Here is a 1,048,100-nt window from a genome sequence, read left to right as displayed (position 1 = left end):
CAGGAGACAGGATTAGGAGAAATCCCTATAATGAGAGGATGCACAAAGGGTGGGAGTATCAAACATAAAGTGAGGTAGTGTCCCAGCTGGCTGGGAGGGCAGCCTCTGCTGTGTGCCGGGATCTGGAGCAAGATGGGAATGCATGCAGGTCACCCAGGGCAGAGGCACCACGGCAAGGTCTCGGCCAGGGGAGACAGGACTTCCCCAGGGAGCTCGGAACTAGGAATTGTTCGAAACGGAAACAACAAAAATATCCTCAGTGGTCTCCCTGACTTGCAGCTTCCAGACAGCTGTGCACGGGGGCCAGCTTGGAGGGCCTGGGATGTCCCTGCTCCCCAGCCCTGTCACCGCTCCTATCCACGACTATCTGAGTCCCTCATTAGCGCAACACGTTGAGGAGAGAGCGGCACCTCGCTGGCACAAAGGCCTCTCTGAGCTCTTGCAACTAAGCTGTAGAGCGGTGGAGGATGGGCGCCTCGGGCTTGTGCTGCTGCCAGGCCCGCTGCCCTCCCGGGCTCTCTCCGTGCCACTGCCCCCACCCGAGCCCAGGGACCAGTGGCTGTCCCTCACATCCGTCCCGAGGCGGGCCGAGGGTGGCAGCGCTTGGTCAGGGCTGGAAGGGATTCGTCATCCCTTGGCTCGCTTCCTCCTCCGCTTGCCGGCTACTCCCTGTTTCCCTCCCTATTGTTTCCCGGTAGTTTTAGCGCCGGTAAAACCTCATTCAGATTTTCACAAGACAGAACAAAGAAAGGTTTTGAAGTGCCGAGAGGCACTAGGCAACACCCCCATTTGCTTTCCTCCCTCCACTCCCGAAATCTCAGCATCTCCCCCAGTTTTTTCTTCCTACGAACACCCTCTTCCCATAACCCTGGCTCAACAGTTCAACTAAGCACAACCAGCTGTTCCCTTACAAAGCACGGCTTTAAAATGGTTCCGTGGTCGTCCCCGGAAAGCAGGAGGGAAAGTTTCGGGAGTTCCAGAGCCTGCTTTTGCCGCTGGTACGTACCTTGCTGCTGTCGGTGCTGTGCGGGAGCGGGGGGGCAGAGCTGGCGCCTTCCTGCTGCCGTTACCACGCAACCTCTGCTGTCGTACACATGGTGCCTGCTAGAGGGAGGGAAACACTTTGGGGCTCTGACGGCTTTTTTCCTCCCGTGGCAGCTCTTCAGGGCCTTGCAGAGCAAGCACTGTGTACACGATTGTGTCTGGCTTGTGACGAAGCAAATGTTGTAAAAAACCCCTGATGATGACAAAGGCAGCTTTAACTTCTCCGAATTATGTGTGTGGCCACTTGGCATGGTTTTGCCCAGAGCAAGGGAGTGGTGGCCACTGAAGGATCCCTCCGAAAATTAGGCCACCACGGTGTTAAAGTGTGGATAGAGATGATGGAGTTTGCATAGTTTCTCCATTCTCCAGGTAAGGCTGTCCTGCCAGGCCTAGGAGCGATGCTGAGCACATTACTGCCTACCTGTCACCTCACCTGGGGGTTCTGCATCCCATCTCCCAGCAGGGGCTAAGGCACAGGCAGCCCCCTGCTTCTGCACAAGCTGAATGCTCACACTGCCTGGAAGGGTCCATTGGGAACACCCCTGGTCGTGTCTCCCTAAAGCTGCTCCTCAGCAGCAAGCATGGACCTCAGTTCTACACCTCCCCCCAGATTCCTACTGGCTCTTCTCCTCAAGGAAAACCCTGCCATCACTAGAGCTGCATTGCACAATAGTTGTGGGTTGAAGTAACCTGCTTTCTTACTCTTCTCAATGGTGTGAAGATGAATTAATGTTTCAATAGTTTGCAAATGATCCAGGAGCAGAAGGACAGATCTGTTTTCCCTCCTGTGCCTGCAGATGCTGACAGATGAGGGTGGACTGATGGCCTGGGAGCCTTTGTTGAGCCACAGAAGAAACACTAGAGGCTTTCCCTCCACCTGCTTTTCTTATCCTTCTCCTGGAGGAGATGGGAACCAGTCTTCGGGAGAGCTCAGTGAGCTAAAATCCACCTTGCTCAGTGCCCAGACAAGAGTTGAAAGCCAGAGAATTCACCTCTTCCTCATTCCCTCTCAGGAAAACAGGGTCATCCGCACAAAGAGTTTGCTGGAACAGTCCTTGTGCTTCTGGGTCTGATCTGAAACCTGCTGAAGCACAGGCAAGAGCTTGGGGATGGCCCAAGCTCCCAGCTTTAGTGCTTGTTAGGATGTTCCCTGGTGGGCAAATGGAGGGGATGCTGTGGCTGGTGAAGGATGTCTCTGCCCCTCTTGCTTGGCATGATACTTTCAGGAAGACCACTAATGTTAGGAATAAAGTTTATGCTGGCAGGAGATCCAGCAGTCAACCAGGCAATTTGAAGTGAGATGCCTGTCATTCAGCCCAACAGCAAAAGTGTCTTTTCCTATCCAGCCACTGCTGGCATCTCTCCACTCTTAGCTCCCATTACACTGCACTTATCAGGACTCTCTAAAGGACAAAGTCTAGTGTTTGTTAGAAGTTTCAGAGAGGTTTATGTCATGTGGATCTTCTGTAGACCTCCTGCCCTGGGCAAAGCACCCAATACCCTCTGATCTGTGTTGGTGAAATATTAGGTTTACAGGCCAAATAACTATGCCAAAAGGTTATGTGCTTCTGTCTCCCTGACAACTCTTTGGCTGCCCTCACTGTGGGGACAACAAAAGGCTTCTCTGAAAAAATCTATTGCCCTTTCCCCAGCAAGCAGGACCAGGCCACCCTGCTCATTGAGATACACGCAAGTCCAGAGGAAATGACACAAAATGGGACTGAGAAAGCCAACAGCAAACACCAGTGAGAAATACCTGTGCATGTCTTGCCACAGAAACAGTGAAAGACTCCTGACATGGAAGGCATGTCCATTTGGTTATTTGTACAGACTCAGGCTGATTCCTTGACTCCTCAAGATTCCTTAAGGAGTCTGGCAGTGACATCTACCCTGTGTTCCCTTCTTTATCACAGTTTCCCATTACCCTTTCTGAGTTCATTCAAATTTATCTCCTCTTTTTTTAGATCCTCTCCCTCTTTTGGTCTTTGTAGCAGGGAAGGAGGGCATGGTGATGCCCATCTTGCCCCTGCTGCTTTTGGGCACAGCTGGCATGAACATATGAAGTGCAGGTCTTGTGTCTTGGGATCTGAGGAAGTTGAGATGTGTCTCTGCATTTAAGATGACGTTTTAAATTTATGCACGTAATCCTAGAGCAAACTTACAAAAGAATACTTAAATTAAGGTCATTAGTAAACGGAAAAATCTGCTTTTACCCCTTCTAGCATTTTCCTGTTCTGTCCTCTCTGCTCTCATGATGCCTCTGTGCATATACTTAATGGTAATTAAAGACAATAAACTTCTAAGAGTAGCGACAGATCTTTTTCTAACTTGACTATGTGAGCCCGACCAGAAAATTCATTCCATAAATTCAGCTGTGGAGATCAAAACAGCGAGTTGTAAGCATGTGCCCAGCTCCATTTGTTGTAGTGAGTGATTTGTTTATATCCTATTTGATCCATTGCTGGAAGCCATTTGTTCCTTGAGTTTGTGTGCAAACTTGAAGTAAGGCTTTGTAGGGTGAGGAAATGCAAAACTTGGATCATTCCTGAAGAGTTAGTGGGCTGATTAAGCACTGGGGAGCAAAGGATCTGAGGAGAAAAAAACCTGTGGAGCTAGAGTGGAGAACCTGACACTGTGGCTTAACTGATGCCTCAGGAGCTAAAACAATAAATAAAAGGAGGTCAATAAACAGGTGCTGGTAGCAAGCTATTAGCGAGGTGGCTGAGCGAGGTTTGGGTTTTTCAGCAAATACAGGCAATTGCTCACCCTGACTTGCATGTGTGCTCACATACACATATGGATGTTCCATACTGTGGCAGCCCATTATAGATTCCCACAAGAAAACCATTAGGGAGGAAATTCTTGCTGTTCTGATGTGGTCGCCTTGTTCTTGTAAAAGAAAAGCTGTTGTTTCTATTTTGCACTGGTTTTGTTCTTGGGGGGAGTGGAGAGCATTATCATGAAATAGTGCTGTGAGTGTATGTGTAATATTTTATCCCTGTGGATACAGTCTTTCACAGTGGGTCCAGTGAAAGTAGAGCCCCAGGAAAATGGAGATTTCCAGATATGTTCGTCAACCAACACACCTGCAAAAAAAGTACAGACAGGAATTTTTCTCACATCCTTGCTTTTCTTCATCTTCTGCTTCAGCCTGTGGCAGTGTTTGCCTGCCCGTCTGCAGAGGGCGATGCAGCATCAGTTTGACCAGACTTAAGGTCCTCTGGTTTTCCCGAAGTTGCCCTTGGTCACGAAGACATTGCAGGGGTTGAGGGTTGAGATGGGGCCACAGCTGGAGGGGAAAATGAGAAGCCCAGACCAGAAACAGAGTTGTATTTCACAACACAGTCTCTTCATGTTATGTGTAGCACCTGATGAAATAGGAGACTGCAATGGGTTTCACTTTTGTTAAATCCTGCTGCACAGGAAGGTTTGAATAATTTGCTGAATCTCTGAAGGCCACTGTAGGGACAGCTGGTTATTTCATGAGTTTGTACAGGACTCAGAAGTGTGAGTTTAAATCAGCTTTAAAAGTCAAGAATGAAATCTTGAAGCTAAAAGAACTCCAACAACCATACACTCATCTGTTTTTCGGATTTCAGTTTGCATGTTACCATTGCCTTTTTTGCAGAAAGGGATAGTAGATGTCTTCTGCCAGTAGAGGCATCTCTCTCTAGTCTCCATGAGAGTACCCATGAGAATTCATGGGTATTTGTGCCCAAAAAAATCACTTTGTATCCTGGAGTCACAAACGTTGGAAAAGATCTCAAAATCATCATGTCCATCTGTTTACCCAGCATCACTGTGTTCATCACTAAACCACAGCCTAGAGTGCCACATCCACATGCCTTCTGAGCGCTTCCAGGGATGGTGATTCCAACACTTATCCAGGCAGCCTGTTCCAATGCCTGATCATCCTTTCAGAGAATAATTTTTTTCCTAATATCCTATCTAAACCTCCCATGACACAACTTGGGGCCATTTCCGCTCATGCTGTAACTCATCACCTGTGAGAAGAGACCCCCTCACCTCACTAAAACTCCTTTCATATAGCTGTAGACAGTGATGGGGTCTCTCCTGAGCTTCCTTTTCTCCAGGCTAAACAACTCCAGTTCCCTCAGCTGCTCCCCATAAGTCTTGTGCCACAAAAATCCCAATGCATCCTCTCTTTAATCCAGTTCTTCCTTAAACTATCAGAATAAATTTGCTGCAAAGGTATGGGGATGGGATATTTTGCAGTCTTTAGGTATAGTCTGGGGCCTGTGAGCAGCTTGAAAGCTGAATTTCATTCTTTGTCATTGAAATTTGCCAGAAAGCTAATTTCCTCGTCCATGTAACTGAGGAACTGAGGAACGTGCTCAGAATTGTTTTCCTCCATCGATTCCCAGTTTAGTTTGTGGCAGGGATAGAAATGCCAGCTGAGTGTAATCCTGTGGGGTTGGTTTTTTTCCATGATACATTATCAGTTTTCTCTTTTTTTTTAAAGCTTTTGGTTATTCCTTGTGGCTTGTTGAAGTAGAATAGGAGCAGAGAGTGAAACACTTGCTTGAACTTTGTGCCTGGATAAATTCAGGGAGCAAAGTCCTGACTTTTTTTTTTTAATAAATGGCACCTACATCAATGACTCCTTGAGGTGTTTTGATTCCTTCTCAACTTTACACGAGGTGAACAGGTATTTTGGCTCTATTAGAGGCCTCCAGGTGAAGGGATCTCTAAAAACTTTCCTGCTTTTGGGTGGGGTGAGAAAGGGAGGGCTGGGGCTAGAGCTATGTGGGAAGAACTGGATGCAGTGGGTGCTGCTCACCGTTGTGTTGTCCAGTGTTCAATAAGGAAACAAAAGACCCTCTTGCAGTGCCAGGAATACACAGACAGTGCTCTGCCTGCCTTAAGCATGGGACAGGCAAAAGTATCTGTGCAGCCCTACTGGGAGCAGCTGAGGTCACTCACTCTGCTGAGCCTGGAGAAGAGACTGAGGAGAGACCTCATTGCAGCTACAGCTTCCTCGTGAGGGGAAGAGGAGGGGCAGGCAGGGATCGCCTCCTTCTGGCCAGCGGTGACAGGACCCGACGGAATGGCCTGAAGCTGTGTCAGAGGTGGTTTAGGTTGGATATTAGAAGAAAGGTCTTCACCCGGAGGGTGGATGACTACTGGAACAGGCTCCCCAGTGAAGCGGTCACAGCACCAAGCCTGACAGCGTTAAAGCGTTTGGACAATGTTCTCAGGAACGTGCTGTGACTTGTGGTGTCCTGTGCAGGGCCGAGAGTTGGACTCGGTGATCCTTGTCGGTCCCTTCCAACTCGGGATATTCTGTGGTCTTGAAGAATGTGGAGGAAGCAAACAGATTATAAGGAATTTAAAAGGGCAAAACCAGTAATGCTCTGGTTTGCAATGGAAGCCGGCGGCAGGCTGGCAACAGAGGGCAAGAAAAGTAGCTGGAGAATGCGGGCATCGATCCCGCTACCTCTCGCATGCTAAGCGAGCGCTCTACCATTTGAGCTAATTCCCCGCCTCGTCAGAAGCGCGAACCAGTGCATAGATATCCACTTCTCGCGAGACGCCGAGCGCCGCCGGCCGTTACACGTCCCGCTCGGGGCTCCCAGTGCGCCTGCGCGGGAGCGCGACGGCCGGGGCTCGGCGGCGGGCCGGGCAGGGCGCGCGCCGGGAGAGGAGGATGCGCCCCGCGGTGAGACCGGGAGCAGGACCGGGGCGGGAATGGGAACTGGAACGGGAACGGGGCGGGAATGGGAAGGAGATGGCAGTGGGAACGGGAATGGTGGGTGGCTGCGGAGGGCTGTGTGTTTGGGGGGCAGGATGCGTACGGCTGTGTGTGTGTGTGTGGGGCGGCGGTGCGTGTGGAGGTCAGAGCAGGGGGCTGCAGCTCCCGGCACAGGCTCTGCCAGGGGCCTGGGCTGGTCCTCTGAGACGCGGTGGGGCTGCTTGGAGGTCAAAATAGAACGAAACAACCAAACAAAAAAGCCCCCCACAAAATACCGAGCCCCCCCCGAGCTGGTGAAGGGCGCAGGAGCCGCCCGGGTGACCCCGGTACTGTTCGGGGAGGCTTCGCCGAGCCGGCAGCCCCTGACGGCCCTCGGGGCACAGAGCCCGCAGCACCCCTGCGCCCCGCGGGGGCTCGGGGTGACGCTCGGCCTGGCTGGGCAGCCCGGGGAGCCCCCAGGACTTGCTGCCATCCATGTGGGACATCCGGGCTGGGTCCCTGCGTGTGGCTGGGGCAGCTGGCATGCCCAAGTGCCTGGATGAGCAAACCTGCTGCGGGTAGTTGGTTCTCCCCGCCTTGCCTTTCTCCTTTGAAAACAACACCCACAGAAGTGAAATCTGGCATCGTGGTGAATCGTGAGGTCTTTTCCTTCCACAAATGGTTCCGTTTGCTCTTGTGCTTCAGCTGGAGTAAAGGCAACAATTTCCCTGCTGGACAAGGAAGGAGATGCTGGCTCTGGAGCAGGGAACTTCAGGTGCCTGTCGAAGTGGCAGATGGGGGCATGTGCTGGAGTCTTCTGGGGAGCTGCATTGACCAGATGGGATTTTGGTGCCCGTTTTGGGTACAGGAAAAGGGGATGCCCTCAATCAAGGTGTGCATAGCAAAGCTGATGAGAGCATTGGGTCATTTGTCTGAGAGCACTATGCTGAGGAAGACAAAGCTACTGGTGGCATTTAATTAAAGCTGTGTTCAGCAGTAGCAATATCCAGAACTCAGTTAAAAGCCTGTCATTCTGGTAAATCTGCCTTGTGCTCAGTCACTTTTCTTCCTCTCTGATATTCTAGAGTCAGAAAAGGCAAACCCCAAAAAACGTTGATGGCCAGTGCAAGATACTTGCAGAGCCAAGATTACAAAATAACCTTGTTGTATAACCTCGGTGGTGGCTGCTTAACACCTAGGTATGTGGAGGGCAGCAGAGTCCTGGGCTGAGCTGGCCAGGCTGCAGGCAGTGATCCTGGTCACCAAGTCACTGCAATTCCATGAGCCAGCAGGGAATTTGGAGAGAGTGATGGGACTTGCTGTGGCTTTTGCTCCATTGTGTTCCTGGGTGCTTTACACTTTGCTTTCCTGCAGTGCTTTTCTACTTCTACCTCGGCTGTGTTCAAGCCATTGTTCTGTTGGATTCAAAACCATTCTGTGTTCAATTTTACACCCTTCCTGAGGGATTTGCCTTACTTCTGCCTCCAATATACAAGTTACTTTTTTTGGACGCATTTGCTGAGCTATCCTCCTCCAGACTATGAATTTATGATTAAATACTCCTATATATCAACAGCTTTGCAAATGAAATAGGTGCAAAACATTATTTATTTATTTATTTAACTTGACAGGTTTCAGGCTCTGTGAATTTGGTCTGCTTTTTGCAGAGTTTGCTTAATAGGTTCTCTGAATGATATTTTATTGAAATACTTGAAATTTTAAATTTACGTTTCTTTTGTTCTTTTTGATGTGTTGCATCTTACTTTGAAGGGCCTGTGAAGCATGACCTCAGAGCTCTTCAGAAACTCCCGTCTTTCATTTATCATTTTCATGGTTGTGAGCTTCCTTCTGTGTGTGTTTTTTGGTGGTTTTTTTTTTTTTGCCAGAGAGAAGATTGGCCAACAAACATGTTCTGAAAGACATGTTTATCTTTAAGAAAAAACCCAACAGCGACCAAACAAGCAGGCAGCCGCACCCATCCAGCAGCATGATTTCTTATCTCGGAGCTTGACTCATAATTTTGATGGCTCCTTACCCTTATTGTTTTTTTGGAAAATAAAGTAATTTTGTAGCTCTTCCCCTGGGTGCGACACTGAAAAGCATTGCACTTGTGTCATTTTTTTTTTTCTCATGTCCTCCTGTCTCTTTTACATCACCCTGAGCTGCAGAACCCCACAATCTTACCCCAGGCTTCTCTTTTTATTTATTTTTTTCTGATACGGAGAAAGCAAGGGGATGCTTGAGAGTCTCTCTTGCTGAGGAGTCTCACCTTCAGTGCACAGGACAGCGTTTCACCAGCTTGGCTTTGCTAAGTATCAAGCTGACTCTGTGGAGCTGGAAAATATGTTTCAGTCTGTGTTTTGCATAGATGCTCTCAGATGTGAGGTTTCACCACCTGGGTGTTACATGTGTTTTTCCTGTCACGGGGCAGTCTGCCTCTGAATCGTGTTTCTGGGAGCTCCTGGCAGAGCAAATGCAGGGGCAGGGGGAAGAGAGTCCTGTCTTCAGCTTTGCTTGGTCAACCCCAGCCACAGCCCTCCCTCTTTTGTGCCTTGTTTGGTTTAATAACAGAGTTGTACAGCAGCTTTTCCCACAGCAAAACCTCTTTTTTCCTTTTCTTGAGAATTAAAATCTCAAAAGAATTTGTGTTACGGTGGACTTTGAAACTCAAAGCTTGTCAGTCCTTCACAGTCATGGTGGAGTAATTCCTGTGCTTTCCTCTCCTTCATTTTAATTATAGGGGAGGGTAGTTCAGCTCCCACACCTCAAGCTGTTGGAAGGACATGTCTATGCTCTGCAAATAAACTTTGTGCTTGCTTTCTCCTTTCTGTCTTCCACTTGCTCTGTCAGAGCTGTGCTCCTGGACAATGCTGGGCAAGTATTGTTCAGGTTTTGGTGCATTTCTGTTTTCTCCTTGTGCTTTTTCCATGCTGGGATTATAGAAGCTGCCTTGAAGGTGACTGGGAATATACCACCTAAAGAAGCCTACAGCTGCTCTGTGTAAAGAGCAGCCCCCACAGATGCTGAAGTTGCAGAGCTGTCAGCGCAGCTTTATGGAAGGGCTGCTTGCTGCATCCCCTTCGGCTTTCTGCAGCCTGGGACATCCCAGTTGTCCATTTTACTGGGTAGTGCAGGGGCTCTTTAAGGGGCTGGCTCGTGCCATGCTGCAGATTGCTCAGCATGGCTCTGCAAGAGCTGCTGTGTGGTGGAAGGCAGATTTCTAGAATGTGAAAGATACTCTCATGTGCTGAGGGTAGCAGTCTCGGCTGGTTTGCTACCATGCACCTCCCCGTTTGAAGTAGCAGTGGGTATTTCTGAAGCAAGTACTCAGACTGGAGTGCTTGCACTGATTTTCAAGGTGGGTGGGTGGGTGCTCTCCGTAGCTGTGGGTTTGCTTTGATGCCCTCAGTTGAAGGTATTTGCAGAGGGACGGGTGTAGATTGTCCCCACTCAGTGTCTGCTCCGCGTCCCGCCGGGTTGCTCCTGCGCGTGCCATCCCCCTCTGCACTGCAGAAGAGCTAAATCGGGGTTGGAAGAGAGCTGGCAAGAAGCCTGGATGTTCCTAGAAAGATATTGATTGCCCTGGACAGTTCGGGGTTGTTTCTTTTGTTTCCCTGGTTCTCGTCACGGGGTCGGGCTCGTTCGGGTGGCAGTTTGCTGGAGGATGGAGAAACAGTGCCGCCTTTGCGGGCTGGGGCTGGAGCACAGCCATCCCAGCCCGCCTCTTTCAAGTGTTAAGTCTGAAGCAGCCTGCCTGGTAATTCCATTAATGAGAGCCTAGTGCCAGAGAGATAAATGTAATTCCACGGTAAAGCTGACGCTCGGGCTCAAACAGAGAGGATTTGCTGGTTCTCCTGGGTGCACTGCTGTGAGTAATGTACTCCAGTATTACCTACAAACGATGTTTGAAGTCTACAAGTCACTGCAAAGACTGGGCAGTGATAAAAAAATCTGCTGCTAAATCTTCATGTGAGGAAATCCTTAGCTCCAGAGCTTAGCCGTCTCTGCAATGGGTTTTACAGGGAATAAAAGTTTCCTGCTTAACTCCTGACGTGCAGGATGACACCATGCTGAGCAGCCAGCTGATCCAGGAGACAGCTTGCATGGGCTACAGCCAGAATGAGCTCTCTGTGTATAATCAATGCAGAACAGAAATTATATACCCTGTGTGTGTCACACCAGAAAGCTTGCAAGCACCCCAGAGCCAGCCACCACAATTGGAAGTAGCACAAGCTTCTCTACATTTTTGGCGATGAGATCCATGCTTGAATTCAGAGCTAACGGTCCTGGCTAGCTGTTTTTTTTAGTTTGATCTCTTTTTGAAATAATTTTTTTCTGATTTCTCACTTCCCTTAATTTGATTTGCAGATCACATCTTCCTTGTTTGCAGTTGTGTAATGCCGTTGCAGCACCATCATTAAGTCTTATGTTGAAAATGAATGGTTAATTGGAATATTTTTAGCTCTCCTTGTGGCTTGGATCCTGGAAATCAAATGCAGGAGCCAGCACCATTCAGCTTTCTGCAGAGGAGCTTCCCATGCAGGCAGCAGCTGAGCAGTTGTCTGGCAGGGTGGGAGCTCACAGTGCCTGTGAGCCCCAGTGCTGTGGTAGCCTGGAGTTCAAGCAAACAAATAATTTGCCTCATCTTTTGGAGCTCAGTGAAGGATTTTCCTCATCATCAGTCCAAGGGGCGGAAAAGTTCAATGTAGAAGAAGCAGGTGCTGGGGATGCTTAGCCCCTTGTGCGTCCCCAGCACTCCAGCTTTGCCTGAGTGCCCATCAGTACACATCTGATCTCCTTAGTTAGGACCTGGGTCCCTGCTGGTGTCCTGACAGCAGAAATAAAGCCAGCTTGCTCAAAATGCTTGTTGATGTATTCAGCAGCTTGCTGGTGCCTCCTGCTGTAAGAGGTGTTGGGGGGACAGTGGCTCATTGAGCAAAGTGAGGTGCATGCTTTGCTGGTGACCTAGCAGCAGCTGGGACAGCCAGCCTGTCTGCAGCCTGCTCCTGCATCTCTTACTTCTCTTCGCAGCAGCTGTGCAGACATGCTTGCCTTCTTTGTGCACATGTTGTGGGCCAATTCACTCACCAGAAATCAGGGTCAAAAGCAGATTGTCTTGAGTTTTAAAATCTCCTGCCTCCTCTTGCCTTCAGTTTTGTACATTAATCAGGGAAGGTCATGCGTGTGCAAGCCACATCTGCCACTCACTGCTTCAGTGGCAGGATGTTGGGGGAATACAGTATCAGCCAGAGCTACTGCAGTTGCTTTTCAAAAAAAAAAAATTCTCCTGTTAGCATCATAGCTGACTACAGAAGTTTTAGCTTGTTAGTGTGGTTTTCTCACCCTAAGTTAAAATTTTTGTGTGTCTGATTTGGGCTTGAGTGGAGCAAGGTTGCACTGATACTGAGTAGTAGATGAAGGACCAGGTAAGAGAATGACCTGTATATTTAGAAATTCAGTTTCTTGAAAACTGTGGTGCCTTGTTCTTACATGATCTCTCTTCCCTCCCCCTTCAGTTCCATGAGTCAAAAGTGATCATGAAAGTGTTGGTATATCACTGGGGGGGATTTATAAGGAAGGTTGTAATGTGTTGGTTCCTGTGATGGTAACAAAGTGGGTCAAAAGTGTTACCTGTGCTGTTGCTGCTGCTTAAGATGCTAACCAGATAAAGTTATTGAAATTAGTTAAAAGTCTCACTATTTGCTTTGTTCCTTGACTTGCTGTATAAGTTTCACTGGGAAACCTGTATCTGACCTGCAAGGCATTGATTTGTTTGATGACTTTTGTGGCCTAGGTGCACAGTTGAGCCATCTTGGTGCTGCCACATCTAGGTGGTCTGACACTGGATTTTTTCTTTACCAACGTATTTTTGAAGCACTGCTGCATTCCCATCAGGTTCCCTGCACAGCAGACCAGGCTGATGGTAGTTGTGGTGGGCAGACACCCACCACTTGGCTCCCTTGGATAAAGGGCTGGTAGGATCATCACTTGACCTCCCAGAGATGCTCTAAATGTCTGGAGGCTGAGCAGAGCCTGACACATTGTCCTTCTGCCTGCCTTGAATTCATGGTGTAACTCCCACAGCAGGCTTAGCAAGGGTGACCTGATGGCTGTGCTTTGATACCTCTGTGTGGTGAAGGCTGGAGTTTGCTCAGGGTCTCCCATGCTGTGAGAGAAAGATGCCATGAGATTCAGCAGGTGCAACTTGGAGTGAGAAGGGGGCATATGTAACATACAGCTGAGAAAACCAATAAGATTCACAAGATCTTAACCACTGAAGGGGCTGAACTTGTTTCCAGTTGATCTGTTTAAAATGTGATTAGTCACCTCCTAAAAGCAGGGTGCTGTAATCCAGTTTCTGTGGAAAAAATTGCACCACACGTGTCAATACAAGGGGCGGACTCAGCTCAGCACGCGTGTGTGTGTGCGTGCGCACGCGCTTTCAGGCTTGGTCTATAAATCCCTTCAGCTATTGTGGCACTCTGCAGACTTGTGAGAACTCAGGAAGTTTTCTTTCCTGCAGCATTGCCCTTGCCATGCTTTTAACATCTGAAGGTCTGGATGGAAATCACTGTCGTCTTGCCCTCTTGTATGCCAGTCTGATGGCAGGCAGAGCTTTTCCCTTCAGCAGACTGGAGGAAATAGGAGGGAGAAGGAGCAGGGGCTATCTCTGCCCCTCTTTGGTAGTAGGCTGTTGTCAGTCTCCTGTATGTCCAAGGAAACAGTTTTTCAAGATTTTTGTCTGGATTTTACAAGGATCTCTTCCCTTACTGCTTTCCTGCCTTAGGCATGTATGCCAGCTGGATCTCCCTGTGGCATATCCAAGCAGATCACTGCTTGGGAGACCGCACATCATCTACAGCAGGGTGTTGGATCTGGCATGGGGACAGCTGGAATGCACAGAGAGGTCCATTCCTAGAGAGGCTGGGCAGCAGAGCTGTTTGACCCTGGGAAATGCATCCCTGGTCTTTAGTTTGTGACTCAAAGAGTGTTTCTACTCCATATTCTCTGACTGCTGGAAGTGGCAGACTGAAAAGATTGGGTTAGTGAGTATCGTGCCAGAGCTCAGAGAGAATGAATTTAGCTGTTCTTGTTTGAGTTCAAGAAATTGCATTAAAATGAGCAAAGAGGCTGTGCACCGGAGGCTGCTTCCGCTGCAGGCATCTGCTTGCAAAACTGTTGCAGAGAGATTCCTGCTGCTGCTGCAAAGCTGGTGGGGAGAGCAGAGCTGTGGCACAGGCCAGGAGACCTGTGTGGAGCTGCAGCTGAAGGGCTTGGCTCGCTTGATTGCTTTGGCAGCTCATCTGTACTTGGAAACAGGTGTGGGCATTGCTTCCATCTGTTAGCAGTGGTCACTGGTGTCTTGGTGTGCAGTGAGCTGCGTTTCCTTGCAAGCTGAGGAGCCGTGCTCTGCCCCAAGTCCCTGCTGCTGGGAGGTGGCACACAGGCAACTGTAAGGTCCCTAGCATGAATGTTGGATGTGTAACTTGATGGCTCTTGCGTCCTGCCTCACATGAGCTCTGTGGTTACACCAAGCTGCAGCTGACTTCTGAAGCTCTTCTCAGTAAAAATTGACCTGAATTGATCTTTTGTGGTTTGTTTATTTATTTATTTTTTTAAACTAAGATGCATTTCTGCAGAGGTGAAAGCTTGAGCTTTATTATAAAGTCCATTATTTGCTTAAGGATGCTTTGGGATATTTTGGGGCTGTGCATGTGGTCTGCATGGTAGAAATTATCAGAAAAACTGGGAACAGGTCAGTTGGAGATGAGTAGCTGGTTAATTGATTTTAATGTCATGGAAACTCAATTTGAGTAACTTGGTGCTTTTTCTGGTGGGGGGGGAAACCAGCTGCATTAAGTGGAGGGGCAACTTTGGGTATTTCTGTGAAAGGTGTGTAAAGGAGGCTTGAATGTGAGTTTTTGAACTGTGCTTGTCTGTTCGTGTCGAGAGCTGGTGGTTTCAGTGGGAGCATACAGCAACCATCGAAGGCAAGGCTTGCCTGGGGGCCCTGGGGCAGAATCCTGTGTGACTAATGTTGTGTAACTCAGAAAAACAAGGCAGGATTAGCTCTACCTCCTTCCCCTCTGTAAGGAGCTGGTGGTGGGGAGCTCTGTCAGACTGCTGCTGGGATGCTTGGATGGGACCTCTGGGCAAGCTGATGTATTGGCTCCCTCCACTCGGGACAGCTTTGTGGTGTGTACGTTTTAGGTGTGAACTGTGCCTCTTGCCAGTTTCAGAGGTGAGGTGACTGGCTGGTGTGTGAAGGCTTGTGCTGGCAGCCCCTTCGATGGGTACCCTGAGCTGCAGCTGTGTCTGCCGCAAGTCCTGCATCCAACACCTGTGCCAGAGAAGCGGGGTGGGGGTGGAGGGGCCTCGAGTTTCCTGGGGCTGGGGACAAGCCAGCCTGTGGGGACCATGTGGGGCTGTGTTGTGCTCCTCCCTCCGTGTTCCTGGTGCTGCTGAAGTTGGTCATGTGTTGGCTTAGAGTTTGAGCCTGTGCTCCTACTTTTCCATAATTATTTTCCAGGGTTACTCTGCAAGGAATTGGAAAATCCCTTCTATGGGCTGCCGTGACAGCCATAGAAATATGCAGATGGATTTGAACTTGGTGCTGCAAAGGGCTTTGCGTATTTATTTTCAGCTTCCTGCTGTCTGCTTTGCTTAAGAGCTTTTGCTAGATCCTTTGCATGTGCTTGTCCTTGCTCCTCTGCTCCTGGAAACCATTTGAGAACACACTTCAGCTATGACAAAACACACTCCCCCCTCCAAAAAAAAAAATAAAAAATCCCCAAACCTCTTGGAAGAATTTTGTTTTACTGCTATGCCTTGATAAGCTGCAAGGCTTGCATAGCTGTGGTGTGTTGCTGTTTGGGTGCATCAGCCTAGTTTGGAGACCTCAGAGAGTAAATCACCAGGCTGTTTTGGATGGGTCTTTAGAAAAGTGAGTGACTGAGCCGGCTCAGTAGTGAATGGAGCTGTTAAAACTGATTTTACTTGACTTAGCCCTGTGCAAAGACAAATATATGACGGATTGAAGCCTCATCTAGGTTTCCATATGTACCACTGTGCCATCTTTCTGAGGTCATGCTTCTCATCAGCTTTAGCTGATCTCATGTTGTTCTCCTGCCAGAAATTCTTCCCCTTTATTTTCTTATTTTTGGGACAGCTTCCAATTGGATCAAGCAGATAATGGTTGCTACCTCTACTGCAGAGATGACTGGGATGTGTAGAAGTGGGGGGAGGGAAAAGGCAGGACTGTCTGTTGTTACAGTTGAGGGTAGTTTCAGATCAGGTGAACTGATGTGCATATTGGAGTGGGCTGAAGAGCAGCTGTGTAGCCCCTGGTAGAGCATGTCCTGCTTCTACTCCAGTTTCCTTCCATGTAAAAGGGTGGTATGGATTGCCAAGTACATTAACATTTCTGGGAGGCTACAGTGTTGGAAGAGTCCTTTGTGGGGCACTGCTGACTGATGGTTTCGTGTATATGCTGCAAGACTTTGGCTTCCCAGCTGACCCAGCAGAGGTTTCCCTCTGGGAGGGCTTTGAGCACAGCTTTTAAATAAAGCTTCCTGCTCAGTGTATCAAGCAGAATATTAGATGGAATGTAAGGGAGAAGTTTTCTATGATGAGGGTGGTGAGGCACTGGAACAGGTTGCCCCCAGAAGTTGTGGATGTCCCATCTTTATTGTCACTCAATATCATTCAGTCCTCTGCTGCCTTGCTTCATAAGCTTTTTGTAAACTCTGGTGAATCTTTGTTTGCTGCATTAGATGAAACAAAAGGTTATCATGTTTCTGCACTATTATTTCAGTCTGCAACAAGCAAGGAGTTGTCTTGGCCAAGGATAGAGAGGGTCTCCTGGGGTGGTGACACTGAGAAATACATGTTTTGATGGACAGGTTGGAGCTGCAGGAAGGCAGAAGAGGAGCTTAGCTGTCGCGGGTGTGCCATCCATGCTCTGCATTGCCTGGAGCCTGGTTGTGTCTTGGCGAGGAGCAGTCTTGGGACAAGTGACAAGGCACTGAGAGAAGGAAGTTTGGGAACCAAGGGGGAGGCTGAGCAGTCTGATTCCCTGGCACTCCACTGTGTTTCCAGTATATTTGTCTGCTGTGGGACAAAGCTTTGTCTGAGAGCTTCAGTTGCTTTGGGAAGGCAAGCCAAGCCACCTTCATATGGCTCTGATTAAATCCAGCAGCACTTAAGAAAGCTTCAGGCATCTCTTTGCCTTGCTTGGCAGTACTGGAAAGTGAGGACTTAGAACTTTGCCAGTGATGTTTCTGCACTGTTGTCTTAGAGTAGGGGTCACATTGAGAAAGTTGTTAAATTGAAAAGGAACTGGAGGGGAGAGGGAGAAAAGGTTGTGTCTGTATGGGAGTCATGTTGATACTACCCTTGTGCTGAGCCCTGGTGCAGGTATGGGTCAATACCCATGTGTGGTACCCAGTGCAGATGAAGTCCTACAAAGCTAAAGCAGCCCCTCTTCAGATTTAAGCCATGTGAAGTTAAGGTATGTATTTCCTTGCTTTCCATACCTTTATATATAAGCTAACACTGAAGGTTATTGGCCGGGTTGGATTTGTCCTGTTACTTCTGTCCTTGTAGAGCTGCTAAGCAGTGTTCATTTACTGGCTTCACAAGAACAACAGAAGACCCTCCTGGAGGTACATAATAGGAGTAGATAACTCTTGTGTTTTGGTTAATGTAGAGCGACAGGGTGATGGAAAAATTTGTGATTGAGGCTGGAGTCCAAAGTCTGTGCTGTGGTCTTGTGGCTTTCAGCATTGTTTTGATCCTTAGAAATGCCTTCAGCCCTTCCATAATGGGAAAGGGGAAAATGAGTGAGGGGGAGCCACAAATGAATTATATTTTTTCTCAGTTCTTTCAATACCAGCTGGCAGCAACAGGTCTCTGAATCACCTGCAGAGACTGGGGAAAGCAGGCAAGTCTCTCTCAGTCCAAGGTAAACTGATGTGCTGCATGACTAAGTTTTCTCACAGTACATAATAAGGTCCAGTTGGCAGGAAGTACATGAGACATTGTCAGGCTGATTCTGTACCTTCCTCTTGCTGGTTTGGTGTTTTGACTAGAGATGTTGTCTCACTGTTTCCTTACATCCCTCAGCTTCCAGATCCTCTGCATTACAGAGATCCTCTCTCACCCACCATGTTCCTTGCTATCCCCAAACAATTTATTGCATTGCCCAGCAATTGCATGAACAGCATAGGAAAAGTAAAATTACATTAGATGTGGTGACCTTTGCTTCAGTTGAATCATTAGAAAAACTTCTCTTTGTGGCTGCTTAGAATTGTTTCCAGTAAAACATTTTTGCTATCTTTTCTGTGGTATGCAGCAGGCACTTCAAATGCCTGAAGTGAGGTGTTTTTGCAGCCCTCAGAGGTGACTTCTGTCATAGCTCTTGCTCAGTGCTGGTTAAATGTTTTCTCTGTGACTAAGGTACAAAAGCTTTATACAGCCATCAGTGGAAAATATAAAGCCTTTTTTATTATGAAACTATAATGATGAATCAATAATGATAATGAAAAAATGGAAGTGGCCTGGCTCTGATTCATGTGGGATTTGCTTCCTCTGCAAACTAGAAGAAATTCTACAGGTGCTGTGGAGCAGATCTTCAGCAGCATCTTGGGGAGCACGGTAGGGGCATTGTAGGTGATCCCTTCCATCCCATTTGCCAGCCTCTTTTCTGCCCCTGCACATAGAAGTTATCATCAGTGCACTGGGTTGTTGAGGAGGCTTTACTGGGTGAACAGCATTGGTTTGGGACTCGTCATCTCGCCTTTTACTTTGGCTTCCTTCTGTGATTTTGGAGAAATCCCCTGACAGCCTGATGCTGCATACCTCTGCTATGATGCCAGGGCTAGACAGGAGTGTTCAGGACAGGGATCTAACACCTTCCCAATTCTCGCGAGATTGCTTTGGCATCCTTCCTTTTCACCAGCCAGCTCTTATTAGTGTCACTAATTACTGTTCTCTCTAATGCTTACAGGATTTGCCAGTTCCTGTATGCTGATGGGAATTGTGTTCTGGCTCCTTGTCAGTGCTATAGGAGAAGGTGATGCTCTGAACAGGTATGTTTGTCATGTTCCTGTGGAAGGGAAGCGGGGCTGCATGTGGCCAGGGATGAAATGTGTGCAGGGTTTGGCTGATGGGTGTGGAATGGATCCTGTGGTGCAGACTGCTCTACAGTGAATAGTTTTTTTTCCTGTCCAGAGGTTTTGTGAAAACACCCAGGCAGAAGATAAGGTTTGCATTTAGCCTTGCTGACAGCCCTCTGAGGGCAGGGCTGGAAAACAACATTGCTGCAGAGCAGCTCCTGGGAGGCCATGCTCCTTCCTAACACTGGCACTGCCTTTTCCTTCCCGGAGCACCAGCTGGGGAATCCCGGCCGAGCTCGCGGCTGCGCAGGCGGCTGCTGCGCCCTCCTGCTCAGCTGGCCTTTGGCAGCTGCCCCGTGGCGTGCATCCGCCTGCGTCCTGAGCGGGGTGGGAGGGAGCTGTGTTGGTATCCAACCATGAACAAATCTGCTGTTGTTTCCTTAATGTATGGCAAGAACAGCCTGTAGCAGCTTATTCCTCCCTGGATAATTACTGCTCTGCTCTGCCCCTGATTGCTCTCAGGAGCAGTGGAGTAGTGCCTCCCCTGTGTTGCCATGTGCATCCTTTTGCCTGAGTTATTTGGTTTGTTATTGCTTTAAGGCATCAGTGCTCAAATGAAAAATCTAATCAGTGCTCTTGGCAACTGTTTGACATTCTAAGTGCATTGCCTAAGTCGGTTGAAGTCCGCAAGATGCCAAATATGCTTTCAGTGATGCCCCTTGCTATGCTACCAGCAGGTCTGCTTGCATCTTGATTTCAATTTCTGAATTACTTTTAGGACAGGAAAATATAGGGCTGGGTTGCAGTCTACTATTGTATTATCTGGAATTGTGTTCCCAGCTGATCAGAGGTGTGTGTGCAACTGGAATTGGAGTGGAATATTTTTCCATCTGTGGTTGCTTAGGGGAGGTCTGAAAAGCAGGTGGATGATCCTGCTGTGGGAGTGTTAATGGACAAGGAGGATTGGCCTGGCACGCTGAGCTTGAACCTTCAGCTTGCCCTCGGAGCAAAAGAAGCTTCTGCAAACATCCATCCCTCATGAATCTCATCAAAATGGCATTGCCTTGCATTTAGCTTGCCTGATGGCCCATTTGATTCTATAAGGATATAACTATAACTTGCTGCATAAAGTTTTCTTGATCCTTAAAAAGTGAAATGGATTAATTATGGAAAGAGATCTTTCTTGAAAACCTGGTTCATCCAGGACTGTTTGGGCGGAGCTGCAGACGTACTGGAGGAGTAGGAGTCAGGGTGGAGCTGTTTCCACCTAGTTCTCCTGTATTTCCCGGGGTTTATCACAGCATGCAGGCAAATGTGCCCTCCACTTTGGAGCTGAAAGCAGAACTGGTTAGTTGAGCACTGCCTGTGCTTCCCATGCTAGCCTTCTTCTTATGCTTTCCTTTTCTTCAATTACCTTTCTGCTGTTAAAGGCCTCTTCTTAAAGGGAAAACCACAATAGGAAGTGGAACAGCAAAGGTAGGAGTGCCTCCATTTGCTAGCAAGCTGTTGCAGGTGAGTTGAGGGAGCCAGCACTGAGTCAGTGTCCCAGACTCCTGGTGACTCAGGTGGCAAAATCCCAGGTCATTCCCTTCTTGTTCCTGAATTGCAGCAAATTTCCTGTAACAAACTCTCACCTTCTGTTAGTGACCATGCAGGGAATGCTATCCTCTCCCTCCTGTGTATGTTATGACCAGCTTGGTTCACTGGGGATGCAGGCAAGTGGTGGTAGTGGCACTTCCTGCCACCACAGGTTGAAATTTGATTTATCTCAGCACCCTCAACCTTACCTCTCTCCTTTTTTTCCCCTCCTTTTTTTTTTGTTAAGATGGGATAAGTCACAGGAGTTGCAGCTGTCTGTTGAGCTTGAGGAGATTCTTATGCAAATCTGGAGGCTGTGTTCTCCTGGCAGATCTGCTTGCATGCATTATCCACTACTTCATTGTACTGGAAGGAGATCTATTTTCTGAAACATGGTTTATTTTTAGTCAAGACTTTCCCAGTCTAACTGGCAAAAGTTCAGCATTTGCAGCGGGATTTGCAGAAGTAATTTTGCCAAATCCTTGGACTGGGGGAAGGGAGAGGAAATGTTATATTAGCTAGCAAAAAAGCTATATGCTGACTTGAAAAACAGCTTAGGACACTGTTGTGAGAGTGTAAGGGTTGGATAGTGCTGGTTGAGAACAGGGTTGTGTTGCTGCAGTGGATAACTCAGTCTGGGTTGCTCTTGCTTTTCCTTTTTACAGCTGCCACAGAGGTTAACCAGCAGTGGGTGGGAATTACGCTCAGGGGCAGGTGGTCAATGAGCCAACCTTTTGGCCTGACCCTGAGCAGTGAATTAGCAAAGTCACCATAACCTCAGTGTCCATGGGAAAAGTTCTGTCCCTGCAGTGCATTGCGCTGTCCTGTTGCATCCATGTTTGGGGCCACTGGAGGCTCACCGAGGGTTGAGCTTTTTGGTGATGTGGAATGTATCATGCCCATATTTAGTAACCTTGTCAGATACCCTGAAATGAATAGGGTGGCACATGGGATGTCCTGGGGCAGTGCTGCAGCTGTCTTCTCTCTTCCCCAGCTGCTGCTCCAGGGACAAACTGTGTTCACATGCCTCACTGCTTTCACCAACTGCTTCTAGCTGCTCTGGGTCTTGTACTGATTCTTACATGAGCAGCAACCTTTCAGGGGTGCAGGGGTATTTTCTTCTTGGTCTTGCATCTTCTCAGACATTTCCATCACTCCTTTTACAGAGTCATCTTTTTTACCTTTAGCTAGTAGTGCTGCAAGCACCAGACATCTGAGAATGACACCAGAGAGTGGATGACTGTGTTCAAAGTCTTTGGTACTTACTCATCTGAAAAAATGAGAGTTGATTCCACATGTGGGCATGTAAATGATTTGTTTCCTGCTGTGGGTTAACTCCAGCAGTTTGCTTTATCTTTCTTTTTCTCCCTGCCCCAGCCCTCCAAGAGACAATTGCACAGCAACTTTGTCATGGTTCCATTAAGAAAACAAGGAGAAATCCTTCGCTTCCAATTTTTTTCTGAATGTTTGGAAACCAGGAAAAAAGAGAGGAATTTAGGTGTATTCTGCATTTGGTCAAAGTGCCAAATATGTTGCCTGCAGGTAACAGACCTGCATCTTTGTGAAAGGATTGGGGATGAAACAAAATTTTGTTTCTTCAGTCATTGGGGTAGAAGCGCCATGAGAATCAAGGTAGGAGCACTCTCAACTGCCTAGAGCAGTAATCTTCCTGAAGGAATTAATCTAATTTAACCTGATAAAAGAATTTATGCCATGGGGGAAGTCTCTACCATTTCCTGTCAAGCTTCCTGAGAAGACGAGGAAAAAATAAGTGCTGAAATGACACTTTTCTCTCTGTGGGGGAGGGGGCCTATGTTTTCCTACAGCCTGTTACTATCTTTCTGTTTAAACTCATCTATATTAGCAGGAAAATCAGGATTGTTTTAACCGATCAATTTTCCCTAGTTCCCTGGAGACTTTCTAGTTGCAAACGTATTTGCAAATCCCCTGTCCATGTGGGACACAGATGATCTTGTGCACCCCGGTGTTGATGCAGCAGTTGGCCCCATGCTTGTCATACACCCAATGGCCTGTGAATGTAGAGACTTCAGAAGTTTGAAGCTCTTTCTTAGGGAAGTTTGTGGGTGGTTGGGTTTTGTGGTTTTTCCTTACATTGCTAATTATTTCAGGGAAATTCCTGTCTTATTAGCATTTTCTCCCCTAAAGCAATTCTCTTCCTCTCTGTCTCTTGCCCTCAGAGGCTGGAAGAGCACTGATATGTTAGGAAAGCCAGTCTCTGCTTTAAATGGCCTTAAGCATGTCAATATTCATCTCAATTTCTTCTTAGAGTGCCTTGCTACAAAATGAGCAGGAATCTCAGGGCATCTCTGGGTCAGCTTTTTTTCTGATGCTTAGAAGGGTTTTGTTCCACATAGGTGAGTTTATGAAGGAGGAGACATTCACTTTGAGTTTTGAGTACTCTGATAGGAAAATATTTTTTCTATCAGTGAATGCTCATTGATTGCTTAAAGTATGTGGATATATGTTGTAATCTGCTGGGAAAGGCACTGAAAATCACTGTCCTGGGTTGGCCCAAAGGTGCATGTAAACTGCTAATGTCTGAATCAATACCCTGTCTCCAGTGATGTAACAGGAACTGCTCTGGAAGGAGTTGGATGGAGGCTGAGCAGCCTAATTCAGCCTTCCATCTGCTCTAACTTGACCCTGTGCCTTGCAAATGTGCTGGGTTTTAAGCAGACTGAGAGCTGAACTTGGTTGGCAGCCTCCAGTCCCAGGTGCTGGGGCAGGTGAGGAGCTGCTGTGTCTGTGGCTGAATGCTAGAACCCACATCTGCATGGGAGGGTGCAGCAGTGGGAATTCTGGCAGACTGTGGGTTACTTCAGATTACCATTTTTAAAACCTTGGTTTAGTGCAGGTGAGCAGTTCTGTGGGCATTCATAGTTTGTGCTTACCCAGCCCTCCCAGCACTACTGTGCCAGTGTCCCTCAGCTTGGTTTCACAAGCAGAGACCTCATGCAGCCCTCATGGAGGGTCAGCATTTGGAGACTGCCTGAATTGCTGCTTATCCCTAAAGGTGCTTCTGCTCTGCTTTGCTCTGTAATTACTTGCCACGCGTCGTGTCCTCCCCAGCAGCTTTCTCTACAGTTTTTAAAAGAGAAGGAACAGTGGACAGATGGACATCTGGGAGGACTGCTGGTAGTGGGCAGGGGGAGTGGTTTTAGCCCTGGTACTTGCATGCAGCATACTTTCCAGGCAGATCCCACTGTGATTCTTGATGAAGTTTCCCTTTTCTTGGCTGGCTCATTGGAAAACCCTTTTCACTCCAAGTTTTGTTTGGAAAGAGAGACGCCCACACAGATGGCTGCTCTTCAGTTGTCATTCATGTTGGGATTTTTTATGTTCCTTTTTGTATTACCCTCAGGTGAAATCCAGGCTTGCAAAAAAAACATATCCCAGATTTAGAAAGAAACTAAACAGTAAGAATATTCTGCTGCTTCTCTTTGAGCTGGGAATGCAGTGGGCTATCTCACATTTTATCAGTTCACAAGGGATTGTATTACTTTTTCTTTTTGGCTGGGTTTCCATGCAGTTCACTTGTTTGTTTTCCTCAGAGAAAAGGTACAGCTTTCATTAAGGGTGGTTTTGGCTGTTTTACTCCTTCCTTGAGACTGTCTGAGTGGTTCCACTTTTTCCAGGCAAGTGCCAATGGTCTGCTTTGGAGTCCTGCTGGTCTCATTTGATAAGATTTGGGATGTTTTTTCCTCCTAAGTACTCTCAGAATTGCTGGATTGATAAATAATAAGTGTTTTTAGGTCTCTGAGGTATTGTGGCAGAGAGGAAGGGGAGGAGAACAATAGCATTGCTGGAAAACATGGGTTTGGTATGCTGGGGATTTATGAAACTGAAGTTACAGCCTCTTGCTTGGATTCGTTGCTGGGTTCCAGGATGCTGTGGATGGCACAGTCCATAAAACCTGAGTGGTCTTGCATCACTCCTGGCCTTTTAGCTGCAGGGAAGAAGCAGAGTTAAGTCGCAGCTGGCCATTGTGCAGCTGTGGTTGCACTTCACTCTCTAAGTGCCCTGGAGAGTATACTGGAGGGTCCCACACCAGGGTGCCAGCCTCAGAAAGATGAGGCTGAGAAAAAAGGTGAAAATGGTAACATGAAATGGCAAAGGTTTCTGGTAGGTTTCTAGAATTGTGGGTTGCTGTCTATTTCCTTCTTTATTTATCTAACCCTGCAAAATTTCTGTGGCAGGGCTGGTGGTAGGCTTTGGGAGGCTGGAAAGATGCCAGTTCAAGGAGGTGGCTGGTGCTTTCTTCCAAGTGTATTAACTCATTCCTGAAGTATGCATTTCTTCTAAAAAAAAAAATTAGTTTCTAGGGTAGATGTTTTTGGGGCCTCAGTGGTCATGCTTTGAGTGGAAATGAGACGGTCAAAGGGTTCTTCAGGAGGGCAGGGCCAGGCACATACATAGCCTTTGATGGTGCTGACAGTGCTGCCATCAGCCCCACATTTCCAGACCTCCATGTTGCATGGTAAGGAGCACACCAAGGAAAAGTGTAGTCCCCCAGGGTTTTAGCAGGTTGCATCTATGTCAAAGAGGATTTTTTTAAGGGATTGACAATCCATCTTCCACTCCTTGTTTTTTGGCCTGGCACAGTGCCGGCAGCCCAGGTGTGGTGGCTGGGCTTGTCCCACATCCAGGTAGATGCTGTGGGAGAATTGGAGTGGGGAGGATCAGGAGTGGAACTCTGCATGGTGTGAGTGCCAGCAGCTGGCAAAACTCCTGTGCCAGTTTTCTACTAAATGCAGTCCTGGATTAAATGGAGTAAAAACCAGGCTTATGGGAGACAGGATAAATGGGTTGACCATGGTGATTTTCTTTCTGGTCTTTATTTCCTAGCATGCAATTGCTGTAATTCTTCTGTGTAGCTTTTATCATTCTTGATTTCTGAAAGTATATTTTCCTTTTTTTATTCTTTTCCTGAGGGTTTTTGGGCAGTGTTTTCCAAAGCAATTGTGGTGGGTATTTCCCCTTCTCTCTCAGAAGCAGCTTTCATTTTGAAATGAATAGCTTATCATTGTTCACATTGTATTCCACTTTTATGGGCTTTTTTTCCCCTTTTGACTTTGACAAAAGGAGAAAGCAGTCTCCTAAATGCTTTGGGAGTCTTTTGGGTCACTTTATAGAAAATATTTCGTTCCTGTTACAGAAGTATTCAAAGTTCCAGGCAGGAAAGCTGTTTGCAGCGCTCACATTAGAATTTCTGAAAGTGTGACTCTTGAGTAGCTTTTGCTTTGTTTTGGCCAGTTTCAGTTAAGATTGTGCTGAATTCACCTTTAAGCAGGACTTCATAACCATGTCAGTTATCTTTCATTGAAACATTTCTAGTGACATAACCTGCTACTACTGGTTTCTACAGAGCATCCCTTGTGTTAAACCTGTTCCACTCTTCCAGACCAATGCCTATTTTCAAACTTCCCCAATTCCCTGCAGAAATACCAGGTTATTAATAGGATCTTTATGCATGTGTGTTTACCAGACTTGACACAGCTTTGCACCAAAGTGTCTCTCTACCTACACTGAACTCAGAAGCTGAACTCTGTGGTCAGCGTGATGTATATTTGCAAACCTCCCTTGGTTTGTTCAGAGCGTGATGATCTGGCTGTACAAACACTTCATTTTGCTTCCCTAACTTAAAATGAGTTGCAATAAAGAATTTATCCACTCAGATTGTTATAGAACTAAATATTGTTTATTTGAGATAAGGGTTGATTTGCATTTTTGGGTTTTCCCCCCTTCTACTGCAACAGTGGTGCAGAGCTTTGGGTTACATCAGCCCAGGTATATGGTACTATAGCAGTGATGTTTCCTAGAATGTGTCTAACTTCTTCCCCTCTCTTCTAATGATTACTGGTCTTGTTGAGTGGGCACAAGGTCTCCTGGTCTGTTGGGTCCTGGGAGTCTGCTGATCCAGCAGTGAGGAGGCTGTGGTGAGCCAGCTGCTCAGGGACAGGATGTGAGGCACCAACCACAGCAAGTCACTCTGATCTTCTCAGCTGCCACTCGTTACCATGACCTTGCAGCGTTTGCAGTGTGTAATCTGATGCTCAGGAGAGAGGTTTCCTGAGTGGTAGCTGTCTGAACGTGCAATCCCTTGTTGCAGCTGACCAGCCAAGTTGGATACCCTCTGACAAACAATGTGCTCCTTTGGCTGTAGTTCCCCTTAAGATGGAGGGGAGGGAAGAGGGTGGAGGGAGAGAATGGGGCACATGTAGACATTAATAACCTCTTCTCAAGTCCTTGTTCTCTTTCATCCTCTGAATTAGCTTTTCTCCCCCTAGTGTGACAACAGAATTTTGTAATAAAATGCACATGGGAGAAGCCAGTGGTGTGCTTTCTAGTCACAGCAGTCTTCATGTCATCTGTTTATTCAAATGGCCATAGAGAAGTGTTTGGATTAAAAGACTAGAGGCTGAATGCATGTTGAATGAATTAGTTTCTCCCCTTTAATGATGTAATGATGATGCTGTTAGAGAAACCACAAAAGAAGAATGTTTCTCAGAGCATCTCTTCTGAGTTCGTGTGTATAAACAGCGAACTCAAGTCCTTTTAGGCTCAGTTAAAACCATTGGGTTTTTTTGGGAGATGTTTTTTCTTGGTTGAGTTTTGTGGTGGGTCAGTAACATGTGCTTGTTGCTGACAATGGGTTGGTCTTAGAGCAGAGAAGCTTATCCTTTGTCAGCCCTTGTTCTCCTTTCAAGTCATGCCATACTGTATCAACCCCTCTGAGGAGACTGGTGATAGGTGTGAAGGCCTAATAATTATGTCTCTTCAAAACAATGTTGCAGTATGAAGTTCAAAGAAGACCATTTCTTCACAACTGTTTGCTTATATTGACCTGGAGTAATACTCCAAGCATGGTGATGACTTTTATTTCCATAGGAAAAGATGCACTTTCTTTCCTTCCTTAATTCAGTTTCCCCTTAAAGTTGCTTGAAGCAGCTGTTCCTTTTGCTGTTTACAGATACCAGCCAAAAATACTGGTGTTCAGCCTTCAGAAGGCTTTATGTGTAGGTTAAATGAAGGGGTAATTTACTAAAGGACCTAGCCCTGGCACTGCAGCATCCCTTAGGTAGGTGTAGTCATAATTACCTAAAAATCCCTAAGGTATAATAAGAGCTTGATGGTGCCCCTCCTTGAGAAATCTGGTTAGAATTAGAGGTCAATTAAAAAAATGTAATTTTTAGAAGGACTCATATTTGATTTTTTGAATATTATTTCTGAGTGAAAATGCTATTTCCTTCTCTTTCTGCCACCAAAAGGGAGATCCGCTTCAGGCATCCAAGGCAAGAGGACCAGTAGACATCTCCATGCTGCAGGAGTTTCTCTCTTTGACTCTTCTTGCCTGGTGGATTAAAATCCCTTCAGATAGGCTAGGTTGTGTTTAAATTAGCTTATTCTCTATCTTATCTACAAAGTTCTCCTGAATATTTTTTATTGTTAGTGTTGAGAGAGAACATTTCTGTAAGTAACCTGATACCAAGGCTATCACTAAGTTAATTGTGGGTTAAAAAAAAAAAAAAAAGAAAAAGTTAAAAAAGTCTATGGACTATATGCTTGAACTTTCTAGCCTTGGAGGTTTGGCAGGCATGTTGTGAAAGAGACTCCTGCTTTCCTGATGGAAACCCTTTGAATTAAACTTTCTTTGAGTCAAGGGACTTTGTATGTCTGTCTACATATGGAAAAGCCTGCAAGTGTACTCATCTTTCGGTGTCTGTGGAAAAACCAGCTGCTGTGTCTGCTTGTGAGTGTTTGTCCTGGGGATCTGCCTGAAAAGCTGTTTTTTCCATTGCTTGAGCAGAATATCAGGTTTGGTACTATAGCATGCAAAGTGATACAGATAGGGTTGGCAGCTGGCACACCTTTTAAAGAGCCTGTTATTATAATCGTGCCATAGCTCATTAATTATGCTGCTGAGGTAATGATAGTGGTATACTAGTCTAGCTAAAACAACTCCTATACAAACCAAGGTTCATTTTGGTTCTGTTCTTCCAGTTTGGCATGCTGCAAAGGTACAAGGCAGCATGTGCTGTATTCTGTACTGTACAGCATTCTGTACTTCCTCCCTCATGTATGTATTGGTATTTGGATAAAATAATCCCCTGCTGTTCCTAACCAGGTTGCAAAAGCTGCAAGGATGATGTATGGGAAAACAAACTTGGTGTTAATAATTTAGCAGCTAGATCATAGATCAGAGTGGTTTGGGTTGCAAGAGACCTTAAAGATCATCTCATTCAACTCCCCTGTCATAAGCAGGAACACCTTCCACTAGACCACATATAAGACGCCTAATGCTTTTTTAATACTTGCAGATGTACATGTGAGCATGTGATTCATGTGATTGATATACAGTGTGAATTTTTACCTATGTAAAGCCTCAGTTGTAGATGTAACTGTTCATATTTATACCTAACTATGAATATATCTAATGAAGGATTAGATATTGGACTGCACTTGAAAAGTCACAGTGGTTGTGCTTACTGAGAGCTCTGTAAAGCTGCATTGATCTGTAAATTGGGTAATCACCTCCTTTTTTGTTGAAATGTGACCCCAACAAAGAGAAGTTTTTAGATTAATTTCAGTTACATATTGTTTTCCTTACAAATCTAGAATTCCAATTTATGAAAGTAGCAAGGGAACAGAGGCTTATTGGATGTTCTTTAGGGGATTTTTGGGATACCCTTTGCAGCAAAGAGGCAAGGAGCTGTCAGCTTTCCCCATTTGCTGAGCTTGTCCCCTGGTGTGCTCTTGTCTACAGAGCAGATGCTGGAGGGCACCAGCTCAGTTCAAGTTCTGCACCAAAGTGCTCTGCTGGTCTGAGTAAGTGTAATTGCTGTGTCTCTTTCCTGGGGGCTGAGCTATTCACATTCCCTGGAAATGAAGAGGAAAAAAATCAGCTTTATTAGCAGATCAAAAAAGAGCAATCTGCCACCCTTCCTAATGCACAGGTCACGCCATGCCTGGAGCTGGGCTTTTTGTTAAGAGCAGCTCAAATAAGAAAAGCAAGCAAACCTCCAAACAAAACAGAAACCAAAACTAACAAAGGAAGCATCTGCTATTTGGATGAACTGATATAGGTGAGGGAGGAAAAAACAAGTCATCAGAGACTTCCAAAGGCTTACTGCTTTGGCCAGAATTCTGCAGCTTGGAGATGGCAGGCACTTCATAGTGTGATGGTGATGCAGATGGTTCTGTGGTGCTATCCTAGGCAAAAGCAGGCTGGGTGATGGGAAGTGGCTGATGATTATGAGCTAGGATGCAGGAAGGCCAAGACTCTGGTCTTGCTCTGTTTAGAAGAGTTGAGATGTGCCTCTCCAGGGCAGCTCTGGTTCTGTTCACTGTGTTTTTGATGCAGCGAGAGGAATTGTGAGAAGGAAGGAAGGAAACTTTGTCCCAGTATTTGCCTCTATTTTAATTTTGCATTGTAAAGCAGAGTGTGGCACCGGTTTGTAGCAGTGCTGAGGGACTTGTTTGGCCCCTCTGAATGTGCATCTCTCCACACCAGCAGGAGAGGAGCCCTGGTCTGCAGGGCACTTCAGGCTGAGGTGGGCTGGTTCATTTGAAAGTCTGGCACAAGGCAGTGATGCTTATGTTACTGTTTTTATTACCATAGCATTTGTAATGCTGGGTTAAAGATGCATCCCTGCAAGCATGCGAGCAGGAGGACTGTTTGTTCTGGTCACTCTCCTAGTTGCCAGAAGCCCAAATGGCTTGAGATGAGAGAAGAAAGAAGAGAAAGGGTTGGTTTAGCAGGATGCCAAACACAAAGAGGAGGTATAATGTGCCCACAGGCTGCATTGTCGGCACATAAACCTAGTGAACAGAAGAGAGAACAGACTGCTTGTATGGGCACTGCTGTCAGCTTTCATTTTCTCACAGCTGGGGGACCATGAATGCACAGACCCCATTGATGGGATGTCCTGGTTTTAACCTTCTCAGTTGAGGGATTTGTTGACCCCAAAGCATAACATGTGTCTGTGTGCACCTTTCCAGTAGCAAAGACTTTCACCCCCTTTGCTGAGTGGTCCCTACCAGCCCCAGAGCTGGTTAGTGCCATATTGCTTACCTGCTCCTCTCTGTGGAGTGAGAGATGACTGGCCCACAGTTTCTAAGTGTGATCATCACTCTCATTATTACTGTCTGCAGTGTCCATAGAGCTCAGTTTCTTATTTAACCAGTAACCGGTGAGAGAATCCTCATGAAATTCTGGTAATTTATCATTTTAGTTCCTTAAAATTCTTGGCTTCTTCTAGTCAGAAATGAGTAATCTGGTGTGACAGTACCTCAGTGCTCTTAGTGTGCATGAACACTTGAAGCAGCTGCCTAGAATGGGGGAAGCACAAGAGGAGCACACAGAATCAGAAGCATTTTGTCAGCCTGGTTGGGAAGTAGCTACAGCAGTAAGCAAATGCTTCCCTTTATGTGCACATGCAGTGTCTGACATCCAGGCAGAATGCTGACAAGCTGCTGTGGCTTGGAGGACAAGTTGAATGATCTGCATAAAGTCCTTATGATTTCCTCTTCCAAAGCAGAAGTGGCGAAAACCTTCAGAAGAAGAGGCCTGTCTGATTTTGTTGTTGTTAATTTGCTCTGGAGGGTTGGTTGCCACAAGGAGAAGGGTGTCTGCTCCACATTACTGGTTTTGGATCTGTTCCTGGTTCAAGGAGATAGAGGTGTCTGCTGTGTAAGCCATTAACCTGTTTCCTGGACCTTGCGTTCATGCATCTTCTGACAGACAGAGCAGCCTTTGAGTCGAGTGGATCAGCTTCCTCCCTGCTGTGAATGTTTCCGCTGTTAATGAAAGATATTTTTGTTTTGGAGGCAAAACACTCCCAAAGACACCCTGGGTTTTTTTGTGCCAGGTTTTGACTCAGATACTTGGTGAAACAGAAGAACAGCTTGAGAATAGTGCCCTGGTCCTTCAGCTGCCTGAGAAGTGCAGGAGTAAAGTGACTTAAAGCTCCTTCAGTTCAGCAGTGTTCACAGCACTGCCTTCCTGTTCCTTGTGAGTGCTCTGATTTTCACAGCCTTCCAGCATCAGCTGCCAATTAATGGCTTTGGGAGGGTTTGACGTATGTGGGAAAGTTGTGGTGTAGAGGTGATCTTGCTGTGTCTTCCTGGAAGTTTGTTGTGTCTGGTGCAAGAGGTTTGTAAGTATGATCTGCTTGCTGCAGCATCCAAGATTGCAGTGGTCTGTGTGGCAGGGATGCCCAAGCAATAGAGATGCCTCTTGCCCTCAGATCTCTACAAAGTTTGTGGCCTTTTAATCATGAGGATGTATGTCTTTTCTAAAGGACTGATTGTTGGAGATGCTGGATAAATTTTGTGCTACACATTGGGGATGTCTGTCCTGGAGTTTGAGCTGCCTTTTGGTAGATGAAGGGTTGCACTTGTTATTGTCTCTGAACACTTGCAGCTTCAGTTTCAGAGTGTCTCACTGTGGGGAAGACAGGACATGCTGTGTCTCACTGCCTGGGGCTCTGCAACAGAGAAAACATTTCCTCTCTGAATCCTCTGTCCAGGAAAGATGTTCTCTGCAAGAACAGTTGGAAGTTATCTGTGATCCCCTCTTGCTCTGCTTATATTTCAGAGCCCTGTCAGAGACAGTCTCTTAAGATGCCAGGTCAAAGGGTTTAAATGCTGGACCCCAAAGTTCTCCCAGCTTTGCTGTAATGCCCATGTCTGCTGTCTCATGGTCTCTCACTGTGAGGAGTTGTTCTTTGCTCCTAACATGGTTTGCATGACACCAGTGGGTCCTGCAGGTTGTTGTCTTTCTTGCCTCAGTACATAGGTGCCTTTTTTTTTGTGGTGCCTGCAGCTTTATATTTCATGATGATCCACTGTCTGCTTTGACTGTGCTGCTCTGGAGTCTGAATTCAGGCAAATGCTTTGTGGATGCTTTGGAAGGGATTAGAACTGACCTCTAATTAAAGGGGAAAAAGGAGTAATGGCAGGTTTAGTTGCAAAAGCATTCTGTGCTTCTAGCTGGAAGAGCTGTTGAACATACCAAAGAGAAGGAATTTAGAAACATGTCCACATGACCCCCATATCTATTACTCAGCAGTCATTTTTTTTTGCACATCTTGCATTTATTTTCTTGCTAAACCTTTAGGCAATTTATCAGTGTTGCCATTCTGTAACTGGACACCCCTTTGCACTGTCTGCCTCTCAAGCCAAAAACAAAGTGAGAGTGATGTTAGCTAACGGCATGATCTCAGCAATTCATCTAGATGAAGACAGAAGTTGGCTGCTCTCTCCATTTATTCACTTAGTTTTAAGTACTGAAAGCCACAAATTAACTAGTTTCAGTTTTCCAAATGCTGTGATAAGAAAATAACCAGCCCCATTTCCTAAAATTTTCCAGAGCTGATGTCCATGCACACAGAAGAATCCAACATATCCAAAGGCCAGCTTACAGGTTCCTATACAAAAGCTTGAGATGATTCAATGGAAATAATGGTGCATCCAACAAATTGATCATCATGTTCCACAACAGATAGGCTGCTGTGAAGTGTACTAACTTCCTGTGTGGTCTGTAGGTTTTTCTTCTCCCCCCTAAGAAAATATTTTATATTTGAATGTCTGTGGATTTCTGTGTTATTGCATATTGCCTGGTGTGGACTTCAGGGGCAAGCTTTGCCACCTCTTGCTCTGGCTGAGGTGAGGAAAGGAGCAGGCCAGAGGTGAAGCCTATAGATTTCTACTTCTCTGCTAAGCCTTGCATTTTCTCTGTGCTGGTCCATGTTGGAGGACTGGAGATCCATGAACAACAATAGAGTAAAAACTGTGTGGTAACTCATTCTGGTGAAACTTTCCTGTGTGTCTTGGTTTCTATTTCCAATGGAATTTCCTTGAAACTCTCTCCCCATCTTCTGGTGACTGTTCCTATGTCAGATTGAGAAGGGCCTTTGTCCATGGTAAGGGCTCCCAAGCACTAAGATTACTAATTGATGAGTCTGAGCAGAGGAAATAGCTTCCTGCCTGATTAGATGCTGATGGTGGGACGTTTCCTCTCCTCCTGCTTTTTGGGTGGTCCCACAGTACCTGTTGTAGTTTCCTGTGAGACTTGTATTCATTGTGCATGCAGGATTTGTTCTTCACCTGAGACCAGAATGTGACTGGTGTTTCTTGAGGAATAGCAGCAGCAGCAGAGCCAGGTAGCTGTCATCTGCTCTCCAGAAAGCATTTGGTTGCTATTTACTCTTATGCTACAACAAAGCACAGCAGACTTCTGTCTTTTCTTCCAAATGCAAGTAGCTTTCTTTGGTCTTTTGTGTTCCTGAAGAACCTTGTGGCAACACTACACCAAAATTCTGCTGTTCAAGTTGAGTTGTGCCATGGATATATCCTTCCCTTGAAGGGAGGAGCAGAGCCTGGAACAAAGGTGACAGATGTTATGCATTAAACAAGGTGGCTTGCCACAGTGCAGCTGTCATCAGTGGTCCTGGGAGCTAAACTTCTGTGGGGTTTGGTGTGTCCATGTGTCCTTTCCACCATGAGGTGAAACTTGGCACAGTCTGGCTTTGCAAAGCACTGTAAAATGCTGTTGGAGAACTTACTCTTGACCTGCAGCAGAGCCTGCAGAGTGCCTGCCTTTGTCAGTGTGAAGTCAAGGGGCTGCTGTCCCCACAAGGTGCAGGGGATGGAGAAGCCTTGCGGCAGGTTGGGAGCAGGGAGCGTCTGTGGCTGTGTGAGTGTTCTGTGCCCACGTGGCAGAGAGTGTCTGTCAAGAGACAGGTTTACAAACAGAGAAGCTCATTAGATGGAGCAGCCGGATGGTGTGGCAGAAGGCCCGGGTTTGGGTAAGCTTTTGGGCAGCTACTCGAAGGAGGAGGCAATTGCTGAAACATTCATAAACTTGACTGTGAGCAGACTTCCTAGTTGCTTCATCCTCAGTGGAGACAAGGGAGTGCAGCCAGGAGCTGCTGTACTCATCCCAGGAGAGATGGCAGGGAGCAGCAGGCTCCAGAGCTAATTCTCTTCATTAATTTCTACCTTCAAAAGCCTAAATGAGCAGAGGCCTGCCAGAGCAATACCCTGAGAGGTAGCTTTTCCTATTTTTTTTTTTTTTTCTCATCCTGTAAGTTTCAAATGGAGGAGGATGTTCTTGGAGTCTCAAGAAAAATAGCAACAAAACAATGCTAAACATTGGTTATAAAAAATGTACTTATTTGTTGCACACGTTGAAATGTGACAATTGGGGCATCTTGTGCAAGCCCCTTGTTATTTTAGCTTTTATTCTTTGCCTCGTATGTAAGTTGTAATACTTTTTTTAATATTGTTCCCTTATATTTGGAAATAAGGGTACAGTGGTTTAGCTTCCAAACACCTTCATTCTCTGCATATTTCTCAAGGCAGCCAGGTGTGCTGAACATGGTTTTATGGCTCTAAGCTAGGCTGACCTATCTGGTTGAGAGTATTTTCCCACACTGTTGTCTTGTTTTTCTTTTTAAGTTTTCTCCTGTTTTCCTCCTGAAAAGTTAGAGTGCATGATGTGAGGAGCAGAATCAGGAATTCAAGGATAACTGCTGCACTTATCCTCAGTTCACCCCCTCACATCTCTCACCACAACAGTCTGTGTTAGCAAAGATGACAGTGGGTTAGCCAGAAGAAGTAAATATTTTGCTGTTTGAGGAATTGCTAATTATTACATGTCTCAGTTTCCCCATTTAAGAATGTGTTCTTTAAAACTGTCTGTTTTCTCCCAAGTTTGTACCTCTTTCAAACAGGCATGAATTTTTTCATAAGGTCCTCTGCAGCAAGGCTGTCATGAATCCAACGCTGCTTCCTCCAGAGAGGCTCAAAGTGCTTCTGTGCATCAGTTAGGGAATGGCCTCCATAACAGGATAGAACTTGAAAGGGGTTCTTTCTAAGTTTTTTTAAGGTACTTTTACAGATTTTGTGGTTAAAGGCTTCTATTTTTAAAACCCTAAATCTTGGAATGTGGCTCCATAACAGTACATAGTGGGATTTGGAAAAAGTCTGCTAAAATTGTATATTAGGAATAGTGAAGCAGTTAGGTCATGTTAAAGTTAGACTTCCCGGTGCTAGTGCATGTCTTTTGGGACTTTTTTTTTTTAAAATGAATGCTTTTCTTTTTAAAAATACAAATAATGAACCTTCCATTTTAGACAAATGTTCCTTTTTTACGATGGTTTTTTTTTCCTAGTAAATGGCTTTTTTAGTGGGAACTGCCTTGCTCTTTCCATCTGATCTCTGTGCCCACTTCTCTGAATGTTTCCATTTCAGAAAGGATGAGGATTCTGGTGCCAGCAGGCAAACTTCAGAAGCTGCCATGCAGGAAAATTCACAGTTCAGAGGCATTTGGAATGAGGAAGAAATAAAAAAACACCAAAAATCCCTTAAACTTTTACTGCAATGCAAAAATAACAGGAAAACTTGTTTCTTGGTTCCTGTAGTCTTTGTCATGCTAAAATACTGAAACTGAATATTCGTGTCATCCCCTAAAAATAACCTGAGATATTTAGGAGCACCCAGTAGCTGTTAAAGAAAAGATGATGTTTTAGCTGTTGAATGCTGCAGTTGTGGTGTCACACTTGATAACTTCACATGAGACTTTGGGGTGCTGTTTTGATGCAGGACACAGTTAATGGCTCTCTTTCTCCTCATGCAGTGCTATTACTGCTGTTTGTCACACCACAGACCCAAGTGGTTCCTGGTAGTCATGCTCACCCTTATTCTCAGCACCCAACTCCAGCCATCCTTGTGGAGCTGAGTTTGGATTAGGCATTTTTTTTTTTTTTCTGTCCAAGCCTCCTAAGAGCCTATTGAGAGGGAAGAGGAATAGCTTTTCTTTCCAAGAGCAGCTGAATGTGGTGCCCTAGTTACCATGGTTTTTTAAATGGAGTACTTCAGAGGATGTATAAAAGCATCTTTAGTACTTGCAGTACAAGGAGAATGAAAGGGCCTAGATTATGTCAGCAGTGTAGCAGAGGCTTAAGTGAGTATCATTCATTTATTGTTAGATGATGACCCAATTTGGATTGTATTTATGGAGTTGGAGGGGAGAATGGACCTGTTTCAGATTACTTTTGAGCTTTAAATGTACTTACAGCCTTTGTGTAGGAATTGCATTGGCTCCTGCTGGGTAAACAGAGCCTTTCAGAGGGTGTTCCCCATGTAGTGGAGCAGTGATGCATCTTTGCTTGTCTTGTGCTGCCAAATGGGTTGATTCATACCACTTCTCTCCACGTGGCCATGTACTGGACGGGGAAAAAAAATGAGTTGTCAGACAGAGCTTGCCCAGCTGATTTTTATTTATTTTATTGCATTTTCCTGCAAGGATTTTAAAGCCTCCAGTTAGTGTATAATTTGCAAATGGTTCCAGCTAAGCAGATTCTTAGCTGAAAGCTGTGGCCCTGCAAAGGACTGGTAAAGGTGATAGGTCGTGATGTCTGTACACAGCGGGATGCTTCTTTTGGTTGCATTTCACACCTGCCCTCCACTCCTTCCTGTAAAACAGTGGGTGGTCTGTTCTAAATGCCATCCGTGTCATGATCCATTGCCTCTTTTTTACCTGGTTGTGATGGCAATATCTGCATCTTCTGGGAGTCTCCTACTGTCCTTTAAACAATTTTGGTACTGCTGAGAGGAACATGCCATTTGCAGATCCTGTGAAGGATGTAATTTCTTGAATTATTTTTTTTTCTCCTGCAAGGGTTCCTGTAGTCATTAAGCTCAACCCTGGTGATGCAAACTGCTTTGAGAAGAGTCCAGAGCAGAAGCTGCTGTTCTTAAACCCATCTGCAAATTTGAGAGGGGAAAGTGAGAAGATGAGCATGGAAAACTCATAAGGAAATGAAGCTTGGTAAAGCTCAGCTTTTTCAGCAAACACTACATGTTAGCTCAGATGGGCCTCGTGTGAAAAGCAGTGGAAATCTGAGTTGCATTGTAAATGCATTAGCAGCATTGACATTCATTTCAGTGGAGCCAGGGTTGCAATCTCCCGCTAACCAACGCTTTATAAGTCTGTGCTTCTTCCCCTGGAGAGACACATCTGCCTCACATCCTCTGCAGCTTGCTTTTAAAGGGAGCCCTTTCCCCATGAAGAGGGGGAGAAGTGCATCCATGCCTTCCTACCACTGTCCCAGCAAGCCACAGTCTGGTCTGCTCCAAAGGGGGGCTGCATTCCAGCTCTGGAGGTGTGTGGCAGGATGTTCACTGGGACAAAACTGGAGGAGGAGAGGGCTGCGTGCACTTAGAGACTGTCTGGACTTGTTCCTTTGAAGATATCATCAGCTGCAAAGTCTGGATGCATCCAAGCACCAGTGCATCTATGTCCAGGCTGTGCTGGCACCACTTGGCTTCTACATTACGAGAAGTTGTTGCTCTGTAAGAACATTCCAATGCTTTTCGGTTTACAGAGAACCTGCTGGCTGGGAAAGCTTTTTTGTTTGTTGGCCAGAGTACCAGAAGTATGTTAAATGCAGGTGTACTGCACAGCTGGAGGTGGGGGTGGGCAGGTGGTCTCACAGGGGAGGGTCCCTGGGGTCTGCCAGCACATGAAGGTCAGAACAGCACCAGGTTGCCTGCAGCAACTGCAGAATCGAGCATGTAGGGGCAAACTGGCAGTTCCATCTTCTCATGGCTTTCTCAGGAGTGCAGATGGCAGGTTTTGATAACTAAAGGCTTAGTACAGAGAGGTCTGTCTGGTGTGGGATATGTAAACAAACCTCAGTTCAGGCTTGGATATGTTCCTTTTCTGTCTGTAGGAGGTTTAGGCTGATTTTTCTGTTCTGTTCCTTTTTTCCTTCCTGGTGGGTTTTTTTGTTGTTATTGTTTGGTTTGTGTTGTTGTTTTGGTTTTGGTTTTTTTCACTCCAATTTCATTCATAGTGTTGGTCCAAGTAATGGATAATGAAAATTAAGTAGCTTGGTTTGCCTCTTACACAGCTACTGCTGCATGTAGTTTGCAGTTTAATGAGAAATGAGGCAAGGCAGAGCTCATTTTGCTCTCATATAGCCAAACTGGCTATGCGGGACTTAGGAGTAAGGTGGGATAGTAATCGAGTATGATGTTGTGATATTTAGAGCAAGATCACAGGAAAAGCATTGTATTCCTTCGAACAGGATGGAGCCTTTCACGTGATTTTTCTTTTTTTAAACTTTAATTCTGTAATCTTGATCTGTTATCTAAGAGCAGGAAGACGTCCTATATTTGGAAATGTATTTCATATGCTCAAGGAGCAAAAGATTCCATCTTGGTCTGTCTAGGGAGGCCTGGTGTCTCCCTGGTGAGAGGCATCTTCTTTGGCAAATGCTGGGGGGTGCTGTGCCCAGGGCAACACACTGAGTGACCTTTAAACTTGCTTTAGGGCTGGAGGGTTTTTTGTCTGTTGTTGGCTCGACTCCAAGGTATGTTGTGGGCTGTGCACTGCTTGCCCACTGCTGTCCCCCAGACTTCCCCTTCACTGTGTCTCTCATACCTGAGAAGTCACTCCAGAGCAGCTCTTCACTGGTGCTTCCCACTTGGTGAAATCTGTCTGTATGGGCAGTCTGTTGATGATCTGACCCGATTTGTAGGCTGACTCCTTCCAGAGCTCACCGGAGTTTCAGAAGGAATAAAAAAATAGCTTTAATGTCAGTGGCCTTGTGTTGAGAGGTTTGATTACTGCTTTTTTGTTCATCCTGCTAGCTTTTCTCCTAGACTTCTTAGGCATGTGCAGTTTATGATTTAATTTCCTCTTGACTTAAATAACTTTGAAAGGAGTAAAATCAGTAGCTGTACAGAGTTGTGATTGGGGATGCAGAAACTTTCATGCCTTTCTCTTCTACAGCAGATGATGCTTCAGGTGCAAGGGGGAATGGGGGGCTGTCCTGTAAAGCAATCCACTGCATATCTGCAGCCAGAGTCCCATTTCAAGCCCTATGGGGTAATGTTGGGATACTCTTTTAATCTCATGTGTGACCCTCAGCTTTTAAAGAGCACAGCTGAGCCTGCTTTTTTTACTTCGTCAAGTTTGAGTCCCACGCACTGTGGTCCTCAAGGCCAGAGTAGCTTTTCTGCAGCTGCACTTCCCCTTAAGCTTTTAGCCTGGTTTCAGTGTAACATCCCTGCCTGCTTTCTCTTGCCCCATTTCACCTATATTTGTATGGAGTGGAAACACTACAGAGTTTTTTTTACTACTTTCTGGAGAGATGTAGTCTTAAGTTAATTGAGAGAAGACAGATGGGACCAGCCAGCTTTTCATATGCCAGCAGCCCGTCAAGGGTAGAAATGAAATGTCTGATGGCTTGCCAAGATGAGCTTGTTAGTGTATTGCCACGGGGTGGTTAGGACTCGGGGAGGCACAGGGAATGACTCCTTACAAAGTTGGGATGCAGTAGTTAAAGTGTTCACGGAACAAGTGACACACATGCCCCACTCTTTGGAGATTGCTGCATGGTGCAGCCGCCCAAGGACCCCCTGCCTGGAAGGGAGAGTCTGCGGATTGGTCGTGGTGTGACATCCTTGAGCATCCCTACCGTAGCTGGGTGTGGAAGTTCCAGGGCTGGCTTGCTCATCACCTGCCTGGCCTCCACTGTTGAGCCCTTGAATCCCCGAGGGGAATTGTGAGCTCTTTTCTTGAAAGACAAAAGGCAAAGTGCTACAAACCACAACAACTTCCACGCTAAAAATACCATAAAAGGCTGTGTCCTTAGGAGCTGGGCATGGGAGCAGTTCCCACCCACATTACTGCAGCATGAGTCACCAGCCTATTGCAACTGCTCTCCATGTGGATGCCCGGCTGAAGATGCACGGAGGAACAGAGGGAGGAAGGGGAACTGCTCCGTGGTGCTGTGGAAGTGATGAAGTTATGAATAAGAGGATGACATGTGGGCATACGTGAACACTTTGCTTTCCCTTTGCTAGATTTTTTTGTTTGTTTTTGTTTTTTGTTTTGTTTTTAACTTCCAGCAAATGGTATTTGCTGATGATTTGAGCTTAAGGCTTTTGCAGCCAAGAGACTCCTGAATATGCAGAACCCTCCCAGTTTGGTTTTACAGCACAGTAATTGCCACATGATTAATATGAAGCTGAAAAACCCCTCTGACATGGAAGTACGTTTTATTTACTCTCTTTAAGCAAAGTTTTTTTTTCTTTCACTGTTCTCTCTCCTCACCTTCATCCTTTTCCCCCTACCCTGATGCCTGTGTATCCTTGTGACAGATGGTGTAACATCTCCCTTACACTGTGCCCTGCTCTTCCCTGTGCTTTTTATTCAACAAGCAGGTATTAGTGAGTAAATTTGTTTAGGTTGTTTGGGTTTCTTTCCTGAGACACCACCCACCTAGGCTACCCGTATTGTTTTCCCTTTTCCTTCCCTTCTGCTTGACGTCTTGGCTATCGGGGTTTACCGGAATAAGTTTGTCAGGGAGAAATTATTTAAAAAGCTTCCTTTATTTAGACACCAACGTACTAATGACATCATGTGGGCAAATCTTCCAAGTTCCTCCAGGCTGAGTGACAGAGGGAGGTGGTGGCTGTGAATCTGAGCCCTGCCCCTTTCCCAGTACACTTCTGTGGTTCTGTTCAGTGGTTGTCCTTCAAAATAACTCCAATCTTCCTCCTCCTCCTCTTTTGGGGAGAGAACAGGGAGCCCCCCCAGCACACTGATCTATCTTTAGCAAATGTTTTAGCAGTAGAGTATAGCTGTGGTGGTCTTCCTACTCATCACTTCCAGGTTAGTACTTTGCAGTGCTCTTTGGTGGATATTCACCTTGACTTTTCAGGGAAGCAGGAGGCTTGCATGCTCAGCCTCTTTGATGCTACCAAATTTTGCATCAGTCCAGTTTCCAGTAACTTTAACAGGGAAGTAGACAAAGAAAGTTAAAAATGCCTGCATGGACAGGCAGAAAGCAGCGGGAATGGACATATATGAGATGTACTGCTTGTTTTATGGTGGAGGGAAGGATGCAGGGGGCAGCAGAGCAGGAATTGGCCACCAAAGTAATGCACTGTCAAACTTAATTTGTGAGTGATTTCTTAAAAAAGTATTATTGAGTGTTTCTGAGTGGGGGAAAGGTGTATATTTGTTAAGGATTAAAAAGTGGTGAGTGTGAGCTGGACAAGGTTTTGTGGACCTTCTGGAGAAGTTATTCCTGAGTTTCATTTCATTTGTCTTTGGAGAAGAAAGCATGCTATGGTGTGCTAAGCTTCTCCTTGTATGTGCTCAGCTTGTTAAAATGTTATCACAGGTGTTTCCTTACCTGCCTGCAGTAACTCCTGGGTGGTTTTTTATGTGATCAATAAACCAGAGATTATTTAATCAATGGAAAGATATAAAACTCTGTTGAGGGAATTTAATTGACTTCCTTGATTCTGCTCATATGACTGTTGAAGTAAACCCTAAGGTTGACGTACATCATGGTTATTGCTCTTTAGATCTGGGAGACTTTGAGCAGCAGACTTACTAATTCAATGTGTCCATAATGCAAATTTTTCTAGTTGTGTCTAGAATGTGGGTCAGATGAGCAGCAGTTTCCAGCCCTGTGCTGATACCTGCTCTGCGCTGCTGCTGCAGTTGTTGTCCTTCCCATATTGACTTTCTTGATACGCTGAATTAATAAAAACCAAAAATAAATCCATATTGCACAATTACCCTGCAACATTGTATGGGTGGCCACAATACTTTGTTCTCTTTAGAAAATTATTTTGCAAAGTTAGGTGGTGTTAGAAGAAAATACAAATTTGCAGGTGCCAGTTTCCGAGAGTCTTTCAATCAGGTAGCACAGAAAAGTGGGATCTTTGGGGGAACAAACAATGTCTTTTCCTAGGGTCTCTTGTGGTCCCTGACAAAAAAAAAAAAGAGAAAAAAAATCCAGTGCCCAAAATGCAACCTTAATGAACCTTAATTAAAACATAAATATGTTTTTACTACTGGGAAGTGACACCTGATAATGTTTTCTCTAAAGATGGGGTGTGGAGATTGGGTATTTTTAGCTGCAGCTATTCTCAAGTTGTTGTTTTGTGACCTTCTAATAATACATTTCTTTAATACTTCCTTTAGAGTTTATGTAGTTCTATAAGCTTTTTCAGGCAAAGATGGGGAAAAGAAAAGGGAGCAGCAGCCTATTGGGAGAACTACTGAAATCTGTGTTCTGATGGATATTGGTGCCTAAGGGGGTGCAGTGTTAGAGCTGGGTGTACCTTGTGAAGGATTTCTCCCAGGTCAGAGAGATGGCTTGTGCTTCAGCTTTTCCTCTGGCTGTAGCAACTGTCTGATCAACACTGCCTGTGTCTTAAAAGCAGTTGAAAACAGGATCAAGGTTTAAATAGCTGAAAGAGGAAATCTTGGACTGAGGAATGATGTGCAGATAGAGATGCTGTAGTGCAGGAATCCCAGGGAAGGGCAGGTGTAAGAAATGTCAGTTTAAATTTCAGGTCTTTATGGTTTGGGGTGTGGCTGACTCTCTGGAGTCTCTTGGGATTTACCTGCAAATGTTGTCTCTGAGATAAGAGATCCAATAAATTACCATGTGAAACCTGACGTTCTTCATCATCCAAGGGCTGCTGGGCTTCTCATCACCTCTTGCTGACGGACTGAAAAGCAAGCACAGATCTTGAGGGACCAGTGAGAGCTGATCCTGGGCTTTTGTGAACATCAAAGATGCCATAAAAAGGTTTCTCAAAGAGAAGTTGTATACAAGATAGGAGAGAAGAAGCATTTTCAGGTTGAGATGCTGATGTTATCTGTGTCTCAGTAGCTACCCATGGAAATGGTCTGGCTCTCCAAAGGGAACAGCTGTTACGTGTTTCCCCATGTTTGCTTCTGGTGGTATTGTGGGAGGAAAGCAATTAAACTGATGGTAAATAATAAACATACATGAAAACAGCCAAGCTGAAGGAACAACAGGCAAGAGTGGTCTGACTGTGCTGCATCTGTGGTGTGCTGCTCCATCTCAGAGAGCATTAGGAAAGTTCTCCAGGAAGAACCTGGTGGTGGGGCTGGAGAGCTGTTTGGCTGAAGGGATGACGAAAGTGTTTATGGAGTTGTTTACTTGTTTATGTATTTTTTTTTTCAGAATCCAGATCAGTGGTTTCTACTAATTGCTAAATTAAATGAGCTGAGGCCATTTTACTTCCCAGCAAATCCTTTTATGCTGTGGTGCCTTTTCAATGACCAGAGGCACAGTCAGAAAAGACAGCCCAATCTACTGGATGTGTTAAGACCACACGTCCAGCCTTGAGTCAGGAAAAGAAAAAGGTTGCTACTCCCCAAAATATGGAGCCCACTTCCTGTGACCACTGGTTGGGAGAGTGGGCTGTGTGGAGTGGAGTGCTTGCAAATCCCACACTGCTCCAGGGCTGGGCAGGGCTTGCCACAGTAGAGAGGATCTTGCTTTAAAGAGGTTATGGATCATTCAACATCAGAAACTTGCAAAAGTGGTCCTTTCTGCACTGCCCTCCCTTCCTCCATATTCTTGGACTAAGAAATTACTTCGAAGCTCATATTTTTGAAATCTGTCTTTGGCAGAGCCTTATGCCAAGATGAAGGCCAGAGTTAAGGCCTCTGGGAGCTTTCATCAAGAGATGGTGCAAGGCTGCTGCTGAGCTGCTGCAGGTGCTGGTTTTGCATTTTCCCTTCCATCAAATTTGGGACACAAAGTCATTATCTGGGTAATCCTTTCATTGCAAGGAACCCCACTTGTGGATGAAAGCTATTTGGGCTTGGTATTGGCAGTCATGGGCAGGTTTCAGTCATGAGTCTGCAGTGGGTGGGTCAGCTTGGGTGGCCATAGCTGAGCATTTCATATCCTGAATAATACTTGGACTTTTGGTGCCCTTCTTAGGTTTAGGACCTGACATTTGATACTGTGGTTGCCTAAAAAAAGATTAAATTAAAAATAAAGAGTGACTGAGTAGTGCTTTTTTGGAAACTCTAACCTTGGTTCTCTTGTCATGCCTGGGTTTAATTCTTTATTATAACTCATTAGCAAAAGTGCCACAGGCTTAGTGCCTGATGTAGAATGTTTCTTTTGGTTACCGAATAAAAGTGTAGCACCAGCAAGAGTGGAAGCTTCATCTGTGTCGTTTGGGGATGATGGTGATAAGGGGTCTGGCAGGAAGGAAGTGCAGTGTGTGGTGAGAAGAGCAGGTTCTTAAAGGAGCATATTTAGAGTACAGCAAATAGGATGGGCACAGTATCTTCTGGGGATGGTTTGCAGCTGGAAAACATGGGCAGCTGCTTGAAGCCAGTTCAGTGGTGCAGAAGTGGCTCTGTCTCTTCAAGTCATGCTGCTGGAACATTGTCTTCTCTGTGGGACCTGTAATGGGATGGAGAAGGTGGGGGAGACTGCACGGCTGGGGAGGGCAGGACTGGGCTGTGCCCAGTCTGGGCTGGATGTACTGGGTGGGCTCAAATCACCCCCTGCTGCTTATTGTTGGGAGTGAACTGTTACTCTACTAAAAACCCTTCTGAAACAAGGGAGACAGAAACAATTTGGGAAAGCAAATATTTCCTGATAACAGTGAGCAACAAGCTTTTGTTTGGTGTCAATGGAAGGAAGTGGGAGAAATATGTAGTAGCTGTAACGCCTCAAGGCTTTACTGCTGGAAAAGAGATTTAGTGGACATAGTCCTCTAGCAGGGGACATATCCATGACAAAGGGCTGCTTAAAAGTGGGTGGGAAAGGCGAAGCTTTTGTTTTGCTGCAGCAGTGTATCTGTGTGAAGCAGATGCTAAAAAAGGGTCTGTGACCAAGGTGGAAATCCAGGTCCACACTTACTTCCTACATGGGAAGTGGGAAACAGGGAGATGAAGTCCTTGGTTTGTATTCAGCCAGGACAAGTTTGAAGCAACTGTGCTTTAAGTTAAAGGGAAGCTCCTCTCTACTTAACTGTGATAAAGTGTGAACCAGCTCTGATCTCTGTTCTCTGGAAAGAACCTTCCTGCTGAAGAACTTTATACTTCGGTAAAAAAAAAAAAAAAAAAAAAAAGTTCCCATGCAATATTAGATTTGAAGTCTTATCTGGCAGCCTGCAGGCATGTTCTAAGTCATGTAGGGATCTTATTCTTTGTGCTGGACCCATTCTTTACATTAGGGGAAAAAAAAGTTTTTCTTATCAAAAGGCGCTCCCCTGCCCTTAGATGCTTATTTATTCGCAACTTCCCTTTTCCAAGCTTTCTTGCACAGTGCAGATTCCAACTGCCCTTCAGTAGGATTCATTGTGGTTTCCCAGGTTTTGATCTTGGAACAGGAAGATTAATTTCTCAAGCTACTGAGGAAATCATCATCCTGCTTGCAAATGCCTTTTATAACAGTTAACTGAAATTTTGTGTTTATAAGCAAACTGTTTAAAGTGAACTGTCTAGTTGTTGCTTTGTTGGGTAAATGTTAAAGAATTTATATATTAAATATTAAAGAACTTATATATTAAAGAATAAAGAAAAGTAAATTCACCTTTCAAGTTCAAAGTACCTTTTTTTTTTCAGTTGAGCATGTTTTCAGCCAAGTAAAACTGCATCTTGAAATGCAGGTGATACTTGAGTTTGTTTCCTGGACAGAACAGCATCTGCTGCTGCTTTTCTGGACAGCCTTGCATGGGCCTCCATCCTACCAAGTGCTTGTCTTTATATCATGGCCACAAGTTCTCATGTACTTAAACTTCTCCCTCTCCTTTTTAAAACTTCCTCCTCTTTTATCTCATCTAAGAAAAGGTGTTGTGAGTTTCTTAGTTCTTCCATTCATGCTGTCACTTCCTTCATGCAAGCTCCAGCTTTCACTGGAAAAACCTTTCTCAAGTATTTCTATCAATAGACTTGAGCCTGCTCTGGTCCCCTTTGACTTGCTTTTATCCCACTCCCATTGCTGTCCATTATTCACATCACAAGTGCTGAGGACATGCAAAACAGTAAATTTTGGCATTAGATCCTCTGTGGTTCTGAGCTTGGGCTTTTCTGAAATTCTTTGTGTTGCTTTCTCAAGCATGTTTGATCAAAGGTTCTGAATGCCTCTGAAAACCTAGAAATGGAAAGGTGGCATCTGGTTTGATGTCTTTCCATGTCACCTGGCTCCCTCAGTTGTATGGGCTCCAGGATCCAGCACCAACCCACCTGCCTGTTCTTCCACCACTCCCCTGAGCATCATTTCATTGTACTTATAACTTAAATACAGAAACTGCTAGTGAAATAATATGGCTTGCTCCAAAATGTCAGTACCATTTGATTTTCCCTGTCTGGAAAGTTGTGTGTCTCTTTCGGCCCCTGTGGCAGTTTTATAGTTTATAAAACTATAAAAAGTTTATATCATCCACAGTAAAATGCTAACAGCCAAATACACAGTAAATTGTGAGATGTGTTTCAAAGCTCTGACCAAATGGCACAGATTTTGTTTTCAACACTGTTCAAAAACCACAAGAATACTTGAGTTATTTTCATATTAACTCCTAATCTGGAAAGCTGCTTTTAACAGGGTGTCCTACATGACCATTGCTGTTTCATAAGCTGAAGTATTACCTCTGCCTTAAGTCTTTACCTATGGTCGGGTTTTATAAACATGTTTTCCACTAAGAGAATAGGGGAGGACTTCTTGTGTGGACAATTCCCTCAAAGGGAAGACAGCCACTATGAGGAGGGAAAAGTGGTAATAACAGATCTGGATCAGGCTTAGGTACTTAGCAATTTTTTGACTTCATTCTTCATTGGCAGTATGACTTTCCACATCTCTCAGGTGGGAACTGGGGGAGTTAAGTCCCTCCCAATGTAAGTGAAGTGCCACATTCAAGACTATCTGGTGCAATTGGATAAGCACAAGTCTATGGGGCCTGATGAGATGCATTCCAGGATTCTAAGGGAACTGGGTGATATTGTTGGCAAGTCATTTTCTGGAATTTTTGAAAAGTCACAATGATCAGGCAAAGTCCCTGGTGATTGGAACCAAGGGAAGCATCATATCTGTTTTTAAGAAGGGTAGAAAGGGGGACCTTGGTAATGCTACAGATCAATGAACCTCACCTCTGTGGCTGGGAAGATCATGGAACAGGTCCTCACGGAGGCAATGCTAAGGCACGTCCAAAAGATGAGGAGGTGATCTGACACAGCCAGCACAACTTCACTGTGGGCACATTGTGCCTGACCAACCCTGGTGGCATTATCTGGTGGAGTGACTGCAGCACTCAACAAGGGAAGGTCAGTCGGTCTCATCTACATGACTTGTGTAAGGCCTTTCACTTGATCTCACATGACACCCTTTTCTTTAAAGTGAAGAGATACAGATTTGAAGGGTGGGCTGCTGGATAGAAAAGAAATTGGCTGGTTGGATGTAGTCAGAGAGTTGTGGTCAGTGGCTCTATGTCCAGGTGGAGGCCAGTGATAAGTGATGTCTCTCAGGGGTTCTGTCTTGGAGCCATCTCTTCATGAGCCAGCAGTGTATGCTCATAGACCAGAAAGCCAATGCATCATGGGCTGCAGTCAAAGCAGGATGAGGGAGGGGATTCTCCTGCTCTACTCTGCCCTTATGAGACCCCACCTGGAGTGCCGTGTCCAGCTCTGGAGTCATCTCATCAGCATAAAAAAGTCACTGAATTGTTAGAGTAGGTCCGGGGACAGGCCACAAAGATGATCAGGGGGCTGGAGCGCCTTTCCTATGAGAACAGGCAGAGAGAACTGGGAATGTTCAGCCCAGAAAAGAGAAGGCTTCAGGGAGACATTAGAGGACCTTCCAATACTGAAAGAGGGCACAGAAAGAGAAGAGGGAGAGTGACTTTACACAGGCATGTATGGATAGGACAAGGGTGTATTATTCCAAACTAAAAGAAGATACATGAAATGTTAGGAAGAATTTCTTAGGGGATAGTGAGGCACTGGAGCCGGCTGCCCAGGGAAGTTGTGGATGCCCTATCCCTGGAAGTGTTCAAGGCCAGGCCAGGTGGGGCCCTGAGAAACCTGGTCTAGTGAATGGCATCCCTGTTCTTAGAATGGGGGTTGGAATGAAATTATCTCCAAGACCCCTTCCAAACTACACCATTTTATCATTCTGTGATTTTAATAAAATGTTGTCTTTGCACACACACGCAAAATAAAAAAAAAACAAAATTAAAAAATAAATCCTTCATTTCTTAAGTTGGGGTGATTTTAGGAGTTAACAACAAGCAAAAAGGAGAAGTTATGTTGTAATTAAAAAGATTCCTTTCATACAACTTAGAAAAATTACGTATTCTAATGCTGTCCTGCATATAGTTCCAAGCTTTGGAACTATATGCTTTGTTTTAACCTTGTTAAAAAAGCTTTGGGAGACGTTTTCTCAGTACTTTCCGGTGTTGGATCAAATACTTCTTGTTGCCCTCAAGTTTTCTATTACTGGATATGCTTGCATGGGGCTTTGATAGAAGAAAACAAGTTAACAAAAGCTCATGTATTAGCATCTGGAGATGCTGTTTGAAGGTAATGCAAGTCCAGGATACTGCCAGTAAAATGGTCAGGGAGTGTCCTCAGCAGAGACTGCCAAAGACAAATAATTTCCTGCAAGGGTTCTGTATTTGGAGGCAGTGTGTGCTGATTAAACTCATTAAAGTGCTTGAAGGAATGAGGGTGGTTCCTAGCGGCTGAGCATTAGTTGGGGTCAGGCTAATGGCTGAAGATCCCTCCCTCCTAAAAGAGGTGAAGCCAGAGGCTCTGGAAAGCAGTGTAAGACGCAGAGTCAGAATAAGTCTCACTTCAACTCAAATATCTGCAGCATACAAGTCATTCCCCTCAATAATTATTTTGGACAAGTTTTTCTCAGACAAGCTGCATTTTGTTAGTGGATTTTTAACTTCCTGCTCTTTTATTTCATTTGCTGTACCAGCAACTTTATATAATGATACATTTTTTTATTTCCTTGCATGTGTTTTGAAAAAGATGCTGCCTGTCTGTGCCAAAGGGAGCACAGGGTGGTGGCAGCATGATCAGTTATGTTTGCATCCTTGTTCCTTTGGTTCTGGCTAGGGAGCATCACTAGCTCTGCAGTGCCCAGGGTGAGATCTTGGGTATCAGCCAGGACATGTGTCCTCACTCTGCTGCTTCGGGTACATGTTGGGGGTGGGTGGCCTCCAGCTGACAGTGCCAAAACCGGGGAAAGTTTTAAATAGCAAAAGGAGCCTTTAGCTTACCCAAAATTGCCAAGTATAGCTGGAGCAAAGAATGACAGGGGAAGAGTGATGTGTCCTGTAGTGTTGGTACATATACCAAAAAGAATAAAATACAGTGTTTCAGGAGGAATGTCTGTCCAAGTGGAGAATGACCATCATTGTAGCTTCCTTTAGTTTATGGTTAAAGAAATGCAAACTGCTTTTCTAGTCTTAAGCAAATAGAAGAAGCCAGTTACTAAGCTCTGTGCTGATATAGTTCCCTTCCAAGTCAGTGCATCACCCCAAAAAAAGAGGAGTTTTTTTTGTTCTTCCCTCTGGATTTTTTTTTTTTGTGTCCCCTTTTAATAGACACTGGAATAGAAAAAGAAGGGAATGCAAAGAGAAAATGAATCTTCAATTCCCAAAAGAAGCACGCGGACCTTTGAATTCTTCAGTTTACTTATTTTTTCAAATGAAAAATCATTTATATAATGATGTTTTAAAAAAATAACTCATGCATCTTTGATTTTTGTGCAGTCCTTTGTCTGGATTTTTTTTTGGCTATTGTTGTCTCTAGAAGATCAGCTCACATTAAAAAGAGTTTCAGAAATGTTTGGATGCTCTTTTATTCCCCATGAGGTCTAAAAATAGAAGCTGACAAAGAATTGCTTATAGATTCACTCCTCTGTTAAGAGGGTTTAGCTTATGTCTAAAGCTGAATTTTCTGGCTTTGCAACAGAGTTGAGCTGGGCTTACTGAGCATAAGCAGAGAGGAGACCAAATCTCTTTATCAGCCCTCCTGTTTATCTCCTCCCATCTCCATCCTTGGGGAGAAGAGTGCCAGGGCACCAAAAATGTGTGCGAGAATGAGAGCCTGGGAGTACTGGGAGCAAAGGAAGAGGGGTAGTAGGGAGAGGGTTGAGAGAGGTTTTATTTATTGGTAGTGCTGCTCATGTTGAGGAGGATGGATAGCATAGAGTTGCAGTCTTACGTATCTTTTTAGTTATTTCTATAACTAGGAGACTTGGCCAATGTATTTGGGTTTCTAGATGTTGCTGTAGTCCAGCAGCAAAGTGTTGTCATCGTTGTCACCACAGCTTGCAATTGTACTGTAAAAACTTGGTGCAAATTGGGAGAATAGAGGCAAATGTGTATAATCTGCATTTAATGTGTGTAAGATGCATTATAACTTGCTAGGTGATAACATATGTAAAATATAATCTTTGTAATGGGTTGCTTGATTATGATAGTGGCTACCTCTGAAAGGGTGTGAGACCTGCTGAGTTACCAGTGCAATGTACTTGCTGGTATAAAGCTGTGCTGGGCTTTCAGACCTGCATGGGAAATCCTAGGACCTAACCAGGGTAGAAAATGGCAAGAAAAACCCTACACCAGGTTGTTTTTTTGCAATGGAAAAGGAGCATAGTTTACTTTCTACCATTGTATGCCCTGCCATAACAGAGTATTCCTTCCCCATCAGCTCCAAAGGGACCTGCCTTTTGTCTGTGTTCAAAGACTCCTGCGCTGGTAAAGGATGGTGCCTTTGCTGTGCCAGAACTGGAAAACTGACCAACTTCTTATTTCCCTTGCAGTGAGCCCAGGGGACGAGAGAGTGTGGATTGCCTCCTGCCTTGCCTCTTCTCCCAGCCACCTGCGGTGAGCTCTCACGTGCCAGAGGACGAGAGTGGAGGAGAGCAGCCACGTGAAGCTGGGGTGGTGGGGGTGAGCCAGAGGGTATTCCACTGGTGGGCTGTCACAACTGAGGGTCCCCACCACCCTGCAGCAGAGACAACTGGCTCCTGCCAGGTAAATGCCTTCAGGGGAGTGGACAACTCCAGCTGAACTGATGAATCTTGGCACCTGATACAAGGCTCAGGTAAGGGCACATTGCTTGGAGCTGGGGTTGTGTTATTATCCTGTCTTCTCCAAACTCACACACTGGCTCTGGAGCAAATGAGAATCACACTTGAGGGCTGTCATATACAGTGGTTACACATGCTAGTAAATCAGCAGGATCTCATCTACAATGATGCTGGATGCTCTGGCTTGTTGGGCTATTGCTGGTGGCATCAAAGTGAGTTGCAGTTGATGTTCCCGCTACTTCTGCTGAGGGAGGTGACTGTGGTTTTATCTAGCTCAGCATCCAGTCCAGTTTCAGATGCAATGCAAGTTTACTAGGACAGGATACTATTTGAATTTTCTGTAGCACATCTGTGATTCATCTAAAGTGATCTATGGGCAGTCATTTTCAAAGACCCCAAGACAGTTAAAACAAACCTTCCTGCAATTCAGCTGGCTTAGTGCTCCTTATGCTCTTAAAACAAACAAACAAAAAAGCTTGCTTGTGTTCTCCTGGGTTGTAGTCAAGGAAATAAATATGCAAACAGGATCTCCTGTATCTTGGTTCATCCTGCTTGATAGTAATTCCATTCCTGAAGCCGTAGTTCACTTTGTAAGTGCTGGTTTTGATTTTCTTTCTGGTAGCAGAGATGTAATCGTGTGCTGGATTTGAGCTAAGGTTGGGGATGCACAGTGCAGTGCTGCATTTTGAGGTGGTGCTGGCCAGGATTCTGTGTTTGTTAATGAGTGAGAATCTGGAGATCTGGGGGTCAGCACAAGTCCTCGATGCAAGTGCACTGAGTGTGTTGTCCATTCTGGAGTAGAAATTTGGGGGTCTAGTAAAAAATCGCTGTTGCAGCAGCTGCAATACCAGAGATGAGGGTGCTGGCCAGTCTTGTACCCGGCCTCAGGAGCAGGCTGACTTCCGCATGGGGCTGGTTCTCAGGAAGCAAAAGCTCTGCCTGCAGTCAGCAGCGTGGCCATCACTTCCTCCTCGGCTCATCACCTCACAGGCACACAGCCAGGCATTCCTGTTCCCACCTGTAATAGCCCACAGCCCCTCCTGAGTGCCTTGGGGGGCTTTGAGGTTTCCTCAGGCTGTGGCGATGCAGTCAGAACAGTCCCAAAGCTGAGCTCGCTTTGGCTGTGCATGGTAGGTATGTGCAGTGGTGTAATGCTGTGGCTTTGCTTCTGAAAGGCTTTGAGCATGTGGGAAAAGAGCTTCTGATGACAGCTCCTCTTGGCTTGCAGCTGCTGACTGTCCCCCCAGATTCTACCACACAGCCAGGATGAGCAGGTTGCTCCAAGCCCTTAGCCTGTGTGGTTTGAATCATTTCAAGGTGCCTGTTTCATGCACTTAAAAAGCCCTGATGGGGCTTACTCAACTTCTCTCAGCTTGCTTTAGTTGCTTTCACTGCTCTGCATGGGCAGGTTTATTCCAGGGTGTGCAAGTCCATGAGTCACTGTTACAGCCAGTAGTAGCTTTACAAGTGAGTAGTAGCTTTAAAAGTGCTTGCAGACTGCATATGTATGTTGTGAGAGGCTTTTGCTTCTTAGCAGATGTGTAAGATTTTCACTTACATAGGTGTATATACTTTTCCTTTAAAACTGTTTCCATGAATCAAAAATTGCAGGCTGATACCATAGATGGCTAAAGACATAAAATGCTGTGCTTAAATGTGCTTTTAAAATAGAATGTGAAACAGGAACGGTGACTTGTGTTTCGACAGTGGTGGGTGTGACTGTAGTGAGTACATACCTTTTTTACTTTATTCCACAGCAGTAGCTTGACTCTGATAGAGGCCAGAGTTGTAGTGAAGTACGGTGTGTCAAAATTTGCCTTTTTTTTTTTTTGTCCTAGCAGCAGTCTCTGTTTAAAGTTAAGTGGATACATTCAGAATGAGAATACACATTCACCTAAACCCATTTCTGCTTTTTCAGTGACCTTCTGACTAATAGAAACCAACTACAAACATGTAGTCTTAATCTCAAATGACTTGAGTAGTTCCTGTTCTGCAGTACAAAAGATTTAAAAACTGTGTTCCAGAATATCCTCAAATCCATCCTGAGACTGAGAGCATGTTGCTATGCTGTGTTTCCTAAGAAGAGATTTTATTGATATTTTCATTTTCAAAAGCCCATCTGCCAAGCACGATGATTGCTGATGAATTGATAAGCATGAGACATTGTGTCGTGGCTGGGGGGTGACAGGGGACATGTGTGTGTCCTGGGCTGTGTCACAAGGAGCACTGCTGCTGGGCCATGGGAAATGCTCAGTTCTCCTGGGCAGCAAGCAGAGCTACAGAACTGGGCTGGTGACTGGTGGGCAGAGGTTCCCATCTCCCAACCAGCCTGGTCCTGGTGGGTGCTATCGTATATGGGACAGTGGGAGCTTGGCAGATCTGACTGGAAAAATACAGGGCTTGTGGGAAGAGTGTAACAGTAAATCTGATTTATGGAGAACAAGTCTTGGATTTTTGATGCAGATACTTTCTTCTCACTGCCAATATTTGAGATCCCAGCTGGTGAATTAATTTAAGGAAAGTTGCTTTCATTCAAAAATTGGATATTTTATGTCAGGTTTGCTGATGGTTAGATAATGTTCAATGTGCGTAGGCAGTAACACGTGCATTTTCATTAAACATCTTTAGGCTTATTGTCATTGGTATTAATTTTTACTTCCTTAAATTGTAAACTGGAAGCTACAAGTGTTAGTGTGAGATGACAGACTGTGGGTGTTTTCATTCTTTCTAAAAGGAGCTAATTCATAACTTTATTTTAGGGTTGAATTGAAATGTGCATGGTTCAGGGCTTTCTGTTGCTTATATCCTAGTAAATTACCTAATACCATTGTTGCATAGTTCACATTTTCTTACTATTTCTGTTCACAGCAGCTTCATCTTGTGTGTTTGTCATGGGAAAAAAAAACCTCTTTGCTAGGAAAATACAGTGCTCTCAGGAGAAAATTGGGGGGCAGGCTTGAGAAAGTAATTTGAGTTTTTTGTGTATTTAGAAAAAAAAAAGTATGCAGCCATACATAGGTATATGGAGAGGCATGGCAGGTACAACCTGTTCCTATTTATAGGAAGCCTGTTTGCATCAAGTAAAAAATTGTGTTTCATCAAATCTTTCAGAAAATAAATCTCAGTAGTTTCAATGCACACGAGATGTCATTTCCCTCAAGTAAAGGCTAAATAACATCATGATGTCAAAACTACTCTGGAGTTTAAGCATGTGCAGAATTAAATAATAAAAACACCCTTATTCAGTATATGTTGTTACAGAACTAAGCTGTGTTCTGTTCCCTCTCCAGAGTACTTTGACAACCACCTCCTTGAGCGCAGCACCGTGTGGTCACACCCCAAGGCTGGTTAAGCCACTTGCCATCTCCATCCTTCCCACTGGCATCACCCATTTTCTCTGCTTTCAAGATTTTCCTAAATTTGGACTTTTGCACTGTTTCAGAAAGAGAAAACAAATGTGCATATTCCAGACATGAGATGAAAAACTGGCTCCTTTGCACAAGTCTGGTGTTTCTGGCTGCAGAGAGGCTTTTGCAGAGGTGAATGCCAAAATATATGTGTTCTTGCTGTGCAAATTCTCCCATGGTACCAAGTTGCTCTTCCTTTGTTATTCTCTTAGAGTGTGGCCAGAGATGTTCAGAATAGCTTTCACTTTGTAAGTGTCTTGAAAAATTGCCCATTTAATCTGATGTACAGTTTATTTTTCCCCTGTCGCCTGCAGAATATTTATATTTTTAGCAGCATGTAAAAGACATCATTGGAATTTTTTGGCCCCATAACAGCAGCAACAACAAAGTCAGAACTGGGGGAGTGAAATTGCCTATATGTTTCACAGGAGATGTGAGCAGGCGGAGATGCAGAAGCATTAGGTGATATGGTGAGACAATTACTCAGACCTTGCTACATTTGAAAATTAAACTGTGATTAACATGTACTGATCAAAGTTGAAATTAGGAGCTGCAGCCTGGAAAAATAAAAGAACAAATTACAATTTAATATTTCTGTCCTTGCTCAGTTTTGATTGTGGAGTCAATAACAGAGGAAGATACACCCATTCCTGGTGTGAATTTGAAGAATTTGCATTTTTTCAGTATCTGAAGGGATGAGTGTAAAGTGGTGCCATACCTGTGCTGCTGCCTGATAAGGGGTCATGGAAGAGCCCTGATTATGTTGCATGTGATACAATGTTTCTATCACACAGCTGACAGCTAGGAGAAATAGCTGCTTTCAAAATGAAGAATTAGGGAAAGCTGGATCTCTTGGCCATCTCCATCTAGGCCTGAAAGACATGGTGGTAGTGAGCAGGTTGCATTAAGGAGTTAAGATGAGACAATCAATCTCTTCCAGGTGTCTGAAGGCACGGACAAGTGGGGTGAGCCTTGGAGAGTGCTGATGCTTTTGCTCATCATTTCTCCCTGATATCTCCTCCTTAATTTATCCCACTCATCAGATGATCCTAAGTGATGCCTTTGGCTGCTCTCTTTCAGTGTTCAGCACCACTGCTGAGATGTGTCTTCAGTCAGATGCTGGGATAGCATGTCCTATGGGAAGAACCCTTCAAGGGAGGTCTGGATGGCTCCTTGTTGTGGTTTAAGCTATCCATTAGAGAGCTACAATGGTCAAAAGGTTTGGGTATTGTGGCCTGTGGTGGCCTGGCTTTTGGTGGTGCCATAGCTGTTATGTGGTCTGAGCTGGACTGTCATGGCTCCATAGAGTTTCAGAGGAGGAGGACTTGATGGACCTTCCCTCAGCCCTCTTCCTGGCAGCCACCCCTGGGAACTGCAGTTCCCTGGGAGTTTTGTTTGCCTACTTTTTCTCCTTGGTGTGTTAGATCCACCTTTGGTGAATGAGGAACTAGTTATGGCTTGACAGGGAGGGTGCTTCTTTGGGCTTGTACAGGACAACACTCAAGGTGTGTTTGATGTGAGAAGTTACCTTGCTCATACATATGTGTATGGGATGAAGCAGAGCAGTGGGCACAGACCTCAGGTACTTAGACTGGGTCTTGCTTAGACCAAGACTGGTCCTTCTCAGCCCTGGTGGGGGCATCTTGCTGCTATGTTGTTTTCTTTTGGAGTTGTGTATAGAAGGTAATAGCCTAGAGGCCAATTCACTTGTCTTACGCACACTTCAGTAGGAAAAAACTTCTTTCAGTTTCTTCTTTGATGTTAAATCCACCTCTGGATGCCCCTGCAGAGCATCTCCTGGCTTCCCATCCATTGGTGGGGCAGGAGCACAGTGGTTTGCTGTCATCCACATGGATGCTGTGTGCCCAACTGGCACCTGTCCCGTGCTGGGCCAGTGCTCTTGGCTGGTTTGTGTCTCTGGATTTAAAAGCCATGTCTTTCATACTGTCATGTGTATGCCTGAGAACAAAGACAAGTCTCCCCTTGCTCAGGCTGGGCTGTGTCCCAGAGCAGGGAGCAGGGAGCTGGAGGTCCTGCTGTGTGCAGGCAAGCTCTACAAACGCTCTGTACGGCGGCTGTGCAACCTCAGCCTAATTTTAGCTGTGGGATATGGCTGGAAGCTAAAATAGTCAGCAAACGTTTTTTGTATTAGCACTTCCCTAAAATATTTCACATGCTGTGTACATTTACTTATCTCCTTTCCCTCTTGCTTTTTTTTCCCCTTACAGCTTCTGATATGAAGAAGGATATAGAGTCTTTAATAGCCCAGGAAAAAGCAGAAATCGTCGCCAAGTATGAGAAGGTACCAGCCTTGTGCCTCTCCCCAGCATGCTGGCTGGGGCTGAAGCTGTTTAATCAATTAGGAAAGCATCAGATAAGAACTTTTGCCTCGCTGCAGGCATCACCCCACTAACCCTCATGCCATTAGGCTTCATGCCAGCTCTCCCTTCCTATATATCCCCTCTCACTACGTCCCTGGAGTTTATTGAGGGTCCCATGTCTGCTCAGCATAGATGCTGAAAGGTGTTGAGCTTCTGGTGCTTCAGTGCTCCCTTAACACCAGCATGGCATATACCAAACAGCACTGTTTTTTCTGATGTACAGTTTTTCCTAGCCTCTAGCAAAAGCATATCCAGAATGCTGGATAGGCTGAACTTGGCATTTTTCTCTTGCCTGCCTTGTATTTGGCTCTTTACTCCAGGTTTTGCTCTCTTGGTTCTGTGCCTTTTATCATTTGGGAGAGAGGGATGTGGGCTTTGGGTGCGGGGTACAGGCACTAGGGCATTCCTGATGCTGGGACAAGCTCACAGGTGTCCTTTCTGCTTTCAGGGCAGACAGGAAGGCGCTCAGATTGACCAGTGGGAAGATGCTGATTTCACGCTCTACAAAGTTACAGACCGGTTTGGATTCCTGCAGTAAGTCCTCCTGCCCTCTCCTTTCCTCTCTGACCTCTGTGTGTGTGTGGACCATCCTTCTGCACTGAGCATGACTGGCCCAGCATGTCCCCCATAAGCTGCTCTGTGGCTTGGCTTGATCAATCCCAAATGCAAGAGGAAAGACTAAATGGGCCTCCTTCCTCAACTGTGCATGTCCAGACACTGATGCTTTAAATCTGCTGCAAGGCAGGGCTCAGAAATGGTTTCCTACCACAAGCCTGGCATTAGAACGTGCAGGCTGGTATTCCTGTGCCTCTGTGGTGTGTCAGAGGGAGAGGCCCTTGTGTTTGCACCTGATGATTCAGGGAGGCACAGGAAGAGACCAGACAAGATACCTGATCGTCTTTGGTTCCCTTAGGAAATCTCCATCCTAACCAAGGTGCACATGAATTAGATACATACCCTGTGCCTGGGAAGAATGCTTAAAAACTATTTTTATTTTGATACTGAACAAAAGTTATAATAGTAGGTGTTCTGTGTACAGGAGGGGGATGGTTTAAAAAATTGCTGTCCAAAAATTCTGCTTCCCTACCCTTTAAATTGCTGATCATGTGTGTATTGAAGAAGAGATACATGCCCAGGATTTCCAGTTATGTCCAGTGCTTGATTACTCCCCAGAGCTCCAGTTGGGTGGTGGAATTTTGGATGGTGCTTCCCCTGCCTCTTTCATACTGGGGACAGCTGTAGGAAGGGCACAAAATCCCCAGGACATACCCCCTCAGGTGTCTGAGGTTGTCCATGAGCTGCAGCACCCTGTGCTCCTCCACACCCTTTCTTGCCTGTGGAGTAACCAGTGACCCCTTGCTTTTCCAGCGAGCAGGAGCTGCCAACCCGCACCGCCTTGGAGGAGAAGGTGAGAGCTGCCAGCTCTGTCATCATGGATGTGGCATCCTTTTCACACCAGCTGGGGAGGGAATGCTTTTTGGGGAAATGAGTGAGCAAGTAAGAGTAAAGCAGGCAGCCAGCACTGACTGGTCACTGCTGCTCACCCACAGGTGGGGACTCTGCACAATGCCCAGCTTTTGGAGTTTTTATTTTGCTGTGTCAGACAACTTTACTCTCCACACGACACTGAAAAAGCACCTCTTAAAGCAATATTGAGCTTTTCCCTCTGCTTTGGCACAGTGCTCAGCAGCTGTGGCTCATCAAGGGGACTGCATGTGCAAGGGAATATGGTGGAAGTTGTAGGTAACCATCATCTCCATCCTCATCTCCCCTGAGATTGAGAGCATGTTCTCTGTTAGGACCCTGCTAATGAATCATGTTTCTGCTGATCTGATACAGTGATAGGATTTGAGTCTAGCTCGACCTGCAAGGATTTTTATTGTCAATGAATAGTCTTGGGAATGCTTTCTCTGTGTTAAGCCTCTGTGTCTCATCATTTTCACCAATGCTGCTTTTAATTACCAAGTGCTGAAATTACCAGTTTCTGTACACACTTGTGGTTTGTTTCCAATCCTGATGCGAGGTCTTTGCATAGAAGTTTAAACCTAAGAGAATGAAGTTTTGTGTTTTAAGGAGGCATCTCCTGGGGCTTTTTTTCTTAAATTTCTCTTGTCTTTTCTTCTCTCTTGCACCAGCAAAAACAGCAGGAAATAGAACGTGTGGACAAGTGGCTTAAGATGCTGAAGAAATGGGGCAAATACAGAAACAGTGACAAGGTAAGGAGGAAAAGAAAAAATATATGTATGGAAGGATAGGTGTGATGGATCCTTAGGATAAGACAGGCTTTCAAAAAGTCAATAGAAAAACCAGAGATCTCTGGAACATTGCCTGATTCTACTCATTAGTCTTTAATATTTTAAAGCTTTCCTAGAAATTTCTGGGTTATCAGTCGAGGTAGAAGTCCTGTTCTGACTTACATAGCTTTAAAAAAAGGTTTCCTAAATGCTGCTGCCATGTTTGCACTTCTGGTTCCCTGTGCAAGCAGGAGCACAGCAGGGATGTTCGTGTGCCCAGCTGGCTCCCTGCCCTGTGAGAGCAGAGGGCAGTGCACACCACAGGTCTCTTCTGTACCTCCACCTCCTAGAAATGATGTGATGTAGGAGATGCGACTGATACAGCCCAGCTGATGTTCCTTGTAAATCTCCCTGGGGGGAGAATTATTTGTCTAGAATGATACTTAGATCTTGTATTTTGCTCCTAGCTGTGCCCCTGAGAAGCCACCTAGGTATTACATTGTATACACCTGTCTGTGAAAATCAGGAATGGAAACACTAACATTATGTCTTGGCTTTGGTGTTAAAATGAACCCTGCACCAAACACCACTGCGAAACGGAATTGTTTTTAATAAATAGTATAGAATATAGAATATAGTATGTTCCTCTTACAAACCTTATGGATCAAAAACCCCTTTGAACCTAATGACAAGACCCTTACTTGTAAGGAGAGGAGTGTTGTGACTGACCTGCTCTGCTTTCAGCACCCTGCACAGGAGAGGGCTGAAACCTGTCATTACCTTGTTGCCGTGGCCTCTGCAGCCTTCATGTTTAGCAGAAGGAGTGGGGTGTTTGGCTGGACTGCTTCTAGCTCCTGCTGGAAGTCTTTGGGAGAAAATTGAGCTTGGTTAAAAGGGCTGTATAGAGAGGAATGTCTGAAGAACATTTGCATAGCTGTAGGGACAGTATCAGGCAGAGCATCCTCCTTACCCAGCTATCAGAAGTCATATCCAGTTCAACCAGCCAATGACCAGCTGTAGTCTCTTTTTTAAAAAACTGAAACAGAAACAAAATCATCTTAATGACAGCATGGATGGGGTGGAGGTGGGCTTGGGGTTTTATAATCCTTCTGTTCACTTCAGGGTGGTTCTAATTACGTTGTTAATCAGTGTGCTCCACAGGCAAAATTGGAGGTTCTCCTGTGACTTAGTTCTTTCTAATTAGAAGTTAGCACTAATTGGTTAGTGACCTTGTGGGTAAACCACCAAATTCCAGTGGGGTACAGGGAATTCCTTCAGGTCCTGGAGGGTGATTGGGGTGGGTAATGATGAGTGGTTTTAGCACACCTTGGCTTTCCTGGGTCAGATGATGGGGGCAAACAGGATCCAGCATGACTGCTGTGGAGTGGTGGCGATCTCTGATCCCTGTTTTATATTTCCCTTAATAGTTAGTGGGACTGTTAAGCATGTGGTAGCTGATGTCACTCAGATCTGCTGGATGGCGAAGGGTCAGACTGGCGAGTGGGTTTTGAGGGTCTTTGGGTCAGAAAATCAGAAAGCTCTTGTAGTAGAATGAAAGATGTTATAAATAACAGCATGTAAATGGTCAATGGCTCTTGAGCACAGAGATGGCATTGTTCCATGCTGGGAGACCAGCAATGGCTATCCCCTCTCCCAGCAAACAGAGCAGTGCTTGGCCCCAGGCAGGGAAGGAGCAGTCTAGTGACCCTGGGGACTAGAAAGGAGCTTTGGTTTCAGTCCTATTCAGCCTAACATCCATTGCCTTGCACCAAGGCAAGTGCAGGCTTGTAAGGTCTGTAGCAGCCACACATGCAAAGATGCTGAAAGGCACAAAAGAAGTGTGCCTTCTTTTAATAAAAAAATAAAAAAAATGAAAAAAAAGTAAAATTAGGTTGTATCCTACACCTTGATGTGAAACCCCATGGTCTTGTGTCAGGAGCATGGAAGCTACTCAGATATTCCTGCTGCCAGAGCTGGATACAGTTCAGCTGTGGCATTTGAAGGACCTTATGCTGGGATCACAGGCATGTCACAGGGCTATGTGTTTTGTTCTAGCTAAAGTAAATGTGACAAGCCCTTGATCTGATTTCTTAAAGCAGAGTGGGTTGGTTTTGTTCCTTCTCTGAGCACTCAGGCTGCCACATCTGCATTGCATGTTTCCTTCAGGTTTGTTTTCACCACTTGGCTGACATGATAGAAACTCAGATGTCACAAGACAGCCTCTCTGTGTTAACAATAACTAAGGTGTCATCTTTGAAAAAACCCTCTTACTGAAAACAAGAACCTTCCCTTTGATGTTAATTTTGATATGCTGTGGGGATATGCTATTAGAGGGGGAAAAATAATCTTGTTGCAGGAACCGCAAGCAGTTTCACAGGGAAGTTGCCCTGACTTTGACTCTGCTTGAATGATGTAGAAACCCATCTTATTTTCCAGACTTGGACTTCCTGGACTTCAGGGCCAACCTTTTCAGTGTCTGTTCTGGAGCTGGTAGACGTGATCGTAACTAGTGCTTGATGAAAAGGGACTCAGCAAGCAAGTCTTTGTGTTTTGCAGCATCTTAGTATCTGATTGAGGCTTAGGTTGTTGTCTCATCTTCTGTGTTGTGAAATGTCAGCAGGAGGAGCAGGGTTGTGTACCCATCCAGGGCACTGACCCCAAAGCAGCCACCTGTCAGTGGGCAGGAAAGCAGCTTTTTCAGACCCTTGGCATGAGCTATCGCCAGAGAGCAGTAGGTTCAGCTTTTTGTTCCCCACCTGCAGCCTGTGTGCATCCTTGCATGCTGCTGATTGCAGTCTGGGTCTTGTGACTGTCACAGATTATAGGAAATAAGGCTGAAAAAAAAGAGGGAGACCTTTTACAGTTCCTTGCTTAGACTGGCCTGGCTAGGAACTGAAATAATTTCTGGCATAACCTGTTTTAGGATGAGCAACAAATAGGATTATCTTAATTAAAGTAATGCCCTGGGGCTCCCTGTGCTCATCATTGCCTTAGATCTGTCTCCATCTCTCATCTAGACACATTTTGTAACAATCTGATTTAATTTCAGTAGCAAGATCAGCAAAAAGTGACACCCAGCACAATCCTTCATATGGGTGGGGTTAGAATGACGCAAGGGCACCTTTTTCTGGCTGAACTTCCACAAGGGAAAGGGTACAAAAATAAAGGATGATATTGTTTCGCAGAGTTAAGGTATGTCAAACCTGCAAAGAAGTGCTAAACTGTGTTATTCAGGTTTCAGTACAGGGAGGCTCAGATGGTCTGTCTCTTCTTCACTGCTGATTTGAACCCAAGTTTAAACACCAGCCTGACTCTGCTTGGGAAGGTTAGGAAATGGCTGGTGCCATGTAAAAATCCACACAGTTCAGGCAGCACAGTTTTGCAGATAAAAAAGGCTGTTCTGTGTGCACTGCAACAGCAGGATAATTTATTCATTGTAGCCCTGAAATGGATTTCAGCCAGAAGCATCAGTCATAGGAGGAGGATATGACCTCTGCATCATTTGCAAGCTGCATCTTACTGCTGGCTATGTGGGATGGGACCTTTAGAGAGGGATGTCTTTGCTCGTAGATGTCTGGTTTTCAGGCAAAGCCTGCCTTTGTGAAGGGGGGAAGCCTTGTCTCTGCTAAGGTCACGGGAGTGCAGGGCGCTTAATCCAGTGCATGCCAGCAAAGCGGTTTAGGATGAATTGGGGATCTGTATGGACTGACACAGACCCCCAAGAGCAAACAGTCTGCTAATGCCAGGGAGAGCCAGCAGACATTTGTCATGCCAGGGCTGGCTGAAGCCAGATGTCCTTCCTCAAATGCCATGAGAAGGAAAAGGGGTTGTGTCTGAGAGCTGCAGGGTGGCTTCGCCTGCTTCCCTCCCCATCTCCATTTTGGAAAGGCAGGTAGCATTTTCCTTTCCTCCAAAGGTAGCCTGGGGAATAACTGTAAATGCCTGCCCATGGCTCACCAGCTTTAGGATTTAAATTTGCCCTTGCTTTGCTGGCACCCCACCAGGAATAGCTGCATAGGCTCCAGCTGCAGGTACAACAGCTGAGTTGGGAGCAATCATAACTGTATAGAAAGAAAGCCATACGTGCTGATGTCTGCTCTGCCAAAGGTCCTGCACAGCCACATTGTCTGTCAGCAGACCTCGTGGTACTAAAAGGAAATCCTCCACTCCAGGTGAGGATTTGCACAGCTCAGTTCCCCTGGTGCTCCACTGGTAGAGGATGTGAAAAAGTCCTTTGTCTTCAGAAAGATCACTCTTTGAGCCCTAGAGGAATTGAGGAAGGACGGCTGCCCCCACTTTAGTGTGTTGGAGATATATGCTGGACATACGGAAAAGCTTGAAAGGGATATCGCCATGCACACCCAAAATTTGGGTGTTGCTCCTGCAGTCTCTTCCTGGTGATCCATGCACATGGCTGAAAAGTTAACAGTGACAGACTCCAAAGTGTGAAGGTGAACTGCAATGTGTATATTCTGCTTCAAAAACCAATCCACCAATCCCAAATCCTTTTTAACTTCACTGTCTTTACTACTGCAAAAAGATGTTCTGTCTTTAAAGGCAGTGACTCCATCCCTCTTATTCAAGACCTGGAACAATTGGCTGGGTACTTCTCAGAGAAGTTTGCTGGTGCAGGAAGATGGAGCTCAAGTCTGTGCTTCCATAGTCTCCCCCATCCAATCTACTGCAAAGAAAATTTGTGGGCAGGGGAGAGATAGCAATGGGGTCATGATGGCCTCTGTGGCATGAGCTTTGTATGTTAAAGCCTGGAGAGGGAAGATGATCCCATGGCAAAACCTGGAGCAAGTTTTAGACTGTGTGGTTTCAGTCCTTGGCTGAAACAACCTTTCTAGTGTCTTGAATTATTGCTTTGACCACCAGCATCTCCCTTTGTGAAGCAGAATGGTGTCTGTTCTTCTTGCCTGTGCAAGTCTGGTAGCCTGCATGGGACATGATCTAGGTGCTCTCTTCCCATCTGTAAGGGTTGAACGGTCCAAAAGAGACCAAAGAGAGTGACCTTGAGGGTTCTTTTTGTATGTCATGTGGTACAAGAATTATCATCACATGCTGCCTTACCTCTGTCTTTTCATCCCAGCATAAATACCGCTTGTATGGTAACTTCCCTGTTTTCCTTCAAGTTTCACAATGAGGAAAAGTTGCTCATTTTTCTCTGGGTGACTCACAGCTCTTGAGGTTTTATCACTTTCATGTCTGGAGGTGGTGGGAGGAGGAAAGCCGTTGGATAAATAACAGGAAGGCATTTCATTTCAGTTTGTTTTGTACCTCCCCTGTTGCTTTAGCACTTGTGCAAAGAAAATCATTAGAGACATTTACTATATGCCACTAAGGGTTGCATTCATTAAAGTATAACAATACCAGCTCTGGAAATTCAAAACAAAATTATTTCCTTCCCACAGACCTGAGTGTCATCGTATGCCTTGGCAGCTGCCAGTCAGTCTCTCGTAATCCATTAGAAATAAGAAATCTTTTCTGAATTAGTGTTTTTGTCAGAATTGGCACATATTCTAGTTTCTTGATTCCACCTCAGCTTTTGCTTCATAAAAGCATGAGTGCTTGCAGTAGCCAGGCTTTTGTGGGCAGCTACTGCTTTGGGGATGTGGTTCATCTAATCCTGCTGCTTTGTGTCTCTTGATGCATTGCACTTCTTTCATCCTGATTTAATGAATCTTGGGAAATGGGTCTTTCATCTGTGGGGATGAATCTGTCCCACATGCTGTGAAGGTTTGCTGTCCTTAAAAGCACCTCCTTATGTAAGCCTTTGGGTGTGCAGATGGTGAATTAGTGATGTCCCACTCGAAATGCAGGATGTTTTTGAACAGGATGGTGGCTTTCCATGGGCATGTCTTGCTGGTGAGGTTGCTTTTAGGGGACAGCTTTTATTTGGTGCATACAGAGGGAAGGCAGAATCTGGTTTAGGATTTCTGCAGGATTTGGTCCTAACTAGGCACTGGACCTTCACAGCTGGTGTTAAGCAATGCTTGGGACACAGCAAACATTTGGGAAGTTCTGAGGATGGCATTTTAAATGTTGTATGTCCATTAAACTTCCAGGACCAAGATATATTACAGACACTTTCTCTGTCAGCAGAAATACTGAAATATTTATTGTAATGGAGTGGAAAAGCATTCTCACAAACATCTGGTTCTCCTGGTCCTACAGAGTGATCTTGGCATTTACTACAGAATTATTTTATATACATTTTTTTGACCAGGATAGTGGTGTTAGTTCTTTGCTGTCCTCTAGCCTGTCTGCTTGAAACCCACCTCCTGTCTTACTTCCTGGTCTTGTAACTCTTTGGGACAAGGGCCACCATTTCTGGGTTTTACCCTCAGTAGACATAATGCTGCCATGAAGACAGCAAGGAAATGAGGAGTGTCGGTTTGTGCTCATGGAGGCAGTGAGCCAGCACAGTGCCATGGTTAAGGTCTTTATGTCCTTGTGAGAGGCTGACCTTAAAAAGTCAGGTTGGAAATAAAAGAGCTGGTGGTGCAAGGTGGGTCTGAAAGGAAAGGTAAGAGAAGCAGGTGTTCAGCTGGATGTTGCAATGGCAATGTGGCAGGCCCACATCCAGAAAACCTTCTACTAGGATCATGTGCTTCCCTGGGGATTGCAGTCCTTCTCTTATACTAGCCTGAATTGCATGAAGCAGAACACCCTATGGAAAAAGAAGAGGGATTTTGAAGGTGATTGGATGCAGTTGTACCAGGCAGTGACAGTAGCTCCAGCTGATTGCCTGATCAGGCACCGCCCTTCTCAGCTCCAAGCTCATTTCCATGACTGGAAATCTGGAATCTCTGTCCCCTCCCAAGAAATTGCCTGGTTCTGAGGGAGCACCATGAGGCAACATAAATGCCCTCCATGGCTGGAGTTAGGGCATGTGTCACAGGTCCTTCAGCTCCAAGGGTACTCAGGAATCTGAGTGCTGCAGTGGGCTTTGTAGTACAGCTGCAAGGCATTTCACAGGTGGGATGAATGAAAGGAAGGAAGGTATTCAGAAAACAATATTTTTCTTTCTTATGAAGCTTTTTCTTTTAATGGAAGCAGTCAGCAGTGGAAAAAAAGCTTTCCCCCACCCCGTTTTCCATTGAAATTTAATGGGGGCTTTGTGACAAGAAAAAGGGAAGAAGCATGTGTGAGATGAAGTGAATGAAGACCTGTCTCCTATGAAGACAGGTTGAGTTGTTCAGCCTGAAGAAGAGAAAGCTTTGAGGAGACCTCAGTGGTCTTCCAGTACTTAAAGAGGGCTTATAAAAACAAGGGAGAATGACTTTTTACACAGGCAGATAGTGATAGGACCAGAGACTACAGTTTTAAACTAAAAGAGGGCAGGTTTAGATTACATGTAAGGAAGAAATTCTTTACTGTGAGGGTGCTGAGGCCCTGGCACGGGTTGTCCAGAGAAACTGTGGATGCCCCATCCCTGGAAATGTTCAAGGTCAAGTTGGATGGGATTATGAGTAGTCTAATGTAGTGAAAGGTGTCCCTGCACATGGCAAGGATGTTGGCACTAGATGATCTCTAAGGTCCCTTTCAACCAAACTGTTCTATGATTCTGGGGTTCTATGATTTTGACTGAGTAGCTGTCTCTGATGGATGCAGGTACTCAGCTCATCCATCAGAGTGGAAATGCCCTCTCTTCGCCACCACAAGGAGAGGAAGTGATTGCCTGGGGTGTCTTCTTAGATGGCTGATTATCTGCAGCAGCAAACCATGGAGAAAATGTGTTTGCCACCAGCAGGACCCAGCTAACCTTGCATGTGTTTTCCTCCCTGCAGATGTGCCGGCGTGTGTATAAAGGGATCCCGCTTCAGGTGCGAGGCCAGGTCTGGTCACTTCTGCTGGATGTCGAGAAGATGAAGAAAGAGAATGAAGGAAAGTATGAGGTACGGGCTCTAGCTGGCAAAGACAGCAGGAGCAAGGTGATAGGGAGGTTAGATTGGTTGATGAAGCTGGTTCGGTGAGGACTGAAAACGCAAAGGGTATCAACTATTTGTCCTTGGGTTTATATTAAGCTGGGGTCTTTTAGCATGTTAGCTGGCTGCTTTCTATAATATGCTGCATCCATTTATTCTGCTGGAAGTTGGGAGCAAAGCTGCTGTCAATGTTACTGCATCTTTAGAGAAAGATGCAGGGAAGAGTGAGGGGAAGCTTTCCATAGGCAGCATGTGGAAGCTCTTGGTGGATAATTAACTTATTTTCCAAGCCTGTGTTATGATTTATCTTGCATCATGAACCAGGGTGAGGATCAGGGTGTTGTGGAAACAATTATTTTTCAGAGGCAGGAGGTTGAGTGCTGCTTCCAACAGGTGTTTCTAAAAATCCCTGCCTATTAAGCGGGATGATGCTAACACTCATTATAGTCAGTCAAGCGTGGATGTTACTGGTGAGGTGCTGCAGGGATGGAGGCACACGCAGGGGCTGGGGGAAGGCGGGCTCACCGCAGTAAGCACAGATAGGGAAGCTCTCCCAGCACGCAGATTAAAATTGTGCTTCCTCCCTCAAAGCTGTGCTTCGCAGGCAGGGAAGCATTCCAAACAAATGAAAGTCACAAGGAGTTTATCTGTGCTCCAAAGGGGTCTGTGATAAACAGGAGCTTCAGGGCTAATAGGCTTTGCTGGATGCAAACCCTCTACAAGATCATCTTAATCTACCTCTTCTTTGGTGCTGCCTGCTGCCAGTAATTAGCTCTCCCCTAACTTCCTCCAGGAGAGGCTCAGTGCAGATCCTGGATGAGGAGTTTTGCTTTCAAGAAGGGACTAAGCCTCAGCCTCAGACTTGAGTCCTGGAGGGACTGGTTCCAAGGCCACCCTGTTTCCCCCTGGGGCATAACCTATGGCACAAAATCCTGAAGGCTACCATGGGACATACCACGCTTGTTTGTGATGTAGGTGTGATGCTCTGCTTCCCTGGGGATTGTCAGCTGCAGCCAGAGGGCTTGAGGGGAGCTTGAGAAGGCAGCAGGAGAAACATTGGCCATGGGGCAGAGCAGAGGCATCCTGGCATTTGCCCACTGCTTTGTACAAGGTCTTTGAGATGGGACTTCAAGCTTTCCAGCCTCTGCTTTGCCATCAGCTTGCAGGACTCACAGTGCTCATGAGTTCAACAGAGCATCTGTGGAGCTCCCAGGTTATTTACACTAGGGAAAAAGGGAGAATAACCCATCCCGTGTTTCCTTTTTAATATCTCCACAATTAGTAAAGCCTCCTAGGTGCATGGAGGTGTGGCCTACCTGCTATTCATGTGCAATGATGAAAAAATACCCACAGTAGGGTATTTACAGACTTTGGGGGAGATTTCTGTGTTGTTCTGGCAGGGAAAACAAGAGGGCCTTTAGCAGGAAAATTTGAACTGAAGTGACCCAGTGCGCATGAATAGTCATGAATATTCTCTCAGGTAGTCTGCCTGCTTTATAGAGGGCAAGGAGCCACAGGATACAGAGACCTCAGTATTTACAGCAGGGAAATGATGTTGTTCATCAGATCTTAATTCCATCATCACTTTTATCCTCACTTGTCCTGTGCAGGCAATAATTCAGAATAGCCCCTGTACTGTATGCTCCTCCATACAGCTGCTTTCAAGTTATATTCCAATATATATATTGGAGTTAATATTCCCAAGATGCTGTGATCGTCCTAGGTGTTGGCTGTGCTGGACACATGTGGGTGCTGATGACCTTCTGATGTTCCCCAGAGCTGATATGGTCACCTTGGGAGGTCAGCAGCAGCCTGGAGGTGCCTGGTGTCAGGCTGACAAGCATTCATAGGATGGCAGCTGCTGGAGCAGATGATAAGTATCTGTGCATATGTTCTATTTTCTGTCTCCTCTGTGAGCCAGGAGGGGTCCTGACCCTGGACTCAAGGCAAGTTGGGCTTGCTGCTCATCTCTGCTGCCTCCAACCTGCTGGTGAATCTCAGTGTGCCTCAAGACAGTCACAAAATGTATTTTCTTCATGCAATTTACCCTGGAGACATTAAAGGAGGAGGGCATGATGACTGGTGGTATCTAAAGGCTGTGAGATGAGATGCTTAGCTATAGCATACTGGTCCCTGTCTGCAGTACAGAGCTGAACTGTGGAACTGCAGTGCAAATGGGACTGCAGTGAGATTTGTCCATGGAGTATCTTCATCTTGGGGCTCTGAGGGCACAATTGTTTGAGGTGGTCTTAAACTTCCATTTGAATTTCCTTTTTTTTTGCAGGGGACTTCAGTCCTTTTTCTATATGATGCTGCCTTAAATGATTAGCCAGCCTGGAGGGAACATGGGGATTCTTGGCTTTGAGTTTAGCTTCTGTTCTGGACTCTGCCAGTTTCTTAAAATTTGTACCAGTCCAAGGGAATATTTCAGGACTGCTTTTCTGGTGGAAACTCCTTAAATCAAAGATGATTCTCTTTTGCAGGGAAAGTAGTAGTTGGAGATCACAGAATCTGTCATGACAGTTTGGACTTTATTATGATTGAGCCTCTGAACAGCTGAGAGTGCTGTGTACATCTGTGTATTAGTTCCTTAAGGATCAACAGAGCTTTCAATGCCTTATGACAGCCAGCCAGGCCAAGAAATCAAAATAGATCAGAGTGGAATTGAATTGTAAAGGTTTTAGATTCTGAAAACTCAGTATCTGCATTGGAAGATGGGTGAAGGCTGGGTTAGCAGCTGCTGCTGTCTTAGTGTGTGGCGTCATCCTCTTCTCCCTGGGCCAGTGGCACAGACAAGGGGTCAGGGGCTCACCTCCAGGCTGCAGTTCATTGCTCACTGTAGGACATCAAAGTCCCCTGCTCTGCATAGCTCTGTGCAGCTCTCAAGCTGCCCCTCCTGCTGCAGGAATCCTGCCTTCTCACTGTGTGGAGAGAGGTATAGGCTGAGATGGTCTCTGATTCCTGCCTCTTGTCTGCCCCTGTCCCTTCCAGCAAATGAAAGAACAAGCAAAGAGTTTTTCATCGGAAATCAAGCAGATAGATTTGGATGTTAACCGCACCTTCCGAAACCACATAATGTTTCGGGATCGCTACGGTGTGAAGTGAGTATGGAAGGCTTCTGTGGCTTATATGGGCAGTAGTGCCAGTGCATATGTGAGGGATGAGCTGGATGGGGTAGCCAGCAGTCCCTTGGCTGGTCTTCTTTGACTTCTTCTCAAACCATCACCTCACAGTGTGACCCACAGGTGCTGGGCTGCCGCTTCTCTCTTCAGAGAGGTCCACACTGGAGCAGGCTCAGCCCCAGTTCTTGAGCCAAGCAACAGTCTGTTGCAGTGCCTTATCCCCCAAGGGTCACAGTTGCAGAAGACTTGGTTTGGGTTGGCTGGGATGATGGGGTGGGCCCATCAGGATCTGGGAGGGATGGGGTTGGAAGGGTCTGACAAAGTGACTGTCACTGGGATAAGTCACACCTGGCTGCCCTACAGTTTCCAAGGAATGAGCTTTCCGGTTCTGTCAGTCCTGCTCCTTGCAAAAGCCTTAAGTACCAGCTGGCTGGGTGTTTTCATAATCTTTGCTCTCTGTGTTTATGCACTGATGTGCTCATGAAGCTGGAGACCTCATGCTCAGGTGTTTTAATATCCTGCTTTCTCCCCAGGCAACAGGCACTCTTCCACGTCCTGTCAGCATATTCGGTTTATAACACTGTAAGTAGTAAGTTCGGTTAACATGAAGAGCATTGTGCTTTATATATATATTTTATATATATATATACATAAAGATTTAAAGAAAAGCTTTATATATGTGTGTATTTGTGTAGACATATATTTTCATGTATGTATATTTATGTAATAAACTTATTTAGCCAGTGGTAATTCCAATTTTAAGTCCTAATAGTGGGCTGTACAGAGAGCTGCAAGGCTCTGGGGCAGCACAATAATCTTTCCACAGTTGTTTCATTCCCTTGTTCATTTTGTCACCTGGTAAATGACATCTGGCAGATTTAGTTTGGGCAAGTGTCAGCAAAGAACAAGGGATTGCCCTTCTGCTTTTCAGCAACACTAGGCTTCTGGCAGTCTGTCATGTTTCTGACTTCTTGCCTCACACCAAATGGCATCCTTGTTGAAAACAATTATTTACTACAGCAAACCAGTCATTTTTAGCTGAAGGACACAGGCAGAATAAGCAGAAATTAGCAGCTGAACCTACTGTCTCCACCTCCAGAAGGGAACAGTTATCCCAGGAGATGTTCAGGGGGTTAGTTAAGGAGCCTCCCTCATGCCAGATAAATGTTTACCAGATTTATTTACTGTTCATTAATTACTTCTGTGCTCATATGGCTGAAGGAATCCGAAACAGCATTGGAGCCACATGCTGTTTGTCATTCCAAAGATAGATTGGACATAAGGAAGACATTTTTTACAGTGAGTGTGGTGAGGCATGGAAATAATTGCTCAGAGAAGTTGTGGATGCCTTATCCTGGAAGTGTTCCAAGTCTGTTTGGATGGGGCTTTGAGCAACCTGGTCTGGTGGAAGGTGTCCCTGCCTATGGCAGGAGGATTGGATGAAATGATCTTCAAAGGTCCTTTTCCAACCCAAACTACTCCATGAGTCATTGACATGGTAGATTCTGTAGACATATGGGAGCTGTGAATTTGGACATAAACGGTAAACACTTTGAAATGGGACGGATCTTGGAAGAGGAGAGGGAAATACAGGCAGCTTTGGCACTGTGGTAGGCTCTGCCAACGTGGCAGCATGTTTGCCCCTTTTGACTATTGCAGGAAGTGAGCTACTGCCAAGGGATGAGCCAGATTGCAGCCATCCTCCTGATGTACTTGAACGAAGAGGATGCGTTCTGGGCACTGGCACAGCTGCTTACCAACCAGCGCCACGCCATGCATGGTAAGGCTGGGCTGGGGGTGGTGTTTGGCAAAGGAAGGGAAGATTGTTCAGGTTGGTCAGTAGAGCCTTGCTTCTTCTCACATATTTGTTTAATTAAAGTGGGTCAGGCTTAACTACTTGTGCAGTCTGACTAGGGAGCTGAACTTCACTCTTGGAGGCAGACAAGATCTTATTAAAAAAATGAGTTTTATCCACCTGAGCTTTAGCACTCAGTAATTAACACTTTCACAGAAGTGCTGTCCTCCCTCCAGGGTACCTTGCCCTTGGCAATCAATTAGCTCAAGGTTATCCAGCTTATAAGAAGTCTCACAGAAGTACATCCAAGAATATCCACAATAAATGTGGATGTAATTCCACTAAATGTGTGATGTATTGTTTTACTTCGAACACATTAAAGATCCTTTCATCCTACTTGTGGTTAGCAGTAATCTATGCACAGAGGGTTATTTCATGGGCAGAGAGCTAAACCTTATGGCTTGATAACTTTGGACAGTCTTAAATGTGTGTTCCACTAGATTACAGGGCACAAACTTGTGGTGTTCAAACATCTTCAGCATTTCTCTGAGCCTTGGTAAGCACTCTGAGGTGTGTTTGGAGAGCTCTTGGCCAAGCCAAGTTGAAGGCAGGCAGGCAGTGGGAGCTGTGTGGGCCTGCTCCATGGGGCTGGGTGAGAGGGACCAGCTGGGCTTCTTCTGAGGGTCCTGTTGCTCAGATGGGATGAGGAGTGACCTCTGGAAAGAAAGGGAAAAGGAGGTAGCTGGGCACCCTGTGGTTCAGCCAACTTCAACAGGTGATGCAAGAGATGAGTTTATAGAAAATTAGGCTATCCGTGTCACTGCTGCAGAACTTTCCTGATTTTTTTTATTTCTCTTGTCTTCTCTTGTTAAGGTTTTTTCATTCCTGGGTTCCCGAAGCTGCAGAGGTTTCAAGCCCATCATGAGCAAATTTTAAACAAACTGTTCCCCAAACTGAAGAAGCACATGGTATCTCTTTACTATCAGTCTTCCTATAATAATGCCACATTTTAATGGTTAAGCAGTTCATACAGTGTTCTGCCACACAGATGCACAGCCGAATGTATTTCTAACCTTATAGGACTGCTTCAGCTGCAGAGGCAGGCATTTGTTAAACGGGCTGCCCAAATCTTGCTGAGGTGAATGGTAATCATTTGCTTGCTGGTCATCATTAGTAGAGGGACTGCTAAAATTTAAAGGCTTCCCTAGGAGAGCCAGGCAGGAAGGCTTACAGAGCCTAAAACAGGAGGAGCAGCAGTGAGGCTGGGTTGTGTTCTTAAACCAGCTGCAAGGCCCAAAGGCTGATGCTGGTCTCTCTGGAGTCTTATTTCAGTAATTATTAGCTCCAAGTGCTTTGCTGTTTTATGTCAGGAGACACATAAGATTTGCTGGGTGTTTTGTTGCTTGGGCATATCCAGTTGCTTTTCTGTCTAACAAATGGTACAGGCCCACTTGGTGGCTGCAGGAGCATCTGCAGGGCACACTGACTCCAGTCTAATGTCCAGGCCACTGTTTTGCAGCACCTGCTCTCTCACTTTTTTTTCCCCCTCATCCCTCTTTGCATTTGGTGTAGACAGTTGGTGTTCAGTGGCTAGACTCCTAAAGTTTTCTTATACTCCCAAGAGGTTTGGTGGCCCCCATCTCCAGCAAAAGGTGTTTGTATTACCATCATGTGCAACAGCTCTTGCTTTATGCTGCAAATGTCTGTAAAAGTGAAACAGAGCCATATTAGGTTTTCATTTATAGTCATGGGCAGGGGAGGGGATGGGAATAACTCAGAAAGCTGCTCATTCCTCCTTCTCCAGGCTTGCAGGTACAGAGCACCAGCTAAGAGCAAAGGCTGGAGCTGGCTGTTGATCTCATGGGCTTCTTACTTTTCCCATCCCCATTGCTTTGCTGGCTTTGCAGCAGAGGTCATGTCAGCTCTGCACACATCCCAGCACTGGGCACCAGATGGAGAAGTGTTAGACCAAGGTGGTGATGGGGAGGTTTTAGCCTGTCAGGCTGTCCTGCTCCTGCAGCAGCCATGCCATGTAAACAAGGTGGTACTTCCAAAGTTAGCTTGACTGTGCACTGAGAGGCTTGCATGGGAATTGCTCTGGATACAAAAATGGTAGTCTGCAAGGAGTGAGTGGTTTGGGTTCTTGGGAGTTTTTTATAAATCCCTGGAGTAGGTATTAGGCCAGAAAAGCCTCTCCCAGAAATTCCTCTCCAATGCTGTGGCTGAAGTCTGGCTACACTGAGAATCAGGTTCAATGGATGCCTTGGGCAAAGGACCAGAGCAAGGCTTCAACACTGGTGCTTAGAGCAGGGGCTTTGTTGGGAGATGGAAGATGAACCACAGCCATATCCTGCATCCAGACCCCAGAATAAGTAAACCAACCAACCTCCCACAAAGCCAGTTACTAGCCTGGTGAAATGCCTGTCTCTATTTGCTGTCTTCCCCCAGGACAAGGAGCAGATGACTACTGGGATTTACACAACCAAGTGGTTCCTGCAGTGTTTCATTGACCGGGTGAGGATGCTCTGGGGGTTTTTTGCTGCTCTGCTGTTTGCATGCATGGTTAATCTGCCTGTGATTTTTTGTAAATATCATACTTTGAAGAAGATGTTAATATTTTATAAGGTGGGATATTATGCACACTCTCATAAGGCAAAAAAAAATTAATAAGGGAGAGGCTAAAAATAACTGCATGTCAATGATGACAAGCCAAATCCTGCTGCTTCATCACAAGCAGTCGTGGGGAGATGGCTCAGCATGAGCAGTATAAACTTCAGAGTTGGGAAAGATCTTTCTCTTGCCCATTGGCACTGCTGCAAAGGCAATTAACCTCACTTTGGCTCTGGAAACAACATAGAAAGAAGAAGAGCTGGGGGCATAAACCTCAACAAATAGCAGTGCAGCAGCTGCAGGCAAAGGAGCAGATTGGGACTAGAAACATGTGAAAGCGTGAGAAAATTACCCTGATTTGTCCAGAGCTAATTTGCTAGTCCAGAGCTAAGACTACTTTGTTTTTAGGGTCAGCATTGTGCTTACTGGACTTGAATGCAATGTCCGGACTTGCTAATATTTAAGACATCTGTGTGCTCCAGTTTCAATTTTCTGCTGTCTTGTCTTCTATAAAACAGTGGACAGCCCCTTCCCCTCAAGAGGGAGCTCACTGCTTTTGCCACTAAAAGATGTATAAAATGCAAAATCTCTTTAACTGCTGTAGCATCTCTTAAGAGCTGCAATGGTCCAGTTGTGCCAAACTGTGGAGAGTCACTGCAGTATCCTAAATTTGAACCTAAACATCTCAGTAGGATTAGTATTAATTTCTGTGTTGGTGATGTGCCTTAGATCTTTGCTGGGAGATATGGGGTGCTCCATCACTTTGGGTATCAGTTCAATCCTGTTTGTCAGATTGCATCTGGATGCAAATGAAAACCTCTTGCAGAGGTGTTTTCAGCAGGCAGAAATAAGCCTGTATGTAAGAAAGACCTCTTCTTTGGACACCAGATGAATGATTTTGTGAATGCTTACTGATGCATCATTGGGCTCACAGACCTATCCCATAAATAGCCCTTCTGGGAAATCTGGATGGATACAGGAGTTGTTTTTTGTGCTCACAAGGCTGAAAGATAATGGTATTCCCTCTAGGGTAGAGGAATCCACATGCTAGCATGCTTGTGAGGGAAGTTTATCTTTTTTCTGTGTTCATGGATGGGTTTTAAGTATTTCCCCAGCCACCCAAGTTCATTAGCTTTAAGGCAAAATCATAGATGGCAAAAGATGTTTCTGTGTCTTAAATGAATTCCTGACTTGCAAAGCCTAGCCCTGTTGTGTGTTTTGGTGCAAGGTGATGCAGTGATGCAGCCTCTGTTTCATCATCCCATTTGTGATTTGTTTGTGTGTTTAAAACAGACTCCATTCACTCTGACCTTGCGGCTGTGGGATATCTACATCCTGGAAGGGGAGCGGGTGCTGACGGCCATGGCTTACACCATCCTCAAACTGCACAAAAGTAAGATCCCACCTGACTGCATCCCCTATGGCTGTGGTGGCACTGTGCTGGGCCACCCTTGTGCTGCTGACCTGAAAAGCCTTGCTGGCCACTTGGTGCCCTGCACTGGCTGCAAAAGGCACAGTCCAGGAGAGGAAATGACATGCCACAAAGGTTAACTTGCTGTGCTCAGCACACAGAAACCACACTTGAAGTGCTCCCAGCTGTGTCTTCCTAAGTACTATGCCTCACAAATTGCTTTTAGGGGTAATACAGACAGCAGCCCATCTGTCAGCAGAACTTTGTGGTGGCTCAACTGAAAAGTCTGTAGAGAGACAAGTAAATCCATTAATATAATTCTAAGATTATCAAAACCTGGTTTTCTTGCATAACACTAAGGCAGTGATGTTTCTACCTTGAGTTCTTTGTAACTTTGAACCCCTTCACTCCTTTAAGTTGATAGCCTTGCTGTGTCACACTTTTGGCCTTCATCTGGGGCAGGAGTGCATGATGAGAACATTCGGACCAGCAGAATTTAGGGGGCTGCCTCTGAAAACAGCCACCCTGTTTTTCCTTCAGTTAAATGAAGAACAGACTATCCAAAAATAATCTTGAAGTATCCTATTCGTCTGCAAAAAGTGAGAAACTGGCAGGCAGATGTTTCAGTTTGGCTGTGAAAACTCACTTCCCTGAGGAAGGTGTAGTGTGGGTTGGCATGTCTTCCTACAACCCATTCCTGCCTGTATCCACCCCTGTCTGCAATCTTTTAAGGGCCAGCACCGTTTCCTGCATCCCTGCCTGCTGGCTGGTGCAAGTTGGCATCCCTGGCTGGTGGTGGCAGCTGTCGGCAATGGCTGTTCAGCCCGACGCTCAGGGCCTGTCACATGGAGCTTTTCCTCCTCCTAGAGGCATTGGTGAGAACTTCCAGAAGTGGCCCAAAACCTGCATCCTCCTCAGCACAGCTCCCAGCCCTGCCATTGTCCTGCCATTGAGAAGCTACTGCTCAGGTGGCATGGATATATATACATGTATTGATGACCCTGAGCAATAGTGGGAAGGTGGGAGAGAGGCAAAAGCGTTCAGGCTGTCTCACTTGTTGGAAACAGCAACAGAATCCCAGATACATCCCAGTATGGTGTAACCCCTGCTTGTGCTACCCCGAAGTTTGTCTGTGCCACTGCCATTATTCCTTTATCCCATCCCCCAGAGCGTTTGCTGAAGATGACACTGGAAGATTTACGTGAATTTCTGCAGGAGAAAATTGCTGCTTCCCTGCAGTACGAGGATGATGCTGTCATTGAGCAGCTGCAGGTGTCAATGACTGAACTGCGCAAGATGAAATTTGACCTGCCCCCACCAGGTGGGTAGAGGGTAAGGTGGGCAGCCCAGCAGGGACCAGAGCATCCTGCTGGTACAGCTGGGAGCCCGGGCAGCCTAGAGGAGCTGGCACCTGTTGTGTGGAAGCATCTGTCTTCCTCACATTCAGGGCATGCAAAAACAAGCTGATGCACAGTTTGGGTTTTACTTTGTTTTCTCTGCTTCCAATGCAGCAAAGCCTGAGGAGTTTCCAAGGAAACCCCTGGGCCTGGAGCTCTCCCTCAACCCAGTAGCCATAAAGGAAAACGCAGCAGCCAATGGCCAGAATGGCCAGGTGGGTGAGCACACTCCAGACAGGGAGCCCCATCCCCACAGAGTTCCTGGCACACCAGGAGGAGTGACAGTGGTGGAAGCGAGGATTCCAGCCTGCCAGGGTAGTGAAGCAGCTGAAGCAACGAACGTGCCTGTTTCGGGTGGGCGGCCACTGGATGAGGAGGGTCAGGTGGAGCGCGTCGTGGATGGGCAGCCATCATCTCTTCTGAAGGCAGGCGAGATGCAGGCCCAGCAACACCTCCTGCCCACGGTCCTGCCTCCAGAGCAGCCTCTTCTTGCTCCTGGCTGTGTCGTGGTGGACCATGGAGTCTCCCTCCATGCCCCAGATGAGTACAGCTCCTTAGATTCCTCTCTCCAAAACAGGCCGGCTCCTCCTGCCTCCAGCACCACTGAGCTTTCCGCTATGGACCAGGCAGTGTGGGAGGCAAATCCCACTGTCCTGCCAGCAGGAGAACAGGCATCTTCCCTGGGCAGAGACGCAGTGCTCCAAGCAGCCCCCCATCCTCTGCCAGCCGGCTTCCGGCGGCTCTCCTGCACATCACAGAGCGATGACTCCCCTGAGAGCCAGCGCGGGGACGAGGCTGCGGATGACAGGCACTGCAGGGCGGTGCTGCCGGACAAAACGGGCCTGAAGTGCTCGGCATCCAAAGCTGCATCCACAGGAGAGCTCCTCAGCCTGCAGCACAACGGGCTGGGCAGTGCCACCGGCACCACGCGCTGGCCCGAGGCCGTGCTGTCTGCGCAGAGGCGGGCAGGGGGCAGTGTGCCCACCTTGTCCAGCAGAGAGCCGGAGGCAGCAGGCCCGGCCGAGGGCTGCCCCGCCCAGCGGGCACCGTCCCCTGTGGTAGAAGGGAACAGCCCCTACGTCGTTATCAAAACCACCACTCCCCTCCACCTGGCTCATGCGACAGAGCAGGACTTCTTGAACAGAAAGCAGGTGGCATTGCCTCTGACAGAGACTGGACATCCCCTGCCTACCACCTCCATGCTGCCACCTCTTATGCCAGACCCAGAGGAGGCAGAGGTCCAGAAAAGCCTTCAGAAACCATTAAATGCACTGAAAGCCCCAAGACCCCCATTGAGCCCCAAACCAAAATTACTGCCACAGGTTGCCAAATCCCACTCAGAGAACAGTTTCCTTTCAGGCTCTTCATCCCTGGCAAAGCTGCCCAAATCAGTGACATTCTAGTCGGGATGGGGAAGGGGAAGTTAAGGGAGAAGAAGTGGCTTCTGGAAAAGCACCCTTGCCCCATCTACAGGATCCCCTTCTGTCAGCAGGGCTGTTGGGGTGACAGCACAGCACCATCGCACATCAAGCTGTGCTTTGGTACGAGCACCCAGTGAGGAGACAAAGTGGTGGCCACCAGTGCTAGGAGACACCAGCAGATTGGATTTGCATGTTTCCTATTGACAAATTGGAAAATGCTTTAATTTTTTGTTCCTCAAAGCTCCCCAAGACTCATCACTTGGGGGAAGAGGCAGGGCTGGTGAGTTTGTTGCTTGTTTTCTCCTGCTCCTGTCTGCTGTGGAAACCCATGACCAAGCAAGCAGGCACAAGGTGTTGGAGTCCGAAATGCTTTCTTTCAAATGCCCTATCGGCGCAGCCACAGCATTGCTTTCAAAGGCCTTTGTAGCAATAGATCTTTATTTCATTTCCCAGACCTGCAGTTGTAGGCAGCAGAATTTCCAGGCAGTGCTATGGCATCCTGGCAGGACACAGGCAGCCCGCTGCCCCCTCTATGCAATTCCACAAAACAGTGCCCAGCTGTATCTGGCTCCTGCTGCTCTGGTGGATGCTGTTCAGGAGGACAGATTTAACAGCTGCCGAGTCCCTGGGACATCTCCTTGGTGTCACCCTGGGGGCTGCCAGCAGTGGTTCTTTCCCAAGTTCTCAAGGTGACAAGGACAAGTGATGAAGGTGGGTCCTGGTCTCAGGCTGAGTGCCCTTTCTGCTGGCCTTTCCTTCGCAGGGCCAGTGCGGCGAGCGGGCTCGCTGCTTTTCTGTTCCCCAAACAGGAAAAGAGGCTGCTGGCTTGGGAAACCTGCCTGCACTACCAATCTGCTGGAGGTGTGAGGGCGTCTAATCATAGTGCCCCAGATAAGTCCACTTTTGCTTTGAGTAAGTTAAGTGTCAGAGTGGAAGGGGCCTAGGAATTGAGGAAGGGGGAGCACATTGCCCAGAACCTGATCTTAGCCCTTCTGATTGAGCCCACACAGGGGCTTCCTTGAGTAAGGAAACTTGGGCATGATGGGTGCCCACATGCCCCCTTGCCCTTCATGCACCAAGTCCTAGAGGTCCATCTCCTCCCCACCCTAGGGTGCTGCTGCTGCACAGCCCAGGCCATTGGCTGGAGGTGTGCAGGGGTCTGGGGAGACACCTCATAGAAAGAGCTGGTCCAAAATTCTGGTTCCAGCATGTACTTCATCCCTAGAGGTTAAGGGACTTCATCAGGAAGGCAGATCATTGAAAAAGCAGGAGGTAGTCCAGATATGCTGGATTTGACTTTGCTGCCCAGAAGGGGTATCTGCAAGTGCTGCCTTAGGTGGGACTGCAAGTGTGATTTCCATTCCTTCAACAGAGATCCTGGGCAAAAGCTCCTTTAAGTTCTAAGGAGACTTTGAATACTATTTTTTTATCTCACAGGCTGCTTCAATTGCATAACGTGATCTAAAGCCTACCTGAAAGCCCAGCAGAAAACTTACATTAAATTACTTTGTGGGTTCCAGGAGCTGGACTTTATGATCCTGGTGGATCCCTTCTAACTCAGCATATTCTATGGTTCTATGATTTATCAGGGTTTATTTTGCCTTGTGTATGTGTGGTGGTTTATGTTTGCAGCAGGGAGTGTCAAAGGGAGCACTGGATCTTTGTTTGGATGTAGCCAGCCAGACCACAGCACCCTCAGCTTTCATTGGAACCCCAGCTCTGTCCCAGGCCCCATCTTCCACTGAGCCTCCAACCTTGCCCATCCTCTCCCTCTGCAGAGCAGGGATACCCCTATTAGCTACCTCACAGGGTGTTGTGAGGAGTCAAGCATTGCTGTTTGAGGAAAGGTGCTCTTTGAATGTTCAGTATTTGTGTTTTGAGACACCACAGGTCCTTTCTAGGACAATGGTGCTTGAATTGTTTTTCATTTAGAGAATGTTTTCAGTAACTGTGCATAGTTAAACGTATTTGTGTGCTAAAATGCCTGAGCAGTATTTCAGGACAGATATCCATTGCCTTTTGCTAGCAGCCCACTGGCCACAGGAGCTCACTGGGAAGCAACAAGAAGCATCTGAGAGCTGTTGGTCACATCTTGGCTTGGCTTCTGTAGCTTGGGCGCTCTGTCCTCTCCTTGAAGCCCACATAAGATTCCTTCTAATGCATCTTGAGCATCACGCATGCAAGAGCTGAGACCTCTTTCCCCTTGTTTTAACCCATTTTTCCTCATTTTAGGCACAAAGCCTTTGCACATCACGTTGCTTGTGCACCTGGACTCCTCACACGGTGTGTGTCTGGGATGTTTTGCAGTATTAACATTTAGAAAGGTGGTTTGTTTTAATTTTGGAGAGCTGTCAAATGCACTGTATTCATTGCATGACATTGGGTTCATGATGTTCAACCTGAATTCTGACAGGACAAAGGGTGGGGGTTGTCCTTCCCTCCAAGCCCTAATGGGAATGAGCAGCAAGGTCCTCAGTCATCTTCAGGCCTGTGGAATCACCAGCCATGTGAATTGCTGTCCTTGGTGTGATGCTCTCACTTGAACACATCAATACATGATCCCTAAGGAGATGCCCACTCCTGTCTCCTCCTCTGCCTCTTGCTGCAGATAAAGCTGCAGCCATGGTGGGTCTGTGGCAGCAAGACCTGGCTCAGCCTCAGCTCTTTTGCTGAATTTTGGGAATAGGAAGGGAAAGAGAAGAATGAGGGTGGCAGCTCAGCAGGACAGATTACCTAATGCAAGCCACCTGCAGCCCTGCCCAGCCCCCTGCAACAGCCTCAACCCCTCAGCAAAAACTGCTCTTACTATGAGCAAAGGTGGGAAAGGAGCTCCCCCCATCCTTGCTCTTGCAGCCCTGAGACAACGCTGGCCTTGCTGCCTTCCATGTAAAGGTAAAGACCAATGCTGTGGGTTTGGGTCTTTTAGGTTTAGTTTTTCTTTGTGTTGTTTGTTTGTGATAGAGCACTTTGAGTGGCTGCAGCACTGGCAGGCAGCAGGAGCCACAGGACCCAGCTCCAGCAGGGGCCAGAGGTTTCTTGGCCATGCACTTTGAGAGCCTGGCTACCATCTGCTTTCCTTTTTATTTGCTATTCTTGTTTACAGCATGGAACGCTTCTTCCATGACTCTTTCTAATGTATTGTAATTATTACTTTTAAGAAAAAAACATTTTTATGTCTGCTTTTTTGTTTGTTCAGTTTGTTTTTTTAAAAGGAAGGGGTCTTTTGGGGAAAAAAAGCAAGTCATTCCTTTTTACACTGATCCAAACTGTCCAGAGAGTTTGATGCTGTGTTTTACATGGTTGTAATAATAATGGTTAAAGAAGTTTAGCAGAAATTCAGACTCTGTGAGGTTTCTTACAGGAACAGAAGCTGCACCAAGACTGGTTGCCTTCTCCTGATGACTTTTAGCTTGGTCTACTGGGTATGCTTCATCTACAACAGGTACATCCTGCTCCATCTTTGCTTTCCTCCCTAATTTTCTACAGTAATTAAATCCAGGCATCCCCAGCAGCAGTGGAAAGAAAAATGTTCCTTTCTACTTACCACCATCCTCTCCTAGCTGAGCAAAGGACAGCATCCCTTCTGACACATGGCTGCTGAACAGCAGCACTGCTGAAGCTTGTTTTTTGGCCAAGATTTTGCGTTTGGAGTTTGTTTTCCTGCCTGTAGGCAGTGTAGGGAGGGTTGGATGGGACAGGGAGCGGGTGGACACAGCTCCTTGCACAGCAGGTGGGTGGGTGGGTGCGACTCACACTCATGAGTCAGGGCTGAATCATGTTTACAGCAGTCACTGGGAGCCTAAGGTGGTGCTGCTGACAGCTGAAGATGTATTTTAAAAAGCTGTGAGTGAGCAGTACCTCTGACACACCCCAGATTTCATGGCCAGGGCTTCCTGGGCTTAGATGACCATGGTGCTGTTTCCTTTGAGGTGTTCAATATGAGCAGTGTTCTGGCTCCCATGAGAGAAAGCTGCCACTTGGTTTTAAGCAGCATGTTTATGGTTAACACAGGGCATCGGTCTTTGCCAGGGTAGCACAGAGGGCCCAAAGGCTGACAGCAGACAGAGGGGCCAGAATTAGTTAAATGCCACCCTAAGATTTAAGAGCAGTGCCTGAAATTGGAATCCCCATGTGTCTGTGACACACTGAGCTGGTCTTCCTGCTTCTGTCACTGCTCTCTGTCTCACCTAAGAGGTCAAACAGGAACAAAAATTGCTCTCCGGTGCCCTTAAATTAGTTCATTAACTGGTTAAAACCTGGTCTGAAACACCACAGAAAAACAAAAAAGAAAGCTCCAGCACCACTGAACACTGCAGTGTTTACTGGGACAGAAGCACCCTGAGGATGCAGCTCTTGGCACATCCCCTGTGCCATTTCACACTGGATGCCAGCACAGCGATGCAGCACTCTTAGCAAGGGTGAGATCCCCAGGCTGGAATGAAGCAAACCTCATCACTCTTGTGTTCCAGGTGCTCACAAGCAGCCTCACTGCAAAGCTGTTTTGTGTCACTTCCTAGCCACCAGCTCCCATGAACCTGTTGTCTCTCAGGCAGTGCCAGGTGGGACCAGGTTTGAACATCTGCCATGGTTACTTACCTTGACAGGCAGTGCAGGGTTTAGATAGGGCATTTATCCAACTGCTAAAACAGCATCCCTACCAAGAAGAGAGCAGAAGTGTCCAGAAGGGCAGCTTCCCCAAGGGAAGGTGAGTTGTGCTAGGTTTAAGGGTTGTGTTCTTCCATTAAACAGCCTTGGTTCATTTGGTTGTTGGAAAAAAATGGAGTGTGATACTGCTTATTGGTATCCTTGATTCCCAGACTCCATGTACGTGACTGGTTATGGCCTTGTGGCTGTGGTACTCTCACCCTGTCCCTGCAGGGACCAGGGACAGGCATGGCTCTACCACCTCCTCTGACAGCATCCATCCAGCTGATGCGGGATCCACAGAGGTACCCAGCCTTGAACAGGTGATTGATGGGGCTCTCAGGTATGGTTTTGGGGTGCCAAACACCCACCACAGAGAGTCCTTCCCAGGGGGAAGGGAAGGGCCCACAGGTAATCCTAAGCCCTTCCCTGCCTTACCAGAGCTGTGTAAGACCTCAGGGGAAACATAAGCCATGCCTGGTGTCCAGCCTGGCCTCCAGCTGCTGCCAGGAGCACCAGGTCGTGGCATGCTCCCTGCAGCAGGGAGGCAGGCATCAGCACAGAAGGTGCTTGTGTCCCTGAAGGGATGGGAGGGTAAACAGCCCCTGTGTCATTCCAGCAGTACCCCTTGTACCCTCCTGTGCCCCCCAGGGCCTGAGGGCTGCTTGCAGGAGACAAAGAGCAGGATAATCCCAAAGCCCATGATTATGGCTACCCACTTGCTGGACAGCTCTGGGACCAGCAGCAAATGAATGCCATAGATGGTGTTGAAGCTGCTGCTTAAATTCTAGTGGTCCTATCAGCCAGGGACTGGTCCTCTCACTGCCTCTTCCTCTGCACTTGGTATTTGCCAGTATTATCTATCCCCCTTTTCCTGGCAGAGCCACTGCTGTTGTCACAGCAGCTCTACAGCTCCCAGGGCTGGTCCCCAAGCAGAACTGCAAACTCCCCAAGCTGTGCTCAGCTCTGGTGTCCTGGCAGCCCCCTGTGGCTCCTGTCCTTCCTGGCTCAGGAACAGCCAAACTAGCAGCACCAGGAGGTGGGACAGACAGCAGACCACATCTGTCCTCACTGGCTCTGCCAAGCCCCGGCTGTGCTCGTCACCATCCCAGCCCACCTCCCACAACACGGAAAGCTCATCAACCCCTGCGTGCCACCGCAAGGCTTCAGCCAGTCGGCACTGAATAATTGATGCTAAGTGGAGACTGGAGCAGAGCCAAACTGAGGGAGGGAGGGAGCAAGGCTTTGTGCTGGTTTAGGCTCTGCTCCCAGGATATAGCAGGGGGAGAGAGATGGGTGTGCTGTGTCTGGCAGCTTTGTGCCCCAGCCAGTTTGGCAGAGGCAGGCAGAGTTTGGCTGGGCCTGGGGGTGTTCCTCCTCTTGGGCTCGCTGTGCTGCTCACCTGCTGCTGTGTCCTACTGCCATGGTGGTGCTGCTCTCATGCTCCTTGTGTGCTGCAGAGGGGCCCTGGCAGTGGTGGAGGGGAGCTGGGAGCAGAGCAAGGGCACCCCCAATCCCAGCAGCCCTTGCTAGGGCTGGTACCTTGGCTCTCCTATGCTACAGACCCTGTACTGAACCCATAGCAAAAGCAAAGGAGTTGCACATGGGGCCAGTCCCATGTGCCTCTTCCCCTTTCCACCAGTTGCTGGTGGCCAGGATGGTGGCTGTCGCACCAACCTCTGAGCAATATCACCTCCTTCCTACAGCACATCCCCAAATATAAAGCAGCATATGGAGAAAATGACAGCCTGGCAATTTAAAGAGGCAGGTCTGAACCACTTCCCAAACCATCCCCCAAATCCTACCACCTCAGCAGCTGAGGAGGCCCACAGGGCACACACCAGCATCCTCTTCACCTAGAAGGATGTGGGTACCAGGACAGTGCAGGAGACAACCAAACCACAGCTGAAACATCTCACTAAGAGATGCAGCAGGTGAGCCCATCCCATAAGCATCCTTACTCACTGGCAGCAGCTACAAAAGAGCCCAAGATGTGGATGGAGAAGGCTTAAAAGACACACACAAAGACATGAGTCCAAGGGATTTGAGTCACTAACGCCTGGCTATTATTCTTCCATACAGTAAAATGGGTTCCTCCTAAGACACAGAGAAACGTAAACTAAGAAACCCACTTTTGTCCAAAACTGGTATGAGCTCCCTTAAAGGTACCTGTGGCTAAATGGAATGCAGTATCACAAGCCCTTCTTCCAACCATCCCATTAAGAGCCTGGGCCACTCTGGTGCCCTGGAGGCCACTAAGCCTGGCCTCACATCAGAGCCCTGCTCCTGGAACATCTAAGCCTACAGACTTAGATAACCTCAGGCTTGGTGAAGCTGAGTGGCTTTGCTTACCTTTATGGTGAAGGCAAGAAGTGATACAGAAGTAACTGCTTAGGTTGGAAAGGTTTGCAACAGTGGCTGTAGTCCAGAATCTGGTCTGCTCCTCTACCCAACCACACTACATGCGAGGAGTATGAGGCCAGCATTTAGCCAAGCTTGCTCTGTAAAACTCAGCCTTTCATCCAGCTCCCCCCATCACCACCCCTCACATCTCGGTTCTCACTCCACTACTGAGTCATTGCTGCCAGCTCCTGCACAACCCAGGTCTTTGCCAAAGCCCTCAGCAAGCACCATGCTCTCACCTGCTTTGGAGTCGCCCTCTCTGCTGGCTTAGGAGAATGCTCCTGTGGAAGCCCTCACAGACTAAAAGGCATGAGATCTGTTCCAGCACTTGATCAGCATCTTTAAGGATTTGTAAGCAATTCTGGCAGTTGATTTAGCTGTCATGTCTCTAGAGCCCCATCCCCTCTGTAACAAGGTGTGGGGCACTTGAATGGTGCAAGAGAACATGTATTGGATGTCTGTCCTGAGACATCTGGACCTGACCAGACTAGAACAGACCTCATCAGCTATTCTGTCATTTAAGTATGGGTTCAAAGGTGGCACTCCTCCATCACAGGATACGCAGTCCCAACATAATCAGCAGGATGCTGACTGAAGCCTTCTCAGAGCTGTTTTTCACACTGGCTGGAGAACCACAACACAGCACAAGTTTAGTTCAGCTTTGCCATGGCCAGCTGAAAAGATCACAACAGCCAGAGATGAGCTGATGTACTAAAATACAGCAAAAAGCTTACCTCTGTGGACCCTTTTCCAGCTTCAGCTATGCAATAGGAATAATCAAAATAACTGTACATTCTGCTCACCTGAGCTCGTGGCTCTGAAGCACAACTGAGGTACACAGAAAACTCCTTATCATAAGGGAAACAACTGCAGTGTCTGAAAACTCCATCTTCCAGTCCAGGTACTTAACAAATGTGCCTTGAATAACCATGGGGAAAATCAACTCCAAACCCCTCAATTTCTTCTCCAAATCTACATTCACTCCAGTGAGACTGTAATCCTGGTATTACTTTCAGACTCAAGAAGTTCAGCTAGCAGAGAACACATCGTGAGCTCATGTACTGACCTCCTGCCTGTCAGAGGCCAGAAACATGATGTACTGTCCACAAATCATAAGTACCAAGAAAAAGCCAAGTCAAGAGTAACAACTCCACCTGAGAGTGATACAATCTGGTTTTTGCCACCAGCAAGATAGACCAGATCACAGCTGATGTATGAGCTGTCGTGATTTTCCTCCTGGAACAAAGATGCATTAATACACAATTAATACATTTTCTTGAAGAAGAGCTGTGGGGTCAAGCTTTTAGCACCTCCTTTTGCTCCTAACCTACCTCCAATTTTTAGCATGGACTTGAACAATGACCCAAGTCTGGATTTCTTGTGACCTAATTACAACAAAAAGCTACCCAGAGCCTGTGGTGGTCTGTCACTTACCAGGACTGTTTGACAAGCTTGAAAACCTTACCCTGAATGCAGAAACCTCTCTGAAAAGAAGAGGTGCTCCTACTTCAGCTTTCTGCTCCTTAACAAACTCTTGGAAGTAGTTTGGCCAGTGCTGTTCTAGCACACCCCCAACCAAGATGTGCCAGTTTCTTGGAACTGCAGCTATTGCTGACCCTGTGAAGACAACTTGGCCCTGACGCTCCCTGGAGCTCCTCCACTTCCTTGACCTCAGCTCCCAGTACTTGACAATGGCATTTGGCTCCCAGCCAGAAATGAGAGGAGTCTCTCAGTGGTTAGAGCCATCTGGTCTTTGAGAGAGCACCAGAGTGTTACTTCTCTGAAGGCCTCCATTTAGATCTATCCCATCCTTCTCCAAGGGCCTGGGGAAGAATGGGATAAGTTCTATTGCAGATGAAGAGCACCAGGTTCCTAGTGCAGTGGTAACACTACCAAGCAAGGGTCCCCATGTCATCTTTTAGAAGGACAAAGTACCCCTGTCCTGTGGCCAGTTGTGCACAAGATGCCAACTTTAGGAACAAACCCCAGACTTCGCATTAGAAACAACTCAAGAGTGGGAGGTTTTCTGTGAGTCTCTGGTCCAGTCCCACCATGTAACACCAGGTTCAGCATTTTCAGCAATCCTCCAGCACAGGGACAGATGCTGGTGCAAACAGCACACCCAGCTAAAGGCAGGGCACTCTCCCCTTGGGCAACTTCTCCCACTCCAGCTGGTATCAGCCCTTCTTCTGTGCGAACATGATGCCAGGCAGCTGCAGCCAGGGTGAGGACTGTGCCCTACAGTAGTTCAGAGCAAGCATTTACAGAAAGCAAGCCATTAACACAAGTCCTCTCTTGCCCAGGCCAAAAGCAAAGGCAGCATCCCCAGGAAGCATGGAGTTGAATTCTGTTGCTTTAATTCTGCTGCTGCCTGGCATGACAGAGGGTGGGGAGTGGGATGGGAAGTTGCTCACATGGATGCTGGGAAGCCCTGGGTGGGCTGTGGTTTTGTGCTGGGGGTGACCAGGGTTTCTGTACTGGTTTTGCCGTGTGAGGCATGTGACTCACACGCCGCCCTCGCCACTCCCAACCCAGACCAACCTTGGCTGCCAAACCCAGCACCTCTTCAGGCCTGGGCTAGCCCATGCAGAACAGCTCCCTGCCGCACTCAGCTAGATCACCTTCCCCCTTTGATGCTTCTAATTCTGGATGCCAGTTAAATTAGCCAGTGAAATAGCTTGGAAGAGGGAAAGACAGTGAGTGCCAAGCCACCCGCTGCACTGAGTGCAATGCCTTGTCTTGAGGCTGCAAGTGAAAGGCACATAGGTCAGACCTCAGGCAAAAACCCCAAAGGAACAGAGCTGAGCAAAGACAGGGTTCCCAACAGATTATCCCTTACCCAAAATATTCTTACCCACTCTAAACCTAGAGGCTGGAAGCCTGAATCCTTTAGTCTTAGTTGCTGAGCAGCCAGACAGCTTCTGCAGTGCAGGAGAGCTGTTCACAACATGCAGTAAGGAAGCCATGCACAGGGCAGACAAGGATTTGCTTACCTGTACATACTGGAGCAGCCCAAGGTGTACATGCTATACTGGTGTTAGCATAGACAGGAGCACAGAGGCTGGAGGGGACCAGAAAGTCTTAATTCTACCTCTAGAACACAAGAGATGATGGAGGTCTTGTGCCAGAAAGAGCTGACAGGAAAGGAATCAGGGAAGCAACAAACTGGTACCAGCTGAGGTGAACCCAACTCTCAAATCTCTTCCCTGATGCTTCTTCCCTTCCTGGCATTGCATCTGAGGCTATAAATCCCACAAGGACTAGGCTGAAAGCAAAGCACTCAAGGGGTGCCAAGGATGGGCTTGCACTGGTTGCACTCTTCCACCCTCCCAAAACTTGGGGCCAGCAGAGTTTCAGGTGGGCTGGGGAGGACATGACAAAGACTTGCTGGAGACAGAGACAAGCTGTCCTGCCCTGAGAGCTTGTCTCTCCCACCCCAATCACCTCCATAATCTACAGCATGAACTTGGTCTGTGGAGAGCAAATCTCAGCACCCTTTCCTCCCCGCCATCCCACCAGCAATCCTTCCGGAGCAGCAGCAGGAGCAGCAGCCTCTGGAAGGAGGACACAGCCATCAAGGTGATTTGTTGAGACGATCAAATAATAATTTACTGTGATTCAATCTGTGGCTTTGTACAGTTGCCGGGGTGGGAGGAGCCAAAGGATGAGGGGATGGGGATAAAAAAAAAAGAAGTTGTTTGCCGCAGGCTTGGGTGAAGTGCGAGATAGTCCTTGGAGTCATGCTCCCCCTGTCCTCTTCCTCCTCCTCCTCCTCTCCCCCCCATACTCCTCTGCATCCATTTGCTTCTTCCTTTGCTTCACCTTTTTCCTTGAGCACTGCACGGTGGGAACCTCGCCAAGACACGGTCCAGACAGCTGAAACAGAAGAGGACACTCATGAGTACCCACTTCCCATCAGAACAAGCAGGGCTGTTCCCTGCTCACCCCTCACATTTTGGGATGACCCTGCTAGTGCCCACAGAGCAAAAGCAAAAAGGCTACACAGGTCTTAATGTGGGCCTGGCTCAGCAAAGCATCTGCACATCTGCTGAAAGGAACAAGTCTTCGAGTCATTGGAGTGATGGGGGAGCTTTGGACACTTCACCAGACCTTCTGCCTATTTCTGAACCTCCTTGTGGGAAGGGGCACTGTTTGGCAAGATCTTTCCACTTCCTCCAGGGATGATGGAAATTATAAAATGAGTCCAAGGCAAATGCAGCCAAATTTTGTTGGCCACACACCCACCCTTCTTCTCCCCAAATCCTAGCATGTCTTTGCCTCACTTCTCCTTTTTTGCTTTGATGTTCCTCCCTCTCTGCTCTTGCATTGCAGCTAGATTAAGCTGGGATGTCTGGCTTCCAGTTTCTGCCTGAGCAGAGAAAGACATAGGCAACTCACAGGGCATGTTCTCTTAACAGAGAGGAATGTTTCCAAGTGACCCTTTCCCAGCCCTTCTTGCCCAAGCTGGTGCTGCCCCTGGACTGTGACAAGGATTGGGCTCCTGGCAGTTGATGTAAGGGAGCAGCAGTGCATGCCAAGCCCATGCCGTCAGCTGTGAGCCAGAGCAGGAAACAAGCCTTTAGCTCATATCCCCATCCGGAGGAAATGCTCCTGAACATCTGGAGGACACAAACATCTGGAAAATCTCCCTTAGCAGTGATAAGTGTGCTGGGCACAGCATTCAGCTCGGCCCCCAGCCGACCTCACACGCCTTAGCTAGGAGCGGAGGGGTGGGGTTCTGGGGTGGGTGTTTGCTCATAGGAAGCAAATGTTGCCAGCACTGTTTTGTTGGGTTTTTTTCTTGGGAGTGGGGGGCAGGAGGAAGAGCTCTGTTGTGCTCATGGCCTCTAGCTCAAAAGGCATCAGAGAAAACCTGCTGTCCATCTCCACCTTCACAAGACCCTCTTAACACCATCTCTTGATACAGTGCACTTCTCTTTAGGACTCCAGCAGTTATTTAAAGGGGTGAAGGACTAGTCCAGGTGCTTGGGAGACTCCCCAAAACACATTAAAGGCAATGTTCATGCATGCTTTTGTCCCAATCCCAGATGTCCTTAGATACAGATCTCCTTGGTGGACTCATTCCCAGTTACCCCTCTCTAAATTTCTGCCATGGAAGGAGTTGGTTACACAGATATTCCCAGGCCATTCACTTAATGCCAGCCAGCACATGCAGGGACAATAATAGGAACTCTCCCTGATTCCTATCCAGCAGTGTTTTAAATAAACTCATAATTAAAAAAAAAATTGAGGAAAGAAAAGAAGAAAAACAGTCAAGTGAACATAAATAATCTGAAAAACACTGTTTCTGGCTCCAGCACGCACAATTTATAAAAGCAAACAGCCCCCTTATGGCTAATTCTCAACACTGCATCAGTTCCAAATATCCCAGGGGATTTATCTAATGGGGAAAACTCTTCTGAGGAACACAGGACTTTTCACAGCAAGACAGGTTTACTCTAAAGCTTTAGGATGAGGCAATTTATATAAGTGCATTACAAGGCAATGCACCCAGCCAGCTCTTCATCTGAACCCTTCTAGAGCCAGTCTGGTGAGCATGCAGTGATCTGTACACCTTCAACACCAGCTTAATTCCTCTTTCAAAGCAGCAGCATGGGAAGAAGCTTTCCTGGGGAAGGCACGACAAAACTTGCTTTTTAAAAAAATTCAATTGCATAGAATTTTGTTGCACAAAATGAGGGGGAAAAATAAACTTTCCTGCCACACACTTCCTCAGGAAAGTGGGAATTTTGGCTTACCTATGTTTTGACAGAAAAATGCTATTTCAGTCTGAAAGGTGTTTCATTAAAAAATACCTGCTGCTGAAATTGATCCTGCTGCATTTGTTTCCAGGCTAGTGCATCTGCAGTCACCTCCTGCCCTGCTTCCAATGCTCCCCCACTGCACCCCAGGTCCTGCTTCCACCACTTACCATAGTCACGATACCACACATTTACAGTTCATGCAGCCAGGGCCGCTCTCATCTGGGGGATTCAGCTTGCGCAGCTTATGCTGCCGGATCTCCCGCACCAAGGTGTAGAAGGCATCCTCAACGCCCTGGGGAGAAAGCACGGCTTGAAGCAGTTGCCCACTCTGACAAGGGACAGTGGAGAGAGGAGAGGGCTCTGCTCCCCAGCAAGGTGTCCCTAGCACTGTCCAGCAGTGTCGATTGCAGAGTTAAAGGTACAGAACCAAGCTGGGAGGACTAACAAGGACCTGAGTGTGGCTGTCAAACGGAGAGCAAGATTGAATGAGCAAACATGAGGATAAAGAAGCTCTGAAGTCTCTGAGATTCAGCAGCTCTCAGCAGTCTGAATGAGGTCTACCACCCAAGAGAAAAGCCACCACTAGACCACTGAAGGTATCAGTTCCATTTCCACCTCTGTGCTCTGGAAGCTTGACATGGTCCTTTCATCAGCAGTGGTATATTCTGCCTGTAGGTCTGCCCAAATAGACCATGGATGAGGTTAGCCTAGTGACCTGAGCTTAGCTGACCTGCAGCGACTATGGAGGTTATTCCAGAGCCTTGGAGAATGCCCTGAGAAGGCATCTTGTCTTCACTGCTGCCACAGCATGATGATGCACTTCTCGTGATGGGAGGCTCAAGCCTGGACTGGGAAGGGAACATCCTGAGAGAGCATTTAGCCCTGAGGAAGCAACTAAGCCCATCCCTAACACCAATCTGTCTGCAAGGCGGTGCCTGCCCGTTCCTGCCCCTCCAGGGCAGCAATGGAGGAAAGAAAAGAAAAAGCATTTTGTTTAAAAGTCTCCTCCTACCTGTCTGGTTTTGGCAGACGTTTCTATGTAGGGGATCCCGTAACTCCGGGCCAGGTCCTGTGCTTGCCGGGTCTCCACTGTCCGTGCAGGGAGGTCACATTTATTCCCCACCAGCACCATGGGAACATCATCTGAGTCTTTCACCCTCTTGATCTGCTCCCTGCAAGAGGAGGTGTGAAGAAGTGAAGAGGCAGCTCTGGAACACTCCCCACTGGTTTCTTTGTTGAGATTTAACAACTACCCATCGCTCCTGTTGAGTGCCTTGTGTTGAGCTTTCAGAAAAATGTAAATGACTATGGCACACAAGTGAGTAAACAGCAAAACAGGGAACTTCTGGAAATGAAAACTAAACATACTTCTGCTTTCAATGCAGCTATTTACAAAACAACTTGAATTATGACAATCTGTATTAAGACATGAGCTTAAGATAGTTTAAGTTAAATAAAGATGAATTCTCAAGCAGTTACCTGTGCTATTTCCAACATTTTAGATTAAGTAATTGCACCAAGTGAGGAGAAAAGAATAAAAAATCACCTGCAACCAGAATTTGCTGAGCTGATAAAGCAGCTTTTGGCAGCGGTAGCCTTTTCTGCAGATGCACAGGCAGTATTTGCTCCCTTTCAGTTTAGTTCAGGTCACTCAAAGTTGAGAAACCAACTGGGAACTAAAAAAGCTGTAATGCTCACTTCTTCATTCCAACATTGGATCTAAAACTAGGTGGGCGAGGATGAGATCTACCACTTCTAAAAATCTTGAAGGCCATTATGACCACAAACAATTCATTCAATTCCCTTCTGATAGATAATAACTTCCTTTGCTTAATAAATCATTTGCAAAACAACTTTTTTTTTGCTCGTAAGTCCAGAACATTTAACATGATTTTAATTTAACAAATGAGATTTCAAATGCCAATTTCTGCATTTTAATTGAATGCAAATCTCCATCCAAAGGCAGCTGGACATTTATCATACAAAAGAATCAATCATCTTTTTCTAATGTAGTAGAACATAGAAATGAAGTCTGACTATATGCATGATATGCCATAAAGCCATTTAAATGTTCTGTGTAACATCCTGACCAGCAAATGCAAGTACTAAATTTAGTGCATAGGCTACACTTAGCTGAAAAGAGATACCTCCAAATGGTTACTAACCAGGGAGAGCCAGCATTTCTCTGGGGAATATTCTTTTAAAAGTGCAAACACAAAGAGCACAGGCTAAAGGAGATGAAAGCCAGTGATTTACATCATGATGGCTTGAAATCGAGCCATCCTACCAGCAATGCACAGGCACCAGCCCCAGCACAAGGATGAACACTGCTCAATCCCTCAGGTGCTTTAGGAAAATCCCGTCCTTTGGTTCAGCTAAAAGAAGCCAAATTAGTGCACCTGTGCAGCTGTTACACTGAGCAGCCTTTTGGATGAAACTAAAACATCTCAGCAGCTCCAAGCAGCACCTCTGATGGTAGAGCAAGGAAGGGATGTGCCTGTCCTCAGAACAACAGGATTACTGGGGCTCTGGTTTATGATGAGGGACTGGGATACATAGTCCCTTGTGGGACAGAGCAGGGACAGGCAGAGCCGTTTCCTGCATCCTCTGCAAGTACTTCCCATCGCAGCCAAGCCATAGGAAAAAGCACAAGCAGAACGATCCCTCCCTAAGGTAGCACCAGGGTAAACAAGGAAGATTCCTGCTGTATTTACATCATCCTCTTGACTCTTCAGCTCTTCAGGGGTGACATCAACAGAGAGGAGAATTGGGATGGGTACTGGGGCAGGGTCCCTGCTTTGTCACCACTTCCCCAGACATCTTCTTGGGCAAAACACCTCATTGGAGCCCTGACTCCCATTCTGCTCCATCTTTGCCCTGGTTGAAACCAAGCTCCAGTGGGGCAAGACTGTCTCTCCACACGTGTGTGCAGCTGGCAGACCACAGCCTGGTCATGACAGTGGACACCAGGGCAAGCAGCTTTCCCTGTCCTTCCCAGCCTCCTCTCCCAGCTCTAGGGCCAGCAGAAGTCACTGAGATCGATTGCGCTAACAAAGCAATTCCACTAATTAGGGAGGGAAGGGAGGGGGGTCATACAGGATCAGCTCTCTCTTTAGTCACCATAAACACTTAAACATTACATTACCAGGTCCCCAAAGGCCACAAGCAATCCCTTCGGAAGGGTTTTATTGGAGTCACTGACATTAGCCGTCTGCTCTGTCTTTTCCCTGGGGAATGGCCACTTGAGCTAATTGTCTTTGCTGGCAGTCTGTGCTTCCAGCATGGGGCCTGATCTAAAAGGGTGGGTAGGAGAGTGCAGCAGCAAGGCCTCTCTGCACAGGGCAAGAGGAAAGGGCCCTTCCCAGGATACTGACCTGTACTGGTGAATATCTTCAAAGGACTTGGTGTTGTTGATGGCAAAGACACACAGGAATCCTTCCCCCGTTCTCATGTACTGGTCTCTCATGGCACTGTACTCCTCCTGCCCTGCAGTGTCCAAGATGTCTAACAAACAGGTCTCTCCATCGATGACTACTTGCTTTCTGTAGGAATCCTGCAGGACAGGAGAGGGAAAGGAAGGAGGATGCATTTAGGGAGGGCTTGGATCTGGCTAAACAAAAGGATGCAGCGAGTGCATCCCTGGGAAGATGCCAGGTCATGCTCTGCATGTGTTCAGCTTCCATTAAAGAGACGACTCAATCTGTTTCAAACATGGGAGGGAAAGGAAAAATAATAAAAAAAAAAACAAAGGAAAAAGGGAGCAGCTAAGCAGGTTTCTCCTTGTCTGTCAGAACCACAGAGAAGACAGCTCCCAGCTTGCCCTCTCCATTTCCAGCCCTGCCTCTGGCAGACCAGGTGCAGCTTCATCTCTACCACGTTGCATAGTCTTGAACAAGTATTTCCTAAGCGTTGTTTAGTCTCAGCTCTAATTCCTTCTGCTGGAAGAGTAAGGACACTCAGGAGCTCTGACCAGCCAGGGCTTCCAGTCACTATCTGTGATCTGCGGGGCTGGAAGGCGCTTAAGATGACCTGGAAATCCAGTGCCTCCAATGCATCTCAAATCAGGCACCAGAGGCAATGTTGCCATCAGTAAGGTTTCAGACTGGGTTTGATGGTAAACCTCTTCTTTAAACATGAGGGAAAAGAAAAAATCAAATCACACTGTGAACAGGGTGTTTCCCACAAGCAGTCTGTGCCCAGAGGGCTACAGGAGAGGTAAGAACTATCCAGGCAGGTCCTTTGAAGTTGGGGGTTTTCCCTGCAGCAAAGGCAATCACAACTTATCATAGATGTGAGAAGGTCTGGAAACCACCCAGAGCATCCCTCAAAAGGTTTCATTTTCACAGCAGGCTCCTCAAAGCACTGCCCCTCCCCACTATGCTTCTCCCTGTGCTCAGTCTCATCAGCAGAGATGCTTTGGGGCAGCCCTGCACAGAGGACATCCCTCATCCCTCTCCAACACCCATCTCCTGTGGACAATGCAGCATCCTCAACTCTCAGCAAGAGAAGGAAGACGAAATGAAACGTATGGAAAAGATACAAGTCAGCAGTACAACCACACAGTGCTTTGCAGCCACTCACAGAGGCTACAGCTGCAGTTTAACATTTATTCAAATGTCGGCTGCTCTTCCAACGACCACAACAATGTTATCAGATGAGCTTTGCAGGTCTGCAGACAAACAGCCGACACAGCAAAGGTCACCAACAGGACTGGCAGCAGCACAGAAAGGGAATGGGGCCAACACGGCCTCTATCCTTTGGTTCATTACAACAACATCATTTGCTGGGGCTAATTAAAGTCTTTCCTCACCTTGCAGAGAGGAGTGTGAAATCAGAGATAAAATCTGCTCTGCCACGACCTTCTCAGCTGTGCCTTCCCAAAAAGTGGACTGCTGACCCATCGAGAATAAGCATGGAGTGAAAGGCTGGCTTCCAGCCAACTGCTCTGAAGGCAACTGGCAGGCTGCCCTGCAGGAATGTGCTCCCATTTCTAATCAATAATGTATCTGGAACCTCCTTTGTGCAAGGGGACTCGAGTGCCTCCTCTGCCCCACAAAGCATCCTCCCACCTCTGCACCTTGGCTTGGGACAGAGGACCAGCCTCTCAGCACACATGTTCACAATTAATTGCCAACTCCACAGTTCCAGGATGTTTCACCAGCACCCAGCATGCTGACAGAGAAGAGATCCCACACTTCGGCTCAGGGCATCAACAGGCTACCCGTAAGGCCGGCCAGCTGGCTCACAAGGCAGAGACGTCAAACAATCTTGCAGAGGATGCTTTGCAAAGGAATGGGACAAGCTCTCCCCATCAACACTTTGTGTACAGCTTCATTTGACCTCCCGCTCCCCAGGAAGCTCAGGATGTCAGCTCAGCTGTCCCTGCCACATACCCAGGTGACATGGCTGCCACTGCAGGGCTAGCTGCCACCAGCCCACAGCAGCAGCCTGCAGCCTCAGCGCTCCTCTGCAGTCCTGCATGTCCCACCCCACCATGAGCAGAGGGGAATGCAGCCAGACCCAGCTGCGAAGTGCCAGGCAGCAGAAACATGTTTGGGGTTCAGACTCAAGATCCCAGGCAGATGTTGGGAGCATCCCAGCTGTGCTGGGGGACCAGGCCAAGAGGCCCATTTGCTAAGCACTAGTCAGAATATGACCAGAGGTTTGGGAAGCCATTAGTAGCTAGCTGCTAAGAACTGGAAGATGAACCAAAGAATTTCTCAACACAGTGAAACTCTTTATTCCATCCCTGCTTATTCACCATGGGACAATGCCAGTGGCATGCCTTTCCTTGCTGCCTTGGCCCTCCTGTTCCCAAAAAAAAAGTCCTAAGATCCTTGGCAGCGCAAGAGCTGGCCTGTGAGGGTGTGCTGTAGTGGGGTGGACAGTGTTGAGTTACACAGCCAAACATTTGCACACGTGAATCAGGAGGGTACAGGGTGTCAGGGTGACACCCAGTCTGGGTCTCTGCTCCAGACAGGGGACAAACCTCCAAACCTCCTGCTCTGGGAGCATCTTCTCAGTGCACCCCAATCTGCTTGCACCCCCCTTTGTCTGTGCTCAATCCATGTGGGTGATGGGCAATGCCTTTGCTCCATGCACGTATCCTCTTTTTCCCCCACTTTTATCCTGCTCATTTCAGCATTGTTGTGCTGCTTGTTAGCTGGCTGAACAGTCATAGTCAGCTCCTGGGCACAATCCAAAGCAGCTTAGTCACAGGAAGGTGGTTTGTTGGTCACATTTGGATGGCTAGCAGGTAGCTCTCTGTCTCTTAAATCCCCATAAAACGAAGCATAATTAAAAGGAATCACCCTGAAATGAATCAGTAGTTGGCCAGGGGACCAGGAGAAGCAGGGTACAACCAAGGGAACTGCAAAGGCATCAGGGCTGGTGGTACCTGCAGGTGGAAAAGTACCAACGGTGAGAGGGCTGAAGAGCAGCTTGTGGCAGCTTTTGGAAGAGGAGAAGAACAGAATGGGGCTGGAGTGAACAGTGGAGGAGAGAGCAAGCGTCTCCCAGAGCAGTGCAGAAGTGGGTAGGGTGAGGAGGGTGTGCTGGGAAATGCCATGCAAGGTTTACATTCCCTGCTGCCTGTTTACATGGAGAAAATTCCCTGCAGGGTACGTACAGGGAGCAGGCATCTGGAGATAAAAAACACAGGATGCCAAAACCCAACACATCACTGGATAAGAGCTGCATCTGCCCACCTAAGGTCCAAGAGAGACTATGCAGATGTCTCCCCAGGGAGGTTACTCTCCATGAGAGGATCTTTTGCCAAAATCAACCCTGAATGGGTTTCTGCAAAAAGTATACAATAATACTGAGGACAGCCACATAAGGGGAGAGGAGCTGGGGACAAAGGCAATTGCATCCATAAGCAAGGAGACTCAGGAGCCCTGAATTAAATTCCAGTCTCTGCCATGGACTTTCTAGGTGACCTTGGCCAAATGATGTAATAGCACGTGCTTTTTAAGTGCTCTCTCTCCTTCCCATCTGAAGGATTGTAAGACTATTTCTGCCTTTCTACCAAGCCTTGTCTTGCTTGTTTATGTAAGTTGTAAGCTCCTCAGGGTGGGGACTACAAAGACAACACCTACCAGAATAGATTTCTCATCCCAGCTGGGGCCTTTAGCCATTATGATAATAATAACTGCAGCAACCACAGCTGCATTTATACGCATCTGGTAAAGAATCCTTTAGGACTGCAGACAGGGAGGTTATTGTCCAAGAGGCATTACAGAGCTGCAATTTGCCTTCTTAGGGTGGACTTTACTCCTTGTGCAGAGCAGTGGCTCCTGCCTACATCTCACTCAACAAAGGTGTCAGTCATGCAGAGGCTAATTAGCATGTGGCTAATTATGGTGAAAGCAGACAGAGAATGGAATATATTTTTGAAAAATTAAAGAAAATAATAATAGCACAACAGATATTGAAGACTGGATCCCAATCTGCCCCCACACAGCCTGTGAGAACCACAGGGTCCCTGCCTGCTTCTTCAGGCAGGGTGCTGAGCTAGACAGGTCAGTGCTGCCATCCACACCGACTGAGACACACACATCACACTTTTAACTCGTGAAGAAGCAGAGGCAGCACTCTGGGAGCCACAGTAGTTCAACTGCTCAGCACGTCTCGCTCAAACTGCAAGACATACATAATACAACCAAGCTCTGATAAAACCCATTTCATCAGTAAAGCTCAAAACATCCTGCAGAAAAAGTCAATACATTTACTCTGATTTCACGGGAGAAGAAATGGAAGCACAGGCACAAAATGGCTCTTCAATTCTAAACCTTTAATCCCTCCCTATTTTGTCATCTCATCAGAAAGGAAGACTTTTGTACTGCCTCTCAGCCCCTGCCCTGCTCTGCCAGTCTCTGTTGCCTCCCATGTCACCTCTCTTCAGCAGACACCACTATCCTTCTGCAGGAGATGTTAAGTCGGTCACTGCGACCTCTGAACACACACACAGTGACTCAGAATAGCTCTGCAAAGCAGAGGAACATCCCTGCTCAAGTTCAGACTTGAGACCAAACTGAGCATGCTCTGGGTTGGAGCTGAGGTGGAGAAAAGGAAGACAAAAATGTGCAGACAGACTGACCCCATGCCCAGAGCCACTTACCTCTATTGTGGGGTCATACTCATCAACAAAATGGTTCTGAATGAGCTGTATCGTCAAAGCACTCTTCCCAACACCACCTGCTCCCACCACCACCAGCTTGTACTCAGTCATCTTCCAGCTGACCCCAGCTCAGGACTTCCAGGAGCACCACCACCTGCAAGGACAAACATGGACACTATGCTAAGAGAGGTTACTTTAAAATGGGAAAAATAATCCATCAAACCAAATACAAAAGATCTGCTTATCCTGTGGTCTGTTGCAATCCTTCGGCCTGACTGGATGCAAACTTCACAGGTTACTTAAGCAAACTTCAGGAAGTAGGAGAGCATTACTGATGAGCAAACAAGAGGTACAGGCTGTGTACATCAACCCCTAAAGTAACCAGTTTAAGAAGTCTGGTTTTGCAGAAGTGCTCAGCACTGTCCCTGATTTACCTTATCTCAAGCTGACGATCTGAAATCTTTAGATAAATTTGAAACCCTTGGACAACAAGGTTGGAATGTCAATTCCCATAAGAGTAGGGAAAAAGGTCCAGCCCTGCCCAAATATGCTCCATGTCTTCACCCTCAAAGCTGCATTAAACCTCAAACCACACAGCAGAGTTGAAACAGTGGCACATCCCCACCCTCTGCCTGTCCTCCAACTAATGGTGGTGCTATCATAAGAACTGAAGAAGGGGCATCCCTGCTCCCTGAGCCGAATTTGGCACACCCAACAGGGAAAAAGAGATGCTGTCACAAAAGGTGCTGACTGACAACGATGATTAGGGTCAGGATGAGCAAACCACACTTCTGCAGTACCTCCCATGGCCCTTCAGCAGCAGAAGATTCACGTCTCCCCAGCTCCTCCCTTAAATTTCTGCTCCAAGTCTGCTGAGAAAGAGGAACTAACTCAGGAAGACTACAAAACCCCAAAGGTTTAAATAGAAATCCACCCTCATCGGACTGCAAGCCCTGCCCACTGAAAGTCACTCCAGGGTCAGATACTCGTTCTCAGCCACCATCTGCAAGCTCTGGGGAAGCCACCCAAAATGCAGCAGGTAGCAGGAAGACAAACTCACAGTTCCCCTTGTCAGAAACACTTCAGTGTTCACAGGGATTAAAACCCCCTCCTCCACCCTCCCACCCCAGACAGTTAAATCACTCCACCCTCCTCCTCCCCAGGCTTGCCAGCCCTGCTCCTGAACTCTGGAAGTTGCTACAAACTGTGCCAGCAAAAGCTGCTCTAGACCCAGACCACAGCTGATGCATTTGCTAATATAGCAAAGATCTAATGGCAAGGAGGCCAGAACTTTCTGCCTTCAATCCCCACCTGACTAACCCTAAACCCCCCGGACAGTTCCATCTCCATCTCGAGGAGGGAGCAATCAGACAACCACCTCTTGCCGAAGCCCTTTCCTGAGCTGCTATCTGATAGCAGAAAGGCAAGCAAAGCTCACGCCCTTCTCAGCATCCAGAATCCTAAAGAAGGGAAAAGGAGCAAAAGAGCAACCAGGTAATAAATATGATGCCAAGCAGGACCTCTGGTTTGCTATGCTGGAGAAGCAGTTAAACACAATGGAAAAGTGGTCAATGGCAGGGGTATAGTAGGTGCAAATAATGCCATACCCTAGGTGCCTACTTGAAAGTGACACTGCTTCCCCTCAAAGTCCAATGTGCCTCTGTTCTGGCAGCCAGGAAGGAGCTGCAGATTGAAAGCAAGGCTTCAGGAGAGAATCCAAGTGATCTCACTAATTGACTCTGCACACACGTTACTCTGCATGCCCTCACGTCTATGATGTTCTCACATGCACTACTTCTCAGGGACAAGAGAGATCCTCACCCCAGGCTTCTGATTTCTCTGGGAAGAGACACAATGAAAAGGGGACTGAGGAGCAAATGTTGACTGACCATCTCCACCAGCACAGCTGTCTGGGGGGGATCGCTCCTTCAGCAAACAGCTTCACAGCTGAACACAGAGGGGTCCTGGGGGGTCTGAAGAAGAGCTGTGACCAGCTCCCGCCTTTTATTACAGAGCAGGGAGATCTGCAATCCCCAGCAAAACACAAGGACTTTGCTCTGCATCTGACACTGATGATGAAGCAATTGCCACAAAGATGCTCAAGGAAAACAGCACAACTGCCCAGGCCTGTAGGACTTGCTAAGGCAATGACAGCTTTGACTAAATACAGGGAGAAGAAGACATAAGTTCTCTAGGAGAGGGTTCTCCCTCAAGACCACCCAGTGGAAAGCACTGCCTACTCCTTTGGAAGACCCCCCCAGCCCACACAGCCATAGCAGCTTTATGGTACACACTGCAGCAGGAGGTAGGGGACAAGGTGGTCACCCACATCAGCTTAAATGTCTTCCTGCTCCAGACCCCAGCTGAGTTCCATTGCACAGCAGAGGGGCAGCCACACAACAGCAAGCCCTGCCTATCACCACCTTAGCACAGAGTTCTAAGATCTGGGTCCTCCACAGAAACACAAATCCACATCTTCTTGCCCCTCACACACCCGAGAGGCAGGGAAAATGAGGAGGGCAAAGGAGCTATTGCTACTCCCTGCTTGTGGCCCACACATGGACAATTTACATACAAGACCTCTGAAATGTTGGTATTTATTCACTGACACCATCCTTCCAAGGTGCTGTCACGTCACCTAACTCTCCACTACTCTGCCATCCTCACCCCTGCAGTGGCAGGACAGATTGTGCAGCTTGCAAAGGAGGGCAGGTCCAACCTACCCGCTCCATACCATTGCTGCAAAATGTCCTAATGCAGAGCAAGAGCGTGGGGAATGATGGGCAGCTCTGAGCATGAGAGCTACCTGAATCAATGTGGGCTAAAATCAATGCTCAGGGGAGCTTGTTTCCTTTCCCCAGTCCAAGCTCCTCACACGGGTAGCATGCAGACCCAGCTGCACACCAAAGCATGGGCATGTCCCACAGAAGAAGCAGCCTGGCCAAAGGCTGCAGGGGAAGCAGAGATTCCCATATGGCCAAACTTTGCCACAGAGTTGTGCAACTGGTCCTGTCCTTAGGCTTACCAACACCATCTCGTAATTCCCCCATCACACTTTTTGCTCCTGAGCATGGGAAGAGCAAGGCTGCCCTGTGTAGTTTCAACACAGGGGTGGCTGTTCCTCAGCGCCACAGGAACATCACCACCACCATAGGGGCTGGTTCAAGGAACAACCATCCCAAAAGCAGTGTTTCTGGCTTTCTATAAAATAGACACAGGGAAGAAAGAGTGGGGCTCTCATCAGAGAGATGGTAACAAACACCCCAGTTTTCATGCTGGTGACACACCGGATGGAGTTTTACAGCCTGTTGGTGGTTGTGAAAGCTTCTCCTGATGCGAGGATTTCCAGTTTCTATTGCTCAGCAGCCAACATGGAACCCACACACAGCTGACCACAAAATAACAGAGGGAAACACAAAAGCACAGCCTCCCAGTCCCACACAGAGCAGGAGCAATGCTTCTTCCATCTTCTTCAAGCTCTTTGAGATCTGAAAGTCTGATCCAGGTCACCATCTAGTGTTTCTCTATCCAAATTTACCACCTCTGCAGCACTCTACTACTACACCCTCCAAAAGCCACACACAGGGCTGTCAAGCAACAGTTGAGAGAGACAGCAAGGAGGAGAGCAGTTCCAGGAGCACCGTCTGGAAAGAGGAGGGCTGAGATCCGCGTGCCAAGCCAACAGCCCCAGCGTGGAGCCGGAGCTGCTGCTGCATTTCCTGACCTCGTGGATTTTCTCCTGTAGCGAGAGGGCTCCTGGCTCCCGTTCAAAGCTGTCTAGGAAAGCCTCACCGAGTGCTTCCGCCTGGCAGCAGCAGCTGCTCCCAGCCCAGTAGCCAGAGCTACACAGCTCCAGCAAACAGGAGCCATCTGCCAGCCTTGTGCAGGAAGCAGGGAGAGCAAGCACCCAGCCCCGATGGAGACCAACATCCTACCTTTGTCTCGCAGAGAGGGGGTGGAGGCGTGGGTGAGGGTAGAGGGCACACCACCTCCCCTGCCTGCACATGCTGGGTGGCAGCATGGAGGCCCTGCCTGCAGAAACAAGGACCAAGATGCTTGGCAGAAGCTGTCATGGGGCTAGGACCTAAAGTAGGTCTGAGCATCAAGGCTACAGGTGTTACCCAGAGATCCAGCTACAACAAACAACCCGATCTTCTTCACAGTCCCTATTCTCTAGCCTAGAGAAATAGTTTGGGAGACCTGACTGTGAAGCCTCCAGAAACTCACTCAGCAGAGGAACTCAAGGGGCTTGGTCCCATCAGTACATCCCATGTCAGCACTTCAGTTTCAACAAGAGCTCAGGCATCAAGCAGAAGGGATACATGGTGGGTTTCCAACACATTCACCACAAGGGAGCCTCTGACACCCTTCCAACAGAACAACAAGGAGCTTTGTCTGTGTCCCCTGTTTCCTCCCATCACTTTGTTTCTCTCCCAGGACAGACACCAAGCCAACTAAACAAGTCAAGAGACAGATTTTTGCACAACACTGCTGTAGTAAGGCCAGCCATGCCAGAAGTTTTACAGCTGCTCATTACTGAGCATTCACCATCACTGCACCTGCCCACTGGGATTTTCTGCATTTAAAGGCATCAGAAGTCAGTTCAAACTCTGCAAGTATCTTTGGGCTCATCTCAGACCAGGCATCCTTTCCTCCAAAGCCCTGTGACCTGAAGCCATATGACCACAAATGCTACTGTGTTTGATTTTATTTCCCTTCAACAGAGATGCCCTGCACACTGAAATGGTCTGTAGTCCTCTAGGAGAACTACACTTATCCCAGTCTTCTACCAGCAGTCATCCACACCCACACATCAGGAATCCTACTCAGTGATTTTTGAGCACTGATAAAGCAAACCTTTGTTGGCTTGCCCCAGTGACTGTCTGGTCACCTCCATTTTCTCACGCACCAGACTGTCAGCAACATCACAAAGCACAGCCTGTGGAGGGACTGAAGGAGCCTCTCCAGCAGTGTGAAATGCCACCTTTTGTTTTCACTCAAGGACCAAAATTCTGATGTTCTCAAAGAGATTAGGGAACTGAGGTGGGACAGCTGATGCTCTGTTATGAATCCTATCCAATGCTTCATTTTAATTTACTTTTTGCTTTTTAAGGCAACAAGTGAGCTACAAATCTAACGAATTGTGCCTGTTGTTGGCTTGCTGGCTGTATACCTGCAAACCTCACAGACGAAAACAGAGAGAGGGATGCCAAAGTGAGAATAAAAGTTGCAAATATTAGCCCTACTTTGGGGAGATAACTTGGAGATAATAAATGTCTTCTATTAGGGTGAAAAAAAGAAAAAACGCCAAAAAGGAGCAGAATGGCTTCTTCCATCCTCTGCTAGCTCTTCAAGATCTGAAGGAAAAGGCAGCCTGTCCCAAGGGACTGAGCACAAAAATATTGCTGCAGAGGAAAGGAAGAAAAGGGGTAAGGAATGACATAATGTAGGAGGCTGAAAATACAGATGTGCATTCAAGGAGAAGCCTTTGAGGAAGAACAGCAGAAAGCTGCAGCAGGTCCGAGGGATAGGAAGGTCTGGAAGAGAGGGACTGCCTCTCCACAGCAGCCATAAACATGTCCCAGCAGCAATGTGCAAGCCTCAGCTTTGTACAGAGTCTTGAACAGGCATGGACTGGTCACTGCACCAGGCCCAGCCCTCACAGTTTCCAAAGCACCTCTGGCAACACAACCCCTCTGCCAGAGACTACCCAACCACAAAGGGCTTGGGAAAATAGGGAAGGACAAAGGAAAACAAGACAGTATTATTCTCTCCAAAACTGCTTCCTTGGTTCCTGCTTCAGCTGTCAGATATTTAAGTAAAATACAAAGCTTTGCAATCACCTGCTGTTGGCAGTAGGAGTGTGACTACACTGGTCTTGCTTTCCCTCTAAAAAAAATAAATATTCTTAATAAAGTTCTTCATTGGCAGCTTAATCCAAGAAAAACAATTGGCAGGTAGCTATAACTACCCAAAATAGCAAACAACTAAGTGAGCTGTAACACTACTAAATAAGTCGGTAACACAATAAACCCAGAAAACAAACCAGCTACCCATGAGCTTCCCTCTGGATGAAGGAATTGCCCCCCACTCTCCACACCCAATAGAGGCCAGCAAAATTGCTATTTTCCAAAGAAATATGAGCATGCCCATTATTTCAGAAACTTGTAAGTCAGGACTGCTCATGCCCATGTCTCCAGCATTACGAATGTGGCATGAGGAGCAGCACACAGTCAGGAAACTCTGGAAAGTGCTGGGATATGCTTGAGAATCATAGTGGGACCTTCACCTCCGACCACCACCACCACTCTGTTTGTCTCCCTGATACCAAGTCACTCATCCCAGTACAGTCTCTGCAGAAGAACCAATCTTCCAAGCTACCTTCCACAGAGGGAAAGCACACTGCTCTGTGGGTTAATTGCTGCCAGCCCACAGAAAGAGTGAAAGAAACAGGCAAACAAATTATGTATCTCACACCACTGCTAAACACAAGACCATTTTAAAAAAAATCACATGCACTTGTGATAGCACCCAAGAAACAGTTCTCTGCATCTGGCAGGGCTGGTGATGTGAAAAAACTGAAGACAGTTTTAAAATTACACTTGTGATTTATGATCCAACACTTCAGCGCTCTTTGAGATCTACATGAGCAAGAGGAACCTGCATAAGGAAAGAGGAGACTGGAGCTGTGTCTGAAAGTTGGTGAAGATGGATAACAAAGGCATGAAGAGGCCATAGTGCAGGTCAGGACAATGTGAGACACTTAAATAAAAGCTGAACTCCTATCTTGCAGTCAGGACTTAGGACTTAGGGTTGAACATACCAACATGTGTGGGAAAGCAGTGTGAAGGAGGAAAAGCTCTCACAGTCAAGATGCAGAAGGCTGCAAACTGCCAGGACTCCTCCACTTTCATCTCCTCTCCAGCCTCCCAGGGCTGAGTAGGTGGTTCAGAGGCAGACATTTCCCTGCCTGGGCTGGCAACCCTCCACCTCGCCCTGGAAAAGAGACTTCTCTCAGGCCTCCCACCCTTTTTCAGAAAAACAAATGGTACTCTGTACAATAGAGCTCAAGAGAAGAGGCAACTTTTAACTCTGCTTTACATTAAAATCCCACCTATAAGCATTAATGGGATGCATGAAAGGCAGTCTGATGTATTTTGAGTATATAAAAAGATGGACAGGTACCCAGGAAACTTTAAAACAAGACCCACATTATAGATGTCAGTAAATGCTTAGTGCTGAAACACATGGTACACATCCATGAACCCAGGCTCTGAACACTCTCTTGGCTTGCCAGTCTCAGTACCAAATCGTATTGATTTTCCCACAAGATATAAGGTGCAATGAAGTAGAAACTTGGAGCAGATGAGTATGTAGCACCAGTGTAAGTGGATCTCTGCAATTACAGCTATTAGAGAATATCAGGCTTTGGGGAAAACACTGCCCAATAATGGTGTGGAATTACAAGAGATGCTGTCTCCAGGCTGGTTTCCTAAGGTACCTGGTATGTTCTGCCTGGTCCTCTTGCTGATGAAAGGAGCAGCTGCCAACAAGCTGCCGGGGAAAGGTCCAGCCTCTCCCGTGCCCAGCGGTCCTGTCATCATGCTAGGGCAGGTTGCAGCCATCTGGCTCTGCTGCAACAGCACAAGAAGGGACAAATTCAGGTCTCACTACTAAGCTGCAAGCGATGGAGCACCTAGTGCTAGAGATGGAGGCGGTGGCCATGCATGAACAGAAACACCATCCTACTCACTGCAGAGACAGGCAAAGGGATGCAAACAAGCCAAGGGACTGGCCCAAAGCCATCAATGGTGGTAAAGCTGGGAACTAAATTCAGGCAATGTGATTTCCCATCTGGGGTTTTCACCTGAGACAAAAAGCTCCCAGCAGAAGTTCTGGATGGGAAAGCTGTTGATCTCCTGCTGAGTCTTTGTGTTGGGCTGTCAGAGCTGGCAGTTCATCCCCAGCCCAGCTTCCCAAGGCAGAAACAATTGGGGAGGCAGGGTACATCAAGTGGGAAAGCACAGAGTGCTGCAAGAGAGGCCCTGCTCTCCAATTATCCTGATGAGATCACAATTGGGTCATGGGCACAGACAGCCAGCAGAGAAGCAGATGCTCTGATCCACAGAGAAGCAACCCAGAGATGCAGGTAGGGCTGGAAGCAGAGGGGCAGGCTCTGCTGTTCTCCTCACTTGAAGCCCATCTACAAGAAAGGGGGAAGTCACTGCTGTAAGGTGGGCTACAAAAGGGCCAATCCCAACCTGAGCACCACTGATGCACAGCAAAAAAAGGATGCCAGAGTCATGAAACACATTCTCCCTACAAGCTTTCTGTTCTCCTTCCCTATCCTTCCTTATTCCTCCCAAATGACTGTTGACAAAGAAAAATTAGGAAACTGGTTTCAGGAAATGCATACGAGCCCTTTTCACTGAGAAGGATTTGTAATGGAAATAGGTACGGTTGTTCAAATTCCTCCTTGCTTTAAATCCTAAGACATGTATTTTACCAGCAAATTCATGGATAAAAAAAACAAGGTAGTTGCATCTGGGAAGTTTCAAGAATTGTTTTGATAATGCTTTTAGGTGTTTGTTTTGATTTTTGTTGGTTTTTTTAGCATTTGATGGTTAAGAGATATTTTTAAAGGTCAGGTTTTAGAGCAAAATAGGATTTATAAGAGTATGGGTGAACTCTAGTCCCCAGGAACAGAATGGTTCACACAGGACATTCCTATTGGACTACAGCTCCTGCAGCAGAAAGTTCCAGACAGCCAGTGGCATTGGCTTTGGGTGATAAAAGGTGGAAGCTGTTGGCCAGCAGCATAAAAGCAGACAAATGAGTATCCTGGGACAGCAGGAGCCCACCCAGTCTGCTCCTGCCCACACAGCACTCACCCTCTAGAAGGCTAACGAGCTCCCACAGAGAAATAGGGTCCTCTCGTCTGGGAATGGTTCAAATCCCCCTGGAAGAAGGAATACAGAGCAGGAATGAGAGGGATCCCTCCCTTCAGGGAGAGATAGTCCTGGTTCTGTTGGACTCAGGCAGATCTCAGGATACATTTTGGTTTGTACACAAGTTGGCTTCCCCAGCTTCCCTGGACAGCCCTTTGGATCTTGTACTGAAAGAAGAAAAGCAGAGTCAACCCCCATCCATCATCTCTCACATATGTATTTTCACAGGCTGCTAATCATATCTTACAAAATTTTATTTATTTCAGGGAAAGGTGGTACAGCACTTTTCTTCCTCCTTGTTTTTCAAGGCAGAGGGTAAAGCAGCACAGGTGCAACAGCATCTTGTCCACACATGAGTTGTGGGTGAGGGACAGTCCATTTTGATATGAGGGACAAAAACTGAGTTTCCTTCTTGCTCTTCCTTTCCCAATGGGACACCAATAAAAGCTCATTCAAAAACAGAGCTCAAAGGAACAGCCAAGACCAGATACTTCCACAGTGTATTTTTATTAGTCATCCTTTTAATTTACATGCTCAAACATAATGTTCATTTAGTCCTTGCAGGGCCTTTGCAGGCACACACCCTGATTTATTAGCAGAGCAGGGATGGAGGGGAAGGAGGTGCCACAGCAAAAAGCAAACCTGCAGGGCTCGCTTTAGCACATCTGGGAGAAGCAGCTGGGGAAAATACATTAAAAACCAAGAGAAGGGATATCTTAGGGAGACAAAGACAAGGTGGCAGCAGAAAGAAGAGATAAAATGAAGCAAGGAGGCAGGGCTACTGGGACCCTGTTCTCCTTCTCCCAAGATACATTATTAGCAGGGTGACACAATGTTGTAGCAGACATGAATATGCATCAGTCATTATGCAGCAGATATTCACGAGCCTGCTGCTGATTTATGGACCTGGCAGCTGTAGCACCAGCCAGCTGCAGCCTAGAGGGATGAGGACAGTGAGCATTGCTGGCAGAGGTCCACAGAAGACCTCCAAACCCAGCTCTTCAACAGCCATGGTGAATGAATTAATCACAACCAGGTCTGTAGCCATGCAGAACCAACCAATGCGTTGTGTGTGCAATGCTGGGAAACCATCACACACAACCAGACAAATGTCCAAAGGTTACAGTGTGAGGTTTAAGTTTGGATCAGCAAAATTTTGTCTAAAGTTAGGGTCCTGAATTACCCAAACCTCACTTTGCTGCCCATAGTAAATCTCAGCCACATCAGTCTTGTTAATGTGATGCTCACATCCCCTCCCTCTGCAGAAGTCTGGATTTAAAATAAATCCAAGCAATGTTGTTGTAGGTGAATTAAGTGCATCACTGTCACATCACAGACCTGCTACAAAAAAGACTGAAGATGTGAGGATTTCAGCTCTCCACACTGAAAAGGAAGGCATTTTCCTTTTGGCTCTGGAGCAACAAAGGGACACTCTCCAAGGACTCATCCTGCCTTGCAAGTATCACAGAACTGGACACAGGAGACATGTTCTTTCAGTTCTGAGTGGACTTCACACAGATTCATATATCCCACCCCTCAGAAACACATGACTGGCACAGCAGATCAAGGAACAAGGAACTCCACCCTGCAAGGAAGAATGCACAACAATTCAGTGACTTCCTGACGGTCACACAGGAAACTTATGGTAAAGCTGGCAATTTCTGTTCCCCCACATTCGAGTTTTCATCATGAAACATGTGCTCATCAGTGGCTGTGGTTGAGTGTGCAGGGGACAGGAGCACAAAGCCTTCTCCATCACCTCCATCACAGCCTCCAGCATCTGCTGGATGACCTGCACAATCAGCAAAAGCCAGGGCAGTTTCCTTCCAGAGCTTCCTTGGGAGTCCACAGCAATGACGACAAGCAGGGTTTGGGTGGGCTCACAGCCAGCATCTGCAGGCCAAGTAAGGCTGAAAAGAAACCATAGAAATGCAAGACACCAAGCCTGTGTCAGATGTGGTTCCTCAACACTGGAACCCAACAAGCTGATTCACAAATAAGCAATGCGCTGAGAGCAGAAGAGTGGTTCAAGTCCCTCTGATAATGCCTAAAGGTTAGGGTGTACCTACATCTTTGTAGAAACCCTCAACTCCAGTCCCTCGGACAACCCTGGTAGATCCAGATCTGCCTTTGGCACTGCACATGGCCATAAAGCTCCAAAGACCCTGCCCAACTTAGGTGTTCCTCTACACACATCAACAGTTGATGGAGGAAAGAGCAACACTGGGCTCTGGTCCTCACTTGCACCAGGCACAACAGTGGGTAAACGCTCACTTCAGTCACATCAACCAGATTTGCTTGATTGAAAGGGTACAGATAGGAAGCTTCAGGGATGACATCTTCCTGTGGAGAGTGTCAGAAATACCATGAAGCAAATAGACAAAGAGATGCAAGGGAGTCTGGACACAATCCCCTAATTGTAAATAGAAAGAAGAAAACCTTTAAGTCTTTAGATCAAGAATGTCCTCAGTAGGAGATGTCAGCCAGAGACCAACACCTGCTTGCAGTTGGTACTCCCCTGGCAAGCACAGGTGGCCAGACACAGCTGACACTTAAAACACCTTGGCCTCAGCAACTGATTTATCCTGACAGCACAGAAAGAGACCATGCAAAGTACAGCCCAAAACATATGCAACATGAGCTGGAGGAGTCACAGCTTGGGAAAAGTAAAATGGGGCAACATGATTCTGCAGGTGCCCTTCTAAGCTGAAGCATCCTTCTGGTCAGGCATGACAACACAACCTCCATCACAGATCAACCTCTGTATGGCAAAGACCCCAGACAAATCCCATGCAGTAGCAGGAAAAGCTCCTGCACATCTGAAAATAAACAAACCAAAACTAAAACAAACAAAAAAAAACCCAGAAAACCCAAAGAAAATAAAAAATGGGCTTCTGAACTTTGAACTGTAATGCATTGTAATTACTGTGATGTAACTTCATTAGGGCAGTGTAAGCAATGGCTGGGCATCAATTACGTTGTTGGGGATTCTCCACTGCCCAAAACTTTCTTCTACTCTTTTCAGTGGAAACCCCCTTTGGTCCCAGAGCAGGGTACCATCCTGCCAGATTATCTGAAAAGCCTCTGGAGGCAAAGGAGGCCTCTGGCACCAGCCTTCTCTTTGAAATATGTCTAGCTCTGGTTGTTCCTGCTGTCCATACAACACTCAAATCTTTATCTTCTAAACCCACTGACTATCCTAACACCTTGCAGCAATGAGATGCCAAAACTATAAACATCACTTCTTTTTATATGCATATACATGGCTTCCCATCTTCTTTCCTGGTGTCCAGCCATCTCCCCCCCAGCCTTCAGATTTTCTGGTCTTGCTGCTCAAGCACAGCTTTGCAGCACTGAGGAAGTACACATTGCAGAGATATTTAGAAACACAGCACCATTCATTGGATTTATTCTTGGACTTTATAAGGCTCATGCAAACAGTTCTGTATTTGACCTGAAAAAAATAACCACAGAAGGCAAACCCAGAACTTCAAAGATGACTTCTCCTGACAGCCTTAAGCCATTATCTACATGTAGTATGGACAAAGTACAAGTCTCTATAGCTTCCCAAAGGAAGGGAGAGGACAGACCAAGCCAAGGAGTAAGAACCAGACAACCAAGTGCCACAACTGAAAACTCACCTTGAAGGTTCACCCTAAGGAAAGGGCAAAAAGTAGTCCTTGCATTGATGCCACAAAAGCCAAGACAATCAACACTGGTTGAGGATCTCACTTGCTCTATTTTAATTTTCAACCTTAGCCCATTTGGAGCACTTATCCCTGCACTCTGCATCTTGAGACAGCAGCATCAAGGCAGACTGACATTACCTTTGAAAGCGCAAATATGCCTTTGTTCAGTCAGGGAGACACATAGAGTGCCGGCAGAGCAACTATAAAACTCAGCCATCATAAAGGAGAAGAAGGAAAGAGGTGGCAGAATTGTTTCCTGCTCCCTAGAGATCTGGCTGCCATGAGGAATTGCATATGGTGCTGGCACAGAGAACTTGCTCCTAGGATCAGCAGCTGAGTGTTTTCCCAGGACACTCTGCTAAGAGGATTTCCCATACCACTGGCTCCTAAGCATACACAGAGCCTCCTTAAGGAGTTTCTGCAACAGGGTGACAAAAATAAGTCTGCATTCTTTGGGTTCATCCAGCCTTGTGTGGGTACAGGCATCTGTTAGACAATGCCTGGGGACCATGGTACAGGAACTGCAGCAGAGAGGATCAAGCTGACTCATAGTTCTTTGGCTTTGCTTTAACATATAATTAATAAATAAATAAATAAACCAAAATCTGATCCTCCCTTCAGCCCACTGGGAAAAATCCAAGCATCTGCCTTCAATTCCCTAGCACATAATCATAACTTTATTATTACAAGTTAAATTATTTTATTTTCTATATGCAGTGTGTGTGAAGATCTATTACATGACCTACATCACCTGCAAATCACTGACTGCTGGAAGTATTTAATGCTATCACCCTTTGCCATCAGCCCCCAGTGAATGAATCCTGACCTTTTATTCAACTGGTCATCCCTGCCCTCACAAGCACCAGCAAAGACACAAGAACAGAAGCTCTTATAACTTAAGCCATGATCTCTGGAAAGGGGGTTAAAAACTGGACCTCAGGGCACCTAAAAACTCATACAACTACCTCCTGGCCTACAGCAAATACCACTAAAAGCACCTCCAGGCAGGGCTGGGAGGACATAGAGATGGGATGTGCACCAAAAGACCTAAGTTTGCTTATACTGGTGGCTGCATCATCCCTTTCCACACCTTCAGGCTTTTTTTGGTCTGCTACTATAAATACAGACTAACAGCTAAGAAGGCACTGTTCAAGAAGTGAGAGCCTGGTGCTATGGATGATCTGAGGATCCTCTCCAATTCTACTCACCCACACCCACAAAATTTGCCTTTTGCTGACCGTTCAAGACTGCAAGAGTGTATGAGTAATGCTAAATATCACAAGGCTGCTAGGGCTTTATTTCTTTCCCCAGTGGTTTGGAAAAAGCAAGAAATGGACAGGTGATTTGAACTGGCACTGTTAAAGATGATCCAGTCTAATAAGATCATGCAAACTTCCTGGCTCTTGTCATGACCCCATCTGTCTTGTGGGCTTTGAGCTGGATTAAAGAATCCCACACAAGCTATGAAAATGATCCCCCTGAGGAAACAGCCATTTGGAACAACTACAGAAAACCTTCACTTTTGGACAAGAACCTCCTTCAGAGTTCTGGTGGTTTGGGGTTTTGCTTTTTTTTCTTAAGGGAGCAGGGAACCACACCGGTATCTGTAGTCAGAGGTTCTGCTCTGTGGATCCGTATCTCCTCAGATCCTTGGTACAACAAAATTCTCTTTCCTTAGAAGAATAACTTCAGAGCTTAAACTTGAACTCTGAATTTTTACAGTCTTGCCAATATTATGAGATCTCAAACATGGTCATGTACCTTCACAGGAGCCTGGCAGAGATAAGCCACCAGTTAGATTTTGAACAGTGGTGATGTGTGGATAAAGCTTCCTCTTCACTTAAGGGTAGTGGAGCTCACAATGTGTTGTTTTTCCAGGCTCCTAAAGAACATCCAGCAGTCTCTCACTCCTGTACATCATTCACATCTAGCCACAAATAAACTGCTGCTTGGTTTCTCCCTTAAAATACTCTTGTTTTCAGAAAGCAACACCCTGAGGACCATGTGTATCCCTACAATGATCCTACAAGGCCACAGCATGGTGTAGTGGGTATAGTTCCTACACAGCTCTCATTGTTCCTACACAGGAACTTCAACTGAAGAAATAAAATTAAATTAAAGAAATTAATCAAGTGTTTGCGAAAAGCTTTTTCTAAAAATGGAAAAATCCCTCAGAAAGCCACCATCTCACAAACCAGACAACTTTAACCTGAAGCACCACTCAAGTAAAAAGACAAACTGCAGTGCTTCGTAATGTGAGTATATTAACACGAGATAAAAATTCCTATCCCAACAGCAAGGGAAAAATAGAGCTCAGAAGACTGAAAGTTTGTCAACTTAGCCTCACAATCCATCCTTAAAAACTTACAGTACAGCTTGTCTCGCTCCTTATCAATCCCCTCCATCAAAGGCTGATTAGGCTCTAGGATCTACCATTATTGCCTTTTACCTGTAGACTTGAGATTAGGACAGAGAGGGTGAAGACCTGCGTTGAAGGAAGACACATTTGAGGTCAGTATTTCTTGCCCAAATGGAGAGCTTCCATAAAGAAGCTGTTCCAAGTGGTGGCTGCCATTCCATGGGCTTCATCTTTCCTTGCTTCCTGAGTTTTGATCAAACTCAGGACTATACCATGTCAACTCCAACAGGAAATCTGAATTAATCTAACAGTCAAAACCCTGCTTAGATACAAATGTTCATGTAGTTGGCCTTCTTTTCCTCCCTTTCAAGTGGCTGCACGGTCATAAGACAACACCAGTGTGATTGGCCAAGGTCATTGTGAAACACACAGCCGACAGCCCAGGCTGAATTTTATAGCGTGACAACTCTTCCACACCACTTTAGGCAAGTGTTTTATTCTTTATTCTACAAGTATACACTTTAACTCAGTGTTTTATCCTTTACTCTACAGCCCCAAAGGGGCTCATGTTTTGCAGAGCACAAAACAAAAATGCAAATTCAGAGAGTATTCCGAAAAACACAGTGAACACAGGCTTCATGAAGTTCACTCAAAGGTTTTCCACTGCGCCTAAACATGAAGTGTGCTCTCTAGGCCTAAACTAGATACCTTTTCTTAAACCTGTGGAGGCAATTTACCCTCTAAAGTAGCCACTTTTCATCCAGTAGCTCAGAAGAGAACACACAAGGTATCTCCGAGAGCTGTGTGGGTGCCTGACAGAGCTGTGACAAGCACACTTCATACAGCCCTCTTAAGATAAGGCTGCCACTGCTAAACGAGGCAAAGAAAAGGTATTTGCTTGAAACAGGTTCTCATTCCTTGGACAACATCCCATGGTGTGAACTTTGCTGCTCTTGCACGGTCTGGAGCAAGGCAAGGACTCTCATCTCCCAGGCACCACCAAGTGAGTGTGGGAATGCAGTGGGAAAGAAGGATCCTGCTGCTCGGCTGGGCTAGCATTCCCTCCAGCCAGACCAGGCTCACAGGCTGGGTACCCGCAGCACCACGTGTTGTCTGTGCCTTGCCCGCAGCAGCTGCAGCGCCAGCGGACAAAAGCTCCCACAACCTCTCCGAAGCTGAATTTGTAGCAACACGTTGCTCCTCAAGGAAAAAACCACAACATGCTCATTTCAAAGTAGCCAGCTGGTGAAGAACAACAACATGGAGAGAGGAAAAAAAACACAAACCACTTAGCACCACTTCCCTTTCTTTCTCTCACACAGAGTTGAGAAGCTTATATCAATTGCAAAGCATGAGAATCTGAATGAACACTCTCCTTGGGCAACCAGGGCCAACCCCAGGAAAAAATTTGCATCTATGGGATGTCCAAGTTGTGCAACCAGCAAAATATCAAGACAGATAAGGCAGGGACCTTTCATTAGGATCTACAGAAACTCCCAACTCTGTAGTGCTGACTCAGGCTAAGATAAGCCACTTTAGTTTTCTCTACTTTGCTCTAACCTTCACAGGGGAACTAATACCAGCCAAATTCATATCCAGTCTGAAGCCGTTAGATGGTATTTGCAGAGCTGAATCAGAAACCAAAGCAGCCTTTGGTGGACTACCCTTTGGTGGGTTTCATGCAATGGGAATTCTCTTCACACCCTAAAGGTAAAATCTTAAGGAAGTTCTTGGTGCAATGAGGTTGGGTCTACCATGGACACAAAAGGCAACTGGATGGTATTACACAATTTCCATGCCCAAGGCTTGATACAGCCTTGTCTGCCTAGATTTAATTACATACATATGTTATTAGGGAGTCAGGAAAATTAGTTAGAAGGTCATATAGTTAAAAACACCTTTGTGAAAGGTATAGATGGATCAATCCTCGTTTCTCCCACCAGCTTTCAAAGACCTGTATGTGCTCGTGTTCAAGCAGGAGAGCAAACAGCTGAGTGACACTGCTGCAAATCTTCCAAAGACCTATAAACCATCTCCTGTTGACAAGGTAACCAGCATGCTGTCAGTGCCAAAAATTAACAAATAAAAAGTACTGTTTTGTCACAGTGAACCCAGCCAGCAGCAGGCTTGTGGCAGCAAAAGGCCAGCCCTAAGCGTGTACCTAGGAATGCAAGTGAGCTGCAAGGACCCAATGCTGTGCCAGGTGCCTGTTGGGATGCTCTTCAAACACTGTGAGCTGTTTACTGTACCAAAGGTCAGAGGGAAAGGACAACAGGGAAAGTATCAGAGAAAAAAACGTATGGTAACTGCAAGCCCTGATACACCTTCCTTATTGAATTAAAACCTCCTGAGGGTTTTCATACTTGCTCTCTCTGTTCCCTAGAAGCATGAGATGAAAAGTACAAAAGTTTGTGGTGGGGACATGCAGCCAGGAAAGACAGCAGGGAGAGATCAGATGCATTATGAAGTGAGGAAAATATACCGTATAATGAAATATAAGGTATTTTTTTTCCTTTTTATGTAGCACAGTATGTGTGTTTCCCACCCAGGATCAGCCAGAAATTTCACCTCTAACAGACTTCCCGGTATTGTAAAGTTAGAAGTGACTGCAGTGCGCACACACACTAGACAGACTCTCCAGAGCACCATTTAATGGGTGTCTGAAGTGATGGGAATTACAGCATGAGTATCAACAACAACCAAAATCAGGGTGTAAAACTGACTTTTTTTTTTCTTCAGGGCTTAGCATTGAATCATGCTGACAACACAGGCATGAGATGGAGGGTAAAGACTGTGGCATGGCACCATCCCCTACTGAGCAGGCTTGCAACCAGCTGTCAGCACAGGGACTCAGAGGCTGAGTACAAGCTCTGTGGGCTCCTGCTGCAGACAGGTTTCTCACTCCTGAAACGCCCAGTATATTGCATTTCTGCCACCGGGCTAATTCTTCCCCAGCAAAAGGCATGATGGAACAAGTGCTCCAAATCAAAGGGGAAACTCAGCCAGTCAAGAAAATCCTCCCCAGGGTGTCAGGCTTTATTCCTTTCTGTTGGCTTAACTTCATTTTTTTAGTTCCTTCAAGAACAGCTCTAGGCCTCCTCCAAGCTGCTCCCTGTAGACCACGTCGGGGTCTTCAGAGAAACCATGAAGGTTCAGGTCAAATGGGATACAACATACAGAAATTCACTCCATCATCCTCAATAAGCCACAATATAGCATTTAGCAGTGCTTCAGTGTTAGGAAAAAGCCTTTTTCCCCTAACAGAAAGAGTTCTACCCACCAAGCCTGGAACACCCAGACGTGCAGCCCTTTTGACACTCTGGAGGGCTCCTGCTGCTATCACCTGCTGGTTTGCAATCTGAAGTGCCCATACCATTGTTTCAGCTCTAGATTTAGAGGTCTCAAGTCTTCCCCCACTCCAATACGATACCTGTTTGGATACATGCAGGAGGTCAGGAGCTCCTGAGAAGTACCCAAGTAATCCTTGACCTATGTTAGCAGCTACTTGCTTCAGTATGAAAGGATGAACCAAGGACAAATCTGTTCCATTCATACCTACAGTTTCTGCCTTCACTTGGCTAAAATATCTCTTGGTCCACAGCTGGGACAGGATTGGAGCTCAGTCCTAGGAGCACCTCTGAGAAATGTTTAATTCGGTCTTCCAGTTGCTGTCTGGATGACACCACTCTCCTCCACTCTTGGCCAGCAAGGAATCAAAGTGAAGGGTGGGTTCTTGAGCAAAGGAAGATGAACATGCTTACCAGATCAGACAGCCAAGGACAGACCACATTCAACAGTCTTGCCTCCTTTTTGTGCTACCCCAACATGCTCAGTGCAGCTAGTCAAGGTGGGGCTCATCTCACCTACAGCAAAGATATGTCCACAAGTGCTCATCATCCAGAGCCTCTCTATCATCAATGAACAGAGACAGGCACAGTCTGTCTGATCTGTTACAGGAATCCACCTGCATTACAATGAGGTGGAAGTACTCATTTCCTCTGCTCCATCTATAGGGGGACTGAGATGTTAGATGCCAACATCTGGACAGGGGAATTGCACCCTGATGTTCCCTATCTTGCACTTAACTGGTAAGCTTTTCAGAGAGAGACTATCTCACCCTGCAGCTAACATGAAAACACTTCAGTCTCTAGGGCCCGAGGGTAACACTACACTTCAAGTGGGAGATGAGAGGCCCCAGCCCTTAAGTGTTTACCATCAAGAAAACTTCACAACACCTTCCCTGTAATGATGTTCTAGGTGAATCCAAATTATTTTGGGGGATGGCTGAAGAGAAGGCACCTCTTCAGGTCTCAGCCTGCCTCTGTGTTAGCAGGTGAATAAAGGAGAACATCCCAGGGACCAAACACTTCGTGCCGTGAGAACCCAGAGAGCCTGCAAGGCTCACTTGGTGCTCATCAAGAGATGCACCATGACAGGCAGGGAAGAATGAACACATGCAACAGGGCTGGGTCAAGGACATGGGAGAGAACTGCAATTTCTTCTAGTAAACAGACTTGGGATTTACAGGCCAGCCTTGAGGACTCTTCTCCTTTTCATTACTTCTGATATACAATACTTTTGGGCAGGCAACACAGGAGCTTGATACAGACGCCTGCAAAATAATGAGTCTAGGGACAGGAAGCCAAAGGAGACAGTGCATGTTAAATGAAGCTGTCATGCTGCTGGGCTGGCCAGGGGAGAGATGGAGGAGGTATTATGAGATTTGTGAAGCCATCAGTCCTCATGCTATGGAGAACAACAAAATTAAGCTCAGATGGGGATTGCAGGCAGAATAACTTCCCTGATACCAGGGTGCATAGGGGATAAGTTGCTACAAAGGGCCCTCAAATCAAACAGGGGGAAAAAAGCATGGAAGAGACTGCACAACGTTCACCCATGGTGGGACTGAACTGAAGAGTTCAGAAGGAAATGAGAAGTTTAATTCAGCTCCCTGAAAGGGTGACTTACTGTTGGCAGAGTTTTTTCTTCCACCCCAGCATTCAGTTGTCACTAAGTTCACCAGCTCCTACCTCAGATTTTAAACATTATCTCTTTGCACTCTAATCCCGACAGTACTTGCTCCCAATGCCCCAGCAGAGCAAGCCATGCTAAGAAAGTGTGACTGCTGGTTGTCCACCTCCACGCAGCAGCTGCCAGTCACATCTCAGTTCCACAACACAACCCGTTTGATTATTTTGATCTGTTCAGGTGGTAGTGTTCTTTTTTTCCTCCTCTGGGATTTCTTCTGAAATTGCTCTAAGCTGCAAATTGAATAAACTAATTCCATGTGCAGAAATTTTGAAACAAAGGACATGAAAACCTGAACTGACCTGAGAGATGCACTGCCCACCATCCAAGCCACTGCAGTCAATAGAGTTCAACCAGCTTCAGTTGAATCTGAACAAGACCTCACAATCCCGCTGCAATGCAATTGCAAGGCTTGCAAAAAAAAAAAAAAAAAAAAAGCCACATACTTAGTAGCATGCTCTGAGAAAGCCCAGCCCTCTTCTAGGCACTCAGCTTCCCACCTCTTCACAAGGAGCACACTTTAGATAAGCAACTCTATACTTTTTTTTTAAAAAAAAACTGTACATCTTCCATTAAAACTCAGGAGGGCTTTCCTTAGCCTTCTCAAGAGCATCCTTGTTCTCCCTTTCCAAGGCAATTCCCTTGTTTTTCCTTTAAAACAGCAGAAATTTCAAGCCAGCTTTTACAGCTCAGTTTGCATCCTTGGATTGGTGACTACAAAATCCAACTAGCTGCCCTGGGCCTTTACAGATCCCCAAAACCTGTACCTTATGGGCTGTAATCCTCCCCCCATTTAATCTCTAAAGCTGGCTAGCATCAGAGGCTCTTCCCTACCGCCTCCCTCAGAGAATCACCACCAAAACCTCCCTTGTTGCCACAGCAAGGGCTCAGCAACAACTGCCCTGTTTAGAACAGACTACAGCCCCATTAGAATCAAAGGAAGACAAACCTAAATCCTGGGAATTACGCCTCTGCATGGGCGGTTTCATCTCTGCAGCCTCCCTTTGCTCACCTCCCATCCTGAACAGGTTCATCATCCTCTCCACAGTTGCTCTGAATTACCCCAGAGGTGAGCATATTTCAGCAACAAATTAAACTGTCACGATACATTCCTTTCTACACTGTTTTTTAAAACATGTGAGCCAAGGCTGCCAGAGATTTGTTTTGGAAAGATTAGATTAGGTGCCTCGGAAACTGCTTTGGAAAAAAAAGTAAAGGGTTTTCACTTCTTGAAGAAACCCACCTTTTTTTTTCCCCCCCTGGGAAGTTTGTTTTATTTTTTAAGCTCAAAAATTTGATCAATTAACTTCATCTTGTTTTTTAGATCTTTCCACAACAAGTGCCTCAGTGCCAATGACCAATATAGATTGCTCATTTTGCAGTCATCTGCCACCAACACAAATTAAGATCCGAAAGCCCTCTGATTTTTAAAACAACCCCCATCCAGAGGCCTCCAACACTTCTATTAAATTGACCAAATCTTCTTATTGTTTTTCCAGCTCATAACAAGACACTCAGTTTTACCAGGGGATGTCTATCCGTTCATTCAGACACAAACCCCACTTACAGCCTGGAAGACTGGAAGCAAAGGACTGCCAACCCAGCCCTCCACTCACATCACTTCTCAGACCAGACACCTAAAATATTCTAATAACAGTCAAGACAGCCTTGCTTGAAATGATAAAAGGAAACCAACCCCCACCTTCTCAGGATTCATTGTGATAAGAAAGCATTTCTCTCATCAGAAAATCAGATTAGCAACACGTCAACAGCTGGGTGCTGAATCTTTTGACGCTCATCAGTCACCAAAGGAAATGGGAAGCTGACCTTGCAGTCAAAGTGCCAGACTAGGACAACAATTTCTGTTCTCAGCCCTGCTCTAGGCTCCTGTTAATGTGAATTTTCATTCCCCGATTCCCAGCTGTAAAACAAAGGGTGGTAATAATGCCTCTCCTCTCCTGCCTGGTGTTTAGGCACTGGTAGATACGTGGCAATTTTTCACTTTCTAGTAGATATGAGGGGCAGCCAAGCCTGGACATTTCATAGACTGGAAAAGGCTGGCTGTTTGAGATACACACCACAGAGGAGGGGCAGAGGTATAAACTGATGTCTACTGAACACAGATTAATGTGCTCATCATAGAAGGAATGTGAAGCAGGATATCTTGTCAGGCCCCTGATAATGAGGTGCAGTAATTGTGAGGATCAGATGACTATAATTTGCTCATGAATCAGAGATTTCCACCTTCATCTACCTCCCTGCTCTGCTAGACCTGGTGGAGACCCTGCACATGGTCCCTGTGACACCAGTACATAACCTTGTTTCTGTGGAAAAGCAAGGGCTGGAGCACTTTTCCACATCTAGATCTGACTCTCTCACACCTCTGTTTCCTACCTCATCCACAGTCATGGTAGTAATTTCTTTACAGTGCATATGTTTTGGGAATCAATACCTTGATATTTGGAAAATATAGGGGCCACCAGAATAGCTACAAAGCCATCAGCTGCAACTGAGTACAGCAGAATGGAGGACATGCAGCTGTACTCTTAGGAGGACAGAGAGCAGATCTGACCCTCCAAGGCTTCAGTACAGCCACCACACACCCCAGGAGAATGATGAGGCAGAAAGTGAAGCAGGGATCTGTGTGCAGCTCCTCATCCATCAGCAGCTACGCTGACTGCCAGATGGGAGGTGACACCACCAACCAGCACAGTGATGTCCTCCCCCTGCCCAGCCCCCAGCACTTACCCTCACCCTGCCTCCCCCAGCAGTGGAGCAAGAAGCCGGCACATGTTTGTCGAAGCAGGTCAGGGAGCAGACCACTCGCCCAAGGCTGTCTGTGTGGAAAGTGGGACAAGCCCTCCAGAAAAAGCCGACTGGCCTCTTACAATATCGTGCAAATCAGGAAAAGGCCGGGAGAAACAAGACTGGGAGAAACCTTGCATGACCAAGGTTATATTGTACGGTTATGTATTCATCCTCTGCGCACAAGAGGAGAAAGCAAGGGGTGTGTGCATGCACACACCAGGCAGGAGGTATCTCCTGCTTTCACCAGCATTTGCTAGGTTTGCATTCTACAAAGCAGGGTTGTGCTGTTCACAGCAGGAATCTCACAGAGTGGGACCCAAAAGGAGCCATTGCATCTACAGACAGAGATCCAAAGGGAGACAGTGAAAAAAATTTATCACAGAATTAGCATACACGCAAGCCAGGATCAGTCCCATACAAGCAACAGTGATGTTTTATTTACTTAACATATCAACTACTGGTTTATCTATTTATCATACCAACCAAAGCCTGATTTCTCAAGCTCAGCCTTTTCCTGGAGAATGAATTACAGTCCCTCACATAACATCAAGCCCCTGACATCCAATGCAAAGCCATCAGCAGGGAAACAGCACGACTGTTATGTTCACTACAGAAACAGAGGACCTAGTGCCACACCGGGAATACTGCTCTGGCTGCTGCAGTGGCTATCTGGGGTGGGATGGAATCCATCATTTGCAGGCTCCAAATTTATTCATTCAAGCTTATTCTATACACGTGGTTTGAAGCAGGCTGAATAGAGCTGGATGTAAGCCACAGAATTGCTGAAGATAGCATGGAGTGTCAGAGCACTCAACGTGATTCTGGAGCAGGCTGACACGATGGCTGCCCGTTACCCCAAAAAACTGCTGATGAACAGAGGTCACTTCTCAGCAAGCCTCTAAACAAGATCCCAGCTTGCCTCAGGCACGAGCACTTGCTGGCCAGACTTTCTGGAGATTTTTCTTGCCTTTCTCAGGGAATATGGCCCCATGCACTTCCACTGCCAGTCAGCCATGCCTCGGTTCAGCCCTGACCAGCAGGAGAACCAACACACCACTCTGCAAAACAGAAGCTTCCCCAATGCCTTTTTCCACTGATCTCCTCTTCACTTCTCTCTCTGCAGAGCCTTAGCCAGGGAGAACAGGGCAGCCTGGAGCAGCCCCCGCTGTGCACACCTGCATCCCTCATTTCACTCCTACTCCCTGGCTTTTTAGATCTTGCTCCTCTTCTTCTCCCAGTAAGAGCACGACATCCTCGTCATTTCACAGGCCACAGCTTCTCTCTCACGTCTGCTGTTCTCTCAAGGATGCTAAACAAGCAGAAGACGTACAGGCATCTTCCCAGAGACATTGCAGCAATGTCTCTTTTCTGTATTCGTGAAGTTATTGCTCCCACACACACACATTTAAACTCGGCTCCACCAGCTATTGAATTTAACTTGCATACGAGCAGTCTGATCTATAATGGATTTAGCTAGAGGAAAAATCCTCCTAAAGTTTGGCCCACAGCACAGCGGTATACAAGTACCTGGGCTGCCACTGCCTCTATGTTATCAGAGTGCCTCACCCAGGGCATCCTACCCCTTTAGCAGATAGGCTGGATATTTGCTGGGTATGTGCTAGGTCAGTATCCCTCCTAAAGAAAAGTCCAGTGAGATAAGCAACCAGCTTAGCCAAGGCCAGATGGGGGGGTCAGGACTCCCCTGTTCACAATCCTGTGGCTTCAACCACAGTCATCTTTCAGCACAGATCAGCTATTCCAAGAAGCCACATCGCTGTCAGATAGGCACCACAGGCTTGCATTGAAACAGCAAGCATGGAAAGACTTCCCTCTGTAAGCATTCAGGTCAGTTAGCACCACACACAGGAAGCTATAGAATCATATCCCACTGGTGAGAAGTTGGTAATGGGGTTTTGGTTTTACTGAGCCAGTCATTAAACAGTGCTGGTCCCACATTACAGAGAAACAGGTAGCAACACATAGAATAAACCAGATCATCCTGAAGTATTTACCTCTGGATATCTGTAATTATAAACCAAACATCATCAGCTTCTCTCTCTCCCTGCAGTAAATAATTAACTGCAAAAGAATATTCCTCTTGGCTCCATCCTCCCCAATCAATTCTGCTTTGCAACAATGTGCCGCCTGGATTGCTCACTGTATCTGCGCACCCCAGTGTTACCCAAACCCCCTTGGAAGACAGAGGAGAGCTGGTAATGTGCTTCAGTACAGCACAGACCTTTCCTTCAGGGTACAAGGGGGCATAACCCCCAGCACTTCCAGCAGACAGCTATGACATACTCAGCTTAGCTCATGCTCTGCTGCAACATCACTGCAACCATCAGCAGAGGCGAATCACGCACTCTGAGCGCTCCCATCACACCCCTCTGGACTGCCTGAGCTTTATTGCCAAGGCAGAGCAAATTTCCTCCCTGAAAGACAAGGTTTTCTATTCCTTTCATTGTTTTTGAATTATCCTCCCCACACGTAGATTTCATCCATGGGTTAAAAAAAAAAAATTAAAAAATCAAACCAAGTCTTCTTTATAACAAACTTCATTTTTCTGGGAGACTTTAATTTTTGAATACTGGATCAAAGTCGAATATTGTGACTGCTCGGTCATGCACTGTAACCTGCACAATGACCTGTTCACTTCTTGCCACCTACCCTCATCAACCTGAATTTCATACAGACTCTACAAGTAGTAGGTAAACCAGAAAACGTCCAGAGCACTCATTCTTTTTGCCCTACTGAAAGACACCTCCTGGCTATAAACCCAGTGGGGAGGAAGGATAATGCCAGGAGGAAAGAAAAACTGGCTGGCAGGAAGGCTGGGTTTGGTCAGACAGCAGATGGAAGCAGGCTGCATACAGATACACAACCAGGGAACAACACAAGGGCTGCCATTTGATCCTGGTTGCCTTCTTAAGATACAAAGTCAAATTCACTTTTCACAAGAGGCATAAGGAGAACACAAGCAAAAATGAGAGCTGGGGAAAACCTCCAGAACTGCAGGAACACCCTTCCTGCAACAGCCAGAAAACACAGGGAGAGGCAGAGGAGCATTACCACCAAACATCTTCATACTCACATACAATCTGGGTTCAGTTTCACATTTTTTATGTGTTTAAACACATACCAGATTTAGCTGAGCTGACTATGAAGTGTTCAATAAAAAACTCCACCAGGAAGGTAGAGTAAAAGAGAAAAAAAAGGCTAATTTAGACTGAAAAAGCATGGAAAGAGAGGTTCAAGAAAGAGGTAGAAAAAAGAATGGAAGGAAAACCACAACACAAAAGAGATAAATGAAACAGATACCAGGGACAGTTAAGGAAAAGATAAACCATGCAAAAATGGAATGAAAACTGGAAGGGAAAGATAAGAGAATGGGGAACATGCCATGGCAGATCAGTTGAATAGCAGTTGGCAAATGGATAATTTATTTAATCTCATCCGTATTTGTGAAATAATTTGTTTGATTAACACTCTTTTGTGGTCTTCAGCCAGGTATAGAACTGATCAAATATCATGTCATAAATATATTATTAGATTAATACAAGTAAAATTCAAATACATTCAACATTTTTATCTCCTGCTTAATAAGCTCTGGTTCTAAGTTTACAGTTCAAAAATGTTAAAACAGAAAGCTGGGAATAAATTACAATTAAAGATTACTTGAAGTACAACCATTTTGCTTTTCTTAGACTGACAAAAATACATTTTACTGTATAACTCATCTTGAGAGACAGAAGAGAATCACCATCCTCCCACAAGGAATCCCTCTCTATAGGCAGTACTTTTTGTCTTGATTTTATTTTGTTGAATGTTTCCCCAATATTAAACTTTTTTACTCCATAAAGGTTTTTTTGCCCCAAGAAAACCTGCTGACTCCAAGAGCAGCCTAATAGAAAGGTAAATTTGGGGTGCACTGGTAGCAGGAGGGAAGGCAGTGGGAGCATATCCAGCTTGGAAGCAAGTGTTTATGTTTGAGCTAAGCTTTGCTCCTCTTAAAGGAAGGGAAGTCAGGTGAAAGATGGACAAGGATGCCTCAGGATCTCTACTCTCACAGGGAGAAGTTTCCCACACTACCAGCAACCTTCTCCTGAAAAACCAAGAGAAAAAAAAAGTCAATTGGCAATTTTTCAGCCTGTTTTTATCCCCCCTCCCCCAAGACAATAGAAAGGTCCCCTTGAGAGTCTTCAGACCATGGAGTGAAAGCCATCAAAGGCAGACCATCCCCACACACGTGGTGGCAGGGCTGCCAGGGAGCCCTGGGAAGCAGAACCAGGCTCAATAAGGAAACTGGCCATGGCTTTCTAGGCCGACATCAAAAGAACACGAGGCTACTCCCACTGCTGTTCTACCTTTACCACTGGCAGCAGCCAAGAATCAAATTCACCACAGGAGAGAACCACAACAAGGGTAACTCCCTGGGGCCGGAAAAAGTGTCCCTCAGGTCATAAGTCCTGTTTAAATATCTCAGCAATATCCCAAACTGAGATAATTATTGCTAATTACAAGATCATTTTTATGTAAACATGAAGGGTAATACCACGCATACTTCATCTCTTTTTAATTAAAAGAAGTAAGAGGTTCACTGAGATAAAAAAAAAGACATGCTGACAGCTCCCACCCAAAAGCAGACTTTTCTGCAGTGATAACACCCATCAGCCTCCAGACCCACTGAGAAGACTGAACAGGGAAATCAATCAGCATCAGCCTCCCCAGTGCTGAAATGAAGCAGTTGGCACATTATTAATCACATAGGAAAAACGTTTTACGAAGAGAAGGAAAGGACCAGACACACAGAAGGGGGATACACATGGATTCAGTCATGGCTGTCTTAAAAACACTTGGGAAAATCACACAAATCACCAGCTGTAGAATTAAAATACTTCAGAGCTGTGAGGGATAAGCACATCAGCAATTCTGACTACAGCAACTCTTTAGCTGAGCCCACACCAAACCTCATGTGCTTTCCTCCATTCAAAGCCAGTTCCTGCTCCAAGGTGCACATCCGACCCATGCCAACAAGACTGAAGTACATTGTGACACAGCCTCACCACGAGTTCGTGCACCCTTTCTGCATCTCAAAGACCCATCCAGGAGCAACCCGCACATCACAAGAGAGATATGACCACCCAGCTTAGGACACTGAAATAGTAAATGGCTTGACTTGTCATGCAATGGCTTAACAAGCCATTCCTGCTGCACAGTCCTGTTTCCAGCTGTCCTAAGCATTTCTCCAGCAGCTCCAGAGTTCGCCAGTCCACTCTGACTTCTCATCGCCTCTTGTGTCTCCAGGCAATTTAAAACACATCCCCAGTTAGGACCGGTGTGGGCCAAGCAAGCCATCGGATGCACCTTGACTCGGGGTGAAGACGCTGCAGCTCCGGCCGCCGCACCACCCTTTGCAGGGCAGCAGGGCGCAGGCAGCCTCGGCACGCCGCAGAGCCCCGGCGGCGAGCGTCCCTACGAGCGAGGGAGGTGTCACCAGCTCCGCAGAGCCGCATGCTCGCAGAACGGGGAACCTCGCTCACTTGCTCACAGATACAAATACCTGCGCCTCCGCCACCTGCCTGCCCCCTCCGCGCCTCGCTCCGGGCCTGGCGACGCCTGGCACCGACACGGAGCCGGTCTCTCCCGGGGGTGTCCGAGCCCAGCAGGTATCTGCTTTGGCAAAGACTGGGGAGTCTGCGGCTCCCCGTTTGAAGCATCACAGGAGCGGCGTGAGGGATGCAAGGGGATGAGGAAAGACGGGAGCAGTGGGCTGCAAACTGGGGGTGCTGAGAAGAGGAGGTGAACACGGCTGCAGCTAAGGGATATGGAGGGGAGCGGGACGGCAAGGGGGGGAAGGAAAAAGGGCTGCAGCTTGGCGGGGGACACAGGAGGAGTGCACAGTGGGTGCAGGGCAGGGGATGGAGGGCAAAGGGGGTACAGAGGCTGTGGCTCGGTGGTAGCCCACCACCCTCCCCCGGCGGCCTGCCGGGGCTCGGGTCGGCAGGCAGCGCACAGGCAGCAGAGTCATGGCGCGGCCAGGCGAGCAGGTGGGTGGCCGCCACCGCCCCCAACACCCCGGGCCCCGCCGCCGCCCACCGGGCCGAGGGTCAGTCCCTTTTCACCGCCGCCCCGGGCACGGCGGGGCAACCCCAGCAGAGCAGGGGTAGGAAGTTGGCGGCGGGGGGAGCAGCCCCGCTAACAGGTGGCGGCGGCGCTGCCCACCCGTGCCCGCCGAGCCGGTGGGCGCTGCCCCTGCGCGACGGCGCGTCCCACCCACCCCGACCCAGCGCCAGCCCGCTCCCGGCGGTCACTCACCGGCTCGTCCACCCCGCCGGGCGGGATGCGCGTCCCGGAGAGCGGAGCGCGGAAGTTTAAACCCGGGCAAGAGTATTATTCGCTTTTGCCCTTCCAACGTAGGAAAAACCAAACTAGACGAGGCGCCCCCCCAGGCGGGCGAAACCCCGCTCCGCTCCTCCCCGCCGGGGGCTTCAGCCGCGCGTCGGCCCGGCGGCGAGGGGAAGTTTCCACCGCGGTGGTGGAGGCGCCCCCGGCGTGCCGCGCCCGCCCCGCATTGGCACGGGGCGCCGGGGCGCTGTGCCGCCGCCGCCGCGCCCGGACAATGTGCGTGCGGGGAGAGCGGGAGCGGAGCGGGAGCGCGCCCCGCCGGCGGCCGCGGCACACGCCCAGCCCGCGCCCCGCCCCCCCGCCGCCCGGGCCCGCCCGCCGCCCCGGATTGGCGGCCCCCGCCGCCTCCGCCCTCCGGGTGGGCCGCGCCGCCTGTCAATCAGCGCCGCTCGGCGCCCGCCCGCCGCGGCCCGGCCGCGGGGCGGTCCCTGGGGCGGCGGCGGCGGCGGCTGCGGGGGGGGGCCGGGCGCCGCCTCGCCCCGGCGGGTGACCCCCGCTGCCTCGGCTGCCCGGGAGCCGCCGCCATCGCGTCCTTTCCCCTCGGAGAGCCCTCTGCGCTTCCCGGCCCGCGGCGGCCCCCCCGCAGGAGCGGCCCGCACCCGAGGGGAGGGGAAGGCCTGGCGGGCGCCGCTCCCGCAGCCCGCCCTTCCCCGCGGGACTGCCCGGAGCTGCGCTGCCTTTGTCGGCGCCCCACGGAGGCGTTCTGGGGAGGAGAGCCAGAGAGCCCTGAAATGTAGTGTCGATTGCCAGTCAGGGTCCTGTCTGATAGCGCGATGCGCTAAACTCGGCTCGCAGTGTTCCTTTATCAAGCCCCTCTAAATGCCTAGAAAAATAGATGACTCCAAATTATTGAAGTGCAATTAAGGCCACAAAATAAAAGACACCTGAATTGACTCTGTATAAGGCAGACGGGGTTCAGTTCGGCTTAGCAGCAGAGAAATGCGCGGTCTGAGCAGAATTACTGCAATTTCAGATGAAGGTCCAAGCGTGTCGAAAGGCTCTTGTCTGATCCTATTTGGGTCCCACAAGGAGCACCGCTGAAGCAGAGCTAGTAAATATTGATGGATTCGAGCTTCATGTCCTGAAATCAGGTCTGTCAATGCAGTGCTTCCCGTTCTGTCACAGCACACCAGACATTTTCTACTCTTGGGCACCGTGATTCCCATATTACTATTTGGAAACTGGGTAGTGGATTGCATAGTCACTCTTTTATCCAGTAACTTGCAGAAGTAATCAAGCTTTGATGCAGAATATGATGTCAAATAAAGTACACGTTCCTGGTACTGGAAAAACACTGTTCTCTCTGACATATGTTTCAAGCACGCTTTCACAATTTATTGTTTCCATTAGAAAAGTATCTAGTAATCTGAAAATCGATCTGAAAACCATTGTTCTAGATACTACACCTGACACATAATAAAAAGAAAGCTCATGCCCTGCAGAGCTTGTAGCAAGAGCAGATTAAACATGTTCTAAGGATACCCGTTGAGAGAGTTGTGCAGGTTTTCTCAGGTCTCACAAACGTATTGCACCAGCACAAACAAACCTGCCAGAGCACTTTTCCAAACACCAGCACGCAAACAGACAGGTCCAAAGAAAAAGGCTGAAGCTTTAACCTACCTCGGAACTCTTCCCTTGCTTCTAACAAGCCCTCCTGACTCTGAATGACCTCTCGGTTCTCCACAGAAGCGAGGGCCGCAGCTCAGGGGAAGCCAGCATCTCTCCCGAGCGAGCGAGGGCAGAGCAGCAGCACGCACAAAGGTGATGGGTTTCTCCACAGGCAGACACACGCACGCACCGTGCACCGCCTCTCCGGGCTACCTGTCTCATCTTGTCTTAGCCATTTCTAACGAGCAGGCAGGGTAATGGAGCATGCAGAAATCTTGCTTTTTGAAGCACCCTGGAAACAGGCTTGTGTTTTTTGGTACCTAGGTGGCCCGGAAGATCTTGTCGGGAAGCAAGCACCAAATAGGTAGGAAAATAGGCACAGTTATGGGGGAACCTCAGTTTCATGCTTCTTGGGCTTCTCAGTGACCTACAAGAACCAAGAAGCACCAGAAGAGGAGACTGAAACTGCCTCTCTCTTGCTCATTCTTCAGTGCCAGATCACATCAGGCTGTAAGATACCTGAGGACTGTTTGTTTGCAGACTGCTGGAAGACAGAGACGGAATCACCTATTGGTGAGTCATAACCACACAATCGCAGAGGAGTGATGGCACAGACTCGCAAAGACACAGAGAGTGATAACAGCTTAAAACTGTCTTCTTTCCCCTTCTACTTTTTGATAAAAAAAACAAAATACTGGGACTAGATTCTCAGCCGGGGCAAAGGAAAGTAACTCCATTGCTTTTGTCACAGCACACATTTACACTTTCTGAGGTTGTAGCCCGTTCTGTTTGTCAAAAATTGTTCTTCCTGAGTAGATTATTCCTTCCTTTCTATAAACTTGAGTTTAATTCTTGGAAAATGGCTGGCTTGCTATGTTCTTTATTGTTGTAAGCTTGCTTGACAGGGGAAAGGAAGGCTAATCAAACACTGGGCCACTGGCATGCAGAGCAATAAAAAGGAAAATGGGAGTATCTTAGGTCCTTACTGCCACAGTAAAACTCCAAAAATAAAATGTTTTGTTGCAAAATGCAGTGGAGTTGAAAAGCTCTTCCATTATTCCCATCCTTCATTTTTTAACGATTGTTTTCAACAAATTGTATGTAGCTTGCAGTTGGAAGGCCATAACTCATAGACGTGCTTATCCTGTCATGGCTTTTTGTACCACCATTGTAAATTCAGTCTGTAAAGGTACATTACTGATTTTTGTGGGTGATGTGACCCAAAATTAACTCCTTGGTATTTTCACCCCCTCTTTAACTTCTGTAAGAGGGGCATTGTAGACAAGACCTAAACTTAACTGTCCACTGTGTGACATACAGACATGCCAAGAGCTTAGTGTGCAACTGAACTTCCTCATCAGCTACAGATCAAGGCTACATTTTAAAAATTAGAGTAATTATTTTTTCTCCCTAATTAAAAAAACTCAAAAGAACATGAAAAGGTCTTCTTGTGACCATCAAAATCATCAGCAAAGTAACAGTAAATTTTTAGCTTCACAAGGTTACATGCTTAAATACATCCAGATATGCACCATATATTTTTGATATACTGGAGGGTTTAGCAGTTCTCAGCAGATGTGGAGAGTAGATTAGTGGTGTCAGTTTCTATTGTTGTTCTGGATCTCCTCTTGTCACCATATCTACTAGTTCACCTGACTTTTCATGCATATTGTTTTCTGGTTGTTTCCATGACTTTTTGAGCTCTCCTTAGTCCATTTTCCTGGATGCACACCTTTTCTGTGTAACAAAAACTTTCTTGGAAAGTGTTTGTAAGGAAGGCTCTGTCACTGTGCTCCCTTTAACAATGTCTCTGAGAGCATACTGAGAAAAGCAAAGATCTCTGTGAGTTTTGCTTCCCCATTGCACCATATTCTTCATGATTTTTTAATTTAGTCCTCCTGCAGATACACTAGACTCAGGAAACCTGCAAGTCCTTTTCTCATACTGGGATGTTTTCTTGCCCATCTTTCCCTAAGCTTAGAGGATGAGTAGTGTCATGGCAGAAAGCAAACTGATAAGTAATAGACTTTTAAAAATTTCTGTCTTTCTAGGGAATGCAAATTGTTTCCTTGTAGTATCAGACAGAGTAACACAAGTAACTTGCCATGGCAACCAGCTTATGGAACAGAAAAAGATATATCATTATAAGGTGCTTTGTTACTGTAACACGGAAAGAAGCTGAGACCTTATCAGTTTTGTTCACTTGTGTGTCATGCATCATCTAGGTAGCAGAACCTGTCAGTAGAAGTTTGTATTCGATTCAGTGCAAGTCATCTGCCTTGTGGGCCTATCTGATACTTGGATCAAAGCTGAAGTGCAGTCAGAAGGAAAGAAGGAAGTGTTCAGAAGAATTGAAACAAGGCTGTATTCTCAGAGGCACAAAGACAAAGCCATTTCCTCAGCAAGCTGATGCAACTCTGAAGATGCCAGTAAGGGATGAACCAATTCTGAAATTAATTTGGCTTGCATTCTCTGACAGTCTCCATTATTTTACTGTCCTCCTTTATTTTTTTAAAGTGAAGTAAGTCTGCGGATCTGTAAATGTTTTGGATTTACCTGGGAGAAAGGATGGAACAGGCTTGCAAAGTCTCTCTTCAAACCCATTCTCTTCACAGGGATGCTTCAGGGAAGGACAGACTCATTGCCACTCAGCTTGCTTGGGTTAGTGAGTGAATTTAGAAATGGCAAAGGGAATCAGAGGGCAGAGAGGGGAAACCCTCTAGTTACCACTTTGAGAGGAAATAAAAACTGAGTTTTGTTAGCTCAGAGGAGGACAATTTTGAAAACTGTTGCTTGTGCAGAGAGGCCAGTGGAACTACCCTGTGCTGAGGATAGGCTCATGTGTAGATCTGGAGTGGGTCTAGGGTATGCTTTACACTGGAGCTGGAAACAATGTCTTCTGTGGGACAGATTTGAAAAGTGAAGGAAAGGCTGAAAGTTTCTTAATCCCTTGACTACTGATTTGAGCTACAAGTAACACAGCTCCACCTGTGTGATGGACTGAAGTGTATGCTCCCCCTTCTATTTTAAAAACACTCTCTCCCAGTTAACATTTGTGCTGTTCATGCACTAGTATGAATACTTGAGAAACAGTGGCCAGCTTTCTGAGCTGCCTGGGGCCTAAACGAATTCACAGCTAAAATTCTCATGACTCATGGACAATTCTCTTCTAGCTTCCTGGTGAGGTTGTAGAAAAAATACTGCTAGATTACAAACCCTGACAATAGCATGACTTGGAAAGAAGCCTTTGAAAAGAAACTCTTAATGTATCAGATAAATCTATGTGAGATGCAAAGCTAGAGCTCACTCTTGACAATGAATTCTTATACTGTGAGTGACTGACTATAAAAAGACTTGGGAAAAATCTGAGTCTCCTGGAACACAAAGAAACCATGAGATAAATGAAAGTCATCTCAAAGGAGCCATGCTAAAACCGTTCAACACTGTAATTTAACACAGTCTCCTAGACACTGGGAAAAGTCAGCGGGCTTATCCTTACTGCAGGTTGTACTGAGAGAGATTTAGCCACAAGAGACATCACAAGTGTTAAATGCCACAAGTGTGCGCTGTCATCTCAGGGGCCTGGGAATCTTGGAGATACCTAAGACTTGGAAGCAGCAGTCCAACTGCTGAAAAAAAGACCAGTCAGTCCTGGCTGCAAATGGTTTTTAAGACTGACACTGAACTGGAAAGATCTCCTGGAATAATCAATTAACAAAAGAAAACACTGAATTAATTAATCAATCCTCAATAAATCAACAAGATCTTCTTCTGTATCGTCTCCAAAGACATGACATTGCTTCAGATGACCCAAGGGACCACTTTGTTTTTAATTCCCAAAATAATGGCATTAATATTGGATTAAATTCTACTAAATAAGAGTGCTCAGGCTTCTTTCAACCAAACCATTTGAAATGTTGCAGAAGATTCTCAGTGGGCAGGGCAAAGTTGTCACTTCTGGAGGGTTATCTGATCCAGGACAAGATCTTTGTTATGACGGATTTCCTTTATGAAATAAGCAAAGCAGCATCTTGCCATGTGCCTAGCCCAAGCTCCACCAAAACTAAAGAAAAGATTCCTGTTGACTGAAATAAATTTTTCTAACAGTTGGATTGGGTCAATTTTGAACTGAGAATAGAAACTTGCAGAGACGATGCTCTGGAATCACAGAAATGAAAGGCTTTGTAATCAGAGCTTGGAAGTGGAAGGAGATTCATGTTCCATAGTTTAAAAATACAGACAGCTGCTGATTCCTTTTTTTGCTATTATAAACCCCACAACCCAAACACACACACATACACACACAAAAGACATAATTCAAAGACTGGTCATTTCCCAGTCAGCCTTTTTGTTGAGACACTGTGGGAATGAGCAACTATCACATCTCCCTAGATGTGGTATGCAATAGTTGTTAACATGAGGCCCTCCCCTGAGTTGATGATGAGATGGTTGGACTTCAGATTTTGCTGTGTGGGGTGAGCAGTGGGGAGAGATGAGACATGGGTTTGGTCTCTGGGTATTTACAAGCAGTGTGGCTTTCTACAACTGCCTGCTGGTTTCAGTCTGATCTGAAGCACACTGCCCTCTGCAGTGTCCTGTTTGCTCCTGTAGCTGTTTGCTTAAGCCCCCAAGAAATGTTCTTTTTGGGTACTCATGCTTTTTCCAGGGAGCTGTCGCTGATCATGTGGTGAATCTGGAGCATGAGTTATTTAGAAATGACACTGATTCTTTCATGAAATGCCCCCACCTCATCAAAGGTTGATAGGGTTGGTGAGGTCCTATGTCTCCTTCCACTCTCTGCTGAGCCTGCCAACGCAGATCAGCAAGGGTCAACTGCAGTAGGAGGCCTGGTAATGCAGAAATCTGCAAGTTGGGAGCCACACAGATTTTCCTGGCAGTGGCTTGCTGGCATATGTACAGGAGCTTTTGTTAGCTGTCAGCCTGAATGGAATGTCAATCATTCCCTTGGAGCCTGATCTTCAGATCACTGCCCTCTGAGAGAGGGCTTTTGCCTTCGTCCTCATACAGCAATAACTCAGGTCTTTGGAAGCTGGAAGCCTTCTTATTTTTTTGTTAAGAAGCCCTTGTGATATTTAGTCCCCATGTGATTTTCTTTTTCAAACTCTACAGAAAAGTTTGAGCCCTTTGCAACTGATATTCTACCAGGGATTTTTATGGGACAGTTTGGATCAGTTACCATGCTCTGGGTCATCTGTCACTTTTGCTGGCAGGAGCCAGATTTCCAGAGTGGAAGTGGGATGAGTTGCTAAGGGATGTCTTGCGCTCTATGTCATTTCTGCATTCACTGATGTGCAACAGATTTATCTGTGTAGTTCAACGCCTCTCTGAACCAGATGAGTTTGTACTGAAATTTCAGACCATCCCACATGTTCTCCTGGAGAAGACCCTGAGATTGTGTTCTTTTTTAAAAGTCTTCTTCTTCATCAGCTAATGCTGATTTTCTTCCCCTCAGCATCAAAGAACAATTGCTAACTACATGTCTTTCTTGCAGCAATTTCATAGCAGTGTTGCATAGCATGATTCAGGCATGCACACATGGTAGAAATAGATAGAATTAAAGATAATGTTGTTTATCCAGTTAAACTACTGGTTCCTTTTCCTTTGACTGGTTTTTAATATACTGGTCACACATTGTCTCTAAACCTGCCATGCAGCCCTCCTTCTCATCATCATGCTCAAGCTGCTGAGCCTTTTCTTTTCTTCTGTTAAGCCCCTCACTAAATTCTGTTTTTTCTTGTACTATAAGGAGATGTCCTGAGCCTTGGTTCCTATCTGCAAGAAAGTAAAGCTGATGTGAAGCAGAAATAAGATAAGATAAGATAAGATAAGATAAGATAAAATAAAATAAAATAAAATAAAATAAAATAAAATAAAATAAAATAAAATAAAATAAAATAAAATAAAATAAAATAAAATAAAATAAAATAAAATAAAATAAAATAAAATAAAATAAAATAACCCTGTAGACTGGAGAGGAGGGTAGAATCCAGCCTTCCCAGAATCTCTCTGCTTCTTAGTGCTCTTGACACTCCATTGTATGTTCTATTCCTACTCAAACTTAGTAAAGCTTGCTTATCTTGTCCCTTTCAATTACAAACAGCTGTTTTTCACTGTGGCAGCCTCTTCCTGATGCTCTTGTGCAGTGTTTCCAACTTCCCCTTCCTCCCTTTCTGTGATTACCTCAAATCCACTCTGCTGCAGTAACTAAGTCCATAGGAGACCTTAGCCTTGATGTTATTCATAGCAAAGGTGTACACTGTCCTGCAGTGCAGCTGCCCATTGTCAGAGCTAAAGATCCTGAGTTATAGAGCTCCCTGGGAGTATATGGTGGTACCAGTATTCCCACATCAAGTAAGATCCAGGTTAGCTATTGGAAGGTTTCCTTGGCAGTTAGGCTCTGCTCTTGTGTCACTATCCTAGGCTGTCCTGAGAGATAGTCCTCCCACACAGTTGCCTTCAAGAACAGCACAGGCCTAGAAATCATCCCTTCAGTCAGAGACGTGACATAGTTGACCTCTCCAGGGTATTTCTACACCTATTTCACACAGATTCTCTTCTTATTGACAGTTACCCCTTCCTTTATTACAGAACTTTCCCACACTGAAGCCATAAAGTCGACCACAGCATCTTGGAGGTTTTGTCTGCAGTTTGGTCATCCCCTTTCTTCTGCTGCTTCTCCATCAGGGAAGGTGAAAAGCAGAAGAGGACTTGCAGACACTTGAATTTTGCAGGACTGGTGAAGGTCAATTGCATGTTTCTAGGTAACTTCTCAGGCAGATGCTCATGAGCTCAGCAGTGGTGTGACTCTGTGTGTGTGTGTGTGTGTGTGTGTGTGTGTGTGTGTGTGTGCAAATCACCCAGATACTCCCTGAGGGCTTTCAGGGGACCAATGCTAAACATTTCAGAAGTCAGATCTCCTGCAAGATTCCTAAGCTGAGATGTCCAAAGCAACATACTTCAAATTTCTTCTCTGGTTTCAGACTCATGACTTTATGTTTTCCCGCTTTCAGACTTCAGCTGGGGAAATACTGAGGTTAACGTACGAGAACACTGATCACAAATGTTACATGAATCCAAGTGATTGATGGCATTTCAGCCATTGACTATCATAGCTTGTGTTAATCTACAGATGTTGTATTAACTCTGAGCCATTTCCCAGTTCTCATTAGCAATATGCTTTGATGGGGAAGAAGGTGTTAGCTGTATTTTCCCTTCAGTGAGCTGTTTAATCATTGGAGCTCACTAGCAGTGGGATTTGGGGGACTTACGTGATCACAAAGTGAATTAAGAGTAAAACAATACTCTCCCTCTGGCTTCTCTGGGACAGCGCACAGGGGAGGAAATGGGTTCAGAGCTGCTCTCTTTCCCCATTTAAGCAGCACTGGTGTGCTCCAGTGAGGACTAAGCAGGAAGCTGCTGCCTCCTTAGTTAAGATCTTGCTGGTTTTTGGGAGCACACTCAGACCAGCTCTCCTGCAGATCAGCACATGCCAGTGAACTTGTTGTAGCATGTTTAGCTGCACGTTCTTGTTGGCTTACTGAGGTCTGATCCAAAGCTTACTGCAGATACAGGGAAGATTAATGTACTTCTTCAGTGGTCTTTGGTCTTCTCTCTGGAGGCAAAAATACAACTGTGATAGATACATGGGTGAGTGAACCCTACATTACCACCACATTTCACTCTGAGGAGATGGCAAAAGGGATTCTGCAGCCCAACCTTGTGCATCCCAGAGCAGTAAAAGCAACATGAATCCTACTTAATAAGTAATTCCAAAGCACTTTCTGGTTTGTGAATCATCTTCATCCCAGATTTTCTGAGACTCTTGGGTAATGAGACAAGAACAGTGCACCTTCTGTAGTCATTTCTACCTGCTCACTGGGCTGCCAGGCTGCTCTGGCCCTAATTTTGAGCTGTTCTTCTAAACTACTTTCTGCCACTAAGCAGTTCTCATCTAGAGATCTCAGACATGAAGTAATCCTCCCAGCTTTTCTATTAAAAAAAGCTAACTACCATTAAACCTGTTTTACAGGTGGGTAGGCTGAGCTCCAGTCTGCCTGAGATCACAAAGTGTTATTTAGGACCAAACTGGCTGGGCTGACACATTCCTGCAGCAGGGATGACCGCTTTTCTTAGAGGAAAAGAGTGCCCAGGCAGAGGGAGGGCTGGCCTCTGTTTATGTGCATGCTTTGCACATGACTGTGAAGCACATAAGCCTCACTGGCTGCGTGGCTGGAATCCAGGTGTCCCTCAGATGAAGATGCAAGTGTAGGGTAAACTAAAATGCCGTGCTCGGCTCTTTGTGCTGAGCCATCCGGCAGGTGGGAATGCACAACTCTGCCTGATTGCTTATGCCTGAGTCACCTCCTTCAGCATTTGCCATTGCCTAGCATGTTAGCATGCTGCCTGCTGGATAATAAATGACTTCATCTGCTGCAGCAGTGAGGATACTATTAAAAATTAACCCTGGGAAATGGTCCTGCATATTTTTTTCAGTCAGAGCAGACAAGGGGGAAGAAGAGATGAATGCTGTTGAAATGGGATTTGCAGAAAAGGCAAGTGGTAAGTTTTTAGTAATGGGGATGGTTCAGGCTTCAGTTTAATCACTGCAGATGTTGGCAATCGATGATCAAAATTCAGAGGGCTTAAGGCACTTGATAAAGTTAAAAGCAGTGCAGGTAGAAAAGACTCAATAGGCATATTGCAGAGGAGGTTAAAGAATGGGATAAATGGAGATTACTGTGCTGACATGTAATTTATGACCTGTTTGCAAAAATAAATGAATTTATCACGTGGATGTTATTACCCCTTGTAAGGAATGATGCCTGTAGATGAAACACTCTCCAGTTTTGGTTTATGTATTGCACACTTTTCTCATAGTGTCACACTTAAACCACACCCTACCTATAGCAGCATGCAGAGTATATTTACAGAAGTGAAGGATTTGTATTAAATATCTCAGGAAACAGAGCAACTGGCAGACAGACATTTCATTTTCTTGGCTTCTCTTGCCTCCAGCACCCACACAGTATCCATCAAATTGTCTGGAGTCAAATCCTCACAGGCTGCATTTGAAGCTTGGGCAAGGAGCCAGCCCGGTTTAGAGAGCAAAGTCCTGTCTGTCCACACGCACTTAGCACTGTCTGTGTGCTGCAGTCTGGAGCAGGGGAGCTCAGCCTTAGGCTCAACAAAAAATACCCCTTTAACTCCCTTTGAATTGTTCCAGGAAAGGGATTTGGTCTGAAGCCTGCAGACGCATGTATTAATGGTTCCATTGTTGACACAAAAATTGCACCTTGTTCTGAGATGTCATTCAGCTGGCTTTGGTACAGCAGCAAGCAGCACGTCCCATGCTGAGCCCATCCTGAGGGATGGCCCAGCTCCTTGAGCTGCTCCATTCGTGGATGGTTGGTACCTATAGATGGTCTGGAGGGCAACACAGGCTGTAGTGCCAGGTGCACTGACTGTGCAAGCAGATCTGCCCTCTGTCTGGCATGCTTTCTTCCAGAAGCATATTGTGGCTGCTGATTTCACAAATGTACTGTGATATGACAGCACCTATCCAAGGGCCAAGCTGAGGTCTGCATGTTTGTCCTGAGTCACCTGCTCACCTCCACGTGGCCGAGGTATTTTAAAATGTTGGGCTTAAGCAACATTTCCTGCTGCAAAATGGAAAAATTATATAAAGTTTCTTCATAAAAAGTGTTACAAATTTGCTGGATGAAAAGTACTAGGATAATGTCCAAACTGGAGACAATTCTTACTCTAAGATCTTTCTTTACCTGTGATATTTACAGAACCATGGTTGAAATATTCCTCAGGCTAATTCCTGCATTTTATTTATTGTCTCTCCTTTCTCTCTCCATCCAGACAGAGCTTTGTCGTTAGCCCTAGTCCCTGGTACCTACATACAGCTCTTTCTGCAGCCAAGCATGCTGCTGGAACAAGGACTTTATTTTCATGATTGCTGACCAAGAGTTATCACAACAGTTGTCACCAACACAACACCAATTTATAAACATGGTCTTGGTGGAGGTTTTGGAAAGCCCAATAGCTTAGAGTTAGTTTGGCACCTCTTTACGGAGTAGATGGTGCATGTTGAAATCACTTCCTTTAACTTCAATAGATTTGACATCACACCCATGGTGGGGTTATTTATTTCCCTCCCCTTCACCCCCACACCCCTTCCCCGTCTTTATATTTCACTCTCCAGGTTGCCAAGGGCTGTGTGTGTTGCTTATGTGTTGTGAGGAGAGTATCTCAAAGAAGAAAGAAGTGACCTGTGCAAACAGCTGTAGATGTACGTCCAGCAGCCCAATTCTCTACAAAAGAAAATTGTGATCTACGCCTGGAAAATGTGCTTCCACAAGCCAGGAGCTAACCAGTAAACAGTGAATATATAGTTGCATCCTAGACACTTGTGCTTCCACGGGCTTTTAAGGAGAATGAGAAGGAAATGCCTTTTTAACACCAGCTCAACTTGCAACTTGATCTGCTACTGCAGGGAGGAATCAATGGATAGCTTAGATATTAGCCAGCTGCCAATGTTTGGTACACAAGGTTACTTGGAATGGTCTTGGAATGGGTTAGTACATCCACAGCATGGCATAGCAAGTGACCATTGTAGGACAGGATAGGGGAAGCTTTTGTGTATTCCAAGGAAGACAGGTTCTGTCAGTGGTGATGTCAGGAGTTGCTGGGGAGATACACATTTCACTTTGTCAAAAATCCATCTCCATTTCTAGCAGAGGGAAAGTCTCGGAATGAAAGGTCTTTGCTCAGACTGTGAAGGAAGTGAATGAAGATGTCACTACAGGAGCTCCACAGCTTCATGGCTCCTACAGATATCAGTATTTTGTGGATATGGGAAGATTCTCATTCTGAATTTCTGTCTTCTTCTGAAGGGATTTGCTCAGCCATATGCCCACCACCCAGCTCAGGCACTAGGAGCTTCTGTTCAACCAATATAAGTGTTAACCCAAGGTATCTTTTAAGGTGTTTCAAGAAAAGAGGATGAAGTGCTCAGCCAAAAGCACAGACATTCAGGCCACAGAGCAGTGATAACGTGCAGGTTTTCATGGTCAAGGAGTTGGCCTACAAACATGACTGGAGTCCCCTGTGGAAGACAACATGCCATGTTCACTGTCATGTACTGTCACCAGACAGTGGGGCTGCTGACAGATCCAGCCTTGAAAACTGTCGAGCAAGGCTTTTGAGGTAGGTGTGAGATTTCTGTGGACTGGGATGTGTTTTATGGTTTTCAATACTTGGAAACACTACCTGAGCATCTGTCTGGGTCTCAGCCAGCATACTGAGTTAGATAATGAAGCTGAATTTTTACTGAAACTTCTAGACAGTGCATAAAACATACAGAAGCATACCAATAATACTATTTTTTCATCACTAATCTAACTTAGCTGCTGGAATGTAAGTACACAGTCCTTTTTCTAAGCACATATTATGCAGAAGCAGAGCCAAGGCTGTAAAGAGAGTGCCTGGAAATCAGGTCTCTCCTGTCATTTTGGGGACAGGGAAACATTCTTCATTCCCTATGAAGATGGGATTCCTTCTAGTAGTCTAGAGGAAGTTATACATGGCAATGGCCCAAATATAGATTAATCCCAAGGCTTTTCAAAGAGGCTATCCATGGAAAAGGCAACCGGAGCTGCTTAAATTATAGGGAAAATCCAAGTATGGTATGGTGGTGTCTTGCAACTCAACTCCCAGCTGCCTGCAGCAGAAACAGAGGTATAAAGTCAAGAGTTCCTTTGACAGAGCAGATTGGACCATTTTTGCCTTTGCTCAGTTCTTTCACTGATGCTGAGCCAGAAGGAAGCACAAGTCACCTCGTAGAGATGAAACAACCCTGGGGATGGGCAAGTCACTTGAGGCAGAAGGAAGACTTTGGCTCTTAGAATGTTAGGACAAAAAGCCGTGTCTTCCAGGCTACAGGTGCTGGCCTTAGGATTACATGGGCGAGCACAGGGATGGATGCACTGTGCTTGTTCCAGCCTGCAGAACTGCCTGGCCCCATTTATCTACCTGCTGATCTCCTCCTTCCACATCTGCAGACTGCACTCTAGCCACCCTATTTCCTGTCCTGCAGGACAGGGATTTGTTGAGGACTTTTGCTGTTGTCTGCAGCATGGCTCACAATGGTGCTGTTGCTGTGACGGCTGAAAGCCCCGGTGCACATGAGTTGCATTCAGAGTAAGCTTGGAGCTGTGCAAAGTGCATGCAAACTGGTGCTTTGACCTGATTAAATTTTTTTAAAGCCACAATTTCAGCACTGCTTCACATCATATGTTGTCACAGTGATGGGAAGTGAAAATAACAACCCCTTTCTGATTTGCTAACATTTTATGGTGGCTTTGCATTGGCACAAAAAGTAAGTACACATTGGAAAGCTGCTGTTTTCCCTCTCTGAAGACAACTAGATGAATTTCCCAGCTAAATCCTGCTTGGAAAAACAAACCTAAAAAGCGCAGTGAGGCCACAGGTTCCTTTACACTGCAGCAAGCGATGAAAAAGAACAAATGTTGCTCCTGAAAAGCTATGGAGAAAAAGTCACTGACTGTAACTCCTTTCCAACATCAATTCATTTTCCCCTTAGTTTAATGCTGAAAACAAAGTTGTAACTCAATCATTGACCATGGAATTCATCCCAGAAGAAAAGCAAGGACCACCAACAATGTGGTCCAGGTGTGGATTATAAATATCATCAGGAAGAGACATTCTGTGTCCCAGGGGCATTAATCCTGCAGCCAGTGCTCTTCCTTTTATATTTTGATTTTAAGCCTGCCAGTTTTAAGGCTTCTCAGCAAGACTCTCTCTTGCAGAGGATTCCTACCACAACAAGCACAGTAATACACCTAAACTGAATGAAGCCTATGGTGGTACTACACTTGCAACAACACTGGGTTTTGTACCTACCAATTCTTCGGTAAAAATTACCATCTGGCAGCTGCAGAGAAGCTTTGGACTTGTCCCATACCATGGGACAGGATACCATACACTGGAAAAGCATATGTGGGCAGCCAGCATCCTTGAGCTTTCCAAAACCAGGAAATAGTTTGACCCAAAAGAAACTGGGAAAGGTAGAGGGTCTTGAAGAGAGGCACTAAACAATAATAATTTATAGATAGGCATTTCAAGTTACCATTGATTCATCTTAAGCCAGGAATTATATAAACAAGGGAGCATAAGCATACTTTTCTGGCTCTCAGTATTTTTTTTTTTTTTTTAGATAAGAAGGTTTTGTTTCTTTTTTCCTGTAAAAATGTAAAGGGAGAAAAATATTACATTTACTAATTTATTTATTTACAACTTTTCATTATAATTAAGGTAGAAATAGGAAATAATTCCTTCTGGAATTGGGCAGTCCTGGCTGAGTGGCTCAAATATTAATACAGTGCCCTATCTCACCTTTGCTACCCCATGTCTTTCATCCCAATCAATTATCTTGACTGCACAGTAATGCAACTGCTTCTGAGTAGAATCTCTTGGTCATGAGCCAGAATCTGCTTTTCTAAAGCAGTAGTACAAAGGATGGAAAGATCCCTCTGATGTGGCATTTACACTGGGTATTGCTTGAAAGTAAGTGGGATTGTGCCAGAGTTATTCCCTCATAGCAGAGCTGAGTCAGGGTTTAAGCTAAGGAGATATCCCAACACAACTGAAGCCTGTCTTAAGCTTACCTTTTCCCTAAGAGACCCTGCACCATGACAAAGTACCATTTGCTGGTTTGATTGCCTTCTAGTACCCCAAAAATTTACCAAGCCAAGAAGGGTGTTCACTTTCTTGAGCGAGCATGCAGCAGTGAGAGGAGACAGGTTCTGTCACTCAGCACTGGCTCCGGACCTCAAAAGTGTGTGGTCACCTTCAAAGGCCACACACAGTTTCTGTGTGACTTTGGTGACATCAGTAGTTTGGTTCCCTTGTTTACAGAAGCAAGGGCAACATAAAACTATGAATTCCCATCTTTCAGTGTGAGTTAAAATACTCTATAAAAACTGGTATCACAAGTTTTTCCAGGTCTAGTTCAGTTTGAAAAGATACAGCTTTGTACAAAATGCCAAATGTTTCCTGACGAAGCTTTCCTTTCTGATTGCAGTTTATGAATTCACATGAGCCTGTAAAAAGGAGCAAAAACAAATGCCCAGATTCATTGAATCGAAGATGTTTTATTAATTGGATTCTCTTATTGCCCTTTCTATTCATGCCAGGTGCAGCGACAGAAAAATATATTCAATTCACAGACTTCTGTCATTCCCCGGATCTTTGGATCAGTTGTTTTTCCCTCTCAGCCTCATTCATTGCTTCTTCTGGGATGAACTTCTAAACACCTGCTGTGGTTGAAACTGTTCTTACATCATCTCCTGTACACCGTGACTTTAATCACATGAAATCATGAGGTTAGTGCCATAGTTGAGACTTCAAAGCTGTTTCTGCAGACCTGAGCTGATTTTTTTTTTTGAAAATGCTATGGTAGCTGCTGGTTCTTAACCAACAGAAGAATTAGAAGAATTACCAAAGATGTCAGTATTCTGCTTAACATGCAATACAAGAAGATGGGAAAATTTTCTAGCAGAACTGCTGTCTGGGTGGGGGTGGCAGTACCGTAGGATGAGTTCTCCACTTAATCTCAAGTTAGTTTTGAATTTTGTCTTTTTTGTATAAAATGAAGATGAATATCCTTGTTCTGTATCACCTACTTGAACTAGATGACCTTTAAAAGGTCCATTCCAACTCAAACTATTATATGATTCTGTGATTCTATGAAATTGTTAGTTGTGCTATAAAAGGGATTCTCACAAGAAAAAAGGTGATTACAGGGCTTACTAATGAGAGTAAGAGATCAGGCTGCAAGGGGAGCTATCTTCAGAGAGACACTCTGAACAATCTTTCAGAAGGGGGGAAACACCAAGAAATATCTAAATGACTCTGATGGGTTATGTGCAATAGCAGAAAACTTTCCTCTGACCAGAAAGTCCCCTCTGGTTCTGTGTTTCTGAGTTGTAGGACAATGAATTCTTAAATTTTAATTCTGCTAGTAGCAACAGCGGTTATCTATTGATCGATAATACTAATTATAGACTGGATTGATTTGATGTTGCTTATGACTGAATAAAACCAGAAGAACAGATAAAATATCTTCTTGTAAAATAAGACTCACAAGAAGCACGTTTATCTTTGCTTGGCTTTCAGAGGAGGCTTCACCCAATTCCTGGTCATTTGGGTAGCATCAATGGAATTCATCCAGAGTAGCACATTTTGTAGAGCTCCTGTAAAGGTGAGATCAGAATCAGGTCCACTGTCTCCAGGTAGATCCAAGGTATGCTAATTGTCAATATTAAGATTCTAAAACTTTCTTGGATAAACTGTAATATAACTTTTCTTACCTATAAAGCTTCATGAATGTTCAGCATGGTTTCTGGGTAGAGATCACATCAGCTCCACAGTTATTAATTTACAGATTTCTCACTAACCGTAGCTCAGCTCTGGGAATGGTGCCAGCACAATTACGGTAACTCTAAATAAAGAGACGTAAAGTTTCTGTATCTACCCTGGAATTGTGCCAGAATTTTCTCTTCTTCAGTGATGGAAAGATGCATTTCTTCAGTTGGTTTCAAATCACTCAGACTGTGTTGGTCATATGTAGATTATTTCCAGCAAAACAAGGAAAAGAAGAAAGCTACCATGCAGATGTGTGCATACACAGTACATGTATAGTACATACACAGTCCTCAGATAATCCTTGGGAAGTGTGTCCCAAGAAGGTGTATGTTGGGAAACTGAGTCAAGGTGATTTGAGCTAGTTACCCAGAAAAAAAGTGGCAGAATTGGGCATAAAATTCCAGGGGCAGTTGCTTGATTCAGTATTGTTTTTACTGAATCACACTACCTTCCTGGAGCAAGTCAAGGCCCATTGCCTTCCTTCCTGTGAAGATGGGCAGCTGGATTGCAATGACACCAGGTGGAGCTGAATGTGCTCATCACCTTGGAAAATCAGGCCCCTGGTGATTCTCTGTGATGTTAATTGACCGTCACACCCTGCGAGAGGGGAGTCAACACATTTCCTGACCTATGGTCTAAGTGTTTTCCAAACCCTAGAGTAAACTGAATGTAGTTATAGAGGAAATGCTGATGCAATCCACCAGCAGCTGCTGCTCTCCCACATCCTCACAAAGAAGGTGTGAGGGGGTGAGTCGAATGAAATAGAAACCCCAGACTCTTCTACATGGCAGGCAGGACTCCGTGCCTTCCCTCCAGACTTCTTGCCTTCCTGCCTCTGAGAGAAACACTGCTAAGGGCTGCTCCCAAGAAAACCCTGGAGACCATTCTGAATGTAAACTTCTGGAAAAGCTTTCCATGTGGGACCACTGAGTCATATCTTCCTACGTGACTGATTTATGAAACCTAAATTTCCACATTTCGATATAGGAATCTTCTAAGTGTGAGTGAGGATGGCAAGAGCTGCACAAAAGTTGCACTCTTGCACTGAGATGTCTGATGATGTCACCAGCAATAGTTGAACCACATCTCTTGGATCCAGATTATGATAAATTTCATTCTTAGGATCCTAATCTTTTGACAACTCTGGTTTGGAAATTTAATCTTTTAATCTGTTTTGTTTTCAGTTGGTTGTTTTGGGGTTTGTTTGTTTGTTTTGTTTGGGTGTTTTTCTTTGTTTTTTTTAAAAAATGCAAAATCATTTGGTGAAACCAGCCTTGTTATCTGCCACAAGCTGCATTTTTTGATCTTTAACACACTGCAGGCGTGTGGGATCACCTTCGTGTATGATGATGTCATTAGTTTTTCATCTGCCAGCAAAGGTTTTGGATGTTGTGTGGGATAGAGATGTGCCCAGCCCCTCCTTCAGCCGGTGATCATCTGCCTCCCAAATCCCACACAGCGCCCTGCTGCCTTTCCCGTCCCGTTCCTGTCCTCAGCGCCGTGCCCTCCCCTGCTCCCGCTCTTTGCCTCGCCACTTTTCCCACTGCAAGCACGCCCCTCTGTTATTCCCAGCCGGGAACCCTTCCTGCCTGGGGGGCTCCCCGGACGCTCCTGCTCCCGGTGCGGGCAGCGGGCGGGGCGCTGCGATGGCACGGACGGACGGACGGACGGACGGACAGACGGGGGCCGGGCCCGGGCGCCGCTCCAGGTGCCGAGGCCGCGGCGTTGCCGGGCGACGGGCGGCCGCTGTCGCTCCCGGCCCGCCGCTCTCCCGTTCTCCCCGCGGCCTCGGCACGGCCCGCAGGTAGGAACCGGCCCGGGGCAGAGAGGGAGGCAGCGCTGGGAGCCCGGAGGTGTCTCTGTGTGGGGGGGGAGGGAGGGGGGCTGCGTTCCCCTCCTTTCCCAGGGCTTGTGCCCTAAGGCCCCGGGTTTAGGGGGCGTTGAGGGAAGGCCGTTGTGGGGACCCGTGTGGGACTCACGGCCTGGAGCGGGACACACGGACTGGGACAATGTGGGACACAGTGCCTGATGTGGGACACCTCCAGTGCTTCCCGGAGCTTGAAGACCCCACAGTGCATGGCTGTGGCAACCCAGCCTATGTGCAGGTGTAACACACACACCTGAGGCCTGAGACTGAAAGTCTCCGTTTATGCTCTGGTAGATGTTACAGAGTGTTTCAAACTTAGGTTTTGGTGGAGCTCTGAGGAGAACAAAGTTGATGGATAAATAATCCTGTGCAGGTGGAAGTTGTAGAAGTATCCCCAGGTATTTCACACCGAGAGAACTCCTCCACGGTGCCTCCTCAGGTTCCCTTGAAGGGCTGAAGAGAGGTGCCAAACTCATGCAGAAAGGGCTCAGATGTGTCCCTGTCTTGCTCATCAGCCCTCTGTCGATGGAAAATGGTTTCTGTCAGCAAGAAAATCACTTTACCCCCTCATAGGTTTTAGCAGTCAGTAATTAGTTAATTGGATACCTTTAGCTCTCTGTTTGTCTTGTCTGTGAGGCCTGTGCTATCCTGGCTCTTCATCTGTCTTCTATAGCTATTGATTCCTGATATAAATGTTCCTGCTCACCTATTATTTTCCATTTTGACTATTTTTACATGGCAGTGTTTTCTGACAACTGACACAGTGAAAGCATGCTAAATATTGACATTAACCTTTTACGCCGTGCTACCCCAATGGTGATGTTTTCTCTAACACAGAATCAGCTTATTCCTTACCAGAAAATCAGTGTTCTTTTTGTTCAGTAAGAAACTACTTTTTCCCCTACTATGTAAATTCGTCTCTATCAAGTCCTTCACCTTCTCATGGTCTCTTTGGGAACCCTAATTAGTTACACTTTCATTAAGCTCTTCTAGGTTCTACTGCTTCATGTCCTGTTCCACTTTTAAGCCCTATTGAACCTGGACTTGTGCTGCTCAAATGAATAAAGTACTTCTCTTTATTAATTGCTAAGTGCTCAGATTCCCTTGGGTTTATTTTGTTGTTTGTTTTTTTTTGTTCTCTTGAAGATTGTGTTCTTACTGTTGTTTTAGCAGGACATGGAACAATTAAATAACACTATGAGCACCTGTCAGACAAAATAAACGAAGATAAACAGCTGTGACTTCTAAATTAAAATCTCTGTAGGAGAGGAATGGGAAATGATGCAGAACAGCAGTGGCATTGGAAGAAAAGGTAAAATGATTTCAAATGTACAAATTACTGAAACCGTTTCACAACTTTTTTTAATTACTCTCCCATTTGATAGTATTATTTTTCTTCATGTTATTTTTGTCTGGTTTCAATTTGCCTAAAATCTTGGACTAAAGGTACAGTGTTCAGGCATGTCAGATTGGAGTGTTGTTAGCATTAACAGGTTTTGTTGTGGACGTTGTGGTGACTTTTTTTTCCTGGACTTTGTGCTCTCTCTCTTGGCTTTAACAGTGAGAATGACAGTGCTCCTGTAGGTCTGAGCTCTCAAGGGATTGGTATATGGATACATCTACCTGTGGGCAGCTCGATTTGTTAGTTGTACACTTCTGTCAGTAAAAGAACAGGCTCTGCCCATAGTCTGTTCTTACACAATTCAAGGGACCTGATCCTACATAAAGCAGGATGCAGATTCCTTGTGAGACCAGATGCAAGTTCAGCACTGGACTGGACTGATATTATTGATGATCATGCAAGTGCTTTTCTAACTGAAGTTCCTTAGGGGACACAGTTAAAGAAATCACATTTATTCTCAGTGTTTGAAGTAGTATAAAAGTGCTGCAAAATAGTAGTGTTATGTAGCATATCATGAATTTGGATTGCTATGTTTGTCACTAATGGGAATGAATTAATATTTATTTGTGAGGGATTATGAAGAGGTTATTTCTTTTAATTGGAAAATTAATGAGATTTTCACAGAAATTAATGATATTATTATTAATTGTTAATATCTGCATAATTTTAGTTTACTATTATAATGGTTTGTGTTTTTATACCTTCCATGGAGTCACATGTGGGCTTGAAAACAAATTGGAAATAAAACCTGTTTTATATCAGTAGGGTCACAAGTACTTGCTACAATACAAATCAGAAGACCAGATTTGCCATGGCAGATGCATTAAATACTAGCATGCCTGTATTAAAAGGAAAGGATTGTGGACTCTGGCTACTTCAAAGAAACATCATCTGATATTAAGAAATAGAAATTAGAAAGCACGTGTTTCTTTGACTACAGTTTCTCACATATGGAAGCAGTATTCAAAGTATAGCAAGCTGGCTGTTTATCTTGAATATTTTACATCTTTAGTTTAAAATTATTTTTTAGAATGGAGTTGTAAAACTACCTTGTTTTCTTTTTTTTTTTCTCTTTTTTTTTTTTTCAGTGTTCCTAACATATGTGGTCATAGGGCATGGCTTTGCTCTATTTTAATGGTGTATCTACCCAAGTTCAAAGTGGGGAAAAGAAACGTCTATAGACTGAAGATGCTTAAGTAAATTATTGATACTTGGGAAACAGCATTCAGCCATTGTGTTTGTTAACTGAAAACAAAATCTTGCTGCTGGTCAAACAGACAAAGTGTTAAAACTTCTGAGAAGAGGGGTTGAAAACAGTGGAGGTTCATGTACTGTCTCTATGGCCATATCTTGAATTTTGTGTGCAAATGTGATCATCCTGGAGAGTAAATGGCAGAACTGAAATTCTTTATATGAAATGCTTCAGAGAACAGAGGAGGTGAAATGAGATGATGCAAAAGAAAGCTATAATTTAATGAATGGCATGGACAGTTGGATGTATTCTCCATATTTCTAACTGCTGTTGACCTAATTTCTAATTTTAGCCTCCAAGCAATGTATGCCTGTCTTCCCCAATTTAAATAAATACAATGCAAAAATGGACTTTCTCAGTTTCTAAAACTAAACTAAAATTCTAAAATGTCCTGAGACATGACAAACAATTCCTTCCCTGTACACCTCTCCAGCTGTTGAGCACAAGTCACCTGTTGGACTGGGAAGTTACTGCCAGAAATTACAGCAGCATGCCAGGGAAAGGATCACTTTGGACTATCTCTGCTTCTGATAGTGTTTTTAAAGGATCTCTTTCTGACTACGGTGGTTGCCTTGGCCCAGCAGGACAGTTATAATGCCACCTCATCAGCAGCCCAGACTGATTTCCCAGGGTTCCTTTTCACTGTGAGTCTTCTGCCCTTGATAAAACTTTGGCAATGTGTGTTACTAAATAAGCTTCTGTGGCATCACCCGCTGTATAGTGTTTTTCTACAAGTTCATCTAGAATCTATCTCTTTTTATACAATCTGTCCCATGTGAGCAACACTCTGGAAATCAGAAACTTCCCAGTGGCTCTTAAAATGGCTTTGCAGGCCAGGAAGCAATCTCTTGCTTCAAATAGCTTAATTACCAAATGAAATGGACTGAAAATTGTTTGAGGACAACCTAGTATGTTGAAACTCAGAAATGCCATATATGATGCATTTTCATCCTGCATAGAAGTTTGTATTTAAAAAGGCTCATAAATGCAGTGCAATTGTAGCTGGGGGAAAAAAAAAGGTCAGTTTTTGTTGTCTTTTTCTTAGCTGGAATCTGGAAATTCTTCTAAATGGTAGATACTTAAAACTGCTATGAAGAGTAGAGTTTTTCTTCTCTGCATCTTTGGACTGTCACTCAGTTCTGAGTCCATGGGTTAGAATATATTTGTCCATCTTGAAAAGATACTTATTCTGCAAAACCTTGCTTTGCTTCTGTTCTTCTTTAGTATGTCTAATAACATGCCTAGCATCTGAATTTTTAAGTAATTGCTGAATTATACCTTTTAAATGCAGGGAAGGTAAATACATCTTCCAGTGGCATCTACATTTAAGGCAGGATCTGTGTGTGTGACAAGCACAGATATGTTGATTCCTGTGTACCTTTTCATTAGCTGTCCATGATAAGACCCCTACATAAGGACAAGAGCATTTTAACTAGACTAGCCTAATTTCTCCCTTAATTAACATCTGGACACTGTTGGAAAAAAGCTTGTGGCCATGAAGGGCCAAATGTGGTTTCCTGATCCCTGGCTACCTTGATAAAATGGTGAGGGATTTACTGTTATCAAGTGCACTGAAAAAAATTAAGTGCATTTGGCAAGCCTCTGAGAGTGAAGGTGTTGGTACCTTGGAGCTCTGTTTTTCCATAACCCCTGTTGTTCACCAGCTATCCCCGAATCCTGCTCTCTGCTTTGCTCTTCTAGGGCTCATTGACAGATAGAAGGGTGTCTCAAGAAATTTTCTTATGGCAGGAAGTTTACCTATATAAGAAGAAAACCCCTCAATATGTAGCATCTTGGAGTTTCATCTAAGGATTTAGATAATCCGTACTCATCCATAGCCACTGTCTGGAGACTTGCAGTACAGATAGGATCAATGAACATTTGTAGCCAGACCGAAATTACCACTGACCACCTTCCACTACAGGACTCTAAAACAAATTCATTTGACTTCAGTTTACTTTTCCTTGGACATGTAATAGAACATATAATAGAGAGTGACTTGCTTTTATATCTTGCTGTGAGGATGTTTTGTTGAAGAATACACTTAGAGCAGCTGGGTGTGCAGCTGCAGTGGGAGCTGCAGGTTGTGCCTGGGTGGGAGCCGTGACCTGGTGCTGACCCTTCAGACAGCAAAGAGCACAGGGACCTGAGGCACCGGCCAGGGATCCAGACACTCGGACACAGCAGGAGCCAAGGGCTCAGCAGAGAGACTCCAGACTATCCCAGGCATGGAGGGCACAAAACCTGGGCATTCCTTTGTCGGGAGTCCTACTGCAGAGACACCAGCTTGAGCAGCTTTTGTGCCACTGCACCACAATTTAATTACTTAGAGAATTCAGACATCTGAGACTTTAAATGTCTCAGATTTAGGGGAAACTCAGGGCTGAGCCAAACCCTGTCTGACTGTGAGTGTGGGGTGTGCAGGGACCAAGAGGGGCACCCATGGGGTCACCAGAGCCATCTGCTGATGGGACTTTGGTCTCAGCAGTGGAAGTCTGGGGTGCTGGGAATGTGACTGACAAAGTGGCTCCTGGATGGTCAGACAGGGAAGTTTCCTTAAATATTTGGCAAGCTAGCTCCAGAATTATGTAATAATGGGACATTGCCAGCTCATATGATAAAACATTTCTCATCACTCTGCTCAGCAGGATCTCAGGGGAAAAGTATTATATATGCAACTGTAATTATGAAATAGTTATTTTGTATGTCTACATCGAATCTGTAGATATATAAAGGAGAAATGGGTGACATTTAAAGGCATTGCCTTTTTATTATTATTGTTAGGGTTATAAAGAATATTAGATATCTTTTATCTCAACTGTGTCTGGGTTTGTAGCATGCATTTTCTTCTCTGGGTTCACTGCTGCTTTGAGTGACAGCACAGTTTGAACACAGCTACATGCATGGGGGTATTACAATGTCCACAAAACTACAAAGAGCTTTCCCTGAGGAATCTGTGGGACATAGATCCCAAGGCTTACCTGCCATGGTTGTGGTAATTGTAGAGCAGGATTTATATTTAATAGCAAAGAACTGTCAGAACACTCTTACAGCTTTTAAAACTGTAAATAAGGAAGGTAAACAATTATATAAATCGGTCCACTTGCTTTATATGCACATTTGGATGTTTGAACCATGGCCTCAAATTGACTGAACAGTTACACAAAAATATCATTGTAAGCATTCGAGTCATTCAGTGTCATGAAAGTCAGTGAATTTTTAATTATATTAAATGGGATATTGTTATCTTAATATTTCAGCTTTCCCTTAAAAGCTTTTTTGCTTTAGTGAGGCACAGAAGTGGAATATTTATGAATGCTCTTTATAGTGTTTGCATGATCCCTTGATATTAAAGTAGCATTACTGAAGTAGTTATTTTGTTCTGCTTAACAAAACCAGAAGATTACAATCACATTGTTTAGTCATACACACAAAAAGTCATATTAGTAACAGGACTGGTGTTTTAGTTTTCAGCTTTTTAGAAGCTGCACCTGCTAAAATAGACTGATATGTTGCAGGATGCTTAATATTACATGAATGTTGCAGGAACTGTTTTTGCCATTATGGGTGGATTATTGTAACAGTAGTTTCCTGATGACATCATAGTAAATTCCAGCTGCCCAAACAGTTATTTTCCAGAAGAGGTTATCTGCAGTGCACTTGTGCAAAATTACACTTAGAAAGGGCACTCATAGTTCCCTTGAGACTTGTAAACCAAACGTTTTGTCAAATCCGTAGTAAATACAGAAATCTTTGTTTTCATTCTCTGTCAGTGGTAACAGTATGTGCACTACTGTAATTTGTGATTCTGAATTAAACAGACAAAAATTATATTATGCGAGACAAGAGAAATTGAAGTCTGCAGTGCAAGCTTCCTGTCATGAAGGGATAGATAGCACAATGGTTCTCAAATGGGTGTTTTTTCTAGAGAATGTTTTGGCTGTTGACCAAAAAATATGGATAAGGACCCAGAGACTGCAGTACCCCCACTGAAATGGTATCCTTCATGTCCAGTGAAGGCAAGAGTAGCCACGGAGCAGGAGAGGATGCTGGTCGAGAAGCTGCCCTGAGGCAGTAGAGATTCCTTCTTGTATGGGATGTTAATATATAGAGGTATATGCCTTTCCTAGAGTGGATTTTGATTAATTACTGCTATTTGGGTTTTTTTGTTTTGTTCTGTTTTTAAATGGTAACTTAATTGCTTGGACAAGCTGTTTAGGTAATGTGAAGGCTGCATTAGAAATTAGCATGCCTAGTCACACAATTCAGAGGTTCTTTCCCAGCCTTAAGAAGCCCTAATGAATATTGAGTCAAACATTTCTGGCAGTTGCTGAATTTGAAATGTGTATTAATATATATTTAATGAAGAATACACAATCTTATCACTGACTCTTCGATAAATCTTGTAGCAGGGAAATAAAATCTTGGAGTCCTACCAGACTGTCGGACCCCAAGAACATCAAATAACTCTGCCAATTTCTTTCTAGCAAATTACAGTATTCTGAGGGGATTTTAAATAACATGTTGTTCCAAGGATCATTTAATTTTAATAATGGTTTTTATTACTGGTATTAATGTATGTTGAAAATGTCCTGCAGTTTTTAATGAACTGTCACAACATGTCTGTGAATTGAATAACTTACCATGATTACATACACTCACTTGGGTAGGGAGAGTGGCAGCAGTGGAGAAGGTTGGCAGATTAACTCTTTGTAGAATTCAAAATCTTCCATCTTATTGCTCTGGTCATTGACTTCTCTTTGCACCTCATGATTATTTGCTTCTAGTTATCCACACAAGTGAGAACCTGCCAAGTTAAGAATTTTGATGTAAATCCTGCAAAAACCAATCTATTGGTTCCCTTCAATCTTTTATTCTTAGTGTTCACATGCAGTATAAAACTCCATTATTTCCCAGCCATTTCCTCTTCCCCTGACACACTTGTGTGCTTACTGGTATTGCTGTGCTGTCCCACTGGACTGACTGCAGGTTTGTGCTGGGTGCAGTTAGCTTCCATCCTGTGTGTCCCACTAAGCACTGTGGGAATGGTTCTGGTCAGCACATGGATCCAACATACATCCAGTGCAACCACCTTCTCTAGGAAGGAAATCTTCAGGTTTACGACTTTTCAGACCTCTTTAGTGACAACAAAAGTCTTTGCAGTCCCTGTAAACTGTCTCACTGGAGCTAGTTTGGGTCAGTGTTGGCTTGTCCTGTGCTTTTGGCAGAGCTGTAGGTTTATCAGATAAACCTGATGAAAATGAGCAGTGTAACTCGTGTCTCTAGGGGGACAAATGTTATGCTAGGCCCCTTTCTTGCTCCTACATAGTGCTGGAGATTTCAGAGGTTCCTGGATTTTATGAAATATTGGCACTTCACCACTCTTAAATTTTTCTACAATCTCATTTTGATCCATGTTGAGGAGGAGATTCATTCTTCTCTGGAGAAAGCTTTGAAGTGATAGAAACATGTAAAAAAATAGTTTTTCTTGCTGACAATAATTCAACTTGATCCCAAACAATTTGTAATGAAAATACTTTTCTCCTCACTAATCCAATGTTACAAGAATTACAAGAGCAGATCAATACCAGGGAGTATAAAACAAAGTATTACTTCAGATATTAAGCCACAAATTGATCTCCTTTTCAAGCCTAAAGTAAGTGCTGTATCAACATGTCTCAAAATTTTGAGGATGTTCTGAAATGTGATGGTGATGGCCCAACAGAGGTTGAACAGTAATTTGTTTTATGTTAACTCTTTGCAGTCTGGATCTACAAAATCCTGTTGTCTCATTTTGCACTCACACGTTACATCAGTTAGTTATCATTAGTTATTAATAGGTCTCTGACTATTGCTCCACTTGGTTCTGATAACATACAAGATTATCTCTGGATAATAACAATCCTTACTTGAATTAGAAAGAACCACCAGTACTTGCACACAATCCAACACAAGTCTTGTGCAACTGGCAAAGGACTCCAGAATTTATGATAAGAATATTCTATCCCAAACCTATTATTGACCAAAATAATTCCGTCTTAGGAAAATAATGACAATGCCAGAAGGTCTTCATATCACAGAAGATTCTTTAATTTTCTTAGACAACTGATGACTTTTCCAAATCTATACTGACTAAATCATACTGAACTGTTCTAAAGAAAGTAGAGGAAAAATGTCTGAGAAATTCTAGAATTCTTTAGAAAAAGAAACAGATAATAGAAATTTATGTATTGTAATTTTTTTTCTAAAATGCAAGACACAATATTTTTGAGGTCTCTTTTCCCTCCTAATGGGCAGACATATGAAAGTTGTCCTTACACTACTACAGGCACACAGAGGTTTTAGAAGCTGCAAATATCACTACTCAATTCACTTTTTGATGGTTCTTTTGTAAGCCGGTAAGAAAGATTGAAAGGAGTTGTGTGACTACAACATTTTTGTTCCTGAACGTGATTTTTGGGCATTGAATATTTCTGTGGCTTAAGTGTAGAATATTTGAGCAGTCAGCTTCTCCTGTAGGTGCAGTGACCTGGAAAAAATAGGGTTTGCTTTTTGTGGGTTGCTTCTGCCCTAATGAGTGTGCAGAAGGAGCACTTAGGAATCTGGGGGTTTGGTTCCTCCCTTCCTAGTGTAGGAGATTGTGCAGGGAGAGGTTTGGTGTATCATCAGTTTCTTGTTGCTGTTTTTGTTTGGATAAGGGCTGCTATTTTTTCCTGACCATACAGAGTCTTCTGAATTTCTTTTTCTTGTGCAAATGAAGAATTTTGACTGGACTTGAGTATTTGGAATCAATCTTTTTGATCCAAACCTCTTTCACCTTCTAACAAGTCAGTTCTCTCAAGTAGAGATGACTGGCTGAGCAGTCAGAATTCCTATCTGCCCTAACAGAAGTTACTTCTGTGTTTAACTGTTTATTAGTGTGAGGAGGAAGGAAAGTGGTAATTCTCAGGTCTTGGCCACCACTGATGCTTTGTCAGCCAGTTGTGGTTAGCTTGATCATTTAATTACTTTTCCAGCACTAAGAATAAATATTGCTTTGCAGTGGAGAACAGAACAAAACTGCAGGTGTCCCTTCAGCAGAGAAAGACAGCTTTTCTCTAGTCTAGCCTTTTGTTGTTAGAGCAGTGTTTCCAGCTGTGATACTTCCTTGTTGCCAAGTAGTAGTAAATAGCTGTATAAATCACAGTAATGCTTGCACCATTTGGGTACAGCCGATTGCTTTTTTACTCTAACAGGTGTACATATGCTAACTCTCATATTTCAAAGTTAATTGTCAATATTTCTGTGAAAGTGATATCTTTGGGAATTGAAGAATGACCACATTTGCAGTGCTTCATCTTCAAACTTTGTATTTCATTCCTCACTTGAAACATACACAATTTTATATAAATTGTATTTTTAATTTATTGTCTCCAAGATTGTCTTCAGAACCAGAAGTCAGTAGCCATTGCCTGCCTAACCTAGAGTCAGTAACAGTGGTGGGATGTTTGATTTACGACAGCAAATACAGACAAGTTCTGTCCATGCAACCTGCAGGCAGAGCTCGAAATGCTTGGGAGACGTGGTGTTGTGACTTGGTACTGGCACTTGCAGTCTGGAGTCCAGCAGAATTTTGCTGAGTGTTGTTCATGCTTCTCAAGAGGAAATGGGTATGCAGGGAGCCTGTGTGGAGCGGAAGCTCACTGACACTGGAGAAGGATGAGTGGAGTAGTGAGAAGACTGGAAAGGACTAGTGTCCTGAGTTGTTTGTTCTCAGCTTTCTTCTTTGCACAGAGCTATAGGCATGCCCAGCTTCTTGTAGACCTGCAAACAACAGTTTGCTGTAAAAGCTTACACTCAAAGCTGAATGAGATGTGAGACTCAAGTAGCTCTTTAGGGTGAAGAAAAGGAAGAGCACGTGTTACGTAATGGATAGCTTTGGGTTCGTGCTGATTAAAGAAACCTGTATCTCTATAGGCATTTTCTGTCTTGCAGTGGGAGTCAAAATAGATTTTGCTGACAGGAAAATAATAAATACAGGTAGAAAAATCAGACTGCTTGTTATCCTTTTGTTCAAAGCATGTTGAGATGGACCTGAAGTGGAATCCTGACAGAGTTTCTCATCCAGGCTCATTTGAAGACCAGGAGACTGATTTGAATTGGCAACACAACGCAAATCCCAGTCCGCTGATTAAAGATGATGGAGAGCTGCTTATGGATGAGCATCTTTCCCCCAGGAAACTGGTGAGTAGACATCCAACTTTTTAATGAAGTGGAAGAGGCAAGCTGGCATATACAGATCTGTATTAACCTTCCAACTGCTATTGTACTGATTGTGGATTGTTGCCTCTCTGACATTTAGATTTCTGCGTAAAGTAGATTCTGTCTTATGAAAGTATATCAAATGTTTGTCCTCCTTTTACCTTGTTTCATATCAAAAGTGTTCTCAGCATGAGTGTGGCTGTGTTTATTGCCAGGGTTCTTGAAGCACCATGAAGGAAAGCACAGGTAGCATAATTATAGTCTACACAGATCTCATTAATACCATCTGGAATACCTTGAATCTCAGCATTAGAAAAAGAATTTACATTACTCTTGTTCTAGAAATTGGAAATATAACTTTAAAGCACAATTTTTTTCCAAGTTAGTGAAATCCTCTTTCCTGTAAAGAAACTGTTTAAAATATTCTGGAAATGATAGAAGTACTTTCTATACATTTCAAAGTGGGAGGAATTTCAAAGCATATTTGAAAGCCATGTTCCTTTTAGACTGGGGAAAATTATTTTCATAAACAGCCTGTTGTAAGAGAGTAACATGCTGAAATCTTCATGAAGGAATTCACTTTATGAAATATTTGTGAAAGAGTACTTGACTGCACACTGTATTGCACTTGCTCAGTCCTGGTTAAGGGTGAAATCCTGTGGGATGTGTAGGAGATGACCAAACAACGTCACTTTTCCATGCTAAAGGAAGGGAGAGTTGAGAGCAGATCTTGAGGAGAGAGGCTTTCCGTGCTGCAGACCTACAGAAGAACCTCTCCTCTGCTGGGGAGCATTTGTGAAAGACAGATGGGGCTGCCAAGGCTGTGGTTCAGGTGTCCCAACAGCCAGGGGGGTGATCGCAAGCGTCCATAATCCCCCGTGTATCCACTGCACCAGTGGAGAGACACGAGCTTCTGCAGGGATCATATTCCAGCTGCTGGTTTACACCACTCCCTAGCCACTCCCAAACTACATTCCAGGCACCATTTTGACCATGTGCTGTAGATTAGACAGACCTATTGTTTCCTAATTAGCCAAGTCTTTTAGTGTTTGTAAAATGGTTGGAGATGCAAAAACCTCCTTCTGCAGAGTGGATATTTTAAGCATTCTGGAGAAAAATTGCTGCATGGTTGTATGGTCTATGCCATTAACTTTCCTTTGGCTCATGAGAACCTCCAGCCACTTCTTGGTCTTTTTTTAAAACCTGGCATAGAATTGGACCAGTGTAATGTGTTTGTGACCTACAATAGCCTGTATAAATCTGATGGGAACCTCTCCTTTTAGTCTGTATCGTTAGGGCACGAACCAAAGCCCATTAGAGTAACCAAAACAGCTGCCCTCTGACTCAATCAATTCTGAAAGAAGCCCTTAGGAAGTTCTTTCATTGGCATGAATTTCTCTTTCTGAACCTCTGCTGCTTTTAGTTCACAGCAAAAAGTAAGCAGAAAAATATATGTAAGGCAATGTTAGCTACATCCCATGAAGTTACTGTTTATTATTTTGTAACTTTTTTTTTTAAATGCAGATAAGAAGTTAAATAATTGAGTTTTGCGGTTTTTGAGATTGTGGGATTTTAAAATTTGTAAGGAATCTCATTTGAAAGATTCTTTTAAATGAAGTACACTGTCCTGCGAATTTTTCTGGACACAGTTATTTCCTGCCCTGGAACTTGACATTTGTGTTGGCATAGCTGGGATACTTCCTGCTCAGAGGAAAAACTACATGACATTGTCAAGGAAACATTTACAGTGTTTATAGCTTGTTTTAATAACATGCCCCATCTATCTATTCTCTGACCTTTGTGTTGATCAAATGGAAAGCACTGCTGCCATAAATTTACTTCCTCTGGATTTGCAAATGTCCAGAATTTTCAAACATTTAATACAAAACAAGCCTTCACATGTATAATTCTTTGAGGACCCACATGCCATTGACAATCAAAGGGTTTGAAAGTTTGTCTTGCTTAAATCAATACAATTGCAGTATCTTTTTGATTGTCTGATTGTTGTGAATATTTTAGGAGTTATTGATTGTATCCGTTGAAGTGCTCTGAGAAGGAAACTAATAGACTTTTATAATACAAGCTCATTAAAGTAAAATTGTTTTACATTCAAATAAGGGCACGGGCCACACTTCTGTAGTGTTGTGTAGGCAAATTTTTGCACTCCTGATGGATGTTCCTGAGGAAGGTTTCTTTCCCTGAGACACGTACTCAGCTTTACTCCTTGTCCTCTCAATGGTCTTGCACCAGTTTGGTTTGAGTTTGGGGAAGCTGCACAGTCTGGTTGTGCAGACTCTGGATTGGGCACCTTGAACTGCAGCCTGCAGTCTCATTTCTGCCTGCACATTTGACTCATTTTGCCTTTTTTCCAGGGGGATGGCTGTCTATTTTGTAGTGAAACTGCTACCAGTCGGTCTCCATTAACAGTCTGCATTATTAAGAACTCTCTAAAACTTGTGACACTTCTGTTCCTTCACTTTTTTATTCACTTGCTGCATTGTTTTCCTCCAACGAGAGGAAAGTTTGGCTTAGACTGGTTTTGTTTTGTTTGTTTTTTGCCTTTTTGCCTTCTTGGACCATGTAGAACAAAAGACAATTTCTACAAAACCCCTGGACCATTTTCTTCCTCTCCATTGTGAATCCCCTCACTTAGACTTTATGCTCATTCACCACAGTTTGTAGTTTTCTGTAGCCTTGTTTCAGCATAAAGTTCACTTTAAATCCTGTATGGTTCCATATTTCCACTATGTTAACCACATCTTCTGTTTTCTTCTTGGTGCCAGCTCTTTTGCTGCACTATAATGTAACATCTTTTTATATTTGAATGTCCTTCATCCAGGGTACAGTTCAAAAGCTTTTGATACAAGGGTTGGTATCATTAGATGTCATTTTTATTCTTTTGAGTATCAATAGTATCAATATCAATTTTCTGGTGTATTTTTTAATTTTCCTCTATATGAATAGGCATTCTTGCTTTTCCATTTGTATCTGTCCTATTAATATTTTCAGCTCTGTATTTTCCTAATTATTTCCTATTAATATTTTCCTGCTGTGCCCATTCTTATGCATGGTTGTCAGATATTGTAGAATACCAGGGTGAGCAAATTCTCACTTTGTTCTGAAAACTGGCTAACAATGGGCAATTAATTTTAACTCTATTAGGGCTGTGACACAGATTTTTCATTAAATGTAGAGAAACTGAAATTAAGGGTGCCACCTGTCTTTAATCACTTTCATATATTTTTTTCTATCAACCCCCATCCTCTCCCTGCTGTTTGCAAAGGATCTTTTCCTGATTTCCACTAAAAGCATTTCACTTCTCAGAAGAAACTCATTTTACAAGGTCAAATGATCTTCCAGACATTGTCACATTATAAAACCCAATCACGTTTGTGTGTGATCTTTAGAGAAGAAAGGAAGTATTCTCTAATTTTGCTTTTTATTGATCCTGCTCCAACTAATCATGTTTTCCAAACTTAGCAACACATGTTCGGATGTGGTGTTTAGTTTTGTTGCTCAGGAGGTTAGGGTGTATTTCATATGGTATGCACTCATCCTCACGGGAAAAAGAAAATGCTGGAGGGTCCTGGAACAACAGATTGGATTCTTGCTGAAATGGCTCTGTTGTTTCCTTTTTCTTTTGCAGGAAATTTTCCTCACAGTTTTAAGATAAATGGAATTGAGGAAAAAACTGGACATCCAGGAAGTGCAGAACCTTGATAAATTAGGTAGAGTAAGGGAATGGAAGCAACTGAATTTGGATCTGCTGCGTCCTTCATTAGAAATGTATAATAATTTTTTTTTTAAGTTTGAGGGGTCCTCTGGAGTTCTGCCAGTTTGATCTTCTGTTCCAAGCATAGCTAGTTTCAAAGTTAGTTCAGATTGCTCAAGGAAGCAGATAGTAGAAGTAATACTGTGAACTGGAAAAAAAAAAATAAATTACAAAGCCTCTTTTAGTTTCAGAGCTTTCCTTCTATAAATTCCTCTCCTAACACTGCTACCTCCACAGTAGTGAAGTTGTTATATTAGTGTTCATCCTGCTACTTAGGCGTCTGATGTTCTACATTCAAATTTTTGCATCAGGAATCTTTATATTTATATGCACGCACATACATATACATGCTTTTGTATGAGAAAACTCAAATATTCATTTGCTTACAGCCACCAGTGCTTAACTCGCATAAAAGGACGTTGCAGTCTTGACTCTTCCATGTTCAGTGGCACAATCTTGAGCAATGATTGTAGCTACTGTCTGTGTACCTTATTCCTAGATAGGAAAAGAATTAATGTTGGGGTATAACTTTTTTATATCTCTGTGAGAGAAAGTAAATCCTTAAGACAAATCTAAGCAAAAACTGCTGTAAGAATATCTACTATCCTGTCCACTCCTGGCCTGCCTGTTAATTCAGCACATAGTTGAAGCTGTTTTTTATCTCCTACAGAAGTGACATGGGCTATTTCCGGGAGATCAGATCTTCCATCTTGTTTCTGGTCCCCTACATGCCTGCTGAAGTTTGCAATAGTTAGACTTGCCAGCAACTTGCCACATCAGATCCTTAACACTAGTTTAAAAAAAAGGTGTCACAACTGTGAATCCCCAGCATGAGTCAGTGAGGAGCTGAACTGTAGATAGCAAGACTAGGCAAGGGCATATCCACGTGCATCTGCTGACATGACATGGGGCTTCAGCACAAGAATAAAGGCATCTTTACTAATGCATCCCCCACTACTTAAATTTCCTATTTACTTCCCTCATCTACACTTCCCATGTAAGCCAAGAAAATCTTTTTGTAGCACCTAGCTAATCTCTTCATCTTAGCTGAGAGAATGTATTTATATGTATAGGCAGAAAGTAGTGAAATACAGCTAAATATTTTAGTTATGGGCATTTGCAGCATTTAGCCATTTTGAAAGGAAATTTGCACATGGGGCCACAGAGAAGTTCTGTTCCCTTTCATTTAATCACTTAAGGCCTATTAATTTGCTAATGTTTTTCTTCTTGGAAGAAATATTTTGTCATGCTTTTAGCAACTTTTTTTTTTCTTTTTTTTTTGGTGAAGGAGCGATTATACTTGAGTTGGGAATTTGAAAAAAAAAAAAAGCAATAAACACATGAATGGACATGAATCTAGAATTTGCATACAGGTGTAGTATTCAAAGAGAGCAAGCTCACCACTCAGGAATTCCTGTCTTAGCCAAATTAATCAGGATCAGCAAAATAAACACACAGCTGGAAATATTTCTCTGACAGCTGTATGCAACTTATTCTTCAGCAACATGCCTACTTTTCTTAGAGTATGTGAAAAATCTAGGGAAGGGAGAAGACATCAGTTGTGTATGCCAATTTTGACTGAGCAGATATTATTTGCCAATTAAGGAATTTACAGATAGCTGCAAGTGAGACTTAAACTGGATTTCCCAGCATCCCCAGGTGACTGCTCTGCCCGTTGGGAAGCTCTGCAAGCACAGAAGTATTTTGCACTTGCAGCTTTTTACAGAATACTTACTGGCTTTCTTGTCAGTCAGAGAGAAGCTTTACAAACCACTGCACAGTTCCCAGTTGGCCAGACATTTGGCCAGACATTTTGCATGGTGGGAATGGTTTGTGAAACACCATGGGCTTGCTTCTTAAAATACTGGCTAAATTATTTACCAATAGCTTCTTCATGAAAAATAATTTTACTCCTGTTTTGAAGAAGGTGAAAAAATGTAAAGTGAACTTTCTTCATCTTTGTTTTACTTACCCTGTATTCAAAGTACCTTCGCAGACTTGTGCAGTGCTTTACCATGGAAAAATGTGTTCTTTCAAATAAACATATTCACAGTGGAGGGTAAAACTGCTGCTCAGAATCAACCTTTCAGGCCACCTTCCTGAACATGATGTGCCAGAAGGATTTTGATGTTTGATCCTTCAGAAAACAGCTTTGCCTAGCTGATACCTACCTTGCAGGACTGCAGATGGGTGGCAAACAGAGTACTCTCTGAACACCAACACTCAGCTTAGAATTGTATTTTTTTTTTTGAGGTATCTTTTTGATCTAAAATAGCTGTGAATATATCCCACTCTTCACATAGAACTGATCCTTGGTCCCTTTCTGTTTGTTCTGCGTGGAGGCTGAGCAGCTGGAAGCAGCCAAAGATACACCAAGGTGCTAGAGCACCTTCATGTCTGTAAGCATTCTTGGGGCACAGGCAGAGACATTCTGTTCTTGGCTGTCAGAACAGCCCATTGAGTTAGGGGCAGGCGGTCATTACCTGAAAAAACAGTGGGACACCTCTGAATTAGGACAGGAGCCTGTCCTAGACCTGGGATGGCCCTAGGAATGAAGAGAGACAGAGCAGTGTAGCATCACTTTTATCTACATGGTGCTGGACATCTCTCTGTCCAAGCTGATGACCTCTTCAGTGAGCTGGGTCATGATTTTTTTTTTTCTCTTGCAGCAAAATTCATCCAAAATATCCCTCCTTTCAAATTTTGGTGAAGGTTTCCATGCTTTTGACATTAAACAACAGCATAAATAGAAGCTCCTGCTAAATAGGTTTCATCTTTGTTTAAATGTTTCCATGTCTGTCCCTAAATGTCCCCCATTCCTGGTGTCAGAATTTTAGCTGTGACATGAGAAGTATCACACTTGAAGGTGCACCAGCATGCCAAGAATGGTATCTGGAGAGTAGTAATGTCCTGTCTTCCACAGGAACCACTCCTCACATACCCTTCTCTTGAACTGCCACCCTGGCCTTTGCTCACTGACTCGCTTGCAATCAACACCTGGGGTCTCAGTGCTTTAGTGCCTTTAAATGAGCTCATGTCCTCCACCCAAGAGCATTTCCCAATTCCTTCATGTACTATTCTAACTTGTGCATCCCACAGCAAACTGGTTTCAAGCTGTCCTAGCATCTCCTCACCCTCAGCAGATGGAAGGACAGTTATTGTCATAGAAGCTCTTGGAAATACAGAACAGGGAGGTGGGCACCGAGAATATATGGGGTTTGTTACGTCTGGCTAGCACATGCTTCAAGGCACCTATCTATAGCTCAAAGAGCTGGTGATGACAGCCAATAACCCTTTCCAGCACTGGAGTCACAGTTGTACTGTTGCAGTACAAAAATACGGGTGCTCTAAGCAGCTCATCTCTCAGGCACTGGAAAAGGTACAAATAATGCATCCAAAGAGGAAAAGGAGGGCAAAGAATGACACTGGTAATCCCTGGTACGAGAAAAAGGAATAGGGAACCCTACACAAGGAGAGAATATATCTTCATGCAGGTTTTATAGTTGGATTTTGAAAAAAAATATCAGGGAGCAGAACTGTGAAGGGAGGCTGTCTGGAGTACAGCAGGGGAAGGACAGCATGCAGGGAACTTGCAGACAGCAATGGAGAAAAGGACAAAAAACGGAGCAAAGGCTCCTTGGGGTGTTAGGACCTTTTGTTTCTCAACTGACAAAGTATGTGACCCTAAGCTTATTACTTATTCTGAGATGTTTTCCTGCTCTGATGTCGACTCGTAAAACTCATAAAAACTATTTTTCAGAAGCTTCTTCCTTTAATGACAGTGAGCTTGCATCCAAATCCAGCAATCCAAGTGCATGGTTTTATGCCAGGACATCAGCAAGCTCTCGTTTCACACATAATCTCGTGCTATGTGACAGACAGTGTCATCTGCTGAAAAGGGTTCATTTCAAAGACATGCAAAATGTGTCTTGCCATGAGGGATCCTGTGTTCACTTGGAGGGAGAAAGCAGTCTGTAGCTGTTAAGTTTGCTGCCTTTGCAAGAGCGAAACACAATTTGTGGTGGCTGCATGTGGGATAAAGTCTTAAAAGTTTTCTGATGTTCAGCCTGCTTAAAATCACAGTTATAAAAAAAATTAAAAATAAGATAAAAAGTAATTTTAAACATAATGTTTTAAAAATAGTTCAAAAGCAGTTGAAGATATTGGATAATTCTGTTTCTTAGGAGAAAAAATCAAGACCTTATAAAAGGGGACAGTTTTTCAAGAAGGTATGCTTAGCTTTTTCTGGAAACCATGTCCTTTTGAATTGCCATCTCAGTCACACTCAGACTGGTTTTGGTCCTTTGTAAGAGGATATGGAACTTCAGAGGAAGTTGCAGCCACTTGCACACAATAAGTGTTACCTAATGAGCAGGAATGTCACAACCACCATTTTTTGCTTGCAAAATTAACTGGATATTCTGGTGGTTATTTTTCCTGCCCAAAACTCATAAACAGAGATCGTCCTACACATTCCCTTCTAATGAATAAGTTCTCCCTTATTAAAAAAAACCTAAAGAATGTTGTAGCTTTTTAACAGCAAGAAATTTTTTCTCCTGTATGTGGTGGTTACTGGGTGACTTTCTGCCTTCACCTTAACTAAATGCCCAGAAGGTTGGTGACAATACTTTCAACTCCTGCTCTTGGTTGCATCATTGAGGAGAAACCGATGCCAGGGTCAGAAGTCAGACATTTCTTTGAAATGGACGTGTTCAGCCCCTCATCCTAACTCTTTTAACACAGGAAGGTAAAAACGTAGAAGTTTCATCACTATGTATAGCATCAACAATTTCAGGCAGTCAGCATGACAAATAAACCTCTCTTCTCATTTCTCAAGGATTGTTTCAGACTCCACTATGAACCACTAACCCATGAGGAAGAAAGGATAGAGTTCTTGTGGTCTGCTTTGTTGAATTCATGCAACTTGCCTGATGCAAAGGAGGTGGTGGGATACGCACCCTGTATGAGGGAAACTGGGGAGAGAAGTTGGATCATAGCAGGAAGAAATAGCAGATGAGAGCAGTAATGAGATTGCTTCAGCTCCTTGTGGAGTTTCAGTCTGGCATCTTAGGATTTCACATCCTTGCTGGAGTTTTCGCTGCCAGTCTTAGAGCTTCCCTCTCTCTTCTGTGTACTCCTCCTGCTTACCTCCGTCACAGCAAAATGTACATGCGTGTATCAACGCAGACTTCAGGATATTCAGAAAGATTAGGGAAGAGTCTACATTCACACACACATCCTTGCTTAGTGCAATGGTTCATCCAATTAGTACAATTTTGTCAAGATAATGAAGAATTTTGAAAGCCTCTATTTGCATTGCCTAGATATTTTCAAAGAAATTCATCATTCTTGTAATTAGTGTAGTCTTCTTTCAGAAAAATGAGCTGCTTGAGCTAAAATCGCGTATATTTTTATTGTTTTGGGTTAAAAGGTAAACAGTGTGTTTTGTTTAGTTTTACTACCAGCACCTTTTGAATTACAGGTGATGTTTAAGGTTAACACTTTCTGTCTGCTAAGGATTAGTGCAAGACTTGTGCAAGTCTTAAAGCATGGACATACTGTTTAAATGGAGCTAGCTGGCATGTAGGTATGTTGTTGGTTTGCAGCTTGAATGTAACCCTGAGCCGTGACTCTTGAAGCAATGTGTAAGTTTTGGAAGACTGGAGTATTTTTGGGCTACAAGGAAGAAAGGTCTTTGAATACTACATTCATTTCCATGTGATTGCACATCTAGCCATGCAGACCTGGAATATATGTTGACAAACACTGGTTGAAAATCTTTCTACACCCTTTTGCTGCTGTGACACCTGGTTTATTGCATGAGAGTACACATATATTTCTGCTTATCTTCACAGAAAATTTTGGCAGGGGTAGATGATCTGCAGCAAGTGAAGGTCCTGGAGATGCGAGTAGACACCAGAGAGATCAGCTTGGGGAACTTTGGTAAGAAAACATTTGATTTTCTACTCATCATCTTGAATTTTCCTTTATGGTGAAGTAAATAGACTTTATGGTGAACTGAACAAACTGTTTAATTTGCGTATCAGGTTGCTCTTGCTAGAAGAGTACAGTGACTGATGATTCTCTAACCAACAGTGAAAAGTGTACTGTCCTTCTCAAGAGTTCTTGAAACAGGATCTCCTTGTACCTCACACTCTTTGATCTCTTCTTCTTGTGTGAGCCTCTGAATAGGACTGGAAACTCTGGCAGTGAGATGAGTGACATGACTTCTGTCTAAAGCAAATTAATTTGGACAAATTTTTCCTGTATGATATGCTAGGCCCTAAATGAGCATTTACTCTTGTCTCTAACGAAACAGGAACCAAAGGTCAGCTTCTCTCCACTATGAGATTTCACTGTGACTGAGGAATTGCCAGTGGTATCAGGTGGCTTATGCTTCCAGCAGCCTTTCTTTGCACCCTCTGCAGCCTCACTGAGCTGTGCTGGAAAATGAGCTGGAGGCAGATCCTGTAGATACATCATTTTAATGAGCCCCAAACAGCCCTAACACTTCTCATTCGTTTTTATGTCATCATCACTGAACCAGGGAAGTGAGAACTACCACAGGAATTCCCTCTCTAGCAGAGTTAACACTGAGAATATAAAGCCTTGCATTTTTTTTCCAGTTCTAGCAGTCATTTTCTGTCATTTGGATTCCTACCATACCCCAGTCCATCTTCTGCTACACTGAAGCTGAATAACTACTGCAGGGTAATACTTTCTGTGCTAAAAAAGAAGCCATGTCCCCAAAAACTGTGTACTGGTGCTTTCAGACAAGCAGTTAATTTTTTATATGCAAATAACTAATGCAACAGCTGACTAGCTTTAATGTGTCTTTTGATGTCTATTTGTCAAGAATGGTTGAGCAAGAACAGTGAAGGGGGCTTTTGCTTTGTATATATAGCCCCTTCGTATTGGTTATTCTGCTTATTTCCTGAATAAGTCTCTTTCTCATAGGCACTTGAAAATTTAAGGTAAATTATATCAGTTTCTTTCAGAGATCATAATCTATTCAATCATGTTCCCTCCAATTGATAAGGAAATCTCATTATGCCATTTCTATAATGCTCAAAAGTGGTGCTCCCATTCCTATGCCATTTTACATTAGCTGTGACAGGCTAGCAAAATGTTCCACCTTCATCACTCTCCCCTTTCCTTTCCATTACTGGAATAAATCTCTTCTCCTCCCCATAGTTAGGCTTTTGCAACCTTTACAGAATATGAAATACAGAGCAATATGTCTGTGATGCAAATAATTTCCATCTTGTTTATCTCCCACTGTTCACACCAAGAGTTGGCCCTTGAGGGCCATAAAAACCAGCACCTGCAGGTCCCCACTGCTTTTGAGAATAACAGAACATCAAGACTGCTCTGAATTTCCTTCTGGTTTGGTTTTTTTTAAAGTGTGTTTCTGAATTTTCTTCCTGTGAAAATCTCTTTCAGCAAATGTCAGCAGGTGGCCAGGGCAGAAGGTTTACTTCTGTTTCTTTCCATTTTTTTCACGTGGCAGATGATTTTTAGGCACATGGAGTAAGGCCTAAATGTTTAGGGGTTTTGCAGAGCAGTTTGCACCCCCACTGTGAATGCTGCAAGCAAGACTGCTGTTGAAGATGTTGGGCTCATTGCTTGCTCCCTGCTGGCTGCCTGCCCCTGGTACTGTGCTGCTGACTGGGTCTGGAGAAATAGCTCTAGGAAAAGAGTAGGGTAAGAAGCAGAACAGCTGGAATGACAGATATTCCAGAGTGACAGGACGTAAAGTTTTCCCCTTATTAGGACAGTCAAACAATAGGAGTATCCAGAGAGGTTTGGAGGCTCCAACCTATCACCATAGGTTTTCAAGTGGGTGGAGACCTGAGCACCTTGATCTCACAGACAACCTGGCTCTGAGCAAGATGCTGGGCTTGAGACCTCCAGCTGTTCCCTCCAGCCTGGACTGCTCTGAAACTCGGTATTTCTTTTGCATTTAAAACCTGGTTAATAAGCTTTCTGTATTCAAGTATTAAACCACTTCGCCTTGTTCTCGCCATATTCCTTAGTTGTGGAAGGTGGATAAGAGCATCTTTATCATCAGCAAATTCTTTAGATGATCAGTCCACACTCAGTAAACAATATTGCTTTGACTGGTTTTATGTGCAAAGACCTATTTTAGGTCATGCAAGGTCTTAAATGGCCAGGTGAAAGTGTTAAAAGCTACGAGATTGCACATAACTCCGAGTCATCTGGAACCTTGCAGCACTCAAATCCCAAATTTACACCACAGTTTTCATTTGAGAAACATTTCAAGGTTCCCAGCCTGTGTTACAGACTGTTACACAAACACTCAAGGCCTAAAGATTTCCAGAGTGATTTAAAACTTGTTTCTTGATGTTTTTCTTGAGACCATTCCACAATGGCATGTGCTAAACTTTAAAGCACCATCCTGTTAACCTTGCTCAGTTTGTCAGGTCTGCTTCTACAAAATGGCATGATGTGGTAGGGTGGAAGAGTTACCTTTCTTATGAACAAGGGTGAAAACATTAAAAGGCTGATATCGAAATATTTTCATGTGATCAGCTTTAAAATTAAGGAAAGGCTTCATGCCAGAGCTTAAATCTGAATCTTTGCAGGGCTTGGGGTAATTGCTGAATTCTCTAGCTGTTTTCAGTGCACCTTGCTGAGTGACAGATGAAACCCTGAACACCTTGGCAAGTCTTGCATGCAGCTTTGCATATCTTTGAGTGGATTTCTGTGCTCCTCAGCTGCATGTAGACCTCAGTTCATATTCAAACAGAGGGACTATTTCCTCTTCATTAGCTTATGCTTTCAGTTTTGATTGCTGACAGGTATGGAATTGCATTCATGACTGCCTCATAGAAATTCCTGTTGAAAATAATGGTGGGATAGAGTCATTTAAGACGCTACATAGTCCTCTTATTTCTAAGTAATTTTAATAGCTCCAAATCAAGTTACCCACAGTGCTGTTCGCTGGCCTTTATTGAATTGTTGCCTGCTGGTGGCCAGGCTAAGTTGATTATGTGTCTGGAGATTGCCACTTCCCTTGCAGGCGTTTTATCAAGGCAAGGCTTTGCCAAGGGTTCAGGAGTAGCCATGTGCTATTTCTCACACAGGGTCATCATCTCTCTCTCCTCTTGTCCTGTTTGTTGGTGCTCCTGGTGCAGAGCTGGGACACCTTTGCTGGCAGCCAGCATGGCAGCATCAGGTGCTTGCCTGGTCAGGGAGCAGCACAGAGGCTGAAGGAGCAAGTCTAGCACGAGTGTTCCTGCCCAGGATGGTCTTGGCTTAGCTGGTACTGACAAACTTGCTGAGCAGGGCTTGGACAAGCCCCACAGCAGAGCTTGGGCAGGGTTTCCAGGAGTCACAAATACGTACAGGAGCTGTGTGCTTATGTAAAACCCTGCACTGATGTGTTTTCTGTGAGATCCCCACCTTGGGTAGCTCGACTGCTGCTGCCTTGGGTTTGTCTGAAAGGGCTGTGGTCTCACCTCCAGTTGTATTGCCCAATTCATCCCAGAAATGTGAAAAAAAATATGTGTGGGTAGAAATAGAATCAAAGTGATGTATCTTACTTGATCAAACACAGCTCAAGTGAACTAAATAGACTGTTTAATTTGCATATCAGGTTGCTCTTGCTAGAAGAGTACAGCCTGTTTCCATATGCCTGTTTTGTGTTGTAAGATCAACAAAGTACAATGGTTGCCTGATGCCAATACAAGCGTTTGTCAGTAATTTCTTTTGTTTGTCTTTTACTAGTCTATATCCAAAAGACAAGTCAAGCCACAATGATTTTTTGTTAACAACAGCAAAACAAAGATATATGATGCTACCTAAAAAATACTTCATAATGTAAACAAGAAGTGTTTGAAGTGTTGTAACTTGTAGAAAATAATAAAACTGCCATTTTGGCTGCTTTCTCTTTAGTCCTAGTCAGTTTTCTAAATGTCACCTGCTGTACCAGGGCACCTTGGAAAGACATCTACATTGCTACCCTGCTTGTGAAGTGCAGCACTTCAGGGAGTGTTGCTGAGTGTGTATATCTATCACTTTTATTCACCTAATTTGCACTTTAATTTCTTTCTGCCCTTCATTTAGTTTTGTTCCACTGGTACAGTAGAATAGTTTATCACTATTACATTATTGGTGGTTAGTAATTTCAGAGCCATGTAACAAAACCAGTCTTTAATGGAAGGGAATCGTAGACAGATGAGATTAACGCTGCTCGTCATTCTGAATTCTCAGCCTTGTCCTGAATCATCAGCATTTTTGCAGACCATTCTTGTTTTTAAAAATCCAAATAATACAAAGGAAGGCAGTTTCAGGATAAGGGATATATTGTCTGTACTTCTAAAATTAATATTAGAAGTTAATACAGTTGCATTTTAGACTTTTTATATGTTAGTATCATGTGTCCTTGCTCTGAGGAAAGATGCCGTGAGGGTTAAAATTAGGAAAATTAGAAATACACTGTTACATTGGAATAAGTATCTTGTCACCTTCATTTTACAATTTTCTCTTCCTAATTGAAACTTCTGGCCTCTAATCTATTTATAAGGATTTGAGACTCTAAAACCCAGGAAAATCAATGGAACAATGAATTCTTAGCACCAAAGAACAATTACATATTGATATGAAACTTAAAGGAGGGAAGAACCTGCAGACTTGCAGAAATTGCTGGCAGAATTTTGCACTACCACACAATGTATACTTCTATTTCAAGCTAGTAAACCACACATTAAAGTCTAACACTTAACAAGTTCCCAAGGATACATTCTGCCAAAGTGCAAAAAAATATCTGAGATGGAGGATCAAGTGACAATAATGAACTAACCAGATGTGAAAATTATATTATCAGCCTGTCACTCAGCCTCTTTGGATCCTTTAATAGTTGCTTCTTTCCTGAACCAACCCTAAATGCATTCAGTGAAAAGCTTTTTCTCGGGCAAGTCTCTCCATTTCTCTTGACTCCTCATTCAAATCTTCTGCTTAACCCTAGTCCTTAAAACTCTTTTGCCTTGTAATACTTTGCAGCAGCCTTTGCTTGGTAACCCTTTTACCTCTCCAACAGAATCCATGGCACTATTGCTTAGTTTTGAGCTAGGACTGGGGAGGCTACTGCATTCCTCTCATTTTTCCCTTTAACACTTCATGGGATGACATTTAATCTCTCCATCCTTGTCAGAAACAGGATAGAAAATTTTTAGAGTCTAGATTTATTTTTTATTATTATTTTTTCATTTTTTGGGGGGGTGGGGGAATTCCTTAAGGCGTGATTTGTATCTGAGGAAGTCTTTGCTCAGTAGCTAGTATGACTGCTGTGAGTAATTAACAGAGATCCTAATATTTCCTCTGTCAGAACTCCAAATTATTTTGTTGCCATATATACATATAAATGTATAAAATTCGTTTGACATGAGAAAGCATACCCTGCAGGATGAAGATTGTGTGTTCTAATATGTTCTCCAATTTTTGTGGATTGTGGAAAATTATTGAAAAACAAGGCTCAAACAATTGCATAGTGTGTTTTGAATTTTTTGTATTTTCAAAAGTGCTTTGCAAAGACATGAACTTAAATACTTGCAGTACAGCATGAAGATCAATATGTGCATTATGATCACTCCAAAATAACACGAGATGTAGATAATGCTTCTGTTAAAACATGATTTATTAAAATATTTTTGCCGTAAATGCTCTTGTTCTGTTTGGGGAATGAACAACATGACCTCCTTTCTTTGCTTTTGAGATCCCACTCCCCTTTCTTTTTTTTAATCCTTTGCAAAGCACTCAACTGATGTCCTGGACATCAAACAAATCACGCTTGCCAGACAGTGATTACTTAGAGAACTCATAAAAATATTTGCCGAGAATGCATTTTAATGTTTTAGCAATGATTCGATTTGTCTAAAATTCGTATTACTTCTACATGATTGCATGTTATAGGAGGATGCTCACCAGCCTTGAGTCAATTCTACCAGTGGGAATGGGTAAACATTTGTTACTGTCCATAAGAAATAGTTTCTGAGACTTGAGCTTATGTCTGAATTATTCTGTAGTTGGGAAAGATTTGGTGTATGATTTTGGTTCACAGATACCTTTAGATTGAACCAAAAAGGCAAATGTCTCTCAGGGATATGACAAAAAAAAAAAACTTAATTAAGTAATAACAACAGAATACTGAAGGTTTTATATGTATGAAACTTGTACAATTCAATGGTAAATGATTGTATCCAGAAAATTAAGAGAAGAAAGCAATGCTTTGCAAAATGTACCTTTTGGGGGACCTGTGAACTATAAAAGATGATGTGGTGACATGGAACATTTTTGTTTGCTGTTTGACTCAAAGTTATATTTTGAAGAAGTTACTTGGCTGTGTATCCAGTAAGTCCATCATTACTTGCCATTAAATAGGTCATGGAATGCTACACTCTAAAGTGTTCCTTAGCTCTGCAGAGTATCACTCAGTTCAGTCAGTCAGGATGGAGAATCAGACCAAAGAAAACAGACACCCATCAAGCCAGTTTTCTTTTGTTTTCTGTCTGGCAAGGTGCCATATCAGAATTTCCAGAGAGAGGTTCAAAAATTGTAATTGGGTAGTCATGCAGACAATACGTATATGTTTCAAAAATGCAAAGGATGAAATATTTTTTGAGTGAAATAATCTCATTGATTTTCTTAGAAGAAATCCAGCATAGGCCTGGCAGAAACAGCTAAGAAATGCTTGTAAAAGTAGATTCTTCAACTTGTAATTGTCAAAAATTTCCTTTACTCTAATCCCAGGTCCTCAAAGTGATTCTTTATTCTCTTCCCACAGGTGTGCATCTGCCTAATCTGAGAGAACTGAAGTTGAACAATAGCTTGCTTACATCTGTGAGGTAAGAAATGAATGATTCTATGAAATAAATATAAAGCCCTGCATTTTATTTAAGTGATAAAATCTTCATTTGTGCTGCTTTCATTCCTTCCATTTCTTCCTGCTATGATAATGGATTAGGTCATGAATAAACGTTCCACTACCACAGAAGCTTAAGGACAGGAGCTGATCTGGAGTAAAACCGTGTAGCTGCAACGGTGCCAATGGATTAGCCCTAATTTGCCACCAGGGAAGTTCCTGCTATGCTGAAGTCCATGGAAATTTGTTGCACATTTGAAAGGAACTAAAAATTCCCCACTTATCTATGTCTAGGTGCTTGGATTTCAGTGTTTCAGCCTTTGGGCTTTAATGTGCACAGTAGCCTGTTCTGTACAGGTCAGACCAGTTCCTCAGCTGATGAAAATCACTTTGGCTTTACTGAAGTAAATGGAATCAGGTTTATGAGAACTGCTGTGAAGCCTGCACGTCCCTAGCTTGCTGAGCTGCATGAAAACATCACGTTTTCTCCCAGACAGCTGGGGGCAGTTGGAAAGGTAGAAGTGAAAACCATCACAATTAGGAGGCAGAGCTGTCTTCTCTCTCCTGTGCTGATATCTGTATTACCCTTGCTAATTAATGCAAAGTAGAAAAATACAGTTGATGTCAGAAAAGGGCTGTTTTAAAGGCCCTGTTTTAAACAGGTCTGCTCTCTGGCTTTGTATGGCTATCTGCTAAACTCATGGGGCAAAAAGTAGTGGGCTTGCCAGTTCTTGTTAAGAGAACATGTCATTAGAAATGGCAATCAATCCTTCTTGGTCTCTCTAAAGTATCTAATGAACTTCAGTTGCTACAGTCTGATTTTATTTTCTCTTGTTCTGGTGATGAGATGAAGTATTTTCAGTCTAAATTTTGTTTTTCTCACCTTCTAATCCATAACATGTAAAAGCGGTGATTCTACATTGCTGCAATTATTTTAATAGCAGCTGACCATTGTAGCAATGGAGGAGTAAGTAGTAGGAGAAAAAAATACTAATTTTGACAATATTAAGGGATATTTGCCAATATTAAGAGATATTATATTAAAAAGAAAATTATAAAAAGTGGTTTTTAGTTTGATGAAAACTCCATATTCTCTAAAAAAGTGTCAACAGAAAGCCTTTTGATCAGTTCTGTTGGTACTGAATATTAGAATGCAGTTCAGGAAAACTAAACTGCTTGACTCAGGGTCTTAGCAGGATTTTGCACCTCTGTATTCTGAAACTAATTTCTGTCATGTTAAGTTCTAGCAAACGATTTTCTTTGACCTGACACTCTTGTGGACCTTGATGCAGGGAATGCTTGGTCTCACGTTGAGTTTTGATTTGATCTACTCTAATGTAAATATGTTTGGGCTTATATATCAGGTTTAATATTGTGATGATTCCCAGGCACTCCAGCCCCAGGAGATGCTACCTGCTCCTCCTTCTGTGTGCCAGTTAAATGCAATTGTCAGGGAATAGGTAAAGGAAGAAGACTTTGTTAGCTCTCCCAGATATGGACTTAGTCTGTACAGTTGCAGCAGTAGCTTTCCTTTATTAATTCCTATCTTTGACAATCTGTCATTGATAAACACAGATCATTTAAGGGAAAATCCCATGCAAACACAGCCTTGTACTTGAACTTTATTTTTTGATGTCTGCATCATGTCAATTTAATGCCCATTAGAGCAACATTGCTGCCACAGCAGTAGTGATGCCTGCTATACCTAATGTAACATAGCTGCTCCCATTCTAGAGGCCGCTGCCATTTACTCCAAAATTCAGAATCTTATTTCTGAATTAATCTTTTTGATATTTGAATTCTGTCCAAAAAGTGATTATTTTGTTTTATTCAACCAAACCCTTGCAAACGAGGCTTTTGAGGATGACAGAAAAAAGTGTTCTTCCTTCTTACTGAAAGTAATTGTCACAGATTTTGCCAGCCATAAGGTCAGAATCATTGTGGTTGTAATTTGAAAATAGGCAGCAGACAGTATGAAACATCTTGTAAGGATTGACTGGAAGATTGATTTTATTTACTGAAAAGAAGGCAGGGATAGAAAAGCAGAAAAAAAGGTAGAGGGTGTTTTGTCTATGTTTGGGATGTTAAAAGCAGACATTCCTTTCATTCTATTTTATGTTATAAAAACATATTCTGGTGAATCATTATGAAGAAAAGGCTGTCAGTGTGCATGCATGAGTGGGTAATAGGATGGGAGATTTTGTGTTTTGTCACTTTATTTTTGTTTCATCTTGTCTTGCAGAGTAGGATTACCTAATTATTTTGGGGTAAAATGGAATTAAAATGTTTTTTGTTTTTGGGGTTTTTTTTCATTTTGAAAATGGAAGAAGAATTGACTTGGTAGATATCAAAGTGCAGGTTTATCATCCTGACTTTAGTTCCTGGGTTTTTTTTAAGGGATTTATTCCTGTCAAACTCACATAGGAACTTAAGTTGTGAGGATACTGAGGTGTGTGCATTGCCATGCACTGTTCAATGAAAATCAAAGGAGTCATGTTCTGGCAGTGAGGAATCAAAGTGTTCTTGGATTACGGTTTTCTATGCCTGGCTAGGTCAGTGAGTTTGGATATTGGCTTCTCCTGATAGTTCCTCAAGAAGAAGTTGTGGTTCCTTTGATGGGGAATGTGTTTGAGCTTGTGAATTCAAGGCCCTTCCTCAGTCCTCCTAAAGTTTGCATTACTTTTGAATACTTGAAACTTTTAAAGGACACCATTATCAACTATTTAAATTAATTCAAAACGAAAATATATCCAAGATTATTTGCAGTGATCAATCTTGGCAGTTGAAAGGGAATTTCTTTCTTGGCTGTTTCTGGGTTTTGGTTTTCTACTGGCCCTTTGCTAAAGGGAACACCTCTGAAAAATACAATGTATTGTGAAAAGAAAATTGTTCATATTGTTGTTAATTTTCTAAATCACAGTAATTTCATTATGTCCTTGTTTGGTGACCTTCACCCATTTACTAGCAACTGAGAAATTTTAAATCTATGAACTGATAATTGAAGATGAAAAGTCAAGCCTATTCTGAAGAGTGCCTGCTAAAATCTGCCTTTTTGTTGTTGTTATTGTTTTGTTGGGGTTCTTTTGTTTGTTTCTTCATGATGGCTATGGTCCTTATTTTTGAAATGCTTCCAGTAAAAGAACTATATTCCAAGGCTAATGAATTACTACTTCTGCTTTGGCGTGTAGCCTGTGTATTTTTTTATCAGATTGCTTTTATTCTCAATTCAGGGATGAATGAAAAGATCTGTTTAAAAATGTTTAGATAGTTATCTCTATGAAAGGGCTTTTAAATCAGAGAAGGGAATCTTGGGTCCTGGTTCCCATAAGTTTCCAGAAGAAGCTGTTTCAGCAGCTGAAGTTCATTTCCTCCCATTCACCACTACACATTGTAGCCAGCAGAAGAGTGATCTGCTCTCAGGGCCTCTCAAGCAACTCCTTCAAAAAAGAGAGGCTGTCATATTTTAAGTGAGATGAAATGCAGAGACTGCAAAGTGTGGGGACAAAAGTGAGTATGGAGGATACAGGGAAAGGAAAGCAGATTTTCTTCATCCAGATTGAGTTAATATTTCATTGCTGCAGTTCTCTAATTGGTCTTGCACTACTGCAGAAGCATCCCCCAGAACAATCCTGGTCTGTTTCAGTCAGTAAAATCATCAAGAGTTCAAATTAGCAAGGTGCAGAGTACATTCAAAATCAACAATTCTTATGCTTTTATGAGCCTTAGGTTTTTGTTTTGTTTTTTTTTAGCACCAGCCCCCAGAGACAGGACTAGCAACACAGGAGTCCCTGTATGCACATTTTGAAATGTTTTGAGCCTGCTTGGCTGTGAAAAAAACAACTGTAAATATGAGCCAAGTGATTTGAGTAAAGATTTTGCTGATCATTTTATGGCTTTAAGAAATCAGAGCCAAACTAATTCTTTCTTAATTTAGGGTAACAGCTCTAGAGTAATGTTTAAAGTATTTTTTGAGACTTGAATCAGGATCTTTAGGTATTTTAACTTAGCAATAAACCTCCTTTTTACCCAAAAAGAGTTTAAGGAAATATCTTGTGTTTTTAAAGCCACAAGAAGTTTGCCTTCAGTGGCATTGCTCACAAGCTGAAAATTAAACGTTGGTCCAGTTGCTTTGCTGCATCTGGATAAAGTTACACCATCTTGTATAAGACTAAGCTATGACACTGATTATCCCAAAATTTGATGTACTGATAGTGTGTCTAGGCACCAACTGTTTTCTGGATAGTTTTCCCTCAAAAAGGAGGAACTAGGAGCATCATTCTGCTATATTTGGTTTTTTTTTTCTTTATAATTTTTACTTATTCCCTTCCTGTCACTTTTTTCTTTTTCCCCCTCTACTTTTTTCCCCTCCTTTTTATTCTGCTTGTCATTTCCAATCTTTTGCACTTACTGGATTATCATATTTGATATATAGTAACATGTGCATAGGTGTCACATGTAAAAGCAATGGGTTTTGTACAAGGATCAGCATTGCTGTTATGTTATTTAAAATCCCAAATGTTTTCTAAAATCAATTCAGTTTGCATTACAGGTGCAAATGTTTGATATATTTACAAACATTTGTAAATATATCAAACATTTACAAACTGCTGTGTTACAGCAGTTTCTTACTGTGTTTAGCAAGGAATCAGGGTGCTCTTGCTCTAGATTGTTCTTACACGTGCACTCAGAGAACCACTGTTCTGATTTGGTTGGGGTGAATCCCCTCATGCCCTTATTTCAGCACCCAGAGCGTTACTGTTTACTTTCATATTCACATTTCAGGATGGGAAAGCATTTAATTTCAAATGCAAGCTAGTTTCTGTAGGAAGTGCTTCTGTTAATTCTTTTGTGTAGCTGGACTGAAAGTCCTTCAGCAGTTAAAACTGCTGTGAAGTCTATCTTAAGAACATGTTCTGTGAGGACTTTGAGTGCTTTCCAGGAGCCAGGAAAGCATTTAAATTGAATCTTAATCTCTATTAATAGTCTTCTCTGTATTTATGCCTGCAGATCCCTGGGAGTATTACAGACCTGGGCAAAATGGCTGTGACCTCAAGTTTTATTTAGCATTGATGGTTTTAGGGATATTCATATTATTGATAAAAAAGTAATGATTTTGGGACAGAAATACAGCTTCTTTTAGTTGAGTGGATTATTTTCAGTAAAGCATAATCAGCCTGTCTGCCTTTAGCCCTATGGAAATCTCATTGCTTTGGCCACTTACCTGTCCTGGGTAGACCTCTGATTTAATTTCATCAGGTTAGGTGCCCAAAGCAGAAAATGTAAGTGTCTTTGTGACCTTAGATCTCAGGGAATCTGACAGGCTGATTCCTCAGCAAGGGAAGCTGAACTTTTTCTATACAAATGCACAGATGGAGCTCAGGCTTCATTCTGCAACAAACACAGAGGACATCAAAACAAGTTTGTGGCCTTGCAGTGCCTTTCCATGGTTCTCACCATCAGCACCCCATTTTCTGAAGCCTTCCCCCCACTGAAACTCCCCTGCCTTCTATTTCAGACTGTCAGGTACAGGGTGTACCTGTGAGGAAAGGGGATGATAAGGCAGGGCCTGCCCCTGCAGCTCCAGGTTTGAGTCTCCTGGCCCTGGTAGGATTGGTGAGGAGGCTGCAGTGCATCTCTCTCCTCATAGAGCAGAGAGGATCTGTTCCCTTTGTCATCTGAGCAGTTCCATGGCAGCAGGTTTCTTTCCCCAGGACACCACTCTCATGTTTCTATTTTGTGGCTGCCATACAATGCAGGACAAAATCCATCAGAGGATCATCATAGACCACAGCAACACTTTTTGCATCATGAACATGGCTAGTGAAAAAGCAAAGTAAGTAATAGCTAATGTGTGCAGGAAGGGTGCCAGTAAACTCCTGCAAGGTAAGACAAGCCCATTAAATAATTGTGCTCCTACTCTGCCCACTATTTGAATAGGCACTCCACTTTGAGTTATTTGGTAAAAAGTAGCCTTTCCTTTCAGGATGTTTTCTCATGCCTTGCACCTGTCCAGCTGAACCAGGTTTTCAAAAAAATACAACTCAGCTTCTAGGTTAGCTATTTTTTCTACAGCACCCTGGGTAGGTGTATAAATATGCTGTATTTTCCATCTCAGCTGCTTATTTTGTCCTGGGCAGACACAGTCTTTTGAATGAGTTGTGTATAAGGCTTTTCCTAATGGTATCATGATCTTGCTTTTATGCTCTGGATGGATATGATAAATAAAAATGTCAGTAACAACTAGTGGATTTCTGCCAGCAAATAAGTACTTACGTGCCTGGCTATTAGGCAGTTTGCAGCTGCTCTGTTTCAGCTGTCAGTGTCAGGGTTCACTTAGGAAAATTTACACCTAAATATTCATTTTAGCCAGTGATGAGAAAAAAATGGTTATAATCATGGTGTGAGAAACACCAAAGAACAGGCTTGGGGAGCAACAGCAATTCGCCCACTGCCAGTGGAACTGTGAAGGAAGATTTCCTATCTGACCATCCAGGAGCCACTCTGGCAGAAACACACCACCCAAGATTTTTGCTGCTGGGACTAAAGTCCCTTCACAGAGAGTGGCTCCAGTGGCCCCATGGGTGTCCCTCTTGGCTCCCTGCACACCCCACACTCACACAGACAAGGTTTCCTTACTGGTTCAGCCCTGGGTTTCGCACAGCAGAGTCAGAGATGTTTGGATCCTTAGAGGAATTTAATTGTGGCACAATAACACAAAAACAGCTCAAGCTGGGTGCCTCCTTTCTGAGTGGTATCCAGCTAAGAAAAGATTGTCTTCATGGAAATAGGAAAATAATCAGCATTAGTTTAATGGGTTTGTAGGTTGTTTTGATTCTCTTCTACAAGGGAATTGCTTCTCCACAGCTTGTTTGATTTTTTTTTTTTTTTTTTTTATGGAAAATAATTATGTTCAGTGGGAAAATACATTCTTGGAATGCAAGGTAAATGCTGATTTTAAAAAAGGGAAGGAATCAGGTTGCAGGGGAAATTATGCTAATGGTTGTATTTGTCAGTTGTAACTGCCAAGTGAGAGGAATAAAAATGAATAAATAGAGTTTCAGTGTACAATCAGTTTCAATAATTTCTATAGAATATTCTCCATACAGGAGTTGATTTAGTTGTTCTTATTTTCTGCAGAAATTTGCTGTACACCAAGGGCCTGTTGCTATTTTTCCCCTAAAATACATGCATACTTCCTTTTCTCTAGCTATGTTCCTCATTTGTTGTGTGGTAAAATTTTATCCTTCCATCATGAGATCTTTAAAGGCTGCATCAGATCTCTCAGATGCATCAACAGCTAGATCAATAGCTGGAAGAAATAAATCCTGAAATACCTTTGTGTTTTAGGATGTGAAGCTGTGATTTTGTCAGCAAGTGTATGCATGCATATTCTTCACCCTTTGCCATATGCTGCACTATGTGTTCTTTTTGTGGGGGTAAGAACCTGAACACAAAGGCCTGATAATGAAACCTACCCACCTACACTTTTGGTAGCAGAAGTTTCGTGAAAGACTGTGTTTTTGAAAGACCATTTGTGGCATCTCCTGGTTTGAACTCCATCAACCTCACAATCCTACCACTCTACTTCAGACTGTTGCTTCTTACCATAGGCAAGAATTCGGAGAGATTTGGTTTACTCTGCTTACTGTTGCAACTCTAGTTGCCTCAAAAGCAAGGTCAAGATGATCTACATCTGATTAGCACACCTGCAGTAGATTTGGGATGTCTACTCATGTGCTGTGAAGGGAATGCTGAGGTTCTGCCTTGTAGTATGGAAATCTATTAGGTCCTGTGTGTCTTGGTAATCCTGTGATGGGCTTTGAGGTCCCCCAAGCTTCTCTTCTGCATCCTGTTTGCTTGTTGTAAAAGAACATCTGGAGGCCAGTACAAACAGAGAACATCACACTTGAAGCTATTGTTTAAGGAAGAAGTCTTGATTTGGGACATGTGGAGACAAGTCTGCCATGCCAGATCTGTAGTGAACATTAGAGGCTAATGTAGAGAACATTAGTGAACAGAGAGAGGAAAGAAATTTGGAGGAAATCACCTACCATTCACAGATCCAAGTTGTACCTGTATCTTTTTCTTGCAAACTTCTTTATTTTTTGCTTTCTTATTAGATGTGTACAGAGATTAAAAAAAAGAAAGGAAAAGTTACAAAGAAGAAATGGCCATCAGCCTCAGAAGGAAATCATTAGTGTCATAAAAATGTGCCTGATCTAAAGAATCTCAAGAACCTGCATTTCCACCATTGCATATTCAGATTGAATAACTTTCAATTACATTTTCTCTCTAGGTTTTCATATCAACCACTTCTGCAATATTTCAAGTATTTTTTTTTACTGTGGAAACTCTATAGCCATTAACATGATAAAAATTGAATAGCTACTCCAAGCTGATCCAATTCTGTAGTTGTGTGTGGTCAGTTAATCTAGAGTTCCAGTTTTTCTGATACACAGAAAAAGATTATTCAGGGGACTTTTTTTTTTTTCTTCTTCTTTTGGTGGTATGTGTCTTAACACCACTGAATCTGTCAGATGATTTGGATCTTTTACAGAATATTCCTTCTGCTTACCCTGAAGCATTAGAAGTTTTAAGTGTTGATTTTGAAGGGTGAGATCTATATTAAAGCAAAGTTGGAGTATATCTGTCTTACTCTGCCAAAGCTCAGACCTGGAACATACTGTGAAACAGGCACACAACATGTGGGAGACTGAAAAGTTATTTATGCAGGAAATTTCAAAGCACTGTGGGATTCAATTCTTCAATGTAAGTAACTCGTTCTGTAACCACAGTTTCGTTACCCTTTATTTTTTTTATATGTAAGCTTTCAACAGTGAGAATGAACAATTGCCAAAGCTATAGGAACTCTCAGTAGCTCTGGGGTTAAACTGAGGGGCAATGGATCTGTGGGTGTGAGAGTTTTATTCACTGTGTGCCTCAACTTTTTCCTATTTGAAAAGCTGTTTGGTCTTGTGGAAGATGTAGTGCACCCAGTGGGATGCAGCCACAGTGTGTTGGGTTTCTACAGTTTCTCTGGGGTGCAGCTTTATGCCAAGGGTGGGAGCTAGAGCAGGATGGAAAAAATGTAGCAAGGGCAAGTCTTGTTTGACAGGACCACACTTTGGCAATCTCTGCTCCTTTGAGATTGTGGGAGCTGAGTTAAAGCAACTGTTCTTTCATTGTGAGAATGCTGTAGCAGTAACTAAGCTGACAAGCAGTTTTAATGATCAAAAGGAAATTAACACAAAATTAAGTTATCCTTCCCACACATGTTATATATTTGTGTGTTGAGGAATTGCTGTTCCTGACTCCATCAGCATTGATCAAGCCCATTATTCTGGTTAAGGGTTTTTTTTTGACAACAACTAAAAATGAGAGAGCTTGAAATTAAAGCTACATTTCATGTGTATTAACTTTAACAGAAGTAAGCATCTTGGTTACCTTAGGCACAAATATGAGGAGTTACAGAAGTGAACATATCAGTACTCCCACTTACAAATATCTCTCTCCTGTTCGTCTCACAAAGCACTTTTTGTTTAAATCTGACATGGAAAATAAAGTTCTTGCAAGTAATAGAGTGCTTGATGTAATATTGCAGTTGCTATAGTGGTTTCAATGAGAAGCAACCATGACAAGTAAAACAGTTATAAATCAGGAATGGCCCAGAGATGGATCTCACTGGGTATGGGTTTTTTCGTCTGTTGTCATCTCCTGTATCCGGATGCTATCCTTGCCTGCCAGTGCTGGAGGGGGAGGCAGGGGGCGGTGGGCAGTGGTGTTAGCGCAACAAGGGGTTTTATGCAGTATCTCTGGTCAAAGCATGGCTACAGATGTGTCCATGGCAGAGCTCAAGTACTCTTATCAGGACCACCAGAGTGATCCCTGGCTTCTGTTCTAGAAAACTGCCTTGAATGGTATTTTTGGCTGCTGAAGCCAGGTAGTCTCCTGTCCTTGATTTCAGGCTTTTGCTTTAGTGAAAGTGCTGGCCAAAAGCACATGGCTCCTTGATAATTGTAATTTGCCTTAGTAGGCCCACAAAAGTTGTGCAGGTGTCTCACCCTTTGACATAACAAAGATGAAAAGACAGAGTCACAGGCTGGATGAAGTGTGATACCTTGAATGTTCTCGCTGATCTATTTACCCCTGGTGCAGCACCAGGCAGTTGCATTTTCTCCCAGACACCTATTTCGTCTATGAAGTGTACAGCAGAGATCCACAGCTAAAAAAAGCAATATACGAGATCTTTACCCCTTTCCAAACTTGGAATTTAACACAAAAGCAACCAACAAACAAAATAAAAAACAACCCCACAACCCTAGAATAAAATAGTGAAATTTGTTTGTTGGGAGAAATATTGCCAGGGGAATTAGCACTGCAGACCATTTTGAAAACAACTTCTTATTCATACTAAGGTTGCCTCAAAAATTTGGGACAACAGAGACATGCTACTGCAAAGACCTTTGGCAACAATAACTTTTTGTTCACACAGAAGTTCTTCATTTGCATGTAAAAGGGAGTTATGAAAACTGAATTTCATAGGCACAATTTTTATTTAAGGAGACATTTGGTAAATGCATGCTTTCTGTTCAGCCTAAGACAAGCTAGCCTTCCTCTGATGTATTTAAGAATTGCCTAGCAAACTCACTTTTTGCTTAGTTTTTGAAGTCTCCAACAACATGTCTCAACAGGATTAGGAACTCTTTCTCTTGAAAAGTTGCACAGTTCAGAAGGCAGAATGAGACCAGATTATTAGGTGCTACATTTCCATGGTATATCAGCTTAAAAGTGGCCTTCTGGCAGCAGCAGATGAGACACGATCTTCATTATCTTGCACTTTGGGCCATGGTTCACTCTGGCATAAGAAAGCATAAGATGCTAAAGGCAACCTGTGATGTGAGACAGAGAAGAACCAAACCAACAGTTCTCAGCATATTGCTACTTGAATTTTGAAGAGTGAGTACAAAACCTACAAGGACTGCAATGCTGCAAAGCAAGGCAGGTCATCCCATTCACATGACATTTGTTCAACTGTAAAAGGACACTGCAGGGACAATAAGGACACGGCCTCAGCACTGCTTGCAGAGTTGGGGGCTGTGTAGTGGATTTGATCAAGTACAAGGAACACATGCATACAATCAGTTTTACAATTTTGAATATAGCAATTTGAGAACACAATGAAGCTTTTATGTAAGCTTCCTATTAGAGCATATGTTACTGATTTAAATAACATTCAGGCATTAAAAGTTTTTGTTTCAGATGTCAGAATTATCTGTACAACCAAACCATTGTGTGCTGACACCAACCATATTGATGTTATCACAGTACAGCTTGATATTCACTTGATTTCTGTGGATCAGAGATGGGATTCTTTTATTTCTTTATTTTGTAAGACTGTAGTTTGGTCACTCTCTTACAATCTGAATTTCTCTATTTACCATTGCATTCATTTTCAGAGCGATCTTTAAAATAAATAAAATCTGCATCAATGACTATTTTAAATGTATTTTTTCTGAAGATTTATTCAACAGATGCAGGTGTGCTTTGAGATAATGCTTGCAAGTTCCATGGATTTAGTGCTTTATTTCTAGGTGAATGATTCAAAACCAAATTCAAGAAGAAACGATGGGGTTCAAACTGACAAATGTGTTCAGGGTTTTGCTGTTGTGTTTACTGGGTAGCTTGAGCTCAGTGGAGCTATTCAGGATTTATTGTCATGAAACCAAGAGTAGGATTTGGCTCTCTAGGTCTGATATTCATCCTGTAAAAATTTGGCTGGATCAAATCAGTCCCTGAAGAACAAGGATGTTAGATTAATGGAAGAACACATTTCTCAAACTTGTTATTAGGCGCTGTGAGCCAAACTGTTCATTGCCCTTCGCTCTCTCCCCAGCCTTGGGGAGTGATGACAAGATGGGAGCATCAGATTTCATGGGAAAAAATAGTAAATGGTTGTGCACAAGTGGGGAGGGTGTTGCCAAGACCCTCACAGAAGCACTGGGCTGTTTGATGAGTTCCCATCCCTGCTGCAGTTATTTTGAGATAATTGGAACTCAGACTTCAAAGCCATCGGTTTATTAATATTATTTTATCAAAATCAATTATAAATGCAAATTTTTGGGTTAAAAGTGAAACTAGGGAAGTCTATATTGATTTCTTAGCACTTTGGGACACTGAAAACATGCTCTGATACTCAGTGTGTGTTTTGCAGGCAAGCATGTGTGTAGGAGTCCATGTGGAGTAATTACTCAGGAGGACTCTTGTTTGGCAGCTTCAGGGGCTGTAATCCTCTTGTTTATCACAATCAAACGTTATGATATACATATCCCCACCCCATGCTCCATCTCTCTGCCTCAAACCTGTCTTGAATGAAGCATAGCAGGGGTGAGCAGGATATATAATGGCTTTGGTTATTAAGTCTTTGCCTTTCCTGTAAAGTTCCCAGCTTCCACGTCACTTGGGACAGGTCACTTTTCCACTGGATTGGCATTATTCATTGTCTTAATGAGAGCTGTGTTTCCTCTACAGTGTCTTCTCTTTCCTTCTGTAAACTCTTTGCTGTTTGCACATCACTGAGCACTCCTGTGCTGCATCATACGACCAACTGCCACCAGCCTTGAGACCAGTGTCTCATCTTTTTACTTTCAGCCATCAAACTTTTTAATCCTACTTTGTTTTTGGAATAGGTGCTGTAATTTTCTGTATGATCATGCCCAGTACAGGAGAATCCTCATCTCTTATGTGTCTCATTAATTTCAGCCTCGGTCAGTGATTATTTGGGTGGGAGTGTTCTGTTACACTGCATGTATAATTACAGTGGATTTTCTCTCTTACTAGCCTGATAAATTGCTATTAAGAATTTATTATTACATTAAAATAGTCTACCCTAGTAAATCATTATCAGAGTACAGATTCCCATTAATTCCATTTCAATAAAGGTCAGTAGATGTATCTCCTCAGTTTGGGCTGATCTCACCCTCTGCACTTAACATAAATGAAAACACGCCTGTGTGTACACTTGCACACCCGTGGTGGTCGTGTGTGCTCAAACAACTCCTCATTTTGCTCTCACCCCCTCCAAGGTGGATGTGCCAGATGCTCTAGAGCTGTTCCCAGAGGAGACACTCCCATCTCTTGCAAGCTCTTAAGTTCTCATCTCCCCAGCCAAAATATTTCAGAAGAATTTTGAGAAATGCAGGTGCGTGCAGTTGTGAGGAGCAGCTTGCTTTGAGCTATATGGCTGTTTCACCTTACAGCATCCATGCTCTCAAGGGCAATTATCTCTACAGTAATTAACAAGGGAATTTTCTCTGATGCTGCAGCATGAGTCATACAGCTTCCAAAAGATTAGTTTGTTAGTTACTGAATAAAATGTTTGCAGATGTACTTTGCTGTGATAACATCTCTGACTTGGGATGACTCATTACAGATGCAGGAGTAAAGATCTGCAGGGCCAAAATGTGACTGCATGATCCAGAATTTTAGGCTCCTCTAGCAGCTAGTATGACCCCAGTGTCAGCAAGAGGAATTTGGTTCTACAGTAGGGCCCAAAGGGGAAAAAGTCCTTTTGCCTCTTTTCCTCACTGCCTCTACCTTAGCAGGGAAGGAGAGGTGGCAGTCATTTGCTCTGCATAAGAGCTGGAGTGCCCTTCTTGGGCTGCTAAGTCTCTTCCCTGAAACAAGAGAGAAAAATTAAGCCAAGTCATGCCAAACAGTGCAACAAAGTTCATCCTTTCTTAGTATTTTGCTTCTTGAGTTAAAGATGAGCTTTGGGACAGCAACTTTAGCCCTGTAAGAAACCATTTCCATTAACTTCCATATTTTTATTTTTTTATATTCTGAAGTGTCTGTTTAAGCATTTTTTTAATAACAAGACCCTGTTATTAAACACTGTTTACATTGCAAACATGCAGTGGTTCTGCCTTCTGCAAGTACCCAAGACATGGGATGCACAACGTAATTCCTTTTTCTGGAATACAAAGCCTCATCAACTCTGATTAGCATTAATCTTGAAAGTGCTACTCCTGACTGGTGCCAGTTAGCTGTAGGAGAGTCAGAGCTGCAAGCCATAAATGAAACTGAAATGGATTTGAGACTAAATTTAGTAGCACAAATTGTGAAGAGTAAGGTAAGTAGGCTTTAGAAGTAATTTCAGTTAGGGTCCTCTTCTGATGGTGTGCACAGCAGGAGAATGCTTTAAGGACTTATGAGCTAATAATTCCTAGTGAATGTGTGCTGTGCATGAGCTAGCATATACTGTGAGTATGGACTGACCCTGTCTGTGTGCACTGGGTTTAACCACAGTCAGCTCTGGAACAGAAAACTGTGACAGACAAAGAGAAATAGGATTTAACTCTGGAAGTCTTAAGAGTATGAGCAGGAAACAGCTTCCACAAATGCATGGAGCAATCAAGGACTAGAGGGAATAGCTGTTTGTTCTTGGGGCCCTATGTAAAAATGGCTTGGGAATTAATCCTCTGCTTTGCTTCAGCATTCTTCATATTGATAGAGACATTAGGAACAAGCATATTACTGCCATCTTCTGTGGCAAAAGCCCTTCAGTTAAAAATTCAAGACAAATTTAAAATGGAAATTAAGTCCATTCACCATATCTTACTCTACCATATGTAATCAGGTTAGGATTGTCTTCAGTTTTGCTGGCCTAATAAACAGAGCTTCTATCAGAAACATTGTTTCAATGACACAAAAATGAGAGTTACTACTTCCGTTTATCTCTGTTCAGTGGTTTACAGAAGAGAAAATTCTGCACCAAAATTAACCCAAAATTTGAAAATCTCATCAGTGCTTGAGGAGGGTCATGAAATGAGCAGTGCAATCCCTTCACATTATTCCTAATGCCATATTTGTGTTTATGGGTGTGTTAGCCTTGCTTGATGGTAGGTTCTGCTTTTGTAATCTAATTTAATTTCTTTCTTATTATAGGCATGTAGCTTGCAAATCTAATAATAAATTTTCTGTAAATATTAATTTGGAGGGCATCTGTTCCTTAAGGAAGCCTTAGAACCAGTTTTTGTTTTATTTAGAAAATATACACAATGTAAATACACCCTGGAATATCTTGTGCAAGGCCAGGGATGTGGTGATATGAATTTGGCTTTCTTTGTTCTAATGTTACTAGAGGCAAGATTCCTGGGTGCACAAAATTCACTGCAGCTCTTGTGGTTCATATCAGTTGAGGGTTTTCTCCTCAAGGAAAGACTAGCCTTAGATGGAAAGAGATGTTCAATGAGACTGAGATTTTTTTTTATGTTTAGTTCTGGCCATTGAGTCAGATGCACTGTTTGTACCTCAAAAGCTATAAAGTCTTACATAAACACATTGTGTGGTGCATCTGTTGTGAGCTTATTTAAATGGGCAGCATCCAGGGAAGGGGTAATTGGAGACACCCAATGCCTGCAGCCCCTGCAGTGGTAGAGGATCAATGAAATCAGATAGGTGTGAATGATTCACATGGACATACCAATCCCGAGGAGGCAGAGGGGTGAAAACCCCCAGCTTCACCTAGAAACTTCCATTCAACCCTGTATTTGGTCCATCACAGAAGAGAGGCACCTGGGAATATTTTTCCTTGCACTCATCCTTTATTCAGGCATACACAGACTCCTTTCTCTTGACAAGGTTCTTCCCAAGTATTCAGATGGTAGAGAAACAACTAAAAATACAGACAAGAATATGTCTATCCCCACTCATAAAAGCAGTCCTTCCTGACCTTTGGGACTGGCTGGATGCCCAGTATCCCTGAAGCAGGCAGCTTGACTACAGGGGTGTGCTGCAAAGCTGTATCAAAGCTGCATGAGGCTCTCCGAAGGCAATGCAAAGCTGGTCTTGTTCCCTGTCATCCACAAAGAGAAGACATGAGTACAATAACTGCTAACTTGATATTTCAAGATTACAAGGGCCCCCATGACTTCTGTCTTCTGCAATTTCCTGTAGAAAACTTACGGTTCTCTGTATTATAAGAATAAATATTGTGAGAGATAGCTAATCCAAAATTCTGAGAACTACTTTAGCTTCTTATGTGGTCCTGAGAAACTGGCCTGGCTTAAGTATGGATGTTGGACAAGATGACCTTCCTTCCAACTCAGCCATTACTGTGTTTCTGTGAACTCCATGCTAGTCTCCTCCTCCTCTGTCTTTGAATTTAGTTACCCACTGTATAGTTCTTTATTATTCAGATACTCTGATATCATGGCTACAGTCGAGAATTCTGAGCTTTTGGTTGGTTTGGGATTTGATAAAGTGTTGTATTTTGTTTATGGTAGACTAGTGGCTTTAGCCAATTTAATGTTACCAGCGATGGCAGATGATTAAGCCCCCAGTTTGATTTGCCACCCTTTTTGTGTTATCTTTGTATTGTGCAGCACTGTAATGTCAGTGGGACATTACATAAGCGTGAACTCAAGCAGGTCAGTGTGTGATTTTCTGGGTTATGACCAGAAAGTTTAAAGTTCATATAAATGATCCCTTATGGATATTTTGCTACACTCAAAGGGTGGGATAATAGGATGGAAAGGATTATAATTTTCTGCTGATTCAAAAAATGTTATTTGGCAAAAGTGTTATTCCTTTCAACTGCAAAATCAGAACAGAGGTAACTCTGTAAGAGGGACAGAGTGAGACTGACCGTGCAGTCAGCTCAGATATGTAAATTTGGGTTATATGAGTACAGCCAATGATGCCAGCATAAGAAAACCCCACTTAATTCTTAGCAATTGCTTGTGATTTATGGCAGAATTATCATGATGTAGCTCTTGGAATAATCTTAATCAAACAGAACTGGGGTGACATGTTGTCATACCAGAACACAGATGGCAGTGGGATAAGTAAAGAGTGGTATAATTTTATTCCGCACTTTCGAGGGTGAACATTTTTGATGGAATTTCTTGTGAACAATGTGAGATTTGAAAGAAGTCTCAGTGGCCTAGTAAGCAAGCCTTGAATTTTTTCACTCATTCAAATAGAGCTTGAATTGTTTTTTATAAGGGATCTTGGAACCTCATTGTCCCATCTCTGTATCCTGTGGATGGCTCGGTGTGGGCTCTCAGATTTAGATGGGATCTCTTCCTGCAGCTCTCTAAAAGTAAGTATAGATGTGTCCTGCCAAAAGATAATCTCAGAACTGTCTTCAGTTGATTTTCTTTACTTTTAGTCTTCATTCTCCTCACCCTTTCCTTTTCTGACTGGCTTTGGTTTGATGCCTTGAATTGCATGTGTTAGTTTAAAAGATGCTACAGTATAGCTGTTTAAAATGAGGTGTAACATTCGGGTCTGATCCTGAGTATGCCTAAAGCAGTATATGGCTAAATTAGCGCTTGTTATTTAAGGCTACAACAACTCTTTATAAAATGTTCACTTCCTTGTTAGTTTCATCCATTTAGTATTTCAAATATTAGAAAACATTTTGCAAAGCTTTGTGTTACTTGTGCAAGCCCATGGTTTACATGTTTATTCTGTTTACTTCTGCTGAGGAACTCTACATTGCTTATAACAATATCTCTGAGCTGAGCCAGCTGACCTGGCTGGACCACCTTGAGGTTTTGGACCTGGAAGGGAACAATATCGAGGACATCAACCAGGTGCAGTACCTGCGACTTTGTTGCAAGTTAAGCCACCTGACAGTGGAGGGCAACCTTATTTGCCTGAAGCCAAATGCAGAATCTGCAGAGGTGAGTACTTGGTTTACACATATTGTGTTAATTTTTTGTCAGTGCTATTTAACTGTGAGTTGGAAATGATAAACGTTTCTGCATCTTCCTATTGCATCATTCTAAATGATGGCAAGGGATGCATTTCCCACCTTTCATTTCTGTTGATTTTGTGGTCTCATCAGTATGGTTTCCAAGATGACCACAGACAAACTACAAGGCTGCTAGTAAAGACTCAGGCCTGTTTCCCAGCAATATGAGGAAAAACATCTTCTCTTGGAGTGTGAGCGCTGGAACAGGTGTTCCAGAGAGGCTGTGGAGTCTCTTCCCCTGGAGATACTCAAAACCCATCTGGATGCGATTCTATGCAATCTGCTCTGGGTGAGCCTGCTTTAGCAGAGGGGCTGGACTAGGTGATCTTAAGAAGTCATTTCCAGCCCCAGCCATTTTGTGAGTCTGTGGTGAGAGTGTGAGTCTGTTTTTGAGGGGTTTCCATTTCTTTTGGAGGCTCTCCAGTCCAAAAGCAAGTTCTCCAACACCACCATGCTCAGAAGTTGAGCTCCTAAAAAAAGGAATGCTTGAGGTAACTAGGAAAAGCTATAATGTTGGAACTGCTTGTTACCCTTTCCCCCGAAAGGTTAAAATCAAATGACCAAAAAGACCTTCAGAAAAAGCTGAAGACACAAAACACAGAGATTTGCCTCTTGTGTACTAAAATGATAGAATAATTTCTGCTGAAGTATTTTGTTGAAGGCATGAAAGAGCCTCTGTGTCACAAAGATGAGAGCACAATAATACATGATCTGATTTGGGTTTCAGGGCACTCAACAAGCAAAGCAAGGGAGATCTAATTCTTCATGAACAGCCTTAGAGCTGTATTACTCTCTTTCACTTTCTCCTGCTTCATAAAAAAGCATTGTTGGGATATTAAAACACCAACATATTGCCATCCAGGTCTTTTGGAAGGTCTGTTGGCACACAGAGTTATGTAAAACACAGGTCTCACTAAGGATGGTGCAATTCCCAGTTGCAGCATAAACAGCTGATAATGCATGTCCAAAATCAGAGCTGATGGTGTTATCCCACTGCAACATATTCCATAGTTTTCCTGTGTATTTTAAAGAAGTCATGCTGCTGTTAATTTGCCTAAAAGGTTTGGTTTTGATATTCTTCCTGGGTTTGGTCTTGAAAACAGGTATTAACACTAAAACTCAGTCATGCAATAGACATAAATCTTGGCACTTCTTAAATAAATGAGTTAATAGCATTTTTCAGATGTAATTGTTGGCTTGATCTTATTGCTCAGTAAACGGGGCCATGAAAGGTAGCTCTTTAGCTATCATAATTTTCCTCTCTGGAATTCAAAAGACAATATTATATATTTGCCTTTCTAGTTTGAACTGGTAGAAATATCCTTAAAGGACCATATTGTAACTGCTTGTAACCAAAATGATTTCTCCATTTTGGAACATTTCTCCCTAATGGAAGATGCAATCATGAGAGGAAAAACATATTCCTGCAGTAAGGAAGCACTGCCTACTTGTGATGTACAAGGCATGCCTGCTTACTCTTTCTACTCCCATGGAGATAAATACAGCTACTGACGCTTCCAATCATAGCTTCCTACTATAGAAATGGTGCAGTGTATCCTAACAACACAGCAAGTCTCCTTCAACTTCCTTCTTGTTCCTGCTTAATGAAAGTGGGATTTTTGGAGGGTTTGGCATCTTCAGTCCTTAAGTGTACTTCTAATGGAGAAATCTCAGATTTCCCTTGGCTTGTTCAGGTGAGGAAATCAGTCCTTGGGATGCTCTGCATGTTGTCCCGTAATGGAAGTTCAAAGAGCAGTAGTGTGTGGTGGTGTGTCCTCCTGCTCTGCTCCATGCAGAATGGGTGTCTCTGCTCCTGTGCAAGTAGCTACTAAGATCTGATTAGTGAGAGACACCTCTGCTGAATTATGGTGCAAACTTATGCCAAAGTCAGTGATACAGATTTTATTTCACAGTAAATGTGAGGTAGAGAAATAAAAATAAATAGAAAAGAGAGGAGAAAAAGAATGTTGTCGCCCATGGATCCAGTGGCATCCCTGTTGATCCTTCTTCAGCTGGGGCTTCTTGGTGGTAGGGTCCCAAGGTCGTTCATAACTTTTCATTTTTTATACATTTTAGAAAACAGGATTTAATGCTTATTGGCTACACAGTTCTCTTATGCTATTGGTTAAGTGATTATCTCTTGCCTCTAATGCTAATTAGTCCACATGCTTAGCCTTTCTTTTCTTTTGAGCTGGTGATCGCTATCATCCCCTGTCAGAATACTTTTTACCCAGTGGGAACTGACTTTAGCAGAGCTGCTGATTTGTCTTTCCTCGTGGTGTGGCCTGTACATTTTTTTGTTTCCATTATCAGTGATACATTCTTCTTCCCAGCTTTGTTAACCTCACGTTAAGTATGAGATAACAGCCAGACAATAATACCATCTTTATCTTATCTACAGCCCGAGTTCCAGGTATCCACAGAAGAATATCTGGAGGGGCTTCAGTGGTCATTGGTGGTCCCAGATGCGAATTTGTCTGGGGAGTCAGCACAATGGTGTATTTTACACTGAGTTGTAGCAGAGGCAGACTGAGTTCCCTGTAGTCTCCCACCCAGTGTCTGTGCTGGGAAAATGATTTGCTCTCAGGTGGTTACAAAGTGGGGCCTGCCCTTGGCTGCTGAGACCTCCTCCATGACTTTGTTGTTTTCTTGATTTCAGTGGATGTTTGCATTTTTTTGGTGTATAGAAAAGAGTAGGTGTGGGCTTATTTTAGTGTGCCCCTGATGGCCAGCTCTAATTCCTCAAGCTTCTTCTTGTAGTCTGGCCCTTGCTAAAGGTCTGTAAAAGCTCTCCTATTTATTTACTTTTAATCTACAGAATGGTCCAGCTAAATTTACTGCTCTTTCTTCAGATGGCCTGTTTGCTCCCTGTAATTTGATTTTCAGATGAGCTCATCTTCCCCTGTTATCTAAACCAAGAGCAACAACTTGATGATAAATTCTGCAACTTCTGTTGCTGTAATGCAACATGAGTGTAACATGATTCTTCTCTCCAACAGGACATGGCTGGGAATTGGCTGTAGCTGAGAATGGTTGACTCATTCTCTAAATTAAGATTAAAGACTTAGTTTGAGAAATTAGTGTCCACCTCTTAACAACAACTAAGACATTTTATTTAGTGAGTTCCTTCTGCCAATGTCAGTGCTGCATTGTGCAGGGGGAGGGAGCATCCAGACATCCAGGCCCCACAGAAAGATTTCTGTTTGTGATCACTCCATATTGAATGAAGACTTGGCTTTGTGGGGATTTCTAGTATTTCATGCAATGTCCTGAAAAACGTAAGATTTGCCTGGGTGAAGCAATTGATTGGTGGGTAGCTGTCCATTTGTATTCTGCCACTATTGGTGCACTCTTGTTTTATATGTCTTTTTTATGGTGTGTCTAAAAACACAGTCCATGGACGTGCTCTTTCTTTCTCCATGAGCAGGTGTTGCAACACCCATAACATATTTTCAAATCTTTCTATCACCTGAGTATTGATGCAAACACCAGAGAATTGCAAAAGCAGGGAGACAGATTGGCTGAATGCTGAGGGTGCCCCAGCTTTCTGTGGGCATCAGTGGCCTTCTATGCTTCTGTACATTATACATAATGTAACAAAGACAAATGGCAAAGTCATCAGTGGGTAAATAACAAAGGAGCCTTTGAAGGACATGTCTTTGCAGTCCTCAGGACATTTTCATGATTCATTCAAGTAGAAATTATGTGAGAAGCATTTCAAATCATATGGCAGTCATACAAATTGAACATTACTGTGCTACTGGCATTCCACAAACTGTTAAATACACTGACCACTTTCTCAATTTCTCCAGGACCCAGACTATAATTACAGAGCAGAAGTAAAAAAACTCATTCCCCACTTGAAGTATTTGGACAGAATATCAGCAAGTCAGACTGCTCTCCTTCCTTCCAAGAAGATGCATGAGCATTCTCTAATCATCAAGAAATCCATCAAGGAAGGTGGTTTAGTCAAAGACATTTCACAGTTAGGTATGACAGGTTCCTTGTTGTGGTTCATTTTTCAAGTTATGATATGTAAAAAAAGAAAGATGAAGAGCAAGCGGATCTCTTTAAAGCCGGTCTTTACTTATAGTGAAGGGACAGACAAAGGATGTTGTCTTCTTCACCTGGTAAGTAAGAAAGCTGGAATTCAGCAGATAACAGTGCAGATTTAAATGGAAGTTGTCCTAAGCTGGGCATCAAGATCAAAAAATGCAGACAAATTCTAGAGCATCAAGCAAATAGAGCAGTAACTGGGAGTCTGTACTTAAGGCTCGTTCTGCATGATGGGAAGAAGCAAAGCTTGGAAAGGAATGTTTCAACAACAGCTGTTCCCAGCTCTTTCCATGGTAACAGTCAATCCAGTGTAGCATGGATGTAGTAGGATTTCCCATTCCAGTTTAATAATAGGGAAGGCAATCTGGTTACCACCCTTCACTGGTAGCAGCATCCAAGGAAGACTGCATGATCTTGTAAGAAATCTGTTCCACTTTCTTTGTTACTATGATTAAGTTCATTACATTCATTAGTAGAGAACAAATGGTTTGAACGTAAATCTGTTGTCCCCTTGCCTGCAGCCTTGGTAATAGTTCAGATGTCCATGCTTTTATGTGTCATGCTACATGCACTTTACCACATACTATTAAATATTGCAAAGTATTTCCTATAACTGCTCATGTTGCTTCCCATTAGTGTGGGCAATGCAATTGGCTTCCCAGCCCCCTCCCCAGGTTGTGGTTTGCCTGCCAACTGTACTCCATTAAAAATTTAGTTTGTTTTGGAATAAGTACATACATTTGTCATTTATTGAATCCCTATGGGTCCAAATCATTAGTTGTAATAGTAGTCGTGGTAGGGAAAAAATCCATTAAAATCTGATCCCTCAGTGATTGTGCTTTGGCAACATCACCTGAGATTCAGAAAACTAGTTAACAAAGTTTGCTGACAGAAGCAGTAGGGGCAGAGCACAAAATTATGAATTCCTGTCATTTCCTGGTGTAACCAGACTTACATTCTTGCTGGCAGCTCTAAACCAGTAAGTTCATCCAGTCAGGTTCAGACATCCCAGTACGTTTTTTCTTTCTAGCAGCAGTGTTGATTTTGATGCTTTTCACATGGTGTGTGTTTCATGGGTTCATATTAACAGCTGTGCCCAAGATATAGTAAAGGTCCCTAACACTCAACTCTTAAGTAAATGTCCATATTATCACAGACCTGATGCTTCATTTTGGAGCTGGTAGATTCTCAACATTTTAAAAAGCATGTTATTCATCAGGGCACTGAAATTAAATTCTCTCTCCCATGGGTTGTTGGCTGCATATTCTGCTCTTAGAGCTGTGCTGTGCTCCCAGGACAGCCAGCAATGGGGCAGGCAAGAGGACAAGGCTCTGTCTGCCTTTGCTAGTTTTTGTATAACCCTTCCTGTCCTGTAGCATTACAAAAATACTTTTCACCTTTCTTTCTGAGATAGAGAACTATCTGTCTCTGAGGCAGTACTGGAAAAATCTATCACTGCCATTCCCAGATTTCTGTAACTCCTGGTACAGTTTCCCCTGATAGCTGACTGGTAGCTCTGGTAAGGTGTGCATCACCATCTGCATTGTGCCAGGGCATTTAAGCAATGTGTTTTAAGACTGGGCTTAAACTTTTAAGACTAGGCTGTGCCTGCAGCAAGTCTGTAATGGTTCCCCTCTGGGCAGGTGGGCAGCAAATGAGAGGCATCTTACAGTTTTCTTGGGCTTGCAGGCAGGGAAAGTAGGAGAGCCCTGGATACATCCAGGCTCACCTGTGGGACAATCTGAGGTGGGTGGCAAGCAGAAAGAGTTCCTGACCCATAACCCCAGCAGTGTGTCTCTGGTGCCCAGGAGTAGAAGGGTGAGAAGGGGTATCAGTTTGATTAGGGGATCCCCAGATTCTGCCATGACTGTGCAGCACTGGAAGACCTCTGTCTCTATGCTGGACCCATTCCAGCATGTTTCTTTTAGCTGCAGTTACATACTTTTCTGTCCCCTATAGCTCCAGGTGTGCAGCAGCAGTTACCATATTGGCAAGGTACAGTGATGGTGTGGTTTGAAGCCTTGCACAACTGTGCTTCTACTAATGAAATCTCTCTTCTAGATCTGTATCTTGGGGAAGTAGCAAAGCAGTCTGGATTCAGCCCAAAACCCCCAACACCTTCCAGACCTGGAAATGCAGAGTGTTCTGCTAATGCAGGGACATGTAGTGATGCCAGCCTCTTGTCTGGTAGCTGTCCTCTTCCAGATTCCACTGTTTTTCCTGATAAGCTGTTCACAGAAGATGACTCTAGTGATTTGACACATGGTAATGTATGTTTTTTTAATCCTGTTCTTTCCCACACCTCCACCTCCTCCTGAATGTTATTACTGATGAAAGCCAGGGTGCTTTGAATACCACCCACCCATGGCACTGCTAATCAGGTTCAGCATATGTTGTCTTCCACGAGACTCACCTGCTCTAGCGTAGGCTTTCCTTTATTTCCCCCTGCAGCAGAAGGTGCGAGTCACCTGGGCTGCGCACTCCTCAGCCCCCCGCCCCCATGCACCATGTGCTGCTGTCGCTTTTCACAGCCCCACATTGCAGTGCTGGCAGTGCCTTTCAGACCTCATCACAGCTGTCCTGCTTGAGTAACATCAGGCTCATCCTGTTGAGCCACGGGAACGTGGTCCAGGGTAGTCCTCTGGAGAGGCGTGGTGATGCCCATTCACTCCCCACTGGATCATGTGCTCAGGCTGTGTGCTGCAGTCTCATATTGCAACAGCAGCATCGCTGCTGTCAGTGAGCGCTTTGGTTTGGGTTTCCAGAGGCTGGTTCCTCAGCAAGAGGAGTCAGTTCCTTGACTTCACATCCTGATCCACAGGATCAGCCCAAAACTGATCCAAAACACAGGTCTCCCACTGCTCTTCTTGCCCTAGTCACTTGGAAATACCACCCATCCTTCTGGAATGGGAATACCACCCTCCTGGAAACACCTTGACGGTGTAACTGCACCAGCCCACTGACTGCAGATTAGATAGAAAGATGGCATTTGTTTCCTGGTGTTGTGGCTGCTTTTCTCATATGCCAATCTTTCCTCAGTTCCCTGCCTATAGGTAGGTCTCAGGATGATGGATTAAATGAAGCAATGCAGAGTCAAGAGCTGAATGCACATTTGGAAATGTACATGGAAATTAAGTACAGCTTGTCAGGGAATGAGACCGTAATTTTACACACACTTTTAGGCAGCTAACACTACTCATAGAGACAGTTTCACCCAATGTTCACTGCTTCTTCTGACCTTTTGCTGCCTTATCTCTTGTTAACCTGATTTTGATCAAGATCCAGCTGAAAAATAATCCAGCAGAACAAACAAAAAAAGACCCACAAAAATAATATTTTTTTTTAATCTGAATTTGTTCCCTGATCTGACTGACCATGTATCCACACAAATATTTGCACCAGCACAACTAAGGAGGCAGGGAAGGAGCAGAAGAAGACAGATTCTGGTGAAAGCAGAGAAGCTGCCTCTTTAGCAGCAGTGTCAAGCCATGCCTGCTGATACTGCAAACCTACACCATGAAATATTACAACTTCCTGTCTATGGAAAGTTATATTGACTGACTTCAACGACAGCACCATTTGTTAAATGCAGGAGTAAAATGTTTTCTTTTTCCTGTTTTTCTTAGGACTCCGTCAAGTTATATGTGGGAACCCCGCCAAGGCCCTCCATGCAAGGAGACAAAAGCTAGGTGTATGTTTTTCTTGTATACTTCATGTTCCTGCTTGGTGACCCCCATAACTCCTGGGATAAACTGAGCTCCCACTGTGGCTTGTAGCACCTCACTCTCTCCTGTAGCCCAAGAACCCCCACCATGCAGCTGCCTTTGAGGAGGACAGAGGGTCTCCTACCATGACGTTGCATGTGCCCATGTGTTAGCAGCAGTGGACCATCAGCTGTCAGGGAATATGTGAAAATCACTTATCAGCTGCTGGGGACAGACTTCCTATCGTCCTGCAGTGGGCAAAGTACAAGGCAGGATTGCAAAATTTGATGGTATTTCTGCAATAGCTACTAAGAAAAAGTCTTTTTTCAGCAGTGTTTATTTGATGTTGATGTAAACAGTCACCTTGCTAATACTGCAAGGTCATTCCTATTGACAAAACAAACACAAAGCCGAAGTTTGTTCCTCTTGGCGGTGGGGTGGTGCCCCTGCCTTTTGGGTCAGCCTGCTCATTTTGGCAGTAATTCAGTGAGAGGACACCTGTGTGTGTAAAGGGGAGCAGCCTGGCTTGTCATGGTCAGCTTTTGTGGGCTCTGACATTCAACACAGCACAGTGTACATGAGTAGATTTAAACAGGCTGGGGTAAATCAGGGAGATGCACAAGACAGGCTTAATGCTGACAACAGATGTTAAAGAACTGCAGGGAAAAAATATGTACTGCCCTTGTCTTTCTGCTGCCACTGCCTCAGCATGGGAAGCTTTTCTGAAACAAATTTGAACATTTTAGTGAATTATTGCGTGCTAAAAACTGGGATGTGGAGTCAAACTGTGGTCATATACTGAGTGATGCAGTTTCTGTGGTACTGGTCCTAATATGCTTATTGGTATAGGTGCTATGGGCTTATATCCAGTGAAATATAAATCAACAATTTTGTAACTGCTGTCCTGGTTCTTCAGGCTATAACAGTACATGACTGGGGAAGGGGACTTAAAACTGAGGAGTTAGAAAATGATGAGGAATGATCTAAAAAATAACCGTGGGCTTTGATGCATTCTAAAATCCACATCTAGAAACGGAGCTGGTGAGAGTTCCCAGGGATATCTAGATAACTTCTGCCATTTCCACAGCTACCTCCTGCTGTAAGCCCTTTGAAACCATCCGATCTGATGACAGAAAACCTTTGTGGCTCTGGAGGAGGAAGAGATCTGCACCAGGAAAAGGTGTCCCCTGACCTGGGAACATGGGCCGAGCAGGATAAGGGGTGAGACCGCCGGGGAAATCTTGCCGTGCAATGAACTGTGCATTTATTTTCTGCTGCAAAAATAAAATCATCGCTTTGGCCACCTGGTGGCGGTTTCGAGGGACAGTCTCGGGCTCCTGCCTTCCTGTCCCCGCTTTGGGCGGCAATCCTCCCTCCCGCCTGGAGCATCCGCGGGATGGCAAGGAAGAAGAATCCTCTTCCTTCTCTCTGGAGCACAGGCAGGATGGGCTCACTTTCTTAGCAAGACAAAGGAAATTACTTTTCATAACTGGCGAGGCTTTCTTGGGCCTGACAGTGTCTACCTTCAGTCAGTAAAAGAGCTGAAAGGGGATGGATGAGCTTTTCTGCAAGCAGCACATTGGCCTAAGCAAACAAAAGGCTGAAAGACAAATATCACCTTGCTGAGATCTCATAGATCTCACAGAGAGGTAATGGTTTTTTTGGAAGTTAAAATGCTTTTATTTCTCTGAGCTTACTTCACTGGGTAGTATTCTAAATCTGCCCCACCTCACCTGATTAACTTTAAGATGCTTGAGATAATCAGACACAGGGATCTTAGATAGCTGATCCAATTAAAATGATTTTTCATATCTCCTGGAAGTTGTGAAGTAGCAGTGGGTAACTAAATCCACTGCCTGGGTGTTTGCCTGAGTGGCCATGCCAAGCTGCACTTGACCAGCTGCATAAACACACTCAAAAGCTAATTAAAGGTGTGATACTTGATGTTGTCCAGGTGCCTGCAAGCAGGTCAGCAAGGGCAAGCCAGCCAAGCAGTAAAGGTGAATGAGGGTGAAGATTGGAGCCTGACTGATAGCTCAGAAGATTACTTGAGGGAGGCCTGTGATAAGGAACTTATTGAAAGGATTCCACTTGAGCCTACTTCCCACTCCTCTACAGGTACTGGACCTAAACCCCTGGGGAAGGGTTGGCATCAGGCAGTAACACGTGGTGTTTGTAGATGTGTGCATTGGTAACCCCAGTGTTTTATGAGATCTGGTGTCTGTGCTCTAGAGCAGCAATTGGAAAATGCAACTGCAGAGCCATACCCTAAGCAATCCATTCCAGTTTTCAAGCAGGACATTGTGGCCAGCTGTGTTGACCATCAGGTGATATATTTTGGCATGAATATGTAGAATTAAGAGGAGCAAAGGTGATCTTACACTAGATTAGCATCAAGTCTAGTAGGAGGACATATCTCTGTCTTTTACCTTGTGTCATTAATTTATGACAGTGCCAGGTGAGTCGAAAATACTGTCATTCCTACTGAGCTGTATTTGAACTCAGTTGGCACTGATGTAAATAATGACTGAGCTAATGATTAAGGTTTAACTGAGCAACTGGGAATTCTGGAAAGATATGCAACCAAAAGGATGTATTCAATAAAAGGTTTAAAAATGGAACATGCTCTTCTACTCAGGAATAAAGCCAAAGGCTTCTCTGAAATTGCACTTACATGAATGAAAGCAGAATTCCCACTCTTCACTACTTGTTGAATATTGTCTTTAAGAATATTTTAAGAACATTAATAATGGGTATTCCAAACATATATCAAATAGAGGACCATACATAATTACAACTTCAATCTTTGTTTCTATTGTTAATAAAAACAACTCTTTTTTTCTCCATAAGTAAAGCCATGTAAGTTTTCATTTTACATTTCTTTCAAGGGCAAAAATGGATCTACTAAAATTTAGAAAAATATAGTCTATTTTGAAAAAAAACCCTGGAAATGTAATTAAATTATTCAAAGCCTATATGTGTATTAACATGTACTATAAACAGTATCCCCCTAACAAGAATAAAAGCTGTTTGGAAAAATCTGAAGGAATGGCCTGTTGTCCAGTGACCACAGAAATCTTAAATTATGATCTTGTGGTCTCTTTAGATTTAGTCTGAACTTTTTCAGATTTTATATGATTTCTCTACATTGAGTATGATGGTCTCATCTTCCTTGAAGATTGACAAGACAACATCACAAACATCTCACAGTGTACCTGTGTCATGCCCTGTAGCACTGTGTAAGTGAATTGTTTGGCATGGATCTGTCCATCTTGTAACTAAATCTGCTGGATGATGTTGAGAATGGAGTGGTTTGAAATTTAGAATTGTCTAAGGTGGCAGGGGGGACTGACCAGGATCCTAATCTCACACAGAAGTGTGTCCAATCCAGTGTGAGTTTCTCACAGAAGAACTTGTTGCTGGAAGCAATCCTGACCAGAAAAGGACAAGTCATCTGAGCAAAGCCACTCGCACATGAAAATGTTTGCGGCATCAGATCCGTATAAACTGCATTTTTTGGAAGGCGTTGAATGTTATTTCAGGCTCTTGAGTCAGACATACCAGTCTCTCAGAGTGGCTATACTTAAAAACAAATAATGAAGTTTAGACATTTTTAAAGCATATAGTATGATACAAACTGTTCCATGAAAAGTTTTTATCAGCTTTACCTAGGCAGTAAAATACACCCCCATCAGTTGGGAGCCACAGATACCAACTTTCTGGGCCTGAGTTTTGGTGGCACATTCTTTAGATTATGTTCCTGCCCTGGACCCTGCACATCAGGCACTTAGGTATGATTGGTTCTTTTAATAGACAAAAGCAATTGGATCCCTGCTATTTATAGAATGGTTGGTTCTTTCAATAGACAAGAGAATCAGATCCCTGCTATATTTAGAATGGTTCTAAGCATGTATGCATGCTGGTTATATTTATGCAACAATTTTTTTCTCTGTGTGTTGCACATATTACATGGAGAGAATTACATGGCTGAAACACAAACAGCCTGAAAGTAGCCCTGCATGCAGTGCAATATCTTCCCCAGCAGTCAGGCACTTATGATGAGATTCCATAATCTCTGCCTCTGATTTAAAAAGTGGATCCACTCATCCGTGATTATTCCTCTGCCTTGCACTTCAGATCACTGGAAGGAGTCCTAAGGTATTTAGAGCAAGTCAGTGCAAACACTGGTGAGGAATGATGCAGGTGTGATCCTGCTGGAGAACAGGAGGGCAGGTGAGCTGGTGTGTGCCCCATGAGCTCTGCCTGTGAGCTGCTCCATGCTTGGCACATCACCAGCAGTGCTGGCAGGGAGGCTGCCTGTGAACCCAAACCTACTGTCAGCGGAAGCAATTCAACATGGCCAGCATCGAGACGCAACTGCTCACCCTGCTCCATCACACAGCATCTCCAAAACCTTCCACTCCCTGGGTTAGTCATTTAGCAGTCAGATGAACTGGTAAATCACTGTGCTTTCCACTCTGTTTCAGGTTCATCCCAGGCTCAGGAGGGTGCAGTGCCCTCCAACTCAAAACGTTATCTAATTCCATCCCCTCCAAAAAACCCTTCACCTGCCTCTGCAGTGGATGTTGCAGCAAGACCCTGGAAAACAAGGAACCACATGGGCCTAAAGACACCCAGCCAAGAGGAAGACGGGAAGTATACACAGCAGTGCCAGTCAAAGGCTCATCAAGAGAATTCCGCCCGGCCCCTGGACAAACAACCTTCTCTCCTGGGCCTGCACAGCACACTGGCTGCCTCTGGATCCCAAAGGCAGCACCAGCCTGTGGGCTCCATCAGCCAGCAAAGGCCCATTCCAGGACCAGCAGCTGCGGGGTCATCAAGGATCAGGTATGTGCACTGGAATGTGTCTGGGGAAAATGGAAGGGACTTACTTCATGGCAGGAAAAGGCAGATTTCTCTGTCTCTCTGGAGTCTCCTGCTTCTTCTGTAAAAAGAATTCCTTTTATTTGTACTGACATTTACCTTTGACTTTCTAAAGTTAATGAAACATTTTCCCATGTTCCTTATAGCTTAAAGTATTGTAAATTTTGTATTTTCTTGAATTATAGCCCAGAATTTTGCTGTGTTCTTACTGCTCCATTCTCATGTTCCCCACCCAGAGCCAATGCTGTGTCTGTTGCAAAGATCTTGTGGCACTCATTCAAAACTCTTCTCCAGTACACTCCAGGAAGAGTTCCTGAAATCCCATTTGGCTTTTTTCCCTGCCACAAATTCATGTTAGAATGAGCTCTGGAAAATAGAGAAGTGTCACATGCACCAAAACATGTTTATTTCTGAACCTGTTTGCTGCAAATTTAGTATCATATTGCTGCTTCTTTGAAGAAATACAGCTGAGGACCTGTGACATGACAGCTTGGGTTGGAATTAATGTAGTCACTTTGGAGTCAGCCTAGGCAGAGAGCATGTGCCTTGTGTGGGAAGCCCGTGTGCCTGGGGCTTCTCCCAGGCCTGGCAGCTTTTGGTTCAGTTTTCAGAGCTGCTGAGGAGAATGCAGATACTCAAATATGGAGTGCAGTCTCACCACAGTTTTCCTCTTTTCCTCAGGCCCATCATGGATGAGAGCCCTTCTAAAGAGATCAACCACAAGCACCCAGCTGCCTGCTCATCCACAAAAGCCTCGCAGAGGTTTAGGCCAATTAATTCTGCTTGGTCCCTGACTGCCAGGTCCCTTCTGCAGTCATTGCCAAAAAAATCCACTGCCACAAAAACATCTCGGAACAGAAGTCCTCAGTTCTAGAAGATACCCAGTTGACAGCGTGTGTTGGAGCCATGTACACAGTGCAGCCATGAAGGATTGATGCTGTCCTGCAGCTTCTTCTGCAAGCTAAACACAGAGCAGTTCAAACAAACAACGTGATTTGCCTCAATTCAGGATACAGCTGGTCCAGAAATATTTTAAGAGCAACCACTGATCAACCAATGAGCTAATGAACTTCTTATTACAGAAAAATGTGGTTATTTTTGCAACCTATATGCACTAAAACAGAACAAATCCTGTCATACTTCCTCTCATCCACACCATACCCAGCTCTGTGAGTCAGGCAGGGACACCAAACAAAGAGCATGAGCAGAGCATGGAGCCTGCTGTCTGTGGAGTGGGCTGGAGGAGGTGACCTACCAGCAGAGCCAGCAATGTGTCTTTTGCAGTCCTGGATGTTTAGCATGTGAGGGCCAAAATCGAGGGCTTGAGAGGAAGTGTTGACCAGAGCAGGTTCTAAGGGAGGGGTGCATTGCCTGAGGAGGAGCCCAGGAAGGCCAGATGGTTTCAGAGTTTATGCCCCCACAGGAGCTCACCCTATACACAGGCATTGGAGTTTCTTGTAGGATGCATTGCTATGGGAGCAAATACTGGATGAGTGGCTTATCCCAATATTAACATGTTTGTTTGCTCCATAGCTACCTGGAAGGATTTGTCTCACTCTCTCTGAATAGACACTGCATTCTAGAATTTCTCTAGCAGAGCTGAATTCTGTCACCAGGTGTCACAGCACCCTCTGCGTGTGCCTTTTACCTCCATCCAATTTCTAGCATTTTCAGATCAAATAGATCTCCAATTTATTATAACTGGATATTTTTAAGTGATGATGCAGCAAAGCAGGGAAGTAAGGGAATAATCTCTTGTTTTTTCACTAGGACATTTGCTTCCTGTCCGGGTAAGATCCAAAACATCTGTTTTAGTGACTGCAGTCTGTGAGATGCTGTTCCAAATGACTGTGTCTTACAACTTTATGGATGTTGCAGTCTGAAACCAAGCATCATCACATTTTTTCCAGTTTAAAATACTATGTTAGATTACATTTTTAAAATCAGTTTATAAAATTGTAATTACACAATGATTTAATGAATTAGTTTATGCTTCCTTTATTCTGGCCATCTTAACTTAGAGAATCAGAATAATAGACAAAGCCCTAAAACTTCCTTTTTCATGGTGCTCCTTGCACCACTTTATCTTATAAAATAGTCTGGAGCTTGAAGCAAGTTTGCTCAGTTTTGGTGTGTCCTAGCAGAAATCATGTATCAAAAATCATTTAAATTTATGTGGTATGTGATTTTATGTAATACTATGGATGCAGGCAGGATTTCACACAGCAACAGTGCCTGTGTCCCTAAGTAGGCTCCTAAATTTGACTTTTTGCCAGTGTCACTGACCATACTATCACACACCAAAAAAAGCTGGCCTTGTAAAAGAAAGAAGACACTCACAGCACTGACCCTGCTCTATATCCAGGGTTGTACCAGGGGGTGATGGGTAGGACTGTGTTCTCCAGATATTCAGAGCCTCCTTCTCAATCGACATCTTTAATTTCAAAGGGCTGGAGGGAAAAAAAAAAAGGTCAGTGGGTGTGTAAACTGGGTCTGGACATGAGCATCTGCAGAGACAAAACTTGGTACAGATCTGGAAAGTCTCTCAAAACCATCTGTGGTCTCGCAGCAAACTCCACTTGGCTCTGTATGTGCACAGAACAAGAAGCTTCTCTGAACTGGCAGAGAGGATGTGGAGAACTGGTCAGAAAATAACAGCTCTGCCCTGGTGTGGGAGAAATCAGTACCTGAGGGCTTCGTCAAAACCATTTAACTCAGGGTTTCCTGTTGTATTTTCCCATCAGGCACCCAGGACACACACACACTATCAGGGCTGCAGGCTGTGTGTGACCTTCAGAACAGCCACCCCACCACTTATTAAGCAGTTCTGCCCCACTGGTGGCCTAACCAAGGCAGTCATATGCTGCATGGTGGTGTGGTGTGTTGCCAGGGGCAGGAGGAGATGTCTATTGATATGCCTATTGATCACTGCATCAATTGGTGGTCACCTCCTCAGGTGTGTATTGGGAGGGATGGATGTGTAAGACAGGCTGGGTGCCCTCTGCTCTTGTGTCTGTGGGGATTCAGTGTCCAGAACTGAGTGGCCAGCCTGTCACACATGGAACAACAGAGAGGCTTGCTAAGAAAGCAAGTTTGTGGTCACAAAGTCCATGATTTGTGATCACCCAGTCTGATGGGGAAGAAGGGCTGGTAGCCTCCTCTCTTCTCTCTGACAGTACTGGGTGCACCTCAGGGTTTCCCAGGGCTGCCATGCTGCTGTCTGTCGCAGTTTCCTGGACAAGGAAAATAAACAAGGCCATTGCTGTCTGGACAGCTATAACAGATCCACAGGGAAAATGATTGCCCTGGCTTAGCCTGTGCTGGTTCATTTTCCAACTTTTTCATCTAGAAAATGGAGAAGCCAGCCAGGTCTTTAATAGGCTAATTAGGAAATGTAAGGCATGATGGACTATTTGTGAATTCAGTTCTCTTGGCCCAAAATGAAAAAAGGGGAGTTTCATTGTGTGAGCTTTTTGTCACCGTTTTCTCTGTTAAAATCACGCATTGGTCCCTTGAACATAGACAAAGTCCTTTAATGAATGAGCTTATTCCCATCCCTGCCTCTGCAGACTCTTAATATTTGTCTCAGTAGGGTCCTTGCTTCCAGTTGGATGTGACCAGTTTCAGATGTGCATTACCAGAGTCCATCCCCTCATTCTTGTATTGGGCCAGGAGTTGCTGATGCCTTTAAGTATCTCACTGCCTTAATGGGATTTTCTGCTGGCTGCCAAATTGATATCCAGTGTGTAAGCTGGAGAGAGGGGCGAGAGCTGCTCCCCTCACCTATTAATAAATCAGCACTGCAGGGAAGAGTTTTCTGCTGGGAGCCAAGTCTCACCAGTACATGCTGCTAAGGGAGGGGGTGGTTAGCTGAGAACAGCTGCCCTGCAGGGAGCTGGGCTCAGAACAAAGGGATTTGGCCCAAAGTGAAGATGCTGCAGCATTAGCAGAAGCACGATCCATCTAAGAGGCCTCTCAGCATCACTTAGCTGGTGTCCCACGAACAGCCCTGCTGGAGTGGCTGGTGGTGCCCTGCATACTGAAAGACTCCACTCAGTCAGAACTTTAAAATAAACATGGGAGAAAGAAGTAGGGATCTGTGTGCCAGCCAGTTATTTCATTGACTAAGAATCATCCTTTCAGGGGAAAGGGAGCATGTCTGGGACAGCATCCCACCCTGACAAATAGGCCCTAACAAAGGTGGCTCCTGCTCAGACTTGGATTGGGTTCTGCACCTCCCAGCTCTGCAGAGCCCAGCCCATTGTGGACACCTTGGCATCCCACTTAGGAACAGGCCAAAGGGGATGCTCACCCTGTCCAGGGCCCCCACGGCAGCTGCGTGCACAGCCCAGGGCTCACGGCTTCACCGAGAGTAATGCCAAGGCCATTACTCTCAGTGAAGGCCTGGGATTGCTTTGCACTTGGAGTAAATTAATCTTCATTAAAGGATGAATAGAAGATATTTTCTTTGGCTGTCAAGGAGGAGAAAACACAGGAGATGTTCAGGAAGGAAAATGTCGTACGTGTCCCTTCTTCAAATACACACAAATGACAGGCCAACTGAGGATCATTTCCTACACAGTTCCTTGGCTTGTTCAGAGCCTGAGAGGCTTGGGCTCCCTGCAATGGGCAGTATCTGCACCCATAGTAGAACAGAGGTGCTGCTGGAGTATGAGTCAGATGGCTCATGCTCCAGTAGTGCCAGTCTCTCCACCGATAAAACAGGGTTTGTGATGGCTTACATGTCTGCTCGGTACCATCTGTTGCCAGGTGAGATGAATCCTGCCCTGCAATGGCTTTCTCATTACACCAGAGAATCCTGGCCATGTTTTTATTGTGTTTTGTTCCTCTAAAATTACCCCAGGAGATTCTGGAAATGTCCTGGCCAAGACTAAGGATCAGCCTTGGAGAGTGGAGACAGCTTGTGAGCACTGGGGCAGCACCTCAGTGCATATGGCTCTTTGAGCCAGTCTGGGAAGCTCTTGGACCTTCCAGAGAGGCACAGGTAGGGCAGGACAGCTGCAGGACACCAAAGAGGGCTTGTCCTGGATGGAATTCAGGGAGCCAGGGCAGACCCTCAGCTGGTGGAGAGCTGGCCTGGTGCAGGTGCACCTGGGAGGGTGGATCTGCTGCCCCATGTCCAGAAGAGGGGCATGTCTCTCCTCAAAGAGGAGGATTATGGCTGGACTTTTGGAAACCGGTTCAGCCAGCTGGGAGGTGACCCAAGTGATGGAGATGCTATCCTGGAGGTCTCTTGCTGTCACCAGAAATAACACAACCTTTCAGTGACAGCCTTGATCCAGCCTTAGGGCACTGCAGTAATTTCTGATCTCCCAAGGAGAAATTATGTGATCTGAGAAGAGGTGTAGCATGATCTAACACAGGCAACAAGTGCAGGGCCTCACTCTCACCTATTCCTCAACAAGGAGTCCTCTCCACACTTCCATCAGAAACCTCATGGCTGTGCATCCGCAGCTGGAGTTCAGGGTGACTGTGCTAAAATTAGAAATTGACATAATTTTTCAAGCTGCCAGGAGACAACGGCCTTCCAACAGGATCCTCCGGCATGGCACAGCATAAACCAGAAAAAGAAAACGTCAGATGACTGGGTGGAGAGTTGTAGTATCATTTATAGATACAAAACCTGTGCCTGAGTGCAAATGCAACCAGGCGAGTGCTGCTTTTGCTGGGTTTGAAGAGCAAGAGGAATGCCTCGGAATGGGCGCTAGAGGGAAGAAGAGAGTCTCACAAGTGCAACTTTCAAAAGCAAAAAGACTCGGAAACCAAACTCAAGCAGCTCCAGGGCGTTCAGGAGGTGTTTGGGACTCAATGGGCTCAACATCCTCTTTTTACCTATCCAGCATCCAGTGTGCTGGCCTCGTGTGGTGACCCAAATGCACTATGCTGGCAGTGGCTTGCTGCATCACACACCACTTTGATGTATTTGGAAATATTTTCTTAGGAAACCTGCAATGCCCACAAAGTGTAGTGGAGAACATCCCAGACCCACTTTGACACTGGAAAGCTGAGGTGCTTTTGAGGTGTTCTAGGGCATGTCCATATGCTAATGGCACTGTGTGCAGCCCCAGCATGTCTTAAAGATATGGTCTTTGTCACAGCCTGCAGCTGCAAGCTGCAAACAGGCTCAGAAGCACACGTGGCTTGTGTTCCAGCATCTCCTCCCTTGGTGACCAGGGACCTCTCATCTCTGGAACCCAGCAGAGCAGGAAGATCTTCCCTGGGGACTGTGCTCCCAGTGCCATTGGGCAAGTCCTTGCTGCCAGGCCTTCCAGTGTGAAACCAGCCATCTCCCAGCCTGGCTGTGTGAAAGCTCTCAGCCACTTCTCTCCCCTTTAACCCCACCCTTGTCTCTTCTGTCCTTCCCCTGCCCTGCTCGTGGTTCTCGCCAGCTCAGCCACCACCTGCAAGCCATTGCTGGTACCCCGGTGCCTCCCTGGCAGGACCTCTCTGGGGAAGTGGTGTGAGGTAGGCACGGTTTGCATTTGTTACTTCTATTCTCTATTCTAACTCCATCTGCAGGGATCTTGGCCCTCTTCCTGATGTCAGGATAGCACTGGAAGACCCTGGCAGGTCACAAGGGCTGGTCTCAAGGCCTCAACATCTGCCACCAAGCCCATGTTCTGTCCCAGCCCGTTCCCCATGTAGAAGCTGGCAAAAATCAACACCCACATTCTTACTGCTGCTTTGTGGGCAGAGTCAGACCCTTCTTCCCCAACAGAGAGCAGCAGCCCAGTGTCTTCTCCATCCCTGGGCCACTTTGCTGCTGCAGACTCCTGTCACCTGCATCATATACACCCCAGGGGACACTTAGAGCCATGATGAGGATCTGAAGGTGAGTACCACAGCACCTGCTCTCTCCTCTCCAGCCAAAACACATCAGCCCTGGCTGTGCTGCCTGTAGGGACAGTGCTGAGCATGTGCTGCCTCCTGATCGTGCCCTGGACCGACCAAGGCTGCCCAGAGCAGGACTGTGCTGGGCAAGTACTCACCGAGGGTACAGGCAAACATGGCTGTACCATCTGCCACGTAAAGGATGCACAGAGATGTCCGGTTCAGGGGAGAGAGAAGTGGTAAAACTGCTGTGGGAGGAAGTGGTGGAAACCTTTTGGAGGTCTGTCCCTGCAGGAAGGCACCTGGCAAGCAGAGGAGGGAGCATGCTCCAGCGGGCAGCACAGGGGAGATGGACACACCAGCAGCTGGGGTCAGGTTGGGAGCACCAGCAGTCCTGGCACAGGAGGAGAGGTTTGTTCTGCTGGATCAGAGGTGGAGGCAGTAACCAGGAAGGGGTGATGGATCCCCCTCCAGCCCCCTCAGGAGTGGAGGGGTTAGAGCAGATCGTGGTGTGCCCGGACCACCCAAACTACTGCTATGTCTTGGCAGGGCAAGCACCCTCCAGGGTCTGGGCATGCACCTGTGGGCCCTTACCAGAGAAATGCTGCACACCGGGAACAGCAGTCAGGATCGGGAGAGGTCGTCTTGCCCAGGAGAAGGGGATTTCCTGGGATTAGTCACCAAATCTTCCCTCTTCAGAAGCTCAGCTCCAAAAGCTGCTAGGATCCTCCAGGGAATGTTTCCTGCTACCTCCCCAGGTGGGGCTTCATAGTGATAGCAAGGAACTAAAAATATTTAGAGGTCTTGTTGAGTCAAAGTAACAAACACTTTTCTCCTCTGGATGATCAGTAAAAAAAATTAATTTTTGAATAGGGAAAAAAAAATCTTAAACCCTCTATTTTCCCCAATGTCTCACATCCCTTTTATCTAGTGTAAATTTTGGTGGTTTTGAAGAAGAAAAAGAGAGGTATTACTTTTCCCTTTCAACTGCTATTGCCCAATCCTGATTTTTTTTTTATTTTTTTTTTATTTTTATTTTTTTTTTTTATTACGAACAGTCCAGGGGAAGAAGGAATCCAAACACAAGCCTGTGGGTTAGATTAGTGGCATGTAAAAACAAATGAGAGGCCCTTGCTACTGTGGGAAAAGCAATTACCTTAAAATCAAACAACTTTGCAAGTGATATACAGAAGAAAGGAGATGGATGGGGCTGCCATGTCATGCTGGCATATGGGAAGGTGGCCAAAAATGCAAGAGGGAGACAGTGTGTGTGCACCTGTGTGTGTGTGCTACCCACCAGGTGCTAAGCCCTGGCAGGGATGGCTCTGGCATCACTGTCACCCTGCCCTGAGACGAGGGCAGAGGGCATGGGAGGTGAAATGAGATTTGCAGGGTTAGTTTGGGATGCAGGAGAGTTGCAGGCAGAATGGAAGTTTCAGACAAAGTCTGTCATGGAGACCCTCCCTTTGAGTCACAAGGGTCAGAAAGGATCCCCTTGATTTCTAAACTCCTTCTCAGAGAGGAGTCTGGATCCAATCCTTGGTCAATGGTTTATGTCTAAAGAATTATACAGGTGTAATTGAGCCTTTATACAACTTTGTGCTGCAGAATTAAGGATGGCTAACCAAATGTATTTATATGAATGAAATAATAATAATAATTGCTTTATTGCAATTGATGACAATAATGATTAGACTAAAAATCTTTAATCAGAATTGTTTACTACACAATACAGATAGTTTTAACTACTAGTATAGTGCACCATTTTTTTATAAATATTGAACCAATTATATTAAAGTTGGCAAAATAATTATTAAGTATAGATAGATGTTACCCATTTCAATGACCGTGGGCAAATCTCTTTTGCTCAGTCTTGAGGTGTGACTCAACTCAAGAGAGGAATGCCCAAACAGACCCAAGAAGTGGGGTATTAGAGGACCCTGCTATTAAAAAGTGGGACTGTGTTTTTATAGTATTTTTAGTATTTTCTTTTTTCTTAATTTTATTTTATGATTATAGTTTTTGGTAGTATGAAGTGATTATCAGCCATATGTTTGTAGGCCACCCATGTCAGCTCTGCAGCCTTTAGCTCAGCACCATTAGATAAGTCATCACTACTAGCACTTGTTGGCTTCTTTATCAGGAGCTTTGTCTGCCACCTCCTCACCAGTGCCAGTTTCTGTCAGGAAACATTGTTCTTCACATCCTCAGAATGTTTAACTTTGGGCTCGATGAGTCAGCCTCCTCTCAGCATTCTCCAGCACCAAAAGCAGCCTGACCCCTCCTACTCCATTGCCACTGGTAACTTCTGCAAATAGGGTAAAGTCTGGGCTGTTTTACCCCCACCTAGGCAGAGCATCCTGCTACAAGGAGGGCTTAGCCCCCGAGACCCTGATGGTGTCTGTAGCTCAGCCACTGCCAATCCAGGGCCAGTGTGGAGATAGCAGAGAACTGCAAACACACTCCTCCTCCTCCTCCATTGCAGCTTTTGGCAGGCTTTTTGTCTCCTCCTGGCTGCTTGAGCCAGCACAGTCTCCCAGTGAGTCTCTGGCACAAAGACCGTGAGAATGCTTTCATTCTAGATCATAGAATGGTTTGTGTTGGAAGGGACTTTACAGAACACCTAGTTCCAACCCCATGCCGTGGGCAGGGATGGCCCAAGCTGTGTCCTGCTCCAAGGCACATTCCCCATCTGCCCTGTCACAGCCCTTCCCTGCTCCAGGTCACTGCAGACAGAGGACATGAGGCCCAAGCAGCTCTGCAAATCTCAGCTTTTCTGTTTCCTTCTGTTCTGAGGTGTTAGTGCAGTGGGGAGCACCTCCAGGTTCAGCTGTGTGGTGGGGTCACCCCACACATGTAGTCAAGCAGCATTTCAGCCTCATGACAAAGGCAGCAGGAGTCCCTTTCTGCCATCCATGGAGGTGTCACCCAGGAGAGCCCTTGAGCAGCAACATGGGTGCATGGGGTGGGGTCAGCCCTTCTGGCAGGACCAGTGGTTTATAAAGCATCAGGCCAGATTTCCTTCTGGTGCAAAAGGGTGTTGGCTCCATGATTTTCATCCAGGCTAGCTTATATGTGCTAGCTGCAGAGCTGGCCCTTCAATCTCCAAGCACTGTCTTGGCAAGGATCCTGGGGCACTGGCAGGGTTTGGCTGGTTTATTTAACCGGTGCTGGGGCTGTTGTCTGCCACATGCAATTCACTCCTGTTCTGGATCACAGAGTTTGAACCATCTCCTGTTTCCAATGCCTCTGTCACAGCTTTCTTTGCAACAGCATTGCCATTCAGCACCTGCCTGTGCTGCATGTCCAAGTGGGCTACCAGAGCTTTAAGGGCATCTCCCATGAGACCAGCAGGTGCTCAGCACCCATCTGTATCTGTGTCCTGCTGACCTCTGAGAGGCACTGCTCCAATCTCTTGGCTTATGTCTGGGATAGGTGTGCTTTGGTCCCAGCACATGAGCCCAGGGTGTCCAGAGTATTCCATCTCTTGCTTGGACATATATTGGTGCTTTTCACTGGAGCCACAAGCTCTTCACAAAGGGATCAGGTTGGCTTGGGATGAGAGACCCAGGGATGAGCTAGAGTTCACCTAGGTGAGCAGGCAGGTGCCAATTCACCTGCTCCGAGTAAGTTCATGATACTGCCAGGGAGAAGGCAGTAGTAAACAAATAAATACAGCTGAAAGGCAAGAGAGAGGTGAGCATAAGAGAATATAAAAACCTCTCTGACAGAGTATGTTCTAACCCCTTAACTCTTTGTCCCTAGTCCTGCATCATTTCCAATTGTAGCCAGTAGCAGATGCCCAGAGAAAGCGACCAGAGCATAGGAACAAACAGGACAAGTAACATCATCTCAAGTAACACCTCACTTTGCCTCACCTCTGTGGCTACATGCCTGTTGCACAGGACAAGTAAACGTTAAAATGGGCCCCAAATGCTCTCTGGCTCTCAGGAAAATCTGTAGCTCAGTGGCAGTGAATTTCATCAGTGAACTTAAATCTTTACATTTAATACACAGCAGATATGGTTAGATTTTTCTTCATTAAGTCTCCCAAGCTTTTTCCAGGGGTGTGAGCAGGGGTGGCATCCCCTCAACTCCTTGTCCCCATACTGGGATGCGGCTGGTGCAACTGCCAATGGCTCCACATTTCCACTTTTCTTTGAAAGCCCAGAATAACAACTGCTACGAGGGGATACAATGTTTGTTTTGCTAGTGGAGTAGAATTTAGGAGAGACTGTCATTGCTACTCATGCACAGACTGTTACCCTAATTTCTCTACTCTCCCTCATGCTAATGCATGTCACTTCTTCCCTTCTCTGTGTATTTCCAGGAGCAGTCTCTTATGCAGGACTTGCCCCTGAAGTTTTCCCCTTTGGTTTACTGGGGCACTTTGTGCTCCAGCATTATCGCTTGCTGTGCATGGCCCTGTATCCTTCAAATTATGCAGCAAGAAGTAGGATTTTGCATGGAGAAGGGAGCACACCAGGCTCCATCCCTCTGTAACAACCCAGCACTGTCATCCTCTCCCCAGTATATCCATGCTCCTGAGCGGGCAGTGGGCACCCTGGGAGATGGGTGAGCCCTTGGTGCTGCAGGTGCAAATATTTGCATCCAAATTCCTGCCGGGGCTATGGAGAGGATGAGCTGTCCCCCGATGCCCTTGCCCACCTGGTGGGGACCCGCCGCAGTGCTGAGTGTCACTCTTCCCATGGCTGAGCCCTGCGGCAGCCCGCCTTTTCCTTATTTGTTTTTCTCCCTTTGAGAGCTATTCTTTCCCTCCCATATGCTGTAATAATTACAAGTGATAACTTAACAGCTGCTCTGCTATTCCGGGCTCAGCAGAGCCACGCGCCTCCGCCTTCCCTCCCTCCCACAGCTCTGGGTCAATGTCTTGGCTCCAGCAATCAGGGATTCCTGCAATTTTTGCCACTCAGGAGGATCTGGACTCTTCTCCCCTCCATTGCCATCTGTCTCCCACCCGCCTGCCCTAGCATCATGAAGGGGGATGGGACTGCGACATCCATCTGTTACCATGGAGAAAGCTGAGCCAGCGAAGGGACGCACCCTGCGTCCTGGGTGAAGGCCAGCAGAGAGGGGGTGAAAGGGATTTTCTTGTCTGTTTGTTTTATTATTACATGTCTGTTGTCACTCATGGGGTCTGCTGCAGGGAGCAGCTACCACCCTTGGTCACAAGGCACCTTAGGAACCCCCTAAGCCCCCTTGCTGGAGAAGAGGGTGGCCTTAGGCCTGGTGTGGCAGATGCCACCATCCCACATGGTGGACCAAGTTCACATCGCTAAAATGAACCGTTTGCCATCCTTCCTCCTGTGCAAGAGTGGTGGTGGTTCCCAAGGAGATGATAGACCCCCCAACAGCATCCCTGGGGCCCAGGACAGCACCCAGCTTTCCCATCTTGGGTGTGAAAGGTTTTTTTCTCCTTTTTTTAAGAGAATATTGCCTCCAGTTTCTCTGATTGCTGAAAGCCCAGCATAAAAAAAGTCAGGATGAGGTGTTTCCGCTTACTCCCCACAAAGGAAATGCTGCATCCTTGAACATTCCAGTCCTTCCCCGGTCAGCAAGGCTCCCAAGGCCAGAAATGCCTCTCCAGCACAGATGAAGATTCTTAGAAATGTGTGAAGACAGCCTGATCCCTGTCGATGGTAGCGAGAGACACACAAATCTGTGTCGGGCGGTGCCATCCAGCCTACAGAGGGCTGCATTTTTCTTCCCAAGCACTGGAAATCTGACACCTGCCTGCTTGCTCCTGTACAGTCCCACACTGGTCACTTCCCATGTTCCAAAGGCAGCAGTCCCAGCACCTCTGCCTGCAACAGGCTCGAAATTGTGGTAAAGCCCCACACAGCAACCTGAGGCAAGTGTCTGCAGCATGGCCAGCACCTGAATTCATTTTTGGCAAGCTGCGGTGCAGGCAGGGTGCCTGTGTTGCCTCCCTTATGTGTGCTGGCCTTTACTGACATAGTAAAATGCTGGGAATTAAAGATTTTACCTAAGGATGGGATTTGCTGGAGCCATCAGCCCACAGTGGTCTTGGCTCTTCTCACCCTGCACAAACATGGCATCTGCACACCTGATACATATCACAGCAGTGACATCTTCCCCTGCCACCTGCCAGTTGTCCTTGCAGGCAGCAGATCCCACAGCAGATCCCCCACATCCCGAGGATGCCTCGGGCACCTCTTTCTTTCTAAGGGATGGTGGTGGATAATCTTCCCTGTGGTCCTCTCAAAGTTGTAAATGGGAATAAAAATTGGGTGTGCAAGAAGGTGGGCCTTCCCAGGAATTTCATTTCTGCTGCTGGCACCACTTCAAAGCAATGGTGGGCAAGGTCAGGGTTCACAGACAGGGGTTTTGTGCATGGAGACAATTTTCACACATCAGGATGACCACAGAAATTGCAACCCTTGGCTTTTGGTCACCAGCTGCAATGCTCTGCCTTGAATTATGCCCCACTTGGAGGGCCTTTGGAAGAGGTGATGTGGTGCTTATGTGAGCTGGCTTTGATGCTTGGCAGCTGTGCAGGACCACCAAGCAAAGGCTTCAGTGCTGGCACTGGTGGCACTGGGACACGCTGGAGGAAAGCTCACCAGCGGAAGCAACACGTGCCTCGCTTGCACCTCCCACACAGGAGTAGGCAGCCCCAGGAAGAGGCGGCTTGGAAAGCCTGTGCCATCTCATACAGGAGAGCTGGCAGCTCCATCTGGCTCTGCTTCGGAGGAGCTCTCCATGGAGCTGCTGAGGGTGGCCAGAGTGGGGCCTGTGGGTGGTGTGCCAGGAGCAGGAGAGGAGGAAGAGAAAGAAGAGGAGGAGGAGTGGGTGGGTGGGATACATGTGTCCCACATTGCCAAGTTTCCCTTGCAGGGAGGTAATCCTTCATTAAAGCAAGTGCTCTGTCCCAGGAGAAGGGTGGTGCATTTAGGGGTTTGTGTGGTGTGATTCTGGTGCTCAGGTGCAGGGGAGGTGCTCCTGCACAGTGACCCCAGAGACCTGTGGACACGTAGGGCTTTGTGTGTGGGAGCTTCAGCCCACAAGTGCTCGAAGCCACCACGTGCATTTGCCATGTGGCAAAGTCTCTTTGCAGCTCTGCTCATTTTCATGGGTCTCGCACCTTGCTTTGCTCTCCAGAAAAGCAGTAATTTTTTTCTTGAAGCTAGCAATGTGCTAACAGAGTTCTCATTGAAACAGGGCAGCCAGGGTATTTGTTAGGATAAAAACACATGGGGTTAGCACTGTGTTCCTCACTTCTCTGAGCCCAGGCTATTGTGCAGCAAAATTACAGTCCTTATCTGCACCCAAGTTTTGCAGCAGTGTAACTGCAGCCATTTGGTTTTTGGTTTCTTCATTTCAATCTCTTTGATCATGTGCCACGATTAATCTGATCTCTACGAGGCGGGATGTGTAGGAGTCAGAAGAAAAATTGTAATCGTCTGTGCCTTTGGCATGCGGGAACAGAATAATTTTGTAGTCTCATCTCCACACTGGTAGCTCTAGGAAAAGTCTCCATCCCTTCATCAGCTAGCAACACCATACAAGGCTAAGGGATACTGATCTAAATGGAAATATTCAGAGCTGGATACCGTCACTGTTCCTTGTTCCCTAATGTTTCAGGCTGCAGCATCTCCATGACACAAACCACATGGTCAGTGGCTGAAACACAGCTGGCAACAATGAGCTCCAAACACAAAGATAAGTTCATGATAAGCTCCTTGCTGTTGTTTGCTCTCACCTGCCTTGTCACCATACCAGGCAGCTAATCCCCTGAGTTGTTTCCTTGCCTGAGTCAAAAGAAACATGAGGTTTTGTTGGGCTGGGAGGAAAGGAGCAAGGGCAAAAGGGCATGGGGAGGTGACATTATGATACCCAGCCCTGTCCTGGCTCTCCTGGCAGTTTTTCCATGCCACTTCCCACCAGTGTAGCACGAGCACTGGTTTTTGCTATCCTGACAGCTACATAGAGGTGTTTTCCCTCTCCTAGCCCAGAGTGTCCTTGCCCCCACTGCAGAACATTGCTTTAATTCCAACTGTACCAACCCTGGTGTCCATCACAGCCCTTTCCTGGAAACAATTATCCAAATTCCTTTACCTGCACATCTCATGGCTTTACTCCCCATCTGATTACATAGTTCTCTTTGGGCATTGCTTGATTTTATTGAAAAGCATTACCAGCACAGAGAAGAGATTACCATGTAAGGGACTTGTTTTAAACTGACCAACAAGGTGTTATTAACCCATATCACGTATTATGATCAAAATCATCTTTTCATATAAATTCTTCTTCTTGTCCAACTGACTATTCCAGCAAAACCAACTCTCTCTGTCCTTCATTTGTCCAAATGATTATCCCATGTCATGTCACTCACACTTCTGTAGAATTATGTTTTGCACTGGGTTTTTTTTCCCTCTCCACACACCCTTAGGGAGCAAGCAATTCCTTTCCTAAGCCCCATCAGAGGTCAACAGGTGCTTGGGAGGTGGGAAGTTGTTGAGACTGGAGGATAGAGAGCCCAAAAGGGCCATTTTTCTGCTTAAGTGCTCATGCATCTGTCCACAGCACCAGGTTTAAAAGAAAAGACCTGGATGGGTTATCTACACTGTCCCCAAGTCCTCTCCCAGACCCTGAGGGTTTCTTGGCTGTCCAAAGAAGAGGAAAACTCAGATGCTTCTGTTCTGTTGCAATTATGACAGGCAATTTAAAATCAGCCAAGAGCCGTATTGATGGTGTCATTTGTAATATAATGGACAAATGGTCCTTTCAATTTCATTAAGGATTTAAAAATAAATTATAAATCAACCTGAATGGAGAGTGTATACAGAAAGACTTAATGTGGTTCCACTAATTTAGATTTGCAGTCTTAAGTATTTTGGATTAATTTTCCTATAGGACACATGACATTTTTATTGGTGTAAAGACCAATAAAAATGTAGCAGTTGTTTTGGAAGGGAAAGGGTTTTGTCTTTTAAGGGGTGCAACTTTTGATAGCACATCTTTTAAGAATCTTTTCTGATCCTTGAGGAAGGTACCTCCTTCCCAGGCAAGAATAAGCTATGGCAATTTAAAGGATCATGCTTCAATTTTACAGGTGTGTGTCTGCATATATATATGGGTGTGTGTGGGTGTATGTGTGTCTGCCTGTGTCTATGTGAAAAAAACAATGACTAGGAAATTTGTTCCACTTTGATTACTTGAACAGCTTTAAATCCATGTAACATCTGAATGGTTGCAAGGTTTGAGGCAGTGGCCAGAAGGTGATGACAGAATCAACTGTGGTGGTTTATGACTTGTTTTTCATCCTGTTTCTTTTCCTCTTCCTCCTCTCCAAGCTGCTCAGTACTCTCTGGCTGCTCAGGATTAGTGTGTCCATAGCAGAGGCAGCAGGAAGCATTGGAACACCCCTTCTCATCCCCACAGAACACTTGACTGGGTTTAACTTGGACAGCCACGCTTCTGAAGTTCCCTCACTGCCCAGCTGAATCTCTTTAAGAAAAAAAAAAACCAAACAAGTCACTTCTCTTCGCAGGAGAAACTGCCCTGGAGCCCCCCATCCAGTGCAGCTGTTGGAACACTGCTCCAAAAGGTGCGTAGCAACTGAGTCATCAAGCTCTGCCTTGCAAAAAGATCCTTAAGGTACCATGTTTTGCTCTGCTGTCCTTAACACAATTGATGAGAATGGGTGGTTTTGGGAGCAGGCCAGGGCAGCCTCCGGCCCTCTGCACAGCAGGATGGGGAGAAAGAAGCCACTTGTGGTGTTTGAACTGTGGTGCCACCCAGGTGATCAAACAGGAACCACCGCTCCTTTAGGAATGTCACCATGTCAGCACACACCAGAGGATGGTCAGGGGAGGGTGAAGACTTTTGCTTTGGAGAAGAGACACCAGAGCCAAGACCTCGGTTACACTTCTGCAATACAAGGAAATCCAAGGGTGGCTGAGTCAGAATGTGAACAACACGCCTGGCATCTCCCAGGAGATCAGCTGCAGAGGCAGGAGCTGAGGCCTCCTTTTCTCCACACAGCTCAGGTGCCTGCAGACACTTGCAGGTGTGTAGGAGTGAGCTTGTCATGGGAAAGGGAGACCAGTGGACTTCAGATGAGAGAAGAGCCACGGATTGCCATTGCCCCCAAATCCTGACACTCATGGAAAAGCAGCATATAATCTGGCTTTCAAACTCAGGGCAGTTTCCTTGCAAGAAAGGGAAAGAGACAGGGAAGAAAGGAAAACTGCCTTTTTAAAAATGTTTGGTTTAGGTAACCCTCCTGCCTCGGGGTCTCAGGACTGAAAGGCAGGAAAAAAGGGCTTGTTGACCTGATGTTAACCTTCAGCTGTCAGCCATTCAGCTCCATGATCCTCACATGCCGCTGCTTAATCCAGGAGGAAAAAAAGCACAAAGCCTGCCCAGAGCCTGTGCCATCTCATTAACATTTGGCTTAGGCGAGATTTCTATCCTGCACAGAGAGTGCAGCAGCTCCAGCTCAAACAGCTCTCCTCTGCTGTGTCCAGGGACAGAGGTTTGTCACAACTTCTGCAGTGCTGTGCTATGGGATTGGGCTCCTTGAGCTGGCAAAATATCATTCAGGCAGAGACACTGGCATTTTCTGCCTTATTGAGAACTTGAAAATTCCTCTCTGTGAGGTCTTTCTCTGTTCCAGAATGAGGTGGTTCCCAACGGGCACAAGACACAGACCCAGCATGGGTCTGGTACCTCTTATTGGCATTGGGGATCCCACAGGGCCGTGAAAGCCAGAATGCAGTTTCTGGTTTGACATCACATCCCGCACCCACATCATGTGTACTCAGAGGAACGTCATAGCGATGGTTGAAGAAGAAATAATATGGGAGGGACACGAAGCACATGGGCATCTTGACCTACAGCCAGACATCTACTGCCCCCAGGCCCTTGCAGCTTTCACTTGATTAAACATGTAAGCTCTGTGGTTGCCTGAGCTGGCAAATATGGTTCAGCACACCTGAAGTTGGCAGGGCAACCTGTTGTCCTGTGGTCAGCATGGGGCTGGCAAAGGTTTCCTCTTCCCATCTGGGAGCTGTCAAGAGCTGTGTTCCCATCTGACAAGTGGGTGGGAGGAGGAAGGTGGGTGGCTTTGTGCTGACTGATGTGAACAGTGTGTTTTTGGTGGTGGAGGAACACGGCCATGGCCATGGGCTGAGTGGTATCACATGAGCTTGGAGATGGAGCTTGAACCGTGTGAGAGATAGATGATTCTTTGAAGGCATGGTGGGATTCTTCAGTGGGAGGACCTCTGTTCTAAGTATAACAAGTAACACTTCAGAAATAAGTTGGTTGAGGCTGTGGCTGAGTTTCTTTGATGTAGGCTGAGGACACACTACAGGGAGAAATCACTCAGTGTTCTGCTTTCTTGTTGATAAACTGTAGGACAGCTCCGATCCTGGGACAAGGCTGAGATCCATGGGGCTGTTTAGCCATGAGGAAATAGAAACTCCTGCACTAAGCCAGATCAAAAGTCTGAATTGCTGAGCCTCCTGAGGCTTCAGGGAGCAGTAGGTGTTCCCAAGGGCATGTTGATTAGCACTCCCTCGACTCTTATCCCTTGTCACTGCCTCCAGGAGTGAGGTCTGCATGAGCAGAGTGAGGCCCATATGGCCCCCACCATTAGTTACTAACACGGGTCAAGAGCAGAGTCCCACAGGCTTCGTAAACAGCATTTGTCTGAATTTATTAATCCAGATTATGGTTTTTCCATCTACTGGTTTAATCTTCTCTTGAACTCATGCAAATACTCACAGCTGACAGCATCCTTGAGCAAGGAGCTCCCAGGTCTGACACCCACCACAGGAGGACCTGATGCTCTGAATTAGCCCCAGTTTTTGCACTGGGAAGAGGCAGCAAGGTCAATCCCGGTCAGCCTTCTTTGGGCCATGCCTGACTTTGTAGCTCTCTACCATAACCTCTTCCAGCTATGTCTTTTCCAGTCTGAGAAGTTATGGTGTGCACAAGTCCTTGCTTGCAGGAAGGCTCCTCCAGACCTTTGATCGTCTTTCATCCCTTTCTCCGTGTTGCCCTATTACATTTTGGGTTTGATGCTTCAAAGAGGTGCCTTTTGGGGCACAGGTCAGCGCAGTGGCTTGGCAAGTATGCCTGCCCCACAGCCCCTGCTCTCTCCAGATGCTGCTGTTTCTTGGCCACAGGCTGTGCCAGCTCCTGTGATCCCGTTTGCTGAAGTAATTGGCAGTGCATACCACACACAACCAGCTCTGAGTTTGTGTTGGGGTTTTTTTTATCCAGGGCTCTTTCTCTTTTGGAAGGGTAGAGGTGTCATTTGGGTGTTTTATGAGTGGTGGGTCTCTCTCCTGACTGCAAATCCATCCTCCCAGCATGAAATCTGCTTGGTTTTCCTGCAGAGACTCCATGGTGTGTAAGGGACTGTAGGTGAGAGCCTGGCATTGTCTGAGACCTGAAGGGAATGCTTTCTGGGGCTGTTCCAGCTCCTTCCCTTTGCTTTTACCCAGGTAAAATATATTTACATGATAACATAGAAAAGCAAAATAAGCAACCAAACCTCACTGTGGTCAATTCACTCCTGGCCTATTTCATCCCAATAAGGCCACGATGGAACTTCAAAATGGAACTTCAAACTTCTTTGAAGACATTCAGCCAATTACAAAGGTGAGAACCTGCTGCACAGTTTGGGTCCCGATATGAACTTTGCTGTAGGTGAGCCTGTAATGTGAATTTGCTGTGTGAATCAGTCTTGAGGAATAATAGCTCTTGATATTTTTTAAAATTGTTTTTCTTTGCTACAGTTTTTCCTTCCTCTTGGCCCCACCACAAATCTGCTCTCACTCTAATCTTTTCTTTGGCAGCTAAAACTATTATCTTTATTGTTTCAGGGCTTGGCTTCTTCCTGTTAGATCTCCTAATTGGATTTTTACTCTCCGATCCATTTAGTCTCTCCTGTGCTTTCACTAAAACCCTTTAACCCTTTGGCATCAGCTTTGCTAACCAGTTACCCTGGAAGGTGCTCCTCTCCCTGATTTACACGGGACAGCTTCCCTAAGCCATGGGTGTCACCTCCAGAGTCACTGTCTGTACACAATGTCATCATCATCTCCTTCATTCTGCAGACTGCAAAGGCTTGTTGGGTTTTAACCAAGAATAATGAAAACAACCCACATCACCCTTTAAAAGGAGGTCTGAAGTCACCATAGAGCCAAAATCATCCAGAAATACAACATTTCAGCTGTGGCTAGGGAAAGTCTGCTGCTTTGTCCAGATTCACCTCCCACCCAGACCAGGTGCCAGTCCTGTGTTTCTGGCTGTGTCTAGAGCTGTATAAGAGCTTGTATAAGCTACAAGAGAGGTGAAACAGCACTAGGGCTGTGACCACTTCTGGCACTGGGGTCACTTAACCCTTCCACTCCCCTTCATCCCCTTTGGAAAACGCTGTTCACAAAACATGCTTTCTTCCACCTCCCATTGATTTTGTTCCTTTGGCCAGCAAGCTCTGCTGGACAGGGCCTTGCCCATGCAGAGCTGCTTATAACAGTGCCAGAGTCTTCACTGGAGGGTTTGAGTGTGCCAGGAGTTACCTGATTGCATTGTAGGTGCTTTCTGTCCAGCTGAAAGGACCTCTGTGCTCCATACTAGCAATTATCTCTGTCGTTTCCATGAGTAAATCAGTGCTTTGGTTTCTCCAGCTACCAGGTATGATCCAAGCTGTCCTATGAGCACAGCAAGGTGGTAATGGAATCTGGCATGGAGGGGGCTTGGGTACCCTGTATCCCAAGAAGGGGCTGCTGGTTTTATCACCTGAGCCATGCAGCTTTTCTTACAGGAGGAGGGTGCAGCTGAGATGATGGCATCTCACCATAGGTCTGGTCTTTCCATCAGGCCATGCAGTAATGCAGCACTATGATTTTTCAGGGAGCCAAGGTTTTCACTTGCAACATTTCTTTCAAACAACTCAGGGCACAAGGAAGGAAGCTCCCTTCCAGGTCAGTCAAACCCAGCACGGGCAGAGGTGATGGAATAGCACCTCCACATAGCAAGATGTTAAAAGGAGATGTAAGTGCAAAGGGAGAAGAGGTACCAACCCTACTAACTGTCTGCTCAACTCAGATCCAGCTGCCTGGCCCTTAACAGGCCTCAATGGACCCAGTCTCTGTCCTCTTTTTGTTCTTCTTTCCCAGCCTTTTTACAACCTCAGTGCCTTTGTGTTTATGTTACTGGAGTGCGTTGCTATGGTTAAAGCTGTTATTCTCGGCAGGGTTTGCATCTTACCTGTGAGACAGATAGATATGGAGATGGAGACGTGCATGAATATGTGTGTTTACCTTCATGTCAGTTCCCACTGGCCATGTGGGAAAACAAATCTGATGGGAAAGGAGAGCCCTTCAGGGGGAATGGGGAGAGAGGGAGCCACATTGGAGGAGTTTCTCCAAGGAATACACAGGCTAAGCCAAAAGCATGGGATAGAAAAATTGATCACCTGAGAGCAGGGGAGGGCAGAGATGGACATAGGTTTGTTGGAGGTGTTGTTGGATTGAGAAAACACACAACTTGAAGTCAAGTCTATTGTAAGGGTGCAGTGTACGTGTGGAAAAGTAGGGATCGCGGTTCCCTCCCTGCACACTGTTCCCACACTGGCAGTGCCCACACAAAATTCCTCCTTAGCCCTGTCATTTTCCTTGGCTCTGGTTGCTCCAAGTGCTAAAAGGGGTTATTTTTTAATTTTTATTATTTTTTGAATGTGCTGATCAGATACATATTTTCTAAATTTTACTTTACTCTTATTCTTCTTTCATAATATTATTTATTCAAGGTACAGGGAAGGTGGGGAGCCGATTCTTTGGCACATTCCCATAGGTATTCTTGTCCAGAGCAAAATGATAACAAAACCTTTGGCTTTTGGATTTTTAGGATTTTTGGCTTCGGTGTATCAGGCCACGATAATTTTATTGTTGTTCCTCGGGGAACGATTCAAAATAATAGATCTGCTAGGAAGGATGGAGTTCCTGAGTTTTTTGGCTAATGTTATTATGCAAGTTTGAATTGATGGAACAGTTCTGAATTGCTTCACTCAAACATGCATTGAATGAAGAACTGAATCAATAGTTGCTGGGCCCTCTTCCAGCCCCTCCAGCTCACTTACACAATCCACCAGTGCTGCCCTTGCTTGGACAAAATGCGTGGGGCTGGTTAGGGGTGGCTCCTAGCCAAGAAGAGAGGCCCAGACCCTCTGGATTATTTTGGTATCTCACATCCTTTGATTCTGCCTGGAGGCAGGACTCCTCTCCCATCTAAGATGAGGCACTTGACTATGCCTGGCTATACCTGGCTCCTGCCTAAGCGGAGGAGGAAGATGGCACCTCCAGGGGCTGAGTCAGTCGCCTGAGAGAGAAATCACTCTCAAGTGGGATTTTTCCATTGACTGAAAATCTCCCCAGGTTACTGGGCCCCAAGATTAGCCACCTGCTTTAAAGCCTGAGATAAGAGATGGTGAACTTGGGGGCTGGAAATTCACTCCTCTGTCAGGTGAGGACCAAATGGGCTGGGGATAAAGGGGACCACAGCTAAATCATGTGCAAGAACTGTAGAAGTGGCTTTTTCTCCACGGGAGAAATTCTGTTAAAAACGCCAGCTCAGTATTTCTGACAGCCTTATCCCCAAGCCCCACTGCAGGCCAGGGCTGCTGTTTGCCTTTCTCATGGGTGTTTCTACACCATGGCAGTGCCCAGACAGCCAGGTCTTATTGCCTTGTTCAGCCTTGCAACCTGCTGTTAAAAGCACTGACAGCACAGATAGGGATGTCCCTTCATACCCACCTGGCTCCACGCTGACACACACACCTCATTTTCCTGCCATTTTGTCTATTCCCTTTGGGAAGGCTGCCAGAAATGTCAATGTTTTCAACCTCCTGCTCTGTATGGCAGCAGAGCTGCAGCCCTGCCTGACAGTTGACACTCTCCCCAAGCTTTGTAATTGGGGTGATGGAGCTAATGAGGGGGTGAAATTCATCCTGTCACTTTCTGTGATTGCCATTCACCTTCTCCTCCCTTATCGAGTCAATGGAGAAGTCTGGTATCTGAGGGACATCTGGAACCGTGGTCTAACCAGCACTGCTGGAGGCTTGAGCAGAGCAACCTCAGAGCCACATGGACACCTCCCTGTGTGCTTGTCTGCTCTATAAAGTCACCACAAATTAACTGCAGGTATGTCCTGAAAATTAATGAGTTCAAGAACTTTACAGCCTCACATGAGCCATTTTCTGCAGAAATAGTGTCCTTAATTAAATCATACCTCTTTCACAAGGAGCTGTATTGAGCCCAAAGGCCAGGAAGGCAGTCAGGCTGCCTGGTGCTCTACTAGCAAGATGTGTGTCCACTAGGAAAAGGCTGCTACAGCTCATCCACATCCACCTGCAGGGCAGAGTGGGGTGAGGAGCCAGCCTGGATTCATTAATTGCTGCTGTGGGGTGGCAAGGAAACCAGCCCAAGTGCTGGCTATGGGCTCAGCAGCATAGCTAATTAATGGAGTGAAATAGGTGTTTGGGACGTGGTATAGTGGAGAGGTGAGTCAGGCATAGCACCGCATGTAGCTGATCCTATGGTTCCACCTTCCAGCATGCTCGGACCCCTCCTCAGGTCATCTTCTCTTGTGAGTTGGCGAAACTTCAGTGGTCTTCTTCTAGGGAGAATAAATGACAGGGAGCAGGGTTAGCAGAAGCCAGGTACACTTATCCCAGAAGCTCAGCACATGGTCTGGGTGTGGAGGATGTTATCCTACAACTCTCGCGAGCAAGAAGGAAATCCACATGGATGCCTGGGTTGCAGAGCCTAGGGAATTTGAGGGGAGAAGCTTTGCCAAAACACCTGGGTTGCTGTTATCTATCCCTCTACCACCACCACCAAGGTGATGTGGAGATCTCTCTTTAGAATCTTCCCAGGCACCTGTACCTACCTCACCTTGGGAAGGAGCCTGGTGGGTTGGGAAGAACTCGCTCTGGCTCTGGGGAGTCAGGATGCACCAGTTCCCACCTCAGGCACCGCAGGAAACAAGGTGATGGCTGCACCTTTTATTCAGGTGTGCACCTTGGCAGCAGCTGCACATGTTTGAGCAGAGAAGCCAGCACCAAGGTTTTCAGGAAACTTTCCTGTCTGACCTTTTGGGAGTGTGATGGCCAGAGTGCTTCCTGAATGGTCGGACAGAAAAGTTTCCCTTCACAAATGATGGACTGTTTACATTGTGCACCTGAGTCCCCTGTGCTCACGAGGGGCTCAAGGCTCCAGTTCTGGGCTCCCTAAAAAATATCTTGCAGGGGCTGGCTTGGAGAAAAAATGCCCCTGCGACTGCAGCCAAGGCAGAAGGCATCCCTGGAGCCGTGGGTCTGCGGGCCCGCACCCAGCTGCACTCGCTGGGGCAGAGCCAGGCAGGTGGAAGCGGCTGGGGCACAAAAGGAGCACACGGCTGGTGCTGGGGACGTTCCATCGCTCCCGGGCAGAGGTGACCTGGGCGCAGGCTCTCCCTGGTAAGGTGACCACCGGGATGCGGGCTGCAGGTGGAGAAAGAGGCCACGCAGACGAAGCCAGGCTTGCGAAGGCAGTTCTGGCAGCTGGGGAGAAGCGCTCTTTTCCCTTCCCCACGTCTTTTTTGTTTTCCGCAGCCCGACAGAAGAGGCTTCCAGTAAGCGGCAGGGGTGGGGGCAGAGCCCACCCGCACAAAGGCAGCTCCCCACGGGCTCTGTGACCGCTGTCACGCTTTTTCGCTCAAATCAACGCCAGCAGTGGATGACGTGGGGCTGGTGCTCCCCAGCCCCGGGGCTGATTGGTCCCAGCTCAGGTTTGAACGCCAAGGTGTCCTGGCAACGAGAAGCAGAGGAGCCAGACTTTCCCGTAGCCCCTGGGCTCCGGGAGCACGGCGGCCGGGGAGCGGCAGGCAGCGCGGGCGAGGAGCAGCGCGCAGGGCCGCTGGCCCTCCTCCAGGTACCCTGGGCGCCGTCCCGGGCAGTGCCGCAGCCCCGGCCGGGGGCTGGGATGAGCTTCAGCCGCTGCCGGGCTCCGGTGGCCGCCGGCAGTGACCCCGCACGGGGGCTCGGGCGGCACCTGTGCCCCCGCACGGACACGGCAGCGGGGCTGCTTTCGGCTGCGAGATGGGGAAATCACTGGTGTGCGGGGTCCTGAAAGTGCCCGGTCGGTGGGGCTGGGGGGAGGGATGCCTGGGGAGAAGCTGAGCAGGGAGGGGAGAGTCAAGGAGCCTTCCAACAGTTGTGTGGTCAGCTCTCTTGCCCCAAGAGGACAGAGCAAGTGATTTTGGCTCGTTTTGGGTTCGTCTGATTAATCAAACTTACAAAAGCCCTGCAGGGCACCCGGGGCTCTGAGATGTGCTAGAAGAAGATGGCTTTGCATTGAAATGAAACAGCTTTTCCTGCTGACAGAGAGCTGCTTTTGCCTCAGCGGAACCCTCTGGATGCCCGTCCCTCTGGAGCCCGGGGAGGGTGGGGAGGGGAGGGAGCCTCAGGGCTCAGCTGTGTGCTTTGGGAAAGCAAAGGGCAGTGCAGGGCCGCGCTGTAAAGAAAAGGCTTTTTCCTTGGCATGGAAGATGCGAGCAGAGCTGCGAGGAGCCGGCTGGGGGAAGATGTTTGCCGGCACGGGGAGGCAGCACTCAGCACCCAGCCCGTTTTACACCTGTTAAAAGTAGCAGAGACATACCTGGGAAAAGATGTGCCAGCCACTGATGGCACGGCACGTCCAAGCTGTCCAAGTTGAAGGACCACCTCCACAGGGTAAGAGCCATCCCGGAGGAGCTTCCTGACTCAGTGGCAGGTGCTGAGCTTGTGGAAGGGCCGGTGTCCTGCATGGATTCAGTGGCACACATCAAAAAGCAGCGCCACGACTCAGGTCTTGCTGCTGCAAGCGAGGGGTGAAGAGGGATAATGATACCAAGAGCTTTTGGACCACAGCTTGTGTTATTTATTAGAGCACAGGGCTGAGACCTGCCTGAACAATTCTTTCTCACAGACCCAAAGGCATGATGAGACTTGGAGATCCCTCCTAGTAGAAGTAGTAGAAGAGCAGTTTCTCAGCATCCCAGTGGCAGGGAAAGGCAGAGGGACATCACAAAATGAGCAGGGAGTGTTTTCCTGGCAGCATGTTATTGCTGACCTGGATTCATACTGATGACCTGGAGGGGTAAGATTAGCACAGTCAGCCTGTCCCAGGCTGTGGGGGGATTAGAGAGAGGGAAAAGGTCATGCCTGTTACATATATCATTTTTCTCTGTTTAAATGGGAATATGTAGCACAAGTTGTCAGTTAAAAAAAAAATATTTAATTATACTGCATAGTGAAATGTTGCCAAAGTTACAGTCTTGGAGTGGTGGGCTTACAACAGTAGAGGCTCTGCCTACAAAACCCAGTTACTAGCTCTGTGAGATTCAGTGGTGCTTTTTGTATCTAAATGAAAGTTAAGAAAAAATATCTCTCCCATGTTATAAGGAGAGGTTTGACCTAGGTGAACCTGAAAACAAATAAACATGAAAATTCACTAAAGGTAAATTAAACAGACTGGGTATTTTAATTATTTTTTTCAGCAATCATGTTTTAAAATTGAGCAGCCTGGGACTGGAAGATGTTCCTACTTGAACCAACAGCCCTCCCTGATCCAATTAGCTCAAATAACACTTGTTTCTCTGAAGGGTTAAGGCCAGTACATTCTTCAGGCTTTATTAAACCCATGAAAAGTAATGTCAGTCTGAAACCCAAGAGAGGGGAAAACATACCCACACCTTGCAGGCCATAAACAGGAACAAATTCAGCTCACTCTGTATCTCCCCAACAATTCAGCCAAGGCAGTTTATGAACTGGGAACATTAGCCCCAGTGAGGCAGGGCTTTCCCAGATTAAATAACATGTCAGTCATTAAATAACTCATCTTTCCTGGTATTTTATGGAATAAACAGTGCCTGTTTCTTGCTAATAGCATCTGTTTTTATTTGAGTGGGATTGTATTTTATAATGATCCTTCTGTTCTGTTTGCATGTTTGCAGTGACCCCAGCAAGCAATCACACTATGGCTGATAGTAAATTCACTCCCAGAGGTTTAATGATGGTATTTACTGTAGGAGCTACCAGTTTTAAGGCTGTAGTGATTAGGATGGGTTGATGGGACAAGGGGCAGTTGGGTAATTGCTAGTGATGAGCCAGTGAACTCCCAAATAATTGTACCTTACCTGGAGAGGTGTGCTGGCATGAGCGGTGTTTTAAAGACAAAGCTGTGAGGAGGATAAAGGACAGTCATTGTCTCCACATGACAGTGCTGAATCATGAACAGGAAATTATCCCTTCTCCTCACCAAGAAAAATAATGCTTGGTCTTTTTTCTTTCCTGTTGCTTTCTTAAAGAAAAGACAGTCATGGTAGGGACTCGTGTGCCACTTCCTTCTCTTCATACCCTTTAAACATTGTTGAGAAGCAGAGATGCTCTGCCTGAGGACACCTACAAGTGTTGTGAAAATGGGTTTTGAGGGAAGGAAAGACAGACATTCACTGACTGACCCTGGGAAATCCTGGCATAGACCAAACCTCAGTTAGACACCAGAGAGGTCTGGTAACAGAGGGACACTGGCAAAGCTCACTCACCAGAAGGCTTCAGCATAAGCTCAGATTTCCTTCACAGATGTGAGGTCCAAGCAATCCTGTTTCCTAGGACAGCAGACATCATTAATAATGTTATTAAAGGGAGACAGTAATTTTACTTTTAATGAATGTGGGATCTACATAAGTTGGTGCGGTCACTTGCTAGAGCTCCATTGGCCCTTGGGCAAGATTTCTCAAGTCCCAGCCATTTCCACGTATGTTTGGGCTCCTCAGGACATTACTCAGCCTGCATGTATGTGGATTTGGTAGTCCTCACCTGGCCCCAGTGTTTGAGGCTGTCTCCAGTGTTGCTCCAGGCTCCTCAATGCCTGCGGTCTCCAGCCTTGGCACTTTGTGTTTGTTTGCCCTGCATACCCAGCAGCGGAGAAGCCAAAATTGCTTTGCCCTCCCTGATCATGAAGCAGAGGGCTGGAAACTTAATCCTTTTAATTCCCTTTAATTTCCTACCCCAGAAAGGAATAATGCCCAAAGCAATGGTGACACTAGAGTCCTCTAATGCTTCTTGAAACTTCATCAGCAGGTTCTGGAGGGCTTTGGGAAAGATGTTGTATGCCTCACGTCTATTTTAGATCTGAGATGGTTGAGGCAAAGCAAGGGGCAGAGCCTTGACACACAATGACAGGAGTAGAGCAAATGGCAGGTTTAGGTAGGGGCAAAGGGTCTGACAGTGGTGCTCTCACCCCACTCCATGGAGGTGCTCCTTGGTGGGTCTGGGACCACAAAAGCTCTGGTTAGGTGGCTCTTTATCTGCTAGAACATTTTCATTTTTCCTCCTGATTAAAAGATGGGGAGTAGGTCTCTTCTTTCTTTGTTAATGAGTTTTCCTCTCCCTCTGTAGCAAGAGAGAAAGATTGCAGCAAAACCAACAAAACAGACTTCAGTACAAGATTGTTCCACTGATGGGGAGGAAATAAGTAGTTTGTGGACCCAGAACCTCCCAGGAGAGGGGCTGCTCTTGGTCCAGCAATGATTTAAGGGGCTTAGCAAGTCAGAAGTGCCATCAATAAAGCTGTGGCAGGGTTATCAATATGTTAAGAATTTGGGGCAATTGGACCAGGTATTTCCAGGTACAGGCTGATAGAAATGATAGTGCTGGTCCAGACTGCTGAAGCTCCATTGACATGCTGGGAGCTACTCTGCTTTTATGGCTAGCAATGGGAAAAGAAGCTTAAGGTGTTCATTCCACAGCCTGCTCCACCTTCTTCTTTGTTGGCACGTGTATTTCTCCAGCTGCCTGATGCTGTCATTGGTCTGGCAGAAAAAAATCAAACATTTTCTCCCCTGGGGATTTTCTAGAGCTGAACAGTCCTTGATCCAGTCCTACTCTCTGCACCAAGAGTAGTGCAGGCACAATGAAGAGGGGAGTGCAGGCTGTCAGTCCACCACTGCCTGCTTTAACCAGTCCAAAATACAGCTTGGATGAATGGAGGAATCCTTTCCCTTCTCTTACATGTGATGTTCTTAAGGGAAACATGTGCTGATCATGGGTTTACAAACCACTGCCAGATGTTTAAAATTATGTAGTTTAATTGGACCACTCAGTCCAGTGGGTGCCACCTAAAGGAAATCTTTTGAAACCTGCTCTCTGGTACCAAGATAAGCTCCAGGCTTCTCAATACCAGTTTTGAACCTGAAGGTAGTGAGGTACCAGCAAAGATCAGAGCATGAAATTCAGAGGCAGGAACTGCTGAGTGTTGATCCTGGATCTACTGCCAGCTCTTTTTGCTCCAGGGGAAATTATTTAGCTTTCCTTTTCCCTGATCCTCTTCCATCCCCTGTCCAAATCCTTTGGCACAAGAGAGTTGGGGGAAGAAGATTGCAAAACACCTGCTGAAGTGCTTTGAAGACAGAAAGCAGAATGCACAAATGGTAAGTTGTATGGGCAATATAAACAAACACAGCTATATATTTCCCAGGCTAAATGAGGAAGGAGGAGGGGTGAACTGGTGGGTGACACCCATGTCCTAATTACAAGGCTTGTTTCTGGATCCCTTCAGTGTGAAGCATCCTCTTGGCTGAAAAACAGCTGATATAGTCACACCAGAGCAGAGGTAGGGGAGGAAAAACTTGTCACACAAGTGAACCAGGGTGAGTGGAAATTTCCTTTGGGAGGAAGGGGAAAGTGGTGGTACCAGCAGTGGGTTGGAGATGGCCTTCTGGACCACCTCCAGACCTACAGGGTCTGCTGTGCTTCCTCTTTCTTGTCTGGTGCATTTTTCCATGTGGTTGCTATATGGTCTTGAGGGTTCTATAGGATCTAGGAAAGTCCTTCCTGTAGCTGCCATTAGACCCTGTTTATCCTCTCTGACACCCGATTCAGGGGGATAACTTCTGGCATTTTTGTAGTCTCTTTGTCCCACACCAGTTTGCCAATTCAGAAAGTAGCACAGCCCCAAGGTTTAAGATTGAATAAGTAAATTGTGAGTGCACTTTGCTTTCTGAACCTTTCCAGCATTTCAGGGCCACATCTCTAACATGTCTTTGCAACAGTGGGAGTTCAAATCTGATGGTTCATGTGCACGTGCTAAGAGAAGTGAGACATCCACACAAGCAGCTACGGCTGAGGAGACAAGAAGCACAGCAGATGCCGTGAGGGCTGATAGACCTTCCAAGCTTAGCCCCTGACAGGTGTCTTGGGCCTCTTCCACAACACCTGAGGCTCCCTCCTTACTGCTGCTTTTTGCATTTCACTTGTGCTTATGACCTTGCCCTAAATCTTGGTTATTCTTGCAGGTGTTGCACACTCTGAAGAGCACCTGGAATAGGTTTGCCGGTCTGGCCCCTTGTTTTGGCCAAGTGATTTCTTCACGACCAGGGAAGTGCAGGTTTATCAGCCTGGGACCAGGGACAGTGATTGCAATTCACACCTCTGTCTTTGATTCTTTGTAGCTTGGGAAAAAATGGGTCCAGTTGAGATCAGTTGCATGAGGACATATAAGTACCTGAAGATGCAGGTTGATACCTGCATGTTGTTTATTTTGCATTTAAGCTGTATCTGGGAGGTTTTTTTCACACTTGGGAAATAGGAAGCAGTATTTTTTGTCTCCCCTTTTATTACTATTCTCCAGCCTGAAAGCTGCTGGGGTAGGAGATGTCCCCATACGTGTGCAAGTGCAGCTGCAGGCCTTGATCTCAGCTGGAGACTAGGGCTGAACCACACTAAGCCAGCCCTGGAGCTGAGCAGCCAAGATGCTCTCTAAGCCCTGCAGAGCTGCATGTAGTAGAGGGTATTTTTTTCCCCAATGAGCATTTGATTCCCGCAGTACTATGGGAAAAGGGATATATCTGCACCACCTGGGTCTTCCTCCATCGCTTGCTGGGGCCAAGCAGCACCTGCTTACAACCAGTGCTTTGCCTTGGAAGCCCCTGAGGGCTGCTGAATGTATCTGCTGCCTGGTTTCTCCTTTTGTTAGTCTGCATGTAACAGCCAGGGAGATGATTGCCACCACCCATCCAGCTTGCCAGACAAATGTTAGAGATGGTGATGGATATATCTGCTCTCAAATTAAAAAGCAGTTTAAAACACATCCCCTGCCAGGGCCCTCTGCCCTGTTAGCTTTCAGGTGCTCTCTGGAAGAATTATTTTTTTTTTTACTCAGCCCTACCCTTTCCTGCAGTCTTCTTGTGCTCTTTTCTGCCTGGCAAAGCCCCAGCAGCAGCCCCCAGGCAACGTGGCACGTGTAGTGGAAACGACTTTGGCTGACTGGGATGCTTTTGCAGGGAGTCCAGGTGCTGTACACAGTACAGTGGGGAGGAGAAGACGCCTCCGGATGGAAGTTAGAGATCTCTTCCTCCTCCCTTTTTTCTCCTGAACCCAGCAATTCAGTGGTTGTGTCAGCATAACTCGATAGCATGGGGATAGAGAGAAGCTGGAGCCTCCACAGCAAAAAGCAAAACCCTCAGTTTGCTCTCAGCTGCCTGCTGCAGGAAGCTCTGTCTCCTGGTGACAAAGGGGGAAAAGAGCTGCATGGGGAGGACACCACAGGACAACTCCTTCATGGGGAGAGTGGATGCTTTCTTCTCTGCATTGGACATTTGTGTACCAACTTGTCCTGCCCTGGTGTCTCTGCATGGGCAATCTTGCCCTTGGCATGGGTTTTCCTGGCTTTTCCCAGGGACCTTGAGAGCTAGTCATCCCCATGCTGCCTCTCCAGAGCTTCTCATCCTGCCAGAGCCTGTAACAGCAAGGGCTGTGGTGCAGGTCTCACTCCTTTCCTCAGTTTGCCCTGCAACAGTGGCAGGATGTGCTGTTTGCTGCAGTCAGATTAAAGGCTGGTAAGCTGCCCTTTTGCCGAGTAGATTTAAAGGTCTAAAGGCAGCAATGCTCAAGAAAAAAATACTTCCTCTCTTGGTAGGAGATGTGGGTGAGAAATTCTGTCTTGGTGCTGATACTGTTGGGACAGGGATGCTGGGATGGCAGCCGTAGTGGGAGATGGCTCTGCCTGCATTAGTCATGGTGGTGGAGGGGAAAACTGCAACATAAAAATATAAATTATATGTGTTCAGTAGATAGATAAACACTACTTCTACCAGCACTGTAAATCAGGCCTATCTCCCCACCTCCTCCCAGATTTTACCAGCCTAATTTGGAATTCTCTGTGCAATATTTATTTTTCATTACTAAGTCTTGAAGGAATTGCATTTTCAAGCAGCCAGTGACTTCTTTTTTCTCAAAAACTTTGTTTTCCCCTGAAGTCAGCTCACAGCACCTGTCTCTTGGAAAACCAGGCCCCTTTAAGATGTCTCAGGCTGCTTTGAATCACTAATTGCTTCTGAATAGGCAGGCCAAATGTTTTATCACTTCAAACTCCCATAGCAATGCAAATCTATACAGCTGAGAAGCCTCTTTCCATGCATGGGGGTGATGGGCAAAGATAAGGATTAAAAATAGAAACAAATTCAGCCCGGGGGTCCTCTTTGTTCCTCCCTGCCCTCGGTGGGGTTGCCAGGGCTACATTTGTTCCCCTGCATCGTTTTTGGATGAGATCCAGTGCCCCTTGAATGCAAAGTTGAGAGGTACAGTGGCGGGAGAGGGCTGGATGAGGTCCTAGGTACATACATATTTCATTGCCCATGCCAGGCTCTGTATTGTTTTCTCTCTCTGGTTTCACAAAGGTGGTGTTTTCTAAAACTCCCACTTGTTGAGGGCGACACAGCCCAGGCTTCATCCCGTCTAAAGTTTCTGGCTTTTCAGTTGTTTCCCACTCTGAATGGCAGCCAGGCATATTTCCCATGCCTGGGGGGAAAAGGGGGATGCTTGGGAGGAGAACAGGACTGCTGGAGTGCTGCTTGGAGGGAACTACATGGGCTGTGACATGTCCCCCTGGGGGTTTCTCTGTGTTTTGGGATGTAGTGGCTCACACACGCTGCTGGAGATGGGCAGCACTTTGCAAAGCCTCACTGGTACAGGGCTCACCTGACTTCTTCAAGTAACCCACAGCCTGAAGGCAAATATTGACTATTAAGAGGTGGAAAATCTCAGTGAGCAAGGGCAGTCTAAATTCTCCTTTTTGCTTAGGTCACCTGTTATTAGAGCTGCCTGCCGTGTGCTGAGTACGGCTGTGCTCAAAAATTGCCAAGAGCTCAGCATTATGGAGGCAAAAGCCAATTTACTGACTTTCCAATAGAAAGGAAGATACATGCTGAATGTGCATCTGTTGGATGGTATTTCTGTTTCAGGCTTGCCACTAACATACAAATGGAAAAGCGACTTTGCATGATTTATGTAGTTACTAGGAAAACCTGGGTTAAGTGACACTTTGTAGAATATTGGGTACTATTTATTCTTAGCGGAGTAGGTTATAAAATCTATTTTCTATTTATCTCTCCAAACGAATTCCAATTGACATTGCCTATCCTACTCAAGTACTCTTGACATGGAGAGCGGATAAATATCCTGACAAATAACATCTTCATGAAAAATCAATAGCTAATAAGAAATCAGTTCATTGAAGATGATGGCAATTTATCTTAAAAATTAAAATAAAGACTGCAAAATTTTGTCAAAGAGGAAAACAAAGAAATCTCTGTTCTTCTTTGTTTAGGTATTGTTTGTGTTTCAAGTGCGTATAGGACCCAGTTAAGACTTGATCAACTAAGGATAACTATTGTTATCTTCATTGTCCTTTTAAAAGAGACAGCTGCTTTCCCACCAGACTGGGATTTCTAGGGAGGCACAGAGGAACTGGAATGATTTTAGGCCTTCAATCCTGTTCTCCAAAGACCTTTGACTCAGCAGGACTGAAACCTGGGCTTAAATCTTGCCGAGGTTTAAGTCTTCAGTGTTGGGTTCCAGCCCAGGGGTAATTATCTTACTGAACTCAGGTCTTCACACATAACCCTGGTTTTCCTGGCAGGGGAAAAAAAAAATTAAAAATAAAGGGTTTGAGTATAAAAAGGACAATTATAAACTAGAAAGCTTGCTTGTCCTTTACGAGCTTATGTGTAGAGGTGGCTTTGGATGTCCAAGTAAGTACCAAAAGCAATCCAGGCTTGGGACTCTCCTTTTTTCTGCCCAAAGTCCCCACTTGGGTACCAGCAAGGCACAGAGCTGGTGCAAGACTGTGCTCTGCTCTGACAGCTGGCACCGCCAGAGCAAGGTGTGGGAGAGAACCTCCAGTGCTGGTGGTGTGTGAGGGCTGTGGGGCTGAAGATGTGGGGCTCACTGTGTAGTGGGGGCGATTCTGGGAGCACAGCCTGGCAGGTGGCTTCTGAGGCATGATGTTGGAAAAAGCAATTCAGGCCCAATGGGAATGGCACAGGTAGAGAGCAGGTGTCCTAAAGGGTGGAAGCTGTGCCAGGGTCAGGTGCCCTCCCAGCTCGAAACTGGGAGCGCAGGCAGGGAAGGAGGGGGAATAGCTGGAGCAAGAACCAGAAAAACCTGCTCACACCAGCCCGGGATTCACATTACTCACACTGCTTTAAAACAGGTCGGGTTCGCTTTGGTTTCCAATCAAAGATGGCCAAACTGCCTAAGGATTGTTTTCAGCTCAGTTTAGAGCAGCTCCGAGCTCCCGTGTGCCTGCTCACTGTGTCACTGCCCCCATGCCCTCCTACCCACCCCCAGTGCAAGGCCTTTCCTGGGATTTTAGCCTTTCTAAGCAAAGGCTGGGTAAGAGCATGCACAAAGACATTTCCCAGCTCACCTGAGGGGTGGTAACTGTGAGTTGTGGGATAACATTTGGCCCCCTCACCTCCTGACCTGCCACAGGCTTTGGAGCTCACACAGCAAGTTTTGCTGCTTGAAGCTGGATGGGAGACTGCATCCGAGGATGCTCCCCATTGCAAAGGAAGAGTGGTCTGCCTCCCTCAGATGGCATCAGAGGTGAGAAGCTCATGGCGGTGGTGCAAGCTGTCCTGCTGCAGGTCTCATCCACAAGCACCAGCCTCGCATGATTTATCAGGTTATTACAGTCAACTTCAACTGGGTGAGAGTATCAAAGATGAAACCACGTTTTCGTTGGGAAGAAGGAGGGGAAGAGGAGCTAACAGAGTTAGAAATCAGATTGTCAGAGGCTAATGGCTGTGTCTGCTTATTAGGCAGCAATAACAGTAATTTACCTTTGAATCGCAATAATTCATCATAACGCTTCCCACCTACCTCATGAACCCTTGCTGCTTATCTCACCCCTCTTGTTCAGGGATCTGAAAACATTTCATAAACATTAATTAATTATTCCTCCACACCCCTGGAAGCAAAGTAAACATTATCCCAATTTTGCAGCTCGAAAAGCTGAGCTCACCTAAAGAGATAATAACTGAGCAGGGGTGCAGGAGCCCAGAGCAACAGAGCCCTATCCCAGTTCCGACCAGAAGCACCTTTCTGCAGAGTGCTCTGCAATGTGGGCACTGGGGGCATGATCCAGGGTAGCTCAGTCCTTCATCCTCGCCGTTCCTGGGCTTGCAACTATTTTCAGATGGCAGGAGAGGTGTAAAAAGGGTGAGTGTTGCTCCTGCCCATCACTATCTCACCACCTTCAAGCCTCCACCGCAGGGACCAGGCACCTGCCAGTGTGTGAAGCACCTGTCATTATTCACAGTAGGACTCTCCCTTTTTATAATGACTACGTTAATGACCCTAATCTTTCGGCGTGAATGTGGTTAATCCCACAGTTCTAGGGACGAGTAGTTCAGAGTAGTTCTCCTCTCCTGCCTGCTCTCACCTCACTTTGCATCCTAACCTAACGCTTCGGCACTGAGATGAGCTGGTGAGACCTTGCTAAAGCAGAAGGCACCGCCCCTGTCCTGGCTTGAAAATCAGGCTGGATGCAACAGTTAAAAATCAGGCCACCTCTCTCCAGCGTCTCAGCTAAGGGATGTGACATGTGAGCGACATCCTGAAACAAGATGCTTGGCGTTAAACCTGTGCTCAAGTGCCTTGATGGATTCTCGGCCCTTGAGGAAGAGGGAGCCTGTCACCCTGGATGTGGTGACAAAGATGTAAATTAAGGGGAGGATACCCCCTGCAAATAATGAGCTTTGGCAGTAAAGGGGCAGATGAGACACCAAAGGTCCATGCCAGGCCAGCCTGCTGGGAAGGGGAATTTTTTTTCTTCCCCTGAAAACAGCAGTTGACTTTTGGAAGCCAAATGGGTTCTAGCATCAGAGCAGGAGGAGGGTCGTGTTTCATAGACAAGTCATGGTGGATTAAATGTAAATGAATCTGCAGTGTGATAGACAAATGGGATCAGTGCCGGGAACCCCAGCTCCTGGTGGAGGGATGGATTAGTAATGGGTACTGGTGCATTTGCACACAGGGAGGCAGTGAATGGCAAGGCAGGGAGGTTTCCAGCATTGCCCTGCTTGTAGCACTGAACGAAAGAGACATCTCCGGGCTCAAAGAAGAGAGGTCAAGCCTAGATAAACACCAGCTTGGTCCCCCATCAGAGAATCATTGAGGCATGAAGAAAAACTTTAACAGCTGCAATGCTGCTTTTGAACCTCCTAGTAAAAGGGAGGGTCAGGAGGTCAAAACTTTCAATGCCTCTGGGAAGAAGAGGACTTTTCCCCACAAGCCTTTGAAAAACCGAACTAAATTAGCATGACCACACTGCTAAATGCTTGGGAAACCCGAACGGCTCGGGTCACAGGCTACCCGAGCAGCAGAATGGCAAAGAGCTGTTGCATTCCCATACTCAACAGCCATAATTAATGAGGCTATTTCCTAGGCAAAAAGCAGGTCTTCTGCCCAGCACCTGGACGGGAAACAAAACCTTGTGGGATGTGCCCTGGGCATCTTTTGTTCTCCTGATACTGTTGTCTTTCCCCCTTTCTGTTTCTCTCATCCATTCTGTCTCTCTCACTTCCATCCACCATTGTTTCTGCTGTTCTTTCCTCCCCTGCTCCCAATGTCACACAGCTCAGCTTGCTGTTTTAAGTGGGGAATGGCAATGAAGTTGTAATGATCTAGCCATGCTCTCCCCTGGGGCTGCTGAATGGGAATGTGGGAGCTCCAACTCAACTAAATCACTTTTTTTTTTTTCTCCTATTTTTTATTGCAAAAGGGAGAGGTAAGAGCCCTCCTCATTTTGAATTATTCACTTCCACTTTGAAGGCAGATTTTGTTTGTTCAGACCTTTTGAAAGAGCCATTCGAGCAAAGACCAGGCAATGCAGAATTCTGGAGGATGTAGAGACCTGGAATTTTTGGCTGTGACTCTATCACAAGTTTTATATTCATCTCATACCATGAGTGTGCTGGACACCACTTTTCATGAGACCCTTGTCAGGTCTCCCTTCACAGCTCCCACCACCAGAGGTGTGGAAGGCCAAGAGGCACGTGCAGACCTTGCAGAGGCTGTCAGTACTTTTGGGGAAGGGCTGTGTGCCTACACAGGGCAATCCAAGCACGCCAGACAAGTGTAGCCAAAAAGTTTACTGATTCGGACTGCAATCCTGTGGGCTGCTGGTGAGCATCCCCATTCCCTGCAGCCACAGGAGACAAATGCCCAGCAACTTTTCCAGCCTTGATACAGATGTGGAAGGAATAGTCCCTCGAATAAAGCAGGAGGACAGGAAATACATCACATTTCAGAGGCCAGAAGGCCTGCCCTTGAAGGAGAACAGCTCACCTACCCACCAGACCAAGGTCTCTCCTTCCTGCAAGTCCTAGCCCAAGCAGGGTTGTCGGTGGAAATGAGGGGGTACAGTCTGTAGTACCCTGGCAGTCAGCTGCAGGGCTCTGCAGTGCCAAGCCCTGATTTGGCTTTCCTGTGATGCTGCAGGATCTTTTCTTTCTCATGTCTCTTGTTGTCCTAGAAACAGAGGAAAAAATTCTTCCAGAGAAGCCCTTTTATTACAATTGAGGCAACATCTTCTGTCTCTCACCAAATTAGTGTATATGGTCACAAAATAAAACCCTTGCCAGAAAATACATGGTCAGTTCAAAATCTTCCAAAGAAACCTGGAAAAACTTAATACCCTCCAAACTTTCCAAAAGCTCTAAGAGTACTGAAAGGGTCAATGGGCACTTTGTAACACTGCTGCAAATGTGTGTTGGGCAACGGAAGGCAGTACTCCCATGTATATATATATATATAAATATTTTTATAGATGTAATTAAATTTATATTTATTTATACATACTGTTGAGAGAGAGAGAGAGAGAGAAATCCTCACTTCTAGCTTTGGACTAGAGCTTTTGAGGTAGAGAGTGTCTGCTGGAAGAGAACGTCAACATGCCGTATGGTACTGGCCACTTTTCTCTTCTGGTACCGGGGCTTTCCTGGAAATGCTGGGATTTTGGGGGCAATTGTCTTTATTTGAGAGGGAAGCTCATCTTCTGGGGAAAACGTGTCCTTCTGTGTGCTCAGGCAGGCAAGGGATGCACTGGGTAATTTCTCTGAGGCACATGAAATGTAGCTGTGTCAGGAAAGGATAGTGACTGACAAATTTCCTGAGGCTTGCGGGATCTGGAGGCACATTCTCAAGGAGTCCATGGCAAGAGGTGAAGGAGAGCAAAGCAGGCAGAAGGGTTTGACACCCATGATGCTCTGAAAATATGGCTTCCCACTCTTTCCTTTTAGAAATGGGCCTGAAAAATAAACTTTCCTCTACTTTTCTCTTCCAATCACAGCTCAGAAGATTTTGGGGTTGTGCCAAACCCCAAAACCCAACAGTTCTGCATATTCTGGGGCCTCAAATACCCATTTTCCCCTCATGCCACAAACTGACCATGGACTGTAGCACGGACTAACACTGCTGGGCTTGGGTGGCTGTCCCAGGGAAGATGTGCTCTGCTAAGAGAGGCTACAGCTGGTGACCCGCTGCTCACCCACAGTGCTCACCTTTGTACTCCAGAGGGGGGTTTTGTGCAAACATATTCTTTATCTAAAGAAGCCTCAGAACCAGGACACTTCTTGTGCTCCTGAGCACAGCAGTGAGAAAGCATCATCTTCTTTGGGGAAACTCAGACAGGATTACTATCTCATCTGCTGCTGAGAGACCAAAGGACCGGCTTGGTTATGATTCAGCTGCTCAGGATGCTGAGACAGCATTGCTGCCCTCCCTAAAGCAGCCTGGCTGCTCAGTGTACAGTGAGGACATGACTTCTGAAAAGTCTAAGATACACCCGTAGAAAACCCAGCAATGAACCAGTGGGCACAAACCCAGAAGTTAGCTCAGTCAGTGTTCCTGGTCAGTTCCTGAACATGGCCTCAGCATCACAGGAGCTTTAAGAATAAATCTGAAGGTGGGCTGAGACAGAGCTATGGCTGGAGAAGATGGTCCATGAGCCAGTCTGGAAAAGCTCACTAGTGTGAAACTATACATTGGACATTTTTATCCATCTTAGTTGATGGAAGGTGTGGAGAACTTTTCACTGGGTGAGGAATCAAGCGATCACGCAGGCATGCGAGTCAGAGTTAGTTTATTTCTTTTTCACAGTAGTAGTTTTATAAGTGAAAAGAGATTTCCAATCTTTTACAACCTGCTAAAGGTAGAAAGATTTAAAACTCAAAATATTTTTCTTCTAAGAAAGGCAACTATCCTTCCTAGTGGCAAATGAACATCTGCTCAGCTTGTGTCCGATTGGGATCTCAGAAGAGTATCCAATCTATTAAACAAGATATGTATCTCCTGAGAACAGCCTTTGTTGTTTTCTTTTATAGATCTTTGTTCCTCCTGTACTGTAAGGTCTCCAGGGCATGGCCTGTGTTACAGAGTGCCAGATGTACTATCTGATTTTAGGAGATCATAATTATGAGGAATATGTTAGAACAACAGAAAACTTCATTAAAAAACCCAATTAAAGCTGCCGAGTGACAGCTATGGACTCGTGTGTTGCATCACCTCCTAATTCCAGCAGCTTCCATGTGGAGAAGGGAGTAGTTAAAGGTATCATAAACCTTAGATAAGGATATCATAAGGCCCGCATGAGATGGGGATTTTTCCAACCATAAATTAAAATTAGCACACATTTTGTGGTGGAGCAGCAAACCTGAGATCTGTTTTGGAGCAGTCACCTTGGGATCCAGGATCTGATGGGTGGACTGTCCTTTCTCATGAGTAGTGGAACATTTCACAAGACATTCTGGGTAAAGACATATAAAGGTAACTGTGCATCTGGCACTGGGGTTGCGCCAGCACAGGCCTTGCTGGAGCACCTTCACCAGGAGAGACCTTGAGGATGGGATGCTGATGCCATCACAGCCATCCCCGTTGCTCGGAGGCCATATAGGAAGGACACTGGCATGCAGGGTGCAGGGAGATTTCAGGTGGGGTTTTTGAGAGTTAGGATGGGAAAAGCTGACAGAGGGAGGAGGTGAGAAGTTTCCAAAGCCTCCAGCATGGCAGCAGACACCTGCTTCTTCCAAAACCGGCTGAACCTGTCTCCCTGCCATCGTCTCTCTGCGGTTTTAGGGCGTTCTGAGCCCCCGGCTGGCCGAAGGGCACGGGGCTCGAGGGCTGCACCCTCACCGTGAGCCTGGCCAAGCTCTATGGAAAGGGGTTGTTTTCTCTGTTCTACTCAGGTCCCTGCTGTTGGACAGGCTGAGCATTTCCAGGAGGGAATGAGCCTGCCCATACAAGCTCAGAGTCAGGGCTAGGGAAGTACAAGGTGGTTCTGCTTGGTTTGCTTTCAGGAAAAGAGATTTTAAGTCTTCTTTTAAAAAACATGATAATGTTTTCAGATTTTTGTTAAGATAATTTAGTAACTTTTTAAAATGAAAGGAGAATTCAATACTTTTTGAAAGTTTTTTTAAAGGGTTTTATTTTTATTGGAGAGCTTAGGACTTTAGGGAGAAAATGTAGAATTTATGAGTTCTTAAAAAAACAATCAAAAAGGAGAATTTAATACTTTATTTTAAAATGAGAATTTTAATTTATTGGTTTTTTTAGAGAAGTTTTATGACATTTTTAAAAGAGAAGAATTTAAGATTGTCGGGGGACGTTTTAAAATAATAATTTAAGACTTTTTTTTTATGGAGAATTTTTGATTTTTTTTATTTTTAAACAGGCGAGGTGATGCGGGGGGAGCTTCGTGCGCGGGGCGGGGCTCACCTGGCGGGGCGGGCTCACCTGGCGGGGCGGGGCCGGCGGGGCGGGGCGCGGAGGGCGGGGCTGAGGTCGGCGCGGCTCCGCGCTGCGGAGGGGAGCGGAGCGGAGCGGCCGCTGCCGCCGCCCAGGAGAGGAGCCGGAGCCGGAGCCGGAGCCGTGAGCCCCGTGAGCGCCGTGAGCGCCGTGAGCGCCGTGAGCCGCAGCCGCGCTGCCGTGGCCGTGCCGGCGGCAGGTGAGTGCGCACGGGCGCGGTGCTGCCGGGCCGGGCTGCCGGGCTGTGGCTGCCGCTGCTTTGCAGCGCCGGGCGCGGCCCTGCCGTGCCGCAGCCGGGCCGGTACCGCCGGGAGCGGCCCCAAGCAGGGGGGCTGCGGCTGAGGCGGGGCCGCTGGCCCCGGGTGTCCGCGGAGAGAGCTGTTCCTGGGGCAGCCGGCGCCTCGCCCGCCGGGCAGGGCCCACCGGGGCGGGGGACAGCCCCACGGGGCTGCAAAGTGGGGCAGGGGCGGCGAGCCTTGGGGCAGGGCGCCGCAGTAACCCCGGGTCCCGTGAGGAGAGCCCGGGCTGGGGTCGCCGGGAGCGGCGTTCGGCACTGGCGAGACCCCGAGCCCCGCCGCCACCTGTGCCGCCCCGGTGGCGTCCCGGTCGGTGGAGCAGCGGGTGGCTTCGCCTCCCCCCTGCCCGAGGCACTCCCAGCAGCTGCGGGCAGCAGCGCGGGCCCTGCCGGCGGCAGCAGCAGCAGCGCGGCCCCAGCGGAGCGGCAAACGCTGTCCAGAGCCCCCGGAGGAGGAGCCCAGGCGGCGTGGGGGTCTCAGCCGCCCGTGCCGGGAGCCTCCTCCCCTCGCACCCGTGGGGCAAAACCGCCCGTCCTTTCTGCCTTCAGCGACGTCTCCGTCTCCCCGAGGAGAAGGGTTAAATTCCTCGATAAGAGCCAGGCTCCAGCCGCATACTTCTGATGCCTTCCGTGAACTCTGCCGGCAGGTTGGCAGGTTGTTTCGTAACTCCACTTGTGGCCTGCTGCGAGGAGGAGGAGCGGGGGGACGGGACACCAAACTCCTCGCCTGTTTTGGTTTTTTTTTTTCCCTGCCCTGCAACAGCACTTTGTAATTGCAGGTTAAAAACCCAAACGTGGGCTCGAGGGTATTGTGCAGAAGAAGGGGTCACGGCCGTGCACCTCTCGCTCCGAGCGGCTGCCTCAGGCACAGCCCATGGCATTCCCCTTGGGCTGGCTGATTTCAGGAGAAATTAGGCGGAAAGGAGTGAGGAGCGATGGTCGGAAGAGGCGAGACGGGCGCGTTGGCCGCTCCTCGCCGTGATCCAGGGCAGCTCCCCGGGATGCCGGTGCCCGGGCCCGTGCTCTGCCGGGACTTGCCAGGCGGGCCCCGGCAGCGTGTGGGAGCACGAACGCCAGGGCTCCGCTGTCAAATGGTGGAGCCCTGGCGCCTGCCGGAGCGGGGCAGCGGAGCTGCACACACACACCTGTCGGCTCACCTCGAGGGGCAGCTCTGTGGGGAGCTGCACTCCTCCTGAGGCAGGAATTGCAGCTCTTCTTACGGAGAAGAGAGCAAACCGTGAGCACATGCTGTATCTGCAGTGGGTAGGAGTGGGAAGCGTTTTCCGAACGCTGCTTGTTTTTCCTTATCAGGCAGTGCCGGTGGTGCCTTCTCAGGAAGGGGCTGTGGGGAAGGGGGGGATGTTCTTTACCTTCTGTTGGTGCCGTTGGAATGCCAGGAATCCTCCTACATCCCGGTTATCTGCTGGGGGAGCCTGAGCTCGGCGCCTGGACTCCCTCTCGCCATAGCTCTGCTGGCTTCCCCATGCCCTCCTGAAAGAAATGGCATGGAAATCCAGAAGCTGCCACAAGTGCACACGTCTTCCTGAAGCCTTTCTTCCACCATGCTGTACAAAGCTGGGAGGCCAGGGATTGCTGCTTGCAGCACCTGTGGATGCCCAGCACTCACAGCGCTGCAGTTCCCAGGATCCTGCACCCTTTCCTAGCCAAGGGCATGCCAGTTGCTCTAAAATATAAAACTCTTTGCAAATGAGTGTGAGAGGGATATGGAAATTAGTTTTACCCAGGTCTTAAAGAGGCAGACCCGTGCAATTATCTGGCAATGTGTGTGTTGTCCAGCTCCATAGTGGAGATGTATCCTGTGGCTGCCCTCACTGTTGCCATGAGCTGCAGGGAAATATTGCTGGAGTGCATCTGTGAGGACCACACTGGTTCATCCCTTCCATGTTTTTCAGTATCGCTCAGTCCTGTCTTGTTCATGTCATCTTCTATAGGAAAAACCTCTAGTGGTGGCTCAGAATTGACCTACGCCCATGTTCTGTTGTTTCTCCATGTGCTGGGGAGGGAATGCTTTGGGATTCCAGACAAAGAGTTAATCCTTCCTGGCTGGGAGGCAGTGATGTGTGTGCCAAGGCTTCAGAGCAGAGTATTTTCTGGTGTCATGCAAGGTTGGGTGCTGTGGTGAGCTAGGGAGAAATCCAGGTGCTGTTTGACAATGGGTTGCTCTGTGCCCAAGCTTAAATAAATGCATGAGGGACACTTTAAAGTGTCAGCTCTACGTGTATATATTATTTTCAAGAGCATCTTTTTAAAGGATGTTCTTCCATCTGTCCCAACTTGTCTACACCCTTTGTATATAAACCTGTGTATTCAAATTAAAGATTAAGTGTGGCTCCACTGAAGTTTTTTATCAAAATCCTGTTGTTGTAAAGGATTGCTAACATTTTTATGTCCTTCCATTTTTTTAGGTGCCAAGTTTAGGAGCTCCTAAAAGCAGCTGATTATCTGGCTTTTTGTGGGCTGGAGTCAGCACTTTCTTGAGGGTTTGGGGTGCTTCCAGCTGCCCCAGGCTAGTCATCTAGAATAACTTGTTGCTTGAAAAAGAAAAGGGGAGGGCACGGGGGGAAATAACCTGAAACACTTCTTAACCAAACACATAGGTGGAAACTTCAGGACAACTGAGCCATGAAGGTTTCTTCTGCTGATAATTCCTAACCCTGCTACAGCACACAGAACCTGCTGGAGCTCTTTATCTCTGGGGCCTCATGCTTAACCCTTCCTGTGTCCCCTCAGGTGCCTCCTGCATGCCATTGAAATGTCACAGTGATCTCAACAGCCCTCTGAGGTTCAGAGCTTCCTATAGGTGTCCTCCGTGGTGCTAGACATAGCATTGTGCTCCTGAGCACAGCGGGGACTTTGGAGGCACCTAGAGCATCCTGCAGGAGCTGTGTTGGCAGAGAAGCCCGGTGAGTGGCAGCCTCTCCTTTGCTCCCTGTTATTCCTGCCAGCCTGGGTAAACCATTGGCACCCAGATGGTGTTGTGAAGCTGTCTGACAGGGAGAGCGCTTGTGGGGTTCTTGCTGGTTTAATGATTCCTGCTGTGAACACTGCTTTCCCCAGGAAATGTGAGTGTGCAGCAGGGAGCTGGTCTCTGCCTCTGGACGCTTGCCTGAGGCAGCTGGTGGTGTGCAGCAGGTTGGATAAACACCATAGGCATCTCTAGATAAGAATAAAGATGGGTTGCGTTGTTTTTTTTGGAAGCTCTGTGGTTGCTGTTTTCACTTGCCGATTGTTATTTTCTTTTCCAAGTTCAGGCAATGCTTGGAGGTGTCAGCACTCCTTTCTGTGAAGAGCCAGACATACTTGGGAATGCTGGGTGGACCTCTCTGCATGTTGTGATTGGTGCTGGCTGGTTCCTACAACACACACACTCTTCTCTGAGGAACAGCTTAATTGTCAGAAAGCAGCTCATGGTCTCCCTGGGCTCTTGACCAGTATGCCCAGGTCTTTGCTTGATGGTTTGTGACTGTAGAAACTTCGCCTGTTTCCCAGGCTTGCTCTGAAGTCATCTCTCCTTCCTCTTCTCCCTGCCCTGATTCCTCTGGGACAGGACTTTCTCAGGGCAGCTTGTTGAGTTCTTGGGGTCCCATCCCAAAGGAGTGGCTCTGCAGGGCTTTCCCAGGGCTAACCCAGCCTGGGCACAAGGTTGTACCACACTGTACATGATCCAAGGTATTCCAGCTTGTCCACCATCAGTGGGGAAAAAAGCTGTGTCTGCATAGGTGTTTGTCCATAAAGGATTCCTGAAGTTTGAATGTTTTTGTTGGTCTTTTAAAGATCTTTTCTATTGCTCTTTCTAGTCCTTTAAAAATCTTACAAACTCAGCATCGTATGTTGGAAAAGGACATTTGCTCTCCTACTCTGGAAGTGTCATTGGGACCAGGACTGGAGGTGCTAGAAACATGGCTTTGAGTCTCTGAGATGATGCATGCTGAGGACCAACTGTCCCCCAAAACTCCTTCTCAAGTATTTTTTGGAGTGCCTCAATGCAGTTTGAGGATTGCCTAGGCTGAGACATTGGATTTGGTATTGTCCTCATTGAATTAATTTGGCTTTTGAATGACCTGCTGGGAGTATAAAGAGGTTGGGCTAGGAAGTTCAGAAGTACCTATTTCCCCCAAAGCAACCCTATGTGAGCATTAGCTGCATGAGGATTAAGCACCTAAATGCTTCAGAAGGAACAGTGTGTTTTTATTGAGCCTCCCACTCTCCACAGGCAGGAGTGCTGGCCAGTCCCCAGCACACGTTCTTGTCCCATTTTGGTCCTTCAGGTATCATGAAATGCTGGACCTATGTATGGGACAGGAGATGGAGCCCTTTCCTGGCATTAAAACTCCTTCAGCCAAAAGTCCAGCAAGGCCGTTTGGGGCATTAGAGTTGGTGATGCAGCCATGATTTCCATCACCTGTAGGACTGTAATTTGTACCCCAGGATGTATGTCCCAGATGCACTTGCCTCTCCAGAGATATGATGTGATTTTACTGCTTTAAAGAGCTTATTGTCTCTGAGTGGGTTCAGGCAGTGATAGCACCTCCACCTAATTAGTCATGTGCTAGGTAGTGTGAAAACAGAGACTTCTGAAATACCCAAGGGTCTTATCAAAGGTTTCAGCCAGGATTCATTCTGAGTCTCTTGTTTATTTGTCTTTGTGTCTGAGCATGTGGGAGAAAGGAGTCTATTCAGCTCTCTGCAAAGGGTCATTAAAATCCTTTTTAATCCTACAAAGTTATAAATGAATATCCATGACAGCATGCACCTGCATGTTCATCTGTGCATCCTCTTCTCTGAACACCTAGCAGTGTATCCTTGACACGTGGCTGCTTTCTGAAGCAGATTAGGAAACTGCAAGTTATTCTGGAAATTGTGAATAAAATCTGGAATGTTTTTCCCTGATTGTCCATTTGCTAATTTCTTAATTACCCTCTCCTATAGGAAGACAACTGTAATGGAAAGAGGATTGCTGATGGCTGACACCAGCACTTCTAAAGGAGGCTGGAAGGCAGGTTGGAGGGAGAATGTTTGTAGGTCATTTTGCTTCTTTATGTCCCTGGTCCTACTTGCAGGACAGCTGCAGAGCCTGAATTTTCCTGTAATCCTATGGGGATGAAATTTTTGATTAATTTGACAGGAGATAGGGAGAGTGTCTCTGATTGCATTATAGGTGGTCAAGGCTTATCCTCTGGGCTGGAGTGGGCAAACATCTCAAGGAAGCTGCTTTGAGTGTCCTTTCTGGCTCTTCTGGAGGCATTGGGAGAGAGACCTCATTGGTTGGGTTTTCCCCATTTTGGTCTCACCCTTGAAGGTGGGGGGCAATGGACGTTCTCTTCTTTGGCTGGGGAGGAGTATTTCCAAGGCTTGAGCGGGCTCTTGCCTCTCAAGATTCCACCTGTGTTCCATGTGGTGAGAAATACGAGCTGTGTTCTGACTTGGGGAACGGGCTGTGTGTAGTAACAGGGGAATGTTCCCAAATTGCATCGTGCTTTCACTGATGACTGACTGCTGTGGAAGATGAACACAGCAGAGATTCTGGACCTGCTGGCATATGAGTGCCATGGTTGTGTTTGTGTGGATGCTTTGGCAAATACCCCTCAGAGCTTGCCTTTTAGGAGCTGGATTGTGAGTCATCCCCTAAAGATGATGAACCCAATCTAGATCAGCCGAGAGCCCCAAGATACCTAGACCTAATCTTGCCCTTGTACTGGGGGCAAAGCTAGGTCCATCCTGGGCATGGCATGAGGGTGCACTCAACTGCACAAGAAAAAAAAGAGCATGGTGTGCAAAAAAGCCTTTCCTCTTTCCCCTCTAATCTACACACTGTTGATAATTTTGCCTCTCCCCCTGGGAAGAAACTACTGATTTACTTCCAGCTGCTTTCATGAAGTCACTCTTCACATGTGGGACTGGGGGTGATGGTAATGGTTACAGGAATAGCAGGTGCTGCTAATGGTTCCCTTGCAAAGCTTCGTGTTTAGGGCAGACTTTCCTAGCCAGCCCTGCCAGCTCTCCCCGCCATGGACAGTAGCCATCAGTGCTGCAAGGGAGAAACACGATGCGTGAAGGTGAGAAAGATGATCCTTCCGCTTCCAGGCTGAAACGCTGTAATCTGAGTGTGTGCAGTAGGTGGAGGGGTGTTTTTGCTGATTTTAATTTATAATGAGCTTTTGGTTGGTGGCTCATCTGTGGGGTGGACTGACTAGTAATCATCCCTAAAATGTCACTGGCTGTGATTCTTGATGTTTTCATATGACTCTCAGTGCTGACCTGCCATGGCCACAAATCTTAATCTTGTTTAAGAGTGAGAAAAGGTTCCCAGCTTCTTCACAGTGCTGTTTCTGTTTCTTCTGTTTCTGTGTGGGTCTGATGCTGTAGCAGACTCAAAAGCTTGGATTAAAAACCAGAAATCCTGGGAGGTGGAGGTGGCATGGAGTGAGTGTCTTTGACACCAGTCATGATGTGAGCCTCCCTCCCCTAAATCCCTGCCAAAGGCCATCACCCTGAGGACCGTCCCCATTCTGCGTCGCAGCCCTGGGCAGGATTTGTCCCTGACTCTTCCTGCCCTGCTCAACCTTGGCCAGCCTCCCCAGGCATGTTAGCATGGGTCTGTAATTTTTGGGAGGAAGTGGAGCAGAAAATCTCTAAGCCTCTATTTTTCTCTTAATGGGGGGTTGCTGGTGTGATGCTTATGGCTTTCCAGAAATCTGTCTCTTTGGGCAGTTCCTAAAAGACTGCAGGATCCTTGTGTGGGACATGTGCCCCCTTGGATTGCTGGAGGATATTGGTGGTGGTCTGCGATTTCTTGCTCAAGTCATGCTTTAGCTCTCGAGCATGCAAATGCCACAAGACATACTTTTCCTTTGATCTCCTTTAGTGCAAAAAGCCCTTGAAACATGGATGTAACTTTTGCTGATGCCAAGTGTGCATTATGCACTGTAGGATGCCCCCAGCAGAAGCTGCTTGCTATTGAAAGGCAGCAGACCCTTGGGGGTGTTTGGGTTTGGGTCCATCCATACATCTCTGGTAAAAGTGCACCTTTGGGTTAAATTACTGATTTTGGTAATTTGCCAGTTTTTAGGGCTTTCTGTCAGGCTCAACATGTCAGAGTAGGGAGCTGGGTGGGGGGTGATGGGTGAGCTGAGGATATGATGCTATTATGGCGTCCCCTAAATAAGCTGCTTGGGTGTGAATTAGAGCCCCATGCCTGCTGCTTCCTTGCTCCTGGGTGCTTGTGGCTGCCTTGCGCAAGAGCTGGTGGCTTCCTTTGGCCTCGGGGTTGAGAAGTACTTGAACACCCTCCCTGTGACGGTGGAAGGATGAAGAGCTGCCTCTCTGGGCTGTGACCACTCTGGTAGGACTTGTTTGTCACCCCTTGAGCTTGTTTAAGTGTCAGCTCTGTGCTGGGTTGAAGTAACCCATTTGCTGCTCGAGTTTGGAGCTCTGTGCAAGCTTCCCAGACCCTGATGGCCCCTGCTCTGAGGGACAGGACACTGCTGTATTTGGTAGGTGACCCTCTTGGCTGCCTTGCAACAGGCCAGGGGATGTGTCCCTTCAGGATCCTGGGGCCAGCATCCACAGGACAAGCTGGAGTGGTGGAACATTCATGCACCAAGTGGCTGGGGCTTTGCCTTGTGCTCCCAGCTGCGGTGGCAGTGACTGTGAGTGGTTGCCAGACTCTGCTGCACGATCAGCTTGTTCAGAGATGGGGATGGTCATCTCTGCCCAGCAAGGGAACTGCCAGTCTGGACTGTGACATGGCATCAAACCTTGCCATAGCTGATCTGTGCTCAGCATTGGACCTTGACCATGGCATTCCTTCTGTCCTGGGATGGACATGGCATGGAAAGCCCAGCAGAACTGCTCAGTCCATTTAACAGCTCAGCCAAGGGCAGGTGATGTGGCTCCAAAAGAGGGTCCCCAGGCAGGAAGACACAGTTCATGGTCTGGAGGGAAACCTGGTCCATGTCCCATCCCCTTCAAGCTGCAGGTGTTGTCAGGAGGCTTCAGTTATTTATGGATTTTGTCTGTGTTGTCACCAGAGTAACCGGGAGGCTTCTTCCCCACCAGAGGTTTCAGCAGGTGGGCAAATACCATCTCTCCCCTTTGGTGCAGGAGCTGGGCCTGGTGCTCAGAGCAAGGAGAGACTTGAGGAAGTATTAAATAGCTGGTGGAGGTGTCACGGCAGCAGTTGATCCAGGGCAGCGAGTCACAGCCAGCCTGCCAGTGCCCCAGCACGGAGGATGGCAGCACAAGGCCACCCCTCCCCTCCCCACTTGCTGCTTACTTGTCTTGGGTTGGGGTTTTTTATTGGTGTGTCTGTGCACAGCTGGGATGAGCATCCCCCTGGCTCTGGGTGAGAAGGAGCCAGAGGGTCAGGTTGAAAGTAAAAATAAAACAACTGTGAGAGTACCCCAGCATTTTCTTGGACTGCATCCAAAGGGATGCAAAGCTGCTGGTCCCTATGGACACCTTGGTGCTTCATGGATGGCAGGCTCATCACAGCCTGCTCTCAAGTACTAATGCAGTTTATTAATTGTGAGTCGTTATGACCCTACCCTCAGCCCAAACCCTGACACGAAAGGCTGGTCTTCTGGATTCCTTTCACTTTTAATTAGGCTTTCTTGGAAGCCTTCCCTGTGGTGCTGCTCTCCTGCCACCTGGCCCCGTAGCCAGCTCCCTACCAGGGGGTAGATATAGTGAGGGAGGCGAGTGAACCTGCAAAAATGGGTGAAACAGTGCTGGCAGGTTGCCCATCTCAAAACCTTTATGTTGGTCCCAGATGGTCCTTTTTAGGAGCTGTGGTAGAGATGTTTGGGGTGCTTTGGTATTTGGGTTGCAGCAGTTCTTGCTATTGGGTGAAAAATGTGTAGTTTTTTTTCTGAAACAGATCTTTATTTTTTTATTTTTCTAATTATTATTCCTGTGTGTGGCAAAAAATAATAGACTGCTGCAAAGGGCTTGCAGTCCTTGGCTGGAAGGTGCTGTCTCAGCTTCTGAGAGACCCCATAGGGGACACAGCAGGTGGTCCTACAAATCAGGAGTGGTCCTCACTTCTTTGAGGAGGGTGACTGGCCAATTTTCTATTATTTCAGGTCCAGGGGAGATCACAGCAGCCACCAGGATGGCAGTTTACAGGAGCAAGATGTGCATCCTCCTGCACATGCAGAAATACTCCTTCATCTCCAGTTCCTTTAGCCTGACACTTTCAGGGAGGCTGGGAGACAGCAGCGCCAGGAATCCTAAAGCTGCAAGATCTGAGATTTTTAATTTTAATTATTTTTTTTTTATTGTCAGCATTTGAAATTCTGACTTTCAGTTAGGAAATATGTTGAAGTCATGGTATGAATCATCCCTACCCTCAATTTTAGGACCTATCACATGGGGAACAGGAACAGAAAATTAGTCATTTTGTTAATCTGCTTCCAATAAGAATTATTTAGAAATCCATAGTGGGGTGGGGTAAGAATAAAATGAGTGGCCTTAGGGAGCAGCCATCATGTGTCCTGGCACCCACAGACACCTGCTGGCTTTCCTGGTGTTTTTTTGGGGCAGGGCCTGGCAGCTGCCTGCACTTCTGGTTCATGATCAAAGCAACCTCCTGGGGCAAGTACAAATAGAGGCAGCTGGAAGCCCGCCTTCTACTGAGAAGGCTCTTCCCCAAGAAAAGTAATTCTTGCCCAAAAAAAAGCCCATTATTTCTCCTACCTGGCGGTGTAATGAAGGCACCCACTATTAATGCAGGGGGTTGGCAGGGAAGCTCATTAAGATGGGGGTCTGTTTGCAAGTGGAGCAATGAGACACCCCCAGCTGTGGTATTGGGTGATAATAAAGCACTGGGTGGGGCACAGCAAAGGTGAATGTTTTTAGGTTTATTGCCTAATGGGGTTTTATGGTGGTTTGTTTTGTTGTTGTTTTTTTCTTAACTAGGCTGATGCTATCATGGTGGAGCATTGGGGATGAGATGCTGAGTGCAGCCTGTGGTGTCCCTCCCAAGCAGGAACCGAGGGGTTCAGGGAGCATTGCAGGTCCCCTCAGATAAGAATGAGCCTTCATCCTGTCAGCTCCCTTGTGAGGCCAGGGATTGGGGGGAAGAGGACCAGGCTGGTTTTGAGTGGGAGCTGACCTTCCACAGAAGGCAGGGGGAGGGCAGACAGAGATGGGAGCAGCCCCCAGCCCTCTCCAAGGGGACAGATAACATCCTGTATCTGGCAACAAGCTGCAGACAGCACCCAAAACTCCCAGAGGTTACAGCAAGGACCGCCTGTACTTGCAAGGATCTATAGAAGCAATAAAATCCATTGGATTTTGGGGTGGTGGAGAATGTGGTGGGAATTATGCCCTGGCTTCTTTTTGGGGGTTTCTCTTACATGAGGAGCAAAGCTGGCTGCCCCTTTCCCGGTTTTTGGCAGCAGTGCCACACGCTGGGCTGCTGGTAAATGATTGCCTGGAAGGCTGGCCGAGGCGGGGCCGGAGGCTGGTGCCGGGTTTGAACCCGGACAGGTGCCTGGGACCCGTGTGCCAGCAGCCATCCTGCTCCCACAGCACTCGGCAGACGCTGGATTTTGCCGGCAAGGTGAGACTGTTTGGTGTGACTCGACAAACTGGGTTATTTTTCTTGTTTCTTCTTCTTAAGCTCCTGGCCCCCCTTACTGGGTCATGCCACAAGAAGCTGGATTTGAGATTAGCTTGGTCCCTGGCCAGGAAAGAGGGGGGACAGAGAGTGCTCTGTGGGATGTGTTGCACTCCAGTTTTGGTGTTAGGGTGCTGCTGAGGGGAAGGCTGGGGGTGGGGAACTACAGTGGTTTCAGGGTGAGTTGGGTGGTGCCGCAGTGGCACCTGGACTTTGCTCCATGCCGGGGGACAGTTGAAGCCTTGAATACACAGGATTGGGGAGCGGTGCCAAAATGCAACTTTAAATTTAATATCTTGAAAATTTTAGTGGTTTGGGGCTTACAGGGAAGTGGGCCGAACCCAAGGTGTCCTTCGGCCCCACAGTTTTCCCCAGTGGCTGAGCCAAGGCAAACATGAGCTCAGTGCTGAGGTATTTGTGACGGCTGCTCTGTGCCCATGTTTTGGAGGTGGGCAGGGAGGTGGCACCAACAGGACCCAGCACCTGCACAGAACGTCCTCACCAAGCTGTGTCTTCCCTGGTTTCTCCTTGCCTTTCTCACACCATGATTAAAATTCCTCGTCAGTGGAGACAGGACCCTTCAAGCCCTCCCTTTGATTACTCAAGTAGGCAGCAAAATATAATGAAGAAGTGGAGTTTAACCTAAGGTCAAGCTTTCTCACAGCCTGGCTTCAAACTTGGGATGGCTGGAGCAGAGGGAGGGACTGCAACCAGCCAGGTGAGGAAAGCAGTCTGTGACCCCCCTGGATGGAGGGCCTGAAAATTCTGTGCATGTTGATCTATCCAGGGCTTTCAGACAAGATTAATACTGTCAAAACCAGTGTTTATAGCAGGAAAAATAGATACATCTTTGCACAGTGTTTGAATATTTGCGTTCTTTACAGCTTGTGCTTAATTTTATTATTTTTTTTTGTGTATGGTGGTTGCAGTTGTTGAGCTGCCTGAAGAGACAGGCTAACAAGTGCTGTTTTAAGGTAGTAGTGCCCACCGGGTGGGAGTTGAGCTGGGCCCTGGTGTTGGTCAGAGCTTGGATTTTGTCATGTGTGTTTATGCCTGGCTACCCCTCCCAAATCCTACCTTTAGGGTCATGCTTTTGTTCAGAAAGAGGCTTTATTTTAATTTCTTAATCCCTGTCTAACAAGTTGAGATGGATGTAAATATGAAAAGATTAAAACGTGCATTATCTGCACCTTCCCTCTATATCATTGCAAAAGTGGGCAGCCTGCAGTTCATCTGACTTTTCCAATGTTATTTAGAAAATCCCTCAGTGCCACTCTGTCAAATTTATAGAAAAATTGCAGTGAAAGTCCAGCAAACCCATCAAAAGTCTGTCCTCGCAGCAGAAATAACCTGGGCATCTTTTGGGTGCCACACAGGCACACAAACCCCATAATTTCCCAGTACAGGAAGATGTGGACCCCACTGTCCAGACATGAGGAAAAAAATATTTTCTTTGCAGATGAATATCAGTATTTAATAACATTGGGAAAAGTGCAATCTATGCATGGGGTGGCAGCGAACAACTTCTTTGTCTAGGATCTACCCCATGGGATGATGATTTAATGACACTGCTTTTAAAGTGCCCTGTATTCCTTGTTTTAGTGGCTTGAGATGGAAACCTGGTTTCTTTTTCCCCACAGGCAGCCTGTCCTGCAATGACCCAGAGCACCTGAGGCCCGGCAGCCGTGGGGATGGAGCTGAAGGTCTGGGTGGATGGGATCCAAAGGGTCGTGTGCGGAGTCTCGGAGCAAACCACCTGCCAAGAAGTGGTCATCGCCCTGGCACGGGCCATTGGTGAGCCATCTCCATCTGCTGCGGGGATGCCCCATCTGCAGGTTCTTCCTGGGAAGAGGAGTCCTTGGGTGGGTGGAGGTCTTGCTCTGTGGTGGTGGAGATGGCACCAGCACTGCCTGTGGGGCAGCAGCCGCAGCACAGCCCGCTGGCCTCTGCTTTCCCAATCTGATGTGCTCACCTCCTCCGGCAGGTCAGACGGGTCGCTATGTGCTGGTGCAGAAGCTGCGGGAGAAGGAGCGGCAGCTGCTGCCTCTGGAGTGTCCCTTGGAGTCACTGGCCAAGTGTGGGCAGTATGCCAACGACGTGCAGTTCATCCTGCGGCGGACAGGCCCCAGCATGGCCGAGCGGCCCTCCTCAGAGGGCGCTCCCCAAGCTCCCGAGAGGACGTTCATCCGGGCCAGCTTGCCCATCAAGCCCAGGCTCACCAGCATAGATGGACCCCGTTCCAGGGAGCCAAAAAAATCCATGACCTTCAACCTGGGTCCTACAGGCTCCAGCGACCTGTTCACCGTGGGCCGATGGAGGCACCAAATGCGGGATGGGCTAGACTTAGAGGGTGGTGGTGTTGTCCAGCCCTCCAAGGAGGAGCTTTTTAGGAGAGTGCTGCAGCAGCAGGAGCAGCTGCATTCCTTGGAGGCCCATGGAGACACCCTAGAAATGGACCTACGGCTCTGGGAGCGCAGCCGGCTTGCCGGCCAGGAGAATGAGATCCTCTATCTGGAGCAACTGGTGCGGAGGAACGAGACGGAGCTGGGTGAGGAGGAGTTTTGGCAGAGTGAGCTCCGGCTGGAAAAGGAGTGTGAGCGGGAGCGGCAGGAGCGGGTTAGGAGCCTGCGGGCCAGCCTGGAGGAGTACACCCAGAGGATCTATGAGCTGAGTGTCCGGACTGAAGCCCTGCAGGAGGAGATCCAATGGGAGATGGCCGAGAGGGCCAAGAGGGGGAAGGAGATCTCTATGCCCAGCCCCATAGAGCTGGAGGACATGGCCACCAAAATGAAAAGGGACCTGGAAGCCAAGGTCAAGCAAGGCACCCAGCTGGAGAGCAACCTGGCCAGCGTGGAGAAGGCCCTGGAGGAAGCTGAAAAGAACCTGCAGGTAGGTAGGACTGGGTTGAGTCACCCCAAGGGGTGGTAAGAACTTTAGGAGGGAGTAGAACCAGCTTTCCAAACACATTAGACCAATGGGTTGAGTGGGGTTGGTTACTCTACTTGCCCAGTAAACTTGGGGCTGGGTACACAGCTCTCAGCAGCAGTGATCACTGACAGGGGTACACCATCACTCTTGCCCCACTGGCACAGAGTCCCACACCCATTGCTCTCCGCACAAGCTATGTCTGGGCTAATGCTTCTTCTAACTGGTGCATCCGGAGTACAAGATCACCCTGCTACAGCACAGGCAGTGGTGCTGGAGCACGTGGTCTACAGGTGTGGTTGGTGGCATTGCTACAAGGGTTGATGTCTTGGATAAAGGAGTCACAAAGGGGATAGCACAGGTCCCCATGGTGCCTGTACACAAAGTCTTTTGACCATGCAGGGCTCACGGTGGGGGGCTATGGAATATGGAAATGGGAATGAGCTGTGATGTCCCCCCAGATCGCCTGTTGCAGCCTCCCAGCATCAGCGGTCAAGGGGCTGCGTAATTCCCACCTTCCACCCACCGTGTTCCCTTTGGTGGAGCAAAACAAGGAAGCTTTTATCCAGCCAGGCCTTCCCCAGGCTGTCCGTGCTTTCAGCATCTTTTCTTGAGCATCTCATTTGCGTTTGGCATCTCCCAGCACGGCGGCAGCCGCCGTTTGATGGCTGCTCGCACCCTCTTGTGGAGATGCAGCAAAGCAAGACTCTTCCCAAACCAACGCCTTCTTCGTCCCCGTTGCCTGGGCACCTCCCTTCCTGCAGGCCCTCAGAGAGGGGCGGCTGAGCCACGGTACCCCCGAGGTCCCCTCTGCTGGCACCGGCAGGGTGAGCCCCAGCCAGGGCGTAGCCCCAGGGGATGATTGCCAGCTGGCTTGGGGCACGGGGGGAACATGCGGCTCACCCTGTCCCCCCCTCGGTGTGTGTTTTGCAGGCCCAGACCCAAGAGCTGGAGGAGTTAAATAAGGAGCTGAGGCAGTGTAATTTGCAGCAGTTTATTCAGCAGACGGGGGCCACGGTGACCGTCCTGCAGGCCAGGTCCGAGGAGGACGCCCAGCCGGAGCCGAGCCCGTGCGAGCTGCCAGCCTACCGGAGAAACGGAGGTCAGCACGCTGCCGCTGGCTCGGCCGCGGGGGCTGCTCCGCGGGACCCCCGCCCGCTCCCTGCCTCCTTCTCCCAGGGGCCAGCCCCAAAGCTGACCAGCTCTCCCCTGGCCACTGAGGTTAGGCAGGTGGGGGTTTGTGTGCTGGCATGGCAGTCACTCACCACTCCAGGGGGTTTCAGAGATTCGTCAGCCCTGGGGCTCCTTCGTCCTCCCCATTGAAGCCTGGGGGCTGCTCGTAGACACGCACAGGAGTCGGATCCTGCATTGCTGCTTTTGGGGCTGAGGTGGCTGCGGGGAGCTTTCCTTCGCAGCCTTGCTCATATCACAGCTGCAGCAAAAGGCTGCAGGCTGCAGCAGGTGGCTGAAGGCCAGCATCAGTCCCCAGGGGCCATGGGCTGGTGGGGCCATGCTCTGGCCGCAAATGACCTTTCTGTGTTTGGCGAGGGAAGGGTGGTGCCCAGGGCCTCGTCTGCATCCTCACAGCCATGAGAGGCAGCAGCAGGGGGTTCTCATGGAAAGGGACCTGGTTGTTTCTCCTCCGGAGCACCCAGAGCGGGTGACGTGACTGCCCAGAGGCACTGCAGCGGCCGTGCCCAGTGAGCATGGGAGGCTCAAGCCCTGCCTGAGGCTGATGTTTTTCCCCATCCTGTAGGTTTTTCTCCCACCGCTGGTATCGACTCACCTCCCCAGGTCAGCGCCAAGCAGCTCCTCGGCCATCCCAGAACCCTGGCGGAGCCCCTGGTGTCCAGCCTGAACCCCGAGGGTGCGTATGTCCCACTGGGGCCTTGGGAGCATGAGCTGGTCTGCAGAGGATGGGTGGGGAGAGGGGAGAGGCTTTTGCTGCCCAAAATGGGCTGCAGAGAGCAAGCGTGTGCTGGTGGTGGGAAGCCAGAGCTATTTATAGATGCCATTAGGAAGCGCAAAGCTCACACTCCGGCAGTCTCTGCGCTGCTGCCAGGGGCTCTCACGCTGGCAGCTCGGATCTCTGCCCTGCCAGGAGCTGTGGAGGATGGTGCTTATCCCCTCTCCTGCCACTCTGTATCCCCCAAGGTTAAAACCTTGCTCAGTTAGGATGGGGAGAACTTGTCTCCTGTCTTTTACAGGAGCTACTTTTGCTCCATCCTAGTGACCAGTTCATCCCAAAACCCTTTCTACCTCCCACAACTCTTTTGTCACCTTGTATCTGTGTTTTGGGTGTAGCAAAAGAGAGCTGTGGTAGGGACACCTACCTGCTGTGGTGATGCTGCCTCCACCCTGGCATCCTACTCCCACCCATGCCACCTTTTCCTCAGCAAAACCCTACTGCCATCCTCCCCACAGCCCCTTACACCCACCCCCATCCTTCAGGACACTGCGGCGACCGCATTCCCATCTCCCAGTCCAGGCTTTGTGCTCACGTACATCCTGTTTTCCGCTCCCCTTCCTGCAAGTGCTCATCCACCACAGTGGGATTGCTCAGGTGTTTTTTTCTCTTGTCTTGCAGTTGTATCAACCAGGCAGAGCATCTGGAGGTAGAAGGGCCCAGGCACTGGAGGATCAATTGTATTGTATCAATTGATTGAGGATCAAAGTGTAACTGTATAAATAAACTATATATATATATATATTTTATATTTTTTTTTTACTGCTTTATATTGTGAATGGATGTGGATGGCCAGACAGAATATTTTTACAGACTGTAAAGTAAAACTAGAGACTGATAACACAAAGCAACCCTCTTCCCCTGAGGATGAAAGCAACTCCCTTCCATTTTTTTTTAAGCAGTTTCTATATTGAACAGAAAACAGCAGTGCATCCATTCTGCATAGCCTCTTCAAGAGATCAATCGTGTGTTTGGAAAAGCCCTTGTTCCTTTGACTAGGGGAGCGAAGCTGCAGTGGAGACCTGCGTGGAGGTTCACCTGGATGGAGCAAGTTAACAGATTTTACATCTACTCATCACAGCAAATGGGGCCATGACAAACAGCCTCTTTGCCAGCGGCACGAGAGGCCCAAAAGCAGCTTTAAGACAAATTTCTGGGCCCCTCTTTTTTTATGTATATTGTAAGAAACCTGTAGAAGAAACCCACTGTCCATGGTGCCACAGACCATGTGTCAAGGAAGCACACAGTGGGAGCTTGTTTTTCTTAAATTCATTTTATCTTTCAACTTCTTTTTAAAGTAAAAAATTGCAGAATGAGCCCTTCCCCGGTGGTGGTGTGAGTGGGGAACAGGGCCAAAATACTCTTGGTGACATTTCCCTGATATTTTTAATTTTTCTTTTTTTTAACTTGATGGCCAGTAGTTACCATTTTGTTCATCTGTCCCGGTGCATCACCTTGTATTTTAATTGCAAAACCAAAGCAGTTTGGGGAGGGGACGAGCTTGTCTGGGAGATCCCCGAGCTTGTTTTCAATGTGTCGTATGCGAAAAATGTGACTTGGGCACAAGGTTCACCGTAAAGCCCCGCTTCCCCTGTGTGAATGTAAATCCTGTGCGCCGCAGATCCAATTTTCAATAAATCTTTGGGAAAGGATTTGAGCAAAGCGAGCGTGAGTGTGCTGTTGTGGCCAGAGTGAGCCGTCCCTGCTGGTGCCTGCTTTGGTGCCTGATGGATACATCCGAGCGGTTTGCGCACCCCGCAGCTGCCTCTTCCATTTCCAAGCCATCTCTTTCTATTTGCCGAATTAAAGCTGTGAGTATTTTATAACCGACTGAATCTTAGGCACGCAGTGCCCTTCTCTGCTTTTTTTTCTATTTTTCTTTTTTTTTTTTTTAAATTATGAAGTGCTTTACAACCAGGGGATGCAGCTTGTCTCCAGTGAGATGTGGCCATCTCTGAGATGAAACATGGCAACATTTTAATAATGCACAGCAGCAGCTCGGAGCATTTTAGGACAGGAGGCAAAGGGAGTGGCGCTCGGCTGCAGACAGGAGCAGGTAAGGGGAAATTTCCTATTTGCCTCCAAGCCCCTTTGTCTGCACCTGGATAACAGCAGCCAGGAATGTCAGCTCCTGCTGTCCATCACCATCTCCCCTGAGCTTCTGCTGGGCTCTGGTCCCTGGGGACATCTTCCCCTCTCAAAGCTGATTCTCAAGGTGCCACCCCAGCCCAGCAGGCTGATAAGTAAAGGATTAAAGTTTGCTTTGCTGGGAGATCCACAGGTACTGCTGTGTCTTAGGTTAAGACTGGAGGGCTGCTGCAGTGGGGAGACGCATTTTTAAAGTTGCCTTTTTTGAATTGGGACATTTGGGATTTTTTGGGCGGGTTGTTTTTCAAGCTCCTCCTCACCCTCCTCCTTAAATCGTGTATCTCAAGGAAAATTAATTTTAAATATGTCTGTTCCATGCAGTTGCAGTTAGTTTCTCCCATGCTTGTTTGCTTTTTTGGGCTTTGTGTGCTTTTTTTTTTTTTTTTTGGACTCTTGCTTTTAAAGATTCTGCCTTGCTAAGGAGTGGGTGATGGACATTGTAAAGAGCATTTCTGTGCTGCCTGGAAGGAGGGAAAGCAGGTTTAGAAAACCCACTTGCCTTGGATGTTACTGGATTTCAGTGTGCTATGGGACATCCTCCTTCTACATAACCCAAAAAAATGACCTCTGCAGGTTTAAAACTGGATCTTTCATTTTTGGGGCTACATTTGTAGCCTTGCCTTCTGCAAAATAAACAGGAATAAAGAGAACAGGGTCATCACTTATGGTACTTCCAAATGGGGGCAGAAAAGTACTTTGAATGTCTGTGGGGGATTTTTTCCCCCTCTGTTACAATTGTATATTATTTATTGGTTTTGCGGGTTCAGTCATAATCATAACAGGCCAAAACAGCACTAGTCTTTCCTGGAGGGAGGTGTGGGAGGGTGTGGAAAATAAGGATTTAAAATATCATGTATGACAGCAGATTTTGGCTCTTCAGCTGATGCCCCTTGGCTGGCATGCAGGGTTTGGAACTGTTCCATGGGTGGAAAACAGAGTAATTCAACTGTGTCCCCCACTGAGGTCTGATAACCAGGCATGGGGTTAGCGAGAGCACCGTGACCAGGGGCTAACTGCTTTCAGCCCAAGACTGTGGCTCTTTGCAGATTTTCTTCATTTTGTGCACTACAACCCATCACCCAGCTGCTGCCTTGGCCAGCAGTGTTCCGTGAGGTAATAAATCACTTTGATTAACACCTCTGTCCCCGCTGTGGTGCACGTGAGGGAGAGGTGGTAATCAAACTCATGTGTTACCTCAGGAGCTCCCCAGCCTAGGGTGACCTATATTCCTGCCGGCTCGGGGGGCCTGCGCTGGCCGGGCGAGCGCGCGGGTCCCCGCCGGTTATTTAACGCAGCGAGGCTCGATACCCGCTCCCCCGCCTTCCGGCTTTTATCTGCTCTAAAGTCTGTGTCAATAATACATTTCTGCCATTGAATATTTTATTGATGGTTTGACTTTTTTGCTGCTCGCAATTCCCATTTCAAGGCTGCGTGATTGTTCCTAATTAAAATTTTATGCCCTGGGACAAGCCTTCTTGCTACAGTGGAGATGATGCTGTCCTTTTCTAGGCCACTACGGAGTGGTAGGAGGAAATTACCATTACCCATTGTTATGAGATTAAAACAAAGCAAATAAATTATTGTTTTTTCCCTTAAAAAACAAACCAAAAGCTCGGCGTACTGCGCGTACTGGAGAGGGAACAACTGGCTCACGGGCAAGGCAGGGATCCAAGTGTGCAGGGTGGCTCGAGGATGCTGTGCCTGGCTGTGCAGGGACTCATGTCCCCATGTCCCTCAGGCACTGTGGGCAGCTTCTTCCTGCCCTGGAGTGGGCAGGAATGGACTTCAGAGCTTCTCTCTCCTCAGATGTTTCTCCTGGCTAGCTCCAGTGTCACCAAAAATCACAAAGCAAAGGATATACCTGTTTTTCACTGGTGAGCAGCCCCACATTTTTGGTTGTTTTTTTTTTTTTTTAATAAATCTGCAGGTTCGGTCAACACAAGGCACCATTCAGAAGAGCATTTCAGCCACCTCCAGCCTCCCTGGCACCCTTTTCCTGGCTGCACTACCTGATTTTTTATTTTTTTTTAGGGTTTTTTTTTTTTTTAATATTGCATAAGAAAAATAACCCCCAGCTCCTTGCTCCTCTATTCTGGACTGTCAGCTCCTCACCATCCTTATCAGATGGTGGTCTGGGTGCCAGCACTGCCCTAGGCCAATGCAGTTTCTTCAGGGTAACACTGCTGCAGACACTTGAACCATCCCCAAGTTGCGGTTACGTATTCCTACAAGTTCCTGGGTGTTTGGGTTTGGATTTTTTTTCCCCCTCAATTTCAGCTAGAGTGCTAGAAGCATTTGTGCTGCCTCCCAGCCCCTGGATTTGGCAAGCAGCTTTTAAAGTACACACTTCAGCACCAGTTACATAAGGAAAGGTGTGAATGTCTGGAGGAGAAAATGCCTGTTGGTTTTGCTCCCCAAGTGGTGTACAGATGCTCTGCTGCTTGCTCCTGGCTGCACAGATTCTACTAGCATAGTTCACTGTAGATGAAGAAGAGCTGTTTGAACCGGTGTGTGTGTCCATGCAGGGAGCATTCTCTGCTCTCCTATGATGATTTTTCCTTCTCCATCTCAGAGTGCAGACTGACTGCATTCTACCTTGCCCTGGAAAAAAAACAAAGCATAAAGCACTAGAGGAGGCTGGGAAATTTTCTTGTTTATGGATGAGCAAGTTTCTCTCCCAACGGAACCTCCTGCCAGCAGAAATCTTCCTTTTTTTTTTTTTTTTTTTTTTTTAGGATGTATTATATAAGTCCCTGCTTGCATTTAACTAACTGACTTCCTCTTAAACAATTCATGTACTCCTATTCCTCATAGGGCAGCTTGCTCCTTTGGTGAGGCTCACCTGACACTGGGACATGTTATGGACAGGACACAACAGGCGCTTCTTAGCGTGGTACTTGAAGGGTAAGGCCTGTTCCCTTCCCTCCATGAAGAGCTGAAACGAGAACAAAATCTTTGAGGAGCACAAAGAGTCCCTTCAGCTCAACAGGCCTGAAATTCAGCATCTTCCCCTCCTCTAAGGCACTCCCCTGCCTCTCACCAAAAATCTCACAGTTCTGAGTGAAAGCACATGACTACTCTTCTAACCAAGCTACGTACCATCTTATAAATCTGTTTATTAGCTACTGAAAAACATGAAATCAAGGGACATTGCAGCCCTGGGGTATTTTCTCATCGCTCAGGAACACCCTGGTTCTAGGCCCAGATGGAAGGATGATGCTAAGCTTTCTGCTTGAGGGACAACCATGTCACACCCTTCTGCTCTCCTTTTCAAGCCACCTTCACTGGCCACAGAGGTGAGGAAGAGAGAGATGGAAGGAACCAGGAATACAGTGCAATCAGACACATCACTGAGAAGGCACAGCTTTCCTCTTCACCTGGTCTGTTGCCCTGGACCACAGCAATCAGCACTCAAACACTGGTTTTGCATATTTATTGAAGACTTCAGGTGACAGAGCAGCAGGTTAGTTTTGAATCATGCCACAAGAATGTTAAAAACAGGAATTGAGCTGTAGGCTCCCCCCACTTACTGGAGACACACACAAAAAAGGCAAAACCAAACAAACTTCACTTCAACCCCTTCCTTTTGCTTACTGGAGCTGAACAGGATGGTTCCATTGGTAGCAGGAAGTCAGAAGCATTCATACCATAGTGCTGCTCAGGGGAACTGGGACAGGTCTTGCCAGGCGACCTGCAGAGCTGCTTCTGCCAGCGGCATCTCCCGGGGTTAAGTCATCAGCCAGCACAGTCCCAGACGCAGGGCTGTTTATTCAAAGAGAAACAAAGCACCTTCATTTTCAGACACAGGTTTGTTACTTGCATGGTCACCAATAAAATGGGTTGGCAGGGGACTCTGGCCTTCAGTTTCAGCTCTCAGACACACTCGTACATGGGTGGATTTAGCACCAGGTTTCCCTCTCTCCATGTGGCTACACTGTGCTCCTGCCTGCTTGGGACCAGCAGTGGGAAGATGCTCTAGGTGCAGCTAGGGAAGAAAAAAGCAATCCGGGGCTGAGACAGCCATGAACTTGTCTGAGCCCTGCCCCCTCTCCCCCCCCACCAAAAAAAGGCCCATTTGGCTTCTGAACAAACATGAAAGCATCTTGGGTAAATTCAGTTGGTTTTCCCATCTTCCCAGGGTGTTTGAGCACTATGGAAAAACAGAGCACAGAGGGAGCTGAGTTTTCTTGTGAAGAGCAGATGGTCCTCTGGGACCCAGAGGCAGAAATTACAAAGAGCATGAAGGAGAGATAGGGACAGGCAAAACTTCTTAGAGAGACACTACTGACAGAGGACCTTGCTCTGCCTTCTGTGCAATTAACTACTTATTGACCAGAGCACTGCTAATTCCTTCAGATCAAGCCTTTGTTACAGCCCAGGGCTACATGAGAGCAGCCCCAAGAGTAGGGGGAATACCTGGGTGCTTTCAGGAAACCTCAGCAGCTGAGGTGAATCCTAGCTGGTTATTAGGAACTTCAGCTGACAATGAAGCTGTGCTGCTCTTCAGAAAACACACTTTTCAACTACCCAGCTTCTTCACCAGCATAAAATCGCAAGAGATAACTTTGTAGGAGAAGCCATCTGCTTCGTCACTTCCTCCGTTTTTAACGACAGCCACCCTGGGTGGCTGGAAAAGTCCCTGCCTGGCTCGCCTTCCTGTTCCTCGGGGCCATGAAGTCAGAGTCCCCTGCGTGACATCACACCACATCGGGCAAGGCAGCTCTGCAAACGCTCAGCCAGGACTGGAGTGCCAGCAGAGCCCTGGCACAAGAAGTAGTAAACAGTGAGCAAAGGTGAGGGGTGGGATGGAAAGAAAAAACCAGCAACAAAAAAGGAAAGTGAGGCTCGTTCCTGCTTTTCCTTCAGCAGACTCGAGAGTCTCTCTTTAAATGTGACTCATCCAGGGCAATACTAGGCAGAGTTTCTTCTATTAACACACCCTTGGCAATAGCAGTTCAGTTAGTCACTGACCGGGTATCAAGACGTCAGCGGCCGGGATGATGCGTCTCTAACTTGGTACGAGTCCGCTAGCACTTATTTACTTTGGAGAAGAGCAAGAGAACAGAGAGGGGAACACGCCATCTCTCCTGAACAACTTTACCACCAACTATCCGCACCCACATGCCGACACGGCCCGTTCCCTGCATCTCCGCTCCCGCCGGCCACACCGAGCGCCGCTGCAGGAGTGTTCCGTCTTTTCGCGCTCCCCGATCCCGGGGCGCTCCCGGCAGCGCAGGGGTCCGCAGAGCCGAGGATGGGGAACCGCTGGAGGCAGGACAGCGGCGACGGCCGGGGGAGCCGACTGCTCGTCACACCGGAGCCCCTCACCTGGCTGGCCGAGAGGGCAGGAGGGCGTCGAGGCTTCGAGGCGCGGGTCCGGGGAGGCGAGGCGGCCGCACCGTGATGTCCGAGGAGCAGGTTAGCCGCTGTCACACGCACAGTGGAGTCGCCGAGAGCACAATGTGCGTTAGTCAGTGGCTCACCTGCTCCTGGAGGGTGACGGGGGGGCGGCGGGGCCCGCCTGCAGCAGTGGAGACACCGGGCAGCGCAAAGGATGGGGCGCGGGAGAGGGCAGCCGCGACGTGCCCGGGCTCCGCGGCGCGCGGGGCTGTAGCTCCGCGCTCCCACCCGCGGGACGGCCCGGCCCGTGCGGCCCCGGGGCCGGCGGCGCCCCGCAGCTCCGGAACGGGGGATCCCTCCCCGGCGCGGCCGCCGCTCACCTGCGCTCCCGCCGCCGCCGCCGCCGCCAACTTCTCGCTCTGCCCCGGCCCGGCCCACGCCGCGCGCCGCGGCCCCTCGCCCCGCCCCCCGCGCCGCTCCAGCCAATAGCGGCGCCGCGCGCCCGCCCGCCGGCCCCGCCCCCGCGCCGCTCCGGCCAATGGCGGCTCCGCCACCGCCCGCAGACGGCCGCGGCGGGGCGGGGCCGGGCGGGCAGGCGGCCCCCCCGCCCCCCCGGCGGTGACAGCGGCGGGCGCGGCGCGTTCGCTTCTGCACGTCGCTGCTGCTGCGGGGAGGAACCATTTGTACCTGTTGAGCCGCCGCCCGCCTCCCGCTCACCCCGCCCCGCCGACCCCCGCCCTCCCCGCCCTCGTCGACCCGCTCGGGCCGGCGGCCGCCGGCGGCGCCCCCCTGCCCTGCCGCCGCCGCCCGCGAGGAGCCCCTTCCCCGCTGGACCCCCGTGGCCCCGCCACTCGTCTCCCTCTTTCCCCTCCGTCCCCCTTCCGCCCCCGCCGGCGCCCGGCCCATGGTACGGCCCGCCGGGGCCGTGCCATCAGGGCAGTGTCGGGGCGCACGTAGGCGGTGCGGGAGGGACGGGGCGAGGGGGCGGGGGGAGAGTCGGGGTGTCCCCGGCCGCCCCCGCCACTGCCCCCTCTCCCTGCGCTGCATCAAATGTCACCGTGTCACATTAATTTTTTGTATGTTTTCCCCCGCTCCGTTGTTCTACGCTGGGCTGGGCGTGTGGCGAAGCCGAGCGCCCGTCGCAGTGCCAGGGGCTGGAGGTGGTCCCTCGGCCCCGGGAGTCTGCTTCCAGCAACTTCCCCCTAAGAAAAAGGGACGTGGGGTTGGAGGTTTTCTGTACATCCTCAGAATAACAGCGCTCAGCTCCTCATGGGGCGAGCGAGCTCCCGCCCATCACCCTTCGAACCGCAGCCGAGCAAACGCCTGGAATGCTGAAAATTTTAGTGCACCTCGAGGAGGATTCGCCAAGCACCAGAGACAGAGCTCCATGGATGGGCGCAGCGCTGGCCTGTAGTGGGAAAAGCCTTGTTTGGAGACTCACAGAGCCAGGCGTCGAGCCTGCAGGCTGGCTCCCATCTGCCCGAAGTCACACACTCGCCTTCCTCGAACAGATCGGAAAGCAGAGCCCATCTGGGAGAGCGGGCACGTTTGGTGTGACCCCCTGGTTCACTCATACTGCTGTCGGGCAAGAAAAAACACTTCGGGTGCGGATGTGGCCGCTGACCAGACACGCCTCATCCCTGCTGAACCGATGATGCGTGCTGCCCTTCACGAGCCCTGCATCCCTTGTGAAAACTTCCTCGGCATCAGCTGTCCCGGCTCCGATGGGTGTTTTGCAATCTGGAGCAAGGTTTGGAAGCAAAACCCAGCGCGGGCTCGCTGATAGCTGGTGGCAGTTCCCCATCGAAAGGATTTCCTGACGTGTTTTGCTGGAGCGCTTCAACACTCATCCGTGGCTCTGCTCTCCCATTGCCGGTGTGGAGGGGGGATGGGGGGACAGCCCCTCTTCTGCGTGACAGCCCGCACAATGACAGGCTGTCTCTGTTGTCATTTTGTGTGCATGTTGTATGGGGGGTTTTTGTTTTCACACAGCAGCCGTAGGGGAAAAGTCACGTATTTTACATCTTCCCCAGCACAGGGGCTGGTGCCTGGATTGGAGAGAAATCGTCCGCGGAGCACACCGACCCCTCCACCCTCCGGGCATGAGCCGACACAAAAGAAGGCACAGCCATGGAAAATACTCCTTTCTTAAAAATAGGTATTTTTGTGGGAAGCAACATGGCTGGGTACTGCCCTGACACCTCCCTGCCAGCATTGCTGCTTCTGCCAACAGCTCGACAGGGTACAGGACACACGTGCTGTTGTGCTCCACCAAGGCCCTCTTCTTCCAGGCAGTACTACACATTCCAGGTTTTACTGGAAAAAAAAAAAAAAAAAAAAAAGAAAAACACGAAAAAAACCCCTTCAATCCGTCTCCTGACTGTAAGCACACAGGGAAGAAGTGTGTTTTGAAGCGGTGCTTGCACAGCTGGCTGCCGGCACAGCTGTGGATGTTTCCCGGCCCTCCCTGAGCGCTGTGTTACCATCCGGCGCGGGGCAGGCCCGGCGCGGGGCAGGCCCGGCGCGGGGCAGGCCCGGCGCGGGGCAGGCCCGGCGCGGGGCAGGCCCGGCGCGGGGCAGGCCCGGCGCGGAGCCAGCTGAGCGCACGGCGGGCAGAGGATGCGCTGCTGCGGAGGGCGAAGCGCTGTCCCGCCGCTCCGTCCGGCTCTCTAAAGGAACGGCGAGACCACCCGTTTCAAAGGATGCTTACTATTGCCCTGGCAAGGCCTTTGGGCTCAGGGCCTTCGCTACAGCGCTGGTGCGTTTGCCCTCAGCCCCCGCTCCCCCTACAGCTCCAAACAAGTTCGTGGCTCAGCCCTTAATCTCTGGGATGAAATGTCCTGCTGACACGGCCGGTGCTGTCCCGTGGCTAGCTCCCGCTTATCCCAGCCCTGCAGCTCTTCCCTTTGTTCCCAGCTGGCTTTCAGTCCCCGCGGCGGTGCCAGAGCCACGATGTGCAGTGACAGTGTGCATTGGCGGGTGGCGTCACGGGTGCCCTCCGTGCCCACCTCGGTGCTGCGCCCATGGACTCGGGGAGCAACACAAATGGGGGAACGTGCCCTCAGCCTTATCCCCGGAGGCTGGCAAACCCGGCATGAACTAACGTGAAAGTAAGAAGTTGCCTCTCTGCAGGGCAGATCTCGCCTTTTCCGACACGAGGCAGTGCGTGTTCACCGGCTGGGGCATCACCAGCGCTTTCGCCCCCATCCCTCCCTCTTCGCCCCTCTTTCAGGCCTCGAGCGGGCAGGCAACAGCAAGGCTGGCGCAGGTTTTGCTCCGCTCTGTGTTCTCTGGAAAAGGACCTTGTTTTCTCCCCGGCCCCCGTCCGATCCCTGACAATGCCCCGAGTGTCTGCGAGGACACGCGCGTTAGCTCTGGGTCACGTCCGCCTGCAAGCGGAGCCTGGGCTGCGCTCCCCTCGCCGGCGGACAGCCGAGGCCAGCCCGGGCAGAGCCCCACGGCTGATGGAACAGCGCGAAACCGGCCCATCCTCCTCTACGTGCGTGCGCTCAGCCGGCGCCGCGGGAACATTTGGGTCGGGCCCAGCCTCGAGTAGTAAGAGGGGGGAAAAACCCGCGGCGGTCTGCGCGAGCTATTTAGCCCCGATCCGTGTCCTCACGGACCGCACGGGCCGGACCGGGCTGAGAGAGGATGCTCCCAGCCCCGAGAGACGGCGCCCGACGTCCCTTGGGAACGGAGCATCCCGCGAGCGCAGCCCCGCGCTGGCCTCGCAGCACGGCGGCCTTTGAGCCCCGCTTTCCTCCCCACAAAGCTTGGAGACACCGGCGGAAGGATGCCGGTCACCCCTGCCAGCCCTGTTTCCATGGAGCAACCGGGAGCGGCCGGAGAAGGACCGGCGCTGCCCGCGGAGACCGAGCGGTGCGGCCCCGTCCTCCCGCGGCCCCGCAGTGGTACAGCCCGCGCGCCCCCTCCGCAATGGTTCATCCCCGCGGCCTTCCCCCCCTGGCACCCGAATGGTTCGCTCCGCCCCCCCCGGCTCACGCGTGGTGGTTCCGCCCGCTGCCGCCCCGTGACCCGCCAGTGTTTCCACAGCGCTTCCGGGGGAGCGGCGGCCGCGGGGTCCTGGATGTGAGCGGGCGCCGGGGCTGCTCCTGACCGGGATGTGAGCGCCGGGGCTGCTCCTCGGTGAGTGTCCGGGGCAGGCAGGCGGGCGGTGGATGGGTGGGGGCCGGGCCATGGGAGTTAGCGGAGCGGCCGCCTCCCCCAGCCCGGTGAGGAGCTGCCCCGGTCGCTCCTTTAGCGTCGTTCCTATAAACAGCAACGACGACAGCATATTTACTGGGTTGTTTTCCGGCGGGAGACGCCTCCGCGGGAGGGCAGCCCCGGCTCGGGCTGGCCCCGGCTGCTCCCGGGGTTCCCGTGGGAGCGTCCCGCGGGATGCGAGAAGGCCGAGCGGGCTCGGGAGCACCACGGCTTGGGAGCCATCCAGCTGCCTTCGCTGCGGCAAAGACCTAAATAAATGTACTAAGTACGTGTATAAATATAGTAAGGGTACTAAACAAAACCCCAAGTGTTTCCGGTGTGCTATGTCCGCGCCTCTCCCCGTTCCCTCCTCCTTTCCTCCCTCTTCCCACCCATTCCCACTGTCTGTGGTGCACACACGGGAGAAGTTATCGGCTGTTTCGGCCAGCTCGGCTGACAAGTACAAACGAGGAGCTGCGTGCAAGCTTTATTTATTTATTTCTTTTTAATCGTGTATTAGCTTGTCGCAAGGCCACGTTTAGGCTTAAAAACTTTGCCTTGAGGGACCTGTGCTTACGGGGAGGTTCTGAGTTGTGTCGCTGGAGCCTTCCCTTGGCCGCCCCACGTTTGGTGACAGTGGGGCGTTTCATTTACACATGACATTTACAAAATGTAGTTTCATTTACTGGGTTTCCTGCAGGTTGTTGCCATGCAGTGTGTTGCTGGTGTGCTTCGGGGTGTCTGTTGTGTTATTTCCTTTCCTGTAGGTGGGTCTTCCTCCGTAGGGCCGTGCACAGAATATAAAAGTGTGTGAGCTTTTTGTTTGGGTTTTCTTGTTTGTTTGGGTTTGTTGGTTTTTGTTGTGGTTTTTTCTTTTCCCACAGTCATGCCCATAAACAGCAGGGGAAGCCGTAGCTAAAAATGGGACTGGTGTGAAAGACGGATGATGAAAGGGAGCTCGCCAGTAAGGGTGACTCTTCCTAGGAAAAGAAGCCTGTTAAGAAAGAGGAGGATGTGCAGAGTTGGAGAGTAGTTAATTCACAGCTGGAAGCAGAGCCAGTGGCTGCAAGGAATTGGAGGCTGGGAATTCCATAGAGCTTGGCTGCTGCTTTGAATACAGAGGTACAAAATGCTTAGCTGCTCTTCTGGATAAGATGTTGTACTTTAAAAGTGCTTTGTGTTGCTTTGTTTGCATTACGAACTCCCCAAAGAGTGTAGTGTCAGCTCCTGGGGAAGCTTTGGTGGACAGTTTTCATCCTGGAATTCAAGGTGGCTAAATTTAGGGCAGGGCTGGGATGGGGTGGCAGATAAGCACTTCCTTACCTATCCTGGGATTTGTTTTCTGTGACTTATCTATTGAGTTCTTAGGTGCTTCCACTTAAATTATTGCATAGGCAGTTCTGATTAGTGGTATTTAAGAGTTAAATTGGTTTTGGTAATTTAAACAGGGATCTAAATTTAGATTTAGGGGACTTTTTTAAGCTCCTTGTGCATGCTAGATTGGCAGTGCATGACTCTGGGCTGTAGGAGTGTCTTGTTAATCTGCATTATTTCTCTGCCAAGTTGTCTTAATTTACCTTTGGAATGTGGTGATGGTGGATAATAGTCACACCATAACCAGATTTTTTCCAACCAGTTGCAACAATGATTTTTACAATGGTTCTTACTTTCATGTTTTTGAATGTAACATATGAAATTGGAAACAAAGCTAAATGATTTCTGATGCGTGACATTGTTTTTCCAGAGAGAACTTAATTATTTAGTTTATTGGGGAAAAAAAAAAAAAAAACCAGGAAAAAACACAACCAAACCCCTCCCCCCAAGAAATCAATAAAGCAGATGTGCGAATGAGAACTGAAAGCCTGTATGTTTGAATATTTAGTAGATTTAAATCTAGTTATAAGTTGTCTTTAGAACATCATGGCTCAGTAGTTGCCCGTGTAATTAGATCAGCATTCAAAACCACCCTGTGAGAAACTTTTCTTTGCCTGTAAAAAATCCTGAGTGTTACCCAAGCAAGTGAAAGTAAATGCCTTCTGTAAGAGCTGTTCTGTTTCTAAAAAACTGTAGAAACTACCTAAGAAGTTGGTGGAGGAGGAGGTGCTAGGAGGAGAAGTGCCCATGGCTGGGAGAAGTGCTTGCTGTTGTAGCAGCTCTATGGGCTTTGTGTCAGGTGAGATGGAGCTCTAGTGTCCTCTGCAGACTGTGCCTCCTTTTGATGGCTGGAAACCTGCGCTTGCCTTCTCCCTGGAACATACTCAAAGTACATTAAAACGCTGATTTGTGGTAGTGCATGAGGACTTCAGTTCAAAAAGCTAAATGTTTGCTGAAGTGCTTGTTTGATAAACACTCGTTCTGGAGGAAGCACTTAAATCTTCTCTGTTGTTGAAGCCAACAGAAAACCCTGTTGCTAATACAGCTTGAAGAAAGTATTTGTAATTGCACTTTGATTGTACTTTTAAAATGAATTAAGGCATCTCTGTGTAAAAATGTAATCTGTTTTAGCAGCAAAGCCTGGGCTTACAGCTTGTCCTGCAGCAGAGCCTATGCTGCCATAGGGACACAGCACTGCAAGCAAACCCAATCTGGCCTTGCTGAGGTTGTGTCTTGGGGAAGGAAACCTAAGCGGAAAAGCTCTGTTGCGAGTAAAGTGATCAAACACCTGCCATGCACTTGTTGCTTCTGTGGTGTGACGTTTGTTTAGGGTATTCTAAATGAGAATTTGAAAACGGGGATGTTAAGGAGAAGGACAGTGACTGTCTTCAAACAACCTTGTATGCAAGCTGTAATCTGGACACTGGATAGTTATGCTGTGTGAGTGGATGATGCACCTGCCCAAGGAACTGAAATGGGGCTTGCTATAAGCATCAGTGGTTTTGAGTACAAGACAAGGGATCTCTGGCTGGATCACCCTGCATCTGTATTCTATCCTAAACTCCTCTGAACAGACTTACAAAGTGGGATGCAGAAGGGAGGACTGGTGAATGTTAGAGCTGCTTGCAGCTGAAGGGCTGTATGGAGACTACTGCACACCATGGGATTTTCCAGGTGACCAAGGAGTGAGGGGTTGGGTACAACCACGAGGGCAAGTCCTTCACACCCCCGAAACTAAGCAGCTGTAGCTGCCCGAGTCAGGTTGTCTTCAGGGATAACTGGCTGGTTTTTAGCAGTCTGGTCCTTTGTGTTAGAGAAGTGCACAGTTAAGGTTTGCTCTGGAGGAATGACTGCCATCCCCTCCTTAACCAAACTTCTTGGTTTACATAATAATAAAAATGTTTTCCATCTATTTTGTATTTGGTAGTTCTGGCTCTGGGGGGTTGGAAAAATTCTGATGTGGTAAGTGCTGGAGAAAACAGGGCTTTTGTACAGGTGGATGAACTATCTGAAGTGTATCATGAATGTGTTTGTGTTTCACAGTTGCAGTTTGTTTGAAATGCCTCCCATTAAAAAAAAAAAAAAAAAACAACAGCTTGGAAATGTTGCTTATTGTTCTTAAAAAAAAATAGAAAGAGCCTCTCATATTAGTATACTCTCATATTAGTATAGTCCACCATGGCTTCCCTCTTTTTTTCTTAAGAGCAGCTTCCCAGTTTGGAAAAGGTTGCTTATATAGTATATATATAAAAAATATATATAAAAATACTTGTGATGTGCTTAGAAATCTTAAATTCACTTCATTGCTTGGTTTCTTGTAAGTTTCCAGCTATCCACAAAACAGACTTTTTTTACTGACATGATTTGAAGACTTGATTGTTTGCTGCAATACCAGATTTTCTTTAACTCGGAATTTTGCCTGTGAGCAAAGTCCAAGCTTACATTTGCAGCATAAATATGTCAGTTCAGATTGTCAAGTCACAAGTGCTGATTTGTTTGCCTCTGTGCCTAAAGGATAGCTTTCCATGGGGTAGCAAGGCAAAAATAACGTGGGTAGTGGTTTTATTCCACTACAGTGAAGAAATGCATGCTGTTTGGAAATATAACTAAGTGTATGTTGGTTAGAACTGTGGCTTGTAGGAATCACTTTTTGAAACAAAGATCTTTTCCACCCTGTGCTTATTGCTTTGCTTTAAGGGACAGTGGAGAGCAGGGAAACAAAGGTAATGGCCATAGTGGAGGCTTATCCATGACTTCAACTTGCCATGGCTTTGGTTGGCCACCCTCATCCTCAGTGGCTCAGAAGTGCCGTGGCTTGACTGGGTGTGGCAGTGACAGGTCAGCAGGAACCTGCTCTGTTCCCACAAGGTGCCCATGGAGAAGTAGCCCAGGTTCTGCATCCACTCCCAGATCTCAGCATCCAAATGCAGGGATGGAACACTTGCCTGCCACTGCCCTGCTGGGGGACTGGTGCTGCTAGTCCTTCCCTTTGTGTGGCCTGCTTGTCACGTCACCACAAATTTTGCATTGCCGTAGCTAACTGAGCTTTTGGGAGGATATTATATAATTGAGTTTCAGTCTGAATAATTCATACATACGCACTGCTGAAACTTGAAAAGTTACGGGTGTTTCTACATATTTTTTCAGTTGCATCATGGAGTGACTGGGTTTTGATGAGTTTGTGTATTTTCAGCCAACATAAATTGTTTTTAAACAGTTTTTTAAACACTTCTGTTAACAGCCACAAGTTTAACTAAAAATGTAAACCTCTCTTTAGGCAGAGGTTTTCCTCTTTCTCTTTCTTCTCTTACTGAAGTTAGGAAAAATCTTTACAATAGCTTAGTTGTGTTGAAGCTCAATCTTCTTTCTGTTTAGTTGGGTTTTTTTTCCCTGATCACTGAAGACTCCGTTTGTAGTTTGATCTAGTTTAGTAGAACCTACATTTTTAAGACTCTTTGGTGCAGAGCTGTGCTCTATGGCTTAAAGAGGGAGTGTGCAAGTAAAGGTACAGATCAAGAGCACTTGAATAAAACATAATGTTTTGTTCCAAAAAATCTCTTAATATGCAAGATATGTAATGGGGAGCAGGGAGAGTGGGAGAAGAGCACCTGATTGAAACTTCTTTACCACACTTATAAAAGAATCCTTTTTTTTTCATATTGAGATATGACACCTAGCTTTAAGTGTCTTTTAATTATATATTTTCATGACTTGCTTATAGAAGCTTGCCAGGGGTCTGTCTGCCTTAATGCTTTGTAGCATTATGTGTTAAAAGCTCTGATTTAATTGTCATTATGAATTTGGATCATGCAACATCTCCCAGTATCTGTCAGTTTTACTGCCAGTCTGTGCTAATGCACAGCAATTAATGTGATTGCATTAATATGCACTAAATCAGGTCTTATCTTTTCCATGGAATAATGGTTATGGGGTCTTCAACTTCTCTACTTCATGACAAGAGCTGTGCAAAGGCCCTTTTTTTAATATATAAAGGACCTAAACTACATGATCTTTATTCTTCTTTTCAGTCAGGCAAGGTGGAGTATTTTGGTTTAAAACACATATTGTCATCCTGTTAGGCTTCGTTCAAAGGGCCTCTGGCCCCTTCAGTTTTGCAGTGAGTTGCTGGTCCATGGGATGGTTTCAGTGTTTGTAGGTTTTCTGTTGCTATTTTCAGTGGGGAGTTCTGGTTACACCTTTTGCTGTCATCCAGGAGCCCAAGATAAAGCTGAAACTCTCACTCGCACTGATTTTCACAAGCAGCTGGTTTCATCCAGCTCAGCAGGGCTGTGAAACCTCACGGAGCAATAGCTGTAGTCACAGCTGAGACTGGGAAAAGCTGCTCCGTGGTGTAGAAGAGCAATGTCCCTTCTCCCAGCAGGTCTCTGCAGATGAATTGGACGCCCTGTTCCGGCCTGGTGCCTGCCCCGCTGCTGTAGGTGCCGCGCTGCCTCCCTGACTCTGCCGTCCTGCCGGGATTCCGATGTCCCGCCATGGATGATGACAGCCAGGATGAGCTGATCAACAAGAACGCTGCTCTGGGAAAGGGCAAAAGGCAGTGTCTCACACTCCTCAGTGAAACAGGTAAATGTGGCCTCTCTGCACATGCACCTTTCTGCTTCGAGGTTCCAGAACTTATTGATTTACCCTCAGCAGGCTGGCAAAATTGTATTTGGGACCATTTGTCACCTTTTCCCTGACAGTTTTTTTGTTTTGCTTCGCTTCATAGCTTGTGTGTATCAGACTGCTGGTATACTTCCCTGGAGTTTCTCCAGATGGGCAGCTTTGATACCACTGAGGAAATGTGGGACTTCATCCATAATGGCCTGATTAGGGGCTCTGTTCTGCCTGTCTGTCTGCATCAAATAGGTATTTCCTCTGCTCTTCTCTTTTTAAGAAAGCAATGGTGGAAATAGCTGGGATTCAGAAGACGATACTGGTAGTGAAGAGGAAGATAATGACACTGAGGAAGAGGGAGGTGAGGAGGACAAGGAAGAAAGTGGAGATGAAGAATTAGAAGGTAAGGTGTGTTCATATGCCTTAACAGGCATTTTTTAATAACTGAGGAAGAGTGAGATGAAAGCTGTTCCTCCAGAAACTAACAATGAAATAGAAATCTACAGATGCTGCTGTGTCAGGACGATGCCAAAATCCTGCAGTAATAAGCAATCAAATAATAGTTCCCAATTTCTAAGCTTTTAAAGCATTTGCATGTTTGAAGACTATCTGCTAACCAAAGTGGTGGAGTTGTAGTCAGCAGGAGTGAACTCTACCCCAGCATGAGCAGGAAAAAAAGCCAAAGTTGCAGCAATGGTTCATGCTGGTTTTTCTTATAAAAAGCATATTTGTTAGTTTGCTTTGGCATGGGGCTCTAAAGTGAATGTTGTGATGGGGAATTCTGGAAATAAATTATTATTGCTGTAATACCTAGGGAGGATGGAAGAAGACTTGACTAATTTTTCTTTGAAAAAGGAGTGTGGATGTTATTTGAATTTGTTAATTTTACTGAAAATATACTCTGGAGATACATGTCCTTTTGAAGCTGCTACACTCAAATTAATATTTGGATATACAAAAATAGAATTTTATCAGATCTAAAGCTTGTTGAGAAGGCAAGAGCACAGTTTTCCAAGTAACTAGTTAGACTGATTTGAACACAGACTAAAAAATTGATACCAGGTGCCAAAAAGCTTTATTAATGCATCATTCAGAGTATACTCTGTATGTCCAGACAGGAGAATTCAGTAGAAAAGAAAAGGGCCTCATTCTCATTAAAAAAAACCAAACAGCCCAACAACAACCACCCCCAGTCCTCCCTCAAAGTGAGTAGGGTTTTAGGTACTTTTTGTTGCTTTTTCAAAACACCAGCTTAATTCACAGGTTTTAGAGAAAGACTAACATGTCTTTGTATTTTGTACTAAAAATAAAAATACCTTTCAACATTGTGTGCTGAGTGTTTAATTTTACTCAAAATCAAGCTTCTTTTAAGTGGTCTTTAAGGCACTAAGATTCCTTGGATCACAAAATCATATTTTACTGGTGAAATCTTTCATTTGCTGTTCTGCAGTAGAGTGTGTTGCTGCTGCTTTTCCTCTGCAATGTCTCTTAAAAAAGCAAAAGTTTGGTACATGGTAACTTATAATAACTTTATTTTTAATTTCATTGTTCAGTGGTAGCCTGGCATATCTTAACTGTCTTGTTTAGATACTATTTTGATTTTCTTGTGCCTGTGCTTTTAATCTCTTGCAAGGCTACTTACATTATCAGGCTTTATTTTTCACCAGATTAATCCATTGCTTTTTAGTGAAGGGATTTAGAAAGCAAGAAAACAGCAAAATTTATTGCCTTAAACTGGGAAGTCTGTGCTTGACCCCTGCAGACTCATAAAATAAGCTTACTTGGAATTTTCTGGGAACTGGAACCCTGTCCTGCCCATCCCTTCTGGCCTCATTGCTGAAGCCCTGCAGCACACACAAGCTGTTTTTTATCTCTCACTCCTTAAGATTGTGAAGATGATGATGAAGAGGAGGAAGAGGAGGAAGAAAGTGAGGCCACTGTGGAAGGAATGACTGATGCTTTGAAATCAGAGCCACACTTGAACGGAGTGAACATCTCCTCTGATGAGGATGGTGAAAACTGCCCCATTTGCCTCAACACGTTTCGGGATCAGGCTGTTGGGACTCCTGAGAACTGCTCCCATTACTTCTGCTTGGACTGCATTGTGGAGTGGTCTAAGGTGAGCAGTTGTCCTGTGGCCTCCTGGTGTGCTCTTCTCTATCCCCTGTGATCATGCTGCTGTCCTGTAATGAGAACAAAACACTGTAGTATTGATATTTGCTTTCTTAAGCTTTTTTAAACAGACTTGGGTTACTGCTCTGTTTGGCAAGATTCATGTTCAAAGTTTGATCTGTTTTTCTTGTACCCATCCTCATTTGTTCCATTCTCTGCAAGCTGTAAGGTCACAAGCAAGTGGGTTTGTAGGCATCTACAGTTCTTTTGTTTTTTCAAGTTGAGATACTAATTTTTCTCTATGTTTGGAGATATAGATAGATAGATATAGATATATATATGTTTCTCTGTCTATCTGTCTTTATCTTTTCTTGAAAACTGTATTGTGACCATTGGATTGGGATCTGTTGCAACCCTGCACATCTAAGCATAGAAAAGATATAAATGAATGCTGACAATGAGCATCTTGCTCTGAATTCAGTTTTCAGTCAGAGTTCTTTGCCACTGTGTAGGTCCCATATCATAATCCAGGGTGAAAATTACAACAAAACTTACAGTGCATGCAGCAGTAGCAGTGGTGATTACAGTTTTTAAAACGCAAATAAATCGCTCTTTACTGAATATATTTGTAAACCATTTCTAGTTGCTCATTTGTCTAAAGGAAAGTAAATGCCTTAAAACATGAGCAGTCTTTCAAGGCAGTGCTTGGAAGAACTTTGATGTTGCTTTGGCAATTGAATAATAATTAAATTGCTTCAGTGAAATAAATGCTCCTCTAAAAATGCATGTTTTTTCTGATAGAACAGGTTGTTTGTAAACCAGATAAGTCAGTTTTAAGTACTTAAAATATCAAGATCAATAGCTGTTAAAATGACTACTACATTAATATAATGCTTATTACATTAATAATTTAAGATTTCTTATTAAAAATTGAATAAAGGGATTCACTTATTAACTGTACTGGGATTTTTATTTTTTTCCCCTAGAATGCAAACTCCTGTCCAGTGGATCGAATTCTCTTTAATTACATTAACATTCGGGCGCGTTTTGGTGGTAAAATTTTAAAAAAGGTAAGCCTTTTACTGTAGCAAACAAGCAGGCCATTTGGCACAAAATTGTTATTCAAAACTTTACCCTTCTAGGGGGTTTATGTAATACTTGCTATCTGAATGAATGATTTCTTTACTATTTTGAATTTGCCTTTTAAGGAGCTGTGACAATTTTTCTTCCTTCTTAACCTTACTTCCTGCTATATTGTGTTGTGGCATCATTTGTGTGGCAGAAAAAAGGATGTTTTTCATAACTGCCTGTTTTGTATAATGGACATTTGATTGAAAACTGTTCTGCATGGATAAGTCTCTCCAAATGCAGAAGGTGCCCTGCATTGTTCAAGTGCTGCTTGTTACAGGATGAATAGGAATAGTCTAGATTATCCATGATCTTTTCCTGGGAATGCGTTTGTAAGGGGAGAGAGGCACAGGGCAGTAGGAAAGCCCTGAAAGGCACTGGTTGAGTGTGCTGGTAGTTGCTCACAAAAGAACATTGAGGAGTTGTCATTGCTCTTGATATCAGATGTTGGTTTCCAGGAGACATTTAGGGGTTTGGTGCTTTGTTTTCATTGAACTGATGGTTTATTATTGTTTGCATTCTAGCGGAAATGAGAATTAACACTGAAGTAATACAGGGGGTAGTGAAGTTTTCTCTCTTCTTTAGTCTCGTTTTTGGGATGTTTATTTTTGTTTGACTACTTTTGATCTTATTAGTGGATTTTTCTTCTGCCTATTCTTAAAATGCAGTTCTCTATAGTCATTGGTGTCTGACAGTAGACAAGTTAAGTAGATGTTGTCAGACATTTGATTATGCCCTAGATGTGCTGAATGAGTTAAGTGAAGGTTCGGGTGTGTAATAGCCATTTTGGTTCCTTCACTTTTAGATTTTTCTGCGGGTACTACTGTGAGTGTGACAATGGATTTTAAACGGCACCACGTTCTGCATAAACTGTGCATATCTGTTTTATTTAGATTCCTGTTGAGAACACGAAAACTCAGGGTACTGATGGAGAGGATGATCCAACCTTCTGTGAAGTGTGCGGCAGAAGTGACCGCGAGGATCGCCTGCTGCTCTGTGATGGCTGTGATGCAGGGTAAGAGGCTGAAATGAATGGAACACCTGCATGATTGCACATGGTCAGAATTTGGTCCCCAGGCACTGTCTGATTCGTAGGCTGCCCCTTGCTGTTGTCTTCAGGCTCATAATGAGGCCAGCCATGTATCCATGTGTTATTGTGCAGACATCCATTCCCATGATGTGATGGATCCTTTTCTGGTCATTTAGCAATGTATGTGTGGAGAGTTCTGCACATATTAAAGCTGCAGGCCACTGACACAGATGACCATGCCTTCAAGCGATGAAGGTGATGTATGAATGGTAGAACCTTACATCCTTTATATCTCCATGAGGAGAGGATGCATTACTTGTCCAAGTGACTGGGCATTAGTGCTGTGGAGGTGAAGTGCTTAAGATTTACAGTTTTGTGAAATGTTGAGGATTTTCTTTACAGCCATGGCTCCTAAATTATTTTCTTACTACTTCTTCCTTCTCTCTCTGCCCCCCTTCTTGATTAATAAAATGAATGTTTAAGTAGAGTCATGAATATACTTGAACACAACTTTGGCCCTACAATTTTCTGCTAGAATTTGAAGTCCTTAGACTGCTTAATCAGTCCTCCAGCATTGTCAGTTTGAAGATGTCAAAAGTTAACCACTGAACAAAGAGAGATGCTAGCAATGAGTATGTAAAATAACCTTTTAAAAATTATTTATAGCAAGCTAACTAGACATCTGGTAAGTCTGGTTGTCCATACACACATAGGCACTGATTCACCTTGTGGGAAAAAGACAAAATCAGAAGCACTACAGATAAGAGTATCATCAGAACACTGAGTTTAAAATATTAAGCCAAATCAGTGTTTCATAGATCTTATCTGAAGTCTCATCTTTTAGGTCTTTCTGCATTTCCATAAGCCTGTCCCAAGTCAGGGTATTGCTTCAGATTTTACTTTGTGACCTCCCAACGATTACTATAATATTTTTAATATATTGTTATTCCTAGTTTGATACAGTTGTTTGATTTTTGTCTTTTTTTCCTCAAGTTATTTATATATGCTTGATTTCCAGAGTTAGCACCTCTGGAAGCATTTCCTGGAAAAAGAACTTGCAGTCTTTACTAGCTCTCCATAGCTGAGATTAACTCTAGAAAAGTGCAGAATAGCTTGCTTCAAATGCTCATAAGTATGACTGCTGTTAGTACTGTGTTGTTTCTCAGGAAGCTGATGTTGTTTCCTGATTGCCTGTCTCTCCAGAACCTCTGTACTTCGCTTGCCACCATCCGTTTTGGCTCTGCATATTTCTTGCAACTCAGGTTCAAATGGCAAGTAATTCACCACACAGTGAGGGGGAAAGGCTCAGTTTTCTGAGATTTTTTGAGCCTAAAGTGGTGAAAATACCATCTAGAACTAAAGACCCTTGTATAACTATCAGGTAGCATCTTTTCTCTGCAGATTGGTAGAAGCAGATGCATAAACCTTAGTTTCAGGCTTAACAGAATGAATCTGCCTTTTATAGCATTGGATAGGGGTAAAATGCTGTCTTCCCTTGGTAAGGAGCATATTGTTTGATTTTCTTTTTTTTTTTTTTCCCCTCAAGGTATCACATGGAATGCCTTAATCCTCCTCTGAGTGAAGTCCCTGTAGATGAATGGTTCTGCCCTGCCTGTGCTCCCATGGGTGCCAATGGTGCTGCAGGTAAGGATTTCATGGTTGCCAGTCAACGTAAATATTTTTCTCCCAAGTTAGATGAAGTGAATCGTGTGGTGTTTTGAAGACGTGTTTAACCTCCTGGTTTATCTGTTTCAAGTAATTGTTTCGATAAGCATTCTCTCTTGAGCCTTAAGATTAGACTTGAACTCTTGACTGATGAGAGGATTCTGTGTACGAAGATTTTCATCTGCAGTTAAAACCTGGGGAACTGCTTCTTGTAAGCATCCTTTAACCTTTTCAAGGAAATCCCAGCACCATGGTGTGACTTTACCCTGTTACATTGGAAAGAATTTATTAGTATCCTGACCTCAGACTGTGGAGGTAGCAGCAATATCTGTTACCTAGGAAAGTGTTACACTGTGTAACAGTCTGAAGCTGTGGTGTCTGTGCGCACTTCCTTTCGAGAGGGTAATGGCTGCCTGTGGAAGTGATTGGTTTGAGAAAGGGAATGCTGATTTTTTTTATCTGAAGTTCTTTAAATGATTTCACCTGTAGAAAGACAAGTAACCTCAGCTGGTTCTCGTTCAAGATGCAGATCATGTCAGTGAGGAAGAGGTGGCTGCCCTCATGGCCGACGTTGTCCCCACCACCAGTAGGCTCCGTCCTCATGTCCGAACGCGGGCCATAGCCAGGACTCGGCAGAGTGAACGCGTCCGGGCCACGGTGAACAGGAACCGCATAACAACGGCACAGCAAATTCGGGTATCCACGGGGATTTCTGAGGGAGACCCTGCAAGAACCCTGGGGAGCAGTTACTGAAATAAGTCCCCATTTCAGTAGCTCAGCTGTCTGTGTTGACTGTCCGTAGCACAGTGGTTAGTAGCTGTGGAGCTCTTTTAATCTAGATGTACAACTTGTGCGAATGGAGTACAGCACGTGACCAAAATGCTCTAATTTGAGATGCTGCAGTAACTTCCTCTCTTAACCTGCATTTTTATCACCCCTGATTGTGAGAAAAATTATATTTTTATTCTTAGTGGCTATTAATACGAAGTTTGTGCACCACTTCTGGTTTTTTAGCATGTTTATTTGGCAATTGTTTATTTTCCTTTGTCCTCCTATCTCCTTGCCCATAGCAGTAGAACATGTTGTCTGCCTTCAGCCCAACTGAAGAGAAAAATCTTGTATTTTTAAGGTTTCTGTGTTTGTGAAAATGTCTCTTGTTGGAAGAGGAAAAAAAACGGATGTTAGTGTCCTCAATAATGTGGCCACATGATTTCAAACACAGTAACAGTATTAGAGAATCTATGCAGGAAATATCTCCCAAATACACAGGGTCCCTCTCTTACTGTATTAAGTCTAGTTAGAGATAGCTGTTGTGAGTGAAGATCCAGCTCACCTTAAGTTTTTATCACATTTTCCCTCGATTTAAGTACTTCCCAGAATGCTTTAGCAGTTGTTAAATTCATTATGTCCTCCATAATGGAGATGATCTTGACTGCCAAACCCCACTGTCTCTAAACCCAGATGTTCCAATTTTAGCTTTAGAAGAATTAATAAAATAGGAAAAGTTGATGAGTTATTTGATGCATTGTTAAGCAATTACAACTGGGTAGTCAGGGCTATATGGTGAAAAAAATACAGGAAAGTGTAGTTTAAAGTGAAAGACTCTGCAGGGTAACTGTTGTTATTGTTCTTTCTTTTCCTACTTGTTGTTTTAGAAATAGTGTGGAATCATCTTCTGTGGGTGAGAGGGGGTTGTGCCTTGGGAGTTTAGTATTCCATGGTAGTGTAATCCTGGGAACCCAGCACTTCCCATTCAAGCTGTTCCTAGCTCCACTTCTCAATGTGCAGTGATGCTTATACCTAGAAAGGCACTGTTATTTATTGCCTTTGTTATTTATCTGCCTTTGTCCCTGAACAAAAGTGCATCTTATTTTGGTTCATACCTTGAGTTGACTGTAGCATAATTCCACTGGTTGAGGGAGTGTAAACTGTTGTCCTCCAAGCACAGTTAGAAGCTGAGGACATGCATAACTGCATGCGTAACTGAAGGAGGCTGAAGAACAAGGTCCTTAATATGCCAGTCCGTAGATTTAAAAAGTGACATAATTGCTTAGCTGGCAGCTTGGTGATGTGAGGGGTTTCCTCATTTGAATCTCAATTTTTTATCAAATGCTTTTGTGAGTAAATGTTGCTGAGCTCTAGGTACCTGTATCGTGCAACTTCTAATCCTCCCCACAGCACGTGCCAGGATACCTCATGTCCTCTCTTCTGGATGAAACAATTGAGGCAGTTGTAGCAGGCCTGAACACAGCCATCTACCAGCGTCCTCTGGCACCACGCGCTCCTACCAGGCAGAAGAGGAAAACTGGTAAGGACATCAGGTGCCTTAGGGGAGCCTGAATCCTACAGAATACTCTGCATCAGCTGTATGCTGCCACACCTGCATGGCTATGGAGGTATCCCACATGCATTTCTTCTTTCCCTATAGCACCTCTGCCCAGAAGTGTCATGAAGGCTGTTTCTAAATGAATCCTAATGATGTCACTTTTTCTGCTCTGCTGTTGGTGGCACGCTGTATGTCTCTTTGAGCTGCTTTGTGTGTCATGGTGGGACCAAAAGGGGAGTACAGTGTAAAATACAGTGCCAGCATTTAGCCAGATCATTGGTTTTTGTCCCATCAGGAAGGCGGAAGAAAGTAGGAGGCAAAAAAAGAACTCAGACAAAATCTGCTGCTGGGAAGAAGGGTTCAGGGGCACAGCTGAAGAGACGCAAGCGTCTGACAAAGAAGAGAAGGGGGAAAAAGACGAGAGTAAGATCACATGTGAGTGAGTTTCTGCCAGTCAGTATCTGCCATTTTCAGCCCTCTGTGAAAGCACTATAACATGGGATTCAGTTGGAAGAAGTGCCACCTTACAATCATACATCTTTCTTTCTGGTGGGAGTCTGTTCAGGATGTGTCCAGGGCAGAAAGATGCTGTACGTGGAAGTGAATTGCAGCTTCTAGACAAGCTTGCTGGCTTTGCTGACAAATCCTGTTGCCTGGACTGTAGGGATCAGGTTGTAAAGCATGTCCTGCAGGCTCTGTATCCTGCCTTGCCATTCAGCTGTAGTGTTTACTTGGTACTGATGCAAGCTCAATTAAAATTGCCAGCACCTATTCTTTTAGGCTGTGGATGTTTGTGGCTGTGTTGTTGCAAACTCAGCTTATCAGTTGTAGGAGCTCTAAAAATTCCTTTCAGTTGTGGGTAGAGTTCTCTTGTAAATTACTCTGCAGAGTACTCTGCACCCACTTGATTCTTTTTGTCAGCTACTTTGACTAGAATCTACATTTTCGAGCCAGAACTCCAGCATTTAATAAGGAACCAACAATTTTGAATTGACATTATTAAAGATTTTTAGAAGCTTAATTTATCTGTTCACTTATATCTGATACATGCAGTCTCTGTTTGAAGTGACATATAGGCCATAGTTACAAGTTTCGTAAATACTTTAAAACAAATATAAATAATAAATGCACATCACTTACGCTGCTGATGGTAGTAACCTGATGACTGTACACAGCCTAAGTGAAGAATTTAGGGCTTTAAACACAAATTTACCTTCCCTAACATACAAATAACCCAATCTCTTTGTCTGTGCAGGGTAAAAATGAGGTTACGACTCGCTCCCGTATTGCAAGGACCCTTGGTCTCAGCAAACCTGTGCGTGGGGCATCACTTCCTTCCATGTACAAACCAACAGAGCCCTCCCTTGGGCTGATGAGAGCAGATATTGGTGCAGCTTCTCTCTCTGTGTTTGGAGATCCATATGAGTTGGATCCTTATGAAAGGTGAGAGATCTCTGGGTTGCAATCAGGGACCTGGTAGTTTAACAGTTGTTGAGTTGTTTGTACATGTGGCTCCATGCAGAGTGTGCAGCTCACTCTGAAGGCAGCTTTGGGTACACAACCCATGATAACAAAAAAATGGTCTGTTCTTTCTTTCTTTCTGGGCTGAGTTGCTAAACTTTAAAGGAATCATCCTCCTCTAAAGAGTTTTTCTGAAACAATTAGCCTCATAAAAACTTTCAGTAAGATGTATGGGGCTCTTGAAAGGTTAGAATCTGAGGAAGTCTGGTCCTTTGCTTTGTATTTATTTATTTTAGGTGAAGTTAGCTGACATATTTTGTATACAGTAAACACAAAATTAAATGGACCTCTGCAATCTTTCATGTTTCTTCTTTTCTTATCTTCACTTTTCCAGACATTTCAAATTCAGGAGAAATCGTACTATGCCACAGTTCATGTCACTCAAACTTTTAATTTTGGGGGAGGAGGCATCTAAAATTATTGTTGGTGAAATTTAGTTTTCCACTGAATAGTTCTTTTGGATCCTTTCATAAAAGAAAATTGTCCATTTAACATTTTAGAAATTAAAATATACATTTGAGTCTGCTGTTTGAATCAAGCTGTTCTATTTAGCCAGAACAGCAAATAAGTATATTGCACAAATATTTTTTAACATATCGTACTAAAACATACAATGATCTCTAACCATATCTGTCATAGTGGTATCATCTTTTTGATGTGAAAAACATTGCAGGCAATTTCAGTGTTCATGTGCATGTATGTTTTATCACAGTAATGAAGAGGTTCCAGCAAATCCAGATTCACCAGTGAGTGCCAAAAGGAGAGTTCTCTCCCAGTCAGCACTGAGGTCTCACCGTCCTGTAGCTAGACCCATTTCTGTGGGACTTCCCAGGTAAAAGCCCATTGTTATTTTATTATTCTTAGTCAACTAATGACCCTAACAAAAGAGTAAACCTGGTGGTCATTCTTGTTTAACCCTTTTCTTATCCTATCTTCTAAAAAGTGCATGTGTGTGTGTACTTGCATGCCTGCACAAGTGTAGATAAATAGATAATAGTTTGTGCAAGGATTTTTTTTTTTAAATATTGAGCACATACACTCTTTCATCATACCTTTAACATTTTTGTTGAAATTTAAAATTGGTATTTCCACCCTAATCTGACTCTTTTTACATTCTGTTTTGTGACTATTTAGTAACCCCATTAGTATATTTTATTTCCCAGTCTCATTAACATTTAAAAAAGCACTTGCTTCTTTCAGAGGGCTGGGGAATCCAATTGCACATCCTGAAGAGGTGAGGGCTGTAGCCATCTCACCCAGTTTTGCTGCTGTTTGTTGGTTCTCAGAAAATTCAGGAAAAGCTTTGTTTGATCCTGCAGTTTAACAGTTGCTTTGCTGCCTGTGTGTTGCAAGCCTGCCAAGGCCAGGGAGCTCTGCTGGCCCTCCACTGGCAGCCACAGTGAATTTTCAGGACTGAGGGGTAGGACACAGGGAACTGGGGAGCATGATGAGAAGAAAAGGGATGAGGAAAAGTCACTGAGACAGGTACCAACTGAGTCAGAGAAAACTGCAAGACTGAGGGAGCTTGAAGAGAAATGAAGGGAGCTCAGCTGAAGTGGTTAAAGGTGTGAAATGTTTATATAGCTGTCCTCTAATGCATCTGACTTTATGGTGAAGGCTGGTTTCTCAGGATTAAGGTAGTCTATTTCTATGATAATTTGGATTATTTGTCTACCTTTCCCTTTTCAGTTATGAAGGGAGCCTTTCAGGAAGCTTTCCATGTCCTCAGAGTTATTTGAGTAGCTTATTGATTAGAAGATAGAACTGTTTAGCTGATACTCAGCTCTTCTAAAGGCTCCATTGGCCTGGGCTACACTTGAGTTTCCTGGTCTGGCCTTAGCAGCTGATCCCTTATGGGAAAATAGTGTTCCCATTTTATCTCTCTGGTATATGTTATTACAGGTATTTTGGTGTACATTATGTGAATAAAGTTTGCTTTGTTGTCATACAGAGATGAAATCTAGCTCCCTTAAAGAGCTGGATCCCTTTGGAAGTTTGTTTTTTAGCAAACTCAAACAAAAAAAAACCTAAATCCCATTAGCACAAAAGCAAAGAAAGAAAAACTAAAATACCCAACACAAGAAACACCTTATTAGTCCATATTTCAAGAACTGAAAACTTAAACCCATTTTTGTAAGATTGAGCAAACTATAAAGGGGAGTGTTTATGCTGTCCCATGTGTGGGAGCAGTGCAGTGGTTTTTCAGTGTAATTTCTCTATGCCATGCTCTTAGCTGCCCCTGCCAGTGGCACCTTATGGGTAAACACTGTTTCAAGCTCTGTCTTTTTTTTAGATAGAAGTATAGGTCTGAGGAATACATTTGTGTTTGTGATTTAGTGGGAGCAAGAGAGGCAGTTAGGATAGAAATATCTCTGAAATGGTAATCCGTGGTTTATCCTCCAAAAATGTATTTTAAATGCACTGGAAAGTTAATCTTGATATACTCCACAGTGAGCACCAGCATTTGCTAACCAAAAGTCTCAGATATGATTGCTTTCTTATCTTGTGTAATTCCTGTGGGAAGTCAGTAAAAGCTTCACCTTCTGTTTGTCAGAGAAAGATGGGGACTGAATGACTACTGAAGCCAAAACTACAAGTGAACTTCCCTGGCTGACCTCTCTTTATGCCCTTGACTCTGGTTTCTTTTTAATGTAATGTGTGTGTGTGTATAGAACAAGTGCTGTAAGAGTAAAGGAAATGTAACCCCTCTGAAACATGCAGAAGCAGTGTGCCTGCCTTGAGTCCTGATCACGAAGCAGAAGCTGCTCCTGTGCCTGATCTGTTGGGAAGTATCCTGTCTGGACAGAGCCTTCTCATGATGAGCAGTTCAGATGTGGTCATCAACAGAGATGGTTCACTGACAGCAAAGAAGGAAGGTAAGGACTTGGCACCTCATACTGCTATTTGCCTCTTTGTTTCAGCCACATCTGCCCTGATCCTATAGGCTGCATTGCTTTAAGCTTAGGGATACTCTTACTGAGCATTGGAATATGTAGGATAGAATCAGTAGCTGCCAATAGTAATCTGTTTTATAAGATGGACATTCTGAAATAATGTTGCTTGTCTGTGTTGAAATGCAGACCTGAGATGTTACAGGAGGGTTTTAGTTTTAATACATAGTTTCCTTCTTTCAAAAGAACTGCAAGGTGGTTTCATGCTTTGCTTTATTATAAAAAATGTAGGACTGGAGAGACCAGTTACCTTGGTACCCAGTTTTTCTGGCATGTGTCATGCATTGCTGCCACACCTGTGATCTGTACTTCAGTTCAAAGAGCAAGGTGAAGGACCTTAGCAAGAAATTTCTTTGCAGAAGTAGAGCTCTAAATATGTGCTGTCATCTCCAGCTGTGTTCTTCCTTGGCATGGTATTACTTGGAAAGAATCTGTTCAAATTGAAACTTGGAGCTTTATTCTTAAAATAAGTACCTCTAACATCCTCTGTTATAGTCATTTCTGTCAATCAGCAACTGCAGGATAATAATCACTAGTCAGGTTGATACCTACAGAACAGAATAATTTATTTCCTAAACGTTAGTGTTTGTCTCAAAGATGTGGTTGTCTGGCACTAAACTGTGAGTATCTGACCAAATAACAATTGGAGTTCCTAATTACTGTGTGGTATGTCTGCAAACCACAGTGGAACTTAAAATAATTAGCTTAGTACTTCTGTTAATGTTGGTAGAAAATATCTGGACATTTCCTGAAAAGCTGAATTGTCTGTTTGTGTGCCATAGCTTCATTTCACAGAAAATCAGCGAATGACTCAAGAGTGGAGGATGGTTCAGGGCCTAACACCCACCCAAGTACAGTGCTCTCAGGGACCACAGCAAGTAGCTCTATGGCTGGACCTTCCATTTCCTCGGTTCTGAGTACTCGCTCCAGACCCTGCTCCTCGGGCTTGTTCTCATCGCCTCCACCCTCACTGAGCAGGAGCGAGTCTGCAGCAAGCCCTGCACTGGAAAAGGCAACTGTAAAATCAGAGTATTCAATGACACCCAGGTCTGTCCAGACTCAGAATACAGCAACTTTGAGCAGGCATGGCTCAAAGTTAAATGAAATGCCCAGATTTAATGGAAAATCTAAAAACTTTGTACCCACTGATTCGTCTTCAAAGCCCCTGAGCTGTAACTTGAATTCTGGCTCAAAAGCTGTATCTGTGCGGCAGCCAGTAAAACCACCTTCCCAGAGAATTGACATCTTTGAGCTTCCCAGGATACCAAAGATTAAAAAAGAAACCAGCAGCAGGCAGGTGGAGCCAGAACCTGCAGGAAGCCAAAGCTGTAATATCCCCAGCTCCTGTATAACGCAGCTAACTGGCAAAGAGAGCACTAATCAGCCAGGAAAGGGTAGCAGGGTGGAAAGTCAGAAGTCAAATTCCAAGGAACCACAGCAGCAGACACGTCCGAGCTCCACCCATCCCAGCGGCTATAGCAGTTCATCGCTGCTGGGCACTTCGAGGGGCAAAGGCCCAGGCTCTTTTGAGAGTTTTAAAATCAATATTCCCGGGAACACTGGACATCCCAGCAGGCTGTCCAGCCCAGGATTCTGTAATACCTTCCGCCCTGTGGACGATGAGGTGCAGCAGAAGGAGAGCCCTTCACCTCTTTTCTCAGTAAAGAAAAAGCAGGTCAAAAGTGAAATCTATGATCCGTTTGAGCCAACAGGATCAGACTCAAGTTCAGCAAACAGCAGTCCTGAAAGGCTTGGCTCAGGGATCCAACTAACTAATATCACCAGGACTATTTCCATCGAAAATCCAAAAGTTCAAACATTTCAAACTGTCCGTCGTTTCACCCCTTACAGGGTAGAAAATATATTTGGGTCTGGGACTGACTCTGATGTGCCATCTGGTAACAGAGAGTCTCCTGATGATGTGGCAGTAGCAAGCAGGATTGTAGAACAGATCTCTGATACAGAGGAACGAGACAGTGTGGATGAGGCAGATGTCCTAAGCAGTCCTTGCACTTCATCTGCTGTTAAGGAAATTTCTAATACAAAGTGTTTGAAGGAGGAAAGTGGAGAAGGACCTAATGTGTTCTTTAACGCTGAGGAATTGATTAGACCTAGTATTAATGTGAAAATAGAACCAGATAGTCCCTCAAAGAGTGATGGGCAGCAGAAAGTCCAAAAGGTAGAACAAGCAGAGAGGCGATCACGTTCCAGATCCTGTTCAAACTCCAGCTCCCGAAGCAAGAAGAAGATGAAAAGGAAAAAAGCACTTGTCAAAGACCATAAGAGATCACGTTCAGGGTCAAGAGACAGAGCACATTCGAAGGACCGAAGCTCCAGATCTACCTCTTCGTCAGGTGGGGAAGAGCACAGCAAAACACACACATCAAAATCCAAGAGCAGGAGGTCTTCTACTGATCGTTCTAGCAGTCACGAACGATCTAAAAAAAAGAAAACCAAGGATAAAAGCAAGGATAAAAAGGCAAAAACTTCTTGGTCTAGGGACAGAAGGAAATCCAGGTCACGTTCGGGTAGTCCTGGAAGTACTTCTGATTTTTATGAAAATAGGAAAAAGAAAAGACGGTCTTGCTCAAGATCGAGGCGGAGAGACCGCTCCCGGTCAAACAGCAATGAGAGAACTAAAAGGCGGAAGCACAGGAGGGACAAAAGCTATGAGAGGTATGATAAAGAAAGTAGTTTGAAGTCAAGGGACAGAAAGAGATCGAGATCCAGGTCTTGGGAGAGGAGAAAGTGGAGGTCTCGGTCTCGGTCTCCATCTCGATCTTGGGAGCACAAAAGCAGTAAGTCAAAGGAAAAAAGACTGCGATCCCGATCACGTTCCAAAGAAAGGAAACACAGATCAAAAGAGACCTTGCTTCCTCCTGCACCAGAAAAGGATCAAAAGCCTCCAGCTGAAAATGTGACTGGGTGTCTGGAGCAACCCCATTGTCTGAAACAAGAGCCAAAAGAGGAGCTAGTACTAGAAGGGCTTTCCATAACCATCCAGCCAAATGTCAAGCTTGAGGAAATAAAAACTGAGACCCCAGTTCAGTTGAGGGAGGTCCAAGAAACTATAAAGGGGGAGCCCATCTGTCGAGAAGTGAGCAGCGAAACTGCATTCCCTGCACCAGGGGTCACAAACATTTGTGTCCCAGTTGGTGATGTGGATTCTTTTGCTGAAACAGACTTAATGAATAGTACTGATGCAGCAGTGCTTGGTAGCTGTAGCAATACAAACCTAGAGATTACAGTTAAAATAGAAAATACTGCATTATGTCCATCTCTGATGGAACAACCCCCAAAGAAGGAAGTTATCATGCACGTTCCGGCTGAGGCTGCACCGATTCAAAGCTCATCCAAAAGCAAAGTCACGGATTGCGTGAGGGAGGTTAAGGAGGAGTGCCTTGTCTCAAATGAAAATACAAGTAATTTCACTAAGCCTGAGCTGGAAGTGGTACCTCAGGGTCCTGCCTTGAAATCAAAAGCACCAGTGAAGAGAGTTACCTGGAATCTTCAAGAGGAGGAGAGCGGCACGTTGTCTGCTGGAAAAGCTCCAAGTAAGTCTCTTTTGGAAAACAAGCAGCAGTTGAAACAGGCTGTATAAGGCTGAGGGGTTTGGTGCTTGGTCAGACCTGGCTGTAGAGTAAGAGCTCTGTCATCTGAGCTGGGATGATGCTGTGGCTTGCAATCCTGAGAGCTGGCATTTGCACTGGTTGAAATCACGAGGTGAGTTGTGTTAATGAATTGGAGAGGACGTGCTGTCAGCACAGCTCAGCCACTGGCAGCTTGTTTGCTCGTGAAGCGCGTGCAACAAGCCCATCTCTGAACTGGCAGCCCATGTCCCACCCTTTCTGCACTTAACTAGAATGGTTGCTTTGCCTTCAGAATTTATAAATGTTTCTCAAAGCCAAGGAGAATGACAAGTCTCTGTAACTCACTCATGTGAGTGCTGCTAAATCAAAGCTGCCAGAAGCAGTTTGGTTTGGGAACCTGTGCTACTTGTGTTGACAGAGTTGCCTGTGTTGTTCTTGTTTGGTTACTCTCAAGAGTAAACCCAGTAGAAAGCAATTGCCCAAGGGGATGAGAAGCTCTCTATTATCAGAAGCTTAAAAATACGAATGACTGCTAAAAAAAATCCTTTTATAGCTAGTTTTTTTGTTAGATGTTTTTTATTTTCATTTTTAAAATAGAATTGGGTTTGAATCTTTGACAAATTATTTTGTTCTCAAGATGTTTTCTTTTCCTTCTCTTGGGATACCTAGGGATGCCATTTTACAAACTTCAGCGAGCAAAAGAAGGGGCCTGGAAAGCAGAGGACTTGAACCAAACGTTAAATCAGGTGCAGTTAAATGAGCCTCCTCCAACCAATTATATGATTCCTGAGCCTATGTTTCCTGATCTAGATTCCTCTCAGGTTGGTTCCTATTCCGGCACCCAAGTGTCGTGGAAGGCATCCCATCTCATCTGTGCCCTCGTTGTGCAACACCCTCCTCTCATGGCAGTTTGCCTTCCTCTGCGTGTGGTACATTTCATGTAGCCCATACACCTCGGCAATCCTCCAATCATTTAATCTCTCAGATGCTCCTTACAATTGAAGAAATGTATTATCTTTTAATTCTGCTCTGTACATGCAGCTTCTGCTTTCAGCAGTAGCTTGCAGAAAAATGGTGCTGCCTGAGAAGCTGTGAGCTTCTTCCTGACTGTGATCAGGCTGTAAATGTTGGCTTGGTAGCCTTGGTCTGAGCTATCAGTCTGTGCTTCCCACCAGTTAAAAGGGAATTGGGGCTGGTGGTAGGTCCTGGTGGATAAAAGCTGCTCTGGAAGTTCTGTTCTGATGTTGTATCTTGTCAGCACAAGTGTTTACGGAGCGGTGTCTGTTTCACAGGTGTACTGTCAGAACATCCCCCTGGCGCCGGCTCTGCCCTCCAGCCTGCCCCCCTATGCCCCGGTGAGCCAGCCCACGGTCCAGTTCATCATGCAGGGAAGTCTTCCAGCTCTTGGCTGCGTGGCAGGACAGAGCCTCACCCCAGAGCCAGGCAGCCTGGCTACAGCATCTGAGCCAGGAATCCAAGCTGCTTCTGTTGGAAGTGCGGAGGAAAAGATCAAAACGCCCAAACCTCCAGTGGATAAAACAAAAAATGAGGAAGTGAGTGAATGCATAAAATTAATGAGCTGTTTACTTGAACTTTTTCATTTGGGGATTTTTTTAGCTTTCTGTACTGTATTTTCCCAGCCCTGCTGGTTTTGGTGACTGACTGTGCTAACCCAGGAGCAACAGGCAATCCTCTTTGAATTCATTTGGGTTTTATTCCATATGATGATTCTGCTTTCTATTGGTTTGTCACAATAGGACAGAGAGAGATTACAACATCTGAAATACATTCTTAAAGTTCTGAAACTTTCTTGCATGAATATTTGGAAGGGACTTTCCAGAAACCACAATGTCCAAGTTTCTCTAAACACCTGGTTTTCTCATTTCCCCTCCCTCTTTGAAATTAATGTCAAGTCTCATAACTGTCCTATAGAGAGGACTGTATCATGTTGCTTATCAGCTCTAGAAATGCAGAGGTAGTAAAACACTTTGGAGATCTTTCAGTTCAAGTCCCTTGCTGCTGAATTTTGGGTTTGCTGCACAGATCATCTGCTCAAGGCACAGTGGGTGCTAACACAAGAACAAAAACTTCTTAGCCCATTATTTTGCTTTGTACCATAAAATCAAACAGTAAGATTCATTTCCCACTTAGCCTCCATTTATGAGTGAGTTTTAATGAACTTGTTTTGGTGGCACCTGTAATCATTACTTCATAGGCAACTCTGCAATTTTCAGACTATCTTTAGAGCTGTCTGAAGCTTTATATTCACAGTTGTGGTTTGCTGCTTTTAGAATCTGATGTCTTTTGTTGGATGTGTGTTTGCTTCAGAGCTGTTGGAAGGGAAGGAGGAGACCAAAATCAGGAAGTCGACATTGTAGTCACTTACTTAAAACACATTCTTTGAGACACAGAATAAATGTTATATAAAGCAAGGTCTCCTCATAGTGCAAACTGATAATTGTTTCAAGACAGTAATTGACAGGTTAGGGTGATTACTTGGGTTGTTGAAATTGTGAAATGAGAATTTTCATTGTTTGAGCATTTCTAAGAAAAAGAGATTCAGAAACCATTCCCAAGACAGAACAAGATAATGAAGTTCTCTTTCCTGTGCAGTACATGAAGAAGCTTCACATGCAAGAAAGGGCTGTGGAAGAAGTGAAACTTGCCATCAAACCTTTTTACCAGAAGAGGGAGATTACAAAGGAGGAGTACAAGAGCATCCTTCGGAAAGCAGTGCAAAAGGTGAGAGCCCAGTGAAAGGAAGTGGAGAGGAGGAGCTGGGCAGGTCCTTAATAAAGTGGCATAAATACTTTAGCTTTCACTTGCCGTTTCATCAATGACACACCATAACTGGACTAGCAGATCTTTGGACCCTGCTGCTCTGCAGTCCTGTGGTGAAGCAGTAGTTGCATTAAACAAGACTGGTTGGTGCCATTGATGGGAGCTGTCAGCCTGTTGCTTTCATGAGGTTGTGTTTTCAGTGGACAAGAACATTGCTCAGCTTCAGTTGCCTGAGCTGAAATGTTACATGGTATGTGCCCTGGGTGAGAATGGTCAAATCTCCCTCACTAGGACCTTCCTCCAGAATTCTAGTTGATTCTGATAAAGTGAGAAAATACTTTGTGCATTAAGTCCTTGAGCACCTGTGGTGTCCCTGAACCTTGGAAGAGGGCCTTGCAATTTTGCTGATACTGACTTCTGTCTTGTAATGCTGAGTAGATCTATGGCTACAGAGGACACCATCAGCAAGTAAATGTTGTCTTATGAGGGGAAGTAATGCTCTTGTGGTCAAGGCAGTTAATTGGTACCTGAGAGAACTGTGTTTTCTGCCTGCTCTGCATTCTTGCTATCACTGAGAAATTCTACCATAAATTAAAATTCCCAAGGTAATGGCTGTAATTCCACATCTTCTGTGTGACCCATATGAACCACAAGCATTTGCAAGAGAGCTGAGCAGTGCCAGTTGCTACTGAAGTCACTGTGAACTCCTCTCTGAAGAGAGATAAAGTAACTTGTGTATGGTCCATTCTTTCTCCCCTCTCTCAAGATGGGTTCTTAAAAGTGCCAAATTCTTTTAATCTGAGCCTTGCTTCCTCAAAAACATCCCAAAAATGGGATATCAACATTTCCTTGGTTATCATGTGTTGGGTAAAACTGGATGGATGGGTGGAAAAGCCTTTAGTAAAAATGAGTAATTTCGCTTTGAGATGCCTCTGCATTTAGTTGGTGCTCCATAGATAAGCTCTGGGCCATTTCTGGAATGCTTGAAGGAAAATACTGCTCTTGTCTTTGTTTTCTGCTTTATGTACCCTGCTATGAGCCTTGGAGGTCTGTGCAGGAATTGGCTTTCCTGGACAGCTTAGGGCCTCTCTGCCACTTGCCTGAGCTGCTGTCATTGACCAAGTGCCCTTTCTGATCCCCTGCAGATCTGCCACAGCAAAAGTGGAGAGATCAACCCTATGAAGGTGGCTAACCTGGTGAAGGCATATGTGGAAAAATACAAACATATGAGGAAACATAAGAAAACTGATGGTGAAGATACACGTGAAGTGGAAAACTGAGAGCAAGCCACAGCCAGCATGACTTGGACTGAACTTGTCCTAGCTGTGGAAACTATGGGAATAACAGACCTGCAGTTGCATCCCATTGTAAGCAGAGAAACAAGATGATGATAGACATTATCTATGGAACCTTCTCTTGAATTGTTTCCATATGGGAATGAATTTAGGACTTTTTTGGATTACCTACAGCTGTAGAACTAAATAACAATCAAATGCCTCAGACCAGCAGAGTAATTCAAGGAGAAACACAGAAGAGATTAATGTTTGGAACTCCCGGATTGCTGCAGTTTTCAGGGTTACTTTGATCACTTTTTTGGGCTGTGCACTTGTCTTGCTAAAGTTTGAAACTGGACACCACTTTTCATACAGTGTATTGAGAGCTGTATACTGTTTCCCTTGTGTTTATTTATCAAATTATGGATTGTCTGTAGAAATTTCTGATTTAATACTTGAAATGTCGTATTTTTAGCCCGTTGGATGGTGAGCGAAGCTTTACTCGCTCTGGCATTTGGGGATTGCAGAAATGAGCTAACCTTTATAAACTGACTTCAGAAACACTGCTCAAGCTGTGGTGTTTATTTACATTCTGTTGGAAGTACCTTGTTGGTGAAAAAACATTAATTTTGGGGGTGGGAGTTTGTGTTGCACTTGTGTAAATAATGCACTGATGGCTGGTTTTGTGTCTGCCTTTCAGGAAAAAGCAAAACAAAAAGCAAGCAATTATCAGTTTTCCGTAACAAGCCCAAAGGATAAGGTTGAACTGATGTACAAAGCAGAAATGTGACAGAGTTTATAAAGTTATTTTGAATGGTTTTTGTCCTATAGCACGTGTCATTTGTTTGTCTTGCATATTCCTCTTGGCCTGGCTGTTCCATGTCTTGGCTCTTGCATAAGGAATGCTTTGTTTGTGGAAGAGGATTGGAGTTGGATTAATAATTGTCCCTCCTCCTCTGCAGGAAAACTGGTCTTCCTATCAAGAATCAAAGGAGTCTGGCACATATTCTGACTTGATCTCGATTGCTTTAGCAAAACTCCTTGCCTACAGGTACTGCAGGTCTTTTAAGTGACTGAAATACAAGCCCTTAAATTATATTTAGCACCCTTGAACCTGACTTAAATCATTCCCCATCAAATCCTGCTAGAGAAATTGAAGAGAAAACCAGTAAGCAACTCAGAAACTGGCTTTCCCTTCATGGGAACTGGTTTGGAGAGTTTATTTATTTTTTTTTTTACTATTTAAACAAAACAAGCCTACATACCACTAGTGTTTGGACTGGCACAATCACTCACTGTTCTAGAGGAGTGGATGGATGAATCCTGAGCATTTTGGAGTTAATCTTCCTTGGTTCTGTATGCTTCCTCTATGGAAGCGCAGCCTGGGTGGATGATAAGGAAGTGATAATTTTGGAGCTGCTTTGCAGATTTTTGGAAAAGACAGTACTGACTGCAGAACAGTTGGCAGAGAAGGTATAATTTTCAAGCTAAACTTGGAGCTAGAATGCATACATGGAACATGGGTGCAGGGTTGTAAATACAAGCAGTGCTGATAGAATTCTTGACAAAGTAAAAATTCAGAACCTTTAATGGCTCTGTTGGCTCAAGAATGAGAGAATGTGATCTAGTTGTGCATACACTTAGACTGGAAATTGGACACCTCTGAATATCTCAGAGGAGCAATTCTGCCACAACCTGTCTGTATACAGAGTGAAAAGGGGTAGGTGGTGTGAAAAACAAGGCTTGAGCAAGTAATAGAAGCAACTACACTGTTTACCAGGAAGACAGCATCAGTCTGTTTCATTCCTTGGGCCGTTTCACTGCTTTAAATTCTTGTTTAATGTTACCCTTGAGCTGGCAATAAAGATAAGAGCCTGTTGCAGGGTGTACTAGGAGTGCCTTCACTGTAAGGGCTGTTAAATTTGTTAGCTTTGCACCTGCCATTGCCTGAGGACTGCTGAGACTGAAAACTACACCTTCTGCATGTGCTTTCTGCTGAAGTTATATGAACAAGAACCCTGGTTCTTTTATTCTGTCTGCCATTAAAATTAAATTATCAAATTGTAAGCTGCCTCCTGGGAGAGGCAACAAGAAACATACCTAAAAATGCCTCTTCTGGCACGTTGTAGAAAACAATTTTTCTAGTATACTGTGTATACTACTTGCTCACTTTTTTTTGCCCTTTCTGGTTGACCCTCTTAGATCAGATGCTGCTACCTGTTAAAGGGAAGAAATTATATTTATTCAATACATGCAGTAGTTTGGTAACAGTATAACCTCTTTTTAGTGTCCTTTCATTCCTGTGCAAGAGTTGTGATGCCAAAAGGTCGTTTAGCACAGGCAGGGGAGGGATGCTACAGCAGGAATTTGACTCGGGACTTACTCTGCCACCTTGTTTGTCTTGTAGGTGACCTCCAGTACTGCTTTTGGGACATAAACCTGGCACTGCTGTGCCGCCAGAGGTGCTCAGGTTCCTGAGAGCTGCTCTGAGGTTGGATGGAGAAAGAGAGGCTTGGGGTCCCTGGCAGTGGTTGGGGAGGCAGGAGCGACACATGAAGAGGAGGAAATGAAAGGGGGAGGCGAGCGCCTGGAGGATCCAGCTGGTGCCACACTGCAGGGTAATGGCCCAGCCCAGAGCCTGTGAGTAGCTGCCCTGGCTCAGTGTTCGTGGGAGAGGGTGAAGGCTTGCTTTCCTGCTGGGCTTGGAGCATGTCCCACATTTCTGTGGTGATGCTGAGAAATGATGATGAGTCAGTCCTGAGCAGGGTGCATTGCATAAGGGGATGCCACGCTTGGTGTCATGGGAGGAAGTGAAACAAGGGAGAGGAAAGTAAATCTAAGCATGTTTTGCCCTGGTATCGTGTGATTCCCATCCTGCTGGCGCTCTCTTCACCTGCAAATCTCTCTTCCCTAAACACCCTCTGTTTGGGGACATTCTCAAGCCATCACTAAGTCCCTGCCTGTGTGCCCTGTCCTTTAGGGAGCCCCACCATCCTGTGTTATTTCTGCAGTCTCCCAGGTCTGGGAGCATCCCTGCAGGGAATCAGAGCGTCATCTGGAGCAGGGGGGATGTGAAAGAGGAAGTGTCTAAACTCACTGGCCCTGGCCTCAGTGCATCCCCATAGCTGTGGTCAAGAGCTGTGAGTGGGCTGGGTGAGTTATGTGGGGAGCAGCTGTCCTGACGTTGGCTCTGCCCCTGCAGCCCGCTGCTGGGGTTAGAAAACTCCCAGTTTTGGGGTAGATGCATCTGTGGCTGGAGCTGTAGCAGGGCTCAAAGCGTGAGAGCAAATATGTTAATGTGACACTTGGGCTGCAGGTCAGCATCTGGTGGGAATTGTTCCTGTGTCTTCAGTCCCAGCCAAGATCCTTGGCTTCAGTTCCTCTCTTGAGAAGAGGAGCTGTTCAAGCAGTAATTGTGGTTGCACTGTTCAACAACTCCTCTGCTTTTCCTTGCTGGCCAAAATCATCCTAAAATCATGCAAAATAAATAAATGAAATATCTGCAATTCCAGAGAGTCAAAGTCTCTTTTAACCACTTTCCATGCCCAGGTCAGCAGCAGGAGGACAGATTGAGTGAAGTGGATCTCTACCCAGAGGCTGCATGTGCTCCCTCCCACAGTCCTGAGCAATTGCATGCTGGAGAGCCTTGACTTCAACAGGAACAAGCTCAGGAGCATCACCAGCATTTCTAAGCTTTGCAACCTCAGGAAGCTGATGCTGTCCAAGAAGAGTTTGAACTTTCCCAGTGGAAGAGTCTGGTCTGTTTGGACAGGCTTGAGCTGAATCAGAACCAAATCTGGATCATCCCAGAGCGGGTTTTCTCCCATCTCCTCAGGCTTAAACACCTGTGGCTGAACAAGAACCGTCTCTGTGCCCTCCCCAGGGACCTGGAAGCTTGTTGAGGCAGCCTCCAGTAGTTCAACATCTCCAACAACCTGTTCCAGACCTACCCACAGCAAATCCTGCAGCTGGCACACTTACAGGGATTCCATGTGCAGAATAATGCCCTTTGCCATCTCCCCAAGGAGCTCTTCCAGGGACAATCCCTGAAAATGTTTAAGGCCAGTGGGAACCCTCTCTGGGAGCTGCCCAGTGAAGTGTGTGCTGGTGGCATTCAGCAGATCTGGAATTACTTCAACCAACTTCAGCATGGTTTGGGGCAGGAGGACAAGAGGGTCCCATTTTCCTGGGAGCCTCGCTGGCAGGGAAGTCCACCATCTGCAGAAGCCTGAAGCAAGGGCAGTCCAAACTGGTGCCCAAGGAAGAGCAAACAGTTGGGATAGAGATCAGTGAGTTCCAAATCAAGGACTTCGTATTTCTCTTCTGGGACTTTACTGGCCAGCTGGAATACTACAACTCACCACGTGTTCATCACCTCACAGGCGCTCATCGTCCTCGTCATCCATCTTCACATGTAAGTACTGAGCTGGTTTGGATTCCAGGTAGAGCAGGGAAACTAAAAAGGAGCTAGGGAAACTGCACTGCACAAATTCACACCGTTTCCATTGGACCTTGAGGCCTGGTCTTCTCACTGCTGGCATAGCTGGCTCTTCCTCTCTCCTTTTTGCAGATCAACCTTTTAATCCACCGGCTGTCATCACCTCACCAAAGGCCTCTGTTTGGAGGGGTTGAATAAGCATGGACTCCTTATGTGACAACTGAACCCCACCTAAAAGGACTTGCTTTCTGAAAGGAGCAAATCCCTGTCATCTCTCCTGTATTCTGTGGTGTTCCTTGAACATGGAGGGGGCTTCAGGCTTGGGTTTGGTGCTACAGAGGGATGCTCTCATGCACAGCAGGGTTTGACTCTGCTACACCCCATAGCTTAAGGATGGGGAACTGAAGCATGAGCTTGGATATATCCCACATCAGCTTCTGAGATCTGAGCTCTTGTCCAGCAAGCTCCTGGGACAGCACAGAGTGTGTGGTCAGGCCTGTACTGGTGGAAGTTGGCTGGAGACCCAGAGGGTGAGATGTGAATTTGGGATTTTCTTTTTCTCCCTACCCAGGCACTAAACTAACGACAAAACTTTTAAGGAGCTCATTGGTTCTGGATCAACCTGTCCATGCAAGTCCCAGACTTCCTGTGGGAACCCATGTGGACTGCTGCCAGGAGCAGGAGGCAGCAGAAAAGACACATGACATCGTGGCCAGGATCACAGCCATGCTGGCAGAGAGGAAAAGCAACTCCACTCACTTCACCAACAACCTGGCGGGCAGCAAGGAGCCCAGGTTTTTCGTGGACCAGCAGGAGAGGCTGAAAGAGATGGAGAGCTGCATGTTAACTGTAGGGCTGAGATATCCTGGGTTCTGGCTGGCTGAGGTCACCCTGCTATCTCTGGCAGCCCAATTTGCTACTGGCTAAGGTGACCTGGTGCATCAGGCCACTACTGCAGCCCCTCCCCAGGCTGGGGTGGATATGGTGACCCTTGGCTGTGACCTGCAGGGACCTTGTCCCTGGTAGGTGATGGACATCTCCTCCTGTGGCTTGTGGCAAGTGCCTGAGGAGGAGTGTGAGGGGTCATTTACCATCACCAGGTGATTTTCAGGAACTGCCACAGAACAGAGGTGTGAAGGAAGTGCCCTCTGAAGCTGAGCCAGTGGAGTGTCCCACCCTGGGGGACCTCAGGGCCATTAGGTCCTTCCTTTACCTCACAGGTTAAACACTCCTCTGGATGTGCTTTTGTCAGGTATGTGCTCTCTCTTTTCCAGATCTTCAGCTCAGTTGCTGTAAAGTGCATGGATCACTGTGACAGCAGAAAGCTCGAGGCCACTATTTTGAAGCATGTGAAGAACAAGGAGCTCATCCCTGAGGTTGTCCAAGAGCTGCTGCCCATCCACAGGCAGGTGGAAGCTGCCATCGTGGCTGTTGCACAGAGCCAGGCGATGGCAGGCCATGGTGGGTGCTCTGTCACCCCTGCCTCGCCTTGCTGAGAGGAGCTTCTGTCCACACCTGGGACAGGCTCTCTCCAGTGCTCTCCTGATTTGGGGATGGGCTCTCCAGCACTTGCTGCACCTTCTGGCCCATTTGTGTGGCAGTGGGGTCACTGCCAAAGACCTTGCAGTGTTAATGCTGAGCACACCTACCTGAGTAGGCCATGTTGTCTAGTTTCTTGCTTTCAAGTGATGCTTTTCTTTCTCCCCTTTTCTTTGTATAAGCAATTAAAAACATCTTGCAGGAAGGAGCTCCATAGCTTTAATGCAACAATGTTTTCAAGTCTACATCCTGCTAACTTTATTTAATGGCCCCTTACCCTTCCCTAGGCCCTTTTTCCATGTGTCCTGTGACATAGCAGGACTAGGAGGCAGCCCCAGCCTCTTGCTTATTTACCTAAAGCAAATATGAGCACCATCAGTTCCCAGTGCCATCTCTGGCCCGTCTGGGGGAGGGATTAGTAGGATTAGTGAACAACGAGTAAATGCTTTTCTTTTGTGGAGATAAGCCAGATTTTGTTGCCTGTCTCTCTGCACTGCTGAATGACGGTCTGAGGTTTAACTGGCAATCTGAGGTTTTCTGGCTGGAAACAAACCTGCTTCCTCAAACAATAAAAAAAAACTCAACCCAGTATCAGCCTTGTTTTTCAGAAAGTCCTGGCAGGCTGTTGCCATTGCTGAGGCAAGGAAAGCTGTGTGAGCTTCAGGGCAGCACTTAGACAGCTGAGGAGAGGCAGAACATTTTTGGTCACAGTCACCAAGCATCACTCTGATGCCAGCTATTTCCCCAGGGATGGCATAGGTGATACGGAATGCTGCTGGTGTTTGTTGGCTCTCTGAAGCATCAGCCTTGGAATTCTGTGTCTGATAGATGCACGCTGAGCTCCTGCATCTCCCTCTAGGCATGATGGACCTCCAGTACCTACTCAGCAAACTCTCCCAGCACGAGCACCTGGCCAGCCTGGGCAGAGAGCTCCCCCAGGACATCAGGCTCATTGTGTGGTATGAGGAAATCAAGCACTTGGAAAGTACCGTCATTCTCCAGCCTACATTTTTAATAATGATGTTCAAGGTGAGTATGGGGACCAGGACCATCTCTGTAGAGCCCAAGTCCTGCAGCTTTGCTGGGTTCCTCTCACTGCCACCTCATCTCTCCTTCTCTTCCCATGCAGCTCCTGGTGCAGCACCACCTGTCCAGCAGCTCAGGAGCATCTCCATGGAGACCTTGATGGGAGAACATGCCACCATTAGAGACAAATCCAGCTGGTGTGGCCTTCAAGTCAACAGCAGTGCTGTGCTTTGGTGAAGCACAAGCTCTGTCCGGAAGGGATGTGGGATGTCTTTGAGGAAATCATGGGACACAGGCCTCACAGAGGGAGAGGGAAGCTATTCAGCCTCCTGGAGCACTTTGAGCTCTGCCTGGAGGTGAAGCGCTCAAGCACTCAACCCACAGTCCGGGGAGTTTGTGCCTGGGAAGCCATGGGAGACCACACGGAGCCAAGGTGAGTCCTGGTACTTGTTCCCAACCTATCTGAACCAGACAGAGGAAGTGTCTGAGGTGTGGGGAGGAGATCATCCTGAGGACCTCCACATCTGTGCCTACTTCTCACTCTAAATACCTGAGGGCTTATTCCGGAGGTAAGCATTGGTTTCCAGCCATCAGTGAGGTTGTGGGATTGAGTTTGCTTGGTGCAGTGCCAGGGTGACTCTCAGCAAACCCTTGGCTGTTGAGATTGTATCTGCTGAGGAGTCAGAATACCAGGGTGGCTTCTCAGCTGTGCCACACGCATGTGGGGCCCTGGGTGAACCCCTTGCAATGTTCACTGCCTGGATGTGAGCAAAGGCCACGCTTTCTGGTTCACCTTTCATCTGGGGGGCTGTTTGGCTAATCTGTGCCCAGACAGGCAGGCAGAGGTCTCTGAGTCTCACCCAAGAATGTTCTAGTTTCTATGGGTGTTGGAACTGTACCAGTTTTTGGAACTTCTCCTGGTTTTCTGGACTTGAGTCTAGAGTTTTATCTGATGGTGGTGTGGTTAAACCCCAACCAGCAACCAAACACTACAGAGTCACTCACTCACTCACTCTCCCCAAAGAATCTCAGCTGGATTGGGGAGAGAATCAGAAAAATGAGAAACCTCATGGGTTGAGAGAAAGAGTTTAATAGTTGAAATAAATTATAACAGTAATAGCAACAATAATATTGTAATGAAAAGGAAATCAGCAAAGAGAGAAATAAAACCCAAGAACAGGTGCTGCAAATACAATTGCTCAGCACTAACCAACTCATGCCCAGCCTGTTCCCAAGCAATGGTCCTCCAGCCAGCTCTCCCCCAGGTTTATATGCTGAGCATGATGCCACTGGGTATGGGATAACCCTGTGGTCATTTGGGGTCAGCTGTCCTGGCTGTCCTCTCCCAGCTTCTTGTGCAATCCCCTCGCTGGCAGGGCAGCCTGAGAACCTGAAAAATCCTTGACTTGATGTAAGCCCTGCTCAGCAGCAACTAAAAGATCAGTGTGTTATCCACATCATTCTCATCCTAAATCCGAAGCACAGCTACTAGGAAGAAAATTAATTCCATCCCAGACAAAACCAAGACAAGATGGCCAACTCTGGAAGGATCTCTTGGTTTAAGAGGTTGCTCTTGCTGCTTGAGCTTTCAGTATGGGAAGGTCCTCGTTTGGTGTCTGTTCTTACTGAAACTCAGTTAATATTTTCAAGTCCATCTGGTGCCATGCTTTCTCCCAGCATTAGAGATAAGCTAGGAGAAAAGTGGTGAAAGCCATGGGCAATCTCCTTGCAGGTTCCGCTCCTTCTATTGCACGCACTGGGTGGCCAAGGTGACCTGCCTGCTGGTATGCAATGGCAAACCCCTGCTGATCAAAAGAATAACCAGAGGGCCTACAGCTACCTGGAGCTCCACTGCAGAAAGCCATCAGAAAGGACAGGTAAGATCCCTGATCTGTATTTCATGACTCCCAACCCCATGTCTCTCCTTAGCTCTGCCCCTGCCACCTCCAGCCCTATGGAAGTGTCCCAAGAAGCCTCTGCAACATGTCCTAGTCTGGCCTGGGTCCACCAGCATTCCACTTAAAGGTTCCCTCTTTCTCCATGCAATTCTGTTCAGGACTCCTCTAGAGGTATCACGTGGAAGTGGAAAATGAAGTTTTCATTCTTGTCATGGAGCAAATGGGTTGTCCTTCCCCAGAAGGCCCCAGCAGAGTACAGTCTAAGTCTTGGTCTTCAAGTGATAAGCAAAAGGGCCACCCAAGCTGGGGACCTCTTTCAACATATCATTAAATTCCTTATAGAGGTTTGGTTAACTGCAGAAATGGAGCTGGTCTGACAGTTGACGCTGTGGGCTGGAAATGATGTGTGGGTCACAACAGAATCTCCTGGGCTGCTGTGGCTGGGGGCTGTAAGAAAGCAAGACATTCTTCTTTTGCCTGGAAGGTTCCAGTTGCCTGGGAGTTCCTCGTGGCAGTTGCGCTCACCATCCAGAAGCTCACTGAGGAGTGGCCGGGGCTGCACGTGTGAGGATGCCCTGCTGAACGTCCATCTGTCCTGCAGAGTTCCTCTGGCCAGACATGGATGGCACAGGTGCCAGGTAGGTACACACAGTGCCCTGCAAGCAAGGCAGGACCCACGTGGTCACTTACTGCAATGCTGGTGCAGCTGGTCAGCTTCTAAAAGCCAGGTGAAATTAGTCATGAAACTCACCAGGTGCCCTTCTCCCGACCATAGCAGCTCCCATGTGTCCCATGTGGTGTTAGCACTTCCTGGTGTGGGAAATTGGAGCATGGAGGGAAAGGTGAAGAAGCTGAGACTCTAGGGCTCAGGCACAGAATGTTCTCTCTGGACATGTGCCCATGTGTCCCTGTTTCATGAAGAGCTGAAGGTGCTCAGCCGTCCCACCAACGGCTGTACCTCAGGTCAGGGGGGGAAGAGAAAGCCCCTTCCATCGCCTTGGCATCATATTCCATGGGAAGTGCTGAGGGCAGCTCCTGCTCCTTCTTTCCTGGGCTTTTTCCTCCACAGGAGAAAGGAAGACGTCAAAACCTGTGGGACGTGTGGGCACTGTCCCAGCCCAAAGGTGAGCCCAGTGTCCCGAGTTTGTGCCACAACTGTGCTCAGGGAAAAGAGGGCTGAGGGTTTCATGGAGCTCCGGTGGCAAGGGTGTCCCATTCCCACAGCACCCAGGCCACAGGAGGAGCCCCAGCACAGCCCTCTGCTTACTATTATGTGACAAGCTACAGGACCACCACCTTTGGGCCCAGCAGCATCCAGGTCACAGGCAGGTAAGGACACTGCTCCCTCCTCTTGCCCAGGGACCACAGTGATGGTCAGGCTCCTGAAATGAGGGGGTGCAGTTGCTTGCAGCCTGGGGAGGGCACACCCCATCTTCAGGCAGCCCTCTGGTTTCCACACTCCTCCCTGAGATACCACCCTCTCTGCAGCTCTGAGCTGGCACTCTGGGTGTTTCGTTTTGTAGTTGCTGCCTTATTTTTCCAGAACATCTCCAGAAAGTGACTCTGGGCCAGTGCTCAGCGAATTACTTTTGTTTAGCCCAAGCCAAGCTGTCCTCAACACACTCTGCTGGCAAATCATGTTTGCAGCCTTAATGCATGGAAATAAATACATTGATAAATGCATCCCTTCACGCTGGGAATTCACCTCATCTACTCAAATTTACGAGGAAGAAGACGCTGATAAAGCTCTCTGATACCAGCCCACCCCTGCAAGCAGGGACTTTGCTGAGACAAGGCTGGGCATGGACCCCTGTGGTTTTGGGGGTAGAAGGGGGTGGTGAAGATTTCAGACTGATAGCAGAGGCAGATATCCAGGCAACAGCAGCAAGAGAACTACATTTCTATACATATATATTTTAACTTGGAAAAATTAAAAAAAATAAATCTGTAAATTACCACTCTCCACAAAAAACCACACTAGAAGCTGACAGAGGGGAAAAGCAATGTGTGAGCTCCAGGACTGGTCAGTGAAGCTGTCCTTGGGTTGGGGGGTGCTGGTTTGCAGAGCCTGGGATGCCCAGGGGTCCTGCTGCCTGTGCCAGGGCCATGGGGAGGGGGAGGTGGGGTCAGCCCAGCTGCATGTTGTACTGCTCAATGAGCTCCATGAGGTCAAAGGAGTTGGAGAGCTGCAGGCTGATGGTGTGGCTGTCCAAGGAGGAGGCTCCCTCCTGCAGCACCTGGTCGTAGTAATACTCGCAGAACTTGGGCACCAGCTGCAGTGGCAAAACATCGGGGTTAGGGGCAGGTTAGGGCAGCTGCCTGATATGGCTGCAACAACATGCTTGGCCCTGTCCTCCTGGAGTGCAGCAGGGAGATGTCTGGGGCACCCTTTGTCTCCCTCAACCCCTGAGGGTCCCTGTCGTTGGGCAGCTGCCTTCCACACCATCCCACCCAGACCCCGAGTGTCCTCTGGCCCACCCTCGTCGCATGTTTTCCCTGGTTCCTAAGGGTTCCCTCCCTGGTCATGCTGCCCCCATCCATGCCTCTAAGGGTCTCCCTCCCCAGTCACTCAATTCCCCCACCTCTCTCAGCCCCCAGGCTACCCCCTCCTTGGGTATCCAGATGTCCATCTGCCCCAGATCATGAGGGTTCCCAAATCCCCATCTCCACTGCACACTGAGGGACTCCTCTCTTGAGCACCCAAGCACTCACCTCCTTTGGCTCCTGAGGCCCCCCTGCCCAGTCCCTGAGGAAACTCCATCACCTCTCCACACCTAGGCATCCCCATCCCTGGGCAGCCAGAATCCCACCTGCCTCAATCCCCAAGGGTCGCTCTTCAGGCACCCAGACCCTCCTCCCACCCAACTCGACCTTGAGGATGCCCCTCCTCAGGCATCCAGGGTCCCAGCTTCCCTGGCCTCCATGAGTATCTCCCCTCCCCTGGGCAGAAGTGGGATAGTGGGTTTGGCTGCTGCACCTTGACCAGGATGAGCTTGGACTCCTTAGGCTTGGTCTTGGAGAAGGCCTGCCCAAAGCAGAGGTAGATGGTGAAGTCAGGGGATCGCCGCCTTTGGCCATTGCGGAAGTCCCTCAGCTCTGTGAGGCAAAACAGGGCTCAGTTTTGGGTTGAGCCCAGTGGAACAGAGGGGCTGGGAGGGTTTGGATGCTTGTAATATCCTGGGGCTGGCTCCCATGAGCCCCAGAGCAGGCTGGGCAGGAAACAACACATGGGGAACTACGTGACACACCTACCTACCTGTGCAAAACTCATTGAAGTCAAAGATGGGCGTTTCCTGGTCCCGGTAGAGCAGGTTGGGTGGAGGCTCCTCAACCCCCTCGAGCTGCTGGGACAAGGCCCAGAACACCTTGCACTTCTCCCGGCGGGTAGCAAAGACCTTGTAGGCGCGTTGCTCCAGCTGCAGCCCCGCGACGCCCAGCAGCTCCTCGGTGATGCGCCGCTGCTTGCCGTCGGCCACGCTGGCGGGGCTGGGGAAGTGCACCACGTGCCAGGGGCACGGGCTCTCCGGCAGACTGGGGGGCTGGTACGTCAGCAGGCAGCGGCTGCCCCCAACCACCTCCCGGTGGAACTCCTTCCCCCGGTAGTAGATGGTGACATCCAGGATGGAGACGATGCCATCTGCACCAGGAAGCAATCAGCAGCCGCATCCTCCGAACCTCCCCAGAGCACCCCCCCAAGCATATTTACTGTTAATAATTGTAATAATAATTTATTACAATTAACTAATAGCCCTCACCTGTGTTATCCAGCAGCAGCCGTGGCTGTGGCACAGGACTGGCGGCAGGCACAAACAACGTCGCCTCCGCCGCGTACTGCATGGGGACCGCGCTCTCCATCAGGTGGCATGGCGCTGGCACGGCCCCTGCAGCGGGGGATGAGCAGCATCAGCATCACCATTCCAGACAAAGCAGGTTGGGGGCTGCTTTGGTGTGGGGTGCTCAAGGCACTCCCCTGGCCTCTTCCCACCCCATCATGGCATTGCCAGGGTCAGATCCTGCCCCATGGCACCCACCTGTCTCTTCTGGTGGCATGAGGCCCGTTGCTTGGTAGGTGTCCAAGGTGGGCTGCTCCACCGTGGGCACCCATTGTGGAAATGTCGTGGGAGGGAAGCAACTGTTTCGGCTGGTGTTTGTGTAAGGCTGGAGCAGGGTGTCCTGGTGAGGCTGGAGCACAATGTCCTGGTGAGGCTGGAGCACAATGTCCTGGTGGGGAGTGTCCCCCGCAGGGAAGCCACCTGTGGGAAGGTGCTGGGATCACTCACCCAGGCAGTCACCAACTCTGCACCCTGTGAGCAGAGCTGGTCTCACCTGTGGGCACCCAGGGTGCGGTGAGCGGGCCAAGGTCACGGGGAGAGATGTCACAGTGCTGCAGCAGGTCCTCCAGAGTCTTGAGCTGTGTGGGGTCAGTGCTTTCTAAGGGAGAGCACAGCAAGTAGGATGTCTCACAGCCACAAAATCAGCCCCAGCTGAGCCTACTGGGTGTCCTCTCCCAAAGAAAGATTGTGGGACTAGTGCTTACCTGGCACAGCGATTGCTGAGGCTATGTCTTGGGGGTGGAGCTCCAGCTGGAAAGGGAAAGAAAATGGATCATATTATTGTGGTTGCCAGGCACCCAGCCTCTCCCAGCCTCTCCATTTTGGCCAGGTGCTGGGCTGCAGCTTGGGAACAATACTTGTGGAGTGGCAGCAGGGACCCACCCTGGCCTGCTGTGCCCACCCAGCTACCTGCAGCTGCTCTTGTGCTGCCTGCTGGTCCACCGCAGGGTTTGGGATGCTGGAATCTCCCTGCGTGCCGTGCTGGAGGGTGGCTGAAAGGAGAGCACCAGGAATGGGAAGTCTTGAGATTGCCCACCCCACCCAACACAGCCCCTCCATGGGGCGAGGCTCACCTGAGACAATGGAGAAGACCTTGTGGGGGTCATCACCACGCTTGGAATGGTCCTGTTCCAGCTTGAACATGTGTGTGCTGCTCAGGGCACAACGGAAGTTGGTCTTCCACTTGGCCGGGTCCTCAGAGCCTTCCTCATAGCGCCCACTGACCTTTGCCCAGGCCTGGGGGTGCAGGGAGGTGGGCATGGGGTCCCTGGCTCCATGAGCACGGAGGTTTCCAGGGATGACTGGTCTTCCCCACCTTCCCAGTTCCCACATCCCCCCCACCTTGAAGACCTCAGCTTGCTGCTGGTCACCATCCTATCCCACACACCTTGAAGACCCTGAGCCTGCTGCTGACACTCATCCCACCCACCTTGAAGACCTCCAGGTCACTGCTGGTGATGTCTTTCCTGGCGTTGTGTTTCCAGGGGACGCGGAAGATGGTGCGGGCAGAGTCGATCCAGCGCAGCCCCCGGTAGTTCCCGCTGCTGATGGCGTTCAGCAGCCACTGTCCGAACCGCAGCCTCTGCGCTTCCCTGTGGGCGCGGGACCGTCACCGGGGGACCGGGGCCACCCGGAGACGGCGACCCGGGGCGGGCCGGGGGCTCTGGCCGCCGCTTACCCCTCCTTCTCCGCCGCTGCCATGGTGCTGGGCGTGCAGAGCCTCCGAGCCGAGCCGAGCCGAGCCGAGCCGAGCCGAGCCGGGCCGAGCCGAACCGAGCCGAGCCGAGCCGAGCCGAGCCGAGCCGAGCCGAGCCGAGCCGAGCCGAGCCGAGCCGAGCCGAGCCGAGCCGCGCAGGGCGGTGACCCGGACGCGGGGGGCGGCCGCCTCCTGCCCGCTCCTTTATCCACCCCTCCCGTTTTCCTGGAAATCACGTGTCCCTGCCGAAAGTGAAAGTGCCGCCGCTCCGCGCGGGGCGGTGTCGCCGCTCCCGGGAGCGCCCGCGGGATGCTCCGGCACCCGGGCTGCGCACCGCCTCCCCGGACTATTGAATTTTAATAATTAAAATAAACAAACCGGACCTAAAGCGGAGCGTGGCACCCTCGGAGCGCAGGGGGCCGCCCGCACCAGCTCCGGCCGGGACTTCCCGGGGCTGGAAACCCCCGGGCCAGAGGTTTGTTTTAATCCTTCTTCTCCCGGCTGCCTTGGCTTGCACACTAAGGCCGTGCTGTCAGAAAAGACAAACCAATAAAGGCGGAAGTGCGGCGGGCAGCGCAGGGCACCGAGGCAAAGGCGAAGCAGCCCATGCCCCCGACAGGAGGCCGGTCAAGGGCAGCCACAAGCACAGCCCGGCTCTCCCCGAGCCCTCTGAGCTCGGCGGGGAGCAGTGAAACAACCCAGACTCCCTGAGAGGGTTTTCGAGCTCCTTACGCAAAGACCAGGAAGGGGTGGAGGAGTCAGTGGGGCCGAAGCACGGAAGTGCAGCCTTTTTCCCAATGTGCTGCTTGTTTTTGAGGAAATGTCTTCTTTCCAGGAACTCCCTACTGCCTATAGGCACTCTACATGGTTTTTCAGAACACTGTCTTTTGTTTCCCAGGAAATTTCCCACTTCCTTCCTAAAAAATCCCGTGCTACTCTCCGGGAAATTTACCGGTCACTTTGCAGACTATTTCCTCCTTGCTTCCTGGGAAATGTCTTTGATGTTTTCTAGAGTCGTCCATTCCTGTCCACAATTTTCCCCTGTGCTTAGAAGATCTCCACTGCTTTCCTAGGAAATTTCCCCATGACTGTTAGTCCCTGCTGAGAGGGAAGCTCTTGTCAGTACAGACAATTGGATGGGTGAAGGGCTGGGTGTCAATGTCTTTGCAATGGCTCCCAATGTCTCTGCTGACTTTGGGCAGCGAGGCTCCTGGCACAGACAGGGGAATGCACAGCCTGGCTCTCTGAGCTTTGGGGTAGAACAGTAGGGTCAAGGGGGGGTATGTGGTGGGCAGTTCGGGAAGGCTGTGCCTTCCTACTGCCTCAGCCAGTGGGGGAAGGAGGAGGGCAGCATGTGCCTGGAGTTTAGGGTAAAAAGAGGCTGCTCCCTCTGAAACCCTGAGAGGGAAAACCCCGCAGCTGTGTGGATTCTTTCCTCCCGTTCGGATAGAGATGCAGGACTCCTCTGCCTCCTTTTTGGGCATAAACTTCTGGCGTTTGTGGATTTTCCTGACAATTGGTGACTCCTCCAGGATCCTTCCGCTGTCGGGTCTGACACAACACAGCAGGAGGAGCTGGAGGTGCCTCACACAGTTGCGGTGACCAACTCCCTTTGGCACTGGCCAGCACCAGGAGATTGACTGGATTGGGTACCCGAGACTGTCCAGGAGACAGAGGAGAGGTGGACCAGGGGCGTCCGAGAAGGCTCCATAGGCAAGGACCACCGGACATGGATGCCCAGAAGGGGCAGTAAAGGAAAGTTGGGAAGGGTCTTGGCAAATCTCACTGGTGAGTGCAACACTGGGGAGTAAAACTTGGCAGGACACCCAGGGCGGGCAACAAAGAAAAGTTTTAAAAGGATGGTGATCTCAAAATACCTCCGAAGGGTCCTCTGGGAGAATGTTGAGATGGTTTGCACGTTCTCCCAGTAGCTAAGGACATGGATGCCCAGAGGGGACTATAAGAGGCGCCTAGAAAGGTCTCAGCAACTCACGCCCAGAGCAGGAAATATTGAAGGGGAATGTGGAGAAATAGGGCAGACAGCATGGGGAAGCTGTGTGATCAGAACACTGGGGACTGGAAGTTCTCTGCCTTATCTTCAAAATCTGCTGTCTAATACAGGGCCAGCTGCAAGTCGTTTGTATTCCCGGCTTCCAGGAGAGGGAAAAGAGGGAGGTACTGTTCCTACACCCTCACCCCTCCCCCGGCCATTATGGAGCCAGAGTGGAGGATTTGGGTTTGTCCACTTGCTACTCAAGGGAGTTTCTCTCAGGTGAGGAGTGGCGGGGCCGGGTGTGGGAGCACAGGACCAGCAGCACGGGCTGGGAACTGTGGTGGGCAGTTCGGGAAGGCTGTGCCTTCCTACTGCCTCAGCCAGTGGGGGAAGGAGGAGGGCAGCATGTGCCTGGAGTTTAGGATTAAAGGAGGCTGCTCCCTCTGAAACCCTGAGAAGGAAAGCCCCGAAGCTGTGTGCCCTGGTGGACTCTCTCCCTCTATCCCTCTCCCTGATGAAGTTGCAGGATTCCTTTGTCTCCTTTTTGAACATAAACTTTGGTATTTGTGGATTTTCCTGACACTGGGAAGCAAGAAATTATTTCCCAAGAAATATCATTCATCCTCTGCAGGCAGTTCCCCTTTTGTTAATCACCAATTCCTCCTTTGCATTCTGGGAAATTTCCACTCTCGGAAATATCACTGTCACTTTCTTAAAAAAATATCACTTCTGCTTTTCAGGTATTTCCCAAGTATTTGAGGCAATTTCCTCCTTGTTTTCATGGATTTTCCCCTCCTTTTATCTCTAGGCTATAGCCTATATCCTATAGGAAATTCCCCCTATAGCCTTGTAGGAAATTCCTCCATTGCTGTCTAGAAATTCCCTGAATATTTCCCCTTTTGCTTCCAATGACTTTCCCCTAGTCCTCACATGGAAATTCCTACATTGTGTTACAGAAAATTTCCCCTTTGTTACCCAGGATATTTAGCTTTCTAGGATGGCTTCCTTTTTTGTTCCAGGAATTCCCCTCTTGGTTGCTAGGATTTTTCCTTTTGTTTTCCAGGACTTTCCCCATGGGGCTTTAAGAAATTTCATCCAAATCCAAATTTCATTCAGGAAATTCCACAAGCCAAAACTGAGTCAAGCACCTGAACCCAGGACAGAGGCGTCCAGCAGATCCAGCAAAATGTATCTAAGGGCAGTGAACACCATGAAACCCAAAGAGGAGCCAGGAGAGCCAGGTCAGGGTGGGAGCAAGGAACAAGGCTGGCATGGACAAGGTAAGACTGGTGTGGCCCGGGGTGGGTGGAGGAACAGGTGGGAAGAACAAGGAGTGGTGCTGGCTGCTGGCTCTTGCCCCAGAGACAAGCAGTGCCCAGGGAGGGGAGCAGAGGTTTGTTTATTTACTTTCATTCCTCAAAGCTGCAATCAATGCAGAGCGGTTTCAGTTAATAGGTGATTTATTAAATTGATGGGAATTCTCCCATTTTAAACTTTTTTTTTTTTTTCCTTTTTGCAAGCAGGACTCTGCCTGGCAGGACAGGGGGATACCTGTCCTGCACAGCCCCAGCTGTTGTCCCCTGCCATCCCCCCAGGTCCTGATGGCTCAGGGACCTGTCTAGGAAGTTAAAAATCAGCCTCATTTAGGTGACCAGCTCCTGCACAGTGGAAGAAGAGATGGAGGTTTCAGGAGGAAGAGTCAGTTTTTTTAAGAAGTTTTTAAAAGCATCCCAAATGACAAGGAGAGCCTTCCCTGAACCTCAGCCCTTCATTGCACCAAATTTTCCTGCGAACTTAACCCCACCATACAAACCTGCACCCCATGCACATCCCTGCAGCCACAAATCACCCAGTTTCAGGGGACAATCCTTGCAGGAAGAAGAGCAAGCTGAAACCCCACAAGTTTTATCAGTAGGTTTTATCTTTTGGGGACCCTCCCTGTAAATCAAAAAGCAGCAAGGAATGGGGCACCTTAAAGGAAAAAATAAAATAAACCTTTCTCTTTTAATCCACCCAAGGGAAATCCAAAGCAAGAGCATCATCACAGCACTACACACAGCACAGACATCTATCATTGCCTTTGCACAGATTCCTTCCCAGATACATGGAGAAGTCATTAAGAAAAAAGAAAATTATTTACATATGCAAAGTGACAAGTAACGAATCAGCCACAGAACAACTTTTTCAAAGAGAAAAAGGATGCATCAAGGAAGAAGGCCCTCAACATACAGGTTTCACGAAAACCTAACCCAAGAATGGTGAAACAGAGGTGTTTTCTTTTAAACATTAATAACAATGGTATTTTTAAAATTAATTTAAATACACATTCAAAACACAAACACCAAGCAGGCGCCTGGAGAATAAAGCAAAATGAAGGAATGAAAAGTGAATTCAACCAGTTTAATTTCAACACCAAAGTTGGGTGGATCGCACCAAATGGAATAAATAATGGAAAAGATCACACTGGGTTGGTAGATCTCACACTTAAGATCACTTAACTAGAATTAATTACACAGCCCAAGAGAGTACTGAATGAGGAATTCCTCTGACAAGTGAATCTTAGCTGGGGCAGTGTCCCTTTGACAGAGCAGGTTGTAGGTGTGGACTTGCCCTGTGCCACCCACCACTGATCCCCACCCCAGGAGCAAACGGGATCTTCTTGTGATGCAGAGGACTCACCCCCTCAAGTGATGGACACACAAACAGCTCCCTGCTCAGAGGATGTGAACCCTCTGCCCCTTCCACGCCCGCTGGCTCCAGTCACACCCAAGGCAAACATCAGAACACAACCAGACCTTGTGTTCTCACCTGGAAGAGTGAGCCCACAGGTGCAGCATTTCTACTGGGGCTCCACGAGTTTGGGCAGTCCCAGAACTGGAGCCAGTGCCTCCTTCCACACATCTGGGGTCAGGCTGGGAAAAAATCAGATCAGCTGATCTACACCTGCAGCCACAGCTTTATCACTCTAGGGGTGGCAGGTTGAAGGAATGTAAGTGGCTTCTTTTTGTTTGGTTTTCCCTCCCAACAACCCTGAACAAAAAAAAAAAAAAAATAAAGACCCATAACCCAAACAAAAAAAAAGATCCAAAACAGAACTAAAGAAAATCCCCCAAAAACAAAACAAAACAAACACAAAAAGTAAAAACAAGAAATAACCTCTCCCCAAAAAAACCCAAATAAAACAACAATAAAAATAAACCAAAAAATCACCCCAAAACAAAAATAACTTGATCCCAAGTTCCTCTCCCTTCCATGCCTGTAGCCAAGCAGGGAAGCACCTTTGGACATTCATGTGATCCCACAGACATGTTCCCTACAGAGCAGACACCTTATCTCTGCACCTCACCCAGATGTGCCTGTGACACCTAGTTAGGAGGGACATCCCTTTGCTTTAAAACAAAAATAATTACAAAATCAATAGGAACAATCAGAATTCATTTAAGTCCAACTAGTTTTTAAAAAGGGAGAAGGGAGGACTGAAGGTTTCCAGGCCAAGGAACTTGCCAGATCCAGCATCCCCCCCACCCCTGCCTCCAGCAGCAACAAGATAAGCCCCCTTTGTGCAGCATTCACTCTTGACCCGAGGTCAGCAGACCAAGGAGGTGTTGAGGGGACACGGCTGCCCCTCCAGCTCCTCCTCAGACAGCTGGCAGCTCCAGGAAGAAAGAGAAACTGAGTGGATGAGGGTTGAAGTTAATTCTTTCCCATCTCTCCTCCTCCCCAAGACTGAGAGGAGACTTCTGCATCGGCAAGCCCACTCTGTGCTTACCAGTGTCCTTAAGAATGACAATTTAAAACCAAAAACCAGGAAATTAAAAAGAGAGAGAGATGCATAATTAAGTATTGTCCGTGGAAGGAGCGGGAGGGGGCAGGTTCCAGATGGCAGCAGAGAAGGGACTCTCTCCCTCCCCAGGTTTGCCCATCTGGGCACCAGGTCCCTTCGCGTCCCTGCGCAAACCCTTTGTGCTGTTGCTCTGACATCGATGGACACGGATGGCGAACACGGGGATGAATCCAGCGCTGCAGAGGGCGGGAGGGCACACGCAGCCACTGCGGAGCTAGGCCCGGCGCTTGGGGAGCATGTCCAGCAGGAACTCCGCGATGCCGACGAAGTAGACGACTTGTGCAATGCCGAAGAGAGGGGCAATGACCAGGGCTCGGCAGTAGGCCCCTTTGAAGAAGGCCGTGGGCCCTTCCCTCTGCCAGATCTTCCTGGGGAGAAATGGCACAGACAGGTAAGTGTCCGGCCCACCCCTCCACTGTGCCAGGAGAGCCCCTGGCCATGCCCTGCCTTTCTGTCTCCCTTCAGAGACCATATCCAGGAAAGCGCTGTTGCCTGGCACAGCCTCCACAGCACATCACCCATCACTGCCCAAGTGCTCTGCAAGTGGCTGGGCAGAAACTTGGCCCATCCCTACATGTGGCTAGAAGCAGGAGCAGCTGCCTGTGTCTGCAAGTATAGCTAAGACAACCAACCCTATGCTTGCATCAAGAGGTCCCCTGCCCAAAAGCTCCACCCTCAGCATGGGACAGAGCCCAATGGCAACAGATTCTGCCTAACACAGAAATAAAAAAGCAGAAAAAGTCCCTTTGTGTTTTGAAGCAGCCAGACCATAGTTTAGCAAAAGGTCAGAGGACAGTGCAGCTGGGGACAGCCCACTCTGGCAAGTGCTGGTGCAGACATTGTGCAGAGCAGTCCCAGGAGGGATATGAGACTCAGTACTGTAGGATTTTCCAACAGTAGGGCCTTGGGAAAGACTACCACAGCACTGCCTCCCTTTGAAGAAATAAAATCTCAGTGTTATGACTACTGGGGTTTGGACAGAAGTATTTAAGTATAAATGCTCTGTTTTTCTTACTCAGTATGGTAAGTTCTCTTTTATACAACTGTATTTACATCTGCTCATATATCTATATATATATCTCCAAATAGTCAGACAGAGATAAAAGCACAGGTTCAGAGGGAACATGAAGCACAGCTGCTGGTTGGGTCTAGAAGCTGCACTGCCTGCCTGGCAGCAGGCAGCAGCAGCTGCCAAACACCTGATGTGGTGCCTCTGTCCTGAGGAGTCTTACTTGGTGCAGTCCAGGATCCCCGAGTAGGTGTCCTCATTCACTCCTCTCTGCAAGGACTGCAGCCGCGTTTTGATCACTGGGGAGAAAAAGAGAGGGGAGACACTGGGAGTGAGGTGAGCACTGGGGGTGTAGCAGGCAAGAGCCACCCTGAGAGTCATGTATTTGAAATGGTCAAAACAAAATTACCAGAAATACAGACCATTTTCATATATTTGTCAGGGAAAACAAACCCATTCCATTACAAGTGGATAAAAGGAACAAAAAGCCACCCAAAACCCAAGCCCTCCCTCCCTCACTGTGATCAAGGCTTCAAAAAGCTGACTTAAGCTTTAAACCTTACAAATTCAGATATCTCTCTGCAAAGTGGGAACTTATTTTCAAATGCTCATCTCCTTCAGGAAGATGTACCTAAAATACACAATTCTGCTCCTACATTTCTTCACACCTTGAAGCATGTGCAGTGTTGGGGAGAGAGCAGTTACTTTCTGGTGGTTTTTACAGGAGAGAAACCAAGGTGGTATTTAAGGCAGATGCTGTGGAGCAGGAGAAAAGGTCATAGATCTGAGGCTTCCCGTGTTTGTCTCAGACCATATAGTTTTAAGTGGTCTGCATCACATAATCACTCCACATGGAAATGTGCCTTTCCTGCCAAGAATAACTGAAATTAATGACACCCTCTTCCTGACATACCTAGTAAGTGCTGCAAACCTCTGTGTAACCTGTGGCCAAAGCTGTAGCTGAGCTGAACTCACACCATCAGAGCCGGAGGCAGCAGAGCTGTCCCTCTCTGTGTGCTCATGCTGCAAAAAGGCTGGCACAGACACCCTCCTCCTCACCTGGCCCAGCCTGGGCCTCTGACTCCTGTCACTTGGCACCACCACAGGCTACCCAGGACTCACCATCACAAGGATTGACAGCCACTGCGGCCGTACTGCCGGCCACACATCCAGAGAGGAAGGACACGTAGAACGGAGCCTTGACATTGGGGTCTTTTTGACCCAGCTTGTTCAGGTTTGCAAACAGTGGGAAGTAAACAATGGAGAATGGGACATCCCTGCAGTGGGGCAGGAAAAAAAGGAAGAACAAGGATGAGTTAAGTCAGCACGGGACACCAACAAACTGAGCAAAGGAAGAGCTGCAAGGCTCACACTGGCAGCGCAGCCATGAGTGCAACGCAGATATCCTGGCTCTGTGATTGCAGTGCAGACAGGAGCTGAAACTCAGTGGGGCACAAGTGACTGCACAAAGGCAACAGGCACATGGGAGGCATGCAGCCATGTATGATCAATGGGCTCCCTCTTTTTTTCAACACTCAAACCAAAGACACCAGCACATTCAGAGATCAATCTTTCGTTAATTACAAGAGATTCCATCCTGCCCTCCATTCCCTTGTGTGCTGCTTTAGTGCTGCCTTTGTTAAAGCTAGAGTAGAGTCACACTGTGAAAGTCCAGGCAGAGTGTCAGAGCAGGCACTGGTCCTTGCATCCAACATGAGCCAGCTCCCACTGATTCTGGGGTCTCAGGCTGACTGTTTTACTTTGCCAGCTCACAAGGACTTCTGTACAGTGTGAAAATACAGGCCATGGGGCAGGCAAAAACCTTTCACAGAAAGCAGCACAATTAAATCTTCCAGGAACAAAAAGATGCCCTCCCTCACTTCTCTGACCTTCCCTTCTTTAATGTACAAAACCCGTGCATGGAAACCGAGTCCACGCCCTCTGAAGCCAACACTTCCTCTGCAGGCTCATTCCTGGGATGGGGGGTGCCTTGGGTGCAAGACGGGGAACGCCAGCGCCCCGTGCTCAAGCCCACACCATCCTACCTTAGCAGCGTGGCTCCCAGGCCCTTGTAGAGTCCAGCGATGCCTTTGCTCCGCAGCAGCTCCCTGGTTATCTGGGTGGCCGTGGTGCGCGTTTCCACCGCCGGCTCGGCCGCCGCGGCGGAGGAGAGCTGGGCCTGCGCCGCCATCAGCTTCTTCTGTGCCGCTGGGGAGCAGAGCGCCAGCACCGGGCTGCAGGGTGCCCTACCGCAGCCTGCTGCTGCCCGGTGCCGCCAGACAGGGGGACAGGCACATCCCCAGGGGCAACACAACATGCAGACAAAGGCCAGGCAGCTGCCCCCCCATTTCCCTCAGCCTGCCCCGGTCTCTGACAGCGCTGCCGCACCACAACGCTGTCGGCTGCGCTCTCCCTCCAGCCCGTCTGCCCGAGCAGGAGCGTCCTGTCACGCACCATCTGTGCAGTGCAGAGAACAGGAGCTGCTGTGAGCAGGCAGGGGACAGTCCCTACTTCCAGGTGTGTCCCTGAGCTGCTAGTGAAACAAACAAGATGTTCGTAAACAAGACAGCTTCCCACGTTCTGCTCTGTGCCTCCCTCCCCCGAAAGCAATCATTAACCCAGGGAGTTTCTCAGTCACATTTATAAACACATCCTGGTTTCTCCCACTTTTCCAACTGATGCACTTCGGCCCTTTGGCCAGAAGATGGAGAGCACTTCCATCTGTAAGTAATCCCTGGCACACCACAGGTCTCCTGCCACACAGAGAACAGGCTGTTCACAACATCCAAAACCTCTCCTGAACCCTCAAACCATGGCTTAAATCCTTCCAACATTTTAAAATAATACGCACAAAGAGGATAAGGTCTGCCGTAAAACCAGTGAAGAGAGAAAAGAAAAAGTAAATCCGTGATTATTCAGGAATGCCACATCAAATGAGAGATTAAAGGACAAATTGGCCCATTTTCCAGGAAGGGCTATAAACATGGTATCTGACAGTGTCATGTAGGGCTCCTGGGAAGTGAGGCCATAACCCAGACTGACCTCTGGAAGAGACTAAGGAAAGAGCAAGCAGCTCTTTCCCCCAGAGTCTCCAAGTCAGACTCTGGTCTCTGCTCTCACCAGAAACACTCCACAGTGTTTCAGCCAAAAGGCACACTCCCCTCCTGCCTCTGCCTGTCAGCTCATGCCCACAGTCCCAAGAGTCTGATCCCAAACCTCCTTCAAATCCAGTGCACTGGGAGAATTTTATTTACTGTTTCAACCGAGACAACTGCTGTTTTTGTCAGGGAGAAAAAAAGAGTACAAGGGGAGACAAGTCATTTGGAAATAACACATCCCTTTGGGAAGCTGTTAGGGAGGTGCTACAGGGGGGTAGAGGAGAGAAAAAACAGACATCAGAAAACATGGAAATGGAGGAAGCAGCATGGGAAAGGCACTGGATCTACCAAGTTTGAATCACAACCTGACCACCCAGTCCTTTCTCCTGCCTCTCCATCCATCAACAGCATTTGCTGTTTCACTTGCCAAGCTTTGAGCAAAAAACCCACTGCCTATTGTAACTGCAAGGGCCTCTGCAAAGCCAGCTGAGCAAAGTGTTGGGGCAAGCAAGCTGGGAAGAGGAGGGGAAACTTCTGCTACATATGTGGTATCTCTGACATGGGAGAGCAGGGGGAAGGAAAAGGGTTTTTTCCACTCATCCTCTCAGCTCCACCTTCAAAGTCCAGTCCCAGCTCTTCCCTTCTCCCTGCTCAGGGCTCAGGGAAGAAAAGTCCACGTACCAATGCGTCCTGCATCCTGCAGCTGGATTTTGAGCATCTCCATGGGAGTGGTGACAATCACCTGGCAGGTACCTGCACCACAGCCCGCCAGCATCTCCCTCAGCAATGTCAGCTTCTTCCTGCCCAAAGAAAAGAGAGAGAGAGTCCATCAGACGAGATGGCCTGGAATTACACTTGGGCAGCTGGGTACAAGGCTCAGGGCACATCTCTGACCCCAGCGGTTACAGGAAACGGGGCAGAAGAACCTGCTAGGCCTGACAGTTCAGCACAGTCCAGGCTTGGCATCTCTGCCAGCACCACCTGACATGGAGAATAGACTAATTTTGTCCCCAGAAACAGAACATTCAGAAAAGCCACAAGCCCTGTCAGAACAGCTCCAGACAGGAGGACACAGCCCCCTCCACTCACAGCCCGAGCACTGCAGCTCTCTTCCAGCCTGCTGGTGGCCCTGGTCAGGGCACAGCTTTCAGAAAAGCTATCACATCAGAGGGCAGCAGAGGACCTGAGCATTAAGGGGGATAAGCAGCTTTCTTCCTGCCAGCCTAGTCCTTTAAAAATTGTCAACAAACACAAACCACAGGACAAGGAGCAAGGAGGGAAAATATTCTACTTACTGCTTTGGAGTTCTCTGAGAAAAGCACAGTAAATAAACAGTGAATATTAATTAGGGAGGCAGTTCCTCTGTGGTTAGGAGCTGCTTCATCTTCCCAGGTTTTCCAAACCTGAACAAATAACCTTTGCACTAAAATGGTCCTCCCTGAGAGACAAGGGATGGGATGGACCTCCAGCAATGAAGATTTGTACATTCTCTGTACTACAGAGCAGAGACTATCAGCAACATGTTCTCACTCATCAAAATGCAGCATTTCATTGTTCCCTTCATTCCAAAGCTATGAAAGAGTCTAGCTTAGACTAAAAAGAGGAACTCAGGATGCAAAACCTCACAAAGTTTCAATTTTCAGAAAGTGATGTGTTTTTGCCCCATAAAAAAAACCTCACGCTTTGGCAACAGAAAACACTGACTTGATTAAAAAGTACATCTGACCTACTCTTTTCTAAAAGGGTTTTAAAAAAAAGTGCATATAAATCACACAGCCAGAGAGAAACAGCCTCCTCATTTTTCTGTTTTCAATGCAAGTACTATTTTTACCTCCCCCAGCCCTGCTCTGCAGTAATACCTCATCTTAACCTGCTCAAGGCACATCCCCACACTGTGGCAGAAGCAGTCCCACAGTGATATTCCCCATTCCCTTGCACAGCCCAGGCACACTTCCCTGCCAGGGGCTTCACAAGCACACACAAAGCACAGCTGTGGGGCAGTGGGCCAGTAAAGCAGTTTCAATGCCAACCCTACACGAATGGGAGGGCAGATGCACTGTAATCCTGCTGGCCCACCACGTAACCTGGGCTGATTTCTCCACCTCTCATCTTCTCCGGGGAGGATATGAGAACAGGGGATTAAAGGCACAGAGCCACAACAGAGATTACCAGAGACTAAATATAGAGCTATCCTATGAGGCTGAAAGAAGGAATATTTTAGTCTCCCCTTTCCAAACTCCCCCACAGATGAGGAGCTGCAAAGAACAAACCCTACCACGGAGTTACCCACACTGGTGTGGAAGTGTGCACAGTAAGCTTTCTGGAGGTATGGGGGAACTATAATGTGCAAATCCAGAGGCTCCCACTGCCACTGCCTCTTGGAGGTGGCCAACTTGTGCATTTTGGGTGGCCTGAAGCACAGCACCAGTCTCTAAGTGTTTCAATACAGTCAGCAGCAAGGCTGCACAATCCCCAGCCTGGCTGTGGGAGGAAGCAAACCACCCAAAGGAGCTGGCTGCCAGAACCCCTCTCTGGCACAGCAGAGCACCTCCCAGTTTAGCAAGAGCCCTGGAGCATCCCTGGAGTACATATCTTCTGGCTTTCATCCAGGGCAACTGCTTTGATAATTAGTTCAAAAGATCTGGAAGATTTGGCCTACATATTCATCTTGGACCATTATCCCAGCCAACTGAAGTCAGCCTTGACTTGACTGAACTCCATGGAGCTATGCCAGCATGACCAAGGAAGGATTTATGCATGTGAGTGTATTTTAGAGATGTCAAACTAGTACATCAAAAGCATCTAGAACTAGGGCTTTCAGCTTTTGGTTTTCACATCCTGGGAACTGGGGAGAGTCCAAGAAAAGAAGTAGCTTAAGATAAGCAAATCTTACAGGATTTGACAGGAGGTTTAAAAGTTGCCATACAGGGGTCAAACTGCCTTTGCAAAACCTCAGCAGTCTGTACATAAAAGGAGCTTGAAAACTGTTCTAGATAATAAAGGGGTTTCAATATTTAAGGCACCACTGGCCTTATCCTCAGTGGTTTAAAAACTGGCACATCTCAACTAACTTCAAAAGCTGCAGCAACAGCAAAGATCTGGTCCTACAAATGCAGAAACCATCTTTTATCACAGCAAGAGAGTGTTAAATATAACATACACACAATAGCCTCAAATTCTGCACTGGCAGAAATCAGTTGTTCCACATTTTTTACTGACATACTATTAATTTGTGACAAATCAAAAATGTCAAATGGGAAGGGGACAAGATTCCTGGTTGAGTTAAATTAATTTAACGAGTTTAAATTAGAGTTTCAAACTAGAGCTGAAAAATAAAACTCAAAAAGCAGGAACTAGAGATTTATGGAAGGCTTTTTGGGAGCAATCAGTTCAAAATTAGGATCTCTGACAGCATTGGTATATTGATGTCACATGGGAGCAGTGTAGGATTTTTTCAAATTTCTGAAAAATCTTGGCCACGTGGGAATTTACTGTGTTTGGGCAGGGACCAGAAACAGCCATTCTGGAATCAGGATGACAACGCTTCCAGAGAGAAAATCTCTGAGCTAAAGAAGCATCCAGACAAAGCAATCAGTTTCTATTTCCTACCCAACAGGCTACTGTCCCCAGCTTGGACATCACCTTCCTCACTCATAAAATAACCTCTCCCTCTGTCTGTCAGTCCAAGAATTGTAGAAAGCTCCCCAGGAGTTTCAAAGCAGACAGAGCCAGTTCCTCTCAAACAATTTAAATACTGGATCTTTGATACGGATTAGAAGACCAGCACACAGGAGTTGTCCTTCAAAGGAAGAGCACCCTCTCTGCCACGGACACAGGGGGATATGCACACAAACTGCCAGTCAGTCCCTTTAATCCAACCCCTGATTTTCCAAGGGGGAACAACAATCTACTGCAACTGCACTTCAGAAAAGCTGGAGCTATGATGCTGGAAATGCAGTCCCCACAACTGAGAAGCTCCCTCTCACTTCTACTGCCAGCTCAAAAATGCCTCAGACAAGCCAAATAAAGTACTGATGTTGAACATCTCAAAGTAACACTGCCAGGTTAAATGTTGAACTGGAAGTCATTACTCCAGGTATGTGTAGGAGCTCTGTTGCATGTTTGGACTAAGTCAAGAGGAGGCTGACTCTGTACCTGCATCAGGTCTGCCCTGGCAGGAAATTCCAAATGTTTTGCTCCAATGTGAACATTTGTGGAAACGAACAATGGACAGGGTAACACGACTGAGCATGCTGAACACAAACACACATTTTGTCCCAAGACATGTGCCTGGAATGATGACAAGAACAATGCTCCCATGGGTGCGTTCTCTGATTAAACAACACATATCTATCTCCCTCCAGATTAGCAGTTGAAAGTGCATTTACTTTTTGGCTGACCTTTGATGTTAACAGCTTCAACCCACTGCAACTGCCTGGCCTCTGTGTGCTAAATAAAAGAGCTCTCCCTAAGCAGCTGTTCTGAATTGGCACAGTGACATTATCAGCTCCTGTCTCCTTCTCAAGGGGAAGGGAGAGATTTCTCCACTTCCAAGTCTCAGTGAGTTGGATGAGGGCTACCTACATTAAAGAAGTGTCTGAGTATCCAGTGGAAAACTGCAGGAGAGGCTGCCTGGGCACACAAGTGCCAAAGAAAGAGCAATGTGCATGCAGGGTGATAGAGCAGCTCACCACCAGGACTAGCAGCCACACTCCTTCTTCCAAAATTGAGAGCCTCACTTTACAGCCTAAGAGTGTTCAGCAGCTCAAGGATCACCCAGGACACTTTTGATACTTAAACTCATGCCACAGAAGAGATGGTACAAGTATTTTAGAAGAGCCTGAAGGAAGAGCAGATGAAGGAAAGAGCCCTGGGGAGATGCATCAGCTGGGAAGGCAATAGACAACAAGCTCCAGTCTCCACATCTGCATAAGACTGGAAAAGTACCTTGCTTGTCCCAGGATTACCAGCTGGCTATTTCTCTTTCATGTGCAAAGATACAAGACCGGAGGAAGCAGAATGGAAGAAAATTTGCTAGTATCAGCAAAGGCTGAATTAAGTCAGTCATGCTGGTCTTCCTAGGAATCTGAGCTGCTAAGACAGCAGATTGCCAGCCTTTGCTTCAGAACAGCAAACAAAATAAAGGTCAAGATTAAAGAGGACAGGGTAAGTAAGGGAATAACACCTTGGAGAAGAGCAGCAGGAAACTCATCCAGGGACACTGGAAAGTTTTTATGAGCAACAAATTGCTTATGTAAGAAGGCATGAGACACTTTTTACTGCAGCCTAGGCAGAATATTTAACTAAGAACCTGAAAAATGAACAAAACCTGGCAAACACATGCCCAACAAAACAGCTATCTGGCACTCCACACTTTGGAGAGAAACACGAAATCTTGTAGGACACTTTAAAGGAACTGATTTTATTAGGTGTTTAATACCCAGATTCAAAGAGCATATAAAAAGCAGGCAATACTTATATCAATCAAAGAGGCCTCACACAGTGAGCAACCAATAATCAATAATGTACTTTAAATGCTGGTGTACTATCAGTCTAAATTGCCTTCTCAGCTTCATACTCAAGTGCTTCACTTAGCCCTGGTGACTCCTCACACCCTCCGTTCTGGACAATGAAGCCACTCCTACTTTAAGAGCAGCCATGAGACTGAGTCTCTCAACACAGGCATCTTCAAAAAGCCAGAGTTAAAAAAATCCCATCTGTTTCCAGCAGCCTGAAGACTGAAAGTTTCCCCTCTCTCCACATTCTGCCTTCCCCCAGCCTGAAAACTCTTCCCCACAGAATGACACAGGAACAAAGGCCTGCCTGGAGACTCTTCTGTGGGTCACCTTCTTTCCCTGGCAACTGCTGAGGCTCTTAGGTCAAAATCATCACAGGAAATCACTTGACCCTTATCACCTTTTTCAGTCATGGCCATGGGATGCCCCTCAGTATCTTGGTCTCCCTCCTCTCCTCCATGGCATAGCAAGCATGTTTTCAGCACTCACACAACTCGCTCAGGCCTCCCTCGTTCCTAAATGACCAGGACAGCTTGGGAGGACCAACTCAGTTTTGTTTCTTGAGAAAACAGAACGCTGTAGCTGTAGGCTGTCATAATGGCCTTCACATGAAAATAGAAACTGGCAAAGAAATAGAAACTGGTAAGCAGAAATTATGTCCCCCAGCCTGTAAGCACACACGCTCCCTGCACAAGGGAGGGACAAAGCATGGTACAGGCAGGAGTGCTTCCCTGGGTCTCAGGGTGGAGAGAGCTGCAGGAACACACACCTGCACACTCGGAGAGAGGTGCACCAACAAGGGCAGGAGATCCCTTGTGAGGACCTGCTGCCCCAGTGCTCTACCTCAAGCAGTGTCCAAGAGCAGAGCCAGGGAAAAAGGAGTCTAGCACAAACCTGTAGTGATAACATCCCTAAAATACTCTTCCAGCAATCTGCAGTCAGGAGCTTTCTACACCACAGGTGCTGTTTTCAGTCTAGCCTTTCAAAAATAGGCTTTATGCCACTTTTTTATCCTAGCAGTTTAAAAGCAATTTCAACACTAAGTTTTTCAAAGGATAAAAATAAATACATTAATCTAAACCAAAAGCTGTTGTTTAACTTGAGGCTACTTTGAGTCATGCTGGATTTGCCACACTCTTTCTGGTCCACACATGCCTCCTCCTCTTGCATATTGAGGTCTATTTTAATACCACATATTTTAATCAGCAAATACTGGTAAAAAATGCACATTTTATCATGCCATGCAACATACTTCAAGCAAGACAAGTGCTAGATGCTTAGCACAAAGGCATTCAATATAAACAGGTCTGGAAGACTTCTGCAACTTTGAGTCAGAACATCCTTTTGGATACTTGACCTAAGGGCACAGCATCTATGAATGCACACAGCAGACAGACTGGCTTGTGCAAAAAGGACTTTGGTGGAGCTCAATCACAATCTTACTGATCCAGCCTTACACTGATCCTAACCCCACCACTGTGTTTTGCCCAATGTAACAGCTTGACTGATGCAATTACATACCAAGAAATGAAACCACATTCATGTGCCAGGCAGCTCCAGGCTTAACCTTTCTAGCCCCAAGCTATTTTGTTGTTTATAACTAGGCTTTGGCTGGTGAAATAGGTGGCCCAGCCTTGTGATGTGCTAGCAGGTATGCACCCTGTTGGGTCCTGGGTAGGAGAGACCTTTAAATTCCAGCACGGTTAATCCTGCCCCATCTTACTAAGGCAACTGGGGAGAATGGGACAGAAGCATGCCAAGGGAGAAAACTGCCAGATCCCACATTCAAAGCCTATACCAGCCACAGCAAACCTGGAAGGCGTTTTTCTTCCCATCCTATTTTGGGGTGACATTTCTAGGTAGAAACACCTTAAATCATCTACCACAGTAGTAACAAGGCTCTGCCTCTGCCTCTCTGTCCAGCTCACACTGGCTACCCTCAAGAGCAGAGCTGACCAGATTTCACTCATTCAAGCCACCCACAGTGGATAAATGAGTGACTGACTCCACATGCTGCTTAGCGCTTGTCACCTGTGACCCAACCTCTCTTTTCTCTAGAGGAACTAAAATTTCTCTGTGTTGAGACACAAAAACCTCCCACTACCTGGGTGGTATCATGCTCCTGCTCTAGGTCACTGTAGTGCCAGACCCATCAGTATGTAAGATTTAGGGGAACAGGGTGCCTTGCTCTTGGAAAAATTCTCTAGCTCTTTTATTCTGGATTAAGTGCAGCACATCATCTATGTCATGTGTGCACCAGCCAGTGACCCAAAAGTCAAACTGGAAGAGGTCTGAGAGAAAACCTCAGCTGCTCATGGAAACAGCTGCATCCCACTTACCCAAAGATCTGTTCAAAGCTGGACTCCTCACGGAAGCAGACACACACACTTGTCCTCTGAGGAAGCCTTTACTTTTCACGGTGCAGGACACTGACTGACAGGCATGTCCCTTTTTAATGGCTTAAACATCACAGCAGTGATTGCTCTCCCAGAATGCCAAATATGTTGCAATGCTAGTCTGATTTCTTCCATGGAACCATTCCCTTAGTGGCAGTGCAAGGAGTGGCAGCTTGGCACCCTGTTGGGCCTGTACAAACTACTAAGCCCCCACTTTGTAGGTGGTGGCAAAGAGCTGTGCTGCTGTTTACTGCAGAACACCAAGGTGTCCTGGGCTGTCTGCTGCAGGGATGAGACTCCCCGCTTGGTACAGGACATCATTACCTCCCACTGTCTGAGCAGAGCACAGAAGAGAGACTATTTGAAGACTTGAGTCAGAAAATCACGAAGAGCTGTGAGCCGATGAGTCACGCAGACATATGTTAGCTGCTACTTTAAAGGACTCGAGAACAAAAGAGAAAAAAAAGACAAGGTACAGGGGAAAAATGGATTCTCAATCTGTGTCAGTCCACAATCTCCACTGAAGTTGCTGAGACACTGATCTGCAGCAGCCAAGACTGACGTGATATGCTTTGGGAAGTTAAGCCCAGTAATTGTGCTGGAGCTTTGCATTTTCACTGAGGTTCCACCTCATAACTGTTGATGGGAATTGTTGGGATCATATCCCAAGCAGGCTGTCACTGAGGACTGGAGACAATGCCCTTGTCTGCCTCTGGGGAAAGGCTTCTCTCTGATAGGAGACACAACTATTTCCCATGCAATTTGGAAAACATCTTGGTGAAAGCAGCATTAAGTATTCAGGATCCAGCTCCTCTCAACTGCTCCAGCTTATGCCTTTTACACACATTTAACTCACATGAACCAAACTTGCAAGCTGAACAGGTAATTTTATTCCTTCAGCATTTATTTGAAGGTCAGCTGCTGCCAGTGCCCTTAGTCAATTCAGATTTACTACCTCTCTAAAACAATTCTCAAGGTACAAAATAAAAAGAGGGGTGCTAAGTTTGAGGTCCACAGAACTTGACTTGATACCTCTTTGAGCCAGAAGGAGCACAAGAGGATGCAATAAGATGCTGAAAATAAGAGTCCTCCCAGCAGCTGTTTGAGCAATGATCAATGACATTGGGTTCCTCTCAAATACTTACACTACACATTCTGGATCTGCTAACCTTGGCTTAAATCTGGGACTATTTTTAGAAGCTTGAATAAAGAGCAGTCATCCAGTGGAATGCTTCACGCTTCCCATTTTAGACATTGCATCCTTAGCCTGAACGTAATCACCAGCTGAGCTGTTCGAGGTCAACTCATATTTCAGTCATTGCACTATCCCAGTCCACCTTTTCCTGATGTCTCACCAGACGTGTTCCAAGTGTCGGTGTCTTTTAAGTTGACTGCAAAAGGTCAATTCCCTACTCACCCGTCTTTGGAGAGGTGATGCCGGAAGAAGTCATTGGCTGCCAGTTTGATAGCCTTTTCTGGTGTCACCAGAGTCAAGTTCACTGCAGCCCCTGGACAAGGAAGAGAGAAAGGACATTGGATAATGAGAATAAAAGGATTGTTAACTGAGTCTTTCAGGAATGTGTTGTAACTTCAGCACAAAACCAAGCACAAATGAAGTAAAGCTCCCAGTGCACCAAAGGGATTCAGAAATACAAAACACCACTGAAAACAGTATTTCTGTCTCCCAAAACCTTGGATTTGTGAAAACATCCCCAGATGTGTTTCTGCTCCATTTGCCATATGTATTTTGTAATTTCTTCAGCTTTACTACTACCTCCCACCGTGTATACACGCATCCTCATCTCTCATCCAAGGATGCATTCCTATGAATTCAGAAAGATGCAGATCAAACCTTCAGAAAAGGAGTACAAGATGGTTTAACAACCAGTTCTAACTCCTTTGCAAATATTTTGTGATACTGAGAAACAAAAGACCCCCTGCCCTGCCTTCTCACTGGATCCCTCCCCTGCTTCCTCCCCAGAAAACACCAGAGCAGCTCGATTACCAAGCTGCTCGGAAAAGGCAGAGTCATTGAAAGACCTGGAGGCTGGCTGAAGTCACCGTGCTGATCTGCCCAGAACCAGCTCTAGACCAGCCCTTAGTGCAAAGTGGCTTCCCCTGTGTATCACCACTGGGTGTCACCCTGTAGTAGTTTAGGACACCCCCAGAACAGCCACCACTGAAGTGGCTTTTTGCCCACCACAAGCTGCAGCACACAGAAATTCCTCTCCGCGCTCCATGGCAAGGCTTGCTGGGGGACCTGGGGTGTAAACAAGCCTTGGCTCCCTGCATCCCCCTCCCGCTGGAGTGCCCTTTTGTCAGGAGCGACAAACAGCAAATCCCTGCATTGTGCCTGTCACAATGAAAGGCCTGCATGGCCTGGCTGGCTGCTGTGGGCCCTGAACACCAGTATTAGTGAAACATTAGTGCAACACAGTGGCTGGGAACAGCTTTCAATCTGCCCTGGGGTAAATGGGGTGAGGGAAGGGCCAGTCCCTTCCCAGCATCGTGGAGTTTGCACCATCAGATTTAACACTCCAGAACATTCTCCTCCATTTAAATCCTACGGCTCAAAAAGTCCATCAGTGGATAGCCTTAAGCTCTCCCTATCTGCACTGAAATGTACTGAGCTCCAAGCCCTCCAAAGGAGCTACACTTGAGACTTGTTAATGGCCTAAAACACCTCTGGTAAGAACAAACACAAATACAGGCATTCGTGCTTGCCTTTGAGATTTAAACAATTTATCCCAAAGATTCATATTCCAAAGAGAAGCAGCCAGAGAAGCCTGCACCCCCAGCTAGGCTCCAAAGACCTGGTAGGGCTAATTTTCAGGACCTTTGAACCCAAGTTGACAGGAGCTGTAAGGGCCAAACACACCCACAGAAAGTGAGTTCAATCCTCTATTTCTTGGGATGGACTCTCCTCAGATTAGGAAGCAAAGTCACAATGGGACTTCTGGGACCACTACAGTGGGGAGTGGGACACAGGAATCCTTGGCTCCACAACATCTGCTTGGAAGACATGGCTCCACCATTCAGGAAATTGCAGCAAGAAAAGACAGCCTTTTGTGCACAGGGCTGGGCACCCCAACATATCTTCCACCCTTTCAACTCCAATGTTCAGATTTTGCAAAAAACACAGAGTAATGCTGCCTCATAGCAAGCCAAGCCAGTGCATTAATTCCACACTGGCGATGACATCCAACAAATGCCATCATCTTTTACAGCAGACAAATCAACTAGCAGGGCAGACCTCTCACACTTCTGATTCTTTGCAAACTTTTAAGGGCACCAATGATTGTGCTGCTTCGGTTTGATGTTCTTCCTATACATCATGTCCCCCTGCCATGGCTCTTGCACATGAACAGAAGCCACACAGAAATGACCTTCACGCTCCACATCCATCTCTTCATGCCAATCATATCAGGATCTACAAAGCAAATCCACACAGCCTAATTCTTAAGCTGAAGTGGCCACCCATGAAGTATTTCCTCAAATGCCAAGCTGAAGATGACTTTCAGTGACACTCCCAATGGCTATGAAGTATAACACTTGTACACCAAAACACAGCATGAATAACCCTTTCCTTGGAAAAACAAGAGAAAGAAAAAAGCATAAACCTGCTACTCTTAACACCAGTGCAAAGGGTTCACTGAAAGAAAGCAAACAAACTCCAAACCATCAAGCAAGAAAGGTACACAAGAAGTTCACTTCCACATGCTGACCTTCAGGAACCAAGAGGCTTTCATAGAAGATTCTCTTCAATTGAAAATAAAGCAGAGGGTAAAAACACACAATATACAGGAAAAGAAGTTAATGAACCTGGGTTTTCTCCTACATTGTTGATATTTTCAGTAAAGCTGCTTAGCAGGGAATGGATAATCCCTGTCCTGAATAATCCATAACAGCTTCAATTTGCTGGAGGAAGAGAAATTAGATACTCCAGCTGCTGGCTGTATGCTTTCCACAGCATCTTCTTCTTTTTGTACAATCTTCTCAATTCTGCCCACACCAATGAGTACTTCCCTATCTAAAGCCAACCTTGGCCTAAAGACAATGCTACATGTACCACAAGCAAAGATGGACAAACAGAATGGAAACATAAATAACTATCATTAAAAAAACAAAGCTTTTTGAAAAGAAGTAAGGAAGCACTCTACAAACAAAATAAACCGAGGCAAAACCAGTTTTTTGCCAACTAAACTTGTAGGCACCCTCTTCTCACCAAGTCTTGGTTTTTTATTAAAACACATTTCTCACAGAAGCCCTTATACATCACCAGCAACCTACATAACAGAGGATTGAGTCATCCCCAGTGCAGCACTGGGAGATATTATTAGCAGAAGCCAGGGAAGGCTGCCACACTACTGCAGCTGAAGTGCAGCTACCCTCCAAACGTCACCAACAGCAAAGGGCACTTCCTCAGCCTGATCTGAGCCTTTGGTTCCTGCCAGCTTGGCTAAACACTTGGTCTGCAAACAGCACTGAGATTGCTCAGAACATGTGCTGGCATCTTTAGGTAGCCTCTGGCTGGACTGCAGTAGGAAGCTGAAAGAGCATCTCTGATGCCCATGGGGACCAGGAGCCCCCAGGCACTATGGATTCATTCACTTGGTGTCATGTTTTAAGGCTGCACACCATCAATTCCTTGAGCACAGACAGGGCCAGACAGCACCATCCAGCTTTGAGGCATTGCTGCTATACAGCTGTTATGGTAAAAAAACATGAGGGAACTCCTCTTCTTCCTGCCCCAAACAAATCCAAGAACCCCTGTAACTTTTGGTGTGTTCTGTCACTTTTTTTGGGAAAGAACTTCAGAGAAATGTTGGGATTGCCTTATACATCACACAATTTTCTATGGGCTACTTATACAAAGCAAAGACTTTTTGCCCACACAAACACCTTAAGAGGTGATTTGCAGAAAAGCATCCCACGAGCACAAGCCACTCTCCTGTCTGCACTGATATTTGACTCACACATGAAGGAGCCCTGAAGTCACACAGCAGGAATGGCTGTGCCCAAACAGACCCTTTTCTGTCCTCTGACAGAGGCCAAAGGATCTGCAGGGACAACTGACGTGCTTGTGACTCCTCCATGGGGAGCAGCAGCTGCTACTTTAGCACATTAACATATAATCCTCCCAATTTCAGCTTAAAGCCTGCAAATAAGAGCTTGTGAGTCATGCAGCAAATTCTGCTGGGGAACTAGGACAGCTGGAGGGAGCAGGAACCAATCCCACCACCTGATTTCCATCTTTCTCTGTCTACAAGGCTCAGACATCTCTTCACCTTCTTTACAGAAAAGTACAGAGAAGTACACAATCTTCATGGTCCTTGGATGTATTTTACCCACCAACCCTCTCCTTGAGAGGGAGGGAAAGGCTACTCATGTCAGCTCACAGAACTGAGGCACAGAGACCAGGATTGTTGCTTTTGGGAATACTCACATTTGCATCCTGGCCATGCTGAAATCTCTATAATTTTCTGGAAGGAGCTGGAGCTATTCAAAAAAGGCCTCTCCAATCCAGCTCCCTATTTATAGTCAGAAGTCATTTCAAGCAACTATCAGCACCCTGAACAGAATTAGGGACCTGGACCAAGCTGACCAGACTTGGGAAACATTGGGAAAAGAGGTATGCAAAACCCTCTGCATTCTTCTGCTTGGGGATGACAAGTGGCTTGGAGATCCACATCCTCTCTACCACTCTATGCCTTAAGGGACTTCCCAAAAGACAGCTTCCTGATTCTCACAAAAACTCTTGGTCCTACAGTCTCCCCTGTAAGTTTCCCGAAACAGCTTCTTCCTTCTGCCTCCCACCAAGCACAAAGCTTGCCATTGCACATTTACAGCCAAAGTTACACAAGCTCAAACTCCTCACTAGGAACAGAGAAGCAGCCAACTTCTGGAAAAAATCAAAGGGGAACACGTCACTGCTAGCATCGAAGACGGAGCCTGCCAGGGTTCCTTGAGGTTATTTGTCTTGTTGCCTGCTCCCAGGAAAGCTGATGCAAAGCAGCCAATCCATCCCTGCCATCCACCACACTCCCCTGAAACGCCCACCAGGAAGTTGGGCAAGTGACGCTGCCTGAATATCCAGTGCCTGTTCCCGGGGTGGCCAGCCACAATGCCTGTGTTTCCTTAGGAGCAGGGAAGAAGCAGCAAGAGAAAACTACACATTGCCAAGAGCAAGGCACCAGCATCTCCGGACTTCTGCTTGAAAAAACAAAGAGCAAGGGCTCAACTTAGTAGCGTAACTTTAATCAGGCTTTATCAGTGACCGAGTGCCACCAAGAATGCGATCTGAGCACCCCAGATAAAACTGCATATGCAGGCAAGTGACTATCAGGACACAAAATGAACCAGAGCTCAGTGTCAATGAAGCCAGCTGGACTGTGCTGCAAGCCAAGAAGGTATTCCACATTTTCTTCTGCTACAAGTAAAGTCAGGATTTGGCCTGCTGGTCTCCTCTCCTCAAAATCTTTAAAAACTTACAGGGATTTTGTGTTTAAACTAAAAAAGTTAAAAAGGTACAATGTCAGCTGAGGAACTCACTGCTGTAACAGACAGCCTGAGCCAAGGAGCCAAGAGATTTCTAGCTGGTCAGCACACAACAAACAGCTGAAGCTCCACCCTGAGCCAACCTCTGATTTTCTTACCATCCCAAGGGAGATTTTTGGAGGGCAGGTTTTTTTTTAATGTTTTTTTTTTTTTTAAACTGCAGTTTGTCTTAATGCTTGAACAAGGCACTTGGGCATGCTTGAGACAGCAGGCCTGACCATGCTGGTGGAGGGCTTTGACATAAATTCTATCATTAACCACAGAACTTCAAGATTTGGTTTGCTACTGGCCCTGTCAAAAGTTACCATTCTCAAAGTGGGAAACATAACATACAGTCCTGGAACAAAGTCCAGCAGCTTCACTTAAACTACTGGTAAAGATGAACTTCACTAAGTGGTAAGGTTTAACAGCAAAACACTCATGAGGAGGACACAAATCCTCAGTGGTAGATATCTGAACAGAACCTGCATGGAGGAGTTTATTTTCAGAAACACCTGCACTGTTCAACCTCCTAGGATATTGCCAGGTTACTGCTTTATGTGCCAGAGAACAGAGCTTCTCCTCCTACTTATGCACCAGTGCTTCCAACGCAAAAGCTGTGCTGTGCCTGAGTCAGCTGTACTTACCTCTGTACATGCCAAAGTAGCCTTCCGACCGAATTGTTTTAATGAGGCAGTCAGACCTGCAAACAGAACAGAGGCAGATTAACCACAGGACCTCAAAGGTGGGTGAGCACAGAAAAAAAAACAAAGCAAATTTCTTGGAGTGGTTTCTATTTACATTCTGTCAGCAAAACCCCCAGCTGAGATGGGAACTGCGTCAGTCTCTGAATGTGCTGTTGTTGAGGCCTGAGACCAATCTCAACCCCTAATTCACAGGGGCTTTGAAACCCCTGGCTCACCCTGCACACACTGTCTGCTTTACAGAAACACAAAAGGGAAAGTGTCACTGCAAGGGCTGTTCATCCAGGGTCCCCTGTGGCAAATGCACATGAGATGTTCTAACAAGCAGATCCTCGTGTACACATTTTTAAATCTAGCTCAGGAGAGGAAATAAGGGGGGGGGCAAAACTCCCCCCACGCTGACTTGTTTGACTTACTCCGTGAAATTTAACACAAGGCACACAAACACGAGATGACCTGAACACTCAGTCATCTGTGGCCTCCCACGCAGATTAAAGCACGCACTTTTAACACATCAAGTCCCACAGCAGGCAGCAAGCACTCAGGCTCTTACCCTGAGGAGAGCGCGGCAGGATACCGTGCTCTAAGGGGAAAACTGTCACCTTCCTCATTGCAAACACATTTACTACCAATGGGAAAACCCTGCAGAGCACTGGAATAGCTCAAAGACTTTTGAAGGCACAGACACACACACCTAGCAAATCCAAAGGCATGGTTCAGGAAGGCTGCACAGATTCCCAGGCAGAGCTCCCCTCTCTGGACCACAGCTACATGATACCTGGATGCTGGCTGAAGGTGGCTTTAGGGTCCTTGGGAAGAGAAAGGTACTTGCTGTGGCCATAGGGGAAGGGAGAGGTGCACACGCATGTATGTGTACATAATTTAAGGAGCAAAAGGCTCTTTTAAGCAGTAATAAGAGAAGTGTGGCTGATGAAAACATGAATACATTTTTAAGACATTTGGCAACACAAGGAGTAAACTTATTCTCAGCTCTGGAGTAGTGCTGAGGTGGAAGAGAAGGAAATAACAGCTCCCTTGAGGGCTTTATGGCCCTGCCTGGGTTATTTGTGAAGAGCTCATCCTGCATTGCTGCCAGTCATGGCAATGAGTTTCCCCTCTCTGCCGGGACTCCCTGAATACTTTGGCATCTCATTTTTCACACACTCCACCCCAGCCCTGCAACTTGCAACATACTCATTTCCTTCTTCCGAGCAGCCCCTCCAACACATCTGCAAGCCTCCAAAATCTCAGTGCGCCTTTCTCCTACCCCTCTTATCAAGTTCTCACACTGCAGTGCTGGAGGCAACACATTTTCCCTGAGCCAGTGATGCTGCTTTGAACAAACTGCAGCAGGGAAAGGAGTGAGAAGAGCTGCTCCCCACCGTATTCATACAGCCCTGCTGCATCAGGATACAGCTTGCATGTCACTTAAAGCCCCTCAAGCTGCAGCAGAATGAGATGCAGCCAAGGCCACATCCAGCTTTCTTCTCTCTCTGGAAAAAGGGAGCCAGCAGCCAACTAAAATTATACATAACATACCTGGGACAGCACAGTCCAAAAGCCAAGCTCTCTCCAGCCCTCAGAAGTCCTCCAGTGTCTTTGTCTTTTTCAAGTGAAAGATCTCTTGAGCCAAGCTCAAGAAGTAAGGCATGCTATCTTAAATTAACAGAGCTTAACATTTTAAAGGAACTTGTTGCCTTCCTGGGTGTTCAGCAGATACCAGGTAATTGGTGTAATCAGGAAATCTAGTATTGATGGGCATACAGCATTTCGAGAAAAATAAGTCCCTGTAACAGGGGAAACTTTCTTAGGAAAGCTCAGCCCTTCCCTTTCTCAGAAGCAGCCAGTTCAAGTACACAAGGAAAATCTTATGTATTCCTTAACAGCCCCTCATCTTACAGAAATTCCTGGCTATGGACTTGACTGCTGGAGGTCAAAAGCCTCTCTCCTACAGAGCTCTCTTCCAGACATGAAATATCCTGGCATGCAGTCCCAAGGGGTACCTACAAGTTCTTCAACCTGCCCAAACTCCTGTTGCTGTCACATGTCAGGTCAGGAGGATAAGTGATCCTCAGGGAGGTGATGCAATCTACTGCAGGAACAGGACACAACAAAAGGGGAGGCAAAGCAAAATGGGCGGTCACATCCTGCCAACAAACCAGGGCACACTGACAGTGCAAGGAGCAGAGTGCATGGGAACTGTCATGGGAAGCACCAGAGCCTGCAGCCTGAGCTCATGTCATCAGCTAGAGCAAGAAGGCACAGAGACTGAAGACATCAGAAAGAATTTCCTTCCTATTCCCCCTCTGCCTCAAATTTTTCTGGGCAGGAAAGAGGGAAAGATGGTGTGGAGGAGCAGGAATAAGGTTACACTCGTTCTAACCAAAGCAGTAGGAGGACAGGACATACCTCACCAGTCCCAGTCCCTTTTCCCCCTAAATACCATGAATTCTTTTGGAAAACTAAGGCCTGTCTCTGGTTCCTAGGATAAAGCATCTTGTGCTGAGTGTGGTACACATTCCCAAAGCAGATACACAGCCCTAAGCATCCAACACAAACTCCAGGTGAATTTGGTGGGCTGGATACACTCACACCTTCTTTTCCTACAACCTGCAGTACCTGGGGCTTTTCTGGACACAGGACTGATGGTGTAACTACAGCATATATCAACCTGTGATCCTTCAAAAGGTCCACATACGATGCTCTAGACTGGGAACGAGTGACTCCTTCCTCTTTTAAAAACTGATACAGTAAAGGAAGGATCTCCAATATCAGAAATGGAAACAGAGCAGAGGCAGAAATTCCCTCAGGCACCTGACTAGCTCAGGAGACTTGTGTTTGGGATCAGGTGATCAGGATTCCTTGTGCTTTGGTTCTGAGCCCTGGCAACAGTGAACACACTGCTCCCAAGCAAGGGATGCAAACAGATGTGGCCTCTGCAGAGAACTCCTCTGCTTGGCTCAGCAGCCTCAACAGCTGCTCTATTTATCTGCTCTAGCACAGCTTGGCTCCAGACTGTCCCGGGCTTTCCTGAGGATAGCCCAGTTCCTAGAGATGCTGAGCTCACCTGAAAGAGGTATCAAAGTGGAAGGACTCCCTGTGGAAAGCCCAGAGGGATGGTGCCCGTGTGGGCAGTACTCACAGGCTGGTGTACATCCGTTGGCCATTCTGCTGGTTCTGCAGGCGAGTTTTTGCCAGGTCAATGGGAAATACACAGGTGACCCCGATCAGCCCAGCTATCCCTCCATTGATCAGCTTGGCAGGTAAACTGTAAGGGGATGAGAGAAACAGATGTCTTAGCATTGGGTAATAAAAGAGAAGGGAAAGAAGAAAGAGCTCTTTTGCATGAGCAGAGTTAATGCATCGCTGTGAGACAAGGCTGTGCCCCCCAGCACAAAGGAAGCTCTTCTACAAAGCAAAGCTTGGTTCCTGCTGTGTATATGGGGAGACAGAGAAAGCAGCACATACCATCAGGACAAACCACTGATGAGTGGAGTGGAGCCAAACACCTAACCCACACATTACTAGGAGCAGGAAAAATTCTGTTGCCCAGGACCCGGGGATTTCTGCTGTGCCTAGAGGAGAAAAGACTGAGTGCTGGACCATGTACCACGTGGATAGACTTCAGTTAGGGCCCGATGGCATCCGAGCCAGCAGGTTTACTGACAAACGCTTTCCTGCACCACAATCAGATCTGCAGCTAATGAGAGGTTCGTGACACATCAGCTGCTACCATCATGTGGGAATGGGCCCAGCAGAAGCACCCAGCTGGCAGCCACAGAGCAGATGGCTGCAGCCACGGGAAACTGCTTCCAGACCCACCGCCCAGGGCCAGGGGAACACACACAAAGCAGCAGCCTGGCGAAACCACCGGGCCGGCAGCCCGCACGGCCGCAGATGCGGAGACATGAGCTCATACCTCTGGGGGAAATCAAAACCTGGCTCGCTGCACGTGCTTCCGCAGCACGGGGCTTCTTCCACTTTCCTTTGTGTTCCCACAGAGAATTCTTGCAAGTGGCACTGAGTGAAAGCCACATCAGCTAAACATCGGTTCCCAGCAAATTCAATTAAGAAAAATGTCCTGCACTTACATGCTCAATAAACCACTGCGCACAGAGACAAAGAAAGCCTGTTTGAGACGGCTCCCTCCAATAAAGCACAGGATATGGCTCCCTGAACACAGGATGTGTCAGATACTAAACTGGTGGCTGACAGCAGTCCTAGACAGCAGCTGGGTGAGCCTGCACGACCTATCCTCCCACCGAGGGAACCGGCACACTGCCTTTCACTGACAGTGACTTGCTGCTCTGGATGGGGGGACAGACTGCATCGGGAACCAGCAGTGCTGAGGCTGGCTGAGGCATGGTGGGGTGAAGCCCTGCAAACATCTTCCCCGCAACAGCACTTCAGAGCACTCTGCATCAAGAGGAAATTGCAGAGAGGATCAATAAGCAGCCATGCCTGAGGGAAAGGCAGGATATGGAGATTCAAAGTTTCAACTTGAAGGGCTCCTGAGGGAAGCAGACAAATGAGGGATGGAAAAAATATAAAAGACTTTGTCCACAAATGCTAAGTATGATCTTGACATCTCAGGACTGACATAGTGACACACCTTGACACACTCCTTTCAGCCTTTGCTGTCCTGCACCCAAAACTCCTTCCTTCTCAACATCTGCCTGATATAACACACAGCCCCATGACTGGCACAGCTGGAAGAAGAGGTGCCAAGGACAGACAGACAGATCTGAGCTCAGCCTACAGCTCCAAACTAGACAGTGCTGACGGAGATTAAATCAGCATGGTACTTCAGAAAGGCAGGCCTAAATCAGTGCACAAGCTCAGTGCAGAACTGGGCTTTCAGACCTCAACAGCTCCAGACTCTTGCCTCAGGGATCTTTGTGCCACAGTCTGAGAATGGAATAGATTTGCCTGCAAACTCGTACACTCAGCTTGTTCTCAGGACATGGGAAAATTTCAAACAGTAAGCTTCACATCATTGTGCTCTCCTTATTTAACCTGGTCACACTGAAGGAGGAGGTTAGAGACCAGATAAAAGTCTGCCAAGATGGAGACACCATGGAGAAGGAAGGTGTCTGAAGACAGATTCACCTTAACCTCCCCAAATTCAGCTCTGAAGTCACTGTTGGCAGGTCACAGACTGCAGCACAACCAGCGCCCCCTTCCAGCCTCAGCACTGTCCTCGCTTCTCTAAGTGTCCCTGAAACACCTGGGACAGGCAAACACTTGTCTTTCTCAACCTGTTCCAATAGTGAAATCATCACAGGGCTTATATCAGGTCGGGCTGAGACACAGACACAAAGGTCCTGACTGCTGCTACTGTTAAGTGCATGAGATTCCCCAAATTCAGCCCAGACCCCAGCAGTAAAGGGGAATGTTCTGACGTGCCTGGGCAAGCCAAAAATTTGAGGCTGCAGACAGCCTCTTCCTGTGGAAGAGAAACTCTTGCTTAATACTCCCATCCCAACCAAATTGAATCTACCCAACCAAATTTCCCCATGAACACTGCAGGGGAAAACTAGTATGGATGGACTACAGGGCAGTATCCAGCAAGACACCAATTAAGTTCTACATGCACTGCTGCAGAAAATGCAGTGCCCTTGATGTCACCTTGCAGCAAACCACTGCTGTTGATTTTAGTCTTTTGCTATCAATCTTGTTCTACTAAGGGGTGACAGAAACAAATCTCCTTGGCTTGGCTGCCTGTGACCACTGCAGACACGTGGTCCCCTCGACTGGAGAGATGACCAAAGCAGGAGAGGTGAGGGATTTGAGGCACTGAGAAGAACATGAGACAAAAACCATTCTACCTGAATCAAAAGCTTTTTCCCCTGTGACTGAGTCATCCCACTTCACACATCAGTACTCTCTGCTCTCTCAAGGGATAAGAATCTACTGTGCCTGGTCTCTCTGTCCTATTTAGCTTCTGCACAGCTACTGCCTCTCACTACCTACGTGCGCAGGGCTTAGTGAAACGGCAACAACGTAGGCCAGCGTGCAAATGAAGCCATTTGCTCAGTTTAATACAAGAAGGGATACAAAGGTATCCCAGTTCTCCTCTTCTACTACTCCTGCTCAGCCCTTTTAACTAGTCCCTGTAGCCAGCAAGCCCCTGCTCACACTGCCAAGAGCACACTGGAGGAGCCAGAGCACATCTTTTTGGACACATCTCCTCTTGTAGGACATGTTTCCTCTTCCTTCAAAATACCTAGCTTCAAACAGTCACAGACATCTGATCCTTTTGCTTTTGCTGAGGTTATCAGCAACACAGACCTGTCAGGCTCCATGGAGGTGAATCTCAGCATGCCCTTCATGAGTGTGTTGGGAGAGTTCCAAGTGCTCTCCAAATTTGGTAGCGGATGATGGCCAAATCTAGGCACACAAACACTCCACAATACTGTATTTTTATCAGCACAGCTCAGGACTGTTTACATTTGCAGACAACAGACGTACAGGAAGATATCCTAATCATGGCAAATGCTAAGAAGGGGCAGCTCTGTTGCTTCCAGCATTCAGGCACTGCCAAGTCCTGTCCCTCTGTCACCAAATTTCATTCATTCACTCACCCCACCTGTCCTGAACCGGTACCCTGGAAAAGATAATGTTAGAAAAGCAACATGAAAAACCACATAGGAATCCCACAGCATGTAGGAGTCACTTAGCTGGGGCAACTTCACAAGCAGCAAAAAGTTAAAACCACATGGAGGACTGTGCAGATCCACCTTACAGAGCTCTTAGGAAGCAAAGGGTACAACTGTGTCTTTCTAGGAAATACATCCCAGTTCATTCCCACAGAAGACTCAAATCCAGCCTTTGCCAGAACCAGTGCTATTAAGTTTCCAATGTTCATGTAAGTGTCAGTAATTATCAGTGGTGCTTCGTGTTCCTGCTATCACTCAAGCCTTGACTGTCTGTAGAGTAAGGGCACAAGGCAGCACAAGGCTACATAGACTTTGTCATTACAAGTACTGCATCCTTGGCTGGTCAAGGACCTGGCTTTGCTCTCTTGATGCCAGCAGCTGAAGTCAGCAGGTCAGGGTGACCTTTGGAAGAAGAAACAAAAAGGAGCGGACTCATGCAGGGTAGAAAGCAGAGGGTAGAAAGAAAAAGGCAATGAGAAAAAAGAACTGAAGAAAGCAGAGATGTGACAACATGGCAGAGACAGAAAATAAGAGAAGGTTCAAAAGAAGCAAAATTAAGAAAGGAGAAGAGAAATAATCAGAACTGTTTAAGACCAGAAGAGATGAGTCAAGTGATTTCCTCCAACCTCCTGGATCCCAAATGTAAATAAGTTTGAAAGATTTTAAATAAAAACCTAAAGCATAATTTAAAAAAAAAAATTAAAAGTTACCTGATCTGTTTATCAGCCATTTAATTCAAACTTGATCTTGTTAAGAAATGAATCTGTTCCTTCAAATCGTTCTTTTTCAGTCACTTATTTCTCACTTCAGTTTCTTCCTGGGAAGGGACAGAAAGACACCAAGAACACAAAGTTGAGACACACTCTTCTTAAAGCTCAGGGGCTAATTGGAAGGTAGGCTGTAAGGTTAGGACAGCTGAGGCACAAGTGACTTAAGGGAGCACCTGATCTCCTCAAAGAGGAGACTGAGCTCCAGAGGGAGCCTTATAAACGTATGTGTGTAAATATAAATATACAAGGACATATGGAGGGAAGAGTTGCCAGGGTCATCAGGTTCTAGCAGCATGTGAGGAAGGAGAGCAGCCAGGCAGGGCACAAGCTCTGCCCAGCAGCCAGGACAGCCGTGTCTGCCACTTCTCTCAAACTTCAGAGAGCATTTCACACCATACCATATGCATCCCCAACCCTCTGCATGTCCACTCAGCCAGCCCAAGATAGTCAAGAGTCATCACAAGACTCTTTTAGCACTTCCCTTCAACACATACATGCTGTGTCCAAAGGACAGCCTTCAAAAAACTGCTCTTCCAGAGGTTACTATCCTTCCCCTATTTCTGAGCTTCAACAAACAGCCCGTGTTCAGCCTTGTGCCAAAATTGTCTTTTAAGCAGTGCCTCTCCCTCCCCAAGCTACTGATGCCACTTTGCCCTTTGGACCACTCCTTTCAGCTCAGTGCCAGACTGCAGGAACCAGTTCTCTCTAAGACTCTTAATTGTTACTGTTTAATGAGAGCTGTTAAAAGTCACCACACAAAGAAATCTGGACACCAGAGAAAATTTCAGAAGTGGCCACAACTTTCAGCTTTCTGGAGATGCCTTCATCTCCTCACCTCCAGCCTGGGAATCAGATGCCCTATGCTTTCTGCAGGTGTCTCAGCAGTATTCATCCAACTTCCTCTCTCTTCCCTTTCACCTGCCGCCTGGATGTTGAGCCAGAAGCAAAGGAGGTACCTTTGCCCTTTGCCTCTGGAATGAAATTTGCTCTTCTATTGCAGATTTCCTAAGCCACAAAGAATCTCACATCCAACAGAGTGGCTTACAGGCTGACACTTCTGCTCTGGAGATACCTCTGGCTCTCAGTGCATTCCTGAGAATAAAAGGTCCCTGGAAGTGTGAACAGCTAGTGATGGTGCAAAAACAGGTATGAGAAGGAATTTAGGTCCCCTTCTTGTTATATCAAATGCCAAGGATAGGACAGCATGAAACCATTTGTACAGTCCCACTCTTGGACAACATGAGACTGAAACTGCCTTTTCTGCAGCCCCACATTCGACTGGAGCTGTGAGAGAACAGCACGCGGAGCTCCCTAAGGAAAGGCACTTCTCCTCAAAACAGTGCATGCCAACCTCACCCACTGCACTATGCTGTTATACCTTCTGTGACCTCTCTTCAGACAGTTTACCTGATCTCAACTGATCTGCAGCTGCAGACCGTAAAAAGCTCCAGATCAGCTAAGTCTGCACTTTCCAAGTGAAAATCACTTACACCCTTCATTACATGTGCTTTCATATGCATATCCACAAGAGCAGCTTGGTTTAGGTTAATCTAATTTTTTATCAAATTAACCAGAATAAGACAAAAATATAAAAATACAGGAAGACCAGCAGCTGAAAACCTGTAACTCTGTCATAAACAAGCTGTGAATAATGAGAACTCACTTGACAATGTCTATACCCTCAATAAACTTGTGTTTATTGAGACAGGCCTGACAAAATACATGCACCAAGTGGCCCTGATAGCCTACTCCAAGCTCTGGCAAAATGCCCCCCTTGTTGCCTCTGCTGTACCCTTCCATGCAGAGGAGCATTCAGGAGGACAGGCATCCACCAAGAAGGGCAAAAGCAAGAAAAGACAGCAAGGCTGCCAATATTCACCACAGTCAGGCAGTCAAAAGAGCGAGAGACTGAGACAGATGCACAAATACAGGGCTGTTTCTTACCTGCTGACACAAGTAGGGCAATGGGGTCCCTCTGCACCAAAATGGACTTGGGACAGCTGAGTTTAGTTCTCCCTGGCCTTTTTTCCTTTTGACTTTTGGCTTCAGCTCACCACCTGCCCAGTAACTACAGAGTCCTCCTGCAGCTGTCTGATCCAGCTGGAAAACTGCTGCTGCTTTCCACCAGGGAACAGATACTCCTGCTGCAGCTGCACAGCAAGACAGGGTAAAAACAACCTTCCTGGGTTTTAAACTGGGCAAAGTTACAGGTTTCCTTGGTGCTGGCTTTACAGCCAGCAAATACCAGGACTAGTATCATCTCCCCTAACAAAAGCCACTCAACTTGTGGATGGGTGACGGGAAGCGAACAATGTGATCATTTTACAGCAGACACCAGCACTTGATAACTGTTTAAACAGCACCTGGCACAGTAGAGGCCTGAATGTCTGTGGCCAGGGGATTTTAATGAATTAAGGGATTTTAATGCAATGAAGTGGAAAGTTTATTTGAGCTCTGTTTGTTTAAACAGAGCTCCAACAAATGATCATTTGCAAAACAAACCCTAAGTCACCCCAAGCTCTGACCACTTTGTTGTAATCTACAGAACTCCCTGAGTCCCTTGAAAGAGGGTGAATGATGAAGCCTCCAGTGGTCTGGCCAGAGAGTTTCTGAGCTGAGTCAGACCTCAGTTGCTCCCAGGGCAGGAAAATAACTGCTACCATTCTGCAGTCTAAGAGGGGGGAAAAATGGGCTGGGAATTTTGTAGAACACTTTAAAAACAAATCCAGAACAACATTATACATTTAACCTAGAAAATAAAGAGATTAAATAAAGACCTAAGTATATCTTCCCAGGAACACAGTGCTCTCAGGAGCCAAAAATCACACATAAAAGCAAGCAAGCATCTGCAGCCAAGCAGGGTGTAGCTCCAAGGCTTCCTGTGGGAGAAGTGTCAGGGAGCAGGGTTTGCATCTTCCTAGGAAATCTCCCATCAGGGCCTGTACTGGGGTAGCAGACAAGCCAACAGCAGCAAAAAGGTGCTGATGCCTCAGAAAGTCTTTGAGTGGTTAAACTTCAGGACAAAGGCACTGCTGGAACTGGGAACCTGCATGGTAAAAGAAGCTGAGGAACTGGGAGGAAACTGGTAGTAGGTGAAACAGAGAATCACCTGAAAGCCAAAGAGGCTGAGCAGCCTTCATGGAAGGGGATCCTAAATTGAACATCCCGTAATTAAGAGAGTGAGAACAGCATGAGAGTATTTCCTTCCTAGAGTGCTGTTAACACAGCTAGGCATGGATTAATGCCCCATTACTTGCACACCAGGACATCCCTTTTACATTTATTAAAATGATCAGGCAAATTAGTTTCAGAGCCACACGCATACCACTGCAGTGCGAATGGCCCGAAGCTCATGCTGACACATAAAAAGCCCAGGAGCCTCCTCAATCCTGCCTTTCCCATTTCTCACCTCTCAAAAGTCAGCTCCAGATAGCGACAGAACAGCCACACACCACAATGCAATCCTGGACAGCTCGAGAGGAATCTGGTCCTCACAGCCTAAGCCACCAGTGAAGTAGTGCTATTTTTTTCCCCAGCCTTGCCACACATCTCCCACACAAATCAGACAGCGAGGCTTTCTCCAGGAAGGCCAACCTTTGTATCTGCTCTCCTGATCCCATGGGGCTGAACTTTCAACCTTCAGTTTTTGCCTTATAACCTGAAGGAAATGTTTACTAGAGAATAACAACCCACTGTGAGGCATGGAGGGGAGCACACAGATTAATTAATATCTCATTAATACATCACACCAGCAAGCTTGGATTGGAGACACAGGCACCCAACGTCTCCACAAGCCATCACGGGAGAAGAAACAGGTTAAACTTACACCTCTCTGACCTTGCTCATTGCATTTAGTGCCACCACACTGCCCTATAGATGTGGGTTGCCACCTCTATCCCCAGATGCCACTGCTCTACCCCCAGTCTGAGCTGAGTACAGCACCCTCCTTCCTCCACTCTTCCCCTGCCAGGCTGCCAGGGCCATAGCTGGCATACTCCAAGCCAGCTGTGGGCTCCCAGTCCACCAGCTCCCCCACTCCTGCAGGCATGACCCCCACCCCTCCCAGATGCCAGCTCTTCACTTCTGCCCTCTGCCAGCACTCCACTTCTGCCTTCTGCCAGCACTCCCATTTCCAGATCCCCTCCCCAGCAGCTCCAGGGGCAGCTGAGCACATCCTCTCAGGCTCAGACTGCTGCACATGCTGATTTATCTGAGCACACACAGGCTGCCTATGTGTAAAGAAAACCTTTAGCAAATGTCAGCTGGTGCTGCGGCCGAAGAAAGCAATCTGTCCCTATAACCAAACGTGTTCCCATCCCTCATTTCATGGCAGCACAAATATTTGTGCTGGGCAGTCAGACAGGAATGAGACAGAACTGGAGCTCCAGCATGGGCTGGAGCTGTTGCTAAAAGCCAACTTCCAAACGACAACCTTGACTTAAGAATAAACAGCAGAAGAGGAAGTCACGACTCCCTTCCACAAATTTCTATTTGTCTTGAGAGCAGACAAACTCAAAGCCCTAGTGAGAGAAGCTGATGTCAAGAAGCAGGGCTCAGAAGGTGAGCAGAGGAAGCAAAGCTGTGCCAGCATCCACTGTGTCAAGAGGACACAGTCACACAACCATTCACAGTCAGGGATGGCAGGGGGAAGCAATCAATGACGAGTACCTGCTGAGAGACGAGAAACCCTCTGGGATCAGCACACTTTCCTTCACAGCACATATGCATCTGAAAGTGTGGACACTGCCAAATTTTGTTAAAGACTGGAGCAAAGCTATCATCACAATAAGGTTTAAGGAATGCAAAATAAACTTCAAGTATTTCCTGAGAGAAGCTGCTTTCTAGATGCACGCACACAGTGCACAAGGGAGATGGCATCAGGTAATGTCACCTGGGGAGAAGCTGTCAACTTGGCTCTTGCCTGTTCAAGAGATTTTGGGACAGAGAGGATGGAGAAAATAGGTGGCAGTTTAATCTGCTGCCTGCTTGCCTTTAGGCCCTTGAAAGCAGGGACTGCCATGAATTTCCTGCAGGACCTGGCAAGGCATTAGTCCTCAAGCAAATGAAGCAGCTCTCCAACATGCTGGTGAATGCTCCCCACAGTCACGAAGTGTCACTTCTCCAGCTGCACAAGGGACAGCACAGCCCCTACACACCATTCTGCCACCAGACAGAAGCCCCAGGGTTACACACACAAACTCACCTGCCTCGTAGTCAGCAGCCAGCTGCACCCATACCACACTGGGCTGTGAAAGCACCAAGCCAAAGGCAGTCTTCCCCCTTGCCTCAGGTGATAAAAGGGCAAAGTACCAGCGGGGAGGTGCCATGCCAGCCGCCTGCACCATTGGCTGCTCACAGCCTCTGGGTACAGTCTCAATGCCACAGCACCCACTCAGCTGGCAAGGCACAGGATGCAAAGCCTCAGCACACAGGGCACCACTCCCTAACAGCCCCTGCAAGGACTCTCAGCTCCAGCAGTCCCTTCCCATCCTCCACAATTGACCCCTGTCTCATGCAGCTTCCCTCAGGCTGTTCAGGATGGGTGCCCCCCCTCCATGCCCTCCTATCACCGTGAGAACAGTCAGGCTGGCACCCTTGCAAAACTGCAGGCAAACTTTGCCCCCATACCCAGCCTCCACTCTCCCTGTGCACTGGGGAGCCTTAACTTCATGCCAAGAGACCACATGATGACAGAATGCCTTGAAACATCTCCAGCGTGCCACAAAGGATCAGGCGAGTTCCCTGGCTGAGGGCATGTTGTAGAGGTGTTTGGCTTTGCAACTGCAGCTGGTGGCAATGATCAACAGAGGGGAAAAAGAGGAATGAAACTCTCAATTTGCAATGAGGACTCCTGAGCTTGCATTCCAGCTCCATCACTGACTTGCTCTTCACCTACAGAAGGATTTTGAACCACAGCCTGAGGCAGCCCGAGGAACACCCTGTGTCTATGACAACATTCCAGCCTAGGAAAAAAAAAAAGCCTCGAACAAAATCAGTCAAACATCTTAGCAGACATACCACATCCAACCCAGTGCAGTCACCCATAATATTGCAACAGAAGAGGATTTACAACAGGACCATGTTGGAAGTGTCACAGGGGACAATCCCGCAAACCCCTGGGACTACAGCAATATCCTATATTCTGATATTGCATACACACTGTTTTAACTATCCTCTCCACCAGGATTTACTTGAGACCACAGGAGAGTCACACAATGGTAGTCAAGATTTGCCTGCTGCCCTCAGTCACCAGGGTCACCTCCTTGCAAAGCAAAGAAGTTACCAAAGCCATCAGGCAGAGCCTTGACTGCTCCTGGCAACTGCTCCTCTGCCTGTCTGGTCTCAGCCACACTGGGAAAAGCCAGCATAGCTGCTGACTCCAAAGCAAAGATCAAAGTGAGTGGAGCAGCAGTTATCACTGGAAAGCAAAGGGACAAAACAGCAGGGAAGCAGGTGGGGAACTTCCTGCCTCCAGGCAGTAAGAGTAGGAGGAACACACCCACTTTTCCTACTCCTACCCTTTGGGCTCTTCATCCTGTTGGAAACATAGGCCGGTCCCTCACTCGCAGTACAGCATCATGCAACCCTGCCTGCTTTGCTGAGAAATCTTTTGCAGTAAGTAAAAACAAGAAGACAACAAGCACCTGCTGTCACCTTCATGAGAGCAAAGGCTTGGAGCAAGGCTTCTAAAAGGCACTGTGAGCAGCAAGAGCCTTCCTGACTTGGAGAGCTTCTCCAGGCAAAAAAAACAGCTATTTACTTAGATTAGAGCAGAAGCCATTTGCCCCATTGCTTACACAAAAGGAGTCCCAAGGAGGCCTCTTCTTGCATCAGCACAATCCCTTTAACACTGAGATGCCAAGTCATCTGCCAAGGCAGGAAGACTTGGGGAACAGGCCTGTGCTGGTCTGGAACAAACACCAGATACACCCTTTTACTTTGCATGTCTTGGGTAACTGTCCTGGATCAAGAGACAGAAAGCTAAAGCTCATCTTGAAGCTGTGCTTCAGTACTGCAGCACACCAAAAGGCCCCAAAGCCTACCTGGGACCCATCATTTTGGGGGCTGCTCTGACCTTCAGTCAAGGAAAGTCCCTGTTCTGGAGGTTTTGCAACTGAGCTGCAAGATGGGATGAGTAAGGACAGCCCTTAGGAGAAGTGACTCACCCAGGGCTCACATGGGAAGTCGTGTATCAAGGACATTGGAGATGCTAAGCTGAAGGAATCAGAGGGACGGTTTCAGCAGGACAAATGAGCTTGCAGGCATCTTATCGAGAACACACAGAGTCCTGTTCCACTGAAGGACAGCACATTAAAATACTCTCAAGGCAGCATCTTCCTTCACAGGAGAGAGACAGGTCTGAAAGTACTCACAGCACCCCTGGCAAGACTGAGGGGAGCAAAGGAAACCCATGGGAACGGCTGGCGCTCTTCCCATCTCAACTTGCCTCCTCTCAAAGTTCTCAAAAAGGCAATTGGGTCAAGTCTCAAAAGACCTGGCTCTTCTGCTCTGCACAAATGCCACATCAAGCATGCTGCCCTGCTGCCCTGTCACTCCTCTGAACAACACAAGTAACAAGTCTCTAAATTTAGGACAACTACTCATGCTCAAAGCAAAATGCCTTGGAGTAGGTGCCAGAAGGCTGAAAATCTTTTCCATGCATCTCATCATAAAATCTTCAGTGATGTCGTCATACAAGGCCAGGGCACGGCCATAGCAAAAATTCAGGTCCAGCACTTGTTTGGAAGTAGTGGTGGATTCCAGTCTTTGGTCTGTGGAAACCTGCAACTCCACCAATTCAAAAGGATCTGTAAGAAGTACCTACAGAACAGGTAATCCATACACAAATACAATGAACTATACATACGTATATATATATGGAACAACTTCTACATAAAATGGTTATTTACGTTAAGATTATAATGGGCTAGGTTATTCTGCAGCTGCAGAGCCAACAGTAAAAGCACAAGCTAACTGGCAGTAAATGGCCTGCATATGACCATGCTGGTGTACAAGCAGGTGCACCTCGGATGTTACTGGACAAACATAAATGGGTGCTTATTGCCAGTAATGCTCCTTTCCAAGTGCCACCTGAGAAATCATGCAGTCACATGTTGAACTGATGCAATTCCAAATATTCTTAAATCTATCTTCCTCTGGATCTGTTCTCTGTACCGGGTTTTATGAAATTACAGCTTCAGAGACATGCAGGATTAGCTGGAGAGAGAAGACAACTTTGCTGAGCTTTTGGGAGTCTGGCAAATGGCAGAGAGAGTAAGGAGAACAATTAAGAACTTACATATAGCACTCCTTTTCCATAATCTGTGGTGGTCAATGAAAAGGCAGAGCCAGCTGACAGTGACAGACAGACCAACCCTTTGAACTGGAAGGACATACCATGGAGAAACTACATGGTGCAAATCCTTCTTTTGAGTGCTTTTCCAAGAGGCTGAGTAGAAAAAAGTTCTCCCCCCTCCCAGTTTAAAATAATCACCATGTACAAAGTGGTAACTAAAAACAACCGACCAAGAAGCAGAAGGGAATGGATTCTATCTCAGTAGGAATGAGGTAGAGCTGAGGTCCTGGGGCCTGAAAGGGACCATTCATTCCCCACCAGCAATGAAACCAGAGCTCTTGGCTCTCAGCTTTCTTCACTGAAAGAAAGGGTGCCAGTGACCCTGCTGGGAGGAATAAGCATCTTTTCAGGCCAAATTGCATCAGTACCTCACCAGAGCAACACTCAACCAACCACAGAACTGTTCCTGCTGGATGCCTTAAAGTGTGTAGTCCTGGGATGGTGCTGGTTCACTGGGGCCAAAGAGGAGGCTGCAGAGGGGAAGGGCTGACAGCTCAGGTCACTGCTGTACCCACAGTCGACTCCTGGCAGCCCTGCCCTGGGGCTAGCATGGAGGGTGGCTTGGTGAGCTGCTCTGCCAGCTCCATCAGTGTCCTTGCCACTGACTACTTCCTCCTGGACTGCTCGGGATCTTTTCTGCCCTCCTGGATTGCAGAGCATCTTTTCTGCTCTCTCCATCCCTGTCTACCAGCTCAGGGGGCCAGTTGCCATGAGGATACTCAGTTTTACTGGTAAAGACTGAGACAAAGAAGTAATTAAGCACCTCAGTCTTTTCCTCAGCCTTTGTCGCTGTTTCCTCTGCATCCAATAAAAGGTGGGGATTCTTTTTTGCCTTCTTTTTTGCTGTGTATTTATGAGAACACTTTTTATTACTTTTCACAGCACTGGCCAGATTGAGCTCTAGCTGAGCTTTCGTCCTTTCTAATTTTCTCCCTACATGATCTAACAATGTCCTTGTACTCTTCCTGAGTCTTTTGAATTTCTTCTTTCAAATGCTGCAAACATTTTTTTGCCCCCCTTGGTTCCTGCAGAAGCTCCCTGCACTACTAGGCTGGGTAGTATGGTCTTTCCCGCTGGCTCATCTTTTGGCACATAGGGACATCCCGTATCTTTAAAATTTTCTTTGTAATGTATGTTCAGCCTTCCTGGACCACCTTTGCTAACTTCCTTCCTTATTCATCAATAGTTGAAAACTGTAATTTCATGGTCACTGTGCCCCAGACTGCCTCCAAACACCATATCTCCCACCAGCCTTTCTTTGCTTGTAAACAGCAGGTCTGGGGGGCAGGACCCCTATTAGGATCTCTGACCAGCTGTGTCAGAAGTTATCTTCCACACAGCCCAGGAATCTCCTAGACTGCCTTCTCTCTGCTGTGCTGAGATTCCAGCAGACATGCAGCAAGTCTCCCGCAAGAACAAGGGCTGGCAATCACAAAGAAGTTGCTTGTGGAATAATCCATCTGTCTCTTCATCCTGGCTGGGTGGTCTGTAATATACTCCCCTCAAGGTGTCTGCTTTGTTAGCCTTTCCCCTGATTCTCACCCACAGGCACTCAAGCTTATCATCACTACCCTTGAGCTCTCAACATTCAAAACACTCCCTAACAGACAGTCACTGCCTCTCCCACCTTGACTGTCCCTTCTGAAGAGCACATAGTCCATTGCAGCACTCCAGTCACAGCAGTCATCCTGTGCCACAGCTTCTTGTGCACCTCCTCCTTGGCAGAGCATGGGAAACTGAAAAGTCCTCAATTTAGAGTGAGCAATATGTAGCAGCAACTAAGATATCAGCGTGTTATCAACATTGTTTTCATACCAAATTCAAAACACAGCAGTGTACCAGCTACCAGGAATATTAACTCTGTCCCAGACAAAGCCACAACACTGGCTAAAAAAGTCCTGGGAAAAGCCTCCTGTCTTGGTGTGTACCAAGCATTCCACAGCTTTGAGCCAGCATGAGCCAAGCAATGTCCCTTTCTGCTCCTGAAACAAAGGAAAAAGGAAGAGAGGAGAGAATTCACCTTCTCTGGGCAGTATGTGAGGTATTCCAGCAGGTATTTATCTTCCCCCAGACTTTCTTTGGTTTTTTCCTCCCCACTGCAATACAGCTGTTAGGAACTGCACATGGGCACCCCTACAGACCCTCACCCATCACATCTTGTCACCCCATGCACCACTCACAGAGCCTTCATTAAAACACTGAGCCCTCCTTAAAATAGGCTCTAAGAAAGTAGAAATTAAATTTACCTGCTTCAATCTGCTGCAGCAAGACTTGTGCGCAACCCTGGTCACTCCATACAGATCTCAGACTTGTTTTCCTTCTGTGCCTCTCAGGAGGCCCAGGCTCTCAGCAGAGATGCAATCCAGAAGAAATCATCATCTCTGCTGGAGCTTGGGGACTTGGTCCCCTGCCAGATGCAGCAAGAGGGCACATTATTACAAGTACATACACAGTTTGGTCCTGTTTTATGGAGTTTCATTGTCCCTTTGACTGTGACAACTTCATCTTCTCAATGATCATCATGATCTCAATGATGGTGAATCCTACACAGGCTCATGATGGCCAAGAACATTCCAGCCTTGCAAGCCCAAGCTTAGTAGGCAGAAACAGCAAACAGGTAAAATAAAAAGAGGGAGTAGGGGCAGGCAGGACACCTGCATCTCACCCTGTTATTTGTACAAAACCTGACCAAAACAGCACAAGTACATCAACAGCTTTCCAGTACCATTCTTCCTGATCCTCCTCCCAGCTTATGCTCAACACAAAGAGCACAACATGTGATTACTGATGAAGGGGGAAGAAGAGAAGAAATGCAGGAAGTCTCCTGTGCATGCATGGTGGTCTTGGCTGAAAAAATGTTTAACCCCCAAATGTTTAACTCACTAGTTTTAGAATCAGTGCAGGACTTTACTATCCCACATGCAGAACTACTGGAACAGAGATACATGTCACCACCCTGGACTCACAGACTGCATCATTCCAGAGTAGTGGAGCACAAACCACAACCTGCACCTTCTGTGAAAAAAGGAAGCAAAAAAAAACCCCAAACAACAAAACCAAAACAAACATCCCAAACACCTGGTGGCAAACATGCTGCCAGCATTCCATGGGACCTAGCTAAGTGCTGTGCCTGGCAAGACCCAGAACAGTAAAAGGAATCTAGGACCACAGTGCTGCAGCAAATGAAATTACTTGCAACTATTTTTGTCCTTTTACAAGAACCTTGCTCTTTCGCAGTCTCAAATACGAGCAGCATCAGAATACACTAGCCACTTCCTCTGCCTCAAAATCACCAAGGGGAAATAGGGTAGACAGCGAAGCAAAATTACTATCAGTACCTAGCATATAACCTGATTGGAGCAGAGTTTAAGCGTGGGTTGCTAAAGTTTATTTCTGTAAATTTCCACCTCCCAGTCTGTGTCATATTTCGCTGATTCATTCTACACATCCTTTTCTACCGACAGCATAGAGCATAGGAAATACTCAGGGCTGGTTGTTTGGTAAGCCTGCACTGAAAGTTCCCTTCCATCTACTGTGCTTGCTGCTAATTCCCTTCACAGCTCTGCTCATTAATAAAAATACAACACAATAAAAGAGAACCGCACACATACACACCTCGCCCAAATTTCCTCCATACTGGCTGGTCCTGAGTCACCACCAGTGATTAACTGTTGCCATCCACGGAGGAGGACACGGTTATTAAATTAATAGGGCCTGCTTAACCTGGCTACAAATATACATAAGTTCTTTGTGCCTTAGTGAGCTAATAAGGCATGTGCTAATTACATTAATTCAAACAAGCCCAGCATGCCCTGAGGGCAAAGGGAGAGAAGGGTGAAGCAAACCCAGGCTCTTTCATAATAGCTGTGAGAGAGCGGAAAGTACTTGCTTTGACACAGCTTTTGGAGAAGCTCAGGAACGCCGTGGCTGGCACCCTACGGCTCGCTCAGCCCAGCTGCTGCCTGGTTAATGTGCAAAATCCCTGCTCGTTCACCCAGCTCTTGGTGCAATGATAGACACAGGAACCTCTCTCCGAAGGGCCAGCCAGCTTGACTCTTCCCATCTCTATGGCCCAGAGCACACCAGAAGCCTTGGGATGACACCATGCTGCTCTGGGACTGTGAGCCTGGGACCCTGCTGGCAGCCCCCTTCCCACAGCACCACATGGCACCAGCAGCCCCAAGCCCTGGAGCAGCACCAAGGGCTGCAAGTCACCCATCATCCAGCCACGCGATGCTCCTCATACAGTCCCATCTCCTCCCCATCCCCAAGGTCAGCCACTACAGCTCAGCTACACAGGCAGCATGCAGAGCCTGCAGTGGGACCTTAACCAAGTTAGGCAACAGTCCTTAAACCTATGTGACAATGGAGGAAGGCAGAAGGGACAGTTGAAACGTTGAATGTCCCATGCTGAAATGGCAACAGAGCCGTCAGAAACAGAACAGGCTGCAGCAGGGAGAAGGAACAGGACAGCAGGAAAGAGACACACAATCCCAGCAAGGCTGAGATATGCTCAGAGATGAGCCTCCCATCTCTCTAGCCCAAGGGTAAGCAGATCCCTAACTTTTGTCACCCCTGGAGAAGAAGGCTCAGCGTCAGCTGCGTTCACACTGAGGTGTCTGCTAGGAACTGTCACCACTTCCGGGCATGCAGGGGAAGGAAGGGAAGAGGAGAGGAAGTTGGTCATATTTCTTGGCACCTCCAAGGATACATGCTCACCAAATAATTTCTGTAGGACGTGCTTTTCCTGTAAGCACTAGGGGACTGTGCTGGAGCAAAGCAAAGGTGTTGGTTGGTTTTTTTTTCCCCTCTCTTCCCACTTCTTCCTATACTGCATGCACCTGGCAGTACGCAGGGCCATCACTACCAGACGTAAAAAGACACCGCCTTTCTCTGGCTGCTATGGTATGTGAATTTTAAGTGATATAAAGGCATGATGCTGTCTCTCCACATCGAAGAGAGAATCTACAACCAGGTGCCAGGTGAGAGCCAGTGCTGTGGAAGGGTAACAACTCAATTTTTTCTGCACAAAGAGGCACTGGTACAGGCTTAACGCAGTCTTGACAGTGTGTTGGCGGAGAAGGTACAAAGATTTTCATGAAGGGAACAGTACCGGGGATTTTTAGTCCCTGGAAAATGCCACATGATTTACTTTCCCAATAGAGACTGTGGTTACTCAACCACTTGTCCAGCATAACTTCAGACTACTGCTCTTCCTTTCCCCAGCAACTCAAATTTTGGACCAGGCCTATTCCCAGGTCATGTGTAGCTGTGAACACACAAATGCTTGTGTTGACATAAGCGGAGAGAGGCAAGTGTGGAAGCAGGGCTGTTCCTCTTGGCAGTGGCCTGCAGCAGCCTGCTGAGTGCACTGATAAAGTAAACCAATATACAACAATAAAACAGAACAAGAATCCCTCCAGGGAAGCCTGGGAGATAAGAGCTTCTGGGCCCTTAACAAAATTACTTAAAAGGCCTAGTAACCCAGAGCCCTGTGGGTCTGTATGTCAACTGATAGCTGTCACTCAAGAGTCCCAAAGAGGGACTGCTGAGTCTAGCTGAAACTGCAAAGCATCTCACAAACCCTGCATCCTGTCCCCATAGCAAAGCCACAGTGCACCGAGAGCATCAGTCACCAGCATGGGAACCAATGCTAAAATATCACAGGTTAATGAAACAGGACCTCAGTACATGAAAGGATGGATCCTTCCTGTGTCACCCTTTGGAGTCAAGAGCTAAGGCAAGGTGACTGAGCAGCATCGAGCAGGAGCCACCATGTAGGCATGCCCACACTGGTGTACATGCTGCAAGCTCAGCTGCCCACTAGAGCTGAGGCTGTATTTCAGGTGTCTCTTTTTTGTACAAGAGACCAGACATGGAGGATTGTCAGGATAACAAAAGGCCATTTCCCAGCCTTCCAAACGCTTTGATACAGCAGGTAGAGACCTCTCTGAAGAACAAAGTTTATCTCATTATTTCTCAGTGTCAAAGGCAGAATTTCACTAATGCTCCCAGTCCACTAGAAGAAATGCCACTTAAATGTCATGTTAGTCAATACTGCTTGCCTCTCAGCCACAGGACACTGCTGCTGCCAGTCCCTTTTTTGTGGGGGTACGTGAACACAACTGCTCCACTCCTGCATTGCCAACAGCCTTTCTTGCCTCCCACCTCAGCTGTTTTGCTTATGCCAAAACTATTCAGATCGCAGCAAAATGGTTCCTTGCTAAACCTACATCAGCAGCCCCACACAGGTCATGTTGTTTCTGAAGAGGTTAGCAGCTCCTCCAGGGAAACTCATACACACTCTATGACAAGCAGAGGAATTGTCAAGGGGACTGCAACCACCGCCTGATGGAGTCTGTGGCATAATCCATGCACCAGCTCCCTGCTCACCCAGAGTGCTGTGAATCAGCAGGCTGTAAGGCAGGCAAGGCATTCCCAGCAGGAAGACAATGTATTTTGGAGGCTACAGGCAAATGAAAACACATCCAGTCCTGCTTACCTAAACAGAGTGCAGGGAGATGAGCACAAGAAAGGAAAAAGAGAAAAAAGTGAAGTATATCAAACTTGGAAAATCATTCTCTGAACATCAGATGTCTCACCTGGCTATTCCATATGCACAGTGCAATGCTGCTACCTGACAGATGTATCCACAAGAATTCACCTGACACATTCTCAGGGAAGCAATTAATCTTGCACTGTTTAAGAATTAGACCGGTTTTCAAAAAGTTTCCAAATGAAAAACACTCCTGAAGGGCACCTCACAAGGCTGCTCTAATTACCGTTTTAAAGAGTGCGTGGCAGCAACAGCAGGCAGCAGTAGATACAAGGAATTGTCAGGGCAGTGAGCAGTGGAACAGGCACTGCCTTGGAAGACTAGCAACAGTTTGACAACGCAGGAACTAGACACACTCTTCTGCTCCAGAGGTCGTGGACAAGGACTTCTGGGCTCCAATCCATAACCCAGCTGGAGTCAGCTGTGGCAACTGGCATGGGAACCTGCCTGCCCCAGAGCAGAGCCCACTCAAGCTGTGATGCAGCACTCTGGGGGAAATGTGTTCTCCCTCCTCTGCAGGAGCAGTAATCTTGTTGGGGAGAGGAAGAGGGGAGGCTGGCCACAGCAGCCAGCTCTGCCACAGTTCATCAGGGTTCCCAACCATGACGTGTAAACCCTTTCCCACGCCCTTTCAAGCTGCCAGCGAGTTTGCCACCTCACATGTATGTAGAGGTGTGCCCAAACAGCACATGCCCTTTACCACAGCTGAGCCATTTGTTTCCAGCTTCACATTGCCTCATTTTGCACTGACACAGGTCCAGGACACTGCACCTGCACTAGGGACAAGCCAGTGTCAGCTGACCCTGCGGCCTTCCTACAATCTCAGCCGTGTGCCAAGCAGGATCTCATAAGCTGCACAGCAGCTCTGCAGCCTCTCCCACAAGCTGACTCTGTCTGCAAACTGCCCACCGCTCACCTCCACCAGAGCAGCCTGATTAGCGGGCACAGCTGAACCTCACCACAGGGAAAATGGGAGCTTGCTCCGCACAGGCAGAGCCACAGAGACTGAGTCAGCAGTGTGCAGATGCCTCCTGAGCACAGGAGGCTGTGGGAGCAGCCTGCTCAGCCTCCCCAGAGCGTGCTGGCAGGGAACACGCTGCATGGTGCACGCGGCCATGCGCCCACACACAGCTCAGCAGCGACCTGGCATTTCTTCCACCCCTTCCAAAGCCAAATTCAGACCATCTGTTGAAGTATTTCTGCAAATCATCCCTCTTTCAGGAAGGGCCGGGGGCTGAGTTTAGTTGTTTATATAGCGTCTGGCATTTCTGCAGTGCTTATCACTTCAGTATCCAAGCTATTTCCTTCAAGCTCTCCATAGAACCAGTGTGAGGCACCAGTGAATCTACATTGTAAGTTCCTGCAAAAAATTAAAAAGGCCATCAAAAAGACGACAGCTGCTCAGGTCATGCACACATTTAGCTGCTAATAAGGTAAGTGGATAGTTCAGGAGAAAGGGTTTGAGCCAACAACAATGAGTTTTATGTCCTATAAAAAAACTAGTATACTTACAAAATAGCCTTCATAAACAGCAAGTGCTCCAGCTGCCTTACAGAGAAGAGCTCAGCTTGCCCAGGGCATGGAAAAGAAGGCTAGTACTGCTATCCTTGAGAAAGACAAGACGAACTGAAAAAGGGAGATGGAACACCTAGAAGAACAGACCATTTACTACATCAGATCACACTTTCTACAATAGCTGTCGTGGTCATTGTGTAGAAGTGGTAAACCCTTGGAGTGCTGCTATTCCCACTGGATTGTAAGAGACAGAATCAGAGACAGACATCTTACTGCTTACCCCAGTTCATGCTCTAAATCTGTATCAAAGGAGAAAGCAGGACCCAAATTCACAGTAAGCTACTCACACAGCCTGACCCTAAAATACAATTTCTTCTTTTTTATAAATCCCTAACTATCACAGAGCAAAGGGAACAGCATGGAGCAGGGCACCAAACATGCTTCCAGTCTGCACATGGCCTTGAAGGTGTTTCCATCCCATCAGACCCATCAGGCAACAGGGAACTGCCCTTTTCTCTGCCAAAGTGTGCAGGCAGCACACCCATTAAGGGCAGTAAGGTGTCAGACACCACAGTGACAAGGACAGAGACTGATCAGCAGCAGCAGAAATTAAGATGGTCTGGCCTAGACTAAGGAAACCACAGGCTACAGCTTCATTCCAGACACTTATCCACACAAAAGCCAGCACTTGTCCAGCTCGGAGCTCCCACACCAAACAGCACAACCTTTTGTCAAAGCTAAAAGGCTTCACTGAAAGCTGCAGTTGAATTCAGAAACGAAGGATCATGGCTACTGGACTTATTTGTGGCTTGATCCAAAACAATTGCTCACTTGCACTGCATCTCTTTCCTACTAAAATCATTTGCTGAAAGTCCCCTACCTTTGTGCTCTAATTAAAAAAGAAAAGCACATAACTCTTTTCCCAATCACTTCCTCCAAGCCAGTTACCCACCCAGTGCAGAAGCATCACTGTCCTATATAAGAGGGGAACATTTCCTTCTTTTTCCCTCTCCCCACCCTGCCCACAAAGCTCCTCACAGCTGGGACAGCTTTTACATTGAGAGTATGAGCCCCAAACATAGAGTCAAAAACTCCAGGTGGGGCAGGCACAGTCTTTGATGTGACTTAGTCATTTTCAGCTCCTCAAATTCATACTATTTGGGGAAACTTAGCTGGGTCAAAACCAGCCTCTCTCCTGCTGGCTTCTGGATAAATACCTCAGACCCAGGAAAGAAAAAAAAAGATCCAGACAGCTCTCCTGATATGCCGTACACCAGCATCAGTGCTAAAGGAAGGAGCAGGGCACAGGAAGGTCTGACAAGACACAGTCACCCACTGACAAGTGGACTACCAAAATGGGAGCAAGTACCAGTTACAAAAAGGTTTAACAAAATAGAGTAAGTCTACATTCCTGTGAGCAGCTCACCACAGGCTGTACTAAATTATGATCAACAGAGACCCCATAAATTAAATAAACAGTAACCTATCATATTCCTTCTGATACCTCTCCCTTCTCTGAACATATAATCTCCATGTAGACAGCTGACCTAAGGCAGAAAATGTTCAAAGTTTTTGTATTTGCAGATGCGTAAGAGAAAACTGCCAGACAGAAATCCAAACCACACAGAGTGACAAGGTCTTTTCATTAGGTTTGTCTGGGATTTTGCCTTGTTTTCTAAAGCTTTTGTACCTCCTGTTACTTTGTCTTCACAATAATTCAAACTACCGGACAATCAATAGTGCAAGGTTAAAGCAACACCCAGGTTTGGCATTGGACAGCTCAATCCACCTCCTCCTTCCTGCTATCTCTGTGCTGGAAAGCAAACAAAAGAGAACAGGAAAAAATATTTATCTGCTGTTAGGATTAGATGGAGCAACACAGTGTTAGCTTCTAGCAAGCTGCCACTGTCAGCTGGATATGGCCAAGTGACAGTCTTCAAACCCAGCAGGTTTGGAGTCCAAGAGGACTCAGCCTTGCTGAAGGAAGATGGTTTCATTACATCATGGTGCCAGAGAAGTTGTAACACACTGCCCTGTTAGACCTCAGACACCTCTCTGGCAGAGAATAGGCACTTGCAGTCACATCCCTGCTGTCTCACTGTCAACTGTCTCCAGCAAGGCTGGAGTGCATGCAGTCATTTATGAGGAATGCACCATGGAACACAAACATGGTGTTAAACATGTTCAAGAGTAACAAATGAAAACAATGCACGGCCTACATGAGGGAGCATCTCTAACTCATTTGCCATTATAAGTAATTGACAATTCCATCTCTCCCAGACTGTAGTAGTGCAGATGTTTGGTCACTTCTAAGAGAGTCTGAATATGCAATCATGGGCATTAAAGCAGGCTATTGCATTTCCTGAAAACACAGTTAAGGATTTAGGAGAATGCATCATGGATGTAAAAGGAATAATTACCAGTCCTTATATACCTGCAGTAGAAGAAGACATAATGCTGTGCACAGGCAGATTCTTCTCTATTCTGCAGTGTTGTTGTAGAAGGAGCAGTACAGACATTTATCCTATACAGTATTGCAGATTTTAACAGGAGAGCAGAGGCAGCTGGGAGAAAGACATGTCCAGCTGGAAGCCTAACAGGACATTAACAAACTTGTAAGTGGCAGGCTAAACAGGCTGTGGGACCAGACTCTTCCTGTTGCTCGAGAGCTCCCACTCGATGATGAGTTTGAAGCTCAAACTCAGCTGGTGCAAACTAAATTTGCTCCACTGTCTGCCAGAACTGTATCAACTTACTCCAGTAAAGGGTAAAGATGCTCAGCTCTGGGACACCACTGACGGGCCACTGGGACACCACTGAAGGGACCATCAGCAGTGTAGAAATTTCATTCTAGGGAAAAACAAAGAAACAAAGCAAAAAACTAAACAAAAAACCAAAACAAACCCACAACAAAACAACAGGGGAAAAAGACGCTTTGAAAAGGCAAGGCCCAGAAAAAGGCAGGCTTAGGAAGAAATTAACCTCTGTTCTGAAAGGCCTAGAAAAGGGGAAACTGCAGAAACTCCCTTCACAGGGCACTAGCATCCTTTCTTAACACACATTAACTGCAGCACTCGGGATCATTTGTCCCAGCCATTCCAAATCTGGTTTGGTTACACATTATCTCCCCAGCCCAGGCTCTCTCAACAATGGAACAAACATACTGCATTTTTCTAACTCTTTTCTTTTCCCCTTGGGGCCTAGTTCAAATCTCTTTTATGTCATTCTGACAGCACAATATGATTTAAGGCAGATAAACCCAGCCCATTAAGAGATACACCCTGTGCAAGACATCTTGATGGCACTGGAAAGTTGGGAGTGCAAAAGATTTGCAGCTCCCTGACTGCAAAGCACATGCAGGGTTAAGTGACAGGGATCAAGTGACAAAAGCAAGCATCATGTGGAACAAGGCAGACCTGCTGCTAGTCAGCAGCAGGGACACGAGTCCCTCTCCAGTTATGGCCAATGCTGCTAAACTTTTCTTCCCACTGCACACCCCTTTCATCCCTCGGACTTCACGAGGTCATCCCACCTTCCAGTAGCTACCGTGAATCTGGCAATTACCCTCCAGGAGCTTTTATTTTCACAGTGGGGTGAGAGTCCAGAGGCTTGCCAACATCTCTAAAACAAGTAACTGCCAGCCCAGCAGCAAACCCAAGGCCTGACCCTTTGAAGATGGAGACCATGCATACTTTCTCCACACCCAGGTATTCCTTGCTGAGGAAGAAGGAACAACTCATCAGTCACCCATCTTACAGCCTCCTGGCTGCAGATTATTCAGATAAAACCCAGAGTGTGTTAAGGAAACTTTCCTGTCTGACCACCCAGGAGCCACTTTGTCAGTGACACTCCCCCCACTGCAAGACTTTCACTACTGCGACCAAAGTCCCTTCACAGCAGATGGCTGCAGCGAACCCTTGGGTGGCCCTTTTGGCTCCCTGCACATCCCACAGTCACAGTCAGGCAGGGTTTCCTTACTGGCTCAGCCCTGGGTTTCCCACAGCAGTCTCAGATGTCTGGATCCTCTAAGTAATTTAATCATAGTGCAGTGACACAAAAACAGCTTGACCTGATGCCTCTGACCAACCCCTAACAAAAGTATTCCTGGGCTTTTATATTCTTACAGTTTGTGCACCCAGACAGTCTGGGGTCATCCTGCTGAGTCATCAGCTCCTGCTGGATCCCTGTGCCTTTTGCTGCACAGGATGACCAAAGGGTCAGCACCAGGTCACAGCCCCTTTCCTGGGGCTCCTGACATTTCCCCCATCTCAGGGCACAGCCTGTAATTCACACTGCAGCTGCACACCCAGCTATCAACACTGGGTGTATTCCTCAAGAAGTGCCAAAGATATTTAACTATTTTCACAGCCTTGCATGGTCATTACACACCCTGCAACAATAATGTTCCCTAGATTGGGCTTTAACCTTCAAGGAAAAGCTGTTCTCCCAGGAATCTGCAGAATTAAGCCCTTGGTCAGGGATGTTGGCTTTACACACAGATTTTACCCTAGCTAAACACAGCACAACATTTACTCACCTGGAAACACAGCTGCCCTACTCTGGGAAATTTCTCCCTCCTACTATTTCACAATTCTCAGGATGACAACAGTTATGCAAGAACAGCTGTATAGGCACATGAAATGCTTGCAGCTTCTAAGCAAGACTTTCCCCAAATTTCCCGTATCAGAGCACAGCTCCAAATCCTATGGCTCCCAGGTTCCAAGGCACACCAACCAACAGTCACTGTGCCTCCATCCCTTCTCTCGATTACACCTCTGCTCTGCCAGAGACCTACAAGACAAAACATGACGCACAAGTGAGCAGGGGGCTGCTCCACATTGACATGCTGCTGTCACCTTGGCCAGACAGATAGGTATTTCCCCCATCTTGCCCGCTAATTTAAATCTTGGCAGGAAAAAGGGAGCAAATGGCCTTCACAGACTGTCAGTGATTTCAGCCTTTTAGTAACTTAATACAGCACAGTACCCCTTCCTAAAACGGCAGCAGGAAGATGCTCAACGGCTCTGGCATCCTAGTAAGACATTAACAAGATTGCTGGGCACCAAACAGGACTGCAGACTTGTCCTTCAGAGCAGAGCAGGGCTCCACTTTATGACACAGATCCCTTTTCCATCTCAGCCATCCATCAGTGCCAGAGATCGCCACCACCCTCAAAACATAACGCTGTTTACTACGCCAGGCACTCACTTGGTGAACAGATGAGCCCAAGGGCACAGCACCAGGAGAAAAACTGCACCTGTATGAACAACTACAAGTAGTAGCACGCAGTTAAAAATCATACAGGCAAGACATTCAAAGAGGTAAACCCTCATTAAATCCTGGTGTTTATTTTCTGAGGAAGAGGTTAGAGGAACTCCTCCTATTAAACCTTGCCTACTCCTTTTTTTATTACAGCCTGCAAAGAAAACAGAAGTAGAGGACAAGAAGACAACCACCACCAAAGTCCCGCACGACACATCCTTATCAGTACCACTCTAGTTCAGCTGCCTTTTTGCTTGGCACTGCCAAGAAGTGAGTTCTTGAGAAGCAAAGCCACAGTTACTTGCAGTGGCCAAAATCACTGTAGATACTATCCCAACAGCAGCAGCAGCACCACAAAGATCCTAACAGCAGTGAGACTCTCAGAAATTAACATACTATGGTAAAAACACTCACTATTTAACTGTAAACATCTAATAGCTAAAAGACATTAAGCCAAATAAATATAGCTGGGATCCTGCCCTGACACCTGGCAAGGTATATAAACTAAAAGCTGAGAAGTCTCGCAGGAAAGAGGCTGGGGCACTGGAAAATCCGATTTCCACAACTTCATCCTCACACAGCAGCTGCAGAGGGTGCAGCAAGAGGGAGGATGCTTGGGGTCCAATTCCCAGGGTGACCTTGAGGAAATCCCACAGTCTGTCTACATTTCCACTTTCCCCATCCACTGCACGAAGAGCACAATAACCTTGACCTACCTCAAAGAGGCAGGGATCTGGCTTAGGAGAGTCTGGAAGGAGCTCAGAGGGGCTTAGATGCAGGACCTGCGCTGCGACCGGCGCGGTCAGGGAGTCCTGCGAAGCCCCAGAAATCAGAAGCCCGGAGAAACTCGGAAATCGCTTTCAATATAAGAAGCTGCAGCTCCGGGGCACTAAAGGGCTCGGTGGAGCCGCACACGTGTCACCCGCAATTTGGCTGTCGCGGGCAGGGGAGAGGAAGGCGCGCCGCGGCTGCAGCCCCCGTGCCCGGCAAGGGCAAGCCCCGCACCACGGCAAGCGGGGGGGATCAGCCCCGGGCACCCCCCGCAGGCAGAGGGACCCAGCCCGGGGAGGAGGGGAGGGGCTGGGAAGACTTAAAACGCCCAGGGTGAGGAGGGGGAAGAGGCGGCGGGCAAGGGGAGCCTGCAGCTCCGGGAAGGGGGTACATGGGGAAGTCCGCAGCCCCCCGGAGCAAGGAGACGGCCCTCCAGGGCCGGAGGGCGCAGGAAGGGCGGCCGGCACACCCCTGCGATGAGGGGCCGGGGTAAGCGGCGGCGGGGCCGGTGCAGCGGGAGCCAGGCCGGGGTAAAAGAGCTGCATCCCGGCGGCAGGAGGGGTGTCGGGACCCCCGGCGGCGCCTCCGGAGGGCTTGGGAAGGGCCGTGCCCACACTTACCGGGCGGCGGCGGCGGCGGCTCCCGCCGGGGCCGGGGACGGTGCGGCGCGGGGTGCGGAGCTCCTGGCGCGGCGCGGCCCGGCCCGGCTCAGCTCTGCCCCCTCCGGCCGCGTTCGGCGCAGGAACCGCCGCCGCCGCCTGTCCCTCCCCGCCGGGGCGGCCGCGCGTCCCCATGGCAACGCGGCCCGGGGCGCCCGGGGATCGCCGCCGCCTCCCCCGGCCGGGCGCCGCTGCCGGGACTGCCCCGCCGTGCCCGAGCAGCCCCGGCCCCCGCCCACAGCCATCTTGCGAGGCGGCACACGGCAGGACACGGGCTGAGCGACAGCGGGGGAGAAATAATGCCTCTGTCATCTGTGCCCGAGGGAACGGCCTGAAGTTGTGCCAGGGCAGGTGTAGGCTGGGCATTAGAAAAAGGTGGCTGGGCACTGGAATGGGCTCCCCAAGGAAGCGGTCACAGCACCAGCCTGACAGAGCTCAAGAAGTGTTTGGAGAATGCTCTTGGGCGCAGGGTGTGCATCCAGGGGATGTTCTGTGCAAGGACGGGATTTGGACTGGATGATCCTTGTGGGTCCCTTCCAACTCAACATGTTCTGTGAGTCTGTCATTCCCTTCAGGATACCACCCAGGCCATTCGGGTCACCATGCTGTGCTTCCTGCTACCCCTCATGAAAGCCACCATGACACTGGCAGGCATTGATTTTTGGGGTTAGCAGGCTCCACTGTGGACCTGGAGTTCTCAGGAGCATTATGTGACCTAAGTCCTTGCTGGGACAAAACATCCACAGAGGTCGTTTCATCAGGCCTTGGAAATTAAGCATGAAGACGAGGAGGACAGCAGCAGCTAAACAGATCTCTGTGCCTCTTGGGATGACCAAGTTCTTTGTGGTGAGGGTGGTGAGGCACTGGAACAAGTTGCCCAGAGAAGGTGTGGATGCCCCATCCCCATCAGTATTCGAGGCCAGGCTGGATGGGGCTCTGAGTAACCTGGTCTAGTGGAAGGTGTCCACCAGAGGAGGTTAGAATCAGATTAAGGTTCCTTCTAACCCAAACCATTTTGTGATTCTGTAGCATCCACCAGGAAAAGGGGGAAAGATCTCCAGGGGGAATACATCTTTAAGAGCCTCCCTCACTGCTCACATTCACCAGGCCCTAGGTGAGTGTGGGATTACCAGCTCTGTACCAAGGGCTCGTGGAAGCTGGCAGAGCATCAAAGCACAGTTATCCTGTGCAATGAATCGGAGGCGACTAGAAAAGAGTGCCTACAAGGATGCTCCCAGGAGCATGTAGGGCTAATGAGGACATTGTGTACACGGGAGAAGTGACAATTATATGGAGTCGCAATGAACACCCCAGAAACATCACAGTTGTTCACACACCACATCTGAAGACAAGAGGAGCTTGTTACCACAGTCAGGGATCTGGAACCCGAGGTGAGAAGAAGATGTAAACCAGAGGCCAGCAAAGCATCAGAAGCTAATGCTAATGAGTTGGATATAGGTGTAAGGGGGGACCAGCTTTTCTCATGCACTTTTCAACCTGGGCTGAGCACAGCATGAGAAGATACAGCACTGGAGGTGGAAAGCTCCCTCCAGAAGAGTGATGCCTGACCAAGGAAGGAGACCAGTGCACTGTGGCCATTTTATGGGTGTATATTGGATAAGCACAAGAGAAAAATTCAAGAGCAGTGGGCAGGGAGATGCCAGAATAGTCTATCCAACCCCACAGTCTTATCTCCACCATGTCCTTGGGAAAACAGAGAGCAAGGCCTGGGTTGCAGGCAGGCTGCTGTGGTGGGCACTGCTGTGGGAATTCCCAGTTTGGGGAACAGCGAAACAGTGTGGGAGAGTTGTGGTCTTTTCACTCCCCAGCTGCAAAACTGCTTCCCACCCCTTTCCTAGGTGGTGGTGTATCCCCACTCTGTCCTGTTTTGTGAAGGCATCAGTGGGTTTCACTGTGCTGTACCCTCTCAGTCAAAAGCTGACCTGAATTCAGTGTGGTTTGAGGTGTAGATGTTACTGTTTATCACAGCGTAGATGTGCTGGCCGTACATTACCATCCCCTGGCAAAGAAGAGGTTAACTCTGTCCATCTTTGTGCTGTGTCCCAGGAGGATTGCAATCACACATTTTTATTTTCAGTAAGAACAACTGCTCTTTGTAACCTGCATGGCACAAAGGGCCTGTTTCTTCCGGCAGCATTTAAGAGAGGGGATAAAAAAGGAAGGCAAAGGAAGAAAGTTCGCATTCAGTGAGTGCCAGGTTGTCAAGGTTTCCTCTGCTTTCAGACATAAATTTTTTCTCCTGACAGACACAAAAGAGATTTAAAACTGTTTGGTACAAAATGGAGCTTCAAAAGCAGCACTGTCTGTGTCTGATACAAGGTGAAGAGCACAGCTCAGGATCTCCTTCCTGTACAAGGCTACATTGTTGTGATCATGGTGCACGCCGGGGCATTATACCAGGTCTGTGCTTGTCACAAAGCTTGTCCTGTGAGAGTCCCAAAATCCTGCACTGCTTTCAGCCCACTGCTTTCAACCCACCTGTTGGCTGGTTCAGCCCTACAAGGACATGGATCAAGTTGAGCCTGCTGCAAAAAAAGAGGCTTTCACGAGGTCTCCCTTTTCAGTTTCCTTCCCCATTTGTATTGTTTTCTGTTTTAATAAATTGTGGGCTGCTGGTAAAATCCCCAAGTGCCTGGTGAGTGTGGTTATTAAACCAACAATTAAAAAAGTAAAATTGGGCAAGCTTTGTCACTGTTCCCTTGGCCTGGTGGCCATTCTGGACATGATTCTCAGAGCACTGGTAGGCAATTTAACTGATAAATATTGAAGAGGCAGTAATGTAATTAGCACCAGTCAACATCGTTTTCTGGAAAAATCAATCCCAGCCAAGCCTGATCTTGTTCTCCACTGAGACCACAGGATGCGTTGCCAAAGGTAACAGCGCAGAGGTGTCAGGGGAGGCATCCAGGGTATAGTCAAACAGAATGAGTAAAATGAACAGATTCACAGCTGGCCATCGGCTTGGATGGCAGGAAGCACCCAGAAACCACTGACCCAGCAGGTCTGGTTTCATTTTTGGTGCAGGCACTTGACATTACAGAAGTGAGAGAGGATGTAGATCAGCTGGAGAGTGCAAGAAGGGGACAGCTTAACCCCAAACCTGGCTCTGTTGTCTCCAAAAGCTCAAGCTGCAAGACCACCAGTGAACCCAGTGTATGTGGTCTATCTGTCCTCTCTGCCCATTACTCCTTGAAGAGAGGCTGCAGACATCTTCTTAGTAGCTATTTGATTCAAATGCTGAACAATTAGTGGGAATAAAGTCCTTGATGCTCAAAGCATACAAGTGCATGTTAAAAAAAAATATAAAGTAGAATTTTCTTCTTTTTTTAAGTGACTTTTAAAGCAGCTGGGTTGACCCTGGCATTCTAATGAGTAACATGTCATGACCTGGCTTAAACAGTGGCCCAGCTCCTGCAACGTGTCCTGCAGGGCTGGCGACCTCCAGTGAGCACCAGCATCTCACAGTGCTCCGTACCTGTGAGGCTCCAGCTGACACCCAGCAGCTCTGTTCCCTGCCTGTCCACAGCATGTGCCACAGCAGCAGTGCCTCAGCTCCTTTGGCAGCCAACACAGGCTCCCACGCTCAGCACAGACAACACAAGGGAAAGCAATCTCATGCCCTCCATGCTTATCTCCTGGATAAAACAGCGAGGCACTTTTGTTTATTGAGTGCCGATGAATGGCGCTGTCTTGGCTGTGAGATCAGCCTCCAGATCCCACTCTGGGCACAGCTGCTGGCAGGGAGCCCACAGCTGCAGCCACCTATTGCCCTGGGAGCCTTTCAGCAGGGTGTTCCCCTTCAGCCCAGGGAGAACACAACCAACAGCATCCCACCATATGCATCTGTCCCCATGCAGAGGTGGCGTCAGATTTATGGGGCACTGATCACTCTTTTCCCCTCTTTCCCCCTCTTTTCCCTTGCATGTATGGCCCAAGAGTGCAGATGGGTGCCAAAAAATGCACTTTGAGTGAAGTGGCTCCATGCTGCCAGGATGGAGGATGAAGTGGATGCTGAGGACACTGTCACCCCACCACGGGTGAAACAGCTGGACCTCAGGGTGAGTAACAGCTCCCAGGCTTGCCGCCTCACCAAGAGCTGCAGCCAGCTCCTCCAGGGCCATGTTATTTTAGGACCCCAAAGAGCTGATGGATCCATTTGTGACTGTCTCTGCCTTCCAGCCATCATTCGTGCACAGCAGTTGTCACAAAATAGCCTGTTTAAGCAGCAGGATTTTCTTTACTCTGCCCAGACTGCAAAGAAATCATGTCTTGTAAGGGACTTTTGAGGGGGAGACACCATGTGTTCTTGCTCTTTTCAATGCATCAGGATGAAAGCCTCACCCAATCATCTGTTATGGGGATTTTTGAGGGGGAGACACTGAATTTTCTTTCTTCTTTCAGTGCCCCAGGATGAAAGCCTCAGCAAGACTGTCACTCAGCCTGATGCTCCTGCAACACATGAAGGCTGTGCAGACACCAGGAGACAGAAATTTGCAATGTTGAGAGAGAGCATCTACAATCAATATTACAAGCCATGTTTGTTCTCAGCTCTGGCCTTGGGAAGATGCTAAGAATCATAAGGATTTCCATTCTTCTCCAACCTGGAGGGAAAAAACCCAAAAACATTTGTCCTGAACCATTGCTGCTTCCAGAGAAAGTAAAATCTTCCAAGGATATGGCTGAAGAAGCAGTAAGGTGAAGATTCATACCTAAGTTCATATCCTCCCCTGGCTATCCTGTTACTACCTCTCCATCCAGCTTCCCTGTCCTACTTCTCACTGTAATCTAAAGCTTCTCTGCATCAGCCAACAAAGCAGAATTAGAATCCTAACCAGCCAGGCTCATCAGCCAGGTCTCTTCTTCACACGATAGGGAGAGATGGGTGACTCCACAGGGCTGCAGTCATTCCCTGCACAAGTCCCACTTACTTCTGGAAGTGCAGATATGACGTTTCTGAACCTGCTGATGCTAAACACCATCAGAAGATCAGATCTGGCCTGTGGCAGAAACCTGGCAGAGATAGTGTGGCTGGGACACATCTCGGGTTACTCAGATCACTGTGTGATCCTGTTCATACCCAAAGCTTTAAGTTCTTACTGCTGCCACAGGTGGGCCTGCCACACCCTGGTGTCTCTTTTGGTCAGGAAAAAGATTTCCTGCATTAGGATGGAAAACTCAAATAATTTCTTAAGCTATTTGAGGGGTCTTTAAGAAATTCCAAACTTTACCCTTGCTGCTTCAAGCAGAGGGCTGGCAGGGTTGTAGAAGCATGAAAACTTGGGACAACTTGGCGGCTAAGAGATAACAAATATTATCTCACTGTTTTACCAGGTTACTGAATGTCTGCAGACAGCATCCCTTAAGCTCTCATGTCTTGTTAGCTTAATCAAACCTGCCCAGATTCATGGAATCACACAGTGGTTTGGATTGGAAGGGACTTCAAATGTCCAACTCACCTGCCATGGGCAGGAACACCTTCCAACTGACCAGGCTGTTCTGGGTAGTGCCCAGCCTATCCTCCCTGGCCTCCTGTGACCCAGCAGCTGATGACCACACAGGGTCACACAGCCTCAAGATGTGGCTCTACCAGGTGACCCAGCATGTGGCACTTTGTGTACTCAGCCTGAGATGCATTGAAAACAGGGCAGAGAAGATGTTTTCAAGCTTGACATGTCCAGAGTAGAAATCCTGTCTCCCCCTTTGAGCAATGCTAGCTGGTTTGTTTTGGGTCACCACTGGAATTCTCAGTCCAGGAGTGAAGCTCAGCCACATGGCTCTGAGGAGGTTTGAGCAACAGCTGCCTCCCCTGACCCTTGCAAGTGCGGTCTCCTCTTATCCACAGGGCTCCAGCAGAAACAAAATTTGCAACCATCTTGCTTTTCTAGAGAAAGCAAGTGAAGATGTCTGATTGACTTCCTCTGCCTGCTTCGTTTCTCTACATGTTCTGTTGCTGCTGTCAGATCCAACTCTTGCCTGAGAAAGGCAGCCCCAAATTTCCTCCTCCTTCCACATAGGAACACATTCAGCTTTTCTGTTTTCGTTTGCTTTTTAGAGGATTTGTTTCCCCTCCAATTTAATCAATCACTTTCTGAATATAACATTTATGTTTTGGCGTCAAACATCCCACAGTAGAGTCAGCATTAGAACTATGCATAGGGGGGAGAAAAAAAATCACTGTTGCTGATTTGCAGGGTGATACTGGACTATTTCATTTGGTGCCACCTAGCTGAGATACAGTAGATGGCAACCATGTATTCACAGTCTTCATCCTTTCCCAGGAGATGCAATACTTTGCTATAAGAGAAGAGTTTAAAATGCTCTGTAGGACTCATCTCTGAGCATCCCTCCTGCCCCTTGCACATTTTCCTGTTGTACCATCTCCTGTCTGGAAAAGGTAAGAACTGCACTGGTGTTCAGTGAGCAAACCAAGCAGAAGGATCTCAGCTCCAGCTCCCCAACATCCTTCTGGATGGGTTCAACCTACAGATCTACTGTGAGACAGGAAGAATAAGGGCATGGTCATTTTGCCTGCCTAGTTTCTATATTTGCCAGACACCAAATTCTTTCAAGGTAGATGGAAACTGGAACAAGGGTCAAACTCTCCTCACAGATTTTAAAGACAGATTTAGAGCAAAATGGTGCTTTAAGGACACACAGTTTATTTCTGTGGAGTTCAGGAAATGAATACACAGTTGCAGAAAACACTGTTTTCTTCATTTTAACAATACCAACTGATAAGCATGGTGGGCTCACTTTGACACAGCCCTGGGCTGGGGTTTTGATGCACCAGTGACTGAAAGCCAGTCCCACTCCCTTTCAAGAGAAGCAGTGAAAGCCACTCTTGTGTTAAAGGCTGAAAATATGGGGTGATTCTCCCTTGGTAGGAAAACAGGGAATTTAAGGGCCATCAGATTTTCTTTCCCTTTTGAAAAAACAGCCATATCACACTGTCAAGTATAAACATAAGCATGTCTGAAGCTGTTGGAGCCAATGAGACCATAAATATCAATCTAAAACCACAGGAGTCTTGTCTGTAGGCCAGTGTTAAAGTTAGGGTGAGCAGTACCCTCCCAGCTTAACCCCGTGGGAAAGTGGCATGTTCTCTCTTTATAAGATTGTGGTTCTAGAAAGTTCCCCAGTTCTTTCCTCTGATTGGTTTTGGAGTGTCACGTTGTTCTGCATATTCCTAATCATTGTTTCTTATTGGACCTTTACCCTCAGATTCCACCCCAAACCTACCCCTTATATACTTTATATATAAATACATATATTTGTGCTTACCTTGGCCCTGGCCTTTGGAGTTCACCCTACACTTGCTGGTCAGATTACCTCATTTGTTGTTTTACCCTCATTTACCCTCATGTTTCAGGTTACTCCATCGTGCCCGTCCTTTTGTTTTATCATCACCATTACTCTTGACTGACATGGTCCCGAGGTGGGAGCCAACCAGACCTCGGCCAGGTTCCTACACCAAGCAGCAGGAAATCTTACAAACTGGTCTTCTAACGCTCTTTCAGTTTTGGCATCAAGCTCAGGAGGTTCATGGCTGCACCATCCAGTCCTCAGGGATCTCCTGTCCCTTATCAGTGCAATCCTATGGATGTGCTGACTTTTACAGTGTTGCTGCCTGCCCACAGTATACAGAGAAACTGAACACAGCCCCTCTGGGCTCACTCTCAATTTCGTATTTCAGTCAGGTCTTTTACTGGGAATTATACAGCATTTTACTGACAGGACTGTGTAAACAGTTTAACCCCCTGCAGAACATAATCAGGCTTTCCCTTGTATTTTTTATGGAATTAATAAACAGATTTGAGCTTTGCCTGGGCTTTCATTTCTCAGCTTTTTTGTTTTGTTTTTTTTTATTAATATCTGTAGGAGCATCTTAGCTGGATCTGTCCTGGCAGCTAGAGGGCTGTCATAGTTGGAAGAAACTTGAAGTGGTATGTGGGAAATACCCAGGTCATTTTGTTGGAGATCTGCAAGTTTATGAAGTAGAAAAGGGTTTAACTATGAGAGTTAAAGAGCTATAAATGTTACAGAAAAAAATAAAAGAGAAAAAATGTTCCTACTCCCAAGCAATTTCTTGCTTTAGTTTTAAAAAAAATTTGTAAGTAGGCTTTTCCTGGTAAAAATTTATTTAGGAGAATTTTGGATACATTGGGATCATGCACCATAAAAACCATAAAATCTGCCAGATTATGTGTGAGACACTGTAAGGTGCATATTAGGCATCAGGAAAAGCCAGATAGCTGGAAAGAGAAAGATACTACTCCAGTATGTGATGAATGCATAACAGGAGTTAGAAAAGAATGCCATATTTTGATTCAAAACATAAATGCCAGGTTAGTTATTTCTTTTGCTGTTTCAATCAATCATCTAATGCAACTGTTATCAGCCATAGCAACTATAGGCTTATGAAAGAATTATTGTGCCTCAAAGAGATTATTGATAAAGATAACACACCTCAAAATAGTGTTTTCCACTGACTCTCATCCAGCTCAAATATTTGCTGCCAAGTCAGCTGAGGAAAGAGCAGTTGAACAGTTGCTCTGATTTCCCGCCAGCACCTCGGTGTCCTCAGCTCGGTGCTTGCTTTGGTGTCACTTCAAGGAAAAAGCCAGATGCATGCAAGGAGGCCCAGCCCAGTGGCTGTGACTCAGCAGGGAAAGACTGGAGATAACAATCCTTGTCTGGGGTATAATACCTACCTTTCCTTAAGTTTCCAGCCCAAATCCTGAAGAGCTCTTCTACTGATTAAACTGTCTAGGGTTTTGTATCTGCTGTCACCTGGCCTGGCTGCAGCCCATTATGAGAGTAATCTGAACATCTGGCACTGACCTTCCTCTCTCTTGGCACCAAGCTGTTTCCTGGAAGAGCTGTAGCTCTGCTGATGCCTGGATGAGTCCTCCACAGAGTCCAGCCTACCTATCCTTTATTTCAGTATTGCCTAACTCAGCTTTGGCCTGACTATCACAGATGGAAAGCTAAGTGCAGCCAAGCTTCGTCATGCTGTGGCTGTGGACGCTACCTTGTGCTTCTCCTACACCTTCACCAGAGGACAGGCTTACCCCTCACACTGTCCCTTCTAGATTAGCCTTGTTGCTCCCTAGACCTGCTCCACCTGAGCTCAGCTCATTCCCTGAAGGTTGTTTCCTGGCATAGCCCCACTGCAGCAAAGCCACCCTCCAGGGACACCATGAACTCAGCTGCAGTCTGTCCTGTGCTCTGCAATCCGCAGTATCCAAACAGGAGCTCTCCTCCCATTTCTGCACAGCACAGCCAAGCTCACCTGTGACCTGCCAGCAGGTTTAAAGGGACCAGTCTCCATCTAACTCAAGGCATCCACTGAATTGCAGACCATGCTGTGAAACAGTTAAGTGCTGATTTTATTCCCAGTAAGAGCAATATGCTCAAATGCATCTCTCCAAAACTGGAGTAAAGAACAAATACCTTGTTGGTATCCATGAAAATTACAAACAATAACATATGACACAGAATACAAGAGAAAATGTACATTCAAAGGAGCACTGCTGACTTGAACCCAACATGAGACTTGGGCTAGGCCTAGAGTTACAACTGAAATCTGCAAACTGTTGTCCAGTGCTCTGGACTGGACAGTCAGCACTCTGTTGCCTGAGATGTTAGAACAGCCTGAAATGAGAGAAAAAGCAGAATGATTTTACATCTCTCTTTCAATAATACTGATGGTAGGTCTGAAGCAGCATCAGGGAAGCCACTGATGATTCTTCACAAGGAGAAGAAAATGCCTGGATTTATCCAACCTGCAACTGCACGTTAACTTTGGGTGGTGCAACCTGGCACATTTAAACACACTTTTGTTTTTTCACACTAAGAACAGCCATTTAAGTAATGTTTAGAGAGTAATGCTGAATTCAAACCTGTCTTGAAAGACTTGAATTTACTTAAATGACAGTAATCTTTCAAAAAGCTTGCATGTGATTTTCCACTGTCATTAGTGGGTCATTAACTGAGGGCCATTATGAGATGAGGACCAAGAAGAGAAGGGTACCTCAGTAATAAATCACTGAGCAGCTAAAAAGCAGTAAATGCTTCCAGCCTTATACAAGATATTCAGGCTGAAAAACCGAGAAGTTAGCTCAGCATGGTTCCTGCCAAACCCACAACAGTGCCTTATTTCACAGCTGGTCAGACCAGTTTTTAAAATGCAAATTTAAGTCATGCTTTTCACCAAACTTCAGGAGAGGTCCCACATTCACTACTACACAGTCACATTTCACTGGGAGGATGTGAGGACTACCCTTTGGAAACTGCAATGGAAAGCTTAATTTCCCTTAAATCAGAGTCTCTCCCAGAACAGTTCATGTATTTTTACGTTTGTTTTTTTTTTTTAATGAACTATAACTGGAACTTTGTCAAAGATCAGCAGTATGTAGGTGTTATCTAAAAATGTGCTTGCAAGTGCAGCAGGCTATTTGTTTCATGATAGCTTTTGGAGCAAAACAAAAAAAAAAAGAGCAGTTTTTCTAGAAATCAGTTTCTTCTTTCTTCCCCACAAATACTTAGGTTTTTTTTGGACTTAAGAAAACTGGAAGAGATTTTGAAAAAAATATAAAACATTTTCATGAGGAATACGGTTCACATTTTCATGTGAGCAGAACACATCATTAACAGAAATGGCTGAACAGTCCCCACCACATCACACCCAGTGCTTCCAGCAGTGTTTCCAGTTTCAGGAATAAGTTATACATGAACACATGTAACATGAGTATTAATTCATCAAACACTACTTAAGCCACTACTCAGCTGACAGACAGACATTTCAGTCTCTAAATTTCTCCACATTTCTGAAAGCTAAAGCTCAAGGTCATGAAGTAGAAGTAGAAAATCGGTTCATAACTGCACTCTAAACTTCCTGGGACTGGCAGAAGTGGTATGTGAGTACAGACCCAAGAGAATCAATGCCCAGCTCCTCAGGAAGACACTGGCTCTTGAGAAGGGAGCAGCCCCCAGGCACTGTCACTCTGGGTACACAGAGGGGTCCCATACAAACCCCATTTTTCTCTGCTAGGTGCTACATCATAGCTATTGCAGAGTCCTCAGTGCTGCTCTCCTGCTCCAGGCCTACCCGGCGGATGGACTCGCTGTATTTCTTCCGTCCCAGCTCAATGATGGCTTCAATCTCATCAGCAATGTCCTGGCGGCCACTCTCCTTCATGGCTGTAATCAGCTTGCTCACACAGTCAGGATCCTCTGAGTTCTGCTGAGCCCACGAGAAAAGCATGTCCAGGATCTGCTTATTGAGGTCCTCTCTGAAGAAAGGAGGAAGGACAGAAGTAACCAACACGCTCTCCTGAGTAGCAAACCAAAGAGACCTTACCGAAGTCCCAGCCCCAGCTAGAGCCTTAAAGAAGCCATCCAGACACACAAAGCACTCAGTGGGCCTGCCTCTTCCCCACCCAGCATAGGGGAGTTGCAGTTCCTGCATGAACATTTCTCTATAAAATGTTTTCCTAATGGAAGTATCAAATTAAGGTATTTTGCTTTTGAATATAATTTCCTCACAGGAACATTAGTTTGATCATAACAAGTCTAATTCTCTTCTACTGCTTTGGCTTTTTGGTCAGGGTGCATGTCCCATGATGTACCACAAGCTCTTTTTGAATAACGATGATATTCACAATTAAAGCCATAGATCATTTCTCTTTGTAAGAGATGGAGTCTGGCCAGGAATCCGATCATAGAACAAAAGAGGAATGCAACTCAGCTGAACTACAAAGCTCATCAGGTTTGTTATTTCCCAATTTTGTTTTTCAAACAAAAAAAGCTTTATTTTAAAATGGCAAGAGAAAAGAATCAGTTTCCCATTATAAAAGGTATTACTTTCAGAAGACCCATTAGTCAACCCATCTTTAATCCAGTGAAACAATTACAGTGGAAGAACTTCCAACCAGCCAAGCACTGATTTATGCTATTACACTGCAGATAAATGGAGAGACAGATGTAATGCACCACTGTTGGTTACTGTGTCCCATCTCACCTGTTATTGTATCCTATGCGCTCAATCTGCTGGTAGGTCAGGCCCAGGTTGAGGCCGATGCTCTGCCAGTCAGCTCCCACGCGCCTGGCAATGTTCAGCAGGTTTGCCTGCGTCAGGTACCCAGTCTCAGCACTGCCCAAGTTCAAGGGAGGGAAGGAGAAGCCACGTAGGGAACAGGGGTTCTCATCCCAGCGGGGTTTCAGTTGCTGTGTCAGAAAGAAGAGAGAGAAAGAACATTCTTTCCTCTACCATCTATTTTCATAGAGGACAGCGTCCAGCCACTCAGTCTCCACAGTGAAATCTCCTTCCTTCTGCTGGGGAGAAAGGAAGTTCTTGGGGCTGAAGGGTCAGGCTGTAGGAAGCAAGCAGGACTCACACTGGCAGTGACCAGCAATGCTCACTGCCTCAGGAAATTATTGAATTGTAGTGCTCACAGTCATAGCTTGCATGGGAAATTTCCTTTCCTGCATTTACAGTGCAGTTTAAAATAAGCCACATCCCTGAAGCGTATTTGCCTCAGCAGTAAGAGAGCACTTAGTCTAGGTTTGTAGCTGAGGTTGTATGTGTCAGAAAGGGATGTGAGATCATCACACGTGATCGGAAGGAAAGTATTCAGCCTACCAAGGTATTTATTGTTTCACGCTTCTCAAATGTCACTGAAATTCCCTAAGCAAAAACTGCATTTCTCACTGTAACATACAGCCTAGCCTTTAAAGCTCACACCAGAATACCTACATTCAATGTTCAAATCCAGCATAACTACCTCATCCTATTGTCTTCTTTTTTCCTGCTGCATGAGCTGTGTGACAAAGAAATTTATAAACAAAACAGATGCTTTCCTTAATTACAGTGAGCTTCCTTGCATACTACATTCTCATTTTTTCAAAGGATCCACCCTTGCTGACTCTCTGACCACCCATTCAACAAGCCTGTGCTTGACAGGCAAGATGAGCAGGAGAGGTGGAGATCACTCCCAGCTCTTCACATTTTGGTTTCAGAAGAGCTCGCACACAGGGAGTGTAAAATCTCCACCATGACACAGCTGGGCAGCTATTTCTTGTGCTCATTCACTGCGTGCCTTCTCATGGAGGAAAACAAAATTAGCTGAGCAGGAATGCCATGCTCTTACACCATCTAGATTAATTTTTCTGTAGGAGACAACTCACAGGCAGTTTGATGGGCAGAGTAGCAAGCCAGAGGGAGTCTGGACCTTTTCTCCTCCTGCTGGCATCTTCAGGGATGCTGTCTGGAACTGCCCCTCGGTAGAAAGAGACCTTTGTAAAGAGAAATCATACAGTGAGGCTCTGATTCAAACACAGTGGCCTAGCCTATTGGCACCATGTCTTTTCCATTTGGAAAAGAATGAATTCAGCATTCTCATCTATCCTCAGCCCAAAAATATGCTCTCTCAATTACGTGTAACTGGGAGGAGCACTGAGGTTCTGTCATAAAGGCTGGACTGCCTGCCAGCACCCCAAAAATTAATGGCAGGAATGTAAGTCAGACAGTTAAGTGATGAATGATCCTTCAAGATTACACTTCTTGATTATTCAGAGTTTAGTCAGTGAAAAGCAAAGCCAGAGAAAGAGGGTAGGAAAAGAGTCATGCCCACCACTCAGAGATCATTATGATGAGTATTGTAAAAGCCATGATGAAGGAGGAAACAAGAAGTCAGTGCAACTGGTTGCTCACCTGGCCTTTTACAGCTTGGCCTTTTCTGTCCACAGGGGAGGTCACATAGATTTCCTTCATGTTCTTCAAGTGGGAGTAAAAAATAAATGAGAGACGTCCATCCACGCAGTCAGGACGATCTGTGCAGAGAAGCAGGAAGGATTCAACTTGTGGAGAAAAGTGTGCAGAAGCAGATCAGTCATAAAAATAAACCCACCTGGCTATTGCACTCTGCAGGTTTACAAGAGCATGAGAAGAAATTAAAGTCTGCAAACAGCACTTTCATAAAGAAAAGCAAACAGAAATTTGTGTGACCAGAGAATGTGATAAATTCAATGTCCAGGGGCTGGCTGCTGTGAGCAGTGGGCAGGCTGGAGACAGAGAGGAACACCATGGAGGAGTGTCACCCACAGTAGAAACATGTCTAGGGCCAGAGCAGGACAAGAGGTAGGTAGGTAGGAGCAGAACGAGCCCAGAACTGCCATACCCATATCAATGCTGATGCCTCGCTCAAAAGCTGCAAAAAATTGCTCTCCCTCAAACATCTCCACCATGTCGGATGGCTCAGGTCCTCGATAGCGGTTCTGCAGCTTCTTCAGCACTGGGTCAACCTGACAAAGACAACAGTGTTTGGACTGAAGCACATCTTTCCCTCAACCCATGTTTCTATACCCATGATGTTCCTCTCACCTTCAACAGGGAAGACTACTTCATGTGAAAAGGATGTAAACAAATGAACAAACACCCACTAAAAAAGCATTTTCAGTGCTGTCTCTATCTTTTTAACAGGTCTTTATAACTTCAAAGGCAAGGAGGGATTTACTTACTACCATATCCCACTCACTATTTAAATACATTTTCTCTGCAAAAAGACATGCTACAATAGCACACAGCTGAGGACACCCCAAAGCTCATTTTGACTTTGTAGCATGTGATCACAGTGGCAGTGCAAGAGTCAGGTTAGATTCTTCTTTCTATTTGTAACAGTAAACCTCTCTCACTCCATGACCATTCCTAGCAGGATTACAGACACACCCAAACTGCAATCTCACTCTGAGTGTCACTGATGCTTCATCTGGAGACAGTTTTAGCCCAGAACCCAATATAAAAAATCCTTGCAGATGTTTGTGTCCACAGGTCACAGGAGCACAGGTAAGGAAAAGGAGCAACCAGAGCAGAGAATTATGCAGGGCTGGATATGCAGTTCAGTAGTGGCAGTCTGATAAAATAACCCTCGCCTCACCAAGCTGCACTGCCTGCCAAGGGACATGTTCTCCACAGCTGCACACTCATACACTAATCTGAAACAACACTGCTGAGGGCTGATACCCCTAGGAAGAGGCAGCAGAAGAGAAAGCATGAGCACTTCCCATCTCCTTCTTGACAAAATCAGCCAGATTAGCTCACACTCATAGCATGAATGTTAACATGCATAATATGATGTTGCATTGAAGCAGATTAAGGAGTGCTCGTATGTTATGTTCCAGTGTTTGAACTGAGAACAACAAGGAATATAAGTTAAAGTACCATTTCTAACTACTCCAGCTGAAAACGAGCAGTGCTGCTACCCACACCACTATCCCATGTCAGACAAGTGACACGTAAACTTTGACTTAAATTTAAGCCAACATGTTTTGCCTCATGTTTGCTGGATGGTAATAGCATATACATGGCCAGTAACTGTGTTCAGATGATGTCAGCAGCCCAGTCTTCAGGGTTTGTAGGGGAGGAAATCAGTGCATGACATTTAGCACTGCATAGAATGAGTTTTTTTCTTCCCCCAGCTCCCTGTGAGTCAGTATCACACCACCAACAGTGTGGTGACAGCATACCCCAGCCATGACTCTGGGCTGGTGAACAGGACCATTTGGTGCCCTGCTGCCCTTACATCCTACAAAGGGAAGTCTGAGAAGCTCAGGAACAAGGCAGTGCAACCCAGATCAGACCTTGTGCTTGGGGACACACTGTAGCAGGACTTGCTCAGGATCATTCTTCCTCTGCAGTGCAATGAAGTTCACCTGGTACAGACGCAGCCGCTCATAGACCTTCTTGGCAATGCCTCCAATGTAGGTCTTGGTGGTGTACCACAGCCAGTACCTAAAGACAAGGAATTTTAAAAAAAGGAGGGAATGTGCTGAGAGAAAGGTGCCAGTGTCACACCCACATGATTGGAAAGCATGACAGGTAGAAACAAAGTGCTATGCCAAGCCTGACTTGCAAAAGGAGAAGGGAACAGATAGAGTTAATGTCATGGCCTCTGGTCAGAGTGTGGGAAAAACAAGGCAGAGGAACATCCCATCTTTTCCTCAGGACTAATCCTGCACTTACCAGGAGAAGTGAGTGACTTCAAACACTGCATAAAGATGGGTGAATTCCAGCACCACATCACTGGTAATATCATTCCAGGTTTGGCCCTCCAGGTCACCATGGAGAATATGCAGTCTTGACCGATCCAAATTTAGCCCTAAATACACCAATGATCAAGAGATGCTATATGCAGCAGAAGACTTTACTCATGGCTTTACAAAGTCAACTACAGGTTTGTGTGATTTACTTTGTAAAGCCACCAAATAAGAGTTCATGGCCTTCTCTTCAGCATCCAGGACTGAACTTTGGTCAAAGGGCAGCAATAAGAGGACCAGGCTATCCCACTGCTTTTGGGATATTCTGGCAAAATATGAAGAGTTAAAATGATAGTGTGCTCATTCCCACCAACAGATTCATTCTACAATTCTCATCACTAAAATCTAGGGTTATTAATTAAGTTCCGTCTCTTTCTAATGTACATCTCACAGACTTTGCAATCCTGATGCACTTCAGGCATACAAATACCAGGTAGTGTTATAATGAAGGCCATGTATTTCTTCACAAGAAAACCAAGTGAGGTCAAAGAAAATACAAGTAAGGAGACTCGGGGTATTCAGCAAACAGAGGAATCCCAGCCATGACTGAGGCTGGTTTTAGCAGTTTTCAGAGTGAGATGTGGCTTAGCATACAATCATATATTTTTAAATGCAATGGCTCAGCACCTGATTCATATGCAAGGAAAAGAGAAGACGGAGCCCAGGAGGCAGCATGTTCATTTCCTGCTTCAAGCTATTCCAAATCAAAAGCCCTTTTACAATGCATCTCCTCAGTGGGCAGGAGTGTCTCTCCAATACACCACAGTAAAACCAGCAGTTTAAATACACATGTGTTTTGGCAGAGAAATCCTTTTGACAGAACATTCTCCCAGCTTTTCTGGTCTGTGAACCCCAGCCCTGATCTGATGGACCTGAACTACCTTCAGCTCTCACTGCTCTGCACCACCACACAGTCAGGGGACACACCTTGCTGTTCCTGCAGGAAAAGCAGCAAGCTTTATTAACAACAGGAAATGCAAACAAAATTCTCTCTTTTCCAAATATAGCATTTCCTTTCATCAATTTTAGGAATAAGCTGACCTGTGACCCCAGGTGGAAGAGGCAGCTGAATTCTCACTGGCTTGAGAAAATCCACCGTGGAGTCCTGGGAGAGGTAGAGCAGGGGACTGGCTTTGCACCCTGCATTGGCTGTGATTTCCTGTATCTCTTCTGCAGAGACTGGCAGCACCTGGATGTGGCAGACAGCACAGTGAGCAGTCAGGCACCAAATTCCCACACTGCTCACTCAGTTCCTCCAGCACCCAGCAAGCAAATGCTGCTCTTGCTGCAAGGCCCATTGTGAAATAAAGCACAGTGAACTTTCGCTAAAGTCTGGCAACCTGTTGGGCTGGGATGGACTTAAAGTATTACAAGAGCATCTAGCAGCTCTACAGAACAACTAATTTTAGTGAAGTGATTTTAGAGTTAGATCCACTTTAGATTCCCCCACCAGCCCCAGTTCTCACTGAGCTGTTTTGCAAGGGTCAGTTTTGCAAGGGAAAAAGAAGAAAAATCTTCTTGTGTTCCCTTCATAGCTGCTACCCACTGATCTGCTGGAGGTCCCTTTCCTACACAGGCCAGCATGGAGCAAGGTCCATGCTGCAAGCAGGGAAGTTAAGAGAGAAGGTGATCTGAGATGGGTCAGCCCATGAAGCAACCACGTCTAGACATGAATTACCCTAGGGCAGACATCTCTGTTCAGTGCTGTACTGAACATGAGAAAACAGCTGCACCAGAGATCACCAAAAAGCATGCATACCTGCAGCTTGACACTACGAGGCTCTTTGGTGACTCCAGGAGGAAAGATCACTTTGATGTTTGGATCCACACTGGAAAAGAGCAATGTCCCCTCAGCTGGCACTTTGCATTCATTTTGCACAAGTCGAGACACGACAAGGAACCAAGAGAAGTGAAGGACACAACAGTGAGCCACACACTTCTGTAAAAGAGGACAAAGGAGAAAACATATAGGCATATAACTTAATACAATAAAGGCAGGAAAACGAGTACCAGCCAAACAGAAGAAAGTACTAGATCAGGGATGAAGCATGGCAGGCTGTCACTTATCAACTTCAGGAGACACACCTCCATGAGAGGAAACCTGGAGCTGAAATTCAGTACATTTTATAGCAGCTGGTCAAAACACAGCTAATGAGATATTCCAAATATGTTCACTCTTGGCTGGGCACAGCCAAAGAGGGAAACGGGAACAAAGTGTGTCACTGGTAATTTCAATCTGCTCACCTTTGATTTTCTCTTCCGCTTCACTCTTGTTTTCAGATCACTCCAGCTCTGCCCACTGAAGGTCCGAACTACCACCTCATGCTGGTGAGGTGTTTGAGGTGAGATACATGGCATAGAGATCTGCACCTCCTGCCAAAAAAGCATTCCTGTGAGACACCAATTGAAAGGATAAAACCAAGCCCAGCTCTGCTCTGTGACTTCCTATGCAGACAAGAGGGAGAGCAGAGCCTGTACACAGGGAATCAAAGAACCTGCTCTGCCATGCAGTCTCTGGGGAGGTGACAGGAAATGTCAGATCTGCTATGGACTGTGATGGCAGGAAAAGTTGCTTCTCAGTAGCTTCTGAGCAGAAAGGGCAAAGCAACTTTTGCAGTGAGCTGCTGTCAGCCATGATGGAGCTGGTAGGTGGTGTGACTACTCCTCAGCTTGAACACAAACCACACAAACAGACTTTCAGAGAAGGATGCAAACCATCCTTCTTTCAGGCTAAGGCCAGACACTGGATTTATCCTCTGGTAGAGCAGGGGGGGTTGTGATTGAGAAAGGTTATAGCTCAGCTCAATCAGGAGCAGTGGGGAAGGCAAAGGTGCCAGACCAGCACAGCATTAGAGAAGCTGGCTGTGTCCTTTCTGATTCTCTGCAGCAGGACTTCTTTGAGAGGTGGTCCTGTAGCTACTTAAAAGCACCAGAGATAACTGCAGCTATCAGATAAGCAGATAGGGTAACTGTCTCAAAGGTCCAAAAAGCGCTCTCAGAAGACTCCACTGAGCTACTGCAGAGGTAGATTCATCAGGAGGTGACCTGGGTGTATCCTCACCTGCTGGAATTGGACCCCATGAGGCTGCAGCTCCAGGACTCGACTCAGCAGGACATCGTGGTGTCTAAGCTTTACCCACTGAGGATCCGGCATGAGGGATCGGAAGCAGATCCGCAGAGGATCAGAGGTGGCCCCCGGCGGAAAGTAGAAATGGATGCCACAGGCCAGGACCACTCTGCGGCCTTCAGAGGTGACAGTAAAGCTTCCAGAAGAAATGCATGCATTTATGACATTGTGTAGTGACTTCAGCCCTCCAAAAATCAACAGAAGAATCTCATACTTGTATTTGACTGGCCTACTGAGGCTATAAGCTCCTATACATTCCTGCAATACCCACCATGCACCTTGTCTGGGACCCTTTTACACCACAGTAATTCAAGTTCTTAGTAACAGAGGCTTACCTGCCCTCTTCTGATGCAAGGATGAGTTCTTTTAGCCTTCTGGTACTGGATTTATCTGCGGCAGAAGATTTGGATAGAAGGAGACAGAGGTACTTAAACAAAGGTAGACAAGAAAGGCTGAAGAGTTTTGGCTTAATCCTAATCTGACAGAAGCTAATGGAATCCTGGTCACACTGCAGTGAGCTCCAGAACACACCACAGCAAGATGATGGCATGAGGCCTCAAAGTCCCAAGACATACAGAAAATGCTGTCTCTCCCCTAGGGAAACTCAGAAGCAGAGGGAATTAGAAAATTTTTCAGTTTACCCCTGCAGCTCTCAGGGCCATGTTTGATTGCCTGGGCCACCCCCGGGAATCAGTGAACATGAGCACCATTGGGAAACCCTGATCAGATTCCTGCTCATTTAACCATGTTCCTATTGGACAAAGAGCTGCTCCTCTGCAGCCTGTGAACCTCAGGAAAGCAGGAGGTAACTGCACAGCAGAATGACTCCTTGCTGTTCCCCGAGGTTCTAGCATGAGCCACCACAGCCTTAGCAAGTCCAGGAACTGGTGCTCACCTCTGCTAAAAAGGCAGGACCCCTTTAGGGACCTCTTCTGATCTGTTTCCTGTGAGCCCCATTTTCACTTCCACTGTAAAACCCTACCAAGAAAGTCCAATTCCTAGGACCGCTGAGCCCTTCAGACTGGGATAGGCCTCATAAAAACATAACTAGTACTGTCTGTATCCTTATAACTTAATAATTATTCCAAAGAAATAAATGCTGATCTGATTCCCCCCTGCTTGCCTTCTCTAATCCAAACCCATCTACGCCATGCTGTGCTGAGTGAGGGAACAGCTGGGCAGAACACACAGCAGCAGAAGCCTTGCAATTACCAGCCTGCGGGGACGGTTCAGTTTCTCCCAAGGGATTGCCTCGGACGTGCACAAATGGCAAGGTCTGGATCTCAGCAGGGATGGCACGGAGGCAGTTGTTCTGCAGATCAAGTCTGGACAAGTTGGGCAGCCTGGCAAGCGAGGCAGGGACCGTCACCAGGAGATTGCTGTGGAGATGCAGCCGACGCAGAGACTTCAAATTGGCTGCAGGTTGGAACAAGAAGTGACCCCCCATCTGTGCTGTTAATTGCACTGCACATCAGCTTGAACCCTCCCTCTCTCCTCAGCCCATGTAAACACACACATAATGAAGGAAAAGCACAAAAGCTTAACATCCCTTTAGCTCACAAAATAAAGGAGTGCAAAGAATTAGCTGAGAAGCAACCCAACCTTCTCTGTTCTCTGCTTTTCAGCTACAGGTAAGACACTTCTTATTTCTAAGTCTGAAGACTTGTGGTCTTAAGACTTTACAACAGCATCAAAAACATCTTCAGTCACAAAGTAATACAGGACCCAGGAAGCTGGGCAGCAGAACTCAAGAGTCCAGTCCTGTGGACTGGTCCACAGAGGACAGTGTGCTTTTAAGCCCAGATTTGCATCCCATCAAACCTCAGCTCTTCTGTTACTAGTCCCAGCTGCTACCCAAAACCAGCCAGGCCAGATCCTCAGTCATTGTAAATTGTATTGAAATCTCAGCAGTATCGCTGATTCACAGAAACAGTGTGGTTCAGAGAGTTGCTAATGCTCAAAGGCACTGACTGAACCAACCATGATCCTCCTGGATACCCCTTCCATTTGGCTCCAGTATGGACATGGTTTATGCCAACAACTCTGGGGACAGACACTAAGGGTCTCAGAGGTTGTACCAAAAGCTTGGCAAGCCCATGTTCCTCTCCTCCCTAGTAAAATACATACCTAGGGAGTCTGGGATGCTCAGTAAGCGATTCCCAGAGAGATCCAGTTCTGTGCAGTTGCGCAGATTCCCAACTTCTTCAGGGAGCAATTCCAAAGCATTTTCTGAGAGATCCAGATCCTGCAGCATTGACAGCTCCCCAATGCTCTGAGGTAAGCCTTTTAGCTGATTTTTCATCGCTGAGAAGAAAGTCAGTTTGCTCAGACAGCCAAAGTCCTCAGGAAGTGTCACCAGACTGTTGTGACTCACCAGGAGCACACGGAGGCTGGGAAGGTGGAGAATGCAGCTTGGCAAGGTGGAGAGTCTATTGAAGCTGAGATCCAGGTGGGTGAGACACCTGAGATTCCCAAAGTCTGGTGGCAAGTTTGTCAGGGAGCCACGCTGATAGGAACCAAACTCATCCCTAGCATGGCCACCTGGGTGGAGGGAAGTGGAGGAAGAGGTCAGTATGTTACCAGGAGAGCTCACCAGCCTCATGTGAGACTTAGCACAGAGATCCACAAGACTGGGAGGTACTGATCAAAATAAGCAGCACTAATCACAAAGTACTCAGAGAAGTGAATTTTCTGCTCCATGCCTCAGTTTCCTGATCAGTGAAAGGGGTATAATAGTGAAGAGCTGTTATGAAATCAGGAGATGCCACAGTGAACCAGTACAGCTCTGCTAAATACATCTGGAGTCAAAGCTCAGAATGAGCCAGGCCACCCCCGTTTACCACACTTCAGCAGGGTGGCCCATATATTTCCAAGCCTCCCACTCTCCTTCCCCACTTCTTTCTCACTACCAGTGGCCAACACACAACGCTCTATGCATCAAGGAAATAGTCCTTGCCCTCAAGGCTTTTATCCATGCTGTTGAGAAGCAAGCAGCCCTGAGCACTGAAATCTGCCCTTGCAAGACTGGGGGGCACACATGAGGAAAAACAGTGAAAATGTGGGAGGAAAAAGTAGGTAATTCAGTATTTTGCAGACAGACACGAGGAAAGCAGTGAAGGTGTGGGGAGAAAATTAGGTAATTCAGTATTTTGTAGGGCAGACAGCACAGACAGGGAAGAATGAGAGTTTCGTATCCCAGCTTGTGACACTCAAATTGGAGAAGGGTCACACCCCTGGAAAATAACTTGAGCAAACAAAAGGAGACTTCCAAACATTTCCACTTGTTCATTGTTTCATACTCCTTCTCCACAGTTTTCTATTTATATCCATATACAGCAGAGGGCACCAAACATTTTTTTATGCTGCATAATGGTACAAAATGAGAGCAACCAAACTAACAGGCACCTTGCACTTTGTACATAAGATCTTAGTGAACTACTTATACGTCAGGATGCTCAGGGTATGTGTACATCTCACAAAACAAGACTGATAAAAGGTACTGCTGTTACTGCCACTTTACTAAAGAGGGAAAACACAAATCAAATTATTCATATGAGAAATTTGTGACAGATATAGAAACAAATCTCAGACTTATCAGTTTTCAGCTAGAACCCTGAATTCTGCCCCCAAACTCCCCCTTTCTTTTCTCATTTATTTTTAAAATTTTGCCTCCCAAAGAGCAAATGATTCAGTCTGATACAGAAATTATACAAACTGTATTGAGATCCTCCCACAATAAACAGATGAGACAGTCAAAGAATGATCTAATATTTATAGCTCTAACAGTTATTATGCTTTGCCAAATTACATGCACACCCTTTGTCCTACTTTAGATAAAATGTTTAACTGAATGAGCCTACTCTGGTTTGTCTTGAACTCTGCTAAATCTACAGTCACTGACAGCAAGCAAAGATTAAGCATGGATTAATACAGACAGAAACACAGCAAAGACAGCTTATTATACTCCCAAAAATTAAAGAGGGGCTGAACATTTACCAAACACCTTTCAATCCCCCTCTTGCAAAAAATTCTCTTCTTCTAGAAAATGACTATAGAAAACACTGTAGCATCAACCCAAACTCCAAAAACCCAGACTCCAAAAAACCCCGTCCCCAGGCAGGCGTAGAAACAAAGGGTGGAAATAAGAGTCTAGAAGCTATATGTTGTTGAAATCTGATTCAGCTCTGAGCAAGTCTGAGCCAAAGCTATGGTAAGGGGCACTGCATCAAAACACTTCCAAGGGCAGTTTGTCCTGTGGATGTGGAGAGGATTAACAAAAAATCTGAGCCTAGAAAAGCTGGATGGTGATGGGCCCAGGAATTTACCTTTAAGCACCAGGGATTTCAGGTGCTTCAGATGAGGAAGACTTCCCAGTGTGATGTCAAGGAGGCAATCATTGCTGCTGAGCCGGAGGAACTCAACCTGGACCACCTCTCCCTGTTGCTTCTTGAACAGCTGGAGGAAACGGTGGCAGCCGTCAGGATAAACATCCAGGTTCAGTCTGTTGTCTGCAAGGCAGGAGCCAACGAGGGCAGTCCCTGAAGTCCCCTCCCTGCACTCATCCCTGAACCTCAGCAGCTCTGCCATCTTCTGCATCTCATCCACAGGGTCCAGACATGCTCTGACTTGCCAGGCAGGCAGGCACTGGCGGCACCACAAGGCAGCTGGGACAAGGAGAGGAGGAAAGATGGCTCTGAAAAAGAATACGGGTGCACAATGAAAGCTCCTGCCCCAGTCCAGAGTGGCTGGAAAGAGTTCATAATCACAGCAAGATGGTAGGAAAGATTACATGTATGTTACTGAAAGCTTTGGAGGCAGAGAGCACAGAAATGCAGCATGACAGATGTCACAGAGGCTTCTCCTCCTAGGTAAATCTTTCCAGCCAATGTCTCAGCAGGGAATGGAGCAATTACGCACCATCAGAATAAAGACCAATATTAACTTTAAAAGATATAAATGTAAATGCCTATGCCTAATGCAGATTTCAAGGTGCCTTAGTGGGAAGCTTTACAAGTGAAGAAGAAAACTGGGGCAGGGAGAGCTGAGCCAGAAGCAGAGCCCAGAGATAGCTCACAAACTGTGACAGGCTCTCATCGAACCTGGTTGTGAAACCAAGTGTCAATGGGATAAAAGCAAGTGGACAAAGGGCAGCAGAGAAAACGTGTCAGGGCCAGGGCCAGGGACAAAAAAGGCATGTCACCTCTTGAGCTTGGCAATTAAACTAGCTTGTGGTGTGACTATAAGGAGCTCTTCGTAAACCCTGCCACGGATTGAATTGGTAAATGGTAAATAGAAGTTTGATTGATGCAGAATTAGAACAAGCTTGGCTGCTGTCCAAGGCCAGAAGAAACAAGCTAATGCCCCAGCAACACCCTGAGGAGCAGTGCTTTCACTGTTAGCCTGTGGGACATGGCAGCACTGATGTTCCCTAGGCACAGTCTGGGGGGAGGCATCACCCTCTGAAAGAGCAGGAATGCCTCACCCTGAAAGAACAGAAATGTAAGGACAAGAAGAACAGGTAGCAGAGCCCAGAGGCAGCTCGCAAACTGTGCTGGGTCCTCGTTGAACCTGGCTTGTAAAAATGAGTGCCAATGGGATAAAAGTCAAACAACTGCTTCAACAGAAAGGTGATAATTTCTTGCAATGACACTGCACACAACATGTACACAACCCTCTTACAGATATGTGTAAGAAAAGATTTCATCTGCCATAGCTTTGTGAAACTGTCAGTGGTGAAGGAACCAAAGGGCAGCTCTGGAAGCCACAGAGGCAGCCTCGGGGCCAACAGACACGGACAGACGTGGTGCCACAGACATTCCAAAACACACACCTGGACATGGACACACATAGCCCTGTGTATGAACACACACACCCCTTCACCTGGACACACACACACACACCATGCATGGACACACACACAGCCCATACATGGACACACACTCCCCTTCACCTGGACACACACCCCTTCACATGGACACAGACAGCCCGTACATGGACACACACACACACCATGCATGGACACACACACCCCTTCACATGGACACACACACTCCCCTTCACCTGGACACACACCCCTTCACATGGACACAGACAGCCCGTACACGGACACACACACAGCCCGTGCATGGACACACACAGCCTGGCCGGGCTGTCCGCACTACCCTGTGTCCCTGGCCCCGTCACCCCACGCCCACTGTCCGGCAGCTGCTGCAGCCGCGGCCCGTGCCCGGCCGAGCACGGCCCCGCTTGTCTCACCCCTCCGCACCGGCCCCGGGCACCCAGAGGCCGGGGCTGGGCTGGGCAGAGCTCTGAAGGCACTTCCTGAAAAGTTCTCGGGAGCTGCGCCGCGATCCGGGGCGGGACGGGACGGGACGGGGGAGGTGCCAGAGGCAGTGGGACGTGGGCTGGAAGCTATGGGGAGCCGTGTTCCGGCGTCCTGCTGCCACAGCAAGGACACGAAAGTAGAATTTCCCGACGCGGCCACTGCCCCGGCACCGCAGCCGGTCGCGGTGCGGCTCCCCAGGGCTCCAAGGGAGCGGGAGGCACGGGCAGCTGCGGGTGTTGTGCTCATTCCATACAAATCCGGGGAGAGAAATGGAGCTGCGGCTGCGAGCCCAGGAGGGCGCAGGACAGGGGCTGCCCTGAAAGGAGGTTGCAGCCAGGTGGGGGTCAGCCTCTGGGACAACAGGACATGCTCTCCAGCTGGTGTCCAGATTCAGGCTGAAAGAATTTCTTCACAGAAAGGGTGGTCAGGCACAGGGAAATGGTGGAGTCACCGTCTCTGGAAGTGCTTAAGGAAAGACTGGATGTGGCACTTAGTGCCATGGTCTAGTTGACAGGGTGGTGTTTGCTCATAGGTTGGACTTGATGATCTCTTTCCCAACCTAATAGATTCTGGGAGTCTTCTGGTGTAAGCTGCACATGGTCCTATGGGAAATTTCTTCAAATAAAGAAATAGTCATTCTCTAGAAGAGCGTTTTTGCAGTTGCACAAGAGGGGGATTGAAAGGTGTTTGGTAAACACCTACAGGGAGCAGACAGTAACCACTGACTACTGCTCCAAGCTCTGGCTCAGGTATAACACTGTGAGCATGGTTGTTTTCTCACCTGAGCTACCACAGAAGTCCCACCACACTGGGAATCTCTGGGGCACCGCCAGGATGGCAAGGCAGGGATAGCCACAGCCCACACACAGCCCTGCTGCTGAACCAACACTCCTCGTTTGTTTGGGTCCAATGGGTTTCAAAGTGTTAACTTTTTACTTCTATTAATTTCCCTAATGCAGGAAATCAAGTGAATAAGCACAGGTGGTGACTCCCATAATCCCATGGTGAGACTTTGCCATCGGATTACCACCTCCCAGCCTCCCAGCACAGGAGAGCAGCCCTGTCCCTCTTGCAGAGAGCCTTGCCTGAGTGTGCTGTCCCACAAGTGGGTTCTGTCACCCAGTGTGCAAGAAGCCAATCCACACATGGAGTTGAAGTATTTCACAGAACCACAAAGTCATTCAGATTGGAAAAGACCTCCAAGGTCATTCAGTCCAACCCGTGACCAAACACCACCGTATCAACTAGACTATGCCACTAAGTACCACGTCCTTTCCTTAAACACCTCTGGGGAGAGTGACTCCACCATTGCCCTGGGCAGTCCATTCCAATGTCTAATCACACCTTCTGTGAAAAAATTCTCCTGAATGTATAAGCTGCACCTTCCTTGTCCTCCTTTCAGGTGGTTGTAGAGAGCAATAAGGTCACATCTGAGCCTCCTTTTTTCCAGGCTAAACAACCCCAGCTCCTTCAGCTACTCATCACAAGACCTGTGCTCCAAACCCTTCAGCAGCTCCATTGTCCTTCTCTGGACACATTCCAGCACCTCAATATCTGTATTGAAGTGAGGGGCTCAGGACTGGACACAGGGCTTGAGGTGTGGCCTCACTTGTGCCAAGTACAGAGGGACGATCACTTCCCTAATCCTGATGGCCACTCCAAGATCACCAAGTTCCACCACTGAGCAAACACCACTGTGATAACTAGACCAAAGCTAACTGATGCGTCCAGTTCTTCCCAGAACACCTCCAGGGACAGTGATTCCACCACCTCTCTGGGGAGCTTGTTGCAATGCCTCACCACCCTTTCCATGAAGAAAAGCAGAGACAGGTGCTGGCTTTCTGGACTAATCACCCATTGCCCATCTCTGCGCTGATACAAAATAAACAAATATGGGGACTTTCATGTGTGGATCTGCCTCATGTGCACCTGGTGACAGAACCCAACTCATGGGACAAATGGAGGGGATTGTGCTGACCCTACCAGGCCAGGCCAGGCCAGGGAAGGATTCCAGAGCTGGAGGACAGTATTAAGCTTTGTCAGGGGAGGTCTAGGTTGAACATCAGGAGTAATTTCTCCACAGAAAGAGTGGTCAGGCATTGGAAAAGGTTGCCTGGGCTGGTGGTGCAGTCACCGTTCCTGGAGGTGTCTAAGGAAAGACTGAATGTGGCACTCAGTGCCATCCTCTAGTCTACAGAGCGGTATTCGGTCACAGGCTGGACTCGATCTCAGAGGTGTTTTCGGATCTCATTCACTCTGTGACTGTGATTTTGGAGAATCACGACCATCCCAACACAAACGACAATGCCACACATCACGGCCAGAACGGGCAATCCACGTTCTGCGCATGCTCCACCGACAGCGCCGCACCCGCGGTCCCCCATTGGCCTGCGCGCTGCCCGCCGCTCCTGCCCAATGGCGGCGCTCGTTGTTGAGGGGTGGCGGGAAGAAGGCGTTGCCGAGGCCCCGCCCCTTCCTTTCGCCGCCGCGCTGCTCTCACGAACGCACGTCCCAGCGCCCGCCGCCGCCGCCGCCCAAGTACGCGCGCGGTGCGCCCCCGCTCCGCGGCAGTGGTGGCGCCCGGCCCACTCGCGCCAGTCCGCCGCCGCCCGCGGGGCTCGGGCGAGATCACTCGGGGCGGGGGGGTAGAAGGGGAGAATGGTGGCCATGTGCTCTCCCGGCCTGCCCTTGGGCCGGGACTGGCGGAGGGACGGGACGGGCTGAGGCAAACGCCAGGGCGGCAATGCCGCGTTGTCGCCTTGCTTCGGGAGAGGTGTACGGTGACGGCGCGGGCCGCGGGTTCTCATTAATGAGCGGAGCCAAGGGATTGTGGCTCGGAGGGAGAAGGGATGAGCTCCCTCGGAGCATACGTAACTGGGCCCTGCTGAAACTCTCCTCTCGTGTCTTGCAGGATGCGTTACGTCGCAGCTTATCTGCTCGCGGTGCTCGGGGGCAATGAGTCCCCCACGTCCAAGGACTTGAAAAAGATCCTCGACAGCGTCGGCATCGAGACGGACGATGAACGCATGAACAAGGTGGCGTTGCCTCTTAATTCCAGTGTCCCAGCCAGCACCAAACATTGGAGCCGTTTCCTTGGCTTTTCCCTTTGCCTCCTTATTGATATGCTTTTGTTCAGCCTTTCGTTGATCCTTACCAGTGTGATTTCTAAACGCTGTTCAGCCAATCATAAGATTTTTACAACTTTTGTTAAAAGTCCGGCTTTCTTATTCAATACCTGGCCTCTCCAAAGGTATTTGTAGTTCAGTGTAATCATCCTCATTGAGATGGTGGCTGCATATAAGGTTGCATTGAAAACGTTGTGTTACGACATCCTGTATAGTCTGCAGTGAAGGTTCACTTCTTGTTTTCAGTCAGTATCAATTCAGAGCTAACACTTGAAGGCCTGATACTCACTAATACATTCTTCCTTAGTGTGCTGCAAAGGAGCATTTGTTTCCTCACCGAGAAACATAGGCAAATTCTAACAGGGAGATTAAAGGTATTTGAGGATAATACATAGGAAGATTTTGGAAATTAACACCAAAGTGATTGTGTTGAAAAACAGACTTTTAAAGAGTATCTTAATTAGAACGTTGCTCGTGATATAATAGGTCTTCAGCATTGTGGACCTAAAAATAATCTGACATGGGGAAAAAATCCAAGAACCAATAAAATATTGGTTTCACATATCCCATACTGGTATGTGAAGTGTTTCCAGAGAGATAAAGGTAAAAAGAAAATACTTTCCCAGTGTTTTACCATAGGCCAAACCAGACAGTTGGTTGGCTGAGCTGACAGTATCCTTTCAGTGGTTTGGGATTGATTTGGTTTGAACTTGTGGTGCTCCTGTAGTTCTAAGTCTTTTGTCTTTGGCTCCTTTAGGTTTAATACCTTAATGAATTAATTACTTTCTCTGATCCTCCAGTATTTGGAAAGCTGTTTCAGAATATGTTTTGGTCATAATTAATTTTTGCATTGTCTGTATCTTAAGCCTGTGTAAATGTAGTGAAGTCTTAAAAGCGCCTTTCTCCTGATGGAACAGTCATGCAGGCGCATAGTTTCACACATCCCACGCTGTGTGTATGCAGAAGGTCCCTGTTAACAAGCTCTTGGCTAAAGTCCTTTGGCTTTGGCCACTGACTCCTGATAGCTGGGACTCACCAGTAAGTTCTGGAGCATTATTTTTAAGTGCTTGCTATAGCAATTTTGGGGTTTGTGCTTTGCTTTTGTCATCCCTGGTTATTCAACAATGGTAGTAAAATTAAAGTTGGAACTCTGTGTTCCAGGGCAAGGATACAGTGGTTTGGCTTTTAACATTTGTTAGGGCTAGGAGTGGGATTTTGCGGTTTTGGGTCCAGAACCCATGCCTCAGAGCCTCCCAGGGGGCATTAAGCAAGAAATGTAAACAGTCCCTCAGTGACTTACACTGTGGTGGGGCTTCCTGATTGGTTCCACAACATCTCTGTATCCTCTTTTTTTTAAGGTCGTTGGATTAATTATGAATTCTGTACCAGATTTCATTAAAATGCTTAAAGTGTTCAAGACTTAAATAAGGTTTTCATGTCAGTGTTCCGTTTCTGGCACTGAGAAGTGGGAATTTTGGGGCTAGATAAGCAGCAGGATGGAGGCGCTGCATATGATGATTCATCAGTACTCATTTAAATGTAGTTTATCCTCATGCTGTTTGGAAGCTCAACATTCTGCATTTTACTTACAGGTTATTAGTGAGCTGAATGGAAAAAACATTGAAGATGTAATTGCCCAGGGTAAGTAGAGTTTCCAGGTGATCCAGATAATTACCTCTGTTACTTTGATAGCCTAGACCTAAGAGTATAGAATTGGCATCAAGTCACTGACTCCTTGTTCAGCATCGTGCATCACAGCTGAATTGAGTTAAATCAGGTCCATTCTAATTCCCTGCAGGTCGGTGCCAGTACCTGCTGGGTTTCGCTTGTGGACCACATTAAACTGGAGAACTCAAGCATGTGTGAGCTTACTGGTAGTGTGCTCATGATGTAGTTTTCTGGACATGTTGATAAGAGACTGAGCTGTCCTTCGGGTTCTCTAGGAGCTGTTTTGTGTTTTACCCACTTGTGAGCACCAGTGATACAAAGCATGAAGAGCAGGCAGTTGGCATTGGGGGTGCAGCTCCACCCTCTGCGGTGAGCACAAGCCTCTCCCGTGCACATCTCTTGTAGAGCTCTCAAGAGTCCAGCATTCCCTTTGCCTGAGACAGAGCTCTGAGGGCTGATTTCCATAGAAACTTGTGCTCTTACTGAAGCTGGAACTTTCCACGTGAATTGACTGGGTCATAGGGCTGAAGTAAAGCAGAGCTGAGGTAGTGCAAAGGTTTCTGATTAATTTTTTTTTTTTTGCAAGTGTATAGGCACAAGGGAATTTGCAGGCATATTTTTGCTTAAAGGTTGCCAGGACTTTGCTTGGCCTTGCTGTCAGAAGAAGGCACTAGACATTTCCATCCATGTGGTTTGAAAGACCTAAGAGAGCTATTATACATGTGGTTACAACACACTTACACTGTCTCTTTCTGTAATGCTTTAAATAAATTGTTCCTTAGAACATACATCCATATGAAACATGTTTGTTTACTTTGCTAGTTTAATTAGATCTTGAAGTAACGGAACTATTTAGAAACTGATTCCCAGAAACTGGAATACAGGCAAACAGTGTTTGTATGTGACCTTTGAATGCCAAGGGAACCTTGGTATGTCAAAGACAAGAGGCCAGAGAACTAGCTGGCTTTCCAAATACAAGCAGAAATCAGAAGTCTCAAAGGAGATGCAATAGGGTTCATAGGGTGCTGAGGAATTTGTTTAAAATACTGTACTCTTTGCCATAAATAAATCAATGTTTCCCTTTCTCTCCTGTAAGTGTGATCCAGTTATGCCCTCAGAATTCTCTTTACCGTTAGAGGGGGGGCAAAAAAATGAGTGGAGGAAGCCAGTGCTGCCAGTATATTACTTTTGAGGTACATTATCACTTTCTAGACTACTGTGCTGTATTCAGAAAACAGTGTGGGTGTGCAAAATTGGATGTGCTTGCTGCTATTTTTATGACAGCTTTTGGATAAAAGACAGGGACTTTGTGTACAGAAGAAAACTTACTAATAATATGCTGTCAGTGTTCTTGGGACAAGCCTTTGTGAATCTTGAAACTCTCCTGAGTGTTTTTCACAGAACAGTTTGTATTTATCATGGATGCAGCCTCTTGTTCCTTTTAGCAGATAGTGACAGGTTCAATCCATGAGACAGGATCTGTTTTTTCTGCACTCTTCCATTTCCTCTGACTTCTGTGCTTGGGATGAGCATGTAAATAAATACCCTTTTCTTGTGTCCCATTCAGGTAATGGAAAACTTGCCAGCATGCCAGCTGGGGGAGCGGTGGCAGTGTCTGCTGGAGGGGGCTCTGCTGCTCCTGCTGCATCTGCTGCCCCTGCAGCCGGTGAGTGTAAGCCGAGAGGAGTGGCTACAGGGCAACTCCTGCTGTCTCTGGTAACAGCTTGACAGCTGAGTCCACATTTCAGGGCTTCTCCACTTTAGGAGTTCAGTATGTGATGGAAATGTCAACTGAACAGTTACTTTTCCTTTGGATAGTCAAATATTTGCTTTTTATCTGCCTTAGGATTGGTCTTGCTTAGAAGCAAGAATCAGAGAGACTTGGTGGTGTAAAGCACATCTCTCCAACAGTAGTGTCTGTACCCATTCAGTGTATTTGGTTGCTCTGGAGTCTCTAATACAAGTAGGCAGGGCAGCTGAGAACACCAAAATTTGTATCTTGTGATACAAGATACAATAATGATATAATATGTATTTTATATATTATATATATAATGATAATATTATCTTATTACAATTATCTTACTACTTGTTACACCACTTATTTGTGGTGCAGTGTTAATACTGACCATTCACTTGGTCTTTTTTTCCTTCAGCTGAGGAGAAGAAAGAAGAGAAGAAGGAGGAATCAGAAGAATCTGATGATGACATGGGATTCGGCCTCTTTGATTAATTATTTGTTATAGAGAAGTTATTAAAAGTCTTTGTTTTAAATGTTTTTGTGTTTATTATTACCATACATGTGCTCTTGGATTCAGCTGTTCTTAAAATAGCTCTGACACAGATTTGGTTTTTATCTCTGTCTCCAATATAGGTGAGTTTTCTGACTGTAGGACTCTCAGAGTACTGAGGAAATGGCAAAGTTTTTGTGAACCTGGATGTTTGTTTTGACTCTACTGTTTCTTAAAACAGTGTGTAGAAATGGAATCTTCCTGAGTCTAGCCTTCTCCATATTATTTTGCTCTTGGCTACTCAGTGTAGTGTCTCATCTATCGAGCAATAAAAGTACTTTGTTTTCCAGGATCTGTTTATTCAATTCCAGAATGTGAAATTGAATGAACAGCAGGCCTGAATTAGTCTAGAAACATAATTTCAGAGTTAATTATACTAATTTGGTTTTAAAATACTTAAAAGCACCAATTTTAATTACTGTCAGATTTCCAAGATCTAGACACAGCACCAATAAAATGGATGGCTAGGATTTCCTGGTACATCCATATGCTTAACCAAAACAAAACAACCTAACCATATGTCCTGGGACACAGATCAATGCAGAGGTGCCCTTCATGCTGAATGGCTATTCTGGGCTATCAGGACATAAATCCTACCTTGATCTGAGCAAAGAAACATGAAAGTGGTATTTCTGGAGAACTGAAACATCTGGCATGCCAAGAAGATCATATCAGCTTGAGAGGAAAGTAAATTTTTCTTTATGTATGGAGTGTGTACTGATAGAAGATTGATTTGGCAGGCAACTTACCCTGGCTTCTTGTGGAAGTCTGCATTTGTCATTGTAGGTAGGCAGAGTACAAATTGCATGTGACGATCTTCCCATGATAAGTCTGCACAGGTAAGAGTCAAAAAGATCCCTACAGTGTGTATACTGAGGAACTTTCCTAGTGTAGTTGTTTTTGGAGAAAAGTAACAATTGCTGATACAGCTGTGGTCATATGAGTCATTGGACAAAGCATGGCAAATACTTCTGAGAGTAGAGATGGGTGAAATCCAAGTAGGAAAAACTATTCTATCTCTCTGGCATACTGAGAGAAAACGCAATACTTCACAGCCAAGCAAGAGAGCAGTTGGAAGTTAGAGCCTCAGAATGCCCATGATATAAGCAACTAACCCTTGCCCTTCTGGCCCTGCTGCAAAAAAAAATGTACAGGAGGTAACAGTGCAAATACCTTTCATCTACTTTCTCTTAGGTGCCAGCCTGGTGATCTGGTAGTAATGAAACCACTCATGTTCATGGCAGTTCTTTGTCAGACATGGGACTGGTTCAGCACTGGGATTGGAGAGGGGGCTGTGGTCCTTAGTGATTTCTCCATTTCAGGTCATTGAAAAAAAAAAAACATGGTTCTTGGATGTGGTTTTATGGAGAGGTGCCTCCCTCCCTCCCCAGTAGTGCCTTGCTTTGCTGCTTTGAGAGCACTGTCGGTGTTTACACAGGAAGGGATGGCCCTGGCACACCATTCAGGGTTTTTCCATGCGCAAGGGAATTTGTTTGAATGGCACTGAGCTATTTCATGAGTTTGCTGTGCCCAGGCTCATGGAATGAAACAAACCTGTGGTGCCAGCTGCTTGCTACTGTGATGAGGGGAGGAATACAACTAAACCTAGACTAACTTTTTTTCACTGTGTTTTTATTTATCTTCTCCATTTGGCCTTTTAACCTTGAATTATGGACCCGATCTGTGGTGAGTGTCCTCTTACAACCTTTAAATTCCTTTGTGAAAGTGCATAATTTTCATGAAAACTGTCAACCTCCTCTGAGAAGAAAGCAAGCTAATTTGGTAAAGTGTTCTGAGAAGAAACTTCTGGGACAGCTCTCAGGGAAAGCACTGAAAATAGAGCTCTCATCACAGTGCCACATGGAGCCAATGTAACATAACCACCTCATAGGTTTTTCTTGAGAAGGTCAGGGCATGGCTCGGCTCTGCTCCAAGATCTCACGCGTATTTTGCAGAATTTTCCAAAACCTTTGCATAGTGAACATTTCTTCTGAATACAAAATCAAACCTATTAAGCTTAATTCCCCCTTCCTTACCTGTTTATGAAACTGTTGCCACCTGATGGCTTTGTACATGGAAGTGTTGTGTCTGGAAGTCTGTTGTACCCTTGTTTGGTGCTCTGCATGGAGTTCACCACTCTGGCTTTCTGATTTCAATGAGCTTCAGCTGTGAAGGAGATGGGATCCCTGCTTCTGCTTTGGAGTCACTGTTCTGAATTTTCAAGTCTCAGTGATGGCCCTTCAGACTTCACAATGATTTCCAAAGGCAAGGGTACTGGTGAAGTGGGTGCCTTGAATTCCATGATTCTCTCAGAGAAGATTAGTGCCTGCTAATTCTTGGATTTGTGGCCTAGTCTGTCCCCCTTACAGAATCAATTTTAGCTAGAGAAGATTTTTCCTGAATTCCTTGTAAAAGATAGGCTCAAGGGTATTGAAGAGAAAAGGAGGGATAGTCTTGTGCCTGGAGATTACACTGGTAACTGATCATTACCAAATTGACAGCAGGGGAGAGTGATTTAGTCATAGGCTTGACATTGAAATGTGCAGGCTTTCCTCATGGTACACGAATGCCATGCCATCTTAAATCAGCTCTCACTGAAAATCATTCCTTACAAACACCATGGGCCAGGGAGAGGGATGAGACATCTCCACTACTTGGAAAGCAGGGATAATGTCCTGGACACTACTGTAAAGCAATAAGCAATGGCTCCCTGGGGTCACTCTCAACTGGTTCCACTCTTACTACCAAGGCAAGCTGCTACATGCAGGCAGGCCTGCTGAACTCAGTAGGTTTGACTTACATAGGGGCAGAGATGGCTGTCGTACCTTTCCTAGAATAAAAATTCAGTCCCAAGAGAGCAGGACCGCACTTCTGCCTTGTGAGATGCTCCTATGAAGCAGCTGCCAAGAGTCTGCCTTGGAATGACCTGACATACACAAGCATCACAGGTAAGAAAAAGACATTTAACTCTGGCTTTCCAGCGATGTTAAGAGCATGTGGCTTGAGCTTCATGACTGGTGCACCTTTCTGGCTGACTGCAGACAACAATACTAAGGTAACTTTCTGGAATAACAGGCTGCCTTTCGTTGTCCCTTGAATTCCCAATGGCCAGCAAAACCACAAGGTCTTGCCTGAAAAAGCAGAGATTGCTTGAATGTTATTATCTTGTAGGTACTAACAGCTCGCCATTCATTAGGCTAGACAATAAACACAGCAATGAGAGATTGCATATGAAGTTGTTTCTGTGGCATCTCAACTTGTAGGGGCACGAGTAGATTTGAAGAGTTTCAGTCGGAGTTTGACACCCAGTAAAAGCTGCCTTGTAAATCTTGCTGATCTGGCTTAATGCTGCATTGCGAGCAATAGCAGAAGTATAGCACTTTCTTACTGGGGTGAAAGAGGTTATTTTGGGGGTTAATGTATTTTTGAGCAAAGCAGAGTTGGTTGTTGGCTTGCTTGTGCCAGTACCCAGGCAGCACTCCACAAGATTAGTGTTCACATGGTTCTTTTCATCGACCTGTTTCAACAGGGCAGCATTAACCTCCTCAAATAAGTAACCTTGAGGGCCAAGGCAGAGTGATGTAAACAACTCAGGATGAGATTGCTGTTGGGAAATCAAGTGAAACTAACTCCAGCATTGTCGCAGCATTGTTTCTGTTTTCCAGACATGCTAGGAACATTAAGGCTTGTGAAATGCTGGAAAAAGAGGGAGCAGCGTTGGCTCCAGAATGAAGATGTTCTTGTGGTTACAAGTGTTTGGGAGGTATCTGCAAACAAGGTTCAGTGGTCGGTTTTGCCACAGACTTCTGCTAAAGTCACAGTCCAGTGACCAGTTCTTCTACAGAATAATCCCTGTTCTGGAAAAGGAGAGATACAATGATTCCTTTGGGGTCCACTACATGGAAATACCTTTCTGTGTCATCAGAAGCATGGGGTGGAAGCTCTGTGATTGCCTTGGTGTTAAGAGCCTGTAAGAGAGTCAAAGCTCAGGTGTGCCAGGGCTGGCCTCTCTAGGTGGAGGAGATGAGGGCTGACAAGGGTTACGTAACCACATCAAATGCAAGGGAAGAAGGAAATTACAAAAGGAACTAGAGTTATAAGAGGAAGGGACAGTAGGATGGATATAAAGAGAGGATTAAGGTAAGCAGGGTTAATTCTTTATGTGCCTCAGGATCAGTTAATATGTATAAAGGGTAGTTCCTGGCAGCTAGGTGAGGTGGTGGGCTTGGGGGCAGGACCTGAAAGAAAGATAAAGCTGTGCTCCTGCCTGTCTGATGAAAGCAAAGTGCAAACACTTAATGAAAAAGTGCTCTGCCTGTAGAGGCTGGAATATGATGTCTAATTTGAACTCAAATATTGGATTTATGGAACAGTTACCTGCTGAATTTAGTTGCTTCAGTCACCTGACTTTGAGGCAGTAGACCGAGGCATTAATTAGCTGTTCTTGCAACCTGGATGGCCACTGTAGACAGGGTATTATCTTCCCTTGTATCATTTGAAAGGATGTTTGGAATAGAAGGAAGAGGGGCTGCTTGGATGATGTCCACTTGCATAAATGGTGAAAGAGCTGTTAAGGACAGGTCTAACACTATCCCAAGTGAGAAACTTCTGACCAGTTATAAGAAAACTAATTCAAATTGCTTTATGCCAAAATTATTAAGTTTTTTTAACTTTGGTAGAAAGTGCTTTTTGCCTTATGTTACTTCCATTAAAAATTTATGCTTTTTGTTTTGAATCCCCCCACACCTCCCTTCTGCTGATCTTGCTTCCCATCTTTGAGTACTGCAGCTCTTTCTCTTGCTATGCTTATTTTTTTGATGTCTCTGTAAACTTTCATACTTACGTAATGATTGGGATGACTGTAGTCTGCATTGTTTATGGCAAGGCAATCTTTACAGCCTCTGTAATCTATTTTGATGGTCTACTAGTACTGGCCTCTCACCCAGTGCTGCCCTGTGACAACCTTGTGCAGAAATAGTGCTGAAAATCACAGTTGCCCTGACTAAATGTAAGCATTTTGGCGAGCTTAGAGGCATGTAGAGGAAAAAAATGTTGAGAAAAGATTAGCAAAGGTAAGCAAATACATGTATTTTGATGATTAGTATACAACAGTCTACAACTTCCTCTTGTAGGGAAGAGAAGGGGCAGACACTGATCTTTCTGGTGACCACTGACAGGACTCGAGGGAATGGCCTGAAGCTGTGTCAGGGCAGGTTTAAATTTGATTCTAGGAAAAGGTTCTTCCCGCAGAGAGCGGTTGAGGACTGGAACAGCTTCCCCAGGGAAGTGGTCACAACACAAGTCTTAACAAGAGTTCAGGAAGTGTTTGCACAGTACTCTTGGGCACACGGTGTGCTCTTGGGGACATCCTGTGCAGGTCCAGGAGCTGGGCTCAATGATTCTTGTGGGTCCCTTCCAACGATCCTGAGTTAAGAGGCAGAGAAAGCTGTTGAGGGGGAACAGGGAGATTGCCTTTTTCCCAGTTCCCCTATTGCTGTGACAAGACTTGCCTCCTTCTGACTCCTCAGCTTTTTGTGAAAGGGAAAAGCTTTTCCCGTTCTCTCACGTTTCTAGCCCGATCCCTGAAAAACAAAGGAAACCCCAAGGACTCGGAGCAGATGCCAAGAATCAGGATGATCCGTGAGGGAAGGACAGCCTGCTGCCCCGGGACAGGGCGAGGTTTGGGGTGCTGCTCGCAGCCGCAACCCTCTCATCCGAGCAGCTGGCTCGGCCCTCGCCCCTTCAGAGCCCTCGCCGCTTCAGGGCCCTCGCCGCTTCAGGGCCGGGCGAGAGGTTCACCGGAGGAAGGGTTGGCAGGAGGGGCCGGGCGATCCCGCCCGCGCCGGGGCTGCCGAGGGGCGGTGGCCATGCCGGGGCGGGCCCGAGGGCCGGGCCGCCGCATATAAAGTTGGCAGCCGGGAGAGCTCTGCCAGCGGCAAACGCTGCCGTGTTCTGCGTTCTTGTCTTCGGCAGCAGCGTTTCCCGGCTGTCCCGCCCGTCCCGAGGCGGTGCGAGGAGAGTTCCGCGGCTTCACCTCTCGGCTGCGGCCACTGCTGCTTCCCCCCAGCACCCCCCGCCTCTAGCGGGGCGCGGAGGCCATGTTCCCGCTGGACTCCACCTGGAATATCTCCTTCGCCGGCTGCGGCTTCCTGGGGGTCTATCACATCGGCGTGGCCAGCTGCCTGCAGGAACATGCCCCGTTCCTGGTCGCCAACGCCAAGAAGGTGTACGGCGCCTCGGCCGGGGCGCTCACCGCCACCGCCCTCGTCAGCGGCGCCTGCCTCGGTAAGCGGGGGCCGAGCCCGGCGCTCCTTCGCCTGTTCCCTTCGTTACTGCTAATTTGTTAATTAGAGCAACAGCGAGGGGCTGTGGGTTTATATACGTATGTGCGTGTAAATAGCGCTGCGCCCCCCTCCTCCCGAAGTGCGAGCGGCGCTTTGTTTTTAAGGCCTTTCCCCCAGCCCCGGTCCCTGACGGGTGGCTGAGGTCAGGGAGGCCCCTGATGGTAGGAAGTTAGCACAGGGGTCCTGGTTCTGACACCCACCCGCACAGACCTATCTAATGTGGACTTGTTGGGTTCGGTTTGTGGGTTTGCCTTGCTTGGCTGTGGGTCTGGTGGGGCTCTGGGTGAGGAGAGGAGCCTCGCACTGTGCGAACACCGGCCCTTGCTGGCTGTGAAGTGGCTGGAGATGGAGACATCGAGTTTGCATGTGCAGGTGGGAGCTGGGCAGCATCTCTGAGTGGCACAGCCTTCAGTCTGCATATTTATTTCTGGAGGAGGATTATTTCTTGTGGTCTTGGGCACTGAGGAATTCTCTTTCCCTCTGCAAGAGCTAGATCTCCAGTTTAGGAGATTTTATCTCTGTTTTCAAGTTACAGAATGACCTTAAAAAGTTACCTATGAAGCATACATGTGAACATAGTGTAGTGTGTCCCTGTGGCTGGGGAACAGCTGAACAAAATGGTCTGTGATGCCTCCTGGCTTTTTTGTCGTTTTGCATGTGGAAGGAAGTCAACAAACGTGTTGGGGTCTGTACTTGGAAACATTTATGTTGTGAATAACAACTGCAGAAAAGTTTCTTAAGCTTTAAAGGGGAATGTGGTGTGAGAGAATCAGGTACATCTATTTAGTCACAGAGAATTATGAGCCTCTCTGAGAGCTAAGGGCAGCCAGAGCTGTTTACTGCTTGAGGTTCTCCTTGACAGGTATTTTTCCACAGCACTCCTTTTTGAGATGTAGCTCTCATGCAGAAAAAGTTAACATTTTCTGTGTAGTTAGGTTTGAAGTTTCCCTTCCTAAGCATTTGTTTATAGAAATCCCCAGTGAGGTGCAGCCATAACTTCTGGAACTCTTAAAAGCTGTTCAGACCCCAATCTGAGATCTCAAAGGCTGTAGTGATGCCCTGGTGCCAACTTTTACTGCGGACAAAGGCTAAAAATCCCTAATCCCTTCTTGTGTAGGGATCCCTTTGTAGGTAGCTGCCAGGGATTTAGTTGTTTAACTGCTGCTGCTTCTGTTGAAGAGTGACTCCCCAATTAGTTCCCTAACTGGGTGATCCGTCTGCCACTCGAAGGTGTGGCACAGGCTGACGGTAGTGCCCAAATCCTTTGCCTTACTCAGATGCCACTCTGAGTGCTGAGCAATCCTGTTATCATGTCTGCTTTGTCCTTGCTATTTATATGTTCAGAGCATCCATGGTGTGCCAGGCACTGCTCTGGGGAGGCATCCAGCGTGGTAGAGAACTTTCTGTGAATCAGAATGGTTTTTCCCACTCCCTGTGAGGTGCAGTGGGAGGCATTATCAAGAGGACTGGGTCAGGGGCCACCTTCTGAGAAGCATTCACCTACCTCCTGAAGGAGGGCAAACCATGCTCTTTAAAGCTAACCAGGGCTTGGGTCTCGGGTGTTACAGTTCTGTCTTCTATTTGACTTCTCTGGAATTGTTTTCTTCTGACTCACCTGTGTGACTGACATGTATCTTGGGTAGAGAGCAGCTCCAAGGCAACAGAGTTGATTTCTGAAAGTAAAAGCACATGGTGTGCGTGGCAGGGCCGTGGTATCACCGTACCTTGTCCGTGTCACAAACCTCCTGACAGTGCAGCTTCCAGGCAGAGGTCCAGAGGTTAGAATGAAATCATAGGGGTAAAAGAAGACAGGGCAGAAGGTACTGCTAAGCCTGAACTAGGAGAGCAGCTCATTCTCATATAGGCTCTTGTAGGGTCCTGAGTACCTGTGTTTGCTGTGCTGCTGAGAGCAGGTGGTAGCCCATGGGCTTTGAATCCTGTGGCAACTGCTGCTCTGCCCTGTCTGTTGCCCTGTCCATGAAACTGGAATGCTAAAGTGTCTCTTGATGAATGACAAACAGGGGAATTTTGCAGAAGCCTTGCTTATTTGAGTGTGTGCAGATTGTGTAGAGTGCCCTCATGCCTGTGAACTCAAGAAGACTCTACTGTGCAGAGACAAATACTTGCAAGGGAGGAGTGGAAAAACCTCTTCCTTGGGGGTTTTCCTTTGAATCCAGTCTTTTGAGACCTTGATCAGAGAGAGCAGAAATCTTCCTTGACTTCAGAAAATAAGATCCCATTTAGTGGTTTCTTTTCCAGCTTTTTCCCTCTGGCCTTTGCATCTATTCAGCTTGCCTGTGCACTCATTCTGCCTTCTCTGTTAGTTAAGATCTCCTGTCATCATTTGTGTAGGACAGGAAGGCTTTGCTGTGGGCTGACACTGAACTGAAAGCCCTGACCAAGTGATCTGCAGCCTTTAGAGCACGCTGTGGGCTTCAAAGGCGTGTTTGAGAATAGCAAAGAAAACAACATTGGGTGAACATATTGGGCAGGGCATCTTATATTTATATAAGAGATCAGGAGGTATTTGCAGTCTGATATGACCTTGCCTAGCTCTGGTTAAGCACTTTACCATTAAGTTGGAGGGATCTTGGATTTATTGTTTAAGGTTACAACAGTGATGCTGCCCTGCATCTGAAGTGCTCACTCTCCAGCTTTGAGGTTCTTCTGTTTGCTGGCATGAAAAAGCAGTGCAATTTTTCCACTAGAATAATCTGTATGGCTATCAAGGTGCATTTGGCAGTCTCCTGTGCTTACAAGTTACCTGATTGTGCACAGTGTTATGGCATGAATAGCTTCTTGCTCTAAGGGTATTCTGGAAAATAGCCTCTGTCATACCTGTACTGTCTCTTGGGGCTTTCAGAGTCCAGCATGACAGGAAATGCACATTTATATGCCAAGCAAATGAAAAGTTTTCACCAAAAAGTTTCACCAAGTTTTCACTTCACCAAGTGCTGGCATTGCAGTCTTCTCTTTGTGCATACCTCAAATCCTGTAGCTTTTCACAAATCCTAGGTGTGGAGCTTTGAGGATGGTCACCTGTCTGTATATAAATCTGAAAGTCACTGGCCTGGATGAGAAAAACTGGCTTATGAAATATGGTGAGACCATCCTTTTTCAGTCACAAGGAATGCTAAAGTGCAGCTACTGTAGGATTCTTTTACCCCGAATACTGAGTAGGGAAATGTATTTTTGGGAAGGTCTGGAATCATCTCACTTTGGTGAGCAGTATGGGATTTGTTGTGCTGCTTTGGGAGCATAGCAGCCTGAATAAATTATGGGATGTGAAGCTGAAAAGCTGTCTTTGAGCTGATACTACGGTTCCTCTGACTCCTAGTTAACCAACAGCATCTCAACTGTCTGTGTGGCATGTGAATGTTGTCCTAGACAGCCCTGTCTGAGGGTGGGTTGGTACTCCTGAATTTCTTCTATTCTGGGGGAAGGGGGGGGTGGGTTCTGCTGTGAAATGCAAAGCTGGCTGTCAAACACCATCTGTGGAAGTTAGCTGTTCTCCTAAAGCATGGCAAGGTCGACAGAAAATGAAAAAGCAAGCTGAGAAGATGCTTTTAGTACTAAGAATACAGAAAAGAGGCTGTGTGTCTGCTAGATTGAGTAGCATTGTTTGGGATGCTCTTTGGAGAGCACTTAAAGCATATTTTTATTTAATTATTTTTAATTGCTGTCTTTATCAGGACTCTTTCTCAAGCTTGACATGAGATGAAATAAGCTATTTGACATTTGGGTTTGCTTGTCAGCTGTCACCATGTGACCACCAACAATTGGGATGCTGAACTGTAGAGACATTTTCCATTGGGTAGCAGGAGAAAAAAAAAAAAAGAAAAAAAGCCCAATGAATAAAACCTCTTGAAACTGAGATAATTAGCAATATAAGCATCTTAAATGTGTTTCTGCAATTTGATTATGTGCATACAAAGGCTTAAGAACTGGTCATGGAGATTTATTTTCTCTGTGTTTGTGTTATCTTAATACCAAATCCCAGATTGACAGAGGGAAATAAACCAGCTTAGAGTCTATAGAATCCTCAGAGCAATGCCAGTTTATGCTGGCCGAGGCATGAATCAGGATGCTTATCCTAGGGAAAGTATATATGATGAAGTTTTGTAGCACCTGTGATGTCTCAGTAGTCATGTCCCTCCTTGCACAGGAGATGGTCACTTGTACCTCCTGCAGAGGCCTTCCCTGGAGAAAGAGTTGAGGTCAATAGCCCCAGCTCAGGAGGGAGAGACACCTTTATGTACATAAATGGATATAATTCATGGGGAACCTTCTGGTGCTTCTTGGAAACGGTAAATAATTTTTTTTCTGTGGTGGAAATAGAGGTGCAGGGGATATGTTCTGTGCTGACATAGTCGGAAATGTTCACTGGCTTGGTGGAGAAGCTGCCGAGTCTGGATCAGTGCCCTCAGCAGTCACAGGGCTCTAGGATCAGGTGTCCAGAGGAGTAAGCTGGCAGCCAGAGCACCCTGCAGTACCTTTTGATGGGAGGGAAGGAGCTTGTTCCTGCTGTCTGTCTGGCTCTAATAAGAAAACTTCCGTAAGGAAAGGTGCTTTTGCAGGTGTCTTGGATGAGTGCAAGGGAAGGAAAGGAGCCACTTCTAGCAAAAAACAGTCCTAGCAAGGCATGTGTTTATTCTTTTGGCACTCCACATAGACAGCAGGTGTGCAGAGCAGCTTGGTGCCCAGCCTTGCTGTCAGCCATGGCAGCAGCTGTGCAGTGTCTCTGGCAACAGCACAAGAGGTCTTTGGTCATTCTTCTGATACGTAGGTTCAGCACATCTCTGTAACTTGCAGCATGTCTGAGCTGTTCCACTTCTCTCTGCCTCTTACCTCCCCAAACTCTTCAAGGCAACTGCAAGTCCTCCATGTAAAATAGGAGAAGCTGTTGTATGTACTTCAGGGTTCTATGCCCACTTACTGATTATGGTGGGAAGTTCAGTCCTGATAAATCAAAATACCTTCCTCAACTTTCTTGCTGTGTCATTCAGTTCCAAACTCCTGCTGCTGCAATGGTTACAGCAGCTCTGCCTGCATGTTCAGTAGCTGGTGGTGCTTGTTTCCTGTTGGGGGGCTCTGTTACCTTCCAGTGCAGAGAGCTTGGGATTGTACTCAGGTGTTGGGCCCCTGCTCACTCTGGGTTTCTCCATGTTCCTCTCTGTGACCTCCATGAAGCACAGATGAAATGCTCTCTGGCTTGGCTGGAGAGGATTTCCAGCTCTTCTGTGCATGATTTCCACTGTACTTGAAGAGGACCATGCAAAGGCTGGAAATGGTAATTAGTCAGCATTCTTTCTTTCTGGAGATGGGAATGGGCAGGCCTTCTAATTACAGGACCTTTGCAAAACTTTAGAAACCTTACTCCAAGGGGCAGTGTGAGTGGGTGACTCCTGTTTACCTTGCTCTTTGCAATACAAACTCTACTTGTGGCTGAATTCCAAAGTGGCCACCCCTTTTCCAGTGAATTTTCTGCTCTTCTACACTTTTGCTGCCCAGCTCTAATACTTATCCTCTTCCTTTCTGCTAAGTGTTCTTGGGACTTGAGGTGAAAGTCAGGATGTGTCTTCAATTAAGTGGGAGTTGGCAGAGCCTGTGTATATGTATTTGCCTTGGGCTGTGTGCCTTGTCAAGCAAGTAGAGTAAGAGCTAGTGAACAGGAGGGGTAGAGAAAATAATGATTCCATGTGGAAGGCCCTAAATAAGTCCATGTCCCTGGAAAAAGGCAAAATATGTCCTACAAGTGGTAAAGTCTGAGGCAGTAGAAAATCCCTTCCAAGGAGCACATAGGAGAGAGGTAATTAGTGAGCCTGGGAGCATAGAAAAGTTGCTGGAGATCGTTGTAGCCCAGCCATTTGTAGTACCAAAGGCCAGAGGAATTGAGGAGAGAGTTTTTGTCACTTGTGATACAACAGCTGCTTGTGGCAGGCCTGAATCCCGTCCCTGGGGTTGTGCTGATCTGCAGTGCAGTGTGTTACATCAGGTGTGGGAGCTGATAGCTTTATTAGAACCCAGGGCTTTCTGCTGCCCTCTGGCACTCTCGTAGAACAGAACTGGATGTGCTTTCTGGTACAGATAAAGGCCAAGTCCCCAGTAGTGACTTCTGCCTGACAAGACCTTTGGAATCTGCAAGCTTTGTGAAGTGTTCTTCTGCCACTGTTTCCCAGGCTTTTAGCTGTGCTGTGCCTGGAGGATTTCCTCTGAGAATGAACAATTCTTTTTTTCTTCATACACTGAAGTTTGTTTGGATGGATATTGGTTTTGGAGGCCTTTTTTAGGTTTAGGATTTAAAGGATTGAATAGCATTGTAGCGTTGGAGGTTCTGGCAGTCTCTGAGTTTGCCACTCCTGTGGATTATCTAGTTTAGCATCCTGAAGTAGAGGAGGTGACATCTGAGGGTGTAAATGAATCAGGAATCCCTAAACATATGTTAATTACAAGGGCCAGTCTTGCTGGCTGCATTGAATGCTGCTGATTCAGTGCTAGGCCTGGCCAATTAAAAAAAATAAAAAAAATTCCAGTGTATTATGGAGGCAGAGTGTGGATTCAGGATGCCATAGTTATACCATACATGGAAAAACCTAGAGTCTGTTTCAGAGCAGTCTGTGAGCATGGAGACTTACATTGATTTATCTATCCTAGTGTTCTTATATAGGGGTTGGTTAAATGATCTTTAAGGGAAGCATTTAACTAATAGCCATATTTTTGCAGACAGAAGAGTTCATGTGTCAAATGTTCATCTGAACATCTGTCTTGCTGTTGTTGTGTGCTCAGCCCTGCAGGAAGGGTTGAGCAGTGGCTTGTCCCCCTGCAGGGATCTGTACAACCCTCTGTGAGCAGCTGCAGTTCTGCTTATGCTGTTGTTTTCAGAACCCCAGTCATGTTTTGTCTGGGGGTCTACTGCTGATGTCTCTGGAAGAAAGGTAGCATCAGTTTCTAGATTTTTTGCCATGGTTCCCAAGCTATGCAGCTTAGCGTTGTGATCTGCCTCATGCTGCTCCAACAAAAGGAGAATCATTCTAGAGCAAAATACCAACAACACCCTTTGCCAGAGGATTGCTTTGGAAACTAAGCTTTTGATTCTCACTTCCTTGCTGGAGTCTGTCCTGCTTATGCCAGGGCCACTGGGGAAGAGTTTGGGGTGTAAGGTGACACTTGACCTGCCTGAGAAGGGAGGGCAAAGGGGGCTCAGCAGGCAGTGTGTTCACAGGTGCACAGGGAGGGGCTTGGCATCGATTGGAGCGGTTGGTGAGCCTTGTGAGCATGAGAGCTGGGCATGATGCAGGCTGAGAGCCAGTGGAGGGTGTCAGGGCTGTTCCTCTCATCTGTGTCAGGGTTTTAGCAGTCACACAAGTGTACAGTGGAAAGGACAAGGAGAAAGGCTGCTGAGCATCAGAACCAGCCATGTTTCTGGTATCATCTCTGAACATGAAACAACTGTCATTTGGAAGCACACAGGAAAGCCTTCTGCAGGGCTTAGGCTGACAGCAACCAAAAGCTGTGTGTGGGTTTTGTTTTGGTGTAGATGAGACAGCTGAGGGTAATGGTTGGTATGTGACAAAGCTGAAAGGCTGCTAGAATGGCACCTATTTCTTCAGACTGGAAGTAGAAATGATCACTGCTAACTCCAGTTTCTAGCTTTGTGGATCACTGGTGCCTATCAAAGGTATCTTCTCTCCTGCCCTGATTTATTCTAAAATGTTTTTCTTTTAGTAATGCCTCCCCAGTGAAGTGAAAACAGTTCTGTTTTCTCTAGTGGTGTGTGTGTGTGATGCTATCCTGGAAAATGACCTAGAAGTGAACATGAACTGTGTGTGCAACATTGTGAATGTGTGTGAAGCTTGATCTTTCCACACTAGTTCCCTCTCAGAATGACAGTGACTGGAGGCTTTGTGTTAGTAATTCTCACTCAGGTGAATAAAGTGAGATTTGGATGTGGTTCCACTTTTGCCTCTGTGCAGACCAGAGAAGGTAATTTCTCGTTGCAAGATGGGTTTTGGACTGTTTTTCCCCTCCAGTAGCTTTCTCTGGATGAGTATTTGTCTTTAAAAGAATTTCTTCAAACTTAGTATTACCTGGTCCAACGTCAGCAGCAAGGATCTGAGCTGCACCTTGTCTACTCTTTTCTATCCTCTTTTCTTGTCGTCCCGTGCTGTCTGAATTGGTAGCATTAACAGGGACTGATGCATGGATGAAGATGGAACATAGCTTTCAGTTCAACTCGCCTGGGGTCCTGAGCAGCTTTTCCTTTTCATGCACTGTTCTGTCATTTAATTTCTCTAATGCTAAGAACAGAAATTAAGCCTTTAACAGAGCACTAAGCCTTGTATTAGAGCGTTACAGTAGAGAAAGATTAGACTAGTGGGTGTTGCTGTTGTGGTTGTGACAGTGATCCTGGCCGGCTGCCTGCACTGAGCTGCCTCCTGCCCTTCCTATTGATTGTTTCACAGCAGCAGCTGCGCTGTTTTTGAATTTGTGTTGCAAAAATAAGCGCTCCCGTCCTGACCACAGAAATAAAGCAAGTCTCAGCTTGAACAGCAGTTCTAGAGAGGCTTTGGTGTGCCACCACTTCATTAAGTCCAGTGCAAAAATTTAGCTAGAGACATCATCAAGCCTGTGAGTTCTTATGCCTGCTCTCCTTGTTTACTTCTGTAAAAAGCAGAACAATGGACCTTAAGGTGGGGTATGAGTGATGCATCTGGACTTGGGCTTGCATGAGGGTCCCTGATGGATGGGCATGTGGCAGTCACTGTGGGCTGCCTTGTGAGCTGCTCTGTGCAAGAGGTAAAAACCCTGGCAACTTAAAAGCAGATCTTCCTCTTACATTCCTCGTATCTAGCATGTGGCAATAGTTCTGGTTCATCTATTAACTGGTATCTAGAGCACACTAACCATATCTTTTGGCTCAAATGGGAAAAATGTCTCCTTTTGGTTTGTGTTTATTTAAACAGGTAACATAACTGACAGCTTGCTTTTTTTTTTTTTTCCCCAGTTGAAACAGAAAAGCAAACGTCTTGGGACAAACACGTTAAAGAGGGAGGCTTCTGGTTCTGAAGCAGCTGCAAATAATCTGAATTTATGTAGCCTTTTTGCTGCCCAGTATGTCTTAGTCTAAACTGTTTGTGTCTAGCCTAAGCAATGCTGAGTGTGAAGAATCTGAACCGGAAAGTATTGTGGGCTGAACCTTTCTTTTAGCATCTGCCTCTGGCTGCAACAGCTGACCTTACTTGAAAAGCTGTCTCTTTCTCTTGGTGTTTGCACTTGCCCCACCTGTAAGATCAGAATAGGTGTTGCTGACTGTAGTCTAACAGGGATCCCTAGGAGTTGCTCCTGTGGGGTGTCAGTGTCTCTCATTCCTGAGCAAAGGGGGAGAAACACTATTACGTACAGCTGGTGGCCAGGCTTTCTAAGAACTCTCCTTTAAAAAATTGTTTGTTTGTTTATCTCTGAGGTTAAATCTCTGCACAGAGCCTCTGATCTTGCCACAGGGAACAGCTGGTCAAGCAGTGGGACTGTCTGCAAAATGAGTGGGTGTGGTTGTGAGGGGAGTTGTGTTTACTTTCTAGGTATCACCAAAAATAAAAAGAAAACTTACCTTCCTATATCTCTTATCTGGAGCCAAGTGAGCTGAACTGTTTCTTACCTGATGGCAAAATAGTTGGAGAGGAGGACTGAATGAAGACCTTAAATAAAATAAAAAAAAAATTACATTAGAACAACAAAAATTAGGGAAGTCCCAAAAGAGCAGCTTGTTCTGGTACATGGTGTTTCTCAGTTGAACTGGCTTACAGGAAGATGTGCACAGATGTGAAGAGCTGGTGCTTTTGAAGACTTCAGTGCTAGCTGCTATCCCCCAGCCTTTTTAAAAGTGGGTGTTTTTTATTTACATCAAATAGTGGCAGTTTTACAACTTGAGGCCAGTGAGGGGTTTTCTTTCCACAGCCAGTGCTTTTAGGTGTCTGTCCAGGATTTCAGATTGAAATCAAAGACCTGTCACCAGCTGTGGGATACACGTATCACCTGAACATGTCTTATAAGGACAGGTTGTAAAACATGGCTCTTTATTTCATGCTGGCATGGATTTGTCTTTGGGACCCACTTTGGCATCTCTTCAGCCTCTCTAATGGACCATCAGAGAACATCTTGGGTCAGGTTCCCATTCAGGACAAGTTGGCCTTTGTTCAACTTGGCTGAAATGTTGGCTGGTTCTTGCTCTCTTGGGACAATAAGTAGAAATCAGGTTGCTTCAGCATGAGTGTGGAAAGTGGAACAGAAGCCTACCCAAGCAGTGGGATCTTCCACAAACTGAGGTCATTGCCCACAAGAATTGGGGTTGTCCTTGGGTCACTGGCAGGTTGCTGTGCACTGCTCCTTGGGATGAGCAGACAGGCACTTTCTGATGATCTGAGCTACCCATGAGGAAACATCCAATAAAGTTCTCTGTTAATTATTTTCTAGATGTCAGTTCGAAAACTTGTTTTGGTGCCTCTTGTTTATAGCTTTGTGGGTTCCTTTTGGGGTGGTGACAGGACTGTGTTGTAATTAGGACTATATCATCTCCTGGGAGAGGCCAGGCAGGAAAGCATGTGCATTGCTTACTCTCAGTACTTAGAAAAGAGGCAAGTGAAGGAGCTGTGCATGCTGAGCTGGAGCAGCTTGAGGATTTGTGCCCTGGGAGAACACTAAACAGCTCTCCTGAAACCTCTGTTCATTGTCAGAGACTGACTTATAGCTCTTCCATGTATGTGGCACAGAACAGCTGAAATAGCAAGAGATGGGCAACCGAGATAAATTAATGTTGGGGAAAATCATGCTAATAAATTCCTTCTGACTCATCCTATTCCTAAATTCACATCCAGACTGGGATCTACCACTGAAATAATGTCAATTCCAGCAGTGTTCAGCAACCAGCTGCATTGAAAGCAAAGCAAAGATTTACTCTTAAAAGGGGACTCTTAAAAGGGACATCCGTGCTGAGTATCACACAAACCTCCCTGGAGCAGAGAGCTGAGCAGAACTTAAGGAGTTCTGGAATGAGGTCCCTGGTTATAATACACAGGGCTGGCAGGACTCCTGTCCTGAAAATCTTAGTTGAAAGAGCTTGGTCATGTGGTCCCAAGCAATCAAGGCATAAGGCTGTTAAGGGCCTGTGGGAATAGCAAAAGTGCTTCCTTCTTCAAGTTGGTTTCCTTTCAAAGCTGTTGGTGTGTTGGGCCAGTCTGGAGCCTTAACTGGGTAAGGAATGAGGAGGAAGGAATGTTGCTGATGTGTAGGAAGGAGTCCATTTGTTGGTGTTGAATGAGAAGCAGGTTTAGTGAGGATCTGCAGTTTCCTGCCTGCCCCACTAGTCCAGGCAAGTTATGGCATCTGCAGTCTGGGGCGTGACCTCCTGCCAGGAGGGACAGAGAGTGTTGTCCCTACATCCACCAGGTCTCTGTGTCTCCTCTCAGTGTTGGAAAACTTTTCCTTTTAAGTTTGTATCTTGTTTTCTGTTGCACTAGGCAGGGAGTGGGAATGTCCCTGGCACAGGTGATCTTTGTGCTGACACAGAGCTCTCCCGGAGGGGGAGAGCTGCAGTGTTGTGGGTGAGCTGCTGGGTTGAGTATTGAGAATGCCCTTCCCCCTATTCAGCTTGTTCTGTTCCTATTTTTGTCTGTGTCTTAGATGCTTTTTTCCATTTGAAATACTTCATGGGTCATCTATCATTTCACTGGCTGGCAAATAGATACCAATATGATCTAACATGTGGTTTAACAGGAGACCATCCTGGTGCCCTTGATGCCAAAGCCCTGCTGCTGCAGATGTAGGTCTGGAGGGGCCCTTCTTCCCCACTTGTCACCCCTCCTGTTGTGCTGTATTGAAGCTTTGCAGTAGTCCTCATCCTCATGGACTGCACAGGTTTGGAGTAGCCTTTGTTTTATCCCAGAGCCCTTGGCAGCAGTTAAGGCTCTTCCAACTGCTCAGCTAACATCAGTTTTAGGTGATCCATCTTCAGCTCTGCTGTTCCAGAGGCAGAGTAACAGCAAGCTGCTCTGCTGGGGTGTTTGTTTACAGTTATAAATAGCACATGCTGCTTGAATGCTTTTCAGGTTAGAGTTGAGGGGATGACAGGCAGTACAGACTTAGTTACTGGGTTACTTTGGAGTTGAGCTTGACTGATAGAGCTGAAAGTCAGTTGTTAAAGGGAACAATCAAACTCTATATCAGTAAGCTAATGTGAAGCTGGATTGATGTAGTTTAAAAATGAAATGTGAGCTAGCTGCTGCCTTCAGGCTTTTCCCATGAGTGCCACAATCTTGCCCCTTGTAGCCACTGCAGATGACAAATCAGCAGAGGGGGAGCAGCTGGCCTCCCTTTTCTGGCAAGGGACATGTTAGGGTGTTTCAGGACACAACTGTATGATGCTCCTTTGCGTCATCACAGCTGAAATTCAGATAAGGACAATAGCCCTGAAGTACTTGGGTTTATGTATAACAACACCCAGCAGGGCAATGATGGGGATAGGAGTAAAGGGGAATGTGGGTTTCCTAATGAAAATGAAAAATTCTAATATTCTAATCTATATTAATTCAATATTTTTGAGGAATATTGGCTTAGTGAATCTGTATAGGGAAAGGTGTTGAATTAATTGGTTGGTGTGAGAAGAATGAAATGTTTTCTCAGCAAACACAGCTAACTATTAGGGATTGCCTCTGCCCTGTGGTATGTACTGCAATAAGGAAATATAAATTTAATTCATATTTTTCCTATGACTCTGTGTCCTGAATCACTAGATCCATAAAAAACAATTAGAAGCTTTCCTAAGGGTTGCATTTGGCACTGGGCTAGTTCTAGTAATAATCAAGAGCTGTTGGCTGACCCCTGTAGGAGTTGTCTCTCTTGACTGCTTCTAATTCAGCTGCTCCCTCAGACTGATTGCAAACAGAATTTGAGCCGGTTTTCCTGGAATAGCACTTCTGGTAGTAACAGGATTAAAGCTCTGTTACTTCTTTTCTCTCCTCCCAAATATATTTCCAAGAGGACTTGTCATCTATCATGGATCTTGCTACATAAACCTATCTTCTTTGGCTGACCCCTCAGCTGGCCTTATCTCCAGGAAAGCTGGTGGTACTGCAGGTCACCCTGTGCTCATGCCTTCCCACAGTGCAATTCCACATCCACCTTTGGTGCAAGTGATTCAGCGAGTCCAGCAGAATCACAGATGTCTTTAAACAGAAGTGGCTCAAAGCTTCTCTGGGTATGTACGTATGCACACATATATAAAAGGAACCCAAAACAAAAAAAAACCCAGAAAGTTTTCAAAGACTGAACTTGCTAATTAGCAATAATCTCACTTTGCCCTCTTGATTATGAAACACTGATAGAGCAGGCAGCTGTAACTCGGGGCTTCCCTCAAATGCTGTTTTCTGTTTTTTCATAATCAGGACCTTGCTCTCCTGTTTTTCTTAAAAAAACCCCTTCCAGCTCACATTTTTGTTCAAACAGTCATAAGCTCCGTTTAGTTGCAGTTGTTTTCAGTATTGCTGTCATGTCTTTCTGCACACTGAGATGTCAAGCCTGAAAGCATTGTTCTCTAAGCACCACCTCTTGGATAACCCACACTCTCCCCAGCATGGCTTTTGCACACAGGGGTCTCCCTTCAGCTGCACACTCAGCACCCACCCTCCCACTGGGGGTTTCAACCAAGCCAACAATTCCCTGCAAGGCACTCAGTGCAGAGGATTTTACCTTATGGGGTTGTGTGACTGAGGTGCTGGGCTGGGATTTCTTCAGTTTCTTCCTCAATTTCAGTTCTTTTGTGTCTTTCTTCCCCTTGACAGACATGAAGGTGTCTTAGGGAGCGTTTTGAGTGCTAATGTCTCAGTGATTATAAAGTGTATTTCTGTGGGGCTGACTTCTTTCATATTGGGAAGGATGTTGAACCATGTGGCTACTAACTGGAACAGGCTTGGCTCAATGGCTTACTGCTAATTGAGTAAGTAAGATCAGAATTAGACTGCTAAACATTGCTTTAGGACAGAAGACTGGGATTACAGGGCTAAAAATTGCTTCAGAGGGGGAACTTTGGCTTTTCCGCTAAGTTGCTACCTCACAGTGCCTAAAATCCTGGCCTCAGAGTCTCTGGTCATGTTCAAGGGTCCAGTTCTCTGCGTGCTTGAGCTACTGGTGTTGGTGGGTTTCCTAAGCCCAGAATCACGTTCCCAGGCTGCATTGATGGAAAACATGTTGCTGGCACACGTGTATTGCAAAAGGTTGGGATGTGTCAACATAGCATTGAGGGTTGTTGCTCTTATCTCCATTGTATTTATTAACCTGGGTCTAACTTGAGTTCTTTCATTCTGCTGCCTTGTTTTTGTAATTCAAAAATTGAGTGAGAGAGCGAAATGAGGGGACTTCCAGTTGGCTTGAACTGGTAGTCTCTTGTCCTTTTCTAGGAAATGACCTTCGGTTTGATTGGAGACAAGTCTTCATTTGTAAAAGCATGTTTCTTTTCTCCTGGTTTCTCTAATTCTTGCCCTCACATGCTTCTCACATATGTGTTCCTGAAGCTCCTTGGAATGCAGTGATTAGCTGGTACTTAAAAGGAACTGTTGTCTCACCATGGCTGGATGGGGAGGCAGCAGTCAGTGAATGCAAAGGGCAACATGTTGGATGCTGTGGTTTTGTATTTTTGTTTCCTCCCATCCCTTTTTTCCTACTGGAGGGCTCTGATGCATTTGCCAGATGGAGCTCCCAGTGACAGATAATTGGTTTAGCAGATACCTTCCCTTTTATGCAGCTGTGATGTCTCCTCTTCTCAAAACCAGCTGGGTCATTGTGTGAAAGGGTAAAGCAAGCATTCCTTTGTAAGTCCTGCTTGCCATCAGGGCCTAGTTTAGTGCTGTGGAATTGGATATGGAGGGATGGGACACCAGAGACTCTGCAGGAGGAACTAAGTCTATGATTCCCTAATGGAGTGTTAGTCCCTCTTGTGGACTTGAGATGTGGCTGACGATGACAGAAGAGTTGGGATCATTTAGCTGGAAAGTGCCAGCTTTCCTATTTTGACACTTTTGCTTACTAGCTGATGATCAGTTTTCCTGTCTGGAAAAAGATGCTTGCTAGAAAAGTTTTAGTGGAATATGTTTTGAAGTAGATTTATCCATAAGCTCAAAGCTGTTGAAGTATCAGACTTGTTTTCTTTCTTAGTCTGTTTTCACCAGCTCTTTACGGACCAGTGCAATAGGATCTAAAAAAAGGCCTTAGTCAGATGCACAGAATCTTCTTTGAGTTCACAAAATGTAAGGGGAGTGTGACTCTTTGTTTTGGGGGTGTGTGAGGGCCAAGACAGCAAACTTCCATGACTTCTGTAACACCCCTGTAAATAACCTCTTGGTTTGAGTTATGTAGTAGCCAGTGGGGAGAAACCTCTGGGGAAAGCTGGGAATGAGACTTTTCTGTGCCTAGTTTTGTAAAGCAGAAGCGTTTGGTAGCGTTTCATGGTGCATTTGTCTTTCTCTCGTTGCAGGTGAGGCTGGTGCCAGCATTATTCGTGCGTCAAAAGAAGCCCGGAAGAGGTTCTTGGGCCCACTCCATCCCTCTTTCAACTTGGTGAAGACCATTCGGATGTGCCTGTATAAGATGGTGCCAGAGAATGGGCATGAGGTTGCAGCAGGACGTTTGGGTATTTCCCTGACACGGGTCTCTGATGGAGAAAATGTGATATTGTCAGACTTCAATTCCAGGGAGGAACTGATCCAGGTGAATGGCTTCTTACTGCAGAGGACTGGGCAGGAACTGTGTGCTGTTTTGTTTTGCCTTGGTCTCCAGATGTCCTTAGTACTGGAGTATAATTGTCAGCACATGCTAGCGTGGTGTTCTGAGAACAGTAATAGTTTCAGTAGGCTTTGATCTGATTCTTAGATTCTGGATCTCTTTCTCCCTCAGGCCTGTGTCTGCAGCGCCTTTATCCCTGTCTATTGTGGGCTGATACCTCCAACCTTGCGTGGAGTGGTAAGTAAGATTCTAAGATGTTCCTTCATTAAATTGCATACTAATGAGTAGGTTTTGATAATGTTAGTGTGTGCCAGCTGGCAGCACTTACCTGAAGAGACACAAGAAATTCCCAAGTAAACAACTTCCAGCAGTGGATAGGCCTTCTTTCCAGTGCTGCCCACAATTGACTATAAATGTCCCAAAGACCAGTGGATTTAACATATAGTAATACATAGCAGTCTGGGAAAGGGCTGGCTGGCTTAGCAGAGTGTTCTCATGGCTGCATGGTACAACACTTTCCATCACTGAGGCTCCAGCTGTCTGTGGAAAGGAGTTGGCCCAGGATAAAAGTCATGAGTGTAGTCCCTCTCCCATGTGCCTGACACTTTCTGCATGGCTTTAACTACTAGTGTTGTGGATACTGGCCCTCTTTTCCATGGAGTTCTTCCTGTCCTTTCTCTGAGAATAACGTTCTGCTGCATGCCAGAGCTTTCTTTTAATTGTGTGCAAGGCTGTCCAAGAGCAATTTATCCCTCTGTGTTTGCATGTTAGAAATGAAAACACGTGAAAGCTGTGTAGAGCTGCAGCATTTCTTGATATTGCAGTCATACTTTAAGGGCCTCTTGGTAGAGCTTGGCCTCTTTCATGCTACACAATTTAATGAACATGTTAAAAGGCAGGGGTTTTGCGAACTACACTGTCAAAAGTGATAGGGAGAACTGCTATGAAATATGTACGCTGATTTACCATAAATGATCTGACCAAAGTGTCTCAGTCTGTCAGAGCACAGCATCACATCTGCTCTGATTGCTACCTGTGTCCTAAAAGTGAGGTCAGTTTTGTTCCTGCATAATACACAGCTTGGCTGGTTTTGTCTTGTGCAAGCATGTTGGTCAGGAAAATGACCTGGAGGAGATGTCCAGTGTTATCCAGCCCTTCAGAGAAGTGACAGAATCAGTAATGGTTTGGTATTTGCTCAGCAACTGCAGGCAGGGCTTTTTCCCTTCAGCTGGTGGGACCATAGCAGTGGCTCTTGTCTTACATCTCTTTGGGGATAATTGAGGTCAGTGTGCATCAGGCAAAAATCTCACAATTCCAAAACTGTGTACAACATCAGGGTTTCTGGAATGTACAGCTGCCATGGCACACTGAGGGATGACTTCTCATGGGAAAAGGTGGGGAGGAAATACGAGATGAGGAAATTTAATTCCTACCTCTTCCCCAGAAAAGCATTGCTCTGAAGGGGGATTGCTGATGAGGTGAGAGGTTAAATTGGGTTGGGTATGCACTTGGGAAATGGTTTTGAAACAGGAATGCATGTTTCCTAGCATGCCTGTGGTGACTGTATTTACCACAGGATAAACTGACAGGCCTGGCACAAGGACTAGTTTTCAAGGCAATGTTACTGTGTGCAAGGTGCAAAATCTGTATTTTGCCTTCCTCCTAAATTTTTTCCAGTGTTTGCTTCTCTGAGATCTGGTATCCTTATGGAGTGGATGATGGAGATGGGGAGTTAAAAAAAACCCAGCAACTTAAATATTGAGAAATGGAAAAGTCAGTAACTGACCTGTCAACACACACTATAGCTATGAATTGTCTGCAGCATGTGGATGAGATGAATCTCTGGCAAGGGCCACAAAGCTGATTGTCAAATCATATGAGTGAGGGGCCCTGTGGCATGGGAGGACATGATAAGGGAATGGAAGTGGGCACCCCAGTCTATGAACCACCCCCTAAAGCTGCTGTTGCTCCTGCCTGCAGGCAGCTGGTGGCTCCAGCCTGTGGCTTTGGGCTGTTCTGGGCTTTGCAGGAGGCTGGAGAGTGGTTACAGTTGGGTTACTGGAGGTTCAGGCAAATCCAAAGAAGTGGCAGCTGAGGTTTGCTGAGGAATGTTAATCAGTATTACTGGGAATCAGTGGACCAGAGAGTGGGGTGTGCAAGTGTACTCCTGTATTTCTATGGAGTCAGAAGGCTTTGCCTGTCAGCTCTGTTGTAGCTGAGCCTTTTTTCTGATGGCATCTCTGCAGTCATGCTGCCACCCTCAGGGAAACGAGTCTTCTGCATCCTTACTGTAAAACTAATGTTGTCCAGCACTGAATCTTACCTCCTTTCTCTTTAAACAAAGTGCACGCTGCCTGCTTTGGTCTGTTCTCGTTCCACTCAGCATGTTGGAATCTCATCCTTGCAAAGGGAGTCAGGTGGACGTCTCCAGCTCTAGCTGTGCCTAGTATGGCTGTCAGTGGAGCAGCTTTGGAAAGAGGATGAAAATGGCAGCTTACTGTGGTTGCTTTAGGCTTAGGGAACACTGACGCCCGCTTTAGAAGCGGGAGAGGGTTCAGTTGACTGTTGGTAGCTCTGTTATTGGAAAACATCTTGTGAGCAAGCTGTGTTACTGTTTCTGAGAGGATGTACTTATCCTTGAGTTTAATCTATCCTATCCTTCCACTTTCTTCACTATCCAAGTTCAGGTGGTGTTGGAGTCTCTAAGTGCCTATCTTGACATGGTGTTTGGTGAGCAAGGGCTGCAATGAGGATAAAATGTCCTGTGCTCTCAGTTTGGGCTGCTGTAGCCTACAACTGTAATCACAAGCCATCTCCCATGAAGCTGGGAGGTAAGGTAGCAAAAGGTAGCCCTGAGGTTTAGCTTGCCTCCTAAGAAGGCAAACTGCTGTGCAGTCCACTGTTGAGATGAAGAACGAGGGATGGGACCACCTTTCTTTGAGATGATTTATTGCTCAAGTAGCCAGATAAGGTATCAGTCTCAAGGCGTGAGATTTAGAGGAGCAACAAATCAGCCATAGCTCAAGGAAGACACAAGTTTCTTCTTCACACAGAAGAACATTTTAGCCAAATAGGCAGTTGACACAAAGCTTGTTTTCACTTATTTAACCGATCACCTGTATTTAATTTTGCTGTACTGTGTCTCTCTCTTAGCCTATAAGCTGACAGGTCACATGCACATCTCTGTTATAGTTTTTGGATCTCTAGCCTATTCTATAAGTCACTATTACAGCTTAAACCTCAAACTATTTTATCTAATATAATTTCTTACCTACTTAAGACATATTCTTACTTGTAACTATAGGAACATAAGTTTATAATTTCTCTACCCAATGTCTGTGTACCTTCATCATTACATTAATCCAAGCTCTTTCCAAGGCTGCAGATTGAACCCTTCAGCATCTGTAGAAGTTTCTATTTCTTGGTTTCCAACAGTCTACCCTAACTCTGTTGTCTCAATGGCAGCTGGCTTGCTATAGCTGAATTTAATTGCTTTCAGCCCACGAGCCTGTGAACTGTTCCCCAGGCTCAGAGAAGCTGCTTGAGGTCTCTGTCTTGTCTGCTATCCAGAGCAAGAGAGAACAAAGTGCAAAGCATCCTCCAGACAACATCTTTGGTGTTTTCCTAGGCACTGTGCAGCAAAAGAGCAATGTTGGTGGTCAGTCTGCCTGTGAGACAACAGGAAGCAGGATGCAGAATGGAGCATTTCCTCCTTCAATCATCATTCATCAGCTTCTCACCCAGCAGAGAGCTGAAAGAGGTTTACAGTTGCTGCTTGTGGGGCTGCATAGCCCCTCTGTGATTTGTCTTTGAGTATGAAGGAAATGGATCCAGGCAGCAAACTGCAGCATCAACCCTGATAAAAAGCCAGCAGAACTTTTCTGTAACTGAGGTTCACAAGAGCTGGAATTGTTGCTTTGCAAAAACCCCCAGCTTCATTCTCTTTTGGCTTGATTGACATCCTTTTCCTTTTATCTTTTGCTCACTCTGCTAAAACCTGTGATAATGATCATCTTGCTTAGCTTCTTGTGCAATTACAGTATCTGACGAATGTTTTGAGAAGGGCTGGGGTTGCCCTTCCTGCGAGGGTAATGCAAATGTGTTTATGGTACAGAAGTACAGAACATTCTCTGATAAGAGGGTGCCTGTTAGGAGGAAAACCCAAGTCCCTTGTGCTCTGTTATCAGACCTCAGCAAGTTGATTCCCAATGTGTATGCATGTGTTGGGATTCCTGCTGGATAAGCCCGCTAGCAACAAATCAGCTGGTTTTATTCATAGGTAACAAACCTGCCAGTGGGGACTTGTATCTGAGCTTATTTGTTTAAAACGCAAGTGAAAAATGGCACAATGTCACAGTGTGACAGCTTAGATCAGTGCTAATTTGCACTGCAGGTGGTTGTTGGTGTGTGTTATTATTTAATTGGACAGCAGTCAGACCACATAGGAGATGTAAGTCAGCAGTCACACAAGTGAATGTGCCTTTCTTACTCAACTCTTGTGAGCAGCTCACTCAATGAAGAAAAAGCACACAGCAAAAGGGGTTGTTATAAACAACACAGCTCTGTGTTATCACAGCTGTGCTATCACGGGTTTTTACTCCTTCAATGCTGGTGGATGTATTCCATTCTCTTCCCAAGTTGTTGGCACAAACAGGAAGGAAAATGGACACAGAGTAAAAAAGCTACTCGATCTGTTGTGAGAATGACGATTCTGCATTTGTCTTGATTTCAGAGATATGTTGATGGAGGGATTTCTGACAATTTGCCCCAATATGAGCTGAAGAACACAATCACGGTGTCTCCTTTCTCGGGAGAGAGCGATATCTGCCCACGGGACAGTTCCACAAACATGCATGAGCTGAGAGTCACCAATACCAGCATCCAATTCAACCTTCGCAACCTCTACCGCCTCTCAAAGGCCCTGTTTCCTCCGGAGCCACAGGTGAGTTTCCTGGCCATACCAGAACTTGGGGACCACAGATCTTGGACACTGGCTATACTGTGTGCACTTTAGCAGGAGAAGATTCAGGACACTTAGTTTTGTATCTCGTGCTTTGTCTTTAATCTTAACATCATCAACCCAGTGACTCACTAAACCTTGAGCACCTGCACAAGGGTTTGTCTTCTTTTTCTACTTGAACATCTGAAATTTAGGTAGTAGCAGCTGCTTAGAAAGTATTCTCATGTTGCCCTCTCTAGAGTAGTCTTTGCCTGGAAATCAGGCTCACTGTAAATAAAGATGTATTGGCCATCAGAGCCAATGTGCACTTCAGTGTTTCAAGGCAAGGATGGAGCTTCAAGTATGAGGCCTTTCTACTGTGTCAGTGTAGCAAGTGGCACTGCAAACTTTGTGTACTTCTGAGAAGATGCAAGTGCCAGATAGCCCTGACACTTGGACGTAATAAGCATGTATTCATGCACTGAATTACTTGGGCAAGTTCTTTCGCACTCCCTCTCTAGTCTTAGCTGGCTTTATCTGCAAACACAATGGCCCTTCCTGGCATCTGCAGGGGGAAGTATTCTGGGCTGCTTGTCAAGAGTGACTGCCTGGAAGCAGCACACAGCAGCATCAGCTACAGATGGGGCAATGAGGTAGCTGCAACTCTATGCCCATGCTTAAATAGGATTCTAGGTGTCCCTTCCAATCTAAATTGTCTTGTGATTCCCATAGCAAATGTATTGATGCTATACCTCCCATTCCTGCTCAAAGCCTGAATAAGGCTGGCTGGAATGAGACTTGTTCTTGGGATAGCTCTGGATTCAGGAAAATTCCTCTGAAGCCAGCATTGTGGTAGGTGTTTGCTCAGCCAGATTCCACATGAAGCTTTCCTTCCTCTGCCCACAGGTGCTGCGGGATATGTGCAAGCAGGGCTATCGAGATGCACTGCATTTCCTGAAGAAGAATGGTAAGGCACTGGCTATTTGCAGGGTGCACTGACTTGCCTGTTCTGTGCCATGCTTGGTGCCTTGGCTTTGAGAGTAGTTGATGTAGCATATGAAAGGAGGAAGGGAAGAGCTGAACTGTGCCTAAGATACTAGGGTATGGAATTCTCATTAATAAGTCTACTTCAGCCCTTCAGGGAGGAGAGGTGGAGGGGTGACCTTTGCAGTTACCGACACAGTTGCTGGGCAGCAGTGCCGTTTGGACGTCCTGCAGACGCCCTGCAGCTCCCCATGTGCAGCTGGGTCTGTGTGGTGCTGCCCTCAGAGCCCCACTGCCGGACACTCGGGCGCTGCTCTCCTGCAGCGCTGGGTGTGCTCTTGCTGCCACCTCGTGTCCATGGACAGTGATGCGGACCGGGATAAGTGGGATTGCACTGCAGGAGGGAGTTCTTGCCTGCAAGATGGGTGACTGGCAGATCATAGCAACAAAACTCTACAAAACAGCACCCTGCAGAACGTAAAGGGAAAATGGGGAGAGCTTGTGATGAGGAAGGAGAGAATGAACTTAAGCCTGCAAGTTTTATCTGCTTGTGGTGAGCATTACAAGAGATGTAAGCTAAAGAGGCTGGGCATGACCTCAGCCTGAGGGGAGTTAGGGTGAAGCAAGGACTAAAACTCTAAAGGCCAGGCAGGGCAGCTGGTTTCTGTCATCCTTACAGTATAACTTCTCTTCTCAGGTCTCCTGAACCGTCCAAGTCCTGCCCGTCCTCTCCTTGCCATAGAAGCACCTCCAGGAGAGAAGAAAGAGGAAGAAACTGAAGCTGAGGACCAACTAGAGGACAGCACTGCCCTTGCTGTTGTTGAAGAGCACATCTTTGAACACTTGCCTCCCAGACTGAACCAAGGTATGATTCGAAGGGAGAGATCACAGATAATCTTCCCATGCTGCCTGGTCTGCCTCAGAAGATTACTGGGATGTATGGTTATTGTGTATGGCTGGGATTGAAATGAGACCTCCTGCAGGTTAGATGTATTGGGGTATCAGATAAAGTCGTAGTTCATACTGTGGGGGCTGGACTGGGAGAGCTTGATTCATTTGACAGGGCTCTGCAGGGTAAGGAGGGGAGGGGGTCTTGATGCTCACACCTTTAGAGTCTGATAAAGGTGAAAGCTGCTGGTTTTGGCTGTGCACAGGAATTACTAACCTGAGCAAGACTTCCTAAGAAGTGGGAGGTAGCTGCCTCAGGCTGAGTAACTTCTGAGGTATGATGAGAAAAAAAAGTCCCACTGGGGATATTCAACCCCAGTGAATATTTTTCTTCTGCCTTCAGCTCTCATGGAGGCCTGTGCTGAAAGAAGAAATTTCTTGACTGGCCTCAGCAATATGCTGCCTGTGCGTGTGGCCACAGCCATGATGGTCCCCTACATGCTGCCTCTGGAGTCTGCAGTTTCCTTCACTGTCAGGTAAGCCTTGGGCTGGTCCCTCAGTGCTGCTCTTCCCAGCGCAGACAAATATTTGACGTAGCTGTAGTGTTTGAATGGACAGAGAGTGGGATTCTCTCTTAATTCTGCACTGCGTGTTTTCCTGGAGAAGTTGCTCCTGACAATTACCAGACATGAATAAAAAAACCAAACAAAGCAAGCCCTACAAAACCAGAAAAACCAAGAACCCAAAACTTTTCCTATCTTCCTATGTATTTAGTTACAGCCACTGCTTCCAGCTTGAAGGAAGATTGCTGTGTGCTAGAACTTGCCCAGGAAATGGTGATAAATTTTTGAATCTTAAGAGAGACTTGAAGATGTCACTGGTGTTCTTTTCATCGTATTCCCTTGCATGGCCCAGCTAATGATTGTCTCCTGTGTCTGTACAGGTTGCTGGAATGGCTCCCAGATATCCCTGAGGATATAAGATGGATGAGGGAGCAGATGACAGAAATCTGCAACTATCTTGTGAAGAAAGCCAAGAAGAAACTGGGCAGCCATCTTTCAGCCAGGTATGGCCGCTTTTCTTCACAGCAGTGTTCTGTAGGAGCCCTTCATTTCCCCTTACACCTTTGAATTCTAGAGACTCTAGTCTCTAGAGCAGAGCAAATAAGGCACAAATTGACTGGAAGGATTTACCTCTTGCACTGAAATGCAAATTTGGTTCGTTGTTTTTTGGCTTCCTCAGCTGTTGGATAGACTCAGCACATGGTTCCCTTCCTTTGCCCTGTTATAGGGCAGACCCTGTAATGGAGCTGTCACTGTAGCAGTAGGTTAGAAGTCTGATTAAAACAGTATGCCAGCTTATTTCATGCTCCATATAGAAGACAGAGGTGTTTGTCTTTGTGGCATTTTCTGGCCCAGGACCCCCTGAAAGTGCTTTCCAAGAAGTACTTGTGTTCAAATGACCTCCTCTACCTGAATATCTCAGCCTGGTTTTTGGGGAGGGAATATGGTGGCCAGGGAACACAAGAGAGTTTCCAAATGAGATTTGAGTTGTCTGGGCCTGTGTGTGTGCCTGTGCTTCTGACTGAACTCCTGCAATAGCCCCTGGCTTGAGGCTGTGGCAAGACTGCTGTCTGGATGAGAATAGGAAACTCTCACAGTAGTAGTCAGGGGGTTGCAGCTGTGATTTGATTCTAGTACAGAGGTGTGATTCTTACCCAAAAGAGTTCATGGTCTGAATAACTGAGAGATGTGAGGGAGAAAAATGGGCACACTGAGACTTCTCACTAAAGTCATGTAGTCAATTTAGTACAAAACAAGACTGTGGTACTGCAGCTCTAGTCTGGTGACCTGCTCAAATCTTCCCACGTACTGAGTCTTTGCATGTATTTCAGGCTTTACTACCACCTCGAGCTCGGAGGGCCCCAGAAGCTGCCAATTTCTCCCCCGCCACCTTGTGGTGAAGCGCTGCCCATGTGGATGAGAAGCAACCGCTCGGTTTCTGATGTCATGATGAAGTGGGAGGAGTACCAGCGCCAGCTCATGCTGGGCTTGCTCTGCATCAACGTGGACATGCAAGCCTCCCTCTTCCCTCGGGAAGGGTTTCAGTTAAAGCTTCCACCTCTAGGCTGTGCAAAAGAGTGCCTGCCACTCTTCTGAGCCTGCCGCTGTCGGGGGATGAGGGTGGGTGGGAAGGGGAATGGACAAAGGGTGGGACCAGTCTCATCCCTCAGCAGCAGGCTGCCCTGTGCTCCTGAATATGCTGCAAAGGGGATTTCCCCGGGATGGAGACTGGTGGAATTGACTGTAGCCATTTGTTGCCCACTGGGCCAAGCAAGGGACCTTTGTGTTCACACACACAGGCTGATTCCTTGCTCTAGACTTGTGGTGAGGCGTGGCCATTGCCTGTGGCCAGGCTGATGCTGACCCAGCTGGGCTCTCCCAAGTAGTGCACTTTGAATTGCCACTGGCTTTTTACCGCCAAATAACCAGGATGTAGATGACGCTCTCAAGTTCATACAGCTTTTACCTCCTTTGGTTTTTCAGAGCATGTGTCTTGATTCCTCTCCTTAAATCATTTGTCAACCCTTAGATCTTTGTGCTACTGAAAGATGAGGTAGCCTCTTGCCAAACCAATTTTTCTCATGGGTTTCAAATCTCCTCTTGACTTTCTTCTTTGCTGAAACCATGTCCTTTCCTCTCTCCCTCAATTGTGTCCACACTGGAAGCTGGAGCTGGTCCTGCAGCAGACTACACTGGAACTGCAGAAGTGTAGAAAATTTATGTATTTCCCCTAATTCATGTTGTCTTGGTCTCTCCCTTCTTGATTGGGGTCCTCAGGGAACTGCTGTGACTTGAATTCTGAGTGTTAAGTGATTGAGCTTATTTAAAGAAATAATTTTGACAGATTTTTTTTCCAGGGAAACATGCTGAATTTGAGGTTCTATTCCTGACTGTGAATGGAATTGGTGTGGGGTTGCCCTGAAAAAAGCTCAGCCAGGCTATCTCGGGATCATCTTAGCAGCTGAAGCAATATGAAGTACATGTAGGAAGATGAGAATGGTGCAGGGAATATTATTTTTCAGAGGTTTGTGGTGGAGTGTCACAGCAAGTGCTGGGGAAGTGTCTGTCTCTGGCAGGGGTCAGTTGGGCTTTGCTCCTTAAGGGGCTGTAAAATTGAGGCAAATTCCAAGTGGGTGATACAGAATGGATCTCCTGCCAAACTGAGGCTTCTATCTCTCTTTTGGTCAGAAAGTTTGGTTGTTGAGGCTTTGGAGTGAGAAGGATTTAGGCTTGGAGCTACATAAGCATCACAGCTTGCCTGTCTCATGTTGTTGCTCACAGGTCCTGTCTGCAGCTAGGGGGAGCATGAGAAGTGAAGATTGTTGATGCACGTGCAGCCACTTGGAACTGGCTCCTTTTTGTCTTGCTCCTTAAAAGACCAGAGCTAGTGGGTCTGTAGCAGAGCAAGGAGGCACTGCCTGCTCAGCAGTGATCTGGCTGTGGCTTGTGTGAGAAGTATGAATTCCCTGTTCTTCACAGGGTGAAACATGGCTTCCTGTGGGGATTGTGTGGATTTTAGCTTAGGTCTTCACACTCTGACAAACCCAGCTCCTGGTACCTTTTTCTGCTGCTTGTCTTGCTACTTGAGGCGTCTTCTACCTCTCCTAGCACCAAGAGTGTGCAATGGCCAAAGCAAACATATGCTGTCTTTGCTGGGGAGCAGGACAGGGTATCTGAAGCTGATTATGTAGCCTATACATGGCATAGTGATTTTTAATAGACTCTGTTTTGCGCCTTAGATTTAGGGAAAATAAACCCAGAAGTTGTGCTAATAACTGGAAAAAGCAGTAAATCTTCTTGAGCAATGTGGGTGATGGGGTGGGTGCTGTTTCCTACAAGCACAGTTGTGCACTAGGCATGGGTTTGGTGTTTGTGTGGAGACTGATAAGCATCAGGACTTTCCTGCAGTGGCTGTGCCAAGCTGGGAGGCAGTGGAGTGGGTCTCTGCCCAGGAGATGCCAGTGCAAGAATGAACTTGTGACTTAGATTGTCACCCCACTGCTCTCACTGGATGTAACTTAGATCTATATAACACAAGGGCCTGTGTATCTTACAAAGCAGGCCTGCACTTATGCAGTCAGATTTAGTCTTAAGCTTTACATAATTAAGTCAGTTAGGGAACAGGGAAGTCACTACAGGAAGAGAAAAATGGGAGGATTCTGAAATCAGTATAGAACATTCAGTTACAAAACAAGTCAATCTTGTGATTGTTTAAAGCCCACAGAAAAAAAATGCTAGGTGCTAGTGGAAGTGAACCAGCAACAAGCTACTGTCACTTAGTGGGGGCAGGATGAATTGATGAAAATTGGAACTGAGAAAAGGTGTTAATTTTGTAGTTTGATATGGGATTTCTTTTCTTCCACTGTTTTGGACTACCTTTCTGGGAGACTGGTACATGCACAGCTACTTAGATTCCTAAATGCATATCTCCTGTGCACACAGAGCAATTGGCAAGAACATTTTAGATAATTAGATATTTAGATACTTAGTGGCAAGAAATAAAGGCATTTTATCCAGAAGCAAAACATCTGAGAGAGGCAAAACTGCATAAGGAAAATCTTGTGTTTAGAAGCTGCTGCCCTTTTGACTCTGCCTTTTTTTATTTTATTTTATTTTATTTTTTATTTTATTTATTATTTTTTTTTTTTAGTTAATATATGGGTGGAGAAAAATTATGCAAGTATTTTTTTATCCCTTTTTCCTGGACTGGTAAAACCACTGAGTGATTATGTAAACCACTAAACTATGAAACAAAATGCTCTTGGCAATAGAGTGTGCTAAGAAGTTGCAGCTTGGCACCCTTATCCCTTGCCTTTTGCATCAGAACTGACTGGTGTGTTGCCGACTGGACTGATGCCATTGTCTTCCAGTGGATCCACAAGGGCTGGGGATTCTGGTTCATGCATTTCAAGAGACCAACAGCTGTGCCTGGTAAAAGGCCCGAGTTTTGTTCTGTGTTTCACCTCATCTGTAGTTTAATTTCTTATATTAACTTCTCAATGAGAAACTTTTTGTACACTTCAAACTATAACCACAAATCAAAGCCTGGCTTTAAAAATAAAGGTCTAACTCTTCACAAGGAAATTCCTGGTTTTCCTATGCTAATTTGCAGGGTGTGAATAGATACTGGGAAAGCACCACTCTGTATTAACTCTGCCTGTTTTTATTCCCCAAGTTTTACAATGGCTATTGTGTGATAGCTTGTTGGCTTTATAGATTTGAGCTCTGATAAAGGAACTGCAGATCTGTCAAAAATACCTCAAAGTAGCCTCATTTTCCTTTTGAAAAGTTTAACCCATTTGCTTGAAATTCTTGCTGCTCATCACAGATTGCAAAGAATGAAGGAATTAGGGAAGATCACCTTTCCCACTGATGTAGAAAAAGGGCTGTGTCAGCTTGTGAGTGGCTTTTTGTTATGCAGTGCTGCCTTGTCTAGTTGAGGCCCCACTCTTTTTGAAATATCTGGAAACCTTGTGATTGGCTCTGGATTGGATATTGAAAGTTTTATAGTGATAGTGCTCACTGGAACTGTTCAGCCCCTTGTTCTGTGTGTACATCATGGCATGCAAAGCTACCTTCTGGACAGCCACTGCTGTCCACTGGGCCCCCACTTGCCAAGTCCGTAGGAGCAAGGTCACCTGTGGCTGTCAGTCCCTTCTTCTCCAGAATGTGTGGCTGGGCAGCCCAGCAGGGGCCTGTCTGCTCTCCAGTGTATGGTGAGTGAGACAAAAATTCCTGTTCCTGGACAAAAATTCATCTTGTATCCATGTCCAACAGTCCTTACAGCATTTGCTGGATTCCTGCACTCCAGGAGTCCCAACCCTTGCCATTTCCACTGTTTCACATAAAGGGTCTGTGCATTCAGGAATCTACTTTTTTTTCTCCTTCCTGTGTTATTATTTGCTGCTTGTAACAAGGCTAATGGTGACCTTATGCATCTAACCAGCCCCTAACCTGTACAACACTGTAGAGTTGTTTTGTGTACAACAGTCCGTGCCTATGGCACGCTCTGTAACCCACAATTAGTGTGTAGTGTAATTGGTTTGGTTTGCTGCCTGCCCTACTGCTAATTGTTGCAAGCTGATTTTCAAGGGCTAGGAGAAAATACTGACCACTATGTATAGGACCTAGGAATTGTTTTCTCATGGCTTCTTGGATGGCTGTGTACCTGCAATACTCAGATCAGAGGATAAAAGAGAATCTGCTGTCTGCTGGCACTGGGGTGTTCCTAGTACTTTTATATTCCCCAGTGGTTTAATTTATAAAAATTATCAAATAATTCACTCCTTCCTCAGAGAAAAGAGCTTTCACTTTCACCAAAGTGGTTGTGGGAGAAATAGCTGAAACTCTGTGTGTGTTTATTCCTTTAGGGGGGGTCCATTTCTACTAAACATATGCTGGTTGGGGTGGCTAGCAGGGCTGCCAAAGTCAGAGGGCCTTGCCAACAGTTTTCTCAAGCTTTGATCTTGTCTTCTCCTTAAATCGGTGAGAGAATGGACCAGCTCACCTGGCTGCCATGTCAGCCAGCTTGTTTGTGCCAAACACATGCTGTGCCTCCTGTCCTCCTGGTGTCTGCCTTTCTGAGTGCAGCAGGACTCACTCCCCTCTCCTCTCCCTCCTTCCCCTTGCCTGCTGCTGGGACATTGCTCCTTTTCCAACCTGCAGGCAGCTCCACCAGGACAGCACCTAACTGCATCCATCTCACTCTGTGGATCCACATCAGCTCTCCTTCACAGGGAGGATGAAACTCTAGTTACAAACAGAAGACTTGGAAATATATCTTTGAAATAAATACCTCTCACTTCTGGGATTTTCTCTTGTTCTTGAAAACAGCATCCAAAGCAGCTCTTTGAGCTTTGTGTGTCCTGGGACTCCACTGCTGCCACTGAGTTTTAGAAGACCCTTAAGCACACAACGTATGTGGAGGTCCTGTGGAAATTACTGGTGTCAGAGCAGCAACTAGACCAGCAATAGCATACACAAGTTATGTATTTACATAGCAATGTCACTAGGTAGTGTTCACAGTCACTTTAAAAGTTCAGTATTAAATTGTTGATGCTTTTTTTTCCCCTCCTGTTTCTATTTTCTAATGTTTTGCTGAAGAAAATGTAACTATTTATTTTGGCAGAAATATATCTTCTAATAAAAACTTTCTCAGTATATTTACCTGGCTCTGGTAGGCTGCTTCTTTTGCCGTTTAAAAGTTTATTAAATATTTTTTGGATGTGCTGTATGATGCGGGTTTGTTTTGCTAGGCCTAAGCCCATTCAAGTTCCTCTCAGGGTCAACATTTATCAGTACACAATTGAAGGGGCATTGATCTAGAGGTGGAAAACGGGTGCATTTTGGTCCAGGTCGGATTTACTCAAGCCTAAATACCCTAAGTGCTGTTAGCCTCTGTTTATTGGAGCTTTTTGGCACACCCGGGTTTCCAGGAGGAATTAAGCACCCTCTTGTGGGAATAGCAGGTGTTTGTCACTTGTGGAAGGGTTAGTAAAAAGTCATTCACAAATTTAAAACTCCTCCATTACAGGACCACCTCTTGAGGAAACTGACCCCTCTTTCTAGAGAGTCCTTGCTGGTGAAATAGACGGTACTGGCTCTTGTGTGTCTGCCTGTTAGGACAGATCCCGAGGTTACTGCCCCGGTTACTCTCCAGCCGGAGCGCACGGAAACCACCGGCCCTTGGGCTGGGGGCGTGCCGGGGCTTTTCCTTTGCCAGCCCAGGGATGTGGGCAGGGCCGCCCTGGAGCCGCGGCCGGGCCGCACGACTGGGATAGCCCGGAGCAGAGCCCGGAGCAGGGCCAGGAGCCTCTCACAGGCTGCGGCTTGGAGCTGCGCGGGTCTGGCGGGCGCCACAGGGCCCGGGCTCCTCTTTGTCCAGGCTTTTGACAGCCGGAAACTTTAGGAAGAGACTTCGTTATGTGCTGTCACGTGACGGGGACAAGTGCTGTAATTAGCATTCTAGGCTGCAGCTGGTAAAGCAAACAGCTTTCTTAACCTCTAATGACTGCAAAACAACAAAACCCCCGGCCCGGTGCCGTTAATCAGTGAAATGAATCCTTTTTCCATAAAGCCGCCCGGGCGCTGCCTGCGGCTCTGCCGGGGGTGTGGCTGTGAGCGGGGCTGGGTGCGCGCCTCTCCTGCCCCTCAGGGGTGCTAGTGCTGGGGGTAGAGCTGCTTCTCCCGAGGGGCCCGGCTCCCGCTGCCGCCCGCCCGGCGGGCCCGGCCCGGCCCGGCCCGGCCCTGCCGCCCGCGGCCCCGCTCATTTCCGGCCGGGGCCGCCCCGGCGCCAGCGGCGGCTCCGCTCCCGCCAGGGCGGCCGCAGGTGCCGCTCGCTCCCGCCCCGCCGGGCCAGGTAAGCGCCGTGAGGGGAGTCCGGGGCAGCAGCGGGGTGAGGGTGCGGTGCTCCGGGGCCGATCCCCTCCCCGGGGCAGCTGCCGGCTCCCGCCGCCGAGGTGTCGGGGAGCGGCTGCCCCAGCGAAGGGCCCCGGCGGCTCCCTCGCCCCCGCGGCTGTGGGGAGAGGCCAGCGAAGGGCTGGGGGCCCTGCGTGCTGTGGGCTCCTCGCCGGGCCGCAGCCACACACCTGGCCCGTCCCCAGCTGTCGGAGATCGTTCGCTGGTGACAGACGGATGCGGAGTATCCGCGCTCCTGTGCGGTGCCGTCTCCTCCCGCACACAGCGCTCCTGAGGCGTAGCTGCGGCCGCGCCACGGGATGGGGAGCGCTGCCCTGCGGGGGTCCGGGACAGCGAGCTGCTGCCTCTTTCGCCTTCTCTCCCCTGTCTCTATGAAGTCTGCAGGCTCCTTTGATATGCGGTCATGGAACTTTGGTCTTTCTTGTTGAACCTGAGTAGAGACCTTGTTATTTTCTCTCTTCATTTTTCTTTTGTTTAGGGAATTTTCTTTCTTGCGGTCTAGGTGCAGATGACACTGCACCATATCAAAGTGCCGCAGGTTCCTACAGCAGCTGTGTTGGTGCTGCTTCTCCTTCTCCTTCTCTAGAGGGAAAAAAATACCAGAGCTTTCCCTCTCCCAAGACTGTGGCCTCTTTCTCTTTAATATCTCTCACTCACGGGGTGCACTTCGGTGAACTTGTGTGTTGAACCTAAGTCCTTCCTGTAGGACTTCCTGAAAACAGCTGAGGGGAAAAGAGGTCAGCCTCAGACACAGGGAGATGGCTGTGCTCAGGAATATCCTGAGGAGGCAGGGTAATCCAAACACAGCTTGCTTGTTTAGTCGTGACCTGTTGAGTTCTTGCTTATTCTGATGGTTGCTCTGCATCAAAGGGGGCTCAGAAAACCTTAATTTCTAGCTTCGCCTTTATGCAGGCTCAGGGGCCATTGTATCTTATTTTTCATGTTCTAGAGTAACATTTATTTCTGAGGATCATCTAACTAGCTATATATAGATGAATATATATATATATATACACACACTTATATCTCCTGAGGGCTATGGAAATTGCTTTTCTTGATCAAGCAGATAATTGCTTCAGGTGGTCTAGAGGAGGTTCTGAAAAGCTGCAGTGAGCTGGGGTGGAAGAATCCTTTCTTTTCCAGGACACCGTGCTCCACAGAGAATGATGTGAAGCCTGAGATAAAATTTTAGAATCCTTCATAAGATGGTATAAAATGTCTTTGAAGCTACCTTGCTGGGCAAAAAATATTCTCATTCCCTGGAGCATCATTCTTCTCTTGGCTTCCTGCAGCAAGCTATAGTGGGGAGTGCGAACCATCCATTTGGAAAGCCTGCTTGGTTGTTTTGTTACCATCAGACAGGAAAATTTCTCCCCCACACCCCAGTTTGATGTATCTGATGAATCGACAGCCTCCTGTCTACTGACCTGAAGATGGTGCTGCAAAGGAGGGCTCCACGTGGGGCTGTCTTTAGCAGCACACAGACAGTGCTGGGGAACTGCTGTTCCTCGTGACTTTGCCAGGCAGCCTCAGAAAATGAACTATTGGGATGAGGACAATTGACAGCAAGAGAAATCACATGGGCTCAGCTCCATGCACAATGCTCTTCATGGTCAGAGAGCTTTAAGGAAATCGATCCCTACATGCGGCAAATGAGGTTTGGTTTCCATAATGCAGCTACTCGCTCTCTAAATCTTTTTTGATTTCATAAGGCTGCTCTGGGGACTGAATTCTCCCTGCTCTCCTCCCCTGCTTGCAGGAGCTCATCTTGGATTTAAGTACAGTGATGAGAAACTTCAGCTGCAGTAAATGTGTCATCTTCCACCGAGTGGAGCAGCATCTCCCTCCTTCCTGCCGGGTGCCTTGGCTTGCTTGTCGCTTTGCGTGAAGTCTGAGGTGGAAATACTTGGTTTACTCTGCAGGTCTGAATCTCTTGCGGTTCTGTTGTTCTCCTAGCAGAACAGCAGAATTGCAACAATGAGTAAGAGCTTCTGTCCGTTGTCACTGTGTATCCTTACAGGTACCCATAGCCCAGCGGCTTGAAAGGGAGGTACTGATTGACCCTCTTAATATTTTCCTAGCAATGTTCTCCTCATCCTGCACCCCAAGCCTTTAATTTCTTGCCTGAGGCTGAGGAGAATTTCCCTCCACATGGGCTTAATGCATATTTTGCTAAACAAACCTGACCTCTGCAGCTGTGCAAGGAGCACCAGGGTGGATCTACTTAGTATCTACTAAGTATTCCCATGGGCTTCTGCTGTGACAAGGAGCACCACGTGCTCCCCTCCAGCCATAGGATCAAAAGGTTTTCCAACCCTAAGCTTTTAAATAACCTCCAGCCACACATTAAAAAAACCCCAAACCACAAAATTACATAATTTCTTGTTTTTCTTTTAAATAATGTTCTTAATTTGCTTTTTCCTGCTGATTTCTGATTCTCTTGGAGATTTCTGCATGTCTGTATAAGCTGCCAGGAATGCTTGAATCTCAGTGTTTCACCTGACTGCAGGACCTAAGTGCCTCAAAAGGAGTAACAAGTATTGCCAGCTTTGGGAGAAAACAAACACCCAAAGTAGAGGTGTGTTGTGGTACTGTGGACTTTAAAATGAAGGCTGGAGCCATTCTGGGCTTTCCTGTGCTCAGTTCAGGATTGGAGTAACATGGCTGGGAAACCCTGTGGACTTTTTAACCAAATGTTTTTCTCTTTTAACCTTGTGTGACAGAGCACTAAAGCAGAAACAAATACAGTCTTGTGCTCTCAGAGACTATGGCTTTAATCTAATCATGGGTTTGTTTTGGAGGAAATGAGATATGGTGCAACACTTTGGAAGGCTACAGTGTTCTTCTATGCTTGGCATAACTGGAGGAAAATCTGTCAAGTAAAAAGAGTGAGAGCAAGGAGGCTTGTAACATCCCTGCTTTCTATCCAGTGAAGTGTGTAATTGCGGTTAATTTAGCAGAGACAACATCTGAAGGAGGAGCTCTTGCCTCTGCTTCTGTGCCTTCAGTCTCTGCTGGTATGAGACTTTGTATCACTGTTCTGCACCAGTTACTGCCCCGTGTATGTGGAAGGGACTGCCTGGTTCAGAAGGATGTCTGAGCTTTACACATACCTGAAAGCCCTGCAGGAAAGGCTTGTGTTGTTCTGGGGATGGCAGGAGAGCTCTGAAGATGTGCCTGGGAGCTGTGAACCTCCTGAGATTTGCTGTGGTGATCCAGCACTGTGTGGGCTTGGGGCTGGCTTGAGCTTGTGCTGTTGGTACAATCTTGGCAGATGTAAAGGTGTCCCTGCTCACCGCAGGTGATGTATTATGGGCTGAGCAACCTGTGTGTCTGGAGACATGAGACCATGAATAAGGGGAAAGCTCTGAAGACCTACCCTACAGCTTTTTGAAAGAATAAGCTTTTAGCACATGTGCTGGATGAAAGTAAAGCAGTGTAGGGAAGGCTTGAAAAAAGCCTAATTATTGTAACTGTGCAATAAAGGTAACATATCTACCTGTTTATTGCTTCCTACTTCAAGCTCTTCCAATGAATACCATGCAGGATATCTGCAGTCCTTTGGAGGAATAGCTGTGTGCTGTTAAAAATAAAATTGTGGAGTGCCTAAATATGTAATTTAGGCTATGGTAAGCAAACCTTTTGGGAAAAATTAAGCTATATTTCGGTATAGCTAGGTGAGTCAAGCCTCTGGAAAAGGAGACAGCAAACTTGGAGGTTAGCTATAAACCCTTGGCTGAGCATGGTGGGAGCTGGGCAGAGGTTCAAGTGCAGGGAGGCAGATTTAACACATCCTACAGCAACTTGGTGGCTCTCACTGTTACAGTAACTAAATTCCTCTCCGTTTTGTTCAGCATAGCATCTGTGAGAAAGAGTAATGCTTTTATCCGCCTCAGTTTCTTCTCCCCTCTAGAAAATGAAGATGAGGAAACCCAGCTCATCACCAGCTGGGAACTGAAGCTGTAGGTGACTGATAGGTTGACAGCATGACAGATGTTGAAGTTTTATCTCCAGACAAGACTTCTGCCTCCCTGTAAAGCACTGCTTTGTCTCCTGGCAAGGGCTAGTGAGGCTATATTGTGTCTGGGGGAGGCGAGCTGCGTGCCTGTGCCAGAACCTGAGCTGAAAGTGGGACGAGAAGCGTACATATTGCTGAGCCTTTTTTTTTCCCCACAGCCCTAGTTTGTGGGTCAAATGCCCATTTTTTGTGGGGTGGGACAGGCAGGCCAGCAGAGCCATCCTGCTCTGGAGTGAATTGCTGCAGCCTGAAGCTCCTGGCCCCTGCCCAGCTCCCCTCCTCGGCAGGTGCTGAGCTACTGAGCTTTGCCCAAGAAGAAAGACAAGCGTCATCATTGCTTCGATAAGATAAAGCACGACCAAAACCTTGTTACCCTTGGCAGGTGTGGCTAGATGCTGACTGGAATTTGTGCAGCTCAGAGGAATAGCCAGGCTCTTCAGCCGTGGGGAGGGTGGCAAAGCCTCTTTAAAACGCGGAGACTTGATGGTGGAGCCCAACAGGGAAGGTGAGTGCAAGGACCTGAGTAGTGTGAGTGAAGGAACAGCCACCCAGTAACCCTGTGGGTAGACACATCTGCTGTGTCCTTGTGTCCTGCGCAGGCTCTGGTGTGGATGTTGCTCCGTGGCAACTCCATCAGCTTGGTGCCCTCCGAGCAGGGCTGTGTGGCTGACCTGGTGTCCAGCACAGCTGAGAACCTCTCCAGCAGCAGTGTCTCTCTCTTCTCCTTTGGTTTCTGAAGTTCTGAGATATCTGTTATCCTGAACTGTGTCCTTCTGTCTGAGATATGGGAACTAGGAAAAAAATTCAGGTATCCTGGAAGGAGAAAGGACATGTGGGCACCCCCACAAGTGTCCATGTTTCTTCTGTTGCACACTTTGCTCCTGTGCTTGAGAGCTGCCTTCCTTCTTCCTTGTCCTCTTTGCCTCTTTAAGGAGTTTGCAAGATGCCTGATCTACCTTTTCTTTCTCCCAGAAGTGTAGCCAGAGGGGTAAACCTCTGCTCCAGTAGAGGTGCTCAAACCCCTTTGATTTAATGGATTTCCTATGGCACAAAGAGTCTTTCGCTTCCTATGCAAATCGGGTTGCTCAGTAGAAGCCGCTAAATGCAAATGGACCACTTGTAGCTGTTCCCTCTCGAAGAGTGGTGTGGGCTTTATGCAAAGCATGGAGATGAGCCCCCAGGAGCTGGGAGAGCAGAGCAATACATGGATTTGTGCCGGGGAAAGGTCAGTGTGGCTGTAGTTCACCTGTTCCCAGACCTGTGAGGTGGGATACCTGGCAGGATATTTCAAGCTGTCAGCATCAAATAAATGAGTGTTTATAGAAATGGATTAACACCTGCTGATTATGGGTGTGGGGGCTTTGTTTGTTATTGTCTCCCCTCTCTCCTTACCAAGTCCCTGCTGCATCCCAGTGCAGAATCTGTGTGACTGCGATTTGGTGACTCAAGCCACTCTGACGCCTGGATCCCTTTCTTCTATTCAGGTTGGGCAAATAATGTTCAGTCTGTAATCATGCTTGAGAGCTCTTATGCTATTGCCCTAGATATGGGGAGCTGGAGTGATGCTGAGATTGGCTTAATCCAATTCGATCTGAAAATCCACGGCTCTGAACAATAAATGTTGCATGTGGGGGGTGGTATTAAAGTGTCTTTACTAAATCAAAAACCTTTTAAGCATTGGTAGATGAAGCCTTTTCCTTTTCAGTGTGTACCACTAAATACACAGGATGTGCAGTGTGGCTGAATTAGCATTACTATGGGAACCCCAACTTTTTGTATTTCCTAACCTTTATCCGTGTAACACTAAGGAATCATTAATGTACCTCCAAAGTGTGGAGTGTTGGGACTTTTTTTGTTTGTTTTATAAGTTTTTTTGTTGTGGTCAGTATTAGGAGAACCTTTATAAAGAACTGCAGAGGGAGATTAGAGACAGGACAGGGTGCAAGGAAGCAGTTTGCTGCCTTTTTTGTGCTGTTCTAGTAGCATCCCAGCCAAGACCATGGGTCAGTGTCAAGCAAGACTTCTGCAGCAATGGTGAACAAAATGGTGAGTAAAGCCTCCTGCTTGGAGGCAGATACCTCACTTGGTATGGGTTTGTTGGCTTTATTGTTTTATTTGCCACAGCTGCACTGTTAGAGCCTGTCCCAGGGGATTTGGGGTCCTGAAGCTGAGGCAAAGCTGAGCCTGTGAGGAATGGAAAGATGATTATGCCCTCTGCCAGCACAGAGACCTCCAAGATGGCTCAGGGGAATTCTCTGGCCCTGTTAAACCTCTAGTAAAGACAGTTGTGATTGTCTGTAGTAGGCTTCATGGCAATTTTTTAGTCTGGGTTTTGAAATAACCATCTTAAAATAATAGGGAAGGACCTGCCTTTGCCTTCTGCAGATCCCATTTGCTTGTTGCTGAGAGAATGGGGCTGTTTGGAGCTCCTCTCTTTGCAGATTGAAGAGGTCTCTGCTGTTCAGACACCAGCTGGAGTCTTCTCAGTGGAAATTTGGTGGAAGAGGGGGTTTTCTCCTCTGTAGAGGGTAGCCTTGCCTGCTCGTGATTTGTATGGCAAAACTTGTTTCCTGGGAAAAAGAGGCATTTGGGGTAGGGGTGAGAAAAGGGCACAAAACCTTAAAAGGTGGTAAAGAGCCAGCCTGCCAGGGTCTCAACACTTTTTTTTCTTTCCTTTGTCACCTTTCCTGAGAAGACCTCAGGCTTAATGAGTAGGACCTGACACAGCTGAGAGCATCTTGGTGTTGCCTGGAGACTCTGGAGCTGCCACTGAGCGACAAATCCTCATCAGCATCTCCAGCTAGCAGGAGGCAGGGATGGCTTTGCCTCCTTTTGGGGATGCTGTGGGATAAGGTGGTGCTCTGGTCAGTGGCAGGATAGAGGGTGGCATTTCTGGCTGCTTTAGTGAGACAGTCCTGGGATGTGCACACACCCCTGGTGTGTGGTTTACGATGCTTTGGAAACAGGCTTCTTGCCATGTCATTTTATGCTTTGCTTCTCTCTTTTCCTGAGTCCTCTGTGCTTCTCTTTATGAAACAGGTTGCCAGCCTTGTAAAACTGGAGTTAAACTTGAGGCAGGATTCACAGAGGTAGTTTCCAGCCTTTGCCTGGTGGAAGTTGGTTGGGGGCAAGGCAGCAAGCTAAGTACAAGCACAACTCGAGTTTCTCAGGGAAGGGAAGTTCAATGTGAGGTGAGGGATCATCTGCTTTCTTACCCCTTTTTCCCCTCTTGCCTAAGGCAGCTCAGAAACAAGCCCTTCTGCCTCACAGCTGTGTGCAAGGCAGGATTACAAGGAATTTACCTTGGAAGCTCAAAGGTATTTTTTTTTTTGTGCTGCCTTCTGAGCTGAGGGCTACTAGGCTGTGTTGGGAAAGGGCTGAGATGCGTAGGGAGCAGTGCAGACCACACCTCCTGGCTTGGACCGGCTCTGATCCTCTATTTACAGTGGCGGTGTTCCTTCCCTGCTAGCTTTCTGCTGTGGAATATACTGCTGCTTCCAGGGAAGGGGAGCAACACTGTCCTGCTGCTCCAGGTATTGGGGGACACCTGCAGAGAGACAAAATGGGGTGGAGGGGAGGGAAGAATGTCTCTCATTTGGGCAAAGTATTATTTTAGCAGGAAGTCTGGACGAGTTTGTGAGTTGCTGTGTCTCAGCAGAGTTTCTCCCTAGGAATTTTCTGTTCTGACTTCCTGCTTTTGCTTTAAAGCAGCAGAGTGGAGCTCACTGAGTGCAGTGGCATTGTATATCACTGCAAAAACCAGTTGTTATTCCCATGACAGAGGAAGGAAAAATTATTGATTGGTTTTCAAGAGCTGGGGGTACTTAATTAGTTAATGCTTCAGTTTGGATCACTCAAGGTCTTTGCAAATGTTGCATTGAAGTAACTTGCTCTCAGTTCTGATGTGGTTCTGCAAGATGCTTAACTGATTCTAGTGACTTACTAATTTGGGAAACTGCTGATTTGGAGTAATAGATAAATATTACAATGTATGAGATAGTTTTTAATGAGACCAGCTCAAGACATCCATTTATTTTTTTTTTTTTAAAAAAAAAAACCACTAAGGTTTTTCTGCTGCATGCTTTCTGAAGACAGCTATACATTTTTCTTTAGAAGTATTTGGCAGGAAATTTCCCGCTGTCTCTCCTAAACATAGCTATTCCCCTATTCCCCTCCACCCTTTTTTGTAATCCCACATCATTGTTTCTGCTGTGGGCTTCTGACTCAGTGACAGCTTATGTCAAAGAGAGGAATATCCCCCCAAGCCTGCAGTGATTTTACTTTTCCTAGAGCAGCTGTACATGCTGAATCAAAGCACCTCTCAAATGGCATCTGCTTCCAACTTTGCTTCGAATTCTGTTGCTTGCTTTGATTGTTCCTTGTGCTGAGCTGGGCCTGGGATGCCAGGAACAGGTGCCCTTCATGTGTTATCCTGCTTTGTGGAGGAGAAGCTCAAGGCTTGTGTTCTCTAGTTTTTTGTCTTGTAGAAGTCTGAGGTTTTTTTTGTATTTTGTTGTGATTGTCCCTTCTGAGTGAGAAAAGGAGAGGATATTTCTGATACCTTGTACTAGATCCTGGCATCCTTGTACATTCAGACTGATCCTTTCTTTTTTTGGGATGGGGGCTGGTGGTATTTGGGTTCAAGACTCTACCTGTGCTCCCCTCAGTGGTCTGACAGCCAAGAGGTGTCTACTCAGGGCATGAACTTCACCCTTTTCCAGCACATAGGTTACACTGGTATTTCAAGAAAGGTGTTTTGCACAGCATAGCCAACAGCCCCTGAGCTCACAGGAAGGAGTGTATTTTTACCTTTATACTCACTCTTTGCAGGTAGATCAAGAGGTGAGAGGTAACCAAGTGTCACACATCTGTGCAAAGGGGAATTTTCCTCTCTGAGAGGCAGAGAATGGGTTAACCATCTTCCTGGAAATTGGCTTCACCCACCTGCCTCAGCTCGTTTGTTGTTTTAACAACATTTGCAGAAAGGTCAAACTGTCCTTGCATCCCTCCTGGGCAAAACCAATACAGCATCAGCCAGAGAGATACTTGCACAGTGAGCTGTGGTGCCCAGAAAGCCTGTCCATACTCATTCCTACTCGTTAATGTTTACAAACCTTTTTTAGTTTTTTAAGTGCATCCTGCAAGTTCAGAACAGTGAGGTAAAGTTTTTCCTGCAGATCGCATCCCTAACATGTAGCCTAGAAAATATTATGGGGGTGAGATAGTGGTGCCCAGCTCTCAAAATATTGGAGGAGAACTTCTTGGGATGAGGAAAATATGCTTGAATTTCTTGCATCTCCCCAGCAGTTGTATCCAGCCCTTTGGGTAAGGAGGTTTTAGGTGTTGCAGAGAACTTGCTGTCTTAGCTGGAGAAGAAATTGCTGGTTACCACATGTATTCAGTAAACAATGTGAATGTTTTACTAAAAAGAAGTTTTTCCTTTGAAAGGAGAAAAGGATTGGGCAATCTGATGTTGTGGTTTGATATTTTATCTGTGCCTGTGCATGCTGGGGGAGCAATCTGGGGACAACATAAGCCTTTGAATTTTTATTTGTGCGAGGCTGATTTCAAGACAAAGGATCTTGATCAACAAAGGTGAGGCTCTTGCGCACTTCTCTGAGCTCACACCTTGGTACTCCAGGTGAGATGGCATTGTCACAGGATTTTTGGTCTTTGTACTGAGAGGGCAGTGGAGTGGCTGAGGAAAACTTGCAGCTGGCCAGGAGGGACCTGTGCTCAAGTCAGTGGGTTGGCTGTTGGGAAATAAAATGAAGAAGTGGCAAAACAAGATTGGGAATCACCTGGAGGAAGCCATGAACACTTTTCTTGCTCAGCATCCTGAGGCTGGATGGCAGGAAGTTCATTCTCCATGAAGCAACACCAGATGCTTTTCCCTCTTACAGCAGGGGTGAAAAGTACTCAAAAGAAGCCTAGAGACGGTGACTGACTTAAACAGTGACTCTGCTGGGTGAGTGTGCATACATAACAGCAGCCCAGGAGGGATCCTGCTGTGGTCAGACCAGGTGTGAGGCTGTCATGGAGAGATTCAGCTTCTTATGGGAAAGGAAAATCTTTGTTCTGGTATGATATAGGCAGCTAGAATCAGAGGACTCAAAGGAAGAACCGAGTGGATTACTGTACCCATGATGGCCATGACAGTTGTGGGGAGAAGCCTGGCCTCTGGCTGTTGGAGTATGAAGTCCATTAGACTTTCTGCTGATGAAAATGTAGCAAATGCTCTGCCTTTTGGTCAAAGATTCCATGCCCTTTGAGAGGGGTTTCTGCAGATGAGAGAGCAGCCTCTATTCATGCTGAGGAACAGCCAGGCTGAACCAGCCCTGTGCCTCCTGCAGCAGCTAATGGCAGATATCCTCATCTTCCCAGCATAAAAATGGGATGATCCACTCCTAGGGCACTCTTTTTGCTATTTGTGGAAAAGAAAATTTGCACCAAAGCAGCTATTTTTTGTAATAGTCCTTTTGTAATAGACAGAGCAGAATAAAACAGCCACTTCTTCAGCTCATGAATGCCGGTGACATTCTCAGCATCTCATGTCAGTGAGATGACACACTTGAAGGATTTGTAGAGAAGTGCTTCCTCCTGTTTGATGTGCAGATGCCATCACCAGCTTAATCTGAGGCTCCTGGATCCTTTTCTTAAAGGAGGCAAATTTTTCACCATCTTTGGCATTTGGGAATTGGCTACACAGGCAACTCCACAACCCCTAAATTCTAGCATTTGAAGCTTTGTGTATCCTTTAGAATATTTTATCCATTTATTAAACAAAAGGCTGTTTCTGTATAATTTTGCCTTTGACAAGAACACTGACAAAATGTATCTGGCCCTCCACCAGCAGAGGACTGAGGTGTGCCTGCTTTCAGCCTGAATTTTTTTGTCTGCAGGACACCAAGTGTGGTTGCATTCTTGAGGGCTGGGGCATGTACCTAATCACTGCTTGCAGGGTGTAAAAGAAGTCTTCTCAGCAGCCTTTCTCCTGATGTGTCCCTGCTGAGCTGCAGCAGGTGAGGTTTTTTTTAGCTTGATGACACCTTAGATGTTCAGTAAAAGGTGGCATGAGCCCAGCAGAAGGGTGCTGAATCCTGGTTGTTGTCTCAGATACAACCTGCTCTGCATGCAAGTGCTCCCTTCTCTAAAGGGGCAGGAGGGAGTTGCTGCTCATGTTCCATTAAATGAACTGAGGATCTGCCCTGGATTTCCTGAAGAGCTTTAATTGCCACATTAAATTTGGATCTTGTTTTCCTTATGGGGCATTCCTACCTGCCTCAACAACCCCTAGAAAAGAGGAGTAGGAGAGAGCAGGGATCTCCTTAGCCTGGGCTCTCAGTGCTCAAATTTTACTTTGAATCAAAAATGACCCAGTGTATCTGATGTCAAGCACTGAGTCCTCTGTCTTCTATCTTCTTTTTCCCACATCTAGGCTGGCAAATAAAGTTTATTTGCCTCCTGCCTACCTGCCTGGTCTGTAGGTATCTCCTGCAGAGCACATATTCTCTCGTCAACATACTTGGTGTTAGGCATGATCTCTTTTCTGAACTCCAAGCAGCATCTGCCTCCACCTTCACAGCACTGTTAGTGGTGTTCAGCTAATGCTGCAGTATATAAGATGAATCCTTAAGTGATGTAATGCTCTGTTCTGTCACTTTAAAGGAAAGTTTCAGGAAACCTGTAAGCTTTTATAAAGTAAAGAAATTCACTAAAATGACCTGTTTTTAAACTAGCTGTTATTTGTCATGCCTTATTGCAGGCATGCTCTTTATTTTCTGAGAAATCAGCTGTGTGCTAGTTACACTGACAGATCCAAGACCATTAGCTGTTTATGGAAAAAATGTGGTTTGGATTTTGTTTTTAATTGCTGAGAATTAACTCTTGGCCCAAATATTATTAGAGGAAAATCTGATGCTTTCTCTCTCCAGTCCTGAAGCAAAACAACCCAACAAAGCCAAAAGCCCAATTAGTAGGAGAGGTTCCAGTGCAAACACTCTCCCTCACTGTTTGCTGTGCCAATGCTGTGCCAGCGTGAGAGAGCTGCAAAATGCCACTAGCTGGCAATGCCAAAGCTGGGGAGCAGCACGAGGGTGTGATGGAGGATTTGTGGCAATTTCTGGGGTGAAGGATGTTGTTTTGGGATGCTGTAGATACCTGTGTTGCAGACTTCTTACATTGATAGTTGTTGGCACAGTCGGTGGTTTCTGTTGTGCTGTTGAGTCGGGAAGCATGGGTGACTGCAGATTTAACAAGTTTATTTGTTCACCTCTTGAAATGGAAAAGGAAAACCATTACCACTCACATGTTGCTTGGTGATAAGAGCAGTAGAGTCTGAATCAAACAACTTTACCCATAGCAAGATTTTTTTAGCAAAGATCAAGAAGATCATGATGGTAAATTCCTCTTTAATGAGCTTTGGTGAGGGAACTAGTGAATTGCAGCAGAGCACCTTTTTAAGTTGCTCTTCAGAATGATGAAGGCTCTTGAACCCATCAGTGTTTCTGGGATGTACCTTGGTGTCCTAACTGGCATATCCCATGGTGAAGTCATCCAAGATATGGCAGCACAGGTTAGCTCTGGGCTATCAGGCTGGGCTAATCCCCTGCTGAATAAACAACACAAAGGTTCCTGGATCTGTTCCTGTTTCCTTAAACAGATACAGTCGAGTGCAGGCAATTAAAAGAGAGAGAGAGTAAAGTGTAGCTCTAGATATGAATACCTGATTCCAGGCTTTCTGCCCAGGGTGTGTATGGGTTTCTTAGGTTTTTTTTTAAAGAAAAAACTTTGGCAAAACAATTTATGTTTTCCTCATTTTTCAGTGTATTTCTTTTCCTGCCATTCCCTTTGGGAAGGGAGAGCCCAACAACCACCCAAACAAATTCCAAACAACGGAAACAAATTTCCTAGAGAAAGGAAAGAGAAAAATTAATTTTGAACAAAGTAGACTAGAGAAATAACTACTTTCTTTTTGCTTTTCTCCCAACCTCTTTAGGCTGAGCCTTGGCAGAGCCTTTTAAAATAATTTTCATCAAGTGAGTACCCAGTTCCTTTGAGCAGCTTTTGGAAATTTAGCAGCTGTGGAAGTTTGTCACAGAGGTCAGTGTCTTTCCCTGGCAAGATCTGCTCTGCCTTCACCTGGTCAGTTTTGTATGGCTGTGATTTTTGTCACTGAATAGGTGCTTTTTGCCTGCAACTAGGACAGTAATTGTAAATACCTATATTTGATCACTGAATCTCACTGTGCTATAAAATCTGGAATGTGTAGATGTGACTGTGACCTGCAATGAGCACATTTTATAGCAATTGCTAGCTTTCAAAACCTTGGGACCAACAGGTAGGTAGAACAAACAGAGCAAGTGGCATATGTTTGATATAAGATGGTATAAGGACCTGTGAAGTTTTTATTGTCCGTTTCTTGTAAAACTTAGCTGTTGTTCACCTGCTCCTGAGTGTTGCTTCCATTCCATGACCAAGCAACAAATGCTTTGTACCTACTGCATCTTGGCCTGCTTTTGTTATGCATTTGTAATGTGCTGGAGCAACAGCCTTCTGCAGCAGTGACCCCTTACCCAGCCCTTCATCTCCTCTTGGTGTAATAGCTTCTCACGTATGGGATCAAACCTGTCTCGTCCAGCGTATGCACCAGGAGTGTGACCCCTGTGTGCCTAAACACATGGTGAATTCCTTCCTTTGAAATTGTAAGACTTATTTTTCTGCATCAGGAGTAGAAAGGAAAGGGTGTGTATTCTTCTGATTTGTTTAAATAACTGGCTTAAATATTTAGCTTTAGTATGGGGGTGGTTTTGTTGTTTCTAATAATATTGTCTTAGGCAGAGATACAGGAGGATGTCTTTTGGGAAACCTCCCAGCAAGTATCTGAGCACTTCAGTCTGTGGTACCCCTAGAACGAGTCTTCTTTAATTTTCCCTTCTACCACTCTGTCACCAAAAATTTAGTGATGTAGGAAAGCTTTCCCTTATAGGTTCCCTCTACAGGACCCAAACACTGGCCTTGTTCTGTAGTCCTGGGTAAGTCACTCAGCCAGTTGTGCTTAGTTTTTCCCTCCTTCATTAACTGTTGATCCATTGTCCTGCACTGGGGAGGACTGCTAGGAATGCAGCGTATTCAGTGCATGCACAATGCCCTGCAGTGACTAGGGTCATCTAAGGACCAGCTGTGGAAATTTGGCTGCACTCCTCACTTTCCTTTCCTCCTTGTCATAGGGCTGTGGAAAAAAAAAAACCAACACCCCTAAGTTGTCATGTGCACATGGTGGTCAGGGTCACCTAGATAAGGGCTTGGCTGTTGACAGCATTTTATCCATGACTTTCCTGTACCTCTTTAGCACTGCTTTACAGCTACAAGGGGAGAAGCTTTTTGAGGCAATAAATTGGAAATTATGACCCTGTAGTGGCTACCTTGAAAGTAGTATCCCCATTTTCCAGGAAAAGCAGCTTGTGTCTGTTCTTTCTGTTTGTTGAAATTTGCAGTTTCTGTTTTCAAGTTTTTCATTCTTCAGCTTTGAGGCTTTGAAGCTATTTGGATGCTTGAGTTTCACATGTAATTATCATTCTTCAGATATTGAGTCTAACAGTGCCAGCTGTCACAAGCACCAGGAACCAGACTGGAGGAGCTGACAATCTCTAGGCATAGGCAGGTGACGTGACTTATCCATGGCCATATGGCCAGCTGAGTCAGGATTAAAATTCAAGTCTTATGATTTTCCTAAAGAATGCCAAGCCTGTGGGAGCCAGCTGACTTTCTGCCACAGCTTTGCAAAGGACAAACCACAGTTTATGCCTTAAGTAGTTAAAATAGTCATGTAAGACTGGTCTCAGTTTCCTCAGTGTAGAAATATGAGTGCTGGTGCTAACTGTCTTTATGGCAGGCAACTTCCTGTTCTGTGCTGTGTCTGAGACGACCTGTGTTTGCTTTCCAGGCTCTGGGAAAGTTGTCTTGCAGGAGCAGGTGAATTTTTGCTTGCTAAGCCCCAGCACATAGTATGGCAGGAGTTACCTGGTGTAATCCATAGCTCTGTATCAGGTTTGTCAGGTGCTGGACACTGCCCAAACCTGGACTGTACAGTATCATTAGCTGACCTTGAGCACAGGCAGCCAAACCCATGGGGGAAGACAGGGCTGAAGTCAAATATTACACACCAGGGTGATTTGTGCATGTTGTGTTGGAGCCCTCTAGATCCCTGGCACTTCCATCCTCCCATTAGATCTCCCAGGCTCTGGGAAAGGAAGTTTTGGTCTCCAGTACAGTTTGCAGAGGTGGAGGTGGCTGAGAACTCGTTTGAACGGAAGCTGGGACTCCATCTCTTGTGGAATTGATGCTGATCAAACCATGTACCCCAAAAACAGTCCCATAAAGCTTTGTCAGCACCCACTGGCTACAGCTGGAGCCCCGTTTCTGTCAGCGTGTTCATGGGAACAGTGAATGTTTTCATACAGTTTCAAAGGGAGGCTGGACAAGTGTCTTGGAAGATAAGGAAGGAATTGCGCCAGGCTGGCAGTGGCTATTAGCTGGCAGATGTCTTCAGGGAAGTCTTCTCCTTGTTTATCCTGCTGTAACTCTTCCTTCACCAGCCACTCACAGCCACTGTTGAGGGCAGAATGCTGGGCTAGACAAACTCTGCTGTGACCCATTGTGCACCTTTTTGTGATGGAAATCAACAGCTCAAGATGCAGACGTTGTCCTGACTCCAGGTTAGATGTGGAAATTGATTCTTACTGGTGTTGACCTTTTCCTGCCAGAAGGGACTGGGGAAAAAGTAATTCTGACAAGAAGTTTTGGTAACGATCACTGGCTTTGTCACTGGAGGTGGCTTGACTTCATCCCTCTGGCAGAGCCTGGCAGGTTTGTCTGACCAAAAGCATTAGCTGCCTGTACATATCTTCTCGGCCTTTGCCCCTTGCATTGGGGAAGCATGGTTCTTTCCAAGCTGATCTTTCTGCACTTAAGCCAGCTCTGCTTGCCTCGCTTTTGGGGACTGGTCCACAGTTCTGGTACTCCAAAGACCTTAGCCTCTTTCAGAGTGGTCCTTCTGTGATGTGCATCGTGCTGATGAAGCTGCTGCCCCAGTCCCTTGCAGTGATGATCTGTAACTAGGGAAGGTATGACAGCACTTGTTAGGCTGAGATCTGCTTTGTGCCCCACCTGCACCACGCAGTGCCCTTACAAACAGGGACAGAGAGGAAGAATTTCTCAATCACGGGCTTCTGGGAGAGAGGTCCATCAGAGCTGCAATGTATTTTGCTTTCTGGGGCTCTCTCTTATTTGCTGCTTTGTTCCTCTACAAGTGCTGTCTCACCATTGAAAAAGCCACATCTGGCTTGAAGCCACTTGAAGCAGCTTGGACAAGAGACTTCCTGCTCTGAACATTGAATTAATGGGCTTGGTCTTTTACACGAGTGAAATCCTTTCAGACTTTTGTCCATGTCAGGCTCCCAGCTCTACTAATTAAGAGGCTTTTAACTCAGACAGTGTTTGTGAGCCACAGTGCAGCTGGGCTTTTGAAAAAATGAGGAAATGCTAGAGGTAGGGATGTAATGGGTTGGATTTCAACTTCAAAAAATGTCTCTGAGAGAGAACAGAACATCCTCCTTGCATCACCTTTTGTTTGCTGCAGCAAAGCTGGGGAGATGTCAACTGCGTGGGCTGCTCTAGAACTGATGAAGCTGATAATAAGAAAGTAAGGTCATCTTTACTTCTGGGGTACTCAGTATGTCTTAGACAGCTAGAGGGATGTTTTAGAAAACATTGCTTACTTGTGCCTTTGCTTATTCTGGCTATTTTCTGCAATCCTGTCATAGCTCTCACTTTGAAATCCCATTTGCTTTCCACCCATGCTTCTGTCTGGTACAGGGTGATGCTTGTACTGAGGCTGTATCTTTGCAGAAGGAATGGGACTGGAAAAACCCTTCAGGAAGGTGGCATGTAGAAGCCAATAATTATCATTCATCAATATTATTCCTCACTATAATCACCTGTAAAATCTAGGAAGCATGAGATATTTGGGTCTCTTGTTTTTCTTTCAAGGCCAGCTTTGCCACTTTTACTTGAATATGAAAATTCAGCTGGTGTTCCTTCTGACTTCTTTACTACTTTCACACACAGTCTTGCTATCAGAAGCAAACTGACTGTCCAGCTAATGCATGGAATCTAACTAGAGTCTCCAAATTTTCCTGTGTTGTCTCCGTAACACAAAATATGCTTGGTAGGAGGGTTTGTTTGAGAAAGAGAAATAGAGGAAAAACATGGTCTGCCTTCTTATTTTTTATGCTTTCTTCCTTTCTTTCCTCTGCTGTGTTTCCCAAAGCTTGGGTCCAACTCTGTGTCCATTGCTTGCCAGGGATGTTTACTTGACTAGAAACATATAATAGTACCCATTTATAGGTAGCCTTCTGCAGAGTTTAGTGTCACTTGAACAGATATTTATTTGAAACAGAGGTGCTCTGGAAAAACACTGATTTAAAAGGGGGAATGAAGCGTTCTGCTTGTTCTGTGAAGCAGAACCACCCGCTGGCTCACAGACCAGCAGTAACAAACAGAGTCAAAGAGCGTGGGGCATAATTGCCTTCTCCTTTTGTGTCAGCTTCATATCGTTCTCGCATGTGACATTCTTCCTGGCCATCAAGCTCTTTATCCTCCCATTGTACCAAGAGTGCAAACAGAATTAGTTTGTTTGTTATCGTGGCATCTGTACATGGCTTTTAATTTCTTGGAGGTTAAAAAAACCCAAGCAACCCAACCCTCAAGCCCTCTTTGTCCAGCACTGTTTAAATCTGCTCTCAGCTTGCTTGCACAGCTCTTTTCTGCTCTGCAATGCAGAAAACAGGACTGCAGACAGAGAAATCTAAAGCAATCTGTGCAACAAGGTTTCAAGAATGTGGTGGCATTGCTGAAGAGGAGCTGTCTGGAGAAGGTGTCTGACTCCATGAGATCAGTAAGTCAAGAAGGTGGCTTGGTGTAGGGATGCATTGTAGGCATTTTTACAGTCACAGTGCTAAGCTTAAATGGGTGCTTCCAATCCTTTTTGCTTTAGGTACTTGTAAGTGATGGGAAATATTTTCTTTGGCCTCTGAAATGTCTCCATAGTTTTGTGGTTTCCTTCCTATAAAGGTGAGGGTTTCAGATTAAAATTCTGTTTGGCAGCTCATGAGTTCTCAAAACAGAGGCTTGAAGAAAAGTGGTCAGGAGTGCCCAGCTTATTAAATTTTTCCCACTGTAAGAATTGTCTGACCTTTCTTTGTACTGTAACAGCATAATAAAAAAAATAAAAATGGAGCTACTATTTGGAAAGTGTTAACAAGAAAATGTCAGAGGTAGAAGGCCAGACAGAGGACCTGTCTGGGAGAGGGCTGGGCGTGACATTTCTTCTTCTCTTTCTTCTATCACTTGCACAGATCATCCTCCTATCTGCTCTCATCCTGCTGTGGGATTTTGCAGTTTTAATACAGGTTTGGTGCTCAAAGGCATGGTGCAGAAAAGCAACAAGAGAAGGAAAAGTACCTATTATTGCCAGAGGAACCAAGACCAGAGAGGAGCAGCTCACAGTGTTGGAGCCCCGTTTTAGCTGATGTGGGACTATTGCTGTGCTCCCATGCAGATTTACCTGTATGCTTTAAATGTTCCCTTCCCACCCTCTTGTCTCCACTTTCCCTTGGCACCTGGCTTTCACCAGCAAAGAACTCAGACTGCACTGCGTGTCTGAGGCAGAGGAGGAGAGATGACAGCAGAGCCTCCCTGCTGTGTGGAGGGTTACAGATGTGTGGAAGGCTTAGCTACACCCATGTTGTGTTCAGGGTTTTCCTACATAAGGTGTGTGCCTCAGTGTGGTGTGTCCCTGACACAAGCTCCTTCCCCTGCTCTGCTAGGTTCATAGAACCATGGAATATTTTGGGTTGGAGGGGACTTCAAAGGTTATTTTGTCCAGATCTGGTGCTGAATGTTGTTCTTTCAACCCTCGAGGCATTTAACTATATCACGTGTGGGTTAGAAGCAGAGGGTCATATTTGACTGAGTTTTCTCTGTTTCCTGCCCCACAGCTCTTCTTTGGCCCTGCCCTGGGGAAAAAGACTTTGAGAAGATGGAGAACCAGAGTGGAGTGCTCTTGGGATACATCCGCTGGGAAGGAAAAGAGGAAGGGGGTGAGGAGAACGGGGTGGCTCATCGTGTTTCTCCTCCCAGCCAAATGAGCAGACTGGAAGATGTGCAGGTGGAGATGCTTGAGAAAGCAAGGGAGCTCTTCCAGCTGTGTGACAAGGATAAGAAGGGTTTTATCACCAAGGTGGACATGCAGGTGAGGGAAAAAAATTCTTCCTCTGTCCTGGGCGGATCTGTAAAGTTATGGGTGGGAAAATAGGAGACAGTGTGGCATGCCTTCACTCTTGGCAAGTGTGGGTGTGCATGTGGCCTCTGTCTTACACATATTTCTAAGAACCAAACTCTGACACAGCTGCTAGGAACTAAAACTTCCAGGAGTGCCTTGCACCTCCAGGGAATTCCTGAGACAAGTGGAATTGTAATTCAAAATTTTGAAGGAATGCATAAAATAAAACAAATCATGACTTTTCTTACAAATATCAAGCATGCAGTAGATAGGAAATCTGGAAGAAAAAAAAATATTTTGCTTTAATTAAAAAAACCCCAAAAAACCAAGCCCCCCCAAAACCTACATGATGAACAATACATCAATCTCTCAAAAAAACAGTTGAGACAAAAAAGTTATACAATCCTAGTTAAAGCCTAATCTAAAAGCTCATCTTAGACCTGAACTATATTTGCTGTATTTGCTCTACATTTTGCTGCTTTCTGTTAAAAAAGTACTTGTTAACAAAATCCCTGTAGTTCTTAGTGAGTTTTGTTTTAAAGGTTCATCAGGAAGGTGACATGTGGATTGTTTTTCTCCTGCCCCATCTCTCCCCACATCTATAAATAACACTTGACAGGTTCATGCCACTTTAAATATTGACTCATTTTTCTTTGGGTTGTGTGATGTCTAATTTTTGTAGTTACTTTAATAAATTTTTATTAAGTTTTTATCTAAAGCTGCATGGTTAATGGACAGCTATGAGGTTTTAGTTTACACTCTTCTTGGTTGTTTCTTTGGGTGCCCCTCCACATTAGGTGCTCTGCATGTGTGTTATGAAGGGGAATTGTTTTGCTTCTTGTCCATGTTGTGGGTATGGTCCCAGCAGGCAGAAGGTGACAGAGGAAACCTAACTTGCTGTTATGAACTGAACATTTCCTTCAGGTTCTGCAAGAGCTTGGAGCTGAATCCAGATACCCTCAAGTCTGACCTCTCTCCCTGGCCAAAGACATGGAGCTGGTATCTGGTGTGCCCAGAGCCTCTCCCGGGAGCAGCAGTGGTCACAGGAGCTGGCAGTGCCACCTCTGAGCAGGAACGGAGGGAGGCAGTGAGCTAGACACAGTGGTTTGGAAATGGGTTGAGCTTTCTCCAAAGAAAATAACCTGAAATTCCCTCTCTGAAGTCCTGGTAGAATGATCCATTAATGGAAAAAATCAATGACTCCAGGCTGGTGTTTGTATCATCACTCAGCTCTACTGGCAGACTGTTGCACCCTGGGCAGGATGCAGTGCTGAAAGGGGACATTGCTGTGGGGCAGAGCTGAGCAAGGCAGGGACAGTCACAAGGAAGGCTTGAGCTGTGCCTCAAGTTTGTTCATTCTTTTGTCTTTGCAGCGGCTGCAGAGTGAACTCCCCCTAACCCCTGAGCAGCTGGAGACTGTTTTTGATAGCTTGGAACAGAATAATAAAGGATACCTGACACCTGTGGAGTTCAGCATGGGTCTAGGTAAGGACTGCAGGAGGAGGCAGAGGAAGGAAAAAGCCCACCTGTGACAGGATATTTTTTGTTGGTAAGAAAGTGCAGTGGTTTTGCTGAAGCTGCAGCAACTGTGCAGGACAATGCCCCATGCTCACATGGACACAATTGGAGAAGGTGGGTGTGTATCCTCCCCTCAAGGCTTTGTGCTGCTTTCTCCCACAGCTGTTCCCTGTTCCCTGCCTACCTGGCAGAGCCAGCCCCGGAACATCTCCTGATGGAGAGAGTACATGGTGCAAACTCTGCCTGGCTATCTGATCAGTTGTTCATCTGCACAGAAATATGCCTCTTGGCAACTGTCCCCAGCTGGTAGCAGTGCTGTTCAAGGGCATTAGTAGGAGTCCTGTTAGTAGGCTAGAACAGTGGCAAATAAGCCTTTGTTACCTTCTTACTGTTGTCTTTTCCAAACAGTAGGAGAATGCTAATTCTTGACCAGAAAGCACAGGTGCTCATCTGTCTTGTCAGCTCTCAGAAAATCTGCACCTGTCAGCACCTTCCTTGGACATACAGAAGTGTTAAGTGGATCAGGTCAAAGCAAGTGAACACTTGTGTGGTCTAGGGTTTTCAGAAGTGATAGAAGAGGCTCCTGAATTTTACTGTCCTGATTTCTCAGATTGTGTTTGCCCCTGGCTTTCTCACAACTTGGGAGGGAGAGCCTTCTAATGCTGCAATTTGAGTGGTCAGAAACAGCCACCATAAGAGAAGTTACAAAGAATTCCTCTAAATAAACCTAGTAAACTGTCTTGGGCCAGCCTGTTGAGGGACTGTTTTATCCCACTGAGTGCATGCTGACTACACCTGTTCCTGCCCTGTGCCTCTCTTGTTGGCTGGTTCCACTGCTTTTGTCAGAAACAAGAGTCCTGTTGGGAGTGGGGGCTTTCCAGTCCAGCACCGTGTTGCAGATGAACGGGCACTATTTGGGTACCTTGGCACCCACAGTTCCCTCTGTGTTGTGACTTGATTATTCTCAAATCTCATTGTAAGAAGCATTTGCCTCAGATGTACCGCATGAGAGCATCTGACTCTCTGCCATTGCTGGCAGAGTTAGGCAAGTTTTCTTTTTGAGTCAGGTACCACCCTGTGTTGATAGCCTGGCTCCATGGCACTTGCTCCAGTCTAGGCAAAACACTTAATTTCTGCATTTCTTTATGGTTATTCTTTGTGTCTGGCATCACTGACATCCTTTTCAGACTTTGCCCCTAACTCAGGAGTTTGGCCTGGCTGTATTTCTTGACGAGTGTGCAGGGGCAAATCGAGGGAAAGTAGTTCAAGCTGCAATAAAGTCTGCTTCTTGAGAAGGCTCCTTGCTCCTTCTAGGATATCAAAACAATCTTCAAATCATTTTCTACCTCAATTTTCCCATCTCCATCTCAATTTTCCCATCTGTAAAAGAGAGATAATGAGACATAATGACTCTTTCTCAAAAGCAGACATCAAAAGTGCCTAATCTAAACCATTCTCCTTAATTAACTGTCTGATCATCAGGTTTTAACTGATGATAAGTAGGGTCTTGGTCTCCACATTGCAAGTTTTTTACAGCACATTTTAAGAGTGGGAGAGAAGCAGCTAAATTCTGGATTTATGGAGTTAAGAAGAGGTAAAGTTTGAAGTATAATAATGATAGATATTTTTCCCCTTAGAGTAGCTTCATGTTCTCATCTCATGTGAACATCCTTGACTCCTGGTCTTGTAGTTGGGATGTCATTTCTGCCTTTTGAACCAAGCAGATGTGTTTTGGAAAGGAAGAGTAACTGCTGCTGAAGGCGTGACCTCTGTATACAGATTGAGGGGCTGTGTTTTAGATAGGATTGCTTGATTTGTTTCTTTGCGAAGGATTTGTTCGCAGCCACCAGTATTTGTTACATGCCTTGCATAGCAGTAGGTTCTTGTGGCATTAGTGTCTCAGCATGAAACAGAATCCAGCTAGCTGGAAGCCATCTGAAGGTGGGACGGGGCAGGAGGAGGCGCTTAGGGAGGGAATTCAGTCTGTCCTACACAATCCTAGCAAGAGGCAGTCCTTGTTGCGCAGCGCTTGGCTCAGAGCAGAGGTAGCACATGAGGAGGGAGGGGTAATGAGCCCCTCCTCTCTATTTTTTAAGCTGAGGAACTGCAGCATGGAGCTATTCAGGGCCAGGCGCACAGTCCCGGGGAGAGCGTGTGGGACCAGCGGCGGCTGAGCCCGGAGCGCCGCTCCGTGGGAGCGCGGTGACCTCCTGGCACAGCTTTCCGTGCTGGCAGCTCGAGGCCGTGGGTGGTGGCTCATCTGCACGCAGATGTGAGCAGAGCCCTGGCAGCCTGTGGCTGGGCTGGGAGCCAGGTTCAGTCCCAGCACTGGGGAACGGACACTGACCTCACTCAGGACGTCAGAACGGAGGCTCTTCACTGACCAGGAGCTGTATCCTACAGCAGCAGCAGCATGCACGAGGCTTCCCGTGGAGCTCTGGCAGGCTGCCATGTAAATAGCAGCTTATTCAATGACATCCGATTTGACTTTGTTTATTCTTCTTCTCTTCACCTTCCACCAGGAAAGTTAATAGGGATTGAATTGTGTCAAGGGGCTGGGAGAACGGATCACTCCAGACATGAGGAGACCTTTGAGTCAGGCTGGTCAGATGACTTGGACCCTGCAGATGATGATGAAGAAGAGAAACGATTCTGCTCCATGATGGAGCAGCTTGGAGCAGCCCAGTTGTTTGAAGAGTAAGTAGGGGAGTCACATGGCGTTGCTTCTACCCTGTTTTGATCTCACAGTACCAAAACTTCAAAGTGCCAGAAAAGACCAAAGAGATGAACTGAGCTTCAGCTTGTTCTCTGAAGCACTGCTTGGGCTCTCTGTACTGCTGCCTTGGGTTTTCATATGCGTGGTAGCAAATGCTTTGCGGTCTGGGTTTTCTCGTCAGGTACCAGTTACTTTTAGCTCAGTGCTTTTCACAGTTTCCCAAATTTGAGTTTGTAATACAGCTGTAAAATGGAACAGCTGGTGCCAGACAAGTCCAGCACAGGCAGCAAATGAAAAGAAGCATGTGAGGGTTAGATGAGGTAAGGAGGACGAGTGTGCTCTCTGTTCCAAAATGGTATGTGACTGTTCACATATTTTCAGACAATCAGTTCTAAGAGTCTTTGGGAAGCATCTGTATTCAAGGAGCTGCTTGGAGCTCTGCTGATCTTGAAGAGTGTGAAAGGCTAAACTGGGCCAAGGGGTGTTTCTGTGAGCCTTGAAACTTGGTATTAATGCCCTTGCATGTAGCTCCAGTAGAGTCTGCTGGCTCCAGTGTCATCCAGCTTTATTTTAGGCTTTCCAACATGAGGCGTTATGCATAACTGGTTCTTACCTGATGCACACCTGCAGGACCTGGGGTGCCCAACTGCATCTGTGGCTGTCCTTCTTTTCAGGCTTTGTACTCCAACTGCATTGCCATTTTGCCAGGAGCAGTCCAGGTTAGGAAAGGAGGTGACAGGATTGGAGACAGAAGCTGAGAGCGGTGGAGTTTGCTGCTTTCAGAAACACATCTGTCACAAACCAGACTTTTTTCCCCTTATTTTATTGTGATGCAAAGCACCTGCATGTTTTAGTGATAAACAGCTTCTGTCTGGAAAAAATTCTGGAAAGCTGTTATGCTTCAAACAACAGGATGACACTGTGAAAGGCCATATTACTGTTCTGGGAACACAGTCTCAACTGTTTATAACTCTGCTTTGGGAAGCAGAAGTCTCAAAGTGAAATTATCTTGTGTTTTATTTTGACCACTTAGTGGCAGTTTTATGCAATGAGTTCAGTAGCTACTTCATGTCACATCTTTGTGCCAAACCAGCTGTTGTAAAGCAGTAATATCAAACAGAAGCTAATTGGGGTGAGAGCAGGAATCTGAAATATTTTCACTGCTTTCTCTAGAAAGAAATGGTTTTATTTCATAACAAGACTCAATATATTCTTTTATTTCAAATATGAAGATTTGATTAAATGCTATAACTTTTTAAACTTGAGACAGAAAAAGAAGGCTGTCATGCAATTCTGACAGAGGAAATCAAAAGCTTTTTGGTTGGTTTGTTTTGGTTGTGTGTTTCCCCACAGAATACTAAGGGGGACAAATATATAGGCAAAGAAAAATAGCTGTTTGGATACTGACTATAGGTGTAATTATTCTGTATCTTTCAAGGCAATTTTTCAAAAGTATTTAATGATAAAAAATTTTTTTAAAGCTCTTCCCTAAAAAGAAACATGAAGTCATGTCTGCAGGCTTACAATACACTTTGGGAATGAAGTTCATAAGTGCTATGTTCAAGTTGCAATGGATTAAATGTTAAAACAGTGTAATCGTTATTGCAGGTTCAGAGAATTCTTTGGTTCTCCAGGGCTTCCTTCATTGTTATCCTGATATGACGCTTGAGCAAATTTGCATCTTTTTTTTTGTGCCTTGGTTTCCAAACCTTTTAAAAAATGAGGAGTGTAGCAGCCACCAGTACATTCTGAGTGTAAGAAAACCACCAGTGATGTTTGCTAAACTCTTCATGCTATAACAGTTTGATTTTATAACACACAGCAAATTTACTGAATATTCATTTCTCCAAGTCTTGATGTAGACACCAAATGTGTTATCGATGAAAAATTGGAAAAGCAGTCATTCCATGTTTGCTTCCTGGATTGTTTTTCTTGTCTTCCTTCAGATGACTTTTTTTATTTTGTCCTCACAATAGATCCCACTCTGCATGCATGCTCTGTCACTGTCCAATTTCCCTCTCTGCTCTAATGGTGTAACAGAGATCATCACAGGAGAATGGCAGTTTGCCCTGAGTGCATGTTGGAGTTGGAATAACAGTCCACAAGATGACACAGTAACTCTTTCTTTCTTTCTCTCTTGTATGTTTGCTCCAGCCCACATGAGATTCGGGAGCTCTGGGCTCGCCTACGAAAGGAGCGTCCAGAGCTCTTATCCAATTTTGAAGAGTTTCTGTTGCGTGTTTCATCGTACATAAAGGAGGTGAATCATGAGAAAGAGTCAATGGAACAAGCATTGAAGAGGTAAGGAGAACATCATGGCCATTTGCTGCTGGGAGCCAGCTGATGCTTGGATCCTGCCTCAGATGCAAGGAGAGACTGGGTTACAGGATGCACCAGTAAAAAAGATATTTCTTGCTGTAATAAAATGACTCTATCTTGTTCTGTTCCCATGGATTTGCTTTGCAGCAGTGCTCACCCATAACATTCAGCCTGGTTAAAATCCCACTCAGTTCCACAGAGCTGTTAGTAGGAATCTGTTTCCACCCTCCTCTTTCCTTTCTGTACTCTTTTTCTCTCCTGACCTGCATGCAACTGTGTTTTGTAGGAAGGAGTCAGATCATGATCGAGAAGTCAGGTGCCTTTATGAAGAAATGGAACAACAGATCAAAGTAGAAAGGGAGAAGCTGGTCTGCCAGGTACCTTCTCTCTTTCTCTCTTGGCTTGAAGGCAACCTTCCTTTGTTCTGAAGTAGAGGTGGTGGCTTGTCTGGCCAAGGAACAACTCTTACTGTGCTGGGTGTATCTTTACCTCTGCAGGAAGCACTGAGGCATGACAGGAGTAACTTGCTCCAGAAGGAGCTGCACAACAAAGAGCAGGAGCTGGAGAAAATCCTCTACCGCCAGAAGAAGGTAACGGGATCCAAATCCTTTCTAACAAAGCACATCCCCCTCTGCATTCTGCTCAGGGGTTTTCTGATGGAAAATGGTGTTCAGCTGCTGAGAGTTTAGCACTGGATAATTTGGTTCTAGTTAGTGAAGTCCTTCCATGTCTCTGAAGGTGCTAAGATGGTTTGTCAAATAATTGGTTTGTCTTTAGCTGTAATGCTCTTCTGTGAATGTTTTGTTCATGCATTTTCTTGTCTGCTTTGTGTTCTCTTGGCACAGTCTTCCTAACAATTGTATAATGCTGGCAAAGAAGATGGGGTAAAAATTTGAAAGTTGAGTTTGAAGGTTTTTGTGGTGTGTAAGGAAGATGTCTGTGGACATAAAAGAGCCAGATTTCTCTAGTTCTTATATTCTGGGTGCTCCAAAATGACCTGGAGTGAACAGTTCTGTGATACTTAGGTACATATTGTATACTTGCATTTGGCACTTGATGACATACTGATTAATCAGTCACATAAAAGATGAAAGCACCAGCTTTCCTTTAGCCTGCCATCCTTGGCATGGACATTTGTATGGCATGGTCCATTCCTGATGTCTTTGTCCATGGTGTCTGAAGAACTGAGATGTGACCCCCACAGAAACAAGGTATGGCAGGTACCTGCAAGATGCTGGAGACTGGGGGTGTCCCAGTTGAATATCTAGCTGTGATGTGGATGAAACAGCACTTCTCTGAAATCACCAGCTCATTGTCCAGCAGCTGGAAAAGCCAGCACAACTGAGGTGCCTTCAGGAAGGATATTGAGAATAAGATAGAGGATGTGTTTTTCCTGCTGCCCACATCTTTTATATGCCTCAGTGTGTGCAGTTCTGGTCTCTTCTAATTCCACTGTGTCCTTCTCAAGCATGAAAGTACAGAGTGCTAATATTATTAAGAAAATTAAAAGTTTGCCTTAGGAAGAGAAACCAGGGAAGTCTAGACTTTTAGGTTTTGGAGAGAAGGAGGCTAAGGGAAGATACATGTGAGCTTTATGAACTCAGAAAAGTGATGGATAAGGTCCTCACCAAACTGTTATTCCCCAAGCTCTGCAACAGCAAAGGTGAGGGATGCTCAATGAGATCAGTATGAATTTGATTTAGAAGAACACACTTCTTTTTACTGCCACTTGTGCTGGACTTTTGGCCCCAAGATGCAGGCAATATCGGCAGTTCAAAAAGGAATTGGACAAACAAATGCATAATAGGCTTGTAAATAATCATTGAAAGGAAGAATAGTCAGAGATGTGGCCTCTAGCATCCCTAGTCCAGGGACCATAGATGGGAGCAGTATATGAAGGGAAAGTACCATAGTTAGGAGCTCAGGCGTACAATTCCTAGGTAGTACCTGCTCTTGCTGAGGGTCAGAGCAGAACACTTGGGCTGCATGGACACTTACTCAAATATCAGTTCTGGTGCTCTTAACTCTGAAGCTTGGAGTGAGCTGTGTGGATAATCGGGTCCCTCTTGTGGCCGAAGATCAGTACTGTGATGGTGCTATGCCACAGCATCGCTTCTAAGGACAGACCACATAAATGGGAGAGTTGTGCGTGATGGAGATTTTTTAGGGAGGAGCAAGCGTGCTTCATTTAAAGCCAGTTCCTTGCCATATTAAAAGATCCAAAAGCTGTAAGCAGGGATTGCTGGCTTCAGTCTCAACTCCACTGCTCAGCATATGTAGTCTTGCTGAAATATTCCCCAGTGTTCACAGGACTGGAGGACTCCAGGCAAAGCTGGGTGTGGCTTGCCCTTCTAGCCTCAGGGACGAGAGGTAAGGCTTGTGTTTCAAGGAACCTAGGAAAGATGAGATCTATTCATTCCTACTCTTGACAGTTGTACATGTGTGCTGGCAGAGAGGAGGGTAGCAAGAAAAAAATTAATCTTCTGCCATGGTGTCCTGCTTTGTTTTTATTTTGAGAGGGGCAGAAAGTAGGCTGAGAGAAAAGGCAAGCTGAAGGTGTATATGTGGAGGCTGACTCTGCCACCTGCTACCCTGATCAGACCTGATTCTTGGTGTTTCTCTCTGGTTATAAGCATGGATTGCATACTATTATTTTGGGCTGTAACTTCTCAGACAGATGCTGCAGTTTCTGTGGAGCAGCATCTTCAGCAGAGGACCCTGGTTAGCTGGGGTGTGGCTGGCTGGATACTGCAGTGTCGATATGATCCCTCTTGGAATTCCCTACTTGTCATCTGAGATGGGAGGTTTTGGCAGCTGCATCTGTCTGACTCTTTCCCAGACTATGCCAGCCATTTGTAAGGAATTGAGTCACTGGCTGAGTACATGGCAGTAGGCTTTGAATTTCCCAAATCAGGTTTGTGCTGGGGGCTTGTGCTGCCTGGAGTGCAGCTCTGCCTCGGTGGCATTTAAACGACATCTCTAGCCCAAGGTCCTGTCTCTAGCAGTAGTAAAGGCCACCCAGTCACTTCACTTTCCAGGTGTAGTGTGAGATGCCCCTAGCAACTCAGTATATCCTCCTTTAGGCTGCCATGGGCTCAGGAAGCCCCTAAACTAGAGGATGCATTCCAACACCTCTGCTTAATAAGTCCCAACAGACGTGACCCTGCTCCCACCCAGATTTTTCCAGTCCTCCTTTGACCCCCATTTGAACCCTGATTCCTACAATGCCTGACAGCATTGGGTTCCTCATGCTGCCTTAAGTACTTCCTCAGCTGTGCTTAATTGCATTACTTGGTTCCCCAGTGCTGGCATGATGAGAGAGAATTCCTTCCAGTTCACCTTCTCGATGCCACTGGTGGCTCTGTATACTTAGGTTGTTTTTACCCCCTTCTGCCTCATCATTTACATCTGCTTTTTCCGCTTGTTTTGACAGTTGTGACTGAAACACAAAACCTTTCCTCTGTGTTTAACCCCTCCTTTTCTCCCATTGCAGCTGGAACATCAACTGCAGTCGCTGAACTCGGAGCAGCTGGAGACCCGCGTGCAGAATGAGAGGCTCCGGCACCTGAATGAAAACCTGCTGGAAGAGCTGGAGAAAAGCAAATGGGAGCTAGAGGCAGTGAAGGGGCAGTTACAGAAGCTCCAGAAAGAGGCTCAGCTTGAGCAAGAGCAGAAGGACAGGTGAGGAAAAAACAGGAAAGGGGAGGTGTTAGGGCAAAGACATGGACAGAGAAAGAAAGGTGGGCCAGCAGTCAAAGGGTAAGTATCCCTAGTTAGGAGCCTTGGTCTCATTAGAAGATTCTGTCTCTTTTTGAGGAAAAGAAGAAACATCCCTTACATGTTTAGGCCCATATAGGCCTAAACAGAGAGTGATATAGCTACCTTTTGCCTACCTTTTGTGGGAAATATGTTCTAGAAAATCAGTACAAAAATACAGCTGTTCCTCAGCCTAAAGGAGGCTTCTCCATATATTTTTCAGTTCACCATCCCCTCTGTAATGCTCTCTTTCAAGATCCTCTTCTAATAAATTCTGTTCTCATTTCTGGGTTAAATCTAATGATACCTATATAAAACATTGAGAGGTTTCAGATCCTGATGGCAGTGAGCATCCTTCCCATTTCTAGCACCTGAGGAAGTGGGGAGGATGAGTTGCTTGCTGTCATGTTGGAGGCGAGAAGGAGAGCTCTGGTACAACCCAACCATCCCAGCTCCCAGAACAGTGCTGCTTCCTCTGAATTCTCCTAGCATAAGGCAGGCCCTTGTCTTTGAGAATACCATGAGTGCCCCTGAGAGAGGGATGTTTGTATTTTCTATCCCATTAATTTATTTCCCCTTATTTTAAAATGCCTTTTGCCCAGGGATGTGTTTAGAGTCTCCAAGAACATGCAGAAAGAGAAACAAAGCCTCCTTCGGCAGCTGGAGCTCCTCAGGTGAGAACTGGTGAAGGCTGGAGGGAAATGCTGAGCTCTTGTGCCTGTAAGGGGCTGAGGTTTCAGCACTGTGCTTATTTCTCCCATGGAAAGCTACAGGATTGTATCCAAGCAGTGTTTAAACTCTGCTTGTTTTTCTTGGTCCAGACAGAGTTGTGCAATTTAGCCAGCTCTGGCACTTTACGGGCTATGTTATTTCACGAGGTAATCCCTTCTCTGGAGGAATTTAGTCTTTCCTGCTGGCTAAGGCAACCATGTAGAGCCCATGACCTCAGCTGGAATACATGGAGATCCCAACATGTCTAGCTGTGAACAACATCTTAATCTCTGTTCCCAAGCTGTCTTTCTGTTCTCACTTTCAATTGTTGGGGTTTACTTTATTTTTTACAAGCATCTCACTGTGTCTTTCCTATGTTTTCCTTTGGAGCAGAGAAATGAACAAGAAACTTCGAGATGAGCGAGATGCTTTTGAAGCCAAGAAGCTGGTTAGTCTCAGAAAGAAAACCTTAATTCCCAACCACCCTCCTTTCATCTGCTGCTGTTGCTGTCACCACTCGGGGGCCTGTCACTTCCACGGGGGACAATGACAAGAGCACCCGAGGCCTGTGTTGTGCTTAATACAGACTTTGCAGCACCTCTGTGTCTGTGCTGGAGGCAAGCTCTGCTGGTTGCTGCTGCCAGCTGCCTGGGTTTAACCCAAGGCACGTTGGCTGGGGACTGTTACACAGCCCTGTGCAGGGCTGCATTGGGTGCTGCCTGCTGCACATGTGGGGTCTGTGTGCTGTGCCAGGCACTGGGCACATGCAAGGAGGGGAGAGAAGCTGGATGCATCCTGAAGCTGAGTGGTGAGGAAGAAGATGGATTTTCAGATGTGCTGCTGGCTGACTGGGCATGGAGTAGCATGGGAAGGTTTTGAAGTTTTTTCTGACCCCCTGAGTTTGTAGCAGATGTTTTCAGGGGTTCCTCTGGGGAGCTCCCCATTCCTGTGAACTCTGCTGGGTGCAGCAGTGAGCCCTGTGCCAGAGAATTAGGAGAAAGCGGATCTCTCTCATCTGGAACTGTCAATCTCTGGCCTTTCCCAGCCACCAAGATAAGAACAGATATGTGGTCTATTTTTAGTTTTATTATTTTTTCATTAAAAAGTTTGTGTTCCCAAATGTCTCTTGCACAGCTGCTCTGCCCTCTTGGACCCATTCCTGCCACCATGTCTTTGCCTGCTCTGCCATCATGCCCCACCTGAAGATCTGGAAGTAGGTGACTTCCTACTTCCTAGCAGGGAAGACAGTGATAGGCTATGAAAGCCTTTCTGACTGGTGTGTAAAGGACTCTGGAAGGAAACACAGGGATTGTGTCCATATATGAGACAAAATTCCCTGCTCGATCCAGAGGCTGGGGTTCTCCTGGTGGAGAGCTGTATAAAATTATCTCAGTAAAAATTTTGGCAAGTGGTGTGAGGTATGTGTGTTTCTAAAATCTGGAAGATTTTTTTTCTTAAGTCTTAATTTTTAAAGCTGCTAACTATGTGGATGTATACCAGAGCTTCCTGCTCCCTCTTGGAAAAGCCGTAAATGCAGTCACTCTGTAGCAGAGTCCAGTGCAAGCAGGCAGAGAAAATGGTTTCTTTTCCTCTTTGCATGCATTGTGCTTCATGAGCTTGTGGGTTCCTATGGGTGGGTGGGTGGCCTGTGGAGACCACAGCTCAGGTATGTACCTCTGTGTGCAAAGCTTGCCTGCTTCTCCTCTGTTCTCTTCTCCTGCTCCCCTGCTAAGACCTGCTGCTGCAGATGGACCCAAGAGAGAGCCCAGTAGGGAGAGTCACAGCACAGAGGGGCTGCTTTCTCCCTTCTCCCAGCACTGGCAGTAGGGAATGAGGCACAGGGTGAACTCCTGCCACCGTTGCTCATCTGGCAAGGCTGTGTCTTGCTGGGCAGTTGAAGGCTGTGCTGTAGTAAGTTGGGTTTTTTTCCTTTGGCTGCTCTTGTTTCAGTCCACAGGAAAGCAGGGCTCCAAGGGCTTGCAGAGATGCTGCTATCACCATATACCTGCAGAAGGTCTGCTCGCCAGCCTGTCTCACAGAAAGGGGGAGAGGAAATAGCAATACTTCCCTGCAGAAGCAAAAAGGAGAGTCCAGCCTTCTGATGGGGATCCCTAGAGTGTGACACACTCTCTGCCAGAGACTATCAGTGCTTTTACAGGCTAAAAAGAAACCCAAGGCCTTATATGCTCTCTTAGTGCTGGGAAGAGTTATTTCTGTGAAATGAAGGTGTGATGAACAGAGGTTCTCTCATAGCAAAGATTTTGAAGTGGTTGGAAGGAGGAGTTGGGCTGTATGTGGCTGATAGCAACCCAGTCACTGCTCCTTTGCTCTTCTCAGTTCCCAGCTTAATACCTTGCTCTTCATAAGAGTTTCTGGCCTTGCCAGGGTGGGCAGACCCTAGCCCCACTTCACTCTGGGGCACTATCTTGTCCCAGGCAAGACAAGGTGTGTCACAGATAGCAATATATGGTTATTTCTGTCTATGTGCAAACCACTGATGGGTATTTTTAAGACCCAGGGGTTGCAGGTTCAGTTTCACACCCATGACCCATTGGCTATGGAGTTATGTTCGCATGCTTTATGTTGACAGAGCAAATTTCATTTCTGTTCATCATGAAGAATGTTTTGGTACTTTGACTTCATTTGACATGTATTTTTATTTCACTGGTAAACCAGAATCCTTCCCATCCAAAATGCTTGTACATGTGCTGTTGTGGAATCCTTGTCATTGTGTTTTACACAGCTGTGATGTCGCATCTGTCCCATTATCATCCTGGTGAAAAGCCAAATGTTACACAAACCTGGCAGGCCAATAAAGCATGGCAGAACCAATGGCAAAACATGCCCCATTGTTCCTCCTTTCTTACCCACGTATGTGCTCTGCAGGCTGTTCCCTCTCCAGGTAAGGTGGTGGCAGAGCAGATTGTGTGGCAGTCCTTTTACTCCACAGGTGACTTGAAGGTTGTGACTCAGTTCCAGTGGCCTGTATTTCCTTCTTCCTGTGTTGCTAGAGGGTTCCCTCAGGTGAAGCTGCTGAAACACTGAAAACTTCCCTTTCTGTCCCTGCTGGAGAGCCACTGGTTGTCTGTACTGCATCCTGGCTGTGTTTACTGGAGTATTGTTATGCACTTGGGGGTCATTTGTCTTGGAAGATTTGTGCTCCACAATTGTGAGCCTCTCAGTGCTGAATTGTTTCTGTGGCTGGAGATTCTCTTGAACATCAGTTTTATATGTAAAAAATGTTTTGTTCTTTCCCCGCAAAGCTCCTAGTTGGGTCAGGCCCTCTGTGGACTCCAGAGTGTCTCCTTTTGTTAGACTGCATTGCAGTAAAAGTGTTCTGGGAGTTCTGACCAGCAGAACAGCTTCTTAATTTTTTTGCCTTTTAGAATAAGCCTACAGTAAGGATTTTTGAAGAAATAATCTTTGTAGTCTTCCTGGCTGTGGGAAGCATGAAGGAAGACCTGTCCAGAGCTGCCTGCAGGTGTTTGGTCAGTTCAAAATTGCTGTGAGAGGCAGATCTGGCAGACTGCAAACCCTTCTTCCTCTACCTTTTCCCCCAGAAATAACTTGTAAGGACATGTTAGAAATCTTCAGATTCACAGACTGAATACATCTTCCTTTCCCCCAGTGCCGATGTGATGGGCACTTTTCCATGCTGTCTCTCACTGCACATTTTGTGTGTGTGGCTAGAGCACTGACTGCTGGGAATGGCAGAGTTGCTGTATGGGGGGAGGAGAGTTGGGAGAGGTGTTGTCCTGCTTTCTCCTTCTCTGGGGAGCTGGTAAATACTGGCTGTAGGAAGTGTTTGGTCTGTGGTAAGCAGGAGGAGGAAAGCATGGAGAGGGTTGCTGGTGTAAGGCAGAGCATGTACGTTGCCCTCCTTCTTTTCCTGTGATGTGCAGCTCTAGGTGAGTGCAGGTCGAAGAAGAGTACTAGTGTCTTTTGAGAAAGGGGCAATTGGTCTGCCCCACAAAACATCAGCATAAGAAAGAGGCAAGTGGGGAAAGAGAGATTCAGCTGTGAGACCAAGTGGAGAACGAGCCACAGAAATAAAAACTCTGGCTAGCTAGAGGAAGAATTCAGTCTGGGACATCACCACTTGGATGGATTTAAAAGTGAAGGAGAAAGCAGCAACAGTGATGGCTTCTTAAAAAAATTAAATTATTTGAACTGGGCAAAGCAAACCCAGTGCTCACCTCTTTGAACCTTCCAGTGAGGCATTACCACTGCATGGTGTGGGGCTGCCAGGGCTCCAGCCCTGCCTCCCCAAAGTGCTCTACAAGAGGTGGCGAGTGGTTGAACTGGGGCTGTAATCACATTCTTCATTCCTTCTCTTTTCAACTTCCAGGTGCCTCAGAACAAAAAGCCCCTGTTGAAGAAAGGGTCAGTGCTAGGCAGTTACCTGCTGGAGGACAAGCCTGTCAAACGGTTAGATGGGTGTCTGTGTTGTGTCCATGGTGTTAGTCCATGCCCACTGCAGTACCCTGTCCGTCAAGCTGTGTCCTGTGTCTGGTTCTCCCACCTTGGTGCTGGCTAGTTTTGGGAATGTGGTGGGGTGTAGCTTTCCCTACATGGTGGCTTTAGCTGTCTCTTGGAATCAGGTGGTTTTGGCTCAGCATGAAGCTGAGGATACTGTTCACTAATTTCCACAGGGAGGTGGTGGCCGTGTTGCTGCTTCTGCCTGCAGCAATGGAGGAGCAAATCTAAGTATCACTAGAAAGTCTGTGACTGTTAATGGGGTGGGAGTCACAAAGGCTGCCTCTTTCTGAGTCAGACAACTCTGTTGAAATGACTGGAACAACTCCCAAGTGTGCCAGTTTGTCCTCAGGCACAAAGCCTGTCCACTGGTGCATCATGCAAGAGTCCATATCCCTGGGGCATAGGAGAGGGCAGTAATTGCACTAGGGTTGGGTTCTTTCTGGCAGCTGAAAGCCTCAAGGAGAGCGCCTGGCTGCACGTGGGTTTATCGTGCTCATCTCCCTCTATGGCTATGCAGATGCTCACCTGGCACACCAGGCTTCCTTTAAGCTAAGGCAGGCATCACATATGTGTGGCCAAGGCCTTTTCTTTTTTTTTCTACTCTACATGCAGAATATACAGTGACCTGTCTTGGAGCTGGATCTCACCTGAAATGCTGGCCCCAAACAAGTTTTAAAGGCAGTGTGCTCCCCTGTTTCTTACCAGGTCTCTGCAGAAAGTTCCATTGTTCCTCAGTTTCTCCTGGTTGCCAGCCAGAGACATAGGTCTAGGCTCAGTTTCTTCCAGTTTCGACTCACCCTTAATGCTTGCAATTCTGGTAGTGTTGTTTAAGGATTTAGCTGAAGGCTCCTTGGTTCATGGACTTATAGAAAACTGGGTAGACTGTGGAGGAGGGCTGATTCTTGAGCCCATGGTGGGAGGTTGCCTGGTGAGGTGTAAGGCAGAGCTCTTTCATGGTTGTGTGACTGGCATATTCTATCCATGGAATCAATTTCCAATATCAGAGAACCAATTTCTCCCATCTTCCCAATTATTTCTTGCAAATATCCTTCTAGCTGCATGGAATAAACCTCCTGGAAAGTTTTAACAGCTGGAGAAGTTTGGCAATGAAGTTGATGAGAGAACGGGAGAAGTAGTTGTTGGCCCTGTCTCTGTCCCAGTGCTGTGTCACACCACATTGTTTGAGAAACATGAAAAAAAATCCATTAGATCTGGGGTCACTGTTCAGTGTTTTGTGTTTGTTCCTTTGCTCCCACTAAAGAGGGTCTTGATACCACTCATTGTGTGATTTTGCCAGTCCTGGGAGATGGGTACCATTCCCCAGAGCCTGAGAGTATGTGTCCATTTTCAAGAGGCAGAAGTTCCAGCTGGCCTCGCTCTGGATTGGCATTTGGGGTAAATGCAGGGAGAGCAACCAGGAATATGAGCTCCCTTTCATAGAACAAAGTATAGGCATGGGCAGCAGGTAAATTTTGCAAGCCAGATGAAGTGTACTTGCTGGAGTGAGAAGGAAGAATTATCTGGATTCATGCACTAATAGAAAGAGAAAAATGTTGCAGAGCAAGGTGGAATGTCCTGCCTCTGAAGAGACTGACTGTAGTATACTCTGGTCACTCTAATTTGCTTCCAAATGCAGTCAGTCTTCTGACTAGTGAAAGCAACGGAGAGATCTGTGGTGGTTAAATATCTTCAGCTTAATTCTAGGTCTTTGCACTCCTTGTCTAGTTCTTTAACCATAGAAAACCAGTGATGTTGTCTTGCTCTCCAGCTTTGATTCCACTAGTTTAAATTGGTTATTTTAGGTGTTCTTGTGAAGGTTGTTCTCCAACTTGCCACATCAGCTCTACCCCCAGTGCATCAGCCTGCTCTTGTGTGGGCAAGGTCTGTTATTTCTTTTTGTATGGTATTTAGTGACAAAAACACAGGGGTAATTATTGGGGGGTTTTTTCCTCTTTTTTTTTTTTAAAAAAATGAGCTTTCATTTTGTATGTTTTGCCTCATTTTTTCACTCCTGGGGGAAGCAATAAGAATTCTTGAAAAACCAAAGTGGCAATTTTTATTAAAATGTATGAAATATTTGTCAGCACATACGAGTACAGCACAGCTCTGGTGAACTGTCTCTCTTTTCCTAGGGGAGCCACTGATGCTTTGGTCACAGGGAGTGTGGGGAGTGAATATATAGAATTCCTGTGAGAGCTTCATATACACTAATTGGATTGCATTGGTTTGTTGGGGAACCTCCTTCTTTCCCTATCTCCTCACTCCCTCCCACCCTATCTGTGCTGCCTGTGGACTTCAATACAGACAACTGGCCTCTGCGGACCTTCCCTTCACCTTCCCAGTGGATGTGGCAGTGGAAGAACCCAACAGGAAGAACTGTAAATACTTCCCAGGCAACGGGGTATGGATGAAGACAGGAGAAGGAGGCAGCACAAACTTTGGAGAGAACAGCCGAGATGAGGAGAGATGGCCCTTGGCAGCAGATCCTGAGTGGTTTAAGATGACTTTGAAGGGTGACTCTGACTGCAGAAAAAATGCAGATGGCTTAGATGCTGCTCTGCTGCCTCCCCGAGCCCAGCCTGTTGGCACCGAAACCAGGGTGAGTGCAGTTACCTGGGGTTATTCCTCAAACACCTGCTACCTGCTAGGGACTTGAGGGTGTCTGACTCTCTTCCTATCAAATTCCAGCTCCACAGATTCACAGTGCAGGGGTCCAATCCCTAAATCAAAGCACTGCCTGCAGCTGGGCTCTTCAGAACTTCATGCTTTTTTTCCATTGTAGCTCCAAGCACTGGAACCAGCCAGCTGTTCCCCAGATCGCATCTTTAAAGTGGTGTTTGTAGGGAATTCCGGTGTTGGGAAGAGTTCCTTCATCCACCGCTTCTGCTATGACAGGTTCTTGGCTGAGCTCAATGCAACCATTGGTAAGTAATAGGGTGCCTGGCTCGTCTGGGTAAGGAAGTTAGGAAAATGCTTCTTTGCCTGTATTATAGCCCAGCTAGAGGTAAGGATGGTCCCTTTCCCAGTATTGAATCAATATTGCAATTTCCCTGAACGAAATGGAGTTGTTCTGGCCATTTTAATGGCAAGCTGCTCTCTCCCCATCCTTCCTCATAGTCATTGTCACCTTCCTGACAGGTATCGACTACCAGGTGAAGAGCCTAATGGTGGATAACACCCAGGTTGCCTTACAGCTGTGGGATACAGCTGGACAAGAGAGGTAAGTGATGACTGCCAGGCTCAGTGGAGGAAAGGGCAAGAGAGCATGCAGCTGGTTTCTGTCCCTGGGCATACCATCAGCTTCAGAAGGACCAGACAGGTCATTACAGCTATGCCAGTGCTGAACCTGCAGCACAGGTTTCTTCCAGAGATTTCTAGAAGCTGTGACTGTGAAGCAGGGCCTGGAGAGATTGCTCTGAGGATTGACAGAAAAGTAGTTTTCCGTGTGTCTGATCTGCATGCTTGTGGCTCCAAGCAGTCAGTGCATAGATGTATGTCATGGAGTTCACAGGGTGGAAAGGACTGTGAACCTTTCCAGATCTGATTCAGCTGTCAAAGCCAGCTGAATTAACATGACCTCTGGGGTGAAGGTGATTTGAACTATCCTGCTGGACTCTGTCAGTGAGGTTATTGGCCCCTTTCACTGTCCCTTCTGCTGATAGACTTGTGGAAGTGATAATCCTTGGTAGAGGGATTGTGCAGCTTTTTGTGACAGTAAACACTGGTTCCCCATTTGCAGACCTCTAGTTTCAAAAGCATGGGATACATCTAGGTGTTACCAGCAGTGTTGGTGAGGACCAGAGAAGTAGAGGACACATTTGACCCTCATCTGCTACTAGAGATGAAGGCCCATCACTGCCTCCATGTAAATTACATTTTATTTAGGATATAATTAGAAGCTTAGGATGAAAAGCTATTTCATGGGGACCATGAATCTCAAGGGCCTGACAAAAATAAGTACTGGGCATTTTGAGCTAAATATGTTATGGGGGCAGGCCTTCAGGGGGCAGCCAAGGTCATGGGAATATTCTAATCCTCCGCTGTGCCAATGATGCTGTCTCAGTCAGTTAGACCATGCAGAGCTGGTGGGAATGTACTAAGTAGGAGTATCTATTGAAAAGTAACTCTCTCTTCCAAAGTTAGCCTTCATGCTGAAGAAATAATTATTTCCGAGGGGACTCCTGTGGTTATTTCAGTGCTGAAACTGAACAGTAAGGGGAGTTGCTATGACATAAAATGTGACATTTTATTGAGGCCAGATTGCAGCAGAGGCCAAATTCAAGATATTGTCTCTGCAGAAGGACCTTTAGCACAGGCCCGTGCAGCACTAGCAGGTCTTAGATGTGTACCCACAAGGGAGAATTTGGCTCAATGCTGATATCAAATAGGAGACCTGGGAAGAAGAAAAAGCCTTTTCTTCTTCTGGAAGAATATTATTTACTTCTAACTAGAGGGTGTCCAACTGTAAATATCTAAGGAAGAGATGGAAGAACCCCTTGGAGCATGCAAGACTGATGCATGCTACCTTTGATGATTCTTCTGGAGCATCTTGCCTGCCTGGCAGTTCCAGAGGTGCACCTTGACTGCCAAGGATACAGTCTGTGCTTTCTCAGTTGGGTAGGTGCCAGAATATCCTGTCCTTATTGTAGTGAGAAAGAACAGCTTCAGGTAACTATCTGAAGAGTACAGGAAGGTAACAGCTGTAGGTTTTCTCGGGTTGTAATAAGAGTTTATCCTATGTAGGAAATACACAGTTCTTAAGTGAGATCTCAGGACTTGTGTTACATTTATTAATTCCCAAATTACATTGTTAATTCCATCAGTAGTTTGCAATCAGTGCGGTTATATCATGGGTCTGTCACAAAGTGCTTACAGATTCTAAGGTTTGGGTTTGTTGTTCTGGTGGTTTGGTTTGATTTATTTTTTTGTTTGGTTTACTTTGGTTGTGATTTAGTCACAAAATACAAGCCTGTGGTTTTAAATGGAACAGACAGCAAAAAGTAGATGTCTGGCAGGAGTTTTTCCTGGAAATTGTGCCTAGCTTCTGATTTTTTTTATATATAATGCCATTGGTTTATAGATTCAGTAGTGGAAATGGAGTGTACTGATGCTAAGTTCTTAATTGCTATTTTGGCAGCCCTGGGGAAGACATTATGCATGCCCAGTTTGGACTGTGATACAGCTTAGTCTGCAGATTCTTCCAAACTACAGAGAAAGATCATGTTTTCTCTATCAGTTTCTCCTTTAATAGGAAATTACCTTTTCCTATCCCACCCAAACAGTTTCTTCCGCTTCTTTCTTCCTGACCTGCAAAGGTCTCCTTTCTTGCTTTCTCAGCACCATGCATTTGGCAAGATTCCTACTTACCCATGGCTGCCTGGCCTGTCTCAAAGGTGCAGGGATCTGTCACCTCTGGTAGACACCAGCCCTGAGGGACACGTCATGAACAGGGGCTGCAGACCTTGCAGAGAGCCTGCACTATCAGATAATCTCGCTCTGTTACCTGCCCTTTGCACAGCCGTGGTTCTGAGAGTGCCTTTGGTTTTGCCTGGGCTCAGGTTTCGAAGCATCACCAAGCAGTATTTCCGGAAGGCAGACGGGATCCTGGTGATGTACGACATTACGGCCGAGTGCTCCTTCCTGGCGGTGCGGAACTGGATGAGCAGCATCCAGGTGAGAGTGGGACCTGGCCTCCAGTGCTGCTGGTGCTCCCTTGCTCCCCACCAGCTCCAACAGTCTGTCAGGAAGCGACAATTTTCAGTGCCCCAGGGTGAAGTCCTGTAGACCTTGTGAAGCTGAATTATCAAAGCAGATGACTGTGGCGGTCAGTTTGGAACCAGAGGCTTTGTGTTGAAAGTAACAAAGACAGTGGTAGCCCATTAAATCATGGAGGGCTGTTTCAGTGGCAGAACATGGTGGGACCTGCCAGCACAATACTGTGTGTTTGTAAGCAGCCCATGTGCACTGGCTACATCTCCTAAATGTGGCCACATCCCATCTGTGCTCAGGCAGGGAGGTCTCCTGGTTTCTGGCCTATGCACAGGAAAGGGAGGTGGTCCTTTTTATTTCCTTTTTTATTTTAAAATTTGGTAACAATATATTAATACTGTTGGGTGTTTTATTTTCAAACACTCACTGAGAGCATTTATCTGTGGCTTATATCTTCTTGGGAATACAAAAATGCCTCTCTTTAAATTAGTTGTGTATAGATGATCAAGAGGTGAAGGGAAGTTTTCAAGGGCAGTTTTGTTTTGATTGTGCTGAGTTTCAAAAAGCCAAGATCTCAGTGGAATGAGTAAGTATAGGTTGGAGAATTCTAATATTGTTGATTTCCACAAGCCTGTTGGGAAATAAAACAAACAACCAACCACTTATGTCTTTGGACTCTGAAAGATCACAGGTTAAGATCTTAAGAACTAACCAGCCTCTGAAAATCAGGTTCCTTTCGGGAGGAAGGCTAAACTGAGCACACAGAAAATCAAACCACATGAAGTCTGTATATTTTAATCTCTCCTTTTCTTCTCCCCATCTGTGTATTTATTTTGTTTTGAAGCTGTTCAGGTTCTGTATGTCATCCAGGGCACTTGAGTGTGGAAATAACTTTGAGCCCTGTTCTTACTCTGACCATGTTCTAGTGAGCCAGTGGAGCTATAGAGAGTTTGACCAGAGGTAAGAGTCTCCAGGAATTGCCTAGGAGTAACAGTTCCTACAGAGACTGCTTACAAGGGGTGAAGGTTGCTTAACTTGCTTCAGACAGTGGATTTTCATTGAGTTTAAGACAGCACATTAGACACAGTACTGCACATATAAAAATTACTGAACTTATTAAGAAGATCTGCCAGATCACAAATTCCAAAATGCCTATGGAGAAAGCTGATTTTCTTCAGGCTTCTTATTTTCTGGAGAGGCACTTGTGTCCTGTCTCCCCTCTCTCACCATCCCAGCTCAACATACCAAACATTTGGAATGTTCCCCTCGTTCAAGCTTCCTTTCACAAATCCCTGGGACTATTGAAGGAATGGCCCTTTAATGATCTAATGGGCCTGATCCTGCTGCCACTGAAGATCTTGTTTGTTTGAGCTGGAAGGATCTACTCTGAGTCTGGGTCTCCAGGGGTCTTTATTTCTTTTGCAGGAAGGTATAGAGGATGGAGCTGTGGTCTTTCTGCTTGGAAATAAATTGGATGCTGTGCAGAGAGAGACCCGGAATGTACCCAAGGTGGAGGGTGAAAGGCTGGCGAAGGTGTGACACGGTGCTCTGCTGCTTGACCTGCTATGCAGCCACCCTCCAGCTGGGAGCAGGGGTAGTCTGGCTGGCAGAAAGCCCTTCTTGGAGCCATTTTCCAGTATGGTACCTTCCCTTTCCCTCCCACCCCGTTTCTCCAGTGTGGCCATGCACCCAGGTCCCTCTGGTACAAGAGAGGATGAGGTGGTGGCCTGTATGTGGCAGAAAATGGCACTTGAGCAGGCTCATGTGTTTCTCTTGAGGCTTGATGCCTCATTACAGTCTTTCTGAGGGGAACATGCATAGCTGATTTCCCATTTGAGGGCTTCCCTAATGCTACATCATCCTGCCTCTTTCCTCACTCCCCTGTCTGCCTGCCTAGTGGCACCTTGGCCCCTGGGTGGGGGAGACAGGGTTTCAGAGGTGTTTCTTGCCTTCTGGACTTGCAACAAAAAGGTAAGGGAATCAAAGTACCCAGGACAGATGTTTTCTCTTCCCAAACAACTCCCACAGTGCTCCCTTTTGGACACTCTGGCTTGGCCCCCAATGCTGAAAAAGCATCTCCTTCTCCTGGGTTAGTGAGCAGGGTGTGCACCCCAGCAGGGTAGCAGCCACCCTCCTGGCTCCAATGCCTCTTGGCAGGGTTCCTGGGGATGAGGGTGGGCTAGCTCCCAAGGCTGTGGGTGAATGGTGATGGTGGAGAGCTGGCAGTCACCGTGGGTGCTTGCTGTGCTCTCTGGCAGGAGTACAAGGCTGTGTTCTATGAGTGCAGCGCGATGACTGGCTACAACATCATGGAGCCCATGCTGCACATGGCCAGGTCAGTGAACAGGAGCCTGGGACACTTCCCCTGCTGGAGGTGATTGGTGTGGGCTCTCCTGGGGAATGGACAAGAAGAAGAAGAAGGGGGTGTCAGAGACGGACTTTCTGTCACATCCCAAAAGAGACCTGACTCCAGGTCTTTGTCTTTTGTGCCTGGAGAGCACCAAGTGTTGACTGGACTCTACACACAAAGCTTCACCTAGTAGAACTGGCTGTTGCAAGATTAGGAGTTTGATTCAAATATTTCATCACAAAAACCTTGCATACTGTCCCAGATTTTAAGCTGGTTTTTTCAGTTTGAAGTCTTCATTTAGCTCTAAGGGTTCTTTCTTCCCTATCTTAATAAGCACTTTAGAGATTGAGCTATTTCAGTGGCAGTAGTTTTAAGAGATAAGATACTGTTCAGCTGAAAGAAATTTGCTCTAAAAGTTTTAGTTTAAAAAAGAAACCCAAATGGTTAGTTTCTGGAAAGAAAGTATTTCAAATCTGGCATGAAAACTATCCTTTTGTGTTCTTTTATTTCTTCACCTCCTCCTGCATCATCTATTTAAAAGCCACAGCAGGACTTAACTGTTCATTAACTGGGAGGATTTACTTACCAGGTATCATATCTCCCATAGCACATGCCTTCAGCATGTTTTATTACCATGCCACTGATTAAGATGGCTCAGAGAGGTGGAGCAAGCAGCCTGGGATTCTGACATCTATGAGAATCTTGGGAATAAGGCACAGGCCACTCACATTGGTGCTCAAATTACTAAACCATGGTACCCCCTCTTGTATGTGTCCAGTTTCTCTCCCTGTTCTCTGGAAATTCATGCTCGTTCTCTGTGTGTGGTTTATCTTGCCCAGCTTCCAGAGAAGTTGGGTCTTTAGGCCTGTCACTTACAATCCTAAATGCAAATCCTAAATGGCTGGCGGAGAGCAAAGGGCAGAGGCAAGTGCCTTGGCGGGAAGATCTCAGTAACCAGGTTGTGTTCTTGATCTGTGCTGTTCTTTCCAGGTTGCTGACAGCACAAGAAGACAGGCAGAGGGAGAATGCCCTGCAGCTGGAGGATATCAGCAGGAGGAGAGGGTGCTGCACATAAAGCACACCAATGTGTCAGCAAGAGACGTGCCAATGCTGTAGCATGAAACTGGGGGTTCCTTTCAAGAAAGCTGAATTTGATGATACCAGCTCTCTAGAGACTTGGGGAAGGTGCAGCTTTTCCTAGTCTGTGAATTTTGAGGCATGAATCAGGCCAAAATGTGCATATTATCTGCATATTATATGCACATTAACATGCATATTAAGTCTGCATGCAGCCCTGGTCTCTGGAGGCCTCTGCTTCTTTGGGGGAATTTGGCTGGTCATAGCTAGTAACACAGACTGGGCCTTCTGTCTGGAGAGGTTGCTTCCCTGTAAAGGGATGCAGTCTTGTTGATGTTCTTTATGGCAAAGAAGTGGCCTAGCAGCAGAGAGCAGAGGAAAGTTGGGTCTGTATTCAATAGAATTTCCACGTAAGACAGTAAAATTATTTTAAATTTGGGCTAGCTCTAAGTAGTGATCCATCTGTCTCGGAGAGAAGCATCTCCTCTTGGTTCTGCCACAGCAGTGCTCAGCTGAGAGCCCACTCTGGTGAGTGAGAATGCTTCCACCACTTTCTGCAAGATCTGGATAGGGCCCTGGATTTACTGCAGGATTGGGTTGGACTTGTCAATATTGTAGTTAATAGATTCCATATGTGATTATAGTATGAACTGATAGGACAAGTCATCCAAATGGCTTTCATTGCTTTGTCACCCCTATGGACCTTTTCACTGTCCTAGCAGTGTCCTGTGTATGTTTACGAACACAGAGCAGTTGCCCTGGGACCCGCAGGCACTGCTGTGTGCTGCTGATTCATAGCCCATTGCGGGAGCTGTGCTGTACAAACCAGGGCAGCCATATATAGCCTGTTTTAAGGCTGAATGCTGCCTGTTTCCTCCCATTCTTATTCTTTCCTGAAGAATCTCCAGCAATTTGGAACTGCCTTTCCCACAGTCCTGAAAGGTCCCACCAGAGTGCTTTTAAATGCACCTGGGCTGGAAGCACAATGCCTCTATGAAATGTACCTTTTTCTCTTGCAGGGACCTTGAGCAACAGCCTCACTTTATTGCTGAAGGGCTGAGATAGAGCCGGACTGAATCTGTTCCCATTGGGAAGGGCCCTTCTTGTCACTAAGGGGTGGGGTGAGGAGAAGCACGGGCAGAGGTGGGAACTGTCCCCACCCCTACAGAAGTGCTCCTGGTTGGCATAGCTGCCGCTGTGCCTGGGCATGGAGCTGTGATGCTTTCTGGTTTGCCACTCAGTGGCTCTCAAAGCCTTGGGATTAAGTGAGATTTTTATTAGTGCCCTTTCCCCTTTTGTCTTTGAGGCTGTTTCTGTACGTGATTGACATTTTAGGCACAAGATGTGATACTGCAGCTGTGACGCAGCCCCCAGACCTTATGGCATAGGGAAGGGCTGTGCTTGTCCAAGGTCTTTCCTCTCTTGGGATGAGGTGGTTACTCTGAATGTCTGTTTATTGCACAAATTTCCCTGGGAATATCCCATGCAGGAAAAGTGCTCTGAGTCACCTACAGCCTATCAGTGTTACAAAGAATTTCCATCATTCCTCCCAGTACCCTTTACTTCTGATAGGAAAGAGGAAGTTTTTCTCTGGAAGAGCAGGATTTCTGAGTAAAAGGAAGAGCTAAAAGTAGTAAGATCCTTCTCAGTCCTTACTGTTGGCTGGCTGTGGCTCCCACTTTCCAACTGCACTAACGCCTTCCAGCAACTGGGAATCAGAAAGTTGTAAGAGGCCCTGAGGGAACCAGGGCAGCTGTGTGGAGCCTGGAGTTCAGACCTACAGTGCTGCCAAGGGAACTGCTCGTGTTTGCAAGAGGTGATGTTTGGGAGGGGAGATCCATGCTAAGGTGTTCTGACCATGCACCTCCCACACTCTTTACACAGCACACCCGAGACAAAAGTGTGAAATTTGCCTGACACACAAATACAGGCCAGTTCTGTGTATTACCTTTATCAGTGCTGTCATACTGCAATGGCGAGAACCATCAGGTTCTTCTAATGTACAACCTCAAGTATGTTTTCTTAGTGTGCAACCAGTACAGGCAATAAAGAAATGCTGTCTTAAAAGTGGTTGTGTTGAGAGATTTTTTTTCAGGAGCTTTAGCCTCCCATCTTCAATCACTGATCCTAGTGTGACCTTCAGTTCTCACTGCTCAGGAAGTGGCCTGTCCCCCATGGTGGCACACAGGGGTCTTTCAAACAGGGAGAGAATTAACCAGGAACTCATGTCTTGGAGGCAGCTCAGGAGAAATTAATTCCGGTCTTTTTTTACCTCCTTTAAGCAGCCAGAGGTGGAGCTGATTAGGGAAGGCAGAGCCATGGAGGAGAAAAAGGGGAGACACTTCCCCAGCAGCTGGGGGTGTAGTACTTTCAGAGGAGATGAGTTCTTACCTTGTTACCTGTATTCATAGAACTAAACCTTTATTTTATTAATGTCCCATGCATCCTTTTCACTAGAGCTGGGAATCTGTTTGCTTTTAATCCTTGTGGTCTGGCATGGTTCCAGCTGGATGTTCCTGCATTACAGAACTAATCACTCCGCAGTTTTGACCAAACAAATTATTACTCATTTCCCCTGCTATAAACTGATAGCACAAGTACTTAATTGTAATGTATATTTTTTGTAATCAGGAAAGGGTGGAATTTCTGTTTCAAGGATGACAAAGTGGCACAGAATTTGAGCAGGCTAAGCTTGGACAACGGTAAGCAGCAGGGTGGGGTGTATCACTGGAAGGTCTTTTGTTGTCTCTCAGCACAATAATTAAATGTCCTGTTGGAAGACCCAGAGACTTACAGTCTAAAGGGGCATGGTGCTAGTTTTTAAACCTGTCTGATACCAGACCTAAATGAGACCAGAACTTCCAAAAAGTTTTTACTTACATCCCCCTTTTTTGTCAGAATATCTTCTGTCTCTAAATAGAAGGTCTGGGAGCAGCCACCTTTTGTAAGTGACTGCTGGAAACTGCAGCATAAATGCAAATAATGGGTTATCCTGAGGGGGCCATGAGATGAGGAAGGCTGTGAAATAAGACTGCCTGGGGGCTTATTGGCTCCAGCCTCTTAGTGAACAAGTGACTTTTTGCACATAATCTATAAGGTATTTTGGAATCATATCACAAGAAAGTGCTCTTACATCCTGGGAAGCCTTATCCTGGCAGCTGCAACAGTGCACCTGTGTACACAATCAGGTGTAGGGGCAAAAGCAAAAAAGCCAGCTGCTCTGATAAGTAGCCATGGTCCCACAAATCTCTGCAGGCTGGCAAAGAGACCTCACTCTGCTTTGCTTTCACTTGTCTGTTTCATGTCAATATGGTAAGGGTAAGCATAAGAGGATTAGGCTGACAGCATCTCTTTGAAAAGCCAAAACAGGACTGAAAAGAGAGCATTAAGCCATGGTGTTAAGTGTAAAGCTTTTCCACAGGACAAATGCAGGAACTGCAAAGGTTTGAGCTGTTGTTTTCTACTATCTTCTTTATTCCAGCAGTCTGAACTCCAAGGGCCCGTTTCCATTTACACACAATTAATGAGTTCCTGCTATGGGGATCATGCAGTCACACGTTATTTTCTGTCACCACCTTCTGTTTTCATGATCTTTTTACTTGTTGGCTGCTTAGACTGTAAATGTATATATATATCAACCAAGTACTTCATCTCCAATTCTAAATTTATCTCCAGCCCATTATACACCTTCAAATGCTCTGTTTGGCAATCTCCCCGTTCAGTGCCGATAGACCCATGGCCCTGCAGTTCAGAGCTTTGTTAGCAGGCGCTCATGACTTACCTGGCTGTTAATGAGTCACACAGAAATTTCGTTTGGCGTGGCTACAATAACCCAGCCCCAGCCCCTCCAGCCTGCAGGGCATGTTTATATAGGTGTTTACCATGCTGCAAACACAAGTGTAGCAGCTGTGTGCTACTTCTGAAAATACTAACCCAGAGGAGACCTGACCAGGTTAAATTAGTCTCCTCAAGGTAAACAAGTATCTGCAGTTGAAAATTATCTGTTACTCGCAATAAACTGAGGACGGGGAGGTGGGGGTCCTGTGGTGTATCTCGCCCTTACCTCCCAAGCACAAGGAAGCACTTGTGGCCAGTCATGCCCATTTGCTGGCCCAAATCTGCTGGCGCAGGGGGGTTATTACGGTTTCCTGTTTGGGCATGAAGACATGGCAAGAAGGCAGTGGTCCAGTGTGGTGGCTACCCAGGGCTCCACCAAGGAGGGGCAGGACCTGGCAGGGGCCAGCATCTTTTTCCAGGTTCTGCCGCAAATTCCCTGCAACAAATCTGTCAGTGTGCAAGCAAGCTGATCTCCCAAGGCTCTATTTGCTCACTTGGTTCTCCAGCAGCTCTGAGCTAAAGTGAGCTTACTCCTTGAGAAGGATGAATTGATTTCTGAGTTGGGCACATGGAGAGGTTAAGGCAAGCACCCAGGAAGCTCTAAACTGGCCTTTCCCTTCCCAGATCTGCCCTCTTCATCCCACTCCTGGAAAACCATGTGAGGCCACTCAGCCGTGGAGAGGGCCCGTGTCTTTTCCTGGGAGCATCCCTCGCACAGGGCCGCTGCTCAGCACAGCGGTGTGGGCCGCGGCTCAAGTGAGGTAATGGGAGGATGAGGCAATGTGCCAGTCACAGCTCGATCTTGATTTACAGGGTGTTTCACGGAGAACACTTTTAACAAGCAGGTCTGACGCTTTAAAACAAAAAGAGAAAGAAGTCGCTCCAGCTGGAGTTGGGTGTAACGTGTTGCCGGCGGCAACGGGAACGGCAACTCGAGGCGCAGGAGCCGAGAGCCGGGGCTGCGGACGGCGCCGCAAGGCCGAGCGGGGCCGGCCGAGGGCGGCCGGGTGGCGGGGGAGGTGGCCCGGGCCGGGGTGGGCCGGGCCGGCCGCGCCTCCCTCCCTCCCGCCCTCCTGAGGGTGCCTCCCGTCCGTCCGTCCGTGCCTGCCTCCCTCCCGCCCTCCTGAGGGTGCCTCCCGTCCGTCCGTGCCTGCCTCCCTCCCGCGCAGCGCGGCAGGTCGGGGCGTGCGGCGGCGCCGAGCGGCGGCCGAGGGTGAGGCGGAGCGCCCGAAATGGCGGCACCGGCGGGCCGGGGGGAGGCGGGCGGCGCGGCGGCCCCGGGGAGCGGGGCCGGGGAAGGGGCCGGGGCGGCAGCACGGGAGAGCCGGGCAGAGCGCGGGCCCCGTGTGCGGCAGCGGGGCCCGGCGCTCCCTCCGTCCCTGCCGGCACCCCGCACCCGTGGGGAGCTGGCCGCGGCCACCCGAGCCCGGCTCTACCGCAGCACTGCTTCGCTTCCCCTCCAGCGCCCCGCGGCATTGCACAGCTTCGCAGGGGCTTGGCCCGTGTGTGCTTTGTTGGTGTTTTTTTTTCCATTGGAAAAGTGTTTTAACCTGTTGCGGGTGGTGTCATAAACTTTGCACTGCGCGCGGAATTAGTAAAGGTGTTCTGAAGGTTGCCATAAATCTTTTGAAACGATTATTGCCCTCCTTCACCTTCTGTTCAGTCGAATTTGCCGGTTGTACAAATAAAGAGTTGGCCTTTATGCTGGGCTTGTAGGACCCTTGGAGGCGGAGGAGGGAGAGAACGAGAGAACGAGCGCTTGTTTACCACACGGTCCAGGCGATGTTCTGTTCTGTTCCCTTCTTTTTTTGGAAGCTGCATCAAATGGGGAGCTGATGGCAATGGGTTATTGCTGCACCGTGGTGTTGATTGCCATGAGGGATCTTTACCAATAGCTTCTTCTTCCTGTCCTCTAATGAAGAACTTAAACTGCGGTAATTTTTTTTAAAGTCTGACTTTTTCTGATAGCTTTTGTAATCAACTTGTTGCAGTATCCTGTGCAATTTTAGCAATGACACGTCTTTATTTCAGGCTAGTCTATAGCATCCCTTAAATTCTGCTATGCTTTGCTTCCTTTGTCCTCCTACAGCACTTCCTGGCTTTCTCTGGGGGTTTATGTGGTGCCTCCTAGAACAAGGGTTGATTGAAATGGCACCACCCATCATAGGCAGTTTTATTCAAACAGTTTTGAAAGAAGTCCCTTTTGAGAAAATACGTTTCCTTTGCGACCTTTATGTCCATTGCCAAGGTTCCTAGGGAAGCTTTTGGTGTGATGGATGGGCTTACCAGCTGGTATTGTGGAGGCTGGAGAGCTTCTTAGTGTGCCACCAGTCAGCCAGAGATCTGTCCCAGTGCTGCTGGGTGTCTGTCACTGCTACCAAAGTCTGTGGTGGAGGGAGCAGAGTGCCTGACTTGGCTGAGTGGTCGCTGAGCTCACGGTAACTGGAAAAGTCAATGCAAAAGTTTCAGCACATTTCTATTCTCTGAAGCGGTTTGTGTGCCTAGGACAGGCAGTTCCCGGTCTGTGGATTGTTGGAAGCTGGTCAATGGGGAGCTGGATTGTTGGAAGCTGGCGTAGCATCACTTACGCTTTATGTGATGCATCTGGTGACAGGTGCCTGTCAAAGGCACAGCGCTGGTTTGTGCAGGTGGGCCTGGGCTCTGGTTTGCTACAGCCGCTCTGGTGTGCCAGCACTTGTGCATCACATGCCCTTGCTGGAAGCTTGAGCTGTGAGCTGGAGGAGGTGGCAGCTTTTTGAGCTCCTCCATGTAATTCACCTCAGATCACATCCTTGCTCTGTAGTTTGCTGGTGATGTCCTTGAGTTCCAGGCCTGTATTTACTTCTGGTCATATGCTGTATTTCTGCAAAGAGCATGTTTCATTCCACACTGTTGCTTGTGTTCATTGTTCTGTGGCTTCTGCAGTGGAGGAGAATGACTCCCCCAGTTGCCTGGTAAAAGTCCTGGCACTCCCTGCTTAATGCTCATTTCAGGGATCAGTAAGAAAACACCTTTTCTGACTGCTTGAAATAATGTCCCATGTGTGACATTTCATTTTACTCTGGAATCTGAGGTGGTTAGTCCTTCTTGTATGTTTTTTGAGAGTTTAATGAGTTATATTTCTCCTAACTCAAAGCAAGTGTGTTAAAGGGATTTTATTTGCTACTTTCAGTGCAGCCTCCTGAAGTTTCTCTCTTTGGGTGTGATACATTTTTCAGTAAGGGGGTGGAAGAAAGCTGCTTGTATTCCCTTGGCAAAGCTAAGCAAAAACGCTAGGTGGGAGTGGCTGTGAAGGGCTCTCTTTCCCCTTAGGAACTTTCCAGTAGGTCTATTATTCCCAGCAAATGGAAGCTGTATCATGACATGAACTGTTTTCATCACACATGCATAGAAGGCAACAGCTTCCCTCCTCTTAAGACAGTCCTGAAGTGGTTGATTAGAAAGTTTTGTCTCTTCTAGCCAGGTCATCCCACTGGCAAATTCACTTGTTCCTTCTACATTGTTTGGCTTCTTGGCTCAGGAATGCATTGAACTATTGGTTATGGATGGAAGGAGAATGTGTATTTATGTGTGTTTGTCTGTGTAACATCTCTATCACCATGTAAACCTGTTTGTGGCAGACCATCCTATCTGGCATGTCCAGGTAGTTTGGTCATTTATAAAGTAATCATACTGTCCCTCTGTTCTTCTTGTGTCTTAGGTTTAAGGCAGAAGCTTAGAAAGAAAAAAAATTGTCAGTCTCTGAAAAACAAAAAGGGTAGCTGTGCTTTTTTCGTGCCCCAGTTTACCATTACTATCTCCAGTGGCCTCATCAGCCTTGTTCCTTAAGCCTTCTGAGAGGATGTTCTAACCCTCAACTCTACTTTCTGCTCTTGAGCTCAACACTGGGTTATCTCCAGCTCTCCCTGAGTGTGTGCACTGACAGCTGAGGTCATGGAAAGCCTGAGGGAGGGGGCTCCTAGAAGTAACAGCTCATCTCAGCTTCTCTGGCTTTGAGGAACAGAAGTCTAAGTCTCCCTGGTTGTTTAAAAACCTTTGAGATCCTAAGGGTGTAGACCAGGTCTCCTTCTGTCTCACTTGCTCCCTGAATGTGAATTTTCTTTTGCCACAGCAAAGCTGAAATGAAATGAACAGTGTCACTGTAAAACCATCCAATTTTCCCATCCTTTTTTTGTATGTGCATTTTGGCAGAGCTTTTCCCCAGGATGGTGACCATCTTCCCAATCTGTGAGAAATGTGCTTTTCCCTGGTACTCTGTGTCTGAAGCCAGGGTGTGGAGGGAGAAATGGGGAATGGAAGGTGTGTGGAATGGAGATGAGGTGTTCTGTCAGTTCTGTGCAGAGTGCCTCATTCTGTCCCTCCCCACAGCACAGAAGCTGTTGGCTGCCAGGCCCTCTTGGCAGGGATCTGCCCTGTAGTAGCAGCACTGCTGATGGGCATTTTTCTTCTCTGCTCCTTTCTGTCCTGCCTGCCAGACTCCTGCCAGACTCCTCTGCTTGTGATCTCAGCAGCCTGGGATCCTAGGGAATGGATTCAGGGAATCCTACTAAGTCCTGTGTCCTGGCTGCTGGTAGTAATAAAACTCTTGGCAAAATGAGCAGGAGGGTGATGACTATTTTCCACTCCTGGAATTTCATGGCTGAGTAAGAGGTATGTTTTGGGCATTTGGGTGTGACCAATTTGGTCCATGTTTCTAGCCTGAGTTTCTTGTGCTGGTCGGGTGGTTATGACCCCATTCCAAGCTGGAAAACTGCTATGCAGCTCTGTAGGGCCAGATTGCAGTAAGTCAACATGGGACTGAAAGTGTGTCCAGCTCCTTAGAAGGATGCAAACATGAATTGATCCCATTATACACCGGCTGGGGTTTTCATGGAGTTACCCATATACATGTATGTGTGTGAGTGTATTTTGTGCATGCTTTTGGTGCCAGTAGTAGTGGACATTGTTGGAGGTAGGCTTGATGTAGCGGGATAAGGAAGGACATCAGGAATTCTGTTCTTCAACAGTTGAGGGTGAGTCCTTGGCAGCTGTTTAAATTCATTTGAGTGCTGATCTACAGACACTGTCTGCAGGGTGCAGCCAAGCAAATACACACTGTGCAACTCTTGATTGGCGTTGCATTGCCTGCATCCCTGCAGGCTGCCATGCAGCCGCCTCTCCTACCTACTGAGGTGACTGTATCCCAGAGAGGGGAGTGTGGAGGATGTGGGGTGTGGCACAGCCTCTTAAGAGAGGTGGAAATGAAATGTGTGGGAGGTGCAAGAGAGGATGTTGCTCAGAACCACAGGTTGTTCCTGGCGGTGGTAATGAGGCTTCATAAAGAAAAGCCGAGGCAGAATTTGGTGACATAAAATGTTTGGCACTCACCCTTGTTTCTTATCTGTGTCTGGTGCCAGATCTGAATACAAAAGGAGCAAAGTTCACTTGTTCAACCCAGGTTTTCCTTACTTTCATAAGAAAGCAGCAGTGGGGAGCTGGGGCAGGGGAAGATTTGTAAGAGTGAGTGCCTGTGCCTTGGTGAAATCTGTTCTTGTAGCTGTGATGTGGGAGATGGACACTCAAGAAACAGCGGAGTTGGGCTGCAATTTGCAGCATGTTTCCCAGATGTCTTTACCACTGTAGGAGAGGAATAGGTTCAAAGGAAGAAATACCTTTTGGAGATGCTGTGGGAGAAAGATCTGCTGTGCTGTACAAATGGATGAGGTGAAAACGTGTCTGATACCTCACCCTGGAACACTTCTGCTCCTATGGGGAAGAAATGGACAGGAGAAAGATCAAGCACATGATAACTGTTTTGCACTATTGGCATTGCATGGTCATATGCACCATGGTGTGTGTTATAGCACACACCATGGCAGGTGTGTTTTGGAGCCTGGGCTGCATTTGGATATTGCTGGGCTCTCCAGTCCCAGGACAGTGCTGTACAGCTCCATAGATGCATGTCAGACAGGAGTGCAATCAGCTCAACACAGACCGAGAGTGGTCCTTGGCAGCTCTTTCAGTACAAGCATATGACTTATCAGCATAGCTGGAGGATGAACAATGGATTCATTGGCCCCCTCACTAATGAAATTCAGTTAAAACTGGGACCAAGAGTGGTTTGAGGTAGGAATTACTGTGGGAGAGGTTTCTGTTTTGTCTGGAGTGTGTCGCTGACCTGTTATCTGCTGGAGTAGCAGCCACAATGTGGCTGTGGCTTTTCGGGAGTACTCTGATCCTCATTGTCCATCATGCTGCAACAATAATGAAAATAAGGAGGAAGGATGGTTCTGGTCAAATTTATCTGCTATCAGAGCCAACTGGCAGATGGCAGCCATGCTGACATTTCTGGCATGCCAGCCAGTGAGCAGGACTTTTGTAGTGCCTGACAAGGCCGGCGTGAGTCACGGCTTGTGAATGTCAGTATTTCTTCTTAGCTTTGGTGGAATCCAGAAGGGAGGAATTCATATCCCACATCTCACCCCTGGGAACAGGGATGGTTGGCTGTTTTTCTCCATGGTCACTGTAAGCTCCATGCAGAGCTCCCAGGGGAGCTGTGTGTGCCATCACAGGGGTGAACAGTGTGTGTAGAAGCCGGACACATGGGAGCAGGAAGGAGTCTTGTGGTTCTGTGTCGAGTGTTGTGTGGATGGGAAAGTGTTGGGCTTTGTACATGTGGTTTTGGCTGTTGAAACATAGAAAGGGTCCAGTCCTGTGTGGAAGTACCACTTGCTGAGGAATTGACGTGTGGTTGGTTGCAGGTTCCCCCTTGCTAAGTGGAACCCTCTTCCATCTTAGCTGAGAGACTTGGCTAAAGGCGAGAGGTCTCCCTCTCACAGAGGCAGAGGTGAGGAGACATTTGGTGTGGTCTCCAGTGTATCTTGTCCATTTGGAGGGTTTTTTAAAGGACATATTGTTATTGGGAGGACCTCTTCCTGTATTTGGGGAGGAAGAACTGTCAGGCTGGTTCCTGCACCTTTGAGTCCCAGTTGTCTGGGGTTTTTCCTTCTCCTGAGTAGAGAAAGAGTGCAAGTGAGCTCATGTTTGAGGAATGAGGCAGTGCTCAGCCTCAGAAATGGGCTCTGGAGAGCCAAACAAAAGCCTATTCTGTCTATTGTGCACTCCCCAGGGCTTACCTCTGGTGTATGCAGTGTGTCCCGGACAAGAAGAAAAAAGCGAACTTAAACCTCGGTGCTTAGACCGGGAGCAAAATCCTGGCTGCTGACATCATCCTGGCTGCTGACATCGCTGGGCTGTTTGCCCTCAGGTACTGTGGATCTTGACTCACAGCTGTGTTGCTAGAAGCCTGGGAGGAGGGAAAAGCAGACAGTTGCGGAGGGAGACCTCTGCTTTCACTGGTGCCATGAGCTTTATTTTGGCTGCAACTGTCTCCATGTGGAAGAGAACCCCCTTGTAGAAAAAAGGGTTTTATTGTTTGCTACTTCATTGGAAATTTTAACAAATCTTTTAAGAAAAAAAGAAGGGAAGGGGAAGACAACTGAGATGACAGCAATGAGAATATCCAAAATAAATTATTGTCATTAGATCAATATGATTCTTATCAACAACGTTCACAAGGGCTTAAGTGATAAGCTGATTTCCCTGTGTATGAGGGCATGACTGCTGTGGATCAGCAGTACCCTCATAATTTTTGATAAAATAACTGTGTGTGGCCAGCTCTGGTCCTCTCTCCCTGCATTATCCTGCCCTGGGCAGTCAGAACTAGAACACTCTTTTGGCTGAGGTGAGTAATAGGAGAAATATTTTCTGTGCTAGAATTGACCTGGTTATTTCCAGGATTATATTTTATTGGATGTATGGATTTTAGAGTATTTCTGAATTCTCAAAAGCAAGAGATAAGTCTTGTTTTCTGGATTCCTCTATCCTTGTCTATCCTAGAGGGACCTCACTTTCACAGTGGGCATTTAGTATTGAAGATAGTTACTTGTTTTTTTCAGAAACTTTTGACTGTTGTTTTTAGATTTTCTCTTGGGTGTATTTTGCTTTTAATACTTAAGGACTTATTGAGATACTTGATCTACAAGTGAGCCATGCTGTGGACTGCTTTTCCCCTCCTGCTCACTAATGGCATTGGATGAATTGAAAAATGGATAATGATTCTGCCCAGAGATGGAGACCAAAGTGCTCTGGTGCTTTCTGCTGAGCTCAAAGAAGTCTGAATGCTGGGGATGTGCCAGTGATGTTTTTAGAGGCTCCTGAGGGAACAAAGTATGGTTTCTCCCATCTCCTGGAGTGTTCTCGAGTCTTCTTGGTATTTGAGGGTTAATCCAGGGTAGAATGTGCTACTGTAGAATATAGAGTGGACTACTTTTAGCCTTTAAATGTTAACCTTTAAAATAACAGGAGATCAAATGAGATTATAATGGTTCCTCCTGACTTGAAAATTGACCTCTAAGCTGGATGGGGTGGTTGTGGGGAGGATTAAGTTTCAAAGTAATTTTACGCTTTCCTTTATTGAAGCTTCTTCATAGAGTGCTGAGTTAACAGGAGGGTGGTTTGGTGGAGAAATCTCTGCAACATTTTCCTGCTTCCTTTGAAGTCCAGCTGTTCTGTGCTGGTTAGAACACTTTCCCACTTTCTTTTCCTTGCCAGTTCTAAATGAAGTGGACAATTACACTGTCATGGTTTAACCCCAGCCAGCAATTATGTACCATGCAGCCACCCCTCCCTCATGCCCCTGCCCTGCTAGGATGGGGTGGAGAATCAGTAAAATAATATAGTTAAAACTTAATGGATCGAGATAAGAGCAATTTGTCAATTGAACCAATGTAAAATATAATGTTAGTGGTAATAATTTTAATAATAACGATAGTAGTAATGAAATGGAGAGTGAGAGAGGAATAAACCCCAAGAAACACGAGTGTGCGCGGGTCCGTAGCCCATCACCCAGCAGTGATCGGCAGCTCCAGGCCAGCTCTCCCCAGTTTATATCCTGAGCCCGACATTCTGTGGTGTGGAACATCCCTTCAGCCAGTTTGGATCAGCTGTCCTGGCCGTGCTCCTTCCCTGCTTGTGCGCCTCCTTAATGGCAGAGCGTGGGAAATGGACAAGTCCTTGATCTAGAGTAAGCACTGCTTAGCAATAACCAGAACTTGTGTGTTATCACCATCGTTCTCGAACTAAATGCGAACCGCAGCACTGCACCAGCTGCTAAGGACAGCGCTGACTCTATCCCAGCCAAAACCAGGACGAACACTGAGACAGACTTGCCAAAGCTGCTGTGCCGATCGTGGCTCTGGACCCTTCATGGAGAGCTGCCCTTTGCCTGTGCCTTTGCTTGAAGCTGCCGAGAGGAGCAGAGCGAGCCCAGCTCCCCGTGCAGCCAGCAGAGCAAGGTGTTTCGGGGAAGCGCTTGTTGCCATGGGGCTGGAGGATTTCTTCCGAGCTTAGTGGTGTCTGCTTTGGAGCCAGGGACTTCTTTGTGTCTTGTCTCCTGCTGCCAGCCTTGGTGAAGGGCCAGCAAGTAATTGCCTGGAGGCAGCCCATGCCTCCCGATTGTTTATTCACATGCTGGTGCCTCCCGGTCAAGTTTGCAGGCTGCTCCAAAACCAGCTGTGCGTCAATGGTTTTGGTGGAGTCATTAAAACGTGCTCCACGAGGGCAGGGCAGAAGGGGGACAAATGTTTTATTTTTGGCTGGGAGTTGTTTAATTTTACTGGAAGAACGATCCTTTTCCAGGCAGCCTTATGCAGCGTGGATTGAGCATTGTTTCCAGCACTGCTCCTATAGCAACAGGAGAGAGACAGCTCCTATGAACTTCGACTTACAGCTCTGGGAAATGAGCTGTCATTTAATTGCCCTTGACTGTGCTTGATATTTGATCTGACTCTAATAAAGTGATTTTAGCTCTGGAGAGGAACATAACTCCTCAAATCATTCAGTGACTGCTTCAAAATGCCTCCGGAGACAATACTACTGGGGATATATAAGGACTGATGGTCAGAAGAGATTTCTTGGCCATTCCTGACACTGTTGTTAGCGAAGTAGGTATTTCCAGGTGTGACTGTTCCCACATAAGGATATGCTGGATAGAAGGGGAGGCTCCTGAAGCTGTCACTGGCATCTGTGGCTGCAGTGATGAGGTGAGAGCTGTTGTTGCCCCGTCTGTGTCTGCATGATGTTCCTTTTTCTCTGTGCCAGAGCACTGCAAAGTGCATCACCCCATTCCTGGTACCGCAGGTACCAGCTCCTCTGCTCAGAGGTTTTCCCTGGCATGGTTGGCATCAGTCCTGAGCTAATCAGCAACAAGTCTGGAGCAGTAAGAATGTTAGCCTTGGTTTCCACTGCCAAATCCCCTGTCAACTGCTTTTAAAATATGATTTTAGTGGAGTTCACATTGAGGCAGGCTGCCTGGGAAAGATGTGTGGGATGACTCCAGAGATTTGCTTTGCTTGTTTGCACCACAGAATGTGAGAACGGGAACAATTGACTCAAAACAAGTTTTGTACAAAAGCTAAAGCTGGTGTGGGTCTTTGTGCACCTCTTGCTTTGTGCTGTTTGCAGGTGGCTTGGGCACAGGCAAGGCAGTGCTAACAAGTAACTTGAAAACTTTGTGGTTTATAGCTTTGTGTTCTGCATTGGCCTTCCAGAAGAGAGGACAGCTTGGCTGCTGGAGGATGGATGTTGAGGAGGGCAAATTCACCCCTTCTCTCTGCTGGGAAAGGCACTTAATCTCTCTGTGCTCCTATTATGACCTGCTCTCTTTTTTCTTTATTGGGGTGCTTTGAGGAGGCAGAGGATCTTTCAGCCAGTGAGATTATCGAACACTGTGTGATTGAGAGGCTAGAAATGTACCTTGTGGTGACACACCAATTGCCTGCTCTCTCTTCCAAAAACTGCCGCATATGTTTTTGACAGTGGGATTTTAAGCCCCATGATTTGTTTGTGAGTTTGGTGCAGTGAAATTGACAGTCTGCCATGGGATATGCACCTGATACTGTGAGGAGGTAGGAAATCTACTGGCTTTTAGCTGAGCACCTTTTCAATGTACAGATTTGTAGGGTATTGTAGGGTAATCTGCACTGAGACTGCAGCCAAATTTTGAGCTACTGTGTAGTAGCTACAATGCAGCACGTGTTCTTTGCTTAGTCTTTGCCCTCAGCTCAAACCACTGTGTGAAAACCCAGCTCTTTGTAGGGAGTGAAAAAATGGTTGTCACTGCTACATTATTTGGAGAGCGCTTTGAATTCGTGTAGAGTTGCCTGAATAGGCTTTGTGGAGGCTGGGAGGATGTCTATCTGCCCAGGACTTTTAGTGCTTGTTGACTTGGTTCTAGTACTGGCATGGCTACAGGGCAGGGAGGTTTTGTGAGCACTCTCTGAAAACACTGAGAACCCAGTGGCTTCGCTTCTGAGCGCTGGGCTCAAAATGAATGGGATGAATAGGTGGATAATGAATAGGAAGGGATCAGGGAGAAAGCTGATTCGGCACAAAATGTTTTGTTTAGAATTGTGGTTTAATGCTGCTGGTAAATTCTCCAGTGCAGACAAAGCCCTACTTAAAAAGAAAAAAAAAAAAGGAAAAGAAAACCCCAAACAAAAAGAACCTCACAATGCCCATGAGCAGAGTTGGGAAAATAGAAATTAAAATACCAATAGTAGGCTGCAGTGAAGAGTTTGCCTTGTCTATTGGTTGACCCTGAACTTTCTGAACTATTGCTCCTTGTGTCAAGCCCTCACTGCGATAGCTCTCTGCAAACACAGCCAGGCACTGATTTCTGCTGCTTCCAGTGAGAGAAAAGAGAGGGTTATTGTTCCTCTCCTCAGTTCAATGACTAGTGAAGTGGTTCCTGTGTATAAATAGCGTAAAGTGCTTTGGGATCCTTCAGGATAAAGGAGCCTTATGGGATACAAGAGGATGTTGTTTGACGCAGAAGGAGTTTCCCTTGGTCACACAGTGGGTGCTGGTCTCTGCCCGCCTTCTGGCTCCTGATGGGGACGAGGTGCTTGGAGGTGCTGCTTGTTTCCCTGTTTATCCTCTTCTGGGAGCAGGACACTTGGGCTTTCTGCTCTCAGGTTATGGCTGACTGAATGTTTTGTCAGAGAAGGGCTTTTTGTTTGCTTTGTAGTAAGACAGTGCTAGGGTACAGACACACAGTCCCAGGCACGCTCGATCACTCTTATCTTTCTCTCTTATGCTTTCTTTATTTAATGGTTGTAAAGTTGGTTTTATGCCAAAGTCCTTGTTATCCTCAAGGATCCTGCAGCCAGACATTGCCTCACCCAGTTTGGCTAACCCCCTCATAAAACACTTAATTTGCAGGTATGTGGGTGGTGCTGAACATGTAAATCCTTGCTGAGTTTGAAATTTATGCTTATTGTTATTTATGCTTCAGTAAGTCCCTCCCCTGAGGAGTAAACAGTCTTGCAAATATGAGTGAAAGGGCTAAATGCTCTTCTGTGGAGAGACAGCTCTTGTCTCAAAGAGCAGGTGACTGCTCAGCTGTATTAGGCATGCAGCTCCTCTCTGGATACTTGGCTTTCATCAAAATTAGCAGGAGTTTGGGAGCTACATCTCTCTTGAGGGGTCCATTCAAAACACAGCAGCTTGAGCCAGGGCAGAAGAAAGGAGGGATTTGACAAGCATCCTGAGGGGTGACAGCAGGGCTGTCACGTGTCCGTGGAGATGTTGCCTAGACACAGTGTTGATAGGAGATCCTCCCAGAATGGGAACTTACCCTCTCTCAGTTCTTTGGAAAAGTGCTCTCCCAGTCAAGAGGCAGGGTCAAGCAGGGCCTGCTGAAGATGTCAAGGAGGAGGGGTTTTGACCAAAATCTGTTCTGTGTGCCTGCCACCCCCTCCCCCCCAAATTTAAATGACAGTTCCTTAGAAGGAGCTTTTCCTCCTCCGTGGATGTCTGACTTGTGTTTTGCATTCTCCCCAGCCCTAGGCACAAGTACTTGGACTTTGCAGCACGTTCCAGCATGCTGAGATGGAAAGCAAAGCATTGAGCTTTGTGTCCTGGGTCAGCTTTCCCTTCTGAAAAGCCAGGAGTGTGAGAGCTGCATGAAGCGGATGAATAAAAGACAGGGCACTAAGGCTGGTCTTGGAGAGCTTGGGCCCAGCCTTAGGAGGATTCTTAAGAACTATTTCTTGCCTTATAGGTGACTATGCCTTTTTTCCTCTCCCTAGTTCCTCAGAAAGTTCTTTTATCTGACCTTTAATTAACAAACCCAAGAACTCTGTTTGACCTGCTTTCCAGTGGCAAAAGAAACAAAATTTTCACTTGTTTCTCTGAAGAGATGTTTTTGTGGTCTAGAGGCTGTGCAGTAATGTGAATCAACAAGTTTCTGGCTCTTATTGGCATCATTTTTCATAGGGAATGGAAGCAGGGGTGATCTAAGCTGGTTATAAATGAAGATGTGTCATCCATACTGTGCTAGGTAAAGGCCTGCAGGAACGCCCTACTTGAACATAATAGAAAGTTTAAATTGCTAGGAATTGTCAAATTTCATCTGCTAATAAAAAAGTACCGTTTTTCCTCTTCCCAGGTGGTTTTCAAATGCTCTATTATCCCACCCAGACAGGTCAGGAAGTATTACTGCTTCCATATCTCGGTATGGGCAATAGGTAGGAGCTTAAGCCTTAGGCTTACTTTGTGAAGTAAGTTGGTGTCGTGGTGTAAATCAAAGGATCATTAATTCAGTATCCAAACAGACTAAGGAGGAAGACTTGTTATTCTCTTCCCCTTCCATCCTGCTGCCTGCAGTCCCAGTGGAAACATTTCAGGGAGATTCAGACCTGCCTGCTGTAGGATGAAGGTGAGATGGGGGAAGTTGTGACAGTACAAGTGATTGCAAAAAGTTTGGGACCCTCTCTACCTTAGAAAAGCAAGGGATGCTAAAGGCCATTTCCAGTACAGCAGCTTTATGCAGCCTAGCTGCCCCCACAGGAATGACAAGCCAAGGTTAGAGGGATGGAGTGCTAGCAAGGGCCCTCAGCCTGTTGCTCTGCCATGTGCTGGGTACACTGGAGGATAGCTCTAAAGAGGTGACATGGGTGACAGCCCAGGTGAAGTGTCTCTGCACTGGTACACTCAGTGTGGGTGACAAAGGGGAGGAGCTGGAAGCCACTGTGCTGCTCGGAAGTCACAACCTACTTGCCATGACTGAATCCCGGTGGGATGAATCCTGTCACTGGACTGTGGCTATCAGTGGCTACATGGCTTCATCAGAAGGGAGAGTTGAGGAAGGAGAGAGGGTGGGCTTGCCCATGACCAGGTTGAAAACTTGTTCACTTCAAGGCATTAACACCAAGAAGGGCTTTGTACTGCACAGAAGGATCTTCCTGAGCTTTCTCATGGAGTTGCTTTCAGGCCTTTTGCTCCAGAATGAACTGTCATTTTGTGTACTCAGCCTTGACAGAATTGATAGCAGCATTTACAGGATTCAGCAGTAAATACAAACCTGTGCTGACAACTTTCTACCAGCAGATGTTCATGGATCCCACTGCTGCTGTTTAGCTCTTTCCTGTTATCCAGTGCACGCTTTGCAGTTTAATCAAATGCATTCACAAGGTGTATTCTGAAATCATGTGCTCTCTACTTAAAGGACTTGATGGCAAAGCATATAATCATATATTGATTTCAGAATAGTCTTTGGCATAGTTCATGATTCTCTGCATCTCTCTTCTTTTTTCTTTCAGCTTTTTGCTTTCCTAAATCCAGCAGCAGACTAGAGCCAGCAAGAAGAGAGGGGGTGGAAAAAAGCCTTTGAAGAGGACTGAACATTTTCACTGGTGCTGTCACCTGCTTTGGTGGTGAAAGGTCAGTGTCAAGACAGCTGATCCATGTTGGCTATCAATTTGGGGTGGATAATGGCACACAGTGTGAATTTGAGCTCTTTACTTGCAAGCTTTAGAATTCCTCTCCTGGGAAGGCTTTGCTTAAATTACTTTTAGCTGCTTTCTGGCAGGCGATAAACAGCTGGAGGCCCTTTCTGAGGATGTTCAGTGGGATAGGTAAAGTGTCAGTGGTTATGTTTTTCATCTTACAGAGAGGGAACTCAAGAGAGGTCATGCTTTCAAAGGCTAGAGTTTAGCCTTGATGAAGAATGTCAGTGAGTTTGCTGAAGATTAAACTTATTGGTCCACACCTGCACTGCACGTACCAAGGGAAGGACGTCTCCTTTGTTTACTGATGGCTGCCAGGGTTATCTGGCCCAGCTCAGATAGTCTCCAGTGGAACATTTTCCTGCAGGCAAGTAGTGTGCCCAGTCTCAGATAGTCTCCAGTGGATCATTTCCCTCCAGGCCAGCAGTGTGCCCAGCGATTACACTTTTATTACAGCATAGGTGCTGTGGGATTTCCTGCAGCAAGTCTTTCTTGTGTGCTTTGGCAAAGATGTTAGAAGTTCTCTAAGTTGTGGTGTATGAGTTATCTGTGGAATAGTTGTCACTGATATGTTGGATACCAATTTGCTTGCTATCACTCAAAAATCAATACTTTTAAATAATGATGTTTTTAATGGCCTGGGAGCTGTTCTTTTGCTTTGGCATTGTTTCTTCCCCATCTGTCAGATGCTGCTTTAGGGCAGGTTATGCAGAAAAAGCCTGCAGGCCTGGCTTTCTTTGCTGTTTAATTAAGTACTGTTTCTGTGCAAGTTGAGGCAAATATGCCATGCAGTGTCTGGGATGACTAAATGAATGTCTATCCAGCAGGACTGTGTGTGTGCATGTTGTATGCTTTCTGTGCTGGGCTGTGTGTGCATGCCTATGTGTGCCTTTGGGTCTGCAAAGAAAAATACAGTGGTGTGGAAAACACAGAGCAAGTCCTGCCATTGAAATTTTCTCAGTTGTCTGTGCAGTGCTTGTGTTCCCAGATGCTCAGCACCCAGAACTGGAGCCATACTGCTCAGCTTCTGGTGATTTCTTGTGGTCCAGTTTGTCTTAAGGGTTTAGTCACAGTAGGATGAGAGCCCAAGAAAAGCAGACCATGGAATGGTTTCATGTTTGATGTAATCCCAGTCTTGCCTGGCAGTCATGCACTGTATATTCTTACCCTCCTAGGAGGTTGTGGCTTGCAGTCACACAGGGCAGGATGAGCTCACTCTTCATCTTTTTTATCTTTTTGAGATGTTTTCATAGGTCCCTCCTTGCTTCACTGTTATTCCACTGCTATTCACTGTTACTTGTATACTTCATTATTAGTATCTCTCAATCTCTGATGTATTTGAACCAGCAAGCCTCATAAATTATTGCCAAAATTGCTTTACCAGGTATTCCTCTCATTATAAGTATGTATTTTACTAATCATAAAAGAGGTCGTTCCAGTTCACTGGCTGAAATAGTCTCTGCTGGCAAAAGCACTTTTGAGTCCGTGAAATGGTGTTGCTGTCGGGCTTTTGCCAGTTTGCCAGTCACCTGGAGCCTGTCATGCCTCTCAGCTGGCATTCCTCCATCAGCAGAGTTTCTCAGTGCAGATCCTCATAAAATCACTGGGTTTAGAGAAAGATGAGGGTCTTGCACTGAGGAGGAAGAGAGAGGCAAGGGTCAGACGGAGGGACTTGACCCACGTCTATGCACAAAGTCTGCGTCAGATTCTGGATTCAAGCTGTTCAACTCCCAGTTTCTTGAATTAATCTTCAAACTATTACCCTTCCCTTTCATCTACAGGTTCTGTCTCTTGTTTATTCCTCTTGGCTCAATGCATTTTGTTTTCCCTGGAGAATCATTTCTCTGTCATTTCTGTTGCAGTGTGTATGGCCATGGTAGGAACCTCTTGTTGATTCTTGTGACTTCCATAAAAATACTTCTTTCCATTGTGTGACTAAATTTCACAGCCTGTATTCCTTGATTACTTGCTGAAATTTAACTTGCTGATAAAGCTACTGTCTGTTGGACTGGACCAAGGAAATTTCATTATGGAAGTACTTTTAGTCTTCTAACCACTTTTTCAGTTAGCAGAGTACTTCCCATTATGAAGCTCATGTTTAATTAATATGTTTTTATGTATTTGTAAATACACCCCTTTGGCAGAGCTTGCCATTTCCTGTTCATCAGAGAGCTCATTTGTAATTATTGATAATGATTCAGAACAGGTTTTTGCTTCAGTGTTTTAAATAGAACAGAATTATGTGTGTTAATTACTGTTGCTGCTTCTTGTCCGGTTTCAAGAGTGATTCATATCAGTTCAGAGGGTTTGCTATAAGGATGGCTGAAGGCAAGAGACCTTGGTTATGTCAGTGAATTCGGGATGAGACCCCCATATTCATCCTGGTGCTGTGACACTGATCAACACCTCTGTGCTTTTTGGATCCATGGGACTCAGAGCCTGAAGTGACCCTAATCCTGGGAAGCAGATTGTGGTTTTGCCCCCTCCATTTGCCAGGGTTTCTTGGGAAAAGCATTTCACTGTAGTCTCTGGCCCTCACTTGCTTTCCCTGAAGACCAGGATATCTCCATGAAGCCTGACCCTGTCTTTGCAGGTGATGGGAGGCAGCAGATCACCCCGTGTGAGTCAAGGAGCACAAACACAATTTCCAAAAAGAGGGCCTAGAGAGCTGCCTTTCCCTGAATAGTTGGCTGGGTGAGTCATTAAGCATGCAGAGGCAGCCAGTGCCATCAGCTCTGCTCCTGGCTAGGAGGGATAGATCAAACAGGAGACAGCCCTGATTGCTTTCTGATTCATGGTCTGCCATCCCTGGTGATTCACCCTGCTTTATAAACCTGCAGCTGTTCCCTGCCAGCTTTCTGGAAACAGGCATATCCTCTCCTGCCAGCAGTGAAGCCAGGCTGCCTGAAAGGCCTGGACCCAGTGCTGGGTAGAGCAGGACCTGCAGTCTTGAGGGGAATTTCAGACTGTCTGTCACCCTGATGCAAGTGCAGTCTCAGGTGGGCATCTGCCTGGTCCTCACCCTGCACAAGATGGTGCTGTGCCTGGGATTTCTGAGCTCCTGGATAAGAAAGAGGGACAAGTTATTATTCTTTGCTAGGGCCCAGCATCTGCTCTATGGTGATATGTACAGGGAGGGAGGGAGGAAGGAAGATAGGTTGGTTGGTCAGTTGGTTCCTAAAATCCTCGGGAGCAAGAGGGAAGCTGGGCCAAGGAGCCTAAGGACAGAAAGCATGGTTATCATCCCCCGGTCAGTCTCTGCAAGTCTGCAGTGCATGTTCCTCACATACTGCCCTGATATTAGAAGGGGTGGGCAGAAGACCTATTACTGGAAGACATCTCTCAGATCTGGGCTGAAGTACCTGTTCCGAGTTGTGTGGCTGCCTTGCTGCTACCATTCTTGTTCTGTGGCTGCCTTGCTGCTACCATTCTTGTTCTGTGGCTGCCTTGCTGCTACCATTCTTGTTCTGTGGCTTAATGAAGCCTCTGGGAACTGTAAATCTGTCGCCTTCCTGAATTTTGTGTTCTTGGGGCATCTTCTCATGGAGAATTTGCAAGCCTGGTCAGTGCATACAGTACCTGCAGCATCCATTCCTTCCCAAAGCCCGGGGCCCTTTTGTGCTGCAACGTGGTAATTATCTGAGCATTGCTGGAGGTTCTGATCTCTTCTGCAGATAACTCTGAAGAGTTGTTCTTGATCTGTGCCACCATCTCAGAGCTGCTTCCTTTGCCAGTGAAGCAGCATTCTGCTGCCAACTGCAGCTGCCAGATGTTATTCTGGAGAAAAATGTTTTCTTGTGAAATGGTGACAGGGATGGGCATGGGTAGGACTGTTGGCATGTTCTCACTCTTGCTTTCCTTGTTAGTTTCATTTGTTAGCTTCTAAAGCATGGGCCTGGCTGGGGTTTATGAGTGTGCTGGCACGAAACACAAGGAAGTAGTTTCCTGCAAATAAAACACAATTATGCTGCAGAATGGGCAACTGCTGTTCCCAGCCTTGGTTCATCTGGCTCTAAAGCCAGACATTAGAAGTGTGGTGACAAAGATAATGCTGGTAGTCACCTGATGTGCAACCTGGCTGTCTGTACCTGCTTCTCTCTTTGCTGTCAGGTGTTTTGCCAAGGTAGATGAGTCTGTACTGCATGGCTGGGTGCAGCTGCAGTGGGTCCCTGGAGAGAGCTTGCATCACCTTGTGTGAAGAAATTTTGTAATTTAACTAAGCGTGAACTCCATGCCTCTGGAAATATGTAGAGGCTGTTTGCCTGCCTGCTTCCAGGGAAAGTGCTGGTTTAGGAAAACATTGCACTCTGACATTGGTGAACAATGCTTGCATCATTCCTTGCTGGCTAGTGTGGGAGGAAAGGGATGATTTTTTAATTGAGTGCAAGTGGTGAGGATATGGTTGCACTCCTGCATCCTGCCTCACACAGGTGATGCTGGCAGCGATACTTGGGGCAGTGCTTTTGTCCTGTCTGCCTGGTCAGGCAGTGAAGAGAATATTTTTTTGAGAGGTTCAGACTTTGCAGGCAGTGAAGTCATGTGGAGCTGTGCTTGCTGCAGACCCACTTCTGAGAAAAGTGCTCCAGGGTGTAGAAAATCTGTAACACTGCACTGGGACTGACTCACAACAAAACCCCATTCCTTACATATCTGCAGGGCCATTTTATGCTGTCAGATCATCTGAAGCCAAGGGTTGTGTTTCTTCCTCTTAGTAGCTGGGACAGTCTCTTAGTGCCTTGGGGGACAGCTAGCCAGTGAGAAGGGTCATGGAAAGTAAGGAGTGAAGAAGAGAATTAGTTCCTCCAATGGACTGCTGGGGTTCAAAAAGAACAGGACATCTGAATGTATAACGAGTGTGTTCCAGTTACAGTTTTAAAGATCAAAAATAGCCCAAACTTAGAGAAGGATCTATTTAAGGCACTTGTTACTAATGCCAGTGAGAAAATAGTGTTCTTTGGAGACAGATTATTCCATAAATATCAGTGACCAAGGTTTCTGTTACCGCCTTCAGAACAGCAGCTACAGGCTGTAGTCAGGAGCCAGACTGGGATTTTCTGGAGAACAGGCCAGGGATTTTGCAAGATCTTGTGTGTGTCACCAGACGGATCTGAGAACTCCTTATCTGAGCAACCACTGTCCTGTGTCCCTGAAGTCATCTGAATGGCTTCTTCACTGTCTTACTTCAGCAAAAGATTACGAGTGTTAGATCTTGGAGGAGGAGAGTAGTAATGCTGGCCTTCTGGGAGAAGTGGTGTGATGACTGACTCACTCAAACTTTTCTGGTTTTGTTTTTTTTTTTTTTTTAGGAACTTGGTGAACCTGAAAGATGCGTGAATATACAGAAAAGAAGGAAACATGTGGGACCATCTGTCTGAAGTACCTTCTCTTCATCTTCAACTTCTTTTTCTGGGTAAGAAAACTCAGTCTGTGTCAGAGGCAGTGAGATGGCACTGCAGTTTTGATGTCACGTGCAGAAATCTTAGGCATGATGATGTCTTTGGGAAGAAGTGCTGACATCAGCAGGACACAGCCTTTGTCCTCTTGGGTGAAAAGTCAACCCCTCTGGCTTGGCTGCCCAGGCTGCAGAAGTTTTGGTGTGATACTGTAGCATGTGGCTGTTTCTAGGTCATGTTAGCAAATACAGAAAATTACCAGAAGCCTGAAAATAAGCCTTGATTTTTAACCTGGTGTACTTTTTCCAGGAGCCTGAGTGTTCCACTGTCTTGCCATTCCTCTTCTCAGAATGGCAGAGGGAGTGCTGGCTGATGACACACACCTTCTTGCAGCTCATTCACTTCAGAACTTCTTAGAGTCATATTTTCCACCAGGAAAGTTACTGATGACAAAAGATTGCTCTTTGGTGCATGGGACAGAGCAATGGAGTGTCCAGGTCAGAGCTTTAAGGAAAACTGTCTGAATTTACCAGAAGCTGCCTAAAACCCTCTGGAAGCTGAAGGCTTACAAGGAAAGAGGGGGCTGGTAGGGATGTGTTTGGGTTCTCTGTGTTCACTTGCTGCAAGGGTTAGAGTTTAGCCAGCCAGGCTGGTCATACAGATTTAATGTTGCAGTAGTGTCACAGTGCAGCTGCTCTGGACTGGACAGGGTGGGTCTAGACATAATGTGGATCTGGTCTGGCCATAACACAGATCTAATTTAGCTAGCCTAATTCATGTCTGAACCACTGCACACCACTGGCCAGGATGCTGGGCAGGGAGAGAAGTATCAGCCAATGGCTGTATAGCCTGGGAAATTTGAATTGAGTATTTAAGTGAATTCTGAATAATAAATGAGGCTGTTTGTCTCAAGAGCAGCTGGAGCATGAGTTGTGGATTCTGTCTCCTCACCCACGACCGACATGTTACAATTTGACATGTTTTATTTGCCCAAAACCCAGTGTGGAAACATTAGGGAAGACTCTGGTCTGAGTATGAACTGCTGACAGACGTAGATGGTTTAGATAGCTTCCATCTCAGGCTGCCTGGGGTGCTGAGCTGGATGCCTTGAAGCTCAGGACCTGCTCCAGTCCCAGTGAGTCCATCCTTTAATATGGATCATCTTTGGCTAGCTTATGGAGCTGTGGTACATCCTGCTGTCCCTGTCCAGTTGCTCTGGGAGGTGAAGAAGTTCATGCCTCAGACACCCTTCATTTGCTTGCTTCTCTCTCTCCCCAGCTGGCTGGTGGGGCTGTGATGGCAGTGGGCATCTGGACCCTGGCTGAGAAGAGTGACTACATCAGCCTGCTCTCCTCCAGCACATACTCTGCAACTGCTTACATCCTGGTGGTGGCTGGGGTGGTGGTCATGGTCACTGGCATCCTTGGGTGCTGCGCCACCTTCAAAGAGCGGCGGAATTTGCTAAGAGTGGTGAGTTCTGTTTGTTTGTGTTGTGCAGCAGCCTCATTTGTTTGTCATAGAGCAAATATCACTAAGGTCTCTAGCTCCTGACAGCAGTGCTGTCCATGTCCCAGGGGACAGGTTTTACTGCATTTTCTTTCATCCACACAAAGAATGTGCTGCATGGCTCAAGAGTAAAAAGTGTAGATGCAATACCTATGCTTTGTGTGAGAACATCTGTTTGAAAATACTCAAAACAAAATCTTGTGGCTTTAGTCTCATCTTTCTTCCTTCCCCATTCTATATTCTGTTTGGGAAAATAAAAAGAGGGAGGAAAATATGGGAGACCTGTAACGAAACTAGCTTTTAATGACATTAGGTTCAAGCCAGATTAATACACTTTTTCACTTGGCTGTCAAAGATCAGAACATTTTCAATATTTTCTTCAGTTGCAAAACAATTGCTTCAGTCTTGCTTCCACAAAAAAGAGCCATGCTGTTTTGATAATCTCCTGCTTCTTTCACAGCTTTCTCTGTGTTACTTCTTGAGCTCCCTGCTCACCCACCTACACTGAAGTTTTTTACCAGCCATGAGGTTTCTAATTTGCTTGCTCCTTCTCAAATCTCCCTTTCAGTCTGGAGTGTGGCAGCAGTCCGTTTTAGTCTGGGCTGCAGTGCTGAGTGCAGTGACTAAAATAACAATCAGTGGCTCCTTGCTTTCACAGGTACAGAAGAAGATACTTCAGCCACCAGTTCCTCCTTTTGCAAATCCTCGTTTACCTGACCAACCCCATTTCTCCTCTTTAGTTTGGATAGAGGAGCAGAAATACGAGTTGTGAGCAAGCCTGATGCTTCACTGCTGTGCAGATCTGATAATCCCTCTGAGAGGCAGAGTAAGGCAGGGAGGGACAATAAATACAGAGGGAGACACAGTGAGTGCATTGCTGATGCTTGTTCAGTGGGCTCTTGGTCTGTAGCAGTTGGTTTTGGCCTTGCTTCACTGACTCTCCATGCCAAAGAGATCTCCCTTTGTCTTTTTCCCTCAGCCAGAAGCTACGTATAAAAATCCAGTGGGGTTTTCTTTGTTATTCTGCCATAGAAAACTAATAATTGTCTCTTGGGAATAAAAGGTCACTCTGTCTCCTTACACCACACGTCCTTTTGGAGTGGCTGGTTGTGACAGGCCTATTGTCTCTTCTTGCTTGTGCTCTGCTTTGGTTGCCCTGAGTAATCTGAGACAGGGCTGTGCTTGCCAGGGCTGGGTGAGCCTGGCTGGGGTCCTCTGCCAGCTCTGAGCTCAGACAGTAATCCTGACAGCTTCACAGTCACCCCCAGGGCTGTGCCAGCCGGTCCCACTTTCCCTCTGTACAAGAGACCCATGTAAATATGGGAGAGAGCAGAATAAGCAGCACAGAGCTCTGCTCTCCCCAGTGCTGCCTTGGTGCTTTTAAAAATCAACTACTGACAGCTTTGGATGCTGATTGTAAAATGCATATCAGGTTTTTAGTTTTTCTCTTGAAATGTTGGGAAGCTGTGAATTTTTTTTCTGCCTTGTATGTAACTATGTTTTATGATCCCACTTCAAGGCTTTTCATAGTATTTCATTGCTCATCACTTCACAGCTGTGCTACTTTTTTGTCATTTCTTACTGGCCTTCCTTAACCATGTGCTGTGCTGAGGCTTGGGCAGCAGAGGTGGAGTTTCTCTGGCTCCTTGAGCAGGCAAGGCAGTGGATCTGCAGCCTGGCTGGCTGTGATGCTGCAATCCAGCTCTTTACAAGGACACAGACCACTATTATATGATACTTCAGTCAAAATGCCGCAGGAGTCCCAGGGAAAGACATGTCAAATAGGAGACCTTGCTTATAAAGAGAGAAGGTGACTTTCTTCAGGCCTCTCCCCTCACACACTGCCTTTTCTAGTCAGCCACCTTGGACAGGGTGGAATGGAACACACATGGATTAGGATTTCTGTTCCTGCTGCATTTCGGCCTGGAACCCTCCCACTGAAGTGAGGTTGCTGATTTAGGAGTATCGTTGCTATCTATCTCTTTCAGGTAGTAGAAAGATGTCTCCAGATAATTATTTGGGTTGTAAGTGGGTTGAACCATTTTTTGTGTTATTCAGAGAAAACACACTTAACACTTGGTACCTCCCTCAAAACTGGATGGAATCAGTTTGGACTCTGTAGATCTTGAGGAGACACCAATAGCCCTCTGCCTTGGAGCCAGAGCCAGGGTAAATTTTGCATAGAGCCCACCCAGGTCCAGGTGTGTTTGCTAGAGAATTTCTGGTGATCACACATTTCTGACTTGGGAAACAAGTAGGGCATGTCCTTACAGTTCCATGCCAGAGCTGGCCTACTCCTCCCATAGCAGACCTCTAAGAAAGCCCTGCAGCTACAGCTGAGGATGAGGGAGAGCAGCCCTGAGCTCTGTGTGTGTCCGGAGTGAAAGCTGCTGCTCCCCTATATCAGCATGATACTTACAAGAGGCCCTGAGGGAACAATGAGAGTAAGATAATGGTGGAGTGTAACAGCAGAGACAGGTCGGGTTCATGGGTGGTAGATGCACTAACTTCCCTCACAAGGTTTTACTTGTGACTCAGATTTGTTAAGGTCTGCTGGATACGTGTTTGTTTCTATCCATTGTAGGCCAGCACAGTGAACAGAGATCTTGTGGTGACATAGCTTTAGCTCTACCTGAATGCATCTGACATCACACAGAGCAAGGAAAAATAAATAAGCTTTCCAGTCCATTGGTTGTTCTCAGCATCCTGCCATCCTCCTGCCCCTCCTTGGCAGAGAAATGATGTCAGGTCAGTTAAGGCATAACAAGGTCCCAGCAAAAGAGAGCCAGCTGATGTGTCAAGGCCTGCCAACCCTTTCTTGTCCCTTTTCAACCTCCTGGGAGTGCTGGGAGCAGCCTTTAGCTATCCTGCACTCCAGTGGGTGACTCATTGCCCTGGGATGAATGGGTACCTTGTACAGGCAGCAGCAGAGATGGTCGGATCGCTTGGGGGAGAGCCTGGGGCGGGGGAGTGAAAGGCCGAGATTGTGCACTCAGATTAAAGCCCGGTTTGCAGATAAAACCCAGCTGTCCTTCCCTTGCAGCTGCTGAAGCCCAGCAGGGGTGAAACAGGAAGCCTGTTTGTGTCATTTTTACTCCTGCAGAAGGCGCTGGGAAATACCTAGTGAAAAGAGCGCACGGTGGGGATTACACAGAAGGCATCCTTGCTGTGTCCAGGTCTTCACTGCCCTTTTTTGTGCAGGTTTGATGTCCAGTTACATTTGTAGGGAGCCATTTGCTTAATCTCTTGGTCACAGACCTTTCTTAAGGTTGAAGGTAAAACAGAAAATGGGAAATACTTTGTTCTGTCCTGGAGAAGCCAGCTCTTACAGGAACTTAGCTTGAGTCCTTATTTTGGCTGGAGCTGGGGTCTCTCCAGCTTTATCTAGAGAAAGATTAATTTAATAGCAGTCACAGAACAGCGTGGATCTGTAAAGAAACTGTTAATTGTTGACCATGAGCAAGGCAGGGGCTGTTTGTCAGGAGAGGGGTCCTCCCTGAAAAGCTGTCTTGGACCCTAAGCAGGAAGTGGATGCATCATCCTGGCTCTTCAGGCCTGCCTAGTCCCTTTAATACACTGCACATATTCCTCGTGGGTTTGGCTTTCTTACTTGCTTGTGAATAGAACAGGACTCCCAAACAGTTTTCTGTACTGCCCATTTGATTCTCTTTGTGGTAAGCAGGGCTTACCCTTTTCACTTCATTGTCACTAAGCCCTTTTAAGAAATAGTCATGTTCTCCTATTAGTATTCTAGGAGTTCTTCTCACTTTGGTTTTGGGATGCTGAGCTTTTCCATCTTGATCCCAGCTCAGGAGCACATAGACCCGGCGATGACTGTGAATCAGTGCTGAAGTCTACCCACTTCAACAGTGCCCCTCAGCCTATGGCTGAGCCCTGCAGAAGTCACTGGGAGCACAGATGATGCTTTATGCTTAGCTGCTGTGCTGTATATTTGGTGAAATGAGCCCTCTGTGGCTTTATTAAATCATCTTTATAACATACATTGCTCCTTAGTAACTTGGTGAAATACCCTAAACAATGTCAAAACAAGCAAAAGTTTAATTTTTTTTTTGCATTGATGTCAGAATCTGATATTTTCTGTGATACTGAGTAGTCATTAGGTTATCTAGCAACCACTTTCTTTTGTAGAGTGATATTATCTTGGTTGTCTGCACTTTTCCATTCTCTATATCCCTCTGGCTCTGTGAGTTAAACTTGTGCTTGCTGCTGCTTGTCTTCAGTTGTTCTGTGGTTTGGTGTTTTTTTTATTAATCTGTGGGATTGTTCCTTTCCTACCCTATTGGAGTCTTAATCCCAGCCCCTGCTTTTGAACACTGCTGCAGAAAAGCCTTGGTGAAGACAGGCATTTTAACAGGTGAAGAAAAGCTGCTGCCTGGCATCTCCTTATGTTCAGTTCTAATGTCTTTTTCCCTTTATTTTACAGTACTTCATATTGTTGCTGTGCATCTTTCTCCTGGAGATCATTGCAGGAATCCTGGCCTATATCTACTACCAGCAGGTGAGTGGACATTAGTCCTTGGAGACTCAAACAAGGGAGAGAGAGCAGCTTGGTATCATCCCATTTCTTCAGCCAAAATTTGTCATGGATGCTTGGGACGTAGGTCTGTGGTTCACCTGCTCACTCCCCTCCATATACAAAAGACCTTGGATTATTTATTGCTTTTGACAAAGTGGTGGTCATTACTCCAAGGGGCTGCTCAGCCCTGCTGCTCAGCTCCTTCCTGTAGTGCACTTTGTGCCCTGTTTTTCTGCAGACCCTTGTGGAAGACAGTTTTTGAGGCTGTGTAGATCTAGGAACTCTGCTAACAGCCTTCAAGGCACAGTGCAAGCAACTGAAACCACGTGAGTGCCACTGTAGCGTGTTCACGCCACAGGAACAGTTCCTGCTGCCTCCAGCAAAGGTATTGAGTGGACCAGCTGAGAGGTGCTTTCAGGTCAAGAACTTTTTGAGAGCTTTACTTAAGCAGTACAGCTGAGGGGCTGCAGAAACAGGACAGGCTCCAAACAGCTGCAGGTCTGGCTTGGCACTTCTTGCAGTTGCTGAGAGCAGAGCTCAGTTCATCACTTCTCTTTCAAAGGGAGTTTAACCACCAAGGCACAAAAAGCCTGCATGTCTGGAAATTGATTGGAAGTGGCAAATTAGGATTGTTATCAAATGGCTGTCTGAAAAGCATATGAACATCCCATCTTGTTGACTTCATTGCCAGGACTCCTTGCCATTCCATTTTCTCTTGGACCTTCTGTGCTTTGCCTTGGATGGGCACTGGTGGTTTGCAAGGAGCCAAAGAAATGTACTGGCTCCTGCCAGGAGGGATCTGGGGTATGAATGTGCATATTTAACAGGAAAAGATCAGTCCTGGCAGGCATGGCAGGGAGCCAGGATCTGTCCATCCATCTGTGCAAAGGCATGAGGTTCATATGTGACAATAGATGAAGAGGAGCTGATCCCTGGGTTGAAATAAGGGACAGCATATTCAGAACTGTACCCTTGAGTGCTTTAAATCACTTGAGTGCATCTCTGATCAACAGCTGCACATCCCTTTGTCCTCTGGCTGATAAATCCAGCTTCTCTCTTGCTTGCTCTGTTTGCCACCTTTTTATTTCAGCCCTTGCTTTGGTATCTAAGGTTTGCATGTGTGTGTTTAAACTGGTTCTTTATCTCTGTTCCATGCTGCAGTTCTTCCCCGTGAGCCTGCAGGTAACTGCTTTTCTCCCAAATAATAATTCTGCTAATGGACTCTGCTCTTTATTTGCTTCTGCCTTCTAGTTGCTGAACCTTTTCTTTTCTTTATATTATGCTAATTTGCATTTCCATAGAACTTCCCAGCCCAAGATCTCAAAACATTTTGCAAATATTAATGAAGGGCACCTCATATCATCTCTCTGAGGTAGGTGTTGTCCCCATCTGACATGTGGGATTTGAGAAAGCAGTGTTTCAAAGGGAGAATAAACTCCAGAGTGTATTTTCCACAGTTTAACATAACCAGATGTTTGACCTCTCATTTACAACTTATTATGTGGAATAAAAGGTATGTAAAGAGGTTGCTCAGTTGTTCATTCCATTGACCCCATCTAAAATGCATGTTGCCATTGTTTATTGGTATAGGAGACCTGGAATTTCAAAGGTGTTGGACTAAAAGCAGTGTTGCTGCATGAACCAGTATGAAAAAAGCAAAAAGAGATGCAACCAGGATAACAAAAAAAAGGATGTGCCTCTTTGGCACTTCTTGGCTGTCACCAAAGGGTGAGAAGAATTCGGCTAGATTAAAAGAGTCTCCATAGGAATAAGTGTTTGAATCCAATCACTTGAACATGCCAGTGGTTTACAATGATGCTTTCAGAAATTCTGCTCTTGCAAAATCAGACTTTGTCTCTCTATTAGCAAGAAAGGTCTTGCACTGATTTTTGCAATCACACAATTCCCTCCTGTGGCATCCTTTTTCAAGATGATACAAGAGCTTTTTGGTCTATATGGATTCAGTCCATCATGCCAAGTACTCTGATTTCTTCCTGCTACTGGACAGAGTATTTTTCACAAAATAGAGTTTTTAATATTTTTTTTAAAGGCTTTAGAGGAAGACTATGGTCTCACAGGCATATTCACATTTAAGCAGGCACACTTTTGTATTCCCTTTCATTGCAGGAATGTCCTGGCAATCTTAAATATTCAAGGTGAGATGCCATGTGGGGATGTGTAACACAAGTTAAAATTTGATCCCAAAGTACCTCCCTGCAGTTATTAAAACAGAGGCCAGATCTGTAATCATTTGGAAATAAGCCTGTCCAGTCCAGCCTTGGAGGATGATCTTGAAGGAAGCTGTAGCTTCCACTAGGTCCTCCTCTTGCAGCACAGGCAGTGGAATGTATGCAGGGGTTTCTGAGGAGTGAGTTTGCCTTGTAATTTTATCCCATTTGTCTCTTCCATTTAGCTGAGCCTGGAGCTGAAGCAAAATTTGAAGAACACCATGACCCAGAAGTACCGGAAAGAGGGAGAAGAAAGTGTGACCAGTGCGGTGGACAAACTGCAGCAGGAGGTGGGTGTCTCTGGAGGCAAAGAGAGTTAATGCAACTTCAGGGCTTAAAACCAAGCACACAAAAGGCATCTCTTGATGTCCAGCCTGCAGGTATTTCTTCTGTATGCTGAGTGTATGTTCGGATTCAAGACAAAGCTGGGTGAGGTGCAGGGCCTGAGCCAAGCAACTGGCAGAATTGCATGACCAATAGCACTGGGGAAATGATATCTGAACTGCTCTTAGTGAACTGGAGCTGCCAAGTCACTCTGACAGCTGCTTCTACTTTCCCAGTTCAAAGCTTTGGAGAAATTGCTGACATTTTTCATTAAGCTTTTCAGTACCCTAGGGAGCAAGATGTAATGAAAGAAGAGCTCTCCTGCCACTGTTTCTTGCTGTGCCTGGCTCAGGGGTGGTTCAGGTTAGGGCTGCCACAGTTCTGACAGGTTTTCCCACAGAAAAGGCCCTTGTGCATAGGCATTTTCAAAGCACAGGGACTACTCTTTGCATAGTGCCATAGCAGGTGCATTTGTGATGGTAACTGGTAATTAAACTTATCCTGTTGCCATCATTAACACGCAGTTATGAGCTGAGGCAGCTGCAGGTGCACTCTGGTTACAGTTTGTCCCAGCAGTAAACAAAAGTCACAGCTGCTGAAGTATGGATCAACTTGATATTTAAATGGCCATTTGGGGAACTCTTAACACAAAAATCACAAATAATTATATAAAAACCAAACCCACGAGATAGCTGGAGTGTCTGCAAAGGAGTGTAAAGCTCAGGGCTTGGTGTAGGAGGCTGGAGGGAGGAGAAGGGTGCAGTGCCCACAGGCTCAGCCTTTGCCCTCTGTATGTGCAGTTCAAGTGCTGTGGGAGCAACAACTACACGGACTGGGCCGACAGCGTGTGGATCAAATCTTCAGAGGCCAGTGGGAGGAAAGTCCCAGACAGCTGCTGTAAGACCATCACTGACTTGTGTGGCAGAAGAGACCATCCTTCCAACATCTACAAGGAGGTAAAGAGCAGAAGGGCTTCAGAGGCACCTGTCACTAAGTGTGCAAAGGAGGTGGGCAGGGAGTGATGGTGTTGGGTTATTACTGCAAACTGTCAGGAGGCTTCAAAGTCAGTAGCATTCCTGAGAATGTAGAATTCAGATCTTTGGCTGAGTGTTCAGCTCTGTAGGCTGTTATTTAATATGTAGACCTAGAGGAAAATAATTAAGTTTGTTACCACTGGGTACATTAATTATGGTGGGAAGCAAAAGAGGTTGTTGGTTCTGGCAAGAGATTTGGATGCAAATCTTATATTGGACACAACTTCCTGTGGCTGGAATCACTCCATGAGGTGCAAATGGAGCTACTGCTGGTCCTTGATGGACAGTTGTGAGGCAGAGGCAGACAGAGCTGGCTTTCCAGGTTCACACTAAAACTCACTGCTGTAATAAATAGCAGTGGGAAGAATTTACTTTTAAAAGGCTTCAGTTATGTTAGGGTTGTTGGTACTGGATGCACTTAGCAGCATTTCCTTGGCCTTTTGGTCTCACAGGAATAAACATCCCTTCCAGGCAGGAGCTAGGCAGTGAGTGAGGGAATCTTTCTCCATATACCTGAGAGAAGAACGGCACTCTGTGTACGATGTGGTCAGTTCTGCATTTCTCCTGAACTTCCAGCAGCCACCTTGGGTTTATTCAGAGGTTCTTGAGCCAGCTGGTCCTGAGCAATACCAGGCATGATGCAGTTCACATCATCTGCTTGGCTTTCCCAGAGATACTGGGGGAAGAGATTGCCCACAGACACCACTTTTTCAAGTGCTGCTTTCAAGGGTCGCAAACATTGGATTAAAGTGGACAAGAGATTAAAATGAAGCTGATTTTCCATGTTCTTCCTTTCACCCTGCAGAGTGGTTGCATTACCAAGCTGGAAAACTTCATTCAAGAGCATCTGAAAATTATCGGGGCAGTGGGCATCAGTATTGCTTGTGTGCAGGTAAAAAGGGCTGAGGGGAGTTTTGGGGTGTTGGGCAGAAATTGAAGGAACTCCTGAGCTGAGGGATGGAAAAAAGATGTTTTATTGCTCTTCCCTGCATGACAACGAGAAGTTACCAGGTACTTCGGCAATCCAAGGATTCACCAGGTCCAAAGCAAAAGCCTTTGTGCCAGTCTGGTGAATTCCCTGCGCATCCTGCAGGGCCGGGGAGGACTTGTGCTCCGGGACTTGGGAGGCCATACCTCGGCAGCCCGAGGAAGCCCTCCTGTGGCTGTGTCCCGAAACTGCCCGCCCCGCAGCCGGGACATTCCCACCCGGGATCCTAAGGATTATCTCAAGTTATCCAGAATTTTTCCTTCAGCTGTGTCAGGTTGAGGAATATCTCTGTGGGTCTAACATGATTTGTGAGAGGGTGATGAATAAAGGTGTAGCATGTGAATGTCTTGCATTCTCATTTTACAAGAGGAAGGCACAGGATATTCTTTCTGGGAGTTCCTCATCTTCCCTTTTGTTTTGGCAAGCAGCCAAATTAGACCTCAGGAAGCTACTGGTGGTTAATTACAAGGATTAGCACAGATTGTTTTTTCCTGCTGCCTATTGCAAGCTGGAGTGTGTTATCCCCAGGCAGGAGCTGGCTGACAGTCCAGTGTGGGTCTGAACTGTTAGTTTGCAAGTTGCTGACTCCACTGCATCCATTCTGTGGTTTTCATATATTTCTTTCTTCCCTTTACACTGTAGATCTTTGGGATGATTTTCACCTGCTGCTTGTACAAGAGTTTAAAGTCAGAACCATACTAATAGCTGTGAGAGCTCTGTCGCTCCCCCTCTGCCACTTCCCTTAGCACCTGCCAACCTGACCACCCTCCACCACCACCACCACCAAAGTGTCTGCAGCTTGAGGACTTGGCTCTGTAATTGAATGCCTTTAGAACCACGCACTGCCTTACCTGCCCCTCTGGGGAAAGTCACCCTCCTTCTGAGTACAAGGCAGCTGGGAGTTCAGCAGGTCCTCTTCAGTATCAAGAAACAAAAGAGCTGTGGATCTTCTGCTAGAAGCTTTAGCACAACAGTCCCTTGATATAACTACAAAGCAAGATTTATCCAAGGCCATTTCCCTTGAGGCTTTTCCCAAGCCAGCATGAAGCTATCAGGATGCTGTACAAGAGTCATGGTTTGCTCTCTTGAGAAGTGACTTCTCAGCAGTATTGGGCATTGACTGTGAGGACAGATGATGGTTCTGCAGTGAGCTGCAGCCAGAGCTGAGTTTCTCCTACATGGAAGATTTCTCTCCCTCCTCCCAAGTGTGCACCAATGTCCTAACACAGCTGTTCTTCACCAAAGAAGATGCCTGCCTGCTTACTGGGGGCAGGAGCTCTGTGCCCTGGGAGCCAACTGGGAGCACAACTCGGTGCAGCTGAAATCGAGATGTGACACTCATATTGCCAAGATGTTGTGGGTGCCTTAGGATTTCTCAGAAATTCTTGCTCCTCTTCCATGAAGTCTCCTCCAACGCAGTGCCATTAGGAGCCACAAGAGGCCTTTTGCTTCCCAGCAGTTCTGGAGCAAAGATGATGGACTGCCTTTTTTTGGGTCTAGTCTGTTTTATTGACTGGTTTCCAGCATGAGTGAGGACTCTTACTTCCACTTCCCTATCTCCTGATGAGGTTTGGTGAAGAAATGGTCATTTTGTGGATCTCCCATATCTTGCTACCCTTTGGCCTGCTCAGTTAGTTGAAATACCTTTTTCATCTGTTACATGTTGAAAGGTTCCCTTGGTTTGATTTTTCTTACTAAAACCTCTGGGTTTGCTTCCCTTGGCAGGAAATTGATATATACCAATGTTTTTCAGCCTCCAAAGAGCTTGTTAATTTTTTAACAAATTAAGCTGAAGGTTTTCTGGCTTTGTCTGGAAGCTCACCTTACTTGTTACTGCCAAGAAAGTCAGGAGAGTCAGTTTCAACCAGTTGCCCCAGTGTAGTTGGTAAATTGGTAGTGCTGGGTGAGCTGTTTGCTGCTAAGGAACGGGTTTTAATTAAATATTGTCTCTGCACTGGGGTCCTGGATACATCCAGGACACAGACATTGCCATGGACTTGGTGCCAGCAGGATCATAGCCTGGATTCACAGGATGTCTTGTTCTCTCCTTCCTGCTATGCCTGTTACACTCATGAAGCAGCAGAAAGGGGAGTGTGGTGTTTCTGAGCAGTGAAGACAAGCTCAGACCTTCATAAATAAATTTCATCCCTCTTCTGGCCTTTCAGCAGTGCTGGCTGAGCCCTGTCCCTGGCAGGAGGCAGCCAACATAAGCAGAATCAATCAGACCAGTAAAGGGTCTTGCAGCATCGTGGGGGTTTTGGTTCACAGAGCAGAAATCGTGGGCTGGAGCTAAAGGGTGACATGTTAAAACTCAGAGCAGGTCAATCTGAAACTCCTCCATTATCAGTCCTATGAAATAATCCTCAACTAATGCAGAAAGAGAGGTGGAGAAACTGAGGTGTATCCTTGGTTCTACAACAGTAAGGAGAGGAAAGACATCTAAATTATTCTGTAATGATCTAAAGGAGAAATCTCTAAATTATTTCTTGTTTTATAGTAAAGTTCCTTAACAAGTATTGACTACTAACTAAGAGGAAAATATTGAGCATGTTGCTTGAAGCAATGTTTCTGATTTCTTAAGCATATCTTCATAGCTGCCTTTACCCATTCCCTTCAAACACATTCTACAGGGTTGGGAGAGGCCAGGAAGAATGAGACATAAACAGTAAGTTGGCTTGTTGTTAAAAAAAACAGAGTTGTTTTATACTTTTTCTCTGTGTAACAATATTCATGGCTTTTGGTTTTTTTTAACCCAGTTTAAGTTGCTGGCCAATAGAAAAAATAAAGCTTAAGTCTCTGTACTGAGTGTGTGGCACAACTGATGAGCCAGGTGAGTTCTCTGCCTTGCTCAGATCCTGCTGCTGAGGAGCCAACTCCTCAAGAAGATGAATGGAGGGACCAGGTAGGGAAGGAAACTGGGGGAGAGGCTGCTTCACATCCCTGCCCCTGCCAGCCTGGTTATGGTGAGCTGCCGTGGGGTGCTGCAGGCTGCTCCCCGCTGAGAGCTCAGGGTGCAGAACCTCAGGTCACAGGGGTTACTGGAGGGCATTTGAGGCTCTGCTAATTGATGAAGGGGTCAAATGAGAACACAGGGGTTAATTATTTTGAGCTCGGGCCTAATGAGAAGGGGCAGTTTGGGGTAATGGATCAAAACCCGCCCGTGCAGTCCAGAGGAGCCTGAGGCCTCAGGGTCACCCAGTGGTGTCACCCATCATCTGCCCTCTGTCCTGTTAGGGTTGTGACAAGGGTGGTTATTAGCTTTATTTATATTTATTATTAATTAGTAGTATTCATTTATTTCATTAGTGCTTATTACAATCTCCTGTAAGCATTTGCATTTTTAGTGTTGGTATTAGCTATTAATAGAATTTTAAAAAATTCTATTGTTGGGATCTATTAAATTCTATTTACAATATTACGTTCTAGGATGCAGTGGCATAATCACCTCTTGCAACCTAAAACTGTGATTATTCATTAGAATGAATAGCAGATTTATTAATATTGGTAGTTATTAGTGTATTATTAGCCGCCACAGGGGTATAAATGTGTCCTTGTGGAAGCTCCATGGGGTTTGGCCCCGTTCGGGGCAGGTGAGGAAGCGGGGGCAGACGGGTGCCGTTTTCCATCGCGGCGCTGGGGCTGTCGGGCGGGAATGGCCGGTGCTGGCGCTGTCCCCGCCCGCGGCCGCGCGGTGGCGGTGGGGACACGGCGGTGTCGCAGCCCCGGCAATGCCGCACGGCAGGGGAGCGCCGCGCCTTCCAGCCCCAGCGATGGCCCCGGTTCTCCGGCCGCAGCACCGGGCTGCTCAGGCAGGACAGGCTGACAGCTGGGCCTGGCCTGCCCTCGGCTCTGAGCTGAGGTTCTGCGTTTGCCCGTGCAGGGCAGACAGACACGGCCGGCCCCGCTGAGGGCCTGCTCTGCATTCCCGGGATGCACGGGTAGGACAGGAATGTGACGCTGTGCGCTTATGGGACCTCCTCCCAAGCCCCCCTTTCCAGGAGAAGTGAGGTGAAGGTGGAGCAAAACGGAGAAGGAAGGGCTGTCCTGTTCCCCTGTGTCCTTAGGAGTGCGGTGTGGCCAGAGCCACCCTCTCCCACCCCCTGAGGGGAATTAACACCCTTTCTGCAATACTGTCGTGGTGTGGTGTCTGTGACGTCTGGAGCAGTGTTTCTAAGCATGAAACTATTGCTTTAAAGCAACTTCTCTTTCTCTTTGAAGGGGCTTCTGCAGTGCTCGTGATCAAGGTGTAGCTGCCATCTTACAGCATCCCCATTGCCTCAGCCCTCTTGGGTGTTTCCCCCCTCTGGAGACAGCAGCACAGGCTTGTCTCACCTCGGAGCTGGAGATTTCAGCTGTGCTAATTGCCCTTTGCAGCGCTTAGCCCAGGGTCTGCGCTCCTGGGGTGGCCAGGAGGTCAGCACAGCTTGCTCAGGAGTAAAAGGGAGAACAGCTGTAGTCGTAAGCAGTTTCTGCAAGGGTCCAGCTTTGGGCAGTCACTCTATTTTCAACAGGTTTCAAACAAGATGAATATGTCACACCCCGCTGCAAGGCTGCTTCTAACTGCAAAACCAGACAGGGCATGTTCACAGACATGCACTTTCTTCTCCTGCCATTTAACTGGGGGGAATTTTTCCCCCTAGGGAGGCCTTGGTGCCCCTTTCTTTTGCCATTTATGAAGCCTCCTTTCTGTGCTGATTGTAATGTCCTTGTTTTCCTGATGGGCTGGGACTGAGCACGGCTGCAGCAGTGGAGAGAAAATCGCGGCTCAGGCAGTGATACTCTCCTCCCTGGTGAGACAGGACAAATAACAGCCTGCTTGGGAAAGGCTAAGGGGGATGCTCTCTCCTTTCCCAGCTGGCCACGGAGGCAAGGGGAAGCAGATTCATGTGGTGCTTTCAAAGATGACAAATTCCTTGTGGGGAGGGAGCGTAGTGCTCTCAGATGAACTGTAATCACATCACATGAGCAGCAAGGATGCTGATGCCCCCCCAAATGCATTCAGTGACTCATTCCAGCATCATTCCAAGTGCACCATTCTGGGGTTCTGAAGTCCTCTTAACGCTCTGCAAAGGAGGCTGCTCCTGCCGGCGTGGGGCCGAGGCCATCAGCATCAGTAGCTTTCCCTCTTCTGATTACGCTTCTTTCTACAAAAATGAGCTGCTGAGCATAAAGCACTTCCAGGTTTCATTTCTCTGTGTAGTGAACTGTGTTGCTGACAGGAGAAGAGCAGTTTCTACCCACAGGGAGTGTAGGGAGAGCCCCGTGCCCTGGCAGGGCTGATCCTGGCACCGGCTGCTCTGTCCCTGCATTGGGACAGCAACAGCCAACCCTGCCCCCCTGCAGTCCCAGATGTGACTTTGACAGCTGTGACATGTGTCCCTGGCAGCCATGGGGGCAGCGTGAGGGTCACACTGAGCCCCTTGCACCCCTGGGGTCAGAGACAACCAAAGCAGGCACTGACACCGGGGTGCACAGGTGTGGGGTGACGCTTTATAGCCTTGACCCTATCTGTGTGTATGTACATCTGTAGATCTCCTGCCATGCTGGAGGATTTCCATTGCACACCGAAACCCTTACAGGTGAGGTTTGTATTTCTTACTTTGCTCAGAAAGGCTGGAACCCCTTTATCCCACAAGTCTGACACCAGAAAAATGTGCTTGATCCTTCCAGAGTCCTGCTTCCCCTCTCCTTCTTCCTCAGTTCCTGGAAGAGCTTCCTGTTTAATCACATTTTTACCCTCTCGAGCAGTCTTAAGTGACTAGTTGCTTTCTCATGTCGTTCTACATGCTTTGATTCCTTGCTGCCCATTTTGGGATGCAGAATTAAGCAGTGATGACCTGAAATGTGAGGCAGCAGGCTCAGGGTTTGAACTTTAGCTGCTATCTTCACTCCTAGAGGATGTCAGCTCAGTTCCCTCCAGACTGAAATAACAGCTAATGTCATTACAAAATGGCATCTGAAGGCATGTTCCTCCATACCTAGCTCTTGTGGTTCTTCTTTTGCATGTTATTCCTTTGTTATATACTGAGCATCATCAAGACCTGTTTTATATTCACCTAAATTAAATCTTGTCCCATTTAAATGTGCCCAACTGTCTAAGATATCCCAGGCTAATTCACATTTTGTCCTTGTGTTTTCCACCCGTCTTCCATCATCGTTCCACAAACATGATCAACATTATAATTTATTTCCTTTTCCTCCTTCCTCCCTCTCCAACCGCCCTTTTTCAGGTTTTTAATAGCAACCAGTTAAAGGCTGACATGCTCTTTCCTCTGCTGAATGCCTCGTGCTCTGTGGATGGGCTCATGAATGATTCAGTTGTTTAGGCTCTAGCTGGCAGTTGTGGCAGGATTATTCAAAAGAAACATTTGATGTTGTCTACAGTTCCAGATTGAAAAATCCTGAACCCCAAAACAGGGAGCAGAGCCCTGAATCATGGAACAGTGAAGAAGGTTGTATATGCATTAAATAGATTTTTCACATGTATTTTGCAGTTCACTTAGGTAATGTCGTTAGATCAGGCTATTAAAATCACAGTTCCAAAAAAATGTGGGCTCTTGGCCCCCTTAACACCAAAAAACCAACTCTGCCTTCAGGGAGTGAACTGAATTTTAACAAACGTGGGCGAGAAGAGGCAGCATTTCACAAGCAGTGCAGGAGGTTGGCGGGGATGTGGTTATGGTTCTGACTGGAATACAGGAGTTGTGTCCCCAGTCTGCCTGAAGGTTTGAGGACACCTCTTGTACCAGGGTTTTTGGCAAAGCTCATGACCCCTTTGGTGAAAGGAGCAGCTACTCAGATTTTACTGGTATTGGTGCTGGTGCTAGATGAGAGTGGAAGAGCAGAGAGCAGTGCAGGAAAAGTCCATCCTGCACCTCCTGAGTGAGAGCTGAGCTCCTTCTCACTTTGAGCCCTGCACCAGGGCCTGCTCAGCACGATAGACAAATTAATTCCTAGCAGTGTTTCCTTCTCCTTGTCCTCTTAGATTGAAAACTTCCTTTTAGTGCCTGTACAAGCTGTGCCAAGCTCCACGGAGCCCCAGTCGCAGCTGCACCTCTTCAGCTCTGCCTGTAATGTAAGTAACAATAAAAGTACTGCTCCAAAGGAGTTATGACCCCACAAAACTGCTGAACTCTGGTGTCACTCCTCTTCAAAATCCATTCTGGTTTAGAATCACTCATTTTTTCTGGTTTCACATAGCCTGGAGCTTTGAGTAAACTTGATTCTGCTCTTGCAGGCAGAGGTTTCTGGAATGTGGATGCAAATAGCTTCTGCTCTCTATGCATTGCTACTCTTTTTTCACTGCTTTAGGATTCAGAGTCTTTCTCAGAGACAGGGTCCAAGGATGCTGCTTGTCTCCCTGGGGAGGACCAGGTGCTGCCAGCCTGTGGGTTAACTGTGAGCAGGAGCTAGGCTGGAGCAGAGAGGGACTTTGGGGTTTGGGGAGAGGGAGACAGTTCCTGCTTCCCCTGCTTAGAGCCAGTTCAGGGGCACAAGTTCACCATTCTGGTCCAGTTTTTAGTACCACTTTTCCCCAGGAATGCATCTTGGAGGAGGCAGCAAGCCACAGCCCCCTCAGGTGCTCCCACCTGCCCCACACACAGACCCTGCAGGTAGTGGCAGCCTGGCTGACATCACCTTCTGGGCAGGGGTCAGGAGCAATGGGCTGTAATTAAAGCAATTATGATTTTAGTAAGGCATAACTGAGCTGATGGCTTTTTTTCCAGTCTGCATCCTGGATAACATAAAAACCAAGCTCTGAGCTTGTTTTTGGGGCTTGTAGGAGGCAAACGTTCACCCCTTGCTTCCTCCAGCTAATTAATCCTGTCCCCAGTCCTGCTGGAGGTGGCAGGAGATGCCCCTGGTTGCTCTGAATGAAGTTGGCTTGTGCCTGAAGGTTATTTGAAGGCTTGAAACTGCTCCCCAACATCGCTTTGCAGGGCTGGGTCTGCTCCTCTAGTCCAGGAGAGGGGCTCTGGCACCAGCAATGTGGTTAGGGTTAGGAGTTAGGAGTTGTGGTGGGAGATGGGGAAGCCCCATCCTTCACAGCCAACGGGGTCCTGCCCTGGGCCAGCGGGACAAGCTCTGTGCTGATAGAGGCCGGGAAGCCTGGGGGGCTTTATTTGGGGCTGCTGTTTGCAGCACTGACACAGCTGGGGCTGGGGAATCACCTGCAAGTGAAGTCAACCTTAGACCTCGTGCTCTCAGCTCTTGAGTTCTTTGTGGTGGCCCAGATCTTGGTGGGAATGCTTCTTCCTGCTGGGAAGCTGGCAGCAGCCGCCCTCTCCCGCAAGCCTCCTTGCACCAGTTGCAGTGGCAGCTTGGTAGCGACCCTCTGGAAGGGACACTTGCCAAAGGCTGGGGATGAGCAGCAGAGCCAGGACCAGGCATGTGGCACCTGGCCCAGCACCCTGTGCCCGTGCTGTCCCTGATGGTTGCTGAGGAGGACCGCAGCCACACTCTCCTGCCCTCGCAGGCAGCTCACAAAAGCATCTCAGCTCTTTCCAGACATCCAGCTCCTGTCGTCTGGTGGGATTAAATCCAGCCTATATTACATCTGCCTAAAAGTTTCCTAGGGACCTGGGGCTCAGCTGCTCCCTGGAGTAGCATCTTATGGTGTCTCTGTAACTCAGGTACCAACATGACTTTAATACAACTTTTTAAAGTATGCATTTGTATCTTGTAAGCCCTTGAGTACAGCAGAGTCCCTTTTATATTGAAATTCAGGATTCTCAATAACATTTTATTATGAGGATTGCTATTTTTGGAATTGCTGTTACTCTGTTATGAGCAGGGCACCTAACATCCTTCAATATGAAATCATTAAGGGCACAGCAGAGTTCATTACAGGGGCATTTCTCTGGATTAAGAACAAATCAATACCACACACTAATATCACAGCCTGCTACCTGACTTTGGTCGCAAATAGCACATCCAGAGGCAGATGCTCTTCTTTTGGCCTCTTGTGCTCTTCTTCCAATATCTTATTTACTGTTTTCCCCCAAGCTGTTGTGATGGATTTATGAGCAGACAAAATCCAAAGGTTGTTTTTCCTTGAGCTACCTGAATATTGTAGCTTTTAAAATAAAGAAGAAAGAAATAACCAGCTTAAGTTTGTGATATTGCAGTAACCTCATATGCAATATGACTTCCCTGCTTCTGGAACTTGGCTGAGGGAGCTGGGGTTGTTTTGCCCGGAGAAAAGGAGGCTCAGGGGTGACCTTAACACTCTCCACAACTTCCTGAAAGGAGGTTGTAGCCAGGTGAGGGTTGGTCTCTTCTCCCAGGGAACCAGCGACAGAACAAGAGGACAGTCTAAAGCGAGATTCAGGTTGGAAATAGGGAGGAATTTCTTCACTGAAGGCGATTAGACACTGGATTTGGCTGCCCAAGGAAGTGGTGGAGTCTCCCTTGGAGGTGTGTAAGGAAAGACTGGACATGGCACTTAGTGCCATGATCTTGTTGACATGGGGTGTTCATGAACTTGATCCTGTCACAGGTCTTTTCCAACCTAATTGATTCTGTGAACCCCCCTGGAAGTGGATGTACAGAAGGGTGTGAAGGCCTGAAGCTCTCTCTAGTTGTGTTTAGTTGATCACATTCAGAATTTAGAATAAGTTTCAGATGTTCTGAGTTAGGAATGCACCTGAGGGAGATGGGATGGGAGGGAGAAAGGATGATAACTTACAAGAAGTCTCCAATAGAAGGGAGAACTCTGCTGTCCAGGTATGCCCTGGAAAATTCCCTCCCTTCTTTTGTGGAGACGTGCCCTGTTTGAGACGTGGAAGCAGTAGGAGTCTGTTGAGTTGCCGGGCATGCTGCCCTGGCTGGGGGCAGGGAGTGAAGGTAAACACAACTGTTGTGGTGGGGCTGGGCCAGTTTGGCCCCAGCCACCACGAAGGAGCTTCAATCAGACAGTGCATGACCACCTTGATCCTGGGTGCAGGCTCCAGCTTTGTTCTGGACAACACAGATCCCAGTCCTGGGCCTGTCCCAAAGCAAGTTTGCCCATCTGAGATGAAGGCAGGATAAAAGGGTTTAACTGTGGGAGTGCCAGGCTGGCAGGAACCACCGGCTGCCCTGACTGTTGCTCAAACACCAGGAATATCCCAAGATGTCTCTGGCTGAAGCTGAACTGGGAGTTTCTCTGTGGTGCTGCCCCCAGCTCCTGCTGCATTACATTAATTTGGTTGAGTAGCAGCTCAGGTCACTGATACAAAAGCTGCCAAGGCCAATGGCATCTGTTTCTCTTTATTTATTAGAAGCAATTTTTCTTCAGTGGAATTTAATTATTAGTTTTTTGCTTTTAAAAATGTTGCTTAATGGAGGAAAGCAGCCCTTTGTCTAGGCTGCATTTAATGCTGAATGGATCCAAAGGGGTTTTTCTTTAAGCTGTTTTGACAATAATATTAAAAAAAAAAAAAATCAAGTTGGTGAGGTGTGGAGCTGTAGGCCATCTCTGTAATGATCTGAAGCACTCAAGCCCTTATTAACTTAATGCTTTCATTTACTAGCTCATTCCTGGAGGAAGACCTTCTAGTCAAACTGCTATTGCTTTTTTTAAAAAACTAAAGTTAGTAATTGCTTCAGCTGCACATCTCATTACAAGGAAAGGCCTACAGCCTAGAGCAGCATTCATCTGATTTTTGGTTTTAAATTTTCTGAGGGAATTTCAGTAAAACTTCTTGTTTATACCTCCAGCCCAAGTGTTAGCTATTGCATTGCTGCCTATAAATTTATAAACTCAACCAGGAAAGTCCTGAATTCCCACTCTCTTTGGAAATGGGAGGCTCACGGGCTTGGCTGTGATATACCCATTATGGTATTGGTGAGGAGCTGGGTGGAGCCCATCAGCTGGTGGGTAGGGGCTGCTCACTGTTGGGAGGAGCACATCCCATTTCATCAGGGCAGCCTTTAGCCCTGAGTAGGTGCCACTGCTCTCATTACCCTTTACCCCATTGTTCCATAAAGCTGATGTTTCTCCCTTCTCCTTCCTATCATTGCCTTGGAAGGAGCACACTTTCACACGCACTGCTGGAGGGAAGACTTCATTAAAGAGGAAAAAAAGAAAGGGGGAGGCACTTTAAGGCAGCTTTCAGTAAATAGCTGGGGATAATTGGGCTTTAGCTGTGTTCTTATAAACCTTCTGGTTTGCTGGGTACAGTGATGCTAAATTGCTGCAAAAGCTGATCTCTAAATTGCTGCAAAAGCTCAGGGCAGCAGCTTTCCATCAGCAGTTCCCACACTGGGCTCTGCTTAATGTCAAAAAGTGATTTTTTTAAATCTAGTTAAAAATATTCCACTAGGATTTGAGGACATATGATAGGGGGTTGCTGATAAGAAGGATGCAAGAAGACACCAGGGATTGGGTGAGGTTAGGCCACTCCTTGTTGCTAATCTCTGATGGTTTCTGAAGGGTGGGATGTGCCATCTCAGAAGTTCAGAAAGGGAAACTGAAGCATTGCACTGGCTGCCCAAGGCTCACATTAACTACCCTATATGTTCCTGTCAAGGCCTGTCCCTAAACACACACCATGAGCTGAAGCCTTTTCTGTCTTTGAAAGACACAAGCAACGATGTTACGTGGAGATGGGCAAAGGGAGTCTCTGCTGCTGCTGTGGACCAGCCTGGAGAATGCAAAGAGTGGAATAGGATGGACCCAAAGTACTTCAGGAAAGATTCCCATTGAGTTTCATGCACTTGGAATGTGTCTCTGGAGAGATGTTGGCAAGGAAAGTGACATTTAGGTAATCTCTGAAGAAATTCAAAGCTTGTAGATACAGCTGTGGTGAACCACTAGAAAATGTGGAAAGCAGCAGCTCAGAAAAGGTCAGTATCTAAAAGTGGGTGCTGAGCACAGCTGTCCTACTCCTGGCACTGATTTATTTAAAGTTTTTTTAGAAGTACATATTTTCTTGGAGTTCTCTAAGTAAACCTGCTTTTAAAAGAAGGAGATTTGATGTCCAAAGAGAGAGTATTCAGTATTTATTCTTCCTACCTCCAAACCCAGCCTGTGGGATGGGCAGTGTGTTAATTCAAAATCATTGGTGCCTACAGAAAGGCTTGACCACAGCCTTTTCCACTTGCCTTTTTAACTGCCAGGGTTCTTGAGCTCCCTAAAGTCTGTGGGCTTTTAGCTTTTTGTCAGCTGTTCCTTGCCTTTCTTTGCTCTTTAGTTGTTCATGTCCTAAGGAGCAGGAAATAATGAACCCGTTTTATTAAAACACTTGCATTGTATTTGGGAGGGATAAATGAAGGGCTTTTCTGCATGAATTTTCTGCTTGGCTGTTACAAGACAGTGTTGAACACAGGAGCAGATGTATCCTGAAAGTAATTGTGGGGAAACTCATGTGGTGCTTGGGAACTCGGTGGCTTCACCCCCGCTTTCTGTGCCCTACAGCACAAGAGAAGGTGGAGCTCACCACAAAGGATGACTGACAAGTCTGGAAGATGTATCTTCATGGAGAAGGAGAAATTAGATTAGGGGTGCAAACCCTAACATTTTTTGCATGACTTGGCTCTACATTCCCTATATATTTCTGGAAGGGAGTGTGACAGAGAAATCACTGAGAGTTTAAGCAGGACCTACACGTGTGTACATACTGTGCTGCTTCCAAACACCTGCCCAAAGAAAAGCCTTGCAGCTGCCCCTGAGTGGCAGGAGTCACTGCAGCTGAAGGTAACTTCTTACCTTTTATTTCCTTCTATGGCCTTATGCGCTAGAGATGCACATGGTTGAAGTCTGCAGCAAGATCTAAAGTTGAGTGCCTAAGCCTTGGGCGCCTCAAACAGCTTTTCTTAGCAGAACTTAACAAAATGAATTAATCCTGGACACCCGAATGGTGTAGGGCACCACAGGCTACCAGGTCGTTTTAAGTCACACTGAAGTTAATGAAAAGACTCCCACAGACTTCAGTGGGTGACACATCAAACCATCCATCATGGCAGAGCCAAAGGTCTGGCTACATGCTCTCTGTCCTGGGTTTTCAAACATCTTTATTGTGCTGTTGCTACTGAGCAATTAAAAACGCTTTCTCACTGGCTGGGGGAACTGAATAAAAATTGGAGCTGAAAGCAAAGCCACAATGTAAATCATGGTGCAAATGCACTGAAGGAGAAGGCAAATCTATGTTCATATTCTGGGCAGTCAGAGCCAGGTAGAAGAAGCATTATCTTGCAGATGTCTCAGTTGAGAAGTTTCAGTAATAAGAAAATCTTGCTGGCTAGTTGAGCTTAACTGGATGTACATGGGTCTGCTCTGGGAGGGGTCAAAGTAGAAATGCTATTTTCTTACTGGGATCTATACTGAAGTTAGAAACTATTTGGAATTAAACTGATTTTAGAGGCAAATAGGCTATTTGGGTGGTTTGTGGTTGTTTTGTTTTGGTTTTTTGTTTTCTTTTTTCTTTTTGTCAGAGCAAGGATTGATTTTTCTTGTAGGACCATTTGCAGGGAAAGAGGTAGCTCCTGTTCTGGATTCTCACAAATTATTATCAGTGAAATGTAGCTTTGTAGCCACAGGGCTATTTAGACATCTTGATGGAAATACACTTCTATGGGGGTTTGTGTAATGGTTTTAATCAGGATTTTGAGAGTTTTCATATTTCTTTTTATAGACAAGAAACATATACAAGAAGTCAGACTTTAGTATCTAATTCCAGACTGCATTTACGGAAAAGTCATGGGAAGAATGAAAGCCCAGCACTCATCTCTCAGTAAATCACCCTGGGGCAAGACCCTCACAAGAGGTGGTTTTTCAGAGCAAAATTAATTTTGAGATGTAAAACCTGAGGCTCATTACAGATCCACACAAAAGCATTTCACTTCTTCCCAGCAGATGGACTCAGAACTATCATAAAGAGGGGTTTTTTTTGTTTATAATTGTCATTTCAAGAAACATAAAGCTTTCCAAGCATACACAGCTTGGTGCTGATGCTCCAGGTTGAAGCTGGATGCTGAGCTCCATGAACAGGTTCCTCTGTACTTTCATGACCTCAGCTCCTACCACATGTTGCAGGCACACTTTGTTATTTTGGTATGACTGTGATGTATGAAGGGAGGCTGTGGCTTGGGTGACAGGGGGTCTTCTGTCACACTTTTGATTGTGGCTGCTTGTTTTCCCAATAGCAGGTGTGCTGGTTTGTCTGGGCCAGAGCTAATTCTCTTCACAGGGGCTGGCATGGGGCTGTTTTGGATTTGTGCTGAACAGAGGGTTGATAACACAGAGATGTTTCTGTTATTGCTGAGCAGGGCTCACCCAGAGCCAAGGCCTTTCCTGCTTCTTGTACAGCCACAGTGGTGAGGGAGCTGGGGGTGCACGGGAGGAGACACAGCCAGGACAGGTGAGCCCTGCTGACCAAAGGGATATTCCAGACCAAATTATACCAGTATGTAAAGTGAGGGGGAAGAAGGAGGAAAGGGGGAAACATCTGGAGGGATGCCATTTGTCTTCCCGAGAAACTGTGACACCTGATGGGGCCCTGCTCTCCTGGGGGTGGCCAAGCACCTGCCCACTCATGGGAAGCAGTGAATTAATTCCTTGTTTTGCTTTGCTTGTGTGCGCTGCTTTTGCTTTCCCTATTAAACTGCCTTTATCTCCACCTACGAGTTTCCAGCTTTTACCCTTCTGATTCTCTCCCCAGAGAGAACTGTTCCTGCTGCTGGGAAATGATGGAATGGCTGTGTGGGGCTTGGTTGCTGCCTGGGGTTAAACCATCACCTGGGTTAGTAGGAGCCCTGTAACAGACTTGAAAAATTGTAAAGTGAGTAAGTGACTGCAGAGGAGTGGTGGCATTTTTGTATTTTTCAAAAATCTTCCAACTGACAATTCTTCATGTAATTAAGGACTGCATATTCAGTACCATTTATCCTCTTTTTTTTTCCCCCACTGCTGTCTATCTGTTGATTTTGTTAAGGGCTTCTTTTTCTGGTTGAGGGAAAACTGAGGCTTTTTTATTTCTTCTGTGTATACACATCTTTTACATTGTCTTGAAAAAGTGTGGTTGTTGTAAGCATATTTAATGGCTCTTTCCAAAGACATCTGGCAGGTTAGAAAGCAGATCCAATACTCTTATGTTATTAACTGCTGCAGAAGGTAGCACAGGGGAAGTGACAGCAAAAAAGGGAATTACTTTCCTAGTTACCAATGAGCAGGAGTGAAAGATGGGACTTACAGAAATCCATTGAAAATTCCAGACTCTTCCTGTAACAGGATTTAAGCTCTGCTTCTGCTCCTAACCCTCCCAAGGACAAAACCCTTGAGATAACCTTTCACGTGATCACGATAAACTGTTTGCTTTGCCACATTACAGAAATGCCGTTTTTTGGTTAATGCTGCATTTGCAAACTCCTGAGGAAAAGCTGTGATGCATACAGGGTGTCAAGGGCTGCATGAGCTGATATTAATGCCAGCTGTGATTTAGTCTTGCTGCTCAGGTGTTTTTGCGGCTTCTTGGGTAACATCTGTCTGAGGGAGTGATACCAGACTGCCATTGCCTTCCACTTGCGCCCTGGTTTTGAGAATAGTAATGAGAGCAAGCAAGGTGGGTTTTTCTTTTTCCTTTGCATTCTTTGAATGAGGCCTGCTGTGTTTTTGCAAATTGCATTTTCATTATTAAGTATTTAGGAGCCATAACTTTTCATATCAGACAACTTGGCACTCGCTTTGAAAAGAAACATGTTATTCTAAAGCAGAAAATGAGATTAGAAATTTGCTTTTGCAGATAGAACCAAGTCCTGTCAGCTTGTCTAATCCAGTTCCTTGGCAGTGATGCAGGCCAGCTTTCTGCACGGCATTCCTGCACGGCTGCCTCTGCCAGACGTTCCCGTCTGGGCTGCTGCGCTCCCAGTGCGGCTCACGGAGTGAGTGCGGGGCCCGCCGATGGATCTGTGAACAGGCTGGCACCAAGGGCTGTGTCACACCCCACTCTGACAGGGAAAAGCATCCCACACAAGTTCACTTGGGAAAGGTCATCCTCTAGTTCACTCTCTTTTACCAAATAGCCTGAGAGAGAAGTGAAGGGCTTTTTTTGGTTTGTTTTCATAGCGTGTTCAGCTTTCTAATACAGCAGGCATGCAGAACATAAGCTACCCAACCAACTACGAAACAAATGCTAGAATTAACTGCTTAATTCTCTTTGCATTAGGGTAAAGCACAGGTTTTAAGATGTCTTCAGTGAAGAATTGCTGAATATGAGAAACATCTACTACTGCCTTCTAGTAAATTGAAAAGCAAGTTCAACTGTAAAGATTGGTTGGGTGATAGCCAAAGGCAAGCAGCAGTCGTGCATCTTGTTTTGTGAGACAATCTAGTTTTAAGCTTTGTGGGTATAAGTTTGACCCCGTAAGCACATTAAATAATTACTATTTCTGTAAACCCAAGGTTTGTTCAAACCAGATCCTTCGTACTACAGAAAAAAATCCTCAGAGATACTTCTTACCCTGCAGCTGATACACATGTGCCAAAAGTTTAACTGCACCAAGGAGCAACAGACTGCATCCTAAGGTATTACCACCTTTTCCAGCCCATTCTCTACTGGGCTGCTGTAATGATGGACTAATGCTGCATTTGCACAGAATCCCAAACCCACACAGGTGTAGGAATGGGCATCCTTTGCTTTCAGGTAAGATGGGTGTGTCTGCCTGTGCACACACCATGCACAACAAGCATCTTCTGCATGTCTGAGAACAGAGTGAAAATGTGATCCAACTTCCAAGCCGATTGTGCAAGAGGAAGGTGAGACCTCTGCACAGGGCTGGTGCCTGTCTGGGTGTAGGTGACCTTCCCCAGCCCTGCAGCTCCAGCTGCCCTCTCTCCATTCCAGCCCCTCTCCGCTGGGCCGGGCAGTACCGCAGCACACGCGCAGCACAACGTGAAGTCACTGAAATGACAAGCGGTGGAAAGCGTCTGTACCAGCCACAGAGGGGTGCAGGTGCTTGGCAGCAGCAGCACTTTGATCCTGTTCACACCAGCACGCCTCAGTTCTCACATCCAGTGTTCTCCGTGGAGACACTCAGACATGTTTTGCTTAAATGAAGGCACTGCACCATCTGAATCAGTTTTTGTGATACAGCAGCCCCAGTGATTGGTAAGGACTGGGGTAGAGAACACAAGTTGACTTTAATTGCGGTGGGAAGTGTTCCCTGCAAGCTCCAGCAGCTTTCTGGAGCAGTGCCTCACAAATTTACCCACTTCCATGTTGCCGGGACCACAGTTCAGTCCCGTGTTTCCAACCCTTGCTTTCCTAGTGCAGGACACTGAACTGGGTACTCAGCAGTACCTCTAACCTTAAGGTAACCAGCAAGATCCAAACATACACTTTACCTCATCCAGAAACTGTAGGAAGGCTACAAGGGAAAAACCTCCTTTATTTCAACATTTTAATGAAATATAAGTTTTTCTACATGAACAAACATTTGGTTTTACTGGCAGAAGCATCTAGAAGTTCATAACTCCAAACCCAGACTTAAGAAGCTTCCAAACCTTTAATCTCTAAATCTTGGTTAAGTGGACTTCATCATTTTGTTGTTTCCTTGAAAGAGGTTAGTGGCTTGGGGCAGTATCCTATCCAGAAGATAAACATCTCTTGATGGTTGCACTACACCTGGCTTTCATCCTTTACTGCCTGAAGTCCAGTTTCAAGTTTAAATTAGAGATACGTTCCACATGGCTTGCAGCACAGTGCTTTTTCCATCTCATTTCTCCAGGGGTGCATAATTCAAAAGCTTCTCAATCAGATCCACATGGGCGAGGAGCATTCTGCGGCAGCAGTATCTCTTCAAGCCAAGGGCATCCAGGGCATCTCTATTAACGAACAACAATTAAAAAAGATAACGGATGAAGTGAGTCAGAACCACTTGTGTTTCCTAAGCAACACACTGATTACTTTGAGCTCACTCATAGAGGAAAATTTTTTTGCAGTTCAGACAGACAGAAATTCAGCATGTGCTGCTAATGCCCTTTTCCACTTAGTGATGTTGACAGTGTGTTTGCCCACTCTCCAGCTGGCCAGAGCACAGGATTTGCTGCTGAGAAGGGTCCCCAGCTGCCACAGCTTTCAGAGGGCACTGTTTTAACCTGTTTCTGTAAACTGAGGATGATTCTCGCCTATTTCACAAGATAAATTTAAGATCTGAGCCACGCTAAAAAGGTGAGATATACAGAAACTAAAATAACTTGGAACGCAACCTCCCCCACACAGGGATGCTAATTCTGAGGACGGCTACAATCCTTCCCAATTCCCATTAGGGAGAGCACTCAGTTATACAACCTGCCCCCTGCATATGTACAAGTAAGTATGTGCAGACTGGTCAAAAATCAAGTGTTTTACAGTCTTTCCACTGAATTCCTTCAGTGCGACTGTTCCAGATTCTGATGTCTGGGTAGAGGATGTTGAGTCATCCTAGCCTAAACCACTACGTGTATCTCCCATGGCTGTGGCTACCAGACCTCTTAAAGATCCTGATACTACCAAGATCTTTAGCTCCAGCCTATGAACCATGAAGCCAGTCTGATACCCCTTCAGAATGTGACATTCATGAGACATGAGCGATCTCAAGGTCTTTAGACCGATATAATGCAGTGTAATAAAGCATTAGCTCAAAACAAACTTAATTTCATGGAGATTGTAACTCTCCTCTAGGAATAAGCCAGTGGATACTTTTCTAAATATAAATGACTGAAAGAAAGCCTCCGCCTAAGCTGGACCATGGTAAAAGGTTGTTTGGTATCAAGCAGTGCAGTCTAACTGCAGGAGCCAACTTCCAGCGGCTTCTCTGATGTCACTCAGTACTTGCAACAACTGATAGTGCAGCAGGGCTGCTCATTCTAGGACAGCACCTGCAAAACTTGTTTTAGAGAAGTTTAAGAACTGTGGGGCATTTTAAAGAATGTTTATAAATAACATCACATGATGCCTCAATTTTCTGAAATGCTCGAGAACAAAAACATCTGATGATGATCTGTTGATAGGTAAATTTTAGGAGCTATCTGGGAAATTCTGAACTCTCATATGCAGTTATCAGAAATGTAAAATACTAACATTAATCACAATTTCCAAAGTCATACTATATACTTTAAGACAGGTTTAGTTGTACTTGCCATTTCCTCCAGCTTCTGAGTGCTTGTGGAAAAAAAAGCACTTTAAAGGGACAAACAGAAAGGTGTGGGTGTCTTTTTAAATTACTGATTCTTTAGACAAGATTTTCCACTTTGTCCATCCCTTTCTTAAGCCACCATTAACAGAGATTCCTGTACTGCACTGTAAGATATTAACTGTTTGAAATCTGTAAACTCTTACTTCTTACACCATAATTGCATTATTTTGAACAAGCATCCCAGAATCAAGCCAGTGACCACAACAATTGTTTTCAAGTGAGAATTTGTCAATGGCAAAACTCCTATACAAAAGCAGAGAAATAATGAAGATGGGGAAAATATTAAAATGTAATGCCTACAATATAAGTCAGAAGCACTATTAAAAAGGTCCTAGTAAACTAGTATGAGTGAAAAATAATTGACAGCCCATGGTGTTGTAATGCTTTTAACTCCATATATGAAAGAAATAAACTTATCTGTAAAAACTATTAGGATCCCCAACCACTTGAATGCAAACCAAATAATTTTCTTTCTACTTAACATCTACTTTCTACTTCAACATCACTTAAATTTCTAACTTCTTTTTCACTCCTCTGAACTGCAAAAATCCATGGATTTTTTTTTTTGTTTCATACTTAAACTTGATGAAAATGTAAGTATTTCTTTAGTTTTCTTCTCAAAGCTTCTGAACTATTAGCAGAAACTCTGGCTGTGAAAAGGATGTACAGACTTCTTAACACAGAGTTGTCAGGACTATCAGTGGGGTATCCAAAGCAGTTACAACTTCTTTCTCCAGCAAACCAGTACTTAAAAATAAGTTTAGCAACCCCGTGTTAAAATGCTTTAAAAAACCCCAAACAAACGCTAAACACTTCTTACACTTGTCACTTTTTTTCCTTCTTTCCGTTCAAAAAACTGATCACGCTGATGTCAAAGTTGGGTATACGGAAGGTGAAGGGAAGAAACAGCAAATGGGTACAGAGTTATGTATTTGGAAACGTTTTGGGGACAAGGACACACGACTTGGCAACTTCCATACTGCTGCCCTGAAAGATTCAGTGAGGAAACAAGTACTTTGTTGCCTATTACAATTTCTAACCTTTGGTTAAACGATTCAGAATGTACCTTCGGTTTTTAGTCTCTCTACGTCTCTTTCATGACTCCACAACCTCGCTCTTGTGCCTCTGACCCTACCTTGGCAGGGAGGTTGTACGAGATGATCTCCAGAGCTCCCTTCCAACCCCAACAGGTCTGGGATCTTATGCACTGTGTATGTCACCTAAGGCATCGTGAATCGAAGAACACAGCAATAAAACCCACCCTTCCGTGTACTCCGCCTGCAGAAGGCCAAGGTAGGCTTCCCACTTGTTCCCCACTATTTTGCCGCACGTGAAGCACCTGACCGGGATGATCATTTCTGCGCTGTGGCTGCAACGACACAAACACCGCGTCAAACCCCTGCGAAGCGACCGGACACCGCGCTCAGGGCTGCGCTTCCCCGCGACGGCTGTGGGGTGCGGAAGTCGGCCCCGAGGGCTCCTTGGAGGCGAGCGGCTGATCCCAGTCCCAATCCCGATCCCGATCCCAGTCCCGATCCCAATCCCAATCCCAGTCCCAATCCCGATCCCGATCCCGATCCCGATCCCAATCCCAGTCCCGATCCCGATCCCGCCTGGCACCTCCGCGGCCCCGCGAGCGGCTCCCACCGCGCGCCTTCTCCACCGCGGATGGCCGCCGGCCGCCACCACCGCGCCCGGCCGGGGGAAACCGCGCCCCCGCCGGCCGGCCCGACGCGGCGGGCGGCCGGGTTGAGCGGCCCTACTCCCCCCTGTGGTACTGGATGGTAGCGGCCCGCGGTACGGCGTCCCCGGCGGCCCAAGAGAGGGCGCGCGCGCGCGCGCGCGCGGGGGGGACGGGCTCGCGGCGGCGCTGGGCGCGCGGCGCGGTGAGTGGCAGCCGGGGCGCCCCGAGCGCTGAGCGGCGGCACCGCGACCGCCCCCGCGCCGCCTCCTCCCGCCGCGCCCGGGCGGGCACTTGTTGCATTGCGAGAGGGCTTCGGCGGCGGGCGGACTTGTCATCCCGTCCTGGCTGAGGTACCGCAGCGGGAAGCGCAACTGGTGGCTGCGGCGCGGCAGCCGCCCGCCCGGTCCGGCGGAGGGGTGAAGGGTGGGCATCCCGGCGGGCAGGGCTGAGGGGTGAGCCGGGGTGCCCCTCGGCAGCCCCGCGCTCCGCGGGCAGGAGCGCCGGCGCGGTGTGTCCTTCGCTCCCCCGGGGCAGGGGAACGGGGGGCGGTGGGAGCCGCCGCTGTCGCCGTGTCGCGCCCCTGTCAGCGCAGCCTCGCCGCGTCGCTCGGGGCTGTTTGCCCGCGGTTCGGCGGCTCCCTCGGCGGGAGGCGGCGGCACAGCCCGGCGCGCAGCCCGCTCCCGGCGCCGCGGGGCTGTTCCGCGGCTCCGCACAGCCCGGACAGGCGATGTCTCGCTGGTGGCACTCGCCCTCCAGCCCCGGCCGAGTTGCGGGCGCTGCGGTGGCTGCGGGTTTGCCGGGAGTTTCCAAACTCCGAGGCCGGCTGGGATGCGGCGCCGTCCCGTTAACTCGCGATGCCGCTCCGCCCTGCCGTGACCTGTGCTTGGCCCGGCTCCCGGAGGTGTGCGCTGTCCCCGGGCACCGCCTGCTGTCGCGGCGGTGCCCGCACCCAGGGGAGCCTTTCGGCGGGGCCCGGGGCCGCTCCCCCGGCTCGGGGGGCAACCTGCGGCGGGCAGCGCGGCCGGTCCCGCTGGGCACCCGCGCCGGGGAGGTCTGCTGACAGAGGATAATGCATCTTGAAACTGCTTTACTCGTATTTCATTAATCTAAGGATTGGGGAAGCATTAGGCACGGGCTGTGTGTGCTTAGCAAAGGGGGAAGCGTGCTGTGATGGGCACAAACTTTGGGGACAGGCAACGCTGTTCTGGAGACTCTGGGATGAGGCATTACTCTGTCAGTCCTTATTGCTCTCTCGTTTCAGCGTTAGCGTTATGCTAATTGTCCTTGGGAGAGCAAAAATTCTCCTAAAGTGTTGTTATTTTCCTGCTAAAGTATCTGTGAGTTGGTTGATACGGTGCAGAGCGCAGAGCCATTAATGTCAGGCATATAAATAATTGTGTCTTAATGCACAGCTTATGTTAATACGTCTTTCGTGACTATTTTTTGAACGACTGGATTATTGACCCTCTGCACAGAAATGCCAGACCTAACATGAACTGCAAAAGAGCAAATAGTTTTGTTTTAATAAATAAGGGCTTGAGGTTGAAAGCATTTTTACGGTTCTATTGCTAGTGAAAAGACAGTAATTTTTGCAGTCCCAGGAATAATTATGCGCAGTTGTGAATGGAGCGAATTGACTTGGCATGGAGTGTAGACGAACCTCCTGCGATCTCTAGATTATGATCATTATTGTTATTGTAGGCCAGTGGGAGCCAAACTGTGTCTTTCCTTCTTATCCTTTGATTTCTTTCTTTTTTTGGTGGCTGGAGGGGGTGGGGAGTTGAGAATTTGAAGATTGTGCTTTGATGCATTTTCAGCACCAGGGCTCCAAAGTAATTTTCTTACTGAGCTGTGTGGTAAAAGGCATTTGTGTTTGGAGATGGAAATTTGCAATTGAGAGTGAGAAAGAGGGGCTGGAGCTGGGCTTCATAGGTAAGCCACATCATTAGATATAGGTTAGCATTTTCTAGCTGCCTTGTAGAAATGTGATTGCTTATTTCTTAAAAACAAAACTGAACTTTAACTTTTGGACCTAGTTCACATATCTGACTTTGCTTAGCATCTTTTTTTCAAAGAAAAAATGTACTTGGCTTGCTCAAACACCATTACTTTAACTTCCTCATGTCTTTTCTGGGTAACCTGCTTTGGCTGGGTGATGGACCTCATGAACTAATAGATCTTTCATGGCTGTACCTGCTTTGATCCTAGAAATTGTAAAGATTTTTATGAACTACGACCTGGAGAGACTGCTACATACCGAAAACATTCTCTGCTTAATCTGACCGTTTGCCAAACTGCAGAAGTCTGTTTAGAAGAGCTGAGGGGGAATGTGCACACATGTGACTATTTGGGAATTAATCAGTGTTTTATGGGCTGTAGCTCACACTGATTAGGAGGACTGCAGCTTGAGCATTTGTGGTGTTGCCAGCTTTCCACTCTTGTTCAGGTGAGCTGGGTACTGATGACACTCAGCTGTTAGCATTTAGTGAAATCTGATCTCTTCAACCATCCTTTTGAAGAGGCCTTAAAGAATTCAAGAATTGGGTCTCTTTAAGCATCCTTTAAAGAAGAATTGCAAGAAGTGAAATCTCAGCTCCTAGAGCTAGAAGTGCAACTCTTTCTCACAGTAAGTTCTTACCACATTTCTGGTCTCTTGCCACCTTCAATAAGCAGCAGTCCTCAAACTGCTGATTCTTTGGGCCTTCAGGCAGCCTGCTGGTCAGAAAGCCCACTGGAGCCCTCATCAGCATTAAGCAGAAGAGGCTGCCCTAGAATTAATTGAGTTGAAGAAAGCTTGAGAACTGTGGGCTGCTTTCTTGATGTGCAGCTGGAGCAGCTTCTGTCACGTGTGGATTTGTTGTGAGGCAGTGCAGATAATACACCCGCCTTCTTCCTGTGATCTGAACAGCTTCTGAAAGCTGACAGTGTTCTGACCCTCTGTCACTGTTGTGATGATGCTCCTTGGCATTTTTTGGTGGATTTAGATCTATAAAATGCAGCTAGGCATCACTGATCCATGGCATTGTAAGTGATGTGTACTGAAATCCTAGGCTGGTGATTAAGGAGTAGACCATGCTTCCTGTTCTCCCATCCACAAAACATAAGGGAAAATATTGCTGCTTGTTTAAAAAACAAACAGAAATGAAGTCAGTTAAGTGACCTGACTCATTGAACTACTCCTAAAATACTTCTGTAGCTAGAGTGGCCATATGACCTCCTGCAGCTCATTCTGGCAGATTGCGTCTTTTCTGACCTTGTCTCTGTAATTAGGGCTGGAGGAAAGACTTGTGAGATCTCTGCACTTGCACTGGTAGCTGAGAAACTGGTAGCTAAAAGGTATTTTTTATTTTGGTGGCTGCAGTAGGTCAGGTTTAGGTGTGCACCCTCACGAGCCTGTAAAATTTTGACCTCTCACCACTTGCACCTCCTGTCGTTGTTCCCCTTCTTCTGACTTTGCTTATTCTGTGTACGTGTAAATAATGACCAGAACTGAAGATGTGGATCCTTTAAGATCTGACTTGCCAGTTGTATTCAAGGGTAGTGAATTGTTATTTAAATACGGGACTTTTTAGGAGAACTTTTCGGTGAAGGATTGTTTTAGTACTATTGATCATGATGCAGACTTTTGTAAAGCTGTGGGTAGCTCTGTTGGCCCTGCTTGGAGTTAAAAGCTCTCTTCCCTGTTGCTCCCTGTGGTCATTTAGAGAAAGAATGTGAACAATTTTCTCTCCATCTCCAACTAACACTCAGAATGCTGTGCACAATGGCAAAAGTACCATATTCAATGTTTTATTCCTCAGATCCCAACGAGGCCAGAGAGGGAAGACTCATAAGAAGAAGAGATGCACATGAATTGTGCATTGAGCAGTTAAATAGGACATTAGTCAGGAACTGAAATGTGACATGGAAAGTTTAACGTATATAAATAATTTACATAGCAGCAGAGTCAGAGCAAGAGGGAAGGATACAAAGACAAACAAACATGCAGGATGAAGCTTGGCTGTTATTTTTCCAGGCACATTTTCCAGTCCAAGCTTGCTAAATCCTGAAGACATACTCTTGGGCTTTCTCTAGTCCTGGTTAACTACTCTGAAGTGTGTCATTCATACTGTTCCACAAAAGGTGAAGGAAAGTGGCTCCCTCTGGAGCTACCTAGGGTGTCTTTGGAAGTCTTCCTTTCTGCTCTATAGCATGAAGGCTTGAAGACAGAATATAGATTCGTTTTCCCCTTGAGTTTTGTTTTGTATTTTTTTAGCGAGTGACTTTTTTTCCCTCAGCCCCACAGTGCAATTGGGTGTAGTGGTGTGAAGGTAGGGAGTGGAGAAGGCCAAGGAGAAGAGGCAGGGATGATGGAAGCAGGAAAGATTTGTCTGCTGTGTAGAGCTTTGTGTTGTTAGTTGCCCCACACACTGTTTAAGAGCTGCTCAGGCCCCTGGATTTAGCAAAACAAATACTGAAGCTGCTAAGCAAGGAGAAATGAGGAGAAATCTCTCTAAGCTGGGGATGTGACTGCAGCTCTAGTGTAATACCATACAAGCCTGATGCTGCTGATTTCATTAAAAGCAGCATTCAGGGCCTCAAAGCAGGTTTTAATACTTGCTATATGTTTTTTTAAATATGCTGACCTTATCTGGTAAGCCTGTAATATTTGTTGCAATGAAGAACAGCTGCTGCATAAATACATATATCAGTTGCCAATTCTCTAAGCTGTGCTGAGACTGTGACTTGTTTGAAGCGGGGTTGCTATTAAAAGGCAGGTGGCAAGATGTTTATTTTGCACCTTGTTAATTGCTTGTTTTTCCTGCTGTAATTGGCTTCCTAATGGGGGCAGAATGCACTTGGTTTTGCACACAAAGCTTCATTATTGACAACTGATGGAAAGGATTCAGAGGGTGGGATTTAAATGAAATATATATATATATTGAGTAACAGATGTCTCTGCTAAATAGAGTATTTGAGGAAGTCCTGTAGATGCATCCAAAAATGCAAATGTTTTCCCATAAAATTATTTAAGACGTTCTTGTGTTAGGTGTAAAGATTGCTGCCTATTACTTGAGAAGGGGGTAGAGATGTTGTTATTCATGTTATTTTTGTGGGGCAGAGATTTTGTTCTGCTTCACTGGACAGGAGTCAGGATGCTGGGATGGTGCTCTCTGCTTGGGACTCCTGGCATCCAGGTGTTCATGAAGATATCTTTGAGGATCTCTGGGGCATGTTTGGAGATTGCTCCTGCCAACAGACTGGGAGAGATGGTGAGCAGTGGTGGAATTCTGTAACTTCCTAAGATTTACGAAGCCATCCCTGCCTCATGTTCAAGAGCTGTTCCTCTGGGCCCTTGGAGGCAGGACATGGCTATGGAGAAGCATAGCTGGACCATCCATGATCCTGGCTGTGCTTACAAGTGAGAGCTGAAGTGGTGTTCTGGCTAGGGGTGGATGGTCCACAAAGACAGTTTTTATTTCAATAATGACTTGTATTTTTAATGTGGTCTAGGAGAGTGGTCTGAGAGCCATCAGGATGGTCATCCTGATCAGGATGGCGACCCTGGGACATCATTGTGTCTGAAGCCATGAACATATTTTTGTGCTGTTCAGTTTAGTATGCTCTTGTACTTGTAGAGATTGCTGCAGGTGAAAGGTAAGTGTACTTGTATATGTGTGTGTATATATGCACGTGTAGATAAAATTAATAATGAAAGGGTAAGATGTGTCTTCATGGAAGTGAAGCCCTCCTGTCCCCTCCTTTTTTTTTTTTTTTTTAAAGCACTGTGATGGGATTGAAAAACAGATGTGTCTATTCCCTGCTTTTCTGCTTCCTCAGATGCAAGTTTAAAATTTAACTAGTTTAAAACTGGATTTATCTGTCATGTTTCTTCTTAGTAAGGTGACTTCAAGGCAAAACTATTGCCAGTCTTAGACTGACATATTTTATAAGAAAAAGTCTTTATTACATGAATATATCACAGCCTAATTGACTGTTTCATGTCGGAGGGGGAGAGTAATATCCTGAGGCAGCATTTTAATCAGAAAGATCACAAGACTGCCCATCAGCTCTACTCTTCCATGTAAGTGTCTTCAGATGACAAAATAATCCCTTTCTTGGGATAGTGCATTTAATTTCTGCAGAATCTTTTTTTCCCCAGAGTGAAGAATGGACTGTGTAGTTGAGGTGAGCGCAGGACTTGTCAATTATTAATCCTTGAAGGGGAAAGCCCCAAGGTGGTGTTCTTCCGTGGTGAGAGGACTGTGTATTTCCACTGAGCTCATGGATGTGCTTTTGTCTCTGCTGTGCTTTCCTGCCTTTGGCTGGGAACCCTTTTCTTTGGGTGAATACACAGGCCCCCTCCCATCAGGGTTTATCTTTAAAGTCACTGTAGGAAGCCGTCCCTCTTGTAGTATGAGTTTCTGAACTCCAATGAAAAGGAATGGGGGGGAGATGTTCTAACTTATTTTTAAGTCTTATCTCTGAAGTTCTCATAAGTGGTGATGGATGTATTTGGAGCACAGGATTAAAGAGCAGGCTCTGCTGAAGGCTATCCTTTGGGCCTTTGGGGGACATTTATGTCTGTATTTGAACTTGGTGTTCAGACTTTTTCTTCCATTTGTCTTCTGGCCAGTCTTGCATCTTTCAAGCCTTCATGGGAGTGGGAATAGAAAGTGATTGCTGTAAGTAGGAGCAAAGATCCATCTTGCTGAGTACCTTATCTCTTGACAGTGGCCAGTAGTGGCTGCTTAAGGAAGCAGATAAACTTAAAGCAAGTGTGCAGTAGTAATGAAGTGGGATGCTTGCATTTTATGTCAGTCTGTGTCCATAATCTTGTTTTAGAACTGGGCAAATAGGGAAGAAAATATATTTCTTCTGATTAAAGCAACTTCTTCAGCTTGGGCATGTCAGCCTGTTGTGTCCAGATTAAGGTGCTAGATGAAAGCTGGATGTCTTAAACCATTTTTGAAGCTGCCTCTGCTATGCGCTGTATTCTGGTGAAAGACAGCTGTTTCTAGAAAAGTCCCTGGTAGTGTGCGGAGCCTGAGACCTCCCAGTATATGGGCCTTCCAGCATGGATGTGGGGAGGAGGACAGACTTGATGCATTGGGTACGATGTTATCACTCAGCAGAGTGGGCTGCTGTGCACCTATCATAGTGCCATCCACAGGGAATCCTCCATTGCTTTGTTTATTGAGCTGCTGTTTTTAAAATTAAAAACAGCCAAATGTTTCATAAAATATTAAGAGACACTGCTTTACTGCCTCTCATCAGATTAAATATGTCACTTTCTGTGTCCTTAGGGTGATGAAGCCCATCAGCTTGGTTGTTCTCTCACCTTAAGCATACATTAAGGTGACATGCTTCATCTCACAAGGGATGCTGAAGCTATCACACTGCAGGACTGGGAACTGTAGGGGTCCTGCACTTTAGCTGTGGATTCTCAAATGAAATTTTGCAGAAGTAATACAGTTTGCTTTGTACGAGTGAATTCCTTTTTGTTAGGGAAGTGCTTTTTTGAGCAAAAATATTGAGGTAATACAGTGGTAGACACATGCACAGTGACTGCGCTGCAGGAAAGAAAGAAATTGCGGCATGTTTTATATGAAAGACCCAAGAACTGTTGTGTTTCAATGGGTAAAGGAGAGAGGCCTCTACATTCCTCAAACACTTTTTATGAATATGGATTTTGAAGTTGTTTTGCTTGCAGGTGAATTTCCTTTTTATTCAAGAGCCAGTTCTAGCATTTTCATCATAACACAGCGGTGCTGGTATAGCAGAGCATTGGGAAGCTGTGGGGTGTGGTAGCCCCAGGACTGAGGGAGGATCTCCAACTTGCTGCAGAGAAGCCCTGAGGGCTGCACAGTGGTGGAGCACAGTGTGGTGGAGCTGGGTTGGAGCCATGGGGGGCTTGCTTTCACTGAGTTTTCCATCATCTCCCACTTCTACCCAGCAGCTCAGCACTTTCTGGCTCTCGTATAGTGTTTGGGAATGCAGCACCACTACCAGATTAAATAGTCTAGAAGTTCAGATAAATTCAGCATACAAGACCAGCTTGACTTCTGAATTTCCTGGGTTTGGGTTGCGATGCCTCTTTAAACTCAGCCAGTCATGGCACACGTGGTGTGGTTACTCTGGCGTTCCCACTGTGTGCAGCAAAATCACACCCGTGTGCACATCAGGGAGCACTTACTCAGGAGCCTGCTCTGAAGGGCAGCAGCTCCTTTGTCTGATCTGATAGCACTGCTGCTGCTTTGCTTGGTCGTGGTGTGAGGGAATAATAAAGTACAGCCTTCAATCATAAGACCTGATCAGAGGGGGTTGTCTGTGGTGATTGATAAATCCTCCTGGAACAACAGGCTGCTTGAGCTGTGCCCAGGGACTGCTGGGTTTGGTTGGGGTTTTGCATTAATTTTTGGACTAAATAAAAAGAACTATGAGATTAAGGTTGCAGTTTTTTTTGCAGCTTTCCTTCAAACCTAAAAATCCAGCCTGATCTAAAAGGGTACTTTGTATGTCTCTGCTCTCCCCAAAACTATCTGTAGAGCACTTTTCCTCTTCCCTTTTAGGATATCCTGAGTATTTTGGGTCCCCCCAAATTATTTTGATTCCTTAAGTTTGCTGTCTTCAAAATAGGCATAAAAGAAGGCATCTTTGCATGTTTCACCCTTGTATCCACCTGGCCTGATGAGTGATATGCTGAGAGCATGGACATGAGTTCTTTACCCTGGGATGTCCCCCCAGCCACGGCTTTCTCCTAAAAGCCCCCTCTGTGACCTTGTCAAGGTGCTTTGCTTCTTTTCTTGATTCATCAACGTTTGCCATTCTCAGTAGGGAAAAAATTAAAAAGCTTCATATTAAGAAAGTGCCTGTATCCTGTGAAAGATAGCTTTTTCTTTTGGTACTGAGAAGCCTTGGAAGATGAACGTGTGTATAAATTCTGTTTAGCTCTGTAAAAACTGAGTTGTGCAGCACTTTATCTGCAGTGTGGGTGAATCTTAGCCATGGGCAGTGTCACACAAAGAATCCCACCTGTCTGCAATGGGGCCAGAGCCCCAACCAAACACAAGAGGTGTGTTTGCATTTCTGCAAAGGAGAGGTGTTTTTCTGCTTCTCTGTTGAGTAACATCCACAGTGTGTGGTCAGTTTAAAGCAGAAGTGATTTGCCTTCTTAAAACACTTGCTGAACAAATACATTTTTCCTTCTGTTCTGCAAAACAAAATGGTATGTGGATGAAAGAATGGCTTTTCCCCCAGCACATGTGCAGCCACTTTATGGATCGAAGAACAGCATTTGGAGCACAGAAGAGCTGTTGCTGCTGTAGAGAAGTGCCAGCATGGTGCCCTATTTCCAGCATTCTTAACTTCAGTCGTGGTGGTAGTGGGCTGGAGCTGTGCTGCAGCAGCTTTGCTTGTACTGCTACTGTTTTGTGGGCATTCTGCCTTTGTCACGGAATCAGGACATCTGGAGGAAAGGGATTCTGGGATGACTAGGACTTCTTTGTCACACACAAGAGAATTTCTTACTCGGGGAATGGATAATATAATGCCTTTATAGCAGAAAGCAAGAATTTCCCAGTACATCCTGGTCCCCTGCTAGAGGTGAGGACACAGAGTTACGCTCAGAAGTAGAAGAGAAGCTTTCTTCATCTAGATGCGGTGTTAGGCTTTCTAAAATTTGTCTGTGATCTCTTACTGTTCTATTGAGGTTTTACATTTCTTTGCTTTCTCTGACAGTAAATGACCATTTCATTTTGGCAGTGCCCTACAGTTCAAATTACAGTTGGGGCCAGTTTATTGCGGATCTGTTTAGCATCAGTTTTATTGCTTGCCTGCATTCCTGCTCTGCTGTGGGATGTCATTGCAGTGCTTTTTGGGTATCCTCTTTTTGCTGTCACTGGCCTGACTCCTAGGGCTTGAAAAACTATTTGAGGATTCCTCTGGGAACCTAAGGGCCTTATTGGAAAGAAGTCAAATTCTCATAAGTTCCTGAGAAAGCTGTCATAAGCCTTGTGGCTGCTGGGTTATTGCCAAAGCCTTAATTCATGGGACACACAATGAGCCGTTGCTAGACAATATTGGTTTCAGGTTCTTTTGTACTGTATTACGAAAGGAGAACCAGTTCTGGGCCATTGTTTTAGCCAGTGTAAGAACACACAAGATTTTCTGTAAGGAAGTATTTACAGTTTATTAAGCATTGTTTTCTGCCTTTTTTCTTTCCCTTGCTAGAATTCTTCCTCTGCGCACCCAATTCACCTCTGCAAGTTTCAGTCCTAGCAAGGACTCATCCAAAGTCAGACTGCTTTTGCACTCTGTGGCTTTTGGCAATGGAAACCCCAATGACCCCAATGAATGGGAATCATTCTGAAGGGAAGTGCTGCTGTGGGTGCAGAGCCAGCTGTCCTTTACTGCTGTCCAAGTTGTTTATTACAGTGAGCAAAATGGTTTTGATGACCCCTCCTGATAGTATTTCCTTGTAGGTATGTAGTTTGTTTTTTCAGCAGGCTTTTGATTAAGTTGCAGTGTTGCTCTGGCCCTTCACATTTGCTCTGCATTTTCAAGGCATTTAGTAGTTCATTGTCCCCTTATCTGCCCCTGCAGTGAAAGGGGTGAAAGTCAGAACTGACTTATTTGCGTCATGGAGTCTCCTTCTGCTGCTGACTCATGGCTGTGTCCTGCTCATGGTGGACAGTATTTGGTACAACCAAATTTTGGATAGCTGGCGATGTAATTTCCCATGGGCAAACAGTACTCCACCCAAAGAGCTTGCATTCTGTCCTGGTGGAGTTTCCTGGTTTTAGTTTTGACCCACTGCCCTACAGTCTACTCATGGGGTGAGAAATGGGTGGATTAAAAAGTTATCCAGAAGAGTATTGAAATGTCACGAATGTGCATTCAAAGTAATTTCAAATACTTAAATTCAAAATGAAATGTGTCAGTGTGTTGATATTGTTTGATACATCTCTCTGTTTGGGACTGAGCTGGGATGGAATCCAAACCAAGCCATGAAAGATCCCTGGAGGGAAAAGTGCAATGCAAATTGGAGGTAGGAAAGTCAGTCTGAGCTTTGGTTTGGCTTTGTCTTTGTAGTCTCTGAATGTGTGCCAGCTGTGGATGAACAGCAGTAGGACAAATATTTAGGTGCTGCTGTACAGCCTGTGTAAGTTTTATTCACTGGCATGCATTACCAGATCTGAAAAATTGTGTTTCCGTCACAACCCACGCCACTTAATTTCAGCACAGTGTTCTGCCAGCCCTGAAACGTGTCTGTATTTGCTTCTAGAGAGCTTGCTCAGATGCAGGGCTTGGTTCCATCTATTTCTCTGTTTTCTTGGCTTGCCTTCTGCAGATAAGATAATAATAATAATAATAAAAAGCTCCAGAAAAATCCTCTCCAAAGTACTGCTATTGTAGCTGTTACATTGATGGTTTTAGTAGTCATTTAAGTTGTTTGCTTGGAGGCTTTTTTTTTTTTTAAATTTTAATTTGGAGCTTCTTGTTTTGATTTGCCATATGCAAGGATTTACATACGATGCTGCTACCACAGAACTAAACAGTTGGTGAGCTGCATGGATGTTGTGGCAAACAGAACCCATTTCTGAGCCACAGTTTGGAAGAGCTGGTGTGTAAGGGACTTACTGAAAACTGCTGCAAATGTTGTGGAGGAAGAAGGTTTTCTGAAATCCGATATGCCAAGTTAAGTCTTAAGACTTAAGAGTGTTAAGTCTTAAGGGTCAGAGTGGACACAACAAATTTGGGGGACTGGGAAGCGAAGAAGTCAGTGAGGTTGCAAAAAGCCTGTGGTGGGTGTTTTGTAACGTTGAGTGCAAGTGCATACCTTGTGCAGGTGATGGGAGCAGAGTGTGACTGTAAAAGTAAATTTATAGATTTACTGTGGAACAGTTTGAATTGCCACAGAGGCACAGGACGTTGTTGCTCTCTATTTGGCCTTGATTTGCCAGCAAGGGTTGATGGATTGGGATGAATCTTAGATTCTATGCAGCACAGAGTCTGCAGCTTGTCCGAGTGGTGTTGACTGGACAGGATGTGTCAACGAGGAGGAAATTATGTCAACAGGGTGGGAAAATCCTCTGGTGACTTTTTAGGGCAGACTGCTGTGGAAATGTAAGAGAATAGGTAGGTGATAGCTATGAAGGGAGTCAAAACAAGCTTTTACATTGATGTAACAGCACACGGATAGGGAGTGTGGAAGGTTGAAAATTCTGACTGTAGATGTCTTGGTTCATCTTCTGAAGGCACAGGTCTCTGCTGAACGCTTTTGTTCTAAGACAGGGTGTGTGCAATGACCGTATGAGGTGTATGAGTGTGTTATGACTGCATGAAGTACATGTGCAAAATTGCCTTTCACAGTGTCCTGCTGCTGCAGGGTGGATCAGACTGGCTCTCCTTCTCTGCTCATGCCAATGAAAATAAATTGCCCCATCATAACTTGTGAGAGGAGCAGCGTTCTGTCATCCTGTGTATAAGGCCACCAGCCAGCAGTGCTGGAAACAAAGCCAGCCTTTCCCGTGGTTTTGGACGCTGCTTCTAGGCAGGTCAGAGAGCCAGCTGGGCAGGGAGGTAGCAAAGCTGTCACTTCTGCAGTCTTCGTACTCATGGCTGCTGAAAGGAGCAGTTCTCTGAATAGTGGGCAGTGTGTGTTTTTCCTGACCCTTTCCTCTCCCTCCATCCCATGATTACATAAGACAGCCCTGTTGCTCCTGCCAGAGAAGGTGCTGTTTACTTTTGCAGCTCATGGAAGAGAAGAGACATTGCACATACGGTATTTTGTACCAGACACTTTTTACACCCCTCCCATTTAGTTTCATTTCTGTTTTCTCTTAAAAAACTTCACAGAGAAAACAATGATGCTTTAATGACATAGGAGAAGGGAGAAGAAGGAGCCTTCTCTCTTAATTTTTTGTTGCTTATGTGTGCCACTGATGAGTATGTGAGTGTCAGTGTTTCTCTGTACTCTGTGGAGTAAGTGCCTCAAATCTGAGTTATATGGAGGGGGTAGTAGAAGTGGAAGGGTCATGAGCAGGGCTGAAGAGAGGCAAATACTGAAAGCTGGAGCTGGGAGCAACTGAGAGAAGGAGGCTGCAGCTGGCCTAGTTCTGTCCCTTGCCTGTTCTTATTTTATTTTTGCCAATTCAATAGCAGAGCACAGGAGCAGATACTGAGTGTGATTTAAGGGGGCTAGCTGCCTTCTGCTTGTAGGAGGACCTCAAGCCTTCTGGGCTTGTTTGTGCTCCCATTTCATGCTAGTCATGCTGTTCTCAGTGATCAGCCTTGCCTGCCCCTGTTTTCTCAGGTTTATACAGCTGCTCTGTCTGAGTTTTCCTGCTTTGCTGGAGATGTTTCCCTCACTTCACTGCGTGTTGAGGGCCAGGAATGTTGGAACATAAAATCTCCCTGTGCTGTTTTTTTTGTCATTGATATGCTACGATCAGCTTGTGTTCTGAGGACACCTATGATTATCAGAATTGTTCATGAGCAGGTCAAACCTCTGTTAAAAGAGGGTTTATTTTATGAGATGCGAGGAGCGAGGCCGAAAGTGAGGTGCCAGCAATTCAGCGTAAGGAGCTATGGCTTGAGTCCAGGTTGTGCTGCCATATTGCATCTGCCTGGCTGATCTGTGTCCCGTTTGATGCCTTTGTTGTTTCCCCTGAGCTTCTGAGTTGATTGAACACGAGTTAGTCACCCTGGTGTTTCTGGGTTACTAGTGCTGCTGCATTTTTGAGCCTTCTGCCAGGGAACGGAACTGTTCTGAAGTCTCTTAGGTAGAATGATCACAGTAAGGTCACCCTCTCATGCTCTTAACCTGTTACTTCTCCCTTGCTATGATATCGTTGCTGTTTCCAGAAAGCACTGTTTTCTTAGAAAAAGTGCAATTCAGTTCTTCTTAAAAAAAAAAAAAAAGTTGTCTTTGCTGGAAATTGGCATTTGGATGAAGGTTGTATTTATCCTTGTGTATGTGGTATGGGTTGTAAGCAAAGTTTATCCTGCTGTTTTCCCGAAGGAGCCACAAAACAGCTAAAACATGGATTTCTGTGTCTCTGGGGAGCACATTTACTTTTATCCAAATTGAACATTCTTACTCAGATTTGAGAACAGTGCAGGCAAAGTAAAGGAACGTAATATTAATCCTGTCTAGTTGACCCTGTGCAGTTCAGCTGTTCCTAATACATGCCACTTAGTTAATGGGTCTAAAATAAAAGGTGCAGAGATGCTAATATCTAGATAATGACTTCCATCTTAGTGGTAAGAGATGTTCATCCTTCTCCATTTCCATTAGAAAAAGCTGACTGTGATGATCTGCTGAACTTGCGTGTTTCATGAGTGCCTAAAGCTGGGTTGGATGGAATCAAACCTAGTGCTGGAGGGCAGTGCATGGCAGGCCCATAGTGCATGTCACCTTCTGCAGCTTTGGTGCTACTTGGGTTAAAGAAACCTCTGCTGACACTCTTTTAGAGCTACTAAAAGCTGGTTTCAAGTTGGATTTATTTCTCTTTTTTTCCTAGTCCAGAGCCTGGTCCTATGCTGGTAGTGATATAAAGGAGGGAGGGATACCTTTTGTTTTGCATATATACCTTGATGAGTTGTTGGGCCGTTAAATCTCTCTTAAGTCAGGAAGCAGCTGCTGCTGGCAATGTTAGCAGCTCAACAAGCAGATTTAGCTGACATTTGACCCTCAGTGTGGCATAGCACTTGCCTTTATCTCAGACCTCAGGTAATGATTACCCAAACTCAGCCAGAGACCTCAAATAAGGCAGTGCCTTGACCACAGGAAATTCCTTAGGAAAGGCCAGAGGATGTTGGTAGCAGTCTACAGCTGAAAGACAAAGAATAGTGTGAAACCTTGCCAGTTCCTCCTTTCCCTGCACTTTCTTGCTGTTTGTAACTTTTCAGAATTAGGTCTCTCTCCCAGGCCTTATCTATTCTCGCACCCAGTCTGAGAAGTGGAGGTGAGCAGAGAAGCATCGTGTCAGCCCAAGGTTCTACTAAATACTCGAATTGAGGAGATGCTTTCCTTAGCCTTTCCACTCATTGCATGTGCTTGTGATGTACCAGTCAACCACTGGGTGTCTCTGGGCCATGCACAGCTCCAGACAACATGTAGTCCCTGGAAAGCTGGCACTAGTTACACTTGTTTTGGTCTGTGGCTGCAGTTTTGGTTCTTGTTTTGAAGGGCATCGTGTTCCTTTCTAGGCCATCCACCCAGAATGCATCGTCCCCACTCCTGACCATGGACCATGCCATGCTGTGGCAAGGGAGCACCCTGGACTGCCAGTGGTTCCTATTCAGAGGCCAGCAAATTATCCAGCCTGGCTGTGCTCTAACACCATACCTCTTACTGTACTGGCCTGTATAGAGATCTAGAAGAGGAGATTGTTGGCGCAGCAACTTTTCTACCTTTCCCTTTTCCCTTTAGTTGTGACAAGTTTACTCTTGCATGCATGCCCAAGTAGATAAATAATCTGTCTCTCAATGGGGCTCTGCTAGCCACAGAATTTTCTTCAATTCCATGGAATGAGTTAGTTTTTCATTATGATGCTGAAAGGTAAAAGTCAGCCTATTCTCTACTTTAAAAATGCAATGATAGAAGGTAAAGCTTTCATTAAACATGCCTGGCTGAATTTATACACATAAGTATCTGGACTGTAGCAAATATCTTTTGAAAGAGAAGGGAAGAACACAGCTTTGTAATAGCCAGCATTTTGTGTTTGGGCGGTTTATCAGCAGTACAGAAAAATAATTGAATTAATTTTTTCATAGACTTAGTCCACAAAAAAAATCCAAAATATTAATGTTTATAGCTGTAGCATAGTTCTCCTCTTTCTTCTATCTTACAGCCACCTAGGGTTGACATCTCTATGGTTTGCAGGTGATGGTATCCATGTTGCAGCTTTCTTTGCTGGTGAAACAGCTGACCTGTACCAGGAGCTCTTTCCTGCTGACTTGTCTGTGAGTTGGTACCTGGTTATGCTGAATGGTGCTTTCTCATTAAATAGATAAATTCACCAGCAGTGGGATGTATTGTTTGGTTCCAGCACATGCTTATGTGTTTTTTGCATGAATGGTGAGATAGGACTTTGCTGGTCTCAAGCTGGGATTTGAGCCTACCTGAGGTGGATATTGGTAAGTTTTGGGGATGGTCAGGATACTAGTCAGTGCTTTGCTGTGGGAAGTCTGGCAGAAGAAGCACTGGACCTGGGATATACTGATTTTATAGGTTTTGAGCAGTGATGGAAGTAAGATGAGCAAAGGTGGGTATGTTGTGTTCAAGACTGAGTAATTGGAGTAATATTTTTTTTTCTGAATTGGTTTGATAGCAGCATTCAAGTACTGCAGCAGACAGAAAAAACATACTGCACATAAGCTGCTGGTAATGAGTTGCTATAGCATTCAGAGCAGCATGCTTTACAGTTGTATGGAAGCTGAAAGTTCTCACTGTACAGACATAAAATAATTCTGGTTGGCTGTGTATGTACAGGGCTTAGCCTTGCAACAACATAAACTACAGCTTTGTCCATAAATTAAGCACTTAGTTGCCAAAGATTCATTACCAGCTTGGTTACAAGCTGCTGTGTAGAGACAGCCATAATGTTTGGCTTGGACAAACACCCTGCTTCTGGATGTGTGAGAGGGTGGTTCTGTACTTGCCCAGATCATTTGGATGTAGGATAGCGATTCACAGTCTGTGGCAGAAGACCAGGAGCTGGGAATCAGGACAGTGCTGTAGTTTCCATACTATGAAGTCAAAAGAGGATGTCTGACCAAATAGGATGGGGTACTCAGGACTTTTGGAACATTCAGGGTTGAAAACCATAAATCCAGTAATTGTAATACAATTAAAAAAATATGCTTATAAATCTGCCTCTTGCCTTGCCTTGGAAACTGTCTACGCTCAACCACATGCGGGCACAAATACAAGTTACAAGACCTGACACAGGTTTCTGTTCTGTTTATTCCTCCTCCATTTTCAGTCTATAGAAGTTATTTTACTTCCTTGGGAGGCAGAAGCTTGTGTTTTACTGGCACCAATCCATGTGGCTGTGTGCAGCTGTATTTGCAAATGAAGGGGTATGTTGCTGTATTTTCCTGTCACTGGTGTCTCAAAGAAAGGACCAATTTGCTTATGGAAGATGCTATATAAACTTTCTTGTTTTAAGCAATTGAAAATGCTATATAATGAGCAAGTATCTCATTAGAATCAATGTTTTTGCTTATCACAGAAACAAAATATTCCTTGTATCACTTGCCAAACACTGGAATGGAACAGGGCCACATGGATGTCGCATGGATAAATTGCCCTTGCTGAGGCAGTGAAAAAGGCGGAATTGGGCAGAATTTTTCAGAGAACAGAAAGTAAATATCCTGAATCGTTATGCTCCCATAATCTGGATCTCTGATCAGCAAAGTACTGACAAATCCCTGTTCAGCTAAGCATTCAGAGGTACATTTCTGAAGGTTTTCAAGTTTGTGGAGGCACTGAGAGCAGCACTTCAAAGGGCTTTCAAAGTGTATTTGTTCTAGATACCTTGTACCTAAAAAGTCCATGGAGAATTTCCTCCTTAGTCCTTGTTAGTCCCTTTCCTTGGCTCAGAGATCTGTCTTGCATGGGTCTGCCTTAGCCAAGGCAGAGCAGCATGTGCCAAAGAATTTCTCTGAACTGAGGCCTTTATGATATCACAGATTTAAAAAAAAAAAAAAAGGAATGATGGGGAGCAGTGACCAGAACAGGTTGTTAGTAGAGGGCCAAGCTTGCAGGTAAGTCAGGATGCCAAGCCCAGTGCTCCTGGGGCAGGACTGCCCACATGGGCAGCAGCTCAGGAGCTTGTGCTGGGCTGGTGGGGCTGCTTTGCTTTGCGCAGACATTCTGTGTGAAATACACTGCAGAGATCTGAAGGTGTCACAGTGATTAACTAAGTGGGAACTTGAATGACAAAACGATCCCCTTACTCTGCCTAGGCTTGGCAGAAGGAGAGGTGTTGGGGTGCTGCTGCTGCCGCAGCGCGTTTTGGAGCTGTGGGAGTTTGTGACAGAGCAGAGCAGGTGTGAACACTCCAGATCATGACTAAGTGACGTCTCGGCTGATGAAAGAGTGCTGTTTTGTTCCTTTCCCTTCAGTGTTTTCTTCCAAATATAATTTGCCTCCATTATGTATTTTTCTCTCTTATTTGTGGTTACTGATGGCTTGCAGTTTTGTCAGCCTGTTCCTGCTGCAGGCATGGAAAAGAGGGAAATCGTCTTTGCTCTGTTGGCTATCGGAGACCCTATAAACACTGGGGCACTGCACAAGGGAAGAGAGGTATTGGTCTGGGGAGTATGTCCCCTGAATGGAAGAAGATTGCCAGAGACTGTCTCTAGCATACCTGGAGCTGGGAATCTCCTGAGAACTTAATCCAACCTCCCAGGTTGTAATAAGCACATAGTCTTGTGTGGCAGTCTTTGCTGGCTTGCTGGTTTTTTATTTTTTTATGTGTTATATATTTTAGCTGCTGCTCTCTGGAAATAACTATTACGTTGTGGCAATTCAGCTGGGGAGTTTTACAACTTGGGTGTGCAAGTAAATTGAATGAAAATCTTTAAGACCTGAGGTTCCTAGTAGAATCTGGGATTTTCTTCCTGATGCTTGTGGATTGACACAAAGTCTGGAGGAGGTAGGCTTACAAATGTCTTACTTAGGTTTCCAAAATTGCCTCAGGCTGCAGATTTGACTGTTTTTTAAAAATGTGTTTCAGTATTGAATTCCCATACAGAGCGGCCATTAATGCAGCTGACTTCTACTTTCCTTATGCCAGGGAAAAGCAGAAAAGAGTAGGATGAGGAAGACCAAGGATTTTTCTTGCCCATTTGGCCTGCAACCATTTATTTTGTAAATTTCTTATAACTATAAAAACTCATTTCTTAATCTATATAGGTTTACTGACTTTCTCAAGGCACTGGGTCAGGGTATTTGGAACAGCTGGCATAAGTCATTAAGAAGAGAAACTCCTTTATTATACCTGCAATTGGGATTTCACCCTGCCTCTCAAAAATATGTTTGTATACAGAAATAGGAGATGTTTGACTTCTGGGTAAACAGAACTATACTTATTAGGTGAGGCATTTCAGTCATTCTTATTTTTCGCATCTAAAAAATATGTGCAGAAAACCAACCACTTGCTTCTTTGAACGTTCTGAGTTTGTGTGGTGAGGTTTGGCTACTGGGGGGAGGCTACCAGGGTGACTTCTGTGAGGTGCTGCCAGAAGGTTCTCCCATGTCCAACAGGGCCAATGCCAGCTGGCTTCAAGATGGACCAGCCAGAACCAGCTGTCCCGAACTGGTCAAAGGGATATTCCAGACTGTGTGAGGTCTGCTCAGCAATAAAAGTTAAGACAAAAGAGAAGGAGGATGCCTTTCTGTTTGATTTGTTACTATGACAATTGTCTTCTGGAGAAACCTCAACAAATACTGAAGCCCTACTTCTTGGGAAGTGGCTGAATATGTCCTGCTGATGTGAAGGAGGGAATAAGTCTTTTATTTTCCTTTGCTTCCATGCACAGGCTTTGTTTTTGCTTTTTTTAGCTGCCTTTATTACTCATAATTTTCAAAAATCTTATTTTCTTCCGGAGTCCTGTTTAGGAGGGAAGTGATAGGGCAGCTTGGTGGGCACCTGCCATCAACCTGCTCACTGAGACTTCTAGACTTTAAAAGACAGATGTTCTTATTCAAATGTGCAATTTAAGAACACTGTTTTTAGCTGAACGTCTCTGTTGTACAAAGTCTGTCCTATAAACAGTGAGGGCTCTTGAAAACGTGACCTTTAAACATGGAAATAAGAACCTGATTTTCAGTTAATAACATCCAGTGCTATATGTGAGAGCACAAAGCTGCTCCCCACATGTGTATATACTATATACTACTAACTTTAAGCTTTGGGTAGGAAAATGTATATTAATGTTCATTTTTTTTTTGTCTAGGCAGAGTACACACAGAACACACTAGCATTTGCCTTAAAGTCATTTTGGGCAGAATTTCCTGTAAACAACCCAAGCAATTTCTCTGACTGGATGACAGAGCATTTTATATTACCATAAAATAAATCAGTAAATTAGCCAAAACGTTGCCTAGTTCTGTAAATAAAACAGTGGACTGGTGACCAAAATTTTATCTTTATTCAACCTGACTTACACTTGGTGTACTTGCTTATTTCTAACCTGATTGTGTTCCCTTAATGTGTTGCAAAAGCAAGTACTTCTACATCATAAAAATAAAAGTAATTCAGCTGCCACTTGTGTGAAACAGTTAAAATATACTACTTGGTACAACTTCTTTCAGTCACTTTTAAACAAGCATTTTGGAAGCGATACCAAACCTTTTGTGTGTTGGAGGTTTTAAGCAGGTACACCTACATTGTGGAAATTGAGACAAGATTTCTTTGGGTTCAGGTTGGCTTGCATTGCATTCTGCAGTGCATCCTGCACCTTCCAAGTGTGTAGTGCTGGCCCTTCGTAACAAATGCAGTGTGAATTCAACTGTGGGCTGCTGTGTGTGCACTGATGTTGGACAGTGAAGTTGCATTATGAGTATGTTTTTTGAAGCTAATTCTTCTGGTTATCCCACCTTACTGCACTTGAATAATGGAGTAGCTTCAGGGTGTGTATTTGGTTCATTTTTGGATAAAATTAAATTGGAAGCTCTGTTCCAGGAGCACATATGGCACTAGTCTAGTCCAACTGCCGTATCCCAAACGGCAATTGATGTGGATCATGGAGTCCTAGGGAGCGGCTTCTTTGCTTTACAGGTTTGTTCCTAGACAGCTTACTTCTGTTTCTGGTTGGTGGGAATAACTTGGGTAAGGTTGGTGGTGCTCATGTGGGCTGGGAGGACAATGCAAGTGCTTTGAACAAGCAACGTGCATTCTACTTCCACACATACCTAAAAACAAGGAAGGCTGAGGATGTGAAAAAGAGTACAGCCTTTGTCACAGTGGCCATGAGATGGAACTCAGGATCCTGAGTGTAAGAAGTAAAACAAAAAGGAGGATCACATTCCTGGACTTGAAATGAAGCTCCACTAGATATTTCTGGAGCTAAAGAGGGTTTTATTTGTATTTGATTATATACACTGAGCAACCAGAGAAGATCGCATTGAAAACCAAATTTGCAAAACCTTTTAATGTGTTTATATTTGTGTCTAGTTCGTAGTTTTCTTGGGAGTGCTGTTCTTTTACTACTTTCTACCAGAAAAACGTACTAGGGCTTGGGACAAAAGATGGGCTTTATTGGGGTTAGATGTGTGTGAAAGAGGGTGCTGGCTCTGGCTGTTGCTAGGCTACATTTGTGTGCTCACATAGTGAAAGAAATTTTTATATGTTGAGAGTGTCAAAATATTTCACTTGATGCATGATGTCAATCAATGCTGTTGTGTAATGAGTAGATCTGGTTAATTTGTAGCAGTAGTGTGATTTCTCTTCCAAGTTAGTCTAATGTCTGATAATTGAAGGAAGTGGAAATACTTCCTAGAAAATGTATTTTTAAGTAATTAATAGATATTTCTGAATCTGTGCTTTAAAGGAAGAGTCTGCTTCTCACAAACCAAGAGAGTTTGTTGATATTCAAAGATTGTCTCCTTGAGGAATGCATTCTGATAAGCAAAAACTCGGGCAAAGGGTGCAAGAAACCTGTGTGTATGAAAACAAAGAATAGTCATTATTAAAGTGCAAGCAGGAAATACACAGGAGAGGGAAGTGGGGTCAGGCCTCTTGGAATTAATATAGAGAGGTTGTCAGAGTAAGTAGAAATGAGGCAAGGAAGGCCAAGGTCCATCTGGAATTAAATCTGGTCAGGGATGTCAAGAACAAGAAGAAGGGCTTCTTCAAATACATCAATAATGAGAAAAACTAAGTATAGCATGGGCCTGTTACTAAATGGAGAAATGACCCTGGCTACAGAGGACGTAACTTCTTTGCATCAGTCTTCAGTAACAAGATCATCCCTCAGGAATCTCTGACCCAGAGACCAGAGTTAAGGGAATGCTGGAAGGAAGACTTTTCTTTGGTTGAGGATGATTGGGTTATATAACAGCTAGGTGAACTTGACATTCACAAGTCCATGGGCTCTGGTGGAGAAGCATCCACAAGTGCTGAGAAAACTGGAGGATACCATAGCCAGGCTGCTCATGATCATCCTTGAAAGGTTATGGAGATCAGGAAAGGTGTCTGAAGACTGCAAGAAACCAATGCCATGCCCAGCCTTCAGAAAGGGCAAAGAGGGCCCCTGGAGCTACATGGAGTCAGCCTTACCTCAGTCACTGGAAAGGTGATGGACTGCCTCATTCTGGAGGCCATCGCTGTTCACATGGATGGCAAGAACGGGATCAGGAGCAGACAGCATGTATTCATGTAGGCTGCATCATGCTTATCCAACCTGATTGCCTTTTACAATGAAACAGCTACCTGGAGGGATGAGGGTAGGGCTGTGGATTCTGTCTGCCTTGACTTCAGCAAGGCTTTCAACACTGTTTAGGAGGATGTTGTGAGAGACAAACTCAGTAAGTGTAGGCTGGATGAGTGTACAGTGAGGTGGGTTGAGAACTGTCTGGGTGGCAGATCCCAGAGAGTTGTAATCAGTGGCACAGGATCTAGTTGGAGGCCTGTCATTGGTGCTATCCCCCAAGGGTCAATACTTGGTCCAGTATTGTTTAACTTGATTTGCCAATGACTTCATGAAGGGGAAGAAGAGCCTCCTCAGCAAGTTCCCTGCAGACACTAAGCTGGGATGGTGCAGCCTTTCAGAAGGACACTGACAGGGACCTTCTGAAATTCAGCAAAGCCCAGTGTAGCGTCCTGCACCTGGGGAGGAATCCCTGCAGCAGCACAGGCTGGGGGCTGATGTGCTGGGAAGCAGCTCAGTGGATAAGGATCTGGGTGTCCTAGTGGACAGCAAGCTGTCCCTGACCAGCAGTGCCCTTGTCACCAAGATCAGTGGTACCCTGGGATGCATCAGGAAGAGCACTGCTAGCAGCTCAAAGGAGGTGATCCTGCCCCTCTAATCTGCTCCTCATCCTGCCCCTGGTGAGGCACATCTGGTGAGGCAGTGCTGTGTCCAATTCTGGGTTTCTCAGTACAAGAGAGACATAGAATTCCTGGAATGGATCTAGAGGATGGCAACAAAGATGACTGGGAGAGTGCACCGTCTCTCTTTGGAAAGGCTGATGGAGCTGGGGCTTAAGAACAGATGAGTGAGAGGAGACCTCATCAGTGTTTTAATAAGTACCTGAAGGGAGCGTCTTGATGACAGAGCAAGGCACTTCTCAGTGGTGCCAACCATCAGGTCATAGAGCAACAGGCAGAAACTGATGCACAGGAATTTTCAACTGAACATGGAGGACTTTACTGTGTGAGGGACTGCATTGAAACAGGTTGCCCAGAGAGGTTGTTGAGTCTCTCTCACTAGAGTTACGCAAGAGCTGTCTGGGTACAATCCTCTGCCAGGTGTTCTAGGGCAGAGCTGCTTGAGCAGGGATATTGGACTAAATTATTCACTCTGGTACCTTCCAACCTTCACCCATTCTTTGATTGTGATTCTATGCAAATATCTGCATTCACACTCTGAAAGTGAATAATACATTTTTTCTGTGATTTGCATTTCTTACGAACTCCAGGAATTTAGGAATAGCAGCAATTGTGAATAAAGCAGATCTATTTTTATTAAAAGAAATATAAATTGGATGTCTCATTCAAAATGTTTTAAGTGTTTTATATAGAATGTGTCATTGTCTGTCCTAGCTTCAGTATGAATCAGCATCAGGATGTGGTTTTTCAGTGTATATATGTATTACTGCTATTTGTGCCTCTATTCAGAGTAAGGTGAGGGCCAGCTTGCATCCTTTTACCCCTGACGAGAAAATGGAACAATGCATAGAATGCAAAAAGAGTTACAGTCTTGTCTCTGAATCTTCTTTCATCACATGTTATTGTCCTTGAACATCTATTCTGTGTAATCACTGGAAGACTTAGGATATTGAGGGGTAACTGAGCAGTCCTGCTTCCCTAATTCAAATGAGCTGCTCTGCTCTCAGTGCAAGTCTCTCACACTGCATGGGGATAACGTGAATGTCTTCCAGATATTGTCCTTGTGTCTGTCCTGGGAGAAGTCCAAGTGATTTCTCTGAGAAGTCTTGTAGCACTTCTATTTTTTGTTTCAGTCCCGTGTTGAAGGGGATTATGAAAGTTATTTCATTTTTAAGCTAAAAGCCACATGAAGGAATACCTGTGGGTTATGCCACTTACAGAACAGTAAGGTTTGTCTTCTCTGGGACTTCGGGGCTTTTGTTCTGTTTGTAGGCTTGATGTCTGCCTGGAATCACTTGTGATGCTGTGAGGGCAATAATGCAAGAGGCACAAAACCACAAAAACATGGTTTTCTGAGTCATAGAATATTAGGGTTGGAATGGACCTTAAAGATCATCTACTCCCAATCTGCCACTGCCATGGGCAGGGACTCTTCTCACTAGACCAAGTTGTTCAGAGCTCCATCCAACTTGGTTTTGAACACTGCCAGGCTTGGGGCATTCATGGCTTCTCTGGGCAACCTGTTCCAGTGCCTCACCATTCCTACAGTAAAGAATTTCTTCCTGATATCTAAGCTAAATTTCCCCTTTCAATTTGTACCCATTACTCTGTGTCCTGTCACTACAGCTCCTGACAGAGTCCTTCTCTGGCTTCCCTGTAGGTCCCCTTCAGATACTGGAAGGTTGATGTGAGGGCTCCACAGTCTTCCCTTCTCCATGCTGAACAGCCCCTACTTAGCCCCTTGCAAGGGGTCTTGTCTTACAAGGGGGTGTTGTAGCTTCACTGTAGGTTGCACATCTATTCCTTTCCTGCTGCTTATAAATCAGGTGGTGTTTTCTTGCTCTCAGTAATATCATTTGGCTTTGAAATTCACCTGCTGCAAGGCTAAAGCTGTGAGTCTGTGGAAGCTATGGTGTTTCTCTTGTTCTTGCTTAATGTATCTAGACAAAATGGGAAATAACACCCTGTCTAAGGAGTTGTGTATTGCTGCTCTTGAACGTCAAGCTTCTGCTTTTGCTTGTGGACTTAGCTGAACCCAGAGGTGACATCTAGAAGGTGTTTCTCAAAGCTTTCATCCAAGTACTGCAGTGCTGCTGTGTTTGCCAATGAAGGCTCCTGGGGAGGTAATGAAGAACTGTTAGAAGCATTAAGTGCTCTGTGGGAAAACAACAGTACTTCGTGTGCTGACGAACGTGTAAGCTAGAAGATCAAGTCTTTACTTCCCCTGCATTTTAAAGGAGGGCAGTGAGCAGGGAATCCCTGAGAAGTTCAGCATCATGAAGGAAAAAGTCACAGTAATTTCCCAATCGCTTTTGATGGTGTTTGTTTTGGGTTTTTGATTAAAAAAGATAGCAAGACCGTTTTAAGGACACAATTTTGTAACTATAAATATTCTTGATAAATAAGAATTTTTGTCTTAAATTCAGTGTTGTCTAATTGCTACCTTTTGGTATGGATAGAGAGAGAGTAAAGTGACAGCTGTAGGAATTTTGCTGGAAGTGACATTTCAAGTGAATTTTGCTTATTAGGATGGCTAACAGCTTATCCTCATGCATTGCTTGAGAGATAATGGGACTGTCACAACATTCATATCTACTGCCGTTTGTTTTCATTGTTTAATGTGCATGATCACTGGAGCTCATAATTAGAAAATAAGTTACTTTTAGGAATATGCCTTATAAAGCAGAACTTAAAATTAGTATCATTATGAATACCACCATGTATATGACTCTAACAAATATGAGCACCTAGCCATTGTTTGCTTTTTTCCTTTGCAATCATCATATTATTCCCTTTGTGGCCCTTAAATGTTGGCCGGATTTTGACTTCTGTAGGTAATTGTCTAATACAATTCTTTTGGAAGGGAAGCTAACTTCCAAGTTAATTTTGCTCTTTGAAGTGTTCAGCTTCTTAGGCAGATGTATATTTAAAGGCTTGGGTTCTTGCTGTAATGATTAAACCATTATGAACATGTTCGCTTGCTCACTCATTGTGATTAACCTCCTGTGGAAAGATGAATTTCAAGATGCAGTGTTCTTGTGGCTTTTGTCCATCCTCTTTTGTTTAACATGTCACAGTACTGATTCGTGCTATGGTTAATGTTTGTGTAGGCCGGACCCCTTGGTAAGTCTGTCTGTATGTGTGACTATGTTAGCTCACTGGTTTTGTGTGTGTGTTTTGACTGCTGGAAATTCTCTTGGTATGGGCATTCAAATCTACTCTGTCTTGCAATTACTGTGTTTGCTCTTTTGATGAGAACCAAAGGTGTCCCATGGGGTAAGTGTTGGCAGAGGGCAGCTTTGGATGCCTGCAGCAAGTCTGTTTGTAGCCTAATTCCCCTCATTTCCATTTGATGGCACAGTACCAGGCTTGTTCTAAGACTTTGATGGTCAATTAATTTGTTCTTTTCTGGTCTTGAATTGGAAGCTAATTGAGTAATTGTGAAGGGTGCCAGATTAAACTCTGTTTTTGCTTGGAGTGCCAGTGAAAATGCCATTCTCTCACCAATTTCCTTGGGAGACTTGGGAAATACCTTTCTCTCACCTATTGCCATAGGAAACTACACTTGAAAAAAATGAGCTTCCATGATCATGCTTTTTGTGAGTTTCTCAGGCATATGCAGACAATTACCACATGCTGGTCATGTTTGACTCTGTCGGCTGATTTTAATCAAATTTGTCAGAAGGTGGGTGTCCCATCTTTTCACCCAAGTAACCTCCTGGCATCCTTGAGCTTTTTGAAAGAGCTGACCTTACAGCAGTGGTGGCAGCATAGAAAATCTAATAGGTGCCAGTGTCCTTGTATGTTTTGGACATGAGAGACTCAAAGTTTGACTCTCCTTGACTCACATGTTTTGTGAGTGTATGATACTAGTATTTTCCCTCTCCTTCCTTTTTTCAAAACACAGTCTCGGCTGTAAGGAAGAGGTCTGAGGCTGCAGTTACTTGAAACTCTAAAGCAACATTTTTGTTAGCATTTTAACTGTGCTTTCTTGCTGCAGTGGTAAAGATGAGTAATTTTTGATTGTGGTCTGGCATAAAAGCGGGGGGAAAACATTTTCTTATTCCAAACTCACAGCAGGATCAGTCTGTGTGCCTTTATCGAGGGAGCTTGTAACCTGTTTTGGTGAGTGGTGATGACTCTCTTCCACTGCCTTGCATAGAGTTCTTCCTCTTGCCTCGTGATAAACAATGTTCTCTGATTTTCATGGAAGTCAGCCACCACATTCATTGTATTGGTTTTTTTCAGACCACTGGCTTATATGGCTATGGGACAACAGATAACATGTGTAGTCCAATGCTGAGGCCAGATCAGTGAGGTCAGTCAAACAGTTCGGGAATTGCAGGACTCACCTTCGCTCATCTGACTGGTCTGCCTCCCTTGATAGCTTCATGGGACACATGGGAGTACAGACTTTGCTATCCTTTGCTTTGGTGAAATGTGGGCCTATGGTTTGGATTTGGTGTTTTGGGATGAGAAGAGTCTAAACTGCAAGGTGTCGGGGTACAGTCCTGGAGAGGGAAATGCAGCCTTGCTAGGAGGCAGTAGGGTGTTCTAGTCTGCCCTCCCCTGTGTTCCCCCTTGCATCACAGAGGAGAATGCTCATCAAGGGAGGGAAGGAAGATAGTCAGGCTTTCATCATCTTGTAAGTTTTCAAGAAAACTCTTGTGCTCCATTACATATACAATAGCTTTTCTTCTTTGCAGTATGTGACATCCCATTTCTTGACCTCCCTCTCACCACCACGCTTACATGAATCTTTTTGCTGGGAAGTCCTGGCTGTTGGTTGAGTTTGTTTTGGTTTTCCCCCCATTTAACGTAAAAATTTTCCATTATCTGATGTTTTATTGCTATTGCTCTAGGAAATACTTGAAAAATATCTTGTTCACCTCAAGTGCCTGCTCTTGTTTAGGATTAAATGAACAAGATGGAATAAAGAGCATACGTGCTGCCTTCCTGCTTTCTGAAGAGCACTGATGTATTTTGGGACTTTGTCACTCCACCATTAGTAGATGAATTCTGTATCAGTTGTCCAAAGATACTCATTGAAATATTTTTGTACCAATATATTCCTCAATTTCTAGGCTCCTTTTTCTTCTGCTTGTGAGAAAATAAGGTCCTTTGTACAATTTTGTAAAGGAAAACGTAGATGGGGAACCTGAGAACTTTGAGAAGAGGTAGATGTTAGCTTTGGGGATAGCTGTGTGTTGCTGCTGATCTTTGGACTTGCAGTTCCTCTTCAGATTTTTCATGGGGCAGATGTGTATTTTCCCACTGGGGAGTCTTGTTCTGGAGAAGATGCTGATTTAAACAAAACAGGAACACACGAGCAGCCTCATGAGGGAGTGTTTCTGGGAGAGCAGGAGTGAGGTGCAGGAAAGGAAGGAAGACTCTTTGCTTTGGACAGTGGTGACTTGCACTGGTGCCTGGAACATGTCACAGACATTCCTTAAGTAGAATGTGCCTCTTAGGAGGAGACGGTAGCAGCTGTCTAGTGCTATCTATGGTGTCTTTCCCATAGGATTGTCTGCAGGGACTTCCCAAATGAAGGTTGCTTCTTTTAGCTTTAAGATTCTGTAGATGTCAAGGAAATAAACAAAGGTAGTGCTTTTTGTTTTCATAGTTAGAGGAGGTCGAGAAGTAGAAACTACTATAGAGGTAGCAGAAGCTACTATGGAGGTATTGCAATATGACTTTGAGAGAGAAGGTGCCAGGGGAGTTGGTAGTATCTCTTCCCCTTCCCTCTTCTCCTGTGTTTCAGAGGTGATGTTTCCTGGGCTGTCTGCTGGGTGACTGGTATGGGATGGGGCAAGAGTAGAACAGAACAAGTTCTGTGGAAGTACTGACAGCTGGTATCAAACACAGCAAGCAAGCAGTGATTCAGGAACAGCCCTTCTGTCTTAACCATGCATTTCTCCTGAATTCTTGAGTGTAGCAATGCAGATACCATTGGCTCCTAATTCATGTGACATTCTACCAAGCAGCCCAAGAGATGACAAATGAAGCAGTAGGAGTTTTGTTGACCAGTTCTTATTGCAGTGACTGACATGGCCTTGTAAGCTCATTAAGTGGCTGGCAGGTCTTGCTGTGTAGCTGCATTGGCTGAGTCCATGGCCATGCAAAGTTGCACAGCCCAGTGCAGGGAGTAGGGCTGTGGTGCTGTAACTAAGGAGAGCCTGTCTTATCTGATGGTGGTTTAGCTTTGGGCAGTCATGACTCTGCTGATGTCAAAGAGTGGCAGCTGACCAGCTGTTCTCTATAGAACTGTCGTCCTGTTGGTTTCCTGATTGTCCCCAAGGCAGACAGGATGGTGGGTGTGCACTCTGACCTCTTGTTCTTGGGAGGCAACTGGCCTGGTGTCAGTTGTTAATAAATGTGATAAAAGTTTAGAGGGAGAAGGATCTGGTGGTTGATACATGAAAAGCTTTCCCTAGGAAAGTAGATGTGAATTCCCAAGTGGAGCCTACATGCTCCATACCTTTCTTATCACTAATACAGCAGGTAGAATAATGAAACTGTAAGGGTATTTCAGTAGTTAGACTATGAAGCAAGAGCTGATGAAATCTAATAAATAAAGCATCACGAGCCATTAAAGCCTTTGCCTTCACTGAAAATATTCATATTCTTAAGTTCTTTGTTGGATTAGGGTAATATCCTCTAAATAACCTGGCTGATAGAACAAAGGAAGAGAATTTTAGGAAAGTATAAGCAATCAGCAGTAATAGAAATTTTTCTTTTTTTTCAGTTTGCTTCTGAGGTTAAAATAACAGGAACCAGATGTAAAATAGCAGATATGTTTAGGACTTGAATTCACTTTGTCAATTACCATGTCATGTCTCGAGAGAACAGGAGGCAGAAAGAGCTGTGTGCTCTGCCAAATGGGCAGGAATTTTAAATTCTCTTCTGTTTCTCACTTTTGAGAAGCTGAATCAAAAATACCTGTTGCTTGCGCAAGTATCTCTAGCTCATTGACTTGAAGATACTTTCCCAAAACAAGAGTTGTCTTCATAGTTACTCTCATTAGATAGTGTGTAGTGCTTGTTATCTACTAGTAATTTAAATTATATAAACGTTCAATAAAACATAACTTTAGAAACCCCCTTATTTTCAAGAGGAACCTCAAACAAAAGCTGTATTAGGCTACTATTGTCCTAGTGATACTATAATTCATTTTCTATTTCCTGCCTCTTATTTAGAAGTTGATAGCTTGGCCAAATTACATTTGGAAGATGAACAAAAGGGTTTGATTTGCCAAGAGACACAACCTCTTTTGGGGCAGAGTGAACCATCACTTTCTGGTCTTTCTCTTGAAAACCACTTCCTTGAAGTGAGACCTTGAGTGAGACCTATTCCCATTGAATAGGTCTCACTCAAACTGTTTTCCTGCCCCCTTCTCTTTTGCTAGAGTCTGAGTTTGCAAATTATTGACACTTAATGTATTATATAGCAGGCTGGAAAGGAGGGATGCTGATGGAATTGTGCCTGTCAGTGGGATGTTGTGAAAGTGTCTCTTTTAGGACTGTTTATCTGAATTTTTAAGGGATATCCCAAGAAAAGGATGATAAATGCACCTTACACAAAGAGATCTTTTCCCATTAAAAATCTGTGATGCCTGTCATTATTTGTGTACTGCAGCAAACTGGAGGCCAGAAAGGTACCGACAGCTTGGTGTGTTGGTTTGTTTTTAAATCAGCTCCCTTTCTTTCGAGTTCTGATTAGACTAAGTCCTGCATGAAATGCAGGTGCTACCAGGTGGAGTGGAGAAAGGCATGGACTTGTTTGCAAGTGTTGGGCTGACCACACCACAGTGTCTCTCTGGGGCAGCTAACTCTCCAGTTGACTGAGAGCTTTGTTTCCTGGTTTCCTTGGGCTTCCACCAACCCAACTAGAAAAATTACAATGCTTGGTCTTACTGAAGAACAAAATGCTGCTGAGTGAAATGATTTAAGTGCACGTGTTACAGTTAGGTAATATCAGGGTGTGAGGGGAGAGGGGAGCAAGAGTCAGTTCCTAAAGAGATGTGCTTGCTCCAGTCTTAGAGATGATGTGAAATTCTGAGAGCTGAATTCCTTTCCTAAGGGAAAGAAAGAGTGTCTTTCTGAATCTGGCTGGCTGGAAGGCAGGTGCTGTGGAGAATCTCCTTGCACTGGATAAGTTTGTGCTCTGTCTCTGCACAGAGCCTTTCCAATCCTCTGTGTACGTGTGTTTGTGTGAGATGACTCTCAGGGGACTTTAATGTTGCGGTTACCATGGGAGCCAATTCAAAGTGGATTGTCGTGCCATCAGAACTAAAAGATACATGTAAATCTGTGCTAGCATTTTGCAGATGTTTGGGATTTTGAATATTTCTTGCAAGAAAAGTATTTCTATTATTTACATAGGGATATTATTTCTTTGCGTGTTAAGCATTTCTGAAATCAGCCTGGCTCTGTGACAGACAGGATAGATGGATAGATGGATAGATAATCCGAAGTGAATACAGTAGAAGAATTTTAACTTGAGATAGATGTTTCCCCTGGTAATTGTTTTGTTTGGTTGTAGTGTTCCTTGAGTTATTTCTATCCTATTCCTATAGTGACACTTATCAAAATCTAAGCAGAATACTTCTCCTTGCATATCTTCATCCTTTCCACTGTCCTGTTTGTGTTGGTTGACACTTTCACCTGCCACAATTCTTGAGAAAAATCCTTAGCTGAGACATGGAGGTGCTCATTCTAGAGAAGATGACTGTGATAAGCATAACATGTTATGCACCTTGGACTTGTTTCTGCATCCATGGAAATCAAATGGTTATTCATGCTGGACCCCTACAGTTTAAAACATCTGCTTGTCACCAGAACTTGCTTAGTGACTTTGGACTTAACAGCTTGGGGGCTGAGCTCTGGACCTCCAGGATCTCTAGGTTCCTGTGCTGACAGTGCTTCTAGCACTCACAGCATCTCAGGCCACCAGCATAGCAGAGAGGGTAGACGTGCTTCTTTGGAAACTTTTTTGTGTGAAGCTCTATCAAATCTGTAAATTTTAATTGCTAATTTATTTTAGAAAGAAGAGTTTGTCTCTGACCTACATGTGGGACTCAAATGTGACTTTCCAGCTCTTAGAAGACTTTATATTGTTGAAAATCTGAAATAGTATTAGGACTACAGGGATGCTGTTGTCTCTTTTCTTGTAACTTTTTTTTTTCTGTTGGTAGTGTGCATTCTTAATTCTTCATGGAGAAGAAAGCTGCATCGACAAGTGGAGTGTTAGGAACTGTTTTATCAGTTGCTGTTTGTAGGTCCACTGGGGAATTAGAGGAGAGCTCTTTTTGAGCAGAACAGATTAGGGGTTTTTTTAATGCCCTCTCTTTAGGATTCTTTTTTTATTTGTTCTTGAGGTTTTTTCTTTTTTCAATACAGAAAAAATATGGTCTGTGAAAAGAATTTTTAGTATTAATGGCTGTAGATTTTGATGACTTGTCAAAAAAGAATAACAGAATCCTTAGTTACATCTGGAGACCAATCTTGTCCTATGCAGAAGTTCTGCATTGAAAAATCCAATTCTTTGTTCCAGTGTTATTGGAATTGTTTAATTTGGTTTTACTCATTTCTTTGGAAGGAAGTGTTTTCTGTGTATGAAGTGCACAAGCTATTAAGAAAACTTTTCTGTATCATTCCCTAGACATATGGCATTTTCATAATAACATTACTATCCAGGCAACTTCATTCAGATTTTATCAAATACTCTAGGCAGGCCTGTTTTAGGTACTGGATGTAATGACAGAGATGTGTACACCTCCTTGGTGAGGAAGCCAAATTGCAGTAAGAAGTAGATTATTGCTAAGGAACTGCAAAAGAGTTGTTCTAGTTCAAGAAGAGTATAAGCCTTTGTTGCAGGTAACATGAAAATGAGGAAGTCTGCAAAACAGAGAGGAAACAAAAAAAAATCCTATATTGAATAGTAAACTGATCCTCTCATGCAGGAATTCCAAAATACTTGACAAGCATCAGTGAATGATCTGATTGTACAGTCATAGTGTAATTCAATACTTGTATGTGTTGTAAAAACTTCCAAGGACATTTATGGCAGGACAGCTGTTGATGAAGGGTTCATGCCCAGGGAAGTGGTTGTGTCACTGTCATAGTTTAGGGCAAATCTAGGAGAAAACTCCAAATGGGGTTCTCCCAGGAAAACAAAATTCAAATGACCCCTCCCCCTAACTGGTCTGGGAAGAAAATTTCCTTGGAGAGAAGTGGAAAAAGCTGTTTATTTAACAGAAATTGAATAATATTAAACAATAAAACCTCTCGCTGTTTGATGGGATGGCAAATCCAGGAAGAAAAGTCCTTTTCATATGGTGTAGCTGGGCTCACTCAGGTTCTTATCAGTCCTTTCGGCGCTGGAAAGTGCCGAGGCCCAGGCCCCAATGGGCCACAGGCCTGAGCTCCTGGGGTTTGGCTGGGTGTTTTTCAGTCCAGAGCAGGTTTGCACAGATCCAGGAAAAAGGGGAAAGAAAGATCCAGGGAACTCCTCAGCCTCAGCTAGCTAAAACTAACTAAAAGCCAAAGAGAAGCTCCGTCCCGCTGTCTGTCCGTGCTGCAGACACCACAGTCCAGGAGCGGGGTGTGGGGGAGTGATGTTTTCCTTTAACACAAACTGCGCGCTGCTTCTTCTCCGGCTTCACTCTCAGAGCCAGTCTTAAAGCTGCAGAACTTAATATATAACATAAACCAGACAATTGGGGATACAAGTATCATAAACTCACCCCAGGACAGTCACCATCCCTGGAGGCATTTTAAAAATATGTAGATGTGGCAGTGCTAGGTTAATGGTTGGACTTGATGATCGTAGGTCTTTACCAACCTAAACTGTTCTATGATTTGGTTTTTAGTTCAGTAGAATATTGTTGCAAAAGGATAAAGCCACTCTTTGCAGAAGAGACTGTTTTAATGGAAGAGAGGAGGATATTGGTTCTAGTCTGTGCAATGAGCTTTTATTGAACATGATGTGCCTGAGCACCTTTCATTCAGGGCACACGATTTCAGCTTCCAGCAGAAGCTGTTTGTACCTGTTTAAAAGCTGTTCCCTCAAAACAATGCATACTGCTGTGCATATGATTCTTCCTCAGGGGAGAGAGAATAAACTGAGCATTGGATATTAGCTGCAGCACTTAGTGCACTGCTGGGAGGCACTGGGATACAATACAGGCAGTGTCACAAACGCTGCAGCACAGCTGAGGAAGTGTCTGTGCCAGCATATGCGTTTGATGCTCACCACAGTATTTCTCTAGAGCACCGCTATGGATAAGCACCTAAGCCAAAAGCATTTTTGGTCCACAGCCCCCAGCTACTCTGTAAATACAGCTAGAGCACCTTGTAGCTCCAGCAAGTGCCAAAAAGCACAGAGATAGCGCTTTTTAAGATTGAGGCAAGCTATCTCTGCCAGGAAAACTCACCTCAGCATAGCTGGCAAACTTCTGCCTTCCCTGTGCTGTTTTCTGCTCAAAGCAAGCTTGACTTCCTGAGCTAATACAATATAATTTCTTGATTGATTTTTATGGACAGGACTTTTACAAAACTTGCTTTGGGATTTAGGAACCTACTTGTCACTGGCTTTCCTTGGGGCATAAAAGCATTGATTCACTGTGGTTATCTGGAGAGAGTCATAATGCTGTTACAGCAACCTTCTGAAGATGCTGGCAGTGCTGTATAAGCAATTCATGAGGCCTTACAGGCAAGGGAGAAAAATGGTTTACTTTTTTATCAACTGTGTATCTGTGGGGGTAAAAAAGGCTGCCTCGATAGTGCTGACAGAGTAGGCAATAGCAAGGGTTTGGTGTGTGCAGTGGGAAATGCTGCCAACTAAAGAATGATTGTTGATATTCAAGGGGTGCTAGTGTCAGAGTACCTGCCTTATATACCAGATTTTTGGCCACTATTTCAAATATTTGACCAATGTATTTTGGTCAAAATTTAAATGCTTACTCTAAAGTCAACTTCAGTTACATAGTTTTTTTGAGAACAGGAGAGATGTTAAAAGACTATGGGTTTACCATCTTCTGCTCCCCACCCCCCTCCGCCAAGCTACTCTGTCCAATCTGGGCTTTTGATTTTCAAATTCATTTCTGAAAGGATTTCCCAACTGAGAATTTCTATTCCTAACCGTGAAAGACTGAGCTTTAGAAGTAGTGTTTTCATTTAAGAAATTTGATCTGTAAAAATGCTACCTCTGCATGGGCACTGTATGTTAGCACTTTGGGCACGTTCCTGTGCTGATTTCTTGTCAAAGATAGTTTTTTCCGTATGTCTTGTTCAAAGAGTCTTTTACTTATTTTTGAGGCCTGAAGCCAGTACTGTTGTAAAATATGATAATGTCTTCAAACTGACAATTACCTGGAGATATTTTTTCTTGGATAAATTTCTCTGCTGTGACTTTCCTGTCCTGTGTGCAGAAAAAAGGCAGCAGTATAATTCTTACCTGCTTTCTGTTTTGTTTAACCCTGTTTTGCGGAAACCCTTCTTCAAGGATCACAGTCATGCATTTGAATTGGGACATCTGATCTCAGCTGTGCTGGAAGGGCAACATAAAAATGACAGAAGCGAGACAAAGTGTAGTGTGAACAAGCTCCAGCAGCTTAGTTTTGAAAAGCTTTGTTCACATAAATATGACAGAAGATAGTTTTACGGTTTAAAAAATAAAGAGAGAATTATGTAGGTAATCTTTACAACCCAGTGAAAATATCGTAGTACACAGAAATGGAAGTGTTACAGCTTTCTATGATCTAAATTGGCATTTGATCTTAGTCAGTAGGTGAAACAACACTTGAGCATTTTGTTTACAGTGATTGCTTTTTTTATCATTTAAGAACAAAGTGGTGTTTTGCAAACCTTCATAATGTGAATCTGGCAAATAAGGCAATTCAGGTAATAAGTAAAATCTCTGAAGATCAAGGAGACTCAATCCTTTACATCATATTTATAATTGGCTCAGACCTTTATTTTAATATTCTGGTTCCAAGTCTGAAAACTACTTTGGGAGGAGGAGTCACTTGGACCAAAATAATTTTCTGTTTAGAACCTAAACCTGTCTTTTGCCTGTTTTCTGATTTTTTTTTTTTTTTCCAAATCAAGAAGTTGTTTTTCTTTAAAAGGAGATGCTTGACTTAACAGGCACTCTGGTATCTGTTAGGCAGTTTCTTTTCTTGTCAGTGTAAAACCTTCAACTTAGGTTAATTCTGTGTAACTAAAGCTGTCTGACACCTGACTAGTCATTTAGGGCTTTCTTCTGCAGGTGGCAGGGGAAACAAAAGGGAGAATCAGGGCTGTTGAGAAGTTACACTGAGAGCAGGTAGCTGGGTGTGCAGCTGCAGTGGGAGCTGCAGGCTGTGCCTGGGTGGGGGAGTGGTGGGAGCCAAGAGGGGGTCACTGGAACTGCCTGCTGTGGAGGGACTTTGGTCCCAGCAGTCCCAGAAAGTCTGGGGTTGGTGGCAGTGTGAATGCCACAGTGGCTCCTGGCAGACAGGGCAGTTTCCCTGGCAGGCTATACTGGGGTTACTGGTTTTTCACTTTGACTGTACAGGGAACCCAGATGTCCTTCTGAGACTGACTGTGTCTCAAGTTGTGTGGAGATGTTTGTGCAACTTGAATCCCAAGCATCATCCTTTGAGCAAGAGCCTTTTGGGCTCCAGGTGACATTGCTCCTGGTAGCTTGTCATTCATTCAGAAGGTCAGCCATGTGAGTGAGTGCTTATCTATTAGTTCTTCCGATTTTGTCACTGTGGGTACATTCTCACATCAAGTCATTGTCCTGGAGCTGGTTAAAGGGTGTACGAGGGGCCCTGCTATAAAGACTCCAGCAAATTCATTACTTTTTTTAGGCTCTTATGTGTGTTTTTTCCCCCCCATAATCTTCCATTTCTTCCTTTCTTGTCATCCATTTATTTATATTTAAACTAATATATATTTAAAAATTAATTTTAAAAAAATCCAGAAGTGGTAGATACATAAAAGTCAATCTTGTGCAGCTCAGTGCTGAGCTGCATACTCGCTGTTTGACTTTGATAAAGCCAGATGGTCTATGGTATTGCTTACCTGTCAGTGAAAGACAGACAGCTACCTCCAAGGGGCTTCTGAAGATAAGTTCAGTCAGGATTTTAAATTCGTATACCGAGTGCTCATAGCAGGATGGAGAAAGGAGAAGGTATTGCATGTTTCTGTATAACCAAAATGTCCAGTGAAAAGTTGCGTAGAGTAAGTCCTGCTTTCTTTTCTCCTCTTCCACTTCAGTGCTTTATCTTGAAGATTTTGTATATATTTCACTGACAAATTATAGCTTTGAATAGAGATGAAAACTCATTTGTTTCGCTTTTTCTCTTAAAATTTCAAAAAGCATCATGGTATCACAGGCTACTAAGCTGATGAAAGAAAGGAGTAGGGAGAGTGAGTTTTCTCTGGGCAAATTTCCTGACCCAAGACAAGGGCAGCAAAGAGCTGTCAGAATACATTTTTGTCATGGGAACAGAAGAGGAAGACTGGACACTTATCAATTGGTCTTCACAAATGGGTTGCTCTGAAGAATCATAGAAACATTTCAGTTAAAGACTGGGATCCTGTACTGGGCCTGGAGTCATAGTGAGAAAAGATTGCTTTTGGGGCTGTCATATTATCCCTGCTGTTCTGGGTGCTGGCAGTGTAAAATGTCTTGATGGTGGACACAGAAACCTGATCTTTTGATTCCATTGCTCTGGAAGGACCAACAAACGTGATTTCTTTTCTAAGAGGAGAGTGTCTTTCTCTTCTGAGTTTTTGATGGATGAACTGAATTTCTACAGACCCTTTCCACCCTCACCTGTGACTGTCCAAGCCAATCACTTGGTCATTCGTGTAGGTACAGAGCTAATTCTGCTTCAGCTTTGGATAGGTTCTGCTGGACCTGTGCTTGATTACTAGCTCTGTTTACCACAAGGGAGCAGTTATTAATGTGCTCTCATTTTTAAGCCTGTTATAACTCCTTCACTTTGATTAATTTCATTGTGGAGCTCTTTACTCTTTTAGCCTGTCTAAGATGTAATTCTGATTGTAGAAGTGCTTCCGTTGTTTCCCTCCCAGCTGAAGGAGGAGGCAGAAGGGCTATTGATTTTTATATAAAGATGAGTTTAATGAGACCTGGGGGTTGGGCTTGATCCAAGGCTTACTTGAGTCGGTGGCCATCAGTCATTAGATTTCAGTGGATTTCAGGCACTAGTATCTGACTTACTGCCGTGATGTTCAGCTGCCTGTGTAGCAGCGGTTTTGTGGGTCTTCATAAATTGTTCAAAAGCAGCAAACTGTCATAGTGGGGGAGGGCAGGCATGCTGACCAGATACCTAACAGCTTTTTCTTTTATTCTTGTGATCCATTTTCTCTTATTTCTGTACAATTTCAACCTTGAATGTGTGGTCGTGGCACATGTGATAGCAATTTGTAATGAAGCACACAACCCCAGATAATACAGCAGAGCTCTAACAAGGAGCTTTTAGAGAGAAAAGATTATCTTTAACTCTGAGCCGAGTTGTAATTTGGTGGGTATTAATGCATGGATTTTTAAAAATGTATAGTGTAATCGGAGATAGGAAGGGCATTATAAACACAGGCATGCGCTATGAGCGATGTAACTCAGAGGTTCAACTGTGTTAGCACTTGGGCCAGATCTGACCTGCAGGCCCTTCATGTTCTGTTTTTCTTGCACACATGTGCACATGTTGATGCTTTGCCTGCAATCTTTTGCCTTTTCCTTTGAGAAGGAAAGATTTCTGTGACATGCATCAGAAGATGGCCCACTGTACAAGCCAACTTGTGGCAGACATCCCCAAAAGATCAGACCATCTTCTCAGCCATAATTCTCTCTGCAAATAACTGCAAATAACTGCAGCAACTCAAGCTTCATTTTTCCCCCTCTCCCACTGCTTTTTCTCTACTGACTTTTGATTGACTGGTACTCTAGGTCAACCAAATGCCATCCATTTCCCCTGATATAAAAGTGTGCGAGCAGTGCATTGCTCTTACCTATTCAACCCTCAGGAGCTTGTTCTGTACAGAAGCAGGCTTTCTCTATGCTTTGTTCCTGCAGATGTCATTTTTCAGGCTTCTTCACTATACAGTGTTAAGTAATGTATTGTCAGCTGGAACAAGTTGGTGTAGCTGTCCATTAAAAATAAGAATAAATGTATTATCACCACAAGATGCCATTCGTAGAAATGGGGAGAGGAGAAAGTTTTCAATGCACCTGACTTTTAAGGAATGCAGCTATTGCTAAGGTCTTTGTAAAGACAGATTTAATCTGTATGTCTGAAATGTAGTAAACCTAAAGAAAACAGTGAAATGGAGTATTGCTTCTTGGAGCTTACTCTTTTTGTCAAATACACAGAAGGAAGATAGATTTTTTTTTTTTTTTCCCCTCCGTGGGGGAAGGATCATGAACTATTGTTTATCTGCTGTGTTTACTGTTAGCAATGGAGCTGTACAAATAAAAGGAACAGAGTTCATGTACCCAGTGGGTGCTAAATGGAAGTAGGATCTGTATAATAGTTATTGTAAAATCCATGTCTTACCTTGGCTTAAAAAGCTTCTGGTCACCCTCTTAGATGTATCATTCAATGTAGTGAATACTGAGCATCTGTTTAAACAAACAGCTTTAAAATTTGTGACAGAACTAGTACTTTGTCCTTGACTTTGTCCTATCTGTAGCTGTAGCACCCAGTAAGTCCTTCTGGGCTCTTTCTGTTGTCATCAGGTGCCATGTGCAGGACATGGACAATGCAGCTGTGTCGTGGTTTTACAGCAGTAACTAAATAGGTTAGAATAGGTTTCTCTGAGACTTACCTTCTTTCAGCGTCACGCATCTGCCCAGAAACGCACTGGCTGTTGTGCTCATCATGGACCTGTTGAATCTCTTCAGGAGCCTCATGGCTTGCACACACCGACTTGTGTTTGGATGAAACAACAGTGGGAAGAGACCTCCTTTTCTCATGAGAGTAAACTTAGTGAGCTGGGAATTTGAAAACCTTAGCCCTGTTTGACTGCTGACTGTTTCAATTTTGTCCTGCAGAATTCCTGTGTGTCATTATGTGCCCAATAGCTTTGTCTTGGCATTTGTTGTTCCCAGTTTACAGGTGCAGTAACTCAGAGGTCAAACTGGAGGAAGGGAGTCGTCTACCAAGGTCTTTCTTCATGCAGCTGGTGAAAGTGAGAGGAACAAGGCAGCTTGAAACTTTTTGAGTACCCCAAAGGATAGAGTAATTGTCGCCTTGTGATTTTGAGGCTTGCTTTAGGGTTGTGCATTTTCATGCAGAGGCTTGTATGTACCCTGTCTTCTCTCCTCTGAAGGAAAAGGAAGTAAAAAGATTGTAGAACTGAAGAACAGAGAAAAAGAGAAGGGTGAATGCTGGCTCAATACTTTTTTGTTTTGAGTAGAATATCCTGAGGAGGAGAAGCCGAGGTTACCTGTGGTCACAGAGGTTTTGTACACGTGCTTGGGGTTGTGTGCAATGGTTTAACATGTTGAAGACCAACACACAGTGTATGTAAAAATAGTTGTGTGTAGGTCATTTGTATGAGACATGTCTCTCCTCAGAACTGTGTGTGTGTTTGCAGGACTCTGTAGTGTGAATGTAAAGGGTAGCAAACCTGGACATGCATTTGATTTGCTCTGGCTGATGAGCCTTTTTGTCAGAATCAAACTTCAATTGTCTGTGAGTGAGAGTGGGAGGAGGCTGTAAATGCTGTTGTGGTGTTGAACTGGACTGAAGGACAGAAAGGAGGTCTGGGTGATTCCCAGTCTGTTCACAGCTTCCACATTACTGAAAGGACCTGTAGAAGACCTGCCAGTGCTGCTGCTATACAGTGCTGAAAACCTTCAGAGAGAGAGGGTCTGTGGCTGCTCCAGCTGCCCAGACCTGCAGAATGTTGTCATGGGAAACTGAGGGCTTGGTGAGTGCTGCTAAAATCATGTCACTTCCAGCCTTGTGTACCTTTTTACAGTAAAGGTATTGGAGAGTACGTTCATTTTGCTTGTGGGATTTCCCTGCTTCCCACACATGGCTCCTTCTGACTCCCCTCAATACTATCGAGGGCAGAGCTCCTTGGTGATGCTCAGTTCTGCGTGTGTACAGTGACCCTTTGTACTGTGGTGGCCTTGAATTGTGGGGATTACGGAGTGAAGGAGGTGATGTTGGGGTAGAAGCACCTGACTGTCCAGCAGCTACTTTTTCTTCAGGGTGTGTGCTGGGTGTCTTATTGAGAAAGTCTGTCCATACTGTTCCCACTGCTGTGCAAAGCTTTCCTGGTGCCTGCTGGGAGCAGGGACAAGTGTGTGTATTTCACTGTGTTTTGGGTCCAGAAGTGCATTGTGGGTGGTGGAAAAATGAGAGGTGCACATGTGCTTTTCCAGAACTTGAACTATTGGTAACTGTGTACTTAATACTGATCTCCCATTAATAACGTATTATGGATTTATTTATTAAATGCGCGTGTGGAAGAGGCCTCCTCATGCTTTTTGGTATCTTTTTTCAAAGTTAGTAGAAGTATAGAGAAACTGACATCTGGAGACACATGGGTGGTGATGGCATAATAGAGCTGAAGCCCTTTCTTAATGGACTTGTGTTCTTTCTGCAATCAGAATTGGCACACATGACAGTGCTGCTGCTGTGCTTTCTTTTGGCCTAGTTTTCTAGGTGCTTTTGCCCATACAAATTTCTGAAAATTGATTCTTCCAGGACCTCCACAAGCTATGTTGTGAGCTGTCACAGAGCATTTTGCTCATTTGTTCTAGGTGACTTTCTCAGGGTCAAGGTGAGTCGATAGCTGAGCCCTGAATAGAACTGAGAATACCAGATTTCTGCTTGTTTGACCCATGGAAGTTGCTTTGATAGATTGCTTTTTTAGGTAGTGGAATAGTTGGTATTTTGGGTACATTTAGAAAACTTCCACCTGTGGCTTGTGGTACGAGCATGTAGATTGTTTTCTTTAGGATGAGAAAGACAGGTGGAGGAGATTTATGGTTGCACTGGGTGAGGTTTTTAGGGGTTACTTTCCTTCCTCCAATTATTATTTACCATATGAATAGCCCTTCTTCCTAAGAATATTTTGCTTTCAAAGCCTTATACGACATGCATTGAAATACCCAATGCTAGGAAATCTTCCTTCCTCTCCAACAATCACCACACACGTCTTCCCTTGCCAGTGAAGGCTCAGCAGTGAACATTGGTATCAAGGTAATTATTATAATCTGAAAAGGATGAATTGAGAAGATGAACTAGATATCTGCATAGTGTGTTTTCTAGGTTATTCTTGAGAACAAGATTCGTGCTTTATTAGTTTTCTGTCTTTTGTGCCCTGATATTAACAAGATGAGAATATTAACAAAAACATATAAAAGAAATAATTAAAAAAATAATTTAATAATAAGAATTGCAAAATATCAGATGCAATTTCATAACTAAATGTGGGGTGGAAATTAAAAGTCTGGAAACCATTCTACAGCAAGCACAATGTCAGGCTATGACCTTAACAAGATACTGTCAAAATTAAAGGTGGTGTATTGAGAATCTGCTCCCAGGCACTCACATCTTTGGGGGAGTTTGAACTCATTGGTGCTTAAAGGCTACCTTTCTGGTATTTGAAAACATTTTTAGACCTGTTCTATTGTTTTCTTTTATATTTTTTCACTCTTCCTACAATTAAAGCAGGTTTGGCTTCACATTCACTGTGCTTCCACCATCTGTGGTGTGCTCTCTTCTTCTCCCCCCATTACTATTTCACAGCTTTTCTGCACTTCACAATAATACTGCTTTTCCAGTAATGGTGTAACTCTTAGAGCTACATTAGAAAATCCAACTAAAAAAACCCAGAAAACGAAAAACCTCTCTACAACACCATAAGAATTGATTTCATTTGTATATAGAGAGTGATTAAATGTGTGTGTTTAAAGGAAGAATTAAATGTCTTTTACTGATTTAGAGTTTATTTGGAGTACTGTGATAGATACTGACTTCTACTGATGCCTTTCAGTATATAATAGGGGAGAAAAAGTTGTTTTTTATATTAAGGATGGATTTACTTGATGAAAATTAAGATTTTGGTTGAAGTTCCTATTTCTGGGGTTTCCCTATAATTGTACATTTAAAGGAGTTGCATGCACTACCCATGTAAAGTCACATGATTTGACATGGAGCTTTGTACAGTTTGTTCCCTTTTTCTTCTGCATGTGTTTTATTAACAACAAACAAGCGAACTGATCTTATGCCAAATGCCAGTGGTTGGCAATCCCTCTGAAATCAAATTGTCTTCTTGCAACTCATGGGGAAGCATTTGCTATTAGTGAAGCAGGACTCTTGGGGGAGTAATATTAGCATTCCAAATAAACTGTAGAGAAGTATGGAAGTGTATGTTATAAACATCAGGGATTATATTGTTTTCTCTTCTGTGTCTAGGACTGATGTGGCTTTATTCCAGTTGACATATTTAAGAGGGTTTTTTGACCTAGGATGAAAATGAGGGGTCAGTTGTTTAAGTGGTGTAAACACCCAGAGTTCCAGAGAAGACAGACACTCCTGGTTTAGCCAAGCAGATAACTGCAAATTTTTTGTGAAGTGTTTATATTGTCCTGTTGGCTCAAATGAGTGTGCTTCAATTTTTGGGTTTTGTATGAGAGGATCTGGCACTGCAAATTCAATTTAAATTCTAATGGGAGCATGACTAGAGCTGCATAATGACATCTGCCTCCACATTAGAGTGGTCATCTATGGCAAAGATTTCAACATGGATTCTTACCTTGAAATGAACATCCTGATGACTGGCCATGAGTTCATGTTGTTTTTTTCTTTTTTTGCCTGTTTCCTCTGTCTGCCAAGTATAGAGCTGTTTATGCCAAATAGCTCATTTTCTCTGGGAGCAATTGTGAACCTTGCTCCTAACTGCCCGCTTGCTAATCTGCTCTTCTGAATTGTGGCTCAGATTCCTGCTCTGTGTTGATATGGGAAGGATTTGACCTAGGTGTTAGGACTCTTTTGGCTGTGAGAGAAGACTCAACTTCATCCCATTCTTTGGGACACTTAAGAATTAAACAATGAGGCACAACAGGGATAGAGAGGGTCTGTTGCCCAGGGATTGTTTTTTTCTAAGCCAACAAAGCCTGACAAATTTAACCTAAATGCATCAATAGCTTTGGGTTAGTCAGGTGTGCTTTCACCACCTCATTTTGGTGAAAACATTTGTTTGCCTGAAGCTTGAAGAGATTATGCAGGTTTTGTACTTCTCTGTAGAGAGTTTCCAAGAGGAAAAGCACAAGGGGAATAATAAGAATTCTTATCCTTTGCTTCTGACAAGGATACTCTAAGATAATTTTCTTTCTTCGGTAGAAGAAAGTCTGAGGTTAACTTTTCCAGGCAAGTAAGGTGACTGGCAAGTGTGCGCAGGGATGTGATAGGTAATAAAAATGTAAATGTATGAGTGTATCTGTTGTATTTTATTACTGAGAAGTATGTAGTAGAAAACACCAGAGGAGGATTTTTATTTTTTTACAAATATTCTTTGTATTTTTAAAAATAAAAGTAAACCTTTACAAAATTATATGAAACGCAGCTGCATTTAATGAACTAATGCAGGCTCTACTTAAACGAGACTGTATTTTCATCTTTTAAAAAAGTATTTCTATATAAATATATATAATAATACTACCTTTATATAGTAATATTAATACATTCAGGAAGGGTTTATACTTTCAGGAATCAATGCCTGGTAACAAAGTTCTGTAGTTTGGTCAGGCATACTGACCCATAGCTGAAGGCTGAGCTGGACAGAGAACAGGGACTACCCGTCTGTGTCCTGATCTGATGAACTTGCATGATAAATCATCTTCTTCCACTCCCTGTAGATCACAAGGTATCAATGAAGATTTATATGGGTACACATGGTATGTTGGGAGATAAATTATTGCTGATCCTCTCTCTCTCTCCTGTTGCAGCATTTGAGGAAGGGCAGGTCCTAGGGAGCAAATTCTGGATTTGTCTGTTGTCTCCTGTTGAGAATAGGAGCAGATGTTGGTGTCTCGGCTAGTCGCAGGTCAATGAAACACAGTGAATTCCTTCACCTTGCTGAGGGATCTAATTGAATGAGGAGAGCTAATTGGAGGATGGAAGTGTTTGCAGCACCATGGGAAATGAGACTTCCCCTTCTGCCATGTTGGTGTAAATTGGCAGAGTCCTAATGAAATCAGTAACCCCCGAGTAATTCATACACTAGGGTCTGGCCTACACTGGATCTGGATCACGCACAGGGTGTGCCGTGCCTCTCAGAGGTTATGTAGTTCCTCTTTGCAGAAACAGAGTTTTTAATTGCTTTAATTGGTCTGGACAGTAGATATCTGATTCTACCAGCATGTTTGCTGCTAATGAAATCTGTGGTACGGAATCATTATTTATAAGTAGTCTATTTTTAACAGTGCTGCTGTAACAATTTAAATGCTCTGAGCTCTGTGTACCCTGATGGGCTTTTTGTGTACGTTTATTATATGGGAACAGCTGGGTATTTGAGAACACAATTTGTTACCAGGGTTTCTCTAGGTGGTAAAACTATATGGCTGTTCCCCTGACTGTGCTGAAGTTTGTTATGAAACCACACCCTGTTGTATCCTATTCATAAGAAACTGTGAAAAGGGTATGTCATTCTCCTGGCTCGTAGCCTTCTCAGCCACTGCTTCTCTCCATGCTGACCTTACATTGTGGTTGGAGAGATACCTGAAGCAGGTGGTTGCTTGTTGCTCGCTCATCTCTTTGTAGGTTATCTGTCAGGTTTGTCAAGAGCAAAGGTGTTTAAAACATAATTCTCTGCAGAATGATGAATTCTCTTCTGTGATAGTTGTCCTTTGCTCAGGGCTATTGCTTTACTTTTGTTCTCTTTCTGTTAACAACGTGCTTAAATTGCAAGGTTGGAAAGTCATGTTTGTAGATTCTCTTTTTGTCCTGATGCCAGTGCAGGGCACTGTCTCCTTGTGTTGGTTTGCAGATGAGGAGATAGCAACTGCATGGGAATTACTGCTGCGTAACAAAGTTTGACTAAAAATTACAGCTGTCTAATGTTAGTTTGTAGTGTGTGATTTATGGGGCATGGGGGCAGTGTCATTGTCCTCTGACCTCTTTCACTGGGAACTGTGTAACCCTGTGTCCTTACTGCCCTAAGAGTTGGTCTTCCCGCTGCCTGCCTGGTGGATGCAGATGCCATCACAGGACTTCTTTCCTGTGCAGTGTGCACAACAGCCATGGGGCCTGAATAACCATGTAGAGCATCCTGATGCAGTTGGGTTGCACGTGTTGTCTTGAATTCAGTAAGCTCTCAGTGCTTTACCCTGCTGGTGTTGCATGCTTGCAGCAAAGCACCCAGGAATGCAGTGGTTGAAATTACTTTGGCCTTTGACAGGAGTTTGGCTGTTTCATTGCTACAGGATTTCTTCTGCTGCATTTTGTGCTAACATGCATCAGCACAGAGATCCTGACTGAAAGGCTGTCATTGCTGTCTGAAGGCCTGTACAGGCAAAGTTACAAATGGTGATTGTTACACAAGTTCTGGAATGGGAGCAGCAGAAGCTCAGAAGCAGTAAACCACTTCCTATTTTTTTTCCCCCCCAATTAATACTCCCCAGCACAACAATTAAGCCCTTCCCCCACCACTCTGCAAACTTCTCTGAGTGAACAGAGAAACACAACCTGTGCAGTGCAGTTGATTTTTTCTGCCTTGCTCCAAGACTTATCTGATCATCATGTTCTCAAAGATATTTTAAAACTGCTGGCTGTTATTTAAGGATGCTATTAAAGTCCTTGCTTTGGAGAGTTTGGATAAATGTAGACTTTAATTTAATTAACCTTCATCAGTCTTTCTTTCTGCATGAAAAGATGACCTTTATAAAATGCCATTTACATACCCAAGAGCCTGGTGCTTGCATTTGTCTATGTATCTATATATAAAGGCATATTAAAACATGTTTACATATGTTTTAGGTATTTAAGGACCATTTATTATGAACATTGGTGTTATATATACAGACATATATTGAAAAACTCTACCCAGTGGTAGGCTCAGGTTGTTCTAAGTATTATGTAGTTAACTAATTCTAATCAGGAAATTGATCTAGAGCTCATGAATTCATCTAGGAATCAGGTTATAGCAGAGTGTTTAAGGCATTGCTAGAGGACATGAAGGCTGTGGACTAGCCCCTGTATGGGTACAGAGTAATAGAAATTCTCTGATCCAAAAAAAGCATGCAAGCTCAGTGGGCTGAAAAATGTGAGAAGACTGTGGCTCAGAGTGGGAAAATTACTGTCCAGGTCACATTGCTTCACTGCATTTCTTCTGAACCCCAGTAGCAAGGATGCTGTCCTCTAGACTGACCTGTCTTTTCTTGTTCTTACATTCATCACTCATTCACATGAACAATTTTTCCTGTTTTCTCATGCCAGGGAGTCTAGAAGAGAGACTTCTTAAAAGCTTTCTTCAACTAAGGCAAGTGTGAATAAACACAGTTTTTGGAGACTATGAAGTTTGGTATGCTTGTTAAGTTCCTCAGATTGAATTTGCCTTTAATATGCTCTTGGGGTTGGATTTCAAATGTATTTAAGTTTCCAGAGATGTGAACAGATGCTTAGTAAAATTTTCAAAGCTTTTAACTTGCTTAGGTACTTTTGAAAATCCCTTTAAATGTCTGTGTGCCTTTAATCTCCTCAATAAATTTGCAAATCCGTAGAGTCTGTTGTTCAGCATTCAGGACTTGAACAAGGACTGGAGTCTCTGCCTTCTGTCCCTATTTCTGTAGCTGTATTTATTGCAGCTGGGAGACTTGCATGCTCACTGTAACTTTGTAAATGCAAATGGGTCCCAGTCTTAAATTTGACCCTCAACTGTGCAGGTGTAGGATGTTCTCTGAATAATTGTTTTTGACACAGAGGGCTTGTGGATTTTGTAATCGACATCTGTTCTGTTGCAAAGAGGGTGTTTCTGCTCACAGTGTTTGACAAAATCCCTTTCTTGAACAAAGTTTGTATAAAAAAAGAGGTTCCTTGACTGTTAAAATATGCTTGCTCTGATTTATAGCACCGCACAGCTCACACACAATCATAACCTCACTTTCTCCTGCCAGTGGAAGACGTACGATAGTAACCAGACATATGTATTAGAGGGAGGGAATTACCTTAGTGTTGGAATCTCTGTTTCTTGCCTGCTGAGTAACTTAACAGTGGAGATGAATGGCAGAGCTAGTGCAAAAAGAGTGCACTAATTTATCCTTGAAATCTAGCAGGCACACTGAGATTACTCAGAAATGTTCCTCCGTGGTTTAGAGCTGGAATTAGTCCTGCTGTGATGTTAGCTCAGAGGTAAAGAGCTCTTAAGTTTCAGGCAGAACAAAAAAGTTGATGGATTTAATTCCTTCAATGTGTTTGGTTTGAATAACTTGGTTTGGGCTACTCATTTTAGAACCCATCTCCCTTTTAGCACCTGATTTTGAAACCTATTAGCTCCAGTAAGCTTTGGAAGAAATTGCCAGAATAAATATGCAAAAAATACTGCTTGCCAAGCAATGAGTGTAATGAGGTTTGGTGTGATAGCTGGGAACTGCTCCATTGCTTTAAGGAAGCTGCATCTCATGTTAGAAGCTCTCTGCAGTGTTTCTTATTAAAAAGAATAAGGCCAAATAAATTGTTGTTGTTGTTCTTTGGTAAATGAGTCCGAGAATGATGTCACCAAGGATCATGGAGGAAATTTTAGCAGACTTACTGGTTTAGTAAATAGGGTAAAGGATTTCAACTTCTAGAATGCAATAGGAATTTTTATTTTTAATGTGAAAATTCTAATGAGTTCAGTGTCAAATGGAAGCAGAGCATGAATAAATCTTCTTGAGAAAGCTGATCTGCCAGTTAAGCTTTGAGAACCAATTGCTATGTTTTCCCAGTGATTGTTTTTGCATTTTGTAGGGCTCTGGTTATGTAATAAAATCACTATTAACCCAATGCAATAAAACCTTTCAAATATTAAAATGATTGCTGGAAAATAACTGTCTCTGAAATTTGTAGCACACACTACTTACTTTGTTCCTGACATTTGCTCCATCATGTCTTACGGGTGCTCCTTATAGAGAAGATGGCCCTCACCAGTTAGCAGTAAAAAGTAATATATTCCTTGTCTGGGGCATGCACTAGATGATTAAAAGAGGGACCTTTGAGGTTGAATTCAGTGATGCTCTAGCCTTTTTTACTTCTGATGCTCTCTGTGTGTCTCTGAGACATTATCTCATTTCTCCATTTCTATTATTGCGTAGTGGTTTTTATCTGTAGTAGCAGACTCTGAGACTTTTTGAAAGTTTGGGATGGTTTATTTTGACAGCTTTGGAGAAAAAAGATGAAAGTGCCTGAAACACCTGGAACTTTCCACTGACCCCTGCTGCTGCTGAACTTTGCGTTAGGCCCTGGATGAGACCTGTGTGGGACCACTGCACTTGTTCCTGGATTGTCCAAAGCAGGGTGAAATGCTGGCACTGAAAGGAGTGTGTGCCACTTAGGCTTGCAATGTCTCAGCAAGGTCTTGGAAGCTGTGCTGCCCTTGACTGTGAAGGCAGGTGACTGTTGTACATTGTGGTGTGGAGCCAGGCTGGAAAAATGTCTTGTCTGATTGCAAGGGGCAGTGAATACAGGGAGTGAAGGGATGGGAGAGAGGCTATGGGAATATTGAGCCAACTCAGTCAGAGCTCTTGGTTTGGAGTGGGGGCTTGTACTTCAGGATGATGTGTTTTTTCAGTAGTTTCATCTGATTTATGCATAATATCAGGTAGCTTGTAGCTATTTCTGTTTCTGAGACATAGATAAGCACATTGCTCTGCGTACACAAAGGTATTATTTATCTGGGAGTTCACTCTTGCTTAGAGGATAACTTCAGATTCTTCTGCTCAATGTTTCCTGTTTTTCTGTAGCCTTTCTGGTGAAAAAGGGTGATTTTGTTTTGGTGTTTGTTTTTTTTTTTTAATTATTTCCCTTTCTCCCTTCGTCACCCTGGTGGAATCCACTTCCCTCCTATCTTAACTTGTTCTGCAGTGATACCTTGACTTCAGGTCCTGGTGCCAGGAGTATGACTGGGGGATACTGCAGGCTGTCACCTGTATCTCATCCCTACGATGCTGGTACCTTGCTGAAGAGGCAGGTCTTGCTGACTGAGAGCTGCTGTTCTGGTTCATCTGCCTGCCAGTGCAGCGTCCTTCCATCCAGGATCTTTTTCTCGGCTGCCTGCAGCAATAACTCGAGATCTGCCTGCCATCTGGATGGCACTTCCCACAATATAACCCAGTGTTGATTTTTATGTTGGTTTATTGTGTAATGCTGTAAATACATATGGCTATGTATAACTTTTGCCTAACTGCTGCAGCTGTAGCAGCGAGAACTGGGGTTTGTGAGGCTGAGCAGACTTAGCTCTGCTCCTAATTTGCTCTGTGAACTTAGGTGTAGGATGCTTGCTCTCTTTGAATGTGATTTTTTTTTTTTTTGGGCTGATTTGAAAACTTAAATCAGTGTAATTTTTTATCAAGTCTCTAAATACATTTCGAAAAAGGGGCCTTCTGATAGCATTCCTCTTATGCTGCCTGTCTTCATGTTGATGAGAAGTCTTTAGATGCAGACTGCATAATATGTTCATGGTATGCTCTGCAATTCCACATGTCCCCTGCAACACCAGGGAGAGATTTGTGTATCCTAATGCAGCTGTAGATCAGGGCTTTAGCTAAGATGGGAATGTTTCATCCCAGCAGGGGTGACAGATTTACTATTGGCAGTGTGATCAGTCACACTGATGGCAGGCGCTCTCCAGAGCTGGCAGAGGGCATGGGTCACTGCATGTTTTACTGCAAGACACACGTAAAAGCCAAAATGCTTGTATTGTCATAAAAGCTGTTGAACTTTCTTGTTTTTCTCTTGTGCTCGGTTACATCCCAGAGCCCTTGGGAAACATGTGGTTCTCATTAAATGTTTCTCAATAGCTCAACAACAATCCCTCACCGATGGAGGTCTGCGGTAACAAACAGAGGTTGCCAAATCGCTGTGGCTGACGAAGCCAAAGTTCTGGCAGGCTGGGAGCCAGCTCACCTATCATAGTCCTCTGCATTGCCAGCCTTGGAGACGTGGAGATGTCGTTTGCTCCCCATTACTTTGAGATGTTGCTTTTGTTTCCTCGTGTCTTGGTGTCCAGTGTGTGAATGGTGTCAGATGTTAGCAGCAACAGGGAAATCACGAGGATGCAGGAGGTCTATTCGTGCCTGCTTATGCAACCATGGGATGAGTGCATGATTTTTAGAAGAGAACCGTGTCTGATCCTTCAAGGACACTTGGTTGTCCTTCTTTTTAATGTGAAACATATGGCTGTAGTTTGAAACTGAGGACAACGACTCAAGAAACACAGAACCCTGATGGTGGCTGTGATCTCTGGTGGCAAATAAAAAACTTCAGCAGCTCCTTTAAATCTTTCATTGTATACTGTTTTCAAGTAGCTTTGTCATTGGTTGCTATAGCTGAATTGATTACTGGTGATTTGAAGACATTTCAATAGAGACTGCAATGACATTCATACTTTAATTTTAGTTTCACTTGAATTAATCTTGCCCATGGCCTTCTACCCTCCCCCAGCTTTACTATTTTGAATGCTGATAAAGCAAAAGGGGTCTGGGAGGAGATGGATTTATCATATTGTGTCCTGTATGTAACATTATCTAATTTTTAAATAGAGTCATTTCTAGGTGGCTGTTTCTGGTCAGTGAGAGTTTTGACTTACAAAAAGTATTTTAACAATGAAAGATACAGCTAGGTGTTATTTTAAAGAAAAGACAAGGTCCTGTGACATTTTGATCTATAGAATAAGTAGGTTTCTGACTTTTCCACCATATTTGTAGCTGTAGAGCAGGAAAGAGAAACAAACTATGCTGACTTTTCAACTCTGTTTTTCCAGTGAAGTATTGACTTTTGGGAAAAATGCAAATAGGAGAATTCACACTTTGGTACTCAATGAAAGCAGTATTTGACACTCTGCTATATTTGTAAAGCTTGAGTTAACCTCAGAAGTCAAAGTGGCATTATGTGTGCAACTTAAAAAAAGAACCTTCTATCACAGAAACTTTGGGTGGACATTGTTCTCTGGAGTACTTGAAAGGTTACTTGAATCTCCTAAAATGAATATGGAAGAATTAGGTTGGAATATGATTCCTTTTAAAAAAATCCTCATAAACTTAAAAGTAGGTTTCCATTCTAAAAATAAGAATTAAGTAGAGATACTTTGTGTTGCTTTAAGGAAATAAGCTAACTGCTTTTTACTGGTCTTATGGTGAAGACCTTGTTTGTGTTTTGGTACAAGCTTGGAGGGGAAGGAATAACAAATGCCTCTGTCATGGCTTCAGTCCAACAAGATATATGAAATCAACATTAAAAGCCAGTACATCAGTGGCTGTCTCTGGCACACTGTTCTGTTCTCTGAGGAAACGGGTTTCTTCCCACACAGGGAAGATGAATTAGCTATGTGAAGAAATGGGTTTCTAGGATATTTTTCTGCAGTCAGCAAAGTGAAGTGAGATGATAGCATTCAACTTGTTTTTCTGTATTTAAGGTTTTGAGGTACCTAGAGCTTGAAATACTCAACATCCAAATAAGCTTGCAAGAAGCTGGTTTGTATTTTTCAGGCTCTGCTAAGGTGTGTGTGTGGAAATCAGAGCTACACCAAGTAAAGTATCTTCAGCAGGGACAAATATTTCCTTGTAATATAATCAGAGCACTTCATGCACAATGACTGCAGCAGGATGTAATCTGCAAAAGTATCTTGTACTGCTCCTCGTCTGTAGGTCTCTTAAAAAATTGTTTGGATCACAAAATCTTTCCCCTCATGTGCCAGTGGTGTGGTTAGGGATTTTATGTAATTCTGATCTCTCTGAGATGCTAGACCTAATAACAGAAAAATCTCCTTTGGAAATATCTTGTTTGCACCTTTGCATAACTGATGATGCTTATTAAAAATCGTTTTTCCTTTTTTTCCCTGCATCTGTTGACTGGAGATTCTTAACCTACCATTTGATATGTTTGTTGCTGTCCTGATTTCAGCTGGGGTAGAGTTAATTCTTCTCAGTAGCTGTCACAGTGCTGTGTTGTGTATTTGGAATGAAAATGGGGTTGGTAACACACAGGGATGTTTTGGTTTGTTTGCTGAGTCGTGTTTATCCTAAGTCAAGGACTTCCTTAGCATGGTGAGGAGGTTTGCAAGAGAAGCTGAGAGGGAGCTCAGCTGGGACAGGTGACCCAAACTGACCAAAGGGATATTCCACAGCATGGGACGTCATGCCCAGTATATAAACTGGAGAGTTTTGGCAGAAGGGGAGCTCACCTGGGTTCAGGAAGGGAGGCTGGGCGAGCAGTCTCTCAAAGGACCCTTCTGTTGTGGAGTTGCTGAGGGTTGAGAACAGCAGGAACCGATGGCTACCACAGCAGCACACAGTTGGCAGAATCACACTAAGCAGGGCTCTGTGGTCCTGTCCTTATGGGGATTTGTCATCTGGAGAGCCGAGGAGCGATCAGCAGGACCTGCTCATGCTTTAATAGCCCTGTATGACCAGAGCAAAAATCTAATGGAGAGTGGAGTCTGAAAGACTTAGTGTAGCCTGAATGAAGTCACTCTTCTGTGTAGGATGTAGAATCATGTAATGGTTAGGAATGGAATGTCAGTCTTGGAAAATGGTCTATGATGCATCTCACGGCAGAGTAAGGCTAAAGCTGCATGAATATTGTCACAGAATCAGCCTGGCCACTTTGCAAGCTCTGGCTCAAGGTCTCCTTAGAGTTTGTAGGCATTAGAGGATAGATGATATCCTCGGAATGTGCTCCTATAATTCTGTGTATTCAACAGAAAAATGTCACTTGGCTATGCTGTGTATAACGTGTGCCTCATGCTGTCAGCAGGGCTTGCAAATATATTTATAATGCAAGGGCAATCAGAGGAGTCAACCACACAATTGAAATGTTTTCAAGAGATAAAGGCTATTAAACTGCTTGAAAAGACCAGTTGGGTCCCTAGAGGGTGAAAAGCCAATTTTGACCTTACAGAAATTTTACTTGCTGATTTTACAAAGGAAGGGTTATAGAAGAAAAAGATAAATCTATAATGGAATTACTTTCTGCTCTACAAAATGTGCCCAGTAGCAAGATCCACAGAAGCTGCATGCTCCTTAAAAAGGCAGTGGGAAACAGAGGGAAAATTCTCTTCCCCAATGGCTGGATTTTGTGGAATCCACCTCCTCACATCCATACTGTTCAGCATTCCCTTGCCTGGCAGTGGGACTACCCTACAATATGTGAGGGTGATTGCATCTATGATTGAGGGGGAAGTTGGGTACTGTACCAAACAGACTATAGCATTTGCTGTCTCAGAGTGTTATAAATGTACTACTCTAACTTTCTCTTGTAGTGCCACAAACTATCCAGTTTCCAGCATTCTTATTCTGGGATAATACCAATGGCTATGAACTGGAAAGCTTTTTCAGTAAAGTGTTATTTTGCAGTAGTTGGCCTGATTCCATCAGTGCAAAATGACTACCTTGTTTAAACATTGCTTATTTTTTATCTGAAGGAAAATACTGCAGTTTATTTGCTCTTTCTAAGATAGTATCTTTTTTTAAACATATTGATGCTTTTCTGAAAGGGCTGTTTCTCATATCTATTGCAATCCTTTTGCTTCATTCCTGTGATGGTTTTTATTGAAGAGAAAATACTCCTGTGTGCCTTTACTGGCACAGTGGTTAGATGGGTGCACCTAATAGGGCAGTGGAAGTGTTTGCTCAGGAAATATCCTTGTTACTTGATAAATTGGCCAAAAATTGCTTGCTTTTGTATTAATTCCCTGACAGATGCTGCTAATGTAAATATAATTCTGTTTAGCAAGTGAGAGATGAGAGGATCTTGATGAATGTGTTTGATGTTCTCTTTCTGCTCTGATTTCTAAATTGGAGTTGTTGACGTGAGGGTAGAACTGAGGCATGTGAAGTCTCCAGTTGGTGACTCGGGGAGTGTGTATGAGGATTGTTACTCTGACAAAGCCTCTGAAAAGGAAAATACTCTGAAGCGGCGCGTTACGGTTTTTACACTGTCTTGTCGATGCTTACTTAGAGGTTACAGAAGTTTCCTCAAGTTTGATCATCTGCTAACTTCATTCCTGTTTCAAAACTGGCTGATATGTGCTCTGTGTAAGTTTACATGTAATTATGGAGAGCTAGAGTTGCTGAGAGGCTCCTGGGTATGGAGATGAAGAAGGTACTACACTGCCCTGGCTAGTCCAGAATACGAAGTGGGTGGCTTTTTACTGCCATAGCAAAGGCATCACTGGTTAAGCAGATTCCTTAAATTTGACTTCTCTTGCAGGCAGGAGCAAAGGGATCAGAGCTGTAATTAGAATCACTTCCTCTCCCTTGCAGCATGCTGCCTTGAGCCATAGCTCTGTAGCGCAGGATTTATGCCTTTCGTGCCTGTTGCTCTCACAGAGATGGTTAGGATGTGTTGCACAAACCACTGCACAAGTCTTGTGAAGTTGTTTTTTACAGGATAAGAAGAACTGTCTTGAGCTGCAAGACCAGCTTCCTGCTGCATTCCATCAGCATGATAAAAAAGTGGCGAAGAGCTTCAGTCTCCTATTCTTTCACTGCTTGTTTCTTCTCAAAAAGGTATCAGCCTTGGGCTCCCTTCAGGTAGCCTCCGTGAGGGGATAAAAGCAGAGCTTTCTCAGCTTGTTTCACTGTGTACTTTTCCCACTTGCTCACCCTGTCTCCCTGGTTGATTGGCGTTTTCTTCTCCATGGAACCTTTAGACTGTTAGTTTATTTTATCTTGCAGGCACAACTTAAGGAGTTTCTGAGAGGAATGGGTCTGAAGGAATTTTTTTCACTATTCTTCTTTCTTATATGTGCCTCAGTTTCCATGTATATATTCAGGTCCAGAAATTCAGGAGGCAAACAGTCAGGGAAATGAGCCTGGGATGTTTTTGTGAGGCTATTTCTTAGAGTACCCAAGAGAGCTGTTATCACAGGTATGAAGAGGACATACCTTGTTTGTTGCATTAACATTGATTTTCTGTAACCGTTCATGTATATGCATTCAAGTAATGAAGTCCAGGAAATCATCGTCACTTCTCAGGTCAGGGAGAATAAGAGAAGAATTTCTGTCTGCAGCTAAAGTCCTTTTTGACCTCACATGGTGAGAAATGACTGGACACCCTGCTCTTGAAAGGAAAGATGTTACTGGAGTTATACTAATGAATTGAGATGTATGAGTTCATTTCTTCTGCCATAAATTTCTGTGACCATGAGTAAGGTTCCTAGTCTCCTGAACACCTATAAATGAGGTAAACAGGTTTTTTTTTTCACAGCCTCATCTGTTTAAATTGTGATGTCTTTGAGGCAGGAACAATACTCATTGTGCAAATACACAGGAGGTGAAAGGGCCCAAGCTGTCCTGTCCTGTTTGCTGCCTTCTGCTAACTCTTTTGTGGTAAGTACTGCAGCATGGGTGTGGGAGAGACTGGGAGAAGCAGCCAGGCGGAATGACATTTTTGAAGTCTGTGAAGACATATAGAGGGGCATAACAGAATGTCTTTAAATATTTAGATTTTGAGAGATTTTAGGAGGTATAGGAAAACATTATTTTCCCCTTGTGAATTCAAGCTGTGCCTCTATTCACATACTTTTTAAAAGTAAGAGAAATTATAAACATTATAAAGGCAGAAAGAAGAGCTCAGGGGTTCATACAGGAGGCAGGGAGGATGCCAGGCTTTGTGTTGGGGAAAATAAGGAGAAGAGAGTGTTTTTTACACTTTTTAAGTGTCTGCTTTTACTCAAGCCACTCCATGTGGATTGGTGTTAGCAAAGGCTTTACGCTGTGTGCGTCACTGCTTTGTAAATGCTGTCAAGTAACACTCGCAGACTGCTGGACTCTGTACAGAGTGCTGATCTATAGGTGCTTTTTCTTTTTTCTGTAAAGGACACCTCCAATGCTAGATCTATTTGAAGGCATAGAAAATAGGTTTGAAAAGCTACACACAGCAGCTGTCATCATTTACTGTAATATCCTGCTGTTTAGGATAGCTAATGAGTGCGTCAGTTCCTCAACATATCAGCGGATATGTTGAGCCAGATCATTAATCAGTATCAACTGACCTTGCTTCATGGAATTGCGGGGGACTTCCATACGAGTTGATAAGCATCGCCTACACTGGGAGATTAATATCTGGAAAGGAGGTGGTGTAAATCTGCTGGCTGGATTTGTGCTCATTGGAGATGAAATCCTGTAACTGGCTTAGTGTTGGGAATATTATGGTATTGGCATATTATGGTATTGGCATATCATGGAAAGCATGGACCAGTTACAAAAAAAGAAATACAAGATTTTTATTTTTATTTTAAGTTAGAGTGTTGTTTCTTAAGCCTCTCTTCTGCTCTGTAGAACATGAGCAACTTGGATCATTTAAAACTTCACAACCTGTCCTGTAATGAGGAATTATTTCCAGACAGGTCCAGAATTTGCTTGACTTCCTGTGGCTGACTTTCGGCTTTTGTTCCCATCCAGCTGTGAGGTATCATCCTTCTGCTTTATCCTCCCATGAACTGCCTAATGTTAAAGCAGATCAGAAGTGAGAGGATGTTATCTTCATAGCAGGAGTTTACTTACATCTTAAGTGATACAAGGTTTTGATACAGCCACAGCATATTTCTTTAGTGAAGTCTCTGTGTAGATCGCAACAGCAGCATTTCTTACAGTTGCAAATTAAATTTATGTTTTCAATAGAGTAGAGCATTCTAGTATAGTAAAGGATGGGCATCAGCCAAGCATTGAGTGCAGCACTAGCTGTACAAAGGGGATAACAACATGCATGTATGAAGGATAAACTAGAGTAGTTTTAGACTTGTGCCAGGCTGAAGGTGAGACAGAAGAGCAAAGGCAGATGGCAGAAACTGCTGGAGAGAGGTGAAGATAAGACATCATCATTGTTATGGACCTGGCATGCTTCTAACAAGAAATATGCTGGTTAGCCATAATGCTGTAAGACTACTGGTGGCCAGTGAACAGCTGTTATCCCTGCAAGTTTAATCTCTACCTGTAGCATTTCATCTACTTTGCCAGCTCTTGTGTGATTGTAGCAAACCGCAAGACAGCAGTGCAGAGTGCTTTAAATTTCAGTTTTCTTGAGGGTGGTATCTTTGTCTTCTCTGAATTTCTGAAACTTCACATTTGGCTCTCTGTCTCATCATAGACTTATGTGGAGCTTTTTTTTAATATTTATTTTAATGTATATATGATATATATATATTTTCCTATTTCCCTCCATTTTTTGGAAGCATATGCAAGCAATTACTTGTATGCTACACTGGCCAGTCTGCCTCAAAAAACCCCAGAAATTTCCTGAGGTAAATGTAGTAAAGAGGTATTGTGATAGATGGATTTGAAGGGCAGATCTTGGTTGCAAGATGGACCAGTAAGTTGAAGTGTTGGTTCTATAGTGTGTGAGAACTGAGGGCAGAGAAGTGAAGGCTTGAGCTCTGTTGGTATTTGCTTTCCCTGTGTAATAAGGATCAGGTCAGGAGGCAAAGAACTGCATCTACTGTCAAGTTTCTTTAACTAATATGGTGCAATGTGGCATTGCTGTAACTGATTCAGCACAAAACTTTTGAAAACCATTAAATAATTTAAAGTTGTTGATTCTGGGCCAGGTAGGGTCTCCTGACAGAGTGTAAAATATTCTGATATATTTGCAGTCGTTTATGCCAGCCAACATTTCTACAATGGAACTTAAAGCAAATGTAGAAACTAATGATGATTTTTGATGAGGTCCATTTGGTTTTTTGGGGCCTACTGGTGGCAAGGATCCCATTAAATCTGTTTCATGAATTCTTCTCCAGAGGGAAGATGTTTGGGGTACCAGCAATATGTATAGTTTTTTGGTACAGAAACTTAGTACATAAGTATTGATTTAGATGCTTTCTAAACTGTGCAGGTAAGTGTGGGTTATAAACTGTATTTGAGCCTGTCCAAAGGTGGTAATTTGATTTCTGTGTAGATCAAAAATTGTCAGTGTATTCAGTGCAGTTATTCTATAATAAGTCTCTCATCTTGTCCCTGATTCTGATACTGGTGTGTTTGAAGGTGTTCCTCTTTGGACAGTGTGAGTGCTGCTGTCCCAGCTCAGATAGACCTGTGCTGCTCTGTGCTTCCCCAGAGCGGGTCACATCCAGCGCTCACACTGTTGCCAAAGCCCATCGCTCTGAAATCGCTGCACAGCAGCTCTTCACTGACCAGGAGTGCCTGCCAGGGCTGTTGTGGCCCAGCCAGGAGCATTATTTGTGATGGCTGGCTGATGGGCTCACAGCGATGCCGCGCTGCTCTGCCAGCACGGGGGCCTGGGGTGCCGCCAGCTACTCTGTGGCCAGATGGAAGAGCAGAGCAGAGGGAGTGCTGCAATCCGAGATGGAAAACTCACTTGGATTGTGTGTTTTGGATGGTTGGTTCGGGAGAGCAAAAGATCAAAACTTGCCTTAAAACTATGAATGTGTTTGTGGTAACTTAAAGTTACTGCATAGAGCAAGGATAGGAGAGGTGTGTCTTCCCCCTGGAAGGACCGTGGTAAAATCTGTATGATGTAATTTATTGTTTTGGAGATTTTCTGGGAAGAAAATGTGTGTTGGTGTATCCACAGCAACAAAATTAAGGTAGCAGTTGTTTTAAGTCACTAGCTTAAAAAAATAAGCAGAAAAGCTTTAAAAATTCCCTCTCCTTCCCCTCAAACAAGCAAATACTTTGCACATATTACAATACTAGAAAACTCGGAATGCCATGCCCTGGAATAGGAAATTGAGTGATGTGTGAACTGTTGTTGTTACCACCAGAATTTCCTTTGCCTTTATTGTCTGTTTTCCTGTCTACCTTGCTCCTGCACAGGTGCTTCGAAGTATTTGCTCTGGGCATGTCTGTGGGAGGATGTCTACCTGTAGCTCCCCATGGAGCTGGGTGCTCACTGGGAGCATGGTGGCACTTGGTTCAGCTCCCAGCTGTGCAGCAGACTCTTTGGGAAGGTCACTTCTGTCTTCCTGCACTTTGTCAAGTGTTGTGGATGATCTCAGGACAGCTTGAATGCTGCTGTGAGTCACTGTCATACCACAAACACCACTGAAAAAGTGTAGCATGATCCCGGACCTAGCTAGTAAACTATCAGTCAGCTCAGGTAGTGCTGCACTACCCTTGTTCAGAGGGAGCTTGGAGAGTGGGGAGGATCCTGTGCTTGCTGGCTTTGTCATCCTCGTGGTGTCTCAGGTCCATACCCATGACAGCATGGGAAGAATAGTCCTTATGCTGTTAAGGATGACAGAGAGACAAGTGTGTGTAATGCTGGGATACTGTAGGCGATGTGTCAGCTCTTTGGGAATTGGAATATTTCCTTTAGAAAATACCTTTGATCTCTGTTTAAAGGCTTACAGTTGGCTATGTTCACTGGGAATATATTTCAGGGGCTAAGTACCTGTCATATTTTTTAAATACCCTATTTTTCCCAAAGCCCTGGAATGTTTTTAAGAATCTGGATGCGTATTGGAATCAATGCATTTAAACAGTGCTGTGTCTATATTTGTTTGTGTGTATAGTCATAATCATAGATATGCAATTAAATGTATTCTCTGAAAAGAAACCTCTTCAGTGGTGAATTTGAAATAATGACAAATCAGGTTGAGATTTAAACTTTCCCTAACCATTTAATAGTGTCTAAATTAAGAAATATTTGCTAGTGCAGGTTTGGTGAGGGCTTTAAAGGAAAATGAAAGTGCTCGAACCACAGGAAATCAATGGCCTAATCGTCTGGAAAAAGAGTTCATTGCAGTGCCAGGATAACCTGTGAGAGCAATAGCCTATTCTGCAGGTGTAGGGAGAATATTTGTCATTGAAGTTCTACAACAGAAGCAGTTCCATGACAGGTAACTTGTGAGGTGGTGAGACTGATTGAGAGTTGAGAATGTCATATATAGCTTGTGTCAGGAGGAGATTCAAGAAAGACTAAATGAGGGATGGTGAGATATTCTCTCTATTTTTGGTTGATGCAGTCACATTGCCTTACTTTCTTTCGTTACAGATAATACTCTTTTAGAAACAATTTAAAATGCAATTTTAAACCTGCTTTCTTCTCTTGTTGAGGTGTGGACACTCAGGTAGCTGGAAGTGCAGCTGCAGTGGGAGCTGCAGGCTGTGCTCTGGGTGGGGAACAGAGTGGCAGCCACAGGCAGGGGGCTGTGACCTGGTGCTGCCCTCTGTGAAGGGACTTTGGTCCCAGGAGTGAAAGTCTGGAGTGGTGAGACAGTGGCTTCTGGATGGTCAGACAGGAAAGTTCCCTTAACAACAGTTTACTTCCAAGGGCAGTAAAAGTTAAGCAAATAAAAAAATCACAGGAAAACAAAAGAAGAAACAAATAAAAAAACCCCACCAGCCCAACTTGAATAAAAAGTAAATCCACATGTAAAATGGGAAAAAATGAAATTTGAATAAATGTATTATTTATTGCATATCTTAGTTAAATGAATGGTGTTGTATCTTCCTTAACAAATTTGCATGCTGAACTTTAGTGTATGGCATATTTTAATCTAAACATCTATATGTTTTATAGTTACTAATCAGGGAGAATCAGCCCTTTTTTTAGGCATAGCAGCTAAAAGCAGAAACCAAGTTTAAAGTTGCAGACCTTAATTATGGTTTCATGTTTTGAACTTAGAATAATTTTGAGTTAATTATGAATTTTGAAAGTACTACTATTATGACCTGCATTAATAATTTTTCTTGATTATGAATGAACAGTCAACATCAGGAAGCCTTTCCTTTTTGACAGATACAGAAGGGTGTCATGGGAGCTGCCTCTGTGCTCTCTGGTGACACTTAGCATGTGCTGCAGAGAACTTCTTGGGATCTAGAAGCACGAGATACAAAGACAGACCTTGAGAGTTACATGACAAGGAAGGAAAGCAGTGATTGATGCAGAGAGACCTTCAGGAGTCGCCTGTGTTGCCTCCTTTGTTTACCTGCTCTGAGGAGTAACTGCCCCATACAGTTACACTGGACACTCTCATTCTTCCGAAGGAATGGGTTGTTTGTGTTGCTGGTTCTCTCTAGAATGCCCAGATTAGGGAAGAATGTAAAGCCTCATATTTGTGCTCTCTTTTTGGGAATAAAAATCATAAAAGTAAAAGCTCTGCATGAGAAGAACAGACTGTTACCAGTTAGGCTGAGGCTTGGGAAGAGCCAAAGCAGGATCACAGATCTTGCAGCTATCAGTGCTGAGCACAGATGACTTTGCAAGCAGAAACACAGAATGCAAATATTTAACAAAGTCTTTTTCAAGCTCACAGGAGGGATGCAGAGTGCAAGTGGATGTTTGGAGCAGAGTGCCTGAGTGACAGTCTGTTGTTTGCACTAACTCTAATAGAAGTTACACGTGCTCATCAGTTTAAGAGCTGATACATAAATGGGCTGCAGTTCCGTATCCTGGATTATGTCAAGAATAACTCCAGAAAGTAAAATCAATCCAGTGGTTTCCAGAGACAAGAGTGAACTAATGTTGCAGAAATATGGTTGTCAGGGTTAATGCTGACCTAAGGAGGATAAGAATAGTGTATAGTTCAGGAAATCCTAAAATAGGAGTAGGAAGGGAATAACTATTTATATATTCCCCCATGTTTTATATATATAATATATATATAAGATACCAGCTGGAGATAGCTTATCTGGCAGATCTGCTGGGGCTTTGAGTACATGGTGATGGCTATTGACATGGCAGGAGAGTAGTCTTTCCTGACAGTGTGAAGATGTCTTGCATCAAACAATAAAAGTTGAAGGAACAGATTTCAAATGGTTGCAGGTTGTCAAGTGGAGTTTTGTTTGATGGGAGACCATGTAGGCAAAAAATACAAGTTACCTTAATTAAAAAAAAAAAATCATAAATAAAAAACCAGGAGTGGGTAGGAGACTGGTGGGTGGTGGTACAGAGAAGAATCTTGCTGACATTTCTTTTTGGTATTTTTCCTCTTAAAAACAAGAGCAAGCAGTACTCAAGTCTGCTTTAAAATATATCTTCCACAGCCTCTTGTTTTGAGTCGGACTTCAGAAAATAGCTTTTTTTTTTTTCTTTTGTTCTGTTTTGTTACAGGCACTGTGTGTCTATACAAGAGTTCAGTCAGTAAATTATCTGAATTAGTTGCAGCAGTTGAAAGCAGAGCAGGAACTGAAAAAGGCCCCTTGCCACTGGTGAAGGTGACTGTGGCTAATCTATGTGGTGCTGGCAATTTGCAATTTCTGTGTTCTCTGCATGGCAGGGAGGTTGAGTCATGCTACACATATATGTCCTGTGTGCTGTTGTGACACAAACTGGAGCATTTCTCTGCTGTCCTGTTAAATTCTAACCCTGGGTGTCTGTGACTGCTGGCAAAAAGAGGTCACATAGTAAGGCCTCATGGGAAGACCTGCACAGCAAAGCCGTTTTAGGATCACCATCAAATGCCATTGATGGTGTCTCTGTTGATAATGATTCTGTTTCTTAGGATTGCTGCCCAAATGACTGCAGTTTGGAATTTATCACAGTTTGGGTGTTGCCTCAAAATAGGAAGGATGAAGCTGTTTTCTAGTTTAAGGGATAGAAAAAGATTGTTTAGCTCGTATTAATGAAAACCCAGGTGATATTAGCACATCATGGTACCTAGTGTTTACTGCATGTCCACTCTTTGCCTTCCAGAAGTCCAGTAAGTCTCTCATCTTTGTGCTTTGCAAAATCATGGAGCAAATCCTCCTGGAAACTATGATGAGGCACATGGAAAATAAGGAGAAGACTGGTGACAACCAACATGGCTTCACTAAGGGCAAATCATGCCTGACAAATCTGGTGGCCTTCTATGGCAGTGTTACAGAGGTAGTAGATGAGGGAAGAACGACTGATGTCATCTACTTGAACTTGTGCAAAGCATTTGGTAGTGTCTCACATAACATCCTTGTCTCTAAAATGGAGAGAAATGGATTTGATGGCTGGACCACTCAGTGGCTAAGGACCAGCTGGAGAGATGGGCTCATGCAAACCTCATGAAGTTCAAGGCCAAGCACAGAGTCCTGCACTTGGTTAGGGGAAAAATAAAGCACAAATACAGACTGGGCAACAATGGGTTGAGAGCAACTTGAAGGAGAAGGGCTTGGCAGGGTATTGGTGGATGAAAAAAAGGAATATGACCCAACAATGTCTGCTTACATGCCAGAAAACCAAGTGTATCGTGGACTGCACCCAAAGCAATGTGGCCAACGGGTCAGGAAAGTGCTTCTTCCTCTGTGCTCTGCTCTAGTGAGTCTCCACCTGTGTCCAGCTCTGGGGCCACCAACACAGAAAGATGTGGATCTGTTGGAACAGGTCCAGAGGAAGGCCAGAAAAATGATCAGAGGCCTGGAGCATCTCACCTTTGAGGGCAGGCTGGGGGTGTTGGGATTGTTCACCCTGGAAGATTTTATAGCAGCTTTCCAGTACTTAGTGGGTCAACAGGAAAGATGAACAGGCAGTGCAGTGATAGGATGAGGTGCAATGGTTTTAAACTGGAAGAGGGTAGATTTCAATTAGGTATTTGGAATAATGATGATGATTAGACAGTGGAACAGGTTGTCTGGAGAACTTATGGCTGCCTCATCCCTGAAAGTGTTCAATGCCAGGATGGATGGGGCTTTGGGCAGCCTGGTCTAATGGGAGATGGCTCTATCCATGGCAGGGGACAAGATGATCTTTAAGGTCCATTCCCATTGAACCACTGAGTGATGCAGTGAAGTAGCAGCAAGCTGTAGAAAGTACTATAGCACTGAGAGGCGTCCTACATCTAGAAACCAGGTTCCTTGACCAGTGTGCAGATAAATACAAGCCCTAAGGAAAAACTATCCTATGTTACAGAAGGAACTCACCTTGATCTCTGTCTCCCTTGGCACAAGAGTGCCAAGGGAGGAATGGAGGAGTAGGAAGAGGGAATATAGGTATTTCAAAGCAAGAAAATCAGAGTGCAGGACTTTTATCTGAGGGTGTCCAAGCACCTGTAGATCTGAGCTGTCTGACAGATTTTTGATCAGACAGTTTGAATTTGACATTAGGACTCAATTAATCTGCTCTTGTTAAGCTGTAGTTTTCCCCCACTAAGAACTTGCAAAGTTAGCCTGAAAAAAAAAAAAATCTCTTAAATGGTTGGGAATTGTCAGGGAGTTTTTTAGATGGACTCCAGGTGGTGTGGGACATGCCAAAGAGCCTGTAAGCATTTGACATAAGCCGGGGCAGAAAGATTGAAAACACGCCTCTGGTCTCTGGAGCAGGATGCCTGGAGTAGCTGGATTTGAGAGGGGCCTTGTAGCTCTACTCGGAGTTGCACTGCAGCTGAGGTTTCTGTTACTAAACTTAAAGCTTAGAGGCCCCATTGTGCTCAGCGGCACATGATAACTAGATATGGATGTCTTGTAAAAGAAGATCCCTGTTCAGAAGAAGAGACAGAAAAGAGCCCCAGCCTGAGAATGAAGGTGGGACACAAGCAGACAAAATGTTTTGCCTGGGGTTGTACAGCAGGTCATTCGTGGAGAGGGAAGTGGAGCCCTGGATTCTCTGCTGGTGGTGTCACCACCTTCTTGGCTGAAAATTTAGTTGCTTGGGCTCACATGTTGAATGGGTCAAGGAAAATCTGTGCAATGGCTATGATGCTCCTCAAAGAAGACGATTTTGGATGTCTTCTAGACTTGAGTAGTAGATTTAGATGCAGCCTACTGAGGTCATGTCCTCTCAGTAGTATAATGCTGCCTCTTCTGACGCCAGTGAGCGCCTCTGTTTCAGGAGGTAGGGCTGCAGTCTGATCAGCCCTGCCTCATAAGGCTTAATTAATGTGTTTAACGGGCATGATGAAGATCTTGTGGTACTGTGCACAGCTACCCAGGCTTGCTGCAGGCAGTGTTGTGTGCATGCTCCTGCATCTTCTCTGCCTTATCTCTTGAGCTGCTCCTCAGCTCTGTTGAAAGCACGTGTGACTGCAGTGTAGATACAGACTTCCTCCTGCATTCCTATAGAAAAGATAAGGCATGCAGTGTGTTCCTGTGCATCTGTGCTAGTTTACTGTACTCTCTAGGCATGCAAATGAATGATAAAGCTGGGTCAGGCCAGTGAACTGTCTAACTTGTTTTCTTTTCTGTAGCTGCCAAGAGCACCTGCTTGAACCAGCCAATATGAGTCCACAAAAGTCATGGAGAAAAAAGGATTTGTTTGAATTGTTATTACTAGAGTTTCTAGCTCGTTCTTACTTCATGATTGAGTTTGTTTTTATAGGAAGAATCTTTGCTGTTATGAGTCACTCTGGCTTAAAAGCAGGATCTTGCTTTCAGATCCCTTTTTCCTTAAAAGGTGATGTTGCTCCTGGTATTTGTCAAGTTTAGGAAAAAAAAAAAACCAAACTGAAAAATCATCAGGCAGCTCATCCTTCTGAAGAAACACTTGAAACTTCCATAGTTCTTTGTTTTAGAAAGATCAAAATAAAGCAGTGCTTAGTGAATGCATTGCTGATGCCTCTTTGGGGCCAGCTTGATTTATATAACAGTAAAATATCAGACAGTGACACTCCTATGTGTAATAGGGATGTAGCCTGCTTGCTGGTGTGTTAGATTTCTTGACCATCTGGAAATTAGTGTTATTAAACACCTGAAATAACAAGATTAAAAACCCAGACAAATGACAGCAAAAAAGGTAGGAGTTAAACTATGTCAAGGCAGGCACTGTTGATCTACAGACCTAATGTCTTTCAAACGGGTAGATAAAGCACAGTCTTGGCTGTGTGTGGTCACTAAGGATGGTCACACAGTTCTTTTTTAGAGATTGGCTTTTTATCCTTACATAATTTACAGTGAGGATAATTCCACTGTCCTTAACTATAAAATCTATGTGCAGTTCCAAATGTAATGCTGAGGAAATGTATACACTAGCAAAAATTTTGTGGCACAAAACAGTGGTGCAATTCATTATCAGCTATAAAGCTGCCATGGTACAGGAAGGGATTGTTCTTCTCAAAAGGTTTTGTCTACAGCTCTGACTTTACTGCTGCTTTTTTACGTAGATCTAACCTGTTATGCATTGGCTGATGATGCATTCAAATTTTTGTATGCATTTGAATGTAGCTGTAAACTTTTTCCTATGCAGCATCACTTGGTGAAGTTTTCCCACTCCCAACAGAAGATGCTTTTTATTTGTGGGTGTTTACTGCATAAACTGCTTCCACAAAACTAAGCTTGTTTCCTTGGCATTTGTCAGCCTCAGAAACTTGAATGTTTAGAAGCATTTACCAATTTCACTTTTTCTTGCTATGACCTTTTCCCTGTATAGGAAACAGAAGCCCAGACTCTCTTGTGAGTGCTTTCTGTGCATTGTTCCTTGGGACCCACAAAGCTTGTTTCTTGTGCTGCTGGTGGACTAGAAGGCACAGCCTGCTGTTCTGTGGACACTCTTTACCTGGACTTTTCTCTGCATGCCCAGTGTGCCTTATTCTCTTGTCATTGTGTGTTCACTCTCACATTACTAGTTTGTAAGTGGAGTCAATGACAAAGTCACTTCTTTTTAATGTTTATTTATTTATTTATTTATTTATTTATCAATTCTGTATTGAAAATGTGCAAGAAGAGATTTTCTCCAATAAGCTAATGTTTATTTGGTGACCCAAGTTTCATTTTAGTAACAGACGCTGCTGAGGTTGAAGAGTGTGTGGGGAAGTACAGAGGTGAGGTAAACAGGGTTGTGGGACCAGTAATGCTGGATTGAAAAGTTTGTTCCTGAAGTGACTCCTGATGACCACCTGCCAGTTTTACTCATGAATCTGTTGGTTTGTGTCTTGCAGTGGCATCACCGAAGGGGCCAGTTCTTACTGCTGTGGGAGATCAAGAGCTCCTTCCAATTGCATCTTCTGTGTCATCTGCAAAACCCCCAGTTACAGTGAGTTTCTCCTACACACGCTCTGTTTTCTCCAGTGAAGATTTGTTAGCTGTAATCTGGGATAATTATGTGTTTCTCTATTTATACTTTGTCAGTTCACTTGGTACTGCAAAAAACTTTGATTTTTGAATCCCAGGCCAAAAGGACACATGCACTTCTCATCCCCCCAGACCTCATACTTGAAGCTCATAGTTGCAAATTCTTCTGGCCAGCTGCATACCTTTTGAAGGAAATGATCAAAGACTATGTGCTTTGGGTGAGTGTTCTGGTTATTCATCCAATAGCCAAGATGAGAATTGGACAAAATATTTTGTTCCCGAGAATACCTTCAGAAAGAAAAAATATTTAAATAAAAAATAGAAAAAAAGTATTACTTGAGCAAAGAAGATTAAACTTGTTCAGAGTGCCAGAAACACATCATACCTGTGTGACATCTAGTCATAGTCATGGCAGGTGAAAAGAGAGGGTGACTCAGTGCTGGAGTGTTCCTGAGTCTGTACCTAGATATACTCTTAAAATGAGATAATGGAATTTTCTCTGCAGTGCAAGAGAGCTACCTAATTCAGTGCTATTTGGAAACCGAATGAAAACTCTTGAAAATCCTCATTCCCCCTTTTTGTTTCCACCTAAAGAAAATGAAGAAAATCTGCCAGCTATCTGTGAATGTCCTTGTAACATATAACTTTCCTGTGATTCTTTTGTCAATAATTCTCTTTGGCTAATAACTCAGTAGAACAGATTCAGGTGATTTCTGTGTTTTGCATAACAATAGTAACAATTGCTTGCAAGGCCATCTCCAGTTTTCAGCCAATTCAGACAATACTTATCTGATTGGAAGAGCTGAATTATCTTCTAAATTGGAAGAGTTGTGTATGTCCTGTATGGAATCCATCTGCAAGACTAGAAAGGTGGGAACACATCTATGCATGTGGAAGTGTTTGTTTTGATGAAAACTTGAGGACTAAATGAACAAAAAAACCATGTGAGTGCTTAAGGGGCTGTCAGACACTTGTACAGTTAAATGGCATTGAGTGTTGACATGGTCTAGATTTTGGATTATGAGGTTGAGTGTACAGGAGTTAATTGTACTCAGGTAATGGATTCTCCTGATAACTTATGACAATAACAAGGGGAACCAATGCCCTAAGAGAAAAATACCCTCGAAACTGTTGAGAGCTCTTAAGAAACGATTTTGGCACAATGTATATTTCTAGCCTGTGTCAATATTGCAGATGCGTAAATTATACATGACTTACAAAATAAGAAAAGTTGCTTCTAGGGAGCTCTTGTGTTTTGCCTGTAAGCATGGAGCCAGCTTGCAACATATGTAGAGAATATTACCTGTCAGAAATTGAATATTGAGTGAAAGTAATCGTTTTAATCAAGAGTAGTTAAAAGTGAGGCTGAGTTGAAGGAAAAAACAGCTGCTGAGCTGGAAGACTGCTTCCAGTGCTGCAGACATGCCCTGAGATGCTCACTTTCTGTATTAGGAATATTGATCAGGGCAATGGTTGTACCTTGCATTACCACCATTCTTCCTGATAATTGCAACCAAGATTTCTTAACTCTTTGAATTCCCCTCCTTTCTCTGCACCCAGGTTCAAACCAATTGGTGCTGGTGTATCAGATGAAGGAGAACACTGCTTAAAAGAGAAGCTTCTTGGTTCACGGATAGATAATTGGCAGAATCTACTGGGTTGAGGCCAAGACATTCTGGTTTATATCAATTAGTATTCCTGACAAATCATCTGTAGTGATTGTGGGTGTTTTCTTAAGAGCATTGCTGTGAAGGGGTTCCATTGAGGGCAGTGACTGTATGCATAGTCTGAGATACACTGAGCTGAGTGCTGTAGCGGAGCTTGAGACTTTGTGTTTCTGCTAAGAAAAACCCTAGGCTGGTTTCTTTTAAGTGTTTTTTTGCTTTTAATCAAAAGCAGGATTGCTTCCACATGTGTTGCCTGTTTTCTGTTTCTCTTGAGTCAGTGTCCATTTCCTTCTCATTCTTTACAGTGTCTTGGGAAAGCTGAATCCCTCTTGAAACCAGGGACGCCACCTCCAATTAAAACTAGCTCACAACAGAGGGATGAGGTTGCAGATGAGTGATGTCAAAAACCTTTGTGTATTGCAACATTTGGCTACTGCATCCTTGAGAAGGCAGAGCTGTGCAGTTGTACCTGCTTGAGCAGGGCTCTGTGCAGAGCAAGTCAGCCCTGGTGCAATGCTGGATGCAGAGTGGACACTGGTAGCCCTGCTGATGTAATTTGCCTTCTTAACCTACATCACCCTGGACGTTTTTGCTCTCACTTAATTGTTTTGTTGAGCCATCAGACTTTCTGAACAAGCAGCACAAGTGAATGCTGGCAGATGTGACTGTCGGAAGGAGAACGGTTTGGTAGCTAACTTAGTGCTCTGCAAGTCCAGTTTCAGCTACATGATCTGCTTACAGATTCCCTCTGAGAATTCAGTAGTATGATGTAGTCTCTGTGCCAGTTTCCTGTCTTTTATAGGACACTTTTCACCTTGGATGGGAACTGAGGGTAAACACAGAGCCAGTGAATGCTCCAGTAGAGTGGTTGAAGAAGTAACATAATTCTTAACCAGGATGTCTTTAATATTTCTTCACAGCCTAAGTAGTATCCCTGAAGTTTTTTCAGCAGTCAAGGTGAGATGATAACCATTGTATATGGATGGGGAACGCAGGGCTGGGTATCATGGCAGTGTGATACACACCATGATGTGCGAATGTGAGATCCCAGCATCCACTATCTTACTGTGATCGCTGAGGATGTCTCGTCTCTCTGAGTGAAAGTGTTTTCTGGGACACCAGATGTTAGCTTGGGTTCACACTCCTCACCTGGGATTTCACTAGCAGGTGCTACCGTGTTCTTCATGTGGCTTTGCCTTGTGTAGCCTCATCTGCTTAACTCCTCTGGCCTGCCTGTTGCATCTTGGCTTTCAGTATTTACTTTAGAGTCATAGTAAAGTCTTTCACCTTGATTTCCAAATGTCACCAGGCAAAGTCCTTTTTGGAACCTGGCTATTTCATGGCTGTACAGCCTACCTCAGAATAGTTTCTGTCCCTGGTGTGTGAATGAATAAGATCTTGATAGGATTGGCAGCTATAAAACATTCCCTCTGAACTCTGAGATGAAAGTGAGACATTTCCTTTCTCCTTCCAGAAGGTTCATCTGCTGTAAGAGGAGGGAGGTGGTTTCCTTTTCTAAGATGTAACTCCTGTCAGGTATCATAGCAGTGTCCGTAGCACTCCAGGGCAGCATGCTCTGTCTCCTCTTGGGAAACCGGGAATGAAAGGCGACTCTGCCAAGAGGCTTCTGTCTGCATTGCTAGGCTAGTACACGTGACTCCTATGGCATTACCTGGAGCTCGCTCGTGATACAGTGGAAGGGAAATAGGGGAAAATTAAGTTTGGGTTTAAATATTCAGATTGCAAGGATACTCCCTGGGGCTGATGGGCGTGCTTGCTAATGGCATAGCACAGGGAACAGAATAAAGAGTTTGTTTGGTTTTGCACTGCAAATACATAAGCCACCCTTGCTTTGGCTTCCAGCCCAGGGTGAAAAAGCTGGCTGATCACCCTGCTCTTTCAGTGTTGACAGCTGTTGTTGTCAGGGACAGATGTGACTTGGGTCTAAGATAGGGATAACAGTGTGAGTGCTTTTTACTGGCAAGGTAGATTTTTAGGAGATAATGCAGTTTTGTCTGTTGCACAGTTAAAGGGAAACGAGAAAGGCTTTTCTGTTCTCTTGGTGGATTTTTCTCAATTTTTTTCATATTGATTCATCTTATGCCAAGAGATTTTTTCAAATATTTTATTACTTAATGGTCCTAGATTGTATCTTTGGTTCATCCAGTCTCAGACCATTCCTCTTCATGCCAAAACCATTTACCTTACTAGCATGGAAGCAGGCAGTTCTGGGATACCACTGGCTCTGCAGATCTAAGTATGTGTGTTTGATCCTTATAAAAATGTTTTGGAAAGCTGAACAAGAAAACAGTGTAGGAATTTGGTGGGCAGATAAATTGCATTCCTGTTTCAGTCTGTATATTCATAGCTTTAACTTTTTTAAGGCAAAAGGCTTATTTTTAGCTTGGTTTTCTTCCCTCCGTATTAATCAAAACAAATTGCCCTCTCGAAGGAGAGGGTGGAGTTGGGAGGAAGGAAGGGTGGAATTAAAACTGTTCCATTAAATCAGTTTAAATATCATTAACACATAATTTTGTTTTTACATTACAGTTCTGAGCACAGAAGTCTCTTTACACTTTCCAAAGAGGGGAAGCTTTATGTACAGAGGGGGTGAGGGCGTTGGAGACGATGAAGTGGTTATGGAAAGCTTGTGACTTTTGCTTTGGTCGAGCTGTCAGGAGGGTAATCCAGCTCTCCTGACTCCTGGTATTTGTGTTTTGATGGTTTTATGGTAAACTGCTTCTGAAGCAGAGAGAGCAAGAGCAGCTCCAACAATTTCCTTACTACATAGATGTAACTTTGGCTTTAACTTTCATGATTACTGACTTCAGTGCGCTGCAGAAACGGTGGCTGAATCCAGGGCCTGTGGATCAGGTTTGTAGAAGGAAGGATAAATACTTCATACTTTGAGGCTGAATGATAACCCAGGAGCCGGTGCAGAGCATTGCTGCTCTTTGAATCTCTTGCACTTTGATGTTGATTCTTCAGTACCTGTTAGTTCTCCCTCCCTCTGTTGATAAGAGCTGAACGATCCTGACAGTGGAACATCTGTGAAGTTCACCTCTGGTAGTGGAGTGTAGAGCTTCTCATGCTGTCCTGTCTGACTGCACATGTGACTCAGGATTAGATCCTAAATTCTCTCTTCTTGCAATGTCTTACTCCTGCTGTGTGTTCTCCCACACTGCAGGAGAGCTGATGAAAAATGGAAGTTGTCTAGAGAAAATAAAAACTTTCCTATTTTAGAAATACACAGGAATCCTGCCCCAAAATATATAAATCCTTCTCATCCAGTGATAACCTGTTACCAAGTTATTGAATTCTGTGTATAAGCTTATACCTGGAAAGACAACCTGATTTTCCAAGCCTGAGTCTCAAGGAAGACTCCCAGCTCCCAAGGGATCAGCATGGGGCAGGAGCCCTTTCCGTGGACTCTTGGGTTCTGTCTTTATCTGCTTTCTTCTGTTCTTTGATTTCTCCCACTTGGAAGCTGCTCCAGATAACAGCTACTTCATACTCAGATTTCTCTGACCTCTACCCAAGAAGAGTTTGGGGTTGGTTTGTCTCATTTCTGCACCAAGATAATTCCATGGTTTAAACATCTCTTCACATTTCTTGCAGCTCCCTCTCCTCAAGTGTGTTTGCAGGTAGCGATTCTGTTCTCTATTGTGCTGTATTTTGTCAACTTCGACAAGTCAAATTTTCCTGAGATAGGCCTCTTAGTGTTAACCAGCACTTCCACTATGCACCTGCTTTCAATTCAGTAAATTGTCTTTGAATTTTGCTGGGACCAGAACAACTCAAAATAAATGTGTGATAAAGGGCTGTTTCCATTAATGCTGATTTCAGCACCTAACCATTAACTGTGGCTTAGGCGTGATAATGTATCTATATATCTATGTATGTTTGAGCAGAATCCTCTTCCTTTGAGGACATCAAGTAAAGGTGACTCTTTCTGTACAAGGATAGTTCTGTCAGTGGCTGGTTACTTTGATGTTTAACTAGGTACCTTAATTTGAATATGCTGCCTTCAGTCACTGCATCCTGAAATGTCTTTCCTTGTTAGTTTACAGAGTCTTTTTTATTATCACAAATCTTATTTTTCTTAGAAGTGCTCTAATACTTGTAGGCTATGTAAAGCAATTAGTAAATTACAGTAGTTTTTATTTCAGAAATCAAACACTCTTATTCCAGGAAAAAGTCCCTTTTGAGGTGTCTTTGAGTATCCAGAAATGGCTCTCTATCAGCTTGCATCTCCAGATGACACTAGGCACTGTATATGCAAAAAGCATATGCAAAGAATGAAAATAAAGTCCATTATTTATAACCCTCTTTCTGAGATTCCCTGGCTTGTGTGAGAAAAGTGGAACTACTTGGAAATACTTAGCTTCCCCCTGGATTTCTGGCTTCTTTGAAGGCTGTCTTGATCTTTGTGAATAATCTTGGGTTTATTTGTTTGATTTCATGCCAGCAAACTAAATCTTTCTGTAATGCACATTCCTTCAGGCTTTGTATATCATGAAGATTTGAGGGATATCTCCCACTGTTTGGTATAGTGCTATTTTCCTTCTGCTGGCACCAAAGCAAAGCAGGATGTGGCTTGTGAGCGAGGCACAACTTGCTGTGCACAGCGTCAGGGTTGTTACCTGGCTGTGCTGCCTGGCCGTGAGCGAACTGCTCAGTCGCTCCCTGTGTCTGCCTTTAAACTGGGGGCAGTGACACTGTGCCTGGCCCTGCTGAGCTCTTGGACTTCCGAACCCCTTCCAAAGACACTCTCTCTCACCTCTTAGCCATTGGGCTTACAGGGGTGGTAACACAGGCTGCTAGTGGACATTAGCTTGTGGTCCCAAAACCCACCTGATCTAGCAAGACAACGCTCTCACTGTTGGGAATACTCCTTAGGATGCTGGTCAGGGGGGCTGCGCTGTTGTTTTTCATTCTTTGTGCTCTCTCAATATCTGGTTTTTGTTCCACACCGTCTCTTGTAACGTAGTCTATTATTAACGTACTCTATCCCCGTAAATTGGTGGCTTCTAACCTTTTTTGTAACAACAAACACGAAGTTTCTGGCATGTTGAGCTCCTTGTTTGTCATACATCTGTTCTCACATTCAGAGTCCAGTGATTTTGCTTATTGGAGAGGCTACAAACACTTACCTTGCTCCTGTGAGCTTCTACTGGGGAACCATTGTGTTGCTTTCAGCATAAGGACTGTTTTTCTTCTGCTTCACAGTGCCTTCCTCTAAAGTCCTGATTAAAGGTGTAGTAATACAAATACATTTGTCCTAAAATCAATTGAATAGATGCCCCGTGCCTTTTAAAAAAACCCCCCAAACCCCAATGGATATAAGTTGCCTTCTGAATTTAAACTGAAATCCTATCATGAGAAAATTAATTGGTCTTTCCTTGTCTGTTGGCTTTTTAGTCCATAGCTAAATGATTTTGGCAAAATGCTTCCAGGCACTTAACTTTGATAATCATGATTTCATTTATAATTATTAATAAATCCTTTCACAATGACAAGGTTTTGCCTTTAGAAAATGCCTGTGAGCCACTCCTGCTAGATTACACTGCCAGTATGTGTATTTAATTTATCAGATATGTATGTTAAGAAGGTAGCTTTAACATTTTAAGGAGGTGTCTTTAACTGTGTACATCTTCTCTTAGATGAGAGCCATCCTTGTTGCCTGGGTATCCTTTACATCATTTAAAGAATATCATAAACTCAATTATAATAACTTGCCATACATCCCATTGTCATTGAATACTTTTTCACATACGTAATTATAATGTCTTCTACTTTCTCTTTTCTAGTTTTTCTGGAAGGAGAAAGTGCTCTTCTGCTTTTAAAAGTATTCTTTTCCTGCTTTGTCACAAGTGGTGTTAGTTCATTTTGAATTACTTTTTTAGTCACTTGCTCTAGTCCTTTAAAAGTGCAATTACATAATTCATATAAATTTAGAAAGGGAAAGATGAAGATCTCTGCACATGTCTATTTTTTTTTATCCTCCATGGAAGCTAGGAAAAATTCAGGTTAGGATTTTTGGAAAGTAATTAGCATTTGAATGAAGGTTAAGATTGGACAGTTTCTCACGTGTGATGGGGGAGATGATTCTGCAGTTTGCCTTTCATTGGGAGAAGTAATCTCTCAGTTTTAATAAATGACTGGTTTTGAGTCCTGAAGCAGCTTCCCATAGCTATGTTGTTGTTGTTTTTTTTCTTGTCAGAGAAGGTCAATGTCTGGTTTACTTTGAATTGAGAGGTTAGCCCAGTCCTCTGCATTAAGCTGGAATGTGGGCAAGCAAACAGCCTCTGCTTTGGAATTCGGTCTGAATAAGGCTGATTCTGTTTCTACCACAGCAGTGTTCACCAGCCCCAACTGGAAGCTGGTTGTAAGCACTGTGCAACTGCAGGACAAGAAATGGTTTCTGATCAGACAGGCTTCAGCCTATGTGGAATAACTGATCACTGTGTTAGTAAATGCTCCTGCCTGAATAGAGCAGGGCCCTTCATGTGAGCTGTGCCCTTGCAGATGGAGGGAGCGCAGTTTATGTGAGACCTGTACTTCACACCCAAGTACAGTAGCTGTAATTCTTTCCCAGGTGTGAAACTTTGGAAACATCCTTGCATACAGGCTGCTGCTTTCCCTGAGTAGCACTTGTAGAAAGTGACCAGCAGTGGCCTGCTGGTGCCCTGGTGAAGGTGGCACAGTCCTGCCTCTGCTTTTCCCAGAGAACCCCTTGCAACTGAACAGGGAGAGGAGCTGTGTGGATTGTTCTTGCAACCTGCTCCCAGCCATCTGTCATGGGACAATTCAGCACCTGTCAGGAGAGAGTTAGAGGAACAGCTTAGGGTTGATGAGTACTAGGGGCTCATCAGTTTGGGCTATATGAGCTCTTCTGTCAGGCCATATATTGGGATGTTTGCAGTCTACGTCATTAAGGACTCATTTGCCTTGTTCACTTTTTTTTTTAAAAAAAGAAAAGGCTGTTTTAACAGAAATCTGAGGCTTGTCATCTTCTCCTCTGCTCCTGGAATCTGCATTTAAACCCAGAATTAGGAACTGATGGACAGCTCTTATGACATGAATCTAAGGGAGAATAATTCAAAACTGTCAGTCTTCTGAATTTTCCTATGATGCTCTTGAGCATCACTAAGACCTATTTGTATCAATCTGTAGGCTCAGGTTGTTGCTTCCACTTGCATTTTCTTTGCATTTAAAAGGCTGCATCTTGATCCATTTTAAATGTTAATACAGATTGCATAGAAACCTGAGACTTGTATTTGCCTTCTCCAGAGTAAGATTTCCAGTAGTTGTAGTGAGTAGTGGATTAATTGCTGCAAACTCCATGTGTGTACTTGAATCTCATCTCTGCAGTCATTTTGATGCTTTGAGTCCACCATTAACTTCAGATGTGTATAGCCCAGCTGTCTGCCTCTGACTGACTTACATGGGCTCTCCTTCCAGACAGGAAAGGGAGAGAGAGATTTTAGGACGTAGTTCATCTGACCCTGCTTTAGCCAACTGCTTTAGAAACAGATGAATTCTGCCCTGCAGGTGACTGTTTCTCTCCATTGACTGTAGTGTCAGATGTTGATGTCAACATTTGCTGAAATGAATCCTGTATGAAATGCATCCAGTTTTAAATTTGACTGATCAGGCATTTTCACTGAAGTGTAGTTCCCAGCCGGCAAACACATTCTGGTGCCCAGGGAGCTGGTTGTGTGCTGTAACTTTCTCTACTTTTATTCTTCACCTCTTTATCTAGAGAATGAAAATTATTCCATCATGACAGGAACACTGGCCTTTAAAAAGCTCCTTTTATCTACACAAATACTTTCTGCGGTATTTTTCCACTTTTGCTTATCCATCTTAGAGTTGGATTAACTTCAGAAGACCTTGTATGGAACTCTGAGGCACATTTATTTCTTTGACCAGTAAATCTGTATTATAGTTTCCTGGGGCCTGGAAAAGAGGGTATTATTATGGAGTTATACTAAGTCCACTCTCCTGAATGCCGAATTTTTGAGGGAAAGATATAAATCTCCCCTGTGCAGGAGAAGAAGCTATACGAAAAAGACTTCAGGTGCCTTATTCTCTTTGTGTTTATGCTTGCTTGTCTTTCTTTTCTATCTTCCTCCCTTTCCTCAGGTGTTGCTATATATTACTTAATCTCTTTTGAAGTAAGTATAGCTTCCTTGTCACTGTGTGGAACACGTTAGTATTCAGAAGAGCCTTTTCCTTTGTCAGAGACAATATTTTGCTTCTTTGTAACCCTAACCTTCTTGGAGCTTTCCAGCTAATATTTTTCTTTCCTTCTGTCTTTTATTGACTGTGGTACATTGAGTATTGCTTCCCTCCCCAGTAACTTTTTGGTTTTCGTTCACGACTAACACATCCATTTTATGAAGGCATGAAACCTATTTCCAGAGGAAAGTAAAGCTGGTTGCAAGGGCTTGATGGAAGTGACAATAGCAAGCACTGGCTCCTGAGTCATGTGTTTTGTATGGATGAGGTCTAGCATGCAGCAGAGAGGTACAAATCCTGTGGCTCCACAGGATCCTTTTGGCTCCTGTGTCCAGTCTGTCTGGGGAGAGTTGTGCTGAGGATTGCTGGCAAGGATTTAGGTGAGCAGAGTGACAAAATGGGTTCCATTCTCCCAGCTCGTGCCAGAGGAGAGGAAATCCCAGCTGCTTTGCACCTCTGTGTTCCATCCCCACCATTCTTTGTCTTCTTGCACCGCAAACTGCATCAAGAAGAAAATTTATTCCTCCAATGCCAATACAAAACACAGCATGTGGTGCTTTGCATCCTGTCCCACACCCCCTTTATTTTCCTTCCCTATTCTACTGTCATTTCAGGAGACACTGAAGGAGTTCCAGTAATTGAAGCTAGTTTTTACATTACTTTTCTCCCCTTCCCTCCCCTCCTCACTGTAGTCATATAGCCTTGACACAATCTCATTGTACGCATGTTATAGAAGGCTCAGAATTCTCATGGCGTGTAAGGGAGGAGGGATGACTTACCTGTTCTGCAAATACTTATCATCATCTTCACGTGTTGAAGCTCTCAAATAATTTCTGCCAGAATAATCTCATCCACTGCAGATTTTTTTGACCACTGAACTGACATATATGGGGCATAATAGGCTGTGCAAGACCACCTGGGTAGTTCTCTGGTGTGGAGAGAGAAACTCACCAGCTCCTTTGGTTCTGGTTGAGATTCCCTGAAGTTCTAGGGAGATAATACTTTGGGTTGCCAAAGTATTATGGTAGTGAGGAATTAAGAAAAGTAGACAGCTGATTGTAGCTGCAAGGAAAAACACTTTTTTATTTGTTTAGGAATATTATTCCAGACCACGCTTCCTTTTGTCATAGATTAAATTTGGTTGTAGCTTCTCTGGTTTCATCTGACATGCTCAGGGCCTAAAAGACCTGTTATTCAGGGTTGCAGGCCGGTGTTTGAAGTGTCTGTTCTGGCATCTCACTATCAGAGTTGTCTTGTTCACAACTGGTCTCTTAAAGGATGCAGCTAACTTGTCACATTTAGACCACCAATTCACTGGTTCGGTCAGTTGGTGTTGTTAGTTAGTTGCAGCGAAATCCAAAACACATCTTCAAATAACATTTATTTTTGAGCAGTCCATATTTTGATAACTCTCAGCCTTCTCTATAATTTGCAGATAATCTAGTCTCAGTTTTGCACCTTCCCTTTGGTGCTCTCCCAGCCTTACAAGAATGTTGTCCAACCAAACCTGGTAATGGTTGCCCATGAGCCGTTCAGAAACTTTTGATTCTCTGCTTTGAAAGTGCTGTAAATCTAGTTCATAGATGACAAATCTGGCCACCTAGGCAAATAAACAAAAACAATCAACACACCAGAATTTTTCAAGATGAGGTAAAGCTCTGACAGGAATAGAGCAGTAGGAGAGAGCTGGTGGTGGGGAAATCTGACAAGTTAATTTATTTTTGGTGTTTTAATTGGATTGGTTGGGAGACAGAAAGAAAAGATGGTGCAGGAGACAAGAGTCATGAAGTCTTGGGAAAGGGGAGCAGGGAAGGAACTGTAAACATGACCAGCAAAACAATCTACTTCGTGTGCAAAGTCCATTTAAATGTAAATTACCCAAAGTGATTTTTAGTGGAATTTTTTATCAGTGCAATGTAGAAAGACAGAATTATTTTCCCCCTTGTTTAAATACGTGATGCAGATAGCTGTAGAGAGCTATAAACATCCCTCATCTCTCTACCTCCTCACACCCACTTCTTTCCTTTAGGCTCCTTGGAGCTGTTCCCTGCAGCAATGCTTCCAGGTAGTGAGTGTGGATGTTCACTTCAGTCACCAGAGCCCTGTCAGGGCCAATTAGCATCCTAATGACTGGCATGTACCATCTTGGTAACATCCAGTTTGTGCTCTGTACCAGGGGACCTCTCCTCTTAAGAACCCATCTTGTCTCATCTGGACTGTACTGGTCATAGAAACCTGTAAAAAAAAAAAAAAAGAGAGAGAAAATTTCCATTTCATCTGGTCTTCTGAGTCCCAGGGGCTTCAGCAGTGTGCAAATATACTCTCCTTTCTTTTTGCTGAAAATTATGAATCTTGGCTTCAGGAGGGGACTTAAATCAACCACTGCTCTTACAGGTACTGAGGACTTTGGGCTGAAGCTTCAATGAGGCAAAGTAATGCAGTACTTGTTCTTCAGAGCTCTGTTGAATGAGAACAGTCAAAGACCAGCCACATAGTCTTTAAATGCTGAGTACCTGGCCAGTATGAGGACCAAAGTGGTACTTTTCTGGAATTATTGATACCAATGGTTGTTTGGTGGTCAGCTGCAAAATCCACTCCAGTAGCATCTGCTGTCAAAACTGTGCTTTTGTCATTGAGTCAAAGCAGAGCTGAATGCAGTGCAGAGATCTTTTAAGTAGCACATCCAGGGCATGCAGGTGAGATTTAGGGGAGTTTCACAGCTACTCAGTGGATAGTGGGAGTCCAGGGTATAAATGTGCCCTTCAGCACCCTTTGTCAGTGTGGAGATTGTCGAGGCTGTGTACTCTGCTCTGCCAGACTGGAAGAAGAACATCTCTAGCAGCAGCAGAGTTAAATGCTGCAGTATTAAATCACCCCATCCCAGTACTGTGTTTCATTGTTCAGTGACAGCGTGCCTTCAAGAGAAGCTCATGCATCTATCCTGATTTTCAGCCCTAAAAGTCATTGTTTCTTCTTGTTAGTATGGCATTGCTGTCCAATCCTGCCATGTCCTAGCTCTTCAGTGGCTTAAATGAAGTGCTGTGATGCCAGGGCCAGCTGGTTGGCACAGCTGGCACAGCCACACTGGGTCATCTGGAGGGAGAGGTCAGCAGTTTAATGGTCCTTAAGTGGAGGGAAATCAGCGGCGATGCCAAAGAGCAGCTGAAGGGCAGTGTGCTACCATGGCTGGACTGAAGCTGCAGTAGGGTGGATTTCAGTTTATGGGACTGTGGAGGTGGCACCTTTCACTGGTAGCAGAATACTGTATTACTCAAAATGGCATTGCTAACATTCAGAGGACAAAAAAAGATTTTCTTCCCTGTGAGGGGCAGCAAATCTTGAGTGAACTCTGGAGAGTGAGTGAGCAAGAATTATTGTTTTTAAGGTCATAAGTATTCTTAAAACACACACAGAAAAATAGCCCTGCCATCCCCTAGCCCAGTGTGTGAGGCTGAAAGACAGCACATTAACATATCCACATGGTGCATATGTTATTTTTAACATTGCTGTGAGAATTTTCCTGAATTTTTTGAATGGCGTTTGCATTTACTATCAGAATGCTGTCATACTGCTATCATGACTTTTTAAATCCTCAGCTTTATGTTTTGATGTGATCTTCTGCAATGTCATAAGAACTTGATGGCCAGGAAGGCTGCAGGTATAGACAGGAGCACTGTGTTTGCTCAAGTACTTGCCTGCACCTCTTGTCTCTTCTGGATGTGTCCCCAGAAGACCTAAGCCTGTGCCCTGGAGCCTTTTCTCAGAAGTGCCACCTTGAATGTCATGCTATCTGCTACAATCTGGTTTGTAATGCACTGAGCCAGCTCTCATGTGCATGAGGTATAGTAAATTAGCAAGGCTGATTGACTACATGCTCAAAAAGTACTCAAATAGAAGGCCTCCTAAAATGGCCCAATGATTTGAATTGTTCCTTTTGTGATCTCTTATGTGAATGATTTAGTTTTTAGGTACCTCTGAGACTGATGCTGAGACTGTCCCTCTCTTGTGGGTCACTGAGCATCCCCAAAGCTGACATTCCAGGCAGCACACAGCCACAATATGCTGCTTTCCCAGGGCATCTTGCATTAAGCTCTACTGGAGGTCACACTTAGTTTTTCTTTACAAACATGAAGGCCAAAAGTTTAAAATAAAAAATAGCCTCTAATAAAAGTGTGATTATTGTATAATGATCTCTCTTGAGAAGCTTAGGTACTTAGTGAAGTGTCAGGTATTAGATGAAATGGAAAAAGTTGGCAGAGCTGATGTAAAAGATGGATAACAACAGGGCAGATTTTCCCATATTAGTCTGCCTTTATTCCTAATCCTGATCTAGAGCTATTCTACCTCTCCCTTCAGAGTAAGGAATTAACTATATTTCTGTGGCCTGTTTAACAAGAGGATAGTGCCCTGCTGCTTTCCAAAATGTAAATGGAAAGAGAGCATGTAAGCTCCCAGGAAGGGTTCAGGGGCTGTCACACAGATTTTGGCAACTAAGCACGCATATCACCTGAAAGCCAGGTTGTCCATGAGCGGGGCACAGCCATGGCATGAGCCAGCCCTCCTGTCTCACAGCCTTCAGAGACATCTGGTTTCCTAGGACTGAAGCCAGAGTCTAAAAGTTAGGGATTCAGGACTGAGGCTCCAGGGTGATCCCAAACTGCCCAGGAGAACATAAATCTCATTGTTGTGACTATAGACATTTCTATTGTGGCCAAATCTGCAGAAATCATATAGATCTCTAACTCTCACTGATCTTGAGAGGATTAGTTGCCTACATGACTTTGTATATCAAAACTGGCTGCTTCAGTTCTTCTTTTGCAAAATCAATAGAATACTACATCTTCTTTTTACCTCCTAGTCTGGCTTTGTAAAGATGCAAGGGATTTATCCTGCAGATTTGTTTCTTAATCAGTGGGGACATGCTCAGTTGGGACTCTCATCACAAGGTAATTACTGCTTTATGACAGGGTACAGAGCTGTCACACTGTCACACACAGTTTTGTGCTCAAACACATAGTCAAACGTCAGAGCCTGCAGCTCAAATATGGTCAAACCAATAATTTGAGTGCTCGGTAGTTTTGTGTAGTGCAGGACAATTCCCAGAGATTAATGTAAATGCAAGAACCTTTCTAGTGGAAGCAAACTACAATCCTGTGATTGCATTAGATCTTTCAAATGGCTCTGTAAAGACTTGGCAACTACATATTTTTGAGGCACATTTATTCGCAGTGCAGCTTAGATCCTAGCTGAGTGATGAATTACTTTAAACTTTAAAATGAACTCCTTGTCCTGATGTCAGGATGGATTGTGATCTAAAGGTGACTTGTAAGAGAAAGCAAATATTTATTTGGCTTGTGAATTTTTTCATCATATAGTAGGTAAAAAGAGCACAAAGAGCAGACACTTCTTGAGAGCATCAGTGGTGGCTGAAGGAATACTAAAACAAAAAGCATTTCCAAATACCAGATCCATGCAGTTCTTTCAGACTTGGAAAGTTTCGTTCTGATTGAAGGTCCTTTTTTTTATGTCCACTTCAATTAAACACTGGAGAAAAACTCTGTTTCAGAGTTTCAGTGTCCTTTCCTGGTAAAGTGCAGGAGCTTGCAATGTCTGTTCCCAGGACACTTGTGGAGGAGACTTGTGGATTTTGCTATGTCACTTACAAAAGGCTGGCAGCTAAAGAGGTAGGAAATGGAGAGCTCAGGGTTAAATTTAAAATTTATCCAAATACTTGAAGAAAGCTGCCATCATCCTGCTACTCACAAAACTCATCTTTTCCAATCACTGAGACTGATTTTAATCCCAGTCGTGGGTCTGTATTTGTCGGTACAAGTTGTTTTTTACCAAGTGCCTGATAAAGTCTTGTCTCAGCATCATACTGTAAACCAAACTTAAAACACACATAACCTGATATGATGGCTGACTTTTGCCTGGAAGCAAAATATCCACCCTAGCATTTACAGTTTTTGAGTAGAGACTATGGTGTTTTGCTTATTTCCTGCTCCACCCTTATGCTTACTGGTTCTTTTCACTCCTTCCATATATGTATTTAAGCGGTTTTGATGAATCTCTGTGGAGTTAACTGGTGTATCTTGTGTTTATTAGGATGTTTTTTCAGCAATTATCTGTAATATTAATAAAGAATTAATGGCTTCTACTTGTGACTGACTGCATTTGTGGTCTACATCATGCCTAGTGTGGCATCATAGCATGGAATTTAGACAAAGCCTTTTCATGAGAGAAATTTGGTCTCTTGTCTGCCTTCGAGTTTGGGCTTGTTGTGGGCAGAGCTGTGGTCACAAATTCCTGGTCCATCCAGCTGTAAGAGTCCATAGATTGTCCATATCTTAAATCTGTGGCTGCAGCAGGTTAAAGGGACACATGAAAAACAACTGTCTCAGCACACACACCATAACCTACTTGATTTATTATAATCTGCGGATGGATCTGATACCCCGATGTATAGCCCTTGACTGGTCACATCTGTGTTGCATTTCAGGGTCTGGGACTGCTGTGGAAACCAGCAGTTCTGCAGTGTGTTTGCATGGAGTAGAAAACAGAACTGCATTTGGTGGGGAGTACACAGCAAGTTGCTCTTCTGCTCGAATATATTCACTCTGTTTTGAATATTTTCAGTTGGCTGCAGATTTGTTGTGAAACAGTATAATGTACTTATTTTCATTATGGCCAGCAAGGAGAGGACTTCTGAGCTTGGTTTTGGGATCAGGGTATCAAATCTTTGTGCCAGGGTTCTGGAAAAGGATTGGTAGCAGGATTGCCATGCAGTCTGTAGTCCTGCTGAATGAAAGGGTGTCAAGTTATGGTAGGTATCTCACATGGAACAGCGGGAAAGATGGTACTTCTGCTCTTCTGTTCTCAGCCTTCTTGAATTGTGTCTCATTCTGACCAAGGAGTCTGTAGAGCTGGATGGACTAACTCCTAAGCCTTGCCCTGTGCAGCCCTGGGTGGCTTGGGAAACAAATGTGTAGCATGGGATAATAGTGGGCAGAACATGAGTTTTGAAGACCATGCTTTATTGTTGCAAATTAGATGAAAGTAGGTTGGTTTGTTTTCTGTGCCTGGGAGGGACAACAGCTTAAATGCTGTCACTGGCTGCCTGGAAGGCAGCTGTGCCCTTCTGGTCCATTGTGGCTGCCTGACTGCAAACTCAGGCAGTACTTAAAATGCAATCCTCCCAGGATTGCCAGCCTTAAGGAGCCAGAGCACCGTTCTACAACAGTGATCTGCAAAATGTCTGGTTGTGCAGTTCATTCTGGCCTGTGTGGTTCCCAAGACAGTTCATTGTCTGTCAGAGCTGTATGTTTTCTCCCTGTTCCAAAAATGTGGTTACAAATACTGAGTTTCTGGCTTATTACTTTGAACATTTTTTTTCTGCCAATTCACAGGGCTTCCTTTTCCACCACCCAAGGGCAAAACACTCATCTTTGTTGTCAGCTCTTCATAGACTACCCCTGCCCTGTGTATCTTGTCCTCAGCACTGAGACATCACCCCCCATCTGCTCTGTCAGCCTTGAGTCTTCATTTGTCATGCAGTTCTGAAAAACCTCCTTCATGTTTTCTTCCGTGTCACATCTGGCAAGAGGAGCTCTACTTAAAGGTCACCAAAACTGACAACTTTTCTCATTCTCAGTCCTCTCATAGCACTCTCCTGTGCCAGCAGCAAGCTGGGAGATGATGAGACAGCTGCTGCATGGGGAGTACCTGCAAAGCTCAAGGGGGAAGCTGCTGAGTGACAGAACTGCCCATGTCCCCGTTTCTTTGCCCATGTCAGTACTCTGTCGCTGCCCAGGGAGGATTGGCGTGTGGAAGGTGGGAGATCACTGCTTGCTGGGGCTGGCCTGGTCCCTGCTGAGCCACTCTGCTCCAGCTCCTCCAGCAGAGGCAAGGCTGCCTCTGTGCAGTGTTCCTCAGCCCTTGAGTAAGGGGTGCCTTCCTAAGGAGCTTTGAGTTGGGGGGTGATGCCATCGTGACAGGCTCCTTCACGGTCTCCCTCAGAGCTGTGTGATTCCCCCCAGGGACCTTAGTAGACAAGTCCTTTAGGACAGGGACAATGTCCCCCTAACTTTGTGCCCACTAGATGCTTAGCAAAATATGCAGGAATGCCCAACAATTCCTTCACTACTTCCAGCGCTGGTCACTATAAGCTTCTTTGAGGTCTGTCCTTCTTTCTTTTCTTGCCATGGAAAAACACAGTGAAATTTCTATTTTCCATAAGAGGGGGGTGCACATTCGCTCATCAGTGAGAGAAATAGTGCTGGCTGTTGTTTCAACACTAAAAGCAACTAAAGTCCCCCCAAAAGAGAATTTTTCTCTGTTCCGCTCCCTTGATAGACAATTTTATGGGCTTTTTGTCTCATTATGTTTTATTTGCCCCAGTTGTTTGTGTATATATAAAGAGACTAAAGTAGAATTATTGAATAAAGTCCCCAGTGTTAAATCTTTGTTTCTCATATATGGCTTGACATGGATTTTTTTATAAAAATCTTTGTTTATAAGACACTGTGTATTGTACCTCCTCCCAACGGTTGCACTCCCCCAGAGGAGCTAGAATCTGCTCCTAATGCTTTTTCCTTAGCTGACTGTAATTCTATTCTAACCTGGGAAATATTTTCTTTTTGTGTGGCCAAATGCTATGCAGCTCTGTTATTGATATATGTGCATCACAACTAAGGGTTTGATTGAGAATCTGCATGGGACTGTGAATCTTTCATTGATTTTTTTCCATAGGTTTTGACTGTGAATCTGTGCTGTTCTGTTTACTTTGCTTGATGAGATAAGGATCATTCTGTTCCTTGGTGAGATATATTCCCAGGAGCCTTCTTTTTTTTTCCCCTTGTGCAGTGATCACTTTATATTTTAGCAGCCTGATGCTAGTAAGTGCTGCAGCATTAGCCGTGCCTTCGAGACAAAGCCACTGCAATACAGCCCTGATGTGCCCATGGGTTTTGCATGTTCCTCTCAGCCAGGGTAGAAATGGGTGACTGTGGCTGCCTTTAATCTACACCAAAGCTCCCCCAATACTGTGTTTGTGAAGGGATGACATGGCACTCTGTACTTTGCTTATTTTGCTTACCTCTTACGATCCTTCCTTTTTAAATCGCTAGTTGCTATAGTGAGTTTTCTCTGTGCTCCTCTTTAGCTTTTGTCCCACTGATATTTTTGCAGCTTCTTTTTGTATATGTTTGGCTTTTCTGTCCCCATTTTTTCCCAGTGGTTTCTGTTCTTGGCTATTTGGATGTCACTTTCTATCTTACTCCGTGGTGTTTTATGGCTTTTTTTCATTTCATGTGGCACTGGACAGGCAGCCAGTTCTCCTCTGTTGGGTGGGTACTTTGGATGTGTATCCAGCTGAACAAAGATCATCAACTCAGTCTTCCCTGACAGCTGTGAGGAAGATTACAGGAGCAGGATTTGTGTCAGGATGGTTCACTGATGTAGTCACAATTCAGGAATTTGGTTAGGTAAGTGTTCATGGGAACAGACTGCAGCCTGGTGAGCCTAAGGAGCCAAGCAACTAGACCAAAGGAAAGATGTACAACCAAGAGCCAGTGAAGTGTGCTTTACAAAAAGATTGCTAAGTCCTTGCTCCTGTCTTGAACACAGGCACTCAGTTTCTGCAGAATCTGAATTTTATCTGTAGTCCACATTAATTTATTGCATTCATGTATTGAGCTGGCTGCGTTCAGTATGTCGATTGAATGGAGAGATGATTTAAAAACATGAAGTGTTCTGGAGAGAGATTAAACTGTTTCCTTGTTCAGTATTTCATATCTCTCTATCAGCCGTGAAAATTGAAACTGCAAATATTAATAAAGTAATTGACACATTTGCTACTCTCATTGTAATGATACAGCCAATCCACAAGCAGTCATATGATGAGTCATATCTTCAGAAGCAGGAGATATGTTTTAAATCATGAAGTTATTTCACAGTATTGGGTTTTGTTTTTAATTAGTCTTCTGCTTTATGAACATTTAGGCTTATTATTACCAGGCTTTCTTCTGCAGTCAGGAGGAGCAGAAACTTAGTTTGGGGTTTTTTTTTGTTTGTTTGTTTGTTTGTTTGTTGTTTTTTTTTTTTTTTTTTTAATGAAAGGACACTTATGCTCAAGAGGGGACCTACAATAATAGTAAAAACTGACATTTCTACAACTTTCTCTGTATTCTTCTAGTTATGATTTAAAGCACTTTAAAGATTAAGCTTTCTGTGACAAGCAGTGAATAATGTTAATTGAAGATTCTTGAAAAACATTTATAGTTGGCACCTCCCCCCCACCCTGTTCTTTCTCTCCCCCTCTTCCACCCCCCTTTTACTAAATTCAGAAGTTGTTATAACAACATCAGCCATCGTTTTCTCAGGGTCGGTGCACCAGGACCACAGTGCTTTGGACAGGAAACCATAGCAGGGTGAATTCCCAAAACTTCCTCAAAGATCTTGCAAATTTTTGCCCTTGTTTAGCTGTTTGTGTGGGAGGATTATTTTCCTAATGTTTTGATGGCTGTGTTAGAGCTGTAGTACTTTACTAGGGCCTAATACTAATAAATCACAATGGTGTTATTAAGAAAATAACAATAGCCAGATTTAAAAGCACTTTGAAGTGTTGTAATTACTTTCAGTACTGAGTGACCAGGTGATAAAATGACAGTTAAAATGAATCACCCCTGAATACAAAATATGGCATGTAAAAAGAAAATAGCCATTTTCTCTTCCCCACCAAAAACCCCACAAAGTGATGATGAGTCATACCAAAACTAAAGCTGCCTTGGGAAAGTTGCTCCTAATAAGTCTTTGGAAGAGTAAGCACCGTGTTCAGAGGTGATTAAAGAGGAAAATAAAATCAAAGATTTTTTTTTTTTTTCTGCTGTGTGTGAATTCATCAATTTCTAGACTCGTAAGCCTGGAAAAGAGGTAAATTAGAGGTCGCAGGAGAGGGCTAGTGAAATCATGAAGGAAGAAGAGAAGATAAATTAGGGAATGAATGTAATGTTCACCTTCTCATAAATAAAGCATTAGAAACTATCCAATGAAATAAGTAGTAGATATTAAGTAAATGAAAATATATTTTCCTGCAACGTGGAACAGAGCTGTGGAACTTACTGCTACATCGTGTTGCTGAGTGTAAAAGCATACACAGACTGGAGATGTTCATGGGCTGTAAAACAGAATAGATCAACCTCAGCCTCTAGCTGAGGAGCCATAAGCTTCTAGTTGTCAGCTGGAACTCTTTAAGGGAGGGAAATGCACATCCTCTTTAAGGATGTACTGAGAGGAAGGTAATGCTACCTTCTCCAAACTTCTGACTCCTACCATCTTTACTTCACGTTCCCGTGGGGCTGGTTTCTTGTGTTTGTGTGTGTATCTGAACAGCTTGGAGTCACAGGAACACATTCCATTTCCCTTGTCTTCATATAAGCCTGCACATTTTTCCTGGAAAGCTTTTCTCCGTAATTGGATTGCATCTGAGTTATTTCAGTGAAACGAGATCTTGGTGCAGATTACATCGTGCAGAAGAATCCACAGCGATGCACTGAGGAAAATCTCCACTAGTTGTCACTCGATCCCCATTTTAAAGCTGACTTAAAGACCAGTTCGAGCTTCTTACTCTAAGAACGATGTCCTGGGCCCCAAATAACAAATATCCTGGGACAAGTTTTGCCAAGTGTCTCTCTAAAATGTGATGATAGGAATAAGTCTCAATCCAAGAGATGGAAGCCTGTGCAGTTGTTCTGTGGGTTTTGATGTTCTAAATAATCATCCTTAATAGGGCATTGCCCATTGTCAGAGCTGGTGAGGGGCATGGTGTGGGATCTGCTGTACACATTCTGCAAGCCAGCTCCTCCCTCTGGAGAGGTGATGATCCCAATGGACACATTCCCTCCAGGAGGAGAAGTTACAGAAGAGTGAAAAGGGTATGATGGTGCCAGGGTTGGCTCGTGATTAATGTTTTCTTGGGTTAGTAGGACTGGAAAGGATTGTGGCAAAAGGGTTCCAGCAGTGATAAACAGGAAGGGGCTCAGTAGAGGTATTTTGCAGCTTTTTCCCAGGATGGATTTCCTTCTCTGGTTTCACATCGAACAAGCACCTGGATTTTTAACTGGAGGAAGGTAAACTTTCACAACTCTGTGTTTTGCCTGTTTGTATTTCTTTGGTATTTGCATTCAAAGCCACCATGAGTTTGAAAACAGTAAATTTCATAAACTTGATAAACATTTTTTTTCTTCTTCTGTCTTTAGCTCCTCCTGCCACAGGTTTAGTTTTGGAGCTCATGTGTTTTATTGTTTGTGTCAAAGTAGTGTTGTGTTGAACAAATTATGTTCTGCACTGGTTGGTGCTTGATGCTGTGAAGTGAGGAAGGAAGAGCTACTGCTTGTCTTGAAGAGTTTGCTGTCTGAGTAAATCACAAGAAAATGCAAACATGACACAATTCAGGCTTTTAATTCTTTATTATATTTGCAAGGTAGTAGACAGTGATGAAGCCTGGGAGCAAGAGCCATTAGGATGTTCTGCACCCTGCTCCCACACGCTCACTCTGTAGATGCCATCATGTGTTCTACCGTGTATACACAGAACAAAGCAGCCTGAGTTGCTGTGGCTGGAAAGGTCTGACATTCTTGTTCCTACAAATCAATTGCTGTTTCCAGTCTCTCAGTGCTTGAGTAGAAACAAAGCTTTTTTAAAAGGGAAGAAAACCCCAGTGACAACAACAGAAAACCAACCAAAAGATCAAAACAATCAACAACAACTAAAAATTCCCGCCTAAGCCCACAGAGAAAATCAAACTAACTCCCTCCCATTTTTCAGGATATAAAGAGATTTCCTTTTTAAAGTAATGAAATGGAAAGAATTTGTTTTTCAAGCTCTTGTTCACTGTAATGGTAAAAGTGTTATCCTTAGTTACTGCTATAAAATTTAATAGAAAGTGTTCTGCAATCCATTCTCCTCTCCTTTTGAAAGGAGTAAAGAAAATCAACTCAAACTGAATTGCTTTCAAGGTGTTTCTTCCAGCTTAGAGAATGTTTCCTGCTCCAGCTACCCATTCCCTTTGAAATAATTATGTTTTGGAAATGCTGTGAGCCCAGGCGACCAGAATGAATGTCAAGGGAGCAAGGGTCTGTTTGAGACCAATGGGCAGGGCATTCATATTCATGCATTTGTATCCCAGGACTTACTGTATTTTATTTTTATACTGAGAAAAGATGGGGATATTTATTTGCATGAAAAGTTAGTATCTTTTTATCTCTATTATATTAGCTGATAATTTGATTGCTTTGTTGAAACTTTTATTACACATCTTTGTCTAATATTTTCTTCATTCTTTAATTTTATAAAAGCCATTTGAAAACCATGGAGATTAAGCAATCCCTTCCCCCACAACTTAGATTTTAAATGTAGGGGAAAATAATCAGAAACTTCTCATTGCTCTTGATTGCCTTTTAATTATTTTATGTTTTAATTAAGTCTCACCATTCCTCATTAAGACTATTGTTAAGGAACTGTTTTAGTAATCCTGCACAAGCAGCATCTGTGAAAGCTTTTCATAGCTGTTGCCTTGGTAAGGAAAATTTTCACTTTTATAAGCATGTAGCACATAATGAATTTTGGTGCCCTGTCACCTGGGAAGCTCTGGTGCAAAAGACAGAACCCCAGATTTATAGAATGCCTTATAGAATGCCTAGGAAACAAGTTCCTGAGGCTGGAGCAGCCTAGCTTGCAAATAATGGTTGTACCAGTAAAGTGACCATTTTCATGGTTTATGCAGCACAGTTGAGAATCTCTATTAGCAAATTTGATGGCATTCTTGATCCAAGCCTCTCTGTAATAAAATTAGAGGTGCCAGCCGGTGACTTCTTAGGTGCTTAGATCATTGTCTCCTGTGGTAGCAAAAAATCTGAGGCAGGGATCAATGCATTGGGATGCACGAGCCAGCTCACACCTGCCTGCCTGCCTGCACGGTGTGAGAGGTGGGAGCTGCTGCCAAGGCCAGAGATGTCAGTACTCCCTGTGACACAGGTGTAATGAGACCTGGTCACTGACTCTTCAACTGGCACACAGAATTTCATCCTACCACTGCTAGACTTAGAGCTCCAGGGAGAAATTCCTGGGTCCCTGCAGCTGAGAGTAAGTCTGAATTGCAGCTGCTTAACTAAATTTAAACTTAAGGATCACTTTGAAGAGAAGTTTGAGGAACAGTAAAGTTTTCTAAACAAGGTCCAAGCTGTGGCAGTGCCTAGATAACTTGGTAGCAAGGTGAAAGAAGCCTGGGAAGTTGCAGTAGCATTGCAAGAGGTTTTACCAACTTGTCTACTATACTAGATGTGCATTTAGTTTGCAGATTTGTCAAATGAAAGTGCATCTTCATCTGCTGTAGTTGAACTCTCAGTAGAATGAGCCTCCATCTCTTTGGTTGACACCTGTAGAGCATCCTGGTTTTTCAAAGGTCGGTGTTAGCCCTATAACTCAGGTAAGTAACTTAGTTCAAGGGATTGCCATGAGTGTGGTATAATTTGGCTGAACACCTTATGGTGATCAGTCTCATGTGGGGTCACTCCTCTCTCTTGCACAGAGAAACAGAGATGATCTTCTGTCTTTGTAAGTGTGTATGCAAAAAAAGCCAAGTAGTGTTGGTGTACATAACACTTTAGGGTTGAAGTTGTATACAGCACTTTCTCAACCCTAGTTGACATTTTGGGTATTCACTGTGAATAAATGAGAGTCTGCCTATCAGTTCATCAGGGAATCTAATAAATGAGGAACCGCTGTAATTAAAATCTTGCTGGTGTGAAATCCTACTGAAATACTTAGCATCTGCCATGCAGCAATCCTTAAATACTTAACAAGCTTTTGACTTTCTTATGAGGAGGTAAACATCACTATCTCCCTTGTTCCAGAGACTGGTATGCAGAAGAGTCAAGTGACTTCTTTTTGCAGTGAACCAAAGCAGAGTTCTTTGATTAGGATTTTAACTTTAATGTTGGAGGTCCCCATACATGCAGTCACAGTTACTACAGCTTGTGGAGCAAGGTCTTATTTGTTGTAGGTGGAATATGAGTTTTAGGAACTTGTCAGTCAAGGAGAGATCAAGTGACTTTTTCTGGAAGAAATGAACAGTCTTACAGTTACGGAAGAGAAGGAGCTCTGGCTGTAAATCTACCTCTTTCTTGCATTGGTTTTTTTTTTTTTGTTTTGGTTTTTTTTTTTTTTTTGTTTTGGATTTTTTTTTTTTTTCCCCCATCAGTGAAAGAGCAGAACTGCTTGGTTATTGAGGAGAGAAATTTTTCCTCAATCAAGAATATAAGAAATTGAAAAATACAGGTTAGAACCTTATGTAGCATGCAGTCTGTATCAACAGGCTGTATGAATGGCTTATTGTAGAAGCAGGATACTTGAAAGCAGAGCAGTAAGAAAGTGTAGCCTGACCAAGATCTGGTTAAAAAAGGAGTTGAATAATTGCTGCACATTGTAAATTATTTCAAGTGGAACATAAAAGACTCCTTCACCTTCATGGAAATGAAACTGCATTTCATATAAGCTCCGGGAGACTGATACCCAGAACCTGCCTTTAAGCTTGGAAGGGGTGACAGGGCGGAAATCTGAGATGAATTTGGGGGTTGTACAGCCCAGATATATATATATATAGTGAATAGACTCTGAGAGACTATAGGAGAATCTTGATGAGACTCAAGAAAGAAGAAAAATTAGGAAAAAACTGAAAGAAATTTAAATTTAATCTTAACAGAAGTCTCTGCTACTTCATTGTATTCTGATAGAATTTTTTTGTGGCCTCCTGCTTACCAAGCTGTATCTGGAAAACCAAATCATGCTTAGAGAAGTCATCTGGAGTTCTGCTGAGATGAGTATATCTCTAATTCTGAGTAAAACATGTATTCAGATAAGCTGACAATACATGTATGGTGTTCCTTATTCTTAGCTCTAGGTTTACAAACCTCCATTGCAACACCATTACAAGATTCATAGAATTGCCATATTTTCAACATGAAGTTGGCTTTTTTTTCTACAAGAAAGCTGATTGTGAAGTCACTGAAATATCACCTATTTCTAAGAGGGCATCTGCCTGTTCCTAATTCTGCAGATGAAATAATTGATCACACACTGCAAGTATTAACTGAACAGGCAGCAAAATAAATACAAGCCAATAAAATTTGCTTATCTTCCAGCTGAACTGTAGCTGTGGAAGGTGGCTGTGATATCCATTTTGGGTAATATAAGAAATAATACTGTATTATATATATATAAAATAATGCAATAAATTTGAAGGGTTAGAGGAGGAATTGATAAGACCCTTCTGTGAAACTTGAGGAAGACTGTAAGCACAACCAATATAGTACATTTGTTATTATTTATAGACTTTTATTTAAAGGTTTCTAGGTGGATGTGTTCCAAGACTTCTGTTGTCCTTAAAGAGTTCAGTCTGGCAGTCAGCAAGTGTGTGGTGATGATTCATCAGGTGTAGTGAGCTTGAATAAATTTTTGACAGATGCAATTAAGCTGTGCGTCTTAGCAACATTTGTCTTAGTTACAGGTCAATGTACTCTCCATTTGTTCAGGGCTTTCTCTTAAGTGACAAATGGTGCAAGACAGCTGTTTTGGAAATAGGACTCATTGAGTGTCAGAGGTGAGAAAACACTTTTTATTGTGTATATTGGAAAGGCTAACACCAGGGTCCACACAGAGGGAGCTTTAGGAAGCACTACCACTTTACACTATGTGGGAGACCTATAAGGAAACCTTTTATTGTGGTGGGGGGAAATAATAAGTAATTCTTTTTCCCTTAGTCCTTGATCTCTGGTAATAGAGAATGAAAGAGGCATTCTTAGAGCGTGTGATCATTTTGTCAGGAATTTATTTCCTCTTTTGCTTTGTCTGTATGCATGCTGCCCACTGGGAGTTGTATAAAGCACATGACTTCATATCTCATGATGGCTTTCAAGTAGTCTTCTGTGCTCTTTTGTAACAGTCCTGCAGTCCAATATAAGTATGCAGAAGATGGCAAGGAACAGAGGAATGCATGTCCTCTTGGAGGCTCTGTCTCAGTAGATATGTTCAGGAGTTAGCAGTTGATGGATTGATTTTAGTAATTTAGTAATTCCTTTTGGAGCCGGTGTAATGAGACCTGGTTCAAACAAAACATGATTTGGTGTTGATAATTAGAATTACTTAAAAGAACTATCATTAAAATGCCAAGCCCGTAGGAACTGTATTCATTGGGAAAGAAAAAATGCCAGATGTTTCAAGTATAGTAGATGTTGAGGAGAGATTAATTAATAATTTGTTTAAGTGTGTATTTTCTATGACTAAAGCTCGCACACTGAGAAAAAATGATTAAATCTGTTTATTAAGGGTTAGTGTAGAAAAGTTGTTGAAAAAGTGGTTAATGAGTTTTCACTACACTGTTAATGAGTCACATAAGCATGGTAATAAGCATAGTGAATTCCAGCTTTTAAGGTGTCATTCACTGATTCCCACTATCTTGTTCAGTAATCTTTAGTTATTTATCTAAAAATATGTATGTATTTATATCTCTGTGTGTGTATATATATATATATAATTTTTCTTTAATTTTATTTTTTATTTTTATTTTTTTTAATGTATATATGAAAACAGAGTAGAGCAGGCTGATAGATCTGGATTTGTAAAACAAAACAGTGCTAAAAGACTGACGATGTGCTGGCCTGCACTATCTGCTGAGGCTGCTTGTCAGTCTTTGTGGCTATAACCTGTGTTTGAACAAGAGCAGTGACAGTGTAGGTGTGGTGTTTTCAGACAGGCACCTTGTGATGACTCTGCCCTGTTTGTCTGCAGGTGTTTACTCAACGTGTACCTGGACAAAGCTGAGATTCTCATTCCTAGTGCAGTCCTTGTTACTCAAAAGCTGATGCAAATAGCCATCTCTGAGATAGACCAATTGCATTTTAACACAAAACTGCACATTAAGATGCTTAACTTCACTGCTTTTGGGGTGTTTTAATTTGAATTTTTCTTCTAGAATGTGAAGCATCCTCATTTCACGGTTGGCAGCTTTGTTTATTTTGTTAAATGTGGCATTTCCTCTTAGAGCTTTCACAGGCTGCTCAGCTCAAGGAACCTGCATGTTCTGCCTTCTGAGCCTTGGATGCTGCTCTTCAGTATTACTTGTCTGTGGTGTTGTCTGTGTGAGTTAATTTATTTTTAGATGAATCAGCTTTAGATTTTGATTTTCTGGAATTTCTCCTTAATTCTGTTTAGAAATTGGCCCACCTTTCTCTTGATCCTTGTTTAAAATCAGTTGATGGAATGAGATGTGGAAATAGCCACGTGGAGGGTAGAGGTTTCTCTGGTATTTGGAAATTTGTTGAGGATACTACTTCATGCTGACTTTGAGCAAAATCTAAAATTGTTGAGACTCCACAAAGGAGAACTCCATAGCCTCACAAGTATGTATAGGGAGATACCTATTTTTTTGTTTCACACTTAAAAACCAAAGAGTCTATTATCTGAAGTGTAAATATAATATCCATTGGGGGGGGGGGAAGGAAAGGATGGGATTTAAAATAAGGGGAAGTAATTTAAAATGAAAAGTTAAGCAAAACCCTTTTTCTTAGGGAATCACTGTGGGGTGGTACAACATGTATCTTTTGTTGTTGTTGTTTGTTTGGGTTTTTTTCTTGGTGTTTTGCTTTGTTTTTGGTTTTTTTTCCCCCTATTGTCAATTTGCTTTGATTTTATGAACAGTAAGATTTTGGTAGAAATGCCTGTACTGAAGAATTGTGAATCTTTTGAAGCAGTATTTTCCTTCTGTTGCATTACTGTGATGCACAGCAGTAGAATTTAGATTAGATCTTCATAGTGGTGACTGGAATTCTCAAAATGGAGAGCATTCCAATAGGGTTAGTGTATTTCAACTCATAGAGCAGCCAATCCTGACCTTATTAATGTCACTGACAAAACCACAGTGAACTTTGCCCAGCTGAGGATTTCATTTGAATGATTTCAGATTTTGCTTTCTCTGTAAAGCTGCAGCTCTTTATTTTTTGGGGCACTTAATGAAGTGACTTTGTCTGTGTTTGTTTGGGCTTTGCTTTAAAAGCTGGTTTCTCACTTCTGTTACGTATCTTTGGTTGACTTTCCCATTCTGTTTTTTCTTCACTACTGAGTCCAAGTGTGTGTAAGCAGGGAGGTGGCAGGAAATGGTTTATAAATGAAAATGAAATGAAAATGAATACCCCACACAAGTCCACCAGTTTCATTCACTTTCACAGCATCATGTCAGAGTTAAGAGTCGGAAGCTTCTCCAAAGGGATCTGTCTCTACTATGGAAGTTTCCAGCCCCACAAGGTATACTTAAAAAAACCAGACCAAAACAAATAACAATAAAACCTCACCAAAAAACCCAACCAAACCACCCAAACCCACAGACTCTGGGTTTTGTTTCTGTATGGTCAAACACCCTGGACCTTTCCAGGAGGAGTCCCTGTTACCCAAATCTAACTATTTCAATATCTTTAGAGTCTAAATGCTGAAAAAAACCATAACTAATAAATCTGTTGTTTCTTATGGCTCATGTTGTATCTAGACTCAAGTAATTTTAACATTGTGGTACCAGTTGAGGCTCTCTGGATGAGAGTAGGCTCTCCACTATCCCAGAGGTTGCTTACAATAAACTACTTCAGTTTGCTTCTTGAGACTTGTTTAGAAAACTTTCTGTAGAAGTAAACTGATAAATGGCATTCAGTGAGTTAAATGCAGTTGCTGGCTTTTATTATCAGAGGCACAGTTATCTAGGAACAGTTGTGGGATGCCTGATTGTAACAGCATCTTCCATAATATACGTGCTTGCTCTCTGCAAATGACTCTTTTCTTCCTGAAAAGTGGCATAACATTTCGTAGCACTTGTGTGATCTTAATGGGAGTACAGAACAAGATGTCTTAGGGCAGTGCTTATAGTTAACCCTAAGATGTTTGGGCAAACACTTAGACTGTATATCTACCCTGTAAACTTTAATTGTACACCTGTGTAATTGTGAGAATTGTGATTCTGCTGTCACTTTGGCTTGAAGGCATTGTCATGCCTGCCATGACATGGCTTGATGGCCTTGTGCTCAGTCAGGATCTCATTGCACTGTGCTCCCTGCAAACATGTAGGGATGCTGAAGGATTTAGCATATTGGTGGGCAAGATGGAAAGGAGCTATTCCTATACTCCTTTCAGAAGCAGGACTGTAAAAATGGTAGGCTTGAGTCAGGTCTAAGGGAAACTTGCAACTGGACCCACCTCCAGGTCTCAGGCTGTGTGTCGCTTGCGCAAACTCCTGCCTGGTTAAAATACACACTTCCCCCATACGTTGTTTCACTAGTTATTTGCTTTTCCATCTTGTTACATAGCTTCTAAAAGTACTCAGCCAGATGGGCTGTTTGCTTTGCTGGATGTTTCACTCTTTTATGTTTAGTTAAGTCAATACATGTCAATTTTTCATCTGTAAAGGAGAGCTAAAACTCTCCTACTTAATACAGTGCTGTAAGGATGAATTAGGAGGTTAGATTCTCTTTTGCTGTGTCAGGAAGAGAGTTAATATAGTTTAGAGAATAGAAAATAAGTATTTCAGATCCAATCTTTCCTTCCTTCCTCTCTTACTGTATTAAATATACTGTGTATGGGAAGTTTTGGCTCACACCTACCCTTTTAGGATGTAAGTAACACATTTTAAATGCATTACCTCTTTTGGATTGCACAGATTAACACCTGCATATTTCAACTTTCTCTGACCTTGTTTCATAAGTGTAAAGATGTTGGTCTTTGGAGGCAACTTATTAATATGACTACTTAATTATTACGAGAGTGTTGGGCATGATGTGTGACTTGAGATCAGGAATCAGGCTGTAGTTCCCAAAGGGAAAAAACACAGTCTTGTGGTTAAGATCAAAGGCTGTAGATCTTGCATTCAGTCCTATCTTTGCACATCCTTCAGTATCCCAAAGTCATTTAAGCGAGGGAGCTTAAATTTCCCTGTCTAGCCTAGGTGTTGTAAGAATAAATTAATTGGCGGAGATGAGTCACTCGAAAATGCTCTGGGACTATGGGTTATTTAAAAGCCTGAATTTATCACTGAGGCCAGACTTTTCTAAAGGGCTCAGCTTGGCTTGTAAGCTCATGCCAGTAGTTGTCTTACCACTGTCATTTAGGATTTGTGTCACAGTTTTGCCTAGAAGCCCACATGGACATCAATAATGCATTACACAAAGGCTTATTATCCAAGAGTTCTTGCCCTGAAGTACTTGCAGTCAAGTCAGAGGCAATAAATGGATATGAAGAACATAAGAGAATGGAGAAAATGTGGCAGTGGAGTACATGCTCTGTCTGCCTATCTATCTATGTATCTATCTATGTATCTGTCTTTTGACCTTTGTACCTGTGGAGATCCCTGATGCCAGGAGGAGGCAGTGAATATTTTTAACATTGTGATTGTAGCTTTAAAGCGTGAAGGAATCTCTGTGGCATCATTTTAAATGAGTGTAAGCAGGAGAGGTAGAGGTTTCAGTAGCAAATTTCCTAGCAAGATCGTTGCCAGATTAGTGTGCAGAGACCAGTCTGTCTGTGCCCTGCAAGGTATATTTCTGCCCTAAATTGAATTATTTTAGCTGTCAGCAAATGCTTGATAATATAGTGATCTGTGCTTGGGAGATTCACTCTTTATATTAGTGTTGTATTGCATTCAGTGTTGAGGCTAGACAGAGCCACTCGTCTTTACCTCATGGTCCCACGTGGACTCGCTTAGCTTAGTCATGAGTGGGCAATTAAATAACAAGAGGGACCTTGTCAGCTCCAGACATTAATATAAATCTTGATGCTTGTAGTACATTTACATGGCTCCCCCAGGTCTATCTGGACTTATAATCATCTCTTTTATTCACAGATCTGCTGGGATATTGACTGCTCACTTTTGCTTTGTAGCTCTCTGAATCAGGATTTGGCCCAGGAGATAACCAGCAGTAAGTTTTTCTGGCAGTCACTCAGTGAGTATAAACACTTGCCCACTTTGGTGTGCACAGGCATTGCCTCAAGTAATACTAAATACTTTACTGGGGAAACAGGGGCTCCTGCTTATCAGGCAGCAGATTGATTTTAATCTCCAATTTCTCTTGTTCAAATGGATTTTACCTTTAAATGGCTTGGAGATTTCAGTGCCTCATAGCTGATACAAGCCCTTCATTAAAAAGATCTGGTGATATTTTTATTTAGAAAGTGCACATATCTGCATCATAAAGCCCTGAATGATTAGGGGTCAGTGTGTCTGTTTCTCACAGAGATTTCATTAAAAGCTTCTTCTTAGTTTCTTTACCCTACCCACCTGGAGATGCATTAAAGATATAAGTAGTAGTGTTGTGGTCCTAAAGTAGGCATGATCCACTAGTTAAGATGGCTCATGTTATGTAAAAGCCTTTGCTGATGATCTTGTGGAAGTTCCATGACCTGAATGAGGCTAGGATTTTGAATTACCCTGAAGGAACATCTTACAGAAGGAAAGACAATCTGCAGACATGCTGGAACAGAATAGCAAAAATATGCTGTTTGTGCCCTGTTTTTCTTGACAAATAGCAGTTTTCTGTATTCAGGTTGGTGAGCTACTGCCTGTAAACATCAGTAAAGTGTCTGTGAAATCACACAGAAGCAGAGAAGGGTGCATGGCTGAGGTCTGGTATTGGTTTTGGTTTTTTTCTTCTGCAGCCTTAGAAATGCTTTATAGATCTCAAAGTTAGGCAGAACTCTTCCATTCACTGCTGTTTCAGGACTGTTGTATTACTATAAATAAATAAACTCTGTGGCATAATTTTATAAGTAATCTGTGCTGGGAGGTGGGGACTTGAGCCTTCGTTCTTCCAGTCAGATGCACGTTTTACTGGCTTTTACCAGAAAGATTGTCCAGCTGCTGCAGAGCCTTAAAGGAGATGTCACTTCTGAGACTTCTTCCCTTCTTTCCTCCTTTCCCTCCCTAGGTAGAGTTCACCAGAACAGCTGATAATATTGCCAGGTACTTGCAGCTCTTGTATAGATGTGTTGTAAAATCCAAAATAAACTTAAGAGATAATGTTACCAGAATCAAATGTCATAGGCCGATGCCTCTCCTGGTATCTATAGGGAATTCAGCATGTCAGTATTTAGTTTAACAACAAGAGACATGGATGCTGTGACAAAGTTTTGTTAAAGTGACTTTTTCTGTTACACAAAGTGATTGACACGGGTTTCATTGCTTCAGCTGATGAGTGTTGGTGCAGTGGCAGAAGCTGCCCACTCTGTATCTTCATTGATATTCTGTTTTTTGGTGTGTTTTAAGAACTGACTTATGTCAGTCTGCAGTCACTTACGGATCAGTTGATCAAGACAGTAAAGGACTGCATGGGTGATGGTAGCCAGGGCTTGGAAACCAGTGTGTTTGTCAAATGCAGCTTTTGTCAGTATGTGGCTGGATATGCTCTTTGGGTGGCTGGCAGAACTATTCTGTATCACTTTGGACTCAGTTTTGTCCTTGTGTGTATGTGAACCATTCACAGTGAAGGTGGTGAGCTGTGTTTTTACACAACTGCAAAGGCAGGAATTAATTCAGTCTTGTGCTACAGCTGAGTGAGAGCTCTTGGTGAGAGAATCAAATGGCCTCAGTTACTTAGTGTTTTATTACACTGTGAACTTGCTGTGCTGCTTGCCATCTTTCTTTCACCATCTTCCCCTTCTGTTCATTCCAGGTGAGTGCTAATACAAGTGCCACACAATCTGTTGGAGCTTTGGGGTAACTCAGAGAGAAACTGCAACGTTAGTTGAAGACAGAGCGTCAAAGGCTGGAAACACTCCCAGTTTATGAAAGATTTATGTGTGTGCCTGTTTGTGTGCATATAGCCTGACTGGTTGATTTTTTTTTTTTTTTTTTTAATTCAATTTCGATGATGAGCACAGAACATCTTCTATTTCTGCTACTGCAGAGACATATTTACTGCTGAAATTTGCTGTATGGTGACAGTCTCTCAGTAGTACATGTTTCAGAGTATTGCTTTGCTGTTGACTACAATCTTTCATGTCTTTGTTGTCACAAGCACAGTAATATTATTTTCCCTTTTTGTCCATGGGTCCATTGTTCTTGAGGTCAGCTGCAACCTTGCCGGCAGGTCAGAAATACTCTGCCTTAGGTGAAACATTAGATGGAAGGGAGCTTCCCAACACCATGAACAGTCTGCCTTTAGTAGATGGATACAAATTAATGAAGCCTCTGCTTTTTTTCTTGCTCACACTTTTTATCCTTTCCTAAAGAAAGGTTTATTGTCTGTATGCTGAATTGTTAGGCTCAGAGCTCCTTCTCGAGCACCGTTTTTGTCCTGCACGATTCTGAATCGCAGGCAAGGAGGTGCATGCAGTGCAGACATTGCTGCACAGGAGGCTGTAGCCACTTGTCTCTCTCTGGAGAGGGAAGATTCAGTACTCACACTGCAGGTGAGAATCTGTATGAGATATTAATATTCAAGACTATACTTTGTATTTGTTTTATCATGCAAGTGCTTGGATCCTGGTCCCTGGGACTCATCCATTTCCCTTCTTCATCTAAGCTTTAATATGGTCCTTACTCCCAGCTCTGGTTTACTCTCATGAGCAGCCCTGTTAATGGCCGTAGAGGGTCTTGGCACTAAACAAGCCTAAGAATGTGTGGAGGGCCGGGACTTGATGTGTGCTGAAGCCCCAGTGCTATCCCCCCCAGCCTCTTTTTGTAAGGCATGATCTCAAGGGAAGGTGTTGTCATGCTGATGCTGGGTAAATGGAATTTTTGTGCCTGACCCATAAGGGAGTTGTCCCGTAATTCAACAAAGATGCAAATAAGTGATGTAAGTTATATTTAGACTGTGCAGGGAATATTTAATATAATTAATTAATGTGTAATGTAATTTGAAGAGCTAAAGATAGATTTCTGCCTTCTTCCTTCTGACAATTTACAGCAGAAGAGAGTTGGTTATCCACTGTCCTCAGAGTATTAGACTTTGAATATTCATCTAGCCAATCTTCCTGATTGACTGAAAATCCCAGGTGGCTGCACATACAGTGCAATTCCTGCAGCAGGTTTCCTAAACTCTGATGCTGCCTGCCTTTACCTGCAGCTGAGTAGCCACTCGTCCTCCATCTCCACCAGAGGACCATGTGAGTGACTTCACATCAACAAAAGTTTAAGACACAAATTGTGTAATTTCTTCATATTTATGTAACTGAGTGCTCTTTTTCAGATACCTTGCCAGCAGGTTAACAGGTGTTTATTGACAGCAGAGAATCAATGAGACTCAGGAAATATTCACTCTGATCAAGAGGCGCATATATACAGGTGTGAAGGATTTATGTATGCACCTGTTTTCCCAAGGGCAACCTCTTCTTCCTCTTTGTCTAGATTATTATTTTTTGTTGCAAGCCTGTCTTTTTGCAGTGTGGCCCTACAGCTGGTGTCAGGCCACTTTCCCTTTAGCTGTGCTTTAGTCCCTGTGCCCTTGATCAGTTAGCAACTTTTGTGTGCTTTCAGCTTACTCTCCTGTCCCCATCAAATAAAAACATTTTCTCACCAGTTTCCCTGTTGTTGCCTGACCAGTTGCAATTTCCTGCTCTCTTCTTTATTCCTAAGTCTTAGTTTGCTTTTTCTTCAATCATTGCTGCCCTGTGCAAGCTTTTAAAACTGCTTGTGTCTTCATTCACCTGTTCGGCACTCTCCGTGGGTGGTGTTGGACTCCTTTGCCAGGTTCATGTGCTGCTTTCTCTGCTGTAGTGGTGGCAGAGAGAGATCAGAGGACTCCCATATGCATCTCCCACCCTTGCAGTGTTGAGCTCCAGGTATGGCCCAGCCTGGAGCTGCTGTTGCAGAACATTCCACCCAGATCCTCAGCCTGGTGCAAGCTCTTGCTGCTGCTGGGCTTTCCATAGGTGCAAAGCTGCAGTATAGTAGCTGGGTTATTCAGGAGTGTGTAAATTAGTCATATTTGGGTGGCTCCTGGCTGCACACTGTTCCCTCTTAAAAAGAAAAAAAAAGCTGAAAAGCTTCACATAGGTAAGATGTGCTGATGCTTTCTGAGGCCCTGTGGGGCTCTGGGGTGCATTAGCACGTTTTCTTGTTAACACTGGAGTTCCTTCTCTCCCCCTGCCATTTGAAGACTGAGAACCTGAGACAGTAACTGGTGCTTAAAACCAGTCTTAAAACCGTCTTTTTCACCTTTTTCAAAATAAGATGATGACATGATAGCAATTCTTTGAACAAGAAGGAAGATAATGTAAGGCTGAGTAGTGAAATCAATTGGTATTAGCCCAGTGGACGGATAACTTTGAAAACTATCCTAAAAGAAGGAAAAAAGGCTGATCCCAGGGGAAAAAAAAATAGAGAATTGCTCTTATCTGTGGTAACAGGCAGGAATTTCCTATGACCCCCTCCTTAGCCCATGCAAAGATGAAAGTTCAGAGATTCCAAGTAGAGATTTGCTAATGGCTAATGTGTGCCTTGGGGATGACAGGTCAGTTATCCAAGTTGCTGTTGGTTCTTGGGCTTGTGTAAGTTAAGGATCTTGATAGCACATTTCTTTCTGAGTGAAATGTAAATGACTGAAGAAGAATTTAATGGAAGGGCAGCTTCAACCAACCTGCATTCTCTCTTAGTGGCTGTGCACTGCAGTCAGGACTGCTGTTGCCATGGGATGTATCTTAGAAGAGCATCATCATCAAGCCATGACAGAGATTACAAGGCCTTCTCAGACCCAGCCAGTTTCTTACAATAATCAAAAGCACTTTCCCCACTGTTTCCTCATCTGAGTGAACCAGCAGTGACCCTTGGTGGTTAGAAAGGCTCAGTGCCTGCTGGTCTGTCATGCGTAGCCTGGCCAACCTGAGTATATGTCTCCTGAGAATCTGAATAATGTGGGCATTGACTAAAGCATTGGGCATCTTATTTCACAACTGATCCGGCTGATGTTCTAGCCAGCCCACTTTGCATGGAATCTTTGTTTCTAAATGGAGGATTTGGGCAGGAAACTTAAATCTCACTCTTGGATTTCTGGGTGATCACTTTGATGTATAGATTACTCCACTGCTAATCTGACTGTAGATCCATAGCATTGTTGTGTTTGAAGGAAAGCGCAGGCCTTCATTCCATGTAGTGTTTTGGGAAGAGATACCCTTTAAGGCCTATTTGAATTCACAGAGACTGGCTTGGTGAAATTTAGCATCAGGCCATAACCTGTCATTGGCCCTGATTTTCTTTATAGAAATCCCTTAGCTGCAAGAGACTTCCTTGTATCACTGTGCCTTGCTGTGACTATGACTGTACACTCACAGTGAGCTGTTATTCTGATGGATATAACTGAATGACAATGATAATGCTGTGTTTTTACAGTTCAGCAATCATTTCCATTTGTTCTTGAACCTGGGCTTCAAAACAAAATTTAAGTACAGTCACCACCTGTTCATTTTTCAGCCAGACAATCTGCTTTTTAAAATCTTTTTAATAAAAAAACACCCCAGACCTCTTCAGGAGGAGTCAATTTGTTTTTCTGGCTGGCATCTGATTCCTGGCTCATTTTCTAGCCAAGTGGCATCTCCTCCTTCTCCTCCTCCTCTTTACAACTTCCCTTCCGGCTGCTCAGTGTAACACTTAGCACATGATGTGGCATCATTGGAAGCTGTGTTTAAACTATTTGAATTCAACCATAGTAGAGTGGGAGTGAAATTTTCAATTTGTTCCTACTCTTCAAAAACAAGTTGTTAGATGATATATATATAGTATGTCTGTATATTAGTAGAGATTACACTAAATTTGAGGTAGAGGAATAGTTAAAAAAAAATAATTCTGCCTTTCAAACTGGTGGCCAAGTGAATTGTTTAGGAAAGCTCTCAAATGAGCTTGAAGAATAAGGACATTACTGCTTCATAATTTAGAGCTAGTTCTCGATTTTTTGTTTGCAACAGTTTTACACTTTGTTCTGAACTCTCTCTGCTGCATCTGACTATGGATGTTGGATCATGAAATAAAATTAGGAGTTTGAGAACTTTGTTGTCTAAGAGTTGCTTGTGTTGTTCCATAAAATACATGTGTACATGTGGGTCCAATACAGGGGTCTGCAGAGACCTCTGAGGGTGTCCTGTATAATGTTTGAACTGGGATTTACAAGTGGTCATTTGGAATTTATAATTTTGTTTGCCTTATTTTTTACATGAATTATATTCTTAGAATCTTAGCATCCATGGGGATGGAAAAGACCTACAGGATCATAAGAGTCCAACATCTGACCAATCACCATCTTGTCAACTAAACCATAGCACTAAGAGCCACATCCAGTGTGTGCTGAACACCTCCTCACATCCATGAGGAATGATGACTCCTTTGCTTCCCTAGGAAATCCATTCCAATGCTGGACTGTCCTTCCTGCAGAGAAATTCTTCCTGGTGTCTGACATGAGCCTCCCCTGTCACAGCTTGAGGCTGTGTCCCCCTGCCATGTTTTTGGTTGCCTGGGAGAAGAGGCTGACCCCGACCTTGCTATAGCCTCCTTTCAGGCAGTTGTAGAGGGATAAGGTCACCCCTGAGCCTCCTTTTCTTCAGGCAGAACAACCCCAGCTCCCTCAGCCGCAGTGGTACGAGTAAGAACCACTTAATTTTCAAATCCATTTTATCTTGGAAATAATACTTAGGTCACAACTAAAATTGAACAGAGAATGGGTATTTCACTGGAAATTAAACAAGATAAAATTCTAGAAGCCTAAAGTGACATAAAAAGTTCTGTTCAGGTGCCCTATTTAAGCTTTTAGTGGTGTGAAGTGCTTTTATAGAACAGTGCGTATGTTAATTGTAGAATGAATCCTTCATATTGATAGTAATGCCTGTTGTCTAAAAACACTTTACAAAGGTGATCGAGTCTTTTGCTCTAATTTTACTGAGAGATGTTTTACCCTAGGTCAAAAGGCATGTCTGATGGAGTGAGGACACGAGGTCCATTCCCACCAGAGTTTGTCACACTACGGCCTCTCTCTGGGCCTCCGTGCTGTACTGAGGACAGAGGACACGTACCAGCCCTCTCCTGGCATCCCAACCTGCTGGATCAGGAGTTGCACACTGTATCTGTGCAATAACTTTCAGTGGTGATCCCTACCAGCTAAGAAACATTAGAGCTCCCTAACCTCCTGCCTTGTGTGTGTAGTATTGAAAAAGCTTAAATTTATTTTGAAGATCTCAAGAACTGGCGAACCATAATCCTATTCAGTTCAGAAACTCAGGTCAGATGTGAGCTGGTGATGTGACATCTGTCAAAAGGGATGTTTCACTTTCAGCCATTTGTGCTCTAGAAATCACTCTGTGAATTTTAGCTTTCAAAGAGATAGGTAAATTATGAGACACAGTAGCCTTGCAAGTCCACATACTGAGACAAGAACTTGTCATTTGGCCTCACATGGACAAGTTGATGTGTGGGCTTTCTTTAAATTGATGGGGTGCCCTTGTAAGACTGTTGTCCTTGAGGAAGTTCCTGCACTTTCTCACCATCTTCCAACAGAATGTGCCTGGAAGAAATGTCAGTTAAACTGAAGCCCCTCCAGGGCAATGCTTTTGTTTATTACAAAGCACCGATGTATGAAATAACAGTGCTATAATCATCTGTAAATGAACCACGAACTAGGAGAACATCCACGAACATTTTATAATGAGATGTGTTCTCTAAAGTTGCGGTTGGCTGGAATAAATCAATAGCCCATGGAGTGCACTTTTATTTTAGTCCTAAATGTGCAAAAGGCGGTTTTAAGTGGCTCTGCTTTTGAGAGCACAGACTTTAAAACTTCCTGACTCCAGCCATTTTCAATGCCTGAAATTGTGCTCTAAGTAAGTAGTAATAAATTTCCTGAAAGTGTAGTAGGCCTTTCATCTTTATCTTCTGTGACTTATTCAAAGTGCGAAAATAATTACAACTCCATGTTTCAGGGAGCATTGTTCTCTGTGCCAATGTTTAATGACTTTTCAGTTAAGTACCATTCCCAGCTCATCACTTTTTAGCCATTTGTTGTTAGTCCAAGATGCTTAAGGAGGAAGAAACAGAAGAATGAGATGAAGTAGAGGTAGCATCAAAGCTGATGTTGATGTTTCAGCACAAAGACTGGACAGTAGAAGAATTATGTTTTTTTTTGCTTGAGACATCTGTAAAGAAGTTATGTCATCAAGGTTGTGGAAGCAAAGAATCTCCCAAATTCTCTCGTGACTGCTGTTCACTCACTCTTTCACTGTCTCTGTGAATGAGTATCTTCCTACAAGCCTTCACACTTTCCTGCTTATTGCGAGCTCCAGCGGCTCCTTTCCTCCATCCCGTGCCATCACACCACAAATTGCTTCCCAAAGCTGCCTTGGTCTCTGTTGATTCATCTGTTCCTTTCCCCATCTCACTGGAATACTGTCTTTCCATTTTGCACTTCTTTATTGCAATCCACCTTTGCCTAGCTCTAGTGAATCAATCCTTTGCTTTTGTTTGAAACTGCTAACACCACTTGCCCCACTCCAAATCAATTCCTGTGTGCTGTGTACCAGGTTATGAAATGTTTTCATAATGAACATAATGAACACTGTTTCAAAAATATGTTGCATTACTGTTTTTAGTGAAACTAAAGGATCTCTTCTTATTTGCGTACTTAGGATCTGCCATTAATCAGTGGTGGTTCTCCCTTGATTGCTGAAGCCTTCTAGTCCTGTTAAGTTTAAGGGTGTCTGAGGTTTATGGAAAAGGTTGTGGAAAGCTGCTTCTTGTCTAAACAGAGCTCCCTGTATGCGATAGATTTGTTACTGCTGTATTCTAGCTGGGAAATGTAAGTCAGAGCAAGGTTGCTGATGACAGAAAAAATCAATTGATGACAGAGGAATTTATGGTCCATCACAGAAAACAGAATGGGACCGGTGATTTATATATTTAGTGTCTTTAATCAATATGAAAAAAATGAAGTGTGGCATTATACATAGGGCCCCTGGCAGTGAGTGATGATGGTGTAATCTGTACATATCTGCCTTGTAGATGAGTCTTTCCTGGAAGGAAACTCGTGGACAGTGGGCAGCATTTTAAACATAAAGGTGGGTTTTAAAAGTTGTGTATGTGTGAATGGTGTTTTTATGACAAAATACCTTGACAATAAATATAAGCACATTTGAGTAGAAGATGGATTACCTGTTTCTCTCTTGGGTGATCCTGCTTTTGTTAGTTGTTGGCCATTGGTGAAAGCTGCTGTGTGGTTCCTGATTCATGGTAGTTTTGTCATTCCTGTGGCACAGAATGTCACCACTGAGACAGCACACCTAGGTGTTTAAGCATGGACCAGAAAACAGAGGAGGTGGAAATTTTTTCCCAACTAGCCATAAGAAAATTAAATTGCTCTGATGTCAGATGGGAAACGTGCCAGCCCATGGACACAGAATACAAATGAACTGGAGGAACTTGTTGGATGGAAGTCTGTGGGAAGATTGATGTCCTTTTGGGTCTGGACTGTGCATACTGTGATGTGTTGTCGCTGTGGAAGATTTTGGGATGAAACATTTCTCTTTGGGTAAAACTGCAGCATCACTTTCCATGTCCTTGGGTTTCTGTTCTGGTACACTGGTATCATACCCAGCTGTTGCAGAGCAAGGGTTTGAGTTGGGAAGGAGTAGGAAAGGGGGCTTCTGTCCTCTTAGAAGCCTGTCAGCACCAAACATAAGATCTGCCAGCTAACTTAGCATTTTTGCACTGTTACTGAATTGCAAATGGAAAAACATCTGCGATATTGTACCATACCAAGAATGGAAGGGATGAATTCATGTCTCCAGCTGCATCCTGGTCTTGATTTAATTTATCAAACCCAGTTTTTTTGGTAAAATATAGTATATTTAACCTGACTTTTCCTAAATCTGGGAAAATTTGGTATTTTTTGGCTCATCTTTGTTTGTCCTCATTACCTGAGATGGAAGAGAAAGTAGGGAAAATTGTTAGGTATGGTAAGTGGAGATTACAATAAAATCATGTTCTGGGAATCGCTCTAAAGTGTTAGGCAAAATCTAGACCTCATTTCCTTTGTTTAAAAGAGACAACACTTTTAAGTTTCACTGATACTAACTGCTGTTAGTAGCAGTTGGTAGTGATCTGGTATTTTATTTGGGAGAGAGATAAGAGGGAATAGACGAATCACCTTCACTGAAAGGAAAAGCGGATGCTTTTGTTAAAACGGAACGATCTCAAAGAATAAGGGACATTTCAGTTGATGTCTTCACCTATTTTTGGGTTGTATTAAACAGCTGTTTTCAAGTAATAGTGACAGCAAATTCCCTCTGAGCTTAGTCTGCAGTTTCTTGAGAGCTGCCCATGACAGATATCTATTCTTGAAGTGTCTTTAGCAGAGGTATTAAGTAGGTTAACATGTGTTGATACTTCACAGTCTTCCAGATGCTCTTCTGGTGTGATTCAGTAGCAGGACTGATGTATTACCTCGCCTTGTCTCTCACTGGACATGGGTAACAGTGAAACACCTTTACTAAGCAACAAACAAAAGGCAGAGGCTGGTACTGGGTCAGCAAGTCAGGCCACAGGGCCAGTCAGTACCTTTTGGCTGTGACAAGCTCTCAGCATGGTTTGCTGCAGCAGCCAGAGCTTTGTCACACACAGAAGACCAACACCTCGGGACCCTCCCCATGTACAGTTCCTGTACTCCCTGTATTTCCTGTGGTGCCTTCAGTCTCCTGCTGACTTCTGGGATTAGAGAGAAAAAACATGCTCTGCCCCTCTGGCATGAAATGGGACATTTGACAGGGACCATTTCTAGCACTGATATGTAGCTTTATCATCATCAGTACAACTGAAGTTAAGAAGAGAAAGTGCTGCTTTTAATTCTTATTTTGCAACCAGTTTGAAGGTTTAGGACTTGTATGACAGACTTGACATGTGGCTTCTGATAACAAAAATAGTGAGGACATGTATCTGCTCCTTCTGTGTCCAGATTCAAGCTGGCTATGTATCCTCTTCCACGGAGCACTTTTTTCCTGAAGAGTGATTTCAGTTATTACTACTGTTAATGAGATACCTGCTAACTGTGGATCAGTCCCATCCCTTTCCAAAAAGTGCCTTTTGTGTATTGCACATGGAAAATACGGATGTGAGCTTGGAGATTCCAACGGCTAACTCTGAGATGCCCCAACAGAGCTGATATTCTCAGCTTTGGACCACAGCAAATGGCTGAAATACCTGAAAAAATCTCCTCTGCATTCAAAATCAACACAAATTTTATTAATACATTATATTTTGGGAAATCTTATCTTGCACACACTAGAGCAGACATTACTCTTGACACATTTGAAATGTCCTTGCACAACTTCAGTGAGGAGAATGAATGAACTTGTGGGTGGGCAAGCTGAGGTTCATATTTTACACTTCCGTACACTGTGTTGTATGGAAAGATGCTCCCCTGCTTGCTATACTAAAGCTTTAATACAGTGGAGTGGACTTCCTTGGCTTCTACTTTCTGTACTAATTTAATAGAGACAACTTCTGAATTGCCTTACCTTTTGCAACAATGTTTGTAAAGTACTTAATCGACACATTCACAGTCACTATCTTCTTTGAATTTAAATATTCCCCTCTCAGATAGTCACAGCTCAAAAGTCCTGCCCAAGGCCAAAGCATGCCATAAAAACCTAATGCAAGATAAATGGGCCCTCCTGGTTGCTGAGTGATGAGGGCTTGGATGTATTTGAATAGTTCACAGAGACTGCAATTTTCATTGTCTTTAGGCACCTTTTACAGATCTTTCATTCTCCTTTTTCTGTTGTTCTTTTTCATAGTTAATATAGTTCAAAAAAAGTTAATGTGCACTTGCATAAGGTGAAGAAACTACTGAACATAAGGATTTGAGTATCCCTAGGAGCTTTGACCGTGGTTGTTGTACACCTACGTGTGTGGCTTAGCAGCTGGTTTTGCAGCTGACACCAGGTAGACTAACCTAGCTCCTGGGTGCAGGAGATAGGATAGCAAGGGAAGAATAGGTGTTGCACGCCTTTCTTTATAGTGAGAGTAGTCTTGGAGATAATTAATGGCAGTAGGCTGACTGCTCGAGTCCATGTAGCTCCTCAAATCTGCTGGGATGGGAAGGTGGACAAGGTTAGTGTTGGGAAGAGCCAGCTAATCAGTGCCTTCCAAGCAGTGGACAAGTGCATATGCTTCATCTCTTTCTCCCCTTTAAATCTCAGTTGATGCTAGTACTATTGGGGAAAGAGTTTTTAAATTTTTCGTAAGTGGCTCCTTTATGTTTCTGTAAAAACTCTGAAGTTTCTAATTGCTAATCGTTAGTGAAAAAACACAACCAGTAATTTTAAATCCTAATAATCTTGCTTTCCCCAGACTCCTGTGTGCACAAAATAATCTGTTACAAAAACTGATGTGGTACCATTAACAGATATTTTTCATGCATTTTTTGCTTTATTTGTAGCCTTTCACTTTCGTAGTGCACACGCGGGTGTTTTTGATGAAGCAGACAGCTGTCTTTGAACTGTTTGAAATAATTGAGCAGATGTATGGCTCTGCCACACATCAGCTCAGTGCAAGGCATCCCTCCTGTGCAGTATAAATCAGGAGACTTGAGGAGGAAATATATAGTGCTAGACTTCATTTCCTCATTTGTCTTTGCCACATTGTACCCCCCTGGGGGGGATAATATTTTGATGGGTGCATAAAGTACCATTAACTTTAACATTATCATCAATCATCATGACAAAGGAGGACAAGTAGTCTTTGTACCTGGTCTTGCCACTTGTTTAGTCATCAAACCTTTGGAAAATGAGTGTAAACACATCTTTATTAAGGCTGTGGTTCTATGGTACAGTTTTTTTGACATGAATACCTGTTTTAGCTGCTGCTGCTCTACCTTGCACCCGTAAGGCATAGCAGCATCTCTAGCTGTTGTTCTGTGCATGCTGCCACCTTTCTCAGGGCTCTGGCTTGGCTCACCTTTTTAGAGAAAATACTTTTACAGGATGGCAGGGGCAGGTAGTAGGAAGGTTGTTGTGGGAGGTTTTTTTGTGTGTGTGTGTGGGGGTGTTTGGGTTTTTTTGGGTTTTTTTAAATTTTTTGGAGCTTCCTTAGTTTCTTGATCCCATTTGTACCTTGCTTTGTGAAGAGCAGACCTGGCAACCCCTGGGAGGTGTGGGCCTGGGTGAGGGCAGATGTAGCTGTAGGCTGGCAGAAGAGGTGGTGTGGTTTTAAATCACCATTTTCAAAAAGTAGTGAACTAAAAGCTGGTAAACTAAAGCCTAAATGAGTAACCAATGTAAGTGTTGGTAGTGCTGCAGTACTGGGGATGTAGTCAGGATTATTTGTTGACAGCTTCTCTAATAGGCCTTTCATTTTTTCCCTTTTTAAGATTTCCTGAGGGGGAGAAAAAAAATCATCAGGAGAAGTGCGTTGTGTTGCACAGCAGCAGTGCACAATAAAGGATGTAGCCAGCATTGTCAGAGGAGTGCCAAATTCAGGGCTGCACTCCAGGTGGGAATTGAGGCAGCACCAGCCAATTTTTATCATGTGATTTTCTCAACATTAGCCTTTCCTGATGACATAGGACAACACAGTCTTCCAATATCTTCTCTTCTTGCTTTTAGAAAGTCTCTGCAGATGTGTCAGATTATGTCTTTGCTTTTCAAAGGGATTCCTGTGCCTCACAGAGGGATAGATTATTCACTATCAGCATTAGGTTTTATTTATTTTTTTTTTTCATTTGGATTATAATCTTGCCTCTTCCTCAAGCATGGCTTTTCTCTCCACTGAAGTGGGGCAGTTGATGAGTGGATGATACTGCCTTGGTATTTACTAAGTTGTTTCTTAGAGGCAGTTTCCTTACTCCTTGGGTGAATGTGGTATGATGACAATTTTTAGTAGGAATTCAATATGTCATGCTTCACCAGATTTCTTCCTGGATGGCATCATTTTGTGCTCACTTATATTTTCAATATACACAAATGCTTAGAAGCCCATGCAGCAAAAAAAAGGACAACTATGGAAATAAATGTCAGGCTTGTCATGCTGTTACTTTCTGCACACTTTTTCCTCCTGTCCCCTTTTTTCTTCTGCCCCTCCTTACCATGCTAATCAGCTAAGTTAATATTAATTCTTCAACAGTGAGTGTTGAAATATGTGAAATTGTTTCCTGCTGCCTTGTGTGTCTGGACAGTGCGTGACAACAGCTGAACAGGTTTTGAAATCTGGAGCACTGGGAATTGAGTACAACAACCTGATTCAAGGGAAATCTGCTAAGAATGAACACAGGTTGTAATCTGATGGCTTGGAACGGCATTTTCCATCTTGGCTGATTGAGTCCTTAAGAATTGACCCCAAATAGAGGAATGGGTCTGTGCCAGTTCAAAAAAAAGTCCAAGGGAGGATTTTCATGCTCAAATGCGGGTGTTTTAGGCAGTAGAATTTCCACTTTGAGGTTCAGTATTTCTAACTCAACCTGCATAGGGCCTTATAGCCAGTGTCTGTCTGGGCATGAATTTGAAGCAAATAATTCAGCACATGCAGATCCATCATGTGCTCTCAGCATAAGGCACAACAGAGCATTTTGCTATTGTGTATCAGTATAATCAGTCCTCCAGTATCCAGCCTCCTTCCTGTATAGTACAGTTTAATACACAGCAGAGAGGCATTTTCTTTCTCCATGAAGATTGGGAAGCAAAACATTGGCCTTGCATGGGCAGTGATCACAGATGAGGGTATCTTTCTAGATATGCATCTTTTCCTCTATGCATCTACACCAGGGGAAAGCTTGGCAAACATTTTGCCTGCATTGAGATTCCAAAGCAGACTCACAGCCATTGCAAATGGATGATCCCAGTCTCTGGCTGAGCTGGCAGTGATTAATTGAAACCCTTGAGATACAGGACTGAGCAGATGCAAGTGACCTTAGGTGACACAGAAATGAAGCCTTATCTGCAGCAGAGAGGGTTCAGCTTTTTCTGCTGCTGTAAACAGCAGGAAAGGAGAAAGGCACAGAAACTAGCCCAGGTAAACTTTAAAAGAAGGCAGCTAGGAAGAAACCCACAGTATGTTTTTTGTTTAAATCCAGCAACCAGAATGCTGACAAACATTTAAGTTGTCTTGTGGCTGAAACGAGGAGGATTTTTGACTATTATTCCTTCAAGTATCCTTTCCCAAGGATAGTCTTTGCTCTGTGCCTCTTTTTGTTTTGTCCTTTTTCAGTTTTCTTACCATCCACTGTCAGTGTTCCAGGTCCTGCTTTTACGTTATCTTTATTTACCCTGATTTGTTTAGGGTCTGCACACACACAGAGCAGTGGTTATTACCCAGATTACTGGGTTGGTCAGTTAGCACTGGGCACTGCAGGCTGTCCTTTATTCACAGACAAGGAAGGAAAAACTTCCTTTTCAGTCACCTGCATGCCTGGGCTTTACCTCCCATAAACGAGAGGGATTCTCACAAGTTTCCAGTTATGGAAATTGTCTCTTACTGCATGTGCTTGTATTTGGGCTAGCAACTTGACTTGGAGGTAGTTAGCACAAGAATGAGGTAGAAAACACGAAGTGTCACTTTCCAGGCCAGAAGTATGTGTGGTACGTGCATGTGGACTCCTCCTCCAGTGAGCAGGCTGGGTTTGTGTGTTGGTTTGTGTGTGTATATGAAAGAAGCAGCCGTGTAGGAATTGCTGCAGTACCAGAGCTGGAATGCAGGTAGTTATACATAACAGTAACTTCAGACTTCTGGGTAGTTTCATTGCCTTGTAGAATCTTCCTGCAGGCAGAAAATTTGGCTTAGGCATAAGGATTTTCAGGAATGTTCTTCTTTAAAAAGATGATGTATGTGGTGGAAACTGTAATTTAATTTGTGTGGCCATCATCCCTGTGGCTGTTGGAGATAGCTGATTATTTCCCTGATAGTAGTGGCACAAGCAGTGCTTTCCAGCATTTCCTTTGGATTCCTGGCAAAGGCTGTCTGGGATAGTAGGTCATAGTGAAGTGAGGTTTCTCTCTTTTGCTCTAATCAGAAAAGGCTGTTCCTAGAGGCTTGCTTCAAACGGTAAGAGAGGGAAAGCAAAGGATAGAAATGGAATGTGAACATGACTGTGTTCAAAGTGGAAAATGTTAAAGGACAGGAGTGTCAGGAAGACACCGTTGTCCTCAATGGTTGATTGCTTTTCAGCTTGTGATCATGCAAAAGTACATCTCCTGTAACTGTAGCACCATGTGCTTTCCAGCACGCTTCATCTGAAGAACTCAGAGCCCTGTAAGCGCAGATGAGTTAAATTTGTGACAGTTCTGTGATGGAAGTGCAAGCACCTCGGCTCTACACATGGAAGAGAGGAAGAAAAGTTCAGGTGCTTACCCAGAATCAGTAAGACAGTGACAAAGTTAGGATCTGAATAGGAGCTCTGGCTCCCAGTCGAGCATGCAGACAGCAATGAATCACACAGTGGCTATTAAGCTGGGCTCTGCCTTTCCTTATGTAGTTGAACAAATGAAACTGTTTTTTTCCTGAAGCATTGAGCACCCCATAGCTCCCCTGGAAACCTGCTGGAGCAGTGGTAGTTCAGCTGTTTTGCAAATCAGATTCTTGAGAAAAGAGTATTACACAGAAGAAACAGCCTCAAGAGGGAAGAGTACTGACAAGATTTCTGAGGTCATTTGGGGAGCATAGAGTAGCACAAAATCGAGCAGAAGAGATAGGAGATAAGGAAATGACTGGGATGAGAGTGAGAAGGACAAATGAGAAATACTGGAGAATGGTGGTGAGGACAGGTTTGATCTCAGAGCAGGAAATAGTAGGAAAGTATGTATGATTGGTGTGAAAAAAATCCCTGCCTTTAAGGAAGTACAAAATTACGTAGTACAAGAGAGAAGAGTTTTAGAGAGGCAGCATAAGCCTGAAGATAGGAAGGCTACTTGGGAGCACAGAACCTTGCATTCCTTTTTCCTCCTCTCCCAGTGATGTACTAAATGTTGTGCCCTTCCTGTGTGATGGTGGTGTGATCTTGTCTGAGCCTTCCAGGATCTAATAAAGAAAAAACAGTAATTTCCCTTAGTGTGTAATAAGCAGATTGAAAAAGGAGGGGAAAGAGTAAGAGGTGCGTGAGGACTTTGTAGCCCTGGTTATGGTCTTTATTCTTATAATCAAAACTTTACTCCGAAAGGGTTCCAGAAATGAGTCTTTGTCAGCTGATACAAATAAAAGTTCTATTCCTCATTCTTTCCCTTTTCCCCCTGTATGATAATATGTAGCAGATGTAAAAAGAGGACAGCATCATAGGGTTTAATGTCAGGCAGGGAAAATCAGTTATTGACTGATTTCAGATTCTGTTTTTCCATGACCTGGGTAAGGCTGCATAACCCTATCCTTTGTGAAGATTGTTGGAGAACTCTGGCTATGTTCTTATTACTACTATTGCTATTATTATTATTACTGTTATTTGTAAAAGTAAATAAATGCATCTGTGTGAGACAGAGAGAGAGAGAGACTGGGTGAATGTGTGGTGGGGTGCAGGAGGAACTGAAACTTGTGTTGTTTGTTCTGCTGGTGGGTCAGGGTTAGGTGCTTGGGCAGTAATGGGAGCCCTGAAGGAACCTCTTTTGAGGACTTGCTATTGCATTGTGCACGGCATCACTCTGTCACTGGAAACTTACCATGAGAGTGGAAGTCCTGTGTTTCTGGTGCACTTTTAATAGATCCTCTTTCTTACAGTAGAGCTTCACTACCTGGGAGCTTCTTTGTGAGAGTTACTTAATAAACAATATTCAAAAATGCATTCTCAATAGAAGTGTTTAAAAAACATGTGGATGTGGTATTTGGGGATATTGGTTCAAAGGTGAACACAGTGGTGTGGCAGTTTGACTCGCTGATCTTAGAGGCCTTTTCCAACCTTAATGATGCTATGACAAGACAGCCTCAGGAGAGCAACTGTAGTGCTGGCAATGCAAGAACACAAATCCAGTATTTTTACGTTGCCTCGGGTTTTCCCACACGGCCTTGAATAATTCAGATGGCCTCTCAATACCTCAGGTTCTCGGAAATGAGGAAAGGAGTACTACTTGACTTTGTGGATGTAGGCTGATAAAGGTATTGAAACTGTAGAGGTATCTAAAGGTAAAAGCTTTTATCTGAGAAAGTAATCTGCCTGCTCCCAAGTTGCTTGGGAGTGTATGCTTTATTTAAGTTAGGCATGGAGGCTTTTATAAATCAGTCCCTTGCAACCTGTAGAAAATCCCAGCAAGGCAACAGGAAGCTGCTGAGTGGCTCCCCAGTGTTCAATACTAGTGTTGATAAAAAGCCAAGGGGATTTCCTGCAACATGATTTATTTTCTTGGCTCTTCACATATGGTGAACGTACAGCTTACTGTTGCGGTTAATCCTGCCTTACTAGATGCATCGCAGAAAACAACTGCCAGCATCAGTGACGAATTGCAATGGAGCAGGAGGACCTGCTGGTCATTTGGGTTAAAGATTGGGGCCTTTGAATGGCAGTTTATCCAAACACCAATATTGAGAGTGAACCCCCAAGCATCCTCAATACATAGGGATGTACTTGTAGGTGATTCTGAGTAACACAAGATGTGGGGAGCGGGCATTTCTCCAGATCATTTGTAATTTTATCCTGGGGCTACGCTACCTCTGGCTTGCTTTAAGTCTGGATCTGAAAAGCACTGTGATTTATTGTGATTTTTTAGAGAGCCAACAAGAATTCCAACCTAGTATTTCAAGGCACTGAAAAAGAATCCTTTTCCCTTATGAAATCAATTCGGAACGCAAATTACCTTTCAGTTGACTACTTCTTTGCACAGCTCTGTTAAGTAATTTATCTTCTTAAAGTATGGTCAGATGGGATTTTTAAAGTTCAGTTTCTTCCTAAAAAAAGGACATGACCCTGATTAGGGTTATCCCTGGGGAATGAACCTAGAACTCTGGATCAAAAGGAACAAATCTGCATTGCTTATGCTAGTTGTGTATCTTTGAATGTCTGTGTATTATCCAGAGGCTTGCAAATGTCTGTGTTCGCCACATTCTGAAGAAGAACAAGGAGCCACAATGGGGGAGTTTGTTTGTATCTCCAACTTGATTTCATGAGCTTGTATCAAACCTCCATCACCCTGGGTGCCCCCACTTTGTTGGTGGAGCAGATGCTGGTCTGAGCCCTTGGAGCTGGAAGTCAGGAAGTGTTTCTGTCTAAGTCAAAGCCTAGCTGGTGTGATGACAGTTCATTCCTTAGCCCTGACATGTGCTCTGACCACATGCAGAGGGTGCAGAACAGGAGAGCTGGACTTGGGAATGATGATGGGATCTTTTGAGCCTTGGAGTGGCAGAGGGTGACCGTGAAGAATCACAGTGCTTTCCAGCAGGATCAGAGATGCTCACTGCCGCTTAACAACAGTTATGGATTAGTAGAATGCTAACTGGGTAAAAAACTGGCTGGATGGCCAGGCTGTGAGAGAGTGATGTTGAATGGAGTTACCTCTAGCTGGGGGCTGGGCACTGAGGAAGAGAGTGCATGACTCCTCTAAGTGACAGTGGAGACTGCCAAGTAGTTCAGTTTTATAGGTGAATTGGGGAACATACCTGAACCTCATAATGATGCAGAATGCATCTGTGTCCCTCACCACGGATTGGATATTTGCTCACTCAGCTTCTGCAGTGCTATCAGGAGCTCAGGCAGCCTTTGTGAGGAGATCAGGGAGCTCTGGAGGTACTGTAGGAAAGCAGAGCAGCACTGAGGTATATATAGGAAATCTGGATTTCCTGTGGCCAGGATTTCTGACTCTGATGCAGATCTGTTGTGCCACTTCGGGCAGATCTCTCTATTCCCCTGAATGTTTCTTTTCTTTCTTGTTTATTCCTGTCATACTGCCAGGAGGGAACTGCATCGAGCCCTCTGTTGTACAGCACCAGGTTGTACAAGAAGCTGAGGCACATCCATCACACTAATAATGATAGGAAGGAGAGCACCCTTCAGAAATACTTCCTTACCTTTTAGTTATTAATACATTTTCTTTTCTCTCTTTTTTCATTCTATTTTTTTCTTGCTTGAAGGTGAAAATAAGTCAGCTATCTTTTATTCCTTCTAAAACAAATGACTCCTGACAGGTGTGGAAATGTGTTTCCCGCAATTACTCCATACAAACAGGGGCCATGCTGGCTCATTTTTACACCCACATAGCATAGCTCAGACTTTTCATTAGCTTGGCCTACATCTTTTCTTTGCAGTGATAGGCACATGAAAGTACAATAGGAATAGGGCTAGGGAAGAGAAGAGGGGAAGAGGATGCATTGTTGCCTGAAAATTGCTGTCTCAGTGTTTTAATAGTTGCATATGCAGTATTTTTATTCTTTTTATTGCTTACCAGCAGTGCAAGAACTGATGTGGGTTCAGATGTACTGCGGCCTGGGATGGCCGCCTGCTTGTGCCACTTGGACAAGGTTGGTTTATGGTCTCGGCTGGCAGAGGAAGGGAGAAGGGCATGCAAGGGATTTTCCTATTGTTCAAGAGGAAGAGTGTACCCTGGAGAAAGGAGCATGAGGCAGACACAGCCAGCCATCTCCTCCTCACCAGCCTTGTCCCTGGTCACGTTTGCTTCTGGGAATCTCCTCCAGCAGGAGCTGCTGTGTGCTGGGACTGATGGCTGTGGGGTGACAGGCAGGAGGAGAAGGTGGGGGATGTGCTGCTGTCCCTCAGCAGGGCTTGTCCTTGGCCAAGTGCATCAGGGTGTTTGTGTGAGAGCTGAAATGCAGTCAAGGCTGGTTAGATCAGCATTAGGCTAATTTTAAATCCCAGATAGGCTGCCAGTCTTGTTCTGCATAGCTCTAGCCCTCCTGCTCCCTTTCATCTTGCCGCAGCTTCATCTTTCCCTTTCAGAGTTGTCCCCCAATTGCTCAGTGCAATTCCTGGGCGATTGGTTTTTGTCCCTAAGCCCATTAGTGTGTTTGCAGCTCGTGTCCTGGAACTGTTTGCCCTTGTCAGATCTGTCCCTCTCACACAGCCAGCTACAGAGTCTGGCAGATCTAGGCCTCCTGCCAATGCTTTTGCGGTGCTGTGGTCTCTCACGCAAAAAGTCACTCTTGTCTGCAGCGGCACAGGCTGACAGATGTTTTGACTTCTGCTTTTGTCCCGCCTGGCTGTCTTGGAAACACAAAAGGCACACTGGAGCTAGCACAGATGGGAGAGATGTCTGCCGAGATCTAGCAAAGGTCACGCAAAAACCGTGGAAGGAAGATATTAGTGCCGTGTTTATTCCGTCCCTACCTCCCTCTGCAGCTGGAGATGGTGCAGGGAGGAGCCATTCCTGGTGTGTCCGATCTGTCCTGGCTCTTCCTTCTGTTGAAGGCTGTGTAAGCACGTTTGCCGTGCCTACATTTAAACAGAAATCCCAGGGTTTCAGGATTAGCAAGCAGCTCTGAGGAGCTGGGACTATTCATGACTGTCCACATGGCTGCCCCAGAGCTTGAACACCACTGCTTAGTAAAAGACTCTGGTTTAAGCTAAAAAGACTATTTTGCAGGTAATTTTAGTTGAAGGAAAAAAACCAAACTCCAAACATCACTAACTAAAAGAGCTGGAATGACTTGTGTCTCCTGTGATTACAAGAGCATGTAGAACACACCCAAAAGAGCAGGGATTCATTGTTGCTCCAGAACCATTGCCATAGCTCATGCTGCTTAAGTAATTCAAAGACAGTTTATCCAAAACCCTTTGGCCAAGTGAATACAGGTGAGGTATTTTGGATTCTTGTTCTGATGTCATGGATAAGATCTGCTGTGTAGATGCATTCTTGTGTTACTGTCTTTGACCAAAAAATTGCTGCCCAGAAAATCAACTTGATGGTGTTGGGGTTTTTTGTTTATTTTTGGTTTGTTTTATTGGTTTTTTTTGAAGCCTGCACCATGGTAAGAAAATGAATAGCAGTGTTCTGTGTGCAATGCCACAGATTATTTAAGGTGCTAATGCCCATTCAAAGCTGTTGGTTAATTGAACATCAGAGTTATAGCCTGAGCTGCCAAATGTAAACAGGGTAATAGTTTTTATTTATTTCACAAGATGAAATTCTGATCATCGGTCATGTTTATTGACCAAATATCTCAGGGCTCAGTATTTTAACATTTTACATTTTACATTCACGTTAAATTATTAACATTATGCTGAGGAAAAGAAAGATAGGTAGGAGTCTTAAAATACTAATGTGTTGTGACCTCATCATCCTTTTGTACTGATGGCATTTGCTTGTTGTCATCCTTGCACGAAAAGTATGTATTCAGCAGATGTCTCAGCAGCACTGAATTGTATCAGGTCCACTGCTCTTTGCTGGTCTTTATTCTTTAAAGTGGGAGACAAACGGTGCTTAAACCTTCGAATCAAGGAACAGTTTTCAGCAGTGCTTAAATGATTTAAGAGTGCGGTTCACTTTGGCTTCTAGTCAGACTTTGTGCTCTTTAATCTTCTTAAGTTCTTTCTTTCCCTCCTCCAAGGGTTTGCTGAATCTGTCTCTCCTTAGCACTAACACGGCCCCTGTAACTCTTGTGTGAGTGGTGTCCAGCCTCCAATAGAGTGCCACATCAGCCTGGTGCAGGAGAAGAGCTGTGTCTCCAGCTTACAGTGGGGCATTAAGGCGCAAGGGAGATAGAGTGAGTTGCCCCAAGCCAGACAGGGATTTTGAAGCATGGATACCCAAGTCCTATGCTGCTAAACCCTGAGCCTGATTGCTCGGCTTCTCTACAGCAGGGAGGTGCTGAGCATTCCCTGCTGGGCTTTGCTAAGGGCTTAGGCTCTTCCTGACATGGTCTGCTTGTCCAATGTACAAGTATTTGCCAAAACTGCTGAGGTTTTGCTGTAAGCGGAAGAGTTGGAATTGAAACCTCCCAGGATTGCTCTCTGATGAATTACTCTGTGCTGAGAAAAGGAAGATAAGGAGCAGGCAGAGGAAAAGGCATTTAAATACAGTATCCTGCATATATCATTTGTTATTTCACTCATGATGCCTGACAGTGGAAGAGCATGCAAAGTACAGATTTGCTGGTGTTGGGCTTTTTCCCCAGGTAGCCCTTTCATTAATAGTGGCTCTTTTGTAAGTTCATGTTTTGGTGAGCTTTGGATCACCTCTTCAGTCTCACCTATATGTACAGGGACATACAGTGTTTGGGACCTTTGAGCAAGGATGGGGATTATAGGGGATTTAAGCAAGCAAAGATGTAAGCTTGAAAAGATACTGCTTTGAATTTTCTTAAAACATTGCTTCTTTGGAATGGAGTGATGGCTTCTCTTTGCTTGGAACAGCTGTAGCCTTGCATTTAGGAGAAGTGGGGTTTCTGGGGTAAATGCCCCTTTGGGGCAGAGTGAAAGCCTCAGCACTGGCCTAGGTTTATGCCTGGTGTTTTCTTTCTATAAACACTGTTTTTCTGCAGTCACTGCAGTTTGTGCTGTGAACAGGTTTCCCATGGGGGAAGGGACTGGAGGGTGCACAGGAACATTTTTTCAAATGAAATCTTTTTAAAAAATGTTTAGAAAGAAATAATTCTGAGAGTTAGTTATTTATTGGAAGTTTTAAACAATGAGGACAGTGTCCAGCATTTTGGCTGTTGTGCGGTTTTTGGGGTTTTTTTTAAGATTTTGTTTGCTGCTACTGTTTCTTTCTCTTTATATTGCTGAGTCCTTGGTTGTCCACAGTGTTTTGTGTAGACTTAACAATGGTGTGTGTTTCAGGGACCATGTGTTTCAGTTATCTGGTCTGGGCTAATTGAACAGCTGTAGTCATCTGGCATGTTGTGTTCCTGAAATGAAAAATACGGTTCTAATTTTTCTTTTGTTTATTTAAAAACCTGATTGGCAGTAAACGCTGTATATCTACCACATTCTAATCATGGACAGTGGCAAAACTAATAGAACAACAAAGTGTGTGTATATATTTTATTTTATTTAGAATACTTTTTGTCTCTTTTAGGTTGCTTTATTTCAGATTATCTAATTTACTCTCCAGAAATGATCAGGGAGCACTTGCATGCCAAATGTCAGCCCATCAGGTGGATTGGTGGTATCTCTGTTAAAATGGATTTAAGAAAGGACAAAAAACATCACAGGCAGAGGAGGAGGGGAGAGAAAAAAGTGAGAAAGAGCAGAGGGAGCACCAGTGTCAGGGAGGAGTAGATGCTCAATACTAGACAGGAGCAGCTACTTGCAGCCTGTGGACGACTCATAGAGGAGCTGATGGATGTTCCCGTGGTATCAGTACATCTGTGTGGGATGAAGAGGCTGAGCACAACCTTGCCGAGAAGGACTTGGCGGATGAAAAACTGAGTATGACCCAGCAATGTAACTTCCAGCTCAGGAAGACAGTCCTGTCCTGGGCTGCATCAAAAGAAGTGCTGGCCCTCTTCTCTTATGAGACTCCACCTGGAGTTCTGCATCCACATCTGGAGTCCTCTGTCTAGGAGAGGTGTGGACCTGATGAAGTGTGTCCAGAGAAGAGACGCAAAAATGATCTGAGGGCACCTTTTCTGTGAGGACAGGGTAAGAGAGTTTGGTCTGTTCAGCCTGGAGGAGAGAAGGCTCTGGGAGACCTTACTGCAGCCTTTCAATACCTAAAGTGATTATAAAGAAGAAGAAGAGGGTAGACTACTTAGGGCCTGTAAGTAGTATTAGCATTTTTTTATTGTTTCTATTATCATTACAGGATTATCTTACCCCAATAGGACAGGGGCAAATGGTTTTAAGTTAAAAGAGGATAGATGCAGACTAGATAAAAGGAAAAGTTTTTTTTTGTGATGAGGGTGCTGAAACATTGGAAGAAGTTGCCCAGAGAGGTGGTGGATGCCCCATTCCTGGAAACATTCAGTCAGGGTCTGGTTGGATGGGGCTCTGAGCAACCTGGTCTAATTGAAGATGTCCCTTCTTATTACGGGATGTTGGACTACATGATCTTTAAAATCCCCTTCTGACCCAAATCATTCTATGATTCTATGACCATAGCTCCCAACTGCTGTGCTGCTTGGGGTAAGGGGTGGAGTCTTGAGAAAAGCAGTGAAGTTGAGCCTGGGAGAGGGGAGAGGAAAGATGATATTTTAAGGTTTGTGGTTCTGTTTTGTTTTACCAGCGTCTGTTTTACTTTGCAATAAGTAATTTTCATCAAGTCACGTCTGTTTTGCCTGCAACAGTAATTGATAAGCAATCTCCCTGTCTTTATCTCAACCCACAAGCTTTCGCATTCCTATTCTTACTCATATCTCCATATCCTGCTGAGAAGAGAGAGCGAGTGAGAGCCTGGGAGGGCGTTTGGCTCTTACCCAAGGCTAACCCACCACAGTGAGCAGAAGGTTTACTGTCAAACTATGCAGGTCTCACACTTGAACAGTGCTGTGCACTGCAGCTGCAGCTTAGCTGCCTCATTTAAATGACCAGTGCAGCAGCTTGAGGCTCAGTGCTGGCTTCACACCTTCACCTTCTTGGGTGTCCAGCATCCTAAGAGGGTTTTTAGTGAAAGCAGCCTGCCTCTTCAGCCCTTTCCTCCTCACCACTAATATAAAGTACTTCAAACAACGTCTGAACCTGTTCACTTTTCCTTATAGTACCCTACCCTGTATGTGCAGATACTGTATTTCTTCCCAGGGTCTTATGCTGGATACAAAGGGGAGACTTGGGGGCTTTTGCACTAGCAAATTGGAGAGTGCACAGCTGGCTTAGTTGCAGTCAGAAGGGATGCATCTCTCAACCAGGTGTTTTGGTAAGATGTTGTCTTTGATACGAAGGAGGTAGAAGCTGCCCTCGATTACTTGGAAACAGGAGTTGGGTTCCATAAAATATTGCTAATCTCAAGAGAATTGAATCAAACTAAATCATGAGGTTCTTAAAAAAAAATTTCTCAGAAGAATAGTTTAATTGAGTTTAATTTCTCTTTTGACCTTTATGCTTTGTTGGCAGGAGTGGGAGGTCTACAGTGTGGCTGTGAGGGCACATAAAAATGCATTCACCTTCATTCACTTTCCTGTGTGCTGAGACATTGACTCCTCCATTGGTCCTCTTTCACACTTAAAGTAATCACCACCCACCTTCCTTGTGAGTTCTTCCTCTCAGCCTTTGCACTTTTTCTCCTGTGTGGCCCTTTGGTATGCAGAGTAAAAAATAATGCTGGAGTAAAACTGAGAACATTATAGAAGTCAAAGAACAAGAAATGACAGAGCTTGAATGTTATGGGCACATGTCTGTCTTAAGATGAAGGATACCTTTGTAAGTCCCTTGTGGAGAAAAAGTCAGATAATTATTGAGTATTTTGCTTCAGGGTCCTACACAGAACTCTACTTAAATTAGCAGACCTAAAAATAATAGAGCTGGAGGAGCTGCTTACTTCACATCCAGGACTCTTGCAATGTCCTGCAAGTGCTAAATGCTGTGATTGGTGAGTTTTTTGTGAGAGCTGGCAGTGCTGTTACATCATCACACAAATTATGTTCTCTGTACTTCCTACCATGCCTTCCAGCTGTGGCCCTGCAGGCAGGAGAAGGTAGCCATGTACATGATCCACATCCAAATGGGCATTTTTTTTCTTGGTGAATTATACTGATTTTGCAAATATGCATTCATTTAATGCAGTGTGCTAATTATGAAAATGTTTAATTTAACTGACTGTGTCCTTGTTGTTAATGCTTACAGTATGGATTGTGCTAGGAACGGGGTGACTTTTGACTTTGTATGTAGGCTATACATTAGGGCCATTGTGGGCTGGGTCTTTATTTTCTGGATGTTTCTGTTTTCCTCATGGAAAAGTACTGATTTATTTGCTATACTGCAAATCAGACATCAGCTCCCTGACTTAGACTCATGAATGGCTTCTGAGTTTGGATGCCCAATGGTTTAGATGCCCATGTGTGGCAGCATGGCATGTCTGGTTGTTCCGTAGCTGTCAGGAGTTTGGTGGATGCTGAACTCTGACCACAGGACTTGAAGTGACCAGATAGTTGCAAGCACCCCAAATGTTCTTGTGTGAACATTTGTTTGCCAAATATTGCAGGTGCTTTTGCAAGCCCCAAACACCTAGCACATATATTTGTTTTGTGAATACTGAGGTTAAAAAAACGCCAAACCATTCCCAGCAAAAGATTTGTAGCTGGTTAAAGGAGAGAAAGAGCACAGCTGTTCAGATAACCAAGTGTAGTCAGCAATCTTGTTTACTAGGGTTAATTTTACCTCTAGCAGTGTTTGTGCCATTGGCAAAGTGACAGTCCTGTCACAAGAAATGGTTTCTATTGAGTTCTCACCAGGGTGTGGGAGGGAGCCCAGAGTTACCAGCTGTCTGAGAGCAGCAAGGGCAGGAGCAGTTTCAAACTTAGCATTTAGGTGTTCCCATACTCTTCTGGAATGGCTGCTGTGCTTTCTAATGCTGTGGGATTGGCACATCATGAAGAATGTCAAGGTCATTTGCATATTTGTGATTCTTTATGTGGTTTGGATTTTTAAAATTCTTTAATGCTTGCAAAATATAAAGAACTATACAATTTGTTGAGTAGCACTGAAATTGAACTGAGCGTTATAAAGAGTTTGGGAAGGAAACCTAAAGTCTCTCAGTGGATGTACATATTCTGCTGCAGCCTTGAGTACAGAATCCCATCACAGCAGGGCTCAGTTCATCAAAGTGGCATTCATGTCATCTGTCTCTATCTGTCTAAAATTAAAGCATCTAGGCCAGAAAGTGCTTCAGTCCAGCTATTTTGTGTGCCTATTCTAGGGTGGATAAGTCATGCTCAGATGAAGTGGGTCTGCACTGGCTGCAGGGTACATAGAGAACTAGTTGGGATGCTGTGTCTGGGTTCAGCCCTGGAGCAGCCCCCAGTCTGGGAGAGCTCGCAGCCTCATGGTGTCATTTAAGACAGCAGTTGTGTTGATAAAGTTTCCGCTCAGAGCAGCACTTGGGAACCTCCTTTACCCCTGAGCCGGCATGTTTTCTTGGAATCAGGCCTCCAGCTTTTACCAGATGTCCCCTTCGGGCTCCAGCTGTGTCAGCTAGGATGTCACTACCCGTCAGTGCTTTTCAGAGCCGGTGATGATCCCAGAGAGATCTGACAGCAGGGCAGTCTGCGGGAAGCTGAATCTATCCATTTGTTGTAAACAATTTAGAGCTTTTGGGTTGATCTGTCCTGATGGATTCTACCCAAAGCAGACCCAGCAGCACTTGCACAAATGCTCCCACCAGCAGAGTGATGGCAGCAACCACTGGACAATAACTCCAGTGGCACTACAGCGTGCAAAGGGAATAAGGGAATGTCTTTCTGCAGTTTCAACAGAGGAGACAGGGAGTCTCAGCCTGGGTTCCATCCCCTGCACTGTGCAGTTCTCTAGATTGTGTCTCATCTAAAGCCTGCAGTGATGTTCAAGCACTCCTGTCTCTCAGCTGTGCATGTGTGATAGTGTTGACCGTGAGGCATTCTGCCAAGCTGAGTCAGGTGAACATGAGGGAATGTGGTGTAATGGATACCAAGAAGCACTTCAGAAAGGACAGAGCTGAGAAGGACTGTGTCGCTCAGAGGCAGTGAGCACATACACATAGCAAAGAGTTGGTTGTACCAGGGGAATTCGTGACAACAAATGAGTTTGCTATAGGTGTTAGCAGATGATTTCTGTGCTTGCATATATTCCTGCAGAGCCATTCTCAGGCTCTGCAGGAGCATTCTCATTTCTCAGCCTTTACAGTCACAGATGTGGTGAGACTATAAACACTGTAATCTCTCTCCTTCTTAATTCAGAATTTGGACCGTTTCTCGCTCCATTAAATCTCACATTTAATTTTATTTTGTAGAGTTTTAGTCATAGGGACAGTGTTGGGGACAGAAACGGTACATTTAGTTCTGCTGAATGGATAGGATATTAGATTGACAGTCCCTGTCAGTGTTTAATTGCAGATTAATGGGAGGTAATATGTCATTATGGCAGCTCAGTAGCACAAGTTTTGGAGCTGCACACAAAGTCCAGGCTTTCATTTCTTGTTAGAGGAGGCTACTCTGACCTGCCTTGCACAATTTCCTCTCTGTTCTCTTGTGGCAGAGAATAGGAATATTTACAGTTCAGGTACTTAATGACTCCAAGAATATGATGCAAGACCAAAGGTGTAATTTAAAGAGTATGAAGAGATGGGGAAGAACTGATACCATACAGGAATGACATAATTTCAACAATATACTACAAGGAATGAAGTATCTATGAAAAGCTTTATGCTGTGAAATGAGCAGCATTCTGCACAACATCTGCCAGCACATACAAAGGTATTATTTGTGTCCAAAATGAGTAGATATGCTCAGCTTTACTAACCACACCATGAAGTCTAGGGAGGGACTGTATTCATGGGGTGGAAAATGAGGGCATTCCATAAATGGGTTATTGAAGTAAGATTCCCAGTTATTGCCTAGTTGAGCCTCTGTCAGCTGGTACTTTAATATACTTCATGTCTTGCAGCAGATGCCTTATGTTGAGCAGGTTGATTTGAAGCTATTCTTACTGAGGACCACCTTGAGACATTTACTTCCCTAAAAAGTACTTTAAAATATAAGCATCCCTCCTTATGTCTGCAGAAAAAATAATGCTATTTGAGAATGGAATGGATTGTATTTTGGCCCTAGGGAAGAAGCTGAATAACGTGTTAGAAAGGACTTAATCACTTTAAGATTTAATAGATCTCCTTCAATTTGTCTTTCTTTGTAAGACAGCCTGTCAGTGTTGCTGTGCAGGTACCAGGCACCTCCTCAAGAGTCACTTATTCTTGAACTCACAACTGACAGTCCTGCTTGTGCAGACTGTGCAGTGTGAAGTGTCATTAGGTAGAATGGATTAATTTTTATTTTTTTTTTTGGTAGGATAGGGAAAAGGTTCTTGTGTAGCAATGGGCAGAGAAGGTCTTTATGTCTGACTGGAGTCACATGGAGCAATGTTAACTGTCCCAGAATGAAAGATATGGCTTGAAAACGTCTGTGGCAAGCACAGGGCTGCCTCTTGTGTGACAGATTTCAAGGCAGCAGTTGTAATGCTAATTAAAGGAGAAGAGGGAGCCTGCAGGTGAGGAGTTTCAGATGTATGTGACAGATCTGCTGGGAATTTTATCTTGTGCTTTATGAAGTATGGCTACCACCATGTTTGTTTGTGATAGACCCTTTGTTTATGCTCCTGACTCTGGCATTTTACCTATTTAACTATTTTGCGTGTCCAGTTGTTCTCTGCTGCTGTAAAAGTGGGAACTGGCAGAGCTTAGCAAAATTTACTCAGAGGATAGCAAGTCTGTTATTAAAGCTTCTGACCCAGATGGGCCAGGGATGCTTCTGTATGGAAACAGCATGTCTCTTAATAATCTGATGTAGTTTGGCCTTCAAGGTTGCTGTATGTGAGAGTGTTTTGGACTTGTGAAGTGCTGTGTATTCCTGTGCAAAGAACAACCTTGCCATGCCCAAACCTCTGTGTCAGAGTAGCAGCCCAGGGAGAGCATCACTGCAGCTGCTATTGCTCCCTGTTCCTTACAGGTAAGAGAGGATGCAGCAGCAAAGTTTGGGCAGTGGAGTAGCCAGGCTCTTCCTCTTCTTCCTGTTGGCCTGTGTGTCTGATCACATCTGGGGAGAGAATCACGAGCAAGGAATCAGCAGCAAGGGGCTGAATGCAGTGCCACCGTCTGGGGGCAGAGGTGCACCCTGCAGGGTCCAGGTGTGTTCCTTTGGGTCTAGCTGAGCTGGAAAGCAGGTGACTGTGTACAGCCACCTGGCAAATGTTGCTGCCTCACTGGCCTGTGGACGGAGCAGTGTGAGTACTTCCTTATCTCCTCCAGGCACAATCAGGTTGCCTAGCTCAGGTCAATGATTTGTGTTGTTTTATATTAGCACTGATGATTTATTTTTCTTAAGTGTAAGAATGTGGTTTTGACAAAAAAGGAACTTTTCAGGGAACACTGTGGGGAACAGCCAGGAAGGAAGTGCAGTGAGTAGCTGAAAGTTGTGAAATTCTTTTAATGGTACACAGGGATCTAGGAAAAAAGTCTCGAATGGCCTCGGATTAATAACCCTCTGCCCTTTGCTCAGGACTTATTTGACAGTAATGGGTGAACAAAATATTAGTGTATTTATGGTTTGCATAACCAGGCATAATAAATATGTGTGGCTAATACCACAGAATGACCAGGCTACTTCAGAAGAGTGTTAAGATCCTAATAATGCCTTTGTTTAAAAGGCATTAAGCATTGAGATGCTATCTCAAGTCTAAAACTGGGGAAAGTATTTATCATTAGTACCATACTGCCAGATTTAGTAGTGTGAAAATAATGCAAACAGTCATCTGTAATGCAAATGTTGACATCTGATTAATAGAGAAAATAACACAAACAATTAATCCACAAGGGAGTAGATCATTATAAATGTAAATTAGATCATCAAAGGGTAAGCCACACAGAAATAAAACTATCCCAAAACATGATTAATTATTGAAATTCCAGTAAAAAAGGCATCTATAACAATAGAGTCCTTGGAAGACATGTCAAGTGGTTCATCTAGGTTCTGGACAGGGTTATTTTACAATACAAAAATTGATTGGCTTCATTATAAATATGATGGGGACATCTATTCCATCCAAAATACAGTTCTTTTTTTAGTGACAGAGCACAGCCTTAGCACTAAACTAATTTCTGATTTGCATAAGCCAAATTTTTGCTATAGAACATAGTTTACTTGGATAATTCAGGAGATACCTGCTTGCATTTTTTTTCAGGGATAGGCATAGCCTTTACATAAATAATGTAATTGTACCTGCATATGATCTTAATCACCCCAAGATAAAATTTTAGAGGGAAGGCTGTCTTTCTGGTCAGCTCATAGAGATTTGTCAAAAATTAGTTTCTCTTCTTGCCTCTTAGAAAAATTTTCAGGTGACCTTGGGCAGATCACTTCATCTTTGCTGTGCTTTGTTCTCTTAGTTTTGAATGTTTCAGCTTAATGATGTATAACATGAAATTATTTAAATGGTCTTCATTTCAAGTAATGCTCAGAATCTACCCTTGTAAAGTCCTGGTCACTTTTTTAAAAGCTCAGTTATTCTTTTCTAGCAAAGTAGGGCTTGCTGCTCTTCAAGTGCTGTTAAATGTTCAAGCGACTTCTGCTTTAAAGATACACAATATTTTAGCACTGTTTGTAACATTAAAGACTAGCATTGTAATCTGCATCTTTTCTGAGGTTAAATGTTACATTTTCCTATTATTAGAGACCTACTTAGGAACTTGGCAGCTTTCCTCCCTTTCTATTCACACTAGACTCAGTGCGCTTTACCGCAGCAGTTTAAGCGCATTTTGCATGGCATCATGGTGGTGTGCTGAACACCCTGCAGAACTGGCCTTGTGAGACACCTTGCTCCTTATGCAAGGCCAGTTGGATTTTAGATACCAAAAGTGGCCAGATAGAAACTTTCTAACACAGTTTTGAGTGTTAGAAAACAGGCATTCTTTATTGCAGAGCATTGGCATTCAGACAATCCTTCCTCTAATTAATTGCATGCCCTGAGAGTTGGCTCAGCAGAGATTTTATCATGTTACACTGGTTACATATTCATTAGCTATCCCTGCTTACTTGATGTATGTAGATTACTTTATTTTGCATAGTCACGCCCCTTATTGGAAGGCCTTACATGGCTCTTTGGCATACTCTTGACTTCTATTTTGTCAGTCTCATCTACTCCTCTTTATTTGATAAGAGTAAAATGTTGTTCTGTTCTACTGTTCTTATCAAGTTCCCCCTTTTCTTGAGACTAAGTTCCTTATGGGAACTAGTCTCTTACTGTTTTTCATTTTATAGCATAATGGTTACAACAAGCAAGCTAAAACACACATAGCAATTATTGTGCTGACAGTTATAAGCAGATGTTTTAAGCAAGTCCAGCTGGGTTACCAAGAAGTAAGTTTGGTCTAGATATCTTCAGATCCCCAGGAGGTGTCATCTGGAGCTGTGTGTTGTAAAATTTGAGTTTGTTTCCAAATTTCCTGGATATCCGTAGACATTCTGTCACGTTGATTGCAAAACAAGACTTGAGCATCTTGGATTTTTTGATTACCTGAGGAGATTTGGCCCTTTTAGTTCTGGCATAATGTATCTGTGATTCTATTCTGCCCAGTTTCAATGCAGTTGAAGTTGTCAGTGGGAGTTTGAAAGGTCCCCTCCACTTTGACTGGAGCAGATAGGTTCCCCAGTCTTTTAAGTAGACCCAATCTCCTGGCTGGAACTCGTGCGCTGGTGCGTCCAATCCCGTCAGTCTGGAGATCACCACTGCTGGCTGTAAATCCCATGAAGTTTTATAAAGAGAAATGAGGTAATTATTGAAGCTGGCCCCTCGTTAGAGGTGTGTGTCTCCTCTGACGTGTGGTATGTGATAGGGTCGACCATACAGCAACTCATAGGGGCTTATTTTGCTGGTGTCCCACAGCTGAATTCTGATTCGTAGTACAGCAACATGTAAGGCTCGGACTCCTGTCCTGGAGGTTTCCTGGCATATTTTACCCAATTGCAATTTGTATAATTCATTCAGTCTAGTTTGCCACTAGCTTGTGGCCTATGAAGGAGTATGAAGATCCCAAACTATTTCTTCCTATACTTTCTTAACCTAACTATTGTACCTATTGTATATACCTATTGTATTGTATCACTTCCGCATTAGAGTGGGAGCTAATGACGTTCCCAAAGGTACCTCAGATCTAGTTATTATTTCATGCAACAGTATTTTAGTCACTTCCCTAGCCTGATTGGTGCAACAAGGAATGGCTTCTGGCCACACAGAAAAGTTGTCCACCAGAACTAGGAGGTGTTAACAATCCCCTTTTCTGGGTAATTGAGTGAAATTAATCAGCCAATATTCACCTGTAACATTTCTGGATTTCATGGCTCCTAGCACTACTTTATTAGCTGTGTTAGAGCTGTTTCTTTTATAAACTCTACATTGTTGTATTCTTGATTGTACAATCTGAGCTGTTTAAAACCCAATTACGGATTTTTGTAAATGTTTCAAAAGTTTTCCAGTACTCTAATGAGTGGCTTTATGTTCACAATCCACAATTTCACGCAAGATCAATTCTGGGGCTATTATTTGCCTGGTTGGAGTAACTGCCAAGCCTCGTGGATCAAATTTTGCTTCTATGGTTTCAATTAATTGACAGTCCCTAGCACTATACTCTGATTTTTCTCCTGGGAGAGGTATCTCTGGGAGGGGTATTAAAGATACGTTTTCTAAAGTGCCTTTTTCTGCAGCCTCTTTGGCAGCCTTATTGGCTAAATGATTCCCCAGCTCCAGTTTGGTCTTACCTGCTTGGTGTGCACTGCAGTGCATAATAATAAAACTTCTATAAAACTGGCTTCTGGATACTTTCAAGCAAATCCAAGATTTGTTTTCCATTCTTGATCAGTGTGCCTTGAGATGTCAAAAGGCCTCTTTCCAGATGGCTCTGTGTGCATGCACCACTCCAAATTTTTGTATTTTGAATCAGTCTGAATGTTAACTCATTTTCCTGTGCTCAGTTCCAAAGCTCGAGTGAGTGCAATTACACATTGGAAGGAGTGCCCCTGATTCAATTACCTCATGGTGTGTAGTCACTGGATATCCAGACAGTAATTTTCTTTGGACAAAGCTGCTCCCATCAGTAAACAGTTCTCAATCAGGACTTGCCAAGGGTCTGTCTCCTAAGTTGGGTCTGCTGGAATACACTTCTTCTATAGCTGTAAGCAAACAAAGCAAAACATAGTTGTGCTCTGTTGTTCCTTCTACCTGTTGGGCAGATAAGAACACAGAGGGTTAATGATAGAAGTCGTTTTGATTGTCACATTGTCTCTCTCCAGCGACACTACCTGGTACTTCAGCATCTGGCTGGGAAAGAGCCAGTGGCCCCCTTTTTGCTCGAGTACCGACTGCACCATGTGTGGTGCAAAAATGATAATCCCAAATGACAATCCCAAAGCCAGTTTTCAAGCTTCCTGGATCAAAGAACAGTAGCTGCTGCTGCCCTCAGACAAGCAGACAGCCTTGGCTGACATTTAATTGCTTTGAAAAGTAGCCCACAGCCCTCCTCTGCTCTCCAAGGAACTGCGACAGCACTCACAGTGCTGTGTAATGTCTTGCATAGGTAAAATAGTTCTAACAGGTACGTGGTCTGGGAGCCCCAAAGCAGGGCCTGCATAAGGGCTTGCTTGAGCTGTAAACAGGCAGCCCATGAATCATCACTGCAGGCTAAAAAGTCCTTCTGAGCTGTCTTCAAGAGCTTACATAGTGGCTCTACTAACAACCCACAATTGCTAATCCACAGGAGACACCATCCCACCATCCCAAGAAATGTAAGCTATAAGTCCTTACCGTTTGTGGCAGTGGGTGTTGGTAAATTGCTTCTTTTCTTTCCTGTCCCAGCCTCCTTTGTCCTTGGAGAGTTTTGAGTCCCAAGTGGGTTACTGTGGTCTGGAGTATTTCTGCTTTGTCTTTGGATTCTCTATATCCAGTTAGTCCCACAAAAGTCTGCAAGGCCACAGTCTGATCCCAGCATTGCTGTTTAGTGTCAGTGGCTATCAGAATGTCACCTCCATACTGTAACAAGACTCCAACAGGGTTCTGATTTTTCCATTCCTCCACTTCTTTTGCCCATTGATTTCCAAATACTATAAGGCTATTTTTAAACCCCTGTGGGAGAACCATCCAAGTCAGTTGGCTTCTCCCTCTGTTTGCATTTTCCCATTCAAAAGCAAATAGCTCTCGAGTCTCACTACTCAAAGGGATGCAGAAAAAGGCATCTTTCAAATCTAATACTGTAAACCATTTCAGTTTTTCACTCAAGGTTGCTAGTAAGGTGTAAGGATTTCCTGCTACTGGGTGAATATTTTCTACTGTCTTTTTTATGGCTCTAAGGTCCTGTACCAGCCGGTAAGCCTTTCTTTCAGTTTGCATTCTTAACTGGCAATACAGGGGTATTAAATTTGGATTCACATTCCTTCAATAGGCCATATTTTATAAATTTTTCCACAAGGGGTTATAACCCCTTATGACTTTCTGTTTTCAAAGGGTATTGCTTTTGCCTTACCAGTCCTGCTGTAGGTTTCAATTTAATTCTTACAGGCTCTGCTCTTTTGGATCACCCAGGCACCTCTCCAGCCCAGACTGTCAGGATCACTGCATCCTCAAGTGATACTGGAAAATGTATCACGTCCAGTTTCAGAGACTGTAATGCAAAAATAGAGGCTTCCACATAATTAGGTTCTGGAATAATAACCAGTATTTTGTCATTTTAAAATTTGATTTCAGCATTCAGTTTTTTCCAAAAATTCTCTCTCAAGGAGAGGCTTTGGCAAATTGGGTAGATGCAAAAACTGGTGAGTCATCCACTGTTTTCCTAATTTAAAGCAAATGGCTGAGTTTTGTGATTCCCTGTTGCACCAATGATTGTTAGAGACAAACTCAAGTTTCCTCTTGCTGTATATATAAGTTACTAGCTCCTGTATCCACTAAAAATCCTACCTCCTCATTTACCTCCTTGTTCCCCAGCTTAGCTGTAAGCAGAGGTTTTGCCAGGGAAGAATCCTCCAGTCCGCCTCAGTTATTGTTGATGACAGCCACAGGCTGTCCACATCCTTGTCCCCTTCCTTTCCCTGGGGGCACCATTCCCCTAGAAACTCCTTCATTAACTCCAACTACTTTTTGTTTAGTTATTTCTTGCTGTTTTTTTCTGTTCTGAAAAACACCCCAAGTAACATCTAACAGCTTCCCTAAATCATGCTGGTCTTGTCCCTGAGCCTGTTGTAATTTCCTTCTGATATCATCTGAGGCTTGTCCCACAAATATGGGGGCTAATTGAGTTTTTCCTTCCTCTGTTTCAGGATCAATATTAGTATATTTTTCAGCCGTTTCTTTCAGGCAATTAAAAAATGCACTGGGGGATTCCTTACCATCCTGCTTAATTTCAAGTAATTTTGACATATCGATAGCTTTTGGTATGGCATTTCTAATTCCATACAGTATCCATTGTTGATATCTATTTAATCTCTCTCTAAACATGGGCACAGTGGGGTCCCACTTGGGATCCACAGTGGGGAAATTAATGTCCAGTGTACCTGACAAGTTACCTGTCAAAATCTGCTCTTCCACAAACCTCCTACTGGTTATAACAACCATCTCTCTTTCTGTACTGTCAAACAACATTTCTAACATAGCATCTATATCCTTCCAGTCTGGATCGTGAAGTTTTATCAGCATTTCAAATGCTTTTGCCATTTTGTCTGGGTCATCTCGGTAGGTGCCAGCCATCAACTCCCAATTATTAAGGCCTGTTCTTGAAAATGGAACTTCTTCTGTAATTGGACCCTCCATACCAGCTGCCTGATGGAAGGCAGCTGCTCTCACATCTCTCTGTTTAGCAATAGTAGTCTCTGCAGCCAGACTAAAACCCTCTGTTCCTTGATACATCCTCTCTGTTTCTTCTGTCTTCTCCTCTGCTCCTCGAGACATCCTCCCTGTCCTCTCTATCTTCTCTTCTAGACCTGCTAAATCCACCTCTTTGCATGCCAATTCTCTCCTAGTATCAGTCTCAGCAACCTGGTTTTCTGTTCCCCCATGCAACCTGCAGTTCAGACTGAACATAGCATCTAAATCATCCTTCATACTGGGGAGATGTTTAGAACAAGTTTGTCCTATGCTGCACATGGAACAGCAATGTTTTAACCATTTTCCTTGATTGTCCTTTTCAAGAGCCAACACAAAAGGGTCTGAGGGGACTGGATTCAAGCCACAATCTTTCTGCCATTCAGGATGATTCCGTAAAGTGAAAAACATATCAGCATACATAACCTCATCCCATTTCTGTTCCTGTCTTAAAAACAACATTAACTTTAACAGTGTATTGTAATTCAGGGTTCCATTTTGTGGCCACTTTTCTCCAGAGTCTAGTTGGTACAATGGCCACCTCTGATTACAACACTTAATCAAATTCTCCCTGGTTGCCGGTCCCCCAGGGGGGCCTCCAATCTTTTTCCAATGTTGCAAAAGGCAACCGAGTGGGGATTTTTTCAGAATGCCCCTTTTAGATTGCCCACTGCCCATCGCTGAGTAGTAAACCAAAAATGATACAATACAGATACAAATGCAAATACAAAGCAACTATGGATTGGTAAAATCAAGTCAAATAGTGAATTCTGGAATATCAAATAACCCACCCAATGCTCTGGAAAAGCCACACGTATTATATGGGCAGGATTCCCAAAAGAATGCCTTATTATCACATAGGATCTCCTTACCTGTGTCCCAGACTGGTCCGGGGATCTGTGGTCTTCTCCAGGAAAGTCCCGGTGCTGGCGTGAAGATCCAGAGATCCCTCGGATCCACGGGAGATCAGGCAGAGTGTCCCACTGGGAGCTGCCAAATGTGATACCGAAATCGGCCAGACAGAAACTTTCTAACACAGTTTTGAGTATTAGAAAGCAGGCATTCCTCCCTGCAGCGCTGGTCACTCGGAGCCTCGAGTGCGCCGGGCGTCGCGCAAGCAGAGCTTTTATCCTACACGCTGATTACACATTCATTAACTCTCCCCCTTACTTGATGTGTAGGGGTTACTTTATTTTACATAGTCACACCCTTTATCAGAGGTCCTTATGTGGTTCTTTGGGGCCTGTCTTCAATGTCTGGTGTCCTTTGTAGGGGGCTGTCCCTCGACCCCCACTTTTGAGTAACTGCAGTATCATTGTTTTGCATAAGTTCTACTGTGTCAGCCTTGCAGAGCTGAGCGGGCATCCTGATTGTGCTTTGCATTACTTTTGTTTCGTTGACCTTATCTGCTTCTCCAAGGCTACCTTGTTCCCTTTATTTGATAGGAGTAAAAACTGTTGTTCTGTTCTGCTGCCTTTATCTTTTTGATATCTGTTGCTGGAATGAGTATTTGAAAGAGTGTCAGAGAGAAGAAAAATGCGGGAAGTAACTCCGGTACTGGCAAGCAAGGCCTGTGAGCAGTCAGGACTTGTGGTGGGGTCCAGAAAGGGCTGACATGAAACATTTGTATACAGGACAGGTTGACAAGAATGTTGAAGCTGAAATAGAATCCAAACAACTTTGTCTGGCTGTTCAGTTTATTTTTTTTTTATTTTTATTTGAGGAGACAAGATTTTCTAAATATTATATTGTGAATAAATATTATTGAGGACATACCATATCTTTCCTCACTTTCTCTTACAGTAAGGAACAGAACCCCAATCTGGGCTAGCTTCTGGGTTAGAAAGTGGCTCAGAACAAATTTTGTGTACTGCTCTCCTTAGATGTTTATATGCTTCTTGGTCTGTCCAGATCTTTGTCTAACCTTCTGTATATTCCATCTAGGACAGAGTCACAAGCCCTGGTTATGTCAGAAAATCACATCACCTCTCTTGAGCTCCAGCTTTTCTTTTGCTTTGGCACCTACTTTTTAATTCAGTTTCATTAGAGTCTTTTCTTTAATCTGCTTTGAAAGACAGGAGGTTGAAATCTCTGTGAAAGATGGGCCTCCTTGGAGTCCCTTGGCTGTTAACCAGCACCAGATCTTGACTGGTTTCACACAGGATTGGCATCTCAACCATGGTTTGAAATTGTTATCCAGAAATTTTCCTTCACTGCGAGCCACAGTCAGTAGTTTTTATTGCTACTGAATATTATTTTCATCCTTGGCAGACTTAGACTTAGCTTTTGCAAATATCACTAGAGTGCTGGTGCTTGTGATGCAAATTTCTGTAGCTGAGAAGGCCACCTGATGGTAAAGGTTTCTGCTTCTTTCTTCAGTCAAATGGCTTTGAGGAATTTCTTAGAGGAACTTAGTTGGAATATTGTATTGGGTACCTTTTTGCTTTTGAGGTTCCAACAGCTAGATTTAAATGCTGTAGAACATATATAGAAAACCCAGGAAATGAGAAACAAAAACCTGCCAATAAAAAGCACTTCTGCATTTTTTATACTGTTATTATATCTTAAACCCCAGCCCTTCTGGTCTGATTCCTGTGTACAGCTCTCCTGTACAGGAAAAAAACCTCGGCTCTGACTACCCTTCCATTTTGTGCTCCTGAGCCTCTGGTGGTACCAAGTCACTTCTGTAAGCATCCAAGTTTAAATAGCAGCCTTTTTAGCCTGCAGTGGAAAGTGTCTCACCTGGTCCCCTTCAGCCTAAGGAAGGATGAGTGCAGTGCCTTGCCCTGAGGAGCTGGGAACGTAAAGGGTAGAAAATGTACTTTCCTGAGTTCCCTTAGGGCTGTACAGAGAACCCTGGAGGGATAAAGGCAGCTGAGAAGAAATGAATGTTGGTAAATGGTATTAAAAGCTAGCAGACAGGGAGACATATGATTGCAAGATACATAGGGCTGTTAAGTGAGGGAGACTGTGAACCCAATTTATGCCAGTGGCATGAGGAATGAAACAAGAAAGGTGGCACTCAGTAGGCTCCCTTGGCTCCTCATAAATTTTAAATTGTCTGCCTTTCCTTTTTTTAATATCCTGTGAAATGAAAAGCCGGGGTCATTAGAAGATGTGCTGGTGAAGGTGATGTGAGAGAAGAAATTTCTGTATTCTGGCCTTCATTTCTCTGATTGTCAATGATTTGTTAGTCAATTATCTGGCAATTGGATATATCTGTAGTTTGTTAAAGTGTAGATTATGTTTTTCAATTTATCTTGCCTGCATCTTTAGAACCACAGTTGCCATGACAATATTTTGGGTTCATTCCAATGAAGAAAAGGATTTTAATTTTTCAGCACCCTCTGAGCAGAATGGCACTTAAACTTCATATATTTCTATAATTTTAGTGGGAATGTAAAGAAGTTGCTGTTTAAAACAAACATCTGGGGGCCTGATAATTCCTGGAAATAACTTTAATTAAGGGGAAGAGGAGAAACAGAAGGAAAGGCAGCCTTTGGTATTGGACTAGGACTTTTGTGTGTGGTGCAAAATGACCAAGTGCTCCCAGAGAGCAAACAGTGCTAATGAGAAATTACCAGTGAGGTGCGAGCAATTGCTCTGCAGAGCAAGACTCATGAATTGGTCTATTAAACTTTGTCAGTCCCTTCTCATTTCATCCTCAGCTGACTTGCAGCCCTCTAAAAAATGAGGTCTAGGCATATTTGCCATAGATTTTTCAAGTCGCTCAGGAGGGCCATAGCAGCTCTGCATGTTGTGTGCTGTGATCCGTCCTTGTGGGAGGGTGCTAGGAGCATCAGCATCACATGTGGATTTCTTCTGCTTGTAAATAGGTTAAGGCTGTGTCTTGTGATCTGGTTGTAAGTTCTCTAGAGGTCAGCAGAGGATTTTGATAATTATTTTGGCCTTTCCATGAGAACCTTCACATTTGAAGTATGGGGCTTTTTTGACCAATCCAATATGATCCCTAAGAGTGGCCATTCTATTTGGTGGCAATCCGAATTCCAGCTGGATGAAGTCTCAGCTTTTCATTGTTGTCTCTGTTCTTCACATGAGGTAACCTCTGTTTTTCAGGAGGGTGTTTTTAAACTGTGTCTGTCTCCATAAACTTTCCAGGCATAGTTGGCTTTGCAAGCTGGGAAAAAGGTATATTTAAAGGCATTATTTAAATAACTCCCAGACAAAATTCATTAACTTCAGTGAAGTGTCCTTAGGCAAGTACCTGAAGTGTCTTATATTCAAGAAAGACACACAGGTCAGCCTTCTTCCTCCTGTCTTTTGTGGATGCCATCCAGATGTGTACTTGTTAAAAGGCTGTATGTGTACTCGGCTCTCAGTGAAGTGGGGTTCTCACCCTGTCCCCTACAATGTACGTATCAGTAGCAGTCACATATTGATACTGGTGGGGAGTGGTGGGGAATAATTTACTGATTTCTGAACCAGTTAAACTCATTTAGTGGAAGAGAGGGTGTTTTAAAGCTGGATATGTCAACTGAGTGTCATTTCTCTGGCATCACAACTTTTTGAAAACAAAAGCTATGTACTGTCTAGAGAGTTTTCTGTTGAACTTTTAATAACTTTGTGATCAGGTGCTGCGCAGGTAATTGGTCTGTGTGCAACCCAGAATGTTTCAACAGGAGCATGTACATGACCACCAGTTTGTTCTAATTAAATAATTGCTTTGATTAAGCTGAATGTAATTAATGCAAATTAGATAATAGAGAAAGGTAAGTGAGCAATTTAACTGCTGTGGGTTTGTTGCAGAATTTTCAATGATTTATTTTGTGGCAAAGAAGAAAGCATTGGAAAATATTGCTACTGAACAGCTCAAATGAAAAGGGATCATCTTGCAGTTTGCATGGCTGCATGTTAGACTTGTGCTGAAAGCTTTTTTAAGGTTGTATGACAGGGTATAGTTAGAGCTGGGAGGGAGGAGGCCTCTCCCTCTCCCTCTCCCTCTCCCTCTCCCTCTCCCTCTCCCTCTCCCTCTCCCTCTCCCTCTCCCTCTCCCTCTCCCTCTCCCTCTCCCTCTCCCTCTCCCTCTCCCTCTCCCTCTCCCTCTCCCTCTCCCTCTCCCTCTCCCTCTCCCTCTCCCTCTCCCTCTCCCTCTCCCTCTCCCTCTCCCTCTCCCTCTCCCTCTCCCTCTCCCTCTCCCTCTCTCTTTTCCTCTTTTTCTTTTTTTTTTTTCCTCTCCCTCAAGGAGTTTTAAGGCTTAGAAACCTTGAATATGCTGACAAGGTGGTGTCATTGCCTGAAGTGGCCCAGCAGTGTCCATGGCTCAAAGGGCAGTGATGCAGTGCTTGGAGATGAGGCAGATCTAAGGTCAGGCTGGGCTGTTGCAGTTCAGGTCAGGGAGGTAGAGGGCCAGGCACAAGTTTGGGTGAACAAGGCAAGGCCCAAAGGTTTGAGCTTCATTGCAGCTCCACAGCAAATAAATGAGTTATTCCTGAGATGAATGTCTTCTCACTTACCACGGCTTTGGTTGTTATTGGCAGGGTTTTTTTCACCCCTTATTCTTTTTTAAAAATTTTATTTTAAGCACCTGAAATGCCAGCCTGAAACCAGAAAAACTTTATGAAAGCCAGGCAAATGACAAAACTGTTATTTGAATTTACCACAGTGTTTGTGAGTGCTGTGTCTTCGCAGGAAATAATGTGCTCATCTCTGGCATGGTACTGGAACAGCATTGAAAAATGTGCATTCAACCATGGGTTGAATTTTTCTGTGTTTTAAATGTTTCTGTCTAGTCCCAGAGCAAAGAAAGCCCAACTCAAACAGGCATAGCTGGGACACAGGATGAAGTCTTGATCACCAATCTTGCTGAACAGAGCCCAGCCAAAAAGGTATCCCCAGGCACAAGCAGAAAGCATCAGAACTCTTCCATTTCAGTGCCTTGTATCTGAGGAATTCCCTGAAAACTGCTGCCAGCAGCAGTGCTGGATATTGGGAGACTGACAGTCAGTGGATTCCTGATAATTTTGTCCTTGCCACTGCTGCTGTTAAGGATGAACCGCAATAGTTTGGTTGTCAGTGGAAGCTAGAGGGGAGGGCAGGTGTGATGCCACACTGATTTCCTCCTTGTTCTCACCAGTATAACTGTCCCTGCTTTCAGAGGTCTGAAGTCACAGGCTGAAGTATAGAATTTACCTTCTTTGTCCTGTTATTTTAAATGTCTTCTAAGAATCAGATAAGATCAAAGCCCCTCAAGTGTGCTTTAGATAAACAGCTTGCTCTTTGTAAGCAAAAGCTAAAGATTGAATTGCCTTAACATTTTATAATCTTTCTGATTTCACATGTTGAAGTTGAAATGCATTGCAAAAGGCCCTTGTCATTTTTCTGAAGTCTGCTGGATCTCTGAGGATGGGATCCTCACTTCCGTGCAGTCTAATTTCTGTATCTAGTCCTGCAACCTTCAGAATCCTGATGTAAGGTTTTGTTTTCCTCAGGACTGTGCTGGCTTCTGGACAGTTTAGGTATGCTTGCTGCTAAATTATATCCGATGAGAAGATACTAGAAGATAAAATACGGATTTATTCTCTGGAATACCTCAGCTACATGAGTTGCTCGAGGGTGAAACTGGGTGACTTCTCATCTATCAGTACTGTCCTATTCTCCATGGTACTGATCTCTGTTTGAGCTGCTGGAATTTATTATTTGGGGAATGAGCTTTCCCAGCCTTGGCTCTAATCTTATTTACTTGTGAACAATCTGTATACAGCATTGACACAAAAAATTTCTGTGCCAGGCTAATACGCAGTGCAAGGGATAACATATTTAGATGTCTGTGTTGGATTTGGGAGGCTGTGAAACTCATCATTCCTGCCTTTTCTTATCAAACAGTTGACTGCAGCATTCTGCTACCATGCAGCATGTCAGGAGGAGAGGTATTTCTGTCAAGGGAAAGAAAGAAAATTCAGTCCTTTTCTCTTTCTGCTCTGTTGGTTCAGAAGATGCAGAGCAGAGAAATGTGATCCCTGAGGATTTCTGCAAATAGTGAGATGAGGATATATAGACAAGGCAAAAATCAGCTACAGGATGCCATGCATTGAGAAATTCCAGATTCAATTGACTTTTTATACCCTAGCCTTTAAACTGCCTTTTGGTAGTAGGCATTATAGATGATGCTGTGTTAAGGCAGCAGACAGCACCATCAGGGCGCTTCCATGGCCACAGCAGGGGTGGGGTGGGGTGTTGTCAATGAGCCATCAAATTCTTATGCCAAAATGACTCTTTAAATAATCACTTTTTCTACACAAATGTCAGAATTAGTGATTCTTTATTGGTGGTAGAGCATTTTGTCAATCATCTCTCCCTTGAAATGAAAACAATGCAATTAATAATGCTGAAAAGAAATGTTTCACAAAGGACTGGAAAATGTACTGATTTTGAGTCCTGGTGAAAAACAGAGCTTTCAGCGTGCTGCTATTTTTGAAAAAAATGTTTTCTGACCAGGCTTCTTTTGATAAGGAGTCTCACACATCAGGGAAGATGAGGAGGTAATGACTGTCTGTCTGATGTGTCTGTGTGTGTGCCGTGCTCCTTGCTGCTTAAAAACATATTCTCAGGTGAGACCTACCTGTGAAGATTATGCTCATTAGAGCTTCTCTCCAGCTGCAAAGGCAAGGACTGTGGCTCACATGGCTGGTATTCAGGTATTCTCTAATCTGCATTTGGAGACTTCCCCACTCCTTCCAGTTGCCTGGCTGTCCTCAGCAGCTGACTCAGACCTGCTCTTAATCCCAAATTTCAGCCACAGCTGAACCTTGTGTACCAAGGCAGGGAGGTCTTGAGTTATAGATGTTTTCCCTGCCAGGACACAGACTGCCCTGTTTGTAGCACTTAGGACATGATGAAAATATACTTTATTTAATCTAATCTGTTTAACATTGGCCGTATTGCCAGTGCCCTTCAGATTCCTGGTTTGTGTTAGTGATATTTTTTTCCTTCCAGCTGAAAACTGAGCTACTTGTATCAGCTGGAGTGGCTGCGGAAGAGCAAGGAATTGTTTTTTGTATGAGGCTTTCAAAGTAATTATTTATGATTTTAAGATGATTGGATATGTTTCAGTGTCAGCACTGGCTGTGCATTTTTAAGAATGCTGTTGAAACTTTCATACAAAAAATACACTATATATGTTCCTAGGATATTATTTTATTTGATTAAAGAAAGTTTTTGATGCAGTGCTGTTGAATAAACTTTCATTTAATCTTTCAGAACATCTATATCACTTCCCTCCTTCCAGGACAGGCAGAATTTAAACAAACACCAAGCAAAGAAGGGAACAGAAACATTTTTTTGATGTTGCATCCCCTTAACTGGGACTAGTTAGGCTGGATGCATAATCACAAGCTCAGAAGCTTAATTTTTTGTTGAAGGGAGCTTCTGTGGCAGGAGTTTGAAAAGTCTCAGTGTGATTGATGTGAAGTAAACCTGAAGTTGCACTGGCCTTGAGCTTGTTCTGTGCAATAATGTGAGTTAACCTCAGTGAACAATCAGCAGCTGCAGTCTTGGGCTAGCAGAGCTTCCGGATTATGACTACAAAGTGACCTCAGGTTTTTTTATTCTTTGAAAGTTAAATGAAAAAGTTAAAAGAAAAACTTTGTGGTCAATGTTTTGATGGGGTCAGTATGGTTTTAGACACTTTTAACAAAATGGATGCTGGCATTCCTTGTTATCTAGTTTTCTGGCAGATGTGAAAAAAATATGTTCATAAAACAAAAAGATTAATGAAAAAGGAAGAAAGCTATTTTAGATTTTAATAATTATTTATATTCTATTAGTTTTATAATTAAGATTTAGTTTTTAGTAATGTTGCCTATAGATGTGTTTCATTAGGTGAGCAACAGAGCTTCTCTGCTTCAGGCAAAAGTTCAGAATTTATTTCTGGGCTATGTGCCTGGTCAGTTGTATCTTTATACATAGATCACTGTGCTAAAATATGGAAGGATTTACTGCAAAAGAGTTAAAGTTGTAGTGATCTTTAAGAGAGTTCACTAGGTCAAGCAAATTCTCTCTCTAAGATTGTAAATCAAGCTAGATCAAATGATGCAGAAGACATACAAGCAGTTTCTTGGCTTGGAATAAAAGCAGAAACATTGTAGAAACAATTCCTCAACCTTTAAGTTTACTCAAATTTTTGTTGGTTTTGTTGCTTCTGCAATTTGAAACTGGAACAAATATTCTCTTCTTTCTAATAAGCTGGAAACAAAAATAGACACATTTGTCCCGATGAGGTCCTTTTCACTGTATATCACTCTCCCAAGATGATCCCCATGCATGCCTTACTTCTATAAAGTTCTGTCTTAAAAAGCTGCTGGGAAATAGACTTTGGATGCATTTTCCCAGTTGTGAATAGCCTGTTCCTGTGGTATGGATGCAATTTGGATAAAAGGAAAACACTATGAGGGAGAGCAGATTTTGTACCTTGCATGGCACTTCAGGCTCCGTGCCTGACACACTAATGCTGTTCTAGGCAGCAGAAGTGTTCAAAAGTGGGTAAGGACACATTGATGCAATCAGTAGTTCATAGTCTCCTTTCCCATATAGAATCACTTACTTCCTGAAAGATCTTCTAGTGCTGTACTTGAATTGTTTAATTTATGCAATAGATTTTTTTTTTTTCCTTTCTCGGTACGTCTCCTGTACTGAGTGTGTGCTTAAATGGGAAGGAATAGCCTTATTTCTTCTGACTGTCTAATCTAATTAATCTGTTTCATTTATTCAGTAATTAGACCATGCAGGTCTTTTTTTCACTCGTGAAGTAGAAGACAGGAGTGCTGAACACCTGTGTTTGTTCCTGTGGAGTCTGTCTGGTTGAATAAAGGGCATCCTACAGTGTCATCCTCTTCACTTGAAACAGGTGTTTGAAGTTCACCTTTTTGAATGACTTTGAACCAAAGGCAGGGAAAGCCTACTGGGAAAAGAAGCATCAAACACCTTGTAGGCCTTTTGAAAGAGTTAGATCTCCCTCTGATCTCACTGGTTTCAGTCAGGCTATTAGGTCTTTAAGCATCTCGTCTTGGAGGATTAATCTGTACTCTTAATTGTCCATTCCTGATGGTTTCTGTCACTCCAAGTATACTAAATCTGCCTTAACAACTATGGAAATCAATGCATTGGTATAAAAACACTTGTTATTCTGTTTATAACATTCTTCACCTAAAAGTCTTCCCTTCAAAGCTTTTCAACCAGTCCATAACTGGGGTGATAGGGGATGAGGAGCATGAGTAGAGCCATAGCACTTGGTAAATCATTTCTCCTCAAGTTCTCTGGGTTCCTGGAGTGAGGGGAATGTCATCATGTCACCTTTTTCCTGAAACCTGCTGGTAGCACACTGTCAGAGTGTTGATTCCCAGGCACTTTGCATTAGAAGAGGAACTAACATCTGCACTTGCCAAGTGTCCTGTGGGCTTTAGGAGACTTCATGTGCAGTTGGGAAGCCGTGCACATTTATGTGTGAGTCTTATCATGATTGAAGTGAAGAGCCACGAAGATGAGTAATGGAGAAAGGCTGAGATGAGAGAGCTGGGACTCTTCAGGTTTTAGAGGAGAAGACTCGGGGGGAATCTTACCAATATCTATAAACAGCTGAAGGGAAGGTGCAAAGAAGATTGGAGAGAGGCTCTTTTTAGTGGTGCCCAGTGACAAGAACAGAAGCATAGACTGAAACAGAGGAAATTCTGTCTGAACATGAGGAAAATATTCTTGCTGTGAGGGTAATTGAGCACTGGCACAGGCCACCCAAAGAGGCTGTACAGCCTTGTGATTGGAAATCTTTGAAAGTTGTCTGATACAATTCTGGGCAACGGGCTCTCAATGCCTCTGCTTGAACCAGATAGTTGGATTAGATATCCTCCAGGGCTCCCTTCCCACCTCAACCAGCCAGAGATCCTGTGAAGTTAAGTTTTATTACAGGGCATCATATGGACATTGACCTGATTTGAGGTGGAGGTTTGAATTTCCATCTGCCTTGTCTTATCCAGTGCTATGTGCAGTTACTTCATTCTTTTGTACAGTATGGTCCCACTAATGACACTTTTTGCTGTTCTACCGATGGTCCTCTTTTTTTTTTTTTTAATTTAATAAGTATAATAAAGTCTTTTCAATTTCTGTATGCATGAGATTTTGGGGAGACCTCTGCTTTCTTTTAAAGCTATAAATAAAAAAATAGTGTTTGTGGTTATACAAAAAAAGATCAGAAGTATAACTTTCATTAAAAGTCAAAATAGTATGCAAGACAGAGATTCTAATGCTCTGTGTTTCATAAAAAAAAATTTTGATTTCAGAAAGATGATTTTTAATTTTACTTTTCAGTTTCTTGTATTTTCTGTTTTTCAACTAACTTCCCCCATCCCAGTATTGGACTTATACATTATATATTCTGGATGTGTAGAATTTATTTACATGCCCTTTTTGAGTCTCAAGTCCATGAAGTGCTCCTATCTGATCCAGTGTTTAATGGGATGAAGTGCTCATATCTGATCCAGTGTTTAATGGGATTCAGATTATGCAAAGAAGCTGATAATGCTGCCCTGTTCTAATGAAGTGCTGGAACGTGGGCCTAAGTGGAAACATGCTGTGTGTGATGTTCAGAAGTGCCCCTGGGAGAAAGGAGCTTAAATCCCATTGGGAGTGAAGAACATGATCCCACCAGCTTTAGGGTGCTATGTCTGCCCCTTGCTCTGCTCCTGCTGCCATTGGTGGGTGTTGTCATTCTGATGACTTCAGGAGCCAAACTGGGTTTCATGCACCATCCCTTTACAGTCACACCCTGCCAGCTTTTTCTTTATTAGGTTTCAGTCTAGTGGTTTTAGCATAGTTAGTGGGGAGGTGTCTCTTTTGTCCTTCCCAAAGGCATGGTTTGAGAGTTCTTTTCCTTGTGTTTTGTAAAAGACGTGTAACTTCTGACACACGGGCTCTTGTTCTGCAGGTCCCCCGTCTGCTGGTTGCAGAGAGGCCACCGTGTCAACTGGGATCACATCAAGTGCTCTGAGCTCCCATTCCTCCATCAGGTACGTGAATAGTTGTGATCAATTTATTGATTTGAAATAACCTTCTGAGTAGATAATTACATTTCAACTGTAGGCCTCTGTGAATGGCTTTTTAGAGAGCAGTAATGACAATCTGCAGATAGTAGAGTTAATATAATGGATCAGACTGGTACCAGGAGATGTTGCTTACTGCTGCTGTGGGTTGTGTTTCCTGGTTTTCCCTGGGATTTGGTGGTTTGGAAAGACATTGTACTGGGCCCTTTACATAAGGGGACTGAAGTGGGAATTGAATTATTTGCCCAGGATCTTCTGTTTTTATTTACTGGCAAAGTAACTTCTTATCATGTGGCTTTTGTTTTACCTCAATACTGAGCACAACTGTATTCTTTCATATTCAGATCACAATTTCTTTCTTTCTTTTTTTTTTTAATGGCAAATGCTGATATGAGAATTCACTGTTTAAGAAGAAAAAATAAAAATAATAAATAAAAACCCGTGTACCAAAGTCATGCATGAAATCTGTCAATCTTCATTCTTACCTCCAAATACACGTTTTTTTGCACAGCCTATGTATTTTGAATAGGAAGAAAACCAGGTCCAGTCCTTGAAATCATGCTATAAAAACGGTGAAGGTGTGGAAGAACACACTGTAGGAAGGAAAGGACAGATAAACAGATTAAAAAAAGAAGTGCTGCAGCACCTGGCAGAGTTGCTGTACCTATATAGTTGATCACCCAGCAACAAATGGCTGAGAGACTGAGATATATTTGGGATAATCTTACAGAGCGCAGCTCCTGAAGTAGGCAGAAAGGAAGATGATGATGCATTGGTGTTTATGTTCAGTCCCTTCTAAAGCCCTGTAGGGAAAAATATTTCTGAATCTTCTGGAAGACTAAAGCTAGAAATAAAATACTGTAATAACTTCCAAGTGGATATAGCTGAAGTGGTGAAGCTTTTCAATAGAGGCTCAGTCTTTCCCCTTTATTTTATTTAAATATTTCCTATTCTGATTTCCTTTAAACAGTTACGGTGGGCACAGTGACCAGTCCCAACCTGAGGAAAGTCAGATTTTGTGGGAAATCTGGAAAGAAAAATAATTTATGGCTTGCAGTTTAAGAGAAAATACAGGTGATATCAAATAGCAAGTACTCACTGCAAGCTGCTGGAGACACTCAGAGAAACAATCACCGTTACATGATGTCCCTTTTCACTGGGAATTGCAGGTGATTATTTAAGTCCATGTAGGTTTGTGGACTTGTGCAGCACATGTAAATTGAGGATTTGATCAAGGTCCATAGTGTGAAGTAGAACTGAAGTCCACTGATGTTAACTGGTACCAGCTTTTGACTTGGTTAACCTCACATCCTAAAAGGGTGGTGTTTCTTAGGAATTTTTACATTGCTTGATTTTCACGAATCCTTCTCCTCCAGCACCTACACCTCTAGGTTTTGAATTGCATTGGTTTTATGGTGTTTGGGGTTTGTTTGTTGCTTTGTTTTGGCTGTGTGGGTTTCCCCCCCGCCCCCTTTTTAATGTATTTGGTTTTGATATGTATCTTTGAATCTATGACTTCCATATTAGTTATTAGTGGAAATAAGATCTGTTCTAGATTATTAACCTTACCCTGTGTCAGTCGAATTGAATGAATAAAATCTCAGTGATTTATGCTAGAAAATAACTTTTTGTTATTTTTTTTCTCCCTTCATTTTGTCTGTGAAAACTATGTTGTTACACAAGCCCCTCAAAACACCTATTCTGTCCATGTAGGTTTTGCAATTAAATGGAGCAGGTAGTGTAGTTGTTGGTAGTGTGGCCATAATTTGCCCACTAATATAGTCTTTAATTGGATTAGGGTTTTTTGTTTTATTTACTGAATTAATGTGTCAAAACTTGAATGACCTTGCTTTCAACTCTCAAACTGAATTACAGGTTTAGGCCAAGGAGATGCAGCAAACATGAACTTTCAGCAGTTGGACTGGCCCAATTTTATGCATTGTTAGTGATTTTGATGGTTTTGTATTGTTATATATTTAACTCAGCGGAGCTTCCAGGCAAGGTTTGAAGAAGACTGTGAGGCTTCTTTGTTTTCTTTGTTACTGTAAATATTCACACAGGATGACTGTGTGATTTGGAGGATACGGTTCTTAAGACCATGTTTACTTTCTCATCCTTACAGCATTGTGCACAGCACTGCTGTATAAAGTGTGCAGAAAAAAAAAAATAAAAAATCTGTTTCTCTGCAGAAATTTCTTATATTGAGTCTTTAAGGTGGTCTTTACAGACTAAGGACAAGCACTTTTTTTCTGGGTAAACATGGTGAGTGAGTGGTGGGGGCATCTGTTTGGACTAACAGTGAATGTGTTTGATTATGTATATAGTAAGTGTTTATACTTCATACAAAAGAAATGTGAGTCTCCCAGGTAGTATTTCACCATGGAAATCAGGTAGTGTGAATTGTTATCTCAAGTGTGCTGTCACCGGGAGGTGAGATTTAACCAGAACAGTCACTGCTGCTGTACAGACAAGGAGCTGACCTTGTGGGAAAGTGGCACACTGTGGTGTTCCTTTTGCTGACACAGAGAGGGGGGAAAGGCTGCCTGTGTCAGTGTAGTACTTGCACACAGACAAGGAGTCTAGACTAGAAGCTGTCAGGTTTTGGATTGTGAGGGATTTAAAAGGATCTTTGTGCCATGAAAAGGCTTTCTACCTGCATGCCTGGTGTTAGCAGTGGAGTTGTTGTGGAGAGGAATAATGCTTCGCTTTCCCCGCCAGTGTTTGTTTTTCTTTAGCTCTTCCTGCTTCTTGCCTCAGTGCTGACAAGGAGGCTGGTTTGCCATACTAAACACCTTAAGGCTGACAGGATGGAGAAAACCTACAGGCTCCTTTGACAGTGGTAATCAATAAGAAATGAAAAAAATCTCACTCTGAGAAGCCCTTTTCCAGCTATAAATGGCAACAGAAGTCCTGAAGGTGAAACTCTGATTTTTAGCCCAAGCTGTGAACACAAAGGACCGGGAATCTGAGACCAGGGAAAAGATTTGCAAACCAAGAGTTTCTTGCTGCTCATCTGTGTGCACCTCAACCAAGGGGAGAACTGCATTGTACCAGACAGTTTTTAAAAATGCCTTCCTCAGCCCATGAGCTGGGGCTTTGCTTATTGCATCCCCCAGGGCTTACAGAATTGTTAAGCTTGGAAAAGACCTTTGTGATCTTCTAGTCCAACCATTAACCTGGCACCACCATGTTCACCACTAAACCATGTCTCTTGGGGTGCCTCATCCCCACATTTTTTGAGACTTCCAGGGATGATGATTGCATCACTTCACTGGGCAGCCTATTCCAATGCCTGACCACCCTTTAAGTCAAGAAGTTTTTCCTAATATCTAATCTGAAGTTCCTGGTGCAACTTTTGGCCATTTCCTCTCATCCTGTCATTTATTACCTACCACTCACCACCACCTCTGGGCCCAGCCACCCAGACAGGTTTTTACCCAGTGAGCAATGCACCCACCCAAAGCCATGAGCAGCCAGCTTCTCCAGGACAATTTCTTCGGGAAACAGTGTCAAAGGCTTTACTAAAGTTCACACAGACACATCCACAGCCTTGCCATCATCCACTACACAGATCACCTTCTCATCGAAGGAGATCAGGTTGGTCATGCAGCAGCTGCCTTTCAGAAAGCCATCCCGGCCAGGCCAGATCCCCTGGTTGTCCAGTACATGCCACATGCTGGCACTCAAGACAATCTGCTCCGTCACCTTCCCTGGCACCGAGGTCAGGCTGACAGGTCTGACCTTCCCCAACCCTCCTTTTGACCCTTCCTGTAGGGGGGCAGTACAGTTGCTGACTTCAGCCAGCTGAGACCCCCCAGCTCACCAGGACAGCTGGAATGATGAAAGAGGCCTGGCAAACTCTTCACCAGCTCCCTCAGTGCCCTTTGGTGAATCCTATCAAAGCCTATGGACTTGTGTATGTCCAGATGTGTAATGGGTCACTGACCATTTTCTCCTGGATTATGAGGGCTTCATTCTGCTCCCCATCTCTGCCTTCCAGCTCAGAGGGCTGGGTACCCTGAGGATAACTGGTATTACAAAATATTTGCTGCAAGAGCTTTCATTATTGTACTGCAAGCTTCTCCAAAGTTCCCACTTGCCTTATGAGAGATGGTGAATTTCTCCAACTCTTGTGAGAGCCACTGGAAAATGAGGAAACTTAATCAAACTAGGCAGAATTAGTTTTTTAACCTAGCAGGTCTGGTTTATTTTTAAAAATAAGTAAGTAATTTCTATGGAAAAAAATATTTTTTTTTTTCTTTACAAATAGATTTAATTGCCAGCAAGTCACATTGAAAATGGCAATAACAACTTGTAATTATAAATGGGGATAGACAGAAATTCCCAGAGCACCCGGTTAATCAAAAAATAGAGGCTGAAGAATGCAGTATTTTTCATGCTGTATTATAGTGATAATGGCAAATCATTCAGAAAGCACAATAGGAAAATTTAGGTCTAGCTGATATATTCTTGTTTTGTGACGCTTAGTAATTGTTAATACGGGCTCTTACTGTCATCTTTGTTTTGGAGAAAGAAATGCAAGCAAATAAATATGTCTGTATCCCATATTGCTGTTTTACTCACAACTTAGCTGCTTATTTGGTTGATACGAAGTTTTTATTCCCTTTATGTTAGTTGTGCAGCTAGGGAATTTGGTGGTAATAAAAACACAGAGCTCTTGCAGCATGCTTTGTGCTGATACATCTCAATATTTCACAAAGTACGTGATAACCTTGCACTGCAGATATGTGACAGGGAAAGCAGTTTTCCCCCATGGTCACTTGGCTGGCAGGAGAACTGGGATAAGGATCTCTGGCCTTGAGTCACAGCACAGGGCTCCCTCTGTCTGCAGCCTCTGCTTTGGTTTTTTCATAAAACTGTTAGTGGTATCATTCCTCCTAAGGATGTGGGGAAGGTTTTAGATATTACACAGGTATCTTCCTGTCAGCACTAAATTAATTTTAAAGGGGAGATACAGAAATAGCACATCCTTTTATATTAGATATCATATGTCCTCTGGAATCATCTTTGCCAAATGCTATTAATGGCTACTCAAGAGATTCATTCTATTATCTTGACTAGCTTATTTCTAAAGTAGTTTGACATTTTATTTGTCTGACTTATCTGTTGTTGTAGGGAGATACTGGTTTATTACCCTTTAGAAGGCTGAAATGTTAACCAGGAAATATGGGAGCTCCTTTCATTATTTTTTTACTATGAAATATGAACTCACAGACTGGAATGTTAGCTCTGCAGTAAAGGAGAAATCTGGCCTTGTGCTGAAGAGGTTTGGATTTGACTACAAACAGTATCCCAGGCCCTCAATGGTAAGCTGCTTATTCTTCAATCCTACAAAGCAGTTTTAAGCCCTGCACCCCTTACCTCTCAAATGTGAGATTGAGGATGAGCTTTGTCTTCCTCTGGTACTGCCAAGGTCCCAGTGTCTGCAGTCAGTGTGAATAAGCACTGCAGGAAGGGAGCAGGCAGGAGTGAGGTTGGATTCCTGCTCCCAGAGCAGACCTAGCTGTGAACTGTAGGACAGATGTGATTTAAAATATTCGCTGGCATTGCTGCTGGATGTGTGCTGTCAGCACTGTGGACTAGAATGGTAACTGCAGTATGTTAACAAAAACCCCTTTTAACTGGAGGAATTAGAACCATTTCATATAGTCTTTTTTTTAAACTGAACTTCTTTCTTCCTCAGCTAGTCCAGACATGCTTGACAGCAGCTGAAAGCTCTTAAATTTAATGGCTTTGGGTGATTTTGTATGGCTGTTCCGGTGTCCATTCCTCTCTGCTTCATGATTTCCTGATTCCATCTTTATGTGTGCGCACACACTCTCCATTTGGGAATGCAAGATAAATATTTGATTTTATTATTATCTTTGGGAGACACTGTGAGTAGGAGGGATTTATTGAGAGGCTAAGGGAAAGCTTGGAGTCTGATAAGCAGGGAAAACGAGTTGAGATGGATTTGTAGTCTTCTGTGTGTGAGAGCACTATTTTACTTTGCATTACCACTTTGAGTCAGAGAAGATAAAGAGCATCTGATTAATAGAAGCCTGGATGAAGACATGTGCTGCTACACATGTTTTTGGAGCCTGATAAGTCTTGGGCTTGGCACATAAAAAATCTGTCCTTTCATGAAGGAGCTTTCCTTGTATTAGAGAAAACTGTGAGGCAAATGAAACAAGTAAGTAGAGCAGGCATGTATTATTAAGCAAATTTTGTGTCAGTGAACGAAAACCCACATTTATAAGAGTCTAAAACTAAAGCCTGTGAAAGTAAATTGCTTTGTCTTAACAATACATCTAAGAAAGCTTTTGCTTTTTGGGGATAAAATAATAGAAAGCTTTAGGCCTTCTTATAGCAAAGATAATTGCACTCTTACTTATTTTAATTACATTATTTTAAGTAGGTCACCCAAATGCTTAAACCTGTGGAAAATACAGGAAAGCATACCTGGCATATGGGCAGATTCAGGGGACTTGCTCTTACAGTGCCTGTATTGCTCTAGCATTTTAGCATGGACTGCCTGCAGTCAGAGAAAACATCTACTTGTACTTGTTTTTTAATCTAGACTGGTGTTAGCACTTCTTTTCTGGGTCAACTGATTTCATTACAGACATGTTCGTTGCAGTCAGCTGTCTTGTAGCAGCAGTGATAAAAAGATAAAATCAGGCTTCTGAAAGCAATGGTGACAAGATTGGCTCAGAGTGGGTAAAGATACTAAAAACAGGAACAACTTCATGTGGTCAGAGATAGTACTGAATATTTGCTTTCTGATTCAAGGTGTGTTTAATGGCTACAGGACAATGAGGCAAAAGTTACTGACTCGGTTCCTGATTTCTTAAATGCGTGACTCTTTTTTCCAGGTGCTTAGGATGCTGTATGTCCCTTTGGTGCTGAAAAACTCTGACCTTTGGTGTCATCTCATGAGCAGCAGAGCTCCAAGCACATTTGTAACAGCTCTTCCCCTCTTCAGCTGCTTAAGTGGTGCACCAGAGCTCCTCTGAAAATTTGAGTAAAGGGCTCTTTTGAAAATATTTGGCTGCAAAGATACAATGTGGAGAGTACTAAAAGGGGCACATGGGTCTAAGCTGGGTTTGTAGCCACTAATACACATAGCAGTGTAGCTACAAGCTGATCTTTAAACTCCTTGGAGACCCCCAAGAAAGAAGGTCATAAAGGTGATGCTAGTTGGGTATAATAAATTTGGAAAATGCTAGGATTTCTGATGTGATGGTTTTTCGAGCATTGCATGTGTTACCAAAGGCAGTTAAGTGGGATTACGATACACAGAACATCTGTTTCAGAAAAAAGATCTTTTACCTCTGCTTTTTACACATCTTGTGTGTCTTCTGTGGTGAATTGTGCCACATTGTCAGTGTTATCACTGTTACTTTTTTCTGCTGAACTCCTCATGAATGGATGTGTACCAAGAGGTCTGAGAGAGAATGCTTTGGATCAGCATTTGTTTGCCCTCTCGAGCTCTGCCAATGTAACCTGGGGAGATGGCAGTGGTGGAGACTTTCCTAGAGTTCAGGAAAAGGGAGGGAAAAAAAGCTCTATGCTCTGAACAGAGATGTTTGCACAAAACACATTCTATGGTGGAAACAAATCAGGAGGAGAAACAAGTCATGCAGGGTGGTTAGCAGTGCAACCAATTCTTCCTTTCTTCACTGTGAAGCCCATTTATAAAAGAAAATAGCAGTTACTGGCTTCTCAGTGGTGTTCAAATTAATAGGGTTTTATAAGCATGAAATGTGATGTTTTCCTTCTGTTACAATAGCAGATAAGCTCTTCTCCCCCCTCAGTTTGACCAGGCACAGAGGAGAGGGAGTAAGGTAGTAAGGAGGCAGAACCTCTCTTTTTATTTCTTGGCTGTTGGGTGTAGTATCACAGTGAGGGATAGTGGCCACACGGAAGCCCTGATCCACTGTCTTTTCAATTCAAAGACTTTCATCTATTTAAAGAGATTTGAAACAAACTTCAAATCTGCCTCCTTCAGTTAAGCTCAGGTCAACTTGGAAAAAAGAGAGATTAAAATAATATTATCCTGGAGCACACCTTGTCTTCTGCTTGTTTGGTGTTAAGTAACTCTGTGTTACAGCTTTTGTACATTAGCTCCCTCTGGTTTCAACCCACAGATTGTTTTGGCTGATTGCTGGAGGTAAAAATGCTGTACTTTATAGCCCTGCCTATCCATATCCCTCTTTCTCCTCAATGCAATGGATACTCTTCCTTTTCTGGTTTCTTCTGTAAGGTCACAGGCTAAGTAGCCAGTAAAGACCTGAAATAAAGTTGAAACAACATTAACAAAGCTGTAGAAAAAGTGGATTGGACTGGAAAGTTTTCACTGTGCTATCAGCCACAATCCTAAGATCTGTTTCTGGACTTTTCCTTAAAATAAGCTACTTTAAATTAATTATATAGATATAATCCCCTATGAGGACATTTGTTCTGGGGTAAGAGTATCTATGTAGAAATTGAACTCCTGAAATCACTTGAAAGTATTATGCAGTAACTGCTTTGATTAATTTCTAAGCATATCAGGACCTACAGCAATTACAGCTGGTATTGCTTCTGTACCTCACTGCTTGCTTAAAGCAGCTCAGACTGTGGCCAGTAACGAGTCAGGTTCAGAATTGTGGCCTTTCATTTTATTTAAACTAGCAGAAGCAAACAGTCTTCTCGATGCTCCATCTAAAAATGTGTTACCACAGATTGAAACTCTGCACTGTGTATTTGTGTGCTGACTCCACAAACCTCCCACCCTTTGCCACCATCTCTTTCATAACTGTAGAGTTTAAATGTGGAAACATCTCTTAAGTCAGACAAGGATATTTGGCTCAGAAAATGAGAGGAGGAGGTCAGTGCATCCCATGGAGTGATCCACGAGGGGATGAGATGTGTCTAATGGAAAAGACTGGAAAAAGGCAAGGGAAGAGTAGTGAAGGAAAGAAAATTAGAAGTAAAGAGAGTGGAAACATGGAGAGTTGGTAAGGGTGTGATGAAATGAAAATGAGTAGTTGTTAACATAAAGGAATTGCTCTGTGACTTTGGATAGGCTGGGTTCCCTGCTTCCCTGGCCTTCCTGCCATGCTGTCCCTGTTCACTTCAGCATAGAACTTGGCCTTCATCACTCAGAGGTTGCCATCTGTCATAGTCACCCACAGGCCTGTGAATTATTTGTGCTTGTCTGAAGGCATGAACTGCTGCATGTGTGAGCTCTGCTGTCACTCCAGGATTGATGCTGTAGCTCAGCTGGAGGCCAAATGGTAGAGTCAGCCCCCAAAAAAGGCCCAAAGCAGCTCTCTCCAAGGTTCTCAATGTACAAGTGCAGGCCTCAACTGTGCTGTAGCCAAGGCTGAGCGCAGAGTAGCAATATTTAAAACTGAAACAAAATGAATGCTGTTCACCTCTGTGCAGCTTACAGTTTCGCTGTTGTCTGGATGAAGCTCACAGAAATTTGTTGTGATAACTCAGCTATTTCCAGTATGTTTAAAACTGTCTGCAAATATGAGACTTCACCCTCACCTTTCATTCATGCTAAGGGGGAAGTGTGATAATATATTAACTGACCAAAATAACCCCAGCACTTTGCACCCAGTGGGCCGCTGATGAATGTGGTGGTCTGTTTCAGTGTCAATGTCTCCCTGCAGTCAGTGCTTAGACACAAATGACAGAAACACAAATACATTCCCAAAATCAAGAAATAGTTGCAGTTCATGAACAGCAAAGGGTTAGATTCAACACTAGGGAAGTTACTGTTACTGCAGCTTCATTAAAATTTCATTTGTTTATGTTTACATTATTTTATCAGCATGATTTCACAGCTCTAGAGTGTGGCATCAAGAGTAACTGAGTCAGCTTAAGTAAGGTGGAAGTGGACTCTGCTGTGAGGAGATCAGAGCTGGGAGGGAGAGTTAGCTCTCTTAAATCAGATGTGCCATCAGTAAAAATAATTATGTGGAACTACATCCTTAATAGAGTGCTGCATTTTTATATCGTCTCCTGATACAAGTGGTACATTTTAGCTAAAGTTTAATTTACCCACCACCCCCTGCTCTTCATGCTGACTGTCATAATTATGAAAGCTGCTGTCATCTGATCATGGTCTTGAGAGTTATTGGTATGAGGACACTAAAGGTCGGCTATGAGTGAGTCATCTACTCCATATCATGAATTTATAAAATAGTTATGCCAATGGAATTAACAAAGAAATTTGGCATTCTGGAAGTCCTTTTCATAGTGCAAGTGCATATTACACTCCTATTAATTTAATAATTTAAGCTTACCTTTTCTGGAAGTGTGTTGATGCTGTTTGTAGTGGTTTTGGAAGATGCAAGGCCTGTTCACAGCCTTAGTCTCATCATGTCTTTCTGTTGTTACAGAGTTGTTCAAAATTTTGTTTGAGGTTAAATCTATGCAATTCCTTCAGATCAACTCAATAATGCTTCTAGTGTATTGAGAACAAGGTTTTTTTTCTTAATTTTGCCAAATAATTTTATCTATTGCTTTATAGTTTAATAGAAACTTTCTGAAGGACTGAAGAGAACTTCACAGTATTTTTTTAAATTTTCATAATCTGCAAGTGGAAGATACTTGGGTTGTCCTGGGTTTTGTACTTTAGACAGCCCTTTAGTTAGTATTTCTGAACATGTCTGTGGCACAGATTTAGGTATTTGCCATTTTGAATTTCTTTCTTTTGACTTCAGCAGGTACTAAATCTAATAAGGGCAGACATGTCACTATAAAATTGAAGCAGAGACAGGAAATGGACATTTGTCATATGGATTAATTTCAACAAGCGTGATTTCATATTGCTTTTTGAAAAGCAGCCTGATACGATAAATGACAGCAAATGAAATTCTGTTTAACAGTTACTGACCTCTTTTTCTGCTAGTATTCCTGCCGAAGTTGCAGTATTCAAGCCTAAATATAGAAAACAGGCTGCAAGCATGTTATGAAGCTTTCCATAGGTATAAAGAGTGTTCTCCAAAGTGCTTTGAGTAATAAAGTCTTGCTAAGTATGAGTAATTTTGCTATTGTCTAGTTCTGTTACAAATGTGAAGGGATGGAAAAATGGAGATTCTTCTGACAGATGTTAGTCATGCCCCTTGATGTACATCTGGCAATTTAAATTGGATTTAAATTGCAATATCCTCACAGACGTTGACATGCACTGCTTGATCAGTGCTTCTCTGCCCCTTGCCTTGGCAAACACGTAACTAATAATGTTTATTGTCTGATCACAATGGGAAATCTGTATAATTTTAGAAGTATTTATTGCCAAGGTCAACATGAGGTGGCGTGCCAGCAAAGTCCAAGGAGGGCAGTAGATCTTTTTGGGAATGACAGAAGTGGATGGCCAGATTCTTTATCAGGGAGACTTTCATTTCAGCAATCCCTGCTCGTAAGTCTCTCCAGGCATGGGAAAGCTCTCTTATGGTGTCTGGGTTGGAGAAGATAAAGCATGTATAGGAGGGTGTGGTTTTTCTCCTCTTCTCTGGTGCAAAGAAATCAGCAAAGCCCATGGAGCTACCACTTCCTGCTGAACCACCTCCGTTAAAATCTTTGGGGCACATCCTTAGATGTTTAGTAGTACAAGGATACAGAAAAACTCAGGAAGTTCTATGCTTTTAAAGATCGGTCATTCTGAACAGGGAGAAGTCCAAGCATTCTCGCTGCCTCCTTGTTCTATGGGCAATCTGTGACACAGCTAATTGTGACAAAACAAATTTTTTAACCAATTCAGTATCACATCTGGAAAAATATCAAGATACGTTACAGCCTTACTTGTAGTCAAGCAAACATTGAGCAGGAATTTGTGTAAGACAGCTTAATTTGTGTAAGACGTATCTCTATTCCTATAGAAAAGCAGACTGTGGAAACACAGTGTTCATTTCTTAGAATCCTTGAGTACAGTGGTGCCTCATACCCCTAATGGTTTCTGGATTTTTTTTTTTTTTTTTTAAAATTTTTTTTTTCCCCCCCATTCTCTGTTGTACCTCTAAGAAAGAGGAGCAAAGGCCAACTTTGGCAGCATTCACTTCCCTTTTGAGAACCTCTGTTCTTTGCTGCATGTCAGATGGTGTTAGAGAATAGTTTCTAAACCAGATTAATTGAGTTCAGACAAAGTTCCCAAGCTTTGCAGAAGCTGTCAATTTGCGTTTTTATTTTTATTTCCTTTTTGACACAATCTAGTGTCAAAAAGAGTTCAAAATCCAATATGACAGCATGATGGGAAGGTGTTGTGCCTTCTTTCCAATTTAGAAGAATTGCTTTCCAAGTGAGAAGATCTCCAGCATCTCCTAGTGCTGTGAAGAATGCAGAAAGCACAAAGATGCTCTGCAGTATATGTCTCCAGGAGGCCTGGTGAAGCCTGAATTTGGACATCGCTGAGCCACTTGAGACCCTCCCCAGTATGAAATACCTCACAAGCTGGGTCTGTGAGGAGCAAGTATTCTGCTATTGGATCTAATTTGCTAGCAAGGAAACTAAGTTTGCTACTTTTTAATGACTTGTTGCATTAGGTTTCCTTGCAAATCCTTGTCTCCTGTCCAGTATTAGCTTCCTCTTGGGAAAACCCTGAGAATGAAAGGAAATACAATTCCAGATAGTATATTCTGATTAGTTCTTCATCTTGGACACAGTTGCAGAGCTGCTGTATTTTGTTACAGTATTTATTCCTACCTGTTGGTTGGAGTGGGGTTTGGTTCCCTCCCAGGATGAATTTCCTGTTCATCCCTGTCCACCTACAGTTGTTGGTGTGATGAGCCATTTGGGCATAGTCAGGTTCCCTGAAGGAATAAATGAAAAGCTTCCTACAGGTTTTGTCAGCCTCTCGAGTGTCCTCCACAAACTAACTGCTCACTTGAGATAGTGTTGCTCAGTCTCTAGACAATTTGAAATTCCTTTGGCATCAGATCTGGGTTTCAGTGGGGCTCTGTATGCAATTTCTTAACCTTAAACTGTTGTTTAAACTCGTACTTCCCTTACAGAGCACAAAACCAGGTACTTTATGGATGTGCTTGTAGGCTTGAATGCCTACACAGTACCAGCAGGTGCCAGCTTCTGCATTTGCCCCGTTCAGTATTGCTCAGTATTCTGGATGCTGTAGAAGATGCTGTGTAAATCTTAAATCTTTGGCTTGGCAACAGAAATGCCATGCAGTTAACTCACTGCCCAGTCTTTGCTGTGCTTCATCTACTTTTCTGATTTCATTTGAGATTTGATAGGACCAGGTGTTTGTAGGTATACAGCCAAGGTGTGTGCTTAAATGCTTGGATGTATGTGTGCACACTGAATGCTTACACAACTCCATTGCACTATGAGTTACCATCATCACTGCCAGTGAGCTGCCAGGGTTTTATTTCATTGCATTGGCTCTCAAGGTGCCCTAAATGAAGGGGAGAATGACAACATCTCGACTTGGAAGGCACACATTCTAGAGATTGCTCAGGATGGAAGCGGTTGACTTGGCAAGTTCAATTTTGAAAGCAATCTTTTTCAGGGTACTGAAAGATAACAAAGGGAGGAATCCTGCCCAGGAAACGAGACACTCAATTTACCAACTGTCAGACGTGTGGCATTGACTTTGAACAAAGTGAACACCAGACTCTCTGAGGCTTGAGGTGTCAGTGGAGCCCAAAAATCATATACACATATTTGAATGATGCAGACGAGTAGCCTTTATGGCAAGGTTGCTTTTATCTCCTAAAGTAAAAAAATGGTATCCATAAAGGTGACTTTGCTACAGGGAGGATTTCCATGCAATCTAAATGTTGAAAGAAATATCTTGAAGATGTGTAGAGTAATGAATTTTAATTGATTGCATTCCTCTTTCCATGGAAAAAAGTTATTTCTATATTTCATAGTATGTTGCATTTCAAATGCTGATCCTGTTTGAAGGGGTTTCCAGTTTAGTTTGAGAAAATAAAAAGTGATGAGTGTTGAGAAAGATATGTGTTCAGATAACTATTCTGTCTTTTAGTCTTCATGTAGTACTTTGAGGATGAGAATTAAAAACCATAGGTTTGGGAAGGTTGATTTAAGTTGTTGAGCTAGAACAGGCAGAAATGGTGGTCAAAGTTTACAAGCATATTATCAGGTGGGAATTTTTTTGTTTGTTTGTTTTTGTTTTAAAGCCTCAGCTGTCCTGCTGCTGTGTTAGATCTGTGTCAGTTTGGTTAAGCTGACATTTTTATACTTACCAGCTTAGAAGCTGGGTCTGTGCTGTTTCTGCCAGTTAGAGGATTTTGAAGGAGCTGCCAGGCAGATACTTTTCAGGGACACGAGAGGGGAGAGCTGCAGGGGACAGCATGCTGCGGGTAAGAGCAGCTGCAGAATGGCCCCTTGCTCTCCACTTCCAGGGCTGGGGCATCCATAAGCTCCCTAATCAACCTGTTCCAGTGTCTCACCACCCTCATGGTAAAAAATCTCTTCTGATACCTAACATAAATTTTCCCACTTTCAATTTTGAAATTATTTTATTATTACTCCTTGTCCTGTGGCCACAGTTCATGATGAAGAGTCTCTCTCTGATTGTTATTAGGTCAAAGGTTGCACTTGATGATTTTGGAGGTATTTTTCAGCCTTAACTATTCTGTCTTTCATGACTTTAAATTACAATAATCCTTTAAAAATTACATTTGACAAGATTAACTTTTAATTGCAAAGTCGAAACAAAGCTGACAAATCCCAGATGAAAAAATGCGTTGTTCAGTGGAAATTTAGATTATGCTTCGATTTTGATACATTCCTCTGTTTCCAGCAGGAAAAAACCTCCCACTCACTATGGAGGAAGGTGATTTTCAAGCCCTGTCTTGCAAGTTGGAAATTTAAATGCAGTATCACTGTGGGTGCAGGTGACACTGCAAAAGTGAAATAGGACTTAAAATATGAATGTAAAAAACCCTTTGTTAAGTAGATCTAGGTAAAAAGTGAGACTCCAATCCTGTATGCTGCCACTTGGATATTCCTTCTGATAGGGACTGCACCCTAGCAAATTCAATGTTGAGACCTGATTATGATCTATGGGCTTTACTTTGCTTTACTATCTCAATCTACAAAAAAAGGCAGTAGGGAAAACCCAAGGGACTACAGACCTGTTAGTCTAACTTTTTTTCTGGAAGAAAAAGTTAGTTAGGGTTAGTTAGTCTATGGAGAAAATTATACTGGGTGGTACTGCAAGGTACTTAAAGAATAATGCAGTCATCAGGTACAGTGAACATGGTTTCACGGAGGGAAAGTCCTGTTTAACTATTCTCATCTCTTTGTATGGTAAGTTCACTTGCCTAATGGATGAAAGAAAGGCATGGGATGTGTCATTTTTCTGGATTTTAATAAGACATTTGATACTGATACCTTCACAGGATCCTTCTGGACAAGCTGACTGACTGTGGGATGAGAGGGTTCATGTTGTGCTGGGTGAAGATCTGGCTGAAGGGCAGAGCTCAGTGGGTTGTAGTGAATGAGGCTTCATCTGGCTGGCAGCCATTCACCAGCAGCGTTCCTCAGGGCTCAGCTTCAGGCTTGCTGTTTATTTATCACTAATCTGAAAGCAGGATTTGACTACACCATTGGCAGATTCCCTCCACAGTGGGAGGTGCTGTTAGCTCTCTGGAGGGACAGGAGGCCTTGCAATAGGGATTGGAGCATTGGGCTGGCATTAATGGGATGAAATTTGAAGAGTTGAACTTTAGCTGGATACTGCACCTGGGATCGAGGAATGCTGGGCATAAATTGGTAGAAGAGTGGCTGGAGAGCAGCAGGGATCTGGAGATGCTGGTTGGCAGCAGCTCAGCAGAAGTCTGCAGAGTGCCCTGACAGCCCAGAGGTCCAGTTCCATCCTGGAGTGCATCAAACACCATCAAAAAGGGTGATCATCCCTCTGTATTCAGTGTTGGTGCTGCCTCACCTTGAGTACAGCATGCAGTTCAGTTTAAGAAGGATCCTTGAATGGATCCAGAGGATAAGAAACCTGGTAAAAGAGCTGGAAGGAATGTCCTATGAGGAGCATTGAGGGCTTTGTAATTTTCTAGTTCGGAGAAAAGGAGGCTGAGGGGAGACCCCGTTGCCCTCTGCAGCTTCCTGAGAGGGGGAAGTGAAGAGGGAGGATTCCTTCTCCTCGTATCCAGTGATAGGATGCATGGGGAGAGTTCAAAGCTACACCAGAGGAGGTTTAGACTGGACATTGGGGAGCATTTCTTTACAGAGAGGATGGTCAAACACTGCAACAGGCTTCTAGAAAGGTGGTCAATGTCCCACAGCTGCCAAGTGTGTAAAAGGCACTTGGACAATGCCTTTAGCACATGCTTTGACTTGGTCAGCCCTGAACTGGTCAGGCAGTTGGATCAGATGGTTGTTGTAGGTCCTTTCCAGGTCAAATATCTATATCCTTCAGATGCTCTTACAGGCAGTATCAAGAACAGGTAAATCTGATAGGTGCTAGTTTCTCAGTCCTAACAAGAACACTGGGAATAGTGTGGGGAAGCACAGGTTGGACATCACAAGTTAGTGACAGGAGACTTACCTGGCTTGGGTTTTGAAACTATTAAGATGGTCAGAAATGGGGAGAGACATGTGGCTTGAGATCGGATTTTTCTTGTAGACAACAAAATCTTCTCTTTTTTATTAAATGGATGTGGTTAGTGTGTGACAACTGTGACATTGTTTTGTGAAATATAGCCTTTAGACTTCTTTTTGAAGGGATAGGAAAAAATACCATTCTTGATTTGTGGAGAAAAAAGTCTTAAGCCATAGGTGAAACTAGCAATGAAAATGTCAGGCTCTGTGTGTGTAATACATAACACTGTGCTGTGTTTTCTCTGCATTTAATTGTTATGGGACAAATCTAGGACTTTGGTTTTTCTGATTAGTCATTTTGAGTGCAGCTTTTCTCAAGAGAAAGACAGTTTCATATTCCTAGGGAGCAAAGTGCAGTCATCTGAACAGCTGCAACCTTTGGCCTTTCTCCACAGAAGTCAGCAGGATTTGGTCATCTTCTATGGGACAATGATAAAACCTTAGGAGTATGTAAAACAGGGGAATTTTCAGCAGAAAGTTACTTTTTTTTGCATCAGCCATCCCAAGCTATCTGCAGGAAAGCTCTTCTTTCTTCTTGATTGCAAAGGATGTCTTCAATTTTCATCCCAAATATATTTATGTCCTGCCCAAATACTTTGTCCTTCTGCTTTTACTCTTGAAAAAAACCAAACAAACAACAAGCCACAAGATTGAAAGGGTTCAACACAGTGGTAACTGCAAGAATATTTTGCTGAGGAAGGATAGCTGTGGCACTCCTAAGTGACTTGCATGGATGACTTCTGCAGAGCATGTGTTCACTCTTCAGCCCTTCTTACATTATGACCGAGGGAAGTACTGCTGAATGCCTTTATTCTTTTTTTGCCATTGTCATGCTTTTAGCTGCAATAGTTACTTTTCTTCATGGTACCTGGTACAGTGCTGTGTTTTGGATTTAGTAAGAGAGGAATGGTGATAACACTCATTTAGTTGTTTCTATGTAGTGCTTACTCTAAAATTAAGGACTTTTCAGTTTTTCAGTCCTAACAAGAACTCTGGGAATAGTGTGGGAAAGCACAGGCTGGACACGAGAAGTTAGATGACAGGAGACTTACCCTGCTTACTCACACTCTTGCAGCGAGGAGGTGCACAAGAGAGTGGGTAGGAGCATGGCCAGGGCAGCTGATCCAAACTGGCCAGAGGGATGTTCCATATCACAGAATGGCAGGCTCAGGATATAAACTGGGGGAAGCCACTGAACACTGCTGAGGGATGGGCTGGGCATCGGTCAGTGAGGGGGGCTGATGTGTTGTGCATCGCTTGCATTTCATGGGGCTTCTAATTCCTCTCTTTCTCCTTTCCATTACAGTTATTATTACTGTTATTATTATTGTTGGCATTAGTGTGATTATAATATTTTACTTTATTTCAGCAATTGAAATGTTCTTCTCTCAACCCAAGAGTTCTAATTTTTTTTTCTCCTTCTCGTCCCAATTCCATCAGGGTAGAGGAGGGGTGGGAGTGAGAGGCAGCTGTGTGGTACATGGTTGCCAGCTGGGGTTAAACCATTGTACTTGTACATAGACACATGATGAACAACCCCAAATTTGTTTTCCCTGGGAAGAAGTTTCTCTGTTCTTTCGCAAGGAGTGAGGTGGTTTGTGTGAATCAGGTCATTACAAGAACTTGCATTAGGCTAATAGAAGATCATGGAATTGGCTTAACACTTCAGCAGTTTTATTACTGGAATTGCAGAGCTGAATGCTCAACAGAGGGATGAGATCATCCTGGTCTTGCATTCTGCCTCAGCATCCACTCAGAGATGGCAGAGCATTGTCAAGAACAGGGGAAACTGCAAATGGATGTGCCAGAATATTTTCATAGCCAAGACATGGTGCTTATGTAGGAACAGGCAAGTGACAAAAATACCGCCAGTAAGTAATAGTGATTTTTTGGAGTCACGTCTGACTTCCATCTGCTGACTTCATGGAGGTTAAACCCATTAATGGATGGCAAGTTATATCCAGCTGACTACTAACATTGCTGCTTTAATTTGTGGCATTCCCTGGTTGTCTTACATGGCTCTATAACTGCAGTAGAATGTCTGGTCCAGCTGTTCAATATTTTTGTATTAGGTAGTGTGCACAGTGTTACCATTAAATCTGATTTATTCAGTTTTCTTTAAATTTTGGTATTAAACCACTGAAACACAGGTTCAGTTCTGCTTGTTTGTTAAACCCTGCTGTGATACAGGAACTGAGTTCTAATGAGCAACTTAGCTGAGATAATTTGCAGGCACCTTTTACAGAAGTAAAATATTGGTTGGAAATAAAATTTCAGTCTCAGGCTGCCATGGGTCAGTCATCATAAAGACAGTTTAAAAATAATGAAAACATTCTAACTGGATAAAAGTTTCAAATGAGGTGTATGAATTATAAATGTTAATGATGGATTTCCAAAGTCACTTGCGATCAGATTTATGAAGATACTTCAGTGTGTAAAGGTGCAGGTAGATGTTTTATGGAAATAACAAACTTAAATGTCATTGAGGGCCTCAAAGATTTTTTTTTTTTTTTAAGCTATTTTGGCACTTTGCCTGAATCTTTTTAATGAGATCCAGTTTGCTAAGGGAAAAGGAAGTAGCACTTTTGAAAGTTGAACTCTGCAACGTGTTTGAAACTCTTCTTGAAGAATCGAGAGATCTATTACTGCTGTACTTGTTTCTGAACATTGTACGTTTAAGGCACTTTTGTAAAAGGCAAAGGGAAAGTTGTATCCTGTTAGAATTGCAGGAGCAAGTTTTAAGTCCAGTGGGGAAACTTTCTTTGAGGTAGTGAGGAGTAATGATAAGATCTGCCAAGCTAGAAAATGGATAAGATTTCCTTTTTCCTTTGCCTAAAACAAATGTTTGGATTTATTATCATTTTTATTGATTAAGATGAAAAATTGGAGACTTTTCTCTTTTGTAATTTCAGCGCAAACTTTGCAGCACAGCCTCTGAATAGAAACTAGAATAACAGAAAAGAGATTTAAAAATAATTTCCAGATAGCTCTATATAAGCACTAAAAACTAGAAATAAGGGAGATTTTATAGTTTCACAGTAGCATCAAGCAATGAAAATCAATCAATATGAACCAGGTTTATAGTATTAAAACCCATCAATTCATAGTTGGAAGTAAAACAGGTGCAACATTCACAGTAAGGAAAGCAGATGGAAAAAAATGAGCAAACGAATGGGAATCTTTTAAATACATGTATGTGTGTCCATGATCTTTTATTACAAGAGAAAATCCATTACATTAAGCTTAATTTGTTTACCAAAGCCCAGTTCTGTATGTTACACAGTGGGAATGTGTAGTAGATTGACCCTGGTCAGCAACTGAACACCCACTGGCCAGTTGCTCACTGTGTGCAGCCCCTCTCCAGTGGGATGGGGGAGAGAACTGGGAGAGAAAAAGTGAGAAAAGATCAGTCTGAATGAAGCAAAGCTTTGTGTGCAAGCAGAGAAACCAGGAGCTCCTTCCCATCAGTAGGCAGATGTTTAGTCCCTTCCGGTAGGCAGGAAAAATGCTTAATAAAAACAAATTAAAAAAACAAATGCTATAACAGCAAACATCCCTCCTTCCTGAACCTCCCTTCTCTGAGCTTTTATTGCTGACCACAACACCATGGGCTGTGGGATATCCCTTTGGTCACTTGGGGTCATCTGTCCCAGCTGTCCCCTCGTGACTTCCTGCCCACTGCTCAGGGTGAATGCTGCCCTTGAAGAGTGATTTTGCCTGGTTTTCCCCCATTCTAGTTGCTGCTGGAATTACCGTGCCTAGTGACAAAAAGGTGCTGCTGGTGACTGCATCTGCTGGAAGTTTCTGCAGTACCTTGTCATTTTTCACCTGGCCATTTTGCCAGAATTTACCATTTTCTTGGACCAAGGGCACTCCATAATAAATCCACCAAGACATGTATCTCTCTGGTCACAATTTGGAGCTGTGTTGCCATTTTCCACTACTGGAGAGGCTTGATTTTTGTTGCTGATTTATTTTTACCAACTGAAGTTCCGGAGTTTTGTTAGAAATCAGTTCCCAGGGTGTACTTTGCTCATATGGGATGGCATCTTCATCCCTTCAGCTGTGGCCGAGGCCCTCTGACTTTAGTTGAACCCATTTCAGTTGCAGCTAAGGGCTGTAAATCCTCAGCTTCTTTATTGCCTTCATTTGGACATGATGAATTCTACAAGCATGTGAATCACATAGTTTGGAATAGTTTAATTTTTGGTGTTGTAAAGTTGCCTTGTCTTTCCAATGGTAATTGCTGCTTAAAGCAGAGCTGGACACTCAGTGGGCTGGGTAGTTTTGTTTCCAATGCACAGGCTGTGATTTTGGTCAAAGTGCATGAGTTCAGGCTTTTGAAGCAATTCTGCAGATGTGCAGGAGGCAGCTCTGTGAGTTACATGTTGACATTGCATTTAAATGAGGCATTTGTTAATTTTTCCCAACCCTAATGGTTGCTTTGGCTCTAAGTGTTTGTATTTTTTTTTCTTCTTTGAAATTAGACACTCTGTTATAAATCTCTATTTAAACTTGAGTGGAAGTCTAGGTCTAACTTTAGTTTATTTCTTCCTGAAAATTCTTATTTTAGAATGATAAAAGCATATAATAAACAGGGATTATTTGTAGCTGGTATAGAGTGTCTCTCAGAATACCACAAATATGGAGCTCTTGAGAGCTGAGAACTGTTTTATATCACAACCTTACTAATATCTTATCCCTGCCCACTCTCTTAATGGAGGCAATCTGTTTTTAAAGTTTCAGAGATGTGTTTAAAGTTGCTATTTCAGTCTACATTTTCATATTTCCCTTTGCCTGAAGCAGATGATATCCCCCGAATCCTGAACAGGCTATTTGTGTGTGAAGAAGCATTATGGCTCTGCCTTTGTAAACAGAATTTGAGTTGCTTCTGAATGCCCAAGCAGTGCCAGAGTTAGGTAAATAAACTAAGTACATTAATTGCTCCTACATCCCTTGAGTGCTTCCACTTTGTAGGTTTTACAGTAATGTTAATGTATTGTAATCCATTATTATTTGCAAAATTAAAATTTTCTTTCTTTGCCTGCATCTGCCACTGTTAATTCAGAAGCTCTAATAAATGCATTAAAAGAGGAAACTAATAAGCAAAAGAAAGCCCCTCTGGGAATGCATAATTTTACTCTTTATGCTGTGTTGGAAGAAAATAAGCAGTGTAAACATGCAAAGTTAGCACGCTGCTAAAGTGAGACTACAAAGGAAAGCCATAAAACCCTTCTGTGGCTGTTGCACTTGCATTTGTTATAAAAATAGGATGAGACTCAGGAAGTGCAGTGATGTGCTGAAAGCAGGTGTCAGACTTGCACTGAAGGATGGGCCTATGTAGAAGCTGTGAGCAGTGTCATGCACTGGGATGGGAAGCTACCCATTGGGGCACACTGGATATGTCATTTTTATCAGAGAGAATGATAAACCATCAAAAAGCTGAGATTCATAAAGGAAAGAGGGAAAATCACAGAAGGACCTGTATGTGGACACAGCGTATCAGTGAGAATAAAGGTGGCTGAGCAGGGAGGTGGAAGCTTGTCAGGATGAACTGTTTTTGTTTGAAAACAGCTGCCTTACTGCCTTTTGGGAGCTTGCTGATACTAAAGATGCATTTCTCCTATTAATGTGAAATGGCAGAGGGCAGCAGGCAATGTCAGATACAGATGTTTTGTTTAGCCATTGTATGACTTCAAAGGTGAGCATGAGATAGCCCACAACAAGCTGAGCTACTGGGATAAATCAGAGATTCACAGAGATTCAGGCAGACTAAAGGAAGAAATTATGATTGGAGCAAGATGATGGAAAAGAGGAAAAGAAAGTTGACAGTGCATGTTTTGGGAAGCCCTTTAATTAAAAGGTTTTTTTGCAAGGCCGGGCTCAGGCAGAAATTGGAAAAGATGAGCTGCCTGGAGGAGAGGAAACATTTGGAAGTAGCAAGGCCATCCAAGAGGTGCCAGGAGGATAGCTACATACAGGGAGTGTACAGGGAGGTGTGTGGCAGAAGAAGCAAATGTGCTTAATTCCTTTTGGTAGCATTGCACTGTATCCTGCAGGCGCTTCCATGGAGCTTCAGGGGAGATGCTGGGTTCAGCACCTCGATGCAGGTGACACACCTGGAGGCTGTGACCTCCTCCACAGCCTGGCTTGAAGCAGCTGGACCTCATGGGGATTCTGCTGTCCCCTCTGCCCAGGGAGCAGCTGCAGGAACACTTGCAGGCAGAAGTGCCGAGCACAGGCTCTGTAGGGCAGCTGAACAGCAGCCCTGGGGATACCAAGTGAGCCTTTCCCAGTGGGTATGATGTGACAAATGTCCTGTTGTTTCAATGAGATAATCTTCTCCCATTAGTCTAATCACTGTAATTAGTCAAGCTGTCCTCCCTGGTGATGTCCCCTGGGATGTGTGTTTTGAAATTTTCCTCCTGTTAGCGCCTGGAGGGTGCTGGATTTGGGAGTAGAGAAGAGCAGCGCTGTTGCTATCCATCCTAAGAAGATAAATCTGAGGAAACGGGGCAGTTTCAGAGTACAACTTTGAATAATCACAATAAAAGGATGTGATGATTTTTGGAGGAGTGTGGGTGAAAGTTAGGAAAGGAATAAGCTCATTGTGCTGAACAGGATGTATGTATTTGAAAGGGGCAAGGAAGCCTCTGTTGGGATATTTGTCTCATGGTTTCTGCCCTTAGCATACATTCTGGTGGAAGACTGTCAGTCTACAGCTGTTTGGTACTTCCAATCCAGAAACAGGCACGTTCAGTAATATGGTTTTTATGCAGGCATAAAGCAATTGCAGTAAAATAAAGGAGGTTCTTTAATTTCATGAGGCTTAAAAATATGTATGGTCCACAAGGCCGCACAAATCCCTCTTGATTTTCTAATGTGTAGCAGCATTGGGATTTGCAGAATAAATGGAGCTAATCATTTCTAGGAGCTGGTCTGATCCATTGCTTGAGAAGCTGAGAGCTCGGGCTTGTTCCCTTGAGTCATTTGTAACTCCTTTCTTCTGTCTTAAAATGTTAATACGCAGAGCTGTGGAACTTCATGGCTTCTGTAAAGCTTTGTGAATTGCTGCAGTGAAAGATTGTCCTCCATAAAGTATACAGTGTTATTCCTAGACTCCTGTGGGGTAGAATACCCTCCTTTTGTGTGTATTGGACTGAAGGGCTGAATAGCAATTATTGAAGCCTTGAATATTTGCAATGAATTATGGAAGAAGAATGGAAGAATAGATAACTTTACATTAATGTAGGTAAGAAACAGATATGCATATAAGTGAACATAAATGTGTATTTTCCAGGCTTTTAGGGAACATAAAAATTGCTATTAAAGTAGAACAAAACAGCTTTAACGTTAAGTAGAGCTTCTGTGTAGGAATAGGATAAATATCAGACTGTAAGTAACTGCAAAGCCCCCCCGAAAAACAGGGCTATAGAAATACACACATGCCTTTCCACTCATATCCCTTGTTCATTAAAAAGTATCAAATGCTGTGAATCTATTATCAGCAACATCTGTTTCCTGAGTTCTGCTCAGGAGATGCTGATCTACATTTAGCTATATTATTGTCTCACATCCAGAAACATCACATTTCGCCTCCTTTGAAGAGCATACCAGAAGTGTTCTGGCTCCAGAGAGTACCTTATCATTCTGTAGCTTCTCTGCCCCTCCCACTGGCTTGTACATAATGATACAAAATGTTTCTTCCAAGTTCAACAACTACACTAGTTTATGTGCAGACTGAAAATTTTAGTAGGCAGAGGAAGTGCTTTTAAACAGGAGCTCTGGTTTTTAAAAGCAGCTGCAAAAATGTCTCCCAATGATTTCTTAGTTTAGCCAGGAAAAAAGAAATATATTCTCATCCTTTTAGTGTGTTATAAAAGTTTATACTAACATAATTCTAATGCAATCAGTAACAATGCAGAGCTGTAAAATAAGTATAACATGATGGAAACAAGCATAATGGTCTTACTTCGCCAACCCAGAGCTGAACTTTCAGTGTGAGCGTGAAGTTTGGTATTTTTGGTCCATCAATAACACTATTTTGTATTTAAGTTATTGCATTAGAGTACTATAAAAATCACTGTGACTTCTTTGCATATCATTAGCATTGTAGAGATCTACTGCTGGTGTCTGGCTGATGAATTAGACACTTTTAGATCATCATTACATCTCTGCCATCGCTGGTGCTGTCTGTATCTGTAAGAGTAATTCTGGCAATAAGCATTAAGTGATATCATCACTCTTCTAGATAGTCTCTGGAGAAGCCAAGCAATGATGTCATGTCTAAGCAGTTCTTTAATCCCAGATGTATCATTTAATGTCCTGATTTACATGTGTTTCTGCAATAGTGTGAGGAATCACATTCTACACTGGAGCTTAATGTTTTTTTTCCTTGGGCTGTCAGTTTTTCAAATTCAGCAGTAGAAGTCCATACTTTTCAAGAAAAACTGCATTTTTTAGATTTAAGACTGTATAACCACATACATATCCTATACAGGTATGTTAGGATTAGATTTTGTAATTTCGCTGGTTTTCTCATACCCACGACCCAGTCCTAAAAAAAAGCTTAGATGAGATTATGTCAGGAAGGTTTCTTGGATTGAGTTTTGTTGTGATTTGTTTGCTTTCTTGTTTATTAGAACTTTTCTGTGATAGTAGCAGCCTTAATTCAGTTGCATTTCAATTGCAAAAAGCCAGAGATGCTTTTGCTGAAATAATTGACTTTTTAAAATTCAGCACACTAATATAAATTATACCAACAAAAGACAATGTCATTGCTATAGGCTGTGCCTATGATAGCATTAACTGCTTCAGTTGTGCCAAGATGGGATGTACTTTCATAATGATACCAGCAAGCCATTTTTGAAGCAGACCTTGCCTGAGGCACATGCTTAACTTTACATAATGCAAATAATTTCGCTGATTTCAGAAATTATTTATAAGTCAAAATCTTGGCCCCCTCATTCCAAAGACTTCAGTGGAGCTAAAAGCCACCCACAGGGCAAGAAACATTTTCTAACTCTGGACTAGAGCTGATAGAATCCCTGGGGCTGCAACAGAATTGATCTTTTGATATTGAAGAAGAGGTGAGACTTGTGGGTAAACCCTGGAAAACTTAAGAACTGTGGATGTAACTTATTATTCATGTGAAAGAGAGAAGGGAATGAGCAGAGGCTTGCATAAAAGTAATAACATTGCCAAAGGGATGGTCTAGGAAAATGGCCTTTAAAGCAGTATTTTGGATAAATAACTGTGGAACAAGATTGAATCTGTCAAGAGAGTTTTATCTCTGCAGATGACAGGATGTTATGGATGGCCTATTAGCGACACTATGTGGAAACCATCTGCCAGGCTAAGGTAGAGCTTAGATACAAGATTCAAGAATCAAGAGCAAGCTTCAAGATGAAGATGATATTCAAGTTATGGGCTGATGCAATAGGAAGATGGTTATTGTTCAGGAGTCATAAGGAAAGAAGATAATGGGCAGGAGAGTCTTTGGAAGAAAATTAAGATATCTGCTTTAGTAATGATGAGTTTGTGGTAATTGCTAAACACACACATAAAAGTATGAGAAAAGAAGCTGAGATTTCCATTTGAACAGACGGTGTGGTGTTTTGGAAGTTATCAGGCAAGCTGAAATTGTGTTTGCAAATGAGAAGAAATGTGGAAGGGAAAGAGAAGGAACAGAAGGGATAGAGGCTAGTGAAACTGCAAAAGGAAACTGAGGTGTGAAGCACGAGGAGAGTCCAGCAGAGGACACACTGAGGTAGCACTCAGGAAACCAGGAGGAGGATGCAGAGAATGCTGTCTCTGGAGAAGTGAAAAGAAACAGCATGACAGCAGGAGCATGACCGAAACTACTGAAGTGCCTGACTATGAGGCTCTGGAGTTACTGGTAAAAGTATTTCCCATTGACTGTAAGAGCAGAAACCAGATGTTTATAGACCGGCTTTTTTTGAAAGAAATTCTTAATTATTATTGTGGTCATCTCAGAGTGGTTGATGTGTTTTGGCATAGGTTTTTCAAGATGGGAAGGACCAAAGCAGATTTGAAGTTTATTTCTATTATGAAGGGAAGGGTACAAAGAGAGAAGGTTGCAAGGGAGATCTGAGATCAAGATCACCCTCATAAACAGAGCTGGAGATCCTTATTGTGCAATCATCAACAAATGATCCCTCAAAGAAGAAAATTAATGACCTGAACCGTGACTGAGACAGGCACATTGGACCACTCACGTAACTTTGTGGTCTACAATGTACATTTAACAAGAATTTGGCCCTTGAAGTTTGACTACTTTTTGTGATCTGTTTGAGTGTATCAATGTATGTCCAACTCTGGGTGCATTTGAAAGTTGCTTGTTCTGGCATTTGGAAGGCATGATGGACATGTGCATGAAATCCTGAGGGCTAAAGCAGAGTGAGAGCAGTGTCTTCAGTGTCTTCCTGATGTCATGCATCAAATATTGCATGCGACAGACTGAGCTGCTGCAAATGCCTCATGAAGCTCTTAACCATCCAGGAATTATTCCACACTTTCCTGGTATCTGAGGGATGTGTTCATGCCTCATCTGAGAATGCTTGTCCTGTGCCCAGGAGACACAGGGCCCTGGGTTTTCCTCAGCCAGTTTTGCGCTCCCTTCTGCAGTATCACTGGTACAAATTAGCTCACTTACCTTGCTACTATAGTCCTTTTTACATACTTAGGCTAAATATCAGACTCTAAGTACTTATGTTTTGAATAGATTTAACTAAAATTTTCATCACCTCTTAATAAAGTCAGCTTGCTGTGTTCAGATGGGCCAACTGAGGCATTGCACTGATACAGACAGGGACAGAGGCTTGTTGAATGATGGTATAATGTGAGTGGTTTCAGCTAATTAACACCTATATTTCTGTTCCTTTTTACTTTGTCCAAGTGAATGCTGTAATGGTCTGTCCCTGAGGACAAGTAGATAGCAAGTGTTTCCTGTCCATAAACACCTCTGGAAATGCAGTGACTGTGTTCAGCTCTTGCTGAGCTGCTGTGAGCAGGAGTGGGACTTACTCTTGTGCTTTGAGTGCAGTGTACTCTGGGTAGCAGAAACCCTTATCTTGCACTTTCATATTGCTGCATGGAACAAAGACCAGTGTTAGAACAAACCCACCCCATCCCTCCATGGGTATTTTGTCTTGCTTGTCTCTTCATGAGCACTAATTTGCAGTGAGACAACCCAGGGCTGACAAAAAAGAGCTTTGTTGCTTTCTGCTAGCTTAAAGAGAGACAAGGAGAGACCTCCTGACACACTTGCCATCACTCTCCAGGCCTTTTCTAAATTTTGTCTTCTCTGGCTGCAGAGTTTGTGAGGTTCAGATCACCTCTCCTGAAGATGCCCTATGGGTTTCCATAGGATGAAATCACTCACTGCAGGTTAGGCTAAGACTTCTGATTTACAAAAGTGTTGCTGTATTCAGGTGGCTTCAGACAACTTTGAATTCTAAAAGCAGTGACAAACATCAGTTTGGGCAAAGAGGCCAGCCTGAGCACTCACCTGCCCTGGGGTTTGCTGCCCTCCCTGTTGTGTCAGTGGGGCTGTAAGTGGGGCTGTGCTGTCAAACTAGAGCATCAAAATGACAGAGCATCAGAAACATGGCAGAAAGTGAAAGTATCTTTTGATCTTTAAGTGACCCAGTTCATCATGTGGTCCCACAAAGCCTTTACATGGGTGTAGTTAAAGTGCTAAATTGCAGCACAAGGAAGTTCATGAAGGAGCAGGGACTTAGGGTGCCCTTAGACACAGCAGAACAACTGACAGATCAATTTCCTACAGTGCTATTTAATTCCTCTAGGGGGTTTCTGCCAGCTTCCAAAACCTTGTAAGCCACCTAATTCAGGAGTCAGTTTATTACAGATACTGAAGGATGAATTTAAAACGTAATCCCTGCACTTCTCTTGTACTGTGGCTTGAAACCCAAACTGTTTCTGTAGTATTATAAGATGTCAGTATCAGTAAATGAGATCCTTGAAAAAATCCCAACCACCCCACGGAATCCCTTGGGACCAAATTTCTGTATTATGTGGGTGAAGCTGCAGAAGTTGACACTGTCTGTATAAATTCATGGAGGGAATTTCTCTGGAGAAGGCATTTTTTCCTTTATGAAGGGAAATCAGTCCCCCAGAAACCATGCATTTGGTGGTGTTGTGACTCCTCTTTATTCTGAATGCTGACAATCTCTTGGGACTGAAGTGTACTGTTTGTTCACCCTTTTAGTATCAAGATGTGCATCACATTGATGGTTTTCAGAATGAGGGGAAAGATGGGGAAGGCAAAGAAAATGTTTTCTTTGTAGATGTCCCTATGGAAAAAAGCCATTATGTTCCATTATTCTTCCCTCGTACTTTCCACAGGCACCTTGTTTACACAGTATTTCTCAAAACATTTCTAGGTCAAATCAATCTTTTTTGTACCAGCTTTGACCTCACTCTTATTTATTTATGTGACCAGCTGTTCTCAAGATAAGTGATACAAAAGAGGTAAGGAAAGGAAAGAACAAAAGGAGGGAGCAACAACTTTTCTGTCTTCTCTGCCTCTGTGAAATAAATATGCAGCAAATAACCTGAAATATTGTTTTGACTTCTCCCATTAACTAAGCTGCTACCAGAGATGACGTTAGCTGGCATGAACAGTCACTCATGACCACAACTAGCAATATTTATCTCCTTCCCACTGTAGAGACTGGAAAGGTCCATAGCTGTGCAGGGTCCTGAAGATACTTTCTGTGGTGGACAGCCATTATATTCTTGCAGCTGGACAGGCATGGATTATCCTGATGCTCTTCAAATGTTCCTTCTTTAATGTTCTTCACATGACATTGTCATCAAACACATCACAGTTCCACTTAAAAGAACAGGTTTGGAGTGCATGGTCTCTCATCCACATTGTAGAATCGTGTTCTTCCTCAGTCTTGTATCCTTGGGGAATGTACCTTGAAAGAAAGATTCAATTTCCTTCTGCAGAAGTTTTATGGAATTTGGTAGGGTTAATAATAATGACAATTCTTAAGATTAGAGCCAGCCCGCTTATGATGGTTATCTTAACAGGTAAGGAGAGTGAGCATCACTAGACAACCACAAAATCCCAGGCACCATCATAAACTGTCAATTACTCTTTGTGGATGGTGAAATTGACCTCCAGAGAACCATGTGCTGCCAAAGATAATTTCTGGTATCCAAGATATCCTACCCTATTTACAAAGTTTAAGAAAAAGAAGTAGGATTATCCTGATTTTACAGATTAGATTGGAAGCAGAGTAAGTGTTACTTAAATGTGTCAGAGCCAGGGTTTGAATCATAATCATCTGAATCTCAGACTGGTGCTTTAATCTCCAGAGAGGACTGATGTTCTGGAGAGGAAAAGCTTGCAGCAGTCAAAGTTGCAGCTTTGGGGAAGTGACTGGCCAGAAAAATGAGTGTTAGCCAAATGTTTTTCATTTTTGTGTTTGTGTGAGAGAAGCTGTGCATGCTAATTTGGTAAAAATTCAACTTAATCATTTAATTAGAAGTTGTTGTTATCTCAAAACTTTGCAGCACACCCACATTTCTCCTGACAGCTTGGGCTGTGTGGCACAGACAAGCTAGGATAGTTTAAATGTCAAAATATGCTTTACATTCTTGTGTATATATATCAGTGCATTATTGATTAAAATAAAACTATGCAGTGTGACAGATTACGTTTCTCTAATTGTTATCATTCTTTAAATGAATTTGTGGCTGTCAAGAGAAATTTGCACTTCTAGAAGCATGGGGAGCCTTGGAATCATCTATACTGAAAATAAGGCCAGGCCTTGCTCAGTGTAGCTTTTTCTCCAACATTGCTGGAGGTGGCTGAGCTGATTTGAATACATTTGGTTTTGAATGCTTTCCCTTGCCTTGCTAATTACATACAAGGCTGTATTTCATGCAGAACTCTGACCATTTTTCTCTGTTTATCAATGATTTTTACTGTTTGTGGGAATAAAGAAGTGGGAGGCTTGTATGCTGAGGGAGCTGATTCTTCACATGTTCCTGCTGGATGGCCCCTGCTGCTGTGATGTTTGTGGAGCAAGAAGCTGGTGCACCCCCATGAGTTAGAGAAGGTTTGTAGCCTCTTTTTGGAGGTGGATGTGAAGTTAGCAGTAGGCTGAAACTGAGAATCTGTTAGCTAAATTTTGCTTAACCTGAAGCAAACCTCATGTCCCTCGCTTAGCAGAAGCAAAAGAGGCACTGGTTTCTCCTGGAGCATTATTGCAGGTGGACAAGAGGCTGACATGATCCAGCGATGTGCACTTGCAGCCCAGAAAGCCAGCAGTGTTCTGGACTGCATCAAAAGCAGTGTGGCTAGCAGATCCAGGGAGGGGATTCTGCCCCTCTGCTCCTCTCTGCTGAGAGCACATATGGAGCACTACATCCAGCTCTGGGGTCCAGCACAGAAAGGACATGGACCTGTTGGAGCAAGTCCACTTGGGGCCACCAAGATGATTAGAGGGATGGAACAGTGCCCAAACAAAAGAAGGCTGAGAGAATTTGGATTGTTCAGCCTGGAAAAAAGAAGGGTTTGGGATGACCTAATTGCAGCCTTCCAGGACCTGAAGTGAACCCACAGGAAAGATGTAGAGGGACCTTTTAGAAGAACGTGTAGTGACAGAACAAGGGGGAATGGATTCAAACTAAGAGAGAGTGGGTTTAGATTAGATAGAAGGAAGTTCTTTGCTGGGAGTGAGGGTCATGAGACACTGGAACAGGTTGCCCAGAGAAGCTGTGGACGCCCCATCCCTGTCAGTGTTCAAGGCCAGCTTGGATGGAGCTCTGAGCAACCTGGTCTAGTGAAAAGTGTCCCTACTTGTGGCAGGAGGTTGGAACTAGGTGATCTTTAAAATCTCTTCCAATCCAAACCATTCTACGAGTCCATGATTATTGCATTATGTGTGTGTTAGACAGTCTGAAGTGGTGTATGCACATCCACCATGGATATACTATTACAAGGTTGCTACAAGGAGCCGCTGAAGAACATGAGAAAGGGAATGAAGTAGTTAAGAGAGGCAGATTGAAGCAAAGATGACTCATCTGATGCCTTAACCATAAATGTCACCAATAATTTCTAGCTAGGCAGAAATCAACAACTGCTGTTTCCTCTAAAAATATTTAATTTTGAGTTTTGTTTACTATGCAGGAGCAATCTTCTGTGTGCTGCATAGATCTAAAGCCATATATTGTCACTTAATGAGACAATATCCCCAACAGGGATACTGGAGGTGCCAACCTTGACACCTAAGTGTCTATTGTCATTAACAAGCTCAGACTCCGGAAACCTTAAAACTGTGTGCTCTGGTTGTCAGCTGGATCTCTGGGTTGACAGACATGGTTCAAATGGCCAGTTGTATGTGGGAAATTACAGACAGACAGCAACTGGAGCTTCAGCAGCACCTCAAGTTCCACCTAGACACCTTTTTTTTGTAGGAAATGTATCACATTAGCCAGGGATTGCTGTTTTGGTTCCCCCAAATTCCTTTACCTGGTTAAATACTCTGTTGCTTTGAGAGAAAATCTGGAATGATTACCAGGGATAGAATGCCCTTTCCTTGTCTTGCTTTCCTGGATGCAGATGGATGCCCTCTGCACCGTCGCAGCAGCAGCAGCCAGACAAACTGGTACATCACAATGCTTTCCTTCTGCCTAAAATGAAGGAGAGTCTACTTCTGATTAAAATTCAGCCAGAGGCTCTAATACTCCAGTATTAATAGCGGTCCTGGCCTTGACAAAAATAGCTGTTAAATGGGGAGTAAAAAGCTTTCTATGTTTGCCAGAGTTGTAATGAAAATGGTGGGGCTGTCATAAATACGATGTTCGTAGTTAAAATTATTATGGCTTAACAATTTTCCGATGCATTCCATTGGGTTATTTCCAGCACATTTAGACCTTAGAGTTGTAAAGGCTTAATAGAAAATCTTGACAGTGAGTCTTGATCAGTGCCAGAGGAAAAAGTAGGCAGTGTTTATGAAATATGCTCACATTCTTTACTCCACCACCTTGACGTTGCTGCTGTACTCATTTGTTGTCATCTTTATCTGTGTCAAACTCTCTCAAGAAACACTTGAACCAGTTTATGGCTGTGGATTGCTAAATTCAGGTGCTGGTGTGATGCACACTATATGAGCCTAACAATGCTCATGGCCTGTAAATGCACGGGCTGACTCCTCCTCATCCTTGGTGTTCCACAGAAGTGGCTGGAGCTGGGCCAATCTATAATTCCTGAAGCCTGAGCATAATGATCCATCATTGATGCAAGTTACTACTTTTAGGAAAAAACTAGTGTTTAGAAGGAATCAAGCATGCATGGGTTAATGCTGAACTGTGAAGCATGGCCAGAAGTTACATTTGACAGATCTTTGTAGATGCCAAGGAACTCAGGGAAAATTTAAATACCAGCCTGTGTGATAATGGTAGAACAATAGTAGCTGAGAAAATGTACAGAAATATTTTATTCCAAGCAGTAAAGTGACTAATGCTGTTCATTTATGATCCACACAGTAGGGAAGTGCATTTGCCTCTCTGTAGCTCCAGCTTCAGTCTGTAGCAGGAACTTGAAAACTGGATGGCTCCAGCTTTCATTAATTGTCAATTCTGTCTTATTTCTCCAGAGCAGAGGCTGAACACTCCTCAGTATTTTTTTCACTGATTCCTAGTGGGCTTTCTAAGTGGAAGGAGATGCATTTTTGGAAGTTCTTCTGCTGACCTGGAGGAATATTACTTTCTTCGCATTTTTGTGTATTCTGAAGTAAAGGGAAAAGAACTATTAATTTATCCTGAAGCCAAGAACTGCAGAAACCATAGTGTGGCATTATGATCTTTGTAACTGTGGAGTGCACGTTGCTGAGTATGGAGGACACCCCAGAAATACTGGATTGCTAAGACTTGATTGAGGTTGCTTATTTATCTCATACTAAAGAGACCAACTAGGTCTAGAGGAGCATTCCCATTTTCAATTAGGCAGTGTAGCAGGAAATACCCTGCTCTTTATCTCTGGGTATCTCAGTTGACAAAAGAATGCAGCAAAGCCCTATCAGGCAGCAATAGAGAGCTCCCTGAATTCTCACCTCTTGTTTTGCAGGGTTGTGTATGAGATGAGGCTATTCAGTTACTTGGTTAAATATATCCTGAAGTGTCTTTCTGAATCCATTGCCTTCTGTGTAGATTACTTTTATGAAGAAATAATAATAATAGTAGTCCTAATAAAATATTTTCTGCACCACTGTAAAAATAATGTATTTTTTTGCAGAGAAGGTGTATGACTGCACAAGCTGAAGAAATTGGATGTGTGTTTTATTGCCTGATAGTTGGTGGCTTTCCCAAAGCTTATAAGCAAGCTTGGTATATAATGCCTTTGGGATCCCTGTGTTGGCAATAGTGTTTGCTACTAACACCTTGATCTTTGTGTTTTGGTAGCACTGGTGGTCTAAAGATTTACAGGGAGGGCTGTTAGGTTTTAACAATCAACTGATACACCTACAGAGACTCTCTGGGAACCAGTAAACTTGAGGGAAAAGAAAAAAAAAGAGCAGTGGAAAGTAATTATGACATGAGCACTTTTAGAAATTGTCTCCTAAGAACACTTGGGAGCAGTTGGTAAACACTCAGGGGACAAGAGCATGAACGTACGTACGTGGCAGAATAAATAGCATTTAATCCGTTCTTCTGGTAGCTACAGTGTGTGTCTGGGTGAGGCTGTCATGCCCTGTAACTGTGCAGGTTGTGGGCAGTGTCGACAGCCATCAGGTATTCCTTTCAATACCTGTCTCTCCTACCAGCTGCTCTTTTCCAGGTACCAGGTAGCAGCTGCCTGTCTGATCACCTGAACTATCTGCTAGTGACTCTATCTTGAATCCCATCTCCAGGGGATCAGATTTCAGCAGAGCCTGCTGGATGCTGGATATGCCTCTCAGATTTCTTTCTTGGGTAGTAAGGCTGCATTGTGTGTTGCTGAGGAACTGGCAGGAACCAACCTATCCTCTTAGAGAGATGCCCTTTCCAGATTTGATCTATGACATAAAAGATAACCTGCTGTGATTAATCAAGGCTCGGCTGTCTCTTTTGATCAGAGCTTCACTTATTGATCCCTGTGTCTACGCTGTACATAAATCATGCAGCTTTCACAGAAAAGAACATCGTGCACCATTCTGGAGCCCTTTGGTCAGAATGGAGGGTGTTGGCTGTCCTGGTTTTTAGCAGCAAAGCTGAGAACCCACAAGAAAGGGGCAGCTGTGAGCCAACATAGCAACAGCTGTCTTCAGTCTCCCAGCCTGCTCTGAAAAATGCAGGGCTAACTGGATGCTGCTGTTCTTGCTGTGCATGCTGGATGTGGTTAGGACTCCCAGGTGTGTGGCAGCCTTGGGTAAATATGAAATACTCTGCTGGATTTACCTGGGGAACAGTTGAAGCATGGAAATGCTGCGCTGAATCAATGGCTCAGAAATTTGAAAAATGTGTTGCTTTCTTAGTCTTTCTCTCTGGAAAGCCAGGAAGTGCTGAAAAATATTTTTGCATAGCTGTTACTACTTATGAAAGAAGTCTTTATCATAAGGAAGGCACCTGCTATAAGTCACAGAAGTTAAATACCATTTTAATTGTCACTGTTCAAAATTGAATTACCTGAGGAAGAAGAGGGTTTTAAAATTCATTTTCTGTTGAATGATGTGTGTGTGATTTCATTTAGAAAAGTTTGAAAGCTGAACGTTGGTGTTACTGTCTTATTATGATTATATTTGGTCCTGTATTTCCTCCCAATTTGTGTTCTAAGGAGCTAGGGGTATTTACATGAATGTGATAACACAGGAGATTATTCTACTGTTCAGTAGGTGCTATGACATTTCTTATTTGTATATATATTTTTACAGAGTTTGCTGACATTTTAGCTCCTGATGTGGGAAAGAGAAATAAAAAGAGGAGATCAGAAAAGAAATGATAAAGAAGGGGAAAAAAACCAAGCTGTGATCTAAGGGAGAATTTGAAGATACTATCTACAAGAATTTTTGAAAGAAACCCTTGATTTGATGGATTTCACATTATCTGACAAATAGCATATAAAAAAAAAAAAAAGAAGCCAAAATTTAAGCTACACGGGAAGTGGGCCGCAGTACTGAATTTAAAATGTTGGCAATTTCTGTTGTTAGTTTGACATTTGATTGTTGCAGGGGATTTGGTGTTTTTGTTGCAAGTAGAATTAAGCTTTTCTGTTAACAGCATATACAACACAACCACGCTCCCTTCAACATCACTGATGGACAGTGTTTTGTACCCAAAATGAGTGCCTTTAATATTACAGGCACATTCAGTTTCAACAGCTGTACCTTTCTTTGGCAGAACATTCAGACGTAGATTAAATAGCTGCGTTGCAAGGTCTTGAGTTCACTCAGGAAGGCAGTTGTGAGGCAGAGCAACACTAGCACAGCATCCTTTTCAGCAGTAGCTCAGAGCAAATGCTTAGGAAATAGTAGAAGAAATAAGACATACAGGGATAATTGAGTGTTCTGACTGCTTAGAAGCCAACAAGCAAAATGACTATGTTAGTGCAATCCTGAAGCAGAGGCTCAGAGATACTGCTTTCAGTTCTCTTCTTTGGAACAGGATTAAGTACAAATATGACACTTTGAGCTTTTCCATGAGAGCAGTCAGGATTTGCATTAGTGCAGGTGGATCAGTTTGAGGCATCTGCCTTCCAAGTGGGTCTGACTCAGTAAACATCTCTGTGGGGTGGGTAAGACTTCTGTTCTAGCCATGACACTGCAATGACATGAATACAAATTAAACCTGAAGTTAGCAACTGTCCTGCACTGTGATTGCAAACCTGACTCGCGGTAGCTGCATGGGTGTTTGTCCTTCTCATGCCTGTGCATCATTTTGGATGAATAGCAATAATGGCTATTTAGGATTACTAGTTCTCAAGGCAGCTGAAGAAGAGGAAGGAAATGGATGTTTGTGGGCATCTTTTCAAGTTTGGTTTCTGTCTGCATGCAAGTGCAAAAGGTTTGTCAGGCATTTAGCTTGGGATCTAAACTAGAAATACATCTCCTCTTTAGGAATCTCTTCCTTTCCTCTCCTCCTGCAGTCGCACCAGAGCAGTGCTGCAAAATGGCAGCAGCTATTTCAGCTGCCAGGTTATTCCTCTCACTTTCTGTTTAAGCACGATCCACAGCCTGGCTGTACTTCTTAAAGAGTAACAGAAAGTCCTGAAGATGACTCTTAGTTTCTGCATTGTAACTGCTATTTATAATAATTTGATGTTCTCCCTGAAAATTGAAACTATAAAGTTGATGAATTGGTTTCAGATTCTTTTTTCTGTTGGTCTTCAGTTGCATGGACTGTTTAACACCAATGATGGATAGTTTCATTACAGTTTTTGTCCTATAAGCATATAGGATCTTTATGAAAAAGTGATTTAGGATTTCTTCATGATGCCTGAAAATGTCATAAAAGATGCCTTGCATGGTGTTAATCCTCAAAAGTGAGATGAGTATTATGTTTTTTCTGGAAGAACAAAAACTTTAAAACCTGTTGGAATTCGACACCCCAAATTGCTACTTTTTAAATGTATTTCCTCTCCATCCTCCTTTCCCATATATCAAGGCCTCTCTGGTAATTGTCATGGGGACTGCTACAATACTATTTGTGATTTCTTTTTTGATACTGAAAAATTGGTTTTGTGCTTCATGTAGGGTTTTTTCCTTTTTCTATTTGACCATTGAATCCAAGCCAGGCATAATATTGAGTACAGAAGGGAAAAGCTTCTCTTTCAAAGTGGCAAATATTTAAATAACTATTTTAAACTCTTCATTTAGAAACAAACCAGCAAATGTTGAGGCCCTCACAGATGGCTTCATATTGCTACTCCCTGTTTTAGACACTGCTGTGACCATCCCTCAACATTGCTATATGAACCAGTGAGTTCAGCTGGTGGAGAATGGTGGATAATTTCCTGTCTGGTGTTAGCAGTCTCCAAAGCAGCCAGGTTAAAAATTCATGGAGGTTATCTTGACTTTTCACCCTCTGGTTTTCAAAAAGCTTGAAGTTTGCTGAATAAGATATTAAAAGCAGAAGGTATTGTCAGACAGCCTTGGGTTTGTATTAGTGTATGGTTTTTCCTTCCTTTTGAGTTCTCTTTGGTAGTATGAAAGGAGAACTTTAAATATTTTGCTGAAAAGGAATGGGTTTTATACCAGTCTTTTTCACTTTCTCTTTTTTTGTGAGAGCCAATAATTTGAGGCACTGTCCTTGAACTGGTAATAATTTAACAGGTAGGAAATATGTACTTCCTAATTCCTAGGTGAAAAGTGATAAAAACTGTGAAGTTACTTACACAGGGGTTTTGTTAGCTAGGCTTATTCTGTCCTGACTTTTTGTACCTGATAGAGTTTCTGGTGCTCACTGCAAATGAAAGGGACTTCTGGAGAGTCAGCTCATTGCGGAAATAGCAGCAGGCTGTTCACTGAGAATAATCTCTCACAGAGACATTTATTCACAGCAACAGCATTTCTTCTGCTTTATTTCCCCCAGTGCTATGTTAAAGTGGCTCAGCCTTCTGGATGTTACAAAGTTGTATTGCTCCTTTAACCTTCTCTGAGCTTTAGGTCGCTGATGTCAGATCTGGCCCACTTTAAGATATGTTTCATGTTCTTTTACACACTCTAATTGTAGCTTTCTTGTTCCCCTGGTGGTGTCCTTCATTGCTGTTTTCCTTGCACTCTCCACCTACACTTTCTCAATAGTCACTCTGAGTATGAAACAGCAAAGGGTGGATTCCCAGTACAAGGCCTTGTTTAGAAAGGACAGACCCTTCAGAGTTGTAGAATCAGTTTGCGTGATGCTAGAGGCAGTCAGTTGTGAGTGATGTGAAATAATCCTGTAGTTATTCCATTACTTTTTCATAAATGGAATATCTCCAGAATGCCAACTGCTCCAGCTTTGGGTGTATCTGGCCACCAAATTTGTCTTTAAGTTGCACGTAGCATTAAGGTCCAAGTGTATGTGTGTACTGCAGCTTCCATTGCAGCTGCCTTTTGAAGGGACCTTACAGAGGGGTTGCTGCCCCAAAACTCATTAGGAAGCTTGGTTGATTACGGAATTTGCCACTGGTTGGTCACCATAACTGTCTTCCTACGACCTTGGCAGTCTCACCTTTCACATGTCTATTTTTTATATTGTCCTTGAAACACCAGATGACAGGGACCATTTTCTGTGATGTGATACTGTTGATTCTTATCTCAAACTTCATGTGCTTCCACAGGTTTAATGCTAATAATTGACTGGTCTGTCAGTGTTGCCTTGTTCCTCTTGTGTTTCAACCATATATTTCTGAGAAATGTCTACCATTATTTTTCATCATCTAAAGCAAAATATGAGCAAGTTAAGTGAGTCCGCTGGTTGTCAGGTATTTGGACCTCTCACGTATGTCCAGCTATGCACTTGTGGACTGTTCGCTGCTAAAGTGATTATATAATGTGTTGATAATAGTTGATTATGTTAAAAAGCAATTAGTTGTTTTTTATTGTTATTTATACCTCTAGTATTTTTTATATCTGAAGTACACTTGTAGAGTCTTGTAGGCCCAGACAGCAGAGTTGGGAAGTTTCAGGTGGTTGGTATACTCCGTATAATCTTGAAAAGTTAGTTCAGGTGTCTCCTTTGATTTATTGCTAATTTTTTATGTAAGACAGTTCCATATTTCTGAATGTTCTACATAAAAAAGCCATTTTCTTCTGTTTTGCGAATTTTTTTGGATTGCCTGACCTTGCGATTTTTCTTAAAGCACATTGTGATTTTGTTCAACACGTAATGATTTTTATACACGTCTGCAGCCTGTCAGCTGAAGATGTGGGCACATATTTGTTAAATGCAGGCTGGGGTTGGGGGTGTACAAGACAAACCATATAGGCAGTCATTGCTCTGAGCTAATCTTATCTCCTGGAGCAAAGCATTTCTGAGGAATTTCTAATTTTGACAACTGGGATCAAATGTCTGACTTCTGAGGGCTGACAATAATGCCAGGGGCTGAGCTGCTTTGTCCTGTTGGTAGCAACTGCACGGTTAAAAACCCCATTAAATGCCAGGGAACCATGCATCTTAGCTGGTTAGGTTCAGGGTGTGTGTGTGTGCAGGGTAAGGCATCAGCTTCAGCAGTCTTTATGGGGCAGAAATGCTGTGGCTGCTCAGGGGTAAAAATAGTTCTGGGTTTTCAATGGCTGCATTCCATGGCTGGAGCCTGAAATCATGAATCAGGGCTCAGCTCTCGGTCTGTGCGAGACCAACTGCGAGAGCGGCGCAGACACCCGGAGGGGAGCAGCTGGCTGAGATGGGTCCGAGCCCAGCTCCGCTGATTCTCTGGGAAGGACCTGTGTTGCTTGTACACTCCCAGCAAGGTACTGTACATTCATATTTCGATTTCCAGCAGGAGTGTAGTTACTTGAGTGTGAATAATTAAAGATCTACTGAGCCATGCAAAATTTGCCACTCAACCAGAGGCAGCTTTTAAAAAGTGTCTGTTCTGTGTGAGTTCAGCTTCACAGAGACTTGTAGCTTCACACTTTACAAGCTTCCAGAGACCTGGGATGGCATACTGTGATTAGAAGGGCGTGCTGCTCATTCCCACCTGAACACTGTTTGTGTGTTTGTCCTTGATTTTTTATGGCATTTTGTTTTCCAGAAATTTTCCAGCCTGGAAATTCCTGGGAATTTAGATATGTAAATAGTAGTCCTTTGAAACCCTTCTGCAAGAGTGCTTTTGAAAACTGTATGTAAAACATGGCTGCTTAACTCATAGATCTCTTTAAAGCTTCGTGAGATCTATGCAGGTTTAAACTGCATTTCGAAAGAGTTCAAATGATTATTCTCAGCAGTTTAAAACATGGCATAATTTAATGAGAGGGCATTTTGTACTTACAGTCAGGACTTTGTGTTGAAAGTGTTATTTTTAAAACTACCAAACTTTTTGTGACCAACTTTAGCTTTGAAAAGGGTAAACAAAACCTTGGGTTTTTTTGGTTTTTTTTTTTGTTGGGTTGGTTTTTTTTTTTCTTTTTGGGGTTTTTTTTTGGGTTTTTTTTTGTCCCTGAGACATTTAAAATATGTTTTGCTCCAGGCTATTGCTAGTAGGACCTTGAGAAATAGATGTTCCTGCAGATTTTGGCATGCCCTGTGAGTTGAATAACTGTGTGATCCTCCTCCCAGAGCGAGTTGCTAGATTTCATGCTGCTGGAAGTAGCCACGCCAGCCGTGTGTGCAGATTGTCCATTCCATTAGTGCCCGGGGCAAAACGATGCAAATCCACACAAGGGAACCTCGCAGTCGGCCACAGCGCTCAAGTGCATTCATCTGTGCCCATTTTTGGGGCCCTGGGGTGCAGCCACACACTTGTGTGCCACTCGATGTGTCTGCTCTTGCTAGCCCTGCGTGCCTGGAGCAGTGGCAGGCACCTGCCTTCTGCTCTGCTGGCGCTTTCTGTGTGACACAGGCACCTGCAGCTGTGCTGTGCCCATGTACTGCTGGATGGGCTTCTGTTAGCTCAGCGTGGAGCTGGGGACTGGTGGTCTTGCTTTAGCAATCCAGCTGCCAAAGCTAGTGGCGACTCATCTAGTGTGGCAGCGCAGCTTGTTTGCCTGAACATCGCTGATATTCAGAGTAGAGGATACTGTTTTCTCATGCACTCCCACATTGTGAAGCTGATCTGTAACATAACCAAAGTGAATTTGGCAAATCTCACTTGGAATAACAACTTTGGAAAGTGAGAAGCATATTGCTCTAAGATCGGGAGTAAAACTGAATAAGTCAAAGTAGCTCCATGCTGTAAGCTAAGTTAGTGAGGTGTTAGGTTCAGTTATAGGATGATTAGCAAACATAAGGAGTTTAAAAATCTATCTTGTTTTATTTTCCTTGACACATTTTAGCGTGGAAAGCACTGGGCTTGGGTGCAGGACCTAGGTTCTGTTGCAGACTTGCTGATGGAATTCAGTCGCCTAATCTTCTTGTTTTTCAGTTCCCAGTCTGTATAATGAGGATGAATTTATAACAGAGATATCATAGGAATGAAATCTGTTTATCACAAATGTAAATGCTAATGCCATCTTTGCCCCATCAGAGCTGCCCAAATGCATGGCCAGTGTGCCACTCTTTGGAGGCCCATTCCACTTCTGAAACAGTTTTTTGTTCTCATCAGTAAAGCCCTTCTGAAGAGGGTGAATATGGATGGTTAAAAGTATGTTCCAAGAGTTGTACAAAGTCTGAGGACAAGAACAATTGCTTTAGTCCTGGCTGCCTGTATTCTGTGTGCTGGCCTCACTGTAGGCTCCCCTTTGGGAGGTTCAGTAAGAGTCAGAAATATGTTGCAGGGCCGAGGTTAGCCATCAGCAATGCACAAAAATAGTTGAATGGCCATTTTAAAGAAGTGACACAGCAAACCTGTTGGTATAATTGTACCAATGGCAGAGCTTCCTAAAATAACAAGAACATGAGAAAGTATTTTCTAGCTGCAGCACTTTATTTAATGCTATTTTTGCCTACTGTGCATAAAGCAATGAGAGGTATTTCAAGTATTCAGTCAGTGGCCTAGATATTATGTGTTCTTTGTGTTAGGAATTACAACACTTCCAACTATTTGCCAGAGTTGTTAGATAAGGTGAGTAGCTGAAGATTTGGATGTTTGCCCAAGCTGTCTGGGTTTAATTATTCTGTGAAACCTCATTAGAGATGAGCTGCACCTGTGATATTAAGAAGGAACTATTTTGAGGGTAGTTCAGACCTTGATTCATAGCTCAATTTAAAAAATATTATTTTAGAATTTGAAAGATTTTTCATCCTTATGTACTTCGTTACAGCTACTGTTCAGTCCTGATCTGATTTTTAGAGGGGGCAGGAAAGAGTGAAGATACATTTGGTAGCCAAAATGATGTTGACAAACTGGAGATACAGCCTGAAATAAGTGGATAAATGTAATATATTTCACTTCAAAACTAATCGACTGCACAAATACAAATAGGCCTACGAAGAGAAGATCTGGTCCACAAGGTGAAATTAAGTCCCAAATGCTGTGCTGCTTCAAAATCCAAAGCCATCTTGTAATTCAAAACCAAAACATACCACTTGTGAAGCCTGTGAAATGATCAATTTCCTTTACACTAAGTATAGTCTCAGCTGGGGTACAGTTCAGATTTTGGGAGCTACAGTTGAAAGATGGGGATCAACTGGGCAATTTGATCTGAGTGCAGTGGGAATGATCGAAGTCAAAATTAAATCTCAGGCGAAGATTTCATGAATTGGAATTCTTTGTTGATGGGTAAGAATATTTAACCACATTTTGCAAATGTGTGAATGGCTGTTGGAAAGAGGCAGGGAGTAGCTCTTTTCAGTAGATGTAGGGGAAGAAGTAATGGGCTTCAGTCTCAGAAGATTCAGTTTTGTTAAATGATGAAGTGTTTGTCTGGGGTGATGTAGGTACGACCTGTTCTGCTGTCATCCGTGAGGTCTTTTCAAGTCTCTCCCAGTTCTAGGATTCTATAATCCTTTGAGCTGGAAACTAATGTCCTTCCTTAATCCTCTGCAGCAGACACTGAGCTCAGTGTCTCCCAGAGAACCTGTTCCTGCAACTGTGGCTGGTACTATTACAGACAGGAGTAGCTGAGCAGAGGGAAGGGTTGGATGCATGTGTGAACTTTTGGCAGTCACAGACAACATGGAGATGTGAGGAATACTTGGATGCCTCAGTTTCTCACAGTACAAAAGCTGTAAGACAGCCACTCGAACTGCCAGGTGGTAAATGCAGAACAGGTAAGGACTTCTTCACACAGTGTTTGGTTAACCTGAGGAACTTATTACTGTTGGATATGTTGGGTTCTAAAAGCAATTAGACAATATTATGCCAGCAGATCTGTCAAAAGCATTTAAACGTAAGTATACCAGTTCTAGCTTGAGAATTTCTCAAGACACATGTTGCTGGAGGCTGGATACCATGGAAGCTATTTTTAAGTTTGTGCTCTGTTCTTATACTCTTAGCACATGCAAGTGGTGTCCATCAGAGTTTGAAGGGAGAACTGGGTCCAAAATTTATTGAAGGACTGTTTTCTCATTCTCCAGTCTGTAGTGCACAGCCTGTGGCAGCCTCCACATGCCTGAAAATCAGCACATTTAAAATAGCCTCTTGCCTGTCAGGATCTGAGAAGAGCCCTGACCTGGATGACTTCTGTTTCTATCTGAGAATTATTCTGTCAGCACTCCCACTTCAGTCTGAGAAGTGCAGTGGAGCAGCTGAGATGGAATGGGAAGAGGCAGCAAAAATTAATTCCCACTCACTGGGCATTCTTATGTCTTCACTGGGAATTTCAGGGCATTTGATTCCTAGATTATTTCCAGCCAGAACTGTGCTGTGAAGTATCAAGTCTTTGCTTGTATGGATAACTTAGGAAGCCCCATCATGAGTGACATTTCTGAGTACAAAACTTGCCATGGCTTACAGTAGGAACTGCAAATAGCCATGAGGCATGTGAGCAAGGTCAGATAAAAACTACATAAATGCTGTGTGTCAATTTTTTTCACTCACAAATTTGCCCTGTTTTTAGCAGGATGATACTATGAATGATCCCTAATAATTTCATAGAATCATCCCTGTTAGAAGGGACCTCTGGAGATCATCCAGTCCAACCCCCTGCCAAGGCATTGTTCGTCAGAGCAGGTGACATAGGAACTTCCCAGGTGGGTTTTGAATATCTCCTTAGAGGGAGAGTGCACAATTGCCCTGGATGGCCTGTTCCAGTGCTCTGCCACCCTGAGTGTAAAATTGTCCTTCCTCATGTTGAGGTGAAACTTCTCGTGTTTTACTTCATGGCCATTGCTCCTTATCCTGTCGCTGGGCAGCATCAAAGGGTCTGGCACCATCCTCTTGGTACCTGCCTTTGGGATATTGATATGCATTAATGAGGTTATCTCTCAATCTTCTTTTTCTCTAAACAGGCCCAGCTCCCTCAGTGCTTCCTCATAAGAGAGATGTTTCAGACACCCAGTTCCTGTAGCTGTTGTGCTACCGTTCTGTTAGGATTATGTGTTGTGAGGACATGGCTCTGTGGAATTGATATGCCAGGAACTGGCATGCAAGCAGCAGACTGCTGGTGCTTTTCTGCCTTTCCTCTGTCAATGCTAAAGCCACTGTTGACAGGAGTAAGCAGTGAATTATACCTGTGGGGCAAACAATTCAAAGTGTTGACTGAAGAATATTGAGTAATATGGCAGAGGCTGTCTGATAAAAGAATGCGAGGGTAAAAAAGGCCATAACGAGAGCTAAGCCCCTCTGGTGATGTTCAGCTTGTTACAGAATAGGGTCTGATGGGTCAACCTGCTGGAGCACAGTGCTAGAGGGAGAATTCCTGACAGACAGTGTGCAGATTGGTAACAAAAATGGAAATCAGGCAGGATAATGTCCACATAAATAGTCCTTAGACAAACAAAATCTGTCTTCTAGACTGTCTTCTAGCTCTAGAGCACAATGCCTTGATGAGTGAGAAAAAAAGACAGGCGTTGATGTATGGAAAGGTGTTGTGCTACCTTGCTCTTTTATTAGGTGGCTAAAAATACCTTTACAAGAAACAATGCCTTACTGGAACAACGCTATAGGAGGCAAGAATCCTTGGAAGGTTGGCTGTGTTGTAGGGCAATTGTACTTTGCCTGGAGTAATGGTTGTAAATCGTTATTTCAAGTAGAAAAATTGTATACTTGCCAAATCCTGAAAACATTATTAATGCTGAAGTATCGTCATGATCCTCTGCTCTGTTTCGCTAATGCCAAAGACAAAGCAAAAACATCTGAAGCACCTCTTGTAGATACCCATAATCTACAGACCCTGAAGAAAGATGCCTCAAATTAAGACTGAAAAAAGAAAGAAGAACTTTTAACATTTCTTCAGCAGATTTCACTGCAGCTGGGTGCCAAATCATTTTCTAAGTATTTTGAAATAAAAACCTGTAACATTTTTAAAAGGGCTGTACTTTGTAGGTGTGACAAAAATTGCCAAAGCATTGACTCAACAATCTGGGTATTGTCTAATAATGCACAGACTTAAAGAACTCTGATTTAGTGGTTTATTTCTTTCATACTGCAGAAATAAATTTCAAATCCTATTTAATATAAGCATGAATGTACTTATGAGCCACACTGAAGTCCAGTCCTGGTGTACATCCTGCAGAAGATTTGGAGAGAAGGCCCTTGGATGTGATCAGGTAGTATAACTATAGCCAGAACTGATGAAGCCAGAAGATAAATTTTTATCCTTTGCAGAACTTAGAGCAGCCTGTGAACTAATTTAAATTAATGCTTTTGGAATTAGTAGCTGTAATGGATCTCATCAGACTAATTGACTCAACACACCTGAACAGCACAACCTCCTGTACCTGACCTGGCTCTCCTTGCCTTATTTCTGCCCTTAGCAATATATGTCCATTTTGGACCATCTATATACCAGAATGTTGCTGCCTGGAACAGAAAATGGCAAATGATGAAAAATCACTAATTTGTTTTGATAGCAGCTCTGCACTTGTTTTGTGTATTCTAAGCAGCTGAAAAAGTCAGACAAAAAACAGAATAACTGACCTTTTATGGTGTTCTCATGTGCCCACCTTAAAAAAAATCACCCTGATGGTTAACAGTAATTATAATAATAGTAATAAAAATAGCATTTTTGTGCAGCCATTTAGGTCCCTTGATAGTTCTTGTGGAAGTGACCAATATGCTCTCAGGGGCTGCAGTATAAATTTGGCATTGGATCCACCTTATAGTGAATATTCTAGGGTCTATTCTGCTGTAGTTAAGTCTAAAATTGAATGGGAGATTTTTCTGCTGGATCTCATACTTGGTGCACACTAATTCCTTCTGAATTTTCATCTCCTTTGCTGAAATGGAATTTCCCTGTAGAAGAATTTGTCTTCCTGATATTGAACTAATAACATGAACCTGTATGTGTTTCCATTAGAAAAGGCTGGTAGCAACAGAGCAGAACTCAGCTGTAAGGATGCTCAATTTCTTACTATGAACTACATGTCAGGTTGGTTGTTTCTGCGTTTTTTTCCTGGGGTTTTTTTTGGGGTGGTTTTTTTTGTGTGTGTGTGGTTTTTTGTTTGTTTGTTTGGTTTGATTTTTGTTTGGTTTGGGGGGGGGGGTTGGGGTTTTTTTTTGTTTGTTTTCCTGGAGCTGTATTTAATTATGTTTTAAATACATAAAATTTCCACTCAAAATGAAGCACAGCTTCTCTCAGTGGAACATAAAGAAATTCTTCCTTATGTTCTTGTTTTACTACTAGGATTTCTGCAACGTTTGTTTGAAGTTGTTTGTCCCTCAAAGCTATTACATTGATGCCTTTGCCAAAGCTAAAATCATTGGTCAGATGAGAGGAAAAATACATATTTGTACAGTGATGTATCTGCAGTGATATCATCTGTTTCATGGAGAAATGCCTTTTAGTTCATCCTGTACATCTGTATCCTTAGCAGCAGGTGCCACTGCCAGACAATTCTTCAAAGTTAATGTGATTGCTGGGAAATGCTAAAGCCTTTCTTTTTTATTGCTGTGGGAGGTGATGTCAAGAACTGTGTTCTCTGTGGGAGGGAGAAGAGGCTATGCTGACAAACAAGCTGGAAAGGTGGACTTCTCAACTCTACTTTGTGGGGTATTTAATGTAAGAAAGCAGGAGTGTCCTCTCTGTGGCTTGTGATGGGGAGCAAATGTGGGACACCTTGTCTCAGCAGGAGGTGGGAGCACAAGTTCAGTGTGAAGGGGGCCATCTGGCAGGTGAGATGGAATACACTTTCAGGAAGGACAGGGTTGAGAAGCAATTTTTTCCAGTTGAAATGCTGCCAACTTAGTCATGCCATGAGCAGAGGCTGGACATTTGCATCCTTCCCTTGGCAGGCAGCTTTAAAAGCAGCGCACGCTGCTTCACAGACTGTGCTGGGCAGCTGTATCAGCCCAGCCCACTAAGTTTTTGGCTTTCCTACCAGAAGCTGCTGGTGCCTACTAACTGGTAAGCAGAGGCATGTGCTGAGATTTGGCCTGTCTGAACTTTTGCTCCACGCTGACAAACCTAGTCTGGAGACCAGTGGAAATTGTGAGTTTGTGTTTGTGCAGCTGGGCCGGAAGGAGCCAGGTTTGGGAGGAGGGAGCCTGGAGCTGTAGTAAGCATACTCCAGAAGCACCTGTGCTAGTGCTAAAATGGCAGATGACTAAGAAAGGATGCTGTATGACACAAGAGGATGGAAACATTAGCACAGAGCTAATCTACAGGAAAAGAAAATGGTACAACACAGACGATAATAGATTTAATGACAACAAAATGCTAGGAATAGATATGATCTGCAGTAATGGAAATGAGGAATGACCAAGCATGTATGAATGTAGGCATGCAATACACAATCAGCCCCTTTGATCAGAAGTGTATGCACAATGCTCAAAACCAGGAGAGATCCTAATGCTAAGAAGGACACAAGTTCAGGAGCTGGGAGGCTGTATCCTTCCCTTTCTCCATGCAACCACACACCTAAGAAGCATCTGTGTGATGGAAAGGACAGCTGAGGTGCCTTTTCCTTACATGCTCACTTTTATGTACAGAAGACAATAGCAGTGAAACATCTGAGAAGCTGAGCATGAGCTAACACACGTGATGGTAGAGTAGCAATGTTTGATAGCTCAGAGAATGCCAAGCAGAGAACAACTCAAACTGAATAACAGGACAAAAAGTGACAAAAAGTGATGGAATGGTGAGATCTCAGAAGCATTCATGGAACAAAAAGTTCAGGTGTGTTTACAGTATAAATACCCCAGCACTTGCAGTATGATGAGATTAATAAACCACATGATTAATAGACGGGGCTTCATGGAAAATACCTAAGCAGTATCACCTTGCAATTCTGCCACACTCTCTGTGCAAGGCCACAGCTGAGTTAGGAAACAAATGAGTCTCAGGGCATCAGATTTAAATCCTATAACCTATTTCAGTTGCTGTTCATAAGTAAACTTTTTCTAAATTCCCTGGTAATGGCCAGTGCAATGCTCTTTCCTGTGTCCTTTGTATAACCTTTCCTGGTCCTATTTGGAATTGGGAAGTGTGTGCAATAGCTATGGAAATTGTTTGGTTTATTGATTTTTCTTTTCATACCCTAATAAAGTGAAAGGGCTATCAAGACAGTAACTTAGATTTATGAAATGAAGATTTGAATTCTAATTTGTTCAATGTTTTAGAAAAGTTGCATTCTCCAAGTCCTGGCTGTGGTTAAAGCAAAGAATCCCCTATAGAATAAACCTTGGCGTCCTCATTTCTTTATGATTTTTAAATAGATTTGAGGTGCTTAATAGTATTTGTTGTTTTGTCAGGTGCTGGGGAGGGAGCAAAACTCAAACTTTTGTTTTACATAATTGACATAAATGAGGGAGCAGTTTTTTGTTTTTTTTTTTTTAAATCTTTTTTGCGGAAGACCGAGAAGTGACAAATTACCATTTTCTGAAAGTGGAGCATTATTTATGAAGGCTGCTTAGAGCTTCAAACGTGGGTCTTGTGTTGAGTAGCATTTGTTTGTGCATATATATATAATTTCTCCCCCAAGTTCTATTAATGACTGGATTGAACTTAAAAAAGACCGATGTCTTAATGTCTTTTCACAAGTATCTAATGTTAGGGCTGTCTTGTTAAGGCAAGTAACAGCGTTCTTAATGGCAAATTCATCCACAAGGTAGGACAGGTTTTATCCATCCACTGGTAGAATCTGACCTTTAAAGAAGTTAATCTTTGCAAGTGTTATATGTGCCACAAATTATTGATGAGATTCTCATTGAGTTTCATTTTTTTCCCTACATTAGATTGCATGTGAACACTGACAGAGCTTGGAGAGCTTTATTTTCCTTCTAAATGGAATCTTATGGCCAAATAATGTAGCATAAACAATTTGGAATGCAGAAAGCAAAGTAGGGTTAGGAGATGTAAATTCAGTTCCCTGGCATGACTTAAATAAACAACTCAACCAACAGAAGCCCCGTAATCTAGTTCACATGAGCATATGTTTGGCAGGATTCAGCGTGGTGGGTTTGCAGTCTCTGCTTATCACAGAACCAGGACTGTATGCATCACTGCCACATGCTTCTCTTTTCCCTTCATCCCAGGGAAACTAATCTTGTCAGGAAAAGAAAGTGGGAGGAGGAAATGTATCATTCCAACACAAGCTGGATACAATTCCTTTGCTCCCTGTTAGCGGAGGTTGGGAGATGCCTTCTATCTTACAGACAGCCTATTGCAGATTGGAATTTCAGTGTCTGGTCTTACTTTTAGTGTAGATTTTTTTTTTTTATGTGCATGAAATGTAAAGCTATTTTCTTCAACAGACTCAGAGACTAAAAAGTTTGGTACTGCAGTGTCTCTTGTTTTTGTGGCTTGTATAAATGGTTCATTAACTGTGCTGCTGTAATTTCTATTTTATCAGAAGTAAAGGACAAGAGAGACATGTTGGCACCAGAGTCTTCCTATAAAATTTGCTTTAAGATGCCAAAAAGTACTGTTAGCTTTGGAAGTATTTGTCTTTTCCTTTAAGGGGAGAAAATCTCTTTTTTTATTAAGGTTCCAACCTTGGTGGTAATATGATATATATTAATATAAATAGGTTGTCAGTCATCATACAGTACTCTATCCTGTTAACCTCCTTGGACTGAATGTTCAGTCCTTACTGTCTGAGCTGTAAAAAACCAGGAATTCCCATCAAGTGTCACAGTAGCTTTTGATGTGGAAGTTTTCCACATAGGATAACCTGGAGAGTCTGGGGTCTGAGCAAGTCTGAGAATGGTGAGGTGCCCTAAATACTGGATGGACAAGCAGAGTGAGTTTTAATTTATGAAAGAAATTTAAGTGAGTTTTTCTGCTGCTGCAGCTAGGGGCTGAGTCGCACAGAAATTGTGGGTAGGAAAATCAGCATACAGTGGGTTGTCTTCTGGAAAAAGAAATACAGTGGGAGGTCTTCTGGAAGGCGAAAGTAGTATTTGTATAAAAAAAAAAATAAATCTTCAAATAAGCTGATTTTGCCTGCTGATGTTAATTTTGTTACAGATTTTGTTCGTCTGTGTACTTGTACAGACATACCCACATCCCCAAAGCTGTAGGAGAGGGGATTTGGCAAGGATCAGTTGTATGTGATGCAGAGGACAAAAGATGCCAGATCTTAAGTTTGTGGGGCTCTTCCTGATGTAACAAGCATGTTTTGGACAGATCTTTTGTGCCCTTTGGGATTCAGCAGCAGTTGCAGAGCTGTGCTTTCCTGCAGATCCTTGCTTACTTCATCTTCCATAAATCCTAGGTCAGGTTATTGCTCATTGCTTGTTTTCCTCATGGGCTAAGGAAGATAGGAAAGGTGGATGTGACATTGCCACAGCCTTGGTGTGGTGTTCATTAGCCATGCAGGCCCTTTCTAACACCATCCTTCTGTTTCTTCTGGTGCTTGTACCTGCATATTTCAGTTCAGACTGCGTTTATGCTAGTATTCATATTTCTGTAACAAACTTTTCCAGATGGAATTTTTAAGGGCACACATTATTGTTGAAACTCTTTTTGCATTAAAGTTAATAGTAAAATTTATGTGGATGTCAAAGAGAGACAGTAATTTCTGTCAGTGCTCAGTACTTTGGAAAATAAAGCCCTTAGAAATGCAGTTGTATAACACCACCTCTCCCTAAGTGGGGAAGGCATCCCCAGTGTCAAGGAGACACTAGATAGACTATTGTTATGACCCTTCTGTAGTTCTAAAAATGCATCTTGCATGAACACAGAGAAGCTGTTGGGCTTTTGCCTGAAACTAAAAATATGTTCTTGTTTGACAGTTTCCATGGCGGACCCGCTTTAAAGCTTTTGTCATGTGAGAACAACTTTCTTTCTTCAGGCTTAGCAGGAAGATTTGGACCTTCAGAAAAGTGAAATTTACTTTGTGGTTAGTTTGCTGTCAAGGCTCAGCATTAAACTGCTTATTGTCATGCATGATTGCTGCCCCTTGGCCACCTGTAGGTTTTTTACTCCTTGGCTAACTCCAGGAGGTGACCTCACTTGTCTGAGGATCCAGAAAACAGCTGGAAGGGAGAGTACTTCTCAGGACAGCTACACTAAGGAGAGCTACTTGCATAACTCAGGGAGAAGTATCTTTTTCCAATAAATAATCCAGTGAATTCTCTCATTCCTATGGAAAAGCTGCACCAACCTTGGGATTCTGGGAGATTTTCTGTACTGCCCCTCTCTTCCCCCCCAGTTTAGTGTCTCTTGTGATGAATTAGCATTATGAAGAATAAATTTATCTGCACAGTATAGTTAGCAGTCTTCTGGGGAGAGTCCCCGGTGGTTGTATTGCATTACTGCTCCAGCTTTGGCACAACATATGTGAGTTTCATGCACCGGTGGCTTTTGTCACAAGAGTGCCTGGTTATGGAAGCTGTCAAATGGGTCTACCTGCAGTGATTTGAAAATGCTTGATTAAAACTTGATTTGATTCCTCCATCTGAACTATCCGTAAAGAGTCCAAAACACTTCAGTGGAATGAGACAAGTGGAAATGGAAAGGGAGAAATGGGGTAGGGCCAGAAAGCAGCTGCTAAAATCTTCTGCAACCACTTAGAAGTACAATTTAAAATTTAGTATCATTTCCAAGCTAAAAACTCGCAACTTAAGCTACATGCTGTGGGTGGGTATAAAGAATACTGCCTTTTAATAGCTGGCAGTGGGCTTTGCCAGAAAAGAGGATATAGAAAGCAAGTTGGTTTTTGCATGTAAACCCAGCTTTGATGAGGTCTCTGTAGAAAAACTACTATGGACAGGATTAAAGGAATATTAAGGGAGATACCAACTTTGAGCAGGGATGCTACGCTTGACTGCCTGATTTGGGGAACAGGAGTATGATTACCTTTTCCCCACAGGCAGAAGAGAATGACAAAGGTTATGGAGAAATTAGTGGGAAAGAAGCCAGAAATGTTAGGAGTGTTAAAGGAAACTTTCTTCTCTTTTGCACGATATCTTTGAATATATAACCCAGTCTGGAAATAAATTTATTTGTTACTCAAGTGCCAACTGTCTGGGAAGCAGCAAGTTTCCAAAGTAATGGGGAACAGTTTGGGCCTTAGCCTGTGGAAACATGGGTGTGAGGACTCTGGCAAGTTCTAGTGTGACACATTCTACCACCAGATCCCACAGCGCTGGTGTCAATGAGCTTTTGTGTGAAATGTTAGGGTTTGTTATGTACTTGCAAGTATCTGGATTTTTCAGCGTCCTGCACCCTCTCCAGATGTTTACCTCAGTGCAGCACCAAAGGAAAACACCATTAGGATATCACACAGTGGTATTTGAATAAACTACTTTGGGGTAGTGAACAGCAGTGAAATCTTGCGTCATGGTTCGTGTTGTGAGGTGCCTCAGGAGAGGCAAAGAGTTATTTTTCAGATAAGCATTGTCCCACCCCAAACCCCTGGTGAAGGATGGCCCAGGAGTTCTGATTGGGTTTGAGTCCCTGGGGGCTTCTCCCTTGCTGTGTTTCTAGTGGTCCCTGACCCTGAACTCCACCCTCAAAGGTGGAGACCCTTGGGGAGTTCTGCTCCTCAAAAACCCCTGCTCGGCCTCTGTTCGGGGCTCTCTGTTTTGGACCTGAGTTTGTTCCCATGCTGAATAAATGGTTTCATGAACAAAGGCCTGTCTCGTTGGTGTTCCATGCTGGTCCCCAGAACCCTGTGGCTTCCCTGGATGAGATCCTGAGGTTGCTGACTGCAACAGGCTAGCAGTGAGCTTGGAGCATAATGACCAAGCCATTGTGCTTTCAGCTCTTGAGGAGTCCTGGGAGCAATCCTGGTAATTGTACTTCATCAGGTCTCCTACAGAATCTGACCCAACTTGGTCTGCCCTCTTTGCATGAACTGGAAAATCATGGCAATACCAAGGAGCTCTGGTTTCCTTGGAGCTTAATGCTGCCTTATTGACAGCATGGGACGGCTGCTTGGAGCAGCAGGGTAGGGAGAGCATGTTATCAGGCCAACTGGTGCCTTGTATATCAAAGTTGCCAGCACTTGGGAGTGTATGACTGAAAGCTGATGGCAGAGACAAGCCAAAAAGCTATTCTCTTATCTCCTGCTGTGCCCCTCCTGCATCCTGCTCCATGTCCATCAAGTGATGAAGGTAGCAGATGGGCTGCCCCAAGGTGACACACGCTTACCTGCCGGGAAGAGAGAGCAGCTCCTGTAGCATGTCCCCAGTGTAAGTGCTGCTGCTGGCAGGCAAACAGCCCTGTTGCTTGGCAGCAGGCCTCAGAGAGAAGATTACTTTGTCCTTGTTCTTAGTCAAGTTTGCCAGGTTCCCTTCTGATTGCCAGGCTGGTAATGCATGGGGGAGATAACCCTGGTTCAGTGAGCAGCAATTCAGTCTGTCATCAAACAGAAAATACTTGGGTGGAATCAACAGAGCCATGTGCTAAGCTAATTTGGTATCAGCCTTGTGGGTGTGGTTCTTTGGTACAAGTATTTTTGAGTTTGTCTTTCTGCAGAGAGGACCGAAATCTCCCATCAGAATCTCCCTCTGTCCCTCGTGGGCCTGTTCACACCTTCACAGTCCCTCTTCATTCTCTTTACCTGCAAGCTAAGCTGCTGCCTCTCATCTCTCTCTCTCTCCAAGAGCAGTGTGTTTGTTCCCTTTTCCCCAGCACTTCCATCACCAGTTCTGCAGACCAGGAGAACTTGTTTCTGCTCTCACTCTCTGTGGCTTACTGAATTTCCTGGACACTTCAGGTAGTCCTGCCAGTCTGGTCCTGTCCCTCCCAACCCCTGACCTCCCCCAGCAGAAGGAAACATGTATTTTCAGGTTTTGTCCATCCTAAGAGAGCTTCCAAACTTTTCTCCGGAGTTTCAGTTTAATAAATGAGTTAGCTGGTTTGATATTATGAAGAAGTCACTCTGCCCTCGCCCTCTGCTGTAGGTATAAAGCAGCAGATGAAGGGATAAAATTGGATGTGGAGGAATGTGGAACGGTTCTGATGGCTGCACGGGGCGTGATGGACAGCAGCAGCATTCAACAAGGAAGAGGGGCTTATAGCACCACAGCTGCTGGTTGCATCTTCCTGATGCTCAGACCTGGGTGAAAATCTCTCCATGAACTCTAAAGTCTGGCTGTTGCTGAACTTTGGGAGGGCATCATGTTCGCGGCCACTTTATTTATGTGCACATACCAGGCATATAGAGGGCATGAAATTGCTAATTGATCAAAGCACGTCTTGCTTTTGTACTTCTTCGTGCTTTGGCTGCCTAATGGTGTTTTTTTTGTTGCTGTTGTGTTTTTCCATACCAGTTTGTGGCTGAGCTGTGATTTCCTTTCTCTGTAGGAGAAGAATCCTCAGATGCACAAGGGCCAGGATTTTTACTCAGAAATGTCACGTAGGAGACACTAAGCCAAGAACAGGGCAAGGGTAATAGGCAATTGCAATTCTCCTTGTTAAAACCTGCTCTGGCAAATGGTTTTCTAATTTGGCACAAAACCAGATGTGTAAAACCAGCCAGTTTTCTTGTATAAGGTGCTGGGTCCATTTGGCATGTTTTAATATACAACAGTAATGGTGACTGCTCAGAGCTGTGCTGGCTGGCCTATGCAATGTGCTGTTCTGTTTCACTGCAGCAGGCACTGAGGCAGTTTTAATGCTATCCATTTGGTCAGTGTCTGCCTATAATATCCCAGACCACTGGGGTTCTTAGCATTGAAAAATCAGGCATTTTCACCTTTATGAAAGACAGTTTGGTTTCTCCTTTAGTAACTTGCTGCTGTCTGCTCTCCCATACAGCCACTGCTTACTTGCTGTCTCTGTTCTCCTCATCCCAGGTGACATTGTCCAATTGTTTTGATAGTGACCTTAATCTATCTGTGCAGTTCAAAGTAAAGGCTCTGTGGCCAGAGATGGAAATGCATGGGCTTAGACAGCTTGTAATGAAATACAGGGTCTTTTACTTCAGCTGCTTTGAAGCCACTGCAAATCACTTGTTGGATTTGATGTGTCTTCGAGGATGTGAAATGAATTTAGTGGCTTCTAACTAGTTGTACTGAATCAGGTGCTCACCTCATGAAATGCTCCAATATAATCAGGCTTTGTGTATGGCAGCTTTAGCAGGTATGCCAGTGGCTATATTAAACTGGATGAAGCTTACTTTACCGACAGGGATTTTTATAAACCAAGTTGTAGGCAGTTTAACAGACAGATCATTGAGTAGGAGCTTCCTTCTGAGGTTGCCTGTACTTGCACATATTGTAGACACAGAGGATAGCAGGACTTTGAGTAAATGGCACTGCAGTGCCGAGTTAGGTGGCAGGATCAATAATTTCCTATTAGCTGGGATCTCTTGGCACTGCTGGGGTGGGGGAACTGCCTCAGTGCATTGTTAAATCTAAGTCAGGGCCATCAATATATTGCCTTTCAAGAGCAATAGACTCAAAGCAGCTGCACAGAGGAGAAAGATAGCAAGTTGCCGAAGAGAAACCAAACTGTTTCTGATGAATTTGAAAACACTTGATTTGTCCTTGCCAAGGAATGGGAGGGAGCATGCTGTCTGGCTGCAGCACCTTCCCAGTAAAATTTGTTCCCCCTGGGAACACCAGCTTAGGGAAAATGGCTGCAAACCCTCTCTTGATGCCACACAGAGAAATGTCTGTTGTGAGGAAAATGCTGGAGCAAAGTACACTGCCTATGTTGTATGGATTTTTAGATCAATAGCAGCTCTAACATCTAGCCAGATGCATTATACTTTGGAACATGCTTTTGTGCAGATCCTATGACCCTGGCTTTTTAATGGAAGTAGCTGTGCACCAAGTATTAGCATCAGAAAGCTCTTGTCATAGGCAGCAGACACACAGTATTTTACCCTTGCCTGGCAGATCTGCTTCTTTGCTTAGTGGCTGAAGTCAGAAATAACACCATATTAATTTCCTTTAGTCTTTTTGGTCATGAATTCTGTGCCACTCTGTAAACTAATATGTAGCTCAGCATCCATTTCCAGAAATCATACCTTTCCCTTGACTTACATTCTTTAATCAGTGAGGATGCAGTAGATGCATAGGCTGTGAACAAGATGATCTTTATCATCACTGCAAGTTCAGCTGTCAGTGCAATTATAAGATGAGTTTACCGGTATGTTAAAATGCCTTCTGCTTATTACAGCGATACTCTTTGCTTAGGCTGTTTTCTGTTACTCTCTGCTTGTGAAAGCATTTCCTAGTAATTCCTAGTCACAAGACTAGCTAGTAATTCCTGCTAATCACAAGAAACATAACTGTATAAATTCCTCTCCTTCTCCTTCCATTGCTGGGAGTTTAAGCCAAATGAAGAGGGATGCTCAAGTTCTGTCTACAGATTAACGTGAATTGAGCATCGTGTGGTGGAAGTGGTTCCTGTTACACAAACCCCACGAAAAATGAGGAGTTATTTACTACTATGGAGCTTTTCTGTATCAGTGTAGAGGACAGAGCCCAGTCATATGGAAGATACCAGTATGCATTAGATGAAATATAAATGCAACTTTAGCAAGCTAAAAAGGCAAGCTGGTGTTGAACTGTCTTCAGTTCAATAGGGTCCTTTGTGGATCGAGACTAATAACAAAAATATGGACAATAAAATGTGTGTTGACCTAATGAATGAGAAATGCTGCTGGGATACAGGGACTCATTCCATTCATGTCTTTCTCACTGCTCTGCTGGGTAATCCTTCCATAGCTGTACTTCAGTGTCTTTATCTGTCAGATGGCAGTAACAATAATAAACTCTGCTTAAAAGCTTGTTGGGCTGTACCAGTGAAAAGCATACAGAGGATCTGGACACGCACTTTTTTCTTTTTTTTTTTCTTCACCACAGGCCAGGAGTGAGGGAAGGGAAGGCATAGTTTCTACCTGAAAGATGAGCATCAAGGACTTTAAATGCCTCCTAAAGGATTTTAGAGCTGCCCTGTCCATGACACTTTCTCGAGGACTTGAGGTTGAAAAGTGTGCCACTTTGTATTGTGCTACTGTGGTATTTCTCCAGATTTCAGTGCTTTGTAAGCATCTGTCATTGTGAATTTGGGAACGTGGGCCATTCCATGTGATGGCCATTCCTTGTGTTTTGAATCACTTTATTCTCATCAAGTGGAAGAGGTAAATATGTGATGAAATGTTCTCTTTCTTCTATTTCTTATGGTCACTGTGTCTCATCCTTTACACATACTTTGGGAGTGAAAATGACTGAAAAACTCTGTGATATTTGTATTTTTTTTTTTCCACTATGACTTTCTCTGATCTACGTTAGTATTACCTCTCTGCTGTTTTTAAGTTATACTTTTGCAGAGCTATCAGTGCACAATACTTCTTACTTTGTCAGTTTTGTGCTTTATATACCTGTCAGGTCAACTAAAGTCATCCATTTGTAATCTGACCAATATCCTTTGGGCCTGGTCCCTCATCCTGCATTCTATGTGTTTGGCTTTTCTGCCATATATCTAATTTTTTAGCTTAACCATGTAAATAGCCTGTGCCAGTGTGGCCATACTTAAACTATGTCCCTTCAGTGACAAGTCACTTATAATTTATAACCAAGCTTCCAAGAATTTTTGTAAAATGTCTCTATATGCTTTTTCCCTGCTGGTTAGGTCTGCCAAAGTATCCCTTGTTCTGTCAGGTGACTGACTCTCAGTAAAAATGTATTTATATTTTTAGTGAGAATTCTAACGAGGATATTTTATATCCTCATTTAGTGTTTGGAATGCAATCTAGGACACAGTAGCCCATCTTCCATCTCTCAGGAAGCCTGTTATCTTTTCACACTCTTCTTCCAAAACGCTGTGACTCTTGTGGTGTTTTAGCTCCTGTTCTCTCAGGGTGCATCTTGTTCAAGTTCTCTTACTGTGTTATACAGCCCTAACTTCCCTGTAGATCATGGAACTGGAGAAAAAGTAATGTTGGAAAAGGCATGTAGAGGTCATCTGGTCTCATCCCTTGCTGTAAGTATGGCCGGGTTATATTGAGTTGGTCACTCAGAGCCTTTCTAATCTTAAATTTTGTCTTCATTTCCAGAGATGGAGGCTCCCCATCTCTCAGAGACCCTGTTCAAATGCTGAACTGCCTCCTTACCCCCTCTCCCTCACACCTAGTGAGGTTTCATTTTTACAAGTTGTGGCAATTGCCTCTCCCCATTACTGTGCAGCTCTGAAAAGACTCTTTACATAGTTGAAGCCAGATACACCATCCCTTAACCCTCTGGTAAGACTGCTCAGGCCCAATTATCAGCCCTTCATTTATCACATGTTTCAGTTTCTTAATCATCCTGGTGCCCTTCTGTTAGTCTCACTTCAGGGGCCCTAAAGTGATCCCACAAACGGCAGGCATGGTCTTGTAAGTGCTGAGTGGAGCATGTTAATCTCTTCCATTGATCTTCCGGCTTCCTTTCTTTTAATACAGCCCAGGACACAGCTGATATGCACTCTTGAAGGCAACTGCTGAGTTATTTTTAATGTGGTAGCCACCAGAGCCCCAGGTCCATCTCCACTAAGCCATGGAAAATAATTTAATGTGGTAAATTATACAGAATTCAATAAGATGGTATTACATGTTCATTGTCTTAAACTGTATTTAGGGGTTTTGATTATTTTTTCCAAGGGATTAATGTTAATCTTGTGTGTAATTTTTTATTTTCAGTATTTTTTTACACCTTTGCTTTTAACCCAAGGCTTAGTAAATACTTTAAATATCCAGAACAGTTGTTATTCTCTTATGAATTATTTTAGAGCCATTATTTTCCAGGTAATAGTAATCATTCTACAAAGCACAGTATCAGGACATACCTAACAAATGCTTCTTGATATTTGGAGACCAGTGTGAGACAACTTACGATGGCCTGTTCAGATTATGTAAAAATGTCCTGAAGACACAGCTATGGGTTTTAGTGTCAGGTTTTATCGGAGTGATTTTCCCCCCATTTTGTTATCACTGCAGAAAAAAATGGAATTAAACAAGTCAGCTACATTTTGATATAACTTGTGCTTCATTTCTGTGTTTATTTCCTAAATTCTAATGTGCTATTTCTGTGCAAGTCCCTTGAAATCTGTTAGCAAGAAGGAAAGAACACAGCTGGAGTTTTGGGGCTCCCACAGTAAATTTACAGGCTTTGGGGAGTAAGATATTCTTTCTAGCAAATTGATTCTGTTTGATTTGAAATTCCATGAAGAGCATCAGCAAGAGAATACCATGGAGCTGCTTTAGAAGCTTCTCCCTCTGTTGCATGTAGAGATGTAAAGCTTGGAAAGCTCCAGGTATCCCCATGCTGGGAGGAAAGCGGCAACACAGCACCTTTGAGTAGAAAATGCTGTTTTCCAGGCTTTCTTAGAGAATGTGATTCTTCTTTACCACTGTTGTATTTCTTAGAGTCTATTTTGTAAGTGTCAAAATGAAGGTAAGCTGCTGTTTATATCTGAAGTGACAGCCCTTCTTCTCCTACCACCCCTTGCATCCTGGCATTTCCCATGTCAAAACCCCAATGTCTTTCTAGTATTGTGCTAATGATCATGGGTTCCACTTGACCAGAATGTGAAGATCGAGTTGATTTCCCCTCTGGAAGTGAGGCACCCCGCCGGTTTCTAGATCAAACAGAATTCTTTCCCTAACCCATCCAAAAAGCAATTAAGTGTAAATATGGCAGAGGATGGCAGAATTAAAATCTGTCGTGCATACAAGTGCTAAACTACTACAAAATCAAAGAGGCAACCCTGTTGCTGTCTCTACTGCCAGGCCCATGTCGTCAGCAGCTATTTCTGTGAGTCCCACCATGGAAACACAGAATCATCGCCTTCAGGAAGTCAGTAATCCCTCCAGGATGTGTACTCCCAATCTGTATTGTTAATTATTGGTATGTTCTGATAAGACAGCTTAATGTGGAAGTGAAAAAGAACTGTGAAACATCCTCAGACACAATCTGTGTGACATTCTGTCACTTAAAGGTAATAATAATTTAATAATAATTCCCCTTAAAGGATTAATAATTCACAGCCAGAATATCAAGGAACTGTAACCTGGCTTTTGTGTGTACCAGTTCCTAGTAACTTTTAAAAATTCTTAGTGGTTGGCTGATGAGGATATTGGAAGTAAGGTGATCATACCATCATGCTTGGAAATCCACTGATTTGGGGGAAAATGGGTAAACTAACTCAAAACGCACCTGTCACTTGGTTCATGCTGTTCCAGCTGTAGCCCAGTGCTGTGCTCGGTGCTGGGGTGGGTGTGGGAAGGGTCTGGGTTTTGTGAGGCAGCACATCCAGGGCAGGGGACTGGGCTGCTGGATCCCGTGGCAGGAGGACGGCTGTGTTCTGCAGCCTGTGAGCGATGTCTCCCAACGAGAACCCCAAGAATGAGCTTTGTAGTTGAGGAAGGAGGTGGAATTGTTGGTAATACTGACGGGTGCCAGCAGAGGGCATTTGGAAACTTGGCTTTTCTGCTCATTTGTCTTCCGACAGATTTGGGCACCTGTGCAATTTCTTTGTGAGGCTGATGGTGTCTTCTGTGTTGGTACATACCTGTGGTGAAGGCAAAACTTCGGGGTTTACTGTTTGTTTGGGTTTAGTTAACATACAGAATATCAGCAATAAAATATGTGTTTCAGAATAATTTCCGAGTTAGAAGAAAGTATTGAACCAGAGAGCCAGGAAGCTCCCACTTTTATCAGAAGGGAGTATTTGGGTGTGAGGTAGATATAAGGCCAAGAGAAAAGAGAAAGGAGGTGAAGAAACAGCATATTATCTATCCCCCCCCCCCCCCCCCCCGGTGTTTGTTATTTGTAAATTAGCAATCTAAACTGGAACCTCATTGTTTGATGTGAATTATCATATTTAGATAGTAATTGCAGCTCTTCTGTCCTAGTATCAGTGGCATAAAGTGATCATTTTAGACCAATACTCTGTCTTGAGTACCAAGGAAATTGCATGCGCAGACATAATAAAAAAAGACAAGTAGTGACTCTTTGTGTTCATCACCAAAAATCTACTTACATTTCTATTGATTAGGGCTTTTGTTACTTGCAGTGGGGTATGTGACATGGTGCTATATACAAAAGGTCTCTCACCAGCAACAGATTTGGAAAGAGCTGTTGTTAAAGCCCTGATCAATGAGTAAACGTACAAAGACATTCAAGCATAAGATCATTTAATAAAAATGCTTTTTTGTCCTCACACTTTGATCAAGTAATTCCTATCCATCAGCTTTGATTCAGGCTCTGGCAGCATCTTTCATGAAGAGACTTTAACTGGACTTTTTAAAAAGACTGTCTTATGTGGGGTGTGCTGGTGAAACCAACTGAAGCGAATTTCTCACCTTCATGATATGATAAAAGGCTCTAGGACTGTGAGGCTATGAAGGCATTCAGCTTTTCTACCTATTTGGAAAAAAAATAAAAATTGGGGGAAAGTCATTTTTTAAGCCATGTAAAGATACATTAAGTGGACTTTCTTGTGGTTCCTTTGTTTGCTGTTGTGCATGCAAAAATATTACAGATGTGAGTTTTAATATAAGGGATGGCTTTACTTCATATACTAAGCAACTACATTTGGAGATAATTTCCTCTAAATATGATTTGTTTTAAGGCATGATTTATACTGCAAGTAGGATTTATGAAGCATGTCTTGAAAAAGTGGTTGGAACAAGATCTTCCTGTGAGCCAAAAAGATACTGTTTTGTAATATAAGTGTCAGTAGCAAAGAAAGAGTAAAAGGAGCAGCTGGAGGGTATGTTTATTGATATTTATTTTATATATACTTTACTTGCTGTAACATCCACTTCCAAAATCCACCTGACATGTCCTTTTATTTTGTTGTATCCCTGTGGCAGAGGTGTCCTTTGGCTTTTGGAGAATGCTAGCTTGTTAGTGAATATTAGTTTGTACTGCAGTACCTGTCTACACTGCATTGTGCTTCCACATGCACATCTTACAAAAGATTTTTTTGACTAAGATAGCATTCTGAGCCCCTAAACTTGATTATATGATTTGGGTGGTTGGCTTCAGAGGTGTTTGCACCTTTCCACCATACATCTCTATCAGCTATAAAGGATGAACCCTTCCTTTGTGGAGACTTGTCATTGTGGCTGAACAACAACTTGTTCCCTTCTTGCAAGCACACTTGAATATGTTGAGAAGAGGGGCTGTCGAGAGAGGAAAGGCAGAGCAGGGCTTGGGGTAGGCTCTCTAATTTACTCAGACTTTGGACAAGTGGCTCCAGTGCTGTGGTTTTGCATTATCATTATAGGAATGCAGTAGCTGCCACTCTGTAAAAGCTGTATGTTTTAGAAATATGAAGCTGTTCTGTACTGCTTACCCAAATCCAATGAAATTCTTGGCTTTGACTGTGTGGCTAGCAACTCCTTTTGGTATGTGATTTTTTTTAAGCAAAGCTAAGTACTTCCTATGTGATGACAGCATGTCTCACTCCTCTTCACTATCACCACCTGTCCATACTGTGTTTCCCCATTTCTGTGGTGTTTTCTCTCACTTCTACTGAGTGCTATCTGTTAGTGAACTACTTCAGGACAATGCCAAGATAATAGGAATGTGGGAGACCTCCATTTTCGGACCTGTCTCACTGGAATCAAATCAACACATGGGTTGTAATACTTGTTCTGGTTGAAGTGAGTTTTCATCCAGATGGGGTAATGATTGAGCACAGAGTAAATAACATTGGAGTGACTAACTGTATGTAATTCCTCTTCTAGTAAAAGCAAAAAACTCTTTATTGAAGACTAGTAGTTGTTACAGTGGTAATTAACAGCAAAGTTAGAAAAGATCTTTCTTGGTACCCACTAACACCATAAAAACGCATCTTAGCATACATTTTGTGTTAACGAGTTTGTGTTCATGTGCCTCAGCTGATAACTGTATGTCAGGTGTGTGCTGGGCACCTCCTCCATGTCATTACCATCATGCTGTTCTTGCTACTGTCATAGAGCATGCCCATCTGCAGTAGTGTTGCACTGCTACATAAAAACCTCAAGAAGCTAATGAGAGATAGTACAAAAAACAAAGGGCTAGAGAGCAGTACTGAAGCACAGGGATTGGGTGATGTACCCAGCACTGGAGGATTGTGTAAGAAGTGGAATGGCTGAAATGGCTTTATTGTGAAAGCCTCTGTAATTTTTAGGGACAAAGCCTTAGTCCTTTCTGTTGTTTCATGTGCAAAGTAGACTGACCCCAAACTTTCCCTTGCTTCTTTTCTCTAAAGGTCAGATTTAATCTTCTTGTTCAGCACATCAGAGGCACATTAAGATTTTTGAGCACCAGAGGATCAGTATAGAAGGGCAGCTGTCAGTAAAGTAGCTGCAGATGTCTGATATTTAGCTCTTTCACATCTACAGGGAGATGACTTTGTTATTCTCTAAATGAAAAAGTTTCTCTAAAGTTTGCCTGTGTGCCCTTCAGTCTCATAGGTAGATGTCCCGCTGACTTCAGTGTGTGTTAGATTAGCCCACACAAGGAGAAGGAGAAGAATATTTGAATTTTGGAAAAAGCACTAGTTGAGCTCATAAATCCCACCAGCTTTCTCACTGCCATGACTGTGTTGGTCTTTACCCCAGGAAGCCATTCTTCTTCCTCCTCTTATCTGTTTTAGGGAAATTTCCATGCAGTATTGCACTGTGCCACTGTCCTGGGCAGTCCTCATTTAGACCACGTGTCTTTCAAAACACTTTGAAAAACATTAAATAGAGCTGTGGTGGACAGTCTGATATGGAATAAACCATAATATTCAGCAGCAATGGGAAGCTATAACAAAACATACACTTGGCAGCAGTGTCATGCTACCCCTTTGCCTGAAAGGAAAATTCGATCCAAAAGACAGATTCTCAGATGAGGCTGGCTCTGGTACGTGGATTGGCAGGTAGCAAATAACAGTGTGAGGTGACTTCTGGCCCTTCCTGGCTGCTTGCCTTGAGAGGGAAGGGGGATGGCTGTGCTCCCAGATGGAGGAGCAAGAGGGTGCCCAGCATTGTGACACGTGAGGGTCCCCCATAGATGCTGAGGCCAGGCTGGCAGCTGCTTCTCCAGCGAGGGTGGTGACAGCTTGGGGGAAAGGCATCTCACCTGTGCCCCAGCAATAGCAACTCTGTGAGTTGAGCCTTGGCATGCAGAGCTCATCTGAAACGGGTAAACAGAGCCCCTGCTCAAAGAAAGGAGAATTTTAAGCAAATCCCAGAGCACAATTCAGAAATGCTGCTGCAGGTATTTCTTACTGCATTAACAGGAATGAAAAAGGCAGCATATCCGTGGGGGAGAAATACTTCAGCAGTGGTGCTTACCTGAGTGGAAGCCTCTGCAATTTTAAGACGGTTGGCTGGGTTCTCAATTGGTGTAAACATCCAGTGCTTATGATTTACTTGTAGTTAAGTTGTTTTGCAGTGTCTGAGAATCTTGCTTACACATCTGAATCATGACTGAGGAGCTTGAGCCGCTGAGGGATTCGTATCGAAACTCAAAGGTTAATTAGCATATGGTGTTAAAAGCAGATGTAGTTTAAGTGAACAGTGCTTCAATGCTCTTATCTAGAGAGATGTTTGATCTTGATTCTAAAGAAGAAAAATGAGCTGGCAAGTTGCCACTCAACTCTGACAAAGTCCAACCCCAAAATAAGAAGTTTTAAAATAAATATAAAAAAAATCTTTAAATTAACCATTTCTCAGGGGCATTTGTGAAAATCTTAAGAATCTAGCTTTTTGTGAAAGTGTATACACAGACACATGCTTGTTAAAATATATTCATTATAAGTGTACATCCAGAACCAACCTGAAACCTTTGAAAGGTCCAGGGGGTAATCCAGTCAGGGAAGGGAAACTGCCAATCAATGTATCATAGAAGAACAGCAAATTATGAAGCAAATATTTGAAATATTGGTTTTTTTGTGACTAAAATATGTTTAAGTAATGTTAAAATACTATACTTGTGAGAGGCAGATTTTCACTTACATAGGAGGGAAACAGGCACCCAGCTTCCACTGAAACCCATCTTCGCTATTTATTTTGTACATTCTCCAGTTATTTTTTCATTAAAAAGATACACTGATAAAACTGAGTCATTTCATAGATAATCTGTAAATGGTAGCATAAGACTTCTAGTCACCACAGCATGTACAGTAATTGGCTGCAGTTGTAAATACAAGATTGTAGTTGATTTGTTGTGTAATGAATTGGTTTTTTGCCTGCAATGCCAGAAGCTGTTGCCATGAACACTACAAAGTGATGATTTGCTTGCTGTCAAGTCACTCTGGATATTTACTGTCCTGAAATCCTTGCCTCTCTGTCCCTCTCCTTTGCACACAGAGTGAGAAATCTGAGAAGTGGGAGCGTTGTTTTCTTATCCCAAAGAGGTGAGAGTGGTGTGAGTGAAACTGATTTCTACAAGCAGCCATCAGAGGAATCTGCACAAATGGGGTGCAGCAGCCAAAAGCCCTTTGCCAAATCTCTTTAGTGATGGAGGAGCAGCAACCTTCAGGGTTGTGTGAAGTGGAAACATGGGGGGTTTTGGAGGCAGCGCACTTTCAGATCTAGCTAGTGTCAGGAGTGCTGGGCCTGCTGACCTCTGTACAGGGACTGACCTGCCTATGACCTCTGATGTGGTTTGACAGAGAACACCTCTTCCAGCTCTGGTGAGAGCAAGCCATGGTTCTGGTCTCTTGCTGCTTCATGGGGATCACCTGGAGTCTGGAGCAGACCCAAATCCTCCTGTATTCTTGCCCTCTTGGAAGGATATGATGTTCTGATGATGGATGTGAGATAGAGGTGCAGTTCAATAGGTCCTTTCCCCATAGGGTCTTTTCTTTCCTTTTCAGCCACAGTTGTGAAGCCTATATGGTTGTCCTGTGCTTTCATGACAGCTCAGAATGCTATGACAGTAGCAATGCCTGTTCCAGAGTTTCCCCCTTGTAAGATCCTTATTTAAAATCCTAGCCATCAAGCAGTCTACTTAGCTAATTGTCAGAGCTTGTCATGCCATGTAATTAAGTTTTGGACAGCATTCAGATGCCTCTTCAGGAGTCTGTAAGGGTGTGTGTGTGTGTGTAACTGCCTCTTTTTTCCCCTGTTACCACAAAAAATGAGTCACACTTCTGGCTGGCTCAGACAGAGCTGCAGACATCATTGCAGTAGGTTGGGTGGAGGATTTAAGATTAGGAGCTTCTGTAACCTGATCTCACAGAAGAACCTTAGCCAGGCTTGCTGCTAGTGCAGGGATTTGTTCACAACTGGCTGGGGATGACCAAGGGGATTCTTTTAATCTCATCAGCCTGCTGGTAGGAGCTTGCCTATTATAGCCTAATAACTCTGTCCTGGAAGCACAGGCAGCTCTCAAATTAAGATCTCTGTGTTGGGTAACAAGGATAAGGCTTCAGCATCATGGATTTGAGAGAGTTTTCTGTTCACTACTTCTGATGCACACACACAGAGTTCAGGTTATCCAGCTCTGTCTCAAATGCTCATGCACTGCACAGACCAGCCTGTCTCTGACTGACTGAGGTGGGAATAAACCCCAGAGCTTCATTGATCTTGCAAAAAAATAAAAAGTGTGTGTATACACAGGTATATATTTTTTTTCCTGGGAAAAATGCCAACATTCTGCTTCAAATTTTGAGGCATTGCCATCCTGGGTACACTCTATTGAATTTTGGGGTTGTTTTGTTTTTAAAGCCATGTTATAGAAATTAATGTCAACATGAAAAGTGTTTTTGTTTTTTGTTTAGATCGTAATAATAAAAAATAATCTTTGAGGTCCCCTGAATGCTCAAACATCATTGCAGCATCTGTGCTGTCCTGATTCATCCTAAGGTTTTCAATAGCAGCCTAGTGGAAGTAGAATAAAGCATGGCCCTCACTGGAACCTTTCTTCTGTCACAACTCAGCATGGTCAAAAAAATAAACTTAAATCATGGAAAGCTGTTGAAGCTAATTCCTTTGTGCTACTGTCAGACTGGGAGGAAACAGTCCTATAACATACACAAAAAAAAACTTCATCTGCTTTTATGCTACTTCAAGGAGTGTAGACAAGCAGTGATCCAGGATTGAAATGTTTCTGTTAGCGGGATACAGGCTCTATTGACAAAGTCTTGTGTGGATGATTAAAATGAGATTAAAACATGCCAGGAGCAGGTTCTCTGCCCAGCCATTTCTGTTTCTTGTGTACATCTCTTAAATAGTGGCTCTGTGCCCATAATTCTATGCCTTTCTCTGCAGCCCCTTTCAGAACTGGGGAGGCCCAGGTGAAATGACTGCTGGGTTACATACTCTGCTCATCATTTCTGGGAGCAAGAGCTGCTTGTCTTGGAATTTCATTGTCTTTGTAGGAAGCAACCTCCTTTCTCTTGATTGGTCTCCAGCAACCTCTGACCACATCTCAGATACACCCAGGGATTCTTGTGTTGTCTCTTCTGCTTTGGATTTAAGAAAGGATTTGTAAGTGCAGTTCATCTTTCTAGGTGATAAGTGAAATGGGGATCCAGAAGCAAGTTGTGCCCTGAAAAGTGCAAAATCTGAATAGGAAAGACAGGAAAAAAATGCTTTTCTTGTGGAGGGATTTACAGCTGTGCTCTACAGTTACATGTGGAGTCTGGCAGAGGGCTGGCTGAATTTCTGCAGTAGCTCCCACTGATCCAAATCTCCAGGTCTATCTGCCAGCAGCAGCCTGTTCTTGTTCCCAACAGGCAGTACCCCATCCTCACTGCTTAGTGAGGCTTACGGTGGCTCCAGCCCCACACAGATCACTTTCCAGCCATATTTCCCTGCCATTTGTGCTTCTCTGGTATTTCTTAGGAGCTTGAGACATCATGGCCTCACATGCTATTTTAGCTGTCAGTTTGTAAGAATGGAAATTGATTGTAAGGTTTCGTGCAAAATCGCATCAGAACATTGGTAAGTGGGGCCAAATGATCTTGACATAATCCCTTTGACAGGGTGGGTAAATCCCACCTGGTGTTTGGCAGGAGCAGAGGAAAGCCTGCAGCTTGGTATTTCCCTGCTGGGGAAAGCAGCCATAAGGGAACATTGCCAGGCTGTGCTCAAACCAGTTATCTTATTATTGAGAACCACTGGGAGTCCAGGAAGAAAAGAGGATGCTTTTGAAGTCAGGTCTGTCTGTTTATGAGCTTCACTGAGCAGCAGAGACCAGACTGTCCCGAGGGCCAGGGAAAGGGGAACCTCTTGTGTAATTCCTCTGATCTCTAGGTTTTGTTATGTGGATTTTGTGATCTGTAGTTTAGGATTAAAAAGACCAAAGACCATTTAAGTATGGATTTCATTCTACTGATTGTGTCATCGTCCACAGATGTGGAGCCAGCCAGAGTGTATCAGACCCTTCATCAACTAATTAACTTGAGTTGTCAAGTTGCAATCAGGGAGCTGCTCTCATACTAAAATAATAATGATAAATTCCTCTCATCTGAAGCTGTCAGCTTCCAGCTGCATGAGGCTTGAGTTTGCACGGTCTGTAACTTACGCCATGAAGGAAAATCAGATTTCCACCCCTGTCTTGCAAAAACCAACTTTGGCTTGGTTCCCATTCTAGCAGAGTTTGCTGTTGGAGCAGCACCTTAGGCCAGGCCAGGATTATGCTGGGCTTGTAGCAGGACTGAAGCTGCCATCAGACTGCCACATGCAGCACTGTGAATGCTGGGGACTCACTAAAAGGGACATTTTTCTATTTTCAATTGCTTATTGAGGAGCTGATTTGTGTTTTTGTTAGGGTTGCATTTGAAAAAATTTGTCAGTAGGGGGTGTGTTTCTCTTGAAATTCTTCCTGTTGTGTTGTTAGGCAAGAGAGGTGCACCACATTTTACTGTAGGACAGGGTCTAAGACCTGTCTGAAGGAAAAGGTGTCCAGGATACCTTTGGGACTGCTTGTCTGCCCCACAGAGCTGGCAGGCCAGCAGGGAGCCCTGGCAGGCTCTGGTGGGGATGTCAGCTTTTCTTTCCTCCCAGTTTTTGGAACTTTAATGCCCTGTCACATCTGTCCTATTATACTTGTCACACCCTGTCTTGAACAGACCAATAAAGAAATCCCATTCCACAGTGGTATAGGGAATCTTGGACTCAATCCTACTGCCTCTGTCTTGCATAAGTAATTGAATGCCACCTCCTCTGAGTATGACCACTCATAAAAATGAATTTTTTTTTTTTTTTTTTAGTGGCTAACTGCATAAGGAATCCTAGCAGAATAGAAGCAAACAAAAATTATTTGTTTGGTTTATCCAGATGGACTTGGACCAAGGAGTTTGTATAGCCTTCTAAGAAATAATAACTAGCTTTTACTGTAATGAATCTCTTTGCACAGTGTAAACATCACAAATAGAAATTAAAAGTAGTTTACCCTACAGCATAGGTTTGGGTGACACTTAAAAAAGGCTATAAAGCATCTTAATTAAAGTTTTATAGGCTCATAATCATGTGTTATTTGAGATAAATATCATTGGCAATACCAGAGCTATGCAGAAGCTTAATATGCTCTTTAGGTATCTGGAAATACGTGTAAAATAAATATTTTTCTAAGGAGGCCTTCTTTCCCCATCAAATAAGAAGTCCTGTTTAAAGGCAGGAATGCAGAATAGAAAAATCAGGAGGCCTGGTTTTCCTTTGTGCATTCCCTGTCATTTCTCAAAACCATCATGGAACACATATGCTTTTTCTGTGAAAAAGCTCCTTTTCAGATGGCTTCTTGGTGATTTGATGCAGAATAATTTTTTTAGTGTATAAATCTGCCTTCATAAACATCCTCATAAATATAACACAGAAAACAAACTGCTTGGAGGTCAGACTGCAGAAGAGGTTGACCTTGCATTTTTAGCAGTTTAGTGTATGCTAGAGCTTAGATTTAGCAGGATTAAATTTTGCAAAGGTCCTGTGACAAGTGTTTCTTGCAGAGTGGGAGTGTCTGAAAGCCTACTACAGACTAATAGGAAGCAGTGAGCACAAATGCTCAGGTGCAATTTACCCACAAATTTGGTGTTGATTAAAGGCAGAAGCTTAGCCAGTATGCAAAATAGGTGATGACTTGTAGTGGTTTAGATTTGCTAATTTCATTTCCTTGGCCAATGCACCAAATAAATATTGTGGTTTTAAAGCAGTAACTAAAAAATTACTAGAAAACTTACTTATTTCTTGCTGTGAGATATGGATTAGAACAAGAACAAAACAGGCTTAAAACTTAAAAGGAATAAAGAAAGTTTATTAACAAAACTACAAGAATAAGAACACCAGAATAAAACTTCCAGAAAACCTTTGTCTCCCCCACTGCCCTACCATTCCCTTGTTCACATGACAGCATAGAGACAAAAAACTTTGTAACTCTGGTGTTTAAAACAGTCCCAATTCCTGCTAGAGTCTTTTCATCAGTCTTTGTAGAGAAACAGAAGTCTTCTTCTGCTAATCCATGGAGTTTCTCACAAGAAAACTATTTCTGTTATAGGTTTCTATTTCTCTGGTGCCAGCTGCCTGAAAATCTGTCATCAGTTCACTCCTCCCATTTCACATCACTCTGAGGTGTGTTATGGGTCAATGAGTCTAGGGATGTCATTATTAAGGATGAGTTATTCAAAGGCAAAAGTTCTCTTCATCTGTCTCTGTGAGCCTCCCTGGAAACAGAAGTTTTCTCTTTGCCTCTCAAGGCCCCAAATCTTCAACTATTGCTTCTCCCCTCTGTTCTAGCACTTCACTGTATCGAAATTTCTCCACCTTTTGCTCAAAATCTACACTTTGAACACTCCATTCCTCCCAATATACTCTGTCATGAATTAAAGGAGTTTTTTCAGAACACTATTGTCCATCTCCATAGCTTTAACAGAAAAATATTTCAGCTATTAAAGCATCTCCTTATTCTCTCTTCCCCATGTAAAATGTAATTCTTCACTGTCTTTGATGGTTTTATGATGTCTTTTTCATGTTATCTCTCTCTCTCTCTCTCTCTCTCTTCCTTCTCTCTCTCTGGGAAAAAGGAGTAATCTGTAAGTTTCATCCAAATAGTAAAAGAATTGAAGTCTTGGAAAGCTGCAAGTGTTCATGGTGTCAGGTTTCAGTTCAGCAGCAGAAACTGCAAACCCAGGCTGGCCGGCTCTGTTTCTCCTCCCCCCTCTCCCCCTGCCCTCTTGGGCCTTGTCTAGCCTGGAGTAGGGGAAGAGGCTGAGACTGAGCTCTGTTATCTCGTCAGAAGCCGGAAACACAAAGAGAACAAGAGAGCCCTGGCTTTACATCTTAAGGCAGTGTTCACAAGTTGATCTCACTTCTCAATGGTTAAAACCACCGCCAGTTCTCAGAAATGACCAATAATTGGTCACAAGAAAAAACTCCATCAGCCTCTCGCAGCTTCAACTTCCTCCCAGCTCCGGAAACTATCTTAAAGGTAAAGTCACCCCATGACATGACTTTAAAGACTAAACAGATACTTTGGCAGTACCTTTGCAATGAGCATCTTAATTCAAATTATATTTCATTCTGTATCACTAAAGCTCTAAGTTATATCCTTATTTCTGTCCAAACAAAGCCTCCATGATTAAAGTTAAAAAGTATTAAGCACCTTAATAAACAGGGATGAGTTTCTTATTTTTTAATTTTTTTTATTTAGACATCTTGAGTTTGCTGAACTAGAGCTTCTGTGTCATTTTGGTAACTGAATTTGGGTATGTTTTGCAGAAAGGATATGACACCTGTGCTGCCTTAAAATACAGGTGCCTCTTCTTCTTGTGTAGATGTACCCTTAGGAACGTGAGTTTACTTACAGATTTTACAGTGACATATAAAAAGAGGTGGTTTGTGGCGATGTGAAGAACTAAATACAAATACATGGTTTCTAGTGCAGGTGATACTTCTTATTCCAAAAGAATAAAAAGAATTTATTTCAAACCTTATCACTGTTACACTTGCTATAATATTAGGTCTGTAAATCCTAGGCCATTGTTTTAAATTGTTTACTTGTATGCATTGTCTGTTCAAATACGTATTGAAATGTGTGTCTGCTGCTAGCACTCCTCAAGTTATTTTTGACTGTTCACTGTTACGAATACTCAGAATAGCAAATCAGAAAGCCAAAGCTTGTGCTCCTATCCAGATTTTTTACATTTTTTTATTTTATAATAGAGAAGCTCCATTGTTTTTGCTTGAATGGTTACAGAGATGTCAAGGATAAGAGATCCAGTGCTGTTTACTTCTACTGTGTGGGATGATACAACTCTGGTGATTCCACACAGTATTAAGAAAAGAAACAATAGCTGCTAATATAATATGTAAGAAGATATATGGCCACTTGCATTTTCTTTGTACAAGTTCATTACATTTTAATCTCAATATATAATTATCACATAGTGGCTTTGTTTATTATTCCCTTTTTAATACTCTCTTAATTTGTTGGAATCTCTTTTATGTTTCAATTTATTAATTTTAAGCTCTCTCCAGCACACCTTTGGATTTTGGAAGGGGAGCCTAAGGGATCTGTGAGCAAATTGAGGACTTTTGGCTATGAAGAGAAGGATGCAGCCCCTGCAGTACAGCAGCAGAGATCACTGCTCTGGCTGGCCCTGGGGTCTTGGTGTGTTCACTCCCATCTGCAGAATGAGTTATTGGTAGGAGAGCTCCTCACCCCATTTCAACCCATTTTCTTTTGGCTGAAGGCACCTCCCAGCCAGCAGATCTGTGGACCAGCAGCTTCAAAGGTGTGTGCTCAGGGAGGAATTCCTTCTGCTACAGCAGCATGTGCAGAGTCCAGCTTGATCTGGAGCCTTTTAAACATTGCATTTCTCCTACTTATGTCCAGCCACACTCGTGAAAGCACTTAATGTGTGCTTACTATTTCAGTGCATGAATATCTCAAAGCAGTGAAAACCGTGGTTGAGAGCTCAGTTGAAACGGGCTCTCTGTGACCTGATTCTCAAATGTGCCGAGCGCTCGCTCGGGTGCCTGTGAGGTCAGCGAGTGCTTCTGGGCCTTCATTGCTTTGGAAATGGAGCTGAAATATGGTTATATGAACTTTGGTTCATGCTCATATGCGTGCAAAACCTTAGTTCTGTTTTTAAGGATGCAAGACAAGAAGAGAATCCATTTTGAGTCTCCAAGGAAAAAATCCATAAAGATGTTAAAAGGTAGACACTAGTTAGTGAACATTATTGAGTCCTCGAGTTTTTCTAAGTCCTTGTTTTGTTTTGTCTGCTTTTGCTTTCACAACAACTTTCTCCTTTCATCGGAACTGTGCAGTTTAAAGATTTTCATGCCTGATTGCTTTATACTTGACAGAAAGATCCTGAATACCACATGTGTGTTTGAAGTGGCGTTTCTTTGAACGTCAGCTGATCTCTCAGGTTAGAGAAAGTAACCTGATTTTAAGAAAACTAGCACATAAATTGCATCTGAGCTGCTGGGACCTGCTGACACCGCAAAGATAGGTCTTAACAAAAGTTTTATTTGGGCTACAACTCTCCTTGTACAGGATGTCAGATGGGTTCTTTATGTCTGCTCTTTCATTCTTTATTACTGAGAACCTTAGTAGGGAAACGGGCTTTCTGCTTCTTCAGGAATTTGCAGACTGGCACTGCTTGTTCTTCATCTGCAGCAATAATCCTTTCTGTGTTGGGCTCAAATATGCAGAATTTCCTGGGGAAACAAAGAATCTCCTTACTCAAAAATTTTTACTATTGGACCAAAGAAATCATTAGCAAAGAGCAGGACAACAAAAGCCCAGCGTGCACAAATGGCAAGGGAGCTCCGTGGTGCACAGGGTTTTGGGGGCCGATACCAGATAATTTTTTAAGAGGTTTTATTTATTTAGTCTCGACTTGGCACCAGCTATGCTGTGTGTATGTACACTCACAGCACTGTATGAACACACAGATGCTCCAGTATAGGTGAAGTAAATGCCCTTAGCATGAGTCATGCATGTGGGAATAGCAGTGAGCCTGAATACACAGGCAGAGGTGATGGCAGCAATTATGCAAATAAATGCACGTAAAAAGGAATGAGGGTACTGCAAAGTTACTTGTGCACAGGCTTAAATAAAGAGCATTTCAAGTCATACCTAGAATATTTTCTCTGTGTCTACGATTATGTTATTTCCATAGCAACTAATTATGCTATAAACCAAAGATCATGACTTCAGGTGACATGTGAGCAGAAGGAGATGAGCTATTAAGTATTGAAGATTTTTTTTTTTAATGCAAATTTCCTTATTTATAAAGAAAAAAAAGAAAGAAAATGAAAAAAAACCAAACAAACAACAAACCAACCAACCCTGAAGTGAATATAAGTGAAATTGCTTGTGACTGGAATGTATTTCCAAAGTTTTGTTGGAGGCATCAGTAAATATTTCAAGTAGTTGTAGGTACAACTATGAATATCAACAGATTTTGGTTTTGGCTGAGGAAATCTCTAGAATGTCTGACTGTCTTCTCCTGCCTATGCAATCCAGGACTCAACCTCTTTCCAACAACAATAACCTTTTACAGATACTTCAATTGCGAATAGACAAGCAGGGACCCTGGAAATAAAAGGGAAGGCCTGGGTTCTTAGGCATGTGGTAAGTTTGAGGTTGCTGTGAAGCATACTATCTTCTGCTTCACTTATTAAAAGCATTCCTATTTCTTTCGAAAACAAAATAGTCCAGAGATATCCTCAGCTTAAAGCCTAATGGTAATACTCTTTGAGCCGAAGGACCTGCAGTCCAGAGTAGAACTGATATTAATTGATTTACCTGTTTCTTAGGGGGCTGCTTTAACATGTCTGGCATTTGGTTTGGGAGCTGGCTTTATGGCTCCCCTCCTGACCCACTTGCTCCTTGCTTAAAGTCTTTGGTAACACGTGCAGACTCATTGCACCATGTGAATTTTTAGGAGAGAGCAGGATTTAGGGAGGAAACTTGTTGATTACTGCTTGAATTGACCTTGAATGTTTCCAGGGATGGGCATCTATAACCTCTTTGGGCAACTTCCTCCAGTATTTCATCATCTCATTGTAATTTTTTTTTTCCTTATATATAATCTGAATCTAGCCTCTTTTATTTTAAAAACATTATTCCTTATCCCATCACTACAGGTCATCATAAAAAGCCTGTCCCCATCTTTGTTTTAGCCCCATTTAGGTACTGAAAGGCTGCAGTGAGGTCTCCCTAGAGCCTTTTCTTCTCCAGGCTGAACAGCCTGAACTCTTTCAGCCTTTGCCGTTTCTTACAGCTTTTGTGGCCGTCCTTCAGACCCATTCCCAACAGGTCCATGTCTTCTTTGAACTGAGGACTCCAGGGCTGGATGTACTGTTCCACATGGGCTCTGATCAGAGCAGAGGGGCAGAATCACCCCCCTGAACCTGCTTGCCATGCTGGCCAATACCCCCAAGTCCATCTGGGCAGAGCTGCTCTCAGTCCCTTCATCCCCTAGCCTGTGCGGATATTGGAGGTTGTCCCAACCCAGGTGCAGCACCTTGCACTTGGCCTTGTTAAACGTGATGAGGTTTCCATGGGCCCACTTTTGGAGCTTGTCCAGATCTCTGTGGATGGCATCCCATCCCTAAGGTGTGGTAACTGCACCACTCAGCTTGGTGACATCTGAGGGTGTGCTGTATCCCACTGTGTCATTTAGGAAGACACTAAACAGTCCTGGGCAGGGTTGAGCAGAGACTGAAAACCTGTGGCAGCGTGAGGCTGTCAGGTTAAAAATCATATTCTCACTCCCTTTGCTTTGCTCTTTTAGTCATTTCTGTTCATGAAAAATGAATATACAAAAGCAAACGAATCAGACTCCATCACAAGGCTTTTTTTCCTCCTAGCTGAAACAGCCAGCTTGGCCCTGGACTTTGGTTCACCCTCTAGTCAGAAGAGATAATATTTCTCTTAGGCTTTTGGAAGAGGTACCATTTTTATAAAACCTGCATCACTGAATCAAACATAACCAAACAGTAGTTTGTGCAAAGAGTGCACTGGTGAGGAAACAAGGGATTTCTCTCCAGGCATGTTGCTGAAGAAAAAGATAGGCAGGGCCAGACACTTTTGACACTTTTCTGTGGCGATCTCTGTATGTACATGAAATTAAAAAGTTGAGCATTTGGAGTGTATTCATCAGTTGATCACCCTTAGCTGACTTTGTGTGAAGCAAGTTAGTAACTCACAAAAAGATCTTGCTCTTGTAGTAATGTTTGACCTTAGTTGTTCACTAAAGCTGCTGGGAATGAACTGTCACTTGCATGTCATGTGCATGCCTTTGCACACCCCTCTGTTGTAGAACAGGAGCAGTTGTCATATCCATAGCCTGTTTTATATAGTGTATTTCAATAATATCTTCTACCAGGGTTCTTTAAAATTTTATTTCGTGGATCACTTCTTAACAAAGTCTCCTGAGGTTAATTCAAAGTGGGTTGTTTCATTAGGAGGATGGAACAGGTATACAGAATTTTGAAGACAGTGACAAGAAACATTAGTAGGGAGAAAACCGGTGCAACTATTAAAAGACTTACGAGACTAAATCTGAGGTGAATTAGTGCTGCATTTTGTGTGAGCTGAAGGCTGGTGGTTATGAGTGTTAAATCAGGAAAGAAGAAGAGAAAGAATATAAGGGAGGTGGGAGCGTGGTGTGGTGTCTGTAGTGGCTGTAGCTCAGGGTGAGGTACAAAGTGTGGGCTGAACAAGTAGCTGTGTGTCTTCAGGTGAAAGCCGAAGCTGAGAAAGGGTGTGAGGGATAAGACAGTTAAGAGATCTGCCCCTGATGCCCAAACCTTTTCCAGTTTTTTGCCTGGAGTTCACCTGATGTCATTAGAGTGAGACTGCTGCCTGTTCATTTTCAGGGCCAGGGTTTTGGCTGGAGACAGTGAAGGGTTACCAGCCCTTCATTCAAAGTGGCAGAGACAGAGTTGTTATAACCTGAATGGTAGCGTGCCACCAGAATCAATACAAATTGAACCTCTGCTGGCGAGACTGCACAGTGCTTGCTTTCTTGTGTAGAGGAATCAATATGAATTGGCCACAGGATGGGAATATAGAGATGCAGCTGGGGAGAGAAAAAAATAGATGTTAAGCAGGGGTGAACAGAGGTCACTAGGTCCACACTGGGATTTTAGGCTCAGTCATTAACAAAAGTTTAGTGAAAGCTCTAATTTGCCTTTGGGTCACCCTTTAGACACAGTGGCCCAGTGATGCAATTCTTCCAAGGCTTATCCTTCATTCATTTGACGAAGTTCATTCGTAACAATTACTGTATTGTTAAACAGCTTAAATGTCAGTGTGGGTCTCAGCATGCCCCTTCCATTCACTTTACACCAGGGATGGCAAAGCAAGAGCAGAGTCCAGCAGCCCTTCTCCTTTTGTTGATTTCCCCCAGTTCCCATGCAGGACATCATTCCCTCACGTAAGCTTGTCATCCAAGCTCCAGTTAGCCTGTTGGTGCAACTTTGCTGTCTCAAGGATTTCCCGTTTAGGCTAGTGATTCTGACTGGGTTTCCTGGTGTGGAAGATTTAATAAAAGAATGATTGTAATGTCTGTATCCCAAATGACTCTGTTTCTAATTAGCTGTTGGTATTGTTATGAGAAAGAACAGCAACTATTTGAGAACAGCATTTTACACTAAAGTGCCTTTAAAAAGTTGTCATTTCCATGAGGTGTGCTACGGAATGATGGTGAAAAGAGGCTGGAGAAAAAGTATCCTTTATTGTTAGGACCTCAGCCTTCCTCAAGCATTTTCTGCATCTGTCTGAAATATATCGCCCGTGTCTTGATGTTTATTACATTTTATTTAAAACAAACAATTAGAAACTTTTTTTTACCTTAGATCTTGGCTTTATTAATGATTCCACACATATTAAGGACTTAATTCTCTTAAGAACTGTTGATTTCTTGTCTTCAGGAAAGGTGAAAGCAAGTGGTTTCTAACCCTTTTCTTATCCAGATAGCAATGAGCTGCCTTTGGGCTTCAGTTGTCTAATTTTCAGTAAATATGCCTATTTCTCCACTGTTAAATGCGGTACCATGGGCACCCTTGTTAAATAACAGTTATCTGACTTGTCACTGTTTCAGCATAATTTGTGTGCTGAGCTGTACCCAGTTTAATTTTCCACCATTTAATATAATGCTCTGTGTACAGGCATTTTTGTGTACTGGCAGAAAATGTAGAAAATATTTGAATAATTTTTGGGTTTCTATTACCAAACTGGACTAGTTGTAATACCGGCGAGGAGAAAAGTTGGAGGCAGGCAGAACTGTTTGAGATCACAGGAAAAATTAATAGTATATTGGGAACTCTGACCAAGAACAGATCTGTTTCCATTGAACCATCTTTATGTGCTAGGGAAGGAAGACTCCTTTAAGGGGGTGTGCAAGAAAGGGAGGGGAGTAGAAAACTCTAATTTTAGAGGCAAGGAAATCAAAAAGTGGCAAAACTGTAAGTCATCAAAGTTACTGAAACAGATGGTTCAGGAGTTATTACCTTTGTGTTTTGTGCTCAGGTTCTTTTTCTCTAAAGCTTGCACCAGCTATGGTCAGTGTATTTATAGTTTGTGGAGGAAATGAAGAGAAATAATTAGAATCTAAGTTTGCAGTTTGTAAATTAACAGAATTAGAGAGTGGTTTGCAGGGGCGAACTGCTCAGGCTATGTGCAAAACCAGCTCATTTTACTTTTACTAATTTGTTGTTTAATTAATTGGTGCCCATGTCTCTTGATTTACTCTGAGACTGGCTAGATGCTTCATGAAGGAAACCTGTTTTCATCTCGATTAATTCTCTGCTGGGCAGGCCTTTTAAAAAAATGTTAGCCAGCCGTCTTTTGACTTTGCTCTAGTAGGTTACAGTCGAAATCAAAGGGCAGACAGAGGAGGAAGGCAGAGAGGAGGCAGACAGATAAGGAGGCGGCACATACGGAGACAAGTGAGTTACTTGCACAGGGAATTTGGGGCAAAGATGGTAAATGAGTCTTGCTTTCCTGAGTGTTAATACTGTAATTGCCACGGTTTCAGTAAGATTTTTCCTTCCTGAAAAAGTTGCGTGTGGCACATTTTCAACTCCTTACTGCCTGTGGGAGCTGTCAGGTTTTAGGGAAGCGCTCCCCAGCGTATGGAGCTTGATGCAGATCAGTGCGTTCTGACAGGGGGACAAATGAGCTGGCCATACGTTGTGCTGAGCGATGATTCCGTGGGACTGAGCGAATTAGGAATATCCCGGTGATGGATCTGCAGCGGAACAAACGAGCCTTCCGGCAAGGGAGGCCTGTCCTGACCCCGCTCCCCGCGGAGCATCCCCAGCGCTTTTGCGTACGAAACCTTCACAGCATTTACTTATTCCCGTTCCTTTCGGCAGCGCCGCCTGTGTATCTGGGCAGCCCCGCAAAAGCCACCCAGGTTTGGGCTCCGCGCGGTGTCCCCGTGCTGAGAGTTTCGGGGCGGGGGGCCGAGCGGCCCCGGGCGGGGCTGTGAGGGCGGGGTGTGGGCCGGGGCCGGGGCAGGGTGTGGGCCGGGACCGGGGCGAGGTGGGGTGGGGCCGGGGGCCGTGTCGGGGGGTGTGGACCGGGGCCGGGCCGGGGCGGGGTGTGGGCCGGGGCCGGGCCGGGGCGGGGTGTGGGCCGGGGCGGGGCGGGTGTGGGCCGGGGCCGGGCCGAGGGCGGGCAGCGCCATTGGCGCGGCGCTCGGAGGAGGGGCGGCCGCGCCGGGAATGGAGCGGCGGGGCTGGCGTGCCACAGGCGCCCGCCGCGGGAGCGGGATGCGGGGATGCGCGAAGTGAGCCCGGCTGCGCGGGGCACGGCGATGTGGCCGGCAGGAAAGAGCCACGGCAGCTGCTCGCCTTTCGGATAATTCCTGCCCCTGCCGGGAGTCTCGGGCAGCGGCACTCTCTTGTTTGCGTGTGGCATGTGGAGCCGGGGTTTTATATGGCATTTGCGAGCCGAGCGAGGTCACGCTTCGTTTTTTTAAAATTCTTTGCTGAGTACCGTATATCTCTCTCTAATTTTTCCTTCCCTGGTAGCGGGGTGGGCCGGGAGGGACGATCGTGACAGCGACGGGAATGTTTACTTGTGCAGAAGTCTTTCTCATGTGGAAGCACTCTGCTCCCTAACTCCTGGCTAAGCGGACTTAAGTTCACCAACTTCGCTGCCGCACAGCACGCGTAGCTCCTTGGCAGGATGGCAGACAAAAGAACAGCTGGTGCAAAGCAATAGGGGATTCCTAGCGAGGAAGAGGAAGGAAGATCACCAGCCTTTCACCCGACGGCTGTCAGAGCAGCAGGAACGGGACAGCTGAAGCCACCATGCGCAGGTCCAGCACCGATGAGTCCACCTATCACAGGAGCCCTTCCCTGGACAGCAAGGATTACAGTTTCCCAAATGGCACCTTCCGTCGATACAGCAGCATGTATGGTGGCCAGTTTGGGGCTGCCAGCAACTCTTTTTTTGGATTTCATACCAACCCAGGCCCGAAGGCCACCAAGGCTAAGTACACAACTCCCAAGGGAAACAAATACGTTGTCTTTTACCTGGATCTCTCATTTATTTTTCTCCTAGAACTGAAGAGGTGCAGCATGGCTCACAACTGCCTGCAGTGTATCAAGTACCTAATGTTTGTTTTCAACCTTCTCTTCTGGGTGAGTACACGTTTGGAACCACAAGACGATTGTGTTTGTGTCTGCTTAGTGAGATGGAAGATGAACTTGTTGCTGCTTTTGAACTTAGGAGTTGAACAAAGTGGTGCCTAGGCTACTGTTTTTGTGGCCTCATTAATTTGTGTAGATAAACTGCTGAAGGTTTTCTTCCTTCTCTCATTTCCTGGCCTTCAGCTGCATTTCAAAACTGTGGTATAAGGGAAAAGAGTGTGTTTATAGAGGTCAGTTGCATGAATGCCTTCATCACTTTGTTCCAGTGAGAGCTGTACACTTTTTCTTGCCCCGATCTTCCGTTCTTATCTGTGTTTGCCTCAAAAGCTATGCATAGTCCTAGAGAAATCACTGAGGGCATTCATGGTTGTAAGCTTGAGCACGTGCTTACATCCGTTGCTTTATTGCAGGTGGCACACTTGGTACATCACAACATTAAAGCCTGTATCAGGAATCATTCTCTGTTACTGTCAGTGGTGGGTCTTGGCATTGCCATTCCCTTCTGAAGACGTGGGTGGAGAGAGACCAGAGTGCTCCTCTCTGTTTTTGGGCTGCTATTCTGTGGCAGGAGTTTATCAAATCACTACGAGGCATGCGTATGTCAGCATCTTTTTAATAAATGAGGTGGCTGTCGACAACAAGGGTGGCTGGACGCTTCACTCCCTTTAAATGGAGTGTAGGCTGTAGCTGGAAGTGCTGTGCGGGGGGGACCCAGGTCACAAATGCTGTTAGTTCTGTAAAAAATGAAGCAACATGTTTGCTAGGGCAGGACAGGATTTCTAGTTCAGTGTTTCTTGTCCATATGTGGGAAGGTCTGTTACAAGATTCTCAGGAGGTGCCTGTAAATGGCTTGTTCCTCCCAAGTGGCTTCCTAACATGCTGAGGGAAATAAGGAGTATTGTGAAGTGACACCCCTCCCGTCCCGGCACTTAAGGAGAGGGTGTGTGTTTGCAGCTGGATATTACTGTGTCTGTGTTACTGCTTGTCTGTGCTCTCCTGAGTTGTTGGAGGTGCTTGGAGGGCTGTGAGTGAGATGGAGAGAGCTGTTCTCTAGTGTGCGCTGCTGTACAGCTGTTCAAAGCCAGGCATGCTGCAGTGCATCAGGAAACACAAAGTGCAGGCAGCTCCTGCTGACCCGAGTCATAGCAAGAGTCAGGATCTGATAAACTAGTGCAAGTCCCCTGAACTGGCACAGCACTAACCAGAGCTGTGAAGCACAAGGAGGGTGCTCTCTCTGCATCCTAGGTGAGCTGGTGGAAAGAGTGTTGTTAAGGCTGCATTCCATCTTTCAAGGCTGACTCTGGTTGCTACTGCTTCCCTAAAAATTGTCTAATATTTATTGCAGCTTACCCAAGAGCTTTCTGAAAAACACAGACATTGTCTTTTTTGCTTTTTAAAGTCTTGTGCTTCTTCTGACTGTCACTGGTCGAGATTATAGATAGCAGTGATAGTTGAAGTGTGAGCTGGAGAAAAGAAGTAGGATGCTGGCATTAATAGCTCTTTTCAGAACTGTGCACAGCACTGCCTCAAAGGATACAGGCATTCTGATTTCTCTTGCAATATTCATCTTCCCCTGAAACATACCCATGTCATGAGAAGAGGTACTGCTGCAAGTAACGGGTGTGTATTTACAAAGGCAAGGTTGCAAATAATAATGTATCTTTGGCATGCTTTTCAGTAGGAAAGCCTTAATGCTTTGGGAGAGAAAGAAAGGTTTCTGTCTCCCCCCTAAAACTATCAGAGCTGCTCCATGCTATGCTTGGAGGGAGAGAAAAAGGCAGGAGTCCCAAAAAGAGAATACCTGTGTGGCAGTGGGGCTCTTGGTGAACTGAAGCATGCGAGCAGGGGAGTGGGTGGTGTCAAATACTGCAGCACGATCTCTGTTTTGTTTCCCTTTCACATGCTACCTGCACAGCAGGAGTGATGGATGATGATCATGTCCAAATGAGTTTTGCACAGCATGTAGTTATAATAGATGCAGCTCTTCACCTTCTCACAGTGAAGAAAGTAACTAAAAAGAGATGATTTTTAAAGGTACTGGCTAGCCTCTTCTTACTAAAAGGAGAAAAAATTTCCATTTCTAGTGATCAGAAATCTTAGAATGATTATAGGTTGATGATACTGTTGTTGTATTTTTCATCTTGTTTTCAGTTATCTGTCATGTTTTACTTTGTGAAATTAAAGGAAAAGCATCTCTGCAAGAATATAGGATTTCTCTTTGCTTACATGCTCACAGAAGTTTTGCTGGCTCCACCTTTCCTCTTCACCCTTCTCTAGGTAGTTGGTTAGTAACAGGCAATAGTTCAGCTAGGAGGAGGAATTTCTTTTTCATGTATTGAAAGCAGTCATTGCATTAAATTAATTAGATGCCTATTAAAGCCTGCTCCTGCTCTTGATTCTGTTTTGAGAAAATGCTTTGATTTCTGTCAGAAATCATATTTTCACCTTCTTCTTCCTGTTCTTTAACTCAAGTACATTTTGTGCATCCCTACAGCCTATTTCCCAGTACTTTCAGTTGTCTTTCCCACAGTGTGACAGAAAAGAGTCCTCAGCCCTGTGCAGTTCCAGTGGGATTTATGCTGCATTTCTGAGGAAAAGATCCTTTTCTTACAATACTGGTGAATTTATAGGAAGCAAATTCTCTGAGACCTTGATTTTAAATGCTTTTGGCAGGCTTTGTTGGATTAGGTGCTGTGCTCATGCTGTAAAATTTTTAAAAACTGTCATATAACTGTGAAAACAGAGCAAATTTCTCCTCCCCTTTCTGATGGTTAAAGGGAGCACAAAGAACCTTCACAAGTGTCAGAGGCTGAAGTGCCTTGTCTGTGTTGATGCTGAATCAGTCCATTGGTACAGCAGACTAGTAGCTATTATTGTAGAGAAAAGAATTGGATACTCTTAAAATAACTCATTTCTCCATGAGGAGTCCTGTGCAAATTGCTCTTGGTGCATTTGCAGCTACTCTGGGGTATTAAGGTCCTGAAGCATCGGCAAAACAATATTGGAGAGCAGCACTGCTTCTCTAATGGGAATTTCCATTCATAGGCCAATCCCTGGAACAGTGTCAGATGCAGATGAGCCATCATTGTATCACTGCCCTCACTGGTGTGTAAGCTCCCAAAATAACTTTTGTCACCTGATACAGAATATGGCTGGCTTCATTCATTTTTATGGACTTCGATTTTCATTTGCTGAATTGCTGAACCCTAGAGATTGAATATCACATCAGATGATCACAGAGCAGAATATTTTTATTTCATAATGAAATATTTTTATTTCTCTGTGACATACTCAGGGAAGAACATTTGTTTTCCACATTCTCCTCCAGTCATCCAGCACTTTTTCACAGTTAGTAAAGCAAATTTTTCTCTTTCTGTGCTTTTAATCCAAGGCTCAGGTGACTTCTCTTTTTTTTTTTTTTTTTTTTTTTTGGTGAAAAAAGGTGGGATATATCCTAAAGGCTGAGAGAGTTCTGTAGAAAGAAAAGCATCATTCCCTTAATCCCCTTGATTTATGCAGCATCCCCACTTGCTTCAACTTCTAGCTCCCAAACCTGGAAGTTTCAAAAAAGGAAATGTGCTAACTGTACTTGTGTTGCCAGTGGTCTGTGCTGTCCTTAGATCCTGTGTTAGGGAAACTACCTAGAGAGGTAGCAGTTTGCCCTTCAAAAAACTGAATAGCCATAGCTGACTCTTCAGGTAATGCTTTAAGCATTAGAGAAATTCAGCAGCAAAATGCTGTTGTGTTAGAAATCTAGTTATAAAGAGGAGATAGCAACAGAAAGAAAGGAGGCAAAGAAGTTTATTATTTGTCAAACTGACCATGTGTCTCCTTTCCATTGTTAAAACATACTACATTTATATGCACTATAAAGCAGTCAAAGCTCTCCAAAAGTTTTGTGAAAGCTTTAATTTAATCGGGTAGGCTCCCAGTGATGCAGGGGTATAGTCTCTGCTCTCTTGAAAACTTGGGAGTTGCTGTCTGCTGGACACATTGTGGATGAAATGAGCAGTTGGAACTCTGCTTTCCACCTTTCTGGATGAAGAGGTGAGGCAAGGCACTTTGCTTTCTTTTGCCATTTGGTCCATATTAAATTCCCAACTGATACAGACCTGGAAATGCTTTATCTTGGCTTGTGAGACACAAAGTGCAGCTCTGAAATGTAAAGAAATACAGAGCCAAGGAAGTGGCAGCTAGCACTAGTGAGTGCACCAGGATCTCTGTGGGGAAAAAAACCCGAGAAACTGTTTAGTCTGATTGTAGGGTCCAGCTTTGGGTCTCTTCCTCTGTCTTTGCTGATGCTGATAGTTTGTGGATTACAGTTTGAGAAGCTCTGCACCAATGAGTACTCCTGGCCTGGTGCACTGGTGATACTGCCAACATTACTCACATTTAATTAGAAGGAGAGGAAGTAATAGAAATGAGAAATCCCTCATTACTGGCATTATTTTACTTCCTTGCACTCCAGCACAGGTTGTCTTGTAAGAACTGTGCAAATGTTTATAATACGTGGAAGACTGACTGTGCAGGACAGCTGGAGAAGGGAACAGCTTGGTCTGAAAATGCACCATGGGGTACTGGATTGTGTTTGAGTGATCCTGGCCAAATTTGGCCAGAGGGTAGGGCTAGAGGGGTGTCTCTTCATTTCACTGTACCTTGTTGGGAAACCATCTGACACTATTAGCTTGAGAAGAGCAGTTGGCTGGAAGGTGGAGAATTTTGTAAGAGAATCAGCTGATTTTGTTGAAGTGAATTCCTTGTCCTTCATCTGCATTCTCCATCAGTCAGCTGAATGAGATTGATGGTTTAAACAACCAGAAACTCTACAGACTGTTAGTGGCTGAGGACAGCAATCATTTTGTGGTTATACTTGGCTGCAGTCTTAAGTTAGTGGAAAAAGAATTACCAATAGAGCAGTAAGCCATTTTAAAAGCAGGCCCCCCATTTCATCATCATTATGTGTGCACGTTCTCCTCTGATGGGCAAGGGCTGCAGCTCATCCCATGGAGCTGAGCTTACCAGTTGCAGCTGCTGGGTGCCCTTCTGCACACCTCAGTCACAGCCCCACCAGCCAGGTGCTGCTCCCAGAAGAAAGTTTGATTAGAAGTAAGACAGGCTGTGTATTTTCAAATGTGTGAAAGTTCAAATGTTGATAGTGACAAAAGCCTGATTAATCAGCAAAGGAGACTTTGCTTCTGTGTAATTAAAAAATGGGAAGTTTACCCCAGAATGTCCTTTTCTCTAGCTGCCTCTGAGTTTCTGATTCTCCTTTGTTACTTGTCCCTTCTAGAAACTGCTCCGTCTGATTGACATCTTATCTTTCTGAGGATTCTCTAAGGATGCATTTTTGAGGAACATTGCCTTTAAAGAAAGGAGAGTCATTTGATGTGGGAATTACAGACTTTAAAAAATGGCATTTCTGTGAAAAGCAGAACTATTGAGGGCTGATCTCAAGCATGAGAGAGAGGATTGTATTACCTGATGTCTAATTTGTATGAGCACCAATTAGAGCTTTTTCCATAGTGGCACTATTCATACAGCCCCTTTGCTCTGTGGATCTGATGTCTAATAGGGACTAAGGATCATGCCAGAGTCCTATCTCCTGGTAAAGGCATTGCTAGGGGCTACATTTGCTATCTAAATACATACCTTCTGAAAACTTTTAGGAAGTTAATGACTTTAGAAGAATGCATGTTTGTCAGATCAGGCTAACAATGGGAAATGGGATCATGAGGTATTCATGGGATACTCAGCCAACACAGTTCTTTTTCATAATCTTCTTTTTTTCTTAGGAAACCAGGTTCAGAAGGCTGTTAAAAGAGGAAGAAAGTTATCTTAAAAGTTGAGACATAATAGATAACAATAGATATAATTTTAAAATTGCTTACTGTTTCTGTTGCTCATGACAAGAGCAGTTTAACAGCACTAGGCATGTTTGCTGTCATATTGATAAGCAGTGAGTAGACCCTACAGGATATGGCCATGTTACAGGAGTGGACAAACTGGCTTCTTTAAAGCAGTGAGACAAAAGGCCGCAAACGTCCCTCTTCTGGACAATGACAGCTACTAAATCCATTGCAGCCAATACTTTTACCTACAAAGAGAAGGAAGAAAGGCAGGTGAGATAATTTTGGTCATTATTACTCTTCCTTTTTTTCTTGGCTTAAAGACTTCTGAACTCTAGCCAGTGCTTCTTTCTTATGCAGGATTTCTCATCACTGGGGCCATAATCAGAACTAGAATAATTGCTACAACATATGCTGTCACCTCATGGTTCATTCTGTCCCTGGGTTACATCCCTTTCACCCCTGTTTGGGTCTTTATTTTAGAAGAAGAAAAAATCCCATACCTTTTGGCCAGGAGATTGTTTGCAACTCTGTATCCACAGAGTATATAGGAAGATAAAATCCCAGCCTCAGTTTGTCTCCAGACACTATTGTTTAAATCATTATGGTAGCTGTTATTACTATGGTGTGATTTATTTATTTAGAGTGTAACTTTTGGCTAAGGTTGCAAATCTGTACAAGTTTGAATAATATACAGTATCTATATAAAATGTATAAAGAAACATCTCTCTGATATTTTTAGTGTAAACTGAGCACTGGGGGGTCAGAAATGAAATGTGGCATTGGGAGGAACGAATTCTGCATGTTCATGAAGACTGCAGACAGTAAATTGTGTTCTTAGTACTGTCCTGTAATTGTTTCTCCGGGAAATGTTAAACCATCTCGAGATGCAACAGAAGTAAATGAAATTGAAATTGCAGCCTGTAATTAGACTGTCATACTGAAACACATCTTAAGTCTGTCTTCAGTATTAAAACCCAACACTCTCCAAAAACCCTTCCTGCCTGTGTCAAGTGTGAATGCATGCAGAGCCTTATAACATGTTTCAGCTGAGGCTTGTTCTAAAGGTGCCATGCATTTGAATGAGGCACAAGGTTTGATATAAAGTGACAAAAGACCAGAATGACTCCGTCTTTTAAGTTTTTATACACAGGCCTTCAAAACTTCTGCATGTTTATTTTGTTGGGATTTTTGTTTGGTTAGTTGGGGTTTTATCCCCCTGCTTGTTTTTCCATATTGCTTACATAGCCCTTTTTACTCTTTCCTTGGACATAGCAACTTTATTTGTTGTCAGGTACTTTAAATAGAATGCAGCTGCAGCAGGTGTTGGTCTGTGTCATCTTAATGTTGGAGTCTGTCTGAGCTGTATGGTTTTGAGTGAGTCTCACACACTCAGACACACACTGTTACACACTAGATAGCAGCCAGAAGCTGCTGTGGCAGAATTAGATAATGGCTCCAACTTGTTTAGATTTCCTCCTTCCTTCTTCAATTGCCAGTTGTTTTATCCTTGCTGTCTTAAACAATGTTTAGAAGGGAGAGTGCAGAGAAAATGTTATGTTCTCAGTAACTGCATTCATTCACTACTCTGCAAGCACCAAGTTCCTCTTTGTACTGTTGTGCTTGGAAAGGCTCAGTGGCTTCCTCCATAGGAGGCAGTTCTGGGCTTCAGAAGTTCTAAGGGTTTTTTCCCCTCCTGTACTGTGTTCTCCCATTACTGGTACTTGCAATTTCCAGTCTTGTTGCAGTTCCTGGGACTATCTGAAGTGGTGGCAAGGCTGCACATCTCCTTTGCAATCACTATACATGAGTGTGTTTGGTTTTGTTGAGCATCTGGATTCTTCTCTAGATTGTCTTGCTGTAGAGCATTTTGTGACATTGCTGACATTCTTTACTCCCTTGGTATTCACCACTGGCTGTTTTGAGGCTTTATACTGGGGCAGATGGTTTCATGGCTCTTCCATAAAACATAAAACAGAGCTCCAGTTTGTTGTGAATTGCTGAAGCATTCAAATAATTTCTTGGTTTTCTTTCAGTAATAGTTTTTTAATATTCTCTTTTCCCCAGTAGAAGCCAGAACTTTAGATGTGGTTATTCGTGACCAGTTTATTACATTGCTTTTGTCCTAAAGTCCCCCCTATAAATTAAACTTCAGTTGTATGCTATCCACCACATTGCTTCTGACAAGTTTGTAAATGTTTGTAAACAGACTGCCTTCATATTGGCCAGTTGAACATTTGTACTCTTGTTTTGTAAGTGACATTTATCCAAGGTTGTAGGACAAATTGGTTATTTATGTCTCAATAAATCTTTTCATTAATTTATCTGTAGCAGCCTGGTAAGGAGCTGAGTGTGACATATTTAATACCATTTTCTTGAACAAAATAACTGGAACTCTGGATATGAATTGAGTTCCACTGCCACTTGCAATCTGTTACGAGTTCAAATCCTTGAAGGCCAGAGTTTTAACACATCTACCATCTGCTTTGTACTTATTAATGCAGAATACTTGGTAGTTTTAGAATGACTTTGTAAACTAAAATAAAGAAGACAGGAGTGGTCAAATATGTCCTATATACATATGCTGCCACTACCAAAAAATACACTGAAGCATCTTGGGATATGAAAAAGCAGACATTATTTTGTTGTTTATTCATGGGTCATTTCAGGACCTCCAACCGCAAGACATTTTCATTTTTGCAGTGAGCTAGTACTTTCCTGGTATTTGCAAGCCCCAGAGAGTATAGTAATAAAAGTCTAGTGTGAAAAAGGAGAGACCCTGAGAGCTTTATGGCTGCTCTTTCAGTGATAAGAAAACCAGGAACAATTTGAGTGTGAACCAGTAAAAGCTTGTTTTCAGGTTTTCTTGGCTCCCTGTCGTTTGTCAGTGGTGGGATTCAGTTTGTACCATGGTGAATGCGTTGCCTGTGTCTTGTGCTGCTTTGGTGCCCCTGCTCTCCTCTCCCTGGCAGATATGCTGAGGGATCTCCATGTGCCCCTTACCTAGAGGTAAACATGATCCCAGTGGTTTTGGTAGCCAAACTGGGGAGTGTCTTTAACATTTCAGGCTAAACTGTTTCATCCCTTTTCTATGTTGCATTCTGAAAAGGTGTAATAACGTGGCAGCAAAACAATACGTGTTTCAGGGGGATCATAGGGCAGATAAAATTACTGCTCCAGTGCCACAGGGAAGTCTCAGATTCAACTCAAGAGGCAAAGAAACAGTGTAGTAGGTTAGGATCTATTTATATGAATAAACATCACGGAAATCCTGTGTATAATATATGATGACTTCAATTTTTAATATTTGGGTAAATTCACAAGACCTGAAAAATTTTTACCATATTTTCATGAGTCTGTCTTCTTGAATATGCTTTTGTATGTTACTTAGAACCCGTATCCATTCCTTCACTCCAGTTTCCCTTTGTAAGTATGTTTTAGGTAGATAATTCTTGCAGAAAAATTGACTAACAATTACTGACAAAAACATCCTGTACTTAAGGAAAGCATGTGTTTCTACTTACGGTATTGGTTACATTGTAATCCTGAAAAAACAAACTGGACATTCCCTTTTTTTTTTTTTTTTTTCTATTGCTGACACTACAGGGATGTTTCAATACTCCAGTAAAGCCTTAGATGAAATTCTTGCATTTTCTAAGTACTGAATTTCTTTCTGCCTTCATTTCTCAGCAAATACTCAGCAGGATTTCAAGATTAAGGCACTGGTCTTTCATCAAACACAGGTTTTGTTTTCCTTTGATTTCTTAGCTACTGGTACCTTCCTCTTAAGTTCTACTTGCTCTACCCAGAAGTTATTATTTTGGGGCTGGAACTTGGAAATACTTCATGCTTTGTCACTGCAATTGAAATTTCTCTCTCCAGAACAATATCCAACCCAATCAGTTCCTAGCTTAGTATTTTTAGCACAAGCTGCTGACAGTTACATGTTGGCTTTGCTGCGATAGCAGTGTGGATTTCCCTGTGTGTGTGTTGGGAGTGCTCCCTTTGCAACCAAATCCATTTTAGTAACTCCATAATTCTGATGTGAAATGATGAAAACAGCAGAAGGCCCTTCATTATAAATCTCACCCCTCCTAGCTGGAGGAATATGTATGTTTGTCTGTATGTAGTACTTTGTTGCCCCCTGGGCTTGGCACTTGTACCCCATTTTCTGTGGGCTCCAAATATAACTGGCCAACTAAGAAGTACAAAGTTCTCTGGCATGTTCTTCTTCAGCTGGTTGTACTTTTTCATGAAAGAATATGATTTTAGTTACATGAAGTTTTTACAACTTCTGTATACATTGCTGCTTTTGACATTTCCTACAGGGTTTACCTTTGACCCAAGGTTCATTTGTATTATGAAATTGTTTGTGACACTGCAAGGACACCATGATATTGTTCTGTTCATGCTTTTGTTCAGGAAACATTCAAGATATTGCAGCTCCCTGGCATAGACATAGAATGAAAAGTTACAAGCATAAGAAAGAAAATGCAAGTTGAAAGCAATGAGGGTGTCATACTTTAAACCATTTGGTGCAGCATGTGCACTTGTCCTCATCATGTGGCTGAGCAGCTGCACAAATGCTCCACATTCCTGGTGAGATCCGAGCCAGACCTTGATGCTTCAGAGTCACATTTGATGCCATCAGTACCTGGTTTTGCATTGCTTCCCTTTGCTTATTACTTTTGAGTTAATCCTCTTTGTGCATCATCTCGTTTTGTTATAACTGACAATGCTTTGTTAATTTTTTTTATTTCAGCTGTGTGTTGAGCTTTGGGGATCTTTTACCCTCTTTTATTATGTCTATAAAAGTGGAAAGGCTCTGTGGCCACAGAGTGTCAGTGGGCTGGGAGGATTCACAGTCTTGGCACATGCTTTGCCGTCTGCTGGTGTAACAGGAGCTGTTAGGTTGCACAGCAAGTTACAGGCTTAAGTTCCCAGTATGCTGAGTAAAACAACCATCTTTTTCTCTTCACAGGCATCATTAGCTGTTAGGGACTGTTTCAGTTGCTCAACAGAGGTGTCAAATCTTCCACTGGTTTACCAAACAGGTCCATTTTCCCCAAATATCAGTCCAGTTTAACCTGTATTCTGACTGTGTCAGGTTGCTCACAGATCCAGTGCTGCACACAGTAATTTTAGTTGGATTTTTGGTTTTGTCTCTACACCGTCACCTGCTTTGTTCCTGAATTAGGCCCTCACCCCTATTGCCAAATGCTTTGTCCTTTCTTTCTAAGCAGTATTTGTAAAGTGGGGAAGCTGCAGGGGCACAGCTGGTTTCCCTACAGCTGTGCTGTGTTAATTAGCTCCAAACCTTTAAGCCTCAGCTATCCATGGACTCTACTGCAATGTTTATGTGGCTTCTGCTGCTGCAGACAGGGCGGACAGTGCCAGAGGGCTCAGCCGGCCCTCCAGAGCCGGCACGGTGCTGCACGGAGCTGTCCAGCCCGGAGCTCCTGAACCCCGGGCGCAGGTGCCGTGCAGTTCTTCCTGCAGGAGCTGTGCTGGGGCTGCAGGGCTGCCAACGCCAGCATTGCTAAGGGAGGGGTTTCAGTGTCACGGCTTTCAGGCTGGGAACACGTCCTTGTGCCAGTCCATACTGGTACCTCTACCTCTGCACAGGGAATGGGGAGAAGGAGAGGGAGCAGAGCCTCTCTGTAGGGTTGCAGTTTACAGGATCAAGCACAGCCTTGGTGCTGCTGTTAACGATGGCATTTGCATGCGAGGGTTTGGTGGGAATGTGGAGGGTTGTACTGGTATGTGCCAGTATCGTGGAATGAGGCTGTTCTCCAATATATGAAGAGGTAGGTTTCATCAGGAAAATGATGATGAGATGTATAAAAAGGGACAGTAAGAAGATTTTACAAGTTAATTGAAGTCCTGGAGACATGTTCTGAGACCTCTAGTGCCTTCCAAAAGATTTGAAAAAACTTCATTGTGACAATTCAATGCTGCTGCTGCTGATTTTGTCCTGACTTGGATAAGCATATGCTTAAAAGAAATCCATAAAGAGCTACAGGAAACAACAGTGGGATGTTCACCTTAGACATACTCTTTTTTGGGGTGAAATGTAGAATGATTTCGGTTATCTAAACCATTTGATCACTGCATGCATGTGTATGTGCATGTGTATGAGACAGTGCGATAACTGAGTTTTTGTGAGCAGGTATTCAGTTTTGGCTAATAAGATGTTTTGCTTAGAATTTGGACTTAACAAGTGACAGCAGCAGAACTTAGAGATCTCTCAGGTTTGGAAGTTACAATGATTACACCAAAACAGTAGGTGTGTATATTGGGCAGGTGTATTTTGTTTTAGGGGGGAAAATACACATTAAGTTATATGAATATTTAGGGATGTTAAGAGAAGAGCATATATATAACTACATAGTAGAAATTGAAAGATGAGAGGCGCTGTGAATATATAAGAAGGGTACAATACAAAGTAATTTTGTAGATGATGGAACAGGAAGCCTCAGTAGATGTTTTTGGCAGGTTATGTGTTAAGGAAGGAATTCACAATCCAGGCTATTTACTTACTGTTACTTTTTTGAAATTCTTTTTGATAATAAAGAAGATTGTCACTAACATTACTGGGGAAGTCTCAAAAGATTTAAAACAAGCAATTTCCCTTTCTATCCAAATAAAACAATACCTAGGGCATGAAAATAAATACTTTTGTTCTCAGAAAACCACTTGAGCAATATCTTCAATGAAAACCCTTGTTGCTATAAAGTTGCTCTAAGATCAATACAATGAGCTCACTCTTGGCCTCTGCACAGCCACCATCACTGTGTTTGTGTTGCAGGACCCAGTGCTCATCTCCCTCATTGAAGAGTCATTTTGTTTGTGTCAAACAGCTTAACTGCAGGTCACTAGCTGCAAAACTACAATTCTGTTGTCTAATGCAGACATGGCTTTTAAAAATTTTGAAGGCGATTAAATATAAGTAATGTTTTAGACACTTTGCTTGCAGGTTTTTCTTAATTTACTCTTCTGCTTGAAATTAAATACATTATTTAAAAATAATTCATATATATAAATTGGGAAAAGATTCAGGAGAGCAGAACTATTAGTCTTCTGGAAAACATTATCTCCTTACAAAAGCAATTATCTAACAGCAGCTATTCCAGGCTGTTAGGTGGTTAATAGCTGTGCCAGAAGAGAAAAAAAATGGCCGGATGTTATAGCTGGAAGTGAGGGAATTCCAAAAGAGTTGTGCTTTGGGTCTGTGTCATTTAGAGTGTACAGTTATATATATACAGTAGGAGGAAGAAAAAAAAGAGGATGTTTGAAGAGCCTGTCTGTTTCTTTATCTTCTTCAAGCTGTTGCCACTTCTTGGTCATAAATTACTATAAAATTTCTGTGACTGGGGATAACTGAGTCATCCACACTGGGGAGATTTTATGATAGTGACAATTTTGAGTCTGGTGTCTTCAAAAGGACTAATAAGACTTAAATATCCATGTCCTGTTGTATTTCCATTACAGCTGAACATGGTTTGAGTCCTTTGAAGTTTTATTTCAAGTCTCTCTCCTTTGCCTGCAAAGACAGGAGGAGCTTTGCCCTTGAACAAGGCAACTGTGACATGAATTCAAGAAAGTGGGTCCTCACCTCTCTCATTTCAAACTCATATGATTCTCTTAGCAAATGTCAAGCCTGAGCAGAAGTGTTAACCATGTTGTGTGTGGTGTCATATAATCCAGGATTTATGTGAAAGGCAGAAGGCTGAAGCAGTTTCAGTAGTCTTGGATGCTCTGCTTCTAATTGTCTGCTTAAATTTCTTTTTTCAAGTAAGAAAAGTCCTGAGAATGGCACAGTAAGACTGAGTTTTCTTGTAACACTGTGATAACCTTTTGTCAGATTGCATTTAATTTTCACCTCCTACCTCTGTGCCTACTGCTGTGCCTCATACTGGGTTTGTTTTTATGAAAACTACAAAATAGGCTCTGTTTAAAAAACAGCTGCAGAGGGTTTGGGCTTCTTGTGTCTTGAATAATTTTAGTAACTTTTGTAATCTGAGAAGAATGTATCTGCAATCTTACAAATTACTTACAGAGAAATTGTGCTGCTGCACTGTTTCTGTGGGTACTACTGAGCTGGCAGGCATCCTCTTACCTCTCCATAAGTCTCTGCTTTAGAACCTCCCCTTTCTGTTTTTGCTCTTTTGCCTCTGTTGGATATTCACTCTGTTTCTGCAGGCACACACTGGTGGGTTTGTACTTTAGATGAATGTTGCATGAATATTGTTGTGTAGACAATGTTGACAGGGATTTTCTGTTTTTATTTTTTCTTACTTCATTCATATCGACTGTATTTTCCTAAGTTTTGAGAAGAAGCCCCTGGGACCATTGGACTGGGTGACCTGTGTATCCCTAAGAAGATTTTAACCAAGGGAATATTAATGAGCTGTCTCTTAATTTTTCTGCTCTGCCCTGGCTGTTTGTCCCTAATTGTTAGGTGCTCTCTTCTGGGAAGCTGAAACTTGCTGTTTGCTTCTTTTGAAAATATTATTAATTGAGCAGGAAGTTTTATTACTAGCTTGAACTTTATAGTTGCCCTCGTCACTCCAGAGGGTTTGTGCAGTGATCTAGATATTGTTTATACATGGCAGTCTTTTTTAATTACCTTTGATCCTAAGTTCTTAACTGTTCCTTCTAATCTACTACCTGTAAGCCTGACAGAAGGATCATACAATTGGGAGAGTTTAATTCTGTTGTTAGGCACAGCTGAATAAGCTATTAAAAATGTTTACTCATTAGTTAGTTGACCAGGTTCATAAAATGTGAAAGAACTTTACAGAAACAATGTAAAATGTAGGATGAATTTGGAAACCTCTGCACTTGCTGCCCTTGCTTCAAATGGCATGTTTTAGAGGAGCACATGCCTGCTTAAGAGCATAGGGTCAGAGGGACAGAGGGGGCAGCACTGTTATATTTGGAGTGACTATGTAACAGGTTCATAGCTTTGATCTCTTGGCAACATTTGGTATAAACAGAACTGAAGGTGCTTTTTATTTTTCAAGTCAAAATGGCTGGTGATGTGCTTGGGGCAGCTTCCATTCCACCTCTTATGGGGTTTGTATAATTTTAGAAGCTATGGATATTTGGTTGAGAAAATTCTTTGTCTTTGAAAGGTTGAACATGCCAGTTCCTGTGGAGCATTCTTCACGCTTCTTGTAGTGGTGTCATATCTGATGGAGGTGCTCTGGGCTGTGATACCATACCATGCTCCTTTAGTTGCACGTATGATGCTGCTTTGATTATTGAGAAATTATGTCACCAGCCCGGGCTGTTGGTGCAATCACTCATTGTCTGAAGAAACTTGTGAGTAGCAGATCTCATGCATGTCCAGGCTTAGGTGTTGAGGAAGTGAGGAAGGACAGGAGTGGTGATGACCTGATTTGGAATTTGCATGTATCATTCACATTTTAAAAGTGTAACTTGGATTTGTCTTATAAAGCACCCTTCTTATTTATCATTTTCAAACCTTTAATCAACAGTACTTAGCATAGTTTTTGCCTGCACTGTGATTTCCTCTCAGCACATCACTGAGGAGAACCAGTGCCACTGTGTTGTAATCTGCTTATTGCTTTGACTGCCTTGATTCTGTGACTTTCACTCAGCATTTTCCCTACTAATTCCAGCTTCTCCTTATCTTCTTTAGAGAAAAGATACTAAAGAAGGTTTGATACTGATTCTGCCTTTGCAAAAACTGGGCACTTATCTGAATATCTCCCTTCTCTTTGTTGCAGGAATCAATCTAAACATTTTCTTTGGATGGTTTTATTGCAACTGATTTTTAGTATTGTTATTATGATTGTTCTGAATCCACATCAACCTATATCTTTAACTTTTCCCTTTAAATTTTTCAGCATTCATTCTCCATCACACAAGCATTATTGCATTTGGTTGGACAAGCGTTGTCTTACCTGAACCCTGTGTCAGACACCTTGGAAGAAGGTGCAAAAAGTTAAAATGGGCAATTATTCCAGTTCATTAATGATTATCTTATTGGGGATGTTAAGAACAGGTATATAAAACGCAGAATGGTGTTTCAATTCTCTTGAAACCAGTGTGAGAAATTCCACTGTTTCCAGTAAGGTCTGGGTTTCATTGGTATTTTCTGCCTGCTCTGAAATTTAAGATAGTAGTTTTTCTGGAAGATATGTACTCCCTACAGATGGAGTTTTGAAGATACACTTTCCTCTGTTCCCTCAATAATATCATCTTTGTAGGTTACAGGAATCTTTCAGTAGAGTAACCTCCCTAGTGGTTATGCCCTTATCCGTTCTTCCTGAATGGCACATCCCATTGATTTTTGTCACTGCCATTCTCAGGAAGTGATTCTTGTCAAAACCCTCCATTTTTGGCAGTTATTCTGACTCATCTGTTTTAGCACTAGAGCTTCTCATATTGATGAACAGGCCCTTATTGCTTCTGGTTGTGGGCTTGTAAACTATTTTAGCCCCTCCCCATTTCTTCCCCCTTTTTTCCTTAATATTTTTAAATTCAAGATCTCTAATACCCTGGAAATATCCAAGATGTACCTCTTCTGCTTTGGTCTGTTTTTCCTGTAGTTCAGTTGTGGATATTCTGCCCTTGTCAAGTTATCTCTTGTTTATTGTCTTAGAATTCTAGAAATTGCCTTTTCTTTAACATTGCATGGTAGGCGTTTTGACAAAGAATGCTCTACTCATTCAAAATCTTACCAACTCATCCCTTAAAAGTGGGCCTGTGCTAGGGAAAGTTTTATCAACCTCCTAGGAGAGCCTCTTTTCCTGATTTACACAGGAACTAGTGAGTTATCTGAGAGAAGCATCTTTCTGTTGTTTTAATCAATTGCTACATTTCTCACCTTCACACTAATTGGACCTGGTTTGGCATAAAGCCCATGTGTCTGGAACCCAAGTCCAGGACTCACAGGAGAGGTGGACTGGGGAGGATTGTCCACAGTGGATCTGATTAGCATTTTTTTAAGCTTGATCAGGACTCCTGGTTTTATCACAGTGGTTGTGATCAATATGTTGTAGTTCCTTACGTTTAAGAGAGCAAGTCCATGGCAGCATTTGTCCATGCAGCCTTTTACTGTCAGACTTCCCCTGTTGTCCGATATGGCTTCACCTAAATGTGCTCAGTTGCAGAGAAATATGCTGGGTATTAAGATGTGTTTAAGCAATGGTGAATGTGCAGAATCCAAAGGCAGTTCCTTATGTTTCCCTATTCCTTTCTCACATTTCTGCTTTCGTAAGTGTATCACTGATGAGTGTCTCTTCAGTAAATAGCAATTAGGCACATTCATCTGGTAAGGCAGCAAGCTCCTGATTAAGCAAAGTGCTGCAAGTCTGTGAAATCCCAGGTCGTGCAAGGACTGCCAGGCTGGCAGAAGCAGCCCATTTTATCGGGATACATCCATAGTGCTGTTTGCTCCTGGCTGTGGGGGAAGATGTAGGGGCTGCCCTCCTTTGGCAGCTGCCAGTCCTGCTTATATTTCAGTTGATAATGAAACTGCATGTCAGAGTGTGCTGGGGTGTTAAAGGTTCTCCAGAATTCTGCAGTTGGTACAACCCCAGGTGGCAGAGCCGCCTGTAGCCACAGCAGGCTAGATAAAAGAGAAGCCTCAGACTCCTCCTTTCTTGCTGCTCTTTCATGCAAGTGATACCAGCTTGTAGGAAACCCAGGTGTTGTCTTCAGCTGTTCCTTATATCTGTGTTTCCATTACAGTGAGACTCTGTGTCATTCAACATACTAAAATACTGTAGTTTTATAATTGGATGTAGTTGGAGGAAAAAAAGGAATGAAAAATTGCATAGCCAAAATACAGTCCATGAGGAGTTTCGAGGGTTTTTTTATTTTTATGGCAAACTTTATCAATCACTCTAATAAAGACAGTTTTTTTCTTATATTCTTGCCCCAGTTACCTCCTTGTGTTATCATGACTGTATTAACCCTTTTATTATGGTTATACTTCTACTTCTGGATAGGTGGATAAACTGATGCAGAAGTTGCTCTGCAACATATTTTTCTTAAACTGAACATCTCACCCCAGGGACTCATCCAGTTTTCCAGAAATGTGTTTGTCAGGGTCCTGGATAAGCAATCTCATTTTCTCTAGATTATACTGCCTAAAAGATAATATAAGAAAAACTCTGCAGATGCTTTCTGCATTAAATAAAGAGCTTTCCCTATGAATTTAAATGTCCTACAACTTATTTTCTGTGATTCAATAGTGAGTTATATTTGGTTTATATTTTTGTAATTAGAGCGCAGAACAGATGGCAAACCCTTGGTTTAAAGTGAAGTGTATTGAATAACCCTCAGTGCCTGGTGCCTAACTGGAATTCAGAGAAAAGTTGTGTTCTCTCACTTTTCCTGACCTTGCTCCCAGAGCTTTATGTGAAAACAGTGTTAACAGAAACATTTACCAAATCTCACTTAATAGCAGCACTATGTCTGCTGCTGCTTAGGCCAGTGAACTTAATCCACTTTAGAGCAGCTGGGGGGGAAATCATGAAGCATCAAATACCATAAGCAAAGGCATCCTTATGAGGCAGACACTACAAACTGTCCACTTGGACAGCTGGGAGACAAATTCTTCATCAGAACTGAAGGCTTTGGCAAAAATACAAGATGATCTTAGAACACTACAAAGATACTTAAGTGATAGACTTTAAATAAAAGAATCATCTTGATCCTTGGTGAATTTCAGTATGATACAGCTCAACCACTTTAGTATCCTTTTATCTTCCAGCTGCATACAGAATTTTCCATTCTTTTTGTGGTGCTGTTTGTTCCATGAAATACGTGTCGGCAAGATTCCATTTCAGCTGTAGGTAATCATGCACTTTCCTCTGCTACATCAAACTGTTACGAAGCTTCTATCAATGAAATATTTGCTTTTACTTCTCCTACAGAGAAAGTTTATCAGGGCTGGTAGGCATTGGATGCTGTCTCACCTTGGTGTTGCTTTTTGGAAGTGATGCCAGATGGACGCATTCCAGAGATGTAGTTACTTTCCATTTTAGAGCAAGCAGGAGCAAAGGAATGGGAAAAGGCAGTGAAAAAAATGTGAAATAGAGTTCTTTGGTGTTGACTTCCTGAGATCCCTTTCCCTTATCACCCATTTAGAAGAGAATTTATCTGATGCTGGCTGTAGGTCCAGAGAGGTGTAGGCAGTACCTGGCAGATATAAATTGCTACCAGAGATGCTCCTGCATTCAGAGTTTACCTGTGGGATAAAATAAAGGCCAATTTACCTCATTTCTCTGCCACTTAGAGGTTTTTGGGTTTTTTTCCCTCTCATCCTGACATTGATGTGCTGGTTTTACTACCGTCCATCTATTCCCCTGCCTACACTTGGTCTCTTTTTAGGTTGTGTGTTCTGAGCAGGGTCAGGCTTTCAGCAAGGAGATTTCTGTGGCTAGATACCATGTTTCTTATTGCCATCCAGTGTTATTGCTGTGTTCAGTTTGTGGCCCTTCTGATTTTTGCAATTTTGTTTCTAGTGTGATTTATTAATCTAGGGGCAAAGGCATTAGAATCTGGTCTCACAAATAGAAAGCAGAAGTGGAGGCCTCCTTCTTCCAGCCCATCCTTGAGTTCAAGACTGATGCCACTTTCCTCTGAAAACAGAATATTTGCTATGATCACAGTTCTTCCAGATTCCTTGCTCAAACTGGATGGTTTTGTTAAAATCCTAAGCCGCTGACTTTGTACACACTCTTAATGAAAAATCTACCTACTCTTAATGAAAAATCTACCTCTGAACATCCTTAACCTTGGACAAAAAGCCTCAAGGAACTCATCACAGTAATCAGGCATGGCTTGGGAAGCTGATGCTCCGTGATTCCATCCCATACAGCACTTCAGTGAAAGTTTTATCCTTGTATGATTGTGCTCATGAATTGCACTGCTACTGCCAGGAAAATCCACTTTTCCCCAGCTGCCTTGTGCTGCTTACCTTTTTTCCATGGTGGGGTGGAGTGGGCAACAAAAGGAAAAGTTTGTAGCAGTATCTCAGTCTGGCATTTGTGCAGCTGTAAGAACTGCTTTGCTAGCTGCTCTTTTTACATAACAGAATCTCAGATTCTCAGAGAAACTGGGGAAGCAGAGGAGTGTTTCAGTGTTTCAATGATTAATATCACTGCTGGGCACCAGGATGTCAGATTGCTCTATAAAAGAGATTAAAAAAAAAATAAAAAGAAGAAGAAAGAAAATATTAAGGATAGTTTTCTGCTGGATGCCTACAGGAGAAAAAGTCAGGTTTTCAAAGTTTTTAAGGAATCAGAATACAAAGTAGGTGTCTTCATGTCTATGTGTATCTTTAGGTGCATAATTTTTTTCAAATTACCAATCCTCTTTCACTCTTGAAAGATTTTTATTATCCTATAGTGATTACAGAATTAAGTAATACTTTTGACTTCAAAGACTTCTGTTTCCTTTTTATGACGAGGGATCAGCAATAAGGAAATCCCTGTTCTTCAACAGGGAGCAAAGCAGGCAAAAATCCTCAGATCTGGACGCAAAGTGTGAGGAGCTGAATCCCAAGCAATATGCACAGCTGTAGTGATCTTGAAAGCAGTGATTTTCTGTTCCAAATTAGTTGTTCCCTCACATTTGGGGAAACAATATTGTTTGAAATGGTTTCATATAGAGACATACCACCTGTGTTTTCAGTATTTGTATGTGAGAGTGCACATGGCTAAGGAGTGGAAATGGATTTGCATGCTCAAACCTTCCTCTAACAGCACATTTTCTGCAGTATGAACTGGTTAAAGAAGTTGGAAAGGAGTTTTATTGATGTGTTCTATTTTTAGCAAGTAATCTGAACCAATTTATTCTCCTTGATAAGGCAGTGTATAAAAAAGAGGAGGAGAGGCAGCCTAGGGGAATGTGGAGCATCTTACTAAGGATGTTTCCCACGGTATCCCTTAATGCAATTTATTTATCTGCTGGTGTTTATTTTTGGGGGTGTTTCCATTGCCCTTCCTTCACTTAAGTTTGTTAAAGCCATGCTGCTAAATGCTGCAGCTGATCTGGATCCTGTTAGGATCAAAAGTATTGTAGGCTACAGGAGTGTGATTCCAACCTTAGCTTACAAGTTTTCTGTGACACCATTCTGTACTACAGACTGTAGTTTTGGGAAGTTTTAGAAGTCCTAACTTCCAGGACAGAAAATCTTCTGTAAAGGTGACAAGCTCTCAAATGACTCCTGAAGGTGTTTAGGATGTAGGATGTATGATGCCTTCCAAGTACATAATTAACCAGTGAACAACTGTTGATACCCTGCTATTTCCTGCCAGTTGGAAACTATTCAGGGATGAGAGAAAGAAAACTGCTTGTACTGCAGGTTTGAATGTACCTGGAAGGTGTGGGGCTGCTCAGATCTCTAGAGGAAAGGCACTGTTCTCTGCTTCATTACATTCATTAAACTTTATTACAGACCTTAAGTGTCTGTAGGAATGCCAGAGAATCAATATGGCTCTGTTTCCTCTGCAAGAGTAATTTTCTGAGCTGCAGTGCACTCCACAGTACCACAGACCTAATCCCAAAAGGGTAAGATTAAGGGTACTTAATCCAACAATTCTTTATCTTTGTTGCTCCCCACTAATCATGAAGGCCAAGTTCACTCTCAGGTTAAAGATTGAGTTAAAAGATAATTTCTTTGGAAATCCAGCCATTGCAGGTAATCGATTTCACCTGCCCTTCCAGAACCACAGGCTTTGCCTGGCCAGGGACATCCTTCAACCCTGGCAGAATTCCTTCTCCTCTTCCTCCTCCCCTGTCATTGCAAAGCTCTTGGTTTCTGTGATAAATAACGCTGCTCACAGACCCAAGTTTCCCCTGCCTGTCTAATAAGCAACCACTTAGTGCTGGTGACAGGAACTGCCCGCGGCGGTCGATGGCTGACGCGCGGCCATCGCAGCCTCTCCGGGTGACCGCAGCAGTGAATACAGATGAGGGGAGCAAGTCTTTGCTGTGAACGGGATTTGCAGCCTGTATTCATGTAGCTAGAGAAGAAAGCACTTAGGAAAGGGTCCTCTTTGGGGTGAAATGATGGGACTGTGGATCTGAGTGTGTGTAGCTGTAAAGGCTAAACAAATGAGGCAGTATAGATTTGAATGTGTAACCACCAAACATGTGAGACTTTGTGTTCTGTTTAGGAAATTGTTACAGAGGAGTTGGAATCAGTTTTCTAGGCTATAACTATGTGAGGGTGTGAGTTTGGATAAGGATTCTGGGGCAAGCACTGGAATGAATTCAAGAGTTGTTTTCTTGGCATAGCTGATGTGGTGTTTGTGGACATGAACCTTGGAGAATACAACACTACATTTTCCTGACATTCCTACAGATTCAGGTTCCAGGTGACTGTAATGATCCATTATGACTTTTACAAATCTCCATGCTCACTGATAGAACTGCATATGATACTGGTCAGCTACTGTATGAGGAAGGGGAGCTAGAAAGCCATGGATATGGATGGAATAGCTTTTATTGATACTTTGATGCCATTGGATTATTTCCATCTGCTTGAATACTTGCAGAGGAAAATCTTTCAATCTTCACACAAAGATGCATTCAACACTGCTGCTTTTTTAGCTCATACACTAATTCTTTCAGACTCATCCTATCAATGTTTGATGTGCTTGGATTTTCTTTTCCCAATACATTTTCTGTCTCCTCCTCTCTAAGCTGTTTCCTCTCTACTTACCCTGCTGTAAAACTTTATTGTTCCCTTAGGTTGTGATTGACTGTCTTGCAGCAAGGTGATTTACAACACTTCACAATGAGCGTGTTATATAAAAATCAATTGTATTCTGTTCTGTGCTTTGGGTTGTGTGAGTTTTTCTTGGTTTGGTTCCAACTTTCCATTCTTCCTTCACCTTCTAACCTGTTCTGTTCTACAAAAATACAGACTAGTGTGAGTACATATTATCCACTACAGATAAGATCTTGTGCACTTTCTTGTGGACTCTAGCAAACTATTTCTTTGTTCTGTGCAGTATGGATTGATTTTGTTCTTGTCTCCCAGGTTTTTTCCTTGACTTGGGGATCAATCTAATCTCTGCTTTTTCTTGTACTCTGTTCAGTTTTTTCTTCAGTTCTTTGATTAGATCTGACTGGGGCATTGTTCTACAGTGACACACTGTAATTTCATACTCTCTTGTTTTTTATTTTTTTCCCCTCCTGAAATACAGAATAATTTTCTTTGAGGTCCTTACAAGTGGCTGCCATGCTGTGAGCCAATAATTCAGCTGAAAATAAGAATGCCCCGGAGCTTCTTTAATGCATATTAATGCGTATTTTAACCAACACAAGGTCTCATGTCATACCAGGAATTCACTAGAATGTCATCAACTTTACCTTAGATTTTTTTTGTTCTTGTTAGTTAGAAAGATAAGCATGTAAATATTTTCAAGTCCCTTGAAAACACTTTTCCTCTGTGATATTACCAAAGAATGTGTTTTGTGTTACCGTGCAGTAACTGGAAATAGTCAAGACTGCCCTGCCATATTCCACAGGCTTCTTAAAGATTGTGCTGAGTAGTTTAAATGCACAGGGTCTCATCCTTTACCTGTCTGTGCAGTTTCAGGGAATGGGGAATATCACAATGACTGTATTTTGCTTAGTTCCCTGCACCATTCATTGTGGAGCTTTTCTGAGCAGCTCTCCAGTAGCTTAAGGCAGCTAGAGCAGAAATATGTTTCCTCTTCCATTGGCCATGCCTGGACTTCAGGCGGCAAAACAGCAGGTCATGGTAAAGGTAATTTTAGATTATCTTCCTTCTTTTTTTGATCATACATAAAGCTTTGTCAAGAATGTCTTAGGGTTTGTTTGCATTGTGTTTAAAGCAGTGGGGTTTTATTCTTGGTTTGTCCTTAGGGAACACAGTAATGTTCCTGGTAATTAGGAATAGTAAGTTCGAAAAGCTGAGCCTCATCAAAAGCCAGTTGAAACAACTGGACAGAATCTGACTTAATTGGATTTACAGCAGGCCCTTCTCCAAGACTGCCTGTCCACCAAATAAGAAGTGGTAGGGAATAGCACTTTATAGGTAATTTTGTTCTTTTCTCTCTCTTTTTTTGTTGTTCTGGCCAACCATTTGCAAGTGCCTACCTGTCCCAACTGGGTGTTTTGTCATTGACACTTCCTTTCAGTAAGATTTACAAACTACAGGAGGGGTTCTGCTTTTCTTTGCCTTCCTGCTGAAACTCTGCAAGTAAAGAAAATGTAAACCACTATGTTCTCCATCCTTTACATCGCCCTTCCAAAGTGCACAGTGAATACCTCAAAGACAATTGTTTTACTTCATTTAATTGATTTTTTCATATATTCTAGAACTACTGGAACAAGTACATTAAGGTTTCGATGCTGCAAGTCAGTTAAACTGGTTGTGTGCTTGCACTAACCCAGAGCTGTCAGGGCTGGTGAGAGAGCATCTCCCCTGCCTGCCAGCCTGCAGGAGGATTCTGTTTCTTGCACTGGAATCTCAAAGAATTTATTTTGGGGCCTAGTGTTTCACCACTAAATTAAAGGATTTTTATTCAAATGCTTCAGTAGATGCACTGTTACTCATCACCTTTAGATTTTGTTTTCCTGCACTTGTGGAAATCACACTTTTCAGCGCCTCCCATTTTCACAGTGTAATCTCCTCCTAAATAGCAAAAAAGGGCATGAGTGGGCATTTGGGTTTCTTTACCAACTCTTTAACACCTTATGATCTCATTTTAAATGAGGCAGATTACATTATAATACCAGGCATTTACTTGAGTAGGATTATTACAGGAGTAGGCTCATTTCATGGAGGTGCACGTTTTAATGATTCCGGTGGGATGACATTTTTGTCTGCTGTGACAGTTTTGCTTACAAAATTGTATTCCTAATGTCTTTGTCATCAAAATTCAGCTAAGGAGTTGTCAGAAATTTGTAAGGCAGAAAGAAGATCCAGTTGCTCTGAGAGCACTATATTTAGCTGTGCATTAATGCATGTAATGAATGAAGACTTGTTTGCATCTATGAAGAAGCAAGAGATGCTTCAGAGGCGTGCATGGAGCAAGCATATGGAATTGCTTGTTGAAAGTTAAGTCCTGCTATTTTCAATAGCTCATGCAATAAATTACCTGACAGTATAAAGCAGATTTTTTTAATCATCCAAAACCATGCTATGTATCTTTTTAGATATGAGAGTGGATGAGAGCTCCAAATGAGCATTTTCCATGCAAAACTAGAGACTGGGAAGTTTCTATTGCAGATGGCAAATTGACTCTTCTCATCAATATTTTGTCTTTATCAGAAGAAAGATATATTTCTAGTATTTCATGTTCTGGCCTTGTAGTGGATGCATGTACAGTCTCTGTAAAGTACAGGAAACTGAAAAGTCCTTGAGTTAGAGTGAGCAGTACTTAACAATAAGTAAAATACCGGTTTCTTATCAATATTTTTCTCATCCTAAATCCAAAACACAGCACTGTACCAGCTACTATGAATAAAAGTAACTCTATCCCAGTCAAAACAAGGGCACAGCTGAATGAAATCAAAACTCTGTCAAAATGGATCTATTAGGTCACCCAAGATCTGCTTCACCTTAGTGTCTGCAGAACAGACACTAACAGAGAATGGGAAAAAACCCCTAAGTTTTTGGAATACCAAGTTCAATAGCATTGATTGGTAGGAAATGATGTTGATACCCTACCTTGGAAGGCACTGCCCAGGAGTTGTGCCAGGGCAGTGTAAACCACTGTCCAGTACTTCAGAAAGAGGTAGGATGGCCAGGACTGTTTTCACATGAAGAGAGCAAGCCTCATCTAACTGCTTTAAGAAAATAAATTATGTTCCTTTCAGAGATTTATTGGTGGAATCTAATTAAAGTACTGCAGAAAAGGAACTAAAAAATTCCCCATAAGTGGATTTGTTTGCTGGCAATTTGATATGAAATCAGGGGACTAGGAACAGCTGATCAGCCATTTATTTATTTATTTATTTATTTATTTATTTATTTGTTGTGTTTTGTTTTAAGAGATTAGGAACTACAAAATGCATATTACAGACTTCTGGCATCATTAGCAATTTCTCCAGCTTTATTTTCCCTGTCACTCTGTAATGAGTAATGAACTAAGCTGGTACTTCAGCCAGCTTAACAAGCTATTACTTTTTAAATTGCAAGTCTCCCAATATGTCCTTTTCCTTATTATTAATTTTAAGTAACTCTTATTTTTAATGCTGTATTTCTGTTCCTTATGAATTTTGCATAATATTTGTATTCACATGCCTTCAGTGCTCCCAGTAAAGATGCAGTGATTAGATGCAGCTCTCTCTCACCAGCTGCCAACACATAAGAACAAAGGATGATCCCAGGCAATGAAAAGTCAGAAAAACTATGGTCAAAGTCACTATGGTCAAAGTCAGAAATCTACTTTAGGGGCAAGAAAGTATCAGAAATTCACTACTACATTGAAGTTGCTGAAATTCCTGAAAGGCACTTAAAATTTCATGTCTATTAACATCATTTGTAATTGAACTGCTGAGAGTAGTGATGAGAGCGAACCAGAAATTTATCTTCCTTGAAAGCTGTCTCTGGCCACTTGGCTATAAGGAAGATGAGGTCGAATCACCGGTCCTGTTCAACTCAAATGCTCAAAGAGAGCATTATTGATGAATAATGAAGATTACTGAGATCAAAAGACATTCTGGTATGTGAAGAATTTAACGTAGTTTAATCAAAGCATGTGTTTTGTGGTAAATGTAGGGCAGAATGATGAATGCAATATCACATGCTCATGTTTGCCATTTCCCATAAAGTAAGAATAGATGTTGTCCAGCAAATGCAGAAGTTCATTTTTTCAATGACAAAGGAAAATACTTGGAAATTAACCTACTTGTCCTTATTATTTTAATGGAGATTGAAAAACAATTTGTAAATGTGAATTTTGGGATCTCTCTTCTTTTTCCAAAGGCTTTTGCATTGAGGTTAGTTGGGCTTCTTGAGTCTTCTTCAATTCCTGGACATAATAAAGGTCATATTAATGTGTTAAGAATTAATATACTTGTGGGTTTTGGAAGATGTTTTCTAAATTATATTATATCACTGTGTGCTCTACAGTTTACTTTGCCTCTCAGAAGTAACCCTGACAGAGATTAGAATAGGTGAATTACTGGTCTAATTTGAAGGTTCCATTTCTAAATGCGTAGTGAAGCTATCAGTGAAAAAAGAAGTCTTTCTATAAATACCACTGAATTAAAGGCCAAGACTTCTGAAAACAGTTGGTTTTGGATGCTTCTTTTTTGTTGTCATGGATCTTCTTTGATGGGCATTGATATCTCAAAAATAAGGCACTTACATCTTGAATGTTGCATAAAGTTATGGTGCCTCTCACCTCAGAAAATGCTCAAACAGCTGTAAAATGTGCAGAGAAGGGATTCAGGAGGATCTGAGACAGGGAATGAGCTCCTGATGCAGGGTAGTTAAGTAGACTGGATCTCTTGAGTCTAAGGAATGGGTGACTTGAGGAGGGACTTGACAAAATCTGTAAGCATAACATTAGGGGCTGATGGAAAAGGGTGAATAAGGAATGCTTTCTTGAAGAATATATGGCTAAGTGTGTGGATGTTGTTGTCACGGAACATACTGTAGGCAGCAGGAGCTCAGAAAGGAGAAAATCAGGACTAAAACCTATTAAGGTCTGTGAAATAAGGAGACACTAAGAATCAGGATATGCTCTTTGGCTGGAGCTGGTGTGAGGCAGGGCCCTGGGGAAATGTCCCTGTGTGGTGCCTCTGTCCTTGCCTTGTCTCTTCCCTGTGGTGTAAAGTGTGGTTAGAGATTCACTGTTGCTCTTGATAGAAAGTTGTTCTGACTTGCAGCCATTTCTGAGTAAAATATCAGCCTCTCGCCTCTTGAGAAAAAGGCTGTGTAAAAACATCACCATTTAGGCACAAAAAAATTGATGGTTTCAAATCCCTCTCTACACTTCAGGACCTAAAATGCCAGTTTTTAGAACATTAATTGTAAAGAATGTATAGGATATCACCTTGCTCTCTGTCTGACCTCAGTAATATGGCATAGCTTGTAGATTAAGGTATTATTTTCTGCAGGAAGAAGGATTGAAACTTAGCCATTATTTGCGTAAAAGAGAATTCTTCATGCCAAGTGACAGTGTTTAGGTGAGTGATGCCATCTTATTTCTTGTTATGAGTGTAAGTGTAATCCCATCTAAATATGGTTCTGCGGGATGGAGCTTAACGATTGCAGAGAGGAGTCATTACAGACGATCAAGTAAATAGAATGTATTTAGAAGGAAAAAAAGCTTACCAGCTTGAAGAGTTATTTACCCAATGGCTTAGTGCATGTAGGCAGAGAAGTGGTTATTCTGTCAGGCTTCCTATGTACCTGTCAGAGTGTTTTCTGCTCCACACTATACATATTTATACTGTATGACTGAAGATTCATGCGAAGGAGCTATTGCCAGCTGTGATATGTATGTGCTTTCTCATGACAGGAGTATCTTTTTAAATAGGAAAGCAACTCTTTAAAATATGCAAGGCACAGACTTATCTTTCACACCTGTGATGGATTGACCTTGGCTGGATGCCAGGTGCCCACCAAGCTGCTCTGTTACTCCTCTTCACAGTTGGACAGGGGAGAGAAAATATAATGAAAGGCTGGTGGATGAAGACAAGGACAGAGAGAGCTCACTCACCAACTGTAATGATCAACAAAACAGGCTAAACTTGGGGAAATTAGTTTCATTTACTGCTAATCAAACCAGATTAGAATAATCACGAATAAACCCAAACCTTTAAACTCCCTTTCCCCCTGCCTTCCCTTCTCCCTGAGCTTAAGTTTATTCATAATTTTCTCTCTCTTTTCCCTCCAGTGGCACAGGGGGATGGGCAGTGGAGGCTGTGGTTGGTTCATCACATATTGTCTTGCTGCTCCTTCCTCCTCACGGAGAGGACTCTTCATACTCGTCCCCTGCTCCAGCATGGGTCCCCCATGGGGTCACAAGACCTGCCAGCAAACCTGTTGCAGTGTGGGTTCCTCTCTCCATGGGACCACAGGTCCTGCCAGCAGCCTGCTCAAGTGTGGGTTTTTCATAGGGTCACAGTGTTCTTCAGGCATCCACCACCCACCGGCATGGAGTCCTCCAGAGGCTGCAGGTAGATCTCTGCTCCTCCATGAACCTCCATGGGCTTCTGGGGCACAGCTGCCTCACCACAGGTTTCACCACAGGTTGCAGGGGAATCTCTGCTGTGGTATCTGGAGCATCTCCTCCCCTCCTTCTTCACTAACCGGGGTGTCTGCAGGGCAATTTCTCTTCCTAGTCTCCCTTTGGCTCCCATTGCATGGGGTTTTCCCCCCTCTTCTTAAATCTGCTATCCCAAAGGCACTACCATCATCACTGATGGGCTCAGCCTTGTCCAGTGGTAAGTCCATCTTGAAGCTGGCTGGCATTGCCTCTATGGGACATGGAGGAAGCTTCCAGCAGCTTCTCACAGAAGTCATCTTTGTAGCCCCCTGGCTACCAAAACCTCGCTGCACAAACTCAATACAACACCTTTATGCAAACAGGAGAAAGGAGGGTGGGAGGTGGAGAGGGAGAGTTACTTGAGCAGTTCTTGTGAGAGTTCCCAGCTCTGTTCACTCTGGTTTTCCCTCAGGCTAACAGAGCTTTCCCTGTACAGCACCCAACAGCCAAAGTGCGTAGGAGAGTCAGTCTGCCAGCAGTACGTGCTCAGAAGATGGACCCTTGGACTGATGTGTTGCTGAAGGATTCTGGTTCTCACCCAGCCCTGTGAAGTTAAGTAACTTGCCTAAGTATCAAACAGGGAGCATGTTCCAAAGACAGCTTTCATACAGGATTTGAGTAGGGTGAGCAGGCAAGTGCTTGTTTCAGGTTTGCTGTTGGATGTAGGCAAAGTAACCTCGGCACAGCAGAACTGCTGACATTGGAGATCTAAGTACTGACATTGATCCCAAAGGCTCTAAGGAGTGCTTGCCCTGGCGTCTCTCCTTTCATCATTTTCCTGTACTTTCCTTAGGTCATTTGACAGGCTGATCTGCGTTACAGCCTCTGCTGCAAAGAACCTGAAGTGGTAGGAAGAGTTGTGAATCTGCACAGAGTGTTGTCAGCAGGGTTGTATTTACAAACTTGCATAAACACTTCTCCATATTTTTCCTGAGTACAGACACTCTCTTTGATCTCAGACTTTGCAGAGAACTTAAATTCATTCCGATGGAGAAAAATACACAAATGAGAAAAATGGAAAAATATCTACTTATCCATAAGACAAATCAATAGGGGTCATTAGTAATAACAATTTAGCTTTGCTCTGATGCTGGCAGAGGCAATCTCTTTATCTCCAACCTAGATCACAGTGAAATTGGAGGCACAGGGCTGCACTGTGGGTGACAGTGACAGCAATCCGCTGCCTGGGAAGCTTGGTTGAAAAAGCAGCCTTAGAGGTGTACATGCTGCGTCCAGACTGGCTCTGGCCAGTTTTCCCACCTGCCACTGCCTCCTGTTACTGCAGGGTTGTGTTAATATTTGTATTTATTGACTTTCTGACCAGATATTTAGATACTGGTACAGACTCCCTTCAGTGCTGCTATCTCTGATGAGTTACTTGATGTATTTCAAAGATTTTTAGAGCCAAAGAATATATATTTTAAAGTGTGCTTTTGATCAGGGAAGCAACTAAGTAAAAATAACTCCATTCTGATTTCCGAATGGTTCCCTGGTGGATTTTCAAGACACTTGATTATTTTGACAAATAGAAATCTTTATGCTGCTTCTCCCTGCAGACCTTATAAAACTATGGAAGAGTGGCCTGCAGTCTTTCCTGGCTAGAGCATCTGATATTTTAACTCCTAGGCACAGTCCTGAATATGGAATTGAGAGTCTTTATTACCTGTGCTGCTGTTAGAGACAGGAGAAATGTAGCATGATTTTTCCAGTCCCAAACCAGTATTTCTGAACTGTCAGGGAAGAAAGAGTCCATCACTGAGTTGTAAGCTGAGCAATAACAGAATGAGTGCAGGCTCTCTGCTGTCACTTCCCTATAAGCTGACTGCTCTGGTGGTGGGCTCCTACTGACAGCTGAGCAGGAGGCTCTATGCTGTGCTTTTTTTCACTCCTGCCACATACTGGTTAGGCATGCTGAGGCTTAGCTGCTGCATTGCTGATTTGAGATGGAGCTCAAATGTAAAATCTCAATTTCAGCCTGGATTTCAAGCCCTGTGAACCTGAGACTCCTTTGATATGAAGGTTTTTGTTTGAAATCCAAGTGAGACACAGCTGTAATGTCCAAAAGCCGTATGAGTCTTGGTGTGACCCTTCTGGCTTTCTGTGAGCAGGGAGGCACTTGTGTCTTGTTGGCAGTAAACCTGAATCCAAAACTTCCTGAAACTATTAATAAGTGCTCATTTAATGTGTCTCTGGAAACAGAAGTTTGGGGTTTGTTTTTCTTCCCTCTACTGATTAAACAAGTTGTTCCTGAAAATTCTGTGGGAGCTGAGGAAAGCCAGGGCTGTGAATCCTATTGTGGATTAAGCTGAGTCAAAACTGTAACTGAAAGTGCAAATCAGGTCAAAATGCTGTGAAGTAGATGTGGAGAGGACCTGTTTGCTTTCGTTTTATCTTGTGCTGCCCCTAAACTCTGAACTCAGAAACTGGTTGGCAGCTTGTTCATCAACATTTGGGCATAAGAGAGATCCATGCCTCTTGCTCATCCAAACTACTTCTTAAGCAGCATTTCCTACAGCTGGTCAGGAATGGCTTTTTATTCTCATGTGCAGCCTCAATATAGGTCAAATGAATTTTCATTTAAATTTTCTGTCCTAGGCTTTTCTTTTGGAGAAGATATGAGCAAAGGGGTTTTTTGTTAAACTAAATCTAAAAGCTTCCTTTTGTAACTGTGGCTTTATGCTTTGCTGTATTCAGATGCAAACCAGTAATTAAGTATCTTACACAATTTTTCTACCTCCCTCTAATAGATGGACTCTACTGCCCTGGAACTCTTGTGAACCACTATGTGCTTGTGAATATAAATCCACTTCAGACCATTATAGAAGCAGAAGGTCCATAATGCTGAGATGTGTGCTTATTACTTAATGGGTATTTAGTCTTTAGGGATTCTGACTGTCCTGATGCTGGGATTTGGAAATCTTCTGAGAGGAGACTTCCAGGTCTCAGCGTTCGGATGACACTTGGCCCCCTGTAGTAACTAGTGCTGCTTCAGGGAAATGGCCTCACTCATTTAAGGTGTATTCAGGGAGCAGACTTATGAAAGAAGAAAGACCAAAATAAAAGCCACTATTTTTCTAAAGGAGCCTCTGATTTGGGGTTTTTATTTTGCCATGATCCCAACAGCCTATACATCTGATTCTCAGTGATTCTTTAAACGCTTGGAACTATTGGATTTTTAGAGAAATCAAACTGATGACAGTTTTTCACTCGTATTACTAAATAAACATTTGAAAGGAAGGGGAGAGGAAGAGTTAAAGAAAATGGAGATGACATTACAGATTTGATTCTGTTACTGCTATTCGCTGGTATATTTTTCCTGCTAATTATAAAGAGTCCTTTTCAGTTTAGTACCACTTGTTTCAAGGTGGACATTAACAGCAAAACAAAAATAATGTGAGATACATTTGATGCCACCTAATTAGTTTAGCTGAAAATTCCAGTCAGAGACCAAGACCTCCTCAGACCAGGCTTTCTATACCTTTAATAGAAAATCAGTTCTTAACTCAAAAGAGTTTGCAGTAAAAGTGTCAGAGGAGAGAAAACCAACAAAAATGACAGATGGGAGAGTGTGCAAAGAAACAGCAAGCTAATTAAGATTAGCATAATAAGCAATGCAATGAGGTTATTGTAATGCTCAGTAATTACAGACAAGTAAGAAACTGATGGGTGGTGAATTTCTTATTTTCTGCTTGAAAGTAATTGAATTCTTTCCTGCTGTTCTCTCTGTGTGTAGGAGTGTATTTTCAAAGCCCCTTCCTGCTTTTTGGTGTGGTAACTTCACTACTTGAGCATGTTTCCTTGGGCTGCCAGATACCTGGTTTGATGGAAGCTGTACCTAGAACCATGGGTGCTCTCAGTGTGTAGAAAGCATTTCCCAGTACAGTTTCATACATCCTTTTGAGGCTTATGTTTCACTCTTTGCATGTTTTGCCTACTTATAAGTCGGTGTTTGTGAACATATGAAGAACCCGTTACTATTGGGAGAGTGAAATAGCTAGAGTAAGGATGCTGAGATAAATGCTGCCTACTCTGAATGCAGCCCTCCTTTCATAGTTGCATTTAGTGGTGTGGCTTGCCAGAGTGGTCTGCTCACAAGTCAGCAGGTCCAAGAAGGGAAGCCTGTCCAGTAAATGAGGCCAGGCTTGTGAGCGACTGCAATCAAAACATGCTCTTTACCTCCACAGACAGGAGGACAGATGGCTCTGGAGTTTATGAAATCAGGTAATAGTCTCTTGTTGAAAGAAGCACATTAAATGTGTCAATCAGCCACAACTTGGAAAGCCCCCATTTGACTACTTGAATAATCAGAGCAGGTTCTCCCAGGGCTGACAAGTTGAAAGTCTGTCATTGTTTTCTCCAGGGAGTATGAAGTACACGGTAGTAACAAACTAAGAGGGCATGTTTTTAGGAAGAAAATGAAAAGTACAGTGATAGTCCTTTCAGTATGTATGTCCCTGGGATGAATGTCCTTATATCTATATGCTCTGCTGTGGACCCAGCAAAGCCCGACCCCTGAAATCTCAAGTTCCTTCATTCAGGTTTTTAGTTGACCTTAGTTCCTTTGAAGTAAGATTGACCTGCACTGGTTTAGTGTCTTCCTAGTCTATGTGGCTATGCAAACTGTGCAGTTTTTTTAGCTGTGTGCTGGAGGAGTTTTTTGGGTTTTTTTTTCTTTTGAGAGAGAGAGAGGGAAGGCTGCTGTCCTCTATTTTTGGTTGTATTTTTGTTCATCTACCTGGTAAGTCCCAGCTCATTCAGTTATTAAATCAGAGACCTCAATGGTTGGAACTTCTTCTAGCTGCTGAGCTACTGCCCTTCACAAAAAGGAACATTTTCGGTAGTTCAGCAAAGTTACAGATAGAACAGGAGTTCTCACAGGAAGCCCCGTTGTCTCCAAGGCAGGAGTAATTTTCTTTTCTCTGGTAGCAGACTGTGTACTGGCTTCAGGTACCTGCCTGCCTGCTTACCAGCTCCCTGCAAGCTAGAGCTACATGAGAGATGCAGCACACATGCTTCACAGGGCAGAGTCATCTGAGAATTTCCTGCTACTGCGAAAACCACATCTGAAACATACTAGAGATTTTCCTTCTCACCTTCTGCCACATGAATATCTACTTTACACTATATTTACTTTACTTTTTTAGGACTCAGCTTGGGCTTGTTTTGTTCATGACATGAGTGTTGGGGTGCTGTGAAGGCACCCGAGTCCTTCACACAGCAGGCTGGGCAGGGGTCTGCCTGGGCAGGGTCTGCCTGGGCAGGGTCTGCCTGGGCAGGGCGCATCTCCACCTTAACCCAGTAAGGGAAGCAGGGCCAGGCTGGGGAGGGTTGTCAGGGTCAGCTGGGAGTCCAAATCATTGGACATGTGTGTGGTGATGAGAGTTGTCTGAAGTCCAGCTGAGAACACAAATTGGGGTCAGGACCACATCCAGTGACACTGGGCAGGTCCATAGTGGTGAGTGAAGCAGTTCTGAGGTCAAGTCAGGAAGATGGGATGCAGAGCAAAATCCAGATCAACACGGTCTGTTGCCTGGCACAGACAGGGCTGGAGCTGGAGACAGGCACGTCTCCACAACAGCTGGGGCAGCAACTGGAGGCTCAGGGCTGAGCCCCTTGGGCAGAGGGCTGGGGAAAGGCCCTAGAGGAGTCAGGGTGACTCAGATCTTGGCTTTGAACTTACTTTGCAGTGCTTTGTGTTGGAATAGCTCAATTTCACACTTTCTGTGCTTCACTGTCAGGAAGAGGAAAAATTCAAAGCAAATTGTGGAGCCTTTGCAGTTGGTACAAATGTACTTGTACAGTGCTACTCTCAGAGTGGGGAGGGGATCATTCCCCTACACAGACTGCGGGCTGGCCACATCAGGGTGTTGGAAAAGCTCTGCTGAGATGGACCTCGCATTGTCAGCTGGAAATTTATGTAGGTGATCTGCTGCTCAACAATCCACTTTCTACTTCTCTTGTCACAGCTGGGGTCGTATGACTGACAGAGCTCTTTTTCAGCCAGTTGGAGTTTGAGCATGGCTTTGAAATGCCTTCATGTGCTGCTGCAGCAGCAGTTGAAGTTGTTCCTCCATTTCCATTCATCATTCCTTCAAATGTAGGAATATTTATCTAGCAGCTGAAGCAGTGTTTCTGTGGTTTGCTGCAGGGGAAGTTGGGAGTGTGTGTGTATGTGTTGACCTACTGGGAATCCCTGGTAGCTTCATGCTGCTGTAGGTGTTGCCTGCTTTGGCTGGCTCTGAAGGCTGATTTGCTTTAGCTTTCCTTTTTTTTATTTATTTATTTATTTATTTATTTATTTATTTTTAAGAACCATTCAATATCTTCTTCCTATTCAATCTCTTAAAAAAACCACTCACTCCAGGTCTGTGGAAGAGAAAAATCAGCTATAAATTGATTGATCTCCTTTCAGAGTAGCTGCTTATGAGTAATTTTTCAAAGAATTTTGTGGGGGCGTGAGGAGACAGGGGCCATACCCACACTGTTTCTCTAGCACAGAGACATACTGGCCTTCTTCCAGAGTGAAGTGCTGACTTGTATTTTGTTGTGCCTTGAGATGTTTGCACAGGTGTTCCAAGTCTCAGGTGAAAGGATAACCTTGATAACCTTGAAAGAGACAGTCAGCTGCAACTTTCTTTTCCCTGTGCTGCCTACAAGCCCATGGCTGGACTGCATTCAATATTCTTCATTTTGAAAACATTACTCTTTCAGGGATCCCAAACAAATCTCACTTGTCTTCAGCATTTTTTTTTTTTTCATGTGAGTCGAAGAGCTGAGGGAAAAGTGACAGCCTGTTGCCTGTGAGCCTCTGCTCTTTAGTGCTTTTTCTTGATCCATCCTCAGGGTTACCAAAGAAAATCATCTTTATTTTGTTTTTTGGAAAGTAGAGACTTGTCACATCAAAATGTAACCTAAACCCATACTCACTCACTCAGTTCATAAGCAATGCACAGCAGTTGGTATGTGAGCTGTCTGAGCCCAGTGGCAGAAGCCAAAAACAGAAAGTAACCCAAGAATTCTGTCTGCCAAGAAGCCAAGGGGGGAGGATCCCAAACATGACTATTTCCCAACATCTACTGCAGAGGTGGAGAAGAAAACTGGGCAAGATCCATGGGTGGATCTGAAAGATGTTTTCTTGTGTTCTACAGGGTTTCTTTTGTTAAAGTAATTGTGCAATGAAGTCTACCTTGTATTAGCTCTAACCTGATGATGAATAATGTTTGGTAATGCAGTCTTGTTACACGTAGTCACAGGTCAGGTTGCATTAGTCATAAGAATCTCCATTCCAAGTCCAATTTAGCTATTGATTGGGAATAAAGAGCTAAAAAGCCTCCATCCATAGATACAATTTAAAATAAAAATGTTAAAGAGGATTGTTGAATAAGAACTGTACTTTCACTATCCCTATTCCTTCAGAGTCTTGAAATCATGCTAGTTTAACTGAATAATGCTACTGTGGTCCAGTGTTTTTATTGTCAGTGAGTGCTTTTAAATGGTTAACCTGTGCTCACCTGTTGGGCTTAAATTGCCCAGCTTAGGATGCCAGGCAAGCTCAGACCATCATGGTAAAATATGTCTGCCTCTGTGAAACAAAGTGGAATCATCCCATTTTCATTTTGTTGATTGCCTCAGGACTTGGTATCCTAAAATGCAAAAAGTTATACAGTGATGTTATTTTAGTTGCTAAAACATGAGGTAATGTTAAAATTATTTGCACAGAACATGGTCTGAGTGGTTTCAGAAGGAGGTGCTACTTGCTTTTGCAAAGTGCAAGATGCCCTATCCTTGTGGAGAGCTACAGTGGTACAGAATCTAATAGGCAGCTCTGGTGTTTTTGAAAGGAAAATTAAGTTTATCAACAGAAATATCATTGGGAGGGTTCTTTATGCTTCAGAGGCACCCCAAACCACATATCAGATACTACCTGCTGTATTTGGCTTTTCCTGCTTTATAGCACCTGTCATTTGAATTGGATGCTGGATCTTCGGCTAGATTTATGGGAATATTTTTCTACCTTTTATACAGCAGCAATGTTGCTTTCCCTTGTGAAAATAACTTTTCCCTCAAACATTTGCTCCTAAGAAGGATGCTTGAGGCACTTAACACCTGCCTCATTTTTGGGAATGGCTTTTATAATACTCTATTATTTTCTTTGGAGTGTGGAACTATTTTTTAAAAGGAAAAGGAGAAATTATAGCTGTGACCACTTCTAGTTGCAATGCCTGAGAGATGAGAATTTGTGCTTGTGTCTGATGGTATGCCGGAGGGAAGAACTTCAGCCCAGAGGCATCTTGAGAAACCAGAAGATATTCCAAGAGAGAGCCCTTAACAAGAAATGCAAAATTCCGCTTTCTTGGGAGGCTAGCTCTGGTACAGGCTGGGAACCAAATGTCTGAGTTGCTGTGCTGCTGTGAGGGCCTTCCAAGCTGTGAAGGATGTCAAGCTGAATGTTGGCCAACATGTGACCTAAATGTGAATAGGTGAACCAAATGCTGGGCTGCATTTGAAGGACTGTGGCTACCAGATTCAGGGGAAAATGTCCGTCTTCACTTGAGACTGGTGAGGCTTTGCCTGGCATGCTGGGTCCAATTTTGGGTCTCTCTTAAAAAGGAAGGACCCACAGAGACATACTTGGGTAGGTAGGAGCTGAGCATATGAATTGTGGGCAGAGTTTGAGAGGAATGGGTTCGTGTACTCTGCTGAGGTCAAGAAGAGGACTAATCAAATAACAACCCTGTCGTGGTTTTAAAGCAGTAACTAAAAAATTACTAGAAAACTTACTTATTTCTTGCTGTGAGATGTGGCTTAGAACAAGAGCAAAACAGGCTTAAAACTTAAAAGGAATAAAGAAAGTTTATTAACAAAAACTATAAGAATAAGGAAACCAGAATAAAACTTCCAGAAAACCTTTGTCTCCCCCACTACCCAACCATTCCCTTGTTCACATGACAACATAGAGACAAAAAAACCTTGGTGTTTAAAACAGTCCCAGTTCTTGCTAGAGTCTTCTCATCAGTCTTTGTAGAGAAACAGAAGTCTTCTTCTGCTAATTTATAGAGTTTTTCACAAGAAAACTAATTTTCTTCATAGCTTTCTATTTCTCTGATGCCAGCTGCCTGAAAATCTGTTCACTCCTCCCATTTCACATCACTCTGAGGTGTGTTATGGGTCATGAGTCTAGGGATGTTATTTTAAGGATGAGTTATTCAAAGGCAAAAGTTCTCTTCATTTGTCTCTGTGAGCCTCTCTGGAAACAGAAGTTTTCTCTTTGCCTCTACAAAGCTACAAATCTTCAACTGTTACTTCTCTCTCTCTCTCTGTTTCAGCACCTCACTGTATCACAACTACTTTACTTTTTGGTCAAAATCCACACTTTGAACTACTCTACTCCTCCTTATATACTCTGTCATGAATTAAAGGAGTTTTTTCAGAACACTATTGTCCATCTCTATAGCTTTAACAGAAAAATATTTCCGCTTATTAAAGCATCTCCTTATTCTCTACCTCTTCTGAAGCTTAATTCCTCTCTTTACCATCTCTGATAGTTTATAAAGTCTCTTTACATGTTGATTACTCTCTCTTTCTCTCTCTGGAAAAAAAAGATTAATCTGCAAGTCTCATTTGGGTAATGAAAGGGTTAAAATCTTTCCCAGGCTTTGTAGATGGTTCTGTGATCTCTGCCGGAGCAGCACCTGGAGCTGTCTGTGATGGAAGATTCTTCATGGCTTCATGATTCTTCTGCAGAGTGTGGTCACTGTCTCAGCTCGCCGCAGGTCAAGGGCTTTTTCCTTTCTTTACTCGGCAGTCTCTGGTGAATTCAGTCACAGCAAAAACTGCAGCCGAGCCAGGGAGCGGCCTGGCCCGGCCAGAGCCCGGGGCAAGCGCCGCAGGCCCCATCTCCCAGCCAGGAGCCGCAGCAGGCCCAGCCCAGCCCCTGCCTGGGCCGCATGGCCTGGGCAGAGGAACGGGAGGCCAGCTGGAGCTCTGGTACCTTTCACAGCAGGAAACAAAGAGACAAAGAAATTCCCAGGCTTAGGTCTTAAGGTGGTGTTCACAGGTTGATCTCACTTTTCAATGGTCAAAACTGCTGTCAATTCTTAGAAATGGCCAGTAGTTGGCTGGGAGAAAAACTCCCAGCAGCCTCCAGCAATTTTAACTTCTTTGGGTGTTTCTCTTTGTTTTCTTAAATGCTAATCTGTCACAAACCCACAACTACTTAAAGGGAATAAAAAAAATGACAGAGCCAAACCCTTCCCATTAATTGCAGGTGGTGGGTCAAGGGTGCGGTGACCAGAAGTGGGAGCTTGGAAGCTTCAGCTACTTAAGATAAATTTTTTCACTGGTTTGGTATTGCAGCTCTCTAATAGCACTGTAATAGTACCAAACTGCAGCTTGGTCCTGAGCTCTGGAGATCACATATCTCCATTCTTGGAAAACAACACTGGCCTAGAGACCTGCAGAGTGCCAGCCAGCACCTCTGCAGTCTGTGCAGCCCCCAGTTCACGGACAGCCCCCTAATCCGCGGAGCTGTGGTGAAGTGGGAGAGCAGTGTCACTGGAGTCGCGCTCAGCTTGGTGTCCCAGAGCACTCAACTGCTCAAGGTGGGTCATGGATTTGGCTGGTAAAAGAGTGAAGGTTTATGTTTATCTCTTGGCATTTCCCCCATTTATTTGACACGAGCCATGCTTGTTGCTGCCTTTGGATGAGACTTCATTAAAAGCACTCATTAAAAAATAGACTGTACTGATCTAGAGTTCCTTGACTGATCTGAGAGTGTGCCCTGCTTCCACTTCTTGCCATCAGCTGTCATTTTGCTTTTAATTAAATTTGGGGTTTATATTTTTAAATTTTTTTTCTCTCCCCTTCCCCCTCCCCTGAGAATTTCATGTCTGTACCAGAGGGCTGAGTTTCTTCTGGGCTTTAAAAAGCACAAAGTTATTAGCTGATACATAGCGTTTTCCGCTGGCTATAATAAACTGTGGTTTCTGTTATTCAGTCTCTAAAGTTTTCTGGACTTCAGTGCTTCTTGAAACTTCCAAGAGACTTTCTGGTTCAGTGATGGAGTTTAGAGAGTGCCTTGCCTTGCTTTAGTGGCTGTGCTCAAGTATTTAATGGTGCTTGTGACCAACGATTTCAACTGAAGCAAAAATCAGATTTTCTGGTTAGCCTGGCTGGTTCTCAGTTGGTTAGACTACTAATGCACTCAAAGATAAAGTGTATCTTTAACAAAAATAAATAGGACCTTATTCTCTGCTTGGTTAAACTTCCACAGCGTGGTTGATTTCAGTGAGGTCATGATGGTACAAATCACAGCATCCTTTTAGGTCTTTTTAGCTCTGTATTGCATGTTGGATGGCATAGTGGGGAGCAGAATCTTTATTATTGTGGAGCAGTTGCTGGAGTCCATCAGGTGGAGGAATTTGCTGCATTGTTATTAGGTGGATTAAAAATTATTGAGAGAAATGCAGGTAAGTGCTAATAAGCAGAAACTTGATATGACTTAGGTCTGCTGTTTACCATTACCAAGTTTTTATAATTTCTTAAAAAATAATTTATATTATTTGATATCTGGAAGAGTATTATTTGTTCCATTAAGTATCTGGAAGAAGTCATTAGGAAGACAGAAATTCTGAGGTCCATTCAATAGTAAGGAAGATAAAGAAATATTTTAAAGGAACTTGGAAGAGTGAATAGGAGTAAAAATGAGAATGAAATTAATCATGGCAGAATCAAAGTGAATATGTCTGATAAAATAATTTGCACTGATATTTGAAGGAAATAAGTAATTTCAGAAGTGGTAAACAAGACAAATCAGATGGTGCGTGTCTACAGTATGTTATGACAATAGAAAGCACAAGCAGCAGTGCAGGCAGGTTTTGTTGAGTAATGATTTTTTTGTTATTTATAATAAGAAATATATTAATTTGTTCTTTATAATAATTGATTTGTTGAATAAATAATAGCAAATCATCTCATAATCAAGCAGTCATGACTTCTCCTTTATCTGCCTTTCAAGTAAGATCTATCAGATTTGGTGCGGAACTCTTTGGTACCACTGGGCTTTCATATATCTCATGTAAAATTATGGGAGACAAACTGGAGGGTCAGAAAAAATATTGTGGTAGTTGTGAGCAGCATGGTTTAAGAATCTGGTAGAATATGTTGAAGGAAAACAAGTATTGTAACATGAAGGATAAAATTAAAGAAGAGGGAAAGGAATTCTTTAGGCATAAATGAATGAGTTTTAGAAAGCATGAGTTACTGGGGAAAAAATCTCCTTTTCCTTTGCAAAAGTCTTAGTGGTGTTATCATGGTAAAATGAAGCGGTATGAGAGGTAAAGTGTATTTAACAATTCTGCAGAACCTGGGAAATCACTTAGGGTGAATTAAATAGTTTGTGCAAAGTGAGTTCAATGGCAAATTTCAAAATGAATGCAGCAGCTAAACCTCAGAGAAGAGTAAACAAATGTAAGATGCATACCTTGCCATTTGCACATACGGATTCATTCTAAATTGAGTCTTTGTTTCTGACTTTTGACTTGAGGGCACTAGGTCTTGCCTTTCCATGAAGAGGCAAAAGTAATTGCAGATCATTTTCCAGTCTGGAACACTGTGACCTACCTTCTATAGATTCAGTAACTTAAAATAACTCCCAGCTCATTACGTGCACTTTAGTGCTGTCCCAGTCTGAGAACACTTCTTGGTCTCCACAAACTCCAAAGAGGTGCTTGCTGCTGCATTAAAATCATCACATTAGCACTTGGCATTTATCCTGAGTTCTCATGAATTTTCATGCACTGAAAAATGTCTAGGAGGTGTCAGTCTACTAAAAGTATAAATATTTTCTACTGAGACCAGATGATGTGTTACAGCTTCGCTTCACATAAACTCTTCCTCTACATTCTTTATGTAGTGTGGTTCAGAATGAGTGTGAAAGGGGCTAAGAGAATTAACCAGCTATTCTTCATGGTTTCTGCATTTAATCTTTCAGTTTATGATATTAATCATTAAGTTTCTTGGACATACAGAAGGTTCAGAATACTACCAATTTTTGCTCTGACAGACAAAAAGTATGTGTAGGAAGTCTGAAGTTTAGAGCTATAATTTAGGCATTGTGTATAAATAATTTCATTTCACGTTGGACCTCATTCTGCCTTATGCCTGTGAGATTTCTGTATTGCTATTTTTTATTTGTCCACCCAACTTTTCAAAAATTGTTTTGTCATTTCATTCAGCATTTGTCATTTTCATTTCAGCATATTTCATAGTTTCTCCTATTCAGGGAGCCAGGTCTGTGTCCAACTGAATTCTGTGTGAGGTACTGAATGACTCCAGCAGAATCCAGCCTAAAGAATGGAGGCAACCTCAGGGCCTCCATCAGCACAAATGACATTCCCCTGCCGAAATATTTGCATTGCCACTCTGGAGCTGATTGCTTGAGGAAGACGTGTTCTCAGCTGCCTTGAACTGCAGAACAACAGTGAAAGATAATCAGTTACAGAATTGCAACTGGATTCAGAAGGATCTCTGGGGATTGTACAGGTGAGCTGAAAGCAGGTCTTAGTAGATGAGGTTATTCCTATCCTTGTCCAGTCAAGTTTTAAATATCTTCAAAGATAGAGCTCAGGCTCTGTGTGAGCCTTTTCCTGTGGTTGATTACTCTCCAACAAATTAATTTGTCTTTATTCTGTAAATACATGTCTGCAAAAAAAATGATGCAGAGAAAAAGTTTGGTCAGAGGCATTTGAAAATCTAATGAAAGCAGAATGACTTTCTTGCTCTTATCATTCCCTGCTATAAACCAGTAGTAACAAGCTGGCTATGAGGCAGTAGGAAATGTCACAATATTCACAATATCTTCATTAATTCATTGCTGTGAAATGGTCTTTTTGTTCCATCACCATTTATCTGGATGAAGGAGTTAAGAAAAGGTCTTGGATGGTTTTTACAGTCAATATATTTTTTCCCATCCATTCTACAGAATCACCTAGGGGAGAAAGCTCTTGCAGCTTATATCTGTTGAGACAGAATCAGCAAAAACAAAGTGTTCTCCACAGTATGAGAACCTTCCCCCTGATTGTGGGCAAATCATTTGAATTTGATGTATTAGCCTTTTCATGGGTTTCACACTGCTTGGAGTTTGTTTGAAGTAGTTGTTGTCTTTATATCTATTGACATAAAAAATAAACAGTGGAGCATCTAATCTGATCTCCTGTATATCTCAGCGTGAGGAATTTCACCAGAAAGCTCATGCTTCTGTAAGTAAGCTGTGAAGTGCCTGAGGCAACATGGTGGGAGGCCTCTAGGTGTCTTGCATTTGCAGTTTCTCAGTGGCCCACAGGAACAGGGGGTGCCTGATCTAATTCCCTCAGTCACTCCCATTTCCTTATTGTCCTTGTTCAGTCATTTCAGCAACTTGCTTTCTCCTTCCTTTGCAGACTCTTGGACAAATCCTGAAGTCTGTGGCTTTCGCTTATATCTCCACTTTACATTAAATGGCCTTTCTTTTCACACAACTTAAAAAGATCTGCTTGCAAACCTGTTTAATTAAATTGCTTGTTAAGCCTGATTAATGGTATCTTTAGCTTGTGGAATTAACTGGGGTTTAGGTCTCACGTACATTACTTCATTAGCATTCACCATTTTGTCTAAAAAGTGTTAAGCCTGCATTATTATAGAGAAGGATCCACTGTTGATTTTATGTGTGATCCTGTACAGCATAAAATGTTCCTGGTAAGATGGAGACTTGAAACCCACAGCCAGAGATGAGAAATAGAAAAACTGAGGATGACTCTTACCAATACCGAAAACCAGCACTTAGGTGCCAGGTTTCTTGCTGGCTGAGGCGAAGGGAGAAAGGAATCATATGAGTAGAAGAAATTAAGAATCGTTAATTAAAGCCAAATAACAAAAACAAACAAGCAAAAATCCTTGAGCTATTATCTCTGATCTCTATATATGCTTTCTCTTTATTTTTTTTCTAGGATTTCCCTACTGCCCTTACTCTTTTGCAAGATTTCTTTTTTTCCCTGAGATTTGCATTTAGAATTAAATTTTCCTTCCTTCTCCCATGTGCATGCAGGAAAGAAAACATTTTTATTGCTATAGCTGGTAATATCTGCTCATCAGTAGGATGTGAAAGGCCTTTCATATTTGGTTTGCTATTTTTTGTTTCCCCTGCTACCTCTCCTCTGTGAATGTCAGATTTTCAGCTGCCAGAGAGAGCTGGTGGAAGAGAGTCTGCTTGAGGGAATTGTGACGTGGATTAGGATTGAATTCTGCATGCTAAAAACTACCCTGCAACCCTGGTAAAAATCTCTCCAGGTCATTTCCAGTGCTGGAGTCCCTTCCCTTGTCTACTGCCAAGAGTAGCACTGGAAGAGATGGCATAGCTTATAAAACCAAATGTGTTCTCCAACTCATACAGGATTTTGAAATTGTATTTCTGTTCTGGAAAATAGCTGTGTAAAAGGTACATGACTGTATTTCTTGGACTGTGTTGCTTTTGGCGTCAGAATTTGAGGTGTTGAATACAGAGACATTCTTTTCTTATCCATTTTAGGAGATTAATGTAGCAAAATGACAGTGTTGTCCTCATGGAATTTTCTTGTACTTGCAGTATTTTCTATTTTTTATAAAATCCCAACTTTTACATGTTAATATTTCAGAATATTAGTTTTTATTTTTTTCTGTGAACACATTTTAAACTTTCTTTTCCAGAGGAAAAAGTGTTACTCAAATATCACCCTTTCTAGAATCTCTCCAATGTTCTGGAATATTCAGACTCCCAACATTCAACAAAATAAATGCATCCTGAATTTTAAGCCAGCCTTACAGTTTTTAGGAGTTTCATTCCTGATTTCGCTATGTGTAAGATAAAAAGTATTTAATTGAGCTGGATTTTATTCCTTTTGTATCTACAGCGTACTAGAAATCTAGTGAGCAGACTCAACCAAAGTCAGTTATAAATCAGAAGCGACTGTGGGAGGTGGGGAGGTTGCCCAAAGATCATTTCAGGTGTATTGGGAAATTGTCAGGGCTGTCTTGTTACCACTTTGGTCAGCTACATGACTGATAATGTGAAGGATGAGTGGAAGGTGCTGTATATTATTAAACCTTTAAGGAGAAAATGTCCAGTCTTCCAGAATCAATTACCAACTGTCCTCTTGATTAAGAGAAGTTAAGACAAGTGGGGGTAATGTTGTGTCAGTTTTGTGACATGGTATTTCTTGACACAGTAGCAGGATGACAAATCCCCCTGGCCAGTTCCATCTTCAGCTGTAACCTGTTCCACACAGGGTAATGGTTGGAGACAGGAGAAAATAAATTCAAGGAAGCCCATAGTTGACACTGAACTTTAACATTAATAAATAATTTTAGCAGAGGACATGGGTCTGAAGTGAAGTGACCAGATGCTTTTCTTTGTGTTTATACACATTGGTTTTATCTTTCTGTAGCCACCTTGCATAGAAAAATACAATAATTCTTGGCCTGCTTGTTTTCTTTTACTATGTGATCCCTGGCTTAGACTCAACTGTTTCAGAGATTTGTTTGATCTCCACTACAGTGGCTGGGATCCCTGAATGTCATTAGGACAAATTCATCTCTCGGATTACCTACATGCCTTGTTGCTTTTGTTCTGCCTTCACTAACAAGTTTTGACAAGTAAATTATCAGATCAATAGCCCTTGTCAGACGAGGCTGATGGAGAAAACGGGAAGCGGCTTCAAAGCTCAAATGGTTTATTGTCTCAAGAAACATAGCAGATCTTCAGGGATGTTGAACCCAATTATCCATATCCTCCTTGGATAATGCTAAGATGTTTCAAGCTAATTACCCAGAGTTTACTCCAATCTGGATATGAATTTCATCTAGTTCTAATGAACTTTTATTCTTTACTGTGCTCATCTCAACTGAAGTGAATTTCACTTTTGAGTTAATGTTGGTTTTGTTTTAATTACATCGCAGCAGACTAATTGGATGGCTCGGGACTAGATGCTTAATAACTTGATATTGCATATTATTAGTGCTGTCATTTAATATTAGAGGATGAAAGAAAGTTATTACTAAGCACAGAGGTTTTGGAGCTTATTCTTCCAGGAGGAGCATCCTGGATTTTTCCACTACTTGGTTTGCTCTCCTTTGACTTAGTGGCTGGTAGAGCTCTTAGTAAAGTCTATAAAAAAATTCCCATTGATTTGAACAAAGCCTTTATAGATGCTGATTTAGGTCTTAATTTAGAAGAGTACTTTAGCAGGTGAATAAATAAGTTTTCCTATCAACAGAACTTAAGTACATGCTGAAAAAAAGCACTGAAGCATGAATCAAGACTTAAAAGGGTAATTTATTTAGAAATGCTTACCTTCCAACTTACCAGAAGAAAATAGTAAAGAATTTTAAGTGTGGGCTAACCTTTCTCTTTTAATTTTTACCTTGTACTCATGACTGATTTATCTTTCATATTTTTGCTTTGAGAAAATAGGGAGAAACCCCAAAACTCATTCCCAGTCTGTCTGCTACTTAATTCACCAACATCTTGTATTTTTCAAGTCTCCTTCTATTTTCCCTTACTAATTTTAATGTTGGTAGAGTGGCATTTGATCTATCTAAACTGAGTTGGGAGTATTACTGTTTAATTCACTAATTAAGAGATTTGTACCCACCAGCTTCAGAGAGATGGCTTGTGTTACACAGCTTGATGTGAGACCAGAATCTGGGCTTTGGGGTACAGGGCCTCCATTTGAGCTCAGTCTTGCATTTAGCAAAGCCCTGGCAGTGAAGTTTACCTTTGAGAACTGCCAGGGAGGTCAGTGGGACTGTTCATCTCCATCAAATTTAACAAGCAGAGATGTTTTTAAATAGGGTATTGTCTTTACAGAACAGGACTATATTCAGGGCCTGACTTTTGCATCTTCCAGTTAATTTCATGTCTTCAAATGATATCCAAGTGTTTATTGCCTCTGACAAAGCACATAATGATGTTCTTAACAGTTCCAATTGCTACTTCAGCATGCATCTCTGTGCAAAGTGCAGATCGTCTGAAGGGAAGGAAGCAAGTGAGAAGATGAAGCGTTGCACATTGCTATGCTCCCATCTTTGTTTCTTTAAATTTTATGTGGAAGTTTCATGGTTGTCGTGGTTTTAAACCAATAACTAAGAAAATTACTTACTTCTTGCTGTGAGATATGGATTAGAACAAGAGCAAAACAGGCATACAACTTAAAAGGGAAAAAAAAAGAAAGTTTATTGACAAACCACAATAATAAGAACACCAGAATAAACTTCCAGAAAAACCTTTCCATCCCCTATCTACCCACTATTCCCTTGTTCACATGACAACAGAAACAAAAACTCTGGAACTCTGATGGTTAAAACAGTCCCAATTCTTGCTAGTCTTTTCACCAGTCTTTATAGAGAAACAGAAGTTTCTTCCTGTTAATTTATGGAGTTTCTCACAAGAAAACTGTTTTTGTTATAGTTTTCTATTGCCCTAATGTTAGCTGCTCAGAGCTGCTATTATTAGAGTTCACTCTTCCCATTTTCACATCAGTCTGAAGTATGTATGGGCCATGAGTCTAGAGATAGCATTTTTAAGGATAAGTTATTCATAGGCAAAAAAAAGTCTTCTTCATCTGTTTCTGTGAGCTTCACCAGAAAACAGTTTTCTCATGGCCTCTCAGAGCTTCAAATCTCCCAACAGTTTTCTCATTGCCTCTCAGGGCTTCAAATCTCCCAGCACTTCACTATACTATAATTACTCTACTTTTTACTCAAATTTACACTTTGAACACTATTCCTCTCTAGATCCTATATCATGAATTAAAGGAGTTCTTTTCAGGACTTCATTGTCCATCTCCATAGTTTTAACAGGGAGATATTTCAGCTTAATTAAAGCATCTTCTTAATTCTCTACCTTTCCTGAAGCTTCTTTTCTTTCCTGTCACTGGTAGTTTATAAAGTCTCTTTTCATGTTGATATCTCTCTCTCTCTGGATAAAAAGATTAATCCGCAAGTCTCATCTGGGTAATGAAAGAGTTAAAATCTTGCCCAGGCTTTTGTAGATGGTTCGGAGATCTCTGCTGTACAGGAGCTGGAGCCGTCTGCGATGGAAGGTTCCTCATGGCTGCTCTGGAGCGTGTAGTCTCTGCTCCAACCCGCTGCAAGTCCAGGGCCTCCCTCTTTCTTCACTGGGCAGTTTCTAGTGAATTAGTTACAGCAAAACCTGCAGCCGAGCCAGAGATCGGCTCGGCCCGGGCCCGAGAAAAACCTTCCCCAGGCCCCCCCATCTCCCGGCCGGGAGACGGGGCAGGCCCGGCCCCATCCCCGCCCGGCCGCATGGCCTGGGCAGGGACGGGAGGCCTGGAGCTCCGGACCCTCCACAGCCAGGAAACAAAGAGAACCCAGAGAGCTCTGCTTTTACACTTTAAGGTAGGGTTCACAAGTTGATCCCACTTTTCAATGGTCTAAACTGCTGTCAATTCCCAGCAATGACCGATAATTGGTCAGGAGAAAAGACTCCAAGCACTTGCCAGCAACTCCAACTCCCTTAAAGGTAAAGTAACTCCATGACAATGGTTAAAATAGAAGTTCTTATATTAAATCCTTTTTATTAGTTATTTTGTTTAAACTCACTTAGGTTTTTTTAGAATGACTGCATTACTAGCAGTCATTAAGATATTGTTGGAAAAAAACTACAATAAAAAAATTGCTATAATGCTTTGCTTTCTGCATTTCTCTTAGTCTAAGATAATAAAAACTAATGGGTCGGTTATGATTTTTGTGACTCACTAGATCAGCACATTGTAATTTATTTAGAGTTCTGGAAATAGAATGTATTCTGAAAGAAAATCTATTCTCATCTGGAGGAAAAACAGTAATATTTTAGTGATGTGAACTTTAATAACATTTCTCTTAAATTCCCATCTGCAGCTCAAAACTTACAATGCATGTTGAAACATGAAGATACAGCTATGTGAAACTTCAAGTCCTTCCATACTTTTCAGCTTGATGGAATTTACATTTTGCCAAGGCTGATCACAAGCTTGCACTGCAGTTTCTTTAGGGTGATGAGCAAAGGCTCAACTTTCTTGAGGAGTCAAACATTCAGGTCTCTAGCTAGAAAACAATGAGACTTTAAACAGACATCTGAATGCTTTTGTTCTTATTTTGTTAGGTCTAAAGTCCTTTTTAGCTGTTCTTTGAAACCATCAGCTGTGAGAAATTTTTATTGTTAGCAGAGACTCTGCTGTTACCTGTGGTTACCTGTGGTTCCAGGAGCTAGAACTGTAAGAGAAGCACTAAACAGATTGTGGATAATAATCTGAGTTTTTGACAATCTAATTGCAGTTAATAATGCTGCTAAGATGCAAGTCTTACAAAATATTAGGAACAGTGGAATTTGTTGTTTTACACAGATGGTGCTATGCCAACCATACATCATCTTTTCGCTGGAGTGACTTTTTTACATATGACTCTGTTGCTGTTACATTGTTTTCTGCTAGTCAGGTCATCCATACCTAAGAGAGAATCTGAATCTGTATTTCTAGGCTCACTTGCAATTGTTGTTGTTTGGGTGCAGTAACACAATGGGAATGTGAATAAAACATCATGCAGACCCCTGCCTTTTCAAGTTTAGGTGCAATTAGAGTAAGAAAGATTTGCATGTTAGTGCACCAGAGCTTTGACTGAATAGCAGACAGCTATATAATGTTCTGAAAGAATTAAAAAAATCTCACAGGCATAAGCTAACTAGTTTAAATGAGATAAAATGCTGCACTGCAGAGTTATTTCAAATAGGAGGAAATATGAAATACTGAAATGTAATAGCACACCTCCAGAATGTTCTCTTAGAGATTCTTGGCAGGTAATACACTGTATAGAATGCAAATAAATCTGGTTTTAATAGTAATCAATAGATTATTGTGTGGGTGTAGAACAAATTTACTGTTTGGATCACACATGGTAATTCTACACTATGTACCCATTGTTCTTCTTCTGCAAAGTCCCATTTCAGTGAGAAGCCACAAGATCTGCAAATAAATGTGTGTTGAAATCACACCCACCATACAGCTCAACATATGGATGTATTGCAAGCAGTGTTTTTTACCAGTGTCTCCTCGACTGTACCTAATGTTGGAAAATCCTTCTTTTCGAGATGATCCAAATTACTGAACATTAATCCCAGTCCCTGTATGAAAGTAGTGTTGATCTGTGAGCTGCTGTGGAAACACTGTTGTGCCAAGCAGGTCACCAGACAGAGGCTGCGTCCTGTGAGAGGCATCAGGAAGGCCAAGGGGTTGCGCCTGTGCATTTTGACCTGAGTGAACCATGCAGCTGGCAGAGACCTGAACACATTTCCCTGCATTTTCATTTTGTAGGTGAGGTCTTTGGTGAAGGTAGGCAAAGAGCAAGTTTGGCTAGCATTCATATGTATGCAGCTATATGGCTGCTCGGTAAGGATGAAAGAGGAATTAGGTAGAAGATAAATAATTAGATAAAATCCTATATCCAACAAAGCACAGGAAATACATAACAATCAAATATTGAGCCCTAGTTTTAATTTTCTGAATCCCCAGGCCAATTCTTTTTAACCACAAAATAATATTAATGTTACCACAGATAGTTTTTTTACAAGATAGACAATATTAGAAATTACCCCTGTGTAGCACATTGTAGCATGAGTAATAGTGAAGCCTCTAAGACTTTTTTAATGTGTCTTTCAAAGCATAATGGAAGCAAGACTAGCTTTCCAGGAAATTTTATATTCACTGCTGTTACTTCATTTCTTTCTATTCTCATTACTACTGAATTGGGGGAGATCAAGCCTATTCTCTACCGTTTTTTCTTTTTACATTATAAAGCAGCAGTAGCTATAAAATATGTGCACTAGTATGAAAAAACACTTCAATGTCTAAAACAGCCAGCAAGGAATCATAAACTGGAATGCAAGATTTGTATTTCTGAGAAAGCAGCTATTGTAAATTAAGTCAGGTTTATTTATGAGACTTATTAATGTGAAATATAGAATTGGTCAGTGTACTGTGGTTTTCACAGACGGCTACTCTCTTAAGAGACAGGGTAATTATGGTCATAAATATTGTGTGTAATCTTGATGGTTAGAAAGGGGAGGAAAGGTTAGAAAGAAAAGGCTGTGAAAGGATTTTGAGGGGCATGCTGTTGCCAGCAGGGGTTTAACACTCTGTTTGGAAACCTGATTAGAAGTATGAATGCAAAAAAAATCTGCATCACTAGCAATTCATTATTACAGACTTCTTCTTACTAAGTATTTGGGGAAGAAAATGACGTTTGAAATGGGTCTGCCTCAAATGAAGACAAGGTAAAAATGATGTTGTTCTTCAGAGGTTCCCAGTGGAGATAGGCAGAGCCCTTGTGGGGGTCGCCCAGCAGGAGCCTGAGGCACGCTGTAGGCTCCTTGAGGGGCTACAGCAAGTGCTGGCTGAGGCTGGGGACCCTGCAAATGTCACACAGCTTTTAGAGAAGCAGACAGGTTTGGTCAGACCTGGCTGAAGGCAGTAAGGAGAAGTAGTGAGCCCCTAATCCAGTACCTTCAGTTTTGGTCCTGCTGCTGCACCTGCTCTAAACAGGCCACTCTCAATCTGTGTGCAAAACATGGAGAGAAGCTTTTGCAATAACTCCATCACATGCTGTAGATACCTTTCAGAACAAAGCTGCTCCACCTTCACACAAGGCATTTTGGTGGGCATGGGGCACAGGAGGGCACGATGGCCCTGCCCAGCCCCCTGTTGCAGTGGGAGCACCGCAAACCACCTTTGCTGTGCTTAATAAATGTCATACTCGAGAAACAGGTAAGAATGATGCTTGGCAGGAGTTTCTGTCTGTGGTTGCATATGTATATTTGTATCCCTGAGCTGTGACCTTTCCATGATCTCCAGGTACGGGAGATGGCTGTTTCATTCAGGTGTTGCCTCAGGTACCTGTCAGCAATCAGTGTTGCTGTTGCAGCATCAAAAGTGCTCATTGCTGAAAGCCTCCCTTGGTGGCTGTCATGTTGTTTACCTCTACTGCCTGCTACACAACAGCAGCAGAGATATTTTCAGGAGATGCATTTTTCCAAGTGTTTGTCAGAAAAGACCATATACTGGGGAGGAGTGGGGGCTAAAAATACATCAGAATAAAGCTATGCAGGAGAAAGGGCATTGTAAAATAGAAATCTTTCTGTGAGAAAGTAGTGACATAGGAGGTGATGTAAGTCTGACTTTAAAAGAAAAACAAAGAAAGGGAAATTGTTGCAGCCCTCAAAGTTCCCTACAGTAGTGCTGCCTCTTCCAGAGGGAGGTTGATTTTTCCCTTGTTCTGCTGGTGGAATGGCTTTAGTATAGTTGGACCATGATGATGTGATGGTCCCCATGTGCTTTATCCTTGCATTAGTGCTGCTTTTGGATGGGCATTTATTTGGCAGTAAGTAAGTGCTCCTTGTAGTATGACTTATTTAAACAGCATGTTACTAAAAACCTACCAAACAACCCTCAGGGGATAACAGAGACTTGCTGCTGCTTTAGATCAGGATCTGGTTAGAACTGGTAACCTGTAGGTGAGTAGGTCCTGTGTTATCAGCCTTTTTCATTCCTTTTTCCTGGCTTTTCAAAAGAGCAGGGAGAATAAGACCACTGTGGGCTCTTGCTGACTACCTCCAGTTTTAGTTTGTTGCTTCCCCAGTCTTCTCATGACCCCTGTGATACCATTTCGTGTTAGATGTTTTCTCTCAAAAGGAACATTGGTTAGTGTGGCACAGATTGGTTGTGATGCATGAGGAAATGGAGATGGGGGAGCAGTTCTTCTTCTTGAGGTGCTTCCTGAACAGAGGCTGTCAGCAGAATCACACAGTGAGGAACCTGCCACAAAGGCATTAAAATTCCAAAGAGGAAACTTCTCCAGTAAGAAGAAAAATCCTCCCTAACCTGTGTGACAGGTTGTTAACGGCACTGTCCCCCGATGATGCAAATGTGTACAGAAGTGCAAACCGTAGCACAATAAATACTTCAGGGTGTAACCTGATTAACAGCTGGGATCAAGCTGAGCTTCCTCACGTAGGTTAGTATTGCAAAGGGCTGTTTGACTTAAGAGAGTGCAACAGTGGCTGACTCAGCATGCTGACATGGGGTGGGTGGGATGCAGAAATAAGGACGACTGAAGCTCACACCTGATAGATGGTGGAAGAAAGCTGGGTTAGTGGTTGTGGTTCTCATGATGGGGTTATCTTGTTGGCTTTTTGCTCTGGCAGTTATAGATATTAGCAAGGGAATTCTTGGAAAGAGGGGATGGGTAGCAAATGCAAGACCTGATTCATTAGCCTAAGCTTGCTTTGTGTTCTCCCAAATACACAAAACAATGGCAAAATGTGTTCAGCTTGCAAAGTTTGCCTATATGTTACACAGGCAGCTTATCCATATGGAACTGAATGGGCCTGGAGTGCCCCTGTGATGGATTTTGTAGAATGAACTATGAGGCCATCAGTTATCTCTGATCCTTTTCACCTCCCTTTTCTGTACCTACCAAGGGGAGATTAAAATGCCACATCACCTCCAAAGCCACCCAGGATAGTAATTACAAGGTGAGGCGTGATTTCATGAGGATTGAAAGCTTTATAGAACATGGGACTAAACACTGCAAATCTGGAAGTTAAATGAGCATCTAAATAGCAGCTGCCCAAGTTTTACTGAAGGCACTCACATTTCAGAAAAATGAGACTTCTGTAATGAAAAAAAATTATAGGAGAAGGGCAAATTACTCTCCTTACACACCACTTAGTTTTACCTTTGAAATTAGAGGAGGGAATTAGCTGTGATTATAGCCAGGCAAAATTTGAAGTTTCCATCACAGTGGGAATGCCTGCATTTCAATATTTGAGTTTGTTCCAGGTTGGTACTAAAATGTGAAATAGGACACTTTAACATAGTGGCAATTCCAAAACTCTCCATTTGATTTTTCTTTAATTAAAATGAAATGCTTTAATACTTTCCAGGTTGAAAATACTTAATTTCTATTATTGTTTGGCTCTGCAGTTTTTCATTTTGAGCCTGTTTAGTATTTCAGCTACATACCAGATGAGGACTGTAGTTAAGACGCATGATGTGTTTTCCATTCTCCCTTTTGGGTTGGCCTGCTTTTCTGGACTGCATCTCCAGGGATTATTCAAAATTATGCAGTTTCTATAGTATATCATACAGATCCCTCAGAGGAAGATCTGCATTGCATTATAGGAAATGTAATCTTCTGAGCCATTCAGTTTATGTTAGAAAATGTGGGCCCATACCTCAATTCACAAAAATCAACATGCTTTTAGAAAAATGTAGTTTAGTAATTTCTTAATGCAAATTCAAGGAAACATTTTTTGTTAGATCCAACTAAAAACTGCAAACACCTTTTGGAGTAAGGAACTCTGAGGTATTTTATCTGGAATTTCCTTTGATGGTGGTAGTAATAATAATTAATGGTTTTCAGTGGGAAATACTGGGTTTAGGAAGTTGCATATTTAATTAGCAAGCTCTAGTATTCCTAAAATTTGTATTTCTAGAAGTTTTGTTCTGACAGGGTGAATAAATCCAGAGGTTTTCCCTCTGCTGATGGCTGTACAAATATACCAATCAGACTCTATGAAATTTTACCATAGAGATTCTGTAGGTGCTATCAATTTGCCATTGCATTCCAAGATGTACAGGTCACTAAGACTCCATAATGGTTTGGTTTACAACTGTCAGACTAAGGAATAAAAAATCTAAACTAACCTGCTGACAGAGTGCAGGGAGTGGTAACCTGCACTGGTCAAGGTTTTAAAGTAATGAGTGCCCATGAGATTGGTTAGGGAGAAGTGTGGAGAAAACAGCTGCCATCTGATTAGGTGTCTGGTATTATCCAGTTCATATTAGCTTTGTTAAGAAGCTTATCTTAGGTATTATATTATCTTAGTGTAGTCAATCCAATGAATGTATAATTGGAAGCATTTGGGGATGTCTTTAAATTTTTTTTCACTTATTTTCTTTGTACTTTTTTAGTTCTTTTGTGTTCCCTGTGAGTTGTCTTTAAACAAGGCACTGGCTGACAGACACAGGGGATGGTGGATAAAATAATCCTAACAGCTTTTCAGAGTGGCATAAGTAATTGGGATGAGGTTTCCCTTAACTAACTGCAGTCCAGTATTCTTTGTTTCAAGTTGTCTTTGAGTGTTGTGCTGACACCAGTTTTCAGATGAGATGAAAGTGGGCTTTAATTTGAAATGAAATGTGGTTGTTGCTGCCTGTGTTGGCAGATTTCCTTCTCATTCAGTTTTTTCTGTCTTCTAAAAGCATAAGTCTGAGGAATTTCTTTCCATCACCATTATGTCGCAGATATGCTTCTATGTGGTAACTGTTTCTGAAGGTTGTCCAAGGTCACTGCTCCCACAAGACAAACAGAAACCTACTGCTTCCCTCTCTGTGTTTTGGGAAGGATGAGGGATGCTTTGCAAGCTTCCTTATGTTAGGATAATAATAGGAAACAATAGTCTGTTAATGCAGACTTTGCCGTATTGAATTAGCTCATTGCCTCCTGTGGCGTATTAGCACATCGCCTGCAACAGCCATTTAGCTGGATCAAGGTGACCCACAGCTCGTTGCAGTAATTTATCTAATCAACTGTGCAGTAATTTACTTAAGGTTGAAAAGGCAGAGGAGTTACTTCATGACCTTTGTATCTGTCAGTTCATACTCTAAAGTGTGATTTTTTTTCCCTACCTGTTTTATGTGAAGTTGCATAACGATAACAATGGGTCCTTTTTAAAATTCATTCCCTGCACCCGTTTTAGCAAATTCTAGCAATTTTGTATTCCATGAACTCCCTCTGTATTGCCTTAAGAAGCCTGCCTTTGTATTGATTTTTAATTCACTGCCCTTTAGCTTTATTGATGAACCTAAATATTTCAAAATATAGAAACGCAGATTGTACCATCCAAGCATACATAAACCTTATGGCAGTGCCTGAGAGCACTCTTGTGTCAAATTCATTCAGACACTATAAACAAGTGTAACTGTGGTGACTACAAAGGCTGGGCCTGGCAATTGCATTAAAGTCATCCTCATGCATGGAAATGTTCTGAATAAAACCCATATTTAACTATTTCTTCACTCTCAAATTAGCAAAGTAATAATTTTCCAGACTTCATTAGGTTCCTAGATGCCACCACTCATGCAAGTGTCATTAATCAGCTCCCTGGGCAAATTTTGAAGATCAGTTTATTAAAATAAGCGCAGTTCGTGGACAGAATAAAGAGTTGGTGTGATGATGAAACATAAACTAGAAATACAGATACAAAGGCAATTTTTTCTACTTAATGAAGTAGCCCTACTTCATAGCTTACACTTACCAAAATCTATAGTCTCTGCACATCTCAAATTGCATCTGGCAGGGGTCACGTGGGCACCCCCATCAGAGAAATCCAACACCATCCAATGCTGATGGTGCCTTCCACAAGGGCTCAGTGGCCACAGCTCCTGCCCAGGCTGCTGAAATTCAGTTCTCTTCCAAATCTCAAGGGCTTTGGGTGTCCCAGTCCCTGTGCAGTGGTGTCCTATGTTTAATGAGAAAGGACTGTTGGAAACTCACTTTTAGGGTGCTAGTGTGCCGGTTGCTTCATGGCAGCTTCAAAACTCTTGATTTCAAATAATTTTTCAGCTGCACTTAATATTTCTCATTGTTAAGGTTGCATCCTTTTTCCTTGGTGTCTAGTCCCATTGTGAGGTGGGTGGGTGTATTGGTGAGTAGGTGAGCAACTCAGCAAGTGCCTAAGAGCCAGTTTGCCCTATGACTGTGTGTGAGGTAACAGATCCACCAGGTGTGCATGCTTGGAAAAATGAATTCCTCACAGTGCAGAGGACTAACACTGTATGTTTATCTGTTCTCTCCTCCCAAGTATATAATCCTGGTAATGAGACAAAACAGTCTACACATAGTCCCTTGCAAGAAGTTATGGGTACTGTCCCAGTACACTGCACTGTCTGAGAAAAGAACTGGCTGCTGGCAGTAGTTTATCTTGTAAGGGGTCACATGCACTCACTGGAGAGAGCAGAGCAAAACTGCATGGATTCAGAGATCTAGTGTTCCCTCAGAAGTACAGCTCTTAAAAGTTGTTGTTTAGAGTTCTTCAAAAGCACGGAGATACTCTTTCTGGAGCAGATCTGCCAGGCCAGGTCCTCTATTGCCTGGCAGACAGGATATAAGTGAGGTTTTGCCCCTTTAATCAATTCAGGATAATAAAAATGATAGGCTAGTCTAGACAGAAACAGAAGTTAGCCAGTGAAGAGTAATCACTGACCAAGCTTTTATAAAGCCATTCTACTTAATCAGAATTTTTTAAGAGTGTTTTTGGGTCTCTTTAATCTCTCCTTACTCCTCTGTCCAAAGGGGAATGGCTGTGGACCTGTGTGTAAATACAGATGATGGGGCACTTAAAAACAAGTGGTGGGAGAGGAGAGAGTGTACATCTTGGTTCTGTATTGCTGAGGAAGGCTGAGTCACTTGAGGCTTGGGAAGTGCTGTGTTAAACCCAACTCCTGGCTTTTCATTACCTTTGTGCCCTCCAATGTGTTCATATTAAGTGAAAATGGGAAACAAAGTTGGTAAGTAAAAGAATGCCTTTGTTACAAAGCGTGCCTCCTCTTCTGGCTGTATTTCCCACAACCTTTCCATTCAAGTGTTTCATTAACATGGAAGCTTTTGCTTTATAATTATAAGAGGGTGCAGACAGCTGCCATAACCACAAAGAACTGTGCCTGGGCACTTGTGCTGTGTGTCTATTTCTGAGTTGCTCAGAGGCACCAGGCGGTGTCTGACATTGATGTAGTGTGGTGCATCCCCTAACACCTTCATTTTCACTTCAGACACGCTCCCACTCTCCCATTATGGCTGGCTCCAGCAGTTCTTGTTATGATCAGCATTAGCACCTCATTTCCTCCTGGCCTCTCCACCTCCCTTCAAGGCTCCATAAAATCCATCTCATGTCTGGTTCCTGACAGATATTTCTGGGCACCTTGAGGCACTCTCTTGTGAGAGGAAAGTGAGGCTCAGGTGTGTCTGCCTCTGTAAACCAGCTAAGGGCAGCATTAGCTCCATTTCAAACCTGTGAATGTGGTATCCCTCTGTTCCTCCGTCCAATCCTCTGTCGTCTTCAGTCATTTCTTCCTTTTCTATTATTGCTGATGGTTTTTACCTTGCTCATGGAGCCTCTTAGGAGGTTTCTCCTTTATGCAGTCAGCAGGTGGCTCACTCTTTGCTGCAGAACTTTCTAGCACTTTTCTTGCACATTTATCTCAGATTATTCCTTTCCTGCTGTTCGAAAAACCTCTGTATTATTACTGTAATTACTTATTTTTATGGTGTTAGTGCCTGGAGATGTGCAGATAGTGTCAAATCAGGCTACAAATGTTAGCAAATGTGGGCTTGTAGAGTAGGTGTTTATTTCTACCCAAACAGGTTTGCAAGCTGATATATATTAAGAGTCATTTTATAATATCTCAGCCTATGAAGTTGCTTTTTACTTAGGATGTGCTTCCTTCTGCTCATTCTAAGGCCCATTAGGAATAATAAGGGTCATATATTTATGGCCTTAGTTATTCTCTCCAACATTATACAAGTGTAGATAGCAAGTAACATTCTTATCAGTGGCTTTATCCTCTTGTGTCAGATGCTGTTGACAGAGTGAGTTTTTGGCTGAAACAGGACAGCATTCCTGGTCCAGGGATGGGACACATATGAAAGCAAAGAGGAAGGAATGGTAAGGGAGCCTATGCCCTGTTATTTTAATGACGCAGTTCCTCCATATGGGAGAGGAGGCAATGAATAGGCAAAGGAATAGAGAGAAGGAAGCAAGCAGGCTGCCATGAGAGATTAAGTAATACAAGAAAATGATGGCTGGACTTCTGCTTCTCCTGTCAGCATTTTGACTTCACTGCTGTTCAGGGCAGTGACAGCTCATCCGCTGCCCAGCACGTGCTCCTGGCTAATGCTGCAGAGACCTCAGCTGTTTTGGGGAAAGTGCATTATTCCATTATTCTTAGGGGGCAGGAAAGACTCCTCCAGCCACTGGTGAGAGGGACAGTTGCTGTCACAGATACCTGTCTTTACTGAGCTCTGACACGAGGAAAAGGAAGTCTTTTCGTAACTCGGCTTCTTTCTGTTTGAGAGTACAGTAAACTCTTCAAATGCCATTAACTGTTTTGGTGCGAATTGGGTTGTTATCTATTTTGATGAACTGTTTTAGCAAGCAGATTTATGTTTTGTGTTTCCAGTTCCAGAGAAAGAAGAGGAATAATCTTTTTACAAAATGGTGGGCCTGTGTTAAATATTTGAATAAGTTGCTGTGTACAGGTATCCTCTGGAATTCATACTGGGAGAAGGTTGAGGGGGTTCTGTGATTCTAAATTGGATCTGAAAATTTGTAAATACTGATTAAAGTATGAAAAGACTGACTGGCTTTCATCCATAATCTGGATCACTCAAACTGAGAAACCTCCAGCAGCCAATTTAGAATAGTAAATCAAAGCATGTTTGGAGATTTGAAATTTGCTATTGTCTGCTGTTAGGTATGTCTGGTCAAAAGTAAAATATATCCATGTTCAAGAGACATAGTTTAGTGTAAAGTAAGAAAATTTCCACCCTTCAGTTATCCTAGTATTTTAGCTACCTTGCATGGGAGACAATGTGGCTCTCTTGCATGGTGCTGTTTTAGACCCAGCCTTGTCAATGCATGAAAATGAAAAGTATGCAGCTCTTACAGCATATCAATAGCATTTGGACACTTGGTTCTTTTCATCCACCTTGGAAATCCCTGCCGATTGCAAAGGCATTTTTTCGAGTCTTCACACTATGCTGTGAAGGGTGTGAATTAACACTCCTTTGTGGATTCTGGTTGGTAGTTTTATCTGTAGAGATTCAGATAATTGTGCATTGTGTGAGTTACATTTGCTGTAAACTGAACTTCAGAAGTGGGATAGCTTTCAGGGGAGCAGACTTGGTGCACGCCCTTCTGTGCATGACCTTTTAAAAAGCAGCCAAGCGTCCAACCCACCCTCCTAGTGCCACACATGAATTATGAAGAATATATTTTTCAATTCTTTAATGCTGAAAACTCATTTATCTTCTCTGTCCTTAATCAGACCTACAGAAAAAGAGATATAACTTAAGTAATTTACTTTGCAGAATGAGGCACTGGCAATTTACTTGATTAATGATATGTACTAGCTTTTGCTCTGAATTTGAAATCCTACAAAAATCATTTGACCTCTTTTTACAATTAGCTCTATAGTGACAACAGAAGCCAAGCCAAAAAAATGAGTTCAGGGTTTCTGAAAGTGCCAAGGGTTTCAAGGAAGCTTCCTGTTTCTGCCCAAGATAGGTGATGGCTCCTGTTGAGCCAGGCATATTTCTGCTCAGTGGTTGCCTTTCATACTGTGGTTTCTTTTAAGACTGCAGACATTAAAAACCAAAGTTGAGATGTTGTTTGTCTTCATTTGTTAGGTCTGTGACAAAGCAATGCCTGAAAGAGTGGTATTTTATCTGTTACTAAGCTCCTATTTCAGCATGCTGTTTTGTGCCAGAAACTTCATAATCCAATTAATTGAATACAAACAGAGCAAAAGTATTATTTTAAATTAATTAAAAGGACCCTAAAAATAAATGCAAATGCGAAATGCTTCAGGATGTTTGGGCAGAGCAAGGTCTTGCTTGTAGAGGGTTCACAGTCACTGGTTTGGACCAGGAGTTTGGCTGGTGGGCTGAGATGCAGTGCGGGACTGATGGTACCATGTTGTGTTCTGCTGTTTTCCACACTTAAAGAATATGCAGGTCCTGAATTGAAGGAGACTGCTCTAAAAGAAAACAGCTTCTAAAAGAAAATAGTTTATGGAAACTGACACCTTGAAGACAATAAATCTAACTCTGTTTTTCACAGGAAACTTTGTTAGAGCTTTGTGCATCACAGCCAGAGAGGAAGATCTTTAAGGCCCAGTGCTTCTGGCCAGGGGAACAAGTTTTCAGATATTGCTGCTTTTCTCCCTCAAATTCTGACTTATTCGCCTATATTTGCCTTAGGATTACCTCTGATTGTTTCTATCATGCATGTTTCCCCCTTCATGTTTATTAATTTCAGCATCTGGGCTCTAACTTAAGTAGTTCAATTCGTGGGGTTAAATTTCATATTCATTATCCCACATCTAATTGGGGCAGGTCGGGAATTAAGATACTAGAACACTAGTTTTAGAAATTTAGTAGGTTTATTTGTCTTAGAAGGGCTAGAGTATCTTCCAGCTTCAAAATCACTTGAGCCTTGTGCTCTGCCCAATTTTTAAGTATCAGTAAAAATTGCTAAGGAAAGCCCTGTAAAAGTAGTAGTCAATAAGGGAGGAGTTTCAAAACTAGGCAACTACGTATTTCCCAAAACTTCAACTATGACTGAGGTTTGTTGGGTTGGATTTTTTGTGTCACTCATTTTAATGACAAAATGTCCTTTCTATAAAGTAAGGAGAACTAAGTGCTTCCGCTTGGACAATCAGTAGCAAATCACAGATCCCATCAGCAAGCACACAAGAGGCTGCTGTAGCTCAAATCGCGTTTTTTTCACCTTTAATGAGGTAGAAAGTTGTTCAGTTGATATATTGTGTCCTGGCCTTTTCCCAGTAATTGACCTGGACTGCTGGGCCATGCCTTAATAAATCTGTTTTATAAAAGGAGGGAGATATCAGAAAATGAGGAGAGGACCAGTGAGTTTTGTCTAGACTTGTCTTACTGCTCTGGGTTTCCTCATTAGTTATTTCAAGGATTCTTCTGCTCTGGACAAGTTTGCTATCAATGCGTAAAACTGACCCAAGTACAGTTTGATTTGACTTCTGGAATATGGTTTTAATTTTGCCAAAATTGCTTTATGTGCAGGTCAGTAGCTACAGTCTTCTTGAGGATACAGTGAAGATCCTTGTCCTTTCTGATGGCTGCTGTTTATGGCAAAGGACAGCTGTCTGACTGCTCTGTAAGCTGTCTTTATCAGTAGGCGAAGAAAGAGTCACAGGGTGTTTTCCATGCTTGCAGATGTCCAGATTTCAGGTGAAAGGACTCTTTTCAGGGAAGGTGGCGTTTGTCCATACCCCTTTAACCAACTGCCTGATGGGGCTGGCAGTGGACACACTGCTTTACTGCCTTCCTCCCTAAGCTCAGGTGTCTCCACAGTTCCAGCTGTGATCTCAAGCTCCCTGAATATTGGGAGTAAGGCTTCAGTTTCCAAATTTTTCCTGGTTAACATTGCCCATTGGGTGGCATCAAAAAGCAGAATCTTTCCTGTCCTTTAACAGCAAGAAATGTTTCTTCCCAGGAGCCTACCCATTAGTCAACTGCAGGTATATTTCCATAGTAAAAAAAAAAAAACAAAACAAAAACCAAAACCTGCTGTGAAAACCACAGGGTTTGGTGGGATGTTTCAGATGTTAATTCCATTTGAAAATCAAGTCAGCTGTATTTATATATGAGCACAGAGATTAGAAAAGAGTATAACTTAGGCACACTAGGTGTTTTCATGTTTGTAACTGAACCATTTTAATAATTAATATTCCTTTGAATATTATGTGCTCTGTTTGGGAGATCTTTGTTAAAGCATGCTTCTGTGAGCACGAAGGATACATTGGAACATTTAACCCAGCCTCGAACCTGGTTCAAAATAAGCAATGTCTTCATGATGAAATATTAGTCAGTATTTGCACAGATACATTCAAGTGCTGAATTGTGAGTGTATTGCAGGTGTTTGTATGCATATGTGTAACCATAATAGTACTTAAAACTGCTAAGAACTGTCCTTAGAGTGACTGTGAGATACAGTCAAGCCTCTCTACAAGTTAGTGAATTGGTTTTTTAATTATTTTTTTTTCAAGTAATGCATAAAAAGCAATTTCAGAATGTGACATTGTTACTGTTCCACACCTCCTGCTCTTAAAGCTTTCAGCAGCTGCATCTTTCACATTGGCTCTAGGTGTAAAAACTGTAAATGCTCGAGTACATGTGGCTGGCATGTGGCTTAAGTAACTGGGTGTCAGACATCGGCAGATGAGCTGCAGATAAGTCAGAGTAGCCAGTTTTCCCATTTTATAAATATTTGAGTAAAAACTCTGAGCTGCATAGTTTTGGTTTGACTGCTGGATTAGTTCACTTCTCTAGCTGGTTCATTTCCCACCCTTTGGATTGGAATGACACAGTTTATTTTTGGTGAATATTCCCTGTCTCAGAATAAAGACAAACAGGATGCTTTCATACTGCCATAAAATTGTGCATAAATACCATCAGTCTCCGTGTCTGTTTTTGTGCTAAAAAAAAAGGAATCTTAATAAAACTGCAAAGTGCTTTAAAATTAGGAAACACCAGAATTGGAGTAACTTGACATTTTCTGTGTTAAATGACTTATGGTAAAGATTTAGTAGTTGCATCCTCTAATGGTGGTGATCCTATCACATCTTACTGAGGAAGATGCTTCACTTTCATTGATTTTCTACCAATTTTGTTAATGGAGTAACTAAAGTATGAGTACCTTGGGGTTTTTAATGGAAACAGGAATAAGACACACATATTAAAATATGTTGCAAAGCTATTTACTAACAGGAAGGGTATTTCTGAAATGCTGAGATTCAAATTTTAGATTCCATTCCAAGCTTTGGAGGTCCATAGCTTTTTTTAGCATATATAAAAGTTTCTTTATCTCATCTTCTTAAATTTGGATACTTCTCTGCTTTCTGTTTGGACCATGTTCCTGTGCCATTTTTCCTACCCAGCCAGAGACTGAGGAGAAACAAGAAACTGTTTATGTTCTTTTGATGCTGAGGATGAGAGAGGAATCTGCATTTGTAGGAAAACCTTGGCTGCCCTCACACAGCCTTGGCTGCGGCCTGCTCAGAGGGGAAATGGAATTTTCAGCGAAGTCAGCTGCAGCAAATTTCAATAACTTTGCTAAGGAATGCTTGGCTTCAGTTCATCTGATGTCTTGTGAGTTGTTATTCTTCCTTGCCAAGTTGAACTTCCACACTGTATGTGTAGAGCTTCTTAAAGAAAATATTATTTTTCTTTGCTTTTTAAACATGAGCAAAACAGTATGAGTTTCTCTAACCTGCTCCTGGGAAATGGCTGAACTGTCAAGTCTGAAATTTTCCAGAATGGCATAATGGCTAGAGGCATGCTCCTGATATGGCAGAGTCTCTGGGATTTCAAGGGTTTTGGCACTAGAAACAGCCCTGTCCTGAGCAGGGCACCCTTTAAAAACATTTCAGCATCAGCTTGCTGCTGCTGACATTGTCTGTCAGAAATCAACTTGACAGGGCAAATTTTGTTTAGTTAAAGTTGTTACAGATGCTGCTGTATACCTTTCTAAATATGTAAGGCTAAATGGCACATTGGCCTTTTACAGGAAGCTGTCATTTTGACCTTAGTGGGTTCTTTATTCCCCAAGACATTTATTTGCCCAACAGAGCAGAGATCTTGCAGAGGACATAAGCAGTCAGTCTGAAATTAAAAAGTAGCTTCCTGACCAGAGTACACAATTCACAGAGAAATCAACAGATGTTATTAGATAAAGAATCTCCAAGTTAGAGAGGACAGTCATAACAATAATTTCACGTTTCCATCATCCTTTCATATATTTGTTCTACTTCCTGATTTCTCTATTGCAGTGTGCTTCTTTTCTAGAGATTCTCCTCTGTGTCTTTTCTGCATGAATTCTTCCGGCTTACCATTTACTGGAATCTGATAGTTCCTCCAGCTTCTAGAGTGACAATGCTTATTTTTAGCTTAGGATTTGTAAGCTGTTATTTTGGGGTTTTTTATCATATCAGTACTGATTCTCGTATGTGAGCTACAAAATTTACATCTTTTTTATAAAATACTCTTAAGGCTTTCCTTTCAAAGGAACTACTGGAGTGTAAGTGAGGAGTTAGGTTTGTGGGAGCATTCAGAAGGAGGAATTATTAATGATGAGTGTTCTTCAGGAAGACAGTCCATCTTTGTTCCTGTCTTCCCAACAGAGTCCTATGTATCTCTCTGTGTGGCGTTATTGCCCAAGAGTAAAGCGTGATGTTAAAGTTTTCTTCTACACATCTATGATTACATAGTTGTATTTTTAACATTTTGTGGAATGCATCAGAAAAGCAAAATAACAGTATAGGTTCATCCTGCTAGCCTTTAACCAGTTAATGAAGCAAATTGTAAGGTCAATAAAGCAGTTTCAATTGTAAATCCATTAAATTCAGCTGAGTAAAATATTCTTCTTTATAGCAATTACAGATCTTCCCCCAACTTTCATCTTTTCAATGAAAACCAAGATGGAAAAAGAATTTGTATGAACACCTATAAAGATACCTAATTTGTTCTATAAATGCATTTTGAAGTGCATTACTCTGAAGCTTCAATGGAGCACTGTCAAGTAAAGTCAAATTTAATTGTGTTCCACAGACAGGAATGGATTCACAGGAGGACAGATTGCTCATAAGATGTGCCTGCTGTGGTGGCCTTAGTGTTTACTCTGCTACATGTTTTTCTCACCTCAGCCTTTCTGAGCTTTTCCTAAGTGTAACACATTAATTCTGTGCAGGACTAATTTTTTTTACTCTTCAGGAGAGTTTTATCCTTGATAGCAGGTACAGGCATTTGCTGAAAGGTGATGATGCAAATTGCACATGTGTAGAGTGATAGCAACAAAAACACCTCTCCATTAAAAGGTGAAGTAGATTAATAAATTGGTAGTAACTTAATAAATTTAGTTAAATATAAGGAGCTATCTTGGGATATATATTGGGACATGTTGGCAGTTATTAGGTTAGTTTTTATTCTGTGTTCTGTAGAGCTGGTGGAGCTGGTGCGCTCTAGTGATGGGTGGGTTTTTTAGTATAGATCTTGTTTAGAATATGTGAAGTGCTTATAAATTGCTATTTGTCCATTTTGTCCAGTTTTGATTACTTTAACGACACTTTCTACAAGCAATTTACTTGCTTAGATTAACCCTTCTATTTATTTGGTTAATTAAATATGTTTTATTTGCAAATGTGTATGTCCAGAGATCACAAGTATGCCATTAAAATGAAGAAGGATGTTGGCAGTTGCATTTGGCTTTGACCTCACTTTCCAAGGTGATGAATAAACAGTCTATTTGAAAATGGAAACAGTGGAATTGCCTATTTCAAGTCATTCATTCTTCAGAAGAAGAGTTTCAGTCTTTAGACAAGCTGATAAATTCCTAATATCGTGAGGCAGTATAAAGGCCATCTCATCAGAGCCATGTTCGTAGTATGGCATCTTCTGCCTGCCTCTCTCTAATCCCCACTGCTGGTTAGAACTGCTCTAGTTTATAAGAAGCTTTGTTCCAAAATCTGTGCAGATTTTTGCACAGATTTTGTGCACACAGGAATTTTTTTGTGACACAGGAATGGGTCACAAATGAATGGGAGCAATGTGTGTCACACCAGTTGGAGTCCTTGGTTCTCAAACCACCGAGGTCTTTCCTGACTTACCTGGGGGATCACTAAATTCTGAACATGTAGGACCTATACCTGACACACCCATGCAACCTGACAACTTGACACAACTAAATTGGAGCAGAATAAAATCGATTCTATCCTACAACATAGTTACCTCAACATTTGTCCTTCCTCTCCTTCATCTGCCAGCATACTTTGTTCTCTGTTTCTCTCACCCAGCCCCTTTGGCAAGAAACACATCATCATTTCTGAATCACCATGACCTTGTCTGACTGATGAGGACAGAACAGCTTAATATTTTCTTCTCCTTGGTATGCTCCAGCCTAACATTTACTGAAAGCATAGCTCATGGGGGAGAAAACTGGGATGCTTCTATGGTGAGGAAATCTTGCTCTGATGGGGCTGCATCAGCACTTCTAGTGCATTAATATTTTTATTAGACTGTATAGCAAATACTGGAAGTAAATGCATTAGCATGGATCAGCATTTCTGAGCTATGGGTGTGTTTTATAGAGGCTATCAACAAGACAGTGCATTTGGAAGCTTTGTTGATCTGGATCAACAATTCAGTGTATTAGTGATTCATGCAAATGCTTAGGCCCTGTGGCCCAGGGAGAACAGAGATGTGTTGCTTTGTGTCACTAATTCAAGGATTATTAGCCTTTGACTTGAAGCTGAAGTACAGGATTTGATGGATATTGATTATCATGTGAAAACTTTCTTGTTGATGAATTTATTTCACAGTGAAAATGGGGGGGATGTGCATGGCAGTGAGTGATTATTTTTGCCTTTGAAATTTAATTTATTAAATCTTTTTGGAGGAAAGTAAAATTCAATTCTAATAGCAGCTATAAAAATCCACTCAGCTCTTAATGACTGTATATGACATGCTATCAAATGGAGGCAGAACCAAAAATTAAAAAAGAAATGTTTCCATTACATTGACACAGCAATATAGACCTGATGTAATCTCTAGTCTTCCATGTCTTGTCCTTGACCCTACTTTCTGGTCTTCTGGTTGTCCATTTGAAAGCACCTGAGGCAGCTCAGACCTTTCCTTCTGCTTGCTTTCTGAGCTTTTGGTCTCCCAACCTGTGGGTTTTCCGTATCTCTTTGGTCATCATCCCATTTGGATTGTAATTACATTGGAACTAGAAGAACACCAGCAGTGGAAACCAGAGGAACTTGGGTTTCGGTCTTGAAAAGGGAAAAAAAGTAACAAAGGAGCACAGTTAATGTGGGTGGAAGGAGGTACTGAAGTGAGGCAGGTAATTGTTAAGGTCCAAAACTGAGGGACAGGGCTCTTAAGTTTTGTTTGTCTAGGAGAGAGAAGATGCAGAAAGGAGCAAGGCCTCTGTAAACAACAGGGTATAGGGGAGGAGACAGAGGTGAATCCTGTCCAAAAAGAGACTGGTTTTAATTCATAGTATTTATTTATTTATTTATTATACAGTATAATTGTTTATGTCGTGTGACAAGTATATTACAAAGTATATATACAGTCTGTCTTTCCTCCATTACCAAGAAATGTGGTCATAGAGGAGGAGTGGGTACTTGAGACCAAGAGAAACTCACCATTTCTCTTTCCTGAGGTAAGAGATGTGATACACTCTTAAGGATACAGGGATGCACTGCACTGTTCTGCCTCTGGGCATGAACATGAAGGCCCCAGTAATGGGGACATTTTTGTTCATATCCAAAATTATTTACTGATTTTTAAGAAGTGCAGCATTTTTTTCTGTTTTTCCTAATGGCTTTGACATATTCAGTCCCTGTGAGCATCACAGTGACAGAATGTGGTGTGAAAGAGAATAAAGGCCACTGAGAGTGTCGGCTAAAGATCCCTCACTCTTTGCATACTCAGATGAAAGAGGATGCACCTGCAATTTCAGTATAGATTTTCAGCACAGGAGAAAAAGTAGAGGAAATAATTTCCATTTAATTATTTTCCTCCTTCTTCAGTCAGTTCTAAAGGTGACATTGCTGTATTCCATGAATTCTTCAGAATTGCAACAGTTTCACCTAAACCCCATTTCACCTTGATTTAAAGTTGTGGCAGTGTCAGAGGACATCAGTATGAGTTGTAATTTAAACATGCTCACATTGTCTGCTCTGGCTCCTTTTATCAACTCTATTACTTAATACCTGCCTATTACATTATTTCTACCCTTCCTTTCAGCACACAGGTGAAAAACCAGAATAAGCTGCCTTGTACTTTGTCCATATTCTGGTAGCATAAGCAAGTGCATGAGTTTTACATTCTTTTAAAACTTCTAAGTTCGTATCATACAAGGGAAATGAAAATGTGTCAATGCTGTAAAGACAACTGGGCAGTCAGGTTGAAGTGGCTCCATGAGTATTGCTGATTCTGTTAATAATCTGATCCTGCTGGGTACAGATTACCTTTGTGGGTAATGACCTGAAGAGGTGCCTAGCAGAGGTTACTGGCTGAGGATCTGGGAAGTGCTCTCTCAGGTGCCCATTCTGGGACACAGAAATTTAGATGTTTTGCTGGAACAACAAACTTTATGGAAAACAGAGAGCTGATCTGATGGTCTTGGCTCTAAAGCAGCTGTCATCTGCCTGTGCTTTTTTCATGTCACCAGTCAGATTAAGCAGCAGAAATGGCAGTAGCAGCAGCAAAACTGTCACTCAGTCTATTTATTTCTCTTGAGCTCCTTTTACTGTACTTTTGGGATATCATTTTCAGATACATATTGGATATCCAGAGAAAGATATTCAGAAACAGCATGTTGTTGGCATGATGTTCAAAGCCATAGAATGAACTCATGCACTTGCTCCCAGGTGTCTGTATGAGCACATTGCCTGCCTCTGTGTTATTAAATCCTGAACAAAATCAAGAATGTTGTTCTCTGCTTGTGCTTTGCCGCCCCATGGAAGAGTCTGGTTGCAATGTTTATGTTTTTAATGTGCTCGCAGATTGCTCCTGCAGACTGAGGGATTCTGTGTACCCCTCCCTCCGGTGGGTCACTTTTGTTTGGACACCTCTGCAAGCAGAGAGATTGGGCAAGCAGGACACATGCAATTTAAGGGTACCCAGTGGTAATTCATTGCCTAATGCATATAGTAGTAAACTAGGATAAAAGTGCTGCTATGGTATCAATATGCCCTCCATTGCAGATGCAGAAACTTAACGGGTGGTGGGTTAATTGGCTGATTGGCATCAATCAGCTGGGAAAGGGCTCTCTACTGCTCAAGCTAATTCAGTGTGCTAAATTGCTGTCTTCTAATTCTCCATTTTTCTTCCTAGGGCTTTAGAGCTTCTTTTGTCACTGTTTTTGTCTTGAACCACTTACTGAAGCCGTCTGAATAGTTTAATTTCTGACTGCATTTTTTTCTTGCTTGTCTTTAGCTTACGGATTGTCTCACGGCTCAATAGCCATTTTTGTACAACAAAGCTGAGTCAGATTCTCATGGCTGTTCTGCAGCATGCCAGGTGTCAGACAACTGAACCCCAGGGATGTGGTTGGTCTTTGGGGAAATGCCAATAATTGTCTATGATGGTGCAACTTCTCTTTGGAAAGGGGATACACAAGTGGGGTAGGACAGATTTTCTTCCTGGCTTAATTTTAATGTTTTGGTAGAATGGAGGTAAAACTCTCTTCTGAAATCAGGGATGTGGATGAAGTAAGCTTTTGGTGTTATTCCTGTCTGTGCAAAACACAGCTTCTGCTTTCCCACTTAAGAAAATGTTCTGTGTACTTCCTACTGCTATCTGAAAGCATTGGAATGTTATAAATGTCCCTTTTTTGGGTGGGTGTGGGTGTTTGTTTTAGTATTTTTTGTTTTGTTTGTTTTTCCCCATATGATCTGTTTGGCAATATTTGGGTAATAGAGTGTTCTTTTAGTCATTGAGGTTATTTCCTGGTAGGTGTGTTCTTGTTCTAAGTGAACGAAATCATCAAACCTCTGTTGGTCTGTGTGGGAGATCTGGGCTCAGTCTCCAGAAGGAACGAACAGGTGGAGATATAAATAGCATGAATATTAATGAAGAGAATGAAAGAGTAAAGTTTAGCAGAGCATGGACATACATACAAAAGGGGTCCTTTAAAGTGTGCCTATAGCAGTGGGACTGGAGTGAGTCTTTGAGCATCTCAGCAGGAATCCACTAGAAGTGCTCAAAGACTTGAAAAGGGAAAAACACTTGAGGTCCTGTGCTTGCAGGAGAGAATCTGTCCTGTGTGAAAAGTCTGAGTGAAGGGCTTCCAAATACAGAAATCAGAATCAAACCTTACTTGTGTCTTCTGGGTTTTGCCTCTCATATCTGTATTTTAGGAATGAAAAGAATACAATAGCTTTTGATGCTGGAGGTGACCCTGGATACTTAAGCTCTTTAGCATTCCAGTTTGTCTTTGCCGTCACCCACACCTTGAAATGAATCTTCTAGATTCATTTTTTATTGAAGCAGGATTTGTATCTTTTGAGCCAGGATTCCATGAAATCCATGGGCAGGTGCCCATCTTTTCATGTGTTTTCTTTTTAGTCCCTGTGCTGTGACAGCGATGAGCGTAGCCTGCTCTTCCACAGTCTGTAAATGTCAGCTTTGCAAAGGCAGCACTCTGGGGTCTCCACAAGTGAGAGCATTCCTGACTGTGATTAACTTAGGGGAAATGTTCCCAGTAAGTCACAAGGGAAATGATGACAATGAATCATCATCGAATCCCAGAATGGTTTGAGTTGGAAGGGAGGTTGAAAATCCTCTTGTTCCAAACCCCCTGCTGTGGGCAGGGGTACCTTCCACTAGACCAGTGTACTCAGAGACCACCCCCCATTCAACCTGACCTTGAATGCTTCTAGTGATAGGGCTTTCTTGTAGGCTTCCTTTAGATAACCTTTAGATATAGAAGGGGCTTTGAGGTCTCCCTGGAGCCTTTTTGTTCCCAGACTGAACAACCCCAGCTCTCTCAGCCTGTCCTCATAGGAGAGCTTCTGGTCATCTTCAAGTCTCTCCTCTCAACCCACTTGAACAGGTCCATGTCTTTCCTGTGCTAGTGTTCCAGAGCTGGATGTAATACTGCTGGTAGGGTCTCACCAGAGTGGAGTAGAGGGGGAGAATCACCTCTCTCAACCTGCTGGCCGTGCTTCTCTTGATGCAGTCCAGGATATGATTAGCTCTTTGGGCTGCAAGTGCATATTGCTGGGTCTCATCCTCCAGCATCCCCAGTTCTCCTCAAGATTGCTCTCAATCCATTCTCTGCCAAGTCTGTGTTTGTGTTTGGGATTATCCCAACCCAAGTGCAGGACCATGCACTTGGCTTTGTTGATTTTCATAAGGTTCTCTTGGGCCCATGTCTCCAGCCTTTCCAGGCCCTTCTGGATGGCATCGCTTCCCTCCAGTGAGTTGACTGTACCTCACAGCTTGGTGTGTCTGCAATCTTGCTGAGGGTACTCTCAATCCCACTGCTTACATTGCTGACAAAGATATTGAACATCACGACGGTGTGACAGCTCTAGGACGTGTGTGTGAAAGAGGCACCGAGATCCTGAATGAAAAATAAAAATAGGACCTTTAATTGGTACTGCCTGGTTTTGGCTGCACTTAACCCATCTGTGACAGCTTTGAGCTGATTGTTTGGCTTGGTGTGAATCATAATGCTGTAGCCAAGAGCCTGAAGCTCATGGACACGTGTAGGCACAAACATACACTTGTGCACACACAGAGGGTAATTACTGTGAGATGATTTTATATGGGTAGGCAGGAGTTAATCATGGTGGATATACATGATTACAAGACTCAGCTTTCTCACATTCATAAGGCCAGACAGTGTGAACAATCCTGCAGGTAGACCAGAAAGGTTACAGGGTTTCATATTACAGACTGTGAGTATGGCTTAGGAGAGGAAAGGGACTGTCAGCCCAAAGAAGCAGATACATCTCTTGGGTTTTTGTGACTGGTATATCAGATCTGAGTAACTGCTCCTTGATCTTCCTACACACTTTGTTAATACAGAGAACAAATAAAGTACCCAAAAGGAGGTGGATAAGTTGAATTGTGAAACAGTGATTCTATTCAGCCCAGTCTGTTGTCTTTTTTTTTTTATACTGTCTGTATAGTAAATTGAGTGTTTTTTCATGAGCAAGAGCACTAAAGAAAAAATTATATAATAAATATCATGGTAAATCATCTTGTACTCAGATGCTCAATCAAGATTCCTTATATTAAGCTCAAAGTCCAGGCAGATTGAGGAGTTGGTTTTCTCAGGACATTAAACTGTGCTCCTAGCAGTGAGCAGCAGAGATGAGAACTGTATTAATACATTAAAATACATTAATACATTAAAATACGATTTTAATTAATTAATGATTCTAACTGGCAAGCTATGCATTGTGCAAGGGCCATAGGCAAAAAAACTATCCCCCGAGGCCCTTGCAAATTTCCGTTTCAATATCACATCAAATAATCTGCATGCTTCTGGGCAGCCAAGTAATGCTCACCAGCCAGCCCTCTAGAGGACTCCACTGCAGGAGAGGGAGGACTCTCCTGCAGAGCACAACAGTGACTCTCCATACAGTGCCCACAGCTCCGACTGCAGCTGTTCTGATGCCTCAGACTAGCAAGAAATATCAGCCTAGGAAAAGCCACAGTGTGCCTGGTCAAACATGCATAGATGGAAAAATCTTTCCTGCTTCCCTCCACTGGGCATCCAAAGCTGTGTAGTAAGTTTTGACTTCACCCATGCAGCAAATAGAGAAGTACAAGATCAGGAGATAGAGTAAATGTGGTCCACTTTTGGGAGAGTCAGAGTCAGGAGGGTTCTCTTGGAACACTCAGACCAGTTTCTTTCTTCTTTCCCAGCTGTCTAGACCATAAAATCTCTTCTAGAAGCAGCATTAAAATACACGTTTTAAAGTCTTCAGATCCAGGCAAGTCTATCATCTCTTTTGGTAACCAGTTTTGATACTTAATTATACTTTCCCTAAGAAATTTTCCCTTGAGCTTCAATCTGTCTCACATTAACTTTCAGTCAGTTGATCATGCTATGCTATTGACAGTAGGATTAGAAAGGCTACATTATCTGATCTCTTTTCTGTGAAAAAAGTGCTTCATGTTGTTCACATCAACTCCAGGTTTACTCCTTAGTACACTAAATTCATCAAAAGTTCCTTAGTCCTTGCATTGTCAAGATGGTTTTGCCTGTTCCTGGGCAGTTCTGTGATCCTCCTTTGTACTTGCTTTATGATGCCCACAGCCACATTGTTATGTATAGGTCAGAAACACCAGTCTAGTAATGTTCTTTCCAGTGCTGTGTACACAGGGCCAGGAATTGCTTCCCTGGGTATTGTTAGGACTGAAGTTACCCTTTTTATAAGCTTGCTATTCTCACATGTTGTTGGCTAATAATTATCTATTAAAATCAGCAGGTTTTTTTCTTAGTTACTCTTCCTGCAGAGAGTCTCTCCTGATGCAGGTATGGTTGTATTTGTTGTTCCCATATGCACAGTGTTCCTCGAGGTCATGCTGAATTAAGTTAGCAGGAACTCATGATTCTCTGCAATCTGGGCAAAGTTACTGGCCCAAGAAGGCAGCCTGTGCTGAGCTAAGAGTGAGGCTCAAAGAGCTGTCTGCTTTCCTCTGTGCAGAGGAAAGGCTTCTTAGCAGCTGGCCTAGATGAGGCTTAACTGGTTGTCCTCTGTTTCTTCTGTGATAAATGTAGAGATTAAAGGATAGAAAAACAAAGCAACACACATCATAAGTCAATAAAGAGAAACTGCACTTGAATGATGCTTGGTAAGGCTATCTTCCAGGATATATATGTACCCTTTCAAAAAATAGATTAAATAATGGGAAAATAGTTGGGATGAAAAGTCAAACTAATTTGCAAATCAAATATTTAAAGATTTAACAGGTAGGAAAATTAATCTCTGCTCAAATTGTCTTACCTAAAGCTGTAAGCATCATTTATGCAATGATGACACATGGGTGGAATCACTGATGAAGAAGAGATTTGCCAGATTTAATGTAAATACTGAGCAAAAAAAAAATTCTCTGCTAAGAATTTTTTGATGTGCTCATTATGTTACAATAAGATAGAATGTGACCACAGTGTAGTGTAAAGCACTGGCTGGCTGAGCTAGATCATACTTATCAGAATTTTTAATCAGGGAACAGGAGGCATACATAGGTTTTGCCAACCCCCCCATATTCTCATGTATTTACCATGCCATCCAGTGTTTGTGGGTTTCTAAACAATTGTGGGAAACTGTAGGATAGTGCTTTTGTGAATCTAGTGATGATGTTTCTTACATTATTACCTAGAAAAATACACTTCACTTTTTTTGAAAGTGGCCATCATATAAGAAGTTGATAGGTGAAACCCACCAGTGTAGTAGACATGGGAATTTTGGTTCACTGTCTTAACTCACCCTCTCTCTGCTCATGCACTGTGCCAGAGTCTTCAATTAGGTGGTGACATTCTGTTTTGTTCCTCGTACATCAGACATTTGTAGGACTCTGCAGGGATTGAGTCTGATCTTGGTAGAGCTCTTACCTTGTTTGGAAGCTACACAGTGAATGTGGCCAGGGATTGCTGACAGGCAGTGGATGTCAAATGTGCAATGCCAAAATACTCTGACTACAGGCTGCACATACTTAATTATGCAGGTAGATGGTAACATGTGTGTTAGGCCAGATTTGCATAAATGCTGAGCATTCCCAGCTGCAAGCATGAGGCTTGGATCCATGCTCTGCACATCTTATGGTACATGTGTGGTGCCATAAAAACAGTAAGTACTTTGGAAATATCACACTCCAGGGGACTCAAGTTTGTTCCTTAAGTGTGGAGTTTTAGCTGCTTCAGCTTTACTCATGGCTAGCTTTAGTTTTGTGTCTGCCAGAAAAAGACTGTAATAATGCCAAATGATTTAAGAATATTAAGACAAAACAACAAATTTTCTGATGCTAGCTAGTGTAAAAAATAAAGGCTGATAGCGTAATGCAGTTGCTTAGGGTTTATGGATGTACAGAAACAAGATATGGTGCAATGAACTAAATGTTGAGGTTGAGAAGAACTACCAAGTAACTATAGAGTCACAAATGAGCTATAATTCCTAGAGAAACGTGGGGTTTTTGCAGTGCATCCCAGTGCATGTGCACTGCAGAGGAATCTGAAGTGCAACAGACAACTTGTTATTGTCTGGCATTGCAGTCCTAGCTCTGATGTGCTGGAGGGCTTTCTGGTTTGTTTTTCAGATTTAATACAAATATGTCACTGAACTTCACCAGCTATTTGTTTGATGGGAAGTGAAGACATCTGAGCCATTAATGCCTGAGGCAGGCCAGGTGTGGCTGTGGAAGGAGGTCCTTCTCTGTGAGCCTAATGAGTCATTCAGGGAGATGACTGTACACTGTGTCACTACATCACTGCTGACGCCTGATGGAATTCATAATACTATTTATATCAATAAGATTAGCAGCAGATAGTTTCAGTGTTATTAATGGTATAATTAGCAGCTATGAATTTGTATCAGTGGTGTGTAGTGCCTTCTACATTAGCATGCCCTAAAAGCTATCACTGATAGTAAGGAAATGTCAGGTGCCGAGTCAATGAAATGCCTGCTTGCACATAATTGTAATTTAAGCAGCCACATTTACCTTGGTGAGTGTAATCTTTTCTCTCTCTAGGGCTTACCATAATAGCCATGGAGAGCAAAAACAGTACTAGAAAGTGGAAGCATCTAGCCAAGCTCCAGAGGTCGTGCAGGTGTTCTCAATGCATCTTACCCACTATTATCAATTTTACCTGTTCTTGAATATTTACAGTAATGGTTCCTAGCCAACATCCCTGGAGGAGCTGTTCACTTACCAGTTATTTTTTCCTTACACTGCCAACTTACCTACCAATTTCTTTCATTTATACATTTATGTTATTGCCTTGAAGATATTTATAGATTGTGGTTGTCTTTCCCATGAGTCATCTCTTTTCTAGACTATTAGTTCCTCTGGCATTTTCTGTATGTTTGACCTGTTTTTCTAATTTTCTGGGTCACTGATGGAGAAGGGGAGCTGCCAACAGTTCATAAATAGGGTGTGGGTCAAAGGAGAAAAGCCTGCATCAGAATTCATACCTGAACTTTCTATCCCAAACCTTTTTTTTAAGTCCCTGCTGAAATTATTGTAAATTTAACTTGGTGTCTGCTGGTTCACACTCCTGGTTCTCAATATAGTAAAGTCAAACATTAGATGAACCTCAGTCATTTAAGTTCATGTGTATTGAAATAGTTGTCCACAGCCATATTGAATTAAATTAAATGGTGTACTGAAGATAAACGACTGTAAAATTAGCTCATCAGCTGCTCAGGACTCTTAATTCAAGAGTTAACTTTGAACATCTGCCTGTTGGGATGAGAGTGTTTTGTACTTTGCAGCAATAATGTAGCATAGCTGGCAGGGACCAGATCAAGCTTCTTACTACTTAGCTTGTATGCCAACTGCAGTGGATCTCAGCACAGTTGAATTTGTCTAGAGTGCAGGTACACTGAACATACACATATGTACACACACATTACACTACAGCTGACTTGATGTTAGCACTGAATGTTTTGCTGAAAATAAACTCTAGCTATTCTATATAAATAAAATGTGCAGAGGAGAGGGTAAGCTCTAGTTGCCTTGTAAAACTCAAATTTTAAGGGCATATTTTAATGTTTCAGGATATAGTAATTTACTCTGGCATCCTGTCATTGTGTCTTCACTGTATGCATTCACTATGTTCCAAATAAGATCAAAGAAAAGCAAATCCCTATCATCCTTCAGTTAAACAAATATTTAATTTGAAAAGAATAGGACAAACAGTGCATTAAGCATGTCATTCAGCCTGAATCTGATGACCTGACCTAGTTCCTTGTTTGTACAAAGTTCTACTTACGGAGCATCCTAAATTACAAATATTCTTCACTTGAGAAAACTCTTCAGCACAGTGTCATGCTAAGTACAACAAAGTAATAGAGCTCATATGAGATGAAAGTGTCTTCAGGGACTCATAGAACAATGTCTGCCATAACATTGATGTATTTTATAGACTCCTTGCCCTTCCTTTAGTTCTAATCTGCTCTTGAAAATAGCTTGCAGGAAGTTCAAGTGTTTGTGTACCAGCCAAGTTACAACCTCTATTTACAGCTGGCTCTTTCAAAATGCTTGCTTCAGCTCATGCATCTTTATCTTAGAAGATTCTCCAAGTGATATTTTCTTCATATTTATAGCAGAATATAAAGTAACTTTTCCAGCTGTGGCTGTATAAAATACTTCATGTGTGGTAGAAAAGCTGTCTCACTTGTGCAATAATCGGCATTAGGCATTACAGAGTGTCATAATCCTGGTACTTGCAGTGTCTCTCAAGCAGCAACAGCCATTGCTGTCAAAACCATTCTGACTCCACAATATGTACGTAGAAAACCAAATGGCTGGTAACTGCCCCATAAATTTTATGTTGATTGTCTTTATGTTACCGTTTAACATAAAGGGAAAAGCTCAAAACACTGGAATGAACAGTTTTGTTATGTTCTAACACTTAGTAGAGCATCAATATTGTTTCCAGAAAAGCTTTTACTTCAGTCTGGTGTCCTGTAGAAGTCAGACCTAGTCTGGATTTTAGCTTGCTAAAAAGGTCTGTATAGACCTTACAATTGAAATTTCTTAACAACTGGTGGAAGAGAGAGGAAAGAGCCCAGTGAGGGCAATGTCAGTGTAGCAATGCTGTTTGTGAATTACTGAGGGGACCTTTGGGGATCATCAGTAGGGAGTAAAGAGAAGTGCTTGATTGAACAGCAGTGTAACTGGAGAAACTTTCTATTCTTTAATCAATGTATGAGCAATGTCCACTTTCACATAGGTGAGATAGTAAAATATGGAGCCAAGAAATCCAAACTGCATCACCAGAATGCTTCCATAAATAACGGAACGTATTGCAAAGAACAATAGCTTTAGAGTCTCCTGAAAAATCTAGTAATAGGGTTTACTTTTAACTGAAGCATTGATCTTCATTACTTTAGGGATGAATTGTCACAGCCTAAAAGTACATGTAAGCATGCAATGTGTACAAGTATAATGAGAGATACCAAACATACATCAAAAACAAGTATTGTATCCACCCTCTAGACCTCACCTGTTGTCTGTTAACTTCTTTTGTCCATTAATGCTGTTTGTGTCCTGATTATGGGTGCAACCTCATAGTGATTCTTACATAGGTTAGGATCAGTGAGTAAGAAAACTCCATGGAAAAACTGCTCGCACCACCAAAAAAAATTACAACAAGCTTCCAATTGCTTCTACTGCTCTCTGAGAGAGAGTAACATCATAAAGTGTACCCTGCTTCTGTGAATGTTATTCATAGAAAAATATCACAACTCTTCACACTGTGTTATATTCTGTATATGAAAACATACATATTTTAATTTCGATTTTTTCCCCCTTCCTCCATCAAAGGAAAACTAGATTTTTGACAGCCTCTTCTTTTTACCTGCTTATTAAAATATTTTAGCAAACTTGAACACTGTTGTAAACAAACTCATTTAAGCCTGTCTTCCCCTGATAAGGATTAACACAAGCCAGACATTCTTCCTCTGTTTGCATCTTCCTAAGAAAGTCATCTTTGTGGCAGACCTGTAAACCAGTGATTCAGGCTGCACTGTGCTGTGTCTCCCACTGCATTCTCTAGGATTCAAGTCTGTGAACCCACTCCTGTTTCTGCAGAACTATATAGAGCCTTTATATTTTTCAAGAACAAAGTGGATCTATCAGCAGCCCAAGCCAATAGAAAAAAAAATAGTATTTGAACAAATTAATCCAAGCAGAGCATAATTATCTGGAAGGCCGTGCAAATCCAGGGACCTGAAGTTAGGTATGTATGTATGTATGTATTTATGTGTCTGTCTATCTGTCTGTCTGTCTCTGCAGAAACAGTCACAGGTGGCTGCCCTCTGAATGAGCTGAAACTGTTGAATAGCAGTGTGCAGGCTGTGGAAGTTGGGGCTCTTCAGCCTGAAGAAGATAAGGTTGTGTGGAGACCTCACAGCAGTGTTCCAGTATCTGAAGGGGGCCTGCAAGGAAGCTGGAGAGGGATTCTTTGTTAGGAACTAACAAAGTAGTAATAGGACAATGAGTAATGGTTAAAACTGAAAGAGGGGAAATTTAGGCTAGGCAAGGTTGGTAAGGCACTGGAACAGGTTTCCCAGAGAAGTTTTGGATGCCCCGTCCTTGGCAATGCTCCAGTTGGATAAGGCATTGAGCAACCTCTTCTAGTGGGAAGTATCCCTGCACATGGCAGGGGGGATGGAGCTGAATGATATTTAAGGTCCATTCCAACCTTTAACATTCTGTGATTATTGCAGTCAATCACTGACCTTGTCAGTTCTGCAAAGGCATTGAGGATGCAGGATAGGAGTGGGTGCAAAGGCTGGTAGGGAATACCTGGGCATCTGACAGTACCTGGGCATCTCTTGCTCATTAAAATGTGAAAAAGTGGCTTAAGCACATAAACTAAGCCTTGATGTTAGTCACCTGTTGTGTTCCCATACTGTGGTGCAAGTTCCAGTATCCCTCAGCAGCAGCTGAGGCAAAGTTCAGAAACACTCTGGACGTAGAGCACAAACAGTGAGGTGGGCTGAGTCATCTTTCTGCTATCAGTGATGTAGCAGATTGGCCACTCCAGGAAGCTAGAGCTCCTCCATCACTCCTGTTGTCATGGAAAACAAGACTGCTGAGTAAGAATATGGATAAGGAGAAGGCAAGGAAATAGCCAGGAAATTTTACCAAGTGCAGTTCATTCTGTGTTGCTTGATCCTAGCAGTGCAATGGCCTGTAATGCCCACCCAGAAGTTAAATGTGAGCAAGAAAACTGCACTGTATTTGTATGCTGGCAGACCCACATGTCTTCAGTAGCAACCTTTCCTTTTCTTTTTTTTTTTTTTTTTTTTAATCTTAAGGAATAAGGTCACTAGGAGCCTTCTCCAAGGTGCTTTTGCGGAGCTTTTCAATACTTTGAAGTCTCTAATAGGCTCTTCAAGCCACTCTAGAGATGCATCAGTGGAAGTACAAAACCACTAAAATAAGGGGGAAAAAACCTGGATGTAATTAGAAGTTGTAGTGAGAAGGTAACAGGCCTACATTGCATTCTGTACATAATTGCTTTTATCTAGAGCAGACATCCTCTTAGGAAATGGAGATTCCAGAGATAAATTGTGTAGGACAGGCTGAAGCAAAGGTTTTCTTGCTGTTTTGCACTTTCAAGAAGTGTAATAAGTTGTTGATCTGAGAGAGAGTGAAATGGTTAGAACCAAACTTTCAAAACTTAATTCATACATTTTGACCACTGCTTTCTTTTGGTGCAGTAGAACAGCAGCTTCTCTGGAGTGAGCTGCAGAGAGCAAGTCAAAACAGCCTAGAAGCCTCATGCATAGACTAAGGGACAAGGAGCATGGAGGCCACCAAAGAGAAGCACTGCTAAGCAGTATTCTGAAACATGGCCCTTGAGAAATGCCAGGAAGATTCCTTACTCACTGCTGACAGCAGAAGGCATAAATTGAGGCATGAAAGCCTCTTTGTTCACTGAACAGATGGAAATGTTTGGCCACTTTGTGGATTTCTTCTTGCAGTCTGGACTGGAATTACCCTTGTTTTTGTACCATCCAGCATTAATGTTTCCCAGGGTTGCCCCTTAAACAAAGCAAAAATACTCTACAGCATATTAACAGCATGAGCATATCACAGTAAATGGTTTTATACATAATACAACATGGTCATTAGCCAGCTGTGCACATAAAACACCAAGTGGAGGCAGCAGGATGTAAACCGGGTTCTTCAGCTCCAAAGGCATTAGGCACAGAGGGCTAACGGAGCTCTCCCAGCCCTTGTGTTGCAATGGATAGTGCTTTTCCATCTGCAGTAGTCATCCTTCTCCAGGGTGTTTTACAACACTGCAAAATGCCTGTAAGCCATGGGCTAGCTTGGTGAGAACAAACTAATTACACAGCAGGCAATAACTCCTCTGTGATAATCATAGATCTGTTGGCCATGATAAGTTTTAAGCCTTCCTAAATTACTGCCAGTCAGATTTGGACAGGTTTATATCTTGTGATGTACCACAGTTAGAAACATCTCACACTGGCCTAGCCTAAAGTCTGAACCTACCTGCTCATCATATTACTGTATTTCTATATAATTAGAGAAAGAGAAAATATTTGACAACATAGCATAGAAGGTTTTTATTAGCAAAAGTTTATGGCCACAAGTTTTATTGGCTAAAGTTTTATATCCACACCAAGTTTCGTATGTCATCCTTAACAAGGGCAAATAAAACTTGTATATTGTGCCACATACACTGTCATGTATTCAGAACATGCCTCAGGACCATTTCTGTTTTAGTGTCTGCATTGCCTCTTTGACGGTAAAACCACAAAGAGGTGGGCCTGATGGTCCTGAAAGCTCCTCCGGTGAAAACCAGAGTAAGACACTGATGTGGGCTCCCTATTCTCTTTGCTGCCAAGTATTTGGTATGTCTAGGAGGTCTAGTCCTACATACTAGGACTAGTATATGCCATGGTGGCTGGCTGGTTTCTGAAAAGTGAAATTGTATTTTCTGTTGTCCAATAGGAGGATGGAACTAGGCAAGTAGAGAAGTTGATGATATTTGATAGACAGATTTTTCAGCACTATTTTGTCTTTAGTTATTTATTTGTATTTATTTAGTTAATTGTTTGTATTTAGTTAGTTATTGCTTACAGTTGAATCACAAAGAGTCAAGGAGATTTGTTGTTGTTGTTGTTGTAAGCTCAGTGTAAATTCAGGGAGCAGTTAAATAGCATGAGGAGATTAACATCTTTTCAGGGGCAAAAAACATTTCCTGATAAAAACCTGTAAGTAATCAAGAGTGCATCAGTTTTCTATAAGGCCTAACCTTAGCTACTGTGAAGGAAATGAAACAAAGGCTTTTGTGCTTCTTTCTTCTAAGGAATACAAGTGATTTACCTTTCCCAATTTACACTGTCAAGAGTTTGTGCAGTGCAAGTGAGAGAGGAGAATTTCAGATTTCTGGAACATTTGAATCCTAGATTTCACCCTAGTGTGAAACAAAGATGGAGTTTCCTAACCCTGTGCTATGCAAGTGCACTTGCTTTCACACCTGAACTGCAGTGGAGTTGAGCTGGGTGGAGTATTTATTTCAAGCAAATACCTCTCTGTCTTGAGAGGAGAAAAAACCCCCTTGGAACTGCAGTTTCATATCAGTCTCTGAGATACCTATGCTGTATGAGATCACTGTAAGAGGGAGAAGAAAAAGCAGGAGCTGGGTCAGAGAGAGAGATTCAGCAAACATCAGCAAGCTGCAAAGTGTTCATTTTAGTGCTGCAGTTGTTTGCCTCTGCAACATTTCAAGGACACACATCAGAAAATCTTGATAGGGAAAAATCCTTTTAAAAGGGGGAATTCTGTGGTGGCAGCTTCATTTGGAAGAAAGAGACAATGCAGTATTTCTTTTGTAGAAGAGAAAAAAAGCAGATTTGATAAACTCTTCCTATATTTTCTCTGCTACTATTACATTACCTTATATAAAGCACTCCCATTTAGTGTTGTCTCCTATTAATATGTGCCTAAAAACCCTGTAGGAGCCTGAGATGGAGTTTACTGTGTGTACACTGTATTTTTGTATCAGTTCTCTCTTCCCTTAAAAAGATACTAACAAAAGTGAGCAGCTTTACAGTAAGAAAGCTGTAGTGCTTTCTCATTGTAATGGCAATAAAGGAAAAGCATTCAAGAAGAGTAAAACAAATAGTCTTTTTAATTTAAAGGGTAGTGAATACATTCCCCTTTATCAATGATAAAAGGTACTGCTTAGAGAGGTTTTCTAGTTGAATGGAATGTTTCCAAAGGACATGAATATGACTAAGTTGTAACCTAGTGTTCCCTGAAAACTTTCAGCCCACAGGGTTTTCATTATTCCTTCTGTTTTGTCCTATAATACCTCTCCTTTTCTTAAAATCTATGGACTGTTAAGTTTTTATATAACAGTGTTCCTTCAAAGCCTGAAATCTTCTGACTAACCAAATATTTGTGGCAGAACCATTTAATTTCAAAGGACTTGTACACAGTGTCATAATTCAGCCCTGGTTCACTTGGGTTTTGGCTGAGACAAGGACTTTTCTTAAAGCACCAAGTGATATGAACTTTGCTTCCCCCAGTCGTGCTCTTTTCAGGTATTTGTTCTGATGCTGTCACCTCTGTGTTAGCTGGTGAGTGTTGAAATAGAGCAGAAATAATGTGGTGCTTTAATGTGGCAACTTTACATATAAATAACTCACAATTGGAGAGGTTACTACCTGACATTATGCATTCAGTTGTATTTTAAGTATATGCTCTTGGACATTTTTCCACAGCAGTTCTGATGGGAGTGGGGTAACGGTACTTTTTTTGTTTTATTTTTCCTGCAGATATGAAATTTACACAATGGAACTACTATAAAGAGTAGTTTTTCAAATACCAGAGCTACACAGTCTTGGGTTTGCTTGCACTTCTGGGAAGGGAGTTGCAGATCTGCAGATTTTGTAGTCCTCGGGGCAAAGACTCCAAAACATTTGATTTGTGTTGTGAAGAGTGCAGTCTTTGCTATTGATCTTGGTGCAATGTCCTTGCTGGTAAACCAAGAGAGTATAAAACCCCTGCTCTCTTAAAGAAGGCAGTGGGTTAGGTTAGGTCTGCTTAGGATCATTGGATGATAATTCACAATCAATTGTCTTGTAAACCCCTTGTAGCAGAGTACAGCCATTAGCTTTCTACTGCTAAACTGGTTAATCATAGATGAGTAAGAATCTGGGCAAGTGAGCTTCCAGAGGACACCAACATCCTGTTTTATGCTGCTACAGACTTCTCCTGATGCTTGAGAGGGAGCAAAGACTCCTTTTAGAGCAGCAGCGGAATCAGCTGCTTTATCTGTAAATTCTGGGACTTCTCCTGTTCAAACTTTGTCTATGCCCCATCACAGTATTACATTTTTCTGTATTACATTTGCCTGGGCAGCTACTACAGTGTGCAGTAGCTGTCTCCATCCTGCTGTTCATCCATGTCAACATAACCAACCTTATCCTCAAACCTAATTCTGCCTTTCAAGAGTCAGGAGCTGCTGCTGAAATATCCTTTCATAATCTTTGGTATCCTCTTATCACATCTCACTGTACCAACAATATAGCCTGGGGTTTTGCATAGTGAGCTTGCTGAGATCCCAAGAACAGAGGTTATGGGGTACCATGTGGCAGTGATAGCAGCAGTGACTGCAAATAGCTTTTAACTCTATATCAGGCCCTGTACAGAGGCAGATGGTTAGGAGTTGTTCAGGCAATATTCAGTTTTCTCGAGAGGAAAAGATGGTCATCCTGATTCCTGTTTGTGTACCATGGTTTGGGAACAGTTTACACAGCCACAAGCACACAAACACCTCGTCATAGATCCTAGAGATTGGCAGTGGCTAGAGTTTGCAAAAGAATTACAATTTATCCCCAAAAATATTTCCTTGGTAAGTCAGTCTACTAAATTTCACAGGAGTTTTCCTTGCTACCACAGTACTGTATTATTGAAAATATCCCAGAACAGCTTTATTTTATGTCTCTGAACCCCACCTCTCAGCTCCAGTTTGGTACAGGCATAGACTGCTAATTGATAGCATTATTGCCATATCTGTGCAATGCCAGAGTCATCAGTGATGAGGGTGTAAAACAAAGCAACCAGGCAAATTTCAAATAAAGAAAGGGAAGCATGTGGGGTTTTTTTTCTTTCTTCTGTTATAGTATTTTACATAAATTTAATTACTCCCTTTTCTTTTTTTCCCCCATCAATTTCAATAATGTAATAGGGATAAGTAACAGGCCCAGTATACTATACTGGAAAGGGATGGGGTTATTAAGAAAACAGATTAGTTGAAGTTTCTGGTCATTGGAACAGCTGCTGTTGTAACCAGACTGAAAACCCTGAAGTACCATCTTTTTAAATAATCAGAAAACTTTTTGAAGTGCTAAAAAATGTCCTGTGCCTGAGATGAAGTTCTTTGTATTTGATGAAAGCTTGAATCAAGTTGGACTGTGATGGTGTCTTATTTCCTTTGCTTGCTTTAAGAGTAAACTTTAATCTCATTTTTCCAGACCATTTATACTTTGCTTTGGAGTGTGTTTGGCTGACCCTTCGAAGTCCCTTGTACTAAAGCAGTGCTTATTAAATCAAGTGTGATTTTATTAGAACAAGAATATTTAGACAGAATGGCCCTTGACATTAATGTTCCTTATCATATGGAGCCTGCTTATTAATTTTGATTGAATGTGTAAACACTTTTAACATTTTTTTCTCTATTCTTCTCCTGATACAGGGTTAGTGAGGAGAGAAAGGATATTTGCTGTACAAGGCAAGTATTTTTGAAGATGTAGTGAAAACTGCAGTTACTGTTTTTAACATGAGCTGTTTGAAACCAGAGGCCTTATCCACACACTTTTGAACAGTCACGAAAATACATGGATGCTTTTCCTCAATAGTGAATTAAACATTGGTAATATCTGTCTCAAGAGCAGATTTTCATCTGCAGATAAGACCTGAAGGAGCAGTTAATGCCAAATGCATCTTTAAATTTTATTATACAAGACTGAGGAGGGTAGAAAAATAGAGGCTGAGACAGAAGAGGTAGTCAGCTGTTTCTGAAATCTTACTGGTTGTGGTTTCCCTCAATTTAAAATGTTTCTTTTTTGTACTCTTTGGGGTTTTTTTTCTGATAAGTTATTGAGCTTTTGGTCAGTTGATATTAATTATCAAATCTTTATGAAGAACAAGAATTATCTGATATTAACAATAGAAATTGAGAAGAATTGACTTCAGTATAGTTGAAGAGGTTTCATATAGTTTCATAGAGTATGTGAAACAGGTTGCTAGATTATTTTTTTTTCTGTATTTTGTGCACAGACAGTTCAGTAAAACACTTCCATGTATTACATTGCATGGGCTATTTCCTCCTCCCAGCATCTCACTGATTAACAAAGCCTTCTGATACCGTGAAACAGACTTCAGTGGGCTTCAGATCAGGTCACAGAGAATGACCTGGTGGAAAAGAAATCAGGAGCAAAATGGTAAAGATGTGTCAAAATAAAATTAAAATTTTAAACCCCAGACATACAAGACTGTGAATCTTTGGGTTGGAGTAGTTTTTGGACAGCTATTATCTAGTAGCAGGTCTGGTGTGAAACAGAGGATCCAAATCACAGTTCCTAGTTGACATCCTGTTGAATTTCCTGTCTCCTTTCTGTGTGTTCCTACTATGATGTAAGGAAAATGTTTTTCGAAAAAAATCTAAAGATGTGTCTGCCTTTTTTCATATTTCAGGATACATCTCTAGTCTAGTTCAAGTTGATGTAATTTACTCAATGCAGCACAGTGATATCTGTTACTGTCAGGTTGAGAATATGCAATTCTGTCCACAAGGGAGATACTTTTCTCTCTACAGCAAGGCACAAGAGATAAGATGCAGGACAATGTTGACATTTCCAGCTCTCAGCAGAAAATGAAGACTTGACAAAATAAGTCTTGTTAGGAGTCAGGGAATATCTTTGCAGGCTGTTTTTTGGATGTGATGCACAAAAGGGGAGATGGTGTTAAAATGATGCTGTTTGAAAAGGTGCTTCAGGGAAGAGGATAACAGAGGTCTGTTTGCAACTTAGCTCTAGGACAAGGGAGAAGGTGTTCAATAGTATGTGTGCTGTTGTGTCAGTAGCATGAAGATTATTCCTTTGAATGATGTTTAATGTTGCAAGCAGCAGCATATGCTGTGATTGCAGCACAGAGGGAAATGCTTGCATGCAAGAGTACTGTTTTTGAAGAGGAGTTGACTAGAAAGCCCAAAGTTGTCCTTGTAGGTTTACTGGGACACATGGCTGATGAGCACTGCATGAATATTTAAAATTACTTTTATGGGGTCCTTTATAAGCTTCACTGAATCTGCAGATGAGGAGAAAAGTGGTTTTGGATTATGTATGCTAACCTACCCAAAGTATTACATACCAATCTAACATGAAGAAAATACACCTGAAGTGAGCAGATTCTCTTGCCTGGTCAGACAGTAGGGTTTCCTGGTATCACCGAGCCTAGCTCTGTGTTTGACAGTCCTCCTTTCCTCCCCTGGCAATTCAGAATAAAGGTACTGCTGAGATTTAAGCATTCTCACTTGTTTTTCTTACCACTTCAGTCCAGACCCTTGCCTCTGCTTAAATGCCTTTTTCAGTCAAAGGTGCCACGTAGCTCATAAAAGCAATCACATTGCAGAAATGGCATCATTTTCACAGAAAAGGCTTCTCAGCTTTTTTTTCTTTTTTGCCTCATTTCATGCTTCTTGCATGGTGAGACACACAGCAAAGGCAGTTTGTTCCTCCTCCTTGGCCTTGTGAGAAGAGAAAGTTTTTGATGTGAGGTTGCATTTTGATTCCCATGAAATTGCACCGGCTGCTGGCTGTGACCATCACAGTCATGACCTCCATGTGCTGGACAGAGTTAGTTTGCAGAGTCCCTCAGCAGCTTTGGGCCAGGATATCTGCTAGCAGGGCTCAGCACTGGGCTTCTAAGTTTCCATGCTGATTGCCAGCAGCACAACCTGGTTCTGCCATAAATTGCAGTTATTAAACTAGACAAGAAGGTCATGGAGGTGAAGCCCAAGCGGTGCTCATTTGGGAACAGAGTTGTGATATGCTATAAACATCACTGAAAATGAAGGCATCAAATGATGGTGTATTTGAATCCCATGGATGACATTTATTTGGATTTTCACTCTATTTCTACTTGCTAAAAAGCCCACCCCTGAATGCTGTCTGCTGCATAGCAGACTTTTGATAATTGTTTGAATGAAGCAGTCAAGACTTTCCCTTATATTCTCAGGATATCAGTCTGTAATCATGTGTTGTGACAGGCTGTGTGTTTGACCTGTTTAGTCTCAAATTTTTCACTCATGTTCTTGTAAACAGGGTGGTTTAGTCAGGGGAAACTTTCGAGCATGGGAGGGAAATCACACATTCCCTGGACACCAGCTGAGAAGGAACTGGAGAAAAGGGCTTTGGGAGACACTGAGTATGGGAGACAGGAGAGGCATTGCAAGGAGCTGAGAGCAGCAGCTCAGGGGACAGAGAAAACTTCCTAAAGACCATGTTCCTTAAGGACTTCTTATAAAGTAGGCAGTTATTTGCTGCAGAAAGTGACTGATGGCAGGAATAAAGTTTGAGGACAAGGACATGCTTCTAGGGAGACCATGGGTGAAGAGTGTATTGGTTTAAACCCATCTTCATTTCTCTTCCCTTTGCAGTAGTCTTTTAATTTTTTTTTTCCTGTAGTTTAAATGTTAACTATTCTATTTTATATTTTTAACAAAGCCTGACTTTCTTTATTTTAAAAGTCCTTTGATCTGTTTTGCAGAACTGTCTATAAAAAGCGGGTTTGGGACCTTTTCACACATTAAATATCACACTAAATAAAGTTAATCCTTATCTCCATCCCTGCTTTCTGCCACATGGCAGTACTAAAAGGGCAAGGTGGAAAGGGATCAAGCACCTTATACTGCAAAATATGAAACAGCCTTGACCTTATGCTCAGTCATTCCCCCAGCAACTCAAGCACAAAAATCAGCAAAATTATTACAAGTGTGCAGGGTTAAGTATCAAGCAAATCCTGTAAGGACAGAGAAATTCAAAATAGTGTTCAGTGCTCAAGGACCAGTTCAGTGCCCACTGACCAGTAGCTCATTGCCTGCAGTGGGCATCACAGGAGGGCTGGGCAGGGTGCCCTGATGTAAATGCCATCCATCCCATTTGTTTCAGGACCCTACACTCAGCATGGGGGATGCACAAGATTGCATATGGATATATATACAGTTATATACATATAAATGTGCATATGTAACTGCAAATACATTACACTTTAAATCCATTCAATTAGCTTCTGCATTTGCTTGGAAATGTTAAGAGTTTAGCAAAAGACAAAATCAATGTAACCAAAGCTTTGCATTTTCCTTTTTTGCTACCCTTGTCACCTCTAAAGGCTGCATGTCCTAAGCTTTTGTGTCCTTTTAGATCTCAGGAGGGTGTAAATGTTTGCAAGGGATCCCTAGAGACAGGGCAAAGCAATAGGGCTATAAAGTTGTGCTGTTCTAATATGAAGAGGCAGAAAGCCAACTTTCATTGACAGGGTAAGTACCAACAAAATAATAAACTATATGCAGATTCTGTGTCCAAACCTCTCCTGCTTTCAATTCCCACTGGGACACTGTTCCAGTGTCCTTGTTCTGTTTGACTTTCTTGCAGAGAAATTGGACAGTATCCAGTTTTAAAATTACCTCAATTTTAATTTATTCTGGTTTTGATGTTTATTGCACCATATAACTAATGGTCCCCAGATCTTTTCCTTAGTCTGTAATTTACCTGCCCAGTGTCTCAGAGGCAGATACCACTTACTTTAAAAGTTACATATAATTGTAATATCCATATGTTTATATAATGTATGAGATTTGTGCGGTCAGTGATGAAGGGAGATGATTTATGCTTCATGAACATTTCCAGCCATTCAAAAGACAAGTGAATTTCAGTTTTACAGAAGCATCTTAGCAGAAACTTGCACAGATCCAGCATATTTAATATAACTTAACTCAGCAGAAAAATAAACAAGCTGTTCTCCCTTAGGACTTAGTACCAACCTCACAGAACTAGGCACAATCCAGCTAAATGTATTCCTTTTCCATGCTAGGGTTTTTTTTTTAAAAAAAAAAACAACAAATGCAGAGATGAAGGATTCTGGGAAAAGGCATATGAATTATGAAGCACTGAACTTTATATGTCAGGATTTTGGAGTATTAGGTTACAGTTTATACTGAGGCACCTTTACTTAAACCTGGAAATGCAATGGAAAATCAGCGAAGCAAAGCTGTAACGCTTGCTAGGCCCCCTTCAGAACAGCTTAAAATTAGATAAAGCTCAGATCCTAAGCTGTGTTTCTCCTATGCTTGCAGGACTCTGGGAATGGGAGTTTATATATATAAGTAGAAGAGAATAATGGTGAGAATTATATTCTGAAGACTGGGCACGTAAGGGCAGAGAGTAGCTCAGGAAAGTAAATCTGAGCAAGATGTCCCATGATTGCAGAGCATCTGGTGGAAGTGAGCTCTGGTCCAAGGTGAGCGCTGATTCCGGAGCCCTGCGGACACTCACCTGCTGGCTGCCGCATCGCCTCTTGTGGCTCTCCATGGCCAGCCAAGGCAGAACATGGACATTGATTTCCTCTTGCATCTACACCTGATATGATCGCTGCATGCTCTTGCTGTTCTCCTGGCATTAAGTTGTTCAGACATGGTGGAAAAGGAAATCAGCCAATTAGCTGCAAAGCAAGTTAATGCATCTTTTGTCACACATCTTCCAGTTTCAGATGTATCATCTCCTCTTGTTTTCACTTGCACATATGTGCTCAGGCAGAGCCAAAGGTGTTGTGACTTTCCTAAAGCCAGGTAGAGGCAAAAAGAACTATAGAGATCTGGAACCTTGTCTGACGTTAAGAATTCTGATCTAAATAGAAAAGCAACGTGTATAATATAGCATCCATTAGCAACAGAAACGAAATTCCTATGAAGAATCAGACACCTATCTCTGTTTCAGTCTGTGCTTGAAAGAAGTGGTAACTTTTCTTTCTGTCTAAAAATGATAGTTCTTTTTAGGGGAAAGAGGGGGTGCAAAGACACTGCTTACCTCATACCTGCACTGCCCAATAGGTTATCCTAAACAATGTGAAATGTTCTTTTGTGTCTTTCTAAAGAGCTTCTTCTTGCTCCTTTTCTTTTATCCTTTGTAGGTGATGAAATAGATTGACTCCAGCTCTCCCCTCCTGGCATGCCATATGTGCTGTGTGATACCCTTCTTTGCTAGATTGTTCCAGCTTTTCGGGAGGTGGGAATTTATTCTTGGAATCTTCCCAGTGTCCAGATCACTTTCATTGTCTTTATTAGTATGGACTGTAGCTCATCATCATTGAGGAGAGCAGTTGGTAGGGAGCACATGAGATAATTGCCTAAAATGAACTCTGCCTCCACAGGGCACAAAATCACTCAGTGGCATTGAAGTATTCTTAGTCTGGCTTAAGTCACCTTTCTCCCTGTAGGCAGTATCTGTTCTTACATATGTAATGGGGACCATATGCTCAGCCTAGACCCAGTCCCAGGCTCAGACCATCTGCCTATAAAGCAGTACATTTTTTCTTTTCTTTGGACCTTTCTAGGTAGCATCTCCATCCTGCAGGTGCAAGGATGGCTGGCAGCAAAGAAATAAGCTTTTCTGCATGCTCAGTATTGAACAAAGCTTACTGGGTCCAAAGTGTCAAACTCTTCCCTTCTGCTCATTCCCATGCCTGGAACAGCTCTGTGCAGTAGGACCAGCCTCTCAAATATTGCTATGCCTCATGTAAGTGTATATGACTTTCACAGAATCATTTAGATTGGAAGAGACCCTTTGGATCATCAAGTCCACCACTAAAACATGTACCTAAGCACCAGGTCTTATAAATATATTCAGGGATGGTGACTCAACCACTTCCTTCGGCAGTGCTTGATAACACTTTCAGTGAAGAAATTTTTCCTAATGTCCAATCTAAATTTCCTTTGGTGCCACTTGAGGCCATTTCCTCTTGTCCTCTCTTGTCACTTGTGGTAGTTTACATGACTTCACTGTTTTTAAAATCTCTTGTCAAGTGGAGTTTTCACTTCAGGTTCCTTCTTGAACACATGTGGTTCAAGCAAAGATAAGAAGGAAAAGCTCTTTTCTCAGGAATAGCACAACCCTGCAGCCTTGTGTGCCTTGGGGCAGCTGTGTCCTATCACAGCTCACTGTAGCAGCTGGAGGGCCTCTCTCAACCCTTGAAGGGGAAGAGAGTTTGGCTGTTTGTTAGGCTCTTGTGTGGCCTCCCCTCACTTGAATTTGTTGGGTTACTGAGAAGGGAAGAAGGCAGTGAGCTCTTGCATTCTGGACATAAAACCAAACTGCAACCACGGCCTGAATTGAAAGTATCAGGACAAGGGCAAAACCTCATAAACCAGTGAGCTTTTTTACAACCTACTGTAAATGTTTGTTTTACCCTTCCAAAAGTGCACATCTCTTTGCCACTTGAGTGAACAGCAAGCTTTATTAGACAATGTTTCCCTGTGTTTGTGTCCTGCTTGGTTTGCTAGGTTCTGATTAGTTATTAATTGTTTCATTAGTGTAGAAGTAGGTGTCCTGTTACTTTTTTGTGTTGGTTTTGATCCCACCCTGTTGTTGCATGAACACTTCTTACAATTATTTGCTGCAAGGAAAATGTGAAACAGGCTGTACAACAGGAGGCAGAAAACAGAGAGATTGCCTTAGCCTTGGAAGAACCTTGCTTCTTGCCCTCAGCTGGCATCAAGAAACACATCAATATTAAAGTCAAGTGTGAGCCAAAATGACCCAGCTTTACAGCTATAAAGGAAAGGGTGAGGAGAAGTTGAACCAGGGCAGATTAAGAGACTGAAAAAGAGTAATTTGGAGGTTTATACTGCTGAAAGCACACCAGTTTCTAGTCATTACTGGTTGAATGAGAAAGGAGTAGAAGCACTGGTGTGTTTTATAGGGTGCTTTGTCTGTTTATACCTTTACTTTCTGAACTGCTAGTGCTTCCTGATCCATGGATCCCCAGCAGGAGTCTCTTTTCACTTGGCCCTGCCTCTGCAACAGGGTAGCACAAGTAAGTAGTGTCAGTGGGTCTGTGTGGTGTAACGTTCAGGGTGGTGCTGGTACTACCTGATTCTAGTGTCTGGAAGAGCTGCTGTATTAACCACTAGTCTGTCCAGCTGGGTACCAGAGGACATAGATCCTAGCCAGGTTCTGATCCTAGCCATGGCTTCCTGACAGCAGCTGCTAAGACATGTGCAGTATTACTTATGGTGAATAAATACTGAATAGTTTCAATATATAATGTGCTCATCCTGGAGTGATGGAAATTTAAAGGTAAATGTTGTAGGGGGTGAGAGAAGATTTAGCAAACCTTCTCTTTTCTTATCACCTCACAAACCTAAAGAGATGGAATATGTAGGGCTTTTGGAGAAAATGTATTTGAAGAAGAGATGTGAAAGAGGGGTTGAATGAAGAACAGGAGGAAGCTCCAGGCTTTTGCAGTTGAAGGGAAAGGGAAGACTGTACATGCAGACATGCAGATGGTGTGCTGTTTGGCCGGGGAGGAACAGGCAGGTAGAAAACAACAGTTAGCAAATGTCCAAAAGTAATCTGAGGCTTTACAAAAGGCTAAAAACAGTTCAAAGGTCTTGATGATCTTTATGTGTGCAGGACAGACATGCAGTAACTCTGCATGATGCCATTGTTTCCTTGGAGCCTTTGGAAAAACACAGAACACACTACTGGAAGTGGATTTCTCTCTCCTTTGCCCTGTGTATCTTGACATCAAAGGCTTTGAGGCCTTGGGCTTTTATGAAGGATTTTTGGTTTTTTAGCAGAATTAAGTGGCAGGCAAGGCAGTATACTTTCCTTTGAGTATAACCTTCCTATAACTTTCCTATGAGAGAGGTTGGCCCAATATCCCTGTGACCTGCTGTGGCTCTGTCCCCTCCTGGACCTTGTAGTCACAGGGACACTGCTGATGCTTTTGTTTTGATGGTAAATTGAAGAGGCAAACAGACACATTGAAATTCAGGTGTAGTCTTGGTATTTCAAGCAGAGGTTGTACAGATACTCTTTTTGCCCCACAGATAGCTGTAATGCAGAGAAAAGAGCTGCAGCAGAGAGTTTTGGACATTAAGGAATTGATGAATGATACGTGAAGCACAGCAGTCTGGTACTGGTAGTGCCAGCTTTGTGAGAGAAAAGGGAGTGATAGTAACAGTGCATGCCACATGTTAGTTGTAGTTTTTCTCACTGGGGCAGTAATGGGAGCTGCTGGGCTGGGAATGAACAACATGGCTCCTTCCTGAGCTGTGGAAGCTGAGAAAGGTTGTTGGGCAGCGGGGACAGAAGACTTGTTTTGGGCAAAGCAGGAGGAAAGGCAAGAGAGGCAGGGAGGACACATCAACTCTTGGCAGGGCTGCACTGAAGAGCGTTGGAATTGGCAGCCCCTGGGCTGGGTTTGCTGTCCTGCAAAGCAAAGGTGGAAGGAGAAGGAGGAAGCAGTGGTTAGAAAAAAGTCTCATTAAAGGTGAAGGTTGACTGTGGAAAAATAAAGGGCTAGTACTCTGCAGTGCATTAATGTGAGGTCTGTAGGTCTGTGTGACAGCAGACTTGTGGAGTTACTCCATGTCAGAAGCTGTGAGGTAATGCTTTATAGGTAATTGGTTCAAGTGATTTGCCAGGAAATTAAATGTCCTAGAAGTTTTCCAAGCCTTTCTGATTCAGCAGCAAAAAGAAATTACTACACTTGCTGGCCAGTTGCCACTGCATACTTAAAATGCAGTTATGTCTTTGCAGTGGCAGTAGTAAGACCTTGGGTTTCCTTGCAGCTGTCTGTGGTTCTTTCTAAACCAAATCTGCGTCTTCCATCATTCTCTCTCTCTTTTTTTTTTTTCCTTTTTTTTGGCCATTCAGGATTTTGAACTTCTATTAGGAAGAGCCACCTACAGGTGTTGAAAGTGGGCTGTATTGGTATGAGGCATCTGAACACCACTAACGATGATTTTTCTTTTTTATAGTTAAAAGGTTATAGGTTATTTTCGCTTTTCAAAAGAGCTTTGTAAAGAGCAAGCTTTTATCCTTCATGGTGGGAGAGTATTTTCATTCTCAATTTGTATATGGAGAGACTGACATGAAGAGAAGAACAGTCCAGCATTTTCAGAAGTGTCTTGTATTAGGAGGTAAACATTTCCCAAGATTTCCAGAGATGCTGATCATGTGAGGCATCTCTGGATATCAGCTAAAGAACGTGGTATTTATTGAACTGGAAAGCATTGATACTGTACAAAACTTGAGGCTACTCTGGAAAACATTGGCCTAGGAGACTTCCTTGGGCTAAAGGGCTCAAAAGGAATCTTGGATGTCACTGTGATTAGTACTTCTCTGCTCCTGTGCTACAGATTGTTCTTTATACTTTTATTTTTATATATATATATATAAATATATATATATATTTATTCTTTAGATGGTGGCAGTATTTGCCTTGACCCCATCTTCCCAGGCTCTGTCAAAATCCTTTATGGGATGAAGTTGTGCATTTGAATCTCAAATTTTGGAGTTGTTCTGAGTAACCTTAACCATGAGCAGTACAAGCAGATGTTGTTTTATTTAAGCCTCTCACTGGACACTTGGGTGTGGAAGACAGGAGAAACTCCAGCACCCTCAGAGAGAGTTTTTACCCATATCTGGGTTCCTCCTGAATTTCTACTCACAGCTTATCTCAGTGTTAAAAGTGCTGGTTAAACAGTTTTAACAAATTGTTAAGGAAAGAACAGTGATCAAACTGGGAGCTCTCTTGCCAATGAATTGGCAAAGCTTTGGTTCTGACTCTGTGTCTCCAGTGTACATGTGACATGGCAGTATCTCGTTACTGTATTTTCAAGCAGTGTTCATTGAACTGCTTTATTTTACATTTATTGGCGTGGGTATGCATGAAAAAGGAAACCACCCTTCTTAATTATAAGCTGAAAAAAAAGTATTGTGCTTTAATTGTTTTCATTTTTGGCAGAGTTACTTTCTAATGTAATTATGCTTGTGCCTGTGGGCATGTGGGATTGGAATATCAGGTATCCACCTTCCTGCACTCTTTCAGACATCCTGTACTTAAATTATGTGAACCCTTTGGGAACCACACCATTGTATGTGTTAGCAGAAATTATCATTTTTGCAGACAAACATACTTATCTTCAGAACCATTTTGTAGGTAACTTTTTATTAATCTAAGTGCTTTGAATATGGACTTTAGAGTTGTTTATAAGTAACTTCTTATGATGATGTTCTTCTGTGTATGGGGCAAGAGACAGCTGGGGAAAATATGAATCACCTACTCTGGCCAAGCATGAAAAGAGGAAAAGGGAAAAAATAAGTCTTTTGGGAAAAATAAGTCTATTAGTTGAAATGCAAGCTCTGGTAATCCTTTTTCAGACAAGGCTTTTATTATAACAAGGTTAATTTTCCACAAATCTTCTTTGTTTGCTATGGCTTTTTGTGTTTTCTATTTAAGTTTTGCAACACTTTATGGAAGATGAGATGTGTCTGAAGTTTTTGTAAAGATGCCTTGACAGGAGCCACTTGTTGCAGGGAAGAAATTAAGGCTGGTATCCCATGCTGCTTATGCCAGTTTAGCTAAGTTTTTGAGGTTTTTTTAAGTATTCATGATTAAGGAAAAGGAACTTTTTCCATTCTTATCCTGGCTTGTCCCTATTTCTCAGATGATCTGAAATATTATAAACTGTTTAGAAGAGCATGCACAAAGTTGTTTACAATCAGTTAAGCATAACAGCTTTGAGCCAGATTAATATAAATATACTCTGTAGATTTACAGTAGTAACTTGTAAACAGGAGCAATACAAAATGGTGTGATTGAAGTTCTGGCTTCTGTATAGCCTCAGCTGAACTGGGGGATGCAGATGTTTTGCCATGCAAAGACTTGATGTGAAGTCTGGTTTAAACCATGGTGGTTCCACCTCTTTTAATGTTGCAGTTGGTGCAAGGTGAGTGAATGCATATCCAAATTTTCCAGTATGTGTCTGTCTGTATCTCCATATATATCTGTAGCTATAGAGATCCCTCCTTCTTTAACCAAACAGATGTGTACACTGGTTCATTTTGTGTAACTGTCTGGCAGGTTATTCCTTCATTGGTTCTTAACAGCTTTCAAAGATCTTGGTTCCTCTGTTTTAAATGTAAAACACTCTTACTCTGTGTATGTTTAGTGTATACTTGTGGTTACTAAAAGGTATCTATTTCGTCGTAAGCCAGGCTGATGATTCAGTATCAAAATTAATTTGTTTCTTGAGCAGAAATTTTCTCTTCTGCTGCTGGTCCAATTGGAGTTTTTATGGCTGGATCTTTGCTTATACACAGACGTGTTCTATGATTACTGAAATTACACTTGATTATTTACCGAAGGATAATAATATGCACTGTGTGTAACCTCTTCCCTTGGCTTTTATTTGAAAACGAAAAGGAGAGAAATGATCTGCCTAAAGAGGTTTCCTTTGTGTTTCCCTTCTCATCCTCTCTTTCAGAGGAGAAAAAAAAAACATAAAAAGCCCAACTGCCATATTCTCTAGCTAAAACCCATTCAAATAAAAGAAGTCTTAAATCTATATTAATCACTGGTACCTCTAATTTTTCAATCACCGCTTGATTAAATTGCTGCCTAGATTTGTCCTTTCACTGATAAGGCCTGGTGAGTGCTCTGCAGTGAACTCAAACAGAGAAGTAATAAAGTGCTTTCTGTCACAGGCACTCCCCAAAGTGCCAGACACAACACAAGTTATTAAAAAAAAATATCAAAGAGTGAGCTTGTATAAACCGTGCACAGAGGAAAAAAATAATTGTCCAGGGAAAGGGAAGAAGATTTTAATTTCACATCTGCAATTGTGAAGGCAAATACATCTGTATAGAGGATATTTCAAAGTCAAAAAGAAATGTGCAAGCTTGAATGGCTAGGCCTGTGTCAAGACGCAGGTTTGTAATGGTTTTACCACTGTCAGAATGCAAGTGTCTGGTTTTACTTTCCCTTTAGTATGAATTGCAGCACAGAGTATGTCTGTCAGTAAACTCACACTGATCCACAACCACAGAGTCACTGAATGGGTCAGGTTGGAAGGGACCTCAGTGGGTCCTCTGGCCCAACCTCCCTGCTCAAGCAGGGCCATCCCAGAGCACACAGCGCAGGAATGTGTCCAGATAGATCCTGAATATCTCCAGTGAGGGAGACTCCTCACCCTCTCTGGGCAGTCTGTTCCACTGCTCATTCTGCAAAGTGGTCCTTCCTTATCTTTACCTGCCTTTAAATCTTCCCTCTGAGAATGCAGATACTCCAGCTCTGATTCCTGTGAAGGTGAGCAGGGTTCTTCACAACCCTTTTCCAACACTCCACAACCATTACAAAAATGATTAAGGCTGGTCCAGGATGCATCAGTAGCCCTGTGGGTCCTGAGACACCTTCCCACTAGTGAGCAGCCAAGGTGCCATGCCCATGCTGGGCCATTGTTTTGAGTCCAGCCCTGGAACAGAGGATAGTGTGTAGCCTGAGGTGAGCCAGCAGGTCTTTTGTGGTGACTGTTCTCACTCTGGAGGTGAGCTGAGTGGTGTTACGTTCTGATACAGGTGGACTTTGTCCGTTACAGCACAACTGCCAATCAAAGCACATTAAGTCAGTGTTGGCATATCTTGATGTCTCAACACATGGAATAGTTAGAAGAATACGGCATTTTACAAAGCCCTGTCCTTCATCTGAGTGTGTTAGCTGCCAGCACAGACACTGATCATCCAGTAAATACAGAATAAAGTGGACAAAATGAAGCAAATAGCTGGGGCTAAGAGTGTATTTTTAGCTACCTGGCTCTGGTTTAGGAGATGTAGCATCCAGATGAAATAGGTGATTTTCTTTAAAATAAAATCGTGAATTATTTGCACATGAGCATCCACTTGGCTTTATCTGTTGTCTTTGACTAATCTTCAGACCTTGATTTTGTTAAGGGTATATACTGGACAATCTTGTTCTTCTTGTTAAGACATTTCATGGGATGTGTTACTGTGTTCTGACGCAAATACATTTTTTTTCCTGCTGTGGCCACAACCCTGAGTCAATAGAGGCTCAACATATGCTCAATCATTGTAAGTCAATTTTAAACCAATTCAGGAATGTCTGTACTAGGGTTTATGTGGACAACAATTTAGTGAAAAAATCTATGTTTGGCATCATCTGTGTCAGTTTAACTAGCTTGATTCCCATTCAGCTTCCAGCCAGTTTGTGGCAAACCCCTGCTACATAATATTATGTTGGGCTTACATAAACTTAATTGATAAAAGGATTTTAGAGGTTGATTTTCCTCCCTTAAGTTTATATTGTGCAGATCTTTACCCAACTCAGGATGTGCTGGAAACAGCCTGTTTCATGCTGACAAAGCCTGTAGCTACAGCTTTTTGAAAGTGGAAGAGGTTTGTACACAAGATACCAGAGTAGGATTCAAGACAGCCATATGCTCATTTCTTCCACTTCTACTTTATCTTTTTATCTTTTCCCTCCCACAATAGGTACAATAATACAAATCTCACATGTGGTGTATGTGCTTCTTTTCATTCATTTGTGATAGTGAAGTTTCTTGAGAGTCACTGACTGCAAAGATAATGAAACTACTGGTAATTGTGCTCACAAAGTGTTTGGAGTGGTGCTGGCCTGTTGGTGATATTCTGCAACCATGCCTGCTTTTATTGATATGCTGCGATGTAAACCTGGGGCTGCTGTTACAGTGATGAGGCTGGTCTAAAGAATCCTGTCACCATGCAAAGCATCATCTAATTATTCAGCAAATGCTTTTTAAACATCAGAGCTAAATATGGATTCCTTCTGGTTAATAAGGGTGTGATTTCTGTGAAAAATACATTTCTTCCCTTAGTTTCCTTGTACTGTTAAAGGAATTCTGCTGCTGTGCTGGTTTTGATGCAGTGCTGACCGTGATTGCAGAAGCAGCATTGTGTCCATAAGAGTTGCAGACTTGAAATAGGGTCACAACATTAAAATTCATATTTCTTTTGCTAACCTGTAGAAAGATTGAGGAGTGAGGTGTATTTCTGTCGTGTGGTATGGTTACATATTCATTGGTTGCCCTACATCAGGCTTCGTGGCCCTCAGCTAAAGTTACTGCCAGTGTCTGTAGTGTAGAGACAGGGAGCTGGGCTTGGTAATTGCTGTGGTCTCTTACTGCACAGCAATGTATGTACCCTGTGATCAATGAACAAGCACATCTCATACAACTCTTCAGTAAAATGCAATCATTCCACAGTGAGCAATAACAATTCAAAAGTGTTTCATAAACATTCCGTTTAAACATCAACACACACACATACCCCCCCCCCCCCCCCCCCCAAACCACAAGACAACAGTGGTATTTCATTTTCACAAAATTACTTGGAGAGCTCTTTGTGGCCTGTACTAAAAATATTATTGGAGTGGGTTGGAGGCTTTCCTTCGTTGCTGTCTTTTGCATTTAGCATCAAAATACATTTGGGCTTCCTTCTCTGAAACGATGCTATTGTTTACAAATCTGTGTTTCTTGTTGGTGCTCTGAAGCCCTTAATGAGACATCTTGTGCTATTAGCTGAATTTTTGAGAAAAGGATCCAGGGTTGAAACCTTCCAAAAGGCAGTAGGTTGGATATAGAAAATATCATCAGGATACCTCTGTACTTACCACTGTTTCTCAGATAGCGCCATCACAGTTTCTGATTTCTGCATGTCCCTGAGTGAATGCTACCAGAAAAACCTGATGAGGGAAATTGTTTCTAATCCTGCAGCATGCTCTGTCCCTTCACTTGTCTAGTTATTATTGTATTGTGCCAACAGTTGGATGCCACATGTTGATCACTCTTTTGTCTCATCATGTGCCACAATCGCTTTGTTAGTCCTTCCAATAGAATAACACAACCAAAACCGTAATTTCCTGAAGATGTAACATTTTGGGATACTGAAGTCATTAGGCAGGCATGGGGTTAACCTTTGCATCCACTGTAATTTTGTCAGCTAGTGGAAATTATTAAAGGAACTGAAACATGAACTTCAGAACAGGCAACTGTAGACAGGTAACCTCTTGGGCTTACCTCAAGTAATTAAGTCTTATAACTGAATGGCAGATGCCCACTTTATTAGTGAGTCATTGGTTTAGCAGGGAGATGGTGTTACAACACATACGACTGCTTTACTGCATGAGCTGAGTAACTTCTAATTTAGGCAGATGAATAATTAATAGAAAAGGAGCTTTAATAGAAGTAAGGTCATCTATTTTCAATTATAAAAGCTGGAGTTATTGCACAGATCGAGAAGGGCACAGTACGCAGGATGTGTTGATCCTTCAGGCTTAGATTGATTTGCTTCTTCAGATGAAACCATTAGAAGCAGAGAAACTTGAAGAGCAAGAATAGAGGGATGTGAGGATTTTCATCATGAGCACTCTCACCCATCAAATGACAAAAGAGCAAGTTGTGCAAGTGTGACCAGACTGTTGGTAGAACATCTCTGCTATGATCTGTGGATTTATGCATCTGTCTGCAGGTGGGCTTTTGGGCAGGGCAAGGAAGTCTGGAGAAGTGCTTTGTCAAAATATACCATTGACCAGCTACAGTAAGCTGGTCTCTGTGAATTCCCAAAAATGAGTATTTCAGGGATAGCAGTCCCTTACATCATGTGTGATCACTATGAAGGGCAGGAGTTTAATCTTTTGCATTTGCTTGACAGCCTTTTGATTGATAGCAGATGTTGTTAGGAGAACATACGCTGTCAGCTTCGATTGTCTTCCTTTGTAATTTTGACAGACAATGTTCCCTAAATGTATGATATGGAGGATTACTTGGTGAAGACTGTCACATACTGGGACAAAAGGATTTTAAGAAGTACAGCAACAAGTACACATTCATCTTTGGCAGACCATCATTACAAATCCTTTGAGAAGAGAAATAAAATAGTGTAATCAGGGTTTTAGGGATTGCTGCTGTCCAGAATGAGGAATGTGATTTTAACTAAGGCAATTAAATATAATGCAAAAGCTTGTATTATTTTGCCTTCCTCCTCGCCCCCCTTTTTTTTTGTTGTTGTTGTTGTTGTTTTGGGGTTTTTTTTGGTTTTGTGGGGTTTTTTGTTTTTGTTTTTGTTTTTGTTGGTTTGATTTGGTTTGGCTTTTTTTGTTTCCCAACAGATAAGGGGGAACTGAGCAATGCTATAAGGAAGATGCAGGTTTGTATGAAAGAATCAGACAGGATGCAGAACAGCCAAGAGGTGGCAATTGTATTTGCAGATGGTAGGGAAACAGCCAAGAAGATGAGGCAGGGAAAGCTCATTTGTACAAGTGGGAACTGCCGACTTAGATGGACAAGGTAAAATATACAGGCCTGGAACAGAAAATTTTAGTAAAGAGAAGCTTATAAACATCAGTGCCTAAATTTGATGAGGTCATGTGTGGACCTGCATGATTTATGCCTGTGAAACATCTTGCCAGTTAGGTATTTATTTTTATTTTGCCCATATGTGCACACATGAAGATTAGGTTCATGTTTTATGGGTTTTCTCTTGCTTATTCTCCCCTATCTGCTGTGGTTTTTTTATTATTTGTGTGTTAAGTATTGAAGGATATCAGAGTTGTTTCAGGTTTGTTGGTTTCCATACTATACCATCAGAATTTTTTTAGAGTGTGGCATTTACTGAATGGCAGAGAGACTTTCCAAGGCTATGAAAGGACCTTTGACTCACTCAGCTTTAGATCTTTCTTCATCTAAAGCCTCAGTCTTTGGATTTCACAGCTCAGTGACACTGGTGTCTGTCCTTGGACACACACTACGTGGCAGAACTTGGGCGTGCAGAGAAAAGCTGCATGTCAGCTCTAGTTTTGGGTGAATTCTCTTCCTGTTTTATTTTCATGCAATAGTCTGTGAGCTGACAGTTTTGTCAGGGTTTTTCTCATTATTTTTTAAAATGCCATTGTTGTGGCAACTAAAAGAAGAACCCTTGGGCTCTCCCTTACTGAATTGTTCTTTTCACAGAAGGAAAATGGAATAAAAAGTAGAATCAACAATAGTGGAAAATCAAGATAGGAATAAAACCACATGATTATTTCCTTCTTTCTCTCTTCCTCAACTAAGAGAGAAGGTGGGCCAAGGCTGAACAGGCTCTGCCTTACTGTGGGGAAGCACAGCAGCCATTATTGGCCTGTCTGCTTTTATAACAAGCAGTAAATAGTCATGAAGCACTTGAACACAACATATTTATGTGCAGGTAGGTTCTGTATTCAAAAATGACCAGAATTTGTGTGGTGGTGGGAGTATTTGTTATAAAATCTTCAGAGTAGCCTGTCTCAGTTCAGTTATCTGAACTCATTTCTACATCTGAAAAATAACCCTGCCAGCTGAAAATGTTTGCAGGGACAGGAGGAAGAAAGAAACGCCTTCTAGAAGTTTTCTCCAGAACTAAGAAATCTGTCTCCAGTGTCACCCTTTTATTTTTAAAAAGATTGCTTTGAAAATACTACATAGTGTTTCTAGGACCATAAAGCATTGCTAAGGTTAAACGGCTGGGAACCTGAGCCAGAACTCTGAAATCAGAGGAAATTTGAGACTAGCTCATAGCCAAAAAGAAGGCAGGGAGTATGGCATTGAGTAAGAAGGACACATAATTATGCACAAAAGTTTTTTTTCTTACCATCTATCTTTAAAAAGTGTATGCTTATTCTCAGTAATAAAATTTTACAGTCAGGATTTCTGTAAGCATGTCACTGTTGCCATGCCAGTCAAAACTAAGGCCTCAGCTACAAGGTTTTGCCACGTGATACGAAAGAGACCTGAAAGGGCAATGTGGACTAGGAAAAGTCTTCCTCTTGTTGTGATTCAGTAATTCAGCCAGAGGCACAGTTGGTGAAAAGCACCAAATAGGTTCAGTCCTCTCAGTCACTCTCCCTGGCTGGCTCAGATATGCTATTTGTATGTGTGTCAGTTTTTCACACCTCCTTTGAAACAGCAAGGGAAGATAACGTGAGTAAAGAGAGAGAACTGCTTTATTCTTTCATTTTGTACCAGCACTCAGGCTAATCCAGGCAGGATTCTTTCAAAAGACAAAACTTGTATCAATAGCCAGCCATGCTGTGGCTTTTACACTCTGCATTATAAATTGGTCCTCTGTTTTGGATTGATACTCTTCACCAACAAACTCAGAAAGTGGAATTTAAAAGCAAAAGGAAGGGATTCAATTATTTTAGCTTCATTACTCTTCATGTTGCTGCTGCTCCTCCCCATGGAGCGACTCTCTGGCTGTTTCAGACTCTTCTCATTTGCAGAGTGCGATTGTATGAGTTGACCAAATTTTCCAAACCATTGACCTTGCTGCAAATGCTCTGCTGACTTGTTTCTGGCTTATGTGCAGAAAGTTCATGAGTTGGGTGGAATTTTAATTGAAGACAACTGAGGAGTCTGTATTTTGCTTTTCTGCATTACTAGATGCTATCTCCCCTACACATTGGGTAAAAAGGGAACTTAAACCATGTAGAAAAGGTTCTGCATGTTTGCATAGTTGCTTAGAAGTCAGTGCTGTTTGTAGGAGCTGGGTTTGGCTATGTCATGTGACTCATGCTTGTAAGCATTTGAAATATTTTAAATTACATCAGAGGTTTGGAGATAGACTACCCTGTTAGGGGTATGCATTATACATCATGCACATGTGAATGGACATGTATGAGGGCACACAGCTTTTTCTTTTTGTTCTCTTTTCTTTTGCTTCTTGTAGCAATTCTTTTCCCTTTCCCTTAACTCCTATTGTATCACAAGTGGCTTCATCTGATGTTTTTCTGCAGCCCAGACAGACTTAAACTAGTTTCTTTCTTTCTCTCTCATCTTCTCTGCCTGGCTGCAGGTTTATTCCATTATTACACAGGCAGCAGAGGCCATCAATAGCAAATTAGGATTGAATAAACTTTCCTGTGCATGTTCAAATCCTATCACACACTCATTATAGAGCAGCAGCACATCTGGGCAAGGGAATTTCATTGACCAAAGTCTACCTAGTGAGTTCTAAACTTTGTGTTCTGTATCTATATTAATCCTGCCACACTGGCAGCTTTTCTAAGCGCAGAACAGAGTCTGTGAAGTGTGTGAATGTAAAAAGTCTTTCACAAACTCTGCATCTGCTGTTGCCAGAGCGGACACCATGGGGGTGGGAGGCATGAGCAGCACGTGTGTATCATTTAGGTGTGAATAGCATCCTTGTAAAAAATGGTCTGATATCAGAAAGGTGGATGGCAGGTCTTGGTGCAGGGCATTATGTGTAAAGTGGTTCTTCCTTCTCACTCTGCCCATCTGGCATCACACAGAAATTGTGTCCTCAGAGATAAACATGTTTAAGTGTCTCAGATGGGCCACATGAGGCTGGAATTTCTGCAAATCCCCACCATCTCTTGCTTGGCTTATATTTTTCTCCCAGTTTATGCTAGAAGGACTTTGGCTGGCTTTGCATCAATCAGTTTGCTGTGGGACAAGTAGTGGTAAGCCATTGTGGCCCCCAAGTGTCAGCCTTCCTGTAGCCAGCTCCATCAGGAACAGACTGTTGTGAGCATTTGTGGAGGTAGTTTAATGGTTGGGGCTGGATATTGCACAGGATGCAGAGAAACAGTCTTTTAATGTCCCATAGCAAAATAACCCTAAGATCTGGGGGCAGGCAGTGAGTGCTCTTTGGTCAGCAAGCCAGCTGCAGAGCTGGAACAGCCTCCCACTTCCCTATGGCCATTGCTCTGCAAAAGGCAATGCCTTGCGTTTGCAGAAGGGTTTGGGTTTTGTTTAACCCTACATCCAAGTGCTTCCGCCGTAGCTTCTGTGGAGAGCTTTTGGATATGTGGATACATTGAGAGGCACCTGGAGAAGTGTTGACCTCTCTTTTCCTGCTAGAACCTTTGAGGGTCCATTTTACAAAGGAGGGCATTTGGAGGGTGATGTAAAGAGAGGGGAACCCCTTCTCATTGGCAGTGCTGAGCATTCCTCCTTTTCATACAAATATTTCCACTATTTAATTCTGCAGTTCAAGATGGCAACAGCAATAAAGTCAGCAAGCAGATGCTTTGCAGAGAGAAATTATTTCTCTGCCATTGGATTTCTTGCCCTGTAGCAAAGTTTTATTATGAGTAGTTTGTGTCTGCAATAAACCTGGCTTTCTGGGAGCTGCTCTCGGGTAGGAGACATGAAAGTTTCCCTATGATCCTCTTGTCCCCTCTGTCAGAGTTATTTTTCCCAGTTTTAGCTGGCTTTAAGATAAGGATATGCTTGTTTCATCGATTCAACAGTGAGGGAAGCCAAAAGTTTTACTTGTCAAAAGTCCTTTTAGGGGAATGCCCAAAGAGTGTTCTGTATGCTAAGTACCATGTGCTGTTGTGCCATCAGCAGCACTGGAGTTTTGGGGGTGTTTTGACTGCTTGTAGCAGTTGGCTTGTTTTGAATGAAAGAAAAATAACCTGACTTTTAATCTATTTATAGTAATACAAAGCAGTAGGATTCCTGCCTGAGTTGGGGTTGTTCTTCAGTATGAAAATCGTTGTATTGCCTAAAGGGCTGTGTTAGATTTTTGTACCAAATGAAAGTGTGACAGACTCAGGCCTGTCCAAAATGAGACCATCTCTCAATGGCAGCAGTGGCTGGGAAGGCACCTCTGCAGAAGAGGGGGTCTCACTGTGTTGTAAACTGTTTCCTCTTTCCTTCCAAAATTTCTTCTTCTCTGTCTCTTCGAACATGTGAGTTTGTGTAAGCATATAGTACATTCATAATTGTACTCACAAAGCTGTTGGGGAAGATAGCCTGTGCTTTCCTTGGGCTTGGCAAAGCAGGAAGATGTTTTACACAGAAAGCCTGAAGAGAGCTGACCTTGATGTAGCATTGAGCTCGCTGAGAGCAGTATCATACTTGGAGCACAACTCCTTGGAGGTCCTGACAGAAGTATTTATTTAAGTATTGCTCTAGCTGCTTGCACCAGACATAGCTATTAAAGATTACAATTGATGATAATTACTCTATATAAGAACTAGTTTTTATTAGAGAGGGCTAATACAGAGCTCTGATAGTGCCATGAATGTCTTGGTGGCGCTTTAGCACTTCCTTGTAATCATTCACACTAATGCTGCCTAACTGAGCAAATCCCATGGCCATTTTATCCAGATAAAATGGAGAAAATAGATGAGCTTTTCACTGCCCCTGGAAGGCTGACAACAAATCTCAGATTCATTAGACCAAAAAGGAAGCAATTACCCAGACAGCAGCTTGCCAATAGCAACTTTTTCCCTTAAAATAAAGGGGTACAATGACATCATATTTTCATCAGCTCTCCCTGTGCTGCTGCAGTGAAGGGAAGGCAGGTGTTAGGTCTGAGAATGCTGCCTTTTCCTCTAGAGCTTTTCTCTAGGGAAGTGTTTCCAATCCCCAGTGTTTTCCCTGGGATTGCAACCCTCTCTGGCTGTGCCATACCAACCCTTGGCTTCACTACTGCAATCCTCTTGGTTTCCCCTTGTCCCATCAATTATTTCTTTCCTCCTCCATAGGCAAGTCAGAGACCACAGTCATTAAGAAGAGAGCAGACTTGGTTCACTGAACACAGAAAGTCTTCAAATTAGGGATAAGTACACAATTTCTGTAGAATAGCAGAAATTGCTGATATAGGATATGTCAGGATGAAGGTCAGGGATGGAAAGGGAGTATTCACGCAGATCACTGAGTCTAGAGGGTGGTATAGTTAAGTAGTATAGACTGTTTACTGAGAGGATTTTCCTTCATGTCCTTCTGCTTTATGTATCTACTTTTGTTAGAGGGCTTTCATTTATCCTGCTATCCTTTCCTCCCTTTTTAACTGTGTACTTTTGATACCTGCCTCTTGTGAAAGAGCATCTTCTTTCTGGCCACACCATTTGAGGGATGAGGGTAAGAGAGGAGGTAGACTGAAAAGTGGATGGTTTCTTCTTGTAGTTTTTGTCCTGGAAAATTTGTCCTGCTCTTACTCCATCTTGTGAGAGTGAGAAAGGCCAGGAATAATATTGAAGTGAATGTTTCTTGGGGATTCACTTCATCATCTGAAGATGAGAGCTCTCTGCCCCTTTGATTGTGTTTTGCCTGTGCAATTGTTAATGGAAAGGGAATGAAGGTGGCTGAAATAATCTTGAGACATTTTCTTCATACAGAACTGCTTATTTATAATTTGAAATCATTTAGCGTTAAGTGGCTACAGGTCATTAATTGTGAGCAGGTTCTCTACAGGACAGCTGCAGACTCCAAGTGGCTTCATGATGAGTTACTAAATAAGACTTTTCCCTTGATTGACAAATATGATTTTTAGCTTGAGCTTCACTGAGAGATTTGATACTGAGAGTCCCACTGCTGCCTTCCACCTTCCTATCCAGAAAAGCTAATTCTGTAGTTAATGCAACAATATAGTTTTCTATCCGAAATATCATGTTCTTGTTTGGATAAAATTATGTTTCTCCATGTTTGCCTTCCTTTTTTATCCTTCTCCCATGTCTGTCTCTGGTTTTATTCTTTTGTCAGACCTGTCCCACCCAGCACGGACACATTCAATCATCTCTGCCCTGAAGCTCATTTATTCTCTTTCCTACTAAATTTGCATGAAATTCCAATGTTTTGTTTCAGGGGACATCCTAGAATTAGTATGCACCCTAGTGTCAGAAGGCCATTCTCTACATTCCCTCCCTCTGCTGAAGGCAGGAACTTTTATAGTTCAAAGCTTTTTATTATTTCACCTGTGGAATTTGAATTGCATTGCACCCTGTGGACATTTCAGCTTTATCAGCTTGACTGTTATTAAGCTGTAATCATTTATCATCATTGGCCAAGATTTTATGTCTAGTGGTTTTTTTAAGCAGGTATTGCAGAACATTTATTGGTAAACTACTGTGAGTGTGCAAAAACTTAAGAAATATAATTTATGAAGTCATATTAATGTAGTAGTGCTTTATGGTGGAAGGATGTGCTAAGGAAGTTTTGAGATGACCATTTATTTTTAGATGAGCCAGAAGACTTTGTTTTCATCTCATTTCAGGCCTTGGCACAGAATGATTAAGGATCTGCAGAAACCCATAAGCTTTTTCCCATCTAATGACAAGAAAGAGTGTGTAAATAAAACTGACATAAAAATGCAATAAACTACAACTGTTTCATGAATTTATAACCCAAAGGGGCAAAGTAATAAAAAATCTATAAATTAATGTCAGTCACACGCCTTTATTAAGAGCTACTAAGCAATAATACACGTAAGGGGCAGTGAAAGAATGAAAGTGTATATGAATGCTTTCCATGAGCACTGGCTGGGACTTGCTAAACTGAGATAATTTGATTCTTCATGCACTCTGTGTATATTTGACCATACACAGGGGTTTAATATCTATGAGCTGGCATGTTTTTATAATAAGGAATAAAAAAAGCAATTTGTACTTTTAATTGATAAGGATATACGAGTTATTTCCAAATTACCTCAGGGGAGATTGTAAAGCTTCACAACCTGATCTTTGGAAAGAGAATCATCTTTTCTCTCATTTAGGTAACAAGGTGAGGAGGGATTTTTTTGCTGTCCATGGTGTTGGTTCTGACTATTGCTCAGAGTAGGTTTCCCATTTGGCCTGGATGCATATTCCAGAATAGGCTGGAGTGAACTTTCAAGATGCCCATTTCCTTCCAATGACAAGTGAAAGAGCATGAGTATGGGCAGGTGAATGTGAGCTGAGATACGAGTTGCCCTAACTCCAGGCATCTGGGTTGCCCTTGTGGTGAGGGGAATTCTGATCAATGCCATTAATGGTGTCCAGGGAGCTGTTCAGCTGACCAAAGGCAGGCTTAGACCACGGTAAGCCACAATGATTTCTAGACACCACTAACAGCATTGGTATCTAAAGTCAGGTGACTTGAATGCCACCTTAGATGTCTAAATGCAGGCGGTCTAGACCGGAGGTCAGAAAAATATTTGCAGTCTTCTTGTGTTGTATCCTGTAGCATTTGACAGAAGAAGATGGAGTTTAGTCCAGAAATCTTCAGTTCAGAAGTGTCAGCAGTACTTATGTGACCAGGGGCATACTTGGAGGGAGCTCTTAGTGTAAACTCGTTGTTTGGACAGTCCCAGGGGGAATATTTACACTCATTTTTATGTCATAGTTTCATATCCTCAGATCCACAAAATAGAAAAAACAAAACATGCAAGCAGGGCAATCTGTGGTCTCTCCTTCTGTATGTTGCAGTGAAGCTGCTGATCACAGATCTGTTTAATTCGTTTATTCCAAAGGATCTGAAATGCTTCCGTAGCAGATATTCAGTTGGTGATAAGAAAGGACCATAATGTTTCCTTTGGGGATAACTAGTGCAGAAAAAAAGATCATTTGAGGTGGCACTCATTACTGATGGCATACTGCCCATGCTTGCAAATAGCTTGGGATACAAGTAATTGTGTATAAATAGCCTCAGATGTGCTATTGCATAGCAAAGCCTAATATAAATAAACAATCATTAAAAATTGCTAACATAAAACAAGGGAATAGTCTTTGCTTTCTCTTGTACTCCTACCCAATTAGAATAGTTTTCTTGACAAGGCATTTGAGCTATTGAAGTGAGAGATGTTATTCCAGACATAACACTGGTTTCGTTACAAGGGACTGCTTACATGGAATTTAGGCAGTTGAGATGGTAGTAAATACTTTGTTTGCTTGTACAAATATTATTAACAATCCATTAAAAACAATCCATAAAAGATTCAGATTTTGCTTAGCTTTCTGATGGAGTTCAGTGAAAGAAGATGAGCTTTGTGATGTGAGGTTATTAGGGTGTGATAATTGCTCACAAGCCTATTGATCAGGGGATCAATACTGAACATATCAGAAATCCTTCCTATGACCATGTGAGCTGCTTATTGATGGGACTGTTTAAAAAAGGCTCCTCATTATAAGCCAGCTGTGTTGTAAAAGTTCAGTCATTTTCCTGTCCCCTTGAAAGAAACCTCAGGAAATGAGATACTGTGTCTAAGTCCTACTGCTTCCCAAAACCTTTCCGTCCCTGCTCACCATCAGCTCAGTTCCTGAGGGCTTAAGCTCCTCAAAAAGAGTTGGACAGGCCAGAAATCTGCCTGAGAATCCTGTGCTTTATAGAGAGAGACAGTAGTGGGAAGGGGCTTCCTGTGACACAGGATATTTGTCTGTCCTCACGTGTTGTCAGTACCTGGGCAGAAAGGGCAGGTTTCAGGCACAGTGTGGATGGTGGGACTGAGGAGGGGAGTGCTGCAGTGCTGGTGTTCCACTGTCCCTCACATCCAGCCCTCAGCTGTGGGGCAGAGAGCACTGTTTGATAGTTACCCTATCTATATGTATATACATCCTTCCTGACACTCTCCCTGGCTGCTGAGTACACTTCAGAAAGCTGAATGGGAAAAGAGAATGTGGCATAGCTGTATTGCTACCAGATAGTAGAATTGGAGAAGTCCATTGTGCAGACTATGTTTGCAGACGTCTCCATCAGGAAAATTGGCCATAATCACAGTGGAATAGATCAGCACAATTAGGGAGCTGAGGAAAGATGCTCAAAATCAGCCTTGGTATTTAAAAAGAGAGATGTGTTGAGAAATACTTCAAATTGCTTTCACATCCAGGACTGAAACCAGATGATTTTTCTGTGGTCTGGCTCAACTTCCAGAACTTAGCTTCTGCCACTGGACACTGCAGGAGATTCTTTGTTCAGGATATTTAATCAAATATTGGTTTATAGAGTGGAGACTTATTTTTTGAAAGCTTTTGTGAGGGAGGGCATTACCTTTAGCTGTTATCTAGTTGGGGTTTTGTTTTTGGTTTTTTTTTTTTACAATATCAGCAGTTTTTTTAAAATTCACAACTTACTTTGCATTTCAGCTATAGTATCTATGTTCATTGTGGATGTTTCTATAGCAACTAGTTTTGTGTTACCTACATACCTCTATGGATGGATTAAACATGCAATATAAAATTTGGTTTCATTTTATTTTTCGGCAGATTGTGCTTGTTACAACATGTTTTAAAAACTTTCAAGTAATATGAAATAGAATGACCATCTCTGTCATCTTTGTGTTCTGTATGGAGCCTGTTTATTTATCTTTGGGTTTTTATGGGACTCATATCATCGTATTTCACTACCTACTACTGCTCTAAACCCATCCAGTACCTCCGGGGGAGAGAAAAGCACTGAAGATACTGAATAATCTGGACTTTATCTAATACAGGAAATCTGTGCTAAACCAAAGAACTAAGCTGTGGCCTCTGGAGTCACTGTTAGAGGTTTATTACTCTCAGTTTCTTTCAGCATCTTACCAAATGGTTCAGATAAATTTTCCATCAGCAATCTCCTTTATGAAATCACAGGGTTTGTATTGTAAAACCCCCCAAACCTTACTATTATATTTGCTTCTATTGCTTTCAGTATTTGGTGCTAGGTACGTGACAACAAGTGACTGCAATTGCATCTAGAGCTCCAGGTCTGGTCTTTTCCCAGTTTATACTACAAAATAATTTTAAAAGTTACTTATTGCTGTAGGGATGGAACGGAATGGAAACTCCTGGTCCCACCCACTTTTCTTCCACTGCTGCTTCTTTGTTAAATGATTGTATTCACTTGATGGATTCTGATTCCAGACCTCATGCATGTATTCCTCATTACAACTGTATCTATTTCATTACAGTAATCCCAGATGGATTTAGAAATTACATTTGAGGAGCAGATGAAAAAGCTTTAACACTTTTAGTTTAGCAGCAGTTAAAGCTAGAACCTGGAAGGAGCAGTGGTAGTGTATTCCTCCCTTTTCCTTTCCTGACTCATGCATTTGCTCTGTTTCAGTAAGTTGTCATTAACTCACTGCTTTCCCCATAACCTTTAATTTGAATTACAGTTTAGGCAAGTTTCCAGATTAGATGCTTGTGACACTGATAATTACTACTTCTAATATTCTTTTATTATGTTTAATCTTTTATCAGCAATCCTGCCTTAATAGGTCATTCTCAACTGTTCTATTTCTGCAAGTTCTTACATCCTCGGTGACAGAGCTTTGCAGCACAGGGCAATTCAATGCACTACAAAAGGGCCTAATTAAGGTCAGCAGCAGTTAAGTACATTCTTTTATTGCATTGCTGAATAACGATGCAGTTGAGCACACATTTAAGTGTTTCAATGAATTTTGAGCCCATGAAGGGAAACCATCACATTTTAGGTTGGAGGTATTAACTCATAAGCGTTGCAGCTCTGTTCTTCTGTACCTGTAGTTGGTGGCTAGCTATGATTTGGAGGAGCAAGTGTGTAGGAGAATGCTACTCATAAAACAGCAGGGATTACTTGAATGACTCTTTACTCACTTTTCCATTAGCAGGGTGTCAGCATGAGATTCTGTCTTTTGACGTCTTCAATTGTCCCCAAATTTACTTTAGTTGTATGAGACTGCAATTTAGTGGTGGAACTCAACTGAGAAGGAATAACGAATTTCTTGGGGCTTAAGTTCCTGAGGCTCAATCCACACCAGGATAACTGAAAATGCAGCATTTTGAATGTTTCCATTATTGACAGTATGAAAAGGAATGCCATTCTTGCGATGTTCCTTTCCCCATGTAATTTACAGACAGGACTTCAGAGCTCCTTTAAGCTTGATAAAATCACTTGGTATTTGTCAGGTTCATGCACTGAGTGGAATATCCTAAATTTTGTTTGTAGGAGAGAAGGGTCTAAAGGGAAGGAAAACAACAACATGAGCTGTTGATACGTGTTTCTTCTAACCTTTGACAAGACACAGTGGAATTAGAGGGCAGTGAGGGCATGAATGTTATGCTGACAGGCAGAACACAGGTTAGGATTGTAGCATTCAGCTACCTGTGTAATAATTGCTTGCCTGCAAGCAGGATATCAAGTTCAGGCTCATGGAAGATGGAATGGCACACCTACTTTAAAATTATATTGAGTGCTACACAGTGTGTTGCATTTCTGATAGGACACTGGCTTGTAAAGGAGAGGCAGGCAGGATATTAATTCAGGAGAAAATGTCCCAAAGTGGGACATTCAGGCTGGATCCTTGGCTGTTGCTGCTCAGGGTGGTGACCTATCAGTCATGGTGTTGACACCAGCTGGGGATGGAGGTCTTTGGCTGCTGCTTTTCTACATAATGGTTCATATAGCAATGTGAGATTTTTGTATCCAGAACTAATTTTTAAGGAAATTGAAAAGGATGGCAGGGCAGGTTGTTTAGCAGGGCCAAACAACTAATTTCATAGAGCTGTTAAATTTTTACTGCTTATACGTAGAGCTGAAGAGAATGGCATTTGAAATGCTTTGTGCTTTACTCAGTTATGCACTTACCTTTCCCTTTTCCCTTCCTGAGAGAGAAGAGGCTGAATATGATTTGCATTCTGACAGGAAAAGAAATGCAGCATTTGTAGGTCCAATTGATCTGAGGGAGATAGGGATTTTTAATTTGTTTCTAAATTAGATAAACTCATTGAATTAATTAAATTTTATATTGAAATAAGCTGTGTATTTGTTGATACAAAACCAAGGACATGATACATAGGTAAGGAGAAACAGGGATTTAACTCCTTGATTGGTGTCTGTATCTATAACCCTGCCTCTGAAAGCAGGATGATGCCAAGTCAAGCAAACAAAAAAACAACCAAAAAAACAACCAAATACAAACTTTTTAAATTAATGGGAGAAGAGGGTGAAGTAAGGAGAACAAACAAATGCCTATAATGTTTATAAGGTTTTATCTAGCTGAGTACCCTATTTTTGGTCATGGTTGCTCAGAGATGCTTAGAGAGAATATGAGAAAAAAGGAGGGACAAGACAGGACATTTTAATCAGCTCCTCCAGTTAATAGTTTAAGGTCTTTCCCTGCAGGGCTGTAAGTAAAATATCATTTGTAAGAAATGCTGGGATACCTTGCCCTCATTTGATTTGTGTAATCTCTTTTTGAACCTGCTTATATTTCAACATCCACAAAACTCCGTGGCAATGAATTCCAGAATTTAATTAAATGTTTTGTGGAAAAGTACTTGACTTTATTGGTTTTCAACATGCAGACCAAATAACCTCTAGCTTTTTTAATCTTAAGGAAAATGAATAACGATCCTCTGTTCACCTTTCCTAGCCCATATTGATGTTTAGGGACTGCTGTTACTCCACTCTCTTCACTCCCAGGAGTGTGGTCCCTACTAACTGATCTTTTTTAAAGTGGGTTTTTTTTTCCCCTAGTTATTTTTAAATTCTTGCTAAAAGGACACAGCTCAGATCATGGCCATTTTGGATGGAGTTTGTGCATATCCTTTTGTTTTACACCGCATAGCTCTAGAGCCTCAAACTCTTCAGGTTAAAATGTGCTTCTACCATCCCATATTGATTAAATTTCAGCCCTCTGGCTAGTGAAAGAGGTGCAGCTTGTGTCACACTGAGGTGATGCTCCTGGTTCACATCTCATGAGCTCTGCCAGAGTTGATCCATGTGAGGGGACTTCACCTGCAGTTGCAGTTGTGCTGCACACCGGCAGTCAGTGGTGGTGGCGTGGTGTGGATGGATGGCTGCAAGGGCCAGTGGCCATGAACTGCCTGCTGGGAGGTGTTTTCCACAAGTGACCAGTGTGTTTGAAGGTGTTTCCCAGAAGTGGCCACTCCCTCCTGGATAGGGAGCAGCTGCAAGGACAGGTCATTCATGGGGGTTTATGTGGAGCGCTGCAGCCTCTGCTCTCACATCCACGCTCCTGCTTCTCCATATAAGATTCTTGATTCATTTGGTTCTGTCAATATTCATATGTATTCCATTTCCACCCCCTCTCTGGGTCTAGCTGAAAGCAGCAGTAATTTAAATGTGCCTAATATTACAAGAACATTTACAGAATAATGTTCACATCACTACTGTTGATACTTAGATGCTGTTTTTTTTCATTGTATACTTTAACTCCATACTTTGCAGGGGAAGCATATCCATGCAAGTGGGATTGAGAGAGCCCTTCTAGTTTAAATGTGTAGAGACTGGGGAAAAAGTCCTGCAAGGGAGTTAGTTTAACTGCAGAACAACTGGTCATATCTTCCACTTGGATTCTCTTAACAGTGTATTTCTTAACACATAAGGATTTTTTTTTTATTTTTTTTTTTGGCTAAAAGAGGAAGTGTGATGAGCAGATTCTAATCAGATACAATATGAGAAATCTCAATTAGATGCATTTTCCGTGTAATAAAACCAATAAAAAACTTAAGACGCCAGCACCATTATCATGAACAATGAGTCAATTTCTCCTGCAGTATTTTAAGTGTGTAGCTGTAACTTCAGAATAATTTTCTCCACCAACAAGCATATATCCAGGGCTGTTTGGGATTACTTTGATTATCACACTGTAAGATCAATTCTAAATGTAGGCACTGAAGCCTGAATAATTTATTTTCTAGCCCATTAGAACAATTTGGAGGATCTAATTCCATAGGCAGCTTTTTTTGCCAGGAGAACAAGTGCACGTGTCTTTGCATCTCTTGGGGAAGAAGAGACAGATAATCTCTGCTTTTAGAGTAAGACACTTGCTGTACTGCTTGACTCTGCTCTATAAATGCCTGTGAGCAATTTGTCTTGAGCAGAATATTCTGCTACTTCCACAGTCTGTTGCAAAGCCCAGGGATTGCAAAGAACCCACTGCTTGTGTCCTTTCCTCACAGTTTTGCAGCTCAGGCACAGATGCACCAAACAGCCCATTCAAGATTTACACTGAGGTCTTTCCTGGAGCAAACACCTGACTCAAATAACCTGTGTCTTTGGGCTGTGACATTATTCCTTTTGGTGTCCCACTGTTTTGACCTTAGAATAAAAGACTGCAAAACAACATGCAACATTTACTGGGAAAAAGAAAAAAAGAGAACTGCATTTTGTTTCAGGCTTTACCATGAGCTGCCTTGCTTGCAAGAGAGTGGATTATCATGAAAAATTCGGCAAATAATGTGTTAAACATTTCATAAGGGAATTTGAAAAAAAATCCTATTGTCAGTAGCCTGGCATCTTTGAAGTGGACTCTTTTTTTTTTTAAATGTAAAGTCAACTCTGCACTCACCAAATGGAGTTAAAACAGACTGTCATTTGGCTGCCAATAGATCAGGTTCAAGCTGTAGACTTCTCTCTAATCACTTGGATTTCTCTTTTAACCATGACAGCATCACTGTTTGTGCAGAAGCCCCCAAATTGTCAAAAGTAGCCCTGTTAATGGTTTTGATTTTGTTTCATTTCATCAGCAAGCCCAGAAAATTGTCAAAAACTTGTAATTTCCTCACTATGCTTCTGACAGTCTTTGACACAAAAAAAAGGGCTGGGGGTTGGGGATGGGGGTAAAGAGAGAAAAAGTGGAGGAGAGGGAACATCATAAATAACTATTTAAAATTAACCATGCCTTAGATACCAAGAGGAGGAAGTAAAAACAGAAAAACAGCATAGAACCAACTACAGTTTTGTTCTCTTGGCTCTGATCCAGGGTAAGTAAATGTAATGTCTCTAATCCCTGGATCTCAGACTAGGAATTACATTGCAGTTCAGTTCAGGATGGAGGGCAGAAAGGATGAAGACCACGCTTTTTGAATGTTCTGGAATAGAAAATATTTGGCTATTGTTGGAAAGGCTCCTCTGGCTGTCTTGGTGGGTCTGGGTTCTTTAAACATTTCCTTAACCAGGTGCTTGAGTGTTAAAAGGCCACTGGATGGAGACTTGCAGGTGTGCTTTGCTCCTTGGGGAAAAAGGGGGCTTTAAAGAGGAGTTTAGTCTAGAGCTAAGGACAGCCTCTGTTTCCTGGGTGTGCCTGGTGTGACAGCTTAGTAAATTTATTTGGGGACCATGAGTAAATATTCTGGTGTGGGAAAAGGAACAGAGCTGAACTAAGATGGAGCTGTCTTCAGTAATGTGTGCTGACATTATGAAATTCAGTTTGAGCCACGTGATTTAATGTTCAGAGGATTCCTTTGTGCATTTCAAGTTTGGTCAATCAACCTAAGGAAGTGCTGTGCATTATCTCTTCAAAAATAGGAATATAATGAGCTGCTGGAGAGCACAGTATCTCTGATTCAAGGGCAGTAGTGAAATACTCCTGCTGAACAACTGACTTGAAATACTCATCCCTGATCTAAATGGCTAAAGCCCTAGTCATGGCATTTTGCATGAACTGTGTCCTGATTTTCTGACGTTTCGTGCCACTGGTGAATTTCCAGTTTTTGCAAACAAGAATGGCTTTGGAGTCAGAAGATGCTGAATTCAAACATTCAGGCAACAATGTCTCAAGCATTAAGCATTGTGCATCATAAAGAATTTAGTGGATGATGGGGGAGCAGGCAAAGCATCCTCAGTGAGACCCACCTCCTGTAATACAAGTGGTGGTTGTAGGTGTTGGTACCACACAAAGCAGTGTAGCAGCATGGGGAGCTTGAAAGGTGATGAAATAAGCTGCCTCTTATTGGTGCTGTTGAGTTGCTTCAGAACAAAGAACTGGAGGTAAGAGCTAAATGTATTGCAAGGTCATCATAATGCTGCTCTTGGGCATCCGCCGTCATTAGGCTTAATTGGGCTGTTTGAGCAGCCTTCCTGTGCCTGCAGCTCTGAGGCTGATCTTGAGGCAAACATCCACCAAGCTGAAGAGGCAGAAGGGCACTTCTGCTTTTCATCCCATTCCTTGGCCAGTTTAGTGCTATTCCTGACTGTATTTCAGCACTCTGACCAGTTTGGTTTTAGCTTAGGTGTTTGTGACATCTCCTTTCAATTCTGTTCTGTTCAGTAGACCTTCAGAGTTTTATTTCTTCTGTAGGGAATTTTTTCCTACATGATTGCACTTTTTTTCCTTGAGCCATGATGATAGCTTTTCTTTATATCCCTTCCCTTAGCCTAAATGATTTTCTGTGGGTTACCTTCTCTAAGTATTCTTCCCTCTCCTCTCCCTTGGTTATTCTTTAGTCCTTTTAATGATGTTAATGATCATGCTCAGTAATTGGGAATAGATGGGAGATACTTCCAGTGTATATGGTCAGGGCATGGACTGTCCCTCCAAGGCACTCGTAAGAGGGTACTTGGGAAAGGTTGAATTTCAAAAAGGTTGATGTAGAATGCCTGGAATATGCAAAGACCCCTAAATGAGGCGATTTGAGTCCCTGTGTTTTGGAGTTTGCTTTCTCTCAGTGGAGACGCACAGGTTGGTGCAGCTGGGATATGCTGTAGTGAGGTACAGTTTGATTCCTTTCCTCTGAATAAAACAGACTGGTTTGCAGTTGGGGTGAGGAATGATGCCCTAAAACACAGCTGCCTTTATTGTCCATTATTTGGGGAGGAATTCAGTAGCATTAAGAGACAGCCTTAGTAATTAGTGTAAGAAATTGCTTTGGCTTTTGTGTTTCTCCTGTGTTTCATTTCTGAGGTTTAGCTCTGCCCTAGGATTAGCTCTATCTTTTTCCTTCCCTGGTTCATGAGCTGCCTTATGTTCATCCTCTTTATGCAGGTATTTAGTGGATATGCTCCTGCATATGTCTGGCTTACTACTCTATGAACACAATTTCTTTCCAAGCCTTTAATTGATTTGGATAATAAAGCACAATTATAAACTCAATAAAAATTGGTTATTTTAAAGGGAGAGCAGGAAAGAAAGAAACCTAAGTGATGCTGTGCTATGTGACTAGATAATAATGCAAAATCCCATTTGCCTTACACTCTAAATGCTCTCTTGCTTCCAGGAGAGGCTTGACCTTAGACAGGAACTAACTGAGAAGTATGAGGTGTCCTGCCAGGGGGATGCTCTGGCAAGGTTTGTTTATGGTGTGTGTCAGGGATGAGAAACAGTGTATTGGGATGGGAAGAATGGGGAATTGAAAATGCTTCAGCCATTCTGGGCAGTTCTTTAAGGTACCTAAATAGAACAGGGATTTTTTTTTCAGTCCCTTCAAGAGCTGACCCTTTGGGAATTTATCCTTTACTCAGTGTCTGCTTTTGACTAGAGAGCAAAAGACTTGATACCTGAGGTGTGTCTTGGATTTTGGAAATCTCTGACTTTTTGAGTGTTGAATCTTGCTGATGACTTCTCTATTTTTTTTTATTTTTTTTTTCTCTCTCTCCTTTGTTTTTCCTACTGAAAGTGTCACAGGGAGAGATAATTTTTAGGTGTGACTGCTGGTTTGTTCCACTGCCATATTGGCATGATTTCATATCTGGGGTTGCTTGGATACAATAACTGAGTTTCTTTGTTTCTCTTTGTTTTCCCAGTTGGGAGGCTGTGGAATCCTTGGTGTAGGCATCTGGCTGGCTGTTACCCAAGGGAACTTTGCCACCCTCTCCTCTTCTTTCCCATCCCTGTCAGCTGCCAACCTACTGATCGTCACAGGGACGTTTGTCATGATCATTGGCTTCGTGGGCTGCATAGGTGCCATCAAAGAAAACAAGTGCCTCCTGCTGAGTGTGAGTATTGAGCTGCTGCAGTGTTTGCTGTCTTGTGATGCTGGTGCTATTGCAATGCATGCTGCAGTGACCTGTATCTCAACAGAAGTTGCCCACTTGACACATGGGACATGAGTCGTGTGTGAAACAGCTTTGATAATCGCTCCAAGGAGCTTCCAGGTCATTCCTGACCATGCTGTCCGCGGAGGATGAGACCTGCAGGAAGGGAATTAGTAGTGGTGTAGGCTTCCTTGAACTCTACAGAGAAGAGGAATAGTTTTGTGAAGACATCTTTTGTAGTGTATCTTTAAATTATTTTTCACTCAGCTTGGACAGCAATCCACTCCAAATGTTTGCCCTGACAGGACTGATTATCTGAAATCTTGGTCAGAAACAACAATGCAGGCAGAAAATAGGTTGATTCTGAAGTGGTTGATTCTGGTTTAAATTGAAAATTAGGGCCTTCAGGTTTGACAATGCTAGTTTTTCCAGCCATTAACTCTCCAAAAGCTGAGATATCAGGAAGCAAGGGTGCCAGCACAAAGAGACTGCTGTGAAATCAAAGATTAATAAGTTGCCAGCTGTCCATGATTTCACAGAAGCTTGAACAACATCCCTGGTGTATTTTATCATAGTGCAGTTTGATGCCACTCAGAGGTGAAATTTAGGAGCAGTGAATACCTGCTGTAGTTGGTGTCAGTGTGTATTTTGCATTCTGTTCAGCTGAGGATCAGGAAGTAAAGTGAACTTGCTGCTCAAGTCTAGGACTTCACCATGGGGTTTGGCAAACCTCAGAGTGAAGAGGACCTGTGGTTCAGCTGGTCATCTGGTGATGCCTCTGTAAAAAAGCTGTTTCTTACTGTGCTTCACATACTAATTTTTCTTCCCTGGGAGCTACAGAATGAGTTAAGGCACACAAGCCCCCAAATCTCTTAAGTGACTGAGATTCCAGCCTCAATAGAGGACTCTTTCCAGGTCCTTGCATTAATCAGTTGTTTCTGCTGATTTTTAGGCAGTCAGAACTAGTCAGTCTATGCTAGTAAAGGCTATGTATGTAGCTTGAAACTAAAATGAACAATATAAATGGAAATTAAGGCAGTTATGTGAGTGAAAATCTAAACTGGGAAGGCTGAAGTCAGAATCTGAAGCTGAAAGTCCTTGACATTTTTAACAGTCCTATAAATACACACTTTGTGGAGGAAGTGTGTGCCCAGACAGTTGTAATGGATTACAGCTTCAATGCCAATACAGCAGGAGCCCACAGGGTGCAAAGTCTAATGGTATAGTTTATATGTGCAAAATTAATCACCTACTTTGTACTTTCCTGAAGGCCTAGCCCAGGTGACAGCTGTGAGCAGTGCCTGCTTGTGTGTCAGGATCAGGTCAGGATCTGGCAGTCAGTCCTCAGTATTGGAAGTGTTTAAGGCTTTTATCTCTTGTGGTTCTGTGTCCCTCATCTGTCCTTTTGGCAAGGGCAGACTCCCTTGTTCAGCCATCATTGCCCAGGTAGGGGTAATGCACTCAGCCACCCCCAGCTGGGCATCCATGGGAGACAGAAATGCTTGCAGATGCCGCTCCTCCTGACACACTGCACGCAGTGTCCCTCACTGCATGACATAAGGGCTGTACTTGATGGATCGAGCTAAGTAATGCAAAGGAATCCTAATTCATTTAGGAATTCTCTGCACAGGAGAATGGGGAAGCTTGATCTGATTTGGTACCCACATTTCACTCTGTCTGCCTGACCTTACCTTTCTGTACTGTAGCTATGTAGTGTGGCCTCTATTTTATTCAATTTTCTTTAAAATTGAGTTATGTTAGAGCTGATTATAGCTACTTTAATTCTGAATATGCTCAACTGTAGAGGGTTGAAATACAGTTTCATTAGTCCACATTGAATTCAGTTTTTATTTGGTTTAGAGTAACTTTTCATATTGCATTGCATTGGTACTTTCTCACTGTCAGTAAATACCAGTGAGATTTTTGAGCTCTTCTGAGTTATTTTTGTTGTGCCTGTGTCTTTGGAAGAGAAATGGATAGTGGTAGCAGCTCCTGTTTCTGGGAGCAAAGCCTTATCATGCAGGTTTGTCCTTGGTCTTTCTTTCCCCAGACTGCTGTTCTATTTGACCTGTGTTTGAAATAATGTTTTCAAGTTTAAGGCTGGACCATTTGGTTTTGGCCCACTCCTATTTTTATAGGTAAATACAGATAGCAAAACAAATGCTTGAATTAAAGAAATTGCTGAATATCAAACCAGGGCTGCTCTTAGGGTGTGTGGTTGCTACATCCCTTCATCCTTTTCTTATCCCACCGGTGTTCTGAACAAATGTGTTCTGCCACAATGAAAATTATCTCTTTCCAGAATATCTCTGGGTTTTTTAAACATCCCTGAAAATGCCTTGTCTGCTTTTTTAAGAGGATTGTTTTGTTGCAGCTGGCTTGCAATAGGATTTACCATCTAAATTGTAAGGGGAAAGCTCCCAAGTGTTCCCGGCCTTGTGTGTCTGTGACACACACACAGTGTTTAACAATTGCTCCCAGATCAAATCCTTACACTCCTCTCAACATCTCCCTGGCCTCCACTTAACATTTGGCCTTGGTCCTGATAGTAGCTAGGGTTGCTTTTGGAGCTGAATTTATGTCTCCAGAAGGCATTGCCACAAATATGGCAGCCACTCATGGAGTAAGTTGTCTAGCTCATGTGTGATGTAGCTGCCATATCCTCCTGTGAATCATTTGCTTTAGATAACTTTTTGTAATGTTTTATTTCATTTGGAAATAGGAGCTTTGAAAGTAGAAATGGAGAAACTGAAGTTTGTTTGCAAACAGGTGCTGATGAGGGGAAGATGGAGGCTATTTGGTTGTGTTGCACTAGTCCCTGGATAATGCATTTGGGTAATTCACCCTCACTTCCTGGTATTTGTTTAGGCCCAGAACTAGAATCCCAGAATAGTTTGGGTTGGAAAGGACCTTAAATATCATCTAATTCCAAGTCTCCTGGCATAAGCAGGGACACCTTTCACTAGACCAGGTTTACTCAGAGCACTAAACAAACCTAGGGAACTGGGATAGCCAGGAGTTAGAAAAGGTCTGCAGGCAGTTGTAACAGATTTGTGGTGAGCTTAAAAGCATGGAAAAGGTTATTAATGGCAATGCAAAGAAAAGGAAAGCAAGAAGTGGAAACTAGAATGTTGTATATGTATACCTTGTGTGTTTCAGCAGTCTGCATACAATAGTCTGATGAAGTGAGGCTCAGAGTGGACAAAAAAAAAAAAAAAAAAAAAGAGAAACTGGAATAAACCAAGCTGGGGGAATACCTAGGGATGTTATCGTGGTGGGTTGCCAGATACTTATGTTACATCCTACATATGTGAGATCAGACATCGCTCCATTGAGCAAAACATTACTGTATCTCTGAGTGAGCAGCAGTTTTCACTGACCTCCCCTTTTCTTTGGCTCCACACAGTGTGACAGAAAGCCTGGAATGTTAAGTATGACCATAGACACTACTAAAGATGACGTGAATGCTCTGCCTGTATTCCTGTTGCACCCCAGTCTGTAAATTACATCCTTAAGATCTCCTTGAAGAGACTTGTGGCATTTTAAGCCCACAGACTACATGGTCATGCCTGGTTTAACCAAGAGCAATTTGGACCTCAGCTCACTCACATCTCCCATAGTGCACCTCATCCTCATGTGGGGTTGTTGGGAGTCTAATCTGCCAGGACTGGAAAGACAAATCTCCCGTACAACAGGAGCACTTCTTGCTCTGCTTCCTAAAAACAGAAGAAAGAGGAAAGGAAGCCTGTGGCAGTTACTTAGAGGGGCGTGCTGCTGTTATTGGGGTGGGCAGGAAGGAAGGAAGGAGGCATTTGGAGGAAGACATTGGAGATTCTGCAGGAGTCATGGAGCACTGTGGGGATCCTGAAATGAACTGGGGGAAAGCAGGACTAGCTCAGCCCACCTGAACTGGAGGAGCAAAAGTTTATGTGATGGTAGACAGTATATTTGTGGAAGGTCTTGCCTTAGGAATAGTGCTACTGTTTGATGATGTGACAAGGGATGAGATTTCCCAAGGAGTTTGTGGAAGTGAATGAAAAGTGAGCAGTATCAGAGAGACATTTCAGCCCATTTACATTTCATACACTAAGATGCAGAGCAGATGAGACTCTGATCTTTGTGTTCTGCACATATGACATTTGTATTGGGTTGTAAGAGCACACCTGTAAGCTCTTTGGTATTAGGCTGCTGTGGTGTTAGGTGTGAATGCTAGTAATTACTTACCTCTGGCATTTGGTAATGACTTTTGAAAGAAGGGAGAGCAGACCAAGTGTTTTGGGAAGTAGAGGACAAATGGGGAAAGGAGATCGAAAGCAGAAGTTCCGTTTGTAAATGAGATTTTAGCTGTATGCAGTAGTCAGGAGGATCCACATTAAGTCTATGAACTGCGAGTTTAGATAGTCTAAAGCTCCACAGATGTACTGACTTGAAAGGAATTACCTGGTGTCCACTACAGATATTCTTTACTCAGTAGCAGTGTAAAGTCAGGAAAATGTAAAGTCAGTCCTTAATCTCTTAAGAAACAGGCCCATTCCTATTTTTCTGCATTCAGAGGAATGGAATAACATGAAAATCTGAAAGTCTAAAGAAAAAAATAAAAGGAAATCTCAATCATTCTATGCATGCAAAATATACTGCAAAAATATATAGATGGGGTGAATTTTACAGCTGTCATTCTAAGATGTCAGTGAACAAAGAATGGGTGTTTGCACTGATTCCTTTTTGCTCCAGCTACAGTGTGAAAGAAGATAAACTTTTCCATTATTAGATTTCCCTAGGGAAATCAAAGCAACAGGCATTCTTGAGATAAGTATGCAACCTGGTATATATAATCTTACGTCTGAATATAGATGCAAATTGATGAATGAAATAGGCAAACAGTGCTTTCCTGCTTCAGTAAGACTTGTTTAACATTTCTGCAAGTAGTGTTGCTGAAGACTGTATGACTGAGGTCTCTCTGCTACAAGCTCAGCTGTAGTTAGAAAACAGAAGCTTTATTCTGATGGGTTGGGTCAGTGTCCTGAACCAGTGACAGGGATAATACATGAGGAGTGTGACTCGAGAAGGTTAATTTATGGACTTCCATTGATGTTTTTTCATAGGTATTTGGTCCTGCAATTCTGGATCATGTAGCTATACTGCAAATCTCTGGTGGGCTATCTTGATACAGAATTAGGAATCCATCTTTGCTGGTTTTCCCTTTGTAATTGCAATATACTTCTGCTGTGCATCGGAGCTGTTAGTCATATCCATCATCTTGTGAATTTTAACAAAATGTTTGGTTTGTGTGCTCTTAACCCCACTGCACTGGGTGTGCTTTCCCACTGAGGGCAGGTCTCTGCAGGAGCTAGGGCACCACTTTGCCACTCAAACACTATCACTTATGCTGGCTTGATCATAGTGCTAACTTTGGGCAGATGCTGTATGTACAACTGAACAGAGCATTTCGCTATGCTAAAGAGATTTATGCCTGATTAAGTACTTTCAGTGCTCAAATGTTGACCCAGCTGATTCTTAAGGGTCTGTGTAAACATTATCTTTTAGGTTAATTGCTTAAGATCTATGTTTGAGGAACTAAATTGCCTGAATTTTCTGCCTTTTGTACATATTTAGCAGATACCTATATCTGTATGCTGGCCCTGAGAAAGGTCATTCATTATTCCACAGATAGTCCAGCTTAAAAGTCTCTTCTCCAGATGTTAAATCACGATGGGTTACCTAATTTATTACCTGTATTACAGTATCCCCTGCAGGCAGCCCATGAGGATGCTCATTCTGTATAAAACTCCTGGTTAGCAGAGGTACCTGACCAGTAGAGCTTACTGTCTTAATTAGATAAGACAAATGGAGAATATTATTATCCTCGTTAGACAGGGAGCTGCAGCAAAGTGAAACTAAGTGCCTTTTGTAGGTTGCACTGGGAGATTGTGAGAGAGCCATGAAGCAAACCCAAATTGTCTTAAATCTCAACTCAGTGCCTTCATCATCTTTCTGTGGTTCTATCAGAACATATCTAGCAATCCTGTGCTTCAGTGACCTTTAAAAAGCACTTAGTCCATGTTTCCATTATAGTAATGACAATTCTGATTTATTTTATCATATGTATTGTGTGCAAATGGAAAATAAATATCCCAAAGCAAAATTATTTCTCAGTTTTTTGTGTTGTTGAAAATTATAATTGGCAGACTTAGCTGTTTTCCATGGGCAGCACTGTAGGCTGTCCCAGCTGAGCTGATCAGCCTAATTGCAAGATTGCCTTCAGATAAATGTGAAACAGAACATTTAGAGAAGCTTCTGGAAAGGATCTGTGAACATGGTTTAGTGCATATGTTTTTGCAAATAGGGGCTTACTTTTGGTCCAGGAAATCATAGGAATACTGGTGAAAAACAGTATGGGGCCCTACGTGAAGGAAAGATTTCAATCTCTATATGGTTGTTACAGCACACCTGTATAGATACCACATTTCCAGACACTTGAAATGTAAATAATAACCCATATCCTAGAAGGAAATAAGATTCATAGGCAGTTCTTTATTTCACCCTCAGATTTTGTGGCACCTTTTTTTTTTTTTTCCTCCAATGATTTGATACCAAGAACACATTCTTCTGCTCTGGTTGGGATGCAGCATGGCCAATAATCCAGCCCAAAGAGGCAGAGGATGAGGGGATCCTTCTCCACACATAAAAGAATTCTTAAAAAAGAATAAATTAGAAAGGGGAAAGGGGTGAAAAGACAAAAATCACAAAATCACAAAAATGTGATTCCTCTCAAATTATCCAAAGCCAGCTGCCTTCTTATGAAGCACCAAGGCTGGATATGTTCCATCACAGGATTAACAGAATTTTGTTAATTAACAAAATTACTTAGAAACACCTACTTCTCCTTATTCTGGTATGTCCTGATCTGTGGATAACCCTGGTTTTACTGTAGAGAAGCTGAAACAATGATTAATGAGAAAGGGAAGGAAAGTAATCATTAACAGGCAGTTCTGTGTGTTCAGTTTAATTTAAATTATAAGTTTGTGTTAATAAGCAAGTAGTTCATCACAGCTGCTGGAATGAATAAAATCAGAATTAAAACTTGATATTAGGTCAGGACCAGCTGTGGAATACACTGATGCCATATACATATCTGTGTGACTATACAGATATCAAAAGATTCTCATTTATGGAATAGTCCAAGGGGATAATGAGTGCCCATGGTGTTTTGTACTGTGCTGTTGAGAGTTTTCTGAACTCCAGCCAGCTCATCTGTAAGTGAAACAGCCATAAAAAAAATAAGGAAAGAGTTAATGACTAGGAAGAAAAGGAAACTAAAAAACCCTACTGTTTTCAGTAGTATCACTGGATCCAGAGAGCTGACAGTTGAAACTTCATTGGTGATGGGGAATTTATTTCAAAGCAACTAAATGGAAAGAAAAAGCCTGTAAATGACTTCATCTCAGAAATTTAATGCTACAGATCAAGCAGTATATTCTGATTCCAGTTTAGCACATGAGCTGGTGTTTTAGAGATCAGACTAGCAAAATCAGGAAGAGGCTGGCTGCAGCCACAGCAGCAAGCAATGCAGAGACCAGACAGATGCCATACATAGAGTCTGAGAGCATTATACATGATGTACATCACTTCTGTGTAGTGCTGTGCTCCATGTGAAATTCCACCTTGCTGCCTGCTTGGACTGCAAGGACTGAGCACTGATCTCCCCTAGTTTGGTTGTCTCTATTATGAAGGATCTGCTCCTCCTGGTCTTCCAGTTTTTAGTTTCTTCCACTTGGCTGGCACTGAAACTGAGGGGATGGAACCTATCTGAGTCCTCCCCTTCCTCCCTTCTTTTGTTCAGCTCTGGGAGCACTTAATCAAAGGATCTGGGAACTGAAGAGAGAAATAATAAAGTTTCCTTCCCTCCTTGTTTTAGCCTTGACTCTAGGGTCAGTGTGTAGGAAGGGCTTACCTCATAGGGTGTATTTAATTTTCTGATACAGACTGATGCAATACCACTAATGCCTGATGTACTCTGAGTTACAGAATCACACAATATTGAATTGGAAGGGACCCATAAGAATCACTGAGTCCTACTACCTGCTCCTTGCAGGACTACCTAACTAAACTAAACCAAACCATACAACTAAGAGTGTCATCCACAAACTCCTTGAACTCTGACCAGCTTGGAGCCCCACTTCCCTGGAGAGCCTGTTAGGTCAAGGAAGAACGTTTTGCGAATGTCCCCATTTCTTTTTGTAGTGCCAAGACACTGCAAGAAGTGAATTAGATATGAATTAGATGGCCATCATACAGTGTGGCAGCACCACCAGGGGAGCTGTACTAATTTAGATCAGCTGAAGGTTTAATCTGTTTGTCTAAATGGCTATGAGTGTTTGAGTTCCTAACTCCTTGATGGTTAAAGTCTATTAGCAATATCAGCTTCTCTGACAGTCTGTGCAGGCTCAAGTTCTCCTGACACTACAAAGTGTCCCTTCTTCCATCTTATGTCTCAGCATTCAACCTACTCTCATGTGCCAGAGGTTCTACAAAAGAAGCCTGGCTCTGAGCCATTTCCAGATCCAGACCTAGGATCACCTGCAAGAGCTGAAAGACAACAGAATTACTCCCATTTTGAAAGTAGATGGCAGATAACCTGCACGTTCCTTGCCAGCCCAGACATTCATGGCACTTTTGAGCATAACATTTGCTATTATCTTTCCCTAATAATAAGATTATCTCCTCAGATAGAAAGCAATAGGTTTAGTAAAGCAGCATGTGTGGCTTTTTCCCCATTCATTCTTTTGTTATTTTTAACCACCTTAGTAATGCAACCTAAATTGAAGAGCAACATTGACTTCTTTCTCTATAAGGAGTAGAATTACCTGAACCTCAGAAAAATGTAACTCGGGAGTTAAAGAAATGGAGGCTAGTTTGTGTAAATCACTGATGCCACACAAGGTACAGCCAGAGTTAATTTCATGTTACAGATATTTCAGACCCTCAGTATTACCAGTTAAAAGGCAGAATTAGGTAGGCCACACTGTCTGCTTCTTCTTTTTTTAAGCTACTACAAGACTGACATACATGCATCTCATGCTTCTGCTTCTGTGTAGCACATTTGAGAACCCCAAACTGGGGGTGAAACCAGCAGGAGAATTTAAATACAGACAAAATACTCTACCATGTCCTTTATATTTTCTCCTTATCCATCTTCTCACTACCTCCTTCACTTACATACACATCACAGTTTCTAGGCACTGTTTTGACACTCCTAGAAATAAAAACATTGCATGGCATTATCATAAATGGAGTAGGTTGGATTAAACCCAAGCCAGAGCCTTTTAGTTGTATTGACTTTATCCTTTACCTGTGTTAGGTGGACTCTTAACTGCTTTGTCATGAGTGGAGTGGCACAGGCACTTGCAAGAGCTACTCTGATGTTTTATTTTATTCTTCAGCCACTCATACGTCACAAGTAAGATGCGTTTCTCTGCTGACTAATATAAAATCACACCAGATCATGTCACACTTTTGCATTAGGTTTGCAGAAGAAATGAAGCAACCCTTATAAAAGTCAAAGGCCAGCAAGACCTTTATAAGTTCTGAGGAATCTGTGGTCTGCTAAAGGTCTACCCCCACCCTCTGTTGTGATAGGAGAGTGACACCTGGCTAATATTTGATGGCACTTCATTGATTTTGAGTCAGTTTTCGTAGAATATGAAAAAAAACCACCTAGGACACCATAAAATACCACTTAAAATCCTTTGATGCATAATATGGGAATATTAGGTCTCTCAACTTTCACTCACTAATGCCGTAAGACTGAATGATTCCAACTGAAAGTAGTAATGAGACTAAAATGAAACACTCTTAATGTGGTAAGGCTGCATATGTTGTATATTTTCCCAGAAATAATTACTGCAGATTTCTTTGAGCTTTATTGATCAGCAGGAGGTTTTGCACATTCATAAAGTATATAGTCCAAACATAAACAGAGCTGTACTATATATCCAGCAGGCATAAAGCATGCAAGGCTTTGTCACAATCAGAATGAATTAGCCATTAAGGCTTTCAGAGAATAATAGCTGATGAACCAAATATAGATACATGACGTTTTCATAATGGAGTTTCTGTTTGTAAGTTTGCTCATATACATTACTGCCTTTTTACAGTTTATGAGCAAACTTACCATTTTTATGCTGAAAAAAATGATGGTGAGACTAAAGAGATTTACTTACAAGGAAGTACTTAAAGAGCTAAATAAGCACAACATGGGAGAGAGTGGGCTCAGATGGGACATAAATCTACAAATATTCAAGGAGTATAAATGCTGTGGACAGAAAGGAAGCATTTGTGGTGCTGCAAAGGGTGGTAAGTGTGAGCAAGTGCGTGGAACTAATGAAAGGAGTGTTCAGACCAAGCATCAGCAAAACCTTTGGTACTGGGATGTGTAATCAGAATCTACTGTGATAGAAATTGGTAGAAACAAACTTCCCTTTCCCTTTCACTCTGAAGTTCATGTAGTAGGTTAATACACTGGGATTTTGTTGACTGTGATTCCAGTTATTGTTGCAGTCTGGGCACTATCCTGTCATTCCTCGTTCGCTACTCTGTCTTTCTCTGTACAAGTCTTCCAGGCTGCAGAGGAAGTCACTTCTAAGTACAATTCCCATTGCACTTTCTCTTCTGTTCTCCTCTCCTTGCTCAGTACCTCGGAAAAGAAAATCAAAGGAAATTAAAAAAAAAAAAAAAAAAGAGAATCTTTCATAATCTTCCTACTCCCTATTAATATATCAGATCAAGATGCCTTCAGGGAATTATGTTAAATCAAACTTCTTGTGAGAACTAGTGATACATTGAACACTTTTGCTTTCAGAAGTGGAAGAAAGTTTCGTAGGGTTTTTTTTGAGTGCTGACAAAATCTGTACCATATAAGTTTTTATTCTGTAAAAGTCAAGTACCAGTATGTTATTAAAAAGCTATTCTGGGAAATCTGAAAATGCCTGAGGATGAACTTCGTATTTCTCTGATTAGAAAGCCAGATCCAACAATGGCAAAAGTACAGGACCTTTATAAAGAGTTTGTGGTTCTCCAGTACCTGGACTTCTTTTTTTTTTTTTTTTCAGTATCTCAGTGGCAATTCTGGCATTAATTCAGACCTTTTTTTAGGTGGCTTGAATTTTTCCAAAGTGTGGAATATGAAGTAAATTTGGCAATAGTTTATAGCATTCAGAACCTCTGACAGTGTTACCCCTTTTGGTAACATCGAAGTTTGTTGATGCATCTGTCATAATTAGGTTGGGTATGGAGATGTTACACTTCTGCAGGAACAGAAAAGATTTTAACAATGCCAACCATAGTCATGAGACATCATCACTCAATCCATTAAATAATACTAAAATAGAAATAATATAATCCATTATAAAATAATATAAAAATTAAAAAGCATATTAAATTTGAGGAAAACTTTACATTTTCAGGCAGCATGGTAAAGCGTGCCTCCTGTAAAATACATGAAGTTCTGAGTTTAACATGGAGCTCTGTGAATTTCTAGGTGTCCTCGTTTCAGCAGGGATGGAGCTCATTTTCTTTCCATGACAGTAGGTAAAGGTTTGACGTAATTTATTCAAAAAGGACAGATACTATGTACACTTTCAGTATTAAATATAGGATGAGAAGGGAAGGATGTGTGCAGGATGTGAGGTTACCTTTGACAGTATTTCTGTTCATTTCAAATTGCAATCTAAAAATCAAGCAGAGATCTTTCAAATGTACTTTTGTCTCAAATCAAAATAAAATGATAAATGTAGTGATTGCGTCTTTGTGGACCATACCAAGCCCCACATTCCTTTACATTTCTTGACATGGACAAGCAATGACACCTTCTTCTAGGATAAGAAAAGGCTACATCTAAAGTGCTTAACCCAATTTAAAGCTCCCCAGTAGAAGAGACACGTGAATACCAGAAGGGAGGGGATCCAGTGGAGAGACACTGTGGTGATTGTCGGGCACATAATGTGAAAGGACAGACTGAGAGAGCTGGGTTTGTTCTGTCTTAAGAAATTAAAGCAGGGACAATATTTTATTCATATCTTCAATTACCATGTAGTACAATATAAGGAAAATAGAGCTTTTGGAAGGATTCACAGGGATGGTACAAGAGATAACAGGCACAGATTAAAGACAAAGATTAAAGCCAAAGGAAATTCCAATTAGACATGTGAAATATTTTTGTTATTTTTCTTATCACACATATAGTCAAGTATTGGAAAAAGGTATCCAGTGAGGCTGTGGGTGATTGTCCATCTTCATCCTTGGAGATGCTCCTAAGATGACTGGGCACAGCTCTGTACAGCTTCATGTAGAGGACTGTGCTTTTAGGAAGGGTTTGAACCAGGCAGTGTCCAGGGGTCACTGACAACCTGTGTTTCTGTGATTCTAAGAGACTCTGTCTTCTAGCAGCCAGAGCTGGTTCATTCTTGAGCACTGAGGTTATATATGTACACATTAGGACCAGGCAGACCAATTAATAATCCTTCCAGGATATGTAGACCAACTATTTTATCCCAAAGAATGTCTGTAATTTCTTTTACTGGGGTGTGTGTTTGTTAGGAAGTGAAATGTAACACTGAAATTAAAGATGATCAGGAATTGGTAATCCAGCCTCACTAAAAGGCAAAATGCTTGTGTCATTTGTATCATCACTGTAACAAACTTGAAGTTTGTAACATTTTACAGAGGAAGGATTGGCTGTAAATTTTCCGGTTTTTTTCCCCTTCATCCTGGGAGCTGGTGTAGGTGGAGGGCAGTTACTTGGCTGGAGCATTTTCCAGGAACAACCTCCCTGCTCATGTGTTGTACTTCATAGTGCCTGTCAGAAAAGAAGCCAACTATCCACCTTGCAGGCAGTTTAAATGTGATGGGAAATAGCACAGGCTGTCTGTTGAAGTTATTTGTTCAGTTTCTTAGGAAGGTTATTCTAATTTGTATGCAGTTTGGTGTAAGCAATATATTTGCTAGGCCATGAACTTAAAACTTTTTCTGGAATGTATCACTGTTCAAAAGAAACAGCTGGCTCTCAGGTCTTCCTACTACTTTCATGTTTGTTGAAGAGGATTTGAATTATTCTTTGCAAGAAGCTTCTGTCTCCTGCCGTGAGCCAAGTTGAGAAACATGTCTGGCACACTGAGATCCTGCTGTCCCCTTCTGAGACAGCCTCCCATCAAACTAAAAGCATTACTTCAGCAAGCAGTGGAAACACAGCAGTCTAGAGTTTGTCATCAGTTATATCACATTTAGTCTCACAGCAAGATGTTAGTAGGCTAACAAGACAACCACACCTTGGTTTTCATTGTATTGGGTCACTTTTGTCTTTGGGAGACTTAGAGAAGATCAGATACTCCTGACATGAAGAGATGGGCAATTTGAGCAACATGATCCCTCTATTGAGAAGATTTGGGAGGGAGAGGCAGTGGGGAAGCAAATGACCCAATCCTGTGTATTAGTGTGTGATGTCAGTCATCATGCAGGGGAGCAAGTGTCTGTAGCATCTGAGAAACCAGAGAATCCTATTTGGGAGGGAAATACAATTAACTTGTTGCTCTCTGCTGTGTGAGCAGCGATGGAAATGTGCTTTAAGTGATGTACACAGGGTGCAGTTCTTGATTCTCCAGTTGGTATCAAGAGCCTGAATAAAAAAAACTGGAAGTAGTAAGTCAAAAGCCTGGTACAGACCCAGTGGGGATGGAGTTGAAAGTTGGGACCTCATCTCCTCTAGCAGACTTTTCTTTCTGATAGCAGGTGGGTGGTTCATATCCATGACGCAGGTTTGGTAGCAGCTGCATACTTACTTTTCCATAAACCTTTAATGAGAATCTGTGGGAAAGTCAAAGGCTTTGTAGAATATAAAGGTAGCTGCTGAGAAACTGGCCTTAGTTTTCTTAGGGGTTGGAAATCAGCATTGGTAGACAGAAGGGTGTTACCTTACCTCCCTCCTCATCAAAGCTTCTGTGGGGTTATTTCAGGTATAATTTATGAAAAGCTGAGCACTAGGGACCTCTCCACTGAACCTCTGCTGGGTTGCATCCCACTGTTTGACAAGTAGTATGGTAGAGCATTTCTCTGTACAAGGTCAGATTAATCTTTTTTTATGGAGTTTCACATGAATGCTTTGCTTTGGGATTGTTGTTTCTCCATGCATAAATCTTTATTATACCAATAACCTACAGCCCCAGTGAACCAAACAAAACTCAATTTTATTTTTCTCAGTATTTATCACCACAGTGAGAGAACTCAATTGGAAAGCAGCCGTGAGAGTTTCCAGCAGGTGTGGTGGGGGTTTAGGTGCTGTGAGCCTTCAGTGAGTTCATGTTTCTTCCTTCTAAATTTGAACAGTATATGCCAAGTTGGGTCTGGTCCTGTATTGGGCATCATTCCCTTTGGGATAATAGTGAGGATGGAACTGAAAATGACCTGTTATTGGAAGGTGCTGTGGACTAGAGGAGCAGGTTGTGCATGTGTCTGTGCTTGCACTTTAGTCTGGTGAATCACGGGATGTGCTGCAGTGTGCAGGCCTTGCTTTGCAGCCAGCACAGGCTGAAGCCTCAACTGCTCCTTTCCAAGGTGCTGCTTTGGGTTTAGCTGCAGCTCTTCTTTAGAAGGGGGATGACAGATGAGTTGACATGCAAGTGCTTGTAATTTTGATGAGGTGATGAGTGTGAAGCCTCCATATTGGGGTTGATATCACTTAATTAACATTTTTAATAAAAGGCACAGCACAGGTGTCTACTGTCTGCACACATGGGGATTCCTAATACTTGGCAGTTTTCTGTGATACAGCCTTATGGGGCTCTGTCAATGTTTCCAAATGTAAAAAAATATGGAATTAGATACTTTATATGAAACCAAAATACTTTTCTATGGAGTTAAAGGATAATCCCTTTCTAGGTTTTGACTTTTTGAACAATGTACATTAGTTTTGGTTCACTGTATGGCTTCCAAGATTTGCATTGCATGAAACCAAATTCCCAACTTGAAGAACCCTCTCAGTCTATGTAGGGAAAGACTTAGACATGATACATAACCATCACTGAGAGGATTTTTATTCTGATCTTTCCTAAATTTTGAGTGCTTGACTGCATCATTTTAGCATCTTTTCTGATGTCAGTGTCATGCCTATTTCTCTAGTATGAACTGAGGAAGGCAGGAGCACCGTCAGGATCTTGCCAGAAGGTCCAGCCTCCTTCAGCTGGTGGACACAATGCAAGGCCAGCTCACTGTCCCAGTCTGAAGCTGATAGCTTTTAGCAGAGTTGGTGTTGCAGGAGAAAATACTCTTGAGACGTGAAATTTCACTTCATTTGTTGCCAATTAAGACGAAATTTTAATTACTGATGCTAGTATCAAGAAATAATGATATACTTGAGAAAACACCTCAGCCTCCCTCCAGATACCTTTCCTCTCCCCTTGCCAGTCTCCAGTCCATTCCCTGCACATTATACTCTGTCGAGGGGTCAGTGCAGAATGCCTTTTTTTTTATGGCCACTCTTTATTTCTTGATCTTTTTTTTCCATGCCTTCAGCCACCAGCCTCTCAAAGACCTCATTCTTCCTGGGTATCCATGTACACAAGTGTCTCCTGTCCCCTCTGTTTCCTGCCTGGATTGTCTGCTGCTTGTAGGAACAGTTTTTCTAAAACTTAGGATCAAATCCTAAGCCAAACCATTCCCCATCTGCTGTTAAAAATGTTCTTACTTGGGGCAGCCTTTCTCCTGCAGTCACTTGTGGTTTCATCTATACTCTCTCCATGCTGCTGTGTACAGGGAAGGGAGGAAAAGCTTTCTGGAGAGCACAGGAAAAACAGATCCCTACGTTTTATTCCAGTTCCTGGACATACCCCCCTGTTCCAGCTCATGTCCTTTGAAGTGGGGTTGGAGGTTATTGGCTTTGGGGAGATGGCAGAAAGGCACCACAGGAGCAGAAAAGATCTGTGGGATACTTTATGGTTTGTCTGGTCGTGGGTGTATGTATGATTTGCAGGTTTTAGCTGTTGAGCCCTCTCATCTCTATGATGTGTGAAATGCAGTCTCTTGAAAGCTAATAACTTTCCCACAAACATCCACTCGTAGCTGGGTAAGACAAAAGGCTGAAATTTCTGTGCTTGAAATGGAGCTGCACAGTGTCAGGTCTCTGCTCTAAAAATTGCAGTATGAGAGGATTCAAATTAAAGCACCAGAAATTTAACCTGGGAAGAATAGCATACTTTGCCCTGCTTCATTCTTAGAAGTAATTGGAGTGCTATTTTTGACATTCTTCCAAAGCTTTTATCCTTTTGACAGAAACCAGCACAAAATATATCAGCACAGATAATTAAGGTTTGGCAAAATGATAAGCTGTTGAAACTGAGGTCCTGTGGCAGGAAATGCTGATCACTGTATATAATGGGTAACAAAGAGACTTTCTCCTTTGTTCTAGAGATTGTCTCATGCAATCCTGTCTATGGCAGGGAATTTCATAGGGAGAAAATGGTGTTCACATGCACATTTTGAAAAAAATGATGCTTTTATGGATGAGCAAAAAAGTATTCTACAGCCAAATAGATATAAAAAAGTGTCTGTGCATCTTTGCGAAGAGGAATATGCTTTGTCTTGTTTTAGTTAATGCTATGCAGCAGCTTAAAATTGTAAAAAGTAAGCAAGCTGCACCAAGACAGCTTTGCAAAGCCATACAGAAGGTCAGTGTTGGATGGTAATGATATGGAAATCAGCTTGGATCACAGGCATAAATGAGGTCTGTGATTCAAAACTGGGCAGTAATAGGATCCAGTATTAGGGTCAGGCAGGTGTAAAAATACTGGTGATGGAAATTTGAAAATAAATAATTTAAGATTCATGGGGCAAAATGCAATGACTTCTGTAGACACAGTAATTGTACCAGGGAAGAAAAGTATTTTCCCCTTCATGACTTTTTGCCCTCCATTCAGTCACATAAATCCATGAGTTCAAAGGTTTGGTTTTGACTTACCAGGCAGTGCAGAAATTCTGATAAAGGCTTAGTAGTTATTAAACTTTTATAGGATTGTAGCCTTGTGGTTGAAGAGACAGTAACTGCATTTTTCTCTTGGGGATGGGATTCCAATTAAGTCAGTGTTGCTCAGTATTAGAATTCCAGCCTTACAGGTTGCTAAGTGTGTGAATTTTTTGTTATAGGGAGCTGGACCTTTGCCTCAGCCTAAAAAGTTTCCAAAATTACTCTCTCCTTTACCTGTCTATGCAAAACTCAGTTGCATTTAATGCTCTGATAGCGCAAGTGCTGTTTTGATGTTGCTGCAGACCCATCCAGCATGGTAACGAAATGCAGTGGATGTGGTTTTCCAGAAGTACTTGGCATTGCCAGCAGGTCCTCTCACTGCAGTCAATCAGAGCTGAGAGCTTTAGAGAATCTACCTGAGATCCCTGTTTTAAAAGATTTTTATCCAGTCCTTTGAGCTTTTGACTCCTGGGTTTTAGGCAGTTCCATGGCTTATGAGAAGAAAGAGAGGTTGCCCAACTTTGCTTTGATGTCTTCAGTGCAAATCAGCCCTTTTCAGCTGAAACTCATGGGTGATTCATGTAGCTCCCTGAAACTGCTCATAAAGCTAACTTGGTACACCTTTCACTTCCCCCTTGATCCCACAATTACCCTTGAAAGGAACTATGACTTTATGATTTATAGCCCAGGCTGCCTATTCTTGCCATGGGAAGTTACGCTGTGGATTTCATGGATATCGTTGGATATCATCACTAATATCCAGTGGGGGAAAAAAGGAAGAAAACTTAGCATGGGAAGATTCCTCAAGGTTTGCTGTCAAAGAGAGCACTAGTTTGCTCTTGGTGAGGTTTTAGACTGGTCTACTGGAACCAGTGCTATGAATGAGCCATGCCTATGCCCAGGCACTGGTGTTTCCTGACTAGTCCTTCACCTGCTTTTTCAGTTGCAGCAGCTTTGTATCCTGCTGCCTGTATGACTCCCACTCCCCATTCTGCATGATCTGCTGAATGTTCTTGCTGTGCATCCAGAAAAAGCTGAAATATATGCTGATGGCTTTTGCTTTTGTTTTATCCCCTGTTCTTTTCTTCTCTTGACAGTTTTTTATCATGCTGTTAATTATATTTCTGTTGGAGCTCACTGTTGTGATTCTGTTCTTCGTCTACACCGACAAGGTAAGTCAAATTCTTCATTTTTCTTTCCCCTTCAGCAAATTTATATGCCCCTTTTCCATATAAATAAATCATGAAGCACTTGGCTTGGTATGCACATCATGCTTCTGTCTTCCTTGAGACACTCCTCTCAGAAGGAGCTCTCTCAGAATGCATAAGCAGCCTGGCAGGACTGGGCTGTCTTGCTTGCTCAAGTGTACAACTCAAGGTCACAGATACTGCCAAGTGCATCTGTCATTAACAAAAAAAACCAAAAAACAAAAAAGCCCACAAACAAACACCAAACATAACACCAAAATACCCCATAAAACAAGCAAAGAAGCCTAAAACCTTACTAGGAGCATGTAGGAAGAGATACCCATCAGAGTGTGTAGGGTTTTTAAAACTATATTTGTGGTTTAAGAGCCACATTGATATTGTTAAAAAGGAAATGTCCTCAGCACAGGCAAAGACATAAAATTCATTATCTCTCCACATTGCTTCTTGCAGCACATGTGTACTTAGAGCCTAGTGGAAATCCAGGGTAAATGTCTTGAAGTCCAATAAACACAGATTTTGTTTGTGCTTTTACATTTTACTTATTTTTGACCATTATTCCTTCAGATGTATGGGCAATATTGACTATCTGAATTATCTTTATCCTTAAAATATTTTTTCTTTAAAAAAAACTAACATTAATAAATCCAAAACAGGGGCACAATTGTGCCACCTGCTTATTTAATCAAAATCAAAAGTCCCTGACAACTGAAGACTAAGGGAACTTGAGAATCACAGGAAAAGTGGCAAAATTTTACCATGAATTAACATTTCATCAGGTCATGAGTGATAAACACTTTCTTCTGGAATGGGAACGCAATAGCAAAAAAAACCCCAAAACAACACTGTGTTCATTAATAAATATTAATTAATAGTAGTATATTAGTGATACAAGTGATTATATATTAGTCATGTAAGTGAGTGATTGTCAGGTGCATTTCTGAAGGACTTTAAATAGCTAGGTTCTATAGCATTCTGTAGCTGGAACATGGAATTAACCTGCCAGGTAATTACAGTAGAAGGGACAATTTAAAATTACTTGTATGCATTATTGGATTCTGAATTAATTGTCAGCTCTTGGCAGAAAGATCTACACTTCATATAGGAGTAAAGGCATCTACTTTATATGCAATGGGCCTCCAAAACCCAAACACAACACTTGGTTATATTTAGAAGGAAAATGAGTTAGAAGATATTATCATGTATAACAGACTTGCCTCACTGTGAATATAATGTTGAGTTTTGGTTACAGAAATTATTAGAAGTGCGAGAAAAGAAGAAACGACCTGTCATGAAAAAGGATTAAGGAGACAATGTAGATTCAGTTTTGGAAAGGAAAGAGATCCTCTGCTTAGGAGATCTTAGAAAGAGTATCTATAGTAGTTTTGAAATAATGGCAGAACTAAAATAAAGACCTGTCCACAGAAGAAATATAGGAAAATGTTTCAGATTAGGTTAATAAAATAAATGTTTCTTATGTTCCAAGTCATCATCTGGTAGAACTGTTGGCTTGTGTTGAGGCTGATAGATCAGTAAACGTATGGGTATGGAGGAAAGAAAAGAAACCAATGAATTATTGTTATTCATAAAGCAGTCAGTGCTGTTAGGTTGACAGGTGTGTCGCAGAGAATGTTCGTCTTCACTTTTCAGAGGAAAAACAGTGGAAAAGGATCAGAAAGGATTCCCTCCCTCCTTCAGCCTATTGGTTTGCAGTGCTTTTTATTGATTCTTAATAAAGAGATCAGGAAATTAACTTTCCTCTGACTCACATACTGCAGGAGGTAATACCCTGCAGTTGTCTGTAAGATCAAAACAGAGTCTAAAATACGGGCTCCAGTTCAAGTGCAGTTTTACTGAGTTAACAAATTGCTGTAGTCTGGGTATTGCAGATGATCAAATTTGAAGCTCTTAATGTTCCTGTATGACTTTAAATCTTACACTGAGGAAATCAATAGTTTCTGTTACACTTGCAGTCCTGCCTACTGCAGAATAAATAAATAAGCAGCAGCCTAAAACTAATATTTTCATACAGCATGTTTAAAGTTTGTGTGCTGGCTTTCCTGATGTGAAAAACAATATTGCCACATGTATGGGGAGGTAGCGAACCCAGACAAGTCCACCACAATAATTCAGTTAATGTAGATACTTGGAAAATCAGTGAAGGAACATTCTACACTGACACTTGTCCAACAGAAGAAAACAAGGTTAGTTTTGTATGCAGGAGAAAAGAACTCTGCAGATTATCACTCTGAGCAATACCAGCCACAGGGTGAGTGTGCATCCATGTGTATGTGGACACAGTGCCTGGGCTCCCAGGCAGTGAAGCAGTCTCTCTGTATCCAGTGCTGGGACTGTTGCTTTAGTGCTGTGTTTGTTACTAAAAATCATCATGTCAAAAGCTCTTTACAGCCATTCACAGATAGTTTTTTGGCACAGGGCTTTTATTCACTTGCTGTGGAAGGGTGTGCAGCTGTGAAAGTGAGCTTGGACTTGAAACAGCCTCAACTGACCTGTTCTCTTTCGTCAGCTTGGGTGAAGGCCAAAAATCGCCTCTGTCTCTTTCTAGTGACTTGGTCTCTTCTGAGTTTAAGCAGCCAGCCTGAACTTACGCCTTAGGATGTCACCTTTCCTTTCCTTTCCTTTCCTTTCCTTTCCTTTCCTTTCCTTTCCTTTCCTTTCCTTTCCTTTCCTTTCCTTTCCTTTCCTTTCCTTTCCTTTCCTTTCCTTTCCTTTCCTTTCCTTTCCTTTCCTTTCCTTTCCTTTCCTTTCCTTTCCTTTCCTTTCCTTTCCTTTCCTTTCCTTTCCTTTCCGGACCGGACCGGACCGGACCAGACCAGACCAGACCAGACCAGACCAGACCAGACCAGACCAGGAAACTCCTGTTAGCATTTGCACATGAAAGTTCCTAAAGTGTGGCTTTTAATTTTTTGGGACAGAAGTACCAGCCCAAAAGATTGGGTATTGAATGGAGTTGGTGATTATGAGAACTAAGGCAGGTTGTTATCACGCTGAGTGAAGTATTTTTTCAGGCTACATTTATGCCCCCGCTTTGAGCAGTCCAGACTCCAGTGACATTTCTATAGTCATGTGGATAGTTATGTGCATGGCTACCTATCTGTAGGCAGAATATTCTCTTTAGTATGTTTTATTTTGAATCCATCAGAGAAAGCATTTGGCATTTTTATATGTTTGACATTTCTATATGAAGCTCTCTGTGTATTTATAACAGATCCACAGAGTACAGAGAGGGTTAACCTTAATTTTATTGTGATAAGGAGAAAGCAGCAGAGCCCTATCCTGTCAGAGGCTAGATACTCATATTTCTCAACACCAGATTGGAATCCTGCTAGAATGTAAATTATGCTAATAAAATGCACAGTCTTGTACCAGTTCTAACTTGTATAATCCTCCTGGTTTTAGCACCTGTATTTATTTTTACTGTGATGATTCTCCTGGAAGCATAGAAAAAGAAAAGTCCATATTTATTTTTTTTTTTGCAGCTGTAATAGGTGATTTTTTTTTTGTTAGATGTCTGCATTTTATATGATTTACAGACAGAGCTATGTAGTGCCCACAAATTGAAGAACATAACTAAAGCACCATAATGTGGGGCTGGTTTTTGGTTTGGGGGGAGTGTCTGTTGTTGTATTTGGTGGGGGAAGGGCTTAAGTTATTGGGTTTTGTTTGTTTTTTCTTATTTTTAAATGTCAAGCATAACATGCAACGTAAGTAACATAAGCCAGGGAAGAACAAAAGCACTGAAGAATCACTGACTATGATATTTGATTATAGGAGCAGTTACTGCTACTGGAAACTTGAAGTTAAGATGAGAATTTTCAATAAAGATTACGCCATTAACTCACTTGGGTCCCTGTGAAAATTACAGCCTAAATTCCATGCCTGCTTAGCTGTGTTGAAAATGGCCCACAGAATAGCCCACAGAGGATTGAAAAATAATGGCTACTTCTGTTTTTTTACAAAATGTGTGAAAATGTTCTTGTTTTCCATGCTGCTTCAATATAGCTTTTGCTGCTATCTTATAAAAAAAATATATATTCTGTATATTGATGTGTTTCTTGCTTTGTTTCTGAAAAGAAATTGAAAATTGTTTTAATTTCTGATTGATATTTTGCCTCGTCCCATACAAAGACAGCAGGTTGAAATTTAATGGATATGTTTTCAAATATAGCTCAGTCCTCACAACCTCTTACACATTTGGCTTTAAAAATGGAAAAACTGAATCTCTTCCACCTGCTGCACTCATGTGCAGTTGCTCATAGAAATGATCTGATCCTGCTGAGCTGCTCGCTGGTGTGAGGGAGGAATTCACAAAAAAAAGATGGAATTATTCATATAGAAAGTTTAGTTCAAGGCTACCACAGAAACTTGTTCTCATTGAGTTTCTGTCAAGAGAGTTTAAAAGTTTTCCATGTTTGCCTTTGACAGTGCAGCAGAAATGTCTCCTCAGGTAATGAAGTGCCTCATGTTCCCAGTCAGCACAGCCCATAGGGCTGTCCAGAATGTGCACACAGGGTGTGTTAACGTTGCTGAAAGTAGAGAAATGGAGCCTAAAGTGAAGAGACAAGATCACCCAAACTGTATGAAGTTAAGAGATGATCTAAAGTTGTAGGAAAACAACAGGCTGTGGAAAATTCTGCAAAACTGGCAGAGTGGTCACTGCACCACTTTTCAGTCAGATGGCCCTTTCCTAGCAATCTTCCTCCATCAGCTTTTGACTTAGCCTACACCATCCCCTTCTTACTGCTGGAACTCTTGAGTGGTGGTAGAATTATGACAGGAAGGTGCCTGTATCCTCCTTCACCACCATGAACAAGGCTGTTCCTGCTGCTGTGCAGGACTGGGATAATTTCAGAACAGAATCGTGTGGATAGTGTGTGCACTTGTCAGCATGCAGAGAAGGCTCTCTAGAGGACATGGGAATTTTGAATTCTCTCTGGTATTTCTGTGACAGTGTGCAAGTCCTGGCATATGTATGCAATGGTTTCTGAGGAGCCTGCATGTTATTGCTTTATTTTCCAGTTAAAGTTCCATTTGGTTTGTTTGTAAAAGACTTTTAAAATTATCAAGTTCACCAATCAAGCGCTTCCTGGCATATACCTGCTCTCTGGCAGTGTTCTGGAATTTGGGTTTTGCAGTGAGTGCTGATGTAGATAAAAGCTATTTCTCAGGATCAACAGGAGTAGCAGTGCAGGCAGATGTTGAAGAATCTATAGATTGCCTCCTAGATGGTGATGCACTGCAATTACTGCCCTGTGAGTTGGATGTTTTAGATCTGGTCAAGTATTTTATTTCTCTAATGCAAAACAATGTTATATAAATGGTGGTATAAAATAAGAAAAGACAGAAGTGTCTCTGTGGTTTATTTTACTTGGTAATAAGCTTAATTTTAACTAGTTTATTAGCATTTCAGTACTGGTGTCCCACAGTAGGGAGTTGCAGAAATTTCATCAAAAGAATTTAATTATAGCCAATTTACTTTGGCTTCTTTTCAGCAAAGAATTCAGGCACAGGTTTAAATCTCTCCCCGTTCACCTCATAACCTAAGTGCATGCTTGAACCCATGTGACTGATTTAATCATATGCTCCAGTCTTGTTAAAGTTGATCTACACCTTATGGGTCTCTAAAAGAAATATTGCTAGGAAAACGCTAATGACAGCAAAGAATTCTGGAGTGTGTAAAGAGGCATCACATCTTTCATTCCATAGGGAATTTAGTGAAAAATAATGAATGTTTGCTTTAAAGCATGATTGGTTAGTTTTTTCCATTTATTCTGAACAGCTTTCCATTTAGTATCTTGAACTCCAACACATCTCTTTAACCTTTTTTAGGCGGGAGGAGATGAGGGCCATGGAATCTATTCATCTGTGCAACTGAAAAAAACAGGCATACCAAAGGAAATCCCAGTAGTTTCACTAATTCATTTGTCTAAGTAGGATTTCACTGAAAATGCACTTCCAAAATGTTATTAACAGGCTTGTTGAAGGATAGCACAGTATTGATGAAAAGAATTAAGTGCATGCTCAGAAATAGGTGTATTTAGGAACAATAGCAGCAGATAAAATGCATTAGGGCTCCCCACTGGGAACTCTCGATCAATGGTTGATCAAGGCCTAATTGATTCCTTGAATAAAATGTTAGCAGGGGAATGGGTGCAGGGAAAGGAAAATCAAACTCTCCTAAATTAAGCTCCATGCCTAACACAAATACCCTTTGTAAAGATCAGATAATGCAGCAGCCTGCCAGCTCTTTATGCCTCCTGTCTTGCTCCTTTGGCTGAGTTCAAAAATAATGATGAAGGTGGGTGTCTCATCCTCGGCAGTATGGATTTTTGTTCATATTGCAGTTAAGTTCAGTATTTTCCATAGTGTCCCACTGCACAGGAATAGTGCTTTTTTCTCAGGAGAAATCTAGCTCTACCCTCCACCCTGGCTAACTGGGATATTAATTCCCCTATCTGTACGGATGAATTGGACACAGCTGACACTGCCATTGTGCCTGGACTAAAGGCAGCCTTGTCTATCTTTTATTTCCTGACATCGCTAAATCTGTCTAAGGGTTTCCTGATAAATATTTGGTAATGTATCAGTCTACAGCAGGAAGAGATGTAATTGGGCCTCCTTTTTGCTAGTTTGCAATCCCTTATTACAGCTTAACTCATCATCTCAGGAGCATGTTAATTTAGGTCTTTGTTGTGGAGCACTTTTACAATGATCTGTTTCCCATACCTCAAGTTTCAGGTTTCATAATACACAAAATATAAGTGATGCAGGTCTTCAACCAGCCTCTCCCAAGGAAGACTCTAGCATACAGTACTGGTGGTTGTTAAATACTTTGCACATCTATGTGCTTTTCATCCATCCCTTAAAGGGCATTAGAAGAGGTGAGTAGTTCAGCTCTGCTTTTGCTGACTGGGAGAAGTGATGTTAAAAGCCAAATCCTGAGGGTGCAGTGTATCCTGTAGGATATGTAGTGCTCTCATGTCTGAATAAAAAGGTACCTTGCTGTTCCACAAGACAGGCTTTTACTCAGTTTTGACTCAGATGTGATCACATAAGAAGCCATTTCAGCATCTGGGTGGATCTGGAACTGAGGGCACGCCAATGTTGAGTAGTGACAGAGGTGAAGTGAGCGGCACTGGGTTACACACACCTCATCAACATCAGCTTTTGCTGGTGACTGACCCCAGATTGCATCTCTTCTAACTGCTGGTGCTGGTTTTATACCATTTTATTTGACAAAGGGAAGAATAGCAGAAGGAAAAGAATGGTTTAGAAAGGTGATAAAATAAATAATTAAGGCAGCTTTAGGCATTTAAATACAGGCAACATCAAATGTTGAGGGGCGACTGAGGTGGTATATTGAAACAGACAGCACATTTTTTATTCATTCTGTGAACATTTTTGATGTGTCACAATGTATATCAGGCAACATTAGAAAAATGACAGTAAACTAAATGCTTAACATTTTTTACATATTAGAAATAGAAAGGGGAAGATGACTTTTTGTGTTATCAGACCATAAGCAGGCCAATAGCATATAGTCCTTGTCTTCGATTTGTCAGCTGCTGTTGAAGAGTGATGAGCTAGGTTGACCACTTTATTAGGCATAACTTGCAGATGAGGTTTCTTCAACTCCTTCCTTTGATTTGACTCAGCAGTGGTAGGCACTGGATTTGTTGAGACAGGGATCTATTGATCAGCAGCTCCAAACCATTACCAGTTCTGCGTTCTCTTAAGGCTGGAGTGTGTTGACTTCATGCCACAAATCACACTCAGGGACTTTGTGTTACCCAAACTCCCTCATATATCCAAGGCTTCTCATTGGAAATATTGCTGCACTGCAAGGTGGTGTAGTCTTTTCCACTGATAGTTTTGCGGGTGGAATTCTTGCTGTGAAGTTCAGGCATAAGGAAGGAGGTTTAGCAACTTTCTAGACATCAGCCATTGAACCTTTTGAAATTCATTCCCCAGACTTACAAAACCAGCATAATCAATAGTGATTACCAGTCAGTTGTCATTGATGTCTGCTTGCTGAAATCATGTTTAATATGAACTAATAATCTTTAATCATTTGGGATCTTGGGCTCCCTGAATCTATGTGCAACAATATCCTTGATTGACTTGACAGTAGGAAGTGACTGAGCTGGAAGAGAGTAAATTTTGTGTAAAGGGATATGTCTTGACAGGGAGCAAAGTAAGAGCTTTATTTTACATTTTCTGAGTGCACACATTTCTTACTTGACATGTACAGTGCCTCTGATAATTTGGATGATAGTAATATAAAATAATTCTGCTGCAGTGTCCTGGCATTAGCAATGAGTGAGGCTTGTGCAAAAACTGTTTTAACCATGGCATAATCTTAATTCACTTTATTGTACTGCAGTCATTTTGGGTATCCTCTTCTATGCCTTTGAATTGCAAGGAAGGCATTCCTGTGAAAAGAGAATTTTCAGAGGGGCTGTTTTTGTTGAAATCCAATTACTCCCCTGCTCCTGCTACTAATTGTCTTTGATACAATATCTTAATGAGTTGATTTCTGTGATAGCTTATGGAATTATTATTATACAACAATATATATTTTTATTTTCTTGCTTTCTCTGTTTTGCACTTTACTGCCATAATCCAAGGATGAAATTGTTCTCCCAGACATTTTTGCCATCTGCACCTTGCCTCTGAACCACAGCAAAGCAGAACAATACATGCCATCTCCTTCAGCAGTGCTGATGTTGCCCCTGTTGACAAATTCCTGACCTCAGCATTTAGGAAACCTTTTCAGAGGTCACCTTGAAGGTCATATTGAAGTTCAAACTGAATTGCATGTTAAATTGGTAAATTATGTAAATGAAGCAAAATGAAAAAGATATATAATATCATTGAAGATATTTGGGGAGCTACTAAAAGTCTTCATCCAGAGGTATAATGAAAGCAGGAAGTCACAAAGCATGTAAGATTCTGATTAAGAACCAGATGTTTGTCAGATATGTTGCACAAGGCATCTAGTTTTTCTTTTAAAAATTCAGGACCAAAGGAGTTGCAACAAGATTTGAATTAATCAAAATGGTTGAAGGGATATTTAAGAGCTGTGAAGAGAATCAACATTACTCTCTATGCAACAAGCACACCCAAGGAAATGTCCTGTAGATTTCTTTCGGGTGCACCTTTTTCTTTATGAATAGGAAATGCATTGTAGTTGGCACAAAAACAGCTGGGTCTGTGCAAACAAAGAGAAGAAATGGTCTTTTCAAGGTCGGTCAGCCTCAGAGGAAAAAAAAAAAGAAAAATTCTTTTCTTTTGAGGACTGTGAAGAAAATGGGGAGAATGTACTTCATACCTTGAAGTGGGACTGATATTTAAGTGAATGTCAGCAGAGTGCCCTTGCTGCAGCCACTACTGCAGGTGACCATTCAGCAGCCAGGTGTGGCTTCCCAGGGCTGGGTGTTCTGCTGGAAGCCTGGTTGGTGCTGGCTTTGACACTGATTTGATTTATGTAAAGATGGCAGGGGCACCTCTTTCATAATAACTGTTATCAGTGAGAGCAGTGAGGATTGCTTCTCCCACTGCCTGCTCTAGGTGTTCTCTCTTTCAGCTCTATTTGTGGAGGTGTCAGTTTGCATGTAAGAGCTGCAGTGAGAGGTGATTAGATGAATCTAGGGCTCTGGAACTGCTTCTGGATATCACAGTTTTGTCATATCCATTTAAAGCCTTTTAGGAGTTTATCTGCACGGTGCAGTATCACGTGTCAGCACAGAATGAATGTACAAGTCACCACTTTGTATGGTAAAATCCTGCCCTAAGTGAAGTCCCTGGGAGCTGCCTGTTGTCTTTCATGGAGCTATTTTCCTTAATTTTAGTATTTTTAAATCTCTTCCCCACTTCCCAACTTAGTGATCCAAATAGTGGATCACTTGAGTGTGTGGAATCCAGAACTCACTTGAGTGTGTAGAATGATGTATTCCAGTGCTGTAGGAGATCCCACTGCCTGGAAGCTGCAATGTCTTAATCTCATGATGCAGAATATATGGGATGTTGTTGCCTGCTAAGAAATTGGTTGAATGTTGGCTGCAGAAAGATCACTCATTTCCAACAGAAATGTAATTAATGAAATATATATTTTATTAGATATCTGGATGTTAATTTCCTAATTTCTGCTGTGGCAACTTGGCTTTTCCATCCATGTTCTCAATGACTGTGCAGCATCCATGCTAAGGTATGGAATTGCAGAATTGTTTAGTTTAGGAGGGACTTCTTGAGGTGTGATAGTCCAAGCACCTCTTCAAGCAGGAACACTGAGGGCAGGCTGTCCAGGGCTGTGTCCAGTTGGGTTTTGACTGTCTCAATAGATGGAGGCTCCACAGTCTCTCTGGGCAACGTGTTGCAGTGTTGGACCACTCTCCCAGTGGCCTGGTCTGCTAAAAGAGTGCATTTCTGGCTCATGGTCAACCTAAAGTTCACAAATTCTCCAAGGTCTTTCTCTGCAGAGCTGCAGGTGTCAAATGCTGCACAAAGGCTAGGGAAACAACATCCACTGCCCCCTTCTCACCCACAGAGCTGGTTGTCATATTTTGGAAAACTGTCACATTAGTTAAGCATGATTTCCCCTTTGTAAAACCTTCCTGACTGTTCCCAGTTGTCTTCCTGTCCTTCATGAGTTTGGAAAGGGTTTCCAGGGTCAGTTGCTCTATCCCCTTCCTAGGGACAGAGGTGAGAGTTCTATGGCTTCTGGATCTTCTTGATTGCCCATGTTGAAGATAGGAGTGGTATTTGCTCTCTTCCAGTGTTGAAGAACTCTCCAGCCTCTTGTGGGACAGAATCCTCTCTTGTCATGTGTGATATTGGCATTTCTTGTTCAGAACTTTTGTGTCATTGTGCTGGCAAAACAACATCCCAAGTGCTGCCTGCCAGGGTATTACAGATTCTGGAGGAGATGAAATATTTATCTGTTAACACTCCCATTTCAGCCTTTTTGTCTCATTTCTGGGTATTAATTTCGGGCATCTGCTGCAACTAGTCACCACTTTTCACAAAAATTATGGAAATTGAGTGTATCTGAAATCTGCATATTTATCAACCATTTGACTTCATTTTTTTGGTTTTATGGTAATTTGTTGAAGGCATATAATGGCAAAAGCTTTCCAATAACAAAATGCTCCCACTAGTGCATACCATAAGTTTGAAGTGATTTAACAAAAGGAGAATATTTGAGTTAGAATTAAACATGCGACTTAAAGCTTTTCCTCAGTGATACTTACTGAAACGACTGCTGTTCCAGTTAGGCTTTGACTGTCAATTACTTGGAATTACTTTTTAAAAATACTTTGAATTCCTGGAATATGCTTGATATCAAACTGCTAAGGGGGCAGCAGGGAGAGATTTCATTCCACATCAAGCTGGACTTTTTGAGGATTTAATATATCCTTTTTCCACCTGCTCATTTATTAGATTTTGTGATTGGTTATGGTTATATTTTTGTATTTATCTTTAACTATCAGCTAGTGCTATGTATGGTAAATGGAGACTGGATTTTTGCTTTCTCATAATTAGTGGGACTATGAAAATTCCATTTGAGTCAGATTCTGGATTCCTCAGGTTCCTTGCTCCTGATCCAGGGCAGGTCCTAGCACACTCCTTAGATACCTCAGAACTGTCAACATGACTGTGTAGCTCTTTGAGAAGGTTGGATCAGGCTCTGAGATGCACAGCTGTACTCTCTGCTTGATCTAGAAATAGGTATGAGAGACTTTTCTGATCTAAAGGCATTCCTCTGCCCATTCCAGGCATGTTTTGAGCAATGTTCTGCTGGAGTAGCTGGCCATTTGGAGTAAACCTGTTTGCTGTGTGCCTGGGGCAGCTTTATTGTTCCCTGTGAGGCTGGAGTGACACTCTCAAGTGACTTGCGGCATGTCCTGGGTGAATTTGCCTGTGTGTGGTCCCTGCTATGTTCTGTGTATCAGGTAGATGCCAACAGCCAGGTTTAGAGGTAGACATATGAACCTTTTTCACATGTCTTTATGAAGCAGTTTCAGTGCAGATAAATAGCATATTTTAAAACACAGACTGTGTGTGGAGCCTTTTTTCTGGTCTCAGCAGGATGCCATGCAGTGGTATGGCCTGTAAGGGTCACTTGGTAAGTCCTCATCTATTCCACAGCTTCTGTGTTTAGAGTTGATGCATCTCATTAATTTCCCCTCCACCACCCCCTTTTTTTTTAATAGCACATGAAATTCAAGGATTCCAGTATTACTTTCTCAATAAAAGTATTACTTTCTCAAAGTTTTCCATATAAACTTTTCTAGGGGAGATTAATTTATCAGAGAAGTTTTGAGTAGTCATGTTGTATATAGATTCTCTTCTGAAAAGTGGCACATTTGGGACTGAGAAACAGAGCTGATGAGATACAGTACTTGAAGCATGTTTCTTCAGTCACAGAATTATTCTCTTTGTCCTCAAAGACTGTTTGCCTTGTTCAGCTTAGCACCATGAATCCACAATTTAAATAGTGTGAATTAAGAGGATCAAGTTTCTGCTCTCTAAAAGCCTGCAGTGCCCCGGTTGCTCTAACCTTCCAAGAGAAGAGGACGCTGAGAGGTCCCTATGTCAGTTCTGACTTGCCCATCAGCTCACCTTCAGTCCTTGAAACTATTTCCCCGTGGGAATTTCAGGTTGCACACTGATAACTTTTGTTCTGATTGAACAGATTTAAGTGGAGTCAAGAAAGCAAGCATTTGACACTTGTTACAGAGGTTGTTAAGCAATTTCTAGGTGCTGTTTGAAGTGGTGGTGATGGAGTCTGATAAAGAGAAAAATTAATGCTAAAGGAAAATTATATTTGGCAGATGCTTAAGTACATTCTACCTAATAAAAACGTGTTTTTAAGCTGAGAGTGATTTGGGTGTCTCTCCCTTGTTGACCTGCTTGGAGGTAATTCAGAGAGGCTTGAATTTTAAGAGTTCCTGAAAATGCTGATATGTGGAGCGCCCAGAATCCCTCTCATGTCTGCAAGTCATCTCTGAGGTGGAGAGACCCTGAACAGCAGCACAGTGGTGGGATGTGCTTCAGGGCACTGCCCACTGCAGAAACTTGCTTCACAAGGGTGAAGGATGACCCAAGGATTCCCTGGGTAAGAATGAATCTTAAAAGTCTCCTTTTTGTGTCCTGTGACCACAGTGCTGAGCCTTTCATATTCCCTTTGGAATAGGGTTGTACATGGAGGGTAAAAATGCCTGCATGTTATTAAACGTGTAGGTTTGGATCACTTCCTTTGTTTTATCAGGAACTGCTGGCTTAACTGGCCATCCATTTCAAGCTGAAATGGAAGAATAAATTAATCAAGGCTTTTGTCTCAGCAGATTTTTATAAAAGTGAGTGGGGAATGAGGATTGCATTTTATGAAGCAGGAAATTAAATTGTCCTTCCACTCTCTAACTTAAAAATCCAGGAAAACTCAGGAAATGCTCATTGTGTTCTGGATGTACCAGTGTCCCTCCTCAGACCTGGATTGTCTCAGAACTTACAGGAAGGGCTTTAGGATTTGGGAAGGGTGGCTTTATAGGTCTTTTCCTGCAAATAAAGCTATTTCTCCTAAGTGTGCTCAACACCTGAAAGTGAGTTTTGATCCATACCAGATTGACCCTGCAGAGCTCTGTGGCTTCACCTCATCCACCCAGGCTTCATTAATGATCCTGGTGAGGGATGAGTCCCCTTTTCTGACCTCTCCAGTCAGCAGCTCTGGGCACTGGGATTAGGTGGGGAGAAAGGGAAGGTTTTATGCTGCTGCCTTTTTCTCAGGGAACAGAGACTGTTTTGCCTTTCCTGCATCGTGCCTGGATCGAAGATTGGAGTTGTAGATGAAGGGATTGAGTGAGGGGCTTTATGCTTTGCTAGAGATGAATATGAACATGAATATGAATATGAATAAGATTGGTCCCCAAGCTGGGAGTAACGTTTCTTACTAGACATTGCACAAATTGTGCTAGAAATGGCTGTACAGAGTTTTCCTGGCTGCATTTTTCTGTCTGTCCCTGTATCCTAAGGAATGCAATCCCATGGCCTCAAGTAATTTAAAGCGATTAAAAACTCACCCCTAGTGAAAGGAGTGATGAGGGGGATTCTTTACTTATTCCCCATTAGTTCTGAGCAGGCTTGACTCATGAATCCTGTAACCTTGGCAGCAAGAGAATCCCCTTTTGCTTCACTATCTGCAAGGAAATGAATTACACAAGCATAGAAATTCATGAACAGTGAATGCTGCAATTAATTTTGTTAAACTCTCTTTATATATTTAGTTTGAGAAGAAGAAGGAAGGAGAAGCTTATCACCAGCTATGAGTCTGAAGCCACAAATCTCACACAGCTTTCACTTTGAGATAAAAATGAATCTATAAGGAATCCAAAAACCTTTTGTTTATTTTATATATTGGAAGAATGAGAAATTATGAAGGCAGTAATGTAAAGTAGTGTTAACATCACAATCCCCATATTGAATTGATTAGTGTGGAGGAAACACATTAATAGCTTTTTTATTACTAGTCTGAGAACTTTATAATAGCATTTATTGAAACAGAATTGAAATGTGAATGGCAGAACTTTATAAATCTCAGCTTCTATGTGGTGGCCTAAACAGTGTCTGAAAATGTATTTTTTTTAAAAGTCCAGACTTTGAAGCTTTCCTGTTTTCCACATTTAATCTTTCATTAGTACATAATAAGTAGGCAGTCATGGCAGAGGAGAGGCTGAATGTATAGCTGAATGTATTGAATGTGCAAATTTTTTTCTCTTTATGGCCAAAACAGGTGCATGTAAATGTTTCATCAGCACACCCATTAAGTTCACAGTGGTAAATTTAGCCACAAGCATTGAGAGGTGCTTACTCTGCATTTAATTTAGAGCTAAAAAAAGAAGAAGTAGGTTTATTTAAAATGCATTACAATCAGCTTATTTAATATTCTTATTCTCATATATTCTTATTCATTATTTATATATGAAAAATAAATGAGAAAGTCACAGAAATACCCACACAGCTCAAAGTGATGAGGGTAGATATTCTAAAATAGGTAAAATCAGCCAGCCAAGTCATTTCTTGACCATGAGTGAAACAACCTCACTGAATTCAGAGGGCATCTCCCAGGCAGAGCAATCCTGTTATCCTCTCTTTTTAATCTATAACAAATATTCCTAATTTTTCATGTTGTTGCATAGTGTTGCACTGTAGAGAGTTCTGGCTCTGTTTCATCCCTTTTACTTATTTTTTTTTCTGTGGGCAAAAAGTGTAAATTCTTGTGCACAGCCTCACTTTGCCACAGGGAAGAAGATGCAGGGACTTCTGCTTGTGCATCGTCCACCTTTCCATGACAACAGTGCTTTGCACCTCATTTGGAGTTGTGTTTTCTTTGGGAGCTGCACTGATGTGACTTGTGTGAAATGCTTTATTTATCATATCTGTTAAAAATGGGTGACCAGAAAAAGTAATTGCTGGACAAGGGGAACAGTGGCATGGTAAATAAAGTGCAGTAAACAAAACTGCTGTCTGAAATATAAAAATAAATAAATCCCTGTCTGTGTGGAAAGCTGCACTGAAGGGATGGGGCTACAAAGCAATGAAGGAGATTCTTTGTGGTAGGATCAGATAGATACAGGCCCCTGAAAAGTGTGCTTGGATGCTGTTTGTTTGGAAGCTATCTACTTGGTAAAGTTTGGGATAAGTATACACTAAATCCTTAAATATGAGTCAAAATAGAGTCATCATCTTTCTACTGTTTCAACACATCCTCAGCCAGAATCATGGGATTCAGTTTGGTGAGGGATTAAATGTCTGGGCTTCTCTGTTGTGTTTTACTTGCTTTGGCATGCTTTTGTTTATTCCCTTGTCTTTCATAGGATAGAATTCTACTGCACCCATCCTTACAATATCTCTGTAAACAAGAAGGAAAACAGAAAGCTTAATCTTTACACTTCTTCTTGAGATTAGCTGTATTACCTTACCCAAGTTTTAGAAGATAATTTTAACAACAACTCTTCATGTATCATTTAAAGTGACAGGAGAGAGAAAAACTAATTTTTTCCCTCTGATATTTTTTTGGTCTTTTGTGGCAAAAAGGAGCACTTTTTTCCACCCTAATCCCTTCCTATCTTGTTTCATCACAAGTCACACTGCATTAGAATCCTAATGTTTCTATCAATAAATGATGGATTTGCCAATGGTGATTTAAGTTTAAAATTACTTGCGAAAACTTAATGAAGCCTGCAAATCACAAATTAGATCTCAAAGAAATCATCTCTGACAGTTAAAAACTACAGGGCCAAAGTAATTTCATGGGTGGCATTTTTCTCCCCTCTATAAATTATGAATCCGGGCAAAACAGAGGTGTCTCTGTAGGCATTATTATGAGAGTAATAGCAAATAGCAATTTGTCTCTTGCTGCCAGAGCTTTGTCTTACTGGTGTGTATTGGGGTGGGTGACATGCTTCTGCAGAAAAAAATTAATCTCTGCTGCAGCTAGTTTTTCTGAGTGCCAGTCTGCTTGTCTGTTTGGTTTTGTTGTTTTGTTGGGGTTTTTTTCCATTGGTTTGAATGATGGTTTCTAGTCCCACTTCCCAATCTTGTGTCCTCATTACCAAACTACTCAGACTGCTTGTCTGCTGTGGACAAAAATGATACCCTCAAGCTCTCAGCTATTGTATTTTTAAATGAGGTTATATTTTTATAACCCCAAGTCTCTTTTGGAGACTTAAAGTGTCCCTTTTGGCCTCCATTTTGCCTGTCTAGGAGAGGATGCCTGGTGCTGTTTGCAGTTTCATGAGAATGGCTTTTCTCAAAAATGCACGTGGGGGATTTGCTATTGCTTGGAGCATATTCATTTAGTTAATTAGATTTGTGAAAGAAAATTAAAAGTTTCCTGTCCCAAATTCCGGATGTTTAATGCAATTTGCAAATGGTTATAAACCTAAAATAGCCAGAAGAGCCATAGTTATCCTATTGATTCTGTCCTTTCTTTTCCCTCAAATCCAAAGAGATAAGAGTCGTTAAAGCCCTTCGCAAAAAAGGAAATGGGTGAGCAGAGAGTGCTTCTACTGCTTTAATAATCTTGCCTATAGACATGTTCTCCTATCCATTTTGTTTGAATTGACCCTGCAAATGAACCCTTTTTTTCATCAAAATTTGGGTTTATCTTTTCTAGTATCATCGATGACATTGGGTGTTTCAGAAATTGTGTATGTTTTTGTGCCCTCACATATTTGTTGTGAAACAGTACTCCAGTGATCACACAGCTTTCTCAGTTTTGCACCATTTTTTTCTAGTTTGTTAAATGATTTTATTTTTCTTCCCCGTGTGTCTGCATAAGTTGTCTTAGTGGGAAGAAATTCAGCCCTGGCTGATTAATCTGAGCATTTCTGCTGTCCTCTTTATGTTGTAGAAGGAATGGTGAACACAATGAGGTTAGTAATTGAGGCTTGCTTCAGTCCTCTCATTTACTCCATGTATGCTGGGTGTCATTTTTCATCTGCAAAGCTGCTTTATGCAAAAGCTGAATATCTGTTACTTTTGATTTGCATGGTCTCAGCTCTGTTTCCAAGATTAGATTGTCTGTGGCACATTTATCTATCAACAAATTGTTTGTCTACGTGATGAGACATTCCCTTTGGCAAGATGGATGTGGTTCTTCATTGCTCAGCCTCCAGGTTATAGCACTTGTGATTCTTGACTGAATGTTTCTTTCACAGACTTCTGCCTGCATTTTGCTGTAAGGCCATTGGTGCCACTAATGTGAAGTTAGCAAAGAAATTAATAGTGCTTAATGAAGTCTGGGGATGTGGGGACAGTCTGACATCCACGGGGAGGATTCTGAAGCTTTGCAGCTTCAGAACAATTGGAATCCAGTCCCTGTCCCAAGACTCTCTGTGGTGCTGTTGGAGCCCTCCATGTTTTAGTTGTGCGAATCTCTCGGTGGTGCTGATGAGCCTTGGCTGTGCTGGCAGCAGAGAGAACTGGCACATTTCTCCTTCAGTAGAAATTTCTGCACTGGCATGTTTGCCTGTGGTGTCACAAAGCTTTTCATCCTCCAGGGGCACTGATTCCTGTGAGATTTACATCCCACATTTTGTCTTCTTGATTCCCGAGTCTTTCCTCCTGTCAGACTTGCTGCCACGCAATCTTTTGATACAATGGGGTTTGAGAGTTGTAGTGATCCTTTTCACTATTAATATACTGCAGCACTTCAAGTGATACTGATGGGTTTCACCATTGGAAGTTCTCTTGATGACTTCCAGATTTTCCGAAATTCAGAGACAGGGACTCTGACCACTGACCTGACTAGCACTCAGAAGAGTACACCAGGTTTTTATATCCCAAAGCAACACTAGATTGAATAGAGTCTTCTGAAATTACAGTCAACATGTTGTCTGCGTTGATTAGAAAGGTAATTTGGGCCACTGATTTTTGTTGTTGTGTTGTTGTTCTTCTTGTTTTGTTGTTGGTGGTTTTTTTGGGGGTTTTGTTGTTTGGTTTTTTTCTCTATTTGTCTTCACGGATGTGATGGTGAAAATTCCAGCAACACTATGTCAAGAAGTATAGGAATAGGGAAAAATGCCAGATCCTGTATCTTTCTTTTCTATTTTGGAAAAGCTGTCATAGCTAAAGATTCTAGCAATTTTGACTTGCATTTTCTAGCAGTCAAGCCCAAGAAAGGTGAAAGTTGGATATCAAAGACTTCCCCATCTGTTGTCAGATCATTGCACAGTGAAGCAGTTCTTGTGTGACCACTTGAGAGCTCCTGCTTGTCACAAGTACACAGCTGAGGGGACTTGGTCACTGCCTCTTCTTAAAGTGGTCATGCTTTGTCAAAAAAAAAAGAGATTTAAATAGATTCTGGGGAAAACAAAAAACAACCACCAATAAAACACAGGCGTATCATAAGAAGGAAATGGTCTTTAGTAATTTTTGTAAGTGCATTTTGATGCTCAGGTGATGGTGTTGTATGTCCAGTACTCATTATTTTGTGAGATTCAGAACAAGTATAAATAGTCTAAATAGCAACAGCATCTCTTAAATAGTCCTATCATCAGCCCATGGAGCTATGCCAGAGTTTCACCAGAGCTGGGAAGCTGCCAGCCTTCACTGGATGAAATCATGCGAGGTAACAATGGCAGCGAGGCAGAATGACAAATACAACTCTTTCTTCTTACTAAGCTGGAGGGAGGGGACTTGCCTTTTGTTTTTTAATATTTTAAAGCTTTTAGCATAAACCACAAGGCCTCAACATCTTATAACAGATCTTTTTTTTTTTAGTAAAAGCCAAAATTCTCAACTACAGTTACTGGATTCAGTATCTGGAGTATTTTACAAACTCCCATGCCAGTAATACAGGACTTCTCGAAGTACCCCAAAAGCTGGTGGTACTGGTAAAAGTTCCAGGTAACTCCTTTGGATTTAGTGACTTGTGCAGATTAATCCCAGCCTGCAATTGTTTTTCATGCTGCTGGGTTAATTTGGGGGTGTTGGGATTTTTTTTGTTACTTACAGGTTTTTCCAAAAGCATTCTCTGACTCTTCAGTATTTAATATTTAGGTTCTGCTGTTTCTCATCCCGAGCCAAACAGGCTGTTTTGCACTCCCCTGACAGAAGGGGGAAAATGTGTTAAAGGAAAATGATCAATGATGAATAAACAGCAGAATTGGTCTCAGACACATTTTTGTTCTTGCTAAAACTGCCTTTTCCAGCACTAATATGCCTGATTTTTTGAGCAGTAGTTGGGTGTGGTCTGGAGAGGGTCCTGGTGATCCCACATCCTGCCAAGCCAGTGCTGCAAATTCTCAGGGAAGTAGCTGGTAGGACAGGTAAAGGACAAAGGACAAGGAAGAGACAGTGTTCCTATGAAATTAAAAGAGCCAAAAGAACTCAATAGCTTGGACTGCAGAATAATCATGGGGCATTCATTTCTGAAAGTTAAATTGAAGGCGCCTTTTGCTGTTTCTCTTGGAGTCCCAACTTTATATAAGAAGGACTAAAATGTGCTTGCTTGTACCTGGGGAGTTAAGGCAACACATTTTGGAGCTGCTCACCTGTGAGTCCTCAGGCTTGGCCTGTCCCTGCAGCCCCAGTCCTGGGGTCTGGGAGCGTGCAGGCTCCCACACTGTAACCAGGGAAGCCACATGAAAGCAGCCTCTGAGATAAATGCCATGAATGTGCTGCAGGGCACATGAGCCTGCTGCCTATGGTGGCTCTGGAGCAGCTGGCCTCTGTATCTTGGATAACACAACTCCCAGAGGACAGTCAGTGTTGGCATGGACAAGGGAGATACGGATTTGGCAGATACAGAGCTCATTGAGATAACTCAGGCTGTGATTGAAGAGAATTTGTGCCCCAGATCACAAGTGCCAGTTTAAAAGGAGCAGTGCTGGAGTCCCAGGATGGGATGTGCTAGAGACTGATACGTTTGCTGTCAGCTGTTCTTTCAGGATGGATTTGAAGGAAAGGTCAAAGTGCAGGGCATAGGTGACATAATCTGGCATGAATAACCCAGTCCCTATCCATGGAAAACTTGTGGCCTGTTGGGAAGATTTCTAAATTTTAAGACCAGATGAAACAGTTACAGTCCTCTATGGTCCATAGTGTTTCAATCAGTATTCTTGTCATCAAACTAATTATATCTGAACTGTAATTTTACAAAATTCTTGAATCTTGGTTTAAAGGCATCATTGACTATGTCTCATTCCTCAGTGATTTGTTCCAAGAGTTTATTTTTACTTCATGGCTAAAATTATGCCTTGTTTCTATCTTGTATCTTGTATCTTCTATCTTGTATTTGTCTAAAGTTCTAACCATTAACTCTCATTCAATCGCTTTGTGTTGGATAGAATAAAGTGCTGTCTTCTGTTGAGAACTGCTGCTCCATGTGGGTACCTGATGATTGCAATTACACTGCTTTTTGACCTTGTCACTCTATTTAGTTTTTCCAAGAATGTTAGTCACGTGAAGGAAAACACACTTCTCAGTGATGGCTTTTTATTGTAGGTCTTCTCTGGAATCTTTTCAAATTTTCAGTAGATTTTTTTAAAACGTGGGTATCAGTTCTGCACTGTAGAGGTAATGACAATAATCTGCCTTTATGCAGCTGATGTTGAATAAACCCATGACTGTTTCCTCTATGAGCTGGGAATATTGCCCTCACAGCATGTCCGTTTCCATTTCTTCAGTCCTTCCACAGGTTTCCTGCTTTCCAGAATATAGTTTCCAATCTCATAGTGTGACCTCACATGTCTTTTCTGGTATTTGTCTGAATAAGCCCTGAGGCTCTGTAACCAAGCAGGACAAGTGATATCAGCAGATTCTTTAATGCATGGCAAGTTTTGTGTGGTATCTGCAAAATTTCATTAGCAGTGATTTTTTGCTTCCTTACGTAGCATCAGAAAAATACCAAATAACTTTGGATCAAAAACCCACTAAAAACCCTGCTGAATGAATCCTGGTTTTTGTAATTTTTTTTTGGTGGTTTGTTTTTTGGGGGATTTTTTTGTGTTGTTTTAAAATTTACTTTTTAAAATACATTCAATGTGGCTGCAGTGATTTCTTTTTTTCCTCTTGTGTCCCCATAGCCCCTGACACTGATAGCAATTTTCAGTCAATTTTGAGCTCTTCAGAGGTGTCAAAACTACTAAATTTAGGTAGCTAGAGAGACCCAAATGAATGCCCTATGGAAAAAAATGTCTTGGAGCTATTGCAGGCAGTGTTATTGAACATCAGAATCCAAGGGGGATGAGAGGGAGCAGACAATTTCCACTTTTAAGGAGAGACTTGGGATTAATGCTTCTCTTTTGTAAAAAGTCATTCTCTTAATTAGGAAAGAGGGGGCTCATTTTGAAAGGTAGGAACATGAACAATAAATTCAAAATAAGCCAGAGGCAGCTGAGGAGCACCCTCACAAGTGTTCTTGGGACTGTGTCACATGTGGCAGATTTAATCTTTCACTTTGGTTTCTGCTCATCTCCAAGGGATAACTCACCCCTCTGACAGAGACTGTTCCTGAACAAACCGGACCATCACAGACACAGTTCAGTCTGCCTGGTTTGCTTTGAGCACCTTGGTGCCATTCCTGGTAGAGGCTCTGGAACGTGGCAGAAAATTGTTTGAAGTCCTAAGCTCTGCCTGTTTGAAAACACAGCACCTTTGGTGCCACTTAGCAGGGTGGCTGCTGCTCGTTTGGTTAAAGCCACTTTTTCTGTGCAAAAACAGCACATGCAGTTCTGTTCTGTGTGGAACATCCAGTCTCTCACTTGGTGAAGGCACTGTCACTTATCTCTGTTTAACATATGGGGTATCAACCATATTTCCTTCTTCATTCAGCTCATGTAACTTCCAGTGAGAAATGTGGCTTTGTTCTGACATCATTTGAAGAAGAGAGTGTTGGAAACCTGCATTTGGTACCATATAATTGTGACTGGCAGTTTGTTTATTTGCTTGTTTTCTGTTATTATGGGAAGCAATCTCCATGTAGTTTATTCATTTGCAGTGACTGAGTCCCAAATCATTCCATTCACGATTAAATCTGCTTTCAGTGAAGTGTATTGAAGAGCTGCAATTGTTTGTTTCGTTAAAACAAGGGAGGCATTTAATAGCAGTTATTCACTTCTGTTACTTTGGTTATTTACCAGCTTTCCAAGACATTTTGTTTACCAGTTTATGATATCACCACTGAAAAGCTTACCTGGGAATTAAACCCAGTAATTCCAGTTGCTGAAGGTCAGAACACCCATGGTGTCAGGGTCATGGGTTTGGAGAGGGAGTGGTTTCCAAGCTTGAATGTACCCTCATAGAATCATGTGTCTGAGCCACTGCAGAAACACATGAAGATGCCAAGTTGCATAAATGTGAGCAGCTCCATTGTCAGGAATATTCCTGCCAGCTGATGAGCTGGCATTTAGCATGTCCTTTGTTTTTCCAAGTGATTGGAAGAAAATAGCACTTTTCAAGGAAAATAGGTAAGGGGGATCATCACCTTCTCTGGTCTTTTGCCAGGCAACTCTTGCACTGGTTTTGTTGAGTTTCTGCCAGGTAGCCAGCTGTTCCTCCAAAGCCCACTGTTTGTCCTGGATTTTTGGATTTATGCTGCCCTCTTTCTCAAGGGGTGCATTGTGCACCTTTCCTACTTCCAGACTGAGCAGAGACCACACTGCCAGAGGAATGAAGCCCACTGGAGTGCACTTGACTTCGCCTGCTGCTCTGTTTCCTCCAAGGATGATGGTAGTTCTCCTCACAGCATTATTTATTTAAAGTAAGTTAATTTCAGAGAAAGCTTATCTTAAGAATAATAAAGCAGGCTGTATGCAATCCTTGCCTCCCCCTAAGGATTAACGTTCCCTGCATCTAGGAAGACACAGCTCTTTCAATCTGTTTCCACAGAATCACTCTTGCCAGACAAGTTTCTCCAGGCAGAGTAGCAGATTTTAACCCTTCAGTGGGTTTTGTTTTTAAATGATTCTTTTAGTTCCAGCTCAGAGAAAGATGGTTTATCAGCACATTTGTTTTCCTTGTTCTAAGGAATAGGGAAAATTTCTACCCCTGAGGAAATTAGCCAGCCCTCTCCCCCAGCATCTTTGCAGCTTGCCCAGTTGTTACTGGTGCCAGTGGAGCTGAAGTCTGTGTTCAGCAGAGCAGCTCTGACACCAAGAGGTGGCAATGCCCATGCCTGTGGATAGGAGCTTAGAGCCTTCCCCGTGGCCCTAGCAAGTCTCAGGTGACACCAGAGACCTGATACAGAGAGGGTGCAATTGTTTTGATGTTTGCAGAGTTGTTTTTACCTTACAGCAATGAACAAATCTGTATTTTGGTTTGTATTTTTCTACCAAAGTCATAAATATATGAGGGAATTAAGCTGACTGGATAAACGGATTTGCAGATATCCCACATTTAGTGTGGGGGCCTCGTTCATCTTCTTCCCACAGTGGGAGCCCAGGGCATGATTTGCTTTATCCTTCCTCCTCTGATATTTTAGTAGTGCTTTCTCTTATTTGAATGCTCTCTCATTCACTTTTAAGCTAAGTAAATGAGTATGGTAAATAATTGAAGCCAAGTTTGATCCCATGGGATGGCTGCAGCAAATGGCTCAGTGGGCAAATGGCCAAGTTCTTCATCTCAGTGAGCAAAGTGCTGCCTTCCCCTTTTCCAGCCTGCAGCATCTGCAAAGGATTGTATGTCCAATGTCACTGTTCCTGGTACCTAATCACACGGGGGTCATTCATTCCTACAAGGGAAGTGCCTTGTCTCCCTGCTTTCACTTGTCTCTGCAGTCCTGAAGCCTTTGTGGCAGCTAATTGGATCCAAAGCTCTATTGACATGTGCATCCCTAGGTGGATGGGGGGATTGGTGCTCTTTTTTGGGTCTGCCTAGTTTGAGATAACAGGTTGTTAGCACTCCAAACACAAATGCAACCCATCTTTCATGTCTCTTGGCAAACAAAGGCTCAACAGCATGTATCATGTTAATTAGCATCCTTCCCAATTTGTTTATCTGAGGTTATACTGATGACTGTTGAGGACAAATGAAAGTGATTATCTATTTTAAAAATTTAAAAAGAAAACAAAAGGTAAGGAGGCTGAATACAGATAACCTGGGAATATGCTCAGCATGAGCATAGGTTTTGAAAGGAGTGTTTGCCTTTGCTGCTGGCCTGGATTCAGTGTGCGTGGGATTTCAATACATGAGCACAGTTCAGAGGAGTCTTTACACCCTGGCACAGGTGTGCTCCTGTGGCCACTAGAGATCAAGCCAAAGTTACCATTTACTGGGACAGGAAGGAAAGGACTGGATCAGGAGCATGTGTGGGGAAAGACGATTGGAGTGAGGGATGGCACAGGAGGGAGACAAGGGATTTGAGGGTAGGTTGTGAGATCTGTGGAATATGAGGCTAATTCATGAAGGCAGAGGAGGCTTGCTGAGAGCAACAGTTGTTGGGAAATGTAACTGGAGAAAGGGAACAGAAACTCTTTTGTGTCAGTCAGCTTTGGAGCAATATATGAAGTATATGAAGAAAACCTGCTGCAAAGGGAGTTTCATTCTGGAAAAGAAATGGCACAGTTAGACCACGATGACTCCCAGCTTTGCCTGTGTCACTGCTGCTGAGGATGGGCATTCTTTTTACCCAACCAGTTTAATAATCTGAAGAAGAGCCTCATTATATGTAACCAAAAGTTTCCTTCTACAAAATCAGAATCAAATATATCCTGAATGTTCTGTAATTAGGTGTGTCACAAAAACCATGCACTTTAGTGTTCACTCACCTGAAATTCCTCTGACACACTGGTGAGGCTTTTGTCACCAAAATCCATCATGGTTAAGAAGAATTGACTTAATAACGTGGTAGTTACTTTGCAGTGTCAGGCTTTTGAGTAAGCAATTGATTTGATTTACCTGCCTAGTTTCACCCAGCCCTTCCCCCATATTTGCTGCAACATTCAAACTCATTTGAAACAAGCAGCAAGGCAAGAATTCATATTTAAAGCTTTTACCCCTAGTTTCACTAAAAATAAAGAAGATTGGGGTTTTTTAAGGTCTTGGACTGTCTCATTGGGAAGTACCTTACTGGCTTCATTCTCTAAACAAGCCAAGAATCTGCACAGCTGCAGCTTAACATTTTGAGCCTGTGTCTGTGAGCTTATTACGATGTACTTTATTTAAACAAACCAGGGGACGTGACGCACAAGTAATTCAGCTGTTGCTGTGTCTAAGAACAGATTACATGGAAGTGGCCTCTGGCTACAGAGCAGTGCATTTCCCCTTACACCAGCAGTAATAGGAAGCTAAACAATGATAAAATGCCTGTCTCTCTCTTGGACTTTTAAAGGCATCATTTGGACAAAATCAGGTGCAGTTTGCTGGAAACATTTGAATTTCCTCTTGCATGAAAAATTTTGAGTTGCAGAGCCTATCTAGTTGCCATCCTGTGATCTCCTTTTTAAAACAGAGGAACTAAAGCTGCTGTGGCATTCATTGGCATTTCAATAGTATGAAAAGTACAGGGATGTTTCAGTGGCTTCTTTCCTGCAGCCTCAGCTGGTTGCTGATGCCTGCACTTGAGCACAAGCAGGTGCTTGTGGGCAGAAGACAGTGGCTGAAGCTGCAATTAATTATATACGCAAACCGTGGCCCCAGGAAACACTGGTTTGAAAAACCCGAGTTCTTTGACTTTATTAGTTTCTTATTAAACACTATTGCAACTTCTTGGTTCTTGCTAGAGTACACAAAGGGAGACTCTTTCTCTTGCAGTTTCACCAATTGCCTGCTCCAGGCCAGTGCAAGATGTACTTGTCCTTCCTTTTGCTTCCAGTTTTACCTCTAAGTGTCAGGAAAGTCCCTTCCTCATTCTTTTTCTCTCTCTCTCTCAAGTTGGAAACTCCATTCATTGTCTCAGATTCTATACAAGATCTGCACCTTCCAGATTGGGTTTGGTATTCAAATGCCTACTGCAAATTATTTATTATGTTATTAACTTTATGGCATGACTAGAGTCAGGTTATTCCTGTTTTACAAATAGCTGAAACAAGAGAAACAGTGACTTTTCAAGACTGTGTGGAGGGCCTGTGGCACAGCTGAAAGGTCTTACCTCAGCTGACCTAAGCCAGTAGGTTTCAGAAACATACATTCTTTCTGCTCCCAGACCATTTCCTTTGATCTTCTGTTCCTGTATTCTTTACTCTTCTGAAGTTACACAGCCAGTGCCAATGTATCTCTGTTGATATCAAATGCTGCTAGAGCAATAAGTATTCCAACTAAATCATTGAAGTCTAGAGGATCTGTAACGTGATGCCAGATGTTGACTTTTGCAGTCAAGCTAGGAGAACAGAATTCACTAGTTAGTGGGTTTCTGTGCTAAAGGAAGCAATTAAAAAAAAAACACAAAAAAAACCCCAAACAAACAAACAAAAAAAAAAAAACCTCACCAAAAAAACCCCCTAGACATTAAGTCCTGAAGTTGTTCCACATTTGGGGAAGAAGCAAGGAAGGGAATCCCACAGTGCTGAGCAAATTGTTCTGAAGATGTGTGACATTGCTGATACTGGCAAGAAATTAGTATATTGTCCCTTAACTGCCATATATCACCAAAAATCATGCAGTATCTCTTATTTACTAAAATCTTAAAATATTTCTATTTATAGGCAGACGGTGTAAGGAAGATTTCAGTGGTGAGGAGAGCATTTATGGCTCTCAGCTTCTAATAGAGAGGCTCTGGGACATCTCATTTAAACCAGCCTTACCTGTTGGTACAATCAATCTCATCTCTTCTTAGCAGGCAAAGGCTCCCACAAATGACCTTATAGATTAGGCACTTTCTGTTTACATTCGATTTCCCACTGCCTGCTATTTGTAGAGAATGATTATCAAGGCATTAAATTAAAAGTTTTGCCCAGTGGGAAACCATTGGATATTTTGTCATTTCCTTAGAGCCTCTCCTGTTCTGCTGGAGAGGCAGAGAGGTAGGGGAAGCAATCACCAGAAAGGTCAGGAATATTTGCTTACCTATATTGGAACACCGCTGAGAGGCTGTCTTCAGTTTAGGGGACTTTTTGGGTAGAAGTTTTGTTCAGGTTGGGGTAGGAAAGCAGTGAGGCTTGAAATTAAAAGTCTCCAGTTGCCTGCAGGCTAGAAATCTGGGGATGCTGCTGGCATCCTCTGGCCTTTTCCTAAACGCTATGCCCAATCTAAGTGACATCTCACGCTTTCAGCAAGTTCAAAAGGAGTTAATAAGGATCTCCCCAAAGCCTTCTTTTGACCTTTATTCCAGAGAAGATTACAGCAAAGCCACCTTCCCCCTCCGTGTGCTGGGACAGGGGGAAGGACTTCATGCCTTCGGTATTGCTGGAGCTTCAGTTTGATCAAAGTTTTGCGTCATATTAGCTGTAAATACTGGTAATACCCGAGTTCTGCACAGACACAATTCTCTTGTTTGCCCAAGACGTTTTCCTCAAAGCACTTCCTTCCGCTGATCAGCAGCAAAATTACAGGACTGGGCTTCTCAGGGAACAGTATTTGTCTTCTGTTTCGTGCCTTAGCAGTAAGTACATAAACTCTAAAGCCCTTCATTTAGACAGAGAGTGAGAGGTCTGTGAAACCACCCCCAGGAACTGAGAAAGCCCCTGCAGTCCCCCATCTGTAAAACAGAGATGGAATTAATTATAAACCTGGGTGTTTGCAGTGCAGAATGTTCATGTAGTGCTTTCAGCATGTCTGTGCTAAGCAGAAGTTTAGTTGTTTCTGTTTAATATTACAGTTTTTATCTCATCCTCAATTATTCTTAAGTTGTCTTATTCAAGGAGACAGGGTAGAGTCTGACAGCCCCAGGTCCTCTTGAAGCGTGCTGCCTTCTCCAGCTGGGCTTGTCAGCCAGCCAGCCACAGTTCTGCTCAGAGGCTCTGGATTTCTGAGGCAGTGAGGGGACAAAGCTGACAGTAAAAGCAGCCTTGTGTGTACATTGCTACAGCTTAAGTAGCTGCCTCAAGGGAACACAGGTTAAGAAGGAAACACTTTAATTTGGCCTGGATTTATATGCAGGCTGGAGTAAGATTTTTTTGAGCAATCTTTTGTCCTGGCTGTAGTTTAGGTGAGGCTCAGATGGATCCTTGCCCATTCTCTCTAACATCCAGCTTCTGGCAACTTTTCCTGACCTCTGTGGCAGGTTCTCTCCAGTCCTGCCACATCTCTTGTAGCTTTCCCTTCTTCAGTTCAGATACTGAGTTTCCTTCTTTACCTGAAACTCTCTGCACATGACCTGGCCACCTTAGATCAGTATATATATATATATTTTTAGAAAGTCTTTGTAATAGGACAGTGAGAGATTTAAGTGCCCTATTAGGGCCTAATGGAAGTCAGTGAGAAAGTATTGCCACTGTTTACAGTAGGAGCAGGATCTTAGCTTAGATAAAGGGCAGCAATATGCATGCCCTGCTCTAAGAAGTGCTTCTCTTGTAGGTATGGATTGTAATGGATCACCATACTGGGACACATTTACCCTACCAGAAACACCACTGGAACCTGTTGGGGCTGATGAGCATGGGCAAGGCTCTAGTATGTCTAAACCCAGGGCTTACAGGAATTTACATGGATGGTGTGCCAGCTTCAAGCTTTCCCCTCTCATCTGTTGACCAATGAATCCCAAGGAGGAAAAGATTTTTTTCTCTTCTTCACTAACAGATTGATGAAAGGTTCTTGCTGCCAAATCTTTCAGAAACTCTTTTGTCTAAAGAAATCTCTGGTATTGCACATGTCTAAAAACAGGCATCTCATTTAGAGCAACAGTTTGCCTGCAGAGAGTTTTTGTTATTCTTCTTTCTGCTACTTCACTAGAGCTGTGATTTGTGAAGGGCCTGGCTTGTGTATGGAAGAATGCAGCAGATTCAAATTGCAGAATATTAAATATATTACTTCAGTCCTGATTTGAGATAGACATTTTGCCTGGCTGAGGACTGGTAGCTCAGAGATAAATAAGGGAAGCTGACAGATTGGTGAATATTGGGTAGGATCATTTGTCAGGAGATGTGATGAATCACTGCAGCGCAGCATTTCATTTTCAGAAAGATCATTTTCTGAAAAATTCAAATTAAAGGCAGAAGAGACAGCTGGGGGTGTTTTGGGAGTTTTCATTTAAATCAAACTTACAATTAGAATAAAGGCATATTGAAAAGTTCCTGTTATTCTAAAAATATTTAGAGGAAGGAAAAAAAATTGGGGGTAGAAGGAAACAGGAGGACCTGGAGGAGCACTTGCCAGCTATGCCCCACAAATAGGCCTTGGATTTTACTTATCCCCCTCTAGTCAAAGCCAGTAGGAATCACACATCTAGAGCTTCAAGCGGTGCTTCAACTGGGGGAAAAATATCCATCTTATAACCTTGCACACAGGTTATTTGAGCAGAGGTCAGTGTGCTTCTAATAGGACTGCACGTAGAGACTGAGCTCCTCACAGTGGGAGCGAGAGCAGTGCTGCGGTTTAATTAGGAAGTCCAAGGCTACGTCAACACTGATTAATCCATGCAAGGTAACACAATAATAACAAATGGAAACAGAGGGTGGGGGGGCTTCCTGCTGGTACTTCAGCTGCAGACACAAGTTCCAGGAGGCCAAGGGCCGACCCCTGTTCCCCATTTCTCCTGGAGCCCAGTAGCCACCCACAAACTCAGCTGTTCTGTTCAAGCTTATTCCTGGGGTTTGATCAACACCTTTCTGACCCTAGTGTAAGCAAACAGAAGAGTATGAATGCTTCAAGGAGTAGCTCTGTGACAAGGAGACTTAAAATCAGCTGCTCTTCAGAAGGTAGCACACTGTTGTACGTACAGCACACTTGATCAGAAGGTCAGATGGAAACTTTAGTAAAAGAGAACTGTGTAAAATCCTACCTTTGCCATCACTCAAATCAATATAAAGTTCTCTGTGTGTGTATATGTGTAAAACTGGTATTTCCAGATGCCCTCCCTGTCAGTGGACATGAAATAAAAAGGTAAAACAATCTGGCCATACTGTTCCACAACATGTGTTTGCCTCTTTCAAAGTTTCAGCTTGCGAAGAGATGAGAGGAGAGATAAGGAAATGAGACACGTGTGGTGCGGGATTCTAAAAAAAACTTACATCCTCTTCTAAGCAAGATTTTTTAATAGGCATTTTATTTTTGAAACAACAAATAATGATGGGTCATACCATGTGCAGGACTTCATGCTGAGGCTTTCTGAAATAGCAATGGGAGAACTGGTCACATAGTGCCTGTTTTCTTGACTAATGCTCTGCTGGTTACTTAGTTTCTGAAATACAGAAATCTGATGGCAGCTGTGTTCCCAGTATAAAGGCCTTGCACTCTTTGAGCAGGAGAAGTGGTTAATTTTATGAGGAAGAGAGGACTTGCTTTCATTTTGCTTCAGTGAGTCTTCCCCAGGTAGAAAGCAGATCAGAAATCCTTGGTGATACAATCTCTTGAGACCACGTTAAAGCACACATGGACTAACAAAACTTTGCTCTTCATCTTCTATGAATGGTTAGTTAATAAATTATCATGATGTTAGTATCCTTCTCAAATAGGATGTCAAGGTTGCAAAGCAAAACTTGAATGAGGAGATGCAAACTTTGCATTTTGCATCCTTTTGTTAACATGGCATTTACCCTTCAGATAAGAATCACTTTTCTATCCCTTGTTCCATATTAGTGCTGATATGAACTTAAGACTGGTGTGTAGCTCTCTCACTCTTCAGGGCAGATATTCTCAGGTGAGAAAAATTAATATTAAAAATAAATCTTTCTCTTTCATCTTCAAGGTAATGATCACCTAGCTGGATTTGTGTCCCCACCTGCCCTCAGTTACCCTGTTCCTCTTAACCTTGGTCAGTTTCCGAATAAGAATTAGTTTTTCAACAATTAATTTACCTCACTGCCTCTGTAGCACATTAACTAAATTTCCAAGCCTCTCTGAGACTGGCATCACAACCATGCCCTTCTGTCCTAATTGATGGTTCTGCTGGAGACCACAGCACATCCAGTTGAGACACAGGGAGCTGAGGGTAAGGGCAGAGCTCAAACACAGTTCAATCTAATTCTTAAGTGAATGCTAGGAATCCCCAACACATATAAGTTTATAGTTTATTGCCTGTAATTTTCTCAACTAATTCCAAATTTAATGACAGCTTTCAGCTTTGGTGTTCTAATTAATGTACTAGTGACTACATATAATCTCTGTGTAAAGCCAAAAGCAGCTTACTGATAATTATGGGGGATCACAGCACCTGCTGTTCAAGGAAGGCATCTGTGAGAAAGGCCTTGCATGGTAGTTAAGGTGCTGAGATTAAGTTGTGCTGTTTCTTGTACTGCCTCAAAGCTCTTTTATTGCTGGTTCAACATGATGCTGGTAAACTTTCAGGAAGGAAGAAAAAGAACTGGACAGATCAAGCACAATCTTTTGCACATATAGCAGAAGCTTCCTGGTGAGCTTTTGAGGTCATAGTATTTTTGTAGAGTCGTATTGTTGAGTAACTTAATATTTTCCCCATAATAATTATGATGTAGAGGGTTGAAAATTCCTCTTTTACACTCCACAAGATTCTTTTCATCCACCTTTTTTGCAGCTGCAGTCAAGAAAACAATTCTGACTGCACAAAGCAGAAGTAAAGCCCAAGTGTATGGCAGAAGCAGAATACCTTTGCTGCCTCTGTTAACTCAAAATTAGCATTGCTTATATTGTTTTAGACACACGCCTCCCCCTGTTGGAATGATGAGTTCCAGAGGGGCAATCACTAGGGAATACACCATGTCTGTCTGTTTTCCAGTATGGAAGGGTACACATTAATGCACTTGGTCACAATTAAAGATAGTAAGCTAAAAGGGAACACTGTGTGTAGATTAATGTTTTCATGGATAGGCTTATTTGCAAAAATGAGTGGTTAAACTGCATCCAGTCTCCCTGTAGTACTTTGATAGTTATGTGAGAAGGGAAAAGATGTATTAAAGGTCTCTGTGATGGGAAACAGGAACATGAACTCAGAAGAGGAACTCCTCATGTTATTTACAAAGTGTTGGTTAAGCTTTTATTGATTTCAGTACAGGACCATTGTCCAGCATCTCTATGTTCTGTGCACTTCGATTCTGAAATGTGATACTCAGCAAATTTCAAGTTCTGTGTCTTGTGCTTTTGGTTTTAGATTGACAAGTATGCTCAACGGGATCTGAAGAAAGGACTTCACTTGTATGGGACAGATGGAAATATTGGCCTCACTAATGCATGGAGCATCATTCAAACAGATGTAAGTCTGAGCTCTCTCTTTTACCTCTTCCTCTTTACCTTCTGGGTTCTGTAACAGCATGTTTTGGGCGTGAACCTAATTATACCTCCAAATCCCAAGCCACTCTCTTTCTCCCACCCAGTCAGCACATTAGCAACTAAACTCTCTGCTTTTTGTAACAAATAGTAATTTTTATTTATTTCTCCTTTGGCAGGAAATATCTTCTTCCTTTAAGAAGATTATATTAAGTTGATGCCTAAATATCATGCAGTTCTGTGCTATGTGGAGGGCGAAGGAGCCGGTCAGACAGGAAACAAGCAGTACCTTCTCTTTGAAGTCAAAGGGGTGGCTTGTGTTGGGATGAAGAGCAGAAGCATGATAGCAAAGACCCTCTTCAACCACTTTTTCATTTCTGTCCTGTCTCCTTTCACTGCTACTATTGTAGTAGCAGTGAGTCAAAATGGAAACAGACCATGGTGTTTGCAACCTCCTCCTACAGTCAGTACTTCTTCCCCAGCAGAATGCAATCATCCTCCATCACAGGTGGACGGGGAATGCTTTTTGCTGTGTTGTCACTGCAACACAATTGTTCCTTTGTCATGATTCTCTGACAGCCCTCTGCCAGTGTTCATCTGCTAAGGACTGGTGAACATTGTAGCTGGCTTCCCCCTCCTGTCCTTGTCTGAGGTAACACCATCGCTGACAGTTCAGGTTTATTAGCTCTGTACTTGTTGTTTCATATTCAGTTCAGTCAGTTCTCCTGGGGGTGATCTTCTTGATTTCATGTTCTCTGCTTCTTGAATGGAAAAGTGCTCCAGCTTTTCTGCTTTAGGCAGAAGCACTTACACTGCCTTGACTTCACTCAAAATATCTTGCATAGCTTTTTCAGTTTCTCTTCTAGAGATGCAAGTGTGGTACAGACAGGAGGGGTTTAGTCTTGTCTGATGTCTTGAATGGATCAAAGACAGTAACCTCTCCCAGTGCTCCCAAAGTCTTCTCTTCTAGACAATACAAGGTAACAGGAACAATAGACCTCTAAGAAATGATCTGAGAAATTAAAAATTTGAGATCATTATCAGAACAAAAGGACTGATTGGCCAAACTCCTTGTACATCTTTGGGTCTGCAGGACCTATCTGTGTTGAGTGCAGTAGGTTGCCTACAACACACTTGTGTGTCAAAGACAGCTCAGGTCCAGCAAACAGACCAATTTCAGTCCTGCATCCAAACAACTACACATGAAGAGTTCTTTCAGTTACCTTTGAAAGGTCTCAGCATTCTAAAATACTGTTAATAATTTCCTCTTCCAATACTTTTTCCTTTTTCCAATACATCAAATATGAGAAGGCATCAATTACTGACAAGAGAAATGCGTTATGTGGGGCTAACCTGAGAGTAAGATGTGTGAAATATAGATAAAATTTTTAATATCGTTGCTTATATCCAACAGTATTAGAAAGTTTACTCTTTTACAGTAACTTAATTATGTGTAGTAAAAATGTAGTAAAAACTACTATTATTAAAATGCTTGCAGTAAGTATTGATCTGCTTTCAGTGACACCCCAGTAACTTAAAAGCATATAGCAAAGGTGGTGGAAAACGTTTTTGGAAGACTTATGGGATGTAGACACCATACTTCTGCTCCCCTTTGTGTAAAATAGGTGTAACAATATATGCAATGTCTAGTTCATATAGTCACGTTTTTTCCAAAAGCTTCACAATTGGATTGGATCCAGAAAAGATGTAAAAAAATATTAAGGATTTTGGAAAGTGACATTATGGTGAGAAATTTTAAAGGCCTTACCTAAACAGGCAAAGATGAAGTAGTGATGTGATTGCAGTCCTTAAAAAGAGAGCAGGAAGGAAAGAGGGTTGTGAGAGAAAAGGGCTCTGTAATTGATCCAAGAGCTTAAATCTCAAGTTAGACATATCAAGTGGTAGGATGCTGTTGTACACAGTAAATTCTTTTTCTCTAAAGAATAAGACCTGGCTTTTTGCTTAAAGGAAATGGTCACAGTTCATGACCAGCTTAGGTTTGAGGCAGGACTCACTAGTCTGTGGTTTGTGTAGTGCTGCAGATCACAGTAATTTGTCCTGGTAAGTCCTTTGGTCTTGAAACTCATTATAGTTTAAAGAGTGCCTTACAGGTTTCAGATGAAACTCATGTTAGCTAACTCCTAGGAGCTCAAAAGGTGACAAGAAAATGCCATCCCCAGGGGACATCACTCTCTCATGGCCACTGTGAAATTACCACGTACCAGCCTGGCAGTGCCACAGCATCAAAGTCATTGTGTTCCCCATGCTGGGCACTGAGGAGAAACGGGGAAGAGCTCCCAAAGATCCATTTTTGCCACTTTGCATAATTGGTTCTCGCATGTATCTTTCAAAACTGTGTGGGAATAGACTATTACAGAGGTGCAGCAAAGACAATCCCATCATGGTTAATTATGTAAAACACTTTGCAGTTGAATAGAGCTATCTAAATGCCAACTTGGGGGGTTTTTGTGTAATAATCATTATGTCTTACATCCCTAATCAGTAGAGTGTAATCACTGATTGGAGGATTACAGCAATACAGGGGATTTTCTTCAAGGGAAGTCCCAGCCCAGGCTTGCTGTTTGCATTCTGTCTCCTAAGGCTCTCAACAACACCCACAGTAGAACAACCACGTTGCCATATAGGACAGTGTTTTTCCTAATGGGAGACATTAGTTACTGGTTGAGCCATGGCCTGTGTCTCTATGTGGAAAACAGCAGCCTCACAAAAAAAAAGCGCCATGTAAAAAACATGCCAGTAACAGAAATCATAATGAGCCCTTGTCCCCTCTGCATTTGCACTCCTTTCTTTGTAAAAGTATTTCTCAGAGCCTGAGCAGTGGTTAAAGCAGTAGCTTAGACACTCTGGCATAGTTCTTAATTTCTCCCAAGATTTACTTAGATAGAGATCATCCCCATCCTGCATTCATTAGGTACTACTGTGTATGGCAGCTTTGGCTGAAAAAAGGAGGAAAATGTTTTTCCAAGGAACCCCATTTAGATGATTTCTGTGGACTGGCCAGTCACAAATCAGAGGGGAGTTTTGACTGGGAGTGTGTATGCCCATGCACACAGCGACTTGTGAGTGGTGATTGTCTGAGCGTGAAAGACCTGAGCACCTTTTGAGGAAGGTTTTCTTTTCCGAAGCCTTTGTGCCTTGAGAAATGGTTTTCCTCTTTTTAACAGAAGCCTACCATTTTCAAGAAACTGGAAACAAGGAAGAAACAGGGCCTGTCTTTAAAAAGAAGTTGCAGTTTTGGCTGATGCCTGAGCTGGTCATGTTACCGATAAAGGAGCTGGGTTAAGCTGCAAACCTGCAAAGTGTATGAGAGGAAAGGCAGTAGACTCATTTTGCAGTCCTAGTAAGCCTCTAGGTCAGGGAGCTGTTTCAAATCAGAACATTCTATTGATTTCTTTTTAATACCTTCAGCTAACCAAACTCTCAGCCTTTCTCAATAGCGTTTCAAACCTTAAAAGGATCAGAAACACAAGCAGATGAATTCTGTGTGTCGTGACTGAAGACTACGAAAGCTTACAAAGTGATTTTCAAACATGACTAAAATTCTAATAGTTCAGGAGGTAAGTTACCCTGAACTGCATTAAACCCCTTACTCACCAGGACTGGTTAAAGTCACAGGTGGAGATCATTAGAAAATGAGAAACAGGCATTAATTTTTAAAATGTTGCTTCATCGCCAACATCTTTGTGATCAATATTTGAGCACTTCTACTTTTAACTAACCAGGCAGTAATTTGAGAGGCATGCAGAAAACCTATTAGCTTCACTAAAGTGAGCAAATTCAGCTCACTTTTGCTGCTGTGTAATGCCTTTTCATGTCTATTTAGACCACTGTAACTGAGAAGAAATTTGACCCATCTCCCTCTTCCCGGTCACTGATTCTATTAGATCAAGCCATACTTAAGAATTAATGCTGAAGTAATCCAAACCACCCATTAAACTTGATTTTTAGAACAAAACTATATTATTCACTATTTTGCAGTGATGGAGGAAAAAGGTGTATGGAAAGCCCCCTGTCTTTAGTTCTTTGCCCCGTTCACAAAACCAGAAAACAAGGCATTGCTAAAACACTGCAACTAGGATTAAATACCTGTTTATTTCCACAAACCCTATCCCAGCCTGACTGAGTCTGCAGGAATTTGGCAAAGATAAGGCCTACTTAGCCTTCAGTATTGGGATTACCTGTAAAATATGTACAAGTGTCCAACTCCTTATCAGGAGTTGCACTGAGATAGAAACTTTTTAATAGAATACTCCTTTTAAGGTGTGTTAGTCTGGGTACCCCAAAATAAGCACTGCTAGTTTTAGTTTGTAATTCTTTTAAAAAATGTAGGTGTTCAAAGTAGGAACAGAACTAAGCAATCAGGCAACCTTGTGTAATCTTATAATTTAACTTGTGAAGGGAACAAGACAGGAGTGTAAATGTGACCAAAAAATGAATGTAGTTGTGGCAAGAATCAAGTTTTCAATGCTTTCATGCCTGGCCTTCGCAGAACATCAACCTTTGTGGTAGAACTGGGTACAACAAACTGCTGGTGACAGACATAATCCTTCATGTGCCCTGAGCTTTCTTCATACTCCAGGTGTAGGCCTATCTGCAACTACCCCTGCCTAGAAACCTTGCCAATTTTTGAGAGAACATTGCTCTCAAATCTAAGAGGAGTCTAAAAAAAGTCCTCCATATTCCCCTTTCTTCTAATGATCCCTCATCTCTCTCACCAATTTGTCTGCTTACTGTTCAGCTGCATCAACCTGGGATAAATCAGTTGCTTGTCACATGATCCAAAATCACTCCTGCACTCTATCTCTTCTACTCAGACATCCATAGTGAGAGCTCTGAGTTTTCTGAACTCTCAGTTTATCTGCCTTTCTGGCTTCTAGCTGGACCCCTTTGCTGAATCTGAACTGGTGGCCCATTCAATCCCATTGCTGCTCATTTCCTCGTTCCTGCATCTTTGTGCATGGACCAATGCCCCTGCTCCCTGGAGATGCCAGGCATGGGACTTGGCCTTCACTGAGCAGTGCTCCCTCACTTGCTTCTGCGCTCAGGTCTCTGTGGTGTTAGAATTCTGATGTCTTCATCAGCTCCTCTTGATTAGGGCTATGGATCATCCACTGCATAATCCCATTGCTCGTCCTTCCTTTGTCTTCCAAAATATTATAGTTACAGATACTATTTCTTCCAGTCCCAAGACTGTTGATCCTGTGTTATGTCCTTTATTTATACCTTGAACTTCTCTTAGCCCATTCTCCCATGGCTGTGTCTGCTGTGTTCTGGTACAGAGAATCTCTGTGGGCAGGCAGTTTGTGTCCATCTGCAGCTCATCTTTGCAACTGCATCCCTTCCTATTCTCACCTTGTGGTTTACCAGGAATTTTTACTCTTTGGAGTCTCAAATCCTAGCTCATGGCCTAGTCACCTTCTGCTTCACAGGCTTCATAGGAGCAGCTGTCCTCAACCTGTTAGTGAGCACTTGGCTACAAAACCCATGCTTCATCTTCATCTCCTTAGTCTGTCAGACTGACACCTTCAGCCATGCATTATTGTAGGGAGAAGGAGCCTAGTTCTGATTTATGCAAACTTGTGTCACTTGTGTTTGGCCAGAACATCACTCAAATGTCTCAGCCCTTGCTGCTGCACTCTCTACATCACAGATGAGCCACATTTTTAAGGCTTGCTGTTTACAAGCTGTCACTTCTCACTGTCTATCAAAGAGCTGCCTCCTGACTCTAATGATGACAGCCTGCAAGACCTTCTTCTTGTTAGATTTTCAAATAAACCAGCCTTCCTCAAATGCATGCCATGTGTTCCAGGCTGCTCCTACCCGCTTTTGGGACCTGTTACACATGGACCTCCTGTTTTCTGTGCAGGAACATAGAGGAAAAAAAAGAAAGGCACAAATTTTTTTTCTAGTTTCATGTCAATTTGTAGAAAATGAAGCCTGTAAACTTACAAATCAAACATTTCCAAGTGGAGGATTGAGTCCTGCCACAGACCAAATCGAAATTAGGAGCAGAAACTTGGAGGGATAGATGTTAGTCCAGGAAAGTTTTCTGACTTTTCCTTGACAGAAGAAAAACTTCGCTGTGAACACTGAAATATCTCTATCAAGGAGTACTTTCTGAGTGCTTGAAGCATCCATATGATGCATGAGGCAGCGTGTGACACCTCTGCCCTCTATGGGTCTGGAGTGGCACATTTTGTGTGTGCAACAAGACCTGAACAGAACTCTACCACAGCCTGAATAACTACCACAGCCTCTACAACTGTTACATAATAAAGGAAAACTCTCCTTCAAGCCAGTGTAAACATCAGGATCTCAATTAGGTCTTTGGCCCTGGTGATGCAGATTTCTGCATGATTACGAGTCTCTCAGAAACAAGAGAAATGGTCCCTACAGAGATGCAAAAAATACTTTTCAGTCTTATATAAAATCACATTTGAAAAAATAAGATCATGGCAAGTAATTTTGGGACTATGTATGTGGCTGGCATAGGCCTGAAAAAGTGTGAGGTACTGTGAATAGCAGAGAGCAGTTCTGCAGTCCAGTGTTGCCTTGTTCTACTAATTTGTGCTGAAGTGTCTAAATACCAACAAATTCATACTTTTGCATAGGAGTGACAGATGGTGTATACATCTATATGGTAATGAGTCCTAGCTTATTTCCTCTCACACAAATATACCACTTCCCAAGGGGAAGATGACCACAGAGCCATTCCCTGCACCACTGTGTGCTTCTGTACCTTGCATCCCACTACCAAAGTTAAACATTCCTTCCGATTTAGAAGTGTTGTGATCTCTGCACACACTGTGTCATTGTAGGCAGGCACTTAAGGCACAACTATCAGAGCAGCCTCAGATGATGACATTACAGAACTGCACCACAGAGGAGGAAATACATCTTTTGCTGGCTGGCAAAAACTTTCAAAGTGGATTAGTAATTAACAGCTTACTGAGAAATTTTCCTTGTTTACTTCAATCATGATCCCAGGAGTAGTGTGCTGTAGAGATCCCAGTATCTTCATCTCTTGGGTGCTGTACCTTATCTTTTTTCCTGACAAGCTGCAAACAACTGTTACAATTCTGATCAGTCAATAACTCATTTTCAGTATTTGTCTCAGGTTGTCCAGTTTCAGCTCCTGCAGTACCCTTCCACTGTAAACAGGGGCCTTTGCTTCTTGCATCAACATTACCTGCTTACAAGGCTATATTTAAACATAATACAAAAGAGTGGAGAAAAGGGTCTGTTTGGACAATGCTGAGAAAGTACTGTTATTTCTTTAAATTTTCAAGCCTCTGCTGGTATAATCAAAATGCACTGAGTGTCAAGCTCCAGGAGGCAAAGTCAGAACAGGCAGTCAGTGACGGGTCACACTTACGGCATCACCTCGGTTCATCTTTTTCCAGTTCAGATGCTGTGGAGTCTCCAACTACACGGACTGGTTTGAAGTGTACAACACAACCCGGGTGCCAGACTCCTGCTGCTTAGAATTCAGTGAGAATTGCGGGCTCCATTCCCCAGGGACCTGGTGGAAAGCGGTGAGTAGCTCTGCAGCACAGGGCAGCAGCAGCCTTGCAGCCCAGGTGAAGGACGGGCAGGTAGTCATGCGCAGGACTGCACAGATGATAAGCTGTGCACCTCATTCATCAGTCCTAATTCACCTTTAATCAGGTGCTTTCAGAAGGCTCCTGTTGAGTTGTAGCCTTTGACCTCCAATGAAACCCCCTATTTAGTTATTTTTATGTGCTGGTTTCCTTTCAGTAGGCGCTAAGCTGTTGTTTCCCATTGCAGACAGGTCCATTCCAACACTGATCTGCAGCACAGACTAGTGACATCCAGCTAGGAAATGACAGGAATGTCCTTTTTAGTGTCCCACCTACTGGGGTCAGGTAGCAATAAAGGCAAATGGTTCATGCACACACAGGCCCTGGAGCAGCAGCTGTAGCTTATCACAGCCCGGGCAGTTCTGAGGCAAGAGAACTGTGAGAGCCTTGAGCACTCTTCTCCTACCAGGAGTTCTCATTCTGGGGTTTCCACTGCATGGAAAAGTGGGAACTGTTCCACTGAGTTGCCAGCAGCATTTTTTTGTTGTTGAGTTTCTGCACTTGCCCGTAATCAAATTCAAAACTCCATGGGATAATTTCCCTACAGTGGCCTCAGCAAGATCTTTCTGGAACAGATAGTCAGAGCCTAAATATGTCTCTGAAATTAGCTCAGCAATTCTTTGTGCTAATTACAGGTAGTGCAATTACACAGGAGGGATGTGGAGTAAGGCCACCTGATGAAGTGGAATTATAACTATGTTTTAGTGGTTCTAATGGTTTGTGAAGACAATGAGTAAAGCTCTCGGCCACTTTCTAGTGAGATTTCATATGCATGGATTGGTGCTCACAGAGGCTGAGTTCGCATCAAACACAGCTTCCTTATACTTCTTGAGTAGCTTCAGGTAATTTTTTTTAATTTAAGGACTGAAAAGTTCTTCTATTTTATTCAGGATAGCAAGAAAATCAGTGCAGGTTAAGCCCCTGGCTTCTGATGGGCATTAATAGTTATTCCTTTATACATATGTAAAAGTGCCTAACTGAAGGCTGAATGATTCTTGGCTATGAACGTTTACAAGACAGGGAGACACTGTTTGTGCACAAGGCTGTCTTACAGACATTATTATTTAAAGAAAGGTTTCACAGGGGCCAATTCCACCCTCCCCAAAACTAGACCAGTAAAACAGAGCTACTGCAGAATTTAAAGAAGGAAGAAAACAATGGAGGAGTGCCCATACTGCAGTTTGAAACGGTGGAAAATGACATGAAATGGGCCCACGTGCAGCAGGAGCAGCTACTGAGCCACTTGCACTGGGACTGTTTGGTTTTGTGTGTTTGTATGTATTATAAGAAGGGTTTATTTCCCTAAAATTTGAGAAAATGAAAGCCTCGTTGTGAGGTTCTAACTGCTTCTGGTAGGGTTTTAGAGGGCAAAGAGGACCCAAACCCAGTGCTTGTTTATTTGTTGTAGTTCAACCCCAGCTGGCTGCTAAGCCCCACACAGCTGCCTGCTCACTTTCCCACCAGTGGGATCAAGGGGAGAAGCAGAAGAGTAAAAGTGAGAAAAGAGTGGGTTGAGATAATGACAGTTCAATAGGGAAACCAAAAACCATGCTCTATGTAACCCCTGCCTAATGATAACAAAAATATCTCCAGATAACAACCTTGTGTTCAGGACAAATCCAAAACACAGCCCCATACCCACCACTGTGAAGAAAATTAACTCTACCCCAGCCAAAACCAGCACAGTATTTTTAGTTACTAGCTGAATTTATATGGAGCACTGCTCATACGGCATTTTGGAGGTGCACTTTTTTGTGTCACTGGGATTAGTACTCCATGTTCAAGCTTCAACCCAAAAATACATTGTATTTGCTCCAGCATAGAAAAGATAATACAGGCTACCTAGCAGCTAGGTCAGATCCATTTTTTCTGTGGCTGCATATTCCAGGGAGAGTAGAACTATATTTATGGCTAATACAATATTCTTGGTTTGGTTTTTTTTTTTAGCCTTGCTATGAAACTGTGAAAATATGGCTCCAGGAAAACTTACTGGCAGTGGGAATCTTTGGATTGTGCACAGCTATGGTGCAGGTACAGTTTAATATCAGTTTTCAAAGCCTAACTAATTGCAACTAAGTAACCATAGATTCAGATATATGCTCTGCTCAAGCAGGTTTTTAATCTTACATGATTTTCCTCTACCATCATGCAAAATTATTAAGTACTTTGTGTTTTACTTTAGTTAAAATACTGTGTACAAGGCACAGAACTAGGAACACTGCACAGTGGTTTATGATGCACGGCAAAGAGCTGGCACTTTATCAAGTGGTTTATTTAAGACTGAAACTGGACTTATGAGGGGAGACTGGACTCCAGACACATAATCAGGGTAGGATGAACTGCCTTTAGGGTGCCTTTATTTGTCCAGTTATTCTCCAGAGGGGACTTAGGCTAAATATCAAACTGCAGCATAGTTTAGAGGTAGCTTAAGTCTTCAACCTCATTCCTCAGGCCCAGGGTAAATTACAAATCAAGACGTGGTGCCCATTAGTCAACCCTGCTATGCTCCCTTGCTATTAATGGAGAGAAACTCAGTAAGTATGATTGGCATAGACTTGCCTATCAGATTTTTGAGTTGCAGTTCTTTCCCCCATGACTTTGGTCAGAGTAGAATCTGTCCACCACTTTGTCTCTTAGGTGCCTGTGCCTTTAACCCAGCCTGCTGTGGTTGTGCCACAGTCTAAGCACCAGTGGCACAGCCCAAGGATACACAGGTGAAAGTTGTGCTGGAGCTCAGGCTCCTTCAAAGTCCCTTTCCTAAATTCAGTGAACATCTAGCTTTAGTTTCCAGCTCCCCCACTCTCACACTCAACATGCAGGCACAAAGGATGGCATTGCTAACCTAATTAACACCATGAAACTACAGATTAACCCATGGTTGTTCGGTTTGGTTTATTTTTTCCTGGTATGCCACTAGCAGTAGCAAGACAGAGTCTGGGATCAGTATTCTACTCACATTCCCACTAATGACAGATTAGGCAGAATGGCATGTATCTTACTCTCTCATATGTCATGTATTGGCTGCAGCTTATTAATGCAAATGCCTGATGCCTCACAGACCCAAATTCAGTAGAGTTTTGGGGTTTGTTCCAGTATGGTAAGCCGATATGCTTAGAGAAAAAAAGCACAAAATCATATGGCAGACAGACAATTTATGACTGTTGTTAATATATTACCATAATTAAAGAAAACCAAAACAGCTTTTGGGCATCCATTCAGCATTTAGGGTATCTTTAAATGATACACAAAAAACCCCCAGCAGCCCATGGTCAGAGTCCTTCTCATAAATACTTTAAATATAATAAAGTTCTAAGACAATACTATATTTTTGACAGAAAGACATCGTTAATTTGCATGGGAGGAAACACTTCAGACAATTTAAAAATGCAAATTCATATTCCTAGTAAATGTATGCAATGCAGGGAAAACACCTCAGAACACAACAGATTTTCAGTTTGCCTTCCAGCTGCCTGATGTGATTGAATCTACCTGATGACAAAAGTTTCTGTGCACTGTCACCTGAAATGAGCTGGGCTCCCTCTTTTGCTGCTGTTTCAGTTTTGTTCTAGCCTACAGTATGTGACAGTATTTCATGTTAACATCTCATAGAATCTTAGAGTGACATAATTGGAAGGACATACAGCACATGCAACAGAACAATCTTCCTCAGTTGTGCATGCTTCAGATGATAAACCAAGTTTAGCCCACCACCGTTTTGTTGTCCCCGAAGGTGTTCCTTTGCTAGGAAGCAGAAGGCAGAGTTCGGGGATACTTCCCAAAGGCCACTGCTTGCTATAAACAGCACACCAAAATAATCTGATTAATAATCTGATTTCACTGTGGAAGAGTGAGAGTTGAGGAAGATTAACAGCTTTATAACCATTTTTTTCTTCATAAATATAATAATGTATATGCATATTCATATATTCTTTCAAAGTACTCATTAACAGGAACTATTATTCATGTAGAGACTAAATTTGAAGTGGTAAAATTGAGTGCATAAAACAGAATTCATACACTAAAATTTTCTACCTGGCAGACCTTCATTTCAGTGGTAAATCTTGCAGTGGTGTTGCAAAGGGAAAGTAACAAGCACTTAGTACATTCATGTAAGTACTCCAGCTGGAAGGAAAGTAAAACTCTCTCCCCCATCCCCTTTTGATGAAGTAATCTACCAGAGGCATCACAACAGGTCAGTGCTTGGCTGGGAGAAGAACCTTCAAGTCCCTGCTGCTTCTCTTGAATAGGCTGAGTAGAAAAACACATCCATTGTTGATGAGGCATTGATGGCCATGATTAATGCATGTTCAGTCTCCAGTGATTCCCCCACAGGGACCTGTGCTCACATACACTTGGAAAAGTAAAATACAGTCAAGCAAACCACAGCATCTGTAGGGCCTGGGATTAACCCAATGTCTTTCAAAACAACAGCTACAGGGATACCCACAGTACCCACACAACTGTGGATTGCTACAATAAAATATTTTCAAGCAAAAGGCATCCAAATTTTTTCCAATATAACTCTTCCCAGTATCTGGTGGCTGATCTTGATGGAGAAATCAACTCTGCCCTGCTCTTACTGTTCATTCTGTAAGACAGCAATACAGATAAGGACAAAAGGCAGACAGACTCTAGGAATAGAACAAGGACATGAACAGGCAGGAAAAGCAGTATGTGACATGTCCTCCTGTGTGTGAACAAAACTAGTGTCATGCTTTTCTCTTTTTTTTCTTGTTGTATCAATAAATAGGGGTTTTTTACTTACTGAAAAACGATTGTTTGTTGTTTCTTTTCTCTTAGATTCTCGGACTCACCTTTGCAATGACCATGTATTGTCAGGTAGTCAAGGCAGACACCTACTGTGCATAGATACCATTCCCAATCTTTCTGCTTCTCCTCCAAAGGACACAGGAGAAATCTCCTTCATGCTCATTCATCTGACCTTTTTTCCCCCCTTTGTACTATAAACTGTGTATAATGCTATCTTTCTGAAGATTTTGTGAATCACCCCACTTTACTGAAGGAGGAAGAAAAGAAAAAGTCAGTACTTGAACTGGCACAGGTAAGAAGCAGCCTTGTCTTTAAGCAGAGGAAAACCAAAAAAGCAATGGTTCCTTTTCCATGGCCTGTGGCAAGGCAAGAGAGGCTGCAAACGAGGGTCTGACTGCAAACCCAGTTAGGAAGAGATGGCACTGAGGCAAACTCTGCAAAAGCTTCCAGGCTGCCTTCCTGCATTTCCCAGTCTGGAAGAGAGGACGCAGAAAACAAATGTTCTTCAGCAAGAAGGTACAGAGTAGCTAGCACTGAATGCAATTGTGATTTTACTACAGTTTGCACACAGCTAAAATCTCAAGATCAAGCAGTCCTGCCTGCAAGTGTCTCATGATGATTTTGTAGCCAGGAGAGGACCATCTTCAGAAATACATTGTTTTAAAGGAGTATTTTTAATCTTACGCGCCGCAAAGTCAGGCTTTTAATCGGAATCTGTACAGCAAGATCCTGGCTGTTAATGGAAAACAATATTGGACATTGCCTCAGTTCCTAATTGCCAGTGGCATATAGATGGTTGACTGCATATGTTATATATATTACATTCATAAACACATACTTTTCTGAAAGGAGGCGAAAATACCCAGCATCTAACCTCAGAAAGGGGAAACCTTTCTATCCTATTTTACATTCCAACTGAAATAACCAAGTATTATTTCTTGTACAAGGCACTATCACTTATACCTCTGGGAAACGAATAATTACTTTCAGCTGTATATTCATTTCAGTAAACAACTTGTGAGTGGGCTCTCTCTGTCAGTCTACTATGGTTTTATTTTTTGCCGTCCCTGTTTCAAGTAAGTAAGTCTGCCAAAATATATCACTCATTTCCCTGCTTGAAGCTGTGTACAAAGCTGTCAGCTGTTCCTTCCCTGAATGTCACCATTTCATTAATTTACTTTGGGATAACATCATCTGCAGGTATGATAGAGTTTGCCTTTCTGGGGAAAAATCCTTTGCACATTGCTCATTTTTCTGAGAGTTATTAAGACTTCAGATACTTTTATGCTTAGCTTTTTTTTTTTCTCCCAGCTGCACACTGACAACAGCCAAGACACATCAGTCTCTGTTAGAACCGGAGTCACTTTTTCAGATGGGTTTTCCTTTACCTAGCTGCTGGCTAGAACAGAATCCACACTTTCTGGAATATCACAGAAATATGCAGAAATCAAAACCATAACTTTCCTTAACCAGGGAACAACCACTCATTGATAGCTGAAGTAATTGATGTAGTACCCTCCTATGCACATCTTCTGGTGGTGAGGTTGAAAATCAGATGTGTCCTATTGTTCAAACAAATGTTTGCCAGCAAACAGCTCCAGGTAGTGCATGTGTGCCAGGGAGAAGCCAAAGCACCCCAGGGAAGGGACACAGCAGGGAATAAGCAAACAGAGCAATGCAGATGGCCTGTGCCCTTCAGCCAGCATTGCAAGATCTCTCAGCCACTGTCACAAAGCAGAGAGCTGACCACAGAGCTGTGTTTTCCCAGGAAGCTGAGTGCAGCCATTCCTGCAGACTGGATGCATGCATCAAGCTCACAGAGAAAGTTACCCAGCTTACAACAGCAGGTCTCAGTTCCAAGTGACATTTTGCATGCTTTGATTTAAAGGCAATTTCCAGCAGAAAGCTGGACTTGCCAACCCACAGCCTATTGATCCTTTACACCCATAACTAACCCTCTTCTGGATCTGCATTATTTGACAGATTCACTCTCACTTGTTAGATTTGGGGGATTTTTTGTCTCTTTGCTGATTTCCTGCAGTCTTCTCACTCTCCTCACTCACTTCTCACCTCATATTTTCTGGGAAATTGCTTAGGAGAGTCTGGTGCTTAAAAGAGCAATTATCTTCCAAAATGTTACCCCCATGGGGCATTTAGCTGGTAATGTATTACTTGTGTGCATTTTATGTGGCTTCCCAGTCACTATCACAGCAACCTCCACCACTAAAGGATTTTACTGTCACACAAAACAAGCCCCAGCAAACCCCAGCTGAGCAAGCAGCCCGCACACAGGTGCCCTTACTCCAAGCAAGAGGCTCACTCATGTTGCAATCACTACAGTCTCCATGCTCTCTGCTTCTTGAGCCCAGGCTGACCTGCAGACTGTCCTGCTCTGCCCAACATGGTGGAAGTTTGTTCCTGCCTTCTCTCTACTCTGTTCTTTTCTCAACCTGCACAGACACAATTCCAGGTTAGCTGTACCATTAGTTCTTGCCTTGGTTTATTGTTTGTACACAGGAGTGCTTCTGCTGACAACTCCAAGTTTCTGCCACTGAAAAGCAGCATGACAGAATGATGAATGCATTCATAAAACATTGATTTTTTTTTGAGACAGATAAAAGGTAGACAAGTCTATTTGTAGTGATCCCTGCCATTAAAAATTAACACAAAGACAGCAGGCTGATGATGGTTCAGTTGATGGGAGCAAACCATTGTGCAGAACTCCCACAGAGAGCAACTCTCATCAATTTGCTTGATGTGGTGTAGGGAAAAGAGAGATCACAAACCCTTCTCCTGTGAGTCTCACAGTAATATGTGCTAAGCTCTTAGAGAACACTTCCAGACTTCAGCTAAAGCTTCAGTGGAAAAAAATATGAGAAGCAGACTGGAGACAAGTCACATTTTTGTGGTTTCCTCTAATCATTTTCCACAGTTTAGGTGTCTTTACAAGATAAACTGCTTTGGTTTTCAAAATCAAGTACCTAAAGTGAGTATAAGCAACACTCACTTTGTAAATCCCAGTCACTATAACAAAAAAATACAGTTAAGGGAAAAAACTAAACAAAAAAAACCAAAACCAAAAACAAACAAAAAAAAAACAAACCCAAGCAGACAAACAAAAAAAACCCCAGATCACATAATTCTTTTTAAATAGTATCCTTCCACTAACAACTGAGGTGCTACTGCGACTTGTTCATAATTTGAATTGGACTATTTCATATATTTGATGTTAATAACTCTCTCCACACAGACCAAACAACTGTTATGGTGCTTACAGCATTACCAGCACAATCCAATTTCATACCTCTGAACACACTGCATATAACAAGCCTCAGACTTACCATATTTTCTTAAGAGCACTGCATCCTTTCTCTGCTGACAAGGTCAGAAGATTTTGTGATGTGTAACAGCAAAAATCTTTAAAAAGAGATAACCAAACAAAAAGCAAAGAAAAAAAGTTCCATTTTACACATAAAACTTCACATTAAACTGGTTGATTATATGTAAGTAACCTGTAGAACATAATATCCATTTGAAAGGCTGCTGATATTGAATGCAGGCAGAGCAACACAGAAGTCATTCCAATTGCTTCTATTAGTGTCTTGTCGCTTTTAGTAAAGCCTTTTATATTATTGTGACTTCTTATCTTTAAACATGAAGGAGGACTCAATACATTTAAATTAAAGACAGAACCAAAGGATATAGGAATAAAGGAGCACTCCTAATTTATTCTCATAGCTGTTTCTGCATAATGACAAGATATGAAAGCACAGGGCATATGGCTGAACCTACTGAATTCAGCAACATCGGAATTCAGCTTTTCAGATTCAGTCCAATATACTTCTGGCTTTTCATCTTCACAATTAAATTAAAACAAACCAAAAAACTAAAAAAAATATCCAACCAACCAAAAAAAAAACCCAAAACCAAAAACCATATATTTAGCAGACTATGGTTTATTTTCCTGTACTGTCACTAGCAGACAAATCTTATTACTTGTACAACATAATTACTTAGCTCCTCATCATACAGTGCACAATCACTGAAATTCACTTAGTTTCTTTCTATTAATAATTCTTTGGTCTCCCCCCTCAAATCAAACAAACTCATCAAGGTTTATTCTTTGATCAATAATTAGCATTTAAATGCAGCATTGTAGGGTTTATAGTATGGAGAGGGAGGAACTGCACAGAAGCTGTAAAAATACTCTCTCTTGCATCAGCAATAGGGCTGCTAAGGGAATCCACCCAAACCCTCACTTCTCACAAACTAATAAGAACTGGTCACACTGAGTACATGTGACTGGGCTGCCTCTTACACCTCCCCAGGGCAGCACTGGAGGTTGTCAGCATGGACAAAGTCACAGCCTTTCATTTATCCCTTGGCTTCAGTGTTGTGCTATAAATGTAGCACCAAAGGTAAGCAACAGAAACCAGCAGTTGATTGTGGCATTTATTTTAAACCCAGACTCTTTATTTACTCTAATTTATCTGCAAGAATTTGCTAAGTGTAAATGATCTGCATAGATACTGAGTTAGACAGTTAGAAACCACGCTGGGACTTGCCATGGGAAACCTTGTTTGGATTCCATTGTGAATTCTCCTCCCTTGTCACTGGTACCCTACCACAGTGGGCAGGTCTCCTCTGTTCTTTGGATTTTGTTGCTGCAATTACAATGGTACATTTTTGTGCATTCATATTAAGAACAAAATTTAAAATATACATTTTATTTTTTAAAAGTTATTAAATATTCTTTAAAGTTTACAACAGAATGTCTTTTGTATTCTTTATAAGCAACTGCACTACAAGCTAAACAGTGATTCTGTACACACCCAAAGATGTGTGTGCGAGTGTGTGCAAGTGCACACACACACACACACAGTATGCAATTTAACAAACCCCTACCATGTTCTACTTCTTTGTCATTTTTCATTACCTTTGATTTGACATATCCTTCCCTACAAATTTGGGTTTATTATTATTATTATTTAAGTGGCTTACCTACTCCCAGGTAAATTTACACCCCTCTTTCCTCTTAAGGGCGGGCACAACATGAAATTATGTGGCAGTCAATAACAATTCAGAAACGACTGGGAGATCAGGCTTAGTGTTAAAAAAATACTCAGACCCAAACCAAATTATTTTGTGCTCACAACTTGTCTGTTACTGATAACTTTGAAATAAAGGACTTCTCTTTTTTTCTGAGGTAGCTGCTTACATTCTAAAATTACATAGAAAAACTTGAAAAATTAACACCAGAATGTTTTTAAATTGAACAACTGGGAACTTGTATTGTGTTAGATCAGAAGAATGTCTGGTTAGCCAAGTATGTTATATGCAATCATGTCTAACACTGCCTTTTTTTATACAATTTGTTGTACCCTACAGGTCAAACAGCTTCACAAGTGAAATTGCCTCTAAACTGCATTCTGAACAACAGCACAGGTGTACTGTTGAAATTGTAATGGGAAAAATAGAGACACAGAGCTTTTAGAGGTTGTTGCAGGAGGCATCGTAAGGGATAACCCACACTTTTGGTAGAAGTTTCTTACAGCTCCCTCAGTTTAAGAGAGATTTACATTACTTGAATTGTCTTCATCCCATTAAGTGCACCACTAGATGGTCTCATCAACCACATCAATCTTTAATCCCTTTCTGACTGTGAAACTTTACACTTTAGTCTTGCAGTATAGCAGTGAATTTCACAATTTCTTCAAGTTGCATTTAAAAGAATCCTTCCTTTATGGATTTTAACATGTTGCCTTTCAATTTCATTTACTCACCATTGGTTCTATACTTTAGGAACAATAACTTAATGATGCTTACAGAAATATAAGGGCTCAGAGCAGCAGTATTAGCTTTACAGCTTAATTTGCCTTTCCACTAGAGCTTAGCCCTGGGTAATTGAGTACTGTATTGATTTTTCAAGATCCCATTGTTTCAAACAACTAAGCCCAGTGTACCTTCCCCCAGTAGCTATCCCAGCTGTCTGCTTTTGTACTACATGTTAGCACAGACAGAGCTATTCCTCCTTTAATCAACATCTAGATGAGTATTTCACCTGACATCCTGCTATTTTTCCAAAGTACACTTGACACAACCTGGAAATACCAGGCCTAGCTGATTATTCTGGCTGTGTAAAACAAAGTACTTTCTGTCTGCATGGCGATAATTTTCAAAGAGATTTAAGGGCAGCTTATGAAGCTTCATCCAAAGTTTTGTCTTGACACATCGAAAGTGTAAAACAGAGCCTTATGTTTCTTATCTTACCATGCTAAGAACCCCAAACAAATAAGAAGTCTGTCATTAATAACTCACCTAGCAAATGCCATTTGAAAGGCTGTTTTTCTGAAATCCCATTAGTTGCCTATGGTAGGTCACTTTACCCTAGGCCCTGCTTCCTTGTCTCCCCCTGCAATAAATTGTTTCCCCGTGGAAATACTGTCTGTTCACTAGAAATCCTGGGGTTTGTTGACCTGCAAGAAGAGCTCAGTTTACATTCCTCCCTCCAACATCCAGAAAACATTCAGTACCAAATCAACACCAGTGCATGTTAGATAGCTAAACAGAAGTTCTGTATCTTAGGATGAGGGTTTCTAATGAAGAAATAGCTGATCAGTTGAACTGATTTCTCGAACAAGTCCCTGGTATCTTTTACACAGAAATCATTTAGGCAGAGCAGAACATTTTGTTACTACTGAACTACTTAACAGAGACTTCCCTGTACTTTCAATTAAAGAATATTTTTAAAGGATGGGATAATTATCCACTATAAACTTCCCCTTATATTCCCATGGCACTGCTATTACTGGGTATAGTTCAAATCACAGGCAACAAAATAAAACATGTAACTGTTAGATACATAGAAAAAAAAAATCTATAGAAAGCAAAGTACAGCATAAAAAACTCCCAACTGTTAATGTATATTGCTTATGTGTCTGTCTCATACGGACAGTGACAAGAGTTTCAGCTGTAAAGCATTCATCCTGAAGATTAACTAAAAATTACTGGAGAAACACAGGGATTTCAGGAACTGGTTTCTCAAAGTCTATTTGGAGGCACCTCATCATCTCCCTCCTCCACAAATGCCCTGCTTTGGCCCTAAAGCTTAAGTCCATCACTGCTCTAGCCTTTCCACCTCTACCATTTAAATCTGCTGTTCTGCACACAAAAATACGTGGTCAGTCACAGTCTGTCCAATGTGGAGGGGATTCAGTCCTTTGTTTAAATTTTAGTGCCCAGTGGGAAGACATGTTATGTGGCTTTACGAAATTCAGGTTTGATAATGATTTAGGAGGCCAGTGTCTCTACAGAACAGAGCAGAATAAGTGCTGTGACTAATTCAAGCAGCCTGGTTCTGGACCCATGTAGTAACTGAATCTGAGTTGCTCTTAATTCAGTTTCTTGATGCAAGCCTGCAAATGGCTAGGCAAGCACTGTTATCAAGCAGAACTGTCACTGGCTGTTTAGCATGCTCCACACAGACTAATGCTGCAGGGATTCTTTTTCCATTTTTTTAACCCAGTTTACCTTGGAAACTTACTCAGTGTTATTGTATCAGCCACAGATGCAATTAACGGATTCTGATATTATATCTCAACTTGAATAATAAGAACCCAGGATATTGAGGTAAAAAAAAAAGCGCCTCATCTTAGAAATAATGCATTTGTTGTTCTTTTGTAATGCTCCCACACACTCTTAAGGTGACTGGGGGAGCATATGCATCCCCCCAGTTTGTACTGTGGCAGGCAAACTGTCCAAGGTAACTTCTATTGAAAAACAAAAGAAAAAGTGTGAAAGTGTGTTTATGTAATTCTCAGTACTCTCATTTTCAGGCTGTCATTTCTCAAGGAACAAACCCTCTCCCTCCCTGAAGGGAGTTAGAGCTGTTTGCAAACTCAATTAGGATGAAGCATTTGTAAGTACTCCAGGAAAAGAGCTCTGCTGTATGGTGCTGATTCTAATGCTTTTTTGGAACCCCACCTCTCACTCTATAATCCAATCACAGTCAAAGTCACCAAAAGCTTTGTTATAATCTCAGACTACCACACAGCCTCTCTCCCTCCCCACCGATGGCCCCCTGTGTTAATTTCATTTGAAAGCCAAGCTGGCATTAGTTGAACAGGGAGGCTGTATGGAAGTGCAAGTCAAGCTCTTGGGGTAAATCCTTCATGCTGTAAGCTCAGCTGTAGGAACTGGACACACAAATATGTTAGAAACAGTAATATATCCCCCTAGAAGCCAGAGGTGCTTTGACTATTCTGGTGAGCAGCTGAGTTATGGTCTCTCAAGGGCAGAGTTGCCTCGAAACCGCATGATTAAAAACATTCCTGCTTTTGGGGGAAGGACAGAAATTGTGAACTCGGACCTGTGCACAACAGAAGGAATTATGGATTTGCAAATGCAAACACAAGAGAGTACATAGACTGAATTGATGTGTCATATAATTACTAACTCACTCTCCCTAAACAAAGTAATTCACCAGCTTGGAAGTACAGCTTGTTGTCATGGAACTTGCTTGATATTTGGTGCTAATAAAAATTGAAGTTTTAAATCTGCCTGTGAAGTCCGTGCATTGAAGTTCTTCCCTATTAAACACCTCCTTATTCCTGACTGTGCACCACAGCTGGTTACCCTAACACAAAACATCTTCATTATCAAAAGGTCCTTTGAAATAAGTGCTCACAGGTTTCAAAGAAGAATTATCACAGGAAAAACTGGCACGATTAAAAGCTTGCTGCAGATCACACTGTCTTGTTCCTGATGGAATCAAGAGTTAATGTACATTTAAAAAAAATCTATGTGCTTATGTTCTTCTCCAAACCAGAATATTCCAATGCAAGCAATCTTTGCTATGGGTGGCACAGGACTCCAGTTTATCCAAATATCTGCATCAGGAATGGTAAGGAAGAAAAGGGAAAATAAAAATTGACAGGTAAGAAAAAAAAACATAAATGAAGGTTAAGAGATTGTAAATGGACAAGAGACCTGAGCAGACTCGGTTTCCCCAGTGTAAGGTACAAAGATAGAACAATATCCCATGAAATGTGTGGTGAGCCCGTTCAGAACCTGCCCTGTGTCCTGTTCCAACTGCTTTCCTGTTCTCTTCAGACTGCAATCCCATCTATTTCCCTCCTAGGTGCAGCAGGTTCACCAAGGTAATGAAGGACACAGGAATACTCAGACGATGAACAGCTATAAAGGGTACAGACACTGATTTCTCTTATATCCTCCAAATTTCAGTTCTTCCAGCCTAGCAGGAGTTCAATCCAGGGAGCAGTGGTGTTGAATTTATATGTAATTTAAACATTATTGAAAAATGCTGAGGATGATGAGATACATCTGCAGGTCCTGAGGGAGCTGCTGGATTAAGGAGCTGAGCCACAATCCATCATATTTGAGATATATAGCAGTGCAGTAAAGTTCCCACTGACTGGAAAAGGGGGAACACTACCCCCATTTTTATAAAGGGAAAAGTGGGATACCTGGAGAACTACAGGCCCATCAGTCTCACCTCACTGCTCAGCAAAATCATGGGGCAGATCCTCCTGGAGAATATGCTAAGGCACATAGAAAATAAGGATATGTCTGGGGTCAGCCAACATGGCTTCACTAAGGGAAAATCATGCCTGATAAATCCGGTGGCATTCTCTGATGGCCTTACAGAGGTGGATAAGGGAAGAGTGACTGATATAACCTACCTGGACTCGTACAAAGCTTGACACTGTCCTGCACAACAGCCTTGTCTCTAAACTGCAGAGACAATGGTTTGATGGATGGACTACTCAGTGGATAAGCAGCCAGCTGGATGGTCACTCTCCAAGTCAAAGAGAAGATCAGTGAAGTGTGGTGTTCCTTGGGTGTCCATGAGGACTGCTGGGACCAGCGCTGTTCAACATCTTTCTCAGCAACTTGGGCAGTGGGATCAAGTCAACCTCAGCAAAGTCTGCAGACAACACCAAGCTGTGAGGTGCAGGCAGCACACTGGAGAGAAGGGATTCCATCCTGAGGGGCCTGGACAGGCTGGAGACATGGGCCCATGGGAACCTCAGGGAGCTCAACAAAGCTAACCACAGCGTCCTGCACCTGAGTTAGGGAAATCTGGACAAGCTGGGCACGAATCCTGACAGGCTGGGAAAACACAAATACAAACAAATACAAATACAAATACAGGAGTGAGACCAGCCTTGAGGAGAAGGCGTTCAGTGCTGTTGACAAGAAGCTGGACAGGACCTGGCCATGTACTCTTGTATCCCAGAAAGAAAAGCAGGGTAGTCAGCAGGTCGAGACAGCTGATTCTCTCTACTCCTCACTAGTGAGAGCCCACCTGCAATACTGCATCCAGCTCTGGGGCTCCTGACATAAAAAGGACATGGAACTGCTGGAGAGGGTCCAGAGGAGGCTACAAAGATGCTCAGAGGGATGGAGCACTTCTCCTATGAGGATGAGGCTGAGAGAATTGGGATTTTCAGGCTGGAGAAGAAACGGGTATTAGAAACAAGATTTTGACCATGAGGGTGGTGAGGCACTGGAACATATTGCTCAGCAGAGTTAATGGATGCCCCATTCCTGGAAGGCCAGGCTGAATCAGACTGTGAGCAACCTGAGCTAGAGGAAGGTGTCCCCAGCTCATGGCCAAGGGGTTGGAACTAGATAATCTTTAAGGTCTTTTCCAACCCAAACCATTCTATGGTTTAAAAGAACTCAGGTTTCTTCGTCACAGGTGATCTGTCACAGCTGTTCTGTCACTGTTACAATGGAGCACAGTATCCTGCAACTGAAAAAGATTTCTTAGTATCAGTGCAACTACACAGAACACAAAGGTGTTCAGCTACACAGTCAGATCTAGTGCTAACAACTGAGTACCCTGGTGCCTTATGTGCACAAGCAGCTCTGGTGAAGTATTAAGAGAAATTCAGGATAAAACTGCCACTCTCAGTGCTGATGATGCAAGCTTATTTCATTTTCATTTTCATTTAGTGAGCTCTCACTGAAATGAAAGAGCCCCTGAAAGCTTTATAGCATGAAGTGAAATGGCAAATTAAATTGAAATTGAGATAATCCCCAGAAATGTATACACAACTAAAGCAACTCAAAGTCTAGACACCTTTCAGACTGGCAAGTTCTTATAAAAATGAGAAGAAGCAATCTCCTATAATTCTCAAGCTTTCAATCTGTCTGAGGACATCCCAGAATGCACCACATTGTGTCTACACTATCACTGCAGTGGGACTACACAGATCTCTATCAGAGAATGAAGTACCATTGAAATGGGTTACAGGAACCCAAAGCACCAGAGAATTTCACATACAGGAGTTTAAATAAAAACCTATTTCCTCTGTCTACCTTATTGAGATCACATATCACAAGCATCCATGTAATTTTCACTTCAGTATTTTCAAATAGCAGCATTTTCTTGTTTGAAAGCCTAAGGAAGATCTCTGTTCAGGTAGGAAAGTTGCTGAACTCTGCAATTTTTGTTCTTCAGGTCTGTGTAAAACTGTTCCTGCAGCAAAAATATAAGTGAATACCCACAAGGAATCACACTCTGGGTGTACAGATGTACACAGAAGGAATATAAACCCCAGGAATGAAAGTAGATTTCCCAGGAGGCAAAGTTGAGCTGTAGTTTCAGTTAGGTCTTCAGTGAAATTTTTGAAGCAGAGGGTATGATGATTCCCCAGGGAAACTGCACAACCACAATACCTAAGCATATTTAAAGATTATCATTCAGGGCTTTTAAATCGAACTCTATGTTTCCATTAATCCACTGAGCTGCCAGCCCAATCTCACACTGGCAGGCTCACTGCTCTCTAACAATTGAGAGCTTATTAAATATTAAGGTCTTAATCTTAAGTACTTCTGTATGACTGAGAAATTCTAAACAGTATGCAGAAGATAAACATTTTCCCACTAATAGATACATACACACATATATATATACAGAGAGAGAGAGAACAGTATTAGATAAAGGCACATGTGCCCAAACTAGCAGGAGAATTGTGTAATAAATCCATTCATTTTAAAGCAGCCCATGTATCCCCACACTCACGTCCCTTTCCAGTTGTCTAGACCCAGCATTCACAGGTTTACCTCTGAAGGACAAAAGCTCACCTCTCTCCTGGCCTTGAAATGCCAGCTTAGGAATTAGAAAGATGGCCACAGCAGGATTCACGCTACTCTAATAATGCTACACTATAGGTAATGAGAAAGACAAACAGTTTTAAAGGTAGCAGGATCAGCAGCGTGTCTGGTACTTGATCTCTCGGACTTTCCATTCCATTATTTTTAAAAACATTCAGCTAAGATAGGTTTTTGCTTAAATATTAGGCTAAAATGCATAAGCTGGATGTGTATCCAGTACAGGAATTTCTGAAAAACCATTTTCTACCTAACAGGGACAGAGGTCATCTAGTCAGATGCTTTACTTTCCTCTTGTATTTCAGAAAGATCACTTTAGATCCAGAACAACTTGGGGTGGGTTGGGAGAAACCAGGAAAGCTATTAGTTGACATTTTCAGAATTTTATGTGATTAAGGCTTTCCTCTAGACCCAACAGTAAAGAGATGGTGACTGGGAAAATGGTCAGCAGCAAATGAGGGTCCTGTTTCAGAACCTCTCTTTTGGAAAGGAGCCAGGGAGTACCCACAGGGTGCTGAAATGCCACCTGCCTCTTACACAGGAGATCTGTACTGCAAGCACTGCTGCCCCCGAAGCAGGCCTGTGAGATCACATGGAGTATGGCTTGTTACACTGTCTGTGGAAACGAGATCTTTCCAGCTTCAGAATTCTTTTGTCTTCTTTCTCTGTTCCCTTCTCTCCAACCCAAGCCTTCTGCTGGAACCAGACCTACTCCTCTCCTCACAGCATCATCATTCCCCTGAAGGCTAGCATGCTGAAAACCTCTCTGTCAGGAATCAGAGCCACATCAGCTTCTCTACAAAAAAACAACTTGAAAACTAGAAAACCTTTCTAGACAAGCTCAGCTATCAAACAATGTTCAGGCATTACACCATAGGAACAAAATGTAGATCTTGCCAAAAAATGACAGAAATAAGGAGCTTAAAGTCTGTATGTATACATGCAAACCTAGAGACGAATCAAAAGTAGAATAGTGGAATTAGTGCTGAGGTAAAACACAATGAAGCAAAACACAAAGCAGCTGCCTGATACTCTTTCAGCAGGGACCTCAGGACAGGCTGGTGGATACCATGTCCTGCTCTATGCCAGTGGACACCACTGACATGGGTAGCATGTGGGCACTGTCATTCCCATTACAGTGGGAATTACATGGGGGTCCAAGAGAGTGGTTGCAAAACCAACATACTCACAAAACTTTTCCATTATCTCAAAATGCAAAATACCATTTGGATCAGTTTTAGCCAGAGGTTTAGCTGAGACTCAGCCTCTTATTTCCCTGACTCATGGCCTCTACAGGGCCATCAGTATGGGACAAAGTACTTTCAATTCTTGATATCCACAAATAACATTTCAGAAAAGCAATTTCTTCAGTTAGTGCAATAAAGTCAGGAGGTACTGAGGGCTAGCAAACATAAGGCTTCAAACCCCCTGGAACAGATAATACAGCATGCAGAATTATGTAAGTCATTTTGTACTGCAAGCCAATCCCTTTATTAAAAGGGGATTACAACAATCCCAGCATTTGGTGTCATTCACACACACACAACCCATGTATTAACTACTGAATATGCAAAACTCAATTTGGTGATATGCAGCTGCAGTCTGCTTGTCCTGCCTCCCATTCCCCCTCCCCCAAGCTTTTCACCTACAAGAATGTCAGTAGCTTAAATTTAAATTTCTAAAGGAATGGGGGTTTAACCAGAACTCTGTGAACATTTGTGCTTCCTCCACTAGTGGCTCATATGGCCAGAAAATTGTAAGGTCTGCAGTAAGACAAAGTTTAAAATAAATAAAAAATACTCAAACTCCTTTGTAAGACCTACAGGCCAGTCCTTGAAACAATATGGATTTGATAATGTAATGTTCTTCCATTTATCAAGAGGATTTTTTTCTGTCCACTACTTTGGTTTCTTCCTGCCCTATTCCATATTTAAACACCTATTTTATAAACACACTATTTAGAAATACTAACTACGCATGCTTAAAAATGCTTCTTTATGTAAAAGCAACAAAACCAAAACACAAAATCATTTTAATGGACAAAATGCTTGAGGTGCAAAATAGCTTGAAGAAAAATGTGTTACTTAGGTAAGCACAGGAAGGAATTATTCTGATAATCTGCAGAACAATCCATGACTCCTTAAATAAAAATAAGCTTTTCATCTTATTTCTAAATAAATTCTTTTATAATCTTGTCTCTTCATAAGTAAGCCAAGTTTTCCTTGCCATAAACTCTATTCCAATGATAATGGCAAAAGATTGAGACATTTATCAGGACACAGGTAATCTGGAAGCTACACCAAACATCCTTCCTCAGGGTGATGCACATTCGATGGGCTATTAATGGAATCCTTTCAGCTGAGCATCACAGGTTTTCCTGTCTGGCAGAAAGCAATGTTTTACAGTGAAAGAAAAGCACTGCATAGAGAGATACTCCAAGGGCTTACCAGGTGCTGCTGCTTTCAGTGCTGCATTTCCAGATCACTCCAGTACAATCAGAAATTCAAAACCATTTTCATGTGCAGTCAAGCCATTCTCCTTCTGCTCTGTTAGTGGGTGCAGTCAGTCTGAATAACATCTCCCTATCACCATGAAGAAAATGCCCACATTTAAGTGCCTGACACCTGCACTGCAGAATGCTTCACAATAAGCTTTCATTATTTTGGGTTTGCCCTGAAATTAGAAGTAAATTCTTTCACATGCTACTAGTTACTTCTGGAAAAACCCCAAGTGAGTTATTTAATGCTGCCTGTGCAAATAACCTAAAAAACCTTTTTTATTACAAAAATAGCATTTTCAATAAAAACTGGATAAGCTACACAACTTCATGGCATAGCTCAGTTCTCAGAAGTGTTTTCCTTTTCATTGTGCAGAACCAACATCTACTCTTCCACTCCAAATAATCCCTGCAGGATGGGAGAAAGGCATTCCTACTTGTTTGATTCCTTCTATTTTTGCTGAGTCTACATGAGATGAAGTAGAATTATGTTTTCATTTGAGATTCATCAAAAGAGATGCAGTCAAGGTGAGCTGCACTGTTACATTTTGTTTTAATTAGAAACAACAAAAATCCTTGAAAACAAATGGGTTCCCAGACATGGAAGTCAGTGGCAAAATGGGGCCTGTGGAATCTTTAAGCAGCAATGGTCCCTGAACACCAACAGTGATTGAATGCCAGCATTCAGCAGAAAAAAAAAAAAAAAAAAAGAAAAAGAAAAAGAAAAAAAAGCTTTCACTTACAGAGAAAACAGCTTGGAAATGAAAGCTGACCAGTAGTTCGACTCAGACATCAAACACAGAGACCAAAAACTCAGTCTCAAAAGAGAGAAGTACATCCCCCAAAGCACATACAGAAGCAAGTTTAAAAAGCACATGGTTAGCCTTGCAAACATGATCCCCTACAGATTCTGCTCCTTTTTGTACTTTCAGCCTACCCAGACAACATGCAGAAACACCAGGGCAGGATGGAGAGAAGATGCCTCAGAGGAGTAACAATTCACCTTAAGACAGGAGGATTAACACACCATTATGTTCCCTTTGAAGTGTATAATCAGTGACATCATGACTAGGAAAACAGTCAGGCCTTTTAAAGATCCAGCTACTCTCTATAGCTTTATGACTTATTGCAGTAGTTATTTCCTCCACCTGACTGCATGCTGTACAAATTACTATTTCCATTTATGCTTTGCATAACAACTTGTCTCCATATCTACAAGCAAAGCCATTTTTCCTAAGTGTGTGGTGGTAAGGGAAGGACTCACCAGTTCTCACAGAACCACTCAGAATGGCAGTGTGCTCTGTTCACTTTAATATGCACACAACCCCAAGAGATTGTTCTGCAGTGAGTGATTTTGAGAAGACCCTCACAGTGTCTGATGAAGGGACCCTACTTTGCTCTGGCTTGTTCTGGTTTGTGTAACTCAGCAGCAGGCTCTAGCCAGCATGTGATGGGAGACAGAATCATAGAATATCCACAGTTGGAAGGGACCCAAAAGGATAATTGAAACCCAACTCCTGTCCCTGCACAGCACAGTCTCAAGAGTCACACTATGTGCCTGAGGGCGCTTTGCCCAAATACTTCTTGAACTCTGTCAGGCTGGGTGCTGTTACCACTTCCCTGGGGAGCCTGTTCCAGTGCCTTAACATGTTCTGGGTGAAGAAACTTTTCCCAATATCAAACCTAAATCTCCCCTGACACAGCTTCAGGCCATTCTCTCAGGTCCTCTCACTGGGCATCAGAGAGAGGACATCAGGGTCTGTCCCTCTTCTTCCCCTCACAAGGAAGTTTTAACTGCCATGAAGTCTCTCCTCAGTCTCAAAAAGCAAAGTGACCTCAGCTGCTCCTTGTATGGCTTGCCCACTAGACCCTTCACCTTCTGTAGATGCTTTCTAATACCTTTATATCTTTCTTATATTCTGGCACCCAAAACTGCCCCCAGCACTGGAGGTGAGGCTGCCACAGTGCAGAGCAGAGCGGGACAATCCCCTCCCTTGCCTGGCTGGCAATGCTGAGCCTGATGCCCTCCAGGACACCCAGGGTCAAAAACCCTGGCTCCCATTCGACTGTAAGACAGATTTACTACCTGGAATTGCAAAAGTAATTTACTCTTTTCTTTCCACTTTATTCTTTGTCTGCCAGGTCTGTTTAAGGCTGTGTACTTTTTGGAACACTGTCCACTGTACCTTTTTTCCAATGCAGTTATCCCTAACAACCAAGGGCCCCTGCGAAGGAGAAGGCTTCTCATACACCATTGATGATTTCTTCTCATATCCATGATGAGGTTAATACTTCACACACTTGAAGTTCAGGTTATACACTAATATGTGTACCTGGGAAGGCAACAAGTATTTACAATATTCATGTTGTCATCTGCAAAATCCACTCAATTACTTTAAGTGCTCTGCTAAAAAGCACTGGGGAAAGCCACCAGAAAAGTCATCTCAGTTTTGACAAATATATGTGCCAAGGACAGACCACAGTCTGCCAAAATATTTCATAGTCCTAAGCTCCAAGACAGACAATGCTCAAAAATGCATAGAGATTGCTGTGGAACACAGGGGTTTGGATTTTGTCTTGCTAAGTCTATCTCTCTGCAGGTTGTACAAAAGGAAGAAAAAGAGGGCATGCATTTTTTCTAAAAGCAATTGCTCTGCCCTGTTTCCTCCCTCTCATCCTCTTCAAGCAGCCACAAACACTGTTTGTCTACTCTACCATGCCCACCACCTTAAGAGACGTGGGTACATAAACTCACTTGCTGCAGCCAAGGGGAGAAGATGAAATCTGAACACAAAACTGGGACCTTGCTCAGAGATCAGAAGTTTAAGCACTCTATATTAGACACAACAGGAAAGTTTTCATTCTGGGGAGACTGATTATTCTCCATGACACTTTATATATTTATTTAACTCTTACTAAAGCAATTAAAAAATCAGGGTAAGTAAAAAAAAAAATCTTAAAAGTTACTGACCATTCCCTCTTGTATCAAAGGCAGTAATTCCAAATCTTAAAGCAAATGTTAAAGGTTTAAGGTTAAATGTTTAGCCCTCAGTGCTTTAAAATAGTTAATAAACTGCTAAACCAGGCTTTCAAGACATGTGCTCAGCCAATCTTCTTTGTGCAATTGCATCTTCACACCAACCATGATTTCAGGGTTGATGTGAATGGAGAAAGAAGGAATTAGATGGAATTTAAAATCCTGACCCACTGTTTGATTCAGACAGTCCATCTAAAACACTTCTCAGCTAACAGCAAATGCAATTTAATTTTAACAGAGGGTTCTGAGCTAAAAAGCAGAAGTGGGATGCAAAGGCCTCATACTGCAAGCAACAATTTAGTGCTGTGATTCTAAAAGCATCATTAAATATAACACTTTGTAGTGTTAATTCCAGATAATTATATCAGCAATATACCCAGACTCAAAAAACCAAGAACGACTCATTATAAGCTGGCTGTACAGTTGTAAGATGTGATACAATGCATCTGTAAAGGGAGACAGCTTGTCATTTATGAAGAGACTATTTACTTATGCTAGCAGAAGTGGTCTGCATGAACTGTGCCAAACACCTCCACCTGGTTCCTCAGTAGCTGCAGCTCTAGTGCAAAACAAAGACATTTTTGGCTTTCACTTAGCCAGGATGATCAGTTGTTTTAATGAGGAAAATGAAAAATATTATTTGCACAAAGGTTTTTCCACATTAAGACATGAAACAGCAGAGCAAAAATAACACAACCACTTGTTTTACACAAAAGCCTCCAGCACAGCAACTGAAACAGCACCTACAAACAAGGGGGAAATCAGCCCAGAGGCACTGCCATGAGGAGAGCTGAGCTTTGCCACCCTTCCTCCCACAATATCACTCTAACAACTGTAGGGATTAGGGAGCCAGATTTACAAATAGCATAAATGACTCTCTCCCCCTCTCTCTCAGTGTGGTCACACAACACACACAGGCATCTTTTCCCTAACTTCCACAGCATAAGGATGCTGATTCTGCTACTGCTGGGCTTTCATCTACTCATGATATACAAACATATCCGCTCACAGAATTTGTTTTGTTCAGCCCCCAGTGGAGCAAAGGAAAGCACAAAAAGATTGCAAAACCTGTAACAATACTAAATATAGCAACTTCTCTGCCCCACATGAATTCACCTGAAAAATCAGAGAAGAAACCGTAGAGATTGGGTGAAAATGGACACATACAGTCCTAAATAATTTCTTACACTGGGCAGTAATTCTGCCTATTGGCTATTTTTAGTCACAGTCCCATCCTCCACAACTGCAGGCAAACACAGCATATAATGGAGTTTATACTTTCCACCAGTGCTCTGGAAGAAAACTGACTGGAATATATTGAAAGTCCTACCCAGACCATTCCTAAATGAGATTGTAAGGAAGAATAGAAATGTTTACTGAAAATTAGCTATGTTTGTGTGGGGGTTTTTTTAACTGCTTTAACACTTGAAAATAAAAAAACAAAATTCAGTATTACCTTTTGGAGTAGGATAAGCAGCAGAGGTAGCTATAGCCTGTAGACTTGACATACTGGAGGAAACTGTTGAAATACCATAATCTTATTCTCCATCCACACTAACCTTTGAGAAAGGTGAGGCAGATCACTCAGCCAGTCCTGCTGCAGCCATACACAGAGCAGGAACTGAACAGCAAAAGATGACAAAGCTGGAAAATTAGATAGCCCAGCTCTGAGAAATTGCTCCTGGATTTGCAGAAAAATGCAGTGATTTGGGAAGCCTTACAGCAAGTCACGCTGAAAACCCCATGGTGTGCAATCTACACGAGAGGGTCTGTGCCCTTCTGCCACTATGTCTACGTCTGCTGAGATTAGTGGTCTCAGCAGTTAAATGGAGAATAAGTTCTCAAGTGCTGGAAGTCAGAGTACAGTTTATTTCACTAAGAGTTTTTAAGAAACTTCCTTGTTTGTTTCTAGGAAAAATAGCATACAAATTTTTCTACAGTATTTTTACTAAAATGATTGTCAGTTACAGTGTAACCAATTAAACATTGAAATATATCCAGAAAAGGTAACTGATATAAGTAGGAATGTAAAACAGCTTTAAACTTTTGAGTCTTAGATTCCATTCATCCAATTTTTTTTGCAAAATAACTTTTTGTTATAATGTTCTCATTCCAATAGAATATATTTTAAAACACATTTTGCTTTTAATTTCATATACTAACAAGATTAGCGATGTTAATTATTTTTGCAACTGTTTGAATAAGCAACATTAATCCAGTTATATTCCAGTTATTTTTTCATATTATGCTAGGTTTTTTTCTAAAAAGATGATATTTTTTTCCCCAGCACAGACTATCAAAGTGATTGCCTGGCAGACTACAAAACACCAATTCGGGCTTACTTAATTTGCACTTATTACATATAAAAGCAATCACCGAAGGAATGTTATTTTCAGGAAATAGCTGCATACAACCTCTCCAAGCTGTAAAGGCAGAATCCATCTGCTTTGCACTGCCATTTGTTTAACTGAAGTCACAGAGCTGTACTGCGTATTAATCAAAACAGTAAACTTCAAAAGGCATGTCCCAAATTCAGGAGAGACTGTAATTACAGTTCCTGTGAACATCCATTAGCTTTGCAGTCTCCACAGACGAGCATGCACAAAACATTTCCCCCACCCTTACAAATGATTACCACTGGTAGCTCACAGCAGAAATGAAAAAAGCATTTCCTATTTTTGCTTGAGCCCATAAACACTAAATTGTTACAACTCACTGAACCATTCTTTATAACTAAGAAGTGGTTAAAGAACCTGTTTGAGTATTGTCATCCTTTGGTCTACCTTACCACATTATCTCTCCTCTTTCTCTCCCAACTGGTAGCTACACTTGGTTCTGCAGTTTCATACATATATACAATAAAAAAGGGAACTATAACATGAAATACTATAGCAATTTTTCTTGAAGAAGTAGTACCTCACAATGAGGCAAAGCAAAACAACTATCTTCCACAACTCTCCGTTAAATCTGCTTCTCATTCCAAAGACTGTATGGCAGGTCAAGCTTTCAGGACACACTTAACACAGGAGATAAGATGGGATGCTGTTATCCCAAAAGAATGGTCCATGTGATCCTACAAGCACCCAGGTAAGTCCTCTTTTCTGTCTTGGTAAGGTATGTAGTGGTATACAGATATAACCCCTGCCCAATACCTGTTAAAATGATGTGTCTGATGATAATTGACAATAAAAATACCAGCTTCATATCAAAGGCCAGCTGCAACAGAATCAGCTGCTATTTCTTTTCTCAGTGAATGCAATAAAAATTGTGCAGAAAAATGTATTTATCTTAATGTATTAATGTATACTTTATCTTAAATGTATTTACTCTGTGTAAGTCTCACCCAAAAAAGAAAATTGCCCAGAAATACAAGAGCAAAGGTCAGTTGGAAGAAATCTCCATTTGGCATCAGGTAAACCAAAGATACCTTTACATTCTTAGTGCTTGGGATCTTATACAAATATAAGAAATTTTTTTTTGCTTGCAACAGAGCCAGTATACAGCAAACCTTTTTTTTGTTAAATGTAGCTTAGAAAACTTAATATACTGTGTTCAAAGAAACACTCTTCCATTTCACTGCTCACTATACTAGGTGTAAGTTGTTTTAATTGAGACACTAAATTCTTCTCCCCAGTCATACCCTTGATCCTTTATGTCCAGTACCTTTGGCCTTGCCCTTCCAAGTACCTCCCTTTAGGAACGCTTGCTTTTTTTTCTAATTTAGGAATAAATAATGAATTGCCACTTCAGCACTCTCTCCCCCCTTCTGCAGTTTTCCCCACTTGTCATAAAAGGAGATGCTCTGCAGGACCTCCTTTCATACCTGCATCTCCTGTGTTATCTTTTCATAAATGTGTTGAGGTGAAAATTTCAAAAGAAAGCTGTTTTCCTTGTGGCTCACTGATTTCTCAATTCTCTGTTATTACAATACAACCTGACATTCCTACATATTGAAAAATTAGGGAAATTGCAAGACCAACCCATCAGAAGCTGTTCTGCATTAATTCTGGGGTTCACAGCCCTTCTGATGCTCATTTTTTCTTTTCTTTTTTTTTTTAACAGAGAATTTAATTATTAAGAATAATGTCAACTTTTTTTTTTTCTTTTAGAATATTATTTCTAAAGCAACAAACATCTTTTGCTTTCAGAGACAAAGGTAACATTCTTGGCCTCAAGTACTAACGTATCGTGAATGGCTCAAAATCCTATCTGGTACTTCTTACCTGGTATTTATTTTTCATGATACAGCAAGGGTTAGTTTTATCTTTTTGAAACACAGAGGTATTTATTCTACCTCTAAGGATGGAAAAAAATTTTGGCTTTTTTAACATGTCAGAGACAAACAGGAATCATGAACTTCACAAAAAATCCTCACAGAATATAAACAAAATTAGAATTGCAATAAACTATGTACATCTTTTCTAGAGAGGAAACAAGCTAAAATGAAATATCATTTTCTTCCCCACATCCAATTTGGGAAGCTACCTACTAGTTACAATAAAGATGGATGCTATTTCAGGACATAACCCCTTCCATTTCTGCGTATTTTTTTCTGAGACACTGGTTCAATAGTGCCACTGAAAGTAGAAAAAACAGCGTAATAGAATTTAATTCTTGTGCTAGTCTAGATACCATTGCCAGAGCGACTTTAAATTGCTTTTGAACGAACTAGAAAGTTCAAGTTAATTGAACACAAGGATTCATGTAGCAAATTTTCTTACTACTAATGGTATGGAAGAAAGAAACCTGATTAGTAAGCCCAGCTGGATACTCACAATGTGAGAAGTTTGAGAGATGCCAGAACTAAATCAGAAAGGTGAAGATCAATAGTTCTTTAATCAATGGTGGATTACAGTGGGATTTATTCTGCTGAAAACAGCAGGGGCAGATAAATTCCCTGCTGAGATTAATTACTGGGAAGGGTGGATGTGAACAGAGGAGTGCAGTCATCTTTGTGACAACTGTAAGTGGCAAGAAGAGCACCAGTGGGAGTACAGAGCTCTTTGCCTGAGTCTCTGCTGGTGACCAATGACACCCTCATCAAATTCCCAGCACCTCTTAAGTTCCTTAGAAAAAATTGCCTTGAAGCCTGTGGATTTCTACAAACACAAATACTATAAACCAGAAGGCAGGGACACAATTTCTAGGCTTTGTTTTTAAACTGATGGGTTTTTACAGCCGTTGGGTTCCTAAAAAAATCCATATTACGGAGACAAAAGCACCAATGTGTGCAGCTGAAGAATGACAGCTTCATGCACAAAGGTGCTGATGACTCCTGATGATTCACAGTGCCTGCTTAAAGTCACGGGGTTATCAGAGCTGCTGGGGCTCTGTCTACTGGGGACACGGAATCCATCATGTCCTTGGACTCCATGATTACCATTAGAGCCTTTGTTGCTGAATGTTACAGTTCCCACAAACTGGGCACTAATGCATCACGCTCCAGGGCTAAATACTGTAACTGAGCCACCAAGCAGGCTAAGCAGAACAGAGAAATCACAGAGCACCTCTTGAAACAGAACTTTATTAGAAACAGGTCATAAATTGAAATTACTGGGACTTTGAACTACTTAAGGAATTTATTAGCATGACAAAACAAACAGAGCCAACAGCTTAGCTTGTCAGTGCTTGATTTTCTACCAGCTTGAGGGAAAGTCTTCTAACTGTTCTCCTCTCCTGACATTTTATGTTCACTTACCTTACCAGAAGACAGCAAGATGCAGAGAGTCCAGCACATTTTAAATTTGCTGGGTGTAATGTGATGGATTTATTTGTTCTCTTACTTTGATTATTACCAGCAGCTCTTTGAGAGGTCTCTATCTAAAACTCTGATCAGATGGCATCAACTTTTCCATTTTGCTTTTTGTAGGAAACATTTCAGAAAATATTTTCAACTCTGACTCCATCCAGATACGTTGGTCTGTTTTCAATGACTCGGAATTCGCATGTTTTAAGAAAAATTTCTGTGTTTTTTTTTACTCTGTGTTTTATCAGATACCAACAATCATGTCTGTGTGGCAAATCAAAAAAGATTCTTTATTGGGAAAAAAAAAAATGGAAGTTTAATACAGATATGATATAAATTACAAAAAATATTTTAAAAATCACCTCTCCAGGATACCCAGATTAATTCAAGGTGGAGCCTCAGTGAAGCAAATAAAGTCTTTCTCAGATCATCTCTCATTTTAAAGCAGGTCATAAAAATAGTCCAGGCCTTGTCCCAGTTCCCAGATGGATATTCCAGTGCCCAATTCTTTTGCAAGCTCCAGGCGCACCTGGATGGACTAAGAGAAAGACACATAAAGCAACCACGTCTCAGTCAGAGATATCAGACACTCCATACTGCCATCTCTTCATGCCATTATCAGGCCTTTTAAAAACATCTACCCTTGAACCAGCTACTGAAAAACCTCATCTGTATTTCAAATACTCTCTGGTTAGAAAGCAATCATTCAGTCAAAGACAGTTAATCGTACCAGTTAATTCAATGACCTAATAAAAGATTACCAGCTAAATTGACAAAATGCCACAGAAATAAATCAGATTTATGAACTATGCAAAGGACTGTTCTAATTTAGGCTATAATTTCACGATGTACAGAAATTCTAACTCTTCCCAGAAATATCTCAGGGGTAAAATAAAACTTTATCACTGAAGACAATCAGAACGATTTGTCAAATACCATCAAGATCTCTTGCCTACCCTTGCCTTTTCCCAGGACAGAGTCACAATTTACATTTCAAAAATTCTATTTTAAAGAGATTCTTGGAGATAATAATTAAAAGTATCTTTATTTGAGCTCCAGCCGTTAATTTAGAAGAGTTAATTTAGCTACTGGTTAACAAGGGAAGTAATGCCACAATTCATGTTCTGCCCTTTTTTTTCAGCTCAAACAAAGATTTTTCAATCTTTTGCTCTCAGGTTTTCTTACTTTGAACTGCAGGACTGCAATGTTTAAACTACTCACACTAGGGATGAGCTTAAAAACATTTCCATGGGAAACAGAATAAATTATCACAGCATTCATGAGTGACATTCATGAGTGCTTTTAACTACATGAACAAACTAATTTTGAGCAACTTGGCAATGATTATAACGTTAAGGGAAAGAAACACATTTTTCATGAGGTAGTAACATTCAGTGTTTCCCAACAATTGTGAAGTAAACAAATCTTGACCAGTAAACAAATCTCAAAATATTTCATTACAAGCATGTGGAAAATGGAAAGAAAACCCATTTCCATGCATTCACCAGTCACCACAGTTGAATGGTGATCTCTTAGAGAAAAAATAATGAAAGGAATGTATAGGAATGAGTGTTCTTAACCTGGTTAGTCCTGAGAATGGCACAGTGAAATCCTTCCCCGGGGTGGAAGAAAACACTGCATAACAGCACAAGCTCTTTTTTCTGATACATTCACAATGAAACTTTCTAACGCTCAGACACGCAGCACTAGCAAGAACGCTGACGTGGTAGTTAATATCCCATATGTGATAGTACTTCCACTTATATTAGGTTAATGAGGGGAAATCTCCTTTTACTCATGGTGCTAAAGATAACAATCCTGTCCAGGAAAACAGAACCTTAGATCATTTTGTACTAGTTTAACCATAAAAAAAAAAAGTCTTTGGTCTCTGTAAATACAATGCAGTTTACTACAAAAGAGCAATTTCCTTCCAATGCTAAAACCCAGTAGAAGATTAACACACTGACTTCAGTTTAATTTGAGAAAATATAAAGGTAACTTCTTAGGAACTAAGGTTGTAATTAACCATTTTATCCTGTATTCTGCTCTACTGCAGATTATTGGATAGAAGTTTTCAAAACACTAAAAAGTATGTTCCACAGAAACAGAACTGAAGAAAATAGGGTGATGAAGGCTGATAGGGAGAATCAGGACCCTGTTACAAAGGAAGGCAAAAGTTCTCTAAGCTTCCCCCCACCATGATGAGAAGGAAAATTTCTTTGGTATCTTGTCTGAGAATCTGCTAACAACATGTCTGATAGTATATGAGCTAAAACGATCCTCTCACAGCACTGTTTTGTCCTGGTGTGTCTTATCCCTAGACATGCTTGATCTTCAGAGATCCCAAAACTCCATTATGCATGAGAGAAAAAAACAACCTTCTTGCATAGGCAGCTGAAGCTTTGAATCATAGCAATTTACATAACATTTACATGAGGGCCAACTTCTTTCCCAAAAGCCTAAACTCAGTTCAACATTTTCTGAATGTCTCAATAATGAAACAGGTCAAGTAAACATTTCTGTCCTCTTACAACCCTCTGACCTGAGAAAGTGGCACCTACCTTCAGTGTTGGGTAGAAGACTGCATGTTTTCCTCCCTTATTTCTGCAAAACAAGAAAACCAAATAGTCACAATAACTTTGATAGGTAACTGGATTTTAAACTAACGTTAGAATTCAAAATCAGGTTGGCCCCTTCTAGCTGTAACCATTCTGAGATTCTGTGATACTGTGAAAAGGCTGACAGTGAAAACAGAGGATCCAAGAAGAGATCACACAACAGAGATGCCTTGATATCATATCACAGTAAACACTGAGATATTTTGTTGCAACTGGATGACAAAGCTGTCAGATTGTAACAGACAGTTGTGCCTGCTAAACGTGCATCTGAAAAAGATGAAGACATTTGGTTTTCTGATGCAAACTGTGAAATATTTTCTCCAATTCCCTGAATTACTATCTTTCAGGCTAAATTAACTGCCAACAGTATAAAATATACAGACGGGGCAAGCTATACTGGGCACAAATACCAAGGTTGCATTTTAAACCCATAGTAATGAGAAGGATGAGTTACAAGGGGTTTCACAGCACCACTTTACTTAGGTCAGGAGAAAAAGGAGAGTGCATGGACAGACCTAGAAGGAATTGCTCCTAAAATCTCACAACAAGTAAATTAATACTTGCTTGCACACTGGGACAAGCACTCAGATTTCTGCAACTATTTGTAATTGACAGTCTCTGCCTGCTACATGAAACCATTAGGTGTGCTTTGCTTAGAGATTCATGATTTCATTTCTCAGCCACTGCAGACGTGCAAGATTTCCAGGTGAGAAGCTTCACTAGGGAGGCATACATATTTCAGGCCTGGCTGCCACTCCTGTCCAAGATAATTGAGCTTTTGCAAAACAAAGTGGTACTGAGAAGGAGTTCCTTAAATAACCCTCTCCTGCAGTGAGCTGAACCACACAGCTGACTGCTAAGCACAGCACAAGCACAAGTGAAGTTTGGAGTGATTTTCAGACAGACAGGGCTTCATCCATCAAAAATTTCTCCAGGATGCCCCCACACAAGAACCTCCAAAGTTTGGCTTCAAAGAAAGAAGAAGTACTACCGACAAGCTATCCCTTTGCCACAAGTTCATTTTGCCATGTAGGAAATGTGACTCAGACACAAATCCCAGAAGCATGCCATTCAAACAGAGTTTCCTCAGAGTTACTTTTTTGAGAGTAAGCTTTCATCTATTGCTCAGTGTCTCCAACAGGACTGAACATTAAAGATCAGTAAACCAGAGCTTCTGCTTTATTCCTCTTTAGCTAACAGAAAAAACTGTAATTGCTTGGTACAAAGTAATTTTGCAAGAGTATGTCAATTAAAAATGAAGGCATACAGATCTCTGTCCTTTCATACAAACTCAGAAAACAAATTAAAACACTGCTGAACGACAGATTTATTTTTTCTGATAAATGAAAGTCAGAAGAAAATTAGGCTGAGAAACATCTTGAAAATTAAACTAAAAATACAAAGGTAGGAGATTTGTAGGTTTAGTTTTGGTTTTTGTTTTTTGGTAATATTTAAAAATATTTTAGACAAGACTGTTTTGGAAATAAAGAAGTTTTGATTGTTTTTACTAAAAGCTTCTAAAATGTGTTTTATTCTTCCTTTCAGTTGTGTGTCTTCACATTAACAATGCACTGAGTAAAATACAAGACATCATTTTGCAGATTTACTAGGATTTGTTTGTATAATTTTGCATATTTTGGTATATTTACATAAAAATAGTAAATTATCAGAGGATTAATAAGATGTTGCTGTGTTTGTTTATTTAAATCTATTCTAAATGGATTCCTCCTAGATCAGGAATCCTCTTGTCATTTCATGAACAAGGGAGGACAAAGAACATTATTACCCTTAACACTATCAGTTCTTTCAGAAACTTTACCAGGAAGTCACTTATTTTTACTTCCATTCCATTTCTGTACAGTCCATTCCATATAGTGGAAGTTTGCCGCTTAAACATTCTTAGCAGCAGAACTTGTGAAACCAGGCTCTTGTACCATAGATTTTTCTCAGAACTATTTTTGGGTGAATTATTGGTAATTACCTGACAGCTCACAGTACTCATCTCAGAGCCTCTGATTAACTGACACTCAATAGATAACTTTGATGGATAATTGCTAAAGATACGACTCATCAGACTTCTCTTCTAAAGATTGTTCTAGTTTATGTAATTTCATGAATCCTTCTCTGATTTTCTCCTCTCACCCAAAAGCCACTCTTTTATGCCACAGTTCCGTGTTGACAAACAGATCGCAACCAGCAGAATTTCCATTTGCTGAATTCAGTTGCATACTACAGCCACTGGCCCATGCCCAAAAATATTTGCAAAATGGTAAGTCAATAAATGTAACTTACTTTTTATATTCAAAATAGTGTTCAGCAATTTGTTCATCCCAGACAATTTTTGGCTTGTGTTCCTTCAAGGTTTCAATGTACCTACAAATTAAAAATATAGATAAGGAATTAACTTTACTAAAAGCAGTTATGAAATTACATTGCAGAAATTTTTGAAAGAACAGTTTTACCATGTTTAGATGTGTACTAGTTTGAAATCAAACCAGTGAGAGATCGCAAGTCAGAATTATAATTTAATAGGAAAATGATAAAAAGAATAAATGCAATAATATCAAAAACACTGACAGAGTCAGAATACAGCCTGGAACCCTGTTAGGGTGATGGTAGTCGTCCAGATGAGGTGGTCTTGTTGAAGCGTGATCCTCTGGAAGAAAGGGGGTCTGGTCTTCAGCTGAAAGTCCAGCAGTAGCTCCTGTCCTCTGGAAGTCCCGTAGGTAAGGGCTGCTGTGGTGTTCGAATTCTCAGCTTATATCCAGTATGGAATGCTTGGCTCCTCCCTCGGGGAGGAGCATCTCACAATGGGATGGTGAGTCATGAGATAAGGCCTTGATGAGCCATTAACAGAAAAAAGTCCAGGAGGAAGTTATCTCTGAGTCATGCAGCAAGGCAGTGGTGGGCCCATTAACAGGGGACAATACAGGGGGAAGTTATCTATGAGTCATGGGGCAGGGCATTGATGGGCCCATTAACAGAAGGTAGCCCGGGGGGGGGGGGGGAGGCAGGGAGCACTGCTTCACCTGGTTTCAACAGTACATGAGGATGGTGATAGAATATACTGCAACCCAGGACATAATCCACCCCTTATTCTATTACCATCTACATAATTCCAAATCAGTACCTTCCTTAAACTCCACACACACACACACACATATATATATATATATACAATGGAACCTTACACACAGTTCTCACTTAAAATGAGGTCTCCTTGTGGCACACATCGGGTTTCCCCATCTTTCCGCATTACCCACCAAGTGCAACCAGGTCCTTGAGCGAAGACAATCCCACGGATAGGTTTGCTCTTGCCTGAGGTGGGATTAATCCAAACAGTCTTTCCTAACATACCTCTCATGTGTACCACAGGGACTTTATCTCCATCCACCGTGTGCAAGGGTTCAGACTGGGCAGGACCAGCTCGATTGATGGATCCTCTGGTATTAACCATCCAGGTGGCCTTTGCTAAGTTCACTTCCCAATTTTTGAAGGTTCCTCCACCAAGTGCTTTTAGGGTAGTCTTGAGTAGTCCATTGCACCGTTCAACTTTCCCAGCAGCTGGTGCATGATAAGGGATATGATAGATCCATTCAATTCCATGTTCTCTGGCCCAAGTACTTACGAGGCTGTTCTTGAAATGCGTCCCGTTGTCTGACTCGATTCTCTCAGGGGTGCCATGTCTCCAAAGGACTTGCTTTTCCAGGCCCAAGATGGTGTTCCGGGCAGTAGCATGAGGCACAGGGTATGTCTCCAGCCATCCAGTGGTTGCTTCCACCATGGTCAACACGTAGCGCTTGCCTTGGCGGGTTTGGGGAAGGGTGATGTAGTCAATTTGCCAGGCTTCCCCATACCTGTACTTGGACCATCTTCCACCGTACCACAGAGGCTTCACCCGCTTGGCCTGTTTGATTGCAGCGCAGGTCTCGCAGTTGTGGATAACCTGTGAGATGCTGTCCATAGTAAGGTCCACCCCTCGCTCACGAGCCCATCGGTACGTTGCATCTCGTCCCTGATGACCAGAGGCATCATGGGCCCATCGAGCTAAAAATAATTCTCCCTTGTGCTGCCAGTCCAGATCCACCTGTGATATTTTCACCTTGGCAGCTCGATCCACCTGCTCATTGTTACGGTGCTCTTCATTAGCCCGACTTTTGGGTACATGAGCATCCACGTGTCGAACCTTCACGATCAGCTTCTCCACCCGAGCGGCGATGTCCTGCCAAATCTCAGCGGCCCAGATGGGTTTCCCTCTGCGCTGCCAGTTGGCTTTTCTCCAGCGATCCAGCCATCCCCACAGAGCATTAGCTACCATCCAGGAGTCAGTGTAGAGATAGAGCCTCGGCCACTTCTCTCTTTCAGCAATATCTAAAGCCAGCTGGACAGCTTTAAGTTCTGCGACCTGACTCGATCCACCCTCTCCCTCGGTAGCTTGTGCAACTCGTCGTGTGGGGCTCCATACAGCAGCTTTCCATTTCCGGTTAGTGCTTACAATTCGGCAGGAACCATCGGTGAAGAGGGCATATCGTCTTTCACTCTCCGGTAGCTCATTATATGGTGGGGCTTCCTCAGCACGTGTCACTTGCTCCTCTTCTTCAGAAGATAATCCAAAAGTCTCACCTTCAGGCCAGTTTGTTATAATTTCCAGAATCCCAGGGCGGTTCAGGTTTCCAATACGGGCACGCTGTGTAATGAGGGCAATCCATTTGCTCCAAGTAGCATCGGTGGCATGATGCGTGGAAGGAATCTTTCCCTTGAACATCCACCCCAGCACCGGCAGTCGGGGTGCCAGAAGCAGCTGCGCTTCAGTACCAATGACCTCTGAGGCAGCTTGGACTCCTTCATAGGCGGCCAAAATTTCCTTCTCTGTTGGGGTGTAGTTGGCCTCGGATCCTCTGTAGCTTCGGCTCCAAAATCCCAGTGGTCGACCCCGAGTCTCACCAGGCACCTTCTGCCAAAGGCTCCAGGACAGACCATTGTTCCCGGCTGCAGAGTAGAGCACGTTTTTCACTTCTGGCCCCGTTCTGACTGGACCAAGGGCTACCGCATGAGCGATTTCCTGCTTGATCTGGGCGAAAGCTTGTTGCTGTTCAGGGCCCCAATGGAAATTGTTCTTCTTGCGGGTAACCAGGTAGAGAGGGCTCACAATCTGGCTATATTCAGGAATGTGCATTCTCCAAAAGCCTATGGCACCTAGGAAAGCTTGTGTTTCCTTCTTGTTGGTCGGTGGAGACATCGCAGTGATCTTATTGATGACTTCAGTGGGAATCTGACGCCGTCCATCTTGCCACTTTACCCCCAGGAACTGGATCTCCCGGGCAGGTCCCTTGACTTTGCTCCTCTTGATGGCAAAACCAGCCTTCAGGAGAATCTGGATGATCTTCTGTCCCTTCTCAAATACTTCTGCTGCCGTGTTCCCCCACACAATGATGTCATCAATGTACTGCAGGTGTTCTGGAGCCTCACCCTTTTCTAGCACAGTCTGGATCAGTCCATGGCAGATAGTAGGACTGTGCTTCCACCCCTGGGGCAATCGGTTCCAGGTATACTGCACACCCCTCCAGGTGAAGGCAAACTGAGGCCTGCACTCTGCTGCCAGAGGAATGGAGAAAAACGCATTTGCAATATCAATGGTCGCGTACCACTTTGCTGCCTTGGATTCCAGCTCATACTGAAGCTCCAGCATGTCTGGTACGGCTGCACTCAGTGGTGGCGTGACTTCATTCAGTCCACGGTAATCCACCGTCAGTCTCCATTCTCCACTGGACTTACGCACTGGCCATATGGGGCTGTTAAAGGGTGAACGAGCCTTGCTGACCACTCCTTGGCTCTCCAGCTCACGAATCATCGTATGGATGGGGACCACAGAGTCTCTGTCGGTGCGGTATTGCCGACGGTGCACTGTTGCTCTGGCAATTGGTACCTGTTGTTCTTCAACTCTCAGTAGTCCCACAGCAGAAGGGTTGTCTGAGAGACCAGGCAAGGTACTCAGTTGTCTGATGCCTTCTGTCTCTAGAGCAGCTATCCCAAAAGCCCAGCGATAACCTTTTGGGTCTTTGAAGTACCCGTTCCTGAGGTAATCTATGCCGAGGATGCATGGGGCCTCTGGACCAGTCACGATGGGGTGTTTCTGCCACTCATTCCCAGTTAAACTCACTTCAGCTTCCAGTACCGTGAGCTCCTGGGATCCCCCTGTCACCCCAGAAATAGAAATGGGTTCCGCTCCCACATACCTTGATGGCATTAGAGTGCATTGAGCGCCGGTATCAACCAAAGCTGTATATCTTTGTGGGTCAGATGTGCCAGGCCATCGGATCCACACTGTCCAATAGATCCGGTTGTCCCTCTCCTCTACCTGGCTAGAGGCAGGGACCCTCTAATCCTGGTCATGGTGCACGTTGCTCTCCTCCGGTGAATATGCTCTTGATGTCCCTTCAAGAGGATCACTCATATCATCATTTCTATACCTTCTGATGTTCTGGCCACGAGAGACCGGAGCGGCGCTGGCTCTAGATGAGCTCCTTGTGGTAGTTGTCCCTCTTTTTAGTTCACGTACCCGGGCTGCTAAGGAGGAGGTGGGTTTTCCATCCCACTTCCTCATGTCTTCTCCATGCTCCTGGAGAAAAAACCAGAGGTTACCTCGTGGAGTGTATCCTTTCTCCCTGGCTGGGGAATGCCTACTCCTAATAGCAGAGACTCTTGTTGGTTCTGGGGAGACGTGGTAAATTTCTTCCTTAAGTTCCTTTTTTAGTTTCTGATGGCCCTCTTCAATCAAGCTCCGGACTTGCTCAGCCAGCCTTGTTTCCACAGATGAGACATGGGTGCGAAACGGGGCAGTGACAGTGTCCTCGTAGATTCTTAGTTTATTGGCCAGGACACCCACCCTGTCCTCACCTTCCCTCCATTGCAGTGTTGCCAGGTAACGGGAGTACATCTCTGGTCCAAGCCGTGCAAATCTCAGCCACATCTGTGACGTGCACTGGACACCATCTGGGCTCTTAGGAAATCTCTCATCTTCTGCAAAAATGATCTCCAGCACAGCCAACTCCCTCAGGCATCGGATACCCTGTTCCATTGTGCTCCATTTTCCCTGGTGCACCTGGAGGTCTTCTTTGCAGAGGTATCTGTCCCTTACACTTGTCAGCAGTCGCCTCCAGAGGCTGAGAGTTTCTTGGGTTCTCCCAATCCCCTGGTCAATGACCACATCCCGGGACAGCGATCCCAGTTGCCTGGCCTCACTTCCATCCAGGATGGTGTCGTTTGCTGCAGCGTCCCAGATGCGGAGCAGCCAGGTTAGGATGGACTCGTTCGTCTGGCGGGTGAATTCCCTCCGCAGGTCACGCAGCTCACCTAGGGATAGAGAGCGAGTGATAATCTCTGGTTCTGTCTCCTCCGCTGCGTGTGAAGGTCCTGCCTCACCCTCATCAGTCACTATGCGGACTGATTTGCTTTTTGATTTCTTTTTCTGAATGGGGGCAACTTCTACCGGTTTAGGCTGCTCTGGTTCAGTGACTGTTTGTGTGGAGGTGCTCATGGCCCTTTTGGTTCCTTTCTCCTCTGTGGTAGTCTGCGTAGACATGGACGCTGTTGTTTTGCTCTTGGTTCCTTTCTCCTCTGTGGCAGTCTGAGTGGACACGGATGCTGTTGCTTTGCTCTTGGTTTCTTTCTCCTCTGTGGCAGTCTGCGTAGACACGGACGCTGTGGCTTTGCTCTTGGTTCCTTTCTCCTCTGTGGCAGTCTGTGTGGTCATGGATGCTGTTGCTCTGCTCTTGGTTCTTTTCTCTTCCTCCTCAAGAAGACGCTGTACCACACCAAACAGTGCTTTGTTTCTAAGCATGGTGTACATGGTGCAGGCCATGCAGAGAAAACAAAACAGCAAGACTAGGCTGTCCTTGGCATCCAGAGAGAACTCAATATTTTTAAAAACTGCTGTGCCTGACCTGAAAGGCTGGAAGAAACCACTCTCCACTCTTCCCACCAAGGGCAGGGTGTGATTGTTGAGAAGGTCCCAGATGTAGCAGCCCAGACTAGGACAAGCAAACAAAATTGAGTATATATTCCGAATGGTATTCATTGCCTCACAGGTTATCATGCCATAAGCATAATAAACCAATAAAGCAATTCTCATACCATTCCCTGGTCTCAACAGGAGCAATACAACAGGCAAGTAGTTCCCCATGTGAGGGAAAATATAGAGAGCAAGATACAGTACCCATATAGACAAGCCAACCACCATGGTGGATAGGTTTCTGTTAATATGAAATTGCAATTCTGACTTTCTCTCAGGTTAATGCCCCACGTTGGGCGCCAAAATATGTACTAGTTTGAAATCAAACCAGTGAGAGATCGCAAGTCAGAATTATAATTTAATAGGAAAATGATAAAAAGAATAAATGCAATAATATCAAAAACACTGACAGAGTCAGAATACAGCCTGGAACCCTGTTAGGGTGATGGTAGTCGTCCAGATGAGGTGGTCTTGTTGAAGCGTGATCCTCTGGAAGAAAGGGGGTCTGGTCTTCAGCTGAAAGTCCAGCAGTAGCTCCTGTCCTCTGGAAGTCCCGTAGGTAAGGGCTGCTGTGGTGTTCGAATTCTCAGCTTATATCCAGTATGGAATGCTTGGCTCCTCCCTCGGGGAGGAGCATCTCACAATGGGATGGTGAGTCATGAGATAAGGCCTTGATGAGCCATTAACAGAAAAAAGTCCAGGAGGAAGTTATCTCTGAGTCATGCAGCAAGGCAGTGGTGGGCCCATTAACAGGGGACAATACAGGGGGAAGTTATCTATGAGTCATGGGGCAGGGCATTGATGGGCCCATTAACAGAAGGTAGCCCGGGGGGGGGGGGGGAGGCAGGGAGCACTGCTTCACCTGGTTTCAACAGTACATGAGGATGGTGATAGAATATACTGCAACCCAGGACAAGATGTTGAACATGGTATCAAAAATATCTTCTTGTTGACAACTAATTTCCTAAACCACTTCACAATTTCATGTTCACATTTTTAGGCTATTTTTTTCTAAAGCATTGCATATAAATATCTGAAGGGAGGGTGCCAAGCAATAGAAGAGGCAATGGGGAGAACTGATGCACAGAAATCTCCACCTGAATATGAGGAAACACTTTACTATGTGGGTGACCAAGCACTAGAACAGATTTCCCACAGAGGCCATGAAGTCTCCTTCCCTGGAGATATTCAAAAGGTGTCAGGGCACAATCCTCAGTAATGTGGTCTGGAGAACCCTGCCTGAGCAGGGAACTTGGGCCAGATGGCCTCCAGTGGCTCCTTTTTCATTCTGTGATTGTGTGTGACCCTGTGAATTAATTAATGTTCATTGGACAAATCTGCAAGGACGCATGACAGCACTACTGCTTTAATATTTCTACAGGCTGAAGCCCATATGCCAAAGCACAGGAACTGAAGTCATCCCTAGGCTGTACACAGCTGTGTTCTCCACTATGAGGCTTATGTCACCAGGAAAGTTCTTCTACAAAAGGGGCTTAGCTAGAAATTGTCAAGAAAAGTTCACTGCTAAGTGAACTTTCCCCATCACTGGCTTCTTGGCATTACTTTCTGGCATGGACATTTTGAACATGGAAAGACCTATCTCCCCTGACATGAAGTGAGGATAGAGTACTACTTGTACCCAAAACCCTGCAAAGAGAACTGGGGTGGAAGAGCTGATATACTGTAAATTCATAGCTCATTGTATCCTCTTAGTGCAGAGACAGTGTCTACATTTCTGACTGCAGAACAGAAACAAAGCTGCTGGCTGCCACATGTCAGAGGACCAGAAGATGGCAAACTACTGCCAGTGATAGAGGCCACATATATGTCACACAAAAACAAGAAGTCTCATTGCCCTTTCTCTTCTGCATTTTTTAACCTGCATCTTTGGCCATCTCTTTTTGTAAAATATATCAAAGACATCTCCCACAATTGGTCTCATTCTTGCAATAATTTCTCTGCTTATGACAGGATTTGGATGGAAACATTTCCTTCAAATCATGTTATTTCTTATTAAGAAATTTCCATCAGTCACTATTCTGACTGCATCAGTGCTGAAATTCCACCTCACTACTATTCATCAAGAAACAGAGAAAAATTTTGTATTTCTCAGTCTGAAAAAGTTTTATTCACTAATTTGATATTATTCTAAATGCAATTAAAACATTCATAATCATCTCTCTTTTGCTATGGCTTGCTTATTCATGTATTGGTAAATTGTTTCCTACTGTTAGAGGGTTTAAAAAAGATTTTCTTTTGTATTTATGTCAAATGAACCCACACCTGGCATGGATTTATCTACATAAGGAAACACATGGTAACACATGAGCACATGGAAACATGTGCTCCCTCACACACACATCTTTTCAAATAGATTAAGTTAGACCTTGGAACCTGCCCATCCCTTTTTAAGACACACAAAATTTTAAGTTGCCCCACTAGAAACATATGCAAAGGGACCTAGTTTTGTATACTTAAAATTTAAGGACAGATTTTAACAAATTGTCCCATTCCAGAATGACAAGTTCAGTAATGACAGGCGATTACACTCACATGGAATATGGTACCAAGATGTTCCAGACCAGAAAACAAGAATTACCAGCCAAGACATCCTGGCACACAACATTGTTCCTGAACATATGACTTTAGATGGGAAATCTTAATTTCACTTGCTAAAATTCCCAACACAATCAAAGTGTGCTCAAAATACTTATGAACAAGCTTTAGAATTCGAAATGGAAGTGGAATCAATTATTATACCCTATTCTATAAAAGGTATATTATTATTTTAAAACTGTTACAGCATACACCACATTTAATGAGCACTCATCCTGACCATGCAGAGAGAATTTATTTCCCTTTCTACTGTCTAGGCATTTATCCCCACAGTATGTACCAGCAAAAATGAAGAAGTTTATCTTGAAATCACATCTACCATGATGAGACTTGCTACAAGTTTGAGTTGGGGAAAAAAGAAGTATTAGCATCCAAATTGTCACTGCTATCCATTAAACTTAGGGAGCCTACTTGAAACATGAACTTGGTTTTATGTGTCTCTGTTAAGGACAATAAAAATTCAAAGCCCAATGTTCAAAACAATAAGCTCTCATTTACTTCAGCTGAAACTGCATACTCAATGCTTATGAAAATCAAGCTTTATATTTTTCAACCAGACACAAAGTTGTTGTGAAGAGTCAGGAAGAGGTACATCAGCAAACCACATCTGTTTCCCATGGGCTTCTATTGCCCTGACTTGGGAATAACCCATTCCCTTCTTGTTATTATTTTCCCTTTGCTTAATTCCTTTTCTATCAGTAGAAAAAAGAAGGCAAGAACTCCAAGATATGCTGTATTTTCCTATTATCTATGTAGTATCCTACCATGTGTATCATAAGTGGAAAGGTTCCTGTGTAAAAGTGCAGCAGGCCTACCACAGCACACTTGCTTGACTCAAACTAATGCTTACCAGGCACTCTTAATATATTATCTCCTAGCTGGGGCAGTATTTGACGCAACAAATACTTGATATGCACTGGTTTAAATAAATAAATAGATAAATAAATAAATTTTGCCATCCCCCCGAACAAGACAAGGGATGTCAATGTATCTGTGATAGCAAAATTATAGATAAATTTTCAGGTTCTCAAAGAGGAAAAGAAAGGGACAAGAAGGTCACCATAGCCAGCTTTCCTTTTTTCCACCCCTCATCTCACTCTACACATTTCAACTCATATTTCTTGCTATTTTTTCATCCTCTCTTTCTAATTTATTCCTCTTTCTACTGCCTCTTCACTTCTGTGCCAGTTCACTTCTGTTTTTATACTGCTATCCAGACTAATTCCTCATCCATCAGCTCCTAACTTACTACCTTTCTTCTTTTACCAAGCTGCCTCAGCAGTTAAGAGAATGAAAAACACTGAAAACTCAGCCTCACTGCCTTGCTATACATATATCCTGGGAAGTTTGTCACAATTTGCAGAGCAAGTCATGCTGCTTCTGTGGTCCTAGCCTGAAATAACGTCAGTACGAATGAAATATCTGGATTATTGATGCCATCCTCTACTGAAGCATCAATGCAACATATAGAAATGACAGATCTACGTGGATCATCAGGAGTAGTAACAAAAGGCAGATGTCACCTGCATGTCCACCTTGCAAATAAATGTTCTGACGTAGACAAGAGCCATTCTGGTTCGCTTCAATTGCCATAACTTTGTCAAAATAGGCACTTCTGGTATTCAGACAAGAACTATTATTTGTGTGGCAGGCACTCCTGGTTACAAACACCTTGGGTTAAAACAAACACTCCCTTGTGCAAAGTAAAGGAGAAGCCAAAACATGGATATTATGGAGTTGCTGCAAAGTCAGACCTGCCAAAGATGTGTATCTATGAACAACCCTAATGTGGCTACACCTACACACTACTGTACTTCACTGCTTATTCAACAAATAAATAAAGGAACCAGATGAAAGGTTCTCAGGATTTATGCCTGGTGTTCCTTTTCTAAGATGCTTTTCTTCCAAAACATGAAAAATGGCATAGCCTTGGAATATTTTAAGGTAAAACCCACAATCTTTAGTCCCGCTGAAGAAAGTATTCATCTTCATGGATAAAGCTTTTTTCACTGAGAATATAAAGAAACCAGTCTCTAGTACATCTTTTGCAACAAAAATTTACATTCTAGGAAAAGAGATAGCTTCATATTTAATTCTTAGACTAGGATTTATTTATGAAGTTAAACTTTTTAATCTTCAGATGTTTTGCTTTACTAGTCCTGAATCACTCTTCAACCAAAAAACTTTAGTGAAAAGGAAACCACTACTGAGCATACATTGCATTTTAATGTTCTTCTCTAACACTTTTTATTTTCTCCCCACTTCTCATATGAACAAAACTCTGATTAGAAGCAACAGGTCTCTAATCAGAATGAAGGATCATTTTTCTCCTGCTACAGAAAATTGAGTTTATCTTCCAGTATACCAAATCTGAGAGATTCAGTCAAAGAACAAAAATACTACTCAGCTTGAAAATCTATACCACGTATTTTCTTTTCAGTTTTTCTCAGTTACAACAGGCTTAGTTATTAAAATGTGAACCTACCAGGAATTGTATCTCCATAACAATCAACAATACCTATGCATGACAACACATGTTTTAGACTCAGTTGGATAGGACCCATCTTCCCCCTTTATAGGGAGCTGAATCTCTTAGTAGAAATAAGCAAAGTCACATAAAAGGCTGTATTCTAAAGCTCAAGAGTTCATATTTCTGATGCAAAACAAATAGACAGAAATAGCTCCAAAACAGTGTTCACAGGAGTACTCCCGAGAACATTCTCAGTACATATCTTCCAAAAAATTGAAACCAGCCCATCTCCCCACTGCTCTGTGTATATCAGGACACTGTGAATGGGAGATACCCATCTTCAAAACATGATTTTTCAGAGGGGTTGTATATATAATCTGTAAGTAAAACCCTCTTATATTTTTAATTTTAGCTGCCTTGCCACTTACCATTTAAGGTTTTTCTTAAATTACTCCCTTTTAGGTAAGACAAAATGTCAGGAAACAAAACAATCTAGAGACATTTTTAAAAAAAGGTTCCAAAGTGGGAATTTTTTGGCCTTCAGTGCTTCTTAGAAGATAATTTTTAAAAAACAAATGCAAAAATTCTGAATATCCTATAAGCTACTGAATGATTTAGTCATGAAACTATCAGTTTTGAACTCACAGTTTTGATGAAAGATGCCTTCAATGGTAATAAATAAAAACACAAAAGGAAAAGAGAAAGGATTTTATACAGATTTTGAGTCTCTAAAATTGCAGCTTGCAAAAGGCAGAGATGCCCTGTAATTTAACAATCTTTAGATATTAGCCTTTAAAATAATTTTGAAAGCATGCATAAATTTATGAAAAACCTAGCAGAGTCAGTAACAGCATAATGTTATTTATGTGTGTGTATATATGTATATATATACAGCATTACACAGTGCAGTAAAAAAGGTCAACAACAGACTGAACAATTAAGCTTTCACCACACTGGTTCTGTCAGGATCACTTAAGCACCTTTTTACTCATCTCCTCTCTCCACTGAATAACACCGTATTTACAATTTATAACTTTCAACTTTAAAAGGTGGTAATGTTGCATAGCACTGTATCCCTTGTTTGCACATAAAAGAATTCAGATTTTATTAACACAAATCCCACAAGTTCTTTCAAAAGCAAACAGGTTATCCAGGAAAAAGACAGCTACTGAGTATGTTCTAAAGAATCAAAAGAATGCACTAACATTGAAATAAGTTTTATGCTGAAGATCTATGCATCTGAGAGCAGTAGAGAGCACATTATAAGCCTGTCTACAGGGTATATTATTCAAAAATAATTCTGTTAAGGTCTTTAGATTATTTAATGTAAAAGAACTCATAAACACAGTTTGAAGAGAGAAATCAATCAGTTAGCTGTTAAAATATCCAAGTAGCAGCCTAGAAATGAAAAATCTATAAGCAAGCATCATCTTTCTCTAGTAATCTCTCTGTTGCTGCCTGAACCTTGCTCTGTCAGTTTTAAAAGGCAAAAATAGTACTTTTACTATTTTAATAGTATCAGGTTTCCAGCACAGTAGTTTTTCTGGGTGTATTGCTTTCAGTAAGTTCTATAGAATCATTCTCACTGATTTCTTCACAATGCTTCATTACTGACTTGATAGATGACACTTTTCAGCACTTCCACACCAACCTCACACAAACCTGCTGACCTTGTACCTTCTGCCATTATGCACCAGCCCAATAAAAACAAGCAGAACCTCAGTGACATTTCTGCCATTGCTCTGGGCTCTTCAAAAGAGCACTTTGTTCAGCATTCCCAAGTAATTTGGAAACAATAATACTTTGCTGGATAGAACTGCAGAGACAGAATATTATGCCTAATTTACAGATCTCAGGACACAGTGGACAATGTCAAGCTTTCCAGAAGCATCCCCATCTGAAGAAACAATAAGCATCAAAACCTTCTGGTGCTTTGCTGTGGCTAGAGAAGAAAATAAACATTACATATATCTATGCATAGAGCTTTACATGTTAATAATGTCCCTTATTATCATTTAAGTTCATAGAGGTTTTATAGAGAAACCCATATGAGCGTTTACACAGTGGTACACTGGCAAATTATCCATGGGAATGTCAAGTACAGCTGAAAGCATGCTATATTTCTCAATATAACCAAAATGGTGGTTCTTTACCAAAAAAAGACCCCACAAAGTTACAGTTAGATATTGATCTATGAATAGAATTAATCACACACAAGGCAGAAAGGTGTGAACGTTTATCTGTACATTTAAGATTTTTACTCAAACTGATGGATATGAGAGGAACATACAAAAATTTTCTTAAAGAAAACAAGACCTTGATTTCTAAGTCAAAAACTATTTCTTAGACAATGAGCACATAGAAGAGGCTAGAATTAGATTCAGGCAGAAGGTTTGCATATCTGTTTGTGTGCCTTCAGTAACACATTGCTGTTCTGCAGAATGACAGTTTCTGAAGGAAAACTGAAAACATGTATTGTTGGGAAGCCAACATGTGATTCTTTCCTCAGTCAGGGTCAAACCACTGCACTGACATTACAGAAGCTTAATGCTCATCCTTCATAGAAGAAACACAGGTCCTAATAGATTCCTATAAGGCAATGCTCCATCAAGAAAGAGTATTACTGCTTCCTAGACCATACATAAAAAAAACACATTCTGCTCCAGCTCACCCAATAATCTGCCTTGGTGCAGAATCTCAGACAAGACAGAGTGTCTCTGCTTAAAAATACTTCTCAACATGATGAAAACTTATGTTTGTTTATCCCTACAGGCTTGTTTCAAGAACCAGCAGGTTCACCCTAAAAATAAAATCTCCGAAGATAAAACTGCTAGTTTAAGGGTCTATTTCCTGAAATGTTTAAGTAACACTCAATTGAGGTTGAAGCATTTCCAGATTCAGCACTCCAAGTAAAATACTGTTCATTCTTCTAAGAACTGACATAATAAGCTCTGGATCTGGAAAAGTGAGGCTATTTATCTTTGGATGTGAGGCTGAACAAAGTTCAGAACCACTAATATATCTGCTGCTCGGCTTCATTGTAAATAACAAAAAGTAAAACTATGCTACTTCTGTTGTGTGTCAGACTGGGTTTGCTGGGGTTTCTTTTACTCACTTTGCAGTGAAAAATCAAAATCTTTGATTTTGAAAAATCAAACTTTGCAGACTTTCTTCTTGCTCAAAGTATACAAATCATTCTATTCACACAGATTAGCAATGAATACTGTTATACTGGATATGGAGCCTGGTCAGATTCAGTTAATCTTAATTCAGTGTATAGGAGATGAAGTTTGATCCACTCCAGCAGGAAAATTAATTTTGAGTACAAACTCACCTACTTTGATATTCTTAATTCTTCTATTCCTCCTTCATTAAAAAAAGTGCATATTAAAAAATCACATTTCTTTCCCATCTTATTCTGAATGGTCAGATGATCTTAAAGCAATTAAATAACACTCCTAGCTTTTCCAGTTGTTTCTTATAGCTCTCTTCAACCATTCCTGAATTCAAATCATCCCAGCACAACACAAGGTCAATAGCAATGTCATCCAGCAGATTTAGGAAACACAACAGCCAGCAGGAACATCTTTTCCTCACCCTCAGGAAAGGGGCAGAGTAGTTCTTCCTCTAAGCCTCCACCTCAGGCCTGTCTCACCTGGGGCCCTGTGCCAGGCAGGTACTCATGTCCTGTTTCCAGAGGGCTGCTAAGATGCCCTGGTTGAGCCCCATGCAGGGGAAAGGACATACTTGGAAGCAAAGGACAAATTAAGGGAACACACACTGGGTGCAAGCAGCAGAAGGCACCAAGGATGGGACAAGGATAGGACTGAAGAGGAAGATCTGTTCCCAAGTGATTTAAATCAGGCCGAGCACAAAATTTGCAGGCTGCAGGACTCTGGGGATGTAAAACTGACCCAGGTCTTCAACTGCCTTAGGAATAAAATGCTGCCTCTGTTGTCTCTCCAAAAATAGGAGAAATCATTTAGGTCAGACAGAAGCGGAATTGTCTGTGAGGAACCAGAACTTCAGACAATGAAATTAACTACAGTAGGAGATTGTACCCTGAAAAAGCTGAGCACTACTTGGATTACATTTGCTTTACAAGATGCTGAGAATGAGACACAGAAAAGTATCTGCACTTCCAAGTAGCCTCAGAAGAATGCTCAGGTTCCTTAGCTGACAATCTGATCAGGTCTACAATTTCCACTACTATCATGAATGAGTGGTTTGGCTGCTTAAAGAAACACCATCAAAGGTATTGGCAAAAGGAGGACCTGAATACCGAACACCTTCTATAAAATAAAAGAAACACAGATCAGGGATAGTTTTTTGGCATGTAGTAGTCACAGAAGCACAGTAATAAATTTAAGTTATCAAGCCAAATACAGCAGATCATTTTATATGAAAGAAATAATAAACTCCATCCTTGGCAGGGAGGATTGTAATTAGAGATGTTAACTATGCTAAAGGAGAATCTATGGCAGAGCAGTAAGTTTTCCAAACCTCCAGTGTCCCATGAAGATATGAACTATATACTCTTTTCCATCTACTGGGACCAAGTTAAGTGAAGAACAAAGAACAGTGCTGCTGACTTTTGAGTTAATTTTTCATACTTGGCAGAGGGATCTTTCTCCTCTTAACTGACCGTGTACACCAACAGAACAAATGTAAGACTTTGAGACTTTGTTTTCTGAAAAGACAGAATGATCACAAATTCATGCAAATGAGTATTAATCTCTCATAAAAAATGCAAATCTCAGAGGCTTAATACATTTTTAACATGCCTTAAAATAATCTAGATATCATATAATTCCTCAATTTTTGGCATGATTTGAATTGAAGACAGGCTATGAAGTCATAAACTATCTTTTAACCAATGAGAGTGGAAGTTTATGCCCTTTTAAGCAACTATCTTCATCAGGGCAGTTAAATAAATATTTGAGAACATGAATTTTAAATCTTTTGATATTTAGTTAAAGTAATGCATATTCATGTGACAGTGTTCAGTTTTAAAGAAAAGATTGGAACTTTTCATCATGAAAAAATAGCAGAACATCTTCCATATCTTTGCCGTAACTCAAAAAAAAATTTGTATATTCTTATCTATTTAGTTTCTGCTGAACACACATACCTGCCTTCTGATAAAATTTGCCAAGATTAAGACTAAATTTTAAAGCAAAAAGAAATATGTGTGAACTTATTTAAAATTATTTCCAAAAGAGCTGTTACTTAAATCAAACAGTAACACTTGGATTGCATATCAAGGGACAAAATTGTGACCACCACATTTTTTTCCCCTTTAAATTAACTGGAAATATCAAAATGCAATACTATTTACCTCTAACATGTATGTATATATTTTTAAAAAATCTTTAATTAAACAGCACTTATAGCATTAATCCTCTAAAAAGATCTGTGGTTGGCTGAAGAAATTGTTGGTTTAAAGGAAGAATGAAAAGAGCATTATACTCAGCACACGTGGGATCTGTGTACATCTCAATTCTGTTAACATCTGGGGAAGTTAGAAAATAAATTCTTTTGTTGTGCTTGAATGACAGGAGTTTGCTTTTTGGAATTATTTGAGCAAATTCAGACAGTAAGTGTTGACAAATTATCCTAGTGCACTTCTAAGGGTAAAACAGGCATTTCTGTCTCCAAAGTTGTTCCATATGTAAACATATTAGACTGCAATAACACTTTCAAAACAGTATCACTTTGCACAAGTCATCCAACACATGGAGCAATCACCACTACAGCTGTGTAATCAATAAAAGAAGAATGTCCTTTAAACCCTTACTAACTGTAAAGCTAAGAAAGTTAAATATCAACATTATGATATGCATGCAAGAAAGGCAAATTCAGAAACTCAAAAGCAAGATTAAAGAGCAAAAAATACTGCAAAGGATCAATCACTAAAAGTATAGTGGCTGAGAGATGGATACAATGTGGAATGAAGGAACATCTTTTTTCTTTTTTTTAAAAGCACAATTTAGAAACAATCGTTGGCGAACAAGCTTTCATTTTCCTTTTTTCTTCTGATTTCATCAGTGAACATCGCTTCTTTCAAAAACTTAGGAAAAGCATTTGATTGCTTTAATTAAAAAAATTGTTTCTGTTGAATTATGTATGACAAGATTTTGAAAGGTTCATACCCACAAACAAGTCAACTTTTCTACTTTAAGGCAGGCCTGAGGGGAGAAGTAGAGCTCTACTTTTCATTGACAAGAAGTATCTCAAAATTATATGGCAGAGACAACATCTGGGAATAACTCCCTGTGCCCCATATACCTAATTAACACAAGCTCCTGCTACAGTGGTATGCACAGAAAAGAGGAATGAATGACCTTGTTAGGTGAAGACATGTAAAAGGATGAGAGCAAGGCTCAGAGATTAAGAGAAACAGATGGGACTGTCAGCTGTAGAAGTGTGAAGCCCTACAAGGCAAAAGCGTGGATAACATGGGGAATATTGCTTGGATTAGACAAAATGGTTCCAGCTGCAGTCACCAGAAGACTTACTGTCCTACATTTGGGATCGGTAAGGCTTTTGCTGTGTGGTATTTTAGTTGTACTTACTTTTACATGAAGTGGAGGGCTGTAATCTGTTCCTCTCTCACTCTGCATTGCAGCTACTCCTGTAAGTGCCAGTACTGCTTTACACATTGTAGTCTACAACACAACCACTGCACCACTTCAGAAGCTCTTTCATTTCAATCCCCCACCCCCTCAGGATGGCAGAATTTTCTCTTTAAGTAAAGAACCATTACTGCCAGATAATGGATTCTGTACTCAGCATCAAAAATGATTGATGATCAATTCCAGAAGTCCTTAAGAGAAACAACTCACACCATGAAAAAAGTGCAAGTTCTTGTCTTAACAATAGGCTCTAATTCCATAACTGTGATTGTTTGGTGGACTGATTTGGGCACTCACTGATTTGTAATCCCAAATATTATGTTGTTAGAAATCTTCTCTCTCCCACAAAGCTCTGTATTTGTGGATTATGATGGCTGCTCTCTTTGATCAAATGCTCAGAAAGTTTTCATGTAGAGGACCAAACTTGGAGGAAAAGAACTTGTTGCAGCACGATTGACAGCCAGAACACAGAGAAATTGCCCTGAGAAGTACAAAATGCATTTTATCAGGCCATTTGTCTATGTTGGCAGGGCCAAATACATCACATGTTACAGATTTCCTAAGCGGACAAGAACAAAGGAAAAAAATATGATTGAGGACAAGAGGTAATTTTTATCCATTAATATTTCCAAGCAAGGAACAGTAATTCAAATATGCTGGATATTTTTTTTGGATCCTGGGGAATGAAGAGATAGGTTACTAGATCTATTAATTTATATTCATGAAACATATTCCAATTACAAGTAGTTTCTGACCCTTTATGGCCCCACAGCCATTGCAAGAACCTCTTTAATTACTTCCTTTTTTTGCAATAAAATACAATTAAGCAGCACTAATTATTTGACACAAGATATTTTAAGTATGGAAGAGGCTAACCAGTTGCTATAACAACATCATTTAATGAACTTGACTGGCAGTCTGGTACTACAAATTCTTCTCCTATGGCAGAACAGTTTTGTTCTGAACCTTCACTTACAAATGTATCATTGTTCTAATTTGTACCTACAATAAAATAAGAACATATTGAATAGAAAAGTGTTTAAAGAATTCACAAAACCATGACATTGTCACAGCATTTCACACTATGGGATAATGGATTAATATTAACCAGTTATGACAGAGGTGGGAAGACCATGGATTAAAATAAAAAGCCTATGTGGAAACAAGGTCATCTTCTGAGGACAGAAGTCTAAGATAACATTATAAATTAAACTAGACAGAAACAATACCAATCTTGTTAATAATGATGGGGATTTTTTTTGTGATAAAACAGTGACTTATCCCTATACTGCCAACTAAAGATGCCATGATGTATAATTATTTCTTCAGAAATACTGCAACACCATTATAAAAAAAATAATTAGAAAAAAAGAATCAGGTCAGATATTCAAAAAATTATAACAACTCTTTGCATTTCTTTATGTGATTCTAGATAATCTTTATTGTGCTCCCCAAAAGGTCACAGAGGGAAAGGAAGGCTAAGAAATTACCAAGTTGGCATAACTATATTACATGACAGGATTGGGTAACTTCAGAAGCACTTTTCTCAATCTTACAGCTAATGTAGCTTAAACTGCTCACTGAATGAACTTGGTCCATCACTCAGCTTCAAGTCTTATTTTTAACACCATTAAAAGATGAGCAATTCAAAGGGAATTCAGAAAGGTGCTCAATTTTTACAGATACAAAAGTATCATTCTGTAAATAATTGGTTCTATAATACTGAGTGCAGAAGACAACATATGGGCTTCACTGAACCAGAGGCACTGTTTCATTCCAGCCAATATATGCTGTCTAATAAAATACAACATCGACATATTGATGTCTAATTGAGTTAGAATTATGATAAGAAATTATTACCTGAATAATAACTTGTATCCCTGAAGATAAGTATCCTAAATATGCATGTGTAAGACCTTGATTCTGCTGCTGAATTGTGTCAGGATTCAGGGTATCCCAAAAACAAAGCTGCAAAGTCAGATTAATCTGCGTTGCAAGAAAAGTGAAAAAAGTGTTCACCTTTGGAAACATGAAACACACAGCAATGGTGATATAGTATTACATCTGAAACGCTTGCAATTTGGCATGCTAATAGTTCAATATTAATTCACCATAAACAACAGGGACACAGTAGCTCATAAGCTCATTTCAATAGATCCAGGACCCCAAATGTAAGAAGAACATGGACCTCCTGGAATGAGTCCAGACAAGACCATGGAGATGGTCAGAGGGCTGGAACACCTCCAATGAGGACAAGATGAGATTTCAGCATGGAGAAGAAAAAGTTCCAGGGAACAGACATTAAAGCAATTTCCAGAACTGAAGAGGGCCCTACAAGAAAGCTGTAGAGGGACTTCTGACAAGCATATAGTGATAGGTAGTGGCTTTAAATTGAAAGAGAACAGGTTTAGATAAGATATTAGGAAGAAATTCCTTACTGTCAAGGTGGTGAGCCATTGGAACATGTTGTCTAGAAAAGCTCTGGATGCCCCATCCCTGGAAGTGTTCAAGGCCAGGCTGGATGGGGCTCTGAGAAACCTGTTCTAGTGAAGGGTGTCCCTCTCCATGGCAGCAGAGTTGGAACGAGATGATCTTTAATAACGGCCCTTCCAATCCAAACCATTACATTATAACACTTTCAGATTCTATAAAGTTCTGAAATTATGCATAGAAAACACTGACACAATAAAAAATACTTATTTCACTTTTTTCACAAGGAAAATAAAACCAGATCCTGAGCACAGTTGCTTGTTTTGTTTATTTATGAAAGACACAAACTTTCTAAATCAGAAAAAAAGCTTTACAGGCAGGATGAAATTTCACATAGTAGCTTTGTGAAATCTGATTTCTAGGAAATTTTTTCCTGAATTTAGAATTGCTTACTTCTGCAAATCAAATTCATATTTATATGAGTCACTATATGGTGGCGATTATTCTGAGTGTTCTGGAAAACAACAAAGTGAAATAAAGCAGAGTAGAGATGTCATTGCAATGGCACTGTCCTTTACTAGTCCTGCTCCTTCTGCCTATTTTTAAACATCAACTTTTGAGTCTCACCATGCCAGTTACACCCTAAACTATTCTGTATAATTTTAGCATCTCCTCAGAAGAATTTTACTAAATTTCTTTGGGATTTTTCTCAAAGTATTTTTCTAGTTTTAAAGAAAATTTCCTGAAACGTTCTAAGAATGTATGCAACACTAAATGTATGTTTAAAATTATTGTATTTTTATGCTTAAATTCACAAATCTCTAAGTATATCTTGGAAAACCTCTGGAAAAGCTTGAGAATTGGAATCATTAGTAACCCAAGCATGTATTAGGAAACACTTAATGTGACTAAAATGACTTGAATTTTGCACATAGTAAGTATTGAAAAAAAAAGTGTGCTCTTAAAAACAAGCACAAAGGAAAGCACAGTACAAAACCGAAGTCCTTCCATTGTAGAACTCTAGGAGGGATTATTAGCCCACATAGTCAAGGAGAGAAGAAACTCATGGAAGGAGATTATGTATAGCAGAGGAAAAACAGATCAGGAAAGCATAGAACTGGGAGACTGAAAATGATAACAATCTTCAGAACTCAGGATAGATTAAAGAAAGATGCGTTGTACATAAGATTTAAGGACAAACGTAGAAACATTAGGATTGAGAAATAATTAAAATGCAGAAAGTCTGGTTACTAAAATATCACTACTAAAATAAGTCAATATACTTACACATATTAAAAACAGAAAACAACATAATCACCCAATATATTAGATGTGAACACAAATGACTCAGTTTACATCATGAATTATGTTTGTAGAACCAGAAGAATAAAATATCTTTTTCATTACCCTACTTATAAGAAACATTAATATGTAGACTGTGTGCTGAAACTTGCTGAAGTTCATGATGAGTTTAAATTTTTGCCTGAAGTAAATGCTGAGAGCAAGTTTTGCTCCAATCAGTTTAGTAAATCTAGGTGATTTAGTAATGAGGGAGCAGAACCTAGGGGTTAACTCATAGAACAGTTATGACTTAAACATTCTATTGCAGGTTTGCTACTCCTACGTCTCTTTTACGGTCACAGGCAAGTCATCTGTCAACATGGAATACCCCCAACATTAAACAAGGCTGTGTCAAGTAAAAGCTTGCTTTTGAAACTTCACACTGGATATCATGCCCACATGAATTACTTTCAACACTATTTTAAAGCCTTACATAAAGAGACTCAGGTCTAATTTGTACAGTTCATAAAGAAATTCTGAAATTTTATTTAACATGGGAAAGGGTCATGAAGGATTAGGCAACAATCTTGCTCAGTGAAAGCCTGACTTCACTGTGTTCCTCTGTATAAGCCAAATAATTTAAAACTCCTTGCATTATGTAACTGACAAGCTAGCTACATCTAGAAAACACTCTCAGCTAAGCAATGAAGCTGGGGAAGGATCTGGAGCACAGGTCTGATGAGGAGTGGCTGAGGGACCCAGGGGTATTTAGCCCACAGACAAAGGAGGCTCAGGGAGAACTTTATAGTGGTTTATTAATTAAATTTCTGAAACAGAATGCCAGTACAGAAGGTTGAGCAGGAAACAGAAATTAGACATAACAATTTATCTCCTTGATCTCTGCTAGTTCCTTTTTTCTTTTCAAAAGCATTAGGAATCACAGAATGGCTAAGGTTGGAAGGAACCACTGGAGGTCATCTTGTCCAACCACCCTGCTCAAACTCTACAGCACATTACTCAGGGTTGTGTCTAGACAGTTTCTGAATAGGTTAAATACCCCAAGAAAAAAGGGCAATGCTTAATGCCTAAGGTAATGCTTTATGCTAAGATACTTGATGGTTGTAAAGCTTTTCAGTTTTCTTTTGGCCCCAATTAGCTAACTACAGAATCTCTAAAATTAGCATTCAAGAAAAACTACCAGTTGCTGATCAAGCCTTTCACAGCTGGAGTTGAACATCAAAGGGCTCTGGTTTAGTGCACTTGCACAGCAGAGGGAAAGAAGTCAGATCTTCAGCAAGAGCCCCAGATGACACAGAACAGAATCAGACAGTATGACCCCTCTTATAGTACCTCAAAGTGGCCCCTCAGATATTCAATATGCATGGAATGTGACACTCAGCTTTAATTCACTAACAGAAAATTAAGTACATCAAAGAAAACGCTGATGAGTGACATTTTGGTATTGGCTGTCCCAGTGAGGCATGCCAGCAGAGAGAATTAATGGAATTAATGTGGAATGCTCCCCTGCTGAACCAGGTTACATGCAGAAGAGGACCTTGTAAAGGGAAGCGTGTGGTCTGTTAAGACTGATGTGTCAGACAGGACAATGGTTTTATTTAAATGTAATTTCAGCAGAAATAAGAAATTTCTTGAGAGATTGAGAAATTTCAATCACACTGTAGTCTTGTGATTACACTGTGTTAAACACTCATTCTGTGACATCATTAGTTGCTGCATTTGAAGTATCTGTAAATCAAAATACTGGGCATTTTCCTTGCTACAATGGCAGTACAGTGACCTGAAGGAACATCAACAGTGTTTTTAATAACAAAATAAAAAGTTTTTCTAATTTCTTTATGTCATAAAATTAGATGCACAGGAGTAAGTGAACAACCCTATCTACCACTGTAAAAGTTCCCAAAGCCCAGAGAGAAAAGTTTAATGCAGGAGAGAACAGCACTGGAAGAACCCTGGTAATTGAAGGAGTCTGTTGTTCACAGCTCTGAGTCAGAAAATAATAGAACCACATTAAAAGCAGTAAGTAACAAAGTTAAATTAGTCTTACACCTGTAAATTCAGCAAAATGTCTTGCTGAGTTGTTTCAGGCAAATCACCATGGTAAGTCTCAAACGGGCAGTGTACACATGATCAAGGTAGTTCATGTTAGGAAAAACAGAGCAGCTGGAGGCTGCTGCAATGACAGCTCAGCAAGCTGAAAGAACTGCATTCTGTGGTTTGCCATGGACTGCTTCAACACCATGTGCACAATCTTCAAAGTACTGACAAAATATCAAGTTTTTCAAATAGCAGCATTTAGAAAACAGTGTCTGAAAGAGGTACTTGACGATTTCTCACAGGGAAAACCTGAAAACCTGTCAAAACCAAATATTCATCTCTCTTTTTGATTACTCAAAATGGTACTCTGCAAAAATTTTCCTCCTAGTGTCCAGTTTATCAACAAATGCAACTTGTAAAGCATATAAATTGCACAAAACAAAGTTAGAAAATCTAGAGCTGTGCTCATACAAGAGACACAAATGAAAGTCAAAAGCAGTCCACAGCTATTCTTGGTTTTAATTTGGATATAACAAACCAGACCTGACAAATTATGATTTATTACTGGTGTTTCTTAAGTCTAAATATCTATTCCTCTATGTCAATTACAAAGATAAATGTTCTTTTAAAAAAATCCTGACTACAAATACTCAAGGCCAGGAAGCACAAATTGCATGCTTCCATCCCCAGTTTGCAGACAGCACAGTAACACAAAACCTGCATGCTAGGTCTGATCCTCTAACACACTGAGCACTGCCTTGCAGGTGGTCAAGCAGAGAGCCTCAAACATTTTCACACATTTTCATTCTATTAAGATCTTTTGCTACAGAAGACTTCAGGAAGAACTAAGTGTTCAAATGCTTTGGGCAGCCTGGGCTGCAGACTGTAGGGATCATACCTAAACTGATGGGGGAAAGAGAAGGCTCAGCCCTTAGGAGTTCCAAACCTATCATATTTTCTTTCAAGGGCTGGTAAGGGACAGAGTGGTCATCTGTCATGTCACTTAAATATATCTACAAACTTTAAAAAGCATTGAAATGAATAATTAAGAAGATCATAAATTTTGCACTACTCACAAAATGAATGTACTTTATGTTTTTCAAATATAAAAGAAATGCATATTTCATTATAAAACAACATGGATTGTTGGTGGCAGTAAGAGCTGGATTTATGCATTATTTACTCCTGAAAATATTCATTAATTCAGAGATTGTCTGATGGTGTTCATACCCTTCTGTAACACCAAGCCCAAGGGGGAGTGAAGGTATTTCAAATCCAAAACTTGCGTGACACATGGTTTTGCCGGCAGTGGAACTCTGGGAAATACCTGCACACCACCCAGTCACTGCCAGTCACACACTGACCTGCAGCCTACAGAGGGATCAACTGAAAGAATGTGGCAAAGCCACAACTGCAGGCAGTGTTTCTCCAAGCTCACCAGCCCAGGCCATACATCGGAAAGTGCTGCACAAACATTTGGCAGGACCCGAGCATTCCCAGGCTCAAGCCCCAGGCAGGGTCACTACCAGAGAATTGCAATGCATGGGTGCATCGGCACATGAGTTTCTGTTATCCCTTTCAGTCACTGGGTAAATGGGAGCAGAGCGTGGCTGCAGATTAAAGCATGAGCAAGTGAAATGAAAGAATTGGAAGACAACTGCTCTGGTGTAAGGGGACTAACCTGTGTGACCAAAGGATGTAGGCATGTATCTCCCACCAAGGGCAGTGCAAAGGCAGACTGCAAGTAAATCAGGCATACAGATGCATCCCTTAAAGAGAGAACAGCTGTTACATGATTTTTTACCATAATTTTCTATTTCCGATGTCTCAGATGCCCGGCTTTCTCTGACTTCAAACCCTCTCAGGATGGAAAGAAGACACCAGGAATCCATAGTTCTGCACTGAATAAGACTTCTTCATCAAATTACTAGATATATGGACTTTTTATCTGGCAACAGTAAGAGGTTGTTTTCACAACAGAAGGAAGGCACAGCATTTCACAAATATATATATATATATATATATATATATATATGCTGTGACATCTGCAGTTCACTCCATATACAGAAAAATCTGTAAAAATTAGCAAGGCTGCAAAGTTTGCTGATTATATCAAACTGCTCAGAGCCAATTAAAAACCAAACTTGACCAAAACGAGTTGCAGACGCTCAGGGAAACAAATTATGTTGCAATAAAATGGCAACTAAAGTTGGATGCCAATAAACACTAAATAATAGCTATGAGAAAAATATATGGGTTCTGAATAAGTTGCTATCACCCAGAAAAATTACTTTGGTGTTTATATTGGTTGTACTCTGTCAGCATTAGTCTAGCTCTCAAAAATTGTCAAGTCAAATGAAGTATCAAAAATTAATAAGAAAAGACCACAGAAACAGGAACTACAAGTGATAAACTGTTTCACTAACTTCATTAAGTATTCTGAATGCAGTTTCCAGTTCTGGTGTTTGGAAGCTCATGATACCTATCAAGAACTTTTCCACCAATCATATAGCAACATTCAACCAAGGGTCACATTTAACCAGCCTTTGCCAATTTCCAGCCAACACCACTGTCTGCGACACATTCCTTTGAACCAGGAAATAACAAACCAGAAATAATTTGTATTACTTTGCCCATAAGTACTGTAATCAGTTAGGTGAATATAAAACTTATCGTGGTTTTACCACCTATTTCAATTTTGTTTTCCCAGAGGGCAAGCATGTGCAATTGCAGTAGATGAGGGAGAAATCTAGGTAAATGAAAAAGTCTGGGACAGTTCCATCAGTCATGGTTTAATCTCCATATGGGAACAAGCATTAACAGAATGTGTCAATCACCAGCAAAGTTTGTGGCTCAGGAGGAATCAGAAAAGTGCAGATGAGATATTGAATCATATTCCAACAAGTGCTGGTGGTGCATAAGCCCTGCCTGGAAACATACAAAACTCCAAGGTAAATCTAAGTAAGTGTATTAATTTTACAGTGTTTAGAAAAGAATTAGAAATAGAACCAGGTTCTTAACGTTAATTGCAGCAGATCTGGCATCTTACTGCTCTAATTTGCTCAGATAATTGTACAACATAATTAAAGGATTATAGGTTCTGAAATTTGGTATAAATTAGTTTTTTAGAAACATACACCACGTATATATACTGAGAAATGCCTTAATAAGAGAGCAAGCCATGATTTATATATGGTTTCTGTAACACTAACTTGCCATTAAACATGATCATCATTTTCTTCTGAATTAAAGTCTGTTAAACTTTGGAATTGAACAACACTAATAAAATGACTGTTATTTTTAATCTGTAATGACTGTAATTTTAATTGTTATGGTATTTCAGCAAGTCAACAGAGATAAGCTACATTTTCTAGTAATTTTTTCACTTGCCCTATTGAGACCATATTAATTTTCAAATCAGACCGTTTACCAACTGGCTCTAAAAAAGTCACTGCCAATGTAATGTCATTTAATACATAAATTGATTTGTTACAATGATTTTAATTTCTCTATTCAAATGCAAGCAGTTACATCAGAATCATTTTCCAATCACTGTGATAAAAAAGCAGCAAACGCATTATTTTCAAAACTCTAAACCTAACTTGAAGAACATACTAACATACTGTGGCATTCTAAAACTTTATTCAAGCAACTCAATTATCATAAATGTAGTTAGTACTACAATGGTACCATGGTTGAATATTATGGTTGGAAGTTCATTGAGATTTGCTTCAGAGATTTCATAACTGCAAGTCATGAGCATGAGAGAGAACACTTGATGCTGTGAAAGAAGTGCAGACTGATAAAAATTCTGGAAACTTCGAAGTGAAAGTGAAAGATGAGAATTCTTTACTTTTGTAATGAAAATAACAAAAACTCCATAAATAAAAAGCACTTCAGAGATCACAAAGCACACATATTTCTTGCCAGTTTGCAGTTTTAGGCAAACATACGATAATGTTGGTCTTCCTGTAAGCGTACAATCCCTCAAAGTTTCATCTTGCAATAATAATTACCAAAGCAACATTTCAGGATGAGACTTAAACCCAAAGAAGAATAGAAACTCTTTTCCCTGTCAAGAAGACCAGGCTAATCTGTGAAATGATATATATTTAAATAGTCAACTGGTAAATCACAATTTAACCCCACTTTGTGATCCCTCCAAAATGAAAACACACCTCTAGGACTGACCAAGATTTTACTGTCAGCACCTGAATCAGCTACTTCATCAGAAAAAGTAAAATGACAAAAAGATAAATGAATCTGCACTAGGATTTTGTCAGCATAAAGCTTTGCTAGTTAAGAAAATAACTTTTATCATGCTTATAATATTTTAGGCAATCTAAAGATTCTACATCTTCATGTCCCCTGGAAAAAGAGTTTTTGCATCAGTAATATCTAATCTGTGAATATTATGCAATTTAGATAGAATATGAAAAGGATCAAAATCGAACTGTATTGTAACTGTAAAACTGAAATATTTCAATGCTATTCTCTTTCTCAATTTCACTACAGAGGTGTAAAAAAGTCCGGTGCTTTGAAGCCCCTTTACATTTTCTGCAAGTTAGAAGGGTAACAAAATGGTTAACTATGTAAACAGAAAATCTAAATTTTCAAAATAGAGAAACAGAATTTACAAATGTAATCCAAATGAAATGCTGAAGTTGGCAATCCAGGGCAACTAAATTCTTCTCTGCTTACAGCAACTTAAAATCTAGATGTATATAGTCCGTCTACTCATAATTTTTACAGACTTAAGCAAGAACAGATTCTAGAATTCTATCATTTGCCTACTACATTTTGTAAAAGTCACGAAGTCTTTGCTTCTTCAACATCCATGTCTTAGTAAATACAGGGTCACTGTCACTTGAATTAACAAACCTTTGCATTGCCGTTCCACCCATATTCTATCCAAAAGCAACATCATAGTGAGCTTTTCACAACCTTTTCTGCAGTACAGATCATGCAATGTGGTCCCCAATAAATCTTTTAAATATAATTTTTTCAAGATGCGTTTCCATCAGCTACTTCTGAGAATTTCAAGAATGTCACTAAGTTACGAATTTTGCTCAAGGTTATAAAAATGTGGCAGCAGTTACAGCCTCAAGGCACACGCACTCCGCAGGTGTCTGTCAGAGCAGCATCTGCTCTCCAAGGCCAGGTGCAATAAACAACCATTTACTGACCAGCTACTCAGAGGGAGCAGCCTTGGACCAGGGCTTGCTACATAAGACAAAACTCACTTCACGTCTAACTCTAAATGTACTACTGAACTGGGATCCTCAGACAAGGCTTCCTGAGAAAGAGAGACAAAGGATTATAAAAGGAGGCGTTACATTATGGCTCTTCGGTGAGAAAATAGCAAGCAGACAATATTTTCTTTTCTAAGCAGAAAGGTAAAAATTTTGTGCAGGAGGGTAATAATCAACTTCTAGAGGCTCTGACATTATCTTCAAACAACAGTTTACTGAGGAAAATAAACCTATAAGAAATACACAGACATTTATTATTATGCTCTCTGTGTATGTTTCCTTTTCTAGCTGAAGTGGATGAGTGTTTGTTTTCTTGGACCCATTAGCAAAACCCAGTGGGTGTTTATTTCTTAATTTTTCCTCTAAATAACACAACTATCTGACAAGACAAACTGCAAAATGAAACTGTGCAGCAGGGGTGCAGGAAGAGTCAGTGCTAACAATGAATTTGCAGGATTCATGCACATCTAGGAACTTTGACAGTTGGAAAGTACAATCCACTACCAGGAAATAAACAAGGATTTGCCTCCAAGACAACTACCAGGGAAGCAAGGAAAGTGACAGCACTGTAACCAACCCGAGACCCGGCAAAGGTATGAGTACAAGGATGATGGTGAACTTCAATCCCAGCAATCTGCACATGCAGCAATGGAACCAAGTGCTGCTTGTGCCACATTTTCATTGCTTGCACAGCTTTTTTGTCTGCAGCTCCTGCAACGTCTGTTCTAGGTAAGACCCAACTGCAGTAAACTAATTTTTTTGTGATATCCCTGAAGAAGTATCACCACATTAATTAGAACTGCTGCAAGTTGAAAGTAAACACCTCAGCTGAACTCAGAGTTGGGTGACCTGTTCTGAAGAACTTAGCTGTGTACTGGTTCTATACCATAGGAACTGGTATTACAGATGTATTTTGTGTTACCCCACAGACCCCCATAGCCCACTTCCCACTCTCACCCCTAATAAAAGATTTGGTTACAGTCCACATGAAAAAGTTTTAAGTACTTGATTGCACAGCAGATACAAACCAAATGACCACCAAGTGGCATTTTACACTCTATACTGTTTTGAATTTAAATTATTTTTGTAGTGGCTTTGGAACAAGAGAGACCTGCTGAAGTTAGTTATAGCCAACATTTTATGGGTTTACCTTGTTTTTGTATTGGCTCTTGTTTATTTACCTGTTCCAGAGAAATCTTAAGTTGTTACAGTAACAGATTTCACTTAAACTGTTACTTAGTAGACTGGCTTTTATTTACAATTTATTAATTCTTTCAATTATCTCAGGGCCAAGAAACCAAAGGTAATTTTCTAGCAACAATTGCAGTGTAACTGAAGACTTTGCTGGGATAGCCTGGGTGGTTATAGGACTGATTCTCATTGCAACGTATCTCATCTACAAAGAGTGAGCGTTTTTTTGTGCCACAGTTTCTTTCACACACTTTACACTGGGAATGTTTTCTCTAGTAGCTATACCAGCAAATATTTTTATTGCCAACTCCAAACATTTGCAAACAGATGCTTATAACATGTTCAAGCAAATATTTACAAAAAACTCTGAGCTCGTTAGATACTTTAGGTGCAGAAAATTTCTATTACAATGCTGTACCAAAGAGGAAGATAAACTCTGCAGGACAGGAAACAACTCTTATTTTTAGAGAGCTGAAGCCTACATTTTGGTGCAAAAATTTAATATTTGAAATCTTAATGTATGGGCTTTATGTTACACTGAGGAAAGTGCTTTCACGCATGGAGCTAGAAAGAGGACCTATGTTAGGCAATATTATTTTCTGTTTTTAAGTGCACAATTGGATACATGTGCATGGATCATGGCAATTTCCCTGAACAACAATCTGAATCTTCTGCTGAACCATCATTTGGTAATAGTATGATGGAAATAACAGTACTGGAGTAACCACAAGAAAATGTGACATCAGCAATTAAAAAATGCAAACTATTAACATTGATGCTGCTTGGAAATTTGGTAAGAACTTCCCATAAATTCACAATTGTAGCTTATATCAGTCACTCACTCGAAATCCTAGGAATCCCAGTGAATTTATCTTATGACAGTAATACTGATTAAATACTTCTTGAGTTCCTTACTATGTATGGTATTTTAAAACTTTCAGGAATATCTTATCTGTCAACATTTTACTTTCTACAACTTCTTAATCCTTAAATATCTCCCTATTAGCCTTCTATGTTTTCATCTTAAAAAAAAAACCCCAAGCTGCCAGTGTGTAAGATTAAATAACCATTTTGGTTGAGAAAAATAACATTCAGCCAATCAGATAAAAATACACTACCAGGCAAGTAGTTACTAGCGTTACTTAAGCCCTGTGTTTTAGAACAGCAATTCCCCTAGAGATGGTTTTGTACTACATAGAGCTATAGAAAATCTCTAATCCCCCCAAACCTTCCTGATTTTCTTTATCAGCTTTTCTGTGATTGTGCTATAGTCTGATGGCTGGAAATCTCATCCTTGCCTAATGGAAAGCTAAAAAGATGCCCCCAGACCTTCCTTTTCAAAATGGTTGTTTAATCTGCTGAAGTAAATTATAAATATTCCCTAAACTATCAGAATTTATTTGGAATGATGCCTCCACTTTTACATTTGGAATATAGTCCACTTACTCCTTCCATATCCCAACAATAAGGCTAGTTAGAATTAACAAGTATTGGTTATGATCCAGCCTTTAAATAGCAAGATTGATCCATGGGGTGTTTTATAGCTCGTTAAAAGTTTATTAGCTATTGCAGATCATCAATAAGACCTGTTTAATTGGCTAATTGCTACAGCTGCTGCAGTGAGTGATGCTTGCCATTCTTCCCATCTTTAGAGGAGTGTGTTCTCTCAGACTCTGCCTGTCTGATACTCCTTTTACAGGAGACTCTTATTGCAGTTTTGTACCCCGTGATAACACGCCAGTTTTTCATCTTAACAGTTCCTATGAGAAGCACAAGACTAATTGACAGCTGCAGTCAGAAGAATCTTTTTAAAACGTGTGGAAAATCAACAAATTTAAAGCCTTTCAAGTGTCTTGGTTTGATACATAGCAACCCCAGAAAGTCAGTGCCCTGATGGGCTGACTAGAGATTACTATTTTGTTCAAGCTGTTTCACCCATGTGGCTGAGCAAGTATTTGTACTGAAGAACATTCAGCAACCAAACATTTGGCCAGCTGGAATTAGAAGAATGATGCTATTTCATAATTATTATTAGATGCAGTGTAACTTTACATGAATTCTATTTCAAGAGATAAAATTATCATATTTAATGTGCAGAAACTTTTCATTTTCTCCATAAGCCACTTATTCTAATTGCTTGTAATATGAAAATTGTGTTTAAATACATCATGAGTGCTCCCTAAAACAGCTCTTAGCTGCTGCCTGTGAATAGCTGACTGCCATGCTGTACTACAGCCATCCATATGACACTAGCAGCTCTTCCAATGTTCTCAGAGCAACCCAGAAAGTCAGTGTGACATAAGGAATATCATCTGAATTTTGCTTGTTAGAACCTGTTGAATGCTGTCTATATTTCAGCCCCACACTAACCAAGTACAACCATTTATCAATATGCATTTGGGGCAGCTGTGCTCAGGCTTTCACGAGTGAAGAGCACAGACCAAGTGTTCTTCTGAAACGTGGCTGTACTTGCAGAAATTCCTAAGAAGCAAACACATACAGTGTTTACTCATTTATTCATTCACTCATTCATTCATAAATTCCTTCTGTAGATATTCAAACACTCTATGCCTGAATAAGTAGAAGCCCTCAAACACTGCTCTAAAGTGTTTCTACAGGGCACCTCTGTAAAGTTCTGAGTGGAGAGCAGTAGTACAATAGCTGAGAATAGCTTGTTATGCCTGGGATTTTACTTACAACGGTGCAAGCTCAGTTACGGGAGGGAGGGTGATCTTAGCAACAAGTCCCTCTAGACCTTCCAATTACCCTGCTGTCTAAAGGTAAGAAAGATAGCAAAACACATAAACACACATAATTCCAATTACTGCTACAGTCATCCTAGGTTAATTTTAAAATTTTATGTCCCTTATCATGGAATTTTTAAGATTCAAAAAGACTTTTAAGATCATCACGTCCAACTGATAACCTAAAGCTGCCCATCTTCAGCCCTAAACCATGTCCCCATGTGCCACATTTAGATGTCTTCTGAACACTCATAGGGATGGTGATTCCACCTCTTCTCTGGGCAACTTGTTCCAATGCCTGACCACCCTTTTAGTGAAGAAATTTTTCATGACAAACCTCCCCTGGTGCAACTTGAGGCCATTTCCTCTCATTTCTGTTGCTTGTTATCTGGAAGAAGAGACCAACCCCACCTCACTACAACCTTAGGAAGCACAGCTATGCATTTCTGACATTCAAATGCTAAAGCCAATGTCACACACTGCATATTCCATCTTACTTTGCCTTCCAGTACCAATTCAATACAACACACAAATATTACGCTCTGAAATGTGATACAACACATTATCTTTGCTTGTTGAACAACAACAGCACTATTGTGAAAACCTTTCTCTTGCGGCCTCTATCTGCCCCAGATTTTATGAGATATGAGCAGAATGGTTATGTAGCAGAGAGCAATCCTAGCAGATTGTTAAATCTGTTCACTAATTATACATTAAGTGCTGATCAATGCTGAAAGCGAATTAATTCATTACAAATACATGACATGTATCTTAAGCTACTATTATGGCTACAGTCTTCTGAATAATGAATTAAGTTACAATGAGTTCTAACCACAGTTCAACAGGATAATCACATTTCAGGATAATAGTTTATGCTACAAAAGCTTGAGTACCTTCAAAGCCAGTATGAGCTCATCAAGTCACAAAAAACTAGGTCAGCTGCAATTCATACTGCTTCTTTAGAGTTTTACACATATAATTTTAGATCATTTTTACCAATAAAACTAAGCATTCAATTTTTAACATGTTTCAGTATTTCTTACTCTTCAAAAGCATCTGTTAAACCGACATACATAGAAAAAGGGAAGAGGAAGAAAAGATGTAGATATCTGATAGATATCTGATTAGCACTGTCACCTGTAAGCTGTAGATAAAATCCTATTCATTTCTCAGTGCTGAGCTGCTGCTTCTACTCCAGACCATCTTATACACTCAATTGCTTTCTGATCATTTCCTAGAATTCCACTAGTTCAGTGTATAAATTCACAAAGATCCTTACAATACTAAATCCACACAGAGGCAATGTATGAGAACCTGGGAAAAGAATATTGTCTACAGTTCTGCCTCTCAGGTTTGAGAAAATTCACTTTCCTGCATCTCAGTTCCATGTTTGAGATAAGCAGAAACTCTGGAAGCTCCAGGAAGCTGTGATGGTGGCCAGATGGAATTCATCCTGTGCACAGTGTGCACCAGTGTCATGGGGCATCTTTTGGAATTTTTGGAATGCCAAACAGCATCCTCTGTTCTATCCCACCAAAATAACCGAAAAAGTTATGCTGTATAAAAAAATTTAAACTAGTCTAGGAAATAAATACTAAGATAAAACATACAGTTTTCTTTCCCCTTATTCCTTGTTCGCAAACCTCATAGTCTTCTTGATATTTGCAGACATGCAAAAGCTCTAAAAAAAAAACCTGAAGTTAGCTCCTGATTGTAGCACGTCAGTACTGGGATGAAAATAATAAATATTATATATAAAATATTAAAATTATATAAATAATAAATAAATATGATAGACAACATAATTTTCTTAAAGCCAAATTAAAGGTCACAGAATATTTACAGATACATGGCAAGGCTGAATTAAAAAACATCTAGCACTTTGTGGGGAAATCTGAGGAACAAAAATTGAGAGAAAAGGATGTAATTTCCACTGAAAGTGTTTCTTCTATGACATGCCTATGTCCTCTTTGATGCTATGCATCAAAGACTGAGGATAGACTCAGGTCAGAGCACGCAACAACCCGGTGTGTGGGTTACAGTCTGTCACTTGTCCTCTTAGAGCAAAAACTCCTAGAGCTTTGTGACTTCCAAAATCTTTTACCAGGAAACAGGAATCTAAAAACAAGGATCTGACAGACAGCATCTTGAGATGGAACAACCAGCCTTATGGGAGGTGTCAGAACCATGGCTTTGTCAAACTTCAACTTTTAAATCAAATTTCTTAAGAGCAAGTGGTGCCAAATAGGAAAGGACACAGAAAAAATTCTCTCCTGAAGCAGCAATCAGTCATGATTGAGTGTCTTGACTGAAACAGTCAAGCTGGTACTGTTCAGTTTTCCAAAGTACTACACCAGTTAAGAGAAGAAATTAAATTATACCAGTCATTATGTATGCCCCAAATATTTTTATTTGTTATATTCTTAATTTTTGTATTCCTGAAGCTCTTTTCCACCTGAGAAAGCCTTGGTGTCCTACATAGTAGGATGGTCCCATCTAAGTGGTCACTATGCCACAGTGCTTCCATCAGTGTTATAATATCCTTCCATGTTAGAATGTCAAAATCTTCACATCTAAACAAACATTTTAGAGCACTAAAATATTTCACAATTTTTGCACTGAGGGAGGGACGGGGAACCCAACTTCATGCTCAGATGTCAGGTTCATAGCTAGAGCACGAATTTCACAAATTAAAGTGATTTGAGTTGGTTACAATTCCCTGTGCAAGCATATAATTAATAAAATGGGAATAAACCTTGCTGTACAATTTGTGCCAGCACTCGCTCTAATTTCCCAGACAGCCACAGCCTCATTACCTCCAGATTTGTGCATCTCATTATGATTCTGACACTCACACTTGTGCGATTAGTGTTGAAATTACAGATTCATCCTGATTTAGTGTGGCCTTTATTACTGTTAATTAGGCAATGAAATGTGAAAACTGTTACGGCATTTTAATTATCTGAATGCAGTAAGATTTGTATATTAAAAAAAACAACCACAAAACAACAACCCAAAACCTAGAGAATGCTATCTTTTCTTAGAAACAGCAGCTGGTTTTGATGGAAACAGCTAATTGAGGATATTTGAAAATTTATTTTGCTGCTGATTGAAGTGACTGCTCCTGTCTGTATCTGCCATGTACAGTTTTTTTTTGGCAGAAATATAAAATACGCCTTCTTATCAGAGGGCATCAAAACGTGCAGTAACAAAAACCTGAATTAAATATGGACAGATAAATTGCTTAATCTCAGCAAAATTTTTGCATTTTTTTTGGCCAAGACACTTCAAAAAAAATCCTAGAAGAACAGCCACCAACATGTACAACTTACGTGCAGAAAAAAAACCTCAAAGGAGGCAACACAAAAATCCAAAGGAAAAAAGCACCAAAATGCATGTTGCTGTACCTAGGTTGAAGTAATTTTATAATTACTGATTGTTTTATAATAATTTATGCTGAATGGTCAGCTGCAGTCAGCTGGAATGAAAGGTGTATGGGAATACAACTTCTCTGGTGTAGCCACAGCATGGGTTAGATACAGCAGCTATCTGTAATTAGTCACAAATAAGTTACGTATGTCTGCGTGTCTCTCCTACTATTTGATTTTCTCACTGTTGAAATTAATGTTTCATTGAGCATTATTGCTTTGCTTCACTAATAAACTAGTTATAACTAGTTAGTTTTTGCTACCACATAGTAATTAATCAAGTGTCACAGCACATTCTGAAGGAATTTGTTTCATGGGCAGAAGGCAGCTTTAAAGAGATGAAGAGCCAAACATCCTTGCATCTGGCACCGTGTCTGCCCCAGGACAGCTTGCAGGACAAGGAAGGCAGCCAGAGGTCCACTGCTCTCACCAGAAGCCCTGCAGAGCCTGTGCACCTCCAGGCTTCCCTTACTGAAGTGGCACATCTGGCACGGAGGTCATGAGTGGGTGCTTACAAGTGCACACAAACACTCAAGTCTGAATCCTGAGCTTTGTGTGCTTGCATTTCTGTAAATAGTTAGCTGTACCAGCCTGTCTTCACAAGCCCCCACGAGAACGCAGAGGCTGGCAAGCCTTCGGACAGCTGCTCGTAGCACATGGGGGGAATTTGTAGAAAAGAAATATTGTCCCTCACTTTTTACTATAGACTCAATTTTGCAGGACATTACTGTCATTGTACCCACTTAAGTTTTTCTTCAATAGTATAACCTACACGTTACTTGATTATAAATAACTTTCTATTCAAGATACTTTTATTCTGGTATTTCTGATTAAGCTACATTAAACCTGTTCTCTGCTTTCATCATATAGTGGATAGAATTTCATTGGGGTTTTTTACAACATCATGCACACAAAAAAATTAGTATTACATTTCTTAAACAGACAAGCATCAGAAAATTTGAAAAGAAGGGCTCTCAAAGAAATGTCAAATTTAGTAGATCTTATGCATGTTTATCTCACACATAGGCACCCATCAGTAGTTCATGACATCAAAATATAATTAGCATTGTGCTGCACTGGGAACTTCACTGATCTCTCATTTATACCCTTAATTTATGTACATTATACTTTCTTTTTTTAAATTAAATAGGTAAGGAAAATATTCTCAAATAAGACTATTTTTTACTTTTCTGTATAACTCCAGTGAAAACAAATTCAAAACATTTTGGTGAAAACACTAAGAAGTAGTAACATTATTGCTACTACAGACCCACTAATTTTCATGATATAAAAATACATCATTTACCCACGTATGTAGTGCAGACAGCATGAAAAAACCTGAGTGTTTCAGAGAGATTTCATCCATTGTTTCTCTCATGCCTTCTCCCTCCTCTGTACTTTTAACACCACAATCAGTTCCCTGAAAATAATTTTGGAAATTGTACCAGAAAGAAAATATTATTGAATTGAACATCTGCCTGAGGAACTAAATATGAAAAAAATCCTAGAGTGATTGGCTTAATATATAGAAATAAACATTAATTTATTCAGCAGTTTTTCACTCTAAAGCTAGCTTCCCCCAGAAGCAGTGTACAAAAATAAGTACCAGCATTTTTCAAATACTAGAAATGCAAATATTAGGCAATTTGCCAAAGGCAATGCAACCCAATAAGAGAATTATGAGCAGAGTCCAGTTCCTGACTGAATTCTGAAATTAAACTGCTCATCAGTAAAGTCCTTAAAGTCATGGCAAACAACGCATATCGCTAATAGAAGCTCAGAAATTATGTTGACAGAATATATATAAATATGTGCACAGACTCAGTGTGACAGTACTGCAGTCCCTTAAGCTTCTTGAAAAAGCAGACATCAAAACTGCAAAAGTAGAAACATCATTATTTTATTTTCTATTTAAAGACACTGCACAGTCTCCTGTTCTGCTTCAGAGTGTTCTCAAGATCACCCCTTTTTGCATTATAGGATCCTATCATCTAAACCCCAGACAGCAGATGAACTTTGTGTGTGCATTCTTGATAAATATCATATCACCTTGGAATTATTTTACTTGCTGGACAGCCTTTTGTGGTTTTTTGACCATTTGTTTGAACACCCAGAAATAACAGAAAATCTCCAGCTGGATACACACGCTTCAGGGAAAATTTTACAACTGTCACAAAAAAAGTAGAAAGGATGGTCCTGGCTCCGCCAGGCCAGCTGAGTGCCCCAGCTCAGTCCATATGTTCCCAGTGAAATGGATACATCTTCCCATGAATATGAGCCTTTTGGCACACAAGGTTAAGTGCAGCTAATTAATGTAAAGCAGTAAGACAGACTCCCAGGTGTGAAATCAAATGTATTGGAAGGTCTAACCTGACCAGTTTCATTAAACCATTTCAGAATAAAAAATATCTTAAAAGTGAAAAATTAATTAACCCTAAATAATTAATAAAGTGTATTTTATCATAACTTTTTACAGCCTTTTTCAAAGGCAACTAAGTAGAAAAGCAATTAAGTTATTCCTGCCCCTCCCGTTATTTTTTGGCCTTGTGTGGAGAATGAGACAGTTATTTCTCTAGCTTAAAAGCAAAAGGTTGATGTGTAACACCGAAGTCTAGAAGATGCTTCCCACCAGTAAATTTGCATTCAGTAAATTAATGACTTACGTATTCATAATCTAGCAGATTGCTATACAAGTAGATTTTCCATACAATAGTATCTCATCTGTACAAGATGGTGCAGTTCATTAAATATTTTAAGTGACATGAGAATGGGGGCACTCACATGAATACTAAAATAAGCACACTGAAATATCAAAGAATTGTTGAAAAACCCCTACTGTACTACCTCCCTAAACATCGCTCTTCCTTTAATCCTGACCCATAAGCTCTCTGCTTCTCATTCATCCGCAGGCAGAGCTCCAGCTCCATGCACTCCAGCTACCCATTAACACAGAGGGTGACACACACTCATCTCCATTGCCTGTGCTTCCTAAAAACCCCCTGTCCTTCTATTCCAATGCTTAAGTCATCATGATGGCAAAAAGATCATAGCCCTGCAGGCATGCACAACCCTCTATCTGCTCTTGCTTATTCCCCATGCTGTGTGTTTGCACAGAGGCATTTAAGCTGGGCCCGCAATGAAGCTGACTTACTGGCTGAAGCTCTGGAATTCCTTTGTGCTGCCCTGTGGATGCTCTTCAGCCGACCTGCAATCCCTCTCCAGGCTCAGGACATTTATTAGTAGCACTGGCATCAAACTAGTAGGAGTGGAATGAACCCAGATTCCCCTTCCCCACCAACCTTATTTTGAAAACAAGCATATGATGTATAAGACAAGTGGGGTTTGTCATTAAACGCTCCCTCCCCGAGCATGCACTTCTTGTCTTATTAGATATGAGGTCTCCTTCTCCATATTCTTTGTTGGCTGAGGCTGACTGGCTATGACAGTGTTTATAATAAAGAAAGATGGACAAGAGAGGTACTATACAGGAAACCTCTATAATGGAAAAAAGACATTTACTGAAGAGATGTCAAGGATTTTACTACAATTTTCTGCTTAGTAATCAGGACCGTGTTGGCCTCTTGCAGTAGCTCACAGAGTCGGACAGTGCAACACTAGCTTGACCTAAGATTACAAAGAGCTCTCCACATAGCTGAAGTACAGCAACATCACAGCACTGCAAGAGAAGTATTAATAAAAGAAAGAAGCCATGTGCTTTTTACCCAGCACTGATACTGCAACTGAACACTGAAACAGCTCAAATTAAACGTAAAACAGTCCAATTTTAAGAATGGCTGTAAATGATGGTGTTTTTTCAGCTAGATGATGTGTCAGCATTATCAGTACAGCACAGCACACTCAAGCATGGCTGATAGAATCTATGTCCTTCCATCATCCAGCACCCCCATACCCAGCCTGTTTCCCCAGAGAGGAAGGCTGCTTAAGAGTATTTTAAATTCTAGGCATACTTGTTCTACCACTTGCCCTAGCTCCAGGATGACTGCTAAATCTTTCACTGTATCTATGAAATTAGGATGTCGCACTATATTAGGAATGGTGAAGCACAACACAGACTCTCTTCTGGGTTGTAAAAGAGAGCAAGTTTTATTATTCCAGATCTTCTTTTATAGGCAGGTCCGAGAAGGTCTGGAAAGGTAAAACTCTCATTGGTCATTAAACTAACACATTACCATCATTGGTCAGCTGGGTACACCACCCCTTGACCTTCTCTTGCTAGAAAATGAGATGACCAACAACACTTGCAAGGTTGTATTCTAACTCTAAGGACTGTTTTGATTCCTCCTTATAATTTCTCATGCCATACTTTCTCAGGCCAGTCTGAGAAAGTTATGTGACTTGGTTTCACACAGGCTCTGTGCTACCTGCCTGCTTTCAGCATCCATATTTGAACACAAAAAGAGAGGAGAAAAAAGCCCATGATTTAAAAAGAAAAGACCCAGAAGAGATGGGGAGGCTGGTGAATAGTAGTGAAGCCTCAGCACACTGTGCAAGTGTTGTCAAGGCAGCCAAGAAGGCACTGAGAATACAGACAGCAGCAACTACAGGAATGGAGTACTTTTTGGAGGTAAGCATCACCTTTACATCATAGAGGTAATTTTCTCCTGAATCTTTTTATGAACACATTAAGCTACAAAGGTTAACTCTACAAAAAATACTGCATGACTGTGTAAAGCACTTAGAATACATTGAACAAGCATCGCAGACACATGAGCAAAGAAAGTTAAAATGTCCTAGCACATCCAGTGTTTACATACAATTTGGGGCCAGTGCTATTCAAGAGAGTGATTCAGATACTAGAACTTGTTTTCTCTGGTAAATCACTTATCACCTGAAAGCAGCCTTACTCTTATTCTACAGAAGTCAAAATATTCTGCCTTAATAATATCTTTTAGATTTTGAAATACTCCCTTGATGTAAGACAGTTATGCTTCTGTTGGTCCATCACAAGAGTTATGCCTTTCTGTCAAGTACTGGATCTTTGACACCACTCAAGGTACATCTGCTTAACATCATTTAAGAAATGCTGAACCACCTTTCCCTGGATATCACTTTCAAAATTATATTGTCTTGAAAGAATACATAAAATACTAAGCATATCCTCTGCTAATAGCCACTGTTAAAGGAAGTATACTTATTATCCAGTGTAATTAGCTCCAAGCTTCTGAATGTCAATTCACCACACAGAGGTGAATGACAGCAGAAGTACAGTCAGCTTGACCACCGAGGTCTTTATGAATTGCAGACATTAGCAAATCTGCGTAAGAAGATAGCCTGAAGGATGTACTTGCAATTTCACTGCTATTAGAGAGTATTAATAGTTATTCATATGCCACAGCTAGAATGAGACAAAAATAGAAAGCTTACATAATCTCCTATTATGAATAATGACTACTGAATGTAAAAGTAATTGAAAAGGAGATTGTAAGCAGACACTGGAAGGCTAGACTTGCCTTAGCTCTAAAAACACACAGTAATGTAAGGGACATACAGCTGATCTGCATCCAATTATAAACACTGCATGTGACATGCTTACTGAGATAATTACTGTATGCATATATGAATGTGGTTTAGTAAAAGAGCTGTTCAGAAAATGTACACAATCACTGGATTAGCAAAAATTGCTAGGTTATGAATGATTCAACCAGAAGACATCACTAATGGAAATACTGAATGTCTCTAAAGCTCAAAGCTGCAACAATTATTTTGCCAAAGCTGCAGATCTAAAGGACAGTAAACAACTAGAAGTAATTTCCAACTTTAACCTAGGCAAAACACATTGCAAAGGCATGCTAGGCAATCACAGCTTATACACAAGTAGATCACCCAGCATTCATTTTAGAAGCAAATTCTCTTACAGGAAGATTATGTTTAGAAGGATTGCTCAGTAAGACTAGAAATGGCAACAGAAAAACAGCTAACACACAAGTCCTGACCAACATATCTTTAAGGAAGTACTTATTTCAGGTAGAATGTCAAGTGTGCTAAAATTTCCCTTATAAAACATCTACCATTATCTAGCATTTAGTGTTTTCAATGTTCAATATTTTATATGGATTCATTAGTATGGATTGGTCATACAGAGACTTAAAGTTTTCTTTGCAACTAACTTAAACACCATGCTTGTTAACATCAGTAAGTTCTAAGCTTGCCTAATTTTTCCAAGCATATGTGTGTAAAGCAAACACTGGTCTAACAATTATTTAAACTAAAAAAACATTTCCAAGGAAAACTCTTTTCTCCAACCTCCCCAAACACTTGTTACACAAAGGGTCATGACACCTATTCACATGTATGTAAAGCAGACGTAGCTCTCATAAGAATGAGAATAGCAGTCACAATGTATGATCAACATCCCATGCTTTCACCAAATTACAGTGCTTGTTGTTTCACTTTCAACAGTTAAAGAACCTCTCTAACTGCAAAAAAGCACTAAAATAATGAGGAGCTAGAAGGAGAAAGAAAATTGTGTGGCCCTGTGATATTGAGAGGTCATGGCAAATTTAATCAGCAAGTGTTGCCAACAGTGCTATATCCCAGAGTTCAATCTATTTGGAGAGAAAAGAATATAAAATGAAAGCTAAACTGTGACTGAACAGAGAGATTGGAAATAACTTCCTTCCATTTTCAACTGGTCTCTTAACCAAATACACTGTATGAAATGGTGACCTTATCCCCTGAAGACAATGCACTAGAAAAGTGGCAAATTTTTTTTACAGCATACATTAATGAACACTTTTTACTGCATCTTTGTAAGTGTATCAGTAGTAGATGTAGTAGTAGATTCCCTTGTGAGAATACTCACTGCAATTTCAGAAAATGTTTATTAATCTCTGATACACTGGTTTGTTTCATATGAAACAGGAAAAAACTCTAAATCTCTACAACACAACAGAGGATCCCATTGACTTCCAAAGTACTATTCAGTTCCAAGAACATAAAAGTAGAGCATCAGCAGGTATTTACAGTTAAGGACCTTTGAGACTTAAAGTCCTTAAAATCATATTAGCAATAATGTCATTCAATATTGAATCTTAAGGAGCTTACAAAAATATCACTCTGAAATGCAGCACATCTGTGCAAAAGACCACATTAAAATAATACAAAATCATGCCAAACCTGGAAAAAAACACTGCTCACATTATGCCCCAGGATAATGTGTGAATGGCAAGTGGCTTTGCTTTTCAGGTTCAGTGGAAGCTCCCAGTAAACCTCATTCTCTATAAAGTACCAAAGTGAACCCAACTTTCTATTTGTACATAAAAGTAGACAAGAATTATTACATTGTGAAAAAGTATGATTTTATATGCCATTATTTTTAAGCAATATGCTGTATTACCTCCATTATTTAGCACCAGAAAAAACAAAACCTTCTTGAATTAAAACTTGTCACAAATTTTATGGCAGTTCCAATTAGTTGTTCAAAGGCACATCTCACAGCTGTCTTTCAAATTGTGGAGATCAGGAATTTCACATACTGAAAAGCATAAATGCAACTAAGAACCACCAGCAAACAGAACTGATCTCTTCCCTTTGAGTTATTCTACTGAACAGCTGCTCTTCAGTTTAATATTCTAGGGAAAAGTTTCTTGGCTTTTTGTAAAGAATAATAGTAAAGCTACCCTCAAGAAAAACCCAAACCATAACAAACCTGAAAAAGACCTTCGCTACAAATACCAAACCACTGAACAAAAGCAACTGAAAGGTATTTTCACACTTGTTTTGTCAAGACATGTACAACTTTCTGGTGCAGCAATCAACCCTGTGTTACTTCACTAAATCTGTAATACAAACTGAATTGCTGTCTAGAATTTTCTTTGAAGAAAGCTATTCTAATATCTTAACTCTAATCATAGCCTAAACTTTTAATATTCTAACATCCAATTCTTAAAAATAAAACATTTAAATTGAACAAAAAAACCCTGAAATTATACTGACAATAGTGTATAACTGGAAAATATACACATAGAATATTTCTTCTCTACTGAATGTGATTCTGGAATCACTCAAGCATTTTTTTGAAGAAGCACTTAAAAGAAATCATGCTGCTGTTAACTACTTGTTCTATGCAATGATCTTTTTGTTCTTATTTCCTCAGTGACTTGTTATACATAACAAGGACTGTTTAACTTCTCTATAACTGTGTTTCTTTATTGATCTTTTGAAGCAATTTTTCGTATGCTTTCTAAAAGAAGAAAAAAAAATCCAAATATAAATGAAATTATTTCTTGGAATATAGCTTCTCCAAACAAATCCTGGAAGCAAATGGTCACAGTTTACTCTTAGAGAAACTATGGTGGCTTTCTGAATTTTAAAAGACTAGTTTTCCTAATGATGCTGATATATTTAATTCCTGTGGGAAAAACTTCTGTAAATCCTTTACTTCTATATTTTTCATTCAGATAGTTGATTCAGGCTTGCCCTTCCAAAGACATCCTACTCAGTAATCTCACCAAATATATATTCTAGACTGTTCCAGTGAGTGAAGAAAAAACTTCCTCAGGGAAGACTGCAGTGATCTTGTTCTGACGTGACTAAAACACACACAATTGCTGAACTGACATTCAGAAGGAGACTAATGCAACCTTTGGAACCAGGTACCAGTGGCCAAAAGACTTACTGCCATACAATGATGCAGCACACAACAAAGTGCCAAGTGTGCCATGGGTTGTAGCAATGCTTGGTAAACAGCATTCCATGAGCTCTTCCTCATGGATGAAGAAGTACTGACAATAATCTCACATCACCCCCTTTTGCTATCTTCCAATACCACTGCCCACAACTGAAATCTGAATTCCTTTTCAAACCATGATTTCTCTTTTGATAGCCCTTGGACAACATGTTGCACCTTCATCGTTGCCCACATGGAAGAACAGTAATGGGTAATAACCCAAGGGCTGCACCCACCAAAGAGTTTTCCTAGTGATGGTCTTAGCCCAGGTTGTGGGGAGGCAGCAGCCTTCCCTACGAGGAGGCTCTGTCCAGCACACTGGACTCTGTTCCCTCAGGAGGGAGTCATCTACCACTATAGCCCATCTTTTCTTCCTTGTGAAGGTGGTCATCATACAGGTGGTGCCAGTCCTTTCTGTTCAGCAGCAGCTCTGGTGTAGATGGGCCATCACCCACATCACCCTTTGACTTACCTTTCACATCCAGAGCTACATCACTGCTGTGTACAAGCATGTGGGAAGACGAGGTGGGCAAAGAGGGGTTTTGCTTGCTGCTCCATGCAGGGGCTTATCCTTGTTCACTCTTTTTAAGTTACTGACTTATGCATGGCAGGGGAAAAATACAGGATGCCCCTGATTTTGTGTTTTGTTTGTGATCTTGTGGCTGTTCTTGTTACTGTCTCAGGGAGAGCAGAGCATGGGTTTGCCAGTTGAATTCTCTCATTTCCCTACTAATGACCCCGTGTTCCATTCTTGTACTTTGAAATAGCAGCCAAATGTCCTGATAATGGTGGCTGATAAGCATGGCTCTGAATAACAAAGTGCAATGTCTTTGAAAATACTGTTTTCCATTTCAAGCAATGACATTAAGCGATTCAAAAGCATTATTTCATGCTTTTTATAATAGCCACACAAAATGGAAATTTCTTTTTTTGCTCACAGTAGCAGATGAATACACACAAAAATGTATTGCTAGTAAAGGGTCATTTACTTCTTGTTTTATGGATTTTAACCAGCATTCACATGAAGCCTGAGCAGAAGCCATGTAATATGACTGATATAAAATGAATTCCATCTTAGTCAAATTATTTTGCAGTCTTTATTCTCATTAGGGAAGAAAACTCCTGAGGTCAAAAGACAAAGGAAATTGTATTTCATTTTACCTTAGACTATGAACTCTGAAACTAAAACCAGTGCTTTATTATCTGGATGCATTTAGACCTGCTCAAATAGGATTAAATATTCCATAAATAGTAAACTCTGTATAAATTTTCACCAGTACAGAGATAACTCTTGAAAGTGCTATTATATTTGTAGCCAAAAATTATACCATATTCTATACATGCAGTGCTCTCCACACACATATGCAGAAAATGGTACAATAAAGTAAGCATTTTTATACTGCAAGTGCTTCTATTTCTACAATGATAAAAGCTTTTTTATCGAACAATTCTTTTTGGATAAATAACATTTTTGCTAATTCTAAAGGGAAATGCACCTAAGAAGTTACCACATCAATGAAATGGAATTGAGCTGAATGAGGAACTATTAACTTCTAGAATACAAAATGTTAATTCTTTAATGTTAACTAGCCTTTTGGGATTTCTAATAAGCTGAGTCTAGCATACTGAGGGATTTTAGCATTGACATGTTTCTAATGAGAGGTTAATGAATCTAATCTCTCAAACCATGGTAAAATACAAGACTGGGAATCAGGGAGCCAGTTCTGACAGTGTTTGGCTGTGTTCCAGTGGGGTTCACTTATTCATGAAGAAGCTTCCATCAGATACTCCACTTTTACTGAAACATGAAGTGAGCTGGAAAAGAAAGGTCTCTCTGGTGTAGAAGGAACTGTCAGCAACCCAAGGAAAAGGCCAAATAAAAATTAAAATTCATTAACCTTAGCATCTGTCAAAGAGTTTTGAAAGGAAGAAAGAAAGAAGAAAAGAAGGTGAATACAGCAATCTGAGAGAAAAAAAGTACAACTTTTTACCTGCTTACCAGAAAACTGCCTATTACATCGATAGCCTAAGTTCCCCAAGAACAGTATCTCTGATAAAAAGAAATTATGTAACTTAGCTAAGTACCATTCTTCCCTGACAATTCATCTATCTCAATGTGACACATTTGCATGTGACAAAAATACCCTTTTCGGTCCCAAATTTATTTATGGTCAAGGAGAAACCATCCCAGCAGCTAACTCTACCTATCAAAAAGCTATTGCAACATTCCCTGCAATCCAAATCCAAAGAATCACAGGCATAAGTTACTCTAAACAAAATAAGTACACATTTCACAGCAGACAGGAGAAGAGAAGCTTCCTGCACCTTGAGCAGATGAAGTTTCCTATACCTTGAGCTTTACATGGATTCTCTGGCAACCAGCAACCAGTTTATGGCAAGGAGGCTTACTCTCTTCACAACCCTAACTTAGCTCTGCTATATTCAGAACAGTTTTCACATCTTTGAGAGCTTCATCAAATAAGGTTTGAAGTAGTTCATACATGCAAAAGAGGTTGTAGAGAACAACTGCATGAACAAGCTGACCCAACAGAGGCAGTAAGAATTTATTTTCTTAAGCAAATTAGAAAAAAATAATAATAATCTGGATGGCCAAGTGTAGAATATTCAGCATATAAAATTTATCAAATAAATCCAAAACATATATTTTAACATTACCATATATGAAACATGCATAAGCTTCTCAAAAGCAAATAGAACTTAGTGAAACTTCAAGCACTTCATGAAGAGCTACTAATTTTCACTGGTAGTTCAAAAACCACTCCTTAGCATCTCAATACATAATTTACTTAAACTCTGTCCTCAGAACAGCCTTTCTCTTTTTTTCAGACTACTCTAATACATGCTTGGATTTTGTCTTCATACATTTTACATTTTCTAGCAATTGAAAGCACAATCCTGCACTTTAACAGTGCCATAACATGGGTAAATAAATAAATACATTTCATGCAATTTCTTCAGCCAGTCTCACTACTTTTCAAATACTGCAATATTTCTATGCAACTGTGAGTGATTAGCATCCCTCCTTCATCCCTCTGTTTAGCTTCCTTTTACGTTTGTTCCTGCCTACAATACAGATCTTTAGTCAATACAAGCAGGTCAGGATGATCAAAAGTCCAGTTATAGTCCAAATAGTCTATTTATATCTCCAATTTATTTTAAGATTAACAGGCTCATCTTCCCCCCAGACAGATCTTGGAATCCATACTGGATGTTAATCTAATTCACTTTTTTTGGGAACTCTGTTTCCTTATTTGGATTAGGTAAATTCCAGCCCTTGGCACTAGGAATGTTTGTTTTGATGCTGTAACAGTGAAAGAAGGTTTAAATGGCTCTGAAGACAACACACTCACTACCTGCTTGAAGCATTCTTATTTGAGAACTTTCTATTTCAGTGTTTCAGAGTTTAAAATACATAGAAATTGGAATTATAAATAGATTAACTTTTTTAAACTATGCTTTAACACAAAGTAGGATAAGAGAGGTTGCCTGGGTATGACAAACTTTCCGTGAGATGAACATATAAATTAAAATATGTAGTAAAAGTATTAGAGATTTTGAATAAATTGCTAAAATATCACAGATCAAATAGCTAGCCTAAAAATAGAACAATTTTTTATGAGATTTACAGCACTGGTAATGATATTGCACTGCTATTTTTTTCCAGAGTAGAAGAAACCCATTAAAATGGACCTCCAGTACTGGTACAAGACAGTATCATGTATCCTTCTCCAACAAAGATTATTCTTCCTTAGATGGACAACATTCAAAACTTTTACGCTATAAAGATAGAAAAGAGGCAAAAAAGACAAATAACTTGGAATCTCCTCAAAGTAATTTCAAAGTAGGTGAAAATATTATAACACCTCTGATTATCCTTTAACACATAGTTTTGAGATAACCAGCTCCTTCTACTACAACATAGACACTGTAAAATTGCTTTAGTTATAATGGAGGAAAATGCTGCCGACTAATATTGTGAAGCAAGTTAAAATATCAAATGCCAACATTTTCAGAAACACATTTTCCAAATCCAAACCAAGATCACTTGTTGCATAGTATTACAGGATTGTTCTTAATAAAAGCCAAAAAAAAAACCCCTCCCTACAATAAAACAGCTCACTTGACAAACTCTAAATTTATTTCATTCTCCTAAAGGCTCTAAAAGGTCCTAAAATCCCCCTTCTGGTAAGCTATCAAGTAAGACATTTCCCTTTATTCTCTGTCAGTAACTCTAGCAACATAAAGAGAAGAGGACAGGATTGCTATCCATGGGAAGGCTGGAGAAAGGCTGAGATCTCTGGCTCATTTCATGAGATGATTCTTGCATTGTCACTGGCATGATAAAAATCAGATATTCCTTTCTCAAAACCAGCAAAACAAAATAAAAGCAGAGCCCAGCTCAGGTCCCAGCTGACAGCCAAATATTTATTATCCTATTACTGCAGAGTGTTCTTGAATTTTACATTACCTGAGCCATAGCTCAGAAAAATGCACCACAGGTTTTTTAATTTTAAGTGGTATCTTTTCAATTTTAGATACAGAATCACTACAAAAGCACAAGCTGCATATTGAAACTAATTCCAAGCTGTTCCATCTGTATTAAAAATCTCAACAGTTGCCGAAGTTCAAATGTAGATCTCTTACCAGTAATACTCCTGAAAGTAAAATGCATACACATTTGCTTTTCTAACAGTTCAAATAAAGAGGAAGAGGTTAAATAAGCTGCTAAGGTTTCATAGTGAAGTAAACAGCATTGAAAAAGGAAATAAAGAGCAGGTATAGAGATGTTAAAAATTCTGCCTTTTCACCATTATATTCCTTTCCTTTCCCTTTAGAAACATAACCTTGATTTTTTATCTCGCTAGCTAAAAGAGCAGGAGTCCCTCTCCAGGGATGCCTCTTCTGCATAGGTTTCCCTATCATTTGCTTTCCAAACCCTAGAACAGTTCTAGTCTCATACAACATTTTGCTTTGGAGATGGTGGGAGGCTTTACTGTCCCTGGCATTAGTTATTAGGCATATTGAGGCATATTAAATACAGATTTAATAAAAATACTGACAAAGAAAAGGGAAATATTTGTACAGCACTGCTCTACAGAGATACCATGTTGGCAGAAACCACTAGCGAAAGACTGTGGGCCTCAGTCCAAGTGAGCAAAAAACATTTTGAAGGTGGAAAGTACCATGTCCCAAGGTCAGGCTGTTTAAAGAACAGCTTCAACTTGGAATAATTAAAGTTATATTTAAACATAAATAGACATTGCTTGAAGAAGGTGGAAAAGGCAAGACTGATCATTTAGGTAAAAGTATAGCTACAGGCAATGAGATTCAGAAGTTCTGGTAAAAGGTCTCAAATCCAGCCCTTTAATTTGACGCCTACTTCACGACAAACTGAGTATCTGGTGAGGTTCCTTTTTGTTAAAATAGTGAAACAAAAATTCTGGATAAGAATTCCATTGATAAATGATTGGTTTATTACTCTGTTAAACTTGGAGACAGGACTACAGAAGAGCAGTCACTACATTACAATTATTAAAGTGGCAAAAAATTGAAGAAAAGAAGGGAAAATTAGGAGATTTAGTGTGATTGCACTAGAGCATTATAACATGGTCATCCACAATGTACCTCACACCCAGTATCCTAATATTACAACCACCTGGGTTGTAATAGGCATACTTAAAAAGATAAATGTATTAAATGGCAAGATGCTCCAAAATTTAACAGTTGTGATAGATTGCATGCAGAGAATTGCTGCACCACATACTGGAATGAGTAGCTGTATAAAGAAGTTAAATTCAGAATCTGAGCATTTTGCAGTAAGTAAGTATATAATTCTATCACTTATGCCACTATTTCATGGGTTGTTTTTTTTCTTCATGACCCAGCACCTGTGTAGAAACCATCAACCTCTTTTTTTTTTTTTTTTTTTTTTAAATCAAATACAACTCAGACTTATTTCTGAAAGGATTTTTCCCCGTATATCTACAAATATTGCTAGCTCAACTTAGCCTTAACTGGCTACCAGAGAATACAATTAGACTGTGGAAAGTAAAATCAGCTTTAAAACTGACATAATAGTACTGAATAAATAAATATACCAGCATTTTCCAAATTATACATTTAAATAAATGAGGGAAGGTTAACTTCAAAAGCCTTCTCTCCCCTGATCACTCTTCTTGTCTTTATGTTTGATTTTGTGCCAGCTGAGGACTCATTTTCATGAACAAGTAGCTTTTCACTGGATACAGGTTTTATGTCTAAAATATGCTAAAATAGGTAAATGTCAAATGTCTTTCTCATTCCTAATAACAATCAAAAAAAAGATTCCCAGTAGAAACTTTAATGTGAAAATAAGCTCTAGAATAAATTCATTATCCTGTGAACAAAGAGTTTCATTGTATAAATCAGCATCTTTTAAAAAAAAATTAGCTTAAGAACCATTCTATTACTAAAATTCAGATATCCAAGAACTTAAAGCTGCCAAAATACTTTAATTGCAGAGATTTACAAACTCATGGAGGGAGGAAGAGAAACATATAAACAGCAGGTAATTTAATGTCAGAATCCAAAAACTACTCAGAACAATAGCCAAAATATAAACAATCAAGCGGCAAATATGGCCTAGATTAGCTAATACTACTCTAGTGGTTTGTGAACATATTCTGGAATTTGGACATTAAGGAGATGGAAAAAACAATTTTGGAAATTACTCATTCTTAAAATTTTAAACCCTCCATAAGTATCAAAGTGAATCACACTGGACTGCTTCAGTGGTTTTTCTACACAGAATGTACGTAAATAACAGCACCACAATTCTAAAGATAACTTCCCATCAGATCTGTGTGAACAGAAACCCTCTAATTTCAAATAACAGATGTCAACATGTAGCAGAGCAGAAGAGGTGACTGTAAATTGCGTCCAATGCAAAGAAGGGAATTCTAGTAACTATGAGCAGTGAACTTAGAGAAAGTGAATGGAAATTATTTAGAATGGAAATCTGAGCAGCGTATGTGAAAATATGCACATTAATGTCATTTGAAACAAATGGCTCCAGGTAATTTTCTCCATGTCCTTTTTTCCATGCTTTAAAACAACAACTATTTCTGATGACATTTATTCTTCCTTACTGCAACTAAAAAACACATCTTTTCCTGCTCAAGAACGAGATTACTGAGTTCTTCAGAACAAATTGTTTCATCTGTTGCCACAGACTCCCTACTGTTTAAATCTATCTACTAATGCACTTGAAGATTTTATGTTCCTAATCCACTCCTATTTAAACATCTCTTTCTCACAGTACTATAAAACAGATTCTAATAAAACACTATTTATCCTAGAAGACACTCTTGTACATAGTAAAGGATGCCATCAGTCCTTTATTATGCAGCTTGATAACGACCATTTCATGAAAGACTAATGGCAAATGGTTTCTTTGCAAATTAACAGTGGTTTACTTTAGGCAAGCTCATGATTCTGTATCAGATTTTTGCTTTAAAAATCCACAGATTTTCAACTGTTCTTAATATATCTGCTAAATAAATGCTGCCAGTCAGCTACAGGGTTCCAGGCACATCTTATTCTTAATATTCCCCTTATGGATTTTCTCAAGGAATACTCTAGGGGTAATAAGCAAGATGAAAACTCTTCATTTTTGGAAAGAGCTTTTCAGATCAGATTGAAATGTATTGGTGGCATTCCCTGTAAGCTTGACAAATTGCCATCAGTGGTACAGGGCTTTTTTTTTTAATCTGGGGAGAAGACTAAATTTACATTATATTTAGCAAGCACCTTAGTTTCTCTGGACTTAAATTTAACTTCGTTTTCTTAAGACTAGGCTGCTTATGGTAATCAGTTTTCATCACCACATTCACCAGGTTTCTTACATGATGAGATTTGTGAGGAAGAATAAAAAAATCAGACAAAACACTCTTGAATACAAATCAGAAAAACTGTCCCATAGATACTGCAATGCTTGCTATGCCTTTAAATGGAAGTACTGTGTTTGTTGCCCTTATCAACTCATAGTTCTAAAAATCCCAAAAATGGCATCTTCAAGTAAGGCTTGCAGGGACACTGACACTTAAGATTTAAACAGTTGCAACATGATACCCACTTTACACACAGAGATGCTTATAGTATTGTTTTTCAGGGTCAACTGTGAGAGAAATTACACATGACAATTTCCCATTCATCTCGACTATTCTACCCATTCTCTTGTCTCCTAATTAATGTTCCCAAGGATGCATGCATCAACAAAACCAGAATTGTTCAGGAGTCTTTCAATATGCAAACTCAAATATAGAAACAAATCCAGGATAAATTAAACAAGAATGTCTGGACTCAGCTAAGACTTAGCATCCACAAAAACAAAGACTAAAATTCTGAGGAAAGTAAGACTTTTAATTTGTAAGGTAGCAGCAATTGAGACAATATGAGACCACCACATCATACTTATAACTCAAAATTACAGCGGTGACTGCAGACACCATGCTCCCCTAATGCTTTCCCCATGTATTCACTGGGTAATGAGGGCTCAGCAATGGCAATTTGCAATGACCATACTGGTTTCCCAGATTTGGTACATAAAGTGCTCCCTAAAGATGCAGGACCCATTGATTTATCGTCATATACACAATCCACAAATGCTAAAACCTAGGATCAAGTCAATAGATTATTATTATCAATAGGGATCTTCACTTTTGCTGTCAATACTAAAATACATTCCACTTCTATATGGAGTTAGCTCAAACTGTCCAATGTCTCTTTACTGTAAAATGTAGAATCCAGGGAAATGTAACTACACATTTATCCATTAAAATACATTCAAAGCAGTGCATGAATATGGGAAGCAATAGCTTTTACATTTCTGGATTTATGGCTACAAGTGAACAGTGTACGAAGCACAGATCTCTAACCCTCAACTCCTTCTCAGCTGGAAACACCTCATTTTCTTAATTTACTGGGCCTCAAAGACCAGGACTCAGGGACATTTGCTTTCACTCACAGGGAAAAAAAAAATTTGTAGAACACTAATGTTTCTAAATTTGGTAAATGGAAAGAAACCCTAAAGATAAAACAATCTCCTGTTGGTTTTAACCATTGCAGAAAATGATTTTATATTCAAAATTAGAGGCACCATCTGCCATCTACACACCCATCCTGTATTAGAGGCTGGCAGTAGGACTATCCCCAGTCTCACACAAACTGGGTCACAGAGTCTCCTCTTTAACCCTCTTGCCTGCTCAATATTCTCACTCACAAGCAGTGAAGAAGATGCACGTGCTCTAAGCCAGGCAGTGCAGTTACCTTGAACTTTACAGGAAATACCACTCTAGAGGCATTTTCTTTTTCCTCCCAAACCTTAAGGACAAGTAAATAACAAAAGGCAGAAGCTACTTGCAAAAGGTTTACAAAGGTATAGTATATTGAGAGATTTTTACTTTTTTCAAAGACATTTTCTTTCTAAAATACTGTAACAAAACAAACATTTGGTTTAAACATTAAAATTACATACATAAAACTGTAAGAAATGGTTGATTATATGGCTATACATGGTAACCAAGGTATATATTTAGGATATATAGATATATTTTGGGCATATTCCTTTAAATTTCAGTGAATTTCCAAATAACTAATTTGCAATAATTTTCATAATACTGTATTTTTAGTAAACTTAGTATCAAAAAGTCTGCTTGGATTTCCATTTTAGCCATGAACAACACTGCATTCCAGCAACATTCTGAAATGTAACTCTGCTATTTTTAGAGCCCAAAATACAAAATCTTATTTTAGGTAAAATTTATTGGTTGGGAAACTCATATTAGTGAATCTAAACCACTACACAAAATTGGTGTGTGCAAAACCAGCGCAATTACTCAGCATTTTTAGATCCATTTTCCTAATGTGGGTATGCATTAATTTAGGGTGGAAAAATCCCACTGTTTGATGGTATTACTAATATACTGAAATAGCTCATAAAATCATAAATAATTTATTGGACATTGTACCACTACTGAATGTTATCACCAGAAACCTTATTTAATCATCTGCTGTATAATTCCAACTATAAACAAGCTGTTTGCACAAATCAAAAGCTGTTAATGTTGTGGAACACACTTGCATTTCTATACTTCAAAAACTGTATAGCTATATGCTCCATTACTATTTCCTGTAAGAACTACTTCAAGGCTCCAAAGCTAAATCTTACATATTTCCACTCTGGTTCTTCACTTGGTTATTGAGTCTTTCTGTTGGTGATTTGATCACTCTTAATAGTTTGCTTCTGTGATCGCTACTTTTCTCTGGAATTGCAATAAACATTCATATTTATTCTTACCCTCTGAAAGAACTGTGCACAAAAAAAAAAAAGTCTTGAGAAATGCAGTATTCTTTTTAGAGAAATTTTTTCACTGCCATATGCAAACAATAATGTTTTGTAACTTACTTTCTTTTTTCACTGTACTGTCAATCGTACTGTACATCATACTGTACACTGCATTGTGTCAAAATGAAAGGAAGCATGTAGGTTGTGTGATTTTACCTATATCAAACTCCCAGCTCACATCAGGATGGAACTTTTACAATAAAATCTAGCACCATGCTTTAGTCTGCACTGTGGAGCAGTCTCAGAGTGTATAAAAAGGATGCTTTTGTTGGATGAAACAACTGGAGCAGCACTCAAACTGCTACTGACTTCCAGCTCATAGGACCAGAGTCACCTCAAAGGAAAAGGCCCCAAAGACTCATTTGTAAGCACTGGGTCCCCAGCACCACTTCTGTGCCAGTCAGCTTGACAGGATACACATAGCCAAGTAATAAAGACATAATTTCACAAAAAAAGAAAAAAGCTAAGAGCTGTGCTTTATCAGGGATTACTTTATGTTTCAGAGCTTGCTAAATAAAGCTTTGGAAACGGTGCTCTTTAGGAAATGAAGGTGTATATAGTTGTCTTCCTATAAATTCAATCAACTGAAATTACATTTGAGCTGCCAAGCAAGTTCATTTCAACTTTTAAATCTATGTTGATGATATTCAGATTAGTTTTAATAAGCCTATATAAATTTATATAGAAACTTGATTTTAATTCTGACTGCTTGCCCAACAATCATGGCAATTCAATTCACTGAACAGATTAATGTTAAAATTAGATAATGAGGACAGAAAAATCAGTTTAAGATCAGAGAAACTCCAAGATACTTGCTTTTAAAAGAAAAGCTTGTCTACTAAAAAACCCCAAGCCTACACTACACATCAAACCATGCACCTCCCTTGAACAAAATACAAATTACTGCCATTTTTCTAGTAAAGAGAATAGGCAATCAATCTAAAACTTCAGGATCTGTATTTATTTATTATTTTTCACTTTGGGAAAAGGTCAAAAACTCTCCCTGTTTAGAAATAAGAGGGAAATATATCCAGCTGTCTGGAGCCAACACCTTAGCCCATGCATCCATGTCAGTAGTGGGTAGGTTCCAGTGTAGCAGTTAAGCTTCACCCAGGCTGCTGTCTTTTGGATCCGAAAGAGGGTGCCATGCCTTCAGAACCTGGAGATTCCCAGAGGAATCTATACTGCACACAGTCCAACAAGTGAGCACAGTGCATTGACCCAGCTCCAGGTATAAAGTCACTAAGCATTTTCAGGAGACCCTTTTCACACTCATTCCCAACTGAATTGCAATGGAACTGAACACCAGGAGTATCTTGTGACAGCCAATACCAGGCAAAATTAATGATTATCCTTTCAGCACTGAGCATGAGAGAGGACTGAGCAATGGGAGCAGAGGGATTCATAGTGGGGTGATCTGGATACATACAAGGCGTCATCCGTTCTTTGCTAATCATCATGTATCTGAAGAGATTCAATCAGAGCTAGGACTGCCTTCAGGTCCACCATTAGTGATCTCACAAGCCCAAATAAGGCTACCAAAGCCAAGAGTTTCTTTCACTTTACACCAGGCATTAACACCTACATGCAAATTTAGGCACATAAGTAAACCTACCTGACAGTAAAGGTTTCTGGCTCTTAGTTTTAAATACAGAACTATTTTTCCTAATTTCATCATGCTAATAGTTGGAGTACAACAACAAGACAGTAAAGAACTATATCCTTATTATTTTTTCAATATTTAACTGCCTAACTATTGTCTGTACTAAATTTACTATTAAAAAACACCATGGGAGACAGAGAAGAACACATTTCACAGTAATATGCCCACATTTAAAATGTACATCACAACTGGCCAGTTTTTAAAGCAGATTCACTGAGATATACACACTCATGCACAGCCAATGCCATTGTACAACTGAACCTGAGAACCAATCATTTGCCTACAAACAAAAGCCACTTTTTCCTCACTTCAAAAGAAATAGGAATGTGTTTTACATAAAAAACAATTATAACCGTTTTTTGATTTATCATCACAAGGTAAATTTGGATTAGCTGAAATATGACACATAATTTTACTTTGTAAGATGTCCTATCTACCTTACATGAATTAACTAGTCTTACACTTTCAGCTAACAGCTCAATCTCACCTTCCATTCCTAAAGGGAGGGAGGGACAGATATACCATGGAAGAAACACATACCAGAATATTACAGAGGGAATTTAATAGAATAAAACTTTTGAAAAACCCCTGAAATATTCAGACATCTGTAATATAGAAATAATTTCTGATTCCAGGCTCAATTATAACTTCCTCCTATCACTACCATGATTTTACCATCTGACCCACCAGCAGAGTTTAAGAAGAAATAGCTTAGCAGTTTCTTCAGTAAAGAGAAGAGGTGGACAACAGGTCAAGCTGTTCAGTTCTACAAAGCTAATGGGTACATTGGTTTATTTGAAATATTATTATCTCCCCAAACTCCTATGAACTATGAACAAAATAGATTAAATCAGCATACAGAATCCTGGCATACAGGGAAGTAATAGAAATCCTAAGAGAATTACAGCATGAAGAGAAATGTTGTGAAAGCTTTGCAACTTCAAAAGTAAAAGAGTTCCTGGCACAATCTTTTTGCTAACTTCTACAAGACAATCATGAGTCACAATTGGCCCAAATATTGAACTGCTGCTTATAAAGATATTGCAATGATAATTCAGAGAAAAAGTTCACCTCTGTTTCTAAGGACCACATTTTATGTTGTATTTACAGAATGGCAGGCAGCCAGCGAAATTCTCAGTAGAACTCTACATCCTCACATAGCTTGCAAGTCATTTTCTATCTCTGAACAGCACCGTAAAAATACGTAAATGCATTGTAAAATTAGTTTCTCCCTTGCTTTGGTTGGTAATTTATTATATCAATCTTCCTAAATGTTTAAAATTAACATAAAAGTCCTTATTCAGATTACCTTAAATAAAAGGTAAGCACACACAGCATTGTTTCAAAATAATGGAGTTATTAGCATATCTATTTTCAATGGCTACATTTGGAACAAAAGCAGCTTGAATGCAGAACATATTCAAAAGTTACACAGAGCCAGGTGGAACATTAGAGATTTTATCTTCCCACTTTCAACACTATATTAAAAAAAAAATAAAAATTACAGTACCACATGAAACTTAGCAGGGAGGTGCTCAATAAAGAATTTTGATTTATTAAACGTGACACCATTGCCACATGACAGCCTTTGATTTACATTGCTTTTAATTCACAGCTAGCAATGAAGTTTATCAGTTCCCTTTTGCCCCAGGTCATAATAGATATAGATTTTAGATGGCATGGACTGAGCAACACCATTACACTGCTGTGTAACCTCCCATGAGAAAGCAAAACAAAACTGCAACTGAAATGTAATGTCCCAATGATTAAGAGAGATTCTGTAGAACAGATAGCTAAAGGCAGAAAAAGTACATTGGAAGTCAGAAGCTCATAAGATTGAGAGGCTTGCTGACCTACTGCAGGTCTCAAGAAGGAGTCAAAGGTAAAGATCTCTCAGAAAGACTAATCCATTTCTTAAGCTTCAGAGTATACTGAAAAATTTTTTACCCAAGATATATACTGGTGAAGTGAAGAGAAAATGCTATCAGGTCACAGTATCTACAGAGCACATGCTGGAACAAGGTGATCACTAGTAAAGCAAGTCAGCAGCACCAGATGGTTATGTTCTGACAGGATTTTAATACAGTGGAAAGTTAGAATGACTGCATCTCTACATCTTTACAATTCATACACCTGATTCTTGACAGCCAGAGGGCAGAAAACAATGCCAGAAGCACTACAGGTGATTTTGGAGAATCACAAACAGAACACCTTTATTTCCAGCTTAGGATTTCATAACCATTATGTCACAATGAAATGTACACAGGAATGCAGCTTCCCTGCAGCTAACCAAACAGTACTTGATTGATTAAAGCACCAGAAAATGCTGTAATCTCTGTGATTGACTCATCATATTAATAAGTAATAGTTGTGACTGAGCTTTAAGAAACAAATTGTTGCTGCAAATATAAATTATAGTTCCTCTTGTAAAAACACCCAAGGAGAAACTACATTGTGCTGCTGTAAGAGAAAAATTGTTTTAATTTAATTTAATCTTGAGATATATCTTATATAGATATATATACATGCAAACATATACATACATACCTATTACTTCTTATGGTGTGTGTGAAGGAAACAGGATATTACATGGAAAGTTTGTATATCTTTGCAAGTACTTCTACCCTTAGATTACATTCTGCAATAAAAAAACACTGCCAAATTATATGTTATGCAAATAGGAGTTCCATTATAAGTTATTTTATTAATTTCTGGATTGAAGAAATATGTAGAGAATGAAATCTACCTATGTTCAGCACTCCTTTCCATCACGTAATTCCTATCCTAAAGAAAAATACAGAAGAAGCATAGATTTCTGCATTCTGCATGCAATTCTATGCTTACACTTTACTAATAATCAGTTAAGATGCATAATACACTGACATCAAACAACTTGAGAATACACAGTTTGCCACCGAATCTGGCAATTCTCCATTTCTCTTCTTAAAGAGAATCAGATTCCAATGAATATGTTTCAACAAGAAATTGTGCACCTTACTATGTGCCAAGGAGCACTGACATGCTGGAGAATTGCAATAAATTTCATATGCAAAAACTTCAGCAGAAATCTACAACAAAGAAGTTGACATACACCAGACTGCACTTAACTGAATATACTTTGAATTAATTTTAATACCATTACTTTAGCTCAGCTTCACTATGACTACAACATATGGACAGTGCTTTAAAGGTGAAATAAAGCAATCCTTCAGCACTTTTTACAGGTTAAAGGATTGCCTTATAAACGGCTTGATACCAATTAAGTAGCAGAAAGCTTATTTTACACTAAACCCTCATTATTACTTTTTTCTTTATGTCAGAAGTTTGGCCTATTTAGAAGATATTTTACCTTGAATCTATTCTACTTTTACATTACCACATGACATACACAACTGTGAATGCTTAGAGCTGTATTTCTGGAAAAAATAAATATAACCATTGATCAACAGGTAATACAGCAAAGGGAAAAATTATGTGTTTTATGTATAAATTCAAAGCCTCTTAAAGACTTCGTCCAGAACCTTGTTTCTGGTAAATATATGGAAAACTACAATCTCATGATCTGGCAGTGAAGAATATGTTAACAGAACCATACTGTGCACCAGTGTCCTTCATACAGGTAAATAGTCTCTTTCAGTTTAAATTAAATTAAATTAAAGTTTAATTTAAAGTAATCATACCTGACTCTTGGCTAGGATATTTTTGCCATTAATTAAAAAGCAACATGAATTAACATTATAATATAGTCTAGAAGAATCTACGAAAAGTAGATGCCATCCTAGTGCACAGTGGTTTTCAAGTGGAAACTTAATTTCATAGTTGCAGTTCAGAAAAAAGCCTTTTATTCTGCTAGATAGTGCTACACTCTACTTGCAAAAGGAGCTGTAAATATTACAGTGAAGGTACATCATTTTGCTGAGATTGTATAATTAGGTCTGTAAATCAACAATGCTTTGACTATTGAGTATTCTTCCTGCCTAACCACCACCACTATCATTACAGAAGTTATTCTGGAATACTTGCTAAATACCTTTCACTGTAAACAATGGCTTTATTCTCCCCTTTTCTGTTATTCAGTCAGATTCAGAGATCTGGAAGAGAGCTGGAAGAAAACTGTGCCTACAGTTTTATACCCCTGCAAGGAGCAAAGGAGAAGAAGGAAGAAAGCAGAAGCAGGTACAATAACAGAGTGTTTGTGTAACTGCAGGCATTGACACAAAAAAAAAATTAACCTTACCCTACACAGTCTACCTCAGATAGTATTTCAATGTCTAAACAGAAATTTGTTATTACATTCAAATATAACAGGGTAATGAACTTAGTAACCTGTGAAAGTGAGAACAGTCACCTTGTGTGCTTTAGGTTTGTTTCTACTTGGCTTCATTCTATTTTAAAATTTAGTAATAAATTTCTTGTCAAATTCACAGTTTTTCTTGTTTTTCTACTGGCTTGATGTATTTCTGCAAAGCTCACTGTTATTAGAGGTGGTTATTACCCAAAACTAAAAACAACCATTTTCCTCTGAGAATCAATAGAAAATTTCAAGCTGGATTTGGAATATTTCCCTTTATCTTGTTATAGATTTTTGTCTCCAGGTGAGCTTATTGTAGCTTTTTGTACCAAAAAAGAAACGTGGTGGCATATTGGTGTTGGAAACCAGTACCAAATTTCAAAGTAACTGGTAACATCAGGAGCTGAGAGAAAGAATTATTAGGACAACTGCAGGAACCCCCAAAATGATAAAGAGCATAAGAGGATACTGCAGAACATTTTTAACACAAAGATGCCAACCTGCATGTACAAGAATGAATAGAGGAAAGAGGGAAAACTACACAAACCATTTCTGCATAAGAGTTCTGACAGGATAACTGTGCCATCTATCTGCATTTCTGTACAGGAAATAGAAGTTACAGGTCTTACTCTACTGGTGAGCTACAATGTGCAGATTTATCACTTTTGCCATTTCTGTGATGCTAACTCATCCATATTTCTAAACAAGAATACTTGTGAATTTATAATTTCTGTGAGAATATATCATACAGAAGTACTTACTATCTAGAGAAGTCATACCTGTTGCCAAGGACTGGCTCCCCAGAGGTTCCCAAAGCAGAATAGTCCATGCCATAGAAATTCAGTCCTAAAAGTATTTTATTCCTCCATTTTGAATCAGGATCCAGTACTTCAACACAAGCTCGTACCCAGGGAAGGGGGGAATTTGGACCAGGTCTGTCAAGTCAGCAAAAATCAAACAGGTTGTCAGAAAAAGTACATGTTCATACTTATCCTTCTCTTTTTGATCAATGTAATTGCAAAGAGCAAATTATGGCACACAAAAACCAGCAAAGATGAACTTACAATTCTATCAAGGTTAAATGCACATTCTTCAGTAGCTTGTAGTGATGATACAAAACGTGATTGCCCCACTCTTGACTTTTTGATTAAATTCTGACATGAAGGGGCACAGAATTCCTTACTAGGGGTAAGAAAAGGTTTCCCCCTAGCATACTGTTACAGGGCCTTGCACAGTGCCTATGCTATAATTCAAAACTCTGTATTACTTCAGGTTTTTTCCTCAACATTTTACTGCAAACTGGCAAAATACACTGCGACAAAATCTACCATTTACTTGCAGAAGTAACTGTAAAGTTAGTGACTCGTAAGCAAAACAAGTTTCAATGATTATGTAACACTAATTTACAGGAAAAACCTACAAAGTACTAAACAAAAAGCTACATGAAGAAAGAGTATAGCCTTAATACACAGAGTAACAGAATTGTCATGTATGTAACATCAGGATATTGTGGTCATTCCATTCCTACCTCACTGGAGAGGAGAGCAGGCTCTCCCTCAAACATTAACATAACAAAAGGCACTCACTAGCATGGTAACAGCAAGTGTATATCCCAGTCTTAAAAATATCATCATCTGCTACTCCCTACTAATTACCTGCCTCAAAGCCTTCATGATACTTGTGCCATTAAAACTGCACATGGTAATACAGCAGAGCAATGTTGCTGACAACTGTCAGCAGCTGCTCATATTTAAAGGCAAATGAAGTATCAATTGTTAAAAGCTGATTTGTTTGACAATGTTATTATTAGTAGATTATTAGTGTACCTATCCTGCTGAAATGTGCTAAATAACTCAAAACAAAATAACCTGGCCTGGAAAACTGTAAGTGTCAGGTTATCCTTTTAAAGGATGCCTTTTTAGCTATAGTACAAAGTCTTTTGTAATATCCAAACCACAGATACACATTGCTGTTAAAAATGTACTGAGTTATCAGCTTCTGGAAAAACCATCTATTTTAATTACTAATCCAGAACTTTAGTATCATACAAGTACAAAGCAGTATTCACTTTACTAGAAAAAAAAATGTACTGTAGATTTAACAGGTCTAAGTAGGAATCAGCTCCTTCAATGATCTTTCTGATGTCAGATGGAGTCTTACCGATGTGGTGCAGAATAGTCATATGTCATGAGACTGAAGCTGTCTATTGCAGAGGCCAACTGATCAAATTCTTTCTTTGTGAACATTCCTGGCTGGTTGGTCCTTTCAAAACAAAGCAAAACAGAAACGGGAAGAGATAAATTACCACAATAACCACACTTATTTTCTCCTTTGGGTTTCATACCATTTGATCACATAGGAAAAATCTTTCGTTCTGAGGTGGCAAAAAAAAAAAAAAAAATATGTATTTCAGTGCCATTTTTTTAATAAACAGCTAAGAAAAAAATAGTTCAAAGCTATGTAGGTGGCCAGTGGGAAGAATCATACTTCCACAGCATACTTACCAAATAAGCATTTCCAGCATGGCTACAATAGAGATTATAAGGGCTGTGGACTAATCAAATTGCCTTAGGTAGCAATCAATTGAACTCTAAAAGCTTTTAGAAAACCTCTAATTCCTTGGGCTGCTTAACTGGTTTTGACACTTATGAAACTAAGTTCTCTGAGGCATATTTAAATAAATGGATGGGTGCAGCTGTTAATAGAAAAATATAAACCAAAGGTAATTTTTTTAACCTCAAAAAGAACAATTTCAGTTTATACCATACTTAAGAAAGAAAACCTGTTTTCTTTAGACAAAAACAGATCCATTTCTTTCTTTGGGCAGGGGAAAAGAAAGAAGAAATCCATTCCACAATCTTTTCTAGACGAAAGTCTAGTTATGCCTTCAGCATGTCTTGGTATGAAGTACGGAAAACCATTCTTCCCCCTTTTCTTGCTTACTCTTGATTTACAAAATATAGACCCAGATTAATATCTACCATATCCTCATGGGTAAGGGGGTGTATATTTTGTCTGTTTTGGACTCAGGGAGGCTATTGACTTCCTTCAATCATTCAAGATGGAAACATTAATTCACACAAGTTGCCTGAAAACACTGAATCTGTTTCAAAGAGAATTTGTAATTTCAAAATAGCAGCACAAATAGCACAGCAGGCAACATAAGGCAACCTTTAATCACATTGTGAAGATGGGACTGGACTAAAATGGAGAAGCTACTGCCAGAAGAGCCCTGTCCTCAACCAGAGG

General features: G+C 43.6%; 17 protein-coding genes, 13 long non-coding RNA genes, 2 other non-coding genes and 1 pseudogene across 143 annotated transcripts in view; 17 read left to right on the top strand and 16 right to left on the bottom strand.

The window, feature by feature from the left end:
* RNH1 (ribonuclease/angiogenin inhibitor 1) overlaps nt 1-1,299 on the bottom strand; it is a 13,019-nt gene extending 11,720 nt beyond the window's left edge. Inside the window, exon 1 of the mRNA XM_023928868.2 lies at nt 1,007-1,299. Within this exon, the coding sequence (XP_023784636.2) occupies nt 1,007-1,295 (289 nt within the window). The 5' untranslated portion in view covers nt 1,296-1,299. The remainder of the gene's footprint in view (nt 1-1,006) is intronic.
* On the top strand, nt 164-3,358 carry LOC147652524 (uncharacterized). Its single transcript, XR_015288725.1, has 3 exons — nt 164-998; nt 1,159-1,413; nt 1,842-3,358. It is a non-coding gene; the product is annotated as an uncharacterized LOC147652524 (long non-coding RNA).
* Nucleotides 3,359-6,474: 3,116 nt separating this feature from the next.
* TRNAA-AGC (transfer RNA alanine (anticodon AGC)) lies at nt 6,475-6,547 on the bottom strand. The gene has a single exon. It is a non-coding gene; the product is annotated as a tRNA-Ala (tRNA).
* An 83-nt stretch (nt 6,548-6,630) lies between these two features.
* Nucleotides 6,631-82,412, top strand: LOC111930716 (USP6 N-terminal-like protein). Of its 8 annotated transcripts, none has more exons than XM_086895779.1 (17): nt 16,015-16,083; nt 17,153-17,246; nt 18,744-18,825; nt 51,099-51,382; nt 57,004-57,077; nt 57,605-57,690; nt 58,525-58,564; nt 59,292-59,372; nt 67,184-67,291; nt 70,313-70,422; nt 70,977-71,025; nt 72,103-72,223; nt 73,112-73,206; nt 74,687-74,752; nt 76,142-76,241; nt 77,428-77,580; nt 77,771-82,412. In XM_086895779.1, exons 5-17 carry the CDS (start codon nt 57,012-57,014, stop codon nt 79,057-79,059), a joined length of 2,364 nt encoding a protein of 787 aa, XP_086751905.1. In that variant the 5' UTR covers nt 16,015-16,083; nt 17,153-17,246; nt 18,744-18,825; nt 51,099-51,382; nt 57,004-57,011; the 3' UTR covers nt 79,060-82,412. The 8 variants fall into 8 exon arrangements, with proteins under 8 accessions (XP_086751904.1, XP_086751910.1, XP_086751909.1 ...); XM_086895780.1 differs by having other exon boundaries at nt 16,030-16,132; XM_086895778.1 differs by lacking the exons at nt 16,015-16,083; nt 17,153-17,246 and adding an exon at nt 6,631-6,724.
* Nucleotides 82,413-89,707: 7,295 nt separating this feature from the next.
* HRAS (HRas proto-oncogene, GTPase) lies at nt 89,708-129,410 on the bottom strand. 3 transcript variants are annotated; one of them, XM_086895789.1, is made up of 7 exons: nt 129,156-129,387; nt 108,900-108,967; nt 100,009-100,162; nt 95,264-95,442; nt 92,902-93,061; nt 92,057-92,181; nt 89,708-90,000 (listed from the first exon to the last, which is right to left on the bottom strand). In XM_086895789.1, the coding sequence occupies exons 3-6, from the start codon at nt 100,117-100,119 to the stop codon at nt 92,062-92,064; spliced, it is 570 nt and encodes a 189-aa protein (XP_086751915.1). In that variant the 5' UTR covers nt 100,120-100,162; nt 108,900-108,967; nt 129,156-129,387; the 3' UTR covers nt 89,708-90,000; nt 92,057-92,061. The 3 variants fall into 3 exon arrangements, with proteins under 3 accessions (XP_086751915.1, XP_086751916.1, XP_023784640.1); XM_086895790.1 differs by lacking the exon at nt 108,900-108,967 and having other exon boundaries at nt 129,156-129,410; XM_023928872.2 differs by lacking the exons at nt 108,900-108,967; nt 129,156-129,387 and adding an exon at nt 120,335-120,443.
* A 13,668-nt stretch (nt 129,411-143,078) lies between these two features.
* LOC111930724 (uncharacterized) lies at nt 143,079-146,205 on the top strand. The gene is made up of 3 exons (XR_002865283.2): nt 143,079-143,259; nt 145,097-145,285; nt 146,079-146,205. It is a non-coding gene; the product is annotated as an uncharacterized LOC111930724 (long non-coding RNA).
* A 1,767-nt stretch (nt 146,206-147,972) lies between these two features.
* LRRC56 (leucine rich repeat containing 56) lies at nt 147,973-207,233 on the top strand. 21 transcript variants are annotated; one of them, XM_023928873.2, is made up of 14 exons: nt 147,973-148,131; nt 149,365-149,506; nt 158,907-159,071; nt 168,717-168,804; nt 175,667-175,727; nt 192,749-192,845; nt 193,234-193,431; nt 197,315-197,492; nt 199,620-199,823; nt 201,185-201,249; nt 202,350-202,483; nt 203,217-203,380; nt 205,750-206,110; nt 206,828-207,233. In XM_023928873.2, the coding sequence occupies exons 3-14, from the start codon at nt 158,916-158,918 to the stop codon at nt 207,018-207,020; spliced, it is 1,899 nt and encodes a 632-aa protein (XP_023784641.2). In that variant the 5' UTR covers nt 147,973-148,131; nt 149,365-149,506; nt 158,907-158,915; the 3' UTR covers nt 207,021-207,233. The 21 variants fall into 21 exon arrangements, with proteins under 21 accessions (XP_023784641.2, XP_023784642.2, XP_086751888.1 ...); XM_023928874.2 differs by having other exon boundaries at nt 147,976-148,131; nt 149,368-149,506; XM_086895762.1 differs by having other exon boundaries at nt 147,979-148,131; nt 149,368-149,506; nt 158,956-159,071.
* Nucleotides 207,234-208,486: 1,253 nt separating this feature from the next.
* On the bottom strand, nt 208,487-214,003 carry LOC111930723 (uncharacterized). Of its 2 annotated transcripts, none has more exons than XR_015288724.1 (3): nt 213,593-214,003; nt 211,558-211,642; nt 208,487-208,596 (listed from the first exon to the last, which is right to left on the bottom strand). It is a non-coding gene; the product is annotated as an uncharacterized LOC111930723 (long non-coding RNA). The 2 variants fall into 2 exon arrangements; XR_002865282.2 differs by lacking the exon at nt 213,593-214,003 and adding an exon at nt 213,157-213,300 and having other exon boundaries at nt 208,496-208,596.
* A 13,431-nt stretch (nt 214,004-227,434) lies between these two features.
* LOC147652523 (uncharacterized) lies at nt 227,435-230,733 on the bottom strand. The gene is made up of 2 exons (XR_015288723.1): nt 229,949-230,733; nt 227,435-229,675 (listed from the first exon to the last, which is right to left on the bottom strand). It is a non-coding gene; the product is annotated as an uncharacterized LOC147652523 (long non-coding RNA).
* A 128-nt stretch (nt 230,734-230,861) lies between these two features.
* Nucleotides 230,862-264,656, top strand: RASSF7 (Ras association domain family member 7). Of its 9 annotated transcripts, none has more exons than XM_086895754.1 (7): nt 247,179-247,365; nt 250,213-250,385; nt 259,744-259,897; nt 260,088-260,992; nt 261,962-262,130; nt 262,785-262,895; nt 263,616-264,656. In XM_086895754.1, exons 3-7 carry the CDS (start codon nt 259,795-259,797, stop codon nt 263,645-263,647), a joined length of 1,320 nt encoding a protein of 439 aa, XP_086751880.1. In that variant the 5' UTR covers nt 247,179-247,365; nt 250,213-250,385; nt 259,744-259,794; the 3' UTR covers nt 263,648-264,656. The 9 variants fall into 9 exon arrangements, with proteins under 9 accessions (XP_086751883.1, XP_086751886.1, XP_086751880.1 ...); XM_086895752.1 differs by having other exon boundaries at nt 247,231-247,365; nt 261,962-262,249; XM_086895756.1 differs by lacking the exon at nt 247,179-247,365 and adding an exon at nt 247,844-248,108.
* On the bottom strand, nt 262,009-263,609 carry LOC111930727 (uncharacterized). Its single transcript, XR_002865284.2, has 3 exons — nt 262,815-263,609; nt 262,294-262,493; nt 262,009-262,113 (listed from the first exon to the last, which is right to left on the bottom strand). It is a non-coding gene; the product is annotated as an uncharacterized LOC111930727 (long non-coding RNA).
* A 1,848-nt stretch (nt 264,657-266,504) lies between the features above and the next one.
* On the bottom strand, nt 266,505-270,458 carry LOC111930728 (uncharacterized). Its single transcript, XR_002865285.2, has 3 exons — nt 268,737-270,458; nt 267,985-268,077; nt 266,505-267,743 (listed from the first exon to the last, which is right to left on the bottom strand). It is a non-coding gene; the product is annotated as an uncharacterized LOC111930728 (long non-coding RNA).
* A 2,549-nt stretch (nt 270,459-273,007) lies between these two features.
* PHRF1 (PHD and ring finger domains 1) lies at nt 273,008-301,884 on the top strand. Of its 12 annotated transcripts, none has more exons than XM_086895729.1 (19): nt 274,471-274,628; nt 275,570-275,807; nt 280,438-280,643; nt 280,957-281,079; nt 282,563-282,795; nt 283,775-283,858; nt 284,810-284,931; nt 286,493-286,590; nt 287,135-287,307; nt 288,790-288,919; nt 289,233-289,372; nt 290,193-290,380; nt 291,171-291,290; nt 293,180-293,334; nt 294,192-296,963; nt 297,669-297,745; nt 298,292-298,552; nt 299,613-299,741; nt 300,926-301,884. In XM_086895729.1, the coding sequence occupies exons 3-19, from the start codon at nt 280,553-280,555 to the stop codon at nt 301,058-301,060; spliced, it is 5,031 nt and encodes a 1,676-aa protein (XP_086751855.1). In that variant the 5' UTR covers nt 274,471-274,628; nt 275,570-275,807; nt 280,438-280,552; the 3' UTR covers nt 301,061-301,884. The 12 variants fall into 12 exon arrangements, with proteins under 12 accessions (XP_086751857.1, XP_086751851.1, XP_086751853.1 ...); XM_086895724.1 differs by having other exon boundaries at nt 297,669-297,820; XM_086895733.1 differs by having other exon boundaries at nt 274,492-274,628; nt 275,670-275,807; nt 280,441-280,643.
* A 132-nt stretch (nt 301,885-302,016) lies between these two features.
* Nucleotides 302,017-319,609, top strand: LOC111930692 (malignant fibrous histiocytoma-amplified sequence 1 homolog; annotated as a pseudogene). Its single transcript, XR_015288722.1, has 14 exons — nt 302,017-302,105; nt 303,462-303,694; nt 304,604-305,468; nt 306,064-306,341; nt 306,767-306,953; nt 307,891-308,087; nt 308,187-308,626; nt 309,790-309,934; nt 310,447-310,593; nt 311,025-311,101; nt 311,200-311,284; nt 317,606-317,756; nt 318,541-318,757; nt 319,001-319,609. The product of XR_015288722.1 is annotated as a malignant fibrous histiocytoma-amplified sequence 1 homolog (transcript).
* On the bottom strand, nt 309,128-317,608 carry IRF7 (interferon regulatory factor 7). 5 transcript variants are annotated; one of them, XR_015288721.1, is made up of 12 exons: nt 315,467-316,027; nt 315,218-315,380; nt 314,862-315,024; nt 314,698-314,780; nt 314,493-314,538; nt 314,282-314,386; nt 313,987-314,208; nt 313,711-313,836; nt 313,212-313,592; nt 312,933-313,051; nt 310,707-312,228; nt 309,128-310,611 (listed from the first exon to the last, which is right to left on the bottom strand). XR_015288721.1 is itself a non-coding variant. In XM_086895740.1 (11 exons), exons 3-11 carry the CDS (start codon nt 314,929-314,931, stop codon nt 312,082-312,084), a joined length of 1,299 nt encoding a protein of 432 aa, XP_086751866.1. In that variant the 5' UTR covers nt 314,932-314,938; nt 315,218-315,380; nt 315,467-317,608; the 3' UTR covers nt 309,128-312,081. The 5 variants fall into 5 exon arrangements, 3 of the variants coding, with proteins under 3 accessions (XP_086751866.1, XP_086751865.1, XP_086751864.1); XR_015288720.1 differs by having other exon boundaries at nt 314,671-314,780; nt 315,467-316,015; XM_086895740.1 differs by having other exon boundaries at nt 309,128-312,228; nt 314,862-314,938; nt 315,467-317,608.
* On the bottom strand, nt 319,463-371,240 carry SLC25A22 (solute carrier family 25 member 22). 11 transcript variants are annotated; one of them, XM_086895743.1, is made up of 12 exons: nt 371,091-371,175; nt 368,975-369,228; nt 367,194-367,287; nt 347,951-348,057; nt 343,724-343,849; nt 340,525-340,580; nt 334,758-334,848; nt 326,110-326,228; nt 324,376-324,538; nt 323,453-323,607; nt 322,554-322,629; nt 319,463-321,689 (listed from the first exon to the last, which is right to left on the bottom strand). In XM_086895743.1, the coding sequence occupies exons 4-12, from the start codon at nt 347,968-347,970 to the stop codon at nt 321,536-321,538; spliced, it is 960 nt and encodes a 319-aa protein (XP_086751869.1). In that variant the 5' UTR covers nt 347,971-348,057; nt 367,194-367,287; nt 368,975-369,228; nt 371,091-371,175; the 3' UTR covers nt 319,463-321,535. The 11 variants fall into 11 exon arrangements, with proteins under 11 accessions (XP_086751869.1, XP_086751868.1, XP_086751873.1 ...); XM_086895742.1 differs by lacking the exon at nt 368,975-369,228 and having other exon boundaries at nt 371,091-371,226; XM_086895747.1 differs by lacking the exon at nt 367,194-367,287 and having other exon boundaries at nt 371,091-371,190.
* A 37-nt stretch (nt 371,241-371,277) lies between these two features.
* LOC111930733 (uncharacterized) lies at nt 371,278-378,971 on the top strand. The gene is made up of 2 exons (XR_002865286.2): nt 371,278-375,208; nt 375,552-378,971. It is a non-coding gene; the product is annotated as an uncharacterized LOC111930733 (long non-coding RNA).
* A 1,545-nt stretch (nt 378,972-380,516) lies between these two features.
* On the bottom strand, nt 380,517-399,069 carry PIDD1 (p53-induced death domain protein 1). 4 transcript variants are annotated; one of them, XM_086895735.1, is made up of 16 exons: nt 398,681-399,069; nt 394,698-395,065; nt 392,500-392,913; nt 391,585-391,788; nt 390,708-390,762; nt 390,307-390,508; nt 389,490-389,618; nt 389,005-389,184; nt 388,287-388,434; nt 387,172-387,307; nt 386,790-386,940; nt 385,331-385,454; nt 384,865-384,983; nt 384,339-384,446; nt 383,173-383,378; nt 380,517-382,444 (listed from the first exon to the last, which is right to left on the bottom strand). In XM_086895735.1, exons 2-16 carry the CDS (start codon nt 394,966-394,968, stop codon nt 382,207-382,209), a joined length of 2,685 nt encoding a protein of 894 aa, XP_086751861.1. In that variant the 5' UTR covers nt 394,969-395,065; nt 398,681-399,069; the 3' UTR covers nt 380,517-382,206. The 4 variants fall into 4 exon arrangements, with proteins under 4 accessions (XP_086751861.1, XP_086751863.1, XP_086751862.1 ...); XM_086895737.1 differs by lacking the exon at nt 398,681-399,069 and adding an exon at nt 396,628-396,784; XM_086895736.1 differs by lacking the exon at nt 398,681-399,069 and adding an exon at nt 396,628-396,724 and having other exon boundaries at nt 394,698-395,036.
* A 70-nt stretch (nt 399,070-399,139) lies between these two features.
* RPLP2 (ribosomal protein lateral stalk subunit P2) lies at nt 399,140-403,764 on the top strand. 2 transcript variants are annotated; one of them, XM_086895719.1, is made up of 5 exons: nt 399,140-399,235; nt 399,609-399,732; nt 401,415-401,463; nt 403,058-403,156; nt 403,647-403,764. In XM_086895719.1, the coding sequence occupies exons 2-5, from the start codon at nt 399,610-399,612 to the stop codon at nt 403,721-403,723; spliced, it is 348 nt and encodes a 115-aa protein (XP_086751845.1). In that variant the 5' UTR covers nt 399,140-399,235; nt 399,609; the 3' UTR covers nt 403,724-403,764. The 2 variants fall into 2 exon arrangements, with proteins under 2 accessions (XP_086751845.1, XP_086751844.1); XM_086895718.1 differs by lacking the exon at nt 399,140-399,235 and adding an exon at nt 399,240-399,472.
* Nucleotides 401,598-401,730, top strand: LOC111930831 (small nucleolar RNA SNORA52). Its single transcript, XR_002865330.2, has one exon. It is a non-coding gene; the product is annotated as a small nucleolar RNA SNORA52 (small nucleolar RNA).
* Nucleotides 403,765-409,198: 5,434 nt separating the features above from the next.
* PNPLA2 (patatin like domain 2, triacylglycerol lipase) lies at nt 409,199-439,933 on the top strand. Of its 2 annotated transcripts, none has more exons than XM_023928898.2 (9): nt 409,199-410,066; nt 425,646-425,878; nt 426,065-426,130; nt 430,626-430,835; nt 431,739-431,799; nt 432,514-432,681; nt 433,108-433,240; nt 433,648-433,770; nt 434,599-439,933. In XM_023928898.2, the coding sequence occupies exons 1-9, from the start codon at nt 409,880-409,882 to the stop codon at nt 434,861-434,863; spliced, it is 1,446 nt and encodes a 481-aa protein (XP_023784666.1). In that variant the 5' UTR covers nt 409,199-409,879; the 3' UTR covers nt 434,864-439,933. The 2 variants fall into 2 exon arrangements, with proteins under 2 accessions (XP_023784666.1, XP_086751826.1); XM_086895700.1 differs by lacking the exon at nt 409,199-410,066 and adding an exon at nt 410,188-410,286.
* On the bottom strand, nt 414,755-428,360 carry LOC147652522 (uncharacterized). The gene is made up of 3 exons (XR_015288717.1): nt 428,217-428,360; nt 419,781-419,820; nt 414,755-419,653 (listed from the first exon to the last, which is right to left on the bottom strand). It is a non-coding gene; the product is annotated as an uncharacterized LOC147652522 (long non-coding RNA).
* A 500-nt stretch (nt 439,934-440,433) lies between the features above and the next one.
* CRACR2B (calcium release activated channel regulator 2B) lies at nt 440,434-487,247 on the top strand. 13 transcript variants are annotated; one of them, XM_086895696.1, is made up of 20 exons: nt 448,242-448,393; nt 448,554-448,735; nt 454,201-454,240; nt 460,262-460,515; nt 461,919-462,030; nt 464,586-464,760; nt 466,934-467,080; nt 467,385-467,475; nt 467,596-467,688; nt 470,592-470,779; nt 471,457-471,528; nt 471,959-472,013; nt 475,914-475,993; nt 478,349-478,643; nt 478,827-478,968; nt 479,183-479,264; nt 481,603-481,717; nt 483,179-483,286; nt 484,012-484,088; nt 485,094-487,247. In XM_086895696.1, exons 4-20 carry the CDS (start codon nt 460,303-460,305, stop codon nt 485,176-485,178), a joined length of 2,130 nt encoding a protein of 709 aa, XP_086751822.1. In that variant the 5' UTR covers nt 448,242-448,393; nt 448,554-448,735; nt 454,201-454,240; nt 460,262-460,302; the 3' UTR covers nt 485,179-487,247. The 13 variants fall into 13 exon arrangements, 8 of the variants coding, with proteins under 8 accessions (XP_086751819.1, XP_086751818.1, XP_086751817.1 ...); XR_015288706.1 differs by lacking the exons at nt 448,242-448,393; nt 448,554-448,735; nt 454,201-454,240 and adding exons at nt 440,492-440,745; nt 482,598-482,713; XR_015288705.1 differs by lacking the exons at nt 448,242-448,393; nt 448,554-448,735; nt 454,201-454,240 and adding exons at nt 441,037-441,125; nt 482,598-482,713.
* A 2,775-nt stretch (nt 487,248-490,022) lies between these two features.
* CD151 (CD151 molecule (Raph blood group)) lies at nt 490,023-522,656 on the top strand. 2 transcript variants are annotated; one of them, XM_086895717.1, is made up of 8 exons: nt 490,023-490,230; nt 509,152-509,255; nt 510,517-510,708; nt 515,189-515,263; nt 517,695-517,799; nt 518,634-518,789; nt 519,673-519,759; nt 520,498-522,656. In XM_086895717.1, the coding sequence occupies exons 2-8, from the start codon at nt 509,172-509,174 to the stop codon at nt 520,555-520,557; spliced, it is 759 nt and encodes a 252-aa protein (XP_086751843.1). In that variant the 5' UTR covers nt 490,023-490,230; nt 509,152-509,171; the 3' UTR covers nt 520,558-522,656. The 2 variants fall into 2 exon arrangements, with proteins under 2 accessions (XP_086751843.1, XP_023784672.1); XM_023928904.2 differs by lacking the exon at nt 490,023-490,230 and adding an exon at nt 503,660-503,780.
* An 8,125-nt stretch (nt 522,657-530,781) lies between these two features.
* Nucleotides 530,782-534,057, top strand: LOC147652521 (uncharacterized). Its single transcript, XR_015288712.1, has 3 exons — nt 530,782-531,229; nt 531,369-531,684; nt 532,256-534,057. It is a non-coding gene; the product is annotated as an uncharacterized LOC147652521 (long non-coding RNA).
* Nucleotides 534,058-535,277: 1,220 nt separating this feature from the next.
* LOC111930739 (uncharacterized) lies at nt 535,278-539,439 on the top strand. 2 transcript variants are annotated; one of them, XR_015288710.1, is made up of 5 exons: nt 535,278-535,397; nt 536,001-536,125; nt 536,237-536,359; nt 536,478-536,590; nt 536,679-538,463. It is a non-coding gene; the product is annotated as an uncharacterized LOC111930739 (long non-coding RNA). The 2 variants fall into 2 exon arrangements; XR_015288711.1 differs by lacking the exon at nt 535,278-535,397 and having other exon boundaries at nt 536,001-536,152; nt 536,679-539,439.
* Nucleotides 537,203-540,759, bottom strand: POLR2L (RNA polymerase II, I and III subunit L). 2 transcript variants are annotated; one of them, XM_086895720.1, is made up of 3 exons: nt 540,631-540,759; nt 540,272-540,379; nt 537,203-537,658 (listed from the first exon to the last, which is right to left on the bottom strand). In XM_086895720.1, exons 2-3 carry the CDS (start codon nt 540,364-540,366, stop codon nt 537,550-537,552), a joined length of 204 nt encoding a protein of 67 aa, XP_086751846.1. In that variant the 5' UTR covers nt 540,367-540,379; nt 540,631-540,759; the 3' UTR covers nt 537,203-537,549. The 2 variants fall into 2 exon arrangements, with proteins under 2 accessions (XP_086751846.1, XP_086751847.1); XM_086895721.1 differs by having other exon boundaries at nt 540,658-540,690.
* A 97-nt stretch (nt 540,760-540,856) lies between these two features.
* Nucleotides 540,857-956,684, top strand: TSPAN4 (tetraspanin 4). 16 transcript variants are annotated; one of them, XM_086895701.1, is made up of 12 exons: nt 733,418-733,641; nt 734,821-735,024; nt 735,963-736,080; nt 736,830-736,901; nt 737,157-737,333; nt 770,935-771,447; nt 892,020-892,211; nt 910,356-910,430; nt 943,144-943,245; nt 950,684-950,815; nt 952,829-952,912; nt 955,682-956,684. In XM_086895701.1, the coding sequence occupies exons 6-12, from the start codon at nt 771,115-771,117 to the stop codon at nt 955,748-955,750; spliced, it is 987 nt and encodes a 328-aa protein (XP_086751827.1). In that variant the 5' UTR covers nt 733,418-733,641; nt 734,821-735,024; nt 735,963-736,080; nt 736,830-736,901; nt 737,157-737,333; nt 770,935-771,114; the 3' UTR covers nt 955,751-956,684. The 16 variants fall into 16 exon arrangements, 15 of the variants coding, with proteins under 15 accessions (XP_086751829.1, XP_086751837.1, XP_086751833.1 ...); XM_086895706.1 differs by lacking the exons at nt 733,418-733,641; nt 734,821-735,024; nt 735,963-736,080; nt 736,830-736,901; nt 737,157-737,333 and adding exons at nt 540,899-541,044; nt 608,703-608,797; nt 640,713-640,774; nt 690,108-690,189 and having other exon boundaries at nt 771,368-771,447; XM_086895708.1 differs by lacking the exons at nt 733,418-733,641; nt 734,821-735,024; nt 735,963-736,080; nt 736,830-736,901; nt 737,157-737,333 and adding exons at nt 540,988-541,044; nt 608,703-608,797; nt 640,675-640,774; nt 690,108-690,189 and having other exon boundaries at nt 771,368-771,447.
* LOC111930741 (uncharacterized) lies at nt 671,734-679,276 on the bottom strand. The gene is made up of 5 exons (XR_015288713.1): nt 679,048-679,276; nt 676,842-676,979; nt 676,127-676,444; nt 675,085-675,544; nt 671,734-674,062 (listed from the first exon to the last, which is right to left on the bottom strand). It is a non-coding gene; the product is annotated as an uncharacterized LOC111930741 (long non-coding RNA).
* Nucleotides 830,244-884,869, top strand: LOC147652520 (uncharacterized). 2 transcript variants are annotated; one of them, XR_015288716.1, is made up of 4 exons: nt 830,244-830,333; nt 833,486-833,579; nt 857,415-857,450; nt 884,753-884,869. It is a non-coding gene; the product is annotated as an uncharacterized LOC147652520 (long non-coding RNA). The 2 variants fall into 2 exon arrangements; XR_015288715.1 differs by lacking the exons at nt 830,244-830,333; nt 833,486-833,579 and adding exons at nt 845,295-845,351; nt 845,434-845,483.
* Nucleotides 953,749-962,127, bottom strand: LOC147652519 (uncharacterized). The gene is made up of 4 exons (XR_015288714.1): nt 961,970-962,127; nt 960,217-960,315; nt 958,993-959,068; nt 953,749-955,469 (listed from the first exon to the last, which is right to left on the bottom strand). It is a non-coding gene; the product is annotated as an uncharacterized LOC147652519 (long non-coding RNA).
* A 17,210-nt stretch (nt 962,128-979,337) lies between these two features.
* Nucleotides 979,338-1,048,100, bottom strand: part of CHID1 (chitinase domain containing 1) — a 107,364-nt gene continuing 38,601 nt past the window's right edge. For 9 of the 12 annotated variants that reach the window (XM_023928916.2, XM_023928918.2, XM_086895685.1 and 6 more), the window contains 5 exons: nt 1,047,012-1,047,113; nt 1,045,631-1,045,786; nt 983,983-984,063; nt 981,634-981,676; nt 979,338-979,610 (listed from right to left, as the gene is read on the bottom strand). In XM_023928916.2, coding sequence (XP_023784684.1) covers nt 979,512-979,610; nt 981,634-981,676; nt 983,983-984,063; nt 1,045,631-1,045,786; nt 1,047,012-1,047,113 — 481 coding nt within the window. In that variant the 3' untranslated portion in view covers nt 979,338-979,511. Of the gene's footprint in view, nt 979,611-981,633; nt 981,677-983,982; nt 984,064-1,043,015; nt 1,045,787-1,047,011; nt 1,047,114-1,048,100 lie in introns of those variants that run through there. The other 3 variants (XR_015288699.1, XR_015288700.1, XR_015288701.1) reach the window with 3 other exon arrangements.
* LOC147652518 (uncharacterized) lies at nt 987,397-989,718 on the bottom strand. The gene is made up of 3 exons (XM_086895971.1): nt 989,634-989,718; nt 988,958-989,494; nt 987,397-987,411 (listed from the first exon to the last, which is right to left on the bottom strand). The coding sequence occupies exons 2-3, from the start codon at nt 989,441-989,443 to the stop codon at nt 987,397-987,399; spliced, it is 501 nt and encodes a 166-aa protein (XP_086752097.1). The 5' UTR covers nt 989,444-989,494; nt 989,634-989,718.

The sequence above is a fragment of the Cyanistes caeruleus genome, chromosome 6 (genome assembly GCF_971803275.1).
Source record: "Cyanistes caeruleus chromosome 6, bCyaCae1.hap1.1, whole genome shotgun sequence".
Classification (NCBI taxonomy): domain Eukaryota; kingdom Metazoa; phylum Chordata; class Aves; order Passeriformes; family Paridae; genus Cyanistes; species Cyanistes caeruleus.
This window is presented reverse-complemented; position numbering and strand designations above follow the sequence as displayed.

What these genes read in the sequence shown, in the direction of transcription:
- LOC111930716 (XM_086895778.1), top strand. Translation starts at nt 57,012, where the DNA reads ATGAAGAAGGATATAGAGTCTTTAATAGCCCAGGAAAAAGCAGAAATC. An exon ending in CGGGATCGCTACGGTGTGAA is followed by an intron (nt 70,423 to 70,976) that starts GTGAGTATGGAA and finishes CTTTCTCCCCAG; the next exon opens with GCAACAGGCACTCTTCCACG. An exon ending in ATTTGACCTGCCCCCACCAG is followed by an intron (nt 77,581 to 77,770) that starts GTGGGTAGAGGG and finishes CTTCCAATGCAG; the next exon opens with CAAAGCCTGAGGAGTTTCCA.
- HRAS (XM_086895790.1), bottom strand. Translation starts at nt 100,119, where the DNA reads ATGACTGAGTACAAGCTGGTGGTGGTGGGAGCAGGTGGTGTTGGGAAG. An exon ending in AGTATGACCCCACAATAGAG is followed by an intron (nt 95,443 to 100,008) that starts GTAAGTGGCTCT and finishes CCTGTCCTGCAG; the next exon opens with GATTCCTACAGAAAGCAAGT. An exon ending in GAAGATATTCACCAGTACAG is followed by an intron (nt 93,062 to 95,263) that starts GTCAGTATCCTG and finishes CTCCTCTTGCAG; the next exon opens with GGAGCAGATCAAGAGGGTGA.
- LRRC56 (XM_023928873.2), top strand. Translation starts at nt 158,916, where the DNA reads ATGGACCTGAAGTGGAATCCTGACAGAGTTTCTCATCCAGGCTCATTT. An exon ending in ATCTTTCCCCCAGGAAACTG is followed by an intron (nt 159,072 to 168,716) that starts GTGAGTAGACAT and finishes TTATCTTCACAG; the next exon opens with AAAATTTTGGCAGGGGTAGA. An exon ending in GATCAGCTTGGGGAACTTTG is followed by an intron (nt 168,805 to 175,666) that starts GTAAGAAAACAT and finishes CTCTTCCCACAG; the next exon opens with GTGTGCATCTGCCTAATCTG.
- RASSF7 (XM_086895752.1), top strand. Translation starts at nt 259,795, where the DNA reads ATGGAGCTGAAGGTCTGGGTGGATGGGATCCAAAGGGTCGTGTGCGGA. An exon ending in CGCCCTGGCACGGGCCATTG is followed by an intron (nt 259,898 to 260,087) that starts GTGAGCCATCTC and finishes CTCCTCCGGCAG; the next exon opens with GTCAGACGGGTCGCTATGTG. An exon ending in GCTCTCCCCTGGCCACTGAG is followed by an intron (nt 262,250 to 262,784) that starts GTTAGGCAGGTG and finishes CCCATCCTGTAG; the next exon opens with GTTTTTCTCCCACCGCTGGT.
- PHRF1 (XM_086895725.1), top strand. Translation starts at nt 280,553, where the DNA reads ATGGATGATGACAGCCAGGATGAGCTGATCAACAAGAACGCTGCTCTG. An exon ending in TGTGATGGCTGTGATGCAGG is followed by an intron (nt 284,932 to 286,492) that starts GTAAGAGGCTGA and finishes TTTCCCCTCAAG; the next exon opens with GTATCACATGGAATGCCTTA. An exon ending in ACTGACAGCAAAGAAGGAAG is followed by an intron (nt 293,335 to 294,191) that starts GTAAGGACTTGG and finishes TGTGTGCCATAG; the next exon opens with CTTCATTTCACAGAAAATCA.
- IRF7 (XM_086895738.1), bottom strand. Translation starts at nt 315,489, where the DNA reads ATGGCAGCGGCGGAGAAGGAGGG. An exon ending in GTGACCTGGAGGTCTTCAAG is followed by an intron (nt 315,025 to 315,217) that starts GTGGGTGGGATG and finishes CTGCACCCCCAG; the next exon opens with GCCTGGGCAAAGGTCAGTGG. An exon ending in CATGCCACCAGAAGAGACAG is followed by an intron (nt 313,837 to 313,986) that starts GTGGGTGCCATG and finishes CCCCCGCTGCAG; the next exon opens with GGGCCGTGCCAGCGCCATGC.
- SLC25A22 (XM_086895741.1), bottom strand. Translation starts at nt 347,970, where the DNA reads ATGGCTGATAAACAGATCAG. An exon ending in ATGGCTGATAAACAGATCAG is followed by an intron (nt 343,850 to 347,950) that starts GTAACTTTTAAT and finishes ATCCCCTTACAG; the next exon opens with TTTACCTGCCAAGCTGATCA. An exon ending in CTGGGAGCCACGCTGCTAAG is followed by an intron (nt 323,608 to 324,375) that starts GTAGGATGGTGT and finishes GCCCCACTGCAG; the next exon opens with GGATGTCCCATTCTCCATTG.
- PIDD1 (XM_086895735.1), bottom strand. Translation starts at nt 394,968, where the DNA reads ATGCAGAAGATGGCAGAGCTGCTGAGGTTCAGGGATGAGTGCAGGGAG. An exon ending in CTTGCATCAGAAGAGGGCAG is followed by an intron (nt 390,509 to 390,707) that starts GTAAGCCTCTGT and finishes TTCTTCTGGAAG; the next exon opens with CTTTACTGTCACCTCTGAAG. An exon ending in TCTTCCACCTGGGGTCACAG is followed by an intron (nt 387,308 to 388,286) that starts GTCAGCTTATTC and finishes TGGTGTATTTAG; the next exon opens with GGCTAAATTTGGATCGGTCA.
- RPLP2 (XM_086895718.1), top strand. Translation starts at nt 399,441, where the DNA reads ATGCCGCGTTGTCGCCTTGCTTCGGGAGAGGT. An exon ending in ACGATGAACGCATGAACAAG is followed by an intron (nt 399,733 to 401,414) that starts GTGGCGTTGCCT and finishes TTTTACTTACAG; the next exon opens with GTTATTAGTGAGCTGAATGG. An exon ending in TGAAGATGTAATTGCCCAGG is followed by an intron (nt 401,464 to 403,057) that starts GTAAGTAGAGTT and finishes TGTCCCATTCAG; the next exon opens with GTAATGGAAAACTTGCCAGC.
- PNPLA2 (XM_023928898.2), top strand. Translation starts at nt 409,880, where the DNA reads ATGTTCCCGCTGGACTCCACCTGGAATATCTCCTTCGCCGGCTGCGGC. An exon ending in TGTTTCCTCCGGAGCCACAG is followed by an intron (nt 430,836 to 431,738) that starts GTGAGTTTCCTG and finishes CTCTGCCCACAG; the next exon opens with GTGCTGCGGGATATGTGCAA. An exon ending in GCATTTCCTGAAGAAGAATG is followed by an intron (nt 431,800 to 432,513) that starts GTAAGGCACTGG and finishes TTCTCTTCTCAG; the next exon opens with GTCTCCTGAACCGTCCAAGT.
- CRACR2B (XM_086895691.1), top strand. Translation starts at nt 445,686, where the DNA reads ATGGTGGAGCCCAACAGGGAAG. An exon ending in GGTGGAGCCCAACAGGGAAG is followed by an intron (nt 445,708 to 460,261) that starts GTGAGTGCAAGG and finishes CCTGCCCCACAG; the next exon opens with CTCTTCTTTGGCCCTGCCCT. An exon ending in GGAGTTCAGCATGGGTCTAG is followed by an intron (nt 462,031 to 464,585) that starts GTAAGGACTGCA and finishes ACCTTCCACCAG; the next exon opens with GAAAGTTAATAGGGATTGAA.
- CD151 (XM_086895717.1), top strand. Translation starts at nt 509,172, where the DNA reads ATGCGTGAATATACAGAAAAGAAGGAAACATGTGGGACCATCTGTCTG. An exon ending in TCTTCAACTTCTTTTTCTGG is followed by an intron (nt 509,256 to 510,516) that starts GTAAGAAAACTC and finishes CTCTCTCCCCAG; the next exon opens with CTGGCTGGTGGGGCTGTGAT. An exon ending in GGCGGAATTTGCTAAGAGTG is followed by an intron (nt 510,709 to 515,188) that starts GTGAGTTCTGTT and finishes TTTATTTTACAG; the next exon opens with TACTTCATATTGTTGCTGTG.
- POLR2L (XM_086895720.1), bottom strand. Translation starts at nt 540,366, where the DNA reads ATGATCATCCCGGTCAGGTGCTTCACGTGCGGCAAAATAGTGGGGAAC. An exon ending in CAGGCGGAGTACACGGAAGG is followed by an intron (nt 537,659 to 540,271) that starts GTGGGTTTTATT and finishes GTTCGTTAATAG; the next exon opens with AGATGCCCTGGATGCCCTTG.
- TSPAN4 (XM_086895701.1), top strand. Translation starts at nt 771,115, where the DNA reads ATGCGCAGGTCCAGCACCGATGAGTCCACCTATCACAGGAGCCCTTCC. An exon ending in TTTTCAACCTTCTCTTCTGG is followed by an intron (nt 771,448 to 892,019) that starts GTGAGTACACGT and finishes TTGTTTTCCCAG; the next exon opens with TTGGGAGGCTGTGGAATCCT. An exon ending in TCTTCGTCTACACCGACAAG is followed by an intron (nt 910,431 to 943,143) that starts GTAAGTCAAATT and finishes TTTTGGTTTTAG; the next exon opens with ATTGACAAGTATGCTCAACG.
- LOC147652518 (XM_086895971.1), bottom strand. Translation starts at nt 989,443, where the DNA reads ATGACCACACAGACTGCCACAGAGGAGAAAGGAACCAAGAGCAAAGCC.